The 1,024,557-nt window shown below is 38.5% G+C and overlaps 1 protein-coding gene across 1 annotated transcript; it reads right to left on the bottom strand.

Moving 5' to 3' along the window:
* Positions 1-146,228: 146,228 nt before the first annotated feature.
* LOC149224285 (uncharacterized) lies at positions 146,229-804,075 on the bottom strand. Its single transcript, XM_089388141.1, has 14 exons — positions 803,915-804,075; positions 803,777-803,827; positions 576,744-576,863; positions 560,896-561,015; positions 560,593-560,734; positions 537,150-537,320; positions 509,987-510,142; positions 435,879-435,985; positions 294,633-294,723; positions 294,362-294,503; positions 235,508-235,664; positions 148,341-148,457; positions 146,882-147,008; positions 146,229-146,708 (listed from the first exon to the last, which is right to left on the bottom strand). Exons 1-14 carry the CDS (start codon positions 804,073-804,075, stop codon positions 146,472-146,474), a joined length of 1,899 nt encoding a protein of 632 aa, XP_089244267.1. The 3' UTR covers positions 146,229-146,471.
* Between the last annotated feature and the right edge of the window lie 220,482 nt (positions 804,076-1,024,557).

The following is a 1,024,557-nucleotide window of genomic DNA, read 5'->3' as shown; positions in this document are numbered from 1 at the left end:
GTGTGGTTCATGTGAGCTACTTGTGGCATCATATCTTTGTTAAATGAGTTACTTGTGGCACCTATTTTCTATGGAAATTCGTAGACTTACAGTTGTGGACCTTAGGTACCTAGTTTATGTGGAAATTTACAAATTTGGGGCACTTATTCTCTGTGGAAACCTTGCAGACCTAAAACACGTTATCACTATGGAATTACATGAAGTTTAAGGCCAACTATCTGTGGAACCTTGTGAAGTTTATAAGGCAATCACAACATGGAAATGTGCCAATTAAGGAATTGTCTTATATCTCCATGAAAGCATTGTGATTTGAGTTATAAGTTAGTTGACCTCTCTGAGGTGAGTACTATCATCTGAATTACTTTGTAATAGGCATTCGAGTTGACATCCAAGAGATTCGACCCTCTTCTCTCAGTGGAAATCTCAGTAACAAGTCCAAAGTTTAGTAAACCATTTATGTAACAAGGTTTAAAGTTTGCCTTTCTCTGATTTGGGTCTCCCATAACAAGTCCTAGCTCCCTCATGGAATGATCAAACCTAAATGAGGTCTGAAGTTTGTCATCTCTATTATGATGATTATAGTATGAGCTCAACTTTGTATCTGTGAATGATTTAGATCTATGGATGTTGGCGTTATGGCCAATGTGTTGTCCTTGATGGTAACTTGCTTGTCAAATATATCCTTAATGTCAACTTAGTTATAATTTGATGGTCATGGAACTAATGGTATAGACATTATAGAAGATATGGAAAAGAAATAGTAGTTCAGTTACAGATGGATGACAAATGTGAAGTTTGAAAAGTATACGCGACCCCTATGAAGAAGAGTTGCGTACATACGCAGATCTTGTGAAGAAAAGTCACGTATATAATATGAACCATGGAATGCTAGATACCAAGGGTCATTGCCGATAGTAATTGTGGTGGCAACATTTATTAGATCCCATCAACGAATATTAACGACATTGCCAACGGATTTACCTAACGTATTGGCAAAGACAAAAGCTATATAAGGAGATGGATATCAAGGAGTTAAGTGTGCAAGTAATGGATTATTCATGTGTGACCTTATCTGGAACAAGTGTTGACCGGGGAGAAAGGAGAAGACTCAGATATGAAAGATCTGAAGATATGTTGAAATACATGTTTGATTGATTTGCTTGTTGCAAATGTTTAAGTAGCCAACAATGCAAGATTTGTGGTTATAGTGATGTTGTGATCTGAATGTGTTTTCAAAATATATAGTTTTGACAGTGAAGTGTGCAGAATGTGAGTTGTGTTTGCAACGAAGGCTTGATTCAGTAATTTAAGATCTATACGCAAGGTTGCTTTTGGATAGTCGTGTACATCCGCAGATCTATTTCTGTTTAGTCGCATATATATTCTGAGATATGCTTTTCAGTACATTGAAATCTGTACGCGGATGTTGCACATGATAAGCGTGTATATACACAGGTTTGCTTAATAACAATCACATATATATTCTAAGTTAAATATGGTTAGGGTTCGCAGTGATGCTTGCTGATGGAAGTTTATGAGTTCTGTTGTATTTATTGTTCTTTTGTCAATTATGTCTTGATCGAGATGGTTTGTATCTGTTGTGGATTGGTTGCGGATTGATTTGATCTAGTTGCAATAATTGATTGAGATTCAGTTCAGTGATTGGTTTGCTTCAATTTTCAGTAGCATGATGTTACAATGATTCAGTTGATTTAGAGTGTTTCAATGATTGTATTTCAAACTCAGTATTCAGTTTGGTATTGAGCTTAATGTTGGGAGTGGGTTCAATGTGAAAATTTGATGAAAGGTGGCCTACATGTTTTGATGTTTATTTGAGACAGGTGGATCTAGTGTGAAATATTCTGAAACATGGTCCACAAAATGCTAAAAGTTGCAACCTCTAGTGGGGTAGGAGCTCCCTTTCGGTAGGAAGCCAGTAAACGAAATCAGGGGGTTGTAATTCCCTTCTAATGGGTGTTGGAGGATGAGTGGAGGTTGTAGCCTCCTACAGGTAGTAGCCTGCGTGTTGGTAAGAGTGCGCGAGTACAAGATGTAATGATGATTTTCTTTATAGTAAAAGAAAAAGACAAAAACGACAATGGTGGTTTTCTCCCACATTGGGTTTCCACCTAAAATCACAATGTTCATATGTGTCAATGTGTTTCTTGTGCTGTGAATTTTTTGTTCTTTACTGCATACTTGATGGCTAATGAACTAGTAATGCAATGATTGATTTAAACATCTAATGGAAGCTCTGAAAAATTAAGTAATTTGAACATACACAGTTTGCATTCGCTAAAGTTGCATACACACGTAGGTTGCATAAATAACAATAGCGTACATAATTTTGAATGTGAAATTGGAAGTTCAAGTGAATTAAAAAAAACTGATTCACCATGCCCCCTGCCCCCCTCTCAATAGTCAATACTTTTCCTAACAATGGTGTGACCATGATACTACTTGTAGGAGACTCTCTTCTATACATAAAATAATGATGTATTCCACTATAAAAAAATCCATCCTAATTGATTTGGAGTATATTCTTTCTATTATGAGTTATTTCCCTTTTGAGAAGAACATAAGTTATATTAGAATAAAGTCTGTCTAAAGTGATGGATGGAAGGTGCAAGTCTGCGAATGATGTTAGAACGTTGCCTTGGAATCTCAAGTATCGAATGAGGCTTGGAAGATTCCATTTGGTTTGATTTAACTCCAAGCAACACAACCATATAGTTTATAACTTTGGTATTTCATTAAAACCTACTACTTACGAAAATGATTTTGAACTTCAAGTATGGAAGAAAGCAATGTTAGAAGAATATCAATCAATAATGAATAATGATTTTTGGGAAATCGTTCCTAGACCAAAGGACAAATTAGTTGTGATTTCCAAGTGGGTGTACAAAATCAAGCATGCAACTGATGGGCGTGGGTGTATTGACAAATACAAGGCAAGATTTGTGGCTAGATAATTCTCTCAACAAGAAGGAATTGATTATGATGAAACTTTTGCTCCTATAGCCAAGTACACAACAATTAGATCTTTCATATATATTGCAACTTCTATGGGATGGAATATGCATCAAATGGACGTAAATACAAGTTTTCTAAATGGCACAATTGATGAAGAAGTCTACATTGAGTAACCTTAAGGATTTAAAGTTAATGGAAAAGAAACTCATGTTTTCATGTTAAAGAAGTCTTTATATGGCTTAAAACAAGCCCCTAGAGCATGGATTGCCCGAATGGATGCTTATCTAATAAGACTTGGTTTTCTCAAGAGTATTGCTAATCCGAACCTGTACATCAAGGTTGTAAAGAATGAGTTTGTGATCATATCGCTATATGTGGATGACTTACTAATAACAATATTGGAGCATCTTGTCCCTTAATGGAAGAAGGAATTAGCCACTGAATTTGACATGAAAGATCTTAGATTAATGCACTATTACTTGGGACTCTAAGTTTTGACAGAAACTTGGCGAAAGTTATCTCGGCCAAGGAAAATATGTAATCAAGATTCTACAGAAATTTGGGATGATGGATAATAAACCCGTAACAACACCTATGATCACCAATTTAAAGAAGCAAAGGATTCTAGATTCAAGTTTTGTTGATCCATCTCTTATAGACATATGGTTTAAAACAACCCCCTATTGCATGGTATACCCAAATGGATGCTTATCTAATAAGCTTGGTTTTGTCAAGAGTATTGCAAATATGAACCTCTACATCAAGGTTGTAAAGAATGAGCTCATGATCATATTGCTATATGTGGATGAATTACTAATAACAAGAGTGGAGCCCCTTGTCCCTCGATGCAAGAAGGAACTAGCAACTGAATTTGACATGAAAGATCTTGGACTAATGCACTATTACTTGGGACTCATAGTTTTGGCAGAAACCTGGCAAAAATTATCTTGGTGAAGGAAAATACATGATCAAGATTCTACAAAAATTTGGAATGATTGATAATAAACCCATTACAACACCTATGATAGCCAATTTAAAGAAGCTAAGGAGTTCAGATTCATGTTTTGTTGATCCATCATCCTACAGACCACTGATCGATTCTCTGATGTATCCCATGAACGCCCACCCATATATATGTTTTGCAGTAAATACTCTTAGTCAGTTTCAGATGGAGCCTTGACATGTTCATTGGATAGCAACAAAAAAAATCTAAAAATATCTTTGTGGGACCATACATCATTGTTTGAGATACGTTGTAGGAAATAAGATTAAGTTATTGGATTACACCGATTCGAATTGGGTACGCAGTGTTGAAGATGGGAAAAGTATTATTGGTGTTTTTCTCCGTTTGGGATCCACTATGGTTTCATGGATAAGTAGAAACAAGACACAGTTGCATTAAGTATTGTTGAAGTTGAATATATGGCAACCAGTGAAGTTATTCGTGACGCAGTTTGGCTCCATAAATTACTAGTTGATTTGTTTGAAAGACCTTTGGATTCAAACATAATATGTTGTGATAATCAAAGTTGCATAAAGTTGTCAAAGAACACAGTTTATCATGCGAGGATGAAGCACATTAACATCAAGTATCACTACATTCGAAGCATGGTGCAAGATGGAGCCGTGAAGCTACAATATATCTCTTGTGATGAACAAGTAGCTTATGTATTGATGAAGTCCCTTCCTAATAGGAAGCATGAGTATTTTCGAGACAAGCTTGGGCTTGTAGATATCTCCTCCCTGGTTGAGAAGGAGTGAAGATGTCTCCCTGGTTAAGAGGGAGTGAAGGTGGACTTAACCATTCCAAGGAAGGCCGATGCCTTTTCCTAAGGTCAATGGAGTCTATGGGCTCTTAAAATTGATTTATTCTTGCAAATTAGTAAGGATATTTTGATGTCCTAGCATCAAATCCCTAATTATCACCTTTGTGAGGGATCAAACTTCAGTTGGGAGAGCTAAAATGAGATCACCAAGGGGATTGTCATTCACATACCATACTATGAGTAATGCATGCAACATTTTGACCTAGTTTCCATTCAATTGGTATTCAACAAATTGAGGGCACAAATTTAACTTAAATCGATAATTTATTTTATACATTATACATGAAAAGAGGATCAAACTCCCAAGTTTTATTTTTCATTAGTGACTTCTATCTTTTTTCCATTTTATCTTTACCTTTCTATATTTTCAAAAACCTCTGTCATTCCATGGGTAACAAGTAGCCACGACCTTTGACTTAAGTGCAAAGTTGACCCACTACTTGCCATCTATACATGCAATGTTGAAGGTTGTCGCATACCATTTTGTGTGACAGATTCGATCCTTTAAAGGAGATGTGGATGTACTAGGAACACCTAAAGGGAAATCTTCAATAATGACTTTCCTAAATAAACTTTACATCTAGGTTAGGAGAATAAATTAATTAGGTAAAACAACAACAAAATAAAGTATAATATGAGGAAGTTAATTTGAAAGAGACTCTCTTCAAAGACAACATTCCTTCAAGTGATGACATCCTTGCATGGATCATCTAAATGGAACCCCATTGTTTCCTCATTGTATCCAATAAATATGATTTGAAGGGTTTAGCCTCCAACTCATATACATGCCTGAAAATTGTTATAGTTATTTAGTTAAAAATGATCATCTAGAAAATAGACTTACACATATTAATATAGTCACTCTTTGATACAGTCAAAATTGTTATTTGGTATTGTATTCATAACTTAAATAAATTTAAGTCATTTTAAGGCTCAAGCATGTAGGAACTATATACATAGGGTGTTTTCCATTCATTTATTATAAAATGATATGCGCTCTCTTGATTACATAATGTAAGAAGTGTTTATGTCTTCCAAGTTCTTTTGAGTTCTTGACTTCTTTATGTTTGGTTTTGTTTTTCTATATGGTATTATAGATATGGTGAAGGGAAGTCAAATTGTGTGAAGGTGCAGTGACCACATGGAGCAATGAAAAATGAAGTACAATTGTTTGATACACACTAAGAAATCTAAGGGATTTTAGAGAAATCATGCTATTTTTTTTTCTAGTTTTGTACACCAAGTTTGTTTTCTCAAAAAACAAAAAGATGCCATAGTTGTGTTTATATTTTTAAAGAAGAAGTTGATTTTTTTTTCCTAAGTAAACATTTAATCTATTTTTCAAAAAAATAGAAAAAAATGAAGGGAAAGAACATATATCTTTTATTCTTCCTTTTTCATTTTTCTCTAATATATTTTAGAGTTTTTAAACTACATTCGAAGCCAATCTAATCATCCTTCAATAAATCTGAAAGCTTTCCAACTACATAAAAATAAAATATTAGTATCTTTTAGCAAATATGGGAATTTTTCCAATAGTTTGAGAGGCTTTTCTTGGCTATATTTGAACCCGGTCTAGATTTTTTTAAGTACACCTGGTATTTTTCAGCTACATCTAAAGTATATCTAAGCATTTTTCAGCAATTTTGAGAATTTTTAAATGGATTTGAAGTACATATAAGCATTTATTAGCAAATAAAAGAGTTTTTAAGCTAGATTTGAACATTTTTCAACAAATTCAAGAGTTTCTTAGTAGATTCATGCATTTTTTAGTAAGTTTTCCAAACGATTGGTATTGTTGAGTGGTGAAAATAATAGTGAGTTTTAGTATCAAATGTAGGTGTAGCAACTCTCTAGTGATAATATCTCAATTTAAACACTTAGAAATCATAGTTGAATTTAAATTATGTTTTAAAAATACATTAATTCAAACTTCACAAGATACGTAAGGTTTTGTAATTGCATCAAGATTTGTAAAAGTAGATTTTATTGTTATTTTTAAACTTATTTTATTCATATATTAATTTACCAATACCCAGTGACCTATTTATGACCCTAATAATATAGCAAGGTCTACCTAACACTCCCTATGTTGTGTAATTGCATCAAGATTTGTAAAAGTAGATTTTATTTTTATTTTTTAACTTATTTTATTCATTTATTAATTTACCAATACCCAGTGACCTATTTATGACCCTAATAATATAGCAAGGTCTACCCAACACTCCCTATATAGGTCTTTCGTCATTTTAACTTTTATAGTGTATATATATTTTTAGTGTGTTTTCACAAAACTTAAAGACATTATTTAATTATCCAAATCTATTGAGATTTATCTCAAACTAGATTTTCTTTATTGGTGTTAAAATAAAACCATAAACTATAACTCACAATTATTTTTTTAGACAATGTTATACAATAATTATTTTTAAAATGTGTAAAGTCTTGAATTTTATCCCTTTATCATTTGAAGAATTCTTTCATTGATTATAAATTACATCTTTAATTTATTTAGAATGCACAATTTAGGATTATGATTCTTCTATCTCTTGGTCCAATCTTATATGAGTTACAATGAGGCTTAAACTTATATATAGGAAAAATGGTGAAATCACTACTGTATGAATTACAAATACTAATATAATTCTAGTGCTTTGACCACCACATTTATACCAATAAACTAGTCGATTGAGGAGGATTTATTTTAAATAGGTTTATTGTAGTGACTTATTGTTTGTTTTATTTAGGTGCATAAATGCACTTTAAATTTGTTATAAATTTGCTAATTTTAAATATACAATACGACAATGATTTTTTTTGAGTTAAATTCCACGACATAGTTCTTATTATTCCTAGATGGACTTAATATAATTCTCAAAGTTTAATACCATAAATAACCCAAATTCCAAAGTATATAATGGGTGTAATTACAAGTTGATTTCATTGTGTGATAAAACCCAACCATTTTCAACTAAGTGTGATGTCAAGTTGCTATTGTTTTGCAATATTTAATATTAAATTGATAGATGTAAACTATGCATCCAAGTGCAATCTTAATATCACTATGTGATATCTCTGATAAATAGACCAAACAACTACTCACTATGAGTGATTTCAACTTGGATGCTCACTGCTTTGATCCGACGATGTTGATCATTCTTCTCCACATAGAACAAGAGCAAGCATTAGGCAATTGGATTGGAGAAATCTTACTTTAAGCAACATTTGCATAGTTGAGGTAGTAGCATAATTTTTCCTAGTTGTTCTGTCGTTATTCCTTCAGTGAAACAATTAATCTTATTACATGTATAGTTGAATATTATTACTATAGCTGATTCATAAACATATAATTTATATATTGGGTGAGAGACAATCAAAATGTGAGTAGTAGAGAATCACTTATAATTGTTTTTATCGTAGGCAAGTGGATGAGCTAGATTGAAAGCGAGGTGGGAATTTGTATTAAATGCACTCAGTATCATTTAGCCTATAGTGATACCTATTCCAATTGGTTAAGTCGATCAAGATATAAGAGGTTTTTGAAGGGTGGGCGGAAAAACTAGAAAGCACTAAGATTGAAGATCTTAGCAAGGGATTTATATATAATTAGGGTGGAAAATCAGTGCTATCATAACAAAGCATGATTTCAGTTCAATGCAACTACAGTGATGAAGGATAAATGCCATTACAGTCAGGAACGTTCGGTGACACTATATTTCAGTGTCATCATAGTAAGAAGATTTAAGTTGTATTACAATGATGATGCTAACACAATGAAAGGAAGGAGGGTGACTTGATGGAGGGAGTCTAGTCTAGTTTGTAAAGGTCTTGGTTGTCTCATCTTGAATCTAATGAAGGAATAATTTATCACTGGGTTTTTCCCTCGTGGGGGGTTTTGCCCTGGAAAAGTGCCTATTGTTGAAAATAGCAACAATAAATGCTAAAAATAGCACTACTATAAATAACAGTTCAGCCAATGTTGAACATAACAACAAGGAATGAAAAGTGGAAGTGCTAAAAGTAGCATTTCCATAAATAGCATTTCGGGATACCTTCCTATTTTAGTTAGTCCTTGAACCAAAATAGAGAAGTAAAAATTCGAATTTGATCTTACCAGATGTTTGAAAAATAATTAATTAATTCACCTTGAGTTAATTAGTTGTGAAAAATTAAACATGAAGTCTATGTGAGGACATGCAACAGTTTCTCCATTGATTGAGGAATTTATCCATCAATTAAAGAGATAAGGATGAGTTGTAATATTGAGTTGTAATTAGTTGGCTCAATTAACTGAGTCAAGTCCAGTTAGATTAATTCAAACAGTTTGTTGAATTAATGTGAGTTCAGTTAGTTAATGCATGCTTGCATATAACTTCTACACTTCAGATAACTGAATATTCTCTCATAAATAACTCATGCATGTCAGTTCAGACAGAGACCCAGTTGAGATCAGATGGAGGGACATTGTACTATCAATTGCTAGAATATTCCTTACATGCATAAGCAATTCTTTCCTTGAGGATTGCGTAGTTACTTCTTCCTATTTAGTGAATGTGATGAGGCCAATTCACACATGTGGCTTCACTAGACCCCAAGAAAAACTGCACGAGGAAATAGGAGGCTTGGAGGGCTTGAGGAGGACATATACTGTGTCTATTCAGTCTGTGAACTATATTGTTTGATTGCAGAGAGGGCAAGATAGCTTGAGAGCTGATTCTTTTTGTAACTTGATAAAGATTTCCACTTGTATGGTAATACAGAGTTGGGGTTTTAGGCTGAGGCTTTCCCCGGGTTATTTCTTATGTGTTATGTGTGATTGATTTCTCCTTATCAGTTATATGTGTTCTATTGATCTTGCTCATATTTGATTAAGCTTTTGCATAATTGTTTGTAGAAGTAGATCAAGTATTTTTCCTTAGTATATTGCATTATCAGGTGATCTACAGTGGGATTTCTACATGGTACCAGAGCAAAGGTGATCAAGGAAGAACAATATGCAAGAAGGGAGAAGTTCGAAGTTTGTGATTCCTGAATATAGAAATCGAGTTCTTATCACATCTCTATTTCACCTATGGTGTTCAACGGTTTAAGACTCGAATATGCCCTTGATGGCAGTTCAAATTATATAGCCTGGAAGGATTTCATGGAAGTAGTATTAGAAGATAACGGTCTAAAGGACTTCATTGATTAAGAAGTCCCCAAGCCGATTGATGCTATTGAACTGACAGAATGGAAGAATTGTGTGGCTAGAGCAAGGAGAATCCTTCAGGAGGGAGTTCGAGACCACATAGTCTCGAGTCTCCATGGGAAGGAGACACTGTTTTCAATGTGGAAAACATTGAAAGATCTATATTAGAATAGCAGCGATCAAAGGACGCTGGCGCTGAAAGACAAACTTCGAAAAATCAAGTGTGAAAAGGGCGACACGATATCTACGTATCTGAACAAGCTCACCACCTACAGGGATGATCTTGGAAGCGTTGGGATCATGACAGTCGATGATGACATGGTCAGTCTTGCACTCCTCGGTCTTCCTAAGAGCTGGCATAGCTACCAAGACTCAATTAATGGAAGAGAAAAACTGCTAGATTGGGAACGACTTTGGTTGGATCTGATGCAGGAGGAGATAAGAAGAAGCACTAGAGATGGATCCTCATCAAAGCAAGATGATGAGGAAAATCTAGCCTTAGCGAGTAAGGCGAGGAAGGGGAAAGGGAAGGCATCCCAATCCAAATCTAGTTCTTCCCATGGTGGGAAGAAGTTTGAAAAATCGAAAGTGCGATGCTTTCATTGTCATGAAGTGGGACATTGTGCTACGAATTGTCCACAGAAGAAATCCAAGAAGGGTTCCTCAAAGGGATCTAATGGTGAGGCACTGGCCTCACAGTTTGAGCTGGATTTCTCTCTTATCACATGCATGGTTTCATCCATGGTGGGATGTGTTTGGTACCTGGAAAGTGGAGCTTCATTCCACATGTTAGGTGACAAGAATATTTTCAGTACCCTCGAGGAGAAGGATCTCCAGATGCGGATCGAAATGAGCGATGATGGAAAGTACTGTGTCTCAGGTGAAGGTATGGTTGTATTTCAGAGGGAGTATGGAGCTCCCCTCACCCTGATTAATGTAAAGTATGTACCAGGTCTGAAGAAGAATCTTGTGTCCATTGCTATGCTAGAAGATAAAGGCTATGATGTAGTCTTTAGCAAAGGAAAGGTATTCCTGAGGCATACTGGCATTGGACAGACAAAGCGAATAGGGATTCGAGTTAAGAATATCTACAAGCTAGAGGTAGACAACTGTGCTGCTTTGAGTTCCAAAGTTGAGATGGTGTAGATCCAAGATGTTGGTGAGCTATGGCATAGAAGATTGGGCCACTTGCACCATGGAGCTCTGAAGATCATGCAACAGATTTCTACCGGATTACCCAAGGGAAAACTTGAGAAGACGAATACATGCAAAGGTTGTACCTTAGGTAAGTATGTGAAATCTTCCTTTCCGAATCGAGACAGTAGAGCTGGAACATCCTGGAGCGAGTTCAATCAGATGTTTGTGGACCATTCTCTACAGCCTCCACCACTAAACAAAGGTACTATGTTATTTTTATTGATGATTTTTCTCGCAGATGTTGGATCTACTTTATGCAAAATAAGGATCAGACCTTCTTGAGGTTTTGTGAGTTAAAGCCTTGGTAGAGAAAGAATCTGGAAAGAAAATAAAAGCCTTGCGTAGCGACAATGGTGGAGAGTATGTCTCCCAGTAGTTTAAGGACTTGTGTGCTGCAGAAGGAATTAAACGGGAGTTGACGACACCCCATAACCCACAACAGAATGGGGTGTTCGAAAGGAAGAACAAATTGATTGTGGGAGCAGCTCGAGTGATGTTACATGACCAAAGCCTACCACTGCATTTGTGCGCTGAGGCATGCAATACATTAGTATACTTGCAGAACAGAAGCCCGCACCGTATACTGGGGATGAAGACACCTATGGAGGCCTATTCTGGGAAGCGACTTGATGTAAGTCACTTCCGAATCTTTGGATCATCAGTTTACTGTCATGTGACCAAAGATGCCAGGAAGAAGCTAGACCCAACAATTGAGTTGGGAATACTTGTGGGGTACACGAATACACCCCACAACTATCGGGTGTACCTACCTTCCACTCAGAGGACTGTGGTATGCAGGGATTTGAAGTTCGACGAGCAGAAAGCCATGCAAGTGTCACTTGAGAGGGAGCTCAAGTTGCATGCAGAGGAGGAACTTTCAGTTCCTAAGGAGGAGGAGCCTCAAATTGATGCAGAGCAGCCACATGTAGAGGATCCGGGAGTGGAGACATCCACTCATGCTGATACTTCCAAAGATGGGTGCAAACGCTCAAGGGAAGTTGACAGGTTGATGCTGGATGTGCGATAGAATGTGGGACAACCATCTTCTCAGTGCAGACAGAGGAGGTTGCTCAAGCGGTACACTAGTTACATGGCCCTGGTTGGGGAGTGTGTAGATTCTGAGCCTTCTTCATTCAAGGAAGCAGTGCAGCAACCAGTCTGGGTTGATGCAATGGTGGAGGAGTACGACTCCATCATGCAGAACTGTGTTTGGGATGTTGTCCCAAGACCTCAAGACAAGTCAGTGGTGAGCTCCATATGGATTTATAAGGTAAAGCAAGCAGTGGATGGCAGTGTTGAGAAACACAAGGCAAGGTTTGTTGCCCGAGGTTTCTCACAGGTTGAGGGGATCAACTACGATGAGACTTTTGCTCCCGTAGCAAGGTACTCATCGATTAGATTAACGTTGGCACTATCAGCTCAGATGGGATGGAAGATCCACCAGATGGACATGAAGACAACATTCCTCAATGGGAAGGTTGAGGAGGAGGTGTACATTAAGCAGCTAGAAGGTTTCGAAACCTTCGATCACAAGTCGCATGTGTGCAGACTCAAGAGGGCTCTGCATGGGCTGAAGCAAGCACCCCATGCTTGGTACACCAGAATCGACAACTATTTCACCGGGTTGGGCTTCACTAAGAGTGAAGAAGATATGAACCTTTACCACATCATGGTAGAAAGTAAGCCATTGATCATTGTTCTTTATGTCGATGATCTGATTTTGACAAGTGATGATCAGCGGATATAGTCTTGCAAGGAGGACCTTGCAAGAGAGTTCGAAATGAAAGACATGGGTCTTATGCACTACTTTCTAGGCATGGAGGTGTGGTAGAGAGATGGAGAAGTTTTTGTATCTCAAGGAAAGTATGCCAATGAGATCCTCAGGCGGTTCCATATGGAGAAATGCAAACCCATGCAGACTCCTCTAGCTGGGGACTGGAGGAAGGAGGATGCTACTTCAGGTGGGTAGTAGCTGCTACTGTTTATTGACAGCTGGTGGGTTCACTTATGTATTTGGTAAACACACGACCCGACTTATGCTTTGCGGTGAACCAACTAAGTCAAGCTATGGTTTAGCCTACCAAGTTGTTTTGGAAGGCAGCGAAGCATGTGCTGAGATACCTCAGAGGCACATCTCAGTTTGGACTATGGTATAGATGGACAGAGGGAGTGAAGCTTCAGGGCTTCACAGATGCGGATTGGGCAGGGATTCCATCAGGTGGAAGAGCACTTCTGGAGGAATCTTAAACCTTGGTTTAGCTACAGTTTCTTGGTACAACAAGAAACAGAGATCAGTTGCACTTAGCTCAGCAGAGGCTGAATACATGGCTGCTAGTTAGGTTGCATGTAAGTCCATTTGGATGCGGAAGATTATAGTGGGATTGTTTGGTCAGAGGATGGATCTTACAGCGATCTATTGTGATAATCAGAGTTGCATCAAACTCTCTGAGAATCCAGTTTTTCATGACAGGTCTAAACACATTGATATCCGATATCACCATCTTCAAGACTATGTTGTCAAGAGGATCATGTTGTTGTTGTATGTTTCGACCGAGGAATAAGATGCAAATATTTTGACAAAGGCATTGTCAAAATGAAAGTTCGAGTTCCACAGAGACAGGATCGAGGTTACTGATAATCCCTTTCTTGTTGAGAGGGAGTGTTGAAAATAGCAACAAGAAATGTTAAAAATAGCACTGCTATAAATAGTAGTTCAGCCAATGTTGAACATAGTAAGAAGGAATGAAAAGTGGAAGTGCTAAAAATAGCATTTCTATAAATAGAATTTCAGGATATCTTCCTATTTTAGTTAGTCCCTGAACTAAAATAGAGAAGTAAAAATTCGAATTTGATCTTACCAGTTGTTTGAAAAATAATTGATTAATTCACCATGAGTTAATTAGTTGTGAAAAATCAAACATGAAGTCTATGTGAGGACATGCAACAGTTTCTCCATTGATTGAGGAATTTATCCATCAGTTAAAGAGATAAGGATGGGTTGTAATATTGAGTTGTAATTATTTGACTCAGTTAACTGAGTCAAGTCCAGTTAGATTAATTCAAATAGTTTGTTGAATTAATGTGAGTTCAGTTAGTTAATGCATGCTTGCATATAACTGCTACACTTCAGATAATTGAATATTCTCTCATAAATAACTCATGCATGTAGTTCAGACAGAGACCCAATTGAGATCAAATGGAGGGACATTGTACTATCAGTTGCTAGAATATTCCATTGTGAATATTCCTTGCATGCAGAAGGAATTCTTTCCTTGAGGATTACGCAATTACTTCTTCCTGTTTAGTGAGTGTGATGAGGCCAATTCACACATGTGGCTTCACTGGACCCCAAGAAAAACTACGCAAGGAAATAGGAGGCTTGGAGGGCTTGAGGAGGACATATACTGTGTCTATTCAGTCTATGAGCTGTATTGTTTGATTGCAGAGAGAGAAAGATAGCTTGAGAGCTAATGCTTTTTGTAACTTGAACAAGATTTCCGCTTGTATGATAATACAGAGTTTGGGTTTTAGGCTGAGGCTTTCCCCGGGTTATTTCTTCTGTGTTATGTGTGATTGATTTCTCCTTATCAATTATATGTGTTCTACTGATCTTGTTCATATTCGATTAAGCTTCCACATAATTGTTTGTAGAAGTAGATCAAGTATTTTGCTTTAGTATATTGCATTATCATGTGATCTACAATGGGAATTTCTACACTTATATCTTGTGTGCTCTTCTTTTTTTTCTTAGGATTAATCTTGATGATAAGAAAAGATAATTAAGAGATCTAATACTAATAATGAAAACATGACAAGTTAATGTCATAATAAGGAAAATCATTTTAACTACCACCTATATGGATTTTCCAACATGGTATCAAAGTTATGGTGAAAGTCAAAGGAAGTTGGAAGAACACTCATACATCTTTGAAGCATTCTCAATGAGACAGTTCAGATCCTTCCAAAGATTGTGTTCTTAGTATTTCGGTGGCGACACATTCTAAACATTTCAGTGATGGCACAATTTAACGAAGATACTACTTCACTATATTTTACATATATGATTTCAGTTACCAAAGAAGTTCGCACAATAACATAGAAAATGAAGTTTGATAATCTCTAAAATATAGTGTGGATTACACAGTAAGGAAATGCAAATTAGGTCTTCAAATGCCTAACATAGTTTTGATGTAATTACAGTGATGAGGGTTCATAATAGTAAGAAGGATTCAATGTCTTCACGGCAAGAAGGTCTAGGTGCCACCACAAAAAATGAAGTCTCGGTGTTATAACTATGATGATATCTCAACACTATCATAGTGATAGGATCTCAATCTTGGTAACATTGCAGAGATGATGTATCATTGCAAACTTAGTGAAAAGAATTCAATGACATAAATCTCAGTATAAAGTTCATATATGACAAAGAAGCAAGTGTGGATACATAATTCAGATGCCACAATATTTCGATGTACCACAGTAAGACAAGCTCGATCAATCTCATAAATGATCTTATGAAGCAACTCCAATGTGAAGTTCAATCTGCCTGTGAAGCGCAAGTACAAGGTACCAAATCTAGGAACTCAAGTAAGTATTGTCAAGATGCACAAGGTATGAAATCACGAGGTACATTAGCTTTTAGATTTTTAATTGATCCTTGTTTATAACTAGCCTAGGACAAAGATCGTACTCTCTAAAATAAACTAGAACTTTAGTCCTTATCCTCTAGGGTTGGAACAATAATTTTTTTGTTCAGTTATATTTGTCAATGAAATCCACATTTGTATGTAAAAAAATATATTTTATTATTCAATATTCGATGATGGTTTACAAGCCCTCCTTTATAGGAGTTGACTGGCCACAAGGGTTAAAGACCATGTCTTTTGACATAAATTCCCTTTCATAATTAATGGGCAACTAATTTAATTAATTAATTTAATTATTAATTTTAATATATTATATATATATATATATATATATATATATATATATATATATTATCAATATTTTTATTCATAACATTGCCTCTCCCTTAAAATGCTTTGTTCTCAAAGTATAGGCAATGTTGGATGTTGTTGGCAAAAACGTTCTCTCTCCCATGATGAGTCTTGTTCTCGTAGTCTTTTCCATTTGATAAGATATTCTTTAATAGTCTTGGATCACAGTACCTTCTCTTTTGTAGGGAGTATGCCTTGAGGTTCTAATATGATCCTTCCTTCTTAATCAGTCTCAGGTATTTCTGTTTGTGTTGTGTGATTTTGACCAAGTACCTTTTTGAGGCTTGATACATGAAATGTGTTGTGAATTCTACAATGGTCTGGTAACTTTAATACATTAACCACACCACTTGTTTTTTTGATTATTTGATATGGTCCGTGTTAGTGTCAGTCTTTTCAGCCTTCCTACAGTGATCAAATGTGCTCTTACAAAGTGATTTTGAAGTGTCAAGGTCAAATTTTGTTATTTCAGTGAGTCTTCAAGCAAAATTTGGTCACTAAGCATTAGGTCTAGGGTTTGCTTTCACTCTGTTCAAAGTTGCCCAAATGTCAGTCTATGTCATCATTCAGCTGAGTGTATCATCATTCAGAGGGTTGTCATCGTCATGTCAGTATCTAATGAGTCATTTCACACCTTGTTCATGCTTCAGTTGCACCTAGGCAAGGTCATTTCCCTCTCCTAGGGTTTTGAAGGCAATTTCTCTTGGACGGTCAAATCATCGGCAAAACTTGTTTCCTGATGTTCATACACCTTCCCCTATCCTTAAAGTACCTTATCAAACACTTCCCATCCCTTAGATCCGCCAAATTCCTCATTTTTGCACAAACCCTAGTTTCTAGCTACAACCTGGCAATTTTCTAGGTTTGGCCTGTGTTTTGTCTTTTTCGACCCCTTCCCCTCACTCAATCTCTGAGATTCCACTTTCCCCTACTTCCTAACATCCCTCCCCACTCCCAAAAATTTCCCCAAGAATTTAGAAGCCCTCTATCCCCTTCATTTCGCTCCATTTCGACAAAATCCCTTGTTTCACACATCGGGACAAGTTTCACTCAAAAGCGGTTTCTGAGCAATCAAAGATGAATTTTGCTAAACTGAGAGAGGTTTTTGTCCACAACATGCCAAGGAAGAAAAACCTCTTTCACTTTTTACACAGGTGTCATGGTTTGAGAGAAATGTCAAAAATACCAGCGAGAACGAAGGTGCTCCAAGGACGATTGGCCAAAGCACAAAAACGAAGGAAAACGCCCGATCCACTCCAAATTTTGGCCAAAGCCTCTTTGATTGAGCATGGTACTTGATTGGGGACTCCCAGCCCAAATTTCAAGAAATTTGGAGAAAATTTTGTCATTTGTGAATTTTTTGTGCAATTTACAGGTTTTGGCCATTGGAGTGGTCTCACCCCGCGCGCGACCACTCGTGGGGACAGCTCAGAACGGGGAAAACTCTACATTTTTGGAAAGGGAATGCAAAAACTAGAATTACCTATACTTGGGGTCAACTTGATTTTGAGATTTGGGCCTCCAAAAGCTCAAAATACATCAAAATTTTGACTTTCTGCCCACTTTTTGAGTTGCAGAAAGTGACCTTGGGAGAATTGACTTTTGAGGGGTCAAATCAACTCCAAATCTAGAAATTCCACTTGGGATGGAAAGTAGACACACAGAGCTTTCCAATGAGCCATCTTGCACTTGATTTGGACAACTGGAACCCACTCAAAAAGTGCTGCAAAGGGGCGCGACCACTCGAGCAGGGGGCGCGACCACTCGAGCTAAAATTGCCAGTTTTGACTTTTCAGGCCTGCAAACTCTGTTTTTTACCTTGGTTGATCATTTGTACTTGTAAATGATGGATGTATGGATAATTTTCATGGCACATTGATAGATTTAATCTCTCTTAACCGTTCTAGAAGCTTCCTTGATGTAAATAGTGAATATTTAATGCATGGATGAGTTAGCTAAGTTTTAGAGGCAAGTTGTTTTGACTGCCTATTATCTAGTGCTAAGTTTAGAATTAGTTCAAACTGCTCCTAGGAAGCTGAGCTCGACCCCTAGAGGTGGGGAAAGGAGTTAGATGGTCTATATTATGCCTTCTCTTGCTCATTTTCATGGTTTGACTCTTGAGGGAGAAGCTCTATTGTATATTTTACTTGTATCTCTGCAATTTGAGGAAAAGGAAGGCCAGGGTTTTGCAGACATCATTGTGGATTCTTGTGGATTGTTGTGTTGATGGTGTGTTCTCTACATGTTATTGTAAGTGTGTTTATGTGTTCCATCTCTTTCTTTGCTGCTAATTGAACAAATGAAGTGATAAAGTTTGAATTCATGCATGCCATGCTCAGCTTTTAATTTTGTTCAATATCTATGTTTTCCACTGTCTAAAGAGGATTCAAAGTTGTTGTTTGCCCTCTTTAGCTCCTCTTCTATCATTCGTGATCATCCATCTCAGATTAAGGCATTAGCACTCACTCCTACCTTGCCCCAAAGATCCCCCTGCAAAAACTGAGCCCAATCCCCGCACCCTGAATTGCACTCCCTCCAATTGCCACCAAAAACCCCTAAAATCTTTAAATCAACCTCCCTTATCAATTTACTAGCCTAAAATCTTTATTCCTAATTGGTCAGCTTATCATATTGAAAGATCTACCGAAATCTGACCCGAGAGAGCCTTCTCATACCTCGTAGGGCTAGCTACGAGGTGAAATGGTTTGATGTTGCCTTGAAGGTTTACCTTCCTCAGCCTAGGGTGAAATCTCAAGCGCTAACACATTTGATAAGATATTCTTTAATAGTCTTGGATCACAGTACCTTCTCTTTTGTAGCGTGTATGCCTTGAGGTTCTAATATGATCCTTCCTTCTTAATCAGTCTCAGGTATTTCTGTTTGTGTTGTGTGATTTTGACCAAGTACCTTTTTGAGGCTTGATACATGAAATGTGTTGTGAATTCTACAATGGTCTGGTAACTTTAATACATTAACCACACCACTTGTTTTTTTGATTATTTGATATGGTCCGTAATACTTAGGAGATAACTTATTTTTCCCTTGTTGTTTTAATGATAACTGCTTATAGGGTTGAAGTCTGACGAAAACCCAATCTCCTTCTTCGAACTCTCCTTCAGTGTTGTGTTGGTCGGCTTGTTGCTTCATTCTATTTTGTGCCACTGTTAGATTTTATTTTAACAAGTTAATAATTATTTGGTATTCTTCTAAGTGATTTATTTCTACTTGAACTTTAGAATTATGTAGTGCAAAATCCTTCCACCTGGGTGGTTCATAGCCATATAGCGCTTAGAAGGGAGTCATTTTAGTTGATAGGTGGTATTGTACCACCATTCTTCTAGGTGTAGCCACTAAAACCATTTGTTTTATTTTTCGGTGACGAAACAACAGAGATATGTTTACAAACATTTATTTACAACTTCAGTCAGACCATTTGTTTGGAGGTGATAAGCCAAACTCATGTTGAGAGATATTCCTACTTGGTGACATAAATCTTTCCAAAAAATGCCTTTAAATTTTGCATCTCTATCACTAGCAATAACCTTGGGAAAACCATGTAGTTTGTAAATGTTTTTACAAAACACTTCCACAATGTTATGTAACCAACTCACAAAATAGAAGAAAAGATAGATCAACAACTTCAAAATCAACCTCTTCGAGGGGGAAACCTCCTTTACATTACACAAATGAACAATTCTTGGATGATACAAATGACAAGACCTCCTTTCTATATATAGGAGTCTAAGGGGACACAATATAGTCAAATCCGACATAACAATAATAATTTAAGGGCACAAAAATAACAATAGTGGGCTTCTATGGGGCACAATAATGATAATATGGGGACAACATGGGCACAACAATAAAATAAGGGGATACAATGACAATAATAATAAGGGAATACAATAGTATTATAGGGGCCTAACATGCCCCTCTCCTTCAGTAAAATGTTGTCCTCAACGCTTGAGTAGTTATGGATGCTTCTGTATAAAATTATCATCCTGCCATGTGGAATCTTCAGTGGGTAAGTTCTTCCACTTGAAGAGATACTCTGAAATTGATCGATTTCGTAGTTGCCGAGTTCTTGTTTCGTGACTGCTTCAGGTTCCAATATGATTTTTCCTTCCTCATCAAGTTCTAGAAATATTGTTTGAATTGGGATCTTGTCACCTATAACCTTCTTTAAGCATGAAACATGGAAAATTGGGTGCGCTCGGGAAGCTGTAGGAAGCTCCAATTTGTATGCCATAGTACCAATCTTTTGCAACACCTTGTACGGACCATAATACTTTGGTGATAATTTATTATCCTTCTTAGCTTGCTTGAGGGACATTTGTTTTTATGGTTGTAGCCATAGAAATACCCAGTCACCTACATCAAAACTTCTTTTGTTGCGATGTTGATCTGCTTGATGTTTCATTCTATTCTGTGCCGAAGTGAGGTTATCCTTTAAGAGTTGGAGAACTTGTTGTTGATGCTCGATGTGATCTTCCACTACTTGAACCTTAGAATTTTCTCTTAAATATGATGTGATCGAAGGTAGATGATATCCATAAAGTGCCATAAATGGGATCATATTTGCTGCAGTATGGAAGGAAGTGTTATACCACCATTCAGCCAAGGCAAACATTTTACCCATTGTTTCTGTTTATCAAATACAAAGAAACGAAGATATCCTTCCAAACATTTTTCACTATCTCATTTTGCCCATCAGATTGAGGATGATAAGATGAGCTATGAGCTAACTGAGTACCCAGACAAGAAAATAATTCGGTCAAAAATTTCCAGTGAAAATGGGATCTCTATCACTTACAATAATCTTTGGGTTTCCATGTAGCTTTTGAATTGTTTCCATAAATGCAGTAGCAACTGTATTGGCTTTAAAGGGATGAGATAATGCACAAAAGTGTTCATACTTGGTAAGTCTATCAACTGCCACCATGATGACACTCTTTCCTTTGGACTTGGGTAAACCTGTGATAAAATCCATTGTTATGCAACTAGCTCACAAAAATAGAAGAAAAGATAGATCAACAGCTTCAAATCAACCTCTTCGAGGGGAAACCTCCTTTACATTACACAAATGAAAAATTCTTGGATGATACAAATGACAAGACCTCCTTTCTATATATAGGAGTCTAAGGGGTCACAATATAGTCAAAGACAACATAACAATAATAATGCAAGGGCACAACAATAACAATAGTGGGCTTCTATGGGGCACAATAATAACAATATGGGGACAACATGGGCATAACAATAACAATAAGGGGATACAATGACAATAATAATAAGGGAATACACTAGTATTATAGGGACCTAACACTCATGTTCAGAGGATATTCCTGCTTGGTGGCATAAATCTTTCCAAAAATTGCCTTTAAATTTTTCATCTCTATCACTAAAAAAAACCTTGGGAAAACCATGTAGTTTGTAAATGCTTTTACAAAACACTTCCACAATTTGCTTGGTTGAGTCAGTTTTTTTGATTGCCATGAAGTAGGCATATTCGGTGAGTCTATCCACTATGACAAATATCTTTTCCTTACCATCAGACATAGAAATTCATTCAATGAAATCCATTGAGATTTCCTCCCATTTTTTATCTGGAATGTGTAACGGGTATAGTAAACCAGGAGTTGGAATATTTTCACCCTTATTTCTCTGAAAAAAATCACATTCAACAACATACTTTTGGATTTCCTTACTCATACCCTTCCAGTAAAAATATTGCCAAATTCTTTAGTAAGTTTTGAAGAATCTGACATGCCCATATGCAAGAGAACTATGAGATTCATTTAGAATTTTCATTCTAAATTTAGATGATGGGATTGGGTAAATTCTACCTTTGTACCATAATATATCAATTTTCCATTCAAAATTGGCATATTGACATACTCAAGTCTTTGGCATACTCAGCTCGTATTTCGTTTAACCAGTCAGGAACAACTACTAAGGTGACACATGTTGTGTTGACATCATCCTTCCATGGGAGTGCATCAACGATGACATTTTCCTTTCCATTTTTGTGCAATATTTCTAGGTCGAATGCTGAAAGTTTCTCCATCCACTTTTGTTGTTTTGTTGTTCTCCATCCGGTGGTATCAGAGCTACCAATCCCCCGACCTATGTTGCACCCATTCCGCTTGTGGTAACACTTTGTCCTCTATCCATGCGTACACACCGTTCTGCAGTCACATCCCCTCCCTCGCCTCACCCTCGCATTTGTTTTATTGCCCACACAACCCCATCTCCGCTCCCGTCGCATACACCTCGATGGTTCCACTGTCCGCTCCCATCGCATACACCTCGATGGTTCCACTATCCGCTCCCATCGCATACACATCAAATGCTACAACCATCCCCTCTCCATTATGCCCCCCCCCAACCACCCCCGCCCCCCCCCCCCCCCCCCAAACCGCAATCCACGTATTGCATACAGTGTCACTGTTCTGATAGACTGTTCCCATTGTTCCAACAGACCATGCCCATTGTTCTGACACACTGTTAAGAGATTGTAGTCCACCCACCATCAAACATCATGTCCCCAGTCAAACGGTCAAAGGGTGTGATACATTGCGTTAATACATACGTGGGTTGCTATATATATATATATATATATATATATATATATATATATATATATATATATATATCATGGTTCAATCCACCGTGGTCAAATACATGGTCATTTGTTGATCGATATATTGGCTCAATCGTATAGGTATAATAATAAAATTAATTAAAAATATCTATTTAATTAAATTATATATATATATTAATTATTAATTAATTAAAAAAAACTGGTCTACTAAGAAAAAGAAGAGCAAATTGGGGAGTAGCAGTGACGATGTGAATTCAAAGAAGTTTCAAGACGAACTCGATAGAATGCGCAAGTGCCTTGATAATGTTGAAAAAAAGCAAGATGAATTTGGAAAGGGCCAGGAAAAGTTAAGTAGTAGTCAATACCAAATGGTAGATGATATCAAAGAATTGAAGAGCATGATGAGCTAGTTTATGGGAGGAGTCAATCGACCTTTTAATCCCTTGACCACACAAAGTCCAAAGACTCTATAAGGTGAAATTAAGTCATGAATTTTCATCTATGCATGAAAAACCACGAATACTGCATATATAGTTCAAAGGAAGTCAGTACCATGCAAAGTTTCCCGAAAGAGACTACCTTAAAATCAAGAGAGAATTACCTAAGTACGATGGTAAGGACCATAAGGGTGTCATTGTATGGGTAAATAAAATGGACGTTATTTTCGGAGCAAACCCTCTAATAGGTGAACAAGAGAAGTTCATGATTGCATCCAACAACCTGACTCTGATACCACTAGAACAATAAAAAAAAAATTCACTTATATTCGCCAACAAAATACACATTTGTATGTAAAACAATATATTTTATTATTCAATATTCTATGATGGTTTACAAGCCCTTGGGCGATTCTCCTTTATAGGAGTTGACTAGCCACAAGGGTTAAATATCATGCCTTTTGACATAAGTGCCCTTTCATAATTAATGGGGAACTAATTTAATTAATTATATATATATATATAAGTTATGAATATTTTTGTTCATACTAAGGGTGTACAAGTAACCTGGGATATCAAATAAAAGGTCATATTACTGATTGAAGGAATGAACAACTTGATCTCTGGATTCCATCCTCCATGATTATGTAAAAGATCTAACTTAAGAAGTAAAATAATGTCCTTGTTATCACATGTTTTGCTTGAAAGTATGCATTACAGGTATAGAATATCATGACTTACACTTCCTACAAGATTTGCCAAGAAACATCTCCAGGTATGTCTTAGATTATAAAATTCTATTTATCTTACTTTGAAAGTTTACATTACATGACTAACATCGTTATGTCTAGCCTTGAATCATAATGATTCTTGTCCTGGGTGATTTATCACTTGATAAATCTACCCCTCATATTCTTAATTGATTTTGTAGAACCCTAGACAGGTTCTCTGGAAAACCCTGTTGATTTTGGGTAGCATCATATGTGCTCTAGCCTTGAAATTTGGTGGAAAGGCTAAGGCACATGAGATCTCCAAGACCCAAAAATTGTTTGGAGAAATTCCACCCGGATGAAGAGATATTAAAATAATTAATATTTTTAATGAGCTCCTAAGTCTAAATTTAGGAAAATAAAAATATTAATGTGTATTAATATAATATGGGTGAGAAAGTTCTAAGTGACGAGGATCAAGCCAGTTCTAATCCTAGTCGTTGATTAGGGACTTAATCTCGACCATTGAATCGTCAACAGAAAAAGTATAAGAGGAGGCTTGAGGGTCAGGTGGAGACACACCAAGAGAGATCAGTAATTCGATTTCTAGGGTGAGATTTGTTGAGGAAATCGAGTTAGTGATCAGTTGCAGTGAGGGGAAATTCAATAAGGGATTTCCATCCAAGGCTGAAGAATACATAGCAGAGAGGCAGTGAAGTGCCGTGAGAGACAGTGCATGGCCTAGGAGGGCTGACGCAGAGGGTCGTAGGGGCCGATGCAAAAGTCGTAGAGGCTAACGCAGAAGTCATAGAGGGCTTCAGGGGCAGCGTTGGGAGATTCTGTGGGGCATACTAGGAGCAGATCAATATATTTTGAGCCAAGATAGGGTGACGCAGTTCCTGAGCAATGCTTGGAGTAGCTTTCGTTGTCCAGCATAGGGAATAGCCAGAGTCGTTGTGGGGTTTGATCATCCGGTTGTTGATTTGCTATAATATCTATCTTCGGATAGAGGTACTACTGTCGAGGAAATTCTCTGTTGGGCAAGCCATTTCTGGAACCCTAGTTGTATTCACGAAATCTGCTTAATAATACAAACCCTCTATATGCTGAACCAATTTTCCCGAATTGGGTTTTTCTGGGGACGATTGTCCAAAAATAACGGTGTCCCTTGTGTTATTGTTTCTGTTTACTTCAGTGCATGATTTGTATATCTGTGAAGGCTGTAATAGTGTTTACTTCGATGTTTATGTAGTTAAATAACTTGTTAATGTAAAGGACAAGTAGGAGATTATAAACCAATAATTTCAGTAGGGGTTTCTGATGTGTTAGATTCATGAATTTTCACAAACCCGAACCTAATGGTATGCTGACAATGTGTGAAACCATAGTCTACTTAGGGTTATTGTGAAATTTTATTTGAAGTTTTTGTTGATGATGTCATGTTTTGAATCTCGGTATGATCATGAAATCTTAACTTGTTAGGGTTGAATGATGTTTGTCTAAGATCCCGAACCTTTGAAATTTTGGAATAGTAGGATTTTATTTGCTATGAAACCCTATATCTTTAGGGTTTGATTGGGTCTACAAGCAACACCCTTGTTATGTATTTAGAGTCCTAGGAATGAATCCCTAGTTATGTGTCTATTGATTGTACTCCTAGCTTGGTCTAGGTCGGTAGATGTCTAACATTGTCTGGCATATGTTATTCTTATGATGTACTGATGAATTCCTAGATATATGTGTTGACTTAAGTGTAAATGGTCATGAGTCCTAGGGTTTGAAAAAAAGCCCTAGTTAAGGTTTGATGTTCTAGGATGATGATGTTTGGTAAATCTAAGGTTTTGCAGTTAAATCCTAGTAGTAATTAAATTTTGTGGTATGTGTGATATGACAATTTGGAATCTATGAATTTATATAGTGATTCTTGAATTTATAGATGGAAAACTATGATTTACATCAAACCCTAGTATATACTAATCATTATGTTGATTAATCTGTGATTGGTTTTGATTTTTTAAGCTCATATATGAAATATAGGATATGTATAAAAATCTTAGTGATGAGTCTAACACATGAATTCTAAAAGTTGTTAGATTCATTTATTTGATTTGTTTCTAGGGTTTTCTATACGAAGGAATTTGTTGTTGAAATAATATTGAAACCCTATATATAATGAGTTTGATTAATGAGCTATGAATGTGATTTAGGGTTTGTAACTAAACCTGGGAAAGAAGTTGAAATATAGTCTCTTGTTGATTATGTTAATGCTTCCGCTATTATAAAGTTTTTGATATGGCTAACTCCATGCTTCTATAATTTTGGTTGTACTTGCTATCAAATTTGTGCAGGTACATTATCTTCAAGTTGGTGAAGATGATCATAAAATAAAGTTGATATGATAAGCATGATATATGAATGAATCTGATAAGAAGGATGGAAGCCATGAAAGATTCTATGATGTCGTAAAGAAGTAGTAGAACTCCCTAAGTTAAGAGGGAGCTTGGATTAAATCAGATAAGAGGATAGTTGAGAATAATCTTTGTATAAGAATGATTAGATCCTATCTGATGAAGAGGTAGCGACAGATATAATTCTATACTGCATGTGTCATGCACTAGACTAGGACTAACAACTATAAGTCTCAGTGAAGGTCATGAGTGAGAGAAGGAAATCAACGAATGCAATTTGAGTTGCTGCTAAAAGAAGGAAAGCAAGATCCGATTGAAGAATATGCTTTTGCATATGAAGTAGTAAGAAGTGTATGATTGAGGTATCTTCTGTCAAATATTTGGTTGATAGTCGTACTATGAAAAGCTGAGAAGCAACATCAAGTTGTCTGGTAAACCATGAAGGTCTGTATTTGATCATGTACATGTGAAAGTATATTATTGATTGGGGTTGTGTTTGTACAGGTGAATCTCTCGAAGGTTTTGATAGCATGATGGTTACCAATCAGTTTTATTGGGAGGGATTTTTTTTCCTTGATATGTTGGATCAAGGAGTGTTGAGGCTTTGCGAGTGAAGCATTGCTTGGGAGGACATCTGGGTGACACTTTGTGTTGATGTCTAGGTCCGAAAGTTGGAAAGGTGGTGTTGGTAATTAAGCTCTGACACACACCTAGAATTTTGGGTTGATGATTAGCAAGTAATCCTGATTGTACCTAGAGAGGCTTAAAGCTTGAGTCCATCTTAGTCCCACCGGGATAGATTTCCCTCGTCAGGAACCTAGTTCTTGGCATTGCAATGCCTAAATTGTTGAGAGAACAATGTATAGATTTCCCTAGTTAGGAATATAGTCCATGGTATTGCGGTGCCTAAACTTCTTCATAGATGGTGTGGTTTGAGATCTTCCATGTACCTCTTTGGTTATATGTAAATATGAATACCTCCCTAGTTAAGAGGGAGTGTTAGAAAATGTAACTAGGTTTGGTCTTCATTATTGTACTTGAAGTCAAAATGTAATTTATTTGTCAAAAGAAAGTGAAAATAATTTTTATTATTAAATTGATTTGACTTATTAAAGCATGGGTTTCATGCTTGGGTCAAATGTATAGGTCAAGCCTCCATTGAAGGCTTTAGATTGAGTCAAAGTCAATTTATTGTTTAGAATCCTCCATCTAGTCATCCTCTCCAGCAAAGTCTTCAAGTCGGCCTCAAATAAATTATCTTCAAGTCGGTTCCCTCAATATAGTCATGTCTGCCTACTTGTAATTGGAGACACAATTGTTCAAATGACACATGCCATCTCATTTATATGGGAAAACCACTATATATACCAAGCTGGGTTCTTTACATTTCAACACATCAAAAGTTCGGATTTCAAAGATCGAAGTTCGGAATAGAAGCTCGTATTTTGTAAGGAAAAAAGGCTCAAATTTTAGAGAGAAAATTCGACTATCTCTCTGGAGAATTTTGGTGATCACAAAACTATTTGGATACACATTTTAGAGGCATATATTTTTTGGTCACTACAAGTGTTCAGACAAGGAACAAGGAGGACAATGTACATGCATTCTCTCTGTATTGTTAGATTCTATCATTCAGTGCTATCACAACAAAGCATGATCTCATTTCAGTGCACAGTGATGAAGGTTAAATTCCACTATAGTCAGGAAGGTTCAGTGACACTATATTTCGGTGTCATCACAGTAAGAATATCTAAGTGGTATTACAATGATGATGCTAACATAGTGAAAGGAAGGAGGGTGACTTGATGAAGGATTCTAGTCTAGTTTGTAAAGGTCTTGGTCGTCTCATCTTGAATCTAATGAACGAATAATTTGTGACTGGGTTTTCCCCTCGAGGGGGGTTTCCCCTCGAAGAGTGCCTCTATCTTGTGTCCTATTCTTTTGTTTCTTGTAATTAATCTTGATCATAAGAAAATATAATTAACAAATGTAATACTAATGATGAAAACATCACAAGTTAATGTCATAATAAGGAAAATTGTTTTAACAACCACCTATATGGATTTTCCAACAGCAAAGTGGTGCAACAATTGAAACCTTGTTAACTCAATTTTGGCACTACCTTGTTGAGATACTAATTTCCAATAAGGAATAAAAATGCCTCCTTATTACGACCCTCAAATAAACCTCATGAGTGATTGAGTATGTGGCCTACTTTCATGGTAACATGTAACCTCTAAATAAAAGCGTTGCTATATTTTCCACCTAGGTCATATAAAAATGAGTGCTAGAAGTGGGAAATAAGAATATTGTTTGTCCTCTCTTGATGATACCTTGTACACTTTAATACATCCCCATTACCATGTGCAAATTGATTGAAAATTTTCCCTACGCTTACACATACTAAAATTAACTCATCAAATTATTTCATAATAAAAATTAAAACACACTATTATCATATAACATAGCTTGACTAGGTTGGGAGTCCATAAAATGTTGACACATCCCCACTTTAATCTACACCTATCCCTTGTCACACAAGCTGAACCATGAATACCATTTAAAAATATTTGCATTAAAATATATTCACTTCAATATATCTTAACGGTATGAATTATTAACATCGTTTATGTCATATTAATGCACATATTGTATCCATCCATGTTTCACATAAACATTTAATTAAAAGTCATTTAAAATTACCATTATGTCAATTTAAAACCAATCAAAATAATCAAAGAGTCTGAGTTTTATTATTGTAACACATGTCAATAAAATATATCACTTTATAAACAAAATTACATGAAATAATAAAGTTTAATCTATCAAACTAATAAAAAAGAAATAGGGCAATATATACACCCTCTTTTTAGAAAATATTGTCCTCGAGTGCTAAAGTAAATGTGGAAATTACTAACCCATTCCAAATACATTCCCCCAAGCAGCTGAAATGGGACTATAACTATCCCATTGGACATTTTTCCTAGCCTACCAAATGAAGTTGAAGTTGTCAAGCGTGCAGGTCCAAAAATTAAATAGGTTTAGCTAGTAAGGCTCTCTCATCTAACATTTGCATATGATTCAAATAAATAACATGAGAAGGGTTTGAAATATAGTGTTGTAAAAATATACATGAAAAAAATCATGTATATGATCTAATTATGATGACAATACAAGATGATAAACAATTGGTCCTTTTTTTTAAGAATTTTAATTGATCCCACATACAATGGTGACAATTTATCTCCCTTGCGGAATTTAATTTAGCATGTTTATGACTTAACTCAAAAGAATACCTTATCCATGTCTTTAAAACTTCTATTGGCTCAATGTACGTTTGCATAGCTTTTTTTTCTATCTTGTGTTAATTTGGCAGCTTAGGGGGCAGGTTCCCTCCTTTGGAAAACCTTCCTCATCTAGAGAAGACCCGGTTTTCCCTTGGAAGAATTTAATTTGGTTAAGGACAAATATTATTTTTAAATAGAAAACCTACAAGTACACAAAAGAATAGGTTGACCTAAAGTCGTAATTGGGTCTCCAAAGAAGCATATAAATACACATCAAGGCAACCTCATTTGGACATCACATCAACACATCTTCTCTCTCTCTTTCTCTTGTGATTGGTTTTTACAGGTATGAAGAAAGGTAGCTAAGCTCACAATGCGAAAGGAAGAAGGGCATTCTGATTTTATGCATTGACTTTGTGTTTGGGCAGTCGTTGACCAAAATTGACTTGGCATTTTGACTCACTTTGACTTGCAAAATTTTGATTTTCGGAGGCCGAATTTTTCTATGGAGAGATTGAACTTTTTTAGGCAATTGATTTGGGTTGACTGCAGGAATGTTGACTGAATTTTGACTACAAAAATCTAAAGTTTGACTGTAGCTTTCTCTCTCCTTTGACCGAGCTCTTTTGGGACTATTTTGACTTGATTTTAACCAACAAAAAAGCCCAAATATTTTGACTATTTACCGAGCTGATTTGAAGCATATTTAGTTGTTGAACGTTGATTAGTTAGGCATGTTTGATTGTTGTTGATTTTTGTTGACTTTAACAAAAAAAATGAAGACATTGACTTTGTATCAAATTTGACTTTTGCACTCATCTCTCATTGGATATTGATTAGTAGATTTGGATAGTACAAGTTGTTGACCTTTGACTCTTTTATTGTTGAATTGGAATATTGTAATCTCTCTGTTGAACATTTGATGACAATCTAATAGAAGAAGAATTTGAAAGGGTTTTCCCCCTTATGCGGTTTTCCTTGGTCTTTGACCAAATATTGTGTATATTTTCATTGCTCTTGGTTGCCTTCTATTGTACTTTGCATTTATTGTTATATCTACAATTTCTATTTGTTATTGGAAGATTAAATTTGAAAGTGATTACTAATTGAAGAAGGAATTGAGTTAAGTGATTTTACTTAGCATAAAATAGTGGAAATATAACATGGTATTAGAGCTAAGGTGAAGACAAGCTTATGGAGACAATAGTCTAAAGCAATAACCTTTGAAGGAATCTATTTGGAAGAAGCTACCTCATCAATATGTCTACCTCTTGCTTCAAGGATACAAAGAAGTTGGGCGACCCATCAAACCTCGTTGCTTGGAAGATTTGGTTAGAAGTAATATTAGATGATAATGATGTCTTAGAATATGTGGAAGAAAAAGTACTTGAGCCACTAGAAAATGATTTTGTTGCTGTCATGTCCAAATATAAGAAAGGTGAGCTCAAAGCCAAGGAAATTCTTATTGATTCTTTGAAAAACCATTTACTTACTTATGTTGAAAAATCGAAGAAATCTAAGGATATCTATGATAAGTTGGTTGGGATATATGAGGTCAACAATTTGAATCATATTCTTTCCTTGAAGAATCAACTCAAGGATATTAAGATGAACAAGGGGAAATCTGTACAATCCTATGTTATGAGGATACCCAATTAAGAGATCAATTACAAACTGTTGGTGAGCCTATATGGTGCCAGCCTAAGCTGCAAACACCATAATGATGCAGCCTAAGCCGCATATACCTACATTATGCAAATTCAATTGCATTCCATATACACGCCCCAAGAATTTTAAATTTTCCTGCCTATAAAACCTTCACAGATAAAGGTTTAAGGCTCCTTAAATAAATTCTTAAGCAGAAACATTTCATTTGACTCTTCAAAGTCTAACCCTTTGGTAAACTCTAAGCGGAAATTTATACGAGTCTTCATAACCTTTGGTTAACAACCCACACATATTAACCATGCATGGTCTTTTAGACTTTGGTTAACCTTGAATTAACCCATAATATATATATTTCGCTTTATTTCCATTATAATTCCATATAATAGAAATTACACATAAACCATGCTTAACCCTTACCTTTCTGCCATTCCATGACCTTGGCACATATATCGATGCTCAACCTTTCACTTCAAATATGCACTGTTGATTTCTTCCTTCAGATCAACGACTATCGCGTGATCTCCAACTTTAACCCATTCACCCGACGGAACTCAAAGAAGTTAAACTTTTTTGAATAACTCATCAGTCCGCCCAGCGTGTTAACCTATGCGCACATTCGAGCGCAATTACCATCCAATCAATCAACCATTGAACGGTCATGATTATTGGAACTCAATGAGGTTTTATGCTCGTTGTATAAAACCTCATCACGACTTAATTCCAAACTAACCAGCGCACACTTTCGGAAGCGATATGCATCCGATCAATCACCCAACGGATGGTCCTGATGGCCAAAATTCTACGAGGGTTTAATTCCATTGCATAAAACCTTATCGCGTCCAATTTTGGAATACTGCTTACAACTTCGAGGCCGCGTGAGAAACAACTTCCCGCTTACGAAAACCGCTACATCCTTCTACTAACATGTGGCTTAATGTCCACCGCTCAACTTCTTAACTTTATTCTATGCGACTTAATCATGGTCGTCTATCTCCATCACTCTCGTTTGTTGATTTTTCTGATCCAACGACTGCGCTTTGCTGCTATGCTCTTTTGTTCTTTACTGTGTAATAGTCCATTTGTTCGGGTTTTCGCCTGTGTCTTTGTTCTCACCTTCCGGTCTTCAATTATTTTGATTCGATCTTCAACTTCGTTCTTAATTCCTCCTCTCTTTTACACTTTCGTTGCGTAACTCCTTAGGTTTTAAGAACCTTACAGTAGACCTTCACTATAATGTTAAGGTTTCTCCAATACTGTCTGTGTATAAACTCGTAACACACTTCTTTGCACTTCGTCTCTGGTTCTGCACACCTGCAAACCTATGTTATGCAGAATTACTTCTAATTCACACACAATTCATTCAATTACTCCATTCACACCACACAAACTCAGAAATCAAGATATCTGTATTAATAAACAAATAGTTACAAAAGGATTCCTTTCTGGCTTGATCCTCACTATTAGTGGCCTTTTCCCTTTCCTGCCCATAGGCTTACAATCAACCCTATCTAACTAACTCACTCTCTAACTCCTAGCTAGCTAACCTTATTCTATGCCTTTTAGGCTTACATTTATACAAAAGGATTCTATAACCAATTCTTGGTTTAGATCCATAACCTTCTCAAAAAAATCCTAAAATCTCTTCTTTATCTCTAAGGATCCTCTCTAATCCACAAAATCATCAACTAATTCCTAATCTAAGATTAACAACTGATTTCCAAATCTCTCAATCCCTATGGAATCTTAACTAGCCTAAATATCTCATGTTCTCAAACATTCGAGAACATTTACAAATATGCCTCACAATGCTTGATTAAATCCTATTCTTAATATCTCTCATTAAAATTACTCAAAACCTTAATAATTACATTAATTTAATATTTAGGAAACCAACTTCTTTGAAACACAAGACCCCCTATGTCTACTAAAACACAATGATATTTCTGAGCTGAATGCTCCTGCATCACTATATATGATAGAGAGCTAGCACTTGTCACTCTTCAAGGCCTTCCTCCTCTTTGGGAAACCTTCATCACTATTATTAGAAACAATGAAAAGTTCCCAACATTTGATGTGCTTGTTGGCAAGTGCACTGAAGAAGAAACTAGGATGATACCAAGAGGAAGAATTCAAAAGTATGAAGAAGGTGATCCCTATGCATTTGCAACACAAGATAAGAAAAGAAAAGGAGTAGGAATACCATCTAACTCTAGAAATCTTGCTCCAGATTCTAGGGATTCCAATAGAAGATTCAAAAGGGAATAATAAAAAATTGAATGCAACAACTGCCACAGGCATGGTCACTATGCCTCATACTGACCGGAAAAAAAGCTGCTCCAAGGTCCAACCGTGGCTTTAACAACAATAGGTTGAATGATAAAATAAAAGGCAATGATAGAAGAAGAGGCAATGATGGAATATAGGGAGATGATAGAATAATAAGAGATGCTCCTAATGATCATGAAGAAGGTTATCGACCACAGAAGATATCAAGGAACTCAAGGTGTGGAAATAATGTTATTGCCACTCAATCTTAATATACTCTAATTTATGCTCTTTCTAGTTCATCTACTCTAGATTATTGTGATAGTTGGTTGGTAGATAGTGGGGCTTCTAGAAATTTTTTGGGTATCAGTAGATAGTGGGGCTTTTAGACATTTTTCTGCGTATCGGTAGATAGTGGGGCTTCTAGACATTTTTTTGGGTATCAGTAGATAGTGGGGCTTCTAGACATTTTTCTAGGTATCGGGAAGTCCTCTCAAATTTGGTTGAGAGGGAGACAAATCTAAATATCATCCTTAGGGACAATTATACATATCCAGTGAAGGGATTTGATTCTGTCAAATTTCATTTGGATCATGGGGAAATTGTTCTTCTTCATGATGTGATGTATGTTCTTGGTCTAAAGAAGAACCTTGTGTATATATCTACTTTGGAAGACAAAATAATGAGAGTTTCTTTCATAAGGGGAAATTTCCTCACTTGGCCTTTGAAATCTCATATGTAGGATGCTTTCACCTTGGGATATAGAATTTAAGAACTCTATAGAGTCAATGGTAGGCCCCTGCAAGCAATTATACATGATAGCAATCATCAAAGTGAGATATCGCACCATAGGTTTGCACATCTACATTATGAAGCCCTACCCAAAGTTAAAAGGATGGTTTATGGAATGCCCGATTTTCAATCTAATCATGATGGAGTATGTCTAGGATGTGCTAATGGAAAAAAGTCAAGCAAACCATTCCCAACTAGAAAAAGTAGGACTAGTGATATTCTACGACTCATGCATTATGATCTTTGTGGACCCATGTCAGTAAAATCTCTAGGTGTCTATGTATACTACATAATATTTGTAGATGACTTCTCCCGAAATACATGGATATTCTACTTGAAGCATAAGGATGAAGCATTTGAGATGTTCTGAGACTTCAAGGCACTGATAGAGAATAAAACAAGGAAAAGGATCAAGCTCTTTAGGTCTGATAATGGTGGCAAGTACACTTCTATTGTGTTCATTAAATTCTGCAAGAAGGTTGGAATTAAGAAAGAGACCATCATACCTTATACTCCTAAGAAGAATTGTGTGGCTGAAATAAAGAACAAAACTATCATGGAAGCTACCCGAGCCATGTTGCATGATCAAAAGATACCAAATTTCCTTTGGGGAGAAGCCAAAAATACAAAGGTTTATGTTCAAAATAGGATTCTTCATCAAGCCTCTCGTGACAAGACTCTCAAAGAAGTGTTCATAGGTGTGAAGCCTGATGTTACTTATCTAAGGATATTTTGGCTGCCCCATATACTTTCATGTGCCAAAGTAAAAAAATAACAAGTTCAAATCCATTGGAAAGAAAGGTATGTTTTTTGGGTATTGTGATAATTTTAAATCTTTTAGAATATATGTGTCTAGACAAAGGAATGTCAAGTTTAGCAGGGATGTGACTTTTGATGAAGATGTTATTGTTGGAAAAACAAGGGATATTCCTCCTCCTCTCGTTGAAAAAAAGGATGATGACATGGAATTATTAGATGTCCCTTATGTGCCCAAGCCATAGAAAGATGTTGTTGATTATCCCATGGACCTTATGGACCCCTTGGATCCTCTTCCATGTGATCCCCTTGCCTGGAAGAGACCCCTTTGGCTTTGTGATACTTTATAGGATGTCTGAAAGACATGTTGCTGCCAAAGGAACCTTTAGAAAAAGTAATAATCCATGGCGATACCAGGGATACGTTGTAGCTATGAGCACCATCATGCAAGCTGATCCTCCCACTTTTGAAGAAGCATTGAAAGAGCAGGTTTGGAAGGATGCCATGACCAAAGAGTATGAATCCATTATGAATAATGATGTGTGGGATGTTGTTCTAAGACCCAAAAGGAAAGTCTATTGTAACTTCTAAATGACTATACAAGATTAAGAATGGAGCTGATAGAAGTATTGAGAAATATAAAGTGAGGTTCATGGCTAGAGGTTTCTTTGAAAAAGAGGGAGAAGACTATGATGATATATTTTCTCCTATTGCCTGCTATACCACTATTAGATCTATTGTTTCCCTTGTTGATAGTCAAGGATGGACCCTTCACCAAATGCATGTGAAGACTGCATTTCTTCATGGAATTCTACAAGAAGAAGTATTCATTGAGAAACCATTGGGATTTAGGGTATAAGACAAGAAGACTCATATTTTTAGTTTGAATAAGGCACTATATGGATTTAAGCAAGCCCCCAAAGCTTGGTATGATCGTATTGACAGTTACTTGGTGAAACTTGGATTCATGAGAAGCAATGTTGATCTGAACCTTTACTTCAAAATGGTCCAAGGTATGCCTCTTATTTTGGTTGACGACCTATTCTTGACAGGTAGTGAGCCTCTGATGCATGAGTGTAACAGGGAGCTGACCTCTAAGTTTGGAATGAAAGATATTGGTTTAATGCATTACTTCCTGGGATTAGAAGTGTGGAAAAATCCCGGAGATATTTTCCTTTCTCAAGGAAAATATGTTGTGAAATTAATAGAAAGATTTGGAATGGTAGAATGCAAGTTCTTGGTCATACTGATGGAAATGAAATTCAAGAAGTTATTTGGAGATGTTGTAGGACCTAACTTGGTGAATCCATATGAGTATCAATAGTTGATTGGGGCTGTAATGTTCCTAGTGAAAGCTCGTCTAGACATATGTTTTGCAGTTAACAGTCTGAATCAATTCATGATTGAGCCTCTACACACACATTGGGTTGTTTCCAAGCATGTGTTGAGATATTTGCATGGGAAAATAAATCTTGGTATGATATATACTTCCAGTGATGTGAGGCTTCATGGCTGCACTGAAGTTGATTCAGTTGTAAATTTTATTGACAAGAATAACACATCATGGTGTTGCTTTAGTTTGTGTTATGCCATGATATCTTGGGTGAGAAGGAAGCAAAAATTTGTATCTTTGAGTACAACCGAGGCAAAGTACATTGTTACTAGCATGGATAGTTGTGAGGTAGTATGGTTGAGGAAGCTCTTTGGAGAGTTATTTGAGTAGGTTCTAGTTACGACAGTGATATATTGCGACAACAAGAGTGGGATCTGATTAGCAAAGAATCTCATGTTTCATGAAAAGTCCAAGCACATTGAGATAATGTATCACTATATACGAGACATGGTGTATAGATGAGTTGTAAGACTCCATCATATTTTGATTGACAAGCAAATAGAAAACATACTCACCAAGGCTTTGCCGAAAAGGAAGTTCTTGGTCTTCAGAGAGCAGCTTGGATTGTTGGATGTGACCCTCCTGGGTAAGGGTGCCAACTAATCAAGGACACTAAGCTGTTCTCTTCCCCCCTGGATGAGCACCCAGGGAGAGGAATTGAGCTGGAGAGCTCCTGGGGTTGAGGGAACTTTTGTAAAATAAGATAGTTGTGATCCTTACCTCACGGTAAATAGTACGTTGCTTATTGTCTAACAATAAAATCGTTGTGATCCTTACCTCATGGTAAGTAGTATCCTTCCTATTGTCATCTTTAGGACTCGATAGAGTATACCCCAGTCGGAATCCTACCCACAAGCTTGGCTTGTTGGGATTTCCACCCATATGGCCAATAGGTGAGGACACTTGGGATAGTTGTGATCCTTACCTCACGATAAGTAGTATCTTGCCCAAGTGAAGGGATGCAGGTGTTATACCACTGACTCTTAAGGGTCAATATGGGAAGATCAATAAGCAATAGGATAGTTTGATCCTTACCTCACAGAAAGTAGTATCCTCCCTATTGTCCTTGGATAGAGGGTGGTAGCTTGAGCTCCCCTATGATGATTCTTCTTCTTTATATTCAAGAGTATTCAACAAATGAGAAGAGATGAGAAGAGAAGAGACATCACTTTATTTAGTGATGGAAATGATGAGATGTTTGAGATGAGAATCATGATGTAGTCGGAAAATTTTCCCTAGTTGAGAGGGAGTGTTAATTTGGCAGCTTAAGGACAAATTCCCTCCATTGGAAAACCTTCCTCATTTAGAGAAGTCCCTCTTTTCCCTTGGAAGAATTTAATTTGGTCAAGGAAAAGTATTATTTTTAATAGAAAAACCATAAGTATACAAAAGTACAGGTCGACCTAAATTCATAATTGGGTCTCCAAAGAAGCATATAAATACATATCAAGGCAACCTCATTTGGACATCACATCAATACATCCACTCTCTCTTTATTTCCTCTTGTGATTGGTTCATAAACGTCTGAATCAAGGATTCGAGCTCACAAATGTGAAGGGAAGAAGGGAATTCTGATTTTTGGCATTGACTTTGTGTTTGGGTAGTCGTTGACCAAGTTTTACTTGAAACTTCGACTCACTTTGACTTGCAAATTTTTTATTTTTGGAGGCCTTATTTTTCTAAGGAGAGATTAAACTTTTCTAGGTAGTTTGATTGTGGTTGACTGTAGGTTCGTTGACTGAAGTTTGACTGCAGAAATTTGAAGTTTGACCACAACTTTCTTTCTCCTTTCATCAAGCTCTTTGGGATTGTTTTGACTTGATTTTTACCAGCAAGGAAGGCCAAATGTTTTGACCGTTGACCGAGTTGATTTGAAGCATATTTAACTGTTGAACATTAACTGGTTAGTGCATCTTTGATTGTTGTTGATTTTTGTTGGCTTTAACAAAAAATATAGACTTTGACTTTCGATCATATTTGACTTTTTAGCTTATCTCCCATTGGATATTAGTTAGTAGATTTGGATAGTCAAAGTTATTTACCTTTGACTCTTTTATTGTTGAATTGGAACGTTGTAATCTCTATGTTGAACATTTGATGAAAATCTAATAGAAGAAGAATTTGAAAGGGTTTTCCCCTAGACTTTGACCAAATATTGTGTCTCTTGTCATTTCTCTTAGTTGTCTTCTATTGTACATTGCATTTATTGTTCTATCTACAATTGTTAATTGTTTTTGGAAGATTAAATTGATTTGAAAGTGATTGCTAATTGAAGAAAGAACTGGGTTAAGTGATTGTACTAAACATAGAACAATGGAAATTTAACATCTTGCACTTCTTCTAACCTCCCTTCAATCATCTTAATTTCTCTTCCAACTAAGACATGTCCTACATGGTCCACTATACAAAAAATCAAATAGTGCCACTCAATGGATCTTTGATAATTATAATTATAGGAAAATTCAACAAGAGGTAAAATCTCTTCCTAGTGTTTGTATTGATTCATCACATACATGCACAATTCCTCTTCTAATATTTGATTTACTCTTTTAGCCTATATATTTATTTCTGGATGGTATAGAAATATTAAGTTTCAACCCCAATGCCTCTTGAGAAATTGTTCGAAATCTCCCTACAAATATTGATCCTCTATACAAACATCTTATATGAAATTCCATGCTATCTTACTATCTCATTGATGAACACTCTTGCAATTTCCAACGCTTGATATGTAGTCTATATGAGAATAAAATTCACATTTTTACTCAAAGTGTCAACTATGACAAAGATAAAGTCATGTCTTCTTGACTTCATAAGTAATCCAACGTTAAAATTCATCAAAATCACTTCCCATTTTGACTGAGGTATCACATGTGGTTGCAATAATCATGATGGATAGATAAAGACATATATATACATAATTAACTATATCCCTCTTCATTCCATTTCAAAAGAATAATGATTTCAAATCGGCATTAATTTTCTTTCCTTTTTGATAAGCCATACAAGTTGATCTATGGGCTTCTCTTAAGATTGAATTTTGAATTTCATCATTCAGTGGCATGCAAATCCTTCTATAAAATAAAAATAACTTATCATCATCCAAGGTATATCCTTTATATTTCATAATTTTTATGAATTAATTCTCTAATTACAACTTAAGTTCCTTACACCATTTATCTTTTAATTCAATATATTTTCTAGGAAATTCGTCTTCAATGACAAAATCAAGAAGATATATGGCTTGCAACTTAAATCATTTGTCACTCTATTTACTATTCCTCTAATACAAGTGAAAATATTTCTATATGATTTCTATTGGACCAAGAACACTTTTGCATTTAATTTCGTCAAATAGGGTTTCCAATGTACTTATGAGATGCCGTGCATTGTATGTGTAGGCTACAATTTCTTAACTTACATTATTTTATACCTAGAAAAGAAATTGCATTTCCACACTAGATCAATCCAAAGCTAGCTCAATAACTCTCAACAATAATCATGTACTTGAACACCAATCATGCCAATGGGAACCTTGTTGTCATCAAGAAATCACCTCACATGATTTATGCTCTTCCTATTCATATAAATGATAGCTCTTGTTGTTGGCAAAAAATTATATAAAATAGTCTAGGAATTGAAACATTATTGTAGAGAGGAGACACATTTGCATAAACCATAAATTAATAAAAGAAAAACCATAAAGGAAATCAAGATGCATAAATAAATAAACACAAAAAAAATAGTGAAAGATCACCAAACTACAAATTGTGATGCTCCGATGGAGTGAGCTATGCCTCCCAAGAATAGGGAAACATTATGTTGAGTATGTGTTGTCATTGATGTCAAGAAATGCCAAGTTTATAGGGAACTTTTTGAAGTGATATGGTTGAACATGTTGACAGTTTCAATTGGTTGTGTCAAGTTTAGGGGGAGACTGATATGTGCGTTGATGTGTGTTGTTGCCTTATCTTTGAAATAATTTCTTCTTTAGTTCCCAAAATATAGTAAAGAAATAAGTGATTAGTTGGATAGTTCCCTGGGATACTTTTCAAAAATATATGGTAATTGATCCAACTCCGCAGGATTGAGGAGAAAATTTGTTTTAAAGTTCTAAGCCAAGTTCCCAAAGGATCTAGGTTCCAACGCACTGTTAATACGCTCGGTGATTAACCTAATCATGAATTAGTGTTAATCCTGTACGTGACTCCATGACCTCAGTTTTTTTTGCAAAGTTTGGACTAATGAATGTGCCCAAGGACTTGTGATGAGGTCGCGACAAGTGCGTGACCTCGACTCTAAGGAATGGCGAAATGGATTCGTCTGGGAACCATAACCATGAGGTTGTGGAAGCGTGATGTGGCAGCTAGGTGTTGATATTGTGACCAAGGTAGTGATGTGGCACTCCATATTCATGACACGTGGCAAACATATTTGGCCCTTTTGGGTGGTCAAGTGGCAGTTTTGCTAGTGAGATGTGGCGATATTGTGAGATGAAACATGGCAGGCATCTGACGTGGCAGGTGAGGTGGAAAAGCCTCATATTTTGATCCAGGGGGGAGTTTTAAAGGTTCTCAATATTAATCAGGGTTAGGCTCATTTATGGAATATTAACCTTAATCGCCAGCACACGACTTACGGCCATTTGCAAATGCTGGCAAAATGAATTCGTTAGGGGACCCAGGGATGTGCTGGGAAAATTCATCAACATTAGAGGGGAAATATCTCAGTAGTATACTGAAACCATGGAACCGCCACCCTCGGTTTTTTGTAAGAACAAATGAATGTATTAACTCGAGAACTAGGGACTGCCATGGAGAAATCGATAGTAGATGGCAGGAATTTCCACGATAGTTGACTGGAGACTGCAACTACACGTCCTTGGCTATTTTTAAAGGATTGGCTGATTTGATTTAGCCGAGGAATCAGGGCCACAAAGGATTAGGAATTGGTGCACAAAATCCAAAAATTCAATAAATGGATTAAAGTTTGAATTGAAGCATGGTAGCTATGTACGTTGCATTGTAGAGTGAAGGAAGGTGCTAACCGTTTGCGTTGTTGAATGGAGGGCACCTGATTCATATTATTCATTTTGCGAGGAGATGTGTGAATTGGGGGCATTGATCTCAGTGTGGTTGATGTGATCAAAGAGTTGTTTCACAATTGATCAAGTGAAACTATCAAGACTATTGACTATTGATACAGTCAAAGGGCAAATTTTCCCTAGGTAAAACCATGGATTGATGCTCATGGCAATGATCAATATCAAATAAATATATATATATATATATATATATATATATACCAAATGATAATAGAACAAGATGTTGTTGTAGAGAGAAGCAAAATGAATGAGAGATTAAAAAGAAGAAGAGAGGGTGAGCACAAAATATGCACATAGTGGGATTTTTATGAATGTATGAGATAAGTTGTTAATATAAGAATTGGGCATGATAAAGAATGAACAAAACATAAAGTAGAGAATTTTTTTTATAAACAACATCTAGTTCAAAGATAAAGAGGGGATTGATGTTCCAAATAGGTGGGTGCCTATTAGACTTTAGAGATTGGTATCTCTAGTGATTTGGAGTTTGCAAAAGAAGAAAGGAAAAAATATCTTTTGTAAGTGGGTGCTTGAAACTTTTGCAGTTGTAGGTGGGTGCCTATAATTAACATTTTAAAGAAAAGAAAAATTTTGGTTTTCACCCTTTAAAGGTTTCCACGTTAAATCTTTGGTGTCTCTTTTACTTGTTTGACTATTTGATGCTTTCCTATTAAATACTAAAATAAAATAAGGAATAATGATTTAAATGAAAATTTTCTATCAAATATTTGAGCACTGACCTCTCCCCCTCTCGCAATATTCAAAAATTGGTATCAAAGTGAGATTCCTTAAGTAACATCTTAATTGCTAGAAGGAAGATCTTGTACAAAGTGGCTAATCAGGATGATGTCTTCTCAAGTAGACCTCCATTAACTAATGCGACAAAATTTACCTTCTGGAAAATCAAAATGAATACATACTTGATTTCACTTGGAATAGAAGTTTGGGAAGTCGTAGTGAGTGGGTATCAGGACCTGGAAACCCCTCCAATAGATGAGGCTAGTAAGAAGAGACATGGAAGTAATGTTAAGGTAACGAATTCCATTTTGGGTGGAATTCCATTATCATAATTTTTGAAGGTAATGTAGTTTGATGTGGGATAAAATGGTGAATAGTTATGAATGGGAAACCGAGGTTAAAAATGAAAAAAATTAGACATATAAGATACAATATGAAAATATGAAGATGAATGAGGATGAGAGCATATGGATTTTATTTCTTAGAATGGATAGGATAATAGAGACTTGTAGAACTTCCTTGTAGATTCAAACTGCTAATTGTAATTTACTAAAACAATAGACTTGAATATACTCTATTAATCAATGAAAACAATTAAACGATCTCACACCTAAAAATCCTTGTTATCTGTATATTTCAATAGTCAAAAAATATGAGAAGATTACAATGTTTTTCTCAAGCCCGAGCAACCTCTGCACTATCTCTATCTATCTCACAACTTCCTAGACAATCCTAGGCCAATACTTAAACAATTTCTCACTTTCCCAAGTCCCTATTTCCTTGCGTTGTTTCCTTGGGAATTAACCCCTATTAATTAGGTAAATTCCTCAATTGGAATTGTACAATCCTCATAGGCCTTCCTCTGAATGCATGAACCGCCTGTACAATTTGGATGATTATACAAATGATAGTACACTTCCCTTGAACTCCAATCTCAACTGGGTAACTCTCAGATCTGACATGCATGAGTTATTTATGAGTGAATCATTAGTTAACTAGTTGAACACATGAAGCATTAGCCCATTGTCTGACCTCCTACTATTTCCTCCATCAGTTGGAACTAGTTTGAATAACTTTAACTCAATTAAACTGAACTAATTAATCACAACTCAAAACAAAATCAACCATGGCTCCTATAAAGTAGGAGACACTCTACATGACTCTAGTTAGACCCTAAACTCGAATTAACTAAGCCAACTAAGTCAAATTAACTTAATTAACTCGTACAAGTTGTCTTGTGGTGTGGAATTACAATTTCATTCCTAATTTAATTCAAGGACAAAATTAAATTAGGATTTTCTTGTTGCATTTTCAACACTCCCTCTCAACAAGAAAGATATTATCAGATACCCCAATCTTGCCTCTATGGAACTCGGATTTTCCTCTTGATACTGCCTTAGTCAAGATGTTTGTGTCCTGTTCCTCTATAGCAATTCACTCCAACAACATGATTGTCCTCTGCACACAATCTTGTAGATGGTGATACCGGATGTCGATATGCTTGGACCGATCATGAAAAACTAGATTCTTAGAGAGTTTGATACAACTCTCATTGTCAAAGTAAATCATTATAGGATCCATCTGCTGACCAAATAACCCAACAAGGATCTTCCTCATCCAAATAGCCTCACAAGTTGCATGACTAGCAGCCATGTACTATGCCTCTATCGAACTAAGTGCAACTAATCTTTGCTTCCTGTTGTACCAAGAAACTACTGCAAACCCAATATTGAAGATCCCCCCTGATGTGATCTTCCTGTCGAATGGACTCCCTAACAAATCTGGATCTTTGAAGCCTTGCAACTTCACTCCCTCTTTCCATCTATACAAAATACCAAACTGAGTGGTGCCTCTGAGGTATCTCAACACATGTTTAATTTCCTTCCAATAGAGTTTGGTTGGCTTAACCATTTATTGACTAAGTTGGTTAAATACAAAACATATGTCCCATCATGTGTTCACTAAATACATAAGTGAACCCACAAACTTCTTGTAAATAGTAGCCTCCACTACTTCACCTGAAGTAGCATCTTCCTTCCTCTAGTTCCCTATTAGAGGAGTTTCCATGGGTTTGTTGCTCTTCATATGGAACTTCTTCAGTATCTCATTGGCATACTTTCCCTGAGAGACAAATAGTTCCTCATCTCCTTTTCATACTTCCATACCAAGGAAATAATGCACAAGTCCTAGGTCCTTCATATTGAATTCTCTTGCAAGATCCCCTTTGCAATATTTTACCAGCTTCTCACCACTCGTTAGAATTAAATAATCGAAATATAATACTATAATCAATAATTTACCTTTAACCACAATATGGTAAAGGTTTGCATCTGCTTCACTTTTGGTGAAGCCCAACCTGGTGAAATAGTTATCAATCCTAATGTACCAAGCACGGGGCTCTTGTTTCAATCCATACAATGCTCGCTTGAGTTTGTAGACATGTGACTCTCTTTTGAAGGTCTCAAATCCTTTCGGCTTCTCAATGTACACCTATTCCTCAATCACTCTATTGAGGAATGTTGTCTTCAAATCCATCTCATGTATCTTCCATCCCATATGCACTGAAAGTGCTAGAAATGATCGGATTGAGGAGTACCTTGCTACTAGAGAAAATGTATACTCGTAATCAATTCCCTCCACCTGAGAGAACCCTCTAGCCACAAATATGGCCTTGTGTTTCTCAACACTCCCATATGCTGCTTGCTTTACCTTGTAAAGCCATTTGGAACTCACCACTAACTTGTCTACTGGTCTTGGGACCACTTGCCAAACATTGTTTTTGATAATGGAGTCATATTCCTCTACCATGGCATCAATCCATACTGGTTGCTGCACTGCTTCCTTGAATGAGGATGGCTCAATCTCTACACTCTCATTCATTAGAGCCATGTAGCAGTGTACCGATCTAGTGACCTCCTCTGCCTGCACTGTGATGTGGATGCTCCCACATTCTCTCTAGCATCATGCATCAATCTATCAGCTTCTCTGGTGCACTTTCTTCCATCTCTGGAAGTCTCTGCATGAGAGGGTGATTCCACTCTCTGCTCCTTTGCATGTGGCTTCTCCACATCATCCTTAGGTTCTTCCTTTGGAGATAAAATACACTCATCTACATGCAACTGAAGCTCCCTCTCAAGGGAACATCTCATGGAAATCTCTTCATCGAACTTCACATATCTATGAACCAATGTCATCCTGTGACATGGCAAGTACATCCGATAGTTGTGAGGTGTATCAGTGTATCCCACAAATATGCCCAACTCAGCTATTGGTTCTAGATTTTTCCTTGCACCCTCGATAAATGACAATAAATTGATGAAACAAAGATCCTGAAGTGTGCCACATCTCGATTATTACCTAAAAAAACTTCTTCTAGTGTACTCATCCCGATAATTCGATGAGGACTTCTGTTCTACACATATATAATTGTGTTTCATGCTTCAGCCCACAAGTGCAACGGTAGGCCTTGATCATTTAACATCGCCGGTGAAGCTCCAACAATACTTATGTTCTTCCTTTCTGCCACCCCATTCTATTGTGGGTTATGGGGTGCTATTAACTCCAGTCGAATGAATTCTGATACACATAATTTCTTGAATTCATTCAACACATATTCTTCACCGTTATCGCTCCTTAGAGCCTTCACTTTCCTTCCAGTGTCTTTCCCAACAAGTGCTTTAAATTCAAAAAATTTAGAGAACACATTATCTTTCTTATGCATGAAGGAAATCTAGCACTTACGTGAGAAATCATCTATAGATATTACATAATACTTATGCTTGGCTATGGAGGCTGTCGAAAATGTTCCACACACGTCTAAGTGAACTCTTTCAAGGATCACTTGTGCTCAACTGCCATTATCATGAAAGGTGGCTTTGGTGTACTTCCCCAATTTACACCCTTTGCATGTATCTCTGTGCTCTAGTTCACCCTTAGGAAGTCATGTAGAAATCTGTTGCATGATCTTCAAAGCTCCATAGTGAAGATGGCCCAATCTTCTATGCCATAATTCATCAATGTCTCGTCTCTACACCTTCTCTGCTTTTGTGCTCAAAGAAGCACAATCTTCTACATCTAATTTGTACAGGTTCTTCACCCGAACCCCGATCCACTTCACTTTTCCTCTATCTCTGTGATGAAGGAAAGCCTTTCCTTTGCTACATATCACATCATAGCCACAGTCCTCCAACATAGAAACTGAAAATGAATTCTTCTTCAAACCCAGAACATACATGACATATTTTAATGTGAGAGGAGAACCAGACTCCCTCTAAAAAGTAATAGTACCGATGTTAGTCGTGTTGTACCTTCCATAATCTTCCATTTCGATGTGCATATGGAGGTCTTTCTCCTCCAAGTCACTGAAAAATTCTTTGTTGTCGGTCATATGGAATGAGGCTCCACTATCCAAATACCACACACTACCCATCACCGATGTCACCATGCAAGCAATGAGGGTGAAATCAAACTCGAATTATGAAGCAAGGGCTTCACCTATTGCTCCTCTTGAGGGCTTCTTTCTAACCTTCTTGTGCAGACACTTTGTGGCATAATGTCCTAGCTCATGACAGTGAAAAAATTTAATCTTCGACAAGTCCTTCTTCTTGCCGCCCTGATTGGAATCTCCTTTGGATTGGAATTTATTTCCCTTTCCTATTGTTTGCCTTTCCAACAAAGGCACAGTTCTCCTCATCATCATGATTGGATGAGGTTCCATATTTGGTGCTTCACCTTATCTCTTCTTGCACCAAGTCAGACCACAAACGCTCCCACTTTGGTAGATGCTCCCTCCCATTTATTGAATCCTGGTAGTTGTGCTAGCTCTTGGGAAGGCTTAGAAGTGCTAAGCTGACCAAATCATCTTGAACAACTATAATACCGACACTCCCAAGCTCATCCCGACATTGGGCGAACCTGATCAAGTATTGTGGTATTGTGTCGCCCTTCTCCATCTTGATCTTCGAAAGCTTGTCCTTTAGTGCTAGCCTCCTATGGTCATTGTTGTTCTGAAACAAGTCGATCAAGGCTTTCCACTTTGCATAGGTGTATCCTTCCCATGGAGGTTCAAGACAATATGATCTTGAACTCCTTCTAGTATGATGCTTCATGCCTTTTCAACACATTTCCTCCACTCTGCCAGATCTTCAACAATCAGTTGTTGGAGGCTTAGGAATATCTTTGTCTATGAATTTCTTCAACATGTTGTCTTCCAACATTTCCTCCATCTTGTCCTTCCAAGTAATATAGTTTGAACTACCCTTAGGGGCATGTTCAAGTCTCAATCCGTAGAATGACATACTACTGGCTCTGAAGAATGATACTACAAATTTGATTTCACCTTCAAAATATAAACTCATATTCTGCTCTTCTAGAGTGATTTCTGCTCTGATATCATGTAGAAATTCCTTGTAGATTCAAACTTCTAATTGTAATTTACTAAAACAATAGAATTGAATCTACTCTACTCATCAACGGAAACAATTAAACGATCGTGAAATCACGAAGCATATAAGAGAAAGAATTGAATCAACACATTAAATAATGATTTCCTGGGGAAAGCCACAACTAAACACCCCTGCTATTTGTTTATTGCAGTAGTTAGAAAATGTCAGAAGATTACAATGCTTTTCTCAAGCCCGAGAAACCTTTGCACTATCTCTATCTATTTCACAGCTTCCTAGACAAGCCTAGGCCAATACTTAACCAATTTCTTGCTTGCCCAAGTCCCTATTTCCTTGTATTGTTTCCTTGGGAATTAGCCATTATTAATTAGGGAAATTACTCAATTGGAATTGAACGATCCTCATAGGCCTTCCTCTAACTGCATGCACCACTTGTATAATTTGGATGATTATACAACTGATAGTACAATGCCCTTGAACTCCATTCTCAATTGGGTAACTCTAAGATATGATATGCATGATTTATTTTTGAGTGAATCATCAATTAACTGGTTGAGCACATGAAGCAACACCCCACTGCCTGACCTCCTACTAGTTCCTCCATTAGTTGGAACTAGTTTGACTGACTTTAACTCAGTTAAACTGAATTAGCAAATTACAACTCAAGATAAACTCAACCAGGGCTCTTGTTAGCCTTGTTGGCATTTGGCCCAAAAATGGATCCAAAACACTCCTGAAGTCTTCAAAATTTGCTTAAGATCATCCAAAGATCGAAACAATCACATGCCAAGAGCCCTTGGAAGGGTGGAAAAACACTATTGGGAGGCTAAAACACATGAAAAATAGTGAAAAACCATGTATTGAAGGCATACATAGTCCAACGCACAGCAGCCGTCAGATCTGGCCGATCAACGGCCCAGATCTAAGCAACAAATTGCAATCGACCAAACACAGAGGAGAACTTAAGGTTCGACGGAAGACACCCCTGATCAGCAATCTCCAATGATCGGATCGGCGGGTCGCAATCGGCGGAGGCAAGCCAGTGGAGTAAGCGCGGACCGAGTGGAACTTGCAATTGCGATCAACGATGCAATGTGGATCGTCAATCAAGCGCGCAGATTGACAACCCACATCGCATCACAGGATCGCTATTGGAGATAACCAAGGGGCGGGGCCTATGCACAGGTATATGCACGACCCGATGAACCGGACCCGACGCATTATAAGTATTATTGCATAATATTTCAAGTTTGTAGAAAGGCCTTTTTAATACATTTTTGCATATTTCGTTATTTGACGAAATACAAAGGGAACCAAGGAGCGGCGCCGATGCGATAGGCCTGGACCCGAAATGGTTCGGGAATGAAAATTTATAATATTTTTAGGTCTGCCAAAGCTTTTTTTCATTTATTTTCAAATGTTTTTTTACGTATTTCAGAATAAAAATAAAATACACAGGGACAGGCCATCAACGACTTTCGATAACGACCTAGAGGGTAGACCCAATGGGAGAATAGACTAGATTTAAAGACTTTTGAAGTCCAGAAGAACAGAGATGGGCATGATTTTGCTATGTGCAACGTTTTCTGTGTAAAAAGAGGAAAATAGTCATTATAAACATTTAAAGGGAAAATAGAGGCCTGAAGACCCATTCCACCACATAGCAGATTTCGGGAGACAGATTTCTAGGAAACAGAGACCAGAAAGGGAAAAACAAGGGCCACAACATGATGTAGCCCCAAATGGAAGCGGTCATGGAGCAGCACAACGCAACACAACCGAATCAACCCGAAGTGATCATGGAGCCACAACACGACACATCCAAAACCAAAAAATGATCATGGAGCATCGCTTGCACGAGCGAGCTCCCAGACAACACAACAAACTACCCGAATGTGGTTACTCTTCTATCAGAAGAAGAAAACTCCAAGCCCATGCTTGCCTAGTCAGGGCATCAAACAGTTAACAAGACAAAGGTATATATTAAGACCTATCGAGCCTCAGAAGGCTCGAGAGCATTGTAAATAGGCCTATAAATATTTTTAAAATCAAAGTAACAAGGGTTCAACTTCTGGAGATTGTGGAGACTTTGCTACTCAAGCTTCTCAACTTCATTCTAGCAATATAAGCTTCTTTTGCTGTTATATGTTCAATTTCCATTTTCTCTTTTGTTCTAAGCTTGCACTTGAATAGGTTGTTCATGTTTTCTTTTGTGCCTAATGCTAGATAACTATCATCTTATCTCCGTGTTGATAAATTAGATTTGAAAGTTTCATTTATTGCCTGTAGCTAGCCATTCATACGTGTTTATATATGCATCTGCTGGTACAATAAGTATTCTCCATCTATCCATTGAATCTACAAACTATTGAGCATTAGTGGTCTAAAGCCTTGTAAAGCTGAGGGTGTTCATGCATGTCTTGAGTGAAAACAGAGTCGAAACGGTTATCTAGCTTGATCCAACCTTCATCCATTCTAATAGTTCTAAGAAAAATATTGAAGATTATATGCTACCAGGCATCTTTGAGCTGCAACCTAGGAGAGCTTCCTAGAGTGATAACATAATTAGCGTCGTTGCCGGGGAGAGGAGATTGAAGCTCAACTTCCCTGGGAGACGACACAGATCCAGCTTTGATGATAGACAAAGTCTAGGCACTTTTTTGGTTGTAATCATCTATCTGGCGACTCTACTGAAGGACGAACCTCTTGGCGACTCCACTTCATAGTTTTGGCTCAGTTTGTGAGGCATACTTGGATAAATCCTAAGAAGTCACAAGCTAATCTAGTATCTGATCCTGAAAAAATCATCAAAGAAAGAAGGGTATTGCAGAAAGGAGCATCAGGTTTAGGTAAACCTACACAATATTCTATATCTCTTCAAGAAAATCCTACAATAGAACAAATACATGTTGAGAGTATAACATCTAATACTAGCAGTGAAGAAAAACTCTCAGAGATTCATAAAGCTCCTTATTCTTTAGGTTCTCCTTTTGTTATGCCTAAAGGAAACCTCACCTCTTATCCATCATACTCCTTTAGTCCTATCAATCACTCCTCATCCCTCTATCATTCAGACTACCAGTACCCTTATAGCCACCACAACTATGGTAGGTCCACAAGCACCTACCAAAATGGAAAGAATCATAGCTACTAGATATGGACCTCTAGTACTGCCCACTCCTTTGAATGCCATGCCTACTGGAGAATATCAGAAATATAGGCCTAAGTTCACTGGGACTGAAGGTGTTACAATTGAAGAACATCTTGAATCATTCTATAGCTATGTTGATAACCTGGACATTAGTGAAGATGATGTGTGGATGAGAGTCTTTTTCCAAAGCCTAGATAGAGAGGCTAGAAAATGGTTCAGAGAACTAACCCCAAGATCTATAACAGATATTGAGGCTTTAGATGATGCATTCCTAAAGCATTGGGGGGATAAGAAGGATCTCCTCTACTACCACACTGAGTTTGGGAACTTAAAAAGGGAAAATGGTGAGTTGCTGTCTAATTTTAATAAGAGGTTTAACCGCATGTACAGCAAGATACCAGCTGAAGTAAAACCCACCACTACCTCTGCTAAACTCACCTATGCCAGTGCTTTTGATTCTGACTTCTGCCTACTGTTGAGGGAGAGGCGATGTGCTACTTTGGCTGATATGCAGGATGCAACCTTGGAAGTGGAATCAAACATCATGGCTGCAGAGAAGCTCAAGGGAAATGTTGATAGAAGAAGACAGAGGGGTGAGTCTTCATCATCTTCAGATCCCAAGATAGATAAAATGACCAAAATGATAGAGTCATTAGCCTCTGAAATATCCAAATTAAAGGTTGAGCAGCACCCTGGGAAAGGAAGAGTTCCTAATACCTTTGCTCCTAGAAATCCAAATCCAAATCCATATAGAAGAACTAATGAGCAGTTGCAGATTTTGCAAAGAAGCAAAGATGCCAATGAAGACCAAAGGGTGAAGACCCCTTTCCAGAATGTAGTCATGGAAGAAGAGCAGTTTGAAGAAGATGATGAGATCCATTGTCTGGAAGATAAATGAAGTTCTCCTTCTTGACCTCAGCTGCCTATGAAAAGTCATTATTCAATGACTAGATTAACCAAGAATGGGATGGCGAAGTTGTTCTGAAAACTGAAGATCAGCACAAATATAATCTGAGGTTGAAGATGAATAATGCCAAGGAAACTCTTGTTCAAAGAGCTGTTGTCCCTGCAGTACATCAAGCTAATAAGCAGAGGCGATCAACAGTTGATCCCATCATCAAGAGGCCTTGACAAGTCTCCTTCTCCTTTCAATTTTCAATCTAAAATTCAGAAGCTAAGAATACCTATGCCTCTGATTGAACTAGTGAATAATGAGTCCTCAAAAGATCCATCCTCAAGGCCCTTGAGCCTAAAGCCATCCAAGCCTCCACTAACCATGTAAATCTGCAAGATGACAAACCAATTGTTATTCTCAGCCCAATGGTTGAAAATTGTGAAGACAACTCCCCATCATTCTATGTCTCTTTGACTATTCATGATAAAATCCTTCACAACTACCTTCTGGACATTGGAGCCAACCATAATCTAATGCCCAAGGCTGTCATGGATGAGTTGGGTCTTGACATTACCAAGCCTTATCATGACATGTTTTCTTTTGACTCTAGAAAAGTGAAATGTCTGGGATTAATCAAGGACCTAGCCATCACTTTGTCTCAGTTGCCCATAAAAAGCATGATGATGGATATTGTCGTAGCAAATGTACCCCCCAATTTTGGCATGTTTCTTTCTAGAGGCTGGATCAAGAGATTAGGTGGAACATTGCAAAATGATTTGTCCTATGCTATTGTCCCAATTTTTGGAGGTGAAAATACGAGATTGTACAGAGAGGCTCAGTTGGCTTATATCATCAGTGATGAGAAGAATCCCACTAATCATGCCATCTATGCTGTCGACATTGATTTTGGAGCTTGTATTCTTCAGATTGAAGAATCTCACATGCCATCCTCACAGCTTAAGAAACCAGTTTACCATATCACAGAGGAAGAAGGCCCACAGATTTGGGACATGTTCTTTGATGGAGCTTGCTCTAAGGAAGCTGCAGGGGCAGGTGTAATGCTTGTGTCCCCCACACAGGAATACATTCATTTATCTTTCAAATTAACTTTTTAGGTCACAAACAATATAGCATAGTACAAAGCCTTGATATTGGGCTTAAGCGTTGCTAAATAAATGGGCATCAAAGGCCTGAAAGTGTTTGGAGATGCAAACCTCATCATTCAGCAGGTCAATAAAACTTTCCAAGCAAAGCATCCAAGGCTAAAAGCATACAGAGATGAGGTATGGAGGCTCAAGGATTATTTTAATAATTTCAACATTTCTTACATTCTGAGAATGAAGAACCAGCTTGCCGACTCCCTTGCTGTGTCTGCTAGCACGTTTATTCCTCCTTTGCCTCCTAAATTGACATATGAAGTTTAGGTGAAATATAGACCGTCTCTGCCTGACAATGTCAAATACTGGAAAGTTTTTGAAGACGATGATGAAATTAATAGGTTTCTACAAGTCATTGAGGAATTTTCTGAAACGCACATTGACCAAGAAAATGAAACCATGGAAGAATGCGGCCAGTCCAAGCTAAAGGACAAGATTGGCTGAGGAAGCATTGTCCAACTGCCTAGTAACCATATACCCAAAGGATTGGTGCCTCTAGAGAAGTTGTTCAATCATAACGATGTGCCTTATAAGCCTGCCAAAAAATAAAATGAGTCTGTTGTTCGTAAACATAATATAGGGAGCCCAACCCATCCAAAATACATAAATATGTCCACTCACTTCTCTTCTGCCTAGAATTCCGAGTATTGCACCCTCATGAAGTAATTCACTAATATTTTTGCCTGGGAATACAATGATCTTAAAACCTATGACACAAAAACATCATTCAGCATAAGATTCCACTCGAAAAGAACACCATCCCTTTTAAGCAAAAATTAAGACCTATCAACCCTCTCTTGTTTCATTTGATTGAGAAAGAAGTCAAGAAGTTGTTGGATGCCAAATTCATAGTTCCCCTAAGGTATTCAAAGTGGATAGCTAACCTTGTGGTAGTAATAAAGAAAAATGGAGAAATCAGGCTTTGTGTTGACTTTAGAAATATGAACAAATCCTCTAAAAAAGATAACTACCCCCTGCCTAAGATGGAACACTTGTTGCAAAAAGTTTCAGGGGCTAGAGTCATGACTCTCTTAGATGGATTTTTAGGTTACAATCAGATTGTTGTACATCCAGATGACCAGGAAAATACCGCCTTCACTACTCCTTGGGGCACTTTCATGTACTCCAAGATGCCTTTTGGACTGATGAATGCTGGGGCTACTTTTTAGAGGGCCATGGACATAGCCTTTGTGGGAGAGAAGGACAAGTTTGTCCTTATTTACCTTGATGACATAACAGTCTTCTCCAGCAGTCACAAGGACCATTTGCAGCATTTGAAGAAGGTCTTTCTAAAGTGCAGACAGTTTGGAATTTCGATGAACCCAAAGAAGTCACAGTTTGCTCTAGAAGAAGGCAAACTTCTGGGACATATTGTTTCTGCTGAAGGTGTGAAGATTGATCTAGCAAGGGTTCAAGCAATTCAGACATTGTCCATCCCAAGGTCAAAAAGGGACATTCAATCTTTCCTAGGTAAGATTAACTTTGTAAGGAGGTTCATTCCAAACTTTGCAGAGCTAGTAAAGCACATCACTTCCATGTTGAAGAAAGGATCAGAAATAAAATGGACAGATGCTGCAAGAAGCTCTTTTGAAGCCATCAAACAAGCTATCATGGAAGCTCCCACTCTAATCAGCCCAGATTACACTAAGGAGTTTTGTATCTTCTCTTTTGCCTCTTATGATACACTTTCAGCAATTCTATTGTAGAAAAATGATGAAGGCATAGAGCACCCCGTGGCCTTTTTCAGCAAAACTCTAAGGGATGTTGAACTAAGTTATGACCTTATCTAAAAACAAGCTTATGCTCTCATAAAATCTTTAAGGCAATCAGAATTTATATTCTGCATTCCAAAGTGGTTGGATATGTACCTTCAGGCTCAGTAAAATATGTATTAACTCAGCCAGATATTGATGGAAAGAGAGGTAAATGGGTTGCAAAATTCATAGAGTTTAACAAAGAGGTGAAGCCCACTAAGCTTGTCAAAGGCCAGGGCTTGGCTAAACTTATGGCTGAGGAAAATTGCAGTTTGTTAGAGATAAATTGCATGGGTCCACATTCAGATGATGAGCAGACACATGAAGAAGCAGAAGAGAAAAAGCAGAATCAGTCTTTGGCTGAAAATTTAGCCACCTGTGAATGGTATTCCAACATAGTTAATTTTTTGTGGAAGCTAGAAGTCCCTCCAGGGCTTAGCTCAAGTCAAGCTCAGGCCATTAAACTCTGATCAGCCAAATTCTGCATTAATAAAAATCACCTTTATTGGAAAGACCCATCAGGAATCCTCTTGAGATGTCTAGATAAAGGACAATCTGTGGAAGTCATGCACCAGCTCCATTCTAAGATCTGTGGAGGGCATCATTATTGGAAAACAACAGCCCACAAAATCCTAAGAGCTGGGTATTATTGGCCTACCCTGTTCTCTGATGTGTTTTCTTTTGTGAAATCTTGTCACAAATGTCAGAGGTTTGCAGGAAGACAACAGCTAAAATATCTGCCCTTGAAGCCAGTACATGTCAATGGTCCCTTCCAACAGTGGGGCTTGGACTTTATAGGTGAGATCAACCCACATTCTAGTGGCCAACACAAATGGATCTTGGTAGCCACTAATTATTTCACCAAGTGGATTGAGGCTATACCCACTAAGAATGTCAATCATCAAGTTGTCATAAAGTTCTTGAATGAGAATATTTTCACTAGATTTGGTTGCCCAACCAAACTAGTCACTGATAATGCAACAACTTTCAAGGCAAAAGAACTGGTGGACATGATTGAATCCATGGGCATTCAATTGGTGCATTCTACCTCATATTATCCTCAAGGCAATGGCCTGGCAGAGTCATCTAAAAAAAGTCTGGTAAGGGTAATCAAAAAACTGTTAGAGGACAACAAAAAGAGTTGGGATTCCAAGTTGAGGTTTGCACTGTGGGCTGACAAAGTTACCATCAAAAAGTCCATAGGAAATTCTCCATTTAAGATGGTTTATGGCACTGATGTTGTTTTCCTTATCCAGATGATCCTCCCTGTGGCCAAATTTTTACAAGAAGAACAAGATGAGGAGAATGACATGGTAAGGAGAATGAATAACATGGTTGAACTATAGCATATTAGAGAGCAGCTACTTGAGAAGTCAAAAGCTCATCAGAAGAAAATCAAAGAAACCTTTGACAGGAAGGCAAAAGTGGACAATTTCCAAGTTGGTGACTGGGTTCTCAAATGGGATGCATTTAAGCAAAAGAAATGTAATCATGGTAAGTTTGACTCCTTATGGACAGGTCCGTTTGTCATCGCTCAAATTCAGCAGAACAATACCTTTATTCTACATAGTCTAGAAGGAGGAGATGTTTTTGGTAGCCCGGTCAATGGGTGGTTCTTGAAACTATATTTCATTTAAGGCTTTAAATCCTTGGTATTGTAAATATGTTTTTTCCTGTTTTTATTTCATTGAAAAATAGACTCCATGCCCAATGGAACACTAGGAGGAAGATTTGATTTTGTTTTTACAGGAAAGGCATTGTTTTGTGATTCTTGAAACCTCACAGGGAGGATTTCATCCCCAAAAGAGCCAGTGTTAGCCTTGTTGGCATTTGGCCCACAAATGGATCCAAAACACTCCTGAAGTCTTAAAAATTTGCTTAATATCATCCAAAGATCGAAACAATCACATGCCAAGAGCCCTTGGAAGGGCGGAAAAACACTATTAGGAGGCTAAAACACATGAAAAACAGTGAAAAACCATGTATTGAAGGCATACACAGTCAACGCACAACAGCCGTCAGATCTGGTCAATCAACGACCTAGATCTAAGCGGAAAATCGCAATCAGCCAAACATAAAGGAGGACTTAAGGTTGGGCGAAAGACACCCCCGATCAGCGATCTTCAATGATCGGATTGAAAGGTTGCAATCGACGGAGTAAGCGCGGACCGAGTGGAACTTGCGATTGCAATCAATGATGCAATGTGGACCGTCGATCAAGCGCTTAGATCGATGACCCACATCACGTCGCAGGATCGCTATCAGAGATAACCAAGGGGCAGGGCCTATGCATAGGTATATGCGCGACTCGATGAACTGGACTCGACGAAATTATAAGTATTATTGCATAATATTTCAAGTCCGTAGAAAGGAATTTTTTAATACATTTTCATGTATTTCATTATTTAATGAAATACAAAGGGAACCAAGGAGCAGCGCCAATGCGATAAGGCTTGGACATGAAATGGTTCGGGAATGAAAATTTATAATATTTTCAGGTCTGCCAAAGCCATTTTTCATGAATTTTCATTGTTTTTTTTACGTATTTCAGAATACAAAGAAAATAAACAAGGACAGGCCATCAACGCCTTGTAATAGCGACCTAGACGGCGGACCCGATGGGAGAATAGACCAAATTTAAAGACTTTTGAAGTCCGGAAAAACAGAGATGGGCGGGATTTTGCTATGTGCAACGTTTTCTGTGTAAAAACAGGAAAACAGTCATTATAAACATTTAAAGGGAAAACATAGGCCCGAAGACCCATTCCACCACATAGCAGAGTCTGGGAGACAGATTGCCAGGAAACAGAGACCGGAAAGGGAAAAACAAGGGCCACAGCACGATGCAGCCCGAAACGGAAGCGGTCATGGAGTAGCACAACGCAACACAGCCGAATCAACCCAAAGCGATCATGGAGCCACATCACGACACATCCAAAACTGACAAATGATCATGGAGCATCGCTTGCATGAGCGATCTCCCAAACAGCGCAGAAAAATACCCGAATGTGGTTACTCTTCTGTAAGAAGAAGAAACCTCCAATCCCATGCTTGCCTAGTCAGGGCATCAAACAGTTAACAAGACAGAGAGATAGATTAAGACCTCTCGAGCCTCAGAAGGCTCGAGAGCATTGTAAATAGGCCTATAAATATTTTTAAAATCAATGTAACAAGGGTTCAACTTCTGGAGACTGTGGAGACTTTGCTACTCAAGCTTCTCATCTTCATTCTATTAATATAAGCTTATTTTGCTGTTATATGTTCAATTTCCATTTTCTCTTCTGTTCTAAGCTTGCACTTGAACATGTTGTTCATGTTTTCTTGTGTTTAATGCTAGATAACTGTCATCTTATCTCTGCGTTGATAAATTAGATTTGCAAGTTTCATTTACTGCCTGTAGCTAACCATTCATACGTGTTTATATATGCATCTACTGGTATAGTCAGTATTCTCCATCTATCCATTGAATCTACAAACTATTGAGCATTAGTGGTCTAAAGCCTTGTAAAGCTGAGGTTGTTCATGCATTTCTTGAGTAAAAACAGAGTTGAAACGGTTATCTGGCTTGATCCAACCTTCATCCGTTCTAATAGTTCCGAGAACAATATTGAAGATTATATGTTACCAGGCATCTCTGAGCTGCAACCTAGGAGAGCTTCCTGGAGTGATAGCAACTCCTATAAAATAGGAGACACTCTACATGACTCTAGTTATACCCTCAACTTGAATTAAATGATCCAACTAAGTCAAATTAACTTAGTTAACTCTTACAAGTTGTGTTGTGATGTGAATTACAATTGTATTCCTCATTTAATTCAAGGACAAAATTAAATTGGGATTTTCTTGTTGCATTTTCAACAACACCATGAAAGGACTAGGTGATAAAATGAATATGCTACAATAGCCCAAAAGGTGTTAATATCACTTACCCCTAGGTTCGATGCCAAAGTATCAATGATCAAACAAATACATGACCTAAACCAGGTGACCATGGAGAAGCTTGATGGAATACTTACAACCTATGAAATGAGAATGAAAAGGGATCAACCATAACTCAGAGAAGTTTCTTTTAAAGTGTCAAGAAAACCAAAGAAATATCAAGACCAAGATAGTTCCAACCACGTTTTAGATAAAGAGGAAGCAAACTTTGTCAAAAGACTACAAAATGGCACTGGAAAATACAAAGGTAGGTTACCATTCAAATGTTTTTAATGTGGTGGAATAGGACACTTTGCTTCAAAATGTCCTTTCATAGAAAATAACAATGCTAAAAAAGAAGAGAAAGGAAAGAAAAATTCTAAAAATATTTCCAAGAAGAAGTTCTCTAAGAGGAAAAGTTTATACTCACATGAAGACAGTTACAGTTAATCAAAAGATGAAATAGATTATGAATCTAACTAAAACCTTGTTGAGAAGCTTCTTATGGCTTTTGAAAAGCAAATATCTGGTTTGGAGAATACTAAATTAGAACAATGTGAAGCATTTGTTGACATGGAAAGTGAACTTCTAAGTGTATTGGAGGAAATAAATTGGCTTAAAATAATAATAAAAAACCAGAAAGGAGAGATCCAAGATTATAAGGAGAAAGAGAATAACACATATGAAGAAATGGTAGTTCTAAGAGTCCATTTGGAAGAGGCCAAACGAGTGGAGGAAGTTTTAATGAAACAATTACTAGAGAAAGAAGAAATTGTAATAAATTGGAATTAGAAATCGTGTCCATGAGAAAATACCTCGAGAAGGATAAGGCACAACTGGATCTAAACTTCAAATTTGTAAAGTGATCATAAACCTTAGATAAGATCGTCAACAATTAGTGATATCCATTAATTAAAATAGGACTCAAGTATAAGGAAACACCAGAGCAAGTCAAAGGGGGTTTAGACCCCAAAGCACCAGAACGTTAGGATCCAAAAGGCTATCATAATGCCCTTAAGGGAACAAGTGGATAGTCCAACAAATTCACCAGTATAAGAAATATATATGCAGAGTCACACAAGTAGCAGAGGAGTAACAAAGTAACAAAGAATAAAGGTTCATTCAATCCAAAACCAAGGACCAATCCTATCAAGAAGAGTTTTCACTCTGAGGTACCCATATATTTTCTATGCTCATTGTTTTATTTGTTATAATTTGGTAACAAAGAAACACATTGCACATCATAGAAAAATATTAGTTTTAGAGATGCAAGGGCCAAGCCAATTTTAAATAAAATTACAAGAACTATAAAATCCTTCAATAATACATTTTCTCTTCTTATGAATGAAATTGAGTGTTCGATTTGCAACAATTTTGGGCATAAATCCAATGAATGAAAAGTAAATTGATGTCTTCCTATCAATCAGATAGAAAGGAAGAACTTACCAAAATATGGAAAAAGAAGAATATTGTGTATCTAGAAGAGTGTGGACTGGTATTATATGCCAAGAATCAAGGAAATCAATGGCATATTAACAGTGGGCATTCAAAACATATGATAGGTGACAAAAAATATGTTTATTTCCTTTGATTTGGTTCAATTCAAAGTGATGGGCCTCGTTAATAGGTAAATTATAAGGCCCATATGGCCTTCCTTCAACCTATATTTACCTCTTTTTCACATTAAATGACATATTTTTGACTATTATGTGTTTATTAGGAAGACTAAAGGATGATTGTCATATCTCATGGAAAAATGTGATTAATGTGCAGGAAAAGAATGTATTTTAGTGCATTTACTTTTCAAATATACATTGAAGGAAGCTGGAAAAGATGTAGGAGGCTTGCTCCCTACATTTACTAACCCACAAATTGATTTTCTCCATGAATTTACTCACCCATAGTTCAAAGATCCACTAACAACTGATACAATCAAGGGTTTCGAGGATCTCAGGGAGATAGATCCATCTTTCTAGGGATTTTTGGAGGGAAGCAATCCTCTTTCCAAGGAGGCTGCCCCTCGGTCACTTTTGTATAAATAAGGAACCCTAAGGGATCAATAAGATTCAAAAAATATGAGTATATAGAGACTATTAAGGGCTATAAGCTTGAACTTGTTATTTCCATTCCTTTATCATGTACTAGAGAATTATTTTATGTTAATGAAATTTTTCTCTGCTATCTTCCATCCGAGCTTGTTCTAGAGGGTTGAGTTCCCTTGGGTTAGGGCTAACTAATTAGAGAAATTTTAAGGTCTAAAATGGGACTCAAAACAAAAATGTACAAACAAAATAAAATTTAAAAGAACCAACAGAATTCAAGATGATGATGCCAACCATGGGCAATGATTCACCATTTTTGGAGTAAAAAAGTAAAAAGATTAAAAAATAAAAATAACTAGTTTTCAACTCGTATTTTCAATTTATCTCCTTATGGTTTTACTGAAATTTCAAGAGGGATCACTCATTGTATGTACAATTTAATTCCTCATCTAAGGAGTGCCCATGTTGCGTACTTTTGATGGATGCTGCTACACGAAAAATATGGAAGACATGAAAATAGCATGATTGCAATCATGTTTTTCATGTATTTCTCATTTTCGTTTAGCAGGGTCCTTTGAAAGTATGAAATATGGGTTTTCCTTGGATTAGCAATTAAACTTCACATCCAACTAGTGATCCCTCTCGAAAATTGAGTAAAATTGTAGGGAGATAAGTTGAAAATACACATTGGAAAAGTAGTTTTTTCTTTTTTCCCTCTAAAATTTGATGATGTAATCTAATCTTATTTTATTATTTCCACTATTATTTTATAATATTCCTTAGGAGGCCCATTTTAGACCTCAACATTTCTCTAATGACCTAGAGGCTCTAGTCTTTCTCATGTATATTTTACTTATGCATTTTCTTTCCTAACAACATTGTCTTTCTTTCTTAGCAGGTTTTGTTTCAAAAAATTGTGTGTGCATGTCTATCTACCACATCTCTTGTGTGAAGTGTGGTTTAGGATAATGTATTGGTAAACCAAAACTATATAGTTTCTTTCTTTGGCAGTTTTATTAGCACTCTTCTTGCATCTATGTTTTCTGCGAGCTAATGATTGGTTAGTAGTTTTCTTTGAGCACACGAAGTATAACTTCTTGTGGATGAAAGTTTAGTGTAGAATACAATATAGGTTTTCTTTCAATGCAATAGTTAGATTTCAAATAAAATTCAACTCATCCTTTCTCTATCATTTCAATCTTCTACAATTTACATTGTTAATACGTTGTATGAGTTTGGCAAGATTGAATAACTTTTTGTGGTGTGTAGGTACTACTTTTGATTTTCAGGGTTAGAATTTCCATTCACAATCCTTCTCCCACCACCATATTTCTTTCTTCGACCTCAACAACTCCCTCAAAGCACTATTCATCAAAACTGTATTTCTAGGTTATTGAATGCCACAGTGTGCATTGATTCTTGTGCAAGATGGACCCCTGAAGGGTGCTAAGCTTGGAAAGGGTCTCATACAACCTTCATATACCCTCCATTACTATTCCCTACCTTCATATCACCTTCTCCACCCCTATAATTCTCAAAGATTCAATCTTGTAGCAAAACAAGGAAATTCTGTAGCATCTTGTAGCAATCCTGTAGCAATCATGTAGCATCCTATAGCACCATGTAAACTTGACCAAAATTAACCTTGAAGCTTGATTTTTCCTCCTTTCCTTGTATAATTTTCCTTAGGATCTGAAACCATGATTGAGGAAGGATAAAGACCACTTAGGACTTACCTTTTTACCACTACAACACATTTCAACAATTAGGGTTAGTGGACAGATTTATGAGCTTCATATCATAATAACAATTTAATTGATTACCTCATGAAGCATCTAATGAACTATAAAACTATATTTCTAAATATAATATCTTTGAATACAATGATTAAAGGTTGATTACATGCATTTTACTTTATTCAAGATAGATTATTTGTTTTTTTATTCTTGAGCTAGGGTTTCCATTTCAACATTTTTGTTCCCATTTTAGCTTTGTTGTTTCCCATGCATAAACTAGGTTTCCTTTCAATGCAACATTTAAATTTTGCAAGTAGATTAATGTTTACATTTATACAAGTAGTATATCCTTTACATTTTTTCAAGTAGTCACGTATCCTTTATATTTCTGCAAGTGGTATAGTCTTTACATTTCTGCAATTAGGTTAACATTCACATTTGAGTAAGCAACATCTCCAATATTTCAAATAGAGTACCATTTCATTTTCTACAAGTTAATTAGGAATTTCATTTCATGCAATTTATTTCATTGCAAATATAGATTTAGTTGATGGAGTGGTCTATGTATACCTTGGTCTGGTCCATTACTTCAAAGTGACTTAAGTGGAGCTTAGCCTACTGTGCATATAACACTATCGCCTCTTAATTTTGTACAAACTCTGGGTTGATAATTAAAGTTGGTAGCATTAGCAGTTTCAACACTCTTGTTGCAATACTGAGGCTCATCACTTGTTGGCGTCATTGTTGGGGAGGTGTCCATGTAGGTGTTGTTTATGCTTATAACTACTTTATTTTCTATTTTTCTTTTTCTTTGCATAAATATTGCTTGTTTTAAACAAAATTCAAAAAAAAAAAGAAAAAAAAAACACAAACTATTTCATGTCTCACAAGATTAGGGACAACCTAGGGAAATTGCTACCAAAAACCCCCAACCCTTCTCGCAGTCAACCATCACTCCTCTTTGGTGGTTGTAAAATTCCTACTCTTACCACATAATGGTTAAAGAATCCTTTAGGTGAGAAGCCAAAAATATTTGAAGAACCCATAGGGGAGGAATAACCCATATCACCTACCCAAAACATGGTTGAGAACATGCAGAATAAGTTATTTCCTATCAGAGAAACTAATCTGGAAGATAGAATGAAAAACATAATCCCTACTGCTCTCCCACACTTCCATGGCCTAGCCTCTAAAGAGCCTGATACATTTATGTTTGAGTTTGTTGTGGTTTACAGAACCTATGATAACACTTATGATGAGCAGAAGCTAAAATTGTTTCCTTCCACTCTGAAGGATGCATCCTTACACTAGTTCATGAGCATGGAAGGAGGAAACATAATCAATTGGGCTCAAATGCAACAAAATTTAAATTAGAAATATAGGGACTATTGTAGGTCAATGTAAATCAATATTTAGGATGACCTTAGGGAAAAATGAATCTTTAGAGGATGATGAGGAAAGATTTCGACTCAACTATAGAAGAGCTAACTGCACCCTTGACCTGAAATCCTTGAAGCTTGTAATTCTATGAGGGATTAGGAAGGATTTAATGGAGACCCTTAATATGTTGTCTCGTGGAGATATTTACCAGATGACCTATGAAGACATCAACACAATATTCAAAAATCATTCCAGGTATTCAAGGAAGAGGGGTAGGTCCAGTCAAATCTTGATCAACTCTTCTCCCTCTACTTCAACCATCAAAAATGAAATAGGGAACATGCTAGAAGACTTTAAGAGTGAGATTTTGCACACCTTAAACTTGAAAATGGATGCTATGCAGATAAAGAAGAAGCAAGAAGATGCATAAATGGAATTGTCTATATTTTTCCCTAGATGCACCAAGAGGCACCCCTAAAATGAGTGCCCACTGAATGTCATAGAGGTCTACTCTATTTGTGAGGAGAACCATGCAACTGAAAAATGTACCTCTCTTATAGGCTTTGAGGTTGTATATCAAGGGGCAGAAAGTGGATTGGAGCAACTTTTCTTCATCAACCAAAGGAGGCCACTTAGCCCTTGACCATACTAGAAAGGCATGGAAGGTGCACATTATCCTTCTTTCAATCCAAAGAAGAATGCACCCTTTCAGCCTTGGTACACTCTAGCTCACTCATCTTGGTCTATGCCCTCTCCTTGGTCCTATTCTCCTCAATATCCTCCTCAGTTTGTCAATCCACCCTTCTAGCCATATCAACCTCAACCTCCTTAATGGGGAAACCCTTCACAAGGATGGAGGCCTTAGGCAACCCAACCTCTTTCCTTAATTCCTCCTCCTCCACCTCAACCACAACTATCCCACAATAATCCACCAAAGAAACCTTAGATTCTTGCTCAACCCAATCTGAACCTGAACAACAAGCAAGCCCAACAAGTCTATAGTGGGGAAACATCCTATCCTACTTATGCTATGGAGATCCAAGATATCAACATTAGGTCTGGGAAGGTACTTCTATATGCTCACCCACCTTCTCCACTTGAAGATCTTGAAGAAAAGAAGGAAGATAGTGTCCCTCAAGAAAGTATGCCTAAATATCATGAAATGTTGGTCCAACCCAAACAACACACCCCAGAAGAGGTTAAACTTTTGGGAGCACTAAAAAACCTGTGTTAAAATACCCCTTCTTCAAGCCATCAAATATGTCCCCATCAACAAGCTCAGAGGGGAAGAGTGTTTCAAGAGGCCTGGAAGAAGAAAAAGAGATGCCTCCACTACTAATGTTGTTTGGTATCTCTCTGATCTAATGCTTGGGAGGGTTATCTCTCCAAACTACTTGGATCCTGGTAGCCCAGTAGTGGATGTGCACTCAACGATATCATAGTCCCCAACACAATGATTGACCTTGGGGATGCAATCAATGTTATGACCACGGAAACTATGTTGAAGCTCAACCTCCAAGGAGCCTTGAGAAAGATCAATGTGGTTTTGCAGTTGGGAAACATATCCACAGTAGCCCTCGAGGGAGTTATTTAGGATGTGATGGTTTCCATTGAATCCTAAGAGTATCCCACATGCTTGTCCTACACCCAAAAACCAAGTCTAATGGGTACCCTCTCATTTTAGGGAGACCTTGGTTAACCACTATTAATGCTTACATTAGTTGCAGGGTTGGAAACATGACTATTAAAAATGGGCATCTCATAAAGCAATTTGTATTATATCCCCCTACTCAACCCTCTGTTGTGCATGATTTAACTTTGTGGGTAGAGGAATAAGATGAGGAATATTTTTATTAGTCATCCCTCTATCCAGTTTATACATTAGACGCTACTTTAGGAAGAAGGTAGCTAAATGTGGATGACCTACTAATAAATTATTGCAGAATTAACCTCTTGTTGCCATACCAATGGATGAGATAGTATAATACTCCTTAGAAAAATCCATGGGATGAACTGTTGACTTCCAATTCTGATCAAGATCATGATAGTATTATGGAAATTAGTACATGCAAAACTCTAAAAATCAACGCTTCTCTCTCAACAGAGCAAGAAGAGCAACTATGCACTATATTGAGACAACATCTTGAAGCTTTAGCTCGGGACTATAAGGAAATGAAAGGGGTGCATCCCTCAATTTGTACCCAACATATTTACATTAAAGAGGGATATAAACATGTGTGCCAACCCTAAAGGAGAATGAACCCTGCCCTTAAATACATTGTGAAAGAAGAATTTCAAAAACTACTAGATGCAGGATTCATTTACCCCATTTCAGATAGTGAATGGGTATCCCCTCTTGCCATAGTACCCAATAAAAAGGGGAAGTGGAGGATATTTGTTGACTATAGGGAACTGAACAAGGACACAAAGAAAGATCATTTTCCCTTGCCTTTCATTGATCAAGTATTGGATGGACTTGCAGGGAAGAAATTATTCTCATTCCTGGATGGATTTAGTAGGTATAATTAGATCCAGATCAGGCTTGAGGATCAAGACAAGACCACCTTCACAAGCTACATTCTAGAGGGAAGTTTTGAGTATTATTGTTCATCTATTGCATGACAGTTGAAATCTATATGGATGACTTCACCCCTTATGAAAATGATTTCCATAAATCTCTTTCCAATCTGTGTAAAGTGTTAGCCTCCTGCTGCAGCAGGTTAATCATCTTTCATGATTGACATTTTTACATGCCAAATATGTCGTACTATGCATGCTGCAATGCTCCATATTTGCTACAGATGGCCAAAGAAGTGTCCATAAGAGTATGCTAGTCTAAGTGCCACTGCTATGTTCCAATTTTGATAAGCAATCCATTTTTCGGTTTAAGGCAGTTTTTCAGTTGGAGGTACTCAGGCTGGAATTCACTAACCTCCCCCTTCTTCTCATCACCCCAAAGTCACTTACTAACATCCCCCAAGAGGTCAAGATCTGCTTGAGCCTCTCAGTTTCATCATCTCCAGGACATGTGCCTTGGTGAACATCTGCTTCACTCAAGGATTGCTCACTCAGTGTTTGTAAGTCTTCTTTTCCCCAAAATGGCCTAAGGTCTCATACCTTAGCGCCCTCTTTTCATCTCCATATTAACTATTAAATTTATTATATAACTCCCTAACAATTTTCCCCTTTCCCCTATTTTAATCATGTATATAAATCCCCTTATGTAAATATTCCCCCCTGGCAATATAGCCATATTATTCACTAAGTCAGGGAAATCACAGTCCATCTGGGACTGTTTTTAGCCCATCCGTGTCCTGGGATTACTCTGACATCTAGTCAGAATAATAACCTCTTCTCTAAACCAAAAACCCCTAAAAACCTTCAAAAACCCATATTTCACGCATATCCCTAAGTCCGACTGTAAATACATTAATGCACCCTTTATTAAACCCCATAACCCACTAAACCTAAGTCTAAAACCCATCCGCCGCGCGTATCAAATTTGGAATATTCCTGCGAATATTCCCACCCCCTAACCCGTCGATACCTCGCGATCGTCGCCAACCGTTGGATCGCCCGCCCCACGGATCAACGGCTGGCAGGCATCCCCATCCCCGACACGCCCGGGCTTTAGCGTCCGGGAGTTCGGCGGTTTTGCCGCCGTACTCCCGCCACGCGTCAGGCTCTGGGGTGTGGCGGAGCCCCCTCCCCCGAAACCACCTTTGCCCATAAGCGGTGCGCCAGAAACCGCTTACCACCTTGTGACGTCATACCCCACATCACCCCCTGCACAGTCCCTGCTTACGTCACCCCTGTCCAGTCACCCGATGAGTCACCTGCCTGCGTGGCCTCCTGCCACGTCACTGCCACGTGTCCCTGCCACCATACCTGCCACGTCATCGTCTGTACGTGATGATGTCATGCTGACGTCATCCCGCCACGTCGCCCTGCTGACGTCACCCACCGTACAATGCTGACATCATCAGCACTTTTTTGGACGCAGAGGCGCAAAAGTTGCACTTCGGAGCCCCGGAATTGAATTCTGAGGCAGTTTTTGATGAGTGATTTGCACCTATCGCTCATCGCAGGATTTTTTAGGCCGAAATGGAGAATCTTCAGGGAATCTTTAAAGAATCTTCTCACCATGCGGCCCCAGGAAGCCCGAAAAGGCGCAAAAATGATCCGTTTTCTTCACAGAGCATACCAAAAGGATCAGAAGACAATTCCAGATGATACAGAGGCCAAATAGCGGCCATTTACAAGTGATTAAACCCGCAGCACATCAGATCAGCAGTCCATATTTTGTCAGAGAGTATCAGTGGAAGAAAAGACGCTAGAGAGTATCAGTCAAGATTTTTTAGGGGCTCGAGGCACCTGAACATTAATGAAGCCCCAAGAAAGTAAAATCAATAAGCATCAGCCCATCCCTGCCTTCAAATCACCATTAAGGCATTCAAAGCACCAGGACAGCAAGAAAGCAGAAACCCATACTCATTTATTGCAGAAAACACTGCAGCAAGCCACCAAGGACAGCATCATTTATTCAGTTTTGATACATCGGCCCTGAGCACGGCCCGAGATATTTTTTTCATTTATTTTAGGATAGGATTAGGTTAAAGTAGTCATTTTTTATGACCTAATTAGGTCAAGATGTAATAAAGGAACTCTGCAGAGAATTTTTGCCCTATATATACCACCCTCTGTATAGTTTTTAAGGGTTGGTTAATTGAGAATTTTCACTAGAGACTCACTGTGTATACCTGAATTTTTCTATAATCAAAGATTGCTTAAAACTTGGAAAGAGAATTGTATGTTGTTGATGAATGTTTTGAAGAGTTGAAGATGGAATTCCTGCGCTGCGGCCTGAAGCAATAAGTGCCTCTTATCTCTGTTTATGTGTTTGCCATTATCTAAATAGCAGAAAAAAGGAATAGTCTAGAATTAGTTTAAATACTCTCTATCCTCAATTTCTGCTGTTTCTAGATGTTTTCCTCTAAAAGAATTGGTTATGAACATTGAATTCCTCCCGGCTCATGTTTACCCCAATTCACCTATGTTGGCCAATTATCTAGGGATTCTTAACTGCCCCTAGGTAGCGCCCTGTTACCTTCTTTGCTAATCTGTTGGAGAGATTCTTAATTGCCTCTCTTTCTTTAGCATTCCTTCCATCCTTTGAACCTGAAAATTGCTTCAAGCTCAGTTATCTTGCTCCATGTTCCCTCACTGTTATTAAGGAAACACATCAGCAGTTCCCCTCCTCGACTCCACGCCCAATGGCTTGCAAGATTCAGACTATACTCTGCCTCTCTACCTGAAAGTGTCAGTTTTCCCACCAAAACTCAATCAAAACCCTTGAGCATCATATCTAGCCTAAAATCATCCCTTTCAACAAAGCTAAATCATAAAGAGAGAGCCCTCTCTGACTGCAGGTAGGCTAGGACCTGCAGTCCAAAGTTGGTTTGTGGTTACCTCGGCCGTATCCCTTTAGGAGTCAAAAGGGACAACCTGAGTGATAACATAATGGCGACTCCGCTGGGGAGTGAATCATGTGTTTATTAGTGTAAATCCTCAATTTTGACCAGTTCGCCTCGTTTTCTGGAGAAAGTGTTCCTTTTCTTCAGGGCTTTTCATGTTCAGCTCTGATCTGTGACGGTGGACAGAGATCAGGCACTTCAAGGTTGATTCATCCACCTGGCGACTCCACATCATCCTCATAATAAAGACTCCGCTGGAGAAATGAACCCGAAGGAATTATATAAGCAGATCAGGCTCTTCACTTGGACTATTATCCAAGAGATCATGTTCTTTCTCTTGCACCAGATTTTGCTATGCATATTGTGCTTTAAAAACGATTTTATGTCAGATTTTTGTGTTTCTCCTTTGGAAAAGGTTGTTGAAAAGCCTCCTTGCACATCAGAGCATCAGCTTTCAAATGTTGTTGAAGATCATCATACAGCCAAGGAGGAACCAAAAATAGAGCCCAGTCTTCTAGTTCCTGTACATACTCCCGTGCCGCGTAAAGTTCCTGAAAGATATAAGCCGCTTATTTTGCCTCCTGTGGTTGGTCCTCTGCCGGCAAATCATCCCGAATATCTCCCTAGATTTGATGGAGAGAATGGTATTACTGCCCAGAAACATATCCAGGCTTTTGAAGATTATCTTAATATATTTGAAGTGGAATATGAAGATGTCAGTCTTAGACTATTTTCCCTTTCTTTGCAAAGCGAAGCTAGGACTTGGTTTAAAGCGTTGCCTGAGGCGAGCATCTCTAAGTTTCAGCAGTGTGCCAAGCTTTTCCTTGATAGATGGATGATCAGAGGTAATCTCTTCGTGCTCATCGAAGAATACAATCATTTAGAAAGGCATCCAGATGAATATGTTCAACAGTTTTCAGACAGATTCAATCAAGTTTATCAGTCCATGCCTTTAAATATAAGACCTCCCCTTGATCTAGCTCTATTACAATATCCTAGAGCATTTGACACAGAGATGGAATTCTGTTTGAGAGAAATATGCCCGTCCACTTTGAAACAGATGCAGGACATAGCTGTGGACGTGGAGGCAAATCTAAGAAGGAGGGAAGAACAGCGCAAAGCAGAGCAAGAAGAAAAATTTCATAGTGTGTTACAAAAGACAGAGGAAATGATGCAGCTGATTACAATGAAAGTGGAATGTTCAGAGCTCCAGAACAGATCTATTTCGCAACAGGAAAGTAGTGACATTCACGAACAAACCTGCCACAAAACAGATGACATATTCATCCAGCCATACATGATGGAGCAGTCTCCTGATATACTGTGTGAATATAATAGCTTTTCTTCTTTCAACTCTCTGCCCAAATATGATCTGTATGATGATGATTATGAGCCTAACGACCAAATCAGCCTTGCAGGGGAATCAGATCCTATTTTGGCAGGAAGCAGTGTTCAGGTTCAGCAACCTGAACCCAATGATCAGCATGCCCATCTCGGGTATGAAGAAAAGGAAGAAAACGCAGAGTGTGTTCATTTCAGTGAAGGAACTTTACCCTTTTGTTCTGAATCTTTTCAATTTATCAAGGATAACTATCATGCTGTATATGAGCAAGTGTCACCGCGTGTTGCTATTGACCGACTGGAGGTTAATCAAGATATTGTTCCAAAGGTATTGCCTCTAGTTTTGCAACCACAAAGAGCCATTGAATATCAGATTGAGGAGGACCCAGAAGCAGCAGCATATGACCAAATGATCCAAGTGGATCCCCTGCCTCTTTGTTTTCAGCCATCTGAGTTGTTCAAAGAAGAAGAAGACCAGCAGCCTGCACAGATCAGTCAAGTCCTATTCGAGCCAGATTGTAATAAATTACAAGCACCCCTGCAAGTTCTGAATGACCTATCCGCTGGCAGGCAGAATGATGAAAGAGATCAGTGCTCTTCTCCATTAACAGGCTGCAAGGCTCAGTATCGAGTTGTCGATGATCTCCCGACTCCAAGGCATGGTAGCGATCCTCAACCTTTGTACAGTTCTTTAATTCAGCCTAGAAATTGTATATATATGTTGCAGGACAGTTTTGTACAGTATTTAAACACCGCAAAGGAGGTCAGTAGCTTCCTGATCTTCTCAAAGATTGACAAAGCCATAACAAATTGAAAAATCTCAGTTGGTCTCACTAGCAAGCACAAGCAGCAAAGCCCACTCATGTTATTATTGCTTAAGTGGTTGCATTGGCTATTTCACTTCACCTAATAGCAAAGTAAGCACTAGTTAGGGTAGGTAGGTAGGTAGGATCAATAAGGCAGCCAGCCAAGGGAAATTTGTAGAACACAGCAACAATTGAATACAAGGCAGTCTGACCTGCTGTTCTTGGCTTTTCACAAGGAAAAGCCATCCCCAAGTGGAGCCACTGTTAGCCTCCTGCTGCAGCAGGTTAATCATCTTTCATGATCGACATTTTTACATGCCAAATATGTCGTACTATGCATGCTGCAATGATCCATATTTGCTACAAATGGCCAAAGAAGTGTCCATAAGAGTATGCTAGTCTAAGTGCCACTGCTGTGTTCCAATTTTGATAAGCAATCCATTTTTTGGTTTAAGGCAGTTTTTCAGTTGGAGGTACTCAAGCTGGAATTCACTAACCTCCCCCTTCTTCTCATCACCCCAAAGTCACTTACTAACATCCCCCAAGAGGTCAAGATCTACTTGAGCCTCTCAGTTTCATCATCTCCAGTACATGTGCCTTGGTGAACATCTGCTTCACTCAAGGATTGCTCACTCAGTGTTTGTAAGTCTTCTTTTCCCCAAAATGGCCTAAGGTCTCATACCTTAGCGCCCTCTTTTCATCTCTATATTAACTATTAACTTTATTATATAACTCCCTAACAATTTTCCCCTGTCCCCTATTTTAATCATGTATATAAATCCCCTTATGTAAATATTCCCCCTGGCAATATAGCCATATTATTCACTAAGTCAGGGAAATCACAGTCCATCTGGGACTGTTTTTAGCCCATCCGTGTCCTGGGATTACTCTGACATCTAGTCAGAATAATAACCTCTTCTCTAAACCAAAAACCCCTAAAAACATTCAAAAACCCATATTTCACGCATATCCCTAAGTCCGACTGTAAATACATGAATGTGCCCCTTATTAAACCCCATAACCCACTAAACCTAAGTCTAAAACCCATCCGTCGCACGTATCAAATTTGGAATATTCCTGCGAATATTCCCACCCCCTAACCCGTCGATACCTCGCGATCGCCGCCAACCGTTGGATCGCCCGCCCCACGGATCAACGGCTGGCGGGCATCCCCATCCCCGACACGCCCGGGCTTTAGCGTCCGGGAGTTCGGCGGTTTTTCCACCGTACTCCCGCCACGCGTCAGGCTCTGGGGTGTGGCAGAGCCCCCTCCCCCGAAACCACCTTTTCCCATAAGCGGTGCGCCAGAAACCGCTTACCACCTTGTGATGTCATACCCCACGTCACCCCCTGCACAGTCCCTGCTTACGTCACCCCTGTCCAGTCACCTGCCTGCGTGGCCTCCTGCCACGTGTCCCTGCCACCGTACCTGCCACGTCACTGTCCGTACGTGATGACATCATGCTGACGTCATCCCGCCACGTCGCGCTGTTGACGTCACCCGCCGTACAATGCTGACGTCATCAGCACTTTTTTGGACGCAGAGGCACAAAAGTCGCACTTCGGAGCCCCGGAATCGAATTCTGAGGCAGTTTTTAGGCTGAAATCGCTCATCGCAGGATTTTTTAGGCCAAAATGGAGAATCTTCAGGGAATCTTTAAGGAATCTTCTCATCATGCGGCCCCAGGAAGCCCGAAAAGGCGCAAAAATGATCCGTTTTCTTCACAGAGCATACCAAAAGGATCAGAAGACAATTCCAGATGATATAGAGGCCGAACAACGGCCATTTACTGGTGATTAAACCCGCAGCACATCAGATCAGCAGTCCAGATTTTTTCAGAGAGTATCAGTGGAAGAAAAGATGCCAGAGAGTATCAGTCAAGATTTTTTAGGGGCTTGAGGCACCTGAACATTGATGAAGCCCCCAGAAAGTCAAATCAATAAGCATCAGCCCACCCCTGCCTTCAAATCACCATTAAGGCATTCAAAGCACCAGGACAACAAGAAAGCAGAAACCCATACTCATTTATTGCAGAAAACACTGCAGCAAGCCACCAAGGACAGCATCATTTATTCAGTTTTGATACATCGGCCCTGAGCACGACCCGAGATATTTTTTGCATTTATTTCAGGATAGGATTAGGTTAAAGTAGTCATTTTTTATGACCTAATTAGGTCAAGATGTAATAAAGGAACTCTGCAGAGAATTTTTGCCCTATATATACCACCCTCTGTATAGTTTCTAAGGGTTGGTTAATTGAGAATTTTCACTAGAGACTCGCTGTGTATACCTGAATTTTTCTGTAATCAAAGATTGCTTAAAGCTTGGAGAGCGAACTATCTGTTGTTGATGAATGTTTTGAAGAGTTGAAGATGGAATTCCTGCGCTGCGGCCTGAAGCAATAAGTGCCTCTTATCTCTGTTTATGTGTTTGCCATTATCTAAATAGCAGAAAAAAGGAATAGCCTAGAATTAGTTTAAATACTCTCTATGCTCAATTTCTGCTGTTTCTGGATGTTTTCCTCTAAAAGAATTGGTTATGAACATTGAATTCCTCCCAGCTCATGTTTACCCCAATTCACCTGTGTTGGCCAATTATCTAGGGATTCTTAACTGCCCCTAGGTAGCGCCCTGTTACCTTCTTTGCTAATCTGTTGGAGAGATTCTTAATTGCCTCTCTTTCTTTAGCATTCCTTCCATCCTTTGAACCTAAAAATTGCTTCAAGATCAGTTATCTTGCTCCATGTTCCCTCACTGTTATTAAGGAAACACACCAGCAGTTCCCCTCCTCGACTCCATGCCCAATGGCTTGCAAGATTCAGACTATACTCTGCCTCTCTACCTGAAAGTGTCAGTTTTCCCACCAAAACTCAATCAAAACCCTTGAGCATCATATCTAGCCTAAAATAATCCCTTTCAACAAAGCTAAATCATAAAGAGAGAGCCCTCTCTAACTGCAGGTAGGCTAGGACCTGCAGTCCAAATTTGGTTTGTGGTTACCTCGTAGCATGAAATTTCTTTAGATTTTATTTATTTTAATTTAGCAATTTCATGAGAGTTTTTTTTTTTTTTAATGCAATTTAATTTATATTTATTTTGGTTTTGATTGGTTTGTAGCAGGAGATCAATTGGAGAAGATCAGATTTGAGGAATTTTGGAGCAATGAAAGGGACCAACAAAGAGAAAAATGAGGAATTTGTAGCTCTAATTCAGGATCTGGAAAACTACTCTCAACAGTTCTCCATTGTTGGAGATTCTTGTAATTAATAAATATCAGTTTTGAGAATGAGGAAAGGGTTCCTCTTATCTGCAACTAGATGCCTTGAAAACACTTTTGTATTAGGAGATTAATAGTTGTAGATGAGAGGAAAACTTCAAATCTGAGGTATTAAGGGAAAATTCTGTGATTTTTCCTGCTCTATATTTACACTTTTGTAATGTATTCTGAGTTGAATTATGGAGAGACATATCATTTTGAGTTTTGAAAGAGAATATTGTTTTGCACTACTATAAGCAGTTTCTTCGAGGAGCTGAAACTGCTTATGGAGTGCAAAATTTTAATGAGGTTATGGTATGATTTTAATAAAATTTCCATTTGAATGCACTATTATCTGAAATTTGAGTTGATCTTCTATTGCTGGAATTTTTCTAATTGATTTTAATTTATGTTTTAAATAATGTATTGCATTATGATATTGACCACTATTGTCATATCAATTTGTTTTATGTTATTGAAGTTCTTTAAGAGCTACCTCTGAGGAGAAGAACATAATTAAAAATTAATATGAATTCATTGAAATAGGATGTACTGAGCAGTAACTATTTATTGTTTAACTACATTCCCATTTTGTTTTCTATTTCATTAATTAAATGAACTACTTCTTTAATTAATGAAAATATATAATGAATTCAATCATTATTTAAACAATTCTCTTCCCTTGTTCAGTTAGTTCATCTTATCTCGAATTGAGAGAGGGATATCCTTTTCCAATTAGAGATAGGATTAGATTTTTTGCTTGCATAGTAAAGTAGATCTACATTTAGATTTAATTATGCATTCTAGAAGATCCCTTACACAGGGGCAAACCTTAGTTGTGGCTTAGCTGAACCCTCAAGTTAGCTTTAGGATTTTCTTGCTTTCATGTGCACAACAAGAGGGAAAATATCATTCATCTCTTTCCGTTGGTTAGTAATAGAAAAATTATAGACCCGCAGGGAGAGAGAGGGGGTGACTGGACCCAAGTGAACCAGGTGGAGTCATTACACAAACATATAAGAGTTTGATTTGGGACTCTGATCGAGTGACCTTCCTTGATGTTGATGAGGTCATTTTGGGCCGTCAACAAGTCCCAACTAGGCATTGTCTTTCCACATCCACACAAATGCATCAGGGGAGACTGTAGGAGAAACTTTGGGACAAATGGAAGATAAGTTTCCCTATGCCATATACTTCATTATTAAGAACCTCTCCAAAGTTGAACTCAATTACATAGTTACTAAAAAAGAACTCTTAGTTGTTGTGCACTCCTTGAACAAGTTTAGGCATTATATCACTGGGTACCAAGTCTTTGTTCATATTGATCATGCAACCATAAAATATTTAGTGAATAAACTTGATGTCAATGCTAGGATCATTAGATGGTTATTATTGTTGAAAAAATTTGATCTAACCATTGTTGACAAGCTAGGAAAGGAAAATGTGGTTGCAGATTTTTTTGTCTAGACTAACATTTCCTATAGAAAATTAGGAGATGATAGATGATTAGCTTCTGGATGATCACCTCTTTTCCATTTCACTATTGTCTCCTTGGTTTGCTGATATAGCAAATTTCTTGGTTGCTGGGATATTCCCTCCTAATCTATCCTCCAAGGAGAAGAGAAAGATTGTTAGAAAAAGTGCCCCTTTCACTTGGATTGGGGAAAATCTCTTCAAATTGGGATTAGAAAAAATCTTGATGAGATGTGTAAGGGAGGATGAGGTTTTTGAAACCTTCTCAGCATGCCTTGATGGACCTTGTGGGGGTCATTTTTCTGCTAAGAGGACAATCTTCAAAATTCTCCAAGCTAGCTACTACTGGCCCATTCTACACTAAGATGCTTGGAGGTACACTGCTATATGTGATGAATGCCAACGGATGGGAAATCCTACACCAAAGGATGAAATGTGCCTGCAACCTCAAGTGAATATTGAGCCATTTGAGAAGTGGGGCATGGGTTTCACTGGACCAATTGATCCCCCATCCAAACAAAAGAGATATATCATTATGTGCACTGATTATTTGATAAAGTGGACTTAGGTGAAGGCAATAAAAACATAAACATACCATAAGGTGCCAAAGTTTCTAAGGGAAAACATATTTCAAAAGTTTGAATTCCCAAAGGTGTTGGTCACTAATCAAGGGACTCAGTTTACTTCAAGTCTGATTGAGTAAATCATGGAGCAACATCATATAAGACACATAAAATCCACTGCCTATCATCCTCAAGCAAATGGACACGTGGATTTCAAAAATAGATCTTTGGAAAACATCTTGACCAAAGTTGTCAGCAACATTAAGAAGGATTGGGGATGCCGACTTGTGCAGGCCACTTGGGCCTAAAATACCACTTGGAAAACCACCACTGGGTTCACTCCCTTTGAGTTGGTTTATAGGAAGAAGGCATTGTTGTCCATTAAGTTTGAATATAACACCCTGAGAATGGAAACACAATTGGATTTAGACATCACTAATGCTTGGTAAGAGAGTCTGCAACAACTCATTGCTCTTGATAAAATTATACTACAGACCCTTATGCATACTGAGTTGGTCCAATTGAAGAGGAATATTTGGCATGAAAAAAGCATCAGAGAAAGGAATTTCCAAGAGGGTGATTGGGACCTAATCTATGACTCAAGATTCAAGGACTTGAAGGGAAATTTGATGACAAGATGGTTAGCCCTTATCTGGTAGAAAAATGTCATGAAAATGGTTTTGTCTAGATTAGAACGATTGATGAAGAAGGCATTCCATTTTTAGTCAATGGCTACCGACTGAAACTCTACAAAATACCTCTGCTAAAGGAGGATTTTACCAACTCATAAGGAAGGTGTTGAATATGATTGGGGTTGTCACAACTTTTAGTTCATCCAGTCTCTAATCAGTAGAATAAAGAAGAAAAAAAACAAAAAAAGGAGAAAGAAAACAAAAAGAGAGGGAAAGAATAAGAAGCCTAGGTGAAAACCTCCATGAGGTACCTAAGGAAAACCCTGGGGTTGAAAACCTCTATGAGGCAATCCAAGGGTAAAAAAAAGAGGGAAAAAAAATAATGAAAAATATCCCTAGGTGAAAACCTCCCTTGAGGCACCTGGGGTAGTCCTGCAGATTGAAAACCTCCTCTAGGGTAGCCTGCGAGTCTAAAAAAAATGAAAAAAAAAAGAGAAGCAAAGGGAGCCCTTACATCACTATTGATAGCATGTGTTTTTTGTAGGGTTCCAATCACAACCCAAAGAGGACAACATGCAATGAAGAAAACTCCAAAACTCCACCTATCCATCTCTCTGCATGTCCTCCATCCTCTTACTACCTTTCCCAAGTTTCTCCATCATTAGTCACATATCTCACTCAGTTTTGCCTCAGTTATAAGGTACTACAAGATTGTCTTGAAGTTCTACAAGACTATCCATATTTTCTAAAAGATTGTGATTGAAATTAAAAAAGGGTTCAAATATTATGTTTTCCATAGAGGGATGAAGGGAGAGGTCTATCACACCATCATCATCCTTCCTCCACACCATTTAGCTTCCTTTTCACCCAAATACTCATCTTTGTTCATGAAAAATCCCCATTTTCACCCTTCTTTCATTACCTTCACCACCAAGGTTTGTAATCCTTGTCCATGGTTTGAACATAAAATTATCAACATTTTTGGAGCATCATATGAAGGATCTTGTGGTCATAGAGGGGTGTGTGCGACTGCTACGGGAAGAAATACAATCCTGTAGCAATCTTCACAAACCCTACAACACCATAATTGGAAGCACTAGAATGAAGAATCAATCAACATGGAATCATTACAGAACAATTTCCTTGATATTTGGCAGTTACAAGACTTTTACAAAGTTGCTACATGATCACTATTCATCTCCAATAGCAATAGTACTTGACCCAACATCAACATAACTTGTGATGATGAGCCTCAATCAATTAGGTATATGTCAAAAAATTTGCACCAAAAAAAAATCTCTTTGCCAAAATAGAGTCAATGCATGGAGCAACAAGTATGGAAAGTGGCAAGTCTAGAGGCCAACAAATCAGTCATTGTTCCTGAAGAAGCATGCAAAGGTATAGACCATCAAGTAGGCACAAGTATGAAGTTCCTCATCTCTTCCTTTGAGAGCATGATAGTTCAAAAATGTTTAAAATGTATGAGGAACTAGGTTTTTATAGGTTGAAGGTGGCCAATAGTCTCGGCCATCCTCGAACAATTGAGCAAAAGTTAACTCTCCCTCTCATACAACATGGAGAAAATGAAAAAATGGAAAGGGTGATGATTTCAGGGCATGGGCCAACACATATATAAGGAGTTTATGTAAGTGGGGGCTAGCTAACACTGCGCATTGAGTCCATGATCCAGGTGGCTCCAGACACAGGCAGAAGTCCTAGAGGACTTAAAAAGGGTCAAAATTCAAAGTGGTCAGATTTCTCCCAAACTAGCACGAGATCGAAGTGCTCATCGTCTTGATTCCAATGGTGTGAATGACACTCAAATCCGAGCTCGTATGAGGGAGAAAGAGCTAGTCAAAGTTTTGGTCAAAGTTTGGCAATGGGCCAGGTTTAAGTGTCCTACAAATTCACCATCAACCGGCGTGGTAACCTAGCTCCCGAAAGCGGGTGAATTTGTTGGATACTTCATTTGTCTAATATCCCCTATATTAGACAAAATCGAAAAAAATCTATTATTTAATAAAAAATATAAAAATATGGGTGGCGGGCCACCACCCCCGCCACCCACTGGGCTGTTGGAATATATATATATATATCAAAATTTTAAATTAAGAATAGGGTCGGCAGCCATGACCCCGCTGGACCCTCCAACCACCCAATAACCGTAACCTTTTTTACACCATATATATGTGTTAAGGGGTGTCGAGGTCCGGTTGACCGGGAACCCCACCCCATGGCCCACGGCATGACAGAATGCACCAGATCGCAGGGATAAGGGTGCTAACGGGGGTCAAACCCGCTCGGCCCACGTGGCCGACCCCCAAGCGGGTGGCCCCATAATAACATCACACCTCACACAAAATCCACCCACAACATGTAAACAGAGCAACCGCACCCCATTTTAAAAAGAAATGTAAACATTTAAAACCACAACCCACACAATGGATATACGCGCCCATTTTCATAACAATAAAAAAAATCTGTTGCATGTATTTTTGGCGGAGCTGGGATTTGATCCCCTAATCTCCATGCCTCAAACTATCCACCTTAGCCAACTTGCCAACAGACTCCATTGGGAGGTCTGCCGATGATATAATATTTAAACCTCATTTTTCAGTGCGCCGGAGGCCAAGACAGAGTGAATTTTTCGAGGAAATTTTTTTTTAATGAATTGCAGGTGGAACCATGAGTGTGGAGCAGAGGCAGGCAGAGCCATGATTGAGCCCAATTTTCAAGAGGGCAAATTTTTTCTAGTGTCCAAATTAGACAAACTCTATGTCGATCCTACACCTCTCAGCAACACAAACCTGATGGCATAGACAAATTTTTTATCTAAGCAACAGATATTCAGATGACCCAGAGGAGGGAATCTTTGAGGAATCTAGGGGGAATCTAAAAGATTCCTGTAGCCCCAAATTTTCACTTTGTCAGAATTCAGAAATTTGACAGTATTCAATGCCACAAATCTGATGGTGCAATCAGATTTTCCATTTGATCATTCCATTTTTCGGACACTTTTCAAAGTGGAGTGCAGGTGTCATCATTCGATGTGTGAGCAGTCATTTCCATGATATTCGATGCCACGATATTGATGGTATAGCCAGATCCAGCAGTTTATCATCCTCTTCTTCAGATAACTCCTTGATGCGAGGTATATGCAATGTGATCATGTACTTATTTGTCTCTTTGCTTGAGATGCATTGTGTTGTATAGATCCTTGTTTGATGTTTTATGTGGGATCTTGTTTTGTTCTTGATGTGAGATGTACTTATTGTCATGTTTTGATTGAGATCCCTTTGTTGTCATGTTGACGGGATACTCATGTGTCGCCATGTATGTTTGAATTGAGATCCCTTTGATGCCATGTTGGTGGGATGCTCATTATTAACATACGTGAAATTATTTCATGCTAATAGGAGTCCTTTTTTGAATGAGAGTTCCTATATCGGAACATCTCTTGGAGCCACTCTTGCGTGAGGTCATATTCCTTGTATGATAGAGAAAACACATTCATGTACATCATCACTATTTCCAGCACTGAATGCGGCGGCCTACACCATCTTGACATCGGGGCCCGGAGACGTAGTCCCTCCTAGACGAACTCTGTTATCAACGTCTTGTGTTTTATGTTGTTGATTCTTGTCATGTTCCTTCTTCTTTACAACATGCATATATGTTCCTTTATGCTATTTTAGATGCAATTTTAACAACATCATGGAAGAAAAAGATCTTGGTTAAATCTGGGAGTTGAGTCAACTCGGATCAAGTTTGGTATCAGAGCGGTCTTCACGTGGATGTGAATTGTGAGCGAGAACAATGGAATGTGCAATGGTGGAGGATGAAAAAATGATGTACGAGACCATGATCATAATTTCCCAAAAGGTGGAAATAATGTATGAAGCTCTACAAAAGAGACAGAGGAAAAGCAGTGAGTGCATCTTCAGTTGCGAGACATGGAAGAGGCCCTAGAAGTATTGAAGCACAACAACCAAAATCTTCAAATAGAGAACATTGAATTGAAGATGCTTCTAGATGAAGAGAAAGAGGAGAAACAAAGTTTTCTACAACAGTTGTAAGCTCAAGACGAGGCCTTGGAAAAGCTGCAGCGTGACCCATGTGAGGTAAAAAGTAATTCTTCGGTTTCATGTGTGTCTCCTAATGATGATTTTGTTGTTTTTGAAAATCATACCACGGGAATTGGCTCCAAACTATTGAAGAAAATGGGGTATGAAGGAAAAGGCTTGGGCATCAATGGCTAAGGCATTGTCAACCCCATCAAATTAGAGGAATTACCCCATCAGGAAGGACTTGGGTATGTCGAAAAGGAAGTTGGGGAATGCACCAAGACAACCAGTGAACCACCAATAATAGATGATGAGAAGATCTCATCAGTTCTTTCCAAATCAATAGTGGAGGTAAAAGATGTTGATTTCCCTTCAATTTCAACTTCACACAGTATGATTTCTATTGGAAATGTGGAGATACCAATTACAGGGACAAACATGAGGCTCCTTACCAGGATGAGGTATAAGGAGGAAAAAGAACTTGGTGTTAATAACCAAGGCATAACTCAACCATTGGAGGTTGTGTAGAGACCTCAATTTGCAGGCTTGAGATACACCGAGGGAGAATGATCGAAGGTGTCAAATGCTTCCGAGACATCGTTGGAATCGTCAAGGGAAGAGAATGATGGGAACACAACACCATCATCACATGGCAGTGCCCATTGCAGGGAAAGAGCTGAGGCAAGCTCTCCTCACCATAATGACCCCAGAGACAGCAAGGAAAGGTAAAAATAATCTCGATATTTGAATGTTCATTTCAATTATAACCATGTTGTTAAAGATGATCGTAAATCATGGAATCAAAAAACATGTACCTTTTTTGGATTACATACCCATAAATTTGTTGAGTGCTGGAAGAGAATGGCAACACAAAAAGGATGAGGCATGAAAGACCCTGTCAATAGTAGAAAAAGAAGCAGGTTAAGCAAATATGGAGGAAGAATACCTATTGCAATCAATATGACAGAGGTGGCCATCAAAGAGCCACTTGTTGGAGTCTCCATCCAGAGCAGTGCCTTAAAGACAAACCGTCGGTGCATGACCCAGATGAAATGGTTGTTCGACCAACGAATGCGCCACAAGGAAACGACCCATTCACATTGATAAGTGAGAAATGGTTATTCTAGGTGTGCTAGAATGTCATGGTCTTATTTTTTTCCAATCATGTGTTGCATTTTAAAATGTAAAAGTGATGATGTGTTTTCCATCACTTGTTAAGCAACAATGATGTCTGGTCTTATTTTGTGTTGCATTTTAAACTCTGAAAGTGATGTTGTGTTTCCATCACTTGTCAAATCAACAATAGTCTTTGGCCTTATTTTTGTAAATCATGTGTTGCAGTGATGATGTGTTTTCCATCACTTTTTGAAGCAACAATGATATTTTGGCCTTGTTTTGATAGTTGGGGTATTGTTTCCATTTTGATGTAAACTTGACCACCGAGTATGTGTTATAAACTCATGGCAAGTATGGGATGCTTGGGTCATTAGTTGGTCATGTAAGTCAAGCATGTAATTTTCAAAAAAAATGTACTACAGGTTTGTAGAGGTTGCAGGTGTCGTCTCATCACTTATGGCTCTAAAGGACAAAGGTGAAGGAGAAGGAAGGGTGACATACTAGATACTTGTAAGTGCAGACAGGATACAGAGAAGTCACAGATTAGTTTTCATGCTTTTGGAGGACCAAAATTTCTTCAGTTGGGAGGATTGATCTAGGTGGCTCCAAACACAGGCAGAAGTCCCAAAGGACTCAAAAAGGGTTAAAATTCAAAGTGTTCAGATTGCTCCCAAACTAGCACCAGATTAAAGTGATCGTCGTCTTGATTTCAACAGTGCAAACAAAACTCAAATCTGAGCTCGTATGAGGGAGAAAGAGCCAATCAAAGTTTTGGTCAAAGTTGGGCAATGGGCCAAGTTTAAGTGTCCTACAAATTCACCATCAACTGGCGTGGGAACCTATCTCCCGAAAGTAGGCGAATTTGTTGGATACTTAATTTTTCTAATATCCCCTATATTAGACAAAATCGAAAAAAATCTATTATTTAATAAAACAAATATAAAAATATGGGTGGCAGGCCACCACCCCCGGCACCCACCAGGCTGTTGGAATATATATATATATATATATATATATATATATATATATATATATATATATATATATATATATAGATATATATATATATATCAAAGTTTTAAATTAAAAATAGGGCCAGCGGCCATGACCCCGCCAGATCCTCCAACCACCCAACAACCGTAACCTTTTTTACACCATATATATGTGTTAAGGGGGGTTGGGGTCCAGTTGACTGGGAACCCAACCCCATGGCCCACGGAATTATGGAATGCACCGGAGCACATGAATAAGGGTGTCAGCAGGGGTCAAACCCACCCGACCCATGTGACCGGCCCCCAAGCGGGCAGCCATATAATAACTTCACACCTCACACAAACTCCGCCCACAACATGTAAACCGAGAAACTGCACCCCATTTAAAAAAAATGTAAATGGTTATAACCACAACCCACACAAGGTTATACGTGCCCATTTTTGTAATAATAATGAAAAATTGTTGCATGTATTTTTGGCAGAGACGGGATTTGATCCCTTGACCTCCATGCCTCAAACCATCCACCTTAACCAACTTGCCAATGGACTCCATTGGGAGGTTCACAGATGATATAATATTTAAACATCATTTTTTAGTGCGCCAGAGGCCAAGACAGAGCATGTTTTTCAAGGCAATTTTTTTTAATGAATTGCAGGTGGAACCATGAGCGTGGAGCAAAGGCAGGCAGAACCATGATTGAGCCCAATTTTCAGGAGGGCAAAATTTTGCCAGTGTCCAAATTGAACAAACTTTATGTCAATCCTACACCTCTTAGCGACACGAACCTGATGGCGTAGACATAATTTTGATCTGAGCAGCATCTTCAGATGACCCGGAGGAGGGAATCTTTAAGGAATCTAGGGGGAATCTAAAAGATTCTTGTAGCCCTAGATTTTCACTCTGTCAGAATTCATAAATTTGACAGTTGATTTTATATTGTTCAATGCCACGAATCTGATGGTGCGATCAGATTTTCCATTTGATCATTCCATTTTTCGGCCACTTTTAAAAGTGGAGTGTAGGTGTCAGCATTCGATGTGTGAGCAGTCATTTCCATGATATTTGACGACACGAGATTGATGGTACAGCTAGATCCAGTAGTTTATCATCCTCTTCTTCAGATAACTCCTTGATGCGAGGTATATGCAGTGTGATCATGTGCTTATTTGTCTCTTTTCTTGAGATGCATTGTGCTGTATAGATCCTTGTTTGATGTTTGATTTGGGATCTTGTTTTGTTCTTGATGTGAGATGTACTTATTGTCATGTTTTGATTGAGATCCCTTTGTTGTCATGTTGAAGGGATACTCATGTGTCGCCATGTATGTTTGAATTGAGATCCCTTTGATGCCATGTTGGTGGCATGCTCATTATTAACATACATGAAATTATGTCATGCTGATAGGAGTTCTTTTTTGAATGAGAGTTCCTGTAGCGGAACATCTCTTGGAGCCACTCCTGCATGAGGGAATATTCCTTGTATGATAGATAAAACACATTCATGTACATCATCACTCTTTCTAGCACTTAATGCAGTGACCTACACCATCTTGACACCGGGGCCTGGATAAGTAGTCCCCCCTGGATGAACTCTGTTATCAACTTCTTGTGTTTTATGTTGATGATTCTTGTCATGTTCCTTCTTCTTTACAACATGCATATATGTTCCTTTATGCTCTTTTAAATGCAATTTTAACAACATCGCAGAAGAAAAATACCTTGGTTAAATCCGGGAGTTGAGTCAACTCGGATTAGGCCACCACTAAACCACAAAATGGGATAAAAAGCAAGCCCGAGCCTCACTTGTACTACGAGATTCATTCCAAAAATGGTAATATAGGCCCACTATGTTGTTGAAGGTCGAGCTAGCTACCACCAAGGGTGCCATAAACTGCTATAGAGGTGTTACATGGTCAAATACTAGCTACTACAGAATCTAGGTTCAATGCTACAAGCTTGTCATCAATACTACATGATTGTCACCAACTGCTACAGGATCGTCACCAGTTGCTACAGGATTGGCCTGAGAGGTGGAATAGGGATCAATTTGGTGAAAATTATCCTCCAAAATACAAATCCATGAAGGAGTCTCCAAGAGAGGGGAAAGTGGTGCACTCTCCTTACCTTCGTTGCACAAAAAGTTGGAGAAATTGGTTAATTTTGTCTCTAAAAGAATACTGCAGCCAACCCCTTAAAATTGAAAATTTTCAAACTATTTTTTTCTTGAGTGGAAGACATGCTAGCAAAGGGGTAAATTTTTTTTGGGTTTGAAACCAAATTCTTCTACCTTTGGTCAAATGAAGGGCATAATTCCTCCCATCTCCGGTTTGAAACCCTAAGCTGCTTAATCATTGATGCAAACTTCCTTAAAAAATATTGACAAAGCCACAAAATGAAACATGGGAGGAGGCTTCAATAGGATGTAACCCATAGACTAACAAGGAATCCATCAACACCCTCATGTCTGTTAAATTTCAGGTTGCTCTATGTTGTTTCAATTACTTTAGCCCAATTCAATTCTTCAATTATCAATCTTTCATCAATAATTAATATTTCCAATCATCAACAGTAATTGAAGATAGAATAGTAAATGCAATGACAAAGGAGACAATCAAGACATCAACAAGAGACACCATATTTTCGGTCAATGACTAGGGAAAAACCCACTACAGGGAAAACCCTTTGTAATTCTTCTTCTATTAGATTGTCATAAAATGTTCAGCAAAGAGTACAATGAGCCAATATAAAATCATCCAACAAAAAATAACCCAACAATATTCAGAATACGTTTCCAGCATCAATATAGATAAGATACAACTTTTCTTGTTTGCAGTCAACTGCGGTCAAATGTCAAATTTTAGCCCTAGATCCCAACGTCATGGAGGACGAGATATGTGTGTGGTTGAGATCTTCCAACCACATTGTGGATCCTATAAGCATGTGGTTATAGCCAAAATATGCTTGTGTTAATCTTGAGGTCACTTGTATTTATAGGCTTCCAAGGGTGTCCATTTTCCTCCTAGGGTCGACCTATCCTTTTGTGCACATGTGGGCTTTTCTTCAAAAGTACACTTTCCCTTATCCAAATTGAGCGCTTCAATAGTCAAAATTGGTCCTCTCGAAAAGAGGAATCTCATCACATGGTTGGAATTTTTCATTGAGCTGCCAAATTAACACTCCCTCTCAACTAGGGAGAAATTCCAACTACATCATGTAATAATCATATGTATCATGTCATCATATCATGTCCCATCTCTGCTCAACTCTATTTGCTGAAACATTCTTGAATATAAAGAATAAGAATCATTAGGGAGAATTAGCTACCAACCTATCAGGAAAATGAGAAAGGTCCTATAGGACACTCTCACCTCATGTCATTTCATGGGGGAGAAAACATCTTCCACCCCATGTCAAGCAATAAGAGTCATTGCATAGTGGAGAAATCATCTTCCACCTATGTCAATGCAATGTCTCATCCATCCTATTGCTCCCTGATCTTCCCAAACATGACCCTCAAGATTCATGTGGTAGAACACCTACACCACAATCATCTTGGGTGACACACCTCCAAGCACTCTCTCAACGTGTTGGCCAAACAAAGAGCAGTAATCCTAACAAACCTAACTTGTGGGTATGATGCCAACTGGGGTATACTCTGCATAGACCAAGATAGGGGAGAAACATCTTCGACCCCATGGGTAACAGATAGGGGTGATACCCTATTGTTCAGAGATCCCTCATCCCAAGGAGCCCTCCATCTCAATTCCTCACCTTGGGAGCTCAGACAGGGGGAAAGAGTCGACTTAATGTTCTTAATCAATGATGCCCCTTATCTGAAGGGGTCACATCCATCAATCCAAGTTTCTATTTCAAGACCAAGAAATTCCCTTTCGACAAGGCCTTGGTGATAATATCTACAATCTGCTCATCTGTTGATATATGATGGAGTCTAACGACTCCTCTCTGCACCATGTCTCGAATGAAATGATAATAGATCTCTAAGTGCTTTCTACAAGATTCTCTTCCAGATGGATCCCACTCTTGTAGTTACAATATATCACTATATTGTTTAGGACCTATTCAAATATCTCTCCAAAGAGATTTCTCAACCAAACTACTTTAGCTAGACATGCTAGCAACAATGTACTCTACCTTAGCGGTACTCATAGCTACAAACGTTTTCTTCCTTCTCATCCAAGATATCATGGAAGATTCAAGGATAAAAGAACATCAATATGTACTCTTCTAGTCGACAACATTTCCTTCCCAGTTATCATTGGTATATCCATGAAGTTGAACATCTCCGGAAGAATATCTCAGACCAAGTGTGATCGTCCCATGCAAAATTTCAAAATGTGTTTGGCAACAATCCAATGTGAATGGAGAGGCTCAGCCCTGAATTGACTCAATGTGTTCAATGCATAGCATATGTTCGGACGAGGTTTAACTAAGAACATCAAATCCCCAATCAACTATCTATTCTCAGATGGATTTGCCAAATCGGGTCTTGCGGCTTCTCCACATAACTTCTTGGAATTTATTTCCATCGGTGTCGGTAGGGACTTGCATTCTCTCATTCCAAATCTCTACAACAACTTCACGACATATTTTCCTTATGAAAGGAAAATAATCGGGCCTTTGCCACACCTCAAGGCCTAGAAAGTAGTGCATGAGTCCAAGGTCCTTCATCTAGAATTTAGAGGCTAACTCCCTCTTACACTTGATCATCAGGGGCTCACTACATATCAATAATATATTTTCAACATATAAAACCAAAATCAATGACATGTCTTGGACTACCTTGAAGTAGAGGTTGAGATCAACATTGCTTCTTATAAAGCCTAGCTTCACCAAATAACTATTTGTGCAAGTGTACCATGCTATGGGGGCTTGCTTCAAACCATACAATGCCTTCTTCAACTTGCAAACATGTGTATTTTAGTCCTCTACTTCAAATCCCTGTGGCTGCTAGACGCACACTTTTTCTTATAACATGCCATGGAGAAACGTTGTCTTCACATCCATCTAATGAAGGGCCCATCCTTGACTTGCAATATGGGAAAATATCGAACTAATGGTTGTATATCAAGTCATAGGTGCAAATATATAATCATAATCTTCTCCCTCTTTCTGGGATACTCCTTGAGCCACAAACCTTGCCTTATATTTCTTTGTGCTACCATTGAATCTATGTTTTATCTTGAATAGCCACTTTAAATTCACCACATATTTCCCCTTCAATCTCAGCACAACATCTAATACATCATTTTTCATAATTGATTCATATTCTTTGGCCATAGAATCCTTCGAAACTTGTTCTTTCACGACTTCTTCAAAGGTGGGAGGTTCGGCTTGAATCATTGTACTCATAGCTGCAACATATCCCTGGTACCTACATGCCTTCCTACTCTCTTTAAATGATCTTCCAATGGGAACACATGCCTTATCATTTTTTAATGTGTCACGAATCCAAAGTGGCCTCTTCTTGGCAAGAGGATCACATGGAGGAGGATTGTAACAAACAAAGTTCGTATACTCAGAGGAATTCTCTGATACCACTATAACGAACAAAGTTCTTCTACGTGGTAGAACATTGAAAAGACCTGTTATATGTAAATATCCATTATAGGACAACTATATTATATAAAAGGTGTACGAAAGATATGAGATGATTACAAATGAGGGCGAGGGTCTGTTTATATACCTAGGCAGATACCTCATCACCAATGATCATGTCCTTAGGGACATACCTATTCATTACTCATTATTTTATTATTATTATTGTTTACATTATATGTATTATTTTATTCATCGCATTGCCTTCCTTTTCAAAAATCTTTGTACTCAAAGATTACTGATGAAAATATTGATCTCTTTTTCTGTTTTGAATGTCTTCTTGTCTTGAAACCATCATCTTTGTTGACACGGGATTATATGATCCTTGGAGTGATAAATAAAATTGTCGGATTGAGAAGGGATCTAACCATCATCTTTTGTGGAATCTTGGAAATTTATGATGAATTGTTATCACATGAATGGATTGTACAAACTTCAGTGTTACTTGGAACACAAGTTTCTTGTTTATGTTTTGAGTGATATTGGTAAATAGTTTGATTGAAAAGTATATGCTCTTGTGATTCAGATGTTAATAAAGAGTTCTTCTATTTTGACTTTCCCTTATCATGTGTGTGGAAATTTCCTAATTTACTTTAGGTATTATCGTTTTTGAGTTGCCTACTAAATCATCACTTGGAATTTCCATTATTTGAACTACAACATCTAAATATGTTTTCACTTTTATTGGTTTCTCATCTTCTTGAGTTGTGATATCGATTGTATCGGTATTTGTTCCTTTATCTTCAACTTGGACTATTGCGACTGGAGACTTCAATACTTCTTCTTGAGTAAGTTATTTTAACTTGTCATTTAGTGACTTCTTATCACTTTTAAGATTCTTTATTTACATAAGAATATTTTGCTTATGATTCCTTAGATGTAAAAGCTCTTCGCTTTTTGGATTATTGACTTTATTCTTAGTATCCTCCTCGTCTATTAAACTCTTTATTTGTTCTAATAACCTCTGATTAAAGTCTTTTAAGAACAAACTTTCTTCTTCTTTATCTGATAAACTTTCGTTGAGCTTCTTATGGGAACCTTCCTTTTCTTGTTCTAATTTGTGCTTCTTAGTTTTATACTTTTTGACTTGTGCAAGTAGTTTTTGAATATGATCCTTCAAGCGTGACTTTCTTCGTTTTTGTTAAATATGACTTCTTCTAGCTACTTTTGCTTCTTTAACATTGTTTTTTTATTCTCTTGTAGTATCAATTTTGAAATATCCTTAAATTCTTCTAATGAAGGTATTATCAATTCTAACTTCATTGTCATGTCCTGGAAGGTGATCATTTTCTTCTTATAAGGAAACATCAAAATCTTTTTTTTTTCCTATGTTTAACATGAACGTACAGAATTCTTTTAACGAAGGTTGAATGTCAATCTTTGGGTTAAACATAGTTACAACACATAATTGAGATATGCATTTATAGTAGTCAATTATTACTTGTAAATCATTAATTTCATACTTTTTTTCGCCATTTTTTTTCTTTCTCCTATGCTTGACTCTGGAATTAATAGTTGATTTTCCAAATTAACATTGATGTAATTTTTTTGTCACTTGTGCTGATAACGACATTAATTTCATTCCCTTGGATATTCCTTTTTAATATACGTGATCTACAATCTGCAATTAAAAAACCATTATAGGAAAACCTTTCTTCCTTCATCTTTTTTTATTTCTTTTAACTTTATAATTCCTTTTTCAAATCACTTTTATCTCTCACACATATTATTTATTTTTAATTTTTTAATAAATCAAGTATTCTTCAACTTTAGTGATTGTAAAAGGGGTTTATATTTTTTTGTCCAACATACAATTTCCTTTGAAAATATAATAATTTATTCTCCCCTTGACTTTCCAACACTTTATTTTGTTTTACTAATTCATATCCTTTAATACTTAGTTTCCCTTGCTTAGAATATATATATGTCCACTTATACTTGTCCTCCCTTTTTCTTTAAAGAAGGTTTTTTTGTTTAGTGCTTCAAGACTTTTATATATACATAAAATACCTTTTAAATACTTCTGTTTAATTAACCTTTATAGTTCCTCATTTTTTTAATAAAAATCTAAAGTTAAGTTTATTTATAAAGTTCATAAATATAAAGTTACAGTTACTTGAGAAATACTCTTGAATTGACTGGTAGTGGCCCTTGGGAGGTAGCACCGAATGGATATGATTGATACTGAGAATTAGTTAACATACGAATGATGGCAAAGGTCATATAATTTTCCAAATTGTTTCATTGTATTGATGGTTTTGTATGTAAATATGGTTTAGCAAGATGAATAGGTGTAATACAATTGAATTGGTGGAGTAATGACAACAATGGAAGATTTTATTGTATAGGGTGACGCAGGGCACACCGTAGCTTTGGCAAAATAGGGTGTGACTCAAAATAACGTAGAAATTGTTGTCGGGGTTGCACTGACGCTGGTTGGAATGCGGTAGGATGGAAATATGGTTGCAACGTAGGTGGAGGCTAGCAAGTGTCATGGAGGTTCGAGGGAGGAAGTGTGATAAAAACGGACAATGGCGGTGGTAGGATTCAACAGCAGGGGATGAGGCGGCGACTCGCTATTAGAATGTCGGGCGACAAGGGGAAGGTTTTTGTTGCGAAGGTGAGCATGGCGGAGGAGAAGGTTGTAGTGGGCAATTGTTGCAGCTAATACATGGTGGTTGTTGTCGACGGAATGTGTGTGGCATTTGGAAGACGATAGCACCGATGATGGTTCAAATTATGGTGGGGGGCATTGAAAAACAATTGCAGTGTGGGCAGAAGCTGAGGCAACACAAAATTTTGGAAAACAACAGAGGCTAAATGCTTGTTTGCAGGTGTGGGTAATGTGGTTGTGTGTACAGGAGTGAATTAGCTAGACTGTGGCCGGTAATCTTTTTTTAGTTGTTTTTTCACATAGTTAATTTTTGATACATATATTCTCTATTATTTGTATAACTGTCTTTTTCTTTTTTTTAATGTATTCTTTGACTTTTGTTTTCTCTCTATATATTGAATCTTTTTTTTTAATAAATATTTTTTTTGTTATTATATTCTCTCCCTTTTTTTCTCTCTTTTTCCTTGATTTGTTTTCCATATATATATATATATATATATATATATATATATATTATTATTATTTATTTATTTTATTTTATTTTTTATTTTTTCAGTGGCCAAGGGCTTGCTAGAAAGATGGAGAATCTTCAAACACTTGTATGGGGAAACACTTCAATTGCATGACAACAATGTTGACGAAGGTTGATGGCCAAAGGCCAGGATCGAAAAACGTGGCTCTAATACCAATGTAATGAAAAAAGTTTGTCTACGCAGCAAAATACTAAGAAGATATGGTATATGTAAATATCCATTATAAGACAAATATATTATATAAAATGTGTACAAAATATATGAGGCGATTACAAATGAGGGTGAGGGCTTGCTTATATACCTAGGAAAATACCTCGTCACCAACGGTCATGTCCTTTGGGACATACCTATTCATTACTCATTATTTTATTATTATTATAGTTTACATTATTTGTATTATTTTATTCATAACAAGGATCTAAGGGGTCCATGGGCTCCATGGGATCATCAACAATGTCTCTCTTAGATTCAAGCATGAAAGTACTATCTAAAATATCCATATCATCATTCTTCTTCTCAGAAACAGGAGGCAGAGAAATGTCCCTTGCTTTCGTAGGGAAACATCTTCATCGAACATTACATCCCAACTAATTTCAACCTTCCTTTGATTATGAATATATTTTCTAAATGATTTAGAATTTTCACAATATCCAAAAAATGTACCTTTTATTCCCGTGGCTTCCAATTTGTTTCTTTTGTCCTTCAACACATGGAAATATAAGGGGAAGCCAAAGATACAAGGATGGCCAACATTGGGCTTGACACTTGTGAACACTTCTTCGGGGGTCTAGTTATCCAATGCTTGATGAGGCATCATGTTTTGAACATATACGACTACATTTGTTGCTTCTTCCCAAAGGAATTTCGACAACTTTTGATAATGGAGCATGGCACAAGTGGCTTCTACAATAAACCTGTTATTTCTTTTAGCTACTTTGTTATCTTCATGAGTGTAGGGCACAATAGTTTCTTTCTTGATGCCTTCCTTCTTGAAAAAATCGATGAACTCATTCGAAATGTACTCTCCACCATTGTCAGACCCGAAGATCTTAATTTTCTTCCTTGTTGTGCTTCAAATAATATATCCATGTCTTTCTTGAGAAGTTATCAATGAAGGTGATGTAGTAGATATGGCCACCAATGGAATGTACGGGCATCAGACCACATATATTAGAATGAATGAGTTGGAGGATGTCATTTGTCTTGTTCTTGCTAGAGGGGAATGGTCCCCTTTTCTTCTTTCCATTGGCACAACTTGGACATACTCCATCATGTTGGACTTGAACATCAAGAATACGAGAGACCAATTTCTTCAATTTCAGAAGAGCATCATAATGTAGATGGGCCAATATTTAGTGCCATAGCTTACTTAGATGATAAGTATCATGGACCAATGCTAGAAGAGGCCTACCAGTGACTCTATAGAGTCCTTCAAATCTTGATCCCAATTTAAATGCATCGCTCATAGATGATCCAACAGGACAAGTAAGAACCTTTCCCTTGATGAAGGGAAACCCCATACCTTTGTATTCCAAAGTAGATATTGATACAAAATTATTCTTCAATCCCAACACATACAAATTCCATAGAATTCAAATGAAATTTGATGGACCCAAAGCCTTTAACAGGAAGAGTGGAGTTGTCTCCAAGAATAATTTTCAAATTTGACTCCCTCTCTAACAAATTAGAGAGAACTTCCTTATACCCAGAGAAAAGATGAGTGGACCCATTATCAACCAACCAACTGGAGTGTCTTGACTTATTTTGAGGACGATGATATTCTTCATGATCACTTGGAGAATCTATCCTTCTTCTTTCATATCTTCCATCATGATCATTCCTTTGGTCATATCTTCTTCTTCAATCATCAAACCTGTTATTGTTTCTTCTAGTGTTGTAGCATGGACCTTTGTTCTTTTTGAGGAAATATCAATCATAATGACCTTTCTTGTGACAATTGTAACATTCAATGTGTGATGATTCTCTATCATTCCTTCTTTTTGAGCTTCAAGGAGGAGGCTTCCTTGAATTTTATGGACCTCCTTTTCCTTACTTCTTCTTGTTTTGAGTGACGAATGCAGCAGGAATTCCTATTTCATGCTTTTGAATCTTTCCTCTCGATATCATCCTTGATTCTTCTTGAATGAGCTTTCCAACAATCTCATCAAATGACAGGAAGGTATTATTGTTGCTTATAGTAATAATGAAGGTTTCCCAAAATGAAAGGGAGACCTCTAAGAGTTACAATCACCAATTCTATGTTAGACACAAATTCCCCAACTCTTTGTAGTTGTTCTCTAAGACAATATATCCTCATAATGTAGAATTGTACAAACTCTCCTTTATTCATATTCATATCTTTTATTTGATCTTTCAAGGAGAGGATTTCATTCAAATTGTTGACTTCATACATGCCAACTATATTATTATACATGTCCTTAGACTTCCTCAAATTTCCTACATATGCAAGTAAATGATCTTATAAACCCTTAGCTATAATTTTATTTTCTTTTAATTCACGTTTCTTGTGTTTGTTTTTGGCAGCAATAGAATCATTCTCCGGAGGCTCAAGTACTTTTCCCTGAATGAATTTCAAAAAATCAATATTATCAACTATGATCTCCAACTTGATTTTCCATGTAACAAAGATGAGTCACCAAAATTCTCATATTCCTTGAAGAAAGAGGAAGACATCTTGACTTGATTAGATAGGCTCCTTCAACTTTCCAAAGATGATTGCTTCAAATCTTGCCTCCTTTTGGGATTTTCCTTCACCTTAGCTTTGATACCATGTTAAATTTCAAACTGTTATATGTTGTTTCAATCACTTTAGCCCAATTCAAATCTTCAATTAATAATATTTCATCAATAATTAATATTTACAATCATAAATAGTAATTGAATATAGAATAGTAAATGCAATGACAAAGGAGATAATCAACACATCAATAAGAGATCGGATTTTCGATCAATGACCATGGAAAAACCCACTACAGGGAAATCCCTTTGTAATTCTTCTTCGATTAGATTTTCATAAAATGTTCAACATAATGAGCCAATACAAAATAATCCAACAAAAAATAACCCACCAACATTCATAAATATGTTCCCAACATTAATAAGATTAGAGACAACTTTTCCTATTTGTGGTCAACTATGGTAAAATTTTAAATTTTAGCCCTAGATCCCAACTGCATGGAGGAATAGATATGCATGCGGTTGAAAGTTTCCAATGGAACTGTTGATATTGCAAGCTTGCAATTATATCTGAAATATGCCTTTGTCAAGCCTGTGGTCGGAAACCAAAATCCTAAAACACGTGCGAGCTTCGGACCCTGCAATCTTAGACCTGTACGAACCAAATTGCTCAACCCAGCCTTAGACTTGTGCAAACCAATCAATGCAGAACAGAAGAATAATATGCTTGGTGATGTCCAAATGAGCTTGAGGTCGCTTGTATTTATAAGCTTCCAAGGGTGTTCATTTTCCTATTAGGATCGACCTGCCCTTTTGTGCACGTGTATTTTCTTCAAAAGTACACTTTCCCTTATCCAAATTGAGTGCTTCAATAGTCAGAATTGGTCCTCTCAAAAAGAGGAATCTCATCCCATGGTTGGAATTTTCAATGAGCTTCCAAATTGACATTGTAAAGGAAATATTCACAAACCATCAATAGATGGAGTTCTTTGAGAAAATTAAAGGATATAATGATGAAATCACCCATGAATTTTCCATGGCCCTCCAACCTAGGTGGAAAGAAAGTGCCACGAACATTGTGAGAGGTCTTGTCATCCATTTTAATGCAGAACTCATTAGCAATGTGACCACATTGGCTTTATGATCTATATGGGGCAAGGAGGATAGAACAAAGGCCATCACAACTAAAAGGAATTTCTTCCTCCTTGAAGAAAAGCCAATTGAGGATAAAAATGGAGTTAGAAGGGAAATTATGCCTTACCCATGGGATGAAGTAGCCTACAAAATCTTAAAATAACATAATTTGTGAGGGGAGTATTAGTGTTTTTGATGCCTATCAATTTAGGCTACTTTATGAGTTGATAGTCTAGACCAAATTTCCTATGTCAAGCAAACTCAGTCTTCCCCATTTCCTCCTTCATTCCATAGTAGAAATGAGTCGAAGAGTGAGAGAAGGGGAGCATCAATTCATTTCTCATCATGGGTTAATTAGTTCTCATCATGGGTTAATTAGGCTCATTGTCATGTATTATTTGATTCATGTCCAGAACCCTATTGCATGGGAAGAATTTGAAGACAAGGATAGGGAATCCTTTATTGAAACTCAAGCCCAAAATCTTCTAGAACATGAAGAGGCCATAAAATATAGCTTTGCTAAAGAAGAGGCTGGAGGAGAGGAGAAGAGGAAGAAGATATACCAAAGACATCAAATATACCCTCAGGGTATCTTCTAGGCCTTAAAAGAAGACGAAACAAGAACATCGAGTAAGCCTTTCAAGAGGCGACACTGAAGGGGAGGTTGTTTCCACCTTGGTAGCCCTTAGCACACCTGCTAATAATAAATGGAAGCAACCCAAGCAAGGTCCCTTATGATTAAAAATTAGAAGGAGTACCAGAATCAAACAAGGGAAGCCTCAACCTCCCACAACTACCCCATTCACCATTCAAGGATCAACCAGTCACATAGAGGGAGAGATAAAGAAGAGTAAAGAGAAAATTGAAGAAGTAACCTCCCCCATAGCTGAAGGAAAGAAACACCAAACCTCACCAAGGAGGAAAAACATCAAGGGAGATAAAATGTAGCAGATACAAGAATAATATGCCCTGTTACAGAAAAGCAAGGCAGTTCTACAAGAAGAGGAAGGTCTATGACAGGATAGTAGAACAATGCTATAGAAAAGTACAGTAGCACCTCAGGAGGGAGGAGAAGGAATATAAGAGCCACAGGAGCTACAGGATCCTCATCCTCAACCAGATATTGATACCTACTATAAATATTATGAACAAGGACAAATCATCCTCTCTAAATTTACAATCCCCATCCTACTTAAGCTAGACAAAGAAAGAAGTCGAACCCATTGAGGTATATAGATTGCTAAGTCCAAGGGAGTTGAGGATGTGGGCCTCATGGAAGAGAAAATGAAGAAGTTAGGTGAAGAAATGGGTGACTTGAGGCTGAGAGATTCAACCATGAGGGAGTAATTTTAAATGGAAAACCATAGATTAAAAGAGTAGTTGCAGGAGAAAGAAGTAAAACTTATCACCATGGAAAGCCTGGTCATGGAGGCCACAAAAACAGACATCCATTAAAAACATATGCTTCAATTTCAAATCATAACTCTAACACAACATGGTTTAGTTCCCTTCCAAAGCTACAAGCAATTTATTGAATTTTGTGACAAGGTTAGTGTGGAGGATAAAGTTAAGATCGCAAAGTTTTACATGCACAACCCTATATTAACTGACATGATTGTTTTTGGATCTAAATCATAGGATGGGGGATATGCAACTAATGCCATTAACCTCTTGGTTGATCCATGAGGAGGTAATGGTTGAAGAAGCAAAAATATTCATATGCAAGGAGACTAATGAGCCCCTCTAGGTCATATAAAATTTGAGGGATCCTCACCTTGTCATCAACAACCACATGATCATCTCTGAGGATCCCAAGCTAGTGTTGGCATTATGAGACAAGTGTTGTCCTTGATGGCAAATCACACAGATGACAAATCATAGTGCAGCAGGTCATCAACAAGGATTTGATGATCAGACTACAAGAATGATGAGAAAATATATATACGCAGGTTCATCGTGACCGAGCCACGTATACACGTGGGTTAGACGTTACAAAGGCGCGTATGCGTATACACGCACTTTCATGCAAGGAAAAGCGCGTATATGTTAGAAAAATTACTTTTGGTCCGTGGTAGTTAGTCCTTGGTATTTGAACCTATGGTTTTGGACCATAGTATCTCGTCAGATGTATTGATCCCAAGTATTGGGTCCATGGTATTGGTTTGTTATGGTTTTGGACCATGGTATTGAGCAATGCCTAAGACTATAAAAGGAGAAGAAGATCATTAGGCAAGGGCATCGAAAAAGTCTTGAATATATGATGAAGGATGAGATCCAGTGTGCATGTTATGGGTTTATGATGGATTGCTTGATCTGAGCTAAGGAGGGATCTCACCAGTTGATGGAGAACAAGATATAAGGATAGATCGGGATCAAATGGTTTGAAATGAACTATCTCTATATGGTTGATTATGTTTATTCTATATCTGTATACTAACGCATGTAATGATTTGAACTGGGTATAACTTAAGTTTGAAATCGTTGCAAGTCATGATTGAATATTTATAGATATGTACACGGGTTGGCTTTGATGAAAGCGCGTATTTACGCGGTTTTGGTTGATTGTAGTAGCGTATACATTTTGAGCTATGATGTTTGAAGTTACAAGTGATTCTGGTTGTTGATGAGTTCTGCTGAATGTTTACTGGAGTCAGTATTCTACATATTAAGATTGGTTGATTATGTTTAGCTTCAGTATTGATGGATGAGATCTATAATGGATCAGGATCAGAATGACTTATCTTTATGTGATTTGATGAACTAGATCTGGTTGCTAACATATGTATTACCTTTGTATATGTAATGATCTGGGTATGTTTGAAGTCAGGAAGTGCAGCGAAGTTATGAATAAGTAATTAATGACATATATGCTAGTTCGCTTTGGTGAAGTTGTGTATACACTCTGGTTCGGCACTTCCAAGTAGCGTATTCACTCTGATGCATGATTTTGATGATATAGTTGGTTCTGAATATGGTTGCAGAGTTCAGTGTTCTGCTCTGTGTGTTCTGGTGACTACATTTTGTTGACAAGGTCTCAGTGATTCAGTATTGGGTGATTCAGAAATCGTTGATGCTAGTATTGATTGTTTTGTGCTTCAATGATATTTATGGGTCCAGTATGAAAATTTGATGAAACGTGGCCTTCAGATTATAGTGTTGTGCTTCAGGAGTATCCAGTCTAAAAATGTATGAAATGTGGTCCCTGGAGGATGAACGGAGATTGTAGGCTAGCGCCTATGTACTAGTACATTAGCTAGTACAAGAGAAAAGGGGGTTGTAGCTCCCATCCAGGAGAGTCTGAAAACGAGAGAGGGTTGTAGCCCTCTGCAGGTTGTAGCCTGCGTACTGGTATAAGACTGCACCAGTACAAAAGATTGTAAAATGAAGTTTCTTATTAAAGGAAGATAGAGATGACTTGCAGCAGGTGGTTTTCACCCACATTGGGTTTCCACCTTATATCATGGTGTTCATGTGTGCCTCTTGTGTGTGATGATCTGTTCTATTTTACTGCACTTGCTTACTGTTCATATGGTTAATGAAGTTCTGATGCACAAACTAAAGATCCACATTTAATGGATTAACTGAATCATAAGTATTCTGGATATACGCTAGTTGCATTCGACATAGTCGCGTATACACGCGGATTCCATTAACTGAAGTAGCGTATATGTATATAAGTATGGAAATGAAATTTTTTTATTGATTTGATAATACTGATTCACCCCCCCCCCCTCTTAGTATTATTTCCAACAATTGGTATCAGAGCAGGTCCTTTGGTAGAAGCTTGATCGCTTGAAGGAGATCTGTGGAACTATGGGAAAGAAGCTTAAGAATAAAGCACCTAAGAAGAAGAAGGCATCTCAGAAGAACTATGACAGTGGGTGTATTGATTGGGGAATATGTGGAAGAAGCACTTCAGATTCAGAATCAGATTCAGAATCATTTCAGAATGAAGATGAACTATCAGGTATGAATTTGTTATCCTCTAATGTTCCAGTTATCTTTCCATTTGAAGGTGATGTAAGCGATAACGAAACAACTAAATGTGCTCTTATGGGTGAGCAAGAAGGATATCAAATAGAGGCAGAATTTAAAAGGTTGACGGACAAAATTAGAGATCAAGAAGATCTATTGAACATAAAGGATGGTGCCTTCAAAGAAGTAACTACCAGACTAAAGGCTCAACAAGAGGAAGAAAGCAAGGTAAGGAAGTTATTCAAAGACAAATATCAAAAGTTGCAGGATGAAGTAACATCTCTAAGAAATGAAGTCAATGAAAAGAGCACAACAATCAAGAAACTCAGAGATAGATCCAGTTATTATGAAAGGCTTGAAGCTACGATCCTCTCACTAAAAGAAGATCTTGAAGAATCAAAGAAGTAGAATACAGATCTTCTCCAAGTTATTGAAAAACAGGAAAACGAAGTTATCAGCTTAAAATCTCAGCTGGAATGTGCCTTCAGAATTCGCCAAATGCAACAGGATCTGAATGGAGAACAAGAAAAGGAGAGTCTCAAACTAAGGCAACAAATGGAAGAAGGAAGAAAGTCTGAAGAACTTTTGAAGAAGCGATGTCTGGAAAAGGAAGAACAACTTTAGATTGAGGTAAATATCTTAAAAGGTAAATTAGAATAAAAATATAAATTGTTACGATTTCAGGATAATACTAAAGCCTTGGATGATATTCTTAGTAGTCAAAGGTCTCCTGCTATCAAGACTAGTCTTGGTTTTCATGAATCTGTTGAAGGTGAATCTAGTTCACAAGGTGAGGCAAGAAACTCTAAAGAGAAATCTAAAATGATCAACAAGGAGATGAGAGAGATGAGAGGTCAACCCCATCAACAATCAAGGAAAGAGATTCTTCAAAGAAAATATTTTACTCCTAACTATGGAAGTAATAGTCGGCCATTTACTCAGATGAATAATATTGAATGTTATGAATGTGATAATCTTGGACATGTTGCAACTAGATGCAGAAGAAAAATGGTTCAAGATCATCACACAGAAATATCATCACATTCCAAGTACTTTAATGGATATTGCTTTGCTTGCAATATGTTTGGGCACAAAGTTACTGATTGCTACAAAAGGAATATGGAACATGTAAGATGTTATGCATGCAACAAGCTTGGACATACAGCAAAGGAATGCAGAAACAAAATACGGGCACCATACCAAAAGAATAAAACATCATCACGCTTGAAGATATGGAAGAAGAAGGAAGTACAGTCAGAAAGATGTGGCACAGCACAATATAATCAGACACAACACAGCACATACATAACAGACTCAGGGGGAGCTGAAAGTGTAAAACCTCAGTGTCCTGAATCTCATACGCAAGTTTCTTAAAGGGAAGTCACGTATATACATGAGTTATACACTGCAAAGTCACATATATGTTAGTCTGAGAAAAAGCAGAGGGGACAGGCTTAGAAAAAGGGTATGATATGATTCAGTCCATTATTTGCTCTATTGGTTAATAGTTATAGTCTGATGAGGGTGTGTGGAAATGTTTTGATACTTGTAAGATGTTTAGAAGTGTTTTTTATCCTAACCTGATGATGATGATGTCTTGATGCTTATTGCTGATATATGCATGATCAGATCTAACAGATGACACAGGTTGAGGGGGAGCATATGCCTTTAATAATGCATTGTTGGCATTATGGTTAATAGTCCTTGGTGATGGTTTTTATATGGCTAAATGATATATCTTGCTATGAGTTGTCCATGATAAAATCTCATATGATTCTTGGGGTTACATAGTAGATGTCCAGATCATATTTGTGGATGGATTCTTAGATGGTGCATATATGATGCTTACATGGTGATATTCATAAGGATAAGGAGAAGTACAAAGCTTGAATACACAACTTCATTACTTGATGATGAGTCTGTCATATGTTGCTGTCGTCATATGCATAAATATCATACAATTATGATGCAGGATTCATATAGATCTTGGCGCTCATATCAAGAAGTCTTGATAAAAGATCTTGAGCTCAAGATACATAGCGTTGGATAAATGAATGTTTACTCTAAGTTGCATTATTGGAGACATGATGAAGATATGTTCTTACCTATATGATGATAGGTTGATACTTACATATGTTGATTGATGAAAATGTTCCCATGTGATGATACTTGGATCATGCAGATCTTGATGTTGATGAGATGGCTATGGTGTTTTTCACATATGATATAATGTGAATGATCATGTTTAAAAGGATGATTTGATATATATATGCAGACATAGCTTGTTACAGGAAATTTACAGGTTGTTGACCTGGAAGTGGTTATACGTGAGTTTCATGAGGAGGATCCACGTATATATGCCTGTTTCTGTGGATACAGTCGCTTATATGTCAATTTGAAGGAAATCAGTAGGCCAAACTCAGGATGAGAAAAGTTTGACAGAGACCATCTGGCACAGATGGAATAGGTACAAAGGGAGAACATGATTGTTGGTCTAGATGTTGTTGACAGATGCTTATGGAGCAGATCATACATTGTGTATGACTATCATGGTATTATTTAGATGTTTGGTCTCATGTAAAGGTCATATCAAGACTCATGATGTAATAGTGTGTCTCTATCTATTGTAGTCATGTAAGGAAACCTCTTCTGGTCACATGATGTAATTTGTAACCCCTCTATGCATAAGAAGGATGATGAAATTTTCAGTCATGTATTTCTTTTATCAAGGTCATGTAACAGCCTATGTTGGTTTCCCCACTATGCCTGGGATGAATGATGTTATACTCTTGTATTATCATGTGTAAACTTTTGGTATATCTCCACTTGGTTGGGAGATGGATGTATGTATGAGTCTTTGGTGCTAGGAAGGTCACTTATGATGTATAGAGTCATGTTCTTTCTTGTAGAGCATCTTTTTGCAGACCTTGCTTACAGTTAGGGGGAGCATGAACAACACACTTCAGCACAGCAGAGACTTTAGCATGTACTCAGAGGGAGCATGGTCAGATTGGTACACCTTGGCATATATAAAGGGGGAGCTCATTCATAGATCTCAGTAGGTACTCAGGGGGAGTATGGACAGCGGAATGTGTATCAAGGAAAGAGAATATCTTGGTCTGCCCTTTGCCCTTGATGTCAAAGGGGGAGAGTGATTTGGTGTTGTTGCCATCAAGTCCAAAGGGGGTGATTGTTGGCATTATGATGCATGTGTTGTACTTGATGGCAACCCACTCAAAGAAGAACATCTCACTTAGTTATAACTAGATGAATCTTCAGAAGAGATATGGGATGAAGGACAGCTCAAAGGAATCAGATGATAGTTCTAAGTGTGACAAGTTAGCTTTGCCATCAAGTCCGAAGGGGGAGATTGTTGGCATTATGAGACAAGTGTTGTCCTTGATGGCAAATCACACAGATGATAGATCATAGTGCAGCAGGTCAGCAGCAAGGATTTGATGATTAGACTACAAGAATGAAGAGAAAATATATACGCAGGTTCATCATGACCGAGCCGCTTATACACGTGGGTTAGACGTTACAAAGGCCTGTATGTGTATACACGCACTTTCATGCAAGGGAAAGCACGTATATGTTAGAAAAATTACTTTTGTTCCATGGTAGTTAGTCCTTGGTATTTGTACCTATGGTTTTGGACCATAGTATCTTGTCAGATGTGTTGATCCCAAGTATTGGGTCCATGGTATTGGTTTGTTATGGTTTTGGACCATGGTATTGAGCAAGGCCTAAGACTATAAAAGGAGAAGAAGATCATTAGGCAAGGGCATCGAAAAAGTCTTGAATATCTGATGAAGGATGAGATCCAGTATGCAGGTTATGGGTTTATGATGGATTGCTTGATCTGAGCTAAGGAGGGATCTCACCAGTTGATGGAGAACAAGATCTAAGGGTAGATCGGGATCAAATGGTTTGAAATGAACTATCTCTATATGGTTGATTATGTTTATTCTATATCTGTATACTGACGCATGTAATGATCTGAACTGGGTATAACTTAAGTTTGAAATCATTGCAAGTCATGATTGAATATTTATAGATATGTACGTGGGTTGGCTTTGGTGAAAGTGCGTATGTACGCGGTTTTGGTTGATTGTAGTAGCGTATACATTTTGAGCTATGATGTTTGAAGTTACAGGTGATTCTGGTTGTTGATGAGTTCTAATGACTATTTACTGGAGTCAGTATTCTGCATATTCAAATTGGTTGACTATGTTTAGCTTTAGTATTGATGGATGAGATCTATAATGGATTAGGATCAGAATGACTTATCTTTATGTGATCTGATGAACTAGATCTAGTTGCTAACATACGTATTACCTTTGTATATGTAATGATCTGGGTATGTCTGAAGTCAGGAAGTGCAGCGCAGTTATGAATAAGTAATTAATGACATATACGCTGGTTCGCTTTGGTGAAGTTGCGTATACACGCTGGTTTGGCACTTCCAAGTAGCGTATTCACTCTGATGCATGATTTTGATGATATAGTTGGTTCTGAATATGGTTGCAGAGTTCAATGTTCTGCTCTGTGTGTTCTGGTGACTACATTTTGTTGACAAGGTCTCAGTGATTCAGTATTGGGTGATTCAGAAATTGATGATGCTAGTATTGATTGTTTTGTGCTTCAATGATATTTATGGGTCCAATATGAAAATTTGATGAAACGTGGCCTTTAGATTATAGTGTTGTGCTTCAGGAGTATCCAGTCTGAAAATGTATGAAATGTGATCCCTGGAGGATGAATGGAGATTGTAGGATGGCGCCTACGTACTAGTACATCAGTGAGTACAAGAGCAAAGGGGGTTGTAGCTCCCATCCAGGAGAGTCTGAAAACGAGAGAGGGTTGTAGCCCCCTGCAGGTTGTAGCCTGCGTACTGGTATAAGACTGCACCAGTACAAAATATTGTAAAATGAAGTTTCTTATTAAAGGAAGATAGAGATGACTTGCAGTAGGTGGTTTTCACCCACATTGGGTTTCCACCTTATATCATGGTGTTTATGTGTTCCTCTTGTGTGTGATGATCTGTTCTGTTTTACTGCACTTGCTTACTGTTCATATGGTTAATGAAGTTCTGATGCACTAACTAAAGATCCACATTTAATGGATTAACTGAATCATAAGTATTTTGGATATACGCTAGTTGCATTCGACACAGTGGCGTATACATGCGGATTCCATTAACTAAATTAGTGTATATGTATATAAGTATGGAAATGAAAAAGTTTTATTGATTTGATAATACTGATTCAACCCCCCCCCCCCCCCCCCTCTCAGTATTATTTCCAACAACTGGCACCATGTTACATAAAAATGTAGGAGCAGTACATTCAGTACTTTAAAGACATGTTTAGCTTGTTAGGGACCAAAGACATGTAGGATTGTTAGAGGAGATGCAATTCATTACCCCATAGCCTGCAAATCAGGGAATATCACTCTCCAGATAGTTTGAGGAATTCCTTGGAGAAGAAACCCTTATACAAGAGCGTAGTCCAAATACTGAAGGCCAACTGGATTGGGCTCAATTTTGGCCCTCCTTTGTTGCTAAGGTTACAATAAGGGGAGAATCAAATTGAAGAGTAGCAAGAGTGGGTAGAAATAGAAAGAAATGCAAGGTTGCATCCTTAGGAGGTGGTGTACCTTAAAAACCAATTTCCTGGCTGTGTAGAAATTGTGCTTAAGAAATTAATGTTTATAATTACTGTCACTTGTTTGTTACTTAATTGTATGTTGTATTCTCAAATGAAGGACCTGAAAGAATTGGTTTTAAACCCTCAATACTTAGGTGACATGAAAATCTCATAATGCCTTTTGATTGCTGAATATAAATGATGAATGAAGAAATCTTGAAGAAGTCATAGACAATATGTTGTTTTACACAGAATCTACTATCTATGACACTTGGAGAAGTTAAATATAATATGTTTTCTTACACAGAAACTACTATCTGTAACTTATAAGAATTGCAGAGGTGGGAACTTCAAGTATAAGAGCGCTCTTTTAAGGGATTTTAACTTCATTTACAGAAGAAAATAAAGACCCACAACTTCATTACCACAGTTAAAGGAGGAAAACATTTGATGACACATAATAGAGAAGTCACATAATCATACCCAACAATGTGTGGAAACTTCTGATTCTTTCATTATTCAACAGTTGTATCAGGAATACAATGGCCTAGCCTCCAAGTTCTCCAAAGTTCGAACCCCTTTTTTCTATAATCTTCACTCTTTATACATCATAGGATAATTAATAACCACCCAACTGTCAAACTACCTAACTATCCTCTAGCTGCTTTTGAAGTAAAGATCATTACAAAATATTACATTTGAGGGTAAAAACACCTCATTCTTTTAAGAAAGCAAGATAATAAGAAGTAATAGAAATCATAGAATGATGGGAGATTGCTTCTCGCTGTTAGAATCTATAGCTTGAGCCTGTGGTTATGCTAATGCATCTTTGTGTTGCTCTACCATCCATTAATGGGTATGAATGATTGAGGAAGAACTTACTTGTTTAGTCATGGCGTTTGGTGGGTGACGTGGGCAATTAACAGATGAAAGTGGTGGAAGATGTGGAATGAGCAACGTGGGGCGGAAATATTTGGGAGCTCACCGCAGGGGTAAAGAATGTATGGGAGCTTCAATGAGGTTGAACCCCCGTAGTAATTTCAGGCCACACATTTCGGTCAACCATGCTAACGTCACGGTCAACTACGGGGGTTGAGCTTTAATTAATCTTTGTGCTCATTGCTTCCCCGCAACACACCTCAACGTACTTATCAAGCTATCGCTTGATCGCGCCTCTTGAACCTGCATGACCTTTAGACAATGTCAATTACCACAAAACTCAAAAGAATTAACACTCTGGTTCATAAAACTGTCACATTTGCCTTTTCAAAGCCCCTTTGACTCCCATACAGACCTGATCGGAAATAAAAATTGCCAGCTAATGATTTATCAGGTCCAATTTTATATATAGAACCCGATTACTTACCAACTCGATATCTTTCGGATCCCTTCTCTTTCAATGGATGGCTGAGATTGGCCCAGACTTCAGCGAATTAAACTGTATTTGATACACCATCACATCTGATTTCTGAAATAAACTTCATTCTAGTTACCCACACAATTGTCATTGAATCTGTGGCCTATTGATCGGACGACCCAGATCTTCTCGTGGGTTTATCACTTTCGAAGGCCATTAATAATATAAAATCAACCACTTCTTTCAAATCTTCGCATTTCTTTTTATTTCCTTTATAACATAATATTTGGTTTTCTTTCATTTTGTGATAAAACTGAAAATAAAACTTAAATAACAATGGATGCTACAACATCTGGCTCCACCTGGGGATAGTCTTTTTGCCACAGAAGCACTAATAACCGCAGATTAGTGCCTTCAACTCGGGCATGGAGTCATATATTCCTTAACCAATTCAAATTCTATGGCATTTGTACACTGAATTCACTCCAGTATCTACAATGATAGGATGCTTATGCTTCAGAACTAGAAGTAATGCTTGAGGTACTGCCCATTGACAGGCAGTTGTAGAGTTTCACCATCAAGATTCTCTGTAGTAGTTTTCTTAAGGATTCTCATCAAAGTTTTGTTAGTGGATTCAGCCAATCCATTTCCTTGTGGATGATAAGCAGTTAAATGAGATAAAATGGCATTATACTTCTGACAAAAGGCAACAAACTTACTTGAACTGAACACTTGAGCATTGTCTGTTATGACTTTGACAGGGCATCCAAGTCTGTTGAACATGCTTTCCTCATATGTCTTGAGATCCTCATAGGACCAAGCCAAATCATTAGTGTATTGCTTGAAAAGCTTAATATATCTCTCCTTATAATTAAGTGAAACTTCCTTGAACAATTTGACCAGCTTGGGCTCCTTCTGGGTTCCAATATTGTGATCTTGAATCTGTTCATCCTGTGAAAGGAAACCATCACATGTTCCTTCTTTAGAATAGGCTCCATCAAAGAAGCACTTCCACACCCCTTCTATTTGCATCTCTGTATTTACACAGGCTGAAGTAAGTTTCCTTTGGTTATCTTCAGCCAATTCTGCATTGTCATGCAACATGAAGCAAGAAAAGTCATCTTTTTCCTGGCTATATACAAGTGAATTACTTGCTTCATTATTTGTGATTGTTCTAATAAATCTTGTTTCTCTATACAACCTCCTTTCTTCCCCACAAAAAATTGGGATGACATCATAAGAAAAATCTAGTTTCAAAACACCACCCAATTTAGCCCGCCATGACCTAGATAGTAACATTCCAAACCTAGTAGGGATATCTGCTACCACTACATCCATTACCAAACTTTTAGCTAGAATCTAGGCTAGTGACACCACCATATCTTTAATGCCCCCCAGACACTTGACTTTATGTGAATCAAAAGAATACAAGTCTCTGTAAGGTTTAGTAACTTGTAGGTTTAGTTGTTTCATCACTGATAATGGCATAAGGCTATGTGAGGACCCTGAATCAAACATACAATTTTGCAAGAGTAAATCATGAACCAATAAAGAAACGTAGAAAGGAGGTGTTGAAGAACCTACCTCCTCCACATGTGAAGCAAAAACCACTACTAGTTTATCTTCTTCCAAATTCACAATGTCATTTATATTCACATTCTGAGATGGATTGATAAAGTCTGTAATTTTTTTTTGATAAGCTGGTGTTTTGACTAACTCTGTGAGGGGCACTTGAATTCTGATTTTTTCTAATTCTTTAGTTAAACTGAAGACATGACCCTGTTTAGTGTTATTTTCATCTTCATCTTCACTTCTCTTCATGACTAAAATCTCTTGTGGAATGGAGACAAGTTTTTCTAAAGGAATTTTTTCACTTTTGTCTTGACAAGACTCACCTTGAAGCATTTGAGTCTTGCTACTTGTATTCTGCTGCTGATTTCCTTTATTCAATTGTTTTGCAGGCTGTGGTTCTTGTTCTTGTGGAGTCGCCTTTTGCAAGGGAGCTAGAATTTTCTGCTCACCTTCATCTTCTTGACTTCTAGATCTTTTCCTTGATCTCAAGTCATATTTCTTATGTAGTTCTGCCTGCATAAAATCGGAAAACCGCTTCCAACATTCATCAATTTCATTATCATCATAGATGACATATGTTTCACTATATTCTCCTCCCTCAACGTCTAGTTCATCTTCATCTACTGCATACAATGTGAAAATATGGTCATCATGATCCTTGGAATGCTCTGGTACTCCATCAAGATCTGCCTCTATATACAATGGTGCTTAGATCTAATCTTGATCTTTTCTCTCCCCTGTAAAATTTGCAGAGGTTGTCTTCTATATTGAGGATTAAAATTTGTATTTTGATGTACTTGTCTTTGAGAATTCTTACTCTCTAATTCCAATTTAATCAATTTATTAGACAAATTTCTAATTACATTATTCATATCCTCTAATGTTTGATCTTGAAAGGATTCTACTTTAGTTTTTCCCTTATCTTGGATAGGTTGTGCATCTGGTGTTTTACTTGCAGCCTCTAAATTTGCTTCTATCTCTAATGCATTTGTTTGGATTTGATCAAGGGTTGGGGATCTCCTCTCCCTCAATGTGAATCCAAAATTTGACTCAAAATCCCCTACAAAAGTTATTTTTGCACCAACAGGAGGGGGCTTAATCTCCATTGGAAGACTATTGTACAATTTATTGAACCTTCTGATGAATTCAGCAACACCTTCATTAGATTTCTTCTTGATAGCATTAAACTCTGTGAGTGAATACCCATGGTTTCTTTTTTCTCCCCATCTCTGGGTGAATAGGCGCTCCATCTCTTCCCATGTTGTAATAGAATTATTAGGAAGCCCTTTAAACCATTTTCTTGCTTCTCCATCCAAGGATTGGACAAAAAGTCTTAGAAAAACATCCAGGTATTCAACATTTAGGCTTTCTGTGAAATTACAAAACACTGATATATGATTCTTTGTTGTTTGTTCATCCTCCCCTGTGAAACGAGGAATAATCTTCAAGTATTCTTGTGGCATTTGATTCAAATATTGTGGCAATTGAATAGGTGCATACCTATTCATAAAAAATGCAGATGCTGCCATATTTTCTCCTAAATTTATTGAACCTTTATTACCAGCAAATGTGGAACCTGACTGAGGAGTGAATGGAGTGTGCAAAGGTGGTAATGTAGTTATAGGTTCAGGATAAATAACTATAGTAGATACTGAAAAAGAAACAGACTCTAATGACTGTTCCTGATAGTTGGGTTCTTGGAATGAATTGGATGTAGAAGGTGACTCTTGGTTCTCTCCCTGGCATCGGCACCAATTAATGTTGTACCTTAAGAAACCATTTTTCTAGCTGTGTAGAAATTGTGCTTAAGACATTAATGTTTGTAATTATTGTCACTTGTCTGTCACTTAATTATATGTTGTATTCTCAAATGAAGGACCTAAAAGACTTGGTTTTAAACCCTCAATACTTAGGTGACATGAAAATATTAGAATGCCCTTTGATTGCTGAATATAAATGATGAATGAAGAAAGCTTGAAGAAGTCATAGACAATATGCTATTTACACAGAATCTACTATCTTTGACACTTGGAGAAGTTAAAGATAATATGTTGTCTTACACAGAAACTACTATCTTTAACTTAGAAGAATTGCAGAGGTAGGAACTTCAAGTATAGGAGCGCTCTTTTAAGGGATTTTAAATTCGTTTACATAAGAAAATAAAGACCTGCAGCTTCATTACCATACTTAAAGGAGGAAAACATTTGATGACACATAACAGAGAAGTCACAAAATGATACCCAACAATGTGTGGAAAACTTTTGATTCTTTCATTAATCAACAGTTGTATCAGGAATACAGTGGCCTAGTCTCCAGGTTCTCCAAAGTTCGAACCCATTTTTTTTCTATAATCTTCACTCTTTATACATCATAGGATAATTAATAACCACCCAACTGTAAAACTAGCTAACTATCCTCTAACTTCTTTTGAAGTAAAGAACATTACAAAATATTACATTTGAGGGTAAAAACACCTCATTCATTTTAAGAAAACAAGATAATAAGAAGTAATAGAAATAAGAGAATGATGGGAGATTGTTGCTCACTGTTAGAATCTATAGCTTGAGCTTGTGGTTATGTTGATGTATCTTTGTGTTGCTCTACCATCCATTAATGGGGTATGAATGATTGAGGAAAAACTTACTTGCTTAGTCATGGCGTCTGGTGGGTGACGTGGGCAATTAACAGATGAAAGCAGTGGAAGATGTGGAATGAGCAACGTGGGGCGGAAAGCTTTGGGAGCTCACCACGGGGGTAAAGAATGTATGGGAGCTTCAATGAGGTTGAACCCCCGTAGTAATTTCAGGCCACACATTTCGGTCAACCATGCTAACATCACGGTCAACTGCGGGGGTTGAGCTTTAATTAATCTTCGTGCTCATTGCTTCCTCGCAACACACCTCAACGTACTTATCAAACTATCACTTGATCGTGTCTCTTGAACCACATAACTTAAAAGAATTAACACTCTGGTTCATAAACCTATCGCATCCACCTTTTCAATGCCCCTTTGACTCCCATATGCACTCGATAGGAAATAAAAACTGCCAATTAATGATTTATCAGGTCTAATTTTAAAGATAGAACCCAATTACTTACTGACCCGATATCCGTCGGATCCCTTCTCTTTCGATGGACAACTTAGATTGGCCTGGACTTCAGCGAATTAAACTGTATTTGATACACCATCGTGTCCAATTTCTGAAATAAACTTCGTTCTAGTTACCCACACGATTATCATTGAATCTGTGGCCTGTTGATCGGACGGCCCAGATCTTCTCGCGAGTTTATCACTTTCAAATGCCATTAATAATATAAAATCAACCATTTCTTTCAAATCTTTGCATTTCTTTTTATTTCCGTTATAACATAATATTTGGTTTTTCTTTCATTTTGTGATAAAACTGGAAATAAAACTTAAATAACAATGGATGCTACAACAGGAGGGAACTTATTCAAAGTTACCTTGGGATGTTAGGATAGCCACCAGGGCTATGCATGAGATGGAACTAAATGGATAAGTATCTCAAAGGGTGAGAAATGCCTTCAATAGGGGGTGGTGATGGGCCTCATTAATAGGTAAATAATAAGGCCCATATGGCCTTCCTTCAACCTATATTTACCTCTTTCTCACATTAAATGACATATTTTTCACTATTATGTGTTTATTAGGAAGACTAAATGATGATTGTCATATCTCATGGCTTAATGTGCTTAATGTGTAGGAACAAAGTGTATTTGAGTTCAATTACGATGTAGAGATACACTGGAGGTAGTTGGAGAAGATGCAGGAGGGTTTTCCCCTACATTTACTCACCCACAACTCGACTTTCTCCTTGAATTTACTCACCCATAGTTTGAATATCCACTAATATCTAATACACTCAAGGGTTGCGAGGATCTCAGGGAGCTATATCCATATTTAAAGGGAATTTTGGAGGGAAGTAGCCCTCTTTCCAAGGAGGTTTCCCCTCAGTCACTTTTGTATAAATAAGGAAGCCTATGAACTGTATAGGATTCAATTTTTTTTTAGTAGATAGAGGCTACTAAGGACTAGAAGCTTGAACTTGTTATTTCCATTCCTTTTCCATGTACTCGAGCATTGTTTGATGTTAATGAGAAAATTTATATTATCTTCCATCTGAGCTTGTTCTAGAGGGATGAGTCCCCTTGGGTTATGTAACACCCTCCTCCCACATTTACCCTAGTAACCAGCCAACTGAGGTAAACATGTGACGAGAGTCCACTATGATGGGATTAAACCTCTTATGTGACCTTAAAGAAGTGGAATCAACAGAAACACAATATATGGACCTTCCACATCAGCATGAGGACTCCTAGGAACCATCCTAACCTTTCCGGCAACCAGCCCCTGGGTCCCACTAAGTTTTTAGACCAATTAACCCAGGACTCTCCCATGATATGGGCATGCCTACGTCTAGAGGTCTCTGGACACTTCCACAACATGGCATGCCAGTGTCCACAGACTATTTTTCTCAATGTTGTGCCAGTGTCCCCGGGATTTGAGCCACTTTTTTAGGCCCAAAGCCTAGGTCACTACCCAGAATTAAATGACACCTTCAGAACATAAAGATAAAAAGGCAATTATGATACAAATGAAATTACTTGAGAAAGAGCTTGACTAGACCCCTACTAGCCATGACGAGCATTTCATCAAACATATCACAAATATGTAATCTACAGGTGTAAACAATAGATTTGAGCATAGGGGTCTCATACTTATCTGAGAATCGCTAAGAAGCATTGTTCCCTTATATCATTATCTTCATTATCATTTATTAGGTAATAGATACATTTTTCATTCATTTACCAATCAAAACAAGAGGAAATCCATACATCATCATTATCATAATACATGCTTATAACTAGGATAATAACAATAGAAATATCAAGGATACATAAGCCATAAAATCCACATATAAACCAATACATTTACACATAAGATGCCAAGGAAAGAACCTCTAATTAATGAATGCAAAAGCGAGCCTCGTATCGGACTACCACATTCCACCCAACCATAGATTGGTTGAGCCAAATCTCTCTTCAGCCAATCACCCCCGTGCCATATTCCAAGCATGAATGTGGGAATCAAACCTAAAGAACCAACTAAGGCATCCCAAGGCTAAACCATCTCACCCTTATTAAGAGAAACCAGGCTTTACCGTAATCTATTCGAGATCACTAGGCCAACACAATAAATGTGTAATAACAGGCTTTACCATGATCTCCACCAGATCACCAGGCCAAACAAGCATGGATGCCACTAGATTTCTCCACCTACACTGTTAGGAATTTTCCTCTCTCCTAGTATCTCAGGCTTTATCGCAATCCACACCGAATCACTAGGCCCTAAACTTAGACCCATTCTCCAAGCTTTACCGCATATCCCATCCTGATATTACTAGGCCTGATGGAGAGCATCCACCTCTAGGATTTACCGTATATCCCGTCATTCATTGATATAGGATTCCTAGGCCCACCAAGGAAACACAAAATCTAGCTTTACTGCAACCGACAATCTGTTTCATGGGTTACTAGACCATGTGTTCTATTATTCAAAGATCCACCTCACTCAGCTATGAATCCATCCGACAATCCAGCTCAACTAAAATATGAGAACCCCATCACACCATGGCTATCCGGAAATAGAAAGGCTAGGTTGAAAACACTATCACACCTCGAAAAACCCATGCCATAATAGAAAAAGAACCACATGCAATACCATGCATGCCAAATCTAGGAAGGAAAAAACACATTCAAATCGATACCTACAAAGAATCTTGTTGTAGCTTCTTGATCCTACTCTTCCTTGTTTTCTCTTTCCTTCCTCTTGCCTTATTTTCCTTTCTTGATCCAATGCAAAACCTGAGCAAAATCTTTTCAACTGATCCTCATAAGCCTTTTTATCAATGAAGCCTATATTTTCTTCATTTTCCATTATTTTCCTTCAATTTCCTCCTCACATGCAACCTGTGACCTTTCATCTTCCTTTTCTCCTAATTTCCATTATTTTCATATCTAAAATTCCAATTAATGCCTCTTACCTTTCCAAATCCTTTTCCATTGCCTTTTCCAATTTCCTTTAGCCATAATAACCTAAATGAACACACTAGGATGTTTTTCCCACCATTCAACTTGGAATACCTATCCCAGGACTGTGGCCTTATATATATTTTACATGAATTTTACCAGGGTTGTTACAGAACCCTCCCCCTTGGGGGAGCATCATCCTCGATATTCAATGGCACCTATAACTAGCAAGACCACTGAAAAGAAAAAATACTACCCATGGAGCTTTATAACATAGCTCGTTGTAATATTTACAAGGAAAAGTTGTTAAAACATGACAAACATACCATTTACTAGAGCTTTATAACAAACTCATTACGGTATGTACAATAATAACCACATATAAACACATACACATTTTCTTCAATCATCATATAACCATACCATCTATGGAGCTTAATAAATCCAGCTCGATACAATATTTACAATAATACACACATATGCACATTTTCTCAACCAACAAATAAAAGGATATGATGTCTGCATCCGCAACGAAGGAATCTAGAGGCTCACACCTCCACCCTCAAAGTAATACCAAGATTCACTTCCTTCCGAGGAATTCCAGAATCCACTGCCAAAGTCAAAGTGCATCCAATGTCCAGCGCTACAATCCCACGCTACATGTCCCTTCATTGAATAGTTACTGACTCATTGTTCCAGATAAAACTCCCAATGTGCATATGATTCCATCTCACAATGCTAATGACCAAAATAAATCCATCCCCATCTTTCCCTTCTCTACTACATAGTCCCTCAGGCAATCTATTCATCCTCTTCCGTGCAGTCACTCAGCTTCCCGACATCCCTTATCCTGGGTGATCCATCTCTTGGCAAGGCTTCCTCGAATAGGAAGGTCAACAACCAAGGCATATACTTGCCTCAAAACCATCATATCGGTCATAGCATGCACAAGGAAATCAATGGACACTATTGGGTACTAGTGTCCCACAATGGCCCTGCTCCTGAAGTGTTTTACCAACATATTGTTCTCTGTTCCAATTCCTTTTGTTGTTGCTTCTAATGCTCACAAGTGATTTCAACCACCCAATTGGGCATTTCCATGCTTCCTATACCAAGCACATAACTTCCATTAGATTTAAAATAAATTGAAATAAATTCATATCATACCTCATTGGTAACTCGTCAATAAGGTACACTTGGAATCCTGTTTACTTCCTATCACAATAAGTCAAAATAACATATTTGACCAAATCATCATGTATAAACACATCACGCCAGGTTAGCTCAAAACACAACCATCATAAATCAAAATTAGAAATCACTTGTAAGCATCATAAACCAAAATCATAGATCACATGTAATCATCATAGACTAGAATCATAAATCACATGCATAATAAAATTGAAATTATAACATACTGATACTTATCCTTTAATCAATCCTTAGCTTCTACCTTTGTCCTTATTTCGTACGCACATTGAATCGGTTGCCACACCCGAAAAACATCTAGTGCCTTCTCCTCAATCATGTGCATCACACACATAGAACCACACACGACATACAACACCATGCAATACACGCACCTACACCTAACATACCACACATACACATACACCCAGTGTAAAACACAACAAAATACATACTCCTACATTCGGTGTACACCACAACACAATACATATACGTACACAGAGTACAACACAACGAATACATGTCACGATACCACAACTACACAATGCACATACATTGTACCGCATGCCTGCAACACAACATGTACGACATGCACACAATACTATATGTACACTAGTACCATAGGTACAACATGTACACAATACTACATGTACACATCACCACCTGCATGACATGTGCACAACATCACATGTACACAAAACAACCTGAACAATGTGTACAAAACGCCACATGTACATCGTACCACCTATACAACGTGTACACAATACCATATGCACAACATATACATGACACCACATGTACACAACGCCACATGCATGACACGTACACAACACCACCTGCACACATCACCACTTGTACAACGTGTACACAACACCACATGCACACAACACCACTTTTACAATCATGAACACAACACCATATGTACATAGCACCACATGTACACAGCATTGCATATCCAACATGTACATATCACCGTCTATCTATACCCAGCACTGAATATACAATATTCACACAACACTATTTGTACCACCCTATATAGATACCACTATGTACATAACATTGCATAAACAACATGTACACACACTATATATACACAACACTGCATGCACACAACATCAGAGATGCAACATGTACAACATATATAACATATGCACAACAATAGTACTACACATCCAAAACCCCACTATCTCTACCAAGAAACCTTGCTTCCAGTGTCTCTCCACCATGCATTCTTATCTTATCATGCCGTAAAGCACATTGTTTTCATTCTGTTGATGTATCCTTCAACATTACGGGTCATAACATAAACATTGGAATAATACAAGCATATTATCTATTCGTATGCACATGATACTGACCTCATATATTTTTCATGAATACTCTTCCCACTTGATTCCTCATAAACCAAGAACCTCTTCATTCCATTCACCTGCATAAGTAATCATTCCTCCCATAGAATGGTTGTTGATGACCCTGTCAAATAATGACATACATGCATGCATATATACATATAAACATAAACATGAAACAATCATGATCTTTGACGACCCTGTTAGACAACAACATATGTACATACATACATACATATATACATGTGAACACTAGCACAAAACAATCCTAACGACCCTGTTAGTAAGCGACATACATACATACATACATATATGCATATATATACATCAGCATAATCATGATCACAACACAATTACTAGATATCAATAGGTAAAGGTTAAGAGAACTCCCTTTATGTGTGCAACACATGTGCAACATCGAGACAAATAGTTCTCAACATAGCCAAGGCATATGATGCCTCAAATCCATTCACCTTACCTTTCTTGATTACCTTTCCCATGATTTTCCTTCGATCATCCATTTACACCAATGGACCCAACCAGTCCAATTGATTGTCATACTCTTGCTTTCAACTGCCCTTATACATGCACCGAGCTTCATACAAGTCTTACCTTATGTGTTAGGTACCTGTTGTAGCGGCTACAACCACCCTCCAAATTTTTTCCTTAACTTCGTTTTGGAGCCTCCCTACCAACCATCTTCGCAGCATGTCTTGCACTGTCATGTACATAGGCTTCATTGGTTTTTCAGTAGCTTTCCAACCTATGCATGATAGTTTGCTTCACTCCCCTCACAGGTTGCCATTCCGGACTTGGCCAGTTGCTGGATGAGAATCTCCCTCAGAAAATTGTGCAATTCTGGAGGGGAACCAACCTTCCCTCCAGAAATTGCACAAATCTATTGGCTAGCCTGTTGGGCCCAGAAATTGCGTAATGCAGTCAAACAACCTTCCTCAGTAAAATTGCCCAATCTGGCATAGCACTGTAGCTTAGCCCGGAAATTGCTCAATTCTAGGCAATGGTCACCTACGCCTCCTAGAAATTGTACAATCCCTCTGGGACAAGCAGCCCAGCTCCTCCCAGAAATTGCGCAAAATTCTCTCCCAATCAAGCAGGTTGTTGCATGTGCCTTCAGGTTGACCGGTTCCACCCCGAACCTAACAAACTTGATTTGCATGCATGGGATTCTTTTCCCGAAATAGAAAAAAACAACATGCAAAAACATCCCTAGATTTTAGGGATCTACTTTTTAGCAGCTGGAGGTTACATGCAAAGATTGTTTTAGAAACTTTCCTCCAAGTGTCGCTTTTTCCTAGATTTGTGGCATGCACATCATAAGTCTCAAACTTATTTATTCAACACTTAAAATATCACTCTTCACATAGATCTTGGAGCTCTGGCATTCCACAACACATCCAGGAGTCTTCGGCACATCCACCTCAACTATTTTCGGGTAAGTCTGCTTTTCTTGTATTTTGTAGCATTTCTGTCTCTTTTTGGATTTTGGTTTGTGTGAGTGTTGTTTGCTTGATTTTTGTGAATGCTTGTTGTCATTTTCATGCATGTTAGTATGTACAAGCATTATTTCAGTTTTCATTTGCATCTCACTGCTGTCGCATGCATGACATTGTTTTGTACAAACGGTCGCCAATTCGGCGATTTGTTTCACACACATGCATGTTTTTCTGTTTTTTGAATCTTGCATTCATTGTTTGCATGCATGATCATTCACTCCTTCTTGCACTTAGTCTCGCCATGCATTCACATCTTCATATGCTTTCAGTCGCCTGTCGGCGGGTCTACGCAACCTTGGCCCTGACTCTGCCTTGCCTGGGAAACATTGCCCAATTTTGAGAGGGAAGGCTCTGCCTTCCTCCCAGAAAATGCACAAATCTGGCTAGACAGTGTCCTCCAGACTTTCTTTGTGCAATTCTGAGAGGCAGTGTCTAGTGGCCCAGAAAATTGCGCAATGCAGTCCCTAGGCTTGCATGACTTTCGAGCTGAAATTGCGCATTACGCAATCTCAGCAACCAACGGGCTAGTCTAGATTGCGCATTGCGCAATTCCAGTAGTCAACCAGCCTCCCAAAAGTCTGGACTTCCTTTTGCGTATTTCCGGCAGTTAGTCTCCTGACCTCCCAATGAAAATTGCACAATCCTATCCAACAGTCTCCTGGGCATGTTGCATTTCAGTCCTCAAGTTTGCTTTAGTTTTAACTGATAGATTCCTTTCCATGCATGTCGTTGTGTCTCCAGATATAACAAGTGTTCTTTTTTCTCTTAGTATTTCAGGATCAATTGCCTCCAAGGGATCATCTCAATGTTTTTCAGTTTCCGTTTGCATCTCACTGCTGTCGCATGCATGACACTGTTTTGCACGAACGGTCACCGATTCGGCGACTCGTTTCACACACATGCATGTTTTCCCATTTTCAGAATCGAGCATTCATTGTTTTCATGCATGATCATTCACTCCTTCTTACACTCAGTCTTGCCATGCATTCACATCTTCATATGCTTTCAGTCGCCCATCAACGGGTCTACGCGACCTTGGCCCTGACTCTGCCTTGCCCGGACGACATTTCACAATTTTGAGAGGGAAGGCTCTGCCTTCCTCTCGGAAAATGTGAAATCTAGCCAGACGGTGTCCTCCAGAATTTCTTTGTGCAATTCTGAGAGGCAGTGTCTGGTGGCCCAAAAAATTGCGCAATGCAGTCCCTGGGCTTGCATGACTTGTCAGCTGAAATTGCGCATTGCGCAATCTCAACAACCAACAGGCTAGTCTGGATTTCACATTGTGAAATTCAGCAGTCAACCAACCTCCTGACATTTTGGACTTCCTTTTGCATATTTCCAGCAGTTACTCTCCTGGCCTCCTAGTGAAAATTGCGCAATCCTATTCAACAGTCTCCCGGGTATGTTGCATTTCAATCCTCAAGTTTGCTTTAGTTTTAAATGATAGATTCCTTGCCATGCATGTCGTTGTGTCTCCGGATATAGCAGGTGTTCTTCTGTCTCTCAACAGTTCAAGATCAATGGCCTCCAAGAGACCAAGTTCAAAGGACACCGACATAAACAAAACTGGAGAAGCAATTGAGCAAGTGTCTATGAGTTTGCCGATTTACGAAGACACCAAGCTCATCGTAGACAAAGACATCAAGATGAAATGGCAAGAGATCAATGATACATTCTCAAGCACATTTGAGGAAGATCTTGAAGACCACAAAGTCTATGTGAACATTCACAAGTCCGGCTTGTACCAGATTTCATGCAGGTATCCCACATTCCCATGCACGGACATGATACATTGGATCATCTCGCAGATTGATCCCGAGATGATGGTGTTAAGCAGTGTTAGGGGGATAGAAATTGCTACCTTCAGGGCATAGTACTATCAACAGATGTACCACTTTCCAAAGCCAGTGATCACCATGGAGACACCCTTCAGCATACCCAACAATAATGCTAACTCCAGGATCTCTTGAAGAACTGGGTGAAGGATCCAGCCAAGTTTAGGATGACACCCAACCAAATTTACAAGATGAAGATACTACGGAAGGCATATTAGTACTTGGTCATCTTTGCATGCCGCTTGTACAACCAAGAGAGAATGGAGACCTTCCCACAAAGTTGGGTGATCGTGTTGGACCAACTGGCCAGTGAAGGCAAAGCATGCAACTGGTCCGACATGTTGGCTCATAGGCTGAAAGAACAGGTAGCAGGAGCTCCGAAGCCACCCAAAAGTTAGCAAGTAGAAATCTACATGTCTACTTACATCTTGGATGCAATTTGTGCTCGTTAGGAATTCCCGGGCTTGAAGTTGGCATGGACATTAGCGGAAACCTCTCTGAGCACTTATTGCAAATTGTTCTACGAATGCAGCTTTAGCAGAATCATCACACAGTTTTCAGACCATTTTGTCACCCCGGTGTACAAGATGATATTTGAGAAGATCCACCTTGCACGTCGAAGGAAACAATGGAGGCATTGATCGACATAGTGGATTGGTATGCCTCACCTTTTGGCATCTTCATACGGATGTACAACATGGAGAAGCCTCCGCATGTTTTGTCGAAGTTTTCCATGGACAAGCTCATCATGCAAGAAGTGTCATACCACATCTCGGCAAAACTATTAGCTAGGCTGCACCAGAAGAAGAAGGCACCTTGGCCCACTCTTCCATTGTGGATCGAGTTGTACGAGATACAGAATCTCAAGCATGTGGATGCTGAGACAAAAGAGTTCAAGAAATTTACTTTCGGCACCAAAAAATTTAATCTGTATGACCCACATTGCTTTGTGAAGGGTCACTGCGTCAGAGTGCAATTTCCATGGATCCATGGGGTGTTTCATTGCGCTGAGGAAGACCCGTGGAGATATTGTCACAGCTTCTCTAGGGCTAGTCGACATTGCTATGGAATGGTTAGTGAAGCAACATCTAGGAGAGCACCAGTAGCAGCAACAACAGAGGTAAACATACTGACGCGATACAAAGGAAAGAGGAAGATTGTTGACAGTGTAGAGGTAGAACAAAGTTACAAGTTCAGAGTAGACCCACTTGTGGAGGAAGTAGATTTGGTGATAGAGGCAAAGAGGAAACAACGCGACAAGAGGACCGTGCAAAGGCAAAGAGAAAAACAAAGGATGGAGGAAATAGTGAAGAAGTTGCAAGAGTTGAAGGAGAAACTCTGGAAGGAATAAGAGTTGCACAAATAGGAGAAGGAAGCACAATAGGTACAGACACAGCAGGGGGCACAACATACACAGATTTATGAACCTATGCCCATACAAGTGGTAGACTCATCCAAGCAGCTGACACAAAGTAGACAGGGTGAGTTGTCACAGGAGCAAGACTTCGCTCAAGAGATTGAACGAGTACTTGAGCAGATGGATACAGAGATGGAGTAGCTATAGTTAGAGCAAGAAATCAACCTCATGCCTTACCACGAAGAGATCGACCCATTGGCTTCATCAGATCCAGAAGCAGAGCAAGTCCTGAGTGACCAAGGAGATACTGAGATCCTTGGAGACAATCTGGAAGAAGAGATGCACGACATATCAGTCGACGAGTCGTAGCATAGAGTTGTGCAATCTCATAGAGTGTCTATTCTGGATGTCCAAACATCTCCTCTGCAGTTTGAGGAATGAGTGATCATATCAGATGTTCACAAGCACCCAGTAGCATTGACTGATGCTACTAGATCATATGTCGAAGCCACTAGATCTAGTTTTCGATTCTTGATAATAGAGAACAAGCGAATGGCTAAAGATTTATAGACGGCCAAGCAGGGAGGAGAACTAGTTATAGCATTCGCCCAAGCAGAATTGAAGAAGGCAATACTGGATGAAGTATCATCCTTTGAGATAGTGATTCAGGCTTTGTATTCCAGATTTGGTACTATGCATAAGGAAATTGTCCATCTAAACAGTTGGAAGAAGTGTTGTGCTAGGAGAGCACGTATATTTTCAAACCTACATACTATTGTCGACCACATACAAACATGGATGATGAGATACAAGGGAGCCCCATTAGACTTGCCCAATACGATGAAGCCTAGAGCGGTTGAGTTGAAGGCACGCATCTAGAGTCAAATCTGAAACTATGAAGAACTCCCGCAGCTCATCACTAGTTTGCAGGCTTCCCATGCACGGGTGTTCAGAAGCATGGATGTTATTATGCGTGCACATGTGATCCCATATATTAGGACACTCACCAATGAAAAGACAAAGGGACAGGTCCGACTGGAGCTAGACTCGTACTTTGATGAGTTGATGCGCATAGACACCAATGCAGACTTGGCGATTAGTGTATACACCATGCATCAATATGTTGTTGGTCCGACCGCACTCAAGACAATGATGCACATATTATAAGACGAGTTGGAAAAAGGAGCCAAAGTAGTGTACCTAGATGCAACAGAGGCAAGAATTCGTTTCCAGAAAGATGTCACCACAGAGTACACAGACACCATCGCGGACTACCAAGCTTGGCATCAGTTCGCCATTGTCGACCATCATGAGGATGTTGAAGAGTTGGTCTTCCCACAGTTTTCCAAGTCATAGTGATGTCTTGTATGGCTTTCTCAAGCCTATTTTGTCTCACATGGGTACATGTGTATATTGTATGTAACATCTTGTAAAGTGGAAGTCCAAGTGTCGATAGTTGAATGTAACAGTCATAGAGTAGTTGAAGAGTCATGAGGGTAGATGAACAGTCACAAAGGGGAATGTCAAGGGTCACCCCACCCTTTGCTATATATAGTACCTCATAACTCATTGTAGAGGCTTTTGGTCAGCCAAGCTTCCGATAGGAGTATCTTAGAGAAAGCTTGGAGAGTATTGTAACGAGCCTTGGCTTCTCCACAGTGCAGAGCTAGTACATCTCTTTGGAGGAGCAGGCGGCAGTGACTGTAATGTTCTGTTATCGGGACTAGTGGTTGGTCATGGTTGTACTGTATGATTGGAACTTTCACTTCTTAATATAACAGAGCCAGCACGTTTCATGCATATGTTGTTATTATATTCAGTTAACTTATTTACTCTAACGATATATGTATTTGTTTTCTTACACATGTATTTATAGACTCTTCCTATATATGTATGTATGAATCTTACTGAAATGTGTTGTTGGTTTAACCATCACTTTGGATTGTTGGTTCACCTTTCTTCTAGTTTGTGATGCATATTTTCTCATGTGTTCTCTTTCAAGTTGTGTGTTTACACAGGTTTCCAAGGGGCACACTCATTCTTCCTTCCATATGTTTGAACCATTCATGCAACTTCCCTGGCTTGTTGCACATGTTACACCCTTGCTACCAACAGGGACATCTTACTTGCCTCTGCGCTGAACCATGGTCAAGGCGATACTGTGTGACCCACTGCTGGGACTCCTACACCAAATGGTCTGAGGTCTAGTTGGGACTTCTTACCGAGGAGATCCCCTGACATGTTTTCGGGTCCAACACCATTAACAATACCACACAACTCTACCCGAGATCCATTAACTTCCTCCTTCCCCAACTAATTCCCAAGACTCTTAAAACAATAAAGGCAATACCAGGAAGAAAACAAGAAGAAAACCATGGAAAACAAACAACAATATGACAACACAAGCAAAGTTTAATGGCCATGCACAAGACGCAAACAAAACTACAATCAAGCACAACAAATCACCAAAAGACAAAAAGAACAAGACTGACAACATATACCATGACTCAATCCCCATGGTTCCCAGTGCTTCCAAGGGAATTCAACCTGAGCCTTCTTCAATAATTCATGGCAATCTATGTTACCATACAATCCCCTGCAACATACTACCATAAACACATAACCATCAGTGCATAAATAAACAATACATCAGTTACCTTATCTTGTTATGCCAAGCAAGTTTCCTTGTAGTTGAACATATTTGTGCCATGTCTCAAGGGACTCCAGTTCCCTTGACAGATCTAGCTATAACTAGACACCAGTTGTTATACTTGTCAAATACATGTCCATGAATATAACACATGACCACATAATTTCAGACAGATTAGGGTTAAGAAGACTTCCTCTATGCAAAGCACTCATGCGTTTGGAATTGCAGTTTCCCAAACATAGACAAAGGAATTCTCATCCAATTCCTTTATTTTACCTTTACCTTGTTGCAACCGAGTCTTACTATGTACTGTCACATCACCCAATGGGTAGCTATATAAAAAAATCAACTATTACCTTGTCATGCTAATACCGAGCATATTTCCTGCAACTTCTCACACATGTCAACAACACATTCAAAATATCAAGACAATCATATCTATCAATTTGAAATCAACGTTTACCAAGGCTAACAATCATGTCATAATCCATAGTCAACTCATAGTCATTAGACATAATTCTACAACTATCACCTATTACACTCAAGTACATGTCAGCTACCTCAACATGTGCTCAACGCATATGTGTGAGTAAAACCATCTTAAACAAGATCATTTCTTGATGCAATTTTATAGACACATACTCATATCATGTGATTAATCAAACATTCAAACAACTTGAAAACATACCATGTTAAATAAATCAACTAGACAACATAATAGACACCAAACACTCAAACACCAAATAGATGACATAATCAAATAATCAAGCACCAAGTATACAACATAAGCAAACTCATACCTTGATGTATCTCAGGGGAGGTTTTCTTGTCTGCAAAACAAATCTAGATTAGCACGATATAACTTCACAACATATCAACTCAAACATAAATAAGGCTAGGATATCCATAATAGACACTAGCTAACATGTTCACATCATAAAATCATAAACATTTGTCGTTCATACATAACAACCACGTATGTACGATCAATCTATATTAGTATGACATAATATCACAGCATATTAACTCATACCTGAATTTCATAACCTTAACCATTTGCATAGACTAATCAAAATTAGTATGATACATATAACATCAAGATCTTCAATGAAATAAACATAACCATCATGCATATGACCATAATGCATTCAACAAAACTTTACTATCATTCATGACTATATGACACATGTGCATATTACTACACTAGTCAACTACCATTTATCATACGCATAACCATAACAACAATACAATGACAAGTATATAAGTAACAATAATTCTTATAACAACCATTAACCACATACATGCATGCCCACCATACAAACCTGTATGACAATCTTCTATTACAAAGTCGATTGTTGCAACTCCACTTTAATGATCTGCATCTCCCGCTCTATCTCATCGAACACATTAGCATCATAACATACCAATATCATCGTCAATGACCTTATGCACAACAATCTTCACCATGAAAATGCAGACATCGACATGTATAACAAATTCATATACAACCATACATTCATGATGACACATCTCGCAATAGCACCACCAAACTTCACGTGGAGACATCACTACAACCATGATCAACACCATGCAAATGCAACAAGCACATGGAATACAAGCATAAGGAATACAAATCCAACCAGAATGATTGCATGACCAAAACACACCTCCCATACAATTTGAGGGGTGAACCATGATTTGATACCACTCTGTGGTATCAGATATGACCCAAAGAGAGCGCAACCCGCTCTGATACCACTTTGTAACACCCTCCTCCCACATCTACCCAAGTAACTGACCAACCAGGGTAAACATGTGACGAGAGGCTACTATGATGGGATTCAACCTACTATGTGACCTTAATGAAGTGGAATCGATGGAAACACAACATACAAACCTTCCACACCAGCATGAGGACTCCCAGGAACCATCCCAACCTTTCCAACAACTAGCTCTTGGGTCCCACTGATTCTTTAGACCAATTAACCCCCAGACTCTCCCATGATATGGGAATGCATGCATCCAGAGGGCTCTGGACACTCCCAAAACATGGCATGCCAGTGCCCAGGGACTATTTTTCTCAGTGTTGTGCCAACATCCCCGGGATTTGAGCCACTTTTTCAGGCCCAAAGAATAGGTCATTGCCCAAAATTAAATGACACCTTCAGAACATAAATATATAGAGGTAATGATGATACAAATGCATTTACTTGAACAATAGCTTGACTGGACCCCTACTAGCCATGACAGGAATTTCACCAAACATATCACAAATATGTAATATATAGGTGTAAATAACAAATTTGAGCATAAGGGTCTCATAATTATCTGAGAATCACTAAAAAGCATTGTTCCTTTATATCATTAGTTGCATTATCATCTATTAGGTCATAGATACATTGTTCATTCATTTACCAATCAAAACATGAGGAAATCCATACATCATCATTGTCATAATACATGCTTATAACCATCATAATGACAACATAAATATCAAGGATACATCAACCATAGAATCCACATATAAATCAGTACATTTACACATGAGATGCCAAGGAAAGAACCTCTTATTAATGAATGCAAAAGCCAACCTAGTATGGGACTACCACGTTCCACCCAACCATAGATTGGCTGAGTGAAATCTCTTTTCATCCAATCACCCCTGTGCCATATTTCAAGCATGAATGTGGGACTCAAACGAAAAGAACCAACAAAGGCATCACAAGGCTAAGCCACCTCACCCTCATCAATAGAAACTAGGATTTACCGTAATCCATCCTAGATCACTAGGAAAAAATAATAAACGTGTAATAACAGGCTTTACCATGATCTCCACCAAATCACTAGGAAAAACAAGCATGGATGCCACCTATTTCTCCACCTACACCATGAGGAATTTCTTGTCTCCTAGTCTCTCAGGATTTACCACAATCCACATCGTATCACTAGGACCTGACCCACTCTCCAGGATTTACCACATATCCCATCCCGAGATTACTAGGCCTGATGGAGAGCACCCATCTCTAGGGTTTACCGTATATCTCGCCATTCAGCGGTTTAGGATTCCTAGGCCCACCGAGGAAACACAAAATTCGGCTTTACTACAACCCACAGCATGATTCAGGGGTTACTAAGCCATGTGTTCTATCATTCATAGATCCACCTCACTCAGCTTCAAATCCATCTGGAAATCCAACTCAACCAAAACATGAGAACCCCATCACACCATGGCTATACGGAAATGGCAATGTTAGGTTGAAAACACTGTCACACCTGGAAAAACCCATGCCATAACAAAAAAATAACCACATGAAATACCATGCATGCCAAATCTAGCAAGGAAAGCAAACATGCAAATCCATACTTGCAAAGAATATTGATGTAGCTTCTTGATCCTGCTCTTCCTTGCTTGCTCCTTCCTTCCTCTTGCCTTCTTTTCCTTTCTTGATCCAATGCAAAACCTGAGAAAAAGCTTTCCAACTGATCCTGAGAAGACTTTTTATCAATGAGGCCTCTATTTTCTTAATTTTCCATTATTTTCCTTCAATTTCCTCCTCACATTAAACATGTGACCTTTCACTTTCCTTTTCTCCTAATTTCCATTATTTTCATAAATAAAATGCCAATTAATTCATCTTACCTTTCCAAAGCCTTTTCCATTGCCTTTTCCAATTTCCTTTAGCCATAATAACTGAAATTAACAACCACTAGGATGTTTTGCCCACCATTTAGCTTGGAATGCATGTCCCATGACCATGGCCTTACATATATTTTACATGAAATTTTACCAGGGTTGTTACAGGTTAGGGCCTAACCCAAAGGCTGTAGCCTCTCTCATGCGTATTTTAATTATGCATTTTTTTCCTAGTAGCATTTTCTTCCTTTCTCAATAGGGTTTGTTTATAAAAAATGCTTATGCGGGTCTATCTACTACCTATCTTGTGGGAAGTGTGGTTAAGGATAATGTATTGGTAAGCCAAAAATATATAGTTGCTTTCTTTTTCAATTGTTATTAGTACTCTTCTTGCATCTCTGTTTTATTCAAGCTAGTGATTGGTTAGTAATTTTATTTGAGAACATGAATTATAACCTCTTGTGGATGTAGGTTTAGTGTAGACTAAAATATAGGTTGTATTTCAATGTAATAGTTAGATTTCAAATAAAATTCAACTTATCCTTTTTCTATCATTTCAATCTTCTGCAATTTACATTGTTAATATGTTACATGAGTTTGGCAAGATAGGATAACTTTTTATGATGTGAAGGTACTATTGTTGATTTGCAGGGTTAGAATTTCAATTCACACTCCTTCTCCCACCATCATATTCCTTTCTTCCACCTCAACAACTCCTTCAAAGAACTATTCACTAAGAGTATATTTTTGGGTTATTGAAGGCCACCCTGTGCATTGATTCTTATTCAAGATGGACCCCTGAAGGTTACTAGGATTGGAAAGGGTTTCATACAACCTTCACCTACCCTCCATTACCCTTCCCTACCTTCAAATCGCCTTCTCCACCCTCAGAATTCTCACAGATCCAATCTTGTAGAAAAACATGGCAATCCTACAGCATCCTGTAGCAATCTTGTAGCATCTTGTAGCACTTTGTAAACTTGACCAGAATTGACCTTGAAGATTTAATTTTTCCTCGACTTTAATAATGTCCTTTAAGCTTTGAAACCATGATTGAGGAAAACTAAAGACCACTTAGGACTTTCCTTTTTACCACTGCAACACATTTCAACAATTAGGGTTAGTGGACAGATTTATGAATTGGATAGCACAATAATGATTTACTTGACTACCTCATGAAGAATCCATGAAATATGTTGCTAAGTCTAATCTCTTTGAATATAGTGATTAAAGGTTGATTACATGCCCTTTTCTTTATGCAATATAGATTATTTTTATTTCTTTATTCTTAAACTAGGGTTTCCATTTGAACATTGTTGTTTCCTATGCATAGAATAGGTTTCCTTTCAATGCATCATTTAAATTCTAGAAGTAGATTATTTTTTACATTTTTGCAAGTAGTATAGCTTGTAGATTTTTGCAAGTAGTGTAGCCTTTACATTTCTGCAAGTAGTATAGTCTTTACATTTATGCAATTAGGTCAACATTCACATTTGAGTAAGCAACATCTCCATTCTTGCGAATATAGTAGCATTTCCTTTTCTACAAGTAAATTAGGACTTTCCTTTCATGAAATTTATTTCCTTGCAAATCTAGATTTAGTTGATAGAGTGGTCTTTGATGGATTGGTCTAGTCCATTGCTTCAAAGTGACTTAAGTGGATTTTAGCCTCTTGTCCATATAACACTGTCACCTCTTAAGTTTGTATGAACCTCGGGTTGATAATTAAAGTTGGTAGCCTTGGGGGTTGCAACACTCTTGTTGCAATACTGAGGCTCATCACAAACCAAAGGAATATACAACAAAAAGGCCTTTGGAACTGATTCATATAGACATATTTGAGCCCACAAGGAGGAGATCACCACGAGGTGAGAAATATATTTTGTTATTGATTGATGATTATGTAACACTCCCTTCCACCCCCTTGTACTCCCATGGGCTATGGAAGGTTTTGCTTTATAATTAACCCAACCCTCATGGTCTATGGTGAAGATGGGGTTACAAAAATATTATTTTTCCAACTTCATCAAAACCCAAAAGAAAGGTCACTATCACGTTTAGTTCATCAAGAGATTTTTGGTGATATAAATTTTATCTCAATCTGACTCTTGGATTGAAATTTATGCCCATTTAAAGTATAATCCCATTTAACCTTGCCATGTCAATGTTGAGTTGTCATGTGGCACTTCCACATCAGTATGACATGACTACACATTTTCCTGCATTATTCCATGTGGAAACCACATATGGGCCACGTGGTACCACCATGTTAGCATATCGAGGGTCCACATCACTTGTGGATCCATCATTGTACCTACGTGGTCATAACCATGCCCTCGTGGCACTTGCCATATCATTAAATCTATGGGCTCCATAGGGTCCATCCATCTTATGTTATTTCACAACCTCACATTATATTTGGTTCGAGGGGAAATCCATGTGTGCATAATTTTTCCAAAGTGGCATCCTCCTTAGACCCATGGATCACCAAATTTTTCCATATTCAAGAAACATCCATTCATAGTACCACCAGGTCCCCCACAAATATCTGGGACACTTCCTCAAATTTGGTGCACGCTCAATTATGCATAATTGATAATCCATCGAACATCTAGATCTCATACCAAGTAGAAAGGTCATCTAGCCCTTTTACAAATTTGGCTCTACAATGACTTTAGCCCAAGTAGGGCCCACTCTAGATCACTCTATTTCCAAATGAAATCCAATATTAAAGTGTTTGTACACACAAGCTTGACATGAGGAAGATTCCTGGATGCATTCAGTATTCGACAATGCATCCAACTCCTTCACACCCCAGATACAATCTAACACTGGAGCGTTAAATATATATTTGATACTTGTCCCAACTAGAAAACACATTATTTTTCCTAAGTAATCCCAAGCAAAGGAATCATTGTGCCTTTATAGTACCTTGATCAAATTTTCTCTCTATTGTTTAGTCAAACCTCAATTGATATTCAAGGTTTGACCAAGAACGATTTCAATGGTTTCTGTAGTGGAATCCTTAGTCTCCTCGGCTGAAGGCTCATTTTATGTAGGTGAAGTGCTTTGTGAAGTAAGAGAAGCTTGTATGTCAGGGTGTAGAATATAATAAAAGGTATGTCCATGATTTGAGGAAGAAGAGGAGGCTATGAAATCATTGATCTCATCATCCTATGCCTTCTGATGAATGATCAAATATTGATCTATAGAGAGAACTTGATAAACTTCTCCCTCTTCATCAGGATCCTCCTTTTGAGTCCATACAATTATTTATGATTCTATACTAGGCTTAGGAGGAGGATAAAGGGTAATTTTTTTTGTATAAGTCCCATATGAGATGGTCATGTTTCCCGACCTACAACTAATTTAGGCATCGACAATGGCAAACCAAGCTCTGCCTAATATCAGAAGATTCCCTCCCAAGGAAGTCTTGGGTTGCAGAATCATGGAGTCTGTGAGGTGTTCACATGAATACCAAAACTATGACATCCTCTAATATTCCTTATATTCTAATGGTGGAACTATAAGTTAGTTGTAATACGGTGGGGGTTTGACTAACACTAAAGCGTCTTAAGGATTCCATAATTTCTCACATCATGACATTAATTACAACACCTAAATCTATTAATGTGTTTTAAATAATGGTGTTGTTAATTTGCACATTAACCACTAGGTTTCCAGGATTAGAGTACTTAGTTGTTAGGGTCCCACCCATCATTAGTTTTGACAGTTTTCCCATAACATGGATAGTCTGGGGGTCTTTCTTCTTTCTCCCATGTTTCCTCAAATAGAGTTCCCTAATTGCTTTAGAGTAAATAGGCACATCCTTGATAGCTTGAAGCAATGGTATCTTCACACACACATTTCTAAGTTCTCCCAAGAGATCAAATTCAGGTTGAATAGTAGGCTTCTCTTGGATTAAAATTTAAGGGTATGGTAAAGTTTGGAGTTTAAGGGGTGGAGGTTTTGTAATTAATTCTTGTCATGATTCTTAATTCCACACCTCTTTATTTCTAAATTCAATAAGAACTCGAGGTTGGTATTTGGTTAGATTCATCCCAGATCACAAATGAATATCATTACAATCTATGGGGGAGATGGAGTAAGTGGCACAAGTGGTTGCAACCTGTGTAGGTTGAGTCACTCTTCCATTATTCAGGTTAGGGATTTTGGTTGCACAAGAAATTGAGGTTTAGGAGGGTTATATATGGGTACTTATAATTATGGAGGAGGAAGGAGTTGTAAGGGAGGTTGTACAACAACTTTTTGGGTTCTCCATAGGTGGGATTCCTCCACCTTGGCTGCCAAAGCTCATTTGGGGGAGGAGAAGCCTATGATTAGGTTGGAAGATTCCATGGCTATGAGGTATACTATGGAGTTAGTCTAAAGAGAATTAGTAAAAAACTTGGATTAGTTTTGGACCTTAATTGGGGGTTTGGGTTACCATGGTTTCTTTGGAGCAACAAAGTACAATTACTCTTTCTCTTCTGCTTCTTCATATATAGCCTTCAAACTGAGTAAAGATGGGAAATTATATGTGTTGTGGTTTTTCCCACATATGGCACAAACATATACCTGATTTACTTGAAATTCCCTAAGTGGATATCTTTTTCTGCATTCAGATAGGATATTTCCAAATCAACTTTTGCTTCTTCTTCTTCTCACTCTTTAATAGATCCAATTGAGAACCCAAGGAACTAAGCACGCCATTTTTGAATTTTTTCAACAATTTCCCTATATCGACTCTAGTGACTCCATTTACAGCAGCCTTAGTATGTCTCACTATCATCTCCCATGGTCCTTTTCCTATTTGGATTCTCCTCGAGAATATGTTAGGTAGATTTATATGATGTCATTATTTCACTTAAGAGACATCTCCTCAACCCATTAGGTTAAGGAGGTCCATGCACTCATCTCAAATTCCTTGTAATAGTAGAACCCGTTGTGTATCAAGGGTTAAGTCCTTTTGTCTTTCTTTGCACAAGTTATAGTTAAATATTTCGACATAATCCTCAAGACTTTCATCTTCCTCTAGGGTCATTCTCAAGATCTATTCTCTTATTTCCTTAGCTTTGCAGTAATATCGATATTTGGTCAATATTTCTTGCTTCATCTGCTCCTATGGACCAATGCTACCTTAACTGAGGCCCATGAACCAACATAATGTTTCATCTTCAATGTGGTAGGAAAGAGCTTCAACTTCTTAGTGTTAGTTACATAATCATAGCTTTGATAGAGGACATCGAACTAAAAAAGGAAGGTATCAAGATCTTCCTTAGAGAGACCATGGAAGTTTGGTAGTGAAAAGTGAGGAATGTTCTTCATTTTAGTATATGATTCCATTTATATGATAGGAAATACAAAGGATTCATCTGCTTCCTTAATATGTTGATGTGTCATTGCTTGTAAAGGAGTCTCTTATACTACTGAAGGATCCTTCAAAGTTTCTTTAGAGCTTCTTCTTTCGGGGTGGAACTTCACAGAAGGATATGGTTCACTTTCTAGAGGGTTATGATCACTAAACTGATTTTTAGGAAGGTATTGTTTGTTCTCCAGAGAACTTTTCCCATTGATCTAGAAATCTGGATTACCCAAGATTAGATCTATTTTTGTGTTGGAGTTTTGCTCAGCTTCAAATTGTTGTACAAGGCTTTGTATCATAGAATTTATAGGATTCTTCTTAGCCAGGGAGCTTGCTGTTGGTGTCAAATAGTTTGGTTGACCTTGGTACTTGCCCTCATGTGAATATCCTACAATGTTAGTATGAGGAGAGTTATTGATAAATATACCAGGATGGTTCCTACTTCTAGGTATCTAACAAATCATATTGAAAGATAAAAGGTTAGGACAATCAAGCCAAAACAAAAATTGAAAAATCAACAAATATATTTACACAAAATTAGACATAAAACTTAATGTACTATTGATGGTTCCCTGGTAACAACACCAAAAATAATGGGCCTTTCAATTACTTTTAACTATCTTAATGAGCAATTGATCAACTACTCATTTAAATTGTCAATTCAAGATTCGTTTGGAACTTTCATATTGTTGTGCACAAAATATGCTAGTACAGTATGTTATTTGTCAGAAAGTTATAGTAATGTCACAATTTAAGATTTATATGCTTTCATAGGTCACTAATATAGCACACCACACTTGCAAGAAATAAAGCACACTTGCAGGAAAGTAAATTGTAGGAAATGTAAATCATGTTGTCATTAAAGAAAACACATGAATGACTAAGAGTGGCCTATTCTAGTGTAACAATATTCTTGATTAGTTGGAATAAGGATGAAATAGAACATGCTTGGAATTCAATTATGATGGGAAAATAAACTAGAAATAAAAATTAATCATAACACAATTTTTATCGTTAGAAATAGCGTAAAAAATACTACAGGAAAGTTACAACAACAACTAATTCAATTGAAAATAAGCAATTCCATTAGCTTGTGGTTAATCATGTGATTAATACCTAGAACAATATTAACTGGAGTCACAACAGCTAGTGGGGATTATAGACAGTAAATACCAAATTTGAAATGAAAGAACATTCATGGTGTTGCGGCAAAGGAAATTCATGAGTTGAATAAAAAAGAAACTAAAATAATTACACGAAATTAAAATAAATAACAATGATATGAACTAATTTCAAATGAACAAACTAAGATACCTGTTATGCTACCTAGCAGTACCAGGCTAAGGAGGGGGGCCTACCTCCTTAGACAAAGTATTGGGAAATCCTCAATCACACAATCATAAGATGAGCATCAAAATATCAAAATAATGGAGTCTTTCTATTAGAATAAAAAATAATTGTACAACAAATAGAAATAATGTCTCTTCCTCAGGATCCAAAGGAAGTCATGTATTTAAATAGAGGTGTAAATGTCTAAAACTGAGTGCTACCATGGATGGTCAGTTGAGTGAATTGAGCGATGCATCCCATTATAATAGTACATTTAGAATTGGCATGATTTTAGGAAAATGCTAACTCAGATCAGCAAAGTGTTGTTGGCAGTTAGAAACCCTTTCCTAATTATCCATCCATTTGCCTTCGTTGCTTTCCACTGTGAGAAACACTCGTTGGTTGTACAATTGGAGCAGTTGACCATTGAGTTGTCATGATGTGTCATAGTTTTAGCAATGGAGGTTGCGGCAATAGGAGTTGTGGTGACTAGAGTTGCAACAACCCAAAGTCAAGGCACCCATGATTTTGAGCAACATCGTTAGTCTTGGGTGAGTTGCAGTACCCCTTCCAGTGGTTGAGCATGAGCTACATTGCTATGGAAAAGTTGTAGCAACGATATGGAAGAGACTTGCAATAGTCTACCAATCATAGAATGTATTGTTGCAACTTTTGTTGTGAACTCTTGGTTAGAATTGCAACATCATGAAAGAGTTACAACCCCACAGAGGAGTTACAGCAATGCCCTTTTGATCCTATATACCAATATTAGTATGAAATATAACCTTTTCGCAACACATTGCATAAGAATAAGCATAAAAGTGGAAGAAAAAGGGAGTAGTCATACCTACACTAGGAATGGGGTGATAGGGGATAAAAAGTACATGGTAAAATGATGGAAAGTGGAAGAATGGTATAAAAAATATTATAGATGGGTGTTGAAAACATGCTAATTTGGAAACCCGTCACTACTTACTAGATAATCTCATAGTTATTACATTACCAATGCCACTCGTGATTGTCTAGCAACACACCAAATCACACCCCCCTTGCACTCAGCTAGGATTTGTACTTCTCAACATGAAATTAGAAATGAAAATTTGGATCTTCTAGCCCAAAAATTCCTCAAGCTTCCATCCCACTGTTGAATGGCTACTTCAAAAACTCTTCTTCCAAAAATTCCTTCACACTTCTTCCAAACACATCCATGAATTCATGGGTGACCTTTCAAGAATAAAAGTGTATACTTTTGCCATACCTCTCATTTTCTTCTAAGAATCCATTTTAGTTACCTCTCCATCCTTTCATTATTTTGAGGAGACGCCTTATCAAGTATTAGGCTTCTCTCAATCAATGAGATTTGAGCAGGAGGGAAAAAATGAGAGGATAACTTCAAATTCAAACATTAGCAACATGGATTTGGTGAGGTTTTTGGCAATTGTAGGAAAGATAATTTTGACAACCCCTCACCAATTTCCACTTGTGGTATCATAGTCAGTTTAAGTTCTCATTCCCTCAATCAACTACTTGGTATTTTTATATTAATAAGAAAAATTACATTCATATCATTTTTCAATTATCCACTTCAATTTATCAAACTAATGAAATTTCCATGTTACAACATACAATAACACTTAAACATAATAATTACATACCTAAATTAAAGAATCAGAATGAGTTATTACATATTGATAACCATTATACATATTTTTATATTAAAAATCCTTATTCGATTTAATAAATAATTAATAATTTTGTTGCCACAACCGAATAATATAAAAAGAAGATTATTATCATCTCTAAATTTATTATACACATTCAAGACTAATAACTCAACAAGTATTTCATGAGAGCCTATTACTTTTAAATAAAATGGAGTCAGCTCTTCGATATTTATATAATTAAATAAAAAATCAATCATATAGCTCGATAACCTTTCATACATCATTTATAAAAGGATTTTTTGAACGTGAGGATAAAAGAGATAAAAAACAAGCGGCAATTATAATTCCTTATTTTTATTTATTTATAGTAAAAGATACTTATATTCACAAAAAAATATTTATATTAGTACCAAATAAAATGGAAAGCAAAAGGGTATATATAATGAAAATTATATGCTACGGAATTGTAATAGGCACCAAAATCTAACAACTTGGCATCCTTTATCAACAATGACCCTTTTGCAACAACTACATACATTCCTCCTCTCTCCACCACTAACACAAGAAGCCAAAGAACTAACTTCATTCTCCAACACATATTTGTAGCAGAGTTTCCAAAGAACAAACAATGTTGAAATTTTCAAATAATTCCAATTGACAATGAAAAAATATTGCATCATAAATATTGAATGCCCTAACACCACGCTCCAATGCACATGCCATTGATGAATACTTTCCAGTTGTAATTAAGCATGTTCTCAACAAGTCCTCATGAAAGAGTGCTCCAATAAAATGTGTTTCATTGTTTCTTCCTTGAGGAAAAATATTTGAAGTCCATCTGAAAGGCCACTCTTAAGAAATGAATCCTTGAAGAGTACGCCTCGATAAATCATTAACCAATTAAACACATGTAGCTTATAGGAAATCCACATTGACCTTATACCATGTAATATTCAAATCCAATGGCTCTTAGCATCCAAAGAAACCATCAATTATGAATCATTACTTGCAAGCATGGGGCCTTGCAAATGTCATATATATTATGATATGTTGGTCTCATAAACTCATAAAACTTTCTAGTCTTTCATTGTCTCTCATTTGGTTTGGTTTTTCATTACAAATAGAATACCCTTAGATGCTTAATGTTGTAATCACATTTATGGAAGGGAAAACCTTCAACATATTAAAATGGAGTTCAATCCTCTTCTATCTCAATTTTAGGTAATATTTTAGTTACTTTTTTATAGTGTTGGCATAAATTTGAATGGGATTCATGCTCAAGTTTAGGTTAAGCATGTTCTTTATGCTTCTATGTTTTCATTAAATTAAATAGTTAAATTTGAGTCAAAGTCCATTTGGACTCTTTGTAAGAAAAAGGGAAAATATTTTTTTAGTCAAAAAGAGTCAAATTGACCTCCACAAGACCAAGTTGGCCCTCTAGATGGTCAAGTTGGCTCATCAAAGGGACACGTCTATTCATATGTGAGAAGAAATATTTATAGGTGTGAATCCTCCTCTAAAATAGAAGAAAGTTCGGTGGTATTTTCTGTAGAAAGATATGCAAGTCTTGTGGCAAGATCATGGAAGCTTTCAAGGAAAGTTCGTTGAATTTATGTAGCAAGTTCATGCATGAAGACAGAAGAATGTAGAAATTAGGTTGTAGATTTGCAACTACTCTGTAATATTCCTAATTAGCCATGGTTAATTGGAATATTCGATTTTGCTCAATTTTTCCTTCTATAGTTATTAATAAATAAAAAAGTGAGGGAAGGGGGACATAACTCACTTTATGAATAAAGTCACTCCCTAGTAGCACAAAGTTGTAAGTTAAAAGGGGAGCCAAGGGGGCCCAAGGACCACGTAGAGGAGGGGCCCACGTAGACACTTGGAGGGACTGCGCAGATGAGAAGGAACACGTGGCAAGAGAGAGGCTACGTTGGAGGAGGTGGCCTTAGGGTTTTGAGAGAGGCCAATGCTATAAAGGAGAGAGGAGCCTCCTCATTTTGATCATTCGATTATGTTGCATTTGAGCTAGTCACTTCGACTTAGAGCACGCTGGCCGTTTAGCCTGTCTGCAGCACTGATTAGTGCATCGAGTGTCTCCGTTCAGAGATCTCACCCTTAGCGCCGGGGGACTTCGAGTGCCTGCTCGGGCAAGGTAGTTCCATCAATATTTTGCAGGAGGAGCGATTTCTGTAGTTGAGGAGGAGTTGAGTATTTTTTATGATTTCACAGTCTTGAGAGGGGAGGACGCAATTATTTTGGGTAGGAGCTCCGGATTGGGTTTTGTGGAGGATTTGAGCTGGGAGATTGAGCAAGGGATCGACCCTTACATATTGGAGGATTTTGGTAGAGTTTCGGGCAAAGTTTTGGAGGTTTCTCTTCAGGAGCAGCGTAGAGCCTTGAGGGATTGCGTAGATCCCCAAGAGGGTGATTTTCGGGGGTCAGCAATTTTAGAAAAACTTTCTGGGCTTTTCTGGGTTTATTGAGCAGAGGTTGATTCTAGAGTTCTAGCATTTCCCGAGGAGGGGAACAACCCCAAATATTCATTTGATTCCAGCAGTAGCAGCAGCACAGTAGTTCTCCGACAATTTGGACACAGTTCAGAGGAAGGCCATTTCCTTACCATTCTGAGTGTATTTCTTCACTTGCCTTGTGCAAGTCGAGGTGCTATCCTTCTGATCACCTCTTGTACTCTTTCTATTACTCAGTATAATAAAATGGCTTAGTATTTCTCTCTGCATTTCTCGAGTATCTGCTTATTTTCTATGTATACATTATTGTATGTTGCACTATTGTTATTTCTCTAGTTGGAGTTTGCTTGTATTTGAGGGATATCTCTGGTAAGGGATATTATAGTGGTATCAGAGCATAGATCTAGCTCAGCATGTGGAGCTAGCAATCTATGACACCGAGGGAAAAGCCCTACATCTGTTACAGAGGTAGGAGATACAGAGACATTGGGCGTAGGTTGGAGAACACCTACAGAGAGGGAGACTGTGTTCGGGTGGTGGACACAAAACAGGAGGAGCTTGTGGTGAACATAGAATAGGAGGAGCCTGTGGTGGATGCAGAGCAGGAGGAACCAATGGTATATGATGACAGGAAGAAATTTGCGGACATGCTCCTCAAATCAGTGCAGGATCTGTCGAGGCAGATCGAGGTGATGGGGCAGAGATTCATGGCGGTGGAGGCTAGACAGCGTGAGAGCCCATGAGTTTTCCAGGTTGGAGAGGGATCGGGTGCATCTCACCATTTTCTAGAGCAGGGTGCCACTCAGCGTGATACTACTCAGCAGGTGGCCTCACATGCCCCTATACACTCTACCATGCCCACTTTCCTAGGAGCAGACACGGGGGTCGGAGCATAGCAGGAGGCAGAGCCCGGTCATATGGGTGATTATTTTGCAAAGTACTAGGCCTATGGGCAGGAGTTCAGGGATGCTCTCTCATTCAGAGACTTTGTTCAGCTCCAGAGGATACCAGCATTATCATGATGGAGACACCCACCACACATCTAATAGATTTCACTTGCCTACGTTTGATGGCTCATCAAACAGTTCGACAAAGTCTTGGGTGGAGAAGCTGGACATCTATTTCCAGCTTAACCAGATGTTGGAGGCTGAGGCCATCAAGGTGGCGACATTACATTTGGATGGTGAGGCCCAAGATTGGTGGTTCCATGGGATGGTTATGCTCAGACATTCCACAGTGATGACATATGTTGAGTTTACTAGGAGATTGATGGAGAGGTTTGACCAAAGGGATCCAGAACAACACTTCGTTGAGCTGACAAGGCTCAAGCAGACAGGGAGCCCAGAGACCTACATTGCAGACTTCTTGAGGATTTCAGTGATGGTGCCAGATCTATCCATGGCACGGAGGATCTACATGTATGTTGAGGGGTTAGCAGAGCCACTTCGAGGTCTAGTCAGGTCCACTAGACCAGCCACACTCCAGGATGCTATTAGCAGGACGTGGGACTTACAGGATGCCTTACTCGGGACCCGGACACCTTACCCCCAGAGACAGGCTTTCCAACCTAAGGGGAAGGATGTGAGGATTCCGCCTCCAAAGGGGAATCCAGGACGAGCACAGATTGATGATGATGCTAGGAGGGAGTTGAAGAAGAAGCGGTTATGCTTCACCTGTCAGGAGCCGTGGGCACCGGGACATAGATGTGTTGCTGGCAAAGCACATTTTATTGAGGTCTTCCCCAAGAGCAGCAAGGAAGAGGATGAGGAGGATGATGTGGAGGTAGGAGATAGTCATGCCGCGTAGGATCCTTTCACCACCTCCACCACCAGTAGCAGGTGGTGCAGCCTTTGCACCTACCAGAGGGGCCCTTGCAACATTGCGAGGAGTTCCCAAGTATCTGACGCTACGCGTATGGGGGATAGTATGTGGCCAGCGAGTTTTGGTTGACAGTGGGGCAACACACAACTTCATCGATGCGCAGATGGTTGAGCGGAGAGGTATACAGATAGAGAGATTCGATGGCTTTTCATTTTTGGTCCCAAGAAATCAGACCATGGTGTGTTCTCATTATGTTCTAGAGTTATCAGTGACGATGGGCACCTACACACTGACTGACCACTTTTTCATGGTCGATATTCCGGACACCAACATGATACGGGGTGTTCAGTGGCTTATCACTCTAAGGAAGGTCACGACAGATTGGAAGGCCCTAGATATGGAGTGGGATGACAAGAAGACAGGGAGGCATGAGAAGATACGGGGACAACACACATATCTGCCTCAGACTGTTTCGGCTCATCGGATGGAGGCAGTCTTCCAGAAGGGAGACGTAGAGTGGGCAGTGGAGCTGCGTGCATCAGAGGTAGGGACTACAGGGTAGATGGTGCACCTAGAGATACAGTCCATCCTTGACCAGTATGCCACAGTGTTTGGGGAGATTCCGCCGGGACAGCCACCGGACCGGGGGTTTGAGCACACCATTGAGCTTGAGCAGGGCATACAGGAAGTGATTACTACCCCCTATAGGCATCCCAAGGCCTATCGGGATGAGACTGAGTGGGACATTCAGGAGTTGCTGGCTCTTGGGCACATTCGGCCGAGCACGAATCCTTTTGCTTCTTCTGTGGTGTTGGTGAAGAATAAGGACGGCACATTGAGGATGTGCATTGACTACAGGGCCCTGAACAAGAAGACCCTGAAGAACAGGTACCCCATACCTAGGATCGATGAGTTGATGGATGAGTTGAGAGGAGCACGGTTCTTCTCAAAGATTGATTTGAGATCTGGGTACCATCAGATTCGCGTGAGGGAGCAAGACATTCCCAAGACCGCCTTCAGGTGTCACTATGGGCACTTTGAGTTTTTGGTGATGCCCTTCGGGCTAACCAATGCCCCAGCGACATTCCAGTCCTGCATGAATCACATCTTCTGCAGTCACTTAAGGAAGTTTGTGTTGGTGTTCTTTGATGGCATTCTCATTTACAACAAGACTTGGGAGGAGCATCTCCAGCACATTGAGACAGTGTTGCGCATCTTGGAGGAGCAGCAGTTCTATGCCAAGCTCTCCAAGTGTGAGTTTGGGTTGATGGAGATGTTGTACTTGGGACACATCATAGGGGTGGATGGAGTGAGAGTCCACGAGGAGAAGATCAGGGCCATCAGAGATTGGGCAGAGCCGAGGAACATGACAGAACTCCGAGGATTCATTGGTATTTGTACTTACTATAGGAAGTTCATCAAGAGTTTCTCACAGCTTGCTGCACCTCTGACAGATTTGACGAGGAAGGGGGCATTCAGTTGGTCGGATACAGCGCAGCGAGCCTTTGACAAGCTCAAGGAGGTTATGAGCAGCTGCCCAGTGCTTGTATTGCCAGATTTTTCGCAGCCATTTGTTTTGGAGTGTGATGCATCGGGAGAGGGGATCGACGCAGTGTTGATGCAGGGAGGTCACCCTATAGCCTTTGAGAGCCAGAAGCTCCTTCCGCATGAGAGGTTGTATTATATATACGACAAGGAGATGTTGGCCATTATGAATGCATTGGCCAAATTCCGGCAGTATTTAGTGGGTAACAGGTTCAGGGTGAGGATTGATCACAACAGCCTCAGGTTATTTTGGAGCATAAACAACTACACGAGAGGTAGCAGAAGTGGATCAGTAAGATCTAAGCGTATGACTTTGACATTGAGTATGTCAAGGGTAAGAACAATGTGGTAGCAGATGCCCTTTCACGTAGACCAACCACATTGTCTCTTATGAGCTTGGACACAGACTGGAGGGCTCGACTCTTAGTAGAGTACTCCAAGGACAGATTTGCACGTGAGATTCTAGATGGGCAGGTGGCAGATGACAAGTACAGGGTGATCGATGAGATCATCTACTATAGGGACCAGATCTTCTTGACTGAGGGATCTCAGCTCAAGAAGAAGATACTTCGGGCATCACATGATTCACCATTGGTAGGCCATCAGGGGTTTACCAAAACCTACGGGGCCATTAGAGAGAGGTTCTCATGGAAGGGCCTTAAGGAGGACGTACTCCAGCATATCCAGGAGTGCGATTTTTGCCAGAGGAACAAGGGGGAGATGAGCCATCCCACAGGATTATTGTAGCCTCTTCCCATTCCGGAGGGGAAATGGGAGAGTATTTCGACGGACTTCATCACACGGTTGCCCATGGTACAAGGCAAGTATTGTATCTTTGTCGTCGTTGATCGACTGACAAAGTACGCACGTTTTTTCGCCATATCCACACACTACACAGCAGCATAGGTGGCCGAGCTATTCTTCAGAAAGGTCTTCAGGCTACATGGTCTTCCTAAGACCATCATCAGTGACAAGGATAGCCGTTTCATGGGCGGGTTTTGGCAGGATATTTTCCTGTTGGTGGGGATGAAGTTGACACCGAGTACCATTTATCACCCACAGACGGACGGGCAGACGGAGATAGTTAACAAGTGGTTGGAGGGCTACTTGCGTAACTATGTCAGTGGGCAGCAGCGAACATGGCTGAAGTGGTTGCATCTGGGGGAGTACTGCTACAACACTACATATCACATGTCCATTGGTATGTCACCATTCTATGCTTTGTATGGATATCATCCTTTATCTTTTGCTTGACGTGATGTTTGGTGCTAGCAAGGCTCCGAGAGCCAAGATTTGGATTCAAGAGAGTCAGGATATCCTCTGAGCTCTCAAGGATAATATGGCTGCAGTGTAGAACCAATAGAAGTTGTATGCTGACAGGGGTTGGGTGGAGAGACAGTTTGAGGTAGGGGACTTGGTCTACCTATGATTACAGCCATATCGACAGTTGTCACTGAAGCAGAAGGTAGCTGATAAGCTCAAGCCCCGCTTTTATGGGCCATACAGGGTGATACATAGGATTGGACAGGTTGCGTATGAATTGGAGCTGCCCCAAGGCAGCAAGATTCATAACTTTTTTCATGTATCATGCCTGAAGAAGGCATTGGGGCAGCAGGTGACAATGAAAAATGAGCTACCACTCACGAATGATGAGGGGCATTTGGTGTTGTAGCTAGAGGCTATTATTGACACCCGGGAGAGGCAGCTATGGAGCAAGACGGTCTGGGAATTCTTGGTGAGGTGGAAGAATTTACCGGATGAGGATGCCACTTGGGAGAGTGAGAAAATTTTGCAACATCCATCACTTCAGTTTCTTGAGGACAAGCAACATTTTGCCGGGGGAGATTGTAATATTCCTAATTAGCCATGGCTAATTGGAATATTCTATTTTGCTCAATTTTACCTTCTATAATTATTAATAAATAAAAAAGTGAGGGAAGGGGGACATAACTCACTTTAAGGGGGACCATTTGACTCAAGGATGGCAATATTTTGTAATGGATATGGCCATACCTTCTATGTCATAATTCAGATGGGTTGATGCCCATATGTAATAAAGCTTGAGGAGGAGGAGTTAGAAGTTTTTGTGTTGACTTTTGACTCAAAAATAAAATTCAAATTATTTTCTTACGAAAGTCCAAATGGGACTTGTCTCAAATACAATTTTCTTTTTTACTCATAATAAATTATTTTTTATTCTTTTGACTCTATAAGCATGAAGAACACACTTTGACCAAAAATAAAATAATAATAATAATAATGAATATGAAAAATATATTAATGATGAAATTACATTACATTATGAAGACTGACACTAGATATAATTTCAACAAATTGATCCACCCCACTCTTGGCAATCTCGTCCTTACTAAGTGGGAGAGCCCTTAAAATCCCTAGCCTTTATCATCTACAATTTAGTGTTTAGTTGTGTCCAATATTAATGTTGTTTGGGAAAGCCCCTATACTTTACATGACATGGCTTCAAACATGCAAAGATATTAGAGCGTACACACACATACATATACAACAATATCCTAAGTCTACAATAGCCTTCTCACTAGCATGGCCATTGTAAATAATACATAACATGGATCAAAGGTGTGACAACCTCCTTCCTATTGTCACCATCATTATATCTACCTACATGTTGTTAGTTAATCAATATGCATCTACGCTTGAATAGAATTTGCACACATGAACATATCTTAGAATACAATATAGTTTATGAACTTACAAATTTTACTCAATTAATGAATATAAAATTTATCTTATATGGATCTATAGTGTCAAGGAAAATCAATCCTTGTAATAGTGTTCAAATTATATTATAGAATCACAAACAAACAACTTGAACTTAAACATTTCTACCCAACTCAACCATGTGCACATGTGCCTCTATCTAGTGGGATATGTAAGTGGTTGAGGCCATGCAATTATCTCCACTCATGATAGGTATCTCAAAACCCTTCATATCCATCATAAGGTTGGGCCTTCTCACCCAGTGGCTCAATTTTGGTTGGTGGAGGATGAAGAACTTAGTGCGAATGGACCTCCTCACCATCTTGGCAATCTCGTTGCTACTATGTGGGAGAGCCCTTAAAACCCCCTAACCTCTATCATCTGTAGTTTAGTGTTCAATTGTGTCCAATATTAGCCTTGTGCCGGAAAGCCCCTAAACCTTAGATGATGTAGCTTCAAACATACAAACATATTAGAGCGTGTGTACACGTGTGCGCATGCGCATACACACACAACATGAACATATATGAATTAAGTGTTTATATATACTTGTGTGCGTTAAAAGATTGATCAATATAGTTAGCAACATAAGGAACATTTCCCTTTCACATGTTTGTTTAATTAAAACATACTTTCGCAATACATAATTAATCAACATTAATTTCTCTAACATCATATATATATATATATAAATAAATTAAGTGTTAATAGATTGATGAATACAATTAACAATATAAGAAACAATACCCGACATGCTTGCTTGATTAAGACATTCTTTCACAATACACAATTACTGACATTAATTTTTCGTAACAGTTTTAATACATATATATGGAGTCACATAATAGAGTAACAAGTTGTGTTATAAATGCCTTGACATATTTTAGAGTCATAAATATAAACACAATTGAGCTCAATCAATGTTGATTCATTGTGGTAGTTGACTTTAAAACCTTATAAAAAAATAATATACGTTGAAATATAGAAGTCTAGAATGGTGGGCCACTATACATGCCTACAATCAATATCCTTTAACACAACCAAATGTACCTTTAACGCAACCAAATGTATCTATCATTAACATTTTTTAAAGTTTGATTGCATTGTTCCATCGCATCAAAAAACAATATCCCATACAACTGACAAATGCAAGTAGGAAAATAATCCTCACAATCTTTGTTTCTTCACTCCACCAAGAATGTGTGAAAATGATAATGTAAACTATGTTCATAGGAAGTCATTATCAAATCCTATACGATAATACCCCGGAAAACACCATTGTGAGCAACACAAATTCTTCTTCTAGTCAATAAGTCTATGTAGAAACTTTCTCCAACCGGAGATAATCATACATTACACCAGTAAAAGGGCCAGTCGCTTTTCTTTGTGTAAGGTATAATGTATTCTCACCCTCCACTAACCAGTTTCCAGAAACATCAATGTTAAACAGATAATACAAACCATGGACGCCATGACGAGCAATGGCATTATCTTTCCCAAATGGCATAGTATCAAAAAGTGGTTGAGATGTATTCGCATCGTTGAATCGAACCTGTGACATGGAGGAAATTGTAAGGAGTGCGAATTAACGAAACCAAACTATTTGTGTGAAGCTCAATCATATGCTTTGCCTGTTTTAAGTAGAGGTGGATACTAGCAAGAATCATAGACACCAATATGACTTGAACAAAATCAGAGGATTAGCCATCATGAAGAGTTTTCAACCTGAATGGCTGCATTGTTTGATGATGCAATTGCTAATCGAAGCTTATAAATACTGTTTTGTTCCACACCACTTAGCTGGAATTTTACTTGCCATGTTGTGGGACGAAAGCTTCCATCATTTTCAATCCTGAAATTATTTGTATGAAATCAGTAAAACGCATATTCGTCCATTCCATTCCAATTCTTTCATAATTTCAAAATAATACAACAAATATGTAACCTTTTTGGACATAAATTTGTTTCTACAAATATATAATTGGGAATCCGACAAGACTTGGTGCAAGGCTTGTTGTTATGTTTTAAATCAATTAACTTGCAAGACATTCAAGGATAAATATATGCATAAGTAGCTTGCACATGCAACTTGTAACATCCTTCACATAAATGGGCTACCTAGTAATGAAGTTCTGTCATCTTAACTTGGTTGAGGGAGCACTTTTTATTGTAACACATTCTTGCTTTTGACTATTCTAAGACTACAGCAGCTACTCGGTTATGTCTCAATGAATTGAGGGATATTGTAGAGAGAAAATGGAAAAAGTTTCCACAAGAAAAACTAATATGATAGTATTGACCTGAAGGCAGGAACTATTTATTACTGCTGAGTGCAACATCACTACAAATTATCATCAAAGATGCAATTATCATCAAATATGCAACAAGGCTAGGAGGAAGGAGGCTAACAACCCAATGCCAAAAATTAACAACCAACAATAATGGGGACGATATAAATAAGAAAAGATATCGAGTTGGCGGAATGGAGGAAGGATTACTCAACTTTTAGCTTAAAAGTCAGGAAGGATTACTTACCTGGCAACTTAAGAAAAGGAAAATTTTAAATTCTACAGTCATGCATATTCCTTGGGAAATATCAATATTACCAACAATTATGGAGGTGGCCTTAGCATGATTGGTTCAGCATGGAATCTGATATAATACTTATCGAGGGATTGAAACAAAAAGGATCGTACATTTGTTAGAATATTGGAGTTAATCTTAATAGCGATATAAATGACAGGCTCTTGTGCAGATCAAGTTATTGAAGAGTGGAATCACTTGAGACCACCAAAAAAATGAAGATCATGCATAAACCAACTCAATACATATAAAAACCAGTAAGAGGATTGATAACAAAAAGAAATCAAGAAAAATGATCAAACCATTAGATGAATCAATCACACTTAAAAATATAGATACGTTATCTGCAGTCAAACCTGTGCCGTAAGCATCTTCGTCAAATTCTTTTAAGGAAAATGGAAGTAAACCACACATAAAGAATATGACGGATGAAAAACTATAAGACCAAAGGAAAGGTTACATAAGTATCATCACTATGACTGCAAGGGAGCATCATGATAATATTTGCCTTAACAATGTGAAACATAAGGTGATGACAAAGTCTTAGTGACAATAGAAATCATATCCTTATTTGTATGTAGAGTATGAAGATATGACATACCTGCATGTGTGTGCAAAGTACCAATCTGTTCTCCAGTCACTAGTGCCAACTGTATATATCAAATCATTGTCTTTCATGATTTCAGAATATCTTTCCCAGAGGCCGTATTGCCGGAAACTAAACAAGAAATAGAACAACGGCATCAATTAGCGACATGCTTATGACAAAGAATGGTCGAGTGGCCAGACTATGTGACAAAAAGGTTGAAAAGAATGTGTATACCATCAAGATGAGAGAAAGGGGTACATACGAGAAATAGAAGAGAAATATAATCGAGAAGACAAACTAATGTAACTTTCTATATGAAAAATTATCAGAATAAGATCTAGTTCATCTAAATGTTTTTCCCTTTCAAGTCCCTCCCTCCCAATGTAAACAATAGTAACTGCAAGACTTCCTATGGTTGGCATCCACTATGCAATTTATAATTGATGATTTTTTATGGTTGTCCACAATCAGTCCATTTTTTACACATATAACTAGGTTATTAATATATCGCACCACATATTAGTCGTGTACATATTGTTCATAGAAGCACAATCAAAATAGAAGCGAAAAACAAAGAATGAGCACACTAAATGAATCCATTCAAACATTTGGAGTAATACGTCAAATTATCTCAATGTCTATTGTACCATTCTTGTTACTTGACTCTTTCCAATGAGAAATTTTCAATGATTTTTCATAAATTGACTCTCATTTATATCCTAAATATATTACAAATTCATGTAACAGATCCAATGCATTTCATCATCACCAATCAATTTCTTGCTAACAATACAGGACATCAATTTCTTGCTAACAATACAGGCATTTTAGATCTACTTGCATAAAACTCTCATTACTTAATTGGGGTTTTTCCATGGTGATGTTTTATATCGACTAGGAGAACATCTCTTTTTGTTTAATCAGCCTCTCTCATGTCTACTATATGCTTTTATACCGACCACTTGCAATAGAATCCACAGTTGCACATTTTATTAACTGCACTCATTAGAATGCAAATAGATGTTACAGAACAGAAACATAGCCATCTAAACAAATTTATGTAGGGAATTCTATCAATAGTATTAAATATTCCACATATAGATACAAAATTGGAATCCTTCAAATTATAAAAATAGGGACCCACCACAGCCATAGCAATGTTAATACGCACAATTCTAGTTTCAAAAACCTCAATATTAAATCTGGTGTACTAACTTAAGATGAGATGAATGCATGAGAATTAAGCACCATTTCCACCTTATATCACTTTGTCCATCCCCTGAGCTACAACATCAGTTAAAATCATCTCAAAGCTTCCCCCTTTATGAAATGTCATAATTTTCAATATAAATACCTATAGAAGTATTTACAATGCTAAGTTTTAAACCACCACAACCCAGTCCCATTACCTGTGAGTGATTGTTTATTTTCAGTGTTACTCCGATTTTTTCAAGATCTTATACCTTTTTCACAGCCTTGAGGCATGCCTCTGAAAGAGGTAAATCTTTCTGAAACACTACTTATTACACACCCATAAAGAAAATCATCAAGATTTTTTCTCTGAACTCTAATAGCATTAGACAGATCAATCTAATAGAGTTATCATTCAAGTTACTCTAAAAATATTCTCAATTATAAGCTCACAATACAATTAAAATGTTAACTCAGCGCTGGATAACAAGACAACAAATTGCAAAGCTCTTAAAATGGTTAATGCAATCATAAAAGATGTAACACATTAACTCTCAATGTTCACAATAAGCATAGAATAAACACACCAACTGTAAAACTTGTCCTTATTATATCTAGCCAACCAATGATCTTTCCATGGTAAGGTCACCCCTATATTGAGGCAATACATGGCTATTGGCCACTTCAATAACTTGATGGAACACTGTGATGTATGTAATACCCCTAATGGGTGTATATAACAGGATAATGGATGAAATGTATTATGTAAATGGTAATTCAGCCTAGTAGTGGGCCTACATGGTCAATGACTAAGAACCTAAGTCACATGACATGGGGATTGTTGCCAAAAAATCTAGTAGGCTTTGTGATGGTGTTCACAAAGCAAGGGCCAAACCTTGTAGCAACAATGAGGGGAAACTGCCACTGTCACCTTAGCAATTCTCCTCCTACTTTTTAGTGGAATTTCACCACAAGGGAGGCTTCCCTACATTCACCTATAAGGGTACAAGTCAAGGTGATGAAAATAGACTAGGTGAAGATACCCTATGTTGGAACAGGTTCAGTTTCTTCTTCGTAAAGGAGCAATGTATCATGCACCTAGAATAGATAAATTCTATAAACTAGGGTTTCTTGATATGAAACAACAAGGAAATACTTAGACATATAAAATTCTAAGAAACCCTCAAATAGGCTTAAGTTGAAGCTCAACTAGGGTTAGGGTTTCCAATGCACAAAATTGACAAGAAGAAGATGACATCAGCTCTATTTTGGGAAAGTTTAAAACAATAAATGCTAGATATTTCATTTAGAAGGTATAGGGAGGTAAACCCTTGATTACTATCCACAAACATGCGTCCAAAATAACCATAGAAACAATTTGGCCCTAGAAAAATCCCTAACGGCTTGCCTCAAAAAGCCTAGGAAGTATAAAAGAGAAAAAAAAAATAATAATTTTAAAGGTTTCTGATCAACAAAAAATTCACCAATGCCTAATCCTACTTGGGAAAATGGAGTGTTACGACATATTTCAAAGAACATGAAAATCACTTAGAGTAGGGGGAAATTATATTTTCCTCTTGTAACACCCTAGCTATTTTTTTTGTGAGGGGAGAAGTTAAATAAAAGATGCACACTAGGAGTTATTTTATGGTTTTCAAAGAATAATATATTTAACATGTAAAATTTCACCAAGATTTCCAATAAATAACAAGCCTTTAGTCATGGAAAATTTAGAAACCCTAGCACACATTCATTCACAAGTAAAATATAGAAATATCAGCGACAACTTACAAATTCATCCAAGAAAAACCTTCTTTCAATCCCAAAGACACATCTCCAATGCAAAAATCAATCTCCAATAGCAAGATGCTCCATAAAAAATCACCTTGTGCCAAGTAGCGAGTTAGACAAAGGCAATTCACACTCTTCTTAGAGAGGCCGAACTCTCAAGTGTGATGATTAATAATGTCAAGTGAGGGATCCTTTATATATATGAGGTCTATCCCTCACTTTTACAAAATAAAATTAGCATACAAGCCCTAAAACAAGTTTAATTTTGAGTGTTCATCAAGATAAGGGGTTACAAGCCAACCCCATAGCTCAAAATAATAAAACTATGCCATAAAAGCCCACATGTGTGGGTCAATATCCTCCATAAGCATGGCATCATGCCCTTCTTGAGCCATAAATGCTATGAAAGTACATGGATGGGCTAGGGATATGTCTCATCATCATAATCAACTCCAATTCTTGAGGCGGAGACCTCAAGAAGTGCCTCAAAATGCCTCCAAGTGTCAAAACCATGCTCTAGGTGCCCTACGTCACCCTCTCAAGGGATATATGGGTGTTGTGGCATCATCTCTCTCAAACATTGGGGCTACAGGGTCTCACCCTTGCCTTGTGAATGCCATCATAAGGCCTGCGAGATTTTGTGGCAACATTTTTCATGTTGTTGGAGGAGTTGAGTCCACCTCCTCGAAATTCGAAGTCTAACCTTCAATAAATATTGGTGAGAATAGCTTCAAAATGACAATGTAGGTTCTCATCTGGAGAATTCTAATTATAAAACATCGATTTCCCCTAGTAGCTCATTTGACGAAACCATACCTCCAAGGAAGAAAAGAACTACCTGCAAGGCAACTACTAATACTTCCACTTCCCCTATCATTCCTAAAACTCCGTGGTTAGGAGCCTCTTCGGTAATGTTGCCTCAAAATCTAGTAGGTCTTGTGAGGGGAACTCACAAGGAAAAAACTAGAGTCTAGACCAAGGGACAATAATATGAGGTGTGGCCCACTGTCACCACAACCACTACCTCCTACTCTTTTGTGGACTTTCACCACTAGGGAGGCTTCCCTATAGTAGGTCACCTAGAAGGATATGTCAAATACAAGGGATAAGGTGACAAGATAGGCTTATGGAGGACAACTCTACCTAAGAACAAGGCTTAGCAAGCATAATAGGGAAATTCACATCCTCCAATATGCCTAATTAGGGCACAACATGACCTAGGGATTGAGAAATCTTAAGGAAAAGGGATCAATCTAGAATCACAAGGCCAAGAAAAGGCTTCCAAGAAATGTATGCCTTCAATGTATGGAACAAGAATCCTTCACTAAACCTAAATTTTAAGCCTAGGAAAAACTAGGGATTTTCTAGGGAAAATTCTACCTAAGGCATAAGACTTTAGCCCTAAAATGGATGGATTAGCCACTAAAAGGAGTGGATTTTGAGGTAATCATATTTCCTTCAAATTTTGAATCCTCCCAAAGGCCAATGACTTCATCCCTAGTTGAGATATGTTCCCTAGCCCTAGCTAGCGACTTATCCTTAAGTGGCCGAAATCAGATTTAAGGAGAGAAAATGAGGTTTAGGTGTAAATTTATGGATGACCAACAAAGTGACTAAGGCTAGTGCCTAGTCCTTGGGTGATGGAGTCTATGGGAGTGTAAAATTTGCTAGATCTTGGCAAGGAGTAAGGGAATAATGAAACCCTAGATTTCAAAACCCTAGCTATCACTTTTGTGAGGGAGCAAAGTCAATTGGGAGAGCTAGTTGAAAGATTCACCAATGGGATTTCCATTCACATTCTATAAGTGAGTAATGCATGCAATACTATCATCTAGAATCCATAGAATGATTTTCAACAATAACTAGCACAATAGAAACCCTAGATAATTAACCATTCCATACATTAGACACAAAAATCAAAGATTTATCAAATCCAATACACACTTACATGATCGAAGGCATGAACAAGCCTTTATTGCTAAACAATGACATCTCCAATAAAAAATTACACCATACATTCACATCTCCGCCATATACAAGCTAGGCTGAAATTCTCTAATAGGACCGAAAATAATCACAAGTGATGATGGACAATCAAATGAATCTATCCTCTACTTATATGAGGATTGTTACTAGAAACTATGCCTAACAAAGCCCCTAAAACAAGTTTGATCCTCAAATGTGCTTGGGTTACAAGCCAACCCATTAGCTTTATCAAAATAGGCCTAAAGTTTCCCACACGTGTGAGTTGTAGCCTCCAAAAGGATGATGTCATCCAATATAAGTGCTTTAAATGCCATGTTCCAAAGGTGATGAGGTGTTCAAGAAGGTGTAGATACCTATAAGGTCCAAGATTTGAGAGTTGGACCTCAAATTCAACTCAATATCTCTTGTGGGGTCCCAAGATCCAGCTGGGGTGCCATAAAGTAGTCTCCATGGGTCTCCATCTTGTTAGTTTTTGTAGCAGTAGACAGGTGTTCTAGTCTCAAATTGTGTCTAAGAGACTAAGGAACACGAGATCTTCAAAACCCAGAAAAGGTTTCGCGATCTAAGCTTGTGAGATGCCTTAACTAAATTAATTAACCATCATTTAAATTTTTCGTAACTTAGGAAAATTGGTTAATTAATAGGAATTAATTAAGGAAAGTTGAGAAAAATCTAGAAACTCACATAGCTTGAATTTGAGATGATCTTAGCCGTTGATAACAATTTAATCATGGTCGTTGGTAATCCAACGAGAGATTATAAGAGCAGTTCAATGGGGATGAAGAAGACACATTTGAGCATAATAGTGAGATACATGGAGAGCAAGTTCCTTAGCAGATTGAGCTATCTAGTTGCAGCTTTCGAGCTAGAAGGAAGCTGAAGAAAGAGGGAGCATAAGCAGTTATTTTTGGTGGAGTTCCAGTGCCTGAGGGTAAGCAGCAAGAGGGTTGTATTATTTTCTCAGTGAGGTAGCGCGGGAGCTTCAAAGGGTAAATCGATTCAGGTGCTAGTGGCCGGGAAAATTTCCAGGAAGCCAAGCAAGTCATCTCTAGAGGCAGAGTCAAGCAGAACAACAATTTTAGAGCATATCCACAAGTAGTGTGAGTATAGCTTGTGCAGAGGCTGACAAAGGGGCATTCAAGTGGCCTAGACAAAGCCAAATTTGGAGTGGGATCAATTGTCGGGTGAGACAAATTATCTCACAAATATTTTGGCAAGATTACTTTGTTGGAGGATCTCCATTTTGGGCATCCAGATATTGTACTCATATTTTGTAGTTGCATAATAAAAAATAGACCCTCATCTGTTGCATTGGTTTTCCTTTCGGGTTTTTTTCTAGGGACTATTGTCCAAAAATATTGGTGTGATTTTTATTGTGTGTGCATCTACACCATGGAGCACTCAAGATGCTCATAGAAACAGTAACAGGGGTTCCAGAACTTGGCATGGAACACGATGATGTGTGATGAGAATGCGTACTTGGGAAGTATGCTAAGACAACATTTCCAAGAAGTGACAACAGAGCTGATGGCGTGTTAGGACTCATACATTCAGATATTTCTGGCCCGATGTCCACTAAAGCTCTCAGCAGTGCCAGATATTTCGTCACCTTCATTGATGACCATTCCAAGAAAACCTGGATCTACTTCTTGAAGACCAAAGATGAGATCTTTGATAGTTTCAGAGAGTTTAAAGCTCTCGTGGAGAATGCACAGGGAAAAATATCAAGGCGCTTTGCTCAAATAATGGTGGAGAATATATTGATAAAGACTTCACAGATTTCTGTGTGAAGGAAGACATCAAGAGAGAATGGAAAACTCCATATAATCCATAGCAGAATGGTGTAGCGGAGCGGAAAAACAAAACCATTGTTGGAGCTGCAAAGGCTATGTTATATGACCAGGATTTACCCAGATTTCTATGGGTAGAGGCATGTAACATGACAGTATATATTCAAAACAAGACTCCTCATAGAGCATTGGGGAAGAAAACGCTAGAAGGAGTCTTCACAAGGAAGAAGCCAAAAGTTAGTCACTTCAGAATTTTTGGCAGCGTTGCTTATTGCCATGTGCCAGATGAGAAATGTACCAAACTGGATTAGACTACAAAGAAGGGGTTCTTCGTTGGGTACAACGAAACCTCAAAGGCATACAAGATCTACATTCCTAGCAATAGGAAGATTGTAGTAAGGTGATATGTGAAGTTCATGGAGGGACGAGCTTTCAGGATATCTCGTGAGATGTTGGCATGTGATCAGAAGTTCCTTTGGTCTAGCAGTAGGGGCAACCAGTGGGATGGGAAGGAGGACAATCACAAGGATTGAGTATTTCCTTAGGTGCAGGAAATTTGGGGAAATCTTAGTAGATGGAGTAGCAGAGGCAGGATGAGGAGGAGTTGGTTGAACCTCCCACGACTCGTGGTTGAGCCAGCAGAGAGTTTCGTTAGACATTGAGAGATGTAGAGGAGTTTATTGGAACTCCTAGAATGAATGAAAGACGACGCAGACAACCTGATCAGTACCAAGTGTTGACCTCTACCGGTCAACTACCCATGCAGTACACCCCCCTTTTTCTTTGCAAGAAAAGGGCAGCACCTGATCAGAGTGTCCGTGCTATCCAACAGTCATCAGCAGCTTGATCAATCTAATTGTAAACCCAGTCTGCATGTATGAATTGTAAATAATCTAAGCAGATCAGAGTCATGTATGTAAAATTGCCTAGGTGGACCTAACTTTCTATGATAATCTATGTCCCGGAAGGTTTTTCGTCTCACCGATCCATGGATCGGCAGAGTTTTCCTTCAAACCTGACCCCAAAGCCGGGATGCATTTTGTCATTAGAACTTTAGGAGAATCCTAGTGTGTGAATCTGCTAGATTATAGTTGTGTCGCAGAACTGGGTGTTTGATGAGGGTCTGTGTTAAGTGGGCTTGTCCCCTTGAGGTGTAAGTTGTAAAAATCATGATGTAATGTATCTTGAGGGTCGAAAAATGTTTTAAATCCCCTCGTGAGTCCTAAGTCCTAGGTCCTAGGTGATGTTTCCAAAGGTTTAGTTCGATGATCCATTTAAAAAATGAAATAAAATAATAAAAAAACTAAAAAAATAAAAATAAAAATAATAATAATAATAATAAAAAATTTTAAAAAATTTAAAAATTTAAAAAATAAAATAAAATAATAAAAAATTAAGAAACTTTAAGTGAATAAATCGACGGATGAGATCAAGAGATATCTTGATCCTCATCAACGGTCGAGATCATTTCTACATGGATCAATCGAACTAGTCGTTGGATCATTTCCTTTAAATAGGGTGCTAGGAGTCATTTTCAGGATTCGATCTGTGAGTCTGATACTGAAGAAGCTCTCTTGTAAATCTGTTTCTGGTTAATAAAAGAAGACTTTGGGGTCCATATCTTGCTGGTGTTACTCTCTTAAAACGCTGTGAGATTGTTTCATTTTCTGCATATGTTATTTTCCGCCGTTAATAATAGCTTTTTGTAGAGTATTGTGAGCACAGGTATCTTGTTCACTTGCTAGGGTTTGGGTGCTGTTAGGGTTTCTGAAGTAATGGCAGGTATCTCCATTACTTCCTGAGATCCAGCAGCATTTTTGCCCTCTTTATTGACAGTTGTTTTGAGCTGTGCAGAAAACATTTTCTGAAGGAAATTTGTGGGCGTTCGGGGAAGTTCTCAGCTGAACCAGCCAACTCCCGCAAGCATTTTTGCTGAGCCCAGTTGGATTTGATCGTGGGTCTATCATTCGGTTTATTTTTCTAAGTTTGCATGAGAGATTTTCTGAAGTTCTTCACAGTGACGATCTGAAATTTCTGTTCTTTAAAATGTTTTCCGTGCTTACTGCTGAATCTGGCTGTTAAGGGGCCAAATCTGTAAATTAATTAGCTGATCTAGGGTTTCAAATTTCAAAATTTTTGCTTTATTCAGTCTTCATTAGGGTTTTGTATTTTTGTGTTTTCAGCTACAGGGTTTTTATCAAGAGCAATTTTTGAGTCAGCTGTCGAAGAACATTCCTGGAACCAGATCGTCAATATTACTTGCATTACATGAAATCAAAAACAGTGGAAAGCCCTCAGCTATCGAAGCCGTAGCATGCATCATTCCGAAACCGAAAGCATACGCTGTGGTTTTCCTGGGCAAATCGCTTCATCAGCTGAGGTTTATCGTTCCAGTTACAAACACGTAGAGAATAAAGTCTCTATTTATCGTTCCAGTTACTGCGTGAACAGATCCTTTGAAAACGACGGTGCAAAAAAAAGCGTCGATGTATTTGGCATGAAACAGTATTGAAAGATCCAGTTGTGAATTTGGAGGCATCGGTTCAATTAGAAACACGTGTTGGGGTTTTCTGAGCCACCATCAAAAGGTCCGCGTGATTAAGCAATATCAACCAGTGTTTGCGCAGCTGGCCATCAATCTGAGCACGCTCATGAAACTCTTTCGAATCACCGCGTCCGGAGCTGGAAACCACATCTCATTCACGCGGAGGATCCAGGTATCGAAATCGTTCAATGGGCCAGGTAAATGAGGTAAGTTCTGAAACGATTTAAGAGATTTTCTCCACGCATTCGGTAATTTTCGCTGAACAAGGGTTACGGTACCTTCGTCGTTGGCTATGATCCATTACTGTTTACCTTCTCATTCGCAAACCCTCAGGTAATGACTGTATTAAGTGCGAGTAAGTCTGGACTATTTCATTTGCACGTTCAGATCAGGGTAGCATTTCCATTTCTACGCGTTCATTTCTGCGGGTCACATATCAGGTAAATCGCCTTTTTTTTTATATGGATATATAATCAGTCCTGTGAGGTAATGTAACTTTGGTTTAGTTTTGCGTAGATTCTCTTATTTTAATTTTAGCTCTTAAGTTTAGATTTATTGTATAGTTTCATTTATATTTTAACTTTAGATTTTGTTTATTAGTTTTTTTTTTTTAGATTTAGGTTTATGTATATGTTTGTATATTTAATTGTTTAGATTTAGTTTTACCTTTTTTATTTTTTAGATTTATAAATTTTAATGTAGATTTTTCCTTTGTTTTTTTTGTTTAATAATAAAAAATGAAATTTTTTTATTTTTAGGCTTGGTTAAAAATTCGATTTTGGTTAGGTTTTATTTTTTATTTGACCTTAATTAGATTTTTAGATTTTGGTTTTATTTTTTGTTTTAAAATATAAAAAATAAAAAATTTCTTTAGATTTTAGATTTAGTTTTAAATTTTCATAGTTTAGATTTTTTAGTTTTAATATAAAAAAATAAAAAAATATTTTTTGAGTTTTTTTTAGGGTTTTAGGTTTAGATTTAGAATTTTGCTTTTTTAAGTCCAAAAAAAAAAAAAAAAAAAAAAGTTTGGGAAAATTTTTCTTCGTCAGATCCAGTTTCAGTTGCTTATCATGTTATATCTTTCATGCTGGGATCTAAATTTTTCAAGTCGAGATACGAAACTGATGTCTGGTTAATGGTTTATGATTCGTGGTGGTTTAAAGCTTTCATTTCTTGAAAATTCTCAATTGCTGGATATCGTTTTGGTCATTCTATGAACATTGTGATTTCGCTGATGATAGATGTTTGTTGTTCATGGTCCATATTTTTATATCATTTGAAAAGTAATCGTTTTAACCACAATCTCTTAAGGCACTGGTCTGCTAAATTAATCAAATCCATCTAGTGCTTTTCATATCGTGTCTTGTGTCTCCCAACCAATTGGTCGACAGTTGGTCTCGTCATCTCTCAGGGACTACCCCCCTTAGCCGCGGGAGACAGGCTTAAACGGAGGGATCGGGGATCAGAGTGACAGCCCCCGGTCTGAGCGTTGTCGTGTCAATCTGCGCGACAACATTTTTTGGCGCCGTTGCCGGGGATAGAGTTTTTCTGTCCTTGGTTTTTCAAAATCTTTCCATCATTCATCGTTCACCTGTCTATCATTCGTCTGGCCCGGCAACGCCAACATTTTTTGGCGCCGTTGCCGGGGAACACTTTTTCTCGGTGTTTCAAACGACAAATCATTTTTCTCATTTCTTATCTCTTCATCTGGCCCGGCAACGCCAACATTTTTTGGCGCCGTTGCCGGGGAAATTGTTTTCTCGGCATTTCAACGACTTTTCATCATTCATCTTCTCATCTCTCACCTCTCAGTTGAGCTGGCAGATTCAATATTTTTGGCATCTTTTCATCCCATATCAGCAGCATCTCTTGGGTTTGTTTCTTGTTTGGGTGGCGACTCCACTTTCTCATTTTTCCCAGACAAGAAGCTTTCCTCATATCTGCTTGTGGTTACTTTTTGGATCCTAGAATCAGATTCATTGTTCAAGTGGCGACTCCACTTCTTTCATCTCTTAATTTTCTTGAGCAGAAATCTCTTTCTATCATCCATTTGATCCCTTACTGTTCATCATGGATTATTCATGTAAACCATGTCATTTTACTGATAATCTCTATGATCTTCCGAAAGAGGCCATTTCTAAATTATTTAAGTTCTCGGGTGGTGATTCGGTCACTGTTAAACAGCATTTAAACATGTTTACTTGTGTAATAATCTTATATTGTAGATTTCCTCAATATAATCATGAAGATTTCAAGATGCGTCTATTTGTCCATTCTCTAAAGGGTGATGCCTTGAATTGGTTTAATAATTTTCCTAATGATTTTTTCACTTCTTTACAAGACATTCTCAATGATTTTAAAGATAGATATGATAGTCCAAACAGCTTGCCTTCTACCTCTAAAATTGTGCAAAAGGAAGAAAGTAATCATATTAAATGTCAAGCTGTTGAAGAAAGATCCCAAGACGATTCATCATGTCAGAATGTGTCATCCACCGGAAATATTGCAGATCAAGTTCATGATAGTGAAAAATCAGGGACAAATGACAATGAAAGGGAAGAGCAAAAACAAATTTTACGAGATCTAATGATGCTGGTAAGAAATATGGAAATCAATCAAACTAATTATGTCAATGATGTGAAAACTTTATGCACCCACCTGGAAAAACGTAATAGGGAGATTGAGGTCACGCAAAATCAGCATGCTAAAGAAATTGAGGCCATGAAAACTAAATATGAAACAGAAATTGGAAACATGCATAGCAAGATGTCAGTCTTAGAGGAAAATATGGTGACCATGAAAGTTGATCATGATAGGGAAATTGACTCTATGCAAAACAAGCTATTAACCATGGATGAGGAAATGACCATCATGACGTTCAATCATAATAATCAAGTGGCTGACATGCAAGCGAATCATAAAGAAGAAATAAATTTTATGCAGCATTGCTTGATGGACATAAAGGAAGAGAATGTTAAAGTAATAAAAGACATGCAAGAACACCATGCCAGACAAATCAGTGCTATAAAGGTTGAACACTCTAGTCAGATGGATGCCATTAGAATACAGGTTCAAAGGTTTCAGCAATTGGAAGATGAGAGAAACCAGCAAACATCAACAAATCAGGAGCCTTCTCATTTGTCACAACAAGTTCCATCTTATTATGAGGAGGTCATTGGTTCAATTGAAAGATGGTTAATTGAAGGTGATCCGGACAAACTTAAGAATGATAAAGATCAGATGCAGGATAAAGAAAGACATATCACGCATACTTCATCTGATAGTTTTGAAACAGAAAGTTCCAGGTCATCAGTAATTGAACCTGCCAGAAAGAAAAAGCGTAAGAGAAAGAAAAAGAGAAGAAGATTTGACGCATCAGACGGCCGTGAGCAGCTTGATTTTCGGATAGGAAAAAGTCCTACCATATGCAAAATTGGACATGGCACATCCGACAAGCAGCCGACAGATTTGCCTGAAAGCAGGCAAATGCTCAGTATGCACTATATTGAACACATCTGATGACATGGGGCATCCATTGTATCGTATCTCTAACCCTACTCCTTGTTTTTTCCGCATTTTTGTTTCTGCTTTAGATAGTCATAAATGAAGAGCTTTTATCTTTCCTGTGCTTAATGTTATATGATGATTTTTGGATAGACGCTACTTATTTTTGTGTTGTATGGTTGCAGATTCTGGATTCTCACATTCCTGCAAGCAGCAATGTGTCCCCAAGTAGAGCCAGATGTTGACCTCTACCGGTCAACTACCCATGCAGTACACCCCCCTTTTTCTTTGCAAGAAAAGGGCAGCACCTGATCAGAGTGTCCGTGCTATCCAGCAGTCATCAGCAGCTTGATCAATCTAATTGTAAACCCAGTCTGCATGTATGAATTGTAAATAATCTAAGCAGATCAGAGTCATGTATGTAAAATTGCCTAGGTGGACCTAACTTTCTATGATAATCTATGTCCCGGAAGGTTTTTCGTCTCACCGATCCATGGATCGGCAGAGTTTTCCTTCAAACCTGACCCCAAAGCCGGGATGCATTTTGTCATTAGAACTTTAGGAGAATCCTAGTGTGTGAATCTGCTAGATTATAGTTGTGTCGCAGAAATGGGTGTTTGATGAGGGTCTGTGTTAAGTGGGCTTGTCCCCTTGAGGTGTAAGTTGTAAAAATCATGATGTAATGTATCTTGAGGGTCGAAAAATGTTTTAAATCCCCTCGTGAGTCCTAAGTCCTAGGTCCTAGGTGATGTTTCCAAAGGTTTAGTTCGATGATCCATTTAAAAAATGAAATAAAATAATAAAAAAACTAAAAAAAAAAAAAAAAAAAAATAATAATAATAATAATAAAATTTTTTAAAAAATTTAAAAATTTAAAAAATAAAATAAAATAATAAAATAATAAAAAATTAAGAAACTTTAAGTGAATAAATCGACGGATGAGATCAAGAGATATCTTGATCCTCATCAACGGTCGAGATCATTTCTACATGGATCAATCGAACTAGCCGTTGGATCATTTCCTTTAAATAAGGTGCTAGGAGTCATTTTCAGGATTCAATCTGTGAGTCTGATACTGAAGAAGCTCTCTTGTAAATCTGTTTCTGGTTAATAAAAGAAGACTTTGGGGTCCATATCTTGCTGGTGTTACTCTCTTAAAATGCTGTGAGATTGTTTCATTTTCTGCATATGTTATTTTCCGCCGTTAATAATAGCTTTTTGTAGAGTATTGTGAGCACAGGTATCTTGTTCACTTGCTAGGGTTTGGGTGTTGTTAGGGTTTCTGAAGTAATGGCAGTTATCTCCATTACTTCCTGAGATCCAGCAGCATTTTTGCCCTCTTTATTGACAGTTGTTTTGAGCTGTGCAAAAAACATTTTCTGAAGGAAATTTGTGGGCGTTCGGGGAAGTTCTCGGCTGAACCAGCCAACTCCCGCAAGCATTTTTGCTGAGCCCAGTTGGATTTGATCGTGGGTCTATCATTCGGTTTATTTTTCTAAGTTTGCATGAGAGATTTTCTGAAGTTCTTCACAGTGACGATCTGAAATTTCTGTTCTTTAAAATGTTTTCCGTGCTTACTGCTGAATCTAGCTGTTAAGGGGCCATATCTGTAAATTAATTAACTAGTCTAGGGTTTCAATTTTATTTTTGCAGTCTTCATTAGGGTTTTGTATTTTTGTGTTTTCAGCTACAGGGTTTTCATCAAGTGCAATTTTTGAGTCAGCTGTCGAAGAACATTCTTGGAACCAGATCGTCAATATTACTTGCATTACATGAAATCAAAAACAGTGGAAAGCCCTCAGCTATCGAAGCCGTAGCATGCATCATTCTGAAACCGAAAGCATACGCTGTGGTTTTCCTGGGCAAATCGCTTCATCAGCTGAGGTTTATCGTTCCAATTACAAACACGCAGAGGATAAAGTCTCTATTTAGCGTGAGGTATCCATACTGCGTGAACAGATCCTTTGAAAACGACGGTGCAAAAAAAAGCGTCGATGTATTTGGCATGAAACAGTATTGAAAGATCCAGTTGTGAATTTGGAGGCATCGGTTCAATTAGAAACACGTGTTGGGGTTTTCTGAGCCACCATCAAAAGGTCCGCGTGATTAAGCAATATCAACCAGTGTTTGCGCAGCTGGCCACAAATCTGAGCACGCTCATGACACTTTTTTGAATCACCGCGTCCGGAGCCGAAAACCACATCTCATTCACGCGGAGGATCCAGGTATCGAAATCGTTCAATGGGCCAGGTAAATGAGGCGAGTTCTGAAACGATTTAAGAGATTTTCTCCACGCATTCGGTAATTTTCGCTGAACAAGGGTTACGGTACCTTCGTCGTTGGCTATGATCCATTACTGTTTACCTTCTCATTCGCAAACCCTCAGGTAATGACTGTATTAAGTGCGAGTAAGTCTGGACTATTTCATTTGCACGTTCAGATCAGGGTAGCGTTTCCATTTCTACGTGTTCATTTCTGCGGGTCACATATCAGGTAAATCGCCCTTTTTTTGATATGGATATATAATCAGTCCTGTGAGGTAACGTAACTTTGGTTTAGTTTTGCGTAGATTCTCTTATTTTAATTTTAGCTCTTAAGTTTAGATTTATTGTATAGTTTCATTTATATTTTAACTTTAGATTTTGTTTATTAGTTTTTTTTTTTAGATTTAGGTTTATGTATATGTTTGTATAGTTAATTGTTTAGATTTAGTTTTACCTTTTTTATTTTTTAGATTTATAAATTTTAATGTAGATTTTTCCTTTGTTTTTTTTGTTTAATAATAAAAAATGAAATTTTTTTATTTTTAGGCTTGGTTAAAAATTCGATTTTGGTTAGGTTTTATTTTTTATTTGACCTTAATTAGATTTTTAGATTTTGGTTTTATTTTTTGTTTTAAAATATAAAAAATAAAAAATTTCTTTAGATTTTAGATTTAGTTTTAAATTTTCATAGTTTAGATTTTTTAGTTTTAATATAAAAAAATATTTTTTGAGTTTTTTTTAGGGTTTTAGGTTTAGATTTAGAATTTTGCCTTTTTAAGTCCAAAAAAAAAAGGTTTGGGAAAATTTTTCTTCGTCAGATCCAGTTTCAGTTGCTTATCATGTTATATCTTTCATGCTGGGATCTAAATTTTTCAAGTCGAGATACGAAACTGATGTCTGGTTAATGGTTTATGATTCGTGGTGGTTTAAAGCTTTCATTTCTTGAAAATTCTCAATTGCTGGATATCGTTTTGGTCATTCTATGAACATTGTGATTTAGCTGATGATAGATGTTTGTTGTTCATAGTCCATATTTTTATATCATTTGAAAAGTAATCGTGTTAACCACAATCTCTTAAGGCACTGGTCTGCTAAATTAATCAAATCCATCTAGTGCTTTTCATATCGTGTCTCGTGTCTCCCAACCAACTGGTCGACAGTTGGTCTCGTCATCTCTCAGGGACTACCCCCCTTAGCCGCGGGAGACAGGCTTAAACGGAGGGATCGGGGATCAGAGTGACAGCCCCCGGTCTGAGCGTTGTTGTGTCAATCTGCGCGACAACACCAAGCATTGGTGGCTCAGGTTGCAGAACCTTCCAGCTTTTAGGAGACCCCACAACATCAAGTATCGGTAGATTCCATGGTAGAAGAGTAAATCTCTATCATGATGAATGATGTTTGGTAGGTAGTGCCAACGCCGGAAGATAGATCAATTGTAGGTTCTAGATGGATCTACAAGATCAAATATGTTGTAGACGACAATGTGGAAAAATACAAGGCTAGGTTCATGGCAAAGGGGTATGCACAGAAAGAAGGGATAGATTATGAGGAGACCTTTGCCCCAGTTGCCAGATACACTTCTATCCGGTCAGTTATATCCCTAGCAGCTCAGATGGGATGGCAGATTCACCAGATGGACGTCAAGACAACCTTCTTGAATGGGGTGATAGAGGAAGAAGTGTACATAGAACAGCCAGAGGGCTTTGAGACTCATGAGAGGCGCACTCATGTGTGTAGACTAAAGAAAGCTCTATACAGATTCAAGCAGGCTCCCAGGGCATGGTATGGTAGGATTGATAGCTACTGGCAACAGATGGGATTCGTCAAGAGTGACGCAGATCCTAACCTTTACTATTTGATGGTAGAGGGTGAGCCACTCATCGTAGTTTTGTATGTGGATGATCTCTTTTTGAAAAGATCATCAGGGCTTATAGAGGATTGCAAGAGGAAACTGGTAGCAGAGTTCGATATGAAGTATTTGGGGTTGATACACTATTTCCTAGGATTGGAAGTGTGGCAAAAGGACAGGGATATTTTCCTTGGGAAAGGAACATAAGCTACAGATATTCTGAAGAGGTTCAGAATGCAGGATTGCAGACCCATGTCTATACCCATGATCACCAACTGGAAGAAGATAGATGCATCAGATGATAAGGACGTCGATCCCACTTTGTATAGACAGATTATTGGATCTCTCAGGTATCTATTCAATATGAGGGTAGATATTTGCTTTGTAGTCAATACCATTAGTTCGTTCATCGTAGAGTTGAAGAGGGTACATTAGGCAGCAGCGAGGCACATTCTGAGGTATGTGCATGGCACAATCGAGTATGGGTTGAGATATACCTGAGGAGATGATGTCAGATTATGTGGATTCACAGATGCAGATTGGGCAGGCAGTTCAATGGACAGGAAAAGTACCTCTGGGTACTGCTTCAATGTTGGATCAGGGATGGTTTCTTGGTGTAGCAGGAAGAAGAAGTCAGTAGTACTGAGCTCTGCAGAAGTAGAGTATATGGGAGCAAGCACAACTACGTGTGAAGTTATATGGCTTTGGAAGCTATAGAGATTCATAAGCTATATGGCTTTGAAAGATATATAGAGCTACGTGGAAACTATATGGCTTCAGAAGATATATTTATTTTGTCTACGTGGAAGATATATGGCTTCGTAAGCTATAGAGTTTCAGAAGCCATATAGCTTTGCATGTAGCTGTGTTTGCTGCCATATACTCTGCTTTTGCAGAGCTCAGTGCTACTGACTTATGCTTCCTGCTACACCAAGAAACCATCACTGATCCAACACTGAAGCAATACCTAGAGGTACTTTTCCAGTCCATTGAACTGCCTTCCCAATCTGCATCTATGAATCCACATAATCTAACATCATCTCCTCAGGTCTATCTCAACCCATACTTGAGTGTGCCATGCACATACCTCAGAATGTGCCTCGCTACTGCCCAATGTACCCATTTCGTTTTTACCATGAACTGACTAAGGGTATTGACTGCGAAACAAATATTTGGCCTAGTATTGACTAGATACATGAGAGATCCAATAAGCTGCCTGTACAAGGTGGGGTCGACATCCTTGTCATCTGATGCATCTATCTTCTTCCAATTGGTGATCATGGGCGTAGACATGGGTCTACAATCCTACATTCTTAACCTCTTCAAAATATCTGTAGCATATCTCCCTTTCCCAAGGAAGATCTCCCCATCCTTTTGCCACACTTCCAACCCTAGGAAATAGTGGATCAATCCAAAATCCTTCATATGGAACTCTTCTTCCAGATTCATCTTGCAGTCCTCTATAAGCCCTGATGATCCCGTCAAAAAGAGATCGTCCACATACAAAACTAGGATGAGTAGCTCACCCTCTACCATCAAATAGTAAAGGTTGGGATTTGCGTCACTCTTGACGAATCCCATTTGCTACAAGTAGCTATCAATCCTACCATACCATGCCCTGGGAGCCTGCTTGAGTTCGTATAGAGCTTTCTTCATTCTACACATGAGTGTGCCTCTCATGAGTCTCGAAGCCATCTAGTTTTTCTATGTACACTTCTTCCTCTATCACCTCATTCAAGAAGGTTGTCTTGACTTCCATCTAGTGAATCTTTCATCCCATATGAGATGCTAGGGATATAACTGACCGGATATAAGTGTATCTAGTAATTGGGGTGAAGGTCTCCTCATAATCTATCCCTTCTTTCTATGCATACCCCTTTGCCACGAACCTAGCCTTGTATTTTTCCACACTGTTGTCTGCAACATATTTGATCTTGTAGATCCATGTAGAACCTACAACTGATCTGTCTTTCGGCCTTGGCACTACCTCCCAAACATCATTCGTCATGACAGAGCCATACTCTTCTACCATGGAATCTACTCATACTTGATGTTATGCAGCTTCCTAGAAGTTGGAAGGTTCTACACCCTGAGCCACCAATGCTTGGTACCCATCAGGTTGTTTGCACTCTCTTTTGTTCGTCCTAGGAGTTCCAATGAACTCCTTTGCATCTCTCAATGTCTAACGAACCTCTTCGCTGGCTCTTCCACTAATTGTGGGAGGTTTAGCCAGCTCCTCATCCTACCTTTGCTGCTCCATTTGCTGAGAACTCCCTGGATTTCCTGCACCTGAGGAAATACTAGTACTGGTCACAGCACTCGATCCTTGTGACTATCCTCTTGCCTGTCCTACTAGTTGCCCCTGCTGCTGGACCAAAGGAGCTTCTGCTGACTGATTCTGATCACCTACAGGCATCTCACAAGATCTTTCTAAAGCTCGGTCCTCCATGAACCTCACGTCTTTCCCTACTACAATCTTCCTATTGCTAGGAATGTAGATCTTGTATGCGTTTGAGGTTTCGTTGTACCCAACGAAGAACCCCTTCTCTTCAATCTGATCCAATTTGGTACGTTTCTCATTTGGCATGTGACAATAAGCAATGCTGCCAAAAATTCTAAAGTGACTAACTTCTGGCTTCTTCCTCGTGAAGACTCCTTCTGGCATTTTCTTCCCCAATGATCTATGAGGAGTCCTATTCTGAATATATACTGTCGTGTGACATGCCTATGCCCATATAAATCTAGGTAAATCATGGTCATATAACATAGCCTCTGTAGCTCCAACAATGGTTCTATTTTTCTGCTCTGCTACACCATTATGTTGTGTATTACATGGAGTTTCCCATTCTCTCTTGATGCATTCCTTCACGCAGAAATCCGTGAAGTCTTTATCAATATATTCTCCACCATTATCAGAGCGAAGCACCTTGATCTTCTTCCCTGTTGCATTCTCCACAAGAGTTTTAAACTCTCTGAAACGATCGAAGACCTCATCTTTGGTCTTTAAGAAGTAGATCCATGTTTTCTTGGAATGGTCATCAATGAAGGTGAAAAAATATTCGGCACCGCTAAGAGCTCTAATGGACATCGGGCTGCAAATATCTGAATGTATGAGTCCTAACACGCCATCAACTTTGTTGTCACTTCTTGGAAATGTTGCCTTAGCATACTTCCCAAGTACGCATCCTTTGCACACATCATCGTGTTCCATGCCAAGTTCTAGAACCCCTGTTACTGTTTCTTTGAGCATCCTGAGTGCTCCATGGTGTAGATGTCCCATTCTCCTATGCCATAACTCATTCAGCTCCTTCCCACTGCTACTGTCACTGCCTATTAGTGCCATTGGAGAGTTAATTTGTAACCAGTACAATCTGTAACTTCGAACTCCAATTTTTCTCACCATTTTCTAACTTGGGTGTTTGACATACACTTTCTTCCCTACGAAGTGAATATCATACCCCTTATCCTATAACTAGGATACTGAAATCAGGTTCATATCCAATCCTGGCACATGCAATACATCTGTAGTGTTGGTGCTTGCTCCTGACTCCCTCTAAAAGTCTATGCTACCTCTCCTACTGAAGGTCATTTCGTCTTGCTTCCCATAGTAACCTGGAATTCCATCTACTCCTCCTTGTAGCTAGAGAAATATTCTCTAACCCTTGTCATGTGAGTTGATTCTCCGCTATCTATATACCAAACACCTTGTGAATTTGATCCTGATAAGTAAGCAAATTTGTCCTCCAACCTGGAAGACAAATATGAAGTCTCTTGAATGTCACTTCTATCCATGGTTATGCTAAAGAATTTATAATGTGTTATTCCTCTTTCACCCGACACTAGTTCTGCACTAGCAATCTGTTGCAACTCCTTCTGTGTCTCGCTAGAGATCCGCCCGACGAAATAACTGAGCTACCCCCTCTACCTCTAGAATCACTCGAACTGGAAGAATCAAATTTTTTAGCTCCTTTCTCAGAAAAAAGATTGTGCTACCCTTGGGAATTTTGGCCTGCTGCCCTTGCTGGGCAGCGAAATTCCTTTCCTTCATTTCTGAGCTCTCCAACTAATCAAATTTTCTCTGATGCCATGTGAAATTTTTATCTATTACAGTAACTGGAAATTATTCTTCTAACTGTAAATTTAATTATGTAGTTTATTTGCTACGAAAAACAATGAATAAAATCACAACTGCAATTTTCACCATAAAAATACTAAAAACTGAGAAATTCTAGCACACACGCAAGAATTTTGACACAGATATTTTTGGACAATTGTCCCCGAAAAAACCCAATGCGGGAAAACCAATCTAGTAGATGAGGGTATTATTATAATTCTTCAACAACAATTATGAGTACAGTTATTTAGATGCTCAACTGGCAATCTAATTTGAGGAAAATACTGGAAAAATTATTGTGAGAATTTTCTCTCATCCCACAACTAATTTCTGCCTCCGAAATTACCTCCCTAGTCTTTGCGCTGAGTCTCTTGCATCACCCTCTGCGTAGTGCTTACCTAGACCTTGTGGGGATTTCAACCTTCCTTCCTTTGCTTCTTCCTGGAACTAGAAAACTTCCTCCTGAAATTTTTTTACCCTCCTCTTCCACTTGCTACTCACCCTCTGGCTCTATCTTCTCTGCTGAATTACTGCCACTGAGAAAATTGAACTGCCTAGGCAACTGAGTATCTGTACTGGTGTGTTCTCCATCACCACATCGATCTCTTCTTATAATCCACTGTTGGAGCACCAATGACCAAGATTAAAACTTAATCAATGGATAGGATTGTCTCTAGATCAATCTGTGTGAGTTTCTAGATGATTCTCACCTTATCTCGATTAATACTGATTAATTAACCATATTCCCTAAGTTTAGACTTAGGAAATATTTAAAAAGTGGTTAATAATCTAATTGAGACACTTCTAGGAGGAATTTCTAGAAACGATTTATGGTTTTTGGAGATCTCATGTATTCTAGCCTCTCTACCAAATTTCGTGGCTTGAGCACATCCGATGCTACAAAAACTAACATGTTGTATGCTTGATATTAGTGCCTTCATAAATTTAATTCCTTTAAGAGTCATGAACTACTTAGAAATGCAAATCACTAGGCCATGTAGGAATGTGTGTGGTTTTGAGTCTTGACTCAAATTCTATCGTGGTGTATGGTATAATGAAGGATGTTAAATTTTCATTGGCTGCTAATAAGGATATTTTAGTGCTAATGGATATTGTAGTCATTGATGTGGCAAATACTTGGAGTATGTCTTTATCTAGGAAATGGTGTGCCTTTGTGGGTAATTACAGATGGATTTTTCATATGCTACCATACCCACCATTGGTGGGAAACCATTCATTTTGTATGGAGAGCCATACATTCCTGAGCGTGTTGAAGATATATATCCTTTCCCTTTCCCCAAGCATCTTAGGAAACCAAGGTTGATACACATCCCAAGGACCTACATGTATTATGAAAAAACTTTGAGCCAAATGTTCTTGAAAGACCCAAATAGGTTGAGTCATCATTAGGGAATGTCTATCAAGTTAAAACTTCACCTACAACCAAGAATAAGAAATAGACAATACCAAAATGTTAAAAAGAAACAATGGATTCAAAAACAAGGTTAGGATTTTCAAGTTGGTGACTTGGTCATTGTTGATGACAATCCATATCCTTTCAGGGTAAATGGTAAATCAAGGGTAGGATACTTTTACATTGCAAAACTTGATGGTGAACTATTATCACTCCCCATGGGAGGCAAGCGAATTTATTCATTTGATGGTGCCTGATGCATTAACATATAGATAGTTTTATTTCATTTGTGCTTTTGCATCACTGTGTGTGCACCCTATTACCCACCAAAAAGGATAACCCCATAGGAGAAAATTTTTCTCCTACATTTGACAACCAACCGGACATCCAGCCAGCCAGCAACCCTTGACAACCACTATTTAATGATGTTATGTCATGTGCCTCCACCATTTCCATCAACCATGTGTCTCTCGTCATTTTGCATTACCACTTGGATGATGGTGGGCTACTATTCAAAAGGTACTATGAGTATTTTGCAATCGGGTGCTTATACTTGTTTGTTTTGGGCATTTAGTATGGATAAAGGGGTGATCTAGAAGATTGACCAATCTTGACTATAAATCTATTCTCTCATCTTAACAGGGGGTTAATATTTAGCCCTAGTCCAGCGGGACATCCCCAGAGGCCTTATGGTTATAGAGGGGCACTACTTGGAAAACCTTAATTGAGATAGTGTGTTCATTATCCCCTATACCATACTTGATAATTTCCATCGTAAATTACAAGCCCCATATATCACATCCATTCTTCGGATATAACTTGTCACTGGTTCTTTGAGATTTGGCACTTGCATGCCCACACTCCTTGAGTAGGACCGTAAAATTATCACCCTATGTGAAATTTCCACAAATTGCAGCTACTGGAAATTTATCTCCTAACTTATGCAGTTTATTTTTCTTCTATTAATTATTAACGGAAATATAGATAAACTCACACTGCAATTCTTCACAAATAAAATACGCTATGGAATAAAAAATACTAGAACTGAGAAAGTAATGTAAACACACAATAATTTTGACACTCTTATTTTTGTACAATCCTCCCTAGAAAAACCCCGAAGTGAAAACCAGTGTAATAGCTGAGGGTTTTATTATTATATGTTAATTTTAAGTATGTTCTATGCTAGAGAAATTTATTTCAATTTCTTTTCCATATTAGCAATCATATCAGCATAAAGTAAATTGCAAATAGAACATAAATATAAATCGCAGAAGACAAGCCAAGACAAGAGGACACAAGATGTGGCGCTAGCCAGGGACAAACCCCACAATGTGGGGAAACCCTTGATCAATTCTTCTTTTACGTTCTTCAAAGTTCAGCAAAGAAAGTGAGAGAGATAGTACATTTACAATAGAAGTCAATCACTTTGACTTTTGATATCGGCATGAGATCAATTGAAGACATATTGCTTCAACTGATTCTCTAAGGTGACTCGTTCACCTATCATAGTGCTGCATCTCGTCTATTTGCTGCACATTACAGTGTGACACCTTGTTGTACTGTCACATGTAATGAACCTTGATGACTGAGCTACTCCCATCTTCATGTTGCTCATCATGCTGCATCTTCCATGGTCTTATTCATCATCAAGCTGCCCATGCTCATGATCTCATTCATCATTATGCTGCCCATGTTCATATCATCATGCATCATTATGCTGCCCATGATCTCATACATCATGCTGCCCATACTCATATCATCATGCATCATTATGCTGCCCATGCTCATATCATCATGATGCTTATTATGCTGCCCATGATCTCATATATCATGCTTCCCATACTCATATCATCATGCATCATTATGATGCCCATGCTCATATCATCATGTTGCTTATTATGCTGCTCATGATCTCATACATCATGCTGCCTTCCTTCGAAGACAGATGCTCCGACTGTTTCGGCATTTCCTGGTAGTTAGGCTTTTCCAGTAGTTTCAGCTTTTCCAATAGTTCCGGCATTTCCGGTTTTTCTGGCTTTTCTAGCTTTTTCGGCTTTTTCAATTTTTCTGGTATTTCTGGATTTTCTGGATTTTTTGGTTTTTCCGGTTTTTCTGGTATTTCTGGCTTTTCCGGCGTTTCTAGCTTTTATAGCAGTTCTGGCTTTTCCGGCAGTTCTGGCTTTTTCGGCAATTCCGGCTTTTCCGGCAGTTCCATCTTTTCTTGCTTTTCCGGCTATTCCAGCTTTTCTAGCTTTTCCTTAAGATCTCTCCTCCTACTAAAACCCAAAGACAAGTAGAGAGAGGAAGAGATCCAAGTGTGTGTAGAAATGACTTGAAGTCCTCTCTATTTATAATAAAACGTAGAGGTTGAATAGACATCACTGTTGGGCTTCTGAGCCTACATAAGTTGCTGGCCAACTTAACAATTTGTCCATAACATAAATAAATTCATAAATACTTATCGGAATCAGATGATCTTTAGATCAATCCTACACCTCTCAATGAGAGGGATCCAATAAAAATATCAGCTGCCATAAATAATATGACCCACATGGATTTTTTCCCCAGTTTCCAATTTTAACATTATATAACAAAATCAAAGAATTACAACTGCTTGCCTATTCACTGGCAAAGATCTGGCATACAATTTTATCTCACTGGAAAAATATCTAGGAAAACCATTTTCCCTCCAATAAATTGATCTTGCCTCCAAGCCACTAGCACGCCTCTCTAGCACTTTCACTGTTGCCCAGAAATATGCACCCTAGCCTCCAGATAATTCGCACAACCTCCGAGACTCCTCCCTACAAGTCATTTTGCCTCCCTCTACCTCCTAAAGCTACTCACACCTCCTTCCGGCAACTCTTTCGTCAACTGGAAGTGGAATAATGCTCCTGCAACAAGCATTGGGGAACTAGCTACTTGCACAAGCTTAATACAACCTCCCTGCTGGAAAATTCAGCCTCCTTTCCTAACTCTAGAACACTAGAAACCTCCTGAGTATTTCTCTGGAAATTCTCAATGTTGAAACCCTTGCTACTGACTCTCTTTGGCTGGAACTGTGCCTTGCTTTCTGCAATTGACCAATTTGAATTTTGAACTGTCTTCCTCTGTGTCTTCGATTACTTCTCCAAACTCCGTCAACTTGCTCTTATAATCCTCTATTAGACAACCAACAACCATGATCACATCTCAATTGATGGTTGAGATCATCTTGACTCCATCAATTCACTTTTTCGAAAGTATCTAGAGCAAAATTGATTTCCCTCAATTAATCTGATTTAATTAACTAGTTTTCCTAAGTTATACTTAGGAAATATTTAATTATTGGCTAATTAATCTAATTGAGGTGTTTCTAAGGTGTTTCTCGCAAAAAAACCTGGGTTTTGGAGATGTCATGTTCTTTAGCCTCTTAGAAACCATAGTGACTAGAACAATTGTCTTTTACTACCAAAAACTAACACTCCCTCTTAGCGAGGAAGGTGTTCTCCACTACTCCCATCTTCTCCTTGAAGTAGACAACCTTGCCTTACCCAAGGCCTTCGTGAGTAATATTTACAACCTGTTGATCTGTGGGAACATGTTGTAGCCAAATTGATCCACGCTGCTGGTGTCTGACATCTGTGATACAACTAGTTGCCATAAATTAGCAAACCTCTGGTAAATTTATTCCTTCACTTCTGCTAGTTGATCTGACCTCCTGGAAGCTACTCAGCCCCTCCAAATCAATTCAGCCTCCATCTGAGACCTTTAACCAACTCTGCAACTGTGTTCCGACACCTCTCCAACAAACTTGCACTATTGGAAATAGCCATGGCCTCCACTGGAAAATCGAACAATTGAAATGGAAACTGTTACTCCTTTGCAAATTGATCTAATTAGCAAAGTACCTCATTGCCTCAAAAAATCCCTCTGCCTCCGTCAACTTGCTCTCCTGGAGAGACTGTATCCTCCCTTTGCAAATAGATCCCCCTTTGTATTTGAGAAGCTAGAAATCTTTGTGAAGAAAATCCTCCTACAATCACTGTCCACCATGCTATCACTTCGCTACTCTGATTCACCTGCTACATGTTGTAGCTAAACAAATTTGTGCTTCCACTACCCTACTATGATCTCACACCTTTGATGCCCTTGCATTGCCTCCGCACTTCTGCTATCACTGCAATGATGAGCCTCAATCTCCCACAAAAATAATTGGGAAATCTATTTTCCTTCCAGCAAATCAACTCAGCCAGCTCTCAACTACTCGCACTTCTGCCTACAATTCACACTGGCTAACTGGACTACACAACACTACCTTGGGAAATTTGATCTTTCCTCCAGAAACATTTCGAACAGTCACTCTACCTCCTATAGCTCACTAAAGCTACTCACTCTTCCTCTGTATCACCTCCTGGCACTGACACATGATCTATAGCCTTTACAACACATACTAGTTGATTGTCTAACTTGCACTGGCAATTTTCACTACTTACTTTGGCCTCTTTTGCTAGAAATCTTGGCCTCCCTTCTTGACACTAGAAAGCTAGAAACCTTGATGGTTGGAACTACGCCTTGCTCTCTATAAATGGCCAATTTTCACTACCTCTCTGCTACTTATATAGTTGGGCTTCCTTAGCAAAGGTAATGGTCCAACTAAGGAATCACATACTCAACAACTGGATTTGATCTACTGATCAAGCCCTCCTTGGCTGTGATCTAGATCTCCTTGTTGCTCCTTCCTCAAATGCCGCCCGATCTGACATACTGGAGTGTCATACTCCTACTCCCCCTAGAGGTATTGTTGATCTTTGCTTAAGCAGTTGTCTACTTCCCCTTCTTGTCCTTCTTCCTCTTAGGAAATTGGTTGACACAGTGACCAAGTTCACCACAGCCAAAACACCTGACCTTTGATAGGTTCTTCTTCTTCTTTTCTCCTTTCGAGTCTTGTCCCTAAATGGGACCCTTCTTTGCTTTTCCTTTTCTTGCAAGAGTGACATTCTCTTGCTCCTCCACCTTCACTGCCTTGCCACTTCTATTGGTAGTTCACTCGACCACACTGAGCCTTAGCTCATCCTGAGTGAAATCACTCCATAGGAGCTCCCAACCTGGAAGAGTTTCTCACCTAGAAATCACCTGGACAAATATACGCCTCTCCTTGGTAAACCCATTGAGTGTTATATGCAGCTTGTCATCTACTACCTTCTCTCCTACTACAACGAGTTCATCTCTAACAAACTGAATCCTAGTGAGATAGGTGGTTACATCTTTGCCCTTGTTCATCTTGATGGTCCTCATCTTTTCTTTGAGGATCATTTTTTGGTTCTCTGATGGATCCTGATATAGTTTGACGATTGCATCCCACATCTCCTTTGTTGTTCCCTTTTTTGTGATATGAGGAACGATGTGATCCCTTACTGGATCAAGGATCATCCTCTTGGCTTTGTGTTATCCCTCCTATATTCATGAAACTAGATGGGATCTGTTGGCACAACAATAACTATTGTAGCAAACTCCTTCAGACTATGCTCATCCAATAGAAACAACATCTTGGCCTTCTAGATACCAAAGTTGGAGGCTCCATCCAACCTATCTTGATCTCTCAATCTTGTTGCATCCATCACTTGAAACTCTGTGAAACTCAAATAACCTGGAGAAATTAATAAACTGGGTTGAAACCCTCGTGTGCTTTCTCTTCCAGGCCCAGTGCTGATTTTTTGTTGTAAAACCCTTTTGCTGTAAAGTTCAAACCCTCTGTGCTAGATCTTCTCTGTGAAATTTGACATGCCTTTGGAAATCATTTCTGATAACCTTATTGCCTACTGCTACTCAATGAGGCAACTTGCACTACCTCCCGATTGCCTACCTAGACTAGAAATCAAATTGTTGCCTCTAAAAATTGCACTGCCTAGCTAGCCTATGCAGATCTACACTTCAGTGCTTTGATCTCCCTCTGATGTGCACCAACTTCGCTTAAGAACTTCTATAATATGATCTGCACTAATACGATGTGAAATTTCCATGAACTGCAGCTATGGGAAATTTATCTCCTAACTTATGTAGTTTATTTGTCTTTTGTTAATTATTAACGACAAATATCGATAAACTCAAACTGTAATTCTTCACAAATAAAATATGTTGTGGAATAAAAAATACTAGAACTAAGAAAACAATGCACACACACATAATAATTTTGACACCGTTATTTTTGGACAATCATCCTAGGGAAAACCCTGAAGGGAAAACTAGTGCAACAGATGAGAGTTTTATTATTATTCAGCAAAATGAAAGAATTAGAACTACTTGTCTATTCATTGGTAAAGCTTTGGCATATAATTTTATCTCACTGGAAAAATATCTGGGAAAACCCTTTTCTTTCGAGAAAATCGATCTAGCCTCCTCTAAGCCACTCGCACTCCACTCTAATACTCACATTGCTACTCAAAAATGCTCATTGTAGCCTCTGAATAATTTGCATAACCTCTAGGACTCCTCCCTATAAGTCGTTTTGCCTCCTAAAGCTACTTGCACCTCCTTCCAACAACTCTCCCAACCACTGGAAGTGAAATACTGCTCTTGCTACATGCACTGGGGGACTGGCTACTCGCACAAGTTGAATACAACATCCCTACTGGAAAACTCAACCTCCTTTCCTGACTCTCAAACACTGGAAACCTTTTGATAATTTCTCCAAAAATTCTCACTGCTGAAACCCCTACTGTGAAAATTCCTTGATTGCAATTACTAGATATTATTCTCCTAATTGTTAACAATTTAATTATTTGTGGAAATTAATGAGTAATTCACAATTGCAATCTTCACCATAAAAGTATGTTGTGGAAAATAAAATCAGGAACTAAGAAACATATGCACACATAAAAATTGACACAATTATTTTGGACTGAAAAGTCCCCGGAAAAACTCCGAAGGGAAAGCAGGTGCAACAGATGAGGATTTATTTATTATTATGTAGCAAGTCTTTGCGAGTACAATAATTTGGATTCCCAACTGGAAATCCTCTGACAAATACACTGGAAAAATATCTAGGAGATAAGGGAGATATTTTTCTCCCTCTGCAAATCTACTAGCCTCCACTGGTCTGCGTGCACTCCTTAGCAGAAATGCGCACTGCTGGCTTAGAACAATTCACACTGCCTACTAACTAGCTCCAGATAAGTTGTTTTTCCTCCCTCTACCTCTAGAAAATATTTATTTGCCTCCCAGGTGATATTTTTGGCATTCACAACTGAAATGACCTTTCTCTCGACACTCACAATAGGGTTTCAAGTTGCACAAACTCTCTGCGGAATAATTTTGGCCTCATTTTTCCTGCCTCTCCAGCATTGGAAAACCACTAGGAAAATATCTGGAATCCACCTCTTGAATTATCTTCTACTCCCTCTCTCCGATGCTCTCTCTCTGGCTTAGATTTTCTCCCTTGCTGAATTACTGCAACTAGGTAGCTCAATCTGCCAAGGTACTCACTCTCCCTCTTGTATCTTTCTCCATCCCTTCGAATTGGTCTTATTATCTCTCGTTGGAGCTTCAACGACGACGATTAGATCCTTATCGACAACTAAGATCATCTTAAACTTGATCCAAGTCATTTTTTGGACGTTTTTAGCAGTGAAGCATGACCCGCATAAGACTCGTGAGTATATGCGGGTCTGCATGTGTCTTACACTGGGCCAGGTCACCTGCATAGAACCCGTGGATAAGACCCGGACCCAGCGGGGTGATCATAAAAATCGGTTACCCATATACAACCTGCAGGTAGCCAATTAGACCCGTATAGGACTCGCTGAGCCTCAAAAGGCATAAATTCTTCAAAATTTTGAATTTTTTTGAATTTTTTTTTCCTTTTTGGAAATGAGGTGGAGGGAAAGGGAAATTGGAGGGAAAAAATTTATTTATAAGCACCTCTCTCTCTTCCATTTCTCATTCACTTGTCATTTGAGTGTTTGGCTGATTTGTATGAGCGTTGAGCAGTGAAGCTAAAGGAAGTTGAAGGAGCTCTTGGAGGAGGCTAAAGGAGGCTAAAGGAGGCTTCATCGGATCAGACTTAGCTTCAGGTAGGCTTCATGAACCTTGTTTGAATGTTTTCCATGTATTCAATTTTGTTTTTTTGTTTATTTTTTTATGTTTGCAAATTTTATTTATTTATTTATTTTATTTATTTTTTTATTTTATGTTTATGTTTGGCGCTACCTGTGGCTGATGCTAAAAAACTCAACCATGGGGCCAAAAAAAATTGCAAATTAAAAAAAATCAAAACCAAAAACAAATTAAAAACCAAACAAAAATTTAATCCAGATTTTGTTACCATGCCACCAAAGGGTTCTAGACAGTCTCGTGATTCGGCATGGGCACATGGTCAATGAATCATTTCCGATAATGACCACCTTATCAAGTGAAATTATTGCAATGCCACAATGCATGCAGGCATAAACAAGCTGAAATACCAACTAGCCAGAGTTCTTGGGAATAGTGTGGGATGTTGTCAAAGTTGCCTTGATGAAGTCACTACCGAAATGACAGCTGCTTTGGAATCCATTAGAGAAGAAAGTTCTAAGAGGGCAAGAAGGAAGGATGAGATCGTTGGGATAGGTAGATGTTCATCACAGAGTGAAACACAGTTTCAAAGTCCAGGTATTGGTAACTCTTCTTCAAGTGTTGTGGCAAACAGGAGTATAACATCTTCTTTCTTCAGTCCTCGTACAACTCCAGGATCTCAACCAACCTTGGAGAGTTTTAATGAAAATAAGAGGAAGGAGGCAGATATGGCAGTGAGGAGGTTTTGGTACCATAACAGTCTTTCATTCAACTATGCAAAGTCTTATTTTTATCAACCCATGGTGGATGCCATTGCAAGTGTTGGCCTTGGATACAAAGCCCCATCTTATAATGCACTTAAGGGGAAAGAGCTAGATGAGGAGCTTGAGTGTGTCAAGGAACAATTGGAAAGCATTAAAAGCTCATGGAAATTTACAGGTTGTACAATTATGTCTGATGGGTGGACAGATCAGAGGGGTAGAACAATAATAAATTTTGTTGTAGCTTGCCCTAAAGGAACCATGTTCCTAAAATCCATTGATGCATCTGCAAATGTAAAAGATGCACATTTGATTTTTTCATTGTTGGCTGATGTGGTGGAGGAAGTTGGGGTTGCAAATGTTGTCCAAGTAATCACGGACAATGCAGCAAATTATGTGGCAGCTGGAAGGTTTCTTTGTGCCAAATATCCCACCATTTTTTGGACTCCATGTGCTGCCCATTGCATAGACTTGATGCTAGAGGACATTGGGAAGTTGGAGTGGGTGCAAGATGTTGTGCAAGAATGCAAGAAAATTACCAAGTATATTTATAATCATGCTTGGGTGTTGAACCTTATGAGGGAATTCACACAGGGTGAGCTTAGTCGCCCAACTGTCACATGGTTTGCTACAAACTTTCTTTCCCTCCAAATCCTTTTGTATGAGTACCAAGCTTTGAGAAGAATTTTTTGTAGCCAGCAATGGGTATTTTGGAAAGATAGCATAAAACCAGAAGCATTGTCTATGAAAGCATCTGTCTTTGGTGATAGTTTGTGGGACAAAGTCACTAAGATTGTCAACTTCACTGAGCCCCTTGTGAAAGTCTTGAGATTGATGGATGGAGAGAAACCTGCAATGGGATATATTTATGAGGGCATGGACAGGGCCAAAGAGACCATCAATACTTTCTATAAGGGAAATAAATCTAAATATCTCCCTATATGGAAAGTTATTGATTCCAGGTGGGATAGGCAACTACATTCACCATTTCATGCAGCAGGAGCATATCTCAATCCGAGCTTATTCTATAATGAGGGGTCTAGCATTCAAAGAGATCCCGAGGTGATGAGAGGTTTCATGATATGCATTGAGAAGATGTTCCCAGATCAAGATATTCAGGACAAAATCAACATACAACGAGATATGTACAAGGAAGCATCTGGCATGTTTGGATTCAGTTCAAGCCAACGTCTCAAGGACAAGAAAATGCCTTGTAAGTGCAAATTGTTAGAACATAGCATGTAATTTTGCTAGTTCTCTTTTATATGTTTGGCATTGCAAACTAATAATCTTTGTTGTTATTTTTTTACAGCGCATTGGTGGATAGATTATGGCACTGAGGCACCACAATTACAAGAATTCGCCATCAAAATTCTGAGTCAACCCTGTAGTGCTTCTTCTAGTGAGAAGAATTGGTCAGTGTTTGAGCACATCCACAGTAAAAAGAGAAACATGTTGGAGCATGAGAGGTTGGAGAAGTTTGTTTTCATCTACTACAACCTTCGAATGCTCACAAAACAAGTGCAACCAAAGGATACATATTCAATTTTATTGGATATTATTGATTTAGAGTCTGATTGGGTTGTGGAGGAGGAGGCCCCTGATTTGAGTTGGCTTGATGAAGAGACTGAGGATCTCTCTAGTTTGCCATGTCAAATGGAGATTGCAAATACACCTGCCTCACAGTTGCTTCAGCCTTCTAATGTTACCACTAGCTCCACGAGGGCTTATTGTAGGCGTGGTCGTCCATGAGTGATGAGACTCAAGATTGTTATGAGACAATCATTTATCATTTATGACATATGTATTTGAATTTTGAACTTGTTGACATTTTTTATTTTAATTATGGAATCATGAGTCCTTTTCTTATTCAGTATCTAAATGTTTTGCTTACAAAAATCGAATATGTTATGTTGTACTTTTATAGATATGAGATGATGTTATGAATTATTGCATATATTGTGGTTTTTATAACTTATAAGGATTGGAATTGTCATTAGTTTCTTTTTTGTGCTTAAAATTTACCATATTTTAAGTTTTTTTTTTGTTATTTGACTAGTCTTATACGAGTCTTATAAAGGTCTTTCCCGAGTCTTATACGAGTCAACGAGTCAATGCCATGACGAGTCTTATATGAGTACAGGTAGTGCAACATTGGTTTTTAGAGCATAAGTCAATCTCCTTTATTAAATCACTTTAATTAACCACTTTTCCTAAGTTAGACTTAGGAAATATTTAAATGATGGCTAATTAATTTAATTAAGGCATTTCACAAGCTTATCTCGCGAAACCTTTTCTGGGTTTTGGAGATCTCGTGTTCCTTAGCCTCTTAGACACAAATTGAGATTATAACACCTATATGATGCTACCAAATCAATACAAAACTAACACCTATAAATGACTCTTTTTGGCTGGAATTGCACCTTGCTCTTTGCACTTGACCAATTTGCATTGCCTCCCTTTGTGTCTTCAGTTACTTCTCCAAACCCTATCGACTTGCTCTTATAATCTTCTGTTGGGAAACCAACGACCATGATCACATCTCAATCGATGGCTAAGATCATCTTGACTCCATGAATTCAATTTTCCAGAAGTATCTAGAGCAAAATCAATTACCCTCAATTAATATGATTTAATTAACCAATTTTCCTAAGATAGACTTAGGAAATATTTAATTATTGGCTAATTAATCTAATTGAGGTGTTTCTCATGAAATCTTTTCTGGGTTTTGGAGATTTCATGTTCCTTATCCTCTTAGACACCATAGAGACTAGAACACCTATCTTCTTCGACCAAAAACTAATACCCTAGAAGTTGATGTAGCTAAAAGAATGAAAAGCATACCATCACTATAACAAAAGAAAAAGAAGAAAATAAAAATGCAAATGATGGCTAAGACAAAAGTTAGCACGTGGGGAAAGCCTAGCATGAGCTCTACTGTCCTCATTAGCCATCACTTGGTTCCTAAGCACTTGATGCTCCCTCACATCAAAAGGGAACCTTGCATGTCCTAACCCTTATGAGGGATGAAATGTCTCATCTTAAGGGGTAATATAAAATGCTACATCATAAAGACGATGCTCTAACCCTTAAGCTATGCACTGTAATACAAAGCATTATCAAGAAGAAGTAAAAGGTGCCCTAGAGGGGTGTAAAAATCAGGTCGAGCAGTGTAACTCATGCCTCCACAATTGCTCCCTCCATTACATTCATGCACTCAAAATGTGGACTCCCCATTAGCTAGTTCCCTCGACCATGGCACTTGGCCATGAAGCCTTTTGCCCTTTCATTGTCACATATTTACAATGACACCTATTGATTGAGAATTTGACCTTGGAACTGTCGCTTTCCCTTGAGAGTTGGAAGCACCTAATAGGGTTGACCATTAGCCACCTCTATCAAGGTAGGGAACACCTTTATGGATCTTGGTCTAGTTAGATGTCAGAAAATGATTCTTCTTTGAAGTATTAATATGCCCTTAACACTTACATTTGGTCCACTAGATGCATATATGATCTTAGTCTCTGATGGATGGTTTTTTTCACTTTGGTTCATGTTATTTTTGTCAAGTTATCTAGAGATACCTAGGCCTCTTCAGAGAGATAGATGGCATAGTAGATGCAACATTGAATATCTCTTGACAATTGGAGTTAAGTAATATTGGCATTTATCTTGTTGAAATATCTTGGAAGATCTCTAATTGTTCTAAGTAAATCATCATTGGCATCCAATATCATTGGTTAATTGTTCTAAGTGGAATAAGTGCTCTCATTGTCATTTGTTAATGTTGTGAGTGGATATCCATTGTGAACTCTATATATTGGTGAATCATCGTTAAGAGCATCCTTCTTATATTTGAGCAATCGTATCATGGGCATTTGTTATCTCTTGTTGGCACTCTTGAATCTAAGCACTTGCCTTGTGGTTGAGATTACCTTATCTAAGCATTGTTAAGTACTTGATATCTTAACTTGAAGAAAATCATAACTAAGTACTTAAAGAAACATTTAAGTAATCTCACCTTAAGAATCACTCATTCACCTTGCATATCATTCTAAGCTAGTCTTGCATCTAATAACTTACCTCCAAGCATAAGCTTGGTTGATAGACAATAGGATCGCCTTTCTCAATTTAGCTTGAGGGACTTAACACCTCTTTAGAGGTTAAGAAGGTGGGGAGGAGTTTATCTCATTCTCGGTGCTTCAACAACAACTTCTTAATCATCTCATTATTTCATCATTTATTATTCCATCAATGCCACATTTTCTGGCGCCATTTTATCTCTTCACCTTTTCATCACCTTATATTTTATCCTCTCACCAATATTTTATCCATTTACAAAAGCTTACTCTAGAAGAAATCCCAAAAGCTTGGCTAACTCTGCTCCCAATCCTGAAAAGGTTTTAAGAGCTCAGTAAAATGAATTACATTCTAATAAGCATTCATTTTGTTAGTTTTTGTAGCATCGAATGTGTTCTATCCACGAAATTTGGTTGAGAGGCTAGAATACACAAGATCTCCAAAACCCGGAAATCGTTTCTGGAAATTCCGCCTAGAAGTGTCTCAGATTATTAAATGTATTTTAAATATTTTCTAAGTCTAAACCTCAATATGTGAAAAATTTTAAATAGAAATCCTACTGTAGTGATTAATATTATTTCTTCTACTTATTATCTCAGAAATAAGTTATCCACAATATTCTTATGGAAAATATCAATGTATATCCTACTACAGTCTTCACAATTAAAACATTGCAGAAATTAAATGTACAGAAAAATACAGACACAAATACAATCACAATGATAGTTAGTTTTGGACAATCGTCCCCGGAAAAACCCAATGTGGGAAAACCGGTGCAGCAAATGAGGGTTTTATTATTCTTCAGCAAATTCTCATGTACAAATTACAGCCAGCAAAATAAGAATGAGAAATTTTACAGACACTTCTTGACCAAGTTCTACCCAAGGTGAAGCACTTCTTCTTCCCTAAAACCCTTCTGATCCTCTCTGTGTCAAACTGCTCTCCTTGGGCCAGCATCAAGCCACCCATGCAGGCTCTGCGTCAAACTGCCTCTGTGCTGCCTCTTTTTGCGTCACCCTGTTCGTGCTCTGCGTCTTGTTGCCTTGCACTCTTTGAATATGTTGATGCCCTCTCTCTCTTTCTCACCTGCAACTCTCCATTTGATTCGATTTTCTCTTGTCGAACTTCGACCAGTGAGAAAATCGATCTTACTTAGGTAACTGAGTATTTGCCTCTGGTGTATTCTCTAAGTGCCCATCAAGTCTCCTCTTATAATCCTCTTGTTGATCAATCAACAACCCAGATTAGATTTTAATCAATGGTTAGGATCATTTGACTTGATCTCTACCTTCTTCTAGAAGTTTCACCCATAGTTTAGATTAATACCCATTAATTATTTTAATCTCTTAAGTTTAGACTTAGGGTCCCATTAAAAATAATTGATTATCTTAATAAAACTGTTTGCGGGTGGAATTTCCCAAAACGATTTTTGGGTATTGGAGAATGCATGTGTCTAAGTCTTCCTACAAATTTTGAGGCCTAGAGCATATCCAATGCTAACCCAAATCAACACTCCCTCTTAGCGAGGAAAGTGCTCTAGTGATATACTGCTACTGCATGTTGCTCTCACTCTTAAGCATCATCCACTGCACTGCTGATGTCTAACATGCTATCCACCAACTATTGCGTTGTTGTCGCAACTATACTGTTGCCTTTGACACTGCCACTGCCAATGCTACATTTGTACTACAACTCCCTCTAAATGTCTGCATCTGTGTTGCTGTTGGCATTTCCACTGCCACCTGTCTCTGCACTACAAACTACTGTTGCTACTGAAACGAATTTTCAACCATACCCATCTGCTCTCTGAACTGAGTGAACTTAGCTCTTCTGAGAGCCTTTGTGAGTATATCGGCCACCTGCTCTCTTGTGGGGACATATTGTAGCTGTACTGCCCCACGCTAAACACAATCTCTGATAAAGTGACAACAGATATCTATATGTTTCGACCGATCATGAAATACTGGATTCTCAGAGAGTTTGATACAACTCTGATTATCGCAGTAAACCTTGGTCGCTTCCATCCTTTTTTTGAATAAGCTCACAAGCAATTTTCTGAGCCATATGGCTTCACATGTAGTTGTGTTGGCTGCCATATATTCTGCTTCTGCTGAGCTTAGTGCTACCAATTTCTGCTTCTTGCTGCACCAAGATATCATCCTTGATCCAACACTAAAGCAATACCCTGAGGTACTTTTCCAGTCTACTAAATTACCAGCGCAATCTGCATCAGTGAACCCATTCAAACTGACATCCTCCCCTCGAGAGTACTTCAACCCATATCTGACTGTTCCGCATACATACCTAAGAATGTGTCTTGCTGCTGCCCAATGCACCCTTTTTGGTTCCACCATGAACTGACTAAGAGTGTTGACAGCAAAACAAATGTCTGGCCTAGTGTTGACCAGATACATAAGCGACCCAATGAGCTGCCTGTATAAGGTGGGATCTACTTCCTTGTCTTCTGATGCATTTATTTTCTTCCAGTTGGTGATCATGGGAGCAACCATGGATTAGAAATCCTACATTCTGAATCTCTTTAGAATTTATGTGGCGTACCTTCCTTGTCCGAGGAAGATCTCCCCATTCTTATGCCAAACTTCCAACCCCATAAAATAATGCATCAATCCCAAGTCCTTCATGTCGAATTCAACTTCAAGATTCTTGTTGCAATCCTGGATGAGCGTGGATGACCTAGTTAGGAACAGGTCATCTACATACAATACCAGAATAAGTGGCTCATTTTCTACCAATAAATAGTAGAGATTGGGATCAACATCACTCTTGACAAATCCCAATCGCTGCAAGTTACTATCAATCCGACCCTACCATGCTCTGTGTGCTTGCTTGAGCTCGTACAGGGTTTTATTTAACCTACAAACATGAGTTTTCTTCTGATGAGTTTCGAAGCCTTCGGGTTGTTCTATATACACTTCCTCTTCTATCACTCCATTCACGAATGTTTCCTTGACATCCATTTGGTGAATTTCCCATCCCATTTGAGCTGCTAGGGATATAACAGATCTGATAGAGGTGTATCGAGCAACTGGGGTGAAGGTCTCTTCATAGTCTATTCCTTCTTTCTGAGCATACCCCTTTGCCACGAACCTTGCCTTATACTTCTCTATACTGTTGTTTGTAGCATACTTGATCTTATAGATCCATCATGATCCTACAGTTGATCTATCTTCTAGCCTAGATACTACTTCCCAGACATCATTCATCATGGCGGAGTTGTATTCTTCCACCATGGAATCCACCCATAATTGGTGTTGAACAGCTTCCTGAAAGCTAAAGGGTTCTTCAACCTGAGCTACCAAATCCTGGTGTCTATCTGGTTGTCTACGTTGCCTCTTTTTGGCTTTAGGAGCTCCAACAAACTCCTTTGTGTCCCTCAGTGTCTGTCGTACTTCTTTGTTGGTTCTACCACTAGTGGTGGGAGGCTCAACCAACTCTTCCTCCTGATCTTGACGTTCCGTCTGTTGAGAATCATCTTCATTTCTTCCTTTTGAGGAGATACTGGTGTTGGTCACTGTACTTGATCCAGGTGTATGTCTTCCTGCCTATCCTCCTTGTTGCCCCTACTACTCTTGGACTAACAGAACATCTCCTGATTGATCTTCTGTAGGCATCTCACAAGATTTCCTGAAAGCTCTGTCCTCCATGAACTTTGCATCCCATCTTACTACAATCTTCCTACTACTAGGAATGTAGATTCTATATTCCTTTGAGGTCTCACTATTTCCTACGAGATACCCGTTTTCTGCAATCTGATTTAGTTTACTGTGCTTCTCGTCTGGAATGTGACAATAAGCCACGCTTTCGAATATCCTGAGATGACTGACTTTCGACTTCTTCCTTGTGAAAAATCCTTCGGGTGTTCTCTTCCCCAATGATCTATGAGGAGTTCTATTATGGGTATATACCGTTGTGTTGCAAACTTTTACCCATAGATACCTAGGTAGATCCTAATCATACAACATAGCTTTGGCTTCGCCAACAATAGTTTTGTTTCTTCGCTCTGCTACTCCATTCTTCTCCAGATTATATGGAGTTGTCCACTCTCTTCCGATGCCCTCCCTTGCCCAGAAATCTGTGAAGTCTTTGTCTGTATATTCTCCACCATTATCTGAATGCATTACCTTTATCTTTTTCCCTGACATATTTTCAACAAGAGCTTTGAACTCTTGGAAACGATCAAAGACCTCATCCTTGGTCTTTAAGAAATAGATCCAAGTTTTTCTAAAGTGATCATCGATAAAGGTGACGAAGTATTCACCACCACTAAGAGCCCTTGTGGACATAGGACTGTAGATATCTGAGTGTATTAATCCTAATACACATTCTACTCTATTGTTACTTCTGGAAAAAGTTGCTTTAGCGTACTTCCCTAGCACACATCCTCTGCATAAGTCATCATGTTCACTACTAAGGACTGGTACCCCTGTAACAATCTCTCTGAGCATCCTTAGTGCTCCATGGTGTAAGTGCCCCATTCGTCTGTGCCATAATTCATTTCGCTCCTTCTCACCATTACAATTGTTGCTTATCAGTGCCATTGGTGATTCGAGCTGCAACCTATACAACTTGTTGCTTCGAACCCCAATTTGATTTTTCTTCTTCTAGCTTGGATGCTTGACGTATACTTTATTTCCCATGAAGTATACATCATATCCCTTGTCCTGTAACTGGGACACTGAAATCAAGTTCATTCCTAATCCTGGCACATGCAAAAAATTGGTGGCTTGGATGTTGGTCCCTGCTTCCATCTAAAATGCTATGGTGCCTCTCCCTACTGGAGTACATTTTGTTTTGTTTCCCATAGTTATTTGGAAGTCCATTTGTTCTTCTTGATAGCTCGAGAAATGTTCTCGTACTCCAGTCATATGAGCTGAAGCCCTGCTATCAATGTACCAAACATCTGCTGACATTGAATTTGCTAGGCATGCGAATTCTTCATCTAATCTGGAAGAAAATTTTGAGACACTTTAAGTATCCCTATTGTGCTAATTTCTGAAGCTAACCTGCCCCAACAACTGTTGCAGGAAAAACTGTGTCCCACCTAAGATAACCCTCCTTGATGAATCTTTTGTTGTGATGTTCCTTCTACCAATGACAAATTTCAATTGGAAGGACTTACCTCTCTGTGGAATCACTCAGAGAGAGTTTTCCCATGAAATCCAATCTCCTTGCCTTGAACTGCGCGATCATCTTGGAGATTCGAATTCTGCCCCTGCAGGAATTTCGAATTCCCTTCTCCTTTCAACGCTGGGTCCTCTGGCTTCTTTCTTCTACTTACCTTTAGCTTTGATACCATGTGAAAATTTCTAAATAGAAATCCTACTACAGTGATTAATATTATTTCTTCTACTTATTATCCCATAAATAAATTATCTGCAATATTCTTACGGAAAATATCAAAATATATTCTACTGCAGTCTTCACAATTAAAACATTGCAGAAAGTAAATGTAAGAAAAAATACAGGCACAAATACAATCACAATGACACAGTTGTTTTTGGACAATAGTCCCCAGAAAAACCCAATGTGGGAAAACCGGTGCAGCAGATGAGGGTTTTACTATTCTTCAGCAAATTCTCATGTACAAATTACAGCCAGTAAAATAGGAATGAGAAATTTTACAAGCACTTCTTGACCAGGTTCTACCCCAGGTGAAGCACTTCTTCTTCCCCATAATCCTTCTGATACTCTCTGCGTCAAACTGCTCTCCCTAGCTCAGCGTCAAGCTGCCCACTCAGGCTCTATGTCAAACTGCCTCTACGTTGCCTCTTTCTATGTCACCCTGTTCCTGCTCTGCATCTTGCTGCCTTGCTCTCTTTGAATATTTTGATGCCCTCTCTCTCTTTCTCACGTGCAACTCTCCCTCTGATTCGATTTTCTCTTGTCGAACTTCGACCAGTGAGAAAATCAATCTTACTCAGGTAACTGAGTATCTACCTCTGGTGTATTCTCCAAGTGCCCATCAAGTCTCCTCTTATAATCCTCCCGTTGATCAATCAACGGCCCAAATTAGATTCTAATCAATGGTTAGGATCATTTGACTTGATCTTTTCCTTCTTCTAGAGGTTCCACCCATAGTTTAGATTAATACCCATTAATTATTTTAATTTCCTAAGTTTAGACTTAGGGTCTCATTAAAAATAATTAATTATTTTAATAAAATTGTTTCCGGGTGGAATTTCCAAAAACGATTTTTGGGTATTAGAGAATGCATGTGTCTAAGCCTTCTTGCAAATTTTGAGCACTAGAGCATAACCGATGCTACCCCAAATCAATGGAATATGTTTAATTAATCAATATTAATTGAGATAAGGCAAGAATAGTCTAAAAACTCACACAGATCGATTCAGAGATGATCCTAGCCATTGATTATGTTTTAATCTTGGCCCTTGGTGGTCCAACAATGGATTATAAGAGGAGGTCGATGTGGTGATGGAGAAAACACTTGAGCAATTCGATTTCTTAGTAGATGGATTTCCAAAGTAGCAGCAGTCAGTTGTCAGAGAGAGCCAGAGATCAAAGCAGTGCGTGAGGGGCAGAGACAGTGAGACTGGAGGAAGTATTCCATATTCAGTGAGTGTATTTGTAGAGAGGAAAAAGATACATAGAGAGACTGACGTTGGGACTGCGCAGTAGCTTCTATAGGCACGTTTGATTTGGTGAGAGGGAAAGACATCTTCAGTTCCAGAGGTGGGGAAGGAGTCCCAGAGTGTCGAAGAAGCATTTTCCTAGCCAGTAGAAGGCAAAATGACTTCATTAGAGACCAATCAAAGCCCTGACATCAAGAAAACTGCGCAGTGCAGCGTAGAGGCTAATGCAGATGGTTCGAGGGTAGATTTTTCTAAAGGCAGGTTGTGCCAGGGTTTGCCTGTGGGGTGAGGAAATTTCTCACTAGATTTTTGCCAGTATTTTTCTCTACAGGATTTCTAGATTTCGGCATCTAGTTGTACTCATAATTTCTCACTGTTGCATAATAATAAAACCCTCAGTCGTTGCACCGGTTTTCCCAAGTTGGGTTTTTCCGAGGACTTTTGTCCAAAAATAATTATGTTATAATTTATGTGTGTGTGCTAGCATTTCTTAGCTTCCAACGTTTTATTTTTCCACAACATTTTATTTGTGAAGGGTGTAGTTGTTAGTGTCAGTACTTGCAGCCTTCCACCAGCGATCAAACATGCTCTTACAAAGTGGTCTTAGGGTGTCAAAGTCAATTTTTTTCATTTCAGTGAGTCTTCAAGTAAAAATTTGGTCATTGGGTATTAGGTCTAGGACTGTTTTCACTCCTTCCAAAGTTTTCCAAGTATTGGTCCATGTCACCCCTCAGCTGAGTATACCATCATTCAAAGAGTTGTCATCATTATTACAGGTTCCAAAATATAATTTGTAAGTGAGTGGGTCATCTTATACCTTGTTGCCTCAGTTGTGCTTTTAAGGCTCATTTCCCTCTCCTGGGATTTTGAGGGCATTTTTCTTGGTTCCATAAATCCCATGATCAAAAAATCAACAAAACTTATATCCTAATGCTCATATACCTTCCCCTACCCTTCATAGACCTTTTTAAACACTTCCCATCATTTATATCCCTCAAATTCACCATTTTCCCACAAACCCTAGCCTATTGTTACAATTTGACACTTTTTATAAGCTAGGCCTGTGTTTTTCCCTTTTGGACCCTTTACCCTCACTCAATATTTGAAATTCCACTTTCCCCTGTTCCCTAACATCCCTCCCTACCTCCAAAAATTTTCCTAAGAATTTAGAATCCCCCATCCCCTTCATTTCCCTTCATTTCTACAAATCCCCTGTTTTCCCTTCATTAAACCCTAATTTCCTCTCCCACGAAGCTAGGGTTTGCTATGGAATCAGATATATCTGAGCAGAGGAGGCATAAGGAATATTAGCAGGTATGAGGCCATTTCATGTCATCAACATCGTGTCTCCATGATTTGTCAAGAAGTCGTTGCAAGGGACAAGTCATTCGCCACACATAAGAGACGGATTTTCTTCAAACTGTGTTTCTGACCAAGAAAAGATGAATTGGACAAAAGTGAGAGAGGTTTTTGTCCATAATAGAACAAGGAAGAAAAACCTCCTTCATTTTTTACACAGGTGTCATGGTTTTGGAGAAATGTAAAAAATACAGGTGCCACAGGAGAGTTGTTGCACTTCTGGAGCGACCTTGGGAAAATCAAGTTTTCTCCTAGCTGGAGTGTCCAAATGACTTTCTTGATAAGTCAAATGACAACTATATTAGAATATATTTCCAATGAACTATCATGAGCTCAATTTGGAGTTTAGGAAGACCTCCAAAAGTTGTCTGCAACAACACTCTGCATTTTTCACCCTCAATCTGCATGTTTTGACCAATGTTGGGAGATTTGGTCTTTTACTGGGCAAATGACATCCAAATCCAGAAATTAAAGTTGTTCTAGAAAGTAGACAGGCATAGATTTCCAACAAGCTATTTTCAGCCCAATTTGGACATCGGGAAAGCCTCCAAAAGTGGCCTGCAAAAAGGTGTTGTGTGCCTGTTAAGAGTGTTGCGCGTTTGCCCAATGAGGTCCAGGGCCACTCAAAGCTCAGCAAAACACCTCCAAAGTTCAGAATTTTGTCACCTAAAGGCTTTCATCACATGAAACAAGTAGGTTTCTCTCTATTTTCTTTGCTCATACATTGTTTACTTGATGTATCATTGTGTTTAATTTTTCCTAAATTAAACTAAAAACCCTAACCCTGAGGCACCTATTTGCCTAGGCTCCCTATACCCTACTCCCAATTCACATATCCTATCCCTAAAAACCCCTATCACTGCTACCTCCCTGTCATTCCTTTCACATTCCAAATATCCTTCCCATCCCCTCAAAATTCCCTCTCATTACCACATACTCCCTTCATCTATATACCCCTCCATCACCTCCCTAGGGTTTTGTTTTTCACTCTAAATTACACAATGGCAGAGGTGGACATGTAAGAAGAGAAAGGCCTCCATGAGAAAGAAACATATTTTCAACTTATAGACTCAGACACAATAGACGATGAACAAAAACTTCAAATGGTCATTAAAGGTTAAGATGCTAAGATCAATGAGCTCCAAACCAATCTTGATAGGGCAAGATACGTTATTGACTTCCTAGAGTAGGAAAACAAGCAACTGAAAACCAAACACTTCATTGATGAAGTGAAATGCATCAAAGCACAAAGAGAAGTAGAGAAGGCTAAAGTATTGCTTGAAGAGACATTAGAAAAGTATGGTGAACTTGATGATGACGAGGACCAGCCTCCAAGACAGAGACCTAGGACTAGAGGGCTGCAAAGAGCTCTAGAACTAGAAAGGAAAAGACAAGCTGAGCTTGCTGAACAGCTCACTGTTGATGAACAATGCGAAAACATGATCAATCAAGACTGGGAATATTGGCTTGATAGAGTCAATGAGCATTTAGAGAATCTCTTGGCCAAGACTAAGAAGGACAATGAAATTCATAGGAGGATGGCAAAGCATTATGCCATGAGAAACCAAATTGCTAGAGCCAAGCTCAAAAGAGCTCAAGCAAAAATTGAAAAACTTACCAAGCAAGAGGAGAAGAGGAGACTTGACATACTTGCTGAGGCATCCCTACATACCTCTAACCTTTGATCAGTCATAAAAACACATTTTTGGGAATGTTGGACCATTTTTGATCTTGGAGGAAGTTGTTGTGTTTTTCAGTCCAGTTTTTGCATAGTCATGGAAGGCAAACGCGCAATGCCTTGGGTGCTGCACTCTTTTTTGGGGCATACAATGAGGAAATGGTCAGCATTTTTGGATTCACAATGATGAGTACATGCACCTTGTGCATTTGCTAAGGTTTTGGAGCAAAACTGGTTGGTCAAAAGGTCAAAAAACACCCAAAAATGACCTTTTTGCCCTCTTTTTGGCCTGGGCGCTGCGCGCTGAGCAGTGTTGGGAGATTTGGTTTTTCACTGGGCAAATGAAATCCAAATTCAGAAATTCAAGTTGTTCTAGAAAATAGACAGGCAGAGATTTCCAACAAGATATTGTGGGCCCAATTTGGACACTAGGAAGGCCTCCAAAAGTGCAGCTAAAGTTGAAGAGTGCACCTACACTTGGCACTGCGCGTTTGACACTTTGCCCAGAATTCTGCAAATTCGACCCAGTTTTCACTTCTACCATGGCAAATGATGTTTTTACCCTTGTAATTGATAAGTTGAATTATGATGCTTCTAGAGCTTACTAGGGTAGATTCATTAGGTAAAACAAGTTTATGAGGTGTAATGTATCAGTTTGTTTGGATTAGGGATGAGTCACTTTGACCACCCTATTTTCTTGCTAGCAGTTCATATTTTGTTGGAAACAGATCCTCCTCTCATGATTTTGACTCCCTGAGCTTAGGATGAGTTGTTTGGGGTCTATATGATGCTTTTCCTCAATCATTGTAGTGGTTGGACTCAGTGGGATGCTTATGTTTTGATTAGATATCATTTTGTATCAGTTACAGTAGGAGATTAATGAAAAATTGCAGCTATTTCTTTGGGATCCATGTGGTATGATGCTTAGTTCAGTTTTTCTTTTGTATTCATGTGTTAGAATGTATTGCTGACTCCATTTCATCATTTCATTGCATTTATGTGAATGTATACAAGTTTGAGAGGCAGAGTCCATATATTTTATGCTCTGTTTTGGGTAGAAATTTCATAGTATATGTTTTCTTCAGTTTAGGATGAATCCATGTGGTTTACATGCTCTTTCGAGCTCCTCACCTGTCTTTTCACCTCATCCATCAAACCCTAAGGTTCTGATCATTGTGCCTACCTTGCCCCATCAAAAACCCTGCAATTTTGACCTAATTTCCTTGCCCTAACTGTTTGCCTCCTCCTAATCCAGCAAAACCCCTCCAAAATCAAATCAAAACCCTGTGCTACTATACCTAGCCTAATATCAGTTTCTTGATCTAGTCATTTTGGCTAAGATCCTTACGGAGAGAGTGCTCTCCTAGCCTAGTAGGGCTAGCTACTTGGCTAAGCGTGGTTTGTGGTTACCCTTGCATTGCCTTCCTTCAGCCTGAGGTTCAATCCAGGTGCTAACAGTAGTGTTTTCAATATTTGTTATATAAAATAAATTGTTAAATTAATTAACAATTAGGAGAAATAATACCAGTTTCTACAATAGGATTCCATATTGGAATTTTACACATTTTTCGTAGACAGGAAGCCCTCCCTGATATCCATCTGCTTTTCCCTAACTAACTTTTCGGTCTTCTCCTTTTGGATTTTGAGCTAGATTCATGTTCAAGTGGCGACTCCACTTCTTTCATTTCTTACAAGAATTTATGCTAAAAGCTCACTTCTTGTGGGTCTCTTGATTTTCTTGAACAAGGATCTCTCTCTCTAGCATCCATTTGGCTCCTCTTCCCCTTTAAAACAAGTCATCATGAATGACTTGTTCACCCCTTGTTGTTTTACTAACGTTCTTCATGATATTTCGAGAATTGCCTTTGATAATTTGCCTTCTTTCATGGGGAATGATGTCATCATTGCTAGAGATTATCTTGAAAAGTTCACTCATTGTATGTTGAAGTTTCGTGGCCATGCATATGATAAGCATGAAGATGTCAAGATCCGACTTTTTTCCTGTTCTTTGGAGGATGATTCTCATGATTTTCCTAACAATTCTTTTGATTCTTTACAAGCTCTCATCAATGCTTTTAAGGATAGATATGAGGATCAGAAGGATTCATCTTGTGCAAATTACAATATAAAGGAAGATGATCCTATAAGGAACTTAACCGGCATAGAAAGTGTTCAAGAGAATGCTCCACATCAATCTTTTCCATATTGCAGACGTTGTGACCATTCTCATGATGAATCCACTTGTGTCATTGCAAGAAGAATCCTTGATAGTGGAAAAGTAGGGACAAGTTGTCAAATTGGTATCAACAATGAAAAAGAAAAAGATGAGCAACTTATCAATGAGCTAACTCAAATGATGAAAACCATGGAACTTAATCAAGTGAAATTGAGAGCAGATCATACCAAGGAAATGAGATCCATGTATACCAAATTGTTAGCCACTGAAGAAAATCATGATGAGAAGCTAAAAATCATGAAAGTAAATCACTCCAGTCAAGTGGCCACCACGCAAAATTATTTGATCACCATCGAAGCAAATCATAAGGAGGAAATGAGTTATATTAAAGGAAATCATGATAAATTGATAAAGGACATGAAATTCAGTCAAATATCTCTTTAGAACAGGTTACAAGTAATGGAAGTTACTCAGTATAATCAAAGGATCACCTTTCAAGACATGATGGATACCATGGAGGAAAATCATACTAGGGAAATCAATGCTATAAAGGATGAACATGCTAATCAAATGAATGCCATGATAATTGAGCAGATCACTCTACTAATTAAGCTACAAATAATGGAAAAATCACAAGTCTAGGAACTCCAATTCAGAGTAGAGGCTCCGAAGCACAAGCCTCCTAGTTTGTTGAAGAAACCTTCATCTTATTATGAAGAAGTAATTGATTCCATTGATAAATGGTTAAATGAATATGATCCAGGTAGGAAGGAAACTAAGAGAAGTCAGATTGACACTTGCGAGATTGATCTACCGACCTTAACAAAGTAGGTTCATAAAAGTAAAGAAGAGCATGTCACAAAAGTCTTGGACGTCCAAAATTTTCTATATGAGCATTTTCCAGATTAGGAATAAGTTGTACGCCAACCACATCATCATCAACATCACATCTTGTCGAAAGAAAAAGTAAAAAATGGAAGAGAAAAAGGAAGAGGTTCGATGCATCTGATGGTCGAGAGAAGCTTGATATTCAGATAAGTCAAAGTCCTAGAATCTTTAAAATTTAGCATGGGACATCAGAAAATGAGCCCACTGACATGTTTGAAAGTTGGAAGATGATCAACATGCACTACGTTGAATACATTTGATACCATGGGGCATCCTTTGTATAATATATCTAACCCTACTCCCTTTCATTTATGTCATTAGTTAGTTTTCTTTTAATGCAATTGTGTTACATGCCTTTAAATTTTAGTTTGTTAGAATAGATATTTTTTTTTCTATTCTAGCAGATATTCTATATGTGCACGATGATTTCAATTATGAGCAAATATCTATTTGATGGACTTCTATTTTCTTGGATACAGGATTCTTGAGTCTCACGTCACTTTGATGAAACAACATGTCACCATATGGAGCCAAATGTTGCACCTATTTTGTCACAAGTCCAAGAAAGTAGTTGTGCAAAATTTTTCAAAGTTCAGAATCATTAGCTATTAGTATGTCATGTCATTGTAAACCCATTCTGCAAATTTAGAATGTAAAATGATGCTAATACGGCCATTTAATTATGTAAAAACCTAGGTAATCCTATGATTTTTGCAACAAATTTCATCTTAGGAGGTGTTAGTGTCAGTCTTTCCAGCCTTCCTACAGTGATCAAATATGCTCTTACAAAGTGATTTTGAAGTGTCAAGGTCAAATTTTGTTATTTCAAAGAGTTTTCAAGCAAAATTTGGTCACTAGGCATTAGGTCTAGGGTTTGCCCAAATGTCAGTCCATGTCATCATTCAGCTGAGCCTATCATCATTCAGAGGGTTGTCATTATCATGTCAGTGTCAAATGAGTCATTTTACACCTTATTCATGCTTCAGTTGTGCCTAAGTAAGGTCATTTCCCTCTCCTAGGGTTTTGAAGGCAATTTCTCTTGGACGGTCAAATCATCGGCAAAACTTGTTTCCAGATGTTCATACACCTTCCCCTATCCTTCATGTACCTTATCAAATGCTTCCCATCACTGAGATCCCCCAAATTCCTCATTTTTGCACAAACCCTAGTTTCTAGCTACAACCTGGCAATTTTCTAGGTTGGGCCTGTGTTTTGCCCTTTTGGACCCCTTCCCCTCACTCGATCTCCACGATTCCACTTTCCCCTACTTCCTAACATCCCTCCCTACTTCCAAAAATTTCCCCAAGAATTTAGAAGCCCCCTATCCCCTTCATTTCGCTTCATTTCGACAAAATTCCTTGTTTCACACATCGGGACAAGTTTCACTCAAATGATGTTTCAGAGCAATCAAAGATGAATTTTGGGAAACTGAGAGAGATTTTTGTCCACAACATGCCAAGGAAGAAAAACCTCCTTCACTTTTTGCACAGGTGTCATGGTTTGAGAGAAATGTCAAGAATACCGTTGCCTCAGGAGAATCAAAGACACCTTTGAAGTGACCTTGGGAAAATCAAGTTTTCTCCTAGCTTGGTGGGCCAAATGATTTTCTTGATGGGTAAAATGATAACTAGACACAAAGAGATTTCCAATGAGCTATCATGAGCTCAATTTGGGGTTGAGGAAGGCATTCAAAAGTTGACTGCAACAGCACTCTTCCTTGAGGCAGCCTCATTTGGTACTTTTTGACCAGTCTTGGGAGATTTGATTTTTGACAAGTCAAATGAACTCCAAATTGAAAAATTCCAGTTGCATTGGAAAGTAGACTCAAAGACCTTTCCAACGAGCTATCCTGCGCCTGATTCTGACACCGGGAAGGACTCCAAAAGCCTCCTGAAAAAGCGCGACCTGTTGGGTGGTGCGCGACCCGTTGAGAGCTCTTCCGCAGTTCAGAAAAGCAACGTGCGCGACCTGTTGGGAGGGGCGCGACCCGTTGGGGATTTCTCCACAGAAATTTGCTAGTAAGCTGCCAAATGACCCCAAATCTCTTCAAGGTTGCAGGGTTATCCCTTTCACCCCCTGAGGTTGTTCATGAGGAGGGAAGGCCATCACAGTAGCATGATATTCTTGAGACCAGACATGTCAGCTCTCCTCCATTGGTCACTTATCAGAGAGGCCCAAGGGCCTTATTTGCAGCAGCTAGGCGAGTACTATCTCCACAGCAGGTGGAAGGGGTCTCGCCTTCATCATCAGCTCAGCGAGTGTTATCTCCACATCAGGTGGAAGGGGCCTCGCTTTCTTCACCAGCACAGGTACTACAGAGGGGCAAAGAGCCCATGATTCATGACGATCCGGTGATTGATCTTGAGGCCAGTTCTCCTAGCCAAGAGGCGAAGGAGATCATTCAGCATCTCAGGGCTGAAAATGATGTTTTACAGAGGAGACTTGAGGGTGCCCAATGGACTATTACTTACCTGGAGCAGCGGAACAAACAATTGGAGGAGGAGAAAGCACTTGATGAGCTATGGAGGATTCGTAGCGACCGAGTCTTGAACCGTAGAAGACCCGGTGATCCATTGCCTGCTGACCGAGAGTCAATGCTCATTCAGGAGAATGCCCACTTGGAAAGGCTGTTGGCTAAGGCCAACCAAGAGAAAAAGCTGCTGAGAAACATGAAGAATCACTATTGGGCAAGGATGCATGTATGCAAGGCCAAAATGAAAATGTTCCAAAGGAGGTTGTCCGAGGCTCTTAGGCGGAGGAAGAAGACCAATCCACTCCGTATCTTGGCTGTGGCATCCCTCAAAGATCATGGCACTCACTAGCATCAGCTACAGCACAAATCCCAAAAAATTTTGAAAATTTTGGGTAATTTTGGCATTTTTTGGAAATTTACAGGTTTTGGCTTCTCAACGGGTCTCACCCCTGAAGCAGTCTTGGGAGAATTGAGTTTTGACTAGGCAAATGAACTCCAAATTCAAAAAATCTAGTTGGGTTGGAAAGTAGACTCGTAGACCTTTCCAACGAGCTATCCTGCACCCAATTCTGACACCTGGAAGTGCCCCAAACAGAGCTCCAAAGTGCGCGACCCGTTGAGAAAATTTTGCCAGATTTGACCAGTTCAGCCCATAAATTGCAGATTTGACTCTTTTCGACTTCCTGAGGTTAATGATGGTCTTCATGGATGTAATTGTAACACTTTTTGGATACTTTTACTCTTGTTTAACATTTCTAGAAGATTTATTCATGTAAAGGGTAAAAATTGAATGTATGAACTGGTTTCCAAGTTTATAGAGGCAAGTTGTTTTGACTGCCTATTTTATAGTGCTTAGTTTAGAAGTGGTTCAAACAGCTCCTAGGATAGTGAGCTCGACCCATAGAGGCAGGGAAAGAAGTTAGATCATCTATATTATGTAGTCTCTTGCTCATTTTCATGGTTGGACTCTTGAGGGAGAAGCTATCATTGTATATTTTCACTGTATCTCTGCAATTTTTGGCTAAGGAAGACCAGGGTTTTGCAGTCATTTTTGGGATTCTTGTGGACTCATGTGTTGATGGTGTGTTTCTTCATGTTATTGTAAGCTTTGTTATGTGATTCATTTCCTTTCTATACTGCTGCATATTAAACAAATGAAGTGATAAAGTCAGAATTCATGCTTGCCATGCTCTACTTTTAAATTTGTTTAATTTCTATGTTTTCTGCTGTCTAAAGAGAATTCAAATCCATTGTTTGCTCTCTTTAGCCTTCTTTTCTTTCTTCCTAATCATCCACTTCAGCTAAAGACATCAATACAGGTTCCTACCTTGCCCCAAAGACCCCCCTGCAGAAACTGTGTCCAATCCCCGCACCCTAAATTGCAGCTCCTCAATTTGCCACCAAAAACCCCAAAAAACCCCCAAATCAACCTTCAAATCAGTTTACTAGCCTAATATCAGTGTTACCTTGATTGGTCATCTCTTCCTATTGAAAAATTTACCGAGATTGACCGGAGAGAGCCTTCTCCTGCCCCGTAGGGCTAGCTACGAGGCTGAATGGTTTGATGTAGCTTTGAGATTTACCTTTTCAGTCTGAGGTGAAATTTCAAGTGCTAACATACTGGCGACCATACTGGGGAGAACAAACTTGTTTGTGGGTTGATGTGTTTGTTTCATAAGTCTTAGACGGAGCCTGAAGTTACGCCAGGTAGCCTTCGAAAACGCTCTTGTTTTACATCAACGTTAGTAGATAAACGCTGCTTCAGTCAATCTCCGTGAGCTTGTGAATACGGCCACTTCATTTGCATTTCACCCCAGCACATATATCAAGTTCAGATCTGATGGTTGATGGTGGACAACGATCAGACACTTGAAACGCTGAAATCATTCACCTGGCGACTCTAAATCAGTTTTGAGATCAGATCCAAAGACTCCACTGGAGGATGATCCCGACCAGCAAAAACATGAAAGGACAACATGAACATATCAGGTATTCAAGTTGGAATTTCATCCAAGACATTTTGTTCTTTGTCATAAATTATTTCTTCTCTTCTCCCAAGAATGTCAAGAAGGCTTTGCAAAGTATATTATGCTTGAAAAAAGATCCTCGGCTTGCCGTTGATTCTTTCCCTTTGAAGATTGTGAATACCAAAGATTTGCATGCTTTTGAGCTTGATCAAGATCCTTTTTCTGAATTTTGTGATGAACCTCAAGCGACCAAGTCTGATTCTATACCTGCTGTACATATCCCTACACCTTGTAAAATTCCAGATCGGTATAAACCTCTTGTCTTACCTTCTTTTCTTCATGCTTTCCCCAAAAATTATGATCTATACTTGCCGAGGTTTGATGGTGAATGTAAGAATGTCAACGTTGAACAACATGTGCAGAGTTTTGAGAATTTTCTAGATCTTTTTGAAGTTGATGAAGAAGATGTTAGTATAAGGCTTTTTGCTCTTTCTTTGCAAGCCAAAGTGAAGAGTTGGTTCAAAGCCCTGCCTGATGCGAGCATCTCATATTTCCAGCAGTTCGTCAAAGTTTTTCTCGATTGGTGGGTGATCGGACAAAACCTTTTCTTGATTGTAGAAGAGTATAACCATCTGAAAAGATTGCCAGGGGAGACTGTACAACAATTTTCAGCCAGATTTAACCAAGTTTATTATTCAATCCCAGTTGATATAAGGCCTACTCCTAGATCTGCTCTCTTGCACTATCTGGGTGCCTTTGATCCGGAGATGGAGTTTCAGTTGAGAGAAAGGGATATTGCAACACTTCACGAGATGCAAAACAGTGCAGTGAATGTAGAGGCACATCTGCTGATCCGAAGGGCAAGGATGAAGGAAGAAGAGATGAAAAACATAGATCTCGCCGAATCAACATCTCTGGAGGTAAAGCTTGACATTTTGGTAAGTGCAGTGGAAAAGATGATGGACAAGATCAACTCAAGGAATGATTATGATGTTCATGGCGCGCTGATTGAAGACGAACAAGTTGCTGATCCAAAACATTTTGTTTCTTACCCTAGTTGTCATAGTGATTGTTTTATAGATCATTGTGAAGAAGAGAGAGCTGTTGATATGATGTGTATGTTTGATGATGATTTGCCTCATTATGATCAGTATGGTGATGATTATGTTCTACAAACAAACGCTAATCTTGCAAACGAACCAGCAGCTAGTTTGTGGGAGGAAAAAGTTCATTTTCAGCAGCTTGAATACAATGTTCAGCCATCACATATTAGCTATGACATCGATGAGGAAAGTGCAGAAAATTGGGAAGTAAGTGAAGGATCTTTGCCTCTTTGTTTTGATTCATTTCAGTTCATCAGAGACAACTTCCATGGAATTAGGAATCAGCTGTCAACAAGTCTTGATTTAGACCATCTTGAAGGCAATAAAAACCTTGTTCAAGACTTCTCATATTCAGATTTGCAGCCCCCAAATGCCATTGGTTTTCAAGTTACAGATGAAAGCATGGAAGCTGACATATTTGATCAAATGATACAAGAAGGTGACTCTGTACCATTCTGTTTTGAATCATTTCAGTTTTTGAAGGGTAGATTGCATAGTAAATCTTCAAATGAACAGCCTATAACAAATCAGCAATCTCTCAGTGTTAATGTTGAGGACGAGACAAATAACAAAATTCTTGAGCAGCCTGTAGCATCAGATTTGCAGCCACCAAATGAAATTGAAGGGCAGATTACAGATGAAGCTGTGGAAGATGATTTGATGATGCCGGAAGATTCTATACCCTTTTGTTTCGAAGCATTTCAGTTTATAAGGCAGAATCTTCATAAAATCTCTCAAGAAAAAGATGAACAGCTAGAAGGATGTCATACATTTTCAATGGATACATTGCAGCAGTCTTTTCAAGTTTTTCATGATCCAATAGCTGATGTTTTGGATGAGGTTTGTAGTCAAAGTCTTTCTCCATTAACTACATGTGAGCTTGAAACATGTGCTGATATGAATTTGATCCGGCAACCAGTTTCTTTGTCATTTTTAGCAGAGGTCTCGTCACAAGACTCAGATCAAAGTTTGCATTCATGGTATGAGGAAACGAGAAGTAATCTATTAGATGAGCTAAGTTCCAGTGTGCTTGAATTTCATGATCCTTATGCAGTGTTTTTGGAGGCGGATAGAGAATTTATATCATTCAATGGATCTGTTTCTAAGTTGTCATGGGAGTTGCCTTTCAGTAGTTCTCTCTTGTTGGTCATAAGTGAGAACTTGCGGAGATTTCAAACAGCAGATGAGATACTTACTTGGTTGCATTGGTTGTTTCATTTCACTTGATCAGGTGATGAATGAAACTGTTAGAGTAGGTTGTGATGAATAAGCTCCACTTTGAGCATCATTTTCAGTTGGTCGATTGTGTTTAAGTATTGAGTCAGTTTTTAGTTGAGTCATGAGTCCTTTGTTAATCCATTTTCAGTCTTGTTGTTAAGTTAGTTTGAGTCGGTTTTTAGTCATGCATTTCAGCTTGAGTTTTTGACTCCATTGCCCAATGATTGAAAAGCACTGGTCTGCTCTCCCAGAGGTCTAAGGTTCTTGGCACCTCCAAGGAGCTACCATCCCCATTGGAGCCAATGTTAGTGTCAGTCTTTCCAGCCTTCCTACAGTGATCAAATATGCTCTTACAAAGTGATTTTGAAGTGTCAAGGTCAAATTTTGTCATTTCAAAGAGTTTTCAAGCAAAATTTGGTCACTAGGCATTAGGTCTAGGGTTTGCCCAAATGTCAGTCCATGTCATCATTCAGCTGAGCCTATCATCATTCAGAGGGTTGTCATTATCATGTCAGTGTCAAATGAGTCATTTTACACCTTATTCATGCTTCATTTGTGCCTAAGTAAGGTCATTTCCCTCTCCTAGGGTTTTGAAGGCAATTTCTCTTGGACGGTCAAATCATCGGCAAAACTTGTTTCCAGATGTTCATACACCTTCTCCTATCCTTCATGTACCTTATCAAATGCTTCCCATCACTGAGATCCCCCAAATTCCTCATTTTTTCACAAACCCTAGTTTCTAGCTACAACCTGGCAATTTTCTAGGTTGGGCCTGTGTTTTGCCATTTTGGACCCCTTCCCCTCACTCGATCTCCACGATTCCACTTTCCCCTACTTCCTAACATCCCTCCCTACTTCCAAAAATTTCCCCAAGAATTTCTAAGCCCCCTATCCCCTTCATTTCGCTTCATTTCGACAAAATTCCTTGTTTCACACATCGGGACAAGTTTCACTCAAATGATGTTTTAGAGCAATAAAAGATGAATTTTCGGAAACTGAGAGAGGTTTTTGTCCACAACATGCCAAGGAAGAAAAACCTCCTTCACGTTTTGCACAGGTGTCATGGTTTGAGAGAAATGTCAAGAATACCATTGCCTCAGGAGAATCAAAGACACCTCTGAAGTGACCTTGGGAAAATCAAGTTTTCTCCTAGCTTGGTGGGCCAAATGATTTTCTTGATGGGTAAAATGATAACTAGACACAAATATCTTTCCAATGAGCTATCATGAGCTCAATTTGGGGTTGAGGAAGGCATTCAAAAGTTGACTGCAACAGCACTCTTCCTTGAGGCAGCCTCATTTGGTACTTTTTGACCAGTCTTGGGAGATTTGATTTTTGATAGGTCAAATGAACTCCAAATTGAAAAATTCTAGTTGGGTTGGAAAGTAGACTCAAGTACCTTTCCAACGAGCTATCTTGCGCCTGATTCTGACACCGAGAAGGCCTCCAAAAGCCTCTTGCAAAAGCGCGACCTGTTGGGTGGTGCGCGACCCGTTGAGAGCTCTTCCGCAGTTCAGAAAAGCAACATGCGCGACCCGTTGGGAGGGGCGCGACCCGTTGGGGATTTCTCCATAGAAATTTGCCAGTAAGCTGCCAAATGACCCCAAATCTCTTCAAGGTTGCAGGGTTATCCCTTTCACCCCCTGAGGTTGTTCATGAGGAGGGAAGGCCATCACAGTAGCATGATATTCTTGAGACCAGACATGTCAGCTCTCCTCCATTGGTCACTTATTAGAGAGGCCCAAGGGCCTTATTTGCAGCAGGTAGGCGAGTACTATCTCCACAGTAGGTGGAAGGGGTCTTGCCTTCATCATCAGCTCAGCGAGTGTTATCTCCACATCAGGTGGAAGGAGCCTCGCTTTCTTCACCAGCACAGGTACTACAGAGGGGCAAAGAGCCCATGATTCATGACGATCCGGTGATTGATCTTGAGGCCAGTTCTCCTAGCCAAGAGGCGAAGGAGATCATTCAGCATCTCAGGGCTGAAAATGATGTTTTACAGAGGAGACTTGAGGGTGCCCAATGGACTATTACTTACCTGGAGCAGCGGAACAAACAATTGGAGGAGGAGAAAGCACTTGATGAGCTATGGAGGATTCGTAGCGACCGAGTCTTGAACCGTAGAAGACCCGGTGATCCATTGCCTGCTGACCGAGAGTCAATGCTCATTCAGGGGAATGCCCACTTGGAGAGGCTGTTGGCTAAGGCCAACCAAGAGAAAAAGCTGCTGAGAAACATGAAGAATCACTATTGGGCAAGGATGCATGTATGCAAGGCCAAAATGAAAATGTTCCAAAGGAGGTTGTCCGAGGCTCTTAGGCGGAGGAAGAAGACCAATCCACTCCGTATCTTGGCTGAGGCATCCCTCAAAGATCATGGCACTCACTTTCATCAGCTACAGCACAAATCCCAAAAAATTTTGAGAATTTTGGGTAATTTTGGCATTTTTTGGAAATTTACAGGTTTTGGCTTCTCAACGGGTCTCACCCCTGAAGCAGTCTTGGGAGAATTGAGTTTTGACTAGGAAAATGAACTCCAAATTCCAAAATTCCAGTTGGGTTGGAAAGTAGACTCGCAGACCTTTCCAACGAGTTATCCTGCACCCAATTCTGACACCTAGAAGTGCCCCAAACAGAGCTCCAAAGTGCGCGACCCGTTGAGAAAATTTTGCCAGATTTGACCAGTTCAGCCCAGAAATTGCAGATTTGACTCTTTTCGACTTTCTGAGGTTAATGATGGTCTTCATGGATGTAATTGTGACACTTTTTGGATACTTTTACTCTTGTTTAACATTTCTAGAAGATTTATTCATGTAAAGGGTAAAAATTGAATGTATGAACTGGTTTCCAAGTTTATAGAGGCAAGTTGTTTTGACTGCCTATTTTATAGTGCTTAGTTTAGAAGTGGTTCAAACAGCTCTTAGGATAGTGAGCGCGACCCATAGAGGCAGGGAAAGAAGTTAGATCATCTATATTATGTACTCTCTTGCTCATTTTCATGGTTGGACTCTTGAGGGAGAAGCTATCATTGTATATTTTCACTGTATCTCTGCAATTTTTGGCTAAGGAAGACCAGGGTTTTGCAGTCATCTTTGGGATTCTTGTGGACTCATGTGTTGATGGTGTGTTTCTTCATGTTATTGTAAGCTTTGTTATGTGATTCATTTCCTTTCTATACTACTGCATATTAAACAAATGAAGTGATAAAGTCAGAATTCATGCTTGCCATGCTCTACTTTTAAATTTGTTTAATTTCTATGTTTTCTGCTGTCTAAAGAGAATTCAAATCCATTGTTTGCTCTCTTTAGCCTTCTTTTCTTTCTTCCTAGTCATCCACTTCAGCTAAAGACATCAATACAGGTTCCTACCTTGCCCCAAAGACCCCCCTGCAGAAACTGTGTCCAAATCCCCGCACCCTAAATTGCAGCTCCTCAATTTGCCACCAAAAACCCCAAAAAACCCCCAAATCAACCTTCAAATCTGTTTACTAGTCTAATATCAGTGTTACCTTGATTGGTCATCTCTTCCTATTGAAAAATTTACCGAGATTGACCGGAGAGAGCCTTCTCCTGCCCCGTAGGGCTAGCTACGAGGCTGAATGGTTTGATGTAGCTTTGAGATTTACCTTTTCAGCCTGAGGTGAAATTTCAGGTGCTAACAGGAGGTTTTTTGTCTCACTGATTATCTGTGTTTCTAAACACGAATGATCCACAAAGTTTTTCCCTTCAGCCTCAACCCCAAAGCTAGGGTGGAATTTATCGTCAAAGTCTTAGGTGAGTCCTAGTTTTTAGTCGAGTATATTGTAAAAGTGGTTTGGGAATAATTTAAGCTAATTGACTAGATTATTTTATTACAAATCACTTGGTCTACTAGATCATATTGTGTCGCAGAATTGGATAAATATTATGAGGGTCTATAATGAACGGGTATTCCCCCTTTGAGGGTTGAATTTGTAAAACCTTATGTAAAAAATATTTTTAATGCATGGTCCCTCATAATTTTTTTTTTCTCGGTGAAAAAACTAATCTATTAAAATATATACAAAGTTCGTAAATACATCATGGCAATACCAGTATGAGACAGGCTCTGGGCATTACACCCAAGAGCCGATAATGCATCAGACACCAAAACATACTTTCGCCCTCGCAGGGGCACCCGACTGAGACCGAGACTGAGACTGACTGTCGCTGACCATAGACGTAGGCCCTCGCAGGGGCAACGGACACAAAAAAAGGGGGTGCCATCCATTACCTCCCACGCAGGGGAGTCTGCTCTTGCCCATATCACTAACAAAAATTGCATGACATAGATAACAAAACAGAAAACGCCAAAGACTATAACTGCAACTTGAGCGACCAGGCAAACCTTGAGCGCGGGCGCCATCATTCGTCCGGTTGCTCTTCCACAATTGGGCACCACCCATAGTAGTCCGGCTCAGCGTCAGTTGGAGAGGTCGCTGCCTCTTCCCCAATGCCCGCCTTTGGAACACTCTGAGCATGCTTGGCAATTTCCGGGTCGGTGGCCGGAACCTTTGCTTCCTGCTCCATATCAGCTTCAGGAGCCTGCTCTGCTTCCTCTGGGTTGACTTGCATCCTTTGCCCCTGAACATTCATGGGGTCGTCATCATCTGGATCATTCTCAATAAACAGAACAGAAACATGCGCGCTAATCCTTGGGTTGTTTGTCGAGCTGGTGAAATTGAAGATGGTGGAGCCAAAGGCTGGCAGGGTGGTCGAGCCTGATGCCCCTGCATCCATGAATTGACTGGAATGTAAGGGGGTGGCTCCAATAGATCTGGCAAGATTGCAGTGGCAACAATGACCAGCCCGGTCCCCTTCAGGCCTGCGTGAGCCCCCTCCTCTGGAAGAGCCTCGACGGCTAAGCATACGCTGTCGAGGTCTCACCATTGAGGGATGAGAAATCCAGCAAACCACAAGAAGAACTAGGCTTTCTGAAACCAGAGCCGACCGCGTGATGAACCCGTCCACCTGAGAAGGGATCTCAACAGCGATAGAAAGGCCCGCCAACTGCATAATTGCCAACATTCCCTGCTCATTCCCTGTTTTATTCTCAGCTTCCTCACCTACCCTGCTCGGGATCCTATCCGCCATTACTGCTGCCTTACGCTGGGTCGAATACGCTCTCCGGGCAATAACTGTTCCAGGTCCCCTCGCCTTAAACGTCCCCCGTCCTTTCCAGATATTCACAGTGGGTGCCACGTGATGGCTGAGGGGCGGCATGTGTCCAGCCACCCACTCCTGTCCCGTCTCATATGTCACCCGCATCCGGGGGAGTTGCATCCTTGTGGACCAGTTGAGAACATTCTTGAGCTTCCACATGCGATAATATGGTATTCAGCTGTCCTGTGATCAGAGAGTGGTTACTCCCCACCCCAACATTGGCCATGAAGTCCGCAACCTTGTTGCCCTCCCGCCTTGTGTGTGTGAAGGTGATGGCTCTGTTGCTGCGAAGCTTCTGTTCTATTGCCTCCAGTCGTGCTTCAAGCCTCCAACTGGTTGCTATTTTTTTAGCCTGAGATCCATTTAGGATTTTTTTGGCCATATTGATGAGGATTTTGGAGTCTCCTTCTACCTCCAGAGGGTGGAGGTTGAGCTCCCCAGCAAGTTGAAGACCCTGCCAAAGCCCTTCCAATTCGGCAGAGTTGTTGGTATCCCATCCAATGTTTCCAAAGTAGAGTATCATGGGAACACCTTCATGATTCCTAATTATTCCACCAAAGCCTGCTAACCCGGGATTCCCTTTTGAGGCACCATCAAAGTTGAGTTTGAATGTGTGCTTTGGCGGAGGCTTCCATGCGACTTGATTTTCAATGCTGGCTGCCGGATGGTTCTGCTGGTGCATGCTTTTAGCGCAGCTGATTTGCCAATTATCCATAATAGTTTTCTCGTTGGCTAGTGAGGGCCAGTCCTCCTCCTTCCAGGGTCTTAGCATCACAATTTCTTGAATATTTCTGCATAGCATATGCCAAATATTGTCCAGCGAAGAGCATTGATTTTTAAAAATGCGTTTATTTCGCTCCTTCCATATATTCCATAGAATTAGCCCGGGAATCATTCGCCATAGATGATTGAGGATGTTGCTCTTGTACGGGTCCCTTTGCCACTGTCGTATGGAGTTCGTAATTTCATTTTCAAGTCTGCATCTTCTTTGACATCGAAAGCTTGCCTTCTCCCAAAGCTGGTTGGCTAGGGGGCATGAATCCAACAGATGTTGGAGCGTTTCCTCATGAGCATAGCAGTTGAAACAGATGGAGGGACCATGGAAATTTCTTCTTCGGAGCTTGTCCCAAGTTAGGATTCTCTGATGCCCTACCAGCCAAAGAAAGTGACAGATTTTGGGCCAGGAGCCAGAGTTCCAGATTTGGCCCCAGATTGGATCCTGAGGAGCAGAGTCGTTGCAGAGTATCTTGTATGCTTCAGACGTAGTGAACGCTCCTTTTGGTTTATAACCCCACCTTAGGATATCTTCCCTTTCGTCACACCTGATTTTTCTTTTGCTGAGCTCCAGTTCCAATGCTATGGCAGCTTGGCAATTTTCATTTGTGAGGATTTGGTTACCCGGTTTCCAGATTCTGTAGCCTTTCTCCGCTTCCTGGGTCCAGTAATGCCTTATCTTGACTTGCTGTGTCTCCTCTTCCATGTTGTTTAGAGGCAGGTTCAGAACGTTGCTGAGGGTAGGCATTTGATTCCATGCGTCCATCCAGAATCTAGCATTATTGCCATTTCTTACCTCCCAGAAGCTATGCTGCTGGATCATCTTATAATGTTCTTTGGCTGCATTCCAGATTAGTGATCCTTTGTCACTGGGCTCCAATCTGATAAGCTCTTCCTGGGGACGCTGATTGGCATACTTTGCTGTCCATAATGTGACCCATGGCTTGCCTGCGTTGGTGAGCCACTGCCACCAGATCTTGGCTCCCATGATGGCATTGCTGTGCTCCGGATCTCTTAGACCAATTCCTCCATTTTCCTTCGGTTTGCATACTGTGCTCCATTTTACCAGAGCCCATTTGCGATTGGTTGCATTGCTTCCCCAAAGGAAATCTCTTTGAATTTTCCTTAGTCTTTTTAGGACCCATTTTGGCGCTGCCAGGATGGAGAAAAGGTACAGCGGCATTGCTTGAAGAATGGCTTTAATAAGAACCGCCCGGCTGACTAGGTTCAAAGTTCTGTGAGTCCATTGATTGAGACGTGATTCAAGTTTTTCAATTAAATTGCGCCAAGAGGAATGGTTGATGGCTGAGGCAGTGAGGGGAGCACCGAGATACTTAGAGGGCAGGGTGGCTATGGGGATCCCCAGAATGCGGACTATGGCAGACTTGACAACCGGGGGGGTGTTGAAGAAGAATATCTGCGATTTGGAGCAGTTGATGCTAGTTCCTGAGGCTTCGGAAAAGTCATTTAGCACTGCTTTAAATATGGAAGCTTCTTGAACAGAAGGGTACCCAAATAACATCGTGTCATCAACAAATTGCTGATGGGAAGTTGCTGGCAGGTGGTGTATGGAGATACCCTTAAGCTGGTGCGAGTGGAGGGCATTCTTAATGTGACGTCCCAAGCCCTCAGCCATCAAAACAAAAAGGAAGGGGGAAAGGGGGTCACCTTGCCTGATACCCCGGGAGGGGGAGAAGGGGCGAGAGGGGATCCCATTTACTAGGATGGAGAAGCTGGTGGAGGAGATAAGGCTCATGATCCATTGGATCCAGGTGGGGCTGAATCCAAAAGCAGATAACATTTGCTGAATATAATCCCAACTAAGTTTGTCAAAAGCCTTGGAAAGATCAAGTTTAAGAAGCATACCTGCCTGCTTTGAATGCTTGAGAGTGTGGGTGATCTCATGCGTGTGGATGATTCCGTCCAAAATCTGTCTTCCTTCCACATAACCTGACTGTTCCGGAGAGATGAGCATGGGCAGGAGGGGCTTTAGCCTATTTGCAATGACTTTAGAGATAACTTTATATATAACATTGCAAAGTGCGATTGGCCGAAATTTGTCCGGTTTGAGCGCGTCCTCCTCTTTAGGAATCAGAGCTATGAAGGTAGTGTTGAGCAAGGGAAGCAGCCAGTGAGAAACCCGCGATTCCTCCACCACCTCCCAAACTTCCGGCCTTATTAAATCCCAAAACTTGTGAAAGAAAGTAGTGGTAAATCCATCCGGGCCGGGAGCTTTTCCTTCTTTAAGCTGAGTCATTGCATTGTCGACTTCCTGAATTTGAATTGGGCTAAGGAGGAGTTCATTATGCTCTGCTGTGATTAATTTTGGTATATTGCGGGTGATTCTTTCAATTGCCGGTTGTCTGTTGATGTCAGGTTCTTGATGGACCTGCTTAAAGTGTTCGAGGAGTACCTTCTCAATGTCCTCATGTTGCTCCACCTTTTCTCCTTCTGAATTTTGTATGTAAGGAATATTGTTGCCCATTCTGCGTTGCACTGTGGTTCTATGGAAGAATTTGGTATTTCTTTCTCCCTCTTTTAGCCATCTGATTCTTGATTTCTGTTTCCAGTATATCTCCTCCTGCTTTCTTCTGTCTTCAAGCTGATTATGGATGCGCTGCTCCTGTTCGAGGGTTCTCTCTGTGTGGCCGCATGTACTTATTTCTCTTTGGAGATCCTCCAGGGCTTTTTGAAGATCATTTTGCGCCTTGAAGATGTTTCCAAAGGTCTCTCTGTTCCATCTCTTGAGGTTAAGCTTTAGATGTTTGAGTTTCTGTTGAAACTGAAACATCTTGGATCCTTCTGGAGGGCTGAAGGATATCCATGTGGAGTTAACGAAGTCTCTGAGTGAGGGATGAGTGAACCAAAACTCCTCAAAGCGAAAAGGTCTTCGTGTGTTATTGCCTGGACGCTGCCATTGGAGGGCAACCGGCCAATGATCTGAGCCAGAGTGAGGAAGAATGGCCGCCGAGAAATCTCCCCCCAGGTGGACCGAGTTATCTAAGATAAGGAAGCGATCCAGCTTGGAGGCTATCTGATGTATGCCTGCTCTGCGATTGCTCCACGTAAAAGTGCCATTGCAGAACTGTAAGTCTATCAAGGATGCACTCTGAATAAAGTTTTTGAAGAGGGTGTTTTCCTGTTCCAACTTGTTTCTGCCTCCTATCTTCTCCTCTAATTTTGTTATCATGTTATAATCCCCTCCAGCTATCCACAGTGGGTGCCTTCTATTGGTGTTAAGAACTTCTAGGGTATGGAGGAGAGCAATCTTTTCCCTTGCTTCCTGAGGGAAGTATACATTTGAGAGATTCCCATGAATATTTGTGCCAACTATGTGGAAGGTAGCCTGTATTAAATTGTGTGAAGCATGAAAGTCTGACAGAGTGAGTGCTTGAGAGTTCCATGCAATGGCTAATCCCCCAGAAGCGCCAGATGCATCTACAGCAACTGATTGACATCCTGGCCAGGCTTTAGAGAGGATTCTTTCTAGAGTTGAACTATTACATTTTGTCTCTTGGAAAAAACATATTTGTGGCTTTTCCATTTTTACCATATTTTTAAGCATTCTGAGTTTTCCTGGGCCGTTGAGCCCTCTAAGGTTCCATGAAATGAGCTTCATAAGTCACTATTGGTGGAGGGCTTGTAGTACTTCGTAAGCTTAGCATACCTACCGGAGTCTACCAGAATCTTCCCAACCGCTATTGTTCTTTGGAGGTCGGTTCTTCTTCCCCTTTTTTTGGAATCTTTTGGGGTTTGGCTTAAATCCCATTGACTTCCTGGTTGGATGCCAAGCTGATTTTGATGATAGGCTCTGGAAATGACCATTTCCAGTTTGTCAAGCTGGAACTCTGGGATGCTTTCATATGCTTTCTTCTTGCATGCTGCTTCTAGTTCGAGTATGTCTAATCCATGTAGATCTATACTTTCCGGTTCTTCCTCCATTTGTTGCACCTGATTATCTCCTTCCGTAGGTATATCTGGACCTTGTAAGGGGCCAGAGGATCCATCAACCTCCATTTCAATGTCTTTGTCCCTCTGCTTCTCTTTGCTCTCCGAGTTGTGGGTTGGGGGAACTTTTGAGGAAGGGGGTTTGGATGGAGGGGCAGCGGGAGGTGGCTGGGAAGAGGATGAGGGGAGGTCAGTGCATGGAGGAGAGGAAGTGGTATGCTCGTCCGTGATATGAGCCAGGATTCCAAAGCTATTCCTGACTGCATGGTCAGGGGCGGAGTTCTGTTTGGGTTTCTTCCCTGATGATGGTTTTTTATGTGCTCGCTTGCGAGTAGGGGCTTTGGTGAAGCCATCATTGGTCTGAGAATCGGTGGGGGAGGGGGTTTTAGCTTGAGCATTCAGGGGGCAGTCTCTAAAGAGATGCCCTATGGCATGGCATTTGCGGCAGCGAAACGGAACATGTTCATAGTCTAAAGGCTGGTTCCATTCATAGTCACGGTGAGAGAGACTTACCGATTCTGGCAGGGCTTTGTCTAGGCGCATGAAGACGCATATGCGGGCGTAAGATGTGTATCTTCGGTGTTTCGTTTCTTCAGCAGTTCTTATATATTCCCCCAAACCATTTCCAATGTTTTTCAGGATATCCTCATCCCAGTATTCATCCGGCAGTGAGTATAGTCGTATCCAGACTGGTGCCCATGAGAGATCCTCCTGATCCGGGTTGAATCTGGGAGCCCAGTCCCGCAAGTAAAGGCCGGCTGAGTTGTAGAAGTAAGGACCCTCAACCAGGATTCTGTATTTGTCTTCCGGACAGAAAAAGATCGCTGTGAAGAATCCTTTTGGGCCTAACTGCAGAGTCACATCTCCCTTAGGTTTCCATTTCGCTGCAATCCAACTATAGAGGGCTTTTTCCGTTGGCCAAAACCCTATGAATTTCCCAATGAGTGCATGATCCATCATGTATTGTATTCTTGCTTCTATTTTTTCCCCCGGTAGTTCGATTCTAGGTCGATCTGTAGCTATTGGCTTGCAGGTGGTTGAAGAGACCCTCTGGGTACCATTTGTTTGGTTTTGCTTCACCTTCTCTCCATTTACCTTAGCTTCCAGGTTTTCTTTTCCTTTGCGCTCATTCTGGCGCAGGTTCTCTTGATTGATGCCGTGCTCATGGATCGTTCCAAACCGTATTGTTCTCTCGTTTTGGTGCTGCACTTCGTGTGCGATGGGGGAGGTCGCCGAGGCCCCCCCCTGGGGGTCGCCCATGTGCCCTGCGCCTTCTTACACCCCTGTTTAGTGATGCCTGTACGAGTAGTCAGGTCCTTGTTGGTTGTCTGCGCAGAACAGTCTGCGCCGTCTGAACTCGGTGCAGAACCCTAGCAGCGATCTCCAGAGCTCCCGTTCCGTCGCCTCCTCGTTCGCATGGTCCCTCATAATTAGACACCATGGCTAAAATATTTGAGGGTGGAAAAATAATTATTCCCCTCATGATTCAATTAATTAATTCTCTGACAAATATCAAATTAAATCCCAAACTAGAAAATTAATTAATTAGAGTCAAAATGAAAATGTTAGAGAAATTAATTTCTCCATGTGGAAAAATTCGTGGGTCTAAAAGAAGTTAATTTTTGGAGGTCCCCATATTGGAAATTTCAAGAAAATTTGGACCCTTGGACCTTGGTGGTTAGGTCAAAGTCAAAATTTTGAGGAAATTAATTCAAAATCATTATTTTTGAACTAATAAAAAATGGCTTTAATGAGAAATTCGAAAATTCCTCAAAAAATAAATATTTTCAAGAACAAAGATTAAAAGTTGATCAAATATTCATCAACGGTCGAGATTATTTTGACAAGGATTAATCCAACTAGTTGTTATTTTCCACTTGGAGGAATTTCTCTATAAATAGAAGGCATTTGGCTTCCTTTTTCCATCTTGATCTTTGGTCAAATATAATTTTGTAAATGTTGGTGTGAAGCCACTGTTCTACTAGGAACGTTTGAATTTCATAATAAAATATTTTGGGGTACAGTTCATGGTGTCTTTGTCTCATTGATCTATGGTATGTGCTAGGTATGTGATTTCCTATATTGTGCTTCAATATTATATGAATTGTTATTTTATTTGTAGATGATAGGAACATTCTATTGGTAAGTTTTGGGCTTATCTTAGGTGATCCGATTCTTTGTATGATCTAATAAATTTTCACTTAAGAAATTTATAGAGTTTGTAGGTTCCCCCGCCCTTGGGCTTCAAGTTCATAGACTGTGGGCACAAGATGACCTTGTTTGGACTTCAGATATTTTATGTGATTTTCTTACTTCGATGAGGTTTTGGCCAACATCTATTTTTCGAAATACATCAAGCCACTGTTAAAAGATTTTACAAAAAAATCATTCCTCAAAAAAACTTTCAAGCATTTGTATATTTTGCAAATAGATTTTGTAATTTTTTTTTTTTAATCTTTGTTTTGCAATTGGGGTTTGTGGTTTTGGATTTTTGTATATATATATATTGGGGTTTTGTGTATTTTTTATTTCATTTATGCAGGTTAGATCCAAGTGATTCAAAGAGATTTGTTGGGTTTCGAGATAGATCTAGGCCCTTGAGGGTAAGATCTAGTCCCCAAATATTTTGTAAGGCCATCAATTCGAGATTTTGCAGCGATTTGGGCAATTAGTGAAGATCTGAAGCAAATTTTAATTTTGGCAAGTGTTTGTAAAATCTTTAAGGCCTCTAGGCCTCAACGTCAGCCCTTGAAGCCCTAGCGTGACCCTTTCCTCCTAGTCATCTACCTGTAGGTTTTAACCTTGTACAAAAATTACTTGCATACGAATTCTAAAAACAAAAAAATAAACAATGGCGAGAGCATAAAACATAAAACAGATATACACCGAGATTTTCCCTTGGATCCCAAAACCGGGACTATTGATTGATTTTTCATTATGTTCCTTTCAATGTTACAATACATATATATACAAGGCAAAGCATCCATAAACCCCAATCCATTAACCTTAGATCAGAACATAATCGTAGTTCCCTTGACCGGATCTACAAAAGACCATGGATAGTAAACCATCATGCCCAAAACCATGTGTGAAATATATGCACAAAACCATAGGTAGGTTCGCCCACTTAATATAGGGTCCAAAAAAAATTTCCCAGGGCGTTGCCTCGGACCTCGTGCAGGGAGGCTACTGCCCCCCGGCACAACGTATAGGGGTGGCTATCATCCCCCCCACACATGGGGTAGTCGTGGAAAGAAGATAACACAACCCAACATTTTAATTTTGGCAATTAGTGAAGATCTGAAGCAAATTTTAATTTTGGCGAGTGTTTGTAAAACTTTTAAGGCCTCTAGGCCTCAACATCAGCCCTTGAAGCCCTAGCGTGACTCATTCCTCCTAGTCATCTGCCTTTTGGGATTGATTAAGCCTTTCCGCAGTCACTTAAGCCTCTTAACCCCTTGACTTCCTCCTTTAGGCCCGTCGCAGGCCTATTAGGGCCTCTCTAGCCCTCCGCTCTCACTTTCTTCTCCTCTATCCCTTCTCTTCCCTCATTTGCTAGCCTTCCCTGCCTTCTTCTGCCCTCTGTTGACCTTGTTTTCCCTCCCCTACCTCACAACAGCCTCTTTCCAACTCTCCATTGCCTTCCCTTGCTTCTGCTCATCCCTTCTTGCTCTCATCTAGCCTTGAGATTGTTGGACATTGGATAAACCAACGTTCCCCGTGTGTTTCACAACATGGACTAACCGCCTCTCGTGGATCCTTATCTCTGGTGATGTGATCGTTGACTAACACCTGCGAGTTTCGGTCTAACAGAAATCGTGATTCCCAACAAGTGGTATCAGAGGGTAGGTCACGAGTTCGATACACACTCGACTCGCATTTGGGGGGGAATTGTTGGACATTGGATAAACTAATTCTCTCTGTGTGTTTCGCAACATGGACTAACCGCCTCTCGTGGATCCTTATCTCTGGCGATGCGATCGTTGACTAACACCTACGGGTTTTGGTCTAATGGCAATCTTGATTCCCAATAGATACCCCTGTCGTGGCCTCTCCAAGGCTTCTCCTCCTCTTCCGCAGGCCTCTAAGGCCTTTGTCCCTCTGCGGCAGCCCCTTGTGGGCTCCTTTCACCCCAATTCAGGCCTAGTTTGGCCTTTGATGCAAGCCACAGCCTCTAAGAGGCTTGCTTCCCCCTCTTCCTAGTGCTATCTTGCTTCATCTGCCCTCTTTCACTTCTTTGGGTTATCATTTAAATTTTTGAGTTGATCTATTGGTGGTATTGGGGTCAATTCTTGTGTGTGCAGGTGGTCTAATGATCCAGATTTAAACAGGAACGCAACAAATTACAAAGATAACCATAAACACAGAGATGCAGCGAAAATATTACTTCATTTCATTAATGTAAAACACTGAAATATGCTTACAAACAACAATGGAAATAAACCAGCTAAGGCGATGGTAGCTTATCTCTAAGAAGAGATGTGGTGGCGACATGCCTCTGAACTGTGTTACAATAAGGCTCGAAGGCCTATATATTGTTGAGAAATAATGGAAAACCCTAAAAATCCAAAAACCTAACCTTAGAAGATGAAACGCCAAACTGTGGGCCCTGTTTGGGTAAATTGGTACATCAACTTCTCGGAGTCGTAACTTTGGCATACGATCTCCGTTTGATGCACATAGTATCTCGTTAGAAAGATCTATCCGAGAACTACAACTTTGGGAAGAGCAACATCTGTCCATGGACCCATGTTGCTCCCAGTTTTCCCAAGAAACGTCGTTTAGGGCCTCAAAACGGCTTCGGAAGTTCAGGACCCGAAAAACTGCTAAAAATAGTAAACTATGTTACAATTAAGGAAACTGAAAAGCTGAAAGAAACAATGGTGGGGGTCCAAGTGGACATGGAAGGTGGCCACCAATATCCACCTGGATCATCTAGCCACTTGACGAAATTGTGGATAAAACTCCTAGGCCTTGGGCCTCAAGAATTTGGTCTCTGAACCCTATTTCCTTTACAGTTTGCTACAACAGTCCAATATATTTCTAACAATAGTCAAATACATATCTAAGTGGCATGAAATAAATTGATAATCTATCTAACACATTGATAAGTCACTCAAGCAAGTTTGGCATTCATTATTTCACATGTTTTCATGACTGTCATATCTATTTGGACTCATACTGAAGACTGACTCGTAGCAGTGATAATTGCATCATTTTCAAGATCTTGTGATTGGTAAAGTTTATTTGAATCTTGGGTTCATATTTTTCATATTTAGCAAGCATATGCATCTCATTTGTCACCTAAAAGAGCTATAAAAGTTAAGTAATCTACTTCTGTCCTATTGTTCATTGAATATCATAAGTGACAATCATCTCCGCACTGATTCCATTGAAAGGAAGTGATAAGGTTTAGTGTCTCTTTGCATTTGGTTCACTATTTTCACAAGTAATTTATTGTTGTTATAAAATTCTCTTGCTTGGATAACATTGGAATACAAGTTACATAAGTGTTTTTATTGCTTCATGTTCTCATAAGTTCATTGCGGAAAAAAATTACTTCATTGATTAATGTGCTAGCATCTAACATTTGTTGTCTTGTGAAGTTACATCATCTTAATTTTTGCACATTAACTCACTCCCTAAAGCACATAAGTTTTGGATGCATAATAAATCTATGAACTCATTGGATATTAGTATCTAATCGTGTTTATCTTTTCTAATCAAAAGAACCTTGGTGAGTAGTGCTTTCATTATTAATATCTATGTGTGAATGATAATCTCACATTGGCATTAAGAAGTGTTCTTTGTTTGAAGGATTCTAATCTAATTGAATATCTCTTGACAATTGGAGTTAAGTAATATTGGCATTTATCTGGTTGAAATATCTTGGAAGATCTCTAATTGTTCTAAGTAAATCATCATTGACATCCAATATCATTGGTTAATTGTTCTAAGTGGAATAAGTGCTCTCATTGTCATTTGTTCACGTTGTAAGTGGATATCTATTGTGAACTCTATATATTGGTCAATCATCGTTAAGAGCATCCTTCTTATATTTGAGCAATCGTATCGTGGGAATTTGTTATCTCTTGTTGGCACTGTTGAATCTAAGCACTTGCCTTGTGGTTGAGATTACCTTTTCTAAGCATTGTTAAGTACTTGATATCTTAACTTGAACAAAATCATAACTATGTACTTAAAGAAACATTTAAGTAATCTCACCTTAAGTGTTGATATTTGGTAGCATCGGATGTGCTCTAAGTCTCAAAATTTGCAGGGAGGCTTAGACACACGCATTCTCCAATACCCAGAAATCATTTTGGGGAATTCCACCTGAGGACAGTTCTATTAAAATAATTAATTATTTTTAATGGGACCCTAAGTTTAAACTTAGGAAATTAAAATAATTAATGGGTATTAATCTAAACTGTGGGTGTAACTTCTAGAAGAAGACAAGGATCAAGCCAAAATGATGTAAGCCATTGATTAGAAGTTAATATGGCTCGTTGGTTGTCCAATAGAAATATTGTTATGAAACCAGCTCACAAAAAGATAGAAAAGATAGATCAACACCTTAGAATTCAACCTCTTCGAGGGGGCAACCTCCTTTACATTACACAAATGAAAAATTCTTGGATGATACAAATGAAAAGACCAACTTTCTATATATAGGAGTCTAAGGGGTCATAATATAATCAGAGCCGACATAACAATAATAATGTAAGGACACAATAATAACAATAGTGGGTTTCTATGGGGCACAATAATAACAATATGGGGATTACATGGGCACAACAATATAATAAGGGGGTTGTACTAATAACAATAAGGGGTTACACTAGTAGTATAGGGACCTAACATGCCCCTCCTTCAAAAAGAATTGTCCTCAACGCCTAAGTAGTTCTTGATGCTTTTGTATAAATTCTTGTCCTCCCATGTGGAATCTTTAGTGGGTAAGTTCTTCCACTTGATGAGATACTTTGAAACTGATCTATTTCGTAGTTGTCGATTTCTCAGTTTTGTGACTGCTTTACTTTCCAATATGATTTTTCCTTCCTTGTCAAGTTATCGCAATATTGTTTGAACTGGGATCTTCTGCAACTTTTGAATGAGTTCCCACTCCTTTGGGCATATGGATATCTGTAAGGCCTGATGTTTGGAGGAACACTTCCTGGAATCAAATCAATAGCATGATCATGATCATGAATAGGTTGGAGGCCTTTGGGAGTCTCAAATACCTTGGAATGATTGCCCAAAACATTTTGGAGATCTGGAGAAATACATGATTTTGATGTGGGATCCTCTAGTGAACATAATTGTGCAATTATGCCCCGTTGTTCTTTATTTAGAAGATTTGTCATGTTGTTAGAATTGATTATATTTTCAGATTTCCCTTTGATACCCCTCAATTCAACTTCCTTTCCTTCCCAAAAAAATTTCAAGAAAAGTTCTTGAAAATTAAAAGCTATCGTACCCAAAGATTGTAGCCATTGGACTCCTAGTAAAACATCAACACCACCCATTGGAATGGAAAGCATTCGGCTATTCAATACATATTCTCCCATGGATAGCTTGACATTATGGCACTTTCCAGAGCAATTTATGGTTCCTCCACTTGCAACCATCACTTGACACTTCGGTGTTGGATATAGGGAGAAATTCAATTCCTTGGCTATCTTAGAATGAATAAAATTATGGGTACTGCCCAAATCAATCAACACTATTACCTTTTTCTTCTTGATATGTCCTTCTATCTTGATAGTTTGAGGAGTGGTAATTTCTTCCAATGCATTACAAGATATGGTTGGATTCATTTCTTGATGCTCGATGTGATATTTCAATTCTTGAACATTTTTCTTCTTGATATGTCCTTCTATATTGATAGTTTGAGGAGTGGTAATTCCATCCAATGCATTACAAGATATGGTCGGATTCATTTCTTCTTTCTTGATGTGATCTTTCACTTCTTGAACCTTTTTCTTCTTGATATGTCCTTCTATCTTGAGAGTTTGAGGAGTGGTAATTCTTTCCAATGCTTTACAAGATATGGTCGGATTCATTTCTTCTTTCTCTGGGGTGGGTTCCTAGTGTATATCCTCTTCAATTGATGTTTCTTGATCCTTTTCTTCCTCCTCTTCATAATCTATGTAAAATAATTTCTTCTTAGCACACTTATGACCTTTAGTGTATTTGCTATCACAATTGTAACAAAGCTCTTTTTCTCTTTTTTCTTCCAATTGTTGTGGTGTAAACCTTAAAAGTTGTGGAAGGCTAGGAGAAAAAACACTTCCATAATTATAGTCGTGAGTGGTGGGATTCCTTGTTTCCATAATTTATCTTTTAATTTTCCTTGCCAACCTGAATGCCTTCCCCAATGAATCAGGTTCCCAAAGACGAACCTCGTGTTGCATGTTATCCTTTAAAGTCCCTATGAAGACATCAACCATATTCTTCTTTGGAATATCATTTGCCCTTATATTCAATTTTTGGAAGTTCTCAATGTGCTCTACCATTGAACCCTTTTGTTTGAGATTTATCAATTGGCTAAAGAAGGTGTTTCTCTTTGTATCCTTATAATGTGCTATCATTTCCTTCGTGAAAATTAACCACGTGACAAGTGGTTTACGAGAACAAATCCATTTATACCATAAAAATTGATTCGGTTCTAAATAATTAGATGCAATATGTACCTTTTGTAATAGTGGTACACCATGTAGATCAAAATATTTCTCCATCTGTAGTATCCAATTTACCAGATCCTTGCCATCAAACTTCCTCATCTCGCTTTTTCATGATTTTAGGTGCTCGATATTGAAACGACTGCAACTCTGTACTTTCGTATCTTTAAGTTCTGAAATTGTGTTATGTAATAGCCCTCGTAGTCCTCTTTCTAGATCCGCAAGTCTGATCTCAATTGGATTCCTGAAGAAAGATCTATTCCCAATCTCCCATGATGACCTAATCATAGACTAGTTCAGTAGAGAAAATTTGAACGAAGTGCCACATGTCACTATTTCGACCTTAGTACCTGAAACTGGTATAAAGAAAACTACAGGCTGTCCTCTTTTTGAAACTTCTTACGAAATTTCAATTTGATGCTCAGAACAAAAGTTATGATGATTTTCCCCAGGTCAACTATTTAGGATGTAATTCGGGAGTCTGCAAAAACCCTAACTTCCTTAGATCATATATCCAGAAATAAAGTGAGCCAAGATCTGAAATTCGGACTTAAGGTTCAAAACGATTTCTTCTCAAATGGGTTTTTGCTTTAGCTTCTAAAACTTCGTAGAGAAAATGGTATAGCGAAAATTCGACAATGACCTATTTTAGATGAAATTCTGAAGCTTGCAAAAACCCTAAATTCCTCAAATCATATCTTCACAAATGTAGTGATAAAAGATCTAAAATTCGGACTCGAGGTTCAGTGCGATTTCGTCTCAAATGGGTTTTTTTTTTCGCTTTTGAAACGTCACAGAAACAAAGTTATAGCGAAAATTCCATGATGTCCTGTTTGGAGCAGTGAAACCCTAGAATCCAAAGTTCTGATACCAAATGTTATGGAACCAGTTCACAAAAAGATAGAAAAGATAGATTAACACCCTAGAATTCAGCCTCTTCGAGGGGGAAATCTCCTTTATATTACACAAATGAACAATTCTTGGACGATACAAATGACAAGACCTCCTTTCTATAAATAGGAGTCTAAGGGGTCATAATATAATCAAAGCTGACATAACAATAATAATGTAAGGGCACAATAATAATAATAGTGGGCTACTATGGGGCACAATAATAACAATATGGGGACTACATGGGCACAAAAATATAATAAGGGGGTTGTACTAATAACAATAAGGGGTTACACTAGTAGTATAGGGACCTAACAAAGATATAAGAAGAGGTTTGAGGGGCACTTGGAGAACACATAGAGGGCAGATCAGAAGTTCGATTTTCTGAAGCAAAGCAGCTGCTGGAGAGATTTTCGATAGTTATCTTTTGTAATGAGGGGTAGGGATAGTATCCAAGGGGAAATCTTTCCCAGTCGGAGAATACTCAGCAGAGAAGAGAGAGATATCCAGTAGAGGCAACGCAGAGCCAGAGAGGTTGACGCAAAGCCATGCAGGGCCATGCAGAGGTAGTGCAGAAGCCTAGAGGGAATCCGTAAATTTGCTGGAGAGATTGATTCCTGGAGCTGAAAGCCGGGGTGTGAGACCGGGAACGAAAAAATCGAAATATCGGAGGGAAATCAATCAACAGGGAGCAATGACGCAAACCCCAGTAACTGTGATGCATGGCCTATGCAATGATTGCATAGAGACTGCGCAAAGGCAGCCAGGGGTTGTTCATTCAGTGGCTAGATCAACCAGGATTTCCAGTGATAGTGTGAGGTAACCTCACTTATCTCTCTGTCAGTGATATTCTTTGTAACTAGATTGTTGGAAAGGCATCCAAAGATTGTATTCAAAAATTACTACAGTATAATAATAAAACCCTCAGAGTTGTTGCATCGGTTTTCCCGCATTGGATTTTTCCGAGGACATTTGTCCAAAAATAACTATGTAGATGTGTTGTATTTCTTTCTTGTTCAGTTTCTTGTTTCTGCATTTTATTTAAATGGTGAAGGTTGCAGTGTAATAGTTTTAGTGTTTATTGTAGGAAACAGTAAATAATTTTGTTTAGTAATTAACAAATAGAAGAAACATAATAAGTTGCTGCAATAGAAATTTGGGCATGCAAATTTTCACATGGTTACAGGTGGAACAAGAAAGTAGTGCTGGAAGAGCCCAGCGCTGAAGGAGGAAGGGAGTTCGAAATTCCTGTAGAGGTAGCAATTCGAATCCCCTGAGGGTTTGCGTAATCAGGCTAGGAGGGCAAGATTCTCGTGGTAAATTTCTCTCTGAGTGAGTCGACAGAGAGGTAGGATTTCCAGATCGAGATTCATTAGTGGCAGAGGGAGTAGGGCAACAAAAGCTTTAGCGAAGAGAGGTTTTTGGTGGGATGCAATTTTCTGCAGGTAGTTTCTAGGAAAAAAGACATCAAAAGGAAGAGGAAAGACACTTGAGGGAATTTCTTCCTTAGAGAATTCCTAGCCAGGGAATTAGAATTCTCATTTGCTGAGCAGCAACAGGAGAGAGGAGGTCATTCGACATTTCGATTGGTAGAGATGGCAGCCAGTGGACTGAGAGATCAGGATAGGGTGGATGGGGCATCGAACTATGTGATCTAGAAGGCAAGGATGACATGCCTTTTGGATGAGCATTTTTCTCAAAGTCTACGTTGATAGCATGGTAGTTAAGCTCACAGATCCAGATCTGCTCAAGAAGTACAAGGGAGAAATGGCAAAGATAAAGAGAATGATCCTTGACGGAGTAAAGGATCATATAGTCTGTCACATCACTAGCAAAGACTCTGCCAAGGAGATGTGGGATGCTTTGTCAACGCTATATCACAGATCTTCCAAGCAGCAGAAGATGTACTGATAGCAGAAGATGAGATCCCTGCAGCTACAGAAGGGGGAATGCATTGATCCGTTCCTCATTAAACTTCAAGAGACCCAAGATGAGCTGGCAGTTGTGGGGTCAACACCTCAAGGTTCCGAGATGGTAAGACTGGCCCTAAATTCAGTATCTGAGGAGTGGCAAGTCTTTGTCCAGAGCATCCTGGGCAGGGTGACTTTGCCAAACTGGGATGAAATGTGGGCAACTCTTAAGCAAGAGGAGTTGAGGAGAGACTTGGTCAAGTGTAAACTTGACGGAAGTAGCAGCAGTGGGTCGAAGTCCAAGGAGGAGGAAGAGAATGCAGCCCTCGCATCCAAGGGGCAGCAGGAGCAACGGAAGAAGAAGAAATATGTTTCGAAGATCAAATGCTTCAAGTGTGGTGAATTCAGTCACTACGCAACACAATGTCCTCTCAAGAAGAAGGACAAAGATGAGAAGCATGATCCAAAGGTTACAACCGCAAAGATCAAGGAGGAGGATTTCTCCATGATAGCCCAGACATCTCTAGGAGGGAGGTGGGGTGATCTAGAGTTGTAGTTCGAAAGGACTGCAGATGGGCAGGATCCTTGAGGACTCCACCTCTTAGATCAATTCCTTGCTATGGGAGCCCAAATAATGAGTAGGAGGATGGACCAATGTCAATTGGTGCAGAGGAGCAGTGAAACAGGAATCGCCGACTTTGGCGATTAATCGCGAGTTATACTCTGATCGGCGGCGAAACGATTCGACTGGAAACTCTGCGAGTCAACTCGCGTTGACCGAGTTTGACTCGTGGTCAACGCGAGTTTGACTCGCGAGTCTGGCGATTTAGCCGATTCAGCGTTTTTTTGGCGAGTCCCGCCAGTTTTTTTATCGGGTTTCGGTTTATACTTTATGGCGGTAAGGCGTTAGAACTTTGGCTGAGTCCGCAGAGCTGCATTCGACGCCGCCGGATTGCTGAGTACCTGCCGGATCGCTGAGAAACTGCGTGAGCCCGATTACTGAAGTCTGAACCTGCGTGAGCCCGAGCCGGATAACTGAACCGGCGTGAGCCCGAGCCGCCTTCAACCTTGAGGACGAGGTAACAAACCACGGTAACCTGCGTGAAGTTTATACTTTATAACTTTATTGACAGTAACTGTTAACATATATAGTATCCAGGATGAGGGGAGATGACAACAGTTATCAGACTAGTTCTTGGTATCGTGGAAACCTCCCAGGTGTTCCCGAAATCTCCAAAAACATGGGGATGCAGTACATGCCTGGAGGAATCGGTCTGAATCTCCAACGTCGTTGGGGAAATTCCTTCAGATCTTGTTCAACAGATTTAAGCCCAAAACAGAATGGCAACTTTGCTATTGATCACACATCTACGACTGGTGAGCGTAGTGCTGGAACCCTGAAGATGATTGATCAGAGGTCTCCAATTTCTCCCCTTTCTCCTCAAGGGATTGGAATTTGGATCTGACGGTTTGCCTCAAACCAGTCAGAGTCAAAGACTTTATTCCAGTGAAAGAAACCAAATGCATGATGATCTAATCCACAGTTCTTCACACAATCATGGTTCTTTTAAAGATCAAGAATACGTTCATGAAAGTTTTCCATGTAACAATGAACTTTCACACGAGAGCTCTATATGTATTCAATCTTCTGGTGGAAGTCCTTTGTCTTCACAGCATTCACAATCATATTCTTCTGATTCTAGATATTTCCATTCAGCAGAGGATGCAGCCGACCTAGTCGGAAATGCTCACAGTGGCAATGGGCAGGCAGCGAATTTGAAGATTTTAGAGGAAATAGAAACAGCACTGTTGGGACCTGATGGCGACGATCCTGTAGTTATGGACTATGCCTATGGGGATCATACACTTAATTCTAATTCAGAATGGAGTTTGGAGGCGTTGAGTGACTTAAACGATTTTCTTGACCAAACCTCCAACCCTGGTTACTCCCAAATAAATAATGCAGATAGCTCCAGGGTGCCAGATAACTTGCAGCAAGTTTGAAGTGCCTTTTCGACAAATCTAGGTCACTTTTGTTCCCCAAGCGAACTTCTGTCGCAGTGTTTTCTGTTGGTGTGCTAACAGGATCATGGAACATAACCTGTCCACCACCATCATCAAATTTCAGTAGTCAGACTCAAGTGCTGGAACATAAGTTTTATCATCAATGGAGGAAGTTTTATAACTTTTATCCACAATTGACAAGACTTTCACCACAGTCAAATGCTTTTGAACTTGTGAAACTTCTTTTGACTACAGAAGGGTTTATAATCCAGAAATAATCCAGATTCCAAGCACAGGGTTCTGCTTTTATTGAAAAGCAACATTTCTATATGTTTACAAGTTTACAACTTTATTGACATCTGTCTTCATTTAATTTTTTAAATTTCTAGCATATTTTAAATTTTTGGATCATTTTTAAATTTGATTTTTTGTTGTCTTTCACAGGAGCCACAAATTAAATAGAAGCCAGACTCCAAATCTTAACAGAAGCCACAAATTAAACACAAGTTCAAAGCAACAACAATGCCGAGAGAGCGAGACTTTGCTTGGGCTTATTGTGACAAGATTCCCGGAAAATCCACGCTCCTTTGTAAATTTTGCAAAAAGGAATGTAGTGGAGGCATTTATAGATTCAAGTTCCACCTTGCAAAAATACCTGGCCATGATATAGGTCTTTGCGGCAAGGTTGACGACAATGTCAAATACCAAGCAGCCTTGGCCCTTGAGATGTTAGAGCAGCATAATGCCAAGAAAGCAAAGCAAAATGCTGAAATAGGAACTGTTGGAGTTGATACTTTTTCTGCCACTAGCCCCATGTCACCTCAATCTGTTGAATCCTCAATGCCATTCCCAAGTTTTCCACACATGCCTCCGAGGCCAAGTCAAACTCAAAGCCATGCGAGTCCTTCAACTCCTTCCTTCGACACTGGAGGTGGAAACATAAACACCTTTTTTGCTCCCCGCACAAAACCCTGTTCCCAACCTACCTTGGATGGCACTGGTTGGAAAAAAAATATCTATAGTTAGGCAAGGAAGGCCATTGCTAAATTTTGGTATATTCTGACATACCTTTCCACTGTGCCAGAAGTCCTTATTGGCAAGCTATGATTAATGCAATTGCTGCTGCAGGTCCAGGGTTCAAAGCCCCTACATCAGAGAGCCTTAGGACAGATATGTTGTTAGAGAGTGTTGAAGATGTCATGCTTGTGCTAGCTGAGTTTCGTTCATCATGGGTAGAAACAGGGTGCACCATCATGAGTGATGGATGGACAGATCAGAGGAATAGAACTTTAATAAATTTCCTTGTATCTTGTCCCGCAGGCACAATGTTTCTCAAGTCAGTGGATGCTTCAGATAAGGTTAAGACTGCCCAACTTATATGTGAAATGATGGAGGAAGTCGTTCAAGAAGTGGGAGAAGAAAATGTTGTACAAATTGTCACCGATAATGCAGCGAATTATATGGCTACTGGTAGACTTTTTGAGATGAGGCACCCCACTATTTTTTGGACCTCTTGTGCTGCCCATTGCATAGATTTAATGCTTGAGGACATTAGTAAGCTTCATTGGATTCATGAGGTTGTGGAGAAGGCAAAATCCATAACCAAATACCTATACAACCACACTATTGTCCTAAACACTATGAGAATATACACTGAAGGTAAAGAAATTGTTCGACCTGCAGTGACTAGATTTGCAACAAATTTCATATCTTTGCAATCTGTGGTTGAGCAAAAGATAAATCTGAAGAGGATGTTCTTGGGACCTGAGTGGATGGCATCTAAACATTCGAAGACCCCTGAAGGCATCGAAATTGCCGCACTTGTGTTTAATGATGGCTTCTGGAAAGATGCCGAAGAGATTATTGCTGTGACGGAGTCCCTTGTTAGAGTTCTCAGGTACTTTTAGTCTTTTAACTTTTTCATTTTTAAAATTTCATTTCAAGCTTCTTTTTATTTACAATGTTTCATATTTCTCTAAATTAGTAAATTTGAATGCTTGAACTTTCAGGATGGTTGATGGTGACAAACCCGCTATGGGTTACATTTATGAGGCGATGGATCTCGCAAAGGAGGCCATCAAAAGAAGATATGGGGATGATGAGACAAAGTATATGCCTCTTTGGGACATTATAGATGCACGTTGGGATAGGCAATTGCATTCCCCCTTACATGCTGCTGGGTACTTCTTAAACCCGCAATATTTTTATGATAAGAGCAAATTTAATGAGGATGGGGAGGTTGGCAGAGGACTTATGACATGCGTGGAAAGGTGCTTCCCTGATCCAAAACAACAAAGTCGTGTCTTTTCCCAACTACAAGATTATAGGGCACCATCTAAATTGTTTTCCTATACCAGTGCTATAAGACAAAGGTCAAAGATGTTGCCAGGTACCCAACTTGAAGGCTTCATCAATTCATTAAATTTGTTTAAACTTTATTTTGTATGCTAAATGTTTTATTAAATTTTCTTTTCTTTTTAAGTTTTTACTATTTACTAATTTGGTACTTCTAGTCTTCTACTCACAAACCCTTACCACTTGCTAGGTCTTTGGTGGCAAAACTTTGGTAGTGATACGCCAGATTTGAAGAGATTTGCCATTCGAATCTTAAACCAAGCATGCAGTGCTTCAGGTTGTGAATGCAACTGGAGCATGTTTGAGAAAATACATTCTAAGAAGCGCAACCGATTGACACAAAAACGCTTGAATGACCTTGTATTTGTCCATTACAATCTACGACTTCGCAACAAACAAATACAAGGTGAGATTCGAGAGCTTGAATTTGAAGGTTTCATAATCTAGTTCGTACTTTAAAAGTTTAAAGTTCAAACTTCAAAGTGAAATTTTAATTCACATTTCAATGTCTCATGATAATGACAGGTATAGATCATTCCCCAATCGACCTTGAAGAGATAGATTTGCAAGCTACAAATGCAGCAGAATGGGTTCAATTAGATGAGCCTCCTCTTTTCAGCCTTCATGACTTGGAGAACTTTGAGAGTCAAGCAAGCGAAGGAGTGGAAGGAATCACTTCTAGTTCTCACTCTTAAGAGTTTTAGACTCTTAGTTGCTGATTTTTTTCTGATTAGTATGCAGTTTTTAACTTTTTTGTAAACTTTTAGAAGCATATGCTTCTAAGGACTCAAGACTCAGTGCTTTGGATCATGTGTTGACTCATAACATATATGAGATACTTATTTATTCATGATATTTTGGACATCTATTGATATTATGCATTGTTTGGACATACCTTTACCCAATATTAATGAAAAATGGTTTTTTTAATTCAATATATGTGTATATTTTTATTTAATGAATTCAACGATTTTTTCCCGATCCGATTAAAACTCTTCGCTCTTTTGCCTCGCCGATTTATTGCCGATTCCGTGTCTGGTAACATTGCAGAGGAGTGCCAGAGTGATAGTTGCAGTGGCTAGGAGCGCCAGAGATTGAGTAGCGCAGAGCTAGAGTTGACAGCAACGCAGTTGGGACAGAGCAGAGGTTAGCAGCAGCGCAGAGGCTTTGGAGGGTCAGCGTAGAGACTAGTAGCAGTCAGAATCCAACAACGAGATGCATCATACTGAACACCAGTTCAGTAATTTGGGATGCTTTTCCATTGCAGATGCAATAGTAGCAACAGTTGGAGAAGGTTGCAGCGTAGATGCAGTATTGGCAGTGGTAGTGCCAGCAACATCACGAATGCAGAATTAAGAGGGAGTTGCAGTACGAATGTAGAGTTGACAGTTGTAGGGTCAGCAGCAGTATAGATGCAACCTTTGCACAGGAGTTGGTGGACATGATGTCAAACATCAGCAGTGCAGAAGGAGATATTACAGAACAGAGTGATGCTTTAGCAGGGTGCACTGCTAGAGCATATTCCTCGCTAAGAGGGAGTGTTGATTTATGATAGCATCGAATGTGCTATAAGTCTCAAAATTTGCAGAGAGGCTTAGACACATGCATTCTCCAATACCCAGAAATCGTTTTGGGAAATTCCACATGGAGATAGTTTTATTAAAATAATTAATTATTTTTAATGGGACCCTAAGTCTAAACTTAGGAAATTAAAATGATTAATGGGTATTAATCTAAACTGTGGGTGTAACTTCTAGAAGCAGACAAGGATCAAGCCAAAATGACCTAAGCCATTGATTAGAAGTTAATCTAGGCTGTTGGTTGTCCAACATAAAGATATAAGAAGAGGCTTGAGGGGCACTTGAAGAACACACAAAGGGGAGATCAGAAGTTCGATTTTCTCAAGCAGAGCAGTTGCAAGAGAGATTTTCTATAGTGATATTTTGTAGTGAGGGCCAAGGATGGTATCAGAAGGAAAATCCTTCTCAATCGAAGAATACTCAAGAGAGAAGAGAGAGAGAGATCCAGCAGAGGCAGCGCAAAGCCAGAGAGGCTAATGCAAAGCCACACAGAGGCAGCGCGGAAGCCCAGAGGGAATCCGTAAATTTGCTGGAGAGATCGATTTTTGGAGTCGGAAGCCAGGATGTGAGACTAGGAGGGCAGATGTCAAAATCTCAGAGGCAAATTGATCAGCCGAGAGCAGTGATGCAGACCCTAGTAGCTGTCATGCAAGGCCTACACAGTGATTTCGTAGAGACTACGTAGAGGCAGCGAGGGGTTGTGCATTCAGTGGTTGGATCAGCCAGGATTTCCAGTGATAGTGTGAGGTAACCTCACTTATCTCTCTGTCAATGATATTATCTGTAACTAGATTTCCAGAAAGGCATCTAGAGATTGTATTCATAAATTACTACTACATAATAATAAAACCCTCTGAGTTGCTGCACTGGTTTTCCCGCATTGGGTTTTTTCGGGGACATTTGTCCAAAAATAACTGTGTAGATGTGGTGTATTTCTTTCTTTTTCAGTTTCTTGTTTCCACATTTTTTATTTAAATGGTGAAGGCTGCAGTGTATTAGTTTCGGTGTTTATTGTAGGAAATAGTAAATAATTTTGTTCGGTAATTAACAGTAAACATAATCAGTAATTTCGGTGTTTAGAAGAAACATAATCAGTTGATGCAGTAGAAATTTGGGCATCCAAATTTTCACATTAAGAATCACTCATTCACCTTGCATATCATTCTAAGCTAGTCTTGCATCTAATAACTTACCTTCAAGCATAAGCTTGGTTGATAGACAATAGGACCGCCTTTCTCAATTTAGCTTAATGGACTTAGCACCTCTTTAGTGGTTAACACGGTGACCTTGCCGTTGTCAGAGCCATAATCTTTGCAGCACCGAAGGCATCAGGTGGTTAGAACACAAGGGGAGGTATCGTTAGTCAAGCCTCTACTTGCTTCCCTATGGCTTCTATCCCACAACATACTCTAGAGACTAGTTCCAAAATAGTTAAGAGGAAGGACACATTTAGAATAGGCATATAACTTAAAATCAACCAAGATTTTTCATTTCACCTAGCTTGTAGGATTTGCACTTCATCTAGGATAGTCAAGCATCCAAGCAACGATTGTTCATCTAGTTACTTGGCATCTAATTGGTAATAAGCAAGAAGTTGACTCCATAAGGCACTGGTCTCACATTTAAATCTAATCTGATCTTTAAGTCTTGCTAAAATTAACCAAGTAGCTAGGCCATTCAATCATGTCTCTCGGACCCGTTGGTTGCCAACTTGTCCTTCATTTCCATCTTCCATAGGGAGTACCCCGCATAGCCTGCTGTTGGGAGCTAGCTAGAATAGAGAGGTTGGGGATCAAAGTGATAGCCCCTGGCCTGAGTCATTTTCGCATCATGCCTGTACAATCTGAGCAACAACACCACCAATCCTACGCATCCCCATCTAGGTGCAAGGTGGTGAATTTAATCGCATTTGCCTCCCTCATGGGTTTCAAGTGGAAGTATGTGCCTAATTTTTGCACCCAAGCCCTAGCAGAACTCCTGGTTCAAACATCGAAGTTAGGGAGTGGTTAAGTGGAAATTAACAGTAAATAACAGAACAATGAACTAGGAACAACAAGATAAAATTAAAACCCATACAAACAAATCAAAACACCAAAAAATTTAGTAGAATAACTAAGCCATTTAATTAATGAAGAGAATTTGGGTACACATATGAGTAGGAATGATAGAACTTGGGCTTGCTATGCAAGCTATGCAAAACCCAGGAGGTATATCTCAGACCTAGATGTGGAAATGGCCCCAAACTGGAAATGCACACCGCCCTTAAATTTTGTTGTTGGCTACCAATTGGAAATGAATATTATACTTTGGATATTACTCGGAATGCCCTAAAACTTTAGCCCCAGTCTCCTCTCCTAAAACCCACAAAAACTTGGAAATGGTTTGGGCTAATTTTGGGTTATGAGAATGTTGATTTGGGGTAGCATCGGATGTGCTCTAGCCATGAAACTTGGTGGAGAGGCTAAAGCACATGAGATCTCCAAGACCCAAAAATTGTTTTGGAAAATTCCATCCAGATGAAGACTTATTAAAATAATTAATATTTTTAATGAGTCCCTAAGTCTAAACATAGGAAAATAAAAATATTAAAGGGTATTAATAAAGATAAGGATGAGAAGCTTCTAAGAGAAAAAGATCAAGTCTATTCAAATCTTAGCCATTGATTAGGGACTTAATCTTGGTCGTTGATTCATCCACAGGAAAAGTATAAGTGAAGGCTTGAGGGTCAGTTGGAGACATACTAAGGGAGACCAGTCAGTTCGATTTTTGGAGCGGGGCTTGCTGAGAAATTCGAACTAGAGGTCTGGATTGCAGCAAGAGGTAGCGAGTACATAACAGAGAGGCAAGAACAGTGTTGGAGGACCAGGGTAGAGTTCAGAGAGGCAGATGCAAAGCTACTTAGGAAGACGCAGAGGCAGTTGGACTGCGCAGTCACTGGAGGGCCTGCGTGGGTGACACAGAGAGCCCAAGTGCTGACGCAGTGAGGTAGATGCTGACGCAGAGGGTCTAGGAGCTGCGCAGAGGCTAGCTGGACAGACGCTGAGCCTAGGGGAGGTGCCAGAGGATTTGTCTCTGTTGGGTGAGCCAGTTTGGCACCCTAGTTGTACTTGAGAAAAGCTTAATAATAAAATCCTCCTCTACTGCACTGGTTTTCCCGCATTGGGTTTTTCTGGGGACAATTGTCCAAAAATATTTGTGTTGATGTGTTTGATTCTTGTGCATGTATTTGTTTCTGTATTATGGTGTGATATCTGCAGTAGAATTTATTTTAATATTTACTGAAGGGTTTTCGTAAATAACTTATTGGAAAATAAGTAGGTAAAATAAATCAATTGTTGCAGTAATAGAATTTTCATAGAGAAATCCCTCCAAATAGTGTGAGTGGTTCTTTGGCTAGCTGTACTTACTCCCTGTAATAAATTTGCTACTGATGACAATCCTCCAATCCCAGCGTTGGTAAATCCTCTCCGAATCGGAAAATCAGCTCCGGGAGGCCCAACTCCTCGATACTTCAATCCCCGACAACCCTACTCTCAAGCTTGTGCAGGCACTACCCAGTAAACTCCACAAATTGCCAAAATTTAGGAATTTCGGCCCACAAAAATGCCTCACTCTAGCCCTGCAAATTATCTCCAAAACTCCAACATAAAAATAGGAAATTCTCCTACAATTAGCTAGCTCTTCCAATCCATTGTATCTGGCCCCAAATTATGCAACAAAAACTGCCTCTGCATCCAAGAAGTGCACAAAACTAGAAACTTTGCTACAATTTAGCTCTCTAGAAGCCCGGAAGTGGACTCCCCAAATTCCCAACTAGAGAGACTCAAATTTCTTTGAAGATGGGGTGGAATTTTGCCTGAAATCCCTATGCTCAATTGCACTCCAACTCCTGCAATAAACAGCTCCAAGAGAGGTTGAATTTCTGAGATATGGTAGTCAAAAAGATCCCGAGAAATGCCTTCTTGCTGCCTTAATTAGTCTTGGCCCTTTATCTATCTTTTGTGGCCCCCACAACCCACCAATTCATCCCCCTTTCCTAGAGGTTTGAATTGCCTCCTTTGGTGGCCCCCACATTCCTCTAGAAGTTTAAATTTTCCCTCTTGGTGAATAGTGCCTCCCTTTTCTAAAGTGTGGGTCTCTTTCTACCCATTTTTCGTAAGTCAAAGACCCAAAATTGTCTCCAATTGCCAAAATTACAATATTGTGCTACAGTTCATCAATTTATGCAAATGGGGATATCACATGTAGTGCCTGGAATATAATCTTTAACCATAACCATCAGTCCTAAAGAGGGGGGATATCTAGTGTTTTACCCTTTTGTGACTCCTCTACTCGACAGAGTTCTACCCCAAGACAAAGTACTACAAATTTTCTGCCCCCAATATCAGAAGTTGTTCATATTGGAAATATATGAAGCAAGAAAACTATTACATACTTGGTTGGAAAAGATGTTTGTTCTTTGAGGTGTTTCCCAGTTATTAGCAAAATTGTGGACAATTTCCTCTAAAAAGGGAGGAAAGGGAGATCACTAAATAGTAAACACATATTTGATAGTTGTAGTATCTCTTTTTGCACCGATTTATAGTGTGCCTCATGTCAAAAAGGTACTTTTCTTTTATATCTTTGTTCATTTTAGGCTGGATTTATAAAATGCTTAAGATCTATGTTCATCTTCAATATTTGACTCTGATATAATTTTGTGCTATAAATATATGTTAGCAATCTAGTGGAAACATGGTGAATTCGAATCACCTTTCCTTTTGGGTTTATAATGTGTATCTTCCCATAATTTTTTGTTTGTAAATTTCATACAGTGTGATCAATTATTAGTGAAAACTTATCATTTAGAGACTTAGCTGTAATGAGAGGGCAACAAAAAGATTTTAAAGTCGTGATTGGTATTTAATGGTAGACCTGTTGACAATCGGTCAATCAATCATAGACATTAGACTATTGTCACATAAAAGAGCTTATCCATTACAGTCTAAACTTGTATTCTACTTTGAGATATATGTTATCATTGCATTATGTTGGAGAGTTCAAATGAACAAGAGAGGGAAGGACCTTTCAGGATGATTGAGATATAATTTGTTGATGTAGCAAGGCTTAGGATCTGCAATAAAAAATTCTCCAGCAGTGCGATCTGGTACACCTATCTCCCATATAGTAGGGCCATCTCTTGGGGGCTCATAGATTAAAACCCCAACATCTATCCTACAACCTGCAATATATCCATTGAGATTGTACTTTTTCATCAGCATGGGAAGCGTAATGATTCTCGATAACAACTCACTTTCATCTTAACCCACAAATTGAGCCAACTCGACCACATAATGGTTATTTTAACGTAAAAAACTATGAAAATATTGGAAACAATATTGATAAAATACTAATAGCTACTATCAAGATTCAAAACTACATGCCAAATGGATATAAATAAAAAACAAATATATTACTTTATTTTCGTCGCTGGCCCTTTTAAACGATAACTATTCCTTGTAATAGCTTCTAACAAAATGCTATAGAAGATGCAAATTTATCTGGATACAACGTATGTAAAAATAATAAACAGTTGTTTCACTTCATTGTGTACTTTATAGCCTTATAGTATCAAACCCGGCATTGATCGCTAGGAACTGAATGTTGTGGAGGTCAAGCCAGCAGCTTTAGGTTGGGCTAGACGACCCTCAATGCTCACAACATGTCACCACCGAATACCAGCCTCCTACTTAGTCTTGCATTATTTCTTCGTGTTTATGCTTGGGCATGTGGCCTTATGTTTATAACTATATTTCCTAGACTTATATTTTTTTAATAAGATTATTTCTACCCGGCTGTAATCTTGTGGGCATTTTGGTAATGAGCCATCCAATAATGAACTTAACGAGTGCTTGTGGCAGCTAGTTTATGACCCTCTTATTTTATTTTATAAAAGATGACGTTGTACATATTGTCTTGTCAATATTTAGTAGGAATCCTTTATTCGAAAGAAAAAGAATTTATAGTACCTTTCTCCTTCTACTCCTACTGAGGACTTACTTTACAATGTAAGGATGAAACTCAGACATGCTATTCCTACAATTAGATTCATGTTGGATATTTAGAAACATTTCATAAACAATTTTAGTTACAAATTATTCCGATACAAGTGTTACAATGGTGCATAAAAATTCTATCCAAAAACAGGAATATCCAAAGTTGTCAAACTTGTACTCAGAAAAGACTCAGCTGGCTTAGGACTTGACAAGATTCAGCAACTCTAGAAAGACTCAACAAAGCCTTGGCAAATAAGAAAAGAAAGAAACTCAAAATATGGTAAATTTTATGCACAAAAAATATGCTAATAACATTTCCAATCCATGTAATTTATAAAATCACATCATATTGCATAAATTCATAAGATCATCTCATAACATATAATAATACAACATTTGACCCATGATATTTTTATGAAAAATGGTTAACTAAAAGGTGATTCCATGATATAATTCACAAATAGTACCAAGTTTAACTACATAACTCATAGTCTCATAACATAATTAGAAAATCAAAATAGATAGTGTCTCCAAGTCCAATCTCAAGTCTCATGCATGGCTATGAGAAAGCTTAGAATAAGCCCTCAAGGAGCTAGTGCCAACATTGCAAGGTTGAAGCAAAAATTGTCACACATTGTATTTTATTGTATAGGGTTATTGCGGGTATAAGTGTTTTCTATTTATTGATTCAATCTATCCTATACACACTCACAAAATTACATCAAGGAAAAAGTGAAAGTTCATAATTCAAGCAACCCAAGAGGATGACCAAAATGTGAAATTCCCTTTTAACAAATTAAACTCCTAGGTAAACACCCTATTACCACACAATATAGAAAGCCCTAAGGAAGGAAAGTCTATAGGACAAAAAACTAGACTAAGTGATAACAATGGGACAATGGCCCACTATCATCATAGTGAGTGTCCCCTGCTCTTTACGAACTCTCACCAATGTTATTTTTTCTCAAGTTCTATGTTGTTATAATTAATTAAAAAATGTAGCATTCAATTTCATTCACCCCAAAATAGTTAAGCAATTAAAGATAGAATAGTAAACAATAATGCACAATAGAAGATAGCCAAGCACAATGAGACAGATATTTTTGGTCAAAGACCAGGGAAAACCCCCACAAGGGGGAAAAACACAAATCAATTCTTTTTCTTCCTAGATATTCATTTTGAAAATTGGGGCAGTTATGGGACGAATTTCCCCATAGGAACCCATCTACCCCAAGGAAAATCAAACTTTCCCCCAAAGACGAATTCAAATTGGAAAAAGGAAAATATTTGTATTAAGGTGTTTGGGGCACTCCTATTATTATTTAATGTAGGACAAAGTCACTTGGACAAACCATCATCAAAGAAATTTGGTAAATATATTTAAAAGATTTTTTTTTGTAAGCTTAGTAGGACTACATCTTCAACATGTCCAATATATTACCTAGATCAAGTCAGGGAATTGAACCGATAACTTCACATCAATGAGTGCCTTAACAGAGCACCCGATCACTGTCTATCCAAGACCTATGGACAAAAAAATTATTATTAATAGATTGTGGGCTAAATAATGAAAAGATCAAGTCAACTTGATTGAGGAATGTCGTGGAAAGGGCTAATCATTACACCTCAATATCATATGAATAGGAGACTTGTCAATTGTTCAAAACAACACTCTCATCTTAATTTTGAATTTTTCAGTGAAGATTGAGTTCGCGCTACCTGAGGCATTTGGACAACAACTATCTCAGTGGCTCGCATTGAATCTCACTAGATCACATTATTTCCTGTGGCACACATTATCTATCTTCGACTCGCATTGTATCTGTGGCTCACACTTATTTATAGGGCTCAAACTTTATACTTGTAGCTCGCATTGTATCTATGGCTCACATTCTTTGTAGATCACATTTCTTTGTGGCTCACTCCTTATCTCTGTGGCTCACACAATTCTTTGTGCTTCATATTCATCTTCTTTGTGGTTCACATAATTCTTTGTGGTTTGTATTCATCTATTCCGGTGGCTTGCATAATTCTCTATGTGGCTCACATACTTCTCTATGGATTCGATTATATTCCTATGGCTCGCATATTTATCTTTGTACCTTGCATCTATCTCTATGGCTCCCATGAGACCCTTGTATGATTTAGGGTTGTGTTGATTTGTGGTAGCATCAGATGTGCTCTAGCCATGAAAACTAGTGGAGAGGCTAAGGCACATAAGATCTCCAAGACCCATAAATGGTTTGAGGAAATTCAACCCGGTTGGATAGATATTAAAATAATTAATATTTTAATGGGGTGCCTAAGTCTAAACTTAGGAAAATTAAAATATTAATAGGTATTAATATAAAATTGGGTGATAATGTTCTAAATGACATGGATCAAGCCAAATCTAATCTTAGCCATTGCTAGGGACTTAATCTCGACCATTGAAGACTCAACAGAAAAAGTATAAGAGGAGGCTTGAGGGTCAGTTGGAGACACACCAAATTGATCAATCAGTTCGATTTTCTGGAACGGGGTTTTGCTGAGAGAATCGAACCAGTGATCTGTTGCAGTGAGGGGCAGTGAGCACGAGGTAAAGAATACATAGCAGAGAGGCAGAGATACTGCCAAAGAGACAGCGTAGGCCTAGAGAGGCTGACGCAGAGGCATCTGAGTGCTACGCAGAGGCAACAAGGAGCTACATAGAGCTGAAGAGGCCAGTGTGGGTGACACAGAGGGTCTGAGAGCTGACGCAAAGGCTTCAGTAGCTGCACAGAGGCTAGCAGAGCTGATGCAGGGCCAAGAGGCAGTGTCAGAAGAATTTTCATGGGGCAGACTGAGTGTTGGTGAGCCGAGAAGGGTGATGCAGCCCCTGCAGAGTGATGTAGAGAAGTGGAAGTTGCCATAGTTGTTATGGGATCGTTCATCCGGTGATTGATCGGCCGAAATATCTGTCTATGAGGAGAGGTACTACTGTCGAGGGCATTCTCTATTGGGTGAGCCATTTCTGGCACCCTAGTTATATTCAGAAACTGCATAATAATAAAACCCTGATATCTATTGTATCAGTTTTCCCGCATTGGTTTTTTCCAGGGATGATTGTCCAAAAATAACGATGTCCCTTGTGCGTTTGTCTCAGTTATTTCAGTTGTTGATCTGTATATGAGTTAAGGCTGCATTTGTGTTTATTTCAGTGTTTATACTTGTAAATAAATTGTTAATGGAATAAACAAGTAGGAGGAATTAAACCAGATAATGCAGTAGGGATTTCTAACATGTCAGACTTAGAAATTTCAATAGGTTGGCTCTAGAATGTCTAATGTATTTGTTGCAGAAGGAATTATGTCTCGTTATAATTGTACATTGTATCTGAATTAAGCATTTAATGAATATCTAAGAAGAAGAATCTGGTTGGTTTTTCCCCCTTATGGGGTTTTGCCTTGATTTTTGACCTAAATCTTGGTGTCTCTATTGTGTATGATTTTCTTCTATTGTTTGTTATTGTCTTATTGCATTGTTGATGTTATTGTTCTCTCTACATAATTGCTAATGATGATCTGATGTTACGGGGTGAATGTAATGTGAAAATGTTGAAAAAGTTTAAAATTGCAATATCTACAAGAGAGAACAATATAGCCCTAAACATTAACATGGTATTAGAGTTGGGCTAAAGAAAAGTGTTAATTTTTGCAACTTCGGTAAAATTCCACCTTAGACATCTCAAATGACCAAGATATGATTTCATTAGATTCTTATTTTCGAGAGGACCAAAATTGACCTAAATAACACCCAATTTGGTTAAGCAGATGTTGAGTTATGAATTATTTTATTCACACATGTATTATGGAATGGGTCGGCCCTAACCACATGAGTAACTTCTTGGGTCAGTATTAACCCCAAGTGACCCCTCAAGAAATCCTATAAATAGAAGAGACCTCAATATCATTTGGACACATCTTCTCTTCCTTTTGTCTTGGTTCGAACAGGGTCGACAGAAGGAGCTCGCTCAAGGGTCCGAAATCATAGGCTAAAGGTTTGCTTTAGGTTAGGGTCTTCTGGATCTCGGTCACTGGTACAGAACAGGGCATTCTGATCCCTGGTCGCTAGCACACAAGCCTATGAGAGAGACTATAGACACTTGGACGCTGGCATAGAGGCTTATGGGAGTGACTCTAGGTTCAGAGGCAAAATGGAAGGCTCCGGTCCCCGGTCGCTCGCACTAGGCAGCCTAGGAGTGAAATTGTCATCTCGGTCGCTAGCACAACTCAGAAAGGGTGCGACTTTGGTTTTTTGGTCGCTTGCAAAGCTTGGCAAGGGAGCGACTTTGGGTCTTTGTAGTTCAGTGCCAGAGTAGCACGCATAGAGACCTCTTGGGAGCGACTCTGCAGTCACAGTCGCTTGCATATTGTATTCATGAGAGCGACCCTAAAGTTTCAGTCGCACACAGATAGTTTGGATGAAAGCGACCCGAGTTCATATCTAGGGTTTGACATCTTGGCTTCAATCGACTTTAGTGATCAAGAAGATTTGGGTTCATCTCTATTGTTATACAGATCTATAGATCTAATTTGTTAGTTTCCACTGCAAACATATGTATTGGGCTCATTGACAGTGAGAACAATATTCGGCAGTGTTTGGCAAGTGACAACAGTATACAACAATTGACATCAGTTTGTGACAACACATTAGAGCCATGAGAATGAGGATTCATATTCCTAGCATGATTAGATCTGTTTCATAGATATCATTATTGTTTTGCTGCATAGATAAAGTGATGGATCATTGTACTCTCTTTTGCTGCATCATTTGATGATGATCTAAGAAGAAGAAGATTTGCAAGGGTTTTCCCCATAGTGGGTTTTTCCTTGGTCTCGGACCAATCCTGGTGTCTCTATGTGTGTGCATGCTTTCTTCTACTGTTCCTTTTATGTTCTGCTGCATTGATGATGATGGTGATGTTGTTTCTTTCTATGTAATTGCATACGTTGATGTATAATGATGTAGATCTTAATAATGTAATGATGATATGTGGTGAACTTAATGTATTTATGGTGAAATGCAACTATCATAGCAAAGAACAATGTCACCTTAAGAAAAATTAACATGGAATTGGAGTTGGGCTAAGGAAAATCCATGGAGATCACCCTGATGATGACACCATTGATGGAAACAAGAAGAGGATGGTGGAGACCTAAAAGAATTATAGGGTTTGAAGAAAACCCTAGGCATTTTGATGATTAGGGTTTGATGGACTATATGAAGTATAGTATGGTCAATGAGAAGATGGTCAAGCACTTGTGGGAGATTTGATGAAACCCTAGATGGGATAATCCCTAGCAGATCTGGTTGGATACTTGAAGACAACATTGATATATGGACCATGGACAATGATGGCTCTTGAAGATTGGTTCAAGAGGGAGAGGATCACCTCTCATTGAAGACAAGTATTTCTTGACTTATGATGCTTCTTACTTGTTAGACTTATGGATCTAATGATTATGTTACTACTTGTACTTCTTGCATATGTATATGGATGTTTCTAACCTCCTTGATGAGATGTGATGTGTAGATCCTTCTTGAGGATCATTTGGAGATGCAGATCTAGAAAGAGACAAAGAGGTACTTAATGAAAAGATGATAAAGTGCTTCAACTGGCCTATGCCAAATGAGTAGGTGCTCAGGTATTTGAATACCTCAAGGTATGCATGATATGTTGTGTTCCAACTATTGGCTTGGTAAGCCCTAAGGTATGATGAGAATGCCTCTTTCTTTAATTACTCATACATGCATATGAAAGTGACTTGGATATATGTCTCCTATAATGAAATTATGCACTTAGTGTTGAACATTTTGACCTTCTTGAATTCTATGAGGCTATCTAATGTTGATACATTGATACACTTGATGTTTTGCTAACATCTATGATCTATTTGTTGGATATCTTGATCCTATAAAGAAGGCTAGCACCTTGGCTCTAGAAAGTGATACTTGGCATGATGGATTTCATATAGAAGGATAGTTCATTGACTCCTATTCATGAGTCTGCTTGTAATGCTTGCGATAAGCATGATGAAAGCACATGGAAAGAGTGATTGAAACTTGTTGTTTTGATAAATCTTTATTGAATGACCTAATATGATCTCATTGTTCATGAAGTGCATGTGAGAGGTATAAGTGTAAGATTGATATTCTAGATCTCTTACTAGCTTGTCTTGCTCACATATGGTTAAATTGGATGTAGTAACTTGATGTAGTGACTTGATAGAAAGCTCTATTATGCTCATAATCTTTGAGATCTATCTGTTGCTTTGGTTCTAAGCATCTAACAGATCTAATGTTGCATGACACTAGTAGAGACAGGTTTCTTACATCAATGAAGATGAATGATGCAGATCCCCAGTCAGAGGGAGAATCTCTTCTCAATATTCTTAACCTTATTACTATTTTCATTATGTGCTGTTGAAGTATGCTTTATGTATATCTGATAGTATTGATCTGTAGCAGAGTCTTAGATCTGAATCCCATACAGAAATTAGGGTTTCTTCTCCGATCACAGTCACAGATCTAGGAGATATCATCCTAGACGCTCGCATGCTAAGGCCTAGACAACATCCAGGTAGCTAAAGTCACTCCCATGTCAACCTGAAGAGAGCGACCAAAGGTTTGAATGTTGTTGACCATCATTTGAAGCTTTCTGAAGCTGTTTGAACTCTGAATCATGATGTTCCTAACATATTCTGCCACTATTAACTGATTTCTGAAGTTATTGAGTTAAATTGTTGATCATATAATGAAGTATTGTGCATGAAATGAGATAGTCACCTGGAAGATATCAAGACCACAAATGTATTGTAGATAATAGCAAGATTTTCTAGCAAGAAAAGGTTTAATGTTTTCCATAACATGAACATGCAGATTGAACTTGTGTTTGCAGGTGACCGGGACATACTTATAGATATGTCACCATGTTTGTGCTACATGAGGTTGGCATGATTTGGCTTACTGATATATATGAACAGTGTTTTGTCATGATGCTTGACAATAACCTTGAATTGATGATTGAGAAATGCTTTGATTATAGATCTCTCTACGATAGAAAATTTGGACTTGACCTGAGGTCTAGTGATCTGATTTGACGATTGTTGATTTGCCATGATATCGATGCTATGTGGGCATGATGACTTATGTGGGTATTTGGAGATTGGCCTCCTTATTCTTAGCACAATGGTTGAAATAATGATAGTTGTGATTCAACATGAAAATGGAACCTGCATGACTCATCCTTGGTGTATGCATTTGCACCTAGTGATAGGATGACTTGTATTATGATTATGAGAATGACTTGATAAAGTTCAGATTGATATTGCATGACTAATTACAACTAGTGGGCATGATGAAGTCATGATTTGATATGAGCTCCACCTATCTCCTAGTTGAAAGTATTAATACTATGATAATGATGACTTTGATAATGGTCATGATTTGGCTTCTAAACTCTGATGAGTTGAATTTGTTGTTGATGGTATGTCATGTCTCTTCATAAACACATTAGTGACAAGGTGTTGCTACACAATTTTGTACATTTTTTACTAAGGAAGAGGACTCCACACTTTCGACTTAGGGACTTAGGGGCCAAATCGGCTTTATTTAGCTGCTAGTGGAATGTGGGGGCCCCCCACATGGGAGTTAGAATTAGCTATTTGCAATGTGGAAAAAGTCAAAGTCGGGATTAAATCGGCAAGGGTCCAAAAGTTGAAAAACTCGTTAAAGTTGGGAGTTTTTTTTAAATTCAACAAAATTAAAAAACACAAATATATTCATTTTTTTTATTCTTTTTAACATCTAAAGTATCCACAACATCAAATAAATACATTTACACATAAACATGTAAAGAAAGCTAATATATAATATGTACGTGAAGTCTAGTGCTACATCACATATCAAAATAATGAATCAACTCCTGAATCTTGAGTCTTGTCTGAGTCTCAACTCTCAAGAGTCAAAATATCAACAAAAAATATAATAAATGTATATCATGAGTAATCTAAAAGTCATAAAGTAATCAGTCACTAAGATCCTCTTCCCCTTTTACGGGAATAGGGAATGGCTTTGCCTTTTCCTCTAGAGGAAGAAGACCTAGCCCCTGGAAATACAAATGGAGTCAGCCGTCCTCTAGAAGCCAATGGAAGAGGTGGCCTCTGTCCTATGTTGTTGCTGCCCATCCTAGAAGGTGTCACCTCCTCCTCATCATCCTCAACCAGCTCTACCTCTTGACCCTGATGTTGCTCCTCCTCCTCTACCTCTGGCTCTCCCTCCCCTACAACTGCTACCTCCTCTAGATCCACACCTAACCAATCCGGGATCGAGTCCATGATCAGCCTCTTAGTCTTGACCCTCTATGCAATGGTGGTATCAATATTGTCCAATGAGATAGCTTCCACATCAGTAGGTGTCTGAAGTTGTCACACTGAATGGGAGAAAAAATAGAAGAAATTATTTTCGGCCTTTTTGGCCTCTTTATCCACGGCCTGGGAGGACAACTGAATTTTTGGGTCGACTCCTGATAAAATCGGGCATATAATGAATAAATCACGATTTTTTGTTTCTGAAAAAGTCTGCAAAAAATCAGAGGATTAAATCGTTTTGTTGAAAAAATCGCAATTTTAGGATTTAATCTCGATTTTTTGCAGACTTTTTCCACACTTATTTGATATGCTTGGAGGGAAGGTTGAATGGGTGGATGGAGGGGCACATGAGTCTAAGGAGGCCCAAGGAGTTATAAGGAGAGATCAACTCTCATTTTGGATCATCTTTGACATTTGCAAAGAACTACTCAACTGTTCACTCTGTTATTTTGCTGAGTCAACTGGTTGTTTAGCCATGAGTCTCTCAAGCGGGAGATTCAACCTCTACTTCAGGAGACCATCCGTGCAAGCCCTAGGGAGGATGTTCTACAAGGGTTTTTAAGAGTGTTGGGGCAATGACATAGCATTAGTAGTGAGCACAGAGCAAGGAGTGTGTATTTCTAGGCAGCCAGGAAAAACGCAGAGGGAGATTGAGACCAGGAGAGATCATATTGCTTGTTGGGGACTTAGGGAGATGAGGTAGCGACACTAGAACAAAAATCTTGTTGGGTTTTACAGCCAGCATTCCAGCAGTTCGAATTGTTGGGCTGAGGAACAGCGTAGAGGCCACTTAGCAAATTTTCGTGGAGCTTGGGAGCATGTGATTTTGGCCAAGATCTCATCTTGGAAGTCAGGGGTTGGATAGCAAGGGTGAACTCAGCACTTTGGAGGAGTTTTCAGGAGGATTTACAGGCAATTTCCAGTAGGCCGAGTTTTGCAGCTACAGCTGAGGTGAGGCTCCAAGGGGGTCGAAAATCAGAGGTCCAAACCAGCTAAAATCCCTTCTGGGTTTTTCTGGGTTTAGGCCAAGGAGTCTAGGGTTAAAAGCATACAATTTTCTGGGCAGTATAAGTGCACTTTCCAGCCATTCGAACTTTAGTAGAGAAGTAGTTTTTTGGGCAGCATAGTGCAGATTGGTGCAGCAGCTGGGCAGCCTTCAACTCAGCCATTTTCCCACCTGGGTTTGGTCCTGCTTGTCCATTGAGACAAGCCCAGGTGCACCATTTCATCATCTATTGTATTTGGCCTTCAGAAAGTTAATAAAATGGCTCAGCAGTTCCATATTTGCAGCTTTTTGTGAATGCTTAAATGTGAATTTCGTTTTTATAAATTGCTGCACAATTTATTTGTTTAATATCACTTGTATTCCTATTTAGGATCATTACAGTGGTATCAGAGCCTAGTTCTTGGCTCAGCTGTGGAGATTGTCTCCTATGAGAGAAGGGGACCAGTAGAACATCACCTACCGAAGACCGAGGTATAGGAGCAGAGAAAGGGAGTTAGAGATTACTCTAGATATGGAGGATAGGGAGAAAGCAGGAGCAGATGAGGAGGAAGTGGAAAAACCCAAGAGCATGGAAGAGATGGATTTCGATAGCCTTCTGAGGACCCTGAGTGACTTGGCCAAGGGTCAAAAAGACATGCTGGAAGAGATCAAGTCGCATAACCGAGAGAGGACCACGCCTAGAGGCTTTCTGCTTGGAGAAACTTCTGGGGCCTCTCAGCCATTCAATCATCCCTCACCAGTAGCGCAGTGACCTTCAGCCAGTGTGCCAACTCATGCTACACTACCTTCCTTCGTGCCAATAGCACAAATCGAGCCTGCAAGGGAGGAAGACCCCCCTCAGATGGGAGATTACTTCAAAGAGTGGCAGTATATGGATGAAGACTTTAAAGAAGCCCTCTCCTTCAGAGATTACTGCAAGCTCAAGCAGAGTGAGAAGAACAAGGGGTATGGAGGACAAGGAACCTAGAACTACGAGCTGCAGAGGACCATAGGGAGGATGTATTTCCCTACTTTCGATGGCACTGCCAAGTGCACGACCAGGGCTTGGGTTGAGAAGATGGACACCTACTTCCAACTCAACCGGATGATAGAGTAGGAAGCCATTAAGATGGCCACACTGCACATGGAGGGGGAAGCCCATGATTGGTGGTTTCATGGCTTAACCACCCTAGGACATGCCCACGTAGTTTCTTATGAGGACCACACCAGGAGGGTGGTGGAGCGATTTGATCAGAGGGATTCAAAGGCTCATTTCAGAGAGTTGACCCAATTGTGCCAAACAGGCAACTGGGAGCAGTACTTCTCAGATTTTCTGCGAGTGTCAATGATGGTCCCAAATCTATCTGAGGCAAGGAGGGTGTATAGCTTCATTGAGGGCTTGCTTGAGCCCCTGTGTAGATTGGTGAAGCCACGCAAACCCTCCACACTGCAGGAAGCAGTCTTGTGTGCCAAAGATCTACAGGGGGCCATCACCAAGACTAGAGTACCATTTCCTACATGGACCCCTTTCCCACAAAAGGGGCATGAGATTAGACCTCCACCTCAGAGGACCACACAGGGGAGGGGACAGTTAGATGAGGAGACACGGAAGGACCTCCTGCGGGGGAAGTTGTGCTTCACATGCAGAGAGCCTTGGGTACCAGGCCATCGGTGAACTACTTGGAGCACACTACATTGAGGTTTTTTGTGACAGTGACCAAGAGGACAAGGTGGAGCAGGATTGCAGTGGGGTAGATGGCGAGAGTCCGATAGACAGAGGGCCACCACCACCACCTCCACAGGGTGGGGCATCCCTTGCCCCAGCAGGGGGAGTTCTTGCTTCCTTATGCGGGATTCCCAAATTTTTGACACTGAGGATCAGAGGCACTGTACAGGGGCAGAGGGTGTTAGTGCTAGTTGACAGTGGGGCTACCCACAATTTCATAGATGCCTAGTTGGTCTAAAGGAGGGGCCTCACCATAGTTGAGTTCGAGGGCTTCTTAGTCCTAGTACCAGGTGACCGTACCATATAGTGCACTAGATATGTGCCTTCCTTGACAGTAGTTATGGGGAACTACTCGATGACGGACCATTTCTTTGTGGTCGATGTGTCAGACACCAACATGGTGATGGGTGTCCAGTGGTTGTATTCCCTTGGGTGAGTCACGACAGATTGGAGGAAGCCAGAGATGGAGTTCATTGGGCTGGATGGCAAACTGGTAGTCTTGAGAGGCATGTAGTCTTATCCACCTCAGACAGTTTCAGCCCACAGGATGGAGGCAGATTTACGACATGGGGACATTGCATGGGCAGTTGAGCTGAGGATCTCAGAGGCTGGAGGACAGGCTCAACCACCACCGGCAGACATACAAGCTTTGCTGGACAGGTACGTAGTAGTGTTTGGGGACATTCCACCAGGGCAACCACCAAACATAGAGTTTGAGCACACTATTGAGTTGGAGCCTGGTGTGCAGGCAGAGATCACCACCCCTTTTAGGCATCCCAAAGCCTATAAGGATGAGATAGAGAAGGCCATCCTAGAGTGGCTAGCATTGGGCCATATCAGGCCAAGTTCCAGTCCTTTCACTTCTTCAGTGGTGCTAGTGAAGAAGAAGGATGGAACCCTTCAGATGTGCATTGACTATCGGGCCCTCAACTGAAAGACACTAAAGAACAGGTACCCCATTCCCCACATAGATGAGCTGATGGATGAGCTTAGAGGAGCCAAGTACTTCTCTAAGATTGATCTACATTTTGGGTACCACCAGATCACGGTGAGGGATCAAGATATCCCTAAGACAACTTTTCAGTGCCACTATGGGCACTTTGAGTTCCTGGTCATGCCATTTGGGCTGACCAATGCTTCGGCCACCTTCCATTCATGCATGAACCGTGTCTTCCAGGGATAGTTGAGGAGGTTCGTGCTAATTTTCTTCAATGACATTCTGATTTACAGTCAGACATGGGAGGAGCACCTCCAACACTTGGAGGAGGTATTGTGCATTCTCGAGGAGCAGCAGTTTTATGCCAAGCTCTCCAAGTGCGAGTTTGGGTTGACAGAGATGCTCTACCTAGGGCATATCATTGGTGCTGATGGGGTGAAGGTCCATGAGGAGAATATTTGGGCCATCCGGGATTGGCCAGTACCCCGAGATGTGACTACGCTAAGGGGCTTCTTGGGCATTTTCACCTACTACAGAAAGTTTGTCAAGGGGTTCTCATAGCTAGCAGCACCCTTGACTAGCTTGACCAAGAAGGGGGCCTTCGCATGGACTGATGGAGCACAGGTTGCCTTCGATCGCCTCAAGGAGGTGATGAGCAGTTGCCTTGTTTAGGCACTTCCCGATTTATTCCAGCCATTCACGGTGGAGTGTGATGCATCTAGGATAGGAGTTGGAGCAGTATTGTCACAGGAGGGGCATCCCATTACTTTCAAGAGTCAAAAGCTCCTACTGCATGAGTTGTCATATTCCATATATTACAAGGAGATGCTGGCCATTATGCATGCATTGGCCATGTTCCATTAGTACTTGGTGGGCAACCGGTTTCGAGTGAAGACTGATCACAACAGTATTTGACATTTCATGGGGTAGTAGGGCCTCAATGACAGGCAACACAGGTGGGTCAGTAAGGTGCAGGCCTATGACTTCGATATAGAGTATGTGCAGGGAAAGCACAATGTGGTGGCCGATTCTCTATCTCGAAGACCAGTTGGGTTATCTCTCATGAGCATCTGCCATGATCGGAAGGCTCAGTTGTTGGTGGAGTACTCCAAAGAAGAGAGGGCATGCGAGGTATTGGAGGGTACCCATGCAGATGAGCGTTAGCGTGTGATGGATGAGGTCATCTATTACAAGGGACGCATTCACTTAGTGCCCAACTCACAGTTGAGGGATAGGGTACTTTAGGTAGCACAAGATTCACCACTATCCAGGCACCAGGGGTTCCGGAAGACTTATATTGTTGTCCGAGAGAGATTCACATCGAAGGGCCTCAAGGGGGACGTGGTGCAACATGTACGGGAGTGTGAGGCTTGTAAGAGGAACAAGGGGGAACTGACCCACCCCACAGGATTGCTATAGCCACTTCCCATTCCTGAGGGAAAATGGGAAAGTATTTCTATGGATTTCATCACAGGGCTCCCCACAGTGCAGGGGAAGGGTTGCATCTATGTAGTGGTCAACATGTTGACCAAATTTGCCCACTTTTTCGCCATCCCCACCACATACACGGTTGCACAGGTTGCATAACTATTCTTCTGGGAGATTTTCAGATTACATGGGCTCCCCAAGAACATAGTGAGTGACAGGGATAACAAATTCATGGGAGGCTTTTGGCATGAACTCTTCAGACTGGTCGGGATGGAGCTCACTCCTAGCACTAGCTATCACCCTTAGACAGATGGCCAAACGGAGAGAGTTAATTAGTGGCTAGAAGGGTACCTGAGGAACTACATGACCGATCAGCAGAGGTCTTGGATTCGGTGGTTGCATCTGGGCAAGTATTGCTACAACACCACACACCACATGTCCATCAGTATGACTCCTTTCCATGCTCTTTATGGATATGATGCATTGTCTTTTGATGATATTGTTTTTGGAGACAGTTGGGCCCCAAAGGCCAAAGACTAGGTCCAAGAGAGCCAAGATATCCTCAAGGCTCTCAAGGATAATTTGGTGACAACCCAAAATCAGAAGAAATTTTACGCAGACTGGCACAGGATAGAGAGACACTTCAAGGAGGGGGACTTGGTGTACCTCCGGCTGTAGTGTTATAGGCAGTCCAAGTTGAAGCAGAACGGGTCCAAGAAGCTACAACCATGCTTCTATGTGCCCTACCAGGTGATTAGATGAGTTGGGGAGGTGGCTTATGAGCTAGAGCTACCTGAGGGGAGTATGATCCACAACGTTTTTCATGTCTCATGCCTTAAGAGGGTGTTGGGACAACAGGTGACAGCAACAGCTGATCTACCCCCACTAGATGATGAGGGCCACTTGGTGTTGGAACCGTAGACCATTTTGGAGAGCAGGGAGAGGAAACTGAGGAGCAGGACCATCAGGGAGTTCTTGTTGCGCTAGAAGAACTTGCCGGATGAGGATGCCACCTGGGAGAGTGAGCACATATTGGAGCACCCAACTTTGAGGTTGCTTGAGGGCAAGCAACATCTGGGAGGGGAGGACTTTCATGTCCCTTCTAGAAGTTTCACCCACAGTTTAGATTAATACCCATTAATTATTTTAATTTCCTAAGTTTAGACTTAGGGTCCCATTAAAAATAATTAATTATTTTAATAAAACTGTTTCTAGGTGGAGTTTCGCAAACGATTGTTGGGTATTGGAGAATGCATGTGTCTAAGCCTCCCTACAAAATTTGAGACTTAGAGCACATCCGATGCTACCAGAAATCAACATTCCCTCTTAGCGAGGAATGTGCTCTAGTAATGCAACCTGCTGAAGCATCACCCTGTTCCATAACATCTCCCTCTCTGCTAGTTGATGTTTGACATCCTGTCCACCAACTATTGTGCAAATGCTGCATCTGTACTACTGCTGACCCTGCCACTTATCAACACTGCATCCATACCACAACTCCCTCTATCACTATAAATGAGAAGTCACATGTTTATGCTACTAAAATAGATTCTCTACCATACCTATTTGCTCTCTGAATTGAATGAACTTAGCTCTTCCTGGAGCCTTTGTGAGTATGTTTGCTACCTGATCTCCTGTGGGGACATACTGCAGTTGTACAACCCCACGCTCAACACAGTCTTTGATGAAGTGACATATGATATCATTGTGTTTTGACCGATCATGAAATACTGGATTGTCAGAGAGTTTGATACAACTCTAATTATCACAGTACACCCTGGTCGCTTACATCCTTTTTTTGAACAAGATCACAAGCAGTTTTCTAAGCCATATAGCTTCGCATGTAGTTGTGTTGGCTACCATATATTCTGCTTCTGCTGAGCTCAGAGCTACCGAATTCTGCTTCCTGTTGCACTAGGATATCATCCTTGATCCAACAATGAAGCAGTACCTCGAGGTACTTTTTTGGTCTACTGAACTGCCTGCCCAATCTACATCTGTGAACCCATTCAATCTGATGTTCTCCCCTCGAGATTATTTCAACCCATACTTGACTATTCCATGCACATATCTAAGAATGTGTCTAGCTGCTACCCAATGCACCCTTTTTGGTTCTACCATGAACTGACTAAGAGTGTTGACAGCAAAGCAAATGTCTGGCCTAGTGTTGGCTAGATACATAAGCAACCCAATGAGCTATCTGTACAAGGTGGGGTCCACTTCCTTGTCTCCTGATGCATCTATTTTCTTCCAATTGGAGATATTGGGAGTAGCCATGGATTGACAATCTTGCATTATGAATCTCTTCAGAATCTCTATAGCATATCTCCCTTGCCCAAGGAAGATCTCCCCATTCTTTTGCCAAACTTCCAATCCCAGAAAATAATGCATCAACCCCATATCCTTCATGATGAATTCAACTTCAAGATTCTTCTTACAATCATGTATGAGCCTGGATGATCCTGTTAAAAACAAATCATCCACATATAATACCATAATAAATGGCTCATTCTCTACCATCAAATAGTAGAGATTGGGATCAACATCACTTTTGACAAATCCCAACTATTGCAAGTAACTATCAATCCGACCATACCATGCTCTGGATGCCTTCTTGAGCCCATACGAGCTTTCTTTAATCTGCAAACATGAGTTTTCTTCACATGAGTTTCAAAGCCTTTGGGTTGTTCTACATACACCTCCTCTTCTATCACCCCGTTCAAGAATGTTGTCTTAACATCCATCTGGTGAATCTTCCATCCCATTTGAGCTGCTAGGGATATAACAAATTTGATAGAGGTGTAATGGGAAACTGGAGCGAAGGTCTGTTCATAGTCAATTCCTTCTTTCTGAGCCAACCCTTTGCCATGAACCTAACCTTGTACTTCTCTATACTGCCATCTGCAGCGTACTTGATCTTGTAGATCCATCTTGATCCTACAACTGATCTCTCTTCTAGTCTAGGTACTACTTCCCAAACATCATTCATCATGATAAAGGTGTACTCTTCTACCATGGCATACACCCATACTTGGTGTTGAACAACTTCCTGAAAGCTAGAGGGTTCTTCAACCTGAGCTACCAATGCATGTTCTGTCAGGTTGTCTACGCTACCTTTTCTCGGTCTAGGAGCTCCAAAAAACTCCTCTGTGTCCCTCAGTGTTTGCTGTACTTCTCTACTAGTTCTACCACTGGTGGTAGGGGGCTCGACCAACTCCTCCTCCTGATCCTATTGTTCCTTCTCTTGAGAACTATCTTCATTTCCTCCTTCTAAGGAGATACTTGTACTGGTCACTGTACTCGATCCAGGTGTCTATCCTCATGCTTGTCCTCCTTGCTGCCCCTTATGTTCATGGACTAGTGGAACATCTCCTAACTGATCTTTTGTTGGCATCTCACGAGATTTCCTGAAAGCTCTATCCTCCATGAACTTTGCATCCTGTCTCACTACAATCTTCCTGCTGCTAGGAATGTAGATTCTGTATGCTTTTGAGGTCTCGTTGTATCCTACGAGATACCCCTTTTCTGCAGCCTGATCCAGTTTACCATGCTTCTCATCTAGAATGTGACAGTATGCCATGCTTCCGAATATCCTGAGATGACTGACTTCCGGCTTCTTCCTTGTGAAGACCCCTTTGGGTGTTTTCTTCCCCAATGCTCTATGAGGAGTTCTATTCTGGATATACACCGCTGTGTTGCAAGTTTCTGCCCATAAATACTTAGGTATATCCTGATCATACAACATAGCTTTGGCTGCTCCATTCTGTTCCGGATTATATGGAGTTGTCCACTCTATTTTAATGCCCTCCTCTGCAAAAAAATTTGTGAAGTTTCTGTCCGTATATTCTCCACCATTATCTGAACGCAATACCTTTATCTTTTTCCCTGTCATATTTTCAATGAGAGCCTTAAACTCTCTAAACTGATCAAAGACCTCATCCTTGGTCTTTAAGGAATAGATCCAGGTTTTTCTAGAGTGATTATCAATAAAAATGATGAAGTATTGGCCACCATTAAGAGCTCTTGTGGACATTGGACCACAAATATCTGAGTGTATCAATCCCAATACACATTCAGCTCTATTGTTACTTCTAGAAAAAGTTGTTTTAGCATACTTCCCTAGCACACATCCTCGCATAAGTCATCATGCTCACTACTAAGAGTTGGTACTCCTATAACAGTCTCTTTGAGTATCCTCAGTGCTCCATGGTGTAAGTGTCCCATTCGCTTGTGCCATTATTCATTTTATTCCTTCTCACCATTATAGTTGCTACCTATTAGTGCCATCGGTGACTTGAGCTACAACCTATACAATTTGTTCCTTCGAATCCCAATTTTCCTTTTCTTCTTCCAGCTTGGATGCTTGACGTATACTTTCTTTCCAATGAAGTATATGTCGTATCCCTTGTCCTGTAGCTGGGACACTGAAATCAAGTTCATTCCTAATCCTGGCACATGCAAAACATTAGTGGCTCGGATGTTGATCCTTGCTTCCGTCTGAAATGCTATGGTGCCTCTCCCTACTGGAGTACATTTCATTCTGTTTCCCATAGTAATTTGGAAGTCCATTTGTTCTTCTTGATAGCTCGAGAAACGTTCTCGTATCCACATCATATGAGATGAAGCCCCGCTATCAATGTACAAAACATCTACTGATGCTGAATTTTTTAGGCATGCGAATTCTTATTCTAATCTGGTAGACAACTCTGAGACACTCTGAGTATCCATCTTGTGCCAATTTCTGACGCTATCTTGCCCGAGCAACTGTTGTAGGAAAAAAATGCATCCCACCTGAGACAACCCCTCTCACTGAATCTTTTGTTGCATTGCTCCTTCTGTCGCTGATAGATTTCAATCAGGAAGACTTAACCCTCTATCTACTCACTCAGAGAGAGTTTTACCACGAAATCTAATCCTCTTGGCTTGAACTGCACAAACCCCTTGGAAATTCGAATTACTGCCCCTGCAAGAATTTTGAATTCCTTTCTTCCTTCAACGTTGGGTTTTCTGGCTTCTTTCTTCTGCTTTACCTTAGCTCTAATACCATGTGAAAATTTCTAAATAGAAATCTTACTGCAGTGATTAATATTATTTCTTCTACTTATTATCTCAGAAATAAGTTATTCATAGTGTTCTTACGACAAATATCGAAATATATTCTACTGCAGCCTTCACAATTAAAATATTGCAGAAAGTAAATGCAAGGAAAAATACTGGCACAAATACAATCACAATGACAGTTATTTTTGGACAATTGTCCCTGGAAAAACCCAATGTGGGAAAACTGGTGCAGCAGATGAGGGTTTCTTTATTATTCTTCAGCAAAATCTCATGTACAAATTACAACCAGCAAAACAGGAGTGAGAAAATTTACAGACGCTTACTGACAAATTTCGGATCTAGGTGAACTACCCCCCTCTTTCCTTTGAATCCTTCTGTGTCCCTCTGTGTCAATTTTCCCACATTGGCCCAACGTCTAGCTGCCCATGCAGTCCCTGCATTAACCTGCCTCTGCGCTACCTCTTTTTGTGTCAACTTGTTCCTACTTTGCGTCTTGCTATATTGCACTCTTAAAGGATGATGATGCCCTCTCTCCCTTTATCACCTGCAACTCTCCCTCTGATTCGATTTGCTGTTGCTGAACTTCAACCAATGAGAAAATCGATCTTACTCAGGTAACTCTGCCTCTAGTTTGTTCTCCAAGTGCCCATCAAGTCTCCTCTTGTAATCCTCTCATTGATCAATCAATGGCCCAGATTAGATTCTAATCAATGGCTAAGATCATATTGACTTGATCTTTGCCTTCTTCTAGAAGTTTCACTCACAGTTTAGATTAATACCCATTAATTATTTTAATTTCCTAAGTTTAGACTTAGGGTCCCATTAAAAGTAATTAATTATTTTAATAAAATTGTTTCTAGGTGGAATTTCCCAAAACGATTTCTAGGTATTGGAGAATGCATGTCTCTAAGCCTCCCTGCAAAATTTGAGACTTAGAGCACATCCGATGCTACCAAAAATCAACAGTTACCCTATTTGTTACCGAGGGTAGAAGAATGTTGCTCCCCTATCTTTATAGAGTCAGAGAATGCTTCTCCCCTCTTGGTCTTTTCAGAGTATACCCTAGTTGACATCATACCCTCAAGCAAGCCAACATGATGGAAATACCACTCCTCGTTTTGGCCAACGAGTTGAGTGTGTACTTGGGGTGTACAACCCAAGTCGATTATGATGCAGGTGTTCTACCACATGACTATTCTAGGTCATCGATGGGAAGATCAGTAGGAAATAGGATGGGTTGAGATAAACCGATATGATTCCAGGTTGAGGGTAGGCTCCCCGATGAAATTTCAGGGTCGAGGAAGTACTCCCGTGTGTGATGACTTATCCTATTTCTCGGTATGGGTGGAAACTATTGCTCCCCGATGTGGTTCCAGGTTGAGACGTGCTCCTTAATGATATGCTCTCCGATGACAATTGATGATGATATTCCAGGTAGCAGCCCGCTCGTAGAGATTCCAGATAGCATCCTGATGGATAGAGGGGTGATAGATGGTGGTAGCATTAGCTCCCCTCCGGTAACAAATTCTTCTTCTTCTAGATCTGAGAATGATCAACATACAAGCAGGAACAATCAAGAGATAAATATGAATAAGAAAAGGATAGATCGAGATGTACAATGATGATTTATGATGATGGGACACTTGATATGGACATGGCACGACGACTACATGACAAAGATGATTCGTGATGATTCGTGATGACACTCAAAGATTCCAAAATGGCATATTGTTCGATGGACAAATATTGGCAGGTGGAATTATCCCTAGTTGAGAGGGAGTGTTAATTTTTGCAACTGCGGTAAAATTCCACCTTGGACAGCTCAAATGACCAAGATAATGATTGCATTAGATTCCTCTTTTTGAGAGGACCAAAATCGACCTAAAGATCACCCAATTTGGTTAAGCAGAAGTTGAGTTATGAATTATTTTATTCACACATGTATTATGGAATGGGTCGGCCCTAACCACATGAGTAACTTCTTGGGCCAATCTTAACCCCAAGTGACCCTTCAGGAAATCCTATAAATAGAAGAGACCTCAAGATCATTTAGACACATCTTCTCTTCTCTTTTGTCTTGGTTCGCACAGGTTCGACAAAAGGAGTTCGCTCAAGGGTCCGAAATCATAGGTGAAAGGTTCGCTCTTGGTTAGGGTCTTCTGGATCTCGGTCACTGGCATAGAACAAATCATTTTGGTCCCTGGTCACTGGCACACAAGCCTATGAGAGTGACTATAGACCCTTGGACACTGGCGCAAAATATTATGGGAGCGACTCTGGGTTCAGAGGAAGATTGGAAGGTTTTGGTCCTCGGTCGCTCACACCAGGTAGCCCTAGGAGTGACCCTGTCAGCTTTGTCGATAGCACAACTCAAAAAGGGTGCAAATTTGGCTTGTTGGTCGCTTGCACAGCTCGGCAAGGGAGCGACTTTGGGTTGCATGAATAGAGACCTCTTGGGAGGGACTTTGCAATCACAGTCGCTCCTATACTGTATTCATGAGAGAGACCCTGAAGTTTCAGTCGCACACAAACAATTTGGATGAGAGCAACCCGAGTTCAGATCTATGGTTTAACATCTTGGCTTCAGTCAACTTCAGTGATCAGGTAGATCTGGGTTCCTCTCTACTATTATACAGATCTGTAGATTTGATTTGTTAGTTTCCTTGCAAAGATATGTATTGGGTTCATCGACAGTGACAGCAGTATTCAGTAGTGTTTGACATAGTGACAGCAGTTTATAATATTTGACATTAGTTTGTGACAGCACATTACAACTATCAGTATGAGGATTCAAATTCCTAGCATGATTAGATCTGTTTCATAGATATTATTATTGTTTTTATGCATAGATAAAGTGATGGATCATTGTACTCTCCTTTGTTGCATCATTTGATGACGATCTAAGAATAAGAAGATTTGCTAGGGTTTTCCCCATAGTGGGTTTTGCCCTGGTCTCGGACCAATCCTGGTGTTTCTATGTGTGTGCATGCTTTCTTCTACTATTCTTTTTATGTTTCGTTGCATTGATGATGATGGTGATGTTATTTCTTTATATGTAATTGCATATGATGATGTATAATGATGTAGATCTGAATAATGTAATGATGATATGAGGTGAACTTAATGTATTAATGGTGAAATGCAACTATCATAGCAAAGAACAATGGGGTTTTCCCTTGATCTCTGACCTAAATCCTGGTGTCTGTATTGTGTATAATTTTCTTCTATTTTTCCTTACTGTCCCACTACATTGTTTATGTTATTGTTCTCTCTACATAATTGCTAATGATGATTTGATGTTACGGGGTTAATGTAATGTGAAAATGTTGAAAAAGTTTAAAATTGCAATTATCTACAAGAGAGAACAGTAGAGCCCTAAAAACTAACATGGTATTAGAGTTGGGCTAAAGAAAATTCATTGAGATCACCCCAATGCAAACTCTTATGACGGATTTATTGATGAAGTATAGTAAAAGAGATGGAGATGTGGGAGACTTAAATGAATGCTATGGTTTGGAGAAAACCCTTGGAGTGGCTTTAAGGCCCGAGTTCTATGGCATCGGAACCCTAGTGTGTGTTGAAATATGTAACTAGGTTCGGTTTTCATAATGACATGTGTAATCATGATTTTATGCAATTGATGAAAAGAAGAAAAATAAAATTATTTTTTTAATGCTTGAGTCATGGGTTTCATGCTCAAGGAATTTTATTTTAGTTGAAGCTCCCATTATGAGCTATTAGGTTTGGTCATCAAGTCATAAAGTCTAGTGAGTCAATGTCAAGAAATGAAGACCCATTTTGGGCATGTTATACATTGTAAAAAGAAAATTTATTTGTGTCACAAACCCTACAAGATCTTGTCACAAGCACTCTCTCATGTCGGCCTTCAAAAGAGATGAAGATCCTTCTAGACAAGCATGTCGGCCTAGTCACAAGGTGAATTCGGCTTATTTTTTATGGAAAATCCTCTATATATGGTGAGGACTCAACCTCCATTGAGACACCATTTGATCAAGCATAAAAGGATAGATAAGAAGTCTGAAGATCACAAGAGAAGAGGCTAATCTCGAAGCGAACGAAGGAGGATCATAACCGAGTTGATTTTGAAGTGTTTTTGGGTTAATATACTTCACATGTGTAAGAAGAAGTGGTGCTATCTACTGTAGAAGGAGCCGAGAGATCACAATAAGACTAGAAGGTCAGATCAAGGGAGAAAATCAAGTTGGTTCTCCAGCCGAATTGCAGAAGGCATATCCAACTAAAGCGAAGGGAATTAAGGGACAAATCTCTCACACGTACTGCAACTAGGGTTTCTAAAGAGGCTAAAAGTTGCAGTTCTAAACCAAGAAGCCGAAATATGAAGGATAGTCGAGATAGAAGAGGAAGCAAGCAGTTTGATCATCGTTGATTCAAGGAAGAAGAAATGAATCAAAGAAGTCTTGTGACTTGGTCTTCGAGAGCTTGATATGTCAAGGGTATTCATCTTGGTATTCGTCAGTTGAAGTTTCTATAAGAAGAGAATCAACTTCATTTGGGTTTTCCTCTCAAGTTGGAGAGGTTTTGGCCCTGTCTAATCGCCTACATCTTGTGTCTCTTGTCTCATTATTGTTTATGGTTTGGTAACTATTTGAAGAAGAAGAAAACTATAATAATCTAAGTCAAGAAGAACATAATCTAAAGAAGTAAAAGGTATTCACAAGCAGTTATCATTAAAGATAAATCACCTAATTCCTATGCCCTATATTTATCAGCAGTGTGAAACATCATGATATGATATGATCAGTGAAAATCCCATGACAGATTTAGAGAAGCCCTAGTAGAGGGTATGATGCAGATTCAGTGGTCATTGTATACATTGATAGTTGAGTTTGGCCATTGATGAAGGAGATCAAGGATTTAGAAATGAGAATACAGGTGGTGCTCAAGAGGATACATTTCTTTTGAAGATTACATTGACATATGGTTGATGGACAATGGTGAATCATGGAGGCAGGATCAAGAGGGAGTTGATAGCTTCCTACAATCCTCATTAAAGATAAGTACTTTCAAGACTTATGTTATTTCTTTATGACATTGTTCTTGTTTAATTTGGTTTATGTTTATTCTTCCTGCCTGAATGTTTGGCTAATTAAATGCTTCTTTGCCTGAATACTTGATTAAGAATGTGATCAAGGAAAGCAGATTCATCTTGAGGGGCATCAAGATGTAGATCAATGCAGGAAGAGTTAGCCCCAAGAGGAAGATAGTGCAGGAAAATGAAGAAGCCACTCTCATATTTAGAGAAGAAAGACAATCCTACCTTATCATCAGGTACACTTTCATTATGTTTATTTATTTTGCTATTATTTCTCTTTCTCTTGTTCTAGGGTCTACAGGTACATCAAATTAATGTAATGACCTAGTCCTCGATACTGAGTTTGAGGAGGATGCAAAAACATCCCATGATTAGAGTGGTGCTTGAAATGGACAAGAGCTTAGATCTTGAAGGAAGGATTGCAGTATTCCAGGCTAATGATTATGACTGAAGAGGCTTCCTATTCAAAGGGAGTAGTCCTTCATGCAAGGACCATTCTAGATGACAAGATGTAGTAGTGTCAGATGCTTCTGTGATATTAAGTTCAATAGTGATAAGGAACATGCTCTGAGAGGGAGAAGACTGTGATAAGATCCTAGCACCTGTTGCCAAACGTACTGTTATCAGATGTAAGTGAAATTGGCTTCCTCTATGATGTATATAGGGAAGAAGCATACCTAGAGATGCCTTGGGGTTTTGAGGTGCATGAGTAAGAGACTCATGTTTTTAGATTGAAACAAGTCCTATAGGCTTGGTGTACTTGGATTTATGACATCTAATGCAGATACCAACCTCTCTTCAAGGTTGAAGGTATTTTTGATAGTTGGTTTTATATACTAATAATTTACTTATGATAGGATCATATTATCTCTTCAGTAGTAGAGGGAGTTGACCTCAGAGCCTAAGGTGATCCACGTTTTGAGATTAGAAGTGTAATAGAGAGATGATGACTTCCTTATTAAGGGAAGTATGTTGTTAGAGACTTAGCATGATGGATTACATTGAAGCATTTGAGAGATTCCTATTCAAATATAGATCTAATGGGTCTCATGATGAGTAAGCAGCTACATGGATCCTTGCTTTGTAGCATGTGCCCTGAGTTAGATAGAGCCTGGACATGTATATTAGATGCTACAAAGTTGGTATTGACATGGATTGAGACAGTACTATGAAAAAATAAATATGCGAATGGAAAATGAACGAGGAGTGCCGTGAATAGAAAGAACACATTGAGGTGTTGCTTCAGTATGGGTCCTGCTTTGATTTCCAGGATGAGCAGGTAGCAGACTTCCAGTGCACTCTATCCAATAATGGCTGATCATATTGTGGGCAATGTGACTTTTGATGGAGTTTTGAGGCTCTGATACAAAGAGAGCAATGAGGCTCTAGCACAGACGGAACAGTGGATCTCCAACAATGATTGTTATGAAATTGAAGTAGTGAGGCTTCAACTGACGAGCAGGTTGTTGACATTCTCACCAAGCCTTTGTCAAAAGGGAAGATCTTGTTCTTCTGGAAGTAGCTTGGAGTTGTGGAGAAAGTATCCCTTCCAGGAAGGGATCATGGCTAATCATGAACACTGAAATATGCTCTTTCCCCTTCTCTTTTTACTTCAATTAATTTGGGGGGGGGGGGGGGGAATGTAGTCGGGGAGCCCTTGGGGTTGAAGGAACTCTGCATCCTTATCAAAATGATAAATTATATCTCCCCTATTGTCAAAGTATGCCACATGTGATCCTTGTCACTTGTGTGTATCTCCCCCTACTGTCAATTCTAGGACTTGACCAAGTATACCCCAATATGCATCCTACCCACAAGCTAGGCTTGTTGGGATTGCCACTCATCTAGCCAATGAGTGAGGAGACTTAGGTTGAAAGGTTTACCTATGGCAAACATGTCTGGTAAATTGATGCCCCTAAGTCTAGGTTACATGGTGTTCAACCACTTGATCACTAAGGATCCAGTTGGGTGGCATAGGGTTGGAAGATATTTCTCACTTATGGCAAATCGATACCCCTATTTTCGAAGATATAGGGTTGGAATATCTTTACTGTAGTGGTAAACTGATCTCCCCTATTATCTAGAAGGTTTTTTTTATTAGTCGGTTGGACATAGGGTTGGAAGATTTGTCACTTATGGCAAATCGATCTCCCATATTGTCTTTGATATAGGGTTGGAAGATATTTACCCTAGTGGTATATTGATCTCCCCGATGATGACTCTTATTCATTAGATCGAGACATAATTGTTCACTTGAGATGAAGGTCATGGAGCTTGACTTGGACACTAGTAGGGTTTAGAGGATCTTTATCCTTGTGGTAAATCAATCTCCCCTACCATCAGTTGTGGATTATTCTTCTTCTATGAGACAAAATGAGATATGATGCAGTGATGATGAGACATCTGAGATGAGACTTATGATACTTTTGGAAATTCCACCCTAACTAAGAGTGAGTGTTAAAAATTAGGGAAACTATGGGACAAATTTCCCCATAGGAACCCATCTACCCCAAGGAAAATCCAACTTGCCTCCTGTTGTCACACAAAGTGTCTAGCCACTGTGACAACGCTCAGAGTAAGGGTCGTCACTCTAATCCTTACTCATTCCATTTAGACTCTCTCCTAGACAAGTCAAAGGGGGTAGTCCCTAAGGTGAATGAATGAAAATAGGGTGTGAAACATAGGCTCTAGGATACTTAAAGATGAACAACTTGATGAATTTAGAACAAATATTGGTCAACTGAGATGGATAGATTAAACAATTAATATAAATAAGACACAATCACAAGAAAGATATGATTTTAGACGAGTGCCTTTGTATTCAATTAACCATAAACTGAACAAAAACAAGATATCCCGAGCAATTTATACATGTGGCAAAATGACGATCATGAACAATTAAATGTTAACGCCCAAAACCTTATCACGCAAGATATTCTACCAATTAAATCCTGTGAAGAATTATGAAATTTAAATGCTAAGCAATGATTCCAGATTTAAAATGATTTTCATCAATAACCCAGATCTAGAATAATTTATCATTCTCCAATAGTCAATGATTTTAAAACATTAATCGGACTTGCCAATAGAGAAATTAATACCACAAAAATTAAAATTTTACACTTAACACCAATGAAACCAGGGAACTTTAAATTTGAATATTAATTATCCCTTAGGCAATCAATTTAATGTGGTAAATGAAGAAATTTAATTTTTAGTGTGACAAAAGTAAGACAAATCAAAAGGGTTAATAAATTGAAATTTTAATGGGCCATAGGCCACATTAAAATTTTTAATGTGAAAGCGCAAATGCTCTTTTGATCTATAATTCTTTTAGGAATTTTAAAGTCACAAATGAAATTTTGTAATTTTTAGATTTTTTTATGTTTTTTGAATTTTTTTTACATTTTTAAAGCAAAATCAAAATAAAATAAAAGCAAAAATAAAAGGAAAGGAAATCAAAATAAAATCAAATCAAAATTAAACAAATCGAAAAGTAAAGAAAAATAAAGTTGAATTAATTGAAAAACTTAAGAAACCTAAACTAAACTAAAGTAAATAAGAGAAATCCAAAACAAAAACCTAAACCTAATGCATAAAGTAAAGAAACAAAATAAAATCAAAAAAATCGAATGCTTGTTGTGTGCAGCTATGGGCTTGGACGACGTCGGAAAGGAGGAGAGGAGGAGCTGCAGATGGCAGTATGCAGGTAATGGAGCAGTAGGGAGATGTAGCAAAGTATGGCAGTGAAGAAGAAGAAAAAATAAAAAATGAAGACTTCAACAACAAAGAAATTCGAATTTTTCCAGAAACCCCAAAACGTAGACAACAAAAATTTCGAAATTTTTCGGAGGGGAAAAACGCAGCAGAAAATGGAGGCTCAATACGGTAGCAGACAGGAGAAAAATGGTAGCCAAAAACCTAAGAAAATTTCCTAGAAAATCTTATTTTAAAATGATATGCTTCTGCTTCAAATTTATCCGTGAAACCCTTATGAAAATTTTCAGATCCAAAAATTTTTAAACCCTTGGACTGCAAAAAATTTGAATTATATCCTTGGAAAATTATGTTGATAAACCACAGAGATCCAGATCTTACCCTCCAGGGCCTAGATCTGGACTCTACATAAATTTCTTCCTAATATTTGTAGCTACACGACAACAAGAAAACACCCAAATGATATATACAATGATAAAAACTAAAACCCAAAAAAACCCACGTTAGAAAAATAATTACAAAATTTACAAACTGCAAGCTCTAATCAACTAGATCTATCATTATGCTGCACAAAAAAAAATAATTTAAAAGAGGCGCTAACTCGAAACCCTTCGTGTATCACCAACAAAATGTTATGATAAGCTTGGAGCTAATTTAGCTAGGCTCTTCGAAAAACACGGATCGAGAGTTGGCTAGTCCAACTGAAAACTTCCCCTAATGCCCGAGGATCTAAAATCAAGATTTCCCTGCAAAACTCAATCTAGCCATTAAAAATAGAGCAAGAAAATAATAATAAAACTTAGACAAATAGAGATCTCTGCTATTACGTTCAAAATTTAGATTATTATTCAAACCCTAACTACTGAGCAAGATAATTGTACTCAAATCACTCTTTAAAAGCTATCATCAATGGATTTAGAAAAAATTATGCATGAAAACAACACATCTTACAGTATTCCCATGAAGAGTAACACCAGCAAAATTTAACCCCAAAGTCTTTCTTTATTATCCAGAAAAATATTACACAAGAGCTTCTTGCTAAGCACACGACTCAAAGGTCAGATCAGTGTTGCGGGGGAGCGCCCCCCCCTCAATCCTGCTCCCAATCCGCGCTCAGGGTGGGAGCAACTCGGGAGTGGGCCGGGAGCGCGCTCCCTAAAAAAAAATTGCGCTCCTTGCCTTTTCGGGAGCATTTTCAGGAGTGTTTAGCCTTTTTTGCAATTTTTTTTTGCAGTAATGTTCCAAATGCAATTTGCTTTTAAAGAAACAAATAAGTTTTGAGTGGGGTAGCTTAATGATCAAACCTATGGCCCTAGTATTGATATGCGATTCATGGTAATGTTAAATTCTTAAAGTAAAAGGATGAAAATGAAGATTAAGGAGAATGTCACTTTACTTAATCTTCATTTTTATCCTTTTACTTAAATTTTTAACATTACCATGAAATGACTCAGGATGTTTGAGAGTGGTTCTGACCTCATTGGATTTCATATGGAGAAAGTAGAATTTCAGATTTCATTCAAAATCCAGCAAACTTATCAGTTTTTTAGGATTTAAGGATTGGGGGTTGCAATGTTTCCATTGAATTTTATCGTGTATTAGGGTATGGAACTCGTATTTAATCAAGAGCACCAATCCCTCTATGTACCTTGATGTTAGTGACATTGGTTGTCGAACTCCTCTATCATGACCCTCCTAAAAATGTACACATCACTCAAACAAAATCTTGACTTGACATGCTATGCTTTTTCTATCTTATGTTAATGCTTAGAGGGTGATATTAATGACAAAGATCCCTATATAGATACAGAGGTAATGACAAAGATACCTCTGGATATTAATACTTAGAGGGTGATATTAATGACAAAGATCATGATTTTCCAACAAGACTAAAAAATTTGACATTTCTCGTGGTGGCAAGTGGCCCAAGCATAAGAAATAGATAATAGATTTACTTGTCTTTTCTAGTTTCTAGTAGTTTTTATAACCATTGATTCTTTCATATTTATTATGATATTTTTTTAAACAATATATGACAGTTTAAGTTTGAAGTTGGCAATTATAACTCATTAGTAATGAATTATGAATATGATGCTTCGTGAAAGTTGAAAGTTGTTTCATTTCATTTTATAACATTTCATTTCATGTTAGATATTATTTGTTGTAATGGTTACACTTAGCTTACAAGTACAACTTTGGTGATCAATGATGATAAATGTTATATATTGAATTTTGAAAGCTTGAAACTTTAAGATTGATGAATCATGAGACTCAATATGTTGTATGTTACTATGTTACTAACTTGTGGACGTGGTTGATGAAGATTATAGCTTCTAGATGATTGTTGTTATATGGTTCAATCTATGTTTTTTATATCTAATTCATCATTCTACATGTTTTTGTTGACATATATGTATCAAAATATAAAAAATATAATATATATATATATATATATATATATATATAGATATATATATATATATATATATATATATATTATAAAAAACGCTCTGGGATTCGCTCCCAAACTGGGAGCTTCTGAAAATGTCGCTCCCACACTCATTTTAGCTCCCACTCCCAAGTAACACTGGATCAGATCCATCAACTAACAAATGACTTCTTATTTAAAGATAAATCCTTCAACGGCTAGTTCGAGTGATCCTTGTCAAAGCAATCTCGACCATTGATGAATATTAAAAGTTTTTTTAATCTCATCCGTCGAAATATTTAATTTTTGAGGAAATTTGAATTTTTTAATTAAATGCATTTTAATTAACTCAAAATAAAATTTTTGAGTATTCCCCAAAAATTTTAATTTGACTTAACCCCCTAGGATCAAAGGTTTAAGATTTAGCAGAATAATTAATTTGCCTTAGTCCCAGGACCTTTTAAAATTTAATTTTCTAGGACCGATGAATTTTTCCTTTGGAGAATTTAAATTTACCTAGGACCTAGAATTAATTAAATTTCTAGCTTAGGAATTTAACTAATTTTTGGCCAAAAAATTTAATTAATTAACCTATGAGGGGATAAAAATTTTTTCCAATCCTCAGGACACTTTACATCATGATTCTCATTTTTTTTTACATCATAAGGAGAAAACCTATTTATAATAGACCCTCACAGATTACCCACTTTTGCAACACAAACATAATCCTACAGACCAAGTAATCTGTAATAAAATAATCTAACCAAATAGTTAGAATTATTCCCAAATTACTTTTACATAGACTTGATCTAGAACACTAAGACTCGCCTAAGCTTCTAGTGACAAAATCCATTCCAGCTTTGGGGTAAGACTGGAGGAAAACTTTGCCGACCATCCGAGAATGGATCCGTGAGACAAAAAACCTCCCAGAATGGAGATTATCACTAGAAAAGTATGTTTACCTAGGTCGTTACATACATGAAACGGATCTGCTGAGATTATTTACATTATACACATGAAGAAAGGGTTTACATAACATCTTGGAAGTTAGGCCAATGATGATAGATGGATGGCACGGACACATCGATCAAGTACTATCCCTTTTGCGAAAAAAAGGGGGTGTACTACTATGGGTCGTTTACACGTAGTGGTCAACACCTCCAAAGAATAATCAAATTGGACAAAGGAAAATATTGTTATTAATGTGTTTGGGGCACTCCTCTTATTATTTAATGTGGCACAAAGTTCCTTGGGCAAGCCATCATCAAAGCAATTTGGTAAACATATTTAAAAGAACTCTTATTAATATATTATGGGCTAAATAATGAAAAGATTAAGTCGACTTGATTGAGGAATGCCCTAAAAAGGGCTAATCTTGGCACCTCAAGATTATATAAATAAGAGACTTGTCAATTGCTGAAAACAATGTTGATTTTGGATATCATCGGATGTGCTCTAGCTCTAAAATTTTGTGGAGGGGCTAGAATACATAAGATCTCCAAGACCCAGAAATCGTTTGGAGTAATTCCACTTGGATTGTGAGTTATTAAAATAATTAATATTTTTAATGGGGTTCCTAAGTCTAAACTTAGGAAAATAAAACTATTAATGGGTATTAATAAAAATATGGGTGACAGGCTTCTAAGAGACAAGGATCAAGTCTGTTTTAATCATAGCTGTTTATTAGGGACTTAATCTCGGTCGTTGATTCATCAACAGGAAAAGTATAAGAGGAGGCTTGAGGGTCAGTTGGAGATACACCTAGTGATCAAATCAGTTCAAATTTTCTTGGGTGTGGTTTGTCGAGAAAATCAAACTAGTGATCTGAGTTGCAGTGAGAGGGGCAGAAGCAGAGATTTGGATCGGAAAGGAGTTTTGAGCCAAAGAGTACCAGGCAGAGAGGCAGCAGTAGCATCAGAGAGGCAACACAAAGGCTTACGCAGCCCAGGAAGGGGCTTACGCAGAGCTGACGTGGGCCAAGAGGGTCTCTTACAGTGGCAGTGCAGGATATTCGTCAAAAGTCTAAGATTTTTCTGGAGAAGCGAGGTTCTGAGCCAGGAGGGCTGAACAACAATCTTCCTCCAGCAAATCGATCCACCAAAGGGGGTGATGCAGTCTCCTAGAGGCAATTCGTTGGCCCAAGGAGGGATTGCGTGGGATTTTGCAATGCTTGCCGGAGTCAGACCACTCAGTGGATTAGTTGTGACTTGGAGAATGAGATAAACCCTCGTATGTATTTCTTGTTGCCGAGATTTTTTTGAAAGGTAGCCGGTGTGAGAGGCAACCTGTTGTACTCAGATTCTGCTTGCTTAATAATACAAACCCTCTATATGCTGCACCGGTTTTCCCACATTGGTTTTTTCCAAGGACGTGTTGTCCAAAAATAACAGTGTCCCTTGTGTGTTTGTCTCATATATTTTCAGTTTATGAGTTGTATGTCAGCGTAGTCTGCAGTAGTGTTTTTCATCATAGTTTATAAATTAAATAATTTGTTGAATGTAATAACAAGTAGGAGAAGATAAACCAGTGATTGCAGTAGGATTTCTGATGTGTAGATTTAGAAATTTTCACATGGTACCAGAGCATTGTAGATCATAGGACACTGAAGACATCAGCCAGGAGATCCAGTGAATTTTCTACAGATAAGTAATTGTCCCGAGTGACAGTGTTGTTTCAGAGGTGGAGGAGTAGCTGAAGGAGTGACGCAGAGGCTCATGCAGTTCCTGCGTCAGCATTTTGAGCCTGTAGAGGGTGACGCAGTACCCGATAGGAGCTCACACAGTGACTATGTCAGCTCTCTGGGCCAGCGAAGAGCTTGAGAGGCTCAAATTAGTCAGTTACCGAGGTTGGAGGAGCAGTGCAGATTCGATTTGAGAAGCTGGTGGGACGTTGTTGCTATTGGTGCAGAACAGTGTCTGAGGAGACAAAGCCAAGGTAGAAGACATCAAAATTTATATTTGGAATTTTGGATGAAGTAATTCAAGATGTTGGGGAGAAAAATGTGTTCCATGTTATTACAGATAATGCATCAAATTGTGTTGGTGCAAGGAAGATGATTATGGAAAAGTATAATCACATTTATTGGACCCCTTGTGCAGTTCACTGCTTGGATTTAATGTTGCATGATTTAGCCAAATTTCCTTGGGTCAATGAGACAATCCGAAGAGCCAAAACAATTGCAAACTTCATCATCAACCATTGTTTCACTTTGAGCATATATAGGAAGAATGCATATAAAGAGTTGTTGAGGCCTTGTGATACAAGGTTTGCAACTTTTTATTTTACTCTGAAAAGAGTTGTTGAGGAAGAAGCAAGCCTAAGCTATTTTCTGCAATACTGAGTGGGAGAGATCTCCCCTTTTAAAAGAAACTAAGGGGAAAATTGTTGAACAAATAATGCTCAATAATGGCTTTTGGGAAAATGCAAACAAGGTCTTAAAAATATGTGGCCCAATTTTTAATGTTCTCCACATGGTTGATGGTGACAAACCTTGTATGGGTTTTGTTTACGAAAGCATTGATCGTTGCAAAGAGGCCATTGCAAGTGCTTTTAATAATGTGGAAGTTGATTACCAGGAGATATGGGTGGTAATTTAACAAAGATGGAAGATCATACATAGTCCATTACATGCAACAGCATGGTATTTGGACCTTATATTGTTTGTGTTATCAAGACATAGGGATGAATAAGTCATGAATGGACTTATCCGAGCTATTGAGAAGCTAAATCCAAATCCAACAATTGCAAGTTTGATCAGATATCAGTTGAGGGCATACAGGTTAGAAGAAGGGTTATTTGGAACACAATCAACAAAGTATGATAGAAGCATAAGTGATCCAGCAGTATGGTGAAAATTTTATGGATCAGGGGCACCAGAATTGCAAAATTTTGCAATTCGTATCTTAAGCCATGGATCAAATGCATCAGCGTGTGAAAGGAATTGGAGTTCCTTTGACCACATTCATTCCAAGAAAAGAAATAGATTGTTATATGGAAGATTAGAAGATCTTATTTATGTTCATAGTAACTTACAGTTGGCTTTGAAAAATGTGGCTAAAGAGATCCAATTCCTCTACTCGTGGATCGATCCTGTTCCTAATGCATAAAGGGATGAAGCTGATTTTTACATTGATAGTGACATTGACAAGGAATTGAGTAATGAATCTGATGCTAAAGCATCTAGCAGATTCAAATCCCCTACTACTCGTGATGATCCGAATTAGATCATTACATTATTTTTCATCCATCTCAATGCATTTGGAGTGGGAAAAGTGGAGGTATCAGCTGAAGGGACCATTTTTACCAGTGGGACCTGTTAGTGTCAGTCTTTCTAGCCTTCCTCCAGTGATCAAATATGCTCTTACAAAGTGGTCTCAGAGTGTCAAGGTCAAATTTTGTCATTTCAGTGAGTCTTCAAGCAAAATTTGGTCACTAGGCATTAGGTCTAGGGTTTGATTTCACTCCTTTCAAAATTGCCCAAATGCCAATCCATGTCATCATTCTGCTGAGTTTATCATCATTCATAGGGTTTTCATTATCATGTGAGTGTCTAATGAGTCATTTTACACCTTGTTCATGCTTCAGTTGCGCCTAGGCAGGGTCATTTCCCTCTCCTAGGGTTTTGAAAGCTAATTTCTCTTGGACGGTCAAATCATCGGCAAAACTTGTATCCAGATGTTCATACACCTTCCCCTATCCTTCATATACCTTATCAAATGCTTCCCATCACTGAGATCCCCCAAAATCCTCATTTTTGCACAAACCCTAGTTTCTAGCTACAACCTGGCAATTTTCTAGGTTGGGCCTGTGTTTTGCCCTTTTGGACCCCTTCCCCTCACTCAATCTCTGAGATTCCACTTTCCCCTGCTTCCTAACATCCCTCCCTACTTCCAAAAATTTCCCCAAGAATTTAGAAGCCTCTTATCCCCTTCATTTCGCTTCATTTCGACAAAATCCCTTGTTCCACACATTAGGATAAGTTTCACTCAAAAGCCGTTTCAGAGCAATCAAAGATGAATTTTGGAAAAATGAGAGAGGTTTTTGTCCATAACATGCCAAAGAAGAAAAACGTCCTTCATTTTTTGCACAGGTGTCATGGTTTTAGAGAAATGTCAAAATTTCAATCGCCAGATCCAAGGAGGTTGGCCAAGGCACTAAAACGACGGAAAAGGCCCGATCCCCTCCACATCTTGGCTGAGGCTTCCTTGAAAGAGCATGATATTAAATGACCTCACTACAGCACAAATTTAAAAAAAAATTGAGCATTTTTGGTCACTTATGAATTTTTGGGCAAAAAACAGGTTTTTCTCTTTGATAGGTTGCGCGCCGCGCGCGACCTATTCGATGGGCAACTTCATTTTGGGAAAACTCAGCATTTCTGGTTTTTCATGCAAAGATACACCTGCTCAGCAATTACCAAGAGATTTCATCAAGTTTTGAGCCTCCAGAAGGTCAAAAAACATGCAAAAATTGACTTTCTGCCACCTTTTTGACAAACAGGGAGCAGTCTTGGGAGATTGCAATTTTGGAGGGGCAAATGGCCACCAAATTCAGAAATTCCAGTTGGGTTGGAAAGTAGACATCCAGACCTTTCCAACAAGCCCACATTGGCCTCATTTGGACACCTGGAAGCGCCTCAAACGGAGCTCCAAAGAAGCGCGACCTATCAGGATTAGGGCGCGACCTATCAGGCAATTTTCATAATTTTTCACCTACAGCTCAGGAATTCGCCCAGCTTTGGCCAGTTTTGACTTGGGATGGGATTTTTCACCCTCTTTGATGTAATTAATGTATTTTCATGTTGATATGACACTTATTTACCTATTCTAGAAGATTCATTCATGAAATAGCAAACATTTAATGAATGAATTGGTTTCCTGGCTTATAGAGGCAAGTTGTTTTGACTGCCTAGATTTTAGTGCTCAGTTTAGAATTGGTTGAAACAGCTCCTAGAAGGATGAGCTCGACCCCTAGAGGCAAGGAAAGGTGTTAGCTTGCCTATATTATGTATTTTCTTAGTCATTTTCAGAGGTTGGAGAGGTTGGACTCTTGAGGGAGAAAGCTCTATTGTATTACTCATTGTATCTCTGCAATTTTGGCAAAGGAAGAAAGACCAGGGTTTTGCAGTCCTTTTTGGGATTCCTGTGGTTACATGTATTGATGGTGTGTTTCTCTTTGTACTTGTAAGTTTGTTATGTGATTCATCTTCTTACTTTTCCTTCTGCAAATTAGGCAAATGAAGTGTTAAAGTAGAATTCATGATTGCCATGCTCTGCTTTTAAGTTTGCTTAATATTTATGTTTTCATCTGTCTAAAGAGAACTCTTGAAGGTTTCTTGCTCTCTTTAGCTCCTCACCAGTCATTTCTATCCATTCACTTAATTCAAAGGCATCAGTACAGTCTCCTACCTTGCCCCAAAGAACCCCCTGCAAAAACTGTGTCCGATCCCCGCACCCAGAATTGCCTTTCCCCAACTTTCCACCAAAACCCTAAAAATCGCAAACCAAACCTTTAAATCAGTTTACTAGCCTAAAATCAGTGTTCTTTATTGGTTATCTCTGCCTCGTTGAAGATCTTTGCCGAGATAGACCGGAGAGAGCCCTCTCCTGCCCCGTAGGGCTAGCTATGAGGCTAAGTGGTTTGATGTTGCCTTGAAGTTTACCTTTCTCAGCCTGAGGTGAAATTTCAAGCGCTAACAGGACCCAGTTGGGCGAAACGAGGTCTGAAAACCTTTTGGGAGCATTTTGAGGCACTAAACGATGTTTTTTGGGGGTAGAACTTTGCTGCTAAACCGTAACACTTTTTAATGCCATTCTACACACATAAAAATTTTGAACGGCGCAAGAATCGCATCAATCAAACTTTGTATCCAAAATTTATGCCACTCAGAAGTTGACCTTCCTGTTTTCACACCTATAGTTCAGGAGGATGTCGCATTAGCCCCCATTATTAATGGAAAATGGGCTAGCCATGTGTTTGTGATGTAAAAGACTCTAGAAGAGTCTATTTTGTAACTCTAGTTAAGAGTTGATGTAGTCAAACTTAACCACTAGTAGGCTATTAGGCTGTGTTATAACCGGGCCACTAGGAGGAGGAGGCATTCCATTCTTTGGAGAGCATTTTGTTTCATAGTTGAGCAAAGATAGACAGGAGAGATAGGAGGTAGAGCACACAAAGAGGATTTGTGTGCTGTAGCAGCCCACGAGTCACAAAAATTACTTCTTTATATCTGCAGCCATATTTCCAGACAGAGAAAGAGAGCAAAGTGACCTCACCTTTTAGCTGGGTTTTCTCCCGAAAGGGTTTCTCAAAGAACATATCTTGTGTCTTATGTGTGTGTGAGCCTATTTTGTCGTTCTCTACTTTTTTCTTGATTTACTTTTACATGCATATTAATTACAGTTAATTTTATAGATCTAGAAATTAAATAAAATTGTAATAGTGTGAATCTCAGATTTTTAATATAATATTATCAGATCTGTTGTGACGAATTGTCCAGTGGAATATCCAAGGCAGTTTACGGATCACACGATGATATAGAACTTTTTGATATAACAAGTGGGCCACGGGAACATCAAGAATACAACTTGTGTTCCTGTTTTAGACTACTAGTTTACTTTTTGCATGAACATTTTGCTAAAACTGCCAAGTTACTTTAAACTTTAAACTTCATATAATTTGAATATTTTTTTAGCAAATTGTTTTTCAATATATGAAATCTGATATGGCCCATGGTTTTGTTGAATTTGATATGGGTGTCAATGTCTATGATGAAATTCTCACCTTGTTTACTATGTATAGAAGTTGGTTCTTTATCGACACTTGCTTTCATGGTTTATATGTGGAAATGCTTTAAACGTTTGAGCAATAATCCTATTTGTTTGCAATGTGCATTATAATGGACTTTGAAAATTGACATGCCACAACCCACCCCTTCATCCTTCCATAGCAACAAATTTGTTATATAATTTATGTTTTATGAGAAATAAACATCTATTTGATTGATGCTGGATAGTTTGTAACTTTGTATGTAAATTTTCAGAATTTCAAAATTTTCAATGTACTCTAGCAGCTAGCTGTCATAATTTTGATTAATGTTTGACAAATTTCTCTAGCTCTCATAAATTTCATAATTCTTTTTAGGGAATAGTTCTTTAATTTTTTATGAAAAATTTCTAGCTATCATAAATTATTAGATTCTTTGAGATATGCCCAAAGTACATACAATAGAGTCTATAAAGATGAATGTCACATTTATTTTTCATCCTGCTTAAAATTGATTTTTTATATATATACATATTTTTTTTCAAATTTATATATGTTGAATTTTATGCCGAACTTTATCAGCCAAATTTTAGGTGTCGAACTTTATTCGAATTTCAAGGTCGTCGAACTTGAACATGAACACGAATGTGGTGACTTAGTTTGCAAGTACTTCAGTCCTTAGCCTCCAAGTTCACAAACTTTGCAAGAACCACTGTTGTTTGGTTCCCAAATATTTGTATTGTGGATTAAATCTTCGCTAAGACTATACTATACATTGGGGTTTCTAAAGTATTTTTAGCTATTCACGAAAGGAAGGCCATAAAAAATATTTTTCTCAAAATTTAAATTTTTCAAAAGCCTTGTATATTTGTAGATCTTGTAAATAATTTTGTAAATGTATTTTTTGTAAATTGGGTTTTGGGGTTTTAAGTATTTTGTATATATTTGGGGGTTTGGTGTTTTGTTTTCATTTTTTGCAGGTTGGATCATGAGATCAAGTTGAAGTAGAGATAGATCTAGGCCTTTGAGGGTAAGATCTAGTCTCTAGAAAATTTTGCAGGGCTATCCACTGAATATTTTGTAGCAAAACTTAGATTCGGAAGAGAAATATTTTTTTTGAGACAAGGGTAATTTCCCTTTTTCAAGCCTTCTAGGCCTAGATCCAACCCTTCTAGGGCCAATGTTTCCCTTCCTTGGCCTGCGTCAACCTTCTTCAGCCTCTGCGTCACTTTTCTGAGCCTCCTAGGGCCAGCATCAGCCTTTTAGGACTTCGGTCCTCCCTTATGGGCCCTACGTTAGGTGTTTTAGGCCATAATTGGCCTAGCTGTGGCCTAAAAAGGGCCTCGAACTCCCTCTGGAACCCTACATGACTGCGTTAGGGTAGGCCATGGGATTTTAAGCCCTTAAAACCTAGTTGTCTACCCTTCTAGCCTTTATCGCCTCTCTCCCTCCAGTGTTGCATCTTTTGGGCCTCCTCTTGCCTCCTTATCTCACCCTCCTAGCCTCCTATTCCTTCAACGCTGGCCTAGAGTTGACTTTTATTGGCCTTTTCTGCCTTAGTTTGCCCTAATCTCTCTTCTGAAATTTTTAGCATTGATTCCTTGGTGGTTTTGCAAGTTTTTAGGATCCAAAAGTATGATTTTAAGGTGGCATATTCATCCCAAATTTTTGGGCAATTTTGGCAAGTGCATCTACAAGGCCTTGTGCCTAGGGTTTGATCTCCAAACCCTCATTTTGGCTTTGTTTTATTACAGCAGTAAAACTGTGATAATTAAGCTCTAAAATCACATCTAACTTGGTCAAATTCACTTAAAATAGCAAAATCTTGATTTTCCTAAATTTTGGCCACTTGAACATCTTAGATCTAGCCTAGATCTAATTTTCTACTTGCTAAAATTTACTGCATAACTAAACATATCAGACCTGTAATTTCTGAATCACACACTTAAAGATGGTCAAAAAATTTATTTTTTCAAGTTTCAGTGAAATTTTCCTATTTTTTGGCATATTTGACATTAATTATAGCATCATTAGCTTGTTGATTTGTTAGTTTATTTTATGTTGTAATACATAGATAAAATCTGAAATTTTTCTAGATATTATATCTTAAGCAGGCATTAACATCTAATTATTAAGTTGGCTAAGTTTATGTGGTGATTGGGTTACTTCTTGTGACATTGGGCAAACATATGCACTTTGAATTTGATATTTACTTGTCGCTGTCATAAGTCTCTTACTACTATCAAAATAGTCACTTGCTGCTCATAAAAAGATCATTGGAACATAAAGTGCATAAGTGTCTTCATAGCTCTATATTTTGTTGTTATTTGTTCCTAGCATTTATATTGTGAAAGTGGCTAACATTGTGTTTTTCTTGTGAGTTTATGTGCTATAAGAATTCATATTTCACATCTAATAAGCTCACTCACTAAAAGCACTTAGATCATAAATCAATCTGGTGATAAGTCTCTTGGGAATATTGGCATCTTGTGAATCTAGTTGAATATCTCTTTAGCATTGAGTAATAAGATCACGCATAATCTTGTTTTACATCTTTGGTAATTATGATTGGCATGTTAATTGATAAGTGGATAATTTCATCTAATTGGTTAAACATCTTGTGGAATTTTTGCACTTGTGTCTCTAAGCATTTATCTTGTTTAAGATTTTCATCTAATCATTGTTAAGTACTCTTGCTATAAGATAATTCACAATAAGTACTTAAATAACATAAACCAATCTTAACTCAAGATAAGATGACTCAATCTATCTTGCACAAGCATTCTAGGATCTAGCTTGCATTTAAGAACTTACCTCGTAGCATAAGTTAGGTTGATAGATTCCTAGCGCAACACTTTTCCAATTAGCTTGAAGGATTCAAATCTTCTTAGTGGTTAACACAGTGACCTTGCAGTCGTCAAAGCCATAGTCTCTGCAGCGCCGGAGGAACTAAGTGGGTGGAACACAGGGGGAGGTATTGCTAATCAGGTTGTTTCCTACTTCCTGTTGGCTTCCATTTCACAACCTACGCTAAACACTATTTCTTAAAACAGTTAAGAAAAAGGTTCTATTTAGATAAGGCATATAATTAAAATTAACCAAGATCATTGCATCACATATAGATTCTAGTATTTGCATATCATATAGGTTAGTCGATCATTCAAGCAGCAGGTGTACATCTGGTTACTTGGCATTAATTTACATTAAGCAAGAATTGTGACTCCATGAGGCACTGGTCTCATACTTGAAAAATCTAATCTAATCATTAATCTTGCTAAAATTCTACCAAGTAGCTAGGCCATTCATCTGTGTTTCGCAATAAAGTTGTTTTCCAACTTGTTTTCCCTCATCCCATTCCATAGGGACTACCGCCCATAGCCTGTTGTTGGGAGATAGCTAGAACAGAGTAGGTGGGGATCAAAGTGACAGCCCCCGCCCTGAGAAGTTGTTGCGGTACTTATACAATCTACGCGACAACAAGTCCAACTCCTAAAAAATAGGAAAGACAAAAAATGAATGGAACTACCATGAAATAAATGTCAAATATTTTATCATAAAACACCTAAAAATAGGCATCACTAAAAATAGAAGCACCTTGCATTCAATGAAAATAGTCTCATTAGGCCCACAAAGGGAAGCTCAATTGGAAATCACCATGTTATAAAGTATGATGTAAACCATGATATTCAAAGTTCAAATCCCCCATGGGTCAAGCCAAAAAAGAAGAAGAAGAAAATAGTCTTATTAGACTTGTTTTTTGCAAGGAATCCAAATATATACTTAGAATTGACATATGACTTAAAACCCTAACTACTAAAAATAATAGTGTATCGCATGTCATTCAAAAAAATCTCATTGGCATCATGAGCGCACAAGGGCCAATAATCTGTGATCCCCTCTAACTCATGGACCCTAGAACTCTAGCTCCTAGAAAATAAGAAAATTGCTAAAAAAAGAAAATTTCCCCAAAATTGGTGAATATGCCTCTAAAATGGACTCTGATCACTATGAAACTTGATCCATTGTCATTGAATACCAATATGATTAAATTGAGTTGGATATTAACCCTCCATTTGCATAGGAAAATTTTGGAGTTAAGAGGTCCTCAGTACAAGGTGAGTCTCACTTAATATAGAGAATAAATGGGTTCATAGACTTCACAATGTTTGGTTTGTTCATATTTCTTATACTCTAAAGACTTTTTCTTTGTATGCGACTTATTAAGGGATCCCATTCAAGGCTCAATTGGTCATGAGTGGGATTGCCAATGGCCTTTCCCCTATTTGCATCACTTAAAGACCATGAAGCACATTTTTAGTGAGTATCAATTTGTCGAGCACTAAAGGAGATACTTAGAGGATCAATATTTAGATGTATTTCACGGGAGGGTTCATTGGTGTACTGTGTTATTTATAAATTGTTGTTCTCTAATTTGTACTACCTTCTCTAAGATATGGAAATGCTTTCATATTTCAAAGTTATTCATTATATGGAAAAGTAAGTCTAAGCCTATTTTTGAGAATGAGGCTTGTTGACCAGTCTGTGTCAACTACCCTATAGTTGTACACATTTTTGCAAAGGAATTCCATCACGTTCGAGCAATCCGATGTCCATTATTCATCATCATCCATCAATTTAAGTAAACCCAAATTCTTCAAGTTTATTGTAAATGATGTTAGTATGATTGTTTAATAATGTAACAACACCTAGGTAAGCCTATGATTTTGGCAAAGGACTTCATCTTGGAAAGTTTTTTAATCTAACTGATTTATGTGTGTTTCTAAACACAGATAAATTGGCAGAGTTCTTTTTCCAGCTTAAACCACAAAGCTATGGTGGAATTTGTTGACAAGATCTTAAGTGATTCCTAGTGTTATATCAAGTCTTTTGTAAAAGTGTGTTTGAGAATAATTTAAACACATTTGGCAAAATTATTTTATTACAAACACACTCGGTTTATACTAGATTATATTGTGTCGCAGAATTAGGTTAATTATTAAAAGTGTTTTCCCCTTTCAAGGGTTGAATTAATTTTAATATATTGATGAAAAAATATTTTGGTGCATAGTCCCTCTTATTTAGACACCATGGCTAAAATATTTGAGTGTGGAAAAAATTATTAATCCCCTCTAGTGTCAATTAATTTATTTTTTGGCAAAATTATTAAAATCCTAAGGCAGAAAATTAATTAATTTTGAGTCAAAAACTAAGTATATAGAAAATAAAATTCTCTCCAAGTGGAAAAAAGAATTTTGGAAAAAGTGGTCAACTCCAAGGAAAAATTAAATTGACAAACCCAATTCCAAGGCGAAAAAATCACAAGAAATTCTTTGGGACCATAAAAGAAACATTTTTTTCAAGAAAAATATTTTTCCTGGGTTCAATTAGTTGAAGAAAATTCGTGGGTCCAAAAGAAGTCAAATTTTCAAGGCCCTTCATCAAAGAAAAAATTAATTTAAAAAATAAAATAAAATTTGAGCTTATGGACCAAGATGATTAAGTCAAAAATGATTTTTTGAGGAAAAAATGTCAAAATAATATTTTTTTGACCAGGAAAAAAGGGAATATTATGGAATTCAAATTTCTTCATGAGGATCAAGTAAAAAATATGCAACTTCTTGGACCTAGCCATTTTCCACTTGGAGGGGGATCTAAATCTCTCTATTTTCTAGATAAGGAAGCTATTTGCTTCTCATTTGAGACCGAAATTCTGTAAAGAAGGTTTGAGTCAAGTTCTTCTCGCTGTAATAGGTTTTTGATCAATAAAACAAAAATTCTTTGGGGTTTATTCTTGTTGGTGTTCCTCTTCAATTTTCTTGTGGTAATGTTTTTTGTATCATGTGATTAATATCTTACTGAATAAATTTTATAAATTATTATTTCTTTAGCTATTTGTTGGATCAATTATTTTATGGGTTTTAGAGAAACATTTTAATTTGATTTATCTAGCAGGTATCTGTAGATTTTTAAAAGGTATTTTGTTATCTATGCCTTTATTGATCTAATAATTTTATTTTAAATGTGTAGAGACTTCAGGTATTCAAATCTTCGATGTGAGGGGAAGTCTTCGGCTAGGACATGAGGGGAAGTCTTTGGCTAGACCAAGCCGCTCTCAAGTCAAGAAAACTCAAGAGCCCATCTGATTAAATTTTATGGCTTATTGAATGATTTGATTTGCAAAGATATTGGCTATTGTTCACTATACAAATTTATTTTCATTATCTATTTGAATTTATTTGTGCATTAAAGAGTAAATATAATTAAAAAGCTAATCTCACTATAAATATTTGTAAATAATATTTATTTATTTTTAACTTTGTAATTAATATTTGAAATATTTTATTTTAGATTTTGTAATTATTTTAAATGTCTTTTAAACTTGGTAAATATTTGTGAATGTATTTCTCTATAAATTCAGTGATCCATATGCTATTTGAAAGCTCTTCACGTTACAGGAGGTGGAGAATGGAATTAAGAAGCTGAAAACAAGAAAGGCAAAGGACTTGGTTGAAATTCAAGCAGAGTATCTAAATTGGGGAATGAACGCTCTTGCACCGCACATCATGGAAATATTCAACAACATCATTCAGCAAGGATTCCCAAGAGATTGGATAACTAGCCTAGAATTACCCCTTTTTAAAAATGGATACATTAATAATCCATCAAACTATAGAACAATTATGATCAATCCTTTGTTTGCAAAGCTTTTCAACAGCATGGTAGAAGACAAAATTAGTAAGTGGGTAGAAGTAAAAGAAAAGAGGGCAAGAGGAAAAGTGGGTTTTAGGCCAAAACATTCTGCAATGGATCATGGTATCACGTTGAGACACATTGTTGAAAGGGTTTGGGAGAACAAAGAAGAAGTATTTTGCTGCTTTGTGGACTTCAAAAAAGCATTTGACATAGTCCCTAGGGATAAATTGTGGCATAGTATGGAAGAACTTGAAATTCCTGTGCATTATAGAGCCGCTATCCATAGACTTAGTGAAGAAGTGAAAGTTAAAATTAGAACCTCAACAGGTATTTTAGAAAGTTTTAGAAGTGACAATGGAGTCAAGCAAGATTGCCCTCTATCCCCTACTCTTTTTGGTCTATATATTGATAAATTGGAAGAGTGGTTAAATCCGCAAGGTGGAGATGGTGTTCAGTTGGGGGAGTTTGTGATAAAGTTTCTTTTATATGCTGATGATATTGTATTGATTTCTAAATCATCCCATGGATTGCAAATGCACTTATATGCCCTTGAGCATTTTTGTAGAGCAGTGGGGATACAAGTCAATAATAGCAAGACCAAAATAATGATTTTCTCTAATAAAAGGAAGCAAAGCGAGCATACTTTCTTCTTTGAAGACAACATTCTTGAAGAAGTAAATGAGTACAAGTACCTTGGGATTGATTTCAACAACAAACTCAATTGGGAGGACTGTAGAAAGAAGAGAATTTTAGAAGTGTGGAAATCATTATACGCTCTTCAAAATAAATGTATAGAGGCAAAGTTAAGGGATTGGAAAATGATTAAAGTGCTTTTTGGACTCCTAGTTTGTCCAGTGATGCAGGTGCGAATTGTGGGCTAGCAACACTCCTGTCTCAAAATGGAAACAAATTAAGAAAATCCAAAAACGCTTGATCATGAGCAAGTTAAAAATAAAAAGTTTGGTACCTTATGAGATAATGTTGAGTGAAACAGGAACAACTCCCATTGAAGCAACTATGGTGCGGCTCATAATATATCTAAAAAGAATTGACCAAATGAGAGTAGGTAGATGGCCTAATGTTATCTTCAATGAAGGCATGAGTGAAAGAAAGAAAATATGGATGAAACAAAACTACACATGGATGCAAAAATGGAATATCTACCTCAATGCTTATCCCACAAATAGTAAGGAGCTAAAGGATTTTGTTATGGAGAAGTTTCGTAAAAATGCATGGGGAAAAGAGTTGGGTAGAAAGAAGAAATATTACATTGAGGAATTCAACCCTACATGTGATCTACAACAAAAAGAGTTCATTGGAGCTAGCATTTCGTGGAGGGCAAAGGTTCTTATTGCTCAATTAAGGACCAACTCACATCAACTTTGGTGTGAAACAGGACAGTGGAAAAGGCCTAAAGAAGCTTGGGAAGAACGGGTGTGTACATTTTGCACATCTGGGGCTGTGGAATCGGAAAAACATTTCATTTTGGAATGTGATGCATTCAAAGACATCAGAGAAAGTTATGAGAACATGTTAGCATCAGTTTCTTGGCATTGTCTTTTTAGCGAGGGGATTGTTGGAAGGTTGGTCCAACTCATCATCAATTTGAATCGGAAAAGGATTGAATTGCAAAAAGCGAAAAACAGGGAACTAATGTTCTCATAGACTATTTTTAGTCTCATGGACCTTAAAATATCATTTCATTATATATATATATATTGTGGCTTTTCTTTGTTTTCTCTCACAGATCTAAAGGCGAAGAGCCGAGTTTTGGTTTTGGACTTCTTTTTAATAAAATTTTGTAGGTGGTTTTGATACAAGATCAAAAGAGAAAATCATTTTTTTGGGGGGGGCAAACCCTCTTTTGCTTGGATGACTAAGGTTTATATTCTATATCAATATTTCTGAAGGCCACATGTATTATAGACTCAAGCCATCATGCATCCCAACCGCATACCTTCCCGAGACCTTCCTGCTCTCTCAATAAAAATCTTTCAACAAACACACTTGGTTTATACTAGATCATATTTTGTCGCAGAATTAGGTTAATTATTAAAAGTGTTTTTCCCTTTCAAGGGTTGAATTAATTTTAATATATTAATGGAAAAATATTTTGGTGCATAGTCCCTCTTATTTAGACATCATGGCTAAAATATTTGAGGGTGGAAAAAATTATTAATCCCCTCTAGTGTCAATTAATTATTTTTTTTGGCAAAATTATTAAAATCCTAAGGCAGAAAATTAATTAATTTTGAGTCAAAAACAAAGTATAGAGAATAAAACTCTCTCCAAGTGGAAAAAATAATTTTGGAAAAAGTGGTCAACTCCAAGGAAAAATTAAATTGACAAACCTAGTTCCAAGGCGAAAAAATCACGAGAAATTCTTTGGGACCAGAAAAGAAATATTTTTTCAAGAAAAATATTTTTCCTAGGTTCAATTAGTTGAAGAAAATTCGTGGGTCCAAAAGAAGTCAAATTTTCAAGGCCCTTCATCAAGAAAAAAATCAATTTAAAAAATAAAATAAAATTTGAGCTTATGGACCAAGATGATTAAGTCAAAAATGATTTTTTGAGGAAAAAATGTCAAAATAACATTTTTTTGACTAGGAAAAAAGGGAATTATTATGGAATTCAAATTTCTTCATGAAGATCAAGTAAATAATATGCAACTTCTTGGACCTAATCGTTTTCCACTTGGAGGAGGATCTAAATCTCTCTATTTTCTAGATAAGGAAGTTATTTGCTCCTCATTTGAGACCGAAATTCTGTAAAGAAGGTTTGAGTCAAGTTCTTCTCACTGTAATACGTTTTTGATCAATAAAACAAAAATTCTTTGGGGTTTATTCTTGTTGGTGTTCCTCTTCAATTTTCTTGTGGTAATGTTTTTTGTATCATGTGCTTAATATCTTACTGAATAAATTTTATAAATTATTATTTCTTTAGCTATTTGTTGGAGCAATTATTTTATTGGTTTTAGAGAAACATTTTAATTTGATTTATCTAGCAGGTATCTGTAGATTTTTAAATTTATTTTGTTATATATGCCTTTATTGATCTAATAATTTGATTTTAAATGTGTAGAGACTTCAGGTATTCAGATCTTGGGTGTGAGGGGAAGTCTTTGGCTTGGACATGAGGGGAAGTCTTCGGCTAGACCAACCCGCTCTCAATTCAAGAAAACTCAAGAGCCCATCTAATTGAATTTCATGGCTTATTTAATGATTTGATTTGCAGAGATATTGGCTATTGTTCACTATACAGATTTATTTTCATTATCTATTTGATTTTATTTGTGCATTAAAGAGTAAATATAATTAAAAAGCTAATCTCACTATAAATATTTGTAAATAATATTTATTTATTTTTAACTTTGTAATTAATATTTGAAATATTTTATTTTAGATTTTGTAATTATTTTAAATGTCTTTTAAACTTGGTACATATTTGTGAATGTATTTCTCTATAACTTCAGTGATCCATATGCTATTTGAAAGCTCTTCACATTACAGGAGGTAGAGAATGGAATTAAGAAGTTGAAAACAAGAAAGGCAAAGGACTTGGTTGAAATTCAAGCAGAGTATCTAAAATGGGGAATGACCGCTCTTGCACCACACATCATGGAAATATTCAACAACATCATTCAGCAAGGATTCCCAAGGGACTGGATAACTAGCCTAGAATTACCCCTTTTTAAAAGTGGATACATTAATAATCCATCCAACTATAGAACAATTATTATCAATCCTTTGTTTGCAAAGCTTTTCAACAGCATGGTAGAAGACAAAATTAGTAAGTGGGCAGAAGCAAAAGAAAAGAGGGCAAGATGAAAGCGGGTTTTAGGCCAAAACATTCTACAGTGGATCATGGTATCACATTGAGACACATTGTTGAAAAGGTTTGGGAGGAAAAAGAAGAAGTATTTTGCTGCTTTGTGGACTTCAAAAAAGCATTTGACAAGTCCCTAGGGATAAGTTGTGGCATAGAATGGAAGAACTTGAAATTCCTATGCATTATAGAGTCGCTATCCATAGACTTAGTGAAGAAGTGAAAGTCAAAACTAGAACCTCAGCCGGTATTTCAGAAAGTTTTAGAAGTGACATTGGAGTCAAGCAAGATTGCCCTCTATCCCCTACTCTTTTTGGTCTATATATTGATAAATTGGAAGAGTGGTTATATCCGCAAGGTGGAGATGGTGTTCGGTTGGGGGAGTTTGTGATAAAGTTTCTTTTATATGCTGATGATATTGTATTGATTTCTAAATCATCCCATGGATTGCAAATGCACTTATATGCCCTTGAGGATTTTTGTAGAGCAGTGGGGATGCAAGTCAATAATAGCAAGACCAAAATAATGATTTTATCTAATAAAAGGAAGCAGAGCGAGCATACTTTCTTCTTTGAAGACAACATTCTTGAAGAAGTAAATGAGTACAAGTACCTTGGGATTGATTTCAACAACAAACTCAATTGGGAGGACTATAGAAAGAAGAGAATTTTAGAAGGGTGGAAATCATTATACGCTCTTCAAAACAGATGTAGAGAGGCAGAGTTATGGGATTGGAAAACGATTAAAGTGCTTTTTGGACTCCTAGTTTGTCCAGTGATGCAGGTGTGAATTGTGGGCTAGCAACACTCCTGTCTCAAAATGGAAACAAATTGAGAAAATCCAAAAACGCTTGATCATGAGCAAGTTAAAAATAAAAAGTTCAGTACCTTATGTGATAATGTTGAGTGAAACCGGAACAACTCCCATTGAAGAAACTATGGTGCGGTTCATAAGATATCTAAAAAGAATTGACCAAATGAGAGTAGGTAGATGGCCTAATGTTATCTTCAATGAAGGCATGAGTGAAAGAAAGAAAACATGGATGAAACAAAACTACACATGGATGAAAAAATGGAATATCTACCTCAATGCTTGTCCCACAAATAGCAAGGAGCTAAAGGATTTTGTTATGGAGAAGTTTCATAAAAATATATGGGGAAAAGAGTTGGGTAGAAAGAAGAAATATTACATTGAGGAATTCAACCCTATGTGTGATCTACAACAAAAAGAGTTCATTGGAGCTATCATTTCGTGGAGGGAAAAGGTTCTTATTGCTCAATTAAGGACCAACTCACATCAACTTTGGTGTGAAACAAGACAGTGGAAAAGGCCTAAAGAAGCTTGGGAAGAACGGGTGTGTACATTTTGCACATCTGGGGCTGTGGAATCGGAAAAACATTTCATTTTGGAATGTGATGCATTCAAAGACATCAAAGAAAGTTATGAGAACATGTTAGCATCAATTTCTTGGCATCCTCTTTTTAGCGAGGGGATTGTTGGAAGGTTGGTCCAACTCATCATCAATTTGAATCGAAAAAGGATTGAATTGCAAAAAGCGAAAAACAAGGAACTAATGGTCTCATAGACTATTTTTAGTCTCGTGGACCTTAAAATATCATTTCATTATATATATATATATATATATATATATATATATATATATATATATATATATATATATTGTGGCTTTTCTTTGTTTTCTCTCGCAGATCTAAAGGTGAAGAGCCGAGTTTTGGTTTTGGACTTTTTTTTTATAAAATTTTGCAGGTGGTTTTGATACAAGATCAAAAGAGAAAATCAATTTTTTGGGGGGGCTAAACCCTCTTTTGCTTGGACGACTAAGGTTTATATTTTTATATCAATATTTCTGAGGGCCACATGTATTATAGACTCAAGCCATCATGCATCCCAGCCGCATACCTTCCTGAGGCCTTCCTGCTCTCTTAATAAAAATCTTTCAAGGGATCTGCTTGGTATTTTGGCTTCTTTTCTCCTCAAATTTGGCTTTCTAGGCTAGTTGATTGTTTTGGAATATTTTACTTGGCATTCGCTAGGGTCTGGGTATCAATTTGTGGATTTGAAAAACTATTTTGAGCCCCTTTGTGGAAGGTTGCAAGCTCACCAAGCTTTCCCTCATCTAGCTGCATGCCTGTTTAGATTTCATTTGTTTCTTTAAATTCAAATCTAACCTTTATCTCTATTGCATGCTTGTAGCCATAACTAGAAAATTTTTGTTTTGTCAGATGAAACTAATCTGTGGTGTGTAGTTGCAGATTTATTCTCATTTCGTTGAAGATTTTGTCATTGATTTTTTTTAGAAGGCTTACCTCTTTGTGCCATCCATTTGTTACATATTGTTTAGCAAGCGTAAGTTGTAGGTCTTAAAGCCTCACCTTCCTTGATTGTATGCTTCCAACAAGGCTGCATACTACACATCTAGATCACATAGCACTCAAGTATTTCAAACATTCAGATCCAAAAAATAAGAGTTTGAGAATAATTAATCAATAATATTTGTTGATCCAAAAAATTCTAGCGCTTCTTCTTATCTAGTTGTGGGAATATTAGCCATTATTTCAATAGACCGTAGATTTTTCCTTGGCTTGTTTTCATTGAAAAATCACATATGTGCTGAACTTTTTTTGCATAAAATATACCAGAGCTTGAGATTCCCTTATTGGTGGCACAAATTGATTTGTGGTAGCATTGGATGTGAGTACATAGCAGAGAGGAAGATATAGTACCAGAGGATCAGCACAGTGATTGAGGAGGCTACCCAGAGGCAGTAGAAGCCACGTAGAGGCAGCTAGAGACTGCACAGAGGCAGAGGAACCTGCGTTGGTGACGCAGAAGGCCAAAAAGATGTCGCAAAGAGGCATAGGGATGACGCAGGGGGTTTCAGAGTTATGTAGAGGCTAGCAGGGCTGACACAAAGCCTTAGAGAAGTGCCAGAAGAATTTTCGTGGGGCAGAATAGTGCTGAGAAGCTTAATATCTGCTTCTGAGAAGAGGTATTACTACCGTGTAAAAATATCTATTGGGTGAGACAGTTTGGCACCTTAGTTGTACTCAAGAAATCTACATAATAATAAAGCCCTCGGAACTGTTACATCGGTTTTCCTGCATTGGGTTTTTCCAAGCATGATTGTCCAAAAATAACAGTGTCCCTTGTGTGTTTGTCTATTATTTTAGTTTATTATTTCAGTTGATGATCTGTATATGAGTTGAGGCTGCATTTGTCATTATTTTCGGTATTTATATGAATAAATAACTTGTTAAGGAATAAACAAGTAGGTGAAATAAACCAGATAATGCAGTAGGAATTTCTGACATGTTAGACTTAGAAATTTCAACATGGTATCAAAGCGTTGTAGATCACAGGAGGACTGAAGGCACCAACAAAATCAGAAGTATTTGCAGCAGTAGTAGCTATCCCGAGAGACAGAACTGCACCTAATCATAAAGCAGCAGAGAAGGAGTGTCGCAAAGGGCCTGCGTCATCATTTCGAGCTAGAGAGAGGGTCAGCGCAGAGGCAGAGAGAGGCAGAAGAGGCTCACGAAGAGCCAGGTCATCCTACTCAGTCAGGTAGGCTTGACGTAGTTGGCCAGAGGAGTGATTCAACATTTGTCGGGAATGCGCAGAGCTGGAAGACTCATATTCTTCAGTTACTGGGGCATAGGAAGTTGTGGGCAGATTGTGGATTAGGAAGCTAGCGCGGTGTTGTTGCTGTCGAAGCAAAGTAGTACCTAATGGGACAGAACCAAGGTAGAGGGAGTCGTTGCCTTGATGGATTTCTAGCCAAGAAATCCAGATCCGAGTTGCAGTTGCAAAGAGGATCGGAGAGCAGCGGATCGACAGTTGGCGGGAAGATTTCCAACAGGGAAATCAGGACTTAGAGGGAGATTTCCAGGAGAGAAGTCAAATCTTAGAGGGAGTCCAGAAGGAGGAGTGGAGATGGCAATGAATAGACTTAGGGATCAAGACAGGTTGGACAGGGCCTCCAACTTTGTCATCTGGAAGGCTAGGATCCTGTCTATTCTAGATAGACATCGCATCAAGGGCTTCGCCTTGAGAACCGTGGCTATCCCAGTTGACCCAGCTAATAACGAGAAGTATGAGGATGCAATGGCAAAGGCAAAGTGCATAATCCTTGATGGGGTCAAGGATCATGTCGTACCACATATTGCTAAGAAGAATGCGACAAAGGAGATGTGGGATACTTTGACAACATTGTATCAAGGCACTTCCGTGTAGAGGAAGATGTTACTAGAGAATCAATTGCGGTCATATCAGATGCAGAAGGGAAGTAGATAGATCAATACCTCCTCGGATTGCAGGAGATTCAGGACCAACTTACTTCCATAAGGGCCACGTTGGATCAAGAGTTCATGGTGAGGACAACCCTGAATGCAGTCTCTGAGGATTGGGAGACATTTGTCCAAATCATTTTGGGTAGAGCTAATATTCTAGTATGGGAAGAGATGTAGGCAGCTCTTCGCCAAGAAGAGATCAAACAGTTGACCAAGGCAGGGAGTAGCAGCAAAGGGGGTCGAATCAAGAAAGAGGAGGAGGATGTAGCTCTGGCATCTACAAGACAGTAGGGGAAGAGGAAGAAGAAGGACATCTCCAAGGTGAAGTGCTTCCATTATGGGGAGCTGGGTCATTATGCAACCCAGTGTCCCAGGAAGAAGAATAAGGGAGAGGCTTCTGATTCCAAGGTAACTCAGGCTAAGTTGGAGAAAGAAGTCGAGACTGATGACGATTGTACCATGAGTGCTCATGCACCTCTAGAGAAGAGGTGGGGTGACATTGAGATGTAGTCAGGATGGGTACAGAAGATGTAGGGGCAAGATCCTTGAGGTGCCCAAACTCTTGGATCATATCCAGCTACGGGAGCCCTGAATGATAGTAGCAGGATGACGAATGTTGGTAGAAGCAAGATGTGATGGAGCGACAAGGCAGTGCTAGAGTGCAGAGGTCTGTAGCAGCGCAGTGGGGGTTGCAGTAGTGTGAGAGGTACAAAGTTGTTTGCAGCAGTATGAGAGTCATAGAGGTGGTTGCAGCAGTGCGAGAGGCACAAAGGTGTTTGCAGCAGCGCAGAGGCAGCAGAGGGAGCACAGGATAGCAGCAGAGGTAGCTTCAGCATCAGGAGGCTTCCAGACTGACAAGGATGTCAGAATTTGGGTAGATCAATTACTTACTTCTCGGTAACTAAGTTGCAGTGCAGCAATTAGCAGTGGTAGTGCTATGGGCAGCATGATGCAGCATGTTGAGAGGGAGTTGTAGTACAGATGTAGCAGTGGCAGTGGCAGGGTCATGGGCAGCAGTATAGGAAGCAACAGTGCAATGGATGTTGGGCAGTAGGCCAAGCATCAACACAGGTACCGATGCAGAAGAATCAATGTGATGTTCAGTGGTGGAGCATTACTAGAGCACATTCCTTGCTAAGAGGGAGTGTTGATTTGTGGTAGCATCGAATGTGCTCTAGCCATGAAAATTGGCAGAGAGGCTAAAGCACATGAGATCTCCAAGACCCGGAAATGGTTTGGGGAAATTCCACCCGGTTAGAGAGATATTAAAATAATTAATATTTTTAATGGAGTTCCTAAGTCTAAACTTAGGAAAATTAAAATATTAATGGGTATTAATATAAAATTGGGTGAGAATGTTCTAAATGACATGGATCAAGCCAAATCTAATCTTAGCCATTGATTAGGGACTTAATCTTGGCCATTGAAGACTCAACAGGAAAAGTATAAGAGGAGGCTTGAGGGTCAGTTGGAGATACGCCAAGGTTGATCAGTCAATTCGATTTTCTGGAGCGGGGTTTGCTGAGAAAATTCAAACAAGTGATCTGAGTTGCAGTGAGGGGTAGTGAGTACATAGCAGAGAGGCAGAGATAGTGCCAGAGGATCAGTGCAATGACTGAGGAGGCTACGCAGAAGGAGCAGGAGTCATGCAGAGGCAGCTATAGATTGCGCAGAGGCTGAGGGGCCTGCGTGGCTAACGCAAAAGGCCAGAAGGAGACACAAAGAGGTAAAGGGGTGATGCAAGGGGTTCTAGAGCTATAGAGAGGCTAGCAGGACTGACGCAGAGCCTTGGAGAAGCGCCGGAAGAATTTTCGTGGGGTAGGCTAGTACTGAGAAGCTGAATATCTGCTTCTAAGAAGAGGTATTACTGTCGTGTAAAAATATCTGTTGGGTGAGCTAGTTTGGTACCCTAGTTATACTCAAGAAATCTGCATAATAATAAAACCCTCAGAACTGCTACACCAGTTTTCCTGCATTGGGTTTTTCCAGGGACGATTTTGTCTATTATTTCAGTTGATGATTCGTATATGAGTTGAGGCTGCATTTGTGTTTATTTTCAGTATTTATATGAATAAATAACTTGTTAAGAAATAAACAAGTAGGTGAAATAAACCAGATAATGCAGTAGGAATTTCTGACGTGTCAGACTTAGAAATTTCAACACAAATTTGTTGTTTAAGGCTCCTGGGATTGCTTTCAATTTGTAGGAATCATAGTGGCTAGTCACAGACCTGGACAAGCTTTATTTCCCGAGATGAAAAGATTTTATTAAATGCTTCTAGGTTTATTTATTTCAAGCCTAGCATATTGTTTGATTTACAGGCTTTATCAAGTCCATTCTTGGATCATAACACAAAAGGGAGTTTCCAGGTCTGGTCACATCCTTTGAAGACCTCATTGTCCTCATTAAAAACCTTTTTTTTGGGTGACTGAATACATATCATATATGAGGATCAACTATAGATGTTTGGCTACCATTGCAAGCATATTGGATGACTTGATTTCACTTTTAGAAGTCCGATATATTTATGACAGAGGTCTGATTTGGTACTATAGTGGCATCTCTGAAGATTGATACATTGTTTCTAGTTTCAAAATCGGTCATTATGCAACAAATTTTTCTCCTTGCTTTTGATAATTGATCTAAACTTTTGTAGGCTCTTGTAGTCTGATCATAAATTGCAGTGGACTGACATTGATTGATTAAGTAAGTTACAGTGAGCAGTGATATGCTTGAGGTTTGGTTCATCTTTGAAGTTATTATTGTGCATTCATTGGAGTTAATTTTTTGCATCTTATGAATGACCTTATGGATTAATGATTAATCTCATCATTAAGTGGGTTGGCCCTATTTGAAATGGATACAATAGACTGATTTTTCTTGGCCATGGCATCATTTGAAGTACAGTAGATTTATATTTTGTTGATCTCATCAAAGCATCAGGAACAACTTTTCCTTTGTCTCTAATTCTAATGAGTATGAGTTGTCTCATCCATTAATTTTGCTTGAGTAGTTTTGAAGTTTCATCACTACATTGCCTAGGTGAAAGGTACCATAATTAAGGAAGTTTGATTACTTCAGTGGTTACTTTTGCCCGCATCATTTGTCTCAAATTGATACGTCGCATGAATTGAGGGGCATTCCCAGCAAACACTCATCTATCTTATTTGAAGCTTCAAGCGTAGTGACACATCTTCTAAGGTGCAACATTGAAATACCATCAAATATCATCCCAGTAAAGTCTAATGTTCAAAGTCTAATCCCAGATGGTTCATTGAGTTGCATCACACATTATTGAAATATATTAAGTGGACTTCTCTCTCTTTGAAGCCTTGCAGGTTAAGTTGGCAAGCTATATTTGACATCTTGTTCTCAATCACTAATTAACATAAGTATAAGACGGTTTTAGAAAATACATTGAGATTGATCCAGTTGGTAGTAATATTGCTAGCAGTTGTGTCATTGAGAAAGTCTCTAGGGGTTTTAGAGGTTCACATCTCTTGTGATCTTGTATGAGGCTGGCTATATTTGTCACCTCAATTGTAAGTTGAATATGTTAGGCCCCTATACTACTAGTGTAACCCTTTATTGTTATTAGTACAACCCACTTATTATATTGATGTACCCATGTAGTGCCCATATTGTTACTATTGTGCCCCATAAAAGCCCACTATTGTTATTATTGTGCCCTTACATTATTATTCTTATGTTGGCTCTGATTATGTTATGACCCCTTAGACTCCTATATATAAAAAGGAGGTCTTTTCATTTGTATCATCCAAGAATTGTTCATTTATGTAATGTAAAGGAGGTTGCCCCCTCGAAGACGCTGAATTCTAAGGCATTGATCTATCTTTTCTATCTTTTCTTGAGCTGGTTTCATAACAGAATAATTGTCCTAAATTGACTATTTGACTATCTTGAGAGTAATTGGAGCAAATTATCATCATCATTTGCATCCTCATCTTAGCTTAGCTTGTGTTGCATTGTATAACTCATCTCTCTTGCAGCACTGTCATTTTTGTAGCTTGATATTAGTTCTTAGCAAATACTTTGATTTATCATTGATCGTCGTTGTATAAAGGCATTGGTCTATAATTTTTATATCTGGTTTGCCTAATCAAGCTTAATTGAATCTATTTTAACATTACTCATATCATTAATACTTGCTTTAATTAATAACCAAATTACATTAATAACAAGTTGCCTTGCCCTAGATCTCCTAGACCTTGTTGTTCCAACTGGTTTCCTGTCATCCATCCACCTACAAGGACTACCCCCCTTCGCTTACCTAGGAGAGAGCTAGAATGGAGTGAGTAGGGATCAGAGTGATAGCCCCTACTCTAAGCGTTGTCGCTTTGGGTGTAATTTGAGCGACAACAAGGCTATCCCATCTTCTTCTTTTAGTTCTATGTGGCAGGATCAGGTACACCATAAAGTCTTGTCTAAGGTAACTCCATTGATAAATCTCTTTATCCCTTAGCTTATTTTGATTTATCTAAGTATTAATAGCTTTATGGAAAAAGTTATGATGTTCATTGTATATATCTTCCACTTTTTGCAATACTGTTTGTTTCTAAATATTTTTCAACAGATATCTGATGTATTTTTCAAAAACACAAATCAAAGTAACCAGTAAAGTTGAGTTCTTTTGTTCCTTTCATACTTCTATAAAAATCCTTCATGTGATAACGAGGTTTCCCAAAATCCCCTTCTATAGCTATGACCCTTGTCTTGTTAACGTAACTAAAATTAGCTAAAAAGTCCCATGTGTGATGCAAGATACTAGATTTCTAAATGAGATGAAAGGTACCTTCATTACGCTGTCAATTAACAATTTTTTTTCTTGGGAAAAGCCTTTGAATTGCCTCAATTCTCTCATATGGTGTTGTGTTGAAGTAACTAGTAAATGGTATGGGGTTATGGGTTCATTATCAAATTGTTCATACTAATGATATTCAACTCTTGTTTACGCTTGCATTGTAATAAGATACATACATAAGATTTTATATACCAAGCAATCGTATTTTAATTAACACTGCTAAACTATATTGAATTTTTCTTATTGCCGGTTGGCTCATTACAATATATGTTCTACACATAGAAAACAAAGCCTATAAAATCTCTCAATGATATCTTTAATAAAATGTTCCATGCCAATCATGTTTTTTGTTTCCCAAGAAGAATAAATAAAAGAAACTCACAAGAAACCCAATTGTTCAACTAATATGATCATTTGGTAAGACTTTGCGCTAAACAAACTCATAAAACTAATATATATAAGTTATAAGCCTAGTCAATACAACCTTACCTAGCAGGAGGTGATGTGGAAAAGTTAATACAGGTTGGTTCCATCTATAACTTTCTACCCACCATATAATGCCTTTTTTACTCACAATTGACTATGTTAATGACTTTTATACGCTCAATGCTGACTTGGTAACACAAACGTCATAAAAAAAAATGTGCACAAGTTGATGTAAACATAACCAATGAGTTGCAAGTCCAAATCATCATTTTTAGGTTGAAGTTGTGATTCCAAACCTGAATATATGTTAACAGAACCTTCTTTCATATAGTCACCAAGAACACCCGGTACCCAACCATAGAGATTATAAATACCGGGACAGACATTTTCTATAGAGAAAAGCCCATTCTCATCAGCTTGACTCCAAAATTGGTAGCCCTGTTGACACAAAATATAAGTCCAATCCATATACATATTTTACTTAGAATCAGATTTACAAAAAGAATGAATTGACGAAAACAAGGGAATCATCACAGAAAATAATAAATGTTATGATTAAGTATATACCTTACTCTCTTTTTGCCAAGATCCTTTTTCCCCCGGTGTGGACAATCCCAAAAAGGCAAGACGAGCTGGGTGAACATGCTCAACAGCATATCTGAGCATAGAATTGAGTTAATTATTTTATATGATTTTAAAGAAATAAAATGGCAAGGTATTATTTATGCGAGCAATTAAAGAGGAGGATTGAAAATCAGGCATTGTACAATTCCTTTAAGTGATTTAATATATATATATATATATTCAAATGAATGGGGTATCCATTTGAGTGAAACAAACCAAGATTTTTTTATTGGAAATTTGAAACTTATGATAGGTCCCAATGAATATTAGTGCTTTTGGTCTTGATGTTTAAAATTGTTTGGATAGAAAACCTGTGTGTTGAGTGTGGAGTGAAGTGTGAACACAAAAGAATGAATGCCATGGATCTCATTTCCTATAATAGGTCCTTGGGATGCAATGTTATGGACTTTAAAATTTAAAACAGACATTTCTCTTTAACTAGCACCAAATTTTCTTCACTAGAGGTTTTTTATTTTTTTAGAAAATTACAATAATTTGGATTAAAATCCAAGTAGAATTGAGACACTTTCCAAGAATGTAAAAGAAAGTGCAAAAAAGGATCATTAGTTCAACATTGGATATTGTAGACATCATGAAATTAGATATAATGTTTCTAGTAAATGAGAACTTTAGTGTTTGAATTTGATGTTTGGAGATTATCTGTTGGAGATCAAACACAAGCCTTGAAGTGGAGAATTAATCAATTTCTCTGTTGGAACTTTGTTGTCCCATTGCCCATGTCCATTGCATTCTAATGTTAAGGAAAGTGTTGATTTGGGGTAGCATCGGATGTGCTCTAGCCACGAAATTTGGTGGAGACGCTGGGGCACATGAGATCTCCAATACCCAGAAAGGGTTTGGGCAGATTCTACATAGTTCAGGAGATATTAAAATAATTAATATTTTTAATGGAGTCCCTAAGTCTAAACTTAGTCTTAGGGAAAATAAAATATTAATGCGAATTAATATGAAACTGTGTTAGAATGGTCCAAAAGACATGGATCAAGCCTGATCTAATCTTATCCATTGATTAGGGACTTAATCTCGGTCGTTGATATGTCAATAGGAAAAGTATAAGAGGAGGCTTGAGGGTCACTTGGAGAACACGCCAAAGTGATCAGTCATTCTATTCTCTAGAGCAGGGTTTGCTAAGAGAGATAGAATTAGTGATCGTGAGATGCAGCTGAGGGGAATTTGACTACAGAGAGACAGAGAGGCAGAGAGGAGAGTAACTTAGAGCTAGCCAGGGCACACGCAAGGCCATGCAGAGGCAGTCGGGAGCCAATGTCACATGGTTCGGGTTCGAATTCGAATTTGATTACAATTAAGTTCGATTCGAGTTTGAATTTTTTGATGAGGTTCGTATGAGGTTCGCCATTAGGTTCGTTCATGTATATAATTTTAAAAATATATATATAATAATTAAAATTACATAAATCTTTTATATTAATTTATAATTAATATATATTTATAATTTTTATCAGATACTATATCAATAAATTTATAATTTTCCATAAATATAAGTTATATTAATTTATAATATTTAAAATAACAATACCCTAATTTCGTTAATGTAATATAATTTAAAATATATTAAAAATAATTCTTGTAAAAATATATAATTTTTAAATTATGTTAACTTTTCTTTGCACATAGTAATTTTATAATTACGATATGGTAATATTTGAACTGTTCATAGCATTATTACTTATAAATTATAAATTTAACCTTGCGTATAATTTTATACCTGTAACCTCATTTTAACATTTCAACTAAGTCTACCAAATCGGGACTTTGAAGAAAAGGTAGTAACTAATTTTTGGGGCATTTTAATTGTGAAGAATTGTGATTTCAAAAATTTAAATTCTTTACAAATTAGATAAAATATAAACCAGAAAACTTTTCAAAACCTCTCAAGCACTTAGATTATGAACGGTTGTGATTTCAACAGCCTAAATTCTCTACAACTTAAATAAAAAATAAACCAAAAGACTTTCTAAAAATCACACTTAAAAACTATTAGATTTTCCTATCGATTTTGACGAAGTGCAGTGTCTTTGTATAAATGGCGGGCGGCGAGGGAAAGTTCTACGGAAAAAAAGACTGCAGGTTGCCCTCATGCATGACGTAACGCCCGCTTTACTTTCCGTTTATCTTTTTATAATTTTAGTGGGATTTTCGGTGTGTGGGGGCCTGATCGAACTCCGCGAAGCGGTTAGCTTATGGTGTTTGGTCAGGAATCTTGGCAGCGCGCGGCATATTTATATACAGGGGCCAGGGAGTAGCGTAGTATATGATGATCATATACAACCTTCTCGAACCTAAATGAATTTTAAGATTTTTTTTGAAATTCCCCGAATTTCGGACCTCAACGTTTAGGTTCGACGAACCCTGTGACACTGCCGGGACCTACGCAGAGCCTCAGAGAGGCTAGCATTGTTGATGCAGAGGCCTAGAGGGCTGACGCAGGGCCTTCCAGGGCTGACGTAGACCCATCCGAGGTGACGCAGGGCCAGCGTGAGGCAGAGAGGGGCTGATGCAGTCTAGAGAGGCTGACACTAGGGTTTCTGGGGCAGATTGGTTCTGAGCAGCTACCGGAAGGATTATCTGGGGTTTCAGCCATGAGATTTGTCAGAAATTGAGAGGTATTACTACCAAGGAAATTCTCTGTTGGGTAGGCCAACTTCGGCACCTAGATTGTACTTTGATATTTCTTAATAAGAAAACTCTCAAATAGCTGCACTGGTTTTCCCACATTGGGTTTTTCTGGGGACATTAGTCAAAAAATAATGGTGTACCATGTCATATGGTGTGTTTGTTTCTGTTTCTTTTAGTTGTTGATCTGTAATATGTTGAGCATGCACTAGTGTTTATTTTCAGTATTTACATTGTAAATAACTTGTTAAGGAAAATAACGAGTAGGTAGGAATAAATCAGATAAAGTGCATGGAGGGTTTCTAACTAAGTAAACTTAGAAACTTCAACAGAAAGTATTTTAATTTTCATCTTAATTGTTTTTTTTTATCTTCATTTCATGTTTAAGTTAAGTGATTATTGCCATCTAGATTCTAAGTTCTACCTAGACTCTTTTCCGTGGCTTCTAATCCCGAAAGGAATCTTGATCAAGCATGGGAACATGCTATCAAGATCAATCCCATTGATAAAAATAAAGTTAAGTGCAAATATTGTTTGAAAGTTATGTTTTTGGGTATAAACATGTTGAAACACCACCTAAAATTATTCCCATACAAATATGTTGTTGTTTATGACCATTGCTTTGAAGAGGTTTGTCGCCGCAAAATCTAGCAGGCCTTGGAGAAGGGCACCCTACAAAAGTAATCTAGACCAATTGACAACAATGGGGTGATGGCCCACTATCACCATAACCAAAACTCCCAACGATTATCGACTTTCACCAATGGGAGGTGATCCAATATGTCTCTGATACAAACATTATCCAAGATATTTTCTTTGGTTGATGTTCACAAAATTGCATGAAAGAGTATGTAAAAACCATGTATGCAAATACATAAAGAAAAAACAACATAAAGGAGACCATAAAGACAACGCGCACAAATTTTGATAACAGAGTTCGTCCAGTGTGGACTACGTCTTTGTGTCCTGCTTCAATAGTGGGAAGGCCTCTTCATTCATCTCATCAAAAGAAAGGCAAGTACATGGAAAAATGTGTTATTATACCTCCAATCCTGGGAGTGACTTGAAATTTAACTCCTCAAAGCACGAAAATCATAGCACCAACAAGTCTGTCTCGTCCTCTTGAGACTTTTGACTGTAAACATGACCCACTTATGAAAGGTACATTGTTGTCTCAAACTTTGTGCCAAGCAATTAATGAAGAATGTGTGCTTCTGTAATGACCCTGAGATCCACTGCTCAAATGAAAAAATGGGCTGCACCATTGAGATCCTTGCGAAATTCTGAGTAAAATGAATATAAACTTAGCCATATTCTGACACTATAAATTTTGGGCTCCTCAAGAATCTTTAAGATCTCATATGAATTTTTTAGGAATATTCCCTTGGAATATTGTTTGAGAATATACTATAGAATATTACCACTACAGAATCTGTTTCCAGCCAGGCCTGAAACCCGCACGCCTGGTTCCGTAGAAATCATTCGACTTCCACCTATGTCCCAGTTCCATCTTGCAGGTTCCACTTGCCAATTTTTAAAAATTTGTTGATGTCGTTTAACTTTCTATGGTTTGGTTGGGGATCCAATTGGCCACCAACTAGGTGCCACATGTTGAAGTTTCTAAGTCTACCAGTTCGAAACCCTCCATGCACTTTATCTGATTTATTCCTACCTACTTGTTCTGTTACTTAACAAGTTATTTACAATGTAAATATTGAAAATAAACACTAGTGCATGCTCAACATATTACAGATCAACAACTAAAGGAAATAGAAACAATCACACCAAATGAGACCATTATTTTTGGACTAATGTCCCCGGAAAAATCCAATGTGGGAAAACCAGTGCAGCTATCTGAGGATTTTCTTATTAAGCAATATCAGAGTATAATTTGGGTGCCAAATCTGGCCTACCCAACAGAGAATTTCCTTGGCAGTAATACCTCTCAGTTTGAGACAAATTTCCCGGCTAAAACCTCGGATAATCCTTCTGGCAGCTCCTCAGCTCCAATCTGCCCTAGAAACACCAATGTTTGCCTTTCTGGACTGTGTCGGCCCCTCTCTGCCTAGCACTGGATCTGCATCACCCTGAATGGATTTGCGTCAGCCTTCTGGCCCTCTGTGTTAGCAATGTTGGCCTCTCTGAAGCTCTGCACAGCTCCCGGCTACCTCTGCGTAGCCCTGCGTGAGCCCTGGCTGCTACTGCGTCACTCTCTCTGGCTCCTACATTGATCTCCTGGCACTATCTCTACCTCTCTGTACTCAATGCCCCTTAGCTGCAACTTCGATCACTAATTCTATCTCTCTTAGCAAACCCCGCTCTAGAGAATAGAATGACTGATCACTCTGGTGTATTCTCCAAGTGACCCTCAAGCCCCCTCTTATACTTTTCTCGTTGACATATCAACGGCCGAGATTAAGTCCCTAATCAACGGCTAAGATTATATTTGAATTGATCCATGTCTTTTGGACCATTCTAACACAGTTTCATATTAATTCACATTAATATTTTAATTTCCCTAAGTTTAGACTTAGGGACTCCATTAAAAATATTAATTATTTTAATATCTCCTGAACTGTTTAGAATCTGCCCAAACCCTTTTTGGGTATTGGAGATCTCATGCGTCCCAACCTCTCCACCAATTTTCGTGGCTAGAGCACATCCGATGCTACCCCAAATCAACACCACATGGAACCATCGGATTGGGCCATGTGGCCCCATGGTATTAGCCACTCACCTTGCCCCCAAACTTATCAGAGTGTCGTCGTATTTGGAAGTTTTGCCAAATGTCGCAATTCGCCAATTTTATTTTGATGCCAAGTTTGACGATAACTTTGACTAAGTATATCTTTCACATACGAACTTAGATTGAGGTGCCATCAGCATCGTTGGAAATCTTGCAATGAGCTCTTTGTCTAGTCCTAGTTTCACTACAATCCAATGAATTTGACTTTTGGGCCATTAGGGATCCACTTGGATCATTCCTCCCCACTGAAGGACTTTTTGTCCTCCAAAAGTATAAACTGCACTGCAATCCTAATATGCATAACAAATATCTCTGACAAGCCACACTTTCTTCTCCTTCACCTTTGTACTTCGAACCTAGAAGTGATGAAGCTAACACCCGTATTAATATGGAAATTTCTAGTTGTCAATACATGTCCAACTTAAAAACATTCCCAACCAGACCATACTTTCCAAGAGTTTATAACACACTCATGGTCAAGTTTTATGACATAAACCATACCCCATGCTATCCAACTAAAAGGCCAAAATATCACCATGTTGCATTCATAAGTGATGTTATACACCTCATCACTTTTACAAACATTTTTGCAACATTTGATTTACAATGGTAGCCATACTCAACTACTTAAAAAGGCTACCAATCTCTTATCTAGCCAGGCTAATGGGCTTTCTTCTTGTAGTTGGCTTCCTTATTGAACTGCTTCATTGGTTGGTTCCTTCACAAGTGCTCTCATATGCTTCTAGTCCTTCTTTGGGTGTAGCTTTGGATGAAGCTTCCAACATGTGGATATCATATGTCCACCCCTGTTGAAATGGCTACAATGGTTTTTCTTTCTCCAGACCTACTCAACCTTCTTTCTCCGCTGATGTGGAGAGGGATCCTTATGTCGTGTCTCCTTCCCAGTCGAAATAACTGTTGTTTTGGGGTAGCATCAGATGTGCTATAGCCATGAAAATTGGTGGAGAGGCTAAAGCACATGAGATTTCCAAGAACCAGAAATGGTTTGGAAAGATTGTACCCAGTTTGGGAGATATTAAAATAATTAATATTTTTAATGGAGTTCCTAAGTTTAAACTTAGGAAAAATAAAATATTAATGGGTATTAATATAAAACTGGGTTAGAAGGTTCCAAAAGTCATGGATCATGCCAAATCTAATCTTAAACATGGATTAGAGATTTAATCTTGGTCATTGAAGGACCAACAAGAAAAGTATAAGAAAAGGCTTGAGGGTTAGCTGGAGAACACACCAGAGTGATAAGTCATTCGATTTGCTAGAGCGGGGTTGCTAAGCAAAGTCGAATCAGTGATCAGTAGCGAGGGGTAGTGAGTACTAGGTAGAGAGGCAGAGACAGTGCCAAGAGACTAGCGCAAAAGCAGAGAGTGAGAGGCAGCAGCTAGTTCAGGCCACGCAGAGCCTAGCAAAGACAACACAGAGGCCAGATGGATTGCGTCATCCATGAAAAGGCTACATGAGTGGCACAAAGGGTCCCAGAGGTTGCACAATGCCTTAGAGCGCTGACGCAGAGAGGTTTGAGGCTGACACAAAGGCCAGAAGGGCCAGTGCAGAGCTTCATAGACACTGGAGAGGGTTTCGTGGGACAGGTTTTCTGAATACCTATTTCCGAATAGAGAGGTATTGCTGCCAGTTATTTTTATCTGTCGAGTGAGCCAGTTTGGCACCCAATTGTACTCAAGGAAATACTACATAATAATATATACTTAGAATAGCTGCACCGGTTTTCCCGCATTGGGTTTTTCTGGGGACATTTGTCCAAAAATGAGGTGTCACTTGTGTGTTTGTTTTCTTTCAGTTGATGATCTATAGATGTTGTGACTGTATTGTGTTTATTTCGGTATTTAAATGTTTTAAATAACTTGTTCAGAAATTACAAGTAGAAGAAATAAACCAGCAGAATATAGATTAATTTTCTAACAGAGAGAATTAGAAAATTCAACATGGTATCAGAGCGTTATTGCAGATCATAGGAAAGCTGAAGGCATCAGCTGAGCAAAGCATTTGCAGCAGATTCAACTGTCCCGAGTGATAGAGTTGATCCTTGCAGAAAGGAGGAAGGGTTGACACAGAGGGGTTGGTGCATCAGTTTGGGCCTAAGAGAGGCCAATGCAGAGGTTGAGGAGGGCAGAAACAGGCTCACGCAGAGCCATGCAAAGGCCAGGAGGACTAACGCAGCTGGCTGAGGGAGCTGTTTTGCCAGTGTTGGGATTGCACAGAGCCAAGAGACTCAATCCTTCAGTTGTTGGGGCGAAGGAAGCTGTGGGTAGTTTGCGGGAGTGAAGCTGGTGGGGTAATGTGGTCAAAACAGTACCTAACAGGGCAAAACCAAGGTAGAGGGAGTTGCTTCCAAGGTGGATTTCTAGCCAAGGAATCTGGATCAGTGTTGCAGTTGTACAAACGATCAGAGAGGGGCAACTTGACGATTGGCAGAAGGATTTCCAGGAGGGAAATCGGGACTTAGATGGAGTCCAGAAGAGAACTTCCAGACGGGAAGTAGAGAGACTCGGAGGAGTCGAACTGAGAACTTCCAGACAGGAAGTAGAGAGACTCCGCAGGAGTCGAACCAAGAACTTCCAAGAAGGAAGTAGAGAGACTCGGAGGAGTTGACAGAGAAGAGCAGAGAGATGGACGTGAATGGGCTAAGGGATCAGGGTAAGCTGGACAGAATGTCCAAATTTGTGGTCTGGAAGGCCAGGATCCTGTCCATTATAGACAGACATCGCATCAAGGGCTTCGCCTTGAGAGTAATGGCTATCCCAGTTGACCCGGTAGCTAATGAAAGGTACAAGGAGGCAATGGCCAAGGCAAAATGCATCATCCTTGATGGGGTCAAGGATTATGTGTTCCAACATATTGCCAAGACGGAGACAATAAAGGAAATGTGGGATACTTTGAAGACGTTGTACCAGCATACTTCCATGCAGAGGAAGATGCTACTTAAGAATCAGCTACGGTTATACCAGACGCAGAAGGGAGAGCAGATAGATCTCTTCCTTGGTCAATTGAAGGAGATCCGAGACCAACTGACTTCCATTGGGGCCATGTTGGATCACGAGTTGATGGTAAGAACTGCGCTAAATGCAGTCTCCGAGGAGTGGGAGACATTTGTCCAGAGCATACTGGGCAGGGCGAATCTTCCAGATTGGGAAGAATTGTGGGCGGATCTTCGTCAAGAAGAGATCAGATGGCTGACCAAGACGGGAAGTAGCAGCAAAGGAGTCTGGATCAAGAAGGAAGAGGAAGAGGATGCAACTCTGGCATCTGCGGGAAAGCAGGAGAAGAGGAAGAAGAAGGACCTCTCCAAGGTCAAGTGCTTCCACTGTGGGGAACTGGGTCATTATGCGAACCAGTGTCCGAGGAAGAAGAACAAGAGAGAGGCGTCTGACTCTAAGGCAGCGCCAGCGAAGGTGGAGAAAGAAGTTGAGGAGGATGGCAATTATGCCATGAGTGCTCATGTGCCACTAGAGAAGAAGTGGGGAGACATCGAGCTATAGTCAGGAGGACTATAGGCGATGAGGGGCAGGATCCTTGAAGTACCCAACCTCTTAGATTATACCTTGCTACAGGAGCCCTGAAGAAAGAGTAGCAGCACTGGCGGATGTCGATAGAGATGGATGCGGATGAAGTAGTAGAGAGTGATACAGTGCAGGAGTCCCCGGGCAGCGTGAGGCTAGCAGGCTGCAATAATGCGAGAGGCACGGAGAGTGTTGCACCAATACAGGATGACACAGAGAGGTGTGTAAAGGTGCGAGATGTAGGGAGTTGTTGCAGCAGTGCGAGGTCAGTAGAGGGAGCACTTGTTAGTGGCAGAGAGAGCTTTAGCATTGGGAGTGTTTCTAGCATAACAGGGATGTTAGTAGTTGGGTGGATCAATTACTTACTTCTTAGTAACTGAGTTGCAGTGCAGTAGCACGATGCAGCATGGTGAGAAGGGGTTGTAGTGCAGATGCAGTGTTGGGAGAATGGACAAACAAAAACACGAATGCAGAGGGAGTTGCCGCACAAATGCAGCAGTGGTAGGGGCAGGGCCATGGGAAGCAGTACAGTATGCAATAGTGCAAAGGATGTTGGGCAGGGAGGCCTAGCATCAGCACAGGTACCAGTGCCGTATAATCAGAGTGATGCTCAATGTGGAGTAATATAAGAGTACAGTCCTCGCTAAGAGGGATTGTTGATTTTGGGTAGCATTGGATGTGATCTAGCCATGAAAATTGGTGGAGAGGCTAAAGCACATGAGATATCCAAGAACCCAGAAATAGTTTGGACAGATTGTACCCGGTTTGGGAGATATTAAAATAATTAATATTTTTAATGGAGTTCCAAAGTCTAAACTTAGGAAAAATAAAATATTAATGGATATTAATATAAAACTAGGTTAAAGGGTTCCAAAAGTCATGGATCAAGCCAAATCTAATCTTAGCCGTTGATTAGAGATTTAATCTCGGTCGTTCAAGGACCAACATGTTGATTTGGGGTAGCATCGGATGTGCTCTAGCCACGAAAATTGGTGGAAAAGCTAAGGAACATGAGATCTCCAATACCTAGAAAGGGTTTGGGCAGATTCTAAATAGTTTGGGAGATATTAAAATTTATTAATATTTTTAATGGAGTCCCTAAGTTTAGACTTAGGGAAAATAAAATATTAATGTGAATTAATATAAAACTGTGTTAGAATGGTCCAAAAGTCATGGATCAAGCCAGATCTAATCTTAGCTGTTGATTAGGGACTTAATCTTGGTCGTTGAATTGTCAACGAAAAAGTATAAGAGGAGGCTTGAGGGTCACTTGGAGAACACGCCAAGAGATCAAGATTTCGACTTTCTGGGGCTAGGTTTGCTAAGAAAATTGAGAGAGTGATCAGAGTTGCAGCTGAGGGGCAGTGAATAAAGAAGCAGAGAGGTAGAGATAGCACCGAGAGGATCAGCGCAGTAGCCGGAGAGAGGGACGCAGAAGCAGCCAAGCGTTCACGCAGAGCCAACCACGGCTCACGCAGAGGTAGCCAGGAGCTGCGCAGTGCCTCAGAGGGCCAGTGTGGGTGACGCAGAGGGCTAGAGGACTGACGCAGTGCCTCCAGAGGCTGATGCAGGCCAAGCCAGAGTGACGTTGGGCTAATGCTGGGCCAGAGAGAGGCTGGCATTGTGGTTCTGTTGGGCAGATTGGAGCTGTGGAGCTGCTAAAGTGTTTATCCGTGGTTTAAACTAGAATATCTGATTCCGAGTAGAGAGGTACTACTGCTGAGATTTTTCTTTGTTGGGTGAGCCAGATTTGGCACCCATATTGTATTCTGAAATTGCTTAATAAATCAAACCCTCAGATAGTTGCACCGATTTTCCCGCAATGGGTTTTTCCAAGGACATTAGTCCAAAAACAACGGTGTCACTTGTGTGTTTGTTTCTGTTTCCTTCAATTGATAATCTGTAATGTGTTGAGCATGCACTTATATTTATTTCCAGTATTTACATGGTAAATAACTTGTTAATTAACAAAACAAGTAGGTAGGAATAAATCAGAAAGTACATGAAGGGTTTCTAACGGGTTAGACTTAGAAATTCCAACATGGTATCAGACCGTGGTTGCAGATCACAGGAGAACTGAGGATATCAGCCGAGTAGAGCAGCAGCAGCAGAAAACAATTGTCCCGAGTGACTAAAGCTATTCCTAGCAGAGTAGCAGCAAGGAAGGGGTGACGCAGTCCCTGTGTCATCAAGATTGAGCCAGGAAGAGGCAGCGTAGAGGCTGAGGGAGGCAAAGAAAAGTTCATGCAGAGGCCAGGAGGGCTGACGCAGTTGGCTGAGGAGGTTGATTTGCTGGTGCCGGGATTGCACAGAGCCTAGGAGCTCTAACCTTCAGTTTGTTGGGGTTTAGGATGTTGTGGGTAAGTTGCAGAGTGGAGCTGGTGGGGTACTGTAGTTAGAACAGTACCTAATGGGGCAAGACCAAGGAGGAGGGAGTTTCTGCCGAGGGTTTATAACCAAGAAATCTGGATCAATGGTGCAGCAGCACTAAGGATCGGAGTGGGGGCATCTCAACATTGGCAGAAGGGTTTCCAGGAGAGAAATCGAGGCTCAGAGGGAGTCACACCGAGAACTTCCTGGAGGGAAGTAGAGGAGCAGCAAGATGGTAGTGAACGGGGTAAGAGACCAGGACAGACTGGATGGAGCCTCAAACTTCGTAGTCTGGAAGGCCAGAATCCTATCCATTCTAGACAGGAATTGTGTCAAGCACTTCGCCTTGAGGACGATAGCTATCCCAGTTGACCCAGCTGATAACGACAAGTATGAGGAGGCAATGGCGAGGGCCAAGAGCATCATCCTTGATGGGGTCAAGGACCATGTAGTACCACATATTGCCGAAAAGGAAACGACAAATGAGATGTGGGAGGCCCTAAAGAAATTGTACCAGCATACTTCTGTGCAGAGAAGGATGTTACTAGAAAATTAGTTGCGATCATACCAGATGCAGAAGGGAGAATAGATCGACCCCTTCCTCGGTTGATTGAAGGAGATCCAGGATCAGCTGACTTCCATAGGGGCCACACCGGATCAAGAATTGATGGTGAGAATAGCCCTGAATGCAGTCTCAGAGGACTGGGAGGTGTTTTTCCAGAGCATACTGGTCATGGAAACCCTTCCAGATTGGGAGGAAATGTGGGCTGCTCTTCGCCAAGAAGAGATCAGAAGGTTGAGCAAGGCAGGAAGCAACGGCAAGGGGATCAGAGTCAAGAAGGAGGAGGAGGTGGATGTTGCCCTAACATCTGAGGGAAAGCAGGAGAAACAGAAGAAGAAGGACCTCTCCAATGTCAAATGCTTCCACTGTGGGGAGCTAGGTCATTATGCAACCTAGTGTCCAAGAAAGAAGAGCAAGGGAGAGGCCTCCAAGACCAAGGCTAAGCTAGCAAGGGCAGAGAAGGAAGTGGAGATAGACGATGATAGTGCCATGAGTGCACACACACCACTTGAACAGAAGTGGGGAGACATCGAGTTGTAGTCAGATGGACTACAAGCAATGAGGGGCAAGATCCTCGAGGTACCCAGCCTCTTGGATTAGACCTTGCTATGGGAGCCCCGAAGAGGAGTAGCAGTATAGGCGATGTCAGTAGAGACGGATGCGAATGGAGCAACAGAGGGAGCTACAGTGCAGGATTCCCAGGACAGCATGAGGCAGCAGTGCGAGAAGCATGGGAGTGTTGCACCAATGTAAGATGGCACAAAGAGGTGTGCAATGGTGCAAGATGCACAGAGTTGTTACAACAGCCAAAGGTTAGAGAGGGAGCACTTGTCAGTGATAGATGGAGCTTCAGCATCAGGATTGTTTCTAGCCTGACAGAGATGTCAGAGTTGGGAGATCAGTTACTTACTTCTCAGTAATTGATTTGCAGTGCAGTAATTAGCAGTGGTAGTGCTATGGGCAGCACAATGCAACATGATGAGAGGGGTTGCAGTGCAGATGTAGCAGTGGCAGTGGCAGGGCCGTGGACAACAACACAAATGTAGAGGGAGTTGCAGTATAGATGCAACAATGGCAGTGGCAAGGCCATGGGTAGTAGTACAGGATGCAGCAGTGCAGAGGATGTTGGGCAGCAGGCCTAGCATCAGCACAGGGACTGATGCCGGATGATCAGGGTGATACTCAGTGAGGAGTATTGCTAGAGCACAGTCCTCGCTAAGAGGGAGTGTTGATTTGGGGTAGCATCGGATGTGCTCTAGCCACAAAAATTGGTGGAGAGGCTAAGGCACATGAGATATCCAATACCCAGAAAGGGTTTTGGGCAGATCCTAAATAGTTTGGGAGATATTAAAATAATTAATATTTTTAATGGAGTCCCTAAGTCTAAACTTGGGGAAAATAAAATATTAATGTGAATTAATATAAAATTGTGTTAGAATGGTCCAAAAGTCATGGATCAAGCCAGATCTAATCTTAGCCGTTAATTAGGGACTTAATCTCGGCCGTTGAATTGTCAACGAGAAAAGTATAAAAGGAGGCTTGAGGGTCACTTGGAGAACACACCAAGAGATCAAGATTTCGACTTTTTGGGGTGGGTTTGCTGAGAAAGTTGAGAGAGTGATCAAAGTTACAGCTAAGGGGTAGTGAATACAGAAGTAGAGAGGCAGAGATAGCACCAGGAGGATCAATGCAGTAGCCGAAGAGATGGACACATAAGCTGCCAAGGGTTCACGCAGAGCTAGCCAGGGCTCACACAGAGGCAGCCAGGAGTTGCGCAGTGCCTCAGAGGGCCAGCGTGGGTGATGCAAAGGGCCAAAGGACTGACGCAATGCCTCCAGAGGCTAACGCTGGCCAAGCCAGAGTGATGTTGGGCTAACGCTGGGCCAGAGAGAAGATGACGTTGGGGTTTCCTGGGGCAGATTGGAGCTGTGGAGCTGTCGGAATGTTTATCCAGGGTTTTAGCCGGAATATCTACTTCCGAGTAGAGAGGTACTACTATCGAGATTTTTCTCTGTTAGGTGAGTCGGATTTAGCACCCAGATTGTATTCAGAAATTGCTTAATAAATCAAACCCTCAGATAGTTGCACCGATTTTCCCGCATTGGGTTTTTCTAGGGACATTAGTCCAAAAACAACGGTGTCACTTGTGTGTTTGTTTATGTTTCCTTCAGTTGATGATCTGTAATGTGTTGAGCATGCACTTGCATTTATTTCCAGTATTTACATGGTAAATAACTTGTTAATTAACAGAACAATTAGGTAGGAATAAATCAGAAAGTACATGAAGGGTTTCTAACGGGTTATACTTATAAATTCCAACACAACGAGAAAAGTATAAAAAGAGGCTTGAGGGTCAATTGAAGAACACATCAGAGTGATCAGTCATTCAATTTGCTAGAGCGGCGTTGCTAAGAAAAGTCAAATCAGTGATCATCAATGAGGGGTAGTGAGTACTAGGTAGAGAGGCAGAGAGAGTGCCAAGAGACCAGCGCAGAAGTAGAGAGTGAGAGGCAGCAGCCATTTCAGGCCACATAGAGCCCAGCATAGACAGCGTAGAGGCCAGAGGGACTGCGTCATCCACGCAAAGGCTGCAGGAGTGACACAAAGGGTCCCAGAGGCTGCACAGTGCCTCAGAAGACTGACGCAGAGAGGTTTGAGGCTGACACAGGTTAGCAGGATACTGACGCAGAGGCCAGAAGGGCTAGCGCAGAGCTTCAGAGACGTTGGAGAGGGTTTCGTGGGACAGGTTTTCTGAATACCTATTTCCGAATAGAGATGTATTTTTGCCGTTATTTTTCTCTATCAGATGAGCCAGTTTGGCACCCAGTTGTACTCAAGGAAATACTGCATAATAATATACCCTCATAATAGCTGCACCGATTTTCCCGCGTTGGGTTTTTCTAGGGACATTTTTCCAAAAATAATGGTGTCACTTGTGTGTTTGTTTTCTTTCAACTGATGATCTGTAGATGTTGTGACTGTATTGTGTTTGTTTCGGTATTTAAATGCTTTAAATAACTTGCTCAGAATTTACAAGTAGAAGAAATAATTCAGCAGAATACAAATTAATTTTCTAACAGATAGACTTAGAAAATTTAACAATAACCTTCCCCAAATGGTTGCATTTGGTGCAAGTCTGGCAAGGAGAGCTTGCATTAGCTCTTCCTTTGAAATTCTCACTATCATTGGAAGGTGGTGATGTGCTCTTAGCATCTTTCACTGTCTCGGACTTGTCCCTTGAATAATATCTTGTCTCTTCCTTTCTCACATAGCCCAATCTTGCATATTGAGGTCCACCACTTGGATGGGATTCACATTGCCTTGGCCATTAACTCTTAGGCCCTTGCCTTGATATCCCATCTTCTTCATTAGATTTGAACCAATACCTATAGTGTTCCTTTCAAATGCACCAAAATCATCATCATAATGAGAACACAAAATAAAAGAACCGTTGACACTGTTTACCTCAGTTGTCAATTTTGAAGTGGGTGATGATGGTTTTGCTAAGTTTTCACTGCTCTTCAACTTTTCCCAGGCTTCTTTCAAGGCTTGTAATTGAAGCTGCAACCCCTACTTCTCCTCTTTTTCTTCTTGTAGAAGTCTTCCGAGTTCAACATTCTTTGCTTGAATGCTTTAGTTAAGCTCCTCAAGTTCTTGGAGCCATGCAGTCTTTGGTGCTCTTCTCATCTTTGGTACAACACCTGCTGCATTATTTGTCTAATCGCCTAAATCAAAACCCAAGTCAATTGGTCCATCACCTGCAATCCCAATAGTTGTAATCTTCATTTCATTGCTTGAATTAGAACCTAGGTCAATTGGTCCATCATCTGCAATCCCAAAAACTGTGACCTTCATCTTATCGTTTGAATTGGATCAAAGCTATTGTTTCACTATAGCAATAGTTTTCTTTTTCCCTTTTCCACAATACTTCATTGACTTCAATTATGGATGCAGTTTCCAACAATGCTCCTCATCATGCCCTTATTTCTCGCAAGGAGTGCAAAAGGGCTTTTCTTCCTTTTTCCTTGTTGTCGTTACCTTCTTTGCATGGTTGTCTTGTTCATACTTTCCCTTGCTTTCAAGGTGAATGGATTTCACACTAGCCACATCAAGAGTAGTGGGTTCAAATAAAAATAATAAATACCGAAGATAATTATGTAAAGAACCAATATATTTCATCAAAGTATTAGGTGAATCTAAAGGAATTCCCAATGCCAAAGCTTGCTTCCTAAATTCTTCTGTGAAACTTTGAACATCTTGACCTTTGCCTTGTTTCAAATGTTGTCATTCTATCATGGCTTTTTGTCGATATCCCAATGGATAAAATTTTCCTTTTAAAGTAGAAACAAATTCAGAGCAAGAAGAAATGAGTTTACCCAAATGTTTTATACCATTCTGAAGTTTTCTCTCCCACCATATGATAGCAGTGCCTCCCAATCAAAGACATGCTAACTAGACCTTGGCCTCATCTTCTTCAATCTATTGTATCCAACAATACACTTCAATCTGTCTGATCCAATTATTTATCTTTTTTGCATTAGATTCTCTGTTAAACATGGGCAAATCAAACTTTACATCCAACTTAAAAAAAGGTTTTTAAGAATCTTTTCTAGGTTGATTAGTAGAATGATGAGAATGAGATAATGAAGAAGAAGAACATTAACTAGAAGATGGAGATGGAGGTTTAAGAGGTTCTCCTCCATTTCATTGATTTATCGAAGGATTGTTCTCTGCTTTCTCTTCCTTTTCTTCCATCTCTGCCAATTTCTTCTCATAATATGCAAACAATTTGTCTACCTTATTTGCCATGTTGTACAAAGCTTTACAAAAAGCTTTCTCATTCTCGGTATGGGCATCATCATCTACCATTTTCCTTCTTCATGTTGCACATCCAATCTTTGGGTCAAAAGTCTTAAGTTTTCCTTCACCCTTTTTGAGTTTGGCCCTAGTTATTATTCACACTCGCAATTCACATCAGCTTAAAGACCACTCTGATACCAATCTTGATTCAGTATGCCTCTAGTACCAACATTATCCAAGATATTTCCTCCAGTTGATATTAGCAAAATTGCATGAAAGAGCATGTAAAAACCATGTATGAAAATACTTAAAAAAGAAGCAACATAAAGGAGACCATAAAGACAATGCACACAAAGTTTGATAACAGAGTTCGTCCATTGTGGACTATGTCTCCTGGCCCTACTTCAATTGTGGGGAGGCCCCTTCATTCATCTCATCAAAAGAAAGGAATATACATGGAAAAATACATCATTATACGTCCAATCCTAGGAGTGACTTGAAATTTGACTTCTCAAAACACAACAATCACAACACCAATAGGATTGTTTCATCCTCTTTAAGACTTTTGACTATAAACATGACCCACTTCTGAAAGGTGCATTGTTGTTCTCGAACTTTGTGCCAAGAAATTAATGAAGAATGCATGCTTCTACCATGACCCCTGAGATCTACTACTCAAATGAAATAATAGACTACACCATTGAGATCCTTGTCAGAAATTTTGAGTCAAATGAGTATAAACTCAACCATATTATGACATTGTCAATTTTGGTCTCCTAAAAAATCTTTAAGATGCCATATGAATCTTTTAGGAATATTACTTAAGTGTATACTATTAGTTTTTGTAGCATCGAATCTATTCTAGCATCGAAATTTGGTGGAGAGGCTAGAATACATGAGATCTGCAAAACCCATAAATCGTTTCTAGAAATTTTGCCTAGAAGTGACTTAATTAGATTATTAGTCAACTTTTAAATATTTCCTAAGTCTAAACTTAGGGAATATGACTAATTAATCAGAATTAATTAAGTCAAGGTGTGAATATTCTAGAAACTCACATGGATCGACTTCAAGCTAATCGTAGCCATCGATTAAGATCTAATCTTGGCCATTGAAGTCTCAAAAGAGGATTATAAGAAGAAGTCGATGGGGCTTAGAGAAATCACTTGAGAAGATTGATTTTATGAGAAGATCGATTTCCAGAGTAGCAGCAGTCAGTGGTCGGAGAGAGAGCTAGAGATTGAAACAATGAGAGAGGGGCAAAGACAGTGAAGCAAGAGGAAGATTTCCAGATCTAGTGAGTTCATTTGTAGAGAGGCAAGTGAGCCATGGTGAGGCTGATGCAGAGAAGTGCAATAGCCTCTAGAGGAAATTTCAAATCTACAGCGAAAAGATGAGTTTCAGTGCCAGAAGTTGGATAGAGGTTCTGAAGGCTAGGAGAGACATTTTCCCAGACAACAGTAGACCAGACGGCTTGAGGAGAAGCTGGTTCGAGTTGAATGCATAAGTGACCAGTGCCAGAAGTTGGACAGAGGTTCCGAAGGCTAGGAGAGACATTTTCCCAGACAACAATAGACCAGACGGCTTGAGGAGAAGCTGGTTCGAGTTGAATGCATAGGGTGATGTAGTAGCTGCGTAGAGCCAGTTTGGACAGCTCAATTTGAGTTGAGGTCAAAGCCCGGATTTGTCTGTGGAGTGAAGAAATTCCTCGCTAGATTTTTCTTGCCAGTTTCAGCATCTAGTTGTACTCAGATTATTTCACTCCTGCATAATAATAAAACCCTCAACTACTGCACTAGTTTTCCCAAGTTGGGTTTTTCTGGGGATATTGATCCAAAAATAACTATGTTATTTTATGTGTGTGTGTTAGTATTTCTTCCAGCATTTATTTCTTCCGCATTTTTATTTGTGTAGGTTGCAGTGTCATTGATTCAGTATTTGCTGTAGCAAACGGTAAATAAGTTGTTAAAATTAATTTTACAATTAGGAGAATTACTTCCAGTTGCTGCAATAGGATTTGGGTTTTTGAATTTTCACAGGGTACTAGAGCACAGATGTTCAACCAGAGAGCTCAATAGCGAATAAAGAAGGAGTTTTGCTATTCAGTGTGGGCAGTAGATCGAAACCCCAGAGGGCAGCGCAGTCACTTTGCCAAGAAGCCAAATTTCTTGAGGAGATTTGATTTTTCTAAGAGCGGGACAGAAAAATTCGATCTCTCTAGATCAAGGGATTCCAAAGGTAGAGGGAGAAACCCAGTATTTTCACAGAGAAGATCTCCAGCTGGACACAGTAGTTTTGCAACAGTTTTCTAGAGAAGAACTAGCGTCCGGTGGAAGAAGTGAACACACTGAGGGAAAATTTTCCTTAGGGAACTTCTAGTTTCAAGAAGTTTGATTTCCCTTGCAGATGAGCAGCAGCTGAGCAGCAGGGAAGAGGAGATTTTTGACATTGTTTGAGATGGCCACTACTGGACTGCGAGATCAGGACAGGTTGGATGGTGATTCCAACTATGTCATCTCGAAGGAAAGGATGGTCTTCCTTTTGGATGACTATGGCCTGAAGCCTTTCATAGATGCAGTGATAGTTGTCCCCACAAATGCATATTAGCTGAAGGAGTACAGAAAGGAGATGGTGCGGGCGAAGAGGTTGATCCTTGATGGTGTTCGGGATCACATTGTATCACACATAGCGGCCCAAGGAATGACTAAAGAGATGTGGGATACACTTTCCACGCTGTAACAGGGCACTTTCGAGCAATGGAAGATGTACTTAGAGGAGAAGTTGAGGTGCACCAAGATGAAGAAAGGGGAATGCATATACCCCTTCCTCACCAGGATTCATGAGGTCCGGGACCATTTTTCAGTTGTTGGGGCAGTGCCTGTCAAAGGTCAAGTGCTTCAGATGTGGCAAGCTTCGCCACTACAGTACCCAGTGTCCTCTAAGGAGGAAGGACAAAGAGGAAACGCAGGACCAGTAGGTAGCATCAACAGAGATCGATAGGTTATCCTCCAAGCTAGAGGAAGACTTCGCCATGTTTGCCGACATACCCCAGGAGTGAAATTTGGTGACTTACTGTTGTAGCCTCAGAGTGTTACAAATGGGTAGGATTCTTGAGGAGGTCCACGTCTTTAATCAATACCTTGCTACGGGGACCCACAGTTTTTATTAGCAGGATGGATTAGTGGCAGTAGATGCAGTCAGATGCCTCAGTGACAACGCCGATATTAGCAACAATGAGAGACTCATGAAAAAGATGCATCATACTGATCACATTTGATTCAGTATTTAGGATGCTTTTCAGTTGGACATGTTGCAGTAGCAACAGATGAAGAGGGAGTTGCAGTGAAGATGCAGTGTTGGCAGTAGTTTAGTAGGGCCAGCAACAACACATATCAAAGTTGCGCAGTAGTTGGTGGGCAGTGACAGCCAGACATCAGCAGCGTGATAGGAGATGATGCAGAGCAAGGTGTTGCTACAGGAGACAACTCTAGAACACATTCCTCGCTAAGAGGGAGTGTTATTTTTTGTAGCATCAGATGTTCTGGCCTTGAAATTTAGTGGAGAGGCTAGAATACATGAGATCTCCAAAACCCAGAAATCGTTTATGGAAATTCCACCCAGAAATCGGCCTTCATAAATGTACTTTTGATATTTCTATTTATAAAAGAAAAGAAATATTATTTTTGTTATATTTATCAATGAGTTTCTTGCTAATTGAAATAGTTCTAGCACATGTCAAAGTGCTATAGGTAAGTCAAAGAGTCAAAAGAAATGTTGAAGACCCTTAAGGGCATGTTACACTATATATTTGTATAAGAGTCAAAGATATCCCTCCAAGCAAAGTCACAAGTCCTCTCCAAGCAACAACATCACTTAAGAAGCAAAAACAGAGAAGAAAAGTCAAGTCAGACTACAATCCTGAAGTCGGCCTCAAGTCGGCCTAAAGGAGGGACAAAACTCTATATATAGAGGTTGTCCACTCCTCCAACAACAAGCAATCTACCTCTGAAATCAGCGAGCAAGGAAGACTGAGAAAAAGTGAAGAAAGTCGAAGTAAAAGGAGCCTCTAGTGCAGTGAAGAAGGAGAAGACAAAACCGAAGTCTAGAGGGCTGATTTAAGGGTGAATTACAATCACATGTGTGAAAAAAAGGAGGGCAGACTGCGGTTATAACAGCAACAAGATCACAGTTGCATATTCCTCTTTGTTTGGGCTAGAAAATTAGGTCTAAAAGGCCTCCTACTCAAGCAAAGAAGAGACTCTCACAAGCAAAGGAGAAAGGAGTCAAAACATAAGTGAAACCTCTCACACGTGCAAGAAACTAGGGCTGCAGTACTGTCACATCAAGTCTGCAACTACACATCAAGAAGAAGCTCGGTTGGACAAGAGAAGGAAGGTGTCTTCATAGGTGAAGGATCTCACTAAGTATCAAAGATAAGTATCTCTTCTAGAGCTCACATAAACAAGGTCTATCACCAGTTGCCGAAGGAAGAAGGAGGATGAAGTGCTGGAAGGAGGAGGACGAAGTGCCGGGAAACAAAGTGTCGGAAGAAGGAAGGACTTGACTTGTGCTTGGAGGATATTCTTGTCAAGGGTCTAGGGTTTGGCATTGATCAATAAGAATCTTCAATAAGAGAAATTTATGAAAGGGTTTTCCTCTCTAAGAGAGAGAGGTTTTTCCCTGGTAGAGAGCCAATATCTTGTGTTCTTGTTTCTTGTGTTTTGGTAGCAGTTTGATGAAGTAAACACACATACAATAATAATAAGAGAAGAAGATCAAGCTAACAAGTTAAATTGAAAAAGTGCTTCGCAATTTTTTATCAAGTATAGAAGAATCCTGCTATATCTAATTGCCCTAGATTCTTCAACATAAACTTAGGGAATATGACTAATTAATTAGAATTAATTATGTCAAGGTGTCAATATTCTAGAAACTCACACGGATCGCCTTCAATTTAATCCTAGCCATCGATTAAGATCTAATCTTGGTCATTGAAGTCTCAACAAAGGATTATAAGAAGAAGTCGATGGGTCTTGGAGAAATCACTTGAGTAGTTCGATTTCATGAGAAGATCAGTTTCCAAAGTAGCAGCAGTTAGTTATCGGAGAGAGAGCTAGAGATCAAAACAGTGAGAGAGGGGCAGAGACAGTGAAGCCAGAGGAAGATTTCCAGATCCAGTGAGTGCATTTGCAGAGAGGCTAGTGAGCCACAGTGAGACTGACGCAGAGTAGCATAGTAGCCTCTAGAGGCAATTTCAAATCTGTTGGTGAAAGATGAGTTATGGCCAGAAGCTAGACAAAGGTACCAGAGGCTAGGAGAGACATTTTCTGAGACAATAGTAGACCAGATGGCTTGAGGAGAAGCTGGTTCGAGCTGAGTGAAAAAGTGATTGCGCTAGGGTGATGCGGTAGCTGTGCAGAGCCAATTTGGACAATTGAATTTGAGATGAGGTCAAAGCTCAGATTTGCCTGTGGAGTGAGGAAATTCCTCACTAGAATTTTCTTGCCAATTTTTCTCTGTAGGATTGCTAGTTTTGTCATCCAGTTGTACTCAGATTATTTTGCTGTTGCATAATAATAAAACCCTCAGCTACTGCACTGATTTTCCCAAGTTGGGTTTTTCGGGGACATTGGCCAAAAGATAATTGTGTTATATTATGTGTGTACTAGTATTTCTTCCAACGTTTATTTCTTTTGTAGTTTTATTTGTGTAGGTTGCAATGTGATTGATTCAGTATTTGTTGTAGCAGATAGTAAATAAATTTTTAAAATTAATTTAACAATTAGGAGAATTACTTCTAATTGCTGCAATAGGATTCAGGTTTCTGAATTTTCACATATACTTAGAATATTCCTACCTCAGAATTTGTGCCTAGGCGGGCCTAGAATGACGCGCACCTAGTTACGTAGCAATCGTTAGACTTCCACTTATGTCTTGGTTTGGTCTTGCAGGTTCTGCTTGCCAATTTTTTAAAATTTGTTGATGTTGTTTGAATTTTCATGGTCTAGTTTGAGGCCAACTGGGTGCCACATGGCACCATCAGATTGGTTCACCAATTTTATCTAAAGGTACATTAAATTTATCTCCAAACTGCATTTTGTCGGACTACCTATTGCACTCACTTTTGTCAAAGTTCCGAGGAAGCAAATGTACCAAAATTTTCAAAGGATTGAGGTCGTCATCCATCAACATATTGTGTCATTGTAAGCCTATTCTGCAAGTTTGTAATGTCAATGATGCTAGTACGACCATGTATGTATGTAACAAGCTAGGTAAGCCTATTATTTTGGCGAAAATTTCATCGTAGGAGGCTTTTCGTCTCATTGATTCATCTGTGTTTCTAAACACATATGGTCAGAAACGTTTTTCCCTCCAACCTCACCCCAAAGCTAGGGTGGGATTGGTCGTCAAAGTCTTAGGTGAGTCCTAGTATTTTAGTCGAGTCTTATGTAAAAGTGATTTGGAAATAATTTAAGCTAATTGGCTAAATTATTTTATTACAAATCACTTGGTCTACTAGATCATGTTGTGTTGCAGAATTGGGTGTGTAATTTGAGGTTCTATACCGAATGGGTACTCCCCCTTTGAGAGTTGTAAATTTAATAATCTTATGTAAAAAATATTTTAGTGCATAGTCCCTCATATTTAGACACCATGGCTAAAATATTAGAGGGTGAAAAAAATATTTAATCCCCTCAAGTGTCAATTAATTAATTTTTCTGGCAAAAATTAAATTGATCCTAAGCCAGAAAATTAATTAATCAGAGTCAAATTTAGAGTCTTAGTAAAATTAAATTCTCCAAGTGGAAAATTTCGTAGGTATCAAAGAAATTAATTTTTGGAGGCCCCTCACCAAAGTAATATTGGAAATTTCAAGAAAAATTGGACCCTTGGGCCTTGGTGGTTAAGTCAAAGTCAATTTTTTGAGGAAATTAACTCAAAATAATTAATTTTGAGCTAATAAAAATGGGTTAATGAGAAATTCAAAAATTCTTCAAAAATAAATATTTTCAACAGTGGAGATTAAAAGATGATCAAATATTTTTCGACGATGAATTATTTTGACGGGGATCAAGCCAAATGGTCGTTATTTTCCCACTTGAATGATTTATCTATAAATTGAGAGTCATTTGTGTCTCAAAAGGAGGATTTTTGGCTTATGTAGCTATGAAAAATCTGATGTAAATTACTATCTTGTTGGGAACATTGGAATAATCATAATAAAGACTTTGTGGTGCAATTCAAGGTGTCCGTTATCTGATGATTTATGGTATGTGTTGGGTATGCGCATTCCTATATTGTACTTTATAAATATTTTTTATCATTATTTCTTTGTAGGTGATAGGAACATTCTATTGGTAAGATGTGGGATTATCTTAAGTGATCCGTTTCACTAGGTGTTCTAACGATTTGTTGTTCGGAAATATATAGTGTTTGTAGGTTCCCCAGCCCTCGGATTCCAAGTTAACGAACTTTGGATAGAGGTTGACTATGTTTGGACTCTAATTATTTTTATGGTGTTCTAATTTCGCTAAGGCTGTGATTTATTATTTATCTTTCGAAATACATTTAGCCACTACTAAAGATTTATAAAATTCCAAAAAAAATTCAAGCATTTTAAATGTATATTTTGTAAATATAATTTGTATAATACATTTGGAAATTATTTTATTTTTCTAATCTTGGTTTTGCAGCTGGGGTTTTTGGGGTTTCAATCAATTTCAAATTTTTGTATATATTAGGGTTTTGGGTATTCTTGTTTTCATTTGTGCAGGTGACATCAAATGAAAAGAGTTGCATTAGAGCTAGATCTAGGCACTTGAGGGTAAGATCTAGCCTCTAAATTTTTTTCAAGGCCAACATCGAGGAATTTGCAATGAAATTGAGCAATATTGAAGATCTGAAGCAAAATATTATTTTCAGAGCAAGGGTTTCAGGTTTTAGGGCTCTTAGGCTTGGACCTACCCTCTCCAAGCCTAGCATCAGGCTCTCTTGGCCCTGCGTCACCCTTTTCTCTTTTTGCGTCAAGGTTTAAGGCCTCATAGAGGCTGGAAGCAACCTCTAGGCCTTGATACCCACCATTTTGTGGGTGATATCCCTAGGAGATTTTTTTTTCAAAATGGTCCTTTACCGGCAGCCAACAGCACGTTGCAGCCACCAACTAGCTCGTTGTGCCGTTTCTCTACCACCTGAGCCAACCATGTGTTTCCTCACCCATCTGTCATGATCGTATGTTTGAAGGTGGGCCTCCCAAACCTAAAGGTATGCTTTGTCATTTAGTAATTGAGTATTGTAGTTTGCTTATCATGGATACTTCTAGGCATGGATTAATGGGGGGATTCGGTGGAAAGTGTGGGCTAGGTCTGTGATCTTGTCCCCTAGACCTCTTTTGGATGTTAACCTTGGACCCTAGTCCCGTGGGATCTCTCTTACTAACCTTTGGGCTTTAGCGATGGTAATACATGGGAAACCCTGATTTGGTTGTGTGGTCCAGCTCCCTCATCCACATACATCACTCCCCTTCTACTCATTATAGCCTCCATTCATCATTTCTCCCACCTAGGTCCACATAGGGTTAGCCTTCCCCCTCCCCTTGCCCACACCTTGGGTCGGGCCTGGAATGATGCCCTAGAGGTTGATGTGACTGAAAAGAAAAGTAAAAGCATAATTGGCCACATTCAACAGGAAAATGTATCACAAAATGCAAAAGATGGTTGGGACAAACACATTTAGCACGTGGGCAAAAACCAATGTATGAGCTCTACCCCATTATCATGGCCATAACCCTGGTTCCTATAGGCCCTAGATGAACCTCCTTTATCATTCAAGAACCCATGATTGTCCCAAACTCGGTGGGCAATAAACTGCCCCAACTTAAAGGGAATATCCACTACTATACCTTACACATCATACTCTTATCCCTTGAGACCTGAGCAGTTAATCAAAGAAAAATCATAAAGGAAAAAGGAATATAAAGAAGGGTGGAAAAATCAAGGTCAAGGTACCTCATGCACCATGATTGCTCCCTCCTATACATTATATACCCAACTGTGGGCTTCCCTCTTATTAGCTACCCTTGTACCCCAGAATGTGGCCCAGGGCTGCCCCTTTCATTCCCTACTTCATTCATCTCTTTATCACATGACAACACCTTTTGAAGGATGTACCTTGGACATACTATCCCCTTTAAAGGTAGAGACCACCTAATAGGATACTTGGTTAACCCCATTTGGAGTTTAGAGACATTAGCACATGCCAAATCCCACTATGGAAGGACATGCCATTATGAGGTGCCCACCTATTGTCCATGATTTGTAACCTCTTTAAATTGATTTCCTTTAATGACTTGTTGTATGTGAAATTTTATTTATTGCAACTACTGGAAATTATTCTTCTAACTCAAAAGTTAATTATGCAATTTATTTGCTACGACAAATAACGTATAAAATCACAGTTGCAATTTTCACCATAAAAATACTGCGGAAAATAAAACACTGGAAACTAAGAAATTCTAGCACACACAAAATAATTTTGACACAGTTATTTTTGGATAATTCTCCCCGTAAAAAATCCAACTTGGGAAAACCGGTGCAGCAGATGAGGGTTTTATTATTAATATTCAACAACAATTATGAGTACAATGATTTAGATGCCCAGCTGGCAATCTAATCTTAGGAAAATATTGAAAAAAATATTATGAGTATTTTCTCTCAACCCACAGCGATTTTTTGCCTCCGAAATAGCTTCCCCAGCCTTTGTGCTGAGCTCCTTGCGACACCCTCTGCGCAGAGCCTACGTTGGCTCTCTGAAGATTTCGGCCCTCCTTCCTTTAACTCCTCCGAGAACTGGAAATATTCCTTCCGTGTCATTACTCTCCTCTTCCACCTGCTACTCACCCTTTGGCCCTCTCCTCTACTGAGTTGTTGCTACAGAGAAAATCAAACTACCTGGGCAATTGAGTATCTACATTAGATGATTTATCTAACACCACATCGACTTCCTTTTATAATCCACTGTTGGAGCACCAACAACCAAGATTAAAATTTAATAAATGGCTAGGCTTATTTCTTGATCCATCCGAGTGAGTTTCTAGATGATTCTCACCTTATCTCGATTAATACTAATTAATTAACCATATTCCCTAAGTTTAGACTTAGGAAATATATAAAAATCGGTTAATAATCTAATTGAAACACTTATAGGCAGAATTTCCAGAAATGATTTCGGGGTTTTGGAAATCTCATGTATTTTAGGTTCTCCACAAAATTTCAAGGGTAGAACACATCCGATGCTACAAAAACTAACACTACTTCTTAGCGAGGAATGTGTTCTAGTGTTGTTGCACACCCTGTTTCTGCATCACCTCATGCCCCATTGTTGATGTTTGGTCATACTGCCTCCCAACCATTGCGCAACTCTGATATATGTTGCATTTGTGCTGCTACTGACCCTGTTGAAATGTTGCCAACACTACCTCTGCATTGCAACTCCCTCTCCATCTGTTGTTGCTGCAATTGCAACACCTGTAACTGAAGAGCATCCAAAAGAGCCTATACCTTCTACTGAAATGGGTTCTCCACCATACCCATTTGTTCTTTAAAATAGATGAACTTGTCTCTCCCTAGAGCTTTCGTGAGTGTATCTACAACCTGCTCTTATGTAGGAACATACCGTAGCTAGACTGCTCCACGTTGTACACAATCGCTGATAAATTGACATTGAATATTGATGTGCTTCGACCTGTCATGAAACACTAGATTCTTATATAGCTTTATTCAACTCTAATTATCACAATAGACACTGGTGAACTCCATCCTCTGCCTGATAGGCTTGCTAGCATATTTCGAACCCATATAGCTTCGCACATAGCTGTGTTGGCTACCATATACTCTACTTCTGCAAAGCTCAGTGCTATTGACTTTTGCTTCCTGCTACACCAAGAAATCATCCCTAATCCAACACTGAAGCACTACCCGGAGGTACTTTTCCTGTCTACTGAACTGCCTGCCCAATCTGCATCTGTGTACCCACAAAGTCTAACACCATCTCCTGAAGTATATTTTAACCCATACTCGACTGTGTCGCGAATATACCTCAGAATATGCCTCGATGTTGTCCAATGTACCCTTTTTGGTTCTACCATGAAATGACTAAGGGTATTGACTGTGAAGCAGATATCTGGCCTAGTGTTGACGAGATACATGAGAGACCCAATGAGCTGTCTATACAAGGTGGGGTCGACATCCTTGTCATCTGATGTGTTTATCTTCTTCCATTTGGTAATCATGGGCGTAGACATTGGTTTGCAATCCTGCATTCTGAACCTCTTCAGACTATCTGTAGCGTATCTTCCTTTCCCAAGGAAGATCTCCCCGTCCTTCTACTACACTTCCAATCTTAGGAAATAGTGCATCAACCCCAAATCCTTCATGTCAAATTCTGTTGCCAGGTTCCTCTTGCAATCCTCTATGAAACCTGATGATCTTGTCAAAAAAAGATCACCCACATACAAAACTGGAATGAGAGGCTCATCCTCTACCATCAAATAGTAAAGGTTGGGATCTGTGTCAATCTTGACGAACCCCATTTGCTACAAGTGTTGATTTGGGGTAGCATCGAATGTGCTCTAGCCACAAAAACTGGTGGAGAGGCTAAAGCGCATGAGATCTCCAATACCCAGAAATGGTTTGAGCAGATTCCAAACAATTTGGTAGATATTAAAATAATTAATATTTTTAATGGAGTCCCTAAGTCTAAACTTCGGGAAAATAAAATATTAATGTGAATTAATATAAAACTGTGTTAGAAGGGTCTAAAAGTCATGGATCAAGCCAAAGTTAATCTTAGCCATTGATTAGGGACTTAATCTCGGTCGTTGAATTGTCAATGGGAAAAGTATAAGAGGAGGCTTGAGGGTCACTTGGAGAATACACCGAGTTGATCAAGAATTCGATTTTCTGGGGCAGGGTTTGCTGAGGAAATCGAAAGAGTGATCAGAGTTGCAGCTGAGGGGCAGTGAATACAGAAGCAGAAAGGCAGAGATAGTACCGGGAGGATCAACGCAGAAGCCGAGAGAGAGGGATGCAGAGCCAGCTAGAGGATCACGCAGAGCCAGTCAGGGCCCACGCAGAGGTAGCCAGGAGTTCGCAGTGCCTCAGAGAGCCAGTGTGGGTGACGCAGAGGCTCTAAGGGCTAACACAGTGCCTCCAGAGGCTGACGCAGGGAGAGTTAGGGTGACGTTGGGCCAGAAAGGGCTAACGCAACCCCTAGAGGCAGACGCTGGAGATTTTGTGGGGCAGATTAGGAGCTAAGAGCTATGGGATTGTTTATCCGAGGTTTTAGCCGGAATATCTGCCTCCGACTAAGAGGTACTACTGCCGAGATTATTTTCTGTTGGGTGAGCCAGTTTTGACACCCAGATTGTATTCTGAAACTGCTTAATAATTAGAACCCTCAGATAGTTGAACCGGTTTTCTTGCATTGGATTTTTCTGGGGACATTGGTCCAAAAACAACAGTGTCACTTGTGTGCTTATTTTGTTTCCTTCAGTTGATGATCTGTAATGTGTTGAGCATGTAATTGTATTTATTTTCAATATTTACATGGTAAATAACTTGTTAATTAATCAGAACAAGTAGGCAGAAATAAATCAAAAAAGTACATGAAGGGTTTCTAACAGTTATACTTAGAAATTCCAACATGGTATTAAAGCGTGGTTGCAGATCACAAGAGAACTGATGACATCAACCAAGCAGTGCAGTAGCAACAGAAAACAACTGTCCCGAGTGACAAAAGTTGTTCCTAGCAGAGAAGCAGCAAGGAAGGGGTGATGCAATGCTTGCGTCATCAAGTTTGAGTTGGGAAGAGGATCAGGGCAGTGGCAGAGGGGAGCAGACTCCACCTACACAGTTCCCGGTCATCTTTCTCAATCAGGAAGGATTGACGCTCGTGGCCAGGAGGTGTGGATTTTACTGGTGCCGGGATTGCGCAGAGCCTAGAAGCTCTAACCTTCAGTTTGTTGGGGCTTAAGAGGTTGTGGGTAAGTTGCAGAGTGAAGCTGGTGGGGTACTGTAGTCAAAAAAATACCTAACAGGGCAAGACCAAGGAGGAGGGAGTTGCTGCCGAGGATTTCTAGCCAAGAAATCTAGATTAGTGGTGCAACTGCACTAACGATCGTAATGGGGGCATCTCGACATTGGCAGAAGGGATTCCAGGAGGGAAATTGAGGCTTAGAGGGAGTCACACCGAGAACTTCGAGGAGGGAAGTAGAGGAGTAGCGAGATGGTAATGAATGGGGTAAGTGACTAGGATAGACTGGACGAAGCCTCAAACTTCATAGTCTGGAAGGCCAAAATGTTATCCATTCTAGACAGGAACCATCTCAAGCAATTCGTCTTGAGGACAATAGCGGTCCCAATTGACCCGGCTGATAATGATAGGTATGAGGATGCAATGGCGAGGGCCAAGAGCATCATCCTTGACGGGGTCAAGGACCATGTAGTACCACATATTGTCAAGAAGCATACGACAAATGAGATGTGGGAGGCCCTAACAAAGTTGTGTCAGCATACTTCCGTGCAGAGGAAGATGCTACTAGAAAATCAGCTGTGGTCATACCAGATGCAGAAGGGAGAACAGATCGACACCTTGCATGGTCGATTGAAGGAGATCCGGGATCATCTGATTTCCATAGGGGCCACGCCAGATCAAGAATTGATGGTGAGAACAGCCCTGAACGCAATCTCAAAAGATTGGGAGGTGTTTATCTAAAGCATACTAGGCAGGGCGACCCTTCCAGATTGGGAGGAACTGTGGGCGGCTCTTTTCTAAGAAGAGATCAGAAGGTTGACCAAGGAAAGAAGCAGCAGCAAGGGGGTCAGAATCAAGAAGGAGGAGGAGGTGGATGCTGCCCTAGCATCTGAGGGAAAGCAGGAGAAACAGAAGAAGAAGGACCTCTCCAAGGTCAAATGCTTCCACTGTGGGGAACTAGGTCATTATGTGACCCAGTGTCCAAGGAAGAAGAGCAAGGGAGAGGCTTCCGAGACCAAGGTTGCACCAGCAAGGGCGGAGAAGGAAGTGGAGACAGATGATGACTGTGCCATGAGTGCTCACACGCCACTTGAGCAGAAGTGGGGAGACATCGAGTTGTAGTCAAACAGACTATAGGCGATGAGGGGCAGGATCCTTGAGGTACCCAACCTCTCAGATTATACGTGGCTACGAGAGCCCCAAAGAGGAGTAGTAATGCTGGCGGATGTGAGTAGAGAAGGATGAGGATGGAGTGACAGAGGGAGCTACAGTGCAGGATTCCCAGGACAGCATGAGGCAGCAGTGCGAGATGCATGGAGTGGTTGCAGCATCGCAGAGGTTAGAGAGGGAGCACTTGTCAGCAACAGAGGGAGTTTCAATTTCATGGATGTCTCTACCTTATCAGAGATGTCAAATTTGGTAGAACAGTTACTTACTTCCCAGTAACTGAGTTGCAGTGCAACAGTTAACATTGGCAGTGCTATGGGTAGCACGATGCAGCATGATGAGAGGGGTTGTCATACGGATGCAACAGTAGCAGTGGCAGGGACATGGGTAGTAGTACATGATGCAGTAGTGCAGAGGATGTTGGGCAGCAGGCCTAGCATTAGTGCTAGGACCAATGCCGGATGATCAAGGTGATACTCAGTGAGGAGTATTACTAGAGCACAATCCTCGCTAAGAGGGAGTGTTGATTTAGGGTAGCATCGGATGTGCTCTAGCCATGAAAATTGGTGGAGAGGCTAAAGCACATGAGATCTCCAATACCCAGAAATGGTTTGGACAGATTCTAAACAATTGGGGAGATATTAAAATGATTAATATTTTTAATGGAGTCCCTAAGTCTAGACTTAGGGAAAATAAAATATTAATGTGAATTGATATAAAAATGTGTTAGAAGGGTCCAAAAGTCATGGATCAAGCCAGAGTTAATCTTAGCCATTGATTAGGGACTTAATCTCGACTGTTGAATTGTCAACGAGAAAAGTATAAGAGGAGGCTTGAGGGTCACTTGGAGAATACACCGAGTTGATCAAGAATTCGATTTTCTAGGGCAGGGTTTGCTAAGGAAATCGAAGGAGTGATCAGAGTTGCATCTGAGGGGTAGTGAATACAGAAGCAGAAAGGCAGAGATAGTACTAGGAGGATCAACATAGAAGCCGGGAGAGAGGGACGCAGAGCCAAATAGAGGATCACGTAGAGGCAACCAGGAGCTACGCAGTGCCTCAGAGAGCCAACGTGGGTGACGCAGAGGCTCTAAGGGCTGACGTAGTGCCTCCAGAGGCTGACACAGGGCGATTTAGGGTGACACTGGGCCAGAAAGGGCTGACGCGGTCCCTAGAGGCAGACGCTGGAGATTTTGTGGGGAAAATTAGGCATTGAGAGTTGTGGGATTGTTTATCTGGGGTTTTAGCTAGAATATCTGCCTCCGACTGAGAGGTACTACTGCCGAGATTATTTTATGTTAGGTGAGTCAGTTTTGGCACCTAGATTGTATTCTGGAACTGCTTAATAATTAAAACCCTCAGATAGTTGCACCGGTTTTCCAACATTGGGTTTTTCCGGGGACATTGGTCCAAAAACAATGGTGTCACTTGTGTGCTTGTTTTGTTTCCTTTAGTTGATGATCTGTAATGTGTTGAGCATGTACTTGAATTTATTTTCAGTATTTACATGGTAAATAACTTGTTAATTAATCAAAACAAGTAGGAAAAAATAAATTAGAAAAGTACATGAAGGGTTTCTAACAGTTAGACTTAGAAATTCCAATAGCAAGTAGGTTTCAATTCTACCATACCATGCCTTGGGAGCCTACTTGAGTCTGTATAGAGCTTTGTTCAATTTTCACACATGCGTGCACCTCTCTTGAGTCTCAAAGCCCTCTGGCTGTTCTATGTACACCTCTTCCTCTATCACCCATTCAAGAAGGATGTCTTGACATCCATCTGGTGAATTTGTCATCCCATCTGAGCTACTAGAGATCTAACTGACCGGATAGAAGTGTACTTGGCAACTAGGGCGAAGGTCTCATAATATATCTCTTCCTTTTGTGCACACCCCTTTTCCACGAACCTCGCCTTGTACTTTTCCACACTGTCGTCTGCCAAATATTTGATCTTATAGATCCATCTCGAACCTACAACTCATCTATCTTTTGGCCTTGGAACTAACTCCCAAACATCATTCTTCATGATAGAGGTATACTCTTCTACCATGGCATCAACCCACACCTGGTGTTGTGCGGCCTCCTGAAAGCTAGAAGGTTCTGCAACTCGAGCTACCAATGCTTGGTACCTGTCAGGCTGTCTGCACTGTCTCTTAATCATCCAAGGAGTTCCAATAAACACTGCTGAATCCCTTAATGTCTGACAAACCTCTCTGCTAGCTCGACCACTAGTCGTGGGAGGTTCTGCCAGCTCCTCCTCATCTTGTCTCTGCTTCATCCACTGAGAACTCCCCGTATTTCCTGCACATGAGGAAATATTGGTGTTGATCACAGTACTTGACCCTTGTGACTGTCCTCCCGCCTGTCCCACTGGCTGCCCATGTGTCTGCCTCTGCTTCCAGACTAAAGGAGCTTCTGCTGGTTGATTCTAATCACCTGCAGGCATCTCACGAGAAAGGGTCGAAAACAAGTATTCATAAAACCTGTCCCACGAAACCCTCTCTGGCACAACTGAAGCTCAATGTTGGCCCTTCGGTCCTTTGCGTCAGCCTCCTACTGACCTGCGTCAGCCCCAGGACCCTCTGCGTCAACCCTCTGAGGCACTACACAGCCTCTGGGACCCTTTGCATCACACCAGCAGCCTCTGCGTGGATGACGCAGTCCCTCTGGCCTCTGTGATGTTTCTGCGTGGCCTGAACTGGCTGCTGTTCTCGCTCTCCCTGCTTCTACCCTGGTCTCTTAGTACTATCTCTACCTCTTTGTCAAGTACTCACTGCCCCTCACTATTGATCACTGATTCACTTTTGCTTAGCAACCCCGCTCTAGCAAAAGGAATCATTGATCACTCTGGTGTGTTCTCCAACTGACCCTCAAGCCTCCTCTTATACTTTTCTCGTTGGTCCTTCAACGGCCGAGATTAAATCTCTAATCAATGGCTAAGATTATATTTGGCTTGATCCATGAATTTTGGAACCTTCTAATCCAGTTTCATATTAATACCCATTAATATTTTATTTTTCCTAAGTTTAGACTTAGGAACTCCATTAAAAATATTAATTATTTTAATATCTCCCAAACCAGGTACAATCTGTCCAAACCATTTCTGGGTCTTGGAGATCTCATGTGCTTTAGTCTCTCCATCAATTTTCATGGCTAGAGCACATTCTATGCTACCCCAAATCAACACTCCCTCTTAGTGAGGACTGTGCTCTAGTAATACTCCACACTGAGCATCACTCTGATTATATGGCACCGGTACCTGTGTTGATGCTAGGCCTCCCTGCCCAACATCCTCTACACTGCTGCATCCTGTACTGCTTCCCATGGATTTTCCACTGCCACTGTTGCATCCGTACAGCAGCTCCCTCTGCATCCGTGTTGCTGCTAGTCCATTCTCCCAACACTGCATCTACACTACATCCCCCTCTCATCATGCTCAATCGTGCTACTGCATACTGCAACTCAGTTATTGAGAAGTAAGTAACTGATCCACCCAACTTTTGACATCCTTGTCAGGCTAGAAACACTCCCGATGCTGAAGCTCCCTCTGTCGCTAACAAGTTCTCCCTCTACTAACCTTTGCACTGCTGCAACAACTCCCTACATCTCGCACCGTTACAAACCTCTTTGTGCCATACTGCATCATTGCAACACTCCCGTGCCTCTCGCACTGTTATAGCCTGCTAGCCTCGCGTTGCCCGGGGACTCCTGCACTGTAGCACTCTCTGTCGCTTCATCCACATTTGTCTCTACCTACATCTGCCAGTCCTGCTACTCCTCTTCGGGGCTCCCATAGAAAGGTATAATCCAAGAGGTTGGGTACCTCAATGATCCTGCCCCTCATCGCTTGTAGTCCTCTTGACTACAGCTCGATGTCTCCTCACTTCCTCTCTAGTGGCACATGAGCACTCATGGCACAATTGTCATCCTTGTCGACTTCTTTGTCCGCCTTCGCTGGCGCTTCCTTAGAGTTAGACACCTCTCCCTTGTTCTTCTTCCTCGGACACTGGTTCGTATAATGACCCAGTTACCCATAGTGAAAGCACTTGACCTTGGAGAGGTCCTTCTTCTTCCTCTTCTCCTGCTTTCCCACATATGCAGAGCTGCATCCTCTTCCTCTTCCTTCTTGATCTCGACTCCTTTGCTGCTACTTCCTGTCTTGGTCAGCCGTCTAGTCTCTTCTTCACGAAGAGCCGCCCACAATTCTTCCCAATCTGGAAGATTCACCCTGCCCAGCATGCTCTCGACAAATGTCTCCCACTCCTTAGAGATTGCATTTAGTACGGTTCTTACCATCAACTCGTGATTCGGCGTGGCCCCTATGGAAGTCAGTTGGTCCCGGATCTCCTTCAACTGACCGAGAAAGAGATCTATCTGATCTCCCTTCTGCATCTGGTATGACCGTAGCTGATTCTCAAGTAGCATATTCCTCTGCACAGAAGTATGCTAGTACAACGTTTTCAAGGTATCCCACATTTCCTTTGTCATCTCCTTCTCAACAATATGTTGGATAACATGATCCTTGACCCCATCAAGGATGATGCATTTTTCCTTGGCCATTGCTTCCTCGTACCTTTCTTTAGCTACCCAGTCAACTAGGATAGCCATTACTCTCAAGGCGAAGCCCTTGATGTGATGTCTGTCTAGAATGGACAGGATCCTGGCCTTCCAGACCACAAAGTTGGACGCTCCGTCCAGCCTATCCTGATCCCTCAACCCATTCACGACCATCTCTCTACTCTTCTCTGTCAACTCCTTCAAGTCTCTCTACTTCCTGCCTGGAAGTTCTCGGTTCAACTCCTGCTGAGTCTCTCTACTTCCCGTCTCGAAGTTCTTGGTTTGACTCCTCCGAGTCTCTCTACTTCCCGTCTGGAAGTTCTCTTCTGGACTCCCTCTGAGTCCCGATTTCCCTCCTGGAAATCCTTTTGCAAACCTTCAAGTTGCCCCTCTCTGATCGTCTGTGCAACTGCAACATTGATCCAGATTCCTTGGCTAGAAATCCGCCTTGGCAGTAACTCCCTCTACCTTGGTTTTTCCCTGTTAGGTATTGTTCTGACCACAGTGCCCCACCAGCTTCGCTCCTACAAACTTCCCACAGCTTCCTTTACACCAGCAACTAAAGGATTGAGCCTCTTGGATCTGTGCAATCCCAGCACTAGCAAAATAGATCCCTTAGCTAACTGCGTCAATCCTCCTGGCCTCTGCGTGACCATGTTTCTTCCCTCCTCAACCTCTGCACTGGCCACTCTCAGGCGCAGACTAATGATGCAGTCCCTCTACGTCAACCCTTCCTCTGTCACTTCTAGAAGGATCAGCTACTGTCACTCAGGACAATTGATTTTGCTGCAAATGTTTTGCTTAGCTGATTCCTTCAACTCTCATGTGCTCTGCAACCACGCTCTAATACCATGATGAATTTTCTAAGTCTATCTGTTAGAAAATTAATCTGTATTCTGCTGGTTTATTTCTTCTACTTGTAAATTTTGAACAAGTTATTTAAAACATTTAAATGCCGAAGTAAACACAATAGAGTCACAACATCTACAGATCATCAGCTGAAAGAAAACAAACACACAAGTGACACTGTTATTTTTGGAAAAATGTACCCATAAAAACCCAATGCCGGAAAACTGGTGCAGCTATTCTGAGGGTTTATTATTATGCAGTATTTCTTTGAGTACAACTGGGTGCCTAACCGACTCACTTGACAGAGAAAAATACACGACAACAATACCTCTATATTCAAAAATAGGTATTTAAAAAACCCTTCCCACGAAACCCTCTCCAGCACAACTGAAGCTCAGCGCTGGCCCTTCTGGCCTCTGCGTCAGCCTCCTGCTGACCTACGTCTACCCCAGGACCCTCTGTGCAGCCTCTGGGACCCTCCGCATCACTCCAACAACCTCTGCGTGGGTGACGTAGTCCCTCTGTCCTCTACGTTGTCTCTGTTGGGCTCTGCGTGGCCTGAACTAGCTGTTGCTCTCGATCTCCCTGCTTCTGCGTTGGTCTCTCAGTACTGTCTCTGCCTCTTTGTCCAGTACTCACTGCCCCTCATTGCTGATCACTAATTCACTTTTTCTTAGCAACCCCTCTCTAGCAAAATGAATAACTGATCACTCTATTGTGTTCTCCAACTGACCCTCAAGCCTCCTCTTATACTTTTCTCGTTGGTCCTTCTATTGAAATTTCTAAGTCTAACCCGTTAGAAACCTTTCATGTACTTTCTGATTTATTCCTACCTACTTGTTCTGTTAATTAACAAGTTATTTAACATGTAAATACTTGAAATAAATACAAGTGCATGCTCAACACATTACAGATCATCAACTGAAGGAAACATAAACAAGCACATAAGTGACACCTTTGTCTTTGGACTAATGTCCCTAGAAAAACCCAATGCAGGAAAACTGGTGCAACTATCTGAGGGTTTGATTTATTAAGCAATTTCAAAATACAATCTCGGTGCCAAATCCGGCTCACCCAACAGAGAAAAATCTCGGCAGTATTACCTCTCTACTCGGAAGCAGATATTCCGGCTAAAACCCCGAATAAATACTCTGGTAGCTCCACAGCTCCAATCTACCCCATGAAACCCCAATGTCGGCCTCTAGGGACTGTGTCAGCCTCTCTCTAGCCCAACGTTAGCCCAATGTCACTCTGGCCTAGCCTACGTCAGCCTCTGGAGGCATTGCGTTAGTCCTCTGGCCCTCTACATCACCCAAGTTGACCCTCTGAGGCACTGCGTAGCTCTTGGATGCCTCTGTGTGAACCCTTGGTTGCTTTTGTGTCCTTCTCTCCAGCTACTGCGTTGATCCTCCTGGTGCTACCTCTGCCTCTCTGCTTCTGTATTCACTACCCCTTAGTTGCAACTCTGATCACTCTCTCAACTTTCTCAGCAAACTCAAAATCGTGATCTCTTGGTGTGTTCTCTAAGTGACCCTCAAGCCTCCTCTTATACTTTCCTCGTTGACAAATCAACGGTCGAGATTAAGTTCCTAATTAACGGCTAAGATTAGATATGGCTTGATCCATGCCTTTTGGACCATTCTAACACAGTTTTATATTAATTCACATTAATATTTTACTTTCCCTAAGTTTAGACTGAGGGACTCCATTAAAATATTAATTATTTTAATATCTCTCAAACTATTTAAAATCTACCCAAACCCTTTCTGGGTATTGGAGATCTCATGTGCCTTAGCCTCTCCACCAATTTTCGGGCCTAGAGCACATCCGATGCTACCCCAAATCAACACCTTCAATGGCTGAGATTAAATCTCTAATCAACGGCTAAGATTATATTTGGTTTGTTCCATGACTTTTGGAACCTTCTAACCCAGTTTTATATTAATACCCATTAATATTTTATTTTTCCTAAGTTTAGACTTAGGAACTCCATTAAAAATATTAATTATTTTAATATCTCCCAAACAGGGTACAATCTGTCCAAACCATTTCTGGGTCTTGGAGATCTCATGTGCTTTAGCCTTTCCATGAATTTTCATTACTAAAGCACACAATGCTACCCCAAATCAACAAGAAATACTGGAAGAAAGAATTGTGCGGTTACCTCACACTATCACTAGAAATCCTAACAGATCCAACCCTAGATTGATTGCCCCTGGCTTTTCTAGCTGCCTCTGCACATTAATTGCGTTAGCCCAGCATGAAGCTCTCTGGTGACTACGTCACTCTTCTGCCTGATTGATTTGTTGCCCAGGAGATTCGATTTCTACCTCCCGGTCTCACACCTCGACTCCTAGCTTCTGAAACTTGAATTCCCTCTACAAATGTCGGACTCCTCACTGGCTTCTGCGTCAGCCCCTCTGGCTCAAGACTACCACTGCTAGATTACTCTCTGCCTCTCTCTGCTGATGATTCTTTGGCTGAGAAAATCACTCTCTCCAGAAGTTATCCCTGCCCCTCAACTACAAGAAATCTTCTCAATCGAATTTTCTTCCTGAGAACTTCTCACTTCAGAAAATCGATTTCTTGATCTCTCTTGGTGTATTTTCCAAATGACCCTCAAACTCCTTCTTATATCTTCCTATTGGACAACCAACGGCCTAGATTAAATCCTAATCAAAGGCTGAGATTGTTTTGACTTGATCTTCGTCTTTTTCTAGAAGTTACATCCACAATTAGATAAATACCCATTAAAATTTTCCTAAGTTTAGACTTAGGAACTCCATTAAAAATATTAATTATTTTAATATAATCGTCTCTAGGTGGAATTTCCCAAAACAATTTCTGGGTTCTTTGGAATGCATGTACCCAAGTCTCCCTGCAAAATTTGAGGCCTAGAGCACATCCGATGCTACCCCAAATCAACACTCCCTCTTAGCAAGGAATGTGCTCTAGCAATATACTATTGCTGCATACTGCTCTGACTCTAAAGCATCGTCCTCTGCGCTGCTGATGTCTGACATGCTATCCACCAACTACTGCGCTGCTGTTGCAACTGTATTGCTGCCTTTGACACTACCATTGCCAATGCTACATTTGTACTTCAACTCCCTCTCAAATGTTGCATTTGCTATGTTGCTATCACTGCCACTACTAACACTTCATCCGTACTACAACTTAGTTGTTGAGAGAAGCAATTGAAAACACCCAAAATTGGACAAGTATCTAGTGAATACACCTCGGTGCTGAAAGCCTGACTACTGCTAGTCCCACGTTGTCTTCTGAAGCCACAGTGCTGCTGAAGCTCTGCACTATGCCTCCACACACTGCTGCCTCTCTGCTCTGCTCTGCTCAATTTCTAGAGCTGCTAACTATTACGCTTATCACCCCAACACTCCATGGCACTAACTGAAAACTCCTCCATCCCTCTATTACTGATCATGGGCTCCCGTAGCAAGGTGATGATCCAAGAGGTGGGCTCGTCAAGGATCCTTCCCATCTGTAGATTTTTCGAACTATAACTCCAAATCAGCCCACCTCCCTCCTAGAGGTATCTTGGCTGTCATGGCGAATTCCTCCTCCTGTTCGATCTTTGTGGCTGCAACCTTAGGATCGTGCTTCTCATCCTTGTCCTTTTTCTTCAAGGAACACTAGTGATTGGGATGCATAGTGGCCCATCTCGTCACATCTAAAACACTTCACGTTGGAGATATCCTTCTTTCATCTCAGTTTCCCCTATTGTCCCTTCGATGCAAGGGCTGCATTATCCTCCTCCTCCTTGGGCTTCGACCCACTGCTGCTGCTGCTTCCTCCAAGTTTGACGTTGACCAGGCTTCTCCTCAGCTCTTGTTGTTTTAGAGTTGCCCACATCTCATCCCAATTTGGAAATGTTTCTCTGCCCAGGATACTCTAGACAAATACTTTCCACTCATTTGAGACATAGTTAGGGCCAGTCTAACTAACTTTGAATCCTGAGGTGTATGCCCCGCAGCTGACAACTCATCACGAGTCTCCTTCAACTTCGTGAGGAATGGGATCCACACACACTCCCTTTTGCATCTAAGCAGATCTCAGCTTCTGATCTAAGTACATCTTTCACTACTCGAAAGATCCCTAATACAATGTGGCCAAGGCATCCCACATCTCCTTAGCAATTGCTCTGCTAGCAACGTGGCACACCACATGATCCTTGACTCCATCCAGGTTCATCCACTTGGCCTTTGCTATCTCAACCTTGTACTTTTTTAGCGGATCTGCATTCACAAGTTCAGCTATGGTCTACCAAATTGTCGATGTGCGTCTTGAGGGCATGCTCATCTAGAAGGAAAGACATTCTATTCTTCCAGATGATGTAGTTGGATGCTCTGTCCAACCTGTCCTGATCCCTCAAGCCACTAGTTTCCATATCCTCCAAGAAATGTAAAACAATTCCCTCTTTCTCCCTACTACGTAGCTTCTAAGCTGACTTACGTACTCCCTGATGGAACTGGTAAGTCTGCTACTCCTCTATTGCCTAGAAAATGAGAAATATTGACTTCCTCGGCAAGAAACCACTGAGGAATTATTCCCTCACTATGCGATCTCCTTCCTTCTTTTGACGGCTTTTTTAGCCAGCACACAGCGTTCAGAAAACTGCATCCCTCTAGCTTTGTGCCGAGGCTCTGCATGGCTCCCTATGCCTCGGAAAATTCTCGATCCAATAGTCTTACCTCTCTGTCGACTCACTCATAGAGAGACAACCTCAAAAATATATTCCTCCTGGCTAGAACTGTGCAATCCCTTGGGGGATTTGAACTATTGCTTGTAGCAGCAAGTTGGCCCTTGCTTCAGCGCTAGATTCTCTCTTCCTGTTTCACATCAACAAGTCTGATACCATGTGAAAATTCCTAGATCTAACAATTTCTGGAATCCTACTGCAACCAGTTGAATCAACTTCACCTAGATCGTAAATTACATTACAAACTTATTTCAAATTTCTTCTTGAAATATTGAAGTAAATTACTGAAGCAGCCTACACCAAATTAAATATGACTCTGAAACATAGAAATTGAGCAAGGAAATACAAACAGATAGGATACCATTATTTTTGGACAAATGTCCCTGGAAAAACTCAATGCAGGAAAACCGATGCAAAAACTTTGAGGGTTTATTATGATTAAGCAGTAGAAAATTATGAATACATCTCTGAATACCTCACAAGGTTATTCAGTTACAAAGAGAAATACTAGCAGAAAGAATTGTGAGGTTACCTCACACTATCACTGGAAATCCTGACTAATCCACCCCCAGACTAATTGCCCCCAGCTTTTCTGGCTACCTTTGTGCAGTAACTGCACCAGCTCAGCGTCAAGCTCTCTGGGGACTGCGTCACTCCTCTGCCTGATCGATTTCCTGCCCAGTAGATTCGGTTTCTGCCTCCTGGTCTCACACCCCGCCTCCCGGCTTCTAAAACTCAAATTTCCTCTGCAAATTTTGGACTCTCACTGGCTTCTGCGCTGCCTCTGCATGGTTCTGCGTGAGCCCCTCTAGCTCAGCACTGCCACTGCTGGATTACTCTCTACCTCTCTCTGCTGATGATTCTCCGGCTGAGAAGATCACTCTCTCTCTGGAAGCTATCCCTGCCCATCAACTGCAAGAAATATTCTCAATCGAAATTTCCTCCTGAGAAATTCTCACTTCAGAAAATCGATTTCTTGATCTCTCTTGGTATATTTTCCAAATGACCCACAAGCCCCTTCTTATATCTTCCTGTTGGACAACCAACGGCCTAGATTAACTCCTAATCAAAGGCTCATATTGTTTTGACTTGATCTCCGTATTTTTCTAGAAGTTACACCCACAATTGGATTAATATCCGTTAATATTTTAATTTTCCTAAGTTTAGACTTAGGAACTCCATTAAAAATATTAATTATTTTAATATAATTGTCTCTAGGTGGAATTTCCGAAAACAGTTTCTAGGTTCTTTGGAATGCATGTGCCCAAGTCTCCCTGCAAAATTTGAGGCCTAGAGCACATCCGATGTTACCCCAAATCAACACTTTTGGCGTTTCTTCCCAAATGCTTTACGAGGAGTCCTATTCTGAATATACACCACCGTGTTACATGCTTCTGCCCACATAAATATGGGTATATCCTGGTCATATAACATAGCCTTTGCAGCTCCAAAATGGTTATGTTTTTCCTCTCTGCTACACCATTCTACTGTGGATTATATGGAGATGTCCATTCTCTCTTGATGCCTTCCTTCGCACATAAATCTGTGAAGTATTTATCAATATATTCTCCACCATTATCTGAGTGAAGCACCTTGATCTTTTTCCTTGTCACATTCTCCACGAGAGTGTTAAACTCTATGAAATGATCGAATACCTCATCCTTGGTCTTCAAGAAGTAGATCCAGGTTTTCTTGGAATGATCATCAATAAAGATGACGAAATATTCGGCACCGCTAAGAGCTGTAGTGGACATCGGGCCGCAATTATCTAAGTGTATAAGTCCTAACATGCCATCAGCTCTGCTGTCACTTCTTGGAAATGCCGCCTTAGCATACTTCCCAAGTACACATCCTCTGCACACATCATCGTGTTCAGTGCCAAGTTCAGGAACCCATGTTACAGTTTCTTTGAGCATCTTGAGTGCTCCATGGTGTAGATGTCCCATTCTCCTATGCCACAACTCATTCAGATCCTTCCCACTGCTACTGTCATTGCCTATCAGTGCCATTAGAGAATCAATTTGTAACTGGTACAACCTGTTACTTTGAACTCCAATTTGTCTTACCTTTTTCTAGCTCGAGTGTTTGACATACACTTTCTTCCCGATGAAGTGAATATCATACCCCTTAGCTTGTAACTGGGATACTGAAATCAGGTTCATACGTAATTTTGGCACATGCAATACATTTGTAGTGTTGGTGCTTGCTCCTGACTCCCTCTGAAATTCTATGGTACCTCTCCTTATTGGAGTACATTTTGTTTTGTTTCCCATAGTAATCTGGAAGTCCATCTGCTCCTATTCATAGCTAGGGAAATATTTTCTAATCCTTGTCATGTGAGTTGATGCTCCACTATCTATATACCAGACTTCCTATGAAGCTGATCTTGCTATGCAAGCAAATTCGTCTTCCAATTTGGAAGAAAAATCTAAAGTCTCCTGAATGTTATTTCTATCCATGGCTATACTTGAAAATTTAGTGTGCTATTCCTCTTTTCCACCCGACGTGGATTTTGCTTCTACAGTTTGCAACAAAAACCTCTGTGTCCAACCGGGACTCTGTTTAGCGAAAATCGAAGCTGAAATTGCTCCCTCTGACTGCTGGAATCACTAATCTAGGCAATTCGATTTTCCTACCACACTTCATCTGAAAATCGAACTGTTGCCCTAGCAACTTGGCCTGCCTGTTAATGGATTGCCCTGCCTCTAAAAATTTCGGCTTGCTGCTCCCTCTGAGTAGTGAAATTTTCCTCTTTACTACTGAGCTTCCAGGTTGATCACTTTCTATAATATCCCTTATCAGAGATATACCTCAAACACAAGCAAACTCCAACCAGAGAAATAACAGTAATGCAACATACAATAATGTATACATGGAATATAAGCAGATACTTGAGAAATGCAGAGAGAAATGCTAAGCCATTTTATTATATTGAGTAATAGAAAAAATACAAGAGGTGATCAGAAAGATAGCACCTCGACTTGCACAAGGCAAGTGAAGAAATACACTCAGAATGGTAAGGAAATGGCCTCTCTCTGAACTGCGTCCAAACTGCCAGAGAGCTGTTGTGCTGCTGCTACTGCTTGAATCAAATGAGGATTTGGGGTTGTTCCCCTCCTCAGAAAATGCTCAAACTCTGGAATCATCATCTTCTCAATAAACCAAGAAAAGCCCAGAAAGATTTTCTAAAATAGTTGAACCCCGAAAATCACCCCCTTGAGGATCTACGCTATCCCTCAAGGCTTTGTGTTGCTCCTGAAGAGAATCCTCCAAAACTCTACCCAAAACTCTGCCAAAATCCTCCAATATGCAAGGGCTGATCACTTGCTCAACCTCCAAGCTCAAATCTTTCACAAAACCCCAATCCAGAGCTCCTATCAAAAGAACTGCATCCTCCCCTCTCAAGACTGCGCAGTCATCAAAATACTCAGCTCCTCCTCAACTCCAAAAATCACTCCTCCTGCAAAATATTGATGAAACTACCTTGCCCGAGCAGGCACTCGAAGTCCCCCAGGGCTAAGGGTGAGATCTCCGAACGGAGACACTCGATGCACTAAACAGTGCTGCAGACAGGCTAAATAGCCAGCGTGCTCTAAGTCGAAGTGACTAGCTCAAATGCAACATAATCGAATGACCAAAATGAGGAGGCTCCTCTCTCCTTTATAGCGTTGGCCTCTCTCAAACCCTAAGGCCCACCTCCTCCAACGTAGCCTCTCTCTTGCCACGTGTTCCTTCTCCATCTGCGCAGTCCCTCCAAGTGTCTACGTGGGCCCCTTCTCTACGTGGTCCTTGGGCCCCCTTGGCTCCCCTTTTAAGTTACAACGTTGTGCTACTAGGGAGTGACTTTATTCATAAAGTGAGTTATGTCCCCCTTTCCTCACCTTTTTATTTATAAATAACTATAGAAGGCAAAATTGAGCAAAATCGAATATTCCAATTAGCCATGGCTAATTAGGAATATTACACTTTCACTCTGATACCATGTGAAATTTTATCTATTGTAGCTAATGGAAATTATTCTTCTAACTCAAAAATTAATTATGCAGTTTATTTGCTAGGGCAAATAACAAATAAAATCACAGCTACAATTTTCACCATAAAACCACTACGAAAAATAAAATACAAGAAACTGAGAAATTATAGCACACGCACAATAACTTTGACATAGTTATCTTTGGACAATTGTCCCAAGAAAAACCCAACTTGGGAAAACCAGTGCAACAAATGAGGGTTTTATTATTAATATTCAACAACAATTATGAGTACAATGATTTAGATGCCCAGCTGGCAATCTAATCTGAGGAAAATACTGGAAAAAATATTGTGAGTATTTTCTCTCATCCTACAGTTATTTTCTTCCTCCGAAATAGCTTCCCCAACTGATGCACGGAGCTCCCTACGACACCCTATGTGCAGAGACTACACTGGCCCTTTGACGATTTTGGCCTTCCTTCCTTCAACTCCTCCGGGAACTGGAAATCTTCCTCGCAGAATGTCACTGCTCTCCTCTTCCATCTGCTACACACCCTCTGGCCCTATCTTCTCCTCTGAGCTGCTGCTACTAAGAAAATCAAACTTTCTAGGCAACTGAGTATCTGCATTGGATGATTTCTCCATCACCACATCGACTTCCTTTTATAATCCATTGTTGGAGCACCAACGACCAAAATTAAAACTTAATCAATGGCTAGGATCATTTCTGGATCGATCCGAGTGAGTTTCTAGATGATTCTCAACTATCTCAATTAATGCTGATTAATTAACCATATTCCCTAAGTTTAGACTTAGGAAATATTTAAAAATCGACTAATAATCTAATTGAGACACATCTAGGCAGAATTTCTAGAAATGATTTTTGGGTTTTGGAGATCTCATGTATTCTAGCCTCTACATAAAATTTCAGAGCTAGAACAGATCTGATGCTACAAAAACTAACATTGTATTGGAAGGCCAGGGGATGCATTGGATCTTATGCAGGATTGCAGATGGTCTCCATTTGGGGTTTCGTCTCCATATACGGGGTCCTAACCCTCCAGAGGGCTACATCGACACATGTAGGGTGTGTGTTGAGAGCCATGGGCCTCCATAGCAGTAGAAAACACTCCATGGATCCCCAGAGATGTTCAGACTCTAGATATTGCTCGAGATTCACGTATTTGACGAGGAATATGCACCTGGTTTACCATGCCTAGCCAGCCCCACAGTTGTACCATGCACTTGGCAGATGACCCAGGACTTATATGTTGACATGGCATCACTTACACCATCATTTGAGCCCTTACATATGGTCTACATGCATCTTTGACCTATTTGGAGACCCATGGGGATACTTGTGTTCCCTCACACCCATTGAGAGCAACACAGGTTTATTATTTGGAGAACAAGGGGTCAACCCATTGTCCACTAATTTTGTGAGTCCTATTCATCATTGTGGCACTTATGGACTTCATCAAGCTTCTTAGAAGGCCCAAAAACATGTATTGTTGATCATTCGACCTCTTGAGAGGCTTATTCTTTTGTTTATGAGCTAGTTTGGTGGGCTTGTCACCAAAAGTTAGTTATTTTGCACATTATTTTTATTTTAGGGGCTAATGTAGGCCCAAGTAGCTAAATAGAACTCATTATAAGTGTATAAATAGAAGTGATGTGGATTCATTTTAGCATCATCACTTGGATTTGGAACTTGTATCTCTTTAGAGATTTTTGCTATCCTTCTTGGAGGACGAATTTTTGGAGAATGGAATGAATTTTGATGTTTGGATAATTTTGGATGGTTGGATATATTATTATACATCTAAGTACATTTTAATGCTATTATTTTTTTCTAATTTTGTCACATACATTGTTGTTGGGATTTCGCTATACTAGGGCTTATTTGTTGCATCTCTTATGCGAAGTTGTGGAAATTTTGTTTCTGGATAGTGAATGCTTAATGTATGGGCCATGTATAATGAATGAATGTTCCTAGGTATGTTTCATTAATGAAATTCATCTTGATAAATCATTTATCTTGCAAAACGAAGTATAAAGTCTTTGAAGTTGCTTTTGTTGTTGTCCTAGTGCCGAGCGAAGTTGTCTGAGGCCTCCTTGACCTAGAAAATTCAAAGGTCCATAGTCACAATTCTACCTAACTCCATTTCTCCCCAAAGGATTAGGCACTGGTCCACCAAAGGTGATCACCGTAGACCTATTTTCCTTCTCCACTCTTCTCTTCTCTAGGTCTAGTCCTCTAGGTCACCTAGGGCATCAATTATCTCACAATATAGCCATCCAAATACTTCAATTTTTGGTCCACAACTGCATTGGTGTGTCTTCAAGAATCCCTCCAAATTTCATGAGATTCCGACAATGGGATCTCGATATATCACAAGCCCTAGCTCAAACACCAATTCTTTCCCTTGGTTTCCCTTAGGCTACAAACCTCAATGGGATACTTGTATTGCCTTTCATTGAAAATTCATTCCTTGATCCCTTTCCCCTCCCTAATTAGGTCAAACATATCATTAGTTGTTAAATCCTATCCCCTTGACCTAACCTCGGGTCCACTTGGTCTCGTGTGGTCCCATGCACTATTAAGGTTAATTATTCAAAGATCACCTGGAACTCAAGTTTCCACAATAATTCTAGGGTTTAGGAATCTCCTTTACAAGTCACATTCCCTAAGCCAAGCCTTCAAATCCCTATTCCCCTATCCTAGAGAACCTTGCACCTTGCTTAAGAAGCAAGCACGTCCCACTCTTAAGTCTCTCCAAGGAAAGGGTCATCGAGATCACCTCACGTCCATCTTAGTTTATTTATCCTTCACAAATGATTCTCTATATATCGAGTCTCCTCCCATCAGTGAAACTCTGTAAAGAGTAGAAGATTTAGCTGTGGTGACAGTGGGCTTTGGCTTCATTGTTTCTCTTGACCTAGCAAGTGCCCCTCTAGGATCCCTGCTAGTTTGAGCAGTAATAAGCCTCTTGATCTCCTTCCTTTGGCCCCGCGTCAAGCCTTAGAGGCCTTTTCAGGCCTGGCCACTCGGCCTTCCCTCCTCGGTCCTCCTTCCCTCTCGTCCCTCCTTCGCAACCTCTCCTCCTCCCTTTCCCCTCGACCTTCCTCCTTCTCCTTGTCGCGGCCCTTTTGGGCCCTCCCTCATCCTTGCCCTCTCTTTTCTTAGGCCGCATCCCTCTTAGGGTGTGCAACAGGCCTATAAGGCCTCTATCCCTTGGGTCGCAGCCTCTAGGAAGCTTGGTTTGGCCTCCAAGGCCTTCTTTTTCCCTAGCATAGTCCTAGTTAGGCCTTCCTCTGTAGCCGCAGGCCTATCTAGGCCTTCTTACCGCTCAAACTAGCAGGGTGCCTAAAGGCAATTCCTAAAGGGGACAACTGCTAGGCCAAGGGAAACAATGGAGACTTAGCCCACTTTCACCTCAGCTAAGACTCCTTACTCTTTAAAGACTTTCACCGATGGGAGGAGACCCGATATATAGTAAGTCACTTGTGAAGGATGAATCAACCAATGGATGTGAAGTGACCTTAATGATCCTTTTCCTAGAAGGGGGTTAAGAATGGAGCTTACTTGCTCTTCAAGCAAGGTACAAAGATTTCTAAGATAAGGAGGTGAGGATTTGAGGGTTAGGTAAGAGGAATATGCCTTGTAAAGGAGTTTCCCAATCCTAAAATCCTTATTGAACTTGACTTCCTGAATGGTTCTTGAAGAATTGACTTTTCAAAGGTATGGGACCACACGAGACCAAGTGGACCTAGCCTAGGTTAAGGAGAGAGAATCTAGCAACCAATGATGTTCTTAACCCAGACAAGGAAGGAGAAAGGATCAAAGCAAGAATTTCCACTTAAAGGTGTCAAATTGATCCTATGAGGTGCTAGCCTAGGGAATACCAAGGCAAAGTTTGATCTCAGAGCTAGGGCTTGGGATATCTCACAACTCCACCGTCGGAATGGCTTCAAATTTGGAGGAGGCCTTCAGGAAACACCAACGCAATAGAGGCTAGGATATCTAACTTCTTCTATGGCTATTTTGTCAGGAAAGTGATGCCCTGGGTGACCCAACATGACTAGAACTAGAAAAGAAGGGGAAAAGGTGGATAAAAATGTTCTTTGAGTGATCACCAATTGGTAGACCAATGCTTATTCCCTTGGGGAGAATGGAGTTTATGAGAATGATGTGAAAGGACTTCGCATTTTAGTCAAGGAGGCCTTAAGGACTACTTCACTTGGCCTTTAGGGCAAGAAGAAGAGAGCTCAAATTTTTTAAACTTCGCTTGGAAAAAGAGATGGCTTATCAAGATAAATTAACTGGTGGAATTATCCCTAGGAGATTTCATTCACATACATGGCCCAAACATTGAGAGATGCTATATAGAAACAATAATTCCACAATTTTGCAATTATGCAATGCAACAATCAGCCATAGTATAGCGAAAATCTCATTCAATGCATATGACAAAAAAAAAACAAGAATAACATTATATGCGTGTACTTACATGTAATAGAACATATCCAACCATCAACAATTTGACAATAAAGAAGCTCCAAGATAAAATACTCCAATCCAAACATAAATGTTCATCCATGCTCCAATTCATCATCCCAGAAAAAGTGCGACGTTCTCGAAAGAGAAGAATGATCCAATCCAAAGTGACGATACAAATGAATTCATGTCTCTCCTATTTATACACTCATTAAGAGTTCGGATTACCTAATTTGAGCCTACATTAGCCCATCTACTAAAATAATGTGCAAATAACTATCTATTGGTGACAAGCCCATAGCTCACAAATAAAATAATAAGCCTCCCAAGAGGTCAATTGATCAATAATGCATGTCGTTGGGCTCTCTAAGGGGCCTAATGAAGTCCATAAGTGCCAAAATGATGAATAGGACTCCCAAAAGTAGTGGACAAGGGTTTGGCCCCTTGTTCTCCAAATAATAAACATGTGGTGCTCTCAATGGGTGTGAGGGAACACAAGTATCCCCATGGGTCTCCAAATAGGTCAAAGATTCCTGTAGACCATCTGTAAGGGCTTAGATGATGGTTAATATATAATATATATATGGTTTGAATATATATGGTGCAATCGGTTGAATGTCCATAAATATTTTCTAGTCAAGGAAGCACACATACAACACAAACTGATACAGAAAGTGTACAATCCTCCACACATGAAAATGCACCTAAAACTGGTGAATCCTTAATGATGAAAAGAAATTTATTAAAATATCAAGAAGAATTAAAGGAACCTACACAAAGAAAAACATTGTTCAAAACTATCTGTAAATCAGGAGGAAAATGTTGTGAAGTTATCATTGATAGTGGGAGTACTGATAATTTATTACCTACTGAAATGGTAGAAAAGTTAAAGAAAAAATAAGCATCCCACTCCTTACAAAGTTTCATGGTTGCGAAAAGGACATCAGATACTAGTTAATGAACAATGTGAAGTGGAGTTTCAAATAGGAAGTTATAAGGATAAAGTTCTTTGTGATGTTATGCCTATGGATGTATGTCATATCTTACTTGGAAGGCCATGGCAATATGACAAGAAAGCAATGCACGATGGAAGGAGCAATAGCTACACTTTTGAAAAGGATGGTGAAAAGCATGTACTTTTGCCTTTGAAGAATGAAAAAGTACCAGAAGAAGACCAATCCAAGGTAATTTTACTTAGTGGGAAATAATTTCTTCAAGAAATCAAGCATGAGGAGATAAATTTTGCCTTGATCGGTAAGCCAAAGGTAGTCCTTACAAGTACAAATTTGAATGATCTTCCAGAAGAAATTAAAAGCATGTTGAATGAATTTATTGATATTGTAGTGGATGACTTACCTAATGAATTGCCTCCCATTAGAAGTATTAGCCATCATATTGACCTCATTCCAAGTGTTATCCTTCCAAACAAAGCAGCTTACAGATTGACTCCAAAAGAGAACAAAGATATTAAAAATCAAGTGCAGGACTTGCTGGATAAAGGTCTTGTTCAAGAAATCTTAATTCTGTGTGTTGTTCCAATAGTATTAACTCCAAAGAAGGATGGTGGATGGAGAATGTGCACAGATTCTCGAGCAATCAACAAAATTACAATCAGGTATAGGTTTCCATTACCCCGTATTGATGATCTCATAGATTGTCTAAGTGGTGCTACATATTTTTCTAAAATAGATTTAAAAAGTGGATATCATTAGATCAAAGTTAGAGAAGGTGATGAATGGAAAATAACATTTAAAACTAATAATGGTTTATATGAATGGTTGGTAATGCCCTTCGGACTTACCAATGCTCCCAGCACTTTTATGAGGTTAATGAATGAATTTTTAAAAGAATTGATTGGAAACTTTGTTATAGTTTACCTTGATGATATCTTATTCTACAGTCAATCAAAAGAAGAACACCTAAGACATCTTAAGATGGTTCAAATGAAACTACAACAGGAGAAATTGTTAATCAATCTAAAGAAGTGTAGTTTCATGAAGACAAAACTATTGTACTTAGGCTTTGTGATTTCAAGAAAAGGCCTAAAGATGGACCAGGAGAAGGTAAAGGCCATAATCAATTGGCCAATTCCAAAAAGCATTTCAGAGGTAAGAAGTTTTCATGGATTGGCAAGCTTCTACAGAAAATTCATTAAAAATTTCAGTGGCATATGTGCTCCAATTGTAGAAACTATTAAGGAGAAAAATCAACCATTCCATTGGATAGAAGCAGCTAATAAAAGTTTCCAATTATTAAAGAAAAAGATCACAAAACAACCTATTTTATCACTGCCAGATTTTAATAAGTTGTTTCAGGTTGAGACTGATGCCAGTGGAACTGCAATAGGAGTTGTCTTAAGTCAAGAAGGAAAACCAGTTGCCTACTTCAGTGAAAAACTTAATGAGGCCAAGAAAAAATATTCTTCTTATGATAAAGAATTCTATGCCATCATACAAACTTTAAAAAAATGGAGACATTATCTTATGCCAAAAGAGTTCATCCTCTACACAGATAATCATGCTTTACAATATGTCAACAATCAAACAAAATTAAGTCAAAGACATGTAAAATGGATTGAATTCTTACAAAATTTCACATTTTTCATCAAACATAAGAGTGGGCAATCAAACAAAGTGGCAGATGCATTAAGCAGAATCAATTTAATTTTGCAAGAATTTCAAGTAAATGTTTTGGGACTTGATGAATTGAAAGATATGTATCAAGATGATCTAGATTTTAAGGAAGTTTATGCAGTTTGTCAAAATCCTGTCAGTAGAGACCGAACCCCATGGCTAGATTATATGATATAGGATGGACTTCTATTTAAAGGAAAACAATTGTGCATTCCTAGATGTTCAATGAGAGAAAATTTGTTGAAAGAAAAACATAGTGGAGGTTTAGCAGGTCATTTCGGGAAAGATAAAACTCTAGCACAGTTACAAGCATTTTATTATTGGCCTCACATGTCAACAAATGTAAGAAAATTTGTGGAAAGATGCAGAATATGTCAATATGAAAAAGGAAAAATTCAAAACACTGGATTATATCAACCTCTACCACTACCAAATCAACCATGGGACTCCATCAACATGGATTTTGTATTAGGCTTGCCCAAAACACAAAAAGGAAATGATTCAATATTTGTTGTGGTTGATAGATTCTCAAAGATGGCACATTTTATAGCTTGTAAAAAGACAAATGATGCAACTAACATAGCAAACTTATTCTTCAAAGAGATAGCTAGATTGCATGGATTGCCTACAAGTATTGTTTCTGACAGAGACACCAAATTTGTGGGTCATTTTTGGAGAACTCTATGGAAAAAGTTAGGAACCAATCTCAGTTTCAACTCATCATATCACCCCCATACTAATTGTCAGACCGAGTGGTGGGCCCCAGTATTGTAGCAATAATGCTACAACTCCTGGAACTCCCTTCTTTAACTTTATCAACCCGGCAGTTCGTAACAAACTTGGAAGTGACGGTGCTGTATGCACAAGTACTAGCTCTTGCCGCAACTGTCACTTGGTCAGCTGGCACAAGTCCACTAGGAGCTTAAGCCAACTTCTATGAGCTCGAAGAAGAAGCTTTTTAATTGATGGATGAAAGCTAACTCGAAGGAAGCTAATCTAATTGCAAAAAGAAACTGAAAGCCAAAAAAAGAAACGCAAACCCTAGCAAACCCTAATTCTACCAGCTAGTCCTACTAACGCAAAGGAGAGCATGCAAACTACTGAAAGAGATGCCATTACTTCTAGGAAGGTAAAATGCATGTGTCTAAGTTATCACTATCTGAAGAAAACATCTTTTTGTATTTTTGATTAAGTTGTTGGAATTATCATGCATGTGCTTTTAACTAGCTTTTCACTGTGCAGAGGTGGATCAAGGAGGAGAAATGCTTGGGAAAGGTTGGGAAGGTTCAGAGAGGTTCTAAGGGGTCCCTAACATCCTTTCAGAGAGTTTCACAAAGTCTGGATGCCATGCAACCGTGTTTATGAACTTCTACAGGAAGTCTGCAAGGGTTTCTACAGGAAGTTCTGTAATTCTTCTACAGGATGTTTCGAAATGGGATTTTGGAGCATGGATGGAGGGAAAAAGATGGAGGAATGAGTATGGAGGTGAAATAGGGGTGTGAAGAGGTTTAGGGCTTGTTGGATGAGGCTAAGGAGCGATTGGATTTGTTCAAGGATGGAGGAAGCGATGATGCACAAGAAGATGAGAATCATGACAAAGTAAGCGAATGAGGCAAACGTAAGGTAAGGGTTATAAGTGAAGGGTGAAGCAGGTAGGTTGGATGGAGTATGGGCAGGTAAGGAAGGATAACAGGTACTCTGCAAGTGGTTTTTCAAACTGAACAAACAAAGACATGCAAGAAAACCAAGATCTAGTTATGCTACCCTAATATGATCTAGCTAACAGTAACAAGAATGGACAGCAGCTTTATTTGCAAGGAAACCATGTATATTAACTATGCAATGAAGCATTCAAATATCTGAACATGTAACCAACTTCTGCAAATGAAAACCAAACACTAATGATTGCATGGCAAAGCAAAGTCAGTGTTTTTGTGGGCAGCAAAGTCATCCTAGTCACAGCTCCTGATCCCACTGAGGGAGAGGTGAAACCACAGATGTTTGTTGGCCCTTTTTTTGAAGCTTTTTCTGTTAACAACCTATCAACTAAATCTGAGCATGAAAAGCTATTTTACTCATCAAAAAAACAAACTAAATAACAAAACAAGATTTAGATCTAAATAGAAGATTTTATTCTAAGAATGCAGCAAACACACATAAAGATAATCAAAGGAGGTATTGGGCGCTTGAGATGGGCCCAACCCCAAGAGCTATAGCCTCCTAAGAGAGATTTAGAGCTGGTGCAAAGCTGGATTCATCTTTATTGAGCAAGAAAAGAAGAGTTACATCAAAACTGTCCACAAGGAGAACTTGAAAATGAGCTGACAGCAAAATTAATCTATTGCCTAAAAATCGAATTACAAAATGACTACAACAAGACTATGAAATGACTAACTACCAGCTACAAAATGACTAACCACTAGCTCCCCAAAATGACCAACTGAAATGAGACCCTAAGCCCTCTTATTTATACAAATTGAGGACCCCAACAGTCCTCCTAAACTTTAGGGACTCAGCTGCCCAAGACTTGTAGTTAACAGCAGTCCTACTTGACTTGCTTGGCTGCCCTTGTGCTGATTGATTTGGTGGCCATTGAACTCCGAGCTGATGGTGGAGAATTCGAGGTAAGGGCCCATAAATGAAGGGGACACCTTCCTACAAATCCTCTCCCTTGTTCTCCCACGAATTTGGCTGCCAAGTGCTCATTAAGACCTTCAATTTTGTCTCCAAATTGACCAAAAAGGCTACACAAAGCACCCATTAGACTTGTTGGCATAATGACTAACCAAATTCACTCTATTAGCATAAATATAATCAAAAACATGCAATAAACTAATGAGAATGGTGGATTAAGTCAAATTAGGAGGTTGAATGAGCCCAAATAATTATCCATTTTTGGGGCTCATCACCGAGGTGGTAAATAGAAGCCTTGGAAATATCTTCAGAAGTTTGGTAAGTGAACATTCAAAACAATGGGATCAAGTACCTGCTCAGGCAGAATTTGCATATAACGATTCACCTAACAGAAGCACAGGATTAAGCCCATTCCAGATTATTTATGGAATGCATCCAAAAGGGATTTATGAATTGAGGAATTTGGGAAAACAACAATTTAGAAGTGCAGATGGTGAAGACTTTGCAGCCAGTATGCAGGAAATACAGGACAGAGTCAAACATCAACTACAAGAAAGCAACAACAAGTATAAACAAAGAGCGGATTCCAAAAGAAGACAATTGGACTTTAATGTTGGAGATTTGGTTATGGCACACCTTCGGAAAGAAAGATTTCCTAAAGGGGAATATAATAAATTAAAATTGAAAAAGATTGGACCATGCAAAGTTTTGAGGAAATTTTCCTCAAATGCTTATGAAATAGAACTACCCAAAAACTTTGGTATTTCACCAATCTTTAATGTTTCATATCTATACCCCTTTAAGGAACCAATGGATGACTCTACAGATGCACCTATTCATGACAAAATTCAGTGGGAGAAGTAGCTACCTTCAGCACCAGCAAAGCAGATTGAATCCATCATCGATCAAAGAGTAGCTAAAAGGACCAGAAACAAAGAGTATTTTCCAATGTTACTTGGGAGCGGGAGCGGAAGCGGGGAGCGGGAGCGGGAGCGACCATTTTCAGAAGCTCCCGGTTTGGGAGCGAATCCCGGAGCGATTTTTTAAAAATATATATATTTTTTAATTTTTGATACATATATGTCAACAAAAACATGTAGAATGGTGAATTAGATATAAAAAACATAAAAAAGCATAGATTGAACCATATAACAACAATCATCTAGAAGTTATAATCTTCATCAACCACGTCCGCAAGTTAGTAACATAGTAACATACAACATATTGAGTCTCATGATTCATCAATCTTAAAGTTTCAAGCTTTCAAAATTCAATATATAACATTTATCATCATTGATCACCAAAGTTGTACTTGTAAGCTAAGTGTAACCATTACAACAAATAATATCTAACATGAAATGAAATGTTATAAAATGAAACGAAATGAAACAACTTTCAACTTTCATGAAGCATCATATTCATAATTCATTACTAATGAGTTATAATTGCCAACTTCAAACTTAAATTGTCATATATTGTTTAAAAAAATATCATAATAAATATGAAAGAGTCAATAGTTATAAAAGCTACTAGAAACTAGAGAAGAGAAGTAAATCTATTATCTATTTCTTATGCTTGGGCCTCTTGCCACCACGAGAAATGTCTAATTTTTTAGTCTTGTTGCAAAATCAGGATCTTTGTCATTAATATCACCCTCCAAGCATTAATATCCAGAGGTATCTTTGTCATTACCTTTGTATCTGTATAGGGATCTTTGTCATTAATATCACCCTCTAAGCATTAACATAAGATAGAAAAAGCATAGCATGTCAAGTCAAGATTTTGTTTGAGTGATGCGTACATTTTTAGAAGGGTCATGATAGAGGAGTTCGACAACCAATGTCACTAACATCAAGGTACATAGAGGGATTGGTACTCTTGATTAAATATGAGTTCCATACCCTAATACATGACAAAATTCAATGGAAACATTGCAATCCCCCAATCCTGAAATCCTGAAAAACTGATAAGTCTGCTGGATTTTGAATGAAATCTAAAATTCTACTTTCTCCATATGAAATCCAATGAGGACGAAACCACTCTCAAACATCCTGAGTCATTTCATGGTAATGTTAAAAATTTAAGTAAAAGGATGAAAATGAAAATTAAAGAAAATGTCACTTTTACTTTAAGAATTTAACATTACCATGAATAGCATATCAATACTAGGGCCTAGACTTGATCATTAAGTTGCCCCACTCAAAAACTATTTGTTTCTTTCAAAAAAAATTGCATTTCGAACATTACTACAAAAAAAAAATGCAAAAAAGGCAAAACGCTCCCGAAAACGCTCCCGAAAAGGCAGGGAGCGAATTTTTTTTTAGGGAGCGCGCTCCCGAAATCGGGAGCGATTTCGGGAGCGCGCTCCCGACCCGCTCCCGCCCGGAGCGCGGATCGGGAGCGGGAGCGAGGGGGGGGGGGGGCGCTCCCCCGCAACACTGGTATTTTCAATACTTGGTTAAATGGAGAAATCAACCAGTTGAAGACGCTGCTTGCATGACAACATCAGAGATTTCAAAATATGGAACTAGTGTTGAAAAACTGCAGAAAAAAAGCATATGAATGTATTTTTTTCTTCCCTGGTAGTCTGATGCAGGAGCATCTCATATTTAATTTTTATGTAATTATTTAATTGAAGAATCTAGGATTTTCTAGAATTAGTGAGTCATTTTAGAATTAATTAGGAGATAGGGAAGTTAGGATAGAATTCTAAAATTGTGAGGATAGATCTCAACTTCCTCTAAACATTTAGGAAGAAGTTTCTCTAGAAGATATACGAGATACTTCTTTCCTCTAAATAAATAACCATGTAATTGTTTGTGATGCTCATGTTTGGAGTGAGATTTAATTTAATGAAATTTTATATTGTGTTAAGTTTTGAGCGCTGCACCAATTCGGGAGGCACACATTCAAACATACGATCATGATAGATAGGTGAGGGCCTACATGGCTGGCCTGCCGACTGAGAATCATCTTGGAGAATTTTTTTCTCCTAGGGATATCACCCACAAAATGGTGGGTAGAAGGAGGCCTTTTCCCCTCAAAGTTAGCCCTATTAAGCTTAGTGTTTCCCCTTCTTGGCCCTAATTTGCCCTCTTTTCCATCTCTGTGGGTAAGTTTGATTTTGGGACTGAATACTCGGTGTGTTTTGCAGAGAAATTGGTGTTTTCAGGTGGCATAATGATTGGAGAATTCTTTAGCAATTTGGGCAAGTGATCTACAAGGCCTTGTGCCTAGGGTTTGAACTCCAACCTCTCATTGCTTAACTGTTTTATTACAGCTGTCATAAAATTCTCATAATAGTGGCATAACACTCATTAAAGTGCCCTAAAATTAACTCGAAATTTGCCTAACATATTGAGAAATTAATTGCATGATCTGGGAATTTGTCATCAAGCACTTTATATGTTTATTTTCTGACTGTCATAAGTAAAATCAGATTTGATATATCTGAACCTACATCTTAAAAAGTTCTTGTTAATTCATATTTTCACTTGGCAAGTCCTCAGACACCTCATTGCTCATTTTTGGTTTATATATGCTTGTCATTTCCTAGATCTAAAGTGATTTACTTACTGCTGTCCTAAAAGCTAATTAGTGCTCATCTCATTAATGTTGCTAAGTGCTATTGTGAAGAAGATTGTCTTAGCATTGGTTATTTGAAGGCTAACATTTGTTTGTTTACTTGTAAGCTCATCCATAGTCTCTAAGGAATCGTTAATTTTGCACTAAGTAACCACTCACACATCATAACTCTAATCTTGTTGAATTGTTTAAGTTACTTTGAGCATTGAAGTTTCATTGATCTAATTGGCTTAAGCATCTAATTCAACATTGCTAAGGAATCATTGATAATTGCTAAACACATTGTGTTGTCTATCTTAAGCATTGGCATATTGAGAATTAATTGAGCATCTCTTAGTTTTGGGCATTAAGATCTAATTGGCATTTTGGTTGAAGCATTATTGAGAAATTTGTTGGATAATTGCTCTAGGTTGAATTCATAATCCCGTGCTCTTTCATAATCTTAAGAAGCTTTGGTGATTTTATTGTCTATCTTAAGCAATTGGCATCTTAAGTTTTATTCTAATTGAGCATCTTTCAATATTGGCATTGTCTAAAGAGCATAATCGTGGCATTATTGTTGATAATCATCATTAGAATATCTTGAGTAATTTGCATCTTGTGAATTTGACATTAGCACTAAACAAATTGGCATTTTCTTGGTCATAAGATTGTTTCACAATTTATCGTTAAGTACTCTTGTCATTGAAGGCTAATCATAACTCTAAAGTACTTAAACATTAAGCCAATCTTAAACCAAGAACTCACTCATAACTTTTGCATAAGCATTCTAGGACTAGTTGTATTAATAATTTACCTCCAAGCATAAGCTTGATTGATTGATTTCTCTAGGGCCACCCTTTCTCACCTAGCTTGAGGGATTCAACACAATTTTGGTGATTAACACAATGACCTTGCAGTCGTCAGAGCCACAGTTTCTACAGCGCTGGAGGCACTAGGTGGTTGGAACACAGGGGGAGGTATCGTTAATCAAGCCTCTGCTTGCTTCCTGTTGGCTTCCATCCCACAACCTACTCTAAAGACTTGGTCTCAAAACAGTTAAGAGAGAGGTTTCATTTAGACTAGGCATATAATTTAAAAGTAACCAAGATCCTTGCATCTCATCTAGATCTTAGGATTTGCATCTCATATAGGTTAGTGAAGCATCTAAGCAGCGGTTTTCCATCCAGTTACTTGGTCCTAAATTATAATAAGCAATAATTTTGACTCCATAAGGCACTGGTCTCATATTTGAATCTAATCTAATCTTTGAGTCTTGCTAAATTTAACCAAGTAGCTAGGCCACTCAATTGTGTCTCCCGAGCTTGTTGGTTGCCAACTTGTCTTCCACCTTCACATTTCCATAGGGACTACCCCCCATAGCCTGCTGTTGTGAAACAGCTAGAATGGAGTGGGCGGGGATCAAAGTGACAACCCCCGCCCCGAGCTATTGTCGCGATGCCTGTACAATCTAAGCGACAACACTGCCAAATTTGGCGATGCTCCAAATTTCTTTGGCTACCTGCTAAATCCTTCCTTTTACCAAGTTTGACCATATCTTTCACTGATCATATCTTCCACATACAAACTTAGATTGAGGCACCATCTGTTCAATTGGAAACCTTGCAACGAGCTCTTTGATCTATTACTAGTTTCACTATAATCCAAAGACTTTGATTTTTGGGCCATTAGGGATCCACCTGGATTAGGAGTCCCAGTATATGTAATGTCACCTAATAGGTATTCGAAAGTTCAAGGGGCAAAGTGACACAAGAGGTCTTCAACGGAAAGACACAATTTATTCTCAAGGCTCCAAGAGGAGGCAATATACTTTCCTTAGAGAGAGACCTATTAAATGCAACAAAAGACCTAGGGTCTAGCTAATGAGTTGATAGTTGGGATGGCCAAAGGTCAAGGTGAAAAGAAAGGGTTTCCAACAATGTTTTCCAACAAAGCCAAGTTACATGAAACCCTCAAGAAACCCCCAAGTTGAAGCTAAATCCAAACTAGGGTATTCCCTACAGCCAACAACTAGGGATAGAAAATTTATGGATAAAATTGAAGTGAATGCCTACCAAGAGGATTTATTTTGAGGAAACCATCTATACCCTTGGCATTTAGATTCTCCAATTCCAAAAGTCCTTCTTCCCTAGAAATTTGCAGCAAGCGCTACCTTGGATGCTTGGCCGTAAAGGGGTCCAATTAGGGCATGGGAGAAAGAGAAAATTTATTGGATAAAAAGTTAAACTGATCACCTATAAGGAAGGCCAATGCCTATTCCTAAGGTCAATGGAGTTTATGGTCTCTTAAAATTGATTTATTCTTTCAAATTAGTAAGGATATTTTGATGCCCTAGCATCAAAACCCTAACGATCACCTTTGTGAGGAATCAAACTTCACTTGGGAGAGCTAACATGAGATCACCAAAGGGTTTTCATTCACATACCATACTATGAGTAATGCATGCAACAATTTGACCTAGTTTCCATTCAATTGATATTCAACAAATTCAGGGCACAAATTTAACCTATATCAATAATTTATTTCATACATTAGACATGAAATATTAGAAATTTGCAATAAACATGGAACCTTTTGTCGCACAGAATGTTTAGGCACCGCGACAATGGCTCAGATCGGGGGCTGTCACCCTGATCCCCAATCTCTCTATTTAAGTTGTCTCCCTGTAGCAGGCTAAGGGGCGTAGAGTCTAGACCCTACGAAAATGGAATGAAGGAGAACTAGTTGGAAACCAGCTAGTTCGGGAGACACAGTGAAGCGACCAAGTACTTGATTTAGATTTAGCAAGATTTATAGGATTTGATTAGATTTTAAGCAATTGATGCCAGTGCCTTATGGAGTCAACTATCTTGCTAGGAAATTTAGGACCAAGTAATTGATTTGCAACTGCTGCTTGGATGAATGACTATCTTATATGAAGTGCAGATCCTAAAGTTAATATGAGATGCAAGAATCTTGGTTAATTTTAGTTAAATGCCTATCTAAGTTTTAACCCTTCGATCCTTTCTATATTGAGCCTGATTTCGTAGTAATTGGCAAAAAGAAGATAAGGTGAAGCACACTAAGGTGTGATTAACGATACCTCTCCTGAAAATCTAACATACCCAGTGCCTCCGGCGCTGCAGAGAGCTGTGGCTCTGACAACTGCAAGGTCACCGTTTTAAGTACTATTAAAAGTAGGCTTCTCAAGCAAAGATGGATGGATACCTATCTCTCTATCGACCAAGCTTATGCTTGGAAATAAATTTTATTTATGCAAAACTAACTTATATGCAAATGCACTAGATGATGAGAAGAAGTTATACTCAAGGATTAGAAACACTTGTATCGCAAAATCCCTTAATCATAAAAATAAAATGCTCTCTTTGTTGGATGAAGACTTAAAAATAAACCCCTGAAAATATTACAATTAAACCACAAGCTTATTTCAAATCTTTTTTGATACAATTATAGCTCAAAGAGAACAAAAACTTATTTGCAATCAATATCAACAAATGCTAAAAAAATACTCAGTTTATGAAACAAAAGATATGCATTTTATCACAATTCCATGACAGAGTACATAATTTTCAGAAATTAGTTTTTAGGACAACAGTAAGAAAAACTTTATGACAACAGCAATATGGCAACGAAAACAGTAAGCTATCAATGATATCTTTATGCCAAAAATTTACCGAAAAGTTTCCAAACTTGCCCACATGAATTATCAAAAAATTTCAGCTTGTTATGATGTGATTTCCATAATTATATCATATCTGATATACTTATTACAGCCAACAATTAAAACATGAAATAAGCCTAATGATGAATGCCCAACTCAAGAAATTAATTCCTTAATGTATTAGACAACTTAGGAACTGATTTTAGGCTAACGCACATGAAATTTTGCCACTGTTATATTTCAGACTTCAGAAATAGAATTATTTAGAGATAAAAGTCACCCAAAATGTAGATCTAGGCCAAATTCTTGATACACATCAAACATAAATGACTTATTAATGTATTTAGCAATTTTTTTAGTTAATTTCAAACCACTTAGATGTATTTTTCACCACTATTAGAAAGGTATATGACTGTTGTAGCAAACAATGAGGAAAAATATGGTTTAGAGATCAAACCCTTAGGCCCTAGGCCTTGAAGATCACTTGCCCAAGTTGCCAAAAAAAATTCAATATCTGAAACACAAATTTTTACCAAATTTTCTGCAAAAATCCACCAATGATTAGCTTCAAAAAATTAAATATTCAGATCAGAAATGGAGCAAGGGGAATCTAGGGCCAATGAGAGCTAGCACTTGGGCTAGGAGAAGGTAGATCTGGGCTTAGGAGCCCCAAAACTTGAAACCCTTGCTCTGAAAAAATTATTTTGCTTCAGATCTTCAGATTTATTGCAAAATCTTTAATGGCTGGCCTTGCAAAAATATTTGGGACAAGATATTGCCCTCCAGGGCCTAGATCTGTCTCAAAACCCCCAGATCTGCTTGAAAAAATCTCAAATCTGAAGATTTACTTGGCTAATTTCCCAGATCTATTCGTGAAAACAATCTTTGAGTCCAGATCTTGCCCTCTAGAGTCTAGATCTAGCTTAGATTTGAAAATTTTCTTGGTTGATTTCTCAAATCTATTCCTGCACACAATCTTTGAACCTAGATCTTTCCCTCCAGGGTCTAGATCTAGCTCAGATCTGAAGATTTTCATGGTTGAATTCTCAGATCTATTATTGCACAAGTGAAAAGAGAAAAACCCAATACATACAAAAATAGAGAAAATCCCAAAAAAACAAGTGTTAAAATTCAAAATTATGTTACAAAATTTCAGATCTACATAAATAAATAACAAATCTATACAAATAATTTACAGATCTATCAGATCTGAGGAGTATGAGTCCAACTCCACTCCCAGATCTGATAATCTAAGGCTCTTAATAGCCAGATCTATCAAAATTTCCACAAAATATTTAAAAGATTTTGAAATTTTAGAGAGGTACTAGCCCAAAAACACCTTATAGAAAAAACATTATCGTTAGATAAATCCTGAGGCTTATATGAAGTAAGCTCTTCAGAAAATATGTGTTGAGAGTTGGCTGGTCCATCCAAGGACTATCCCCAAACGCTCAATGAGAACCTGAGAGATATTTTGCAAACACTAGATCAACCATCAAATCAAGTAGAGAAATAGAACAACAATAAAATTTTGAAGAAATAGAGATACATGCTACTTCAATTAAAATTAAAAATGTTACCCTAGATCCAACAAACTGAATAAGACACCTGTATTCAAATTATTCTAAGAGAGTTATTGATTGATAGTTTTCACATAATATTAAGCAGAAATTAAAACAATGTTACCACAAATTCATGAAGAGGAACACTACAACACGTTAAAACTCCTAAGACTTTTGCATTAATTCAAAAAAGTATACAAGAGAGCTTGAGAGCTTAGTACACGATCCAGAGACCGAATGAATTGACTGACAAATGAATTCCTATTTAAAGGTAAATCCTCCAACGGCTAGTTCAAGTGATTATCGTCAAAGCAATCTCGACTGTTGATGAGGACCAAAATCTCTTTTAATCTCATCTGTCGAAATTTTAAATTCTTGAGGAAATTCGAATTTTTCAGTTAAATGCATTTTAATAAATTCAAAAGTTAAATTTTTGAATTAATTTCCTCAAAATTTTGACTTTGACTTAACCCCAAGGACCAAAGGCTTCAAATTTAGCAAAATAATCATTTTACCTTAGTCCGGGGACCTTTCAAATTTTGATTTTTAAGGACCAATGAATTTTGCCTTTGGAGAATTTAAATTTACCTAGGACCTAGAATTAATTAAATTTCTGGGTTAGGATTTTAATTAGTTTTTTGCCAAAAAAATATAATTAATTAACCTATGAGGGAATAAATTATTTTTCCAACCCTTAAGACACTTTACATCATAATTTTCATATTTTCTACATCTCAAGGGGAAAACCCATTTGTGATAGACCCTCACAGACTACCCATTTCTGCGACACAAATATAACCCAATAGACCAAGCAATTTGTAATAAAATAACCTAACCAAATAGTTAGGATTATTCCCAAATCGCTTTTACATAGACTCGATCTAGAACACTACGACTCGCCTAAGATTCCAGTGACAAAATACATTCCGGCTTTGGGGTAAGACTGAAGGAAAACTCTCTTGACCATTCGAGAATAGATCGGTGAGACCAAAAACTTCCCAGAATGTAAATCGTCACCAGAAAAGTAGGTTTACATAGGCAAATACATACATGACATAGATCTGCTGAGATTATTTACATCATATACATGCATAATGGGTTTACAATGCTTTATAACATGATCCTCAAGTTGATGATGATAGCTGGACGACACGAACACATCAATCAGGAGCTATCCCTTTTGCGAAAAAAGGGGGTGTACTGCTATGGGTCATTGACACGTAGTGGTCAACAGAACCTACAAAACAATATGCATGTACAATCCAATTTTGATCCAAAGTGACTCCTCGAAAGACAAAAACAAATGCTCCAAGACAATTTTTCTCCAATAGATAACATCTTTTCCATTAGAAAAGGCGCTGAAAATCTCAAGAGAGGAAAAAATTCCAAATTCAATTGATTATGAGAATTCAAGTGTCCTCTCCTCTACTTATATGAGGAGGAATAGATACATTTAAGCCTAAAGCCCCTAATAAACAAGTAAAATCCCAATGATGAGGTGGATTACATTCCAACCCACTAGCCAAGACATAAATCATAAAAAATTCCCACATGTGTGAGTTGTAGGGCTATATGAGCCAAGTGTTGAGGCTTCTTGGTGCCAAGCTAGGTGTAGAAGCCTTCTAAAATCATCCTTTGAGGGTTGGACCTCAAATCTTTATCAATATCCCTCTATGGACCCCAAATTTCATCTTGGGGCACAAAGGTGGTCTCATGGGTCTCCAAATGGCCATAGTGTCAATATTTGCTCCAAGGTTGAGGGCTTCCATGGTGGTGATAGCCCTCCCATGTCTCAAGGGCTTAGACGATCCTCATATGTGCCCTGGATCAACTGCCATCCCTCATGAAGTGCTACGTTGACTTGGGATCTCCTAGATCGAGGTGCATCAGCCCACAAAGTCATCAAATGTAGGGCTAAGTGCCAAAACATTGTGGGTGTTGAAGGTGATGCTTTGCTACTAGGAGTCCCATGGCTCTCAACATTTCACATGCGTGTGAAAATTTACAGGTCTAATTGCAACAACTGGAACTTTATTCTTTTAACACTAAATTAATTTTGGAGTTTATTTGCTATGATAAACAATGAATAAATCAAACTGTAAATTTTCACCATAAAAAAAGACTACACAAAATTAAAGCGTTGGAAACTGAAAAATGCTAGCACACACACATAAAAAATGACACCGTTATTTTTGGTGTCATTGGAAAAACCCAAAGTGGGAAAATCAGTGTAGCAGATGAGGGTTTTATTATTATGCAGCAGAAAGAATTTTGAGTACAATAAAATGGATGCCAAATTGGCTTTCTTTATCTGAGAGAAATACTAGAAAAATAAACTTAGGGAAATTACCCTCCTCCACAAGCAATCCCGCAACAAACTGTCTCAGCAACTAGGCTATCCAAACCCTTGCATAGGCCCTTTTTCACTGCCTCTGTGCAAGCCTACTTGCACTAGCTGGAATCTACCTTTGATGATGTTTTTTTGCCTGTTGCTACCTCTAGAAGTGATTCTCTCGGCCTTCTGGAAATATTCCCGGCCGCTGGATGCTGAATCGACCTCTCTGGCTAAATCAAACTACCTCTATGAGGTGTTACGCAGCCCTTGCGTAACTCTTGGAGAATAAACTTAACCTTCTCTAACGGCCTCTTCGGAATTGGAAATTTCTTTAGAAATCTGCTACTCTCCCCCTCTTCCACCTGCTACTCGATCACTAGCTCGATCTCACTATTGAATCACCTGCTACTGGAAAATCAAACTAACTTGATCACCGAGTATCTGCAATGGTGTGTTCTCCATCTACCCCATTGACCTCTTCTTATAATCTCCAGTTGAGACTTCAACAAGCATGATTAAATCTTAATCAATAGTTGAGATAATCTCTAAGTTGATCCATGTGAGTTTCTAGAGAATTCACACCTTTCTCAATTAATTCCTATTAATTAACTAATTTTCATAAGTTAAAATTAGGAAAAATTTAAGTGATGGTCAATTAATTTAATTGAGTTATCTCAAGGTGGAATTTCCAGAAACAATTAATGGGTTTTGGAGAACTCATGTGTTTTAACCTCTCCACAAAGTTTGAGACTAGAACACCATCCAATGCTACCAAAACTAACGCTCTATCTTAGCAAAGAAGGTGTTCTAGTGTTGCACTACAACAATGTCTTATCTCTGCAGCGTACTCCCATACACGCTACTAATGTCTGACAACTATAGCTTGTTGCCATTGTCCACCAATCACTGCGCTAACTATGATTCATTAGCTATTGATTGTAGTTGAAACATGTTGCATCTGTGTTGTTGTTGACACTGCATTGTACAACCTGTACTGCTGCCAACTTTGCATCTACACTGCAACCCAACTAACACTCCCTCTCACTATTGTTGATACTACTGCAACTGAGAAGTATCCAAAATAATCCAACGGAATCAACTATGTCTTTGTCCTACAACTGACTCCTGAGTTTCTAATTGTTACTAACCTCTGCACTGTCCACTGGGAAACTTGCACTGCTCTTGATTCTGCATTGTGCCTTCCATAGTACTATCAACACTGCTCTGCGCCCTTCAACATTTGACTGCAACTAGTCTACAATCGTCACTTTGGAAATGAATACACCAACTGACACTAATCTTCTTGCTATTGAATATTGTGGGCCCCTGTAGCAAGGGTAATGATCCATGAGAAGAGTATACTGCAACTGCTGCTTCTTGTTAGTTTTTGTAGCATCAGATGTGTTCTAGCTTTGAAATTTTGTGGAGAGGTTAGAATACATAATATCTCCAAACCCAAAAATTGTTTCTGAAAATTCTGCCTAGAAATGACTTAATTAGATTATTAGTCAGTTTTTTAATATTTCGTAAGTCTAAACTTGGGGAATATGGCTAATTAATCAAAATTAATTAAGTCAAGGTGTAAATGATCTAGAAACTCACAAGAATCGACTTCAATTTAATCCTAGCCATCGATTAAGATTTAATATCGGCCATTGGAGTCCCAACAGAGGATTATAAGAAGAAGTCGATGGGCACTTGGAGAAGAAACTTCTGTAGCTCGATTTTCAGAGTAGCATCAATCAGTTGCCGAAGAGAGAGCTAGTGAGATCAAAGTAGTGAATGAGGGGTAGGGATAGTGATCTGGAGGAAAGATTTTCCAGATCTAGAGAGGAAGCAACAAGAGGGTCAAGGTATCCCAGAGAGGTAGCGCTGAGGGATAGTGCAGTTGCTTCAACCAAGCAATTCGATTTGGAGGAAAGAAAAATCGTTCTCAGTTCCAGAGGCTGGGAATAAATCCTAGAAGGTCGGAGAGACGATTCCCTCAGCATCCAAAGGTAGAACGACTTCATTAGAGCCTAGTCCGAGGCAAGCCATCCAGCTAGTTATGCAGAGCAGCACAAAGGCTAATGTAGAGCTCCAGGAGGCTGCGTTTTGGTAAGAAACGTCGAGCCAAAAATTGCTTGTGGGAGAAGGTTAATTCCCTTCAGTATTTATCTAGATTTTCTTGTTGTTTGGATTTCCAGTTGGGCATCCATAAATGTACTTAGATTTCACTACTACATAATAAAATAAAACCCTTACTGCTGCACTGGTTTTCCCAAGTTGGGTTTTTCTGGGGACATTGGTCCAAAAATAACTATGTTATTTTATGTGTGTGCTAGCATTTCTTCCAACGTTTATTTTTCCATATTTATATTTGTGTAGGTTGCAGTGTGAGTCATTCAGTATTTGTTGTAGGAAATAGTAAATAAATTGTTAAATAAATAATAATTAGGAGAATAATTTCTAGTTGTTGCAATAGAATTCTGGGTTTCAGAATTTTCGCATGGTATTAGAGTGCAATTGATCAGCCGAAGAGCTCAGAGGTGAAGAGAGGAGTTTCATTGTTCAATGTGAGCAGCAGATCGAAATTCCTAGAGGGAAGCGCAGTCACTTTTCCAAGAGGCCGAGATACTTGAGGAGATTCGATTTTTTTGAGTGAGGGACATAAAAATTTGATCTCTCTAGATCGAGTGATTCCAGAGGAAAAGGGAGCAACCCAATGTTTTTGCAGAACAGATCTCTAGCTAGACACAGTAGTTTTGCAGCGGTTTGCTAGAGCAGAGCTAGCGTAGGGTGGAAGGGAGAAAAACACATACTGAGGGAAAATATTCCTCAAGGAAATCTAGTCCCAAGAAGTTCGATTTCCCTTGCATATCAACAGTTGTTGTGAGAATATTTTCTCACTCCAAAAGGGAGTGTGGATAGTTGAGTAGAAGTTGAGTATAAGGGAAGATGAGAATTTCGACATTTGTTGAGATGGCTACTATTGGGCTTCGTGATCAAGACAATTTGGATGGGCTTCCAGCTATGTCATCTAGAAGGCAAGGATGCCCTTCCTTTTGGATGAGTTTAGCCTGAATATGTATATTGATGCAGTGGTAGCAGTACCCCAAGACACAGATTAGCTGAAGGAGTACAAAAAGGAGATGGAATGGGCAAAGAGGTTGATCCTAGATGGTGTCCAAGATCATATTATTTCACACATAGCTAGAAAATATACTGCAAAGGAGATGTGGGAGACTCTCTCCACGCTATACCAGGGAACTTCCAAGTAGTAAAAGATGTACTTAGAAGAGAAGTTGATATGCATTAGGATGTAAAATGGGGAAGGCATAGACCCCTTCCTCGCTAGGATTCAAGAGGTCTGAGATCAGTTGTCCGTTGTTGGGCCAGCGCCTGAACTCACAGAGCTAGTGCGATTGGCACTAAATAGTGTCTTCGAGGAGTGGAGGGTATTCGTCCAAAGTATCTTGGGTAGAGATACCTTGCCAAGATGGGATAGGATGTGCGCCGATTTGCAGCAGGATGAGTCGAGACGAGCTATATTGAAGAGCTCCATCAGTGGCAACAATGGATCGAAGCAGGTGAAGGAGGAGGAGAATGTGGCCCTCACATCTAAGGCTCCCAGTTAGGGGCAGGGGGAGCAGTGAAATAATAAGGACTTGTCAATGGTCAAGTGCTTCAGATGTGGTGATTTAGGTCACTATAGTGCCCAGTGTCCTCTCAGGAAGAAGGACAAGGAGGAAAAGCAAGTCCATGTTGCAACTCATGCTGAGATCGATAGGTCGTCCTCCAGGCTGGAGGAAACTTCCCCATGTTCGCAGATATACCTCCAGGAGTGAGGTGGGGAGATCTGGTGTTGTACCTCCAGAGTGTTATAGATGGGCAGGATCCTTGAGGAGTCCTCCTCATGGATCAATACATTGCTATGGGGACCCACAATTTTCAGTAGCAGGATGGATTAGTGACAGTTGATGCAGTCAGATGCCAGAGTGACAGTTGCAAAGCCTAGTAGCAGACAGATGTTGGGGAGCACAGTGCAGTGTTGGCAGCAGTGCAATTTCAACAACAGCACAGACGCTTAAGTGACAGTGTAGATACTAGCAGTGGTCACAGACTCGGGTGACAGATGCATCATACTGATCACAGTTGATTTAGTATTTGGGATGCTTCTCAGTTGCAGTAGTTGCAGTTGCAGCAACAAAAAATGAGAGGGAGTTGTAGTGCAGATGCAGTGTTGGCAATAGTTCAACATAGTCAGCAGCAACACAGATGCAACACATATCAAAGTTGTGTAGTGGTTGGTGGGCAGCAGCAAAGACAGGGTGCTACTACAGGATGTGCAGTAGAGCACTAGAGTACATTCCTCGCTAATATGGAGTGTTAGTTTTTGTGGCATCGGGTGTGTTCTAGCCTTGAAATTTTGTGGAGGCTAGAATACATGATATCTCCACAACCGAGAAATCCTTTCTGGAAATTCTACCTAGAAATGACTTAATTAGATTATTAGTCAGTTTTTAAATATTTCCCAAGTCTAAACTTAGGGAATATGGCTAATTAATCATAATTAATTAATTCAAGGTGTGAATGATCTAGAAACTCACACGAATCGACTTCAAGTTCATCCTAGCCATTGATTAAGATTTAATCTTGGTCGTTGGAGTCCCAATAGAGGGTTATAATAAGAAGTTGATGGGAACTTCGAGAAGACACTTCAGTAGTTCGATTTCATGAGCAGATCAATTTCCAGAGTAGCAACAATCGGTTTCTAGAGAGATAGCCAGTGAGAGCAAAGCAGTGAGCGAGGGGCAGGGACAGTGATCCGAAGGAAATATTTTCAAGATTCGAAGAAGTAGCTATAAGAGGGTCGAGTTATCCCAGAGAGGCAGCGCTGAGGGACAGCGTAATTTCTTCAGCCAAGCAGTTCAATTTGGAGGAAATAAAAATTGTTCTCAGTTCCAGAGGTTAGGAAGAAATCCCGGAGGGATGGAGAGACAATTTCCTTAGCATCCAAAGGCAGAAGGACTTCATTAGAGCCCAGTCTGAGGCAAGTCATCCAACTAGCTACACCAAGAGTGCAAACGCTGACAGAGAGCTCTAGGAGGCCAAGTTTTGGTAGGCAAAGTCGAGCCAGAGATTGATTGTGGGAGAAGGGTAATTCCCTTCAATATCTTGCCCAGATCTTCTTGTTGTTTGGATTTCCAGTTGGGCATCCATAGATGTACTCAGATTTCTCTGCTACATAATAAAATAAAACCCTCACTGCTGCACAATTTTCCCAAGTTAGGTTTTTCCAAGGACATTGGTCCAAAAATAACTGTGTTATTTTATGTGTGTGTGTTAGCATTTCTTCCAGCATTTATTCTTTCACAGTTTTATTTGTGTAGGTTGCAGTGTGAGTTATTCAGTATTTGCCTAAGTTGCACAAAACGTCAAAACGTTTCGGAGCTTTCAAAACAGGTACGTTTAGAAACGTCACCTCCCTAAAATGGAAACATTGATCGAAACGTCAGCCGAAACATCATCTATGTATATATATATATATATATATATCTTAATAAGTTAATAACACATTATCTTGCAAGAAAAAAGGGAATAAGACCCATAGATGAAAATTTAAGAGGAAAAAAAAGTCTACATTAACTCTAATAGATAATCACATGACAGTTGAATTTCCATCGAGTTTTAGCCAAGTTTCAGAGTTTCGCGTACGGGTACAGCTCGAAACGCCGAACGCCAAGTTCTTTGAAGTTTCGTGCAACATAGGTATTTGTTGTAGGAAACAGTAAATAGATTGCTAAATTAAAATAACAATTAGGAGAATAATTTCCAGTTGTTGCAATAGGATTTCAGGTTTCAAAATTTTCACACTTCTCTCATATGTACCCTACCCAAATTTATGCATCTTTGGGACTAAAGCTCAACATTGCTACACCTCTCTCCTAGAGGTATAGCTGTATACATGGTGAAATATTCCTCTAGCCTAGACGACATTATCGATCTGGCAGGTGCTGCCTCTTGATCCTGCTTCTCCTTCTTGTTCTTCTTCCTCTAAGGACACTGGGTACTATAGTGGCCAAACTCGCCACACCTGAAGCACTTGATCTTGGACACACTCTTCTTCTTCTTCTTCTCTCCTTGCGACCCTTGTCCCTGACTGGGACCTTTTTGCTTTCCCTTTCGATGCAAGGGCTACATTTTCTTCCTCCTTCACACCCTTCGATCCTTTGCTGCTACTGCTCCTGATGGAGCTCTTTACTAGAGCTAACCTAATCTCTTCTTATGTGAGATCTACCATCTTCCAGTCCCACCTAGGCAATTGATCTCATCCCAGAATTCCCTGGATGAAGGTCTCCCATTCCTCAGTGACACTGTTGGGGTCCAAACACACAAGTTTTGTAGGTGGAAACAACTCTCCTACCATTGTGTTGATGCCTCTAAAATCGCTGCATCAACATCAGGGAAAACCACCCGGTCCAAACCTTAGTGCAGCTCCTTTTCCATTTGGGGTGGTGGCTCCAACTGGATATGTTGGGACCAGTTTTCCAGTGATGTATGAGTTGATGGGTGATTGGTTTGTAATGTGTAACGAAAGCGATAAGTGTTTTATCCTACAATTCAAAGATATACAAATATAACTAATCTAACCCGGATATCTGTCAACAACATGATTTTTTATTATTTCTATTAAACGAATAATCTTAAAGATGGCTTATTCATAAAACAGAAAGGTGCATTCATATAATGATTACTTTGTTTAAGAAGTTAAACAAAGTAATTATAAAAACATTATCGCATTCATCACAATATATATTACTGACATATATATCCAAATGATAACAATTCTAAAACCTTCAGAAATGATATGCTAAAGAATTGTTTTGAAAACATACATATATCAATAATAGCAAGTTTTAAGAAATGCTCATTCACATAGAGTAATAAGACAAAAACAAAGATAATAGTACCGTATGCATTTGAATTCTCCCAATGTAAACAACATTCAGATTATACTTTCCTATTTGAGAACACCTTCAAAAGATGCAATAGTGCAAGTCTTATAAAAGCCTCTTTCACAAAAATGCAGAACTTTGGTCTAGCTTTTGATAAAAAAAATATTAGAAGTACAGAAGTGCAACTCCCAAGTCAAGTTTTAATACCAATTGAGGACCCTTTCTAAATACATGAAAGGGTCTTAAATACTAAAAATAACAACTAACTATCAATAAGAAACGCTATGCGCTGTTCTAACTATAGACATGAAAATATGGGATTCATTATGAAAATAGCAGTGCAGTAGCGGTTGAATAAATTCATTGTATCGACTTCTTTTCCTGTGATTGCAGCTGACAGATTGCGAGCATAGGCTGGATTTCTGGAGGCTGACTCATCTTGGAGTGTAGCTGGGCTGTATAGGTGGCATCGAAGAGTTCGGAGATCATTCAGTTGATTGCATCCGAAAGACAGTTCATGGCCATCTACTGGCTATGTGGCTTGACTAGGAAAAACCAGAATGTTTCCCATGTCAAGTTTTGGATTTCTCCAATCTGCTTTTCTCTGTTCGCCAGCTCCTGTTTCAAATGTTGTTCCAATGCCTTTGCTTTTGGGAATTTACCTGGAGAGCAATCGGTGATCAAATTAGACATATGTAAACTGTTGTTCACTAATTCAATCAAATCATTTGTTGTGGCTCTACATCTAGAAGTTGCTCTTTCGACTTTCATTAGCTGGGACTCCCATTCGGAAAACAGGATTTCCTTGTGCGATTCTTGTATTCTCGGCAAGTTGGTAGCCATTCCTTCTTTGGAATCTTTCCAAGACAGAAAATTGGTTAACCTTTCATCTGTCTTTTCCAATTCAAGTCTGGCATCCACTGCCTTTTGAATCAATGATGCAGAGATATCGCATAAGGGGTTGGCCAATGATATGTTGTGGCAAAGAATATCCAACTGTCGAGACAAGGCTTTGGTTATTTCCAAGGCTTCTGTTCTGAATTCACTTACCTGTGGATAACCCTTGTACCTTTCTATCTGTTCTTTCATTTGTGCAATTTGATCTTCCCTTTCCTTCTTCTCTTGCTCACTTATCATCTGAAGCCTATTTAATTCCTGAGACAACCCCTGTTGTTTATGGAGAGTCTGCTCATCAATCCTCTGTTTTTCCAGTTTTAACTGCTCTCTTAATCGCTCATTTTACTGCCTCTGCTCTGTTAACTGTTGTTCAAGCAGATTAATCTTTTGTTGTCAATCTGCCGATTGCACCTCAAGTTGAGTAATCCTTTGATCCTTTTCCCTCATCAGATGGTTGACCTCTGAGGATTTATCCATTGTCACTGCTGTGTAAGCTCCTGCATACTGAGATAGCTTTGTTAAATCCTCAGAGGGATTGACTTCTGCTTTCCATACCACATTCATCATTTCTGCCTAAGGAGTTAAAAGAGGACTTTGATCAATTTTCCTCTTCTTCCTCTGTATTTTAACTATAGCCCTGTGTTTCGGACTGTAGAAGACATCGAGAGGTGGTATTTCTTCAATTTGTAGTACAATCTCCTCTGTAGGATTCTCGGGAATGATCTCTATGTCCTGCTGAATTCTGGGTAGGCCGCTTGTCCCTTCAATCAGAACAATAACAACTTCTGGCTTTTGTACTATTGGCAATTTTGGCGTAGTGAGCTCTTGGGATTTATTCGGGCTATTGATGGTTGAGTCAAAGTGCTCCCATTCCTTGATTAACTTAGGATCAATATTGATATCTGTATCAAGGGGCTCACTAGTTCCTTCCTGTGTCTGCTCCCTTTCTGGGGTCTTTTCCTTTTTAGGAGTCTTTTCAATAATTTTCTCTTCATAGTGGCCTTCTAGTTGTACCATAGAGGTAGTATTTAACAAGTCCATAGGCAATGTTTGCAATCTCTGTGTCCTGAACTTGTAAAATTCCTCTAGTCCCTCTGCTCCCAATTTGATTTTTGCTAGTTGTTTCACTTGAGAAAATAACTTGGCTGAAGCAAACAAATCATCATAATTATCCTTCTCATGTTCAAATTTGGCAATTTTGACATGAGAAGTGAAATTGTAGGCAACAGATTTTGGATCATACTGCCTCTTTGGGATGACTGCTAACTTTAACATTTTAATTTTCTCAGCTTCCTTCTCTGCATGCTTGAAGTCATGCAGCATGAAAGAACCACATCGAAGGGGGAATGAAGGCCACATCTATTTTTTAGACTCCTTTAGGTTCCTTGACATCCCTTCTATTGTTATCTGATATGCTATTTCTCTGGCAAGTAACTTATCAGGGATGTATAAGGGAAGGACATGTGGGTCAGTAGTGCTGCCAAAAAGTCTGATGTAGGTGAACTTTTCTTCACCAAACCAACTACCAATTGAAGTCAGATCGACACAGGCTTCCTCGAACAACCAAGGAGCGGGTTTATTGAATATGGCATAATATACGGGGAGGATGAAACCATGACAGATTCTATAAAGATGATTTTTGTAATGGGCTTTCCACAATTCCTTATGATAGATATGAATGGGGTTCGGGTGTTGTGGAGTCCATTTCCAACCTAAAATGGGGTATTCAGAATTGAAACAGATAATGTCCAAAATATAGGCACTCATATAAAACGGGTAGTCACGAACCTGTTTTTCCTATAATCAAGTATTTGGTTGGCCATTTTATCAGACAAAATGGTCGCCCAATCCATGATATAAGAATTAACTACAACCTCTATTAAAGGTACCATCTCTATAGAAAATTTGGCAGAATCACGGACTCCAAAGACTCTGCACATCATAGCACCGACATAACAATAAGGAGATGCTAGTGAGTCTACTGAGTACATACCCGATGATTCATGGTTGTGTTTGGTCAGAAAATGCCTCCACTGTCTGATAGGGTCCGATGCGATGGCATTTTCTTTGGCGAAAGCTTCCAAAAATGCTTTGTTATATCGCTTCTGTGGTTCAGGCAAATGGTACATTCTTTTGATATCTTATGCTCTGAACGACCCGAACATTCTTCCATCAGCTATGAAGAAATTTCTATCTATAATATTGATACTTTCAATAACCCATTTGACCAAGTCATTATAGGGTAAAACTTTGGCACGAGCTGCTATTCTGTGAAGATAGGAGCTAGCCAAATCCTTAAGAGTATTCTCTGACTTGTCAGTGGAATCTGTTGTTGCCACTGCTTCTTCAATCTCTTCCGGATCCTCGACTTCTAGTAAATTGTATATACTCTCCCACGAAGCCTTGCCTAGACCGAGGAAGGTAGTATCAGATATCAGGACCTTTTTAACTGGTTCCTCTTTGGCTATGACGGGGGCCATTGGTTTCTTTGATTTCTTTGTCATTTTCGCTGGATTCATCAACTCAGACTTGCTCTGCAAAAGAAACAGAAGAATGCAACAGAGTAAAACCTGTTCAAAGCCAACACAAAATATAAAAGATTAATGGTAATTTAAGAGTGATAAGCAATACGAACTCAAATATTACCACGGATGAAATCCTCGAAGGATTCAACCATAACTGTTCTATTAATGATTTCCGTAACTGCCAATCGTGATACTTAAATGTCATTATGATATGTCGCATCGCTCATATTACTAATCAGTTCTTTAAATTGGATCTCGTGGCTTTCCCGATCAACGATTAGCGAAAATCGCATATCGCAGATCGGTAGGCACAAACGTTAAGCTTTAGTTGTTTCCATACATTGCTCCGATTGCTATAAAAGTGGGTTATCATGGGGAAGTAGGATAATCAATGAATCCTTTGTTTTTCGTTTATAATTGATTTAAGGTTTAAACCTACAAACATTTGTTTAACAACCTTTTATCGAAAAGCGCATTTTCCGAAAATTGCATCGGCGGATTCCAAATAGATAGTTATGTGCCCCATGCTTTTAGCGATGGCCGATTGCGATCGGATTGTCGCATTGGGAGATTTGAGTGGACTATTGGAATGCTTCTATGATAACTTGTTATTTGCGCTTTCCGATAGCATTATCACATCGGCGATTACCAATGGAAGCCTTTAAGTCTATCTTTTAAATAAAGGGTGTGACAAATTATTTTATATTTTTTTTACGAAAAGGTCTTGGTTGATATTTATATCGGATCGGACCTTTTCATAAGGACTTTCATGTGTTATGTGGTTAAATTCAAATTTTGAGATTATTATTGAATTATTGATTTTAACTAAGTCTTAAAAAAGGGGACCCATTTCTTGTTAAAGTTTTGGATGAAAATTTTGAAATGGGGAGGGTTGTTGTATAGCACAACAATTGGCGATTCACTGGGAGAAATAGTTATCTCTGAGAAAGTAATGCAATATCTATAACTTTCTTAATTTGGAAACCATTGAGGATAAAGAAAACAATCTAAGAATAGTTAAATAAACATTAACTATGAATTTAATGACAATTTTTTGTAATGCCTTTTCCAATCTTAAAAATAAAAACATCCTGGGTTTATTCAAGCTTTGATTGGTTGGTATAGATAAAGCAGGGGGCTTCTCCAACTTAGCTTTTAAGTTTACTCTGTTGTCACAGGTAGTGCCTCTACTGCCAGCAGACGTTTATAGTCTCGACAGGGTTACCTTTTAACCATTTAATCATTCATTGTTTCATCCATCTAAGAGTATAACTTTTGAAAGATAAATTCAAAAAGATATGTTTACACATATTTTTTCTTTTTGTGTTTTCTATTCTTTCAATTTCTTTAAAAGATAAAAAGTCATTGTCCTGGTTTGGTGGCCAACTATTGACAATGCCATTCACTGGTTGTAATTGAACTGAACAAGCTGGCTCGTGATGAGACCCCTTGTCTTATGATTATAAGCCATTACCCTATTTTGATATGCAGTATTGATAATGTTAGTTTAATTAGTTCCCTATGATCATGGTAAGCAAGCTCGTGATGAGACCCCTTATCTTTTATATCAGACATATTTTAGAATTACACTCTGAAAAATCATAAACTTAATGGATGGGGTGAATGACTTTCTCCTTAAGAGTCTACGGATGACAATTTTAGAGTTGTAGATGCTAAGTTTGGAAAAGTCTTTACTTTTTTACAAATAACCTCTCTTGGCTCTTTAAAACTTGGAATGATTTACAATATTTTCAAGGCTTGTGAAGATTTTACAAATCTAAAAGAGGTTCTTATAGTTTTATTTTTATCTAACCTTCTAAAACTGTAGTCTTATCCTTAAAGGTTTCCATCTATCAAAAGTAAGTATTTACAATATTTCCTTAAATAACTTTTCAATAGTAAAAGGTCAATGGAAGACTATTTACAACCTTATTTTCTACAAATAAAAATCCAAAATAAACAAAGTTGCATAATGAATATTTACAAGTAAGAAGGGGTTACCTCCTTAAGTAAAGAATTTTTTCAAGATAAGCCCATTGACAGGAAGAGAATCTCTCTTTCCTGATAGGTCTTGCAATATGAACATTGATGAGCCTATCTTCTCAATGATTTGAAACGGTCCAAGCCACATCTTTTGAAATTTAGTATGTTTGCCTTTGTCTTCGTGCGCTTTGTCCCATTTCAAAACAAGATCACCAATTTGTAAAAATTTTGGGCCGGTAGAATTTGCATCAAAAGAAGATTTAATAACCTGTTGATGTTTTGCATGTGTAATCTTGGCTTTTTCCCTTTCCTCTTCTAATTTAAGGATTTGATCATATCTTAATTGAATAGAAGACAAGGGATTTTCTTCAATAAATTGCACTAGGGCTAAAGATGGGAGTGCTAAGTTTGTTGGTATCACAGCTTCTTTCCCATACACTAAGTTGAATGGAGAAGTACCTATTGAGGCCTTCTGTGTTATGCAGTCTACCCATAATGCAAATATCAAGGACTTGTGCCAATTCTTTTGATTCTAGTCAACAGTTCTCTTAATAATCTTGATAAGATTTTTATTGGTAGATTCTGCCAAACCATTACCCTGAGGATAGTAGTTTGCAGAATATTTCAATTTAAATCCTCTCTTAAGAGCAAATTCAAGTATGGTATTTCCAGAAAAATAAGATGCATTATCAAAAATGAGAGCATTAGGTATGCCAAACTTAGTAATAATGAATTAATCGATGAGTTCAATGATTGCATCAGGGTTGGCTACCTTCAAAGGAATTGCTTCTACCCACTTGTGAAGTAATCCGTGGCTGTAAGGATATATCTATGCTGCTTGGAAGAATATGGAACAATATCTCTTATGATATCCAGTCCCCATTGTTCGAATGGTTGTTCAATGTTGACTGGTTGCAAAGGAAAGGCTGGTTTCCTTTGTCTTCCACTGGCAGTTTGGCATGTTTTTCATTTCCTTACATAGTCATGGGCGTCTTTAAATAAAGTGGGCCAATAATATCCAGCATGTATTATCTTGTGAGCTGTTGTATCACCTCCAAAATGTCCACCTGTTGGACCATCATGTAATTCCTGCAACACCTTTTGTGCTTCAGTTTTTTCAAGGCATCTTAACAAAATCGAATCATAATTCCTTCTAAATAACACATCATCAATGATTTCGAAGTGTTTTGCTTTCAATCTCAAGGCACGTTTGTTTTTGTAAGAGAGATTAGGAGGAGCATATCCATTTTTTAAATAAAAGTACCATATCTGCATATTGAGATTCAGAGTTCATGATACTTATCTCGTTTATTTGAAGAGCATTGCCTGAATCTTCATGTTTAGGAATGTTAGAAGCTCTTGCTAATAACCTGCAAAAACCTTGACCTCTTACAATTTTTGTTGGTTTAATATCTAAATCATATTCTTGTAATGTTGTAACCCAGTTGGCTCTCTTCTCTCCTACTTCCCTTTGGACTAGTAATTGTCTCACTGCCGAGAATGGGACTATTACTTTTGTATGAGTCTTTAGGAGGAATGGCCTAAAGTGTTTAATAGATTTGAACACAGCGAAAGCTTATTTTTCTACTTCGAAATAATTAAGTTCAACACCTTGAAGATTAGAACTGAAAAAAGATATGGGTGTTTCAACTTGCTGATCATTGATTTGTGTTAACACAGCTGCATAAGATGTTTCGGATGCTAAAGTATACAAAATAAAATGATTAGAAGAATTTGGAATATTCAATGCATGAGAATTAATGATCGCCTGTTTGATTGAATCAAAGGCTTGCTTTTCGTTATGCCCCCATTTGAACACTGAACTTTTCTTAATCATGGTCTGTAAAGGTAAAACAATCTGTGAAAAATCAAGAACAAATATTTTTACAAAATTTATTTGACCTAAAAATGATTGCATTGATTTTTTATTGTGTGGCAGAGGAATATCAGAAATCTCCTTGATTCTTTCTGGATCAATATAAATGCCATTTTTAGATACGATAAACCCTAAGAGTTTACCTTCATCAAGAGCAAAGAATGATTTCTTGGGATTTAATGAAATACCATACCTTTTACAACGTTCAAAGATTTGTTTCAAATCATGCAAATGATTCACTCTTTTCTTAGAGAAGACAGTTATGTCGTCTAAGTAGACAACAACTGACCTATTAATCAAACCCTTGAATGTTATATCCATTGCTCTTTGGAAGGTAGCTCCAGCATTAATCAAACCGAAAGGCATTTTCTAGTAGGCATATGTTCCCCATTTGGTTCTGAAGGTAGTCTTTAGTCTGTCATCTGGATGCACCAATATTTGGTTATATCCAGAAAAGACATTAATTCAGAACCAACAACTGAATGAAGAGTCTGTTCCATTGTTGGTAATGGGAAATTATCTTTTTGGCTTGCCTTATTGAGATTTCTAAAATCAATGCAGATCCTAATATCACTGTTTTTCTTCCTAACAGGTACTAAGTTAGAAACCCATTTAGAATGTCTAACTGGGAAAATTATCTTAGCTTTCAAGAGTTTATTCAACTCTGCTTTGATCTGACTCTCTAGATTCGGATGAATTTTCCTCAATTTTTGCTGCACAGGTTTCTCCTCAGAAATCATTGGAATTGTGTGTTGTATGATAGAAGTATCATACATTTTTAGATCGTCATAATTCCAAGCGAAAACATTTTTATATTTATTCAACAATCTGATAAAGGCAAATCTTTCTTCTGGAGTGAGCCCTAGTCCCAGATTAATATTTTGTGGTTTGGCCTCAGTGCCAAGATTTATTAATTCAAACCTCAAAGTAGAACTTTGAAGTTTTGAATTAGTGACTTGTTTAAACCTATCCTTGATATCATAAAGATCTTCAAGTTTGACAACAGATTTAGGTATGGCATTCTCATTCTGTCTTTGTTTTATTTGAAGATCATGATCATCCTCATCAATAATCTAGTCATCATAAGATTTCTCAGAAGTTAAGAAATTCAAAATGTCTTCGTCATGATTAAATACCCGCCAATTGGTGACATTGTTTGGAACAGATGGTCTAAAAATCAATTCGACTGAAAACCTATCAGGACTGTAATCCTTGGATGGAAGAAGCTTAGAAGCAACATTGGCTAATAAATCAGTGACTACATTCTTAGATCTAGGAATGGGAGAAATATTAAATGCTAGAAAATGAGATATGAGGTCTTGAACCAAGGACTGATAATGCTTGAGATGTCCTGAAAGGCAATGGATAGTATTCCTTACCTGTTTGATGACAATCTCAGAATCACCAAATACTTTTAGATATTGAACCTTTAGGCCTATCGCTTTATAAAGCCCTTGAATCAATGCCTCATATTCAGCAGTATTATTTGTACACTCAAATTCTAGTTTGCATGATAACATAGTTTTTTCCCCTTCAGGACTAACTAAAATACATCCTGCTCTTGCACTGTCATTGGATTTTGATCCATCAAAATATAAATACCAAAATACAGGCTTATCTACAGTTTTATTTACAATTTCTTCAGCAATAGTAACACACCTTGATGTATCTGTATGAGAAAAAATTTCTATCTGTGATGTGAAACTATTAACAGAAAAAGGTGATGATTGAGCATTAAAATTACCAAAGAATGATTCGGCTAAGTAATTTCTGAGAATATTATTATTGAAAGCTATGGGTTGATTTTCCTGCTCAAACTCCATTACAGTATGAGTCATGTGCTTCTCCCGATCAATCTTAATTTGATTTGGTTTCCCTTTATAGGGAAGCCACATATGAGACCAATCAGTAGAAATGTAACCATGGAGTTTCTCAGACCAATCCCTACTTAAAATTAACCCATAAAACTCAAGGATGTCAGCAATCAATATATCAATTCTCTGGACTACTCTAGGATCAGCTGATAACCTAATGGTGACTGAATTGATCTCTCCTAAGACTTGAACCTTAGTTCGATCCAACTGAACAATATGCACTGCAGATTTTTGGGGCTCAATGTTCAATTTTGAGCAAACCGAGGTTGGCATTATGTTTGATGAAGCCCCTGAATCTATTAAGCAGTTGTGCAGATTTCTATTGTAGATTTCATAGGTCAAGAGAAAAGGAGGAGTATGAGAATTAGATCTATCTCCAATCAAAACAACATCAGTAGCATCTACTTTATCTGATGGTGGCTTACCTGTTCCTTTGGCCGCCTTGGATAATACAGCATTTGGAAGAAGGGAAGAAGGTACTGCATTTAACTCTTTGAGTAGTAATTTATGTTGATGTTTGAGCTTGCTAAGCTCAAATAAAGAAATATTCGCTCTAGTCTTCTTCATGTCTTCTATAATGTTGTAATCCATAGAGTCAGAGACTACCAATGTCTTGGATGATGAGGGTGGATTGGAAGATGATGGCTGATTTTGAGTAGGCAACACTGTAGATTTCTTCATGGGAGCCTTATCTTTGGCAGTAGGGCTTGCATTTTTCTTCTTTTGATTAGATTGAATAGGCTCTGCAGCAACTTTACTTCTAGTACTTACTAGGAGAGCTTCCTGTTCGCTTTTAGTATCAGAATTAGGCAAAATGAAGTCCCACATACCGTGACATTCAACTATCTCATCTTCTTCGGTTTCCTCGGATGACAAGACTGTGTCTTCATCCTCATCATTATCTGGATCTGATTCTGCATTAGATATGGCATTAGGTGGTTTTGATTAAGCTCTTTTGAAGTTCCTAAATGGATTTTTAGTGGAGGTTTCAGCTACTTGTTTCTTTATCTCTACCATTTCATTAGACATAGTCTTCAAAACTTTTTGCAAACCCTCCATATCGTATGGATCTTTAGCCGCTTTCTTCTTCGAATCATCTTTAAAAGTAACTTTTTTGGACTTTCTCTCCTCAAGAGTGGTTTTCTTTTCTAAAGCAATAATACGTTTCTCAATGGCGATCGCTTCTTTCATATTCTCTGCTAAGGTGGGCTTTGCAGCTCTATCAACGAAGATGGCTATATTCAAAGGTAAAGCAGAAATATACCATTCGCTTCGGACCTCTTCACTGGGCTTAGATGTAGTAGGAATTTTATTTAAGAGCTTATTAAATCACGAGTTGAAATCTTTAATAGGTTCTTTTGATTCAGTTTTAAGATTGGAGAGATCATTGATTAATGTCGCTGTGGACCTATCATCTCCAAACTTAGTCAAAAACTGCTCTTGGAAAGCATTCCAACTATTAATGGATCCTGGTGGTAATGAAAAATACCATGATCCAGCTGCTCCCTGTAAGGTGTATGGGAAAAGCCTCACAACAGCATCCTCTTGTCACTCCATTTAGGTTTATTGACAACATAAAGTTGTTTATGTGTTCTTCTGCCAGTATGCCGATATCTGGATTAAACTTTGGCAACCACTTTTCAGGGTGGGCCGGTAATTGACTCAAGGGTGCAGGCATTGTGACTGCCCCTGGATTTGTCCATGGCCTCGGTTGTGGTTGATTATGTGCCATTGTCACACTAACAGCAGAAGAAGTTGAGGGTGTAGATGCAAGTGATTGGGTAGGAGATGTCGGAGGACCTGTACCCTATTGAACTATGATATGAAGTTGAGGAGTGGATGGTTGACTTTGCAATGGATTGGATGAAATGGATGATGATGATGAAAGAGTCTCACTGTTAGACTCTAAAGGTGTCTTCCTAGCTCTTTTCCGACTAGGCAGAGGAAATTCTGTTGGTTCAATACCAAGCTTTTCACTTTGTAATCTTGTAAGAGGCTGAGAAGGAATGTATTGCGAAGTCACACTGCCTTGGGATAACTCAGACTTTTCTTGTGATATTGAAAACCCTTGAAGTTTATGAATCAAAAATTGAACTTCAGGGGGTTCAAGAGCAGATTTGTCTGATATGTTCAAATTTTCAGTAGTGGCTATTGTCTTTTCAACTTCTCGCTTGGAAATTGGAGATTTAGAATGCGAGGGAGAAGTTGGAGGAGATGGTGAGGGAGATTTACTCTCAGAATGGGCTATAGATTTGGATTTTCTCGCCATTCACAGTTCATGCCCTCCTTCTAGCACCAAAAATGTTGATGCCTCTAAAATCGCTGCATCAACATCAGGGAAAACCACCCGATCCGGACCTTAGTGTAGCTCCTTTTCCGTTTGGTGTGGTGGCTCCAACTGGATATGATGGGACCAGTTTCTCAGTGATGGATGAGTTGATGGGTGATTGGTTTTTAATGTGTAACGAAAGTGATAAGTATTTTATCCTACAATTCAAAGATATACAAATATAACTAATCTAACTCAGGTATCTATTAACAACACGATTTTTTATTATTTCTATTAAATGAATAATCATAAAGATGGCTTATTCATAAAACAGAAAGGTGCATTCATATAATGATTACTTTGTTTAAGAAGTTAAACAAAGTAATTATAAAAAAATTATCGCATTCATCACAATATATATTACTGACATATATATCCAAATGATAACAATTATAAAACATTCAGAAATGATATGCTAAAGAATTGTTTTGAAAACATACATATATCAATAATAGCAAGTTTTAAGAAATGCTCATTCACATAGAGTAATAAGACAAAAACAGAGATAATAGTACCGTATGCATTTGAATTCTCCCGATGTAAACAACATTCAAATTCTTCTTTCCTATTTAAGAACACCTTAAAAAGATGAAATAGTGCAAGTCTTATAAAAGCCTCTTTCACAAAAATGCAGAACTTTGGTCCAGATTTTGATAAAAAAAAATATTAGAAGTACAGAAGTGCAACTCCCAAGTCAAGTTTTAATATGAATTGAGGACCCTTTCTAAATACATGAAAGGGTTTTAAATACTAAAAATAACAACTAACTATCAATAAGAATCGCTATGCATTGTTCTAACTTTAGACATGAAAATTTGGAATTCATTATGAAAATAGCAGTGCAGTAGCGGTTGAATGAATTCATTGTATCAGCTTCTTTTCCTGTGATTGCAGCTGGTAGATTGCGAGCATAGGCTAGATTTCTGGAGGCTGACTCATCCTGGAGTGTAGCTGGGCTGTATAGGTGGCATCGGAGAGTTCAGAGATCATGCAGTTGATTGCATCCGAAAGACATTTCATGGCCATCTGCTAGCTATGTGGCTTGACTAGGAAAAACTAGAATGTTTCCCATGTCAAGTTTTGGATTTCTCTAATTTGCTTTTCTTTGTTCGCCAGCTCCTATTTCAAATGTTGTTCCAATGCCTCCTCTTTTTGGATTTTACCTAGAGAGCAATCAGTGATCAAATTAGACATATGTAAACTGTTATTCACTAATTCAATCAAATCGTTCGTTGTGGCTCTGCATCTAGAAGTTTCTCTTTCGGCTTTCATTAGCTGGGACTCCCATTCGGAAAACAGGATTTCCTTGTGCGATTCTTGTATTCTCAGCAAGTTGGCAGCCATTCCTTCTTTGGAATCTTGCCAAGACAGAAAATTGGTTAACCTTTCATCTGTCTTTTCCAATTCAAGTCTAGCGTCCACTACCTTCTCAATCAATGATGCAGAGATATCGCATAAGGGGTTGGCCAATGATATGTTGTGGCAAAGAATATCCAATTGTCAGGACAAGGCTTTGGTTATTTCCAAGGCTTCTATTCTGAATTCACTTACCTGTGGATAACCCTTGTACCTTTCTATCTGTTCTTGCATTTGTGCAATTTGATCTTCCTTTGCCTTCTTCTCTTGCTCACTTATCATCTGAAGCCTGTTTAATTCCTGAGACAACTCCTGTTGTTTATGGAGAGTCTACTCATCAATCCTCTGTTTTTCTAGTTTTAACTGCTCTCTTAATCGCTCATTTTGTTGCCTCTGCTCTGTTAACTATTGTTCAAGCTGATTAATCTTTTGTTGTCGCTCTATCGATTGCACCTCAAGTTGAGTAATCCTCTGATCCTTTTCCCTCATCAAATGGCTGACCTCTGAGGCTTTATCCATTGTCGTCATTGTGTAAGCTCTTGCATATTAAGATAGCTTTGTTAAATCCTCAGAGGGATTGACTTCTGCTTGTCCCCTTGATCTCTTTTGGTTGTTACCATTGGATCTTAGTCCCATGGGATCTCCTTTATTGACCATTTGGTTCTAGGGTGGTACTACTTGGGAAACCCCGACTTTGGGTGCGTGGCCCCCCACCTTTACGCACATATATTACTCCCTTTCCACACACTATACCCCATTCATCATTTCTCTCTCCTCGATCCACATTTCTTTTATGGGTCCACATAGGGCCAGCCTCCCTATCCCCTTGCCCCCACCTTGGTTCAGGCCTGGAATGATGCCCCGGAGGTTGAAGCAATTAAAAGAAAAAGAAAAAAGCATAATTGGCCACATTTAACAGGAAATTGTACCACAAAATGCAAAAGATGGTTGGGGAAAAATCATTAGCATGTGCGCAAAAGTCAATACAAGAGTTCTACCCCAATCCATGGTCATCACCCCAGTTCCATAATCCCTAGACGAGCCTCCTTTATCGTTCAAGAACCCATGATTGTCCCAACCCCTGGAGGGAAATGACCTCCCTACCTAAAACTGGTAAATTACTATATCTTACACATCATACTCTTGTCCTTTAAACCCCGAGAAGTTAATTAAAGAAAATTCATAAAAAGAAAAAGGCATATAAAGAAGGGTTGAAAAATCAAGGTCGGGGCACCTCATGTACCACGGTTCCTCCCTCCTACACATTACATACCCAGGTGTGGGCTTCCACTTATCCAACTATCCCTATGCCCCAATATGTGGCTCAGGCTTGCCCCTCTCATCCCCTATTCCATTCCACTTATTTATCACTTGCCACCCCCATTAGAGGGATGTACCTTGGAGATACTATCCTCTTTAAGGGTTGAAACCACCTAATAAGGTACTTGGTTAACCCCTTTTGGAGCTTGGAGACACTAGCACATGCCAAAGCCCACTACGAAATGGCATGCCATCATGAAGTGCCCACTTTGTTATCCATGATTTGTAAACTCTTTTACTTGATTATTTTAACGACTGATTGTACTGGAAGCCTAGGGGATGCATTGGATCTTATGAAGGATTACAGGTGGTTTCCATTTGGGTTTGCTCTCCCTATATAGGATCCTAACCCCCAAAGGTCTACATTGACACATATAAGGCATGCATAGAGAGCCATTTGCCTCCACAACATCAGACATCACTCCACGGATCTTCATCGATGCTCAAAGATTACTAGAAACACACTTTTTGGATGATGGTGATATGCTTGGTACATTATGCCCAACAAGCCCCCACAGGAGCCCCACACTCTTGGCAGGTGTCCCAGGACTTGTATGATGTCATGCCAGCATTCATTCCACCACTTAGACCCTTGCAAAGGATCTACAAGCATTTCTGATTCATATGGAGACCCATAGGTTCATTTGTGTGCCCTTAGACCCACTAGGAGCACCACAGGTCTACTAATTGGAGAACAAGGGGCCACCCCCTTGTCCGTCATATTTCGAGTAATGCATTCCTTAAGATCTCACTTCAAGAAATTATTAGGCCTTTGGAAGGCTCCACGACACATACATATTATTATTTGGCCCCTTGTGAGGCTTATTTTTACACTTGTGAGCTAGTTTGGTGGGCTTGTCACCAATAAGGGTTTTATTTGCACATTATTTTATCATTAGGGGCTAATGTAGGCCCATAGGCTAATTTTAACTCCTTAGGAGGTTATATATTGATGTTATATACATTCATTTGGATGATCACTTGACTTGGGATCTCTCTAATCATAGAGAACTTCACATTTTTTCCTTGGAGGATATTTTTTGGAAATGGATGAATTTTGACGTATGGGTTTGGAATATTTTTCTTGTCCTGGAGCTTTATCTTGCAAACAAAATGATGGCTGGATATATTCTATAGCATTGTAAGTAAATTTTGACGTTGTTATTCTTGTTGAATACTGCTGAAATTAGGGTAGTTGCTGCATATTTAAAATGTGAAATTTGTTTATTTAGGGTAGCATCGGATGTGCTCTAGCCATGAAAATTGATGGAGAGGCTACAATACATGATATATCCAAAACCCAGAAATCGTTTTGGAAAAATCCATCCAGATGAAGAGTTATTAAAATAATTAATATTTTTAATGAGTTCCTAAGTCTAAACTTACGAAAATAAAAATATTAATGGGTATTAATAAAGATAAGGATGAGAAGCTTCCAAAAGATAAGGATCAAATCTATTTTAATATTAGCCATTGATTAGGGACTTAATCTCGGCCATTGATTCATCAACAGGAAAAGTATAAAAGGGGACTTGAGTATCAGTTGGGGATACACAGAGGGAGACCAGTCAGTTTGATTTCTGGAGCAGGGTTTGCTGAGAGATTCGAACTAGAGGTCTGGAGTGCAGCATGAGGTAGCGAGTATGGAACAGAGAGGCAGGATCAGTACCAGAAGATCAGCGCAAGGATTAGTGATCTGAATTGGATCCTAAACACTCTCTAAGTTTTCATAAACTCTTTCAAGTTATGCCAAAAGATTCAAGTCTTAGAAATATCAAGCTATCAGAAGGAATCCTTGTGATAGTTGCAATTGTGATCAGCGTGGAGCAACGAGGACCCTCGGTCAAGCGCACAGACCATTGGCCCATGGTATCGTGCGCTGGCACAAATTGGCGAAACCAGAGGCTAATTCAAGAAACGGGGGTAGTTTCGCATATCGCATGGTGTCCCCCTCAATGAAGGAAAGCCCTGAAGTGCCTGGACCCGAAATGACCACGAAATGCAGAAAAGTAATTAATTCGGTTTCGTGGATTCCACAAAACCGGTAGGATATCGGAAGGCCTCGAGGCAGTAAGCAGTTTCAGCCGAGTTCCGCCCGATGCCACACATTGAGTGACACGCGTCCGGCGGAAGAGAGAGAAAACCGCTCACATCGGACGGGTAAACGTCATGCTACTTACTCGCCCAATATGAACGATCAATGGCGGAGGTGCATCCCGATAAATGACCAGATTTGACAAGGTTATAAAGCAAGATCACATGGAATTTGAAGTCCGACGTGGACAGTGAGTTGGCAAAAGATTCATGTTTCGCGGGCAATCTTGGAGCAAACGGAAATAACGGTCGTTCAAATGTGTCCAAGGAATTTGACACACTCCCTTGTTGCAGAATAGGTGGCCACCTCCCTGTGAAGTGTTACACAGTGATGATGATGCAGAACAGGGGAATTCAAACGGACAGAGGCAGAAGAACTAGAACGCCAGGAAGCGAAAACGAACCAACAGAAAGCAGACTGGCTTTAAAGCCATGAACTAACAGAAGTAGAGAACAACACAGAGGAGAGTTAGTTAGACGCAGAAGCTAAGAGCAGAGAACAGAGAGAAGAAGTCGAGCTGACCTGAAGGCAGCATCGAGCCAGACAGAGCCAGAGAGAGTCAAAGAGTCTGTGTACTCCAGAGAAAGCTTGAGAGGTTCAAGCAAGCTCCTCGGCATAGGCCTGTCATGTATGAGTCTCAAATTGGGCTCGTACTACTGTGACCAATAGAGGTCGAGTTTCAGTAAGGAGAGTCTGTGTACTCCATTCCTACTGACTCATATCTGTTGAGTGAGACTCAAATTGAGCTCACTGTTGTAAAAACTCTGCTTTGAAAACATAATAGAGAGGCCACCACTGAAGGCTGGACTAGGAGACGTAGCCCAGGAGCATTGGGTGAACTCCTTATTAAACTTGTTGCGTTTACATGTTTGCCTGTTATGTTTTCTCTAACTATCCCAGTGTCTATGTATTTCACAATCTTATTGATCCATTGCGTAAAGTAACATAGGCACATCCATGCACATGAGTCTATAATACCTTTAATTCTTTGTCCTGGATAAATTCCAGATTAATCAGAGAGGTAGATGCAGAGCCTCTCAGGCCAACACAAAGGCAGCAGGACTATGTAGTCACTGGAGGGCCTGCGTGGGTGATGCAGAGAAGCCTAGTGTTGACGTAAAGAGGCAGGAGCTGAAGGAGAGGGTCTAGGAGATGCGCAGAGGCTAGCAAGACTGACGCTGAGTCTGGAAGAGGTGTTGGAGAATTTAATCCCTGTTGGGTAAGCCAGTTTGGCACCCAGTTGTACTCAAGAATAGCTGATTAATAAAATCCTCCTCTGTTGCACCGGTTTTCCCGCATTGGGTTTTTCCAAGGACATTTGTCCAAAAATAACTGTGTTGATGTGTTTGGTTTTTATGCATGTATTTGTTTCTGTTCTATGGTGTGATATCTGCAGTAGATTTTATTTTAATATTTACTAAAGCGATTTTGTAAATAACTTATTGAAGAATAAGTAGGAAAAATAAATCAGTTGCTGCAGTAATAGAATTTTCACACGGTATCAGAGCAAGGAATGATAGACATGAACGGAAAATCAATTATGGGTCGAGATCATGATGCAGAGGCATCAACATCAGGAGACTCAAGAAGATTTTTGGAAAATTGCACAAGGGATAGAAATCTTGATTTCTCTATTTTGGCTTCCAAATCGGAAGAAGAAGTTGTTTGTCTAACAAGCTCGACATCATCTGAGGTATGGTATATAGACAGCGGAGCCTCCTGGAATATGACAGGAATCTGGGAATGTTTCTCTAAGTATCAGGAGGAGAGGATGAATTTTCAGAACACCATGGCAAATATGGCAAAGTGTACTCCAATAGGAAAGGGGACCATAGTATTTCAAACAGAAACAAGAGAGCGATTCTGGGACACCAATGTGCTGCATGTGCCAGGACTGGGGATGAACTTACTATCTGTATCACAACTTCAAAGCAAGGGCTACGACGTTTTCTTCATCAAGGAGAAAGTGTACGTCAAACACCAAAGCTGGAAAAAGAAAGTGCAAATAAGAATCAGGAGTAAAAGGTTGTATAGGTTACAGCTAGAATCACCAGTGGCACTGATAGGCAGTCATGGGGACAAGGATCTGAATGAACTATGGCATAGATGAATGGGACATTTGCACCATGGGGCTCTGAGAATCCTCAGGAAAACTGTAACAGGGTTTCCAGATCTTAGTACAAAGACAAATGATATATGCAGAGGATGTGCTCTGGTCAAGTATTCCAAAGCAACATTTCTTGGAAGTAAAAACAGGGCCAAGAGTGTACTAGGATTGATACACTCAGATATCTATGGACCAATGTCCACTAAATCTCTTAGTGATGCCAAATACTTCATCACCTTCATCGATGACCACTCCAGGAAAACTTGGATTTATTTTTTGAAAACCAAGGATGAGGTTTTTTGTCGATTCCAAGAGTTCAAGGCCCTGGTGGAGAATCTAAATGGAAAGAAAATAAAACTTTCGTGCTCAGATAATGGTGGAGAATATGTCAACAAGGACTTCACAGACTTTTGCGCTAGGGAGGAGATCGGAAGAGAGTGGACAGCTTCGTACAATCCGAAACAGAATGGAGTGGCAAAAAGGAAGAATCAGACTATCGTGGAAGCAGCCAGGGCCATGATGTATGACTAGGATATGCCAAAATTCCTGTGGGCAGAAGCATGCAACACGACAATCTATGTTCAGAATAGAACTCCTCATCGGGCATTGGGCAAGATTACTCCAGAGAATGTCTTCACAGGGAAGACACCTAGAGTCAGTCATTTCAGGATATTTGGGAGCTTAGCATATTGTCGCATACTTGAGGAAAAGAGGAAGAAGCTAGATCAAACTGCAGAGAAAGGATATCTAGTGGGATATATCAAGAACGCTAAGGCCAACAGAATCTATCTTCCAGGGAGCGGGAAGGTAGTAATTTGACGAGATGTGAAGTTCATGGAGGATAGGGCCTTCAGAAAATCTCGAGAAATACCTTCCGAGGAGCAATCAAAAGATGAATCGTTGGTCAAACCACTTCAACCAATGGAAGACAATAATTCTTCCTCAGAGCGGGAAGAATCACAAGGGGAGGAGGAGCTAACAGAATTACCTACTACCATAGAAAGAACGAGCAGGGAACTTCGTCAGATTCTGCGAGATGTAGAGGATTTCATCGATGCACCCAGAAACAATAAAACGGAGCAAAAACAACTAGATAGATATCAAGCATTAATAGCTCAGAATGGGGAGCTTGCCAGTTTTCAGGAGACTTCTCAACATCAGGTTTGATTGGATGCGATGGTGGAGGAATACAACTCTATAATGGTGAACGATGTTTGGTAGGTAGTGTCGAGGCCTCAAGACAGATTGGTGGTAGGTTTGAGATGGATCTACAAGATTAAATATGCTGCAAACGACAGTGTGGAAAAATACAAAGCCAGGTTTGTGGCTAAGGGGTATGCTCAGAAGGAAGGAATTGACTACGAAGAGACCTTCGCCCTAGTATCCAGGTATACATCTATTAGAACCGTGATATCTCTTGCAGCACAGATGGGATGGGAGATTCATCAGATGGATGTCAAAACAGCATTCCTGAATAGGGTGATAGAAGAGGAGGTATACATTGAACAACCAGAAAAGGCTTTGAGACACATGAGAAGAAGTCTCATGTATGTAGATTGAAGAAAGCCTTGTATGGGCTAAAACAGGCACCTAGAGCATGGTATGGTTGAATTGATAGCTACTTGAAGAAGATGGGGTTTGTCAAGAGGACGCAAATCCAAATCTCTACTATCTGGTTGTAGAGAATGAGCCTCTAAGCCTAGTATTATATGTGGATGATCTCTTCCTGACAGGATCATCCAGGCTCATCGGGGACTGCAAGAAGAATCAGGCCACAGAATTTGACATGAAGGATTTGGGACAGATGCATTATTTCCTGGGGTTGGAAGTCTGGTAGCAAAAGGGGGATATCTTCCTTGGACAAGGGAGATATGCTACAAAAATTCTGAAGAGATTCAGGATGCAGGATTGTAGACCCATGGCTACTCCAATGATCACCAACTGGAAGAAAATTGATGAATCAGAAGACAAGGATGTTGATCCCGCCTTACAGGGAGCTCATAGGGTCATTGATGTATCTAGTCAATTCCAGGCTAGAAATTTGTTACGCTGTCAACACCCTAAGTTAGTTCATGGTGGAACCAAGGAGGGCACACTGGGAAGCAGCCAAACATGTTCTCAGATATATACTGGGAGCAGTCGATTATGGACTCTTGTACACCAAGAGTAAGGATATCATATTGAGTGGATTTACTGATGCAGATTGGGCTAGAAGTTCAGTGGATCGGAAAAGTACCTTTGGGTACTGTTTCAACATTGGATCGGGAATGACCTCCTGGTGTAGTAGGAAACAAAAGTCTGTAGCTCTGAGCTCAACTGAAGCAGAATATATGGTCGCAAGCACAGCTTCGTGCGAAGCCATATGGCTTAGAAAACTGCTTGTGAACCTATTCAGAAGAAAGATGGAGGCAACTAGGATCATGTGTGATAATCAGAGTTGCATCAAGCTCTCTAAGAATCCAGTATTTCACGATCGGTCAAAGCACATTGATATTCGACGTCACTTTGTCAGAGACTGTGTCTAACGAGGAGCTGTATAGTTGAGCTACACTCCTACAGGAGAACGGGTGGCATACATCCTTACCAAGGCCCTTGGAAGAACCAAGTTTGATTATTTCAGGGAGAAGATGGGGATGATAAAGAATCCATTTTAGTAGAATAAATGGGTATGATGTTGCAGTGCAGTAGCACATTGCAGCATGATGAGAAGAGGTTGCAGTGCAGACGCAGTGTTGGGAAGAAGGACCAGCAATAGCACGGATGTAGAGGGAGTTGCAGTGCAAATGCAGTGTTTGGAAGCAGGACCAGCAGCAACACGAATGCAGAGGGATTTGCAGTACAGATGTAGCAGTGGCAATGATAGATCTATGGGCTACAGTACAAGAAGAAGTTGTGCAAAGGATGTTGGACAGGGAGGCCTAGCATCAGCACAGGTACCGGTGCCGTATAATCGGAGTGATGCTCAGTGTGGAGTATTACTAGAGCAAAGTCCTTGGTAAGAGGGAGTGTTGATATGGGGTAGCATTGGATGTGCTCTAGCCATGAAAATTGGTGGAGAGGCTACAACACATGAGATCTCCAAAACCTAGAAATCGTTTTGGAAAAATCCATCTGGATGAAGAGTTATTAAAATAAGTAATATTTTTAATGAGTTCCTAAGTCTAAACTTAGGAAAATAAAAATATTAATGGGTATTAATAAAGATAAGGATGAGAAGCTTCCAAAAGATAAGGATCAAGTATATTTTAATCTTAGCCATTGATTAGGGACTTAATCTCAACCATTTATTCATCAACAGGAAAAGTATAAAATGGGACTTGAGGGTCAGTTGGAGATACACTGAGGGAGAATAATCAGTTCGATTTCTGGAGTGGGGTTTGCTGAGAAATTCTAGTGTCTGGAGTGTAGCATGAGGTAGTGAGTATGGAATAGAGAGGCAAGATCAGTACCAGAAGATCAACACAGGGATCAGAGAGGCAGACGCAGAGATAGCAGGACTACGCAGTCACTAGAGGGCTTGCGTGGGTGATGCAGAGAGGCCTAGTGCTGACGCAAAGAGGCAGGAGCTGATGCAGAGGGTTTGGGAGTTGCGCAGAGGCCAAAAAGTCTAACGCTGAGTCTGGAAGAGGTGTTGGAGAATTTAATCTTTGTTGGGTAAGCCAGTTTGGCACCCAGTTGTACTCAAGAATAGCTAATTAATAAAATCCTCTTCTGCTGCACCAGTTTTCCTGCATTGGGTTTTTCCGGGGACATTTGCCCAGAAATAACTGTGTTGATGTGTTTGGTTTTTGTGCATGTATTTGTTTTTGTTCGATGGTGTGATATCTACAGTAGAGTTTATTTTAATATTTACTGAAGCGATTTCGTAAATAACTTATTGAGCAATAAGTAGGAAAAATAAATCAGTTGCTGCAATAATAGAATTTTCACAGAATTAAGCATGTTTTAGCTAAATTAATGTATGGGCCAATATTATATGAATGAAATGTCCTAGAGATTATTTGTCTCGATACTCTTGCATCATTTTATTTGAAGTATAAATGCTTGAAGGTCACTTCTCTTTTCTTTCTCTCAACATTGGATGAAGTTGACTTTCTGGGCCTCCTTGATTGAGAAACCAAGTTCGTACTCATCATCATCATCGACTCCATATCCCCAAGTGAATTAGGCATTGATCCCTCCAAAAGGGTGATCATTTTAACACTCTTTTTACCCTTTACCCCTTTTTCCCTAGGTCTAGCCCTATTAGGTCACCCAGGGCATCAATTTCCCAAGAATTGACCCAAGGAAAAATTTTGATCTCCTACAAGCTACTGCATTGGTGGTTCCCCTCCCTCTCCTCCAAATTTGAGGCAATTCTAACAGTGGAATCTCTGTGAATCCCAAGCCCTAGAGCTAGGATCGAATTTTGCATAGGCATCCCCAAGGCTAGACCTCAATAGGATTAATTCAACCTTTTGAAGTAAATATTCTTGTTTGGTCCTTTGCTTTCACCTTGTCTAGTATAGAAACATAATTGGTTGCTAATTCTATCCCTGAACCTAGACTTGGTCCACTTAGCACCGTTTGGTCCCACTTCTCAATAAAGATTATTTGTCAAGGACCATTTGGGAGTCCAAGTTTCCCAAGGATTATAGGGATTGAGAACCTCATCTATAAGCCTATTCCTTCTCCCTCAACCCTCCAATCCTCACCCCTTACCCCTAGAGGACCAAGTCCCTTGCTTGAAGAGCAAGCAAGTTCAATTCTTCACTCCATCCTTGGGAAAGGGTTTCCAGTGTCACTTTCCACCTATCCATTGACATACACTTTACAAGTGATCCCTCCACTACCGGGACTTCTCCCATCGGTGAAAGTCCGTAAAGAACAGGGAGACTTAGCTGTGGTGACAGTGGGCTAAGCCTCCACCATTGCCCTTAACCTAGCAATTGCCCTCTTAGGAACCCCTTTTAGGTCCCCTGCTGGTTTGAGTGGTAACAGAACACACACAAAAATTGACATAATTATTTTTGGACAATTATCCTCGGAAAAACCCAACTTGGGAAAATCGATGCAGCAACTGAGGGTTTTTATTATTAAGCAGCATTGAGAAATTCTGAGTACAATAAATATCGCCAAACTAGCGAATCTATCCAGAGGAATACTGACAAAAATTCTTTGAGGGAAATTACCCTCTCTCCGAGCAATCCCAACACTTGACTGTCTCTGAAAAGCTAGCAATCCAACCAATTTTGTGCAGGCCCTGCATCACCCTAGCGTAGTACCTCAAATGCTCTACCTGAATCAGCTCCCAATCTAGCTGTCTTGCCTGCTGCTCACTGAGAAATTGTCTCCCCAGCCCTCTAGAAAACTTTCCTGGCCTCTGGAACTGAAAACGAGCTCCTCTTCAACTGAATTGAATTTCCGTCTTGAGGCTCTGCGTAGCCTCCTGGGGAAAATCTCGACCTCCTCCTTTTGACTCTCCTAAACTGGAAAAAATTCCTCTGGACTCACTGTCCCTTCCCCTCTGTCTCTACTTCCCTTCTCTGGTTCGAACTCTTCCGACAACTGCTGCTACTTTCTAGAAAATCGAACTCTCCAAGGAAATCAATCTCTAGTGTGTGTTCTCCATCTACCCATCGACTTCTTCTTATAATCTACTGTTGGACCTCTAATGACCAAGGTTAAATCTTATTTAATGGCTAAGATCATATCGGAGTCGATCCGTGTGAGTTTCTAGATGATTCACGCCTTATATCAATTAATACTGATTAATTCACCACTTTTCCTAAGTTTAGACTTAGGAAATATTTAAAAATAGGATAATAATCTAATTGAGACACTTCTAGGTGGAATTTCCAGAAATAATTTTTGGGTTATGGAGAACTCCTGTGTTTTAGCCTCTCCACAAAGTTTCGAGACTAGAACACCTCTGATGCTACAAAAACTAACACTCCCTCTTAGCAAGGAAGGTGTTCTAGTGTTGCACCACCGCTACAACACTCTGTCTTTGTATCACGATCTGTCACACTGTTGATGTTTGACCACTTCCCACCAACCACTGTGCAACTTTGATGTTGCATCCGTGTTGCTATTGACACTGCTATACTACTGTCAACTCTGCATCTGCACTGCAGCTTCCTCTCATCTGTTGTTGTTGCAATTGCAACAACTGCAACTGAGAATCATCCTAAATATTCAATCAACTGCGTCTGCTACATCTGTCTCCTAAGTATCTCTCTGCTAGTAGCCACTTCACTGTCCACTGAAGAATCTGCACTGTCGCTGACTCTGCTACTAAGCCTCCTACTCCACTGTCAACACTGCAATGCGCTCCTCAACACCTGACTACCACTAGTCTGCAACTGTCACTCGAGTAATATGACTGCATCATTGACACTAATCCATCCTACTACTGAATATTGTGGGCCCCTATGGCCAGGTAATGATCCATGAGGAGGAAACCTCAGTGGACCCTGCCCATCTTTTGTGTTGCTCTAGGACTATAGCTCTATATCGCCCCACCTCACTCCTGGAGGTATAGCTGCAAACATAGCGAAATCTTCCTCCAGCCTGGATGACAACTTATCTATCGTTGCAGACGGTGCCTCTCGGTCCTACTTCTCCTGCTTGTTCTTCTTCCTAAGAGGACACTAAGTACTGTAGTGGCCAAGATCGCCACACCTGAAGCACTTGACCTAAGATAGGTCCTTCTTCTTCCTATTCTCTCCCTGTCCCTGACTGTGACCCTTTAATGCTAGGGCCACATTCTCCTCTTCCTTCTCACCCTTCATGCCCTTGTTGCTGCTACCACTGATGGTTCTCTTTACTAGAGCTCACCTCAACTCCTCCTATTGTAGGTCAGCCTACATTCTGTCCCATCTAGGTAATGTGTCTCTACTTAATATACTTTAGACGAAGACCTGCCAATCCTATGAGACACTCTTCAGTGCCAATTATACAAGTTAAATGGGTTGAGGTGCCTCCCAATGGCTGCTAGCTGATCTCGAACCTCTTGAATCATGGTGAGGAAGGGATCTATGTCTTCACCCTTCTACATTTTGATGTTTCTCAGTTTCTCTTGGAGGAACATCTTTCGTTGCTTGGAAATACCCTGATATATCTGGACAAGAGCGTCCCACATCTCCTTAGCAGTACCTTTGCCAACTATATGTGAAACTACATGATCCCATATTCCATCCAGGATCAACTGCTTCACCTTTTCCATTTCTTTTCTGTACTCCTTGAGCTGATCTGCATCCTAGGGAACTGCTACTACATTCTCTGCCTAGGTCTTTAGACCATGTTCATCTAGTAGGAAGGACATCCTAGCCTTCCAGATAACATTGTTGGAGGCTCCCTCCAACCTATCTTGATCTTTGAGCCTAGCTGTGGCCATCTCTGGATCTAGAAAAAATTTCCCTCTTTCCCTCTACTCGGTTGTTGAATCTGCTACTTGCACTCCCTTCTGGAGTAAGAAGTTATGCTCATAGCTATTGCTAATCTGCAGCTGGAAAAAAATCAGATCTCTAAAATTTGAGATCCCTTGAGAAATTTTTTCCCTTTGTGTGCTCTTTCTCCTCCACCTGATGTTGATTTTGATGCTGCGAAACCCTTTTATGTCCAAGAAAGGAATTTGCTTAGCGAAAGTATGAGTTGTTGTTGCTCCCTCTGCCTGCTGAAATGACTCAGCTGGCAAGATGAATTTTTCTGCCAACCTGCGTTGAAAAATCGAACTTCCTTAAGCAATTTGATATGCCTAGCTTAGGCTCTACCCAGCCTCCAGAAATTTGTCCTGCTACTACCTCTGAACAATGAATTTTTGTCTTTGCTTCTGAACTTCTTTGCCTGATCAATCACACTCTGATACCATGTGAAATTTCACTACTGAAATCCTATTGCAACAACTGAAATTAATTCTAATTGTTAATAAATTAATAATTTATTTGCTATGACAAATATCGAATATATCACATTGCAACCTTCACAATAAAACCGCGGAAAATAATAGTGCTGGAAACTGAGAAATGTTCTAGTGCACACGTACAAAAATTGACACAATTATTTTTGGACAATTGTCCCTAAAAATATCCAACTTGGGAAACTTGGTGCAATATTTGAGGGTTTTTATTATTAAGTAGTAGTGAGAAATTTTGAGTACAATAAATATCGTCGAACTAGAGAATCTTTCCAAGAGGAATACTAACAAAAATTCTCTGAGAGAAATTACCCTCTCTCAGAGCAATACTGGCACTTGACAACCTCTGAAAAGTTATCCGTCCAACTATATTTGTGCAAGCCCTGCATCACCCTAGCATAGTCCCTCAAACGTTCTACCTAAATCAACTACCAATCTAGTCGTCCTACCTATTGCTGACTGAGAAATTTTCTCTCTGATGCTCTAGAAAACTTTCCTAGCCTTTGGAACTGAAAACGAGCTCCTCTTCAACTAGATTGAATTTCCCTCTTGAGGCTGTGTTGCCTTTGCGCAACCACCAGGAGAAAATGTTGGCCTCCTCTTTCTAACTCTCCGGAACTGGAAAAAATTCCTCCAGACTCACTGTCCCTACACCTCTATGTCTCTGTTTCCCTTCTTTGGCTTGAAATCTTCTGGTAACTGTTGTTGCTCTATCGAAAATCAAACTCTCCAAGCAAATTGATCTCTAGTGTGTGTTCTCCATCTACCCATCAACTTCTTATAATCTATTGTTGGACCTCCAACAGCCAATATTAAATCTTAATCGATGGCTAAGATCATATCGGACTCGATCCGTGTGAGTTTTCAAATGATTCACACCTTATCTCAATTAATAGTAATTAATTAACCACTTTTCTTATGTTTAGACTTAGGAAATATTTAGAAATAGGCTAATAATCTAATTGAGACACTTCTAGGTGGAATTTCTAGAAACAATTTTTGGGTTGTGGAGAACTCCTATGTTTTAGCCTCCCCACAAAGTTTCGAGACTAGAACACCTTTGATGCTACAAAAACTAACATGCAACCATTGAGCAATTCGTCCTACTGCTCCCTCTAAACAGTGAATTTCTCCCTCTTCGTCTCCAAGCCTCCGGTCCATCAACTGAGCTCTAATACCATGTGAAAATTTACAAGTCTAATTGCAACAACTGGAAATTTGTTCTTCTAACTGTAAATTAATTTTGTAGTTTATTTGCTATGACAAACAACGAATAAATCACGCTACAAATTTTCACCATAAAAAAAAACTATGGAAAATAAAAGCACTGCAAACTAGAAATGTTAACACACACACATAAAAATGACACTGCTATTTTTGGACAATTGTCCCCAGAAAAACCCAATGTGGGAAAACCAGTGCAACAGATGAGGGTTTTATTATTATGCAACAACAAAAATTTTGAGTACAATAAAATGGATGCCAAACTGGCGTTTCTATATGAGAGAAATACTGGCAAAATCAACTGAGGGAAATTCCCTCTTCCACAAGCTATCCAGCAACAAAATGTCTCAGCAATTGGGCCATCCAAACCCTTGCACAGGGCCTTCTACACTACCTCTACGTAAGCTTACTCGCACTAGTTGGAATTTGCCTCCGATGATGGTGCCCTGCCTATTGCTACCTCTAGAAGTGATTCTCCCAACATTCTGGAAATCTTCCCGACCACTAGATGCTGAATCAACCTCTCCTCAGGCTAAATCGAACTGCCTCTATGAGGTTCTACGCAACCTCCTACAGAATAAACTCAACCTTCTCTCACTACCTCTTTGGAAATGGAAACTCCTCCAAAAATCTACTACTTTTCCCCTCTACCACCTACCACTCGATCACTAACTTGATCTCACTATTGAAACACCTACTACTTGAAAATCAAACTGCCTTAATCACTGAGTATCTGCACTGGTGTGTTCTCCAACTACCCCATTGACCTCTTCTTATAATCTCTAGTTGAGACTTCAACGACCATGATTAAATCTTAATCAATGGTTGAGATCATCTCTAAGTTGATCCGTGTGAGTTTCTAAAGAATTCTCATCTTTCTCAATTAATTCCCATTGATTTACCAGTTTCCCTAAGTTAGACTTAGGAAAAATTGACACGATGGTTAATTAATTTAATTGAGTTGTCTCTAGGTGGAATTTTCAGAAACAATTTCTGGGTTTTGGAGAACTCATGTGTTTTAGCCTCTCCACAAAGTTTGAGACTAGAGCACCATCTGATGCTACAAAAAATAAAACTGTGGGTGTGAATATGCTTCTCTAAAGTCTTGGGTGTAGTTAAGGTGCCCAAGTCATGGTTTTGGAACCACCTAACAATCACATCACAAATTCTAGCAAGAAACAAATCATTAGTTACAATAATCATTTTTTCATCTACGTGGACCAAGCTTGAGAGTAAAGGGCAATCAGATACTTCAAACAAGGTTTCCCCTCCAAATTTGAGGTTTTTAAATCTCAATGGTGTTTCCTCCCTATGTAGGAGTGGCTAAAGGACAACCCTATTAGGTGTTTCCAGCCCCCAAGGGGAAGAGGCATTTCCTTAGTCCACCCTTCAATCAATAGGTTCATGTGAATATTGATGGTAATGGAGGGGAGAAGACTTCAGCGCCAAGTGCCATGGTTAAAGGGATCGAAATGATGGGGATCCACATCCTGGGTGTATAGATGTGAGTGGGCAGCAATCGTGGATGCATGAGTTACCAACCTGGCCTTTTTTTTCCACCCTTCTTGTGCACCTTTTAATTTTTCTTGATTTTTTCTTTGTATTACTTCATATAGCTCAAAGGGTTAGCGCTTGCTTTGTATGATGTATAGCATTTGTATTACCCACCAATGATGAGGCATCTCATTGCCCATCGAGGTTGGGGCATGCAAGGGTTCCTTTCATGGTGAATAAGAGCAATATGGTACTCAAGAACCAAGTGATGGCCATAAGAGGTGAGGTAGAGCTCATGCTAGGCTTTTGCCCACGTGCTAATGTGTATGTCTTGGCTATCTTTTGCATTTTGATATTCTTTCTTTTATTTTTCTTGTGGCCAATATATTGAAATTTCTAAGTCTATCTGTTAGAAATTTAATCTGTATTCTTCTGGTTTATTTCTTCTATTTGTTAATTCTGAACAAGTTATTTAAAACATATAAATAATGAAATAAACACAATACAGTCTCAACATCTACAGATCAACAGCGGAAAGAATACAAACACACAAGTGACACCTTTATTTTTGGACAACTCGTCCCCGAAAAAACCCAATGCAGGAAAATCAGTGCAACAATTCTCAGGGTTTATTATTATGCAGTATATCCTTGAGTACAACTAGTGCCAAACTGGCTCACCCAACTGAGAAAAATAACCGACAGTAATACCTCTCTATTCGGAAACAAGTATTCAGAAAACCTGTCCCACAAAACCCTCTCCATCAACTCTGAAGCATTGCGCTAACCCTTATGGCCTCTATGTCAGCCTCAGAACCCTCTGCGTCAGCGCTTTGAGGCACTGCACAGCCTCTGGGACCCTCTACATCACTCCTACTGCCCATTGCGTCGATGACGCAGGCCCTCTGGCCTCTGTGCTCTCTTTGTTGGGCTTGCGTCTCCTGCTCTAGCTTCTGCGTCTGCGTTTCTGCTTCTACGCTGGCCTCTCGGCACTATCTTTGCCTATCTGTCTAGTACTCACTGCCCCTCGATTCTGATCACTAATTCGACTTTACTTAGCAAACCCAGCTCTGGTAAATTGAATGACTGATCACTCCGGTGTGTTCTGTAACTAACCCTCAAGCCTCCTCTTATACTTTCCCTGTTGGTCCTTCAATGGTTGAGATTACATCTCTAATCAACGGCTAAGATTAGATTTGGCTTGATCCATGACTTTTGGAACCTTCTAACCCAGTTTTATATTAATATCCATTAATATTTTATTTTTCCTAAGTTTAGACTTAGGAACTTCATTAAAAATATTAATTATTTTAATATTTCCCAAACTAGTTAGAATCTTCCCAAACCATTTCTGGGTCTTAGAGATCTCATGTGCTTTAGCCTCTCCACCAATTTTCATGGCTAGGGCATGTTGACCACTACGTGTCAACTCCCAATAGCAAGTACACCCCCTTTTCTTCGCAAAAGGGATAGCGCTTGATTGACATGTCTGTGCCATTCAACAGTCATCGTCGACTTGATCATACTATGTTGTAAACCCAGTCTACATGTGTGAATTGTAAATAATCTTAGCAGATATGAGTCATGTATGTAAATTGCCTAGGTGGACCTAATTTTCTAGTGATAATCTACGTTTCGGAAGGTTTTTTGTCTCACCGATCCATGATCAGCAGAGTTTTCCTTCAGCCTAACCCCAAAGCTAGAATGAATTTTGTCATTAGAATCTTAAAGGAATCCTAGTGTGTTAATCTGCTAGATTATAGTTGTGTCGCATAACTGGGTGGTTTATGAGGGTCTATGTCAAATGGGTTTTCCCCCTTGAGATGTAAAGTTGTAAAAGTCATGATGTAAAGGTCTTGAGGGTTAGAAAATGTTTTAATCCCCTCATAAGTCCTAAGTCCTAGGTCCTAGGTGATTTTTCCAAAGGCTAAGTTCGAGGATCCATTTAAAAAATAATTAAAAATTAAAAATTGAAAAAATAAAAAACAATAAAAATTAAAGATATGAATATATATATAAAATAAATAAATAAATAAATAATAATAAATAAATAAATAAATAATAAAATAATAAAATGAAATAAAAACTTAGAAATAATAAAATAATAATATTTTTGAATAAATAAATGCAGAATTTCAATTTTTAATGCATTAAAAAATTCGACGGATGAGATTAAGAGATATCTTGATCCTCATCAACGGTCGAGATCATTTTGACGTGGATCACTCGAACTAGCTGTTGGGAATTTTTCCTTTAAATAGGGTGCCAGGGGTCATTTGAGATCATTCGATCTGTGAGTCTTGTGCTGAAGAAAGCTCTCTTGTAAACCTTTTCTGGTGCTAATAAAGAAAGACTTTTGGGTTGAAATCTTGCTGGTGTTACTCTCTTGAAGTGCTGTGAGCTGTTTTATTTTCTGCATAATTTTTGTTTTCAGCCATTAGTGATAGCTTAATATAGAGTATTGCTGAACACAGATATCTTGTTCACTTGCTAGGGTTTGAATGGTATTAGAATTTCTGAAATAATGGCAGGTATCTCCATTACATCTGGGATCTAGTACTATTTTTCTCTCTTTATTGATGGTTGATGTGAGCTGTGCAGGAAACCCTTGTTGGGAAAATCAGTGGGCATTTGGGGAAGTTCTCGGCTAAACCAGCCAACTCCCGTAAAGCACTCTCTTGTAGAGCCCAGCCAGTTTTGATTCTGGGTTTATCATTTAGAGTTTATTTCTGAGTTGCATGAGAGTTTTTCCTAAAGTATCTTATAGCAAATCTGAATTATTTTTTTATTACTGTTGATTATTGATAAATTTGGTTGTTTAAGAGTCGAAAAGTTGTAAATGTTGTAATTGTTTAGTTGATCTTGGGTATTAGTTTCGATTTTTGCGCATATTATTTTTTGGATTTTCTTTTCTTTTGCAGGTTGCAGGTACAGGGTTTGGAAAAATAGTTTCAGGGCTGTTCCCTCTTCATCATCGTTCCCCTGCAATCAATCTCTTTTCAAAGTCTGTGTGGAAAGCATCCTACTGCCATCATATCTGTCAAATCTTCAACGCTGCTTCAGGCCAGCTCTCTCATCAGCAAACGTAGCCATATACAATTGTTTCTATCCACCCCTGCGGCTGTATCCACTCAACCATACGTTGTTACCTCTCTTCTCCAAACTTCTGCGTGTTCCATTCTCACCCTTAGCCACACATCACCTGCACCCTTGCTGTCTTTCTCCCACATAGTCACACACATACGCTACCGTTGTCGTTAAAGCATCATCACGCAGCAAATCTGGCCGTCCCTCACCTACAGCATTGCAGCTGCCATTTCTGCTCCTACGTTTTCTTTTGAAGGCCCTCCAACCTGCAAAACGAATTGGCAGCGTGGTGCCATTCCCGTGGATTTCTTTCCCTTGCACACTGTCCCTAGAGCTAGCTGAATCTGCAGTGTCCCGCTAAGAAACATCTCCGCCTCCAGCCTAAGCTCCTCACGCTACTATCTCTGCATTGATTCCACGCTCGGCTAGCTGGTTTCTCACCTGCACACACAAAAACCGTGAACTGTATGCGTGGGTAAGATGTTAAGGTCACGCACTTCTTGATTTTCAATTTTTTTTTTGGGTTTTGTTTTGATTTAGGCTTGAATAGGTTTATTCCTTTTTTTTTATTTGTTAGGTTCTAGTTTCAAATTCGAAGTTTAGTTTTAGGATTAGATAGTTTTAATTTTAGTTTTGTCATGTAAATTTAGGATTTTTAAATTGCCGTATAGCTTTAGAGTTAAACATTTTTAACTTTGATCATTTTCTCGTTTTAGATTTAATAAATTCTTTCTTTAGTTTTAGATTTATATTTAGGATTTAAGTTATTTCATTTAGTTTTCCTTTTTTTTTTTTTAAATACAAAAAAAATATAAAAATTCATAAAAAAATATAAAGCTCTTAAAATCATAAAAAGCTTTAGATTTTAATTTTGATTAGTTTTATTTTTTTTATATATCATAAATCAAAAAAAAAAAAAAAATCATAAATTTTTTTTAGACTTTAGTTAGGGTTTTTAGATTTAACGCTTTAGTTTTAGTTTAAATTTTAATTTTAAGTTTTATTTTAAAATATAACAATAAAAAATTCCTTAAAAATTATAAAACTTTGAAAAGACATAAAAAATTTCTTTTCTTATAGTTTAGATTTTCATTTAAAAAAAAAAAAATTGATAAAAGGTTTCCTTTTAGTTTGGTTCAATTTTTTGGATTTAAAGTTTCATTTACTTAGTTTTCAATTTTGTTTTATTCAAAAAATTAAGATATTTTGAAAAGGCTTAACAAAATCTTGGAAATTTCATGTTGGCTAATTTTGTAGTGTTTATGTTCCCATTTCTCTATGGCTAAATGCACTTAAAGGTTTAGTTAAAGTTAGCTATGTGAAAGTGGCAACTAATCAGCATTTAAATTCTGTGATCTTTTAAAGCATTTAATTTTTCTTTAAGTTTAATTGTTCGATCATCGTTAAAGCATTGTGAATTTACTGGATATCTTGCATTGCTTGGGTTATTTGATGATAAATGTTTGTTTTACATGGTATATATTTCTGCAACATCTAGTCATTTAATCATTAACTCCATAAAGCACTGGTCTATTAATTTAATAAAATCAATTTAGTGCTGGTTTCCCTTCGTGTCTCCCAGCCCAACTGGTTCACAGTTGGTTATTCATTTTCCTATAGGGTCTACCCCCCTTAGCCGCGGGAGACAGGCTTAAACGAAGAGATCGGGGATTAGGGTGACAACCCCCGGTCTGAGCGTTGTCATGACAATCTGTGCGACAACATTTTTTGGTGCCGTTGCCGGGGATACTTTATTCTCGGTGTTTCAACGACTTTTCATTTCTCATCTTTTTATTTGGGCCGGCAACGACAACATTTTTTGGCGCCGTTACCGGGGACAAAGTTTTTCTGTTCTTGGTCCTTTCCTTTCGAGCTTTTCCGTGTTTCACTTCCTGTCCGGGTGGCGACTCCACTTCACATATTATCTACAAAAGTGTATACTAGAAGACATCCAAGCAGTCTGTGCAATCCTGCTCCTGATCCTGAAAGGGCTCTCAGGGTGCAATTACACAAACTCTCTTCTCGTACACTTCTTGTTAACCTCGGACAAGAAGCCCTCTCTGATATCCATTTACTTTTTACTAGTCCAGTTAAGCACGACATCATGGAGATATTTGCCCCGTGTAACTTTGCTAATATTCAAGGTTATCCTAATGATACTCCAAAGCATGGAATGGATAAATTGCCTATCTTTCAGGGAGATAACACAATCAGTGCTAATTCACATCTAAAAGCTTTTAGTTCATGGCTTGGGAAGTATGCAAGGTCCCCTGATTTTAATCATGAAGATGTTAAAATGACCTTTTTGTTTTGACCTTGGAGGGTGATGCTTTAGATTGGTTTACTGAAAAGCCTCAAAATTCATTTGATTCCTTACAATCGATTGTTAATGCCTTTAAGGAAAAGTATGGAGATAAGAGAGAAGGAAGACACCTGGTAAAAGCTATCAGCATAATCAAAAAGAGAGAAAATGAAACCGTTGAAGAATTTAATAAAAGGTTTAATGATATTATTAAAGAATTACCTCAAGACTATAAACCTACTGACAAATCTCTTCGAGATTTTTACATTGATGCCTTTAGTCCTGAGCCATCTTATGAATTGAGGCGTGCTAGACTTAATGATTATAGGGAGTGCCAGGTTTTAGCTATCGAGCTTGAAAAGGACAAGGCGGCGTCTGGGAAGTCTGAGATCCCAGGTTTTGATAGGGCTGCTACGAAACTAAAAGAACCTAAAGGAAAAGCAGTTCAAGAGCCTGAAAGCGAACTTGTTCTCAAGCTGCTCCAAAAGATTGAAACCATGGAAATTAATCATAATAAGGAGATAACCACTTTGCAGAATAGGTTGATTCAAATGGAAAGAGCACAAACGCAAAACTTCCAACCTCGAAATAATAATAACAAAAATAACAATTGGCAAAAGAAGGGTCAGTCTAGTGAGCAAAGACCTCCTAATCCGATAACTAATTTGGTTGATAATGCTCCTCCTTATTGTCGGGTTTGTGATGCTCTTCATGAAGAGGCCACTTGCCCCATCGTTAGAAGGATCTTAGATAACGGGATGTTTGGGACAGGTGATCAAATAAATGTGGTAGGTAGCAAGTTTCCTTTGTCTATGGATGATTGGATAGAGGTCAAGGAAAATAGTCGTGATGTTATGAATCCTTCATCAGCTTTTAGTATAAATAACCTTGAAAATGAAGATGACATTTTGGCTAGGTTATATGGTGAAAAACCCTCTCCCGAGAAAATCTTGGAAATTGCTAGAGATAAAGGTTTGACCTATCAGAGAAGGGATAAAGATCAAAGTGGGAATCAAATTCCCCCTCGAACTTTTAACCCTGGTTTAAACTCTGGATTAGATGTCGATTTGGGAAGTTGGTTTAACAATGCAAAAATCTGGGTTCCTGTCTCCGAGATTGCTAAAATCCCTTCCCAAAGAGATAAGTTACTAAAAGCTATCCAAGGTCCTCAAGTAAATATTTCTCAACAGAAGAATCGGGAAGTTGACTATCATGATGCTCCCATATATTTGCAAAGCTTAGATGCAGATAACAAAGATCACCAGCCTTTCTTTATCACCTTATTAGTTAATGGATATAAATTGAATAATTGCATGTTGGATTCTGGTGCATCAGCTTGTGTAATGACTAAAAGGGTCATAGAACAACTTAACTTAAGAGTTTCTAGACCCTACTATAACATATGTGCCATGGATTCTAAGAAAATTGAAGTGCATGGTTTGATCAATGATTTACAAGTTCATCTATCAGTTTACCCAGACATCATGATTGTCATGGATATTGTTGTTGTGGATGTGCCTGATGCCTGGGGTATGCTTTTATCCAGAAAGTGGGCCTCTGATCTAGGAGGAAGTATTCAAATGAATTGTTCATATGGTATTATTCCTTCTCTTAGGGGTGATGGTTTTGTAAGACTAAATAGAGAGCCCGAAAGAAAATTTCATGTCGAAGATCCTAAGAGACCTCACAACGAGATAATCAAAGAGAAATCTGACATTGGGAACTATGCCATCATGTCTAATTTCATAATTCCTCCCAATGATAAGATTAAGGATCTCAAGGGTAAAGTTTGGTATATGTACTTCGATGGTGCATCGTCTAGGCATGGTAAAGGTGCTGGAATAGTGCTTAAATCTCCCCTTGGTCACATTTTCAAGTTTTCCTATCGATTAGAATTTGAAGCAACCAACAATGTTGTTGAATATGAGGCTATATTGTTGGGACTTGAGTTGGAAAAAGCTTTGAAGATCAAGCTGCTTAGCATTAAGGGGGATTCTGATTTAGTTATCATGCAGCTTAAAAATAAATCCACATGCAAAAATCAAAGACTAAGGAATTATCAAAATGTTGTGTGGGATACTATGGAGCACTTTGATGCTCTTGACCTCAAAGCTATCCCAAGAGAGCAAAATAGTTTGGCAGATGAACTTGCCATAGCTGCTATTACTTTCCAGTTATCTGATGAGCTAATCTATGATAAGATCAAAATGGAAGTAATATTTAGACCATCTGTTCCAGATAACTCAGAGCATTGGCAGGTCTTTAATGATGAAAAACAGGTCATTTATTTTCTTAATAGTCTGGATGAGTTTGAAGATTTCCGGATAGATTCTCAGGAGGATGGATCTTTAAATTATGAGCATATCATAAATCCTACTCCTAGGAATGTGGTTGCCTTAGAGCAACATTTTGATCGGCATGATGCCACGAAGTTGAGAGAAGAAAATAAGATGGACCCAGGCGAATATCTCGAGATAAACATTGGTACTTCTGAAAACCCAAAGATTGTTAAAATTGGTAGAGGTACTAGTGTGGAGGAAAGAAAAAAGTTAACTAATTTACTTCGTGAATATCGAGATGTTTTAGCTTTTTCTTATGATGAATTAAAGGGCTATAGGGAAGATGTCATGGAACATACTATCCCCTTAAAAGATGAAAATGCTAAACCCTTTCGCCAGAAACTTAGGCAAATTAATCCTAAATTAGCCCCCTTGGTTCAGAAAGAGCTTGCGAAAATGCTTGCAGCAGGAATTATCGCTCAAACAAGGCATTCAACATGGTGTTCAAATCTGGTGATTGTTAGGAAAAAGAATGGTACGATAAGGCTTTGTGTCGATTTTCGAAACCTTAATCTAGCATGCAAGAAAGATAATTACCCTTTGCCAAACATGGAAACTTTGTTACAAAGTGTAGCCGGTTCTGGAATGATGTCGCTGCTAGATGGTTTTTCTGGGTACAATTAGGTATGGGTTAAAAAGGAAGATCGTCATAAAACCACATTCACCACACCATGGGGTACCTTTGAATACATCAGAATGCTATTTGGATTAACAAACACTGGGGCTACATTCCAAAGGGCTATGGATTATGCCTTCAAGGGGTTAATCGGGAAATTTATTGAAATTTACCAAGATGATCTTAATGTTTTTTCTAAAGATGGTATCAGTCATGTAAATCATCTTAGGCAGGTTTTCGATAGATGTAGAGAATACGGGATTTCTTTGAATCCAGCTAAGTCTGTTTTTGGAGTATCATAAGGGAAATTACTTGGCCATATCATTTCTAAGGATGGAATCAAGATCGATCCTAAAAGAATTGAAGCAATCCAAAAGATTCCTCTTCCTCATAATCTTAAATCCCTTCAGTCTTTCCTTGGAAAGACAAATTTTATTAGAAGGTTTATTCCAAATTACGCAGAAATAGCTAAGCCTATTCAAAGTCTTCTAAAGAAAGATGCAAAATTTGTTTGGCAAGAAGACAGCAAGAAGGCTTTTCAAGAAATCAAATGTGCTATTGCAAGAGCTCCTATCTTAGTTAGTCCCGATTATTCCAAGGATTTCATGATTTTTTCTTTCGCTTCCGAAGATACCATTGCTGGTGTCCTACTACAAAAGAATAAAGATGGTCACGAGCTGCCTATTGCTTTCATGAGTAGGGCACTTCAAAATTCCGAATTGAAGTACAATACCATGGAAAAGCAGGCTTATGCCTTGGTCAAGTCTCTTAAGCACTTCAAAAATTATGTGGGTTATTCTAAAATCATTGCTTTCGTCCCACATTCTGTTGTTAAAGATATATTAACTCAAACCAATTGCTTAGGGACTCGTGCTAGGTGGGTTACTAAAATACAAGAATATGATTTAGAGATCAGACCCACCAAGCTAGTCAAAGGCCAAGGTTTGGCTCAAATGTTTACTTAAGGTAACGAAAAGACTCTTGGTTTATTTTGTCTTAGCAATCTATCTTCGCCTGAGTTGAAAAGATTAGGAGAGCATGAGTGGTATAAGGACATAGTTTATTACTTGATGAATCTTGCATGTCCTAACCATTTAGTTGCTCATAAGACTAAAAGCCACTAAGTATTGCCTTATGAAGGATGGCCTTGGATGGAGAAATCCTGAGGGCAGAGTGCTTAGGTGTGTTGATGACGTTGAGTCCAAGGAATTAATCTCTGAGTTTCATTCAGGATTTTGTGGTGGTCATTGTGCTCCTAGAACTACTACCCACAAAATCCTGAGAGCTGGTTATTATTGGCCTTCAATTTTTTCTGATGTGCATAAGTTTGTTAGAAATTGTCAAGCCTGTCAACTATTCACTGGGAAATAGAAGCTTGCTGCCCTACCCCTACAACCTGTCATTGTAGAGGCACCTTCTCAGCATTGCGGTCTGGACTTCATAGGGAAGTCCCATGAAAATTCTAGCAATGGCTACTCATGGATTTTGACCGCCACGGATTATTTCACTAAATGGGTTGAGGCCATTCCTGCTAAGAATGCCACTGAAAAGGTTATTATGGATTTCATTGAAAATAACATCATTACTAGATTTGGTGTCCCTGCTAAGATCACTACTGACAATGCCAAAGTTTTTAGTTCCTCAGAGTTTTCATCTTTTTGTTTCAAGTATGGCATTATCTTATCTCATTCGTCAAATTACTATCCTCAGGGTAATGGTCTGGCCCAGTCAAGTAACAAGAATCTCATAACCATTATCAAGAAGATAGTAGGAGATAATAAGAGATCATGGGATAGCAAAATCAAGTATGCTTTATGGGCAGATAGAATCACTAAGAAGAAAGCTACTGGTAAATCTCCCTTTGAATTAGTTTATGGCTTGGATGTAACCTTACCCGTGCACTTGAAATTTCCAGCTTATCAGCTCCTTCAAAATTTTTCTACTAATAAAGATGTTGTTCAGAATAGAATAGATCATATTGTGGAGTTAGATGAAGCTCGTAGGACAGCTTTTGATGCTATATGTAAAAATCAATATAACATTAAGAAAAGCTTTGATAATTTCTCTCGATCTAGATCTTTGCAGGTGGGAGATATGGTATTGCTTTGGGACCGCAAGAATGAAAAACCAGGACAACATAAGAAGTTTGACAGTTTGTGGCTGGGACCGTACATCATTCGAGACGTAGCTGGACCAAACTCATTCCACTTGAGCAGATTGGATGGCGAACCACTTGATCTGCCTGCAAATGGCCAAATGCTCAAGCTGTTCTTCAAAGATGATATCTGATGCCATAGGGCATCTTTTGTATTGTATTTCTAACCCTACTCCTTGTTATTTCAACATTTTATTTCTGTTTTAGGATTAGATTTACTTTCCTTGTTAATAAATGAAGCGCTTCTATCTTTCATGTGCTTAAATGTTATATGATGATGTTTGAATGGACGCTACTTATTTCTGTTGTGTGTTGCGTGGATGCAGATTCTGGATTCTCACATTCCTACAGTGAAGCAACGTGTCCCCAAGTAGAGCCAGATGTTGACCACTACGTGTCAACTCCCCATAGCAAGTACACCCCCTTTTCTTCGCAAAAGGGATAGTGCTTGATTGACATGTCTGTGCCATTCGACAATCATCGTCGACTTGATCATACTATGTTGTAAACCCAGTCTGCATGTGTGAATTGTAAATAATCTTAGCAGATATGAGTCATGTATGTAAATTGCCTAGGTGGACCTAATTTTCTAGTGATAATCTACGTTCCGGAAGGTTTTTTGTCTCACCGATCCATGATCGGCAGAGTTTTCCTTCAGCCTAACCCCAAAGCCGGAATGAATTTTGTCATTAGAATCTTAGAGGAATCCTAGTGTGTTAATCTGCTAGATTATAGTTGTGTCGCAGAACTGGGTGGTTTATGAGGGTCTATGTCATAACAATAAAAATTAAAAAATAAAAATAAAATAAATAAATAATAATAATAAAATGAAATAAAAACTTAGAAATAATAAAATAATAATATTTTTGAATAAATAAATGCAGAATTTCAATTTTTAATGCATTAAAAAATTCGACGGATAAGATTAAGAGATATCTTGATCCTCATCGACGGTCGAGATCATTTTGACGTGGATCATTTGAACTAGCTGTTGGGAATTTTTCCTTTAAATAGGGTGCTAGGGGTCATTTGAGATTATTCGATCTGTGAGTCTTGTGCTGAAGAAAGCTCTCTTGTAAACTTTTTTTGGTGCTAATAAAGAAAGAATTTGGGGTTGAAATCTTGCTGGTGTTACTCTCCTGAAGTGCTGTGAGCTGTTTTATTTTTTGCATAATTTTGTTTTCAGCCATTAGTAATAGCTTAATATAGAGTATTGCTGAACACAGATATCTTGTTCACTTGCTAGGGTTTGAATGGTATTAGAATTTCTGAAATAATGGCAGGTATCTCCATTACATCTGGGATCTGGTACTATTTTTCTCTCTTTATTGATGGTTGATGTGAGCTGTGTAGGAAACCCTTGTTGGGAAAATCAGTGGGCGTTTGGGGAAGTTCTTGGCTAAACCAGCGAACTCCCGCAAAGCACTCTCTTGTAGAGCCCAGCCAGTTTTGATTCTGGGTTTATCATTTAGAGTTTATTTCTGAGTTGCATGAGAGTTTTTCCTAAAGCATCTTATAGCAAATCTGATTTTTTTTTATTACTGTTGATTATTAATAAATCTGGCTGTTTAAGAGTCGAAAAGTTGTAAATGATGTAATTGTTTAGTTGATCTTGGGTATTAGTTTCGATTTTTGTGCATATTATTTTTTGGATTTTCTTTTCTTTTGCAGGTTGCAAGTACACGGTTTGGAAAAATAGTTTCAGGGCTGTTCCCTCTTCATCATCGTTCCCCTACCATCAATCTCTTTTCAAAGTCTGTGTGGAAAACATCCTGCTGCCATCATATCTGTCAAATCTTCAACGTTGCTTCAGGCCAGCTCTCTCATTAGCAAACGCAGCCATATACAATCGTTTCTATCCACCCCTGCGGCTGTATCCACTCAACCATACGTTGTTACCTCTCTTCTCCAAACTTCTGCATGTTCCATTCTCACCCTCAGCCACACATCACCTGCACCCTTGCTGTCTTTCTCCCACGCAGTCACACACATACGCTACCGTTGTCGTTAAAGCATCATCACGCAGCAAATCTGGTCGTCCCTCACCTACAGCATTGCAGCTGCCATTTCTACTCCTGCATTTTCTTTTGAAGGCCCTCCAACCTACAAAACGAATTGGCAGCGTGGTGCCATTCCCGCGGATTTCTTTCCCTTGCATACTGTCCCTAGAGCTAGCCGAATTTGCAGCGTCCCACCAAGAAACATCTCTGCCTCCAGCCTAAGCTCCTCACGCTACTATCTCTGTGTTGATTCCACACTCGGCTAGCTGGTTTCTCACCTGCACACACAAAAACCGTGAACTGTATGCATGGGTAAGATGTTAAGGTCACGCACTTCTTGATTTTCGATTTTTTTTGGGGGGTTTTGTTCTGATTAGGCTTGAATAGGTTTATTCCTTTTTTTTTAATTTGTTAGGTTCTAGTTTCAAATTCGAAGTTTAGTTTTAGGATTAGATAGTTTTAGTTTTAGTTTTGTCATGTAAATTTAGGATTTTTAAATTGCCGTATAGCTTTAGAGTTAAACATTTTTAACTTTGATCATTTTCTCGTTTTAGATTTAATAAATTCTTTCTTTAATTTTAGATTTATATTTAGGATTTAAGTTATTTTGTTTAGTTTTCCTTTTTTTTTTTTTTAAATACAAAATATATATATATATATATATATATATATATATTCATAAAAAATATAAAGCTTTTAAAATCATAAAAAGCTTTAGATTTTAATTTTGATTAATTTTATTTTTTTTATATATCATAAATCAAAAAAAAAAAAATCATAATTTTTTTTTTGACTTTAGTTAGGGTTTTTAGATTTAACGCTTTAGTTTTAGTTTAAATTTTAATTTTAAGTTTTATTTTAAAATATAACAATAAAAAATTCCTAAAAAATTATAAAACTTTGAAAAGACATAAAAGTTTTCTTTTCTTATAGTTTAGATTTTCATTTAAAATAAAAATAAAAATTGATAAAAGGTTTCCTTTTAGTTTAGTTCAATTTTTTGGATTTAAAGTTCCATTTACTTAGTCTTCAGTTTTGTTTTATTCAAAAAATTAAAATATTTTGAGAAGGCTTAACAAAATCTTGGAAATTTCATTTTGGGCGAATTTTGCAGTGTTTATGTTCCATTTCTCTATGGCTAAATGCACTTAAAGGTTTAGTTAAAGTTAGCTATGTGAAAGTGGCAACTGATCAGCATTTAAATTCTGTGATCTTTTAAAGCATTTAATTTTTCTTTAAGTTTAATTGCTGGATCATCGTTAAAGCATTGTGAATTTACTGGATATCTTGCATTGCTTGGGTTATTTGATGATAAATGTTTGTTTTACATGGTATATATTTCTGCAACATCTAGTCATTTAATCATTAACTCCATAAAGCACTGGTCTATTAATTTAATAAAATTAATTTAGTGCTGGTTTCCCTTCGTGTCTCCCAACCCAACTGGTTCACAGTTGGTCATCCATTTTCCTATAAGGTCTACCCCCCTTAGCCGCGGGAGACAAGCTTAAATGGAGAGATCGGGGATCAGGGTGACAGCCCCCGGTCTGAGCGTTGTCATGACAATCTGTGCGACAACAGGATACATCCGACGCTACCCCAAATCAACACTCCCTCTTAGCGAGGACTGTGCTCTAGTAATACTCCACACTGAGCATCACTCTAATTATACGGCATCGGTACCTGTGTTGATGCTAGGCCTCCTCGCCCAACATCCTCTGCACTGCTGCATCCTGTACTGCTGCCCATGGCCCTGCCACTGCTGCATTTGTACAGCAGCTCCCTCGACATCCGTGCTGCTGCTGGTCCTTTCTCCCAACACTGCATCTGCACTGCAACCCCCTCTCATCATGCTGCATCATGCTACTGCTAACTGCTACTACACTGCAACTTAGTTACTAAGAAGTAAGTAACTAATCCACCCAACTACTGACATCCCTATCAGGCTGGAAACACTCCCGATGTTGAAGCTCTTGTTGCTGCTATCTCATGCTCCCTCTACTGCCTCTACGTTACTGCAACAACTCCTTGCCTCTCGCATCACTGCAAACCTCTTTGTGCCATCCTACACTGTTGCAATCTCCTCTGTGCCTCTCGCACTGTTGAAACCCTCTCTGCGCTGCCGGGGACTATTGCACTATAGCACTCTCTGTTGCTTAATCCACATTTGTTTCTACCAGCATCTGTCATCCTGCTACTCTCACTTCGGGGCTCCCGTTGCAAGGTATGATCCAAGAGTTTGGGTACCTTAAGGATCCTGCCCTTCATCGCCTGTAGTCCTCTGACTATAGCTCGATGTCTCCCCACCTCTTCTCTAGAGGTACATGAATGCTCATGGCACAATCGTCATCCTCCTCGACCTCCTTCTCCGTCTTCGCTGGCGTTTCCTTAGAGTCAAACGTCTCTCCCTTGTTCTTATTCCTTGGACATGGGTTCACATAATGACCCAGTTCCCCACAGTTGAAGCACTTGACCTTGGAGAGGTCCTTTTTCTTCCTCTTCTCCTACTTTCTCACAGATGCTAGAGCCACATCCTCTTCCTCTTCCTTCTTGATCCAGACTCCTTTGCTGCTACTTCCCGTCTTGCTCAGCCTTCTGATCTCCTCTTGGCAAAGAGCTGCCCACAATTCTTCCCAATCTGGAAGATCCGCCCTGCCCAGTATGCTCTGGACAAATGTCTCCCACTCCTCGGAGACTGCGTTAAGTGTGGTCCTCACCAACATCTCCTCATCCGGCGTGGCCCCTATGGAAGTCAATTGGTCCCGGATCTCCTTCAACCGACCGAGGAAGTGATCTATCTACTCCCCCTTCTGCATCTGGTATGACCGCAGTTGATTCTCAAGTAACATCTTCCTCTGCATGGAAGTATGCTGGTATAATTTCTTCAAGGCATCCCACATTTCATTTGTCGTTTCCTTCTCGGCAATATGTTGGACCACATGATCCTTGACCCCATCAAGGATGATGCATTTCGCCTTGGCCATTACCTCCTCGTACTTCTCATTTTTAGCCAGGTCAACTGGGATCGCCACTATTCTCAAGGCGAAGGCCTTGATGCGATGTCTATCTAGAATGGACAGGATCCTGGCCTTCCAGACCACAAAGTTGGACGCCCCATCCAACCTGTCCTAATCCCTCAGCCCATTCACGGCCATCTCTCTGCTCTTTCTGTTGACTCCTCCGAGTCTCTCTACTTCCCTCTGGAAGTTCTCTCTTCGACTCCTGCTGAGTCTCTCTACTTCCCGCCTAGAAGTTCTCTGTTAGACTCCCTCTGAGTCTTGATTTCCCTTCTGGAAATCCTTCTGCCAATTGTCAAGTTGCACCTCTTCGATCTTTTGTGCACCTACAACACTAATCCGGATTCCTTGGCTAGAAATCCGCCTTGGTAGCAACTCCCTCTACCTTGGTTTTGCCCTGTTAGGTATTGTTCTGCCCACAGTACCCCACCAGCTTCGCTCCCGCAAACTGCTGATAGCTTCCTATGCCCCAGCAACTGAAGAACTAAGCCTCTAGGCTCTGCGCAATCCCGACAGTGGAAAAACTGCTCCCTTAGCTAGCTGTGTCAACCCTCCTGGTCTCTGAGTGAGCCTTCTCTGCCCTCCTCGGCCTCTACGTTGGCCTCTCTCTGGCCCGGACTGATGATGCAGTCTCTCTCCGTCAACCCTTCTTCTGCTGCTTTCTGCAAGGATCAACTTCTGTCACTTGAGACAGCTAATTTTGCTGCAAATTCTCTGCTTTAGCTGATGCCTTCAGCTCTCCTGTGATCTGCAACCATGCTATGATACCATGTTGAAATTTCTAAGTCAATCCATTAGAAATTTAATCTGTATTCTTCTCATTTATTTCTTCTACTTGTTAATTCCGAACAAGTTATTTAAAACATATAAATAACGAAATAAACACAATATAGTCTCAACATCTATAGATCAACAGCTGAAAGAATACAAACACACAAGTGCCACCGTTATTTTTGGACAACTCGTCCCCGCACAAACTCAATGCAGGAAAACCGGTGCAACAATTCTGAGGGTTTAATATTATGCAGTATATCCTTGAGTACAACTAGGTGCCAAATTGGCTCACCCGACAGAGAAAAATAACCGACAGTAATACCTCTCTATTCGGAAACAGGTATTGAGAAAACCTATCCCACGAAACCCTCTCCAGCAACTCTAAAGCACTCACTGGCCCTTATGGCCTCTGAGTCAACCCCAGAACCCTCTGAGGCACTACGCAGCCTCTGGGACCCTCTCCGTCACTCCTGTTGCCCTCTACGTGGATGACGCGGGCCCTCTGGCCTCTGTGTTGTCTTGTTTATTTGAGGTAGCATCAGATGTGCTCTAGCCATGAAAATTGGTGGAGAGGCTAAAGCACATGAGCTCTCCAAGACCCATAAATGGTTTGGGCAGATTCTAACCAGTTTGGGATATATTAAAATAATTAATATTTTTAATGGAATTCCTAAGTCTAAACTTAGGAAAAATAAAATATTAATGGGTATTAATATAAAACTAGGTTAGAATGTTCCAAAATTCATGGATCAAACCAAATCTAATCTTAGCCATTGATTAGGGATTAATTCTCGGTCGTTGAAGGACCAACAAGAAAAGTATAAGAAGAGGCTTGAGGGTCATTTGGAGAACACACTGGGGGAGACCAGTCAGTTTGATTTCTGGAGTGGGGTTAGCTGAGAAATTTGAACTAGTGGTCTGGGGAGCAGCAGGAGGCAGCGGGTACGGAACAGAGAGTCGGGATCAGCACCAGAAGACCAACACAGAGGTTGGAGAGGCAGACGTAGAGCCTCTCAGGCAGACGCAAAGGCAACAGACTGCGCAGTCACTGGAAGGCCTGCATGGGTGACACAGAGAGGCCCAGTGCTGATGCAGAGAGGCAGGAGCTGACGCAGTAGGTCTGGGAACTGCGTAGAGGCCAGTAAGCCTGACGCTGAGGTTGGGAGAAGTGCTGGAGAATTTGTTCTCTATTGGGTAAGCCAGTTTGGCACCCAGTTGTACTGAAGAATTGTTGAATAATAAAATCCTCCTATGCTGCACCGGTTTTCCTGCATTGGGTTTTTCCGAGGACATTTGTCCAAAATATCTGTGTTGATGTGTTGATTCTTGTGCATGTGTTTGTTTTTGTATTATAATGTGATATCTGCAATAGAATTTATTTTAATGTTTACTAAATGGTTTTTCATAAATAACTTATTGGCAAATAAGTAGGTAAAATAAATCAGTTGTTGCAGTGATAGAATTTTCACATGGTATCAAAGCTAGTAATCAAAGACAGGAAGGGAAAACCAATTATCGGTCGAGACCATGATGTAGAAGCATCTATGTCAGGAGACTCGCACAGATTTTCAGAAAATTGCACAAGAGACACTGACTTCGATTTTTCTATGTTGACTTCAAGGCTGGAAGAAGAAGTGGCTTGTGTGACTAGCTCTGCAACATCAGAAATCTGGTATATAGACAATGGAGCCTCTTGGCATATGACGGGAATCCGGGAATGTTTCTCAGATTATCGGGAGGAGAGGATGAACTTTCATATCACCATGGGGAACAAGTCAAAGTGTACTCCAATAGGGAGGGGTACCATAGTTTTTCAAACAGAAACGGGAGAGCGGTTCTGTGCTACCAATGTGCTGCATGTACCAAGATTGGGGATGAAATTACTTTCTGTGTCGCAACTTCAAGGCAAAGGCTATGATGTTTTCTTCATCAAGGAGAAAGTATACGTCAAACACCCAAGCTGGAAAAAGAAAGTGCAGATCGAGATCAAATGTAACAGGTTGTAGAGACTACAACTAGAATCACCAATGGCACTGATAGGAAGTCATGGAGAAAAGGATTTGTACGAACTATGGCACAGAAGAATGGGACATTTGCACCATAGGGCTCTGAGAATTCTCAGAAACACTGTAACAGGAGTTTCAGATCTTAGTACAGAATGAGATGATGTATGCAGAGGATGTGCTCTCTGAAAGTATGCTAAAGAAGCATTTCCTAGAAGTAAGAACAAGGCTAAGAGTGTACTAGGATTGATACACTCAAATATCTGCAGACCTATGTCCACTAAAGTTCTTAGTGGTGTCGAGTACTTCCTTACCTTCATTGATGACCACTCAAGGAAAACTTGGATTTATTTTATGAAAACCAAGGACGAGGTTTTCTATCGATTCAAAGAGTTCAAGGCTCTGGTGGAGAATTCGACTGGGAAGAAAAGAAAATTTTTGCACTCAAATAATGGTGGAGAGTATGTCGATAAGGACTTCACTGATTTTTGTGCTAAGGAGGGAATTAGAAGAGAGTGGACAGCTCCTTACAATACGGAGCAGAATGGAGTAGCAGAAAGGAAGAACATGACTATTGTAGAAGTAGCTAAGGCCATGATGTATGATCAGGATATGCCAAAATTCCTGTGGGCAGAAGCATGCAATACAATAGTCTATGTTTAGAACAGGACTCCTCATCAGGCATTAGGCAAGATTACTCCAGAGAAAGTTTTCACAAGGAAGATGCCTAAAGTCAGTTATTTCAGGATATTTGGGAGCTTAGAATATTGTCGCGTACCCGCAGAAAAGAGTAAGAAGCTGGATCAAACTGCAAAGAAAGGATATATAGTGGGATATAGCGAGAACATTAAGGCATATAGAATCTATCTTCCAGGGAGCAGGAAGGTAGTAGTTCGACGAGATGTGAAGTTCATGGAGGATAGGGCTTTCAGAAAATCTCGAGAAATGCCTTCTGAGGAGCAGTCAAAAGAGGAGTCATTGGTCAACCCTCTTCAACCAACGGAGGTAAAGAATTCTTCCTCGGATTAGGAAGAATCTCAGGATGAGGAGGAACTAACAAAAGTACCTGCTGGTAGAGGAAGAACGAGTAGGGAACTTCGTCAGATTCTGCGAGATGCAGAGGACTTCATCGATGTGCCAAGGAACAATAAGAGGGAGCGAAAACAGCTAGATAGATATCAGGAATTAGTAGCTTAGGATGGGGAGCCTGCTAGTTTTCAGGAGGCATCTCAACACTAGGTTTGGCTGGATGCGATGGTAGATGAGTACAACTCCATAATGGTGAACGATGTCTCGGAGGTAGTGCCAAGACCTCAAGACAGATCAGTGGTAGGTTCGAGATGGATCTACAAGATTAAATACACTGCAAACGACAACATTGAGAAATACAAAGTCAGGTTTGTGGCTAAGGGGTATGCTCAGAAGGAAGGAATTGGCTACGAAGAGACCTTCACCCTGGTATCCAGGAATACATCTATTAGAACCATGATATTTCTTGTAGCACAGATGGGGTGGGAGATTCATCAGATGGATGTCAAAACGGAATTTTTGAACGGGGTGATAGAAGAAGAGGTATACATTGAACAACTAGAGGGATTTGAGGCACATGAGAAGAAGTCTCATGTATGTAGATTGAAGAAAGCCTTGTATGGGCTGAAACAGGCACCTAGAGCATGGTATGGTCGAATCGATGGCTACTTGCAGAAGATGGGATTTGTCAAGAGTGACGCAGATCCAAATCTCTACTATCTGGTTGTAGAGAATGAGCCTCTAATATTAGTATTGTATGTGGATGATCTCTTTCTGACAGGATCATCCAGGCTCATCGGGGACTGCAAGAAGAATCTAGCCATGGAATTCGATATGAAGGATTTGGGACGAATGCATTATTTCCTAGGGTTGGAAGTTTGTTAGTAAAAGGGGGAGATCTTCCTTGGGCAAGGGAGATATGCTACAAAAATCCTGAAGAGATTCTAAATGGAGAACTATAGACCCATGGCTACTCCAATGATCACCAACTGGAAGAAGATTAATGCATCAGAAGACAAGGATGTTAACCCCACCTTATACAGACAACTCATAGGGTCCCTGATGTATCTGGTCAATACCAGACCTGACATTTGTTATGCTATTAACACCCTCAATCAGTTCATGGTGGAACCAAAGAGGGCGCATTGGGCAACAGCGAAACATGTTCTCAGATATATACAAGGAACAATCGATTATGGACTCTTCTACACAAGGGGTAAGGATATCAAATTGAGTGGATTTACTGATGCAGATTAGGCGGGAAGTTCAGTGGATCAGAAAAGTACCTCTGGGTACTGTTTCAACATTGGATTAGGAATGACCTCCTGGTGCAGTAGGAAACAGAAATCCGTGGCTTTGAGCTCAGTAGAGGTAGAATATATGGCCGCAAGAACAACTTCGTGCGAGGCCATATGGCTTAGAAAACTGCTTGTGAACCTATTTAGAAGAAAGATGGAGACGACCAGGACCATGTGCGATAATCAGAGTTGCATCAAGCTCTCTCAGAATCCAGTGTTTCACAATCGGTCAAAGCATATTGATATCTAGTGTCACTTTGTCAGAGACTGTGTCCAACGAGGAGCTGTACAATTGAGCTACACTCCTACAGGAGAACAGGTGGCAGACATCCTTACCAAGGCCCTTGGAAGAACCAAGTTTGATTATTTCAGGGAGAAGATGGGGATGATAAAGAATCCATTTCAGTAGCAGAAATGGGTATGATGTTGCAGTGCAGTAGCAGTCAGCAGTAGCATAATGCAACATGATGAGAAGGAGTTTGCAGTGTAGATGCAGTGTTGGGAAGAAGGACCAGCAACAGCACAGATGCAGAGGGAGTTGCAGTGTTGGGAAGATGGACCAGCAGCAGCACGGATGCAGAGGGAGCTGCAGTATAGATGTAGCAGTGGCAGTGATAGAGCCATGGGCAGCAGTACAAGATGCAACAATGTAGAGGATGTTGGGTAGAGAGACTTAACATCAGCATAGGTACCGATGTCGTATGATCAGAGTAATGCTCAGTGTGGAGTATTACTAGAGCATAGTCCTCGCTAAGAGGGAGTGTTGATTTGGGGTAGCATCGGATGTGCTCTAGCCATGAAAATTCGTGGAGAGGCTAAAGCACATGAGAGCTCCAAGACCCATAAATGGTTTGGGGAGATTCTAACCGGTTTGGGAGATATTAAAATAATTAATATTTTTAATGGAGTTCCTAAGTCTAAAATTAGGAAAAATAAAATATTAATGGGTATTAATATAAAACTGGGTTAGAAGGTTCCAAATGTCATGGATCAAGCCAAATCTAATCTTAGCCGTTGATTATAGCTTTAATCTCAGTCGTTGAATGACCAACAGGAAAAGTATAAGAAGAGGCTTGAGGGTCAGTTGGAGAACACACTAGGGGAGACCAATCAGTTCGATTTCTGGAGCAAGGTTAGCAGAGAAATTTGAACTAGTGGTCTATGGAGTAGTAGGAGGCAGCGGGTACGGAACAAAGAGTCGAGATCAGCACCAGAAGACCAGCCCAGAGGTTGGAGAGGCAGATGCAAAGGCAGCAGACTGCACAGTCACTGGAAGGCCTGTGTGGGTGACACAGAGAGGCTCAGTGCTGACGCAAAGAGGCAGGAGCTTACACAGTAGGTCTGGGAACTGCGTAGAGGCCAGTAAGCCTGACGTTGAGGTTGGGAGAAGTGTTGGAGAATTTGTTCTCTGTTGGGTAAGCCAATTTGGCACCCAGTTGTACTGAAGAATTGTTGAATAATAAAATCCTCCTATGCTGCACCGATTTTCCCTCATTGGGTTTTTCCGGGGACATTTGTCCAAAATATCTATGTTGATGTGTTAATTCTTGTGCATGTGTTTGTTTCTGTATTATGGTGTGATATCTGCAACATAATTTATTTTAATGTTACTGAAGGGTTTTTCATAAATAACTTATTGGCAAATAAGTAGGTAAAATAAATAAGTTGTTGCAGTGATAGAATTTTCACATGTCTCTGTTGGGCTCTGCATGTCCTACTCTGGCTTCTGCGTCTACCTCTTTGCTTCTACGTTGGTCTCTCAGCACTATCGCTGCCTCTCTGCCTAGTACTCACTGCCCCTCCCTCTTGATCACTGATTCATATTTACTTAGCAAACCCCGCTCTAATAAATCGAATGACTGATCACTCTAATGTGTTCTCCAACTGGCCCTCAAGCCTCCTCTTATACTTTTCCCATTGGTCCTTCAACGGCCGAGATTACATCTCTAATCAACGACTAAGATTAGATTTGGCTTGATCAATGAATTTTGGAACCTTCTAACCCAGTTTTATATTAATACCCATTAATATTTTATTTTTCCTAAGTTTAGACATAGGAACTCCATTAAAAATATTAATGATTTTAATATCTCCCAAACCTATTAGAATCTGCCCAAACCATTTCTGGGTCTTGGAGATCTCATGTGTTTTAGCCTCTCCACCAATTTTCATGGCTAGAGAATATCTGATGCTACCCAAAATCAACACAATACATATTTTTTCCTTTTCTTTTAGCTCCATTAACCTCCTAGTGTGAAAATTCTATTGCTACAACAACTGGTTTATTTTACCTACTTATTATTCAATAAGTTATTTACGAAATCCCTTCAGTAAATATTAAAATAAATTCTACTGCAGATATCACACCATTATTCAGAAAGAAATACATGCACAAGAATCAAACACATCAACATAGTTATTTTTGGACAATTGTCCCCGAAAAAACCCAATGCGGGAAAACCGGTGCAACAGAGGAGGATTTTATTAACCAAAATTTCTTGAGTAAAACTAGGGTTCCAAACTGGCTCACCCAACAGAGATAAATTCTTCGGCACTTCCCCTAGGCTCAACATCAGTCTAGCTAGCCTTTGCGCTACTCCCAGACCCTCTGTGTCAGCACTCTACCTCACTGCGTCAATGCTTGGCCTCTTTGTGTCACCCACACAGGCCCTCCAGTGACTACGCATTCTTGTTGCCTCTACGTCTTCCTGAGTGGCTCTGCGTCTGCCTCTCTAATCTCTGCACTGGTCCTCCGGCATTGTCCTGCCTCTCTATTATGTACTCACTACCTCTTGGTGCAATCCAGTCTTCTAGTTCAAATTTCTCAACAAGCCCCGCTCTAGAAATCAAACTTACTGGTCTCCCTTAGTATGTCTCCAAGCCTTATCTTATACTTTTCCTGTTGATGAATTAACTGTCGAGATTAAGTCCCTAATCAACGACTAGGATTAAAATAGACTTGATCTTCGTCCTTAGAATATTCTCATCCTTATCTTCATTAATACCCATTCATAGTTTTATTTTCCTAAGTTTAGACTTAGGAACTCATTAAAAATATTAATTATTTTAATAACTCTTTATCCGGATGGAATTTTCCAAAATGATTTCTGGGTCTTGGAGATCTCATGTGTTTTAGCCTTTCCACCAATTTTCATGGCTAGAGCACATTTGATGCTACCCTAAATCAACACTCCCTCTTAGCGAGGAATGCGCTCTAGTAATACTCCACAACTGAGCATCACCCTGCTCATCCGGCACTGGTACCTGTGTTGATGTTTGGCCTTCTTGCCCAACATCCTCTGCACTGCTGCATCCTGTACTTCTGCCCATGGCTCTACCACTGCCAATGCTACATCTGTACTACAACTCCCTCTACATCCGTGTTGCTGCTGGTCCTTCCTCCCAACACTACATATGCACTGCAACTCCCTCTGCATCCATGCTACTGCTGGTCCTTCCTCCCAACACTGCATCTGCACTAAAACATCATACTCATTTCTGCTACTGAAATGGATTCTTTATCATCCCCATCTTCTCATGAAATAAGCAAACTTTGTTCTTCCAAGGGCCTTGGTATGGATGTCTACCACCTGTTCTCTTGTAGTAGTGTAGCTCAACTGTACGGCTCCTCGTTCACACAGTCTTTGAAAAAGTGACATCGAATATCAATGTTCTTTGGCTGATCATGAAATATTGGATTCTCAGAGAGCTTGATGCAACTCTGATCACACATGATCCTGGTCGCTTCCATCCTTCTTCTAAATAGGTTCACAAACAGTTTTCTAAGCCATATGTCTTCGCACAAAGTTGTGCTAGTGGCCATATATTCTGCTTCAGCTGAGCTCAGAGCTACGAATTTCTGTTTCCTACTGCACCAAGAGGTCATTCCCGATCCAATGTTGAAACAGTACCTAGAGGTACTTTTCCGATCCACTGAACTTCCAGCCCAATCTGCATCAGTAAATCCACTCAATCTGATATCCTTACTCCTAGTGTACAAGAGTCCATAATCGATTGTTCCCTGTATATATCTGAGAACATGTTTCGTTGTTGCCCAATGCGTCCTCTTCGGTTCCACCATGAAGTAACTGAGGGTGTTGATAGCGTAACAAATGTCTGGCCTGGTATTAACTAGATACATCTGGGACCCTACGAGTTGTCTGTATAAGGTGGGATCAACATCCCTGTCTTCTGATGCATCAATTTTCTTCCAGTTGGTGATCATTGGAGTAGCCATAGGCCTATAGTCCTGCATCCTGAATCTCTTCAGAATTTCTGTAGCATATCTCCCTTGTCCAAGGAAGATCTCCCCCTTCTGTTGCCAAAATTTCAACCCCAGGAAATAATGCATCTATCCATAATCCTTCATGTCGAATTATGTGCCTATATTCTTCTTTTAGTCCTCGATGAGCCTAGATGATCCTGTCAGGAAGAGATCATCCACATATAATACTAGGATTAGAGGCTCATTCTCTACAACCCGATAGTATAGATTTGGATCTGCATCACTCTTGATGAACCCCATCTTCTGCAAGTAGCCATCAATTTGCCCATACCACACTCTAGGTGCCTATTTGAGCCCATACAAGGCTTTCTTCAATCTGCATACATGAGAATATTCTCATGTGTCTCAAAGCCTTCTAGTTGTTCAATGTATACTTCTTCTTCTATTACCCTATTCAAGAATGTCGTTTTGACATCCATCTGATGAATCTCCCATCCCATCTGTGCTGGAAGAGATATCACGGTTCTAATAGATGTATACCTGGCTACTAGGTCGAAGGTCTCTTCGTAGTCAATTCCTTCCTTATGAGCATACCCCTTAGCCACAAACCTGGCATTATATTTTTCCACACTGCCGTGTGTAGCATATTTAATCTTGTAGATCCATCTCGAACCTACCACCGATCTGTCTTGAGACCTAGCCACTACTTCCGAGACATCATTCACCATTATAGAGTTGTATTCCTCTACCATCGCATCCATCCAAACTTGATGTTGAGCAGCTTCCTGAAAACTGGAAGGCTCCCCATCCTGAGCTACTAAGGCCTAATATCTATCTGGTTGTTTTCGCTCCCTTTTATTGTTTCTTGGTGCATCGATGAAATCTTCTGCATCCCGCAGAATCTATCGAAGTTCCCGGCTTGTTCTTCCTCTGGTAGCAGGTGCATCTGTTATCTCCTCCTCTTCCTATGATTCTTCCTGTTTTGAGGGAGAATTCTTGGCTTCCGATGGTTGAAGTGATTTGACCAATGACTCATCTTTTGACTACTCCTCGGAAGGCATTTCTCAAGATTTTTTGAAGGCCCTATCTTCCATGAACTTCATATCTCATCGAGCCACTACCTTCCTATTTCCTAGAAGATAGATTCTATATGCCTTAGTGTTCTCGCTATATTCCACTAGATATCCCTTCTCTGGAGTTTGATTTAACTTCTTCCTTTTCTCCTCGGGTATACGTCAATATGCTAAACTCCCAAATATCCTAAAATGGTTGACTTCGCGTGTCTTCCCGGTGAAGACTTTCTCTGGAGTAATCTTAGCCAATTCCCTACGAGGAGTTCTATTTTGGACATAGACTATCGTGTTGCATGCTTCTGCCCATAGGAATTTTGGTATTACCTGATCATACATCATGGCCATAGCTGCGTCCATGATAGTCCTATTCTTCCTTTCTGCTACTCCATTCTGCTCTGGATTGTAAGGAGCTATCCACTCTCTTCTGATGCCCTCCCTAGTGCAAAAATCAGTGAAGTCCTTATCGACATATTCTCCACCATTGTCTGAGCGCAAAACTTTTATTTTCTTCCCTGTCAGATTCTCCACTAGAGCCTTGAACTCTTTGAATCAACATAAAACCTCGTCCTTGGTTTTCAAAAAATAAATCCAAGTTTTCTTGGAGTGGTCATCAATGAAGGTGATGAAGTATTCGGCACCACTAAGAGCTTTAGTGGACATTGGTCCGCAGATATCTGAGTGTATCAATCCTAGTACACTCTTGGCCCTGTTTTTACTTCTAGGAAATGCTGCTTTGGCATACTTGCCCAAAGAACACCACTTGCATACATCGTCTCATTCTGTACTAAGATCTGGAACTCCTGTTATAGTTTTCCTAAGAATTCTTAGATCCCCATGGTGAAAATGTCCCATTCTTCTGTGCCATAGTTCATTCAAATCTTTTTCTCCATTGTTGTCTGTCAATGCCATTGGTGATTCTAGCTATAACATGTACAACGTGTTACTTCTGATTCTGATCTGCACTTTCTTTTTCCAACTCGGGTGTTTGACGTATACTTTCTCCTTAATGAATAAAACGTCATAGCCCTAGCTTTGAAGTTGTGATACAGAAAGTAAGTTCATCCCCAGTCCTGGCACATGCAACACATTAACTGTTGATCTAAAGATGATCCGAGGTTGTCATTGATGTCAACCCAAGCAGCACCAAGGATGGCCCTGAACTTCCATGGCACATTGGACATCATCATTCATGGTTTCTCGTCTCATAACCATTATAGGAATATTCTACTCAAAAATATCTTTCTATCAGTATATAGCTCTCCTCGTAATTCCTCACGGTTTGTAAGTTATTCAAGATTGAAGTTAGTAACCCCAATTAGTGGGCTAAAACCCCATGGGGTTGTGGCATGGCATTTATCATTGATTTTGGTCATTGAATAGTCAATAATTAATAATTTTTTAAGCTCCTAAAATCCCTCCAACATTCTCTATAGAAGCCCCTCTCAACTCTATAAAAAGAAATCTCATATATCCTCCAAAAGTAGTGATTGTGGAATTTTCACTATAACTTTATTTCTGCGAAGTCTTAGATGCTGAAATTAAAACCCATTTGAGCTGAAATCCTAATGAATGTTGTGACCGAATTTCAGATCTTGGTTCGCTATATTTTCGGAGATATGATCTGTGGAAGTTAGGGTTTTTGCAGGCTCCCGAATTTCATCTCAAATAGGTGACCTTGGGAAAATTGTCATAACTCTCTCTCTGAGAAGTGGATTGGAATTCTGTAAAAATTGGCAGATAGTGCACGGATTGTAGTTTTCTGTGTATCAATTTCAGAGCCAAAGGAGGAAACAGTGACACGTGACATGTCGTACAAGTTCGCTCTATTGAACTAGTCCATAATTAGGTCATTGTGAGAGATTGGGCATAATGTTGTTTTGAAGAATCCAAATTGGGTCAGACCTATGGCATTGGAAAGAAGACTCAGAGGGATACTACAGGACTGAAGATCACATATTGGGGATCTGAAATCACAGAGATACATTAGATTCAATATCGTGCTCCTAGAAGGCAAGAAAAAAAACTAGATCAAGTGTTGTCAAGGGCTGCAAAGGACCAAACTTTCTAGGGCAGCAAAGAGAAAGGTGCAGCAAAATGGTGCAGCAGAGGTAAGATCTAGGTAAGTATCTTCTGTATATGCATGTTCATCTCTTAATTGCATTAGGTTCTTTGTATTCTAAATTTTTGTTTTTGTTTAGCACTAACATATGCTCTTTAGGATGAGGTAAGTTTTGCAATTATCATGTCATGGGTATTTCCTTGAAGACTTTTTGCAATTATTATATATTCATAAAGAGAAGACTCAACGCATAATCTAATGTTATAAATAGTGAGAAAGGGTAGCATGACAAGACTAGCAATCAAGGTGCAGGACAGCAACAAGAAGTTCACCACATGAAGTCTTCAAGTGGGCAACACTGCATACAACCATTGTAAAAGTATCATTGTAAAGAGTCATTGTAAAAGCATCATTGTAAAAGTTGTACAAGTGTCTATCTGACAAGAGTTGAAGAGGTAATTTCGGGAGGTCTAGGATCATCATTAGGTGGTTGTGTCATAGTTGGGGTTATGGTCTAGTGTGTTTTCTTCTTCTACATCATTCTATATCATTGTAAAGTGGACTATTTTCCCTGGTATGGGAGTCCATTCTTCTTTTATTATTTTATACGGTGGTAGGGTGGTGTTAGGCTGGTGCATGAAGTCACCAACAGGTTCAAGCCTGTGAAAACTTCAGGGTGGTGCTAGGATGAGTTGTAGCTCATTAGGTGTTGGGGCATCCGTTCAGTTGACTACTGAAGAATCTCGGGCGTTGGAGCATCCATCCAGTGAGACCTGGAGAAGAATGCTTTTCTAGATTCTTGGAATTTGGAGCTTTTTTTTCAATTGGAGTTGAAGATTAAAGAATTATTAGAAACGCGTTTAGGTGGCTTTTGTCCCAGAGGGGGTTTCCACCTTAAAACTATGTGCATTGTACAAACACTGATAATAATTGAAGATTAACTAATGCTCTGAAAGATTAATAATAATACTAATTGAAAGGAATACTGATTCACCCCCCTCCCCCCCTCTCAGTATTTCCAACAATTGGTATCAGAGCTTGGTTCCTTCAATAGCAGTTTAACAATTGGAAGGAGATCATGGAGCATACCAAGAATGGTGTACCTCTGTTCAATGAAAATAATTATGCACTCTAGAAAGGAAGAATGGAGGTCTATCTCTTGGCGCAAGGTTACGAAGTATGGGACACTGTTCAAAATGGCTTTACACCAACCACGGATGAACAAGGTAAGAAGAATTTGGTAAATGATGCAAAATCAAAGAATATTATTATCAGTGGACTTATTGAATCTACTTATCATAAGGTGTTGGGTTGTAAAACCGCCAAAAATGTATGGGACAAGCTTGAGAATATATATGCAGGTGACTCAAATGTCAAAGATAGCTCATCATCCGATGAAGACAGTGACAGTGAAGAAGAAGCCAATGAGAGAGTATTGTTTATGGCCAAGCACAATAAACAAGAGGTATCAAACAACGAAGAAGAAGGGTTGACCATAGAATAATTTTCTAAGGAGGCAATCAAGCTTATAAAAGAGCTCAAGGCTGAGAAGATCCGTTCCAATACTCTTGAAGAACAAGTTCAAGGTCTCAAAATTGAAGTTGAAGAACACAAATGTATTGAAGATTCACTTCAAAAGAAGTTGGAAGAAAGCAACCGAGAAAGGGAAGCATTAGAAGCCAAAGTAGTCTCACTGCATAAGGAAGTGAAGAAGGGAAACATTGTCCAAAACTATGCCAACAGCTCAAGGGCATTGGAAGAAATCAATAATACAGCAACACGAGACCTCAAGAGAGAAGTCCAATAGAAGCAACAAGAACTCGACATAGCATTTGCAGAGATTAGCAGGATCACACAACAGATGCAGGAAGCAAAAATTGAAAGGAAGGAATTTGATCAAAGATACATATCTGTTGTTGACCAAAAGCAAAAGGAATTAGAAACATCTTCAATAGAAATAAGCAGGCTCAGGATTGAAAATGAGAAGCAGAAGGAACAGATACAGGTTCTCAACAGAGAAGTAGAGAAGACCACTCTTCTCAAGCTACAAGTTGAGGAGGCAGAAAAAAGAAGGAAGATCTTGAAAAGATGGTTTCAAGAAGATCTTGCTCAAAAGCAAGAAGAACTTGATGCAACCCGTGATGAGATCAACAAACTCAAGGGATCGCAAAAAGAACACTTACAAGATAAGACAGATGAAGAAGCAAAAATGAAGGCAATTAAAGATGGTAAAGCTCCAGTTGATGAAGGTACAAGATCCACAACTTCGCAAGATGATTCTAAGAAGGAAGTTGATCAAAGTGAAAAGCCAAAGAAGAATGTTGAAACTCCAAAGAACAAGACCAAATCAATCAATAATAAAGGACCACAACAAACTACAACATCGCCTCCAAAGAAGAATAAAAAGTCTTCCAGGTATGTTCGTTTATTTAATGGTTATTTCTTTTTATGTGCTAACTATGGACATATGGATAAGGATTGTGAAGTTTTTGACAGGTACAATCATTATCTGTAAAACCCTAGAAGCAAGTTTGCAGGATCACGAGACAGGTTCCATGATGATTTTGTCAGAAGAGAATATGTGCTAGATGGGCCAAATATTGAATGTTTCAAATGCCATAACTATGGCCATAGTGCTCGCGTTGCAGATATTAGATGGAATCACCTATGGACAACATTGAATGCTTCAAGTGTCATAACTATGGGCACATGGCTTGAGATTGTAGGAATAAGGTCTGGAAAAGGAAACAGGTACAGGAAGACAAAGCAGATAACAAGGTTTCAGCAGTTATGCTTTCAGGATTTGTAAAAGCAAAAGGTCATGAGGAATTAGCAGTTGCTTCAGATAATGACTCAAGTCAAGATGGCCCGTTAGGTGACTCACTATTTTGAACAATCTAGCTTGTTGACTCCTTAATGTTTGTACAGGAGGAGTCTATGCAGTAGTATATGGCACAAGTCTACGATTGACAGGAAGGTAGTTTGAACAAGATGGTAGTTTCATTAAAGGTTCAGGGGGAGAAAAACAATTGAAGGATTACAGGTTACCAGGAACAAGGCAAGATTAGTCTACAAAGGATATGCACAGGTTGAAGGAATCAATTTTGAAGAAACATTTTCACCAGTTGCCAGAATGGAAGCCATCCGGATGTTTCTCGCCTATGCATGTTCAAGAAAAATAAAAGTCTACCAAATGGATGTTAAGTCAACATTTCTGAATGGCGAATTAGAAGAAGAAGTTTACATCGAACAACCTGAAGGTTTTCTACTATCAGAAAAAGAAGACTATGTTTGCAGGTTAAAGAAGGCTCTGTATGGTCTCAAGCAGGCTCCCAGAGCATGGTATGCTCATCTTAATGGATATCTATGTCAACAAGGGTTCAAGAAAGGTACTGCTAATAACAATCTTTACATACAAATAGATAAAGATAATTTAACAATCGTTGAGGTATATGTGGATGATATAATCTTTGGTAGCAATGATGATCGACTAAGTAAGAACTTTGCTACAAAGATGCAAAGTGAGTTCGAGATGTCTTTACTTGGTGAGTTGACATACTTCTTAGGGCTTCAAATATCTCAGCAAGAGAAAGGAATATTTATATGTCAAGCCAAGTACATCAAGGAAATGCTCAAGAAATTCAAAATGGAAGATTGCAAACCTGTCCTTACTCCGATGGTAACAAGTTGCAAATTGAGCATAGATGACTCATTTAAGGATGTGGATCAAAGGTTGTACAGATCTATGATTGGTAGTCTTCTATATGTAACATCCTCCCGACCAAATGTTATGCAAGCAGTTGAACAAGTAGCAAGATTCCAAGTAGCACCAAAAGAATCACATATTATTGTCGTCAAAATAATTCTTTGATATCTAAAGGGCACAAAAAAATATGGCTTGTGGTATCCCAAGGGCAACAATATCATTATTCAAGCCTTTACAGATGCAAATTGGGCAGGAAGCGTTGATGATCGTAAGAGTACTAGTGGAGCAACATTCTATCTAGGTGGTTGTCTCGTATCATGGTTGAGCAAAAAGCAAACCTCAATCTCGTTATCTACAGCGGAAGCAGAATACATTGCAGCGGAAGCTTGTTGTACTCAAGTCCTTTGGATGAAACAAACTTTGCAAGATCTTCAAGTACAATTCAGTGAGCCTATTCCCATCTTCTGTGATAACACCAGTGCCATCAACATCTCCAAGAATCCTGTCATGCATTCAAAAACAAAACACATTCCGATCAAATATCATTTTGTTAGAGAAAAAGTCGCTGAAAAGAATATCAAACTTGAATATGTTGGTACAAAAGAACAAATTGCTAATATCTTCACTAAACCTTTACCTCGTGAAGCATTTGAATATCTTCGCTAGAAGCTTGGGATTCTCCCAAGTTCTCATTAGATTTTCCTTATTCAAAAAATAAAGGGGGAGTGGAAGTGTGTACAGGTCCACAAGATGGTTATGTTTCAGGGGGAGTTACCCTTTGCCATTGATGTCAAAGGGGGAGAGAAGGTAGTAGGAATAGGTGCCCTGATCACAGGGGGAGTGCTTGTGTTGCCATCAATGCCAAAGGGGGAGATTGTTGATCTAAATATGATCTGAGGTTGTCATTGATATCAACCCAAGCAGCACCAAGGATGACCCTGAACTTCCATGGCACATTGGGCATCATCATTCATGATTTCTTGTCTCATAATCATTATAGCCTATAGGAATACTCTACTCAAAAATATCTTTCTATCGGTGTATAGCTCTCCTCGTAATTCCTCACGGTTTGTAAGTTATTCAAGATTGAATTTAGTAACCCCAATTAGTGGGCTAAAACCCCATGGGTTGTGGCATGGCATCTATCATTGATTTTGGTCATTGAATAGTCAATAATTAATAAAAAATTTAAGCTCCTAAAATCCCTCCAACATTCTCTATAGAAGCCCCTCTCAACTCTATAAAAAGAAATCTCAAATATCCTCCAAAAGTGGTGATCATGGCATTTTTGCTATAACTTTATTTCTGCAAAGTATTAGATGTTGAAATTAAAACCCATTTGAGCCGAAATCCTGATGAACTTCGTGATCGAATTTCAGATCTTGGTTCGCTATATTTTCAGAGATATGATCTTTGGAAGTTAGGGTTTGTGCAGGCTCCCAAATTTCATCTCAAATAGGTGACCTTGGGAAAATCATCATTACTCTCTCTCTAGAAGACGATTGGAACTATGTAAAAAGTGGCGGATAGTTCACAGACTATAGTTTTCTGTGTATCAATTTCAGAGCCAAAGGAGGAAACAGTGACACGTGGCACGTCGTACAAGTTCTCTCTACTGAACTAGTCCATAATTAGGTCATTGTGAGAGATTGGGCATAACTTTGCCTTGAAGAATCCAAATTGGGTCAGACCTATGGCATTGGAAAGAAGACTCAGAGGGCTACCACAGGACTGAAGATCACATATTGGAGATCTGAATTGACAAAGATACATCAGATTCAATATCATGCTCCTAGAAGGCAAGATAAAAAAAATTAGATCAAGTGCTATTAAGGGCTGCAAAGGACCAGACTTTCCAGGGAAGAAAAGAGCAAGGTGCAGCAAAATGGTGCAGCAGAGGTAAGCTCCAGGTAAGTATCTTCTGTATATGCATGTTCATCTCTTAATTGCATTAGGTTCTTTGTATTCTAATTTGTTGTTTTTGTTTAGCACTAACATATGCTCTGCAAGATGAGGTAAGTTTTGTTATTATCATGTCATGGGTATTTCCTTGAAGACTTTTTGCAGGTATTATATATTCATCAAGATAAGACTCAATTCATAATCTAATGTTCTGAAGAGTGATAAATGGTAGCATGACAAGAGCAACAATCAAGGTGCAGAACAACAACAAGAAGTTCACCACATGAAGTCTTCAAGTGCGCAGCACTGCATACAGTCATTGTAAAAGTATGATTGTATAGATTCATTGTAAAAGTTGTACAAGTGTCTATCTGCCAAGAGTTGAAGAGGCAATGTCGAGAGGTCTAGGATCATCATTAGGTGATTGTGTCATAGTGTGGTTTCTTCTTCTACATCATTCTATATCATTGTAAAGTGGACCATTTTCCTTGGTACGGGAGTCCATTCTTCTTTTATTCTTCTATAGGGTGGTAGGGTGGTGCTAGGCCGTTGCATGAAGTCACCAACATGTTCAAGCCTGTGAAAACGTTAGGGTGGTAGGGTGGTGCTAGGGTGAGTTGTAGCTCATTGGGTGTTGGGGCATCCATTCAGTTGAGTACTGAAGAATCTCAGGCGTTGGAGTGTCCATCCAGTGGGAGTTGGAGAAGAATGATTTTCTAGATTCTAGGAAGTTGGAGCTTTATTTTCAATTGGAGTTGAATATTAAAGAATTATTAGAAAAGTGTTCAGGTGGTTTTTGTCCCGAAGGGGGTTTCCACCTTAAAAACTATGTGCATTTGTGTTCCTTTTGTTTACTGCTATCATTGTACAAACATTGATAATAATTGAAGATTAACTAATGCTTTGAAAGATTAATAATACTAATTGAAAGGAATACTGATTCACCCCCCCCCCCTCCTCAGTATTTCCAACAGGAACCACTCTCCCATTTTTGTTTGAAAAACTATGGTACCCTTCCCTATTGGAATACACTTTACCTTATTCCCCATGGTAATCTGCAAATTTATCCTTTCCTCCTGATAATCTGAGAAACAAACTCGGATTCTTGTCATATGCCAGGAGGCTCCACTATCTATATACCATACCTTTGACGATGCAGAGCTTGTCACACAAGCAACTTCTTCTTCCAATCTAGAAGCCAACATAGAGAAATCGAAATTACTATCTCTTGTACAATTTTCTGAAAATCTGTACGAGTCTCCTGACGTAGATGCCTCTACATCATGATCTCGACCCATAGTTGATTTTCCCTTCCTGTCTTTGATTCCTTGCTCTGATACCATGTGAAAATTCTGTTACTACAGCAACTGATTTATTTTACATACTTATTCTTCAATAAGTTATGTACGAAATCCCTTCAGTAAATATTAAAATAAATTCTAATGCATATATCACACCATTATTCAGAAACAAATACATGCACAAGAATCAAACACATCAACACAGTAATTTTTGGACAATTTTCCCCGAAAAAACCCAATGTAGGAAAACCGGTGCAACAGATGAGGATTTTATTAATCAGCTTTTCTTGAGTACAACTAGGGTGCCAAACTGGCTCACTCAACAGAGATAAATTCTTCGGCACCTTCCCTAGGCTCAACGTCAGTCCATCTAGCCTCTGCGCAGCTCCCAGACCCTCTGCGCCAGCACTCTGCCTCACTGCGTCAGCACTTGGCCTCTCTGTGTCACCCACATAGGCGCTCCAGTGACTGCACAGTCCTGCTGCCTCTGCGTCTTCCTGAGTGGCTCTGCGTCTACCTCTTTGATCTTTGTGCTGGTCCTCTGGCACTGTCCTGCCTCTTTATTACGTACTCACTACCTCTTGCTACAATCTAGTCTTTTAGTTCGAATTTCTCCGCAAGCCCTGCTCCAAAAATTGAACTGACCGGTCTACCTCAGTATGTCTCCAACTAACCCTCTTATACTTTTCCTGTTGATGAATCAACGACCGAGATTAAGTACCTAATCAATGGCTAATATTAAAATATACTTGATCTTTGTCTCTTAGAAGTTTCTCATCCTTATCTTTATTAATGCCCATTAATATTTTTATTTTGCTAAGTTTAGACTTAGGAACTCATTAAAAATATTAATTATTTTAATAACTCTTCATCTAGATGGAATTTTCCAAAACGATTTCTGGGTCTTGGATATCTTTTGCGCTTTTGCCTCTCCACCAATTTTCATGGCTAGAGCACATCCGATGCTACCCCAAATCAACACCTAAGGCCAAGTTTTGGGTCCTAAGTTCTAACCAAGTATGAGATGTATGGTGCCAAATTCCAGAGGACCAGTGGTCAGTTGAACCCGAAGAATGGAGGTGGAATATAGGGCTCGTAATGTAAGATGGAAATTGGTAAGTATGGAATTGGTGTAGATGGAACACGCTATCTCAATCAGGGTTTCCCAAGTAGTGCCCCTCCTATACCCATTGGGCCATTAGGGGAGGTCCCACTAGACTAGGGTTGAATATTGGCCCTCCATTTAAGGTGAGGGAACAATATCATGGTCAAAATCCCTCGTTCCAGGTCACCCCATAATCCATGCCAAAAGCCCAAGGTGCAAACAAGCATAAGCACTCGAATCCCACTGTTGCTCATGTGTTCCTGTGAGACGGGTGAGAAGCATATGATTGATGTAGGTGGCAGAGATGAATAGTGACATGTGATCGGCCAGTGGTGGCTGTTAGGGATTGTTGGCTAGCCTCCTGGATGTGAAGTGTGGGAGAAAAAAATTTCTCCTATGGGGCCACCCACTTTGGGTGGGTAACAACCTAAGTTGCGGGAAACGTGGGCAGAGGGTCTGTTTCCATAAGGAAACGAAACGGAAACGGGGAAATTGGTACAGTACGGCCCAGAAACACGTTTTCGGCCGTACTTGCCTGTTTCTCGAGGAGGAAACGTGGCCAGTACAACCGGAAACGCATTTTCGGGCCGTACATCGGAGTTTCCTCTTGTAACTTGACTTTTTCTTGTATTTTTTTTATTTTTTCGCTTCTAATTTTTTATTGGGCAACTCAAATATCCTCTAGATGCTTCTAGATGTCTCTCAAGTTAAAAAAAAAAAGGAGTTTTTTGAGTGGGGCAGCCAAATGTTCAAGCCTATGGCCCTAGTGTTGATATGCAGTTCATGGTAATATTAAATTCTTAAAATTAAAAGTGATATTCTCCTTTATTTTTCATTTTCATCCTTTTACTTAAAGTTTTAACATTACCATGAAAAGACTCAGGATGTTTGAGAGTGGTTTCGCCCTCATTGGATTTCATATGGAGAAAGTAGAATTTTAGATCTCACTCAAAATCCAGCAGACTTATTTGTTTTTCAGGATTTCAGGATTGGGGGGATTGCAATGTTTCCATTGGATTTTATCATGTACTAGGGTATGGAACTTGTATTTAATCAAGAGAACCAAGCCCTCTATGCAGGGGAGACTCCCAATAATCAAGAGCATGTAAGGTACTAGGGTATGAAACTTGTATTAAATCAAGAGCACTAAGGTCGTTCAACTATGTAGGAGGAGACTCCCAATCAAGCATGAGACAAGAAATTAGAAATTTCTCGTGGCTGATTTTGGATATTTCTTTTTTCATTATGTGATCATTCATGAGCAAATGTGATGTAAATTTAGAGACTTATATTTTATGCATTGACAATTGACAATTTTATCATAATGTAATAAATTAGAATGTATCATATATGTTTTATGATTGCACATATTTCTTAAATGTCCTAATATATATATATATATATATATATATATTCGCGTTTCCTTGTTTCCAAAATTTGGGGGGGTCACGTTTCGTACTCGTGCCCATTTCGGAAACTCGTACCCGTTTCCCCGTTTCGTGCAACTTAGGTAACAACCCAAGTGACAATGGCTTTGGAAAACATCAAATTAAACGAAGTGAACAAATATAGGATGACATTGGAAATTGTAGAAGTTGATAGATTTGAAATGCCAACTCCCGACAGGTGCTCATCAAATGTTCCAAGTCTAACCATCACCTCGTCTTTCTTCCATCCTTGCATGACCCCAAGATCTCAACCATCCTTGGAAAATGTTAGTGAAAAGATGACGAAGGGGAAAAAATGTGTAGTGAGGGGGTTTGTTGGTAGAGTCACCTCCCTTGGAGGCATTTAATGAGAACATTAAGGCCCTTGACATGGTATTTCACCCATCATAAGGATCCATCCAACCTCTTGAAGCTCTTCTCGTTGGATATTTTTAAATGTGGCATGGCCTATCATATTCTATGAATTGTTTGACTTGTCCACTCTTACTTCATGGATATCACTTTTTTATGTATTCCTAGGAGAGATTTAGGGTTTTAACATGGATATTATTATTTTATTGTTGAGGAGGCCTAAAAATCTACATAGTAGAGGCTCCTCCTACTTGTAATAATTAATAAAAGTGCTCATGACATTGGAGCCCTATTGCTAGACTTTTTTGTGAAGGCTTTTTGGAAATATATGGGTGCCTTATTGCTTGTGTGAGGCAATTTCTTGGAGCTTTATTTCTGTTGTGTCGGTTCTTATTTTATACTTGTCAAACCTTGTTTCTTGAGGTCACAAATGAGGATATATCTACCATAATGGAATCAAACTAGGTGCAAAATTACCTCTCTTTTTGCTGTGTAGTCTTGTTAATGGAAATTATCCTGTTGCGTATGTAAAACTTGCCCTTGATCTAGGTTTGAAAGTGTATCTCCTGCAGAACATTTCCTTGATTAAATTCTACAGTAATTTACAGATAATTTAGGACTTATGTGGCATGCATTTTTCAGTTCAGATTGCCCCTAAAACATTTTTGAAACGTCCCCATTGACCCCAGTTGCCCAATCTGGAATCCAGGCACTTGTCCTCCCTTTCGAACACCTTTAAAAAAAATCCATCATTTTATTTCTGTTTTACAAATCTAGAAATTACTGTTGAATAAATTGGATATCAGATTGCTAGAAGTCTAAGAAAATCTTTCATTCATCATCTTTTATTAGACTTATTTTCTGATTCATAAATCTGGAATTTATTGCTCTAATTTCATTTCAAACCAGATCTACATTAAGTGGTAGATGTCCCTTCCATTCTATGTGCTTCACTGGAACAAAAGTTTGCTTAGGGAATCCCCCCTTGTGCCAGCCTAAAAAGAGGGAAAGCACTACTGAAGTGACAGTGGGTAGTCTTTCTAAGTTTTCCTTGGGGTCTCACTTGGTGCATCAGACTTTTACACCTTAAGTTAGAACTTGGGAGGTAACAAGTCTAATTATGAATAATAAATCCAAATTATATCGGGATGATGTGGCAAATTTCAGTAGAAGATACATGAAGATAGGCCAAAATCCATTCTAGTGTCCTGTGGATTCCTAACATTCTGTATAATTTTGATTTCATTAATTTATGCACTATGGGATGACTATTCCTAGCTAACTTGAATAGTATCTCCGATGATTTTCTCCGAGTTTTTCAAGTTGCCAATTTTTATAAGTTTTTCAGGTTGGAGCTTATGCTTGCCGATTTTTTACCTATATTTTCAACAAGTTTCCTTCTGAACCCTCAGCAATATATTCCCCAAAATGATATTTCTGATATTGATTTTACATATATAATTATCATAAATAGAACTTCAGAATGGAAGTACCACATCTTAACTAATAAAAACATACATACTCATTTTTATTGTCCCTTATAATGCAATATCGTAGCTAGCACAGCATACATCTCATTTGGTCTAAGAATATAGAATGCATCCCATATTGAAACTTACTTATCATGTACTAAAAGTTGTCCAGTAATGCATCCCCGTTCCTGTCTCTTTCGAAATAATGGAGATTCAGGCCACTCATAAGGCCAACTTTGTACCTCCTTTATCAGCTGAAGAAAGAGAAAAGTAAACTTTCAGCATGGAAGACCAGATACATGCGTCAATCCAACGTTCTTACCACACAATTTGAATAACAAATCTTGAAAATCACACTCATGCTAGATGAATCAAAATCTATACATAAAATGGTTTATATTAGCTATTGGTAGAATAACATTCAAGTTACTTATGTTTTATTACGCACTTCAGTAAAACCCACAAGAAACACATATGCAGTAAATGAGAAACACAAAATTAAACTTGTTTTTATAATATATTTTCCATTTTGACTTGGTATTCGATAATAAAGCTGGGGGAATGTGGTCACAAAATTTAGCAGGCCTTGTGAGGGGACTCACAAGGCAAGGGCTAAACCATATGGCAACAATTAGGAAGGATTGCCACTATCATCTCAACAATCTTCCTTTTGTTGTTTAATGGAATTTCACTACAAGGGAAGCCTCCTTGTATTCTCCAATAAATATATTCTAATTAAAGGGCTCAAGGTGATATTGATAAGCTAGGGAAAGATACCTTGAAGATGGAATAGGATCAAATCATTCTTGTGAAGAAGTACTCTAACCCTAGACTAGACAATGAATTCTACAAGCTAGGTCTTATTGATATGCAATGATAGAGTACCTAGGCATATAGGAGTTAAAGAAAGGGTTTACCTAATGTAATATCAGCAATGCAATAAGCTAAAACCTCAAATAGGCTTCAAGTTGAAGCTTGGCTAGGGATTAGGGTTTCTACGACACAAAATAGTTTGGAAAGGATGATGTCAGCCTTATTTGGGGAGGATTCACCACAAAAAAATGCTAGATTTTGTGTTTAAAAGCCTTATGGAAACAAACCCTAGAATTTCATTCGCAAGCATCCACCCCAAATTACCCTAAAGCAAATTGGCCCTAGAGAAAGCCCTAGTGGCTTGTGTTAAAGTAAAAGAAGAGAACATATTTTAGTTTTAATGACTTTTGATCAGCACAACCTTGGCCAGTACCTATTCTAACTTGGGAAAATAGAGTAGTAGGGAAAATTTTTAAAGGAAGATGAAAATCATTTGGGGTAAGGGGGGAAAGATAATTTTCCACTTGTAAAACCCTAGCTATCTTTTTTGTGAGGGGAGAAATTAAATATAGAAGATGCACCCTAGGATTTATCTATAGTTTCACAAAAGAATAATCTTAACATGCAAAAATTTACCAAGATTCTCAATAAACAATAAGCATTTAATCGTGGAACATTTATAAATCCTAGCAATAATTCATTCACATGAAAAATATAAAAAAACAGCAATAAACTTACAACTACTTCCAAGAAAAGCCTTCTTTCAATTCCAAAAAGATGTATCCAACGAAAAAATCAATCTCCAATAATAAGACACCACAAAATTCACATTTTTAGCAAGTATATAATATGCAAGGAAATTTGCACTCTTTCTAAAGAGGTTGAATTCACATTTGTAATGATGTCTAAATGAAGTGGAGGGATCCTCTATTTATATGGGATCTAACCCTTCACTTTTACAAAATATTAGCCTACAAGCCCTAAAACAAGTTTGAATTTGAGTGTTCAACAAGACAAGGGGTTACAAGCCAACCCCATAGCTCAAAACAATAAAAAATGCCATAAATTTCCCACATGTGTGGTTCAATGTCCTCTAAAGGCATGATTTCATCTCCTTTTTGAGGCAATAAATGCCACAAAAAGGTATTGAATGGGCTAAGGAGATCCCCTATCACAATAGTCAACTCCAAATCTTGAGGGGAGACCTCTGGAAGAGCCTCAAAGTGCCTCCATGTCCAAAAACCATGCTCTGGGTGCCCTCTGTCACCTTCTCAAGGGCTAGATGGGTGACATGGCACTATCTCTCACCAATTTTGGGGCTCCAAAAGTGAGAACAAGTCCCCCCTTGTCATCCTAGGGATGACCATCATCATCGGGACTTCGAATCATGCAATGCCCATCAAACAATGTTAAGTCCAACTTAGAGGCGTCTTGAGTTTGTGTGGAATAACATCAAGTAAATCCAACACCAAGCAAGAGGAGCTTAGCATTTCAACATTTGTGGGTGCTCTGGGGTGTCGACCATCATCTAGAATCATTGAAGTGCCCAATTCTCTACTTTGGAGGAGCAATTTTGCATTTGTAAGGTCATCACTACTCATTGGAAGGTACAAAAAGCATGTTGTTTAGTGAAGTGATGTCATGTTCCCTCAATGGCCTCTATTTATATGTGAAGAACCACATGGAAAACCATCTCAAGATCAAGTGAGAGACACCAATCATTAGGTACAATGACCATAAATGCATAATACTAGACCATACTTAATTATTAAGGGCATAATAACACTTCAAACTGATATCACCATATCAAACTAGACCAAGTTCCATAAAAATGTTCCCTACTCATGTTAGGGATGGCTATACGGTCAACCCTATTAGGTGTTTCCAGCCCCTAAGGTGAGGTGACATGTTCTAGGTCGATCCTTCAATCCATAGGTGCTTGTGATAATATTAGTAATGGAGTGGAAGGAATTCTAAGTAAGGTGCCATGGCCATGGGACCAACTAATGGAGGTCCATCATCCTGAGTGTATAGATGTAAGGAGGGAACAATCATGGAGGCATGAGTTACCCCTTTCCTCAGCCTATTTTTTCCACCCTTGTAGTGTGCCTTTTACATATTCTTTATAATGCATTGAATAGGAGCATAGCTTAGGAGCCCAAACTTTCTTTTAATGATTTAGCATTTATTTACCCCTTAATGATGAGTTAGTTTATCGCTCATCAGGGTTGGGACATGCAAGAGTTCCTTTATCATGTGATGGAGCATTAAGTGCTCAAGAAACTGGGTGATGGATAATGACACCTAGATAACTAATTTTAACATTGGATGATAACATTCTTGTTTCTATTCTAAACATTAACAAATTATAACTTTCTTTTGAGTACTTTACCTTTTATATATATAATCAAGATGAGGTCATAGTAATTTCCATTCAAACACCTTGATAATAGATGTTGTGATACTCATGACATTGGGCCTTAATTTATACATAAAATATGTCTCCATAATGATCTAAGTGCTATCTCTCTGAACTTGAAATAATCATGGTGTTTGGAGTGTTATGGATACAATAATGTTCATGATGAATATCAATTCTAGTGTGAATACATGAAGGTACTTTTTGACTTGCAAATGATCTTTGTTGCCCTCATAATTCTGGTACAATTTGGCAATCCCGTGGTTCACTATTGCATACATTGTGAAAATTCCAATATGGAATCCTATTGCAGCAATTGGTATTATTTCTCCTAATTGTTAATTAATTTAACAATTTATTTGCTACAGCAAATATTGAAACAAACACACTGGGAACTTTACAAATAAAATTTTCTGGAAATAAAACGATGGAAGCTGAGAAATGCTAGCACACATACATAAAGTATAACACAATTATTTTTGGACAAAAGTCCCTAGAAAAACCCAACTTGGGAAAAACAGTGCAGCAGCTGAGGGTTTTCTTATTATGCAACAATGAGAAATTCTAAGTACAATTGGATGCCGAAATTTGGAAATCCTACAGAGAAAAATATTGACAAAAATATAGCGATAAATTTCCTCACCCAACAGGCAAACCCCAACACAACCTGCCTTCAGAAAACTCAGCCCTTTGACCTCTCGGTCCATTTTTGCACTGCATTGTGTAGTTTGCTTGACGTAATGCCTCTAACTGGTCTCTGCTGAAGTCATTCTACCTTCTGCTAGTTGGGAAAAAGCTTCTCTGATACTCTGGAACTGAACCTCTCAGCAAATCGAACGTACCTCTAGAAGCTACTATGCAGTCCCTGCATGAGCTTCTCTGTGGCTCTTCTGCCTCTCTGCAAATGCACTCACTGGATCTGGAATACTTCCTCCAGCCTCACTATCTCTACCCCTCACACACTACTTCGATCTCTGGCTCTCTCCAGCAACTGACTGCTGCTACTCTGGAAATCGATCTGCCAAGAAATTGAATTTCTCAAGTGTATTCTCCATCACCACATCGACCTCCTCTTATAATCCACTGTTGGAGCACCAACAACCAATATTAAAACATAATCGATGGCTAGGATCATCTCTGGATCGAACCGTGTGAGTTTCAAGACTACTCTCGCCTTATCTCAATTAATATTGATTAATTAACCATATTCCCTAAGTTTAGACTTAGGAATATTAAAAAAACGGTTAATAATCCAATTGAGACACTTCTAGGCAGAATTTCCAGAAAAGATTTCTAGGTTTTGGAGATCTCATGTATTCTAGCCTCTACACCAAATTCCATGGCTAGAGAACTTATGATGCTACAAAAACTAACACTCCCTACCATAGAACATTGTCTTTGCATCATCTCTTGTCATGTTGTAGATGTCTAGCCATACTACCCACCAAACACTGCGTAACTCTAGTATATGCTGCATCTGTGTTGCTGCTGACATTGCCATACTGCTGCCAACACTGCATCTGCACTGTAACTCCCTCTCATCTGTTGTTGCTGCAATAACAACATCTGCAATTGAAAAGCATCCAAAATATTGAATCAACTGTGTTCAATCTGATGCATCTGTCTCCCGAGTTTCTAACTGCTACTAGTATTTGCACTGTCAGTGAAGAATCTATGTTGTTGTTGACTCTGCACTATGCCATCCGCACTGTTGCCAACTCTGCACTGCGCTCCCTAGTATCTGACTGCTACTAGTCTCTACAAGTGACACTCAGGTATCTGACTCCATCAACTGTCACTGATCCATCCAATTACTGAATACTGTGGGACCCCATAGCAAGGTATTGATCCAGGAGGTGGATTCCTCAAGGATCCTGCCCATCTATAGCTCTTTGGGGCTACAACACCAAGTCACCCCACCTCACTCCTAGAGGTATATCGACGAACATAGAGAAGTCTTCCTCCATCCTGGAGGAAATCCTATCCATATGTTGTACTCGTTTCTCGTAGGAAGTTCTTGGCTACAAAAACTACGCCGAGAAACCAACTCGACCAATCTTTAGGTTCAAGTTGGCCCTTGAACCAGAGGGGGCTCCCTCAATTATTATGAGGCTTTGTTTAATATTGTTCACTGTCATTGGACATCAGCCTATGAAATACAATGGCCAGATTTATGATTTATTTTGGGTGGTTGCTAATGATTCTCCAATCTCTGTTTATGAATAAATCCCTCTCTTGCAGAGTCCTTGGTCAAACTTCCAGCATCCAATTTGACAGAAAAACATTATTTTTAAAGGATTTGACAGAAGAATATAAGGGAATTCATGATAATTAAGAAGTCATACTGAATACTTAATCAACCCGATAGAATGGATACGTGTAGAAGATTTCTACAGCCAAACAAAACACATTCAGGAGATGACAAAAGGAAACAGTTAACAGATGTAGAGGAATGAACCAAGACAAACAGTCTCGTTAATTAATCTCTTTAAATGATTGTAACTTTCTAGGGGATTTCACAGAGATTGACACCCAATCTATTCTTACCCAGATCTCCTATGTTACTTTGAACATGTGCAAAAATAAGGTATGAAAACCTAGAAAAACATACAGGAAACACAATTTTTGTCAAGAACTGGAGCTAGAATACTTCAATTAAGATTTCTGTAATAAAATATTTACAAAGTGACAAGGTGTTGGCATCAAAAGTCAACCCTTTGAACATTATAAATAAAACAATATATAGAATAAATCTCTCCTAAACTGTTACAATATTTCTGGAATAAAATCTTAAACAATACACTAAAAATAAAACAATCTCTGGATTGTCTGCAGGAAATTTGGAACTGTTGGAAAATATTCAGCCTCCAATTTGGGAAATGGATTCTTTGACTGCTCCTTTTTCTGCTTGAGATTTGGAATTATGTTGATACTTTTCTCTCAAATCTGAAACAAGAAACTATTTCTTGAAAATTCTGCCAGATATTGATTCTCCTACCTGGAAATCTGGGGTTGTTTCATAGTTGTCTCTTTAAAAACTACCAATTGTCCTCTATCCTTTAACTACCAATGATTATGTGCCTTAAAATCAACGATCTGGAATGGATTTTCCAAGCAATTTTAAGATGTTTTCTTGATAAAAATTTACCAAAGAATCATTTATCACTGGGACTTACCCTCACACCAAATAGGAAATCCTATGTAGAATCATGAAAATGTAGAACAAATTTTGTGAACACCAGGGCCCCTTTGATTAATTTTGAAACAATCCATCATTGTTTTGAGAATTCAAAACCACAAGTGGATTTCAGGGGGACCCCTTGGCAGTATGTGGTTTCAAGTCGGGGGGGTGCAAAATTCATCACAGATTGCCACATATACAAAGATGGTTTCATCAAAACCACTTTTCCGATCCCCCCCTCTTTGTTAAACTTTGGAAAACACGAGGGGTCTGAAATGAATGACGATCATTGATCTATGAGCCTTAGCTCCCGAGGCTTAGGTAGAAACTATATAATCAGGGCCAGGCGACCCAGGACCAAAACCTTTTTGGGGCTTAAGCCCTTTGGTTAGAAAAGGGGGCAAATTCTTCAAAGTATAGCATTATAAAATTCCTTTGAAATAATACTTCGGGGCTTAGGGGAAAAGGGGGCCGATTCTTTAGAATATTAAGCTACATGGTACCACATAATATGCGCTTAGGCCTTTATAATATCAAAGACTTCGCAATCGGCGATTTTATAATGTAGCACTTGGTTGCACCCTCCAGGACTTGCGATCACCGATCACCTTCCGTGTTTAGCCTTGGTCGTTTGGCTCTTCACGTGACTGCAATTAAGACCTCATATCAGAGCTCCTTTTCCCGACAATTCGCAATCGAAACTTTTTAAAGTGTCACAAGTTACAAAATGACAATTGTGATTGCCGATCACCTTTTGCGTGTGTCCCTTGGTCCTTTGACTCTTCATGTACCCATGTCCAGCCCTCTTATCGGAGCCCCTCTCCTGGAGCTTTTTAATTGGAGGTTCCACTCCGATGCACAACAAGCCTCAACCTCTGATTGTTGATATGCGATTGCTGACATCATCACTACCACATGTCAGCCTTTCAGTGGGGACATGTGTCACCCATTTTTGACCTATTGCAACCCCTGAAAATGTCGAATCCACCTGCCACATGTCCACTGCATGACCACGTTATTGTTGATGTCATCCTTCACGTGGCCCTTATCGGATCCAATCGCTGACTGCCACACGTCCCTTTTGGAGGAGAAAGAAAAGGCCTAGCTTGCCCTGTTCTATGATGAATTTCCTTTATTATTTGGTTTTCGTCCCTCCCAGCAATTTACCACTGGAGGCATATTTTATCACAATCTCGGCGATTTCAAAACATGACCACCCTTCCTCCATTGTGAATCGCTGATTCCGACTGACCATAGACCTTCGGGATGCGGGATCAACACTTAGGTATTTTTTCTCTCTGCTTCTACTTTTGAAAGGGGGACTTCAAACTGCTATAACTTTTGATTCCGAGGTCCTTTTGGGGAGTTCTATATACCGTTGGAAAGTCAATTCAGAGTACTTTCCAATGGAGAAGGTCCAATGAATCTCTGAAGTCCTTCTGATGCTTGAAAAATGACCTCAAACTTTCTTGTCTATTTACTTAGATTTCCATGAAAATTTATATAAGCTTGAGGATTTAGCCAGAAGGTAGATTGGCTAAAATTCAAAAATTTTGTAACTTTCAAGGGTGTCAAAATAAGTTACAACACCATCTTTATTGAATCTGCCTGTTACTGCTCAAACTAGCAAGGGACCTAAGGGGGATTTCTATAGGGCAAATGCTAGGCCAAGGGCAACAAATGGAGACTTAGTCCACTATCACCTTAGCTAAGGCTCCCTTCTATTTACGGACTTTCACCGATGGGAGGAGACCCGACATGTATTAGAGTCACTAATGAATCACAAGTTAATGGATATGAGTGACCCAAACTAACCCTTTCCCAGAAAAGGTTGAAAGATGGAGCTTGTTTATTCACTAAGCAAGGTAGTATAGATTCTAGGGAAAGGAAGAGAATATTTTGGGGGATAGGTGTATGGGAATAGGCTTTGTGAAGGAGTTCCTAAAATCCTTGTTAGAATTGGTATCCCAGTTGGTTCTTGAAGAATAGTCCTTTGAAGGAGCAGGACCACACAGGGCCAAGTTGACCCGATCTAGGGTATGAGGAAAGTATGAAACAACCAATGATATTCTTACCCTAGACAACATGGGGAAAGGATCAAAGAAATTCTTTTCACTCAAAGATGTTGTTTTGACCCTATGAGGCACTAGCCTTGGGGATGGCAAGGCAAGTTTCAATCACGTAGCTAGGGCTTGAATTTTCTTCAACCTCCACTGTTGGAATGACTTCAAAATTGGAGGAGGGATAGAGGAAAGGCTAGCGCAGGAGACCCTAGGAGATCAAAATATTTTTTATGGCTAGCTTGTTGGAAATTGATTCCCTAATCACACCACTGTGGCTAGTCCCAAAAGGATGTGAGAAAATGTGGATTTTAGTGGCCACCCTTGGTAGATCAGTGCCTTAATCCTTGGGAGAATGGAGTCTATGTTGAGTAAGAGTAGGATTTCTTGGTTCCCAGTCAAGGAGGCCACAAGATTACTTCATTTGCCTTTTAAATCAAGAAGAAGAAACCTTGCAACTTTTATACTTCGATGTGCAAGAGGATTGGCTTGCTAAGGACAAATTTTACCCCTAAGAGATTTCTATCCCATTACATGGCCCATACATTTAAGGAAATGCTATAATAGAGACATTCCACACCATTAAGCAGTAAATGCATGCAGCAATTAGCCCTTGAATAGCGAAAATCCCAATCCGACATATATGACAAAGGTAAACAAGAATAACATCAAAAGCACATACTTACATGTAATAGAGTATATTCAGCCATTAACAATTGACAATAAAGAAGCTCCAAGAGAAGATAGACCAATATCCATACATTAAAACTCATCCATAAAGCTCCAATTCATCCTTAGAAAAAGTGCGAAAAATCTCAAGAGAGATAAGTGATCCAAACCAAAGTGATGATGAGAAATGAACTCGTATCACTCCCATTTATACACAACTTAGTAGTTCGAATTAGCCTCCTTGTCCTACATAAGCCCCAAAAATAAAATAAAGTTCTAATAATACAACTTTTGGTGACAAGCCCACCAAACTAGCTCATAAATGAAAAAGGAAGCCTCTCAAGAGGTCAAATAATAATCTATGCATGTTGTAGGGCCCTCTAAGAGGCCTAATGAGGTCCATGGTGTTGAAATTTCTAAGTCTGACACGTCATAAATTCCTACTGCATTATCTGGTTTATTTCACCTACTTGTTTATTCCATTAACAAGTTATTTATACATATAAATACTGAAAATAAACGAAAATGCAGCCTTAATTCATAGATAGATCAACAACTAAAATACTAGACAAACACACAAGGGACACTGTTATTTTTGGACAATCGTCCTTGAAAAAACCCAATGCAGGAAAACAGTGCAACAGTTCCGAGGGTTTTATTATTAAGCAGATTTCTTGAGTACAACTAGGGTGCCAAACTGGCTCACCCAACAGAGATTTTTACACGGCAGTAATACCTCTTCTCGGAGACAGATATTCAGCAAGCCTGCCCCACGAAAATCCTTTTGGCACTTCTCTGAGGCTCTACGTCAACCCTGCTAGCCTCAACGTAGCTCTAGAACCCTCTGCGTTAGCCTTCTGCATCTCTGTGTCAGCTCTCTAGCCTTTTGTGTCACAACACAGGCCCTTCAGCCTCTGCGTAGTCTCTAGTTGCCTCTACGTGGCTCCTGTTGCCTCTGCGTAGCTCTAGCTGCCTCTGCGTCAGCCTCTTTAGTCATTGCGTTGACCCTCAGGCACTATCTCTGCCTCTCTGCTATGTAATCACTGCCCCTTGCTGCAACAAATCACTTGCTCGAAATTTCCCAGCAAACCTCACTCCCGAAAATCGAATTGACTGATCAATCTTGATGTATCTCCAATTGATCCTCAAACCTCCTCTTATACTTTTCCTGTTGAGTCTTCAACGGTAGAGATTAAATCTCTAATCAACAGATAAGATTAGATTTGGTTTGATCTATGTCATTTAGAACATTCTCACCCAGATTTATATTAATACCCATTAATATTTTAATTTTCCTAAGTTTAGACTTAAGAACTCCATTAAAAATATTAATTATTTTAATATCTCTCTAACCGGGTGGAATTTCCCCAAACCATTTTTGGGTCTTGGAGATCTCATGCGCTTTAGCCTCTCCATCAATTTTCATGGCTAGAACACATTCGTTGCTACCAAAAATCAACACATGGGTGCCGTAATGAAAAATAGGACCCGCAAAAGTAGTGGACAAGGGGTTGGGCCCTTGTAATAACCTGTGGTGCTCCAAATGAAAGCAGGGGCACACAAGTGTCTTCATGGGTCTCCAAACAAATCGAAGATGCCTTTAGATCACTACAAGGGCTAGGATGATGGTGTAGGTGATGCCACATCATCATGCAAGGCCTGGATCATCTGCCAAGTGTATGGTGTAGATCTGGGGCCAGTTGGGAATGATGGATCAAGTGCATCTTCCTCATCCAATAAGTGAACCATGAGCAATCTCTAAATGCCTGTGGGGATCCATGGATTGCAATCTGCGGCTGTGGGGGCCCATGGCTCTCAACGCTCATAACATATGTGCCAATGTAGCCCTCTGGAGGATTAGGACCCCGTATAGAGAGACCAAACCCCAAATGGAAACCATCTACAATCCTGCATAAGATCCAATGCGTCCCCTAGCCTTCTAGTACAACAAGTTATTAGAGAAATCGAGTAAATGAGCTTACCTAATCATGGACCGTAGGTGGGGACTTCATAATAGCCTTCCCTTCCATAATGGGCTTTGGGATGTGCCAATGTCTCCTAAACTCCAAATGGGGTTAACCAAGTGCCCTATTAGGTGGTTTCTACTTCTAAAGGGGATAATATGTTCAAGGTACATCCTTTAAAAGGTGGTGGCATGTGACAGATAGGTAAATGAAGTAGGGGATGGGAAGGCGCATCCCTGGGTCACATGCTGGGGTACAAGGGTAGCAAATAAGAGGGAAGGGTTTATAATGTGTAGGAGGGAGAAATTTTGGTACATGAGGTGCCTTGACTTTGATTTTTCCACCCTTATTTATATGTCTTTTGCCTTTTTATGATTTTCTTTGATTAACTGCCCAAGGATCAAGGGGCTAGAGCATGATGTATAAGATATAACAGTGAATTCCCCTTTTAAGGTGGGGTGGTTCATCGCCCACCAGGGGTTGGGACAATCATGGGTTCCTATATGATGAAGAAGGCTCATAGAACCTGTAGGAACCAGGGTGATGGCCATGATGATGGGGTAGGGATCGTGTATTGGCTTTTGCCGACGTGCTAAATGTTTTTGTCCCAACCATCTTTTGCATTTTATGATGCTTTTCATGTTGAATGTGGCCATATATACTTTTAAATTTCTTTTCAGCTCCATCAACCTCCGGGCTTCATTCCATGCCATGACCCAAGGTGTGGGAAAGGGGAAGGGGCGAGATAACCCTATGTGGACCCAATGGAGGAATGTGGACCCAGGTGGGAGAAATTATGGATGGAGTAATAATGAATGGAAAGAGGGTAATATAAGTGGATAAGGGAGCAGGACCACGCAACCATAGAACCAAATGGTTTCCTGTGAAATATCATCCCTAGAACCAAATGGTCAGTAAAAGAGATCCCATGGGACTAGAATCCAAGGTTCATTCCTAAAAGGGGTCAAGGGGACAGAACAATGTTACTTGGGAGCGGGAGCGGAAGCGGGAGCGGGAGCGACCATTTTCAGAAGCTCCCGGTTTGGGAGCGAATCCCGGAGCGATTTTTTAAAAATATATATATTTTTTAATTTTTGATACATATATGTCAACAAAAACATGTAGAATGGTGAATTAGATATAAAAAACATAAAAAAGCATAGATTGAACCATATAACAACAATCATCTAGAAGTTATAATCTTCATCAACCACGTCCGCAAGTTAGTAACATAGTAACATACAACATATTGAGTCTCATGATTCATCAATCTTAAAGTTTCAAGCTTTCAAAATTCAATATATAACATTTATCATCATTGATCACCAAAGTTGTACTTGTAAGCTAAGTGTAACCATTACAACAAATAATATCTAACATGAAATGAAATGTTATAAAATGAAACGAAATGAAACAACTTTCAACTTTCATGAAGCATCATATTCATAATTCATTACTAATGAGTTATAATTGCCAACTTCAAACTTAAATTGTCATATATTGTTTAAAAAAATATCATAATAAATATGAAAGAGTCAATAGTTATAAAAGCTACTAGAAACTAGAGAAGAGAAGTAAATCTATTATCTATTTCTTATGCTTGGGCCTCTTGCCACCACGAGAAATGTCTAATTTTTTAGTCTTGTTGCAAAATCAGGATCTTTGTCATTAATATCACCCTCCAAGCATTAATATCCAGAGGTATCTTTGTCATTACCTTTGTATCTGTATAGGGATCTTTGTCATTAATATCACCCTCTAAGCATTAACATAAGATAGAAAAAGCATAGCATGTCAAGTCAAGATTTTGTTTGAGTGATGCGTACATTTTTAGAAGGGTCATGATAGAGGAGTTCGACAACCAATGTCACTAACATCAAGGTACATAGAGGGATTGGTACTCTTGATTAAATATGAGTTCCATACCCTAATACATGACAAAATTCAATGGAAACATTGCAATCCCCCAATCCTGAAATCCTGAAAAATTGATAAGTCTGCTGGATTTTGAATGAAATCTAAAATTCTACTTTCTCCATATGAAATCCAATGAGGACGAAACCACTCTCAAACATCCTGAGTCATTTCATGGTAATGTTAAAAATTTAAGTAAAAGGATGAAAATGAAAATTAAAGAAAATGTCACTTTTACTTTAAGAATTTAACATTACCATGAATAGCATATCAATACTAGGGCCTAGACTTGATCATTAAGTTGCCCCACTCAAAAACTATTTGTTTCTTTCAAAAAAAATTGCATTTCGAACATTACTACAAAAAAAAAAATGCAAAAAAGGCAAAACGCTCCCGAAAAGGCAGGGAGCGAATTTTTTTTTAGGGAGCGCGCTCCCGAAATCGGGAGCGATTTCGGGAGCGCGCTCCCGACCCGCTCCCGCCCGGAGCGCGGATCGGGAGCGGGAGCGAGGGGGGGGGGGGGGGCGCTCCCCCGCAACACTGGGACAGAAGCATAGACCTAACCGATTCTTTTCACCAAATCCCCTCATTAATCCATGCCCAGAAGTGTCCATGATAAGCAAACTACAATACTCAATTTCCAAATGACAAGGCATACCTTTAGATTCGGGAGTCCCACCTTCAAACATACGATCATTGCAGATGGGCAAGGGACCACATGGCTGGCTCAGGTGGTGGAGAAAATGGCACAATGAGCTATCTGGTGCCTGCAAGGGGTTGTTGGCTGCTGGCTGAGGACCATCTTAGAGAAAAAAATTCTCCTAGGGAAATTACCCACAAAATGGTGGGTAACACTACTTGCTAGTCCTACTTCTCCTCCTTGTCCTTCTTCTTGAGAGGACACTGGGTACTGTAGTGACCGAGCTCACCACACTTGAAGCACTTGACCTTTGACAGGTCCTTCTTCTTCTTCCTCTGCTCCCCCTGCCCCTGACTGGGACCCTTAGATGTGAGGGCCACATTCTCCTCCTCCTTTACCACCTTCGATCCGCTGCTATTGCTGCCACTGATGGAGCTCTTTAGAAGAGCTCGCCTCAATTCCTCCTGCTGCAAGTCAGCCCACATCCTGTCCCACTCTGGTAACTTGTCTCTGCCCAATATGCTTTGGACAAAGACTTGTCAGTCCTTTGAGACACTGTTGAGTGCCAATCTTACTAGCTTCGTGGGTTGAGGCGCTGCCCCAACAGTTGACAGCTGGTCTTGGACCTCCTGAATTCTGGTAAGGTAGGGGTCTATGCCTTCCCTTTTCTGCATCCGGATGAGTCTCAACTTCTCCTCTAGGTACATCTTCTGCTACTCGGAAGTACCCTCGTATAACGTGGAGAGAGCATCCCACATCTATTTGGCAATATCTTTGTTAGATATAAGTGAGACTATATGATCCATGACTCCATCCAGGATCAACCGCTTCGCCCACACCATTTCCTTATATTCCTTCTGTTGATCTGCATCCTAGGGAACTACCACTACATTATCAATGTAGGCTTTAAGACCATATTCATCTAGAAGGAAGGACATCCTAGCCTTTTGGATGCCATAGTTGGAAGCTCCATCCAACCTACACTAATCACGAAGCCCAGCAATGGCCATCTCAATGAATTGTCAAAAACTTCCTCTTTCCTTCTGCTCGACTATTGCTCTACTATTCGCACTCCCTTCTGGAGTGAGAATATTTTCTCACAATTACAGTCGATCTACAAGGAAACGAACTTCTTGAGACTAGAAGTTCCCTGAGGAAAATTTTTCCTCTGTGTGTGCTCTTCTCTCTTCCACCCCGACGCTTGTTCTACTTTAGTGTACTGCTGCAAAACCCTCTGCGTCTAGCTAGAGATATGCCCAATGAAATCACTGATCTTCTCCCTCTACCTTTGGAATTACTTGATTTTGAAGGATTAAATTTTTCTGCCCTTCTCTTAGAAAAATCAAACTTACTTAGGTAACTCGGCCTTCTGGAAAAAATACTACGCTTCCCCAAGGAATTTCGGCATGTTGCACACACTGAGTAGTGAAATTCCTTCATTTCGACTCTAATCTCTCCGACTGATCAATTTGGCTCCAATACTATGTGAAAATTCCAATATGGAATCCTATTGCAACAACTAGTATTATTTATACTAAATGTTAATTGATTTAACAATTTATTTACTACAACAAATATCGAAACAAACACACTACAACCTTCACAAATAAAATTTTGCAGAAAAATAAAACATTGGAAGCTGAGAAATGCTAGCACACACACATAAAAGATAACACGATTATTTTTGGACAAAAGCACCCGGAAAAACCGAACTTGGGATAACCGGTGCAACAACTGAGGATTTTATTATTATGCAGCAGTGAGAAATTTTGAGTACAACTAGATGCCGAAATCTAGAAATCCTACAGAGAAAAATACTGGAAAAAATCTAGTGATGAATTTCCTCACCCCACAAGCAAACCCTGACACAACCTGACTTCAAAAAACTCGGCCCTCTACGTCATCCTCTGTGCTGCACTGCGCAGTCTTCTTGGCGTTAAGCCTCTGACTGGTCTTAATGAAGTCGTTTTGCCTTCTGCTGGCTGTGAAAATGCTTCTCCGACATTATGGGACTCCTTCCTGACCTCTAGAACTGAAGATATCTTTCCCTCTTAGCAAATCGAACATGCCTCTAGAAGCTACTGCACAGTCCCTACGTCAAATTCTTTGTGGCTCTTCTGCCTCTTTGCAATTGCACTCACTAGATCTAGAATACTTCCTCCAGCCTCATTGTCTCTACCCCTCACACATTGCTTCAATTTTTGGCTCTCTCTGCCAACTGACTGCTGCTACTCTGAAAATCAATCTGCCATGAAATATAACTACTCAAGTGTATTCTCCATCACCACATCCTCCTCTTATAATCCACTATTGGAGCACCAACGACCAAGATTAAAACATAATCAATGGCTAGGATCATCTCTAGATCGATCCGTGTGAATTTCTAGACTATTCTCACCTTATCTCAATTAATACTGAATAATTAACCATATTCCCTAAGTTTAGAGTTAGGAAATATTTTAAAAAATGGTTAATAATATAATTGAGAGACTTCTAAGCAGAATTTCCAGAAACATTTTTGGGTTTTGGAGATCTCATGTATTCTATCCTCTCCACCAAATTTTATGGCTAGAACACTTCTGATGCTACAAAAACTAACATACATAATCATTGGTGGAATAATGTTCTGTTGATAAATTCTGAGAAATTAGCCACAGGCACTACTCCACCAGCTGAACAAAACCCAAAAATATCTCACGAACCTAAGTGGCGGAAATGGTCCCCGAAATAACTGTGCCCTCCTCCAATAATTTATGTTGCTGACTGTTGAATGCAACTAGGAATTCGACTCTCAGGAGTACTCAGAAATTTATGCAAAATTAATCCTAGCCTCCTCTCATAAAACTCACAAAAATCCAAAAAGGGTTTGGGCTAATCCCAATGTGCCCCGATGACCCCAATTTGTGCGTGGACCTCTAATTGGCTAGCAAAACTGGCTGTAGATGAAAACTGCTACAAAATGCTCCAAGTCTCTCCTAGAAAATCTCCTTCCCAAATTTTCCCTTATTCCTCCGTAGCCACACCATAGATTCTCCTTACCCAAATCATTGCGTAACAATTCCCAATGAGCCCTTGCGTAGTCCAAGAATTGGAGCAACTCAGCTCTCCCAAATGCTTCACCAACGAACCTGCAAATTGACAAGAAACTCCAACCCCCTTTGTGGAAGGATTCTTTGCTAATTCGCTGGCCCAAATTCCCCTTTTTGCTGGCCCTCCCAAGAGTCACAATTTCTATTCTGCATCCAAGGGAAACTTGCTCTAGCTGAAGAAAATGATTGTAAATGTGCTCAATGGAAACTCTAAACTGAGCTCCCCAATTGCCTCATTAGGCAGACACTCGAAGTTCTCTGAAATGAGAGTGGAATTCCCACTCGGGAATTCCTTATGCTGAACAACAAGGTTGTTTTGGCTAAGCAGCTCAAGAGAACTAATGCTAAATTGTCAAATGATCCAAAGTACCAAATGGGGACCTCCAAGATATAGTTATAATTGTTGGCCCTCTCTCCTTTGGTGGCCCCCAACTTCCACTAATTTGCACCCCTTCCTTTCTCTCTCTTCTCACTAGTGCAAATTGCTCCATTGGGTCGAATTTCCTTCTCTTGCGGCCCCCACATTCCACTAGAGCTATAATTTTCTATTTCTCCTAAGTCCCATACGTCAAAAATGCCTCCAATGCCCAAATTACAAAATTGTGCTATGCTTAGCACCTCCCCAATAAACTCCATTAATACCCTTAAAAAAAATCGAAACTCGGTATATTACAGTCCTCCCCACCAAAAATTGCTTGTCCTCAAGCAATTCCTAAACAAGCGCCCTCTTTGATTGTGCATCCTCACTATCACTGCAAACTATATCAGGGTCCCAAATGTGCCACTGAATCGTCCCTGATCTCTACACTACCCTATAGTGCAGGAGTCCCTCAATACCAGGGTCCCAAATGTGCCACTGGGTCGTCCCTGATCTCTACACTACCCTATAGTGCAAGAGTCCCTCAATACCATGATCCAAAACCAACCTGATCAACATGAAGCACCCCTTGCTCCACTCACTATCCAAGTAGTCCATCTCATGCACATTGATGGTGGGCCCCTAAAGATACAGCCCAATCCCTATGCGAATGAAGTCTCCCCTGCATGAGCTCCTCCTGATATCCTCCTACTGACCAACCTACCATGATGATGAAGTTCCCCATGCCATCAAGGAATCAGAATGGTCTTCCCTGTAGTAGCCATCTCATCCCTAAAGGTCGTTGAGCTGCCAAGCACTGTGATGCCCGGGTCCCATGCTAGCCTCAAAAGGGTGCCACCTGTTGATTTCTGGTAGCATCGGAAGTGCTCTAAGCCTCAAAATTTGCAGGGAGGCTTGGACACTTGTATTCCACAATACCCAGAAATCATTCTGGGAAATTCCACCTGGAATCAGTTTTATTAAAATAATTAATTATTTTTAATGGGTGCCTAAGTCTAAACTTAGGAAATTAAAATAATTGAAGGGTATTAATCTAACTGTGGGTGAAACTTCTAGAAGAAGACAAGGATCAAGCCAAAGTGATATGATCCATTGATTAGGATCTAATCTGGGCCGTTGATTGATCAACGAGAGGATTATAATAAGAGGCTTATGGGCATTTGGAAAACACATCAAGTGGAGATTAGAAGATCGAATTTCTGAAGCACAGTAGTTGTCAGAAGAGGAATCAGAAGTGATATTTTGTAGTGAGGGGCAGAGATAGTGTTTGGAGGGAAGTTTTTTCTGGGCCGGAGAGTAAAAGGTAGAGAGGGCAGAACAACGTCCATAGAGGCTGACGATGGGCCACCCAGAGCTACATTGTGGCAGCACAAATCCTAAGAGGGAGATTGAATTCCTGCTGAGGAAATCAAGTTTCAGAAGCTGGGAGTCGGGGTGTGAGACCGAGAGGCTAAGAGATGAAGTTTCTAGCCATCAGAGGATCAAAAGGAGGGGCAGCGCAATCCCAGCAGAGGTGACGCAGATGCTGCATGGGGTTGACGCAGTTTTGCGAAGTGGCTAACGCAGAAGCTCATGTCTAATGAGATCAGAGCCAGTTCTTCCAGTGACAGGGTGAGATCATCTCACTATTTGTTCTGCCCAATCTCTCTATATCAGATAGCTAGTTGGGCATCTAATGAATTGTAATAAGAATTACTACTGCTTAATAATAAAACCCTCAACTGCTGCACTAATTTTCCCGCATTGAGTTTTTCTGGGGACTTTTGTCCAAAAACAACGGTGTAATGTGTTGTGTATTTCTTTCTTTCTCATTTTATTGTTTCCGATTATAATTTAATTGGTGAAGACTGCAGTGTATTAGTTTCGGTGTTTACTATAGGAAATAGTAAATAATTTGTTCAGTAATTAACAAATAGAAGGAACTTAATCAGTTGCTGCAGTGGTGATTCGGGTATTCGAATTTTCACATGGTATCGGAGCTGCAGGTCAAACAAGAGAGTAGAGCTAGAAGAGCCTACCGTTGAAGAGAAGGAGGGTCGAAGTGTTGTGTAGGCAGCAAATCGAATCCCCAGAGGGATTGCGCAATCCAGGCCAGGAGGGCAAAGATTTTCAAGGAAGGTCTCTCTCTGAGTGAGTCGACAGAGAGGTAAGACTTCCAGATCGAATTTTGCCAGTGTCAGAGGGAGCAATGCAACAACTTCAGCGAAGAGGCAGTTTTCTGGTGTGACTAGTTTTCTGTAGCAGTTGTCGAGGCAAAAAATCGTCAAAAGGAAGAAGGGAGACACTCTTGAGGGAATTCTTCCTCAGAGGACTTCCAGCCAATAAGTTTGAATTCTCAGTTGCTGAGCAGCAGATCTACTAACTCCAACAGGGAGTGTGTATGCTAGCCCTATAGTAGAGCAGAGGAAAAAGGAAGTAGTTCGACACTTTCGTTGGCAGAGATGGCAGCCAATGGGTTACGAGATTAGGATTGGTTGGATGGTTCATCCAACAATGTGATCTGGAAGGCGAGGATGTCATGCCTTATGGACGAACATTTTCTCAAGATCTACGTCGACAGTGTGGTAGCTGAGCCTACAGATCTAGATCCGCTCAAAACGTACAAGGGAGAGATGGTGAAGGCCAAGTGGATGATCCTCGACAAAGTGAAGGATCATGTAGTATGTCACATATCAGGCAAAGTGACTACCAAGGAGATGTGGGATGCCTTTTCCATGCTATATTAGGGATCTTCCAAGCTGTGGAAGATGTACTTGGAGCAAAAGATGAGATCCACACAAATACAGAAGGGGGAACACATTGATACATTCCTTGAAAAGCTTCAGGAAACCCGAGACGAGTTGGCAGCTGTGGGGTCATCACCTCAGCCTATCGAGATGGTGATGCTAGCTTTAAATTTAGTCTCAGAAGAATGGCAAGTGTTTGTCCAAAGCATCCTGGGCAGAGAAAGATTGCCAAATTGGGAAGGGATGTGGGTCGTTCTTCAGCAGGAAGAGATGAGGAGAGACTTAGTCAAGTGCAAACTTGACAATAGCAACAACAGCAGTGGGACGAAGTCGAAGGAAGAGGATGAAAATGTAGACCTCACATCTAAGGGGCAGGAGGAGCAGCAAAAGAAGAAGAAATATATTTCGAAGTGTGGTGAACTTGGTCACTATGCTACAAAGTGTCCTCTTAAGAAGAAGGACAAGGATGAAAAGCATGATTCAAAGGTTTCATCCACACAGATCGAGGAGGAGGAGTTTGCCATGATTTCCCGGAGGGGGTGATATAGAATTGTAGTTCGAAAGAACTGCAGAAGGGCAGGATCCTTGAGGAGTCCACCTCTTGGATCAATACCTTACTATGGGAGCCCAGATCAGAAGTAGCAGGATGGACCAATGTCAGTTGATGCAGAGGAGTGTCGGAGTGACAGTTGTAGTGGCTAGGAGCGGCAGAGTCTGAGCAGTGCAGTTGGCACAGAGCAGAGTCAGCAACAGTGTAGAGACTAGCAACAGTAAAAACTCCAACAACAGATGCATCATACAGAACACATGTTCAGTAATTTTGGAGGCTTCTCCATTGCTTATGTAGTAGAAGTTGGAGAAGGTTCCAGTGTAGATGCAGTGTTGGCAGTGGCAGGACTAGTAGCAGCACGAATGCAGAATCTGAGAGGGAGTTGTAGTACAGATGCATTGTTGGTAGTGGTAGTGTCAGCGACAGTACATATGGAACATTTGCACAGTAGTTGGTTGGTAGCAATGTCGGACATCAGCAGTGCAGAGGGAGATGTTACAGAGAAGGGTGATGCTTCAACGGGTTGCATTACTAGAGCACATTCCTCGCTAAGAGGGAGTGTTGATTTTTGGTAGCATCAGAAGCGCTCTAAGCCTCAAAATTTGCAGAGAGGCTTGGACACATGTATTCCACAATACCCAGAAATCATTTTGGGAAATTCCACCTAGAAGAAGTTTTATTAAAATGATTAATTATTTTGAATGGGTGCCTAAGTCTAAACTTAGGAAATTAAAATAATTAAAGGGTTTTAATCTAACTGTGGGTGAAACTTCTAGAAGAAGACGAGGATCAAGCGAAAGTGATCTGAACCATTGACTATGATCTAATATGGGTTGTTGATTGATCAACGAGAGGATTATAAGAAGAGGCTTGATGGGCATTTGGAAAACACATTGATTGGAGATCAGAAGATCGGGTTTCTGAAGCACAGCAGTTGCTGGAAGAGGAATTCGAAGTGATCTTTTGTAGTGAGGGGCAAAGATAGTATCCAGAGGGAAGTTCTTCCTGGGTCGGAGAGTACAAGGCAGAGAGGGCAGAACGACATCCAGAGATGCTAATTAGAGCTACGCTGTGGTAGCGCAAATCCTGAGAGGGAGATTCAATTCCTGCTAAGGAAATCAAGTTTCAGAAGCCGAGAGCCAGGGTGTGAGACTGGGAGGCTAAGAGCTGAGGTTTCCAGCCATTAGAGGATCAGAAGGAGCAAAAGTGTAGTCCCAGTAGAGGTGACACAAAGACTACGTGGGGTTGATGTAGTTCTGCACAGAAGGGACGCGAAGCTCATTTCTAGCGAGATTAGGGTCGGTTCTTCCAGTGACAGGGTGAGATCATCTCACTATTTGTTTTGCCCAGTTTCTCTCTGTATCAAATAGCCAGTTGGGCATCTAATGAATTGTACTCAGAATTACTACTGCTTAATCATAAAACCCTCAGCTTTTGCATCGGTTTTTCCCGCATTAGGTTTTTCCGGGGACTTTTTTCCAAAAACAAAGGTGTAATGTGTTGTGTATTTCTTTCTTACTTAGTTTCTTGTTTCCGCTTATAATTTAATTGGTGAAGACTGCAATTTATTAGTTTCAGTGTTTACTATAGGAAACAATAAATAATTTGTTCAGTAATTAACAAATAGAAGGAACTTAATCAGTTGTTGTAGTGGTGATTTGGGTATTCAAATTTTCACACTACCATGTTGTGGCTGCATCACTCTGGCTCTAATAGATTGCCCATCGTGCATACATTGTATCCCCTTCTCTTGGAACCTGATGGTGAAATACTAATAGAGGTGAAATACATCTTGCCCAGGCATCTCCATGACAGGAAAGTCTACCCATCCAAATCTAACTCCGAACCTGTGCAGCAATAGAGAAAGTCTGCCTCACCATACGATGAAGGCCTTTGCAAACCCACATGTGCCAACCCAAGAGTGAACTAGATCACTCTCTTCCATGGCTATACTCATCAAGAGACAAAGTGATCTATTAACCAATTGAATCCCTACATCCCATAGTTGGACCTGCTGTGGCATAGATCTGACAATTGTTGGAATCCATTCGTACCTCATCTCTAGTCCCCGCATGCAATCAATATATAGGCTCCATATACCATGAACTAATCTGATGTATACTAAACTGCCATGTGCCTCCCACTGTGTAGTACCGATGACCACTGGAATCCTGTCATGTCCCTTCTCAAACATATTAGTCACAGGGTGCAGCTAGACAATTTTGGCATCATTTTTGGCTTAGAAGGAGGACCCCACATGCGGAACTTAGGAAATATAGGCAATTTGACTTTATTTCTGGCAGTGAATGGAATGTGGAGGCCACTCACATGACTAATTCGAATTGGCCAAGGAATACGTTGGAGGGAATTCGAACTAGTGGAAGGAGGGGCCCACAAGAGGCTAAGGGGGCCCAAAGTGATAAAAGAGGAAGGAGCTCTCATTTTGCAGCATTCTGATCATTTGACAAACAAACTTACCTTTGTACGCTCTGCTGCTTAGCGAGTCTACCGGCTGTTTAGCCACGAGTCTTCTGCAGGGAAGATTCAACCTCTACTTCGGGGGACTATCCGTGCCCGCCCTAGGGAGGCTATTCCATAGAGATTGCAGGAGTTCCAGCATCGATTTACAGTTCACCCAGCCACGCAGAGGAGACTGCGTACTTTCTGGGCAGCCAGAAATACGCAAAAGAGGATTGAGCCAGCCAAGAGGTCCCTAGCTTGTTGGGGGTTTCGGGAGCAGGAAAGGTAGAGGGCTGAGGACATTTTCTCAAAGTTTTGCAGCCATCCAGTCAGTAATTACAGCAGTACACATTTCTAGGCAGAGGGACTGCGTAGTGGCCTCTGGCAGCAATTTCGTGGGGCTTAGGAAAGCAACCATTCGGCCCAAGGATCATCCGAGGAGCAAGGAATCAGCTATCATAGGTGAAAGCAGCATTTGAGGGGTGTTTCCATGTGGATTTGGAGGCTGTTTTCTGCAAATCGAATTTGGCAGTAGTAGCCGAAGAGGGGCTCCAAGGAGGCGGAAAATCCAAAGCCAAAACCAGAGAAGTTCCCTTCTGGGTTTTTCTGGGTTTTGTCCAAGGAGTCTAAGGCTGAAAGGACAGAATTTTCTAGGTGGGTTTGGGAACATTCCAGCAGGTAGAAGTCAGCAGATCAGTAGTTTTACTGGGACAGCGCAGTACAGAGTGGTGCAGCAACTGAACAGCCATCATCTCAGCTATTCCATCAACTGGGTTTAGTCCATCTTGTCCTTGAGACAAGCCTAGGTGCACCACTTCATTTATATATTGTACTTATGCTCTCATATTTCATAATATATGCTCAGAAATTCTAGATTTTAGTGTTTCATGGGTGTTTAATGCTTGTTTTTAATTTTATGTTGTTGCATTGTTTATTTATTTGGAATTTCACTTAAATCCCTACTTGGGAACATTAAAGTGGTATCAAAGCCTAATTCTTGACTCAGTTGTGGGGTTGGTTTCCTATGAAATGAGAAGACCGAGAGAACACTTACCGGAGGCAGAGGTACAGGAGCAAAGAAAGGGAGCTAGAAATTACACCAGACAGAGAGGCAAAAGAGAAAATAGTGGCCGGAGAGGAGGAAATGACAGAGCCCAAGAGCAGGGAGGAGATGGTTTTCGATAGCCTCTTGAGAGCTTTAAGTGACTTGGCCAAGGGGCAGAAAGACATGCTGGAGGAGATCAAATCACAGAGCCGAGATAGAGCCACAACTAGAGGGTTTTTGTGTGGATAAACTTCTGAGGCTTATCATCCTTTCGATCATCCCTCACCAGCAGCGCATCACCCTTCAAGGAGTGTGCCCACTAGGGCTACATTACCCTCCTTTGTGCCAATAGCACAAATTGAACCAGCAAGGGAGGAAGACACTCCCCAGATGGGGGATTACTTCAGAGAGTGGCAGGCGATGGACGAAAATTTCAAAGAAGCCTTCTCCTTCAGAGATTACAGCAAGCTCAAGCAGAGTGAGAGGAACAAGGGGTACGAAGGACAGGGGATCCAAAACTATGAGTTGCTGAGAACTATTGGGAGGATGTACTTCCCTACATTTGATGGCGCTTCCAAGTGCATAGCCAGGGCTTGGGTTGAAAAAATGGACACATACTTTCAACTCAACTAGATGAAAGAGCAAGAGGCCATTAAGATGGCAGTGCTGCACTTGGAGGGGGAAGCCCATGATTGGTGGTTTCACGACTTAACCACTTTGGGGCATCCTCAGATAGTTTCTTATGAGGACTTCACCAGGAGGGTGGTGGAGTGGTTTGATCAGAGGGATCCGAAGGCATATTTTAGGGAGCTGACACAACTACGCCAGACAGGCAACCTAAAGCAGTACTTTTCTGATTTTCTGCGTGTGTCAGTGATGGTCCCGAATCTGTTCGAGGCCAGGAGGGTATACGCCTTCATTGAGGGCTTGCTTGAGCCTCTGCGTGGACTGGTGAAGTCACACAAACCCTCTACATTGCAGGAAGCGGTGGTGTGTGCCAGAGATTTGCAGGGGGCCATCCCCAAGACTAGAGCGCCATTTCCTGCATGGACCCCTTTCCCACAGAAGGGGCATGAGACTAGACCCCCACCACTGAGGACCACATAAGGGAGGGGGCAGCTAGATGAGGAGACACGGAAGGACCTCCGAAGGAGGAAGCTATGCTTCACATGCAGAGAGCCCTGGGCACCAGGCCATAGGTGCACAGCGGGTAGAGCACATTACATTGAGGTCTTTTCTGACAGTGACCAGGAGGACGAGGTGGAGTAGGATTATGGTGGGACAGATGGAGAGAGTTCGGCGGATAGAGGGCCACCACCACCACCTCCACAGGGAGGGGCATCCCTTGACTCATCAGGGGGAGTCGTTTCTTCTCTATGTGGGATTCCTAAGTTTTTTACACTCAGGATCAGAGGTACGGTACAGGGACAGAGGGTGTCGGTACTAGTGGACAGTGGGGCTACCCACAACTTCATAGATGCACAACTGGTCCAGAGGAGGGGCCTCACCACAATAGAGTTTGAGGGGTTCTCCGTCCTAGTGTCGGGTGACCATACCATCCAATGTACCAGATATGTGCCCTCCTTGACAGTAGTTATGGGAAACTACTCGATGACAGACCACTTCTTTGTGGTCGATGTGCCAAACACCAACGTGGTGATGGGTGTCCAGTGGTTGTATTCCCTTGGGCGAGTCACAACAGATTGGAGGAAACCTGAGATGGAGTTCATGGGGCCAGATGGCAAACTGGTGGTCTTGAGAGGCATGCAGTCTTATCTGCCTCAGACAGTTTCGGCCCACAGGATGGAGGCAGATCTTCGACATGGGGACATTGCATGGGCAGTCGAGTTGAGGATCTCAGAGGTTGGGGGACAGGCACAGTCACCACCAGCAGACATACAGGCTCTACTAGACAGGTACGCAGTAGTGTTCAGAGACATTCCACCAGGGCAGCCACCAAATAGAGGGTTTGAGCACACCATTGAGTTGGAGCCGGGTATACAGGCAGTCATCACTACTCCTTACATGTACCCCAAAGCCTATAAGGACGAGATAGAGAAGGCTATTCAAGAGCTTCTTGCTTTGGGTCACATCAGGCCTAGTTCCAGTCCTTTCGCTTCTTCCGTAGTGCTGGTGAAGAAGAAGGATGGGACCCTCAGGATGTGTATCGACTACAGAGCCCTTAACAGGAAGACCCTTAAGAACCGGTACCCCATTCCCCGCATTGATGAGCTGATGGATGAGCTTAGAGGAGCCAAGTACTTCTCTAAGATCGATCTGCGTTCGGGGTACCACCAGATCAAAGTTCGGGATCAGGACATCCCGAAGACAGCATTCCGGTGCCACTATGGGCACTTTGAGTTTCTGGTCATGCCATTTGGGTTGACCAACGCTCCCGCCACATTTCAGTCTTGCATGAACCATATCTTTCGGGGGCAACTGAGGAGGTTTGTGCTAGTATTTTTTGATGACATCCTGATCTATAGCCAGACATGGGAGGAGCACCTCCAACACTTGGAGGAGGTACTGCGCATTCTTGAGGAGCAGCAGTTTTATGCCAAGCTCTCCAAGTGCGATTTTGGATTGATAGAGATGCTTTATCTCGGGCATATCATTGGAGAAGACGGGGTGAAGGTTCATGAGGAGAAGATCCGGGCCATCCAGGATTGGCCAGTACCCTGAGACGTGACTATGCTGAGAGGCTTCTTGGGAATTTGCACTTACTACAGGAAGTTTTTCAAAGGGTTCTCACAGTTGGCAGCACCCTTGACCGACTTGACCAAGAAAGGGGCCTTCGCATGGACTGAGGGATCACAAGCCGCCTTCGATCACCTCAAGGAGGTGATGAGAATTTGCCCTGTTTTGGCACTCCCAGATTTTTCCCGGCGATTCATGGTGGAGTGCATTGCATCAGGGGTAGGAGTTGGAGCCATATTGTCACAGGAGGGACACCCCATAGCTTTCGAGAGTCGGAAGCTCTTACCGCATGAGCTGTCATATTCCATATATGACAAGGAGATGCTGGCCATTATGCATGCATTAGCCAAGTTCTGCCAGTACTTGGTGGGCAACCGATTCCGAGTGAAGACTGATCACAATAGTCTTCAACATTTCATGGGGTAGTAGGGCCTCAATGACAGGAAACAAAGATCGGTCAGCAAGGTGCAGGCCTATGACTTTGATATTGAGTATGTGCGGGGCAAGCACAATGTGGTGGCCGATGCTCTATCCAGGAGACCGACTGGGTTATCTCTTATGAGCATCTGCCAAGATTGGAAGGCTCAGTTGTTGGTAGAGTACTCCAAGGACAGGAAGGCTTGCGAGGTGCTAGAGGGGACACATGCAGATGAGCGTTACCGTGTGATGGATGAGGTCATCTATTACAAGGGGCGCATTTACTTGGTGCCTAACTCATAGTTGAGGGAGAGGGTACTCCAGGCATCTCACGATTCACCACTGTCCAGAAAACTTACATGGTTATTCGGGAGAGGTTCACATGGGAAGGCCTCAAGGAGGACGTGCTGCAGCACGTAAGGGGGTGTGAGGCTTGCCAGCGGAACAAGGGGAGTTGACTCACCCTGCAGGGCTATTACAACCACTTCCCATTCCAGAGCAGAAATGGGAAAGTATCTCGATGGATTTCATCACTGGGCTACCCACGGTACAGGGGAAGGATTGCATATATGTGATGGTTGACAGGCTGACCAAATTTTCCCACTTCTTCGCCATCCCCACTAGATACACAGTTGCCCAAGTTGCCAAGTTGTTCTTCTGGGAGGTTTTCAGACTACATGGACTCCCCAAGAACATTGTGAGTGACAAAGACAGTAGATTTATGGGTGGCTTTTGGCAGGAGATCTTCAGGTTGGTTGGGACAGTTCTCACTCCTAGCACCAGTTATCACCCTCAAATGGACGGCCAGACAGAGAGGGTCAACCAGTGGTTGGAGGGGTACCTGAGAAACTATGTGACAGGTCAGCAGAGGACGTGGATTCGGTGGTTTCACTTGGGCAAGTTCTGCTACAACACCACACACCACATGTCTATCGATATGAATCCTTTCCGTGCCCTTTATGGTTATGATGCTCTAACTTTTATGATGTTATTTTCGGAGACAGCTGAGCCCCAAAGGCTAAAGACTGGGTCAAAGAGAGCCAAAATATCCTCAAATCTCTCAAGGATAATCTAGCGAAAGCCCAAAATCATCAAAACTGTAGGCAGATTGGCACAGGATAGAGAGGCACTTTGAGGAGGGGGACCTAGTGTACCTCCGGTTGCAGCCTTATAGACAGTCTACGCTGAAACAAAAGGGGGACGAGAAGCTATAACCACACTTCTATGGGCCCTACCGGGTGACTAGGCAGGTTGGAGAGGTGGCTTATGAGCTAGAGCTGCCTTCGGGGAGTAGAATCCATAATGTATTTCATGTCTCATGCCTGAAGAAGGTGCTAGGACAATAGGTGACCGGAACAACTGATCTACCCCCATTGGATGATGAGGGCCATTTGGTGTTGGAACCAGAGGCCATTCTGGAGAGCAGGGAGAGGAGATTGAGGAGCAGAACCGTCAGGGAGTTCTTGGTATGATGGAAGAACTTGCCGGATGAGGATGCCACCTAGGAGGGTGAGCACATATTGGGGTGCCCTGCTTTGAGGTTGCTTGAGGGCAAGCAACATTTGGGAGGGGAGGATTGTCATGTGCCTTCTCAAATGTATTAGTCATGAGGTGCAGCTACACAATTTTCGCATCATTTTTGGTTTAGGAGGAGGACCCCACACGCAGAACTTAGGAACTATAGGTAATTCGACTTTATTTCTGGCAGCTAGTGGAATGTGGGGCCACCCACATGAATAATTCGAATTGGCCAAGGAATACGTTGGAGGGAAATCGAACTAGTGGAAGGAGGGACCCACAAGAGGCTAAGGGGGCCCAAAGTGATAAAAGAGGAAGGAGCTCTCATTTTGCAGCATTCTAATCATTTGACAAACAAACTTACCTTTGTACGCTCTGCTGCTTAGCAAGTCTACCAGCTATTTAGCCATGAGTCTTCCGAAGGGAAGATTCAACCTCTACTTCAGGGGACTATCCGTGCCCACCCTAGGGAGGTTTTTCCATAGAGATTACAAGAGTTCCAGCATCGATTTACAGTTCACCCAGCCATGCAGAGGAGGAGACTACGTACTTTTTGGGCATCCAGAAATACGCAGAAGAGGATTGAGCCAGCCAGGAGGTCCCTAGCTTGCCAGGGATTCTGGGAGCAGGAAAGGTAGAGGGCTGAGGACATTTTCTCAGAGTTTTGCAGCCAACTAGTCAGTAATTACAGCAGTATGCATTTCTGGGCAAAGGGATTGCGTAGTGGCCTCTGGCAGCAATTTCGTGGGGCTTAGGAGAGCAGCCATCCGGGCCAAGGATCATCCGAGGAGAAAGGAATCAACTATCACTGGTGAAAACAGCCTTTAAGGGGTATTTCCAGGTGGATTTGCAAGTTTTTTCCTGCAAATCGAATTTGGCAACAATAGCTGGAGAGGGGCTCCAAGAAGGCTGAAAATCTAAAGCCAAAACCAGAGAAATTACCTTCTGGGTTTTTCTGGGTTTTGTCCAAGGAGTATAAGGCTAAAAGGACAGAATTTTTTGGGTGGGTTTTGGGCACATTCCAGCAGGTCGAAGTCAGCAAATCAGCTGTTTTACTGGGACAGCGTAGTGCAGAGTGGTGCAGCAACTGAACAACCATCATCTCAGCTATTCCATCACTTGGGTTTGGTCCAGCTTGTCCTTGAGACAAGCCCAGGTGCACCACTTCATTTATATATTGTACTTATGCTCTCATATTTCATAATATATGGCTCAACAGTTCCAGATTTACAGTGTTTCATGGGTGTTTAATGCTTGTTTTTAATTTTATGTTGCTACATTGTTTATTTATTTGGAATTTCACTTAAATCCCTACTTGGGAACATTACAAATCCACATGTGCCAAACAGCTACCCTCTAAATGAAACCAATAGATGGGTATCTGATACTCGCAATCGACTCAGTGTATGCAGGTCCCTCCTGCTCCTGCCAACCATCAACATTGGGTCTGCCATCCGCCCTCTCGATAATGTGCCAATACAATGTTTGGAGCCCGGATACATACCGGAAAACTGCCTCAGTCGTACATGGTATCCTTTTCCCATGCATGGTCCTTACCTGCCCTGTGGAAAGATTGACACATATCTCCCTCGTGACCAGCTCCCCAAACGTAGGCTCAGTGATGAATGATATGTCACTCCTACAGATGATCACTTCATCTCCCAACTTGTTGTTGTCAACTCACGAACCGACCCAATGCCACCGCTGAGAAGTCTCTCCCCTAGTGCGCTGCGTGTCATCTAAATATCTCGGGTGAGCTCCCCGTCCCCCACTGCTCATGCCCAAAGTGTCAAAGGACAACAACCAAATCGATGGTGCCCGTAAGTGATGTAGAAGAGGGTCAGGAGTGTGAGTCCCCATGGATACCATTAAGTATCACTCATCTGTGTCCTCGTCGATCTTGGGTGAACTATGTGAAAATTTGGAAGGCCTAAATTTCTACTACAACAACTGATTAAGTTTCTTCTATTTGTTAAATTACTAAACAAATTATTTACTGCATCCTACAACAGATACCGAAACTAATACACTGCAACCTTCACCAATTAAATTATATGCGAAAACAAGAAACTGAGGAAAAAATAAATACACAACACATGACACCGTTATTTTTGAACAAATGTCCCCAGAAAAACCCAATACGGGAAAACCGGTGCAGCAGCGGTGATGGAATAATGGATCATTTGTCAAATATTCAATAATTAAAGTTGTTGTTTTTAATGAGACATTTATGGAGAAATTAGTGGAATGACAGGTGAGAGATTTATGGATGATTGTTGAGAGAATTATGGAGTGATTTGTGGAGTTATTGATTGAGAAATTTGTGGAGTTGACAAAATCCCAATACCTCTCCTCATGTATAAATATATGCCTATGTTAATGAAATAAGATTGAGTTGGTGTGTGAGAGTTGTGCATTATTGTTGAATGTTTTATGCTCTGTAATTTAGTTTTTATTGTGTTGTTCCATCTTTCATTTGGTATCAGAGCCATTTCCCCCAAGAATTAGAGAGTTTGTGAGATCTATGAGAACCCTCTTGAAAAACAAAACTTGTGTGTTTTTCGTGTGTGTTTGGTGCATGCGTGAAGAACCTGAATAAAGAAGTGTTGGACATGAAGCAGTGTTGGAGCATGCAGACTAACGTGAAAATTCTTTCCTGCATACCTATGCGATGAAGATATGTTTGTTGGTGTAATTTTTTTTTGTTGGTGTGTTTTTCATTTTATATGTTTTTTGCCTCTGAGGTTGTTTTGAACCTGCATGCATTGATCCGGTAGCCTGTGATAGTTTGAAGCAATGTTGGAGCAAAGTTTTTTTGTGTAGAACAACAAAAGAGGAGTCACCAGCATGGAATAGGAACAAACCCTCTTGGAGAAGACCTGCGTGAAGCTACGTGGAGAAGTCTTCTGCGTGGATGAGAATCTAAGCGTGAAGAGACTCCAAGTTGTTTGCATTATTAAACCAGTCTGTTAGAGCTTGCAAGAGCTACTGCAATTTCATCTGGTCAAATGCTTGTTCGACAAATAGTCATTCAAACTGGGATCATTTGATTCTGGACATGCAAGTTTAAACGTGGACGTGAAATTTGAAATAAGAGTGGAGTGAACTTTAAATTTTTAAAGTTTAACATTAAAGTTTTTTGAGTGGAGTGACTTTTCATGAGTTTTTAAATATTAAAACTTTTGTTTGGAGTGCACGTTAATGTTTCTTGAAGTGTGCATGACACACTCCTTTAGTTTGTAAAAAGGGCTTTATAAATGTGTGAAAGGGATTAAAATTTTCAATAAGGGAGATATAAGAAGAAAATATGTTTTATAATGTTTTGAAAAGGGAGAATTAATATTTCTTCTCATGAAGGGGATATAAGATGGTTTGCAATAATGAAAGGAGATATAAGATGTAATTTTTTGAAAAATTGAGATTTTTAGCTCTCTTTATACTCTTCCAATTAATAAAAAATATATTTTTTGGTGGTGGTTGAGTCCCAATTTTTGGGACATTTGGTTCTTGTCCCGGGTTGAAGTAGGACACATTGTGCTCTTTTGCAGTTTCTTTCTTACTGTCATCATGGCGACAAGTAGTATTGTATTGCCTAAACTTGTTGGCACAAACTATTTTTATTGGAGCAAATGTATGCAGCCTATATTCATCACTAAATATTTATGGGAACTTGTAACTGATGGATACAATATGCCTTCTCCTGATGAATTCAAAGCATTAAGTGATGATGAAAAGAAATCTCTTAAGGAACTTATTAAGAAAGATAATGAAGCACTTTCACTTATAGGCAGCGCTCTTGAAGAATCTATATTTCCAAGAATCAGTGGTGCAATATCATCTAAAGAAGCATGGGATATCTTAAAGAACACATTTGAAGGTGTTGTTGTAGCTAAACTGCAAACATTAAGGAGGAATTTTGAAAATGCCCATATGCAAAGTAATGAATCCATTCATGATTACATCACAAAAATGCAAGATCTTGTTAATCAAATGAGGTCATTAGGTGAAGATGTTCCAGAAAGAAGGCTAATTGAGAAGATTTTAAGAAGTGTTCTGCCTAAGTTTCAAATGGTCACTACCAGTATTATGGTCTCCAAAGATTTAAATACCATGAAAATTGATGAATTAAGTGGATTCTTGTTAACTGTTGAAGAGAATCAACCATTTGAGCAAGTAGAACATGCCTTTTCTGCAAAGCATAGAGGAAGAGGAAGGAGTAGGGGTCAATATCATAATCAGAATCAAAACAGAAATCAACAAAGTTCACAAGGAAATGCATCACCTTCAAGAGGTAGAGGCAGGAATCCCAGCCAGTTTAGAGGAAGAGGCAGAGATGGATCTGGCAGAAGAGGACAAGGAAGAGATGGAGGCAGAAATGGAGGAAGAGGAGGAGGACCATAGTGTTATTATTGCCAAAAATTTGGCCATCTTGAAAGAGATTGTTATGCAAAAATGCGAGATACAGAGCGAAAAGGTGCTAATATAGTTGTTGAAGAAACTAGGAATGAGAAGTTATTCATCTCAAGTTTGATGGCACATAGTGAAGAAAGTGAAGCATGGTATATTGATTCAGGATGTTCAACTCATATGACATCTCAAGAGGAGTTGTTTACCAAAATTAATGACAATTATTCTGGTAAAGTCATATTTGGTGATGATAGTGTTTCTGAGGTGAAAGGGAAAGGCACAATTGCAATACCAGCATTACATGGAAAGAAGAAGTTAATTGAGGACACTTTGTTGACACCAGCATTGAAGAAGAACCTACTTTCTGTAGGACAGATGATGGAGCAAAACTACAAGTTAGTGTTTGATAATAAAGAATGCTTAATCATGGATAAGTTGAATAAAAATGCAGTTGTAGCAAGAGGTGAAATGACTGAAGACAGAATTTTCAAGCTCTCCTTTGATTCAAGTAATTCACAAAGTTTGAATACAACAGAAGATACAAATAGTAAGCTTTGGCATTATAGGATGGGACATCTAAATTTTCAGAGTTTGGTGTTGTTAAGAAAGCAGAACATGGTGAATGGTCTTCCTTATATCAAGTTGGATGATGATGTATGTGAAGGGTGTATTTTTGGGAAACAACACAAGGAAATTTTCTCAGATAGAACATGGAAGGCTAAAGAATATCTAGCATTGGTACATTCAAATTTATGTGGTCCAATGGAGATTGTGTCTTTTGGAAAGGCACACTATTTTCTCACTTTCATTGATGATTATTCTAGGAAGACATGGGTGTATTTTCTGAAAGAGAAGTCTGAAGTGTTTTCTCATTTTCTTGAGTTTAAGGCTTTAGTTGAAAAGCAGTGGTATACAAATTCTCACCCTAAGAACAGATAATGGGGGAGAATACAAGTCAAATGAGTTTTTGAATTATTGTAGGAAGAATGGAATAAAGCGAGAGTTTACTAATTCATATTCTCCTCAACAAAATGGTGTTGCAGAGAGGAAGAATAGAACCATAGTTGAAATGGCTAGAAGCATGTTAAAAACTAAGTCACTTGGAAATGAGTTTTGGGCTGAAGCAATACACACAGCAGTATACACTCTTAACCGATGTCCTACAAAGGCAATGTTGAATTTGACTCCAGAAGAAGCATGGTCAGGATACAAACCAAGTGTTGCACATATGAAAGTTTTTGGTTGTACTGCATATGCACATGTTCCTAAGGAAAAGAGGAAGAAATTGGATGATAAGAGTGTGAAGTGTATCTTTATTGGATACAATATTGAAACAAGAAGTTACAGGTTGTTTGATCCAAAGGCAAAGAAGGTGATAATAAGCAGAGATGTTGTGTTTGATGAGAAGGGAGTCTATCATCCAGAACAGGTATAGTTTGAATTGAAGAACGATGCAGTGAATATTGGTGATGATTCAAATTCCGAGTTAGTAAAAGAAGATGAAGTTAAGAAGCAGTCTAAGCGGATTGAAAGGGGTCATTCAGAAAGCAGTATGTTGGATAGAAATTTTGAAAGAAGGGTTACTAGATCTCAAAGTTATCTAGTGAATTATGCACTTATGGGACAGGTAATGAAAATGGATGAACCACAAGATTATGCAGAAGCATCAAGAAAGAATGAATGGAATGAAGCTATGGAAGCATAAATGAATGCCTTGGTGAAAAATGATACATGGGACTTGGTCAAATTACCAAAGGGAAAAGATGTAATTGGCACTAAGTGGGTTTATAAAACCAAGTATAAATCAGATGGCACAATTGATAAGTATAAGGCTCATTTAGTTGCAAAGGGCTATGCACAAAAAGAAGGAATTGATTATACTAATACATTTACCCAATGGCAAACATGAATACAATTAGGATGGTTCTTGCATTAGCTGCACAGTACAAGTGGCCAATTTTTCAAATGGATGTTAAATCAGCCTTTCTAAATGGTTATGTGGATGAAGAAATTTATGTGGAGTAGCCTAAAGGTTTTGAAGTGCCAGGAAAAGAAGATTATGTTTATAAGTTGAAGAAGGCCTTGTATGGTCTTAAGAAAGCGCCAAGGGCATGGTATTCAAGAATTGATAAGTATTTTCAGGACCATGGCTTAGTTAAAAGTTTATCTGAGCCCAATCTCTATATCTTTCAGTCAGGACATGACATTCTGATAGTTGTCTTATATGTTGATGATTTGATCTACACAGGGAATAGTACAAAACTATTTCAAAGGTTTAAGTCACATATGATTGCTGAGTTTGAGATGACAGATCTTGGTGAGTTACATTATTTCTTGGGTATTGAAGTTTGGAAGAAGGAAGATGGTATTTTCATGTCACAAGCCAAGTATACTTGGGACATTTTGAAGAAGTTTAGAATGTTGAGTTGCAAGCCCACGGAAACTCCTTTGGAAGTTGGGTTGAAGTTATATAGGCATGGTGACTCCAATTCAGAAAACAATCTTTTGGATTAATCACATTGTAAGGATTGGGTCTTTCAGTTGATGTTACTTTGTATCATCAATTGGTTGGAAGTTTGATCTACTTAACTACAACTTGACCAGATATTTCTTTTGTAGTCAATATGGTATCAAGATTTATGGCAGAACCTAAGGAATTGCATTGGAAAGCAGCAAAGAGGATTTTAAGATATCTGCGTGGAACAGTTGGTTATGGTTTGGTATACAGGTCTACAAAAGATTTCAGGTTAATTGGTTATGCAGATTCAAATTGGGTTGGATGTATGGATGACAGGAAATCAACTTCAAGGTATTCATTCAGTATGGGTTCAGCGGCAGTTGCTTGGAGTACTAATAAGCAATCAACAGTTTCTCTCTCAACGACAGAAGCATAGTATAAAGCGGCAGCGACAGCAGCATGTGAAGCAATTTGGTTAAGAAGAATTCTAGAGGACCTACATGAACAACAAGAGAAACCCACTCAGTTGATGTGTGATAATCAAAGTGCTATTCAGATGACCAAGAATCCAGTTTTCCATAAGAAGACCAAGCATATTGATATTCAGTATCATTTTGTTCGGGATCTGGTTCAACAAGGAGTGATCGAGATTGAGTATTGCAGAACAGATAAACAGGTAGCTGATATATTCACCAAAGCACTGTCTAAGGAAAAGTTCTGCAAATTCAAAGATGATCTTGGAATATTTCCAAATGATCATTATGGGGGAGAAATGATGGAATAATGGATCATTTGTCAAATATTCAATAATTAAAGTTGTTGTTTTTAGTGAGAGATTTATGGAGAAATTAGTGGAATGATAGGTGAGATATTTATGGATGATTGTTGAGAGAATTATGGAGTGATTTGTGGAGTTATTGATTGAGAAATTTGTGGAGTTGACAAAATCCCAATACCTCTCCTCATGTATAAATATATGCCTATGTTAATGAAATAAGATTGAGTTGGTGTGTGAGAGTTGTGCATTATTGTTGAATGTTTTATGCTTTGTAATTTAGTTTTTATTATGTTGTTCCATCTTTCAGGGTTTGTATTATTAAGCAGTAGTAAATCTGAGTATAGTTCGTTGGATACCCAGCTGGCTATCCAATACAGAGAGAAACTGGAAAAAGGTTAGTGAGAGAAATATCATATTGTTCTGGGAGATTATATTTTGATCAAGGGCTTGCTTATTGGCCCCACGCTGCCTCTGCACAGCTTCTGCATCAACCCTACACAGAACTACGTCACTCTAGCTGGGCTCTGCATCAATCCCTATGTTGACCTCCTGCTAACTGGCAATTCGATCTCCATGCCTTCCAGTCTCACACCCCGGTTTCCTGCACTGAATCTTGTCTCTCCTAGCTAGAATTCGGACTCCCTCTGAAGCTTTGCACTACCTGACTGAACTACTCTCTGCCTTCTCTACCTTGCACTACCCAGATCTGGAAAGCTTCCTCTGGTCTACTATCCCTACCCCTCATTGCAAGAAATCACCTTGATTGATTCTCTAGCAACTGTCGCACTACCCTCTCTGAGAAATTCGATCTCTTGATCTCTCTCTGATTTGATTTCCAAATGCCCATCAGGCCTCCTCTTATAATCTTCTAGTTGAAAACCAACAACCCAAATTACATTCTAATCAATGGATCAAATCATTTTGGCTTGATCCTCATCTTCTTCTAGAAGTTTCACCCTTAGTTTCATTAATGCCCTTAAATTATTTTAATTTCCTAAGTTTACACTTAGTGTTAAATTTGGCAACTAGGGCCTGTTGACCACTACGTGTCAACTTCCCATAGCAGTACACCTCCTTTTTCGCAAAAGGGATAGCGCTTAATCAACATGTCCATGCCATTCGACAGTCATCTTCGACTTGATCATATTATGTTGTAAACCCAGTCTGCATGTGTGAATTGTAAATAATCTTAGCAGAGTTGAGTCATGTATGTAAATTGCCTAGGTGGACCTAATTTTCTAGTGATAATATACGTTCTGGAAGTTTTTTGTCTCACCGATCCATGATCGGCAGAGTTTTCCTTCAACCTAACCCCAAAGCCAGAATGAATTTTGTCATTAAAATCTTAGGGGAATCCTAGAGCGTTGATCTGCTAGATTATAGTTGTGTCGCAGAACTGGGTGGTCTATGAGGGTCTATGTCAAATGGGTTTTCCCCCTTGAGATGTAAAATTGTAAAAGTCATGATGTAAAGTGTCTTGAAGGTTAGAAAATGTTTTAATCCCCTCATAAGTCCTAAGTCCTAAGTCCTAGGTGATTTTTCCAAAGGCTAAGTTCGAGAATCCATTTAAAAATAAAAATTAAAAATTGAAAAAAAATAAAAATAAATAAATAAATAAATAAAATAAGAAATAAAAATATTAAAAATTAAATAAATAATTAAAAAATAATAATAATAAATAGAAATAAAATAAAAACTTAAAAAAAAAGATAATAATATAATTTTTGAGTAAATAAATGCAGAATTTCAATTTTTTAATGCATCTAAAAATTCGACGGATGAGATTAAAAGATATTTTGATCCTCATCGACGGTCAAGATCATTTTGACATGGATCACTCAAACTAGCCGTTGGAAATTTTTCCTTTAAATAGGGTGCTAGGGGTCATTTGAGATCATTCGATCTGTGAGTCTTGTGCTGAAGGAAGCTCTCTTGTAAACTTTTTCTAGTGCTAATAAAGAAAGACTTTGGGGTTGAAATCTTGCTGGTGTTACTCTCCTGAAGTGCTGTGAGCTGTTTTATTTTCTACATATTTTTATTTTCAGCCATTAGTAATAGCTTGATATAGAGTATGGTTGAACACAGGTATCTTGTTCACTTACTAGGGTTTGAGTGGTATTAGAATTTCTGAAATAATGGCAGGTATCTCCATTGCATCTGGGATCTAGTACTATTTTTCCTCTCTTTATTGATGGTTGAAGTGAGCTGTGTAGGAAACCCTTATTGAGAAAATCAGTGGGTGTTTGGGGAAGTTCTCGGCTGAACCAGCCAACTCCCGCAAAGCACTCTCTTGTAGAGCCCAACCAGTTTTGATTCTGGGTTTATCATTTAGAGTTTATTTTTTGAGTTGCATGAGAGATTTCTAAAGTATCTCATAGTAAATCTGATATTCTGAAAATATTATGTGGATTACTGACAGATCTGGCTACTTAAGAGTCGAAAAGTTGTAAATGCTGTAATTATTTAGCTAATTTAGGGTTTTAGTTTCATTGTTTGCAGATATTATTTTCGGGTGTTTGTCTTTCCACTACAGGTTGCAGGGTTTTCTGAAGACTTCTGAGGGTTTGTCTAAGCTGTTTTGCTGTACAAGGGTTTCAATTTCAGTTGTTTTCAGATCTGGAGAGTTTCGATTGTATTGCAGGAAGAAATTTCTCGAAAAATAAAATTTGTGACCTGGGTAAACCCCTTGCCGCTTTGCCAGCTGCCTGTACATTGCTGCAAAAAATAAATCGCTGCACTCACATCCCTCTGCTGCAGTGTCATCTTTTCTCTCTTTGTTTTCACTCCAACACTCAACGTATCAATCCCTGTAATCATTTTTTATTACCCCCGCTGCTCAGCCTTCATCTTAGCTCCTCCCGTGGTTTTTCCTTTGCTCAATCGTTGGTTTCTGCAACACGTTTCTCCATCAACACCCTCATGCAGCTCTTTGCTCCCTCCTTGCTGCTGCAGTTTCATTGCATCCCCCTCTGCCTGCGTCTAGCTCCTTCATCTCTCCACGCTGCCAGATCTGTGTATTCCAGGCACCTGCAAACAACAAGCAAGCGTTGGGTTCCTTATTGTGTTGATGCAGCAAGCAAAAAACTCAAGATGTTGCCATCTCTGCGTTGACTCCACGCTCAGCTCGTTGGGTTCTCAGCTGCAAACAAAAAGTCAAGATGCTGCTTCTTCTACGCTCAGCGTTCAACATTCTTCTCAAACTTCACTCCTATGCAGACTCCTTCCGTCGTCCATTGCTCAGTCTCCTCAGCCGTTGTTGTACCTGCACACGCACATCTCCGTACGACAGGCAAACAAAAAACTTGTTTTTTTAGGCGTATGAGTGTTTGGGTTACGTTTCAGTTTTCTTTTATATCCATTTTAATTTAGTTTGGAGTTTAGATATTATTCGAGTCACTTTATTTTTCTTAGTTTTCTTTTTTTTATTTAGATTTAAAGGTTCTATTTAGTTTAGATTTAAGACTCCACAAATTTCACTTTTCATATATTTTAGATTTTAGTTAAAATTTTATGTTCTAAACTTTATAATTTTAAAATCATAAAAATTAAAAAATTAATAAAGTAATAAAAAAATATTTTTAGATTCTAAATTAGACTTTAGTTTTATATTTTGATTAAGTTTAGTTTATATTTAAGTTTGTTTTAACCAAAAAAAAAAACATAACAAAAAAAAAAGAAAAAAAAAATGGAAATTTTTCACCAATTTCAGTCTTGGCTCAGGATTTGTTATGTTTGTGATATATCTTTTATGCTAAGGCTGAAATTTTGGTGTGGGAATAATATTTATCACTTCTTTATATGGTTAAACATGCTTAAGTGTTCATTTGAAGATTAACTACATGAATGTGATATCTGGTTAGCATTTTACGCGGTTGTGTAAAGCATTTTATCTTTCGAAATTTTAATTGATGGAGTATCATTAAGCCATTGAGCATTTATTACATTTGGTAAAAGTTAATCCTTGATGAGTTATTTGATGGTAAATGGTTGTTAGTGAGTTCATATTTCTGCAGCATTTGATAAATAATTGTTTCATCATTCATTTCATAAGGCACTGGTCTATTAACTCAATAAAATCAATTAAGTGCTTGTTTCCCTCGTGTCTCCCAACCCAACTGGTCCCCAGTTGGTCATCCACTATCCCATAGGGTCTACCCCCCTTAACCGCGGGAGACAGGCTTAAACGGAGAGATCGGGGATTAGCGTGACAGCCCTCGATCTGAGTGTTGTCGTGACAATCTGTGCGACAACATTTTTTGGCGTCGTTTCCTGGGACAAAGTTTTTCTATCCTTGGTCCTTTCCTTTCGATCTTTTCCGTGTTTCACTTCCTGTCCGGGTGGTGACTCCACTTCACATATTATCTACAAAAGTGTATACTAGAAGACATCCAAGCAGTCTGTGCAATCCTGCTCCTGATCCTAAAAGGGCTCTTAGGGTACGATTACACAAACTCTCTTCTCGTACACTTCTTGTTAACCTCAGACAAGAAGCCCTCTCTGATATCCATTTACTTTTTACTAGTCCAGTTGAGCACGACATCATGGACATATTCGCCCCGTGTAACTTTGCTAACATTCAGGGTTATCCCAATGATATTCCAAAACATGGAGTGGATAAATTGCCTATCTTTCAGGGAGATAACGCAATCAGTGCTAATTCACATCTGAAAGCTTTTAGTTCATGGCTGGGGAAGTACGCAAGGGCCACTGATTTTAATCATGAAGATGTTAAAATGACCCTTTTTGTTCTGACCTTGGAGGGTGATGCTTTAGATTGGTTTATGGAAAAGCCTCAAAATCCATTTGATTCCTTACAATCGATTGTTAATGCCTTTAAGGAAAAGTATGGAGATAAGAGAGAAGGAAGACACCTTGTGAAAGCTATCAGCATAATAAAAAAGAGAGAGAATGAAACCGCTGAAGAATTTAATAAAAGGTTTAATGATATTATTAAAGAATTACCTCAAGACTATAAACCTATCGACAAATCTCTTCAAGATTTTTACATTGATGCCTTTAGTCTTGAGCCATCTTATGAATTGAGGCGTGCTAGACTTAATGATTATAGGGAGTGCCAAGCCTTAGCTATCAAGCTTGAGAAGGACAAGGCGGCATCTAGGAAGTTTGAGATCCCAGGTTTTGAGAGGGCTACTACGAAACTAAAAGAACCTAAAGGAAAAGCAGTTCAAGAGCCTGAAAGCGAAGTTGTTCTCAAATTGCTCCAAAAGATTGAAACCATGGAAATTAATCATAACAAGGAGATAGCCACTTTGCAGAATAGGTTGATTCAAATGGAAAGAACACAAACACAAAACTTCCAACCTCAAAATAATAATAATAGAAATAACAATTGGCAAAAGAAGGTTCAGTCTAGTGAGCAGAGACCTCCTAATCCTATAACCAATTTGGTTGATAATGCTCCTCCTTATTGTCGGATTTGTGATGCTCTTCATGAAGAGACCACTTGCCCTATCGTTAGAAGAATCTTGGATAATGGAATGCTTGGGACAGGTGATCAAATAAATGTAGTAGGTAACAAGTTTCCTTTGTCTATGGATGATTGGATAGAGGTCAAGGAAAATAGTCGTTACATTATAAATCCTTCATCAGCTTTTAGTGTAAATAACCTTGAAAATGAAGATGACATTTTGGCCAGGTTATATGGTGAAAAACCTTCTCCCGAGCAAATCATGGAAATTGCTAGAGATAAAGGTTTGACCTATCAGAGAAGGGATAAAGATTAGAGTGGGAATCAAATTCCCCCTTGAACTTTTAACCCTGGTTTGAACTCTGGATTAGATGTCAATTTGGGAAGTTGGTTTAAAATTGCAAAACTTTGGGTTCCTGTCTCCGAGATTGCTAAAATCCCTTCCCAAAGAGATAAGTTATTAAAAGCTATTCAAGGTCTTCAAGTAAATATTTCTCAATAGAAGAATCGGGAAGTTGACTATCACGATGCTCCCATATATTTGCAAAGCTTAGATGCGGATAACAAAGATCACCAGCCTTTCTTTATCACCTTGTTAGTTAATGGATATAAATTGAATAATTTCATGTTGGATTCTGGTGCATCAGCTTGTGTAATGACTAAAAGGGTCATGGAACAACTTAACTTAAGAGTTTCTAGACCCTACTATAACATATGTGCCATGGATTCTAAGAAAATTGAAGTGCATGGTTTCATAAAAGATTTGCAAGTTCATCTATCAATTTACCCAGACATCATGATTGTTATGGATATTGTTGTGGTGGATGTGCCTGATGCCTGGGGTATGCTTTTATCCAGAAAGTGGGCCTCTGATCTAGGAGGAAGTATTCAAATGAATTGGTCATATGCTATGATTCCTTCTCCTAGGGGTGATGGTTTTGTAAGACTAAATAGAGAGCCCGAAAGAAAATTTCATGTTGAAGATCCTAAGAGACCTCACAACGAGATAATTAAAGAGCAATCTGACATTGGGAACTATGCCATTATGTCTAATTTCATAATTCCTCCCGATGATAAGATTAAGGGTCTCAATGATAGAGTTTGGTGCATGTACTTCGATGGTGCATCGTCTAGCATGGTAAAGGTGCTGGAATAGTGCTTAAATCTCCCCTTGATCACATTTTCAAATTTTCCTATCGATTAGAATTTGAAGCAACCAACAATGTCGCTGAATATGAGGCTATATTGTTGGGTCTTGAATTGGCAAAATCTTTGAAGATTAATTTGCTTAGCATTAAGGGGGATTCTGATTTAATTATCATGCAGCTTAAAAATAAATTCACATGTAAAAATCAAAGATTGAGAAATTATCGAAATGCTATGTGGGATACTATGGAGCACTTTGATACCCTTGACCTCAAAGCTATCCCAAGAGAGCAAAATAGTTTGGCAGATGAACTTGTCGTAGCTGCTACTACTTTCCAGTTATCTGATGAGCTAATCAAGGATAAGATCAAAATGGAAGTAATATTTAGACCATCTGTTCCAGATAACTCAGAGCATTGGCAAGTCTTTAATGATGAAAAGCAAGTAATTTGTTTCCTTAATAGTTTGGATGAGTTTGAGGATTTCCGGATAAATTCTGAGGAGGATGGATCTTTAAATTATGAGCATATCATAAATCCTACTCCTAGGAATGTGGTTGCCTTAGAGCATCATTTTGATCGGCATGATGCCACGAAGTTGAGAGAAGAAAATAAGATGGACCCAGGCGAATATCTCAAGATAAACATTGGTACTTATGAGAACCCAAAGATTGTTAAAATTGGTAAAGGTACTAGTGTGGAGGAAAGAAAAAAGTTAACTAATTTACTTCGCGAATATCAAGATGTGTTAGCTTTTTCTTATGATGAATTAAAGGGCTATAGGGAAGATCTCATGGAACATACTATCCCCTTAAAAGATGAAAATGCTAAACCCTTTCGCTAGAAACTTAGGCAAATTATTCCTAAATTAGCCCCTTTGGTTCAGAAAGAGCTTGCGAAAATGCTTGTAGCAGGAATTATCGCTCAAACCAGGCATTTGACATGGTGTTAAAATCTGGTGATTGTTAGGAAAAAGAATGGTACGATAAGGCTTTGTGTCGATTTTCGAAACCTTAATCTAGCATGCAAGAAAGATAATTACCCTTTGACAAACATGGAGACTTTGTTGCAAAGAGTGACCGGTTCTCGAATGATATCATTGCTAGATGGTTTTTCTGGGTACAATCAGGTATGGGTTAAAAAGGAAGATCATCATAAAACCACATTCACCACACCATGGGGTACCTTTGAATACATCAGAATGCCGTTTGGATTAACCAACGCTGGGGCTACATTCCAAAGGGCTATGGATTATGCCTTCAAGGGGTTAATCGGGAAATTTATTGAGATTTACCAAGATGATCTTACTGTTTTTTCTAAATATGGTATCAGTCATGTAAATCATCTTAGGCAGGTTTTCGATAGATGTAGAGAATATGGGATTTCTTTGAATCCAGCTAAGTCTGTTTTTAGAGTTACAGAAGGGAAATTACATGGCCATATCATTTCTAAGGATGGAATCAAGATTGATCCTGAAAGAATTAAAGCAATCCAAAGGATTCCTCTTCCTCATAATCTTAAATCCCTTCAGTCTTTCCTTGGAAAGACAAATTTTCTTAGAAGGTTTATTCCAAATTACGCAGAAATAGCTAAGCCTATTCAAAGTCTTCTAAAGAAAGATGCAAAATTTGTTTGGCAAGAAGACGGTAAAAAGGCTTTTCAAGAAATCAAATGTGCTATTGCAAGAGCTCTTGTCTTAGTTAGTCCCGATTATTCCAAAGATTTCATGATTTTTTCTTTCGCTTCCGAAGATACCATTGTTGGTGTCCTGCTAGAAAAGAATAAAGATGGTCACGAGCAGCCTATTTCTTTCATGAGTAGAGCACTTCAAAATTCCGAATTGAAGTACAATACCATGGAAAAGCAGGCTTATGCCTTGGTCAAGTCTCTTAAGCACTTCAAAGCTTATGTGGGTTATTCTAAAATCATTGCTTTCATCCCACATTCTGTTGTTAAAGAAATATTAACTCAAACCGATTGCTTAGGGACTCGTGCTAGGTGGGTTACTAAAATACAAGAATATGATTTAGAGATCAGACCCACTAAGCTAGTCAAAGGCCAAGGTTCGGCTCAAATGTTGATTGAAGGTAATGAAAAGACTCTTGGTTTGTTTTGTCTTAGCGATCTATCTTCGCTGGAGTTGCAAAGATTAGCAGAGCATGAGTGGTACAAGGACATAGTTTATTACTTGATGAATCTTGCATGTCCTAACCATTTAGTTGCTCATAAGATAAGGGCTCTTAGACTAAAAGCCACTAAGTATTGCCTTATGAAGGATGGCCTTGGATGGAGAAATCCTGAGGGCATAGTGCTTAGGTGTGTTGATGACGTTGAGTCCAAGAAATTAATCTTTGAGTTTCATTCAGGATTTTGTGCTGGTCATTATGCTGCTAGAACTACTGCCCACAAAATCTTGAGAGTTGGTTATTATTGGCCTTCAATTTTTTCTGATGTGCATAAGTTTGTTAGAGCTTGTCAAGCCTATCAACTATTCACTGGGAAACAGAAGCTTGCTGCCCTGCCCCTACAACCTGTCATTGTAGAGGCACCTTTTCAGCATTAGGGTCTGGACATCATAGGGAAGTTCCATGAAAATTCTAGCAATGGCTACTCATGGATTTTGACTGCTACGGATTATTTCAGTAAATGGGTTGAGGCCATTCCTGCTAAGAATGCCACTGAAAAGGTTATTATGGATTTCATTGAAAATAACATCATTACTAGATTTGGTGTCCCTGCTAAGATCACTGCTGACAATGCCAAAGCTTTTAGTTCCTCAAAGTTTTCATCTTTTTGTTTCAAGTATGGCATTGTCCTATCTCATTCGTCAAATTACTATCCTCAGGGTAATGGTCTGGCCGAATCAAGTAGCAAGAATCTCATAACCATTATCAAAAGATAGTAGGAGATAATAAGATATCATGGGATATCAAAATCAAGTATGCTTTATGGGCAGATAGAATCACTAAGAAGAAAGCTACTGGTAAATTTCCCTTTGAATTAGTTTATGGCTTGTATGTAACCTTACCTGTGCACCTGAAATTGCCAGCTTATCAGCTCCTTCAGAATTTTTCTACTAATAAAGATGTTGTTCAGAATAGAATTGATCAGATTGTGGAGTTAGATGAAGCTTGTAGGACAACTTTTGATGCTATATGTAAAAATCAATCTAACATTAAGAAAAGCTTTGATAAATTCTCTCGATCTAGATCTTTGCAAGTGGGAGATATGGTACTTCTTTGGGATTGAAAAAATGAAAAACCAGGAAAACATAAGAAGTTCAACAGTTTGTGGTTGGGACCGTACATCATTCGAGATATAGCTGGACCAAACTCATTCCACTTGAGCAGATTAGATGGTGAACCACTTGATCTACCTGCGAATGGCCAAATGCTCAAGCTGTTCTTCAAAGATGATATTTGATGCCATAGGGCATCCTTTGTATTGTATTTCTAACCCTACTCCTTGTTATTTCAACATTTTATTTATGTTTTAGGATTAGATTTACTTTCCTTGTTAATAAATGAAGAGCTTCTACCTTTCATGTGCTTAAATGTTATATGATGATTTTTGAATGGACGCTACTTATTTCTGTTGTGTTGCGTGGATGTAGATTCTGGATTCTCACATTCCTGCAGTGCAGCAATGTGTCCCCAAGTAGAGCCAGATGTTGACCACTACGTGTCAACTTCCCATAGCAGTACACCCCCTTTTTTCGCAAAAGGGATAGCACTTAATTGACATGTCCGTGCCATTCGACAGTCATCTTCGACTTGATCATATTATGTCGTAAACCCAGTCTGCATGTGTGAATTGTAAATAATCTTAGCAGAGTTGAGTCATGTATGTAAATTGCCTAGGTGGACCTAATTTTCTATTGATAATCTACGTTCTGGAAGGTTTTTTGTCTCACCGATCCATGATCGGCAGAGTTTTCCTTCAACCTAACCCCAAAACCAAAATGAATTTTGTCATTAAAATCTTAGGGAAATCCTAGAGCGTTGATCTGCTAGATTACAGTTGTCTCGCAGAACTAGGTGGTCTATGAGGGTCTATGTCAAATGGGTTTTCCCCCTTGAGATGTAAAATTGTAAAAGTTATGATGTAAAGTGTCTTGAGGGTTAGAAAATGTTTTAATCCCCTCATAAGTCCTAAGTCCTAGGTCCTAGGTGATTTTTCCAAAGGCTAAGTTCGAGAATCCATTTAAAAATAAAAATTAAAAATTGAAAAAAATAAAAAAACAATAAAAAAAAGATATAAATAATATAAAATTAAAAAATAATAATAATATATATATATATATATATATATATTAAAAATTAAATAAATAATTAAAAAATAAATAATAATAATAATAATAATAATAAAATAAAAACTTAAAAAATAATAATAATAATAATATAATTTTTGAGTAAATAAATGCGGAGTTTCAATTTTTTAATGCATCTAAAAATTTGATGGATGAGATTAAAAGATATTTTGATCCTCATCGATGGTCGAGATCATTTTGACATGGATCACTTGAACTAGCCGTTGGAAATTTTTCCTTTAAATAGGGTGCTAGGGGTCATTTGAGATCATTCGATCTGTGAGTCTTGTGTTGAAGGAAGCTCTCTTGTAAACTTTTTCTGGTGCTAATAAAGAAAGACTTTGGGGTTGAAATCTTGCTAGTGTTACTCTTCTGAAGTGCTGTAAGCTGTTTTATTTTCTGCATATTTTTATTTTCAGCCATTAGTAATAACTTGATATAGAGTATGGTTGAACACAAGTATCTTGTTCACTTACTAAGGTTTGACTGGTATTAGAATTTCTGAAATAATGGTAGGTATCTCCATTGCATCTGGGTTCTAGTACTGTTTTTCCTCTCTTTATTGATGGTTGAAGTGAGCTGTGCAGGAAAACCTTATTGAGAAAATCAGTGGGTGTTTGGGGAAGTTCTCGGCTGAACCAGCCAACTCCCGCAAAGCACTCTCTTGTAGAGCCTAGCCAGTTTTGCTTCTGGGTTTATCATTTAGAGTTTTTTTTTGAGTTGCATGAGAGATTTCTGAAGTATCTCATAGTAAATCTGATATTCTGAAAATATTATGTGGATTACTGACAGATCTGGCTACTTAAGAGTCGAAAAGTTGTAAATGCTGTAATTACTTAGCTAATTTAGGGTTTTAGTTTCATTTTATGCACATATTATTTTTGGGTGTTTGTCTTTCCATTACAGGTTCCAGGGTTTTCTGAAGACTTCCGAGGGTTTGTCTAAGCTGTTTTGTTGTCCAAGGGTTTCAATTTCAGTTGTTTTCAGATCTGGAGGGTTTCGATTGTATTGCAGGAAGAAATTTCTCGAAAAAAAAAAATTGTGACCTGGGTAAACCCCTTGCTGCTTTGCTAGCTGCCTGTACGCTGCTGCAAAAAATAAATCGCTGCACTCACATCCCTCTGTCGCAGTGCCATCTTTTCTCTCTGCGTTTTCACTCCAGCACTCAACGTATCAATCCCTGTAATCATTTTTTATTACCCCCACTGCTCAGCCTTCATCTTAGCTCCTCTCATGGTTTTTCCCTTGCTCAATCGTTGGTTTCTGCAGCACGTTTCTCCATCAACACCCTCACGCAGCTCTCTTCTCCCTCCTTGCTACTGCAGTTTCATTGCATCCCCCTCTGCCTGCGTCTAGCTCCTTCATCTCTCCACGCTGCCAAATCTGTGTATTCCAAGCACCTGCAAACAACAAGCAAGCGTTGGGTTCCTTATTGTGTTGATGCAGCAAGCAAAAAACTCAAGACGCTGCCATCTCTGCATTGATTCCACGCTCAACTCGTTGGGTTCTCAGCTGCAAACAAAAAACCAAGACGCTACTTCTTCTACGCTCAGCGTTCAATATTCTTCTCACACTTCACTCCTACGCAGACTCCCTCTGCCATCCATTGCTCAGTCTCCTCAGCCGTTGCTGTACCTACACACGCACACCTCCGTACGACAGGCAAACAACAAACTCTTTTTTTTTAGGCGTATGAGTGTTTGGGTTACGTTTCAGTTTTCTTTTATATCCATTTTAATTTAGTTTGGAGTTTAGATATTATTCGAGTCACTTTATTTTTCTTAGTTTTCTTTTTTTTATTTAGATTTAAAGGTTCTATTTAGTTTAGATTTAAGACTCCACAAATTTCACTTTTCATATATTTTAGATTTTAGTTTCAATTTTATGTTCTAAACTTTATAATTTTAAAATCATAAAAATTAAAAAATTAATAAAGTCATAAAAAATTTATTTTTAGATTCTAAATTAGACTTTAGTTTTAGATTTTGATTAAGTTTAGTTTAGATTTAAGTTTGTTTAAAAAAAAAAAAAAATTGGAAATTTTTCGCCAGTTTCAGTCTTGGCTTAGGATTTGTTATGTTTGCGATATATCTTTTATGTTGAGGCTAAAATTTTGATGTGGGAATAATATTTATCATTTCTTTATATGGTTAAACATACTTAAGTGTTCATTTGAAGATTAACTACATGAATGTGATCTCTGGTTAGCATTTTACGCGGTTCTCTAAAGCATTTTATTTTTTGAAATTTTAATTGTTGGAGTATCATTAAGCCATTGAGCATTTATTACATTTGGTAAAAGTTAATCTTTGATTGAGTTATTTGATGGTAAACGGTTGTTAGTGAGTTCATATTTCTGCAGCATTTGATAAATAATCGTTTCATCATTCATTTCATAAGGCACTGGTCTATTAACTCAATAAAATCAATTAAGTGCTTGTTTCCCTCGTGTCTCCCAACCCAACTGGTCCCCAGTTGGTCATCCACTATCCCATAGGGTCTACCCCCCTTAGCCACGGGAGACAGGCTTAAACAGAGAGATCGGGGATCAGCGTGACAGCCCCCGATCTAAGCGTTGTCGTGACAATCTGTGCGACAACAGGGCCAAACTCCACCTTGAACAGCTCATATGATGCAACTGATATTTTATTGGATTCCTCTTTCCGAAAGGTGTAGGATTGATCTAAATATCATCTCATTCTGACATGTACAAATTGAATTATGAATCTAGATATGAATTTATTTTTATTATGGACAAATTGTCAAGGTCAGCCAACAAACTAATGTAGGCTCACAAGCCCAAAAGACATGTCTATTCATCCTCAAGCGTTGCATACAAATAGAAGGAGCCTCTTCCTCATTTTCTCACTCATCTTCACACACATCTCTCTCTCCTCATCTGATTGGGTACGGATTTCTAGGCAGCCTCTCTCTCCACACATGAGAAGAAGAAGACTGTAATTTTTTGTTTGGGCATTGACTGAATTGCAGGAGGGTTTGACCAACATTGACCAGGTAGCTGTTGACTTGATTTGACTGCATTTTTCTTGAGGATATTTCTGTTTGGGCAGGTCGCATTTCTAGGCACAGAAATCGAGGCAATTCGAGTTGTTTTACTAGAGTTGACTGCAGGAGGGTTTGACCGCAGGTTTGACTCTATGTTGACCAAGTTTGACTGAGTTTTTCGGGATTGTTTTGGGCTGATTCAGATCACTGTAGGAGGTCGAGTTGACTGGGTTTGACCGAGTTATTTTGGAGGAGAAATTATGCCCCATTGACCAACGTTGACTTTCTGGTTAGGGCTTCATGTGATTGTTATTTGTCTAGACAAATTTGACTTTGATTGGGCAAGTGAATTTTTCATATTGTACTCTCTCTCTCTGCTGAACTTTTGAAGAATAATAAGAAGACTTGATTCAAAGGGTTTCCCCACATTGGGGTTTTTCCCTGGCATCTTCCAAATACCGTGTCCTCTTGTCTTCTACTGTTTTTATTTATGTTCAATCTGCATTTACTGTCATGTTCATGTGATTGCTAATCTGGAAATTGATATTGGACTAATAAGAAACTTGAAGTAAATTTCTCTTAAGTATATAACATACCATTGTTAACTAAAATTAACATGGTATCAGAGTTGAGGTGAAGACAAAGCCCAAGCAAGAGTGAAAAGAGCAATCACTGAGAAAAGCAATCATCAAGAATTGTTGGACAAGGACAAGAGTCAATGGCCTCTGCATCTTACTTCAAGCCTGATGACAAGCTCAATGATAAGTCTGATTATCATGCATGGAAGATGCCTCTTGATTTGACTTTGGAAGAGCAGGATGTTATGGACTATGTGCAGGGAAAGATTTCTGAACCTCCTTCAAATGCATCGGATGCCACGAAAACAAAGTACAAGAAGGTTGAAGTCAAATCAAAGAATATTATTAGGGATTCTATTAGCAAGCATTTGGTTGCATATATCTCTGATTTGAACACATCTAAGGAAATGTATGACAGGTTGGTTGGCATGTTCAAAGATAGCAATGCAAACCAAGTTCTCTTTCTCAAGAACAAATTAAAGGACATAAAGAAGGGAAAATCAGAAGATATTCAATCCTAATTCATGAGGATTACTGAGATAAAAAATGATCTTCTTTCAATTGGAGAAGCTATTGCTGATAGGGATCTCACTCTCATTGCCCTTGGAGGACTCCCTCGTGAATGGCATGTGTTCAACACTACTACTCTCAACAATGACAGGATTCCAGGTTTTGAAGAATTGCTGACTCGATGTTCTCAAGAAGAAACAAGGATGATGAAAATGGATATGCCTTCAAATAGGAATGATCCTATTGCATTCTCCGCTCATGCTAAAAAGAAGAACAATGCAGGTTCAAAGAAGTAATGTCAAGGAAGGTCGAGATTAAAAAATGGAAGAAAGGGAAGATGCTTCATTTGTAAAAAGTTTGGTCACTGTGCTAGGGAGTGTCCTAATAGAAGGGATACAACTCATGATGATGACAGCCACAACAACAACAATTTCAGGGGCAACAACAATCAAAGGAATGGCAGGTTCAACAACAAAGGAAAAAGGAATGCTCCCACTAATCGACATGGAAATGGTCGACCTTCCAAAAGATCAAGAAACTCCAGGTATGATGAATCTAATGTTGTCAATAACAAGAAAAAAGAATTTTATCTTATATCTTGCCTCTCTATTGCCTCTCCTCTAAATACTTTGGGAAATTGGTTGATTGATAGTGGTGCCTCAAGGCACTTCACTGGGTATAAGGAAGCTCTTTCAAATCTGATAGAAAAGGATACAAATTTGGAAATCATTCTTGGGGACAATGCCACCTATCCCATGAAGGGAGTTGGGAATGTTACTCTTCAATTGAATCAAGGTAACACCATTCATCTACAAGAAGTACTATATGTACCTGATATAAAGAAGAACCTGGTATCTATCTCGACAATGGAAGACAAAGGATTCAAGGTGGCATTCATCGATGGAAAGGTACGTGTTTGGAAAATAAATTTCAAAGAAGCATTTACTCTTGGATTCAGGGTTGACAACCTATATCAAGTTGGAGGAAGTCCACTAGGAGCTATGTCTTGCAATACATCTCTTCAATCCAAATTATGGCACCGAAGGTTTGCTCATCTTCATTATAAAGCCCTATCCGATATGAGGAAGGTGGTAACAAGTATGCCCGAATTTAATGTAGAACATGAAGGTGTTTGTCAAGGATGTGCAGAAGGAAAACATACAAGGGGACCATTCCCCTCAAGAGATAGAAATACTACCGACATATTGCAATTGATTCATTCTGATCTATTTGGTATGATGCCTGTGAACTCTTTGGGAGGATATTTATATTATGCTATCTTTGTGGATGATTTCTCTAACAAAACTTGGATATATTTCTTGAAGAAGAACGACGTAGTATTCTCATGGTTCCATTCTTTCAAAGCCTTGGTCGAAAATCAAACCGGGTAGAAGATCAAAATATTGAGGATCGATAATGAAACCGAATATGAATCAAATGAGTTCAATGACTATTGTAGGGAAGTTGGCATTGAGAGGGAGACTACTACCGCATATACTTGTGAGAAAAATGGTGTTGTTGAAAGGAAGAACCGTTCTATTATAGAAGCCACTCGTGCCATGCGTCATGATCAAAGCCTTCGGAAGTTCTTATGGCCTGAAGCTTCCAACACTACTATGTACGTTCAAAATAGATGCCCTCATCAAGCGCTGGACTCCAAAACTCCTGAAGAAGTTTTCATCGGTAATACACTTGATGTTTCTCACTTTAGAATTTTTGGTAGTCTCGTATATTTTCATGTGCCGAAAGAAAAGAGAAGGAAATTGGATGCATCTGGGAAGAAAAGAACATTTGTGGGCTACAGTGAAACTTCTAAGGCATATAGAATCTATGTGGTTGTTCAAAGAGAAGTGGAGATAATTCATGATGTCACCTTCTATGAAGATGTTTCCCTTGGGAAGATTAGTAACCTTTCTATTCCAAGGAAGGACAAAGAAAAAAATTCAAGAAAACAGGGAGAACTGCAGGATGAGCCGATGCTCGATGCTAAAGGACCAATGGAGCCCATTGATCCACCTCCTCATGATCCCTCCTCCTCGAAAAGGAGACCCCATGGATTAGGGAAACTCTCGAAGATGCCAAGAGACATGTTACACCAAGAGGGACATTTCATGAAAGTAAGAAGTCGAATAGGTACCAAGGGTATTTAACTGCCATGAGCACCATTGTTGAATCTAAGCCTTGCACATTCGAAGAAGTTGTGAAGCACCAAGTTTTGAAGGATGCTATGAACGAAGAGTATTAATCGATTATGAAGAATGATGTCTGGGAAATGGTCCCTAGACCCAGGGACAAATCCGTTGTCACGTCAAAATGGCTCTACAAGATCAAGCATGGAGCTGATAGAAGTGCTGAAAAGTTCAAGGCCAGATTTGTTGATTGAAGCTTCTCTCAAAAGGAAGGTGTGGACTACGATGAGATATTTGAACCTGTTGCCTGATATACCACCATCCATTCGATTATAGCCCTTACTGCCTTGCAAGGATAGAATCTACACCAAATGGATGTCAAGACCGCCTTCTTACATGTTTCAATTAAGGAGGAAGTCTATGTAGAACAACCTGAGGGGTTCGAAGTTCAAGATCGTCAGACACATGTATGCAGGTTGAAGAAAGCCCTTTATGGGTTGAAGCAAGCTCCCTGAGCTTGGTATGAGAGGATCGATAGCTATCTGACGAAGCTGGGATTTACAAGAAGTGAAGATGATCCAAACCTTTACTTTAAGGTTGACAATGATAGACCTTTCATCTTGGTATTTTATGTGGACGATCTCTTTCTAACAGGTGCAGAACCTCTTATTCATCAATGTAAGAGGGAGTTGGCTTCTGAATTCGAGATGAAGGACCTAGGACTGATGAATTATTTCCTAGGGTTGGAGGTCTAGCAAAATCCAAGAGATATTTTCCTTTCTCAAGGAAAATACAATGTGAAGATAATTGAAAGATTTGGGATGGTGGACTGCAAGTCTGTGACTACTCCGATGGAACTTAACTTCAATAAGTTATGCGGAAGTGCTGCTGGGCCCGATTTGGGAAATCCTTCTAAGTATCATCATTTCATGGGGGCCCTGATGTTCTTGGTGAACTCTCGCCCGAACATATGTTTTGCAGTGAATACATTGAGTCAATTTATGGTCGAGCCTAATCACATACATTGGATTGCTGCCAAGAATGTCTTGAGATATCTCCAGGGCACAATCACCTATGGACTGAGATACACTGTCGGGAATGTGAGGCTTCATGGTTATTTTGATGTTGTCTGGGTTGGCAGTGTGGTGGATCGTAAAAGCACATCAGGATGTTGTTTCTCTCTAGGTTTTGCTTCGATATCTTAGTTGAGCAGGAAGCAGAAGTCGGTTGCTTTGAGCACCGCTGAGGCCAAATATATTGCTGCTAGTATGGCCTCCTATGAATCTATTTGGTTGAGGAAGCTCTTTAGTGAGTTGTTTGGACATGTGCTAGATACCACTGTGATATATTGCGACAACCAAAGTGGGATTCGTCTTTTTGAGAACCCCGTGTTTCATGACCGCTCCAAGCATATAGATATAAGGTGCCACTTTATCCAGGATATGGTACAACGGGGAACAATAAGGCTCCGTCATATTGGGATAGATGATCAAGTCACAGATATTCTTACAAAGCCCTTGGGGAAGGTCAAATTCTTAACCTTCCATGAACGACTTGGAGTCGAGGAGAGACCCTCTTATGAGGGTCCCGTTTGATTTGGATATTGAGCTCTGGTAGCTTCAGGAGGCTTGGGGTACTACTTGGAGAGAAAAGCTACCATAGGGTGAGTGGTTCACCTTCCCCTAGTGGTGCGCGATGTATAGGGTGAATGGTTCACCTTCCCTTGTGATACCCCATGTTGATATATGCATAGGATGAGTGGTTCACCTTGTTGATTTGGGGTAGCATCAGATGTGCTCTAGCGATGAAAATTGGTGGAGAGGCTAAAGCACATGAGATCTCCAAGACCCAAAAATGATTTGGGGAAATTCTACCCGGTGAAGGAGATATTAAAATAATTAATATTTTTAATGGGTTCCTAAGTCTAAACTTAGGAAAATAAAAATATTAATGGGTAATAATATAAAACTCGGTTAGAAGGTTCTAAATGACCTAGATCAAGCCAAATATAATCTTATCCATTGGTTAGAGATGTAATCTCGGTCGTTGAAGACTCAACAGAAAAATTATAAGAGGAGGCTTGAGGGTTAGTTGGAGATACACCAGAGTGATCAGTCATTTTGATTTTCTAGAGCAGGTTTTGCTAAGAGAAATTGAACCAGTGATCAGAGTTGTAGCAAGGGGCAGTGAGTATGAGGTAGAGAGGTAGAGATAGTGCCAGAAGACCAGCGCAGCATCAGAGGCAGACGCAGAGCCAGTAGTGACGGTGCAGAGGCCAGAAGGGCCTGCGTCATCCACGCAGAGGCTGCAGAAGTGATGCAGAGGACCAGAGAGGTTGCGCAGAGCCTTAGAGGGATGACGCAGAAGGTTTCAAGCTGACACAGAGGCCAGGAGGGCTAACGCAGTGCTTCAAATTGTGCTGGAGAGGGTTTCATGGTGCAGACTTTCAGAATATCTGCTTCCGAAGAGAGGTATTACTGCCAGATTATTTATCTCTGTCAGGTGAGCCAGTTTGGCACCCAGTGTACTCAAGAAAAGCTACTTAATAATAAAACCCTCAGAACTATTGGACCAGTTTTCCCAAGTTGGGTTTTCTGGGGATGGTTGTCCAAAAATAACGGTGTCCCTTGTGTGTTTGTCCATTTCTTTCAGTTGTTGATCTGTAGATGGTTGAGACTATATTGTGTTTATTTCAGTGTTTATATGGTTAAATAACTTGTTAGTAATTAAACAAGTAGGCGAAATAAACCAGAGAATACAGATAAAATTTCTAACGGGTAATACTTAGAAATTTCAACATGGTATCAGAGCGTTGCAGATCACAGGAGAGTTGAAGGCGCCAGCTGAATCAGAGAATTTGCAGCAGAAATAGCTGTCCCAAGTGACAGAAGTTGTTCCTAGGCAGAAAGCAGTAGAGAAGGGTTGACACAGAGCCTACGTCATTAGTTCAAGGCAGAGAGAGGCCGGCGCAGAGGAAGAAAAAGGCAAAAGAGGCTCATGAAGAGCCACGCAAAGACCAGGAGGGTTGATGCAGTTGGCCAAGGGAGAAAATCAGCCTTCCCAGGATTGTGCGGAGCCTAGGGGTGTAGTTCTTCAGTTGCTGGGGCATAGGAAGCTGTGGGCAAATTGCAGAGAGTTAAGCTGGTGGGGTGATGTTGATGTTGAGGTAGAACAGTACCTTACGGGATAGAACCAAGGTAGAGGGAGTCGCTACCTAGGCGGATTTCTAGCCAAGAAATCTGGATCAATGTTGCAGGAGCATAGGAGATTGGAGAGGTGCAACTCGACGGTTGGCAGGTGGATTTCAAGGAGGGAAACCGAGACTTAGAGGGAGTCTGGCAGAGAACTTCCAGGAGGGAAGTAGAGACACAAAGGAGTTGAAAAGAAGAGCAGAGAGATGGCCATGAACGGACTGAGGGATCAAGACAAGCTGGACGGGGCATCCAACTTTGTCATCTGGAAGGCCAGGATCCTGTCCATTCTGGATAAACATCGCATCAAGGCCTTCGCCTTGAGAATTGTGGCTATCCCAGTCGACCCAGCTGACAATGAAAAGTATGAGGATGTGATGGCCAAGGTGAAATGCATAATCCTTGATGGGATCAAGGATCATGTGGTTCGGCATATTGCCGAGAAGAATATGGCAAAGGAAATGTGGGACACCTTGACGACATTGTATCAGGGCACTTTTCGTGCAGAGGAAGATGCTGCTAGAGAATCAACTACAATCGTATCAGATGCAGAAGGGGGAAAAGGTAGATCATTTCCTTAGCAGATTGAAGGAGATTCAGGACCAACTGACTTCCACAAGGGCCATGTCGGATTAGGAGTTAATGGTGAGGATTGCCCTGAACGCAACCTCTGAGGAGTGGGAGACATTTGTCCAAAGCATTTTGGGCAGAGATCATCTTCTAGATTGGGAAGAACTGTGGGCAACTCTTCACCAAGAAGAGATCAGACGGCTGACCAAGACGGGAAGTAGTAGTAAAGGAGCCCGGGTCAAGAAAGAGGATGCATCTCTGGCATCTGTGGGGCAGAGGGGAAGAGGAAGAAAAAAGACCTCTCCAAGATAAAGTGCTTCAACTATGGGGAACTGGGCCATTATGCAACCCATTGTCCAAGGAAGAAGAATAAGGGAGAGGATTCTGACTCCAAGGCAGCGCCAGCGAAGGTGGAAAAGGAGGTAGAGGATGATGATGATTGTGCCATGAATGCTCATGTACCTCTAGAGAAGAGGTGGGGAGACATTGAGCTGTAGTCAGGAGGACTACAGGCGATGAGGGGCAGGATCCTTGAGGTAACCAAACTCTTGGATCATACTTGGGTACGGGAGCCCCGAAGAGACAGTATCAGGATGGCGGATGTCAGTAGAAGCGGATAAGGATGAAGCGACAGAGAGTGTTAGAGTGCAGTAGTCCCTGACAACGCAAAGAGGTTGCAGTAGTGCAAGAGGCACAAAGGTGTTACAACAGCGTAGAGGCAACAGAGGGAGCATAGGATAGCGACAGAGAGAGCTTCAGCATTGGGAAGGTTTCTAGCCTGACAAGTATGTCAGTTACTTACTTCTTAGTAACTGAGTTGCAATGCAGCAGTAGTAGTGGTAGTGCTATGGGCAGCACAATGCAGCATGATGAGAGAGAACTGCAGTGTAGATGCAGTGTTGGGAGAAAGGACCAGCAGTAGCACGGATGCAGAGGAAGTTGTCATACAAATGTAGCAATGGTAGTGGTAGAGCCATGGGCAGTAGTACATGATACAGCAGTGCAGAGGATGTTCGGCAAGAAGGCCAAGGATCAGCACAGGTACTGATGTCGGATGATCAGAGTGATGTTCAGTTGTGGAGCATTACTAGAGCACATTCCTCGCTAAGAGGGAGTGTTCATTTGGGGTAGCATCAGATGTGATCTAGCCATGAAAATTGGTTGAGAGGCTAAAGCACATGAGATCTCCAAGACCCAGAAATGGTTTGGGGAAATTCTACTCGGTGAAGGAGATATTACAATAATTAATATTTTTAATGGGTTCCGAAGTCCAAACTTAGGAAAATAAAAATATTAATGGGTATTAATATAAAACTGGGTTAGAAAGTTCTAAATGACATGGATCAAGCCAAATCTAATCTTAGCCATTGATTAGAGATGTAATCTCGGCCATTGAAGACTCAATAGAAAAAGTATAAGAGGAGGCTTGAGGGTCAGTTGGAGATACACCAGAGTGATCAGTCAGTTCGATTTTCTAGAGCGGGGTTTGCTAAGAGAAATCGAACTAGTGATCAGAGTTGCAGCGAGGGGCAGTGAGTACGAGGCAGAGAGGCAGAGATAGTGCTGGAAGACCAGCGCAGAGGCAGAGAGGCAGACGTAGAGCCAGAGGGAGCCACGCAAAGGCCAATAGTGACTGCTCAAAGGCTAGAAGGGCCTACATCATCCACGCAAAGGTTGCAGAAGTGACGCAGAGGGTCAGAGAGGCTACGTAGAGCCTCAAAGGGCTGATGCAGAGGGTTTCAGGTTAACGTAGAGGCCAGAAGGGCAGACGCAGTGCTTCAGATTGTGCTGGAGAGGGTTTCGTGGGGTAGACTTTCAGAATATCTACTTCCGAAGAGAGGTATTGTTGCCATATTATTTATCTCTATCGGGTGAGCCAGTTTGGCACCCAATATACTCAAGAAAAGTTGCTTAATAATAAAACCCTCAAAATTGTTGCACATGTTTTCCCAAGTTGGGTTTTTCTAAGGATGATTGTCCAAAAATAACAGTGTCCCTTATGTGTTTGTCTATTTCTTTCAGTTGTTGATCTGTAGATGGTTGAGACTATATTGTGTTGATTTCAGTGTTTATATGGTTAAATAACTTGTTAGTAATTAACCATGTAGGCGAAATAAACCAGAGAATGCAAATAAAATTTCTAACGGGTAATACTTAGAAATTTCAACACACCTTCTCCTATGGCATATGAGTAGGATGAGTGGTTCACCTTCTCCGGCCGATACATCCTACCCATGCAATCCGGGACTCATGGGAAGTACCTCTCATCTGGCCAATGAGTAGGGAAATGAGGATAGGGACCATAGTACTACCAATGGACACATCGTGTACTACCATACTCCCTATGCTAGGATGTTTGATATTGATTTGGGATCAATGGAGACTGACTTCGGGTCAGTGGAGAGTAGTATGATACACTCTCGATTATTGGACACTGACTTCAGGTCAGTGGAGAATGGTATGATACATTCCCGATCATTTCTTCTTCAGTATTTCTTCATGGTTTAGTAAAGCAGAGCAGGGATGACAGGGATAGTACAAATTGTTAGATGGTTTGGCAGGTGGAGTTCTTCCTAGTTGAGAGGGAGTGTTAAATTTGGAAACTAGGGCCAAACTCCACCTTTGACAACTCATATGATGTAGCTGATATTTTTATTGGATTCCTCTTTTTGAGAGGTGTAGAATTGATCTAAAGATCATCTCATTCTGACATGTACAAATGGAATTATGAAGTTATTTCTATTATGGACAAATTGTCAAGGTCGGCCAACAAACTAATGTAGGCTCACAAGCCCAAAAGACACGTCTATTCATCCTCAAATGTTGCATATAAATAGAAGGGGCCTCTTTCTCATTTCTCACTCATCTTCACACACATCTCTCTGTCCTCATCTGGTTGGGTGCAGATTTCTGGGCAGCCTCCCTCTCCACACGTGCGAAGAAGACTGTAATTTTCTGTTTGGTGTTTACTGAATTGCAGGAGGGTTTGACCAACATTGACTGGGCAGCTATTGACTTGATTGGACTGCGTTTTTCTTGAGGATATTTCAGTTTGTGCAGGCCACATTTCTGGGCACAGAAATTGAGGCAATCTGAGTTGTTTGACCAGTGTTGACTGCAAGAGGGTTTGACCACAAGTTTGACTATGCGTTGACCAAGACTAATTGAGTTTTTTAGGATTGCTTTGGGCTAATTCAGATGACTGTTGGAGGTTGAGTTGACTAGGTTTGACAGAGCTATTTTGGAGGAGAAATTCTGCCCCGTTGACCAGCGTTGACTTTTTGGTTAGGGCTTCCTGTGACTGTTGTTTGTCTGGACAGATTTGACTTTGATTGGGTAAGTGAATTTTTCATATTGTACTCTCTCTCTCTGCGAATTTTTGAAGAATAATAAGAAGACTTGATCAAAGGGTTTCCCCACATTTGGTTTTTTCCCTGGCATCCACCAAATATTGTGTCCTCTTGTTTTGGCTTGTCTTCTACTGTTTTTATTTATGTTCTATCTGCATTTATTGTCATGTTCATGTGATTGCTAATATGGGAATTGATATTGGGCTAACAAGAAAATTGAAGTAAATTGCTATTAAGCATAGAACATACCATTGTTAACTAAAATTAACACTTAGGAACCCATTAAAAATAATTAATTATTTTAATAAAATTGTCTCCAGGTGGAATTTTCCAAAACGACATCTAGGTATTGTGGAATACATGTGTCCTAGCCTCCCTGCAAATTTTGAGGCTTAGATCACATCTGATGCTACCAAAAATCAACAAACTACACCCAAAGGTATGCCTAGTGTCTCCATCTAGGAGTCTCCCTGGAGGAAATACTCCAAGACCCCGTTGCACAACACTGTACGCTGTTGCATACCACCGAGCATCCCTGTACTCCTCAACATGCCACTGTACACCACAACCTACCCCTATACACCGTTGGATACCCCCTGCTACTGTTGTCCCATCCTGTATCACCTCGTGTCTTGCCTGTGTCACCGTACTTAACACTCCCCGCAGGTACTCAATGCGATGTGAGTTAATCCCCCTACTTCACAATGTAAATCGACATGTTACGACACACCACCATGCATCTGCATGCTCCTCTACAGGCCACTGCTCCTTTCTCCATCGCCTTGCACACCACTGGATGTTATGACCTAAAATTAGGTGTGTAAACATCAATCTGCATCCCCCTACATAACACAAGATCCTATGAGATAACTCTGTGAAGTCCTATGTACCACTTCTCACTATCGTACCACCCTGTCACATACAGTATCGTGCATGTGCCAAAGTATCCACCACTCTACTAGTAAACCCTCCATGATGTGGGCTACATATCCCCATCTGCCTTAAAAGACCTGAGCAACCTGACTCCTCACATGCAAATGGGAATGACACTATTGTGCCTATCCTCAGTAGATTTGGTGTCCAATATACCAATGAGAGTGTACCATCTCCATTTAATGCCCCATCTAATGGCCTGCCAATGCCACCTCCTCCTACCAACTCCTACCAGAGTAAGCTAATCACCCTGTGACTCCACGCACAGTCAATATGCGAAGACAACTCATGAGATTTGTTTGCTCCCCTGTCAAACCATCTTGTCACTAGTGTTGACCGGGGCTCTGATGGAGATCTGAAAATGTGTGTGCACCCAAACGTTGGATCCATCATGCAACTACTACCATCACCTACCAACTCTATGATGTGATGGGAAATCCCACCTGGATCCCAACAACAGTCTGGCCCTTGAGTCCATCTAGTAATCCCTGGCCTTTGTTGAACTGTGGCCATGGATGTATCCAACCGCCTAGCCTACTCCATCAGGTACTAGCTCAATACCTCTTGCCATCCAATCCCAAAGGAAGGATCGAATGTACAATCTCCTGTGTATAGAACAAGCCCTCCACGCTGACATTGTGCCATACACATCTCATGTCGCTCAGTCCTGCTAACCTGGACATCCCCTCGAGTATGTCTAGACAACTCTACCCCCCTCAACCCAATGCGTAAAGGTGGGCTAATAACGATGTATATCACATCAGTGTGCCTCTGAAGCGAACTATGCTGAAATCCCAACGTGTTGTCTCCATGTTGCCCCTCATCAATGGCTAGCCCAAAGGATGGTTGCACATCCTCCTCCATGATGGACTCAACACGAGTCTCCGACTGCTCCTCCATAGAAAACCCAACACGCAAGACACATGCTCACCAGTCAGTTTTAGGTGACTGTCGTCTAACAACTCTGTCATAGATCTAGATGCGTCTGTACCTATCGACTCATCAACAGTGTAGATGTCTCCCGACACCTCATCAACCTGTGGTGCGCTACTACCACCTAAGAACTCTATCACAACCCAGGATACCTCATCAATGGATACCTAAAAAACGGATGGCATCTCATCAATGAGTGTATGCTCAACTGTCTCCTTGCCAACCATGGCCCCTTCAACTACTCTTTCATCTTCTGCCTTAATCCTCCTCATTATCCCTGCATAATTCCACTAAATCCCCACTGATTTGTGCATGCCTCTTAGTTCACAGAACTCCCAAAAAGAGAGGGGCACCTGAATGCCATGACCTAATGATTGGTATGCCCTCCAATTTGCTGCCAATATCTCCACATCAGTTGTAATCATGTCTCGCCATCTTGATGCATTACCCATAATTTTGGGCATAGTGGATTTATTGTGAAATTGAAAATGGTCTTGATTCCCAATTGTGGAAGGAATTAGCTACTCCCCCACATCAATCATCATTTGTTGCATCCTAATCACCTCATTCAAGATTACTTCCAGGTTGTTTGATTTTAATCTTTCTTTGGATCCCGTGATTTCTTAGCTTTTTATTCTGGTCTTGTCATAGAATGAAGGGTTTCCCACAGGCTGAGCCAATATTATGGCTCTGATACCACTATAATATTCCTAATGGAAATACTAAGTGATAACAATAGTGAAATCATAAACGTGCAATAATAATTACATACACATGCAGAAATACCGGATTATGCCAAAAATAACACCCAAAACACCGAGCCTTTTTATTGAATTAATCAGATGGAGTATAATGAGTAGGATTAAAAGAACCTGGGCTTGCTACAATAAGCAAGGAAAGATCCCAGGTGAATAAGATGGTACCCAAATACTGGAAATGACTACTACCAAATCTGCATCCACCCAGAAAATTGTTGTTGCCACTGGAAAGGAACTGCTGATTTAGCCCTCCAAACTGCTCCAAAAGTTTTGAGAAATTAGCCGGAGGCACTACTCCAAAGTTTTGAGAAATTAGCTGGAGGCACTACTCCACCAACTCAACAAAAGCCAAAAATATCTCACAGACCCAAGTGGCGGAAATGGTCCCCGAAATAGCTGTGACCTCCTCCAATAACTTTTGTTGTTGATTGCTGAATGCAACTAAGAATTCTGCCCTCAAGAGTATTCAGAAAATTCTGCAAAATTAATCCTAGCCTCCTCTCATAAAACCCACAAAAACCTAGAAAGGGTTTGGGCTGAGTCCAACGTGCCTCGGTGACCCCAATTTGTGCGTGGACCTCTAATTAGCTAGCAAAACTGGCTGTAGATGAAATCTTCTACAAAATGCTCCAAATCTCTCCTAGAAAATCTCCTTCCCAAATTTTCCCTTATTCCTTCGTAGCCACACCATAGATTCTCCTTGCCCAAGTGATTGCGTAACAATGCCCAGTGAGCCCTGCGCAGACCAAGAATTGGAGCAACTCAACTCTCCCAAATGCCTCACCAACAAACCTGCAAATTGACAAGAAACTCCAACCCTCTTTGTGGAAGGATTCTTTGCTAATTGGCTGGCCCAAATTCCCCTTTTTGCTGGCCCTCCCAAGAGCCACAACTTATATTCTGCATCTAAGAGAAACTCGCTTCAGTTGAAGGAAATGACTGTAAATGTGCTCAATGAAAACTCTGAACTGAACTCCCCATTTTCCTCACTAGGGATACACTCAAAGTTCTCTAAAATGAGGGTGGAATTCTTGATCGAGAATTCCTTGTGTTGAACAGCCCGGTTGTCTTGGCTACGCAGCTCAAGAGAACTAATGTTAAATTGTCAAATGATCCAAAGTACCAAATTGAGACCTCCAAGCTCTATTTATAATCGTTGGCCCTCTTTCCTTTTGGTGGCCCCCACCTTCCACTAATTCGCACCCCTTCCTCTCTCTCTCTCTCTTCTCACTAGTGCGAATTGCTTCATTGGGTCGAATTCCCTTCTCTTGTAGCCCCCACATTCCACTAGAGCTATAATTTTCTAGTTCTCCTATGTCCCATACGCCAAAAATGCCTCCAATGCCCAAATTACAAAATTGAGCTATGCTTAGCACCTCCCCAATAAACTCCATTAATCCCCTCAAATAAAAAATCAAAATTGGGGATATTACATCTGGGTTTTGGTGGATTTCCCTCAACCATCACATTCTCAAGTGGTTTATGCTTACCACAAACAATACATCACATCAGTGGTTTCTAGCTGACCATGAACCTTTCACTGTCATGACAAGTGGTTTTGGCTTACCACGAACCTTGCACTACAAAGTCCTTTTTAGAGCACCATAAACTTTTCGACATGACAAATTATGGAGGTATACATGCCTCATTAGGGATTACATGATCATTTGATTTAGGATATACAATTTCAAAATTTTCATTTCAAGCTAATATATGCCTTAAACAAACATATGGCCAATAGCATTTCTATTCCATCATCAAAAACATTATTTGAAGGCCATTAAACTTCTTCGAAATGTTTTTCATCGATTCAATGCATCTATATCTCAATTTTGAACACAATACTATTTATTCTTACCATGCTTTTTATTTCCTACATGTCTACTATCTTTATTTTTTATTTTGCTTTTGCTTTATGTCTCCATCATTCATTTTCACATGCCATTCTCTTTGTTGCTGCATCATTGTCTCCTTCCTTCTCTCTTTTTCTACACTTTTGTTTCACCCCTTGTTTTAGGTTTAGGAGTCCATCTTCTTCTTTCTTCATCTCAGCTGCACTTTTTCCTATTGTCTTCTTCCCTCATGGAGTCTGCTTCTTCATCATTTTTCATTTGTTTTCTTCTTTCATGTAGTCTTCTTCTTTCATCTATATCTGCAGTCTTTTTTCATTCACAAGAAATTATATCTTCTCACTTCATCAATGATCTTCTTGTGTAATTTTCATCTAAATCTTCCATTCTAATACCTACATAAATGTTGTTTGTTTGAGTGATATCAAGGTCCAATAAAGCAACCTTTGACCTTCGCTTGAAAACTTAATTGACGCACCACTGTCATGATTTGACATGACTTGACCTTACTATGAATTTATTTGACTTCACTTGAAATTCAACTTGACTTTGTGTTTAGCTTTAATTTGACTTGACTCACTTTGTCTTGAGACTTAACAATAGTAACAATCTTGCTACTCACATCTAAACCTTGACTCAACATGATTTTTTTAACTCTTCACATCAATAAAAGCTTAACCACAAATTTAAACCTAGGGTGTTAGGTACCACCAGACATGCACCCAAACTTTTCATTTTCAATATGAAATTTGAGCCAAAAAATTCATTGTAATACCTTTTATGACAACTTTACAATTTAATCGTTATGACGAGACATCATTAACGTTCAATGGGACCAATATTAATGATTTTCACATTTTCTTAAAAGGGCTAGCCAACTTCAGAACTTATCCATGTTGGATTGATTCAAACATCGTTGTTTCTTTCCACTTCTCAAAACCCATTGAAATTTGGACTTGCTTCAGTTTTAATTTTGACTTGATATATAACCTTTCATGGTCTTTCATAACACCATGTGTTGTCGCCAGAGTGTCTAGGCACCACGACAACGCTCAGATCGGGTGTTGTCACCCTGATCCCCAATCTCTCCGTTCAAGCTGTTTCCCTACAACAAGCTAAGGGGGGTAGACCCTATGGAAAAATGGAATGAAGAAGAGCTAGTTGGGAACCAATCAGTTTGAGAGACATAGTGAGGTGATCAAGTACTTGATTAAAATTTAGCAAGACTAAGGATTTGATTTAGATTTTAAACAATTGATACCAGTGCCTTATGGAGTCAACGATCTTGCTAGGGAAATGAAGACCAAGTAATCAATTAGCAACTACTTCTTAGATGAATGACTATCTTATATGAAATGGAGATCCTAAAACTAATGTGAGATGCAAGAATCTTGGTTAATTTTAGTTAAATGCCTACTTAAATGCGAATCCCTCGATCCTTTCTATGTTGAGCCTGATTTCGTAGTAATTGGCAGAGAGAAGATAAGGAGAAGCACACTAAGGTGTGATTAACAATACCTCTCCTGAGATTCTAACATACCCGGTGCCTCCGGCGTTGCAAAGAGTTGTGGCTCTGATGATTGCAAGGTCACCGTTTTAAGTACTATTAAAACAGACTTCTCAAGCAAAGATTGATGGATACCTATCTCTCTATTGACCAAGTTTATGCTTGAAAGTAAATTTTATCTATGCAAAGTTGACTTATATGCAAATGCACTGGAAAATGAGATAAAGTTAGACTCGAGGATGGGAAAACACTTGTCGCAGAAACTTCCAATTACCCAAATGAAATGTTCACTTTATGGATGAAGACTTAAAAATAAACTTCTGAAAATATCACAATTAAACCACAAACTTATTTCAAATCTTTTTGATACAATTATAGCTCAAAGAGAACAAAAACTTCTTTGCAAATTAATATTAATGTCAACAAATGTTCACAAATACTCAGCTTAGGAAATAGAGATATGCAATCTATTATAATTCCACGACAAAATTCCTTAACAATCACTTGAAAATATTCGCAAAATGTTTAACATGTAACGAGCATTAAATAATTCAAGCAATGCCGATCAATTTCAATAGATGCACAATGTTCTAGCAATTAAATTTCTAGAGATCCAAATACTTTAAACAACCATGAAATTTAAATGCTAACCAATTTCGATCCTAGAATTAAAATGATTTATGCTTAGTGACCCAAATCTAGGAAAATTTTCCTATAGTTAATATTTGGATAAAAAACTTTCAATCTTGTTTAACTATAGAGAAATGAAAAATGCTTAATACCACAAAAGTTCTCCTTTAGATTTTATCCTTAGCACAAAGGACACCAAGAAGAAATTTACAAATTTGATTAGTCCTTAGAAAAACCTTTCCAATGTGCTAAGTTTTATGAAGCAAGACTAAAGTGGTAGATGATTAATTAAGACCTTTTAACGTGACCAAAATAAATCAAAAGATTTAATAAATTAAAAAAAAAAATAATGGGCCGGAGGCCACATAAAAAATTTAAAATTTTTAAACGCGAAAAATGCTTTTGATTTAAATTTTTTAGAAAGTCCCAAAATCACATGAAGCCCCTACTTTTTTTTATTTTTTAGTTTTTTAGGGTTTTTAGATTTTAGGATTTTGATTAGAAATTTTAAATTTTTTTTATGATTTTTAATGTTTAGAAATTTTTTAATGTTTTTAGATTTTTTAACTTTTAGATTTTAAAATATTTTAGATTTTTCAAGTCAACTAAAAATCATAAATTACAAAAAAAAAATGAAGTGAAAAAGAATCAAGTGAAAATCGAAAAAACAAGAAAATAAAAATAATAAAAAGAAATCCACAACCAATAAAATCAAACCTAAATAAAAATTTAATGAAACTAAAAAAATACATATGCTATAATCCTAACTATATACAAACCTAAACTAAACGAAAATGAAACTTAACCTAACCAATGAATGTATACAAATAAAATGAAATTGAATGTTTATGTTGTTAGTTGTTGGTGCAGGCTTGACAACAGAAAAATAACTCGACGACGGGGAGAACATGGAGATGCAGGTCTGGGCAGCGCTCGAGGGTTTGCAGGGATCCGCGGGTGAAGCAAGACTACGACAAGGGAAACAGACAGGAGAGGGGCAGATGAAAGTGCAGCTAAAGGGAGCCACGAGTTTAGAGGTTTTTTGCAAGTTGGAGCTGTAGCCAGAACGCGTGAGAAGGCAAGAAATGGACGTGGAAGAGAGGACACAGGTTAAAGCTACGATGAGAGATGGAGTTGTAGAAGCCGAACAGCGTGGAGAGGGCTGATAGCGAAGGAATATGTGCGGATCTAGACAGCGAGGATGGATGGCGAGGAATGGAGCTGCATGAGGGGTGTGGGTAGCACGCAAGTTCTATGACTGCGGATCTGGAGTAATGATATGAAGAGCTACGGATTTGATGGGCATCGTATGGAGATACAACGGACAACAGCGGGAAGAAAAGAGAGGTTTCTGTAAAAAAAATCGAAAATTTTGCAGTGAAACAAAAACCCAACCAGCGAATCAATCAGCAAAATGGTAGCCCTGAAACCCTCATGAAAATTTGCAAATCTAAAAATTTTTGGAACCCTTATAAATTTTTCCAGATAAAAAATAAAAAATTGAAACCCCTGGACTGCAAAACGTTGAATAATATTCCTGCAAAATGATGTTGATGAACCCCAAAGATCCAAATCTTACCTTCTAGGACCTAGATCTGGACTCTACACAATTTTTTCCTTCAGATATGTAGCTACAAGACAACAAAAAACACCCAAGCGATATATACAATGACTCAAAAAACTAAAACCCAAGTTAGAAAACTAAAAATAATTACATATCTTTGTACATGAATGATAGATTTATCAAATCTAGGGAGTGTGAGTCCAACTCCACTCCTAGATCTGATAATCTGAGGCTCTCAACAGCCAGATCTATTGATTTAACACAGAAAATTTAAATTTTTTGAATTTTAAAGGAGGTGCTGAGCTCAAAACCTTTCATGCATCACTAGTGAAAAATATCTTATGATAAGCTCGGGATCAAATTAAGCTGATCTCTTCAGAAAACACGAATCGGGGGTTGACTAATTCAACCAAAAATTTCCTCGAATGTCTGATGATCTAAAAATCAAAACTTTCCTGCAAAACTCAATTCAGCCATCAACGTAGAGCAAGAAAACAATAATAAAACTCAAACAAATAGAGATACCTGCTATTATGTTCAGAATTTAAATTATTATTCAAACTCTAGTGACTAAGCAAGATACATGTACTCAAATCACTCTTCAAAAGCTATTATCAATGGCTAAAAAAAATTACGCATGAAAAATGACACATCTTACAGTATTTCCATGAAAAGTAACGCCGGCGAAAATAAATCCCAAAGTCTTTCTTTATTGCTCATAAAAACATTACAAGAGAGCTTTTCACCTAACACACGATCCCGAGATCAGATGAACTAACTGACAAATGACCTCCTATTTAAAGATAAATCCTCCAACAGCTAGTTCGAGTGTTCCTCGTCAAAGCAATCTCAACTGTTGATGCGGATCAAAATTTCTTTTAATCTCATCCATCAAAATTTTAAATTCTTGAGGAAATTCGAATTTTTCAATTAAATGCATTTTAATTAATTCAAAAATTAAATTTTTGAATTAATTTCCTCAAAATTTTGACTTTGACTTAACCCCAGGGACCAAAGGCTTAAAATTTAGCAAAATAATTAATTTACCTTAGTCCCTGGACCTTTTAAAATTTAATTTTTTAGGACCAACGAATTTTGCCTTCGGAGAATTTAAATTTACCTAGGATCTAGAATTAATTAAATTTCTGACTTAGGATTTTAATTAATTTTGGCCAGAAAATTTAATTAATTAACCTATGAGGGGATAAATTATTTTTCCAACCCTCAAGACACTTTACATCATGATTTTTACATTTTTTACATCTCAAAGGGGAAAACCCATTTGCAAAAGACCCTCACAGACTACCCATTTCTGCGACACAACTATAATCTAGCAGACCAAGCAATTTGTAATAAAATAACCTAACCAAATAGTTAGGAATATTCCCAAATCAGTTTTACATAGACTCGATTTAGAACACTAGGACTCCCCTAAGTTCCTAGTGATAAAGTCCATTTCGAGTTTGGGGTAAGGCTAAAGGAAAACTCTACCAACCATCCGAGAATGGATCGGTGAGACAAAAAACCTCCCAAAATGTAGATTATCACCAAAAAAGTAGGTTTACCTAAGCAATTATATACATGACACGGATCTGCTAAGATTATTTACATTATACATATGCAGAATGGGTTTACATTATAAGATGATGATCAAGCTGATGATGATAGCTGGACGGCATGAACACATCGATCAGGCGCTATCCCTTTTGCGAAGAAAAGATGTATTGCTATAGGTCGTTGACACCCAGTAGTCAACACCATGCTTTTTTGACTAAAAATTATTATTTTTACAAAATTACAATGAAATAAGACTCTTATATAACTTTATTTGCAAAAAACCCTCATAGAGTACCCATTTCTGCGACACAACTATAATCTAGCAGACCAAGCAATTTGTAATAAAATAACCTAACCAAATAGTTAGGAATATTCCCAAATCACTTTTACATAGGCTCTATCTAGAACACTAGGACTCCTCTAAGTTTCTACTGATAAAGTCCATTCCGAGTTTGGGGTAAGGCTGAAGGAAAAATCTGCCGACCATCTGAGAATGGATCGGTGAGACAAAAAACGTCCCAGAATGTAGATTATCATCAGAAAAATAGGTTTACCTAGGCAATTATATACACGACACGGATCTGCTAAGATTATTTACATTATACATATGCAGAATGGGTTTACATTATAAGATGATGATCAAGCTAAAGATAATAGCTGGACGGCATGAACACATCGATCAGGCACTATCCCTTTTGCGAAAAAATAAATGTATTGCTATAGGTTGTTGACACCTAGTAGTCAACACCATGCATTTTTGACTAAAAATTATTATTTTTATAAAATTACAATGAAATAAGACTCTTATATAACTTTATGGGGACTCCTACCTGATGTACATTTACTTCATCACCCACTTCAAAATAAATGAGCTTCACCCATCATGCCATTAATAATGAACACCATCTCAACCTTTTAATAAAACCACTTTTCATGATACAGTTTATACATTTTGTGTTGGAGTATGGCGCTATGTGGCTCCAATTTTCTTTAATGCTTTGACTTTGACCCTCTTTTCCTTATTATTGGCATTGTGAGCTGCACTTCTTTTTGGGCAAATTAAAGGCAACCTCCCTTTCAATTACACGTTGAATGTCTGTAGGTGTTCAGACCACTGTAATTTTGGGCAATCCAGTTGCTTGCCAGGTGTTTTGTAAATTGTTTGCAAAAAAAAATTGTGCCCTCCTCCCATGGTTTTCAAGCATTTCCAATTGATGCACATTACCTCCGTATTGCTTGACAATTCTTCAAAAATGATTTTTCTTACTGGACAATAATTGGTTTAGCTGTCTTAACTATGCTCTGCTACAACTCTGTTCTTACTCTCGCCACACTCTTACGCTTGCGCTTTTCTCCCAAAGCTCTTCTCCAGCTCTATTCCAACTTAGTGCAACAATCCAACACACTCATCCTCTGAAGGTAATAAAAAAGTTGATCCGGGAGCCCTGAGTTCCATATCAAGAATCCGGCCACTTCAAGGTACTAGGGAATTTATGAAGTGCAAAAATAGTTCCTCTTACTCCTACAGAAATGTCGATAGGGACATCTAACAACCGCCATTCATTATGCGCTTGACAGTGAAGCTGGAATGAGTGGAGCACTTGACTAGTGGTCATTATGACTCCCATGTTTTGAATGTCTTACTTCCATTAATTCAGTCGCAGAGAATCCATCGTTGCCGCCATTATAACACACTACTGGACCTCCAAAACCGTCAACGCTTTCTGAATAATTTTCTGTCAACAATGGTATTGGAACACAACACAACATTCTGTGACAACGAAGGTGCATTTTCTTTTGGACGCTTTTATCTAATGATTGTGGTGTAATTTTCAGCACCAAATTCATTGGCCTAGATAGCCAATCTCAGACTCTTGTGGTTTATTCTATCGCCAATTCATCCACTTCATGAAGATCTGCAAATTCATACAGCTTCAAACAGCCATCAATTCAAGATGAATGCAAGTCGATAATCACACAATTTTCATCAAGCCTCATCAATATCACACCATTTTTCATAGAGTTAAACCTGACACGTTCTACTCTGATACCAGAGGTTGGCTTTAAAACAAATTAACAAACAAACACAACACTAGGAGTATATGGTCAAGAAATCCTCAAAGGGGAAAATCTGTTATTTTAAATCATCCCATGTGTGTTGTGTGTTTCTACTACTGTGCAAATGGTCTCTCTATAAAATTATAGATGACCATAACAACTATGCCATAATTAACCATCTCCATAAGTATCTCCTTAAATCTTTACATGAATCTCTCAACCAAATAATCTTACCTAATATCTCTCATTTCTTTTCATCTCTAATTGTGATGTAGAGTTCTAGAATTGGTTTACATCATTACAAACCATCATATAATTTATTGTGTCAAGAGGTGCATTTTAGAACCCAGTATGAGGATAATGTGTGATTCCATTTGTGCTGAATGTGGAGTTGACATGTGTCCTTTTAAAATAAAAATAAAAAGTATTCTTCAAAAAAAAATGTCGGCTATAATAAAAAACATAAACGAATATACACATTTGGTTAGTTTTAATTAAGTATATTATAAAACATCAATATTCCTACTCTGAGTGTGTTCACTAGGTTGATTATTGGTATTACAACCCAATATGAAGGAGATGAAGACATCGTAAAAACATTTCACTCTCACTCTTAGCCATAAATGATCAAGTAAAATAATTTCATTGTTGATATTACAACTAAGTATGAAGGGGACTGAAACACAATGAAAATATTTCACTCTCAGCCATAAATAATAAAGCAACATAATTTTATAAACTTTATAAACTACCTAAAAAAACTCATATTTTCACATTTGAGTGTGAGGAAGTTGTATAATCCTTATACTTTCTAAAGCATTTCAGCATGAGACTTAAATAAACTGTTTCAATATCCATGTTAACTAATTTATTTGAATATCAATTTCATCCATATGTATATATGAGAAAAATAAAATAAAGTTGATCATAATAGAATATTTCAATCTTCAAAGAAAAGGTGTAATTTGATGGAATAGATGGAATTGCAAATTTATAGTATGCACTATACCCAATCTGAGTGCCAAAGTGAGTCCATTTATGCATTCAAAAATGCAATTTAATCAATGAAGAATTATGCATGGTGTGTGTGCGTGTGTATAACCAGTAAAGATGCATCTTAACCACGTATCTAACAAGTGCATAAAGAGATCAAGTTTTTGGTGGTGCAATTTTTTTACACTCTAAGAGAGGTTTGCACCTCAAAAGAGATTGGATCCCTATTGGTGCTTGCTAGATCCGTGGTTAAGACAAATCTATATTAATTTATTACACATCACAAATAGGAGTTAATCCTTCACCATCATCTCATGCATGAAATTATTTCAGGTATCTCATCAAATGAAAGAGTTAATCCTTCACCATCATCTCATGCATAAGATTATTTCAAATATCTCATCAAATGGAAGAATCTGTAAACAATTTATTAAGCATCATCTAGAATTGCAAGCTTTGAGAACAAAGCATTTGAAAGTGGGAGGCATGTTTTGTTACTCTCCCAATAATTTATTACTTGCCTAATAATCTTTCCTTTACTCAGTTATTTCCGGTAATAATGTGGGTGATTGGATCAATATCAATACACCACAGATTCTTCTATTCAAGAACTCACTCTTATTACCCATACTCTCCTAGTACTTACAAGTAATTACTTTTTCTTATCCATTCCTCCATGTGTCAACGAAAGAAAGTGCATGATATAACTACCTCTTCCATAAATAAGCCATGGTAGGAATGGGGAAGACATCGAAGAATCTTGTGATGTTATATTCCAAAGTTGCCACCTCGAAACAATATTGCGATAAGAAATTCTACTTTTCTAATTTGTTTATTTCATGTGAGTCTTAGATTGCATGAAATATCATTACACATGCTATTATTGAATCTTACAATGACAAAGTTATTCCCTCTATAATTATGTGTACTTCCTTTTGTTCTCTGTGCATTGCAATTTATTTGTTAATATAGCTCTAATAAAGAAAATTTGAAAAACACTCAAAAATAAAATAAATAACTTGCCTAAAATTATGTGCATGCACTCTAGATTCTACGATGACATAAATTTTACCTGTAACTTTGCATCTTGCCACAAGGAGAATGGTTGAGCCTCTTTTGATGAAGAATTAAGATAAATGAAGACTGGGCCAAAAACCTTTTGCCATGCTTCTCCAGAACGAAACTTAGGACATAGCTCTTCACCCGCATAATGAGCACTATGAAACATCTGCAATTTCAATTCAACTTTAAAATAGACAAAAAATAGAAACTTCTGTTTATGTTAAAGTGGAAGACTATTTCTTAAATTTTATACAGAAAACAACCAATTTTTCTTAGAACTTCCTGCCATGGACATGTAATTCATGATGCTGTTTAGTGGCTCAAGATTTTAATGAATGAGAATTGAATCATTCTAAAAGATGGATATGATGAGAAATACTCGTAAAACAGTTCAACATTCTTTCTATGGCTGCAGTAACGAAAACATGAACTAGCATTTGAACATAGGTAAAACATGAAAAAGCATTTAATCATAGATGCTCTGTCTGCAGTTTTCTTTCACAGGTCACAGACCACCTCTATGTTATCAAACCCTATGATCAAGAATTATATAGCATATCTTCATCATGTGACATGTACAACAAGGCTAAAGAAAAGTCCTGTATATGAGCATCACAATCAATATAATATTCCATAAGCATTCAAGCAGAGATATTAGTCTATGGTAAATTGATGGAGGTGATACTGTAAATTGTTAAGCATAGGAAGACCAACCTTGGGATTATGCATGCCAGTAGCCAAAATCTTGACTGCAATACAATATAACCATTAATACCTAGCAGCATATGCTACTGTGCTAAAATCTAACTGTCAAAGCAACAATGGAAAGTTGCAAGGTTTGGCAGGTATTATTGCAGCTTTTTTTCTTTTTGGATAAGACCTAACTTCATGGTATAATTTTCAGGAGGCTTTATGTTTAAAAGTAAAACCATGTGGAAGATAAAATATTATACAAGTAATATCAATAACAGTACCATGTATATCCTTCCAACCTAATAGCTATTCAAAATTCAAATAGACAATGGATTATCCTTTCAACCTGACAGTTGGTAGCCAATAGATATCGTTCTATAGCAGCAATCTACGAATTGAAAATGAGTTTAACACAAGGATATGTATTACATAGAAACATTTATGGAGAACCCGATCACACACCCGTAACTACCTTGAATCAATCCCTATCTCCATTACTCGTATAGATGCATCCAACCATTAACAACTTCATCCTTAATGCTAAAACTAAACATTAAACAATTTGGCCATATTATTTTCCCAGATACTTTTTCCACTCTTTCTAAACAAGCAAGATGATAAAATTGGATTAAGAAGTACCATTACCTTAAACGAAATGAGGCAAATACTCACTCTGTTTACTCATAACTAAGGTTTCTGTTTACTCATAACTAAGGTTTTCTGCAATAGCTGCCCAATCCAATGTATTGTCCCTTTTTTCAGAAGTGGGTAATGAAGAATAGCTCAGTAGCCTAGTCAATTCCCATGGACTACAAATTAGAACTAATTGAGAAATACTTGGGAAGAATTAATTAAAGTGACTATAGAAAAAGAATTTCATAAAGTCATTTTAGTAAATGGAGAAAAGGTGATCCATGGTATTTTGATGGCCACCTCAATAAAAGAAAAGGAGGGGCTCATTCAAGGGTGTGAGTGGATATTTGGTCATTTGTTTTTCTTGGGATATTGGAGCTTTACATGAGCGGTTGTAACCCTAAGTATAGATCTTCTTCGGGGGTGAAACTATCCTTCCTATAGATCAAAACTATTTTCACTATTGCAAGATACACCGTAGCTAGTCATTTGGAGGGATCACTCAGATTCCTCATTAAGTTAATTCGTGGAATTTATTTGTAGGAACAAGGAGGAGCTAGCTAGGTTTCTCATTGGTGCTTAATTGAAGAATTGTTATATGTGTTCATGGTAGTTTCTAAGAGGCTGAGTGATGTAGCCTAGAAGAATTTGAAGTATTGTGAGAAATTGGATATTATACCTTGGCTAAGTTATTAAAAGGTTTTTTCATCAATTGTAGGGCCAAGTTATCACTTAGAAGGTGATCCATGTGGATATTGTGGCCACCCACCTATTCCACTTGGCTCATAGCACATTTTTGTTAGTTTTTGTAGCATCGGATGGTGTCCTAGTCTCAAAACTTTGTGAAGAGGCTAAAACAAATGAGTTCTCCAAAACCAATAAATCATTTTTGGAAATTCCACCTAAAGATAGCTCAATTAAATTAATTGATCGATAATTAAAGAAGCCTAAGTCTAACTTATGGAAATCAATAATTGAGAAAGGTGTGAATTCTCTAGAAATTCACATGGATCAACTTGGAGATGATCTCAACCATCAATCACGTTTTAGTCATGTGTGTTGGAGTCCCAACTGGAGATTATTAGAAGAGGTCGATGGGTAGATGGAGAACACACCAATTGCAGATATTTTGTGATCAAGGCAGCTTGATTTTCCAGTGCAGGTGATTCAGGAGGAGAGATCGAGCCAGTGATCGAGTAGCAGGTGGTAGAGGGGCAACACATATTTTCTAGAGGAATTTCCAGTTCTAGAAGAGGCAGAAGAGGAGTCCAAATTTTTTTCTCTAGGAGTCTATGTAGGGGCTGCACAGAGCCTCAATTGAAAAGTTTGATTCAAGCAAGAGTGAGGTCAATTCAACTTCCAGTGGCTGGAAAAATTTCCAGAGGGTCGGGAGGATCACTTCCAGAGGCAAAGACAAGCAGGATGCCATCTTCAAAGGCAAATTCTAGCTAGTGCATGTGGGCCTGCGCAGAGGAAGCGCAGAAGGGATTGTGTGAGGGTTTGAATAGCCAGTTTCCGAGGCAACATTATGTGGGATTGACTGTGGAGGAGGGTAATTTCCCTCAGTAATTGTTTGCAGTATTCTCTCAGATAGAATCGCCACTTTGGCGACCATTTTATTCTACTCATAATTTCTACTACTACATAATAATAAAACCCTCAACTGCTGCACTAGTTTCCCACATTAGGTTTTTCTAGGGGCAATTGTCCAAAAATAAGTGTGTCAATGTTATGTGTGTGTGCTAGCATTTCTCAGTGCCCATTTTTGCTTCTACAGTATTTTTTATGGTGAAGAAATTGCAGTGTGAATTATTTGTTGTTTGCTGTAGAAAACAAACTGCATAATAATTAACTAGTTAGAAGAATAATTTCCTTTTGCTACATTTCAAGAATTTTCACAAGTTTCCTATAAGTTTCCTATTTTTCAGCACAATTCCCTATTTTGGTAGCTTTCTATTTTTGGTAGTTTTCAAGTCCTGAACTTCCAGAGACATTTTTGAGGCCCTAAATGATGTATTCTAAGAAAACAAGCTAACTAAATCAAACTCTACATTTATGGTTGAAAGTTGTTCTACTTGGATAGGCCTTTCTAATGGCCTATCGTGCACACCAAATGGAAATCGTATGCCAAAGTTATGACCCCAGAAAATTGACGTTCTAACTTAACCCCATTGGGGCCCTAAGCCTTTGGTGCTTCATCTCCTAGGGTGAGGGTTTTTGATGTTTAGGGTTTCTCATTGTTTCTTCATGATAAAAATGCCCCGAAGCCTCATTGTAACATAGTTCAGGAGGCACATAACTGTCACATCTCTTTTTAGAGATAAACTACCACCGTTCAAGCTAGTTTACTTTCTTTCTACCTGTAAACTAGTTTCAACATTTCTATTTATTAATTGAAGTTCATTTTCACTGCTTATTTGTGTTTCTGTTTCAAATCCGTATTTCATTTTGTTCCTTCATAAATCCAAATCAGAAGGAAATCAAAGTTATCATCTACTATAGGTCGTATTCATCTCCTTGGAGGGTCAAGTTTCCTAGTATTTTGACAAGCTAAGATTTCCCCTTCATTTGACAAGTTGAATACCTTTTTGTTGAAGTCGAGTTACCTATTTTGTAGATTGAATTTGTCCACAAGATCAAATCTATTTAGAATGCAACACCCTATCATTGAGGAGGCCGAGTATGGATGTTGAATTCTAACTTATTTACAGGCTGAAATCAACATTGGGAGAAGGCTAATTTTCTCATCCATAGTAGGCCGAATTTATTAAGAAAATTGTGTTTCTAGAGAAAGCCTTATAAACACTTTGGAAGGCCAAGTACTATTCAAGGGAGACTGCATATTATTTCAGCAATTTTCTCTTCAACCTACAACAGAATTTGGCTACTTTAGCAGAGCTGCTATAGGGCGTATTTGTCAAGAAGTTTAAGTTATTACAACAATTCGAGATCACTCTCGAAGTAGATGATTTTATCTATAATTTGAGGGCCAAGATAACTTACAGCAAGGGCCAAGTTTGTGTTGCAGTTAGAGGCCGAATTCTATTGTTTAAAGTAGACTGAGTGTTGTTTAATATTGGACGTCGAGTCTACCGTTGGGAGGAGCTTAGAAGAATTAATTGGAGGCCATGGTCACTGATCTTCCAGGTATAGTTTTAAAATTGGTTGGGTCAAACTAAAAATTGGCCAAACCAACAAGTTAGCTAATGGGGCTATCAAACTAGCCTATTAAATCCGATTCAAAGGTTGATTAAGACCAGTTAGGTACCAAACTGACTAGTTTGGTACCTAATTGGTCTTGACTGGCCAATTCCATAAACAATTTGGTACCTAATAGGTCTTGACTGGCTAATTCCATAAAAAATCGACCGGTTCAGGTGTTGCGTGGTTGGGCATGTTGATGGGGCATGTTACCCACCATTTTGTGGGTGATATCCCCAGGAGAAATTTTTCTCCAAGATGCTCCTCAGCCAGCAGCCAACAGCCCCTTGCAGCCACCAACTAGCTCATTATGCCATTTCTCCACCACATGTGCCAACCATGTGGTCCCTCGCCCATCTGCCATGATCTCATGTTTAAAGGTGGGCCTCCGAATCTAAATGTATGCCTTGTCATTTGGAAATTGAGTATTGTAGTTTGCCTATCATGGACACTTCTGGGCATGGATTAATTTGGGGATTCGACAGAAAGAATGGGCTAGGTCTGTGCTTCTGTCCCCTAGACCCGTTTTAGGAATTAACTTTGGATTCTAGTCCCGTGGGATCTCTTTTACTGACCATTTGGTTCTAGGGATGGTATTTCACGAGAAACCCCGATTTTGGTTGCATATTCCCGCTCCCTTATCCGCTTATATTACACTCTTTCCATTCATTATTACCCCATCCATCATCTCTCCCACTTGGGTCCACATTCCTCTATCGAGTCCACATAGGGTTAGCTCACCCCTTCCCCTTGCCCACACCTTGGGTTATGGCCTGGAATGAAGATCAAAGTTTGATGCAGCTGAAAAGAAAGTTAAAAGCATATAGGCCACATTCAACAAGAAATGTAGCACAAAATGCAAAATATGGCAAGGACAAAAACATTTAGCACGTGGGAAAAAGCGAATACATGAGCTCTACCCCATCATCATGGCCATCACTCTGGTTCCTACAGGTTCTATGAGCCTTCCTCATCATATAGGAAACCATGATTGTCCCAACCCCTGGTGGGTGATGAACGGCCCCACCTTAAAACCGGGAATTCACTTCCATATCTTATACATCATGCTCTAACCCCTCGAGCCCCATGCCATTGAAAATCCTTGAAAACTAGTAAAATACTGCATTGGGATCTTCTTAATATATCCTCCAAATTTGAGGTCGATCCACAGTGGAATCTCAAGATATTCCAAACCCTGGCTTGAAGACCATTCTCCTCCCTAGGTTCCCTTTGGTTGGTGGCTTCATTAGGATCATTGCGCTTGAAATTTCAAGTCAAATCTTACTTTGATCCTTTTCTTCCCCCCTTACTTGGTCAAGTCCATCTGTTAGAAGCCCCATCCTTCACCCTTGACCTTGTTTGGGTCCACTTGGGCTTCTTTGTGGTCCCGCAACCTTGCAACTCCAATTTCACAAAGATTGCATAGAAACCCTTTTCTCCTTTAGGATTCTTGGATCTAGGGCATTTCATATCAAGAAGTACCCTTCAACTCTAGATCTAGGTATCCTCTTAGCTCTTCTAAGAGATCCATCCATCTTGCTTCTATAGCAGGTAAGCCCATTATCTAAGCCTCTCTTGTGAATAGGCTTTAGGAATCACTCTGCATCCTGTCATTGATCCATATATCCTAGTGATTCCTCTCATACCAGGACTCCTCCCGTCGGTGAAAGTTTGTAAAGAGAAGGGAGCTTTAACTGAGGTGATAGTGGGCTATTGCTCCATTGTTGCCAATTGACCTAGTAGTTTCTTTATAGGATCCCCTCCTAGGACCCCTACTAGTTTGAGCGGTAACAGGTGGTATGATGCATATGTCCCCTTTAATGTTGTCTTCTCACCTTATTACCAAGATATGTGGGATTTTCTTTCACTACAAGAATGTGCTTCAAAGGCCCTACTATGCATGACTTGATAGGAGCTTTTTTGCAAAGAGAGGTTTTTTCCATTAGAGAATATTTGACTAAGTTTAAAGAGTCATGGACCAGAACAAGTTGTTTTGTCATGCCTGATAGATGGATTGATGGGAAAACCCAGACTAGCATAAATTTGCTTATCTCTTGCCCTCAAGGAACCATGTTTTTGAGATCGGTTGATGCATCTGATAGATTGAAAGATGACAACCTATTATTTGAGCTTTTGGATGAGATGGTTACAATAGTAGGGGAGCATAATGTTGTGCAGGTCATCACAGATAATGCCTCAAACTATGTTCTTGTCAAAAAGATGCCAGAGTCCAAATATAGGACCATATTTTGGACCCCATGTATTGCACATTGCACAGACCTCATGCTTAAGAACATAGGAAAATTTGAGTGGATAAAGAACATTGTAGAGCATTGCAATGTATCACAAAATACTATTACAATCATTCATGGGTATTGAGCCTAATGATGAAAAACATTAGGGGCAAGTAGCTTGTTAGGCCTGCTATCACAAGATTTGCAACTCACTTCCTCACATTACAATCTCTCACTTCTCAACAAAAAAACTTGCAAAAAATGTTTTCCAGTGATGATTGGAATGTATCTCAGCAGTCTCGTAGAGCATACGGAAAAGACACCAAATGAAATTTTTGGAAAAACCAACAACGCTTGTGAAAATTGGTGAGCTCCTTGTTAAGGTGTTTTGATTGGTGGATGGGGAAAAATTGGCCATGGGCTACATCTATGAGGATATGGATCAAGGAAAGGAGAAAATACGGGTAGCGTAAAAGGATAGAGTAGGTAAATATGGGCCTATTTGGGAGATCATTGATAATAGATGGAACAATAAACTCCATCATCCTATACATGCAACCAGGGATTTCCTGAACCCAAAGAATCATTATAAAGCTAAGCTAGGAGAGTATTAGATTGGGGAGGTCAGATATGGGTTGTACAAGTGCTTGGAGTGCATGATACCTGAAGAGTCGCAACAGTTGGAAATACATCAACAATAGGTCGCAAAGGTTGAAAATACATCAACAATAATTAATTTCCAAAAATAGGTGAAGGCCAACCTCAACAAAATGTACGTTTTATTAATTGTTTTACTTTTCTTCTAATTGGAGCCCCTACTACTAGGGCCTCTGAAAATTTCTGAATCTTTACAAACATAAATCCTACTGCAGTTACTGGTTTAGCATCTCTTACTTGTTATTTCATTCAACAAGTTATTTAATTAGATAAACACTGATGTAAACACCACTACAGATTCCACTGACATACAAATCATAAACTGAAACAATAGATGAGACAAACACACAAGGGACACTGTTATTCTTGGACAACACGTCCCCAAAAAAACCCAATGCGGGAAAACCGGTGCAGCAGATAGAGGGTTCATATTATTAAGCAAGTAGAATTTGAGTACAATAGGTTGCCTCTCACACTGGCTAACCTTTCAGAGAAATATCGGCAGCAAGAAATACATACGAGGGTTTGCCTCGTTCTCCAAGTCACAATTGATCCACTAAGTGGCCTCACTCCGGCAAACACTGTGAAATCCCAGCGCAATCACTACGTGGGCCAACGTCTTACCTCTAGGAGACTACATCACCCCTTCTACTGGATCAATTTGCTGGAGGAAGATTGTTGTTCAGCCCTCCCAGCTCAGAACCTCGCTTCTCCGACAAAATCTCATACTTCTGACGAATACTCTGCACTACCACTACAAGAGACCCTCCTGGCCTGCGTGAGCCCCTTCCTGGGATGCGTAGGCCTCTGCGTTGCCTCTCTGCCACGTACTCTTTGGCTCGGAACTCCTTTCTGATCCAAATCTTTGCTTCTGCCCCTCTCATTACAACTCAGATCATTTGTTTGATTTTCTTAGCAACCCACGCCCAAGAAAAATCGAACTGACTGATCAACTAGGTGTATCTCCAACTGACCCTCAAGCCTCCTCTTATAATTTTCCTATTGATGAATCAACAGCCGAGATTAAGTCCCTAATCAACAGCTAAGATTAAAATAGACTTGATCCTCGTTTCTTAGAAGCTTCTCACCCATATTTTTATTAATACCCATTAATATTTTTATTTTCCTAAGTTTAGACTTAGGAACTCCATTAAAAATATTAATTATTTTAATAACTTACAATCCGGGTGGAATTTCTCCAAATAATTTCTGGGTCTTGGAGATCTTATGTATTCTAGCCCCTCCACAAAATTTCGGAGCTAGAGCACATCCGATGCTACCCAAAATCAATAGGGCCAACACTTCCATCATTACTATTAGCCTCAAAGGATGATTTTAACTTCTTCAAACACGAGTTCTCCCTTTGTAGAAATAATTTACTACATTTTCTTCAAATCAATCATATTGGTGAAGTGAATGTACCATTCCAAGGGCTTCTTGTGCACCTCCAAACAAGGGCATTGTCCTTCTATATGCATCAAAAGCTCCACACTGCAACAAGATGAGATTTCAAAAATAAATGAAACCCTTCCTCCTAATAGAAATATGCTTTATAGGGGAAAGGTGGTAATTAAAAAGAAGTTAGAACTGCTCATTTTTTTAACTAGGTAGTGCCTAGGATAGGACCAACCCTAATGTTGGATGAAAGAACAATATACCCAATAGTGGGATGTTTTCACTAGAATCACGTGAGACTGGTCGAGCCTAGATGCCCCATGCTCATTTCTCAACAATGTTCCACAGGGATGCATCACCTACAGTGGGGTGCATGCACCTCACGCACCTTGGACGGGGGGGCACCTAGGTAAATGTTTCCCCAAATCTCTATTTTGGGAGATGTGGGCAGACATAGGGGGGAATATTTCCCTAGTTTAGGGGACATGCTTCCCCAAAAAGGGTGCTTCTAGGTGTCCCCCTCAAAAGGGAGATACCCCTTTTTGATGGGGGATGCATCCCCCTCAAATTTGTCTAATAACCCTTAAATTAAAAAAATAATGATAATAAGTAAATAAAACTTAAAAGAAAACCAAATATGAAAACCTACCTTTACTTACCATTACCTTTACCTGATTTTATTGCTCGAGCCTTAACTTACACCTCTCTTCCCAATGGCTTGACCTAACCAACATCACCAGTCAACTCAACCTCTCCTCCCGACATTTTACTAGTTTACTCGACCTCTCCTTCGAATGGCTCAGCCTAACCAACTTTAGCAGTTTACTCGAGCTCTCCTCTCGGTGTATTACTAGTCCACTCGACCTCTCCTCCCTACATGTTAGTAGTTCGATCAACGTCTCCTCCTAGCAGTTCAACTTGACCAACATTACCTGTAGCTCGACTTAACTTGTTACCAGTACCAGTGCACTCAACCTCTCCCCCTAGCAACTCAACCTAACCTATTATGACTACTAGTGTGGTTGACCTGTCCTCCCGATGGCTCGACCTGACCTATTACCACTTCCAATGCGCTTAGCCTGACCTATTATAGGTGCACTTGAACAATGTGCTTGACCTTTACCACTTACTAGGTTACTAGTGCACTTGACTTGTTACCATTTACCAAGTTACTAGTACGCTTGACCTTCTACTACTTACCAAATTACCATTGCACTCAACCAATGCTACCAGCGTGCTTGAATAACTACCAATGCACTACCAGTGGTCAAGACCAATTCACTCATCACTTACCAGTTGCCACTACTCAACACTTACCACAAAAATAGCACAAATTTTAGTGGTGGGGAGGTAAGAATTATTTTTTTTTAATTTTATTGCTTGTTGTTTTAGTGTTTTCTAATTATTTCATTTTTCAAATTTCAATGCTAAAGCCTGAAAATTAGCATTTTCCATGTCAATACCATGTAAAACTAAAATTTAAAATTTAATCAAAAACTTTTCCTATAGGTCACTAAAGATGAAAAAAATTGCACATAAAATTAAACTTAGCAATATGAGTGATCACGACAACAACCATGGTGCCACTAATAGTGATAGTGAATATGATCCTCAAACAAGAAGTCAACTTGGAAGTGTGATTAGGAACATCTCATCAATAATGAATGAAACCTAAGGTAGTAGTGCAGCTCGTGCTACTTTTAGTCCATCCCCATCAAAGGTATTGGCACAATATTCAAAGGGGACATTTAATCCAAGAAAACCACTTTTTCTATATGCTACCAAAGTGGTTGGTTCATCAACCAACCAAAAACTAGGAAGCAAAAGAGGTGGGACATGCCATTGGACATGCAATGCTTGTGGCCATTCTTGAATTGGGAGTTATAGTCAGGTCACGATGCATATTTTGCATGTAGGTCAAAAAAGGGTTAATGTATGAACAAAATTAACCTTACTACAAAGATCAAAGCTTTTGAGGATGCAAATGGCAGTAGATGCAAAGGGCATGTTCTCAACCCAAAATGTCATAGCCCAAGCTTATTAAAATGTGGAAGAAGCCACAAGTTCCAAAAGAAAATCAAAAGGAAAGAAAACCATGGGTCATATGCTTCCACCATCTCCTATTGGGAGTGGGGTACCTTCATCCAAACCTAAGGGTTCCCATTCTTGTGTAGTGGGACCAACTCTTGCAGGGATGTATGGTAAGATGAACCATGATGATACAGATGATTCAATTAGAAAATTTCGTTTTGCCACTAGCAATTATTTCCATGTTAATCACTCTCCTTATTATTATAAATGTGGCACAGGTGGATTCTGGTAGTTGTCAGGACTATGTCGCAACAAATCTGGCTATGGGATATAGGAATTCAATTGGATGATAGATCACTCCATTTTGTGATGAGCAGGATCATGGCAGAAGGTGATCTAGTTCACTTTTGGTTTGTCAGACCTCCATTGTATGTTGAGGCAAATTTTTCCGATTGCTACTCAGGATCGGGAATAGCAATGGACAGGTAGACGTTGACATTATGAAGATGCCTAGGCAGGGTGAGCTTGGCCTTCACAGATATTTTTCCATCAAGTTCCAGGGGAGGAGAATACAACATGCACACAATGGACAGTTTGTCCTAGTTAGAGTGGCGCAAGGACAACATGGTGGCACCCTTTTGAGACTAGCATGGGATCCAAGCATCACAGGGCTTGGTAGTTCAGCTACCCTAAGGGATGAGCTAGTTTCTACAGGGGAAGACCATTAAGAACTTCCATTTGGTTTTAGTGATTTGCTAATGACATGGGGAATTTCACTAGTATGGCAAGGTGTCCAACAGGAGGAGATTAGGGGGAGCACATGCTTGTGAGGGTTCAGCTCCACAAGGATTGGACTGCATCTTCAGGAGTCTACTCTTGAAGTGCATGGGATCAATTACTCATGAAGGAAACTCCTCGAGGATTTGCCCAAGATTTCACATTTCCTAGGTGCTCTACTTACTGATGATATGCAAAGGGCTTCAACTTTATCTTGTGGGAGAGCGAGTTGAGCGAAGGAGGATTCACAGGGATCAGGATGGTTTGGGACCCTAGCGTCATAGGATTTATTTATGTGGTGGTGGCACTACGAGGAGTGGTTTAGTGGTGCGTTTGGGATCCTAGCATTAGCTAGGCGAGCTTGCAGAGCAACAACATATGGTGATATTGTTTGAGGAAAAACAATTTTTGGTGGGAAGGACTCTAATGTTTCCAATATTGTGAATGCAAAAATCACTACGGAGCTTTGCCAATTCTTGGTGACATTAAATAAAAAGAGGAAATTATTATTTTGGGGAGAAAGACGAAAATTATTATTGTAATGGAGAAAGGCGGCAAAATAATATTTTATTGGAGAAGGGAGACAAATTATATTTTAATGAAGAATGGCAGCAAAATGATATTTTATTGGAGAATGGAGACATTATTATTTTATTTAAAATGGCGGCAAAAGGTCTCCTAGTGGAAAATGGACCCCACCAATAAATAATAGGAAAAAGAAGAGTCTAAAAGCTAGTGGGAAGTTACATGGAATTATAAAAGAAGGAGGAACTCAATTGCAAATCATTTTATTCCTATCTATCTCTTTACATAGAAAAGAAGCTCGAGAGTTTCAAGAGAAACTCAAAGCTAATTTCGGTGGACTTTGAGTGCCACCTTAGTTAGTTCTTTGGGGAGATTATTTCAGATCTTTCATTGTGCTAATTGTAGAGAACCATCAGCATCTGATCATAATCATTTGCAGGGTATTCCAGCATAAAAATATGATTTGGTTGTAGGACTATACTTTCTCCAAGAGGGTCGAATTTCTTTTCCTCCAAGAGGGTCGAGTACATGAGTTTGAAGTTGATTTCAAGACTAAGTGCTCAAATCAAAGAAGGAAGGCTAAGTCTTCATTTTCAATGCCACGATGGAATCAAAATTAAGGAGCCGGGTTGTGTGATAGAGAAGACCGAAAATCCTTTGATAGCAAGGAGTAAGTTGCACCCCTTTTTCCAGGAACATTAATGGGCTGAAGTATTGACTATGATACTTCCTGCGTTGAGGCCGGATAGATTTGATCAATATATCCAGCTTAATTCCAAGCCAATTATTCCAGATCTGATGCTTTAGAAAAGGGACGAATAATATAATTTCAGATTGTTTGTAACAGGGTTTATACCCAGCCATCAAGGGCCGAATTCAATCTCCAAAAGAAGTCGAATCATCTCATCAGTTCCTCATCGATTTCCATTGCATAGAAAAGATGGATCTCTGTCCTTGGGAGGATCAAATTGTTTTAAAAATGAGGACCATTAGAGCCACGGGCTGACTATCTTTGGGGCACTTTTCTACTGGTAAAGGGACTGCTGGACTGATATATTATTTTCTAGGTTACATCCTCCTTCAAAGACATGTTTCTAGGCCTCTGCAAACCCTGATAAAGGTGCCTCGAACATTCTAAGTTGTTGGACGTGTAATTGCTGGTTCGTTCACTTTCCTGGCTGAAGTTTACAAGGGGGGAAAGACACTGAAAATACTTCAAGTAACAGCACTCATTTCTGATCTATCCTGGCTGCTAATGATTGATATTTTATGAGAGGAATGTTACGGGTTCTATAATTTTGTTCCTTATTACCAGCCCAGTCAATTGAAGTGTAATTTTTGAGTTTTATTTGGCAAAAGAAAGAAATATTGATAGTTTTTATATCATCACAAAATTGTATTTCCTTGGGTTGGTTAATATCAACAAAATGTTATCTTGAAATGTTTATTGGAGAAATATACATTCTGGTTGTATATGTTTGTGTTATCAAAACAGAAGTGTTACACCTACAACGTTACACAATCTTTTTGACAAAAAAAAAATGATACTAGGACAATTCCAAAACAAAACTCAAAAAATCATTAGCAAAACAGGGACATTTTTAATTTGGAACATTACAAATTACCAATTAGAAAAAATTCTTAATTGCTTTGCATATCCAACACCAAAATTTCAAGTGATGATTGCAAATGGAGGTACCATAAATGATTCAGGGAAATGCAATACTACTAAGCTGAATATGCGGGAGTATTTATTGGTTAGTCCCGTGATTGCAATCCAAATGGTTGGTGCTGTTGTATTAGAGTTACAATGGTTACAATCATTGGGAATAGTGACCCTTAATTTCCAAGATCTTTTCATAATATTTTTTTCAAAAAGAAAGGAAATTGGGCTTAGAGGTATCCAAGGGAAACCTAGTAAGGTCATAAGCTCTATTAGCATGAAAAATTTGCTAAAGAGGGACCCAAGTTGTAGTTGCACAATTGTGTTCATTATATATTCTGTTAAAATTTACAACTAGGGCCAAACTCCATGTGAGTCATCTTATTTATGACAGCTGATATTTTTCTTGGATCCCTCTCATCAAAAGGTGTGGGATTAATCTAAAGATCATCTGATTCTGATAAGTATTCATGGAATTATGAATTTAATTGTGTTATAAGACAATTCATCAAGGTCGGCCAACAACCAAATAACCCACACATGTGCTCCATGATTTAGTATAAAAAGAGGTGACTTGATAGTTATTTCCACACACACTTCTATCTTGATTTCTTTCCACTTGTCTTGGGTTTTAGTGGAAGAGAAATCTAGGAGTGGAAGCCCTAGACGTTGGAGGAAAGAAGACTAAGGGAGTTGCCCTAGAGGAGATGCCCTAGCCCTAGACGCAGTCAAAAGGAGAAGGCTCTACGCAGGTTTATATGCAGTCAAGAGGAGGCTCTTCTAGCAGCAAGGAGAGGGTTTCTATAGCTGTCAATGGAAGCCCTAGACGTTGTCAAAGAGAAGTCTAAAACACTATCAAGGAAGCATGCCCTAGCCGCAGTCTTGGAGGAGTCTTATCACAGCAAAGAGAGGCTCCTACGCTGTCCTAAAGGAGGCTTCTATAGCGCAGCAAGGAGAGGCTTTAACGTTGTCCAAGATCACTGTTTCAGGAAGCCCTAATGATGACCCTAACGCTGTCCTAAAGGAGGAGACACATCCGTTGTCTTAGAAGTGCCATTATGCCCTAAACGCAGGCCTTACTAGAGGCCTAATCAACTGCCCTTATACGCAGTCCCTTTGTGCCCTAATCTGTTGTCAAGAAGATACATACGCAGATCAGAAAGGGTCCTTATTGTTGTCACAAAAGGCCCTAATACACAGCCCTCCTAACCGCAGTTTGTGAGGCCCTAATCAGAAGGTTGAACCTAGTATTACAACATGTTGATTTAGGTGACAGCGAGTTCTATCAAGGCTATTTGGGACAGCGGATTGCACAAGGAGTCAGAGCCCTAATCTATGGGTTGTTGGGTGAGTATAGGTGTTGGTGTTAGCCCTATACTCCTACATAGGACAGCAACAAGGTATGGTAAGACACTTGGGACAGCAGCAAGGCATAGCAAGTTGTGATGGGACAGCAGCTAAACAATGGGACAGCAAGAATGGCTATGTCACCAACAACATGGACAACATAGCAAGCATGGACAACATGGTAAGCATGGTGTTGCAAGCACATGAGACATGTTGTATGACAACATGGTTCAGCGTACCACATGGGACAACAGTGTGGCAACATGATGCAACTATGGCACATGGGACAACTGAGGCAGCATGGTGCAACAATGGCACATGGGATAGCAGTGCAACATAAGGTGCAGCAGTATGATGTGTACAACATGGTCATGATGGGTGCAGCATGGTGCAGCACAGTGAAGTATGGCATGATGACAAGATGCTACACAATGATAGGTGAAGGAGTCACCTTGGAGAATCAGTTGAAGTAGCATGTTTTCAATTGATCTCATATATCATCTTCTTAGAGATGATCTATGCTCTTATCTAGATAAGTCAAAGCGTTGACTTATGTTGTAAATGTACTATCTCTCTCTCTCTATTTCTGTTGAACTATTGAAGAACATATAAGAAGAATTGGTTAAGGTTTTCCCCACATTGGGTTTTGTCCCTGGCTAGCACCACATTTTGTGTCCTCTTGTCTTGGCTTGTCCTTTGCGATTTATGTTTATGTTCTATCTACAATTTACTTTAATGCTGATGTGATTTCCAATCTAGAAAAGATATTGAGCTAACTGTGAAAATTGAAATAAATTGCTCTAAGCATAGAACATACCTAAAATTAACATATTCAAACATCTATATCCTCTGCTCCAGTGGATCTTCAAAAAGTTATCAACAATCATGCTAAGGTATTTGGAGAAATGCCTAAGGGTCTTCCACCTATCCGAGATCATGACCATGCTATTCATTTGCAACCTGGAAGTGTACCACCTAACATTAGGCCTTACAGATATCCACATGCACAAAAGAGTGAGATTGAGTGTATGGTTCAAGAAATGTTAGAGGCAAGCATCATTCAACCTAGCCAGAGTGCTTTCTCTTCACCAGTGGTGATGGTTATAAAAAGGATGGTTCATGGCGTATGTGTCCAAATTATAGACAACTCAACAAAATGACAATCAAAGATAAGTTTCTTATTCCTATCATTGATGAATTGTTAGATGAATTGCATGGAGAAATTTTCTTTACTAAGTTGGATCTTCGTTTTGGATATCATCAAATCAAAATGAGGCAAGAAGACATTCCCAAAACAACCTTTAGAACACATGAAGGTCATTATGAGTTTTTGGTTATGTCATTTGGACTTACAAATGCACCTTCAACATTTCAAAGCTTGATGAATTCTATTTTCAAACCCACCCTTAGAAAATTTGTGCTAGTATTTTTTGATGACATACTAATTTACAACAAATCTTGGGAAGAGCATGTACAACATGTTGACAGGGTCTTGACACTATTGGAAGAAAAACAACTATATACAAAGCCTTCCAAGTGTGCCTTTGGGGTTCAAGAAGTGGAATATTTGGGTCATATTGTATCACATGATGGTGTCAAAGTGGACCCTAACAAAATCAAAGCTATGAGGGAATGGCCAATCCCCAATACCTTGAAGAAAATCAGAGGATTCCTAGGTTTGTTGGGATATTACCACAAATTTGTCAAAAAGTTATGGTCAAGTAGCAGCACCTCTAACAAAATTATCAAAGAAGGAAGCATTTTCTTGAACTAACGAAGCAACCAAAGTGTTTCAAGAACTTAAAGAGGATATGTGTACAACTCCTTTCTTGGTGACACCTAAATTCACAAAAATATATATTGTGGAGTGTGGTACCTCAAGCCATGACATTGGTGTAGTTTTGATGCAATAAGGAAGGCCCCTTCCCTTTGAAAGTAGTGAACTTAAGGGAAAGAACTTACTCGGACACATCTATGAAAAAGAAGTGTTGGCCATACTACATGCAGTTAAGAAATGGCATCCATGCCTAATAGGATGACACTTCAAAGTAAAAATATATCACGATAGTTTGAAGTACTTCTTGGAGAAAAGACTATCTTCAGAATAACAACAAAAATGAGTCACAAAGATGTTGGTTTATGATTTTGAAATTCAAGAGTGAAAACAAAATATTATGGAAGATGCACTCTCCAGAAAATAAGAAGACACAAATGGTTTACTATGTGCTATTTCCATTCTACAATATCATTGGGTGGAAGATGTTGATTTGGGGTAGCACCGGATGTGCTCTAGGCCTAAAATTTTTGCAAGGAGGCTTGGGCACATGTATTCCAAAGAACCCATAAAGGGTTTTGGGAAATTCCACCCAGAAATGATTTTATTAAAATAATTAATATTTTTAATGGAGTTCCTAAGTCTAAACTCATGAAAATTAAAATAGTAATGGGTATTAATTTAATTGTGGGTGTAAATTCTAGAAAATGACAGAGATCAAGTCAAAACGATCTGAGTCTTTGATTAGGAGTTAATCTAGGTCGTTGGTTGTCCAACAGAAAGATATAAGAAGGGGCTTGAGGGTCATTTGGAAAACACACCAAGAGAGATCAAGAAATCAATTTTTTGAAGTGAGAAGTTCCCAGGAGGAAAATTTGACTGAGGAAATTTCTTGCAGTAGAGGGGCAAGGATAGTTGGGGTTGGAGTATCTTCTCCAGGGCTTTGAATACTCAACAGAGAGGCAGAGAAACACTAGTGGAGGTAGTGCAGACCCAGGGAGGACTGACACTAGGTCAGGAGGGCCCACGCAGAGCCATAAGGGCTAGCACAAAGGCAGAGCTGCCTTCCAGCAGAAATCTAAAATTGCCATGGAGCTACTGGATTAGCCGGGAGGGTTGACGTTAGAGCTCCAGGAGGAAGGGAGGCCCAACGCAGAATTGATGCAGAGCCTAAGAGAGCTCCACACAGGCCCACGCAGTTACTGCGAAGGGGCAACGTAGTTGTAGACGGGGATAGTCAGTTCAGGTGTCAGATCAGAGGGATTTGCCGAGTGAAGTGAGGTAATCTCACTAAGTTTTCTGCTAGTGTCTTTTTCTCTGTAACTGGATTTCCAAAAGGGCATCCAGAGTTGTATTCAGAACTACCACTTAATAATAATAAACGCTCAAAGCTACTGCACCGGTTTTTCCGGGGACATTTGTCCAAAAATAACTATGTCCATTGTGTTGTATTTTCTTTCTTTCTCAGTATCTTGTTTCCACTTATAATTTAATTAAGTGAAGGCTACAGTAGTATTTACTTCAACATTTACCGTAGAACACAGTAAATAACTTGTATGGATTAACAAGTAGGAGAAGTAACATCAGTTTGTTGCAGTAGGGGTTCCTCTTGTGGAATTTTCACAGAAGAAGCATGGATAGAATGGCAGCAAGATGAAAAGATATGTAAGATCATTCGACAACTAGAGGACACTAAGGCAGTAGAAAATTTACATGGAAAAATAATTTGTTATGGTATGAAGATCGCTTATGTAAGAATTCTCAACTCAAACAAAATGTCCTTTTGGAATTACACACTTCTTCTATAGGAGGACATTCAGGTTCTTGAAGACATACCATAGGATCAAGAAACATTTTTTTGGGGAAGGTCTCAAAGAAGATATGCAAAAATTTGTGGCAGGATGTGTGGTATGAGAGACTATAAAGACCACAATTCTCCTTCAACCATTAGCCATACCAAGACAGCATTGGGAAGAAGTTGCAATGGATTTGATTACAAGTTTACCCAAATTTGAAGGAAAGAGTGTTATTATGGTAGTGGTAGATCAAATGAAAAAGTATGCTCACTTTTTCTCTCTTTCTCGTCCTTTTGAAGAAAGTACTATGGCAAAAACATTGATGGAAACAATCCAAAAGCTATAGGTAATAGCAAATATTAGGTGATAGAGATCCAATTTTCACTGGAAATTTTTGGAATGAATTATTTCCTTGTTTGGGTACTCAATTGGCTCACAACTCATCTTACCATCCTCAATCTAATATGAAAACTAAAATTTCCAATAAGTGTTTAGAAGGATATCTATGTTTCTTTGCATCTAATAAGTAAACAAAATGGGTCAAATTCTTTCCCTTGGCAGAAAGGTGGTACAACACATTCTTCCATACTTCATCAAAAATGTCACCATTTATAGCAATTTATGGATATCATCCTCCATCCATCACATCACCCTTGAAAAGGACTATAAAATCTCAAGCAGGAGAGGACCACATGCAACACCAACAAGAGGCTCTCAAACTATTGAAGGACAAGTTAGTTATGGCACAAAATAGGATGAAATAACAAGTAGATCAACATTGTAGTGAAAGGGAATTTGAAGTGGGGGATTGGGTATTTGTGAGACTACAACCTTATAAATAGATATCCCTCAATCAACAAAGTAGAACAATAAGTTAGATACGAGCTATTATGGCCCCTATAAGGTGTTGCAGAGGACTAAAAGTATGGCTTAAAAATTAGAGCCACCTCCATCTTCATGTGTACATTCAATCTTCCATGTTTCTTGCTTAAAGAAGATAATCGGTGATAAGATCCTAGTCTAGACTTCAAACTATTCTACCAGAGATAAGTGAAACAAGTACTAGAACTAGAGACGATTTTGGAAACAAGGACTAAGAAGCTAAGAAATCAAGCAATTATTGAGTACCTCATCAAATGGAAGAACCTACTAGTGGAAGAAGCAACATGGGAAGATGAGTTGTTCATGCAAAAACACCCACAGATAGTCAAGTGTTGAGGACAACACTTCTTTGAAGGGGAGGGGCATGTTAAGCCCTATATAAGCCCCATTTTAACCCAAAAACCCCTTATTAAGCCCTAGATATTGAGTGATTACATTTCTATTGTTATATTGTTATGTAGGTTAGAACCCCTCATGGTCCCATTTTATTATAATTGTACCCTTTGTCTCATATATATATATATATATATATATATATATATATACTAAGGAGAACTAGTCTTAGGATCATAAAATATGTCTTTGTTGTAGAAATTTTGAATAATTTAACACATATTCACAGAGATTATCCTGATCATACAATTATAAGCGGAACATGTATAATACATAATCTCCTCTACGTTGATCATCAATTTACAGAAGCAGAAACATCCACAGGCACACATAGAAGCATCAATCAAACTCATAAACACAGTATGTATCCCGGGGAAAGCATCTCGCTAAAAACCCCACACTATCTGTATATTATATTGATTGAATCATGTAACAATACAAAGCATAATACTTCTCACAAGTATCTCCACCTGTTACACACAATACAGCTCAGATTTGATCTCCAAATCTCTCCCGCTGCTTGCCTGCCTCCACTGCTCAAACCTGCTCGAGAACTGATGAGAATAGCTTCCCAAACTCGATTTTACACTGCAAAATAGTCACCCACACTATGTTGGACGTGAGCAACAGCTATAATATCATGAAGATACGTGAGCAAACTCATTGGCATACTCAATCCTTTGATTGTGCAAATCATCATGCACAGTTATAGTCACAACTGATAGCAATCTGATCCTCTAACACCTGTCCCTGCTGAACTGAACATGCACTGACATGAAACTGAGTTAACTGATGTATTCTATAGTTGCATTATGAGTTAATAACTTGTGAATTAATTAATAACTAATTCACCCAACTCATCTTTAGTCTATTGATCAGTTAGACTAAATACAACCAGTTTAACAAAGCTAAACTGAACACAACTCCATCAACTGTACCTCCAGTCCACTAAACTCAACTCACTTGAGTTCTAACTGAAGTCATGCATGCAACAACTCAACTGATTCATAAGAAAAACGAATTTCCTTCTGACAGCTGCATGTGCCACTTTCGTAGCTCAAACTGAAGTGCTCCAAGAGAATAAGATTAAGTTTATAGTCCAAATATTATTGTGAGATAATAATATTTGACTTTTCTATTTTTGACTTTGATCACTCACACTGTGATCACTCACACTGTAATCACTCACACTGTGATCACTCACACTTTCATCAAAAATAGAAGTCCATCTATTTTTCCCAACTTGATCAATCATCCATAGACATGATCCATATGTCTAAAAATAGACATAGTCTAAAAATAGACTTGCGCCAAAAATAGCCTGCGGGCCCACTTAGTGAAGGCGACTCTTTTCACTAAGCTCCATCATCTTGTTGCACTCTCAACAAGCATTTCTTGTTGCACACTTTTCAACATTTGTTCATTGTATATATTGTAATAGGATGTTTCCCCCTCGAAGAGGAACTGTAATTATTGGTTTCTTATCGTTTTGAGGGTCATAACATGGTCAAAGCAATTACAGCAGCAAGAACCCCATATGTGCCCCCAGGGGAACATAAGTTGAGGTTAATGATTTTAGAAAGACAAGTGGCCGATATTAATGTGCAAAGGGAAAGTATGAGGAAGACATGGGTGAGGGAAGTTTGTTCTCTTTTTATGGATGGATGGATAGACATTGCCAAATATCCACTTATCAACATTATAATGACATTTTGAGAGGGGCCTTTCTTTCTAAGAGCTATTGGTTGTTTTGGAAAGTGAAAAGATGCAACTTTCCAATTTTAGCTTCTTCGTGATGTTATAGAGGAGGTTGGGCCTACAAATGTTGTACAGGGTGTGCAAGATGCAACAACAGTGTGTTGATCAACTGGATTAATGATTCAGAGTAAATACAGGCATATTTTCTAGACCCCTTGTTGTGTGCATGCACTCAACAGTGCACTAAATTTCATTGGAAAAATTGAGTGGGTATATAACTTGGTGATAACTGCAAGAAATGTGCAAATGTTTATTTTCAATCACCACACCTCCACAACCATGTATATGTGAGGAAGGAATTCCTCCTTAGTTTGTGTAGCTCATATAGGTGTTCTAGTCTTAGGTGTTGATTTGTGGTAGCATATGATGTGCTCGAGCCATGAAAATTGGTGGAAAGGCTAAGGCACATGAGATCTCTAAGGCCCAAAAATCGTTTGGGGAAATTCCACCCGATTGGAGAGATATTAAAATAATTAATGGGGTTCCTAAGTCCAGTGGTGTACAGGGACAAGGTGCGACGTATGGTGGCATGTCGAGGAGTGCGGCAATACTAAGTGGTATGTAGTGGCAGATGATGCAGCGCAACATGCACTTGGAGCGTTGTCTCTAAGGAGACTTATGGACAGGGGCATTACGTGTACCATTGGATGCAACCCACATAGCATCGATGAGGACACTATTGAGCATATGGGGACACCATGTTTAGTGGAGACAGACCTTCAAGGGGGTTATCAGTAGATTCGAGACAAAGAGAGGGTCGTCCGTAGGATTACTCTTGAGCATTCCAGCAGACTCTTGATCATACCCTTTGGGACATATGCACCCATCCTCCTCCGGTGTTGCTTACAGTCGCAGAGTGTTTGGTCGTTGCCCATTGACACCTTCCATTCAGACAGCAAGGCGAGGGAGGCTCACCCTAGGCAGTTGGAGAAGATACCACGTGTCATGGGCTGGGAGGAGATTCTCCAGTTGAGACATTTGGTAGGTGCATGAGTTGACGGATACAGGCTTAGGGATGGCGTGGTTGATTGTCGAGGTAGCCTATGTTCCACCCTTGGGCTCACACTTGGTGAGGTGACCAAGAGGGAGTTGCATGGTGCTTTTTTGTTTTAACAACTAGGCATTAGGTGAGCATGAGGTGCGGGGCATGGTAGTCCTAGCTAGCAGGGTGATGCCTAGGCTTCCGACGGTACCCGGGCACATAATCAGGAGTTGGGACAACAGATCTTGCTGTGTGATTTGGCAGGCACAGAACAGTTGGTTATTCACAACACAAGTCCTTGACGCTCGGTGCCTACCTATTGGATACTTACAGGAGTCATAGATGGGGCACAAAGGAGTCCCAATAGCTAGTAGCATATCACAGCAACAGGCAGAGAGGATTGGGGGTTGTGGACCTCCAATAAGGTTATGGGATCCAGGGATCCAGCGGATTGGTGGGATACTCCACTCCTCCGTGAGCCTGGTGAGGATAACAGGCGAATTGATTCATTCACAGGGAGACACATGGGGAGTCACCAAAGCCCTCACCATAGGGCGAGGTTGATTGTCGCTCAGGGTTGGGGCCAACCTTGGAGTAATAGGCATTGGCACTATCAAGGCGCTTTGGCAGGTTGGGCCAAACCTCAATCATTGCATAGATTGTGGCCGAGATTTATATGAGAGGAGGCTCTGGTACGAGCATGCTAGACAATTACTGATGACCAAGGTGTCGCGGGGTCAACAAGATAGTTTCTTGCTACGATGGGCATGGGGCCCTAGCGTCACAGTACTTAGCGATTCAGCTACCCATATGGGTGAGATGGTTTATATAGGGGAGGGTAATCCAGATTTTCCACCGGGTTTCAGTGATTCACTGATGGCGTGGGAGACTTCATCAGCATGGTAGGTTGGCCAACAAGAGGATTTAAGGAGGAGCTCATGAAGGAGAGACTTTATTCGCATAGGGGATGAGTTGAATCCTCAGGGGCCCACCATCAAAGTGCATGAGGTGGACTATTCGGTAGGGAAACTTCATGAGGATTTGGACAGAGTTTTACATCGTCAGGATGATCTACTTATTGGCGGTAGATAGAGGGGTTCTAACACCCATATCTGGCAGGATAGTGAGTGGAGGAAGGGGCACTTCACGTTGATCAGTTTGGCCTGGGATCCCGGTATCAAGGGACTCCTTCACTATAGGATAGTACATCGATCAGGGACAATCTGATGGCACATTTGGGACACTGGTAAAGTTTACAGTGATAGTGGAGATCCACATTCAGAGAGGGTGCTTGTTCAGGCATTGCTTGAGGACAAGCAATTTTTGGTGCGTTGGAGGAACTTGCCGGATGAGGATGCCACCTGGGAGGGTGAACACATACATGAGCATCTAGCGCTGAAGTTGCTTGGGGACAAGCAAAATTTAGGAGGGGAGAACTATAATATCCCTTCCTAAATGAAATTGTTACAGGCAATTTTGACAACTTTAGAAGCATGGGACCCATGGGAATTTTGGAGAGAGACCGTGAAAGGAAAATGGTGGTCGAAATGTCTTGTTGGCCAATCATGGGGGCCACCAACATGAGGAAATACACACCACTTTAGAGGGAAGTTCAAATGGCTAGAAAGGGAGGGTCGAATTGCTAGTTGGAGGGGGCCCACATGGGAAAAGAGGCTCACGATTTATAAATAGAGGAGACCCAACCTCATTTGGTATCTTTTGACATATTGAACTCAACCTTAGTTTCTCGAGCTGCTTAGCCAGGTCACTCGTTGTTTAGCACGAGCTCTCCAAGCAGAGAACTCACCCTCTCTTCGGTGGACCACGAGTGCCACCCTAGTGAGGTTTCTTTGTATCATTCCAGGAGATTACAAGGGGATATTTAGAGCCCCAACTCAGCGATCATTCAACCAGTGCGTACTAGGAGGACGCAGTAGATAATTCAATGGCCTTCCAGGGAGAAATTGTTGGAGGAGTTTGGTGAAGGAAGTACAGGGGAAGACTAGCCTTTGGGTGGATTTTGGGAGTTGTATATTGTTGTTTGAGAGCAATGTGATTGACAACACTTAGGGTCTGCGCAGGAGCTTCTCACTGGGCACACGTGGGAATTTGTGGGTCAGTTTGTGGAGTGAGTATTTGCCAGGAGAGATAAGGGGAAGTTCGGGGAAGATTATCTCAGCCATTTTGGTGTGTTTTGGAGGGCTTATTCTGGAGTTACAGGCAGGTCGTACATTTCAGCAGTTGGAGGAGGACGTGGCTCTTGGGAGGCCAAATTTCTGGGGTCAAAACCAGGCCAAACCCTTTCTAGGTTTTTATGGGTTTATTGAGGAGAGGCCAAGATTAATTTGGCAGAATTTTCTGGGCATATTTGAGGGGTCAAACAAGGGTCCTAACTCAGCCAACAACTAGAGGAGCTAGGGGAATTTGGTCTGAAATTCCAAGGTCAACATTTGGCCAATTTCTTCATGGGTTATTCTCAGTATTTGGTGGAGAGGTCGGGGTTAATTTCCCAGAATTTTCTGAGCAATCGAGGTGGGGTTTCCAACAACATCTTTGCAACAGACAACACAATTTCACAATGTAGCACAGGGCATCATTGCAATAGCTATTTCTACCATCTTGGCTTGACATATTATCACTTGGGCTTGATCATGCTTGCCATTGAGGCAAGCACAAGTGCACCTCTTCCACATTATTGTAATTTGCTCCCAGATAAAAATAAAACGGCTCAACTGATGGTTATTTATGGACTTTCGATGAGTGTGCTTTGAATGTTTCAATTTCCTGGTGTTGTTTCTATTGTTTGCTTTGCTTATCATTGTTTTTCCTAGTTTGGAACATTACAAACATGGTTTGGTTGGAGTTTCATTGGTTACTCAAGAGAGTGACTCTAAATCAAATAGCAACATTCCCATTGATGGTCTTGATGACTTCATGCAACAAATGGATGTAGAGGACCAATCATTGATATTGAGTCCTTGATATTTATTTTATTTTCAATGCTCAATGTCCATTTTTAATTTTCATTTTTAACTTTTGAGTCGTGACTATAGATATTGATGACCTTAAACTGATTCTTGACTCATCACTCTTTACTATTTTTGAGTTCGAGACTTTGAGTTATATCAATTTAGTAATTTACTATTCCAGTCTTCATACTTCACGATCTAGTATAGTCTAATTTGCTTTCAATTTAGATTCTAGAATGATGCATGATGAATTTAATTTCTAGATCAATTTGGATTCTACAATGTTGAACGATGAATGATGAACATGGATCAACGTATTTCATTATTGAATTTTATTACTGAATATTGTGGTGTATGGATGAATGATGAGTATGTCAAGTGAATGATGTATGTATCATTATGAATGATGATTATGGATCATTGTATTTCATTATTTAATTAAATTATGTGTGGATCAGTGTATTACAATTGGTCTATTTATGCTTTTATTATTGAATATATATATAATTATAAATTATATATCCCAACATCCCCTTGTCCCTCCGAAATTTCCCTAAAATTTGAGGGTACTCCCACACGTTCCATCTATGTGTCTCTCCACACCCGTGTACCCCAATCCTAGAGTCTTGGTGAAACATAGTTTCTCAATATGACATAATGTCATAATGGTGTAGGCATTTAGGGAATATAAGTACACTTCATCACAATACTGGCTGAATCTACACAAATTCGCATGGGTCTTTCTTGGAATATGGGTTGCTTTGATAATTAAATTAAGCCTATTTATATATAATTAAAAATTATATATCCCAACATGCCCCTGTTCCCCTGAAATTTCCCTAAAATTTGAGGGTACTCCCACACGTCCCATCTATGCATCTCTCACACCCGCATACGCCAGTCCTAGAGTCTTGGTAAAACATAGTTTCTCAATATGACATAATGTCATAATGGTGTAGACATTCAGGGATATAAGTACACTTCATCACAAGATTGGCTCAATCTACACAAATTCGCATGGGTCTTTCTTGGAATATGGGTTGCTTTGATAATTGAATTAAGCCTATTTCCTCCTCATTCATAGTTGCCTTAATGTCGTACCAAAACTCAAAGTAGTCGTGAGGCAATCCAGCCATTTTATTTTATTATGGCATGAACTTCTGACTATTGCATTATCTAACAAAATAGATTAAACAAATTTCAAATTTTAATTTTGGAAGAATAAGGATTATATCGATGATTAACTTATATAACTACCATAAAATATCAGCAATAAATAAGTAAATTCATATATAGTCACTATACTTTGAATAGTACAAATAAAAAATGATGCCCTACTAAGTTACGAAATATAAATATGTCAACAGCATAGAAAGTGAAATCCAGAATACAACAGTGACGTAAATCATAAAATTATGTCCACAGACAAAGTCCAAGATATGAATTCATTGTTGGATGCTTACTGCAAGTGCTGTTGGCCCAACATGGCATGTCAAGTTTTGTTTTATTGGACCTCCATTACGAAATTCATCACTAGGAATGATGACCCAGAACCCAACCATGGGATCAAAGCTGATCCATCCATGGACTCTGTTCTCCCTATTCTCACATGAGTACTGGAACTTATCATCTACCTGCACATAAAATATTATTAAAAGAAAAAGTTCAGTCTCAGGATCTATAAAAGCCCCCTCTAATTTTACCAAGTTGCAGGCTAGCTCGTGTCCTCCATCAGGAACGAAAGAAAACAGAACACATGGAACAAGAGATTATAATAACATTAGAAAACAAAATAAGACAGATATCCATAGATTCTTTCTTTATATTTTATCAGTATAGCCTGCACAGTTAGCCCATGCATTTTATGGAAAAACAAGAATGGCAAATCTGGATGCTCGATTCTCTATGAATACATAAAAGTGTAATCCAAATCATATTTGGAGCAAACTAGAACTACTGAGCAAGAAAACGACTCGATGAAACTATAGAAAGACATAACATAATAAAACCAATTCCATTATCAAGCTACACAAATTTCAATTCGAGATTAAGGAATCACATCAATAATGGGTACAGAACAAATCCAAGATATCAAGAGTGATATGTTGTAAGAAACAGAGATTAGTCATAAAAAGATTCATGAAATGAAAAGAAAAAATACCATAGATGCATAGGGAGTTGTACAAGAAGAATGTTTCAGAAGCTCAACAAACTCAAATGCAAAGGGATTGGAAATGGAATAGTGGGAAACCCTTATAAATCTATATGGCATGGGATATTTATGACCTTGTAAGCCACACCTCCAATGTTAACTCACGCTTGAAAAATGGGTGGGGAGAGAGGGATTGTGAAGCACATTGGTTCAGGAGGTGTTCCCATTTAGAAAGCTGGCTCCTTTCAAGCACAAAGTGTGTTGATGGCTTTTGCTTCACCAAGGCTTGACTGTCAAGATCAGAATTCATGAAGTTCATGTTACAATTGCTGCATGCATGATGTGTTGTAGGAATGAATCATGAAATAGTGGAACATGTGTTTTGGAGATGCCTGTCTACCAAGATCTTTTGGACATGGTTTTGGGCTGAAATTCATGAATTTTTTACTTCTCTGGTTTGGAAAGGTCCTCTCCTGGGGGACACATGGCTGATTAGGGATGGCTGCAAATCTTTATGGCACATGATTTGGCTGCCAACTATTGGCTCCCTCTGGAAATACCAATGTAAAGCTACATTTGATGAGGAACGATGCCCTCTTAGCCTAGGGAAATTTAGGCTCTTTAAGCGGGATTTGGCTTTGCTTATGAAAACCAAAGGAAACTCCTTGTAATCTTGTTGTTAGACTGTTGTAATCTCTCTTTGTTCCACCATATAACTATTCGCTCCATGAAGCAATATATGATACATTTTTCAAAATAAAAAGCGAAAGGGTTAAAGATATTTTTTTAAAAGGAGAAATCAACCAGAACAAATGCATGCATGAAGCCAATTATTCTGAGAGGAATGATATAAAGAACAATTCCTTCTTATAGCTTTCACAGCCAATGAAGCCGTAAAGAAACACAAATCTTGAAGAGAGATTGTATTTACGAAAGAGAAACAATCAAAGTATGCCATATAAAGGTATTGCAAGGATTTTATCATTGATCATAGCCCCTAAGCTTGCCAAAATTCCCTTTCTTGAAATGGTAAAATGTGTGAGTCAATTGTAAACACATCGGTAAAATGTTTGGTCTAACCCACTCATAGAATCTTGAGTTAATACAAATTTGCAAACTTGACAACAACATATATCCTCAAAAGTTATTAAATTAAGTCAATTCACCTTAGGTCTCCAGGATTAGATATTTAAGTGAATCGAAAGTCATTTACTATTATTTGTCAATAGAATAACGACACTTGTTTACATGCACAATCATGCAATTTACCTGTTATTACTAGTTATCATGCACAATCTTGCAGTTTAGTTGTCCCTTAGATTGCCAAAAATGATGTGTGGAATCATTAAAAATCATTCTCAATTACATCAATTACTGTATTATATATATGCTTAGAAGTTGATAAAGACAAATTTTATTTCCAAACCTTTCATGTCTTAGGAGCTTGAGCTTGTGCATCCAATATTCCATGTCATTTGGTATCAAAGCAATGCTCTTGGCCTTGGAAAACCTCTTAGCAGACATTTTATTTTCCTTGTTCCTTTAGGTTCATGTTCTAGGAAACAGCATTGATGATTTCAGATTTGCATGCACATTTGATATTCCATATCATTTGGCATTCAAGAAATACTCTTGGCATGGGGAAATATCTTATCGGATCTTTTATCTACCTATTCCATGTTGGTTCACATTTTCAGCAACAACGTTGTCAATTGAAGGTATAAATTTACTTTATGTTAGAAGCTATTTCGTGGAAGCTACTGATTATGAGACAAATTGCAGCAATTTATATTGTGTTAAATTTATGGTTATTACAAGTGCATGTACTTATTTGCTTGTTCATGACTTACTATATGTAGTTCTAATTGTAGTGCCATATTTTCCTTCTTCAAAAGAGGAAAATGTTGATTTGGTGTAGCATCCGATGTGCTCTAGCCATGAAAATTGGTGGAGAGGCTAAAGCACATGAGATCTCCAAGACTCAGAAATGGTTTGGGCAGATTGTACCCGGTTTAGGAGATATTAAAATAATTAATATTTTTAATGTGGTTCCTAAGTCTAAACTTAGGAAAATTAAAATATTAATGGGTATTAATATAAAACTGGGTGAGAATGTTCTAAAAGACATGGATCAAGCCAAATCTAATCTTAGTTGTTGATTAGAGATTTAATCTCGACCGTTGAAGACTCAACAGGAAAAGTATAAGAGGAGGCTTGAGGGTCAGTTGGAGATACACCAGAGTGATCAGTCATTCGGTTTATTAGAGCAGGGTTGCTAAGTAAAGTCGAATCAGTGATCAGCAACGAGGGGAAATGAGCACTAGACAAAGAAGCAGAGATAGTGTTGAGAGACCAGTGCAGAGGCAAAGAGGCAGAGATAGTGCCGAGAGACTAGCACAAAGGCAGAGAGGCAGACGCAGAAGCTAGAGCGGGCCACGCAGAGCCCAGCAGAGACAGCATAGAGGCCAGAGGGTCTACGTCATCCACGCAAAGGGCAGCAGGAGTGACACAGAGGGTCCCAGAGGCTGTGCAGTGCCTCAGAGGGCTGACGTAGAGGGTTCTGAGGCTGACGCAGAGGTCGAGAGGGTTGACGCAGTGCTTAAGTGTTGCTGGAGAGGGTTTCATGGGGCAGGGTTTTTGAATACCTGCTTCTGAATAGAGAGGTATTATTGTCGGTTATTTTTCTTTATCGGGTGGGCCAATTTGGCACCCAGTTGTACTCAAGGATATACTGCATAATAATATAACCCTTAGAATTGCCACACTGGTTTTCTTGCATTGGGTTTTTTCCGGGACAAGTTGTTCAAAAATAACGGTGTCACTTATGTGTTTGCTATTTCTTTCAGTTGTTGATCTGTAGATGGTTGAGACTGTATTGTGTTTATTTCGATCTTTATATGTTTAAATAACTTGTTGGTAATTAACAAGTAGGAGAAATAAACTAGAAGAACACAGATAAAATTTCCAACGGATAGACTTAGAAATTTCAACATGGTATCAAAGCGTGATTTCAGATCATAGGAGAGATGAAGGCACTAGTTGAAGCAGAGCATTTGCAGCAGAAAACAACTATCCCGAGTGACAAAAGCGGCTCATTGCAGAAAGCGACAGAAGAAGGGTTGACGCAGATGGTCTGTGTCATTAGTCCGGGCCAGAGAGAGGCCAGTGCAGAGGTTGAGGAGGGTAGAAAAAGGCTCACGCAGAGCCACACAAAGACCAGGAGGGTTGACACAGTTGGCTGAGGGAGCATTTTTTCAAGTGTCGGGATTGCGCAGAGCCTAGAGGCTCAGTGCTTCAGTTGTTGGGGCATAGGAAGTTGTGGGCAGTTTGCGGGGAGTGAAGTTGGTGGGGTATTGTCGGCAGAATGGTACCTAACAGGGAAAAACCAAGGTAGAGGGAGTCACCACCAAGATGGATTTCTAACCAAGGAATCCGAATCAGTGTTGCAGATGCACAGAAGATCGGAGAGGTGCAACTTGATGATTGGCAGGAGGATTTCCAAAAGGGAAATCGAGACTCATAGAGAGTCTAACAGAGAACTTCCAAGCAGGAAGTAGAGAGACTCAGCAGGAGTCGAAGAGAGAACTTCCAGAGGGAAGTAGAGAGACTCGGAGGAGTCGACAAGAAGAGTAGAGAGATGGCCATGAATGGACTGATGGATCACAATAGGTTGGATGGGGCATCCAACTTTGTCATTTGGAAGGCCAAGATCTTGTATATTTTGTGTGCCATGAGTGCTCATGTACCTCTAGAGAATAGGTGGTGAGACATCGAGTTGTAGTCAGAAAGACTACAAGAGATGAGGGGTAGGATCCTTGAGGTACTCAACCTCTTGGATTATACCTTGCTATGGGAGCCCCAAAGAGAGAGTAGCAAGACTGGCAAATGTCGGTAGAGACGGATGTGGATGAAGCGGCAAAGAGTGCTACAGTGCAGGAGTCCCCAGGCAGCGCAAGGCTAGTAGGTTGCAGTGGTGTGAGAGGCACGGAGAGTGTTGCAACAGTGCAAGATGACACAAAGAGGTTTGCAGTAGTGCGAGATGCAGGGAGTCGTTGCAACAGTGCAGAGGAAGTAGAGGGAGCACTTGTTAGTGGCAGAGAGAGCTTCAGCATCGAAGTGTTTCTAGCCTGACAGGGATGTCAATAGTTGGGTGGATCAGTTACTTACTTCTTAGTAACTAAGTTGCAGTGCAGTAGCACGATGCAGCATGATGAGAGGGAGTTGCAATGCAGATGCAGTGTTGGGAGAAAGGACTAGCAGCAACACAGATGCAGAGGGAGTTATTGTACGGATACAGCAGTGGCAGTGGCAATGGCAGGGCCATGGGCAGTAGTACAAGAGGCAATAGTGAAGAGGATGTTGGGCGGGGAGGCCTAGCATTAGCACAAGTATCGATGTCATATAATCGGAGTAATGCTCAGTGAGGAGTATTACTAGAGCACAGTCCTCGCTAAGAGGGAGTGTTGATTTGGGGTAGCATCAAATGTACTCTAGCCATGAAAATTGGTGGAGAGTCTAAAACACATGAGATCTCCAAGACCCAAAAATGGTTTTGGCAGATTATACCCAGTTTTGGTTAATATTTGTAATGTGGTTCCTAAGTCTAAACTTAGGAAAATTAAAATATTAATGGTTATTAATATAAAACTGGGTGAGAATGTTCTAAATGACATGGATTAAGCCAAATCTAATCTTAGTCATTGATTAGAGACTTAATCTTGGCCGTTGAAGACTCAACAGGAAAAGTATAAGAGGAGGCTTGAGGGTCAGTTGGAGATACACCAAAGTGATCAGGCATTCGATTAAATAGATCAGGGTTGCTAAGTAAAGTCGAATCAGTGATCAGCAACGACGGGCAGTGAGTACTGGACAGAGAGGCAAAGATAATGCCGATAAGGCTGCGCAATGCCTCAGAGCGCTGATGAAGATAGTTCTGAGGTTGACGCAAAGGCCAGGAGGGCTGATGTAGTGCTTCAATGTTGCTGGAGACGGTTTCGTGAGGCAGGTTTTCTGAATACATGCTTCCGAATAGAGAGGTATTCCTGCCGGTTATTTTTCTGTATCGAGTGAGCCAGTTTGGCACCCAGTTGTACTCAAGGATATACTGCATAATAATATAACTCTCAGAATTGTTGTATCGATTTTCTCACATTGGGTTTTTTTGGGGATGAGTTGTCCAAAAATAACGGTGTCACTTGTGTGTTTTCTATTTCTTTTAGTTGTTGATCTGTAGATGGTTGAGACTGTATTGTGTTTATTTCGATGTTTATATGTTTAAACTTGTTGGTAATTAAAAAGTATGAGAAATAAACCAGAAGAATATAGATAAAATTTCTAACGGATAGACTTAGAAATTTAACAGAAAAAACAATCTACACATAAACTATAAATTTGGAAATTTTATTTGTTTATTAATGGAGAATGATCAACCCAAAATTAGGGAGCATCACATCTCTGTGATTTACCCTTTGGAGAGCTCTTTGTGGAAATTCCTGGAAATGTAGCAACTGGTATTTATTCTTCTAATTGATTAGTTATACAGTTTATTATGTTATAGAAAAATAACAAATAAATCACACTGCAATTTCTTCACAATAAAAACACTGCGGAAAATAAACTCGAAACTGAGAAAATATATGCACACACACAAATTGACACCGTTACTTTTGGACAAATGTCCCCGGAAAATCCCAATGTGGGAAAACCGGTGTAGCAGATGAGGGTTTTATTATTATTCTTCAGCGGCAAAAATGTGAGTACAATAACTGGATGCCAAACTGGTGATCCTCATCTCAGAAAATACTGGCAAAATTATTGAGGGATTTTTTCTCTTTTCCACAAACAATCCGACAATAATTTGGCCACTCGAACAAGCTCCCGAAACACCCCTGCGCAGGCTTCTACGCTGCCTGTAATATTCCTAATGGAATTATCCAATGATAAACAAAGCAAACATAACCAAAAACAAACAGAGATATACTCAAGCATCAGAACATCATTTTAAAGATAAAAACTGCACCGCTGAGCCATTTCATTAATAAATAAGAGACTACAATGAGATGCTGGAAAGAGTGCACCTAGGCTTGCTTAAGGCAAGCTAGCTAAGCCCAAATGAATAATAAGAAGTCCCTCTCAAATATGTTGTTGCTCTATCCCCTGGATTTGCATTGAACTGACCAAAAACACGTTGCTGGCTGAATGGATTTGCTACTAAGGCCCTCTCCAGTTCTCAGAAAATTTTGGGAAATTAATCCCAATCACTCCACCAAATACTCAAAATAACACACGAAGGAATTGGCCAATGCTTGACTTTGAAAATTCGTCCCTCTTTCCCCTAGCTCCTCTAGCTGCTAGCTAAGTTGGGACCACTATTTGACCCCTCAAATCTGCCTAGAAAATTCTGCCAAATTATTTCTAAGGTCCTTGTCAAAAACCCAGAAAAATTCAGAAAGCGTTTGTTCTAGTTTAGACGATCCAAAATTGAACCTCAAATGCTTGGCCTTCCTCTACAAGCAGAGATGTAACCTGTAGCAAATGTTTCGTTTTCTGCTTCGCTTCAATGCTGGAAATTCCCCCCAACACTTCCTTAAACTCCACCTCAAGTTCTAGCCCCTTCTCCCTTCACACCTCAACCTCCCAACGTGCCTCCTCTAGGAACTATGTAGTCCCTGCGCTACTACAGCGTTCCCTGCTACTGTCACTCGGCCTCCCTGCTGCCACTCCCCTGATGTTGTAACTCGGCCTTCATGTTGCTACTTTCTTTGCTGTTGTAACTCGACCTCCTTGCTATTGTAGCTCAAATTACTGTTGTTGTAACTCGACTCACTAATGTTGGTACGACTTGGGACGAAGTAGAACTCCCTCCTTGGAATGGCACTCGAATTCCACCAAAGTAAGGGTTGATATCTCCGCTCGGAGACACTCGTGTGTTAAACAACACTATAGACTTGGCTTCTGCTCAAGCATGCTATGTAAAAGACACAATTTCTAAATAGATGATTGAATGCCCAAAATGGGTGCCTCTTGCTCTACTTATAGTTCGTGGCTCCTTCTCTCCTTGTGGTCCCCACTCTCTCTCTCTTCCTACTTCGCTCTCCCTTCTCTTTCCTCTCTCTTCCAAGAGTTCAAGTTCCCTCCTTGGGTATCATTTCTCTTTCTTGTGGTCCCTACTTTCCAGTAGAGTTACAATATTCTCTTTTGCTCCTATGTCTTGGTGCTGGAATTTCATCCTATCTACAAACTCATCTCTAATGCTAAAAATCAAAATTGGGGATATTACATTGCCTCTACACAACCTATAACTCACACTACCGAAAATTGCTTCTGATTAAGAAGTCCTACCGATTGCTACCTATGGAAGTGATTTTCTAGCCCCCTGGAAAATTATCCTGACCTCCGGCACCTGAATCGACCTCCTCTCCAACAAAATTGAACTGCCTTAATAAGGCTTTGCACAAGCCCCTAGCCTCCTGTGGAATAACTCAGCCCCTCTCAGTTGACTCTTCCATCACTAGAAACCTCCACCCGAATCTCTACTGCTGCTCCTCTGCCTCTGCTATTGATCTCTAGCTTGAATTCTCTTCTTGACTGAAACTTTGCACTCTGGGAAATTCGATCTACCTAGATAACCCACTCACTCAATGTGTCTATATGCATCCCAATGTCCTTCTCTTATAATCTCTCGTTGGTGAACCAACAACCATGATTAGATCCCCATCAACGGCTAAGATCATCTCAAACTCCGTCAGTGTGAGCTTTTAGAACATTCCCACCTTTCTCAATTAATTGTTGTTAATTTATCACTTTTCCTAAGTTAGACATAGGAAATATTCAATGTTATGAAACCAGCTCAAGAAAAGATAGAAAAGAAAGATCAATGCCTTAGAATTCAGCCTCTTCGAGGGGGAAACCTCCTTTACATTACATAAATGAACAATTCTTGGATGATACAAATGAAAAGACCTCCTTTCTATATATAGGAGTCTAAGGGTTATAACATAATCAGAGCCGACATAACAATAATAATGTAAGGGCACAATAATAACAATAGTGGGCTTCTATGTGGCACAATAGTAACAATATGGGCACTACATGGGTACATCAATATAATAAGTGGGTTATACTAACAACAATAGGGGGTTACACTAGTAGTATAGGGGCCTAACATGCCCCTCTCCTTCAAAAAGCGTTGTCCTCAACGCTTGAGTAGTTCTTGATGCTTCTTTATAAAATTCTTGTCCTCCCATGTGGAATATTCAGCAGGTAAGTTCTTCCACTTGATGAAATACTCTGAAATTGATCGATTTCGTAGCTGTCGGGTTCTTGTTTTTGTGACTGCTCCAGGTTCCAATATGATTTTTCCTTCCTCTTCAATTTCTGACAATATTGCTTGAATTGGGATCTTTTGCAACTTTTGAATAAGTGGCCATACTTCTTCGTCCTTCTTCCATTCATCCCTTGCTTCGTTTATCCAATTTGGTTGGATAATATAAATAGCAAAAAACAATGCTTCCACATCCTCATCCTGGAAGAGTATTCTCATTCGGTAAGGTCGCCATTTTTTAAGTGCATGTAGTATTGCCAACATTTCCTTCTCATAAATAGCTTGCTTGAGATGTAGCAGTAAAAATACCCAATCACCTACATCAAAACATTTTTCACTACGATGTTGATCTACCTGTTGTTTCGTTTGATTTTGCACCGAAGTGGCGTTATCCTTTAAAAGTTGGAGAACTTGATGTTGATGCTCGATGTGATCTTTCTCTGCTTGAACCTTTTTCTTCTTGATATGTCCTTCTATCTTTTGAGGAGTGGTAATTTCTTCTCGTCCTTTACAAGATATGTTCGGATTCATTTCTTGATGCTTAATGTAATCTTTCACTTTTTGAACATTTTTCTTCTTGATGTGTCCTTCTATCTTGATAGTTTGAGGAGTGGTAATTTCGTCCATTGAATTACAAGATATGGTTGGATTCATTTCTTCTTTCTCGATGTGATCTTTCACTACTTGCACCTTTTTCTTCTTGATATGTCCTTCTATCTTGAGAGTTTGAGGAGTGGTAATTATTTCCAATGCTTTACAAGATATGGTCTGATTCATTTCTTCTTTCTCTGGGGTGGTGTCCTGGCGTATATCCTCTTCTTTTGATGTTTCTTGATCCTTTTCTTCCTCCTCTTCATATTCTATGTAAAATAATTTCTTCTCAGCACACCTATGACCTTTAGTGCATTTGCTATCACAATTGTAACAAAGCCCTTTTTCTCTTTTCTTCCAATTGTTGTGGTGTAACCCTTGTAGGTTGTGGAAGGATGGGAGAAACAACACTTCAATATTTATAGTTGTGAGGGGTATGCTTCCTGGTTTCCATAATTTTTCTTTCCATTATGTCACAAAGCCCTTTTACTCTTTCCAATTGTTGTGGTGTTGCTCTAAAGAAGGTGTTGCTCTTTGTATCCTCATAATGTGCTATCATTTCCTCCGTGAAAATTGACCACATAAAAAGTTTTTTACGAGAATAAAGCCCTTCATACCATAAAAATTGATCTGGTTCTAAATATGAAGATGAAATACATACCTTTTGTAACAGTTGTACACCATGTAGATCAAAATATTGCTCCATTTGAAGTATCCAATTTACCGGATCCTTGCCGTCAAACTTCCTCATCTTGCTTTTTCTTGATTTTAGGAGCTCGACCTTGAAACGACTGTAACTCTGTAATTTTCAATCACCTAGTTCTGAATTTGTGACCTGCAGTAGCCCTCTGTGTCCTCTTTCCAATGCCACAAGTCTGACCGAAATTGGATTCTCCAAGGAAGAGCTATGCGAAATCTCCCACAGTGACTTGATTATAGACTAGTCCAGTAGAGCGAACTTGTACGACGTGCCATGAGTCACTGTTTCGACCTTTGGATCTGAAAAACACTCACAAGAAACTACAGTCCGTCCTCTTTCTGTACCTTCTTACTAAACTTAAATCCGATGCTCAGAAAGAAAGTTATGACGATTTTCCCCAGGTCACCTGTTTTGAGTGTAATTCAGGAGTCTGCAAAAAGACCAACTTCCTCAGATCATATCTCCGAAAATATCGCGCAAAAAGCTCTGAAATTCGAAGCCAAGGTTCAGCGTGTTTTCTTCTCAAATGGTTTTTTTTTTCGACTTCTGAAACGTCACAGAAAAAAAGTTATAGCGAAAATGCCACAATGACTTGTTTGGAGCAGCGAAACCCTAGAATCCAAAGCTCTGATACCAAATGTTATGAAACCAGCTCAAGAAAAGATAGAAAAGAAAGATCAACGCCTTAGAATTCAGCCTCTTCGAGGGGGCAACCTCCTTTACATTACATAAATGAACAATTCTTGGATGATACAAATGAAAAGACCTCCTTTCTATATATAGGAGTCTAAGGGGTTATAACATAATCAGAGCCGACATAACAATAATAATGTAAGGGCACAATAATAACAATAGTGGGCTTCTATGTGGCACAATAGTAACAATATGGGCACTACATGGGTACATCAATATAATAAGTGGGTTATACTAACAAAAATAGGGGGTTACACTAGTAGTATAGGGGTCTAACATTCAATTATTGCTCAATTAACTTAATTGAGCTATCTCTAGGTGTTTTGTCTTGGAACCTTTTTTGGGTTTTGAAGATCTAGTGTTTCTTGGCCTCTCTCACCAAAGTGGAGACTATAACACCTATTCAATGCTACAAAAACTAACACTCCCTCTTAGCGACCAGTACTTGATTTAGATTTAGCAAGACTTATAGGATTCAATTAGATTTAAGCAATTGATACCATTGCCTTATGGAGTCAACTATCTTGCTAGGAAATTTAGGACCAAGTGATTGATTTGCAACTACTGCTTGAGTGAATAACTATCTTATATGAAGTGCAGATCCTAAAGCTAATGTGAGATGCAAGAATCTTGGTAAATTTTAGTTAAATGCCTATATAAGTTTTAACCCTTCGAGTCTGATTTCGTTGTAGTTGGCAAAGAGAAGATAACATGAAGCACACTAAGGTGTGATTTATGATACCTCTCCTGAAAATCTAACATGTTGGGTGCCTCCGACGTTGCATAGCGTTGTGGCTCTGACCACGGCAAGGTCACCGTTTTAAGTACTATTAATTGTAGGCTTCTCAAGCAAAGATGGATGGGTACCTATTGTTTTATCAACCAAGCTTATGCTTGGAAGTAAATTTTAATTATGCAGAACTAATATAATATGCAAATGCGAGATATGATTAGAAGATAAGATGAAGTTAGATTCAAGGATGAAAAGAGCTTATGCCACGATTTGCTTCAGAGTTATATATCAAAGCCCTTAATTGCCAAAATGAATGTTCACTTTACTAGACTAAAAGATAAACTTTTCAACAATATGCTTAAAATATCACAAATTAATGCCCAATTAAGCCACACATTTATCACTTCATTTTATCTAAACTCTTTCCAATGCAATGACAGGTCAAAGAGAACAAAAAATCTCTTCACAATTTAATGTCAATGTCAATTATATAGATGCTCAAAGATACACAGTTTAGGAAGCAAAGGATTATCACAATTCCATGCAAGAGTACTTAATAATTACTTGAAAAATTCACAAAAATTTAATCTGCAATAAATATCCAATAATTCAAGTAATTAACACCATGCTTAGAGTTAATTAACGACGGTCAATTTTAATAAATGTAAAGCATAAAAAAATGTTCAAAACCCCTAGCGTAAGCAATTAAATTTCGAGAATTAATTACCATGAAATTCAAATGCTAAACACTTCCAACAATTCCGGATTTAAAATAATTTTCTTAAATGTCTCAAATCCAAAAAAAAAAAAATTATTGTTTTCATATAGTCAAACTTTAGATATGATTTAAATGATATTTAAATGTGTTTTGACTATAGAGAGATTTTAAAAAAATTTACCCCTCAAAAGATTCCACTTTTAAGATTTGAAAAATCCCAAACCCTTCACACAAAAACCCCAAAAAGGAACTTTAGATTAAAAATTAAATTATTCCCTCGACAAATTTAATGTGATAAAGTTGGAGAAAAGAATTTAATGTGGCAAATGTAAAAATCAAAAGGGACAATTAAATTTTTAATGGGTCAAAGGCCACATAAAAATTTAAATTCAAATTTTGAAAACCCTAAAGTTTTATTTTTATTTTTAGATTTTAAATCCTTTTTTAAAAATTAAAGCCACTAAAAAAAATAAAATTTGAATTTTAAATCTTTTCAAAAAAAAAACAAACAAACAAAAATGAAAAAAAAAATGGTTTTATTTATTTCATTAGACTTTACTTAACCCTAAGGAGAAATTAAAAAAAAAATACAAAGGGAAATCGTGAATAAAGAGAATTGTTGCAACGCGAATGGAGGAAAGGAGGAGTCGACGGAGCAGAGAGAAACAAAAAATGTTGTCGCTCAGATTGTACAAGCATCACAATAACCACTCAGGGCGGGGGCTGTCACTCTGATCCACGCCCACTCCGTTCTAGCTGTCTTCCAACAACAGGCTACGGGGGGTAGTCCCTATGGAAATGAGGTGGAGGAAAACAAGTTGGGAACCAACTTGTTCGAGAGACACAGTTGAGTGGCCTAGCTACTTGGTAGAATTTAGCAAGATTAAGGATTTGATTAGATTTAATATTGAGACCAGTGCCTGATGGAGTCAAAACTTCTTGCTTATTAGAAATTATAGCCAAGTAACTAGATGGACAACTGTCGCTTATATGATGAACTAACCTATATGAAGATGCAACTCCTAAGAACTAGGTGTGATGCAAGGATCTTGGTTAATTTTAGATTAAATGCCTAATCTAAGTTGAACCTTTCCCTTAATTGTTTTGAGAAACAGTCTTTAGAGTAGGTTGTGAGATGGAAGCCAACGGAAAGTAGGCAGTGGCCTGATTAACGATACCTCCCCCTGTGTTCCAACCACCCAGTGTCTCCGACCCTACAGAGATTGTGGCTCTGACGACTGCAAGGTGAGTGTGTTAACCACTAAGAAGGGTTGAAACCCTCAAGTTAGATGAGAGAGGGTTATCCTAGGAGTCTATCAAGCAAGCTTACACTTGGAGGTAAGTTATTAAGTGAAAAACTAAGACTAGAATGCTTATGCAATGATTATGAGTGAAGTCACTTGATTTAAGATTGTTTAAGTGTTTAAGTACTTAAGTTATGATTACTCTTTATGACAACAATACTTATTACTTAACAACAATTAGAAGACAATCTTAAAAGAAGACAAGTGCTTAAGGATACAAGTTCTAATAAGAAATGAATCCACAAGATACTTCAACCAACGATATAAGTAAAAGGACTTAGAGCACCTATCCACAATATGCCAGTAACAATTATTCAAGATGTTCTTACGTGAATATCATAATGCCAATTAGATGTTAAGTGCTCAAAATTAATATTTAGGAAAGATACAATTAGAGTTCTTTTAGTGAGTCAACTTATTAGATGTGAATATTGAACTTTATAGCATATAAACTCACAAGGATAACACAATGTTAGCCACCTCCACAATATCAATGCTAGGAACAAGAAACAATAGAATGTACCAATATGAAAACACTTATGCAATTTATGTTCCAATGACCTCTTAATAAGCAACAAGTGAATGATATGAAAATAATAACAGACTTATAACAGCAGTGAGAAACTTATGAAATCAGTAAGAAAATCGCTTTAAACCCAAGAGATGACAATGCTATAGCAACTAGATTTGATCACTAAAGTGCCCAACAACTTGTCAAAGTGAAACAATTACTTTTAGCTTACTTGAAATGCAATTTTCAAAATTAGATCAGATCTAATATATCTTGTTACAACAATAAACAAATCAGCAAATCAGTGAGTTAGTGATGCTACAACAAGTGCCAAATATGCCCAAAACTAGGAAAAATTAGCCAAAACTGAAAAATGTAGTTTTTTGAGCATTTTTAGATGAATTATTCAGAAAATTACACATCTGATTCAGTGAGTTACGCAGAAAAATTGTAACAAGAGATCTAGACTAGATCTTTGATGTCCAAGTGGGAAAATTTTGAGATTTTTGAGTTATTTTGACCAACTTAGGATGATTTTAGGGCACTTATATCACTGTTATAAAATAAAATTTACAGGAGTAGAAAATAGTTAGAAAACTAAGGTTTAGAGAACAAACCCTAGGCCCAAGGCCTTGAACATCCTTTCGTCCAAATTTGTTGAAACTTTAGGATGAGCTTGCCACTTGAAAATCAAATTTTTTGAGGCCAAAAACCTACAAAACCACCAAGTATTCAGTCCAGAAAATCCAGAGATGTATTTAGGGCAAACTAGGGCCAAAGAGTGCCAACGCTAAGCTCATTAGGGCCAGCGTTGAGGGAAAAAGGCTAGAGGAATGTAGATCAGAGGTAAAAAATGGCCAAAGAGGGAAGAGCGAAGGGCATGAGAAAATCCCCAAAAGGCTGGATGCTAGAGGAAGGAGGCTCGAAAGGAGGCAACGACTAGGGTTTTAGGGTTGAAAATCCCACAGATAGCCCAAGGCATAGCCGTCTAGGGTCTCTGAAGAAGGCTGAGGCCTTCTTAGGCCACGTTAGGCCAAATTTGGCCTTAAACCCTTAGCGTAGGGGCTAGGAGGGGAGGCCAAGGCCTCTAAGGCTTATAGCTTGCCCTAAAAGGGTCTAAAATGTTGACGCAAGAGGCAGGAAGGATGACACAAAGCAAGAGGAGTAGGATGCTGGCCTTAGGAGGGTTGGATTTGGGCCCAGCTTGGAGAGGTTTGACTTTGACTTTCAGGTACAATAGGAAAATAAAATGGCCAAATTTGACTTTGACTTAACCACCAAGGTACAAGGGTCCTATTTTTCTTGAAATATCTAATATTCCCTTGGTGGAAGACCTCCAAAAATTAATTCTTTTGATATCCAAGAATTCTTCCACTTGGAGAATTTAATTTTCCTAGCAACTTAATTTTGACTCTAAATTAATCAATTTTCTGACTTAGGATTTAATTATTTTTGCCGAAAAGATTACTTAATTGATACTTGAGGGGATTTAATGTTTTTACCACCCTCTAATATTTTAACTATGGTGTCTAAGTATGAGGGACCATGCATTAAAATATTTTCTACATAAGATCTTTTACAATTCAACCCTCAAAGGGAGAATATCTGCTTGGCTTAGATCCTCGAATTACATACCCAATCTTTGACACAAAATGATCTAGTAGATCAAGTGATTTGTAATAAAATAATTTAGCCAACTAGGTTACATTATTCCCAAATCACATTTACATAAGACTCGACTAGAACGATAGGATTCACCTAATGTTGTGATGAAGAATTCCACCCTAGCTTTGGGGTGAAGTGGGAGGGAAAAAATTTGTTGACCATCTGTGTTTAGAAACACAGATGAGTTAGTGAGACAAAAAACCTCCTAGGATGAAATTGTCGCCAAAATAATAGGCTTACATTAGTGGTGCTAATGTTGTGTTAGGGATCCAATAGTTACAAACATTTGTAACAATGGCCCTTAATTTCCAAGACCTTTTCATAATATTTTTCTCAGAAGGATAAGAAATTGAGCTTAAAGGAATCCAAGGGAAACCCAGTAAAGTGATAAGCTCTAATAGCTTGAAAAAAAAGCTAAAAAGGGGGCACCAAGGCCTAGTGGCATAATTTTGTTCATTAGATGTTCAAACATCTATATCCTTTGCTCCACTGGATCTTCAAAAATAATAAACTAAAATTAAATTAAATTAAATTAACTATATAATTAGAAAATTAAAACAAATATAATTAATATAACCATAAAACCTAAAAGTAAAAAAGAATAATTAAATTAATTATATCTGTTGGCTAGGCATCTCTATATATAATTGGAAAAATAAGACCAGTCTTTCAATATTTTCACATCCTGAAGATGAACCACCGTTGCTGGTTCGAAACGTCAATGAAAAAGAATCCTTATGCGATGGATCCGGAAGATAATCTAAGCAAAGATCTTCAAAAAGTTATCAAAAATCATGCTAAGGTATATGGAGAAATGCCTAAGGGTCTTCCACCTATCCAAGGTCATGAACATGATATTCATTTGCAACTTGGAAGTGTAAAATCTAACATCAAGCCTTATAGATATCCATATCCAGACAAGAGTGAGATTGAGCATATGGTTTAGGAAATGTTAGAGGCAGACATCATTCAACCTAGCCAGAGTGCTTTCTCTTCACTAGTGGTGATGGTTACAAAAAAGATGGTTTATGGCATATGTTTCTAAACTACAAACAACTCAACAAAATGACAATTAAAGATAAGTTTCCTATTCTTTTCATTGATGAATTGTTAGATGAATTTCATGGAGAAAATTTCTTTACTAAGTTGGATCTTTGTTCTAGATATCATCAAATCAGAATGAGGCAAGAAGAAATTCCAAAAGTAGCCTTTAGAACACATAAAGTTCATTATAAGTTTTTGGTTATGCCATTTGGACTTACAAATGCTCCTTCAACATTTCAAAGCTTGATGAATTCTATTTTCAAACGATTCCTTAGAAAATTCATCCTTGTCGTTTTTGATGACATACTAATATAAGCAAATATTGAGAGCAACATTTATAGCATATTGACAGGCATTTGAAACTATTAGAAGAGCAACAACTATATGCAAATCCTTCCAAGCGTGCCTTTGGGGTTCAAGAAATGGATTATTTGGATCATATTGTATCACGTGATGGTGGCAAGGTGGATCCTAACAAAATCAAAGCCATGAGGGAATGGCCAATCCCCAATACCTTGAAAAAAATCACCGGATTCTTAGAATTGGCAGGATATTATTGTAAATTTGTTAAGGATTATGGTCAAATAGCAACATCTCTAGCAAAATTATTGAAGAAGGAAGCATTTTCTTGGACTAAAGAAGCAACCAAAGCATTTGAGGAACTAAAAGAGGCTATGTGTACAATAAAAAATATATAAGGCTAGATGCTCCTCCTATTAGATGTGGTTTTTGAACTGTGAGATCATTCATGCCATATTAATAAAATTATTTTCCAAGTGCAAATATTTGTGTGGATTGATTTTTATATGCTTTCTCTTCTTAGCTTTATGTTGTAATTGTGCTTCATAGAATAGAAACATGTACTTCTGGACTACTGCAAGGCTACTAGGTTGATCCATTGAGGGAAAAGGAGTCACATGGAGGGTGAGATTGGGGAAATAGACCTCATCTCACCCTTGTTTGTAACGTGTTAATTGAATCCAAGTGCTTGAGAAACCCTTATAGGGGTTACTTCATTGAGGGTTAGATTGTATTAGGTGCCATAGTTGAGCCAGGGATTGGAGACATCTCTACAAGGGAGACCTTTCCGGCAGGATCTAAAGGCTTAAACAACTATTCTAGACTAGATTGGCACAATATTTTCTAGGTTCCAATCCCATTCTCTAGTCGAAGGTGCATAGCTGATATAAAGTGGTTGTGATTGCAATCCGACATATTGGAAGGTAAGTAAGGCCAATGTAAGCCTCTCTACAACAATCATCTACTAAAAAAACTTTAATAGTCTTTTTTTTGAGGAAAAGCATTGGAGCAAATAACTACCTCGACACTTGTAGGAGGGAACTTAGCCCTAACATCAGTGGGCCATGTGATATACACACTTGTAGGAGGGAACTCAGCGCTAAGATTAGTGGATCATGTAACATACACCTTGGAGGTTGCATAATTGACTTGAGTATCCTTGGGTTGCAGAGCATACTTCAAGAAGGTTAGTTGTGGACCCAAACACATATCTTGAGGAAAAGCATTGGAGCAAATAACTACCTTGGCACTTGTAGGAGGGAACTTAGCCCTAACATTAGTGGACCATGTGACATACACACTTGTAGGAGGGAACTTAGCCCTAAGATTAGCGGATCATGTGACATACACCTTGGAGGTTGCATAATTGACTTAAGGATCCTTGGGTTGCAGAGCATACTTCAAGAAGGTTAGTTGTGGACCCAAACACATATCTTGAGGAAAAGCATTGGAGCAAATAACTACCTCGACACTTGTAGGAGGGAAGTTAGCCCTAACATCAGTGGACCATGTGACATACACACTTGTAGGAGGGAACTTAGCCCTAAGATTAGTGGATCATGTGACATACACCTTGGAGGTTGCATAATTGACTTGAGGATCCTTGGGTTGCAGAGCATACTTCAAGAAGGTTAGTTGTGGACCCAAACACATATCTTGAGGAAAAGCATTGGAGCAAATAACTACCTCAACACTTGTAGGAGGGAACTTAGCCCTAACATTAGTGGACCATGTGACATACACACTTGTAGGAGGGACCATGTGACATACACACTTGTAGGAGGGAACTTAGCCGAGGTAGTTATTTGCTCCAATGCTTTTCCTCAAGATATGTTTTTGGGTCCACAACTAACCTTCTTGAAGTATGCGTTGCAAGCCAAGGATCCTCAAGTCAATTATGCATCCTCCAAGGTGTATGTCACATGATCCACTAATCTTGGGGCTAAGTTCCCTCCTACAAGTGTGTATGTCACATGGTCCACTGATGTTAGGGCTAAGTTCCCTTCTACAAGTGCCAAGGTAGTTATTTGCTCCAATGCGTTTCCTCAAGATATGTTTTTGGGTCCACAACTAACCTTCTTGAATTATGTTCTACAACCCAAGGATCCTCAAGTCAATTATGCAACCTCCAAGGTGTATGTCACATGATCCACTAATCTTAGGGCTAAGTTCCCTCCTACAAGTGTGTATGTCACATGGTCCATTGATGTTAGGGCTAAGTTCCCTCCTACAAGTGCCGAGTTAGTTATTTGCTCCAATGCTTTTCCTCAAGATATGTGTTTGGGCCCACAACTAACCTTCTTGAAGTATGCTCTGCAACCCAAGGATCCTCAAGTCAATTATGCAACCTCCAAGGTGTATGTCACATGATCCACTAATCTTAGGGTTAAGATCCCTCCTACAAGTGTGTATGTCACATGGTCCACTAATGTTAGGGTTAAGTTCCCTCTTACAAGTGCCGAGGTAGTTATTTGCTCCAATGCTTTTCCTCTAGATATGTGTTTGGGTCCACAACTAACCTTATTAAAGTATGCTCTGCAACCCAAGAATCCTCAAATCAATTATGCAATTTTTTTTATTAATTACTTGTTCTATAAAAAAATACAAAAATATTTTTTTCCCTTTTCCAACTTGAGATTTTATTTTACTAGTTAATAGATATTTCAAAGTTTAACATTAGATATATTTTATACCCAAAGATGTTTCTTCCTTCACCTTTATGGAGTTATATTTTATATTTCACGACGGTATTGTGAAGTATTTTGCAAATGTGCACTTTATTATACAAAAATCTACGGTAGATCTAACAAATTCCTCATACAAAGAGGCTTACCCAACAACCCTTTGTTTTTATTTAAGAGTTAATTTGATAGCATATCCTATGCTTATTTTGAAGCTAAAATTTGCATATTCCAATTGTTATCAGGTTAAATTGCTTGCTCCCCGATGGGTTTGAGGATCGAAGATTGTACGGGGACAGAAGGGAATATTAATCTCCCACGCGACAACCTTCATAAATCAACGTGGTAGCTTGTGGGCATTAGGAAGCTGACCAAATAACATTCTTGAGGCTCTGTTCGATATAACAAGCATATAATGGTCGGGACATAAGTAGGGAAATGAAACTTGGTGTCATCAAAAGGTGGAATTGGTCCTAACTCTATGAGTCTCCTCGAAGCCACAAGCTAACTCGCTAGTGGGTGGGAGGCTCACATTTCTTGCCGTTGGAAAGGCATAGGCCATGTTCTGGAGCTGGTTGAAATAGCGCCCATGGTCGGGGATCCTAGAGTACTCTTGTACTTCAACTTCCTACTTCGGCAAGGATTTCAGTGGGAAGTAGATTAGCCTTCATTTTGGGTGGGCGTCTGATTCTTAACTTCTTTTCCACAAGTAATTCATCCCCTATCTACATTCCTTAACAGGATAGTCCAGTTTCCAACTAATGTTTGGGATGCTCCTCCCCTCTGCTCAGTTGAATTGCTAGTTTGTTCTTACTATCAACATCTACGAGGGGTTGCAATCTCCATTGTCACTCCCCTGTGGGAGAATTATGATGTTTTTTGGTGGGCTGATAGGTGGCTTAATGTGAGCTCTATTGAAATTTTTATTGTCGCTCAAGCCAGTAGAATCCCGACCTAGGTGGAGCTTGAGGAGGGAGCGCAGGGACTTTTGTATTTTATATAAAATCCTTAGTAGGGAGTTGGGAAGCTTAGCTCCCATAGCAATCTCGGGTGGGGCCAATTGGGAGTTCCTGTTTTCTTTTACTGGGTTGGTTTTTCTGCTTGCAATTATAGTTGGGATATCTGTGAGTCATTGAAGCTCAGGCAGCGTGGTCGGTCCCATCGAGGGGGTGGCCATCAGGGCAGAGGACAAAAAAATATTGGGCGGCTCGGAGGAGGATGGTGAGCTCGAATTGCCAAAAAGAGGCTCACTTGGGCAAGTTGAGTTGCCACCTGCTTTTGATTCTATTGAAGCCCAAATTCTTCTTGTTCAAGCCTCGATGGATCAGCTTGCCCAAGTTTGCCAGGCGGACCATATTGAAATGACCAACTTCTTTTCCGATATTTTGCACCATCAGGGGTGACCAACTTCTTTTCCGATATTTTGCACAATCAGGGGCGTATTCTTGACGGTCAAGCATCTCTGTGAAGAAATCTACAAAGGCTCACAGACTGCATGATCGAATGGACAATGGATGGTTTCGAAGGACGGATGGCGCACATGGAATCACATATCCATGATGCCTTTCATCACCCAGCTTATGGAGGTAACGATGCTCATGACTCAAATGAAGGAATTTTGTCAGGAAGGAAATTTGTAATGAAGCAAGTGAGATATTTTCTGATTTTGGCCAAGTTTTGTGTTTGATGGGCTTTTGATATGAAGCTAGCTAGTTTTCTTCTGTTTCTCTCAGTTATCTTTTATATGTATTTGGCCAACAAATCCAGTTGGAGTGAGGCCTGGTTTTCCTAGTTTTTGTTCTCTTCTATATGTATTTAATGGCCAACAAATCCAGTTGGAGTGAGGCCTGGTTTTCCTGGGTTTTGTTCTCTTCACAATGTGTCATTCTCTTGATTTAATAAAAAAATGTTGGCTTAAAAAAAAAGATTTGTATGGGTTTTGACCTTTGGGGATTTGACCCCTGTTTCCTGCAAGTAGTTTCCAGATTGCCCAAAACTCCAATTTTACTTGCATAAATTGAAGTTTTGGGCTATATTATTCGTGATTAACTTTTTTCCCAAACTTCCCACCTAGGGTTGAATTGATCTTGTGTGATTTCACACTTGTGGGTGACCTCGTTAGGCATATTGGTTTGATGGTTATTTGTATTTTTTTTTTTTTTTTTGACAATATTAGCCTGATGGTTATCTACATTTTTTTTTTTATCATTTTGTAGTCCTGAAAGTACAGAACAGGAAGGAATTTTCCTACTTACAACCACTCATCCAAGGAAAAAACAAAGAAAACGTCTAAGACTTGGTAAGAGTATTTATCTCCCATTTTTTTTGTTGATTCTAGAGATAAATAATGAAAGTTTTGTGTGATATTTTTTTTTGCTAGTTTGCATTGCTCGTACGGTAAATCTTATTTCCAGATTAGAAAAAAAAACTTCTATCTTCACTTTAGAAGTCAATGCTAGGCATTAGTCTACTAAATTCAGGTGAAGTCACTTGTGTGCATTAGAGAAGTGTTCCATAAACTTTCAGTAGGAATTGGGGTTAAAGAGTGGGGACTTGTGCTGAGGTGACAGTGGGCACTTAGCACCGGAGGACCTTGCCAACATCGGTTGATAACATGGATCAGATGTAATTGATAGATTAGAGACATTGTATTGGAAACAATGTCAACAAGCCAATAGTGAAAATATCATGCCTACTAAATCTTGTTATCCTAGAATAACAGACTTACATATAGGACCTTATGTTTCCTAATGTTTTCAAGGTATATGAACGTCTATTTCATATCCTGACATCCTAATATGTGCATGCTGAACCTATTGGATAGTGTGAGATAAACCCTAGGGGAAAGGGGGAGGTTAGATTACTGCTGTGATAGCTGTATATTTCTTTCGCAAACCATTCAGAAAATTGGACATTTGTAATTAAATGGAGTAGACATATTCAGTTAGACCTGTCTCCATTGTCAAAGGAGTATAACATTTTCTGTAATGAAAGATGGATTCTTCCAGGATCATTGTAGTCAGTCAGCAGTGAAAGTAGAGCATCTCAGAAAGCACAGGCATTCTTTAAGGATCACTGCAGTCAGTCAGAACCGAAAGTGAAGCATCTCAGAAACCACATGCGTCTATTACAGTGAGCTTTTCTGACAAGTTGATATTCTTCCATGAATCGACCAAATCGATGGTGCTAGGCCTTTTTGTAGGAAGAGAATCCACTGGATCGTTCATGAAATATGTCCCATAAGATTTCTGAAGACAGACGAACATATTTGCGATGCCAGCATCATTTCTGGGATTGAATACCTTTGTTACGACATTCACTGTTGACATTTAATGCCTATTATGCATTTCCACTTTAATACTTTGCAGTTTCATGGTCTAAACTTTTATGAATTACTGGTTATTTGTTTGTTTCACAATCGAATGCATGACTGCGTATGATTAAAAACGGAGATAACCATATCAGCATTCTTTAAGAAGATTGCATGTCACCTCTCCCTGAAAGCTAGGGTCCTCAGGCTCCGAGAGAAAAACTGCTTCAGGGTATGCAAGTACGTTGCATTTGTTTGGCTTCCGATCATCCAGAGATGGCATCAGCCTTTGCTTGTTATCAGCAATTGCCATGTAGTGAAATCTATATAAAAGTCAAACAATAAAATTGTTATAGTAGGAAAAAGAGAGCAACCAAACTTGCTATTCATATTTTTATCATTAAGGAACTTAACATACTACCCACTTTGATATCATAGAAGGGTAAAAAGAAGAGCTTCACAAACCATGGGAGATATCACAGACCTGTCTTTCCTTAATTTGAATGTAACACGAGTTTGATTGAGATTGAAATCTGGCCACCCCGTTGGACGCTCATATATCGCATAGGTGTAAAACCCACTGCTCCCTCGAAGCAAAACAAACCTTTGGAAAAAAAATAGATTAAAGTATATCAAATTCTGAGCACAATAGCGATTTAGCATTAATAACGATGCATTTAATTTTCATAGAATACACAGAAAGATTATGACGGAGTAGAAACTAGCGCAAAGTTGGAAATTGAAGCCAACTTGAAGATCACTGGGAATGCAAAAAGGTGTAATATTTGTTCTAGAAACAAAATTTTGGCATTAAAGTTGTTTGCAAATGTCATGGCAAGCCAATGGTCAAATAAATGCTTGTGACTTAATCCAGGCTTCATATCAATAGATTGACTATCCTTTTCCAGTTTTTATCAGCATCCAGATATTGAAAGATTCAATTCAAACAATCAGACAACCTTTTGGTTTGAAAAGATTGACATCGCACCTCATCTATCGTATTGGTAACTCAGCTTTTCAAGGCATCCAAAAAATATGAAAGCTCTAAAATGCACTAGTGGCATTAATTTCTGACTTAATATCAACAAATTCCTTTGGGCCGTGGCAAGGAGCTACATAGATAACGGTTTGTTCATATGATCCCTTGGATTGACGTTAACAAATCTAGTGCCTCTGGAGAAAGTAAGATAATCATGGTCTAGCAGTGGAAGTAAAAAACACTTGTACCACAAAAGGCACAAGGTCAAATCCTTGACCTTGAAGTAAAAATGTAAAGGGAGATAAGTAGATTTAATACGATGAACATCTTTGTTTGTGGCAGATCAGCCGAGAAATGTGTTTACTGTAGAAAATCTAAAGAAAAATATATTCAATGGACATAACACCATAAAGAACGAAGAGAAATGAAGGCCCAACTGTAGCAAAAATCCAGTTTCAAAAGCAAAATTCTCCAATGAATGGTTAATCATGAAGACTCTTCGAAAGATGGGAATTTCTATCCTTAAATGTTTTTGGAAATGACATCCAACAAATCTTGTGCAGTGCATACAGGAAGAATGGGAGAGGAATCAAGTAATCCATCATTGTGACTGCAAGTTATATGCATGTAACTCCTGTATATTTTTCTAACTTCAGCCAATCATGTTGTTATGAATCTACCAATATCGGTCTTCAGTCCATCATCTTTTAGCTCTGATCCAACTCTATCAGCTGTAGAGGACAATGAATCCGATGCCAACTTATTTCCTATATATTCGAAATTTTTATTCTTTTATAGTCATGTAAACAAAGTGATTCGTAGAAGTTTAATGGATTGGATTACAACTCAGACCAAAACCCAAATTAACAGATATGATTCGAGACATGACCGGGTGACCAGGGTTTCTTTTCTTCATCTTTGATTGACTCAAAGCAAGGACTGGAAAGTCATATTAGGCTAGAATGCCTTGTTGAGATTCAATACCCTTTAGACAGCTTTGGATGGGCACTCTTTGTGAGCTTTTGGCCTATGTTACCAGGATACGGAAACGGATTCGGATAGCCAAATTTTTTAAAAGTCAGGATTGGGATAAGGCAAGGATACGTCAAGTACAAAAATATATAATAATATTCTTTAAATTTTAAAAAAGTTAAAAACATATTCGAAGTTTAAAATAAAAAACTATTAGTGAATAACAACATTACCACTGAAATGAAATTATTAGATAATTTATAAATCTAAACACGTGATTGTGACCAATAAAATAAAATGATAAAAGTAATATAGAACAACATTAAAATCATATAGAAAAACAAACAATCACTTAAAATAATTTAATTTAGTTAGAAAGAAAGAAATAAATTATTTTAACACCCACGAGGCTAAAGACATATTCGGCCCTTTTTCTGTGAAGCTTCAAAATAAATGCTCCAAGATTCTCGACAATCCCCTCGCTAAATAGATTATCCCAAGAGCTAGCTGCTAGCATATCTGCATAACTTTCTCTGTTGTCTTTGAAGGCCTCACATTCTAAAATGAAATGTTTTTTCTGTTTCCACTTTTCCGGAAGAACAAAAAATTCATACTCTTTCCTCTCACACTTCCTTTGGCCTTTTTCAACACCCTGTTTCACATCAAAGTTGATGAGAATTAGTACTTAACTGAGCAATAAGAATTTTGACTCTCCAAGAGATATTGGCCTCTATGTATGCTTTTGGTTGATGACTATGAGTGGGATTAAACACTTCAATATAGTAATTTTTCTTTCTTCCTAGCTCCTTATCCCAAATATGCTTGTGGAACTTTTCCATAACAAAAGATTTTATCTCTTTGCTGTTTATGGTACATGCATTCAAGCAAATACCCCATTTACTAAACCATTTGTTATTTCGCTGCATCCAAGTTTTTTTGCTTTTGCACAATCTATCATTAAAGACAACCTTAGGCCATCTACCCTCTTCCATTTGCTCAATTTTTTTTAAATCCCTTATGACTCACACCATAACTATTGCTTCAATAGGAGAAGTCCATGTTTCACTTAACACAATATCATAAGGAACTGCACTTTTAATCTTAAATTTGTTTGTAATCAAACGCTTTTGAATTTTCTCAATTTGTCTCCACTGCATGTCGGATGTACTGCTGGCCCATAGTTCACAACCATAGAGAATCACGGGAATCACTAGAAGCCCAAAAAGAGTTTGAGTGGTTTTCTAGTCCCATAACTTGCCTCTCTACACCTATTATGAAAAGCATAAAATGCTTTCCAACCCCCCAAAGTTCTTTTCTTTCTACAACCATTCCAACTTAGATTTTTGTTGAAGTTAATTCCGAGGTATTTGTAATCCGCAACTTCTTCCAGAATGTTTCCTTCAATGTAGAACTTATGCTGGTTATGTTTTCTTTTCTTAGAGAAGACCACTACTTTCGTTTATATTATAACTTAAATTAGTTTATAATTTATATTTTTGAAACTACACAATTTAAACTATTTTATAATTTAGTTTATAGTTTAATTTAGTATTATTATTATTTATGGTTAAACCTTAATAGTTTGTAATATAATCATCTTTAAATGTCTTATATCATATTTAATTGTATATTAAATATTATAGAGATTGGCCACTTATTAAAAATTATAGAGATTTTATATGTATCTTTAACCAAAGAGAAAAAGTGACCACTTGAGTGGTGATGTAAATCATAAAATAAATGTAAAGGGTGGGAAGTATAGCAAGGTTGTCTTGATCCCTTCCTCTCTTCTTATTCTTTGGATTCTTGGGACAATCACTTTTGTAGTGACCCTTCTCATGACATTGATAACACTCTATCTTGGACATGTCAACTGCCCTCCTCGGTCCCTTTGATCTCTTTCCTTTATGATGAACAACATAAGCATTTGATACTCCTTCAGGATTGGCAACCATTGAGATCCTTAGTTCTTCTTGACTACAGGGGGTCCATAATTCTTCAAAGGTGGGAGCTACCTTCCAACTATTGGTACCTGCAGCAAATGCACCCCAAGAGGGTGGAAATCCTAATAGAGCAGTGACCACAAGTTCTTGTCCAGAACAATCTCATCAATGGCTAAGAGATCATCCCTGAGTCTAGATATCTTCACAAAGAAGGTTGCCATGTTATCTTCTTTAGTCATCTTCATAGTCCTGAACTAATTCTTCAAATTTTCTACTTGTCCAATGTTCTTAATAGTAAACAACTTCGACAAGGCTTCATACATTTTCTGAGCATGATTGATGTTGGCTATGAATGGGACAAGATTGTTCTTTATCCCTTCTACCATCAGAGTCATGACCACCAATTCTAATTCCCTGTATTTTGCTTTGTCGACATCACTAGCTTCTTCTATAGGCTTCTTCACATTTCCTCTTACCAGGTCCAACACCTTGTTCTTCTCGAGGATTAGGTCAATCCTCTTCTTCTAGGGCCTAAAGTTAGATGCTCCTTCAAGTTTGTTCTCACCCTTGATTGGGTTAGACATCTTCCTTGAATATAATATACTCCTTCCCTGAGATAGTACCTATGAATGGATCAAGTGCTTGAGACTGTCGTTTTCTTCCTTCTTCACCAAAGTGCCGATACCATGTTAGAAAATTAGAAAGGCAGTAAATATTTTATCTATCTTGATAATTACTTGTGATTTTTTTATTATTATGATTCTTTATATCTTGTTTCTTTAGTTCATCAAGAAATTACCAAAAGCAGCGACACATAAAACAATAGACACCAGATGTAGGCACATGCTAGGGAAAAACTCCCCTCGAGGGGAAAGCCCAGTCAAGATAATTATTCCTTTAAACAGTATTTGAGACTCCTCACCCTAGTCCAAGACCATACCTTCCCTCCACACCAAGTCGGCCTCCTAGAATTTCGACCTCTTCCCAACAACTTCAACTATGTAGCAAATTATGGCAATTGGCAGCTTTTGGCAATAGTGAAACTTGGAAGACTTTGATCTCCCAATCTAGGACACGAAAAAGAGAGAGATAGACACCAAAATTTCGATTTTCCTTGTCTCCTTAGACTTCCCCAAACTTGCATTCACTTTGGCTTCCCGACAATAGATTTCGCACCTTTTCCTAGCTAAAAGAGAACTTCGCACTTCTGCCCAGCAACAAGAGATTTTCACACTTCTTTCTAGCTACAAGAGAATTCGAACTTGTGAGAGAATGATGCTCCAAATGAATTCTATGAGCTTCCTTTAACAAGCTTCTTGTGCGGTCGAATAGGGTCCTTAGGACAACTTGATCTTCTTCTACGCCCACATGGTGTGGAGGTTACATAATTCATATTTGAATCTATACATAACCTTTTGACATGATTCAAAAGCCCAAGAAGGGTCTCTTTAAATGTACAATGACTCTATAGAATCAAAATAAATCTTAGAATTTCTCAATGGGGACATTGACCTAAAACATGGTGACCCAAGCATGAAACCCATGCTTTAATAAGTCACAATAAAAATTATTTTCTTTATTCTTTTGACTAGTACATTATATAATGACTCAAGTACATTATTGAAGACCGAACATAGTTACATTTTCCAACATAGGGGTTGGGACATGCATGGGTTCCTTAATGATGTAGCGGGCACTCATAGGAGCCTTAGGAACTAGGGTGATGGCCATAATGATAATGGATAGAGCTCATGTTTGGTTTTTTTCCCACGTGCTAGATTTTATTGTCCTGGACATCTTTTGCATTTTGTGGTATATTTCCTTTTGCATGCGGCCATATTATGCTTTTATCCTTTTTTTAGTTGCATCAATCTCTGGGGAAACGTTATAGGACCAACCTAGACATGTGGACAAGGGGAGGGGGAAATCCAAAGCCTTGTGGACGTAGTCCTCATGTGGACCTAGAGAGGGAACATGATGAAACATGGCATGTAATGTGCGAAGGGGAGTGAAAAGTATGGATCAGGAAGACAAGACCACGCTACCAAAATTGGGGTTTCCCAAGTAGTGGCCATCCTAAAGCTATAAGACAGTAGGGGAGATCCCACTGGACTAGGGTCGAGGATTAACCCCCCTAGTTAAGGCAAGGGAACAAGAGTACTGTCAAAACCCTCCCCCCTTCCAAGTCACCTGGTAATCCATACCCAAGTGTGCCCACGAAAAACAAGCATAACAATTACATAATGAAAAATCATACCTTTTTGATTGGATGGCCTAGCTTCAAACACATGATCAACAAATGGGAGAGGGTAAAAAATGGGTTGCTTACATGGCAGAGATAGAGTAGCACATCAAATCTATCAGGTGGCTTTCAGGGGCTGCTATTGTTGGCTGAAGGAAGATACATCAGAAAGAAATCTCTCCAAAGGGCTACCCCTCTTTTGGTGGGCTACAGGCCATATAGAGTAGTGCGAGTTGCCCAAATTTCTCATGTGAATTGCCAGAATGAAATTGTGTCAATCGCAGGAGGTAGGATCACGGTCTAGAAGGTAGAGAGATTAGTTTTCAGAGGAAGAAAGAGGTAGGATGGATCACCTAGAGGAAGTTTCCAGGCTGTACGAATTTCCTTCAGTGAGCAGTGCACATTTCAGGAAACTAGTGCGAGCATCAGGAAGGAGTGCGAGAAGACCAAAGGAGGTTGAGTTGATATGTTGAGGAGATCTTGGATCTCCGATCCATTCCCAGTTGAGATAAATTGTTGACAGATTTCCAGTTGGGAATCCAGTGGTAATTCTTTATTTGTGCTGCATAATAATAAAACCCTCATCTATTGCACTAGTTTTCCCTTTGGGGTTTTTCCAAGGACTTCTGTCCAAAAATAACGGTGTCACTTTCATTGTTTGTGCATCTATTTCTCAGTTCCAATTTTGATATTTCCATAGTGTAACTTTATTGTGAAAAATTGCAGTGTGAATTATTCGCTAAATGTTGTAATAATAATTATAGAAGATAAATAAACTGTTAAAGTTAAGAGAATAATATCCAGTTACTGCAATTCAAGGAATTTTCACAACAAATGCACTCAAAATAATGGAACACAATTATAACACAACCCGATAGCCTACTACTGGTTAGGTTTGGCTACATCAACTCTTAAACATAGTTACAATATGGACTCTTCTAGAGTCTTCTTCATCATAATCACATGGTTATCCCATTTTCTATGAATACTGGGTGTTGACATGGCATCTCTCGAATTACAGTAGTGAAAACACGATGGTCAACTTTTGAGTGGCATAAATTTTGCATATAGACTCTTATTGACATGATTATTGCACCATTGGTAAGGTCTCTATGTGTAGAATAGGAAAAAAAATGTGGTACTAAATCGATAAAGTTCTCCATCCCCCCCAACCCCCCCAACCCCCCAAAAAAAATATCATTTGATGCCTCAAAATGTTGCAGGAAGGTTTTCAAACCATAATTTTCCAAACTGGGTCTCATCGATGAAAATAGTCTTGTGAGATGATACCTCCACATTTTCCATGCTGAAAGCATTGAGATGGATGACAAACAATATAATGTACAATCCAGATCAGCAAGTCCATGTAGGAAGTGTAGACAGGTTGTGGCACGACTGTACGAGTTTGTTTGGTGGAAGTAAACAAAGGTTGAAACCACATTATTGTACCATTGTGACAATACAATTTTTTGTAATAAAATAAAGGGATTACCATGGGGTTTCATTACCCTTTATGAAGTTGATTACATGACTTATTCTTGCACTTGTATGGTTACTCGCTGATGTGATGTTCTTATGCACATGATGTATATGTTGAAGTGAAGTGGCAATATACTTGTGATGTTGAATGAATGTTAATTCCGCAAACATAATAATTCACGCATGTAATATATGTGCTAGAGGCGTAATATGGAATTAATTATTTGTAATTTGGTCATACCATTGTGAAGAACCTTTCTGATGTTGCACTCCCAGGGGACTCGATGCATGCCCTGACCACATGACAACAGGCCATCTATCAGTTGGTACTTTAACCATTTTTGTAATCCTGTGCTTTCATTTAAAGTTGATTGCATACTAATATGGATCACCTTCTAAGATGGAGGATTGACCAAATTGTATCCTTTCTCCCATGTTTTGCATGGGAGGTTATCCTTCGCCCATTGGAAGCATGGGAGGTTATCCTTCGCCCCTATTCCAATGTGACCTTCCCCTGAGGCTTTTCTTTACACTACTTAGGAGAGGCAAGAATAAGAGGTATTGATTAATATATTGTGCACAAGGTAACCCATACTTGTCACTTTCTATTTGTCCCTGATTTCCATCTCCACTTTTTGAGTTGATTGTCACTGTCACTAGTGCATTCCTCATTCTACTCCCATCTCTAAGTCAGGGTTCGAAAAATTTGCTCTAGGAGGTTGATACAGCTAAAAGAATGTTGAAATCATATGAATCCACAATAAAAGAAATTGAAAAAAGTAAAAGATGGCTGGGACTAAATAAATCATGTGGGAGAAATCCTATCATGAGCTCTACTCCCCTCATTGGACATCATGTAGATCTTGTAACATTTCATACTCTATCTAAAACTAAAGGAACTTATGAATACCCCAACCCTGATGAACAATAAAATATTATATATTTAAGGAGTATTGGAAAGAATTAAACAAGTTGGTCACCCAATCTCTGCACAAATAAAAATAAAATCATTTAAGGTGAAATATACACCAAAGGGGTGGTAAAAATAGGTTGAGGAAAGGGATAATGAAGGCCTCCATTGCTCCCTTTTATTATTATTATACTCAAAATGTTGGAACTCCTTCACACCTAACACCATGGCTATGGAATATTCATTGAAGTCTTTCAAACTCCATGTATGCATTTTTCAAATGCACTTATGGATCGATGGACGTACCTAGGAATTGTATCTCCATTTGGGACTAGTATCACCTGATAGGGCTAATTGCATAACCATCCCTAACAAAAATGTGGTAACTTTCTTATAGGCCATCATCTAGAAAGACATTTGAAGGAAAAGTTTATGTGAAGTGTTGTTCTGTTACTAACATTAAATATGGTCCACAATGTTACTCTAATGTTTTTGTCCTTAGTGATGCTGATATCACTCGATCTTGATGGTATGTTTCAAGTGTCTCATCACATATACATCAAATATCCTTGAGGGATGGATTGAAACCTCTCTAGCATAGTTTAGAGGATGTCAAACCCCCTGAATCTTGCTAAAACTGAAGATCTCCAACACCCTTGAGGAATAGAATATTTTGAGATATGAATTTTATTCCTCTTAGCGAGTGGATGATTTTAAATGTAATGCATGTTCAAAATGATGCAACACTCTACTAATTATGTCATTGGAAAATTGCATGACTCTATTGATTGCTTTAACCAACCATAAATTGAAAATGACTCATCCAAATGGAAAATTTCCATGTTGCATGCCATCCTCTCCTTGAGCTTTGCGATCTGATACCTTGTTGATTTTTTAAACTTTTGGGACTACTTTGCCTTGGAAAGTGTGAAAATTCTATTTTCTGTGAGATTTCCATGTCTAAGAGACATCTGAGGGATAAGACATCAATTCCAAGGCCACCTATAGACTCATAACCATGTGGAAAGATATAAGTGAGCCCAATATGGGCTGGATTGGCCCCTACACTAGTGATCACTCCTACATTACAAGGCTCCCATGAAACCATGAGTACACTTAAGCTCATCTAAGGCCCTCCAATCATATCCAAGATGAAAAGAACCCAAAGTGAATTCAAAAGGATTGTCCATGGTTCGAAAAAAACAAGACTGACTTAATACAACCCAATGTCTAGGATGCCTGGAAGGCTTCACATGGTTGTTACATGGATTTTGACATGTGACCTTGGGCTTACAATGGTGTTTAAGAATACTGCAATATATATATATATATATATATATATACACACACAAACACACACACCCTGCTGAAAGAGGGGCAACAAGTTCACCCTGGATAATATCCATGAAAATGTATTATAGATTAACACTCATATTTATAAGGTTATATCAAATGTTAGTCGGTTCCTTGGATTGCCAAATGAAAGTGAAGAATAAAGCATGTTAGATGCAAGTGTGGATCTTGTTAGTTTTTGTAGCATCGGATGGTGTTTTAGTATCGACATTTGTTAGAGAGGCTAAGAAAACTAGGACTCCAAAACCCAACAAAAGTTTCAGGGAAATCCACCTAGAAATGCTGTAATTAAGTTAATTAATCAATTATTAAATTTTTTCTAAGTCTAACTAAGGGAAAATGATTATTTAACAACAATTAATTTAGGAGAGTGAGATTTCCCTAGAAACTCACACAGATTGACTAAGAAATAATATCAACCATTGATTAAGTTTTAATCTTGGCCGTTGGAGTTCCAAGTAGAGATTATAGGAAGAATTTGATGGGTTGATGGAGGGACGCACTTGGAGAGCGAGTTCCTTGGGCAGTTCGATTTTTCCAGAGAGAAGCAACATTCTGTCGGAAGAGTTCGAGCTAGAGAAGGGATGCAGAGATAGAGAGGGGTAGGGACAGTGACTTTGGAGGAATATTTTCTAGTTCTGGAGAGTAGCTTGCAGAGAGGCAAAGGTAGCCACAGGACGCTGCGCAGGGGTTGCACAAAGCCTCAAGTGAAGCAATTCGATCTTGCTAGTGAGAAGCTCATTTTTAGTTTCAAATGTTCGGAATATTTCTAGAGTGTCGAAGAGATAGTTTCCAGTAAGTAGTCGACAAGATGAGTTGAGTAGCAGTTGTTATGAGCAGTGCATTTGGTAGTTTGCGTAGAGGTGATGCAGGGCCTACGCAGGCTAAACTACATAATTAATTTTACAGTTAAAATAATTAATTCCAGTTGTTGCAATAGTTAAAAATTTCACATGGTATTACAGTGAGTTTGACGTATAAGGAAGCTCACAAGTGGAGGAAGAAAATTTGTTGTTAGAAAGGAGCAACAGGACGAATTTTCTGGGGCTATTGAAAGCTTGGAAAGGGAGTGCGAATTGCTGGGAAGTTAGATTTTTCAGTGCAGTGTTGGTAGAAAATTTTGGCTTGTCGGATTGAGTGATTCCAATAGGCAGAGGGAGCACCAGTACCTAAGATTTTCTCTAGAGAAAATTTCTTTTTTTGACACAGAGGCTTTTGCAGCAATTTGCTATAGCATAATTTGTGTCGGGTGGAAGAGAAAGTTCACACATGGAGATTTCTCTTAGAGGATTTCTATTTTAGAAAACCAAATTTCTAGTTGTAGCCGACAATAGTTGCAAGAAAAATTTCTCACTCCAGAGTGGAGTGCAAGTAGCAGAGTCAACAAACATGTAGGAGAAAGAGGGAGATTTCCATCCCAGTTTCGATTTTTTGCAAAGTTGGCCACAATCGGGCTTAGAGATTAGGATAGGTTGGAGGGAGCCTCCAACTATGTCATCTGGAAGGCCAGGATTCTATTCCTGCTAGATGACTATGTGAAATTTTTTGAATCTACTCATCATAAATCCTACTACAATCACTGGTTTAACATCTCCTACATGTTTTTACATTCAACAAGTTATTTAATTATTTAAATAGCGATGAAAACACTATTGCATACTACACATACATACAAATCATGAACTAAAATAGAATGAGACAAATACGCAAGGGACATCGTTATTTTTGGAAAATTGTCCCCGGAAAAACCCAATTCGGGAAAACCAGTGTAGCATATATAAGGTTTGTATTATTAAACAAGGAGAATATGAGTACAATAGGTTACCTCTCACACCAGCTAACCTTTCAGAGATATCACGACAACAAGAAATACATATGAGGGTTTACCTCATTCTCCAAGTCTCAACTAATCCACTGAATGGCTGACTCCGGCAAGCACTACGAAAATCCCAGCACAATCACTGCTTAGGTCAACGACTTGCCTCTAGGAGACTACGTCGCTTCTCTGCCAGATTGATTTTCCCTCAGAAGCTTTGACTTCAGCCCTCCCATCTCAGAACATCGAACTCCTAGCAAAATCTCTAACTTCCCTCGATTATCTCTCAATGCCACTGCAAGAACCCTCTTGGCCTGCATCAGCTTTGAGTGAGCCCCTTCCTGGGTTGCATAGTCTTCTGTGCTGCCTCTCTAATGCTACTGCTGCCTCTCTTCTCAGTACTCGTTGGCTCGGAACTCCCTTTCGATCCATCTCTCTGCTGCTTCCCCTCTCACTGCAACAAAACAGTTGTTCGATTTTCTCAGCAAACCTCACCCCAAAAAAATTGAACTGACTAATCTCTCAAGTGTATCTCCAACTGACCCTCAAGCCTCCTCTTATACTTTTCCTGTTGATGAATCAACGACTGATATTAAGTACCTAATCAACATCTAAGCTTAAAACAGACTTGATCCTTGTCACTTAGAAGTTTCTCACCCATATTCTTATTAATACCCATTAATATTTTTATTTTCCTAAGTTTAGACTTAAGAACCCATTAAAAATATTAATTATTTAATAACTCCTCATCTGGGTAGAATTTATCCAAACGATTTCTGGGTCTTGGATATCTCATGTGTTCTAGCCCCTCCAAAAAATTTCGAAGCTAGGGCACATCTGATGCTTCCCAAAATCAACAGAGGATGGTCTGAAGACATATGTAGAGAACGTTGTGGCATAACTTACTGATGAAGATCAACAGAAAGAATTCAAGAAGGAGATGGCCAAGGCGAAGCGAATGATCTTGGATGGAGTCCAGGATCATATAGTCTCACTTGTATATGGAAAGAACACTTCCAAATAAATGTGGGATGCTCTCTCAGGGTTGTATCAAAATCCTTCTAAGCGACGAAAGATGTTCTTGAAGGAGAAACTAAGAAACATCAGGATGCATAAGGGTGAAGGCATTGAACCCTTTCTCACTAGAATTCAGGAAATCCAGGATCATCTTGTACTCATTGGGGAAGCGCCTCTAAATACAGAGCTTGTGCATTTAGCCTTGAACAATGTCTTAGAGGATTGGGAAATCTTTGCCCAAGGCATTTTGGGATGAGATACTCTACCTAGGTGGGATAGGATGTGGTCAGACTTGCAACATGAGCAGATGAGGTGAGCACTAGTGAAGACCTCCATCAATGGAAGCAACAACAAGGGATCAAAAGGTGTGAAGGAGGAAGATAATGTGGCCCTTGCATCAAAGGGTCCTAGTCAGGGACAGGGTTCACAGGGGGAGAAAAAGAAAAAGAAAGATCTATCTAAGGTCAAGTGATTTAGATGTTGCGACTTTGGCCACTACAGTACTCAGTGTCCTCAAAGGAATAAGGGCAAGCAAGAGAAGTATGACCAGGTGGTAGGATCCGCAAAGATAGATAAGCTATCCTCCAGGTTGGAGAAATATTTTTCCATGTTTGCAGCTATACCTCCAACAGTGAGGTGGGGCAATATGGAGTTATAGTCTCAAAGTTGCGCAGAGATTTGGGCAGGATCCATTGTGGTGAGAATCAGATAATGTTTCCTCATGGATCATTACCTTACTACAGGTGCCCACAGTATTTAGTGGTAGGAGGATCAATGTCAGTTGGTGTAGACAGTGCACAAGCTAGCAACAATCAGATGCTTAAGAGCCAATTGCAGCACAAAGTCACAGTTGATTCAGTGTTTTCGACACTTCTTAGTTTCAATAGTTGCAATAGTAGTAGTAATTATTGAGAGGGAGTTGTAGTGCAGATGTAGAGTTGGCAACAATACAAGTTGTACAATAATGTCAGTAGCAACATAGATGCAGCATCAAAGTTGTGCAGTGGTTGGTGGGCAGTGATAGGCAATCACAGTGGCCAAACATCAACATGTATGGAGGATGTTACAGAGACAGGGTGTTGTAGTAGTAACACAACACTAGAGTTGGAGATAACACCTTCCTTGCTAAGAGGGAGTGTTAGTTTTTGTAGCGTCGGATGGTGTTATAGTCTTGACAGTTGTCAAAGAGGCTAAGAAATAATAAGACTCCAGAACCTAGAAAATGTTTAAGGAAAATCCACCTAGAAAGCAGTGCAGATGTAGAGTTGGCAGCAATACAAGTTGTACAATAGTGTTAGTAGCAACATAGATGCATCATTAGAGTTGTGTAGTGGTTGGTGGGAAGTGATAGGCAGTCACAGTGGCCAAACATCAACAACATGTATGGAGGATGTTACAGAGATAGGGTGTTGTAGCAGCAACACAACACTAGAGTTGGAGATAACACCTTCCTCGCTAAGAGGGAGTGTTAGTTTTTGTAGCGTCGGATGGTGTTATAGTCTTCACAGTTGTCAAAGAGGCTAAGAAATAATAAGACTCCAGAACCTAGAAAATGTTTCAAGAAAATCCAGCAAGAAATGCCTTAATTAAGTCAATTAATTAGTAATTAATTTTTTCCTAAGTCTAACTTAGGAAAAATGATTAATTAACAACAATTAATTGAGGAAGGTGAGATTTCTCTAGAAACTCACACGAATCGATTAGGAAATAATCTCAGTCATCGATTAAGTTTTAATCTTGACCATTGGAGTCCCAACTAGAGACTATAAGAAGAAGTCGATGGGTAGATGAAGGAACACACTTGGACAACAAGTTCCTTGGGTAGTTCGATTTTTCAGAGAGCAGCAACATGCTACCGAAAGAGTTCGACCTAGAGAAGGGACACAAAGACAAAGAGGGGCAAGGACAGTGAGTATGAAGGAATATTTTCCAGTTCCAGAGAGTAGCTTGTAGAGAGGCAAAGATAGCCATAATAGGTTGCGCAGAGCCTCAAGTGAGACAATTAGATCTTGCTGTAGATAAGCTTATTTTCAGTTCGAAAGGTCTGGAAGATTTTCTGGAGTGTCGGAGAGACAATTTCCTAGTCAACAACAAATAGGACGACTTGAGTAGCAACTTTTGTAGGCAGTACATTTAGGAGGTTGCGCAAAGGTGAAACAGGGTCTACGCAGGCCAGTTTGGACGACTCACTTGGAGCCCAGATTGCTTGTGGGGTGAGGAAATTACCTCACTAGATTTTTTCCAGTATTTTCTCTATAGGATTTCCAGTTTTCAACATCTAGTTGTACTCATAATTTTCTCCTTCTGCTTAATAAAATAAACCCACAGTTGCTGCACCAGTTTTCCCACATTGGGTTTTTCCGGGGACTTTTGTCCAAAAACAACAGTGTTATATTTTTGTGTGTGTGCCAGTGTTTCTCAGTTTCCAACACTTTTATTTTCCACAACATTTTATTTGTGAAGATTGCAGTGTGATTAATTTGTTGTTGACATAACAATAAAATGAATAGTTAATTTTACCATTAGAAGAATTAATTCCAGTTGCTTCAATAGTTGAAGATTTCACAGATATAAGGTTAGACAGTTGGTGCAATGCTAGCTTGTTGTTGATCTCTTGGAGAGGCTAATATAACTAATTTGGATGCCTTGCTAGGTTGTTGGTTAGGATTTGTAGTAATTATGAATCCCCTAGCGATGCCTTGGAAAGATTTGGAGAAATCATTACTTGGGATAAAGCTGAGGGATTTGATGTATCAGCCTTGGAAAAGCTTAGGTATCATACTTTATCTTCATCTTGTGATGATAGTAAGTTGTACCATTTCTGTCCAAAATTCTCTCACCGAATATCTAATTTTCAGATCTGGTTTCATGTGTTTTTGAGCAAGTTTCATGGCTGTTTGATATGCCGATTTATTCAGACAAGAAGGATGAAATGTTAATTGCTTTGGCATGGATTAAATGAAACTTCAGATCTAAAATGTACCATTATATTTCTGCTGTTAATGAACATAATTTTCAAATCTTCATACTTGAAGTTACTGTTGCATTGATCTAGTATTGAAGTATTTTGCAGTGGTTATCTACTTTAACTTACCAGGCTTGCCTAGAGTAGAGGTGGATGGCTTTGAGATATTTGCAAGTATATTTCAGAATATTTCAGTTCAGCCCTGAGGATGAAAGACCTATGTCAATAAATGTGTGGCCTTATTGAAGTGAGATGAAAATTTCATATTAGACTGATTTTTGAAATTTCTAAATTGTTAACATGGTGAAGTTCATATTCAATAAAGGCTACTACTTGTGGCCGTGTGTAAGTTGGTACAAATTATGCAAAGTTGCAACCTTGGAATTGGTTTGAAATCCTAATTTTAAATAAGTTAGACCAGGCAGACAATAAAATGCAAAAATGTATGGTGAAGTTACTTGATGAATAATAGAAAGAATCTCCCACAAATAAGCTCATCATCTAATGTAATAAAGACCAATGTCTACATGTTCATTCAAAGCAGAAACAACATAGTACCTTTCCTTTGCAGAAGACAAATAAGGACAACCATAAGAAAAATATTCCCTTGTAAGATTTTTGATAACAGGAAAAAAATGGAAAGATACACAACTAACCTTTTGTCTATATTTAGTGGTACCGTCTTCCAATTGTTTGAAGGGTTGTATGGCCTGATAAAAGAGACTTCGACTTTATCGTTATTAGCCTCGACTACATTAAAGGATATCGCACTTGGCCTGGATACAAAATTATAATTCTCAACAGTTAATGATCACATGTATAGATGATGGCATTTAATAATAAAATTGCATGTTCAAAGATATTAAGGACTATCCAAACATATCCCATTTGTTAAAAAATTCATGTCTTCTTATAATCTTATATTGAATCTAAGTAGGTTGCATTGCATGCTACCTTGCTCACCTTCTTATATTGTATGAAGTTGTGGTTATAGGGTGTAACGAGGGGAAATTAGTAACAAGGAAATTTCCAAAAAACTATGGTGATCATACAAAACCAAAACAAATGGGGCATACAAGTGCACCGTTTCCATCAAGTTGCATCACTAATTTATTTATACGTGAGTAATGACATCACTCAAACAAAACACATGGCCGCTCATTAAAGGGGAGCACATTTCCTTCAAATTGGGGAAATAAAATTCAAACCCATTTAACATACTATGTAATTAAAGCAAAAAGTAAATACAACTATCATGTAGAACGCCATGTTTCAACCCAAAATCAACACACTAGGATTTCGAAAGAAATATTATCCTTATACAAAGATCATAAGGTCCCTGGATTGATGTAATTTTAAGAGGATTATAATGTCATTAAATAAAAATACAAGGTCATTTCCCTTATCATGCAAAATTTGAACGAGAAAATCACTGAAGTTGTCAAAATGATACTTGAAAATGGTAAAGCTATATTTTCCCTTTAGAAATCATTCCTCTTCTTGATGTACACAAATGTGTAATAAATCCAGGGATATGTAGAGATGTGAAACGCAATGAAAATAGAAGGATGAAATGACAAAAAGATAAAAACATGTTTATCAATTTTGTCTCACTAGACACCCTACTAGTTGAACGATCCATGTATTAGAAAGACTTCCCTATTGTGGTCCCTATAGACATGAATTATAAGTGATTTACTCTTGTAATTTTTATCACCAACTCATTTCATGGCCATAGGGAGCCTGTTGTATTATTTCTTGCAACTTGAATATAGATTATTCGATGATCAATTTTAAACACTCTTGGAAAATAGCTACATTAGACACAACTCTCATTGATGTCACAAAGGAAATATTGTGAGTGGCATGGAGAAAAATATGACTGAAGGCCAAGGTCTCAACAAACAATCTACTCAGATATTCAAATTCAAAATGGTTAACTAGAGTTAGCTTAGCACATTGATAATCCATAAAACCTAAACATGATTGATGGATGACCTCAGGAACGGGTAAATATGGTTCAAACAAATTTGTAATCGTATCCTCCTGATCATCATATGATGGACAAAGTTGGAAAAGATCATCGTTAGTATCAATATTGGTATCATAATTCAAATCCCTGTCAAAATGATAACGACTCACATCCCATTTACCCCTTTCCATTTGCAAAAAATGTGATGTTCCCAATTTTGTGCATGCAAAAATAACTGAGTTTTGCCAAATTTTGATAATATTAAAAAAGGGAAAAATATTATTTTGTGAGAAAAGACATAAATCATTATTTTAATGGAATGGTGGAAAAATAATATTTTATTAGAGGAAGGGAGACAAAATATTATTTTAATGGAGAATGGTGGCAAAATAATATTTTATTGGAGAATGAAGGAAAATTATTATTTTACTGGAGAACGACGTTAAAATAATATTTTATTGAAAAATGAGATAGATTATTATTTTATTTAAAATGACAGCAAAAAGTCTCCTAGTGGAAAATTAGCCCCATCAATAAAATAATAAGGAAAAAAGGAGAATCTAGAAGGTAGAAGGAGGCTCAATGGAGAATTATCAATAAATGATTGGACTCAATTGGAAGACATGTTATTCCTATCATTTCTATTTGACATTGAGAAGAAGCTCAAGTGAGTTTCAAGTGAAACTCAATAGCTAATTGTGGTGGACTTTGATTGCCACCCTAGTTATCTCTTAGGGAAGATTATCTCAGATCTTCCATTGTGCTTATTGTAGAGATCGAATCACCATTATTTGTAGGAGGCTTCAACAATGGGATTTTAAATTTGATTGTAGGAATCATTTCTTCAATAGGGCTGAATTATCAAGGGTTTGATGAGCAAGTTCTAAAGAAAAATTGCCTAGGCTGAGAGAACCAATTAGGAAAGAAATTCTCTGCCAGTTCAGATCAAATTTATCAGTCACAAGGAGGGACGAGAGTTTCATTGATATTTGAAGTCATCTCCAACATTTATTGTACCAAAGTTGGTGGTTAATTTCTATCAATAAAGAGGCTACATTGTTTACATAAGAAAGGAGAAATCATGTTGCATCTCTAGATGAATTGGTGCCAAGAAGATTCAATGCCAAGGGTGCATTCATTGCCTTCATTAAAGGAGCCAAATTTGATATATTAATTCCCAGATTTGAAAGTTAAATTGTAGCAGGAGTCTTCAGCAGATTACCATCACATTATTGAGTGTTCAATTGTTTTTTCACGGTGGAGAGAGGAGCACATAATATGTCCTTAAGGAGGTTTGGACCATTGTTAAAAGGGAGGTTGAAATTATATGTACCAACATTCGTTTCCAAAGGGGTTGAGTAGTATCTTGCACTGTGGTACAAACTTCAGAGAGGAGGGATTATTTCTAAGTTGAAGGAAGAAGCAAATATTATTTATGTTCACTCCCAACTTCAAATTTTAAGTCTTCTTGGACCATATTTGTTGCATGAAGGAGGCTATGTTTTATCAAAAGGGAGAGACATTTGAGGTATAATTACATTCAACTTCATAACTACATTGAACCTTGCTATAACAACTATAAAAAAGATGCTGAATTGTTCCTTGCGTACCCTAGCAACTCTCAAAACCATCAGATATGGTTTTCCCCATCAATTTAGTGTTTATTCCAGGTGTGACACTCCAATTGCATTGTAAACTTGAAAATTTTCTCACAGTTAAAGCTCTCATTTACCTCAGAATTTATGGGTGTTTTCTCTCATGTTTTATGCATAAATTATATCATAAAGTACTATGTTGTCCATAGAGTGAATTTCTAGAATGTATCTCTGTCACTATGTTACAAATGAAGGCCATGCCAGATCATCAATATTCCATCTTTTGTGAGTAAACCTCATTATTTTTTGCATATTGTATGAGATATCAACTGTTGGTGAAGGTTGGCTTCACCATATGTATGCCATTTTATGTTAACATTCCATGCCAATAATACACTGCACCTACAGAAACATGTTTGTGATGTGTTTGGAAAAATCTCACATTGAAATATAGTGTTAAAACTTAGAAAATTTATTGGCCATTGTTGACCTCTCCATGTCAACTACCCTATAGCAGTACACCTTTTCGTGAAGGGATTCCATCATGTTCCAACATTCAGATCATCATGGATTCATCAGTCACTAGTTTATCAGAATTGTAAACCCATTCTACAATTTGTAATGTAAATGATATTAGTAAGATCATATGTATGTAACAAGTTAGGTAAACCTACTAATTTGGTGACGATTTCCAACTTGGGAGGTTTTTCGTCTCACTGATTCATTTGCGTTTCTAAACACAGATGATTGACAAAGTTTTTCTCTCCAACTCACCCTAAAGCATGAGGGGATTTTGTTGTCAAGATTTTAGGTAAGTCTTAGTGTTTTAATTGAGGCTTCTGTAAAAGTGATTTGAGAATAATTTTAGCTAATTGACTAAATTATTTTGTTACAAATTACTTGGTCTACTAGATAATATTGAGTCGCAAAATTGGGTAAAATAATTGAGGTCCTATAGCTAATGTTTTTTCCCCCTTTGATGGTTCAAATGTAATTATCTTATGTAAATAATATTTTAGCCATAGTGCTAAAATACTGGAGATTAATCCTGTTATGTGTTAATTAATTAATTTTTTTTCGCATAAATAAATTAAAAATTTTAAGTGTCAAAATTAAAGTCTTAGAGAAAATAAATTCTCCAAAGAAAAAATTTGTGGGTCCTAGAAAAATTAAGTTTTGGAGGCCCCCCACCAAGGGAGTATCGAAAATTTCAAGAATTTTTAGACCCATGGGCCTTGGCGTTTAAGTCAAAGTTAGTTTTTTGAAGAAATTAGCTCAAAATTAATTATTTTGAGCTAATTAAAAATGAATTAAAAAAGAAATTCGAAGATTCCTCAAAAAATAAATATTTCAACGGTAGAGATTAAAAGATAATTAAATATTTATCAACGATCGAGATTACTTTGATGGGGATCAAGCCAACTAGCCGTTTGGATAATTTATCTATAAATTAGAGGTCATTTGTCTCACAAAGGATCCGATCTTTGAATCGTGTATTAGCTCTTTAAACTTTCTTGTAATTTTTTCTAGAATAATAATAACACAATGTATTTGGGGTTTTTATTGATGGTGGTGTTGATCTTCTGCTGTTGATGGTAATATTGTTCTTAATGTTCTGTTAAATAATATTTTTATAAGTTCCTAGTTATTAACCTTCATGGAATAACTTATTGCACAAGTATTTTGCATAGGTTATAAGATTTAAGATAACATTTTAATTTAATTGAATTAACATGTATTTCTAATTATTCAAGATTACATTGTTATTTTATATCTCTATCGATATGACAATTTGATCTTGAGTATGTAGAAATTATTTGTATTCGAAAAACTTTGGCGTTAGGGGAAGTCCTCGGTTGGCCCAACTAACTTCCAAGACATAAGATATGAAGAAAATTCCTGATTGAAACCCCGAGATCTATCTAACAAAGTTTCTCTTGCAGGGTTTCTTGGCTAGTGCCTCATTTAAAAATATTTATCTTTCATATACTGAGTTTAATTGATAGACCTGGCTAAGAAGAACTTTATTCTATAGATCTGAGAGCAGAGTCAGAGTCATACTCTTCAGATCTGGTAGTTTTGTATTCTATTTGTATAGATCTAAAGTGTTTGTAAAATAATTTTGATTTTCTAACTTTTGGGGTTTTGGATTTTGTTTTAAATTTGATGTTTTGGGGTTTTTTTGCATACTTGTAAATATATTTTTAGATTTATTTGGTAAATACTTTTTATATTTCAAAATTGTAAATATTTATTTGATTTAAGTTTTAATTTTGTAGTTCTAAATTTTTTAATTATATTTAATTTTTAGTTTTTAAAGGTTTTTTTAATTCCACTTTCAAAACTTGAAAAGAGTTTCTCGAATTTGTATCTACATATACTAACCTTTCACCTTGAGGAAACAACGAAAATTTTAGAAGGGACAATGAATTTTTGTCCAGGCCGAGAAGGGTATCAACAAACAATATTTTTTTTGCAATGAAGCTGCAAGGGTTTCAAACCCTATTTTCACCTCAGATTTTAATTTTCGGACCAGTTCCATTCAGAAACTTTGCCCAACGTTTGAAAGTAAATCATGTTCATTAAACTCCTAGCCTTCACCCATTCTTGTGGCTAGGGTTTGGAGGATAACGTCATATCTTTTGGACACTGTAAAATATATATATATATATATATATATATATCCTTTCTATTCAAGGCCATAGAGTTGAAAGGCTTATTTTTATGGTTTAACATAGATTTGGAGTCATTTTCTTGAGAACCAATAGATTTTAAATAAGTCCTTCTCTTGTCAAATTTTATTTGATTTCTGGCATGCCTTAAGCATTTTTAAGCTTTCCCTTAAGCAATTTTTTTTTTTTCTTCTTTTCGAAAGCCTTTTTTGTTGGGGATGTTTTACTCTCATTACCATAAGTATAAGATATTATCTCTTTCAATTGGTGTAAGAGGTTTTCAGGGCCTGCGTCCTGGTCACTTGTGTTTTCTTTGTTTTGAAATGCTTTAAGCCTTAATCAAATTCCCTTAATGTTTGATTCTAATCATATTTTTTTCGGGAGCTAGCTATGGGCTTAGAAGCCATTCCTTTCACCAAACCAAAGAGGGTTTCAAGCAATAATCTTGGCATAAATTAATTTTACAGATTTCTTTTTGTGCAAGGATTTCTAGAGCTAAATTTATGATAAATCTGGCTTATTTTTTTGTAGTGATCCAAAAAAGAAAAACTCGGAAGGCTCCATTTTTCCTATATAAATTGCTATATAATCCTTGTTGTTTTGCAAAGATAAAACTAAATTTTGGATGGTTGGTATTGGTTTTGTATTGAGAATTTGCTGTTATAACCTCTGATCCACTGAATTTTGAGGACTAAGCTTTGTTTTGCAGACTTGTAATTGTTGTTTTGTGGGTTAGCTCCATTTTTTTAGGGTTGTAATAGATAGTCACAGGTCCCAACGGGCACCTTCTTGCTACCACGTGCTTGTTGATGGTTTTATCTTGTTGCAAATAAATTTTAAACACTAACACATCGATTGTAGGGATATCACTCTCTCGTTTTGAAAAGCATCTAACTGATTTTAGCTAGGATTTTTTGCCCTTAAAAATTCTGTCTTGTAAAAGTTTTGTCTTGACCTATCACTATTTCTAAGGAAAGCTATAAAGGCCTTGTCCTTATCAACCATTAGTTCTATACCTTCTAGATCTGAATCTTATTCTCTGAGGGGTAATCAGAATAAAAGTTGATTATTTAAGGCTTAAAAATAATTTAGATCATCACAAATAATCCATAAAATCTTTCAACATTTTTTATCCTTTCTCCTGCTTGGTCATGGGATCTTTTTTAGGTCTGTTGTATGATTATTATGCTGAAATATACTTCTATTCTTTCATCTTAGCATCTGACAGTTTGAGGATTGGGTGTGTAGCATATTCACTTATCACCATTTCCTCAAGGCTTTGGGAGGAGCCTTTCTCTCGTCTAGTTAGACACTAACCCTTTGTCTCTCTCTCTCTCTCTTGTTTGATTAAGAATTGCATTGCATAATTCAGATCTGATCTCTGTTAGCAATCTCATTTATTTGTACTTGTGCCTTATTTCTCTTTCATAAAGTGAAGAATATTCTAAGCAAGTAGCATAGCTGAAGGCATTTGGTATCTGGGTATTTCATCGTTCTATCATTAAGAGAAATCTCATATCTTGGGTTTCAAGTAATACTTCATAAGTTTGGTTGTAGATCTCTTAATTTCATTTACATTGGAATTTTTGGCTATAAGTGCACTTAATTGAAGTAAACTAATCGGTTATATAACTTGAATTCCTTAAAGTTTGCTACTTGATCTATTTTGATTTTGGACATAATTGATTGATCTGAGTGGTAATTGCATTTCTTTTCTTACTAGTAATCTCATTTTCTATCTAACAAGTGTTGTTTTGCAAAAAAGATCTTTATTTATCCCAATTGACTGAGCAGGAGAACACTTTGTTTTTTAGGAATTATCAGATTTTTCTTTAACACTCTTTAACTATCATTGTTTCATTGAGTGAGATTTGATTCATTCATCTTTGTATGAGCTAATCATCTCGTGCTCATAAGTATATCATAAGAAAATCGACTCTTTATTTCATTAAAGAATTCTTGATATCATTGTCATCTCACTGAAGCAATTGCATCACACCTAGTTTGGTTGTGCATTTCCTCTGTTTAACTAACACCTTTTCTTGCAACAATGCTTATTTATCAACTTGAAACTTTGCATATTTATGCAAGTGATTTAATATATTTTGAGCATTATTCATTAGGAACTGGTATATATCTATTAATTTTTCTATCATTGTTTCATCTTGTTAAGACACACTTTGCTCATTTAATTAACATACTTGCTAAGTAATTCAAATTTAAGTTGCTTAGAGGCAGTGATCTTGCATTGAGTCTCATAGGACTTGTTGTTCCAACGAGTTTTCCCCTTGTCATCATCTTTAGGGACTACCCCCTTGAATTAGATAGGAGAAAGTTGAAATAGAGCGAGTAGGGACTAGAGTGGCAACCCCTACTCTGAGCGTTGCGCCTTAGGTGTACGCTTTGGGCGACAACCTTTTTTGGCGCCATTATCAGGGAAAGAGTTTTTCTGTCTTTGGTCCTCACAAATTTTTTTCTAATCATCTAATATTTTCCGCCACTCATTAGCCCGTTAAGCTGCATAACATTTTTTGTTGATATTATATCACTCAATCTTTTCATCATCTTATCTTTTTCCTCTTACTAATTCTTTCATCTTCTTTATCTGCACATTTAGCACCTGGACATTTAGGTTGGTTTCTTGTTTGGGTGGCGACTCCACTTATTCATCCATTATTTCTCAGACAAGAAACCCTACCTGATATCCATCTGCTTCTCCTCAACTAAAATTTCAGTTTTTGCCTTTTGGATCTTGGAGCTAGATTCATGCTCAAGTGGCGATTCCACTTCTTTCATTTCTTATAATAATTTCTTCTAGAACCCCACTTCTTATGGATCTCTTGATTTTCTTGTGCAGGAATATCTCTCTCTAGTATCCATTTGGACCCTTCTTTTCCCTTTAAGCAACTTGTCATGGATGACTTGCTTTCTCCTTATGATTTTACTAACTTTCAAGGATCTCCACACAATTTCCTGCCTTTAGTTGGTGAGGCCATCGATGAGGTGCCCCCTTTTCGAGGTAACAAAGCCATTACTGTCGAGACTCACATCCAAAATGTCAATATTTTCATAAGCGAATGTTTCCCCTCTACCGACTATGAAGATGTGAAGATGCAACTTTTCATTCTCATCTCAAGTGACGATGCTTTGGATTGGTTCACTGAGTTCCCCAATAACATCTTTGATTCTCTACAATCAATCATAATTTGATGCATTGAAGATAAATATGGAGATAATAGAAAGGTCAAAGCGAAAAATGAAGTGAAGGAGACTAAAGAAGTTGAAAATGATTTCATGAAGGAGTTAACTCAAATGGTTAAAGATATGCAACTGAATCAAGCACATGTAATTAAGAGTATGGAGGTCAACCAGGCTCAACTCATCAAGAACATGTAACTTAATAAAGTAAAATTAATAGCCAATCACGAGAAAGAAATGAGTTCCTAAGAAGCTAGATTAACAACAGATCATGCAAGGAAAATGGATTCTATGCAGAATAGGTTGTTGGCTATAGAAGAAAAACATATTGAAGAAATGAAGATCATGGACGTTAATCACTCTAGTCAGATAACCACCATGCTGAATCATTTGATCACCATGGAAGAAAATCATGAGAAAGAAATGAGTGCTATTCAAGTAAATCATAACACAATGATAAAGGACATGGAAACTAGTTAGATATCTCTTTAAAACATGTTGTTGGCCATGGACGAAAAACAAGTACAATTAATAAAAGCTCTGGAATCAAGTTATGAAAAGGAAATTAACGCCATAAAATTTAAGCATTCTTATCAATTGACTTCTATTTAGAATAAGTTGGACAAAATGGAAAGATTACATATACAAAAGTTCCAACCCAAGTCAGATAATAAAGAGCCGTCAACAGACCATAAGCCTCCTTGTTTACTGAAGCAAGTTCCATCCTATTATGAGGAGGTTATTTGTTCCATCAAAAATGGCTAATTGAAGGCGATCCAGATAAAAGGAAAATTGAAAGAAATCAGGTTAATCCATCGCCCCTGATAGAGAAGATGAAGAATGAAGAAAGACGTGTCACAAATATCTTGGATACTTCATCTGAAAATTTTCAAAATCAAGCAAAATGTTATACATTATCAACATCATAGCACGCCACAAAGAAAAGTATGAAGCATAAGAGAAAAATAAAGAAGCCTGATAAACTCGATGTCCATATACAACACAACATTGGGATAAGTCAAAGTCCTAAAATGATTAGGATTGCACATGGCACATCTGAAAAACAACCTATGGATTTACCAAAGAGTAGGCAAATGCTCAAGAAGTACTTCATTGAACACATCTGATGCCATAGGGCATCCTCTGTATTATATTTCTAACCCTATTCCTTATTATTTATGTTGTTAGAGTAACTTTCATTTCATCATTTTGTTTCATAGATTAAGTTTCACTTATATCTTTAGGTTATATTTATGTTTCAGAGCTTCTATTTCATGTATTTAATACTATATGATGATTTTTGGATTATATTCAGATGGACGCTACTTATATGAATTTATGTGTTGCTTGGGTGCAAATTTTGGATTCTCACATTACTTCGATGAAACAACATGCCCCAAGGAGAGCTAGATGTTGAACACTCCATGTCAACTACCCTATAGCAGTACACTTTTTCGCGAAGAGATTCCATCGTGTTCCAACATTCAGATCATCCTGGATTCATCAGTGACTTGTTTATTAGAATTGTAAACCCATTATGTAGTTTATAATGTAAATTATCTTAGTAAGACCATATGCATGTAACAACCTAGGTAAGACTACTATTTTGGTGACGATTTCCAAACTAGTATGTTTTTTGTCTCACTAATTCATATGTGTTTCTAAACACATATGATTGACATTGTTTTTCTCTCAAGCCTGACCCTAAAATTAGAGTGGATTTTGTCATCAAGGTCTTAGGTAAGTCTCAGTGTTCTAATCGAGTATTCTGTAAAAGTGATTTTGGAATAGTTTTATCTTATTGACTAAAATATTTTATTACACATCACTTGGTGTACTAGATTATATTGAGTCGCAGAATTGGGTAAAATAATTGAGGGTCTATAACGAATGGGTTTTCCCTATTTGAGAGTTCAAATGTAATTATCTTATGTAAATAATATTTTTTCCACGATGCTAAAATATTATAGGGTTAGAAAAAATTATTAATCCCCTCATGTGTCAATTAATTTAATTTTTTGGCAAACAAAAATTTAAAAATCCTAAGCCAAAAATTTAATTAATTAAAGTCACAATTAAAGTTCTAGGAAAAATAAATTCTTCAAATAGAAAATTCACGGGTCTTAGAGAAATTAATTTTTGAAGGTCCCCCGCTAAAGGAATATTGAAAAATTCAAGAAATTTTGGACCCTTGGGCCTTGGTATATAAGTCAAAGTCATTTTTTTTAGGAAATTAGTTTAAAATAATTAATTTTGAGCTAATTAAAAATGAATTAAAAGACAAATTCGAAATCTCCTCAAAAAATAAATATTTTGACGATTGAGATTAAAAGATAATTAAATCTTTATCAACGGTCGAGGTTATTTTGACGCGGATCAACGGTCTATAAATTAGATGTCATTTGTCTCATAAAGGATCCGATCTTTGAGTCGTGTACTACCTCTTGAAGCGCTCTTGTAATTTTTTTTCGAATAATAATAATGCAAAGTTTTTGGGGTTTTCATTGATGGTGGTGTTCCTCTTCTGCTGCTTATGATAATATTGTTCTTAATGTGTTGGTGAATAATATTTTTATAAGTTGTTGATTATTAGCCTTCGTGGAATAACTTATTGCATAAGTATCTTGCATAGGTTATTGGATATAAGATAATTTTTTAATTTAATTGAATTAACATGTATCTTAATTTTTTAATATTATATTGTTATTTTATATCTCTATCAATCTGACAGCTTGATCTTGAGTGTGTAAAAATCATTTGTATTCGAAAAACTTGGGCATTAGGGGAAGTCTTTGGTTAGACCAGCGAACTCCTAGGACATAAGGTTTGAAGAGCCTTCCTGATTGAAACCTCGTGATCTACCTAATGAAGTTTCTTTGACAAGGTTTTTCGGCTAGTGCCTCATTTAAAATTATTTATCTTTCATATACCAAGTTTAATTGATAGATTTGGCTAGGAAGAACTTGATTCTATAGATCTAGAAGCGAAGTCAGACTCATACTCCCAAGGTCTAGTATATTTTCATTTTATTTGTATAGATATGAAGTCTTTATAGAATAATTTTGATCTTTTAACTTTTGGGGTTTTGGATTTTGTTTTAAATTTTATGTTTTGGGGTTTTAACATATTTGTAAATATTTTTTTAGATTTATTTTGTAAATAATTTTTAGATTTCAAAATTGTAAATATTTATTTGATTTAAGTTTTAATTTTGTAGTTTAATTTTTTTAATTAGATTTAGCTTTTAATTTTTTATTTTTTTATTTATTATTATTATTATTTTTTTATCCCACATTCAAAACTTGAAAATAGTTTCTCTAATTTGTATCTATGTATATTAACCTTTCACTTTGAGACCACAACAAAATTTTTAAAAGGGGCAAAGAATTTGTGTGTAGAATGAGAAGGGTATCAATAAAGAAGATTTCTTTTGCAATGGAGTTGCAAGGGTTTGAAACCCTCTTTTCACCTCATATTATGATCTTCAGCCTAGTTCTATTAAGAAACTTTTGCCCAACGTTTGAAATGAGAGTGAGTTCATTAAATGCCTGGCCTTCACCCATTCTTGCGGCTAGGGTTTGGAGGATAATGCCATATATTTTGGACACTGTCAAATATATATATATATATATTAAATCCTTTCTCTTCAAGGCCATAGGGCTAAAAGGTTTATTTTTATGGTTTAGTAGAGATTTGGAGTCGTTTTCTTGAGTACCAAGAGATTTTAAAGAAGCCCTTCTCTCCCTGGCAATTTTTTTTTATCTGATCTTTGGCAAGCCTCAAGCATTTTTAAGCTTTCCCTTTGCTTCAAAATCATTTTTTCTAAGGGATCGAAAGCCTTTTTTGTTGGAGACATTTTACTCTCATTAGCATAAGTATAAAACCCTATCTCTTTTAGTTGGTGTAATAGGTTTTCAAGGTCTGTGTCCTCGTCACTTACATTTTCTTTGTTCTGAAAGGCTTCATGCCTTAATAAAGTTCACTTAACGTCTGATTCAAATCATATTTTTTTGGGAGCTGGCCATGGGGTTCACTAAACCAAAGAGGGTTTCAAGTAATAATGTTGGCATAAATTATTTTTTCATATTTCTTTTTGTGCAAGGATTTCTAGGGTTAGATTTATGGTAAATCTGACTTTTTTTTTTTTGTAGTGATCCAAAAAGAAAAACTTGGAAGGCTTCATTTTTCCTATATAAATTGTTATATAATCCTTGTTGTTTTGTGGAGATAAAACTAAATTTTGGAGGGTTGGTATTGGTTTTGTATTGAGAATTTTCTTTTATAACCTATGATCCACTGAATTTTGAGGACAAAGCTTTGTTTTCCAGACTTGTGATTATTGTTTTGTGGCTTAGTTCCATTTTTTGCAGGGTTGTAATAGATAGTCACAGGTCCCAAAGGGAATCTTTTTGCTACCATGTTCTTGTTGAGGGTTTTATCTTGTTTCATTTAAATTTTAAATACTAACACGTCGATTGCAGGGATATCACTCTCTTGTTTTGAAAAGTATCTCACTGATTTTAGTTGGGATTGTTTTCCCTTAAAAGTTTTGTCTTAACCTATCACTGTTTTTGAGAAATCTACAATGGCCTTATCCTTATCAACCGTGAGCTCTATACCTTCCAAATCTGAAGCGTATTCTCTGAGGGGTAATCACAATAAAATTCGATTATTTAAGGCTTAAAAATAATTCAGATAATCACAAATAATCCATAAAATGTTTCAACACTTTTTATCCTTTCTCCTGCGTGGTCATGGTATCTTCTTGAGCTCTGGTGTATGGTTATTACGCTGAAATATATTGTTATTCTTTCATCTCAACATCTAATAGTTTGAGGATTGGGTATGTAGCAGATTCACTTATCATCTTTGCCATTTCCTCAAGGCTTTGGGAGGAGCCTCTCTCTTCTACTTAGACACTAATTCTTTGTCTCTCTCTCTTGTTCGATTAAGAATTTCATTGCATAATTCATATATGATCTCTGTTAGCAATTTCATTTAATTATTCTTGTGCCTTATTGCTCTTGCATAAAGTGAAGAATATTCTAAGCAAGTGGCATAGCTGAAGGCATTTGGTATCTGGGTATTTCATTGGTCTATCATTAAGAGATCTCGTATCTTGGGTTTCGAGAGATAGTTCATAAGATTGGTTGCAGATCTCTTAATATTATTTACATTGGAATTTTTGGCTATAAGTGCACTTAATTGAAGTAGACTAATCAATTTTCTAACTTGCATTCCTTAAACTTTGCTACTTGATCTAGTTTTATTTTGGACATAATTGATTGATCTGGGTGGTATTTGTATTTATTTTCTTACTAGTAATATCATTTTCTATCTAACAAGTGTTTTTTTGCTAAAAGGTTCTTTATTTATCCCAATTGTCTGAGTAAGAGAACACTTTGTTTCTAAGGAATTATCATATCTTTCTTTAACACTCTTTAACAATAATTTTTTCATTGAGTGGGATTTTCTTCATTCATCATTGTATAAGCTAATCATCTTGTGCTTGTAAGTATATCATAAGAAAATCGACTCTTTATTTCTTTAAAGAAATATTGATATCATTGTCATCTCACAAAAGCAATTGCATCACACCTAGTTTGGTTGTGAATTTCATCTGTTTAACTAACACATTTTCTTGCAACATTGCTTATTTAACAACTTGAAACTTTGCATATTTATGCAAGTGATATAATAAATTTTGAGCATTATTTGTTAGGCACTGGTCTATATCTGTTAATTTTGCTATTGCTGCTTCATCTTGTTAAGACACACTTTGCTCATTTAACTAACATACTTGCTAACTAATTCAAATTTAAGTTGCTTAAAGGTAGTGATCTTGCCCTAAGTCTCCTAGGACTTGTTGTTCCAACAAGTTTTCCTCTTGTCATCATCTTTAGGGACTACCCCCTTGACTTAGCTAGGAGAAAGTTTAAATGGAGTGAGTAGGGATCATAGTGATAACTCCTACTCTGAGTATTTCACCTTAGGTGTACACTTTGGGCAACGAAAACCATTTAGGTCATTTTCCTATTGGGAACAATACATAAAATCATTAATGTTATGTTCTAAAGGGTCAATGGGATCCTCACTTTCCAGGATTTCAAAAGGTGCATTGCTGAACTTAGTAGAGGTAAGGATAGAACTTACCTCTTCTTTATATGAAAAGGCATCATCTTGAGTAGGGTCTTTTTCATCACCAATAGACTCTTCACTTAGATCATCATCTTCATCAAGATATTCTTCTATATGTTCAACTTGATGCTCAGGGAAGGTATCTTCCTCTTTCTGATAGTAATCTTCTTCTTCAAATTTTTCTTCTATGTGTTCAAAAATATTTAGAAGATATTCCTCTTGAAGGGCCCTGATCAGATCTTGAAGGATATATTCATACCTTTGAAACATTTCCCCCCAATGCTTGACAAAATATTCAACAAACACTCTAATACAAGGTATGCTTTTTGAATCACAAATGTACTTAATCCATTTCGTTTGATCTTCATTAAGAGATTCCATTAGAAATCTCATAATTGCATCTTCATGAACATAATTTATTTTTGAAATTTATTAGAAGAGACTTACCACATGATCAATAGCTAAGGAAGGATCACCATCAAATTTTGGGACACCTCTTATGCAATTTGTTCCATAACAGTTAGGGTATCCTAGAATATCCTTAACATTCAAAGAAAGGTACATTTCATGCAAATACCATGAAACTATTTCTTTTTTACATCACACAAATGTGGAGTCGCTAAGGTGAATCTCAAGATGCCTTAATAAATTCTTGCTTCAACCTTCAAGCATATAATCTTTGAAGATAGATGAAGAACTAGATCCTTGTTCTTCCAATGGAATCGTTAGATGAGTATATTTATCATTAGATTTGGGATGAACTCAATCAAATGGAAAATTAATCTTATAGTTTAGAATACTTGGAGAAGGACTCAACTCCTCCTTAGCAATGATGCCATAAATGTTACCGCAAAATCTAGTAGGCCTAGCGCAAAGTCTTACTAAGAAATATAAATAATGGGAAATAAAAGACAATCATCCACTGTCACCTTGATGGTCTATATTATGATCATTAGTGATATATGAATTACCATGTCAATGGAGGCTTTCCTAAAGGAAAATTCTAAGGGTTAGATGACTAAGGGATAAGCCAAATGGATTTCTATGGTGTGCAAAAGAAATCACCCAATAGATGTTTAGTGGAAGATAGTTTGGGGTGATTGAAAGGTAAAAATAAGATAAGGCCAAAAGGACCAACCGAACCTTGAAAATATTGAGATATGAGTTGCACAAAATACAATTTTCTCTTCCATAACCTTTAAATGAGTAAAAGGGTTGCTATAAGTTAGGGTTTGAGTGATTTGCAACAAATTCGACATGCAATGGAATATAGAAACCAAAAGAAATGGCCTCAAAATATATATTGACAAAGGGAGTAAGGTTATCCAATAGGAAATAGGGTTTATGGGAGAAAAAGAGAGTTTTATGCTTAAACATGCACCAGAGTACAACAACAAAGATGGCATCACTCTTACAAATAGAGTTTTCAATCCTTTAAATGCTAGATTTTGCTTGAATATTTAAAGACAATTCCTATTTTAAGAGAAATTAATTATCCAAAATTTTTGAAATTTTATCCATAAAAGCAATAAAACCCTAAATAAACCCTAACCCTATATGCCTAGGAAATTAGGAAAAGAAGAGACTTTTATAGAAAAAGAGGAGGTGATAACCACCAACTAGGCTAGTTTTGTAAAACACTTGGGCTATGGAGTCTAAGAGCAAGTTCTATGGAAATATAATTGGATCGAGAGGGTGAGAATTAGAAACCCTACTTGTGGCCATAGCGACTTCCTCTCTAGGATATTCAAATTCAAGAGCAATATTTAGGCCCTATTGAAGGATCCTTGGGAGAAATTTTTACATGCAACATGATATTTGAGATTTCATGGAAGAAAATTTAGCAATTTATATCATGGAGCACAAGAAGCCTTAGATCATAATTATAGAATGCAAAATAGAAGAAAATTAACAATAAACATACCCAATTTCACAAGAATGTCTTCATCAATCCATATAGAAGTCTGCTCATCCAACAAGATCCCTCCCAAGACAATTTGCATCTATAATCACATAGTGACAAGAGAAAAATAACAAAAGATCTAGTGTGCACTCCTTTTGGAGAAGAATAAGTGATGAATGATGATAATAAAAATAAATTGATTCTCCCTCTATTTATATGAGGGAAACCAAAGCTCAATTTCATAATAATACAATTAAAAGCCCTAAAATTAGCTTGCTTGAGCATCCAACAAGAAACATGTCATAGGACGACCTTATAATAGTTCAAAAACATAAATAAATGCCAAAATAACCCACACATGTGAGAAACAAGTATCTCCACCATGATATCATCCTCCATAAATGCTACAAGTGCAACAAGTATGTGATAAAGTGGATCACAAATGATCCTCAATCCAAGAAAAGCTCAAATTGCATGGGTGCACCTCTATCCAAGGCATCCATATGTAGGACATCATCCAAAATAGACCATACATCACCCTCTAAAGGCTAAAATGGATGGTGTGGCACCATGAGATTCAAACATTAGGGTCTGTGATGTGCAAGCCCTCCCTAGTCATCTCAAAAACAACCAACCATCATCTGAGATCCAGAACAAGCAATTCCCATCAAACAATATCAAGGCCATCCTAGGGGTTTCCTAGGTCCATTTGGGCACATCACCAACAAGCTCAAAGATCAAGCCTATTAGAGCAACATTTCAATATTTAGGGTTCATATGGAGGTGAATTACCATGTGGAATCATATCATAGCCCATCCCTTTTCTATGGAGGAGAAACACTACACCATGAAGGTCATAATTGATCTTAAAATAGAGTACAACAACCTCTAAGTGGTGCTAAAGAATGCCAAACCCATTACTCAAGGGATCTTTGCTGTTGTGAGAAGATCGCCTAAGATAAACCTCTCAAGATCAAGTGAGATCAACGTTATTAGGGACACAAACCATTAAAGCATCACAACTGGCCATATCTAATGTTAGGGGCACAAAAATCCTCCATAGAAGACTCACCTTCAAATGTCTTTCCAGCCCAAGAGTTGTAAGAAAGTCACCTCTCTTATGTTAGTGATGATTAGCTCATCAAATTCATTAAATTTTCCCAACCCCCAAGGGCAATGGAATGTCACAAGAGCACCCATAAATACACAGGTTCTTTCGAAAAATGGTGGAAATGCAGTGGGAAAGACTTTAGACAAGATGGCTATAGTCATGGAACCAACTAATGGAGGTGAAACATCTTGAGTGTATAGATGTAAGGAGGGAGAAATCATGGAGGCATGAGTTACCCCTTTCATAAGCCTACTTTTTCCATCCCTTTGGTGCACCTTTCACTTTAATGATTTTTTATTTCTTTCTTGCCGAGTCTCAGTGACCAGATTTGCACTTTATTTTATTTTACTACCCATTTAAGATGAAGCAACTCATCAATCAATGGGGTTGGGAGGTGATAAGTTCCTTTATTTGATGATGAAGAATTTCATGCTTGAAGAACTAGGTGATGGCTAATGAGGGGGGTAGATCTCATGCTAAGCCTTTTCCCACGTGCTTATTAAATCTCAACCATCTTTCACATTTTACATTTTCTTTCTAATTTGTATTTCTTTGACTTTATCTTTCTTTCAGCTGCATCAACCTCTAAGGAAAAGTTTCCAACACCTAACTCAAGGATGAAGATGAATAATTCCAATCCCAATTAACCATTACAATAAACCTATATAATGGATATGGATAAAAAGGGAATGATGGAAATTGGTAAGTATGGATTACCTTGGACATGCTACTTCAATCAATTCCCATTCACTAGTGCCCCTCCTAAAACCATAAGGCCTCATAGGAGGTCAAATTGGACTACAATCAAAGGGTAACCTCTCATGTGAATCCATGGAACAAGGATACAATCAATAGTGGTCAATCATCCATTTTAACCCCTAATCCATACTAGTATGCCTTTAACATGAAATGAAAGAAAATGAATGTAAAAATGGTTAAAGTACTTGCCAATAGATGACCCACCATCCTTGAAGAAGAATTCTAGATGGGAGAGGTCACTGAACAAAAAAATAGGTGGAGATATATGGCATCATGTTATTTATCGACCATCATGGGGATGATGACTAGTTAGCTGTCATCATTAGAGAAAAAAAATATCCTATGGGTTATACCCATTTTTGGTGGGTAATAGGGCCTCATGGGGAACAAATTCAAATGTTGTTTGAAAATTTACAAAGTAGCAATAAAATTTTGAAGAGCGATGTTGTGCATCCTTGGTGATGGTTCATAAGGTAAGGATGTGATCAATGACATGATATGAAAAATAGAACCCTAATTATGCCCTAGCTCTAAGGAGTCTCCTCTAAAGCTCCCTAAAAAGTATCATTGATGACAATAGATGTCATGTCATTGATGTCAAAGGAGGTACCATGTATTGGATGTCAAACGAGATGCGATGCCTTGGTAGATTATTGAGAATATTTTGAGTTCATGATGACGAAATGAGTATATAGAAGGTTTGGTTGGATATTCATATTTGAGATATTTCCAACAATATACTACACTTGATCAGACTCCTTTAGAATGAGAAGAAAAGCTAGATCATTAAGAATTATGATAGACTGAAGATTATTGAACATTTTTTAGAGTTTGTTAATAAAAAAAGGTTTGCAAATGACTTGGTTGGATAGTGTTCATCAAGATATTTTTGTTGATATATGACACTTGGTCAAACTTCCACCAAATAAGGAGAAAAACCACTTTGAAGATAAGCAAGTTCATAATGGAGAAGAAAGGTTCAAACCCCAAATTCCTTAACCAATGCGCATCTATACTGGTGTATCAATCTAGTTTAGATGATCAATTATGGTGTTTATTTGAACATAAACAAGCTTTAAGTGACAGATTTGGTTGGGTTGTGTTGTGGTTTTGTTGTAGCTGCTGTGACCACCCTCCAAAATTTTGCCTATGCTTTGATTTTGGAGTCTTCCTTCTAAACCACAGCAACTCATCTTGCACTGATCTAGGTACTTGTGCTTCGACTAAGCCTTATTATTTTCATCTTGGCTTGTGTTTACTCGCTTATTTCATTTTATAACACACAAGCTGATCTTCTGACTTGGTCTCTTAACAGTTATGGGCTTGTCTCAGAGAACTGTGCAATTCTTGAGGGAAACTAGCCTTGTTGTTGGGAATTGCACAGTCTTGACTTCCAATGATACTTGAGCTTTGGAAATGCGTAGTCATGGAGGGGAAACCTGACACTAAGCCCAAAAATTGCGTAGACCCCAATGTGCTAAGAAACTGCATAGTACATGAGCTAGGGAGTTGCCTAATCCTTCCCCTAACTGTGCAATATTTCTGGGCAATGCATGGTTGTTTTCCTGAAAAAGCAAAACGAAAAAAAGAAAAAAGCATCCCTAAAAAATAGGGATCTATTTTTAGTAACCGAATGAGGCATTTGAGTTATATTTAGAAAATCCCGCCAAGTGTTGATTTTTCCTTGATTTTAGGCATGCACATCATAAACCCTAACTTGAACGAATCAATTTAATTGATGTTTCTATAGCTCATTTACACACTCAATCTTGGAGCTCTAGAATTCTTGAGAAGATCAAGGAGCCTTTAGTGTGATCATTGTTTCTTTTTTGGTTGAGTTAGGCTTTTCTCGTCTTTTTCCACTTTTTCTGTCGCTTTTTGTTGTTTAGCTTATGAGAGTGTTTCTTCATTTGTTTCTTTGCACGAATACTAGATTTTTAACTTGTTTTAGCTTTTAGAAGTGTTGTTTCAAGTTTCAGATTTCCTTTCCCAGGTGTTGCATGAGTTTTCCTATTTTGCACCAACGGTCACCGTTGCGACGAATCTCCTCACACGCTTTGTTTTCCTTCAGTGTAATCGATTCCTACACTTGTTTCACATGCATGCATAACACTTATTTAGATATGCACTCAACATCACACCATATTTCAGATCTGCTTGTTTTTCACACTCCCCATGGGAAGATATGGGTCTCCTTGCCTAGATCTCACACTTCATTGCTTGCACTGCACAATCTGGGAGCTCAAGGCCTCTGCCTTGGCTTCTGGAATTGAGCAGAGCTTGGCCTAGGCTGGCTCCAACTATGCACTGCACAGTTTTAGGATCCAACCTCCCAACTTGGCCGCTTAGACTATGCAATGTGTAGTCTCTCCCGACCTTGCCCCATACTAAACTGTGCATTGTGCAGTTCCAGTCAGCAAGCTTCTCGACTGACTATTGGGACTGCATAATGCGTAGTTCCCATAGTCATCTAGTGACCTATGTCAGCAAGAATTGTGTAATCCTTCCCTTCATGAGCCCGACTTGCTGCTTGATCTTGTCTTGAAGTTTTTTTTCTTTTAGCTAACATTTTATTGCCATTAGTGTCCTCTCTATCCCACGAGTACAAAAATTGTTGAGAATATCTCTAGTAGTTAAAATTAACATGTCATCCAAGAGAGATTCATTAAAGGAAATGATTGAGATCAGTGGTGGGGAAGAAGTTGAGCATATATCTATGGATTTACCAGTATATGCAGATACCCAGTTGTTCATTGAGAAAGGAACAACACTAATGTGGTAGCAAATCAAAGACACCTTTGTAGAGGACTTCAAGGCAGACTTAGAGGACCTACAGGTTTATCTTAGCATCCATCAGTCAGGGTTATACAAGGTTGCATGTAGGTACCTCGCCTTCCCATGTGCAGACAGTGAAAATTCCTACACTCTGAAAGAACCCCTACTGCAGCAAATCTGAATCTACTTCACTTACTTGATTTTTAAATTACATTCATCAAGTTATTCTTTTGAATACTGAAGCAAATTACTTCTGCAACCTACACTAATAAAATATTTGATCTCTTGAAACAGAAAATGGAGCAAAGAACAAGATACATAGGACACACTTATTTTTGGACACAATAGCCCCTGGAAAAACCCAATGCGGGAAAACCGATGCAACAGTTTTGAGGGTTTATTATTATGCAGGAGAAATATCTGAATATAAATCTAAGGTACTCATCTAGCAATTGTTTATAGAGAAAAATACTAGCGGTAGATCTAAGTGAGTTTTACCTGACTTCACCCGATAGAATTCTGGCTGATCTGACACAAGACTGACTAACCTCTGTTATTTCCGCGCTGGCCTTGCGTAGGCCCTGCGTCACCTCTTTTGTCCTCTGCATTAGCTATCTGGCTGTTCTGGCAGTTCCCGACAGTTCCGGCTGTTTCCAGCAGTTCTAGCTTCTACGCGACAGGCAACTTTTCTACTATGCGTAGGCCTTTCTAGGTCCGCGTCAAGGTTGTGTGGGCCCAGACTGGCCCAACGTCAACTCTCCGGGATACTGTGCTGCCACTGCAACTTCTGCTCTCTCTGCCTATCTGTTTTGTATTCTTCGGAAATTCCTTCTCCTGGATTCTCACTGCCCCTCAGCTGCAAGATATCCCCAATCAATTTCCCTCCTGAGAACTTCTAACCTCAGAAGATCGATTTCCTCAATCTTTGTGTGTGTGTTTCCAAATGAACCCCAAGTCTCCATTTTATATTTTTCCTGTTGAGTCTTCAACGATCGAGATTAAGTCTCTAATCAATGGCTAAGATTAAAACATGACTTGATCCTCCTTCTAGATCATTCTCACCCATATTTTGATTAATAACCATTAATGTTTTAATTTCCCTAAGTTTAGACTTAGGAACTCCATTAAAAATGTTAATTATTTTAATAAAATACAATCTGGGTGGAATTTCACCAAATGGTTTTGGGTTCTTTATAGCTCATGTTCCTTAGCCACTCCATCAATTTTCAAGGCTAGAGAACTTCCGATGCTACCAAAAACTAGCATTCCCTCTTAGCAAGGAAAGTGCTCTAGCAACAATGTCCACCCGCATGCTGCTCTATTTTTGAAGCACTTCCTTTCTGCACTGTTTCTTCCACCAACATTGTGCAGCTGCTACTATTGTACTACTGCCCATGACACTGCCACTGCCACTGTTGCATTTGTACTACAACTCCCTCTCAAATGCTACTTCTGTGATGCTGCTAACACTACCACTACTAACATTGCATCCGTACTGCAACTCAGTTGCTGAGAGAAGCAACTGAACAACATCCAAAATTAGCTGAACTTAACTGTGTTAAATATAATACAATGAATGTTGGAATCTGACTGCTACTGATTTTGACCCTCTGAATCTTCTGTGTTTCTCCTGACTCTTGCGCTGTGCCAACTACACTGCTTCCAACCTTGCTATGCGTTGATTAGTCTCTGGTCACAAGCTATTGCATTTGTCCTCCAAACAATCCACTACATCATCTGACACTAACTCCATCTCGCTACTGCCGAATCTTGGGCTCTCGTAACAAGGAATTAATCCAAGAGGTGGACTCCTCAAGGATCCTGCCTACATGTAGTCCTCCTGAATATAGCTCAATATCACCCCATCGCTACCTAGAGATGCGTGGGAACTCATGGAAAAATCATCCTCGTCAATCTTTGGTGAAGAAACCTTAGGATCATGTTTCTCATCCTTATCCTTTTTCTTCAAAGGACACTGGGATGCATAGTGGCCCATCTCGCCACAATTGAAATAGTTCACCTTCGAAATATCTTTCTTTTGCTTCGGCTTCTGCTGTCCCTTCGATGCTAGAGCTATGTTCTCCTCCTCCTCCTTCATCTTTGTGCCACTCCCACTGCTGCCACTAAGGTTGACCTTCACTAGGTCCCTCCTTAACTCCTCGTGTTGAAGAGCCACCCACATCTCCTCCCATGAAGGTAGTTTTTCTCTGCCCAATATGCTTTGGACGAAAACTTGCCATTCATCCGAGACTCCATTCAGGGCTATCCTCACCATCACAGTTGGTTGAGGAGTGGACCCCATTATAGAAAGTTGGTCTTTAGTGTCCTGAAGAGATTGAAGATAGAGGTTCACCCCTTATCCTTTCTTCATCAAATTCCGCTACAACTTATGCTCTAAATACATCTTCTGTTGTTTGGAAGAGCCTTCATATAGAGAATACAAGGCTTCCCACATCTCTCAGGCTGTATCCTTGCTCTGAAAGTGTGAGACCACGCGATCTCTAACTCTATTGAGAATGAGCCTCTTTTCCTTCCCCTGCTCGGCCTTGTACTTCTTCTTTTGATCGTTGTTAGTAGGAACAACTACAACACTAATGGCATAGGCCTCGAGATCATATTCCTCCATAACAACTAAGATTTTCGTCTTCCATATGACAGTTGGAAGCTCCTTCCAACCTATCCTAATCTCTTAGCCGATGTGATGCCATGTCACCCAATTGTCGAGCTGACTCCTCTAGTCACTACTTAGCACTGCTTAGCTGTTCAATAAGTGAGAAATTCAAAATTTCTAGCGGAAAGTTCTCTAAGGAGAAAATTCCCCTTCTATGTGTCTTCGTTCTTTTCCAGCGGATTTCTTCCCTGACAGAAACTACGCCCTTCAAGCACTCCACTGAGGCTTTGCGTCAATCCCTCTGCCTCTGCAAACTTATGAACTGGAAATCGTACCTCTCTGTCGTCTCACTCAGAGAGAGATTTCCTCGGATCTGCCTTCCAGCAAGGACTGCGCAATCCCTTAAAGGGGATTCAAATTTCTGCCAAGTGCAGCTTTGAACCTCACTACTCAGCATTGGATCTTCTCTTCCTGTTTCAAAATCAATCCTTTGATACCATGTAAAAATTCCTACACTCTCAAGGAACCCCTACTGCAACAAATCTGAATCTACTTCACCTACTTGATTTTTAAATTACATTCATCAAGTTATTCTTCTGAATACTGAAGAAAATTATTTCTACACCCTACACTAATTAAATATTTGATCTCATGAAACAAAATACAGAGCAAAGAACAAGATACATAGGACACACTTATTTTTGGATATAATAGTCCCCGTAAAAACCCAATGCAGGAAAACCGGTGCTGCAGTTCTAAGGGTTTATTATTATGCAGGAGAAATATATGAATACAAATATAGGATGCTCATCTAGCAATCATTTACAGAGAAAAATACTGGCAGAAAATCTAAGTGACTTTTACCTCACTTCACCCGACAAAATTTCGGTTGATCCAACACAAGATTGGTTATCCCCGGCCATTTCTGTGATGGCCCTGCGTAGGCCCTACGTCAGCCTTTCAGGCTCTACATTAGCCCTGTGTCACCTCTTTTGCCCTCTACGTTAGCTATCTCGACAGTGCCGACTTCTCTGTGATAGATAACTTTTCTGCTCTATGCAGGCCTTTTTGGCTCTGTGTCAACGCTGCGTAGGCCCAAACTGGCCTAGCGTCAGCTTTCCCGACTACTGCGCTGCCACTGCAACTTTTTCTCTCTCCGCCTCTCTGTTCTATATTCTCCAGAAATTCCTTCTCCCAGATTCTCACTGGCACTCAGCTGGAAGATCTCCCTAATCGATTTCCCTCCTGAGAACTTCTCACCTTAGAAATTCTATTTCCTAAATATCTTTGTGTGTTTCCAAATGAACCCCAAGCCTCCATTTTATACTTTTCCTATTGAGTCTTCAATGGCCAAGATTAAGTCTCTAATCAATGGCTAAGATTAAAACATGACTTGATCCTCCTTCTAGATCATTCTCACCCATATTTTGATTAATACTCATTAATATTTTAATTTCCCTAAGTTTAGACTTAGGAACTCCATTAAAAATATTAATTATTTTAATAAAATACAATTCGGGTGGATTTTCACCAAACGGTTTATGGGTTCTTTAGAACTCATGTGTCTTAGCCTTTCTACCAATTTTCAAGGCTAGAGCACTTCCGATGCTACCAAAAACTAACACACACATCATTAGGTGGTTTGTCTCACACATAGATGAATAGACAATGACATTGAGCAGTGCCAGCGAGAGGGAGCTTGCCACCTTAAGCGCAGAGAAATTTCAGCAGATGTATCACTTACCGAGCTGGTGAAGCGCATGGACTCACTTTTCTATGCATGCCATAGTTATGCGAACACTAGAGACATTGTCAAGCGCTAGGTGAAAGAGCCATCGAAGTTTAGACAAACACCTACACATGTTTACAAGACAAAGTCCCTTAGGAAGGGTTACCAATTCTTGATCATATTTTCGTGCAGAAGATATGGTTAAGAGAAAACTTAAACCTTTCCTGAAGGGTGGGTAGTCTTACTAGACTAGTTGGTGAATGATGGGAGGCTATTCAACTAGTCGGATCTGTTGTCTCATCAGTTGAAGATCCATGTGGCTAAGGCTCAGAATCTGCCCAAGAATGAGCAAGCAAGTTTTTACATGTTCGCATACTTACTGGATGCAATCTGTGCACAACAATAGTTCCCTGGCATGAGCTGGACATCGACACTACAAGAGATTGTCGTCAACATCTATTGCAAGTTGCTTTTCGACTGTAGCTATCAAGGAGTGATGGCAAGGCTAACTAACCATTTTATCATCCCACTGTACAAGCTTATCTTTGAGCAAGATCCACCTTGCATGTCTCAAGAAGCAATGGAGGCAATAGTAAACATTTCACATTGGTATACCTCACCAGGTGGCACCTTCATCAAAGTGTTTGGTGGAGAGAAGCCTCCACATGTTCTACCAAGAAATGCCATTGACAAGTTGATCATGCAAGAAGTCTCATACCACCTCACTATAGGGTTGTCAGTAGGACATCATAGGAAGAAGAAAGCGCCATGGCCCGCTATTCCTTTGAAGATCGGATTATACGAGATTAAGAACTTGAAATATGTTGATGTCGAGGTGATGGACATAGTGAAATTCGAGTTTGACACAAGGGACTTTAACCCGTATGATCCTCATGGTATTTGCAAGGACCATTGTGCGAGGGTGTACTTTCCATGGACCCATGGGGCATGTCATTGTTCAGAGGAGGACCCTTGAAGGTACTGCTATAATTCCTCCAAACTCCATGACTCGATTGGTATAGCGACAACTTGGAAGGTTTCTCTGTAGGCAACGACAACTCTTGAATAAAAACAACAGTGGCAGAAGGTAGTAATCCAGTGCATGACAAGGGAAAGAGGAAGGTTGCTGAGAACCCAAAGGGAGGGAAAATTTGTGAGATGAAGGCAGATCCTATCCTGGAGAAGGAAGCTTTGGCAGCGAAAGAAAAGAGCGAGCAATGGATGAAGAGAGCAGAGCAAAGGAAGAGAGAAAAGAAGAGGTTGTAGGAAGCATAACTGGAGTTGCAGCTGATGGAGAAGGAGCTGAAGGAAGAACAATAATTGAGGAGGAAAGAAAGAGAAGAGAAGAAAAATTAGGAAGAAGAACATATGCAAGGCGTAATGACGTAGGAAACAATGCCGATACTGGTTGATGAGACGGAACAACCAACAATTGAGGAGGAGAGTGAACAGATGCAAGATTGGGATCTTGTTCAGCATATTAAGCAATTGATTGAAGTGACAGACATGGATTTGCAACAGGAGCCATAAAATGAAGACACTGACTTGATGTCGAGAGTACCACAGGTCATCACTTAGTCTCCACCACCTCTAGTATCAGAACCAACCCTGAGTGAGAAAGGAGATGCTAGTCTCCTTGATGATGATTTGGTCATGGATGTTAATAATATATCATTTGATGAGTTGCAAAAGAAGATTATACATGCATGAAAGAAGCATTTTCTGGATGATCACGTGTCACCTACATTCATCAAGGAAAGGGTGATAGTGTCGGACACCAGGAGGAATCCAACAGGCATTTCCCAGGCCAGCTTGGCATATGCATGAGAAAAAAGCTCAAATTTTCAGTACTTGACGACTGAGGTTGAACAACTAGAAAAGAACTTGCAAGCTGCTAGGTAAGAGGCAAAACAACTTCGAGCATCAAAGCAGAATGCAATTTCTTCATTTGGGGAGATGAGGAAAGTGATACTTACTGAAGTATCAACACTTAGTGATACCATGCGGAAGCTCTATGACAGATTTGTCACTGTGCATAAAGAAGTTGTCTGTGTGCATGGCCTATAGCAGCAGAGCAAATATTTTGTTCAAACTCTCAAGAACATACATGCTACCATCACCCATGTACAAGAGTGGACAATGTAGTACAAAGGGGTCCCGCTTGACTTAGCAAAGAAGATGAAGCCACAGGCAGAGCTGGAGAAAGCAAAGGTCTGAATGATGATCCAGAACTATGAACAACTTGCCCCATTCATCGATAACATACATGCCTCATATGTGCAGTTGTAAAATAGATTGGATGTCATGGTGAGAAAGCACAAGATCCCATCAATCAGTGCCCTCATCGATGCTAAACCCAAGAAATAAGTCCGGCCAGAGATCGATGAGTACATGGAGCAGCTAAGACAAGATGCCACCAGGGAAGACTTGGCACTGAATGCACACAACACGAAGAAGTACATCAATGGTCCTGTCAAGGTCAAAACCATGCTACTCATGCTTTAGAACGAGTTGTCATGGAGGCAATAGTCCACTTCACAGTTTGGGGACACCATCACACAGTACCAAGCTTGGCACCAATATGTGACTGAGAAGCACCGAGTGGATGTTGCTAAGCTGGACTTTCACTAAACTCTGGAATCATAGTGTTGTGCATTGTTAAGCTGTCTCTAGCCTATTTTGTCTTATATGGGTACATGTGGAAAATGTAATATTCTTTGTAAATATGTTGTAAGTGAAATTCCAAGTGTGATTAGTGGAATGTGAAAAGTCATCATGTTATGTAATGAATTACTTGTAGAGAAGTTGAAGAGTCACGAGGGGAGTCAAAGAGTCACAAAGGGGAATGTCAAGGGTCACCCCACCCTTTGTTATAAATATAACCTCATAACTCATAGAACATGTTGTTGGGTTGTGTTATATTCTTTCCACGACTAGCCCACGTAGTTAACTAGAGGGTTAGAGGGGGGGTGGAGCCCCCCTTCGTTGCGTCGATTGTGTAGCGGGGGGGCAGGGGTCACAAGGGGTTTGAGGGGTACCCGTAATCCCACTTTATGGGGTCTGGGGTAGCGCCCCGAAAATTTTTGGTTTTGGACCCTATGTTAGGTTGGGCGGACCCACCTATGGTTTTGTGCATGATTTTCGCACATGTTTTTGGACGCGATACTTTTTCAGTCCATGGTATTGGACGCAATGGTTTTCGGTCCATGGTATTGGATGCTTCGACATGTATAAATATGTATTATAACATTGAAAGGAACATAATGAAAATCAAGATGGTAGTCCCTGTTTTGAGATCCAGGGGAAAGTCTCTGTGTATATGTGTTATGCTCTCGCATTGTTTATTTTCTGTGTTTAAGAATTCGTATGCAGGTAGTTTCTGTGTGGGGTTAAAACCTACATTTGGTATCGGAGCTGTTTTGGCTTCAAGGGGACGCCTTTGTTGCTGAGGGGTTTTCGCTCGGGCCTATGGTAGACCCGGCTCAGTGGGAGATCTGCGAGATTGATTCTGGTGGCGAAAGAAGATGGCAAGCAGTGGAAAGATAGAGATCGAGAAATTTAATGGTCAGAGTTTTGAGTTGTGGAAACTCAAGATGGAGGATTTGTTGGTGGACAAAGATCAGTGGATCGCGGTAGATCCAGGTACTAAACCAACAGGAGTGTCCGATGAAGAATGGAAGAAGTTGGATCGGAAGGCAAAAAGCACAATACGATTGTGTGTCTTAGATTCAGTATTACTGAATGTATCAGGGGAAGCTACGATGAAGGCTTTGTGGGACAAGTTAGGGACTTTGTACCAATCTAAGTCTCTGGTGAATAAACTGTTCTTGCGGAAAAAGCTGTATAACCTAAGGATGAAAGATGGAGACCCGGTGACAGAGCATTTGAACGCATTTAACACTGTGGTAAGTCAGTTAGCATATGTTGATATTAAAATTTCAGATGAAGATAAGTGCATTAGTTTGTTGTGTTCTCTACCAGATTCGTGGAATAGTTTGGTTATTGCAATAGGTAGCAATGCAACTGCCTTGCAGTTTGATGAAATAGTCTCAGCCTTGTTGACGAAGGAGATGAGACGGAAAAATACGGAGAGTCAGAATGGTGATGCCTTGTCTGTACGAGGACGGTCCCAGAACAGAAAAAAAAATAAGTCATTGAGTGGGAGATCTAAATCTAGAGGGAGATCTAAATCTCCAGGAAAACCTGTAAAGGTGGTGTGCTGGAAATGCGGAAAGGAAGGGCACTACAAAAGAGACTGAAAATCTAAAGCTCTTGATAAAGGAAATGGATCTAATGATGCTCCTTCTACAGAGGCAAAAACCACCTCAGATGAAGGTGGGGATGTGTACTTGGCTTCTTTAAGTACACATGTAGATCATGAGGCATGGTTGATTGACTCAGGTGCATCCTTTCACTTCACTCCTCATAGAGAGTGGTTCTGCGAGTATGTGAAATATGATGGTGGTGATGTCTTCTTAGGGGATGATAGCAAGGCTAGAATCGTTGGTCGCGGAAAAGTAAAGTTGAAGTTGCAAGGTGGAAGGGTTAGAACACTTCCGGGTGTTCTGCATATTCCTACATTGGCCAGAAATCTGATTTTTGTAAGCAAGTTGGATGATGCAGGTGTAAAAACAGTGTTCAAGAAGGATACCTGGAAGATGGTTCGGGGAGCACTGGTATTGATGCGGGGAGTTCGGATTGGAACTCTGTACACGCTGCAAGGTAACATTGTTGTTGATGGGTGCAACAGTTTCGTGGTTCTTGAAAGTGGAGCAGAAAATCTAGTGGTCTCTGGAGAGAAGACCATGTCGTGGTATCATAGGCTTTGACATATTCGAGAGAAGGGCCTTTGAATACTTCATGGTAAAGGTATGGTAGAAGGTATAAGTAATAGCTTTCTGGATTTTGATTTTTGTGAAAATTGTGTATATGGGAAGCAGAATCGGGTGAGTTTCCCCTCTGGTAGTAAGAGGGCGAAACAAATATTAGAGCTTGTGCACAGTGATGTGTTTGGACCTGTGAAGGTTCCATCACTAGGTAAGTTTGTGTACTATGTATCATTTATAGATGACTTCTCAAGAAATACATGGATATATTTCCTTAAGAAGAAATCTAAAGTCTTTGATAGGTTTAAAGAATTTAAGGATCTTGTGGAAAATCAGATAGAGAAGAAGATAAAGGTGCTGAGGACAGATAATGGTGGAGAGTTTTGCAACAAGGAATTTGAAGAATTTTGTAAGAAGTGTGGTATATCACGACAGAAGACTACTCCATATACACCTCAGAAAAATGGAGTTGCAGAAAGAATGAACAAGACGTTGATGGAAAGGGAAAGAAGCATGCTCAGTGGTGCTGGGTTAGGACAATAATTCTGGGCAGAGGTGGTGGGTACTGCATGTTACCTGGTCAACAGGGCACCTTCATTAGCGTTGGAGGATAAGACTCCGCAAGAGGTATGGACTGGTAAGAAACCCTCTCTTTCACATTTGAGGGTATTTGGATGTGATGCATATGTACATGTTCCAAAGGAGAAACGAACCAAGTTGGATAGTAAATCTGAAAAGTGCATCTTTATTGGATATAAGGATGGTTTAAAGGGTTATAAGCTTTGGAACCCAGTGACACGGAAGGTTGTGTACAACCGAGATGTGGTGTTCAGAGAGGTAAAAGATGTTATGAAACATGAAGTCCAACCAAAAGAACTTGAGAAGATAGAGTTTGAGCTTAATGAGGAAGAATCAGACTCTACAACAGAGGAGGACTCAGAAGATGAAAAGCCACAAACTCCGGGTGTGAGAAGATCAATTCAAGAAAGAAGGAAGCCACAAAGGTATAGTCCATCTGCTTTCTGTTCAAATTTTGCTTTATCTCTTACTGAAGATGATCCCAAAACTGTGAAGGAAGAAGTAGATTCATAAGATGACAAACTTTGGAAAGAGGCCATGATTGATGAAATGGCATCTTTGCACAAAAATGAGGCTTGGGATCTGGTGGAGTTGCCAGTTGGAAGGAAACCCATTGGCAACAAATGGGTGTTCAAGAAAAAGACAAATGCAGAAGGAAAGGTGGAGAAATACAAAGCTCGGTTGGTAGCAAAAGGTTATTCCCAGGTTCTAGTAATTGATTTTGGTGATATTTTTTCTCATGTTTCCAAGGTAACTTATATTAGATTACTTTTATCTGTTATTGCTTCTTTTGATTTTGAGGTAGAACAGATGGATGTGAAGACAACATTTCTTCATGGGGATCTGGAAGAGGAAATATACATGAAGCAACCTGAAGGCTTTGCGGTGAAGGGTAAGAAAGAACTAGTATGCAAGTTAAAGAAGTCTTTGCATGGGTTAAAACAGTCACCAAGGATGTGGTATCAGAAATTTGATACATTTATATGGGGACTTGGCTTCACCAGAAGCAAAGTAGACCACTTTGTGTATTTTAAATTGATTGGTGACAGTGTTATTTATCTGGTCTTGTATGTGGATGATATGTTGCTGGTTGGAAATGACAAAGAAATTATCTAGGATTTGAAGACCCAATTGTCCTCCAAATTTGACATGAAAGATCTTGGTGCTGCAAACTATATTTTGGGCATGGAAATTAAAAGAGATCGGGCAAAGAGGAATCTCTGGTTAAACTAGGGAAAGTATGTCGAGACAATATTGCAGAGATTTAATATGCAAGATAGTAAACCGGTGAAGGTACCTATTCCTGTAGGTGTAAAGTTATCTGTTGAACAGTGTCCCATGACACAAGAAGAGGAAGAGGACATGTCCCGTGTTCCATATGCAAGTGCAGTCGGTAGCTTGATGTATGCAATGGTCTGTACTAGACCAGACATTGCACATGCAGTGGGAGTATTGAGCAGGTTTATGTCAAAACCAGGAAAGTAGCATTGGACAACAGTGAAGCGGGTTTTTAGGTATTTGCGTGGCACTAGTGATTATGGTTTGTGCTACCAAGGAAGATTAGGATTGGATAGAGTGTTGGATATTCATGGCTTTGTTGATGCAGACTGGGCTGGAGATCTGGATCAGAGAAGATCTACAAGTGGGTATGTGTTTAACCTATTTGGAGGTGCAGTCAGTTAGATGAGTAAGAAACAATCTGTAGTGGCACTATCAACTACAGAGGCAGAATACATGGCAGCCACTCATGCAAGCAAGGAAGAAGTTTGGTTGAAGAGATTGTGTTCAAATATGGGGTTAGTACAGGGAGCTATAAGGATAGACTGTGACAGCCAAAGTGCAATTTTCTTGGCAAAGAACCCCACATATCATTTAAAGGCAAAGCACAGTGATGTTCAGTATCATTTTGTGAGGGATATGATAGAAGACAAAAAGGTGTTGCTGGTAAAGGTGGACACTTTGATGAATACTGCAAATGCATTGACAAAATTTGTGAGCTCTGAGAAGTTCTCTTGGTGCAGAGAGACAATGAGTGTTTCAGGGCTGGAAAATGACTAAGCTCTCTTGTGGCCCCTTGTGGAAAGAAAACAACAAGTGGGAGAATGTTGGGTCGTGTTGTATTCTTTCCACGACTAGTCCACGTAATTAATTGGGGGGTTAGAGGGGGGGCAGAGCCCCCCTTCGTTGCGCCGATTGTGTAGCGGGGGGGTCACAGGGAGTTTGAGGGGTACCTGTAACCCCACTTTATGGGGTTTGGGGTAGCACCCTGGAAAATTTTGGTTTTGGACCCTATGTTAGGTTGGGCGGACCCACCTATGGTTTTGTGCATGATTTTTGCACATGTTTATGGACGCGATGGTCTTTTGGTCCATGGTATTGGACGCAATGGTTTTCGGTCCATGGTATTGGATGCTTCGGCATGTATAAATATGTATTATGACATTGAAAGGAACATAATGAAAAATTACGCTGGTAGTTCCGGTTTTGGGATCCAGGGGAAAATCTCTGTGTATATGTGTTTTATGTGTTATGCTCTCGCATTGTTTATTTTCCGTGTTTAAGAATTCGTATGCAGGTAATTTCTGTACGGGGTTAAAACCTACACATGTTTTTTGGAGCCACGATTTTGGTTGGGCTTAGGTTTAGAAAAGGCTTGGGAGTATTGTGAAGAGCCTTGGATTCTCCATAGCATAGAGTGAGTATAATTCTTTGGAGGAGCAGGTATTCTTGACCGTAATGTTCCACTATTGGGGCTAGTGGTCATCAATGGTGTATGCATGGATGGAAATTTCACTTATAATAATAATATCAGAGCCAACACACTTTCATGCATATGTTGTTAATGTAGTTGGACTATTCTGGTTGCGTTGACAATGTATGTTATTTAACTTATGAATATGCTTATGAAATACTTTGTATGCATTTGCAAAAATCTAGTTGAATGCATGTTGTTGGATTAACTCATCACTTTAAATTGTGGATTATTCTGCATTTTAGCTTGTGATGTCATTCCACTCGTGTGGTCCTTTCAAGCTGCGTACTATTACAGGCTTCTAAGGTGCACACTTCCTTTTCCCCTCCGTGTGTTAGAATCTTCATGCATCACACTTGAATCTCCGTAGGGTCACACACTTGAATTCACCCAAAGTTATGATACTTACCTCTATGCGCTATCGCGGTCAAAGCATTACACTACCACCCACTGCTAGGACTCCTACAAACGATGTGAGGTCTAGTTGGGGCTTCATATCGAGGAGATCTCTTAAATGTTGGTAATTCCAACTCCATCAACATCTATGGCGCTAGGAGGAGGGCCAGATGATAAGATGAGCCCTTGAAGTCTGCTTTGAATTTCTGCACTTTCTTCATGACTTATGTCCAAATAAAAACCCCGACATGTTTTTCTAACTCTAATTTTGATGTGCCGACGAGCATTTTTGATGAATTGTCTAGATATAAGTTTAATGGCAAGGGTGGAATGACCTTGTTCAAGCATACAATTGCTTTTGCTAGTTTCTGTGAGATGCATGATGTCTTGTCTGATGATATTTCCTGTATGTTCTTCGCTTTCATGTTCAAAGGGCGTGCAAAGAAACGGTGTGACACATTGCATGCAACCTTTATACACTCTTTTGATCAGTTTTTTAGAGAATTATGTCATGCTTTCATTCTTTATGACCGTAAATCCCTTAATAGAAAAATCTTAAAATTGCGAAAATCACCTGATGAATCTCTTCAAGATTTTCATGATCATTTTTTTCATTACTGTTTTGAATTTCTTGAAGATGAAGTTGTCTGGGAATTCTTGGATGAAATATTTCAATAAATTATTCACGTGTCTGAGAATCCACATGAGTTAGAATCTTTCGAACCTCTCCCACACTACCTCTGTTATATATTCTAAATCTAAGACGAATAAGGTTTTTGTCCCAAGTGACCCTCCGTCCCATTCCCATCAAACAACTCTAGCTCTGCAGGTCGAGGTGGGAGAAGTTGGGAATCCACTTGTTGATCTATCACCATCTCCTCCTATGCCATGTGCTCAGGATTTCTGCGCAGATTTGGACTGTAACTCCGATGGTTGTCATGTGGTCTTATCTCCTCATCCTCCATCCTTCGGTCCCTTTGATCCTCTGGATTTTGGTGTGTTGTGTTCATCCGTCTTGGATCTCACATGTGATGTTCACGAGGATCAAGTTATGTACGGAGTTGCTGTTGAGAAACCAACCTGTGATATCATTTTTTATGAGTATGTGTGGGAATCTGAACAAGGGCCTGCAGTGAAGGACAACCTCCTTCTGTCCGTACCTCGCCTTCTTTATCCTGACATCTTCCATGATTTTGTTAACTTTGTTCTATCTTGTGAAAATTCATTTCCAGATGTTTCTATTTTCGATTATTCGCAGAACACGTGGAATGCCTTTTTTTCATTTGAATGAGGGGAGGAAAAATCTGTCTTCCCGGATCCTCCCAATCTTGCATCTTACCTTTCTCGAAACATAGATGGTGAAATTTCTTGTTTTTCGTTATCCCCTCTGTATGATTCGTCAAATCATGAGGATGCCACTGCCCATCATCTTGAACTTTCTGATCATGGCTGTCGTGATCTTTTCATTCATTCATCCAATCATGATTATGATTTGTTCATTGTTGATATTTCTAAGCCACCGGTCTTTGATGATCCATCTTCTGACGAATTGGAAACTCCTCAAACTATCGAGGCACTTCAGCCCGAGATGATGGTTATGGTAGGTTCTCGTAGCCTTGAGGTTAATTCCACTTTGGATCAGAAATCAAATAAATCTTTCGAGGCTCCTCATCACTTTGTTGTTCACATTGAAAATCAATATATCTTACCATTTTCGCATCCTCCACCAGAATCACACGATTCTATTGCTCAAGAATTAGAGGAGTCGTACGTAGAAAGCATTGTTGCAAAACACAAGTTTTCTTATTTCTTTATGTTTGTTAATTTTTCAAGTTCGAAAGTGTGTACATGCTTGTCTTCCATTCGCAATGTGTTAGAACACCATGACACATCGGTAGAATGCCTTGCATGTGCTTTCCATTTTTTATTTTTCTGCAGATATATTCAAGCTTCGAACATTCTCGTTTGCATTGTCTTATATTTCTTGTTTATTGGTTTGCCTGTATATCTTTGTTGGCATACATGCTCCCTCCTGCATGGGCCAACCAAAGTGCCAATGGATGCATTAGAAGTATCACTTTACGTGAGTGGGCCTATGTTTTGTTTAGATTAGGAGTAGGAGTAGTGTTTCTTTCTTGTTAGTTTCTTGATTTGTTTATTTTCTCTTGCTTCTTTCCTTTGCTTGTTTTCTTTTTCACCTATAGGTTATTTTTCACATGAAATTGTGTTTGGCTTCTTAGACAAGCAGGGTGAAATCCAAGAGTAACTTGTACAACTATCAATACTTTTTTATCTGTCTATTCCCTCTATTTATGTGAACCTTTTGTTAGTGTCAGTCTTTCCAGCCTTCCTCCAGTGATCAAATATGCTCTTACAAAGTGGTTTCAGAGTGTTAAGGTCAAATTTTGTCATTTCAGTGAGTCTTCAAGCAAAATTTGGTCACTAGGCATTAGGTCTAGGGTTTGCTTTAACTCTTTCTAAAGTTTCCCAAGTGCCAATCTATGTCACTATTCAGCTGAGTCTATCATCATTCATAGGTTTGTTATTATCATGTCAGTGTCTAATGAGTCATTTTACATCTTGTTCATGCTTCAGTTGTGCCTAGGCAAGGTCATTTCCCTCTCCTAGGGTTTTGAAAGCAATTTCTCTTGGACGGTCAAATCATCAGCAAAACTTGTATCCAGATGTTCATACACCTTCCCCTATCCTTAAAGTACCTTATCAAACACTTCCCATCCCTTAGATTCGCCAAATTCTTCATTTTTTCACAAACCCTAGTTTCTAGCTACAACCTGGCAATTTTCTAGGTTGGGCCTGTGTTTTTCCATTTTCGACCCCTTCCCCTCACTCAATCTCTGAGATTCCACTTTCCCCTGCTTCCTAACATCCCTCCCTACTCCCAAAAATTTCCTCAAGAATTTAGAAGCCCCTTATCCCCTTCATTTCGTTTCATTTCGACAAAATCCCTTGTTCTTCACATCGGGACAAGTTTTACTCAAATGATGTTTCAGAGCAGTCAAAGATGAATTTTGGAAAACTGAGAGAGGTTTTTGTCCACAACATACCAAATAAGAAAAACCTCTTTCACTTTTTGCACAGGTGTCATGGTTAGAGAGAAATGTCAAGAATACCGTTGCCTCAGGAGAATCAAAGGCACCTCTGGAGTGACCTTGGGAAAATCAAGTTTTCTCTTAGCTTGGTTGGCCAAATGATTTGTTTGATGGGTAAAATGATAACTAGACACAAAGAGATTTCCAATGAGCTATCATGAGCTCAATTTGGGGTTGAGGAAGGCATTCAAAAGTTGACTGCAACAACACTGTTCCTTGAGGCAGCCTCATTTGGCACTTTTTGACCAGTCTTGGGAGATTTGATTTTTGACAGGTCAAATCAACTCCAAATTGAAAAATTCCACTTGGGTTGGAAAGTAGACTCAAAGACCTTTCCAAAAAGCCATCCTGGGCCCGATTCCGACACCGGGAATGCCTCCAAAAGCTCCTTCAAAAAGCGCGACCCGTTGGGAGGTGCGCGACCCGTTGAGAGCTCTCGCAAAGTGCAAAAAATCAATGTGCGCGACCCGTTGGGAGGTGCGCGACCCGTTGAGCTGTAAGCTACAAATTCACTTCAAACTCACTCAAATCTTCTTCAAATTTGCAAATTGGGTTGAGATAGGCTCTCTACAAATTGTTTTGTTGGTTGATGATGAATGATTGACCTCCATACTTTTTTAAAGCCTCCAAAGATGCAAGTGAAAAAATCATTCAGTGGCTGCTTGTTGATGTTTGAAATTTGCTAGGGTTTTATGTGGTTTCAAGAAATTTCCCTTTGCACATTGTTTTTCCCTTCCCTTATCACTCACATGTTCATTTGCCCCTATTTTCCCATGCCATGTTGAAAATAAAAGTGCAGGCCATCCCTTGTCCCTAGTCACCCAAAAATAAAAAACCCTACCCCCTCCTAAAACAACAAAACTGTAAACCCTAGCTGGCCTCACTATAAGCATATTGTAAACAAGAAAAGTTGATGAAATTGCAAAGGACATTGTGGACAAACTTCCCAAAACAATCCCGATGATTTTCCCTTTGTCCACACATATATTTCCCTTATTTCCCTTATTTCCCAAATCCCTGCATATATACATTTAGATCTTCATGAGATTATCAGGCAGAGAGAGGCGGAGAACCGCTTGTTGCAGCAGAAGCTTGACATGGCTCAATGGCCTATCAACTATCTTGAGCAGCGCAACAAGAAATTAGAGGAGGAAAAGGAACTTGATGAGCTATGGAGGATACGCAGCGATCGAGTCCTAAACCGAAGGAGGCCCGGTGATCCTTTGCCTGCTGAGCGAGAGTCCAGGCTCATCCAGGTGAATGCACATTTGGAGAGGCTGTTGGCTAAGGCCAACCGAGAGAAGAAGCTGCTGAGAAACATGAAGAATCATTATTGGGCAAGGATGCATGTTTGAAAGGCCAAAATGAAAATGTTCCAAAGGAGGTTGTCCGAGGCTCTTAGGCGGAAGAAAAGGACCAATCCACTCCGCATCTTGGCCGAGGCTTCTCTCACTCATCATGACACTCACTAGCCTCTTCACAGCATCAAGCACAAGAAATTTTGGAAGTTTTGGCTCATTTTTGGCATTTTTGGGCAATTTACAGGTTTTGGCTTCTCAACGGGTCTCACCCCCGGTGAGACCCTTTGTCATCGTAGCTCCGTTTTGCACAAACTCAGCATTTTTGGATTTTTTATGCAAAGTTACATATTCCCATGCATTACCTTGAGTTTTCATGAAGGTTTGGGTGTCCAAAAGGTCAAAATACAACCAAATTTTGACTTTCTGCCCCTTTTTTGAGCTGCAGAAGTAGTCTTGGGAGAATTGACTTTTGACTGAGCAAATGACATCCAAATCCAAAAATTCCGATTGGGTTAGAAATTAGACTCAGAGACCTTTCCAACGAGCTATCCTGAACCTCATTCTGACACCGGGAAGGCCTCCAAACAGAGCTCCAAAGTGCGCGACCCGTTGAGGATGATGTGCGCGACCCATTGAGGAATTTGTGCCAGATTTGACCAGTTCAGCCCAGAATTTGCAGTTTAGCTTCAGTTTGACTTTCTGAGGTCGATGGTGGTCCTTTTGACTATACTTGTGGCACTTTTTGGATACTTTTACCCTTGTTTTACTCTTCTAGAAGTTTCTCTCATGTAAAAGGTAAAAATTGAAATGCATGAACTGATTTCCAAGTTTTTAGAGGCAAGTAGTTATGACTGCCTATTTTGTAGTGCTTAGTTTAGAAGTTGTTCCAACAGCTCCTAAGATAGTGAGCTCCACCCTTAGAGGTGGGGAAAGAGGTTAGATCATCTATATTATGCACTCTTTTGCTCATTGTGATGGTTGGACTCTTGAGAGAGCAGTAGCACATTGTATTATCTCTTGTATCTCTGCAATTTTTGGCAAGGAAGACCAGGGTTTTGCAGTCATCTTTGGGATTCTTGTGGACTCATGTGTTGATGGTGCGTATCTTCAATCATTGTAAGCTTTGTTATGTGTTTCATTTTCCTTCTATACTTCTGCATATTAAACAAATGAAGTGATAAAGTAAGAATTCATGCTTGCCATGCTCTGCTTTTAAATTTGTTTAATTTTGATGTTTTCTACTGTCTAAAGAGAATTCAAATTAGTTGTTTGCTCTCTTTAGCTTTCTCTCTTTCATTCCTGACCATTCATTTCAGTCAAAGACATCAGCACGGCCTCCTACCTCGCCCCAAAGACACCCCTGCAGAAACTGTGTCCCATCCCCGCAGCCAAATTTGCCCTCTCCTCAATTTGTCACCAAAAACCCAAAAACCCCAAAATCAACCTTTTTTATCAGTTTACTAGCCTAATATCAGTGTTACCTTGTTGGTCATCTCCCTAATTGAAGATTTTCCGAGAGAGACCGGAGAGAGCCTTCTCCTGCCTCGTAGGGCTAGCTACGAGGCTGAATGGTTTGATGTAGCTTTGAGATTTGCCTTTTCAGCCTGAGGTGAAATTTCAAACGCTAACACCTTTCATTACTTCTAGTCGATGATACCCTAATGGAAAATATGTTCCTTTTGGAGAGAGTCATGGTGAAATCACGATGCTTGCACTCTTAACTAGTACCGCCTACTCTAATCGGTTTGTATATTCAATTAACCCTTGTCAACTTAGTCAAGTAGACTAAGGAAAGGGGGGAAAACTTAATAAGTATGTCAAAGGCATATATAAATATCTTTCTCTGAAGGGAAAACCTCTTCTTCTCTCAATAAGTTGGGATCCCTCTTCCACCTCATGAAATAAATAAGTGCTTATTCATAGTTCTTTAAACAAATGAAAAATGAAAAAAAATAAAATAAAGGGAAAAATAAGAGAAAGTCTTCCTGAGCAGAGAGGTGAAGCAAGTAACTCCATCGGGGTACTATCCAGGCTCACCGATAGTGGAGCAATGCTTGTGTTATTGAAGTGACTTAGTGGGGGTACTATCGAAGTCTGTTGGCAGCGAAGCAACACTAGAGATGAAAATAATACTTTGAAAACCTATTTTACTTGTGCATCTATATACCCCTCATCCCCAATCGAAACAAATCAGTTTGACTTGGCTTGGTATGTGTGTTGCCGATAAAGAGAATGGTAGGGATTACATCTTTAACTCAAGATAAGTGAAGAAGCTATGATAATAGAAGAAATGAACAATAGTTCCAGAAGATTTAGACTCATTTTGCATTATACAAGGTCCATACAGAGAGATGGAGTTCTACCAGTGTGTCGCCTATGTTGTAGCGGCTATAACCACCATCCAAAATTTTGCCCATGCTTTGATTTTGGAGCCTTCCTTCTAAACCACAACAAATCATCTTGTACTAATACAGGTACTTGTGCTTCGACTGAGCCTTATTATTTTCATCTTGGTTTGTGTTTTCTCACTTAGATCATTTTCTAACCCACAAGACAATCTCCTGACTTGGTCTCTTAACAGTTTTGGGCTTGCCTCAGAGAATTGCACAATTCTTGAAGGAAACTGGCCTTACTGTTGGGAATTGCACAATCTTGACTACTAGAAAGCTGTGAAATCTGGAAATGTGTAGTCATGAAGGGACAACCTGACACTAAGCCCAGAAATTGTGTAGACCCACTGTGCTTAGAGATTGCGCAATGCATGAGCCAGAGAGTTGCCCAATCCTTCCTAGAACTGTGCAATCTTTCTAGGAAATGCATGGCAGTTTTTATTGAAAAAGAAAAAAGGAAAAAAATAAAAAAGAATCCCTAAAAAATAGGGATCTATTTTTAGTAACCTGAAGGAGGCACTTGAGTTATCTTTAGAAACTACTGCAAATTTGTCTCTTTTTCCTTGATTTTAGGCATGTGCGTCATAAACCCTAACTTGACCGAATTATTTAATTAACGCTTCTAGAGATCATTTTCACACTCGATCTTGGAGCTCTAGCATTCCTGAAAAGATCAAGGAGCCTTCAGTGTGATCATCGTCGCTTTTCCTGGTGAGTTTTTATTTTCTCGTCTTTCGCCACTTTTTCTTTTCCTTTTTGTTGTTTAGCTTGTGAGAGTATTGTGTCACTTGTTTCTTTGCATGATTGTTGGAGTTTTAACTTTTTTAGCTTGTAAAACTATTGTTTCAAGTTTTAGATAGCCTTTCCTAAGTGTCGCATGATTTTTCTTGTTTTGCACCAACCGTCATCATCGCGGCGACTGTCTTCACATGCTTCATTTTCCTTCAGTTTAATCGATTCCTGCACTTGTTTCACATGCATGCATCAAAACTTAGTTATATATGGACTCAACACCACACCATATTTCAGATCTGTTTGTTTTTCACACTCCCCATGGGCAGATCTGGGTCTCCTTGCCCAAATCTCACACTTCACTGCTTGAATTGTACAATCTGGGAGCTCAAGGCCTTTGCCTTGGCTTCTGGAATTGCGTAGAGCTTGGCCTGAGATGGCTCCAACTGTGCACTGCGCAGTTCTAGGAGCCATCCTCCTAGCTTTGCCATTGAGACTGCGCAATGCGCAGTCTCTCATAGCCTTTTCCCAGATTGAACTACACATTGCGCAATTCCAGTCATCAAGCTTCCTGATTGACTACTGGGACTGCGCAATGTGCAGTTTCCACAGTCATGAAGTGAACTATGTCAGCCAAAATTGTGCAATCCTTCCCATCATGAGCCCAACTTTCTTCTTGATTTTGTCTTGAAGTTTTTTTCTTTTAGCTTACATTTTCTTGCCATCAGTGTCCTCTCTGTCCCACAGGTACAACAACTTTTGAGCATATCTCTAGCAGTAACATTTAACGTGGCATTCAAGAAAGCTTCATCAAAGAAAACCACCGAGAGAAGAACTGGGGAAGAAATTGAGCATATATCAATGGATTTACCAGTATATGCAGATACTCAGTTGTTCATTGAGAAGGGAACAACACTGACATGACAACAGATCAAAGCCACCTTTAAAAAGGACTTCAAGGCAGACTTAGAGGACCGACATGTTTATCTTAGCATCTAGCGGTTAGGGTTATACAAGGTTGCATGGAGGTACCCCACCTTCCCATGTTGTTGTGGTCACCAACAACCCCCCTCTTTGTTTGATATTAGCAATAACACCAAGCAAAGGGGGACCCTTAGCAAAAAATCCAAAAAATATTTTTATCAAAATTTTTGTATTTTAACTCCCTAAAGCTAGATTGCATCGCGAAGAGAGAGTAAAGCGTTTCCTATGCGCATAAATAAGCTGCGAAGAAGCGACGCGAAATTCATCGCATCGCATATATTGAAAGAGCCCTTAAATGAAAAATCTGAAGGAATCGTCGACGGCCGATATGCGACGTCGCATATCGCAACATCGCATAAGCAGCACACAGTGATTGAATGAAAAACGCGATCTTGCGATCTGCGATCCTGCGATTTGCGATCTGCGATGAATGAGACTATCAATTCCTGCGATGACACTTCTTGACATCACAATTCCCGATGCTGCGATGCGAATCGCAGAAACCACTCATCGCAAGATTTCCTCGACATAGTCTGTAAACCCAAAATTGAGCACGCACCTTAAGGGAAATTAATGATTGTATGCCTGAGTATCCAAGAATGATTGTGTCGCGTTTTTCGAAGAGTCAAGTCATTATGAGTGTCATGATTATGCATTCATTAGAACTTAAAGCTTTCATGTCAATCTTTTCGTCATTTCTCTTTTCCTTTGCGTAAACTGTAAGACAGCAACTAATATAAATCAGTATGCAGGAAACATCTAAGGAGAAGGGGAAAGCGCCAATACTAGGAGAACAGAGAGGAGATGCCTTCGCAAATGGTTGTCGCATGCGGCAGGACCGCGGATTCCAGAGTATCACTCAACAGATACTGATGGAAATAGACTATCCAAGACTCAGAGTCAAAGGCGCACAAAAGCAGCATGTTTACAAAAGATCCTGAAGCTCAGACTGGGTAAAGCAAAAAGAAAAACGCTAAAGAGGGAAGACGCTCCAGAAAAGCCTGGAACAAAGAACGGAAGCAATTTTCAATTCAGAAGATTGTTCAGGCAACGAAATCCCTAACTCATTGAGTCATTCGCACGGCCGGAAACCACAATAGCAACAGCACAATCAGTTTGAAGGAAATCTAGGTTATACTAAGTATACACACAGCAAATACACCCAGCCAGAGGAAGATTTTTGAAAATATCTTCTAGTTTGTAAGAAAGAGGTGCCAGCTCTTGTTATTGCTCGAACGAAAGGAAAAGACAACCAGCCGACTCTTTCCAGGCGAACGTTGCATTGCTTACAGCACTAAGGAGCATATACAGAAACGGTTAGAAATTAGATTCAATTTTTAGAAATAAATTTGTTTTAGTAAAAGGGCGGTCATTTGAAGCCGTTTCCTAAATTTGTGTAATTAAGATTAATTAGTTAGTATTATTTAACCCTTCTCATGGCATTTGGAGAAGGGTCTAGAAATTTGTCAAAAACTTGTCCTCGGAACATGCATTTCTGCACCCTCAGAGGAGGTTTTGATAAATGGATGGATCGAGATTTATTTATGTTTGCATTTTAATGTCTGCTACTGATGTTGCACTTCTGTACTCTTAGTAGATATTAGAACAAGTAGAGATAAATCGTTATTGCTTGAAGTTTATGAGTGAAATCAGTCATAAATGGTACTTTTATCTCTTGACCAATTTCTGCTTATATTCTTAGAGTGATATGCAGTTGAGTTGTTTTTATGTTAATATATGAATGTGTGGGTTACCATTTGGCACTTTTGTACGGTGGAGTCATTTATTTGTGCTTGACATATGAATAACTTATTATGCGATATGTTGTTCACAACTGTTTTGCCTAACTTTTTATGCAAAATGGTTTATCTTAATTGATTTCTATTCTTATGATAGCTGAATGATCTTTATTACCAGTTATTGTTCGAAATCTTTTTAGATCGCATAATAGAGGAAATCTACCCCGGGTTAGCGTAGATTATATGTGTTGTTTTCATTATATTACAATAGCTTAGAATCAGTTTAGGAGTTAGAATTGAATTAGCTCTAAAATTACTTCTAGATCAGCATCATCAAAATCTACACACACACACACCCTTTAGATTGGGAAACTGGTCCCATTATCCCCAGTCGGACCCGCTATACCAAACGGACAAGGCGCTGCCAACCAAGTTCCGGACCGGGTGGGTATCCTCCTTGTTGTTTACCCGATTTCCGGGCCCTCAACATATTTGGCGCTAGAAGGAGGGCCCGAACTATGAATGGCACCTAAATCAAAATCTAAATACCATTCTGAGAGTAAATCACCCTCATCAACTCCCCCGACTTCTCCAGTACGGTTAAACCCAGAGTTAGAAGTCGCTCGAGTATCCACCGCTGCTACATACCCCAATATATCAGACCAACTTATCATTGAACCCCCTGAAATTCAAACTTTGATTCGTAAACTCTAGGGATTCTCTATTTTTAATCAGAGGTCTGATAAATCTCAAAGCAGCGTGACTTCGCAGTACAATCCTGCTCATCCCCTGACCAGATTAAAGAGTGAAAAGTTTGGCATCCAGCCAACTGAACTTCCTCTCCCCACTAGGAAAAGAGCGAGGAAAACACCACCAGAGTCTGACAGTGAGACTCTTTCATCTACTTCGTCCATTTCAACTCCCTCACCGCGAAGTCAACCACCCACATCTTCATCCCAAATCACTCATCCATCTTCCACAACCCCTCCTCTTCAATCATCAAAGATCATAATATCTTCATCTTCTCAGCATCAGGGATCATCCTCTGCACTTTCATTAACTAGCAGCTCAACGATGGCCCAGTCTCCATGGAACAACCCTGGGGCAGTTTTAATGCCTCCACCCCTGAGCCCAATACCGGCCCATCCTGAGAAATGGCTACCTAAATTCAATCCAGAAACAGGCATGCTAGCTGAAGAGCATATCAATAATTTCATGCTTTCTGTTAATCTCAACGGAGTTACCAACGAAGATGCTGTTGTCCGGATTTTTCCCTATACAATGCAAGGAACAGCCAGGTCATGGTACTTTTCGTTACCTTCTGGGTCTATCACAAGTTGGGACATTTTTCAGAGTCAATTCCTTACCAAGTTCGGTGATGACAGATCAACAACGACATTGATTAATGACCTATCCAATCTTAAAGCTGAGGCTAGAGAACCCATTAAAGATTTCAATTTACGATTCAATAAGATCCTCAACAAAATTCCCGCTGCTTCACAACCCAGCGAGGAAGTAAGATGTGAATGGTATATCACGGCCTTACCATCAAACTTGGCTATCTTCGTAGATAGGGCAAACAAGACGACCTTAGTTGAAAACTTGACAGAGGCGTTAGCAGTAGAAAAGCGCGTAGTGGCCCTAGAAAAGAGATCTGCAATAGAGGAACGCAAATCTAAGAAAATCTCTTTCAAAGAAGACACCAAGAAGAAACAAACGAAAGATCCTTTCGATTTGGAAGGATTACAAAAAGTGTTAAAGGCCATGTCCAATGAGATGATTGACATAAAAAAACAAGTAGCAGAAACTTCTTCAAAAAAGCCCTACAGAGCTTTTAAAAGAAATCCTCCCATGGATGTCAGACCACCCAATGCTGTCTCAAACGTCGAATCTGAAGAAGAAGAAGAAGAAGAGAATACCACTGAAGGGCAGACCGATGATGAAGAAGTTGTGGAACTACAAGGAATGTGGGATTTCATCCTCCCACAAGAAGAAGATCAAGAAGCATTCCCGGTTAGCACACGAAGCAAAAACCAACTTGATCCTCCCCAAACTACCCCTAAACAGAAGGGCGCAAGCCCTGCAACAAAAGATAAGGTCGCAACAAAGAAAACAACCGCTAGAACGACCCAATTTAGCCCAGTCCAATCAGATCAAGCACCTCCATCAAGAACACTTATAGTGTCGGATGAAATGGAGTATAACATTATCGATGACATGAAAAAGACTAGGGCTAATATCACTCTTTACGAGTTGAGCAAATTGAAACATCAACAGAAAATAATGATGAAAGAATTACATGCCGTGCCTACTACATCTTTACCTACAGCCGTAGCTTCCCACAACATGGGAAGACCTCCAAACAACACGATCAATAAGATTGATCCAAATGACATCGCCTTGATTGGAGGAAGATCAAGATCTCATACTCATCCTTTTCTTCTCACTTATGAAATTTTCAATAAAAACGTGCACAATTGCTTGGTTGATTCTAGTGCTTCAACGAATATTTTACCCAGATCAATATGTGCCAAATTGAATGTTAAACCACAAAAATCCGCAGTGCGCATAGTTCAACTTGATCGATCTCAAGTCGAAGTGATTGGTGAACTTAATCAAGTGACCATAAGATTGTCGTCTAACCCGAAGGTATGCCAGGTTATCGACATTCTAGTAGCTGATATCCCTGAATTCTATGGTTTGATTCTTAGCAGGGATTGGTCCGAAAAACTCCACGGATATTTCTCAACCGACTGGTCGCACATGTGGTTACCCTACAACGGTAAACCGAATCAAATAAAGGTTGAACGAGAGTTGCACCAAAAATACATAGTGACGGAATTGGAAGGAGAGAATGAAGCAATTGCATACAACAGCAGTATCATAGGCAATTACTCGGTAGATTCTTTCCTCAGCAATTTCAATGCTCATACCTCACCTTACTTAGAAAATTCAGTTTTGTCCCAAGTTGAAATTTTTTCCCAAACTGATAATTCAAAATGTGTTAATTTTTTAGATAACCCTGTAAATACATCTTTGTTTTGGAAATTATATTTTGATGGCTCCAAATCTAACGAGGGAGCAGGAGCAGGATGCGTTCTGATTAGCCCAGACGGAAATAAGACCATGCTTACGTGCAGACTTGAGTTCGATTGCACAAACAATACAGCGGAATACGAGGCCTTGGTGCAAGGCCTATACAAAGCAATCGGGTTGAACGTTAAGTATCTTCAAGTCTTTGGAGACTCTGAGATCGTCGTCAAACAGGTATGTAACACCATACATTGCCTATCAGGTCATTTGAAGCACTATCAATCTTTAGTACAAGATCTGACTGCACACTTCATAGCATTCAATATTTCGTCAATCCCAAGACTCCAAAATGCGAGCGCAGACCTGTTAGCTAACGTAGCCTCTAGACTTATTCCCTCCGAAGATTTTAGTCCAGATAGATTCTCATTAGAATTAATCTTTAGACCATCCATCCCTGACAACATCACCAACTGGAGAGTATTCAACGACGATCCTGACATTGTAAACTTCCTCACTTCTGAAGGATCCTACTCAAACCAAATAATTGACGAAGACCATCATGATCACCAAATACAACAAAATAGCACTGATAATGCTATACCTAAATCGGTGGTTAAGTTAGAAGACTTATATGATCTAAAAAGTCGGTTTAAAAGGTCTGCCAATTCTAAACTCTACAGTTCGACTCTGAACTATGAATTAGTGAACCTAGGAACCGATGAGAAGCCACAAAACGTTAATCTAGGCCACAACCTAGCTCCTGAAGAAAAATCAGCATTTATCCGTCTTCTGAGACAATACAAAAACGTTTTTGCCTGGAATTACGATGAGCTGAAGACATACAACACTTCTATCATTCAACACACTATCCCTATGATTGACAATGAAAAACCTGTCCAGCAGAAACTCAGGAAAATCCACCCCAACTTAGAAGATCAGATAAAGACTGAGCTAAATAAGTTGTTGAGAGTCAGAATAATTTTCCCCGTCAGACATTCCAAATGGGTATCCAATATGGTGCCCGTTAGAAAGAAAAACGGAGATATTAGGATCTGTATCGATTTCCGGAATCTCAACAAAGCCTGTCAAAAAGACAATTTTCCCCTCCCACCTATGGAGCAAATATTACAGGCAGTAGCAGGCTCAGAATTAATGTCTTTTCTGGATGGATTTTCAGGATACAATCAAGTGCTGGTACATCCCGATGATCAGTTAAAAACCACATTCCGAACTAAATGGGGCACATATGCATATCGGAAGATGCCATTTGGTTTGATCAATGCCGACGCTACCTTTCAGAGAGCCATGGACATCGCGTTTAAAGGATTAGTCAATAAATTTGTAGTGATTTACCTGGATGATATAACAGTGTACTCCAAGAAGCGAAGCGACCATCTCAAAGACTTGAAACAAATCTTTCAAAGATGTTTAAGGTATGGGATTTCACTTAACCCAAAGAAATCTTTTTTCGCATTAAGTGAAGGGAAATTGCTAGGATTCATAGTGTCAAAATCTGGTATTCACATTGAACCTGACAGAATCAAAGAAATTTCCGAAATATCCATGCCCCATAACAAAAAGGCCATGCAATCTTTCCTTGGTCAAATCAATTTTGTAAAAAGGTTCGTCCCAGATTTTTCACGTATTATTTCTCCTTTACAAAATATGATAAAAAAGAATTCAAATTTTAAATGGGGTCAAGACGAGCATGAAGCATTCAACTTGATCAAACAAGCTATCATCAACGCTCCATCTTTAGCAACCCCAAATTTTTCAGAATCTTTTATATTATACACATTTGCCTCAGAGAAATCTTATGCCGCGATTTTAACTCAAGCAAATCAAGAGAAGGCGGAAGCTCCAATCGCATTTTTTAGCTCGAACTTACAAGGTGCTGAACTCAATTATTCAGACGTGGAGAAACAGGCATATGCTATTTTCAAAGCGATCAAGTATTTCAGACCTTTCTTACTTAAAGCCCATACCAAAGTCATAGTACCGTTTCCAGCGGTAAGAAACCTTCTGATACAGAAGGATGTGGGCGAAAAGAGAGCAAATTGGATTACCGCCTTACAAGAATACGATCTTGAGATCAAGCTAGCAAACATCGTAAGAGGTCAAGGCTTCTGCAAGATGTTAGCTGGAGCATCGCAAATTCCTGAGAACTCATCTGAAGAGGTACATACGTATGAGGTAAGCCTAAACGACACAGAATCATTATATGCTGACACCATTTATTATCTTAAGAACGGGTATGCTCCATCACACCTGGACCACACCAAGAAAAGAGCTCTGAGATTGAAAGCTAAACAATACCAGCTCATAAATGATGTTCTGTTTAAAAGGAATTACTATTCTATACTTCTTAGGTGTCTTGAGAAAACTGAAGCCGAAAAGGTTTTGCAGGAACTCCACGATGGACCAGCAGGTGGACACTATGCTGGAGAAGCTACTGCACATAAAATCTTACGTGCAGGATATTATTGGCCCACACTGTTCAAAGACTCATACAATTACGTAAGCAAATGCCAAGTCTGCCAGACTGCTGTAGGGAGACAAAAGAAATCGTCCATGCCACTGCAGCCGGTTAACATCGAGCAACCATTCAGCCAATGGGGCTTGGACATAATAGGTGAGATCGTTCCTCACTCTTCTAAGCAGCATAGGTATATCCTCACGGCAACATATTATTTTACTAAATGGGTAGAAACAGTTCCTCTCAAGACAGCTAATTCTGAAAACATTATTGAATTCATAGATCAATTTATCATCACTAGGTTTGGATTGCCAACGACCTTAATGTTTGATAATGCCTCATACTTTTCTGGAAATATAATGACTGAGTTTGCACTTAAAAGAGGGTTCAAACTGAAGTATTCTGCCAACTACTATCCGCAAGGTAATGGGTTGGCTGAATCAACAAACAAAAACCTAATCAGGATTATTAAAAAAACAGTCGACCAAAACCAAAAGAATTGGCACAAAGCGCTGGTAAATGCTTTGTGGGCAGATAGAATTACGAAGAAAGCTTCAATCGGCACTTCTCCCTTTAATTTAGTTTATGGGAAAGAAGTGGTTCTTCCAACTCACTTAGTCATTCCCTCTTTGTCTTTAGTACAATATATCGATGAAGTATCTACTTCCTCCTTACAACTGAGACAAATGGAAATAATCAAACTAGAAGAACGACGAGAACAAGCTAAGAAAACCCATGCTCACCACCAAGCGCTAATAAAATCCTCTTTTGACTCAAGCATAATGACCAAAAAAAACTTTCAGATGGGAGATTTAGTTTTGAAATGGGATAAGACTCATGAAGAAAAGGGAAAACATACGAAATTTCAGAAGCTGTGGCTCGGTCCTTTTCAGATTGTAGAAGTCATAGGCCCATCGACGTTTGTGTTGCAGGATTTGGCAGGTAGAAGAGATTATTTACCTGTGAATGGACAGATTCTTAAAATGTATTTTCCATAGAAGATAATTCTTCTATTTTTGTAGGATAGTTTTAGTTTTTATTTGTTTTTCTCTTTCTTATAAATAAAGCCGGTTGTAAATGATCATAAAAAAGGATTCATGAAAGAACACACCAATTCTCTATCAGATTTTGATTTCGCTTGTACAAGTAGCAAAACTTTTCGAAAAATTTGATTTTTATTATTGACAAATAGAGTTAACTTTAGCCTGAATATGATGTTAGTTTCAACCTCAAAAGAAAAACTTTGATGAAAGCAACCTTTGGTAAAAAATTGTTTCATATCAGCACAATGAAAGGTATCATCAATAATAAAATAAATATTCTCTGTAAAGCTGCTGTTTTCAAACTCGATTATTGTCGTCCAGTGCTTTCTGAAGGAAAAACAATGACTTCCTCCCTGCTAAAGGAAATCGCAGCATTCAGAGGAACAATCCGAGAAAACACTATATCTCAAAGAATAAGAGGTCTCATCACGAGCCGGCTTATCATGATCACAGATGTTATAACTTGCTGACTTTGCCAATACTGTCTATCAAAACAGGGCAACGACTCAAGATTGTTGCAATCAAAAGACAAGGGGTCTCATCACGAGCCAGCTTGTTCAACAAAAGTGTAAATCAAGTGAATGACTGTGTCATAATTTGGCCACCAAACCAAGACATTGTTCTTTAGAGAATAAAAAAGGAAAAAGTGTCAAAAAGGATTTTTCTCCGAAATGTTGTAAATAACCTCAAGCAGGAAAAAGGATTATTGCTGGATAACATGGTAACCCTGTCGAGGCTATGGACGCTTGCGGGCAGCAGAGGCTCTACCTACGACAAATGAGCATATTTAAAAAAAAAAAAGAAGCCAGTACGCAGAGAAGACCTTATTTTATCTTTGACAAAGACCGAGTAATGTCTAGTATGAATGCAAGAACTAAGCCTGAGGAAGCAGACAATTGGAATATGAAAAGGTTGAGACAAAGTATCGTTGACAGGATGAGGGGTAACGTACTCTATCTGTCCATAACAAAATTTAGACATACGAAAATTTTTCTGTTTCGGAAGTGGAAATTCAATAGAAAAGCAGAGATAACTGGTTCTTCATAGTGAATCGCCATTGTTGTGGTCACCAACAACCCCCCTCTTTGTTTGATATTAGCAATAACACCAAGCAAAGGGGGACCCTTAGCAAAAAATCCAAAAAATATTTTTATCAAAATTTTTGTATTTTAACTCCCTAAAGCTAGATCGCATCGCGAAGAGAGAGTAAAGCGTTTCCTATGCGCATAAATAAGCTGCGAAGAAGCGACGCTAAATTCATCGCATCGCATATATTGAAAGCGCCCTTAAATGAAAAATCTGAAGGAATCGCTGACGGCCGATATGCGACGTCGCATATCGCAACATCGCATAAGCAACACACAGTGATTGAATGAAAAACGCGATCTTGCGATCTGCGATGAATGAGACTATTAATTCCTGCGATGACACTTCTTGACATCACAATCCCCGATGCTGCGATGCGAATCGCAGAAACCACTCATCGCAAGATTTCCTCGACATAGTCTGTAAACCCAAAATTGAGCGCGCACCTTAAGGGAAATTAATGATTGTACGCCTGAGTATCCAAGAATGATTGTGTCGCATTTTTCGAAGAGTCAAGTCATTATGAGTGTCATGATTATGCATTCATTAGAACTTAAAGATTTCATGTCAATCTTTTCGTCATTTCTCTTTTCCTTTGCGTAAACTGTAAGACAACAACTAATATAAATTAGTATGCAGGAAACATCTAAGGAGAAGGGGAAAGCGCCAATACTAGGAGAACAGAGAGGAGATGCCTTCGCAAATGGTTGTCGCATGCGGCAGGACCGCGGATTCCAGAGTATCACTCAACAGATACTGATGGAAATAGACTATCCAAGACTCAGAGTCAAAGGCGCACAAAAGCAGCATGTTTACAAAAGATCCTGAAGCTCAGACTGGGTAAAGCAAAAAGAAAAACGCTAAAGAGGGAAGACGCTCCAGAAAATCCTGGAACAAAGAACGGAAGCAATTTTCAATTTAGAAGATTGTTCAGGCAACGAAATCCCTAACTCATTGAGTCATTCGCACGGCCGGAAACCGAAATAGCAACAACACAATCAATTTGAAGGAAATCTGGGTTATACTAAGTATACACACAGTAAATACACCCAGCCAGAGGAAGATTTTCGAAAATATCTTCTAGTTTGTCAGAAAGAGGTGCCAGCGCTTGTTATTGCTACTTTTATCGCTCGAACGAAAGGAAAAGACAACCATCCGACTCTTTCCAGGCAAACGTTGCATTGCTTACATCACTAAGGAGCAGATACATAAACGGTTAGAAATTAGATTCAATTTTTAGAAATAAATTTGTTTTAGTAAAAGGGCGGTCATTTGAAGCCGTTTCCTAAATTTGTGTAATTAAGATTAATTAGTTAGTAGTATTTAACCCTTCTCATGGCATTTGGAGAAGGGTCCAGAAATTTTTCAAAAACTTGTCCTCGGAACATGCACTTCTGCACCCTCAAAGGAGGTTTTGATAAATGGATGGATCGAGATTTATTTATGTTTGCATTTTAATGTCTGCTACTGATGTTGCACTTCTGTACTCTTAGTAGATATTAGAACAAGTAGAGATAAATCGTTATTTCTTGAAATTTATGAGTGAAATCAGTCATAAATGGTACTTTTATCTCTTGACCAATTTCTGTTTATATTCTTAGAGTGATATGTAGTTGAGTTGTTTTTATGTTAATGCATGAATGTGTGGGTTACCATTTGGCACTTTTGTACGGTGGAGTCATTTATTTGTGCTTGACATATGAATAACTTATTATGCGATATGCTGTTCACAACTGTTTTGCCTAAATTTTTATGCAGAATGGTTTATCTTAATTGATTTCTATTCTTATGATAGATGAATGATCTTTATTACCAGTTATTGTTCGAAATCTTTTTAGATCACATAATAGAGGAAATCTACCCCGGGTTAGCGTAGATTAGATGTGTTGTTTTCATTAGATTACAATAGCTTAGAATCAGTTTAGGAGTTAGAATTGAATTAGCTCTAAAATTACTTCTAGATCAGCATCATCAAACTCTACACACACACACACCCCTTAGATTGGGAAACTGGTCCGATTATCCCCAGTCGGACCCGCTATACCAAACGGACAAGGAGCTGCCAACCAAGTTCCGGACCGGGTGGGTATCCCCCTTGTTGTTGACCCGATTTCCGGGCCCTCAACACATGTGCAGACATTATCAGCTATATTTTCACACACAACGATGAACAAACTATGACATTGAGCAGCGCCAGCGGGAGGGAGCTTGTCAATAGATGCATCACTTACCCAAGCCAGTGAAGCGCATCAACTCACTTTTCCATGCCACCCATAGCTATGTGAACACTAGAGACATTGTCAAGCACTGGGTGAAAGAGTCGTCGAAGTTTAGATAAACACCTACCCATGTTTACAAGATGAAGTCCCTTAGGAAGGCTTACTAGTTCTTAATCATCTTTGTCTACATAATATATGGTCAAGAGAAAACAAAAACCTTTCTTGAAGGGTGGGTAGTCTTATTGGACTAGTTGATGAATGATGGGAGGCCATTCAACTGGTCGGATCTATTGGTTCATCAGTGGAAGATCAATGTGGCTAAGGCTCAAAATCCACCCAAGAATGAGCAAGAAAGGTTTTACATGTTTGCATACTTACTGGATGCAATCTATGCCCATCAGCAGTTCCTTGGCATGAGCTGGACATGGACACCATAAGAGACTGCTGTCAACATCTATTGCAAGTTGCTTTCTGACTGCAGCTATCAAGGAGTGATGGCAAGGCTAACTGACCATTTTATCATCCTGTTGTACAAGCTCATCTTTGAGTAGGATCCACCTTGCATGTCCCAAGAAGCAATGGAGGCAATAGTAAACATTGTAGATTGGTATGCCTGACCAGGTGGCACCTTCATCAGAGTGTTTGGTGAAGAGAAGCCTCTGCATGTTCTACCAAGGTATGCTACTAACAAGCTGATCATGTACGAAGTCTCATACCACCTCGCTACAGGGTTTTTAGTAGGACTGCATAGGAAGAAGAAAGTTCCATGGCCTACTCTTCCTTCGCAGATCGGATTATACGAGATTAAGAGCTTAAAATATGTTGATGTCGAGGTGAAGGACATAGTGAAATTCAAGTTCGGCATTAGGGACTTTAATCCATATGATCCCCATGGTATTTCAAAGGACCACTATGCGAGGGTGTACTTTCCATGGATCCATGGGGCATGTCATTGGCTAGAGGAGGACCCTTGGAGGTTAGTATAGAAACAACTTGGAAGGCTACTCTGCAGACAACAACAACAACAACATAAGGAAACAATCTAGTGTAGGACAAGGGAAAGAGGAAGGTTTCTGAGAACCCAGAGGGAGAGAAAAGATGCAAGATGAAGGAAGATCCCATATTGGAGAAGGAAACTTTGGCAGCGGAAGAAAAGAGGGAGTAATGGATGAAGATAGAAAAGCGAAGGAAGAGAGAAAAGCAAAGGCTGCAAGAAGTAGAACTGAAGTTGCAGGAGATAGAGAAGATGCTGAAGGAAGAACAAGAGTTGTGGAAGAAGAAAGAGAAGAGAAGCAAAAGCAGGAAGAATAAAAAAGGCAAGGTGCTATGACAGAGAAGACATCGCCGATATAGGTTGATGAGCTGGAACATCCAGCAATTGAGGAGGAGAGTGAATAGATGCAGGATTGGGAGATCTCTTAACAGATTGAGCAATTGATTGATGTGACAGACATGGAGTTGGAATAGGAGCTACAAAATGAAGACATTGAACTGATGTTGAGGGTACCACATGTCATCACTCAATCTCCACCACCTTTAGTGTTAGAGCTAAACCCGAGCGAGCAAGGAGATGCTAGTTTCCTTGACGATGATCCAGTCATGGTTGTGTACAATCTATCATTTGATGAGTTGCAGAAGAAGATTGTACATGTTCAGAGGAATAAATTTCCGGATGATTACACATTGCCTACATTCATCAAGGAAAGGGTGATAGTGTCGGACACCAGGAGGCATCCAACTGCCATTGTCCAACCCATGTTGGCCTATGCAGGAGTAACAAGCTCAAATGTTCAATAATTGATGGCCGAGAATGAAAAATGGCAAAGAACTTGTAGGCCATGAGGCAAGAGGTAGAACAACTCTAAGCATCAGAGAAGAATGTGGTTTCCACATTTGGAGAGATGAGGATAGCGATACTTGTTGAAGTATCAACACTTGGTGATATCATGCAGAATTTGTATGGCGGATTTGTCAACGTGCATAAATCAATTGTCCATGTGCATGGCCTACAACAACGGAGTAAAGAATTTGTTCAAACTCTCAAGAACATACATGTTTCCATCACCCATGTACAAGAGTCAACAATGTGTTACAAAGGGCCCCCTCTTGAGTTAGCAATGAAGACGAAGCCACATACATAGATGGAGAAAGAAAAGGTTTGAATGTTGATCCAGAACTATGAACAACTCGCCCCATTTATCGGTAGCATACAAGCCTCTTATGTGTAGTTGTACAACAGTTTGGATGTCATGGTGAGAAAGCATAGGATCCCATCAATCAGTTTCCTCACTGATGTTGAACTCAAGAATCAAGTTCGGCTAGAGATGGACGAGTACGTGGAGCAGCTAAGATGAGATGCCACCAGGGAAGACTTGGAGTTGAACGCACACAACATGTAGAATTACATCGGTAGTCCTATCAAGATCAACAACATGTTGTTCATGCTTCAGAACGAGTTGGATACAAGTTCCAAGACCATATACCCAAATGCCATGGAGGCAAGAGTCCACTTCCAGAAAGACACCATCAAACAGTTTGGTGACACCATCACACAACGCCAAGCTTGGAACCAATATGTGATCGAGGAGCACCAAGTGGATGTTGCTGAGTTGGACTTTCCCCAAACTCCAGAATCATAATGTTGTGTCTTGTCAGGTCGTCTCTAGCCTATTTTGTCTTATATGGGTACATGTGGAAAATGTAATATTATTTGTAAATATGTTGTAAGTGAAATTCCAAGCGTGATTAGTGGAATGTGAAAATTCATCATGTTATGTAATGAGTTACTTGTAAGGAAGTTGAAGAGTCATGAGGGGAGTCAAAGAGTCACAAAGGGGAATGTCAAGGGTCACCCCACCCTTTGTTATAAATAGGACCTCATAACTCATAGAACAGGCTTTTGGGAGCTAAGCATTTGGTTGGGCTTAGGCTTAGAAAAGGCTTGGGAGTATTGTGAAGAGCTTTGGCTTCTCCATAGCGTAGAGCGAGTATACGTCTTCGGAGGATCATGTGTTCTTGACTATAATGTTCCACTATTGGGGATACTGGTCGTCAATGGTGTATGTATGGATCGAACTTTCACTTATAATAATAATATTAGAGCCAACACACTTTCATGCATATGTTGTTAATGTAGTTGGACTATTTTGGTTGCGTTGGCAATGTATGTTATTTAACTTACACATATGCTTATGAACTACTTTGTATGCACTTGTACAAATCCTGTTGAATGTGTGTTGTTGGATTAACTCATCACTTTAATTTGTGGACTATTCTGCATTTTATCTTGTGATGTCATTCTGCTCATGTGTTGCTTTCAAGTTGCTTACTATTACATGCTTCTAAGGGGTGCACATCCTTTTCCCCTCCATGTGTTAGAACCTTCATGCATTGAACTTGACGCTTCGCAGGGCCACACACTTGATCTCAGCCAAAGTTATCATACTTACCTTTGCACGCTACCGCAGTCAAAGGATTACACTACCACCCACTGCTGGGACTCCTAATCCACACGGTGTGAGGTATAGTTGGGGATTTATATCAACGAGATCCCTTGAATGTTGGCGGGTCCAACACCGTCAACAGGTTCCACATGGGAATCTTGAGGGTGTGACCCTCATCGCACACATATTACCACAAGCAGGGCAGGGTAATATATATTGTTAACCAACAATACTTCATATATGTGACAGGTCCAACATTTGATGTGGAAAGTCCAACATCATGGAAGGTTCAATGATATTACGTGATATATGTTGATGTGGTAAGTCCAATATAATATATGTTTTATGTGGTAGGTTTGAAATCATGGGTGACATGACATATCTGATGTAATATATGTTCTGACCTAACGGGACTAATTTCTGACATGGACAAATAGTAGACACAAATGTCATCTACACAATAGGTAGTCTAACTCAGACATGTTGTATGTATGACATGGAAGAATGGATGACACGTGGCACCACCCAAAGGGTGCCACATGGAACACTGACATAGTGACATCAAATTGACATTAGAAATTGGTTGACCATGGACACCTAGGCCCAATTCATATGGTGCAGTTCGATGAGATTTATTGAATTGGTTAGCTCCATTGACGACTGGTGGCATGGGTTGGCCCCGTAAGGTGCCCCCTCATATATATATATATGTATATATATATATATATATATATATATATATATATATATATATATATATATATATATATATCTGTGTGTGTGCGCGCATCTTGATGGCATGGATTACAACATTCATTCAACACAGGTGTGAAACACTATATATGTGTGGCTTCACAGTTTGGAAGTGGTGTTGCAGTTCTATGGTCTGATGATTGAGCTTGAGGCATTTTTTCGTGGTTTTTGGTTTGATATCGCGCACACACACACACACACATATACATATACATATACATATACATATATATTTCGTAGGGCTAGGCTATGTAAACATAGAGCATAACCGAGTTTGTGTTTGGCTTGTTTTTCTCTACAGTGATCATGGGTTTGAGTTCGAGGTTAAATCTCTTTTTTTTGGTGTTTGGAACTAACGTACAGAGACATGCATTTTGTCAAACCTAAGCTGTGTATTTTGTCAAACCAGTGGTGTACATTATGTCAAGCACACACTGATAATTTCATTCTATAGATGACAAATCACAAAGGTATCTTTTTATGATCTGTCAGGGTTATTTTGTTGAATTATTAATTTTTATAATGTTTTGTAGGTCATTCTGAGGCCCAAATTGATTTTTGGAAAGGGGAAATTAGAAATAATTTTTTATATGATCTAAAAGAGGGACATGAAAATTCATGAAGATATATTTTTGAGGGAAAGAGGATATATTTCTTTTGTAGTTGTCAAAATGTTTTGGGTCTCATGAACACATTTAGTCTTGATGATCAAAAGAAGAAATGAAGATATTACTATTAATGATTAAAGAACAAGTTGAGGTTGCTTTGATATGATTAGATTTATCAGGGGTATTTATCATGTTTTGAGCTTGTGGATCCAGTTTGAAATATTGTGAAAAGTGTTCCACTATGTTTTGCAAAAAATAGTTGCTACATACATAAGGTTGAAGCTTATATCAATTTTGTGCTTGCAAATTTTGAAGGTGGGTGCCTCCATCAGATTGGAATCTCCATCAGGTTGGTGCTTACATCAGGTTGTCCTGCTTCAGAACAAACCCTTTTTTTTCCCGAAATGAATTATCAAATCAATTATAGGATCCATTGAACAGGGAAGGATTTGGTGATTAAAGGTGATTTGAGGTAGGGCCCCTATAATTAAATGCCTACCCCAAATCACCAAATTATAGGAGCCTTCTGTTAGTGTCAGTCTTTCCAGCCTTCCTCCAGTGATCAAATATGCTCTTACAAAGTGGTCTCAGAGTGTCAAGGTCAAATTTTGTCATTTCAGTGAGTCTTCAAGCAAAATTTGGTCACTAGGCATTAGGTCTAAGGTTTGCTTTCACTCTTTTCAAAATTGCCCAAATGCCAATCTATGTCACTATTCAGCTGAGTCTATCATCATTCATAGGGTTTTCATTATCATGTCAGTGTCTAATAAGTCATTTTACACCTTGTTCATGCTTCAGTTGCACCTAGGCAAGGTCATTTCCCTCTCCTAGGGTTTTGAAACTAATTTCTCTTGGACGGTCAAATCATCGGCAAAACTTGAATCCAGATGTTCATACACCTTCCCTTATCCTTCATGTACCTTATTAAACACTTCCCATCCCTTAGATCCGCCAAATTCCTCATTTTCGCACAAACCCTAGTTTCTTGCTACAACCTGGCAATTTTCTAGGTTGGGCCTGTGTTTTGCTCTTTTGGACCCCTTCCCCTCACTCGATCTCTGCGATTCCACTTTCCCCTGCTTCCTAACATCCCTCCCTACTTCCAAAAATTTCCCCAAGAATTTAGAAGCTTCTTATCCCCTTCATTTCGCTTCATTTCGACAAAATCCCTTGTTTCACACATCGGGATAGGTTTTACTCACATGATGTTTCTGAGCAATAAAAGATGAATTTTGGAAAACTGAGAGAGGTTTTTGTTCACAACAGCCCAAGGAAGAAAAAACTCCTTCACCTTTTACACAGGTGTCATGGTTTTAGAGAAATGTCAAAAATACCGTTGCCTCAGGAGAATCGAATGCACCTCTGAAGTGACCTTGGAAAATCAAGTTTTTGCCTATCTTGGTTGGCCAAATGATTTTCTTGATGAGTCAAATGATAACTAGACACAAAGAGATTTCCAATGAGATATCATGAGCTAAATTTGGAGTTGAGGAAGGCATTCAAAAGTTGACTGCAACAGCACTCTGCCTTGAGGCAACCTCATTTGGCACATTTTGACCAGTCTTGGGAGATTTGATTTTTGACAAGGAAAATGAACTCCAAATTGAAAAATGCTACTTGGGTTGGAAATTAGACTCCGAGACCTTTCCAACAAGCTATCTTGCGCCCAATTTGGACATCGGGAAGGCCTCCAAAAAGCATCTGAAAGTCGCGCTATGCGTAGGGCTCAGGCGCGCTACGCGTCAGGGTTCTGGCTCAACGCGTAGCGCGCCGCGCGCTACCCTTAAGTTGGGGAGGTCCATTTCACGAAAACTCAGCATTTTTGGATTTGTCATGACAAAATACACTTGATCAGCCACTGCCAAGACATTTCATCAAGTTTTGGGCCCCCAAAAGGTCAAAAAAACATGCAAAAAATGACCTCACTGCCACGTTTTGGACACACAGGAAGCAGTCTTGGGAGATTGCAATTTTGGAGGGGCAAATGGCCACCAAATTGAGAAATTCCACTTGGGCTGGAGAGTAGACATCCAGACCTTTCCAACAAGCCCACTTGTGCCTCATTTGGATGCCGGGAAGTGCCTCAAAAGTGGCCTGAAAGGCGCGCTACGCGTTGGGAAATGGCGCGCTACGCGTTGGGAAAATTTGCCAGTTTTGCATCTTCAGCACAGGAAAACGCAGCAGTGACTAGTTTTGACTTTTTGGTTGGATTTTTCATCCTCCTTGATGTATTTGATGTAATTTCATGATTGACATGACACTTTTTACCTATTCTAGAAGATTCATTCATAAAATGGCAAAAAATTAATGAATGAATTGGTTTCCTAGCTTATAGAGGCAAGTTGTTTTGATTGCCTAGATTGTAGTGCTCAATTTAGAATTGGTTGAAACAGCTCCTAGGATGATGAGCTCGACCCCTAGAGGCAAGGAAATGGGTTTACTTACCTATATTATGTATTTTCTTAGTCATTTTCAGGGGTTGGAGAGGTTGGACTCTTGAGGGATAAACTTAGACTGTTTTACACTTTGTATCTCTGCAATTTTGGCAAAGGAAAGACCAGGGTTTTGCAGCACTATTTGGGATTCCTGTGGTTATTTGTGTTGATGGTGTGTTTCTCTCATGTACTTGTAAGTTTTTTATGTGCATCATTTTCCTACTCTTCTCTTCTGCAAATTAAGTAAATGAAGTGTTAAGGTAGAATTCATGGTTTCTATGCTCTGCCTTTAAGTTTTCTTAATATCAATGTTTTCATCTGTTTAAGGAGAATTCTCGATGGTTTATTGCTCTCCTTGACTCTTCACCGGTCATATCTATCCATTCACTTATTTCAAAGGCATCAAGACAATCTCCTACCTTGCCCCAAAAAGACCTCTGCAAAAACTGTGTCTCATCCCCGCACCCAAAATTGCCATGCTCAGTTTTCCAACAAAACCCTAAAAATTTAAAATCAAACTTTCCCTATCAGTTTACTAGCCTAAAATCAGTGTTCTTTATTGGTCATCTCCGCCCCTTTGAAGACCTTTTGCCGAGATAGACCCGGAGAGAGCCCTCTCCTGTCCCCGTAGGGCTAGCTACGAGGCTAAGTGGTTTGATGTTGCCTTGGATTTTGTCTTCTTCAGCCTGAGACAGATTCAAGCGCTAACACCTTCAATGATGGGAGCTCATTGAAATATTTTACCTATTATTTAGCGAACCATAGTTTGAAAAAGTCAGTCAGATATGAACTAGACCACTTGGCCTTTAGCTTAAATTCATTTCAAATGATAAACATGACCCGAGAAACATAACTACATCTGAAAAAGAGATGAATGTGGGATTCCTCCTTAGACATGCAAAGGGGGCATCGATTTGGTGTTAAAAAATTATATATTACAGAGCAATGGAACACATAAACTATTGCATAAATATAAACACAGAAAACTCATAAAATAAGAGAGACACAGATATAGGTGGTTCACCCAATTTGGGCTACATGCACGGAGAAACAACCAATCCTTCCTTTTATATTATCGAGCAAAATGAAGAGATACAACCTACAACAAATCAGTTGTAATTCCCTCTTCGCTCTCACACAACATCCTCTCTCTTTCTCGCTCAGAATACACCTCTGCTTAGAAACAATACAATTCCCTCATATATAGAGAGGGGTTTCCTTCTAGGGAAAAAAACCTAAATTAAACATAACTTCTATCATCAGATTTCCGCCTAATGAACGACCGAGATTGACTATGAAATTACAACATTTTACAAGGCAATTTTACATCTATTTCTAGCTTCGGGGGCGCTTCCCCCCCTGGACCCCCCTGGTGGCACACATAAATGGGCGGTGTTTCCGCCACATTAAGAAATGGGGTCCAATGCAATGATACCTCTAAATAAAGAAGATAATCAGGCTCCATACCCAACATTTGGACCATTCTAGCCTCTCCTAGTGAGTAAGTCCCAAGTTACAAATTTGGAGCTGAGCATTAGCAAAGAGGTTAGTTTATACTTCATGGGAGTGTTGGTCTTCAAAAGAACCTTCAACCACCACAATTTTTTACCATGAAGTAAATCACCCACCCATGATATGTAACCAAGTCTAGTTATGAATGTTCTAGACTGAGGATTTTTGGACCAACAAATAGTATCTAGAATATTCTCTTGAATATATATGTCATAAGAGCATATCTTACCTATGAGGCTATCCCACTATTATGCTAAAACCGATGAGAGACCCATAGCAATGGATGGTTTCCAACAATTCAATCCCCTGACTTATGGGACCTATGCCTGAGAATCCACTAAGGAATGTATGTTAGCTTGACCAAGGCCTTGAATGCGAGGATTTGATAACCTGAAATCATCCCTTGTTCTAAACCAATGATCCTTACCAATCTTGATATTTCATCCATCCCCCACCTTCCATTTCACACTTTTCCCAACAAGGGGGAACCATTAACCAAAGCTTTCCAAACAATCGAACCCTTCCGTGATTTATTTGGGAGCCTAAACCAATCAACAAAGGACTTCCTAGGAAAGTACTTAGCTTGAAAAACTTTGAACCATAAAGTAGCCTCTTGTGAGATCCTCCACAAGTTTTTACCTACAATTTCCTTAGGAAATAAATGAATATCCTTGATACCCCAACCTCCAAGATCCTTTGGGACCATGAACTTTGATCGCTTGACTAGGGCCATACCTTTTTTACTTGATGCCTTAAACCATAGGAAATTGAAACATGCTTTCCTAATCAAGGAGAGTATTCCCTTGGGAACGACTGCTATGGACGTCCAATAAACTGATATAGTTTCCAATACCAATTTGTGTAGCACAAGCCACCCCCCATGAATAAAAAATGATTTGCCCAAATTGAAATGTGAGCATTTTTTTGACCATCCAAAGTTAGTTATACTTTCGATACTTTTCTGTCCTAATCATAAAACCTAGATATTTGTGATCTTCATCTATTGTGTTGGAAGGGAAGGGAAATGAAATCTAAACCTAAGGGATAAGGACCTCAAAGACCCCATTAATAATAATCTACAACTTGGCTGAATTAATCTCCATTCTATAGGCCTTACAGAAAGGATCCAAAGATTGCTTGCGTAAGACGAAATCTCTAACTTCCCCCATATAGCAACAAAAATCATCATCAACAAATAAAATTTGAGAGACTCCTATAGATTCAAAGATTTTGATCCCTTGTAAGAGGCCTCTTGACCTAAAATCTGAAATCAATCTACTTATAGGCTCAACCACTATAAGAAAAAGAAAAGGGGACAAGGGGCATCCTGGTTAGAGAGCATGAGTAGGGATATTTTAATTAGTTAATTAGTATTTAATCAAATTTTATTTTATTTTATAGTTTAGACATTAATCAATTTTCTTTTTTAAACATAAATAAAAAATATCAAGAAAAAGATTTCTTCTGAAAAAAATATAATCTCACCTAAGAATTTTTTTTTTATCAGATTAATTTAAAAAGACACTTAATTTGTTTTTTAGATATGCGTAGAATTTAGAATTAGTTAAAATTTTTACCAATTACTTTGGTAATTAACATTTTTTATTTTTTATATTTAGTTTCTTTTAGTTAAAGCTTTAATGATTTTTTTTAGTTAGCATTTAATTTAGATTACATTTATCTTATACATAAAATCTTGAGAAAAAAAACAAACAAACAAACAAACACCACCCCAATGGGGGTGGACAGTCGAGGAGAAACCCTAGTCCAACAAACCTTGAACTAATCACTTCGATTCCTGATGGTTAGAGATTGTGTGAAGATTTTGATGATTTTTTGGTTTCTGGGTAATCTCTTGTTTGGCTTTCTTTGTCCTTCTTGGCTAATGTGAAAATATTGGTGAATCAATTTCCAACCAATAAATCTAATAGGAGTGAGGCTAATAGAATTTTGAAAAGTTGTAGATAACAATGTAACTTTTTGACATAATGAAAAATCTTCGACTTACAAGAAAAAAATAAGAAAAATAAGGGGGGGAAGTTGGGTTTTTCTTAAGTCGATTTTTTTTGTTGCAAAAAGGTTTAATTGAAGTCCATACCACTTAATTAGTTCAATTTCAACTAATGCTAAGAACACATTATATTTTAGGCCCCAAAATGCCATTTTCACAATTTTGTTTAAATGGTTCTTTTGTCTTGAAATCTACACCTAAATAACAATGATGTAGCATCTACCATTTGAAAACACATTTTTCTTCTGGAACCAAATCTATGATTGTGTTTGAATTTTCTCCTAATAATTGGTGCAATGCATTATTATGCAGTTGGTCTAATTGTCACTTCAACTCATCTTTGAAAGGGTGTTATGTAACCAGATCATAAAGCATAAGAAGAGATAGATCAATGACTTGAAAATGAGCCTCTTCAAGGGGGAAACCTCCTTTTACATCACAGAAATAAAAAATTCTTGGATGATACAAATTACAATACCTCCTTGGTATGTATAGGAGTCTGAAGGGTCACAATATAGTAAAGACCTACATAACAATAATAATATAAGAGCACAACAATAACAATAGTGGGCTTCTATGGGGCACAACAATAACAATATGGGGGCTACTTGGGACACAAAAATAATGATATGGGGGATACACTAGTATTATAGGGACCTAACATGCCCCTTTCCTTCAAAAATTATTGTCCTCAATGCTTGAGTAGTTTTGGATGCTTTTATATAACAATAATAATGTAAGGGCACAAAAATAACAATAGTGGTTTTCTATGGGGCACAAAAACAACAATATAGGGGCTACATACGACAAAACAATAATAATATGGGGGCTACACTAGTATTATAGGGACCTATCAAAAGGACAAAAAATTAATTCTTCAATTTTTCTTGCAATTTGGACACATGAATATGGCATTGATTTACTTATAAATTTGGAATAATTTAAACTAAGACATTTTCCCTGACCTCTCAATAATGTATTATTTATCTTGTAATTGTGGTTAATATAAGCTTTATTGGTGCCAAGATGAATTGAGATGCAATGACATGATATTTTCTAACACAAATGGCACTTATTTAAATTATCTCTTACATGGTTTGAAAATGGTTGAACAAATAAAATAATTTTTGACATGGTTAAAATACTCGATGCATAAAAATTCATGTCATGGTTCCTAAATTCGTATGGTTGATTTCTAGTGATATGTTTATGGGATCTCTTTGAAATGTCTCACTTACATTTGATTTACACAACTCTAGATGATTGAAAGGAAACTTGCAACATTCACTTGAATATTCATTTATCATTTGATTCAACCAATTATGCTTCTCAAAGGAATTAATGGTGATAACAATATACATTGAAGAACAAAAGTACATGGTCTCACACATACTTCTAAGCAAGAAATCCCCTTTGAAATTTAGGCTAGAGACATGTCTCGACATATTTAAACAATAAAACAATTAGTCATTAGGGAAGTAAATTATGGCTTGGAAATTGGACACACACGAAAACCCATGACTTTAAGAGTATACACATTAAGATTAAGGCTCACCTTGTTGGAGGTTCATGTTACCCTTGTTTGTACCCATTCGAGTAGTATTACATTATATAAAACTAAACACAAACATTAATTCCACGTAACTTGAGTATATTGGAAGTCCCTGGTGGTCTCCTAAAATCAACCATTTGTTTTCTTTACTGCTATAGTGCAATGAAAACAACATTTAGGAAGGTTCCCCTCTCATACAAATCCCGTGTCGATATATTTGATGGATATAGCACTAGACATGCCCATTCTACATGTCATTTCTTGCTTAGAAATGATTAAATTAAATTTCATTATTTGATGCATCTCTCATTATGTTGCAAATTCATATGATTAAGATGTATGGTTGATGTGATTTAGAAAATTCATTAATATACACTAATAATTAGTCCACCATTTAATATGTACCAAGTCTTTTCAAACAAGTCAACATCTAATCCAATTTATACTCACTCAGAGTAAATCACAAGTTTAGGATTAGAAATAGGATATCCCCCTTTAGGATAAGAAATTGTAATTAAACCTATAAGTGAGGGGAAAGGTTGTTGAGGTAACAACATGTACCTTGCCTAATAGTTTCCTTAGGTTCTCCCCTTTTTGAGGTTAGGACTTTTTCTCTAAGGATAATCCAAGCAATACAATAATTGGCATTGTTGCCAAGGAAAAGGTGCATTCCTTAGGTATTCGACATTGGATTCAATGAGAAAGATTCGTTTTTTATTAATTTAACTCACCTAGAAACTCCATTGCAGGAAATGATCCATTTTCCTTTAATGTGTGTCCTTGGGAAGTTCATGAAATATATAAAGCCATTGATTTTAAATGGATTCATGGGTATCCAAATTATTGCAGTTTGGATTGGTTCGATGAGCTCCCGAGATATATTGGTGATCGTTCATTAGCTATTCCTCATGTAACACAATTTCTCATTTACACTTCAAAGATAAATGTAGCACGTGAGAATGTGTAAAACTAAACGAGAGTTTTTTTCCCCTCTTTGGGACATGGAAAACACAAGTGGGTCAGATTATGTGGAAGCACAAAAAAAATCACTTCCATGGATCTTTTCCTTGAGCTATTCCTTAAATGCTAGGATCCTCCACTTAAAAATTCTAAACGTCATTTTATTAATTATTCCATAAATTTACAAGAAGAAAAATATGTCATCTTGGCATAAATTCAACAATGTGAAAGAAGTGTAGATGACGAAATCCCCTGTGGGCCCCCATGAAAACAAGCACTTCCTTATCAACTTAATGAAGGTCAATTTAATAAATAATATCATAGGGAAGAAGATAATAAGTTGATTGAGATTTACCATGATTAAAAGCAAGAGATAGAAGGCATGTTATCCTTAAAAGTAATTCTTCATTATAACTAATGGAAGAAATGAATTAGAAGCTTGAAGAAAATATTTTCCTTTTGGAATTGATAGGAAAACAAGAGCTTATTGAAACTCAAGAAAGGAATATGGATGAAGGGCCCTCTCATGAAATTTCTAGAGAGAAAGAGTCATTCCATGAAAAGGAAGACCACCCACGCCATGATGAGCCTATGGAGGAAGAATCAATTAATGTAGACCTTGATATTAGGAATCAAGGATTACTTGATCAGAACCAACAACTTCTTATGGATGTAGACAAGAGACCTTCTTGTGATCCCCTTAATTACCATCAAGCTTATTATGGAGAACTAGAAGAGAAACATTCATTTTATAATCCCGTGAAGTATCAAGAACATAAAGAAAAGGACCAATCATCTAGTGATGACTTATGAGAAGAATTGTTTCAAGAAGATTACAACCTTTAGGATTAAGATTAAGATGAGAGTTTAGAGTGTGAAAAAACCATTTTTTTTTCTATCCACATGAATAGTATACCCCTTATCAAATCATTGACTTACATGATTTATCCTCTGAGAGTTCTGGAAGGGTAAAATTTAAAGAAGAAGTGATGGATTCCCCTCATTAGGTGTTGACTTTGATAAGTTTGATTATGACCATTTTCACATAGGAAGATCTAAATGAGATGCAATTTGTGTTTACTTCAAATATGATCCCATATATTATATAGATTTTAAGGGAAAATATGTGATTAATACACTTGGATATCTTGAGGAAATTAAATTAGATGCTTTTGGTCCAATTCTTGAGGAATGTGATCTAAGTTGTCTCCCTCTTCATGAAATGGTTAAGTGTGAAAATTTTGACGTGGACTTTGAGCATTCCTTCCCTTCTAAAAGTTTAACCTTGACTCTTGAATGTCATTATCATGTTAGATGATGCTTGAATTATAAGAATGACCATCATCTTCCATTGCATTTGACTTGTTATCTTTCCTTTCCATTGTTTCAAGGTGACCCAAGATCTCCATGGTTTTCATTTAAATCCTAGTTGGAGCCACCTTCAACACTTTTTTCCTGATAATTTTATAAGTGAAATCAATAAGTTGACTCATTTTTGTGATTATATTAGTCCTATAGACATTAGTACGGAAGAAGTTTCCGGAGGAAAAATTATCCTTGATATATTTTGGGCCTTATAATTCATGACCACTCTTTTTCCTTGGTTCCAAACTTGAAGATGATCCCCATTCCCATTGACATCCACATTATTTTGAATATATCCTTATTTTAGTTGATAGCCAAACACAACGGAAGATCCTACACTGTGGATAGATATCTCCAGTGGTTGTATTGGCTTCTTTATTTCAAATACTAGTCATGTCGTTCAATGAGGTTGTAAGAGTAGAAACGAATAAGCTCCCTAAGTAGGTAGTATAGTCTAGTGTGCTTATTTATTTCTTTACTTAGATTAATATCAGATTTAATTTGTGTTGAATTTTGTAGCTATGGTTGATCTTCATAATTTATATTTTAGCCCTTGTAATGTATAAATAGTTTTAAGACATGTTCTTCATGTCATTTTGATTATTTATCCCTTGAAAGAATTATTCTAAGACATGTTCTTCATGTTGGATTTAAAATAGAAAATTTTAAAATTTGAATTTTGATTTTTTGGCTCCAAAATAATCAAGTCGCCCCCTATGAAGAGACACACCCATTTATGAAGGAAGAACACTATATAAATACATTCGACCTCCTCTACAAAGGCACCCTTCGACCTCACACAAGAAAGAAGTTTCTGGGCATCCCAGCAAAGGGAAAGAAGGACGAAGAAGAAGGATGGAGATCTCTCTATCTCTAGATCACATTTCTATCTCTAGACCTAGCACGTGTGAATTCTAGGTAGGATGAAGTTTTAGGGTTGAATTTGCAGGGCCCAAGTTGCAGGGCCGAGTTACAGGGCTGAGTTGTAGGGTTGAATTGTAGGGCCAAGTTGCAAGGTAGTTTGAAAGGCTTGACTTGAGAGTTGTGGACTAGGTTTGACCATAAGCTTTGGTGGTCAGTTTTATCTCATAGTTGACTAGTTGCATTGGATATATCTCTTGTTGAATTGAAGAATTTCTATAAGAAGAAAGTTGCTGGTTTTTTCCCCTAAGTGGGTTTTCCAAGGGTAAATATTATGTTCTCTTTGTGCATTATGATCTCTACTGCGTTTATGATTTATGGTTGAATTTCTGAAGTGTAGTTTCTTAATGATAAATTGGAATTGTTAAAATATGATATATATCATTAAGTAATTACCAGTATTTTAGAAATATTATGCTTATCTCTATTGCACTTGAAAACTCAACATGGTATTAGAGGTTAGGTGAGGAAAATGCATAAAGATAATTCTTGAAGAAGCTTTGATAAGAGATCACTCTTGACAAAAACCATATGTCTACAATTCGTTTACTTGTCTATGACTATGAGTTCCCCTATGAAGGAATCAAAAAAATAGAACGAGCTACAAACTCTAGGGCTTCGAAAACAAGGATTGATATTCTTCTTGCAAAAGAGGACCTCTTGGGCATTGTGAAAGGAAAGGTCACTGAACCTGAAAAAGAAGAGGAGAAATCGAAATTTGATAAAGATGATATTACAACTAGAAGTATCATTATATATTTTGTCAAAGATCATTTGATTCCATATATCACAAATATTGACTCTTTTAAGAAAATGTATGATGCCCTAATTGGTTTCTACGTTGGCAACAATATTGGTCAAGCAATAAGTTTTAGAAATGAGCTTCATGATGTTAGAATGATAAGGAATGATACTCTAACCTCATATTTCATGAGGATTTCTCAATTGAGAGATCAACCTCAAGCAATTGATGAATTCGTTCCCAAAAAGGAACTAGTAACTACAACACTTAATGGTTTACTTAAATCATGGGATTCATTTGCTGTAGGAATATCTGCCAAAAAATGTGCCAAAGTTTGATCAACTATGGACTACATGTACATAAGAGGAATCAAGACTCGTATAAGGAGGAAATATTCAGAGATCCGAAGAAGTTGACTATCGGGCATATGAAAAAACATTTCAAGAAGGGTGGAGGAAGAAAAAGGTTTGGATTTCTAAGAAGAAATAGAGGAAAAATGAAATGCAAGAAGAAGCCCTGAAGAAGCAAGACCTGCCCCTCAAGGAAAGGGAGATATGTCAAAAGTACAATGTTATCGTTGTCACAAATTTGGTCATTTTAGACATGATTGTCTTGAAAGATCAAATGATAGAAAGAGAAAATTAAAGCAACATGCTTCCGCAACAAATTTTTAAGAACTTTCAAAGAAACCTAAGAATGAAAATTCAGGTCATAAATATTTTTTTCTCCTCTTACTAGTTTTGTTGCAGATAGTGAAGATTTGTGACTAGTGGATAGTGGTTCCTCAAGGCACATGATGAGAGATCAAGACAACCTCAAAATTATAATGGACATAATATTAGCACAAAAGGTGGAACCTAGAGAGAATAACAATTACTTAGTCAAAGGCATTGGGAAGCTATCCATTGAACTAGAATCAAGTGATAATGTTCATTTGAGAAACATATATTATGTACCAGGTTTGAAGAAGAATTTGGTTTCTATTTCATGCTTGGAAGATAAAGGAGACATAGTAGCATTCATTGATGGAAAATTTCTCATTTTTCCCAAAGGCTATAATATAGATTCCTCTAGAGTAATTGGAGTTCATGAAGGAATATTATAGAATTTTGAAACAACCTACTCATGCACTTGTCCATAATGATATTAATCCATGTGAGCATTGGCATAGAAGATATGCTCACCTTCACTATAAAAATTTTCCAACATTAAAGAAGATGTGTGCTTGGGAAGAATGTCATGATACCTTTTCCAAGAAACAAAAAGTAGATATAAGGAAGTCTTATATCTAGTTCATTTTGATGTGTGTGGTTTGATGTTAGTAAAATATATTGGAGGTTCTTTGTACTATGTAATATTTATTGATGATATCTCTTGCAAGACGTGGATCTACTCCATTGTTATAGACATATTTGGGCACTAAAACCCCGATCACATATATCCATAAACCAAGGGCTTCTAAGTCCCTAAAAGTGTTGTTTCATACCCTAAAGGAGCAAGGTCAGCTGATTACATCATCTCCCAGAAGTTCTCCCTAAAAAACTTCTTAGAACTGGTCAAAAATGGATCATCTCACCTGCTCCATGACCAGGGTGCGATGCATCTCACCTTGTACACACGGGAGGTGCGATGCATACTGAAAATGCCTTCTGTAGGGTGCAATGAGCGAGAATAGAAAAATGGCAGAGATAGTTTGCTAAGTGGATGATCAAGGAATCTTCTAGAAACTTCTCATATGACACTTGCCTCTCAGAATTCGCCCAGGGATGAGTAAGAGATCAATGAAATCTCTAAGTGGAACCAAGAACTATCAGAGAGATGACACTAATCAAAATCCCAGAAGCTGACTCACCCCTGTGCAAACATCTATATATGGATCCCTCATCCCAGAGATCCAGAGGTTGGAATTTGGTAAGTTGCAAAGAAGTGCTGCTGGTTTCTCTTTGAAGACATTCTTGGGTGATCTTGCTTTATGTGAGGTGAAGAGGGCTTTCAAGCTGGGAGGATGGCGTTGGGTCAGACCAAGTGGTTGTAATCCTCTCTTCTACTACTTTTACTAATAAAGCTATTTGAGTTTTCCTCCATATTCTTGTGTATCTCTGAATATTGTGTTGATATATGTATTTGTATGGTCAATATATATCTGATCCTATATTGTTTACAGTGAAAGATCTCTATGCTTTGATGGTATTATGTTGCTGTGAATCTACAGGTGCTCTTTGAAGCGGAACAAGTAAGGAAGCAGTGGCAAGATTCTGTCAAAGGGGAAAGGAAACAAGCAAGGAGCCAAGCGGAAGACTGAGGTTGGTACTCTCTGCTTCTTTCTCATCTCTCTCTCGTAAAGGAAAAGACAAGTGACTTTAATTTGTTTGTTTCTAAGATAGCTACCCGTCTTAGTGGGACTAGCAACTCTGAATAGACACTAGATTTCCCAATAACAAAATGGCGACTCCGCTGGGGAGCGATTACTTTGATTGCTTGTCTCTATTTGTTTGATTCATAAACCACAGACAGAACCTGAAGTTAAGCCAGCTAGCCTTCGAACTGCATTTGCTATGCAAGTGCAAAGTAGATCAATTCTGCTTCAGTCAATCTTCGGGTTTGTTTATGAACTGAACAATTGACTTGCAAACATCCTAAGTGCCCTAGAGGTAGCTTGAGTAACCTCATTAGATCAGCCCCTGTACTTTGTAGTTACTGACTATCATTTGCTCGACCTAAATCCCTGAACTGCAAACTGTGACCAAAAACCAAGTTAAAGTCTCGTCCCTGGACCATCGCACCTTGTCTTCTTGGCAATCTGGATGCATCGCACCTCCCGTGTGCAGTAGGTGGGATGCATCCCTATTTCCCTGTGTTACAGATGCGATGATCAGACAAGACTAGATCTGCCTCCATATTTTGGTTTTTTCTTCACTCTCTTCAGCTTTATTCAGGAGTTTTGCTGTCTGTGATCAGTAGACCACTGTTGAAACCCCCTTTTTTTGCATCATCCAACCTCCATTGTACAAAGATTTGTGAATGTTTTTATGCATTTTTCGCCATTCACAGTTCTCATTTACAAAATAGTAGCTTAATCGAGTTGTTGTCTTTTGATTTGAAAGTGTCGCAAGTGTCGTTTTCAGTCAAAGAAAATAATACTTCTCTTTTTGATAGTCGATTACACCACTACTCTTGTATTTGATTTGAATTTATAAGTATTTCAAGTGTCGAAAGTGGTTTTCAATTCAAAATCGCAAAGTGTCGTCTTGTCTCCTTTTCGTTTTTTGAAAAGAAAATCGTTAGTATTGTAGCTTTGGAAGAAGGAATAATTCAGATTTGTACTTAGCATTCTTTTTTTCATTCACACCTTAAGAAAGCGAAAACAAATACGTTCATGTGCATTTTCATTTAGACTGTTTGTTGATTTTGATTTAGGACAGTGCATCTAGTGTGTGCTCTCTGCTCTATGTTGAAAGGATTTCATTTCTCTTTCCTTTGTAGCTAGGATTTTCATTGCAAAAAGAAGATTAAATCACTGTTTATCATCTTAGATTGCATTTTAGGAATTGTATATCTACATCACGCGGTGAACCTGAAAGACAAATTTCTTAAGAAATATCAACTGTAAAATAAATTCAATGAACATAAAAATGCTTTGGAACCTAACGCACAACATCTAGAAGTCTAGGCTAGAGACGTATTCCAGCGTCGTAAAGCTTAGTAACTGTCGCTTTCATCGTAGGTTGGGTGATTCGTCCTCTTTGAGACGACAAGTGCCAGTACAGACTTGTGCTACCACGTACCGTTGAGTATATATTGGGAGACCACAATAGGCTATATCCTTTATCCTTAGGAAGCCATGTCTGCCGCCCTATCGATCGCAATGCACTGAACACAACATTTGGGAAGATTGATTGCCGTATTGTAAAAAGTATTCTGCAGTTTTACGATTGGTTTGGTAATCCCTCTGTCTAGATTTCTAGAGTAGTATCTTTCGTTCCTTTTTAGAATCCTTAAAGGAAAAGGTCCATCTAAGCACTTGTCACTTCAGGCTCATTAAAAATTAAAGGCGACTAGAGTCATCTTTAGCTTTTTCTCGACTCTTAAAAATTGAAAAAGCGAGTTGTGTCAAAGAGTCTAAAATTTGTTTTAATCGGAATAACGTCACTGTTCCCTCGTTGGTCTTAGGTTGAGAAAATGGAGTCCACCAACCAAGGATTTCCCCTTGGGGGAAATCGTAGTCCTTTCTCCTCTTGGGGAGATGTTGGTACACTTCATATGCCCACATTGTCCCTTCTTGGACTGACAATTGGCCTGTCGGTATGGCTTTTCTCGACCTCTATCATTCAAAGCACCGTGATTCCTGAACAATCGAATCAACGACTAGATGATACCAGAGTTCCCCCCAACCTTCTACTTCGTTTGTCTCTCCCTCTCCTTCTTCCTCTTCGCTTGCTGAAGATAGTAAAAATAAAAACCAAGTAACTGAGAAGAAGAAGAAGGGGAAGGAGAAGAAGAAGAAGGAGCCAATGGCAAAAAGGGGCAACCGTGCATCATCTAGCGAAAATCCACACACTACATCGTCCAAACCTAAATCTCCATGTGTCATCTGCAAAGGAGACCACTATCACTGAGATTGTCCTTGCATCCCATGGATCCTAAGGGACTGGTCTCCCCGCTTGCACAATCCGATGTCATCAACCTCTGACGATCATGTTGAAAGTACACCGTCAACTAGTGAAAGCGAAGTCACTGGACAAAAAATGAAATCTAAATTTGCCTGCAGACTATGTGAAGGCGATCATGCCCTCCACTGTCGTCCCTTCCTAGATGAAGCTAAAAGAGTCTTGGATAATCGTCCTGCATCATCGCAGCGACTCCCTCCTGGGTACAAGAAACTCTTGCCGAATCCATTGCTAGTTGAAAATCTGACTAACCCACCTTTGGAGTCGGTCGAAGCACCTATCATTGAAGATAAACCCTCTGAGTCCACATCGGACCAAAGTCAACAGGTCGAGACGACAGTCGACCCCATCTTGGCTTCAGAAGATTTACCTTCAGATGATACAGTCACCAAAGAGAATGAGAATGACACCGTTCAAATTCTTTTCGTAAACACAGACTCCGATGAACATGGGGGAAATTTGCCCATTCCTTTACCGCAGGAAGGAAATTCGTCAGAGTTGTATCCGACTGTTTATTCGGTCCCACCTCCAAGAAACCTAGTCGTTTCCTTCGATTGGAATCTACTAGGTAGACCCTGTTTACCATCTAATGTACCATTTCGAATCATGGTGAAAACTTACAAAATGGTCATGGTTGGTACCATCGTAGATGAAGGGGCTTCTGTGAGTATCCTTTCCTCAACTGCTTGGAAAGCGCTTGGTTCGCCATCGCTTTTGCCTGAGATGCGAAATCTGACAGGCTTCGACAAAGGAACCAGTCGACCATTAGGGATCCTTCCAAGTTTGCCTATAACTTTGAGAAGGAAAACCGTTTATCTGAACGTAATGGTAGTCCAAGGACCTTTAGATTACAATCTACTCCTTGGGCGTGACTACATTTATAGCATGGGAGCCATTGTCTCCTCCCTCTTTCGAGTAATGTGTTTTCCGCATGAAGGCAGAGTGGTCCAGCTCGTAGACCAGCTTTCATTCCCTGGTTCACACATAGCTAATAGTCAAATGCCATCCCTAACAGGTATTTCTGCGCAAGGAATGTCTCATCAATCTCCAATCCTTCGACCTAATGAGCGGGAGTGATTTTGTGGTCGTGACTAAAACCCAGGGGGCATGCACCCTGGTCTGCTTCGGCAGGAAAACTTCAGGTATAGGGTAGGTTTCCGCAAAGGATATATGATTGGTCTGACACACTCGTATGTTTAGGAAAATGGGATTAGACCAGAATAAGATACCTCTATTAGAAGGTAGGACTTTCCCGATAAAATAAATGTTTTGTCTGCAATTTGAAGGGTAACTTGGAAAAGGTAGGCCTTTCCCGATAGAACAAATGTTTTTTCTGCAAATTGAGGGGTAACCTAGGAAACTCTACTTCACTATACCTGGGGGCTTGCAAACCTTTTTGCGTGAAAGTGAAAAACGACCATTTATTTTCTTAGTTTGTAGGTTCTTAACCCTTTAAACTCGTAGGATTGGTTGTTCCTAGCTTACATAATAAAAAGAGTCGGAGCATAATTTCGAATGGTGCAAGCTCCCTAAAAAATGAACCTATCGATGAGACATCCTTATTATGCGACTGACACGAGCAGTTTTACGCGAAGTTCAAGCTCGTTAAAAATTAAACCTAGCAATGAGCATATGGTCCACCAGAGTCAAGCTCATTAAAAAATGAACCCACCTTCGGTAAATGACCATTGTGAATGATTATCATCAGCTTTTGAGCCTTGTTCGTGTTCTTACCATCACCTCCACTCTGTTTTAGCTGATCATTTGCCTCCATTTGATTGTTTACCCCTTTTGAGGAACAACTGCGATAAGTGATCCTATTAGCCACCTTCTTTACACTGCCGTGACTGGGAAGTTCCAAACCTTACCTGGAACCAGCTGCTACCTGAAAACATCACTCATTCCTAAAAAAATGAGTCTCCTTTAAGCTCTTTTCATCTGACTCGTAAAATATGAAAAGATTGCCGAGCAATTGGCCTCTCCAGCTTGTTAAAGTGATTGGAAGTGCTATCCCTCCTCTAGATTTTAATCTTTTTGGGCCTGAGGGATCATTACACAAAAAGATCGAGCGTTTGTCTTCTTCGCCTCGTTAAAACTATCGAAAATTCATCCCTTTTGCATTGTTTTATACTTTTTCAGACTTAAGGGATTATATTAGGAAAAAGGAATATTGGAGTTTTCTTTCCGTCTCTTTTCAGACTCTCTAAAATTGAAAGGGACCAAGTTATCCTTGTCGTTAAACTCGTTAAAACAATAGCGACAAACTTGTCCATTCAGACAAGAACGAGTTTCACTATCGCTAGGCTCGTTAAAACATAGCGACGGGTTTGCCCGAAGGGCAAATTATAGAACAAGCATATGTTATCCTCCTCAAGCTTGACAAAAATAAAGAGGTACTAGTCAGAAATGACTAGGGAAAATTGGGAAGTAAACTTGAAGAAGATTTATTGGTAGCAGGTTGCTCTTGAACATGACACTTTCACTCCATCACCATGATTGAGTCGGGTTGGGTTATTCCATTCACCAATCATATCACCATTGGTCCACCGTACCATTCACTTTTGTGGTTAACGCTACTAATCCATTTCAGTGTCGCTGATATGTTCAAGAGAAGTCTCTTAGAGAATTCACCTACCCAGCTTGTGTCTCATCCGCTGTAATACCTTCACGCTTCATTCTTTCATGACCGCCACCCTGAACCTTGTATCATCAGATCGTTTTCACCTCCACAAAATCATTTGCTCCGTTCCGTGTCGTAGATGTGGGATTCATTAATGCCATCCTACGACGGGTCACTTCTTGTCGACTTCAGCTCATTATCCAAGAAGCTAACCTAGGAACAACCCTTTCAATACTTTGAAGCTTGCATGCCTCAATGGCAAGTTTCTCACTTCCGGCGACAGGTTTACATTAATGGCCTTCGACCGAAATATTTTGTGTGGTGTTCGAAATCGACTCATGTATTCACACCACATGAATTGTATTGCAGTACCTTGAGGGTCATCATCATCATCGGTGATTCCTCTCATGCCTGTTAACAGCTTACATCATTGGCTGGTAATCAGGCGATGTCTTTCCATGTTCGACATCAGAACATCTTTTCACATGGATCGACTTGTACTTTCGGGCGAAGATTGAATGAGTTTTGAAGACCCTGGATCTAGTTTCATCCATCCGGGCTGCGATATATTCAGGAAAATAAAGAAATCAAATGTACATCATTGTTGCACAGATAATCATCCAAACTAAGGGATGATGGCTCTACCAGAATCATCAGTCTGCACACAGACGGTTGTCTGTCCTATGTACATGAAAATGAATTTATCAAGCTAAGCATGGGAATGCCCGCCTCAGTTAGATCATGAAAATATTATGAAGATAATGTATTGTATTGTATCTTATTACAGGTCACCTTCCAGTTCGAAAAACCTCGGATCCTCATTATAAAGCATTTCACCCGACATCAAAAAGATTTACGACCTCATGCTTTAGGGGGCACTGTTATAGACATATTTGAGCACTACAACCCCAATCACATATGTCCAAAAACCAAGGGATTCTAAGTCCCTAAAAGTGTTGTTTCATACCCTAAAGGAGCAAGGTCAGCTGATTACATCATCTCCCAGAAGTTCTCCCTGAAAAACTGCTCAGAACTGGTCAAAACTGGATCATCTCACCTGCTCCATGGCCAGGGTGCAATGCATCTCACCTTGTACACACGGGAGGTGCGATGCATACTGAAAAGGCCTTCTTTAGGGCGCGATGAGCGAGAATAGACAAATGGCAGAGACAGTTTGCTAAGTGGATGATCATGGAATCTTCTAGAAACTTCTCATATGACACTTGCCTCTCATAATTCGCCCAGGGATGAGTAAGAGATCAATGAAATCTCCAAGTGTAACCAAGAACTATCAGAGAGATGACACTAATCAAAATCCCAGAAGCTGACTCACCCCTGTGCAAACATCTATATATGGATCCCTCATCCCAGAGATCCAGAGGTTGGAATTTGGTAATTTGCAAAGAGGTGCTACTGGTTTCTCTTTGAAGACATTTTTGGGTGATCTTGATTTGTGTGAGGTGAAGAGGGCTTTCAAGCTGGGAGGATGGCGCTGGGTCAGACCAAGTGGTTGTAATCCTCTCTTCTACTACTTTTACTAATAAAGCTATTTGAGTTTTCCTCCATATTCTTGTGTATCTCTGAATATTGTGTTGATATATGCATTTGTATGGTCAATATATATCTGATCTTATATTGTTTACAGTGAAAGATCTCTATGATTTGATGGTATTATGCTGCTGTGAATCTACAGGTGCTCTTTGAAGCGGGACAAGTAAGGAAGCAGTGGTGAGATTCTGTCAAAGGGGAAAGGAAACAAGCAAGGAGCCAAGCGGAAGACTGAGGTTGGTACTCTCTGCTTCTTTCTCATCTCTCTCTCGTAAAGGAAAAGACAAGTGACTTTAATCTATTTGTTTCTAAGATAGCTACCCGTCTTAGTGGACTAGCTGCTCTGAATAGACACTAGATTTCCCGATAACATCCATGAAGATGAAAGATGAAGTATTTGACAAATTTTAGAAATTTAACGCTGAAATCAAAAACTTGAAGGGAAAGAAGGTCAAGATCCAATGATTTGATAATGGAGGAGAATATACCTCGAAGGAGCTCATTAAATTTTGTAAAGAAGATGGGATTAAGATGGAGATAATAATCCCTTATAGTCCACAAAGAAATGGATTTAGTGAAAGAAAGAATGGAGGTATTGAAGAATCTATTAAGGTAATGATTCACGATCAAGGCCTACCTATGTTTCTATGGAGTGAAGCATACATGAAAAATGTCTACATTCAACATAGAAGTGTCCATCAAATTTTGGATGAGAAGACTCATGAAGAAGTTTTCACCAAACAGAAACCTCAAGTTAGACATTTAACAATATTTGGTTGTCTTATTTATATTTATGTATCGAAAGATAAGAAAATGAAGCTAGAGCCTTCAGGAAAGAAAAAGGAATATTTGTTGGATATAGTGAGCTATCAAAGGCCTATAGAATATATGTTCTAGGTCAAAGACAAATTAAAGTTAGCAGATACATGACCTTTCATGAGAATGTGGCTTATTGGAAATCTAAGGAAGTCTGCATGGATTCTAATGGTGGAAAAGAACGTGAAGTTACCAAGGAAGAAGTTACATGTCCATCCAATACTGCAACACATCTTAAATATCTTCAAGGAGAGCCAACAGAGCATAGTGAACCAATCTATACGATTGTTGTTCCTGAAATAAAAAAGAGGGCAACATGGTTTAGATCTACCTTGCAGGAAGTAGGACATGTAGCACCACGTGGATCCTTTAGGGAAAGCAAGAGGCCAAAGAGTTATTTTAGATATGAAACTTTAATGGCTAATCTTATTGATGTTGAACCTTCCACTTTTGAAGAAGTAGTTGGTCAACAAGTTTAGAAGGATGCGATGTTGGAAGAATACCAATCGAGTATGGGAAATTGTGCCCAGACTAAAAGGAAAACCACTGGTGTCCTCCAAATGGGTATACAATATCAAGCATGTAGTGGGTGACAACATCTATAAATACAAGGCGATATTTATGGCTACAGGGTTCTAGAAAAAGGGAGTAGACTATGATGAGCCTCTTTCTCCGGTTACTAGGTACACTACCATTAGATCCATTTTTTCTATTGCTTCTTCAGTGGGTTGGAACTTACTTCAAATGGATGTAAACTTGATGTTTTTATTAATGGCATTATTGAGGAAGAAGTGTACATAGAGAAACCTTTTTGAGGTCCATGGTAGAGAGTCTCATGTTTGCAGATTGAAGAAAGTTTTGTATGAACTTAAGCAAGAACCAAGAGACTGATATACATGAAATGATAGTTATATAACATGATTTGGTTTCTCCAAATGTGATGTTGATCCAAGCTTGTACTTCAATGCTGAAAATAATGAACCCGTGATTCTATTATTGTGCATTGATGACTTATTTTTGACAAGTATGGATCATCTTATTATTCTAAGTAAGAGAGAGTTGGCCTTTGAATTTGATATGAATGATCTTGGTTTCATGCATTACTATTTGGGGCTAGAAGTATGGTAGAAGCCCAATAAAATATTTCTTAGTCAATATCCTATAGAATTTTGGAATGATGGACTGTAAGTCGATGTTGACTTCCATGGTGACAAATATGAGAAATTTGAGAAGCATGGAGTCTGATTTGGTAGATCCATCCATGTACTAGAAGTTGATTGGCTCACTGATGTATTTGGCCAATACTAGGCCGAATATTTGCTTTGCAATGAATACATTGAGCCAGTTTCAGGTGGAACTGAGATATGATCATATAGAAACAAAGAACATATTAAGATATTTTCATGGTATGGTTGACTTTGGTTTGAGATATGTCTCAAACGATGATACAATTACAAGGATATACAAATGCAGATTGAGAAGGGAGTGTTGAAGACAAAAATAGTACCTTTGAAGGTTGCTTTAGTTTGGGCTTTTCTATGATTTTGTGGATGAGCAAGAAGCAAAAATCTATCATACCCAATACTAGCAAGGTAGAATATATTGCAACTAGCTTGATAATTTGTGAAGTAGTATGGCTTTAAAAATTACTCATGGGACTGTTTGTTCATGTGCTCCAACCGACCATGATAGATTATGATAATATAAGCTATGTGAAGTTGAAATAGAATCCAATTTTCCATGAAAGGTTGAAGCACATCGAGATCAAGTACCACTTCATCCATGACACATGTAGAAGGGAGAAATGTAGTTTCAATATGTCTCCACTAATGAGTAGATTATTGATATTCTTACAAAGCCTCTATCCCAAGTGAAGTTTGTATACTTCAAAGAAAAGCTTTGGCTTGTGGAGAATGCCTCTCTCATTGAGAGGGAGTATTGATGAGATAGCATTGTCGACTCACATTCTCCATACATCAAGTATTGTGATCCACGTTAGGGAGATTATCCTGACGTCAAGTACATTGGCCCGAATTAGGGAGAATGGTCTGGTAGAGGATTGACATTGACATTATTCCTATGTCATATATGACCTAAATTAGGAATAATGGTATTGAAGTATCATATTCATTTAGGATCAGGTCATGAAATGTGCTACTAGAGTTTTGTCTTTGGCAATTCAGCGTGTGTCAATGACCCAAATGATGGTGAACCAAGACTAGTATGGATGACATGTGTCAAGTACCAACTTAAATTATGGTGAGCACACACCATATGTTTGAAGTACTAACTGAAATGATGAGACTTTTTGATGTGATTGATTTACCATGCATTTGAAGCACTGACCCAAATTATGGTAAGGATATACCATAGGTCTAAAGTGCTAACCCTAATTATGCTAAATGATTTGTTGATGTTGGAAGACCATGTGTCACAATTGTGACTCAATTATGGTGATGGTTTGTTATAACCTTTTCCTAGATAAATTTCTTCATAAGAAGAACATATATCTAGTCATTATGAATACTTACCTATCTAAGAGGGAGTGTTGAGTTTTGTAGCTATGGTCAGTCTTCCTAATTTATATTTTAGTCATTATAATGTATAAAGAATTTATAAGACATTTTCTTCATGTAATTTTGATTTTTTAGACCTTGAAAGAATGATTGTAATACATGTTTTTCATCTTGGATTCAAAAGAGAAAATTTCGAAATTTTATTTTTGAATTTTTGGCTCCAAAATAGTCAAGTTGGCCCAAGTAAAGAGACACATACATTCACGAAGGTAGAAAAATATATAAAGGCATTCAACCTCCTCCATAAAGGTACCATTCTATATCACACAAGAAATAAGTTCAAGGGAATCCAAGAAAAGGACAAGAAGGACAAGAAGGATGAAGATCTCACACTCTCTCTATCTTGCATTTCTCTCTCTAGACCTCGCATGTGTGAATTCTGGGTAGTAGTTTTCTGGCTAGACTAAAGTTGTAGAGGGCTGAGTTGCAGGGCCAAAGTTTTAGGGTTGAATTTGTTGAAAATGAAACAAGATGATGGAGCTTAGTGAAAAGAAGTCGTCTTCACTAAGTGGGCCCACAGACTATTTTTGGTGCAAAGTCTATTTTTAGACATATGGATCATGGTATATGAGTTGCAGGATGCTTTTTATGGATGATTGGTCATGTTGGGAAAAATAGATGGACTTCTATTTTTGGTTCACAGCGGAGTGATCAAAGTCTATTTTTAGACTGCTAGGCTAAAAATAGAAACAATCAAATATTAGCCCTTAGTAATCTTTGGACTCTAAACATTATCTTATTCTCTTGGAGCACTTCAGTCTGAGCTACTGATGTGGCACATGCAGCTGACAGAAGGAATAACGTGGTTTCTTATGTGTTAGTTGAGCTATTGCATGGAGGACTTCAGTTAGAACTCATGCATGTAAGTTCTGTTGAGTTGGATGTGGAGTTGATGGAGTTGTATTCAGTTTGACTTAGTTGAACTAGTTGTATTTAGTCTAACTAAAGAATACACTAGTGATGAGTTGTGTGAATTGATTTTTAATTAATTCACTAATTATTAACTCATAAAGAAACTAAAGAATACATCAGTTAACTCAGTGCACAGGCAGTTCAACAGAGACAGGTGTTAGAGGTAAGTGAAAGGGTGAGTTGTGACTATCAGTTGTGCATGAGATTTTGCACATGCATGGATTGAGTAATTCCAATGAGGACTGCGTAGTGTGGGCCAATATCAAGGCAATTGTAGCCTGTGCTCACGTGATTTTCACTTTGCATTGTGTAGTGGAGACATGAAAAGCAGTGGTGGAGATTTGAACCTGTGACTTGTTCGGATCTGAGCTAGTTTTGTGTGTAACGGGTGGAGATAGTACTGATTACTTGTGAGGAGTATTGTACTATGTATTGTTACATGTTCTCAATCATTATAATATACAAATAGTGTGGGGCTTTCAGCTGTATGCTTTCCCCGGGTTACATACTATGTTAATGTGCGCATGCGATTGATGTTTCATTGTTTTTAATGCTGCTAAATTGATGATCAACGTAGAGGAGGTTATGTATTATGCATGTATTCTGCAATAGTGTATAATCAGGATAATCTCTGTGAATAAGCATCATACTATTCAAAATTTCTACATGGTATCAGAGCAGGTTGATTTGTAGAGAAAGTTCTACATGGTACCGGAGCTGTTGATCATCAGATCTATTATTCAGAAAGTGTTTACATTTTATTTCTTCAGGCAGAGTCTGTAATCGGGCCAGGTAGCCTTTGGATTCATCCTTCCTTTGGAAGGTGAGATATCCGGTAAAAGCCCATGTAGTCAATCTCTGTAAGAGAAATACTTTGTTCTCACGAATTTTAGATCAGAAGCGGTTGAGTTTGGAGCTGGTGTAATTCGAATTTGCAGCAATGTTTTCTTGGTATCAACGTGGCAATGTCTTTCAACGGATTGCGATTGGAGTATGCTCTTGAAGGCAGCTCAAACTATATTGCATGGAAGGACAGGATGGAGGCGGTGTTAGATGATAATGGGCTGAAGGATTTCATAGAGGCTGAGGTCCCAAAACCTACTGATGTTGCTAAAGCTATGGCTTGGCAAAAGAAGATAGCAAAGTGTCGAAGGATTCTGTTGGAGGGCATGAAGGATCACATTGTATCTAGCCTACATGGAAAGGCTTCTCCATACTTGATGTAGAAAGCGTTGACAGATCTATTCCAAAGCAAGAGTGACCAGAGGAAGTTGGCGCTCAAGGATAAACTCAGAAACATTAAGTGTGAGAATGGAGATAGTATGCCCAGGTATCTCATGAAGTTTACCCAGTGTCGGGATGAGCTGGGAAGTGTGGGGGTGACTGTCGATGATGAGGACTTGGTGAGCTTGGCTCTCCTTGGTCTTCCGAAGAGTTGGCATTCCTGTCAGGACTCTGTCAATGGTTGGGAGAAATTTCCAGGATGGGAGAGACTTTGGTCGGATCTTGTGTAAGAGGAGATCAGACGGAGCACCAGATACAGTTCTTCATCCATGCATGATGAGGAGAACTATGCCTTAGCGAGTAAGGTGAAGAAGGGGAAGGAGAAGGGTTCTCTTTCCAAATCCAGTTCTTCCAATAATGGGAAGAAGGTTGACAAGTCGAAGGTGAGATGCTTTCGTTGTCATGAGTTGGGCTATTATGCTACTAATTTCCCAAAGAAGAAATCCAAGAAGGGATCTAGGGAAGGATCTAAAGGTGAGGCACTTGCTTCACAATTTGAGTTGGATTTCACACTCTTTGCATGCATGGTTTCATCCATGGTGGGAAGTGGTTGGTTTCTTGACAGTGGAGCTTCTTTCCACATGACCGGTGACAAAAGTTTGTTCAGTACTTTGGAGGAGAAAGATCTCCAGATACTCATAGCGATGGGTAATGATGAGAAGTATAGTGTCTCAGGTGTAGGCACGGTTATTTTTCAGAGGGAGCATGGAGATCGTCTTACCTTGACCAATGTCAAGTATGTACCAGGACTGGAGAGAAACTTGGTGTCGATCGTGATGCCGGAAGACAGAGGCTATGCTGTAGTCTTCAGTGAGGGAAAGGTTTTCCTTAGACACATCATCACTAGACAGGGGAAGCAGATTGGTTCACGGGTCAAGAACCTGTATGCTCTTGAGGTTCAAGATGCATGCAAAGCCTTGAGCAGCAAGGCAACTGATGGAGACTTGGTGGTTGAGAGGGAGCGTATATTACCTCTTAACATGCAGAGCCAGAAGAAGTCTCAGACGATTGTGGAGGAGCCACGATTGGTGCAGCAACTTCAGGAGGTTGTGGAGCAGCCACAACAAGGGAAGCTGAGAGGAGATCGAGTAGAGACATCTACTCATGCAGAGACCTCCAGTAGGGGGAAACTTCGAGCTAGGTGGGCTGAGGGATCGCATGCAGCCATACCTCCAGGTAGGAGGTGGGGTGATGTGGATTGATCGTCCCAAGGAGGAGGGGCAGGATCCTTGAGGTACCCAACCTCTTGGATGAGACCTTGCTATGGGAGCCCCGATGTGGAGTAGCAGGAACTGACTGATTGGGTAGAGATAGATGCGGATGGAGTGGTAGAGAGAGCGACAGTGTAGGGAATCCCAGGACAACACATAGCTAGAAGGCTGCAGCAATGCGAGAGGCACAAGTGTTTTGCACAGTGTTAGGTGGCATAGAGAAGTGCGCAATGGTGCGAGATGCATGGAGATGTTGCAGTAGCATAGATGTTAGAGAGGGAGCACTTGTCAGTAGCAGGTAGAGCTTCAGCATCAGAGTATGTTCCTAGCCCAACAGAGTGGTCAGTTGGGAGTGTTTTTGTTCCAAGTGTTGTTGGAGCAAGTGGACCGGGCAAATGTGTTGCATGCAGAACATTCCAGAGTTGTAGGATAGGGGTTGCAGATAATCCATATCTTGTTGAGAGGGAGTGTTGAAAATGCAACAAGATGATGGAGCTTAGTGAAAAGAAGTTGCCTTCACTGAGTGGGCCCGCAGGTTATTTTTGGCGCAAAGTCTATTTTTAGACATATGGATCATGGTCTATGAGTTGCAGGATGCTGTTTATGGATGATTGGTCATATTGGGAAAAATAGATGTACTTCTATTTTTGGTTCACAGCAGAGTGATCAGAGTCTATTTTTAGACTTCCAGGCTAAAAATCGAAACAGTCAAATATTATTAGCCATTAGTAATATTTGGACTCTAAACATTATCTTATTCTCTTGGAGCACTTCAGTTTGAGCTACGGATGTGGCACATGCAGTTGACAGAAGGAATCACATGGTTTCTTATGTGTTAGTTGAGCTATTGCATGGAGGACTTCAGTTAGAACTCATGCATGTAAGTTCTGTGGAGTTGGATGTGGAGTTGATGGAGTTGTATTCAGTTTGACTTAGTTGAACTAGTTGTATTTAGTCTAACTAAAGAATACACTAGTGATGAGTTGTGTGAATTGATTGTTAATTAATTCACTAATTATTAACTCATAAAGAAACTAAAGAATACATCAGTTAACTCAGTGCATGGATAGTTCAACAGAGACAGGTGTTAGAGGTAAGTGAAAGGGTGAGTTGTGACTATCAGTTGTGCATGAGATTTTGCACATGCATGGATTGAGTAATGCCAATGAGGACTGCACAGTGTGGGCCAATATCAAGGCAATTGTAGCCTGTGCTCACGTGATTTTCACTTTGCATTGTGCAGTGGAGACAGGAAAAGCAGTGGTGGAGATTTGAACCTGTGACTTGTTTGGATCTGAGCTAGTTTTGTGTGTAAGAGGTGGAGATAGTACTGAGTACTTGTGAGGAGTATTGTACTTTGTATTGTTACATGTTCTCAATCATTATAATATACAAATAGTGTGGGGTTTTCAGCTGTATGCCTTCCCCGGGTTACATACTGTGTTAATGTGCGCATGCGATTGATGTTTCATTGTTTTTAATGCTGCTAAATTGATGATCAATGTAGAGGAGGTTATGTATTATGCATGTATTCTGAAATAGTGTATAATCGAGATAATCTTTGTGAATAAGTGTCATATTATTCAAAATTTCTACAGAATTGCAGGGGTGAAGTTGTAGGGCTGAAGTTACAGGGATGAGTTGTAGGGACGAAGTTGCAGCGCTGAAGTTGCAGGGATGAGTTGTAGGGAAGTTTGAAAGAATTGACTTCAGGGTTGTGGACCAAGTTTGACTATAAGCTTTGTTGGTTAGTTTTACCTCATAGTGGACTAGCTGCATTAGATGTATCTCTTGTTGACTGAAGAATTTCTCTAAGAATAAAGTTATTAGGTTTTTCCCCCAAGTGCATTTTCCCAAGTTAAATCTCGTGTTCTCTTTGCGCATTGTGATCTCTATTGTCTTTATGGTTCATGGTTAACTTTATGAAGTTTAATTACTTAATGATAAACTCAAATTATTAAAAGAAGATATATATCATTAGAAGTAATCACCAAAGTTTCAGAAATATTGTGCTTGTATCTATTACACTTGAAAACTCAACACTTTCATGTACAACAATTTCCTGATTTAGTTTTGCTTACTTGCCTTTTGTTTACTTTAATTTATTTGCTTTCAACATGTTTTATTTCCAGTAGCTGCCAAGGGTACTGGTAGATTCACTTGTTGGTAATTATGTCTCCCAATTTAGATGATGTGTAGATTACAAGTTTAGTGAATCTATGCCCCAATGGATAGAACTTCTAGTCTACAAAACCAAGAGAATATGAACTTCTCATAAATTCCTATATGAGAGAACATATCCCCAAGTTGGACTTAGATCTTTCCCTTCATAAAACTTCCTAGAGACACATAGTTGGGTGTGATTTGCTGTTGTTGTAAATAGATTTCTTGTCATTAGCATAGACTTGTTATTCTCCATTATAAGTTTCCTTCCTATGCTCATCAGTTATCCACATATAGTGGTGTATCAATTGTATGTCCTTAATCTCAGGTGTGTTAGATGACGTGTCTTCTTCTTGATTCATTAGTTGGAATTTTTCTCCGTTGTATGACTTCTATTACATAGAAAACAATTCTAAGGATTTAACTTGTTGATTAAATACTAACATTAGATGGATGTTTTATCACTTTTAACTTAGTAAAATGTTACCTTTTTACTATTTCTAACCATACTAGAACATAATTTCCTCTAGATAAGTGTGCATTAAGCTAGACAACTAAGTACTACTTGCAAGTAAGGGTGAGTAACATGGTCATATCCCTTCCATACTTAACATTTTCTATTAAATACTCTTACACTTTCCATCTCATACATAAAAACAAATATTACCCTAACATATGGTTAACTTGTCAAATATTATTCGAAAAAGTTTCATGAAGAAAACAAAGAAAAATGCAAGTCTCAAAAAGTTATATCAAATCCAAATGAAAAGCTAAATAGGTGAAGAAAAAAATAAACTAAAGAAAAGAACTACTTCATCATGCCCCCCTTTCATGTTTTAAGAACATAATACTTATCTAAAGAAAAATGACTTAGAAAAAATTATATCAAAGAAAAAAGAAAAGAAAGGATAAGTGTGTGTAGGTTGAAGTAGTAAGAGCTCCCTCCCATAAGGCTTTGCAAATGGAAAAAGACTCCTAACCACAATTTAATCAACTAATTGGCTCAAAATTAGACCCTCATTATTATATATGACTTTATAAGTTAATCCATATGTTATTCTTACATCCCCTTTCATAATACTAATACTAATAATAATAATAATAACACCATCCACCTAATTTAAGATAGAGGACTTGGGAATACCTTATGTTCTAACTCAAATACATGTAACAGAGGTAAGATTGTTTCCTTGGTTAGATTTTGAGTAATTTCATAACATTGGCTAAGTTATTTGTGTTAATTTATTTTATTTTTATTAATCTCTAACTACTAGTTGAAGCTAGATGTATTATTAAAGGTTTGGAACTATGAATTGATAATTATATCAACCAAAACATATAACTACACGGTTTTTTATCATATCCAAATGTATACATCAACATTATTTAGAGAATTATTTTTAAATGAACAAAGTTTTGGTGACACATACATAAATAATAATTTTTTTTTGTCCATGTTCATATTTGGGAAAAAATATTTGATGCAAAATTAAACTAGTTGGTCAAATGAACACAACTAGCTTCAATTATTAGATTCTATAAGTTTCAAAATAGTATTTTGACCACTTTAATATTTTAATTGATCTTGTAGAAGAATGGAAGAATAATTTTTCCACTTTTATTTATCAATATGGACAAACATTAGTTGGGAAATTGCTTGTATTTTCCTTTTTTTTGAGCACATGAAATTCTAATTGGTGGATTAGATGCCTCTTTGTCTTATCAAAGCACCTTATATATATATAATAAAAAATTTGGATATTTGTATCTTCCAAATTTTGTGTTGTGTTGTCATATTTTCTTATTTTTATTCTTGTTTTTCAAATGAGATCCAATGTGAGTCATTCCTTTTGGAAAAGGAATCTATGGTGAAAACATGGGGGTGGATTTTGTATACCTTTTTCCTCTAGTTTGTTTACCTAGATCAATTTTATTTTAAATACTTAGGAAGGTTATATTTAAAAGTCTTTCTAATATTTTATTTTCAACTCTAAGAAAATTTGCTTTTGTTAGACAGTGATTTTTTCTAGTATCAAATTTAATATTTTTATTAAAAGAAGTGTGTGTATAGGTGATTTAAATATCACTACACCCCCTCTAACTATAAGTGGTTTTGGATTACAACATACTCATCTCAAGAGATCATATGAGGAGAAGAAAGTAGTACTGCAACACATCTTTCTATAAGGGTTTAATTTGTTTTCTCGTTATTCTATTTTTATTTATTTTCTTTTATAGTTTAGGATCTTTAAGTTTTCTTTTAGATTTTAGTTAAAATTTTCCCTTCCTTAATTACATATTCGTTATTTTATTTTATTTATATTTTATTTCATTTTATTAACTTAATCATTTTAATTTTGGATTCAATATTTTTTTTTTTTTAATTTTCTTTTTGTTAGACTTTTAGTTATTTTGGAATTTCATTTTTCTTAGACAATATTTAATAAAATTGTATTATATATATATATATATATATATATATACTTTTTTGTGCATTTTTTTAAATTTCACTTAGGATTATTTCATTTTTTTTGGATTAATTCAAGAAGACCATTTTTAATTTTCACTTTTAGATATAGGTAGAATTTAGAATTTGTTATATATATATATATATTTATCTTTTATTTGTTAGGATATTCCGACACATAGGAAATAGTTAAGTATAACTTAGTTTAGTATAGAGTTAGATAAAGTGTGTTTCTTTACTATGTATTTTTGTAACTTACAATCCAACGGTCACGATATGTTCTAGACATGAAGTGATCCGATGGTTCATTTTCTCCTTGGTATTACCGACAATTGATCCGTGGCTTAACACCCGATTGGTCCATGATCTCTATTTAAAGAGCATGGAGGGTCATTTGTAAGGTGATCGTTCATGAGAGAAGCTTATGTACATTTTCATTTTTTTATTAATAAATTGCCTTAAGTGGCCGCGTTGGCTGAGGCCGTGGACTGTTTCCCTCTTTGAGGGTTTTAACCACATCAAGAATACTGGTGTATTAATTTGTGATATGTTTGTGAGCAGTGTCCTCTGGTGTTCTATCTAAGGAACTTACCCTGTACATTTCTACATGGTATTAGAGCTATTTGAAGGCCGCATATGTTGGTGATCCAAATCCGAAGCTAGTACAGCTGCATCTGATTGTCGTGTCCTATATCTATTGTTTCTGACTGCTTTCGGGCCGAGAGGACTACTCTATTGTGTTAGGAGCATCTGTTACAATGAGGAACCCCTTTCATTTCATGCGAAATGGTTTCCGGTAGCCCTAGCTACGTAATTTTTAAGATATGGAGGTATACAATATCTTTGCAGTTTTAGTTATTCATCTCTCTGTTTATTTCGGTTTATTTAGCTCTCTGTTTTTTTATTACCAGATCTACACCTTTCATTTATGCGTATGCTCTTTGCCCTGCGACTCTGTGCGATATGGGCAAATCAGAAACAGAAAGGAATGATTTTCTCATGTGTATGCTCTTTTATGCCGTGCCTTAGTGTGATCTCGGAAAATCAGAAACATTGAAGAAAATATTTAGGTTCTGGTGAAAGCTAACTTCAAGCCATAAGGTTTGGTTTTTTTGTATGTCTGTGTTGGGTTGTGTGTTTTTTTGTTTTGTAGGAAAAAATAGTTTTTCCAAGTAAGCACGCACCCCAAAACTTCAGTGACTAAAAAAAAAACCACTTCCTCTTTTCCAAAATTTACTAACCTTTTAAACTAGCTCACTTGGTCCAAAGTTACTTTATTAGAATAGAGGTCTTGAGTTCAAGTCTTTCTTTTTGTTGAGTTATTTTTCAAAAAACACATGTAACTTATGTTTTAAAGTTGCTTTATGTAAAAGTGTTATCACCCATTACAAAAAGTGAGTCACTTATAATTCTAAAGTATTTTTATCTTTTATTTAAGTTACAATTTAGTGGGTAGCTCATAAAGTACCATTGTAAAAGTAACTTTCAATTATTTATAAAAGTGGGTCACACTTTTTTTTTTTAAATGAGCTAATTATATTAAGCTTGGAAGGGGGGGTGGGTGTGTGGGGCAGATATATATATATATATATATATATATATATATATATATATATATATATATAGCATTCACTTCCGCACATTCACTCACTTCATCGACATCTTCAGCAACGTTTCTTCAAAAAGCCACAACTTCTTCATTCGAAAGCCATTTTCAGAGCCGTTTTTTTAATCAGCCTAATTTTTCGAGATCTTTCCATTGGAACACTTAGTTTCAGCATCTACAGCGTGAATTTCTATTAAAATGAAAAGTTCATGCCAAGTTATTCTTGATAGCACCAACTACTTCCAATGGTGGTTCTACATTGTGGATTTACTTAGAAATAAAGGTCTTTACATAATAGCCTTACGCCAAGAAACTAAACCTAAATATGAAGATAAGGCAGCCAAATGGGAAAATAGGCAAGATCAAGCACATGGGTTGATAAGGATGTCTATTTCTCCAGACCTTAGATTCCATATCGCAGAACTTGATACCCCTAATAAAGTAATGAAACAACTCACTAAAGTTTTTGGAATTAAAAATGAAATTAGAGCCCATCAACTCGAAAATGAGTTGCTTACGTTGGACCCCAATAATTTTTCTTCAATTGAAGATTGTTTTGTCCAAGTTCAAGACCCTTAGACTTCTCTTGGAAGGTGTTAAGGTTAAGAAAGAAGAAGGTAGTCTTGTCTATTCCATTCTTACTAAGTTGGGACCAGCCTACTCTGTGTTTGTTTCCACCTTCCATTCTACTAGAGAAGCCTTAATTTCTCAAGGACAAGACTACAAGTCCCCCTTTTTTTATTCCTTTTGTGATTCTTTAATAAGAGAACAAGAAAAACTCTTACATATTGGTATTCTTAATCCTGGAAACTCTTCTAAGAAAGCCTTAGCCGCCAAACAACAACCAAATTCAAAGAATCCTAAGGAGTAGTATCCTAAAAATAATGGTATTAAACCAAACAAAGGTCCTAAGCAATTTTAGTCTCAAAATGAAAAATCATTTCAACAAAATGATAAGGCAAATAAAAACAAAGGGAAGAAGATTGATAGACATTGCCACTTTTGTAATTGAGATGGCCACTTAGAATCTGAATGCTACAAGATGGAAGCCTTGGAAGCAACAATGAAGAAGCATAACATCCATTTGGAACACTCTTCAACTTCAACTTCATCTTCAGGAATAACACTTTCTGCATATGGTTGTCAAGCATCTCGATCCAGTTATGTACTAAATGTGTCTTCTTCTTCTCATTCTCATGAGTGGCTCATTGATTATGGAGCTTCTTATCACATTGCCAAAAACAAAGCCATGTTTTCTTCTTTAGATGATTGTAACACCAAAAATATATATGTTGGTGATGATAGATATCTTAGTGTTGTGGGGACTGGAACTGTTCATTTAGACAATGATCAATTCAATGATGTATTATGTGTTCCAACCTTATCTTGCAATCTTCTATCTGTATATCAGATAACTCATTCAAGTGAAGGTAAAACCGTTGAATTTTCACTTCACGATGTTGTAATTAAGGACCTAAGAGATCCTAAACAGATTTTAGCTATTGCCATTGCTGATGATTTTACAAGGTTGTATAAGTTTAACAACTTTGGGTCATCAACTCTTCCCTCGGTATTTGTTTCTCATAATGATGAAGTGAACAAACTTTGGCATGAGCGATTTGGTCACTTAAATTATCACTCCTTTCAAAATCTATGTAAAGAAAATATGGTGACAGGTCTTCTTATGGTTTCTTGCAGAGATGGTGTGTGTTCCAGATGTGTACTCAGAAAACATCATCGAGATAGTTTTGAAAAACATGCCTCTTGGCACGCCTCAGCCCCTTTACAGCTTGTGCATAGTGGTTTATGTGGTCCACTTCCAGTTGTTTCATATTCTGGCTACAAGTATTTCTTAACTTTCATTGATGATTTCTCCAGATGTACTTGGGTATACTTCTTAAAACTCAAGAGTGAAGTATTTAACATGTTCTTGGCCTTTAAGGACTTTGTTGAAAAACAATCTAGACATCAAATTCTTAAGCTAAGATCTAATAATGGCAGAGAATATGTTAACAACAAATTCATCAACTTTTGCACTGAGCATGGAATTCAAATGCAACATACTGTTCCATATACTCCACAATAAAATGTTGTAGCTAAAAGGAAGAATCACACCTTGAAGGAAATGGCTAATTGTATGCTTCAATCTAAAGGACTTAGTCTTAATTTTTAGGCAGAAGCAATTAGCTGTGCAAATTACATAGTAAATCGCACTCCTACTAAGGTTTTAAAGAATATCTCTCCAGAAGAAGCATGGAGCTCAATTAAACTAGATGTAAGTCACTTTCGTGTCTTTGGAAGTGAAGCATGGGCCTATATTCTAGATGAGAAACATAAAGCTTTAGAACCTAAGAGTGAAAAATGTATTTTTGTTGGATATTATGAAGATGTCAAAGGATATAGACTTATTCTACTTAAGTCCAAAAATGTTATCATTAGAACAGATGTAAAGTTTGTTGAAAATATATTGGCCTACGATCCTAGTTCGGCGGATGTGCCACCTCTCTCTATCCCTTCTACTTTTGAAAATATTTCTTCTTCAGATGATGAAAGAGAGGATGACAATCCTCCCCACCTTCTCAGGATCCTCCTTCAGCTCCTCAGCTTCAAAAATGTGTCCATGCTACTCGGGATGCAGCAGGTGCTCTTGCAGGTGATCCTATAGAACAACGACGTTCACGTTCTCAGTTCGATAGAGCCTCTTCTTTACTGGTTCAAGCTTCAGTGAATTGTGATCTTGACACCTTTGCAAAATCTTTAGGCCATCCAGATTGGGACACAACTATGAATGAAAAATATCGTTCATTATTGGAAAATGATACATGGGATGTTGTTCCTCTTCCAAAGGGATGAAGACTTGTTAGATGCAAATGGGTTTACAGAACTAAGTTTGGACCAAATGGAAAAGTTGATAAACATAAAACTCGTCTTGTTGCTAAGGGTTTTTCACAAGTTGAAGGCATTGACTATACCGAAACCTTCTCCCTTGTTGCCAAAATGAACTCTATCTGCCTTGTTCTTTCCCTTACTGCCTCTTTCAAATGGGAAGTCCATCAGATGGATGTTAAATCCACCTTCTTGCATGGGGACTTGCATGAAGAAATCTATATGGAACAACCTACTAGATCTATACAAACAGACTCCAACCTTGTATGTCAGCTTAAGAAATCCCTTTATGGTCTCAAGCAAGCCCCTCGGGCTAGGTATGCCAAAATGGATAGCTTTCTTTTAGATACTAGCTTTTCTAGGTGTCATTCTGACAATACTATCTACACCAAGAAAGTGGGTAAGTCTCTTATCATTCTTGTTCTTTATGTTGATGATCTTATCCTTACTAGTAGTGATCCCAACCTTATAAACCATGTGAAGTCCATCCTTAAAATTCAGTTTGAAATGGCAGACTTAGGACACTTGCATTATTTTCTTGGTCTTCAAGTCTTGTAATCCAAGGAAGGTATTTCCCTTTCCTAGTCCAAGTATGCCTGTGATCTTCTATGCCACTTTCACATGGAATATTGTAAGCCAGCCCATTCTCCCTTTCAGTCTGGAGCCAAACTTTCAGTCACTTGTACTTCCCCTGAAGTTGATGCTACCTTATACTGTCAGCTTGTAGGAAATTTTTTTTATCTGACCCATACTCGTCCTGACCTTTCCTTTGTTGTTGGCCTTATTGCTTGGTTTATGCAAAACCCACATGAAATTCATTGGAAAGCAACTAAAAGAATACTTTGTTATGTTCGAGGTACAATTCAGTTTCGGATTCATTATAGTGCAGAAGCATCTGCTCTATTGGTTGGTTTCACTAATTCCGATTGGTTTGGTGACCCTGATGATCGGAAGTCCACTGTAGGTTATGTATTCACTCTTGGTTCTGGACCTATTACATGGGCTTGCAAGAAACAAAGTGTCATTTCTCTTTCTTTAGCAGAAGCAGAGTATCGTGGCATCGTAGAAGCTAGTCAGATCCTGTTAGAGTTTGGCTTTCAGCAGCAACATCCGACTACACTTTCGTGTGATAATCAAAGTGCCATTAAACTATGCAAAGATCCAGTCCAACATCATCACAGAAAACACATTGAACTACACATGCACTTCATCAGAAAGCTCATTCATGACCATGTTCTTGAAGTGAAATATTGTTCAATCGATGATCAAGTTGCAAATATCTTTACAAAGGCTCTCACAGAGGCAAAGTTTACTAAACTTTGATTTATGGTTGGAGTTCAGGTAGTTGTCACTAAGGGGGGTTAGGCTCTAATGCCTCCTTCCTTCTCTTATTGTGTCATATTTGTACATCCTTCAATCCTATCCCAAGTTGTTCTTAAGGGGGGATGTTAGGATATTCCGACACATAGGAAATAGTTAAGTATAACTTGGTCTAGTATAGAGTTAGGTAAAGTGTGTTTCTTTACTATGTACTTTTGTAACTTACAATCCGATGGTCATGATATTTTCTGGACATGAAGTGATCTGACGGTTCATTCTCTCCTCGGTATTACCGACACTTCATCCGTGTCGTAACACCCTATTGGTTCATGATCTCTATTTAAAGAACATGGAGGGTCATTTGTAAGGTGACTGTTCATGAGAGAAGCTTATGTAAACTTTCATTCTTTTATTAATAAATTGCCTGAAGTGGCTGCGTTGGCTTAAACCATGGACTGTTTCCCTCTTTGAGGGTTTTAACCACATCAAGAATACTGGTGTATTGATCTGTGATCTGTTTATGAGCGGTGTCCTCTGGTGTTCTATCTAAGGAACTTACCCTATAAATTCCTACATTATTGTTAGCAATTAATAATATTCTTTTAGTTTATTTGTTAAATGTTTGATAACTTTTTCTAGTTAGTAGTTAATTTAGATTATATTTATTTTATACTTAAAATTTAAATTTGTCTTAAAAACAGTAATAATAATAATAATAAAACCAAAGAAAGGACAAATACAAAAACAAAGGGGAAGTTGGGTTTTTTAATTCAATTTTTTTGGTGCATAAAGGTTTATTTCAAGTCTCTACCAATTTAATTAGTTTAATTTTAGCTAATACTGAGAACACATTAAATTTTGGGAACAAAAATACAATTTGCACAATTCTTTTTTAAATGGCTCTTTGGTCCTGAAATCTACATTTAAATAGCAGTATTATATCATCAACTAATTGCAAACACATTTTTCTTTTAAAACCAAATTTATGATTGTGTATGATTTAATTCCTAATAATAAATGCAATGCATTGTAAAAAATTGGTTTAATTGTCACTTTAACTCATCTTCTAAAGTGACAAAACATTAATCGTTCAACTTTTCTTTCAATTTGGACACATGACTATGGCATTATTTTACTTACAAATTTAGAATATTTTAGACGAAACATTCTATCTGGCCTCTCATCAGAATATAATTTATCTCGTAATTGTGGTTAGTATATTCTTTATTGATACCAGATGAATTGAGATGCAATGATATGATATTTTCTAGCATAAATGGCACTTATTTAGATTATTTGTTACATAGTTTGAAATGGTTAACAAACAAAAGAATGTTTAACATGGTCACACAACTTGGTGCATAAACTCATGTGATGATTCCCAAATTGGCATGGTTGATTTAGGTGATATGTTTATGGGATCTCTATGAAATGTCTCAATTAGATTTAAATTGCACACCTATGGATGATGGAAAGGCTATTTGGATCATTCACTTGAGACATTCATTTATCCTTTGATTTAACTAATTATACCTCTCAACATAGTGAATAGTGATAATGATATATGTTGAAGAACACAAGTACATGGTCTCACAAATACTTCTGAGCAAGAAATCCCCTTGGATATTTAGGCTAGAGACATGTTTCAGTATCTATAAGTAACAACAAAATCTATCATTAGGAATGCAAAATTGCAACTTAGGAATCATACATGTAGAGAAACCCTATGACTTCAAGAGACTACTCCTTGATCTTAAGGCTTGCCTTGTTGGAGGTCTAGTTTACCCATGTTGGTACCCATTCAGGTAGTATTGTATTAGAGAGAACTAAACAAAAACATTACGTATGTACCTTGAGTATATCAAAAGTACCCCTGGGTCTCCCGAAACCAGCCATTTTCCCACCTTACTATTATAGTGATCTAGATCTTGGGGGATTATATTCGGGAGGCTTGAACATTGAGAGAGGGAGGAGAGAGCACAAAATATTTCCCGAGACTATTTAATTTTTTTTTTTTAAATTCACACAATGAATACCACAACATATGAAAAGAAATCCAACTCTTTATTAAATGAAGAACTGTTTTACAACTACATTGTGGTGGATGAATCTCTCCTTTTGAAAGGTGAGTCCTATTATTTATAGTGTTTTTATTTCCTTCTTGAATTACATAATTGAATATGATGGGTAAATAACGTGTGGTTACCACTTTCCATTTAAATCAATCCTTCCCCTTTAGGAAGCAATGGTCCTCATTGCATAAAGTTCCCTTCTTAGGTGATTCTATTGAATATGAGCCAATGAAGAGAAGGGTTTTATGTGGGACAATTTTGTTATTAATAGTGTATGGACTAGTAAATGGACTTAGAGATAGTTATCTTGTCAGTATGCCATGGTATGATAGAAATCTAGTGGCTTATGTGAAAGTCTGGTTACCCAGAAGGTGCTATTGACCGATTAATTATTTCCTATCAGTTATTTATGGAAGTTAATTAATTTATTGGAATTAATGAATAACAACATAAATAACATCGATAAAAAACTTAAAAATGTGGGAAAATGTGAAAAAAACTAATCACACAATTTACACCAGTTTTTTGGACAAAATTTCCCTAGGAAAATCCCAATGTGGGGAAAACTAGTTTTAAGATCTGAGGGATTTTATTATTATCTTCAGTAATAAAATGCTATTGAGAAATACAATGGTTTGTCTCTCACTAGCAAAGCTCCAGAAAATATTTCTTTACTTATGATAATTGGTAAAACCCCACAACATCCCTTTTCTGTAATTCACACTGCCTCCAACAACACACACTGGCCTTTGGCAATTCATACTGACTTTTTCTGGCCATTTTCACTGGCTTATGATAAACTTGATATGCCTTCTGGAAGACTCGAATTCTCTCCAACAAATTCACATTGGCTTTCTCCTCAACTCACACTGGCACTGGAAAACTCGACTTGACCTATGGAAGATTCACACTACCTTCCTAAAACTAATACCAGTCTCCTCCTACAAATACACTAAAGAAATTCGACCTCCTTGTAGAGTTCATGACCTCACTCGGAAAGAGTTCAGTCTCCTACAAAAAATATTGATTGCAAGAATCTCTGGAAAATATTTCCTCAATCACTGCTACTCAAACCCTTTGGTGCCTTTTGAAAATCACCCACTCGAGTATCTATGTGTTCTCCAAAGTTTCTCATCGATCTCATTTATAATATTTAATTCACAAATGAATGACCACAATTACAAGTTCAATTGATCTAATCGATGGTTAAGCTCATATTTGAAACTTTCTACAAGATTTTAGAGGAAAATAGACCTTATCCCAATAATATCAATTATTTATTCACTTTTCCTAAGTAAGACTTCAAGTTGATTGAAAAAACCACTAATTGACTCAATTAAGATATTTTTCCAATATTGAAGTAACACGTTGAAGTTCGTTTTCTGTCCACAACACTACCTGCCAAGTATACATCTCTATATCCCATCAACTTGACACCATCACCTTTAGTATATCTCAATCCATACTCAAATTTACCTTGTAGATACCATAGCATATGCTTCGTTGTTGTCTAATGCACCCTCTTTGGTTCCACCATGAACTGACTATGAGTGTTGACCGCAAATCAAATGTTTGGCCTTGTGTTAAGCTAATACATCAAAGAGATAATAATATTTCTATATAAGGTGGGGTCTACTATTTCTTGCTTAGAAGCATAAATATTATTTTAATTAGTAATCATATGCATAAACATGGGTCTAGAGTCCAACATCTTGAATTTCCTCAATATTTCCATAGCATATCTCCATAGCTTCAAGCTCCTCATGCTCCCCTTACTACTCCACTTGCTCTGAACTCTCATCTACACCATCTATATTAGTCACTATAATCATACTAGTTCCTTGATCATGAGATCCATGTTCATCCCTTAGAGCTTCTTCTAGTTGACTCTGATCAACTATTTCCAACTCGCGAGAGCTCCTAAAGGCTAGTTGACTCTGATCAACTATTGCCAACTCGCGAGAGCTCCTAAAGGCTTTCTCTTCCTGAAACTTTATGTCATGTATCATAATAATATTTATGCGACCTGGAATGTATATCCTGTATGCCTTGGACGTTTCACTGTAACCAACAAAATATCCCTTTTCTATAGTTGAGTCTAACTTGGTGCACTTTTCGTCTGGAACATGATAAATGTGATACTACCAAAAATCCTAAAGTGTCTGAGTTCTAGATTCTTCCCTGTGAATGCCTCCTCACGTGTCATCTTTCCCAACACCTTGTGCAATACCCTATTATGAATTACACTGTTGTAATACATAATTCTACTCAAATATATCTAGGCTTATCCTCATCATATAACATTTCCCTTGTTGCTCCAACTAATGTCATGTTATTTCTCCCAACAACTCCATTATGTTGTGGGCTATATGGAGCTATCCATTCTCTCTTGATACTGTCCATCACACAAAACTCCTTGAAGGATTTCTTGATGTACTTAACTCCATTATTTGTCTGAAGAACCTTTATCTTCCTCCTTGTCAAATTCTCCACAACAACCTTAAACTCTTGGAAGTGACTAAAGAAGTTGTCTTGATTCTTCAAGAAGTAAATATAGGAATTCCTCGAGAAGTCATCAATAAAGGTAATAAATTATTCGTAACCCATAAGGGACTTGTGGATAATGAGCCACAAATATCAAAATGTATCAAGTATAGTACACCCTTGGTTCAATTGTCACTCCTTAGAAATGGTGCCTTTGCATACCTCCCAAATACTCACCCTCTGCACACATCATCATGTTCCATGCTTACTTCTGGAACTCCTATCATGGTCTCCCTAAGCAATTTAAGTGCTCCATGATGGATATTCCCCTTCCTCCTATGCCATAATTATCCCATGTATCTGTTAGTACTGTTGTTGACCGACATATTTGGAGCATCCAACTACAACCTGCATAACTTGTTGCTTCTAACCCCAATTTGAATCACTAACTTCCGATTCGAGTGTTTTAAGTACACCTTTTGTCCTCAAAAGTAGACATCATATCCCTTATCCTGAAGAGAAGAAATTGAAATTAGGTTCATTCCTAAACTTGGTATGTGCAACACATTTGTAAGATGCGTACTCTTTCTTGACGCCCTTTGAAAGGTAATCATCCCTCTCCTAAATGGAGTGCACTTGGACTTATTTCTCGTTTGAATTTGGAAGCTTATCTCCTCTTCTTTGTATATGGGAAAATATTCTTTAACTCATGTCATATGACATGATGCCCCACTATCAATATACCAAACCCCTATGGATGTAGAGCTAGATAAGAAAACTCGGAGAACAAACTCATCTTCAAGTATTGAAGATAGCTCGTCAATATCCATCGAATTTTCTATCTGTTACTTCTTCTTCTTGTCACCCTTATTTCTATTCAGACATTCACTGACATAGTGACCACGGTAGCTGCATCTAAAACACTTGATTTTACTCAAGTCGTTTTTCTTCTTCTCTCCATTGGAGTTAGGCCTTTTTCTTGAGCCCTTCTTAGCTTTTTCCCTTCCTGCCAGAGAAAAATTCTTGTCATCCTCATTTTTATGGGTATTATTGCTACTACCACTAAAAAGACTCAACTTAAGCTCCTCTTGAGTGAAATTTCTCTACAAACGATCCCCATTAGGTAGGTCTTATCTGCCATTAATCACTTGGACAAACACGTCCCACTCTTTGAGAACCTGTTTAAGGAAATTCTCACGAGTTCATTGTCACCTATCTTTTCTCTAACAACTGCTAACTCGTCTTTGACAAGTATGATCCTGGTGAGGTAACTAACTACACTTTCTCCCTTGTTCATGTTGGTGTTTCTTAGCTTACCTTTGAGGATCAACTTCCTGTTTATAATGAAATTCTAGAATAACTTCAAGATGGAATAATACATCTTGGTTGTATCCAATTCTGCAATATGGGGAACGATGTGATCTTTAACCCCGTCTTGGATAGTACACCTAGTTTTGGTATCCTCCATTTGATCAATTTCTAACTGTGTTGGATATGCTGGTATGGCTACAACTGTCATTGCATATTCATTCAACCCATGCTCCTCCAAAAATATTAATATTCTAGATTTCCAAACACCAAAGTTTGATGCACCACTAAGTTTTTCCCGGTTTATAAATATAGTTGAAGCCATATATGAAACCCTCAAACAATAAACCCCAATAAATCTGAATAGATATGGAGAAAACAATAACTTGCGTGAAACCTTTGATTTCTCCTATTAAATCCTTGCACTTAGATCACCAATGGCCTCAACTATTTAGTTTTGTTTTGATCTACCCTGTTTTGCACTAATATGCTCTAATACCATGTGAAATTTTGATTATTTAGAAGGTTGTATTAATTAGTTAATTATTTATTATCACTTGTTTATGGAAAATTAATTCATTAAATGGAAGTAATGAGTAACAACATAAATGGTGCAGGGTAAGACCCACACATACCCACAATATGCAAGAATCTGCATAACACAACTGTCCCAGGTATTTGACTCTACAATGGAGTCAAATCTTCATGCATAAAATGGTCAAGGCCCTTTAAAAGTTCCTTTATATCGAAACCAATCACCTTGCCAAACCTCCTATCGGGACTTATATCAATTCTCAAACCTTTGTTAATATATATATCTATTGCATAAATGCTTTATCAGCGCTTTTACTTATAAAACCCATTAGCAAAGGAAATACCTGCAAACATACCTTCTTTCCACATTCCCTAAATACTTCTGCACAGTCCCCGAGGTTAAACCTCATCGCAATCGGTCATCACATCTTTCCTTAATCCTGCATACATATATATACCTCCTGTTCTTGGATACGTGATTTCCCTCTAGGATCAGGAAATACACTATCGCGCTTAATTCATACCCTTTTTGTTTACAAAGGGAAACTCTGCCGAACATATATATCGGACTTCAAATTCATTGAACCTGCGTTTATAAATGCGTCGGGTCCGCTTCCTTTAGTTGCTCCACAGTGCGACACTACATTAAGGCCCGATCTCTGATTAGACGATATCTCTGATCGCCGACTGGCACTTATAGGTGATATCTCTATCGGCATATCGCTATGCTCCATTCCATTATCACTGTCGTTTATTTTTGTCGAAATGCTATTGCGATTTCGATCGTGACCGTTGATCTGATCCCGATCCAACGATCCACGATCAATCGATAGTCACTCACCGATTTCAATGCCTCCAAAAGGATTCCGCTGATCTGCCAATGCGATACAACCTGGACCATTGATCTCACAGATCTAACGACTCCTGAGTTATTAACACTTCACTTCTCTGCTCATCCCTTTACTTAATTTTTACGCCATTTCAATGGTTTCTGTGGGTCTTTTGAGTTCTTCAGAGGTTCTTCCTCCTTTGCTGTTTCGCTGCGACTCTTCCTCTTGGCTTCATTTTGCATGCCCCTCTAATTGTTGTCACTTCAAAGCAACTCTTGGTCCTTCAAGTGGATCAATACAATTTCTCCAAATCATTCTTATTCTCTACGCGTTCTTCAAACTCCACCTTCTGCTTCCATTTTTCAACTTCCTTTGAGCTAAACTCATTAAATTCTTTGATCCTTCAGCTGGATTCAATGACCCTTCTACGATTCCTCTTGATCAACTCCGTTCCTCTACGTCCTTCAGAACTCTTCCTGCAATAATAGTTACAGAACCTACAAATTCACAGTAAATCACTTATGAAATACTCTTCACATACTGATACAGTGATGAAATAACATTTCCATATATTAATATAAACAACAATTTACATATCAGAGACTCTGAGTCTCTCACATGCTAGTTCTTCAATGTCATGGCCTCTCTCTTTTGACTATGCCCGTAGGCTTACATATATTCTATCTGTCCCTCTCTATCTCCTAATTGAACGCGCAGGTTCACTATTTATAAGAATACATTCGAACGGATCACTGAAGGGATCTGATCAATCCTTTCCGTGAATCACTCACTAAATCCTGAAAGATCGCTACAAAATACATGTGGCAGATTAATAAGTCTTCGAGGAACTTAGCTATTCCATATTTTTCTCTGTTTTAAAACAGAAAAGTCCCCTTACTCAGCTCAATGGTCCACGTCTATTCTCCATTTAATTCCTAAAAACTCTCTCTCGCTTCTAGAATCATGAACTGTTCTAAGAGTCCTAATTGAATTTAGGCTCTTTTGTTATTATTTCCACTCATGTCCTCATTTATTTGAGGGTACTTACAATTTCCTCTCACATATCTAATTAAATACTTAAAGGCCTAGATATTATATTAATTTGAGACTTAGGAAAACTATTTCCTAAAAATACATGACCCCTATGTCTACTTATTTACAATGGTTTTTCTCTTGGGTGAATGCTCCTGCATCAGAATCCCATAGTAGAAAATATTCATGATCTCCTGATCATGTGTCTTTTGGTCTTGGTCTTCCTAGATCCCACACTTTTTTTTGTAACTGTCCACATGCTTTGTTCCCTTGTTGTTGTTGTACTTCTGCTGTCTTTTGCTCCATCTTCTTCTTCTTGTCAATCATGTTCAACTTTTGATTGATCTTGTTTGCTGCTGCTACCTTTTTTCTCCATTTGGTCTGCTTCATCATTAACTCTCACATTTCATCAATCTCTGTCTCTAGTACATCTTTGAACTGGTCCATTTTTTGCTTTGTATTTCTGTCTCTTTCTTTTTGTTTCAGGTTGTCGCTGTCCACTAGTTCTTCAATCTGCTGTTGGTTTTCTTTACTTACTTCAACTTTTGCCTTGGTTGCTTTGTTGACTTCTATTTTTCTTGCTCCAAATTTTGGTTTTCATGTTTTGCTTGCTTCAATGCTTGCTGTGACTCCTATGCTAACTTTAACTTTGCTTGCTACCTCCCTATCATCCTTACCCTCTTTCATGATTGGATCATGACTGTTCAGTACTCCTTCCAGCAAATTAACTTCTCTATTCCATGGATTGAGTTCTTTTATAGAATTCTCTTCTTTCACCTTTATTTGGTTGTTCACTTGTGACAAATCTCCTCTAGCATTTTCAACAAAACCTGCACTCACAAAACACTTGTTAAAATTAAAAACAAAAGGCTGATGTGCCTTGTTTTCCATTGGCAACAATTCAGTTTGCTGCACTATTTTTCCTCCTCTGTTAGCACATTAGTACACTGATTTGAACTCTCAATTGAATTCATGAGACTGTCCATTAGTCTCTCTTTCATACTGTCTTCTTCAATGATATCTCTCTGCTTTTGTCCATTGCAGTGAACTCCTTCTCTTGCAGTTTCAATTTGCTGAACTCTCATATCCACCTCCTTTTCCTTATGATTGTCATTCATGACAATTCTTTTGTCTTCCTTCTTCAACAATCTCTCTTGAAAATCTATCCTTTGTCTTTCCAACTCCCTTCTTTTAAAATATAATTTTCTATAAAACTCAACAACTTCAATTGGAGTAGATTTTGGAAATTTTACACAATTCTCCATACCTTCCTTTGTTATGGATAGATCATCAGATGTCCTTTCTCCTTTTGCTAAGTCTTTCGCATAGACTTCTTCTTCCTTAACATCTTTCAGTAGATGCTTTTCTTCTTCATTGACTATCTCAACAGCTTTCATGGCTATTTCAACTGTGCCTATCATCATGGTGAATTTCTGGTCCTTTACTATGTTTTCAGGTAACATAGTTTCTTCTTCTTTAGTACATTTTGCCTTGCTGTCCCTCTGTAACTCTTCTCCAAGAGCTATCCTTGTCTCACCATCTGCATTAACATTCTCCTGCATTTTCTTTTCATCAATAACATTAATCAAATTTATTTGATTACCTCTCTGAGACAATATTTCTTCATTCTTCATCATAATAAGATCCCGATTCCTCATCTCCATGACAACTTCTATAGACTCATCCATAGACCTTTTCTTCTGTATGCAGTCAAATTTCTCCTCTTCTGAAAAGTTTTCTTTGTCACTTTTTGCTTCTAGACCTTCATCTTCTTTGAAGATATCTTCAAATGGCTTCTTTTCTCCTGCAATATCTGCCATCATACACAAATTATCAGTTTTAAAAATATATGACCCTATGGTCTCACTTGATGGTTCAACCATCATATCTCCTTACTGTTCTAAATCATTCATATGATTCAGAAATTCTTTGATAGTCTCTTCTTCAATCTCCTCAAGCCCTTCACCTAGTTGCTTGATATCTTTCTCTAACTGCATATGAGATCTATCTATCTCATCTTTTTCCAGAACAAAAGTTAGATTCTGCTGGTCTTCTTCCTCCTTTATGAAAATATCAGCCAATTGTCCTTCTTTACATGTTTCACCTTCATACATACACAAATTTTTAGTTTTAAACCCATGTGACCCTTTGTTCTCACTTGAAGTTTCAGTATTCAAGTCTTCATCTTCACTTTCTCCCATAAATTCTCCTTGTTCTGGTTCACAAATGGATTCTTCCATTTCTAGCTCAACTTCCTTGAGTTTTTCCTTCATCCACTTTACTTGCATTTGTTGTAGCCTTCTCTGTATTTCTTGCCATTTTACTAGCTTCTTTCTCAAGACCCAACCTAGTCTCTGGCTTTCCTCAAGTATGCTCCTTAATGCATTGAGTTTTTCTTTTAATTCAGTAACCTCTTTGTTAATTTCTTCTTGACTCATCCTCTTGCCATTTGCCTTGGCATCCTCTTTCTTATATCTTCTGTTGTGGCTTCTCTCTGAACCTCTGCTATGACTATTATTAGTCATCTTCTTCTCTTATTTCTTCATGAGATCCTTTGCAACAAGCTTCTGCAATAGCTAGTCCTCCTCGCTGCAATCTTACCTCACTTAGTCTTTTGGTAAGCACGGTCCTCTGTCTGGAACCTGCTCTTGAGCAACACTTTTTCTCCTTCTAGGCTTTTGCAATCTCTCACTTCCTCTTGAGAACACTTCAGTTTTCCTCTCTGTCTAATCTCTTGTTGGATTCTTCAAGTTCACTGCCACTTCTTCTTCAGAGTGTTCCCCTTACTCTGTCTTCAATAACACATTTGGTTCTCCTCTCACAACTTTTCTTGTTGTCACATGTGCATTAGTATAAAAACACACATTCTCAATTTAAAACAGAACATATTATCTCACCTTCAAGATCTCAGCGTGATCTTGTTTCACCCATTCTTCTGCACTTGAATGGATTGTCCTCTGTTTTGTCCCTCAAGTCCTCTTTCCTTCAGAACTTGTATTAAGCAATCTTGCTTTCTCTTTCCTTCAAGGAATCCTCTGTTCCTGTTTACTCCAAGCCTCTACTGGAACTGCTACAGTCTTCCAGAACTTCAAAAGTTCTCCTTACAGTCTTCTGTTGTAGTCTATATCATTCATCCATTTAACTTATACACATTACCTTTTTCTTTGTGGAACCTCCTTTTCACAGGAAATATTCCCTCGCTCTGATTTCAATTCTACTTTGGTTACAAATCTGCTCTGATACCACTAATGGTGCAGGGTAAGACTCACACAAACCCACAGTATGCAAGAATCTGCATAACACAACTATCCCAGGTATTTGACTCTACAATGGAGTCAAATATTCATACATAAAATGGTCAAGGCCCTTGAAAATCTCCTTTATATTGGAACCAATCACCCTGCAAACCTCCTATCGAGACTTATATCAATTCTCAAACCTTTGGTTAATATATTTATGTATTGCATAAATGCTTTATCAGTGCTTTTAGTTATAAAACCCATTAACAAAGGAAATACTTGCAAACATACCTTCTTTCCACCTTCCATACAGACTTCTTCACAGTCCCCGAGGTTAAACCTCATCACAATCGACCATTGCATCTTTCCTTAATCCTGCATACATATATATACCTCCTGTTCCCCGATACACGATTTCCCTCTAAGATCGGGAAATACACTATCGCGCTTAATTCATACTCTTTTTGTTTACAAAGGGAAACTCTACCGACCATATATATCTGACTTCAACTTCACTGAACCCGCATTTATAAATGCGTCAGGTCTGCATCCTTTAGTCGCTCCTCATTGCAACACTACGTTAACGCCCGATCTCTGATTATGATATCTCTGATCACCGACTGGCACTTATCGACGATATCACTATCGGCATATTGCTACGCTCCATTCCATTGTCACTGTCGTTTATTTTTGCCGAAATGCGATTGCGATTTCAATCATGACCGTTGATTTGATCCCGATCCAACGGTCCATGATCAATCGGCAGTCGCTCGCCGATTTCAATGCCTCCAAAAGGATTTTGCCGATTCACCAATGTGATACAACCTTGATCGTTGATCTCACAGATCTAACGACTCCTGAGTGATTAACACTTCACTTCTCTGCTCGTCCCTTTTACTTAGTTTTTACGCCATTTCAATGGTTTCTGCGGGTCTTTTGGGTTCTTCAGAGGTTCTTCCTCCTTCACTGTTTCGCTGCGACTCTTCCTCTTGGCTTCATTTTGCATGCCCCTCTAATTGCTGTCACTTCAAAGCAACTCTTGGCCCTTCAAGTGGATCAATATGATTTCTCCAAATCATTCTTCTTCTCTGCGCATCCTTCAAACTCTGCCTTCTGCTTCCACTGTTCAGCTTCCTTTGAGCTGAACTCCTTAGTGAATTCTCTGATCCTTCAGCTGGATTCAATGACCCTTCTACGATCCCTCTGGCTCAACTCCGTTCCTCTGCGTCCTTCAGAATTCTGCCTGCAATCATAGTTACAGAACCTACGAATTCACAGTAAATCATTTATGAAATACTCTTCACATACTGACACAGTCAGGAAATAACATCTCCATATATTAATATAAACAACAATTTACATATTAGAGACTCTGAGTCTCGCACAGGCCAGTTCTTCAATGTTGTGGCCTCTCTCTTTTGACTATGCCTGTAGGCTTACATATATTTTGTCTGTCCCTCTCTATCTCCTAATTGAACATGCAGGTTCACTATTTATAAGAATACATTGGATCGGATCATTGAAAGGATTCGATCAATCCTTTCCTTGAATCACTGGCTAAAGTCGTAATGCTCACTATAGAATACATATGCGGCAGATTAATAAGTCTTCGAGGAACTTATCTATTCCATCTCTTTCTCTATTTTAAAACAAAAAATTCCCCTTATTCAGCTCAATGGTCCATGTCTATTCTCCATTTAATGCCTAAAAACTCTCTCTCACTTCTAGAATCATGAACTGTTCTAAGAGTCCTAATTGACTTTAGGCTCTTTTGTTATTATTTCCACTCATGTCCTCATTTATTCAATGGTAGTTACAATTTCCTCTCACATATCTAATTAAATCACTTAAAGGCCTAGATATTACATTAACTTGAGACTTAGGAAAACTATTTCCTGAAAATACATGACCCCTATGTCTACTTATTTACAATGGTTTTTCTCTTGGGTGAATGCTCTTGCATTAATAGACAACGTCAATCACAAACTAAAAAATGAAAGAAAATATGCGAGAAAAATCACATAATTTACAGCAGTATTTTTGGACAAAACGTCCCTAGAAAAACCCCAATGTGGGGAAAACTAGTTTTCATATCTTAGAGATTTTATTATTATCTTCAACAAATAAACTGCTATTGAGAAATACAACTACTTTCCTCTCACAAGAAAAATTCTGGCAAAATATTTCTTTATTTAAGATAATCTGTAAAATGCCATGGCTTCCATTTTTTGCAATTCACACTTCCTCTAGCAACAAACATTGGCCTATGGAAATTCACATTGGTTTCCGATAAACTCAATATGCTTTTTAGAAGATTCGAATGGCCTCCAAAAAATTCACATTAGCGCCTGGTGAACTCGCACTAGCATTAGAAAGCTCGATCTGGCCTCTGGAAGATTCGCACAACCTTCCGACAAATAATCTCAGCCTCCTACAAATACACTAAGCAATTGGGAATCCTCTTGAAGCTCACGACCTCACTAGGAAAAAACTTGTCCTCATGCATAAGAATACTAATAACAAGAATAACCAAAAAATCTTTCCTCAATCACTATTGTTGAAAGCTTTTGGTGTCTTTTAAAAATCACCCACTCAAATATTTGTGTGTTCTCCAAAGTTTTCTACCTATCTCCTTTATAATCTCTCATTCATGAATGAATGACCACAATTAGAAGTTCACTGAATCTAACTGATGGCTAGGATCATCTTAGAAACTTTCTACAAGATTCTAGAGGAAAATTGACCCGATCCCAATTAATATCAATTAATTATTCTTTTTTTTTAAAGTTAGGGAATAATTGAAAAAACCACTAATTGACTTAATTAGGATATTTTTATTAGATGAAACTTATGAAAAATTACATGGGCTTGGATATAATTAACTCCCCCATGTTTCTAGCCTCAATGACACCTCTTAAGACTAGAACACATGTTCAAGATACAAAAACTAACATCTTATCTTTGTAAATTCTCACTATCCAATTAAATGTTGTAAACCCTTCCTCCAAGTATTAAAGTTTCACATTTTTTTTCCTATTTCAATTCTCTTAGCTTGATCCCACCCAGTAGACCAAGCTTCCCAAATTTGTAGTATCATAATTTATACATAAGACAGTTCAACGTTATAGGAGTTTCCTCTTTATCAACACAATACTCTCCATTAATAATGTAATCAAACTCCTTGATAATAAGAAACATTTCACCTCTAATGTGAACCATCCATAAAAAATATTAATGTCATCAACAAAATACCCAGTAACTCCTCCAAATACAACCAACACATAATCCACATAGAGTGATTACATGATCTTGCAGGGTTCATTCCCATATCATGACATCACTCGCCCAAGAGTGGTAATGTGTGTATTGTTCCATGTATTTTTATTGCTGCCACCATTGTTGCTACTAATGCCGGTTATATCGAGAGAACATAAGATGGAAGGAAATCCGTGAACTGTAAGAGAAAGTGGAACAAATTCCTTGGCTAAAGGAATCAATTTTGAGAGCAGATCAATCAATTCTCGCATGTTTTGGTTCAATTCCTATGGAGGCTTTCCATTTTCTTACATAGCTAACCGTTTTCACTCTTTTGTAGCATTTGCTCTTAATTGTGTGTGAATTGCTACAAGTGTTTTGCCACAAATTTTGCACGCTATGATGTTTATTTTGCTATAAATTTTATTCTTTGCCATGCTCATCACTATGACAAGCATTTTCAAGAAGAATTTGACTGGAATTATCCTAAACAATTTGATCAACGCTCTCGTGAACATTACCACTAACTTTTACATTATCATAATTACTCGACAAATTATTTTCACGCTAAAACTTTTCTCTAGTTTTAGTGCATTTTGCTCAAAAGTTCGCAAAATAGGAACATTCTTGTGCTAAATAAAAATACTTAAAGATTGCTTTCATACCTAATGCTGGGATCCACATCAAAATGCATACGACTAAAATTTATTAAGCAAAGACCGAGACTTAGGTTGTTTCCCATAACACTCCCACCATTTTCCATGACAACCATAGCTAAAATCAAGATTCTCCCACTCTCATATTTCATCACCCATGTTTTATATGATGCATACAACTATCCTTAGCAAATGCAAGGCACACATGAAGTTAAGCATTCCCCTCAACTTGACATATTTTTGAATATTGTCCATGTTCCATCCCTCAGAATGAAAAATTTTGTACTTATGTCCTCAACATGACCCCTTCTCACTTTTCCTAATACCATGAATTTTCCTTCTGTGTAGACACCCTAACATTTGGCTTTTTCCTGGGTCATATCGGGCAGAACTTGCCACTTATCCTCGTTTAGTCATAAGCTTCTGTAATCACTAGCTGGTTACCATGCCCATTGTGCCCACTGGCAATGTAGACACATCCGATAGAAGAACAAGTGGAGTAGGAAAATGAATAGCGAAGATTAGGAATGTCAACTCCTTACTTCCTTGTGATGGACACAAAATCATAAATATAAATACTCTTCATTGGTCTCTTGTTGGACATTATGCAATCCACCTATGAGAACCAATGTATGATTCAAATAATCAAACTTACAGGAGAATGGAATTCCAGGGTAGTGGGGATTTTTTTTGTACAGGAAAGTGTCTTCAAATGTCCAAGGTTGTTACATGGTACACAACTTCCTCCCCACCCTGAATTCTAACAACTTGCCCAATCACGGGGTGAAACAAATAAGAGGTACTACACATCGTGGAGATAAAAATCCAGTCACTCCACTATGTAACACTCTTAACATAGCGTTCCCCTATGGAAAATAACTAACCATAGTCCAAACATTTTTCCCACTCTTCCCCGATCTTCACCTTGTTCAAGACTATTTATGGCCTTAAAACTAGCAGAAATAGATCAAACAAAAAACTACACGGAACTCGACAGTCTGGAACAGATGTGGGCGATATTTAACTCCATCTGTGCGGTGAAAATTCGAGATTCAAACTTTTCCATAAATATTTATGGATTCACAACAAAATTAGTGAATATGTGAAGGATTTTTCCGAACATGCTGTTAGGTTCTACAATGCATGCAGTGTCCTTGATGCTGGACTTGAATGCACTGCACACAATGCTGACCGTGATAAGCATTTATGGCAGGAAGGCGAAGGATCCATCCTGGAAACCCTATTTCCACCCCTATTTCCATGGAGTCATAACTGATCGGGATCTAAGATCCAGGGGCTTGAACACCAAGAGAGAGAGGAGAGAGCAAAGAATATATCCTAAAAATATTAAAAAAAAAATCATTAAAAAATATACACAATGAATACTTCACAATATTTGAAAAGAAAACCAACTTTTTATTAAATGAGGAACTCTTTTACAACTATATTATGGCAGATGAATTTGTATTTTTAAAAGGTGAGACTCATTATTTATAGTATTTTTAGTGCCTTCTTGAATTATATCATTCAATACCATGAGTGGATACCACTTTCCATTCATATCATATAGTGTATTGAAAACAACATTCGAAAGATTACCCTCTCGTACTAGTCTTAAATCGGTATATCTAAGGGCTATAGGATTAGGAATACTCATTCTACAAACCATTTCTTTCTTAGAAATCATTAACTTTAATTGTGTTATTTGATCAACATTTGCACTTGATTTGTAGCATTGAATTGAAGGTTCATGAATCATTTCTTATTATGTTACAAGTTCATTTAATTAAGATGTACATTGATTTGCTCTAGATAATTAATTGATCTACATTAATAATGGGTTTAACAATTAATATTGCACCAAGTCATCTCAAACAAGTCAACATCTAATCCAAGTCGTACTCTCACTCATACTAAATGACAAACTTATGATTAGAAATATGGAATCTGCCCTCACGATAGGAAATCTTATTTAAACCTAGAAGTGAGGGGCAAGGCTACCAAGGTGACAATGAGTACCTTTCCTAATAGTTTCCTTATATTCTCCCCTTGTTGAGGTTAGGAATTTTTCTCTAAGGATAATCCAAGCCATAACATTTTTGGTGTTGTTGTCAAGGAAAAATATCATTCTTTAGGTATTCGACTCTGGATTAAAAAAGATTCAATGAGTAAGCTTTGAAAGTTTTATTAAGTTATCTGATCTCATGAATTCATTGCATGAAAGAATCCATTTTATTTTAATATGGTTCCTTGAAAAGTTCATGAAATATATAAAGCCATTGTTTTCAAAGGGATTCATGGGTATATGAATTATTACACTCCAAATTGGTTATATGAGATCTCAAGATGTAATTATGATCCTTCATTAGCTATTCCTCATGTTGTGTAATTTCTCATATATACTTGAAAGATCAGTGTAACACATGAGGATCTGTTGATGAGATTTTATGTTTCCTCTTTGGGACGTCACAAAAACAAGTAGGTCATATTATGTGGAAGTATAAAAGGTATAATTTCCACGAATCTTTCCCTTGAGCTATTCCTTAAACATTGGGTTCTTCCACTTCAAAATTCTAAATATCATTTTATTAAGTATTAAATAACTTTAAAAGAAGAAGAATATGGTATCTCAACATAGAGTCAACCATATGAAAGAAGTGTAGATGAAGAAATTCCTTGTGGGCCCCCTCAAGAATAAGAATTTCCTTATCATCTTAATGAAGGTCAATTTAATAAAGAAGATCACAGGGAAGAAAATATGGTTGAGCGCTTACATAGGTTGATTGATATTTACTATGATAACAAAGAAGATATATAAGGCATGTTTCTTATCCTTCAAAGGAATCCAAAGTTTGAAGAAAACATTTCCCTTTTGGAATTGATAGGAAAACAAGAGCTTATTGAAAATCAAGAAGGGAAAATGGATGAAGGGCCCTCCCATGACATTTCTAGAGAGCAAGGGTGATTCCATGAAAAATAATACCACTCACCTTGTGATGAGCCTATGGAGGAAGTGTCTATTAATATATAGCTTGACATTAGGAATCAAGAATTACTTGATCAAAACCAATGGCCTCTTATGGATGTAGCTGAGAGACCTTCTTGTGAACCCCTTAGTGAACACAAGACTTATAAAGAAAAAATTTAAGAAAAACACTCATTTGATAATCCTGTGAAGCATCAAGAACATAAAGAAAAGATTCTAGTGGCGACTTACAAGAAGAATTATTTCAAGAAGATTACAACCTTTATGAACAAGATTTGGATGAGAGATTAGAGTGTGAAAATGGCCAAAATCTTTTTCCTATCCATGTGAATAGTATGCCCCTTATCAAATACTTAGACTCACATCATTTATCCTTCTTGAGTTTTGAAAGTGTGAACTTTAAAGAAGAACTGATGGCCTCCCTCTCATCAAGTTCTGACATTGATAAGTTTGATTCTAGCCATTTTCACATACGAAGATCTAAATGTGATGCAATTTTTATTTACTTTAAAGATGACCCCATATATGATAAGGATTTTGAGAGAAAATATGTGATTAATACACTTGGACATCTTGAGGAAATTAACTTACATGATTTTGTTCCAAGCCTTGAGGAATTTGAAGTAAGTCACCCCTCTTTTCATGAAAAGGTTGAGTGTGAAAATTTTGACAAGGACTTTAAGCACTCCTTTCCTTCTAAAAGTTTAACTTTAACTCTTGAATGACCTTATCATGTTACCTAATCCTTTAATTGTTAGAATGATCGTCATCTTCCATAACATATGACTATTCTCTTTTCTTGTCATTGTTTCAAGGTGAATTGAGGTCTCCATTGTCTTCATTCAAATATGAGTCAAGGGCACCTTCAAAACAATTTTTTCCTGATAATTTTACAAGTGAAATCAATAGGTTGAATCATTCTTGTGATTATATTAATTCTATATAAATTTGAATGGGAAATTTTTTCTAGAGGAACAAATCAGTCTTGGTATACTTTGGGCCTTATACTTCATGATCACACTTTTTCCTTGGTTCCAAACTTGAAGATGATTCCCATTCCCATTGACATCCACATTATTTTTAATATATCATTGTTTTTGTTGATAACCAAACACAAATGAAGCTCCTACACCATGGAAAGATTTATCAAGTGGATACATTGGCTTTTTGACTTCACATAACAATCATGTATTTCAATTGGCCTGTAGAAGTTGGATTGAATAAGCTCTTTGAGTAGGTAGTATAGTATCGTGTCTATATTTATTTCTTTACTTAGATTAATATCTTGTTTACTTTCATGTACATGAATTTCCTAATTTAATTGTCTTTACTTGCATGAATTTACTTTAAGTTATTTCATTTCAACATGTTTTATTTCTAGTTGTTGTCAAGGGTGGTAGAGCTTCCTGTTGGATCTTATGTAAGTTAGATCATGCACAATACTTTTTTAGTGAATCCATGGCCCAATGGATAGGACATCTAGTATGTTAAACTAGGAGAATCTAAAGTTCTCATACACTCTTGTATGAGAGCACATGTTCGCAACTTGGAACCAGATGTTTCCCTTAATAAAACTCCCCTAGAGAAACTCAGTTGGGTGTGAATTTTTGCCTCTTTGATGATGTTTCTACTCATCATCCTCGAATTTCTATTCTCCATTCATCAATTGTCTTCATGTGCTCATTAGTTATTCACATACAATAATGTATCGGTTCTTATGCCCTTGATCTCATATGTGCTAGATGACATCACTTATTCAACAATTAGTTGATATGGTTCTCCATTGTATGACTTCCATTACCTAGAAAATGGTTCTAAGGATTCACTTGTTAATTAAATTCCAACATTATATGGATGTTTTATCACTTTTATCTTAATAAACATTTTACCTTGTTACTATTTCTAATCATCTTGGGACATAAGTGCTTCTAGATATATGTGCATTAAGCTACACCACTAGGTATTATTGAGAGATCGGGGTGGGGGTGTGGTCATATCCCATGCATACTTAACAATTTCTCTTAAATACTCTTGCACTTTCCATCCCATCTATAAAAAACAAATATTTTCTTAACCTATATTTAATTCACCAAAGTTCATCCAGAAAAAGGTTGTGAACAAAGATAAAGAAAAAATGCAAGCCTCAAAAAGTTAAATCAAAGCCAAATTTAGGCTAAAAAGGTGAATACCAAAATAAACTAAATAAAGGAACTATTTCACCATGCCCCCTCTAAAGAAATGGGAAGTGTGTGTAGGATCAAGTAGATAAAACTCCCTCTCACAAGGGTTTTCAAATTAAAGAAGGCTCCTAGCCTCAATTTAATTGTCTAGTTGGATCATAATTACACACTCAATATTATATATGAATTTGGAATTTAATCCATTTGTTATTTTTACATTGTCTTTCATTAAAAAAGAACAAGAATAATCATTCGCCTACTTTAACTTAGGTACTTAAGCAATACTTTATTTTATAGCCCAAAGACATGTGTAATGGGGGTAAGGTTGTTTATTTGGTTAGTTTTTGAATACTTTGGTAACATTGGCTAATTTATATGTGTTAATTTATCATATCTTTGTTAATGTCTAACTACTAGCTGAAGCTAGATGCAATTGACAATCATATCAATCAACATGGATATTAAATGGAGTTTTATCATCTCCAAATGTCTACAACAACATTGTTTGGAGAATTATTTTGAATGTACAAAGTTTTGTTAACATATACATCGAGAATATTATCTTGTCCATATTCATATTTAGGAAAAATATTTGATGCAAAATTGAACTAGTTAGTCAAATGAACACAACTAATTTCAATTATTAGATTTCTACAAGTTTCAAAAAATGTTTTGACCACTTTATTATTTTAAATGATTTTCTAGAAAAATAGTATAAATATTTTGTCCACTTTTATTTATTTTATTGTTTACCTCATGAATGTGGACAAATGTTAGTTGAGAAAACACTTGTATTTTCTCATTGTTTTCTAGAGCATATGGAATTGTAATTGATGGATTACAGGCCTCATTGTCTTATAAAAGGAATATGTTATATCTCATTCGACAAATTTCGATATAATAACAAATATATATGTATATTCTTTACTAAATTGTTTATTGTCTTGTCATTTCTTCTTAGTTGTATTTTTGTGCTTTAAGCAAGATCTAGTGTGAGCCACTCCTTTTGGAAAAAAAATTGTCATGGCGAAAACATCAGAGGTCAAGTTTCTAAGAAAAATTCCTCTAAATTATCTAATTAGATCCATTTTATTTTAAATCCTTAGAAAAATTATCCTTAAAAATCTTTCTAATATTTTATTTTCAACTCTAAGCAAATTTGTTTTTATTAGACATTGTCTTTTTCCCTGTTATCAGGTTCAACATTTTTTTATGGAAGAAGTGTGTCGTCTAGGTGATTTTAAGATTGTTACTCCCTCAACCATAAGTGGATGTGGATTGCAACATATTCATCTCAACATATCATACAAGAAGAAGGGACTAGTTCAACACACAATTGTATAAGGGTTTAATTTAACATCCTCAAAGACGGTACACAAATATTTTCCTATCATTTAAATTATTTTCTTTTACTTCAAGGTTTTTAAATTTACTTTAGATTTTAGTTAATTTTTTCCATTTTCAATAACAAATAAGGTTTTTTTTTCATAATTTAAACATAGTTTTAAAATTGATTTATTTATTTTTTCAGGAGAAGAAAACAAAACAATTTCTATTAAGTGAAAAATGTTTTACATAATCATAATTCTTGTCCATAGTATTCCACTGTAATTCAGAAAGAAACCAAAAACTAATTAACCCCTCTATTTGTGTAGGACATCAATCAAAATTTTAACTTATTTTTTTTAATTGTGTACTTATTTTTTTATTTTTATTTTTAAATTTAATTTAATTTGGACATTTAGTAATTTTGGAATTTCATTTTACTTAATTAATTAGTATTTAGTAAAATTATATTTTCATTTATAATTTAAATGGAAAAAAAATAAAAACAAAAAAAACTTTATTCTATAATTTTATTTCCTAAACTCAATTAGGATTCTCTCATTTTTTTTCCTAGGATTAATTTAAAAAGACGATTTTTAATTTTTACTTTTAGATATAAAAAGAATTTAGAATCAGTTAAATAATTTATCTTTTATTTTTAGCAATTAACGATAACATTTTTTTATTTCCTTTCTTTAAAGATTTAATAATTTTTTTTTAAACTTTTTCTAGTTAGTATTTAATTTAGATTACACCTATTTTAAGTTTAATTTCCTTTGATTAAAGATTTAATAACTTTTTCTATTTAGTATTTAATTTAGATTATACATATTTTATACTTAAAATTTAGATTAGCCTAAATAAAAAACTAAAAATAAAAAAGGAAAAAACAAATTTAAAAAATAAAATGAAAAAGAAATAATTAAAAAAAACATATAAAACAAAAAACAAAACAAAAAAGTTGGGCTTTTCTTCAATTTTTTTTAGTGTATAAAGGTTTAATTCAATCCACACCACTTAATCAGTTTAATTTCAACTCAAATTGAGAACACATTAAATTTTTGATACATAAATACAATTTGCACAATTTTGTTTAAATGATTCTTAGATTGGTATTGAAATCTCCATTTAAATAACAGTTTTGTAGCATCAACCATTTGCGAACATATTTTTCTTTTGGAAACGAATTATGATTATGTTTGATTTTACTCCTAAAAATGAATACAATACATTGTTAAGAAGTTGGTTTAATTGCGATTTCAAGTCATCTTTTAAAGGGGCAAAAGATAAATAGTTCAATGTTTTTTGCAATTTGAAACATGAGTGTGACATTAATTTACTTATAAATTTGGAAAAAGATTCACTGAAACATTCCGTATGACCTCTCATTAGCTTATATATTTTTTTACGATTGTGGTTAATATAAGCTTTATTGGTACCAAGATGAATTGAGATGCAATGATATGAAACTTTATAGCATATATGTCAATTATTTAAATGATTTGTTACATGGTTTTAAAATGGTTGAACAAATACAAGAATGATTAACATGGTAAAAAAGCTTGGTGCATAAATTCATATGATGGTTCCTAAATTTGCATGGTTGATATATGGTGATATGCTTATGAGCTCTCTATCTAATGTCTCAATTACATTTAATTTGCACTCATTTGAATGATTGAAAGGTTACTTGGTGCATTCACTTGATCATTTGATTCAACCAATTATAGTTGTGAAAGGAATGGATGGTGATAACGATATATGTTGCAGAACACGTACATTTTCTTACACATACTTTTAAAGAATAAATCTCCTTAGAGATTTAGGCTAGAGAAGTGTTATAACATATATAAATAACAACAAGATTTGTCATTAGGAAAGTAAAACTATAGCTTGGGAGTTATACACATAGGGAAACCCCATGACTCCAAGAGGCTCCCAATTGAAATTAAGGCTCTCTTTGTTGGAGGTCTAGGTTGCCCTTATTGGTACCCATTCAAGTAGTATTGCATTAGACAAAATTGAACACATACATTACTTCCATGTACCTTGAGTATATTGAAAGTCCCCCTAGGTCTCTTGAATCTAACCATTTTCCTGCCTAACTACAATAATGCACTGAGAAAAGTATTCAGGAAGAATACCCTCTCGTATCAGCCCCATGTTGGTATATCTAAGTGTTATGGCACTAGGCATACTCATTCTACAAGCCTTTTATTTCTCACAAACCATTAACTTTAATTGTGTTATTTGATCAACGTTTACACTTTATTTGTGACATTGAATTGGCCTATGGAAATTCGTATCGGTTTCCGATAAACTCAATATTCTTTCTAGAATATTCATAAGGCCTCCAACAAATTCACGTTGGCTCCTGGTGAAATCGCACTGGCACTAGAAAACTTGATCTGACCTCTGGAAGACTCGCACAACTTTCATCTAGAGCTCCTGGTCAAATAGCCCTGCAAGTAGCTTCTGAAACCACATTGCTTCTTATCTTGCAACACTATATGCAATATACTCTACCTCTATTGTACATAGTGAGATAGAATCTTGTTTCCTGCTAAACTGAGATATCATATTTGATCCCAAGCTGAAGCAACACCCCAGGGTACTTTTTCTATCCTATGCACTCCTAGCCCATTCTGAATCAGTATATTCCTACAGCCTCACTTCATGACCTAAGACATATCTCAAACCATATCCAACTGTACCATGTAGGTACCTCGACACATGCTTTGCTAGCACCCAATGTATCTGCCTCAACTCAACAATATACTGACTCAGGGTGTTCACGACAAAAAAAAATATTTGGCTTGGTGTTAACCAGGTAGATCAAGGATTCAATCAACTACCTATACATCATGATATCCACAAAATATGAATATGAAGAAAAATCACTCTGATTCTTAATAATGGTCACCATAGGTGTAGCCATGGACTTGTAGTCCATCATACTGAATTTCCTCAAAATATGGAAAATGTACTTCCCATGTCCAAGGAAGATCTCATCTAGTCTCTTCCACACCTCCAGTCCCAATAAATAATGCATCAAGCCAAGATCATTCATCTCAAACCTTGAGGTCAACTCCCTATGAGGCTGAAGAAAATCCATTTTTGGTAATCTAGGTTTCTCCCTTTGTTACGTAAGCAAGTCCTTCTACCACTATTGTTGCCTCTATCACTGAATCATACTCTTATGTATGACATGGTATCTTCATAGAAGGCATACATCTCATATATACCTCCAGTCTCTGAGCATCTGATAATCTCAACTCATGACATTCTCTTGGAAGGGTTCTCCTTCCATTATACATGATTTTATGCTCCCTCAGAACTAGAAGCTCTTTCGATTATATGGCACGGTTCTAGATGTCCTAATAATTTATACAATTTCCTTCTTTGGATACTAACCATCCAGCAATTGGAGAAAAAATATTCTCGTAGTCCACTCCCTATGTTTGGGAGAAACCTCTTGTAACAAACCTCACTTAGTACTTCTCAATGCTGCCATCTGCTACATGAATCATCACCTTTGGCATTGCCCACAATGGATCTATTTTTCCTTTATGCAAACTCCATGGACGAAAAATTATAACTAAACAAAAAATACACAGACAAGAGGCTAACCAAATAATAATACTACTACTACTACTACTACTACTACTAATAATAATAATAATAAAGGGATAGAATATGATTAGAAGTAAAGAAACAATTGAGAATTGTCAACTCCCTCTCTGACAAATCTATGACTTCTTCTGAGGTAGATGCTCATAATCATTATCATCAACATTGACTACTGATGCATGTTTTTTTCTCTTCCTTTTCTTCTCAGGACACTGAGAGGCATATTGTCCAAAACCATGACAAATGAAGCACATGACCTTTGACATGTCCTTCTTCTTCTTCTCCTTGGGCACCAGTTCCTAGGTCGATTGTCCTAATTATTTGTATAATCCTTCCTCTCGAATATCATCACTCCCGCTGAGTATATGCTCGAGCCCTTATGCCATTCAAGAACCTGAACATCTACAAATGCAACTCTATTGCCTTTATTTTCTAATTTTGGAATAGGGAGTAGGTTCTTTCTTCAAACTTGGCATAAACATTACATCACTCATACATATAAAATCGACAAACTATAACCAAATTGAATATGTACCAACTCCTTTTGCAACGTACTTGGCATTGTCTCCAAGACGCACTTCCCATGTTGAATCCCTTTTAGTCAAATAGGTGAGAGAATATTGAAAACTTGTCATGTGTCTAGAAGCACCATTATCCACCAACCAAATATCACTATCTGTAATGGAATCTGAAAGAGCATAAAAAAGGACTTTATCCTTAGCTCCCTTTGGCTCTATAATAACTTACTTCTAAAGATTTTTAATACTATTCAACCTATATTCCATTTTGAGACTTGGCACTATTTGGAACGAGATCTAAAATCTAGTCAAGCTGCTAAACACTTGTCTCTTAGGATGACTTCAATGGTTGATATTCCAACAAAGCTATGATACCTTGTTGATTTTCTACAATATGTATAGTAGAATACAATTTTTTTCCAAATAATTATTTCCCAATGATTTCCTACTAGTATTTATGCCACTAATATCATTGAATAATTACACTTAAGAAAATCTCAATAGTAAATGCAACAAAAGTAGTAATGTTACGCAAACAACTCATAAAATAGAAGAAAATATAGATCAATGACTTAAAAATTAGCCTCTTCGAGGGGGAAACCTCCTTTACATTACATAAATGAACAATTCTTGGATGATACAAATGATAATACCTCCTTGGTATATATAGGAGTCTAAGGGATCACAATATAATCAGATCCTACATAACAATAATAATGTAAGGGCACAATAATAACAAAATAGGGGATACATTAGGATAACAGTAACAATAGGGAGCTACACTAACAATAACAATAAAGGGAATACACTAGTATTATAGGGACCTAACATGCTCCTCTCCAAAAAAGTGTGAGTAGTTATGGATGTTTCTGTATAAAATTCTCATCCTCCCATGTTGAATCTTTAATGGGCAAGTTCTTCCATTTAATGAGACACTATGAAATTAATCGATTTCATAGCTGCCGGGTTCTTGTTTCCATGACTTTTTCAGGCTCAAATATGTTTTTTCCTTCTTCGTCAATTTCTAGCAACATTGTTTGAACTGGGAGCTTATCACCGATAACCTTCTTTAAGAATGAAACATGGAAAACTGGGTGTACTCAGGAAGATGAATTCAACTCCAATTTGTATGCCATAATACCAATATTTTGCAACACCTTGTAAGGACCATAGTACTTGGGTGATAATTTATTATCCTTATTAGATTGTTGGAGAGACATTTGTTTGTATGGTTGTAGTCGTAAAAATATCCAGTTGCCTACATCAAAACTTCTTTCAATGGAATGTTGATTTGCATGTTGTTTCTTTCTATTTTGTGTCGGAGTGAGGTTATCCTTTGAAATTTGGAGAACTTGTTGTTGATGATCGATGTGATCTTCTGCTGCTTGAACCTTAGAATTTTCGCTTAAATACGATGTGATGGATGGTGGATAATATCCATAAAGTGTCATAAATGGGGTCATTTTTGTTGCAATATTGAAAGAAGTGTTATACCACCAATTAACTAAAGGTAACCACTTGACCCATTATGTTTTTTTATCAAATACAAAGCAACAAAGATATCCTTCCAAACATTTGTTCACTATCTCAGTTTTCCCGTCAGCGTGAGGATGATAAGATGAGATATGAGTTAATTGAGTACCAAGACAAGAAAACAATTCCGTCTAAAAATTTCTAGTGAAAATGAGATCTCTATCACTTGAAAGTAATCTTTGGGTTTCCATGTAGCTTTTTAATTGTTTCCATAAATGTACTAGAAAATGTATTTGCTTTAGAATGATGAGATAATGCACAAAAGTGTGCATACTTGGTAAGTCTATCAACTACCACCATGATGACAATCTTTCCTTCAGACTTGGGTAAACCTATGATAAAATCCATTAATACCTCCTCCCAACATTAACTTGGAATGACTAAAGGTTGTAATAGACTCGGGGTCTTAATTGTCTCAACTTTATTTTGTTGGCAAACCAAACATTCTACCACAAACTTCTAAATATCAGATTTAAGGCCATCCCAAAAAAAATTCCTTCTTGACCCTGTGGTAATTTTGTAAAAATACTGAGTGCACTCCTAAAGGGGAGGCATGCAACTATAAAAGAATCTTTTTCTTGAGTTGGGAATTTTTATAAAGATATAAGCGATATTTGTACCATAACAAATCATTTTTCCACCCAAATGTATGAGACGTACTGGGATCTTGTTGAAACTTTTGAATGAGTGTCCACACCTCTTCGTCATACTTCCATTCATCCCTTTCTTTGGTTATCCAATCAGGGTGGATAATAGAAATGACACAAACCAATTCTTCCGCATCCTCATCATTTCTTAAGAGTGCATCTGTAACAGCATTTTGCTTCCTTTTTTTGTACATGATTTCAAAGTCCTAACCCCGCATATTTGTGACCCATTTTTGTTTCTATTCTGAAGATAATCTTTGTTCCAAAAAGTATTTTAGACTATCATGATCTGTTTTTACCTTGAAGTGTCTTTCCATTAGATAAGTTCATCATTGTTTTAGTTCATGTAGTATTTCCAACATTTCCTTGTCATAAATAGGTTTGTGTAAATACTTTCCTTTGATTGGACGAATTTCAAAAGAAATGGGTTTTCCTTCTTGCATTAAAACAATACCAATTCCATTTCTTGAGGCATCACATTCAATAATAAAGGTTTTTGTGAACCCTGGCATAGCTAAGACTGGTGCTTGGCACATTACCTCTTTAAGATGTTCAAAGGTCTTAGTTTCTTCTGGAGTCCAAGTAAATGCATTTTTTTCAGTAATGTTGTTAGAGGTGTTACTATTCTCCCATAATTCTTAAAAAACCTGTTATAATGAACTGTCAACCCGAGAAATCCTTGAAGATGCTTTATGGTTGTGGGGATTTTCCATTCCTTAATGGATTTAATTTTGTTAGATTCTACCTTGACACCCTAATGAGATACAATATGACCCAAATATTTCACTTCATGTACTCCAAAGAAATATTTGGAGGTTTTTGCATATAATTGTTTCTCCTCCAATAGTTTGAGCACCCTGTCAACATGTTGAACATGATCCTTCCAAGACTTGTTGTAGATTAGTATATCATCAAAAAATACTGACATAAATTTCCTAAGGAAGGGTTTGAAAATGGAATCCATCAAACCTTAAATGTGGAAGGTGAATTAGTAAGGCCAAAAGGTATGACCAAAAATTCATAATGACCCTCATGAGTTCTAAATGTTGTTTTTGGAATATTTTCAGTCTTCATTCTAATTTGACGATATCCTGAATGAAGATCCAAGTTGGTGAAGTAAATTTCTCCATGTAATTCATCCAACAATTCATTAATGATAGGAATGAGAAATTTATCTCTAATAGTGAGATTGTTGAGCTCCCTATAATATGGACACATATGACATGATCCATCCTTATTGTGCACCAATACTACTGGAGTAGAGAAAGAACTTTGACTAGGTTGAATTATACCAAACTCTAACATTTCTGCAACCATACGTTCAATTTCACTCTTTTGGGCATAGGGATATCTGTAAGGTCTGATGTTTGGAGGAACATTTCCTAGAATCAAATGAATAGCATGAACCTGATCACAAATAGGTGGGAGGCCTTTGTGAGTCTCAAATACCTTGGAATGATTGTCCAAGGCATTTTGGAGATATGGAGAAATATACGTTTTCAAGGTTTGAACCTCTAGTGAGCATAATTGTACAATTACGCCCTGTTGTTCTTTCTTCAAAAGCTTTGTCATGGCATTAGAGCTGATTATATTTCCTAGTTTCTCTACGATACCCCTTAATTCAACTTCTTTTCCTTCACAAAAAAAATTCAAGAAAAGTTCTTTAAAATTAAAAGCTATCATCCCCAAAGATTGTAAACATAGGAATCCTAGTACAACATCAACACCACCCATTGGAAAGGAAAGTATTATAATATTCAATACATATTCCCCCATGGTTAGCTTATTTTTATGGCACTTTCCAGAGCAATTTATAGTTCCTCCATTTGCAACCAGCACTTGACACTTTGGTGTTAGATATATGAAGCAATTCAATTGCTTGGCTATATTACAATGAATAAAATTATGGGTACTAACCAAATCAATCATAACTAATACCTTTTTCTTCTTGATATATCCTTCTATTTTGAGATTTTGAGGAGTGGTAATTCCTTCCAATGCATTACAAGATATGGTTGAATTCATTTCTTCTTTCTCTAGGGTTGGTTCATGGTGTATATCCTCATCCTTTGATGTTTCTTGTTCCTTTTCTTCCTCCGCTTCTCAACCTCCGTAGAATAATTTCTTCTCAGGACACTTATGACCTTTTGTGTATTTTCTATCACAACTGTAATTAGGAGCAACAACACTTTCATATTTATAGTTTTGAGTGGTAGAATTCCTTATTTCCATAATTTTACTTTCAACTTTTCTTGCCACCCTGAATTCCTTCTCTAATGAATCAGGCTCCAAAAGGAGAACTTCATGTTGGATGTTATCCTTTAAAGTCATTATGAAGACATCAATTTTATGCTCCTCTAGAATATCATTTACTCTAATATTAAATTTTTGGAAGTCTTCAATGTGCTTCACCATTGAACCCTTTTGTTTGAGATTTATCAATTGCCTAAAGAAGGTGTTGCTCTTTGTATCTTCATAATGTGCTATCATTTCCTCCGTAAAAATTAACCAGGTGACAAGTGGATTACAAGAAAAAACCATATATACTATACAAATTGATTGAGTCCTAAATATAAAGATGTAATACATACCTTTTGTGAGGGTTGCACATCATGTAGATCAAAATATTGCTCCATCTGTAGTATCCATGTTACCAAATCCTTGCCATAAAACTTCCTCATATTGATATTTGGAATGTGGTAGGTCTTCAAACCAAAGTTAGAATCTTTAAAATCATGATTAATATTCCTTTTTTTCTCATCATAAGTTTCATGGAATACCTTGTCGTCATTAGGAGAATTTCTTGTAGCAACTTTGTCAAACCTTTTGTTTTTTTCTTTTAAACCATCCTTCAAACCTTCCTTTTTTTATTCTAAAGAATCCATGTTCATTTTCAAACAATCCACATTAACATTCATCATCGCTTTCAATTCATTTTTGGTTACTCTTTGTGGGAATGAAATTTGTTGCACTTGGTCTCGTAATTTTGATATATCATGCCGCATTTCTTCCTATTCTAAATGTGTCATAGAAGAGCTTTCTGGTTGCTTACTAGGTGTGTCCATTTTTTTTGTTTCGAGGCATTTTGGAATCAAACAATGATATCTATGCTTCTCTATGCCCTTTGAATCACTTCAAACTAATTTTTCAAACAAAAGTTATGCAAAATTTTAAAAAATTACACACCTTTTTCTTGTTTTTTAGGAGCTCGATATTGAAATTATTATATCTCTGTAATTTCAGATCTCCAAGGTCTGAAATTTTTTCCTGTAGTATTGCTATAGGGATTAATGCACAATGTATGGAGAATGAAGGAACCCTCAAGGGTCTTCCCGAGACCCTTGGTAGACTGTAAGATTATTTGCAGCTGTCACAAAGATACATGCATGTCCATATTCAATAACTAACTATCAAAGCAAGACGGATGCATTACCTCGAGTCTCCATGCAGAGTTGTTGGAGAGCGCAATGCAGCTAGGCGGAAGTCCCCTGAGCCGACTCTAGATCAAGTCCTACGTATAGAAGAGACAAGCGTAATCACAACATAAAACTTTGATAATCAATGCATGAATATATAAAAGACATCTAGTTGCACGTAAATAAGCTACTCATGCTAAAAGACATTGAATAAACATATAAATGAATTATAGTACCAACACCACGGAGTAGACAATACAACTGCAATTCTATATTAATGTCGAAAGAGTGATTACAACCATCAGTTGCATCATTCTTCCCTTACCCCTCTAGCTCCTCTCTCTCTCCCTTCTTACCAACTTCTTATGCTTAAGTCTAAGACTTTGCTTGACAATCAAGTGTGCTATCCTTTCAAATGATCTGACCTCTATCACAATAGCCCTAGCTCTGCGTATGTAGCATGCGAAGTTAGGGTTGCCAAGTTTCTCCATGAATTTCCTTAGGTAAAAGCAATGATGTTGCCATTTTTTTGAGCTCTTTCCAATTTGCCTACTTCATTAGAATTAGAAATCTCCCAAATAGGTCGAACTTGGATGTTTCCTTGCTTTTCTGAGTTAATTTAGGAGAGAATATAGGGATATTTCTTAGTCAATCCACTCCTTTGACCTTTAGATCCTCATTAGGGTTCACTAATGTTGTCTCCAAGGTAACAAGTAGAGTTACTTGGGTCACTCACGCTCCCTTAGGCTTGTATAGAAGCTTTATAAAGCAGATTGTCAATGTATAAGCAACTTTAGCTTGGAAACAAGGCTTGTGAACTTGGTCATTGCTTCAGTCATCATGTCTTTCCTCTCTGAGTTGATGAGGAGGTCATTTTATTGTATAACAGGTATCCCTCTAAGTTTTATTTCCAACCCCATAAGTCATAACGAGATTGGATTCTTCAAGAAAGAGTTATGCCCAATCTCCCATGATGCCCTCATTATCGACTCGTTTAGTAGAGCGAAATTGTATAGAGTGCCACATGTCATTGTTTCAACCTTCAGTGCTGAAAAAGATACATGAAAAAATAAATGCTGATACTTTCAACAAATTTTTACGAAATTCACATTTGATGCTCAAAGATAAATTTATGATGATTTTCCCTAGGTCATGTTTTTTAGATTGAATTCTAGAGGTTGCAAAAACCCTAACTTCCTTGGATCATATCTTAGAAAATATAGCGAACCAAGCTCTGAAATTCGTACATGAAGTTTAATAATATTTCAGTTACATGTCGTTACAATTTTAGATTCTAAATCCTTGTAGAAAAATGTTAGAGAAAAAATACCAAGATGGTCTGTTTGAAAATGCGAAACCCTAGAATCCAAAGCTCTGATACCAAATGTATGCAACCAGATCACAAAATAGAAGAAAATATGGATCAACGACTTAAAAATTGGACTCTTTGAGGGGGAAACCTTCTTTACATTATGTAAATGAACAATTCTTGGATAATAAAAATGATAATACTTACTTGGTATTTATAGGAGTCTAAGGGGTTAAAATATAATAAGAGCCTACATAACAATAATAATGTAAGGGCCCAACAATAACAATAGTGGGCTTTTACGGGGCACCATGTTGCAGAAAAAATTGTCACCTTGACATTCTGCAATCTGTGTGAGTCCATTACCACTCATACTTTCCTCCTTTGCAAGTCTTAAGCCTTAGTTCCTCATATCAAGCCTTGAAAATAAGAGAAAGTCCTCAAAAGTCTCTAAAACTCTGGTTCCGCACTTTCTCTTTGCATTACCTACGGTCCCGCACCTAATGGTCATGGCTCCTGCGCACCTAACTGCTCTGTCTCTGTGTTATGGGTGCGGACCCTTGTAAAAGTTAAAAAGGCACAAGTATATTCTTAAAAACTCACTTTGAGTCATTTCTAGAAGCTTTTGGAAGGAATCTTGAGGTGGCAAGTTCACTCCCTTAAGGTTCATGCATCCCATACCTTAAGGAGCTAACCCCTTGATGTGAGGAGCTTATCCCTTTGAAGAAGGACTCTATCCCTTCATAGGTGGACCTGTAACCTCCTTCCTCTGCACTATAAAATGAAGCATTGAGCTAGTTACTGAGGGGGTTGAAAGCTGAATATTTTTGAGGTGAAATGCTGCTGGAACTTAGTCTTCTTAGTTGAGTTTTTATGAGGAGAGATTACATACCTCTAAGCTCTCATTTGGAAGAGTGCAAGGATTGTCAAAGTAAAGGTAATTCCTGTTTCGGACCCTAGGAAGAGCTTGTTCAACATCAAGGCTGAAAAGGTTGTAAGGTTCTTCTACTTCAAAGTTAATACAAATAAGTTTGTTTTTCTCAATAAGTTGTTGTTTTATGGTTTATTTTATGGATTCCTTGATCACCATAATGAACATGAGTTATGATATTAGCTATGCAGGTGTTATTTGATGTTTGCTTGTTTGTGATTGCAGGTTCTCAAAAGGAAACTCTTTCGGATGGTTGAAGGATGACTGCTACAAACTAGCGTTGGACTTAAGGTAGGGTCTTAACACCTCTATAATTTTTATTTATGAATTGTATATGTTTAGAGAAAGATAGATTTGTTTGTCTACTTGTTGTTAGACTATCTTCTGATACTAGGGAGATCGGCCTTGTTCGCAAGATCGATTTATCTGGCCAACAAATTGGCGACTCCGCTGGGGAAGAATTTGGTTTTTGGTTTTCCTTTGTCTTTGACTTGAGAAACTTGTTCTTGTTTCTGGTTTTTGCTTGATGTGTGTTAGATTCGATAGTTTTTAGAATCTGGATTATTTTTTGTTTTTTTCGGAGTTTTCAGGGGACCGCACTTTCTCTTTACAGACAATGTGGGCATCTTCGCACTGATCCTTTAGTACACAGAGCGGTACCACATCTGGTTCTTCTGGAAGCCTGCGGACCCTGTAATTTTTTTTAAAAAACCTAAAATGTTTTCTTCCAGTTAAGTTTAGGTTTCATTTACGAATTTTAGTGTCTACCTAGATCTGCATGTGTTCTATCAAAAATCTCTTGTGAGTGAGTTCCAATGGTATTTTTGTTTTAGATTATTTTCGAGAAGTTTTGCATGCTTGGAGTGGTTTTCACTTAGTCTCTGTAGTGACTCAAAGATCAGAAGCCTGAGAAACCTTAGATTACCCTGGTTTTTTTTTGTCTTCTTGATGAGTCTGACTGGGTTGTGAAATCTATCCTTTGTGAGAAATAGATTTCGTTTTCTCTTTGCAAATCTTTGAACAAACTTGGTTATAAGTTTTGAATTTCATTTTTATAAAAGACAACATATCTGGATGTTTTTTTATTGATTTGTTATTCTGAACGAATGAATCCTTGGTATACTGAATAACTAAGTAAAACATCCTCAAAAAGAATTGAACCTTTTATTTAATTAGGTTTTTAGAAGTTTTTAGATCTCAAGATTAGTTTTGTAGTTTTGAGTGTTTTCTAGAAATTGTAGTTCTCTTTTGAAGAAATTGTTTTTTGTAGTTTCGAGTTTTGAAAAAGGAAAGGGATTTATTGTGAGCATAATTAGTAGTCTTGTTTTGTGTTCTTATTGAAAAAGGCAAAAATATTTTCTTTCCATTTACATGTTGAAAGAAAGATTTGTTTCTCCAAGAATTGTATTCTTGAACTCTTTCTTTTAGCTAGAAATTCATTGAAAGAAAAAAACGAATTGTTTATCATTTTAGGTGTATTTTTTAGTTTTTTTGGAGTCGAGTCTTCACACCATCAAAGTTTCATTTCCATACCTATTGAATTAAGGAACAACCCATAAAAGCAACACTTAATTAAAATTGATCTAGTAATCTTTTTATTTCTAGGGCTCTTATCACTAATATAGCTTAGGCTAGTATCTTGGAGTAGGGAGTAATTAACTCTCCAAGATAGTTAAAGCAAACAAGTAGCTATATCTTGTGATAGGAAATAAATCCAATTTTAATTGATACATTTTGGGAAGCTCCTCTTAAAGGAGTCAATCACGAGATCATGTCCGAACCTTTGAGACAATCAAGTCTGTTTCATTGGGAAAGATAGAAGATTTGCGCGTATTATAAACGGTAAACCTCGGATTAACCATTGTCGAGGAGCCTGGGGTCACTTGTTGGTAAACCTCAGATTGATCATGTCGAGGAGCCTTCAAGGGGATTGAGCTTTGTTACTCTGCCCTTGCGCGTAGATCGGATTGTAGACTGTTCCCCCAGTTGTATTTGTTGTTGTTGGTAACCTTAGTGTCCATAAACTTAAGATTATTTCCTAAGGTGACGGTGAAGGACGAGTCTCACTGTACCTGGAGCAGACGTCGACTAGACTCACTTGGACTCTCTGGGGGGTTCTCTTCACTCGATATGGTTTTGTGAAGAAACTTGTGCCAGTCTGTTTTATTAAGCAGGTTGTCGGGGTAACTGTTCCAACTGCCCTTTCTGTATTAAAATTCCATGACGTTGGATTTCATCACTAACTAGTGTTTTTAGTACGGGAAGTTACTGTTTGTGTGTGGTTTGAACTCTTATTTTTTTTAGGCGTGTGATTCAATTGTTTGTTTCTTTAGAGACTTTAGGTGGATTTATTGAAATTTTCTTTGTTTGCATGTGAGTAATTAAATATTTAATCGTGGCTGAATTACCAAGACAATCTCGTAGACTTCGGGGGAAACCTCCTGAGTATACACCAAGCCAGCTTGAAGGGCTACGAGCTCTTGTATCACCTAGTGACAGTAGAGTTGGGTCACCAGAAGCCGGAGAGTCATCCTTAATTGTTCATCCTGATTATCAAGTACAAACAATAGAGTATATTTTTGAGCCAATTTCACTTTCCAAAGTTATTGGTAGTATTTCTCCTACCAGTGAATTAGCTGAAGAACCTGAAATTTCCAAGCTTGAAACTGAACCTGTTGCTACTCCATATTCAGGATTTGCTTCTCCAACTTCTAGTGGTCCTGGTTCACCTAGGGTAGGAAATATCATTACCCAAAATCTTACTTCTGGCCTCATTTCTATTGAAGAACTTGTTAGTTTGGACGAAGACATAATTCTTCCCGAAAATCAACCAACTATAGAAATTAGGGATCGTGAATCAATTTTCTACAGTCCTTTTAGGAGTGACGCTTGGTATGTATCATTGACAAATTTTTTAGAAAACCCGGGCCTTAGTTTTTCACCACCTCGAATTCCTTTTCATCTAACACCCAGAGGTTATTATCCTCCGTTGGATATGTCGAGATCGTCATATATGTTTTCCCAAACACTGAAAACATTTTTATATGGCGGTCCTTCTATTCATTCAGGGTACCAGTCACTCACTGTACTTTTTCAGGAGCGTCTCCTCAACCAATCGGGCATGAGCTATCAACTTGTAATAATGGAACTCAATCGTTGAGCGCAAAATAAATCCTTATGATGTCTGATAGTATTCCAAATCCACAACCTCAAGGTAGTCAATTACCACTCGGGGGGCAACTCCAAGGTAGTCAGGTACCGCCTGGAGGGCAACCTCAAGGTAGTCAGTTGCCACCTGGGGGGCAACCTCAAGGTAGTAAATTATCGCTTGGGGGGCAACCTCAAGGACAATACATACCTTTGGGATAGTACATACCTCAAGATCAACCCCAGACTCAGTGCATACCTCAAGGTCAACCCCAGTTTCAATACATACCTCAAGGTAAACCCCAGTTTCAATACATACCTCAAGGTCAACCCCAGTTTCAGTACGTTCCTCAGGGTTATCAACCTCAAGGTCAGTACCCAACTCAAGGTTTCCAACCACCTTCTAGTCAATCATTTGTATAAAGAGCTGGAAATGTTCCGCCTAATTATCAGCCCTATGTTCAACCTGATTATGGTCCTCCATATGCACAACCTTTTATGGGTCCATACCCCGGAATGAATATGGTGTGGGATCCATCTCAAACTCAACAGACTATGCAACCTAATGTGCAGTTATCAAGTCAACCTGGACAACCTTTGGTTTCTAGTCCAACCCAACAACTTGTCCAGCCTACTGTTCAAACCTCTGCACCTGGTTTAGTTCAACAGCCTGGGCCTAGTTCACCTCGAACTCCGCCTCAAACTGCTGCTGAAACTACTGCAGCTTCTGTTCAACCTACCACACCTGTTTTTGGAGTATCGGTAGCTCCAGTTTCTACTGTTCCTGTATCAGTGCAAACTCCTCAAGCCTCTTTACCACAGTTGGGACCTACAGTTCAGATTTTGGTCCAGATGCCTATAGGACAAGCTGGTCCAAGTACGGTTGTCACAAGTCAACTGCAATTCACTTATCAACCGTACCAGGGACAGTACCAATTCAGTCCTATTGTACAAAACCCAGCCTGGCTATACTTATCAACATCCTCAACAACCCTAATTTGGTCTGGTTAATCCTAGTTTCCCAGGAGGTTATAATATTCCAAATGCAAATCCAATTCCAGGTTATCCTGGATATCCTCTTCCTGGGGCTGGTCTTGTTACCCAAGGTTTTCGCGAACCTAACCGTCAGTTACCATTTATTGCAACTTTGGATTTACCTGATTTGTCGCGCCTTACGAACGATCCGATTTACTATCTTCCGTATTGGCCGCCAATGCCTAATAAGTTGCCTAGTGATATCCTGAAGTTCGAGGGTAAGTCAGGAGAGGATTCGTCAAATCATGTGATGACTTATCACCTCTGGTGTGCATCTAATTCCATCATTGATGATTCAATTCGCTTACGTCTTTTTCAATGAACTCTAATTGGTCTTGCTGCCAAATGGTACATTGAGTTACCACAAGGCTCTTTTTATAATTTTAGTCAATTAGCCACTTCTTTCTTAACTCATTTTCATTTGCCTGTCAGATACGACAATGGCATGGAATTGTTAACTTCACTAAAACAATCCACGTCCACATATATTTCTGATCATATTCATGAATGGCGACGTAGAAGGCATTTAGTGAAAGTTTTTATTCCAGATCAAATTTTAATGGAATGGTTCGTAAAATAATTATTACCTAAAATCACTGAAGATGTAGCTAAGGCAGGAGTTGTTACTGAAGAGCAAGTCATTGCTCAGGCTCAGTACCTTGACCTTGTCTATACATAGTAGGTACTGTACATGAAAAAATCCCCGATCTTCCGAAACACGACCAAATAACTATAGCTCCTTTAGGGTCTCATGCCACTAATGGTATGATTGGTTCAGTTACTACTAAAAGCAAGAAGAAATCTTCAAAGAAATCTTCTCCTATTATAACTTTACTAGATTCCCCGATAGGAGACTCTTCCACTGAAATTCCTGCTGGTATCCATGTCGTAGAATCATCTACGGCCAAATCAAAATCGGGTGGTAAAAAGAAAGGGAAGAAGAAAAACAAACAAAACTCAAAAGAGAAAATAGATAAAAATGAATCTGTTGACGAGAAACGTAAACCTCACTATCCTTGTCTCATTTGCGACAAGGATCATTTTATCAAAGATTGCCTACATCGAACAGAGGTTTCGAAAATCGTCAAAGGTTCTCAAACGCCTTCTGTCTTGAAGGATCCTTTTCCTAATCAATATAGTAAGATGATCGGTTCTTCCTCAGCCTTAGAAGAACCCATTATGATGATGTCTCATGTCAGGATTGCGACGCAATCGCAAGATTATGGTAGTAAGAATCCCATTGGTGGTAAAGACGCAGAATCTTCTAATTCAAACCCATCAACTACAACTCCTCCTGGTTGCTTTCAATCCACATGCGAGAGCTGCTCAGAATTATAACATTGTTGAAGACTTAGCTATTTCCCCTTCAACAATGTCGGCTTTGGAGGTGCTGCAATCATGCCTAGCACAACGTAAATTACTATTGTCTGCTATAGGAGATGTTGATGTTCAAGATTCGAACCTAATAATCTTCGATTTAGAGAATAGTACACCCCGCCTACCTCATCAAATGGCTTTCCAGATTCCAGTGTTAGTAAAAAACAAACCTTGCTTTTGGACTGTGATTGATAAGGGAGCTTCTACGTGTATTATGTCAATCCAGTGTTGGAGATCGCTTGGTTCTCCCACACTCAATCAGTCTCCGACAATTCTAAAGGCTTTTGATGGCCGAGGGTTCCATGCTTTTGGAATTTTGCAGGATTTACCTATAGAGGTCAAAGGCAAAACTGTAAATCTAGATGTGGAAGTGGTTGATGCCCCTCTAGATTACAACCTTCTCCTGGGTCGCAGTTGGTCTTACGCTATGACTGCTATTGTTTCATCGGTCTTTCAGCTTATCAAGTTTCCTCATAATGGAAAGATCATTACAATAGACCAACTGACTTATTTTTCATCCGACCCAGCCTCTTCAGATAGTATTCAGCAGGTCGGTAAAACAACTATCCCTTACAAGGATGTTGGGGTAGGTTTGATTAAAGATTCTGGTTTACTAGGAACTTTTTCCTTCCCTCCTCCAAACGTATCGTCTTCTATTGCAACTATTCATATGATTTCATCGAACACTATTGCTTTTGATGATCCTTGGATTGTACCTTCCAATTCTGAGGTGGATTCATTTAATGGTGCGATGCCTTTGAGTCCCTTTGAAATTGCATATCAGGCTATACAATCGTTTTTCGACTCTTGTTCAACCGAAACTGATCCAATGAATGTGGTCCATGGGGAGTCACTTTCGATATCAACCTCAGCTTCAACAACATTTTCTGATCCTGTTCATACTGATGAGCAGATTCGTGAATTTTTATCTGTTGATGATTTACCATGGGAAGATCTTTATCATCGATCTTCATTTTTACCTGAGCTTGATCATTTTGAAAATGATTTTTCATCTATTTTTACTACTGACTATGTCAAAGAACCACAAAATCCATTGCAACATCCTGATTCTGAGTTAAATTTGGGAAATATTTCTCGAACGGTTCCTATTGACATTTCAGTTAAATCCGGAATTATTGAAAACATTCATATAGGTGCTTCCTGTACGGATGATGAAATCCAAAATTATAAAGCCCTATTTCAAGAATTATGTGACGTGTTTGCCTGGTCATATGAAGAAACACCAAGAATCGATCCATCAATTGTTGTCCATGAAATTAAAACTTACCTGGATGCTAAACCTGTCCGGCAACATTTGCGTCAGATACATCCGAGAAAAGCTGCTGCTATTAAAGCTAAAGTTGAGAAATTACTTCATGCAGGTTTCATTTATCCAATTCCTTTAACAGATTGGGTATCGAATATTGTTCTTGTTAACAAAAAGCAAGGAACGATAAGAATATGTATCGATTATAGGGATATTAATCAAGCTTGTCCTAAAGACAATTATACAACCCCCTATATCGATCAAATTATTGATGATTGTGCCAGTAGTGAAATGTTCTCCTTTATGGATGGCTTTTCTGGTTACAATCAAATCAACATACTCCCTACTGATCAACCTAAAATGGCTTTCATTTGTCCATGGGGGACATTTGCTTATTGCAAATTACCTTTTGGATTGAAGAACACTGGAGCAACTTTTCAAAGGGCTATGTCTTACGCATTTCATGACATCAAGCACATTGTGCAGCCTTATCTCGATGATTTACCTACCCATTCATTACGTAGAGCCGATCATCTCACTCATTTACGAGCTATATTTATGAGATGTAGGCATTATCGAATTAGGCTGAATCCACACAAATGTGTATTCTGTGTAGAAACGGGTCATTTACTGGGATTTGTCATTTCAAAAGCTGGCATTCGTGTCGATCCCTCGAAGGTTGAAGCTATCGTCAAACTACCTCCTCCTTCGACTCTTCACCAACTCCAAAGTTTGCAAGGGAAAGCAAACTTTTTACGTCGTTTCATTCCTAACTACACTGAGATAACGAAAGATTTTACCAGGTTGTTGAAACAGAATACTCCATTCTTGTGGGTTGAGATAGTTGACAAATCTTTTGATGCAATTAAACATGCATTGACCCATGCACCATTATTGCATCCTCCCAACTACAACCAGAATTACTTTTTGTACCTTGTCGCTTCTCATTCCACCATCGGGATGGTTTTAGTTCATGAAGATGAATTCAACAATGAACATGTGATTTACTATCTTAGTCAAACTCTAAATCCGACTGAGCTTAAATATTCACATGTGGAGAAATTGGCATTGACAGTTGTTCAAGCTGTCCAAAGATTTCGTCACTACATCTTATTACGCAAAACCACGGTAATTTCTGACTGTAACCCTATGATGCATATCTTGACCAAACAATTGCTAGGGGGCAAGTATTCCAAATGGATAGTTATCCTGCAGGAATTTGACTTGGAATTTGAAAAATCCAAGGCAAAGAAATCTTTGGTTTTTGCAGCATTGATGTGTGATTTCCCGTGTACTGATACTGAACCTGTGGTGGAAGAGCCCATTGTGGATGAATCTTTATTTCTTATCAGTACTCTTGATCCATGGTATGGAGATATTATTATTTATCTCCAAACCTAATCTTTTCGGCTTGAAATCTCACGATCTCAGCGACGGAAAATACATTTCCAATCCCAACAATACAATATTATTGGTGATACACTTTATCATCGTGGGGCGGATTCTGTTTTCCGTTGTTGTCTAACTCATGAAGAAGCTGAAAAGGTTCTCAATGACTATCACTCTGGAGCATGTGGCAGTCATATTTCTGGCCATCCTTATTCAAAGATTGTATCTATGCAGTTCGAAAATGCCACAATTGTCAAATTTTTGATCGCAAGATGCGTGCTCTAGCCACTCCTCTCCACCCTATAATTTCGGTATTTTCGCAAAGTGGGGTATTGACTATATTACATGTAAACCTCACTCAACCGGGGGGCATGCGTATATCATCCTAGTGGTAGATTATTTTACTAAGTGGGCTGAGGTGATGCCTACATTTTCGGCAGATGGAAAAACTGCTGTAACTTTCATATTCAATCATATAATTGCTAGATTCGGTGTTCCTCAAGCTATTATTACTGATCATGGAAGTCATTTTCGAAACATCATGATGACTGAACTGACAGATCAACTCGGCCTGCGTCACAATAGTTCTACTCCATATTACCCATAGGCTAATGGTCTGGTTGAAGCTATCAATAAAGTTTTAGTCACTATGATCCAACGAATCATTGGTATTCATAGGTCGAATTGGAATAACATGTTATTTCCAGCACTTTGGGCATATCGAACCTCAGTGAAAACATCAACTGGTTTCACTCCTTTTCAACTGGTCTACAGTTTGGAAGTAGTGTTACCCATTGAATGCAAAATCCTATCATTGCAATTAGCCATAGAATTACTCCCAGCCACTTCTGAAGAGGAGAAATGGTTTTTGTACTTAGCTCAACTAGATGAGAATCGACGCACTGCTGCATTAGCAATCGAAACTCATGCAAAATGGATAAAAGCTCAATACGATCGAAATGTTACACCTCGTAATTTTTCGGAAGGAGACCTATTTTTACTATATGGTCAAGCAAACGATAAGCTAGGGGCTGGAAAATTTGTACCTATGTGGCATGGTCCTTATATTGTTAAGTGAAAGCTGGCAAAACGGGCCTATGAATTGGTAGATTTTGACGATGTCTCTTTAGGTAAACCTAGAAATGGGCTTTACCTGAAGAGATATTATGCTTAAATTTCGGTGTGGAGATTTTTGTTAGATTAATTTCTTTATAGCTGGTGTGCTTTAGATTAAAAAAGTGTGCCTAGTTTAGAGAGTGTTTTTATCATTGTTCCTGCTTCTCTTGATTTTACTCTTGATATTGTAGATGTCGACGTCTCTTCAAACATACATTGGTTTTGTTGATGGTGCTTGTCATAGTACACGAAACATTTCTTCCATAGCTTGGGTTATCTATTCATTCTCTGATGAGTTAGTATCTATGCATGGGGTAAGTCTCGGTCAAACAACGAATAACATTGCAGAGTATAGTGCAGTGATTGAGTTATTATATGAATCCATCTCATTTGGGATTTAGAATTTGATTGTTAGGTTAGATTCTGAACTCGTATTACAACTTAACAGGGTTTATGCCATTAGAAATCTAGTGTTATTAAGATTATTTTTGAGAGTTCGTCTCTTGGAACGTGAATTTTATTATATTGAATATCAACATATTCCAAGACATTTAAATACATTAGCAGATGCAGCTGCTTCTTGTATGATAAATAGACATTTTCAATAATCAAAACAGTAAATTTAAAAACATTCAATAACATGTTACACAAGATAACCAGTAATAATGATATATCATAGCATAAAAGAAGTGTGTCAAAATATACATCGTCTTCGATCATAGGTTGAAAAACACCTTATGATCAGCAAAATGATAGTACAAAATGACAAAAATGTCATGTGAGTCTACAAAAGCGATCATCATATCCCTAGTGATAATCACGATAAGAAACCATTGCTCGGGCCACCCTACAAAAGAACCTCCTAAAAGGTCCTAGGACCCCAATCACATATTGTTGTAACCTAAGTGGGATATCATCTATGCTAGTCTCTGGAATATCTGTTGTCAAACGCTCTAGATGATTCTCCAAATCAGTCAGGATCTCTATAGATTGGTCCTGTGGGGCTGGTACTGTTGCAGCTGGGTGTCTCCTCTCATAAGGCTGGAGAGCGGCTGGTCGTCGTGGACCCACGTTTGCATTTAAAACTTTTTACTGTCAGTTTTGGACAATTTAAAAAACAATTTTTTTTTAGTTAAAACTTAGAAAGTGTTGAAAATGATTTTACCTGAATCATCCCACTGCTCTCCTGGTGGAAGAATCATGTCTGGGTCACTGTGATAATCCATCCCAGCATATGGAAAATCCTGAATCACAAAAAGTTGGTTCCTCAACCAACGAAAATACTCAGGCGGAAATCGAACAACCTCTGAACCCTCCTCAGGGTGACGGGCCATCAAAGCAACCCAACGCATTATCCTAGGCTCTCGAGGAAGACCAGCCTGAACAGAAAGCTGTTGTGGGACCAGCATAGGGACCCTCTCTAGACCAAAGCTCACAACGAGGAAACCATATCCAAAGTTTTTCAGTTGTCCGTTCTTTGCTCTGGTTAGTTGGCCTTTTACATTTGCCAACACAACTTCACACCAGTTGAATATGGTACCTCGATAACAGTCTACAGCCATTTTCATCTGGGATCTGGTAGCTACATGCAATGCTACACTCCCGCATAATCTGGTGACAGTGAATGCAATAACCTTAAGTTCAGGATGGTCGATAGTTTTAATATCGATTCGTTTGTCCTTTGTTTGATCATTGCAAAACTCCAATCGGAGACTAGCGACAGACTGGCCACCTGGCCTAGTCCCGAAAAGAGATAATCGTTCACCTCTCTTGGGAAAACCAGTCAAGAAATATATGTCCTCTAGCTCAATTTCGAGCCGGTGGCCACCAATCATGAAACACTGGTCCTGTATGTTCCACCTGTCTACCAGCCATTGCAAGAAGTCTACTTGGGCCCTCATGCCTGGTATGGCCCAGAACTTAAACAGTCTGCATGCTTTCAATGCCTGTATTGTGGGTGGATGATTTATTGCGGCAAAATCCACATCCTCATGCTCACATTCACGCCAAATAAGAATTTTGTATGTCCTGCAATGAAAAAACGACATATTAGAACAATTTAGTTCGAAAATTTTTGGGCGGAAATAGAGAAATTTGAATTTTTAAAATCCATTTTGCGGGGTCTGCACCCACTGGTTACAGACAGTGCGTAGGTCTGCACGCGTCATAAGCAATAGGTGCGGACCCACGACTTTTTTCTTTATATAAAAAAGTCGAGGTCCGTAGGGGCCGCATGTTGCACCTGCAGACCCCCGCGAGTGATTTCCTAAACCAATTTCTCCTCCAAAAAATCAAAATTACTGCCTAAAAATGAAATGTAAACAGTTGAAATGCAAGACAAGGATGATGTCGATTACCTGGAGATGATGGTTTTCGATTCCAATGGACGGATTTTCCGCAATATTCACAAGAAGTTTCTTACCCAAAAGCTCTCACTTCTCACTCTGAAATCAAAATGGTAAAAATGAATTTACAAAAGCCCTTTTTATAAGATTTTTTGAATAAATGAATTTTTAATTTATTTATTTTTCACTTTAAAAATGTAATTTTTGATACATTTTTATTTATCTTAAACAAGTATGAGTAATGTTTTGAGTTTTTGTGCAGAATTTTGGATTTTTGGGGAAAAATTGATCATTTTTCAACAAAGAGTAACTCTTCCAAAAATTTACGAAAAAGCGAAAAATTGGAGTCCTCTTTAAGCTCTTTTCTGACTCATAAAATATAAAGATTGCTGAGTTTTTCCCTTCTTAACTCGTTAAATGAAATTAAAAGGGTGGTCCACTTACAACTCTTTTCTGATTGTATAAACATGAAAAGATCGCCGTATTTTTGTCGTTTCAAGTTCAATATTGGTTATAAAACGATGTGTCTTCGATCACTTTTTTACTTTTTCAGATCGGAGGCACTAATTATGAAAAGTACTCCTTGATCGTAATGGTCAAGTGGTTCTCTCAAGTATTATTTTATACTTTTTCAAGCTTGAGGGACACAAATTTACGAAAAAGGATACCCATGGAATTTTCTTAAGTTTTTAATCTGACTCCCTAAAATTGAAAAACACCGAGTTTTCCCTATACTAGACTCGTTAAAATTTAACGGTAAAGGACATGTTCAATTTTAAACAGGAACAAACCACTCCTTCTTAGGGTTCGAATTTTAAACTAAGTTGGACTCATCTGAAGGATGAGCTTATAAACAAGCAAATGTTATCCTCCTCAATCTTGTCAATAATAAAAAGGTACTTGCCAAAAATGGTGGGGGAAAAGAGAGAAAAATGAACCTTTTTGTTACACTTTGTATTTTATAAAAATAGTTAACCACTCTTGAACATGACACTTTTGTTCACCTGGGTTGAGAAATCCTTTGCCTAATAGTTAATCAAACCTCATTGAAAGTCTTTAGATGGTTTCTAGGTATTAGCTTTGGGTCAATTGTCACCAAACCATCTGCAGTGTCGTTATGTGTTCAAGAGGTCAGTTCAAACAAACCATTCATTTGCAAAATATTTGTCATCCATTTTGACCATCCCTGAGTCACTCCTTGCCAATATGTTTATTCAAAACTTGATCTATGATTTTATGTTGTGGGATTGCCTATGACAGATCGCTTTCTATTGACTTCAATTCATTATCTAGAAAGATGATCTAGCAATCATCAGTGCCTTGGAATCTACATGCCCTAATGGTAGGTTTCTTGCCTTCGATAATAGGTTGCATCATTGACCTTCAATCAAAGGATTCTATGACATGTTCGACATCAGCTCATTTATTAGCATTTCATGGATTGTACTAAGTACTTTGAGAGCCATTGACATTACTGGTGGTTTCTCTCACACTTGTTAACAGTTCACATCATTGACTGGTAATCAAGTGGTTTCTACCATGTTCGACTTCGACACATTGATTCACATGGATAGAATCGTACTAGTTCGGGAAGCAGAAATCAAGACCCTAGATCTAGTTTCTACCACCTAGGCTACGAGGAATTTTATTATTCATTATACGGTGGACTATTCATAAACAGATGGTTGCACCCATACTATGTCTACATATCTCTATATTCTTGATGTATTACAAAATCATTCCTGTGTCAGAACAAGTTTAGTCAGTTTTCTAGTCAGTTTTAATTTGAGTATGGGAATGCCTACCTCAGCGATGATCTGTTCACATATATATGTATTTTGCATTGAATGTTTTTACAGGTTCCGACTGGGGTGTCCATAGGATGATCTTTGAAACGATAAAGTACTTCACTCTTCATAGATGACAAACTCTACCTTCATCTATTACAAACTTCACACTTTAGGGGGCAATCTGTTGCACAAAAAATTGTCACCTTGACATTTTGCAATCTGTGTGAGTCCATTACCACTCATACTTTCCTCCTTTGCAAGGCTTAAGCCTCAGTTCCTCATATCAAGCCTTGAAATTAAGAGAAAGCCCTCAAAAGTCTCTAAAACTCTGGTTCCACACTTTCTCTTTGCATTACCTGCGGTCCCGCACCTAATGGTCATGGCTCCTACACACCTGACCGCTCTATCTCTGTGTTATGGGTGCGGACCCCTGTAAAATTTAAAAAGGCGCAAGTATATTCTTAAAAATTCACTTTGAGTCATTTCTAGAAGCTTCTGGAAGGAATCTTGAGGTGGCAAGTTCACTCCCTTAAGGTTCATGCATCCCATACCTTAAGGAGCTAACCCCTTGATGTGAGGAGCTTATCCCTTTGAAGAAGGACTCTATCCCTTCATAGGTGGACCTGTAACCTCCTTCCTCTGCACTATAAAATGAAGCATTGGGCTGGTTACTGAGGAGGTTGAAAGCTGAATATTTTTGAGGTGAAATGTTGCTGGAACTTAGTCTTCTTAGTTGATTTTTTATGAGGAGAGATTACATACCTCTAAGATCTCATTTGGAAGAGTGCAAGGCTTGTCAAAGTGAAGGAAATTCCTGTTTTGGACCCTGGGAAGAGCTTGTTCAACATCAAGGCTGAAAAGGTTGTAAGGTTCTTCTACTTCAAAGTTAATACAAATAAGTTTGTTTTTCTCAATAAGTTGTTGTTTTATGGTTTATTTTATGGATTCCTTGTGTTAGTGTCGGTCTTGAAAGCCCTCCATCAGTGATCAAAGCTCTTTGCATTTGCATTAGTAGGTGTCTCATCAGTGTCAAATTTTGCATCCCGTTAGGCATGCCATAACCCTGATGGAGGAGCTGGTTTATTTGCACCCCTCTTGGTTTTGCTGGATCAGGTCATATCAGTCATCAAGCTCTTTCACGCTTGTCTTGTTTTGTCTTAAGGTCAAAGGTCCTAGGTCTAGGGTTTTGGTCATTTATCTCTGCAAGGTCATGTCTCTGAAAATCCATGAGTGCTCAGCAAGCCAGAGGGAGGATTGTAAACATGTTTCTTCGATATTTTCTATCTTGTACAGTGAACTTTCACCTTGGATTTAAAAACTCTGTTTTTAAAGCCAAGGTCATTTTCTCAGTTTTTGTAAATAAGTGATGAAATTTCAAAAATCTTCAGCGGACAAAATGCAACCCTGGTCCCCTTGCCAAGGTCCCTCAGATGATCTACCTGCAAAAAGAACCAAGTCAAAGCACTCAATGAGTCAAATTCAGGATAAAGGAAACCAAAAATCAGTGTTTTAAAAGTGTCAAAAATAAACATTAGAAAGTGGGTTTGTAAATGAAATTTTTTCAAATGAGACTTATAAAAGCCCAAATTCCCTCCTTTCACTCTCATTGTGCATTCTAATGCTTGCAAGAGAGATAGAGAGAGTGATTGAGAGAAAGGAGCAAAATTGCAGTGATTTCGGGTAGTTGAGAGGGGCGCGACCCGTCGAGAGAGGTGCGCGACCTGTTGGGAGGTGCGCGACCCGTCCAGAGCGCTTCTGCAGTTCTGAAAATCAACGTGCGTGACCCGTTGGGAGGCCTGTGCGACCCGTTGAGCCGGTCTGTTGCAAACTTCAAAAAATTTCCCTAATCTTCTTCCAAATCACCAAATTTGCTCGAGGTAGGTGCTCTAAACATGGATTCATTGCTGTTATGAATGGTGGATGTCATGGGCATGTGTTTATGATCAAAATTTTTCAAGTGGAACTCTTTATATGGCTGCTATGTTCATGACCAAATTTTGCTAGGGTTTGTGTTGTTTCAAGTTACTTTTCCCTTTGGTTGGCTTCCCTTCCTTTCCCTATCACTTACACTCATATGTTCATCTCTCTTCCCATATTATTTTATAAATGAAATGCAAATTTTTCCCCATCCCTAGCCATTAAAAATGAAAACCCTACCACTTTCCCAAAGCATCAAAAACAAAAAATGAAAACCCTAATTCCCCTCTACCATATGCTTATGCAAAATAACAAAAACTGTTGGTAAAATGTCAGCATGTTTTGTGCATGGTTTCCCTTTTTCCCTTATTGAACATGAATACATATATTCCCATGTTTACTTTCATGCATGTTTTTCCCATATGCAATAATCCTTGCAAATGATTTCCCTATTACAAATATGTGTTCCTATATGCATATGATTTGCAAAATTTCCCTTAAAAATTCCCTGTAATATTTATATATTCCTATTCCTTGTTAAAAGATCCCTCCCCTAACATTTCCTTCATGTTTTGTTCCCCTTGAAACAACATAGATTTCAGCACTTTTTGCAGGCAGAGACAACAGTTTTATTTGTCCACTTTGCTCCTAAACCATGTCAGAAACCGAAACTTATGAGCAAAGTGATGACCATTCATCATCTACAGAGGTTGAGGAACAGAGGAGGCCTCGTAAGGGTGGTAAGGGTGGACATCATAAGTGAGAGGAGCCCACCTCTCTGGCAGAATTACAGGCTTGCCCCATGGCAGTGACTTGTTTTCAGTATATGTCTTGTTATGATTTCTGTGAGAGAATTTCTCAGATTCAGCATCATAGAGAGTTGGCCCGCTTGTTTGTCTTACACCTCCATGATGGACATGTCACTCTGGCAGGGGTGAACTTCACATTGACACCGGAGGTGATCTCACAGGCTACAGGGATACCAAATGTGGGTGAGGTATGGCCTAAGCGCAGATTGCTAGATTTTGTTCACTTTGAGCCCTATGTCCGGCCACCATTCGTGAGACTTTTGACAGGTGTTTTTCCATTCAGATTTCTCCGGAGCGAGTATGCTCCCATCATGAGGCTTATTATGCATTATTTTACCTGTGAGGGCAGATTTTCACAGGTGTACTCATATCACATTCGCCTTTTGATGCATTTCACCCGAGTGAGGATGATGAACATCCCGGTCTTCTTGTTTCATAACATTCAGAGGATGGTGCCCATGTTGCAGAAGAAGACCCCAGCCCAGCAGTACAGGAGCTTGTGTCATTATGGTTTGATTCAGCTCATAGTCTCACATCAGTTGACTCAGCAGGGCATCTCATGGGAGGAGTTCATCTCCCGTGAGTTTTTCACAGTGCCACCTCAGCCACACCATGAGGTCATTCATGAGGAGGGAGGACCATCTCAGCAGCCTGATGCTCCCATCACTCGACATGTCAGCTCCACTCCTTTGGTCACTTATCAGAAAGGCCCAAGGGCCTTATTTGCAGCAGCTAGGCGAGTACTATCTCCACAGCAGGTGGAAGGGGTCTCGCCTTCATCTTCAGCTCAGCGAGTGTTATCTCCACATGAGGTGGAAGAGGCCTCGCTTTCTTCACCAGCACAGGTACTACAGAGGGGCAAAGAGCCCATGATTCATGAGGATCCGGTGATTGATCTTGAGGCCAGTTCTCCTAGCCAAGAGGCGAAGGAGATCATTCAGCATCTCAGGGCTGAAAATGATGTTTTACAGAGGAGACTTGAGGGTGCCCAATGGACTATTACTTACCTGGAGCAGCGGAACAAACAATTGGAGGAGGAGAAAGCACTTGATGAGCTATGGAGGATTCTTAGCGACCGAGTCTTGAACCGTAGAAGACCCGGTGATCCATTGCCTGCTGACCGAGAGTCAATGCTCATTCAGGAGAATGCCCACTTGGAGAGGTTGTTAGCTAAGGCCAACCAAGATAAACTACTGCTGAGAAACATGAAGAATCACTATTGGGCAAGGATGCATGTATGCAAGGCCAAAATGAAAATGTTCCAAAGGAGGTTATCTTAGGCTTTTAGGCGGAGGAAGAAAACCAATCCACTCCGTATCTTGGCTGAGGCATCCCTCAAAGATCATGGCACTCACTAGCATCAGCTACAGCACAAATCCCAATTTTTTTTGAGAATTTTGGGTAATTTTGGCATTTTTTGGAAATTTACAGGTTTTGGCTCCTCAACGGGTCTCACCCCCAGTGAGACCCTTTGTCATCGTAGCTCCTTTTTGCAAAAACTCAGCATTTCTAGATTTTTCATGCAAAGTTACATATGCCTATGAATGGACTTGAGTTTTTATGGGGTTTTGGGCCTCCAGAAGGTCAAAATACATGCAAAATTTGACTTTCTGCCCCTTTTTTGAGTTGCAGAAAGCAGTCTTGTGAGAATTGAGTTTTGACCGGTCAAATGACCTCCAAATTCAAAAATTCTAGTTGAGTTGGAAAGTAGACTCACAGGCCTTTCCAACGAGCTATCCTGCACCCAATTCTGACACCTGCAAGTGCCCCAAACAGAGCTCCAAAGGGGCGCGACCCGTTGAGCAGGGGGGCGCGACCCGTTGAGCAGACTTTGCCAGATTTCACTGTACAGCTCGGAAAAGCACAGTTTGACTTGGTTTGACTTTTTGGGGTTGAAGATGATTATCTTTGATGTAATTTTGGTAACTCTAAGACACTTTTACTCTTGTTTAACACTTCTAGAAGATTCATTCATGTAAAGGGTAAAAATTGATTGTATGAACTGGTTTCCAAGTTTATAGAGGCAAGTTGTTTTGACTGCCTATTTTCTAGTGTCTAGTTTAGAAGTTGTTGAAACAGCTCCTAGGATAGTGAGCTCGACCCATGGAGGCAGGGAAAGAGGTTAGATCATCTATATTATGTACTTTCTTGCTCATTTTCATGGTTGGACTCTTGAGGGAGAAGCTATCATTGTATATTTTCACTGTATCTCTGCAATTTTTGGCTAAGGAAGACCAGGGTTTTGCAGTCATCTTTGGGATTCTTGTGGACTCATGTGTTGATGGTGTGTTTTCTCAATGTTCTTGTAAGCTTTGTTATGTGATTCATTTCCTTTCTTTACTGCTGCACATTAAACAAATGAAGTGTTAAAGTATGAATTCATGCTAGCCATGCTCTGCTTTTAAATTTGTTTAATTTCAATGTTTTCGTCTGTCTAAAGAGAATTCAAAGTGATTGTTTGCTCTCTTTAGCTCCTCATCTTTCATTCCTGACCATTCATTTCAGTTAAAGGCATCAACGCTGTCTCCTACCTCGCCCCAAGGAACCCCCTGCAGAAACTGTGTCCAATCCCCGCACCCAAAATTGCAATTCCTCAATTTGCCACCAAAAACTCCAAAAACCCCAAATCAACCCTTTTGATCAATTTACTAGCCTAATATCAGTGTTACCTAGTTGGTCATCTCATCCCATTGAAGATCTACTGAGATTGACCGGAGAGAACCTTCTCCTGCCCCGTAGGGCTAGCTACGGGGCTGAATGGTTTGATGTTGCCTTGAGGTTTACCTTTCTCAGCCTGAGGTGAAATCTCAAGCGCTAACATACTGGCGACCATACTGGAAGAACAAACTTGTCTCTTGATTGATGTTTTTGATTCATAAGTCTTAGACGGAGCCTGAAGTTATGCCAGGTAGCCTTCGAAAACGCTCTTGTTTTACATCAGCGTTAGTAGATAAACGCTGCTTCAGTCAATCTCCGTGAGCTTGTGAACGTAGCGCTTCATTGACACTTTACCCCAGTACATGTATCAAGTTCAGATCTGATTGTTGATGGTGAACAACGATCAGACACTGACAAGGCTGAAATCATTCACTGGCGACTCCTTCACTGAAAACTTCAGAGATCAATGCTTCATGGTGACTTCACTGCAGGAAGCTCAGTGGCTTTGAGCTTTTCAAGATGGACCAAATCACAAGAAGATATGCTCCCTTGAGCCGAGATCACATTCCATGTTTTCCAAATAAAATTCCAAAGGTAGATTGGTCAAGGAATTTGCCTACATTTAATGATGATGGTAAGAAGGATGCTGCTTTACATCTAGTTAGATTTCACATGCATATTCGTAAGTTGAAGGTGGATTTTCTTAAAGATTGCTTGATGAAGATATTCTTGGCCACTCTGGAAGGTAAAGCCCAATCATGGTATGAAAGTTTGCCGCCTGCTTGTATTTACTGTTTAAAGGATTTTCATGCTATGTTCATTGAAAGATATCTAGCATCTTATCCATCATTAAATTTGGTTCAAGACTGTTGCCAGCATGCTTATGGTTTTATTGAAAGCCTTGAAAAATATTATGAAGATGATAATTTTATGGATGTTGAGATCATGGAGGCTTTGTATGAGAATCCATTTCAGCAGCACACAGAAATCTTAGAGGATATTTGTCAAGATCAGCAGGTTGAAGATGGTCATATGGCTGTAATTGATGAAAGAGAAGAGCTTGTTTCAGATCTGCCCACAGAAGAAGACCAGATTGTAGATTGTGATAATGCTCAGTCAGCTACTTCAGAACTAGATTCAAATTATGACGACCAAGCATATCTTGTGCTGAAGCCCATCAAAGAGAGCTCTGCTGTTGAGATCATAGACAGAATTTTGGATTCAGATGTTCATGAAAAGCAAGGTGAGACCTTTGTGCAAGTAAGTGATGAATCTCCTTTCAATAGCTCAGTAATAAATGATAGTTTGAATGCCTTGTCATATGAAGATAATTATTGTTTAAGCAGAAGAAAACAAAAGGCATTGTCTCCTTTGTCTGAAGAGGAGATAGATCAGCTTTTGAAAGGTCAAGCTACAACAGATTTGCAATGCACACATAGTCAGGAAAGTGTTGGGGAAGCTTCTTCCTCTGTTGAAAAAGATGACTGTCTTGTAGATCAGCAAATAGATAATGTTTTCCTTCACAAAGATGATAATCCGGCTGTCATATCATTTGAAGATCACCTACCATATTATCTGACTACCGAAGATCATAGCATACAGGATTACCTTTCAGATTCTTCATATGTTTCATGTGCTGAAATGCTTTTTCAAGAGGAGATCTGCTCATCTACTTGTTCAGAATTTTTTGAAGCCCATGAACATACTTTTACTGAAGCACATGATGAAGGCATATTAGAATTTGTAACAAAGGACACCTTGATCTTTCAGCACGAGGTGGCAATGGCAAAACTTCATGTTTTTCAAGATCCAATGGCAGCCCTGTTGCAGTCAACAGTGATAGTGTTTATTGCAGTATTCAGTGATGAAGGAGAAAATGGTCAACTATGTTTTTGGATGCCCAGTGATAGGTTTGTATTGTTGACCAGAAGATCTAATCAGGAGAATCAATCAAGAAGGCATCTGCTTGATTGGTTGCATTGGCATTTTGATATAGTTTGATGTATATAGTCTTGTAAGAAACACCGGTGGTTGTCATCATGATTTCACATCTTGATGGACTGCTGCCCTTCTCTTGTTTTAGTTAAGTCAGTCATGAGTCATTTGTGTTTGGTCTATTGAGTGAGTTTTTTCAAGTTATTTCAGTTTTCCATCGAGTCGGTTTGAGTCAAGCTTCAGTTAAGTTTCAGTCAGTTTTCAGTCAAGTTTTCATTCAATAAATGTGTCAAAGTTTTGTGTCAAAGGTGTAAATAATGACTCCATCGCCCAATGGTTGCAAGCACTGGTCTGCTCTCCCAGATGTCTAAGGTTCTTGGCACCTCCAAGGAGCTACCATCCCCATTGGAGCCAATGTTAGTGTCGGTCTTGAAAGCCCTCCATCAGTGATCAAAGCTCTTTGCATTTGCATTAGTAGGTGTCTCATCAGTGTCAAATTTTGCATCCCGTTAGGCATGCCATAACCCTGATGGAGGAGCTGGTTTATTTGCACCCCTCTTGGTTTTGCTGGATCAGGTCATATCAGTCATCAAGCTCTTTCAAGCTTGTCTTGTTTTGTCTTAAGGTCAAAGGTCCTAGGTCTAGGGTTTTGGTCATTTATCTCTGCAAGGTCATGTCTCTGAAAATCCATGAGTGCTCAGCAAGCCAGAGGGAGGATTGTAAACATGTTTCTTCGATATTTTTTATCTTGTACAGTGAACTTTCACCTTGGATTTAAAAACTTTGTTTTTAAAGCCAAGGTCATTTTCTCAGTTTTTGTAAATAAGTGATGAAATTTCAAAAATCTTCAGCGGACAAAATGCAACCCTGGTCCCCTTGCCAAGGTCCCTCAGATGATCTACCTGCAAAAAGAACCAAGTCAAAGCACTCAATGAGTCAAATTCAGGATAAAGGAAACCAAAAATCAGTGTTTTAAAAGTGTCAAAAATAAACATTAGAAAGTGGGTTTGTAAATGAAATTTTTTCAAATGAGACTTATAAAAGCCCAAATTCCCTCCTTTCACTCTCATTGTGCATTCTAATGCTTGCAAGAGAGATAGAGAGAGTGATTGAGAGAAAGGAGCAAAATTGCAGTGATTTCGGGTAGTTGAGAGGGGCACGACCCGTCGAGAGAGGTGCGCGACCTGTTGGGAGGTGCGCGACCCGTCCAGAGCGCTTCTGCAGTTCTGAAAATCAACGTGCGCGACCCGTTGGGAGGCTTGCGCGACTCGTTGAGCCGGTCTGCTACAAACTTCAAAAAATTTCCCTAATCTTCTTCCAAATCACCAAATTTGCTCGAGGTAGGTGCTCTAAACATGGATTCATTGCTGTTATGAATGGTGGATGTCATGGGCATGCGTTTATGATCAAAATTTTGCAAGTGGAACTCTTTATATGGCTGCTATGTTCATGACCAAATTGTGCTAGGGTTTGTGTTGTTTCAAGTTACTTTTCCCTTTGGTTGGCTTCCCTTCCTTTCCCTATCACTTACACTCATATGTTCATCTCTCTTCCCATATTATTTTATAAATGAAATGCAAATTTTTCCCCATCCCTAGCCATTAAAAATGAAAACCCTACCCCTTTCCCAAAGCATCAAAAACAAAAAATGAAAACCCTAATTCCCCTCTACCATATGCTTATGCAAAATAACAAAAACTGTTGGTAAAATGTTAGCATGTTTTGTGCATGGTTTCCCTTTTTCCCTTTTTCCCTTATTGAACATGAATACATATATTCCCATGTTTACTTTCATGCATGTTTTTCCCATATGCAATAATCCTTGCAAACGATTTCGCTATTACAAATATGTGTTCCTATATGCATATGATTTGCAAAATTTCCCTTAAAAATTCCCTATAATATTTATATATTCCCATTCCTTGTTAAAAGATCCCTCCCCTAACATTTCCCTCATGTTTTGTTCCCCTTGAAACAGCATAGATTTCAGCACTTTTTGCAGGCAGAGACAGCAGTTTTATTTGTCCACTTTGCTCCTAAACCATGTCAGAAACCGAAACTTATGAGCAAAGTGATGACCATTCATCATCTACAGAGGTTGAGGAACAGAGGAGGCCTCGTAAGGGTGGTAAGGGTGGACATCATAAGCGAGAGGAGCCCACCTCTCTGGCAGAATTACAGGCTTGCCCCATGGCAGTGACTTGTTTTCAGTATATGTCTTGTTATGATTTCTGTGAGAGAATTTCTCAGATTCAGCATCATAGAGAGTTGGCCCGCTTGTTTGTCTTACAACTCCATGATGGACATGTCACTCTGGCAGGGGTGAACTTCACATTGACACCGGAGGTGATCTCACAGGCTACAGGGATACCAAATGTGGGTGAGGTATGGCCTAAGCGCAGATTGCTAGATTTTGTTCACTTTGAGCCCTATGTCCGACCACCATTCGTGAGACTTTTGACAAGTGTTTTTCCATTCAGATTTCTCCGGAGCGAGTATGCTCCCATCATGAGGCTTATTATGCATTATTTTACCTGTGAGGGCAGATTTTCACAGGTGTACTCATATCACATTCGCCTTTTGATGCATTTCACCCGAGTGAGGATGATGAACATCCCGGTCTTCTTGTTTCATAACATTCAGAGGATGGTGCCCATGTTGCAGAAGAAGACCCCAGCCCAGCAGTACAGGAGCTTGTGTCATTATGGTTTGATTCAGCTCATAGTCTCACATCAGTTGACTCAGCAGGGCATCTCATGGGAGGAGTTCATCTCCCGTGAGTTTTTCACAGCGCCACCTCAGCCACACCATGAGGTCATTCATGAGGAGGGAGGACCATCTCAGCAGCCTGATGCTACCATCACCCGACATGTCAGCTCCACTCCTTTGGTCACTTATCAGAAAGGCCCAAGGGCCTTATTTGCAGCAGCTAGGCGAGTATTATCTCCACAGCAAGTGGAAGGGGTCTCGCCTTCATCTTCAGCTCAGCGAGTGTTATCTCCACATGAGGTGGAAGGGGCCTCGCTTTCTTCACCAGCACAGGTACTACAGAGGGGCAAAGAGCCCATGATTCATGAGGATCCGGTGATTGATCTTGAGGCCAGTTCTCCTAGCCAAGAGGCGAAGGAGATCATTCAGCATCTCAGGGCTGAAAATGATGTTTTACAGAGGAGACTTGAGGGTGCCCAATGGACTATTACTTACCTGGAGCAGCGGAACAAACAATTGGAGGAGGAGAAAGCACTTGATGAGCTATGGAGGATTCGTAGCGACCGAGTCTTGAACCGTAGAAGACCCGGTGATCCATTGCCTGTTGACCGAGAGTCAATGCTCATTCAGGAGAATGCCCACTTGGAGAGGTTGTTGGCTAAGGCCAACCAAGAGAAACAGCTGCTGAGAAACATGAAGAATCACTATTGGGCAAGGATGCATGTATGCAAGGCCAAAATGAAAATGTTCCAAAGGAGGTTGTCCGAGGCTCTTAGGCGGAGGAAGAAAACCAATCCACTCCGTATCTTGGCTGAGGCATCCCTCAAAGATCATGGCACTCACTAGCATCAGCTACAGCACAAATCCCAAAATTTTTTGAGAATTTTGGGTAATTTTGGCATTTTTTGGAAATTTACAGGTTTTGGCTCCTCAACGGGTCTCACCCCCGGTGAGACCCTTTGTCATCGTAGCTCATTTTTGCAAAAACTCAGCATTTCTAGATTTTTCATGCAAAGTTACATATGCCTATGAATGGACTTGAGTTTTTATGGGGTTTTGGGCCTCCAGAAGGTCAAAATACATGCAAAATTTGACTTTCTGCCCCTTTTTTGAGTTGCAGAAAGCAGTCTTGGGAGAATTGAGTTTTGACTAGGAAAATGACCTCCAAATTAAAATATTATAGTTGGGTTGGAAAGTAGACTCACAGACCTTTCCAACGAGCTATCCTGCACCCAATTCTGACACCTGCAAGTGCCCCAAACAGAGCTCCAAAGGGGCGCGACCCGTTGAGCAGGGGGGCGCGACCCGTTGAGCAGACTTTGCCAGATTTCACTATACAGCTCGGAAAAGCACAGTTTGACTTGGTTTGACTTTTTGGGGTTGAAGATGATTATCTTTGATGTAATTTTGGTAACTCTAAGACACTTTTACTCTTGTTTAACACTTCTAGAAGATTCATTCATGTAAAGGGTAAAAATTGATTGTATGAACTGGTTTCCAAGTTTATAGAGGCAAGTTGTTTTGACTGCCTATTTTCTAGTGTCTAGTTTAGAAGTTGTTGAAACAACTCCTAGGATAGTGAGCTCGACCCATGGAGGCAGGGAAAGAGGTTAGATCATCTATATTATGTACTTTCTTGCTCATTTTCATGGTTGGACTCTTGAGGGAGAAGCTATCATTGTATATTTTCACTGTATCTCTGCAATTTTTGGCTAAGGAAGACCAGGGTTTTGCAGTCATCTTTGGGATTCTTGTGGACTCATGTGTTGATGGTGTGTTTTCTCAATGTTCTTGTAAGCTTTTTTATGTGATTCATTTCCTTTCTTTACTGCTGCACATTAAACAAATGAAGTGTTAAAGTATGAATTCATGCTAGCCATGCTCTGCTTTTAAATTTGTTTAATTTCAATGTTTTCTTCTGTCTAAAGAGAATTCAAAGTGATTGTTTGCTCTGTTTAGCTCCTCATCTTTCATTCCTGACCATTAATTTCAGTTAAAGGCATAAACGCTGTCTCCTACCTCGCCCCAAGGAACCCCCTGCAGAAACTGTGTCCAATCCCCGCACCCAAAATTGCAATTCCTCAATTTGCCACCAAAAACTCCAAAAACCCCAAATCAACCCTTTTGATCAGTTTACTAGCCTAATATCAGTGTTACCTAGTTGGTCATCTCATCCCATTGAAGATCTACCGAGATTGACCGGAGAGAGCCTTCTCCTGCCCCGTAGGGCTAGCTACGGGGCTGAATGGTTTGATGTTGCCTTGAGGTTTACCTTTCTCAGCCTGAGGTGAAATCTCAAGCGCTAACACCTTGATCACCATAATGAACATGATTTATGATATTAGCTATGCAGGTGTTATTTGATGTTTGCTTGTTTGTGATTGCAGGTTCTCAAAAGGAAACTCTTTCGGATGGTTGAAGGATGGCTGCTACAAACTAGTGTTGGACTTAAGGTAGGGTATTAACACCTCTATAGTTTTTATTTGTGAATCATATATGTTTAGAGAAAGATAGATTTGTTTGTCTGCTTATTGCTAGACTATCTTCTGATACTAGGGAGATCGGCCTTGTCCGCAAGATCGATTTATCTGGCCAACACACCACAATAATAACATGGGGGATACATGGACACAAAAATAACAATAGGGGGATACACTTACAATAAAAATAAGGGGAATGCACTAGTATTATAGGGATCTAACAAGTAAAGATCATACAAATGTAGCAATGCATAATAGAGACAAAAAATTTTACCCTTGGAAACCTAACCTTGGGAGAAAACCTAACAACTTTTATTTAAGAGAAATTATTCTTTAGAAAGGTTTATATACTAGAAATTTGTGCCAATATCCATGTCAAAATACTAGCCAAACCTGGTCAACCTATTTTCCTTTGAGGTCAACATGTTTATCCCTTCTTAAGCCTTGTTTCACCTATAACCAGCAAGCTATTGTGCCCTTCCTATGGATCATGCAGACTTCGTGTGGCCCATGCAACCTTCTTATGGCCTCTGCAGACTTCTTGTTTCTCATGTGGACTTCTTTCTACTCATGAGGACTTCTTGCTACTGATGAGGACTTCCTACTTCTCATGTGAACTTCCTGCTTCTCATGCAGACTTCCTGCTTCTCATGTGGACTTTTTGCTACTTATGTGGTTTTCCTGCTTTTCACACCCTTTCAACCCCTGAGCCAACTTGAATTTTTGGGTTGACTTGGGTACCTCAAAAAATAATTTTATTTAAATTTTCTAGGTCATACAATTCTATGTATAGGCAATATATATTGCATGTTAATTGGTAAATCCATCACCTACTTTAGTGCTAGTGGACAAAACTTTGTATAAGCCATGCACTAGTAGAGAACTCTCTTTTAAACATCTCAATGTTTTCGGTTTTGATGTTTATGTTCCAAGTAAAAATATGAATACATTTGATAATAAAGTTGAAAATGCATCTTTATTGGCTATAAATATGGTATAAAGGGTTATACACTTTGGAAACCAACAATAAAAAAAATTATTTAAATCCAAGATGCAGTATTTATAAAGGTAAAAATGTTCCCAAACAAAAAGTCCAACCAATGGAAGTAATGGATAATGGAATTTGATTTGGAGGGTGAAGAATTTGACTCAATGGAATAGGAAGAACCTCCTATTAATTTTCCAGTGGACCTAAAGCATGACAATTTATTGACCTAGTAGATTGCAAATCTACTAAATGAAAGCACGCCAAGATTCTTAGCTTTATTAGTGGAAGTAAAATTACACATAACAAATATTAATCACAATGACAAATAGGTTCTTCCCAACCAATAGTTCTTCCTTAAACTTGAACTACTTGGGCTCCCATCGTACAATAATGGCCCAACCAAGAAAATTGCAAATACACTATTCCTTAGATTTGATCCAGTAGATCAAGCCCTAGATCTATCCTTGATCTCTTTGGTTGATATGGGTGTCAAATGTTGAAAATTTTCCCTACCTTAGACTGAACACACTAGAGTATCACACTCTTCACTTGAGAAAATCCCTCTTTCAAAGGCTAGTGCCATTGTATGGTCTGTCTTCTCCTCTCCTTATAAATTTACATTGAGTAAAATACTTAACCCTAATATCCAAAGTGATTGATGGTAAAGATTAGATATAACCTCAATTGAGATCAACAAATGAGATTGAAACAGAATCATTAAATTAATTATTTCACTTTTCCTAAGTTTACTTTAGCTCAATTAGATAACATAATAATTATATGTTATTCCTAAGTAAAAAATTATGCTAAGTTACAAAAGGAACTTTCTCACACTAGAGGAAGTATGCTAAGGAGATATATGGGCCAATTCTATGCCCCTAGAAAAGGCATGTGCAAAATTACCTACCTGAGCTACAAACATCAACAATTCGTCTTAGCGAGGGAGGCACTTCTGCCCCTTAGAAATGACTTTGATATTGGAATTACATCTATTGCCTTGGCGACTCCCTTTGAACTGGAAGCCTTCCCTATCACTTGGTATGGAAACATCCTTGAGGTCCTACTCCTCTTGGACTGGTTCCTAGTAGCCTCCTACTCATGAACATCTTATAAGGTCATCTCATACCAAGAGACCTGTTACACAGTAATTTGTCACCATTGGTCACCGTCCCTGTTACCCCTTTCCCGCACGGTGGAGGACTCATTCCGGGACCTGTGAGCAGTGACATAGCCAAAAAACACTTGCAATATGTTCCCCTCAGTATGGACTTCATTTGCCCTGAAGACACCTCCTGTAAAATATCCCTAAAAAGTGCCTCTTTTCCATTAGCGCGGGTCCACAAACTAACACCCGCGACCATTGGTGCTCTGTCATAGAGAAATACCCGTGCCAACCAAATTTGGGAAAGATTTTTGGCAAGCACGCGCCCGGATGTTTTTTCCCTGCATTGTCATTCAGTCTTTTTGGGATAAAGCTGGCCTTCTAGATGTCGAGACTCATCATCTATCCTCATCATCTATCCACAGCGGCTTTTCAGGGATAATGTCAATCCACAATGAGTGTCTGGATGCATTGTATCTTCTTCCCTTCTCCATCTATAAAAGTCCATCCTCATGCACTTGACAAGCTAGTTCTTGAGTTCTAAAGTATTGATGATAGTGCTAGTATTGATTATACTTGTCTTGAGTGAGGTTATGCTGCCAGAAGTCTGAACTGTATCCACAAGTAAAGAGAGAGAGAGATCTATTGCAAGGCATATGTAGCTGATCGCCCAGCCATAGGAGAGATTCAATGTCAGAACATTGGTTGTACTTTTCTCTGCTTGTTCATTAATAAACGACTATTATTATGGTTCTAATCTTATTGTTCATAATGATGATGATTGATTTATGTCCTTTCTGACTGACATATAGTTGTATATCGTGGATTTTATGCTTGTATTCGCTTCGTTCTGTGCATGTGCAGGTATCCATACGCGGAGATCGCTAGGATTGTGACCTGTCGGAGCTAGAGAACGGGGATATCAACTCATCTACAACAATAGCATTGGATTCCAGGTTGGTTCTTCTTATCCACTTTCGATTTACAACTAGGAACTTGCATAATAGCGTGATTGATTGTTGCTAGACCCATTTTGGGCTAGTGGGATCGCCTCTGTCCGCAGAGGGGATTTACCTCTCCAACAATTTGGCGACTCCACTGGGGAGGAGCTATTTGTTGTTTGATTCATAAACCTTGGATGGAGTCTGAAGCACGGCTAGGCAGCCTTTGAAACGCTATTGCTTTGCATTAGCGGAGTAGATCAACGCCACTTCAGTCGATCTCCGGTTTGGTTTATGAACCGAACGGCTTGGAGTTTGTCTTGCATGTTAGTTTTCTCTTGCTTGCTTGCGTAAATGAGCTTTCTGGGTCAGTTTTACAGTTGCTTCTTGCTGTTGGATCTGTCTTAGTACTGTTGACCAGACACTGGGCTGTTTTATTTATTTTTTGGGCCAACAAACCGTGTTGGCGCGTTTTTTCCTTTGACAGTTGCGCCAATTGGCGCATGTTGCACACCAGCAACTCGCACCAATTCTTTAATAGCGCAAGTTACAGGCTGACAGTCGCGCCAGTCCTGTAAACTTTGCCAGTGTGTGTGTTGAAAGCTCTTCAAATTCAGATTTTTGTCTTTTTACATATTTTGCAGCTTCTGGAAGTGTGTAGAAACTCTGTTTGACTGGTTTTTATATTTTTCCTTCGGTTGTTTGCCTATTTCTATTGATCTTGTATCCCAGCCCTAGTGCATCTAGTGGCTTGGCACTTCTAGCCTTCCGTGGGAGTGTTTATCCAGTCAGCTCTTTGCTTGTTTCCTGCACTTGTCTAGTGGTTGATAAAATCTTTTTGTTGCGTGTTTAAGCAAACCACTTGTTGAGCATTTGGAGTTCACTTGACTTTGTGTTGGACTTAGATCACATAGTTCATTCGAGTCTTTGTGAGCTTTTTGGGCAAATTGTCTTGGTGTTTCGGATTTGGTTCTACTTGCATTAATTAGATTTGTTTGTTTCCTTGTGTGATCATCTCTCAAACTTGTTTATATGCATCATGCCATTTTAAAAAAAAGAGAAAGAAAAACAAATGATCTTGTTGCATTACATTAATTAGCATTTTGCATTGTCATTGGCAATTATTCACTTTTAAAAAGAAAAGAAAAAATTCTCATTTCTTGTTATTAGTTGCATTAGGATCTTTGTTAATTGCTTTGTGATCATTTTGTTTGTATGAAAAGATCTCAACTCTCCTGTAGATAGCATTCATTGAACAAAATGATTTATTTTGGCATATAGTTTGCATGTAGGAAATTGTTGAGAGATCACATACGGTAGGACCTAAAAACTGAGACATAATTCAAGATAAACTGTAAAATGAACTCAATGAACATAACAACGCATTGGAACCTAACGCAAACATTCTAGAGGTCTAGGCTAGAGACGTGTTCCGGCGTCGTAAAGCCTGGTAGCTTACCGTCGAGTGGTTGGGTGATTCCTCCACGGTGAAACGATAAGTGCCAGTACGGATTGTGCTCCCACGTACCGTCAAGTATATATTGGGAGACCCCTATAGGCTTACAACCTTTTATCCATAGGAAGCCGAGTCTGCCGCCTTACAAGCCGTAATGCACTGAACACAGCATTCGGGAAGATTGACTGCAGTACGGGAAGTCCTTGGTTTTCATCTGATTGCCAAGGTGTATAAGCAGTTTTACGGATTGTTTGGTAAACCTCTTACCTAGTTCTCCAGAGTAGTCACTTTTGATCCTTTTCGGACTCCTTAAAAGAAAAGGTGCCAGTGAGCGTCTTGTCACTTCGTGCTCATTAAATATTCGAAGGAGACTAGAGTCATCTTTTTGTCCTTTTCTCGACTCTTAAAAAATGAAAAGGTCAAGTTCAGTGTCTTAAAATTTATTTGACCACGATAACATATTACCCGGTTAGATTTTGCTTGCGTTAGTCTGAGTAGGGTCTTGTCTCGTTAGATTCCCTAGGGGTTTGTGAAGTCCCATCCTGGCGGAATTACCAATTTCGTCTTCCGAGATACCGGTTGTGAGTGAAACTCTTTCTATTGTTCCAAGTATACAACCGCTCAATTCTCGTGCTCCAGGCGACGAGACATACCAGTTTCATTGGAACCCTGTTTGGGAACCTTCTGAAAACGGTATCCCTTTTTGGGAATACACTTCTCCTCGGGTTCCACCACCACCATTTTCTTCCGATATGGAAGACACATCCCCTACTACGACTGACGAATCCGGTGCGCCAGGTGGTGAAATTCCCACCGCAATGGCATCTACACCTGTTAGTAGCACTCCTGCTACTGAGGGGCTACCTCCCGGCTATAGAGCAATACGCAATGTTATGTCGTCTCCCTTCCTGGGTTCTATCTGGTCACACCCTACTTTTTCCAACATGGAGCCTTTGACTCCACAAAGTCGCGGTACAACTGTTACCTCAGTCACAACCCCTCCAACGGTATCTGTGGCTTCTTCAACTCCTATTTTTAGTCGACCTTCGGCCTCTTTATTCGGAGGTTTTGATCCTACATTGAATGTCCCACCAGAAGGCCAATACGATCAGTATCTACCACCTCTTGGGTATTTGACGGGTCAACCGAATGTTGAGGTTTCAGTTCCATTGTCAATTGATTGGAGTTCCACCGTTTTTCATGGTGGTCAAGCTTCGTATGCACAACCCGAAAAACCACCTCAGCAAAACCTACAAGGACAATCCTTTCAAGGAAACCCTTTTGCCTCTGGTGGTCCATTTTTCACCTCTCATACTCAACCTACTGGTAATCCAGGTCAACCTTCTGTTCAACAGTCTCAACCTGGTATCCAGCAAGGTTCTCCTACTGGACAAACTGGTCAATCATTTGTTAATCCAAATCAACCCAATGTCCAGTATGGACCAATATCTGGACAAGTTACTCAACCACTTGGTCAGCCCACTGTCCAGTATATTCAACCTTCTGGGCAAGCCGGTCAGCCTCAAACACAGTTGGGCCAACCGACTGCCCAGCCCACTCAGCCATCTAGTCTGTTAGGACAACCTTCAGCTGCCCAACAACAGCTCCAATCCCAGCAGGTAGGCCAACCTCAGTATCAGCAGGTACAACCTTCCGGGCAGGTAGGCCAACCTCAGTATCAGCAAGGTTATCCTTCTGGCCAGATAGCCCAACCTACAGGACAGCCTACTGGCGCTGCTCAATCCGGTCCTTGGCCCCAAGCGGGACCCCAAAACCCATCTGGTCTTCAGATGCAGGCTGGAACTCAATCCCAAACATTTTATCAAACTCAGCCTGGTTCTCAAACTCAATTTGGAGTCCCACCACAGTATGGCTACCAGCAACCTCAAGGGCAACCTTTGTTCGCCCCATATCAGAATTACCAACAAGTGCAGGCAAATCCTTTGCAGAGTTATCAACAACCATATGGCGCATCTGCAACATCATTTGGTAATCCTTACGCTGGGGGGCAAAATACAAATCCCTATGGCCAATACACCATGGGGCCAAATCCGTCCGGGCAAAGCCCATGGGGGCAACCACCACCTGGTTGGAACCCTGGTGCTCCATCCTACCAGCAGCCCCAGATGTCTTTCAATCCTCAGTTACCATTCTTAGCGACTTTAGAATTACCGGATGTGTCCAAACTGACAAATGATCCTATTCTTCATAATCCTTATTGGCCTCCGGTTCCAACCAAAATTCCTGGTGACTGTCCCAAATTCGACGGTAAAGCTAATGAAGATCCACAAGCTCATGTCATGACTTATCACCTGTGGTGTTCATCCAATTCATGGCTTGATGATTCAATACGGCTTCGCCTTTTTCAACGGACTCTCACTGGCTCTGCCGCTAAGTGGTATATTGAGCTTAATCGTGGATCCTTTCAGGATTTCAACTCCTTGGCTATGGCATTCCTCACTCATTTTCAGTTGCCCATTCGATATGAAACGGGCACACACCTCCTTACATCCTTAAGACAGACAACGGCTACGCATATCTCTGATCACATTCATGAATGGAGACGGCGTAGACGTATGATTAAATTTTGGATTCCCGACCAGCTTCTTACAGATTGGTTCACGACTTCGTTCGTTCCTCCAATCGCTCGGGACATTGCTATGGGAGCGTGTGTTACTGAAGAGCAAGCTATCGCGCGCGCTCAGTACCTTGACTTGGTTTATTCTCAGTCAGGTACATTGTATGATTATCTGCCTGATGCCCCGAGACCAGGAACATCCAAAGCCCCGCCAACACCCACTGTTGACGGTATTATTGGGTCTGTTAGTTCATCCACTAAGAAAAATTCTGCGAACCCTGGGAAGCAGAAATCAAATGCTCCAATTGAAACCACTTCTCAGGTAATACCTACTTCTAATAGTACTTCCGAGGTCAATGTCGTTCAGTCCACCACGGCGGATAAAGCCTCGAAGGCAAAAAAGAAAGGGAAACCGAAGAATAAGCCAGATCAACCTAAACAGGAACCCCCTAAACCTCAACCTGAGGAAGCTGCCAAGCGCAAACCCAAGTATCCTTGTCTTATCTGTGATGAGGATCACTACACCAAAGACTGCCCTCGGCGGTCCGAAGTTAGTCGTTTGTTGAAAGGCGCTCCCGGGGTCCCTGCGGTGCTTAAAGAACCTTTTCCCTCACAGCAAACTCAAATGGTGGCTGACCCCTCTCAACCCCCCTCTTCCTTCGGTTCCCAAGTGTTTATGGCTGGAACGATACCTATTAATATCAGTACTCGAACAAAGGATTATCCATCTGCCGGGAAAGAGCCTGAAGTCCCCTCCAGTGCTCCCCCGTTCAGTTCAGGCCCGCTCCATATTGAGAGACCTAATACTGAAACGCCTCTTCGACCCCCTCCAAAAGGAGTACTCCGGAAATCTTCTTACAACCCAAATGCTCGTGCTGCACAGCACTACAATATCGTTGAGGACTTGGCCCAGACTCCATCGGCCATGTCCGCCTTAGAAGTTCTCCAGAGCTGCCCTTCTCAGAGGAAGTCCTTTCTATCCGCTATCGGCGGCATAGACCCGGCTGACTCGGATTTAATCACTTTTGACTTAGAACGCCATACGCAGAGACTGCCTCCCCAAATCGCATTCCTTATACAGGTGATTATTGATAAGAAAACCATCCATCGTACAGTCATTGATGAAGGTGCTTCCACTTGCATCATGTCTGTTGCCTGTTGGAAAGCTATTGGATCTCCCACGCTGAGCCAGTCTCCTACAACCTTGGAAGCTTTTGATGGAAGAGCATCCCGTCCTTATGGTATACTCCAACGTTTACCCATCTCTTTGGAGGGGAAGACGGTCGAGATGGAAGTTGAAGTTGTTGATGCCACTCTAACCTACAACCTCCTTCTCGGACGCAGCTGGATATACGCGATGCAAGCTGTCGCTTCATCTTTCTTTCGTATCATTCGTTTCCCTCATCAAGGGAAGATCGTTACTGTGGACCAGCTGTCCTTCTTCGCTTCCTCTTCGGAAGGAACTATTCCTTTCGTGGAGCATACCTCCAAATCGACTGAGAGTCTAGGTCACGGGCTTTTCAAAGATCCCGCCCTCATGGGTGTTTTTCCAGCCCCTCCTCCTAACGTCGCTTCCGTCAATATGATTTCTACTTGTTCTGATCCGTGGATCCTCCCTCCCATCGACCAAGTAGATTCTTGGGGCGACCAGATGCCGTTGAGTCCTGCCGAGCTCAACTACGTCGAAATCGTTGCTGCATCGGCTCCCTCTTCTGAACTTGCTCCTTCGAGCAAGGTTTTCCACTCGTTCGCTCCCTCCTTAGGGCTTGTAGATGAGACTTCTTCGGATCCTTTAAAAGAAACATTTTCTTCCGACGAAGCCATTATTGAGACTATGTCTCTCGAGGAACCTCCTTGGCATGATACTCACCATCGTTCCTCGTTTTTACCTGCCCATCAGGATATGCTTACTTGTGTTGAGCGGTTTGCTCCTCGTTTTCCATTTCCAATCCTTCAACCACCTATTCCAGTTTATCAAGCGTCCTCTGAAGGAAATATGGCGAACATTATGCAAACCCAACCTATCGACATCTCTGTCAAGCCAGGGATTGTCGAACACCTTCATATCGGAGTCACTTGTACTCCAGAGGAGATTCAACTTTATTCCAACCTTTTTCGCGAGTTTCGTGATGTTTTTGCATGGTCCTATGAAGAAATGCCCGGCATTGATCCTAGCATAGTGGTGCATGAGATAATCACGTACCCAGGTGCTAAGCCTGTTCGTCAACGTTTACGTCCTGTACACCCTAGAAAGGCTGCAGCGATTAAGGCCGAAGTAGAAAAGCTTCTTAAAGCCGGTTTTATTTATCCTATCCCGCTCACAGATTGGGTTTCTAATATCGTACCTGTGACTAAAAAACAGGGTACAATTCGTGTTTGTGTCGATTATCGTGATATTAATCGGGCCTGTCCTAAAGATAATTTCCCCACACCATTCATTGATCAAATTATTGACGAGTGTGCGGGAAGCGAGATGTTTTCTTTTATGGACGGTTTTTCTGGTTATAACCAGATCAATATTGCCCCCGCTGATCAACACAAGACCGCCTTCATCTGTCCATGGGGTACTTTTGCCTATAAGAAGCTACCTTTCGGTCTCAAAAATGCCGGTGCTACCTTCCAACGTGCAATGTCCTATGCTTTCCACGACATTCGACACATTGTACAGCCATACCTGGATGATCTTCCAGCTCATTCAGCTAAACGTCAGGACCACCCTTCTCACCTTCGCGAAATCTTTCTTCGCTGTCGACACTACCGAATCCGACTTAATCCTCACAAGTGTGTCTTCTGCGTAGAATCGGGTCGACTTCTAGGATTTGTCGTCTCCCGGGAGGGCATCCGATTGGATCCCCTCAAAGTTGAGGCTATAGTGAATCTTCCTCCCCCTGCTACCTTACATCAATTGCAGAGCTTGCAAGGTAAAGCAAATTTTCTACGTCGTTTCGTTCCAAACTATGCCGAAGTGGCTAAAGGTTTCACACGATTACTCAAACGAGATGTCCCTTTTCATTGGGATACCATGGCTCAGGAATCTTTTGAGCGACTCAAGGGCCTCCTTGTTTCTGCTCCATTGCTTCGCCCTCCGAACTACCATCGTGACTACACCCTATATTTAGCTGCTGCTGACACCACTATCGGCATGGTTCTTGTTCAAACCGACGACGATGACACTGAGCATGTTATCTATTATCTCAGCCGCAATCTTTTAGATACGGAAACTCGATATGCTTATGTCGAGAAGTTGGCGTTAGCCGTCGTTTGTGCGGTCCAACGTTTCCGTCACTATATTCTGCTGCGCACCACTACAGTGATTTCTGATTGCAACCCCATGACGTATATCTTGTCACGCCAGTTGCTGGGGGGCAAGTACTCAAAGTGGATTGTCATCCTCCAAGAGTTTGACTTGGAATTTACTACGGCCAAGTCAAAGAAATCCCTTGTCTTTGCTGAGTTAATGTGCTCTTTGCCATCTTCTTCCACGCCCTCTCATACAGAGGATCAAATTCCGGATGAAACTTTGTTTCTCATCAGCACCCTCGACCCCTGGTACGGTGATATCATTTTATATTTACAAACGTCCTCCTTTCGCCCTGGCATTTCCAAAGACGCTCGGCGGAGGATTCGTCATCAGTCTCAACCATACCGTATCATAGGGGATACACTGTATCGCCTCGGCGCCGACTCTGTTCTCCGTCGTTGTCTTACTCACGAGGAAGCAGAACGAGTCTTGAATGATTGCCACTCTGGTGCTTGTGGTGGTCACATGTCCGGATATGCAACTGCCCAGAAAATCCTCCGTGCTGGCTACTTCTGGCCCTCTATCTTTAAGGATTGCATTCTTGCTGTCCGTTCCTGTCATGAGTGCCAGATATTCCAGCGGAAGATGCGAGCGCCTCCCGCTCCATTGCACCCTGTTGTCACCGTCGGCCCTTTTGCAAAATGGGGCATTGATTATGTCACCTGTAACCCTCGCTCGGCCGGGGGGCATGGGTTTATTATCGTTGCCGTCGATTACTTTACTAAATGGGCCGAGGCGATGCCTACATTGACTGAAGACGGTCACACAGCGGCGCAATTTTTATTCAATCATGTTATTTCGCGATTCGGCGTCCCTCAAGCCATCGTCACTGATCACGGGAAGCATTTCCGTAATCATATGATGACGGAACTAACAACCCAGCTAGGCTTAAAGCACGATAGTTCCACTCCATACTACCCTCAGTCCAATGGCCAAGTTGAAGCGATCAATAAAATTTTGGTTACAATGCTTCAGCGTACCATTGGCATGCATAAGTCTAACTGGCATTTGATGTTGTTCCCTGCCTTGTGGGCTTACCGAACCTCCGTGAAGGATGCCACTGGTTTCACTCCATTCCAACTAGTCTATGGACTAGAGGCTACCCTTCCAATCGAGTGTGAAATCCCTTCGTTAAAATTGGCTGTCGAGCTACTTCCCAACACTACCCCAGTAGAAGAACGCCTACTTTATCTGGAACGGCTAGATGAGACCCGTCGCCTAGCCTCTTTGGCCATCGAAACACAGAAGAAGCGAGTCAAAGCTCACTTCGACCAGACTGTGCATCCACGTTCTTTTGTTGAGGGAGACTTAGTTCTGCTATATGATCAGGCAAACGATAAGCTAGGAGCAGGAAAGCTCGAGTCTATGTGGCTAGGCCCTTACATTGTCAAGAAAGTTTTGCAAAAAGGGGCCTATGAGTTAATTGACTATGAAGGGAACCCTCTCGCACAGCCCCGAAACGGGCTGTATTTGAAAAAGTACTATGCGTGATGCTGGTACACTTCATTTTGTATATACATGTACTCTAGCAAGTGTGTTGTGTGTATGTGTGTCAGTCTTAATAGGCGTGATTGTCGCTTATTGTGTCTTTCGCTTCTTGTGCAGATGTCTAATACACCTTATATTGGTTTCGCTGATGGTGCCTGCCGCAGTACTCGCAACTTGTCCTCTGCGGCATGGGTGATCTATGATCCTCATGGCGAGCTGATAGATCTTCAAGGTGTGTGTTTGGGTCGTACCACTAATAATGTCGCCGAATATTGTGCTGTAATCGAGCTACTTGCTGAAGCAGTTAATCTCGGCATACGGGCATTGGTAGTAAACCTGGACTCTCAACTTGTCGTCCTCCAGCTCAATGGGCGTTATTCCGTCAGAGACCATCATATTTTGAGGTTGTATTTACGTGTGAGATTGTTAGAAAGGAATTTTGATTTCATTACATATCAGCATATTCCACGACAATTAAACACATTATCTGATGCATTGGCTAATCATGTATTAGATAGACATTTGCGTAATTTGTAAATAAAACATTATACAAGCAAGCACATGAAAACACAATAATAAACCATAGGCATATGTATATATATACGTGTGTGTCAAAATGTTTGCGCCCCGCGCATTACATAATCCAAAAAATAATACATGTCCAAAACTCATATAGCCGCTGACAACATGTCTCTCAAAAGCATGCAAAAATGAAACCTAGGCGTCTAATCACGGTGATGCTCATGATAGCATGACACCGCTCGCACCAAACGTCTCAACAGACGATGGACACGAGTAGATACTCCCACCGTGTGCCTCTGATACGCTCTGGGCACGTCTGCCAATCTGCCATAATCTGGAATTCCTCGAGTAAGTGCCTCCAGGTTCTGTACTAGATCGTCGTCCGCATCACCCCCTACCTGAGGGTCGGCTGCGGGCTGTACCCTCCGTACATTGTGAGGCAAGTCAGCTGGCCACTCTGCACCAACATCTGCATACATGTATATATCTGTTGTCAGAGACTGGCATGTATTACAAAAAAAAATTAAATACATGAAAACATCAAAAACACAAAGAGTTCTTACCTAGCTCCTCGTCCCAGTCTGCTCCCGCAGGCAGTGGGAGATTTGGATCTCCAGCAAAATCCGTGCCCACATAGGGCCAGTCCTCTATGACGATCATCTGGTGACGGAGCCAAACGAAGATCTCGGGCCTCCAGGCCATCTGCTGGCCCCCTCCTCCTATGGGCATGAGTGCTGCCCATCGAGCCAACCGTGGCTCCCGTGGCACTGGATCTGCCACCATACCACTCTGAATCCGAAATATCGGCAGTCGCTCTAGGAAGAAAGATACAATGATAGAGCCGTATCCGAACTGTTTGTTGCCACGCTTACATTTGGTAAGCTGCCTCTTGATGTTTGTGGTCACAGTTGTGGCCCAATCAAACAAAGTAGGATTCAGACACTCGGTTGCCAGCAGCAAATGATTCTTGCTGGCCTCATGGGGTGCCTGTACCCCAGCCGTCTGTGTAATGGTGAACAATATCACCCGCAGCACCAAATCAGGAACTGTGATAATATCTACTTTGGCACTGTTTGTTCCAAACCGTGCCCCAGGACAAACTCGTTCCATCACCTCTCCCATCTTCTCACCGGAAGGCCTACTACCAGTCAAGATGGGCCGTGCACCTCGCCGTGATAGACCAGTGATAAAGTAGACATCGGAAACATCTAACTCCAATGTCTGATCCTTCAGGCGGAATACCTGATCCTCTGTATCCCAGGCATCCACGATGAATCTCAGCAACTCAGGTTGTGCACGTAAGTATGAGGTAAGGAAGAATTTCTTCAAGCCACAGTCTCTCAGAGCATCCATGCATGCATCATCCTCTAATGCCATGGCATCTATGGCATCATGCTCTCTTTCTCTCCATTCCACAGCCATTCTGACCAAACCCTGCAACCAAAAAGTCGAAAATGTCATCATTAGATCAATGGTGAAGACAAAAACCAGGAAAAATTGCAAATTCAACGGTCAAAACTATGTGCAAAATTGGTTGGCGCGGTTGGCGCGACTGTTTTGAAAACAGTTGTGTCAATGTCGCGCGCCTTTTAGGAAAACAATCCCATTGGCGCGAACCCGTGCGGGAAACTCGCGCCAATGGGCGCAACCCTAGTTTTTGCAATCCCCTTTGCAGAGGATCATTCTGTGGATAAAAAGCTGGAAAAATGGAATGAAAATAAAGCTAAGGATGAGGTGATCCGGATTTAGATAGGAACGCAATAGATTACAGAGATAACCATAAATACAGAGATGCGATAACCATAAATACAGAGATGCAGCGGAAATAATACTTCATTTCATTAATGGAAAATACCGAAATATGCTTACAACCAGAATTGGAAATAAACCAGCTAGGGCGATGGTAGCTTATCTCTGAGAAGAGATGTGCGGCTACATGCCTCTGAACTGTTCCGAACTGAGTTACAATGAGGCTTGAAGGCCTATTTATTGTTGAGAAACAATGGAAAACCCTTCACATCCCGAAACCTAACCCCAGAAGATGAAACGCCAAATTGTGGGCCCCGTTTGGGTAAATTGGTACATCAATTTCCCGGGGTCGTAACTTTGGCATACGATCTCCGTTTGACGCGTATGATAGCTCGTTAGAAAGATCTATCCGAGTACTACCACTTTGGGAGGAAACATCGGTCCATGGACCCATGTTGCCCCAGAATCCCAAAAAAACGTCGTTTAGGGCCTCAAAACGGCTCCGGAAGTTCAGGACCCGAAAAACTGCTAAAAATAGTAAACTGTGATACAATTTAGGAAACTGAAAAGACTGAAAGAGATAGTTGTGGGGGTCCAAATGGGTTGGTGGGTGGCCACCAACATCCACCTGGATCATTCCTCCCCCCTTAGGAAGCAATGGTCCCCATTGCGTTGAGTTCCTCCATCTGCTGAACTTGTCCTGCAATCTCTGATGTGTCCAGTGATGGTGGGAAGCATGGTCGACGATGGTCCACATTGAACACTCGGTGCAAGCGAAGGAATGGAGGAACGCTGTGCTTGAAAGCATTGTTTCCCGTAGCCTTGGTACCAGTGTAAGGACCATGTCGGAGTGGTCTGAGTTTCTGATGGGTTCTGGTAAGGCGTTCTCTCTGCATATGCAACCAGACTTTGTCGCCCACTTGAAGCTTGTGTGGTACCCCTGTGCGTGAGGAGAAGTTGTTCCTGTGTTCTGTCATGACCGTATCCCCTTGCTGCTGCTGCTGCGTGGAGGAACCCTTTGCAGGGGTCATGGATGTAGCAACGATCTTCCCCTTACTTTGGGAGTGAACCAGACAAATGAATTTCCTGGTCTGTGATATGAGCTTGCTGCCTTTCTTGGTAGTAATCAAAGATGTGGCGGTAGGTGGGGCTACCTCCGGTATCCTGTATAATGAATTATTCAAAGAAATAATGACAGCACGAGGCCTGGACTCATACACAGCATGTCGCCTCCACAAGTATGGCTGGCCTAATAATACATCACAAACATCCAGAGGTGTAACATCACATAATACCTCGTCGGTGAAGGGCTTGATGTTGTAGGGAAGGCGGCACTGCTGGCGAACTTTGAGATCTCGTCCTTCATGAAGCCACCCGATACTGTATGGCTGCGGGTGTGGTGTAGTCGGTAGGCCCAACCGCTTCACGACCTCTGCTGAAACCAGGTTCTTTTGGCTACCACTGTCGACAATGAATCGCAGCGGTGAACCCTTCACCCACATCTGTGAGTGGAAAAGACGCTCTCCCTCCTCTGGATCTTCGGGCTCATTTTTCTTGATCTTGGCGGTGGCAACAGTGGCACTGGGATCCGCATCAATGATCTGCTTCCCTTTGCCATTCCCCTTGTCGGGTTCTAGCTCAGGGTCAGAACATGCATCTGATTCGGAAGCCTTCAACTCGGCCACCAATGACTGCTTGGTCCGACACTCACTTGTGTTATGAGTGGGACTCTTGTGGAACTCACACCACTTTCCTGTGTCCTTCTTCGGCTTCGTGGTGTTGTTCTTTTCTTGCGGCTTCGACGGGTTGCCTTGGGTCACCCCGCCTTGGCTTTGTCCTTTGGGCTTCGGATTTGTAGATCCAAAGTCTCGCTTCTTCTGTTTGAACTTTTGCTCGATTTTGACAGCGTATCGGTATGCTGTGCCGAGTGAGGGGATGTTCAAGAATCCCATCTCTTCCTGGATGTATTTGTGCAGGCAACCACGGTATTTGAGTACTAGATGCAGCTCAGAATCTTTGATACCCAACTGTGTGCGAAGGGTATGAAAAATGTTTGTGAACTCCGGCACATCTTGGTCTCGTCCCTGCCGCAGTGTGGTCCATTTGATGTATTTGTCCTCATAGCTTCCGACAGGGTAATACTGCTCCTTGATGGCATCCCGGAAGTCATTCCAAGTGGGTGTAGCTGAAAATAGTGAGCCTGAACTTTCATCCTTCTGCTCGCACTAGGTTTCCCACCAGTCCTTGACGTGGGGTGCTGCTTTGAGAAGAGCAAAAACAATCTTTTCCCGACTTGAAAATTCATGAACAGAAAAATACCCATCTAGCAGATTTAACCATTTATCTACGGCATCTGCGTCTATTTGACCATCGAAGATGGGGATTTCAAAATTAACTTGTACCTTGAAGGGCGTGGCGTTTCCAGAGTTGCTGCTGGAAGCTGATGCGTTGCTTTTGGGTAGTCGCTGAAGGATCTGCGCAAAGCTATCCATCATCGCGTTCCTTTGCCGCTCGAGCGCTTCTTCGAGCAAGATTTTGATAGGATCTCTTGCTCCCTCGTCTTTCTTCTCATCCGCCATGGGAGGCCGTCAGGATTTTCGAGGCTGGTCTTGCAAAGGTTCGACCAGTTCAAGCCCTAACTCCTTATATCCCGACCTCGTTGGGGACATGCAAAGAAAAACAGAGAAAAAGCAGACCGCTCTGATACCACTGATCCGGATTTAGATAGGAACGCAATAGATTACAGAGATAACCATAAATACAGAGATGCGATAACCATAAATACAGAGATGCAGCGGAAATAATACTTCATTTCATTAATGGAAAATACCGAAATATGCTTACAACCAGAATTGGAAATAAACCAGCTAGGGCGATGGTAGCTTATCTCTGAGAAGAGATGTGCGGCTACATGCCTCTGAACTGTTCCGAACTGAGTTACAATGAGGCTCGAAGGCCTATTTATTGTTGAGAAACAATGGAAAACCCTTCACATCCTGAAACCTAACCCCAGAAGATGAAACGCCAAATTGTGGGCCCCGTTTGGGTAAATTGGTACATCAATTTCCTGGGATCGTAACTTTGGCATACGATCTCCGTTTGACGCGTATGATAGCTCGTTAGAAAGATCTATCCGAGTACTACCACTTTGGGAGGCAACATGGGTCCATGGACCCATGTTGCCCCAGAATCCCAAAAAAACGTCGTTTAGGGCCTCAAAACGGCTCCGGAAGTTCAGGACCCGAAAAACTGCTAAAAATAGTAAACTGTGATACAATTTAGGAAACTGAAAAGACTGAAAGAGACAGTTGTGGGGGTCCAAATGGGTTGGTGGGTGGCCACCAACATCCACCTGGATCATGAGGCCTCTTACCTGCTTCAGACGGCGGCTCGAATGACCTCCTGGATTGATCGCAATCAGCAGTTGAAGTTTGCACCCAAAACCCTCCAAAGGTAAACTCACAAGGTAAAAAGTGAAAAGTAAATTTATTTTTTGACCATTTCACTATTTATAGCATTTTTTGACCTAAATTTCATTAAAAATATTATTTTTTGGGTTAAAGTAATGTCAAAGTGGGTTTTATGCTGTTTTTGTATGATGACAGGGATCGGTGCAACTCAAGCAACGAAATGAGCTCCTTTTTCTACTTTTTCAGGCTCAGTAAAATATGTGAAAAGGTTATTTTAAGGTCTGCTTTTAGCTCTTTTCTGACCGTTTAAAGAGGAAAAGATTGCCGAGTTACTCCTCTTGACTCGTTAAAACGTTAAAAAGGGGCGGTCGTTTTAAGTTCTTTTTGTCGACCGTTAAAACATAAAAAGATTACCGGGTTTTTGTCGTTTCAAACTCGTTAATGGTTACGAAACGACGTGGTTTTGATCGCTTTTTTACTTTTTCAGGTCGAAGTCACTATTTATGAAAAGTACTCCTCGATCGTAATGGTCGGGCGGTTCTTTCGGGCGTTGTTTTATACTTTTTCGGGCTCGAGAGACACAACTTTACGAAAAAGGACACCCTGGAGTTTCCTTTTCTGCTGTCTTTTCAAACTCTCTAAACATGAAAAGACGCCGAGTTCTTCCTTTGTCAGACTCGTTAAAACCTGATGACATCGGATTTTGTCGAAATGACACACTGCAAGCATATGCTATCCCCATCAAGCTTGTTAAAAATAATTGGGGTACTCGCCAGAAATGGTGGGGGAAAAAGAAATTTTTGGAACCATAACTATTGTCGTGTCGGCAGTATGTCGCTCTTGAACATGGCACTTCTCTGCTTTCGTGTCTGGGTGGGGATATCTCATCTTATTTTTCACTTGCCTCCATGGACTTGGGTAATCCTATTTGACCTCTCATCTGCTCATTGCCTCGTCACCATGACCTCTGATACATTGATGTCAAATACTGCCAACTCCACTGTCGTGCCGCCGATATGTTCAAGAGAAGTTGACCTTTGCAGAAAAACAACCTCTGATAGCTCATATAATCCTGATTCACAACATTATCTCTCTGTCTCGTGTCGATGATGTGGGAAACATTATGGCCCACCTTCGATCAAGGTCACTTCCTGTCGACTTCAGCTCATTATCCAGGAAGTTGATCTAGAGACTCCCTTCCGGTGCCTTGGAGCCTGCATGCCTTAATGGCAGGTTCTTCGTGTTCGACGCGAGGTTTTCATCATTGGCCTCCGATCGAATGATTCTATGGGTGTTCGACATCAGATCACTAATTCGCACGCCGTAGATTGTACCTATAGTACCTTGAGGGCCATTGTCATTATTGGTGGTACCTCTCGCGTCTGTTAACAATTTCCATTATTGACTGGTAATCAGACGATGTTCATGCATGTTCGACGTCAGCTCATATATTCGCATGCTTGAACTTGTACTTTCATTCGGGTCGAGATGGAGCGCAAGACCCTGGATTTTCTTATTGTAATCCATGCGTGATTCTTGATACATGACTCAATAACTGGATGGCTGCGACCATACCTGAGTCTATTCATTGATCCTAATCAGATGGCTGCGCCCATACTATGGATCTAGATTATCATGTACTCTCTTATGGATGGCTGCGTCCATACCACATACGTCATGTACTTAAGCTATCAGTTGTATCTCTCAATGCAAATTCTCCGCGGCGGCTACATATGTTCTTGTAAAGCATTTCACCCCTCTCTCTCTCTCGGGCTTCATGCTTTGGGGGGCATCTGTTACACAGTAATTTGTCACCATTGGTCACCGTCCCTGTTACCCCTTTCCCGCACGGTGGAGGACTCATTCTGGGACCTGTGAGCAGTGACATAGCCTAAAAACACTTGCAATATGTTCCCCTCAGTATGGACTTCATTTGCCCTGAAGACACCTCCTGTAAAATATCCCTAAAAAGTGCCTCTTTTCCATTAGCGCGGGTCCACAAACTAACACCCGCGACCATTGGCGCTCTGTCATAGAGAAATACCCGCGCCAACCAAATTTGGGAAAGATTTTTGGCAAGCACGCGCCCGGATGTTTTTTCCCTGCATTGTCATTCAGTCTTTTTGGGATAAAGCTGGCCTTCTAGATGTCGAGACTCATCATCTATCCTCATCATCTATCCACAGCGGCTTTTCAGGGATAATGTCAATCCACAATGAGTGTCTGGATGCATTGTATCTTCTTCCCTTCTCCATCTATAAAAGTCCATCCTCATGCACTTGACAAGCTAGTTCTTGAGTTCTGAAGTATTGATGATAGTGCTAGTATTGATTATACTTGTCTTGAGTGAGGTTATGCTGTCGGAAGTCTGAGCTGTATCCACAAGTAAAGAGAGAGAGAGATCTATTGCAAGGCATATGTAGCTGCTCGCCCAGCCAGAGGAGAGATTCAACGTCAGAACATTGGTTGTACTTTTCTCTGCTTGTTCATTAATAAACGACTATTATTATGGTTCCAATCTTACTGTTCATAATGATGATGATTGATTTATGTCCTTTCTGACTGACATATAGTTGTATATCGTGGATTTTATGCTTGTATTCGCTTCGTTCTGTGCATGTGCAGGTATCCATACGTGGAGATCGCTAGGATTGTGACCTGCCAGAGCTAGAGAACGGGGATATCAACTCATCTACGACAATAGCGTTGGATTCCAGGTTGGTTCTTCTTATCCACTTTCGATTTACAACTAGGAACTTGCATAATAGCGTGATTGATTGTTGCTAGACCCATTTTGGGCTAGTGGGATCACCTCTGTCCGCAGAGGGGATTTACCTCTCCAACAAGACCTTCTTGACAAACTTGGAGGATTTTTTTGACTACTCCTGTCCACTTGAATTTGAAGGATAACTCCCTCTAAGTTGCTCAACATTTGAAGCTACATCATCCATTTTCTAGTCACTGCTCTACTTCTCCTTATGGCCCCTATTGATACAGACTTATGCAGGAACACAATAGAATACAAATATAAACATAAACATATAGATGCAACATAAACGAATCTTCATTTCATTAACATCAAAGAACTGAAATATGCTTACAAGCAAAATGTAAATAAACTAGTTTAGGCGATGGTAACTTATCTCTGAGAAGAGATGTGCTAGTTACATGTCTTTGAACTGTGTTATAATGAGGCTCAAGGGCCTTTTATTATGAACAACAAAGGGAAAACCTAAAAAACCAACAACCTAACCCCAGGAGATGGAACACCAAGAGTTTGTGGGCCTTTTTGGAGTTAGTTGGGTAGTCGACTTCCCAGGGTCGTAACTTGTTCATATGATCTCCATTTGGCGCGTATGATACCTTGTTGGAAAGATATATTTGAATGATACAAAATTTGCAATAGGCAGACCTCAAAAAACGCCATTTAGGGGTCAAAACAACACTGAAAGTTCAAGGCCTGAAAAAATGCTAAAAATATTGAATGCTACTATAATCAAGGAAACTGATGAAACAAATTGGAGGTCTAGGTGGAATAGGAGGGTGGCCACCAATATCCACATGGATCACCTATGTGAATTCGTAGCACCCAAAAGAAAATATTGGTTTATAGATATGCGAAGATCTCCCTTATGGATTCGGCTCGATCCTTTGAGACACCCACTAAAATTAGTTTGTTGCCAATTCCTTGAAAAGTAAAATCTCCTTGGTATTGGCCTTTGTACCATGATCTACCAACCACTATTGGCTCATGCATATTGTGGCAATTCCTTTGCCCAATGACTCTGTACAATAATGTTTCTAACAATACTTTGTTGGTCACTACATCCTGTAGTTACTTGAACATGCCCAACACAACATTATGTTCACAACACAATCCTAGGTGTTTTTTTGTTGCAAAACCCTTTCCATAGTTCTTTACATCCATGCTCTATTCCCATGAATTATCACTATTGTTGGCTCACATTGTACCCTTATTTGGAACCTCTCTAGATTTCCTACTCATGCTTGTACATAGGCTTGATTGTTTCATTTGTACAACAGTTTGTCAGATTGTTGGCATGGCTTTTCCAAATTCCAACTACTACAAAACTTGGTTTTCAGTCAACTATATATTTACTCAAACACAAACCCATGGTTGTCACTTGTGCCCATGCAACCTTACTCAGAGGGAAGCTCTTGTTCCCATGGTCTCCACACAACTACTACAACCTATCCAGAAACCCAACCATATCCTACATTATGTCTTATTTGGTACTCCTTGCAGCCAACAAGTCTCTCACAACCACCTCAACCAATTATGTCGCTGCCCAAACCTCCCTGTATGTTGTTGACCCATTGCCACCTTCTGCTCCCTTTGTGCTAGTTGGATTGATTCTTTGTATGTTGCCTACATATAGTGCCTCCTCCCCTGCCCTTGGTGGTTGCTTGTTTGCTATTTGGGTAGGAATGAAAACCCAATTAAGTTCTCAAACCCCAATCTTCCATTTTTTTATTATTATTTTTTTAATTTTTAATTTTAAATGTTAGCTCAATCCCATCCATACATCGTACACTTTTTTCTTTCTTTTGAGCATTCCTAATTATCTTTGGCTACTATACATTTAATTTCCTTCATCTTGCAAATTTTATTTTTGCCTCTTATGATCCGGTAAAACCTAGCCTCGACGATTCCTATACGAACTTGGCTTCCATGTGATTAAGAGATTAGTTTCCAAAGATATATATATTTATTTATTTATTTTTATTTTTGTTTATTTTTATCTACTAAATGAAAGCACAACTAGATTCCTAACTTAATACATGAAATATAAATCACACATAACCAATTTCAATAACAACAACACAAACAGGTTCTGCCTAATCAACATTTCTTCATTAAATTTAAACTTACTTGGGCTCCTCTCCTAAAATAATGGTCTAACTGAGAAAATTATAGATACAATATGCCTTGAATATGATCCAACAAATTAGGCCCTATATATGTCCTTAATATTCTTGGCTGAACTACCTCTTCAATGCTACACTTCTGCACTTCTTCAAACCCATCACACTCTTCAGAAAATTCGTCTCTTAAAGGCTAGTGTCATTCTATGGTGTGTCTTCTCCTCTCCTTAGCCCTTCTTTTACAACTTTACATTGAGATAAATCCCTAACCCTAATCTTCAAAGTGATTCATGGTTAGGACTAGATCTCGCCTCACTTGAGATCAATGGATAATATTAAAATATAATTATTATAGTAATTATTTCACTTTTCCTAAGTTTACATTAGCTCAATTAGCCAACATAATAATTATGTGTTTTTCCTAAGTCAAGACTTAGGCTAATTTACTAAAGAAATTTGTTGAGACTAGAGCAAATATCATAAGGAGATAGGTGGGAAGCTTCTGCATGCCTAGACACTTAGGCCTATGCAGAAATACCTACCTGATCTACAAAAATCAACACATCCAACTCTAGTCATGAGAAGATGAAACTAGAAAGGTAAAACCCACCTGATTTTTGTTCTAGTTCTGTTCTTTTTATTATTGATTATGATCCCATAATTGTTAGGGAGACAGTGGATTCTAATTATAGTAAACCTTGAAACAAGGCCATGGTTGAAGAAATGCATGACTTGGATAAATATGAGGCTTGGGATCTAGTCGAGTTGCTAATTAGAAGAAAACCAATTGGTCCAAATGTACCTTTAAATGGAAGTTCAATGTAGAAGGTAAGTTAGAGAAATACAAATATTTCCTAGTAGTAAGGGGATTTTCCCAAATGGAGGGATTTCATTTTAGTGAGGTTTTTTCTCCTATTGCCAAATTAACTTCTATGAGATTTCTTTCACCTATAACTATTGTTTTTGATTTTGAGGTAGAGTAGATGGATGTGAATACAACATTTCTACATGGGGATTTTGAAGAATAAATCTACAAGAAAAAATCCAAAGGTTTTACAGTGAAGGGAAAGGAGTCAATTTACAAGTTGAGCAAGCCCTTATATGGAATAAAACAATCTACAAGAATGTGGTATCAAAATTTTAATACATATATATTAAGACTTGGATTTTAAAGAAACAACATTAATCATTGTGTGTATTACAAGTAGGTTAATAATAAGTTTATTTATGTGGTCCTATATGTTAATGATATGTTGCTAATTAAAAAAGAAATGAAATAATCAAGTATGTCAAATCTTGATTGTTGCTTTGAAAAAAAAATGAGCATGGAAATTAAAAGAGATAAGGAAATCAAGAAACTTTGATTGAATCAAAGAAATATTTTGAGACAATATTGTTTAGGTTTAATATGTAGTAACATAGAATAGTAAAGGTCCCTATTCATATAGGGGTAAATTTTTCTATAGCTCAATGCCCCAAGACATAAGAAGAGGTACAAGACATGTATTGTGCTCCCTGTCCAAGTGTTGTTTGAAGTTTGATGTATTCAATGATATACACCAAACAAGACATTGAGAATGCAATAGGAGTTTTGAGTAGGTATTTGTCAAAATAAGAGAAGTAGCATGGGCAGTTGTAAAGAGATTCTTTAGATATCCGCATGACACTTCAAATTATAAAATATGCTACTAATGAAAACCTAGACCTCTCAAAGGGATAAATATACATGGTTTTGTGGATGAAAACTAGGCTAAAAATAGTCTACATGTAACATCTATAAGTGATTATGTATTTAACCTATTTTGTGGAGTAACCGGTTAGATGAGCAAGAAGCAAGTTGTAGTTGCATTATCAACTACAAAAGCTAAGCTATATGGAAACCACTCATAGAAGTGAGGAAATTGTATGGTTGCATGGATTGTACTTAGGTATTGGTTTTTTTAAGAAGTTGTAGGATACGTTGTGATATCTAAAGTATAATTTTTCTAGTAAAGAACCTTGCTTTTCATTCCATGACAAAGCACATTGACGTATAGTATTATTTTGTTCGACACATAGTTGAAAAAAATAAAGTGTTGTTGAGTAAGATTGATACCTTCAAGAATGTTGCAGATTTATTGAAAAATATTATTAGTACTAAAATATTCTCTTGGTGTAGAAAATCAATGGGAATTTCTACTCTTAGTAGTTGATTATATGAATGCATCCCCTTCGTTACCAGTTTTGTAGGATATTTAAGAAGTGGGAGAATGTTGGATGTGTGTTGTATCCTTTGCAAGTACACTTAGTCACATTTTGGTGGGTATTTGGAGGTAACCTACTCCACTAGATGGGGAGGCAAGGGGGGATAGTGCCCACCCCATTTAAGGCAACAAAAAAATTTGGTCCATTATGTATTATTCTAGCCAATGGTTTTGGCTCATTGTAAAAGAATTTTTATTAAGGAATTAGGGTAGTAATATAATCCAAGATAATGGTTTGGGGTTTTGGTTGTTGTAGAATACCTAAATATTATATTTGTGAATAGAAAATTTAATATAATGATATATAGAGTGGTGCAACGCTTAGGTTGGTTTTCCCAATTAAGGTTTCCAAGACAAATCTTTGTGTATTTTATGTGTGCCAACATTATTCTTATGTTTTAGATTAGGTTGATATTGATTTTCTTGCACAGGTTTATCAAACTCTTCATCTCCAAGGGACACTTCTAGATTTTCCAAAAAGGAGAGGCCAATTTGCTCATATTCCCATAAGGGGGAAGATTTTTTTTTTAAATTGTCACCTCTATATTCAAAGGATAAAAGGTATTGACCAACAAATAACTAGTTGATATATTCAAAGAAAGGTTAGTGATTCCATAGACTTTGCTATGTACAATAATTGATGCTCTTAAACTTCTACTCAAGAATGGATCATAGACTCTGGGGCTACTAAACATATGAGGATGCATCAATACCCCCTCTATTATTACAATGATTAGCACAAAGGTGACTTGGTAACTATTGGTGATTACTCAACCTTCCCAATCTCTATTTTAAATACCATACAAATTGATAATTCTTAGGAAAAATATATTCTCCATGTTCTTGTTAGTGGGAAAAAATATTCTGCCTATTTAACACATTACTCACACACATAAAAAGGTGGATTTTTGCTCAAATAGATGGATTGATAAAGACATAAGAATTTTTTCCTTTAGATATTAAATCTAAACATATTTACAAGTTAGGAAAGTCTTATCCACCATCAACATTGAATAAATTCATTGCAATCATAGCCAATATAGATGATCAAAGTAAGCTATGCCACTATCATCCCATTTGCACCAACTATGAATCCTTAAGCAATGTTAGTAATATTTTCCTTGTTGAAGGCTTTGCACAGATCAAACCTCATAGGGATGTATGATGGGTAAGAATCATTCATAGTTATTTCTAAAGGATAACTCAAGACAAGCCTCTAAATCCATTGGTTTGCTACATAGTGACATTTAAGATTCCATGGCCACTTCTTCTCTTGGGGAAGCCAAGTACTTTCTCACTTTTATTGGTGAATTTTCTTGTTCACTATGGGTCTAAACCATTAAATCCAAGGATGAGGTATTTTATAAATTATGAGAGTTCATAAACCTTATTGAAGCTCAATGCAAGAAAAATATCAAGTGTTGGGGGGACTGGGGTGGGAAGGGAATACATTGGTAATGCGCTCCATAAATTTCTTCACTCTCATGGCATTTCTTGGAAACAGTTTGTTCCTTAAAATTTCTCATTAGAATGGTGTTATTTATAATAATAGGGCTATCATGGAAGTGGTTGTTTATGTAGTATTTATCATCAAATTTACGCCTAACCAAGTTGCCTTTGGTATGACTCCTTATAAGTGTTTTTGTGTGTAGAAACTCTCTACTTCACATTTCAATATTTTTGGATCTGGTGTAGGGGACCACCCACCACATGGAAGGCATGTTATAGAATCTATCTAGTATACTGTTTGCCAAACCATGTTTGGCTACAACTAGTATTTTAAAGGAAGTGTTATATTTATAACCCCATCAAGCACTATGTGACTAAGCATCATAAGGATATCTTTGATGAACATATTCCAAATGATTTTCCAAAATCACTTCTAGCACTTATTTCTAGTGATAATTCTAGCGATCAATATCAACACGTCTCCACAAAACATGTTTCTTATTTTGTAGAATTAGTTGTAGATGACTCTCAACTTGTTGTAATGAACCTTACCACATCTTCATCAAGCTTTAATGCACCCATGGGTACTCTTTAAGCTCTAATATCCAAGGACTTATGGACCTACTCATTCGATTGACTCATCTCCTATTTTAGAAGTCTCTTCTAACCTTCTCTATTTTTAGGAGGATATGCATTGTAGTGATGAGCCTTCTTCCAATGAGTAATCCAATGAAGAGCCTTCTTTCGATGAGAAATATGATGATGAACCTTATTATGATAAGAAATATAGTGATAATCTTTACCCAGATGTTCAACATAGTGATGGGCCCTCTACCGATAGTAATCCCTCTCATTCCGATGATATCTAATTTGGTAATGGCATATTCTAATCAAAATTTATGGTGTTGGACAATGATAATGATAATGAAAATGATCCTTCTATTTCATGGTTACCCTCTTTTCCAGAGAGAACTATTACCACTCTTATTCACGTCGCTAAATTTTCTTGCTCGAGCTTCTCAGTAGGCAAAGTCACTGCTGTCACAAGCCCATATTTAAGCTGACCCTTGTAAGCACAATTAATCCTAATTTCGATCATGAAGCTTGTCTTCATGAACAATATGGCTTCTAATGACCCCAACTCAACATTATTGGGGGATAGTATCGTGGTGTTTTGTGATAATATATGGATCCATTGCCATCTCATGGCCCCTTTTTTAGCTTAAAAGAGGGTGTTGAGATACTTTGACTAATATTCACTTGTGGCCACCAGGGAACCATGGGTAGTTGAGGCCATTTAGGGGTCTTTTTGTTGATTTTTACATCCATTTTTACACTTTATTGTATTTTATTGTATTTAGGGTAATTCATTATAGTCTTATTTTTAGGGCTAACACTTTAACCTTGGCGAAGTGATATTTTTTTCCACAACAAACCTTGTAGAAAACCCTCTAAGTACTTCCTCCTGATCCTTGGTTGTAAATTAGGTAAACCATCAAACCTAATTATAGATCCCAACTTCAAAATTGAACCTGAACCTATTAACCATTAAGGGAATTTTGAGGTCTAAAACGGGCCTCCTAAGGAAAATAATAAAATAATAGTTATGACTTTTAAAGTAAAAAGGAAACTATTTTTTTATTGTGTTTTTGGCTTATCTTGTTGGATGTGGAATTAAATTCCACATCTAATGAGTACCTACTTTCCATACTTCTGAGTAGAACCACATCAAAAAAAATTGAAAATACATGAAAAAAGTGTGTTCATGTATTTTCAATTATGTATCAACACACTTTTTTCATGTATTTTCATTTTTTTTTTTTTTTATATGGGTCTACTCACAAGTATGCCGAGTGGATACTCATTGGATGCAGAATTTAATTCCACATCCAATGAGTGTCTACACTTAACATTTGAGTCAACCTATAAGGAGATAAATCAAAAATACAATTTAAAAAAGTACGTTTCTTATATTCCCTCCAAAATATTTTACCCTTGGGGATGGCATCATCATATTGAGTCCATCTGGTTCTTTTAAAGTTAAATTTTTAGTACATTTTTTGTTTTAAGACCCATTTTTAACCTCAAATTTCCCCTAATGTCCCCACCTTCGACAGAGAGATATCATGTCTAGCTCATGGCCACTTGACCCTAAAGGCTAACAAGCACCTTAATCCCAATGGATTGGCACAAATGAACCACCTCCCTCATTTGTGCCTCATTTCATTCAAGCATGTTTATCCATTCTTTTTCCTAAGGGCTCCTTTACTTGTGTTGTGCACTCTCTTGAAGTTTTATGTGTTCATTATTAAGGCATTGTCATATTTCAACTTGTTTATCTTATTGGATCAAACTGTTGGAGAATTCACCATAAATCCTTTATTTAATTGTTTCTAACATTACATTCCCCTTCCCCTTATGAAAAACATCAACCATAATGTGACTTCACAATTAAAACAAAATTTGGCATAACTCTCTAATAACGTCCTCTTTCTCCAAGTTCACCTCATTATGAATATGATGTTTCCATAAGACCTTGAATTGTACAATTCTCAATTATACAACATTTTCATCTTCTTATTGAGGATGTAGGTATAATCTATTTGTAATTCTTTATTTGGATATTCTTGGGTCATAGGCCATTCAAGAACACAATTAGAATCATGCACATGTATTTAAAGCGATGAAACATGAAAAACATTATGTGCTTTCACATTGGATGGTAATGTTGGTTTATATAAAAACAAAATCATCTATTTTTAGAGTCTCATTACCACTAAAATTGTGCATTAAAGTGATGAAATATCCAAACCACACTGCATAATTTGAGTGGAAACTAGGTGGGTCACCCACTGTCACCTCAAAAACCTACCTTACCTCTTCAGGCCAAATCTCCTCGATATTCAAGGGGGGGATCCTTCATAGATCACTAGGGAATAAACAATATGAAGCAAGGTGATATCAAAAGTAACCCTAGTGATTGAAATTGTTTTTAATAGAAAAATAAAAGAGTGGGGATGGAAGGATGTGAAGACCAATGCCAATATTCAAGGGCAATAGCGGGGTTGCAATTGCAACCCTCTCTTTATCATCTCTTCCTTTAGGGTTCTGTTAGCACTTGAATTTGGCCTCAGGCTGAAAAAGACAAAATCCAAGGCAACATCAAACCACTTAGCCTCGTAGCTAGCCCTACGGGGCAGGAGAGGGCTCTCTCCGGGTCTATCTCGACAAAAGATCTTCAAAGGGCGGAGATGACCAATAAGAACACTGATTTTAGGCTAGTAAACTGATTGAGAAGGTTTGATTTCAGGTTTTTAGGGTTTTGGTGGAAAACAGGGGGAGAGAAATTTTGGGTGCGGGGATGGGACACAACTTTTGCAGAGGTCTTTTTGGGGCAAGGTAGGAGATTGTCTTGATGCCTTTGATTTAAGTGAATGGATAGGAATGACCGGTGAGGAGCTAAAGAGAGCAAGAAACCATCGAGAGTTCTCTTTAGACAGAGGAAAACATAGATATTAAGCAAACTTAAAGGAAGAGCATATAAATTATGAATTCTACCTTAACACTTCATTTACTTAATGTGCAGAAAAGAAAAGTGGGAAAATGATACACATAACACACTTACAAGTACATGAGAGAAGCACACCATCAACACAAATAACCACAGGAATCCCAAAAAGTGCTGCAAAACCCTGGTCTTTCCTTTGCCAAAATTGCAGAGATACAAAGTGTAATACAATAGAAGTTTATCCCTCTAGAGTCCAACCATGAAAATGACTAAGAAAATGCATAATATAGGCAAGCTAACACCTTTCCTTGCCTCTAGGGGTCGAGCTCATCATCCTAGGAGCTGTTTCAACCAATTCTAAACTGAGCACTACAATCTAGGCAATCAAAACAACTTGCCTCTATAAGCTAGGAAACCAATTCATTCATTAAATTTTTGACTTTTTATGAATGAATCTTCTAGAAGAGATAAATAAGTGCCATGACATCATAAAATTACATCAATTACATCAAGGAGGATGAAAAACCACTCCAAAAAGTTAAAACTAGTCAAATCTGCGTTTTGCTGAGCTGTAGGTGAAAATCTGGCAAACTTCCCTGATACGTAGCGCCCCAATCCTCAACGCGTAGCGCGCCTTTGAGCCAACTTTTGAGGCACTTCCCGGCATCCAAATGAGGAAAAAGTAGGCTTGTTGGAAAGGTCTGGATGTCGAATTTCCAGCCCAAGTGGAATTTCTCAATGTGATGGTCATTTGCCGCTCCAAAATTGCAATCTCCCAAGGCTGCTCCCTGTGTGTCCAAAAAGTGGCAGAAAGTCATTTTTTGCATGTTTTTTGATCTTCTGAGGGCTCAAAACCTGATGAAATGTCTTGGTAATTGCTGAGCAAGTGTAATTTGTCATGAAAAACCCAAAAATGCTGAGTTTTTGAGGAATGGACTTGCCCATCTTCAGGGTAGCGCGCGGCGCGCTACGCGTTGAGAGCAAAAACCTGTGTGTGGCACGAAAAAGTCAAAATTGACCAAAATTGCTCAAAATTTCTTGAAATTTGAGCTGAAGGTGTGTCATTTAGTACCATGATCCTTCAAGGAAGCCTCAGCCAAAATATGAATGGGATCGGGCCTTTTCCTTTGTTTTAGTGCCTTGGCCAACCGTCCTTTGAGTACCTTCATTCTCGCTTTGCACACATGCATGCGGGCCCAGTAATGATTTTTCATGTGGCGGAGTATGCATTTTTCCCTGTTTGCCTTGGCTATCAACTTCTCTAAATTAGTATTGACCCGGATGAGCATAGCCTCTCGCTCAATGGGTGTCAAATCACCGGGTCTCTTGCGGGCCAAGTTGTGGTCTTCTCGGATCCGTCGCAACTCATCAAATATGGGTTGCTTGCCTCTGTCCTGTACCTGTACCTGTGCTGCAGAAGGCGAGACCCTTTCCACCTGATGTGGAGATAATACTCGCTGTGATGATGAAGAAGGCGAGATGGCTGAAATGTATATGCTGACTGTGCACACAATTGACTGTTGTTTGACTTTTTCAAATGTTGTTACCAAGGGGACATAAATACAAGGGAATTGTTAGGGAAAGGGGAACATGAGGGAATTAGGGACAATAAACATGAAAAAGGAATTTAGGGAAGGGAACATGAAAAATCATAACTTGTGGGATTTAAGGTGAAGTAGGGTTTGGGAATTTTCATAGGGTTTAAGGATTTTAGTAGGGTTTAGGGAGTTTAGTGGATTTTGGTAGGAAGATTATATAATTGCATGGGAAAATTTTAAGGAGAATGTTGGTGAAGATATGGGAAAAGAGGGATCAAAAATGGGCAACCTTGGACAGAAAAATACTTTGAAACCCTAGCACAACTAAGTCTTTAAATTTCACACAGCAATGTAGGGTTTTAACTTCACATTTGCATGGCATTTTTTAACATATTAATTTCTCATTCATCTTGCCAAACCAAAACTAGCCATGGAGGAGAGGCCTACCTGAATTTTGCTTGAGTTAAGAAAGGTTTTGAGTGCTTGCTGGAAAGTTTCTGGGCAAAATTCTCAGTGCGTAGCGCGCCCCTGGTGCGTAGTGCACGTGCAAATTTGCACTGAGAAATGTGCCCTGATGCGTAGTGCGCTCCTGATGCGTAGCGCGCCTGGTTCAACGCGTAGCGCGACTTTCAGATGACTTTTGATGGCCTTCCCAGTGTTAGAATCGGGTGCAGGATAGCTCGTTGGAAAGGTCTTTGAGTCTAATTTCCAACACAACTAGAATTTTCAATTTGGAGTTCATTTGCCCTATCAAAAATCAAATCTCCCAAGACTGGTCAAAATGTGCCAAATGAGATTGCCTCAAGGCAGAGTGCTGTTGCAGTCAACTTTTGAATGCCTTCCTCAACTCCACATTGAGCTCATGATAGCTCATTGGAAATATCTTTGTGTCTAGTTATCATTTGACTTATAAAGAAAGTCATTTGGCCAACCAAGCTAGGAGAAAACTTGATTTTCCCAAGGTCACTTCAGAGGTGCATTCGATTCTCCTGAGGCAACGATATTTTTGACATTTCTGTAAAACCATGACACCTGTGTAAAAAGTGAAGGAGGTTTTTCTTCTTTGGCCTGTTTTGGACAAAAACCTCTCTCCATTTTTCCAAATTCAGCTTTTATTGCTCTGAAACATCATTTGAGTGAAACTTATCCCGATGTGTGGAACAAGGGATTTTGTCGAAATGAAGCGAAATGAAGGGGATAAGAGGCTTCTAAATTCTTGGGGAAATTTTTAGAAGTAGGGAGGGATGTTAGGAAGCAGGGGAAAGTGGAATCTCAGAGATCGAGTGAGCGGAAGGGGTCCAAAAGGGCAAAACACAGGCCCAACCTAGAAAATTGCCAAGTTGTAGCAAGAAACTAGGGTTTGTGCGAAAATGAGGAATTTGGCGGATCTAAGGGATGGGAAGCATTTAATAAGGTACTTTAAGGATAGGGGAAGGTGTATGAACATCAGGATACAAGTTTTGCCGATGATTTGACCGTCCAATAGAAATTGCCTTCAAAACCTTAGGAGAGGGAAATGACCTTACCTAGGCGCAACTGAAGCATGAACAAGGTGTAAAATGACTCATTAGACACTGAGATGATAATGAAAACCCTATGAATGATGATAGACGCAGCTGAATAGTGACATAGATTCGAATTTGGGCAACTTTGAAAAGAGTGAGAGCAAACCCTAGACCTAATGCCTAGTGACCAAATTTTGCTTGAAGACTCACTGAAATGACAAAATTTGACCTTGACACTTCAAAATCACTTTGTAAGAGCACGTTTGATCACTGGAGGAAGGCTGGAAAGACTGACACTAACATTGGCTCCAATGGGGATGGTAGCTCCTTGAAGGTGCCAAGAACCACAGATCTCTGTAAGAGCTAGACAGTGCCTTCATCCATTGGGCGATGGAGTCATTATTTGACAAACAATACAAGACTTTGACTCATTTATTGACTGAAACTTGATTCAAACCGACTCAATTATGAAACCTACATGATTGAAAACTGACTCACAAATGACTCATGACTGACTTAACTAAAACAAGAACTTACAAAGCTTATTGAAGGGCAACAGTCCATCAAGATTTGAAATCACGATGACAACCACCTGTGCTTCTTACAAGACAATATACCATCAAACTATATCAAAATGACAATGAAACCAATCAAGAAGATGGCTTCTTGACTAATTCTTCCTATCAGAACTTCTGGTCAACACTGAATACTGGTAACTGGGCATCCAAAAATATAGTCGACCATATTCTCCTTCATCACTGAATACTGCAATCTTCATTGCTGATTGCAACAGGGCTGTCATTGGATCCTGAAAAACATGAAGATTTGCCATTGCCACCTCCTGCTAAAAAAACAAGGTGTCTTTTGCTTCAAATTCTGATCTGCCTTCATCATGTGCTTCAGTAAAAGTATGCTCATAAGCTTCAAAAAACTCCGAACAAATGAATGAGCAGCTCTCTTCTTGGAAAAACATTTCAGCACATGAAACATATGAAGAATCTGAAAGGTAATCCTGTATGTTGTGATCTTCTGTAGTCTGACAATATGGTAGGTCATCTTCAAATGATATGACAGCCGGATTATCATCTTTGTGAAGGAAAACATTATCTATTTGCTGATCTACAAGACAATCATCTTTTTCAACAGAGGAAGAAGTTTTCCCAACACTTTCCTGACTATGTGTGCACTGCAAATCTGCTGTAGCTTGGGCTGTAACAAGACCTTTCAAGAGCTGATCTATCTCCTCTTCAGACAAAGGAGACAATGCCTTTTGTTTTCTTCTGCTTAAACAGTAATTATCTTCATATGACAGGGCACTCAGACTATCATTTATTACTGAGTTATTGAAAGGAGATTCATCACTTACTTGCACAAAGATCTCACCTTGCTGTTCATGAACTGACTGGATTGCTTCTTCATGAAGGCTGTGTTCTAATGATGGACTAACAGTATGAATTACTGTGTCTTCTACATTCCAAATGATTTCAACAGAACCTGGAGTAGCTGACTGGACATTATCACAATCTACAATTAGCATTGGACTTACTTGCATGTTGCTGTCTTCTGTGGGCAGATTTGAAATGTCATTCTCCCTTTCATTAGTTTCAGCCATATTATCTTCAACCTGCTGATCTTGATTCTGCTGCAAAATGTCCTGATCATCTTGATGGGAATTCTCTAAGTTTTCTTTATGCTGCTGAAATGGATTCTCATACAGAGCCTCCATAATCTCAACGTCCATAAAATTATCATCTTCATAATATTTCTCAAGGCTTTCAATAAAAGTTGAAGCATGTTTGCAACAGTCATGAACTAAATTTAATGATGGATAAGATGCTTGATATCTTTCAATAATCAAGGCATGAAAATCCTTTAAACAGTAAATACAGGCCTGCGGCAAATTTTCATACTAGGATTGAGCTGCACCTTCCAGAGTGGCCAAGAATATCTTCATCAAGCAATCTTCAGGAAAATCCACCTTCAACTTGCAAATATGCATATGAAATCTAACTAGATGTAAAGCAGCATCCTTCTTACCATCATCATTAAATGTAGGCAAATTCCTTGACCAATCTACCTTCGGAATTTTATTTGGAAAACCAGGGATGTGATCTCGGCTCAGGGGAGCGTATCTTCTTGCAATCCGATCCATCTTGAAAAGCTCAAAGCTACTGATCTCTCTGCAATGAAGTCACCATGAAGCACAGGTGGCTGGATTCTTCAGTGAAAAGAGTCGCCAGGTGAATGATTTCAGCCTTGTCAGTGTCTGATCGTTGTCCACTATCAACAATCAGATCTGAACTTGATACATGTACTGGGGTAAAATGCAAATGAAGTGTTGTATTCACAAGCTCACGGAGATGGACTGAAGCAGCGTTTATCTACTTCCGCTTATGCAAAGCAAAAGCGTTTCGAAGGCTACCTGGCATAACTTCAGGCTCCGTCTAAGACTTATGAAACAAACACATCAATCCACAAACAAGTTTGTTCTCCCCAGTATGGTCGCCAATATGTTAGCACTTGAATTTGGCCTCAGGCTGAAAAAGACAAAATCCAAGGCAACATCAAACCACTTAGCCTCGTAGCTAGCCCTACGGGGCAGGAGAGGGCTCTCTCCGGGTCTATCTCGACAAAAGTTCTTCAAAGGGTGGAGATGACCAATAAGAACACTGATTTTTAGGCTAGTAAACTGATTGAGAAGGTTTGATTTCAGGTTTTTAGGGTTTTGGTGGAAAACAGGGGGAGAGAAATTTTGGGTGCGGGGATGGGACACAACTTTTGCAGAGGTCTTTTTGGGGCAAGGTAGGAGATTTTATTGATGCCTTTGATTTAAGTGAATGGATAGGAATGACCGGTGAGGAGCTAAAGAGAGCAAGAAACCATCGAGAGTTCTCTTTAGATAGAGGAAAACATAGATATTAAGCAAACTTAAAGGCAGAGCATATAAATTATGAATTCTACCTTAACACTTCATTTACTTAATGTGCAGAAAAGAAAAGTGGGAAAATGATATAAATAACACACTTACAAGTACATGAGAGAAGCACACCATCAACACAAATAACCACAAGAATCCCAAAAAGTGCTGCAAAACCCTGGTCTTTCCTTTGCCAAAATTGCAGAGATACAAAGTGTAATACAATAGAAGCTTATCCCTCTAGAGTCCAACCATGAAAATGACTAAGAAAATTCATAATATAGGCAAGCTAACACCTTTCCTTGCCTCTAGGGGTCGAGCTCATCATCCTAGGAGCTGATTTTAGGCTAGTAAACTGATTGAGAAGGTTTGATTTCAGATTTTTAGGGTTTTGGTGGAAAACAGGGGGAGAGCAATTTTGGGTGCGGGGATGGGACACAACTTTTGCAGAGGTCTTTTTGGGGCAAGGTAGGAGATTGTCTTGATGCCTTTGATTTAAGTGAATGGATAGGAATGACCGGTGAGGAGCTAAAGAGAGCAAGAAACCATCGAGAGTTCTCTTTAGACAGAGGAAAACATAGATATTAAGCAAACTTAAAGGCAGAGCATATAAATTATGAATTCTACCTTAACACTTCATTTACTTAATGTGCAGAAAAGAAAAGTGGGAAAATGATACACATAACACACTTACAAGTACATGAGAGAAGCACACCATCAACACAAATAACCACAGGAATCCCAAAAAGTGCTGCAAAACCCTGGTCTTTCCTTTGCCAAAATTGCAGAGATACAAAGTGTAATACAATAGAAGCTTATCCCTCTAGAGTCCAACCATGAAAATGACTAAGAAAATGCATAATATAGGCAAGCTAACACCTTTCCTTGCCTCTAGGGGTCGAGCTCATCATCCTAGGAGCTGTTTCAACCAATTCTAAACTGAGCACTACAATCTAGGCAATCAAAACAACTTGCCTCTATAAGCTAGGAAACCAATTCATTCATTAAATTTTTGACTTTTTATGAATGAATCTTCTAGAAGAGATAAATAAGTGCCATGACATCATAAAATTACATCAATTACATCAAGGAGGATGAAAAATCACTTCAAAAAGTCAAAAACTAGTCAAATATGCGTTTTGCTGAGCTGTAGGTGAAAATCTGGCAAACTTCCCTGATGCGTAGCGCCCCAATCCTCAACGCGTAGCGCGCCTTTGAGCCAACTTTTGAGGCACTTCCCGGCATCCAAATGAGGCAAAAGTAGGCTTGTTGGAAAGGTCTGGATGTCTACTTTCCATCCCAAGTGGAATTTCTCAATTTGATGGTCATTTGCCCCTCCAACATTGCAATCTCCCAAGACTGCTCCCTGTGTGTCCAAAAAGTGGCAGAAAGTCATTTTTTGCATGTTTTTTGACCTTCTGAGGGCTCAAAACCTGATGAAATGTCTTGGTAATTGCTGAACAAGTGTAATTTGTCATGAAAAATCCAAAAATGCTGAGTTTTTGAGGAATGGACTTGCCCATCTTCAGGGTAGCGTGCGGCGCACTATGCGTTGAGAGCAAAAACCTGTGTGTGGCACAAAAAAGTCAAAATTGACCAAAATTGCTCAAAATTTCTTGAAATTTGAGCTGAAGGTGTGTCATTTAGTACCATGCTCCTTCAAGGAAGCCTCAGCCAAAATATGAAGGGGATCGGGCCTTTTCCTTCGTTTTAGTGCCTTGGCCAACCGTCCTTTGAGTACCTTCATTCTCGCTTTGCACACATGCATGCGGGCCCAGTAATGATTTTTCATGTGGCAGAGTATGTCTTTTTCCCTGTTTGCCTTGGCTATCAACTTCTCCAAATGAGTATTGGCCCGGATGAGCATAGCCTCTCGCTCAATGGGTGTCAAATCACCGGGTCTCTTGCAGGCCAAGTTGCGGTCTTCTCGGATCCGTCGCAACTCATCAAATATGGGTTGCTTGCCTCTGTCCTGTACCTGTACCTGTGCTGCAGAAGGCGAGACCATTTCCACCTCATGTGGAGATAATACTCGCTGTGCTGATGAAGAAGGCGAGATGGCTGAAATGTATATGCTGACTGTGCACACAATTGACTGTTGTTTGACTTTTTCAAATGATGTTACCAAGGGGACATAAATACAAGGGAATTGTTAGGGAAAGGGGAACATGAGGGAATTAGGGACAATAAACATGAAAAAGGAATTTAGGGAAGGGAACATTAAAAATCATAACTTGTGGGATTTAAGGTGAAGTAGGGTTTGGGAATTTTCATAGGGTTTAAGGATTTTAGTAGGGTTTAGGGAGTTTAGTGGATTTTGGTAGGAAGATTATATAATTGCATGGGAAAATTTTAAGGAGAATGTTGGTGAAGATATGGGAAAAGAGGGATCAAAAATGGGCAACCTTGGACAGCAAAATACTTTGAAACCCTAGCACAACTAAGTCTTTAAATTTCACACAGCAATGTAGGGTTTCAACTTCACATTTGCATGGCATTTTTTAACATATTAATTTCTCATTCATCTTGCCAAACCAAAACTAGCCATGGAGGAGAGGCCTACCTGAATTTTGCTTGAGTTAAGAAAGGTTTTGAGTTCTTGCTGGCAAGTTTCTGGGCAAAATTCTCAGTGCGTAGCACGCCCCTGGTACGTAGTGCACGTGAAAATTTGCACTGAGAAATGCGGCCTGATGCGTAGCGCGCCAGGTTCAACGCGTAGCGTGACTTTCAGATGACGTTTGGAGGCCTTCCCGGTGTTAGAATCGAGTGCAGGATAGCCCGTTCGAAAGGTCTTTGAGTCTACTTTCCAACACAACTGGAATTTTTCAATTTGGAGTTCATTTTCCCTGTCAAAAGTCAAATCTCCCAAGACTGGTCAAAATGTGCCAAATGAGGCTGCCTCAAGGCAGAGTGCTGTTGCAGTCAACTTGTGGATGCCTTCCTCAACTCCAAATTGAGCTCATGATATCTCATTGGAAATCTCTTTGTGTCTAGTTATCATTTGACTCATCAAGAAAGTAATTTGGGCAACCAAGCTAGGAGAAAACTTGATTTTTTCAAGGTCACTTCAGAGGTGCATTTGATTCTCCTGAGGCAATGATATTTTTGACATTTCTCTAAAACCATGAAACCTGTGTAAAACGTGAAGGAGGTTTTTCTTCTTTGGCCTGTTGTGGAAAAAAACCTCTCTCAGTTTTCCCAAATTCATCTTTTATTGCTCTGAAACATCATTTGAGTGAAACTTATCCCGATGTGTGGAACAAGGGATTTTGTTGAAATGAAGCGAAATGAAGGGGATAAGAGGCTTCTAAATTCTTGGGGAAATTTTTGGAAGTAGGGAGGGATTTTAGGAAGCATGGGAAAGTGTAATATCAGATATCGAGTGAGGGGAAGGGGTCCAAAATGGCAAAACACAGGCCCAACCTAGAAAATTGCCAAGTTGTAGCAAGAAACTAGGGTTTGTGCGAAAATGAGGAATTTGGCGGATCTAAGGGATGGGAAGCATTTAATAGGGTACTTTAAGGATAGGGGAAGGTGTATGAACATCAGGATATAAGTTTTGCCGATGATTTGACCGTCCAAGAGAAATTGCCTTCAAAACCCTAGGAGAGGGAAATGACCTTACCTAAGCGCAACTGAAGCATGAACAAGGTGTAAAATGACTCATTAGACACTGAGATGATAATGAAAACCCTATGAATGATGATAGACTCAGCTGAATAGTGACATAGATTGGCATTTGGGCAATTTTGAAAAGAGTGAGAGCAAACCCTAGACCTAATGCCTAGTGACCAAATTTTGCTTGAAGACTCACTGAAATGAAAAAATTTGACCTTGACACTTCAAAATCACTTTGTAAGAGCACGTTTGATCATTGGAGGAAGGCTGGAAAGACTGAAACTAACAGGTTCGATGGGTGAGGAGTTGGGGGTGAAACTATCCCACTCAAACTAGTCTAGGCTAGCCTGCAAAGAATTTGGCTTCACTAGGAGGATCTACTTATTCAAGATTCCCCAACCAATATACCAACAATGCCACCAATATCCTACACTAAGGTTGAAGGTTCCCCCAACATGATTTTTCCCAATGTTCCACCAAGTTTCATAGACGAGGGGACGTGGGAACGGGGAAATTCATTGGGGGTACACATGGGAGCTTTAAATCCATCATTCATTATTCTAGAATTTGATAAGTACTAAGAAAAATAGTAGATATTAAAGTCTAAAGACCAGAATAGTAAATTGAAAGTACTCAAACTAAAAAATGGTAAAAAATGATATGTCAAAGACCTGGTCTAAGTCATTAGTATCTAGAGTGAAGACTCAAAAGTTAAAATTGAAAATTAACAAAAAACAAAAAAATATGAACCGATGTTATCAAAACTAGATCAGTGATTGAACTAATCGACCCCAAAACCAGGAACTGGAAAAAAAACTAGACAAAAAAACCAGTCGACCAAAAAATACATAACTATTGAGATTTTGAAAAAAAAAATGTAAATATTCATGTGCATCGATATAAATACAAACCACTATACACAAATATGAAAAGTTTCTCTTTTATATAAAGGGTGCATATAACTAACATAACACCAAGTGAAATCCATATCTAAACCAAAAATACATCAACAAAGAGGCTCTAGATGGCCTTTGTAGTTCAAAAAAATTCATGCTATAACAAATACCTATATATCATAAAAAATTGCATATATTTGGATCCTCATCATCAATATCACCCTATAAACATTAAAATAAGATAGAAAAAGCTTAACATGTCAAGTCAAATTATTTTTTTGATCATAGGTACAATTTTAATAGGGTCATGACAAAGGATTTCAATAACCAATGCTGCCAACATTAAGGTACATAGAGGGCTTGGTGCTCTTTATTAAATGCCAGTTCCATGCCCTCGTACATGAATCCAATGGAAACATTGCAATTTCCCAAAACTTGAAATCCTAAAAACTATTAAGTTTTGTATATTTTGAGTGGGATCTAAAAATTCTACTTTCTCCATATGAAATCCAATGAGATCAAAACCACTCTCAAACATCTTGAGTCAATTAATGGTAATTTTAAAATTTTAAGTAAAATAATTTAACATTAACATTAATTACATAGCATTATTATTTCCTCATCATTGAATACTAAGATTCCCCACTTATAAATGATTGTTTTCAAGAAATATTCAGGGGGGGACACCCGACCCTTTTTGGGGGGGATGCCCACAAGCACCCCTTTTGTGGAAACACATCCCCCACATTGGGGAATTTTTTCCCATGTGTCTCCCCGAGTTTCCCCAAAATGGGGACATGGGGAAACATTTCCCCAAGTGTGCCCTCATTCTAGGTGCATGGGAAATGTGGGGTGCATGCATCACACCCCTGGGAACGCATCTCTGTGGAACACTAGCTTTTCCAACATTATAGTATGTCTTCTTGATGGAAGTTAAGGGCAAAATGGATACCCTAGAGCCTTGAACTCCCGTTCCAAGTCACCATTTGTCCGTTAAATGGATTGGTAGAGAAGTTTTGAGATCACCAAACCATGCCTAAAAATTAATATTTAAAGCACAATCTATAGGCAATGTTAAGAAGAAAAGAAACAAAAGATCAACCTGCAACACCAATATACCAAGAAAAAAATCATTAAGTCCCAAGGGAGAGAAATAATCCCACTCTCCAACCATGAATACGAATGAAGAAACCCTTCCTTTTTATATATGAGGAAAGGAATTTCCTTTTTATTAAAATAGTATTTTCATAAAACTTCTTAGACCTAGTCTAACTCCAAAAATAAATAATTAGATAAAAAAAAGGAAAGTGGCTTCCATCACATGTACAGTGATAATTATAATAAATCCCCACAAAGTGGGTCAATAGCTTAAAATAATTTCATTCTTTAATAACGAAACCCCAGGTTACTTTGATGAGGTTTTACTTGTCTCACCTATGCCATGGGTAACTAGAAAAGAGATTTCCAACTTAACTCTCAACAAAATAATGTTTGTTTGGCCCCATATGTGGCCCGAACAAGAATCTTGAATGTGCCCACGAGGTTTTATGGACAACTCCCCTCAAACTAATTTCTCCACTACCCCACCATGTGACCACTTTATAACCATAAACAACTGGGCGAAGCACGTACGAGTGATTTACATGAACTCGTAGTCATGCTAGCAATGTGACACTTTGATTATATCTTGGAATTACAGATTCTCTACCTTGCAGTGGTTATTAATACTTATCGCCGCAACTCCTCCATCTACCACTTTTAGAAACACTTTCAAAGCCTCATAAAATACCATCGAATTTGGAATTGGTTTTGGAATTGTATTGACTCATCCTCAGAATCATTACTCAAAGATATGTTTTACGCACCCAAAAGTGGGTAACCGATAAGAGAAAAAAATTCTCCTTTGATGATAGCCAACCAACAACCCTATGATGGCCTACATATAACTTATGTTAGATTTATCCATCTATTGTTCTAGTCAATGATCTGTCTCATCTGACACTTTTATTCATGAATGGTAGGCCATCTATCAATAGGTACTTTAACCATGTTTGGAACCACATTCTTTCATGCAATGTTAAGGGCATATTGATATGGGTCATGTGGTAAACTTGATGATGAAACATTCTTAATTGTATTCTTGTTCCCTTACTTCACTTGAGAAGTTAGCCATTGAACCTAGTCTAGTGGGACCTCCTCTAAAGCCTTATGGTTTAGGAAAGGAACTGGTGTATCCAAGGTTATTCATACTTGTCATTTTCCATCTACTTCCCCTTGTTAATCCCCATCCTTTAGATTCATTTTCATTAGTAATTGGTATTGGCACCTTATATCCTCATCCATGGGTTGAGGCCCAAAAACTTTGCCCAAAGGTTGATGTAGCTGAAAGAATGATAAAATCATATAAAGCCACAATGGAAAGAAAATGTAAAATGCAAAGGATGGTTCAGATAGAATAAGCAAGTGGGAAAAATCTCAGCATAAGCTTTACCCACCTAATTAGACATCACCCAATTCTTTAAAGCATTAAGTGATTCATCATAAAACAAAATGAACTTATGAATGTCCCAATTAAATGAGTGAGAAATTGCTACAACTTAAAGGGGTAATGTAAAAGCAAAATAACAAACTAGTTACCCATACTTTGCTCAAAAGAAAAGATAAATCATTAAGTGAAAGACACACTAGAGGGGTGGAAAAAGTGGTATCTCCTCCTTTCATGATTTCTCCCACACATTATTGTACTAAATATGTTGGACCTTATCAGTTGGTTTCATGGTCGTGGCCATCTTCCTTGAAGTATTACCCCCTCCATGCCCACCATATCATGCACACCAATGGATTTATGGACCTCCATATGACATGTCACTCTCCTTAGAGGATATAAACATTTAATAGGGTTTTTGACCTAATCATCCCTAACATAAGAGAGGTAACTTGTGTATAAATCCCGAGCTAGAAAGATATTTGAAGGTAAGGATGATCCAAATTTAAATAGGAACGCAACAAATTACAGAGATAACCATAAACACAGAGATGTAGCGGAAATAATACTTCATTTCATTAATGTAAAATACTGAAATATGCTTGCAAACAGAAATGGAAATAAACTAGCTAGGGTGATGGTAGCTTATCTATGAGAAGAGATGTGGCGGCTACATGCCTCTGAACTGTGTTACAATGAGGCTCGAAGGCCTATTTATTGTTGAGAAACAATGGAAAAACCTAAACATCCAAAAACCTAACCCTAGAAGATGAAACGCCAAACTGTAGGCCCCGTTTGGGTAAATTGGTACATCAACTTCCTGGGGTCGTAACTTTGGCATATGATCTCTGTTTGATGCACACAATATCTCGTTAGAAAGATCTATCTGAGAACTACAACTTTGGGAAGAGCAATATTGGTTGATGGCCTTGTGTTGCTCCTAGTTTTCCCAAAAAATGTCGTTTAGGGCCTCAAAACGGCTCTGGAAGTTCAGGGCCCGAAAAACTGCTAAAAATAGTAAGTTGTGCTACAATTGAGGAAAATGAAAAAAATCTGAGAGAAACAATGGTGGGGGTCCAAGTGGACTTGGCAGGTGACCACCAATATCCATCTGGATCATTCCTCCCCCCTTAGGAAGTAATGGTCCGCATTGCGTTGAGTTCCTCCATGAGATGAGGAAACTTCTGCTGAACTTGGTCCTTGGTGAGCCACATGCCTTGGTGAAGGAGTTGGCCTTCTTTGACAGCTTGATATAGTTGGATATTCTGTTGGTGAGTGTGCTCGATTTGCGTGTCCATGATCTGATTAGTTGCAGCTTGTTCCATGCAATCTAGGTTTAATTCTGTGGGTGTGAGTTGTTCTGCAATGTCGGATGTGTCTAGTAAAGGTGGAAAGTATGGCTGAAGGCGGTCCACATTGAACAATGGGTGCAAGCTAAGGAACGGGGGAATGCTGAGCTCAAACGCATTGTCTCCCACAACCTTGGTAATGGTGTAAGGACCATATTGGAGTGGTCTTAGTTTCCGATAGGCTCCGGTAAGACGTTCCTTTTGCAAACGCAACTAGACTTTGTCGCCCACTTGAAACTTGTGTGGCACCCGATGTTGATAATGTCGTTGCTTGTAATTGGCATTTGATTTCTCAAGAATTTCGTGGACCTGTTGGCAAATATGTTGGATGTGCTCAATGAAGCTGGTTGCCTTATCTGTTTCGGACTAGACATGAGCCGAATCTGTGTGAGTAGCTACAAATGGCTGGCCACATCAATGGGACATAGTGGCTGGAATCCCAAGCCCACCTGAAATGGGTTGTGGCCAGTCGAGCTGTGAAGAGCTCGGTTGTAGCTGTACTGAACATAGGGGAGGCTCTCGTCCCATGTGCGTGGATGCTTTGAGTTGTACATGCGTAGAATGTGTACAATCATCCACTTCACAACCTTTGTCTGGCCATCAGTTTGAGCATGGAAGGCTGTGGACTCACTGACTTTGGTGTCGATATTTGACTAGAGACTGGACCAAAATGTACTGAGGAACCGATTGTCTCGATCTGAGATGATAGACTGTGGGATCCAAAAGTGCACCCACACTCGTTCAAAGAAGAGTTTAGGGATGGATTCTACTGTGATATTCTTCTTGCAGGTCACCATAATGGCCATCTTCAAGAACCTATCGACGACCACAAAAACACAGTCATTTCCATGCTTAGTGGAAGGAAGGCCTGACATGTAATCCATGAAGATGGATTCCCAAGGTCGATTAGGGGTAGGTAGCAGGGTATAGAGGCCTTGCTTCTTGATGGTTGATTTGGCAATGGCACAGGCAGTGCATGATCTGATGTACTTCCCAACATCCTGTCAAAGATTCGGCCAATAGAAATACTTTTGCAATACTGCCACTGTTTTCTCGACCCCGAAATGCCCAGCAGCCCGACTATAGTGTGCTTCCAAAATCATCTTGGCACGCTCGCTTGAAGGAACACAAAGGTGACCCAAGTGGCATAATAGGGCATCCTGGAGGTGAAAATAGAGAACATGCTGACCCTCCAAGAGTGTCTGGTATGTGTGGCCAAATTTTGGGTCGCTTTTGTAGATAAGTGGCCAATCAAAAGTCTCGTGCCCACAAGAGTTGAGCATGGTGGTTAACGCCATGATCGGTGGTTGATTGAGGCACTATGCAACATTATTGGTGCTGCACTTCTTATACTTGATATTCAAATGGAACTGTTGCAGGTATGTAAACCACTTCTGATGGCGATCATTCTGCAATTTCCCTTGGGTTTGTATGAACTGTAGGGGCTGGTGGTCTGTGTGGATGACCATTTCCTTCCCCAAAATGTAATGCTTCCATTGTCGGCAGGCCTGCACAATGGAATACATCTCTTTGTCATAAGTGGGATACTTCCAGACTGTGTCTGAAAGTGTCTCATTGTGATATGCCACTGGATTCCCATGTTGAGTAAGGACTGCCCCAATAGCATAGTTAGCGGCATATGTCTCGACCTAAATGGTTGTTGCAAATCTGGTAACACGAGCACTGGTGCCGTGCAGAGGTGATCTTTCAAATCTGTGAATGCCTTTTGTTGAGATTTATACCAAAATAATTTTTCTTTCACTCCTCCCTTGGTGACTTGACTCAAGGGCCAAGTGATATGAGAAAACCCCAACACGAACCTGCGGTAGAAGTTGGCAAGATCTAGAAAGCTGCAGAGCTTTGTCAGAGTGGTTGGAGATGGCCAATCTTGAATGACTTGGATCTTGGCTGGATCCACATGCACCCCTTGTTCATCAATAACGTATCCCAAATACTGAACCTGGGTCATGCCAAAAGTGAATTTCTCCAAATTGGCACATAGCTTGTGTTGCCGCAGTGTTTGGAGAACCTGCCGGATGTGGTGGAGGTGCTCTTCCCAACTCTGGCTGAAGATCAGGATGTCATCCATTAGCCTCATGAAGGTTGCAGGAGCATTCGTCAATCCGAAGGGCATAAGCATTCAAAAATGCCTTCCTTGGCTTTGAAGGCAGTCTTCCACACATCAGAGGGTTCGATTGATCCTTGGTGATATCCTGACTTTAGATCAATCTTGCTGAAATATTTTTCCCCCTTTACTTGGTCCAGGAGGTCATCAATCTGCGGGATCGGGTACCTATTACAGACAGTGATCTTGTTCAGTGCCCAATAGTCAATACAGAGTCTCCACATCCCATCCTTCTTCTGTACCAACATGATCGGCCTCCCACAGGGTGATGAACTCGAACGGATGTGACCTTTCTGCAGCAGCTCTTGAATCTGCCTCTTGATTTCATCATTCTCCATAACGGAATGCTGATAGATTGGTCCATTGGGCAGTGGTGCATCTGGGGTCAGATCGATGGAGTGCTTGAACTGATAGTGTAGAGGAACCCCTACGGGGGAGGTGAAGATGTCCTCGTACTCCTCCATGAACTTGTCCATCTATAGTCGTCATGCAGAGGGGCCCTGTCTGAAGGTCGTGGCCACCATCTTCTTCTTACCTTGAGGGTGTATCATCAGGAAAACAAATTTCCCGGTTTTAGAAATGAGCTTACTGCATTGTTTTGCAGTAACCAAAGAGATGGCGGTAGGTGGTGCTACCTCCGGTATCCTATACAACTTATTTCCCAATGTAACAATAACAACACGGGGCCTTGATTCATACACAGCATGTCGCTTCCACAAGTATGGTTGTCCTAATAATACATCACAAACTTCAAGGAGAGCAATGTCACATAATACCTCATCTTTGAAGGGCTTGATGTTATATGGAAGGCGACACTGCTGGCTCACGCGAAGATCTCGTCCTTGGTGAAGCCACCTGATGGTGTACGGTTGTGGATGTGTTGTGGTCGGTAAGCCCAACTGCTTCACGACCTTTGCTGAAATGAGCTTATTTTAGCTCCCACTGTTGATAATGAACTGTAGCGGGGAGCCCTTTACCCACATCTAGGAGTGGAAGAGACGCTCCTCCTCCTCTGGATCTTTGGGTTCCTCCTTTTGTATCTTCATGGTGGCAACGGTGGCGTTGGGCTCCGCATCGATAATCTGCTTCCCTTTGTCATTCCCTTTGTCGGGTTCTGACTTAGAGTCGGAACATGCATCTGATTCTGAAACCTTTAGCTTGGCCACTAGTGACTGCTTGGTCCAACACTCACTTGTGTTGTGAGTGGAGCTCTTATGGAACTCACACCACTTTCCCGTGTCTTTTTCAACTTCACGACGCTGTTCTTTGCTTGCAGCTTTGGAGGGTTGTCTTGGGCCATCCTGACTTGGCTTTGTCCTTTGTTTTGCGCTTTGGGGGCACCTTTCCCTTGCTTTGGATTCGCAGATCCAAAGTCTCGTTTCTTTTGTTTAAACTTTTGCTCGACCTTGACGGCATATCGGTATGCTGTGCCGAGCGAGGGGATGTTCAGGAATTCTATTTCTTCCTAGATGTACTTGTGCAGGCAGCCGCAATATTTGAGTACCAAATGCTGCTCCGAATCTTTGATACTCAACTTTGTGCAAAGGGTATGGAAAATATTGGTAAACTCCAGCACGTCTTGGTCCCTTCCTTGCCGCAATGTGGTCCACTTTATGTATTGATCCTCATAGCTTCCGACAAGGTAGTACTGCTCCTTGATGGCATCCCGGAATGAATCCCAAGTGGGTGTCGCTAAAAATAGTGAGCCTATACTTTCATTCTTCATCTCGCAGTAGGTTTCCCACCAGTCCTTGACGTGGGGGGCTGCTTTGAGAAGAGTGAAAATAATCTTTTCTTGACTGGAAAAATCATGAATAGAAAAATAACCCTCTAGCAGATTTAACCATTTATCTACGACATCTGCGTCTATTTGACCCTCGAAGATGGGAATTTCCAAATTAACTTGTACCTTAAAGGGCGTGGCGTTTCCAGAGGAGCTGTTGGAAGTTGATGCGTCACCTCTGGGTAGCCGCTGAAGGATCTGGGCAAAGCTGTCCATCATCGCGTTCCTTTGTTGCTCGAGGGCTTCTTCGAGCAAGATTTTGATAGGATCTCCTACTCCCTCGTCTCTCTTTTCATCCGCCATGGGAGGTCGTCGGGATTTGCGAGGCTGGTCTTGCAAAGATTCGACCAGTTCAAGCCCTAACTCCTTATATCTAGATCTCCTTGGGGACATGCAAAGAAAAGCAGAGAAAAAAAGCAAACCGCTCTAATACCACCGATCCAATTAAACAAGAACGCAACAAATTATAGAGATAACCATTAACACAGAGATGTAGTGGAAATAATACTTTATTTCATTAATGTAAAATACTGAAATATGCTTACAAACAGAAATGGAAATAAACCAGCTGGGGCGATGGTCACTTATCTCTGAGAAGAGATGTGGCGGCTACATGCCTATGAACTATGTTACAATGAGGCTCGAAGGCCTATTTATTGTTGAGAAACAATGGAAAACTCTAAACATCCAAAAACCTAACCCTAGAAGATGAAATGCCAAACTGTGGGCCTCGTTTGGGTAATTTGGTACATCAACTTCCCAGGGTCGTAACTTTGGAATATGATCTCCGTTTGATGCACACAATATCTTGTTAGAAAGATCTATCCAAGAACTACAACTTTGGGAAGAGAAACATTGGTCCAGGGCCCCATGTTGCTCCCGGTTTTCTCAAAAAAATGTCGTTTAGGGCCTCAAAACGGCTCTGGAAGTTCAAGACCCGAAAAACTGCTAAAAATAGTAAGTTGTGCTACAATTGAGGAAACTGAAAAAAATCTGAGAGAAACAATGGTGGGGGTCCAAGTGGTCTTGGCAGGTGGCCACCAATATCCACCTAGATCAAAGGATTGTGTGAAGTAGTTTTGTGCCACTGACATTAAATATGGTTCATTATGATGCTTTAATTTTTTTTGTCCTTAATGATGTGATTTCATTTGATATTGGGAGGCTTGTTTTAGATGGTCACACATATAGCAGTAGAGATCCCTTGAGGGATGGGCTTGAAAATTCCAACACCAATCCAAAATACGTTTTTCCCTATTTTGAGAGAAAAGATGACCTTGATGCGACAACATTGTCCCTCTAGAGATGAGTGCAACACTTTGAGATGGTTCCACATGGTTTTACACCCCCTTTCTACCTCCATATGTTGATACATTGAGCCAAAAAACGTGGGTGTTGGACTACTTGATGATGTGCCCAAATAGACCCATGATGCCCTTAAGCTAGTCTTGACCATGTTTGATGGAAATTTCTTGTTCTTGAGCCTCGACAAGTATGGTTGTTGCTAAGATGGTTTGGGAGGGCTTGCACATCCTCCTTGGACTCCAATGCTTTCCTTGCATGGAATCATGCCATCCCCACAAACCATAGAAAGGGTTATTAAGGCATGTTGGTAGATGACATCATGCTTGAGAAGGCCTATTTTGGTGATATACCCATGTACTTTGAGGTTTTCTTGGAGTGAGGAGAACTCATGGAATATCCCATCATTTATTTTATGGCTATGGAGAATTCATAGAGGATGATGTCATGGTGGAGATTCATATTTCTCACACATGTGGGATTATTTTTCCATTTTCATTATGTTTTTGAGCTATCCCAAGGTTGATTTGTGATCTTGGCCTAGTTAAACACTTAAGAAAACTTGTTTGGGCATTTTACTTGTAAAAATTGTAAAACTTGTAAAAATGAGACTTGATTTCCCTCATATAAATAAAGGGAAGTTCCATTTCATTTTCACCATTATCATTAATCACACTTCTCTTTCTCTCAAGAAGTGCACACTAGCTCTCTTGTCTTTTCTTACTTGGTCGCTATGTAATATTGTGGAGCAAATTTCCTTGGTAGGGGTATTGATGGATAAGGAGGCTTCTTTCTTGGATTGATGAAGAGATACTTGTGAAATTGTGTAATTTTCTAGTTTATCTTCTTCCATTTTGCTTGATACCATATTGGATTAGGTTTTCATTGTGCTTCATATTTAAGAATTGCATTATCTTTCCATGAAACCTTAATTTGTGAATGGTATGTCTTTGCAAGAGTCCTTCAAGAGGAATTTGTGTATGCCCTTCTTGAATTAAAATATCCTTGAACAACAGTTGCTAGGGTTTTAAAGTATGGTTTCTCATGCTCTGACCCACCTTATTCAACTCTTTTTCCATAGGTTTTTCCCTAGGACTCCATAACCCAAATAAATTAAGGCAATAGTCTAGTAGGTGGTGTTCGCTCTTTAAAATTTCTTTTTCTTTTCACTTATATTGGTAATTAGGGTTAGGGTTAGTTGTAATATTATATTTTCAACATTTGTTCATTTTTTGTGGCATTTTCATATCAAGGGATTTAAATGAAATAATTTATAAAAGCAAAATTTAGCATTTGAAGCATGTTGTAACCCTAAATATAGGGGTGACATCACCTTTTTCTTATTGTTTATTTCATGTTTCCGCCATATAAACTCATAGTTTGACTGAAAAACCTAATTTCCTATTTCATATCCTTAATCCTTTATTGACCTATGTTGATAGACTATATTTCATAACTATTATATGACATTATATGTTAGATTATTGAAAATCCTACAAATCCTAACTTATAACAACTCACTCTTATCAATAGAGGTCCTTGGAAATTGAATTTGTGTTGCATCACCTATATTGACTTTTCAAGGCCTTGACAATACCTTTTCCCTAAAAGCATTGATATCATCTCACCACTGAGCCACCTTTCATTAAGTATTACTTTGGGTGATTCATATCAACAACCCCTAGGGAGCCATTTGGCTACAAAGCTAGTCATTTATCCTTTAGGTTTTTCCCTTGGAAGCTCCCTTGTGGAGATAATATCCACCTAAAGAGCAGAATATAGGTGATCGAGGTGATATTGTGGGGCTATCTTGTTATTTCCCAACAACTATACTTTCCTAATGACGCTTTACATAAGGCCTGATAGGTTTTTTGGTAAGAATATGGTCAACTCCTGTGATTTTTTTCAGTGAGAGCTCAAGTCCACAACAAACCCTCTCCACTTGGCCTTGGTATTGCTTTTGTAGCTACCATATTCCCATGATATTTCTTATCCAATAATGAGGGACATGTTTGTATAAATATGTGTTAAAATTGGAAACTAGGGCCAAATTCCAACTTAGGACAACTCATATGATGGAGATTATTATTGAATTGGATTACTCTTTTTGAGAGGTCCAATTTCGATATAAAGAGCATCTCATTCTGACAAGAAAAAATGGAATTCTGAATGTATTCTTTCTCATGCACAAATTGTCAAAGTCAGCCTCAGTCAAATGTAGGTTCATAAGCCCAATGGATGTGTTCCTCACCCTCAATGAAGTGTATAAATAGGATGACCTCTCTCTCATTTGTACATCAATCATCTCATTGCATATATCTCTCTCTCCTCTCTTCATTGGTTCGTACAACTTGAAGGCTTCCTACTTTGCACGTGTGAAAGTAGGACAGATTTCAAGACTATTTTGGAGGTCGAAAATTTCAGGAAACAGGATAGCATTGATCAACGTTGACTTGGGTGACTTTGAATTGCATTGAATTTGTTCTTGTGGGAAAAATTTCGTTTCTGTAGGCCACATCTATTAACACAGTTTTCGAGGTGATTGGGACAATTTGACTGGTTTGATTTCAACGTTGACTTCAACCTTTGACCACATAAATTACAACAACATTTGACTAGGTTAACCGAGTCATTTTTGGGCTGACTTTGACCCTCTTGGAAGGCCAAATTATTCTACTGTTGGCCAAGTTGCTTGGAGGAAATTTGGAGTTGCTTTGACCACTGTTGATTTTCTAGTTAGGGTTGCAGTTGACTGTTGTTGATTACAGATTTGACATGACTATTTTTGGTCAAGTTAATTTAATATTTGTACTCTCTCTATGCTGAACTATTGAAAAATAATAAGAATATTTGATCAAAGGGTTCTCCACATTGGGTTTTGTCCCTGGAATCTTCCATATCTTGTGTCCTCTTGTCTTGGCTTGTCTTCTACACATGTTTTTATGTTCTATCTGCATTTACTGCCAATGTGTTTAAGTTAATGTGATTTCTACTGGATATAATTAGAAATTGTCATTGGGATGCTAAAGGAACATTGAAGTAAATTGTGCTAAAGCATAGAACACACCATTTTTGTCTAAAATTAACATGGTATTAGAGCTTAGGTGAAGATAAAGCCCAAGCAAGGGTGAAGAAAATAAATCGCTAAGGGAAGTTGTTGGACAAGGACTTGGAACTAGTCCCAATGACGACTACATCTTTCTTCAAATATGAGGACAAGCTTAAGGACAAATCTGACTATCATGCATGGAAGATGAATCTAGATTTTACATTGAAGACAATTATGCCATGGACTATGTCAAAGGAATAATAACAGAGCCTCCTTCAAATGCATCCGCAACTGCACAAACAAAGTGCAAGAAAGGTGAGGTTAAAGCTAAGAAAATTATTGTTGGTTCTATTCACAAGCCTTTGGTTTCCTATATTTGTGATTTGGAAACATCTAAGGAGATGCATGACAAGTTGGTTGGGATGTTCAAAGTAAATAATGCAAATCAAGTTCTCTTTCTTAAGAACAAGTCGAAATACATCAAGATGGATAGAGGAGAATCCATCCAATCCTAATTCATGAGGATTACCGAGATCAAGAATGATCTCCTATCTATTAGAGAAGTCATTGGTGACAGGGAGCTCAATCTTATTGCTCTTGGAGGTCTTACAAGAGAATGGGATGTGTTCAAAAATACCATCCTCAACAATGACAAGATTTCAGGATTTGATGAATTATTGGCTAGATGCACTCAAGAAGAAATAGGGATGATGGAAAGAGACAAGCCCTCAAATGGAAACAGTCCTACTGCCTTCTCTGCTCATTCTAAGAGGATGAACAATGTTGGTCCAAGGAATCAAGGATAAGGGTTCAAGTCGAGATTCAAAGAACGAATAAAAGTAAGATGCTTCAATTGTAATAGGTTTGGCCACTTCGCTAGAGAGTGTCCTCACAATAAGGATACTCCAAGAGATGACGACAACAATAACAACAACTTCAAGGGCAATGGAAATCAAAGGAACAATAGGTTCAAAAACAAAGGAAAGAGGAATGATCCTACTGCTAGAAATGGAAATGGTCGTCCTCCCAAGAAGTCAAAAACTCTAGGTATGGAGAAGTTAATATTGTAAAGCAAAAATAATTTTATCTTATTTCTACCCTCACCACTACCTCTCTTTGGATACATTGGATCATTGGTTGATTGATAGTGGTGCCTCAAGGAACTTAATTGGGTACAAGGAGGCCGTCTCAAACTTGGTTGAAAAGAAGACAAATATGGAGATTATACTTGGGGATAATGACACTTATCTCGTGAAAGGAATTGTTATTGTTACTCTTCACTTAAATCAAGGTCAAACTCTTCATTTACAAGAAGTGCTATATGTGCGTACTCTAAAAAAGAACTTGGTTTCTATTTATGCAATGGAAGATGAAGGTTTTAAGGTGACATTCATTGATGGGAAGGTTCATGTTTGGAAAAGGAACCCAATAGATGCATTCACTCTTGTATTCAGGGTTGAAGGTCTCTATCAGGTTAGAGGAAGTCTGTTCAGAGCTATGACTTATGATTCTTCTCTTCAATCCAAATTATGGCATTGGAGATTTAATCACCTTCATTTCAAAGGCTTACTTGATGTAAGTAGGATGGTCACAATTATGCCTGATTCAACTTAAATCATGAATGTGTTTGTCTGTGATGTGAAGCTGGAAAACATACAAGTGGACCATTCCCATTAAGTGAAACTCAAACCACTGATATTCTTCAATTGGTCCATTTTGATCTATCAAGTATGTTACCCATGACATCTTTGGGCGTATATTTGTACTATGTTATTTTGTGGATGACTTCTCTCATAAAACATGGATCTATTTCTTAAATAAGAAGGATGAAGTATTCATATGGTTTCGCTCTTTCAAATCCTTGGCTGAGAATAAAAAAAGGAAAAAGATCAAAATATTGAGGACCAATAATGGGACCGAATATGAGTCAAATGAATTCAAAGACTATTGTAGAGAAGCTGGCATTAAGAGGGAGACCACTACTGCATATACTCTTGAAAAAATGGTGTTGCCGAAAGGAAGAATCATACTATCATAGAAGCCACTTGTGCCATGATCATGACCAAGGTCTACCAAAGTTCTTATGGGAAGAAGATGGCAACATTTTTGTGTATGTTCAAATTAGATGCCTACATCAAGCTTTGGACTTCAAGACACCTGAAGAAGTATTCACCGATAGGAAACCTGATGTTTCTTGTTTTAGAATTTTTTGTTGTCCCTATATTTTCATGTGCCAAAAGAGAAAACAAGCAAACTAGATGCATCTGGGAAGAAAGGAACGTTTGTGGGCTAAAGTGAAACTCTGAAGGCATATATAATCTATGTGCCTGGTCAAAGGGAAGTGGAATTAAGTTGTGATGTCACTTTCGATGAAGATTATGCTCTTAAAAAGGTCCAAGATCTTCCTATCCCTAGGAAGGACAATGATGACACTAATGCAGAAAAGCATGATGAACCTCAGTTTGATGAACCAATTCCCGATGTGGAAGGTCTAATGGATCCCATTGATCCACCTCCTAGTGAGCCCTCTACTTCAAGAAAAACACCTTTGTGGATCAAAGATACTCTTGAAGATGCTAAGAAACATATTGCACTGAGGGTGACATTTTGTGAAAGCAAGAAGCCGAACAGGTACCAAGGGTACTTAGCTACCATGAGTACCATTGCACAATTTAAGCCTTGCACATTCGAAGAATCTGTGAAGCAATAAGTTTGGAAGGATGTGATGAATGAGGAGTATGAGTCGATAATGAAGGATGATATATGGGATGTGGTTCCTAGATCGAAGGACAAGTTTGTGGTCACTTCAAAATGGATCTATAAGATCAAACATGGAGCTGATGGGAGTGCTGAAAAGTTCAAGGACAAATTTGTTGCTCGAGGATTCTCTTGAAAGAAAGGGGTAGAATACGATGATATATTTGCACTAGTTTCCTGATATACCACCATTCATTCAATTATAGCCCTTGTTTCTTCGCAAGGATGGAGCCTACACCAGATGGATGTCAAATCTGCCTTCTTGCATGGTTTGCTAAAGGAGGAAGTATATGTGGAACAACCTGAGGGGTTCGAGGTTCAAGATTGTGAGACACATTTATGCAGGTTAAAGAAAGCCTTCTATGGGTTGAAGCAATCCCTCAGGGCTTGATATGAGAGGATCAATAACCATCTTATGAAGCTGGGATTTACAAGGAGTGATGTTGACCCGAACCTATAATTCAAGGTTGAAAAGGAAAAACCTCTTATTCTGGTCCTTTATGCGGATGATCTCTTTCTGAAAGGTGATGACCGTCTCATTCATTAATGCAAGAGGGAGTTGGCTTTCTAATTTGAGATGAATGACCTAGAACTGATGCATTACTTCCTAGGGCTAGAGGTCTGGAAAAATATAGGTGAGATTTTCCTTTCTCAAGGAAAATACATTGTGAAGTTACTTGAGGGGTGTGGGATGGTGGATTGCAAGGATGTTACCACTCTAATGGAACTCAGCTTTAAGAAGCTATGTGGAAGTGTTGTTGGGCCCGGAGTAGCAAACCCTACCGAGTATCATCAACTTGTGGAGGGCATAATGTTCTTGATCAACTCCCATCTTGACATATGCTTCATTTTAAACACGTTGAGTCATTTTATGGTCGAGCCTCATCACATTCATTGGATTTCTGCTAATAATATCTTGAGATATCTCTAGGACACAATCCACCATGGTCTAAGATACACTGTCGGGAACTTAAGGCTACATGGATACTCAGATGCTGACTAGGATGGTAGTCTAGTGGATCGTAAGAGCACATCTGGATGTTGCTTCTCTTTAGAGTTTGATTCAATATCTTGGATGAGCAGGAAACATAATTCAATAGCTTTAAGCACCGCCGAGGCTGAATACATTTTGCGAGTATGTCCTATTGTGAAGCTGTTTGATTGAGGAAGTTCTTCAGTCGGCTATTTTACCATGTGTTGGATACCACCGTGATATTCTACGACAAGCAGAGTGGGATTCATTTATCAGATAATCTCGTGTTCCATGACCGCTCCAAGCACATTGATATCAGGTACCACTTTATCTAAGATATGGTACAACAGGGAGCAATAAGGCTCCAACACATCAAGATGGATGAGCAGGTCACAAACATTCTCATGAAGCCTTTGGGGAACGTCAAATTCTCGACCTTTTGAGAGATACTTGGAGTCATGGAACGAACCTCTTATGAGGGTCCCATATGAGATGAACACTGAGCTCTGAGAGCTCCTGGGGGCTTGGGCTACTTCTTGGAGCTATGAGCGACCATAGGGTGAATGGTTCACCTTGCCCCAGTGGTGCGTTGGATACAAGGTGAGTGATTCAACCTTCCCTGTGATACCCCATTACGACTGACATGTGTGTAGGGTGAGTGGTTCACCTTCCCATACCCAGACACATGCATGTAGAGTGAGTGGTTCACCTTCCCCTACGATTGACATATGCATAGGATGAGTGGTTCACCTTCTCCTATGACATATAAGCAGGATGAGTGGTTCACCTTCTCCTGCTGATGCCCCGGCACACGTCCTACCCATAGAGTCTAGGACTTATGGGAAGTAACTCTCATCTAGAAAATGAGTTGGGAAAATATGGTTAGGGACCATAGCACTACAGATGGATGCATCATGTACTGCCGTACTCCCTATGACTAGGATGCACGGTGTTCAACAACTTGATCTGGGATCAAGGACTGACTTTTGTCAGTAGAGAGTTGTATGATCTTATGACTCACTCTAGATCACTTCTTCTTTATTATTACTTCATGGTTCAACAAAGTAGAGAAGAGAAGAGCAGGGACGTGATGATAGAGATGGTATAGGATGATAGTTTGGCATGATGATGACATATGGATTGGCAGGTGGAATTCTCCCTAGTTGAGAGGGAGTGTTAAAATTTGAAAATAAGGCAAAATTCCACCTTAGGACAACTCATATGATGGAGATTATTATTTCATTGGATTCCTCTTTTCAAGAGGTCTAATTTTGATATAAATATCATCTCATTCTGACAAGAAGAAATGGAATTTTGAATTTGTTCTTTCTCATGCACAAATTGTCAAGGTCGACCTCAGTCAAATGTAGGCTAACAAGCCCAATGGATGTGTCTCCTCACCCTCAACGAAGTGTATAAATAGGAGTGACCTCTCTCATTTGGACATCAATCATATCATCACATATGTCTCTCTCTCTCCTCTCTTAATTGGTCCATACAACTTGGAGGATTCCCTACTTCCCAAGTGTGAAAGGAGGAAATATTTCAGGACTATTTTGGAGGCTAAAAATTTTAGGAAATAGGAGAGCGCTGACTTGGGTGAATTTGACTAGTGCTGACTTCATTCTTGTGGGAAAAATTTTGTTTTTGGAAGGGCGCACTGATTGGCACGATTTTCGAGGTGATTGGGCAATTTGACTAGTTTGACTTCAATGTTGACTTTAACCTTTGACCAAAAAAATTACAACATTTGACTAGGTTGACCGAGCTATTTTTGGGCTAACTTTGACCCTCTTGGAAGGCCAATTTCTTCTGTTGTTGACCAAGCTGCTTGGAGGACATTTTGGAGCTTCTTTGACCACCATTGACTTTCTGGTTAGGGCTATAGTTGATTACTGATTTGACAAGACTGTTTTTGGGCAAGCTAATTTGATATTTGTACTCTCTCTCTCTTTGTTGAACTATTGAAGAATAATAAGAAGATTTGATCAAAGGGTTCCCCACATTGGGGTTTGTCCTTGTCATTTGCCATATCTTATGTCCTCTTGTCTTGGCTTGTCTTCTCCACATGTTTTTATGTTCTATCTGCATTTATTGTCAATGTGTTTAAGTTAATGTGATTGCTACTGGATATAATTGGAAATTGTCATTGGGCTACTAAAGGAACATTGAAGTAAATTGTTCTAAAGCATAGAACACACCATTGCTATCTAAAACTAACAATATGCCAATGAGGGACATGGTTGTCTAAATATGCCAATGAGGGAACAAATTCCTAATGATATTATTTTCTTAAAAGACTTCTTATAGAGGGTAACGTCATGAAGTAAATCCTCGGTCATCAACAATGGCATGCTTAGGCATATTTCCCTTACAACATTTACACCAACAGAAAGACCTTAATACAAGCTTGATCATGTACACATTTCTTCACCAATTGCTATAATAATGGTTCAACTACATTGGGGGTTATCATATCATGACAGGTTTGTACTGCAACTTCCAAAAAGCATGGCACATCTCATTGATGAGGTTGCACATATTGTTGAAGAAATGGATAAAATTTCAACAAAATCAAATGGTGGAGTCCCATTGACCTAGAAATCACTTTAATAATCATCATTTTAACTAGTGATCATGTAATGCATTCAATTGCTCTAGTTTCCAAAAATCCATCTCAAGTTTCAATAGGTACTACATCTTCTATGTAACCTATAATACTACTGGTAATACAAAGCTCAAGTCATTGAAATTATTTCATGTTAGGGGTCAATGCTTCTATACATTTATTTGTTTTTGTATTTTCAGGTATTCTTTTTCTTTTTGAATCCAGCCTAAGTTGCTTCCTAGATTGATCAAGTATCTATGACATTGACTATCAAGGAAATCCAAGCCCCAACATTTGGGATTTGTCTAGAACTCGATACAACACTATTTCCATCCATGGGGCCATGTTAAGAAACCCACACCAATGCATGTTAAATAATCTCCTATCATGGTATCCATAGACAATAATTAAACTCTTATACTTTAGAAAATATACCCCTCTCTTGTAAACAATTTTCTTCACAGAGGGCTACCGACATCAAATGTTAAAATAACCTCATCTTCTTCTACAGGTTATTCAAGGAATATTTGCTAATAAAGGTAAGGATACAAACCAATCTAAAAATAATTCATAGGTATTTGTATTGAAAGGAGGGGTAATAAATCTCAAATGGCCCAACATATCTAGGTGCAAACTTGGAAAAAAATCCCAATGTCAATGAACTTTTATGTAGTTTGAACCTAAATAATGCATGGTCTCCCTCTCTAAATTATTTTTGAAATTTATGTATATCAACATAGATCTTATGTCAGTTTTGTGTTTCTTTTAGATCCTGCTTTATTTTCATAAACTTGTTCTTCAACTCATTTAATAATTTTCGTGCAATTATAATTTTGTCAGTGATGTTAACCCAAATGAACCCTTGCATTTATTTTACATGAGACCTTGAATGGAGTCATGACTAATGAACTATGATAACCACTATAAGTTGTTGACTCTCGGACCCACACTTCAATTTTATCCAAGGTTAGTGTCCCCCATCCCCAACCTAACTCTGATCCTTGAACCATGCTTCAAGTGAGTGTGCTTAGGGAGCACACTCCAAAAATGTGGGACCATGCTCTAGTCTTGGCTATTACACTCCCTACTAATTCAGAATTTCCATGCTCATACAAGCACTTCCACATGTTGGAATTTTTCTCTCTTGATGCTCCGATCACATTCCCTCAACCGACCGAGCACTCCCACAAATACATCAATTTTTTTTCTAATTTTTTAGTGGAGGTGGGACATAGGTTAGATTTAGGGTTGAGAGTAAATTTAGGATGAGATTAAAACACCTCTTCCCTCTTTCTTTTCCTTAGTCTTTAATCTTGTTTACTTGAGCTTGGATTAGAGAGTAAAGGGGAGATCAAAGGACATGATATTTTTAAGGGAATATTTTTAATAACTTGGAGATAACAAAGGATACCATCAATCTCAACTTCTCAAGAGCTAAATAGATAAGCACAAACCCCAACTCCCTCCTTTCCTTGTATTCTTTGCTTGTGGTTTATTCCTCTTCCCCTACTCTTTCACATTCTTTATTCTCCTTTATTTTATTGCAATTTGTTCATCTAAGATTTGATAACAAGGGTGTTCAAGTAATTTATCATTATATTTTTAGATTCTACGATGTTGGTGGGGAATAAGCATCAAAGGGAAGAAAAAGAAGAAGAGGATAGTGGTTGCACTCATATTGATCCAATGCATGATGATGAGGAAGGGTTTTTAGGGGAAGGGGATGAAGAGGGAAATGAAGGTGGAAAATTCTCATTGAAACCTTTGTGGAAATCTGTGACAAAACTAGAGGGGGGAGAGGTGGTGGAACCACTAATCTCTATGCTCTCATTATTGTAATCAAGGAAAACCTTATACCGATTCATATACCCATATGAGGAGGCATCTTTATTGGGTAATGGAGGGTGATGATAATAAGGGGACCATAAATATATCAATTTACCCAAATATATCAAATGAAGAAAGGGAAAAATACATCATAATAGCGGAGGTTGTACCAAAAAAACATGACAAAAGAAAAAGCATCAATCCAATGCAACATCTAGATTTGGTGGCCACACATCTCCATCTCCTCATGGAACTTTTGAAACCTTTAGATCTAGAAGAACAATAGAATATTTATTTACTATGTTAATTTTGAAACTAGGGTCAAATTGAACATTGGAAAACTCAAATTACCAATATGATGCTTGCATTAAATTCCTCTTTTCGAGTGGACCAAAATCGACCTAAATATCACCTGATTCGGTTAAGCGAAAGTTAAGTTTTGAATTATTTTATTCATTCATTCATTATGGATTGTGTCGGCCCTAACCACTTGGGTAACCGCTTGGGTCAACCTCAAACCCAAGTAAATCCTCAAGAAAGCCTATAAAAGAAAGCAACCTCAAGCTCATTTGGACACACTCAATCAAGGCATGTTTCCATTCTTCTAATTTTTTTTTTGGCTCGCACAGGTTCATCGACAATTGTTCGCCTTGGGTTCGAAAGTACTGGCGAAAGGTTCGCTCTGGGTTAGGGTTTTTTGGATCTTGGTACTTGGCACAAATCAGACTTTTTTCATCCTCGGTCACAGCCACAGAGTTGGTAAGAGATTGACTTTAGCTCTCTAGTTGCTTAGAGACAGTTTAGAGAGAGCGACTCTGAGTTCAGAGGCAAATTAGAAGGATCTAGTCCCTGTTCGCTCGCACTAGGTAGCTCTAGGATCGACCCTGACAGTGCAGTTGCTGGCACAACTCAGTTAGATTGCAACTTTGGTCCTCTAGCTGCTAGCATAGTTCGTCAAGAGAGCGACTGTGGGTTTTTACAGTTCGGTGCTGAGGTCACACGCACAAAGACCTCATGGGACAACTCTGTAGTTACGGTCGCCCGCATATTGTATTCATGAGAGAGACCTTGAAGTTTCAGTCAACCGTAGACAATGTTGATGAGAGCGACCCATTTCAGATCTAGGGTTTAGACATCTTGGCTTCAATCATCTTCAGTGATCTGGCTTTTTCTGCTGTTATAACAGGTATGTAGATCTATAGATCTTATTTATTATTCTCCACTGCAAATCATATGTATTGGGCTCATTGTTGAAATATTTTTATGACGATCTACTAAAGAAGAAGTTTTGAAAGGGTTCCTCCTTGTGGGGTTTTTCCTTGGTTTGACTAATATGCTGTCTCTTATGGTTTTATTGTTGTCTTCTCTTTCATTTCATACATTGTTCTTTCTTTAGTTACGTTTATGATTGGTTATACTGCTAATAATTGGATGCATTATAAATTGGGCTAAAGTAATTGATACAACATTGAACAATCTGAAAGTTTAACATGGAATTAGAGCTAAGGTGAAATTCAATCCCAAGAGAAGACAAGATTTGAAGCCCTCTCCTTCAGAAAGTAGATTTCCTATTCAAGGTCAAGATATCGTCATCTACCTTCAAGGAGCATGAATTGTTGGGTGATGCATCAAACTTTGCTGCATGGAAAGTTACATTGTAGATCATAGCTGACAATAATGATGTGTTGGAATACATTTAAGGAAGGGAGCCCGAGCCTCCAGAAAATGCTTCCGCTTCTCTCAATAACAAGTATAAGAAAGGTGAGTCCAAAGCAAAGAAAATTATAGCTGATGGTTTACAATATCATTTACTTGCTTATGTTGGGAATTTGAGAAAGTCTAAAGATATGTATGACAAGATAACCGACATGTATGAAGTCAACAACCTAAATGAGATGATCACCTTGAAATATCAACTCAAGGAAGTCAAGAAGACCAAAGGGAAAGTTGTTTGGTCTTACATTATGAGAATCTCTCGTCTTAGAGATCAATTGCAGAGGGTTGGAGAAAATGTACCTGACATGGAACTAGTAGTTTCAACTCTTAGAGGGCTCCCCTCTATTTAAGAAACCTTCTTTACCACTATCAGCAATAACAATGTCCTTCAGTAATATGATGAGATTGTTGGAAAACTCACTCAAGAAGAATCCAGAATGATAGCAAGAGGAAGGATTCAAAAGGATGAGGAGGGAGAACCTGCAACATACATCACTCATGGCAAAAGAAAGAAGACAAGAGGAGGTTCATCAAGGAATCCTTTTTCTCAAAATACAAAAATAAGGAATGACAGATTGACATCTCATATTGAATTCTTCAATTGTCATAAGAAAGGTCATTATGCATGAGACTGTCCTGAAAAAGGAAAGAGGCCACACTACAACACTAGAGGCAACTACAATAATAAAAGAAGAAAAGACAATCAAAGAAATAATCATGACAAAAGATATGATAGAAGAAGAAGATACTCCTCAAGCGATCATGAAGAAAATCCTCCTCCTCAAAAGAAACCAAGGGCTCCTAGATATGAAAGTAATGTTGTAAATAAACTTGAATACATTCTCATTTTTGCTCCTATTAGTTCTTCTCCACTAGATTCATGGGATAGTTGGCTATGTGATAGAGGGGCTACTCATCATTTCTCTGATTATAAAGAAGTCCTCTTTGATTTGGTAGAGAGGGAGACGAAGCTAAAGATAATGTTGGAGACAATTCTACTCATCCTGTGAAAGGTTTTGGGTCCTTCAAATTTCAGCTAAATTATGGGGAATCGGTTTTGCTGCATGATATCATGTATGTACCATGATTAATGAAGATTATAGTATCTGTATTTGCATTAAAAGATAAAGGGATGAGGGTTTCCTTCATCAAAGGTAAATTTCTAACTTGGCATGCTGATTCATCTATGCGAGATGCCTTCACACTAGGATCGAGATCTGAAGGTCTCTATAGGGTCACTAGAAGACCTCCCTTTGCATTGGTTCATAATACCAATCACTTCAGCGAATTATGGCACTGTAGTTTGGCTCATCTTCAATATGATGCACTTCTGAAATTAAAGAAATTGGTCTCTAGTATTCCCGATGTTCAAGTGCATCATGATGGAGTTTGCCCAAGTTGTGCAAGTGGAAATAAATCAAAGGGACCATTTCCCTCCAACAAGAACAAAACTCATGACATCCTTCATCTCATTCATTCTTATATATGTGGTCCGATGCCTATACATTATGTTAGTGGTAATCTCTACTACATAAACTTTATTGACAACTTCTCAAGAAAGACATGGATATACTATCTTAAGCACAAGGATGAAGCCTTTGAAACATTCAAGGAATTCAAAGTGTTGGTTGAAAATGAATCTGGAAAGAGAATCAAAGTCTTCAAATCCGACAATGGAGGATAATACATGTCAAAATAATTAATAACATTTTGCAAGAAAGATGGAATCAAGAAGGACACGATTGTGCCATATACCCCTGAACAGAATGGTCTAGCCGAAAGAAAGAACGGGTCTATTAGAAGCTTTCGGTGCTATGCTCCATGATCAAAAGGTGCCAAAGTTCCTGTGGGCTGAAGCCACATCTACTGCAGTATATGTTCAGAACAATGTGCCTCATCAAGCATTGGAAAACAAGACTCCTGAAGAAACATTCATAGGCACTAAGCCTGATATCATCCATCTTTGTGTATTTGGATGCCCAATATATTTTCATGTGCTAAAAGACCAAAGGAACAAACTGGAAGCTATTTGTAGAAAAGGTATGTTTGTGGGTCATTGTGAAAATTCTAAAGAATATAGGATTTATATTCCTTTTCAGAGGAAGGTTGAAATTAGTAGGGATATAACATTTGAGGAAGATGCATCTCTTGGAAAAGAAAGAGATCTTTCTCCACCTCCTCCTCCCAAGGAAGAGAATGATGACTGGGATATTTTGGATGGTCCATCTGCACCTAAACCTAATATGGTTGATGATCCCATAGAGCCCATGGATTCGTTAGATCCTCCTCCAAGTGATCCTCCCTCCAAGAAGATACCACTTTGGCTTCATGATACTTTACATGATACTGAAAGAAATGTCCCCATTCGTAGATCATTCAGAGAAAGGAAACAACCATGTAGGTATCAGGGATATGTTGTTGCTATGAGTATTATGATTCACACCGAACCATCCACCTTCGAAGAAGCAACAAAAGAACAAGTTTGGAAGGATGTTATGGCTGAAGAATATGAATCAATTATGAAAAATGATGTATGGGATATTGTACCTAGACCAAAAGGGAAGTTTGTTGTGACTTCAAAATGGCTATTTAAAATCAAACATGGAATTGATGGCAGCATTGAGAAATATAAAGCAAGGTTCGTGGCTTGAGGCTTCTCTCAGAAAGAGGGAGAAGATTATGATGACATATTTTCTCCTGTAGCTCGATATACAACCATCCATTCTATAGTTTCCCTTGCTGCAAGTCAGGGATGGACTCTTCATCAGATGGATGTAAAGACTGCTTTCCTTCATGGCATGTTACAGGAAGAGGTATATGTTGAACAACCACAAGGATTTGAAGTGGAAGATTGAAGAACACATGTTTGCAGGTTGAAGAAGGCATTGTATGGTTTGAAGCAAGCTCCTCGAGCTTGGTATGCACATATTGACAGTTACTTAGTGAAGTTGGGATTCACAAGAAGCAATGTTGATCCCAACCTCTACTTCAAGGTAGTCCAAGGTATGCCATTGATTTTGGTTTTGTATGTTGACAATCTATTTTTAACAGGTAGTGAGCCTCTGATGATCGAATGTAAGAGGAAGCTAGCCTCTGAGTTTGAGATGAAAGACCTTGGTCTCATGCACTACTTTTTGGGCCTTGAAGTGTGGAAAAATTCTGGTGAGATTTTCCTATCACAAGGAAAATACATTGTAAAGTTGCTGGAAAGATTTGGAATGACTGAATGTAAATCCATGGTCACTCCAATGGAAATAAACTTCAAAAAATTATCTAGAGATGTTGCAGGACCAAACTTAACGAATCCATCTTAGTATAGACAACTGATTGGGGCTCTGATGTTCCTTGTGAACACCCGTCCATACATATGCTATGCAGTAAACACTTTGAGTCAATTCATGACCGAGCCCCACCACTCATATTAGATAATTGTTAGATACATATTGAGATATTTGCATGGGTTGATTACACTTGCCCTGAGATATTCTATAGGAAATGTTCAACTTCATGGATACACTGATGCTGATTGGGTCAGAAATGTTATCGACAGGAAAAGTACATTTGGATGTTGTTTTAGCCTTGGATCTGCCATGATATCCTGGATGAGCAGGAAACAAAAGTCTGTAGCATTGAGCATAGCTAAAGCAGAATATATTGCCACTAGCATGGCTAGTTGCAAGGCAATATGGTTGAGAAAGCTCTTTGGAGAGTTGTTTGAGCAGGTCCTAGATACCACAGTGATATATTGTGACAACAAGAGTGGGATCCATTTGGCAGAAAATCCTGTGTTTCATGACAAGTCCAAGCATATTGAAATTCAATATCACTTCATTCGAGATATGGTGCAAAGAGGAGTTGTCAAGCTCCATCACATATCAACAGATGAATAGATTGCATATATTCTCACCAAGGCATTACCAAAGGGAAAGTTCTCGATTTTCAGAGAACAACTTGGACTGATGGATGTAGCCCCTCTAGATAAGGGGTAGCACTGATCGAGGACACTGAGCATACTCTTCCCACCTTGCTTGAGCTCCCAGGGTGAGGAATTGAGATAGAGGGCTTCTGGGGTTGAGGGAACTCTAAACAATAGGTTGTTAAACTATCTATTACCCAAGGTTGAAGAATGTTTCTCCCATATCTTTATAGGGTCGTAGAATGCTGCTCCCCTCTTGGTCTTTGCAGAGTATACCCTAGTTGGCATCATACCCTCAACCAGGTCAGCTTGATGGGAATACTGCTCCTTATTTTGGCCAACGAGTTGAGAGTGTACTTGGGGTGTACAACCCAAGTCAATTATGATGCAGGTGTTCTACCACATGACTATTCCGAGTCATCAATGGGAAGTTCAGTAGGCAATAGGATGGGTTGAGATAACCGGTGAGATTCCAGGGTTGAGGGTGCACTCCCCTGTGAGATGTGTTATCCTATTGCTCGATATGGGTGGAAGATGTTGCTCCCCAATATGGTTCCAGGCTGAGACATTCTCCCTGATTATGCACTCTTCGATGACGATTGATGATGATATTCTAGGTAGTAGCCCATTAGAAGAGATCCCAGACAGTGACATGATGGATAGAGGGTGGCAACTTGAGCTCCCCTCCGGTAGCAAATTCTTCTTCTAGATCTGAGAAAGTTTCAATAGTTAGAGTTGAGCAGAGAGAGTCAATCATTACAACAACTTGATAGGACGATGTGAATATCAACTGACAAATATTGGCAAGTGGAATTCTTCCTAGTTGAGAGGGAGTGTTAATTTTGCAACTAGGGTCAAATTCCACATTGGAAAACTCAAATGACCAAGATGATGATTGCATTAAATTCCTCTTTTCGAGAGGACCAAAATCGACCTAAAGATCACCCGATTTGGTTAAGCGAAAGTTAAGTTTTGAATTATTTTATTCATTCATTCATTATGGAATGGGTCGGCCCTAACCACTTGGGTAACCGCTTGGGTCAACCTCAACCCCAAGTAAACCCTCAAGAAATCATATAAAAGGAAGTGATCTCAAGCTCATTTGGACACACTCAACCAGTCATGTTTCTATTCTTCTATTTTTGTTTTTTGGCTCACATAGGTTCATCGGCAGAAGTTCGCATTGGGTCTGAAAGTATAGGTGAAAGGTTTGCTTTGGGTTAGGGTTTTCTGGATCTTGGTCGCTTGAAAAAATCAAAAGTTTTTTGTCCTCGGTCGTAGGCACAAAGTTGGTAAGAGAGCGACTTTGGCTCTCTAGTCGCTCAGAGACAGTGCAGAGAGAGTGACTCTGAGTTCAGAGGCAGATTGGAAGGATCTAGTCCCTGGTTGCTCGCACTAGGTAGCTATGGGAGTGACCCAAATAGTGATTTCAATGGCACAACTCAGTCAGAGTGTGACTTTGGTCCTTTGGCTGCTTGCACGGTTCATCAATAGAGCGACTGTGGGTTTTTGGAGTTCGGTGCTGAGGTTGCACGCACAAAGACCTCCTGGATGACTCTGCAGTTACGGTCGCCCACATACTATATTCATGAGAGCGACCTTGAAGTTTTAGTCACCCATAGACAATGTTGATGAGAGTGACCCAGTTCAGATCTAGGGTTTGGACATCTTGGCTTCAGTCATCTTCAGTGATTTGGTAGATCTGGGTTTCTCTGTTGTTATAACAGATCTGTAGATCTTATTTATTGTTCTCTGCTGCAAATCATATGTATTGGGCTCATTGTACTCATTGCTGAAATATTTTTATGACGATCTACTAAAGAACAAGATTTGAAAGGGTTTCCCCCTTGTGGGGTTTTTCCCTGGTCTTGGACCAATCTGCTGTCTCTTATGGTTGTGTTGTTGTCTTCTCTTTCATTGCGTACATTGTTCTTTCTTCAGTTACGTTTATAATTGATTATACTGCTAATAATTGGATGCACTATAAATTGGGTTCATTGAACAATCTGAAAATTTAACATACTATTGGTGGGAAGGATAAGGTGGATGCAGAAGTGGTGTGGTTTCTTTGTGCCTGTGGTATACAATTTAATGTTCTTCGCTCCCCCTATTGGAATGACATGGTTAAGGCCATCAAAGAAGTCCCCAAAGGATACAAGGTCCCTGGATATGAGAAAGCTAGACTTTGTTATTAAACAAAGAAAAAACAAAAATTCAAATATTTTTTATAAATGAGTTGGGGGGGCGTGCTTTGAGTTATCCATTGTATCAAATGGTTGGACAAATGTTAGAAACCAACATTTTGTAAATGTTCTTGGTGTTTCTAATAGTGGTGTAGTGTTTCTTGTAATGCACAAATCCCCCTCAAGCAATGTGTATTCTCACAATCATGCTGTAGAGCTCCTACTGAAAACAATTAATTATGTTGGTGTAATTAATGTGGTTTAAGTAATCACTGATAATGTGGCAAATTGTAAGGGAGTAGGAAAAATTATTGAGTGGGCTTATCCACACATACTTTGGTTTGGATGCTTGGTGCACACATCTAACCTTTTGATGCATGATAATGTCAAGCATAAAGAATGTGTATGGATCAATGAACTATACAAGAGAGTGAAACAACTCATCAAATTTATCATATGGCATACAAGGTTCAACTAGTTTTATGGCACTTAATGCAAGTTGCCACTGCTTAAGATTGCAAAAAATAAATTTGCTAGCTATTACCTCACCTTTAGGTGTCTATTGAAGGTGAGACAAGATTTGGGTGCTATGGTGATGAGTGATGCATAAGATGAAATGAGCATTAATAGAGATGGTGATAATGTAGTGAAGGTGATTGTTCACGACAACCTTTTTTGGTCACAAGTTCGATATGTTTTGCAATTCACTAAGCCAATTTATCACATGATCAAGTTTTCAAATTCAGATAGGCTAATCACTGATGAGGTGTATTCGTAGATGGATAGCATGTTAGAGCAAATTAAAGACATTGTTGAGCCTAGAGATGTCAACTTGTATAATCATATTCGTGTAGAGGTGGGAAAACAATGAAAAATGCTAAATATTGTGCTACATCCCTTAGCATATGTTCTTACGCCTAAATACTAACATGTATAATGGATTTCATCACTAACATCTAGTGGGGAGACCAAGAAAAAACCACACCAGCACATGAGAGGATTTTCTGATTACATAGTGTGTATCTAAAGATGGAATTGTACAGTGAGTGGATATTGTTATTTTAATCAGCACATATTAATGATCCTTGAGCATATACGGATTCACACTCATCCTCGGATACCAAATGGTCTGAAACATGATAAAGCCCAAGACAACCCCACTTTGAAAAACATCCATTGAGTGCTAACTTTAACTGAGAAAAGATTATTGAGAAAGGATTATTGTTGACAATCATTGGCCAATACCTTCAGCATTTATTTTTGGTTTAAAGTGCACCTTTTATTATAAAACAGAACCATTATGTACAGACAAGACATCACATAGAACACAAAAGCGTTATTGCGGTGGCCACTACTAGCACAATTTGTAGGCAATAAATGCCATAAAAATCATAAAAAATGCCCTCGATCAAGTCCAAAATACAACATTCTACTTGGCCAGGAAGCATCAAGAATAATGCCAGAAACGCGAACAAACCAAAGTAGCAATATTATAAAACCAATAGATCAATCTGCAGCCGACATCAAGCCTCAAGAGGCGGATCAGTAATCCCAGCAATTTCAGGAGGGAAAATTTTCCTGTGACGGTTATGCTTGATAAATCATTTGGCACTTAAATTTAATATTTTTTAAAAGGAATACAAAACCCAGCAAACCAAACAAAAAGCCAAAAAAAAATAGTAATTGAACCACCTTGCATAATCATAATCATTTTTAAGTGGATTGCAGATTCTTGGAATATTCCAGGATCCGATGAACATACTGCGCCCATGCCCATCGGATCTCAGAATATTCTAGGAATCTTGACTGCGCCCATGTCCATAGGATCTCAGAATATTCCAGGAATCTGACAATGGACTTAAGCTCACCTCATAATCACTGACTTTAATTCTCATCAAATTTTACAGAAGAAAATTTACAAAGCTCATTTTCAAAGTTCTGGTCACCTCTTACCCTCTGCAAATAAAAATCACTCACACATTTAAAAAAAAAAAAAAATGGGTTTAGATTTGAAAATTCAGAAAGAGTTCTGAATTATTTGAAATAATAACTTTGAATTTTTTTGAAATAATTTTCAATCACTGATATATAAATAAATATTTTAACGTCCACTGAACTAAAAACATAACCAAATATTCAACAAAATTACTTACACATCAAAAATATCCTTTCCTCCCGGCTCGCTCCAATCGAGATCCCAGTATCTGCAAAACAGTTGAATCCATGTTATGATATTTGTAGGGATTTAAATAAATAAGTGTAGAAACAGAAATAGACTGAAGATGAACAACCCTCTGTTCGTTTCTTGGTTGTGAACTTCGAGCAAATTGTCGAGCCCTCCGTAACGTATGCCTGTAATTATGCCCCCTGGTTTTGATATGGTGACTCGCACAATTCCATTATCCAATGCAATGTGGGCACCCTCGTCCACAAAACACACATCCCCGTCCATTTTCCAGAGCCGATTGCAGAGAGTTTAAATGTTTGAAGTTACAGATTCTTTTATATATTGTTAAGGTGCTCGAGAGTAGATGAATGGAGAGCTTAAACAATGTGGAACTACAAATATAAATACAAGAAGTTTGGTTCTAAGATAGATATATTTTTTTGGACATACAACTTTTAGCCTAGGAAACATTTCAAGATCACACTAATTTAGTCCGCTAATAAGTTAGAGAATTTCTCATATCTAAATAGAAATAACTATCTCCTAATTTTTAGGAACAAATTCTTAAAAAAACCCTATTTTTATTTAATAATAACTCTAATAAAAACTTAAATAAATTAAATAGAAATAACCACTTCTTAACAAATTCTAAATATAATATAAAATAAAAACAAAAACTTATTTTTATTTAATAATAACACTAATAAATTCTCAATTTATATAAAAATTTAAATTTAAATTAAAAAATAAATTGAAAACTTTATATAGAAATTGAAATTGAAATTAAAAAATAAAATAAAAAATAAAAGATTGATAAAAAATTGAGAAAAAAATAATTTATTTAATTATTTTTCACTCTAAATTTAATGAGAAATAATTGTTCAAATAAATTATTGGAAAACATTTACCTTTAAAACATTGAATGATTCTCTATACAACTTGAGTGGGCTTAATGGTTAAGAGCATGTGTTTCCTCTTAAGAGGTCACAGGTTCAAAACCAGAGGGGGGTAGAGTATGTATGCCTTCATAGACTTAGCAGTGAAATCGCTGCACGGAGTTGGATCCCTTGTCCCACAAACAAGGGGGTCTCATACACCAATTTGGTGTCTAGCTTGGTCGTGACCTTAAAAGGGGATATTATATTATTATAATCCATATGAAACAAAGGTCTATATTAATAGTATCCCTTGTCCCACAAACAAGGGGGTCTCATACACCAATTTGGTGTCTGGCTTGGTCGTGACCTTAAAAGGGGATATTATATTATTATAATCCATATGAAACAAAGGTCTATATTAATAGTAATTTTCATTAATATTAAGGAAAATTACATGTTGTAAATGTTGTGCGCATATGCAGTTTAGGAGGCTGTAAGCCTCTCAAGTAAAGATCCCTTGTCCCACAAACAAGGGGGTCTCATACACCAATTTGGTGTCTGGCTTGGTCGTGACCTTAAAAGGGGATATTGTATTATTATAATCCATATGAAACAAAGGTCTATATTAATAGTAATTTTCATTAATATTAAGGAAAATTACATGTTGTAAATGTTGTGTGCATATGCAGTTTAGGAGGTTGTAAGCCTCTCAAGTAAAGAAAAACAGAAATATATAAGTTCTCCATGCAGGGAGACTTTTATCTTCAGATATGTTTCTGTTTTGTTCCAAAATTTAAATTTACTTTGCCTAGAGAGTAATTTTCTGTACATATAGCTGAAAATATATAAGTAGATAGTAAGTAAACGATAAATAAAGTGGCACATCATATAAAATCAGGCTCTTGTTGGGCCTGTGCAACATGGTCCATAAAAGGGCGATGATAATATTGATAATGATCACCATCCCTTTCTTTCTGTATCATCCAAGTGTCACGTGACCGGACCGCTGCCTCTTTGGGAAGTTTGTCAGCAAGTGTGTTTCGTTCCCTATATATATGACGACATACAAAACTATCAAAAATTGAAATGTATCTATGGACCTCATCCAATATGTGCCTCAGAGTGTAAGCATGACATATTGTTGTTTTATTTATCCAGTTGCTTACAATTTTTGAGTCCCCAAACATTTGTAAATTTCTGCAGTGTTTTTCTATAGCAAATTGTATGAGATGTTTAGTTGTGATGACTTCTGCATAATTATTCGTGCCTCCTCCAAGTCCCATTTGTATTTGATAGTGATGGAAATTAGTTAAGTAAAGAATGAAACCACCCCACACCTTGCTTCTTGCGCTGATCCATCATGGTGTGATCTATGGTTTGCAGAATGATATGTCTCGGGGGTGTATTTTCTTCATCTTCATGAATGTTACTGTAATCGGCCATGATTCAGGCAGAGATGGTGGGCTAGTGGGGGGTAAGTATTAAAAAAAGACTCATAATACCAAATTGTTATCCAAGTTTAAATTGTTAATCCACATTGAAATTTGACTATCAATTTATGCAATTATTAATGTAAAGAAGTTCTTCAAAAATTTCAAACAAGTATTTTATAAATCATATTTTGAATGTGGATTAACAATTTGAACTTCAATAACAATGAATATATATATATATATATATATATATATATATATATATAAAGTATTATGAGTTGTATTATAGATTTTATCTTTTAATATAATTTAAGAAAATTATTATATATTATTTTAATAGTAGAGCCATTTTCTTTTTTTCCTGGTGGTTCACGTACATCCGTGGTCAGGGGGTGCAGGCTACGTCCACGAAATAACTAGGGCTGATCTCTAGGATCACACCCCTCGGCCATCACAGACCTAACCCCAAGGGCTTCGAGTAGAATCGACCCTGTGACCTCCCGTTTTGGCGAGGCATGACTTGACCAGTTGGGCTAACCCTTGGGGCTATAGTAGAGCCATTATATTAATAATGTATATAAAAGAAATATGATTATTTTTCAGTATAGTCTAATAGTAAAGAAATTGGTTTTACTAGGTTTACAATTCCTCAATTAAATATGAGTGTTTTCAAGAACTCATAATAAGTAGTCGTATATCTATTTTAACTGTTTTTGGGGTAAGTTAGGCAGGTAGTTTTTATTATATAAGAAAAAAAAATATAACACAAAAGTATTTCTATGTCTGTTAGTCTACCTCAAGGGAAACTAGACGAGTAACATAACATTATATCTTTTTTTGAAGTAAAAGTGTCTCAAACTAATAAACAAACTTATTAGATATGGTTTGCTAAACATTCTAGTTCATATTCTAAAGGCTTGAGAGCCTTCCCTAATCATCATTATCCACAAAAATATTTCTTACAAACATTATAGTACTCTCCATTGACAACTTTATTTAGTACAGGAGTCCACCTATATTTTGGTTGGTGTCCCTATCTCATCATTCGAGTCTGTGAATTCCAAATTGGCAAGCTTCTTTGCCATTGTTGTCATTTTTCTATCCAACTTCCTAAGTTCTTTTTGAACATCATCCAAGCACATCAATATCTCATGCTTTTCTTATGAGCATTCCACCAATGCTTTTCCCATTATAGTTTTGAGTTTTCGTTTGATCTCAACAATTTCTATGTATTTTGTATTCCCCACTTTCATGCTTCCTATGTCTAAAACCAAATTTCCAATTTGCTACAAAAGCTTTGCATCTGCTATAAATTTATGCTCGGTTTTGGATTTCCTCACAACTTCCTCAATTTCCCTTTGAATTGCTGGAGTGATGTTGTGGTTGAATCTTCTATTTCCATTTAGGCATAAGAGTTAGATGGGTACATTGTTACTAGAGCGACCCATCCTACCATGAGAACCTTTACCTAGAGGAATGCATTTCCGCCACTAGAGTGACAAGAATCGAGGGTCAATTGAATGAGGAAAGTAGAAAACTGAGGAAAGGACTAGACAAAAAACTCTAAGGGATAATACTAAGCCCAAATACCGAGAGACAAGAAACTGTCCAAGGCTAAAAAATAACCCACTTTAGGGCTGAGACTAATGCTAGGTATAGAGATAGGGGAGAGAAGCTTATAATCTTTTAGGGAAAAATGAAGAACAATTCCAAAAAATAGAGAAGTGGTAGGCTAATGTTAATGTATGGACTTTAATTGAACCAATCTAACTTCTCACTATAAAATTTGCCAAATGTAGAACTAGCCACTCCAAGAGAGAAAGACAATATGACTAAAGAAAAAATAAAGAAAAAAGAAAGGATTACCTTCCCAAGAATGCATTACCAAGGATGATCTTTGATATGTGAGGCTCTCTTTCACTTCTATAATAATTTGTAATTGGTGATGAGGACCCAAAGACCCAAGTATAAAAACAGAGTGTAGCCTAGTTATGTCAAAGCTTATATACTATGAAAGCCAAGCTAATAAAAACTACAACCTAGAGGTAACGAAGACAATTATCAAACCAATTAGAAAATTTAATTAAAAACTTTGTTGTTAAATGAGGGTCTCAAAAAAACCAAAGTAGACTAAAAATAAGAAAGTGGAAATGAGTAAAAAAAATGAATGGCTTATGGTATTAACACGGTCTTAATACTACTAAACAAAGAGGAGACACTTTCTCATTCCAAAGCTCAACAATCCCTATACCATTCAAAAACTAAACCCTCAAAATTACTACCAAATTTGATTAACAATAGACAATGAGCAATCAACTTAATCATAGCTATAGACCTGTCCAAAAAAGATAGAGAATTTAAAGGTATTGAGTGTTATGATTCCCAAGAAAGGTCATTTTTTCATCATCCTATGTCCCTGCCCACAAAATGTCCACTAGTATCACCATGGATGCATTGCTAACAGATCTCCCTCAAGTAGGCTAATTATACTTGCAATCGAGCGTCACTATAATATGGAACCATACAAACACAAAAACCGCATTCATCATCATGTCACCTACTTTAGATTTTTCATGTGTACTAACTACATGCCCCTGCCAGGTGGAGGCAACCACTACTGTCTAATTATTTCAACAACAATCCATGATTGTAAAAATTCAACCAATTTTAATGGTTACCCGCCTTGGGGGAATTCCTATTCCAAGTTATTTTGTGTTGTTCTATGCCTATAACCAAATTAAAAATAGAATAATATGGTGGAGAAAAACTTGTCAAAATTGTTGGCATAATAACATTGTTTAAATTAAAGTAAGTAGTAAATGTACTTCTCTTGATTTTAAACAAAGTAAGGAATAAACTTTTCTTGATATTTGTCAAAAAAAACTCAAATAAGAGAAACAAATAATAGTAAGGTAGAACCTATTCTATAGCATCTAAGTATGAGACCACAAATACAAGGATATGGTTGGTATTAGCAAGTGACTCTGAGAGTGTATTTTATCCTCCTTGATTTTGTTGTTTTCCTAGTGCTTCCATATACAAAAGAACTTTTACCAATGGCTCAATATTTTTTACCAAGGAGTCTATCTTCTGAAGAATGTCCTTCTTGTGAATTCCATAATCCTCAATGATTTGAGCCATAATGGATTTGTACGCTAAAAATATTGTATGTTCATAATTTTATAAAAAATTAGTATTAGGTATCCAATTGATAAGTTCATTGTCATTATCCTTAAAAGTGGTGTATACCCTTTTCTCTGAAACTTTCTTCTCGTATATTTTGACCTTGGCTTTGATGCACTATGGAAGCCTCCTATGGAATCTCAAGGTAACTTCCCTTGCCTCACATTTAACATTGGATGGATTATTCGAGTAGTCACTTGTGTTGAGTTCCTACAATTCCTAAGTGCACCTATTCTAGTTGGTCAGAGTGTTTTTCCCTCCCCATTTCTACTTCCCCTTTATCCATCTTGTCCCTCATTACTAGAAACTAAGCTAGAGAATGATAATTTTACTCTATGACCCATATCCTTGCTTCCCTTTGCTCATTGTACCTCCCATTGGACTAAGAAATTTTCTTCCTAAAGTGTCAAGCGCCATGAATATGTATGTAGCTTAAACCTCCTCACCATCAAATCTCCAACCTAACTACAAATGGGTGGACTAATAGGAAAAACTATAAGAACAACTAACCTTATTCAAACGACTAGTTGAAATAGCTAAAAGCATAAGCATAAGAATGAAGTCATGAAAATGAAAACCCAACTTCTCCTACCACCCCATTTCATGATATCCCTCTAAAATCATGGTGAAATTGGACTAGAAAATGTGATCAAATAGAGCTATCATTTATTCTATAGATGGATTTAATGAAATGCTACTTGAAGGATTATAGGGGTAGGTTGACATAACCCCCTTGTCCTATCATCATCAATGTAGCCTAAATATTATACATTTTGAATCTTTTTAAGCTATGTTTTCCTTTTAGGTTTTCCTAAAATCTAGTCATAAATTTATATGAATTGTTGGAATTGTAGATTTAAATTGTTGGCATCGCACAATCGAGGCGAATTGGGTTTTTTTTAGGATTCTATATCCATCTCTACATTCAAAATTGTATTTTGAGTAATCGAAAATTGCAATTTCACCCACAATTGCATTAATAGATTTCAGTGATAATTTCTTGGAAAATTCCAAAAAGTCAAATTTTGAGAGATTTCCATTATCATCATTCCCCTGCCCTAAAAAAAATGCCCCAAATTTTTAATTGTGCAATTTAGGGATAATTTTGAGGCCTTCCCTCGCCTTTCCTCCCTTACACTCAATGCAAGGCATGTCCATCCACAATATTGATGGTGCATATGTTATTCAAATTGATGTCAATATCTTGATTTTCCATTGGAACCCCCTCATTATCCAACTAATCTGCTAAGTTATTTTCTATATGTTTAATGTGTAAGGGGATTAGTATAGGTATGAGAGAGATGCATTTTTTTATTTCTTCCAAGCCCGAGGAAAGACTCTAGTGATGGACCAACCTATGCACTGGTGTTCCATTTTAGTAAACTTTGGAAGGCTTATGGAAAAATCAAGAAGTCTCCCTCTCCTAAATTTTTTCAAAGCCCTTGGTAATTTCTATAAGGAATCCCTTTTTAGGAGTTTCCAATACTACTAAATTGTTGGTATTTGTCCCTAGGAAAATCCATGAGCACTTTGCACACTCAATGTTCCAGAGGCTCGATGGCAAAACCATGTATTGGAACCTAACTCTTGGAGCCATCAGCTACCATATAAATATTTTGTCTGTTAACTAACTGTGGACCATAAAACCTTTGATTTGCAGGATCTCTTTAGTTTTTACTAGCCTTGACTTCATTCTACCATGTTTCTCTACCATTTTACTTTGTTCCATCAGTTGCACCTAGCTCCACCAATGCCACATCACCCTAAATTGGTTTCATATCGCCTTAAGTGAATTGTGTTGAAAAATGTGTGACTAGGTTTAATCTTCATAAGTATGAAATGTATTCTTGTAAATTATAAAATGAAAAGAAATTATTATTGGAGCATGGGTTTCATGCTCAAGTTCTTTTATTTTATAGGTCAAGCACCCATTGAGTGCTTCTAGAGTTTGTCCTAGGTCTAAGAACCATTGTCATATATTGAATACCCCATTGGGAATATTGTATCTTGTAAAGAAAAAATATTTTTGTCTTTAAAGTGTTGAAATTCCCTCCAAGTTCAAGTCATCATAGGATCTATCAAGTTGGCCTAAGTGAAGAGCCACATTTACCCCTTGAAGAGGCCTAAACAAAGAGAGGAACTCTTCCTCCAAAAGACTCACTCATCTCTCATTCTATGCAAAGAAGAGGACAAAGAAGAGGTCGAAGGAAAGGAAGAAGAAGAGGACGAAGGAAGATGAAGTGCTTGGGCTAGTTCTCTCTCCCACGTGCAAGAAAAAGCTAGGCTTTCTGCGCAAGGGTCATCTCTAATTCGATCTTGGAAGGAGGAGAGAAAAGAAGTCAAGTGAAGGTTACTTAGGGCATCTATCTAGCCCTAAGTCTTAAAGAAAGGAAATTGAAAGGAAGAGGAAGGCTACTAGAAGGATCTATAAGAAGAGAAGAGATTTAAGAGGAAGTCTAAGTTACTAGGTCTTGGTATTCGTCAATTGAAAGATCTATATGAAGCTAATAGATTTAAGGGTTTTCCCCTCAGGAGGAGGGGTTTTGGCCCTGGCTCACAGCCTATATATTGTTTCACTATTCTTATTTTTTTGTAGTTGTTTGATGTATCTCACATTATAATAATAGGGAACAAAGCTAATAAGAAAAAGGTAACACAAGCAATTATCAAGTTAAAGAAAATTAACATATTCATTGCCCTATTGAATACTCAATGTGGTATCAGAGCTAAGGTTGGCAAAGGGAATCATGAAGATCTCCTCTATAATGAAGAAGTTCATCAATAAGTGTTCCAAGATAACAATCCATCTCAAGGAATGTATCAAGAAAGCATGGAGTCTCTTATCTTCTTCAAAGAAGGTATCAATCAAGGAAAAGGATGAAGGTCTCTTCTCGACTCTCTCTGGCACATTCTAGGATGAATACATTTAGGTAATTGGTGCATCAAGGCACATGAATGGATATTCCAAACAATTGAAGACCTTATCAAAAGGAAATTCCACCTATTCAATGGAACTTGGAGATAGCAAAGGCTATACCGTAAAGGGTATTGGATTGACATCTATAAAACTAGCGAATGGAAGCAACATCCACCTCAACAACATTTTATTTGTTCCAGGTTTGCATAAGAACTTAATTTCCATTTCAAGCTTAGAAGATAAGTGTGATAGAGTATCTTTCATTGATGGAAGGGTTGTTTTAGTAAAGACTCAAGTATAGAAGAAGCTAAATTCATTGGAATTCAAGAAGGAAGACTCTACATACTAATATCTCCTATGGACCAAGCCCTAGTTCACATTGAAATTAGCCCGTGTGAACTCTGACATAGAATATCTGGTCATCTACATTTCAATATCCTTCCAACTCTATGTTCCATAGTAGATGGAATACCTGAACTAAAGGAATATCATGAAGGAGTATGTAAGGGGTGTGCAATGGGTAAGAATACCAAGAGACCATTTGGAAGCAGTGCTTCACAGTCAGAAGAAATCTTGGATCTAATTCACTCCAATGTATGTGGTCCTATGAATCCTAAATCACTTGGATCTACCTAAAAGCAATTTTACACAATCAATGGAATGTTACACAATCATGATCTACCTAAGTTTCTGTGGGGAGAAGCCATGAAGACAATTGTTTACATTAAGAACAAAAGTCCCCACAGATCCCTAGACAACGAAACTCCAGAGGAAGTGTTCACTAGAAAGAAGCCATTTGTAGATCATCTTCGGATCTTTGGGTGTCTTGTATATATCCATATACGAAAGGAAAAATTAAAGAAGTTGGATCCATCGGGCCTGAAGGGAACATTTTTTGGGTACAACAACTCATCGAAAGCCTATAGGATCTAAACAAAAGAATGACATCATATAGAAGCCAGTCGTCATGTCATATTTGATGAAAGAATAACATTCAAGAAATCAAAGGAACTTTCCATAGAATTTGATGATGAATAACTTCTGGTATTTGAGGAAGAAGTTGACAAGGGGGAAGAAGAATCACACCATGAAGAAGAAGGTCCTAGTGAGCCTGTTCAACTCATGGGCATCCCTAAAACAAGGAAAATACCTAATTTGTTGAAATATACACTACTTAATGCAGAAGGTCATCGGGCAAAAAAAGGATCATTTAGAGAAAGCTAGAAACCCAAGAGATATTATAGGTATGTTGCATACATGAGAAAACTAATAAAAGCAAAACCATCCACTTTTTAAGAGGCTATAAATCATCAGGAATGGAAGGATGCCATGAATGAAGAGTATCAATCTGTAATGAAGAATGGAGTCTAGGAGATCATACCTAGGCTCGAGGACAAATCTGTCGTAAATTTTAAGTGGATCTACAAGATCAAACATGCGGCAGATGGAAGTATAGATAAGTATAAAGAAAGATTTATGGTTAGGGGATTCTCTCAACTAGAAGGCATCGACTATGAAGAGACATTTGCTCCAACAACAAGATATACAATGATTCGTTCATTAGTCTCTCTGGAAGCATCAATGGGATGGAACATCCACCAAATGGATGTCAAGGTTTCTTTTTTGAATGACATAATAGATGAAGAAGTCTATATAAAGAAACCCTTCAGATTCGAAGTTAAATATAAGAAGGAATATGTTTGTGAATTGAAGAAAGAATTATATGGCCTCAAGCAAGCACCAGGGGCATAGTATGCTAGAATGGATGCATACCTACAAAGAATAGACTTCAAAAAATGTTCTGCTAATCCAAACCTTTATATCATGGTTGTAGATGGAGAACTTGTAATCATTCTTATATATGTAGATGATCTTCTCTTGACAGGTGTAGAAGGTCGAATTGAAGAATGTAAGAAGCAACTAGCAGCAGAGTTTGACATGAAGGAACTTGGGTTGATGCATTACTATTTAGGACTACAAGTCTAGAAAGGACCTGGTGAATTTTATTTGGGTTAAGGAAAGTACATGATCAAGATGCTGAAGAGGTTTGACATGATGGACTGTAAACCTATGACCACTCTGATGATCACAAACTTGAAGAGACTAAGGAGTTCTGAATCAATCCTTATGGATCCTTCCAAGTATAGACAACTTATTGGCTCACTGATGTACTAGGTGAATATTCAACCATACATATGCTTTGTAGTAAATGTTCTCAGTCAATTCCAAGTGGAGTCGAAACATGATCATTGAATAGAAGGAAAACATATTTTGAGATATCTGTGAGGAACCATTCACTATTTTTTCTGAGGTATGATAAAAGGAATGATGTCCAACTAATTGGATATACAGATTCAGACTGGGGAGAAAGTGAGCAAGATGGAAGGAGCACTATGGGAGGATGTTTCAATTTGCGATCCTCCATGGTCTCATGGATGAGGATAAATCAAGACACAATTTCTTTGAGTAGTGTTGAGGCTGAATATCTTGCAGCCTGTGAAGTAAGTAGAGAAGCAATATGGTTGAGGAAGCTGCTATCTCACCTATTTGAAGGACCGATGAACCCTACAATGATACTTTGTTGTAACACCAGTTGTATACATTTGTCTAAAGATCCAGTGTTTCATGGAAAGACAAAGCATATAAACAAGTATCACTGTATTCGAGAGCTAGTACAAAATGGTGTGTTGTAGCTACAATATATCTCCACTAATGAGTAGGTAGATGACATATTAACAAAGTCACTTCCGAACAAGAAGCTTATGTACTTAAGAGACAATATTGGTTTGGTTGATGTATCCTCCCTAATTGAGAGGGAGATATAGACATTACATTCTTTTCTTCACTTGGGAAGAAAGAATGGAGGATTGGGTAGCCATCTGACATTCGATACTCTTTGAGGATGTGGTAGGGGATTCAAGACAAGAGTAGTCGTGGACCAATATTCTTTGAGGAATAGCTATCCAAGATAAGAATAGTCCAAATAAGGTCATACTCGGTGAAAACACAGGTGGAGTATGTACCTTAAGAGACAATGATGATGGTGTCTATAAATCATTGGTCTCGCCAGCATTGTGTTCTAATCTTGTGGAGAGATAGATTTGTTAGTCAAGGCCTTGCTATGTGAGAATGCTAGTTAACATGATGCTAGACAAATGGGTTACCAATCTGACTCTTTTTATGAGATCTCTTCAAATTGAGAATGAACATGTACCTCTTATGAATACCTCCCTAGTTAAGAGGGAATGTTGGAAAATGTGTAACTAGGTTCGGTTTTCATAAGTATGAAATGTATTCTTGTAAATTATAAAATGAAAAGAAATTATTATTGGAGCATGTGTTTCATGCTCAAGTTCTTTTATTTTATAGGTTAAGCACTCGTTGAGTGCTTCTAGGGTTTTTTCTCAGTCTAAGAGTCATTGTCATATATTGAAGACCCCATTGGGCACATTTTGTCTTGTAAAGAAAAAACATTTTTGTCTTTAAAGTGTTCAAATGCCCTCCAAGATCGAGTCGGCCTAGAAACTGCCAAATCGTCCTAAGTGAAGAGCCACGTGTACCCCTTGAAGAGGCCTATATAAAGAGAGTAACTCGTCCTCCAAAAGACTTAATCATCTCTCATTCTATGCGAAGAAGAGGATGAAGGAATTCGATGTGTTTGAGCTAGTTCTCTCTCCCACATGCAAGACGAAGCTAGGGTTTTTGCGCAAGGGTCATCTCTAGTTCGATCCTGGAAGGAGGAAAGGAAAGAAGTCAAGAGAAGGTTACTTATGGAATCTCTATAGCCTCAAGTCTTAAAGAAAGGAAAGCGAAGGGAAGAGGAAGGCTAATAGAAGAAGACCAAAGTTTTCTAGTGTAGCAATAGTAGTTGCAACAATTTTCAGAGAGATAAAATTTTGGATTTGTAGTAGGAGGTCAAAATTATTGCAGCAGGAAGTCGAGTTAGTGGTTGATCTTGATCTTGGAGGGTATTTTTCTGAGTCACCAGGTCTACGGTTTCATTAATTGAAGGATCTATAAGAAGAGAAGAGGTTTAAGGGTTTTCCCCTCAAAAGGAGGGGTTTTGGCCTTGGCTTGCAACCTACATACTATGGCATTGTTCTTATTGTTTTGGTAGTTTTTTTATGTATCTCATATTATAATAATAAGGAACAAAGTTAATAAGGAAACGGGTAACACAAGAAGTTATCAAGTTAAAGAGAATTAACATATTCATTGCCCTATTGTATTCTCAAAAAATTGGGGGTGATATTGATGAAAATTTTGGGGGGTGGGAGGGAGAAGAAAATACCTTCATTGCATGTAACGTGCCCTCAAAAATTTACTACTCTAACTTCATTTTATACCCCTCCTTTGGTTAAGCTTTGTGCATGTTGGGACCCCCCAAAATGATAAATAGTTGCCAATTTCTGATGACATGTGATGTGTTTATCTAAGATTCTCATTGAATGCTGAAGGGACCAAATTTCTCTATTTCATGCCTTATCCAAGGATTTTCCTTGTGCGTCCAATTTCACTCTCTTTGATATTGATATCAATGACACCAATATATAATGTGTTGATCCAATCTACTCACTGAATTAGCTATCCACATAGGACTCCCCCTAGCATTGAAATCAATGATAAATCATTGTAAAAAAATTTCCCACTTTTTCATTGATGGAAACCCACAACATTTGAGATTTTTTGCTAATGTTGAAGGGATCCACCTATCTGCAATCTCTCCCCCTTCGAATTTAATAGAAAAGGGATATACCTATTGAGTATGAGACTCCCCTTGTCTATACACATTCAAAACTTTACCTATTTATCTGCAATTCTTTTTAGGTGAAGCACATTTTATTTGCAATTGTTGTGGAATTCCCCTAACTATATAACTATTTTCATACTTACGAATTCCACTATCTAAATGTCAACTATTATTTGTCTGCTATTCTTCATTGTTTGTAATTTATTTGATTGTGACATTACTTCCATTGTTAGTAATTTATCTTTTTCTACAACATTTTTTTCTACACATTAACTCCCTCTATTAGCAACATTTCCTTTTCTAATTGCAGATGTTGTCCCTATCTACAACTTTTTCCCTTCCACAACTCTTATCCTTTTTAGATTTCTCCCCTTGTCTTCAACTTCTTTTTTTGCACCTTCTTTTCCTACAACTTAACTCCCCTTTGACATTACACTTATTTTCATATTTACTTCTCATTTTTGTAAAATGATGCTCCCCAGGAACTAATGCTCCTCCTTATTTGAAATCGTCCCCCTTTTTATGATATATCATGAGTAAGGAATTTCTCTGCCGAATATTATGCCTCAAGACTGTGTATATTCAATTTTCCCTTTTTATTAACTAGGTTATTCCTCCTCCTTAGATATTCTTTTTTTTTTATTTGAACATTTGTCAATGGCTTGTTTTCTTTCCAATTTCATTATTCACTTTACTTTCTTTATACATCATTTGTTCATTCATATCCTGCAAACTTTCCATTTCATTATTCTTCTCTTGCGGCTCACTTTCTAAAGTTCACATCTTCTTAATGTGGTTTGAGGTGCTACAGTCTCTCACATATTTATCTTTCACTAATAAGATGAGAGAGATAACACTCTCATATAATATTATTTTCCTTTACCTTTATTAAGGACATATACATTGTCTAAAGACATGGTTGTTTTTTCCACCAATCTTTTAGATCCTTCCTTCCTTATTTTACAACCTTTAGAATAAAATGTCACCTCATTTCCTTTTTCAACCATTTGAATTACACTTAGCATATTATTCTTTAAGCCTTCAACAGTTTAATAGGATATCCTAAGCTTTAGTTTTTTCATTATCAAGGCTCACTATTCTTTTGCACATTATTTTGGTTGATGTATTGTATCCAAGAGTGACACTTCCACCTTTGACTTCATATAGAGAGAGAGATTTTCTCTTATCTCTTGTATATGATGTGAACATCCATTGTCTATACACGATTGGCTTTATTTGTATTGAACATATGGATTTGGACCACATTCTTCCTACTTCTCTTGCTTCCTTCCCCATATCTTTGTTCATTGATTTCTATTTCTAATAATATCTTCTTCCTTGATTTGATTTGGAGGCCTCAATGTACACCTACAATCATGAGCTTTGTGCCCAAGTTTATTTCACTTGACAAACTCAACATCATCTAATTATGGGGAAATGAGCTGTAATTTTTGGTAACACTCTGAATAACACTTGTAGGATTGTTTCTCACATAACCATTATTTGACATCTTATATGACCTCTTGATCCAGGTGGCTCCAGAGACACATAGGACTCAGGGAAGCTCAAAAATCAAAGTGATCAGAATTCTTTGGAACTAGAACCAAAGCGTAGATCTCGTCTTCCGGATCGCGGTGGTGTGAACGATTCGTTAATTCGAGTCTGGATGCCAAAGTTAGAAGCAGTCAAAGTTGGGTTGACTTTCTGATGACTGGGCAGCTTAAAGAGGCCGCAATTTGGACCGAACCTAGCCACCATATTCCAGCCAACTCTGGCCAGATTTCAAGCAAAATTGTGGGGTCGTTAATTTGGCTCCTATGGCTTAAAAAAATGAATTTTAAAAAAGGTGTATTTATTATTTTAAACAAAAAAAATTATAATTTAAGGGGGTGGGGGCCACCAACCTCACCACCCCCATTCGTCAATGCACCATATCTATATTACATATTAATTCCAGGCCGGTTGGGGTCAAACCCGGCTGGCCCACATGGGTCGACGCCCGAGCAGGCAACCCCATAAACGGTATCACCCAACATATAAAACAAGCCCAACCATTTATTGCAATGAACCACGCACAAAGAAAAGAAACACGGAGGTGGGTATGGTGGGCGAGCCGCCCAAGGCGGGCTCGACCCAACCGAAAAATCAATTTTAAATTAATTTTGTTTTGCAATGTATGAAAAAAGGAGGGGGCAGGGTTTGACCACCCAACCTCCTCCTTAATAAATGGATCATAAACCAACTCAGCCAACTAACTCATTGGTAAATATTCCCAGGAACATTATACTAACTTGGATTCATCAGTGCACGAGGAGGCAGAGGACGAACCAGGAGCGGGCACGCAAATCAAGATTAATTAATTTTTAATGCAGGGGGAACCATGAATTTTATAGGAGGGCCAAATTTCCACTTTGTTAGAATTTGAAAAATTTTATATGGTTTCAACACCTCTCGATGCCATGAACGCGATGGCACTGTCTATTTCTCCATCAAAGTTCTGCATTTCTTGGCCATTTTTAGTATGAAGGTGGAACCATGATCGCTGATAAAACAGGGAGCGGAACCATGATCCTTGCAATTTTCTTGAGGAGGTAATTTTTCTCCATGTCAGAATATAGTCAAGTTTACAGTTGTTTTTCATGGTTTTCCGCAGGGATCACAATGGCGAAATCAGATTCACCTCTGGAGTTGTAGATTTCCAATCCACACATGGAGCAGAATCTTTGAGGAATCTAGGGGGAATCTAAGATATTCCTTGAGCCTCAAATTCTCAACTTCTCAGAATTCAGATTTCGGACAGTCGACTTTTCACTATTCGACGCCACAAATTTGATGGTGCATTCAGATTTTTCATTCTCTCATTCTATTCTTCAGCCACTTTTCTAAGTGGAATGCAGGTGTCAACATCCATGTGCGAGTAGTCATGTGATTGATGTCGTGAGATCAATGGTCCGAGCAGCTTCAGCAGTTTGACATCCGCTTCTTCAGATAGCCCTTGTTTGTGAGGTATATGTTGTGTTCATGTACTTCTTCTTTATGCATTATGCTGCACAAGTCCTTGATTGATGTTTGATGTGGGATCCTATTTCTTACTCATTTTTATGATTCCTGCTTGATGTGATGCGGAATCACCTATGTGATGTACTTGGTCATGACTCATCATGTTGTGTTTTGAGATCCCTTTGTTGTATGTTGATGGGATACTCATGTGTCGCCATGCATGTTTGTTTTGAGATCCCTTTTATGCCATGTTGGTGGGATGTTCATCATGCATGAGTTTTTGTGTCATACTGATAGGAGTCTTTTGATTGAGAGTTCATGTAGTGGAACATCTCTTAAAGCCACTCCTGTGTGAGGGCATTTTCCTAGTATGATAACGACATCCCCTCTTATGTACATCATCACTATTGACAACACTTAATGCAGTGGCCTGCACCATCTTGACATCGGGGCCTGGAGACATAATATTTCCTAGACGAACTCCGTTATCAATGACATGGTTTTTTATGTTGCTGATGATTGAAATGTTCCTCTTCTTTAAAACATGCATATGTATTCATTAATGTCCTTTTCAAAATTCAATTTAACACATCATGAAAGTAAAAGGTCTTGGAAGGGTCCTTCGTCACACCCGGACCTGGATCAAGTGGTATCAGAGTGGTCTTTGCGTTGATGTGAATTGCAACGTGAACAATGCAACGTGCATCAACAGAGGATGAAAAAGCGATGTACGAGACCATGCTCAAGATTTCCAAAAGAGTGGAAATCATGTATGAAACTCTACAGAAAGAGACAGAGGAAAAGGAGCGATTGCAGCTTCAGGTGCAAGCCACATATGAGACCATGGAAGAACTGAAGAAAAACAAACATAATATTCAAACAAAGAATGTTGAATTGAAGATGCGTCTACATGAAGAGAAAGAGGAGAAACATAGTTTGCTACGATAGCTGCAAGCAAAGGACGAGGCCTTGGAAAAGTTGCAACGTGACCCATGTGAGGGAAAATGTAGTTCTCTAAATTCATGTATGTTTCATGATGATGATTTTGCTGTTTTTGAAAATCATACCATGGGAATTGGATCCAAACTGTTGAAAAGAATGGGGTATGAAGGAAAATTCTTGGGCATTAATGGCTAAGGCATTGTCAACCCCATCAAAGTAGAAGAATTACCCTATCGAATAGGACTTGGGTATATCAGAAAAGAAGTTGGGGAATGCACCGAGACAACTAGTGTTATGAAACCAGCTCAAGAAAAGATAGAAAAGATAAATCCACGCCTTAGAATTCAGCCTCTTCGAGGGGGAAACCTCCTTTACATTACATAAATGAACAATTCTTGGATGATACAAATGAAAATACCTCCTTTCTATATATAGGAGTCCAAGGGGTCATAACATAATTAGAGCCGACATAACAATAATAATGTAAGGGCACAATAATAACAATAGTGGGCTTCTATGGGGCACAATAGTAAAAATATGGGCACTACATGGGTACATAAATATAATAAGTGGGTTTTACTAATAACAATAAGGGGTTACACTAGTAGTATAGGGGCTTAACATGCCCCTCTCCTTCAAAAAGCGTTGTCCTCAACACTTGAGTAGTTCTTGATGCTTCTGTATAAAATTCTTGTCCTCCCATGTGGAATCTTCAGCAGGTAAGCCCTTCCACTTGATGAGATACTCTGAAATTGATTGATTTCGTAGCTGTCGGGTTCTTGTTTCTGTGACTGCTCCAGGTTCCAATATGATTTTTCCTTCCTCTTCAATTTCTGGCAATATTGTTTGAATTGGGATCTTTTGCAACTTTTGAATAAGTGGCCATACTTCTTCGTCCTTCTTCCATTCATCTCTTGCTTCATTTATCCAATCTGGTTGGATAATAGAAATAACACAAAGCAATGCTTCCACATCCTTATCCTTGAAGAGTCTTCCCATTCGGTAAGGTCACCATTTTTTAAGTGCATGTAGTATTGCCAATATTTATTTCTCATAAATAGCTTGCTTGAGATGTAGCAGTAAAAATACCTAATCACCTACATCATTTGATTTTGCACGGAAGTGGCCTTATCCTTTAAAAGTTAGAGAACTTGTTGTTGATGCTTAATGTGATCTTTCACTTCTTGAACCTTTTTCTTTTTGATATGTCCTTCTATCTCTAGAGTTTGAGGAGTGGTAATTTCTTCCAATCCTTTACAAGATATGTTCGGATTCATTTCTTGATGCTCGATGTGATATTTCACTTCTTGAACATTTTTCGTTTTGATATGTCCTTCTATCCTGATAGTTTGAGGAGTGGTAATTCCGACCAATGAATTACAAGATATGGTTGGATTAATTTCTTCTTTCTTGATGTAATCTTTCACTTCTTTCACCTTTTTCTTCTTAATATGTCCTTCTATCTTGAGAGTTTGAGGAGTGGTAATTCTTGCCAATGCTTTACAAGATATGGTCTGATTCATTTCTTCTTTCTCTGGGGTGGGGTCCTGGCATATATCTTCTTCTTTTGATGTTTCTTGATCCTTTTCTTCCTCCTCTTCATATTCTATATAAAATAATTTCTTCACAGCACACTTATGACCTTTAGTGCATTTTCTATCACAGTTGTAACAAAGCCCTTTTTCTCTTTTTTCTTCCAATTTTTGTGGTTTAACCCTTGTAGATTGTGGAAGGCTAGGAGAAACAACACTTCCATATTTATAGTTGTGAGGGGTATTGGTGGGCTCCAGTATTGCAGCAATAATGCTGCAACTCCTGGGACTCCCTTCTTTACTTTTATCAACCCGGTAGTTCGTAACAAACTTGGAAGCGACGGTGTTGTATGCACAAGTACTAGCTCTTGCCGCAGCTGTCACTTGGTCAGCTGGCACAAGTCCGCTAGGGGCTTAAGCCCACTTCTATGAGCTCTTAGAAGAAGCTTTTTAACTGATGGATGGAAGCTAACTAAAAAGAAACTGATCTTCTTGCAGAAAGAAACTGAAAGCCAAAAAGGTAGCAAAAACCCTAGCAAACCCTAATTCTACCAGCTAGTCCTACTGATGTAAAGGAGAGGATGAAAACTATTGAAAAAGGTGCCATTACTTCTACAAAGGTAAAATGCACATGCCTATGCTATCTCTATCTGAAGAACACATCTTTTTGTATTTTTGAATAAGTTATTTGAATTATCATGCATGTGCTTTTAACTGGCTTTTTACTGTGCAGGGGCGGATCAAGGAGGAGAAAGGCTTGGAAAAGGTCGGGAAGGTTCAGAGGGGGTCTAAGGAGTCCCTGACACCCTTCCAGAGAGTTTCACAAAGTTTGGCTATCAAGAAACCTCACTTGTGAGCTTCTACAGGAAGTCTGCAGGGGTTCTACAGGATGTTTCAGGAATTTCTACAGGAAGTTCAGAAATTTCTACAGGATGTTCTAAAATTGGATTTTGGATGATGGGTGAGTGGAAGAGGATGCATGAATGGATAGGGAGGTAGGGTAGGGGTCTAAAATGACTCAGTGACTGAGGGATGAAGTGATGAGAGGGTGTGGAAAGCTAATTTGTCTTAAAGAAGGCTGAGGCAATGGAAGAGCAAGAAGGTAGGGTTACGTGGGCAAAAGAGTAGATGTGAGATGAGGAACCTAACTTGGAGATGGAGCAGCTGGCCTGGACGAAGCTTAGGTGGATGAGAGAGTGATGGAGATGCCCTGCACGGTGTATACTTAATCAAATCAACCACGTCCTGCACACAATCAAAATATTAGCTAATCTATCCTAACTGTCAATGAAATCAATGAACAACAGCTTTTTCATAACAAGAACCACGTACAGTACGTGAGAAAAAAACATTCCAAAAGATCTGAACGCATGACTAACTCCTACAAATGAGAATATTGCACCAAAGGTTGCATGAGCAAGTAACTATTGTTTTTGTTGGGCAGCACTGTCTGCAATTCTAGCCCCTAGGAAGAGGTGAAACTTGAGAGTGCAGGAAACCCTTTTCTGGAGCTTTTATCAATTCTTATCTGATTAATCTATTCTAGACATCTGAAGCAACTCTATTCCTCAACAATGACCTACTTAACCACACAACTAAATCTAGCTCAACAAACTTCGTTTCAATTGCATACAAGGAAAATCACAGTGCTGAAAGGAAAGATAACAATACAAAGAAGGAGGCCCTAGGCTCTCAGGTTGGGCCCAACCCTGAGAGCTATGGCTCCTCTAAAAAACTCAGAGCTGATATCAAATCTGACTGCTTCCCATTATAAAAAAATAATCATAAGTCAAGAGTCATGCCAATAATGGCTACAAAAGAACATAGCAGAGCTAGCACCTTGTAGTGCAGAATATGCAAAATTTTTTCAAAAGTCCTTTTTGGAGGCTGAAGCCTTAACATTTATACACTACGAGGCCCCAGCTGGCCTCCTAAATTTATGGGACTTGGCTGCCCAAACTGTGAGTGAACAGCTCCTTTGAAGAAATCTGTTTGGCTGCCTTCTAGATCCGGTTTTGGTGGCCTTTGGAGCTCGGAGTTCGGGGTGAAGATCCCGAGGGAGGCTATTTAATGCCATGGACAACCCTCCTACGAATCCTCAACCCAAGCTTTGGCTGTCTCCTAGTCCATGTCTGCTCGGTTTTGCTCCAACATGTGTCAAAAAATCCTGCAATGAGCACGTGTTAGCCACCTAGGAAGAGTGACTACCCTTATTCGTACAAATGACATAAACATACTAAAAATAATGCATAAGTTATGAAAAACGAAGGATTGAGCAAGGATAATTAGGCCAAATGAGCCCAAAATGTTACCAAATTTGGGGCTCATCATCACCCCCCTGCTAAAATGATTTCTCATCCCTAAGCAACTAGTCCAGCTCCTCATCCTTCATTGCTCTAATCGCCACTCTCACATCCCAGGCTTCTGAAGCAGTATCCTCCTCACTGTCATGGAACCCGGCCTTCCTTTCCACCTCTTCCCACTGCTTATGTTCTTCTTTTTCTGTGCTTCCTTCTACCAATCCCAAAAGCAAAGGTGGGCTTAGCTTGAGGCCAATCCAACTGGCCTGGAGGTTCTGTATGGACTTCTTGTAGAGAGGCACCCGTACTAGAGCCTCCCTCATTCTCGTTGGAGTGTGATACTCCCTGATCTTGAGGCTGTGGGACAATGTGTTCCACCTTCGGGTGCAAGCATGAACACAATTGTCCCCTAATAACCATTCCATGTCCTCGAAATGTGCTATAGCCTGAGCCTGCTGATCCATGTATTTTAATAAAGCCTGAGAGTTGGTTGCTAGGTGCTGGTGGGCTGATATCAATGCAGTGGGGTCCCCTGGCTCTGCTCTAATCAGCAGTGGTTCATGTAACTCTCGGTTCATGACCTCTTTGACCTCTGCTGCTCTCTTTTCTTCGACTGCATATCTCCCACGACTGTGTTGGGACCCCATGAAGTTACATTAGGAAGGGCCAAATTATGGAGGTAGAACTCCGATAGCTTGGCCTTGTCCTCTGTTGAACTACTGTTGCATAGATCTGTGAACTGCTGGGGGTCTTGGATTTGGGAGATACCCCTATGTGCTAATGCATTAATTTGGAATTGCAGCCACTGGTCCCGTAGGTATAGGCCGTAAGATTTGGCCGGTTGTCTACATTGTAGAGCATTCATGGCCCAACTGGCCATGCAGGCCAGTTGTGCCTCTTTTTGTTGCAACTGCTATTTGAGAGCTTGTATCTCGATGTGTGCTTGCAATTCCCTTTCCTGTAGATGTTGGTTTAGTTCCTCAAGACCAAATTGCATTCCTTCTTTGCCTTGAGGTTCTGCTGTAGTGTCCTCTGATGCTGTGCCCCTTTCTTTCCTCTGTTCCTGTAGCTGCAATTTGAGCTTCTCATTCTCTTCCTGTAGAAATACCCCCTGGCAGTTTCCCACGTGTTTTTCCATAGCTAATTCTCTTCTTGCCTCCTTGAGTTGTTCCTCCAAGGGGCCTATATCTGCTACTCCTTTAGATTTAGCTATCCTCATCCATTTGTGGGTTCTTACTCTTTCTTCCTCCAACGCAAAGAAAAGCGGCACTGTGAATTTTTGTGGAATATTTTTTCCAGCCTCCAAAAAGTTATAATAAGAGCTCAAGCTTGGCTGGGGACTAGGTTCCGGAATGTGCTCTACCTCTTCTTCCCTCTGTGGCTCTACCTCTTCTTCCCTTGGTGGTGATTTGGCTGCCTCTCCCTCCATTCTTTCGGTCTCCTTGAGCCTGGCCAATGTTTCCTGTAGAACGGCTTCAGCATCCTATAGAGGGGTTTTTGAAGCTAACCCTTCCATTCTCTCCCTCTAGGTAGTTGTCTTCGGGCTCCCTCGCTCATAAGTGACTGAGACTTTGGAGGGGGACTTCTCCCTTGGCGAGGTAGTGGTGTCTTCAATGGTAATTGGGTCTTTGGATTGAGGTTGGGGCTGCCGGTTTTAATTCTTACACTTCTCCTCGCTTTGAAATACAGAGGAGTCTCCCTCTTTCGTTTTTCCTTTGGCTTGGGAGGGGTACTTAGGGTGGCCAGCACAGCTGCTGCCTCCCTAGCAAGGATTTCAGCCGTTTTCTCCTTCTGCTTTCCTTTCTCAAGACTTCCTGTAGAAAGCCCTGTAGCAGCTGATTTCTGGCTTCCTATAGAAGCCGTTTTTAATTTTCTTGTAGAAACAGATGGCACCGTTTTACCCTGCTGGGCTGAGGGTGCTTTTTCTTTTGATTTTGCTGAGGCTGCCTTAGAGGTGCCTTCACTGACGTGGACTTTTTCAGTCCTTTCCACCCTGCTCTGTAATCTTTTCTCCCTGGGTGTTAATGTGGGTTTGTCACCCTCTGTTTTGGAAGCCTGGTTTTTCTCTTGTTTCCCCTTGTGCTCTTTCTCTGGTGCTTTGGCCATGGTTTCTTGGCCTTTTTCTTTCTTCTTTGTTTGAATTGGTCCCTTCTCCTCGCTGCTGGAGGAGGTGAGCTCCTCAGCCAGCACTCGGATGTCATCATCCTTAGTCATATTTCGAAAGACTTCCCAGGAGAGAGGGACGGTATACGTGTGGAGTGCATCTTCCACGAGGAGCTTAATGAGCCCATGATGGGCTATCAGGTCTGGCGTCCCCTCCCTCAACTTAGTGGCACACTCAGTCATGGACTGCAGGAGGAAATAAGGAATGCTCAACTTTTTCTCTGAGGGTAGGTCCATCTGGTGCCTAAGTTCTGTGAGCAACCGGAAATGGTATCCATACACGATGCTAAATCGCCTCTCGCACATGATATACTTCATAATTTGGAGGCTGACCTCACTCCAGAGCGGTTGTAGGCTGGCTCTTCGAACTCCATTCTTGTCTTCTGAGAATTGCTCCTCCGGCAAAAAGAACTCCTTCTTAGCCTTCTGGCCCAATTTTCTCTCCTCCTTATCCCAAGGTACTCCCATCGGGAGATCAGTGACTCTGCTAATGAACTGTGGGGTGAGTCTGAGGGTCAAACCTCTGAAGTTGACAATAGCCAATGTTTTTGACTTTGGCTGCAAAGCTCGCAGGAATTCTTCTGCAACCTCGTCATCGTAACCTCGAAGCTTGTCACAGAATGACATCCACCGTGCTCGAGAAAACAGTTCTACCACCTCAGGGGTTTCCCGTAGCTTCTTTGAGTATGTGGGCTCTTTCCTAATGAACCCACCCGGCATGGTAAAAACTTGCCGTGTTGGTCTGAGCTGGCTGGTGCGTATAAAAGGATGGATCTTTGGGGATTTCCTCAGACAGAGCGCAGAGTTACGCCTCTATCATGCACACAGTTCATAAATTTACGACTGTCTACAGGTGAGCTTTGACAGTGGCTCAATTATGCACCAAACCCTGTAGAAAATCCCGCATACACACTACGACGACAATCCTCATGCAGAAATAAGACGACGGTTGCAAATTCATGCACAGACTGTAATTAACGGTTTTCTACCCCTTTAATACGTCGACTTCACCACCTTCCGAATCAATTGCATGGGAGGACTATGTTCAGGCTTACCTCGTTCTAGACTTGCCACCTTTGACGTGAAAAGTTCAATTTTTTCCGTAGCGTTGAGCTTCCTGTAGAAGTCGTGCACGGGTTCTGGAGAGCGCTTCGGTGGTTTTGGGCCTTCTGTGCAACAACAGGATGTTTGAACAAGCCGAGGACTCTGAGTAACAGCCTCAGGAAATTGTGGATGCGTACTCGGCTGCAAAGCGGTTGGGAATAAAGGAGTGGAGTGCCATACGCGATTTAGTCGGTGGATTTGAATCCCTGCGGAATTCGTGGCACGGGGGTGAGCTGTCCCCGCCGGCCCGTTGGTCGACGTCACCTGCTATCATTCCACTGTAAGTCTGCCTAACCGCCAAATCATTCCCTGCATATCTACCGCCGCCACTCTTGTTAGATCGTCGCTTCTCTCTGACTAGATGCTTCCCACGTGTCCATTTCCTGTCTCGTCGACACACCCAAGGCTTTTTGGATCGGACGAGGCCATCGGACTGGTTGTGGTGGCCAGTTGAATGGCTACCCGACTTGCTCAACCCATTAATTTTCATATTTACACACATTTTAGAGCATTGTTCATGTAATTTGACGAAACAGGGTGAGGCACTTACCTGTGCGGCAGTGACGTTATTTTTCTCATGCTTCAGGACGAGGTTGACGGATCTGCTTGCTGCCGCTTCGTGCACAGGCACGGGAGCTCCTTTTCACTGACTGTTGCTGGTTACGAGACCGGTTTCCTGGCTGTGGATGGTGCATGTGCCGGCTCATGAGTTCCAGGTATCTTCATGGCATGTGCTCTAGCCGGATCAACTGCTACAGGATTCCTGTAGGACATCCTGTAGCCGTTTCTCCTCCTCGGGTGCATGCCGAAATAGCGGAGTCACGTTCACGGATGTAGGGTCCTCGGATTTCCTTGACAGGTAGCACATCGGGCCTCTGCATGCTTTATTTTCCATTTGAAAATTATTTCTTCTGAGAATCCAACGTTCTGGTTTAACTGTGCAGGTATTTCAATTGTATGGCAGCAAGGGTGGTAGAAGGAGGCGACAGCAATGGGTGATGGAGAAAACATTAGTTGCATGCCTCCTTATTGGACTTTGGGCTTCAAATTCCTCTACACAGTCGGTCCTGGCCTGTCCATAGATTCTACAGGAAGTTTCCTGTAGAAATACAGAACTTCCTGTAAAAAGTCCTGTAGCTTCCTGTAGAAGGCTAAACTGCGACCAGATCGTGCCCAGACCTTGGAGGAGATAAGTGTTTAATGAGGGAGTGCTGGTGAGGTCGCCTGGTAGCATGATAGGGACCCTTGTCCTTGAGTTGAGAGGCCGCCTTCTTGCATGGAATACCTGCAACCTGCATTAATTTCCAAAGATTGAGCCTGTTTCTCTGTTTCTGCCTCCTTCTTTTTCTGTTTTCCTCCTTTTTTTTTTTGGGAGACAGCAGGGGCGCCTCAATGAGGTTTTCACCCCTACTATCTGCCTTGAGCGCCTCAGAGAGGTTTTCACCCAAGGGTCTTTTTGTTTTTTTTTTTAGTTTTTTTTCAGAGAGACAACAGGGGCGCCTCAATGAGGTTTTCACCCCTACCATCTGCCTTGGGAGCCTCAGAACGGTTTTCACCCAAGGATCTTTATTATTATTATCATTTTTTTCTTTTTTCAGGGTATGCCCAAAACAAAGGCAGAACCCTTCTCTATGACCAGCACTGATTTTTCCACAGTTTTGATGAATTCTTGCCTCGAAAGAGGTTTCCTGTAGATCTTCAGTCGATGCCCATTGACAAGCATGGGGATGGCTTCCTCATCAATGGTCCGAATAAGAATAGAACCATTGTCATTACACTTCTCCACTGCATATGGTCCTAGCCATCTTGTCCTCAGCTTCCCCTTGAAATCCTTGTGTCTGGAATCATACAGCAACGCCCAATCTCCCGGCTGGAATTGCTTGTCATTGAGGTGCCGGTCATGCCATATCTTCCTCTGAAGTTGAACCATTTCTGAGTGGAGAAGGGCCTGCATTCAGTGTTCATCTAGCCCATTCAGCTGCAATAACCTTTCTTGTTGGGCATGGCTGAGATCTAGGTCCAGCTGAGCTGCCATCCTCAATGTGTTGTACTCGAACTCAATTGACAGCAAAGCTCTCTTTCCATAGACCAGTTCATAAGGTGTGAAGCCGGTTGTGGTCTTCCAAGTGGTGTTGTAAGCCCAAGTGGCCTCAACCAGGTGATCTGCCCAATCTTTTCTGTTGCTGCTCACCACCTTAGTCAAAATCCCTTCTAATGCTCTATTGGTGACTTCCACCTGCCCATTTGCTTGAGGATGATAGGGGGTGGAAGTCCTATGCTTGATCTTGTGATGAGCAAGCAAGTCTTCAATTAAGTTGGAGGTGAACTGGCTTCCTTGATCGGTGATTAACTCTCTTGGGTAGCCAAATTTGTAGAAGATGTTTTCTCTTAAAAACTCAGCCACCTTTTCTTCTGTCACTGCTTTGATTGCCTTGGTTTCTGCCCACTTTGTCAGATAGTCTGTGCACACAATGATGTAAGACCTTTGCCTTGAAGGAGGATTGATAGGACCCACAAAATCCATACCCCACTTCTCAAATGGCTCAAGAGTCACTTGAGGTTGGAGAGGCATTTCGTCGCTTGGAGTCGGTTTCCCCATCCTTTGGCATCGGTCACATTAGCTGATGTATCTCTTGACATCTTGATGAAGCGTGGGCCAATAGTAGCCTGCATGTAGGATTTTGAAGGCAGTCCTCTTGGCTGCGAAATGTCCTCCACAAGGCCCGTCATGACAGGTTAGGAGGATGTCAAAGACTTCCTCCTCCCTTACACAACGCCTTAAGATCTGATCGGGGCCAAGTTTGAACAGGTTGCCCCCGATCCAAGTGAATGAGGCACTCTTCCTTACAATTCTGCTTTTCTCTTTGGAAGATAGATGCGGAGGGAACTGTGCTGAGACCAGATAGTTTGCTATATCGGCAAAGCATGGGGAGAGTACTGAGATAGCAAACAAATGTTCATCTAGCATCTGGTCATCCACTGTCCCATCTTCACCTGCAGGTAAATCCAATCTAGACAAAAAGTCAGCAACAACATTTTCTTTACCTGGTTTATCAACAATAGTCAAATCAAACTGCTGCAACAAAAGTAACCATCTAATAATACGAGCGTTCACATCTGGTTTATTCATTAAATATCTAATTGCAGCATGATCAGTATGTACAAATGTTTGATAGCCAATGATGTAGTGTCGGAACTTGTTCAGGGCATGGACCATGGCCAAGAACTCTTTCTCAGTTACAGTATAATTCAGTTCTGCCTTGGATAAGTTTTTGCTGACAAAGTATATGGCATATGGAAGTTTTTGTTCAACTTGTCCTAAGGCTGCCCCTAAGGCTTTGTTCGAGGCATCAGTGTGGATGTGGAAAGGTAGGGCCCAATTTGGACCTCTCAAGATTGGGGCAGACACCAACTTATCCTTTAATTCATTCAGAGCCCTCTAACAATCGTCAGTCCATCTAAACTCAACATCTTTTGCTAAGAGGCCAAATAATGGCGAGGCTAGCTTGCTGAAGTCTTTAATGAATCTTCTATAATACCCTGCCAAGCCTAAGAAACTTTGAACATCTCTTACCTTCTGAGGAGGTGGAACCTTTTTGATGAGAGCAATTTTGTTAGGATCCACTTGTAATCCTTGGCAAGAAATGGTATGTCCTAGCACGGTCCCTTCAGTCATCAAGAATTCACATTTTTCAGGACTAAGGGACAGGTTCATCCCAATGCACTTGGTTAGGACTTTTCCCATATTGGACAATGCTTCTTGGAAGTTGGACCCATAGGGAGTGAAGTCATCCATATAGATTTCCACCGAGTCATGGACCAACTCAGAAAAGATGCTCAATACTGCTCTTTGGAAGGTGGCAGGAGCGTTACATAGCCCAAAGGGAAGGACTCAGTAAGCAAAGGTACCCCAAGGACAAGTGAAGGTGGTCTTATCTTGGTCTTCCGGGCTGATTTGGATCTGATTATACCCGCTAAACCCATCTAGGAAAGAGAAAAACTTCTTTCCCGCCAGTCCATCCAACACTTGATCTATGAAGGGCAGAGGAAAGTGGTCTTTCTTGGTGGCTTTGTTCAGTTCTCGGTAGTCCACACAGATTCTCCACTTCCCATTTTTCTTGGGAACCAACACCAGAGGGGACACCCATTCGCTATCCGAGATGGGGTAGATGAATCCTGCATCCAACAGTTTTTGTAATTCTTCTTTGACAATGTCCTTAAGGGCTAGATTCATTCTCCTCTGAGGTTTCTTGACCGGTTTACAATCTTCCTTGATGTAGATGTGATGGGTACAGACCAAAGGATGGACTCCTTTCATCTCCTTATAGCTCCAAGCAAAAGCATCTAGATGACTGGCCAACAGACTACACAGCTCCTTTTCCTGGGAAGGAGATAGGGAGGAGCTGATTTTTAACGTTCTCTCGGGGCCAAACTCCACATTTTTGACTCTTGGAGTGATTGGATTGGTCACACAAAGGTCCACTAAGGTGCTAGCTTGGGTATCCTCCACCAATTCCTCTAAGGACAATGCACTGGGAGGTGGATTCTGAATCAAGGTCGCAATCAAATCATCCTCGGTTTGAGGACCTCCCCTGGTGGTTTCTAAGGTGCACAAGGGTGCAGAGTACACCTCATCCTCTTCTCCTTCGTCCAACCAAAGTGGTAAGTCATGCTCTAATAGAGGTTGGGCAGGAGGGTATAGGACTAGCTGCTTGGACATAGGACCATTTTTGATGGTCATGTTTCCTGCTCGGCAGCTTATGTAAGCATCCGCAGTGGCTAACCAAGGCCTTCCCAAAATAAGGGGGTATCCAGTAAGCTTTGCCTTTGGTTGAAGAACCAAGAAGTCCGCAGGGTACTCCCAAGAGTCAACAGAGACCAAGACATCCTCCACAATCCCTTCGGGAGTCACAGTGGAGCGATCTGCTAGCTGCAAGACTGTCGAGGTCTTTCTTAAGGAACCCTGAAGGTTGAGTTTGAGCATGGCATCCCTGGTCATCACATTAATGGCAGCCCCTAAATCAATCAAAGTGTGGGGTATGATGGTGCCATTGATGTGGACATCAACTACAGGACTCCCAAGATCCAAGTACTTTGGACAGATTACTTGCCCCAACATAAGATCAGATAGTTGTCCTATGACATTGATGGTTAAGGCATCTCTTTTTCGCCTGCCTGGGTGCCTGAAACACTTTTCCTTGACCAATTTGTTGTATATCGGTACATCTTTGATGGCCTGGAGAAGTGGTATTTTCACACACAACTGCTTGAGTTCTCCCAAGAGCTCATCCTCCTCTGGGTTGGGTTGTGTGGTTACAGTCAGTCTCTCTGGAAAGGGTGGAATGGCTTTTGGTTCACTTTCCTGTTTATCTTCCTCGTCCTCTGGGGGAGGAGGTTGGCGATCCGGAAGAGTCTTTCCAGATCGCAGGTTGATCTCCTGGATCTCCATAGCATAGGTAGGGCATGTTGTTTCCCCAATATATACCTGCTGGGCCTGTCGGTTGTTGGGGTTCGGGTTCGGTTGAGCAGGCATTTGGGGTTGTCTTGGAGGAGCAGGAGGTAATGGTTGTGGCTGAGCTGGTGGTGGAGGCAAAATGGCGGGAGGAGTGTTATACTGGGGCCTCCACCCCGGCTGAGGTGCATTCCACTGAGGCTGTGGCTGGACATGTGAGTGAAACAAATGAGTAGTGGGCTAAGTATGGTATTAAGGTGGGTAAGACCATGGAGGAGGCACAGACCAGGAAGGATGAGTAGGGGGACCCCAAGAAGGCATAGGAGCAGATTGGTTGGGGCTATAATAAGCTTGGGATGTCCCTTGCATCCCCTGCTGGTAAGGTCTAGATCCATGCAGCCTCCGTTGGTTGAGGAAGTAGAGAGGTTCAGTGGGTGCCTCCGTTCCTTGGTACATGGCTTTAAGCCCAGGTAAGGTTGGGCATTGGTTTGTGGGGTGGTCCTCCTCACAAACGAAACATACCTCTACCGAATGTAATGGACACTCGTTCTTAGGGTGCTTCCTTGTACACCTAGGGCAGAAGATGGCCAAAGCCCTCTCAGCTTCCTCTTTCTTTTGCTGGATTCAGAATGTATCAAGTTGCATGGCAATGGTCTGTCTCACCTCACTCTTGAGGTCCTCTAGCTGGTTTGCAAACTCATGCTTGGAGAAAGGAGTACTAGCTGAAAGGGGGTTTCCCCTACCTCTTTTTCGGGCTGCCCTAGAGTGGTTTCTAAACACAGTCTTTATATCCTCATAAGGTAGTTGGTAAATATCTCCTCTAGCTAGCATGTGAAGGGTATCTAGAAGGTCCTCAGGGGCCCCTCGGAGCAGGACCAACTTGAGAGATTCAGGGTCAAGTGTGCACCTGGCCCGTTTATAGCTAAGTTGGAACCTCTCCTCATAATCTTCTAAAGACTCATCATTTCCCATGGTCATCCGAAAGATTTCTCCCTTGGCTTCCTTTGACCTACAGTAGTCCCAGTATTTGGTATTGAAAGCTTGCTGCATCTGAGCCCAAGTGGTGATACTGTTTCCAGGTAAGCCCATGAACCAGCGTAATGCTGCATCCTTGAGGGTAGAGGGAAAGAGTTTCAATTTTTGCTCATCTTCGGTATAGTCATAAGTTCGACAAAGGACAGCAAACTCAAACAGGAAGGTATCAGGGTCTTCAGTAGTCAATCCATGGAAGTGAGGTAAAGCGGAGGGGCTTATGTTTTTCATTTTCATGTCTCCATTGGTCTCTCGGATGGGAAAGGCACCTTCTATTCTCTCATCTTCCCTTCTATTCTCAGCCATGGCTTCAGATGGGGTGTTCTCTAACTCTTCTTCTGTTATAGGATCTTCGTATATTTCAGGAGGCTCGCCTATAGGTTCTTCTGGATCACTGTCACCAAAGAAGAGAGAAGGGTGACTCAGTGAAGTGGTGGGGGTGTTGGGTAAGAATTTTCCGGTTTTATCTCTGTTCCTACGAGGCATGAAATGGAAAGACTTTTGATTGCTTTTGTTTTTTTTTTCTGGTACCTGCAAAACTAAAATAGATTGAACTGCAACTAACTATCTTGCTGAAATGAGATGAAAGCAGGAAAGGACTAAGCTATGTTGCTCAAATGAAATTGCAGGAAGGAAATGCTAATCTACGCTTGCAAAATTGAAATTCTATTTTACGCTTGCAGAATTGAAAGTCTAATCTATGAAAGCAGGAAATGTCTACTTTACTTTTGCAGAAATGAAATTGCAAAATGGAAATGAAATAAACTACTTAGCAGAAGGCGAGAGTAGGAAAATAGTAGAAAAGCAACAATCACCAATACTCTGACGCTTCCCCGGCAACGACGCCAAAAATATGGTGGGCTCCAGTATTGCAGCAATAATGCTGCAACTCCTGGGACTCCCTTCTTTACTTTTATCAACCCAGTAGTTCGTAACAAACTTGGAAGCGACGGTGCTGTATGCACAAGTACTAGCTCTTGCCACAGCTGTCACTTGGTCAGCTGGCACAAGTCCGCTAGGGGCTTAAGCCCACTTCTATGAGCTCTTAGAAGAAGCTTTTTAACTGATGGATGGAAGCTAACTAAAAAGAAACTGATCTTCTTGCAGAAAGAAACTGAAAGCCAAAAAGGTAGCAAAAACCCTAGCAAACCCTAATTCTACCAGCTAGTCCTACTGATGTAAAGGAGAGGATGCAAACTATTGAAAAAGGTGCCATTACTTCTACAAAGGTAAAATGCACATGCCTATGCTATCTCTATCTGAAGAACACATCTTTTTGTATTTTTGAATAAGTTATTTAAATTATCATGCATGTGCTTTTAAATGGCTTTTTACTGTGCAGGGGTGGATCAAGGAGGAGAAAGGCTTGGAAAAGGTTGGGAAGGTTCAGAGGGGTTCTAAGGAGTCCCTGACACCTTTCCAGAGAGTTTCACAAAGTTTGGCTATCAAGAAACCTCACTTGTGAGCTTCTACAGGAAGTCTGCAGGGGTTCTACAGGATGTTTCAGGAATTTCTACAGGAAGTTCAGAAATTTCTACAGGATGTTCTAAAATTGGATTTTGGATGATGGGTGAGTGGAAGAGGATGCATGAATGGATAGGGAGGTAGGGTAGGGGTCTGAATTAACTCAGTGACTGAGGGATGAAGTGATGAGAGGGTGTGGAAAGCTAATTTGTCGTAAAGAAGGCTGAGGCAATGGAAGAGCAAGAAGGTAGGGTTACGTGGGCAAAAGAGTAGATGTGAGACGAGGAGCCTAACTTGGAGATGGAGCAGCTAGCCTGGACGAAGCTTAGGTGGACGAGAGAGTGATGGAGATGCCCTGCACGGTGTATACTTAAGCAAATCAACCATGTCCTGCACACAATCAAAATATTGGCTAATCTATCCTAACTGTCAATGAAATCAATGAACAACAGCTTTATTCATAAAGAGAACCACGTACAGCACGTAAGCAAAAAACATTCCAAAAGATCTGAACGCATGACTAACTCCTACAAATGAAAACATTGCACCAAAGATTGCATGAGCAAGCAACTAGTGTTTTTGTTGGGCAGCACTGTCTGCAATTCCAGCCCCTAGGGAGAGGTGAAACTGAGAGTGCAGGAAACCCTGTTCTGGAGCTTTTATTAATTCTTATCTGATTAATCTATTCTAGACACCTGAAGCAACTCTATTCCTCAACAATGACCTACTTAACCACACAACTAACTCTAGCTCAACAAACTTCGTTTCAATTGCATACAAGGAAAATCACATTGCTGAAAGGAAAGATAACAATACAAAGAAGGAGGCCCTAGGCTCTCAGGTTGGGCCCAACCCTGAGAGCTATGGCTCCTCTAAAAAACTCAGAGCTGATATCAAATCTAACTACTTCTCATTATCAAAAAATAATCATAAGTCAAGAGTCATGCCAATAATGGCTACAAAAGAACAGAGCAGAGCTAGCAGCTTGTAGTGCAGAATATGCAAAAGTTTTTCAAAAGTCCTTTTCGAAGGCTGAAGCCTTAACATTTATACACTACGAGGCCCCAGCTGGCCTCCTAAATTTATGGGACTTGGCTACCCAAACTGTGAGTGAACAGCTCCTTTCAAGAAATCTGTTTGGCTGCCTTCTAGATCCGGTTTTGGTGGCATTTGGAGCTCGGAGTTAGGGGTGAAGATCTCGAGGGAGGCTATTTAATGCCATGGACAACCCTCCTACGAATCCTCAACCCAAGATTTGGCTGTCTCCTAGCCCATGTCTGCTCGGTTTTGCTCCAACATGTGTCAAAAAATCCTACAATGAGCACGTGTTAGCCACCTAGGAAGAGTGACTACCCTTATTCGTACAAATGACATAAACATACTAAAAATAATGCATAAGTTATGAAAAATGAATGATTGAGCAAGGATAATTAGGCCAAATGAGCCCAAAATGTTACCAAATTTGGGGCTCATTAGGTATGCTTCCTGGTTTCCATAATTTTTCTTTCCAATAGTTCACAAAGCCCTTTTACTCTTTCCAATTGTTGTGGTGTTTCTCTAAAGAAGGTGTTGCTCTTTGTATCCTCATAATGTGCTATCATTTCCTCCGTGAAAATTGACCACATAACAAGTTGTTTACGAGAACAAAGCCCTTCATACCATAAAATTTGATCTGGTTCTAAATATGAAGATGCAATACATACCTTTTGTAACAGTGGTACACCATGTAGATCAAAATATTGCTCCATCTGAAGTATCCAATTTACCAGATCCTTGCCATCAAACTTCCTCATCTTGCTTTTTCCCTATTTTAGGAGATCGATTTTGAAACGACTCTAACTCTGTACTTTTAGATCTTTAAGTTCTAAAATTGTGGCTTGTGGTAGCCCTTTTTGTCCTCTTTTCAATGCCACAAGTTTGACCCAAATTGGATTCTCCAAGAAAGAGTTATGCGAAATCTCCCACAGTGACTTGATTATAGACTAGTTCAGTAGAGTGAACTTGTACGACGTGCCACGAGTCACTTTTTCGACCTTTGGATCTGAAAAATGCATATAAGAAACTACAGTCCATGCTCTTTTTGTACCTTCTTACGAAATTTAAATCTGATCCCTAGAGAGAAAGTTATGACGATTTTTCCCAGGTCACTTGTTTGGAATGTAATTCAGGAGTCTGCAAAAAGACCAACTTCCTCAGATCATATCTCCGCAAATATAGCGCGAAAATCTTTGAAATTCGAACCCGACGTTCAACGCGATTTCTTCTCAAATTGTTTTTTTTTTAACTTCTGAAACATTGTAGAAAAAATGTTATAGTGAAAATGCCACGATGACCTGTTTGGAGTAGCAAAACCCTAGAATCCAAAGCTCTGATACCAAATGTTATGAAACCAGCTCAAGAAAAGATAGAAAAGATAAATCCACGCCTTAGAATTCAACCTCTTCGAGGGGGAAACCTCCTTTACATTACATAAATGAACAATTCTTGGATGATACAAATGAAAATACCTCCTTTCTATATATAGGAGTCCAAGGGGTCATAACATAATTAGAGCCGACATAATAATAATAATGTAAGGGCACAATAATAACAATAGTGGGCTTCTATGGGGCACAATAGTAACAATATGGGCACTACATGGGTACATCAATATAATAAGTGGGTTTTACTAATGACAATAAGGGGTTACACTAGTAGCATAGGGGCCTAACAACTAGCCACCAACAACAGATGATGAGAAGCCCTCATCAGTTCTTTTCAAATCGACAGAGGGGGTAAAAGATGTTGATTTCCTTTTAGTTTCATCGTCACATAGTATTATTTCTATTGGAGATTTGGAGATCCCAATTATAGGGACAAACATGAGGATCCTTACAAGGATAAGGCACGAGAAGGAAGAAGAACTTGGTGTTAATAACAAAGGCATAACTCAACCATTGGAGGTTGGGAAAAGACCTCAATTTGTAGGCTCGAGATACACCAAAGGAGAATGCTCAAAGGTGCCGTATGCTTTCAAGACATCGTTGAATCATTGAGGAAAGAGAATGATGGGAACACATCCCCATCATCCCACGACAGTGCCCATTGTAGGGAGAGAGTTGAGGCAAGCTCTCATCGCCATATTGACATTAGAGACAACAAGGGAAGGTATAATCACTTTCGATCTTCGAATGTTGATTTTGATTATTATCATGTTGATAATAATGAACGTAAAACATGGCATCGAAAAACATGCACCTTTTGTGGATTACATAACCATACATTTTCTAAGTGTTGGAAAATAATGACAGCACATAAAAGGATGAGGCGTGAAAGACCCTCTCAACAGCATGAAAAGAAACAGGTTAAGAAAATATGGAGGAGGAAGATGTATTGTAGTCATTGCGACAGAAGTGGCCATCAAAGAGCCACTTGTTGGAGGCTCCATCCAGAGTAGTGCCTTAAAGACAAAGCGTTAGTGCATGAACCAAGTGAAATAATTGTTCGACAAGCAAAATCGCCACAAGGAGGTGACCCATTCACATTGATAAGTGAAAAATGGTTTCTAGACATGTTGTCATTTCATGGTCGTGCTTTTGTAAATCATTTGTTGCATTTTAAAATGTAAAAGTGATGATGTGTTTTCCATCACTTGTTCAACAACAATGATGTCTGGTCTTATTTTGAGTTGCATTTTAAACTCTGAAAGTGATGTCATGTTTCCATCACTTGTCGAAAGCAAAAATAGTGTGTGGCCTTATCTTTGTAAATCATGTGTTGCAGTGATGATGTGTTTTCATCACTTGTTGAAGCAACAATGATAGGTTGGCCTTGTTGTCATAGCTGGGGTATTGCGTCCATCTTGTTGTAAACTTGACCACCGAGTATGTGTTATAAACTCGTGGCAAGTGTGGGATGTTTGGGTCATTAGTTGGTCATGTAAATCAAGCATGTAATTTGCAAATAATGTACTATGAGGTTGCAGGTGTTGGCGCATCACTTAAGGCTCCGAATAACCAAGGTGGAGGAGATGGAAGCGAGACCTTTTCAGGATGCTTGTGATGCAGACATGGTACAGAGAAGTTGCAGATTATTTTTCATGCTTTTGGAGGACCAAAAGATCCTCAATGGGGAGGATTAATTTAAGTGGCTCCAGAGACACACACAAGACAAAGAGGACTCAGGGAAGTTCAAAAATCAAAGTGATCAGAATGATTTTGAACTAGAACCAAAGTGTAGATCTTGTCTTCCTAATCGTGGCAGTGTGAACGATTCATCAATCCGAGTCCGGACGCAAAAGTTAGAAGTAGTCAAAGTTGGGTTGACTTTTTGATGGTTGCGTAGCTTAAGGAGCCAAAATTTGGACCGAACTTGGCCACTGGATTCCAAGCGGAATTGTGGGGTTGTTAACTTGACTCCTATGGCTTAAAAACCGAATTTTAAAAAAGGTGCATTTGTTATTTTAAACAAAAAAAATATAATTTAAGGGGGTGGGGGCCACCAACCCCACCACCCCCATCCGTCAACGCACCACATCTATATTACATATTAATTTAGTGCCGGTAGGGGTCGAACCCACCTGGCCCACATGGGCTGGCTTCCGAGCGGGCGACCCCATAAATGGTATCACCCGACATATAAAACAAGCCCAACCATTTATTGCAACGAACCACACAAAGAAAAAAAGCATGGAGGTGGGTACGGTGGGCGGGATGCCTAAGGTGGGCCCAACCCAACCGAAAAATTAATTTTAAATTAATTTTGTTTTGCAATGTATGAAAAAAGGAGGGGGTAGGGTTTGACCACCTGACCTCCTCTTTAATAAATGGACCATTAACCAACTCAGCCAACTAACTCATTGGTAAATTTGCCTAGGAAAATTATATTTACTCGGATTTGTTCAGTGCATGAGGAGGCAGAGGAGGAACCAGGGGCGGGCACGTAAATTGAGACGAATTAATTTATAATAATTTTAATGCAGGTGGAACCATGAATTTTGCAGGAGGGCCAAATTTCCCCTTTGTTAGAATTTGACAAATTTTATATGGTTTCAACACCTCTCAACACCATGAATGTGATGAAATTTTCCATTTCTCCATCACAGTTTTGCATTTCGCGGCCATTTTCAGTATGAAGGTGGAACCATGATCACTGCAAAAATAGGGAGCGGAACCATGATCCTTGCAATTTTCTTGAGGAGGTAATTTTTCTCCATGTCGAAATATAGTCAAGTTTACATTCGTATTTCACGGTTTTCCACAGGGATCGCAATGGAAAATTCAGATTAACCTCTGGAGTTGTAGATTTCCAGTCCACCCATGGAGCATAATCTTTGAGGAATATAGGGGGAATCTAAAAGATTCCTTGAGCCCCAGATTCTCAACTTCTCAGAATTTAGATTTTGGATAGTCGATTTTGCACTATTCGACGCCACAAATTTGACGGTGCATTCAGATTTCTCATTCTCTCATTCTATTCTTCAGCCACTTTTCCAAGTGGAATGCAGGTGTCAACATTCATGTGAAAGCAGTCATGTGATTGATGCCGTGAGGTCGATGGTCCGAGCAGCTTCAATAGTTTGACATCCACTTCTTCAGATGGCCCTTGGTTGTGAGGTATATGTTGTGTTCATGTACTTCTTCTTTATGCATTGTGCTGCACAGGTCCTTGATTGATGTTTGATGTGGGATCCTGTTTCTTACTAATTTTTATGATTCCTGCTTGATGTGATGCAAATTCGCCTATGTGATGTACTTGGTCATGACTCATCATGTTGTGTTTTGAGATCCATTTGTTGTATGTTGATGGGATACTCATGTGTCGCCATGCATGTTTGTTTGAGATCCCTTTTATGCCATGTTGGCAGGATGCTCATCATGCATGAGTTTTTGTGTCATACTGATAAGAGTCTTTTGACCAAGAGTTCCTGTAGTGGAATATCTCTTAGAGCCACTCCTGTGTGAGGGCATTTTCCTAGTATGATAATGACATCACCTCTTATGTACATCATCACTATTGACCACACTTAATGCAGCGACCTACACCATCTTGACACCAGGGCCTGGAGACGTAATCCCTCCTGGACGAACTCCGTTATCAATGACTTATGTTTTTTTATGTTGCTGATGATTGACATGTTCCTGTTCTTTACATCATGTAGATGTATACATTAATGTCCTTTTAAAAATTCAATTTAACACATCACAAAAGTAAAAGGTTTTAGAAGGGTCCTTCGTCACACCCGGACCTGGATCACCCCCTACTTCTATTCCTCATATATTCATTTCTTACATAGGATCTACAATCAAATGCCTTATGACATAAAATATTACATGAAAGAAATAACCATAAAAGAGATTTTGATATCTAGATGTGGAAGGCCTTCTTAGTGGAGAAACTCTTCTGAATCCATTCCTATGTCTTGGCTCATATTCACTTCCTTTCCTGGTGATGTTTTCTTTCTTTTGAAAATTATATCTCTATTGGTCCTCACCTTCCTTCATGTTAGTGTTTTTATTGATAGATCTTCTACGAAAATTAACATAGCTTTCAAGTTATTCTTTTCATTTCTTTTTTGATGTAATTAAGCTTGATTCTACCTTGAAAGTTTCATAATAATCAAGACATGTTTTAATAGAGGGAAATCTCTAGTATTTGAGATTGTTATCTAATGTTTTAGTCCCTTTACAAACTTTAAGTTCATATTCAACTGAACATTTTCCTTCTTTGGATCCTTTCTTAAGGATACAACTTCTACCTCTAGCTTCTCACAATTTATTTCCTGTTCTTTCAACTGACTTATTAGTATGTCTTCTATTTTCTTAACCTCTTGTAGTTATGTTTTTAGGAGGATGATTGTTGCTTCATTAGAATCATGGTCTTTATTCTCATATTTTTATAATATATTCTTCTTGTTTTATTCTTTTCTCTGGGTCTTTGTATTTCTTCTAAGGGATTGATAAGTGCTCTCTTAAGATCTACCTCTCCATCAACATCTTCTTCCTTTGAAGATGATGTCTTTGTATCAGTGTATTAAGTCTCCATGGCCATGAGTATGAATTCCTCTTTGTTTTCATCAGGCACATGTTCATTATTCTCTTTTGATGAGCTACCATCTTCACTAGAATATAAGTTTTTCTTCCTAACATATCTTTTCCTTTTATGTTTATGATATTTTCTTCTATCTTTATATTCTTCTTCATCCTGACTATCATCTAATTTTTCATATGGACATTTATAAGAAAAATGACCTATTCTACCACAATTTAAATATATGAATGGTAATTTACCTTTATATTCACCACACCCTCTTTTCCGATTTCCCATAAATTGAGCTTCTTCTTCATGTGATTTAAAGTTGGAACGATCATAGTCCTTAGGTTTTTTTGTTTTCTTTGATGCTTTGAAGGCTGTTTACTTTACTCCTAACTTCTCTTTTCCTATTCTCATCTCATATGTAGTGAGGATTCCATGTAATTCATCCATATTCATAGATTTCATATATTTGATTTCTTCAATACAAAAAACATTTGCATTAAATCTCAATGGAATAAATCTTGATGCTTTCTAAACAATTACTAGTTCATTAGTCTTTTCACCAATTCCTTTAATAGTGTTCACAACCTCATCTACTCAAAGGAAAAAACCTAAAATATCTTCTTCTTCATTCATTTTTAAACTTTCAAATTTCATTCTATGAGTCTGAAGCTTATCCATGTTTTCATTTTCATCTTTGCATAGCTTCTTTGAAAATTGTTGCAAATTTATGTAGTAGATTCACACTGCATTAACTTTACAAATTCAAATTTTCCAAGGCCACATAAAATGGAATTCATAGCTTTTGCATTATTTTCAAAATCCCTTTTATCATCTAGATCTGTTGGAGGAGTTACTGGAAATTGATAATCATCCATCATATATATCCAAACATCTAGACCAAAAGACATCATACATGTCTTCATCCTCATTTTCCAGTAGAAATATTTTGTTCCATTAAAGACTGGAGCTTTGTTTGAGAAAGTAACATCCTCAATGGCCATTTTTCCCTTTTGAAATATACCTTCCAATTGTTAGACTTATTTTCGAGGAACATGATTCTGATTTCAATTGTTGGATTCACAACTATCCTGAGAAGGGGGTGAATCAGTATAATTTATAAACATTCAAGCATCATAAAATATTAATCACACACTATAACACATGGGTGGAAAATCTGACAGCGGAATCCGATGAAAGGGATAAATTGGAAAAATTGTTAGAAGTTAAATGTATCTTTTGTTTTTATTTTTCTTAAATCCTGAAGGTCGTCCAATATCTGATGGGAATTCCTTTACCATCGAATATCCAACAGGAGTTCCTTTATTTTCGAATATCCAATGTTTGGTCCACTATCTAGGAAATCGTTTTATAACGACCAATTCCACCATTAATGGCTTCTTTCCGTTGGACAACATCTAATTTGGGACCACTTTATGTTGAGGTTAACTAATTATAATAAATACAAGATTAATATTAATTATATATAATATTATTATCATATAATTAATAACACACACATGTGCTTGAATATCATATAACTTTGACATAGTTACTATATTACTTGCAATTATTTTGAATGGTTGCAGGCCTATTTTGAGATTAATTTTTGAAGAAAATCATTACTAAAAGTTTGGTGAGGAAAAATGTCACGCAACATTCCTCAAATGAGGCCAAGGAGACATGGAATGAGTATTGGGGGCTTCAGAGGATTGAAAATTTTATTACCCTTGTAAAGGATACAAGGGCTTGAAGATAAGGAAACTTCTAATAAAAACAACTAAAAGGCATTGTAGAGACTATGTACACGTTGAAGATGAGCATGAATATCGTCCATTAATAAGTTATTCATTATATGTTTTTTTTTTTTTTTGTAGATTGTTTTTGTAAATGTTCATATGTATATTATAATTTAGATTTTATGTCTTTATATTGTTAATTGTATTGCCTTTATACTGTAAATATTTGTATTCTTTTGGGAGATATTTGACCGATGTTGTCATCTTGATGTGGAAAAATATTATTTGATTATTATGGTTAGGGTTGATTAAGGGATTGGCTTGAGTTAGGGGTTAATTAATTTATGGGCTTAGAGATAAGGGGTTATTGTTTAAGGGTTTAGGGGTTAGGGATTAAGGGCTTATGGGTTAGGGATTTAAGGGCTTAGGGGAATGGGGTTAAGGTCTTAGGGGGTTAATGTATGTTTAGGGGATTGATTAGGACATATAAGATTTAAAGGTTAATGGGTTTTTAGGGAGCATTATTAATAAGTTTTTAGTATATTATGCACCTTTAAAATATGGACATAGTGAATACAATTTTATAGGAAAGAAGAAAATAATTATATAATATATCGTAATAAAATTTTATAAGACAAAATATAAAAATATAAATATCATTAAAAAATTAGTTAAATTTTTTTATTAATTTAGGTAAGATGATTTAATTAATAAAAAATCATTTTTTACGAAAAAGATTATACAAAAAAAAATATGATTTATTTTTAAAAAAGTTTAAATTTATAAACCACAATCTATTAAAATGCTATGTTCCTAACCACAATGTATTTCACTTATAAAAGAGACTCTTTCTCATTTTTTACGGAAAAAGGTATGGGACACAAGCCTTGCACTTGGTGTCTCAAAATGTTTTAGGTGACAATGGACTTTTTAAGCCCAAGTGATATATAAGAGTGAAGAATTCTCTATATAAAGTCTCTTTTTGTGATAAGTAAAGGGTCTCATTTGTTGTAAATTGTGAGAAAGCTTGAAGTAATATCAAAGTTATTATAATTATAGGAAAAAGGGTAGATAAATGAAATGTTTGATAAATCATTAGTGGTTATTTTTTCCAAATATATCTTATTATCACACATGCAAGGTAGAACATCCCATTTTGAATGTGATTTGAAGTAGGCACAATGTTTTTATTTTATAACATTCACTTACCACTAAGTACAAAGGAGCGAGTTTTTTACATTTTGGTCAAATATTCAACTAAGTAGTCAAGAAGAAAGAATACCCCATTTTGTGTAGAAGGAGAGATTGACATTGTGCCTTAGTAACAAAAGGGTTTCTTAAGAAAAATGTCTTTATTGGGTTCCCTACCACTTTCCTAAAGAAAAAAGGGGATCCTATCTAATTTTCTTACAGAGGTTATTGATTTCAAAGTTTATAAGTGAAAAAAAAAAGATAAAAATACAAAATAAAATGCAACTAATAAATTAGATCAACAAACACATTGTTGCCTTGATTTTGATAAGCTAACCTAGACAATATGACTGCCTATTTAGGAGAAATGATGCAAAAAATAGGAAATTAGGAATAAAATGGTATAGCAAGAATAATTAGAGACAAACACAATACCAACCAATAAATTATAAGAAAGACTTATCTTCCTCTTGTACATTCCTAGATCCATCTAGCCACCAACTAATTTTAGTAGTAACTTTCATTGTGAGAATACCTTTCATATAAGATTAAAAGTCCATATCCTCTTTAGAAATATTTTTTAAATTAAAAAATGATTAAAAAAGATAATATAAGATCCACCCTCCACTTCTAATATTTGAATATTTGAGAGGTGTCGGGGATAAAACAAATTGTGTCATGTCCCCTCTAATTCTCTTAACTTATGGAAGCCATTATGAACAATATTGTATTATTTACCTTGAGGTTTTCCTGGTTGAACTTAATTAGTATTTCTTGGACTCATTGGTATTATTGTTTGAGTCTTGTACTTTGAGTACATTTGTAAATGTGATGGAATTAAAAGGGTTTGATGATTTTCAGGTGATTGTTCCTAAAAAATTTCAACACAATCTTAAAAATCTTACTAATTGTACAAGCCTCATGATCAGATTGACTTGTTGTATTTGTTTCTTTCTATCACCCAATATCATGGTTTCTCACCCATCCTCTTAAAAATTTTAGTATCTAAGTGAAATCAAGAAAAAGTATGACATTATAATGATGAATGAAAAATAAGATCAATATGTTTTTTTATAATCGCTGTGATTATATATCTTAGAAAGTGTCTCTATTCCTACATGCCAAGAAAATTAACATCTTTCCTAGAATTTTTCAACATATTCTTTAATATCTTGATAAATTGCACAAGCATCATCATTGATTTGTTGTCTTTGTTTCTTACTCTCACCTAATTTGTTGTCTTTGTCCTTGTCTTTGTTGTCTTCTTTTTTCTATATTATATTTGTAAACATTTGTATCGACGTTTAAATATTTTCTATATATATTAATATTAATTTATTGATTGTAATTGTATAGTATCAGTGCCCTAGGCCATTTCTTGATGAGGAAGAGGTAGTTTTAGTAAAAGTTCTTGTTCAAGAACATGGACTGACTATTGAGGATCAAGCTAATGATCCTATGGAAGAATATAAGAATGTTGATAACACAGTTGAAGAAGAGGGGACAAATAGATTGATCGAGGAGACATTTAATAACGTTGGAATGGATAATAATGGTAACCAGTATGATGGTTGTGCTTTTGATAAACTTGTATTTGAGAGGGAAATTGAACCTCTCTAAGAAGGCTAAAAAATATCTCTTCTTTGTGATGTATTGTTGCTAGTCAAATTAAAGGTGGTGAATGGTTTTTGAAAAACATGTGTGACACATATCCTAAGGTATGAAATATATTTTGTGACATTTAGTACTATATACATGATAAAGAGATTATTTATTCCTTTGTATTTAATGTAATTAGTACGTTGATAATCATTTTCTTAATTTGTAACATTTGGATGCAATACATATGATTAATATTGTTTAGCACATTAACCGGTACTACTTCTTTTTATGTTGTAGATTGTTAGGTGAATTTATGTTATCACCATCAAATGTTTTACCTTGTACGTACCAAGATTTACTTGCCATTATGAAAGAGATTGGAATTGAGTATCAATCTATTCATGCATGTATTGATGATGATATTATTTATTATAAAGAAAATGCATCGAAAGAAAAATGCCCAAAATGTGATGAGAGTAGATATCAAACCTATAAAGTAACAAAAAATGTGCCTCCCAAGTTCTTCATTATATTCCCATAATTCCACGTCTGCGACAACTGTTTATGTGAAAAATAATAACACAACTTATGGATTACCATGCAACGAATAGAAGTGAAGACAATGTTCTTCGAATGCCTGCAAATGGATTTGCATTTAGGAATATAGAGGAAAGGTGTCCAAAGTTTAAAACATAACCTCATAATCGTAGGCTTTTATTAGCAGCTAACAGTGTCAGTCCATTTGGAGAGCTTAGGTCTACTTACTCATTGTGGCCCATTTTTGTTATCAAAAATAACATTCTTCCGTGGATATTAATAAAGAGGAAGCTCATAATGTTGACAATTATTGTTCCAAGAATTAATTTGTTTAGTAAAAAAAAATTTAACACAATATATTGTTTCATGTATTAATTTGTTTACTCATATATGTTCAGTTATATATTATATTTTTTAAATTTACCTATATATGTAGTAATTATGTACCATATGTTCAATCAATTAGGTAAGTACCGGGTCAAAGATATGAATGTATATATCGAGCATCTTATCGATTAGTTAGTAGAGTTATGGAATAATTTCACTATGTATGATATCTCTATGCTAGTAGATGCACAAAGGGAATTTTAATTCCATGTGATGATTGTATGAACAATTCATGATATCCCAAGGCTAACACATTTATGTGGTATGTTATAATGTTACCCTACACTTTAATAGTTTTTAATTTTATGAAGTTCATTTCATGTATATTTTTTAAATAGTCCATTCATTGTACACACTTAAAATAATTGATATAAAAATTATTCCATCTCTTGCAGGTCTTAAAACAAAGGTTAAATCCACTTCTCCAGTTTGTGGTCATAAGATTAAATCTCATTGTTCATAAATCTTAGGAAATGAGGTGTTTGATGAGTTTAGGCACTTCCTTTCTAAGAACCATAGGTACCGAAGTACCAAAAAACATATCTTCAATGAGAAAGAAGAGAATGGATTAAGACCATTGAGAATGACACCTCGTGCATGGAATTTGCAAATAATAGAGTCTCTCAATGTATGGATTGAATTGTCTATGTATCAATATACATGATATGTTTGGATCATTTTATATTTTTATGGAATTTTCTTCACTGTATTAATTGACAGGTTATATTTTTGTTATAATATCTTTAACTATGTTTCACCTTGTAGGTCATTAAGGCATTAATAACATGGAACTTCCATGAAGAATGAAAAGTTATCCTGAGAAATTCAATAGACTCCCCTACTATAAGCACCTAGAAATTGTTCATTTGTTTGACACAATGCACATCGGGAAGAATGCAACACATACCTTATGATGAATCTTAGATGGAAAGAGAGATAAAGAAAAAATTGTTGAGATTTGTAATGACATTAAGGAGGCCAATCATGCATTGCAAAGTGCGCTTTATTTAAATAATGATGGAGACAACCAAAATATAAGTGCCCTTCCATGGTTATTGAAAGAGCAAAAAAACAAGGATGTTAAAGAGTTATAGAAAAAATTAAATTTCCAACTGGATTTTCTTCAAACATAAAGAATATCCTAACAAAGAAAGGTGAATTAAGTGGGGTAGAAAACTCATGATTGATATATGTTCATTAAGGTAATTATTTTGGCATATATATTTGTACATTGGTGAAACACCTTGTTAGTGTTTTTTATTTTTTATTAATTGGGGAATAGATAATGATCGATCATTATTTTTGTTATAGTATGTTCTACCTCTATCTCTCCCAAACAAATTTGAAAACAATGTCAAACAAGGTATATATGATCTTGGAAAATACATAAGGTAAGTGGATATTTATGTGCAAAGTGTAATTTGTTCAATAATTTGTTGTAAAACTCATATTTGACTATATTTGTTTTACTTGTCATCATGTAATATATACTTTTATGTTGAAACTTGTGATTTTGTTGCTTCATTTGTAGATGGTTCTCATTTAAAGAAATCAATAAAGGAGATATAAAGTATTGGAGGAAACAAATGCTCATCTAATGTGTGAAATGAAAAAATATCTACCTCCGACATTTTTCAATGCACAAAAACACTACCTTATACACCAAGTCAAGGAGATTGAAAAGTGTGGAAAAGACATGAGATGAAATGTGCATGTTTTTTAACTCTGTAATTATTAAATATATATGATATGATTTGTAAATATGCTCTATAATTTTTTGTAATTTTTTTTTGTTTTTACCGTGAGGTGTTATCATTTGCATAACTATTTTGATTTTACATAAATATTTTGATTTCAAAAAGTTCTAAAATACCCTTAAGTTTAATGTTTCTTCTCACCTAATACAAATTTTAAATCTAAACCATTTTAAAAAACAAAATCCTTTAAATCTAAAAAGAAATATTGGCATTTACAACTAAAATGTTTGTACATGATTGAAAGCATAAATTGATATGACTCCTAATCATTAAATTGATGCTTGGTTTATCAAAATTTTAAAGGTGTTTTTGCATGTTAAAAGTCACGATTAAAAATCTCAAAGTAAATGAAATTTGAAACTTGTATCCAGAGAAATTGCAACAACTAAATAACAACAAAAAATCAAACAATGGAAAATGACACTAGAAATTGATGATGAAATTCGGCTAAATCAAAGCCTACATCTCTAGGCTTGGTCTTCAATGGGGAGGCCTCTTTATTAATTATTAAATAGCCATCACAATACATCAAAATTGCATCAAAAATACTCTTGACTAGTCTTGTTGTATTCTAAACGACCTAAGGAATCCATAGAAACTGATGGCACTGAAAAAGGCCTTCTAAAAATCCTGAAATGATCCTCCAAAGATTTGTATGTCGTTGGTCTTCTCTGCATAAAAATGCCTTTACTGCATACAAATTCCAACTTTTAGATCTACAACTTTGACACAAATTTTATCACCACAAGGGTATTTTTCCCGTAATACTGAGACTTTTGAGTATAGACTCTGTGATGTTCACCTCTATAATAATGGTCCTAGAGGCACTTTTTGGCTCATGACCTTGAACACAAAATCTGATTGGATATTTGGATTCCTCAAAAAATTATGAAACTTTTGAGTATAAACTTGATAGTGTTATGAGAGAGTCCCCTGGACATCCCTCGAGAATCTTATCATCAATCTACGTATCTGCAACAAGGTTGTACACATTGAAAAATGTGACAATTATGTACTTTGCCTTGATTTGCATGGAAAAAAATATAACAATCTTGAATTGCATGCCAAGTTTGTTCAATCTCAATTTGCATTCCAATACCTCATCTCATACTACTTGCCTCTCTGCATTGAGATGTGTACCTAGCCTTTGCTTTTCTCTGCATTAGGATTCATGCCCAGAAAATAATATTTTATAATTTTAGCAGAGGTTTGCTATCCTGCTGGTGGTGGTTCTAAATTGGCAGAATTGCCAGATTTGGTGGTAAATTGGAAGAATCACCAGATTTGTGGTAAATTTGGTGGAATCGTCATATTTAGTGAACTATTTAGTAGATGTTTTTGCGGTGACTATCTTTGGCAGTGCTGCCAAATTCTGTGGATCCCTACTAAATCTAACAGTTTTAAAAAACCTTTGATGTGCTTCTCGAGGTGTCATGTCACACCCTGCCATAGCGCCAAATCAATCAAACTAGCACATCATCAGTCTAGTTAGCATCCACATAAGCATGCAACATGCCATTATGTTGTGCTGCCACGTCACTAGTACAGATTGTACGAACTTACCACATGTCATTTGTATAGTCGGTATGAAATTTCCACGCGTTTGTCATATGGATAATATAATCTTGCCACGTGTTAGTCGTACAGACTGTGCAAACTGCAACATCTTCATTGACTTGAATTTTACTGACTTTGACTGAAACTTTGACTAGCGATGTTTTTTTCATATGAACTTCATTTGATGTGTCGTTTATGCCATTGGATTCAACTTGTCCATCTCTATGAAAATACATTATTTTTGCTCAAATTTGAATACTTATAACCACTTGTTGTAGAATCTACAACCATCGTCCAAATTTTTTCCTATGCTTCGATTTTGAAGCCTCCCTTCTTATCCATAAGAGCTCATCTTGCACTGATCCAAGTATTCATGCTTAGAATGATACTTATATTTTCATTTGTGCTTGTACTTTCTTACTTTAACACTTAGTTGATCCTTATAAGTCACAAGTTGATCTCCCAACTTTGTCTCATAGCAGTTTTGGGCTTGCCTCCAGAAACTACGCAATCCTTGAGGGCAAGCAACCTTGATGATGGGAATTGCACAGTCCTGACTGGCAGTCAACTTTGAGCTCAAAAACTGTGTAGTCAAGGAAGGCATCCCAACACTGAGCCCATAAACTACATAATCCATCACTGAGCTCAGAAACTACACAATGCACTTAGCCAGAAAGTTTCCCAGTTCCTCGGAACTACGCAGTCTTTCCCCACAGTTTGCATAGTGAGTTTACTCTTAAAATATAAAAAAAGAAAAAAAGCTAAAAAAGAAAAAAAAACCCTAAAAAATAGGGATCTATTTTTAGTATCTCGAAGGAGACACTTTCGCTATTTTTAGAAACATTTTCCAAGTGTCACTTTTTCTTTGATTTTAGGTTTGTGCATCAAAAACCCTAATTCCCTTAAATGTATTTAATCGATGCTTCTTGAGATCATTTTCACATTCGATCTTTGATCTCTAGCATTCTCGAGGAGATCAAGGAACCTTTGGTGCGGTTGTCGTCGTTTTTTTGGGTGAGTTTCTATTTTGTCATATTTTGCCGCTTTTTCTATTTCTTTTTGTTTTTTCACTTATGTGAATGTTGTTTTAATTATTTCTCTTCATAGTTGATGGCGTTTAAACTTGTAGAAGTGTTGTTTTAATATTTCGTTTTCCTTTCACAAGTGTCGCATTAGTTTTCCTATTTTTTGCACCAACGTCATCGTTGCAACGACTCTCCTCACATACTTTATTTTCCTTCTGTTTAATTAATTGTTGCACTTGGTTTACATGGATTTACTTGTACCTAGTCAAATCTGCACTCAAGCTCACACTATCTCTCAAATCTGCTTGTTTTTCACACTTCCCTTGGGAAAATCTTCACTTTCCTTAGCCAGTTTTGACTTTACCCAGCTGGGAAATGCATGATCCTAATGCTTAAGCCACAAGCTTGGCCTTTGGAATTGCATATTGAACAGTACAAGCTAGCTTAAATTGCACACTACGCAGTTTCAGGAGCTGGCCTATCACCTTGGCCACTAAGACTGTGTAATGTGCAATCTCTCCTAGACCACTGTCGAGGATGAACTGCACATTGCATAGTTTCAAGCCACAAGCTTCAATTTTGTCTATTGGGACTATGCAATTCATAGTTCCCACAGGCAGCTAATCCCTCTTTTCAATAATAATTGTGCAATCCTCCCCATCAGATGCCCAGTTTATTTCTTAAACATGCCTTGAAAGTAGATTTGCTAAAGACTGATGTTTGTTTGCCATGAGTGTCCTTTCTGTCCCATAGGTACAACAATTGTTGAGCACCTCTCCAATAGTCACTATTACCATGGCACCTAAGAGAGATGCTTCAAAAGACACCACTAAAAGTAGTACTGGGGAAGGAGTTGAGAAAGCACCAATAGACTTGGCAGTGTATGATGACACTCAGTTTTTTATAGAAAAGGGATCATCACTGACATGGAAACAGGTTAAAGATGCTTTTGCAAAGGTCTTTGAGGCAGATCTAGAGGGCCAACAAATTTATCTTAGTATCCAACGGTCAAGGCTATACAAGGTTGCATGCAGGTATCCAACCTTCCTGTGTGTAGATGTCATTAGCTGGATTGTCTCACACATTGATGAGAAGACTATGAAATTAAGCAATGCTAGTGGAAAAAATCTTGCCACCTTTCAGGTAGAATATTATCAGCATGGTATCACTTGCATGAGAAATTGAAGCTCATGGACTCATTTTTTTATGCCACCCACAACTATGTGAACAGAAGAGACATTGGAAAATGTTGGTTGAAAGAGATATAGAAGTTTCGATAGACACCCACCCATGTATACAAGAAAAAGTATCTCAGGAAGGCCTACCAGCTCTTGGTTATCTTAGTTTGCAGGATCCATGGTCAGCAGAGCACGAAAACCTTTCCTGAAGGGTGGGCAATGCTATTGGACTAGGTGGTGAACGATGGGAAGCCATTCAACTAGTCAGATTTGTTGGATTGATAGTTGAGGGCCCATGTACCACAAACTCAGAGTCCTCCCGATGGTGAGTGAGCAAGGTTTTATATGTTTGCATATTTACCGGATGTGATCTATGCACAACAAAAATTCCATAGCATGAAATGGACATGGACAGCATGAGAAACTGCCATAGAAATCTATTACAAGTTTCTTTCGAATATCATTTATTGAGGAGTAATGGCACAACTAACTAACCACTTCATCATCCCGCTATACAAGTCATTTTTTAAGAAGATGCACCTTACATGTCACGAGGAGTGATGGAGGCGACAAAAAACATCGTAGATTGGTATGCCTCACTAGGTGGCACCTTCCTTAGGGTGTTTGGTAGAGAGAAGCCTCCGCATCTTTTACCAAGGTATGCCACTGACAAGATTGTCTGCAAGAAGTATCATATCATATCGCCACAGGGTTGTACTAGCATTGCACAAGAAGAAGAAAGCAACATGGACCACTCTTCCTTTGGAAATTGGTTTATACAAGATAAAGAACTTGAATGTCATAGATGTCAAGGGAAAGGAGATAATGAAGTTTGCATTCATTACACAAGACTTTAAGCCATATAATCCTTGTGGTATTTATAAAGACCACTGTGCGAGAGTTTACTTTTTGTGGATCGGTAGGGAATTCCAATTTCTGGAGGAGGATCCATGGAGGTATGGCTACAATGCCTCAAGACTCCATGAGAAGGTCAATTTAGTAGGGACTTCACAGGCTGCTTCACAAATGGTAGAAATTATGGAAGAAACAACAGTAAAAGGCAACAATCCTATGTATGACAAGGCGAAGAGGAAGATTTATGACAATCAGAGTGAGAAGAAAGCTGCAATATGAAAGCTAATCATGTTATCATGAAAGAAACTTTGGAAGTAGAATCAAAGAGGAAGTAGAGGATATAGAGAACAGAGTGGAGGAAGAGAGAAAAGCAAAGGTTGCAGGAAGCAAACTGAAGTTGTAGGATACAGATAGGAAGTTGAAGGAAGAATAAGAGTTGAGAACAAGAAAATGAGAAGAGAAGTAGAAGCAAGAAGAAGAACAAATGCAAGGTGCAATGTCAAATGAAACAACACCAATACATGTTGAATATTAGGATCAGAACCAACCAACAGTTGATGAGGAGGGTGAAAAGATGCAAGATCAGGAGTTTTCTCAACATCTTGAACATTTGATTGAAGTAATAGACAAGGATATGGAATAGGAGCCACATTATGAAAATTTTTATATGATGCCAAGCACACCACAGATCATCCCTTAGTCTCCACCACCTCCGGCAGAAAATCCAGCTCTGAGTGAGGAAGGGGGTGTTGTTCCCCTTGAAGATGATCCAATAATGGATGTGTACAATCTATGATTCGATGAGTTCCAAAAGAGGATTGTACTAGTGCAAAGAAATAATTTTCCATATGATCACACATCACCTGTGTTCGTTAGAGAAAGGATGATAGTGTCAAACACCAGGAAGCATCCAAATGCCATTGCCAAAGCCAACTTGGCCTATGCAGGATCAACAAGATCAAACATTCAGTATTTGATGGCCGAGAATGACCAATTGGAACATACATTGCAGGATGCCAAGCAAGAAGCAGAACAACTCCATGTAGTAGAAAAAAGTGCATTTTCCGTATAGGTTTACGTGGAAGAGATGAGAGCAATGACACTCGCTGAAGTATCAACACTTGGAGAAACCATGTGGAAGCTCTATCAACGGTTTGTGACCATACATAAAGTAGTTTTTCATTTGCACAGTACATAAAAAAAGAGGAAAGGGTTTGTCAAAAATCTCAAGAACATACAATCTACCATTACTTATGTGCAAGAGTGGACAATGTGATACAAATGGACACTGCTTGACTTAGTGAAGAAAATGAAGACACCGGTAGAGCTAGAGAAAGTGAAAGTTTGGATGTTGATTTAGAATAACAAGCATCTCACCTCATTCATTTGTAAAGTCCATACCTCATATGTATGGTTGTTCAGTAACTTGGATGTCTTGGTGAGAAAACTCTAGATCCCATCAGTCGGTTCACTCACCAAAGCCAAATCCAGGAACCATGTCCAACAGGAGATCAATGAGTACTTGGAGTAGTTGAGATAGATTTCCACCAAGGAGGATTTAGAGCTTAACAAATAGAACATGTAGAATTACATTGGTGGTCCTATCCCAATCAAAAAAATGTTGCTCATGCTTTAGAATGAACTTGATACTATTTCCAAGACATTGTACTCGGATGCCATGGAGGCTAGAGTCCACTTCTAGCCAGGCACCATCACGCAGTTTGGGAATATCATCACATAGTATCAATCTTGGCACCAATATGTAACCAAGAAGCAGCAAGTGGAGGTTGTTGAGCTACATTTCTCCCAAACTCAAGCATCATAGTATTGTGTCTTGTTAGGTTGTCAAGGGTTCTCTACCCCATTTTGTCTTATATGGGAATAAGTGTAAAATGTAATATTATTTGTAATTATGTTGTAAGTGAAATTCCAAGTGTAAGTATTGGAATATGAAGAGTCATCATGTAATGTAATGATTCATTTTTGTAAAGAAGTGGAAGAGTCATGAGGTTAGTCAAAAGGTCATAGAGGGGAGTTGAAGAGTCGCCCCCTCTTATTATAAATAGAACCTCATAACTCAAGTAATAGGATTTTGGGAGCCAAACTTTTGGCTAGGCTTAGGCTTAGAAGGAGTTTTGGAGTATTGTGAAGAGGCTTGGCTTATCCGTAGCATAGAGCGAGTATATTTCTTTCAGGAGTATGTGTTCTTGACTTTAATGTTCCACTATTAGGGCTAGTGGTCCGCCAATGGTGTATGTATGGATGAAACTTTCACTTATAATAATAAAATCAGAAACAACATACTTTCATGCATATGTTGTGAATATAGTAGGACTAATCTTGTTGTATTTATAATGTATGTTATTTAATTTACACTTATGCTTATGAAATATTTTAGTTACATTTTTATGAGCCTTGTTGAATGCATGTTGTTGTATTAATTCATCACTTTAACTTGTGGACTATTCTTCATCTTAGCTTGTGATGTCATTACACTCGTGTGTTCCTTTCAAGCTACATACTATTACAAGCTTCCAAGGGGCACACTTCCTTTTTCCTTCATGTGTTAGAACCTTCATGCATTGCACTTGACTCTCTGCAAGGTCACACACTTGCTCTCACCCAAAGTTATCATACTTCACTCTGCACATTTTTTCAGTCAAGGGATAACATTACCACCCACTGTTGGGGATCCTACTCCAAAAAATGTGAGGTCTTGTTGGGACTTCATATCAGGGTGATCCCTTGAATGTTGGTGAAGGTAATACCATCAACATTTATGGCGCTAGAAGGAGGGTCAGATGACAAGATGAGCCCTTGAAGTCTGTTTTGAATTTTTTCACCCATTTAATGACTTCTTCCACAATCATAACGTCAACATGTTTTTCCAGAAAATAAAGATTGCAAGTGCCAATGAGTATCATAGATGACCTGTCAACTATGAAATTCAATGGTGAGGGTGAGACAACCTTATTTGAGCATACTACTCATTTTCTTAATTTTTGCATAGAACACAACATCCACTGTAAGGATGTTGGTTGTAAGTTGTTCATTCTCACTTTCAAAGGCCGCGTAAGGGAATGGTGTCACACATTTATTGATGCCTCCATACACTCTTTCAAACATCTTATCACATAATTGTTTCACGCTTTTGATATGTATGATCGGAAATGTTTGTGCAAGAAAAATTGATAATTTCGAAAATCACCTGATGAATCGCTACGTCATTTTCACAATCATTTCATGCATTTGTGTTTTGAATTCGAAAGATGAAGTTGATTGGAAGTTGTTGACAAGAAGATTTCAATATCTTGTTCACATTTCATAAAATCCACATGAGCATGAATCTTTTGAACCACTCCCAACATACCTCGGTGTTAGAGATTCTAAATCTACAATGGATGAGCTTACTATTCCAAGTGACCCTTCGTACCCCTCCCATAAAACAACTCTAAAGTTCCGCAAGTTGAGGCGAGAGAAGTTGAAAATTCATCCATTGACCTACCACCATCTTTTCCCACCTCACATACCCAATATTTTACTGCAGGCTTGGATTGTCAGTCTGATGGTTGCGATGAAGTGATATCTCCTTGTCCTCCATCCTTTGGTCCCTTTGATCCTCCATATTTTGATGTGATGTGTTCACCTCTCTCGAACCTCCCTTTTGATGTTCACAAGGACCAATTTCTGGATGGAGTTGGTGTTGAATCACCAACCTGTTATATCATTTTTTATGAGTATGTGTGGGAGTCTGAATAAGAATCTACGGTGGAGGATGGCCTTCTGTCCGCACCACTTCCGCATTATCATTAAATTTTCCATGGTTCTCTCATTCCTATTAAATCTTGTGAAAATACAACTTTTGTTGATGTCACTACTTTCATTCATTCTCAGAACACGTGGAAAGCAATTTTTTCATCTGAGCGCGGAGAGGACAAATATTTTTTGCCTGAGCCTCCCAATCTCTCATCTTATCTTTTTGGGAATATAGAGGGTGAAATTTATCATTTTTCATCATCCCCTCTTTACGATTTTTTAGACCATGAGGATGCCTCTGTTCGTAATCTTGAGCTTTTTGATCATGGTTGTTGTGATCTTTTCATTTATTCATTCAATCATGATTCTGACTTTTCCATTGTTGATATTTCTAAGCCATCGATCTTTGATGATCCATATTTTGATGAATTGGAACTTCCCCAAGCTGTCAAGGCACTTCAGCCCGAGATGATGGTTAAGTCATGATTTCATAGTCTTGAGGTTAGCTCCACTTTCGATCAAAAATGTGTTGAATTTTTCTATGCTCCTCATCACTCTCACGTACACATTGAAAATCAATCTATTTTACAATTTTTGCATCCTCCATCTATATCACATGATCCTATCGCTCATTCATTGGAGGAGTCATATGTAGTGAGCACAATTATAAAGTGAAATTTTTCTTATTACTTCATTTTCACTCGTCCTTCAAGTTCATAATTTTTTGCCTACGTGTCTTTGACTCACAGTGTGTCTAAACACCATGGTACATTCAAAGAGTGTCTTTCATGCACTTTTCATTTTTACTTTTCTACATGTTCACTCAAACTTTGAACATTTTGGTTTGTATTGTACTATATTTCTTTTTCATTGTTATGCTTGTATATCTCTCTCGACATGCATTCCCTCACCTACATAGGTTAGCCAATGTGCCGATGGCTGCATTGGAAGTATAGCTTCACGTAAATTTGTCATATGCTTTGTTTAGGTTAGGATTAGGAGTAGTTTTTATTTTCTTTGTTGTTTCCTTTGATTTGATTTACTTTCTTTGTCTTTCACTCCACTTCTTTCTGTCCCTTTGTTTTCTTTTAAGTCATAGGTCAGCTTTCGCATGAGACCATGTTTGGCTACTCAAACAAGCTCGTTGAAATCCAAGAAGTGATTGTATTGCTATCAATTCCTGATTATTTGTATTTTCCCTCTCTTTATGTGAATCTTGTATTTCTTTTAGTCGATGATACTCCGATGGAAAATATTCTTCTTTTGGAGAGAGTCATAGTGAAATCACGATGCTTGCACTTTTAACTAGTACCACCTACTCTAATTGGTCTTCTATTTTTGTTTAATCATTATCAACTAAGTTGAGTAGAGTAAGGATGGGAGGAAAACCTTAACAAGTATGTCAGAGGTATATATAAACATCTTTCTCTGAACAGGAAACCTCTTCTTCTCTCAATAAGTTGGGATCCCTCTTTCACCCCATGAAATAAAGAAGTTCCTATGCACAGTTCTTTGAACAAATAAAAATGAAAAATGAAATAAAGGGTGAAAGAAGAGAAAGGCTTCCTGTGCAAAGAGGTGAAGCAAGCAACTCCACTGGAATACTCTCCAGGATCACTGGCAACAAAGAAATGTTTGTGTTCTTGAAGTGACTCAGCCGGGGTACTGCCCAGGCTTGGTGGTAGCGGAGCAACACCAAAGATGAAAACTAATACTCTGACAATCTCTTTTACTTGTGCATTTATATACTCCTCATCCCTAATCGAAATAACTTAGTCTAACTTGGCTTTGTATGTATGATGCCGATGAAGAAAAAGGTAGGGACTATATCTTTAACTCAAGCTAAGTGAAGAAGCTGTGATAATCAATGAAATAAATAATACCTCTAGAAGAGTTAGACCCATTTTGAATGTCCATATAGAGAGTTTGAGTTCTACCAGTGTGTCACCAGTGTTGTAACGGCTACAACCACCCTCCAAAATTTTGACTATGCTTCGATTTTGGAGCCTCCCTTCTTATCCATAGGAGCTCATCTTGCATTGATCTAGGTATTCATGCTTTTAATGAAACTTATCTTTTCATTTGTGCTTGTGCTTGTTTTCTTTCACACTTAGTTGATCCTTCTAAGTCAAAAGTTGATCTCCCAACCTAGTTTCATAGAAATTTTAGCCTTGCCTCCAGAAACTACGGAATCCTCGAGGGAAAGCAACCTTGATGATGGGAATTGCATAATCTTGATTGGAAGTCAGCCTTGATCTCAAAAACTGCATAGTCATGGAAGGAAGTCGAACATTGAGCCTGGAAATTGTGCAATCCATCACTGAGGTCATAAAATGTGCACTGCACTGAGCTAGAAAGTTGCCTAGTTCCCTAGAACTACACAGTCTTTCTCGACAATGTGCATGAAAAGTTTCCCTGGAAAAGCTAAAAAATCAAAAGAGCTAAAAAGAAAAAATCATCCTTAAAAAATAGGGATATGTTTTTTGTATCCCTAGGGAGGCGCTTTTGATAATTTTAGAAACTTCCACCAAGTGTCACTTTTTCCTTGATTTTAGGCATGTGCATCATAAACCCTAATTAGCTTAAATCTATTTAATCAATACTTCTAGAGCTCATTTTCACATTCAATCTTGGAGCTATTGAATTCCTGAGGAGATCAAGGAACCTTCGATGTGGTCATCGTTGATTTTTGAGGTGAGTTTCACTTTTGTTGTCTTCAACCTTTTTTTCTATTGCTTTTTGTTGTTCCACTTGTGTGAGTGTTGTTTTACTTATTTATCTTCATAATTGTTGACGTTTCAACGTTTTTTTTAACTTTTAGAAGTGTTGTTTTAAGTTTTCATTTGTCTTTCACAAGTGTTGCATTGGTTTTCTTGTTTTTTGTACTAATGATCGTTGTTGAGACGACTCTCCTCACATACTTGATTTTCGTTCTGTTTGATTAATTGCTACACTTGATATGCATGGATTTACTCATACTTAGTTAGATATGCACTCAAGATCACACTATTTCTCATATCTTCTCGTTTTCCACACTTCCCCGGGGCAAAAATACAATTTCCTTGGCCAGTTTTGATCTGAATTTAAACGGTAATGCAAAAAATTATAGATATAACCATAAATACAGAGATGCATCAGAAATAAAATTATCTTTCATTAATATCAAATAATGAAATATGCCTACAAATAGAATGGAAATGAGACTAGCTTAGATGATGGTAGCTTATCTCTAAGAAGAGATGTGGCAGCTACATGCCTCTGAACTACATTACAATGAGGCTCCAGGGTATTTTTATTATTGAATAATAACCAAATACCCTAACCCAAGGAGATGTAACACCAAGATTTTATGGGCCTTGTTGGGGTTAGTTGGGTAGCCAACTTCCCGGGGTCATAACTTGGTCATATTATCTCCATTTGATGTGCATGATACCTCGTTGGAAAGATCTCTCTAAGGACTACAGTTGAAAGTGTGATTTTAGTGAAACCACTTGGAGGAATATTTCCAAAGAAACATCATTTAGGGCCTCAAAATGACTCTAGAAGTTCAGGACCTGAAAAACTACCAAAAATAGTAAACTGTGCTACAATTAAGGAAAATGAAAAACAAAAAAGAAACAATGGTGGGAGTCCATGTGGAGTAGTTGGGTAGCCACCAATATCCACCTAGATCATTCCTCCCCCCTTAGGAAGAAATGGTCTCCATTGCGTTGAGTTCCTCCATGAGATGAGGAAACTTCTGCTGAACTTGGTCCCTAGTGAGCCATTTTCCTTGGTGTAGGAGTTGGCTGGCTTTGACAACTCAATACAGTTGGATATTCTACTGGCAAGTGTTCTTGGCTTGCGTGTACATGATCCCATTAGTTGTAGCTTGTTCCATGTAGTCTGGATTTAACTCTATTGGTGTGAGTTGTTCTACAATGTCGGAAGTGTCCAGTAATGGTGGAAAGTATGACTGAAGGCGATCCACATTGAAAATTGGGTGCAAGCCAAGGAATGGAGGAATGTTGTGATCAAAATCATTATCTCCCACAGCCTTGGTGATGGTGTATGACCCATATTGAACTGGGCGAATATTGCGGTGGGGCCCAGTGAGGCGCTCCTTTTGCAAATGTAGCCAAACTTTGTCACCCATCTGGAAATTGTGTAGCACCCAATGTTGATCATGCCATTGCTTGTACTTAGCATTGGATTCATCTAATATGTCATGGACCTATTGGCGGGTATGTTGAATGTTCTTAATGAAGCTATTAGTCTTGTCGGCTTCAGACTGGACATGAGCCGAATCTTCCTGAGTCATTGCAATTGGTATGGCCACATCAATAAGACATAGTGGCTGGAATCTCAATCCCAACATAGTGGCTGGAATCTCATCCCATGTGCGTGGATGCTTTGAGTTGTACATGTGCAGAATGTGTATGATCATCTTGTTCACGACCTCTGTCTAGCCATCAGTTTGGGGATGGAATGTTGTGGACTTAGTAAGCTTGGTGTCCAGCATCAACCAGAGACTAGACCAAAATGTACTGACGAACCTGCTATCCTAATTGGAGATGATAGAATGTGGGATCCCAAAGTGTATCCACACTCGTTCAAAGAAGAGTTTAGCAGTGGCTTATGTTGTGATATTCTTCTTGCATGCCGCCATAATGGCCATCTTCGAGAATCTATCGACAACCAAAAAAACACAATCATTGCCATGCTTAGTAGAAGGAAGGCCTGACATGTAATCCATGGAGATGGATTCCCAAGTTTGTGATGGTGCAAGTAATGAAGGCTCTGATGTGCTTCACGACATCATGTCGAAGATTCGGCCAATAGAAATACTTTTTCAGTATTGCCATCGTTTTCTCGACCCTGAAATGCCTAATGGCCCGACTGTAGTGTGCTTCCCAAATCATCTTCGCACACTCACTTGAAGGAACACAAAGGTGTCTCAGGTGGCATAACAAAGCATCCTGGAGGTGAAAATCAGGAACTTGCTGAACCTCCAAGGCCGTATGGTATGTGTGATTGAATTCTGGGTTGCTTTTGTAGAGAAGTGGCCAATCAAAAGTCTCGTGCCCACAAGAGTTGAGCATGATGGTTAATGCCATGATCGATGGTCGGCTGAGGTAGTCTACAACATTATTTGTGCTGCCCTTCTTGTACTTGATATTCAAATGGAACTATTACAGGTATGTGGACCACTTATGGTGGCAATCATTCTGCAATTTCCCTTACGTCTTTATGAACTGCAAGGGTCGGTGGTCTGTGTGGATGACTATTTCCTTCCCCAAAATGTAATGCTTCCATTATCGGGAGGCCTTCACAATGGAATACATCTCTTTGTGATAAGTGAGATACTTCTTGACTGTGTCTGAAAGTTTCTCACTATGATATGCCACTGTATGCCCCTATTGAGTAAGGACTGCCCCAATAGCATAATCAGAGGCTTATGTCTCAATCTTAAATGGTTGTTGAAAGTCTCGTAATGTGAGCACTGGTACAGAGTAGAGGCAATGTTTCAACTTTGCAAATGCCTTCTGCTGAGATTCAGACCAAAAGAATTTTGCTTTTGCTCCTCCTTTAGTGACTTGACTCAAGGGCCAAGTGATATGAGAGAACCCCAACATGAACCTGCGGTAGAAATTGGAAAGACCCAGAAAGCTGCGGAGTTCCATCAAAGTGGTTGGTGCTGGCCAGTTTTGAATGACTTGGATCTTGGTTGGATCCACATGCACCCCCCGTTCATCAATAATGTATCCCAGCTACTAAAGCTAGATCATTCCAAAAGTGAGTATCTCCAAATTGGCACACAACTTATGTTGTTGCAGTGTTTGGAGAACTTGTCGGATTTGGTGGAGGTGCTCTTCCTAACTCTGGCTAAATATCAGGATGTCATCCAAGTATACAACTACAAATGAGTTGGTGAATGGTTGCAAGATGTCATCCATAAGCCTCATTAAGGTTGCATTAGCATTCGTCAACCCGAAAAGCATAACCAACCATTTGAAAAGGCCCTCCTTGGCTTTGGAGGCAGTCTTCCACACATCTAAGGGTTCGATTGGTACCTGGTGATATCCGGACTTCAAGTCGATCTTGCTGAAATATTTCCCCCCCTTGAGTTGGTCTAGAAGGTCTTTAATCTGTGGGATGGGGTACCCATTCTAGACAATGATCTTGCTCAACACCCAAAAGTCAATACAGAGTCTCCAAGTCCCATTATTCTTTTGTACCAACATGATCAAGCTCCCACAAGGCGATGAACTCAGATGAATGTGACCTTTCTATAGTAGCTTCTGAATTTTCCTGTTGATTTCATTGTTCTCCAAAACAGAGCGCTAATATATTGGTCCATTGGGTAACAACGCACCTGTGGTTAGATCGATCAAGTGCTTGACCTAATAGTGTAGTGACACCCCTGCGGGGTAGGTGAAGATGTCCTCGTACTCCATGACCTTGTCCATCTATCATTGTTGTGTGGAGGGGCCCTATCTGGAGGTCATGGCCACCATCTTCTTCTTTCCTTGGGGGCATATCATTTGGGAAAAAAATTTCCCGGTTTTTGAAGTGAGCTTACTACATTGTTTTGTAGTAACTAGAGAGATGGTGGTAGGTGGTGCTACCTCTAGTATCCTATACAAATTATTTCCCAATGTAATAATAACAACGCGAGGCCTTGACTCATACACCACATTTCACTTCCATAAGTATGTTTGGCCTAATAATAGATCACAAACATCAAGGTGAGCAACATCACATAATACCTCATCTGTGAAGGGCTTGATGTTGATTATAAGGTGACATTGTTGACTCACGAGCAGATCCCATCCTTGGTGAAGCCACCCGATGGTGTACTGTTATGGGTGTGTTGTGGTTGGTAAGCCTAGCCACTTCACGACTACTACAATGAGGTTATTTTGGCTCCCGTTGTCAGCAATGAAATGTAGTGGGGAACCCTTTATCCACATCTGGGAGTGGAAGAGACGCTCCCCCTCCTCTAGATATTCGAGTTCTTCCTTCTGGATCTTTGTGGTGGTGACGGTGGCATTGTGATCCACATCAATAATATGCTTCCCTTTGTCATTCCCCTTGTCTAGTTCTAACTCATAGTCGAAACATGCATCTGATTCTGAAGCCTTTAGTTCGGGCATCAGTGATTGCTTGGCCCGACACTCAGTTGTGTTGTGGGTGGAGCTCTTATCAAACTCACACCACTTTCCCATGTCCTTCCTCGACTTTGTAATGTTTTCCTTTGCTTTTGGCCATGGCTGGTTGTCCTGGGCCATCCCACCTTGGCTTTGTCCTTTTTTCTATCGTTTGGGGGCACCTTTCCCTTGCTTCAGATTCGTAGATCGAAAGTCTCACTTCTTCTGTTTAAACTTCTTCTCGATCTTGATGGTGTATCGATACACTATGTTGAGCAAGGAGTTGTCCAAGAACTCCATCTCATCCTGGATGTATCTATGTAGGTAACCGTGGTACTTGAGTACCAAATGTTTCTTAGAATCCTTGATACACAACTTTGTGCGAAGGGTATGAAAAACATTGGTAAACTCCGACACATCTTGGTCCCTTCCTTGTCGCAACATGGTCCACTTTATGTATTTGTCCTTGTAGCTCCTGATAGGGTAGTACTACTCCTTGATGGTGTCCTAGAATAAATTCCATGTGGGAGCGGCTGAAAAAAGTGAGGTCATACTTTCATCCTTCTACTCATAATAAGTTTCCCACCAGTCCTTGAAAAATCATGAAAAAAAAAATATTCGTCTAGTAGATTAACTATTTATCTACTGTGTATGCATCTATTTGACCCTCAAATATGGGAATTTCAAGTTTACCTGTACCTTAAAAGGTGTGGAGCCTCTAGAGTGGCTATTGGATGTGGATGCGCCACTGGTGGGCAATCGTTGAAGGATCTGGGAAACTTTATCCATCATCGCGTTCCTTTGTTTCTCGAGGGCCTCCTCGAGAAATATTTTGATAGGATCTCCTGCTCACTCATCTTTATTTTATTCCCCCATGGGAGGACGTCAGGATTTCCGAGGTTGGTCTTGCAAAGGTTCGACCAGTTCCAGCCCTAACTCCTTATTTTCTGACCTCGTTGGGGACATGCAAAGAAAAATAGAGAAAGAGCAGACCTCTTTGATACTACTTGTCCGAATTTAAACAAGAATGAAACAAATTATAGATATAACCATAAATACAGAGATTCAACAAAAATAACACTATCTTTCATTAATATCAAGTAATGAAATATGCTTACAAACATAATGGAAATGAGACTAGCTCAGGCGACGGTAGCTTATCTCTAAGAAGAGATGTGGCGGCTACATGCATCTGAACTACATTACAATGAGGATCAAGGGCCTTTTTATTATTGAACAATAAGAGAAAACCCTAAACAACCAAAGCCCTAACCTGAGGAGATGTAACACTAAGAGTTTATGGGCCCCATTGGGGTTTGTTGGGCAACCAACTTCCCGAGGTCATAACTTGGTCATATTATCTCTGTTTGATGCACATGATACCTCGTTGGAAAGATCTATCCAAGGAATACAAATCAAAATTTGATTTTAAAAAAATATTTTGAAGGATTATTGTCAAAAACACGTCGTTAAGGGCCTCAAAACAACTCTGAAAGTTCAGGACCCGAAAAACTACCAAAAATAGTAAGTTGTGCTACAATTAAGGAAACTAAAAAATTGAAAGAAACAATGGTGGGGGTCCACATGGAATAGACGGGTGGCCACCAATATCCACCTGGATCAAGTTTTTCACTTTGCCTAGTTTGGCACTACCCAATCCTAAAGCTTAAGCCACAAGCTTGGCCTTTGGAATTGCGCAGTGTGCAATTCCAGGAGCCAACCTATCACCTTGAGCATTGAGAGCACAATGCACATTCTCTTCTAGATCACTGCTCAGGCTGAACTAAAACTCAATCAGAGAAGCCCTTTGATTTAGAGGCTGAAATTGGTAAATTAAAGATATCTATTCCTCTCTCTGAGCTTGCTAAACATGATGTATATAGATAGCAAATCAAAAGGTCACTGCAAATGCCAGAGAATAGGGATGATGTTAATGTCCTAGATGATCAACCTGAGCTCCTTTTTGGTCCTGAAGTCGATGGTAAATCATAAAATGGAGCTGTTCTGCCCTTTTATGTCAGTTTACATATCCATGATAAAGTTTTGCACAATGCAATGTTTGATTCAGGTGCTTCACACAACCTAATGCCCAAAGCTGTAATGGAGAAGCTAAACCTAGATGTCACTAGACCATACAAAGACTTGTTCTCATTTGATTCTAGTCAAGTCAAGTGTTTAGGCTTAATCAAAGGTTTATGTGTGTCTTTAGTCCAATACCCCCAAAAAACAATCCTAATGGACGTGGTGGTAGCTGACATTCCACCCAAATATGGTATGCTGTTATCAAGATCTTGGGGAGCCAAACTCCAAGGATCTTTGCAATTAGACCTCTCCTATGCCACTATTTTAGTCTTTGGGAAACCAAAGAGACTGTACTGAGAAACACTAATGAAATATGTGGTAAGTATTGAGGAAAAGCCCCAAAACTTTCCTATCTATTCAATCCATTCTGATATGGATTCTTTCATCTTGTTTAATACTGATATGTGTCCTCCGACTGATGATAAGCTTTTGGCTTTAGAGAAAGAAAGATGCATAAATGAAGAATCGGTTGCCCAAAACCTTGAAACTGTTGAAACAATTGATGCAACCAGCATACAAGGAAAACTACATGAAATAGAAAACTTAAGTCTGCCCACTCCGAAAATGATTACAACTCCCAATGCTAGTCAGGACCATGAAATCCTATGGTATTTAGAGTTTGATGGCTTAGTGAATAAACTAGGAGCAGGGGCAGGAGTGTGGATCCACATTAGGTAAACCAACCATGCTGAAGGTCATGCCTATAGATTAAATTTCAGATGTACTAACAACATGGCAGAGTATGAAGCCCTCCTGTTAGGCCTCAAGCTGATCAAAGATCTAGGAGCAACAAAAGTTTCAATTCTAGGAGACTCCAATTTGATCATACAACAAATCAAAGGAACCTTTGTCACAAATGATAATAGGTTGAGAGCTTATAGGAAAGCAGCCAATAAAATACTCAATACCTTCTCCGAATCCCAGCTTACTAAAATTTCAAGAAGCCATAACCTACATGTGCATAGCCTAGCAACTTTTTCCAGCACTTGCAAGCTACCATTCGAGCCCAATCACCATTTTATAGCTGAAATAAAGCACAGGCCTGCAGTCCTAAACAATGTCAAAGACTGGCAAGTCTTTCAAAACGATGCGCAGATTAACAATTTCCTCACTTTACAGCAAGAATTTTCAAGTTTAAACATTGATGCCGATGCCATGGATGATCCACAACAATCAGTAAATGAAAATCAGCAGACTATATCAGCTGAAGTAGCAAAACAAATGTTGCATCCAACCACCTTTGATAACAAAAACATAGAAGAGCTCAAACAAATGAATTTGGATGAAATAGCTGAGGCAAAGGCTGAGGTTATTGAACTCAAAGACAACTTTCTGCCCACAGGTTTGACTCCATTGGAAGATACTTTCGATTCAAATGATATCCCCAAAAAACCAAAGATGCAACCCTTAAACGCTGCAATTGAAGACTGCAATATTGGAACGCAAGAAAGCCCCAAAATGATAAAACTGTCCAAATCTTTGCCTCCTGATCAAAAGCCAAAATATGTTGACTTGTTTAAAGAGTTCCAAGATGTTTTTGCCTAGAGTTATGAGGACCTCAAGTCCTATGACACTTCAGTCATTCAACATACCATTCCTTTGAAACCAAATCAAAAGCCTTTCAAACAGAAATTAAGGAGAATCAATCTTGTGCTTCTCCCCTTGATTGAGAAAGAAGTAAAGAGAATGTTTGAGGCTGGTATCATTGCACCCATTAGATTTTCAGAATGGGTATCCAACTTAGTGCCCACAAGGAAGAAAACAGGTGAGATTAGATTATGTGTTGATTTAAGAAATTTGAACCAAGTCTCTCTTAAAGACCACTACCCATTGCCAAAGATGGATCATATTCTACAAAGGGTAGTGGGGTCTTCAAGAATTTCACTGCTTGATGGCTTTTCAGGTTTCAATCAGATATTAGTTCACCCGGATGATCAGGATAAAACAACATTTACAACACCATAGGGAACCTTTAAATATGTAAAAATGCCTTTCGGACTTAAGAATGCAGGTGCAACTTTTCAAAGGGCAATGGACATTGCTTTTGCTAAAGAAATCCATGATTTCTTAGTGGTCTACCTTGATGATCTAAATCCATTTTCAAAATCTGATAAAGAGCATTTAAAACATCTAAGGCAAGTGTTCCTGACTTGTAGGAAATATGGCATATCTTTAAATCCTAATAAGTCCCTATTTGGTCTTGAGGAAGGCAAATTGCTTGGTAACATCATAAGTCTTTCTCACTTGTCTTTCAGTTTCTATGTTTAGTATATCATCTATGTATCATGATCTAGATTGCAGGAAAGAAGAATAGCTCAGATGTTACTTAGATGTACTCTATGCTCAATTTCTGTGATTTCTCCATGTTTTCTTCAGAATTAAGTTATGAATATGGATACTTCATTGCTCATATTTACACTAGTTCTTTCATATATGAATGCTGTTTAGGAATCCTTGATTGCTCCTAGATGATATTCTCTTATTTTCCCTTTGTTAGCATAATGAAAACTTCTTAGTTGCCTTTCATTCCCTGACCTCCATTTCATCCTTATTCCAGCTTGAAGTTGTTCCTTGTTTAGCTATCTTGCTCTGTAATCCCCTCTTTTCCAAATAAAACACATCCATCAGCCCTTAATCCTTGACTCCATGCCCAATGGTCTGAACTTCTCACACTTTGTAGGCCAACTCTGTTTGAAACATCATCCATCCCACCAAACTCAAACAAAACCCATGTACATCATAACTAGCCTAAAATCATATCAAAACAAAGCTAAATTTTAAAGAGAGAGCCCTCTCTGATTGCAGGTAGGCTAGGACCTACAATCCAAAGATTGGTTTGTGGTTACCTCGGCTGTATCCCTTAAGGAGCCAAGGGACAACCTGAGTGATAACATCATTGGCGACTCCACTGGGGACAATTCTCAGAAAATTCCAAAAAACAAGCTAGAAGCTGGTTCCGAAGAAGAAATCTCACTATACCAGGTCAAATCCAGACCCAAATCCCCCAGCTGCTTTTGAAAATCCCAATTTAATCCCAAAAATCCTTAGGAAACAAGAAGGAAAAGAGGATATTGCTGATTTGAGTCCTGAAGCAATTCCCCAAGGCTATATTCCAACACCTATTAAAGTTTCACTTCACGCTGTTCCAACTTCTCCTAGTTCATCATCCACTTCTCAAAGCACTTTTTCCACTCCTCCATCCGCTGCACATACTCCTACTATTACCACTGTTGTTACTACTGTTCTAGCCGTTCCACTTCTTCCTACTGTTCCATTTATCCCTGTAAATATAGCTAACATATATGCCCCTTTACATCTGCCTGCAAATCCAGGGGCTATGCCTTAGGATTATCAAACCAAAATCACATATTTTGATGCTACGGGTTCTTGCACAGCCCTACAACATATCAAAAAAATGCAAGACTATTTTGAGAACTATGAAATAGATGATGATGGTGTAAGAATGAAGATTTTTGTCCAAAGTCTAACAGGTGATGTAAGGCCTTGGTTTAGAGCCCTTCCTACAAATTCCATAGCTGACCCTGATGCCCTTTACCAAACATTTATTAATAGATGGGAGAAAAAGAAAGATCCACTGCATATTCTATCTGAATATGACACTATCAAAATAGGCCCTCAAGAAGCTGTCTTAGACTATTGCGCTAGATTTAATAATGTTTATAATGCAATCCCACAGAACCTTAGACCTCCACCTGATCTAGCTTTATACAAATTCCCTGATGGATTTGATTCTGACATGGCATATCAATTAAGGGAAAGAGCACCTCAAAGCCTAGCAGACATGCAGAATGTAGCTGTTAGTGTGGAGGCAAACCTGATCGCTAAGTGAAACAGAGCAAGAGCTGAGAGAAGAACTACTTTTAAAGAAGAGCCCTCAGCAATTGAACAAAATCTGGATGCAATCATGAATACCATGCACAGTCTTGGAGATAGAGTGGGAACTGTTGAAAGAAAATCATCATGGGAAGGACAACAAAACAATACTATCAGAAACCCAAACTTTAGAAAAAACCAAAACCCAAATGTTGGAAGGGCTAGCCCCGACCATGATATAAGACCTCCTTTTCAAGAAGTCTATGCTGAAGCATCAACATCTAGTGAACCAACAGAGGATTCTCATATCAAATTGATGGGTTTGAATGGTGAACAACAAGTTTTTCTAACCCAAGAAGACCAAGATGATCATGATATCAATCAATTCCAAACCAAGTCCAGAGAGTCATTTGACTTCAGAGAAGGCTATGATGCAGCTGTATATGAAGTCCACAAGCAATACAAATTGAGAACTAGAACCATAGATGTGCCTAAACCTATCAAGCCAAAGGATACCAAACAGCCTAAGAAGATTAAAGACAAAGTAATCCTCACAGAACCTTCCGAAAAAATAGTCCCAAATCCAAAAGAAGTGACTATAGAGGATGTAACAAACATTTAGACCTTTAAAAACCAGCCTTTTGTATCCTCTTCCTCAAAAGAGAATTCAAACAGCACTCCTGAAAGCCTTTCCAAAACAGAAATACTTCAAGATAACACTGAAAACCAAGAGAAAATCGCTGAAAGTGCAATTGAAAAAGGAAAATCTGCTAGTCACAGCACTAAAACTCAATCAGAGAATCCCTTTGATTTAGAGGCAGAAATTGGTAAATTAAAGATATATATTCCTCTCTCTGAGCTTGCTAAACATGATGTATATAGACAGCAAATCAAAAGGTCACTGCAAATGCCAGAGAATAGGGATGATGTTAATGTCCTAGATGATCAACCTAAGCTGCTTTTCGGTCCTGAAGTCGATGGTAAATCAGCAAATGGAGCTGTTCTGCCCTTTTATGTCATTTTACATATCCATGATAAAGTTTTTCACAATGCAATGTTTGATTGAGGTGCTTCACACAACCTAATGCCCAAAGCTGTAATGGAGAAGCTAAACCTAGATGTCACTAGACCATACAAAGACTTGTTCTCATTTGATTCTAGTCAAGTCAAGTGTTTAGGCTTAATCAAAGATTTATGTGTGTCTTTAGTCCAATACCCCAACAAAACAATCCTAATGGACGTGGTGGTAGCTGACATTCCACCCAAATATGGTATGCTGTTATCAAGATCTTGGGGAGCCAAACTCCAAGGATCTTTGCAATTAGACCTCTCCTATGCCACTATTTCAGTCTTTGGGCAACCAAAGAGACTGTACCGAGAAACACTAATGAAATATGTGGTAAGTAGTGAGGAAAAGCCCCAAAACTTTCCTATCTATTCAATCCATTCTGATATGGATTCTTTCATCTTGTTTAATGATGATGTGTGTCCTCCGACTGATGATAAGCCTTTGGCTTTAGAGCAAGAAATATGCATAAATGAAGAATCAGTTGCCCAAAACCTTGAAACTGTTGAAACAATTGATGCAACCAGCATACAAGGCAAACTACATGAAACAGAAAACTTAAGTCTGCCCACTCCGAAAATGATTACAACTCCCAATGCTAGTCAGGACCATGAAATCCTATGGTATTTAGAGTTTGATGGCTCAGTGAATAAACTAGGAGCAGGGGCAGGAGTGTGGATCCACAATAGGCAAACCAACCATGCTGAAGGTCATGCCTATAGATTAAATTTCAGATGTACTAACAACATGGTAGAGTATGAAGCCCTCCTTTTAGGCCTCAATCTGATCAAAGATCTAGGAGCAACAAAAGTTTCAATTCTAGGAAACTCCGATTTGATCATACAGCAAATCAAAGGAACCTTTGTCACAAATGATAATAGGTTGAGAGCTTATAGGAAGGCAGCCACTGAAATACTCAATACCTTCTCTGAATCCCAGCTTACTAAAATTTCAAGAAGCCATAACCTACATGCGCATAGCCTAGCAACTTTTGCCAGCACTTGCAAGCTGCCATTCGAGCCCAATCACCATTTTACAGCCGAAATAAAGCATAGGCCTGCAGTCCCAAACAATGTCAAAGACTGGCAAGTCTTTGAAAATGATGCGCAGATTAACAATTTCCTCACTTTACAGCAAGAATTTTCAAGTTTAAACATTGATGCCGATGCCATGGATGATCCACAACAAGCAGTAAACGAAAATCAGCAGACTATATCAGCTGAAGCAGCAAAACAAATGTTGCATCCAACCACCTTTGATAACAAAAACATAGAAGAGCTCAAACAAATGAATTTCAATGAAATAACTGAGGCAAAGGCTGAGGTTATTGAACTCAAAGACAACTTTCTGCCCACAGGTCTGACTCCATTGGAAGATACTTTCGATTCAAATGATATCCCCAAAAAACCAAAGATGCAACCCTTAAACACTGCAATTGAAGACTGCAATATTGGAATGTAAGAAAGCCCCAAAATGATAAAACTGTCCAAATCTTTGCCTACTGATCAAAAGCCAAAATATGTTGACTTGTTTAAAGAGTTCCAAGATGTTTTTGCCTGGAGTTATGAGGACCTCAAGTCCTATGACACTTCAGTCATTCAGCATACCATTCCTTTGAAACCAAATCAAAAGCCTTTCAAACAAAAATTAAGGAGAATCAATCCTGTGCTTCTCCCCTTAATTGAGAAAGAAATGAAGAGAATGTTTGAGGCTGGTATCATTGCACCCATTAGATTTTCAGAATGGGTATCCAACTTAGTGCCCACAAGGAAGAAAACAGGTGAGATTAGATTATGTGTTGATTTAAGAAATTTGAACCAAGTCTCTCTTAAAGACCACTACCCATTGCCAAAGATGGATCATATTCTTCAAAGGGTAGTGGGGTCTTCAAGAATTTCCCTGCTTGATGGCTTTTCAGGTTTCAATCAGATATTAGTTCACCCAGATGATCAGGATAAAACAGCATTTACAACACCGTGGGGAACCTTTAAATATGTAAAAATGCCTTTCGGACTTAAGAATGTAGGTGCCACTTTTCAAAGGGCAATGGACATTGCTTTTGCCAAAGAAATCCATGATTTCTTAGTGGTCTACCTTGATGATCTAACTCCATTTTCAAAATCTGATCAAGAGCATTTAAAACATCTAAGGCAAGTGTTCCTGACTTGTAGGAAATATGGTATATCTTTAAATCCTAAGAAGTCCCTGTTTGGTCTTGAGGAAGGCAAATTGCTTGGTCACATCATTTCAAAAGATGGCATTAGAATTGATCCAGACCGAATTCAAGCCATCCTTTAAGTTCCTTATCCAAGAAACATCAAAGAACTGCAAGCTTTTCTAGGAAAGATCAATTTCCTAAGAAGATTTATTCCTAATTTGGCCGAGCTAATAAGACTGTTAAACAAAATGCTAAAGAAAGATTCCAAAGTCAAATGGACATTAGAAGCCAAACAAGCCTTTGAGAACATAAAAATAGCCTTAACAAAAACACCAGTCCTCACAAACCCGAGATTTGATAGAGATTTTATCATTTTTTCCTTTGCATCTGAACATACATTGCTGCTGTCCTATTACAAAAGGATGACAAGGGATGTTAAAAGCCTATTGATTTCTTCAGCAGAGCCCTTAGAGATGCTCCCTTAAAGTATCAAATCATGGAGAAGCAAGCATATGCCCTTGTTAAGGCCATCAAAGATTTCAGAGTTTACATTTTATACTCCCATGTGATAGCTTATGTACCAAACGCTGTTGTAAAAGACATTCTAACTCAAGAAGGAATTGAAGGCAAAAGGGGGCAAATGGATTGCCAATATCCTTGAATACGACATTGAGATAAAGCCCACTAAACTGATAAAAGGGCAGGGATTAGCCAAACTGATGACCGAAACCAATTTTCAAGCCCTTGACATTAATGAACTGGACAACGAACAGGAGCTGGCGACTCCACAGATCAATCAAGCCTTCTTGCTATCACCTTGGTATGCTGATATTTGTTTTATATTGTTAAACCTGCATGCTCCTCCAGGGTTTTCCAGAACTAAAAAGAGATTTTTGAAAATGAAGGCTTCAAAGTTTTGTATTATAGATAGTGCCCTGTTTTGGAAAAATCATGAAGGAATTTTATTGAATTGTCTAACATTGAATGAAACTGATAATGTTATGAAGGAGTTTCATGCAGGGGACTGTGGAGGGCACTTATATTGGAAGTCTACTGCTGATAAGATACTAAGGGCTAGTTTCTATTGGCCCACCCTCTTTGCTGATGTCAAGAAGTTTTTTGTTTCATGCCATAAGTGCCAGATCTTTGAAGGCAAAAGAAGGCTTCTGCCCTTACCCCTTAAACCCATTTCAACAGAGAAACCATTCCAGCAACGGGGTTTAGACTTCATTGGGGAAATTCATCCCTCATCTTCTGGCCAATATAAATGGATTTTGACTACCACAGATTAGTTTACCAAGTGGATAGAAGCCATCCCATGTAGGCAAGCCAATGACTCAACCATTATGCAATTCCTTGAAACCAATATCCTGTCCAGATTTGGCTGTCCTGAAAAAATTATCACAGACAACGCTGTTGCCTTTAAATCCAAGAAAATGATCAGTTTTTGCCACAAATACCACATTACCTTAGGTCACTCCACAGCCTATTACCCTCAAGGTAATGGCCTGGCTGAATCATCCAATAAAAGCCTCATCAATATCATCAAGAAAGTCTTGGAGGAGAATAAAAAGAATTGGCACAAAAAGCTGGTGAATGCACTATGGGATGACAGATTGACAACTAAGAGATCCATTGGGACAAGCCCATATGAGTTACTCTATGGCATGGAGGAAAGATTTCCTTCATCTTTGGGGATCCCTGTTATCAAGCTACTGCAAGAGATTCAAGCTGAGCCTAATGATATCCAGAGAAGGATAAATCAAACCATTCATTTACAGCAAACAAGGGAGGAATTGTATCACAGAACGCGGATTTTACAAGAAAAGCTGAAGAAGATGTTTGATAAAAGAGCAAAGGCTGAGGATTTCTACATAGGCAACAAAGTGTTAAGATGGGACTCAAGGAGGGAAGATAAAGGAAAGCATGGCAAATTCGATTTCCTGTGGAAAGGGCCTTTTTTTATTCAAGTTGTGCAAGGCAACAATACATATTTTCTGAAAAGTTTGGATGGCAGCGAAGTTGAAGATAGCCTTGTTAATGGCCGAATGCTTAAGCACTACTTTGATCCCTTTTGTTGAGATATAATGCAGTTGTATATTATATTGTGCATTAATATTTGTATATTCAGTATTTTTATTTTTACAGGAGTTCGATAAAGGAACAGCGCAACAATTTTTGAAGGAAGAATCAAGGGAGATGCACCATTTGATCTCTGTTTTGAATTAATTTCAAAAGAAAGTGCTCAGGCAAATATGAATATGTTGGAAGGCACGTAGAAGAAACTAGCAAGAAATAGCGCTGTAAATTTACGCAATTCAGTTAAAAAGTGCTGCAAGCAGGTTGCAAAAGAGTCAGATCATATAGTAGCCAGCAAAGGAGAGTTTCAATTTATAGCAACAATTGAAGATTAAGGCATTCTAGCCTGCTGTTCTTGGCTTTTCATCTGGAAAAGCCATCCCCAAGTGGAGCCACTGTTAGCCTCCTATTCCAATAGGTTTCATATTTCATGACTAACAGTTGAAATGCCAAATATGTCATTCTTTCCATGCTGCAAAGGTTCCATATTTCTTAGAAAACTCAGAAAACTTAAAAAATGTAAAGAGGGTATGCCCTAAAAGAATAATCAAAGGGTAAAAAGAACAATGAATGGGCCAAGAGAAAAATAAATGAAATGAACCCCAAACAAAAGGCCAGGAAAGTGTGCTAGCTCAAATTCCACTACTATATTCCATTTTTGAAGAACTATTCCATCTTTGAAGGATTTCACAGTTAAGGGAAGGCCAAACAGCTTAATCTTGGCCTCCCTAGGTTTAAATTGCTTGTTTTAGAGATAGAGAATAAAGATCTGTCCAAACTGTTTAATCTTGGCAGATTATTAGATAGGTAGAGAAGCTAGGGTGCTCAACTACTTAATCTGGGCCCCTGGAAGAAATAAGGATAGATTTAGATAGGAGGATAGCCAAAAGAAAAGATGAAAAGCTGGCTTTGCTAGTCTAGGTGCACCCAAACAAAGAGAAGAGAAAATGTTAGGCTAAGTAGGCTGGGTAGGCAATTTTTAGGTTGCAGAATGAAGAATTGTGATCAATTTTGTGTTTCAAAGTGTTAATTTACTTCAGATCACAAGTGCAAAGAAGTTTTCCCTTGGAGCAGCTCAAGCGAGGCATGACTAACTTCCCCTTCATCCTTTCCCCAAATCATTTACTAATTTCCCCCAGAGATGTTAAGATCTGCTTAATATCACTGCATTTCATCATATTCCATAACATTTGCCTAAGTAAAGATCTGCTTTACTTAGGGGTGCTCATATTCCTTCTATAAGTCCTTTTTTCCCCTTTAAAGCCTAAGATTTCTATACTTAGCGCTTTCTGATCAAAATTCATATTAATTTCTAACTTTATTATGTAAATCCCTCTTATTTCCCCTCCCCATATTAAAAATATGATAAAAATCCCCTTTATATACATATCCCCTCCTTTGGTTGAAATATAACCATAAATAATGCTTGGGAATTACTAAGTTTACTTGAAACTTAGTAAGAACCCTTAGTTGTGCTTCTAAAACCCTCTTCCAATGCATTGGACCCCTTCCAATGCATTAAAATCCCTCCTGCAATGTATAAAAGCCCTTTATTGACCTTGTTTTAAACTTTTCCAAGGCATAAAACCCTTTTCCAAGGCATAAAACCCTCCTCCGATTCAATACCCCCCCCCTTTCCAACGCGATATCGCGGTCGGAGGTAGCAGTGGCAATGTTGGCCCCCTTCTATGGTTCCCCCGATGATATTCCTCCAATTGCGATTTCGCAATCGCATATCGCAATACATATATGCAAAGGTTCAAGTCTCTGATCCATGCCTCCGATGCGATATCGCTATCGCACCCGAAGAGATATCGCTATCGCAACCCTTCGTTATCCCATATCTCCGCTTTACCGCAATTCATCATTTTTCTGCAAATCTTAAATTTCCCGAAAATCCCATGGTTTATCGTTAAATCCACGTTTTATCGCAAAACATTGATTTACCGCAGATCACCGCATTTCCATGTATCGCAAGCCTTTATCGCTATATTGCAATCGCAATAATATAAAGCCTCCACACCCCTTCCCCTCCGTCGATGCGATATTGCGATCTAATCGCAGCCGTTGGATTTTCCCTCGCTAGATCCAACGGCCCTGATATATTCAATGCTACAGTGTTTGCTCCCGCCTCATATTTCATCAAATCTCCCACTTTAAGTGTTTTTTGCCTTTTATAAGGTAGAAAGGCTATTTCTGCATATTTCAGTTCGGCGCCTGTGCACGCTCCATCAACAAAGGGATCAGATAGCGTTCTTCAGTGATTTTTGATTGCCTCGGCCCAAAGTAGCTTTGGACAACGAGCTCGGCCTCAGCACAGTCATCATTATGCAAAATATTCCGCCATTATGCAGTGTTTCTACTTTTTTGATGATATTTTGATCGGCTAGCGCCGATAGACCTTCTAAAGCCCACAGAAAGCAGCAGAAAGCACTGCAGCAGTTCTTTTTTGCCAAAAAGTGGTAAGCAAGGGCGTTTTAGCAGGTTAAAGTGTATCAGTGGAGAAAGAGAGTCCCGATTCAGCGAAAAGTGTATCAATTCAGCAGAGCGTTAAAGTGTATCAGTGCAGCAGTAAAAGCCAAAGTAGATGAGCAATAAAGAAGATCCCAACAAGTCAAAGAGTATCAGTGGAGAGTTTAAAGCCATTAAAAACTCATCAGATCAGAGTTAATGCACATTGAAGCCACCTAAGAGTAGCAGATCAAAGACCAAAGCACAATTATGGCAGAATGAATAGCACAGAGCTCAAAGGACGCCATAAAGCCATGTTTTGGTGGAGCTGCCTCCAACGCAGCTCAAAATAGATATTTTTTGCTTTACTTGTAGGATAAGATAGGTTAATCGCAGTTATTTCCTCAGATCTTTTATCAGATCTGTTTTTTAGATATTTTGCTTATAAATACTTCCCGAACTATGTAATAAGGGTTGGTTGGTTGATTAAGTCATTCTAGACTTGCACTGTAAGCCTGAGAACTTTTATGAACAAAGATTGCTGGAATGCATTGCTTGTGAACTGTCTGGTTGTGGATTTGATGGCTGAAGAGCTAATTACAGAATTCTAGTGCTACTTCATGGATCAATAAGTCTTTCTCACTTGTCTTTCAATTTCTATGTTTAGTATATCATCTATGTATCATGATCTAGATTGCAGGAAAGAAGAATAGCTCAGATGTTACTTAGATGTACTCTGTGCTCAATTTCTGTGATTTCTCCATGTTTTCTTCAGAATTAAGTTATGAATATGGATACTTCATTGCTCATATTTACACTAGTTCTTTCATATATGAATGCTGTTTAGGAATCCTTGATTGCTCCTAAATGATATTCTCTCATTTTCCCTCTGTTAGCATAATGAAAGCTACTTAGTTGCCTTTCATTCCCTGACCTCCATTTCATCCTTATTCTAGCTTGAAGTTGTTCCTTGTTTAGCTATCTTGCTCTGTAATCCCCTCTTTTCCAAAGAAAACACATCCAGTAGCCCTTAATCCTTGACTCCATGCCCAATGGTCTGAACTTCTCACACTTTGCAGGCCAACTCTGTTTGAAACATCATCCATCCCACCAAACTCAAACAAAACCCATGTACATCATAACTAGCCTAAAATCATATCAAAACAAAGCTAAATTTTAAAGAGAGAGCCCTCTCTGATTGCAGGTAGGCTAGGACCTGCAATCCAAAGATTGGTTTGTGGTTACCTCGGCCGTATCCCTTAAGGAGCCAAGGGACAACCTGAGTGATAACACCAGTGAAGCTAAAAGGTACAATTAAAAGGCCATGAATGTAATTTTGAATTTTTTGCCAAATTCTATGAAAACAAAAGCTGGTCAATGTTCAATAGCTAAATCTCTTTGGGGAAAGCTTCATAATCTCTATTCAACAAAGAAATCAGGTCAAGATGTTATTGAAAACTCGGATCCTTCTGAGTATGATGAAGAAGGGTTGACCATAGAAGAATTTTCTAAGGAGGCAATCAAGCTTATAAAAGAGCTCAAGGCTGAGAAGATCCGTTCCAATACTCTTGAAGAACAAGTTCAAGGTCTCAAAATTGAAGTTGAAGACAAATGTATTGAAGAGTCACTTCAAAAGAATTTGGAAGAAATTAATAATAAAATGACACGATACCTCAAGAGAGAAGTCCAACAGAAGCAACAAGAACTCGACATGGCATTTGCAGAGATTAGTAGGATCACACAACAGATGCAGGAAGCAGAAAAAGAATGGAAGGAATTTGATCGAAGATACATATTTGTCGTTGACCAAAAGCAAAAGGAATTAGAAACATCTTCAATAGAAATAAGCAGGCTCAGGATTGAAAGTGAGAATCAAAAGGAACATATACAGGTTCTCAATAGAGAAGTAGAGAAGACCACTCTTCTCAAGCTACAGCTTGAGGAGTCAAAAACAAGAAGGAATATCTTTAAAACATGGTTTCAATAAGATCTTTCTCAAAAGCAAGAAGAACTTGATGCAACTCGTGATGACATCAACAAACTTAAGGGATCATAAAAAGAATACTTACAATATAAGACAAATGAAGAAGCAAATATGAAGGCAATTAAAGATGGTAAAGCTCCAGTTGATGAAGGTACAAGCTCCACAGCTTCACAGGATGATTCTAAGAAGGAAGTTGATCAAAGTGAAAAGCCAAAGAAGAATGTTGCAACTCCAAAGAACAAGACCAAAGCAATCAAGAATAAAGGACCACAAGAAACTACAACACCGCCTCCAAAGAAGAATGAAAAATATTTCAGGTATGTTTGTTTATTGAATGGTTATTGCTTTTTATGTGCTAACTATGGACATATGGCTAGGGATTGTGAAGTTTTTGACAGGTACAATAATTATCTACAAAACCCTAGAAGCAAGTTTGCAGGATCACGAGACAGGTTCCATGATGATTTTGTCAGAAGAGAATACATGCTAGATGGGCCAAATATTGAATGTTTCAAATGCCATAACTATGGCCATAGCACTCATAGTTGCAGATATAAGATGGAATCGCCTATGGACAACATTGAATGCTTCAAGTATCATAACTATGGGCACATGGCTTGAGATTGCAGGAATAAGAATGTCTGGAAAAGGAAACAGGTACATGAAGAGAAAGTAGATAACAAGGTTTTAGCATTTATGCTTTCAAGATTTGTAAAAGAAAAAGGTCATGAGGAATTAGTAGTTGCTTCAAATAATGACTCAACTCAAGATGACCTGTTAGGTGACTCACTATTTTGAACAATCTGGCTTGTTGACTCCTTAATGTTTGTACAAGAGGAGTCTATGCAGCAATATATGGCACAAGTCTATGATTAACAGGAAGGTATTTTGAACAAGATGGTAGTTTCATTAAAGGTTCAGGGGGAGAAAAATAGTTGAAGGTGTTAGTGTCAGCCTTTGCAGCCTTCCTCCAGTGATCAAACATGCTCTTACAAAGTGATTATAAGGTGTCAAGGTCAAATTTTTTCGTTTCAGTGAGCCTTCAAGCAAAATTTGGTCACTAGCACTAGGTCTAGGGTTTCACAAATTGTGTTGTCAAAGTGTCCAATTATGCCAGTAGGCCAGAGGGAGGTTTTATTTCACAAAATTTTATCGTCATATCGATGGATTATGACTTTTCTTCAAAAATCTGTTTTGAAGAAAATTCGTCATTTCGTTTTGTAATAAATTGCCATGTAATTTTCAAAAAAAAAATTCAATTGTTGAAATCTCCAGGCACAGCCCTGGTCTTCCTTTTTCAAGGTATGCCATTATCCCTGCAAAAACATCCAAAAGATTCATTATTCAAGTCAGATAATTAAAGAAGAAACAGAAGAACAGGGTTTGTATTAAAGTGAAAAAGTGCCAAAAGCTAAAACATTACAAAGATGGGTTTTTGAGAACCAAAAATCAAAGCCATGTCTTTATGAAGATATTTATGTGTGTATAATGTCATTTGCATCCAAGAAGATCAAGGAAAGTCAAAGTTAGTGGTGAGAAGGTGATTTTCAAAGCCAAGACTGTGTTTATTAGCTGCGTGGCACATTGGAGGAGGTTGCGGTGCATATAAGCTGTGCGGCGCATTGGGCGAAATTCTGCATTGTTAAATTACACTGTCACGGTGCATCCAGGAGGCGCGGCGCACTAGGTTGGTGTGCAGCGCACAGAGTCGACAAGCTAGTTTTTTATCCCTGCAGTCATCAAAACTCAAATAGCGCCATGTCTTTTGCTCCAAGTAAGTCTGAGCATTCTTGCTATTGAATTTAGTTTGGTTGGGTATTGTTTGGAGGGAAGCTTTAAAGGTTTGAAGTGTGAAAATATAAACCCTACATTTATATCAAAATGTACTCCATTGGGTTTTTTGATTGGTGTTTTCAAATGATGATTTTGGTGCCAAGTCTCCTCTCCCACTTGTGATCCCTTCCCTTATACTTTAAACTCCCTAATCACTCATATCTCTGCTTCCCATTTTCCCTATCATTCTCCCTCTCTCGTATAATTCACAAAATCCCTAAATCCCCACTTCCTAAACACAGTCAAGTGATAGTTTTCTCATTTTAAAGGTTTCACTTGATAATTTTCACCATCCACTTTTCCCCCTGTCCCATATTCCTCACAATCCCTCATTTTTCTGTGGCACATTGGCATTGAAAACAAAACATCTAATTTTCAAACCCAACCAAACACCTACTTGATATACACATTGCAGCACCATGACAGAGACAGATTCATCATATGAGCAAGAATATGAGCAAGACAATGACTCAACCACTGAGCTTAATGTGCCGAGAAGGCCTTGAAAAGGTGGCAGACATGTCAGAGAAGAGCCTACTTCCTTAACTCAATTACAGGCCTGCTCACTTGCAATGACATGCTTTCAGCAAATGTCATGCTTTCAGTATTGTGAGATGATTGCTCAGATCTAGCATCATCAGGAGTTAGTTTGGTTGTTTGTTTTACATTTGCATGATAGTCATGTTACTCTTGCTAGAGTAAACTTCACCTTGACACCAGAAACCATCTCTCAGGCCACCGGGATACCAAATATAGGGGAAGAGTGGAACAAGAGGCAGCAGCTGGATAGATCATATTATGAACCTTACATCAGGCCTAGCTATTTGAGACAGCTCAGGAGAGTATTCCCATTTTAGTTTCTGAAGGAATATTATGCGCCATTGATGAGACTCATTATCAGATACTTCAGTTATGAAGGTTGCTTCTCACGCCTCTATGCATACCATATCAGGTCATTGATGCATTTCACGAGAGTGAGGTTGATGAACATTCCAGATTTCATGTGTTGAAACATCGAGAGGATGACTACTCTTGTGCAGAAGAAGACTTTTGAACAACAGTACAACAACATTTACCACCATGCGCTCATCAAAATTTTGGTGGTTCATCAGCTTGGATTACAGGGCATCACATGGGATGATTTCATTTCCCGTGATTTTTTCAGAGCTTCACAGGGGCTTTCAGAAGTTGGGCATGAGATAGGTGGACCTTCTCATCAGTATGAGCGCCATGAGACCGTTAGTGTGCCGGTATTCATCACATATCAGAGGGGCACTAGACATTTGTTTGCAGCAGCAAAGCGAGTGTTATCTCCACCCGGGGTGGAAGGGGCCTCGCTTCCTCCATCAGCACCACAGGTATAGGACAAAGGCAAGAGGCCAATGCAGGATGAGGGGCCTTCAGGTGAACGAGAGACCGACTTCATTCTCATTCATGATGATGATACAGATATGGGCTCGGAAAGTGCCAAACTTAGAGAGATCATCCAGGAGCAGCAAATAGAGATCAATGCCTTATCCCTTGACTTGGAGAGGGCTAAGTGGACTATGAAATATTTGGAGCAGAGGAACAAACAGCTTGAAGATCAGCAAGCGGTCATGGAGTTACAAAACATCCGCGAGAATCGCCAAGCTACACAAAGAGGAGGATTGAGCTCACTTCATTGGAGCAAGAGATTAATGATGATCGGGAGTCTTGGCTCGAGAGAGTCAACATGCACTTGGAAGGATTGTTAGACAAGGCTGACAGAGACAATGCATTGTTAAGACACATGGTTTTCCATTACAGGGCGCGGCATATGAGTTCCAAGGCACGAATAAGGAATCTAAAGGCAAAATTGAAGAAGGCGACAAAGAAGCAAAAGATGCAAAAGGAGCATGATCGACTCGAAATTTTGGCACATATTTACTTGTTCTAGAGGATTCATTCACTAAAAGGTGAAAATTAAATGAATGAATCAGTTTCCTAGCATATAGGGGTAAGTTGTTTGACTACCTAGATTTCAGTTCCTTGTTTAGAATTAGTTCAAACAGCTCCTAGAATGATGAGCTCGACCCCTAGAGGCAAGCGAATGGATTGAGCTAGTCTATATCATGTAATTTCTGAGTCAATTTCAGGGTTGGATACTTGGGATTGCAGAGCACTCTATTTTACATTTCATTTCTGCAATTTTGGCAAATGAAAGACCAGGGTTTTGCAGCACTTGTTGGGATCCATGTGGCTCTATGTTTTGATGGTGTGTTTATCTATGTATTTGTAAGTTCATTGATGTTTATGTGTATCATTTTCCCTTCTCTTGTCTTCTGCAATTAAACAAATGAGTGATTAAGGTAGAATTCATTGGACTGCTATGCTCTGCCTGGATATTTTGTTTAATTCTTCATGTTTTCATCTGTTTGAGGAGGACTCTTGAGACCTTCTTGCCCTCCTTGGTTCCTCACCAATCTAATTCACCCATTCATTCAATCCAAAGAATCAAAACGATTTCCTTCCTTGCCCCAATCAGAACTCTGCAAAAACTAGGCCTCATCCCCGGACCCAAAATTTGCCTTTCCCTTTTTCCAACAAAAAACCCCCAAAAATCAAATCAAAACTTTTCACTTAATACCTAGCTTAAAATTAGTTGCTAAATCAGTCATCTCCAGCCCAATTGATTATCTTTTGCTGAGATTGACCTGGAGAGAGCCCTCTCCTGTCCTCATAGGGCTAGCTACGAGGTTGAGCGTGGTTTGATGTGGACCTAGAACCTTGTCTTTTCAGCCTGAGGCAAATCTAGGCTCTAACATAGTGGCGACCATACTGGGAAAGAAAATGGCTTGCTTATTGATGTCATTTGTCTTATAAGCTATAGACGAAGCCTGAAGTTATGCCAAGTAGCCTTCGAAATGCTCTTTCTTTGCATTAGCACAAGTAGATAAACGCTGCCTCAGTCAATCTCCAGTCTATCTTGTGAACGTGACACTTGACTTGTGAATTACCCCCAGTACATCAGATCGTTCTAGACTTTGGGTGATGAATCTAGAATTCGATAGGCTGAAATCATTCACCTGGCGACTTCATTCACTGAAAAATCTAGCAATCAATGCTTCATGGTGACTCCACTGCAGGAAGATTAGTAGCTTTAAGATTTTCAAGATGGAACGGGTTGCAAGAAGATACACTCCTATGAGCCGAGATCACATTCCAGGTTTTCCAAATAAAATTCCAAAGGTAAATTGGCAAAGGAATTTGCCTATGTTTAAAGATGATGATAGGAAGGATGCTGCTTTACATCTAGTTAGATTTCACATATATATTCGCAAGTTGAAGGTTGATTTTCCTGAAGATTCCTTGATGAAGATATTCATGGCCACTTTGGAAGGTGAAGCCCGATCTTGGTATGAAAGTTTACCACCTACTTGTATTTACTGTTTAAAGGATTTTCATGCCATGTTCTTTGAAAGGTATAAAGAATCTTATCCATCATTAAATTTGGTTCAGAATTGTTGCAAACATGTTTATAGTTTTATTGAAAATCTTGAGAAAGTTTATGAAGATGATGACTTCATGGATGATGAGATCATGGAAGCCCTGTATGAAAATCCATTTTAGTAGCATAAAGAGAACTTAGAAGATACACATCAAGATGCTTAAGAAACTTTGCAGCCAGATCAAGATCTTAGCACAGTGGAAAATGATGAAAGAGGAGGTTTTATTTCAGATCTGTCCATAAAAGAAGACAACATGCAGGAAAGTCAAGTTTCAATCTTAGAATGTGATAAAGTCAAGTCGGCTAGTTCATATCTAGATTCAGATCATGATGATCAAGAGTACCTTGTTCTGCATCCCATGAAGGAGAGCTCTGCTGTTGAGATCATCTGGAATGAAGAAGACAAAGTTATTGAACAACGCCTTCATGAGGAGGTAATCTAGTCACTTGATGAAAAACAAGATGAAACCTTTGTTCAAGTAAGTGAAAAATCTTCTTTTGATAACTCAGTGGTAAAGGATAATTTGGATAATTTGATTGCCATGTCCTATGAGGATGATCAACAATGTTTTCAAATTTTAGAAGATCAGGGAATTGAGGACTGTCAGTCAGGTTTTTAATGTTTAGAAATGTTATTTCAAGAAGAAAATACTTGCTTGAGCAAAAGGAAACAAAAAGTCTTATCTCCTTTGTCTGAAAATGAAATAGATCAACTCCTGAAAGGTCATGTTACAGCTCAAGTTAACGCAGATCTGCAGTGTGCACATGGTAAAGAAGGTGATGGTGGAACTTCTTCCTCTTTTGAAAATGATGACAGTCTTGTAATTATCTTTATAGATCAGCAAACAAATAATATTTTCTTTCATGAAGATGATAAGGCTGTTATGTATGATAATCTTGAAGATTGTTTTCTGTTTAAGAATGACCTAGACCATGAAGTTGAGGAATATGAGCTTGAGAGAGACAATATGCCAGAATTTCTCATGCTTGAGGAATTTTCAGCTGACACTCAGATAGCACAAGCTAATACCTCTCTATGCCTTCCTATCACTCGGCAATCAAATGTTCTTTCAGATCAGAATGAAGGGAGTACTTGTATTTTTGCTGCTGGATCTCAAGACAAGCTAGTGCTTCAGGATTTTCAAGATCCTTTTGGCATTCTTTTGAAAGCACTAGAAAAGATAAATGTTGCCTAGTTCGGTAGCATAAGCCTTGGTTTCAATTGTTATTGTGAGTTGCCTACATGTACATCGTTATGCCTGCTCGGGGAAAATGAGAGCAGAATTTCAGTATGTAGCCATCTGCTCGATTGGTTACATTGGAAGGCCCACTACACATGATTGTACATATTTCATCAGTAGATAGGTGGTTTTCATCACGATTTGAAACCCTCAAATCTTGATGGTCTGCTGCCATTAAAAAATCTTTGTAAGTACTTGTTTCAGTTAAGTAAGTCCTGAGTCATATTTTGTTTTCGTCAGTTTTGAGTGTCTAGTTTTAGTTGCTGAAAGTCTAGTTTCAGCTTTTGAGTATCCTGTTTCAGTTTGAGTTAGTCTTACTCATTTCAATTATGAGTCTTGAGTCTTGAGTTTCGATGTTTTGTTGTCAAGATATTGGTTTTGGTTTGTCGAAGTTATTGACTCCATTGCCCAATGGATAAGGCATTGGTCTGCTCTCCCAAAGATCTGTTGTTCTTGGCACCTCCAAGGAGTTACCATCCCCATTGGAGCCAATGTTAGTGTTAGCCTTTGCAGCCTTCCTCCAGTGATCAAACATGCTCTTACAAAGTGATTTTAAGGTGTCAAGGTCAAATTTTGTCATTTCAGTGAGCCTTCAAGCAAAATTTGGTCACTAGCACTAGGTCTAGGGTTTCACGAATTATGTCGTCAAAGTGTCCAATAATGCCAGCAGGCCAGAGGGAGGTTTTATTTCACAAAATTTTATCGTCATATGGATGGATTATGATTTTTCTTCGAAACTCTGTTTTGAAGAAAATTCGTCATTTTGTTTTTTAATAAATTGCCATGTAATTTTCAAAAAAAAATTCAGTTGTTGAAATCTCCAGGTGCAGCACTGATCTTCCTTTGTCAAGATATGCCATTATCCCTGTAAAAACAACCAAAAGATTCATTATTCAAGTCAGATAATCAAAGAAGAAACAAAAGAACAAGGTTTGCATTAAAGTGAAAAAGTGCCAAAAGCTAAAACATTACAAAGATGGGTTTTTGAGAACCAAAAATCAAAGCCATGTCTTTATGAAGATATTTCTATGTGTATAATGTCATTTGCACCCAAGAAGATCAAGGAAAGTCGAAGTTAGTGGTGATAAGGTGATTTTCAAAGCCAAGACTGTGTTTATTGGCTACGTGGTGCATTGGGCGAAATTCCACAGTGTTAAATTACACTGTCACGGCGCATCCAGGAGGCGCGACGCACTGGGTTGGTGCGTGGCGCACAGAGCTGACAGGCCAGTTTTTAATCCTTGTAGTCATCAAAACTCAAATAGCGCCATGTTGTTTTCTCCAAGTAAGTCTGAGCATTCTTGCTATTGAATTTAGTTTGGTTGGGTATTGTTTGGAGGGAAGCTTTAAAGGTTTGAAGTGTGAAAATATAAACCCTACATTTATATCAAAATCTGCTCCATTGGGTTTTGTGATTGGTTTTTTCAAATGATGATTTTGGTGCCAAGTCTCCTCTCCCACTTGTGATCCCTTCCTTTATACTTTAAACTCCCTAATCACTCATATCCCTGCTTCCCATTTTCCCTATCATTCTCCCTCTCTCATATCATTCACAAAATCCCTAAATCCCCACTCCCTAAACACAGTCAAGTGACAGTTTGCTCATTTTAAAGGTTTCACTTGATAATTTTCACCATCCACTTTTCCCCCTATCCCATATTCCTCACAATCCCTCATTTTTTTGTGGCACATTGGCATTGAAAACAAAACATCTGATTTTCAAACCAAACCAAACACCTACTTGATATACACATTGCAGCACCATGACAGAGATAGATTCATCATATGAGCAAGAATATGAGCAAGACAGTGACTCAACCACTGAGCTTAATGTGCCGAGAAGGCCTCGAAAAGGTGGCAGACATGTAAGAGAAGAGCCTACTTCCTTAACTCAATTGCAGCCCTGCCCGCTTGCAATGACATGCTTTCAGCAAATGTCATGATTTCAGTATTGTGAGATGATTGCTCAGATCTAGCATCATCAGGAGTTAGTTCGTTTGTTTGTTTTACATTTGCATGATAGTCATGTTACTCTTGCTGGAGTAAATTTCACCTTGACACTAGAAACCATTTCTCAGGCCACCGGGATACCGAATATAGGGGAAGAGTGGAACAAGAGGTAGCAGCTGGATAGATCATATTATGAGCCTTACATCAGGCCTAGCTATTTGAGACAGCTGAGGAGAGTATTCCCATTTCAGTTTCTGAAGGAACCTTATGCACCATTGATGAGACTCATTATCAGATACTTCAGTTGTGAAGGTCGCTTCTCATGCCTCTATGCATACCATATCAGGTTATTGATGCATTTCACGAGAGTGAGGTTGATGAACATTCCATATTTCATGTGCCGAAACATCGAGAGGATGACTACTCTTGTGTAGAAGAAGACTCCTGAACAGCAGTACAATAGCATTTACCACTATGCGCTCATCAAAATTTTGGTGGTTCATCAGCTTGGATTACAGGGCATCACTTGGGATGATTTCATTTCTCGTGAATTTTTCAGAGCTTCACAGGGGCTTTTAGAAGTTGGGCATGAGATAGCTGGACCTTCTCATCAGTATGAGCGCCATGAGACCGTTAGTGTGCCGGTATTCATCACATATCAGAGGGGCACTAGACATTTGTTTGCAGCAGCAAAGTGAGTGTTATCTCCACCTGGGGTGGAAGGGGCCTCGCTTCCTCCATTAGCACCACAAGTACAGGACAAAGGCAAGAGGCCCATGCAGGATGAGGGGCTTTCAGGTGAATGAGAGACTGACTTCATTCTCATTCATGATGATGATACAGATATGGGCCTGGAAAGTGCCAAACTTAGAGAGATCATCCAATAGCAGCAAACAGAGATCAAAGCCTTATCCCTTGACTTGGAGAGGGCTAAGTGTACTATGAAATACTTGGAGCAAAGGAAAAAACAGCTTGAAGATCAGCAAGCAATCATGGAGTTACAAAACATTCGCGTGAATCGCCAAGCTGCACAAAGGAGGAGGTTTGAGCTCACTTCATTGGAGCAAGAGATTAATGATGATTGGGAGTCTTGGCTCGAGAGAGTCAACATCCACTTGGAGGGACTGTTAGACAAGGCCGACAAAGACAACACATTGTTGAGACACATGGTTTTCCATTACAGGGCAAGACATATGAGTTCCAAGGCACGAATAAGCAATCTAAATGAAAAATTGAAGAAGGCGACAACGAAGCAAAAGAGGCAAAAGGAGCATGATCGACTCCAAATTTTAGCCGAAGCTTCTTTGGCTGAGAATGTACTTTATTGGGGACCTACAGCCCAAATTTCAAGAAATTTGGAGAAAATTTTGTCAATTTTGAATTTTTTGGCTTTAAAACAGGCTTTTCTGCCCAGTGCGTAGCGCCACTTGGCGCGCGCTTATAATTGGGAGATCTCCAGGAGGAAAACTTTACATTTTTGGATTTTTCATCAAAAGTTATGCATGCTCATGGATTACCTAAGGGTTTCATCAAGTTCTGGGTTGCCTAAAGGGTCAAAAACACCCTAAAAATGACCTTTCTACCACTTTTTCCACACACAAGAAGCAGTCTTGGGATATTGAAGTTTTGGAGGGGAAAATGACATCCAAATTCAGAAATTCCACTTGGGTTGGAAAATAGATAGGCAGGGATTTCCAAGAAGCACACTTGGGCTCAGTTTGGACTTCGGGAAGTTCCTAAAAGTCAGCTCCAAAGTGGCATAACGCATACAGATTTTGGCGGGGCGCATAGAGAATTTTGGCTTATTTTTCACTCGACAGCTCAGAATTTCGCCTAGTTTTGACCAGTTTTACTTTTTGATGTAATTATTGATCTATATTGATGTAGCTTGATGAAAATGATGTAATTTTGGCACATATTTACTTTTTCTATAGGATTCATTCACTAAAAGGTGAAAATTAAATGAATGAATCAGTCTCTTAGCATATAGGGGTAAGTTGTTTGACTACCTAGATTTCAGTTCCTTATTTAGAATTAGTTCAAACAGCTCCTAGAATTATGAGCTCGACCCCTAAAGGAAAGGGAATGGGTTGGGCTAGTCTATATCATGTATTTTTTGAGTCATTTTCAGGGTTGGACACTTGGGATTGCAGAGCACTCTATTGTACATTTCATTTCTGCAATTTTGGCAAAAGAAATACCAGGGTTTTGCAGCACTTGTTGGGATCCATGTGGCTCTATGTTTTGATGGTGTGCTTCTATCTGTATTTGTAAGTTCATTGATGTTTATGTGTATCATTTTCCCTTCTCTTGTCTTCTGCAATTAAACAAATGAGTGATTAAGGTAGAATTCATTGGACTGCTATGCTCTGCCTGGATATTTTGTTTAATTCTTCATGTTTTCATCTGTTTTAGGAGGACTCTTGAGACCTTCTTTCCCTCCTTGGATCCTCACCAGTCTGATTCACCCATTCATTCAATCCAAAGCATCAAAACGATTTCATTCCTTGCCCCAATCAGAACTCTGCAAAAACTAGGCCTCATCCCCAAACCCAAAATTTGCCTTTCCCATTTCCCAACAAAAAACCCCCAAAAACTCAAATCAAAACTTTGCACTTAATACATAGCCTAAAATTAGTTTCTAAATTAGTCATCTCCAGCCCCATTGATTATCTTTTGCTGAGATTGACCTGGAGAGATCCCTCTCTTGTCCTCATAGGGCTAGCTACGAGGCTGAGCGTGGTTTGATGTGGACCTAGAACCTTGTCTTTTCAGCCTGAGGCAAATCTAGGCTCTAACAGAAGGATTACAGTTACCAGGAACAAGACAAGATTAGTTTGCAAAGGATATGCACAAGTAGAAGGAATTGATTTCGAAAAAACATTTTCACTAGTTGCCAGAATGGAAGCCATCTGGATGTTTCTTGCCTATGCGTGTTCAAGAAAAATAAAAGTCTACCAAATGGATGTTAAGTCAGCATTTCTAAATGGAGAATTAGAAGAAGTTTACATCGAACAACCTGAAGGTTTTCTACGATCAGAAAAAGAAGACTATGTTTGCAGGTTAAAGAAGGCTTTGTATAGTCTCAAGCAAGCTCCTAGAGAATGGTACGCTCGTCTTGATGGATATCTACATCAAAAAGGGTTCAAGAAAGGTACTGATGATAGCCATCTTTATGTACAAATAGATAAACATAATTTAACAATCGTTGAGGTATATGTGGATGATATAATCTTTGGTAGCAATGATGATCGACTAGGTAAGGACTTTCCTAAAAAAATACAAAGTGATTTCGATATGTCTTTACTTGGTGAGTTGACATACTTCTTAGGGCTTCAAATATCTGAGTAAGAGAAAGGAATATTTATATGTCAAGCCAAGTACATCAAGGAAATTCACAAGAAATTCAAAATGGAAGATTGCAAACCCGTCCTTACTCCGATGGTAACAAATTTCAAATTGAGCATAGATGACGCATCTAAAGATGTGGATCAGAGGTTGTAAAGATCTATGATTGGTAGTCTTCTATATGTAATAGCCTCCTGGCTAGATGTTATGCAAGTAGTTGGACAAGTAGCAAGATTCCAAGCAGCACCAAAAGAATCACATATTATTGTCATCAAAAGAATTATTCGATATCGAAAGGGCACAACAGAATATGGCTTGTGTTATCCCAAGGGCAACAATCTTATTATTCAAGCCTTTACAAATGCAGATTGGGCAGGAAGCGTTGATGATTGTAAGAGTACTAGTGGAGCAACATTCTATCTAGGTGGTTGTCTTGTATCATGGTTGAGAAAAAAGCAAACCTCAATCTCGTTATCCACAACAGAAGTAGAATACATTGCGGCTGAAGCTTGTTGTACTCAAGTTCTCTAGATGAAGAAAACTTTTCAAGATCTTTAGGTCAAGTTTGATGAGCCTATTCCCATATTTTTCAATAACACCAACACCATCAGTATATCCAAGAATCCTGTGATGCATTCCAAAATGAAGCACATTCCGATTGAATATCATTTCGTTAGAGAGCAGGGCACTGAAAACAATATCAAGCTTGAATATGCTGGTACAAAAGAAAAAATTGCTGATATCTTCACTAAACCTTTACCTCATGAAGCATTTGAATATCTTCACCAGAAGTTTGGGATTCTCCCAAGTTCTCATTAGATTTTCCTTATTCAGAAAATAAAGGCGGAGTGGAAGTGTGTACAAGTCTGCAGGATGGTTGTGTGTCACGGGGAGTTACCCTTTGCCATTGATTTCAAAGGGGGAGAGAAGGTAGTAGGAAGAGGTGCCCTAACTGTAGTGGGAGAACTTGTGTTGCCATCAATGCCAAAGGGGGAGGTTTTTGATCTAAAGATGATCTCAGGTTGTCATTGATGTCAACCCAAGCAACACCAGGGGATATCCTGATATTGCAAGGGAATTTTGACTTGAAAACTTACTCTATTTTGATTCAAGGATCTTCTAGATGGATTCTACTTGTCAATATGTTTCCGTTGATATATGGCACGCCAAGTAATTCTTCACAGTTTGAGAGATATTCATGTTTGAAGTTAGTAACCTCAGTTAGTGGGCTAATATCCTATGGAGTTATGGCATGGCACTTATAATTGGTTTTGATCAGTGAATAGTCAATAATTAATAATTTTTCAAGCTCCTAAAATCCCTCCAACATTCTCTATAGAAGCCCCTCTCAACTCTAAAAAGAAATCTCATATATCCTCCAAATGAAGTGATCGTGGCCTTTTCACTATAAATTCATTTATGTGAAGTATTAGATTCTAAACTGAAAACCCATTTGATTTTCAATCCTGATGAACGTCGTGACAAAATTTTAAATCTTGGTTCGCTATATTTGCGGCAATATGATCTATGGAAGTTAGGGTTTTTGCAGGCTCCCGAATTTCATCTCAAAGAAGTGACCTTGGGAAAATCGACATAACTCTCTCTTTGAGAAGAGGATTGGAATCCTATAAAAAGTGGCAAATAGTGCACGGACTATAGTTTTCTTTATATCAATTTTAGAGCTGAAGGAAGAAACAATGACACATGGCACGCCGTACAATTTCGCTCTACTAAACTAGTCCATAATTAGGTCATTGTGAGAGATTGAGCATCACATTACCTTGAAGAGTCAAAATCGGGTTATACCTATGGCATTGGAAAGAAGACTCAGAGGGATACTACAAGATTGAAGATCACATATTGGATCTAAAATCACAGAGATAGATCAAATTAAATATCGTGCTCCTAGAAGGTGAGAAAATCTAGATCAAGTGTTGTGAAGGGGTGCAAAGGACTAGACTTTCTAGGGTAGCAAAGAGCAAGGTGTAGAAAAATGATGCAACAGAGGTAAGCTACAGGTAAGTATCTTCTATATATGCATGTTCATCTCTTAATTACATTAGGTTCTTTGTATTCTAATTTGTTGTTTTTGTTTAGCACTGACATATGCTCTGCAACATGAGGTAAGTTTTGTTATTGTCATGTCATGGGTATTTCCTTGAAGACTTTTTGCAGGTATTATATATTCATCAAGAGAAGAATCAATGAATAATATAATGTTCTAAAGAATGAGAAAGGGTAGCATGACAAGAGAAGCAATCAAGGTGCAAAACAGTAGCAAGAATTTCACCATATGAAGTCTTCAAGTGGGCAGCACTACATATAAACATTGTAAAAGTATCATTGTACATAGTCATTGTAAAATAATCTTTGTAAAAGTTGTACACGTGTCTATCTGCCAAGAGTTGAAGAGGTAGTGTTGGGAGGTCTAGGATCATCATTAGGTGGTTGTGTCATAGTTGGGGTTATGGTCTAGTGTGTCTTCTTCTTCTACATCATTCTATATCATTGTAAAGTGGACCATTTTCCTTGGTACGGGAGTCCATTCTTCTTTTATTCTTCTATAGGGTGGTAGGGTGGTGCATGAAGTCACCAACAGGTTCAAGCCTGTGAAAACTTCAGGGTGGTAGGGTGGTGCTAGGGTGAGTTGTAGCTCATTGGGTGTTGGGGCATCTGTTCAGTTGACTACTGAAGAATATCGGGCATTGGAGCATCCATCCAGTGGGGAATGGAGAAGAATTATTTTCTAGAATTCTAGGAAGTTTTTGCTTTCATTTCAATTGGGCTGAAGATTAAAGAATTTATTAGAAAAGCGTTCCGTGGTTTTTGACCCGGCGGGGGTTTTCCACCTAATATCTTTGTGCCTCATGGGTTCTTTTATTTATTGTTATTACTGCATAAATGATAATAATAATTGAAGATTAACTAATGCTCTAAAAATATTTAAAAGTGCTAATTGCTAAGGAATACTGATTTACTCCCCCCCCCCCCCCAGTATTTTCCAACAACTTTCCCGTGCCAATGAAGCTGATGGACTCATTGTTTTATGTTGGCTACAACTATGTGAACACAAGAGACATTGTCAAATGTTGGGTGAAAGAGCCATTGAATTTTCGACAAACACGCACCCATGTATACAAGAAAAAGTCCCACAGGAAGGCCTACCATATCTTGGTTATCTTAGCTTGCAGGATCCATGGTCATTAGAGCACAAAAACCTTTCTTGAAGGGTGGGAAGTCTTATTGGACCAGGTGGTGAACAAGGGGAATACGTTCAACTAGTTAGATTTGTTGGCTCGACAATTGAGGGCCCATGTAGCACAAGATTAGAGTCCTACCAATAGTGAGAAAGCATGGTTTTATATGTATGCATATTTACTGGATGCGATCTATGCACAAAAATAATTCCTTGGCATGAATGGGACATGGACACCAAGACAACCTCTCGTACACATCTATTACAAGTTTCTTTCGGATTATAGTTATCAAGGAGTAATGGCACAACTAACTAACCACTTCATCATCCCACTATACAAGCTCCATCTTTGAAGAAGATCCACCTTGTATGTCAGGAGGAGAAATGGAGGTGATATATATTTGTATGACTCACCAGGTGGCACCTTCCTTAGAGTATTTGGTAGAGATAAGCCTCTGCATGTTTTACCAAGGTATGCCACCGAAAATATTGTCATGCAAGAAGTGTCATATCATCTCGCCACAGGGTTGTAAGCGATGTTTCAAAGGAATAAGAAAGCACCATGAACCACTCTTCCTTTGGAAATTGGATTATATGAGATAAATAACTTGAAAGTCGTAGATGCCAAGGGAAAGGATATAGCGAAGTTTTCATTTGGTACACGAGACTTTAATTTGTATGAGCCCCATGGTATTTATAAAGACCATTGTGTGAGATTTTACTTTTCATGGATTGGTTAGGCATTCCATTGGCCAGAGGAGGATCCATGGAGGTATTAATACAATGCCTCCAAACTCCATGAGAAGGTTAGTTTAGCAGGGAATTCACAGGCTGTTCCACAGATGACAAAAATTTCGAAAGAAACAATAGCAGAAGGCAACAATCCCATGTAGGACAAGGGAAAGAGGAATATTGTCGACAATATAGAGGGAGAACAAAGTTACAAGATGAAAGAAAATACTATTATTATGAAAGAAACTTTGGTTGCAGAAGAAAAGAGGAAACAAAGGATATAGAGAGTAGAGCAGAGGAAGAGAGAAAAGAAGAGGTTGCAAGAAGCATAACTAAAGCTGTAGGTGATAGAGAAAAAGTTGAAGGAATAACAAGAATTGAGGAGGAGAGAATGAGAAGAGAAGCGGAAGAAAGAATAAAAACAAAGGCAAGACAAAATTACAAAGGAAAGCAAGCCAATACATGTTGAAGAGCAAGATCAAAACCAACCAATAACTAAGGAGGAAGGTGAACAGATGCAGGATCAGGAGCTTGCTCAGTAGATTGAGAACTTGATTGAAGTAACAAACTTGGAGATGGAATAGAAGCCATAGAATGAAGATGTTAATTTGATGCCAATTGCACCATAGGTCATCCCTCAGTATCCACCACCTTCGGCAACAGAGCCAGCCTTGAGCGAGGAAGGGGGTGTTGTTCCCTTGATGATGATCCGGTAATGGATGTGTACAATCTATCATTTGATGAGTTCCAAAAGAGGATTGTACAAGCACATAGAAATAATTTTCCAAATGATCATGCATCACCTGCATTTGTTAGAGAAAGGGTGATATTTCAAACACTAGGAAGCATCCAAATGTCATTATCGAAGCCAACTTGGCCTATGCAGGAGAAACAAGATCAAACATTCAATATTTGATGGGCGAGAATAGTGATACTCATTGAAGTATTGACACTTAGAGAAACCATGCAGAAGCTCTATGAGGGGTTTGTGACTATACATAAAGCAGTTGATTGTTTGCATGATCCACAACAATAGTGGAAAGGGTTTATTAAAACTCTCAAGAACATACAATCTTGCATTACTTATGTGCAAGAGTGGAAAATGCGATACAAATGGGAACTACTTGACTTAGTGAAGAAAATGAAGCCACAAGAAGAGTTGTAGAAAGCAAAAGTTGTGATGTTGATTCAGAACAACAAGTAGCTCACCTCATTTATTGGTAGCATTTAGACCTCATATGTATGGTTGTTCAGTAGTTTGGATGTCTTGGTGAGAACACACTAGATCCCATCAGTTTGTTCACTCACCAAAGCCAAATCCAAGAACCAAGTCTGGCAAGAGATCGATGAGTACTTGGAGTAGCTGAGACAAATTTCCACCAAGGAGGATTTAGAGTTGAACAAATAGAACATGCAAAATTACATCGGTGGTTCTATCCAAATCAGAACAATGTTTCTCATGCTTTAGAACAAACTCAAAATTGGTTCCAAGACATTGTACCTGGATTCCATGGAGGCTAGAGTCCGCTTCCAGCCAGACACCATCACGCAGTTTGGGGACATCATCACACAGTATCCAACTTGGCACTAATATGTGACCGAGAAGCAGCAAATGGAAGTTGTTGAGCTATATTTCTCCCAAACTCAAGCATCATAGTGTTGTGTCTTGTTAGGCTATCAAGTTGTCTCTACCCTATTTTGTATTATATGGACACAAGTGTATAATGTAATATTATTTGTAATTATGTTGTAAGTGAAATTCCAAGTGTCAATATTGGCATATGAAGAGTCATCATGTAATGTAATTAGTCATTTTTATAAATAAGTTGAAGAGTCATGAAGGTAGCCCAAATGACATAGAGGGGAGTTGAAGAGTCACCCCCTCTTGTTATAAATAGAACTACAGAACTCATCTAACAGACTTTTGAGAGCCAATTGTTTGGCTAGGCTTAGGACTAGAAGGAGCTTGGGAGTATTGTGAAGAGCCTTGGATTCTCCATAGCATAGAGCGAGTATACATCTTTGGAGGAGAAGGTGTTCTTCACTTTAATGTTCCACTTTTGGGGCTAGTGGTCCATCAATGGTGTATGTATGAATTTAACTTTCACTTATAATAATAAATCAGAGCCAACATGCTTTCATACATATGTTGTGAATATAGTAGTACTTTTCTTGTTGTATTTGTAATGTATGTTATTTAACTTATGCTTATGCTTATGAACTATTTCTTTTGCATTTGTATGAGCCTTTTTTAATGCGTGTTGTTGTATTAATTCATCGCTTTAACTTGTGGACTATTCCACATCTTAGCTTGTGATGTCATTACACTCATGTGTTCCTTTCAAGATGCTTATTATTACAGGCTTCCAAGGGGTGCACTTCCTTTTCACTTCGTGTGTTGGAACCTTCATGCATCATACTTGACAATCTGCAAGGTCACACACTTGCTCTCACCAAAGTTATCATACTTCACTTTGCACGTTTTTGCATTCAAGGCATAACATTACCACCCACTGCTAGGACTCATACTCCAAATTGTGTGAGGTCTAGTTGGGACTTCATATCAGTGACATCCCCTAAATGATGGCGGCTCCAACATCGTCAATGCCACTCCACAATGTATATCTATATTGATGGATCATATGCATGCAGATATATTTGCATCTTAGCAAATATAACAATGGGGACAAAGATACATAATTATGTGCTGATTCATTTGAGTACTATCCAACAAATGTACTATCGATCTAGATAAGGATCACGCCTTCATCTAATGCTCTAATCCCAAAGAATTCCTTTAAAAACCCTCTCACCCACCATTTTTGCCTCGTAGAAATGGATTTGTTTAGCAAAAGATTTAATCTGTGCATCATGGATCTCTGTTTACTATTGGGGTTAGAAATGGCTGTGGGGATCTAGAAGGGCCAAAATATCCTCATCGTTGTTATGCATTACCATAACCATATCTCTAATGTGGCACATGTAGAGGCTCTGACTTTGTTGTCGAAGCTTATTTGTTTTCCTCTTGCGGTGCTTAACGTCGAGGTTTTTCCAAATAAGAACCCTCCTGTCGCTCCATCTAGCAATGACTCTACTCCTCAGATGCTCTCTATGAATACCCTAGCCAAGGCCCTAGTCAGTTTTTCTAGGTTCTTCCTGGTGTTTGGTTCCTGCTGGTACTATGCTTACAAGATTTGATAGCAGGGATATCCAGATATGAAAACACAAAGAAACGAGATGAAATGTGCATGCTTTGTAACTTTGTAATTATTAAATATATATGATATGCTTTGTAAATATGCTCTATAATTTTTTGATTTTAATGTGAGGTGTTATATTTTGCATAACTATTTTGATTTTTCATAAATATTTTGATTTTAGAAAGTTTAGAAAGCCCGTTAATGTTTTTTAAATATTTCTTCTTACCTAACAACTTTTAAATCTAAACCAGTTTAAAAAACAAAATCCTTTAAATCCAAAACAAATATTGGCATTTACAACTAAATTTTTTATACATAAGTGAAAGCATAACTTGATCTGAATCCCAATCGTTAGATTGATACTTGGTTTATCAAATTTTTACAAGTTTTTTTCGTGTTAGAAGTCACCATTAAAAAAACTCAAATTAAATGAAATGTAAAACTTGTAGAGAAATTGCAACAAATAAATAATAAAAACAAATCACACAATGAAAAACGACACCATAAATTGATAACGAAGTTTGCATGTCTCAAAGCCTATATCTCTGGATTTGGTCCTTAATGGGGAGGCCTCTTTATTAATTCCTAAAATTACATCACAATACATCAAAATTATATCAAAACTACTCCTAATTGGTCCTGCTATATTTTGGTCGACCTTGGGAATCTATAGAAACTGATGGCACTGAAACATACTTTCTAAAACTCCTAGAATGATCCTCCAAAGTTTTCTATGTTGTTGGTCTTCTTTGCATAAAAATACCTTTACTGCATACAAATTTCAACTTTCAGATCTGCAACTTTGACACAATTTCTTACAGCACAGGGGTATCATTCCCAAAATACTCAAGACCTTTGAGTAGAGACTTTTTTATGCTCACCTCTACAATAAGGGTCCTAGAGGCACTTTTTGGCTCAGGACCTCGAAGTCAAAATCTGTTTGTAGATTTGGATTCGTCGCAAAATTTTGAAACTTTTGAGTATAAACTTGATAGGGTTATGATAAAGTCACCCAGATGTTCCTCAAGAATCTTAACCTTGATCTATGTATTTGAAACATGGTTGTATGCATCGAAAATTGTGTTATTTCTATACTCTGCCTTGATCCACATGCAAAAAAATATAGCACAGTCTCAAACTATGTGCCAAATTTGTTCAGTTTCGATTTACGTGTCAGTACTTCACCTTGTGTTGTGTGTCTCTCTGCATTGGGATGCGAGCCTAACCTCTTCCTTTCTCTACATTTGGATTTGTGCCTAGAAATAATATTTTATAATTTTAGTAGAGGTCCACTATCCTACTGGCGGTGGTTCTAAATTGGCGAATCACCTGATTTGGTGGTAAATTTAGTGGAATCACCAAATTTAGTGAATTTTTTAATAGAGGTTTTCGCAACGACTATCTTTGGCAGTGCCACCGAATTTAGTAGATCCCTACTAAGTCTGATGGTTTTAATAAAACTTTGGTGCGCTTCCCCATGTGAAATGTGGCACCCTTCCATAGGGCCACATTAGTCAAACTGCCACATCATTAGTCTAGTCAATGTGCAAGTCAGCATGCCACATGTTATTCTGTTGTACTACCATGTCACCTGTACAGATTGTACGGACCTTCCATGCGTCATTTGTACAAATGGTATAAAATTTCCATGCATTAGACATACAGACTATACAGACTTGTCATGTGTCAGTTGTATGAACTGTATGAACTGCCATGTCATTATTGACTTGAATTTTACCAAATTTGACTGAAATTTTGACCAGTGATAACTTTTTTGTATGAACTCCATTTGATGCGTTGTTGGATTCATCTCCTCAAGCTCTATGTAATTTCATTGTTTCTGCTCAAATCCGAAGACTTATGAACACTCCACAATGTCCGTCTATATCATGGGATAACATGCATGCACATACATCCGCGTCATAACAAATATAATAATGGTGACAAAGATACAAAATCATGTGTTGATTCAGTTGATTACTGTCCAATGAATGTATTGTTGATTGAGATAAGGATCATGCCTTCATATAGCACTTTGAGCCCAAAGAATTACCTTAAAAACCCTCTCGCCCACCATTTTTACCTAGCATAAATGGATGTTTAATAGGAGATTTGATTTGTCTATCATGGCTATCTGTTTACTATTGGGGTTATAAGTGACTATGGGGACTGAGAAGGGCCATAAGATCTTCGTCGTTGTTATGCATTACCATCGCCATCTCTCTAATGTGGCACTTGCAGAGGCTCCAACTTTTTTGTCGAAGACTATTTTTTGGCCTCCTATAGTGCCTAGTGGTGAGGTTTTTCCAAAGGAGAACCCTCTTGTTGCTCTATCCAGCAGTGACTCCACTCCTGAGATGCTCTCTATGGCCACTCTAGCCAAAGCCCTGGTCAGCGTTGCTAGGTTTTGCGGGGTGTTTTGTTCTTGTTGGCATTGTGCTTACAAGATTCGATAGCGTGTAGATCCAGATAAAAAATGAGATGAAATGTGCATGCTTTGTAACTTAGTAATTATTAAATATATATGATATGCTCAGTAAATAGGCTTTGTAATTATTTGTTCTTAACATGAGCTTTTATCTTTTGCATAAATATTTTGATTTCAAAGTCTGGAATGTTGAAAAGTGTAACTAGGTTCGGTCTTCATAATGAAATGTGTAATTATGATTTTATGTAATTAATATAAAGAAGAAAAATAAAATTATTATTGTAATGTTTGTTTCATGGGTTTCGTGAGTGAGGAAGTTTATTTTTAGTGATGGCTCCCATTGTGAACCCTTAGGATTTGTCATCTAGACATAAAAGTCTATGTCATGTATGAAGGACCCTTCTTGGGAAAGTTACACATTTGTATGTCACTAAAAGAGTCAAAAGACCCTCCAAAAAAAGCACAATCATCTCCTAGCATGTCCTCTTCAAGATGGAATTAATAAAATCCTCCAACAAACATGTTGGCTCACCCTCTTCAAGTCGGCTAATTTGAGGGGGAAACTACTATAAATAGGCACCTCGACCTTAGTTCAAAAGACAAATTTCTAGACAAGTGTAAGATTGCAGTAAGAAGTGCAAAGGAGTCAAAGAAGAAGCCTCCCAACCAACTAAGTAAGACTAAGGAAGAGAGATGTCATTGGGGTTATTTTTGGGTCTATTTTAAGGGTTGTAAACCTCCATATGTGAAATGAATAAAGTGGTTTGTTGCAGCCATGGAAGCCAAATATAGTTTCAGTCCTCCTAGGGAACTAAAGTGGAAGAAGAACTAGTCAAAAGAGAAGTCAAGACAAACCAAGAGGAAACTCTATCCTAATCAAGGATACTTCTCTAGAAGAAGGTTGTTAATTAAGGTCAAGGATTGCGAACGTAATTCAATAAGGCCAAAGGTCTGAAGAAGAAGGAAGTTGAGGTTTAAGAAGAAGCCAAGAATAAGGAAGGAGCAAAATTTTAACTAGTATTGACTTGGGCACAAAGGCAAAATAGTGGAAAGGAACTTGTGTCTTGGTATTGGAGTGGAAAATAGGTCAAGGGTCCTAGTCTTGGTATTCATCAATTGGAATCTTTATAATAAGAAGAATTTGATCAGGTTTTCCTCACAAGTGGGAGAGGTTTTGGCCTGATTTATAGCCTACATCATGTGTCTCTTGTCTCTTTATGGTTTATGCATTGGAAACTGTTTAATGAAGAAGAACAATAATAATCTAAGTAAAATAATATCCTAATCTAAGAAGTAAAAAATCACTCACAAGTAGTTATTAATAGAAGAGAAACCACTTAATTTCTATGCCCTAGATTTCTCAACATGGTATTAGAGCTAAGGTAACTAAGTCAAGGAAGGACATCTTATCAAGGGGCACTCAAGGATCAAATCTCTAGGATGACATCAAAGTGAAGATCATCTTGAAGTCAAAGGAACCATCATAACCCTAGATCAAAGAAGTCTACAAATAAGTATTGAGATCATCATCAAGAAAATAAGGCCAAAACCCTACATCTACTCAAGTTGAATAGATGTATGAATCAAGTTAAAGTGTTTTAAAGACTATTCATCCAAAGGAAGCTAGATAAAAAAAGTGCCATCTCACTCTCTATGGGATCAAGGATCATTCTTGAAGAAAAATACCTTCATTAAGGATAAGTTTTATATCCTCTATATCATCATTGACATCAAGGAAGCAACAAGAAGAAGAAGCAATTTATCAAGTATATTTATGTCCACATCTGAATCTATCAAAATGTATTTTTTCAAGGAAAACAACAAATTGGTTGGGGCTTCAAACTATCTTGCATGGAAGAAAAGGACATATCTGAATCTCATTGAAAATGAGGTTATGGAACATGTCAAAGGATATATTACTAAAACAAGATAGGAAGATTATCAAGCTCTTGCAAAGTATATGAAAGGGGAAGTTAGGGCTTAAAGGATTCTCATAGAACCTATCAAGGATCCCCTCATCCCATATGTATCCAAACTCAAAACTTCAAAAGAAATCTATGACAAACTGGTAAATTTGTATTCTGTAAGCACTGCTAGAGAATTCATATCATTAAGGCAAGAACCCTCCAAGTTGAATATGTCAAGGGAAGATGGAATAGCCTCATACTTTATGAGGACATATGAAATACGGGATCAACTAGAAGATTTGGGAGAAGTCATGTCTGATAGAGAAATGACTATAGTTGTATTAAATGCACTATTGAAAGCGTGGGGTAACTTTACTTCAAGTATTTATGGGAAGAAGGAAGCTATTACATTCCATGATTTATGGTTATTGTGAAATATTGAAGAATCTAGACTAAAGGCCAAATCTGATGTGGGAGCAAGAAAAAACAAGCTTATGCTACAATGACAAGAAGAAAGGGAAAATTTGGAAAGTCTGGTTCTCAAAAGAAGAAAAGTGGCATGCCAAAGATTGAATGTTATGGGTGTCAAGAATATGGGCACTACAAAAGATATTTTCCTAAGATCAAGAGTGAAAATAACAAAAGAGGAAGAGAAGAAGCCCATAGCACCAAAGAAGTGGAGGAAGCTGAAAAGAAGAAATCCAAGAATGAGGAAGTAAGAGATCTCTATTCGGATTGAGATAGTCTTCCTCACCTAAATTATTTTCATGTTCCTAAGTCTTACGTTGTAATATATAGATATCACAATTCACGAAGAAAAATAATGGGATGCATCAAGACATCATAACATTGAAAGCAAGAGCTCGGGACATCATCATAGAGAAGCATGAAAGATGGTTGGAATCTATGACAGTCAATAACGAAGGATATAGCTCTTGGGAACGCCATTGGAAACATAAGTGACACTTATGGAAAAGAAGAAGGTCATCTAGTACAAGGTTCATCATACATATGAAAAGGAAACATTTGTTAAAGGGGATACTTTAGATCCTTAAGATTCCCTAATGGAATCTTCATTAAAAGGTTCACAAATCAAGAGGGGAGAAAGTGTTTCATAAATAATTTCAAATTTGTGGAATTTATGGGATGATGGTATGATGGCATAAAAGTGAAGTAGATGAAGGGATTGAATCACTTTCAATCAAGGAATTTGTTGTAGGAAGTCTAGATGACCCAAAGGAAAAATGAGGTATGTATGCTTACATTTTATATTGTAAAAGTCATGCCATATGGTTGCATATAACATGGATCAATGCTCTATCTTGAGAGCATAATCAAAGGAAGGATATCCTCCTTCGAAGGAATGTATAAATGCATGGGTCACACATTCACTAGATGAAATCAACATAAAATGTCATCATAGGTAATATGAGGTGGTTGACTATAATAGATGAACTCTAATTGGAAATTCCTAGGAATGAAATGTGTGAAGAAAGGAAGGAATAAATCATGGGATATGCAACCATGGAAAAAGGAAATCAACATCCTTAGACCAAGAATATTTGACTAGGATATATCCATGAAATATATAAAGGCTTTGATGGAGTTTGAAAAAGAAAGAGACCCTTAACAATATATATCTTTTGGATATGTGTCGATATGTATGCTGGATGCTCATACAAACTAGAAGATGTCATGATGAAAGGCCATCACAAAGGTAATTTCGATTTAAGTGTTCATTTCTAATTTTTGAACAAATATCTAGATGGACTTATGCAGGTCTGCCGATGGAAGATCTATGGATGTATTCCAACAGCGATGCCCATGTAGTAGGATTAAAGATCCTCAAATAAATTTGGCATGAAGAATTCAACATGTCATGAAGGAAGGCCATCTATGGGCTGATGGATCACTTTTCTATGATGACATGACTAACTCATGGATGAAAGTGATGGATGGTCTATGCCTTATGAAGAAGTCCCAAATATGATGACTCCTAGATAACAAAAAGAAGTTCATGACATCGTGAAGAGGATCTATTTAAGCAGCTGGTTGTCCCATCATCTCCACCTGAGGATCTGTTGTAGGTCCCTAATTAAGAGGGATCCTGAAAAACAATTTTCTTACTTGGTATAAAATTGGAAGTAAAATTCCTAAGCCAAGAGGGAGCTTAGGTACATTCCTTCTGTAGGAATGAGTACATTCCTTTATTGGAATAGATATGTCCTCCCTAATTAAGAGGGAGGGATAGCCACATCATTCTTGTCATCGCTTGGGAAGATAGAATGGAGGATTGGGTAAACATCTGGCATCTAATACTCTTTGAGGATGAGTTAGGGCATTCAAGATAAGAGTAGTCGTAGAGGACCAATATTATTTGAGGATTGGGAATCCAAGATAAGAATAGTCCCGATGAAACACACCTTTGAGAACCCAAGTGGGGTTTGTTCTGAGAGAGACAATGATGAGGGTGTCTATACATCATTTGTCTCACCAACATTGTGCTTAGAACTTGTGGAGAGATAGAGTTGTTAGTCAAGGCCTTGCTATTTGAAAATGCTAGTTGATATGATGCTACATAGATGTGTTACCAATCCGACTCTTCTTATGAAAAATTCTTTAGATTGAGAATGACCAAGTACCATGATGAATACCTCCCTAGTTAAGAAGGAGTGTTGAAAAGTGTAACTAGGTTTGGTCTTCATAATGACATGTGTAATTGTGATTTTATGTAATTGATGTAAAGAATAAAAATAAAATTATTATTCTAATGCTTGTCTCATGGGTTTCATGAGTAAGGAATTTTATTTTTAGTGATGGTTCCCATTGTGAGCCTTTATGATCTAGGTGGATGTTGGTGGTCACTAGCCTATCCCACATGGACCACCACAACTATCTCTTTCCATTTTTTAGTTTCCTTAATTGTAGCACAGTTTACTATTTTTTGTCTTTTTTCGGGTCCTAAAATTTTGGAGCCGTTTTGAGGCCCTAAACGATGTTTTTTGGGAAAAGTAGGACCAACGTGGGTTGTGGATTGATGTTGGTCACTCAAAAGTTGTATTCCTTGGATAGATCATTCTAACGATGTATGGTGTGCATCAAACAAAGATCGTATGCCAAAGTTTCGACCTCGGGAAGTTGATGTACCAATTTACCCAAACGGGGCCCATAGTTTGGTGCTTCATCTCCAAGGGTTAGGTTTTTGGATGTTTATGGTTTTCCATTGTTTCTCAAAAAATAAATAGGCCTTTGAGCCTCATTGTAACACAGTTCAAAGGCATGTAGCTGCCACAACTCTTCTCAGAGATGAGCTACCATCACCCGAGCTAGTTTTTTTCCATTTCTGTTTGTAAACATATTTCAGTATTTTACATTAATGAAATGAAGCATTATTTCCATTGCATCTCTATATTTGTGGTTATATCTGTAATTTGTTGTGTTCCTATTTAAATCTAGATCAGTGGTATCAGAGTGGTCTTCTTTTTCTCTATTTTCCTTTACATTTCCCCAACGAGGTCGGGATATAAGGAGTTAGGGCTTGAATTAGTCGAACCTTTGCAAGACTAGCCTCACAAATCCCGACGACCTCCCATGGTGGATGAAAAGGAAGACAAGGGGGCAGGAGATCCTATCAAAATATTGCTTAAAGAAGCCCTCGAGCTGAAAATGAATGCAATGATGGAAAACTTTGCCTAGATCCTTCAGCGGCTACCCAGGGGCGATGCGTCTACTTCCAACAGCTACTCAGGAAACACGACACCCTTTAAGGTACAAGGTAACTTTGAAATCCCCATATTCAAGGGTTAGATAGACGCAGATGCCATAGATAAATGGTTAAATCTGCTAGAAGGTTATTTTTTTGTTCATGATTTTTCCAGCTAGGAAAAGATCACTTTTGCACTTCTCAAAGTAGCCCCCACGTCAAGGACTATTGGGAAACCTACTGCGAGCAGAAGGTTGAAAGTATGGGCTCACGTTTTTCAGCCACACCCACTTGGAATTCATTTCAAGATGCCATCAAGGAGCAGTACTACCCTGTCAGAAGCTATGAGGATAAATACATAAAGTGGACCACACTGCGGCAGGGAAGGGACCAAGATGTGTCAGAGTTCACAAATATTTTTCATACCCTTCGCACAAAGATGGGTATCAAGGATTCTAAGCAGCATTTGGTACTCAAATACTGTGGCTTCCTACATAGGTACATCCAAGACGAGATAGAGTTCCTGAACATCTCCTCGCTCGGCACGGTGTACTGATACGTTGTCAAAATCGAGCAAAAGTTTAAATAGAAGAAGCGAGACTTTGGATCTGTGAATCTGAAGAAAGGGAAAGGCTTCCCCAAATCATAGCACCAAGGACAAAGCCAAGACGGTGTGACCCAAGACAACTCGTCGAAGCTGCAAGAAAAGAACAACACCACGAATTCAAAGAAGGACACAGGAAAGTGGTGTGAGTTCCATAAGAGCCCCACTCACAACACAAGTGAGTGTTGGACCAAATAGTCGTTGGTGGCCGAGTTGAAGGCTTCAGAATCAGATGCATGTTTTGACCCTGAGTCAGAACCCGACAAGAGGAATGACAAAGGGAAGTAGATCATTGATGTGGAGCCTAGTGCCACTATTGCCACCGCCAATCTCTAGAAGAATGAGCCTGAAGATCCAAAGGAGGGGGAGCATCTTTTCCACTCACAAATGTGGGTGAAGGGTTCGTCGTTGCAATTCAATTCATTGTTGACAGTGGGAACGAAAAGAACCTCATTTCAGCAAAGGCCATGAAACGGTTGAGCCTAATGACTACACCACACTTGCAGCTATACAGTATCAGGTGGCTTCACCAAGGATGAGATCTCCGAGTCTGCCAACAATTCTGTCTTCCCTACAACATTAAGCTCTTCACAGAAGAGGTATTGTGTGATGTTGCACCTTTAGATGTTTGTGATGTATTATTAGGCCAACCATACTTGTGGAAGTGACATGTTTTGTATGAGTCAAGGCCTCGTGCTATTATTATTTCTTTAGGTAATTCATTATACAGGATACCAGAGATAACCCCACCTACTGCCACCTCTTTGATCTCTACTAAGAAATGAAATAAGATCATCTCCCAGACTAGGAAATTTATTTTCTTTCTAGTTCACTCTCAAATCAAGGGGAAAGTCATAGCCACATCCATGGCCCTCGGGAAGGGTTCCTCCACATAGCAGAAGCAGGTGGATACGGTCATGAAAGAATACATGAACATCTTCTCCTCACCCACAGGGGTACCATTGCACTGTCAAGTCAAGCATTCGTTTGATCTGACTCTCAGAGCACCTCTACCTAACGAGCCAATATATTATAGCTCGATTTTGGAAAATGCCAAGTATAAGCAGCGAAATGATCAACATCGGGTGCCACAAAAGTTTCAAGTGGGTGACAAAGTTTGGTTTCATTTGCAAGAAGAACGCCATACAAGATCCCATCAGAAGCTCAGACCACTCTGATATGGTCCTTACACCATTACCAAGGTTGTGGGAAACAATGCATTGAAGCAAAACATTCTCCCATTCCTTGGCTTGCACTGAGTGTTCCATGTGGACCACTCTCGAACATGCTTCCCACCATTACTAGACACATTAGAGATTGCAGGATAACTCACCAGGGACCAAGTTCAGCAGAAGTTTCCCCATCTCATGGAGGCACTCAATAGAATGGGGACCATTGCTTTCTAAGGGGGAAAGAATGATCCAGGTGGATGTTGGTGGTCACCTGCCTATCCCACATGGACCCCCACAACTGTCTCTTTCAATTTTTCAGTTTCCTTAATTGTAGCACAATTTACTATTTTTAGCAGTTTTTCGGGTCCTAAACTTTCAGAGTTGTCTTGAGGCCCTAAACGACGTTTTTTGGGAAAATTGGGACCAACATGGCTCGTGGACTGATGTTGGTCACTCAAAAATTGTATTCCTCGGATAGATATTTCTAACGAGGTATGGTGCGCGTCCAACATAGATCGTATGCTAAAGTTGCGACCCCAGGAAGTTGATGTACCAATTTACCCAAACTGGGGCCATAGTATGGCACTTCATCTCCTAGGGTTAGGTTTTTGGATGTTTATGGTTTTCCATTATTTCTCAACAATAAATAGGCCTTTGAGCCTCATTGTAACATAGTTCAAAGGCATGTAGCTACCACATCTCTTCTCAGAGATAAGCTACCATCGCCCGAGCTAGTTTTTTTCCATTTCTGTTTGTAAGCATATTTTAGTATTTTACATTAATGAAATGAAGCATTATTTCTGCTATATCTTTGTATTTGTGGTTATATCTGTAATTTGTTGTGTTCTTGTTTAAATCCATATCACTTTAGCATTTTCCATCTAGCATAAAAGTCTATGTCATGTATGAAGGACCCTTCTTGGGTAAGTTACACATTTTTATAAGTCATTAAAAGAGTTAAAGGACCCTCCAAGACAAGGACAAGTATCTCCTAGCATGTTAACTTCAAGATGAAATTAATAAACTCCTCTAACAGAAATTTTGCCTCACCCTCTTCAAATCGGCTAATTTGAGCAGGAAACCACTAGAAATAGGTAGCTCAGCCTTAGTTCAGAAGACAATTTTTCAGACAAGTGTAAGACTGACGTAAGAAGTGCGAAGGGGTCAGAGAAGAAGCCTCCAATCCAGCGAAGTAATAAGAAGGAAGAGAAAAGTCCTTGGGGTTATTTTTGGGTCTATTTTAAAGGGTATAAACCTCCATACGTGCAAGGAAGAAAGAAGTCTATTGCAATAATGGAAGCCAAAGATAATTGCAGTCCTCCTAGGGAGCTGAAGTGGAAGAAGGAATAGTCAAAAGAGAATTTGAGATAAGCCAAGAGGATACTCTTTCCTAAGCAAGGCTATCAAGGATACTTCTCTATAAGAAGGTTCTGAATTAAGGTCAATGATTGCAGACCTAATTCAAGAAGGCCGAAAGTATGAAGTAGAAGGAAGTCGAGGTTGAAGAAGAAGCCAAGAAGAAGGAAGAAGCAAAATTTTAACTATTATTGACTTGGGAATGAAGGAAAAGAAGTGGAAGGAAACTTGTGTCTTTGTCTTTGAGTGGAAAATAAGTCAAGGGTCTTGGTCTTGGTATTCGTCAATTGGAATCTCTATAAGAAGAATAATTTGTTCAGGTTTTCCTCTCAAGTGGGAGAGGTATTGGACCTGGCTGATAGTCTACATTATATGTTTCTTGTCTCTTTATGGTTTATGCATTGGTAACTATTTGATTAATAATAACACTAATCATTTAAGTAAAATAATATCCTAATCTAAGAAGTAAAAAAACACGCATAAGCAGTTACTAATAGAAGAGAAATAACTTAATTGTTATGCACAATATTTCTCAACAAATAAGACCCCTTAATTTTTTTAAATGTTTCTTCTCACCTAATACAAATTTTAAATCTAAACCATTTTAAAAAATAAAATCCTTTAAATCTAAAAAATAATATTGACATTTACAACTAAACTTTTTTATACAAGATTGAAAGCATAAATTGATTTGAATCTTGATCGTTAAATTGATACTTAGTTTATCATACTTTTAAAGGTGATTTTGCATGTTAAAATTCACCATTAAAAAGCTCAAATTAAATGCACTGTGAGCCTTGTAGAGAAAATGCCACAAATACATAACAACAACAAATCACACAATGGAAAATGACACCATAAATTGATAACGAAATTCAACTATCTCAAAGCCTACATCTCCAGGCCCAGTCTTCAATGGGGAGGCCTCTTTATTAATTCTTAAAAAAACATCACAATATATCAAAATTACATAAAAACTACTCTCTACTGGTCCTAATGTATTTTTATCGACCTCAGGAATCTGTAGACACTGACGACACTAAAAAAGGACTTCTAAAACTCCCGAAATGAGCCTCCAAAGTTTTCTAAGTCGTTGGTCTTCTTTGCATAAAAATGCCTTTGCTGCATACAAATTCCAACTTTGATACAAATTCTAACACCAAACAATTATTCTTCCCAAAAGACTGAGACTTTTGAGTATAGACTCTGCTATGCTCACCTCTACAATAGGGGTCCTGGAGCCATTTTTTGGCTTGGGACCTCGAACTCAAAATATGATTGCAGATTTGGATTCCTCACAAAATTTGGAAACTTCTGAGTGTAAACTCGATAAGGTTATGATAAATTACCTCAGATGTCCCTAGGGAATCTTAACCTTGATTTACATTTCCAGAATGAGATCATACACCTCGAAAAACATGCAAGTTTTGTACTCTGCCTTGATTTTCCTACAAAAAAATATAACATAGTATCGAACTAAATGCCAAATTTGTTCATTATCAATTTGCGTGCCAATTCTTCACTTCATACTATGTGCCTCTTGATGAGCCTTGGTATTGAGACAAGAATGTTGCAACTCCCAAGGGTACTGACTTTAAATTATCAACCTAGGGTTCGTACAAACTTAAGAGGTATCGTCACTATATGTGCAACATACAATGTGTCCTTCATTTGTTGTCATGATATAATGGAGTGCAAGTACTGAAATCACACCGTAAACTAATTGCAGAAAATAAACTGAAATGGAAACCCTAACCTATTGCAAGAAATAAAGTACAAGGAAATAAACATATTCTAATCACATAAAGATCATGAACTAAATGTAAAATAAACCTAAATTAACCCTATTTATCACATGTGATGATTTAAACTAACTAAGCATCGAATCTAATCTAGAGAGTGTTAGCTGTTGTGTGCATGAATAAATATAAAATAAGTTTTTCCTTTTTATATTTTTGCTTGAAAAATGTAAATGCTAATATTGCCTAGTTCTTTGGTAGGGGAGACAAGTGTGGAGGAAAACAAGTACAATGGTTCAGATGGCTTGGAAGGCAAGTAGGGGCTTGATCCTATCTTCTAGTGATGATTTTTCTCAATTCGGGCTCAAAACAAGCCACTACAGGTTTTCCTAGAGGATTTCTACATGAAGTACTAGTTCCTATAGGATGTCTATAGGATCCCTTATTTTATTAAAAAAAACAGGTTGAAAGCTTAGCAAGTGGTCTAGAAGGTGGAATGGAGCTTGGAAAAGGTGGATAATGGAAGAATAAGGTATGGAGGTGGTGGAAACTACCTAGAACTCAAGAAAGGGCTTCAAAATGGGTAGATTTGCTCAATGGAAATGGCAATTTTTGCTTATAAAACAAGAATTCGGATTGAGACTTTAGTGGATTTTGGCGACATGGGTGGGCGAGGTGAGATGAGGTCTCCTTGAAATGTAGAATTTCCTACAACAACACACATTATTTTCTACATCTATCCACAAATTCATCTATACATGGGAAAGATTTATTAAATAATAGAAAATTACTAGTCTAAAAATCATAAATTCGAAAACTAGTGAGATAGTAAATCTATCAAATGCCTAACCTAATCAAGTGAAAATGAAATGGGGTAAATTTTGTTATTAAATAGAATGTTTTTGTGATCTAATTTGATGAGCACCAGTATTGCAGCAAGAATGTTGTAACTCCTGGAGCTACCAACTTTACTTTATCAACCCGGGGTTCGTACAAACTTGGAGGTGACAGTGTTGTATACACAAGTAAAAGTCACAGTTCTGCCTTTTTTCATTGTTCAGTGGCGAGAGACCACTAGGTTTTGCAAGCTAGACTTCTATGGATTCAGAAGAAGCTTGGTTCCTTGATGAAAGAAAGAGAAATCTACTCTATGAGAGAGTTGATCTATTGCAATAATGAAAGAGACTGAAATTCAATGCTAGGGAAAATAATTTCCTAATTAACTGCTAAGAGCTATGCAATGATGCTAAATTAACATGAACAAAATGGTACTATCCTAAGCATGGAAGCTAAGAACATCAAACACAACTGCTATGCATGTAAAGGACTGTAAGAAATTTGTTTTGTCTTTTTATGCTTTTCATGAAAAGTCAAGTGTGCAAACTAATCTCTATTGGTGATGTGGCAGATGATTTAGGGGTGTTGATGGATGGATGGAAGGTTTGGGGGACCCTTGGGTGACCTTGGGAGGCTTCCTAGAGGTTTTCCCTCAATTCGGCCTCAAAACAGGCCACTATAGGAAAACCTACAGGATGTACTAGAAACCTACAGGATTCCCTGTATTTCTATAGGATGTAGCTGTGAGAAAAACGATGGGTGTTGGAGGTGATGGAAAGCTTAGGGAAGGTGGTTGATGGGTGGAATGGAGTGAGAAGAGGCCTAGGATCACTCAGAACCCAAAACCAAGTTTAGGAGATGGTTGGATTCACTCAAAATGCTTAAGGAAATTTCTATGTAAAATGATGAAATTGGTGAATTTTTTGATGAAAACGAGGAATGCGTATGGGTGAATGAAGTTGGAAGGTGGTTGCTTGTTATGAGATCTCAGTCTACTTCTAAAGTGCCTGCTTTGCATCAAACATGTGTAATTTCGAAAAAGCAATGTAAACAAGAAAAATTCTCATGAAATAGAAAAGAAGAATTTAATGAACTAACTGTCTACCTTATTCATGAAGAAATTGTTGAATAACATGGAGTCATGGATAAGATCTACTGCAAGAATTAAGATAGAAGAGATGGCAATGAAATACTACTTTGCAAAACTGATCAAATTCTAGCTTAAGTACAACAAATTCTAAATATCACGAAGGAAATGGAAATCAGTGTTTTTGGGCTGCATAAGGGTCTTTTCCTCAAATCATGATCCCAGAAGGAAGAAGTGAGGCAAAGACACCTATTGACAGTTTTGTGGAGCCTCTTTTATCCCTTCTAGCTTGCTACTAAAGTAAGGCACAAATGAAAGAAAACTAACAAACAATTAATCAAATCTACACTACTTGCAATGAAATACTTGTAACAATAGTTTAATCATGAATCTATGAAACTAAGCTAAGCATAAAGATACAAGAAGAGAAGCATTTGCTACTAGGGTTGGGACCTAACCCAAGAGCTTTAGCCCTCTGAGTTAAATCAGTACTGAATCAAGAAAAAACTCATTCTTATTACCAAAACAAAAAATTACATCAAAAAGTCTTCCACAAGTTTGGAGCTCGAAAATAGCTAGAGTTTTACCACAAAAATTCGAATCCTAATGAGGTTCTAGGCTAGGAGGTGAATAAAGGCCCATATAATTACCCAATGATGAGACTCATCAGAATTCAAGTGGAACCAACTCAATTGAAGCTCGTCAACATGCTCTAAAAAATAACTGAAATTTACTATTCTTTGCTAAAAAGAAGTTCCAGAAATCTAGATTTGGGAATAAGAAGACTAATCCAAGTAGCTCAATGATTACTATGACCTTCAAAAGCTTTTCCAAGAATGAAATGATGCTTTTGATCCTAAAAAAGAAATTACATCAACCATTTAACCCAATCCTACAACAAGAAATCATGATTACTAAACACAGAAATGGAAAGAAATAAGAACAAGAGATGCATGTGAATACGAAGTGAAAAGAAGAAAAGAAAATGATACAAAAGGGCTCTGAGGATCCTAGTATGGATAAGCCCAAGGAAACTCAGAGGAGGAGAACAATATTTAGAAGCTGAACATGACAATACAATTACGTCTCTGCAAGAAAATACAATGGAGCTGCAAAAATATGAGTTCTCTCCACAAGACGACTAATCAAAATCTATGCATAGAGGCAAATTCGACTTGGTACTTATACAAAATGATTATGCATCATTTTGCATGAAAGGAGGAAGCTTTCCCCACCAAAATCCCTTGATTAGTGGATCTAGTTCCCAATACTAGGAATCTGCATTAAATGGCAGGGAACACATTCCTAAATTTCCTCAATCATTGGAGTTCCATAATCTGTTCCATAATTCCATAATATCTTGTTGATTTATTATTTAATATTGGCCCTCCTGTTGTAGGGAGAAAGTCCCTAAATTATCTCCTCCTCCAAATCTTCATAATCTTCCCAATATTCTCATAATATTCTACAAAAATAAATAATATTAGGCACAAATACGCAATTATTCATAAACCTTCCTAATGAATATATTAAAGTTAAAAATACATTATCTAATGCAAAAAGAGAGGTTTAATGTGTTGAAGGATAGTCAGATGGGCCTTAATTTATGTTTAATTCAGAGGCATGGGCCTTCATTTATGTCTAATTTAGATGCCCATCACCTCTCTACATTGGGATGCTCGCCTAACCTCTACGTTTCTCTGCATTGAGAATCCTGCCTAGAAAATAATATTTTATAATTTTATCTGAGGTCTGCTATCTTGCTGGAGGTGGTTCTAAATTGGTAGAATCGCCGAATTTCGTGGTAAATTTGGTGGAATCACTAGATTTACCAAAGATTTTAACGAAACTTTTAGTGACGACTATCTTTGGAAGTGTTGTCAAATCTAGTGAATCCCTATTAAATCTAACGATTTTAACAAACCTTTGGCACACTTCCTAAGGTTCCATGTGGCGCCCAACCATAAGGCTATGTCAGTTGTTCTACCACATCATTAGTCAAGTTAGCATCCATGTCAATTTGCCACATGTCATTCTACTGTGCTGCCATGTCCCCTGTATGGATTGTACAGTCCTACCACGGGCCAGTCATACAGATGGTATAGACTACCATGTCATCATTTACTTAACTTTAACCAACTTTGACTAAAACTTTGACTAACGATATCTTTTTCATGCATCGTTTGCATCATGGGATTCAACTTGTCAAGCTCTACATAATGACAATGTTTTCGCTCAAATCTATAGACTTCTGACCACTCCACAATATCCTTCTATATCGAGGGATCACATGCATGCACATATATCTATTTCCTAGAAAATATAGCAATGGGGACATAGATATAGAACCATGCGCTTATTTAGTTGAGTACTGTCCAATGAATGTATTGTCAATCAAGATAAGGATCATGTCTTCATCTAGCGTTTTGAGCCCCAATAATTCCTTTAAAAACTCTCTCACCCAACATTTTTCCCCAGAAAAAATGGATTTGTTTAGTAGGAGATTTGATCTATGTGTAATGGCTCTTTGTTTACTATTGGGGTTAGAAATAGCTGTGGGGACTAAGAAGGGCCAACATCTTCTCATCATTTTTATGCATTAACATCACCATCTCTATAATGTGGTGCCTGCAGAGGCTCCAACCTTGCTATCAATGCTTATATTTTGGCCTCCTGCAGTGCTTGACAATGAGGTTTTGCCAATGGATAACCCTCTTGTTTCTACGTCCAACGATGCATCTGCTCCTCAGATGCTCTCTATGGCTACCCTAACCAAGGCTCTGGTCAACATTGTTGGGTTCTAGGTGGTGTTTGGTTCCTGCTGGTATTGTGCTTACAAGGTTCGACAATGGGCAGATCCAAATATATAAATGAAAAGACGAGATGAAATGCGCAGGCTTTGTGATTCTATAATTATTAAATATATATGATATTGATCCAGATTTATACAAGAACACAATAGAATATAGATACAAACATAAACACAGAGATGCAACAGAAATAAAACTTCATCTCATTAACATCGAAGAACTAAAATATGCTTACATATAGAATGGAAATAAACTAGCTCGGGCGATGGTAGATTATCTCTGAGAAAAGATGTGGTGGCTACATGCCTCTGAACTGTGTTACAATGATTCTCAAGGGCCTTTTTATTATTAAACGAAAAGGAAAAACCATAAACAACCAAAACCCTCACCCCAAGAGATGGAACACTGAGAGTTTGTAGGCCTCGTTAGGGTTCATTGGGAAGCCAACTTCCTGGGGTCATAACTTGGTCATATGATCTTCGTTTGGTACGTACGATACCTTGTTGGAAATATCTCCGTGAACTTAAAAAAAACGTTGTTTAGGGGGTCAAAACAACTCAAGAAGTTTAGGACCCAAAAAAATGCTAAAATAGTAAATGTTTCTATAATCAAGGAAACAAATGAAACCCACTAGAGGTCTAGGTGGAATAGGCTGGTAGCCACCAATATCCACTTGGATCATAAATGCTTTGTAATTTTTTGTTTTTAAAGTGAGGTGTTATCATTTGCATAATTATTTTGATTTCAGAAAGTTCAAAAAGCCCCTTAGCTTTTTTAATGTTTCTTCTCACCTAATGCAACTTTTAAGTCTAAACCATTTAAAAAAAAATCTTTAAACCTAAAAAAAATATATTGGCATTTACAACTATTTTTTTATACATGATTGGAAACATAAATTGATATGAATCCTAATTGTTAAATTGATATTTGGTTTATCAAAAATTTAAAGGTGTTTTTTCATGTTAAAAGTCACCTTTAAAAAGCTCAAATTAAATGAAATGTGAAACTTATAGAGAAATTACAACAAATAAATAACAGCAACAAATCACACAATGTAAAACAACATCAAAATTTGATAATGAAGTTTGGCTATCCCAAAGCCTACATCTACATCTCTAGGCTCAGTCTTCAATGGGGAGGCCTCTTTATTAATTCTTAAATGCCATGACAATACATCAAAATTGCATCAAAACTAATATTAATTAGTCTTTATGTATTATGCTCGACCTTAGGAATCCATAGAAATTGACAACATTGAAAACGACCTTTTAAACTCCCAGAATGAGCCTCCAAAGTTTTCTATGTCACTAGTTTTCTCTACATAAAAACGCCTTTGCTTCATACAAATTACAACTTTTAGACCCATAATTTTGACACCACAAGGGTATTCTTCCCAAAATATTGAGACTTTTGAGTATAGAATACACTATGCTCGCCTCTATAATAAAGGTCCTGAAGGCATTTTTTGGCTAGGGACCTGGAACTCAAAATCTGATTGCGGATTTGGATTCCTCACAAAATTATAAAACTTTTGAGTACAAACTCAATAGGGTTTAGAGAAAGTCCCCAAGATGTCCCTAAGAAATCTTAGCCTTGATCTACGTATCTACAATAAGGTTGTATGCCTAAAAAAATGTGCTAGTTCTATCCTCTACCTCGATTTATGTGCAACAAATATAACACAATCTCGAACTGCATGCTTAATTTTTTTAGTTTCGATTTGTGTGCCAGTACTCCACCTCATACTATGTGCCTCTCTACATAGGATGCATGCCCAACCTCTACCTTTATTTACATTGGGATTTGTTCCAAGAAAGTAATATTGTATAATTTTAGCATAGCTATCATGCTAGCGGTGGTTCTAAATTGGTGAAATCACCAGATTTGGTGGTAAATTTGGTGGAATTTCCATATTTAGAGAACTCTTTAGTGGAGGTTTTGGCAGTGCTACCAATCTCGTAGATCCCTACTAAAGTTGACAGTTTAAACAACCTTTTAGCGTGCTTCTCAAGGTGCCACATGGTACCCTGCCATAGGGCCATGTCAGTAAAATTGCCACATCATCAGTCCAGTCAGCATCCCACATGTCATTCTGTTGTGCTGCCACGTCACTTGTAATTTTTGTACTAGCTTGCCACGTTTCAGTCATACAAATAGTATGAACTTGCCATGCATCAATTGTATGGATTGTACAAACTTGCCATGTGTCAGTCGTATGCACTGCATGGACTACCACATCATCATTGACTTGAATTCGACTAACTTTGACTCAAACTTTGACCAGTGATATCTTTTTTCATACGATCTCCATTTAGTGTGCCATTCACGTCATTGTATTCAACTCGTCAAACTCTACGCAATGGCGTCGTTTTCACTCAAATCCAAAGACTTCTGACTACTACAAAACATCCATCTATATCGAGGGATCACATCCATGCCCATATATACACATCCTAACAAATATAGAAATTGGGACAAATATATAGAATCATGCATTGATTCAGTTAAGTACTATCTAGTGAATTTATTATCGATTAAGATAAGGATCATGCCTTTATCTAGTGCTCTGAGCCCAAAGAATACCTTTAAAAACCCTCTTCCCCATCATTTTTCCCTGGCATAAATGGATTTGTTTAGCAAAAGATTTGATATCTGTGTCATGACTCTATGTTTATTGTTGGGGTTAGAAATGGTTGTGGGGACCAAGAAGGGCTAGAAGCTCTACGTCATTGTTATGCATTACCATCACCATCTCTTTAATGTGGTACCTATAGAGGCTCCTTCTTTTCTATTGAAGCTTATTTTTTGGCCTCCCGCAGTGCCCGGTGACGAGGATTTTCCAAAGGAGAACCCTCTTGTTACTCCATCTAGAGGTGACTCCACTCTTCAAATGATATCTACGGCTACCCTAGCCAAGGCCCTAGTTAGTGTTGTTGGGTACTGCACGGTGTTTAGCTCCTGCTGGTATTATGCTTACAAGATTCGATAACAAATAGATCTAGATATAGGAACACAAAAACATGAGATTAAATGTGCATGCTTTGTAACTTTGTAATTGTTAATATATATATGATATGCCTTGTAATTTTTTGTAATTATTCATTTTTAACGTGAGGTGTTATCTTTTGCATAAATATTTTGATTTCAGAAAGTTAAGAAATCCCCTTAAGTTTTTTAAAATGTTTCTCCTCACCTAATACAAATTTTAAATCTAAACCATTTTAAAAAACAAAATCCTTTAAATCTAAAAAAAATATTGGCATTTAGAACTAAAACTCGTATACATGATTGAAAGCATAAATTGATCTGAATCTTAGTCATTTAATTGATATTTGGTTGATCAAACTTTTAAAGGTGTTTTTTCACATTAAAAATCACCATTAAAAAGCTCAAATTAAATGAAATGTGAAACTTGTAGAGAAATTGCAGTAAATATATAACAACAAAAAATCACACAACGGAAAACAACAACAGAAATTGATGACAAAGTTCGGTTATCTCAAAGCCTACATCTTCGGGTTTGGTATTCAATGGAGGGGCCTCTTTATTAATTCTTAAAAAGCCATAACAATAGATCAAAAGTACATCAAAACTAGTCCTAACTAGTCCTATTGTATTTTTCTCTACCTTAGGAATCCATAGAAACTACATTGAAAAATACCTTCTAAAACTTCAGGAATGAGCCTCCAGAGTTTTCTTTGTCACTGGTATTCTTTGAATAAAAATGCCTTTGTTGCATACAAATTCCAACTTTCAGATTTGCAACTTTGATACCAATTCTGACACCACAGGGGTAATCTGCCTGAAATGCTAAGACTTTTAAGTATAGACTCCACTATGCCCGCCTCTATAATAAAGATCCTGGAGGCACTTTTTGATTTGGGACCACAAATTCAAAATCTAATTGCAAATTTGGATTCCTCGCAAAATTATGAAAATTTTTAGTATAAACTCGATAGGGTTATGAGGAATTCCCCAAGATGTACCTCATGTATCTTAGCCTCAATCTACGTATCGACAATAAGTTCGTATGCCTAGAAAAATAATAGATTTTTTACTCTACCTAGATTTACGTGCAACAAAATATAGCACAATATTCAGTTACGTGCCAAATTTATTCAGTCTCGATTTGCATGTTAGTACTTCACCTTGTACTGTGTGCCTCTTTGTGTTGGGGTGCATGCCCATCCTCTTCTTTTATCTGCATTGGGATTCGTGCCCAAAAAATAATATTTTATAATTTTAGCAGACGTCTGCGATCTTTCTGGCAATAACTCTAAATTGGTGGAATCACCAGATTTTGTGGTAAATTTGGTGGAATCGCCAGATAAAATGAATTGTTTAGTAAAGGTTTTGGTGGTGACTACCTTTGGCGGGTCCTCCAAATTTGGCGGATGCCTGCTAAATTCGACAATTTTAAAAAACCTTTGGCGTGCTTCTCGAGGTGCCACATGGCACCCTACCATAGTGCCATGTTAGTCAAACTACCACATCATCAGTCTAGTGGGCCACATCACTAGTACAGATTATACGGATCTACCACGTGTTACTTGTACGAACGATATAAACTTGCCATGCATTAGTTGTACTGACTATACAAACTTTCCACATGCTAGTGGTATAGACTATATGGACTACCACGTCATCATTGACTTAAATTTTACAACCTGTGACTAAAACTTTGACCATCGATATCTTTTTCATAGAAACTTTGTTTGACGTGTCGTCAAGCTCTATGAAATCACATTGTTTCCAGTCAAAACTGAAGACTTTTGACCACTCCACAACGTCCATCTATATCTCGGGATCACATGCATGCACATATATCTGCATCCTAGAAAATATAGCAAGGAGGACAAATATACACAATCATTCGTTGATTCAATTGAGTATTGTCTAGTAAATGTACTGTCAATAGAGATAAGGATCATGCCTTCATCTAGCACTCCAAGCCCAAAGAATTCCTCTACAAACTCTCTCACCCACCATTTTTCCCTAGCAGAAATGGATTTGTTTAGCATAAGATTTGATATGTGTGTCATGGAATTTTTTTACTGTTGAGGTTAGAAATGGTTGTGGGAATCCAGAAGCTCCCTGTCATTGTTAGGCATTATCAATACCATCTCTCTAATGTGATGCCTGCAGAGGCTCTGTCACCTGTAGATGCTCTGGATTTATCGTTGAAGCTTTTTCTTGGCTTCCCGTAGTTCCTGACGACGAGGTTTCGCCAAAAGAGAAACCTCATGTTGCTCCATATAGCAGTTACCCCGCTCCTCATATGCTATTTATGGTTACCCTAGCCAAGGCCCTATTCAACAATGCTGGATTATGCATGATGTTTGGTTCTTGCTAGTATTGTGCTTACAAGATTCGATAGTGGGAAAATCCAGACATAGAAATGCAAAGACATGAGATGAAATGTGAATTCTTTGTAACTCAGTAATTATTAAATATATATGATATGGTTTCTAAATATTGTCTATAATTTTGTGTAACTATTTATTTTTAATGTGAGGTGTTATCTTTTGCATAACAAGCAAGTGAAGAGGGGAAATATGTTCCACTTGCTCAACTTTATTGTAACAATTGACATGTGCTAGATGTGCTTTCCTAACAAGCATTCCTTCCTACTAATATATATTTCCCTTTATTCAAATCCTAATTAAATTTATATGGTCTTCGAGTGTTTACTCTCCAATTCCACAGCAAGGCCCAAGACCCTAAACTAATGTGTGTTGCCTAGAAATAAAATGTACATTTCATTTTACATCAATGTTTTTTTTTAGGTTTGGTGTTTACTCAAAGATATGGAGTAGAATTCATAACGTTCTTGACTCTTTCAATCTAAATAATTAAGCAAGGCACTAAAAATACAAAAAAAAAATGCAAGTTCATTTGCTTTTGATCAATTCTAACTATGTAAGGGAGCTGGAGGGTTTTTTTTTCTTTCACAAATTGAAACAAAGGCAACAATTACTTCAAAAATGAAAACTATTGAATGGGATTCCTCAAAAAAAATTAGATCTCAAACCAATATCAACAATGCAACTTTAATAAGAAATAAAAAATGCAAAGGAAAGGAGAAAAAAATGATGTTTTTTGTTCTTTCTTCTTACAAATTATCCTAAATGTAATTTATAAAGGCAAAAATTATGGAAATCATACTCAATGTATACCTTAACCTCTCAAAAGGGAAAAAACAAACTGAAAGGAAGGAAAGAAGTAAAAAAAGTGCAATATAGATGGCTACGAGAAGTACATGCTCCTTTATTGAATCCAAGGTGTGTGTGCATGTACTTATATGATGAAAAGGAACATGTACACACATCTTCTGGAAAGGAAAAGTGTATACACGTCCTATAGAAGGAAAAAATTTCACATCTAATGTTAATTCAGTGAAAAAATCCACATCTCAAACATTGATTTGGAAAATTTTTGCTTTTGAACATTGCTATTTTTGAAAGAGGAACTCAATTCTATAGCTAATTTCTTCAAATTATTCATAGAATTTTTTTATTTTTTTACTAGAATCTTTGGTTAAGCATAATGAGTTTCTCAATTATGTTGTAGAGATTCATCTAAGGATAAGCAAATGTTCTCATTGGCCATATAAAATCCATTGTTAGTATGGATAAACAAATCCACTTATTGGCTAGATATAAACCAATGATAGACAACAACATATATCACTATATTCTCCTCAAGCTAATAACATAATTTCATACGAAAATGAGAGAGAAAAGGGAAACATACCATATATCCAACAATTGTCAAACTTATCCATTGAATTCTTTTAGATCTAACTCCAATGATGATGCTCCACTTGGTTACCTACACAACAATAAGACAAGAAACACCTTTTTCATGCACTTCTAATATTACAAATGAAATATTGCATGATCAAGTTCTAATCTAATAGCTAGAAACTATTTGGATCCACAAAATTATATTCAAATACAAACTAAATCTATGAAATAAGGTATTTTTTGGGGAAAAGAGTATATATTTATATTAAATGAATTGAGATTACTTCAATAGATTATTGTTTCCATGAAATTTGTTTTCATACTCCTAGATCTAAGGCCAAGAACTATTCTCCTGAGCCATAATCTCAACCCGTTGAACAAACATGACCATTCAACGCATCATAATAAGATAATAAGGAAAGCTCAAACCTTGGCTTTAGTCATAGTAGTGTAATTCTCAACACTCAACGATATCAATACCAAGGGATCATGCTCCAGTTACTAACATAGATATATTTTTCTCAAGGGATCATGCTCTAATTACGAGGATATAATATTGGGCAAAGATTAATTGATTAGTACCATGATTTACCATGACATATATTTGAAATAATTGAGTTGTAAAGGTTTTCAAACCTCTTTCCATCTCAAACTATTAAGTGAACTACTTGCAAACTTTGTGATTCCTAGTGGAGCCATTAATTAAGGTGGTGTCAAGTAATTTTTCTTCCTTGAAATAAAAGCAAAACCACCGATGTAAGCCCATAGTGGGCTAATGATGATAGACATAATGTTAAATAGTTTGCAAGAAGCATACACATCATATAACTAGTATTTGGACAATTCTTTAAATATGAGATGATTTGTGCTGTTAGGTCCCAAATTTTCTATGTAAAGATCACCTCCATAGTTGAAATTTTCAACATCCAAATCCTTTTTTCTTGGACAAAACAAATCATTATAAGTTTCTTCACTTCCACTATATAATTGACCACACTTTTTATTTACCTCTTGGCTACATGTGTTTACCTTACACTAGATTTTGATTTCTTTATCCTCACGAATATTTAAATATAGATTCAAGTAGCAAAATTCAAGATACTAAAATTTAGTGAGACAACTTATATTACATTCTTGCTAATGACCCTTCTAATTTAAATCTATAGGATGTATTTAATAGTATTGTAGCTGAAATTTAGTAATATATTAACTTTAATCTATCATGAATTATAGCAAGTTCGCATAAGAGCAAGTTTATGGAATGCTTCTACAACGTCAATACCTGATACTTCCTAGCTCCTTGTATGTAATCGCATACTCATCTGATAACATCCTTTCCTTTTTTTCCTCCTCTTTTTCTTTATCATCTTGTATCATTCGTGCAAATAGTTACAAAATAATGCCACTCTCTTGTGCCTCTACATTCTAAATATTGTGCATTCAAATTGGGAATAATGAATATAACTACTACTTGGTTTTCAAAATGTTGTGCGATGATATTAATGTATTTTCCAAGCATGATTTAAAGAGTATTACATTCAGGCATGCAAATATTGAGAACCTCATTAGAATTAATGAATTATATAAATTAATGAGACAAAAAGTGTATTCTAAATTATCATCAATATGCATTGTTGCAACACTTACTCTTGGTACAATATGCTTAACATTATCTACGACGCAATACACGTACAAATTCTCTACATAGGGAGATAATATAGTTCCTGATTTAATCGGCACTTCATGAATGCATGAGAAACAAGTTTTATAAGTTACTTATGCTCCTAGATATATATTAATCCTCCCCCTAAATATATACTATTCTCCCCAATATAGGTTCCTACTCTCAAGTGTGCTAGTAAAATTCTATTACTATGCATTCCTTAGGGTCTATTGTATTTCAAGGTCCATCAATAATTTAGTTGTGAAATTACAAAGCTGACATATGTGACAATGATATTTTTGAGTAAGATGTTAGTCATTTTATCACCAACGATGAATAACATATTTTGTTTAGTTCAGTGGTGGAATTGGAAATAGGATTGGGATCATATTTGCATGACATGAGGTCAATTCCGACTACTACCACTATAGCCTATAGACATAACAACATGTCCCATTTCTTGACACATGGGGCTAATTGAGGTTTAAACCAATGAAATTAAAAGAAGTTCCTTAACAATACATTATATCACTAGCTAATCTACACCTTGAGGTCTACTAGAAATGAACATATTGATGTGAACTACTCAATTGATAAAAAATGATGCACACATATGGAAAGTTATTTTATAAATTTATAAATTGATAAGATTGTTCTACCTTACATTCGATTTGCAATGAACCTCATATTTAAGATTTTTTTTTTTTTTAATATAAACTACACATATATAAAGGATACACATATATAAAGATGCCATATCTTAAAAACATTTACATTTATCTCATTTTTGAAGTCACTTAGCCTTATAGGTTATAGTTTTACTTTCTTACCTTCAGATATCATCAATTTATCTATAAAATCTTATTCTTAATATCTTCCCATTACAATTCTTTTTTCTCTTTAACATCTTCAATTCTTCTATTTCATTTTTATAAGGCCCTCGTTATCCCATTAGTATTTGAGAACTATGTTAAAAAAATTTAGGCTTAACATTTTTGCATCGATCCCATGATATAACCTACCTATGCATACTTATAATACTTTTCCACAACCCTTACGAATATTGAACCACAACCAACAAACAGAATATACCATCGTGTTGTGGTTGGGTTTGTAATATGTCTTATCCACAAGTTAATTTATAAGCCTTACTCTATGGTTAAATCTTGACACTCTTTAGCTTATGGTTATGTGATACACATGTTAACTCTATCAGTCCTGTTATGCATTCATTTTAGGGCTTCAAGGACGAGTAATATGTTGAAACTTCACCTTGTCTATGTGATTGATAAGAGGATGGATAAATAATATTTTTTTCCTTCAACATAATGGTGATCAAAACTATTTTTGGGTGGTTAGCGTAACTACCCCACACCATCCTCTAACCTTGACGTCATTTTCACTCAAGAAATTTGTTGTCAAGTCTTTTCTTGTAGGCTAGAAATGGAGGGTTTCCCTACTTTGTTTGGCACTTAACTGGTAGCTTCTTTAGAAAAACTCGTCGAGCTATAAATCCTCCCTTTTCTTGAGGTAAAATTATGCACTTAGCATGATAATGGGTCACCGACAGGACTACCATGGTCACATGTATATAGATTACATAGGTTCTCCTTATAATATTTTAGCTAGCACATTTTGTTTGGTATGCAATTCCTTTAAATGATTTCGAACTGACATTTTTAAGGGTTTTAAACTTGTTTTGGGTCTAGGTATTATACCTAGGGTTCAAGTTTTCACTCAGAGCCTTCGACGTTTAAAATTTTATGAAGGAAGAAACCTTTCCTTGCTTAAGTTCCTTATTTTCACTCACATGTTGGAGTTGTGATGTTTTAAGCTCATCACTATAGAAATTCAAAGGAGCTTATAATGTCTTGGTATGCCATTTTTGTATCCTACATTAGCTCAAGTAAAACCGTAAAGGTAATCAAAATGATTTCCTATTAACAAGGTTTCCTTATGATTAGTTATTAAACCCTTAATCTATATTCCTCAAGGTTGGAATCTTTTGTTAGCTTTCACCTTTTCGAACATCAGATGTGCATTGGTTCAATAGTAATCAATATTTCCTTGATTCCTCATTATGCTTTGAAAATTTTCTTCTTGCTTATTAGTTACCAAGCCTTCCATACTAACATGGTTACTTATTGTCACATGTTTGAGGCTTTTTTTCCCACGACTCTATTTCTCACGGGTAACATCAATTAAATCCACCCCTCTTGTCATTTTCTTAAAAAGGTATTTGTTTAAATCCCTTTACTTTGTCCTCACTCCATTTCTTAATCACATTCTTGATATATTGCACGTTAGTTCTGGTTTGTTTAACTGAGGGTTTTCAAAGGAGAGAATTAGTGTCTACAGTCGAATTTTCATTTCTAGGTACCAAAAAATAACTTATTCTCTTCGTTTTTATTTCCTAATTCAGGATGTTTTATTTGGCATGATGGCCATAGGCCCCCATCTGACCAATATCAATTTTAGGCATGTATTATCTTCTTAGGATGCTAAGTAATTTTTTAATTTTTATTTTTCACAACACTCAAAGACATGGTTTCTATTTGTTCTATCTTATGTAGTAGTGGGTTTAAAAATACTTATTTTAGGTCCCCTGTAACTTCCAAATTATAAATTATAAATCATTGAAGAAAATTGGGTATAGTTATTACTAAATTTTTATTTAAACATTTTCATGCTTTTAATATTCGAACAAAAATTATCTGTCGTTTGGACTATCAACCCCATATGAAGTTTTAATATTTTGTATTTATTTTGTAGTACTTATTTCTTCTTAAGCATAACTGAGCGGAGCTCGATATTCACTACTTTATTTGTTTTGAATTTCAAGTATTGATGTATTTCATCTTTATGAACTGAACATAGACGATATAATCTTTTGTTGATTTTTGTTCCAGAGATAATCTTCCTTTTTCTGTGTGTAAGGAACATATTCCATAAATATTGATATTATTGATGTTTGATTAGTGCTTCCATGCCTTTTGTAACTTTCATGTAGTATTTATCTTTCTGGAATAACCATCACTAGTTACAGTATAAATTATATGTTCCTATTTGATAAATGTTCATGTTTCGTTAACTATTAAACACAAAGGACCACTAGTCCTATCTTACTGGTAAATTTTATTTCTATTTGTTTATATATATATATATAAACCAGTTAGCTTACGGAGCTCTTATTACTTGATTCTTAATATATAATACTCCTAGCTTCTAGGTTTCTGTACTTAATGCTTTTAAGGGTTTCCCATATTACAACATGGACTACACTCTATTGATGGATAATCCGACAACCTTTTCTAAGTCACGGGGTCTTCACTATGGGAGAAATACCATACCATGTGCATTCATATTGGGGGATATATAATGAGGAAAAAAATGACATAATATAATGAGCATATAAAGGGGGATAGAGGGTTTTTATATTAGTAGATATAAAAAATGGAGCTCAATGTTAATGAAAAATATAAATGGGTGTAAAATTTTTTAATGAAAAAATGGATACCTACAATATCTGTTGAAAGTAGGGGATTTTTAAATTGGGAAGGTGTATTGGGTTCATATTGGTAGGGGGTTAAATAATGTGATTTTTAGAGGTATTTTCCAATATATAGTCAAATTAAGGGTATTTTTTAGTATGCCACGAACGCACGTGATATGTCTAAGGTTAATTAAGTGAAGCCCCCGTGTTCTAAGTTTATCCCATGACTGTTCTAACTCTATCAAGTATGTTTATATGTATATATAGGCAATCCCCCTTATGAAACTTTAGTTGAAACAATTCCCTGTTCTATTCATATTTCTTTATAAAGAATCAATTCAAGAATTGGATAAATGTTTTTTTCCAAAACTGCAATAAAAAATACTCTGTCTATTTTACCCAAAAAACTTAAACTTGAACAACCTGTTGTGCTAAACAATAACCCCCCATTTCTTAAAAAATATTTACATAAAATTTAAATAAGAAATGGGTCCCTTTAATAAGATTTGTGTGTCCATAAATAAAATTGGTATTAACCCATCATAAGAAAAACCCTTATTAGAAGGCTTTAGGTAAACGAATCATTTTAAAAGCCTTTTGAACGGAAATAAAAGTGTGACTTAAAAAAAATATTATAAAACTCTTTGTTATTGCGATAAAGCGATCGGAAGATCACATATCGCAATAACAAAGGAAACATACGCAAAGTCTCATCCATTCTCTCCGATCTGAAAAGGAAATCGCAATCGGAGATCGGAGAAGCCAAATGCCAAGCATAATATAATGGAACCCCTCAAATCCTCCGATGCGATAAAGCACATCGCAATCGGCAAATCGGCGATGACAACAACAAACCAATACATAAACGAAGGCAGGCTCAAATCCTCCAATGCAATAAAGCATATCGCAATCAGCAATCGGCGAAATCACATTGACAAAACAATAAAGCCTGAGTCCATTCCCGATTGCGATATATTTATTAGGCATGCATCTCGAAGATATATTGGTTTGCATGCATTATATCACCTTTTGGAGATTAGAGATATTCAAAGCAAGTGTTAAAGCCTTTCCCTTGATGTTCTCGATCGCCGATTTGCGATTTATCACTGATCGTTCATCAAACAAATCTAAGGCACGCTTCAATTAATCATTCAGCATATAAGCGACATGATGGGCATTTAAAACCTTCTTTACCATGATTGACAGGTTAAACGGCTATTCAATGAAGCAGTTAAGGGTAGATCTTTTCTTTAGATTTCACCTGCGGCAACCTTTAACTATATTCCATTACCACCTGCTGATCGACGTAACTCTTTTTCATTATCATATTGGTCTGTTGCAGCATTTCTCTGTATCACGATTTTTCAATCGCTTGTGCAGAATTCCGCTGAAAACAGAAATCTGAAGCAAAATGGGAAAGAAATCAAAGAAATCCGTAGCAGCAACTCAGCCAGCCAAAGATCCCAGACCAAGCAAAAAGGGATTAATATCAGACACGACATGTCTCGGACTAGGAAACACTAGCTGGGAAAGTATCTATAATCTAATTGAAATGGAAGAACCCGAAGAACTATCAGAAGAGGCCACGACTGATTCGACTGATAAGTCTGAAGGAACTCTTAAAGAGTTAGCATGCTCCTTTCTTCACAGAATCGTTGCATGAGCTAAAGTCCTCCCATATATTGACGTCGTGAGATGGGTGGTGGAAAAAATTCTAGTCACAAACAGAACCTTTTGCACGAATGACGGGAGGGTATTTGGCTCATTTCAGTCGGATGATCTAAGGAAAATGTATCACTTACCTGAACCTAAAAAGCGGTACAACAAAGCCTTCCTTGAAGCGTTTGCAAAAGAAAACGAGTCAGAATCAACCCTGATTAAGCAGTGGAGACATTTTCTCGAGGAGCACAAGCACGAATCATTGGGTAAGTACTCTATAGATTCATTGGCTTCTCTTTACTGTTATGCCGAAGTTATGATGTGTAGGATGCAGAGAATACATGACTCTGCTAAGTTTACTATAGAAATGGTCCCTCTGATGGAGGCAGCAATCAATGGCTATGTGATGGATTGGGCCAATATTTTATCTAACAAATTAGCCACAGCAATCCTAGAATACAGAGCAAATGCATATCAAACTACTAGGACCATTCCCCCATTCTATTACAGTGCATTCATTATGGATACTATTTGTTTCAATTCTGAATTTCCATTGCTCGGATGGAGATGGACCCCCGCAGACCCTAAACCAATCCATATCTATCATGATCAGTTATGGAAGGCTAATTACAAAAATCATTTGTATAAAATCTGCAATGGTTTTATTGTGCCTATTTATTACTCCATTTTTGATAAGCCTGCTCCCAGGATATCCCTGGAAGCAGAAACAGATTTGACAGTAGTAGGCAGTTGGTTTGGGGAAGAAAAATTCACTTATATAAGGCTTTTTGGTAGCCTTACAAAACCCCATGTCCTTCCTCTGTATGTGCCCGATAAATTGTTAGCTCGGGAATTGGCTTATCAAATAACAGTAGATGGGACATCCAAAACCCTTAGAAATTCCAAGAAATAGGCATGGCCTACATTCCCTTTAAGATGCGGTGTTTTCACTCTTCATGATTACAAACATGCAGAAAAGGAGGCAGAAAAAATACAAATGTTGAATCTTGCAACAATTCCCAATAGACAATATGATCCAAGAAAAGTTGCCTATAATGTTCTTGAACAAGCCAAACTTGCAAAGTTTGATCATGAAAAGGATGACTTCGATGATCTATTTTCCTCAGCTGAATCTTTATTTCAAGTTAAATCATTGGCTAGAATCAAATATCAAGATGAAGGATTAGAAGTGTTTAATAGGCTTAGAGAACAGAGGTTGCAAACTCTGCCTTTAGACCTCTTAGTCATAACTCCTACAGTCCAGTAATCTGGTCAGGTCAGAAAAATAGTTACTGATAAGACCTCTGATGTGGAAAAGATCTTCGAACAACAATAGGAACATGAACAAAAACGGGAATAGGAACAGGGAAAGGATAGCCAACTCATGGATGCAGATACTCATATTGATCCCAAGCTTCTTAAAGATTGGCAACAGTTTGATTTTGTTATAAGAAATACTGAGACCTTGTAGGGATTCAGCATGCCTGAAGTGACAACTGGTCACAAAACAACAACTAATACGGTCCCAACTGAAGGAACCAACAACCTACCCATCACTCAAAAAGATATGGAGATAATCCCAAAAAATCCATCTGATGAAATCATCCTACATGTAGAAGAAATACGACCTTTAGATGTCTTCTACAACCCTAAGCATAAGGCTATGGTAAAAAGACAAAGGAAAAAGATAAAGTTTGATCAATCTTCTCTTTTACCCGCACAAATAGAAATGGCTAGTGTGGTATGGAGAGAAGAAATTAATCCTTCCAAAGACCTTACAAAACTCTTTCAATATGTCGGGGCATACTCAACAGCTACTATGGATAAAGCATCAAAAGTTAGCAATTTACTCAAAGAAAAAGATCAGACAATTGTTTCACTGGAAGCACAGGTATCCGAAAGGCAACAGAGAATAGAGCAATTAGAACAGCAGTTAGCAGCGCAACAACAATCAAATAACCAGCTAAATGAGCAATTGCTCAAGGAGAAGCAGAGAATAGACCAAAGTGTAGTACAGAAACAAAAAGAATTATCCTTAGCATTGGCCAAGCTGAAGTCAATGAACGAACAATTGAGCAAAACAAAAGATGAGCAAATCGCTCAACTATCACAACAAATAAAAAAGTTCAAAATTTTTCCTCAAGCAGTAGAGTTTAGATCCGAAGCTCTCTAGATCAATAAGGAATTGATTAAACAGTTAAATTTACTATGTCATAATATTTCTCTTGCTGAGCCCCTCTGTGAAATTTCTTCATCAATGATTGACAAATCAGTTGACGCAAGGCAAAATTTGGAGCAGGCCGATGAGACATTGACAAACTTTCTTGCTTGGCAAGAAACCAGTGAAGGGAAAGCTGCAAATCTGCCTCGAATTCTAGAATCACACAAGGAAATTCTTTTCCTAGAATGGCAATCCCAATTGATGAAAGCAGAAAGGGAAACTTCAAGATGTAGATCAGCAACTGGTAATTTGATTGAATTAATTAATGATACTCTTTATCTGTCTAATTTGATTTCAGAATGCACTCCAGGTAAATTACCATCAGCTAAAGCATTGGAGCAGTCATGCAAGTAGGATTTAGAAAAGAAAGAGAGATTAATCGCAGGCATCCAAAGTTTAACTTGGGACACCTTTTGGTTCTTCCTGGTTAAACCGCATAGTCAAAAGGCAGCACTGAAATGTTTAACCGATTAATCAGTTATATGATAACTAAAATTTATGATGCTAAGTATTCAGCTCAACTGCATTCACGTCTAAGTCACCCTCCAGAATTGCAACCAATGCTAGCTATATGCTAGCTCAAACCAAAGGATGATCGACTGAAACAATGAATCATTTTATTGACTGCAAGCATGCCTATTTCAAGGAGATTTTCATGATTTGGTTATACCACCTCATAGCATTCTTATTTCATAGTTAGTTAGCTTAGATAGTATTTATGGACCCTTTCATGTCTTTAGAAAGGGTCCTCAATTTTTGTATCAAAACTTGGATCAGAAGTTGCACTATTGTGCTTCCAATATAGACTTTTTATGAAGACTGGACCTATATTCTGAATTTTGATGAAGAATACTTTGATGAGATATGCACTATTGCTTTATGTGAGAGTATTTCTAAGTTGGAAGACGGAATTTGAATGCAATTGATGTCGGAAGGGATTCAAATTACATATGGTACTATTATCTATGTCTTTGCTCCATTATTTTATATGAATCAACGTTTATTAAATCTTGCTATCATTTGATATATGTATATGTTTTAATAGCAGTCCTTTTACTTATCACTATTGAATGTTTAAGGAATGTTATTCTTTCAATCATATTTATGTCAATGATATATGAAGAATAGTGTAATAATGTTTTAGTTATTACTTTTTTCAACTACTTGAACAAAGTAATTATCATATGAAGGAATGTTTTTATTTATAAATGGAGTCATCTATATGCCTATTTGTAAATAAGAATTATCAAAAGTTGCACTAAAGTCAAAATTTCCCGGGATAGATTAGTTGTTCATTATTCTGCATTTTAGAATAAATTGTTCATCATTATCATTAAATAATAGAAAACTAATCACTTATCCATCTTCTTTACAAATCATTGGGAAACTGGTCCCATTATATCTAGTTGGAGCCACCACACCAAACGGAAAAGGAGCTGCCTTTAAGGTCTGGACCAAGTGGTTTTCCCCAATGTTGATGCAGCGATTTTTGAGGTATCAACATTTTTGGCGCTAGAAGGAGGGCATGAACTATGAATGGCGACCAAACCCAAACCTACAACCCATTCTGAGAGTAACCTCCCTCCACCTCACCTCTGACTTCTCCTTTGCATGTTGTAACTCTAGTCTCCAAACGCGAAGAAGAGAGCACAACTACCACTGCTCAACCCCAACATATCTCAAATAAATTAAGTCTTGAATCTCCTAAAGTATAGTCTCTCATCCATAAACTTCAAGGCTTCTTGACATCACCACAAAAATCTGAGGTATCTCACGGCAGTGTGACTTTGCAATTTGTTCCTTCTCACCCCCTCATCAGACTTCAGAGTGGAAATCTTGGTATTGAACCTACTGAGTTGCCTTTACCTAAAAGGAAATGGGCAAGAAAAACACCTGAAGGACCTGATAGTGAAACTTTCTCATCATCATCCTCCATTTCATCTTCTCCATTGCAAAGTCAACCATCCACTCCTCCATTACAAATTGTTGTTCAACAGGGATCTGGAACTTCAACATCTCAACCTCCTCAAACTTCAATATCTGCTCCTTCCCAATCATCTAGGACTTCATCGGCACTATCATCTAGTACTAGTTCTACAATGGCATAAAATCCATGGAATAATCCTGGTGCAGTCACCATGCCTGCACCATTAAACCAATTACCAGCACATCCTGGAAAATGGTTGCCGAAATTTAATCCAGATGCAAGGTTACCAGCCGATGAGCACATTAATAATTTTATGTTGGTAATTAACTTAAAAGGAGTTATAGAGGCAGATGCCATTGTTAGGCTTTTCCCTTATACCTTGCAAGGATCAGCTAGGTCTTGGTATTTTTCCTTGCCCTCAAGATCTATTACTAGTTGGAACATTTTTCAAGAACAGTTCTTGACTAAATACGATGATGACAGATCTCTAGCGACATTAATCAATGATCTTTCGAATCTTAGGATAGAATCCAAAGAACCTATAAAAGAGTTCAATTCATGATTTAATAAACTCTTGAATAAGATTCCAACTGCCTGTAAACCTAGTGAGCAAATCAGAAGCGAATGGTATATAACAGCTTTACCTTCAAATATAGCTATCTTTGTAGATAGAGCTGAAAAACCAACTCTAGCAAAAAATATGAAAGAGGCACTTGCTGTAGAGAAACACATTATTACTTTAGAAAAGAAGGCTGCTCTTGAAGACAGAAAATCCAAAAAGTCTCTTTCAAAGATGATTCAAATAAGAAAATGGCTCAAGATCCATATGATATGGAGGGTCTTCAAAAAGTTCTCAAGACTATGTCAAACGAAATGGTAGAAATCAAGAAACAAGTAGCTGAGACTTCAACCAAAAGACCATTTAGAAACTTTAAGAAACCTGAATCAAAGCCACCAAATGCTATATCCAATGCAGACTCAGATCCTGAAGAGGAAGAAGAAGAAGAAACAGTCTTATCGTCTGAAGAACCAGAAGAAGAAGTAACTGTAGAATGTCATGGAATGTGGGACTTTATTTTGCCTAATTCTAATACAGAAAATGAATAGGAAGCTTTCCCTATAACTACCAGGAGTAAGGGTACTCCTGAACCTGTTCAAATAACTCAGAAGAAAAGGAATACAGGTACTCCTACAAAAGAGAAAATTCCCACAAAGAAATCCACAGTGATACCTTCTCAAAATCAGCCATCAGCTTCAAATCCACCTCCAACATCTAAAACATTAGTAGTTACAGATTCTATGGACTACAACATTATTGAAGATATGAAGAAAACAAAGGCAAATATCACTATGTTTGAGCTTAGTAAACTCAAACATCAACAAAAATTGCTGCTTAAGGAGTTAGATGCTGTACCTTCTTCTCCTCTTCCGAATGTTGTATTGTCCAAAGCTGCTAATGAAACAGGTAAACCACCTCCTGGAAGAGTGGAAGCTACTGATGTTGTCTTAATTGGAGATAGATTGAATTCTCATACTCCTCCTTTTCTCTTAACCTACAAGATCTATAATAGAAATCTACACAACTGTTTGATTGACTCAGGGGCTTCCTTGAATATAATGCCAGCTTCAGTTTGTTCTAAGTTGAACATTGAACCCCAAAAGTCTGCAATTCATATTGTCCAGTTGGATAGAACTAAGGTCCAGGTTTTAGGAGAAATCAACTCAGTTACTATTATGTTATCAGTTGATCCAAGAGTGGTTCAGAGAATTGATATTTTAATCGTTGATATACCTGAATTCTATGGTTTGATTTTGAGTAGAGATGGGTCTGAGAAACTTCATGGTTATATTTCCACCAATTGGTCTCATATGTGGCTACCTTATAAAGGAAAGCCAAATCAAATAAAAATTGATCGAGAAAAACATATGACCCATACGGTTACTGAGTTCGAACAAGAAAATCAACCAATAGCATTCAATAATAATATTTTGGGGAATTACTCATCTGAATCATTCTTTGGCAATTTTACTGCTCAAACATCCCCTTTCTCAGTTAATAATTTCACATCTCAAATTGAAATTTTTTCTCAAACAGATACATCAAGGTGTGTTAAAATTGCTGAGGAAACTGTAGATAAATCTTTGTTTTGGTCATTATATTTTGATGGGTCTAAATCTAGTGAAGGTGCAGGAGCAGGATGTATTTTAGTTAGTCCCGAGGGAGAAAAGACCATGTTATCATGCAGGTTGGAATTTGAATGCACAAACAATACAGCTGAATATGAAGCCTTAATTCAAGGACTTTACAAAGCAATTGGTCTTAAAGTTCAATATTTGAAAGTGTTCGGTGATTCGGAAATTGTTATAAGACAAGTCAGAAATACTATTCATTGCCTTTCTAGTCACCTTAAACACTATCAGTCCTTGGTACAGGACCTAATATCTCAATTTTTGGCATTCAATATTTCTCCCATCCCTAGATCCCAGAATGCAGCAGCAGATCTACTAGCTAATGTAGCTTCCAAGCTCCTTCCATCTGAAGATTATAGTCCCGATAGATTCTCAGTAGAGTTAATTTTTAGACCATCAATTCCTGATAATGTCACTAACTGGCGAGTGTTCAATCATGATGATGACATTTTAAATTTCTTAACTTCTGACAAGTCCTATGATGATCAAATTATTGATGAAAGTGACCATGACCTTCAAATGAAGGAAAAGTTTGAAGAAAACTCAATACCTAAACTAGTGGTCAAGCTTGAAGATCTTTATGACATCAAAGACAGGTTTAAACAAGTTACTAATTCAAAGCTCCAAAGTTCTACTTTGAGATTTGAATTCATAGACCTTGGTACTGAGGAAAATCCACAAAACATCAATTTGGGATTAGAACTTTCTTTAGAAGAAAGAATTGCATTCCTTAGATTATTGCATAAATATAAAAATGTCTTCGCTTGGAAATATGATGATTTGAAAACATACGATACATCTATCATACAACATACAATTCCAATGCTTTCTGAACAAAAACCAGTACAGCAGAAATTAAGAAAGATTCATCCTAACTTAGAGAGTCAAATAAAAACTGAATTAAACAAACTCTTGAAAGCTAAGATAATTTTTCCTGTTAGAAATTCAAATTGGGTATCCAATATGGTGCTAATAAGGAAGAAAAATGGTGATATCAAAATTTGTATTGATTTTATAAATCTTAACAAAGTGAGTCAAAAGGATAACTTCCCTCTACCAACAATGGAGCAAACTCTACATTCAGTAGTTGGTTCTGAACTGATGTCCTTCTTAGATGGTTTTTCAGGGTATAACCAAATTTTGGTACACCCTGATGATAGACTTAAAACTACTTTCAGAACTAAGTGGGGAACTTATGCCTACCAAAAAATGCCTTTCAGGTTAATCAATGCTGGAGCTACGTTCCAAAGAGCAATGGACATAGAATTCAAAGGACTGATCAACAAATCAGTAGTTGTCTATTTAGATGACATTACTGTGTTCTCTAAGAAAAGATCAAATCATTTGCATGATCTGAAACAAATCTTTGAACGCTGCAAAAGGTATGGTATTTCACTCAATCCTAAGAAATCCATTTTCGCTCTTGACCAAGGTAAACTCTTAGGCTTCATTGTTTCAAAGAATGGTATTTATATTGATCCAGATCGAATCAAAGAGATTTATGATATTCCATTCCCTCATAATAAAAAATCCATGCAATCATTTTTAGGTCAAATTAACTTTGTAAAAAGATTTGTACCAGATTTTTCATAGATTGTTCTACCATTACAAACTATGATGAAGAAAAATTTAGTGTTTAAATGGGCGCCTGTTGAAAAAGAGGCATTTGATTCTATCAAACAATCAATCATAAATGCCCCTACTTTAAGCACTCCTAATTTTTCAAATCATTTCATGTTATATACTCTTGCATCTGATACATCTTATGCAGCAGTGCTGATGCAAATTAACGATCAAAACTTGGAAGCACCAATCTCATTTTGTAGTTAAAATTTAATTACTCAGATGTTGAAAAACAAGCCTTTGCTGTATACAAAGCCATTAAACACTACAAACCCTTTCTCTTAAAAGCTCACACAAAAGTTATAGTCTCTTTTTCAGCCATAAGACAGTTACTATTTCAAAGGGAATTGGGAGAAAAGAGAGCAAATTGGGTTACAACATTACAAGAATATGACTTGGAAATCAAACCAGCAAAGATTGTCAAAGGCCAAGGTTTTTGTAGGTTGTTAGCAGGAGTTTCTAATATCCAAGAACCTGAAGGTACAAAAGATACTGAAGAAATCAATCAGATAAGTACCACTAATACTGAATCTCGATATGCAGATCTGATTTTCTATTTGAAAAATGGATATGCTCCTTCTAATATTTCTTATAAAAACAAACATGCCATACGACTGAAAGCAAAAAACTTCATAATTATAGATGATGTATTGTTTAGACGAAATTATGATTCAATTTTGTTAAGATGCTTAGAAAAACCTAAAGCGTAAAAGATCTTGCAGGAGCTATATGATGGACCAACAGGAGGACATTTTGGAGCTGATACAATAGCTCACAAAATCATTCATGCTAGGTATTACTGGCCTACCTTGTTCAGAGATACTCATGAATATGTAAGGAAATGCCAAAGTTGTCAAACTGCTAGTGGAAGACAAAGGAAGTCAGCTTTCCCTTTGCAACCAGTCAACATTGAACAACCTTTTGAACAATGGGGATTGGATATCATTGGAGAAATCATGCCACATTCATCCAAACAACATAGGTATATTCTTACAGCCACTGATTACTTTACTAAGTGGGTTGAAGCAATTCCTTTGAAGACAACAAACTCTGAGGCAATCATTGAATTCATAGATCAGTTCATCATTACTAGGTTTGGTGTCCCAAATGCTCTTATTTTGATAATGCATCTTACTTCACTGGAAATTTTATATTTGAATTTGCTATCAAAAGGGAATTTAAATTGAAATATTTTGCAAACTACTACCCTCAGGGTAATGGTTTAGCAGAATCCACCAATAAAAATCTTATCAAAATCATTAAGAGAACTATAGAACAGAATCATAAAAACTGGCATAAGTCTTTGATATTTGCACTATGGGCTGACCAAATAACACATAAGGCTTCTATAGGCACTTCTCCATTTAATCTAGTGTATGGAAAGGAAGCTATCATACCAGCAAATTTAGTACTTCCATCACTAGCTTTAGTGTAGTTTATTGAAGAAACTCCCTCATCTTCCATTCAAGTGAGACATGATCAGATCCTGAAACTAGAAGAAGAAAGGGAAAAAGCCCAAATTATACATGCAAAACATCAGTGGATTATTAAGTCATCTCTTGATGCAACTTCAACTGGCTCAAAACATTTACAAGTTGGTGATATAGTTTTGAAGTGGAACAAAGCCTATGAGGATAAAGGAAAACACACTAAGTTCCAGAAAATGTGGCTTGGACCATTCCAAATCAGCGAGAAGATAGGCCCTTCTACATTCATATTGCAAGATCTATCAGCAAAGAGATATTCTATTCCCGTCAACAGCCTTATCTTGAAAAAATTCTTCAATTGAGGAGGTAACCCCTTCTCCCTTTGTAAATATTCAATTTTCAACACGATTTGTGTGAATAAATTAGTTTGTTTAAAATCCTAGGAAATAAAGTTGTGAAAAGCCTTCCACTGGTCTTTACTATGATGAAAAGTTACTCAAAAGAAAATAGTTTTAATATTTACTTTGAAGAAATGAAAGCCTTAAGGGAAAAATAAGATTCTAGGAAATTAGGTATAATTTGATTCTGAAAACCTTATTTTATTTTTGCGAAATCTTCTCAAAACTTAGAAATACTGTAAATCATTTTAAAGTTTTAGAATCCTAAAAACAATTATCAATACAAAACAAAGACTGATTCAATCTTAGCATCTTCAACTCTCATCCTGTCATCCATATTCTCTTAAGGAGAAAATTGTTCATCCCATCCATCAAAGTTTATAATTACTCAGAGTGTAATTCTAAAATATATTTGATATAAAAGATAAGGGGTCTTATTACGGTATACCAAACTACTCTGTTGATTATTTTGAATTGCTCTGTTGATGAACGGTCACCCCCAATTTTTGGTATCAGAGCCCTGTAACGACCCTATATAATTCTATAGACAGAACCTGAGACAAGCCAGGAGCATTTGAAAGGCATCTTTGTTTTACATTGTGCTGAGTAAATAAAAGCTTTATCAGTCAATTTCTGGAATAGAATTATATCTTTCAAAGATGGCCAAATTTTTAAGATCTTTCTCTACCATTGATAAAAGATCCATATCTGAAGTAGAAAATAGATCTGTTGAATCAGAAGTAAATGAACATGAACAAGTAGAAGATCCAGAAAGCTGGAACCCCCCTGCATTAGATACTAAAGAAATCTATCCGGTTCCAATGATGTTTAAGCTTTCGAAGAAATATTACTTCAAAGAAGTTGAAGTTAAGATTAGAATTAAAGGTCCACATGTGCAGATAATAGGACTTAACATATTTTCAGAAGATGAAATAAAAAAGTTTAGGAAGTATGCTAAGGAAGGAAGATTTTATTATTTACATTTCGGAGCTATAAGGATTGGTTTGGCTCCTCTTTTTAGACATGGTTTAAATACTCCCTGCATAGCAGAATTGTTTGATTCAAGGCACAATGAATATGATCATGCCAGAATAGGAACAATACTAGGAAATTTGATGTCTGGTTGTCAGCATGGAACAATTTATCCTGATTATGCTATTAGTCTGACAGACATACATCTTAAAGACTGTTGGAAAGCCTTGATAGGAGTGCAAGGACTGTCTATGGCAGATGAGAGTGAATTCTTGTCTGTAATTGTTCAAACTTCCTTTCAGTTAACAAACACAGTACATCCTAAACTAAAACAGCCGGTGTTGAAAGACTGTGTGACTGTCGGGATAGGAAATGCACAGATTGAAGGTGTGCATTATGACAAAGAAACATTACCCGATCACTGGTATATCCAATATAAGTCTTTGGCTTCAGATGATATAAGCAGAAAAATTAAAAGATTGGCTCTTGAAGATGGAGGGGTAAAAATCATTCCAAATCAGTCTATTTACCCTAGGATTCCCAAGCCAATAGTTTTGCCAGAGAAACATGTATTACCAGTAGAAAGTCCAGTCCAGAGTGGAAGAAGGTCCTTTTACAGACAGTTATCTATACCAGAAGAACAGACATCTACTTCCACAAGTACCCCCCGGTCTGAAAAACAATTGTATATACCTGAAGAGAAACCTTTTCTCGCTGTAAATAAGATGTTTAGAACTCATGTACAGAATTATCCACCTATGGAAGAATATAGATATGCAAATAAAAGATTTGTTAGAGGAGGAAAATGGCCACCAAAAACAAAATTTTGTGTCTCTTCTTCAATGTCTAAACAGCCTGCTACTAGAGCAGATTGTGCACCTCTCCTAGAACATGAATCACAAGAACCCAATGATTTGGAACAAGTATATCAAGTAGGAAATTATTTGACTACTTGGTGTTCTCATGCTGAAAATGTTCTAGACAATTTAGGACAACAAGCAGATCTGATAAATGAAAATTTAAAATTGTTGTATGAAGAGCAACAAGAAGAAAAGAGAGAAAGAGAGGAGAGAAGAAAAAGAAAAATGAAGAAGAAGGGTAAGAAAATCCCAAAATTTCATGTAGATATGACAGCCCCAAATTACTGGGATTTAGAAGAAGAAGTACCAGAAACAAGTGATGGAGAAGGGACTTCCAGAGACACTGGTAAGTTAACCAGTGGTTCTTCTAGAACGTTCAAAGCAGAAAAACCTTTCGAATCAAAGAAGGAAGTCATGTCTTTAGAACAAGCTGCAATAAAATTTCCATCCTTTATTATGCCATCAATAAAGAATCAAAATAAAGCTCACATCCTGAGAGAAGCTAAATACCCTAGAGTTGAAGAAGATCTGTTTGCTACAAATTCTAGTGGTTACATTCTAGATCTAGATAACTCATCCAATCCTGGTGAGTCTATTAGAATCTGGATAGGAGCCTTATATCAGATGCAGGTCACAACAAGATTAGACAATGTGTCTATCATGATCTTAGCAGAAAAGAGGATGGCAGGAATAGTGTTTGATTGGTGGATGGCAGGATTAGAGGCAGAGAGAATAGCAGTCATGGAAGTAGGATTAGCTACATTTGAAATGCTGTTAAAAACTCAATTCATTCCAGAACCAAAAGATGAAAAGAAACAGCTATTGACTGACCTTAGCCACATGGAACTTAAAGATCTAAAATATTTAGATCAATTTGGTAAAGAATTTATGGCTAAAGTCTTTAAAGCTAATCTGTTTAATGATATTGCTCAAAAAGTTTCTTTTTTGTCAAAGTTGCCAGGAAACTTAGGAGATCTGATTATGAAAGATCTTGAGGTTCAAATGAGAAGTTTAGAACAAGTTTATTGGGTTGATCTTCTGTTTAGAGTATCAGAAAAGGTCAAATATTTGTGTTGGCAGAAAAAGGCGCATGACATCACCCCGAGTTCAGATGTCTGCAGAACCATATTACCATGGACACCTTTTAAATCAAAGAAGAAGAAATACAAAAGGTATGGTAGATACAAACCCAAAAGAGTATCGAACCCAAAGAGACCTTTCAGAAAATTCAGATATTTGAAAAATAGAACAGCTCCAAGAAACAACAATTGTTGTTTCATTTGTAAAAAGGAAGGACATTTTGCCAGAAAGTGTCCTCAGAAATCATCCAGTAAACTCAAAGCTTGTATAGATATTGAAGAGTTTCAAGATGATTGGTCTGTAGTAGAATCAGATGAAGAAATTTCTGATGTATATATTCTTACAGAAATTTCAGATAATGAAGATGAAGAACCTGTACAGAAAATGAACATTTGTATGAATTGTTCTGAAGATGATTTTTCTAGTGAACAACACTATAGTGACCTTCAAAGTTCTTCAACTGTTGTGTCATCAAATGAGACAGAAGATGATTCGGACTCAGAATCCGATTCTGACGAAGAATCAGAAGAAAAAGAAGAAATATCAGAGAAGCCAAATAGAGGTAAACAAATTGCATCATCTTTACCTCAATTCAATTCTTTATGTCCATTTGAAAAGAAAATTGCACCATCAACTAGTATACCTCTGCCAGAGATCATAAGAAATGAACAAAATACTTTGTTGAAAAAGATTGTGAAAACAGAGAGCTTGATTTATATTCCAGTAGAAGTTCAAGTCAGAAATGAATGGATTTCAGTAGATGCATTCGTAGATACTGGAGGATCAAATAATCTAGCTCGACCATCTTTGTTCAAATCTCTCTGGAAACCGTTAAAGAATATACTAGTTTCAGAAACAATTGGAGGATCTGTTCAGCTCACACACTATGTAGACAACATTTCTTTAAAAGTTGGAGGGAGTATTGTAAAAATTTCAGCAATTCAGCACTATGACCCTTCAGCAAGTTTGATGTTAGGCATGCCATTTATAAACTCTGTGCTTCCAGTAACTATCAGCCAAGATAAGCTGATAATAAATCTGAAGAAAAAAGCTATATCTGTGCCTAGGCTAAGTATTGCAAACTCTGAAGCTAGGCATGAGAATAGACAAAAGAAAGTAGGAACTAGAAGGCCGACTAAAGATTCAAATGATTGGCAAGAGGTCCTACAAATCTATGAAGCCAGAGCAGAAAAGATAAATAAACAATCAGCATGCATTGAAGAAAATTGGTCTATAGAACAGAGAGATATTTACCAGAGACTTCTAAAAAGTTGTTCGGACAACCCACAACAGTTTTGGGAAACTGAAAGTCCGATGCAGGAGATAGTCACCTTACATGACAATGGAGTAAAAGGTAAAGTGATTCCTTGCACACCATCTGATGAACAAGAAATGAGGAATCAAATTCAAGAACTACTAAAGATGCAGTTAATAGAAATCAGTGAATCTCATTATGCCTGTTCTGCATTTCTAGTAAGAAATCATTCTGAGATAGTAAGAGGTAAACCACGAATGGTTATCAATTACAAACCTCTTAATGCAATTACTCAGAATTTTAATTACCCATTGCCAAGACCAGAAGTAATTATGCAAAAGATTCAACATAGTAAGGTGTTCAGTAAATTTGATATGAAGTCAGGTTATTATCAGATACAGATTCAGCCAGAGGACAGACACAAAACAGCTTTCATATGTCCAGCAGGATTTTATCAGTGGAAAGTTGTTCCATTCGGATTGAAGAATGCTCCAGCTTTCTTCCAAAGAAGGATGGATTATATTTTTGCTAAATATGATTTTATAGTTACATATATAGATGATATTTTGATTCATAGTCCAGATGTAAATACTCATTTGAAACATCTAGAAATTTTTCTTGAAGAAGTTAAAAAGCATGGCATAGTCTTGTCAGAATCAAAGATGTCCTTATTTCAGGATAGCATTGATTTTTTGGGGATAAATGTTGCAAATGGTTCTATTCAAATGCAGCCCCATGTATTAACAAAATTGACACAGTTTCTTGATGAACTGAAGGAAAAAAGGACAATCCAAAGGTTTATTGGAGTTCTGAACTATTTGCACAAATACATTCCAAATCTCTCAAGAAAGACAGCTCCTATAAGAAGACACAGTGACAGAGGATGGTCAGAAGAAGCTACGGAAGCAGTGAAGAAACTCAAAGAAGAATGTCAGCATTTACCAAAGCTTCAACCACCAGGTGATGGTTTGTTAATTTTACAAACTGATGCATCTCTTGATTTTTGGTCAGCTGTATTATTAGAACAAAGAAGAAATAACAAAGGAGAGATTGAAGAAAATATGTGTGGATACGCTTATGGGGAATTTACAGCCAGTCAGAAAAACTACTTCATAGCTGAAAAAGAAACATTAGCTATCTTCAACGGGATTCAGCGTTTTGAGGTATATCTAACCCCGGTCAAGTTTTTAATAAGAACAGACTCCAAAAATTTTAAATATTTTCTGACAGCAAAGATTTCAAGACAACTTGCAAAGGGCAGGATTTTGGCCTGGCAAATCTGGTTTCAGCAATTTGATTTTGACGTCGAGTGGATACCAGGTAACTCGAACTTCTTAACAGACGTTCTGACCAGAGACATGAGCAAAATGTTTGTAACCTGTAAATATTCAATTTTTGAGATTCCAGGTAAAGGCCCTACAGATGACAGTTTTGCCACCTTTGTAGATAGGTTTCGAATCTTAGAAAATTATGCAAGTTTTGTGACAGATGAAATCAAGAAAGTGGTTGGATTCAGACTAAGAAGGAATTGGTGGATCAGAAAATGCCAAGCATGGCAGTCAAAAAATCTGGGCATATCTCTAGGCCTTGATGAAAACTTGGTAAAAGTATTTTCTTTACCAAATATGAAGGTTAAGCTTTTCTTCAGAAGCTTATCTGATTTATGGTCTAGCATCTACACAGACGAAATGATCTGGACACTCAGAGTCCTTAATTACTATCAGATCATAGGAAGTGTTGACTTTGCCCTTAGTATTTTCACAGGTGCTAAAATTCTGGATCTAGAAGAAATTCCCATAAAAGAAGAAATGGTAAAATATCTGCTTTCTCTAAGAATTCCAGATATATTTGAGGAACTAGAATCCTCTTTCCTTCAAAGGATTGATGAGAATTATGCAAATACTGATACTTTTCCTCAGTATGAAATTTTTGAGAAATTTGCAGATTGGAGAATTCAAGAAGGAAAATGCAGAAAGATTCAAGTTACCAGAGTATCTCAATGCATACAAAGATCCCTTCAGTATTTGAAGACATATGCTTATCAGTGGGATTTTCATAGTTTGAGAATGAGAGACAGCATAGAACCAAATCCTTTTTCTCAAGTCTTCAGTCATGAAAGGATTGGTAATTCTGAAACTGGTAACAATCAAGAGTTAATCAAACAGCATGCTGAATGGTTTCATGAGTTTGGAAATTTGAGGTTGGTAGAAAAAATTCAAATTCTTAATAAAATGGATAGCCTGCAAGGACAACCAAAAGCTTTAAAATTTGCAATTAATCAAAAGGCATTAATCACCATCTCAATTATATCTCCAAATTGGAACAATAATGTCATACACATCATTAGTTTGATGATCTCTAAAAGAATATGCACGTCAATAATCTTTGAGTTAGGATGGCAGCATAGAGACTGTTTGAGCGAAAACTGCAGGTTATGGGTACAACACTCTATTGAAAGCTCCACTAATATGTTTCAGATATTTAAATGGGAATCATTAGATGGGATAGAATTGGCAGTACAAAGATCACCAGCAGCACGAAATGCGTTTAAAGATTCTTTTCTGGATATTGAAGTAAGTGCTCTTCCTTTTTTAAACAAGTGGGAAAAACAGGAGTTGATGCATACACCACTACAACCAGGACTTCACAGGATAAAAACAAAAATCATAAAGGGAGAATCGTCATCTGCAGCATCTCACCGTATGACAAGATCACCAAAAGAAAAAGGAGAAATGACAGATGCACAAGATCCAAACGAAGGAATCGAAGAACAGTATAACCGACTTATGAATAGATACCATCGACAACTCATCGATGAGTACGAACCATCCGCTGGATCGTCCGAAGAAGATTTATGGGAGACTAGGAGTCTGCTTACCATGATCATAGGGGAATAGTTCAACTGACATTACCAACACTGTATACCAAAACAGGGTAATGGGTTATAATTATAATACAAGGGGTCTCATCACGAGCCAACTTGTTCAGTTAAATTACAACCAGTGAATGGCATTGTCAACAACTGGCCACCAAACCAGGACAATGGCTTTTTATCTTACAAAATAAAACAAAAAGAAAAATGCAATACAAAAAATATGGAAACGTATCTTTTGGATTCATTCTTTTTAATTATACTCTGAAATGGATGGAACAATGAATGATCAAATGGTTAAAAGGTAACCCTGCCAAGACTATAGACGTTTGCTGGCAGCAGAGGCTCTATCTATGACAAAGGAGTCATTATAAAAGCTAAGTTGGAAAAGTCTTTTGTTTTATCATTATCAACCAATTAAGGTCTATTTAAAACTTAGAATGTATTTAATTTTAAGAAGAGAAAGAAATAGCAAAAATAGTTATCATTACGTTCATAATCTATGATTATCTAGTTATATTAGATTTTCTCTATCAATTAATATTTTCATATTAAGAAAGTTAAAGTATTATATTACTTTCTTGGAGATAAATATTTCTCCCAGTGAATCGCCAATTGTTGTGTTAAACAACAACCCCCCATTTCTTAAAAGTTATTTACATAAAATTTAAATAAGAAATGGGTCCCTTTAATAAGATTTGTGTGTCCATAAACAAAATTGGTATTAACCCATCATAAGAAAAACCCTTATTAGAAGGCTTTAGGTAAACGAATCATTTTAAAAGCCTTTTGAATGGAAATAAAAGTGTGACTTTAAAAAAATATTATAAAATTGTTCGTTATTGCAATAAAACGATCAGAAGATTGCATATTGCAATAACAAAGAAAACATACGCAATGTCTCATTCATTCTCTTCGATCCGAAAAGGCAATCACAATCAAAGATCGGAGAAGCCAAATTCCAGTCATAATATAATGGAACCCCTCAAATCCTCTGATGCGATAAAGCACATCGTAATCGGCAAATCGGTGATGACAACAACAAACCAATACATAAACAAAGGCAGGCACAATCCTCCAATGCGATAAATCATATCGCAATCGACAATTGATGAAATCACATTGACAAAAAAATAAAGCCTAAATCCATTCCCAATTGCGATATATTTATTAGGTGCCCATCTCGAAGATATATTGGTTTGCATGCATTATATCACCTTTCGGAGATCGGAGATATTCAAAGAAAGTGTTAAAGCCTTTCCCTTGATGTTCCCAATCATCGATTTGTGATTTATCACTAAATATCCATCAAACAAATCTAAGGCACACTTCAATTAATCAGTTGGCATATAAGCGACATGATGGGCATTTAAAACCTTCTCTACCATGATTGACAGGTTAAATGGCTATTTAATGAAGCAGTTAAGGGTAGATCTTTTCTTTAGATTTCACCCGCGGCAACCTTTAACTATATTCCATTACCACCTGCTGATTGACGTAACTCTTTTTCATTATCGTATTGGTCTATTGCAGCATTTCTCTGTATCACAGTTTTTTAATCGTTTATGAAGAATTCCACTGAAAACAGAAATCTGAAGCAAAATGGGAAAGAAATCAAAGAAATTTGTAGTATCAGCTCTTGTAGTAGTAGCTCAGCCAGCCAAAGATCCTGAACCAAGCAAAAAGGGATTAATATCAGACATGACCTGTCTCGGACTAGAAAACACTAGCTGGGAAAGTATCTATAATCTAATTGAAATGGAAGAACCCAAAGAACCATCAGAAGAGGTGATGACTAATTCGACTGATAAGTCTGAAGGAACTCTTAAAGAGTTGGCATGCTCCTTTCTTCATAGAATCGCCGCGCGAGCTAAAGTCCTCCCATATACTGACGTCATGAGATGGGTGGTGGAAAAAATTCCAGTTACAAACAGAACCTTTTGCACGAATGACGGGAGGGTATTCGGCTCATTTCAGCCGGATGATCTAAGGAAAATGTATCACTTACCTGAACCTGAAAAGCGGTACAACAAAGCCTTCCTTGAAGCATTTGCAAAAGAAAATGAGTCAGAATCAGCCCCGATTAAGTAGTGGAGACATTTTCCCGAGAAGCACAAGCATGAATTATCAGGTAAATACTATATAGACTCATTGGCTTCTCCTTACTGTTATGTCAGAGCTATGATGTGTAGGATGCGGGGAATACATGACTCTACTAAGTTTACTATAGAAATGGTCCCTCTGATGGAGGTAGCAATCAATGGCTATGTGATGGATTGGGCCAATATTTTATCTGACAAATTAGCCACAACAATCCTAGAATACAGAGCAAATGCATATCAAACTACTAGGACCATTCCCCCATTCTATTACAATGCATTCATTATGGATACTATTTGTTTCAATTCTGAATTTCCATTGCTCGGATGGAGATGGACCCTGTAGATCCTAAATCAATTCATATCTATAATGATCAGTTATGGAAGGCTAATTACAAAAATCATTTGTATAAAATTTGCAATGGATTTATTGTGCCTATTTATTACTCCATTTTTGATAATCCTTCTCCCAGGATATCCCCAAAAGCAAAAACAGATTTGACAATGGTAGGCAGTTGGTTTGGGGAAGAAAAATTCACTTATATAAGGCTTTTTGGTAGCCTTACAAAACCCCATGTCCTTCCTCTGTATGTGCCCGATAAACTGTTAGCTTGGGAATTGGCTTATCAAATAACAGTAGATGGGACATCCAAAACCCTTAGAAATTCCAAGAAATAGGCATGGCCTACATTCCCTTTAAGATGCAGTGTTTTCACTCTTCATGATTACAAACATGCAGAAAAGGAGGCAGAAAAAATACAAATGCTGAATCTTGCAACAATTCCCAATAGACAATATGATCCAAGAAAAGTTTCCTATAATGTTCTTGAACAAGCCAAACTTGCAAAGTTCGATCATGAAAAGGATGACTTCGATGATCTATTTTCCTCAGCCGAATCTTTATTTCAAGTTAAATCATTGGCTAGAATCAAATATCAAGATGAAGGATTAGAAGTGTTTAATAGGCTTAGAGAACAGAGGTTGCAAACTCTGCCTTTAGACCTCTTAGTCACAACTCCTACAGTCCAGTCATCTGGTCAGGCTGAACAAATAGTTACTGATAAGACCTCTGATGTGGAAAAGATCTCCAAACAGCAACAGGAACAGGAACAACAATGGGAATAGGAACAGGGAAAGGATAGCCAACTCATGGATACAGATACTCAAATTGATCCCAAGCTTCTTAAAGAATGGCAACAATTCGATTCCATTATAAGCAATACTGAGACCTTGCAGGGATTCAGCACGCCTGAAGTGACAACTAGTCACAAAACAAAAACTAATACGGTTCCAACTGAAGGAACCAATGGCCCACCCATCACTCAGAAAGATATGGAGATAATTCCAGAAAATCCATCTGATGAAATCATCCTACATGTAGAAGAAATACCACCTTTAGATGTCTTCTACAGCCCTAAGCATAAGGCTGTAGTAAAAAGACAAAGGAAAAAGAGAAAGTTTGATCAATCTTCTCTTTTACCCGCACAAACAGAAATGGCTAATGTGGTATGGAGAGAAGAAATTAATCCTTCCGAAGACCTTACAAAACTCTCCCAATATGTAGGGGCATACTCGGCAGCTACAATGGATAAAGCATCAGAAGTTAGCAATTTACTCAAAGAAAAAGATCAAACAATTGTTTCACTGGAAGCATAGGTATCTGAAAGGTAGCAGAGAATAGTGCAATTAGAACAGCAATTAGTAGCGCAACAGCAATCAAATAACCAGCTAAATGAGAAATTGCTCAAGGAGAAGCAGAGAATAGACCAAAGTGCAGTACAGAAACAAAAATAATTATCCCTAGCATTGGCCAAGCTGAAGTCAATGAACGAACAATTGAGCAAAACGAAAGATGAGCAAATCGCTCAACTATCAGAACAAATAGAAAAGTTCAAAAGTTTTCCTCAAGCAGCAAAGTTTAGATCCGAAGCTCTCTAGATCAATAAGGCATTGATTAAACAGTTAAATTTACTATGTCATAATATTTTTCTTGCTGAGCCGCTCTGTGAAATTTCTCCATCAATGATTGACAAATCAGTTGACGCAAGGCAAAATTTGGAGCAGGCCGATGAGACATTGACAAAATTTCTTGCTTGGCAAGAAACCAGTGAAGGGCAAGCTACAAATCTGCCTCAAATTCTAGAATCACACAAGGAAATTCTTTTCCTAGAATGGCAATCCCAATTGATGAAAGCAGAAAGGGCAACTTCAAGATGTAGATCAGTGACTGGTAATTTGATTGAATTAATTAATGATACTCTTTATCTATCTAATTTGATTTCAGAATGCACTCCAGGTAAATTACCATCAGCTAAAGCATTGGAGCAGTCATGCAAGCAGGATTTAGAAAAGAAAGAGAGATTAATCGCAGGCATCCAAAGTTTAACTTGGGACACCTTTTGGTTCTTCCTGGTTAAACCGCATAGTCAAAAGGCAGCACTGAAATGTTTAACCGATGCAATCGGTTATATGATTCCTGAAATTCATGATGCTACGTATTCAGCCCAACTACATTCACGTCTGAGTCACCCTCCAAAATTGCAACCAATGCTAGCTATATGCCAGCTCAAACCAAAGGATGATCGGCCGAAACAATGAATCATTTTACCGACTGCAAGCATGCCTATTTCAAGGAGATTTTCATGATTTGGTTATACCACCTCATAGCATTTTTATTTCATAGTTAGTTAGCTTAGATAGTATTTATAGACCCTTTCATGTCTTTAGAAAGGGTCCTCAATTTTTGTATCAAAACTTGGATCGGAAGTTGCACTATTGTGCTTCCGATATATATTTTTTATGAAGACTGGACCTATATTCTGAATTTTGATGAAGAATACTTTGATGAGATATGCACTATTGCTTTTTGTGAGAGTATTTCTAAGTTGGAAGATGGAATCTGAATGTGATTGATGTCAAAAGGGATTCAAATTACATATGGTACTATTATCTATGTCTTTGCTCCATTCTTTTATATGAATCAATGTTTATTCAATCTTGCTATCATTTGATATATGTATGTGTTTTAACAACAGTCCTTTTACTTATCACTATTGAATGTTTAAGGAATGTTATTCTTTCAATCATATTTATGTCAATGATATATGAAGAATAGTGTAATAATGTTTTAATTATTACTTTGTTCAACTACTTGAACAAAGTAATTATCATATGAAGGAATGTTTTTATTTATAAATGGAGTCATCTATATGCCTATTTGTAAATAAGAATTATCAAAAGTTGCACTAAAGTTGAAATTTCCCAGGATAGATTAGTTGTTTATCATTCTGCATTTTAGAATAAACTATGCATCATTATTATTAGATAATAGAACACCAATCACTTATCCATCCTATTTACAGATCATTGGGAAACTGGTCCCATTATATCCAGTCAGAGCCACCACACCAAACAGAAAAGGAGTTGCCTTTAAGGTCCAGACCTGATGGTTTTCCCCAATGTTGAGGCAATGATTTTCAAGGCATCAACACAACCTTATAGCTAAGATTATATTTTTCTTAGGAACCTTTTAATAACATAATACAAATTCACTTTAGACTTTTAACAATAAGTCCGTTCACTTATTTGAGTCTTTGGAAATATAATAGAAGTAACCACGCTCCACCCAATCAATGTATTACTACCTCAGTAACTCCCCTAAGCCTAAAGATATCATTCCTATCAGAAAATTTATTAGTATTTGTAACTGAGTCTTCTAGGAATAATATTTCTCTCCCATTGGTACCTCTGGTTTTAGATTACCTTTACCTCCCAACAGATATCTTCCTCCGTAGACTCCTATCAATATCCCAATAGCATTGCATCTTCTAGGACCTATCTTTCTTTCCCATTGATATGTTTGGTTTCATATTTCCTTTATCTCCTACAACTATCTTCCTATTTTCCACCCCATGACCTTTCCCTCTCATCCTCATAATTTTGATGGTAGGAATGCTTTTAAATATGGAGGATTTATTTTCTTGAATATGAAAATTATCACTTCAAAATTGTCCTTTCTTGGCCTGGAACTAATTCATAAATTCTCCCTAATAGTTGGGAGCCCGATTACTCAAGTGGAAAATCCTATTATATTTCCAAATAAACAAATAAGTGGAATACTTATTTATTCATAATAATACGTTAACATCTACATTTCTCAACCAAATTTAGTATTGGACCCAAAATTGATGCTTTGATAACATTTACAAGTAAATATAAATAACAATTCTTACAAAAAGTAATTGCAACAGGGGTATCACATCCCCCCCCCCCCCCTTGATTTAAACATTCTCCTCAATGTTTCTTCTACCTTTATTAATTTTAAAAAGTGAAAGTTTTTTCTTCCATTTCCCAGGGAACCTCCTTAGGGTTGAAAGGTGTCCATAGCACTTTTTGATGGTGATGTTTTGATTATGGATTAAGGCTCACTCTTGTTTTCAAATTCATATTCAATTCCAGCATTTCTGCAAACATGCAAATCAGACACTATCAATTTTGATTCATGCACTCAACAAGGGTTAGAAGTATCAATATAAGAAAATCATCAATAATGATTAACATCAATAGATTATCATGCACATTTATCATATGGACATTATAGGTAATATGGAATTCATTTAATAACTTCACTGAAAAATCTCAAAACATGAAAATTACAATTTCCAATTTTTACAATGGTCATAGTAGTTTTAATAATTACTTACTGTGATACCAAAATGCATAATTATGCTTTTATCATGGATTCATAATATCAAATATACATTAGCCATACATCACTAAGGTTTAGGACAACTTCATTTTTATGCCACTTCAAATGGTTGTTATATCAATTTTTCTTTTTGGTTCAAATGGACTCGGGCATGTCCATTTTAATTATTCTACCATTTCCTTCTATTCCCTTTCCACCATTTATTTTATGCATAACATTTGATAAGGGTTTTGCACCTTGGATTAGGTTTATTATTCTTGTATTTGTCTAAAGCTCTTTTTTTCCTTTTCCTTCTTCACACCCAACAAACCATCAAGACCAAACCATAAAAGACAAAGACAAAAGAAACCACCATAAAAACACAAAGGCATAAATAAGAAGCAACATGGCCATGCTTAAGGTCAACATAATAAAACAAGAAAAATTGCAACAATGAAATCACGCAACACATTTTTTCTTCCCCACACGCTTCATCTATGAATTTCACATAAATTAACTTTTAGGAGTTTCCACCCCTCTCTACATTCCAAATTGTTTTTTAAGGTTTTTGTAGGTTATATACACTTTTCTCTGTGGGACAGCCATGGGGTCTTTGCTCTTGCACTCCTATGCATATCAACTATCTTAGAGCACATCATGTCGGTAAATTTGTCTTACACAATCATTTCCTCTTTTAATATTGTAAGCACATATTCATATCATGCATTTAATCAATCATTCAACAATATTTCAAATGTTCTTGTAATCAAAGAGTCATAATCAACATTCTTTTTAAATAATTATCTAGAGAACCATTGATTGGTAGCACACTACTACATAGTGTACTTACCTTGTTGGTACCACACACATGTCAACAAGCATAGGTGTCCCTTGTGCCAATCTCCCATTAGCGCCCTATTTTTCAGAATCTTGATTCCTTAAAATTACATAGAACAATTTCAATGACTCCCCAACTAGTTGTCCACCTCTTCTTGGTCACAATTTTTTACCATTATCCACTATTAATCATCTATCTCATGTTGGGATAATAGACTCCTCAAAGTCCATATGCATGCACATCCATTATTATATGCACCTAACATCTCATTGTTTGATATCTTTTTAGTGAACATCGATCGTTGCACTACTTCATATTTTACATTTGTTTTCTATCGTGGCTATATTGTCATTCATCAACCTGTGGCATATTTTGAAAGATTTAAATAAATAATATCAAACTAAAAATTTTTAGGTTAAAATATTTCTCCCTCATAATTATGGTTGTATCATTTAGCCATAAACTTTTGTAATTCCACTAGGATACTCCAAGGAATCTAGTTGGCATCTTTCCGATTTATCCTAATTAAACAACTTAAGTGAATATTTAGGTATTAGAGTTATAGCTAATAACTATTTCATCAAATCAAAGTTTCTTGTGATTTTTGGTTCCAGAAAAATTTAACCCTTTTATGTTGTGAAGGTGTTATAAAATAGGCTAATTAGTAAAACCTTACAGAATCTACAATACGAATCTATAACCCTAAAAGATCTGATGTCCACCGCATCTTTAAAGTATATGTTGATTAAGTATTTTTTGGACCCCCATTTTCTTATAAGGTTCATTTCACTTCCTTCTTCAGAAATTTGCATGTTCTTAATATTGACATTGGTCTTGATTAATTCACCCTTAATACATTTTGTGTAAAGATGATATTTTTCTATGTATTTGCAACACTATTCCTAAGTTCTTTCATGCTAATCTAGTGTCTTGGAGTAACCAAGATGCCACCATCCTGCCATTTTCAATTTGAAAGTATCAAATTTCTTTACTTGCTTCGCTATATTTTTGACAATATTTCTTTCAAAAATGAAATATTATGATATTCTATCTCAATTTACCAACATTTTGATTGTTTTGAACAAGGTTTTTGACCAACAATTTCCCTACAAGCTACACTCACTTGTCTTCTCGTGTTTCTTTTTCTTTGGAAATCTCACTAACCATGCTCTATGCCACAATTCTTGGCTCATTCAAATGTAAATTTTCCAAGTAGTCCCCATCACACAATCACATACTCTAAGATTTAGGAAATTTAAACTATGGATTTTTGTGATTCCTTAATCAGGGAGGTCAAAAGATTCCTCTTAAAATTACCAAAAAGATGTAAAATACCATAACAATATTACTACATAAAATAAATCTTATGATTTTCCAATTATTTTAGATGGAATTAATTATTATTATAATCTCAATTATTATGGTTCTTACCATGATTATTAATAGGTTCATGTGTCTTCCCATACAAGAGTACCTTCCAATTTTATTTTTTATTAATTCATTAACTCTTCCATAAGTATTATCAATCATGAAACCCAAGCATACTCATTCCAGCCATGGTGGTTTATTTATAGCCATATGTTACCACATTTGAACTACTTTTACCTTAGTTGTGTTGTAAATATATGGCTTTTTTTATAGGTGCAACATTGTATATTCCATATGACATATATTGTTAATACTCTAACATTCATCGTGTCACTTGCTAGAATTGAACTTGGTTGGGGAGGATCCCAACCATTCCTTCCATCCACTAAAGATATACCCAATTTATTCATATGTGTGTGTGTGTGTGTGTGTTCTGCATATCTACACTTGTATTAACAAAAGTTATCATTGAGTATGCCCAGACAGACTGTTTGAGTACACCATATAATTTAGTTGGTGTAATATATGGTTCTCAAACCCTCCTTTAATCATGTTTCTTATTGCTACATACCTTAATAGTATCTCGTATACACTTTATTTTATGTATATATTTTATGTTTTTCTTCAGCTCAATCTTAAGTCTCAGAAAAAATTATTTATAGCGAAGGTTTCCAAACCATCTTAATATGTACAATGTAATTGTTCTTTTAACTAAACACTTAGATATAGATAAGAATATAATCTTGTAAATCATTGTAGTTCCATAATTGTTCTCAAACATCTTACATCCAAGATATACACACTTAATTCTTATATCTATTATGTCATGCTTATCTAATTTTAGAAATTCTCTATCTTTCATATTGTTGTTGTAAGTTATTGTCCCTTTACAATTTACTTATGATTTCCCTTCAGTATTGAGCATACAAAATTTCTCTTTTATTAAATTTAGTAAATATTATTTTACCAATAAGTATTTCCCTCATTTCTATTATATTTCCCCAGACCATATGGTCAAAATCCAACACTTGGGAGCCTTTCTAGGTAGGTTGTGTGCAAACAGGTGGTCTTGTACCCATAAATTTATGTAACTACTATGCAAGAGTATCTGGTATAATAATTAGGTATGGCATGTTTAAATTCCACAATTTCCTTTTTACCTTTTCCTTCCATCCCTTCTCAACATATTGTAATAGATATTTAATATAAGACATCTATGCATAACAGTCGTGTAAGTTACATACCAAAAATAGGTTTATAAAAATTAAAAAAGTCTCACAACTAGTAATAATACAACAAAGGTTTAGCATTATTAATTAAAATTAATGTACAACATCCACAACTCCATCAATATATACAACGCTTTGTCATATTAATAAGTGACCATCATGCAAGTAATTTTTGACTTTTTAGAGATAATTTCATATGCAACATCTCAATTTATATCTTGAACATATCCGTCACTATTTCTGTCTATTTAACAAAGTAAGATAGGTAATTTTACTTTACACATCTATACATGTATACATTTCCTAACATGGCTATGTAAGTATTTTCTCAATTCTACAGATTATGAACTTATTTGTCTACTCACTATTCAAACAATCATGGGATAGAATTTACTAGTTAGCACATATTACTACTCAATTAATTTTATCGGATAGTTGTTTACGGTCCTGGATGCCCGTCATACTTATTCTTGTAGGTAAGGGTGTTCCAACAACAACATGTTAGTATTTTTACAAAAATAATTCAAATAATAAAATAACATCAATTTACTCATAGTACAAAACTCTTTTACTTATCTTTGTCATTGTTTCATATAATAAAAAAATGGTTTGCTTCCTCATCGTGTAAGAAACATTTACTGTATTTGATTTTATATATAGTCGAGCTCATAGGCCACAATATTGTAACCTCAACTCTGATACCATATGTAGAGTACCTCATCTTCCATATCTTGGAAACATTTATCTCATTTTTGAAGTTATTTAACCTTACAAGTTATATTTATTCCTTTTACTTTGTTTCCTTTATACATCATCAATTTATTCATAAAAACTCATTCCCAATATCTTCCCATTACACATTTTGTTTTCTCTTAATGTCTTATATTATTTTATATCATTTTTATTAGGCACCCTCTAGGCCATTGGTATTTGAAAAATATGTAAAAATGTTTGACGTTTAAATTTTTCACATTAGCTCCATGATATCATATGTCTATGCATACATAATACTTTTCCACAACCCTTACAAATATCAAACCACAACCAACATGCAAAGTATACCATCATGTTGTGCTCGAGTCTGTAACAGATTTTATGCATGAATTAATTTATAGACCTAACTCTGTGGTTAAATATTGTCACTCCTTTAACTTATGGTGATATAATATAAGTGGTACCTCTACTAGTCCTGTTATGCATCCATTTTAAGGATTGGTGGATGAGTAATGTGGTGGTACTTCACCCTAGCCATGTGACTAATCAAATAATAGATGGATAATTTTTTTGCCTTCAATATAATGGTGATCAAAACTCCTTTTGGGAGGTTAGGGTAACTAGCCCACCCCATGCTCTAACCTCATCGTCATTTTCAATTTCAAAATTTTCCATCAAAGTTCTGCTCCTAGGATGGAAATGGAGGGTTTCCTTGCTGAATTTAAACTTAACCAATAGTTTCTTTTGAAAATATTACAGAACTGCAACTCCTCCCTTTTCCTAAGGTATGGCTATGCATTTAGCGAGCTAATGGGTTGCCAACAGGAATACCCTAGCTATAGGTATATTGATTACAAGGGGTCTCCTCGTGGCTTTTAGCCATCACTTTCTATTTGGTATGGAATTCCTTTCTATGATTTCAAATTGACATTATTAATTTTTTTAACCTTGTTCTAAGTCTAGGATTTGTATGGAGGGCTCATGTTTTTACTTGGAACCTTTGAAGTTCAAAATCTTATGAAGGAAGAAACCCTTCCTTGCTTAAGTTCCTTCTTTTCACACATGAGTTGGAGATTTGATGCTTTAAGGTCACAACTGTAGAATTTTGAAGGAGTTTACAGTCTCGAAATACTTTTTTTTAAACCACCTTAACTCTCCTAAACCCTAGAGGTAATCAGGCTAACTATCTATAATAAGGTTTCATTATGTATAGTTATTAAATCCTTGCTTTGTCTTCCTCAAGGTTGGATATTTCTGTCGGCTTTAACCTTTTCAAACATAAATTGTGCATTGTTTTAGTGGTAATCATTGTTCCCCCTGATTCCTTATAGTGATCTAAAATATTTCTTCTTTCTTATTAGTTACCAAGTTGTTGAAAAAATGTAGCAAGAAAAGCTCAATTTGACTTTAGCCTTAGTCAAATTGAGTAAATCGAATTTCCACATTAGTAGGAAGACTTGGAGGCAATTAAATTGCATGACATGGCTCTTGTCACTCTGTTAGCTCAGTAAATTCGAGTTAGAGGTCTTGGAGTTTAGTTATGCATGTGTGATTGCCAAAATTTTAGTAGTCTAGTTCAATGAGTTTCAGTTGTATTTAGTTAACTAACCTCTAACTATTGTTGGAGTAAGTTGAAGGTCAATGGTGTAGTTGGATAAAATTCTAACTCAGAGACCTGTTAGTTAACTAATCAATCAACCCAAAATATCTAGTGCATAAAATGAATTCGAGTTCCTCAAATGAAGAGGAGATGACAAGGCAGTGTAACATCAATTGTAAACTAGTTTTGAGTGTATAGGTGTTGCATGAAATTAGTGATCAATCCTTGGTAATTATGCAATAAATTTGGCAAAAATTCCTAAATAATAGGGGATAATTTCCTCAGTATTTACACAAGGAGATAGGAGGATAGGTGAGCTAATATTTGGATAAGTGTTGGACAAAGTTGTTCATTGAGCAGGGAGAACAATTATTCTTTTGTATATTAATTTCAAAGTTCGAGATAGAAATTGTAATAGTTTATATATTCATATGATTAATGAAAAGAGGCTTGAGAGGTTTTCCCAGTTGGGTTCCCCTATAAATCATTATGTATTTTTGGTTTTGCTTACTACATGTCTATGCATGTTGTTCTAAATTGTGAATTTCATTCCGCAGATCAGTAGAGTATATTTGCGTCTCTTGATTTTACATTAAATTTCTTAAGAAATTGAAAGTATATCAAATTTATAAATGGTATTAGAGCCTCATAGATCAAATTAGAACCAAAATTTCAAACCTGTCTCTCAAGAATATCAAAGTAGCAGCTTCAATGCAACAAATTTTCTTTAGGATTAGGAGAATGTAATTGAAGTGACTAAGATTGGAGTATGCCCTAGAGGGTAGCTCGAATTTCATAGTCTGGAAGGATCAACTGGAAGAAATGCTCAATGAAAATGGTGTTTTAGAATATGTTAAAACTAACATTGCAAAACCTCCATAGCCGGATGCACAATAATTAGCCCAATGGAAGAAGGATGTTGCAAAGACCAGGATAATTCTTCTAGAAGGTGTGCGAGACCATGTGGTCTCAAATATCCATGGAAAAGAGACACCATTTTCTATGTGGAAGGAATTGAGTGACCGTAGAAAATTGGCCCTGAAAGACAAACTTCGAAACATTAAGATACAGAAGAATGATATTATTCTACAGTATATCTCTAGATTTACACAAGTTTAAGATGAGCTTAGAGGGGTTGGGGTGAATGTTGTAGAAGATGACTTAGTGAGCCTTAGCTCTTCTAGGCCTTCCAAAATCCCGACACAACTAACAAGACTCTGTGAATGGAAGGGAAAAATTACCAAATTGGGAAGGGTTGTGGTTCAATTTGGTTCAAGAAGAGTTCAGGAGAAATAACCAGGGTGGAACATCATCCAAATCTGAGGATGAAGAGAAATTTTCATTTCTAGAAAGGGGAAGAAGGGAAAAGGGAAGAATAACTAGAGAAAACCTAATTCCAACAAAAATAATGGCAATAATAAAGACATGAGTAAGATAAAATGCTTCCACTACCATAAATATAGGCACTATGCAACAAAATCTATGCACAAGAAGTCTACCAAGAAGTCTTTAGGAGGAGCAGTTGGTGAAGAATTGGCTTCACAATTCGAACTAGACTTCACCCTAATGTCATGAATGGCCAACACTGTTATGGGGAGTGTGTGGTATCTTGATTAGGGCTCCTTGTTCCATATGGTAGGGTGCAAGGAGTTTTTATTTAGCCTGGAGGAGAAGGATCTCCATATGCATATTGAAATGGGGGATGATGGGAGGTAGAATACTATAGCAATTGGTAATGTCAACTTGAGAGGGAGAAATACTCTTCTCTTCACCTCAAAGATGTTATGTTTGTACCCGGGCTAAAAAATAACCCGCTCTATGTAGTAGTTTTGGAGGATCATGGCTATGATGTTATTTTCAGTAAAGGAAAATCCTTTCTAAGACACATAACTACCAGGAAAGTGAAGTATATTGAGGTTCGAGTGAAGAACCTATACAAAATTGAGGTGGGATATTGCACTGCATTGAGCAGTAAGGTGGAGAAAGTGTCAAGTTGTGACGTTGGAGAACTCTAGCACAAGATATTGGGTCTTCTACACCATAATACCTTAAATATCATGCAACAAATTACCACCGGTCTCCCTAAAGGCTCCATTGACCAGCATGATGTCTGCAAGGGTTTCACATTGGTAAAATATGGCAAATACACATTCCATGACCATGATAGTAGAGCTGATTTAGTCTTGGAGCGAGTCCACTCAGATGTTTATGGACACTTTTCTACAACCTACATAACAAAACATAAGTACTATGTTATTTTTATTGATGATTTCTCTAGAAAATGTTAGGTATTCTTCATGTGAAAGAAGGATGACATTTTCTAAAAAATTGTTGAGTTCAACGCATTACTTGAGAAGGTGACTAGGAATAAGGTGAAGGCTCTCAAGAGTGACAATGAAGGTGACTTTATTTCTTATGCCTTCAAGGATTTTTGTGCCAAAGAAGGTATTCAAAGAGAGATGACATCACCCCATAACCCACAACAAAATGGGGTAGATAAGAGGAGGAAAAAGAGAATATTGGGAGTAACACGGGCCATGTTGCATGATTAGGGGCTGCCATTACATATATGGGTAGAAGCATGCAACACTGCAACCTACTTACAAAACCAAAGTCCACATAGAATACTTGGTATGATCACACTAAAGGAAGCTTTTTCTGGGAGAAATCCTAGCGTGACTCATTTCAAAATTTTTGGAGCTTCATTTTATTGTCATGTCTCAAAGGATTTGAGCAAGAAATTGAGCCTAAAGAAAAGTTGGGAGTTTTCTAGGATACACTGAAACTCCACACAATTACCTAGTGTATTCTACTTCACTGAGGATAACAGTTGTATGGAGAGATGTCAAGTTCGACGAGGACAATACTATGAGATGCCCTCTATAATGAGATCTAAGTATCCCACCAGAGTAGGAGCTTCTAGCTCCAAAGGAGGAGCCTCAGGATGAGCTTCAAGAGGTTGTGGAGCAACCACATGAAGAGGAGAAAACATGAGACAGAGTGGAGTCACCTACTCAACCAAAATATTCCAGAGAGGGGAGAAACATAACCAGAAAAGTTGATATACTGTTGAAAGATGCAAGGGAGAATGTGTGAGCCCCCAAATCACAGTGCAGGAAGAGGAGGTCACATTATAGGTACACTAGTTACATGGATCTCATGAAAGAGCTCATGGAGTTAGATCCTTCTTCATTTGAGGAAGAAATTTCTCAACCTGTTTGGGTTGATGAAATGGTGGAAGAATAAAAATCCATCATGAAGAAAAATGTATAGGTCGTTGTTCTAAGACCAGAAGGGAAATCAATGGTTGGTTCAAGATGGATCTACAAAGTGAAGCATGCAGCTAAAGGGAGCATCAAGAAGTACAAGGAAAGATTTGTGGCCAAAGGGTTCTCTCAGATAGAGGGAGTGGAATATGAGGAAAAATTTTCACCAGTTGCAAGATATTCCTCAATCAAATCCATTTTAGCATTGCCTGCGCAGATGGGGTGGAAAATCCACCAAATGGATGTGAAGACTACCTTTCTCAATGGTGTTGTTGAGGAGGAAATTTACATAGATCCATCAGAAGGATTTAATACATATGATTGAGAGTGATTTGTGCAAACTCAAGAGAACATTGTATGGTCTCAAGTAGGCACCTTCATCTTGGTACACTCAGATCGACAGTTATCTTAGTCGATTGGGCTTCAACAAAAGTGAAGTTGATGCAAACCTCTATCACATTGTGGTATATGGTAAGTTTCTTATTCTTGTTTTGTATGTCGATGCTTTAATATTGATAGGTGATGAGTAGTTGATCCTCTCTTACAAAGAGGATCTTGCAATGGAATTTGAAATAAAAGTCATGGACCTCATGCAATGCTTCCTTGGGCTAGAAGTATGGAAGGGTGATGGTGAATTATTTGTGTCTCAAGGCAAGTATGCTACCAAAATACTTCATACATTTCACATGGAGAATTGTAAGCCCATGGACACACCTCTAGATATCAAGTGGAGGAAGGAGAATGGCACTTCAGGTGAACAAGTTGATGCTACCATTTATCGGCAGCTTGTGGGTTCATTGATGTATCTTGTGAACACATGACCAAACATGTGGTATGCATTCAACCAGCTTAGCCAAGCTATGGTGAGGCCTACAAAATTATATTGGAAGGAAACAAAGCATGTGTTACGGTACCTTAAAGGAACTACCTAATATGGATTATGGTACAGGCGGACAGAGGGAGTGAAATTACAAGGCTTCACCGATGAATATTGGGCAAGGAGTCCAGTCAACATGAAAAGTACATCAGGTGCTATCTTCAGTTTTGGGTCTGCAACTATTTCCTGGTACAGTAGGAAGCAGAGGTTTGTGGTGCTCAGCTCAGCAGAGGTTGAATACATGGCTAAAAGCCAAGCAACATTTGAAGCAATATAGATGAGGAAAATCCTTGTGGGATTATTCAGTTAAGAGATGGATCTGATAGTGATATATTGTGATAACCAGAGTTGCATTCATCTTTTTGAGAATCTAATATTTCATGATAGGTCCAAGCACATTGATATCGAGTATCATCATTTGTGGGACGGTGTGTAGAGGAGAATTATGTTACTATAGTACATTCCAACTGAGGATAAATATGCTGACATCTTGACAAAGGAATTGTCAAGAGGTAAATTCGAATTCCACATGTGCAGGATAGGGGTGGTTGAGAATACCTTTCTTTATAAGAGGGAGTGTTGAAGTAGAAAGAAAGGCACAATTTAACTTTAGCCTTATTCAAATTGAGTAAATTGAATTTCCACATCAACAGGACAACTTGGAGGCATTTAACTTGCGTGGCATGGATCTTGCACTCAGTTAGCTCAGTAAATTCAAGTTAGGGGTCTTGTAGTTTAGTTATGCATATGTGATTGCTAAATTTTAGTAATCCAATTCAGTTATTTTCAGTTGTATTCATTTAAATGACCTCTAACGGTTGTTGGAGTTAGTTGAAGGTTAGTGGTGTAGTATGATAGCAGTGTAACTCAGAGATTTATTAGTTAACTGATCAGTCAACCCAAAATAGTTAGTGCATGTAAGGAATTCGAGTTCCTCAATTGAAGTGGAGATGACAAGGCAATGTAAAATTAGATGTAAGCTTGTTTGAGTATACAAGTGTTACATGCAATCAATGATCAATCCTTAGAAATTGTGCAATCAATTTGGAGGAAATTCCTAAATAATAGGGGATAATTTCCTCAGGATTTGCACAAGGAAATAGGAGGTTAGGTGAGTTGATATTTGGCTAAGTGTTGGCCATATTTTTTCATTGAGAAGATAGAAAAATTAATTCTTTTGCAGGTTGAGCTCAAAGTTGGATCTAACAATTGTAATAGTTTCTCTATTCATCTGATTAATGCAAAGAAGCTTGAGGGGTTTTTTTCTAGTTGGGTTCCCCTAGAAATCACTGTGTATTTGTTGTTTTTCTTATTGCATGTCTATATGTGTTGTGCTAAATTGTGAATTTCATTCTGCAGAACAATAGAGTAGAATTGTGTCTCTTGATTTTAGATTAAATTTCTTGAGAAATTGCAATTCTATCAATTTTCTACACTTCCATACAGACAAGCTTACTTATTATCACATGTTTGAGGTTTCATTTTCCAACAACTTTGTTTTTTAGAGGTAACATCAAGTAAATTTGCCCCTCTCTTTTCCTTTTCTTTAATGAGCATCTTTTTAAATCCCTTTACTCTCTCCTCATTACATATTTTAATCACATTATTGATTTATTGCAGGTTAGTTCTGGTTTGTTTAACTAAGGTTTTCCAAAGGAAAGCATTAAGGTTTACATTCAAATTTTTATTTCCAGGTATGTAAAACTCACTTATTTCTCTTCCTTTTTATCTTTCTAATTCAAGATGATTTCTTTGGCATGACAGATACAAGCCCCCATTTGACCAATGTCAAGTTTAGGCCTGTATGCTCTCATTAGAATGCTGAGTATTTTTTACAAGACCTAAAGATTGGGTTTCTATTTATTCCATCTTATGTAGTAGTGGGTTTGAAAATACTTATTTTAGGTCCCCTGTGCCCTCAAAATTGTAACTTATTAATCCTTGAAGAAAAATCGGTATAATTATTATTACATGGCACAATTATTACTAAATTTGTATTTAAATATTTTCATTATTTGCATATTTGAACATGGATTATATTTGGGACTATCAACACTATATTAAGTTGTAGTATGTTGTATTTATTTTGTAGTGCTTACTTCTTCTCGCTAGAACCGAGTACAGTTCAACATTGAGTACTCTCTTTGTTCAGAATTTTAAGTATTAATTTCATTCATCTTTATCAACAAAGAATAGAGAATGTATACTCTTTATATTATTTTTGTTTCATAAATAATTCTCCTTTCTCTATGTGTAAATAACACATTCTAGAAATGTCAATATTTTTTTATATATGATTAGGGCTTCCATGCACCTTTTATAACTTTTGTTTAGTATTTATCTTCCTAGTATAGTAATCACTAGTTGTATTGTAAACCATTTGTTCATATTTGATAATTGTGTTCATGTTCTATTAAATATTAATATAAAGGACCATTCATTATTTCTTATTGGTCAATTTTACTTCTATTTTTCAATCATATGTACAGGATATACCTATATGTATATTTATAAATACCAGTTAGCTTAGGGAACCCTTATTGCTTGAGTGATTATGGATAAGACTGCTATATTTTAGGTTATTGTACTTAATGCTTTTAAGGGTTTCCCATATTACAACATGGATTACATGCTATTGATGGATAATCTGAGGGCATTTTCTCAGTTTAACCCATGACCTTGCTAACCCAAACACATATGTTTATATGTATATATATATATATATACACCCCATTATGAAACTTTAATTGAAACAATTCCCTACTTTATTCATTATTCTCTATACAAAATAAATTTATATGTGTGTGTGTATATATATATATATATATACACCTATATATATACCCCATTATGAAACTTTAATTGAAACAATTCCCTACTTTATTCATTATTCTCTATACAAAATAAATTCAAAAATTGGATAAACCCTTTTTTTCTTTTTGAAATTGCAACCAAAAGTAGTTTGGTTGTTTTACCCAAAACACTTGAACAACTTCATAACCATTTTTTTTTTTTTTTATCAGGAACCTTTTAATTACATAATACAAATTCTCAGCAGACTATAAGGATATGATCCATTCACTTATCTAAGTGTTTGGAAATATAACAGAAGCAACCATGCTCCACCCAACTGATGAATTGTTACCTTGGCAGCTCTCCCTAAGCCTCAAGTTCTCATTTCTATGAGGAAATTTATTACTATTCGTAATTGGTTTTTCCATGATAAGTCTTTCTGTCTCACTGGTACATCTGGTTTCAAAGTTCCTTTATCTCCCATAATCTATCTTCCTCCTTAGACTCCTAGCAGCGTCCCACTAGCATTGAGTCTTCCAATAACAATATTTATCTCCCATTGTTACCTCTAGTTTCATATTTCCTTTATCTCCCACAATATATCTTCTTATTTTTCCACTCCATGACCTTTCTCTCTCATTCTCAGAATTTTGATGGTAGGAATATTTTTTACAATTGAGGATTTGTTTTCATGATTATGACATTTGTCTCTCCAAAACTGTCATTTTTTGGACTGTAGTGGATTCATGGTTGTTTCCTGACAGTTGGGAGCCTGACTACTCATGTGGTGGTTTCTATTATATTTCCAAATAAAAAAACAAGTGGAATAATATTGTATTCATGATAATATCATTGTTAACATTTACCACACATTTATATATATTAGCCAACTTTAGTCTTGGCTCTGTAGATAATACTTCGACAATATTTACAAGTAAATATAAATAATAATGTTTGCAAAAAGCAATTGCACTAGGGGTATCACAAGATTCTCATCACATAGTGTCCTTTGTCTAATATATCTCTATTATTTTTCATAGTTGTAATAAAAATAAAGGCTACTCTGTAGTAGGGAACAATAAGATAAAGTTATAATCATAAATGAAATATACCTACTCAGTCTTGTAAAATTTTAAATTAGCTATGTCGATACTGTAACTTAATATTGTGGTTTAAAAATCTAAATATTTCATGTTAGTTTCATGCGAACAAATTTCCTTGAAAGAGTCAAACAACAAAATAAAAAATGATTGTACTTCCTAATTAAATTACCAATCAATATGAAGTGGCGCTAATGCAGAAAATGATCCAAAGTGAGTCGTTTAATGTAACAACCCTAGTAAAAAAATCCATGTAATAAAGTTAATAAAGGAAAAATAATAACCAAGGTCATGGGACACTTATTCCAAGCTGAATTTTGGGTAAAACATTATATTGTGGGTGTTCATTTGGTTTATTATGGCTAAGGAAATTGGCAAAGGCAATGGAAAAGGATTTAGAAAGGCAAGAGGTATTAATTGACATTTTATTTATGAAAATAATGTAAATTAGGAGAAAAGGAAGGTGAAAGTTCACAGGTTGCATGTAAGGAGGAAAATGAAGGAAAATAATGGAAAATGAAAAAAATAGAGGCCTCATTAATAAAAAGGCTTCTGAGGGTCAGTTCACAACCTTTTGCCACTTCAGTTTTGGAGCTCTCTCTATTCTCTCTCTCTCTCTCAAGCGGCTACAATGAGATTACTTGCAGGTATCAAGTTTCATATATGATTTCCTTGCTAGTTTTGGCATGCATGGTACATGCATATGTGTTTTTGGTTCTCTTGTTGTCTTCGGCATGGGTTTTTCCTAGAATGAAAATGATTTTCAGCCTTTCTTTTCCATTTCCCGATAGCTATGGTGTGATGGCCTTCTCTTTTTTTGGTTGAATTAGATTGTCGGATGCTTTTGAAACTGAGTGGGGTGCTCTTAGGGGAGAAACAAAAGGCCTAGGAATCCTTGGACTGGTGAAGGTGGAATTGTGGTAAATATTGATTTTGTATGCCCTCATTAGGCTTGGGAATCCTTAACAGGTGAATGGTGGGATATACGATAAGGCCTAGAGGGTGGAGCCTTATTAGACTTAGGAACTCAACCAGTGAATGGCGATATATACGGTAAATCCTAGAGGTGGATATAGACAAATTCCTCATGTTTAGGTGGAGAGATCTGGAGGCATCCATACTTGTTTAGGGCCTAGTGACCTAGTAGGATTGTGGTAAATCCTAGTTGTATTGATGAGGTTTTTGGGCCTAGGAATCCATTGGCAAATATAAGGTAAAACATGAGGAAGCCTTGATTGGCTCTGTTGTGAGTCCCAAATTTATGCTTGGAATATGGCACAGGGGTGATTAACTGAAAGAAATATTGGGTTCATTCTAAGCTATGGTCGAGTGGTTTGTGGAACTCCCTGAATTGGTTGGCTTATGCATACATTAATAGAAACTAATTTTCCTTTGGTATTTAATGTGTAAATTTACTTGTTAATATGCGGTTTTCATGATTGTTCTACTCTTGTTACTCTGTTGGTTATAAGCATGGTTCATGACAAACTTTGCAATGGATCTCATCATGATTTGATTAGTACATGAATTGTGAATGAATATATGACCTAATATATGATAATCCAACTATTGTGATAAGGCATCAATTCTTCTTGATGATTCTCAATTAAGTATGAGACCCTTACGCTCATATCTATGATTATGACCTATATATTACATGTTTGTGAAATTGTTGACGAAATCTCTGTCATGGCTAGTAGGGGTCTGTTAGGTCCCTATACTACTAGTGTAACCCCTTATTATTATTAGTACAACCCCATTATTATATTGTTGTGCCCATGTAGTCCCCATATTGTTATTATTGTGCCCCATAGAAGCCCATTATTGTTATTATTGTGCGCTTACATTATTATTGTTATGTCAGCTCTGATTATATTATGACCCCTTAGAATCCTATATATAGAAAGGAGGTATTTTCATTTGTATCATCCAAGAATTATTCATTTGTGTAATGTAAAGGAGGTTGCCCCCTCGAAGAGGCTTATTTCTAAGGTGTTCATCTATCCTTTCTATCTTTTTGTGAGTGGGTTTCAGAACATTTGGTATCAGAGCTTTGGATTCTAGGGTTTCATTGCTCCAAACAGGTCATCGTGGAATTTGTGCTATAAAAATTTTTTGCAAAATTTCAGACGCTAAAAAAAAACCATTTTGGACGAAATCATTTCGAACCTCGAGTTCAAATTTTAGAGCTTTTCATGCTATATTTGTAGAGATATGATCTGAGGAACTTGGCCTTTTTGCAGACTACAAAATTACATTCCAAATAGGTGACCTGGGGAAAATAGTCATAACTTTTGTTTTGAGCATCAGATTGAAATTTCGTAAGAAGTTACAGAAAGAGGAAAGACTGTAGTTTCCTGTGTATATTTTATGGATCGTAAGTTCAAAACAATGACACGTGGCACTTCATACAAGTTCGCTCTTTTGAAAGGTATATAATCAGGTCATCTTGGGAGATTGTGTATAACTCTTTCTTGGAGAATCTAATTTTGATCAGACTAGTGGCATTGGAAAGAGGACACAGAGGGTTACCACAAGTCACAATTTCAGAATTGGAAGATCCAAAATTACAGAGTTACAGTCGTTTCAATATTGAGCTCCTAAAAAAAAAAAACGAGATGAGGAAATTTGATGGCAAAGATCTGGTAAATTGAATACTACAAATGGAGAAATATTTTGATCTACATGGTGTACCACTATTACAAAAGGTATGTATTACATCTTGATATTTAGAACCATATCAATTTTTATGGTATAAAGGGCTTTGTTCTCATAAACAACTTGTTACGTGGTCAATTTTCACGGAGGAAATGATAGCACATTATGAGGATACAAAGAGAAACACCTTCTTTAGAGCAACACCACAACAATTGGAAGAAAAAAGAGAAAAAGGGCTTTGTTACAAAGTGGAAAGCAAAATTATGGCAACAAGGAAGTCTACCCCTCACAACTAGAAAGATGGAAGTGTTGTTTCTCTTAGCCTTCCACAACCTACAAGGGTTACACCAGAACAATTGGAAGAAAAAGGAGAAAAAGGGCATTGTTACAATTGTGATAAAAAATACATTAAAGGTCATAGGTGTGTTGAGAATAAATTATTTGACATTGATTATGGAGAGGAGGAAGAAAAGGATCAAGAAACGTCAAAAGAAGAGTATATACACCAGGAACCAATCCTAGACAAAGAAGAAATGAATCCGACCATATCTTATAAAGCATTGGAAAGAATTACCACTCCTAAAACTCACAAGATAGAAGGACATATCAAGAAGAAAAAGGTTCAAGAAGTGAAAGATCACATCGAGAAAGAAGAAATGAATCCGACCATATCTTGTAATGCATTGGATGGAATTACCACTCCTCATACTATCAATATAGAAGGATATATTAAGAATAAAAATGTTCAAGAAGTGAAAGATCACATCGAGAAAGAAGAAATGAATCCGACCATATCTTGTAATGGATTGGAAGAAATTACCACTCCTCAAACTATCAACATAGAAGGACATATCAAGAAGAAAAAGATAAGAGTGTTGATTGATTTGGGTAGTACCCATAATTTTATTGATTGTAAGATAGCCAAGAAATTGAATTGCTTCCTATATCCAGCACCGAAGTGTCAAGTGATGGTTGCAAGTGGAGGAACCATAAATTTCTTTGGAAAGTGCCATAATATCAAGCTATCCATGGGAGAATATGTATTGAATAGCTCAATTCTTTCCATTCCAATAGGTGGTGTTGATGTTTTACTATGAGTCCAATGGATACAATCTTTGGGTACGATAGCTTTTAATTTTCAAGAAATTTTCTTGAAATTTTTTTGGGAAGGAAAGGAAGTTGAATTGAGGGGTATCGAAGGAAAACCTGGAAAGATAATCAACTCTAACAGCATGAGAAAGCTTTTAAATAAATAAAAATGGGTTTTAATTTCACAATTATGTTCACTAAAGGATCCTACATTGAAATCATGTATTTCTCCAAATCTCCAAAACGTTTTGGACAATCATTCCAAGGTATTTGAAACTCCCAAAGGACTCCCACCTATTTGTGATCATGATCATGCTATTCATTTGATTCCATGAAGTGTTCCTCCAAACATCAGGCCCTACATATATCCATATGCCCAAAGGAGTGGGAACTCATTCAAAAGTTGCAAAAGATCCCAGTTCAAACAGTATTGCGAGAACTTGACAAGGAAGGAAAAATCATATTGGAACATGAAGAAGTCACTGAACCGAGAAATTGAAAGCTACGAAATAGATCAATTTCAGAGTATCTCGTCAAGTGGAAGAACTTACTCGGTGAAGATTCCACATGGGAGGACAAGAATTTATACAGAAGCATCAAGAACTACTCAAGTGTTGAGGACAACACTTTTTTAAGGAGAGGGGCATGTTAGGTCCCTATACTACTAGTGTAACCCCTTATTGTTATTAGTACAACCCCCTTATTATATTGTTGTGCCCATGTAGTCCCCATATTGTTATTATTATGCCCCATAGAAGCCGACTATTGTTATTATTGTGCCCTTACATTATTATTGTTATGTCAGCTCTGATTATATTATGACCCCTTAGACTCCTATATATAGAAAGGAGGTATTTTCATTTGTATCATCGAAGAATTGTTCATTTATGTAATGTAAAGGAGGTTCCCCCATCGAAGAGGCTTATTTCTAAGACGTTCATCTATCTTTTCTATCTTTTGTGAGTGGGTTTCATAACAGGGTTAGGTCAAGTCCTTGTACCAATGTTTGCATTATAATTTTAATTCATTGTTATTTATCATTTTTGGAGGTTTCATGAATTTCTGGGTAGAGGCCTAAGACCTAGCCCTGAAAAAGTGGCATAGAATCTAGGGTTGTTGGCTCAGAACTATCTAAAAAAATCCACAATCACATGCATGCCTTTATGTGGGAGTGACTGGAGGGTATCAGTACCATGCATGGATTTTCATGGGAGTGATTGGGGCCTAGCTCAACAAAATGTCAAGTTGTCTCAGGGGTTGGGCACCTGGAAGGGTTGGTTGTCTCGTAAAGGTTTTGTAGTCCTTGAGAAAGGCCAGATTGGTTTTGTTTTGTTGGGTCCACTTCCTTAAATATAAATGGGGAGTTGAATCACATCATAATAACTCTTTGTCACATGTTTACCCTAGTGGACTAGTTATCTTGGTAAATGTGAGAGGAGGGTGTTATAGAGTGGTATCAAAGAATGGTTCACCTCTTGGACTGGATGGGTAGAATGTGTTGATCATGCATACATGTCGGTTGCATATGTGTTATATATGCTTGTGGTCTATGTACTTGTTGTATAGGCATGGTTGTAGTTGTGTTGCCGTGTGAACATTAATGGTTTTGTTGTTGAATGCATTTATTGTGGGTGTGTGTCGGTTATGCACTTATTATGCACATCAATGTTTATACATCATTATGCATACATTGACATGGTTATAGTTGTCATGCATGAGGTCATGGTATGTAGTTGGTATAGTCATGCATGGTAATTGGATAACGGTTCACATGATGTTTATATACTGATATGATTATGTTTATACATGTATTGTGATAATCTAGTTGATCTTGTAGATGAGATATCCTCCCTTGAACTATAATGAGGTATGTTGATTATGTTGTGTTTTTGTTTAAGCTAACATGGTATATTTGCAGGAAGAAGAATGACTATAAAGATGGTAGACTACAGTTCATGAGACTCTACCTATGGATCAGATGAGCAACATGGTGGTGGGAAATCTTCTAACTTAGCATACACATTGAGAAGTTTGAAGGAAAAAATAAGAAGTTGCAAAGTAGATAATGACAGAATAATTCAGGCACAGGAGAAAAAAGAATAAGTTAATGCAATAATCCTTCAGAGTTTTTCAGAATTGCAGAGACAGGGACCACTAAGGATTATCCATGGGAAGGAAGATATGAACAATGGGTCATATGGCAGTAGATCTCATGGTGGGAACAAGTCCGATAGGGATGACATGATAAGAGATGGCAGGTTCTTGGACACACTTGATAAGAGAGGTGATGGACACATTTTCTATTCTACTTCCAGTTCTAACAACTTTCATGATCATCATCATTATCATCCTTAAAGGAGGAGTGATAATGGATATTTTCTAGATGAGTTCAAGAAAGCCAAGCCACCTCCCTTTGATGGGGATTTGAAGAATTCATAGGATGTAGAGGCATGGATACTCAGGATGAAGAATTTATTTGAGATGCATGACTACACATAAAATATGAAGGCCAAAATAGTTATCTTCAGCCTCAAAGGTAAAGTGGACATCTGGTGGGAATATGTAAAGAATGTTAGAGACATCATGATAAAGGAGTTGAGTTGGCATGAATCCAAGAGACTTTTCAAGAAGTAATATTTGTCAGAGAGGTACTGTGACAATAAGACTAAGGTGTTCTATGAGAAAAAGATGGGATCGACGACAAATGAGGAGTATAAAACCAAGTTCTCAAAGTTGTTGAGGTATGTGCCATATCTTAAGGATGAAAAAGCCAAAGTTTAGAGATTTGTTAGTGGATTTATATTAGAATTTATAGATCGGATTGACTATGATGAGCCTTGATTTCTTGAAGAAGTCATTGGGAACTTGAAGCACTTTATGAGAATCAAAGTGCAAGACATGGTCTCAGAAAGGTTGGGAAGGGAAACACAAGGCTAAAGGTAAATGGTAGCCAAATTGAAGAAGACCTCAGAATGCAGGAAAGAAAGAAAATGTTGTGCCTTACAAGAAGTTTAATGGACCTCAGCCTAGAGAAAAACAAAATAAAGGTGATGGTAAGGGACAGTTGCGGTGTTGGACATGTAGTAAGGAGCATCTCAAGAGATATTTTCTGCAAAATTGGAGTGGTAGGCCTCATATTTATAATGCATAGGATGTGCAAACATTTGGGGATGTTGGGCAGAGTATTCCATGGATTTATGCAGCACTAGATAATAGGTAGGTGGATCATCAGACATCTATTTTCGATATGGATGATAATATTTGTGATGAATTTGTTTCTATTTTGATTGATCCTAGATCAAATTATAGGTATGTCAATCCTGACCTAGTGGATAAGTGTTGTTTGAATAAATAAATGCATGCATAATCTTGGTTAGTGAAGTTGGTTATAGGTACAAAGAAGAGAGTTCATCATTGGGTGAGATCTTGTGCATTCAAGTTGAATGATATTCCTACCTCAACACATTTTAATGTATTTTCATTGGGATCATATAGTATGCTTTTGGGTATGGAATAGTTGTATCTTCACAAGGCTAAGGTGGATTGCTATGAAAATGCCATTGAATGCTTGGATGACAATGGGGAACATTTTTTTTAGGTTGTGCTTCACGGACACCCTGGTCAATGGGTGGCGCTATGTCCACAGAAAAATCTAGGCTGATCGACCCCGAAGGGAATCTAGCCCCGCTGCCCACTAGCTAGGCCTAACCCCAAGGGCTTCGGGGAGAATGGACCTTGTGACCTCCCGATGGTGAGGCACTGATTTTGACTAATTGAGCTAACCCTTGGGGCTGACAATGGGGAACATATAATCTTGTAGGGTAAGAATAAGTCTACATTGGTTAGAATGGTAACAACTATGCAAGAAACACATAGTCACAAAAAAGGGTGTGCGTTATTTGCAATGCATATTTCTAGTGATAAAGTCAAGGATGTTGAGGATTTAGAATGTATGAAGAGGTACCTGATCTTGCAACAATTTTAGGATGTGTTTCCAACAGAGATTTCAGGGTTTTCACCTCATAGGGAAGTGGACTTCTCTATTAAGTTGGTATCAGGGTAGCACCAACATCAAAGGCACCATATGGGATGAGCACACCAGAGTTAGTAGAGTTGAAGTTGTAGTTGAAGGAAATTATTAACAAGGGATACATTAGGCGAAGTGTATCAACTTGGGGTGCAACAATGTTGTTTGTGAAGAAGAAGGATGGGACTCTTAGGTTATGCATTGATTATAGGCATTTGAACAAGGTGGCCATTAAGAACATGTATATGTTATTGAGGATTGATGATTTATTCAACCAATTGAAGGGAGTAACAGTGTTCTCGAAGATTGACGAGATCCGAACATCATCAGGTACACATTAAAGAATAAGATATATACAAGATTGCTTTTTGGACCAGTTATGGGCATTATGAGTTTGTTGTAGTTCCATTTGGTTTGACTAATGCTCCAACTACTTTTATGTGCTTGATGAATAGTGTGTTGTGTCCTTATCTAGACAAGTTTTTCATTGTATTCATTGATGATATATTGATATATTCTAAGAATGAGGAAGAGCATGCTAAACACTTAGCAACAATGTTGAGATTTCTAAGGGAGCATCAATTATATGCTAAGCTCAATATATGCAATTTCTTTCAAACAAAGGTACATTACTTGGGACATGTTGTTTCCAAGGAAGGTATAGCAGCAGATTAAGAGGAGATAATAGCTATCATAGAGTGGGAAGTTCCTAGAAACATTGATTAGGTAAGATCATTTATGGGACTAGCAAGTTATTATAGGAGGTTCATCAAGAAATTCTCTCAGATTTCATATCCTATTACATGACTGCAGATAAATTTGAATGGACCGAGGAAAGTGCAGCATGTTTTGAGCAATTGAATTAGTTATTGACAAATGCTCTAGTTCTAAAGATTTTTGATCCAAGCAAAGAGTTATGGTGTGTACAGGTTCCTGCAAGAGAGGACATGGTGGAGTCTTAATGCAGGAAGGACAAGTAGTTTGTTATGAGTCACGAAAACTGAATGAGCATGAGCAAAATTATTTGACACATGATATTTAGTTGGAAACAATCATCCATGCATCGAAGATGTGGAGGCACTATCTTCTTGGCAGGAGGTTTTTATATATGAGAGATCACAATGGATTGAGGTATCTATTTGACCAACCAAATTTGAATGCCAAGAAAGTTAGATGGTTGGCCATGATTAACGAGTTTGACTTTGAGAAGGGTTGCAGATGATCTTAACAGGAGAGTGTAGGTGAATCATATAGCAACTATGTGTTCTTATGTAACATACTTAGAATATCAGATTTTACAGGAATGACAATAAGATGACAGGTACATGGAGCTTAGGCATAGGTTACAGTAGGGTATACATGATCAGGATGTGGATTATCGTCTCATAGCAGATGGTTTGGTTAGAGTTAGGGACATGGTCTATGTGCCAAATGACAATGAGCTCAAGAAGACTATCTTGCAATAATTCCATGTGAAACTATATTCAAAGAACCCAAGATACCAGAAGACATTGACAGCTGTGAATAAATTCTACTACATGCATAATTTAAAGAAAGAAGTGGCAGATGTGGCTAGATGTTTGGATTGTCAATAGGTAAAAGCAAAATTTAAGCATCCAGGTGGATTACTACAACTGATTTTGATTCTACAGTGGAAATAGGAGGTCATTTCCATGGATTTCATCACAGGTTTGTCAAGGAAATCTAGAAAGCATGATTCCATCATGGTTATGGTGGAAAGGTTGACAAAGATAACACACTTCATTTCGGTGAAGTCTACTTATTCAACTAGTGATGTAGCACAAGTCTTCATCAGAGATGTAGTGAGGCTGCATGGTATTCCAAGGAATATCGTGACAAACATGGATCTTAAGTTCACTTCTAGATTTTGGAAGGAGTTGTTCGTACGTTTGGGCATAGAGTTGGCCTTCAGCATAGCTTATCATCTGTAGACATATGGACAAAAAGAGAGGGTCAACAAGATATTGGAGGACATGTTGAGGATGTATATGATGCATCAACAGAGGAGATGGGAGGAGTACCTTCAGTTGGTTGAGTTTTCTTACAACAATGGGTATCAAGAGTTGTTGAGGATGAGTCCATTTGAGGAATTGTATAGCTAGAGTTGTAATACTCCCATCAATTGGAGTGATCCAGTGAACATGGTGTTGATAGGACTAGACATGTTGGAAGAGATGGAATAGGAAATGTAAGTTATTAAGAATCATCTAAAGGCATCACATGATAGATAGAAGATTTATGCAGGCCGGAACAATATATTAAAGGAGTTTCAGGTTGGGAAATAGGTGTACTTGCACATCAAGCCCAATAATATCTCCTTAAGATTGGATCATGTGCCAAGCTAGCACCTTGAGTTTGTGGACCTTTCAAAATTCTTGAAAGGATTGGACTAGTAGCATATTGACTTGCACTACCTTTGACAATGAAATTCCATGATGTTTTCCATGTCCCATTGCTTAAGAAGTATGTTAAATATGTTGATCATGTGATTGACTATTTTTTATTGCAGGTGGAGCTAGATGGAGAATTCCAGCTAGAACCTTAGTGTATTTTGCAGAAATATACTCATTCTCCAGAAGCAAGATATCAAGGTGGTTAAAGTGTAGTGGAAGCACTTTGGGCTCGATGAAGCTACATGAGATATGGCAGATCATATGTGGGCTATGTATCTTTCTCTATCCACTAGTTGAGTGAATTTTTTTTGCTTAAGTTTTGGTGTGATGTTTTGGTATATGTATATATGTATATGGATGTAAATATTGCCATAAATTATGTCATAAAGCTCCAATAAGTGATATGGGTGCCATGTTGTTATGTTGTAATGTTGTTTTTCTTTCAATAGGTTAATCATTGTAAATACTACATCGAGCTATTATAAATCTCCATGGGAAGTCTACTTTGCTTTTTAGTGGTCTTGCTAGTTGTAGGTGTCATTGAACACCGAGGACAATGTTCCCCTAAGGGGGAGGGTTCTGTAACAACCCTGGTAAAAAACTCCATGTAATAATTTTAATAAAGGAAAAATAACAACCAAGGTCATGGGACACTTGTTCCAAGCTTAATGTGGGGGAAACCATCCTAGTGTGGGTGTTCATTTGGTTTATTATGGCTAAGGAAATTGGCAAAGGCAATGGAAAAGGATTTTAAAAGGAAAGAGTCATTAATTGACATTTTATTAATGAAAATAATGGAAATTAGGAGAAAAGGAAGGTGAAAGGTCATAGGTTACATGTGAGGAGGAAAATGAAGGAAAATAACAAAAAATGAAGAAAATAAAGGCCTCATTGATACAAATGCTTATGCGGATCAATTCACAATCTTTTGTCAGTTCAATTTTGGAGATCTCTCTCTATTATTTATCTCTCAAACTCTTGGACACTTAGAGTATTCTTGGCATATTTTAGCATCTAGGAAAGAAGGAAAAGGAAGGACAAGAAATCAAGAGGAAGTAAGGATCAAGCAAGGAAGAGTAGGATTCAAGCGGCCACAATGGGATTACTTGCAGGTATTGAGTTGCATGAATGATATCCTTTCTAGTTTTGGCATGCATGGTACATGCATGTGTGTTTCTATGTAGGAGCCAACCCTATATTATTATTATTATTTTATAATCATAATAAAAATACAACCAGAAGAGAATAACACTGGGAATTCAAATTTATTAAGCACTATTTAACACATCTTTTAATTTCACTTCATTGAACATATCATCTAATTTACATATATTTAATTAAAACCATAAAGAAGTCATAAAAGAATATAGTACAACATAGGTACCATTCACCAGAAGATGAGATTCAAACTTGACTTGCTTCCTTTGTTGTCGGTTGCCCCCCAGTGTGAATGTTGATGTGCTTGATCTGAACGCAATGACCCAAAGGTTGACCTCCCAGCCTACTCCTTGTGTACTCTCCTTCCTCGTGGACCCTCGAGCAACAATGGGGTTGTACAATAGAGGAATGTATTAGCTGGTAGAGGAGAGCACTCCTTGGCTCAAGAGTCCCCTCTCTAAAGTCCTCTACCTCACCAAACTCACTATAGCTCATAGTCACTACTCTGACATAGTCTCATCCATCCAACAATAGGGTAAAGAAAAATTCCCTTCTCTCATGGCTTGCCCCTTCTTTTATAGGAGTCCTCATAGGTGACACTTGGAAATTCATGCATAATTAATTATTTTTGATAATTCAATAGTTTTATTACTCACCCACCCATGTGTCACTCTCTCATCAAGGATCTCCAAAATCATTTACTTAAATTTTAATTTAAAACTAATATTTTTCCTCACCTCAACAAGATTCCTATTTCTTCTCCTAGTTGTCTTTTGATCCCCCCTTTTACTCCTTAATTTGTGTTCATTACTAAATTCAATTGATAAGTCAATATTTGATCCCATATCTACTCCCTAATTTAACTCAAGTTATCTCTTAGATGAATATTCTTATGTTGGTTGTTGCCACATGGAGGTTCTCTAAATTTCTCTAAAATTTAATTTATTAATCTTATTTTAATTCACCATCCTCTTCCCTTAATTAGGTTTAACTATTTTAGGATTACTAATTATCCTTACATTTATGTCCCTCTTTCCCCTTTTTACCTAATTGAACTACATTATCTACCTAATATTTTCCAACATGGGGAGGGTAGAGTTTTTAAGGTAAAATATTTTATTTCTTCCTACGATCCTCTTAACCCAAGTTTTATTCTTGATTTAATTACCTCGGTTTCTAACATCATTTGCCCTTGATGTGAATTTACCTGGTTTTCATATCTTGATTATATTTATTTATTTATTTATTTATTTATTTTTAATGATTCCAAGGGTGCCAAGTTTGGTTGTGCCCTTCAAGAACTTCCCTTGAAGTTCCAAGGGTGTCACACCTAACAGTTTATTTGTGATGCCAAGGGTGCCAAGTTGGTCGTGCCCTTCAAGAAATTCCCTTGAAGCTACAAGGGTGCCACACCTAATAGTTTATTTGTGATGCCAAGGGTGCCAAGTTAGTCATGCCCTTCAAGAAATTCCCTTGAAGTTCCAAGGGTGCCCCACCACTTTCCCTTCAAGAATTCAGTGGCTACAAGGGGAAAGTATAGGTGCAATGACAAAGACCACTATCATCTTTTATGTTTCCTACTATAGTGAGACTAATGTTTTTGGGGATCAAGGAAGCTGCCTTGATGCACAGCCCCCGGTAAAATCCTCATGAGCGACCCAACTTTGGGACTTGACCTCATGACATCATGATCTTCAAGGCGAAGGTGTTTCAACCTTTCCAGCCCAAGTCACGGCGGGAGTGCTAGTGGGTGAGATCAGGGACACTACCCCACCCCTCCCATGTAGTTCCATCCAATTATACAACCCCATCACCCATATGTGATTCATTCAGCCAAGCAACTAATATGTGCCTGCAATCACTAACATATCATTAGAATATAGATAAACATATATAGCAGGTTTCAAAATTGACTTAGAATTTCAAAGATAAAATAATATAAATTTTCATCAAACCAGGTGTCATCAACTCATCATATGCGAGTGCCTCTGATGGTTTCCTGCCATACTCAATAATCATCAGTAACAAGGTTTCTCAGTGTTAGTCATTGTCATAATAGCATCATTAACATCACCTAGTCATTCGCATCATTGCTCATTGTGAACCAGAACTAATGCAAGTAGGTAATATGGGGGGCATATCCATCATGTCTATTATCATCATAACATCAATGGAAACATACCTATCCATCAAAGCTATCATCATCATGATATCAGTAGAGAGCATACATATCCTTTACTGCTATCATCATCATAAATTCAATAGAGACCAAACATAACCATTTATGCTACAATCATCATAGTATCAATAGAGAACATGCATAACCATTAATGCTACAATCATCATAATACCAATAGATACATACATAACCATTAATGCTATCTTCATCATAATATCAATGGAGAACATACATAAACATCACAACCACTAATAATAGAGTCATATGTCTGGATCCTCAACTTGAGGTCCTCAAAGAATAAAGTGTGGACCTTAGGGATAAATAAATGTTATTGAGAAATCACTATCAGTCAACTAGAGTAGGGCACTACATTTTGTTTCTCTTGTTGTCTTTGGCATGTGTTTTGCTAGGTATGACAATGGTTTTCAACATTACCTTTCCATTTATGGATAGCCATGGTGTGATGGGGTTCTCTTGTTTCGGTTGAGTTGGATTTCTGGATGGTTTCAAAACTAAGTGGGGTGGTCTCAAGGGAGAAACACAAGGCATAGGAATCCATGGACCGATGGAGGTGGGGCTACGATAAAGCATGATTGTGTATGCCCTTGTTAGTTCTAGGAATCCTCGACTGATGAATGACGCGATATAAGATAAAACCTAGAGGGTGGAGCCTTGTTGGGCCTAGGAATCCTCAACTAGTGAATGTCGGGATATATAGTAAAGACTAGAGGTGGATGCCAACAAATTCCTCATGGTTTAGGTGGAGAGGTTCAGAGGCATCCATGCTTGTTTACGGCTTAGTGATCTGGTGGGATTGCAGTAAAGCCTGTTTGTATTGATGAGGTTTTCTGGCCTAGGAATCCCTTGGTGGATATACGGTAAAGCCTGAGGAAGCCTTGATTGGTTCTATTGTGAGTCCCACATTCATGCTTGGAATATGGAAATGATTGGCTTATATAAAGATTTGGTTCAATCCAATATATGGTCAGTGGTTCTTGGAAGTCCCTAAATTTGTTGGTTTATGCATAAATTAATAAGAAATCCTTTTTATTTGGTATTTCATGTGTAAATGTACTTGCTAATATGTGGGTTTTATGGTTGTTCTATTCTTGTTATTCTGTTGGTTATAAGCATGGTTCATGACAAACTTTGGTAATGGATCTCATCATGATTTGATTAGTACATGAATTGTGAATGAATATATGACCTAATAGATGATAATGCAACTATTTTGATAAGGCGGACGATTCTCAAATAAGTATGAGATCCCTATGCTCAGATCCATGGTTATGACCTGTAGATTACATGTTTGTGATGTGTTTTATAAAATGCCTGTCATGGCTAGTAGGGGTCAGGTCAAGTCCTTGTACGAATATTTACATTAGTATTTTTAATTAATTGTTATTTATCATTTCTGGAAGTTCCATGAAGTTCTAAGTAAAGACCTAAGACCTAGGCATGAAAAAGTGGCACAAAATCTAGGGTTGATGGCTCAGAACTGCTTGAAAAAGGCCATAGTCACATACATGCCTTGCTATGGGAGTGACTAGAGGGTCTCAGTTGCATGCCTGGATTGTCATTGGAGTGAATGAGGGTCTATCTTAAAAAAATTTCAAGTTATCTTAGGGGTTGGGCACCTGGAAGGGTTGGTTGTCTTTTGAAGGTTCTGTAGCTCCTGAGAAAGGTCAGATTGGTTTTGTTTTGGTAATTCAACTTCCTTAACTATAGATGGGGAGTTGAATCATATCATAGTAACTCTTCGTCACACATTTACCCCAGTGGGATGGTTATCTTGGGTAAATGTGGGAGGAGGGTGTCACATTTAAGCCTTCTAGAGAGGTGGTATTGTTTCTAGCCCGTATGACTATCTTATAGGTTTGTATGGATAAAGATGAAAAGGACTAGTAGATAACTATTTATGCTATCTTTATTTTGTATAGAGAACTTGGTTATGTATACCACTTATTGATAAACACCTTTTGTAAAAATAAATATGTATTTGGTGTGCAATTTTGCATCTCCTCACCTACCAAAATTGGATTTCAGCATTGAGAGCAAAATTTTTTCTGCTTTTAGAGTTGTTAAATGTATCCTTTAGAAATGAAATTATAGCATAATAGAAAGGAAAATTATTAAGTAGGAATTTCAAATAATTAACCATCTTTTCCTTGTTACTCTCAAGGGAAATAATTAATAAAAAACCGCCATATACATTGTGGAATACCCTTATCTATCTACTTTCATTATTTTTTTGCAATTTTTGTGTACATTTGTTTCCATTTTTCATGTTAAATAAAAAAATGTTGTAATTGGTTTTATAGTAAAAGGAAAAAAGGCTCATACTTATCACTACAAAAAGTTTCTAGTAATGGTTGCATATGCTGTTATGCTCTTTACCTGCAAGAAGATACTAGAATACCAAATATGCGAAGAAATATAACCCAGAACACAAAAAATGAGAAATAACAACATGTATTTTATTATTCAGAAAGGAAAGCAATGTTCACTTGCCTCTTCGAGGGGAAAACCTTCAATAGAGTAGGGCTCGATTATAAAATAAGACACGACGCTCCTCAATGGGGAGTCTCTATCCTTTATCTAGGATTCATACATGCAATACCATGGGTCAGTACCATGGTTCTTATTAATACCGTCTATCTAATACCATGGCCCATTTGCAACTAACTGTGGTCCCTTCTTTAAATGTGGGTCAACCTCTTACAATTATTAATATGAGCTTTATTGATTCTTTAACTAACTATACTATGACTCAACCCTGTTACATAAATAAGGGGGTTAGGGTTGGACCCTAACATGCCCTCCCCCATAAAAACAACCTTTTCCTCAAGGCTGAAGCTGCAAACACTGTTGAAGAACAGTGGTTGGTTCCCAAGTTGCATCTTCTGGAGAGGTGTCTTTCCAATTGACAAGGACTTTCTTGATCATGCGGCTGCACAAGTGCCATTCTCGTGTGTCAAGAACTTATTCAGGTTGGAGCTAGATTGAACTTTCTTCATCCAGTTTCAGTAGACTGGTTTGAATTCTGAAATTATTCCCAACCACTTTCTTGAGGCATGAGACATGGAAGACGGGATGGATTTTTTAAGTGGTTGGAAAGGCTAGCTTGTAGGCTACTTCTCCGATGTGCTAAAGTATTTGATATGGTCCCTAGAATTTTGGAGATAATTTCTGACAACCCTTGTCTTTAAGTGATGTTTGCTTATATGGTTGCAACCTCAAGAATACTTGATCCCCTTCTTGAAATGTTTGCTTTGAACAATGTTGGTCTCCCTGTTGCTTCATGTGATTTTGAGCTTGAAGGAGATTATATTTGAGGTGGGCAAGCATGGTTGCACGATTCTGTAGGAGTTCATACACTTCTTGTACCTTAGAGCATCCTGGGATATAAGAAGTAGATGAAGGGGAGATTTAACCATAAACTACTTCATATGGAGTCATCTTGGTGGTGGCATGATAGTTAGTATTATACCACCATTCGGTTAGAGGTAACCACTATACCCATAGATGTTTCTTTTCTAAGGTGAAACACCTGAGGTAGGTCTCCAGACATTTGTTGATTGCTTCAATTTGACCATCATTTTGGGGATGATAGGAAGTACTGAGTTGTATTTGGGTACCTTGTAGCCCGATGAGTTCCTGCCAAAAGTTACTAGTGAAGATCGGGTTACGATCAGACACAATGGAAGTAGGCATGCCATGCAAAAATGAGCATACTTAGAAAGTCTGTCCAAAACCACCATGATGACTGACTTCTTGCCTGACTTTGAAAGACCAGTAATGAAATCCATAGAAACCTCCTTCCAGATTGAGGCAAGGATGGGAAATGGCTATAAAGTGCCTGGGGATTTGACTGTTTCTCCTTTGTGGTGCTGACACACATCACATTCAGCTACAAAAGTAAGAATGTCCTTTTTCATGCTTGTCCAAAAGAATGAATGTTGAGTGCAAGCATAAGTCTTCTAAAAGCCTGTATGTCCTATAGTGGGAAATGAGTGAAACTCTGTAAAAATGTGACTTTTGAGGGTGGATGTTGGTGATATCACTACTTTGTCCTTGTAGCGAAGAATCTCATCCTGCCAAGAGTAGCCCGATGTGGAATTTGGATCTTCTTGCAATTTATTAATGAGTTGGGAGAGCGAAGGATGTGAAAACCATTCCTTGTGAGCCTCTTCAATCCACTCTGGAATGGGAAGAGAGATTGCTAGCAGGGTGCTTTCCTCCTCAAATTGGCTTGATAAAGCATCCGTTACGACATTTTTGCATCCTTTCTTGTAAATTATCTCATAATCATATCCAAACATTTTTTCTAGCCATTTATTTTGCTGTGGTGAGGATAGGCGTTGCACCAAAAAATATTTAAGGCTTTGATGTTCTATTCGGATTTGGAAACATCGCCCCAATAAGTATGATCGCCAGGTATCCACTACATGTAAGATGGCCACCATCTCCTTCTCATAGGTAGATTGTCCCAAATTTGTCCCACTTAGTTATTGGCTAGTGAAGGCCAAGGGTCGACCTTCTTGCATTAAGACAGCCCCAATACCCGTACCTGAAGCATCACATTCAATCACAAAAGATTTGGTGAAGTCGGGTAGTGCCAATATGAGAGTGGAACACATGGCATGTTTGAGAGATATAAATTCCTGTTGCAATTCATCATTCTAGAGGAATGAATTTTTCTTGAGAAGGTGAGTGAGGGGTCTAGCAATGTGACCATAAATGTGGAAAAATTTGTGATAGTCGCCGGTGAGACCTAAAAATCCTCTCAAAATCTTCAAGGTCTTTGGTTGGGTCCAATCCTACATTTCCTGGATCTTTTTGTGATCCACCCTAACACCTTCATGCCCCATAATGTGCCCCAATTACTTGACTTCTTTCATGCCAAAAGAGCACTTGGAAAATTTGACAAGTAATTTATGCTTCTGGAGCAGTTGCAAGAGCAGGTCTACATGCTGAAGATGTTTTTCCCAGGTGAGGTTGTAGAGAAGGATGTCATCAAAGAAAACAAGGACAAATTTTTTGAGATATGGTTTGAGCAGGTGATTCATGAGGCTCTGAAAAGTGGATGGGGCATTACAGAGACCAAATAGCATGACCAGGTATTCATAATGGCCTTCATGGGTTCGGAAAGCAGTCTTTGAAATGTCTACTTCTTTCATGCGAATTTGGTGATAGCCCGAGCAAAGGTCTAACTAAAGAACTGAGCCCCATTTAGTTCATCTCGCAAATCATCAACAACCGAGATGGGAAATTTATCTTTTACCATCAGCTTGTTGAGGGCTCTAAAGTCTGGACACATAGGCCATTCCCCATCTTTCTTGAGCACCATGACCATAGGCAATGAATAAGGACTAATGTTAGGGCGATGTTTAATAAAACCTCTGATTTTGAGAGTTTGGGAAGAAGAAATGCCTGCCAAAGCATGGAGCGAGATAATTGATTCTTTTGGTGTAGTTGGGAGTTCATTGTCCTGCTAGTTGTCCTCATCTTCCTCCTTTGGTCCCTCAAATGGTGGAGCTTCCTCACATGAACTGTGATCAGTAGCATCAATTTGAAAGAATTTGGGTTCCTTGCATTTATGTCCCAGGGAGTATTTGTCATCACAGTAGTAACACAATCCTTGCTTTCTTCTTTTCGCCATTTCCGTTGATGACACCTTTTGAACCTTAAGTGTTTGGGTAGTGCTCAAAACCTGGGTGGGGCGTGCCTTGGCTATGAAATTTGGACGAGTTGACTAGGCCACTAAAGCACGTTCTACTTCACGAGCTGTCATGCAAGCTACCAACCATGTGACTAGGTGGTGCATTCGAACGTGGGCTTGTATGGCATCTTTGAGACCACTGATAAAACATTCCAAGTATAATTCATCTACTAGACCTCTTGTGCGGAAGGCTAATGCTTCAAGGCTTTAATATATTCTTGCACTGTGCTTGTCTGTTGGAGCTTAGTAAGATGACCAAAAACGTTAAATTCATGGTCAAAGGGATCAGAAATGGATTTTGATAATATCTTCGATGTCATTGGCCTTGCATAGCATCATTGATGCCACTGCCACCACTACCATATTTCTTGGTCCAAGTAAAGGCTTCACACACTTAGCTTAGTCTCATCATTTATGATGTGATTCAATGTGAAATATTTCTCCATTTGTGATATCCATATGGCTGAATGAGAGCCATCAAATTTATACATGTCCAGCTTGCGTGGTCGAGGATGGGACTGTTGGTGGTTTCCATAGAAGTGAAGAGAATGGCTAGATTCACCCTCATGGTTTTCATTAAAAGCATATTCCTCTTATTGTACCCCGGACTTGCCCTTTGTGATTGTGTCATTTAAGGACTGGGTCTACTTCGTTAACTCCTCCAACTTTCGTTCAAGGGTGTCTATCTTCTCATTGGCCATAGCTTGAGCTCTTGTTTATACCATGCATAGATCCAGTGCACTTGTCATTACTGTGAGAAAAAATTGGGGCCACCTGAAATTTTGGTGCTGACAAGTGAATGGTACCACCTTGCTCAGCCTGTCGACCTAATTCTTATGGGCTAAGTCTCCTATAAGCGTCCCGTGAGGGTCTCTGATTTTTTTTTTTTTTAACTCCGAAAGGAGTTTACTCCTCGCTTAGGAATATTGCAGTAGTCGATTCCCAGAAAAATTAATTCTGCCCAATGTCCTACGAGAATCACTCCAAGGTATAGGATCCACAAGCCTCTCTGCACAAATAGTCAAATCTGTCGACGAAACCCTCAACTATAGAGTATGAGTAGGAATGTGGCAGTGATTGAACCCCCACTACTAGATTTGAATGGTGGATCTGATTGTTGCGGCTGTGACAGAACCCGACCTGCTAGATTTGATCTGGCAAAGAAGATGATGTGCGATCTATAAAGAGACAAGGGAACTATGGTCTCAAGGAGTGTCAGGTGCTACAGATCAAAATATACATAAGGGTCCAACAGTAGTACCTAGCCCAATCTTTCAGGGCATTAACTAAGGAGGATCAACCATACCCTTAGCTATACTACCCCACTACCCTATCGTATGCGCAAGTAATCTCCCCATTTGTTGTTCTCAGTGTACTGTAGCAACAAGACGGCCAACAGTTTGTCTATGGCGAGGTTTCAGGTGAGCCTAGGGGGCTTCAAATATACCCAGAGGGTACTTGGAAGAGAGTCCCTGCGCGGTTCTGTCTAATGCACTACTACTCGAAGGGGCACCCACATGGGTTACAAGGGAGTCCAACAAGTGTGACCACCTCTTGTATTTCCTGTGTGCATGCCTCCCTAAATCCACAGGTTTATGCACTCAATGATAGATCTCGTGGTTTAAAGACACCGAAACACGTATCTAGCCAAAAAAAACTTCTGCTAAAAATGGAGATCCCACCAGCCCTGGAAAGTGATATGATACCACTTGTTATGCTCTTGACTTGCGAGAAGATACTAGAATACCAAATATGCGAAGAAATATAACCTAGAACACAGAACAATGAGAAATAACAACATGTATTTTATTATTCAGAAAGGAAAGCAATGTTCACTTGCCTCTTCGAGGGGGCAGCCTCCAATAGAGCAGGGCTTGATTGCAAAATAAGACACGATGCTCCTCAATGGGGAGTCTCTATCCTTTATATAGGATTCATGCATGCAATACCATGGGTCAGTATCATGGTTCTTATTAATACCATCTATCTAATACCATGGCCCATTTGCAACTAACTGTGGTCCCTTCTTTAAATGTGGGTCAACCTCTTACAATTATTAATATGAGCTTTATTGATTCTTTAACTAACTATACTATGACTCAACCCTGTTACATAAATAAGGGGGTTAGGGTTGGACCCTAACATGCCCTCCCCCATAAAAACAACCTTTTCCTCAAGGCTGAAGCTGCAAACACTGTTGAAGAACAGTGGTTGGTTCCCAAGTTGCATCTTCTGGAGAGGTGTCTTTCCAATTGACAAGGACTTTCTTGATCATGCGGCTGCACAAGTGCCATTCTCGTGTGTCAAGAACTTATTCAAGCTGGAGCCAGATTGAACTTTCTTCATCCAGTTTCTGTAGACTGGTTTGAATTCTGAAATTATTCCCAACCACTTTCTTGAGGCATGAGACATGGAAGACGGGATGGATTTTTGAAGTGGTTTTAAAGGCTAGCATGTAGGCTACTTTGTTGATGCGTTAAAGTATTTGATATGGTCTGTAGAATTTTGGAGATAATTTCTGACAACCCTTGGCTTTGAGTGATGTTTGCTTATATGGTTGCAGCCTCAAGAATACCTGATCCCCTGCTTGAAATGTGTGCTCTAAACGATGTTGGTCTACTTGTTGCTTCATGTGATTTTGAGCTTGATGGAGATTATATTTGAGGTGGGCAAGCATGGTTGCACGATTCTATAGGAGTTGATCCATTGCTTGTACCTTAGAGCATCCCGGGATATAAGAAGTAGGTGAAGGGGGGAGTTAACCATAAACTGCTTCATATGGAATCATCTTGGTGGTGGCATGATAGTTAGTATTATACCACCATTCGGTTAGAGGTAACCGCTGTACCCATAGATGTTGCTTTTCTAAGGTGAAGCACTTGAGGTAGGTCTCCAAACATTTGTTAACTGCTTCAGTTTGACCATCACTTTGAGGATGATAGGAAGTACTGAGTTGTAGTTGGGTACCTTGTAGCCCAAAGAGTTCTTGCCAAAAGTTATTAGTGAAGATCAGGTCACGATCAAACACAATGGAAGTAGGCATGCCATGCAATTTGAAGATCTGGTCCAAGAAATATTGAGCCACCAAAGCGGGTGCAAAAGGGTCGGGTAGAGCGCAAAAATGAGCATACTTAGAAAGTCTGTCCACAACCACCATGATGACTGACTTCTTGCCTGACTTCGGAAGACTAGTAATGAAATCCATAGAAACCTCTTTCCAGATTGAGGCAGGGATGGGAAATGGCTATAAAGTGCTTGGGGATTTGACTGTTTCTCCTTTGTGGTGCTGATACACATCGCATTCAGGTACAAAAGTAAGAATTTCCTTTTTCATGCCTGTCCAAAAGAATGAACGCCGAGTGTGAGCATAAGTCTTCTGAAAGCCTGAATGTCCTACAGTGGAAGATGACTGAAACTCTACCAAAATGTGACTTTCGAGGGTGAATGTTGGTGATATCACTACTTTGTCCTTGTAGCGAAGAATCTCATCCTACCAAGAGTAGCCCGATGGGGAATTTGGATCTTCGTACAATTTATTAATGAGTTGGGAGAGCGAAGGATGTGAAAACCATTCCTTGCGAGCCTCTTCAATCCACTCTGGAATGGGAAAAGAGATTGCTAGCAGGGTGCTTTCCTCCTCAAATTGGCGTGATAAAGCATCTGTTACAACATTTTCATGCCCTTTATTGTAAATTATCTCATAATCATATCCCAACATTTTGTCTAGCCATTTATTTTGTTGTGGCAAGGATAGGCATTGCTCCAAAAAATATTTAAGGCTTTGATGGTCTGTTTGGATTTGGAAACATCGCCCAAATAAGTATGGTCGCTAGGTATCCACTGCATGTAAGATGGCCATCATCTCCTTCTCATAGGTAGATTGTCCCAAATTTGTCCCACTTAGTTGTTGGCTAGTGAAGGCCAAGGGTCGACCTTCCTGCATTAAGACAGCCCCAATACCTGTACCTAAAGCATCATATTCAATCACAAAAGATTTGGTGAAGTCGGGTAGTGCCAATACGGGAGTGGAACACATGGCATGTTTGAGAGCTATAAATGCCTGTTGCGCTTCATCATTCCAAAGGAATGAATTTTTCTTGAGACGGTGAGTTAGAGGTCTAGCAATGCCACCATAAATGTGGAAAAATTTGCGATAGTCACCAGTGAGACCCAAAAATCCTCTCAAGATCTTCAAGGTCTTTGTTTGGGGCCAATCTTACATTTCCTGGATCTTTTTGTGATCCACCCTGACACCTTCACGCCCCACAATGTGGCCCAAATACTTGACTTTTTTCATGCCAAAAGAGAACTTGGACAATTTGACAAGTAATTTATGCTTCTATAGCAGTTGAAAGAGCAGGTCTACATGCTGAAGATGTTTTTCCCAGGTGAGGTTGTAGATGAGGATGTCATAAAAGAAAACAAGGACAAATTTTCTGAGATATGGTTTGAGCAGGTGATTCATGAGGCTCTGAAAAGTGGATGGGGCATTACAGAGACCAAATAGCATGACCAGGAATTCATAATGGCCTTCATGAGTTCGGAAAGTAGTCTTTGAAATGTTTACTTCTTTCATGCGAATTTGGTGATAGCCCGAGCAAAGGTCTAACCTAGTAAATAATTGAGCCCCATTTAGTTCATCTCGCAAATCATCAACAACCGGGATGGAAAATTTATCTTTTACCATCAGCTTGTTGAGGGCTCTGAAGTCTGGACACATAAGCCATTCCCCATCTTTCTTGAGCACCATGACCACAGGCAATGAATAAGGACTAGTGCTAGGGTGAATGACACCAGCTCCTAGAAGCTCCTTGATGATTTTCTCAATTTCATTCTTTTGGGCGAAAGGATATCTATATGGGTGCACATTTGGTGGTTGTGCACCTGGGACCAAAGTAATGCTATGATCATGTTCCCTTCTCAAGGGTGGAAGCCCATGAGCCTTGTCAAAGACCTGTAGATGGTTGTTTAAGACCTGTTGCATCTCAAGATGAATATGAAGAGAAGTGGTCTCGAAGGCCTGGATGGAATTAAATTGGGCTATAACTCCCTGGTGGCCATTTTTTAACAACTTTTCCATCCTATGCGAGCTGATGATAGAAGGAGCACCTGCCTCGATTCCACGGAGGGTATGTGTGTGGTCATTCTGCTTAAAGCTCATATATAACTCCTAGAAATCCATTATTATTGGGCCAAGTGTGCAGAGCCATGCAGCACCCAAGACAATGTCACACCCACCCATGTTGATGGCAAACATGTGGGTCTTTAGGTGATAATCCCCCATCTGAAGTTTGACATTTTCACAGTGGTCGTCACATTTCATTGTGCCCCCATCAACAATCTAGACCTGGAAATTAGAGACTACTCTTACAAAAAAATGCACTGCTTTGGTGACCCTTTGATGGATAAAATTATGTGTACTGCCACTATCAATTAAGACTACTACAGGGTGATGTTTAATAAAACCTCTGATTTTGAGAGTTTGGGGAGAAAAAATTCCTGCCAAAGCATGGAGAGAGATAACTATTTCTTCTGGTGTAGTTGGGAGTTCATTGTCCTACTAGTTTTCCTCATCTTCCTCCTCTAGTCCCTCAAATGGTGGAGCTTCCTCAGATGAACTGTGATCAGTAGCATCAATTTGAAAGAATTTGGGGTCCTTGCATTTATGCCCTGGGGAGTATTTGTCATCACAGTAATAACACAATCCTTGCTTTCTTCTTTCCACGATTTCCATTGGTGACACGTTTTGAACCTTAAGTGTTTGGGTAGTGCTCAAAGCCTGGGTGGGGCGTGACTTGGCTATGAAATTTGGACGAGTCGACTGGGCCACTAATGCGCGTTCTACTTCATGAGCTGTCATGCAAGCTACCAACCATGTCACTGGGTGGTGCATTCGGACATGGGCTTGTATGGCATCTTTGAGACCACTGATAAAACATTCCAAGTAAATTCATCTACTAGACCTCTTGTGCGGAAGGCTAATGCTTCAAGGCTTTAATATATTCTTGCATTGTGCTTGTCTGTCGGAGCTTAGTAAGATGGCCCAAAAAGTTAGATTCATGGTCAAAGGGATCATAAAGGGATTTTGATAATATCTGCCAAGTCATTGGCCTTGCACAACATCATTGATGCCATTGCCACCATTGCCATCTTTCTTGGTCCAAGTAAAGGCTTCCCACACTTAGCTTAGTCTCATCATCTCTGATGTGATTCAATGTGAAATATTGCTCCATTTGTGATATCCATATGGCCAGATGAGAGCCATCAAATTTATACATGTCCAGCTTGGGTGGTCGAGGATGGGACTATTGGTGGTTCCCATAAAAGTGAAGAGAATGGCTAGATTCACCCTCATGGTTTTCATTAAAAGCATATGCCTCTGATTGTACCCCGGACTTTCCCTTTGTGATTGTGTCATTTAAGGACTAGATCTACTTCGTTAACTCCTCCAACTTTCGTTTGAGGGTGTCTATCTTCTCATTGGACATAGCTTGAGCTTTGGTTTGTACCATCCACAGATTCGGTGCACTTGTCGTTACTGTGAAAAAAATATTTGGACCACCCAAAATTTTGACGCTGACAAGTGAATGGTACCACCTTGCTCAGCCCGTCAACCTGATTCTTATGGGCTAAGTCTCCTATAAGCATCCCTGGAGGATCTCTGATTTTTTTTTTTTTAACTCCGAAAGGAGTTTACTCCTCGCTTAGGAATACTAGAGTAGCCGATTCCCAGAAAAATTAATTCTACCCAATGTCCTACGAGAATCACTCCAAGGTATAGGATCCACAAGCCTCTTTGCACAAATTGTCAAATTTGTCGACAAAACCCTCAACTGCATAGTATGAGTAAGAATATGGCAGTGATTGAACCCCCACTGCTAGATTTGAAGGCAGATCTGATTATTGCGGCTGTGAGAAAACCCAACCTGTTAGATCTGATCTGGCAAAGAAGATGATGTGCGATCTATAGAGAGGCAAGAGAACTATGGTCTCAAGGAGTGTCAGGTGCTATAGATCACAATATACATAAGGGTCCAATAGTAGTACCCCGCTCAATCTTTCAGGGCTCTAACTAAGGAGGATCAACCATACCCTTAGCTGTACTACCCGACTACGCTATTGTATGCACGAGTAATCTCCCCAAGTGCTATTATCGGTGTACTGTAGCAACAAGACGACCGACGGCTTGTCTACGGAAAGGTTTCAGGTGAGCCTAGGGGGCTTCCGATATACCCAGAGGGTACTTGGAAGATAGTCCCTGCACAGTTCTGTCTAATGCACTACTACTTGAAGGGGTACCCACAGGGGTTACAAGGGAGTCCAACAAGCATGACCACCTCTTGTATTTCCTGCATGCATGCCTCCCCAAATCCGTAGGTTTATGCACTCAACAATAGATCCCATGGTTTAAAGACACTAGAACACGTCTCTAGCCAAAAAAAAATTCTGCTAAAAATGGAGATCCCACCAGCCCTGGAAAGTGCTCTGATACCACTTGTTATTCTCTTGACCTGCGAGAAGATACTAGAATACCAAATATGCGAAGAAATATAACCCAGAACACAGAACAATGAGAAATAACAACATGTATTTTATTATTCAAAAAGGAAAGCAATGTTCACTTGCCTCTTCGAGGGGGCAACCTCCAATAGAGCAGGGCTCGATTACAAAATAAGACACAACGCTCCTCAATGGGGAGTCTCTATCCTTTATATAGGATTCATACATGCAATACCATGGGTCAGTACCATGGTTCTTATTAATACCATCTATCTAATACCATGACCCATTTGCAACTAACTGTGGTCCCTTCTTTAAATTCGGGTCAACCACTTACAATTATTAATATGAGCTTTATTGACTCTTTAACTAACTATACTATGACTCGACCCTATTACATAAATAAGGGGGTTAGGGTTGGACCCTAACATATGCCTACTTCAAATTACATATAATATGAGAAACTCTCATTGGTGAAATCCAAGTTTCAATGATGCTTCCATATCTAAAATTTTAAAATTAATCCAACTTCTAAATCCCATAAACTTTAAATTGCTAGATGTTAAGAAATGGTTGACCTTGAATTTTGATGTAAAAGGTTATTCAAATTTAAAATTTTTATACCATTTCACTATTATCCAACAACTTCAAAGAAAAAATATAAAGATGTTAAAAATGGGAGAAAAGACATTGTTTCCACACATTGAAATTGAATCTACTTTATGTTTTCATTAAACAATATTACAAATTTATAAAAAAATTGTATCAAACCATTTTTAAACTAAAGGGAAAGGTTTGAAAATTCTCCCAAACCTCCAACCATTCATCATCAAGTTAGAAACACTCTTGTTGGAGAAAATATGTGATCTAACTCAGATCCAACAACCTCCTAGAAGTACATGAGAATACTACTCAATTAGAGAAAAACTCTACATTATAATGACCATTATAATATGAAGCCACAATCCACTAGTATGATAGAAAGTATCATATAATGATCCATCAAACAAGTATGTGTTAATAATTCCAACACTCCCACTTAACAAGTATTTGTTTTAATCTCTTTCCATTGTAGTCTTCATCATCATCTAGTGTTCCGCAACAAATGTTCCACCATTAATTGAAAAAACTCCTCAAAATTTCTAAGTTCTATATATATCTAATTTAGCCTCTTGCATCTCATACCTTAATCATGTAGATATCATCAAACTGCCAACATGTATATAAAAAAATAACCATCCACTAGAATACACAGGTATCTAACCACTGTAATAGTAAATCTAGTAGCATGTCCTCCAAATACATGGTTCATTGAATTTCTTGATGAAATATCCTTTAATATACAAAAAACTTCAAGTTTTTAGGCCTACAAGACCTCCTAAAACCTATAATCATGATAGATCACAATCAAAACCTTCACATTTGAGATATTCAAGCCCCATATTGACTTTGATGCCATGTTAACGAATGGGGCAGAAGAGATTGTTTACTAGCCAAATTGAATTTGCTTGATTTATTCATCAAACATTAATATATTTATTTTATAGAAAATCATATCAAACCATTTTCTAACTAAAGAGAGAGATGTTGATAAATTCTCTCAACATTCCTATAAAGTTCAGAAACATCTTCTTATTAAAAATATGTCATCCAACTAAGATCTGCTAACTTCCTAAAACATACAAGAATATTATTTATGTGGAAACACACTCTACATTATACTGACTAACCTAATAACAAAACATAGCTTCTTGTATGAATAAGTACTCCATAAAAAAAAGAGTAAGAACTAGTAAATTAAACATTATATACATGTTAAACTCTAACATGAATTTGTAATATCATCATTACGAGTCATGAACTCTTTGAATTTTAATTTAGATGGTCATTCAAAGTTAAAATATTTATACAGTTTTAGTTTTATCCACTAATTTCAAGAGAAAAAAACATAAAGATGTAAATATTAATAGTCAATACATAAAAGTTGAGAGAGAAAAAATAGTTACACACCAAACACAATTTTCACTATAAAACAATGGTTACATATATAACAATGATCACTAAATAGATCCAATAAAAGTGGATCAAAATTACTAAAAATATCTAACCGAAAAACTAACAACACTTAATAACCTGTAATACACATGTAACACAAATCGAAGCATTACTTCCAAGTCCCTCCCTTAATGTTTTCGTGTCAAATATTAAAATCACAAATTACAATAATAATACTAGTCTTTGTTTGATCCAGTCATCATTAGCACTTACATCCACATTAGAATCTCATATAAAACACTCTTTCTTCTACCACCAACTTTGTGCTACCACTTGATTTATTTAAGACATAACTGGTTTTGATAATCATTGACACATTTGTACAAACAATGGTTCTTGACTACCCCAAAATATAGTCTCAATATTGAATCACTCTATGGACTTACTTCCATCTATCAAAATAAAACAAACTACAATTTTGCCAGTGATATAAGTAAATGGTATAGGAACAGAATGTATTCATGTCAAACATACAATTTGACCTTTTTCACATATAGAAACATATATACACATAAATATAACATGAAAACGTTGATTTTGAAGCACTGAAGAACAATTAGACCACCCACATATGAACAAGTATAAACATAACCAAATAAGTGATATGTTCTCTGACAGTGAAGAATGTCAAAAACCACTAACTTAAATTATGTTACTTTGTTTATTGAATGGTTCTTTATTTTATCTTTCTACACTTCAATAATAAAAAAAACATGCTACACCATAAGAAAACTACAATCCACACCACACAGTTTTATTAAATGAGATCAGATCTATATTAAATTAGATATGTCATGCCATGATAAGGATTTCATATAGCTTCATATACACACACCAAGGGATCTACGTAGATCCCAGAGCTACAAGAGGCACACAAAGATACCAACCACAGACAAGCTCTTTGCGCTGCAAAATAACTAATCCTATTTTCCTTATTTCTCTTTGGTTATGAGATCAGTTTTTCTCAAGACTCACAACGGCTCCACACACAAATACGTCATTGGCAATAGCTTCACACTATGAATAGCAAGTCATAATAAGACAATGATTTCTTCAATTCACACATGTAGGCAAAAATATAACACATGAACAATACGCAATTTACTCTCCTACACTATCCTATATACATAGGATTAAGAAATTCATGATTTTCCCATTCTCCTGGCCCTCTCATCATTGAATTAAGCCTGAACCTACTCTGATACCAACTTAAAAAACAAGAAAACAAACCTAGTAACACGACAAACACAAATTTCAATATATTTTGTTGATCAAACCATTGTTAAAAAACAAGTAAACAAACATAGTAACACGACAAACACAAATTTCAATATATTTGGTGTTAGAAAACTAATAAACTTGAACAGTGATTCTACATGCGGAAAGAACTGAAAAGAATCACTGAAACTTAATACCCAGGGATACGAGTTACCTCCAGCCATTGGTGATGTATTGATGCGGGCCACAGTCCACAAGCTTCTTCTTCAGCACTCCAGCTTCTGTCCAAGCAAAGGAAAAAGAACACAAGAATTCTGAAGGCACTTCCGAGCTCTGCTATCTCAGCTAGATGGTGTAGAACTGAAGGGGGTTGAGATCTAAGCTTGGGGACCAACAGATGAACATATAGCTAAGCTTCCATCAAGCTTCTAAAGGCTATGTGTTAGAAAAACCACAAATCAAGGTAGAGATCAGATCAAAGTAATGGACCACTTTAGTAGCTCCCAATTATAAATTTAGTAATTGCAGTTGATTTTCTTAACTTAAGGAAACTACTGCAGTTGGTTTCCATAAGTTAAGAAAAGCTGCAATTCCATAAATCAAGGCAGTAATTAATGGAAAAATCAATGGAGCTTAACATTCTCCCACTTGGTCCATACTTCCAAACTTAATGTCTCAAAAACCATTGACAATCTTTATTAAGTAATAGATACATGAATCATGGCAATAAGTCCTCTAATGACGAGTATTATCTTCCATGTATTACTATGCATTTATTCTTATTATAATTTATGTGGCAACAATATCTTAATGAATAAACCTTATGTTTATTCTTGGTCCTTCTTAAATGAATTTTCTCAAATCAACTTAAGGTGCACATAAATATGAGAAAAAACATCACAATAATTAAGAATTTCATTAACATTGTCCATACAATGATAAACTGCATAATGGAACCAAGTCCCATATTCAATACATGATCCTTGAATTTAAACGGTGGCATGCCCTTAATCAAAGGATCAGCGATCATTAACTCAGTGCTGACGTGCTCAATGACCACTTTATTTTCTTTAACACGTTCCCTTATAGCTAAAAACTTAATGTCGATGTGTTTATTTCGACTCCCACTTTTTTTAGCCATAAAACCAGCAGCTGAATTATCACAATATATTCTCAATGGCTTAGAGATAGAATCCATAATTCTAAGCCCAGAAATGAAATTCTTAAGCCATACACCATGTAAAGCAGCCTCAAACAGGATATACATAAGCATGTAGTCTTTGGTCCCTTGAAGGTACCTCATTACTTTCTTTGCAGCTCTCCAGTGGTCTAAACCTGGATCACTCTGACATCGTCCCAACATTCCTACATTAGGCTTCCGACAGCAGAAGCATATGGAATGTTCTTCATTTGTTCCCTTTCTAAGTCGTTCTTCGGGCATTGGTTCAAATTGAACCTATCACCCTTCACAATGGGAGCTATACTTGGTGAACAATCCTTCATCTGAAATCTCTCTAAAATTTTTATTAATATAGGTTTCCTGGGACAGACCCAAGATGCCTCAAAATCTGTCTCTATGGATCTTAATGCCAATGACATAAGATGCCTCACCTATATCCTTCATATCAAAACTTTTAGAGAGGAATTGTCTCACCTCATGTAGCAAACCCTTATCATTGGTTGCTAGCAAAAAGGTCATCCATTTGTAAAACAAGAAACAAATTTTACTCCCACTAACCTTCAGGTATATACATTGATCCATAATGTTTTCTACAAAACCAAAAGAAGAAATTACATTATGGAATTTCAAATACCATTGGGAGGATGCTTGTTTTAAACCATACAATGACTTCTTGAGCTTGCAAACCAATTGCTCACCATGACTAGAGGGGAATCAATGAAGATGTGTTATTCATGAAGAAGTGTTATCAATTATTAATGAAGAAGTGTTATTAATCATCATCTTTTAGTGCCAGTGTGAACATGCATTGAATCATATGTGACTTTGTTTTGCAGTAAAGACCATTAGACAAAATACCATTCCCAACATAATCAGATTTATAGAATAGACTGAAAGATTCTTCTGAAAAGTTTAAGGAATATCCAAAAGGTACAAGCCTTGAAACTGAAATCAAGTTTCTAGAAAAACTTGGAACATAAAAGGTCTTTTCTAACTCCAAAACAAAGCCACTACTTAAAGTTAAATAACATGTTCTTATAGCTTCCACATGCGAGCCCATCTTGTTTCCTGATAAGATGCTTTGCTCACTTCTCACTGGCTATTAACGTTAACCATATTAGATTCATAACAAACAAACGAGATTACTTCCTCAAGTTCGGGAATGTCAGAACGAATTTCAGAGAAATTTGCAGGTTGTACTACTGCATCAAAATAAAGAATCACATGCTTATGTTGAGGCTTAATAAACTTTCATGTTCTACCAATGTAAAACATGGTAAAAAGAATTGAATCAAATGACATGAAAATTGCCTGTGGGCTAAATTTTCAACTCAAACAGATTCAATAAAACTTTATGAACTTTCATGTTTTACCAATGTAAAACATGCTAAAAAGAATTGAATCAAATGACATGAAAATTGCTTGTGGGCTAAATTTTCAATTCAAGCAGATTCAATAAAACTTTATGATCTTTCACGTTTTACCAATGTAAAACATGCTAAAAATAATTGAATAAAATGACATGAAAATTGCCTGTGGGCTAAATTTTCAATTCAAGCAGATTCAATAAAACTTTAATGAACTTTCATGTTTTACCAATGTAAAACATGCTAAAAAGAATTGAATCAAATGACATGAAAATTGCCTGTGGGCTAAATTTTCAATTCAAGCAGATTCAATAAAACTTTATGATAAAACTTATTAATTCATAACTCCTGTGGGTAGGTTATGAAATTTTATCCTAATTAATCACATAAATATAATAAAAATTCCTGTGGGATAAAATTTATTATATTCAGTGTAATTAATTACAATTTAATGTCTAAATAATCTTTATGTGATCTTGCCAATCAATATAAAATTTTATTTAATTAAAGATGTTGTGGCTACTCTCTAATTAATTAAAATTACATGGATCACTAGACATTAATTTTGTTGCATAAACAAAACTTAACCAGAGAGAAAAATAATGTTTACTGAAAGGAGTAAGTCAAAATGACATTTTAATAAACTCCATATAACTGTAATAATTCTCCAGCAAAATCAAAAGCAGTCAGCATTACCGAAAATGACTACAAATTGATTGTTCAATTTATAAACTTAACCCGGAGATTGACTGAATCAGCTTTGATCTACTTTGCATTTGCATAGCAAATGCAGTTCGAAGACTAGCTGGCTTGACTTCAGGCTCCGTCCTTAAGTTTATAAAACAACAAAATAGACCAGCAAACAAGCTATTTTGCTCACAAGATAAATGAAATTAAATTTACATTCCTCAATCTAACTGTCCCATAATTCATTTAAGACTAATTCTTAAATTAATTACAAAAATGGGCTCTAAACAATTTGCAAACAAACTGCAAATTTGAAATATTATTTATATATATTTATATAAAATTTCATGTGAGCCTCCATAATTAAATATAACTTCAAAATAACAATATAAAAATTGAAAACAACTCATCCACATACCACTGGCAGACCTATAACCAGAAGACATGGCTTTCTCGGAATCTTTTCGCGGTGGGCAACGTCTTCCCATTTATAAAAGTTTTGAGCATACCTCTCAAAAGATTTGACATGCAAAGAGTCAAATGCAAATTTTATTGATTTTACTGATTTGACATGGAAAGAGTCAAATGCAAATTTTACTGAGTTTCTGATGTTCTCCGATATATTACCTTCATCCAATCCCAAGTTGGATATAAATACAAAATTCCGATTTAATAAAAACCCTAAAATTAAGCCATTGCACTTTATAAATGTGCGTCTAAATGTGTGCCCACCCGCGAGAGTGGGAGTGCGATGTGCCCACGAGAATGGGAGTGGGCTTTACCAGCAAGCTGTATTGAAAAGACAGGTCCAGCAATGGAAAACCCATCGATAGGGTGATGAGAAGCTTCCACCGAAGAGATCCTTTTAGAATAACATCTTTAGATTTTGAAGTTTTGTTATCCCAGCTTGCCGTATTTTAGGAACTGTTAAGAGCATAATTTCCTCTTGCGTGGGCTATAAAAAAAAAATAGCTATACACTTGCATGGAGATAGAATAAACAAAATATAAATCCCGCTTCTGGCTTCAATACACTAACTGGACCTCATACAATATGCAAGAATACAATATGCAAATAAATCGTAACAGGCTTCCAGCCTAACCATTCTCTCTAAAAGATTAAAATACGCATCTTTACCTTCAAAATAGAATTAAAGCCAAGCTATAATCCAACGGACGGTTGGCCGCCGACTCGAGATAATAAACCAAAATTATTTCTCCCAATCTATACTGTGCCTCCAAATTGACTTTAAGTACAGAGGTGAGCATATTTAAATCACATCAATTCGTGATGGAATTTCTTTAATTTCGAGGAACCCAGAAAACAATATGCAAGAATAGAATGTGCAGAAACTCACGGTTGAGGCGTCGAGGGGAAGACGCAGAGAGAGGATATGGAAACCAAGCCATGGGGTTGTTATTCTAAAAGTTTTTAATCCACAACAGCAAATATTATTCCTAATATTATTTGCCGATATGAACAGCCCAGGCAGAGTATCTTGTGACTCCCCCAATAGTTATTAACAATAACCTCGTTCAAAAGAACATTTTATATTTAAAATCAAGTTTTCCAATTCAATAGAATGGAGAAGTAGCTGCGATAAATGAATAAGCACACAAAATATAATGTTATTGCACTCTTTTTACAAATTAATGTAAGAGAAAAGTTGTCCCAAACAAATAACATTATATTACAAGACTATAATTAACAGGCCACTTATTTATGCCAATGTTTATTTCTTAAATGCTAATTGCATGTAGTGTTAGCATTATTGTGAATCATATTAAAACCGATATAAGTCCCGTATCGTACACACACAACTTCAAAATTTCTTCTGGGTATGACTTTTCCAGACAATTGAAACAAAATTTCAGTTCCCTCAAACAAAAAAAATCTCAACAATTCAAATGAACTAACCCATAAGAGCCTAATCCAGCGCCAGATCCAATGTGAAGGTTACGGGCCCATGGCATGGAAGAAGCTTGAGACATTTTCTTTGAGAGACCCTCGTGGCCCTCGCCAAAATTCCCAACAAGAAATGGAACTATAAATCGGTGCTATAAACGCGTGGGATCAAGAATCGTTTCAACAGCGAAATTTATTATAAACGCGTGGTTTCATTCTACTCAGTTACATAACAAATAATTAGAACGTTACGCATTCAAAGATCTAGAAATGGTATACTGCTAAAGTTAGAATTATTGCAGAAAACCACGGGTTGTATTAAAGCGCCTGAAACAGTGGATAACCGACCCTCGACGGAAAAGAAAAGAGTATTTATTTATTGAAAATAAGAAATTTCAGAGCGTATTGAATGCATTTACAGCAGAGCGTATTGGATCGCAAGCATTGGCCAAACATGCATATGCACATAATACACAGGTCATGTATGCGCAAAAGAAAATAAATTATGGAACGAAACGGTGGATCGAAATTTGTTTCTTGGCCAACACACAGCAAGGCAGAGGTAAAAGGGCTCCGATACCAACTGTTAGAAAACTAATAAACTTGAACAGTGATTCTACATGTGGAAAGAACTGAAAAGAATCACTGAAACTTAATACCCAGGGATACGAGTTACCTCCAGCCATTGGTGATGTATTGATGCGGGCCACAGTCCACAAGCTTCTTCTTCAGCACTCCAGCTTCTGTCCAAGCAAAGGAAAAAGAACACAAGAATTCTGAAGGCACTTCCGAGCTCTGCTATCTCAGCTAGATGATGTAGAACTGAAGGGGGTTGAGATCTGAGCTTGGGGACCAACAGATGAACATATAGCTAAGCTTCCATCAAGCTTCTAAAGGCTATGTGTTAGAAAAACCACAAATCAAAGTAGAGATCAGATCAAAGTAATGGACCACTTTAGTAGCTCCCAATTATAAATTTAGTAATTGCAGTTGATTTTCTTAACTTAAGGAAACTACTGCAGTTGGTTTCCATAAGTTAAGAAAAGCTGCAATTCCATAAATCAAGGCAGTAATTAATGGAAAAATCAATGGAGCTTAACATTTGGTTGATCAAACCATTTTATGCATATAGGAACAGATCAGCTACTACAGCTAATAAAAATGAATCAGATTTACTAAAAAGAACAAACTTAAAAACGCTGTCATACACCTATAACGCATGGAAGCATTCCTTCCAAATTCAATATTATTCAATTTTTCTCCTTCCTAAATCCAATGGATCTTATAAAATATAAGTTCATTTTGCCAAAGGAAAGAGAACAGCTTGACCAGCAATTAATATTTGCCCATGAATAAAATAGTAGAAGAAAAGGAAAATAATTTACCCATTGGCAGAAGTTAGAAGAAACAAACCATCTCTCACAAGATTAGAATGTCTTGCCGCAGGAAGTGTCTCTTGAGTTTGAAACAATTTCTGAGTTGGTTACGTTAACTTCCCTGGAATAGCAACCTTGAGTGCTTTGATAAATTGTGCATCTGTTGGGTGCTGATGATCGTATTGTACCATGTATTATTCAAAGACCTAGAGAAGCTACCAGGAGGGGAACAATGGATTTGCAGCTTATCTAGCAATGAAGAATACTTAGTAATATCCTTTTGAACGGTCCATTCAATCGGTCTCTCATCTGGCTCTGCTGTAGAAGTGCGCAGGATCTCTACTCCACTCAACCACACTACTGCATTTCGGTCATACTGATTTCCATCACACGTTCCCTTCCACTCCATCGCCACTTTCGTCCAATTCTTCTGACAATTTGGAGTTTGCGTATAATTTACTGTAACTGGAGGTTGAGTATACGTGAACCCAAAATCGTGGTGTAACAGTTGGATAGAGCATGGCTTCTCGTTGGGAAGCTCAATGGGTTTTGTAACCTCAAAAATTACCTTTGGATTTCCTTGAGAGGGAGACGGATTTACCCGGTCTCTGGGTGCCAGAGCTGATGAAGTAGAGACCTCCTTTGGATTGCCTTGAGAGGGAGACGGATTTACCCGGTCTCTGGGTGCTTGAGGCGATGAAGTAGAGACCTCCCTTGGCCTCTGTATGTCAACGATGGCAAGAGTTCGAGTCGCCAGCAGTGGCATCACCAACATCTGCCAATGGATCTCCATTTTCTGTAATCAATCTCTGTTCCTTGCCCCGTGCATTATAATAGAAGCGGCAAGGCTGATTTATATTCTTAGGGGTGCATGGCATCATAGTAATACTTTTGGATTACTATGAGCAGAGTAAAATTTATAAATATATATAATTTTTATTGATGTATAATTTTAAAATTTGTGAAGTGTTATAGTTTGTTTGAATGAATCTTAAAGATATATTTAATGAACATGTTTCTAAGTTACTGCAATAAATTTTATTAAGATTATTATTTATATATTTCAGCGTTTAGATATCAACTTCGGGTGGATGAGCTATCATTGACTTTTTTAATCAGTGGCGGGGGTTTAATGTGTTGTCGATTATTTTGTCTGGCAGATTGTTTACTTCCATGATTATAAGAAGGATCCGGTAGTTCTTTATGTCAAATTGTTTCCTAGAAGTATTAACGCTTAGCCTCCCGTGCTGATAACACATAGCTAATTATTATGAGATATAATTTCAAAGTTTTGAGTCGTGTGCTGTGCGTTATTTTTAATGGTATTGCAATGCCGGTTATATGGACTTGTCGTCATATTCCAGTATGAGATGATATATATAGGAGTGAAATTAGTCCCGCGTTGTTGTCCTGGGTGGTTGGGACGAAGCAATATTGCTCCTCACCGGGGTTTGAATTATGACATGATGGGTGTCAAGCATTAATCACGATCGGTGTCGATCACTGTTCAGACGGTGCCGAACACTATTCAGTAACGGCTAATCCGGCGCAGTGAATGTTTATCCGTAGCTGAAAACTGTGTATAAATCGCCAAGCTCAGTAATGAATCGATCAAGTTGTGCAGTTCAAATTCGGTGCTGTGTTTATTTGTTTGCATCCATGCTCTCTCTGTCATGGTATCAGAGCAATGTTGAGGGATGAGTGTGAGAGCCCAAGTCGAGCAATCAGAGCGTGTGAGGTCAAGAGCTGTGTGAGCTGTGTGTTGCTGTGTTGCAGAGGCGCTGTGACCCGTGAATGAAGTGAGCCTGTAGTGAACCTGAAGCAAACCTGAGGCAAGTTGAGTTGTGGCTAATTTTTGCATTTGATTCAAGAAGCGCATATGATATGTCCATGAGAAACTGCATTCAGCTAAGAAGAGACTTGTGTTGTGGAGAAGACTGTGTTCATCATTGAGAGGCATAGAGCCCGCTGCAAAGGACCCTGAATAGATGATTGAAGAAACACATTGCTGTAAAGAATTTGTATTGCAGAGCTTTCGGTCCTGCCCGGTTGATGTCAAATGCATCTATAGGTTAATTAAGAGATGCCGTGATATAATTCCACATTTATTAAAATCCAAGCTCTTTTGTTTGTTTACCATGTGGAATAGCCCAATCTTAATGACGCTTTTTTTTATGAAATGTAACTTTTGGAATAACGTTTTTGTGAATGAAGGCTAATAAGGTATATGGTGTTGTGAAAATAAAAAAGGAAGAAGGAAAGGCAGCCATATTTCTGAGGATCTATTATAAAAAAAAAAAAAAAATAGTAATTTTATTTTGGGTGATTGGATAAAGTTTTTTTTAATGGTGATATTAAAAAAAGGAGGGTTGTTATTATTAAGGAAATATTGAAGTTGTGGTTTTTGTGTTATGTGTCTGAGTTTGCCCTCTCTAATATTTGCATTTTGGTGATTGGAGAAAGTTTCTCATCATGGCAAATTTGTTGCTTGATAATTATATGAATGAATCCACCAAACTTGATGGAGAAAATTATGTGAATTGGAAATTTAAGTTAATGACTATTTTAGAAGGAAATAGTTTGTGGTCCATTGTGAGTGGGGATGAGCCCAAATCCACTGTTGCAGGTTCTATTCCAGATTGGGAGAGAAGGGAGACAAAAGCAAAGGTATTGTTGCGTATGTCCGTAAAGGACAACATTATTCCTCACATCAGAGATTGCAAGACATCAAAAGAAACATGGGAGACGTTGAAGGGTTTCTATGAAACAACAAATACAAATCGGATCTTGTTTTTGAAGACTAAGCTTTTATTTCTAAAAATGGAAGCAAATGAAAGTATAAGCAATTTTATATCTCGTGTCAAATATTTAAGTGATAAGTTATGAGATATTGGTGAAAAGGTGTCTAATACCGACTTAGTCGCCATCATATTAAATGGCTTAGTGCAAGATTATCAAATTTTTGTTTCAAGTCTTACAGCTAGAGAGAAACCCCCTTCATTTGATGAATTGACAGGAATTCTTCTACAAGAGGAGGAGTGGATGAAGAACTTTAATTTGGGCTCTAGCAGTTCAGATTTGGCATTGGTGGCCAAGGGAAAATATCTATACAGAGGCAAGCCATGGGACAAGAACAAAGGAGGCAAGTTTCAAGCAAAACAAAAAGGTATGATACAGTCTAAATTTCCAAAGAGAAATGATGAGTGTTATTATTGTGGCAAACCTGGGCATCATTCTAAAGATTGCTATAAAAGGAAATATAATGAGTCTAGGCAGAGAAACATAAGGCATAATGGAAATTTTGTGGACAAAGATATCAATGATGGATTTAAAAATCTTAAATTGTTTGTTTCTGATGCTACATTGTCTGTGGAAAATGATGATAAGAATGCTTGGTTCATTGATTCTGGTGCATCACTCCATATGTCTTGTAATAAGGAGTGGTTTGATGAATATCATGAAAAAATTGATGGAACATATGTTTGCCTAGGAGATAACAGATCACTTAAAGTTCAAGGTTATGGAGTAATAGGTGTGAATTTGCCTAATGGACAAGAGAAACAGATTCATAATGTGATGTATGTTCCTGATATCAAAAAGAATTTACTTTCTGTTTCTACTATTACTGACCAAGATTTGAAGGTGGAATTTGTTAAATCACAGTGTGTAGTGAAAGACAAGTACAAAGTTATTGCCACAGGAACCAGAGTTGTAGGCTTGTATAAGCTGGATGTGACTAGGAAAAGTCATCAAGCTTTGGCATCTACAACAATGTCAACAATAGATTTATGGCATCAAAGGTATGGACATCTAAATCACAAAGATTTAATGCTACTTCAAAAGAACACTATGGTTGAAGGACTTCCTATCTTGAAGAATGATCATGTTAAATGTGAGGCATGTGAACTTGGCAAGCAACATAGGGAGGAATTTCCTATACATAAAGAAAAAAGGCAAAGGTAAATACTTGAATTAATTCATACTGATGTATGTGGACCTATGCAAACTAGATCTATTGGTGGAGCATGGTATTTTCTTATCTTTGTGGATGATAGATCTACATATACATGGGTTTATTTCATAAGAAAGAAGAGTGATGTTTTTGAGTACTTTAAAGAATTTAAGAATATGGTAGAAAAAAAACTGGTAATTACATCAAAATCTTGAGATCTGATCAAGGGGGAGAATTCAAATCAAGAGAATTTAATCAATATTGTAAAAGCAATGGGATTCAGCAACAATTTACAGTGCCACATACACCTCAGCAAAATGGAGTTGCTGAGAGGAAAAACAGAACACTAGTTGAATGTGCACATAGTATGCTTCAGGGTAAAAATATCTCAAATGTTTTTTGGGTTGAAGCCATTAATACTACTGTTTATTTGAAAAATAAGAGTCCAACCAAAAGTTTAGAGCTTAAAACACCTTTTGAAGCATTTTATGGGTACAAACCAAAAGTGAGTCATTTAAGAGTTTTTGGTTGCAAGGCATTTGCTCATATTCCAAAAGATGAAAGAACAAAACTTGATGCAAAGTCAGTTAAGTGCATATTTATTGGTTATTGTGATAATCAGAAGGCATACAAACTGTTTGATCCAAGTACACATAGACTTCTTGCAAGTAGGGATGTGGTGTTTCATGAGAATGCAAATGAAGGTGATAAAATAAATAATACTAATGTGTGGCATGATATTGATGATTATGTCAAATTAGACACAAGTGTTGAACAAGAACAGAAACAGGTACAAGCTCAAGAGAAAGGAGCATCAAGCAGTCATGATACTCCAAGTAAAGGAGAGGAGACTCCGCAAAGCAAAAATAAAGACGAAAGCAATAAAACTCCAAGAAGGTCATCACGTCAAAGTCAGGTACCTGTAAAGTATAAAGATTATGCATTAATGTCTCAGGTTATGAATGTTGTAGAACCTTCAAACTATGATGAAGCTAAAGAATATGAAGAATGGAGAAATGCAATGAATGAATAATATAACTCTATAATGAAGAATGACACATGGGAATTAACAGAATTTCCTAAAAACAAAGTTCCTGTGGGATGCAAATGGCTTTATAAATCTAAATTTAATGCTGATGGAAGTATTGATAAACATAAAGCTAGATTGGTTGCCAAAGGATATTCACAAAAGGAGGAATTGATTATGAAGATAATTTTTCACCTGTAGCTAAGATGAACACAATTAGAATTATGATTGCATTAGCTACAAAATATAATTGGAAAATGCATCAGTTAGATGTCAAATCTGCATTTTTGAATGGTGAGTTAAAAGAAGAAGTTTATTTAGTCCAGCCTGAAGGGTTTGTAAAACAGGGACATGAGCATTTGGTTTGCAGGTTAAAGAAAGCTTTATATGGCTTAAAACAAGCACCAAGATCATGGTATGTGAAAATTGATTCTTTCTTTGATGAGAAAGGTTTTATGAGAAGCAAGAATGATCCTAACTTATACATCAAGGAAGATGAAGACAAGAATGTTGCTTTAATATCTGTATATGTTGATGATCTTATCATAATAGGAAATGCATGCAAGTTGATTGAAGAAATTAAAAATCAGTTGTCACATGTATTTGAGATGAAGGATCTTGGTGAATTGCATTATTGTTTAGGTCTTGAAGTTTGGAGGGAGCCTGGTAAGACATTGATCACACAAAGCAAATATACAAGGGAAATCCTTAAAAGATTCAATATGACTGAATGTAAGGCAACATCTACTCCTTTAGAACAGAATGTCAAATTGTGCAGTGATGATGGAACCAAAGAGGTGAATGGAACTATGTATCGTCAATTGGTAGGAAGTCTGAACTATGTCACCACTACCAGACCAGATATAGCATATTCTGTCAGTATACTTAGTCAGTTCATGGCTAAACCTTGTGAAAGCCATTGGAAAGCAGCAAAGAAAGTCCTTCAATATCTGAAAGGAACACTTAATTTTGGTATTATGTATAGTGATGAATTTGATGTTGAATTGGCAAGTTATTTTGATTCTGACTGGGCTGGAAATCCAGATGATAGGAAATCTACTACTGGATACATGTTCAACATTGGTTCAGGACCAATATCATGGAGCAGTAAGAAACAACCAACTGTTTCATTGTCATCCACTGAAGCTGAATATAACGCATTATGCAGTGCTACCTGTGAAGCAATATGGCTTAGGAGAATACTTGAAGATGTTGGAGAAACACAACAAGCACCAACAGTAATCAGATGTGACAATCAAAGCACTATCAAATTGGCAAACAAACCTATATATCATGCAAGGACAAAACACATTGAGACACAACATCATTTTGTAAGAGAAAAATTGCAATCAAAAGAAATTGACTTATCATATTGTAATACAAATGAAAATGTGGCTGACATATTCACCAAACCTCTTGGAAAGGCTAAATTTGAAATGTGTATAAATAAGTTGTACATTGTAGAAAATCCAAATTATGTTGTAAGCCTAGCTGAGACTTAGACCAGCAGGTGTCAAGCATTAATCACGATCAGTGCCGATCACTATTCAGACAGCGCCGAACACTATTCAGTAGACGGCTAATCTGGCGCAGTTAATGTTTATCCGTAGCTGAAAACTGTGTATAAATTGCCAAGCTCAGTAATGAATCAATCAAGTTGTGCAGTTCAAATTCGGTGTTGTGCTTATTTGTTTGCATCCATGCTCTCTCTGTCAATGGGTTGCTGTTACCCAACATATGTAAGACTTTTGCTGAGTTGTTGTTGTGATGCAACAGATTGTACAGATATATCAATTGTATAGATAATGTAAATATTGTAATATAAAGTTTCTTCTACAGGGATTATCCCCTTTGAAAAAATATATTACAGTGAATTTTAATTTTTTTCTTTATGATATAACATATAAATTAAATTTCTAATTATATGATAATTTAAAATAAATAAATAAATAAAAATAGATGACCCCCTTTCAAAGAATATATTAGAGTGAACTTTAATTTTATTCTGTATGATATAACATATAAATTGAATTTTTAATTATATGATAATTTAAAATAAATAAATAAAAAAAAATAGATGACCGATTAATTAAGATAAAAGAAATTATTATTTGATAAAAGGAAAACATTAAGAATTTGTTAGAGAGATATAGTCTATTAAACTTCGACAAGGATTGCAAACGGAACTCTAAAAATCTGTTCACTTAGATTAATATAAATTAATTTAAAATATTACATTTTTTTATTGGCTCATATATATGCCTTCTTTCTACTTATTTTATGTGACAGTTCATTTACTTTTCCTTTCTTTTAATTACAACAATATCTCCACCAAAGTCATTCCTCCATCAAGCTTGATAAACCTTGAATCAAAATTAAATAAATAGATGATATAAAATTCATAAAGCGATCATAAAAGTATTAATTGACCTTTTATTCAAGTATGAATATGTTGGTTTTTTCGGAAAAATGATTATGTTAGTATATTAAGAAAAAAAAGTAATGTTGTTTTTGAAGTACATGTATATGAATTTTAAAAATAATGTCAATTTATAGTGAAGAGGTGAAGCAAAATAAAAAATAGTATTATTATCAGTTTTTATGCAATTTAAATATAAAATAAATTAATACATTTATGATGGTTAAAAATATTATTTTAAATTAAAATAAAAAATATCATTATTATCAATTTTTTTAATGCAGTTTAAATATAAAAGAAATTAATATGTTTATGTTGGTTAAATATAAGACAAATTAAAATGAAAATATGGAACAAAATTATATTGTAATTAATTTTTTTTATTTTTTGATAAATTTTATCAATTTAATATTTAGGTTTGATTTCAAACTTAGGTTGGCTTTATCAATTTTTTGTTAATATAAAAAAGGTAAAATTTAATAAATAAATGTTTTGTTGTTTTTTTGGTCATAATTCAATAATACAATTTTGGAAAGATTTTGATTTCTCTAATTTAAAATGCATTTTTTTTTTTATAAAGTATATAACTCAAATTTTGATTTCAAAAAATCTCTACTAGATTTTAAGCAAAATTGACTAGAAAAATATAGTAAAAAGGAGTCAAATTTTCTACTAGGTAAGCTATGCTTAGAATATATATGTATACTGATGCAGGAGCATCGGAACTGGCCAGCAATGTGGAAAATTGTCCACATGTTGTGGCTTGACAGGGTGAAATTCATTGCTGTGTGTTAAAATCCAGTTTGCAGAGGAAGTCGATTTCACAAATAATTAGTTATTATTGTAATAAGTGTGTCTATTTTATTGATAAGGGTTGTTATAACAGGTGTGTGTGAGTGCTAACAGATAGGAGTTTATTTGTTAGAATTTTGTTAGTGTGTGATTTGTAGAGTGAAAGCTCAGAGGGAATAAAGGATGGTTCTGTTGTAGAGTTTGTTTTTGATTTCACTTTCAGCGCTGTTGAACTTGGTGAGGTCGAAAGGCATAAATACACGAACCCAGAGTTGAGTTAAGTTCAGTCTTGAACTGAATCGGCGAGGAAATATGTATTGGCATTGGGTAATTGTGTTAGTTGTAACGGTTCGGCGTAGTGACATCGGAGCGGAAGTAGTAACATATCCCATCCTACTGCCATAAAACCGGAAATGAGATTACATTCAGTTTGAAATGAATGCAGTTCCAAAAACTTTCGGCATCGGCGATGAATGACAAGTCACTCCAGTGAATCGGCGATCCAAAAATGGTGCGTGCATTGGTGTTATCGACAGGAAAATCATTTGAATGGAGGTGGTTAGCAAAAGAATAATTTTCTCCGAAAGCGGATGGTCAATCGCCAGTCCGTTTTTGACAACTCCGGCAAGTGGATCTGGAGGCCTCGAAAGAAGTGAAGCCGAGATTCTCCTGGGGATGAGACCGCAAGTTCAAATGTTGATTTTTCTTTCTTGTTAAGGGGTTCTCATTTTTTGACAAGCGCTGTATGGATATCTGTGTTATTAATTTATTATGAAATGTTTATGTTAGAAGAAAAAACAAAAGGTGCTTCCCCAAATAGCATTGTATTGCTCAGCCCTTAAGAAAAAAAACGCAGATCTCTTATGGGATACGAAAGTTTCCCTGGTTGCAGTTGGTGTCAAGGTCAAGTCGAAATTTTTGAGCATTGATGTATGGTATAGGAGCGTGTTGACACAGGCAATAAAAAGGATTTGTTATTGTTTTGTCAATTGCTGTGAATGCCTCATATGCATGCGCAATGTTTTTTTGCTTAAACGATGGTTTTGTCTCTATATTGTGTTTACAAATAATTGTATGGCTGCGCCTGTGTGAATAAAGAGAGGAGTTCAGTGCTGAGTTTTAGTTAGAAACCAGATTGCTATTTCAGTATTCTGCCATATTTGAAGCCAACACGATTTATTTGTTTAATATACCGTCAGCTATTGTTTGAAAATAAAAGCAGAGCGCAAGACGAATTACAGGTGCATCATTTGGTATCGGAGCCAAATTAGACAGGTGGTTGCAGCAAAGATGCCGCCAAGGAGGGGAATTGGTCGAGGAAGACCAGAGCCAAATGCCATTCTATTGGATGAAGTGCGGAGTTTGCGTGCACGAATGGAGGCAATGGAGACAGCCTAGAGAAGAGCGCCTGACGAGGGAGTTGAGAGTCCTGCAGAAGAATCCGATACAGATGTTGAAGCAGAAGAAGAGAATGAAAATATCAAAATCCTTAAGATGTTGGCAAAGGTTGGAGGCAAACCCAAAATGGAGATTCCTATGTATGAAGGGAGTCTAAATGCCGAAGAGCTCATGGATTGGGTCAGATCCATAGATCAGTACTTCGAGTATGAAGAGATTGAAGAAAACAAGAAGGTAAAATTTGCAGTCACTAGATTGAGAGGTCATGCAGCCATCTGGTGGGACGAGTTACAGACATCAAGAACAAGAAAGGGGAAATCTAAGATCAAGCAGTGGGATAAAATGGTAAGCAAACTGAAAGCCAATTTTTTGCCTAAAGACTATCATTTAAATCTCTTTAAGCAGATGCAAAATCTGAAGCAGAAAGGAATGTCTGTTAAAGAATATACTGAAGAATTTTACAGGTTAAGCATCAGAACAGGGCATGTAGAAGATGATTTGGAGAAAGTAGCCAGATATGTTAATGGGCTAAGGTATGAGATCCAAGATGAGATTAGTCTGTTAAGTTTGAAAACTATTGAGGATGTCTATCAAGCCAGTTTGAAAGCAGAGGAGAAAATACTGCGAAAACAGAGTCAAAGAAGCAGAGGGAAGAGCCCAGCAAGAGGAAGAGGATCAGCCAGATCCAGAGGAACACAGCATCAGTTTGAAGCAGGAAGTTCAAGCAGCAGATCACCACAGATGGGTGAATCTAGCAGAGGGAGATTCGCGCCCAAATGAAGAGGGCGAGGAAGATATGTTAGGTGTTATGCCTGTGGAGAATGGGGACATATGTCGCGAGACTGTCCTCATAACAAATCAGCAAGCCAGAGGGGTGCAAATGTGGCTGAGGCGGGGCCGGAACCACCTCGACTTGTAGAGAAGGAAGAACCACCGGAAGAAGGTGAATCATTGTTGTTAAGAAGAATTTTGCTGAGATCAGAAAAGGATATTGGAGAACCTGCGCAAAGAAAGAACTTGTTCAGGACTACATGCAAATCAAAGGGTAAGTGTTGTAAGGTTATAATTGATAGTGGGAGTACTGACAATCTTGTGTCTACAGAGATGGTGGAAAATCTTGGGTTAACAAGGAAAGCACATCCTACACCTTACAAAGTATCTTGGCTTCAGAAGGGTCATCAAGTCATCGTGACAGAACAATGTAATGTGGAAATGCAGATTGGCACATACAGAGATGTGATTTTATGTGACATAATGCCCATGGATGTATGTCACCTATTATTGGGGAGACCATGGCAATTTGACCGAAAGGCGATTCATGATGGAAGAAGAAATACATATACCATAGAAAAGGATGGAGTTAAGCATACATTGCTGCCAGTGAAGAATGATGCTGATAAAGAGCTGCCTGAAAATAGTATTATGTTGGTGAGTGGTAAGGAACTGCTACAGGAGGTTGATAAAAGCAAAAAGGTGCGTTTCGCTATCGTGGGAAGGCCAAAGGTAATTTTAACCTCCACAAATTTAAATGAATTGCCTGAAGAAATTCAATCTGTGTTAAATAGTTACATGGATATCATTGTGGATGAATTGCCGAATGAATTACCACTGGTGAGAAGTATAAGTCATCATATCGACTTAATACCAGGAGTAACTCTACCTAATAAAGCTGCATATAGATTAACTCCTCAGGAAAACACAGAAGTTGCAAGACAGGTTCAAGAGCTGATGGACAAGGGACTGATTCGAGAAAGTCTAAGTCCGTGTGCTGTGCCAACGGTGCTTAGTCCGAAAAAGGGAGGAGAATGGCGCATGTGCACCGATTCCAGAGCTATCAACAAGATAACAATCAGGTATAGATTTCCTTTGCCCAGGATGGATGATTTAATGGATTGTTTAAGTGGATCCAGGTACTTTACTAAGATAGATCTGAAAAGCGGGTATCATCATATTAGAATTCGGGAAGGCGATGAGTGGAAAACAGCTTTCAAAACCAACAGTGGATTGTATGAGTGGTTAGTGATGCCTTTTGGGCACACTAATGCGCCCAGCACATTCATGAGATTAATGAACGAGGTTCTGAAAGAATATACAGGTAAATTTGTTGTTGTTTACCTTGATGATATTCTAGTTTTCAGCAAAAGTAAAGAGGAGCATTTGGAACACTTGAAGTTAGTTTTGAAAACTCTACAGAAAGAAAAACTATTAATCAATCTGAAGAAATGTAGTTTCATGAAAGAGGCGCTGGTATATTTGGGATTTGTGATTTCTAGAGATGGTTTGAAAATGGATTCGGAGAAGGTACAAGCAATCAGAAACTGGCCTACTCCCAGGAATGTATTCGAGGTAAGAAGTTTCCATGGACTTGCTAGTTTCTACCGAAAATTTATAAAGGGATTCAGTCAAGTTTGTGCACCAATCCTTGAGACAATCAAGGAGGCCAATCAGCCATTTCGATGGACAGAAGCAGCTGATAGGAATTTTAATCTGTTGAAAAATAAGATAACAGAAAAGCCTATTCTAGCATTGCCAAATTTCGAGAAAGTCTTTCAAGTGGAAACCGATGCAAGTGGAGAAGCAGTTGGTGCAGTGCTAAGCCAAGAGAAAAGGCCAATAGCATATTTCAGCAAGAAGTTAAATGATGCAAAGAAAAAATACTCTTCCTATGACAAAGAATTTTATGCGATTGTGCAGGGATTGAAAAAGTGGAGGCATTACTTGTTGCCGAAGGAGTTCATCTTATATTCAGACAACCACGCTCTGCAGTTTATTCATAATCAGCCAAAGCTAAATCAGAAGCACGCTAAGTGGGTGGAATTTCTGCAAAGTTTCACTTTTGTAATAAAGCATAAAAGTGGTAAGTCTAATAAAGTGGTGGATGCATTAAGCAGGGTAAGTTTTCTTTTGCAGGAATTTAAAGTGGGTGTTGTAGGTTTTGATGAAATCATAGAGATGTACAAGGATGATGAGGATTTTAAAGACATCTACACTACAGTGCAAAATCCGGTGAACCATAACAGAAGTCAATGGATGGATTACCTTATCCAAGGAGGCCTGTTATTTAAGAGCAACAAATTATGCATTCGAAAATGTTCAATGAGAGAAAACATCATTAAAGAAAAGCACAGTGGAGGGTTGTCTGGTCATTTTGGACAAGACAAGACTTTCGCTCAGGTAAATGCTTTTTACTATTGGCCTAAAATGCAAACTGATATTAAAAAGTTTGTTGAGAAATGCAGGGTATGTCAGTATGCCAAAGGAAGGAGTCAGAATACAGGTCTATACCAGCCATTGCCCATACCAAATCGACCATGGGATGCAGTGAGTATGGACTTTGTTCTGGGTTTACCAAAAACTCAGAGAGGAAATGATTCTATTTATGTTGTTGTAGACAGATTTTCAAAAATGGCCCATTTTATTGCTTGTAAGAAGACTAATTATGCCACACACATAGCCAATTTATTCTTTTCTGAGATTGTAAGATTTCATGGGTTACCTGTGAGCATTGTATCAGATCGAGATACCAAATTTGTAGGGCATTTCTGGAGGACACTTTGGAAGAAGCTGGGAACTAAAATCAGTTTTAGTTCAACCTACCATCCTCAGATAGATGGACAAACTGAAGTTGTGAATAGAAGCTTGGAAAATATACTAAGAAGTCTGGTACATCAAAATCCCAAACAGTGGGATTTGGCATTAGCTCAAGCTGAATTTGCTTACAATGACACACCAAATCGAAGCACAGGAATAAGTCCATTCCAGATCGTCTTTGGAATGCACCCGAGAGGAGTATATGAGCTAAGGGACTTGGGGAAACAAGAAGCCAGAAGTGCAAGTGTGGAAGATTTTGTTGAACAAATGCAAAAGCTACAGGAAGAGGTTAAAGGTAAACTACAGGTCAACAGCAAGAGATACAAGCAGAGAGAAGATTTGAGAAGGAGAGAAAAAGAATTTCAGGTAGGAGATTTGGTCATGGCATATTTGAGGAAAGAAAGATTTCCTACAAAGACTTATAATAAGCTGAAACTGAAGAAGATAGGACCCTGTAAAATCAAAAGGAAATTTTCAGCCAATGCATATGAAATTGAGTTGCCGGAAGAAATGGGAATATCCCCCATTTTTAATATTGCAGACTTATATCCATTCAAAGAGGCAGAAACAGCAGACTGAAGCTACAGGTGATGAGGTTCAAACTGTGGATTGGGAAGAACAGGTACCAAAAACATCCAAGAAAGAAGTTGAAGCTATTTTAGATCAAAGGATATCCAAGAAAACTCGAGGACAGACATATTTTCAGTATCTTGTCAAGTGGAGAGAGCAGCCAATGGAAGATTCCAGTTGGCTGACTGCAACTGAATTGCAGAAATACGGCCTAAATCCTGAAAGTTTAAAGAACCAATCTTTTCTTCTCTGGGAGTCTGATGCAGGAGCATCGGAACTGGCCAGCAATGTGGAAAATTGTCCACATGTTGTGGCTTGACAGGGTGAAATTCATTGTTGTGTGTTAAAATCCAGTTTTCGGAGGAAGTCGATTTCACAAATAATTAGTTATTATTGTAATAAGTGTGTCTATTTTATTGATAATGGTTGTTATAACAGGTGTGTGTGAGCGCTAACAGATAGGAGTTTATTTGTTAGAATTTTGTTAGTATGTGATTTTTAGAGCGAAAGCTCAGAGGGAATAAAGGATGGTTCTGTTGTAGAGTTTGTTTTTTATTTCACTTCCAGCGCTGTTGAACTTGGTGAGGTCGAAAGGCATAAATACACGAACCCAGAGTTGAGTTAAGTTCAGTCTTGAACTGAATCGGTGAGGAAATCTGTATTGGCGTTGGGTAATTGTGTTAGTTGTAACGGTTCGGCGTAGTGACATCGGAGCGGAAGTAGTAACATATCCCATCTTACTGCCATAAAACCGGAAATGAGATTACATTCAGTTTGAAATGAATGCAGTTCCAAAAACTTTCGGCATCGGCGATGAATGACATGTCACTCCAGTGAATCGGCGATCCGAAAATGGTGCGTGCATTGGTGTTATCGACAGGAAAATCATTTGAATGGAGGTGGTTAGCAAAAGAATAATTTTCTCCGAAAGCGGATGGTCAATCGCCAGTCCGTTTTTGACAACTCCGGCAAGTGGATCTGGAGGCCTCGAAAGAAGTGAAGCCGAGATTCTCCTGGGGATGAGACCGCAAGTTCAAATGCTGATTTTTCTTTCTTGTTAAGGGGTTCTCATTTTTTGACAAGCGTTGTATGGATATCTGTGTTATTAATTTATTATGAAATGTTTATGTTAGAAGAAAAAAAAAAAGGTGTTCCCCAAATAGCATTGTATTGCTCAGCCCTTCAGAAAAAAAAACGCAGATCTCTTATGGGATACGAAAGTTTCCCTGGTTGCAGTTGGTGTCAAGGTCAAGTCGAAATTTCTGAGCATTGATGTATGGTATAGGAGCGTGTTGACACAGGCAATAAAAAGGATTTGTTATTGTTTTTTCAATTGCTGTGAATGCCTCATATGCATGCGCAATGCTTTTTGCTTAAACGATGGTTTTGTCTCTGTATTGTGTTTACAAATAATTGTATGGCTGCGCCTGTGTGAATAAAGAGAGGAGTTCAGTGTGAGTTTTAGTTAGAAACCAGATTGCTATTTCAATATTCTGCCATATTTGAAGCCAACACGATTTATTTGTTTAATATACCGTCAGCTATTGTTTGAAAATAAAAGCAGAGCGCAAGAGGAATTACAGGTGCATCATATACATTAGCCATATCAACAAATGTGGTTAATATATGATGATCAATCACATGCACAACCACATTAGTAAATGTGAATGAAAAACGCCAATAAACTTTAATGGTATACATCTAATATTAATAATAATTTCATATTCATATTGATAAACATATAATAATAATATTACAAAAATAATTATTATATTAAAAATATTATTATTATTATTATTTTAAAATAGTTATTGTTATTACTAATTAATTATGATTAGTTTTATTATTTAATATTACCACTATTATTAGTTATTATTATTATTTATATTTAATTATTATTCATATATATATAATTTAGATTAATTATTGTTAATTAATTAAATTTAAGGGTTTATATTTAACCCAAGGATTAATATTATAAACCCTATGAATAATATTATACCCTAGGAATATGAACCCTTAGATTAATAAACCCAAAGGATTAATATTATAAAATCAAAGTATATAAACCCTAAGATATATATTATAAACCCTAAAATAGTTATGGTTGATCGTGGTTGATTTTCATATTGAGGCAATCTTTGTTACAATGCAACATTGGACCATGGTTGACCATGATTGATTTTCTTATGGAGCCAATCTTTGTAACAATGCGACATTGGACCATGATTGGTTTTCATATTGAGAAAATATTTGTCACAATGTGGCATTGGACCATGGTTGATAATGATTATAAACCCAATGGAATTATATTAAACCCAATGATTAATATTATAAACCCTATGAATATATTATACCTTAGGAATATGAATCCTCAAATTAATAAACCCAGGGGATTAATATTATAAACCCAAGAGATTAATTCTAAAACCAATGGGATTATAAACTCAATATTATCTCAATATGAAAATTAAACATGGTCAACCATGTTTATTTTAAGGTTTATAATATTTATCTTAGGGTTTATATACCTTGGGTTTATAATATTAATCCACTGGATTTAATATTTTTTCCTTGGGTTTATAATACCTTGGGGTTTTAGAATTAATCTCTTGGGTTTATTATATCAATCCCTTAGGTTTATCTATCTAAGGGATCATATTCCTAGGGTATAATATTATTCATAGGGTTGATAATATTAATCCTTTGGTTTATTATTTCCTTAGGTTTATGATATCAATCTCTTGGGTTTATTAATCTAAGGGTTCATATTCCTAGGGTATAATATTATACATAGGGTTGATCATATTAATCCTTGAGTTTAATATAAATACCTTGGGTTTATAATCATGGTCAACCATGGTCCATCTTCACAATGTGACAAATATTTTCTCAATATGAAAATAAACCATGGTCCAACATCACATTGGAATAAAGATTGTGGTCAACCATGGTCCATCATCACAATGTGACAAATATTTTCTCAATATGAAAATCAACCATCGTCCAACATCGCATTGGGATAAGATTGTCTCCATATGAAAATGAATCATTGTTAACCATGGTTAAGAATGGTCCAATGTCGCACTGTGACAAACATTGTCTCAATATGAAAATCAACCATAGTAATCCATGGTCAAACATGTTTATTTTAGGGTTTATAATATTTATCTTAGGGTTTATATACATTGGGTTTATAATTCCTTGGGTATATTATTCCCTTGAGTTTATAATATCAATCGCTTGTGCTTATTAATTTAATGGTTCATATTCCTAGGCTATAATATTATTCATAGGGTATATAATATTAATCTTTAGGCTTAATATAAATCCCTTATGTTTATAATCATGGTCAACCATGGTCTAATGCCACATTCTGACATATTTTTTCAATATGAAAATCAACCATAGTTCAATGTCACGTTGTGACAAAGATTGTCTCAATATGAAAATTAATCATGCTTAACCATGGTCAACCATCGTCCAATGTCGCATTGTGACAAAGATTGTCTCAATATGAAAATAAACCATGGTCCAATGTTGCATTGTGACAACTATTGTCTCAATATGAAAATCAACCATAGTCAACGATGTTTATTTTAGGGTTTACAATATTTCTCTTTGGGTTTCTATACCTTGGGTTTATAATATTAATCCCTTTGATTTAATATTTAATTTCCTTGGGTTTATAGTCCCTTGGGTTTTCAGTATTAATCTATTGGGTTTATTATTCCCTTGGGTTTATAATATCAATTCTTTTGGTTTATTATTTTAAGGGTCTATATTCGTAGGTATAATATTACTCATAGGGTTTATAATACTAATCCTACGACTTAATATAAATCCCTTGGGTTTATAATCATGGTCAACCATGGTCCAATGTCACATTGTGACAAACATTATCTCAATATGAAAATCAACCATTGTCAACCATGATCAACCATGGTTCAACATTGCAAACTAAAAAAGTTTAACTCAATATGAAAATCAACCATGGACCAACGTCACATTATGAAAAAGATTGTCTAAATATAAAAATCAACCATGGTCAACCATTGACAACCATCATCAACCATGGTAAATCATGGTCAACCGTGATCGAGTGCCACATTCTGACAAATGTTGTCTCAATATAAAAATCAAACATGGTCCAATGTCGCATTGTGACAAAGATTGTCTCAACATGAAAATAAACCGTGTTAAAACATGGTCAACCATGTCTATTTTAGGGTTTATAGTATTTATCTTAGGGTTTAAAATATTAATCCCTCAGGTTTATTATTATTCCCTTGAGTTTATAACACCTTGGCATTTTAGAATTAATCCATTGGGTTTATAATATCAATCCCTTGGGATTATCAATCTAAGGGTTCATATTCCTAGGGAATAATATTATTCACATGGTTAACAATAGTAATCCTTGAGTTTATTATTCCCTTGGGCTTATGATATTAATCTCTTGGATTTATTATTCTAAGGGTTCATATTTCTAGGATATAATATTATTCATAGGGTTGATAATATTAATCCTTGAGTTTAATATAAATCCCTTGGGTTTATAATCATGGTCAACTATGGTCCAATGTCACATTGTGACAAACATTTTCCCAATATGAAAATCAACCATGGCCCAACATTGCATTCAGACAAAGATTGTCTCCATATGAAAATCAATCATGGTTAAACATGGTCTAACGTCACATTGTGACAAAGATTGTCTCAATATGAAGATCAACCATGGTAAACCATGGTCCAACATGTTTATTTTAGGGTTTATAATATTTATCTTAGGGTTTATATACCTTGGATTTATAATCCCTTGGGTTTTTATTATTAATCTGTTGGGTTTATAATATTAATTCATTGGGTTTATTAATCTAAGGTTTCATATGCCTGGGGTATAATATTATTCATATGCTATATAATATTAATCCATGGGTTAAATAAAAATACCTTGGGTTTATAATCATGGTAAACCATGGTCCAATGTCACATTGTGACAAATTTTCTCAATATGAAAATCAACCATGGTCCAACATCATGTTGTGACAAAGATTGTCTTGATATGAATATCAATCATGCTCAACCATGGTCAACCATCATCCAACGTTACATTGTGACAAAGATTGTCTCAATACGAAAATCAACCATGGTCAACCATGTTTATTTTAGGGTTTATAGTATATATCTTAGGGTTTATATACCTTGGGTTTATACTATTAACCCCTTGGGTGTAATATTTAATTCCCTTTGGTTTTTAATAGTAATTGATTGGCAGTGAGCACCAGTATTGCAGCAATAATGCTGCAACTCCTGGGGCTTCCTTCTTTACTTTTATCAACCGGTAGTTCATAACAATCTTGGAAGTGACGGTGTTGTATG

This window comes from Pinus tabuliformis, chromosome Q (assembly GCF_031772625.1).
Source record: "Pinus tabuliformis cultivar Carrire ecotype Pingquan chromosome Q, CPIR1, whole genome shotgun sequence".
Lineage (NCBI taxonomy): Eukaryota > Viridiplantae > Streptophyta > Pinopsida > Pinales > Pinaceae > Pinus > Pinus tabuliformis.
The sequence above is the reverse complement of the archived record's forward strand: the minus strand, read 5'-3'. Positions and strand labels throughout refer to the sequence as shown.

What these genes read in the sequence shown, in the direction of transcription:
- LOC149224285 (XM_089388141.1), bottom strand. Translation starts at nt 804,075, where the DNA reads ATGGACGGGGATGTGTGTTTTGTGGACGAGGGTGCCCACATTGCATTG. An exon ending in GGAAAGGATATTTTTGATGT is followed by an intron (nt 576,864 to 803,776) that starts GTAAGTAATTTT and finishes TTTTGTATCCAG; the next exon opens with GCCAAGTGCGATATCCTTTA. An exon ending in TATCTCAATCATCCTGAAAG is followed by an intron (nt 148,458 to 235,507) that starts GTCCTTCCCTCT and finishes TTTCTTGTTTAG; the next exon opens with TTTCCGGCAATACGGCCTCT.